Here is a 1,039,766-nt window from a genome sequence, read left to right on the forward strand (position 1 = left end):
TTCACGCAATTTTAGTTATCGTTGTTAAATGGATGAGAAGAATTGCCACCAAGCAATAGAAAAAACACTTTAATAAAATGGTTATAAGCTTTTTGTGTGATATCTTTTGGCATAGCGAAATATTTAATGACTCTACGAAGTCCTTTTCTATTCTTCGAAGAGTGCCGACTTCTCACTTTTCACCCTACAAAATATTTTGATCGATGCCTATTGACAGATATAAAGATTTACGACATTAACATAAAAATGAAAAGAATGATATTTATGTTTTCTCTTTATTATTATCATTCTTGTGGTATTATTATTTATTATGTATTTATTTTTTTGTTTGTGCAAGCTAACTTATTTTAATCGATAGCAAGTGGTTCTGAAGAAACAAAACCAATGTATGCAGGAAACACTCAAACACAAGAACGTTTTGTGCTCAGGTTGTGGGAGCACTACTGCTACGAATACAGAAAGAGAGAAAATAAGAAACAAAAACAATTGGAAAGAGGTGGATTTTTTCCGGTAAAAATTTTTTCCGGTAAAAATCCAGAAACTAGGTTTTTACCGGACACGAAACAATTACAATGAATTAAAAAGAAATCAAATCTAATAGTCGAATACTTTTTGAACGAAATCTAAAAAGAAATTAAAAACATCTCCTCACGAGGAATTTCATTGGATCATACTGTGATTTTCCTGGATCTGAATTTTAAGATCAAATAATATTATTAGTAGTATCTCTTCCTTGCATTTTCCACATTTCTATGACATAAGACCTTTTGATTCTTGAAGTACAGGTTACGTGTGAACTCTGGCTGAAATCAATACCACTCGTGTGGTATTTGGGTGATGACAGCACAGGAAAGTTAGGTCTAGGTCAAGGAAAAGTTGTCAGGTGCCAGCCATATAAAATGCACAACATTGCGAATTACCGGCTCTGAACAACCTTGCTTTACACACACACACACACACACACACACACACACACATAAAATAATAAAGCTCTTTTTGGATTCCTGCCATGAGGTTCAGAGTGGGGCATGGTTTTTATTTCTTCGTCTTCTTTGCCATATCGTCATATTGCTACTAGGCTGCATGCCAAGTTATGTAGGCATCTCTGTGCGCCCGAAGTGTTCGACAGGGACGTTTGATGTGCAGGGGTTCGGTAAAGGACTTTGTCCATGTTATGTGCGATGTTGCAAAGTAAGAGACCTTCAGGGTTTGTGTGATAAAATAATGTTGCATGTATGCTATTTATGGTCCACACTGTATGAGTTTACGTACACACACACACATCCTACTATGACATACTGTATTTGTATGAAATTTACTATATTTTTTTAACTTTGTGTTTTCTGAACAATTTGTCGGTTTTGCCTGGTTGGCCGAGCAGATAGCGCGCGCGCGTGCACACACACACACACACACACACACACACACACACACACACACACACACACACACACACACACACACACACACACATGGGTTCGGGTTCTACCATGGACATGGGTGTTTGTAAAGCCTGGCTAAGTCATTTCAATTGAAAGACATGCTTGCGCTTTGGAGTTTGTTTTCTCGATAACATGAATTAAATGTACTTTTTTTTTCTTAAATCGTATATGCTTATTAATAATAGCTGAAAAATCTTCAAAATACAAGTTATTTTAGCCTTGATTATTCTTTGTATTCAATATACATGAACTTACATACTATTAACTATTCATTTGGAAAAATTGGAAGTCATTTGGACTAATAATGCATAATCAGCTTACGTTAAAGTTGCAATAATAAGAAACAATTTAAGAAAATGCACAGAAAATATTTTTAAAAAATTCAAATAATGATTCATTTAAAAGATACATAAATTTGATGAAGATTTTGAAGTAACAATCAAATACAAATCGAATAAGTACTTACTCGGATAAATGGACTTAGATGACAGAGAAATGCATCATCCGTTTATTATTATTATTGAAGTGTTTCGAAAAATAATATAACAGCACATCGCACTAAAATCCCACTGCTAACCAACCAATCGCCGATTTGGGGGGGGGGGTAGATTTCTGTTTCTTCATACGACCATGAGAAGACTTCATGAATGGCAGAAATTCCTTGTCACTAGATGGGAATTTCTGAACCGTTGCGGTCCTAATCCAATGATTTCCAACTTGAGGAAGCGCCTAACAAACGCTCTGCAACCAACAGCAATGTATATCAAGCTGTCGTTTCCTGGTTAAAGACTCTTCATCGTGATTTATTCAACGTCGGGACAGCGGTCTTGGTGAATGGTAGAACAAATGCATAAGCATCTTTGGCGATTATGTGGAAAAGTGGTGTATACCACAGCAGACTTATGAGGCATACAGACATCCAACTGAATAACTGTTTCTTTATGTATATATACTCGTATATATTAAATTGTCACATCTCGTATAAATAAATTTCATTTATTACTATTTTTTTAAGAATCATTTAACTCATTATGCAGTGACAGGCTCAGCAGAGACGGTCTCACTGAACAATCCCAGATCATCACCAAACTCATCACTGCCGACTTGGATGACTTCAGGACGGGAAGCTCAGCGGTAGCACCACTCAATGACAGACAAAAACCCTACACCGAGCAGAACCTTTATACTTCCCAGGATGCAAATAAACCCAAAGACGAACATTGTTAAATGTCATCAGTGGGAGCCAGACCCAGAAAGGATATTAACGCTGAAGTAATGTAGAATTCATACATTTCCAACGTACAAGTAGTGAAAAGGTGTAAAACCTTATTATTAAAATACTCTGGATTAGAGCTAGCTATTGAGATTTTTTCAAATTGGTTAAAATGAAATTAAAAACAACAAGAAATTATATTCTTGTTTATCATTTATTCAAGTTTAAGCAAAGTTTGTGCACGAAGAATATAATTTTTGGCGTCTTATATGCACCAGAAATGATGTGTACTCTGCGTTATGGGGCATTAAGGCAATTAATGTGTAGTCACTGGCCTCTATATAGTAGCCTAATCGTGAAGATGCTTCGCATGAAAATTTTGTTTGCTTACACTTAACAAAAATATAAGGATTAAACATAACTTAAATACAACTTCTTGACATCTTTAATTTAATTTATAACCAAGTGAAAAACTTTCAACACTTAAAGCTTATTATTCTATAAGTAAATAGGATCTGATCAATACATCTGGCTGTGTGTTAATTTTTTAAATTTTCAGCCGATCTTCGACGAAAGTTTTATTAATATCTTGCTAATATATATATATATATATATATATATATATATATATATATATATATATATACATTGTTATTTCAATCAACTCAGTTATACGGCATCGCTTGAGAATGTTCCTCAGTTGCAGATTCTTGAGAAGAATCTACGCGTGTAATAAAAATTCAAACTAACATTAGTTTTCTATTTTTTTATTACACATATTGTACTTCTTTTCAATTAAAAACATATGAATGTTGACTCAACAAGTTTATTCTCGTTCATCTCTCTCCCCTAAACTTTCTGTTCATTCACGATATCAATGTACTACTGGTTGAACAACCTCTCATGCATGCTATCATCTCATCAAAAATATTTTTTTCATCTGATCGCACTACTGAATCAGAACCTTGGATCGCTTATATCAACATACCAGGCTTTGACTCCTACAACTTTAGCTCTCGCATATTTAGAAAATCCTACTGTCTTGTAGTAATTAATAATAGTTTTGGCTCTACCATCCACTGCGTGCGATACAAAAGGCATATTGAGTCACGAGCATCAAGCTCAAATGTACTACTACTTCGCAGTCTCTGACGCACAACTTGAGTACAATATTGTAGATGCATTCAGTATTCAGTACTGGCTGAATTCGAGTATATATTAACAGTATATACTCGATTTGGCACTTACTATAATTATATTATAGTAAGTGCCAAAGAGTTTTGAAACATATATAATTAAAACACACACACACACACACACACACACACACACACACACACACACACACACACACACACACACACACACACACACACACACACACACACACACACACACGAGATGACATCTTCATTCATGTGATGTTATTGCTGAATGATTACTAAAAATTACATGTTCTTTAAGAGATACTTGTGCCATAAGGTTTCTTCAGTTCCCACGAAAACACAAGGAAATACGTGAATAATATCTATTTCAAGGCCATGTATTTCAACCTTAAAATTACAGGTTATCACTAGGAGCCACGTTAGCTAATTACTACATAGAAGACGAACAATGGATTTATTCGGAACAGTGAGAGCCGTATGATGTTCAACATACAACAACGTAAAAGTATAATTGAGGAAACATTGTATTATTAGTTATTAAAAAAATTACATCGTCATGTCTGGAACCAAGAAAAATATCTTTGCTAAAGTTATTCTGGAGGTTACACAGATGGGTGTCGGTAGCTTAGAAAGTCATAGGAATCAATGTATAATATCCGCGAACACTATTTCTATTTTTAGAAAGGTTTGTTTTATGAAGGTAAAAACTGAAATTTTCTGGAGTGGAGAACTGTCAACCTCTGTCTAAGTAAAGAATCTTCTTTATATTCTTGACAAGTTTAAGATCGAAGTCCTTTCAAACAGCTTCCTACCAAAGCCAGATGCATCTTAGAAATTATTAACAATCAGTGTAGCGATATCTAGTCATAACATTTTTACATTGCTGTACGGAACTCGTTAGCAAACGGAGGGTCAGAGACTAAGCATATGAAAGCGCTGCAGTTCTAAATTGCAGTTAGAAAGCGATAAAGGCAATGTCTCAATTACTCATTTCTTCACAATTTATCGACTGCTATTTTCTTTAGAAAACAAGAAAAATGGTGTAAGAGCACACGCATTTTACAGACATGATACACAAAAATATCAGTGATATTCTGGAAAGCAAGTTGCTAAAATAATAGGCCAAAAGATTTCCCGTAAGCGAGTGCCGACCAGGCAGTTAAAATTGGAACACAAGAGTGGAGTATGGGAGCAGTAAGTTATAAAATGAAAGTACTTATAGATTAACAATGAAAACCTTTTTTCAATTTATTTTTTAAGAACATATTCACAACCGCAACTCATTATGTTATTTTAGGAAGTTATGGTATCACTTTGATCCATGCTTAAAATGCTGTATTGAATATAATATTTTCAAATGTAGTGCAAGTGAGAAAAGCAAATTTTTGTATATTCAAAGGAATAAGAATACATTTTCGAGAATAAAAAAAGCATTCTATGCTCTTAAAAATTTAATGATATCTTCTAACTTGTTGCAGCTTTTCAACCCCACATATGAGAGGTCTCAAGGACTATGACACGATAGCGTCGTGTGTGGGCAAGCGATCAAAGCGAAGAATCAGTTAAATGGTTTCTTTTCTTTTTTGAAGATTTGAAAAGTCGTATGCATTAGGGAAGTTCCAAAGAAAAGAGGTATATGGAATGAAGGAAGCGGATGAGCAGTTGGTTCGGTGTGTAAGTAGAGTTTACAACCTTGTGTAGGTAGAAGTAACATAAACAATAAATCAATTCTATTTTAAAATCATTGAATTACCAATGTTTGGTTGTGATGCTATCAGTTAAGGAAGATTTGAATATTTGATTTACGTATATGAAAACATTTAGTTTTATATAAAGTCCTTGATTGACATGAGAATCGAAGCATTGAACAAAATGTATTATTATTTATTTTGGGAGGGGGGATTAACTACAATAATACCTGAAAAATATTTGGTCAGAATTCATGCCGCCGATGAACCACCAAAGTAAGCTCTCAAAAATCCAACAATGAAAACTTAAAGAAGGATCTTTCAGTCCGGAAAGAAAACCAGTCTTCAGCATAGCCCTCCCCTTTAACTTTCACTTTATTAAAGAGAAAGATGAAGATTTGTTCGAAAATGCAAAAAGTATGTGATTTTTATAATTAGAGACAAAGAAGTTTCTGCCATTCACGAGCCCTTTAGTGCTGTGTGTGTGTGTGTGTGTGTGTGTGTGTGTGTGTGTGTGTGTGTGTGTGTGTGTGTGTGTGTGTGTGTGTGTGTGTGTGTGTGTGTGTGTGTGTGTGTGTGTGTGTGTGTGTTAAACATTATTTCAGTGAATATGTTTTTAATTTTAAGCGATAATATAAAATAATATTAGGATCTAGATATCTAAACTTAATATTAATGTTACAATAACTTTAAAAATATCCATTTCAGTTTCGTTTTGTCTTCTGGCAAAATCTATTATCAATAAAGGAAACTTGGGTCCCTTCGACACAAACATTCTCTATAAACCCAGTTTACAACAAATAGAGATTGATAAATGAACTAAGTGTATATACATGTATTGCGCTACAAGAAAATGTTGCACAATAATAATAATAACGAAATAATAATTTAAAGGCAATTAAATTATTCTTCGCTATCAGAAGAATAATTTAACCGCTCCAAGTCGTCTTGCAGTAAAATTTGCACGTTAAAAAAACGTACAATTCCATACAACATGCAAATCAGTGATCATGCACGCATGAATAATGAACTCTAAAAGATAAAATATAATTTAAATTCTATATTTTTGTTAATAAATGTATCAACTCAATCTCATAATAATTATAGGTTTCCATAAAACTAATTTTCCTTCACGGTTCTCTTCCCCCCCCCCCTCCCTCGTTCTATTTATTCATTACTATCCTCTATAAAAGTGACTCGAACGAAACAGAGCAATCTAAATATAAGATCTAAGCAATATAAATCTAAGATAGTTAAGTGCTTAAAAGAGAGAGAGAGAGAGAGAGAGAGCAAACTATGACATTTTTAAGTAACTGTTTATACTCCGAAGACTGAAACATTACTTTAGTTGAAAATTTTAGCTTTAATTCCGAGCAAATATTATTGTGATGCAATTTCACAGTTCTATTCAGAGTTATAACTTTTTTGTTTCTCAAAATGACTCTTTTAAAGTTGTGTGGGGGATTATCTCGAGTAATATTTTGCTCTACACACATATGGGATATTTCTTTTTGAAATTTAAGTGTAGATCTTTTTTGAACTGAAATTGTGCCCTTAAACTCTCTTGTATTATTGCTGTTGGCAACCGGGGAACAAATAAACTCTTAGACTTCCGCCAAGTTCTTTTTTTTTTTATTTTTTAATTACTGTTATAGTTGTAACAGCTACCGCGACAAGCCAATTACGTCACACGGCATAGCATCTACCTACCTACCAACCATAGCAAGCTGTCCAGAAAGAGTTATTTAAAGCCACATGTAACTAATGACTTTCTAAGCCTGTAAGTATCATCATGGCTTGGAAATACGAGAAAAACAAAAGAAGTTCGTAACAACATGATTGCTCATGTACAACTTTGGCTGTAGAAGGTTCTTGTCTATGTGGAATGAATGGAATTTGGTATTGTGTTATTATGGACAACTGTCAGAAGAAATATCGTTAGCTGCTGTCGGAAATATACTGAAAGAAAAAAAAAGAAAACGAAAAGCACTCAAAATAACAGCTGGAAAACCGAAGCAAAACAATGGAATACGTAGGTGCTTCTGGCACAACACAGCCAGAATCCATTTTTATACTTTTCACAATAATGTTGCAATCTTCATAATTAAACCACGATTGTCATAGCTCTGCCAATGGCAAACATGCATAAAAATCTATGCAGTTAATTCCGCTTAGAACTAAAAGCCACATATTGAATTAATTAAGCATAATGTATTCAGCTTACAAATTAAGCAATGCAAAAATCAACAATAATAATAATAATCATATATAATCATATATAGTAATAATAGCACTGATTAAGAATAAGCATATCATATCAATAACTGAACATTCTAAGACCCTACGATTCTCTATATATCCAGCTTTTATTTCCGTTTAGAACAACATAGAATGAAAGAATAGCAATACGACATGGCGATCACGAAGTATATGAATAAATTGTCTTGGTGTTTATGCGTAATCCACGAAAGGCCCATATAATTACCTTTTATTGGTGTTTGCTTTGAGTTCCACTGCTTTCAATACACGCACATTCTCTAGAACTAGATTCTCCTCAGAGGTGAAGTAGAAACTCAGAACACGTGCGGCTTTACATGTTACCTTAAATGGAATTAACCGCATCTGAGCAGAATCGAGTACAAAGCAGTGCTGTCAGGTTAAAGTTTCTTTAATGTAACGCTTTTAATGGTTCTTAAATTGAATAATAAATGCTAGAACGAAATTAAAATTGGCCAATATACAGTAGAAAAAGCTAAGAATTTTACATTATTAGTAGTTAATGTTGATACTGAAGGTTGGAGAGTGACAAAGATATAACGCAAAGGTTGACAAAAGCAAATACAGCTTTTAGATGACTGAATAATATATGGAAATAGTAGGATCTCAAATATAATATAAAATCTAATCAAAACTAAAATTATGGACTCAAAACGGAATAAAAGAGGCAAGAAAATTATGATGTAAAATTAAAACATGTTACATTCTCGTCTCTCGTTTCTTCATTATACTTTAGAAAGTTCTTTTAAGTCAGAACGAGAACTGCGATCTAATATCACGATTAGGTCGCAGTACCAATATAAAGGCGATCAGAGGCACTACTAAGATTCAAATAATCCTCAGTTCATAGTTCTCGTTTGGTGTACTAAAGGTATGTAGACTTCCTTCGGGAAAGACGGCTGAAAAATGGGAAGCTAAGCATACAAGTATGTCAACAAATATGCGAAAAAATCTAGTGCTACACAGAAAAAATCTAAACAACGCATCATTGTTCTGTACTAAAAAATGCTGCGAAGAATTTCAGCTCAGAAAATGCAAATGTGGACAGGTAGTTTGAACATTTTCTGCATGAAACGAGAAAATTACGAGTCATTGAAGAAACCAACAAAGAGAAGGTTGCACCAATGTTGAGTCGAGGACTGGCTATATTTTTAGAGTGAGGTCCAAAACTTAAAAATTGTTTATTTTTAAGTTTTGTCAATGTATTAATGGATATATCAGGGACTTAGGATTAAGCTCAAGCAGTTAAAGCGTTGAGCGTATGTATGTTGCTATGTTAGTGTGTATGTCTTGTGTGTGTGTGGGGGGGGACTTCAAGTTTAAGGGAGGAACACTCCACTTTCGTATGAGACAGCTAACTTACCTTCAGAAAAGCGACCATAAATCTTTATTGAATATTTGTGATATGAACTGGAAAAACATAGGCATTTGCCTGTGAAAGCATCTTCGCTGACTGCATTACACGTATGAGAAGCAGACTTTATCTACTACAACAAAGAGCTGAGAGTATCATCATCAAATTCCTGATGTGAACAGGATATGATAGTACTACATGAAAAAATTTACATCACCACTAACTTCCTATCTACAATTTTCCTCCAAATCAGTCTGTTACTTGTCAAGACTCCAATATTATCATTATCGGATCTTATATTCTATCGTCTAAAGCACATTGTACCGTATCAATCCACCTATATCTTGGTCTTCCTCTGGGTCTTTTTCCTGCCAAACTGGCAGAGAATACTTGTTTTGCTAATCTTTCCTTTCCCATTCTGTTTAAGGGCTGCACAGTGGCTGCACTGTGCAGTTCAGAAGGCCTGGACAGAGGGACGAATTCCAGCTGATTGGAGTAGAGCTCTCATAGTACCCATATATAAAAAGGTAAATGGGCTGAGAGTAAGGTATATCAAAATATGAAAGTAGTCATTTGCTCGAATTTCTTATCTGTATTTCAATCATTTTAGAAATAGTGAATAAAAACAATGCATATAAAATGAGTAACAGAGACACGAATTAAGTTCAAACTAAGGTTCGGAAACAAATGCGAAATGACTCTAGATACTTTTATTTAATGATGAATTTACTTCTGAATGAAATATAGAATAACACGGTTCTTTGTCTTAACAAATACGACAACATTTTAAAAGTTCACGCACTGCTTATAATAAGAAAAGATTATTACTGTTTACACAGATATGTGTCATGCTGCCGGTTTTAAAAAAAAAAAACTAAAGGGGGGATAAGATAGATGAAGTAGTAAAAGGTTGAGCATATGATAAAAGATGTGGCACTTATCAAGATATCATGCACCAAAGTAATCACACAACTCGTTGTGCTTGTTTCAAGACTACTTAGCATATTTTTATAAATTAGATGGAGCAGTCATGTTCAAGTGAATCCTATGAATCGAATGAGTCAAGTGAATAGACTATCCTGACAAAAGGTCAATTTTTGTTAACATGTCTTCGTGACATGTTGACAAAAAAATAATTACATACGTCCTTGTCTTTTGAAGCATTATTCCACTAATGCTTCAAAGGAATTACTAACGAAGAAGAAGACAGTTTGAGCTTTGCTCTAATTAAGGGTTTCAGCCTGCCCCACATATTCTACTAGATTCAGGTTAGAATCTGCTGATCATGGCAATGTTCCAATTTTATTTCGTATTTCGAACCATGCTTTATGAAAATACCTTCCAATAAAAATTAGAGGGTGTCGTTCCCCAAACATGATTCACACCCCGATTTATCCTTCTGGAGAGCGTGTCACACCGCACGATCGATTTAGTTTATATTTCTCGATTTTCCTACCAAATCACAGAGCTTTTCGGAACAGTGTCCTGACCTTGTGCCTTGACCCATGCTAATCAATAAGGGTATATTTAATGTTTTTAACAAACGCTTGTGGAATGCAGGCCGTTCCATGAAAATTCATATCATGCAACCTTTTCCTGCTTGGCGACAACAATGAGCAGCTCGCGTCTCGATTCTCTGTGATGTGGATCTGATAGCGAGATGGAATAATCGGTTATAGCTGAAACTTCTTCTCAAGGAGTGTGGCTTTTATGAGCTTTTAATCTAAAATACTCTTAACTCTTTTTTTATATTCTCATCGTTCTGCGTATAAGATAGAAATTACTACCATGCGAATCGCCGAAGCTATAAGGTCGGGAAATTTGGATATTGAGTATCTCATCTTTTTTTTTTTTTTTTGCATTCGAGCAGAGTTCCCGTGACTTTTTAGTAGGATAGTATATATTATATATAATTTATTTATTTACGCACATATACCTTTCAAAATCGTTTAGATACTTTGATGTTTCGTTTCTTGAGTGTACATCACATTTATGCCATTCAAGATTATTAGATTATTATTGACTGACGTCACTAAACATCTGAAATGTGATGATAAAAAAAAATAGTCAAAAGAATGCCCTGGAGCAGTCATTACTTCAAATAATGCTCGAATCATGCACTAAAGAATCGGCAGAGATTAAACAGTAGCAAGTGATGAATTACGATACATTTTTGAAGAATTTAATGGATGGTGGAGCATATCCAGCAGGCTCGTATCAATCATGGAATCATGGAGGACAATGTGGACAAATCAACTGGCGGCGAAGTCTACGTACTAAAATACAAAATACTATTTTGTATTTTAGCCATTTCAATTTAATGGCTAAAATACAAAATGACCTTTTTTTTTTGGTTCAAAAATTACAAAATTAGCAAAATTTATTAGCATAGCCTCCTATCCTCTCGCATGGATCAAAGACTGGATTTCAAAATCCTATGTTTCCTGATTATATAGATTTTGTGCATTATGTTTTGCTATAGAAAGAATCTGTTTTGTTTGTGATAATTACTTGTTTTATATACGGATATTAAAAGTTAAGCGTGCAATGCTATTTATGTGAATTTCCCTACAAAATATGCATAATACAGACTGTCTATAAAGTCCTTGTGCACTTGAAATTTTAATAACTTCAGTTTTAATAAGATATCAACAATCTGTTAAGTGCAACGAACATGGAGTTTATTCAATATTTAGCATATTTACTTGTAGAAATGAAGCTTCTGTTGGTACAGATGAGCCCTTTGGCTGGAAAGACCAGGATTCTAATCCTGTTTATGATGTGAGGAACCATTATCAGGTCTTTCAATCAAATGGTGAGTTAGCCGGTCTCATACGGAGATACATGGTTTTTTCCCTTTATTTTGCTGTGACAATTTCGGTCGTTGGTACACTGGGGGGGGGGGGGGTGGCAATGTGCTCTGTCTTGCTAAAAGACTGTACTGTCGATTAGTCTTGACTACCCCAGTTCAGGAATAAAGTAATTCTGAAGCACGTTCAAATAAGTCTCACTATTCCCAGGAGTCCCTTCAAAAAAGAATGAACGAATTATGTGTGATTTTGCTAGAGCTCACCAGACGTTCCCTTGAGGAGAAACTTTTTAATGCTCTCAAACTTCTGGTTTTTGTCCCCCAGATACAGTAGTTATGGTGATTAACCTTGATTACTGCTGATGTGAAATGCTGTTTCGCCAGTAAACCATAAATCGTCTATAGTTCAATGAGGAGTTATTTTCAACTTCATGATTAAAATAATGACAGAAGCTAAGCTTGCATGGTAATTGTGGAGTCGAACCATGCACATTCGCTATTCTCGAATTTTAATTTGAGGATTTTCTGAACGTTGCTCTAGGAATACCAGCTCCAATAAAGTTCATCTCAACTCGCAAAAAAAAAAAAAAAAAAAAAAAAAAAAAAAAGACCTTTACTTCAATTGAAGCCATTCAGTATTGTGTATTAAGTGGAAAATAAATTACATTATAACAAATGAATCATCAACAATTTTTAAATATTGAATAAATTCCCATCTGTTGTATTTTGTTTATAGCAATGAAGTTATTAAAAATTCAAACTATACAAGGACTTTATAGAACTTTCAATAAATTTAAATGATTTCCCCTTTCCCCGCACTTACAGTGTATATTCACTTGGGGACATTCATTTATTTACGGCTGCCAAACATCTAAGTGTAGGCCATACCCAGCATATCCCCCTTCCCTTGGCAAAGACCCTGATGCAGCTATTTTTAACGTTTTCCGTTATCTAAAGAAGTGTTTCTAAACCTTTCTATTAACGCAGACCACATTAAACCATAAAAACGTTTCTACTACTGTGTAAAAATAATTTTTAACTGGCAGATTTTTATGTACCTATGGGGCAGACCACTTACCAATGAAAATAAACGATAAACAAAGAGACAAATCTTCAAGTAAAGCCACTTCCAGCTTCCCTGTAATATCATCGGTGAGGAATGAAGATTTCAATGACGATACACTATATAACTATAGCTTTTTTTTTTTTGTAGCTTCAATTCCTCAAAAAGCGCCTGTCCTTTCACCAGCATACTCATGTCCTGTGTTATAATATCAAGCAGAACCTTGATAGATGTCACAATTTAAAAGTACCTCCAATTGACTTATTGATCATTATGGGCAGAAAAAAAAATCAGTATCCGAATTAAAAACAAAAAAAAAGGGCATAACGGTAAAAGAATGTCACCATTCTTCTTCTTCTTGCTCTTCGCCATTTGATCTAAGACCAGCTCTCAGAACAGTTTTCAATTTCTTTTCCTTTTTTTTTTTTTAATACTTTAAGCTTCAACTTTTACCGGAATAAAAAATCATAACTATTACTGTTTCAGGATTCAAAACATTACACATTCTCTTTAGCCAGAGATATTAATTTCTTTCTATTTATACAAAATCATTTATTCCGTATAAATTTGACATCTATAGTACTACAGAATACGATTTCTTTTTTTTGGAACAGTACTCACAATGTTCTGACTTTTTTTTTAAGAGCTGAACTAATTAATCACCTACTACTGCTGATTTACTATATTTCTGTCAACATAAAAACTCACTTTCTTTTTTATGGCAATCCACCCACGAAATTTCTAATCTTTTAGTACATTAATATTAGTACCGTGAATAGGCTAAAAATTAGATAAACTAGGAAAAATCCTAGAGACCATACTTGTAAGTTTTGCAAGCCACTTCAAGCCTAAAAATAAGCTCTGAAAATATATGTTGCGTGTGTTTTCTTTTCTATGGAGTCTTCTGTGCACAGTGCTAATATGTATCGGCATCTATTAGTCCACATTTTTATTAAAACCTGCTAAATAGTTCCAACTCCTCGTCATAAATTCATAATTTCTTTGCACTTGTAATATCAGCAGAACAAAATGGATCTTCCTTCCTCAGTATAGATAAATTATAACCTGTAGTTGTTTCAATTTAATGTTTTAAAATAGCAAGTTTTCTTTTCTCGACCTTTGGCACAGCTACGATATTAAAGTGCCTCTTCTTTCGCTGGTTCCAATAATGCATCAAGTACCATCAAATACTGTTTGGTTTTTGCTAATATCATTCATTGCGGCTGTTAAATATTCCACTAACTTCTTGTTCCAGTACGTTTGCTTCCAATCGTACTGAAACAAGATTATAAGCACGAGACGTGCAAGCAAAAACAGGTTTCAGTAAATCCATAGAGTTAGTTGTAGGAAAGTTCCGGATATAAAGGGTAGAAATCAGTGAACATTGCATCCCTTTCAATTTCATTCAAAGTGCACAAGGATTCCCATCCCTGGGAGGCGCGTTTTCAAAAATGGACTGCTGCTTCGATATCTGCATGCGGAGAATTGGTTTTGAAAGTAACTTCGAAACCATTTCGCAAAGTGTGTATGGCATTCTTTCTGCAGCTGAGTGACTGTCTGAAGTGGACAAAGTGCTAAGTGATAAATCCAGATGTGCGATGATTTGGTTTAAAGAAAAACCACAATACCAATTAATGGACGACCCAGAGTTTTCACGTTAATCCCATTTGTGGAGTGATTTAGAGAAATGTGAGAAATCATCCAATGAGGAAAGTATTCACAGACTACATTCACAAACGTTCAGCGCAATTAGATGGTGAAGTATTTTCGCCGATGCATATCACAGAATAAATGAAAGTATTTCTTGTACGCTAAGAGCATGCAAGGGTAGAACATAAAAATGGAGTATTAAAATATGTGTTCAGTTGCGTGAACTTTACGTCCTGATTTGAAACAGAATGCTGCAGATAATAATGCAAAAAAAAGGACATTATATATATATACTGTATATACAGTATATATATATATATTAAAGATACCAAGCAATTTTATAAGTAGGTTTTAATCCTTTTTCCCGAAGTGAAGCAAACAGACAAATAAGTCAAGTTTGCGCCTGAACGTAGTTCAAGTCTGAGGCAACTCGTGGAAAAGGTGGAGTAAGAGCTGATCACTTTCCTTAGTATTTCCACCTACTGTAATGCAAAGCACATCCCCTTGCGGAGATGCATGATGCTATGCATTAAAGGCAAGGGCCACTACACAGACCGGTTTCGACCTTTATTGAGGTCTCGTCAGTGGGAGCCAGACCCATAAATGCCAAGGTTGAAGTAATGCAGAGCTTATAGATTTTACCTAAACAAGTTGCTACAAGGTGCTTTGATCTCATTAAATAAAAATCACGAGTTGCCTCAGACTTGAACTACGTTCAGGCGCACACTTGACTTATTTGTCTGTTTGCTTCACTTGGGGAAAAAGGACCTAGCTTATAAAATTGCTTGATATCTTTAACATAATATACCCAACTTAAAAAACTTTCTACATCTTACTCTCATCCTGAGATTTTTATTTAATAAGTTCAAAGCACCTTGTGTCAACTTGTTTAGGTAAAAACTATAAGCTCTGCATTACTTCAACCTTCGCATTTATGGGTCTAGCTCCCACTGACGAGACCTCAATAAAGGTCGAAACCGGTCTGGGTAGTGGCCCTTGCCTTTAATGCATAACATCATGCATCTCCGCAAGGGGATGTGCTTTGCATTAGGGAGAAATACTAAGGAAAGCGATCGGAGCTTACTCCACTTTTATCACGACTTGCCTCAGACTTGAACTACGTTCAGGCGCGAACTTCACTTATTTGTATGTTTTCTTCACTTGGGGAAAAAGCATTAAAACCTAACTTATAAAATTGCTTGGTATCTTTAACATAATATACCCAAGTTAAAAAGCTTTCTACATATATATCTATTCTATATATACAGTTGTGAGCTATAAGGGCCTTTGTTAAATTTTTCTCAAATTTGCGAGCTCCTTGTTCTTCTTGTTTACATTTTTATTTTTTCAAAAAAAAAAACAACAACATAATTTTTTGAAATATATTAAGCGACAAACTCATACGGTAACCTAACAAAGTGATTTTATTAAATAATATATTATAGTTACTGTTGCCACCATTTTACAAATAAGAATTCACTTTTGGTAATCGCATATAAATAAATAGGACTCTGAACTAATGCCTCTTGATTGGTACCGTTGATTATCACTTGAAGTATAAAAACTAAAGAGAAATATAACGTATTTCAATATTATTGTGTTTAGATAATATTTATTTATTCTTTATAGATTGTTTATCATAAAAAGTTCTATCGCAAACAAAACCAATTTATTTTGTTTATAAAAAATGCGAACTATGGCATATGTTGCGATTATAAAAGATTTTATTCTTATTATATTTTGATAGTTAAAAATTTTTTCTTATGTAAGATAAATTAACGCAGATGATTGTGTGCAAATATTTCATGTTTAGATCATGAAATATGATCTAAACATGAAAATTTCATGAAACATGAAATATGATCTAAACATGAAAATATGATCTAAACATTAAAAATGATAGCCTTTACAGGTTGATTGTCCCCTCGTACTTTTTGATTGGCATTTGTACACAAGCTGTATTAATAAAAGTTTTTGTGTGAAATACGCTTTTTTTTTGCTCGACAATGCGAGCCCTTTGTTAAAATTTCCGTAGCTCACCACTGTATATATATATATAAAAAGATAAGCCGAACTTTGAAACGTTTTTATGTTACGTTTTTTGTCTTACCAGCTTACCGGCTTACCAGTCCGGAACTCGGGGGGGGGGGTTAGCGCCGTAGGCGCAAGGGTGGGGGGAGGAGTCCCCTAGTATATATATATATAACCTAACCTAATAAATATATATATATATAAACAAGTTGCCACATGGTGTTTTGACCTTATTAAATAAAAATCTCAGAATGAGAGAAAGATGTAGAAAGTTTTTTTACCTTGTGTATACTATATATATATATATGCTTTTAATGCATAGCATCATACATCTCCGCAAGGGTATGTGCTTTGCATTAGGGGAAATATTAAGGAAAGTGATCGGAGCTTACTCCACCTTTACCACGAGTTGCCTCAGACCTGAACTATCTTCAAGCGCAAACTTGACTTGCTTGTCTGTTTGCTTACTTGGGAAAAAGGATTAAAAACCAAGTTTATAAACTTGCTTGGTATCTTTAACATATAGTATACAAAAGGTAAAAAACTTTCTACATATATATCTACTCTCTCTCTATATAAAAAGTTAAGCCGAAATTTGAAACGTTTTTATGTCACGTTTTTGTCTTACCAGCTTACCGGCTTACCAGCCTGGAACTCGGGGGGTTGGGCGCCAGGGGGGGGGGAGGAGCCCTCTAGTGCCCAAAACCCCGAGTTCTTCCGGGCTGGTAAGCCAGTAACACAAACCTGTTTTCAGCTAGTAAGTTAAAAATCAGTATATTAACAGAAATTTGGCAAAATGCAATTTATGAATGCCCCGAAGTCTGCTTATGCTGAAATGATCCCCCATCGATCGACATCACATTCCCATCAAAATCATCCGAATTAGATAGTAGAAAATCAATTTTGTCGTTGCTTTAAACTGTACATTTTATTACAATGCTATTTTCTTTTGTTTACTAAAATAAGTTGAAATGAGTTATCTTAGGTTAGCTGAGCTGGTAGTAACTTTGACATAGTGATAAATCGGTGCACCGTCATATCCGTGTACTAATCTTTCGACATAAGGTTATACTATTCTTCCTCCATCCCCTCACTCCTACCGATAATCGTTCCTCTTGGATTACGTATCATATTATCTTTCTTTTGCTCTCTCTGTCACACACACACACCGCAATTAAGCTTTTGTGTTCCAGTTTATATTTTTAAGCCCTTAATCAATCAACAGCTACAAGTATAAGAGCAAAGCATTTCTGTATTTCTTAAAACATCACAGTATTTGCAGATGGTTTGAAATAGCGGCACAGTTCTTTCAAAAAAACCCGGTCTCTTTTGGGCAATTCGAAATATTTGTAAACTAGTTTTCTGAGTTTATTTTTAAAAACACTTTCTATTCAAACTTGCTATTCTTGTATTCAAGAATGGCAAGTTTGAAATATAAATTGTTGAGTAACACGTTTATTTTGTACCTGAAAAGCGATTTTAGGATTGCAAAAGTAGAAGGGTTTCATTACGGAAACGCGTTTTTTTTTTTTTTTTTCCATCCTGTGCAAAACAGGAAAATCGGGTCAGAAGAACACACGTAATTAATAGACATAACACATTTGTCTCATAGCTTTCAGTATACTGAATTAGTGGTCAAAATCTTAACGCAGGAAGGACGACACGCATGCGTCCTTTAGATAGAATCCCGTTCCGATGCGAGAAACTTTTAGAAAGGCATCAGAGCTGTAAATGATTTAGCCGACCTCTACGAAGGAGAAACAGTTTCTTCTTCTTCCACAAAACAAACGGAGGCGAGAAAACTGATGCGGTTAACAAACGAGGTAACTTAGGCCAATTCGATTATTTTGCGGAATGCAGTTACTTCTTTGCCTATTAGCGGTTATCAAGCAAAAGAGAAATCATAAGAACTGAAGGTAAGTAGCACAAAGGAACACTACCGCCATCTCTCCCTCTCTCGCGTGCATGCAACTTCCTCAGTCAATAGTTTATAATAGTCTACGCCATGTTTTGGAATACAAAATCTATCAGAGTTTGGCTTTTTTTTTTTTTTTTTTTCAATCATGTAATAAATACATTTTAGATATTTTTGTGCAAGAAAATTGTAAGATTAAGATTAAGTTGTAAGATTATAACTGTAATATAAAAATATTTGCGTGTAACACCTAGCTATTTTTTTTCCGATTTTCTTCTTCTTATAATAATAATATTATTATTATTATAAAGTCGACGCTTTAAAATGAGATATAGACGTGAAATATGTCTATGTTTTCGTTTATTTCAATAGAGTAAGATTACTAATAAAAATTGAAATATATATATATATATATATATATATATATAGCCTTGCAATATACAGCCTTCCCAGCGAATCATTCCCCCCCCCCCATCCCACCGTAAGGTTTGTTTCCACAAACGGAGCTCTGGAGAGACAAATATTATTGGCATACAAGCATACTGTCCCTATTTGAAAGAAATGCTGTGTGTGTGTGTGTGTGTGTGTGTGTGTGTGTGTGTGTGTGTGTGTGTGTGTGTGTGTGTGTGTGTGTGTGTGTGTGTGTGTGTGTGTGTGTCTTCTAGCATCGGATAACCTGACAGGTCTCAAGAATCGTACAAAAGAGCAAACTGTTGAGAGATGCTACAGTCTACTGTTATTGCAAAAATCATCAATCATCAGAGCCAAACTGGATCTTCAGAAATAACCATTAACAAAAACACTTCTGCATCAACTTCTAGGGTATAAGCATAAATGACTCTGTACAAGCATAAATGACATGTGCCACCATTCACAGGAATCAAAACCTGATTTGTTATTTATTCCTTGCCGAAACCTCAAATGACTATAGTTCACTAATATTTCTAATCAGTAAAGATCTAACACAAAGCGTTCACCTACCCGCCAGAATACAAGATAATCCTTTACAAGATAATCATTTAAATGGAAGGACCAGCTGTCCTTCCATTTAAATTTAGATGTTAACTCTCTTCTTGGTAACTCCAACCATAGGCTTGTCCGTGTGTGTGTTTCTATTTCTACAGACTGGCCATCCCTCAGCCTCAAAAATGGCACTAGAACGGTGCAAATTAGAAATGACTATCGGTATTTCTAGTTCTCTTTTCCAAGCTCTGATTATTATTTCAGCACTACTGATCTAATCACCTCTCAGACCAAATACCGAAATTGTTTTGCTGGAATCAGAATCTTTATTACCCACAACACAATTTAAGCTTGGGTTCTTCAACAAATGTGCTAAAGCAGCCGAAGAAATAAAATTCAGCATACATCGAATAGCTCAAGTCAAAAATCCAAATTCACAGCTTTCACCAGAGCCCATAAGGACTGCAAAAATTATAATTTCAAAGCAGATATTATAAGTACCAAATACAAAAAGCTTGTTTCCTTCTCAAATGGCAATCGAGCATTCTAGTCCCTCGCTGGGGACAACGTGCTTTTCATGTTGCCATCTCAGCGGCACACGCTGATGACATCTTAATAGTAAAGTCACCTAATGATATCGCAATCATTAGGTGACTTTACCAAAGGAAAGACTGGTCTCAGTCTTTCCTTTGAGCTCTTGTATAGACAACCAATGCAAATTTCCTCGTAGTATACCACGAACTGCCCACAGCATGCTCTACTACTCAAGAGTCTTGATACTAATAAGCCACCTGGTACAGATTATTTCTTCCAGTAATAATAAAAGATTGTGCTTCAGAATTAATACCCATTCTGTTCTGCCTTTATACGCTGTCATGCTCATCTGATATTTACCTAACAGTATATAACAAACATTTATCTAATCTAATCTGTTCCTAACAGATTAGGATCATCTCCTTGAAAATAATGGTAAAGGTATTTAACAGTCCTACTATATCATTATCTGGAGATTCACCAGTTAATCAGTGATCACCGATATGAATTCTACCACACTTGCTCCAGATATTTCCAAAGGAAATATCAAATGCTTTTGGATATTCCTAAAGGCAATATCAAGAGCCATTTGATCGACTGGCTCTTTCGCTGGTCGTTCATTATGTTATGGTAGATGGGTTTCTCTCATGAGATTTTGCCGTCACTGAGGACTTTCACACACACGCACTCTTCTTCCTAGGTATCTTATCCTATGATAAAAGCAAACGCTAAAGCTGATTAAAGATTAATATTATTTTTTTTTCATACAACAGATATAATCAATGAACTCTTTAATAGCAATTGAAATATGTCCATTATTGATATTAAAAATATCGCTTTAAAATAAATATCAATACAGTTTGCGTCATTATTTTTCCCTTTTGCATTCAGCTACATAACAACGTATAACTATTAATAAGTCATTTGGCTTTCACTGATATCTTCCGCTTATTTGCTTTCTTTTTAAATTTGCGTCAGTTGCTTTAAGGTCAGTGTTTAGAGAGAGAGAGAGAGAGAGAGAGAGAGAGAGAGAGAGAGAGAGAGAGAGAGAAAGAGAGAGAGAGAGAGAGAGCAGAGATTTCTGTTTCTGTGCCAACTGACACATAATGCTAGAAATGGAGACAGGAGGAAGAGATAAAAGCAATAGGGGTGCACAAGAGAGGAAACGAATGTACAGCTCTACAGTGCGCACGGAGGTTGAACAGACTCGCCAAGACTTTATGCTCCAAGTTCCACAACCATACCAGTCCGTATTACGAATTGCCCGGCCTGGAAGAGTTCCAAACTGTTGCAAGCTCTGTTGCTAACACTTCAGCCTGCTTGTAGTACGGAGCAGTTATTTCCATCTATCTTTACTTAGGACACAATTGGGCTAATGTATATCTTTCTTCATTGGCTGGCATTTATTCCAGAGGCTTCCAAGTAATGCGAATAAGACAGTTTGCTATCGAGTATTGTTATTAAGCACAGACAACGGAAGGAAAGCACCTGTTACATGCTTCTTTCATTTTTCTTTTCTTTCTTTTTTTTTTTTAAGTGACACACGCTTCCTCCTCTTAATCATTTCACGATCTACTTCGACTACTAATGCAATATACAGAAATCACTCTTCTAGTATAAAACAAATAATAATAATAAAAGGAAATTATTTAGGAGTAAACTTGCATGATAACACATAAAGTTGCAGATAGTAAAAAATTAAAAGACTCCGAAAACGTTTTTAAAAATCAATTCAGAAAACTAGTTTAAAAATATTTTGAATGGTCAATAGGCGACCAGGTTTTGAAAGAATATTGTGGAAGTATTCAAAAATATCTGATAATAAATATTACGATGAATAACTTTTAAGAAATACTTTAGTTTTGACCATAACGTATACATCAACCTTTACACGCTTATAACCACAGCAGCTAATTTAAGAGCTTCAAATTATAACTGCAGGCCGTTGGCCGAGGGGATTGTGTCGCCTCTCTTCAGCCAATAGGTCGTGAATTGAAATGTCACTGTGGAACAGATATTTGTAATGTGTTTTGGGATTCAATGTTTTTCATCCTCCTGCGTAAGAAAAACCACCCTAATCCTTAGCCTACTCGTGGGATTAATGTGAGAGAAGTTTGCCATGTTTCACTGAGAGAGAGAGAGAAATTTAATAACTATCTGTATAGTTACAAATAATTTTCTCTTAAGAATTCATTAACAAAAAAGATTCTAGAAAAAACATTCCTGACTACTCATGATGTTGTTTATAGGAAGAAGCATCCATCTAGAGATAATAATTAATTAACTAATTTTATTTAGCTATTAAATTATTAACCTAATATTTTGTTTTGATCTGTAAAGCATCTTCATGAGCATAAAAATAATGAACCATGGTACTTCCTTTTGGTATGCACTCAGGCATACCAAAAAAGAAGGCAAACACAGCCTGAGTGGGGAAAAAAGTGTGTGTGCGTGTGGGGGATCCTAAAGTTCTAACTGGAGTCTAATTCGGCAAAATCTCCTTACCGCATCCACAAGTAAGTAAATTCTATTCTCCCTCTCTCTCTCTCTCCTCTTTTATTGCACATGGTGGCCTGTTTCAGTAGTCTACAACGAAGAAAGGATGTACTGTGGTAACGGACATAATTTCTATGTTCATGTAATAGAATATTTGACTGTTCTAGTTTGAATAAAGATTTCTTCTAGTTTGAATTCCATAAGGTAAAGCAGCCATAAATAAGCCATCTCTGGAGTGGTACTCCACTCCACGCCACATAACTTACCGTCTTCATTATTTAATCCTCCTTCTATATACAAGTATCCCGTATCTGCACACAACGCCATCTACCACTTTGCCAATAGAATGGTAGTGATGATGATCCCGTCGTTTGTTTTTCCAACTGTGCTGCTGAGGAGCGCTTATTTAACACTTACACAAAGTTAGTTAAATTATTATTATCCTTACACGTGCGCTTCTTCCTCTGAGCAGACCCATTAGCGGACAGCGGACCACACTTTGAGAGAGGACCGCGGTCCGCTAATGGGCCGCATGGTTTTTCTAGTGTGCAACGGGAGAATTTTATTACTAAATAAATATATTTTTAAAATCTTAAGATTGTAAATTTTCAGATACAATTTAGAATATAACATATTAAAAATCCTATTAATTAAAAAATTAGCATAACATAACAACCTTAATACGTTTTCAATGGAAAATCAAGTCGGAGGAAAATAAGGATTTGACTGTTCTAGTCTGCATAAAGTTTTCTTCTAGTTTGAATTCCATAAGGTAAAGCGGCCATAAATAAGCCATCTCTGGAGTGGTACTCCAGTCCACTCCACATAACTTATTTCAGAAATAAGACTATGAAAATATGCAGTACTGTGAAGTACAGTACTGTATAATGTTACTAGTGAGACACTTGTAAAGTAGTTAATTGTTTATTCGACTCAAACTTCAAACTTGAACTTCAAACATTCAAGGAATTATGTTTGTATAAAAAAGTATCAAATATATTAAAGCGAAGAATGGCACTCTACAGCTTTCTTTCAGATCCTAGTAAACGCATGTCAGGTTCTAAGCTGGAGAGTTTTAGACTTCTTTCAGCTCCACGGTTAGACGATGGTGGCGACACAGCGACTGATTTTATGTACTGCTATACATTGCGCGTTGAGTATTACGAAATATTATAAGTATTATTGAAAATATTGAAAGTAAATGAAGTATGTAAAACGAAATTTTTATTAATAGGATTTCTAATATATTGTATTCTAAAGTGTATTTGAAAATTTACAACCCAAGATAAAATAGAGCCTGTGTAGCTCAGTGGAAGTGGCGCTTGCGTCCTCTGCGCTTGACCTCTCTCGAAGTTAGACCTAGGGTCAAGTCTAGTCGCCGACTGGAGGAACTTTTTCTAAGCCTATCTTCGACCTGTTCCCGAGTTAGTCGATCTCTGGCACGGGCAAGCGGGTTTTTCCTCCCGTAAACTCAACAAAATCGACCGTAGTACCCACATTATTTCATACAATTACATATCCTGTTAGGGTTAGGCACCAAGAGATGGCAGCACTTGTCTGCTGGTCTCTTCATCAGTAGCCACCTATAATTAGTGATTGGCTACCGATGGAGATTGAACTGCCCACTCAGTCTCCAAACGCTAGATAGGGTATAAAGGCCTCGCCTACTCCCTATTAGGGAATAAAATACATTAGCTGATTTATTTTATTTAGATAAAAAAAAATATATTTATAGCCAAAGAGTATTAATCAGGGATTAGTGCCTTTGTTAGCAGAGTCGCGGGGAAGATGAGACATTTGTAATTCAGCTGTAAAGACCTGAATATGAATCCTGCAGTAAAGGGAACTTTTCATCTGAAAGCAATTAACAGGTCTCATATTGAGATGGGTAAGTTTTTCATTCTGTAAAACATGAAACCAAACGAACGGCTTTCGTTTCTTCTGCTGTAATTATAACCAAATCAATTCGGAAGTATGACTGTTTCCCTAACATTTCTGCAAGGAACTGTATAAGAAACAGCATGCAACGGCAAAAAATTCCAGGTGAACTTCATCGTTCAGTAAAGTGTATATATGTTATGCGATGGTTAGAATGTGACAGCTGGAGACCGTCTACTTTCTGACTCCATTTTTAAACCACAGCCTTGATTTTTCTAACATTTTCATGCAGGATCATTCCTAGTGACTGAACTGCAGAAAATTAAGAAAGTGAATGATTTAATTTGAAAGATATTTTATATTTTCCTAAGAATCGCGTAATAAGAGAAGGAAATATCTATATAAGAGATGATTTCTTCTAAATATTCTTATAACGAAAATAAATTATCGTTAGAATAAAATGGAAAGTTTTCCAGAAAGAAGTATCTCGGTGTAGTAAACGTCACCGAGTTTTTGTCCCTGGATGCAATACGTCTGAAATTACTCCAAGTAGTCAAATCTATAGAAGGAATGCAGCAATTGCGGCTTTCTTGGCTAATCTCATTATCCTCTTACATGTTAAGTTTAATGGGCTGTCATAGGCAAGTAACCTGGTTTGCAAGAAATTTAATTAACGTTCTGATAGGGCGCCTAATCCTATATGCATAATCTGCATGTATGTCAGTTATGTGTATTTTCTGGCCGTTATGTCTATCTTAAGGATGAAAAACCCAAGTTTCCGAAGTAAAAACTCTGTCACCTCCGTAAGTGACCAGAAAGCTCGCGTTCAGTTGGGAATTTCTTATAAGGGTTCTTCGAGTGCCTACACAGTATTAGAATTAGGTCTTTTCCAACGACTGAACGTTTCAATTGAATGAAGGATCCTCTTACGGAGTTTATGATTCTGATGAGCTTATGTTAGTATGAACAAATGATTTAAAAAACTGCAGGATGATTTTGTGCTCTCTGGTAAATCCAAATATTAAAAAATGGTAATTTCATTAATTACGCACGGTTAACCTAGTGGTTATGCGCTTCGCAACCATATGCCTGGGAAAGGAGTGTCTTGGGTTCGATCCTTGTCGCCGACGTGAGGAGCTTAAGGATCTTTCTCAGACATAGTCAAGTTAGCCGGTCTTAGGTGTGGACAGCAGGGTTTTTCTACTCAGTTTATATGGGATTTTTCCTCCCGCAAGGAGGCAAATCGACGCTGTGAACACGTGCAGCTACACCCATAGAATATACCAGGAGGCATAGGGCTAGTCACCTTATCTTCGGGACGGGTACAACTTATAAGGGTTTAAGATAGCTCCGTAACAGGCCAGTAGGCCTAATACGTAGAAGGGAGAAGAAGAAGAAGGTAATTTCATTAATACTGTATAATACTCAGATTTACTACTGGATTAGTTGAGCCTTATTCAGCTAACTAATCCAGTAGCGAACTTAGATGTTCCTCACAGATATTTCGGCAGTGGTAAGAGAGCGAATAGTGTAACTCTTCTTCTTTTAAGTCCCATAAAATTTTAGAGACGGTTTCCCGTTTCCATTCTGCTGCCATAAGAGGTGGACATATGAATGGAAATTGTGAAACAATTGTGAAAAGAACAGCGGTTTTTGAACTATAAGAAGGGTTCAGCAAGCTTACCAGGATAAGTTCAGTAAGCTTACTAGGCAAAGTAAATCCAGCACTAGGTTTTGGTCAGCAAAAATGAGGAGGAAATACTATTAAAAAAAAGTGATCAGAACTTAATCCACCTTTACCACGAGTTGCCTAGAGTGGCACTACGTGCAGGCGCAAACTTGACTTACTTGTCTGTTTGCTCACTTGGGAAATAGGATTAAAAACCAAGTTTATATAAAATTACTTTACCTTGAATACATAATATACCCAAGTTAAAAAACTTTCTACATCTGTCTCTCATCCTGAGATTTTATTTAATAAGGTCTAAGCACCTTGTGGCAACTTGTTTTAGGCAAAATTCATATAAGCTCTGCATTACTTCAACCTTAGCATTGTCTGATCTGGCTCCAACTGACGAGACCTCAATAAAGGTTGAAACCGGTATGGGTAGAGACCATTGCCTTTAATGCATAGCATTATACATCTCCGCAAGGGGATGTGCTTTACATTAAGGGAAAAATACTAAGGAAAGTGATCAGAACTTAATCTACCTTTACCACGAGTTGCACTACGTGCAGGCGCAAACTTGACTTATTTGTCTGTTTGCTTAATTAGGAAATAGGATTAAAAACCAAGTTTATATAAAATTACTTGGTATCTTGAATACATAATATACACAAGTTAAAAAACTTTCTATATATATAAATATATAATATATATAAATTGTAATAACAGAACAAGTACAAAAAGACAGTAGCGTGTTTGAAAACAAAATGCGAGCTTGAGTTCCAAACAAACGTATACTACGCGCTGTCGCAAGTGCGCCAGTACTGAACAGAGGCAACGTGTGCGTCAGAAAGATTGAAACTCAGGCTGTTGTTGATATGAGAGGAATCTAGAGAAATTTGCCTAGATTCGACAATCTTTCTCTTGAGTTCATCATAGCACACATGGATGTTAGAAGTTTGAGTCCAGTTCACAATGTGTTGGCGGCCTTCGTCTGAGTTAGCTGAAAAGAGAACGTGGCTAGAGAGAGCGCTAGCTCTAGTCCTGTTATAGGAGATATCTCTACCCTGTTCTTCCAAACGTAGAAGGATGGATTTAGCAGTCTGGCCATAGTATGGCTTTCCACAATCACATAAAACCTTGTACACGCCTGGAAACTGAGTTGGAAGATGTTTCTCTTTAGGTTTGCTAAGTATTGAACGAAGTTTTGGAAGCGTAGTGAAGCAAATTTTGAAGTTAAACTTGTTGAGAATCTTTGCCAGTTTTGGTGAAAGAGAGCTGATGTAAGGGAAAGAGGTGAAAGCTCTTGGGGAAGAGGGATCTTCAGAAGTAGTTGAGTGACTGGGGGAAAGAAATTTGTCAATTTTCTTAGGAGAGAAACCATTATTAATAAAAGTTTTTTTAAGAAAAAGGAGTTCATTTTCAATTTCTGTTTCTCCTGTAAGTAATGATTTGACTCGGTGAGCTAAGGTGGAAATAATACCAAATTTTTGTGGGGGATAGTGATGGGAGAAAGCATGAATGGTAAGTGTAATTAATAACTTTACACTTTGAATTCATATCAAGGGAAAAAAATCTTATTTAGATTTTAATGCTCTCAGCACATCTGGTAAGTTTCAGGTCTAAAAAGGGGAAGGCAGTCATCCAGTTCGAAGGTAAAAGAGATTTTTTCATGGCACTTGTTTAGGTGGTCTCAAAATAAATTGAGGTTGTTGACACCACCTTCCCAGATGAGGAAAATATCATCAATATAGCGATACCAGAATTTTGTTTTAAGATGGAAGGAGTTAATAGCTTTTTCTTTCAAGTCCATCATAGTACACATGGATATTAGAAGTTAGTGGCCAGTCTACGAGGTGTTGGCGGCCCTCATCCGAGTTGATAGAGAAGAGAACGTGGCTAGAGAGAGAGCTGGCTCTGGTTCTGTTATAGGAAATGTCTCTTTTGTGTTCTTCCATGCGTAAAAGGATGGATTTAGCTGTCTGGCCGTAGTATGGTCTGCCACAATCACACAGAAAAGAGACATTTCCTACAACAGAACCAGAGCCAGCGCTCTCTATAGCCACGTTCTCTTTTCCATCAACTCGGATGAGGGCCGCCAACACCTCGTCGACTGGCCACTAACTTCTAATATCCATGATGAACTATGATGAACCTGAAAGAAAAACAATTGAATCTAGAGAAATATCGCTTGATTCATCTCATATTAACAATAGCCTTAGCTATAATATCTCTGACGCACACGTTGCCACTATCCAATACTGGCGCACTCACGCCAGCTCTCGCATAGTCAACGTCAGTTGGAACTCAAGCACGCATTCCTCTCTTTTAAATGTAAATGTACTTGTGTGTTTTATTCTAGATCTGTTAATGTATTTTATTATGTCTCTGTTATTTTTTATTTAATTCTTTGCCAGTGATATCTGAAGAAGTTGATGTATTCAACGAAACTAGTTGTATCTTAACATTAAACTTGTCATTCTCGGTATAGAGTCATTTAAATTCCTTTTTTATATACAGTTCTACCGAGTAAATAATGAACATTAATATATATATATATATATATATATATTTATTTATTTATTTTTTATTTTTATTATTATTTTTTTAATTCAATAAAACCTTTACAATGACTTTCCCTGGTGTTGCACCACCTTTAGACTTGAACTACATTCAGGCGCAAACTTAACTGTTTGCTTACTTGGGATTAGGAGTAAAATAACCAAGTTTATAAAATTATTTAGTAACCCTAATATACATTATTCCCAAGGTAAAAAAAAAAAAAAAAACTTATTTACATCTATATCTCCTCCAGAGATTCTTATTCAAAATAAAAACACCTTGTAGCAACTTGTATAGGTAAAGTTGATAAGGCTCTGTATTACTAAAACCTTGGTATTTAGCTATTCACTGAGGAGACCTCAAAAAAGTTTGAAACCGGTCTGGGTAGTGACCCCACCCATAATGCATTGCAGTATACATCTCTTAGTGAGATGTGCTTTACATTATGGAAAATACTAAGAACAGTGATCAGAGCTTTATCCACCTTTACAATGAGTTGCCTGGTGTTGCACCACCTTTAGACTTGAACTACGTTCAGGCGCAAACTTAACTGTTTGCTTACTTGGGATTAGGAGTAAAATAACCAAGTTTATAAAATTACTTGGTAACCCTAATATATATATATATATTTTTTTTTTTCCTGTCTTATGTTGCTAAAGGTCTTTTAATAAAATCAAGTAATCGATCTAAAATGAAGGGGACTTCCGTCAACTTTCACCACACAAGTAAAATCGTTCGTTCGTTTCCTACCAAGTTTGGAATCAATTTGTTTGTTATTTGTCTTTTTTTTTTTTTTTTCCCTGGCGGAAACTCAGATTTTTTCCATCCTTCAAACATGGCAAGACCAGGAGAATACACAGAGTTAACAGAAATAATATGCTGATCTCAGAGGCTTTGCTGTTTGACTTGTAATTCTAAATAACAGGTAATGACATTCAACCAATAAATAAAGCGTCAAAAAACTGAGTCAAATACCGATGAAAGCAGGCTACCTCGTTGATATTATCATCATCGATTTAATTGAAATTTCAGCAGTACTGTAACAAAAAGCAACAACAACAATTATTAATTAGAAACAATGTCAGTAAAGCAAGCTTTTCTTACAGCTGCCAACCACCCGCTTCCTCAGTACTTGGCTCACCTCTTCATATATTCATATTTATTATATATTTCTCTCATACAAGCACAAAATGGTGTATAGTCCTATTATGACTATTCCAGATATGAGTTACCAGTGGCAAAATTCTTCACTCGATTAAAATCTTGTTTTATCCATATTTATCATAGCATAAAAAATATGCATGAAATCTTTTCGGAACTAAAGCTGCTAAATTCTACCCTATTTCCAAGAGAAGATGTGCGGAATTTGGTCAAATCCAAAGGGCTTATTTTATTACTCAGCTGGCTTCTTATCCTTTGAATGTTTTCCCGTATTAAATGGAGGATATCTTAATTTCTCAGACCACAGAAAAAATATACAAGAAATAAATGTGCAAAACTTTTCATTTCGAGAAGGTCTCTTTCTTCACGATACACCTTAGGCTGTCCCTCCATCTTTCTAATTTCATTTCTTCCAGAATAATGTCTCCTTTTTTATCCACCAGCTTACCAGCTGTTTCTATTTTGTTTATTCTTGGTGCTTTGATTTCTATATAGAATGTCAGATTATTGTATTTGTCGCTTATGAAATTCGCTGTGACGTCCCTACACAACCTATTTGTTGGTCTATCTCTTTGTACTTTTCGTCCTCTAGCCCCCGGTCAAAACTCTCCTGTCATTCCTTATGTATCCCCCCTCCCCCTTTACATTCTTCTGTTACTTCTTTTCCAGTGTAAGTATGTGGTCTGTATGATTTTCCAGTGTCATTCTGGACACTGGAAAACGAGGTCATAACGTCTCAGTTTCGTTTCTCAAGGGACTGTCAATGTCTTTTGATTCTGTTATTTTTTATAATGTTTTCCATTTTTAGGATAAGTAGCCTATTATTTGGAAGTTATTTGTAGACTATTCAATATACTTGATCAGCTGATAAAGATCAGATCAGAGATTGGCCCTGATATCCAAAGGAAAATCCTAATGATTTCTTTCGTTATGTGGCCAGTAGGAGGAAGAATGATTGTGGCAGAATTACATAGTCAAAGAGGCGAGTGGAGTGACTAATGCAGAGGATACAGTTGAGTAGTTTAATGATCACTTTATTGGGGTATTTCATCTTAGAGAAGTAGGCTTTAATTCTAAAGCAGTGGTTCTTAACCTTTTCGAAGTCACGGAACACTTTTGATTATAAGAAGAATTTGGGGAACACCAAAAGCACTAGGGGTCATAAAGCTAACAATAAAAAATATGCATGGACTTACCTTTTATAAAAATAGAACTTATTTTAATGCGATACTTGAGCTTGTCGGCTTTTGCAGATTTCAGCAATATCAGGTCTAATATGTGATATAGCTACCCTCATCTCTTTGTCTATATTAGTAAGTCTTTCACGCTTTTTAGTTTTTATGTTGGTTAATATTGAGAAACAGAACTCACATAAATATGACGTTGAAAACTGTAACAAAATTTTCCGTGCCCTTGTGGAGAAAGCTGGGTATTCGGCTTGGACAAAAATCCAAAATTCCTCAAGAGTTGTTTCAGAGAATTTAATATTTAGAGTACGATCCGTTGACAAAGGTAACTAATTGTTCTTCTTCTTGTAACGAAAATTCACAACTCGATGTATTAACTGTGCAAAATGGATTTTGTATCCAGTCATAATTGTGTGTATTTAGGAAAGGAAAGTAACTTGAAATCTTTTCTTCCAATATTGTTACATTTTTACACATTAAAAATAGTACCTATACTTCTATTGGTTTAGAAGTCAACGCACATAGCAGTCTTCAGTTGTTAGGATCAGAGTAGCCAATCACACTCAGAACTGTGTCACGTGACATCTTTCATCGGCGGAACACCGGTTAAGAACACTGTTCTAGAGGGATGGGGAGGGTTCGAGGTGCAAGAGGAGAGTGTGCTTCAAATACAGAATACTCCAGATGTCAAACAATGGGACTGATTGGGATTTGCTATTAGTTTTGAGGGAATTCGCTAAAGGACTGACAGCTCATATGACATGGCTTTTCAATAAAAGTGTCTAGGGGAAAGGTGCACAAGGAGTGAAAGTAGGAAAAAATAGTGCCACTGCATAAGGGTGGTAGTAGAATGAAAGTATCAAACTATAGACTAGTTTGAATTTCATCAGTTCTGTTACGATTTTAGAGAAATTAGTGAGGGATCATATACAGCATTGGACAGATGCAGATGGAGATAAGGTTATCTGTGCGAATTAGCATGGATTCTTAAGGGGTACTCATGTTTGAGTAATCTGATTGCCTTTTATAATAATGTAACAAGAATGGTTGATGAGGAAAAGGCATATGCTGCATTTTCTTTTCTTTTTTTTTTACAAAGCATTTGACAGGGCGCCACATGATAAGCTGATATTTAATTTACAGAACATTGCACATTGGTTTAGCTGTCAGGCTAGTGAATTGGATTGGGAATTGGCTGTCTGATATATTCATATTAGTATCAAGGAAAAAGAAGGTTACAAGTGGGGTCCCATGGGACAGAATTGGGACCCGTATTGTTTACCCTTTATATCAATGACATTGTCAACGGACTGCAAGGGGGTATTCAGTTGTTTGCAGATCAGTTTAATGCAACTAAATACAAAGTCTTGAAGTTTGAGATACATCGATGGGGGGATACATACCCCGTTGTAGGAAGTGGGGAAGGCAAGGGACCTAGTGGTGATGATTCATATCAACTTGAAGTTCAGGCGACATATTGCAAAAGTGGTAGAGGTAGCCCAGAGAATCCCAGCAATGCTTAGAAAAACACTGACCAGCAGAGAAGAGTTACGATTCCATTGTATAAAGCCGTGATCAGATAACACCTGGACTAATGTGCTCGGATTTCATTCCCAGGATTTAAAGGGGATAAATTAACATTGGAAAGAGGTGGATAACAAAAATGACATCAGGACTGTACAATGTTAGTTATGAGGATAGACTGAGGAAATGTTTACTGCAAAGTTTGTTAGAAGGAAAGGCGATATGATTGAAACATTTAAAGTTATTGAGAGGTAGTTACAGGGTTGACAACAGGGAGTTCTTTCGTATGACAGAACAAGAAGGAGCGAGGCGATTCTCTGAAGTTCGAGAAAAAAGGTGATGAGTGGTTTCTTTGAATGGAGGATGGTTGAACGGTGGAATGCATTGCCTGATAGGGTGGTGAGAGCATGAACGATAAAGAGTTTATGGAGTGGTATAATAGACTGTGTTGTCTAGGATGGGTCTCGCATAATGAGTCTAATAATAACAAAGCCCATGGCGGTATTCGAACGCATAGCGTATTGGCTGGAAAGCAGGTACGTTAACCATTTGGCCAACCAGGTTGGTATGCAGTTCATTAAAAAATCATCTGAAAAAAATCATATGATTTCCTGTAACATTTACGCATAACGAGGCCAGTGTATTGTCTCTTAGGAAAAGAGAAATGACATCGTGACATTTTCATTTCAATTGGAAACACCTGGGTTCAGATCCCTTCTCGGAATTGATGAACTTAAGGACAATTCAGTAGAAAGCAAGTTATCCAGTAACAAAATGACACGAAACTGATTTATCATTTACACACAGACAAACTGGTAGGAGAATACCTGTGATAAGCAGACATAATAGACTGGTCTCATGCCTTAATTAGACCATAATTTCAAATGATCCAATCCAACCATGCATTCAAGAATTATCTGAGAGCAGAAAAATATTTTAGTCTATTGCAATTCTTTTTAGTTCTCGAGAGCCACCTCTATCCTCTGTCAACAGTGTTCCCAAGATACTTTTCTCGAACTTATTCTAATCTCTCTCATTCAATCACTACATTCATCTTGCTGATATTCATCTTCAATCATTTTTTTTATTTTTAATTTGTATTTTGAATCAAACTGAAGAGATAAGAATGTGAGCGAGAGAAAGCGGAGTTTTCCGTTGACTTAAGGTGTTTCTCTAGTAGTGTGTGTTGGGGGTAGTAGAGAGAGAGGCAGTGTTCGTGTTCATTTCCCTTGTACTCGTAATTTCGTATTCCTTGTATTTTGTACTTTCGTGTGTGGCTGATTTTTCGTGTCAGTGTGTATTTCTTGGTATTTATATCTTCTTGTGTGACGGATCTTTTGTTTTTATTTATTTATTTATTTATTTTTTCATAGACATTCCACTCATGAAATGTTTCAAAAACCTATAGTATATTAGTACCGTAAGTAGTAATGTGTGTTTCTTCTGTGCTCTGGTTTGTTTGGTTGTCTCAGTGTTGGGGGAGCATTTTTTTTTTTTTTTTAAACTGTTTCTCTACCTCTCATTATGGACTGTGTTTATATTTCTTGATGTTAACTAAGTTAGGTGGAGTAGAGTTGCTCCGGTATCTGGGAATTCTGTTATTTTTATTTTATTTTTTGAGAAGAAAGAATATAATGATTTTTCTATGATGTATCATTGACTATTGGTGATGTTGAACAGAGAAAGCATCTTTTCTCAATGATTTTTCCCCTTTTATGAAACATATATTTACTATTATTATTAGCAGATAAGCAGTGAAGTAATTTAGTATGTATATGACAAATTAAAGAGATCAAACGATTTTTGTTTTATTTTAATTTACGAAAGTCTAAATACAAAAAAAAGCACTATAATATTTCATTAAGCTTAACTCTACCAGCTTCACAATTACAGCATTATAAACATAACCTGCATTAAACATATTTTTCTGAGAGTTTGCTCACATATGGAATTCCCTGTTTATGACTTCAAGTAATGGCAGTGAAATTATCCTGAAGAATAATAATAGGAATTTTCTTGTGCTAAACGTAGAGATCTGATCTGCAAGAATCTCTCAAACAGATTATACTCGAAGGATTTCTATCTGTTTCCTAATTCCTACTGTTTTTCTATTATATGAACGCTGAAGCTAGATAACCCATTTTCTTGATTGAGTGACGAAATGTAATGGCTGCTGTATTGCACTAAACTGAATGTTCATTATAGATTGGTGAAAGGTGACAAGAGTGTAATCATCTGTCCGTGTTTCCAGTGTGGTACGCGTACTTCCAGGAGTACACAAATGCTTATCAATGCCGGCCTGGTTGGCCAAGTGGTTAGTGTATACGCTCTCCAGCCAAAGGCTGCTGGTTCGAATCCGGCATGGATGTTTGGGATTGTCTGTGAAAATACTAATGGTGGTGGTTGTGGGCAGTAGATGGTGTTGGTGTAGATGATGCTGTTCGCTGTAGTTGGTGGATTGAGTGGTAGAGACGGAGAGCTGTAGAGTAGGTGCCCTCCCTTGATGAGCCCTTGGACTTCTTGGAGGTATCACGTAATAATAATAACTAAAAAATCTAAAGGAAGTGTTAAACAAAATGTGTCTCTTGGCGTGTAACCACTGCCATTCGTTAGGGCCGTGTCTGGTTAATGACACAATCGTTCGAACCGCCTTAAATGCGAATAGTTCGGAGAAGATAAAAAGAATATGGTGAAGCAAATCTGTACAGGTATCCCTTTTGACAGTAGAAAAGTTGAGAACGGGTTTCAATTAAGGAGAGAAAAAAACTAAAAAAAATTCGAATACACGAAAGCAGCGGGGCCACAATTAATAAAATAATAAATCTTGAACATGACTGATTACCTTAACTTCTCAATTTCCCTCTTTATTATTGGGATTTAATAAAGATTCCATTCAGTTAAATCTTAGCCCATCTATGCCTACATCAAAAGTTTAGTATGTTAAAATCTAGTTTAACAAAATCTTTTTCTTTTTCTTTTTTTTTAAAAAAAAAGTTTATTAAAATAAGGAAAAATTTAAAACAGCTCTCTGAAAAAAAACTACAAAAAAAAAAAGAGAGAGGACCATTTAACTGTCTCTTGTTACTCCTTTCTTAATGAGCAAATATGGTAATACTCTGTGTATTTTAACTTTTATAATAAAAGAGATACTCAAATCGTCATTTAGGCTATTTAATGTCATGCATGCTAAATTTAGAATACGCAGATTTATTTTTAGGTACATATCACGCACAGAAAGTTGTAACATACAGCACATTAGTATAGTACAAAAGGCGAGGTAGGAATTTTTTATAATTCATTTTTTATCGAATCCGGAAATCCAGCTCATTTAAAACAACCAAGCTATCCTATCCGTTGTATTTGGTATATGCATCATTAAAAAAAATCATAAAAAATTTATTTGGAAAAGATGCTTTCTTTGTAACAACCATGTGTAATGAGGCCAGCATACATATTTATGTCTCTTTATATATTTTAGGGGAAAAAACAAGAAGTGAAGTAAAGTAAAGAAAAGAAAGAAACGTCATGACATTTCTGCAAAAGATGGGCTATCCAGTCTACAAGAAACTGTGGTTTATCACTGGCACGTTAGGGCAAAAACTGGCGGGGGAACACGCGATAAGCCGGCATAATACAGTAGTAGCGCAGCTTTAATTGATTCGACTTGTAAATCCAACCAACCATGCAATTCACTAATTATTTGAGAGCATAAAATATATTTTTTTATCCATTGCAGTTCACGAGAGCAGCCTCCATCCTTTGTCAATAGTGCCCTAAGATACTGATATTTTCGAACTTTTTCGGATCGCTCTCTCTTTTTGTCTTCTTCGATCACTATACTTCTCACTTGGTGATCTCAATCCTCTGCATTTTCTGAGTTTGTCTTCATTCCACAAAGTCAGCAAATGAGGTACGGAGGCTCCACGTATTTAAAGAAAGAGGAATAGACTCGTGCAAACCTTTCATTACGCCAGCATATCTACTGTTTATTTTTGTTCTTTTGTCATAATTACTATCCAGTACAGGACAGGAAACGTACAGCTCAATCTTTGGCGTATTTTTTTTTCCCTTTAGTATCTTTTAAAGTATCTCTAAAATTATTGTCTCCTTGTGAATTGCAATAATATTTAGCCAATCAGTTGAAATTTTATCAGCTTGCTAATTATATTTTGTATATGTTCTTTCTGAATTGAGAAATTAAGATATCATTCAGTCCCACTGAATGTCTAACACACGAAAGTTAAATATACCCGTACAAATGGCAGTAGGGCGTTTTTAAGTCTTTCGAATTTTATTTTTCAACTCATAAATTTTCCTTTTGTGATGTTTTTTTTTTCTTTTCCTCAGTTTCTGAGATTCAATTTCGTCGTCACTACAACAGAACTACGGTCTGAATCATAGTGTTCCTTGCGAAACTTTGACTTTATTTATTTTTTTTAAATTTTATTTTAACGAGAGAAAACTGATACCGCATGCTATAGAGCTGAGATGAACTGAACCTACTAGGGGTTAAGTAGTGAACAACTCACGAGAAGTCACACTATGCTTTCATTCAGTCTATATTCTAACACTATCATTTTTTTTTTTTTTTTGGCGTATTTATATTATATAACACTTCGATTTGCCTTTCTTCCAGTTTGTGTGCGCGAAAGAGAGAAAATAAATCTTCCAAATTTTACTCATGTTATGCGAGATGGCCAGATATATCTTGCAGGCGGCACCAAAGTGAAAAAAAAAAAAAAAAAAAAAAAAAAAAAAAAAAAAAAAGCATCTAGAAAACACATTTTATGGCCACCGGTCACGAATGGCAATTGTCAAAAGGTGTTCAATGATACAAGCATGATCGGACAGATAGTGCCTACAGAAGTACATAGTTTGCCAGTTATGGTAATTTGGAAATTTCAGAAAGTTTTATTATTAAAAGTGAGCTTTAGTGATTCAATGGAATTATTTTTTACCTGTCTACTGCGCACCCACCAAAGTCATGTTAGTGAATTCCAAACAAAATCAAAATCAGTGAATCTCAAACGATCCCAAGGAGTCATTGCGGGAGGACAATTCACTCCACTCGACTACACGTAACACCAACTACACACAAAGCCATTCTCAACTTGGATGGTATTCGCGGGACAAATGTTTCCAAGGCTCAGAGTACAGAGAATAATCCTCCTGCTATTTACTCAAAATTCGTGTCTGAAAGGCGTTCAAGTATAGCGATATGCAGAGACAGACACTGTCAAACCACGTACGAACATCAAACTAGGCTATGTGGGAGACTTTAACTAGTCTTTCCTCTGCACGCTTTAATTCTACATCACCATTAAAGCAGTGGCGGCTGGTAAGAATTTGTAGTGGTGGGGCTGCAATGTTACCAGCCCAAACTGCACGTAAATCACGCGTTACCCCCATTAGGTAGTAGCACTTTGGTGTGGTCTGCATTGAATGCAGCTTCAACGTTGAGTATACTAGTCAGTACTGATACCAGCCCTAGTCCGCACAGCACATTGACTATTGCAAAATACAACTATTGCTACAAAATGAATTATATAAAATACTATCGAGCGGTATTGTATTACAAACAAGAAAATAACGGTTTTTAGATAAAATAATGATCCGAATATAAAACAAGACAAACACAACCAAAATCTCACAAAAAAAAAAAAAAAATAACCAAACACCTACAATGAAAAGAAAAGAAAAAAAAGGTTCATATACTGTAATATTGTGCAGCGTTTCGTAAATTGTGTTTAGGGAACTCTGGGAGCTTCCGCAGAACACCAAGCTATACTTCCAAAATAAGAATAAAAATAATATCTCCTCTATACTATAATATATGCTCTTAGAGATTCTTATAAGCTAGTTCAGAAACTTCTGTTTTTTTTAGATTTCCCAAGTATTCCTGTCAGAGGTATTTGGGTGCCTATAAATTTTATATTTTTATGAAGCCGGGCCATAAATAAGTCATGATCAAAAAATTGATGGAATCGGGTGCAAGATGGGATAAAAGATTTCAAAATCTTCATTTTGCTAGACATTCGGAAATGATGTATTCCTTCTTGCAGTAGAGCTGAACTGAGCTATGCTAACACCCACCTACGAGTTATTTAAAACAATGAATTGCATGTGTCACAGATCCATTAAAGCATAAACTGGTTTTAGCTCCAAACTGTTACTTTGTTCAGCTAAACTTCCAAACTGTTGTTGAAGCAATTATAGCTAAGAGGCCAGTATGTCTGTAGATGGGATATCAGCTAGGGTTTTGCAAGAGAAAATGCAAGAGATCGGGCTGTTTTAAGTTTTTCCACTTGGTTATAATATAAATTAAAGATGCCAAGAAATTACATTCTTGGTTTAATCCTTTATCCAAGTGTAAACAAACAAGTTTGTGCCTCGTATAAAGAAGTTAATGAGTTCACATCACTTGCCTTAGTATTTCATAATGCAAAGCACATCTCTCTGCAGACATGTATAATCTATCTTATAAAACGTCATGCCTTCCCATAATGCTATGCATTATGGGAAGGTCACTCACTACCCAGACCAGTTTTGACCTTTATTGAAGTCTCATCAGTGGGAGCCAGACCGAGAGGTGATACTAAGGTTGAAGTAATGTAGTCAGGTGCAAACCAAGAATATAATTTCTTGGTATCTTTAATTTATAAGAGAATTGGCAATGCCTTTGACTCAGCTATTTAATTTAAGTCTCAGCTCTAGTAGAGTTCCAAGGGAGTGGAAAGAGGGCAAAATTATTCCTTTGCATAAGAGAAGTTTTAAGACTGCAGTAGCAAATTATAGACAAATCAGTATCTCAGGCATGGTGGTAAAAGTAATAGAAAAATTGGTAAAAAAAGAGAATTTCAGAATGGGTAGATAAAAATATGATACGAGGGTCAACATGGCTTTGTGAATGGTCGGTCATGCCTTAGTAATTTACTAAGTTTTTATAATAGAGAAGCAGCTGAGTTGGATAAAGGAAATGGCTACATGCTGATTTTGCAAAGGCATTTGACAAAATATCACATGGACCTCTGTTATGCAAATTAGAACAAATGGGGATGGTTAAGTGGATAAGAGGGTGGCTGCAGGACAGATATCAAAAAGTGGTATATAGAGGGACAGAATCGAGACGAAAACAAGTGACTAGTGGTGTGCTGATGCGAAATCAGGTAGAGTAATAGTTAATCAAGATGATGTGGTGAGCTTGCAGGACGATTTAAATATGCTGTCAGTATGGGCAAAAGTTAATGGGTATCAGTTTAATGTTGAGAAAAGTAAAGTTATGCATTTTGGGATAAACAGATTACAAGCCGTGTATCACATTATACATGGCACTATATGCTAGGAAATAAATAGGAAATAAATGAAGCTAGAGATTTAGTGGTGGTGGTAGACACAGTTAAAGTTTAGAGGACATATTGCTAAGGTAGCCCATAAGATTACTTGACTAGTGAAGAACACATTAACAACTAATTATATATTGGGTTTTTATCCTTTATCCAAGTGTAAGCAAACAAAGTCTGCACCTGAAGTACTTTCAGGACTGGGGTAACTCGTGGTAAAGGTGGTATAAGTTCTCATCACTTGCCTTAGTATCTTCCATAATGCAAAGCACATCTCTTTGTGGACATGTATAATGATATGCATTAAGGGAAGGGCCACTACCCAGATCGGTTTTGACCTTTATTGAGGTGCTGTTTAAGTAAAGACCTCTCTAAAAATTTGGAAGTCCCCCCCCCCCAGACCACTCCCTATTTGCAACTGAAGGATCGTCCAACTCGGCGGTGGCTCCACTCAGTGACAGGCTTACCCCGCCACCAAGCAGAGCCATAATCTCAGCGGTGGCCCAACTCAGAGACAGGCAAAAACCTACCCCCAAGCAGAGCCTCTCACATCTCAGGGAAAGCAACCACTTCTGCGCAAACCTTGTTTGCTTATACTTGGATAAAGGATAAAACCCAATATATAATTAGTAGCATAGCCAAGTGAAAACACTTCCATAAACTTATCTCTAATCCAGAGAATTTTAATAATGGGGTGTGACACCCTTTGGCAACTCGTATAGGTAAATATGGCTTCTCCATTACTTCTGCCTTAGTAGCATCACCTCTGGGTATGGCTCTCACTGATGAGACTTCAATAAAGGTTGAAACCAGTCTGGGTAGTTGGCTTTCCCTTAATGCATAGCATTATACATGTCTGCAAGGAGATGTGCTTTGCATTATGGGAGATACTAAGGCAAGTGATGAGAACTTTTACCACGAGTTGCTCCAGTCCTAAAAGTACTTCAGGTGCAAACTTTGTTTGCTTACACTTGGATAAAGCATAAAACCCAATATATAATTAGTAGCATAGCCAAGTGAAAAAACTTCTATAAACACATTAACAAGTTAAGATAAGGAAGTTGTTATTCCTCTTTATAAGGCCTTGATATATGCACATCTGAATTACTGTGCTCAAGTCTGGTCCCCCTGGGTTTCTTGGGAATGAGGAAGCAGTGGAGAGAATTCAGAGGCGAGTGACCAAGATGGTGAGTGGCCTGTGAAATGTTCCCTATGAAGACAGATTGAAGGCATGTGGATTGCAGAAGTTGGTTGATAGGAGAAAAAGAAGGGATATGATAGAAACATTTAAGTTACTTAAAGGGTTTTATAGGATAGATGGTGCAGGGGAAGTGTTTCAGCACTTGGCTAAAGGGACCAGAACAATGGGTCATCCCTGGAAGTTGAATAAAGGTGTGGTTAGTAAGGGTGCGAGGATTAGATTTTTTGCTTGGAGAATTGTGAATGAGTGGAATGGGTTGCCACAGTCAGTTGTGAGTGCTTTGTCGGTTAATGGGTTCAAAGCTTGGTATGACAGATTGGGTCTCCTGCGATGAGTTTTCAGACTCCATGGAGTTGCCCACATAATAATAATAATAATAATGTATTAATTGCATGTGTTCTCTTATTTTCTGCTCAGTCTGCTGCTTTTGTAGGATGAACATGCATGGATTCATCATGAGAATGCTGTCAAATACAAGATAGAGAAATGTTGATTTTTTTTTTGAAATTTCTTAAATGAGAATATTCCAAATCTTGTGATTTATTAGTAACCCTTACAAAAAAAATTACTTCATGATTTTTGATGTTTAGCAAAAAGTAAGTAGTCAGCAATAACATATAGGAATAAGCAACAACCAAGAATGCACTGCTGCTTGCACAACTACGGTATTTAATAGTAATGTACATCCAAATAAAACAGTTTAAAGAGCATTTCAACAAGCCATTCTAAGTGAGTAGAAAATTTTAACTGGATTTACAAATTCACAAGTTCATAGCAACTGTGTAAAAGTTAGCTTGTTCATCATAAATATATGGCTCTGATTTGAGAATCTTGGCTGCTGATAAATAATAATTCATAACTAACTTTAAAAGTTGTTTTACCTCAAACAAAAATTTTAAACTGACTAATGCAAAATTGATGTTGAACAAACTATGGTATAATATTTTATATAACAGCATGCCCTGAAACTCGGATTATCATGAGTAAATTATTATTAAATTGGTAAACAACAAAACACCACCACCACCATAAAATTATAAATTATTTTATTGAGACTATACAGGGTAAAAAAAAAAAAAAAACATCAGCAGTCAAAAATTCAAGGCATATGAAAGTTCATTGCATGACATTTCTGAGAGTTTTAAAAAGCAATATGATTCCCATTCCAGATGACAGCATACAGCCTAACCTGGTTAAAATGATAAAAGTCACTGTAAAAAACTGTTTAATTTGCGTACTGTAATTTACAAAACTTACAGTGAAGAAAAAAAATTCAAAATAGTATGCAAAGCAAATGTGTAAGTATAAGAAACAAAACTGTATAAGAGATGATTTTGTTTTTTCTTTAGCTAATTCAACAGGGAACTTTTTTTTCCCTTTTAAATTTATATTTGTAAAGTATCAGTTTACAATCTGTTCAAGAGAATGGAAATGCAAAATCAGGCAGTCTCAAATATGAATGGAACAGTTGTTAAAGAGTATCAGAGGGCATAACGGGATAATACAATATATGTATACCACTATAAAAAATATCAGCAATAAGGGTGACAAGTTTTTCAAAGACTATATATATTCTCAAAAAATATTTTCAAAAATTATAATCATTAAGGAGATTTGGTTAATACAGGAGCATATAATTACAGGGATAAAATGTAATGGGCATTATTATTATTATTATTATATGAAACCTCCAGGGAGTCCCAAGGACTCATCGAGGGAGAGCACCTAATCAACAGGTCTGACTCCACACTCAATCCAGCTATTGCAACTACGCCAATGCTATCTATCACCCACCACCACCACCACTAGTATTTCCACAGACAATCACAAACATCCATGCCCACAGCGGGATTCGAATCCGCAGCCTTTTGGCTGGAGAGCAGATACGACAACCACTAGACCAACGAATCCTATCTTTCCTGAAACAATTATGTTTTGGGAAAGATAAGATGTGGGGTGAAGTATTGCAAACCAGCAAGAGTAGAGATTCAGCAGGAAGCAGTGCGCTTGAGATTAGAGTAACAAAGACAAAATATGTAGTGGGTTGCAGCAATGAAACAAGAAATGATAAGGAAGATTACACTCAATGCATTAACAAATTGGCTCAATGAGAATAGGTAAGTAGTTATTAAGGGGGACTTCAGTTATGGGGAAATAGAGTGGAAGTAGAAAAGGACATACTTGGAGAAGGAAATGGAATTTATATACTACTAAAATTATTCTAAAACAACATATGATGACAGAGAGGAACCAAGGATTTATCTGTGAGCAAGGTAACCACTTTGCCTCTGACTAAGGGGAGTAATTATGTAATCTTGATCTGGGAGGTGGTTAAGTATGTGAATTTTCAGTTAGGGAAACAGTGGAACTAAAGAGCTAATGATTATGAAAAAACTTAGGAAGAGGTTTGCAGCAGTGTGGTATGGGGAATGGTCAAGGGATGTTTAAGGGAAGCATATCAAGCTATATTCTGAGAGTAAGGAGGATAAATCAGATGGGAGTAAATTGGATGAATTAGCAGAAGCTAAAAAAAATGTCTAAGAGTATAAATTATGAACAGTACAAAACACAGACAAGAAGAATGACTAGTAAGGAAGGCAAATAGATTATAAGAGGAAATTTAGGTGATAGACAATTTTTGTCAGCTGGTGAGAGACGACCACTTTGTATAGATGACCAATTTCAAGCCAGAAGTGGCTTGAAATTATTCAACCTCTTCCCCCACACCTCCCTCAACAAACAGCAGTAAATCTACCATTTTTCACCTTCCTTGAATGGGATTCACATAAAATACATAAATTAGGAGGGTAGAGAGGTGACATTAACAGAAGAAACTGTTTGAATTACTGTGTGATCCCTTTGAAAGAATGCATATGAAAGGTAGATATGACAGAGACTAAAATGAGAATGGCAGCAGATAGGAGGTACTGAGGATATTACAACATCTCAATGTGAATACAGCCATAGAACTGGATGAGGTACCAGCCTGTGCATCACTTGTTCATCTACTGCAACGAGTGCCCAAGACCTGGTAATATAATTTAAGATAAAGCATTGGCAGGGTCGCCAAGTGGAAGGAGGATAAAACAGTTTCATTCATAATGGCGAATCCAAACCAGATTATACACTTGTTACTATCTCTGGAGTAATGGTTCAGATTATGAAAAATTTGGTAAAGGAGGGCTGAAATTCTGGAAGGAGCATGACCCTAGGAAGAATTGGCGAGTGGTTAGCGTATCCGCTCTCCAGTCAAAAGGCTGCGGGTTCAAATCCTGTCATGGGCATGGATGTTCAGGATTGTTTGTGGAAATACTAGTGGTGGTGGTCGGTGGTAGATGGCATTGGTGTAGTTGCAGTCAGTTGTGGATGAGTGGTGGAGACAGAGTTGTAGAGCAGGCGCTCTCCCTCGATGAGTCATTGGACTCCCTGGAGGCTGGAGGTGACGTGTAATAATAATAATAACAATAATTGGTCTTGCCTTAGCAATTTACTTACCTTGTATAATAATGTGGTATGTAATATACTAAAGTGGCACTTCCTTTGCATAAAGAAAATGGCTACATCTAGTTTTCTTGGACTTGTAAAAGCATTCAGTGGAATACCATAGGAGTGTATTACATAAATTGGATCAAATGGAGAAGGATATGAAGGTGTGACTTAAGAGGATGGCTTATCAGAAAGACATTAAAGGGTAGTATACAGTGCAAATGATCACTGTGTGCATGTATGCCACAGAGATCTATATTAGACAGCTGCTGTTTAACACGTTCGCTGCTATGCTCCTCAGGCATAGTTTCTTACCGCACGGCAAGCAATTTCACATCTTCAAGGTCAGTTAAGAGTAATCTCGTTGCTGGCGGGAATTGACATACAAGTATATTCGTAGTTGGCTTGTGAGGCTCACATACCAACTACGAGTATACACACTTTTGCTACGCTCTGCAAGCCAAGCAGTTTCACTTCTTCAAGGTCAGTACGAGTAATCTTGTTGCCAGCAGTAATCGACATACGAGTATATTCGTAGTTGGCTTGTGAGGTTCATATACCAACTACGAATACTTGTAGTTGGCAGCGAATGTGGTAATTTGTAAATTAATGATACTGGGAATGATCTGAAAGGAAACATGTACTTGTTTTCTGATGATGCTAAACTTGAGGGTTAATTTAAATTATCCAGCAGGATGATTTAAATAAACTGAAAGCATGACAAAAGATAATGATTGCCAGCTCACCTTGTATAATACACTTAATAAGTTATACACTTTGAGATGAAAGGAATATGGTATGTGTATTACACAGATCAACTGAACTGTAACAAATCAGAGGCTATGATTTAGAAGTGATAGTGGGCAGAGAGTTGAAGTCGTAAGACAAATTGAAAAAGTGAACAAAACAGCTCACATGATTACTAGGCATCAAGAAGCACACTGCTAAATAGGGATAAGGAAATTATCATATTAGCATGGAATAAAGGACTTTTTTTTTTTTTTTTGAGATAGAGAGGTGAATAAACAGGCATTTTGTGAGCAATGGTTAGCATGGGTCTCAGACATTAATGAAATGTTACTACAATAATAATACTAATATTTTAAATCACATTTTCACATCTTATTATATGGAAGCTTTCAGAGAATCCAAGGTACCATTATGCAGTTTGCTCTGAACATACCCACCATCACTAGCTATCATATATCTCACTTTGTGTTTATTCATAGATGACCTTATCTTGTCCACTAGCAACCCATTCTGCTCACTGCCAAGAAAGAGCAAACACCTAGCCAATCAAATGTGTGAACTAGTTTTTTTCTTACTCAGTTTCAAAAATGACTCACTGTTCTTCCATTACTGCTATATACTGAAAGATTTCACATATCTGTTCTATAAAATACTCATTAATTTTATGGTTCCATTATACCATTCACTTCTGTCTGGTCACTTGGGTTTGTAGTTCACATTTTCTTAATCTGTCTTCATAAACATTTTATAAACCTAATATCAGTTTGCTTAGTATAGATGGTTATATCTTCTCCACTGCTTACTCATCTTCTTGGAACCCTAGAAATCAGGTCCAAGCACAATGTAGTCAGGTCTGAGCACAATGTAGTCATATCAAAACCTTACAAAGCAGTTACATTAACTTCTTCATTCTTATATATCAGTGCCTCTCATTCTCACTCAGCATGACATATTTTATAACTGCAACATGGTCCCTGAACTCAATAGCCACCATCACTCCAACATCTTTATTACTTTCCTAGACCAAAATACTGTCTAATATGTTGTGGCACATGGAATCTCTTCAATCCAATATGCACGTTTGAATTTTTTATTATTTTTTCATAATAGTCCCACTCACACGAGGGGTTTTAAAACTACTGTACATGTTAGTATAATGGCTCTGCTGGATGTTTAATGGAATGAAAATGGCACACAATTCTAGTTATTTTTTCTGTCACTTTGATCATATGGAAAGTAATCATATCACTGTAATCCATATATGGAGATGGGTGAGGATTGGAAGGCAAATTAAGTGCTGTGCTAATTAATTAACAAAATACTTAATCAAACATCATGTTCTAAATATTTTTACTGTGTCTGAATTCAGGTATTTTCTTAAATAATGCTCTAGGTCCAGTGCCCACAGAACCTTTCAACTACTTTTAAACCAGCAATTTTCATTCAAATCTCTAACAGGCTCAATTGTATCCCAAACTCTGGAATTCCACTGCTAGTTTGCTTGTATGTGAGATCAACAACTGAGTTATCCAGGAGGATAAACTCTACTATCTCTGTATGAGACAGTCTACCTCACCTTGAGGCAAAAAAAAACATTTCACATAGGAAGGACACAAAAATTAAGTAGCAAACTAAGAAACAACAAAGCACTGAATCAGGTAAGATATTTCATAATGATAATCAAGCCGATTATTACAAAAAAAATTATTTGGTATGGCAATTTCATAATAAAACATACCATTTGATAATGGCAGTGGTATTAATTCAAAGTTTTTCTGGAGCAAAAAATCAAAAATGTAACAAATGCAATTATAAAAAAAAGAGTAAAAGAGATAGTAATTCTAGTAGATACAAATGATTCAATTAGTGATAAGTTCAGCATGAGTAAGGAAAGGATTGCTGGAAGTGAGAAAATAAAAATCATTAGAATATTAGCTAGATATGATAGAAGTGAATTAAGAAGAGAGCAAATGATTCGATGCACAAAAGGAATGGATGCAAGTTTTTTGGATGTGTGGAGTAAGTTTGAGGGAAGAATATATTGATATATATTGGCTATGCTTGAATGCAAATGGCAACAGAAGTCTGGAGAAATTATTAACTAGTATGAGACAGACCTAACACAGTCAGGGAAACTAGATTATGATGAAAAAAATAATGAGAATCTGTATGTAAGAGTGACTGTGTTGTGCAATTGTGTTAACGTAAGGAATGCGCATTATCATGGAAATGGTTGTTATGCAATGTTCATGAAAGGAATGTGAACTATAATGAAAATGATAATGAAGAAGGAACAATTGTGTGTTTGTCAGGTTTGGACTTATTAAATGTGTACAATGATGTGTGCAGACTACATAAGCGAGCATACAAAAAAAGCATGCAAATAACCTATTATGTCTGCACGCAAATGCAAGGAGTATCAGAAACAAAAGATTGAGTTTGTTGCTTAGGTAAATATGCTGAGCCTCAGATTATAGGCAGTAGTGAGACCTGCAGATATACTTAACTGGTATTGAGATATACTAACTGGACAGGAGTGGATGGGTGTGCGGTAATGATATTGCATGATTTAACTCCAATTAGGGCAGAACACTAGAAACAATTTTTAATGTGGAAGTGAGTTTGAAGTTGTGAGGTGGAGTCTAATGGGATCAAATACATGGTGGGGGGTTATAGAACTAGTGGACTGGTTGTTAGTAACAACAAAATGCTTTATCAAATAAATATGATAGGTGTGAAAAAAGTAATCATCATGGGTGACTTTAATTATCTGAACATCGACTGTGTAGGGGAGAAATCTCTTGATAAATCTCATTAAAGTCATTCACTTTGGCATGATTAGATACCCAATGTCGTATTATATTGGTGGGATTATGCTAGAAGAAACTGATGAAGCTAGGGATCTTGGAGTGTTAGTAGATGGAAAACTGAAATTCAGGGGCCATGTAGGAAAGATTGCAAATACAACTGAAAGATAATCACAATCATTGCAATGCTGAAATGAATGTTTACATGTAAAGATATGGATGTCATTTTGCCTCTTTACAAAGCCTTGATAAGGCCTCACTTGGACTACTGTGCGCAGGCCTGGTCTCCTAGTTACCATTGTGATTCTGATATAGTGGAATGTTAAAAATGATATCAGGATTGTGGAATGGAATACTGATTATGAAGACAGGTTGAGAATTTGTAGGCTGCAGACACTAGTAAATAGGAGAAAGAGGTGGTGATATGATTGAGACTTACAAACTTCTGAAAGGGTCATACAGGATTTCAGTTGATGGAATTTTTCATTTTATGGGGAGAGGACAAGAGGGCATTCTTGGAAGCTGAGAATAAATGCCATTAAGAAGTGGTGAGGGCTAGATTTTTCTCTCAAAGGATGGTGCTTGATTGGAATGAATTGCCATTGGATGTTTGAGTGCAAGAAGTGTGAATGAATTCAAGAATAAGTATGACAGCTAGTGTGTGACCTCCCTGACTCCCTGGAGGTCTAATAATAATAAGAAGAATGTAATTGAATTTCTTGAGTTGTGAGACAACTTCCTCAAGCAGCATGAGACAGAAGGAACCAAGATGAAAGAGTGTTCAGACTATAGTGTGGGCTGGAGTTTCATTTAATGATGTTATTTTTCTGCCTCCAGTTGATGACAGTGATCATGCTGTACTGACTTGGGAAGTGGCTAAGTTTACGGATATTCCATTCAGAATAGGTTACATGCTGAACTACAAAGTAGGAAATAATAACAACCCGAGGAGTATTCTAGGTTCTGTCCCATGGTATCAGTTGCTAGATAAGAAGGACACCGGCAGCATAGGAAGCATTTCAAATTTTTAAATCATGCAATATCAGAAATGTTTCTTCTTCTTCTTTGAGTGCCATCTCCTATCGGAGGTTGGTGACCACTTTGGCAAATTTTGAGCGATCCTCAGCCACTCTGAACAGTCCCTCAGAGCTAATGTCAGTCCACTGTCTGATGTCTACTAGCCAAGATTTCGTCTTCCTTGTCCTCTTCTTCCATTTATCTTCCCTTTTATGATCAATTGAGGTATCTTATATTTTTCAATATGAAGTAGGTGACCAAGATATGCAATTTTCCTTCTTTTTATGGAATCTAGGTTCATGTGATTTCCCCATTTGTTCCTGATTGGACGTTTTGCTGTCCATGGGATTTTTACATTCGTTTTTTTTTTTATCGATGTTGTCTTTAAGGTCCAAGTTTCTGTACCGTACAGACCATACATAGCATTTAACAATGCATACTCTAAGCACCAAATTTAAATTGCAGTTACACAGTGTTGATTTCATCAGGAGATGAAATTGAGGAGTTATGCCTGTATTGTAGATCTTATTAAATAGCTTTACTAATACAGTAATGTTGTATAGTAAACTTGTTCACTCTTTCTATTTGTTTCCCATTTAAAGAAAGTACTGAATTAAAAATTGGTTTCTTGCTTATGACCATGAATTTGGTTTTGGTGATATTTATTTTTATTCCCATTTTTTCGCTCTCTTTGTTCGTTAGTTCCAGAAGATTTTGAAGATCCTGAATGTTGTCAGCCAGGAGAGTTGTGTCATCAGCATATTGGATGTTACTGATAATTTCACTATTTACATTAATCCCTTCCTCTCTTCCTTTTAAGATTTTTTTGAAATATGGCATCTGAGTATATGTTAAAAAGAAGAGGTGATAGCACACATCCTTGCCTTACTCCTCGTTTGATGTTAATGGAGTCTGTAATAATGTCATCAACTTGAAGATGCCTTTTGGTTCCAATATGTTTTCAATGATCCTGATGTCTTTACCATCTAATCCAATTCTTTTTAATAGTGCAATAATTTTAGTATGTTGGACTCTGTCAAATGCTTTCTCGATGAACAAAATGAATATTTCCTTGTTTTAGTCACTACATTTTTGGAATAAGATTTGAGAACAGAAAAGAGCCTCTCCGATTCCCAAACCATTTCTAAAGCCGAATTGGATATCACTGATGGTTTGCGCCTGAAAGTATCTTCAGGACTGGGGTAAGGTAGTGCAACATCAGGCAACTCGTTGCAAAGGTGGAGAAAGATCTCATCACTCCTATCTCAGTATCTCCCATAATGCAAAGCACATCTCCTTGCGGATATGTGTAATGCTATGCATTAAGGCAAGGGCCACTACCCATACCGGTTTCGACTTTTATTGAGGTCTCTTCAGTGGGAGCCAGGCCCAGTAGTGGAGATACAAGGCAGAAGCAATGAGAGGTCATCCTAACCTATAGGAGTTGCCAAAGGGTGTGCAACCTTATTATTAAATTACTCCGGATTCAGAGAAAGATGTTGAGAGTTTATTTTTCACTTGGTTAGACTCCTATAGGTTAGGATGACCTCTCATTGCTTCTGCCTTGTATCTCCACTACTGGGCCTGGCTCCCACCGACGAGACTTCAATAAAGGTCGAAACCGGTATGGGTAGTGGCCCTTGCCTTAATGCATAGCATTACACATATATGCAAGGAGATGTGTTTTGCATTATGGGAGATACTGAGATAGGAGTGATGAGATCTTTCTCCACCTTTGCAACGAGTTGCCTGATGTTGCACTACCTTATCCCAGTCCTGAAGATACTTTCAGGCGCAAACTTTGTTTGCTCACACTTGGATAAAGGATTAAACTAAACTTATTATAGTCTAACCAAGTGAAAAATAAACTCTCATCACTGATGGTGTCTTCACATTTTCTGTATATTTTTTTTTTATTTTCAGAAACATTTTGAGAATATGGCTCATTAGGCTGATCATTCTATAGTCATTACAAGTTTTCACATTTGCTTTTTTAGGTAGCATGATGAAGGTCGACTGTAACCAGTCTTGAGGGATTATGCCTGTATCGTAGATCTTATTAAATAGCTTAACTAATATAGTAATGTTGTCACCTTCTAATAACTTTACTATTTCTGCTGGTATTCTGTCAGGGCCTAAGGCTTTACCATTTTTAGCCAAGTTCAGTGCACATTCTACCTCTGATCTTAGAATGCATGGACCTTCTATCTGTTCATAAGCATTTTCTGGGTTCTGTCTGTTATCAGTTCTACATATTCTTGTATTTTGTCATCCTTTTTGGATATTATTTCTCCCTTTTTGTTTCAAAGGATCATAGTTGTTTTTTCTTAAATATACCTGAGGTCTCTTTCAGCTTTTTGTGTAGATTAAAACTGTCATGCTTTTCCTGTAGAATTTCTATTTCTTTACATTTTTCATTCATCCAGATTTCTTTTGCTTCTTTGATCTTGCCTTTAATAATAATTTTCAGAACCTTTTTATATTTTGCTGAACTATGATTTTTATATGATCTGCATTGATCCATGAGAGAAAGAATTTCGTTAGTTATCCAATCTTTCTTTTTTACTGCTCTATCAGGACACAAGGTATTGGTACATTTCTCTATGAAGACAGATTTGAATTTGTTCTATGATTCATCAACCCTCATGACATCATAATTCTTGATAAGTGATATGTCTTGATTCAGATCTTGACTCAATTTATTTCTTATCTCTGGGTTTTTTAACTTTGCTAGATCAAACCTTTCTCGTTGAAGTTTCTTAAGTATAGCTTTCAGTCTAAGTATTGTATTTCTTGAAATGTCTCTAGAGTTCAAAACACGAATAGGACAGAAGTGAAATGGATGTGCAATCTTTATTAAGCAAGAGATTCTTAAGAAAAAAGATGATGAAGTAGGAATACCATGTGGATAAGGATGAAGCCAGTTATGAAAATTATAAGGAACAGGCTAGAAAAGTTACAACTATTGTACACAAAGTTAAGTCTGAGTATGTAAACAAATTGGCTCTGCAAGCTAAAGACAACTCAAAAGAATTCTAACGTTATACTGCAAGTAAAAGAAAGAACGAATGAATACAGATGGTATATAGGTGACAGATGCAGAAGAGGTTGTTCAATTAATGAGTGCTATTTTGTTGAAAGCTATCCAGCCTCATGTATGCAAACATTGAGCTCACTGCTAACTTTTCACTAGATGAAGGAGCTCTTGCACAAATTAAATAAGAATTTGGCAATTAAGGCAGATGGGATATCAGCACAGATGCTAAAAGAGTGTTCAGCTGAACTGTTCCTTTGACCAAACTATATAATTTGAGTCTAAAAGTAGCAAAAATTCCATAGGATCAGAAAGAACGTGTGATAATCTTCTTGCACAAGGGTGGTGCAAAGAATGATGTATCTGACTATCAACCTATCAGTATCTCTGGAGTGATGGTGAAGATTTAGGTAAAGCTGGTAAGAGATTGCATACAGAACTGGGTTGACAGAGAATCTACAGACTGCAATTGAACAGCATGAGTTTACTAAGAGAAGGTCATGTTTGTGTAACTTGCTCACATTTTATAATAACTTTACTGTTGAGTTAGACAAAGGGAATGGACACCATGATACTTTTGGACTTTGCTAAAGCTTTTGATAGGACTAAGCATGAAAGGCATTTGCATAAGTTGGAAGATATGGGACCTAGATTATAAACTACTAGTTCATTTAAAAGGATGACTAATTGACAGATATCAAAAAGTGGTACAGGCATACCACTGATTTCCAGAAAATCAGTGGTATGCTTGTCGAATTAGCTGATTTGCAGGACTAATGGAGGTTACATAATAATTTTTTTATCAGTATATCTCTGACCCACTAATTATACCTTTCCACATTTCTAAAGCACCACTGATTGCTATAAACTTAAATAATAAATTTGAATTAAGTGATTAAATGGTATACATTTTGTATAAATGATATTGCACATCATATATACAAAATCACAGTATACAGCATAAATGAAGTTTATGCTGCACTGTGGTTTTTTAAATTTCTGTATTTATGAAGAATGTTTGTCGATGACCAAATGATAATTAAAAATTCTGAAGATAACTTACAAAAAGCTATTTTAGATCTAAATGAGATAGCCAAAGATTATGGTATGATAATATCAACAGAAAAATAAAAAACTATGGTCTTTAAAGGACAAGATCCAGCAAGAACTAAAATAGTAATAGATAGCAAGATCTTAGAACAGGTGAATTCATTTAACTACCTAGGATGTATGATTACATATGAAAATGAAAAAGATATAAATGTAAAAATTGCAAAATATTTAAAAATAACAGGTGTAATTAACTCTATATTTAAACCAAACCTAGTTCAAAAACAAACCAGACTAAAAGTATACAATACATTATCCCTACCAGTCTTAATGTATGGAAGCAAAATCTGGACAATAAAACAAAAAGACAAACAAAGATTAATAACAGTAGAAATGAAGTTTATGAGAAAAACTGCAAAGTATACCCTATTTGATCACAAAAGAAACAAAGAAATTATGAAAGAATTAAACCAAGAACCAGTAATAGAAAAAATTAAAAAATATAAACATAAATGGATGGAACATGTTCAAAGAATGAAAACAGAAAGATTACCAAACCAAGCCTTAAAGTACAAGCCATTAGGAAAAGAAAACCAGGACGTCCTCTTAAACGATTCAACAATGACTTCTAAGGCCAGAACAGGCCATGCTATGCCTAAATCCTTGATATGCATGATGATGATGATGAAGAATATTACAATAGTACTATTCCCAAAGTGGCAAAATTTTACTGAGATTATACAGTAAGCAAAAACGAAATATATTTTATTACTCTTATACATTTTGTTCAGTATGTCATGAGCTTCTTTCACAAAGAAGACAAATAAACTGGTAACAACATTTATATTCTGAATACAAGAACGAGTCATACAGCATGCATATAATATCACATTTCAGTTGCAGCTGTCCAATAGGAGGGAACACTATTAGAGTTCAGAAAAGTGGAAATAGATGTACAATTAATTAATTAATTATATATATATTCCCATAAGGGTCATAACAACTAGCCAGCAGCCCACTGTAGAGTTGTGTTTGTAGTGATAAATAATGATGAACAATAATTTCTGAATCAGATTGATGTCTTAGTTTGGCTGTCACTAAGGGAGTGTGTTGTCTATCACACAGAAATGTCTCATCTGCTGTGTGGTGATAATGGTATGATATGGGAATACTGCTCCTAGCATAGAAAGATCCATTGTTGTAGTGCTCAGAAAAATGAACAGTGAATCTTGTACTACTGAACCATCTAATGGACAATTATAGAATTGGCTTGATTCTATTCTCTAACTAATTAGATGCATTCAAATCCCACTATAGATGTATGCTTGTGAATGTTTTGTGGTAACAAATTTTCATCTCCTGTGAAACTACTGCCACCATTTACTATAAGCTGATGTGGCTTGGAAATATTTCATGCTCTGCCTGTAGAGCAGGGTTCTCAGTGCAGATTTCTGATCTAATCCTTATAGAGCAGCACTCTTGAGATGAGTTATCTCAGTTGAGAGTGAAAACAACAGGTCAATTTTACTACAGGAAGTAACTGTCATATTGGTTGAGGAATGTGTGAAATACTATATATCTCTGTTAACATTTAGTGGAAGTCCATTAAGCAGAGTTGCATCTGTGATTTCAATCAGATGTCCCCTCTCCTAGATATAGACTTAATGGTTTATTTATCCAATTCTATGTTAAGCTTAACAGCCTGCCTGTCAAGTAACTTGGCAGTGCTGAAACCTGAATAATGCTCTTGATAGGACTGTTAATTCTATCTGCATGTGTATTATGACTGTCAACTGCATACGTTCTTCTTCTTCTTCTTCTGGCTGGTTTGACTGTTTTTGCAGAAACAAAAAACTCTAGTTTCTTGGAGGGCAAAACTAGTAACTCTGTGAGACTGGTTAACTTACCTTCAACTGAAAAGCCCAGATAAAGGTTCTTTACATCACAGACAGGATGCAAACTCAGATCTTTCCAAGTAGAGGAAATTGTAGAAACTGAATGAGCAGCACAAGTTGAAAATTATACAAATCAAGTGTCCATGAGACATTTTGGTGTTGGTAATTTTTGCAACACTGTACCTACAGTGATCTCTCAATTATCCAACTTTTGAATCAGCAAACCCTCAGATAACCAACTCTTGAATGAGCAATCCAACTGATTTCTGATACAACATCATATAAATGCACCCTCACTCAAGCATATGCAAAAATGTCTGCATAAGAGACACTAAATAAGAACAGAGATCTGCAAGTTGTCCAACTGTGTCACATAGACTACAGACAATAGCATACAAAAAAGGCATGTAGTTAGCCTACTACACATATACATGAATGCTAGGAGTATCAGAAACCAATGGATAGAATTTGTTGCCCTGGTCAATACATTGGGACCTTGGATTGTAGGATTGGGACCTTGGATTAGTGAAACCTGGCTATCAGAAGTGGACACACCAACTAGTATTGAGTGTAAAGGGTACAGTATTTTTAGGAAGGATAGGAGAGAAGAGGAAGGAACATGCTGCTAATGATGACTTCAATCCAGTTACCATCACCAAATAAAAATGATGGGTGCAAAAAGAGTAATCATAACAGGGGACTATAATTATCCAAACATTCATTGGGTAGCAGTAAAATCTCATGAGTAGAATGAAACAGAACTTACTGAGTGACTGCAGGACAACTTCCTGAAGCAGCATGTAACAGAAGGAACTCAAGGTCAAAGAGTGTTAGATTTGATTAGTGTCAGAGGGGATTTCAGTTAAAGATGTAACGGTTTTTCCTCCAGTTGGCGACAGTGATCATGTGGAATGACTATTAGTTCAATGTTAGTAAATGTCAAGTCATGCACTTTGTGTGAATTAGTGACTAAGTTTATGAATGGCTAAGTTTATGAATGCTCCATTCAGTAAAAGTTACATGCTGAACTATCAATACAAAGCAGTTAAATTGTGGGCAACTGAGGAGAATGCTGGATTCTATGCCATGATATTGGTTATTGGATGGGAAGAATATCGACAGTACTTGGGAAGCAGTTTAAAAATACCTAAATGATGCAAGATCGGAATGTGTTTCAAGAGTTTGAAGAATGAAAAGGGTAGGAGTGAAATCAATGTCTAATCTCATTAAGCAAGAGATTCGTAAGAAAGGATGATGTGGTAGAAATACTGTGTCCATAAGGATGATGTCAGTTATAGAAATTATAAGGAGTAGGCCAGAAGAGTCACAACTATTGTATTGAAAGCTGAGTCAAAGTCTGGCTCTGCAAGTTAATGACAACCCCAAAGAATTCTATAATTATGCTGCAGGTAAAAGAAAGAAATTATTATTATTATTATTATTATTACCATCATCATCATCGCGGGCAACTCCAAGGAGTCGACAGATTCATCGAAGGAGGCCCTAACATCATGTCAAGAACAACTATTTGACATTCACACAGTATCTATCATACCTCACCTTGAACTCATTCATGGTCATAGCACCCACAACAGACTCTGGCAGCTTATTCCACTCATTCACCACTCTCCAAGTAAAAAACCTAGTTCTAATACCCCTGCTAACCCACATTCTTGCCCAGCTTCCATGTATGGCACCTAGTCCTCCCACCACCAGTCCTATTCTCAAAAATATCTTATGGATTAATCCTAAGAAACCCTTCAGCAATTTGAATGTCTCAATCATATCACCCTTTTTCTGCCTATCAACCAATTTTTGCAACCCACAAATTTTCAACCTGTTCTCATAAGGTTCATTCCACAGACAAGCTATCATCTTGGTCACTCGTTTCTGGATCCTCACCACCTCCTCCCCATCAAGAAGAAACCCTGGCCCCCATATCTGGGCACAGTAGTCTAGATGAGGTCTTATCAAGGCTCGATACAGAGGTACAATAACTTGTTTTTCTCCGCTTGTTAAAGTATTTTTCAGCAACCAAGTGATTTGATGAGCTGATTTGGCCACTTTTACAATGTGCCCCCTAAACTTCAACTCCCTATCCACCACCACTCCCAAATCCCTGGCCTCATCAATCTCCAGGAGTACGGGTCCACCAATGTGATATACTGCTGCTAATCTTTTCACTCCAAAATGCATAATCTTACACTTTGCCACATTAAATTGACATCCATTTTCCCTAGCCTAGTCCTCCAAACTATCCAAATCATCCTGCAAAATCTTGACATTCTGTGCACTCACAATTGCTCCACCCAACTTTGCATCATCAGCAAACAAGTGAATACTTCCTCTCAGATCCTTTCCTACATCGTTAATGAACAAATTGAAAAGTAGTGGTCCAAGAACAGAATCCTGCGGCACACCACTTGTCACAAGCTGTCTTTTTGACTCCACTCCTGAATAAACCACGCTCTGGTATCTCTCCATCAACCACCCTCCTATCCATCTCACCAACCCTATATCCATCCCCATCTGCTCCAGTTTACTGATTAGAGTTCCATGTGGTATCCTGTCAAAAGCCTTGGCAAGGTCGAGTAGAATCACTGTAAACCCATTACCCTTATCCAGTTCAGCCATCACTGTGTTATAAAACGTGAGCAAGTTACTGAGGCATGATCTACCTTCACAAAAACCATGTTGTCCCCCATACAGTATCCCATTTTCATCTATCCAGTCCTGTATTCTTTTCTTGACTAATTTCTCCAAGACCTTGACAACGATTCCTGATATGCTAATCGGTCGGTAATTTACAACAGCAGTCTTTGAATCTCCTTTATGCAGTGGAACTATTTCCCCCTCTTTCCACCCCCCCCCCTCGGGAATAACCCAGACTCGAGACTCAAATTAAACAAAATGGTCAAGGGTACTGACAATTCTTTAGCCGCTTCATGTACGACACAAGCTGGTATACCATTCAATCCCACAGGTGTATTGACATTGAGGTTTTGCAATAGACTACTCACCTCCACTTCATTCACCACAATTCTCGTATAATCTATTGGTTCATTCATTTCTGCAATGTCACCACCTGGAAGATATATTCTTGCAAAGTGCTAGCTCAGTAATTCAACTATATCAACTGATTCGGTTACCTCCCTACCATCGGCATCCTTTAAAATCATTCTGCCATATACATTTTTTCTTTTACTTGCAACATATCGAAAAAACTGTTTAGGATTCTCTTTAGCCTGCATGGCCAATGTTCTTTCGTAATCCTTTTTTGCTTTTCTTACCACACTTGTTACCCTTCTGGCCTGTGTTTTATACCGTTCATGTGCCTGCAGGTCGCCTTTCTCCTTAAATTCCCCTCCAGAGTTGTTTCTTTTTTTGCAGCTCAATCTTAATGGTGTTATTCATCCATTTAACCCCTACTTGATTTATTATTCAGACTCTAGATATACAGTCAGCCACTGCTTCATGCAAACACTTCTTAACCGCCTCCCATGCACTATCAACATCCAGCCCTTGCAGTTGTACATGCCATGGCACTGAACCAATCAATCTCCTAAGCTTGTCATACTTACCAGCCCGATAATTCTACATGTACTCTGTCCTAATTGTAAATTCCACACCTTTAGCCACCTCCCAAGTCAAGACCCTATGATCACTCTCACTAATTGGTGGCAACGTGGTCATATTCGTTACAGCCAAATTCTCAGATGCAATTACTAGGTCAAGCACTCTCTGACCCCTAGTATTTTCCATTACATGCTGTTGCAGATAGTTATTCCTTAATAACCGCATAAAATCTAATTCCTTCCTCCCGTGTGTCCTCTCCTCCTTCCAATCAATGTTACCATAGTTGAAATCTCCCATAATAATTACCCTCCTTCCACTCATTTCTTCTATTTGCTTATGCATACTATCTCCACCATCTATTCCATCACCTGTATATTTAGTTCTGCTAGTTTCAATCTCACACCAAATAGCCTCAAATGTGCTCTTTTCTCTATCCTGCAGTTCTACTTCTATTCTTCTTGGCTGTAGCTCATCAGCTATCATCAATAACACTCCTCCCTCCCCATTTTATTCTCCCTGTCACTCCTGAACACACCATACCCCTCACATTCAATCCCACTAGCTGTGTCATCTTCTGTCAGCCATGTTTTACTAATGCCAATAATCTGTGGTCTGGAAGTGCCAACCAAGGCCAAAAATTCTTCCTTCTTGTTCCTAATACTTCTGGCATTTGTATGCATGAATTGCAGAAGCCGATTTGTCCCATCCCTTTGATGCCTTATACGAACTATCCCATTATGATTCGTGGTCTTTCCTACTCGCTTGGACATATTACACACATTCACATACTCAACTGTCTCCCTAAAATCTGCATATCTACTTCACCCCCCCCCTTAATAACTCTAGTTTCCCTGATTCCGCACATTCACTTCTGCTACATTCGACAACACCTTTTCAAGTCTCCATACACTAAATCCATTCAAATATAAACCATCCATTTTATATAAATCCTTTCGCTCATTGAACTCATTCCACACATCCACAAATTCCACACCACTCATCAAACATAATTCATGCATAAAGTCATTAGCAATTATGGCCCTCCTTCTATACTCTTCACTGTCATACCACGGCAACAGACTCGCCAACCTAACTCTCTCAATCTTCTCTTTTGCTACCTCAAGCAATTCCTTCACATCCTCACTCATAGCCTTTTTGTTTCCTTTCAAATCATTTGTACCTGCCACCACTATCAATTCTTTCACCCGCTGCTTTTGCATTCTAATTGACTCGCTTACGTTCTTAACGTTCGACCGGGTTGGTACGATTTTGTTAAACTCTGAACTAACACACCTCTTACTAAGGAATCTCCATACAACACACGCTCTTTCATTTTGTTTACAATCACTATCATACCCTTATTTTTTCTATCATACTTTTGCATTAATCGCTTGGTAAACATTTTTGGCAACGCTCCAGCTGCCGATTTGCCCTATGTATTGCTGCATGTAATAAAGCGATCTCACTCATTGCATCAGTGTCATCATTTTTATTCTCCGATGATTCATTCGATCGTTCTGTTTACCTTCATTCTCACTTTCAACACCACTCTCAACAGCTATCAGGTACTACCTCGCAAATATCACCATTCATACCTCGAATATCACTGTTATCTAGATTCTCACTTTCATCAATGATATCACTCACACGACCTGAAGCACTCTTTAAATCCTCACGTTCTTTACACTTTTTACACACATTCACTCCACTATCGTTGTTTAACCAGACTCCAACCGTTCTCCTCAATGCATACATTTTGCAAACGGTACACTGAATCAAATCCTTTAAGTTAAGATTTTTAGACCAATATGGTGACCTGGTCGCCATCTTTGTATTCCTCTTTATGGGAGCCATGTGCACAGATAATTGTATCCATCAATTTACTATTAAAATACTCAAAAAACACACAAAAATCACCCAGACTCGCTAAAATACTAAAAGTAAACAATGTAAATACTATGCAAATTCATCAATTTTTACTCAAAATATCACTTATCTGTTCAGGAGCTATCCACAAACATGACATACCATACAGCCCTCTAGTGGCTAAATGAATGTGAAAGAATAACTCTACTGAATGCAGATGGTATGTAGGTGACAGATGCAGAAGAGATTGTTCAACTAATGAATACCATAATAAATTTAGTTTAATCCTTTATCCAAGCGTAAGCAAACAAAGTTTGCGCCTGAAAATATCTTCAAGACTGGGGTAAGGTAGTACAACACTGGGCAACTCATAGCAAAAGTGGATCAAGCTACTATCACTCCTATCTCAGTATCTCCCATAATGCAAAACACATCTCCTTGCAGATATGTATAATGTTATGCATTAAGGGAAGAGCCACTACCCAGACTAGTTTCGACCTTTATTGAGGTCTCTTCAGTGGTTGCCAGGCCCAGAAGTGGAGATACCAGGCAGAACCAATAGCGAGGTCATCTTTACCTATAGGAGTTGCCAAAAGGTGTGCCACCTTTTTATTAAATTACTCTGGATTTAGAGAAAGATGTCGAAAGTTTATTTTTCACTTGGTTAGACTATAATACATTTAGTTTAATCCTTTATCCAAGTGTGAGCAAACAAAGTTTGCACCCGAAAATATCTTCAAGACTGGGGTAAGGTAGTACACCATTTGCTAAAAGATATCCAACATGTGTGCAAAATTGAGCTTACTGCTAACTTTTCATTGAATGAAGAAACTCAGGTATGAGGAGGTGCTAGAACTCTTGCACAAATTGAATAAGAATTTGGCAGTTGGTGCAGATGTGATATCAGGACAGATGCTAGAAGAGTGTTCAAGTTGAACTGGCTATTCCTTTGACCAAGCTATATAATTTGAGTCGCAGAACAGGGAAGATTCTGCAGGAGGGGTCAAGTCATGCACTTTGGTGTGATTAGATATCCAACATCATATTATATTGATGGGATTATGCTAGAAGAAACTGATCAGGCAAAGAATCTTGGACTTTTAGCAGATAAGAAGTTGAAGTTCAAGGGCCATATAGAAAATATTGCAAGTACAACTCAGAGGATAATTGTAATGCTGAAATGAACTTTGACATGTAAAGATAAGATATGATATCAAGGATATGATAAGACCTCGTTTGGTTTCCTGGTTTCTGTGGTGATTCTGATACAGTGGAAAGACTTCCAAAGTGTGTTAAAAATGATATTGGGATTATGGAATATTAATTATGATGACATTGAGAATTTGTAGACTGCAGACACTAGTAAACAGGAGAAAGAGTAGTGATGTGATTGAGACTTACAAACTTCTGAAAGGATCATACAGGATTTCAGTAGATAGAATTTTTCATTTTATGGAAATGTGGGGAAAGATGAGAGGGCATCCTTAAGTTGAGAATGAATGCTGTCAAGAAGCGGGTGAGAGCTAGATTTTTCTCTTATAGAGAGTGGTGAGTGATTGAATGGATTGCCTCTGGATGCAGTGTGTGCAAGTAGTGTGAATGAATTCAAGAACAGCTGGATAGCTGGTGCACATAATGTGGTCTCCCTTGATGAGTTCCTGATTCTGTTGATTGTGATTAATAATAATCACAATCAACCAATAAACTGATTTCCCAGCATGATCACATAATTGAGCGATTATTGTATGTATGTGTGAGCATGCAAGCATACCAAGGAATGAGTTAGTAATACATGACTAATGACAAGTAGCATTGGCTATAAACAGTTAATAATATTGCAGGAGACAGCATTCTTTATTTAAGTATGTGAAAATGTACAAAGGTTATGACTCAGGTAACTTCTGTAGGAAAAAAATTAAATCTAGAGGAATGACAAATGAAAACAATACAAATTATTGCCAAGAAATCAGTAAAGCTATAGAGAAATATTGTCAGAAAGATAAAGAAACATACATCAACTTTGATTCAAAAATCAAAGCACTCTCTAATAGTTTTGAGGTAAAAAACTACAACATAGAAGATAAACATGGATACAGCTTAACTAAAAAAAAAAAAGAGAGAGAAATTTTAGAGAGATAGTTAGAGAGATGGAAAGAATACTGTGAGGGTCTATGCAAAATTTCAGATAGATTAGGTAATGAATGGTTGGCACAAACATGGGAAAATGATCTCCCATTGTAAGAGACAGGAGGTGGACCTAGCTATCAAAAATATTAAAACCAGATCATATCAAAGGATCATACTGCAAAAGCAGTTGGTAATGATGAATTTATACTGAGATCATAAAAAGCATGGGTATAGCAGGGATTGAAGTAATGCTGAGTTATGTAATCAAATTTGGGCTAATATCTGGCCAACAAGAGATCATCTCTCACAGATGTTCAGTTTCTGCCTTGTGCCTCTTCTACAGATCATGGACATTGCTATGAACTGGCTGCTATTATTCCTCTACTCTCCTCCAAAATCATTAAAACAAAAGCCACTGCTAACCAACACCCTTTTACAGTACATCTTGATACTCGGTGAACCAACTTCACTGCCTCCTCCTTCATCCCATCTACTTCTGTCTTTTGGAACAGTCTATTGTAATCTTTTGCAAAGATTACAATCCTCAGCTGCTCAAGCAAAATATGAATGGATTCCTCTTGCCTTCACATGGCACTAATGTGTTATAGGTCTTGTGGCTTTTCATGTGTTGATCAGATAAAAAAAAAAGTGAAACTAAAGAATAATAGCATTAACCTCAAATGTGAATAAAATCGGGCTGTATATTATCAAAGAAAGAATTAGTAATCATTTGAAGGATCTTATTTCTTTATAGCAGGCTGAATTCATAAAGGAAAGAGGTACCAGAGATCAGACCTCAAATCTCAGACACCTTACTGAGAAATCAAGCAAATTCAATAGCTCTGCTTACTTATATTTTATTGACTACACCAAAATCTTCAGCTGTGTAAAATGGAAAATAGATGTGGGAAATAATGTCTAAGTTTGGCTTTTCCCCAACATCTTATCCAGTTACTGTCAACTTTACAACAATAACCAAACTGCAGTAAGAATTGATACCATGTTATCAGACTGTTTGCATTTTTGCTTTGTTTGCATAAAGGAGTAAGGCAAGGTTGTATAAGGAAATCATCAAGAGATCTCTGGATGACAGGAATAGAGGCATATTGATAGGTGTCTCAAGAATCAATTACTAAAAATATGCTGATGATATAGTACTAATAACAGAAAATGAAAAGGAAATTCTTGGAAGAATAGAATGACATAGTTTGACATACTGATTCAAGATTAATGTCAGTAAAACAAAGCTGATGATCTAGATAAAAATCATAACAGAAATACTTTAAGGACTGATTATTAACATAGATAAAGTTGATCAGTTTGTCTATCTGAACTCATTGATCTCTACCAATGGGAGTCATATGGGGGAAATTAAATTATGGATTACAGTGAGAAGCTCTGCAATTCAGCTCACCAAGATTTGGAAGACTGGTCAGATCCTTGGTCTTCTCTGTGATTCTTTATGGCTCAGAGTCTTGGACAATGAACAAGACAGTTAAAAAGATCAATGCTTTTGAAATGTGGGTCTGGAGAAAGATGCTTTGAGTTCCTTGGACAAAGAAAAGAACCAACCTGAGTATCAAAGATCAAATGAATCATGAAATGAGTCTCTGCAACATGGTAAAGAGAAGAATCGTCAGAATTTTTTGGCGCATCTCAAAATGGAGAAAACATTGAAAAATTCTTCATGCAGGGTAGAATGCCAAGAGCCAGAGGAGAAGAAGAGACATGCCTATTGTAGATGGCTAGATAAAATTCCTACTCTTACTGGACTAAGATTGGAGGATGCACTTAGAATGACAGAATACAGAGAAAGGCGGAGAAGACTAATACATTGGGTTCACAAGTCCTCAGACATGGAGAAGATTGTCTGAGAGAGAGAGAGAGAGAGTATAAAAATTTATATTGTGTTAGTTTGGTGACTTAAAGGATCAAGATAGATAACTGGGGGAGACCTAGACATAGCCTTTAAGGAATGAAGAAAACCAACCAGCTAGGGCTACTAACTCAACATCCAATCTCCACTTTCTTATGGTGCGCCCTGTTATTAGGTATCCAACTGAATACTCAATGAACATACTGTATTTACTCAAATAAAACTCAACCTCGCATATAACTCACACTCCTGACTTTACTTTATGAAAAAAGAAATTAAAAAGTTTCGCATATCCCTTGCAAGCGCTAAAAATTTTAAACACATTCACATTGGGACGATAGTAACTCACTCGGTGTGGTATATATACAACAGAAACTATGCTGTCATTCAAACATTTGTCCAAATTTTCAATTACATGAAACAAGTGTTTGTTAGATTGCGTTTAAAATTTTCAATGTCATTAAAACAGATCACAAAGGCTAACTTCAAATAAAATTCTACTGGCGAATTGAAACTAACATGCCGAATAACGTGTGTGTGTGTGTGAGTACACCCTCCAGCACAATGCGGAAGTGGCACACAAACAAGCAGCAATAAAATTCAACTGAAGGTTGAAATTTTGTGTCAGTTGAGCCTGCCCACCTGACGTGGAAGCGATACGCAAACAGTAATGATAAGTCCTGTTGGAATGATAAATGGGTGAAACATCACCCTGACCTGAATGTGTTAAAACTAAGAAATATACAGAGAATACTGTTATGGCAGTTTCAGATATTTTGGAATTCGGTTGAAGAGAATCAGCATTTCAACTCAACAACTGTGCTTGCCTTTGTTGTTGAGTAGCACAACAAAGATAAGCAGACAGTTAGTTTCAGAAAATCCCTGCATATATCTCGCACCACCATTTTTTAATTTTAATTTTGGGAAAAAAAGTGCGAGTTATATTCGAGTATATATGGTAGATTGCTAGACAATTTTGGACAGAGCTGGACACTAAACTACAAATAAATATGATGACAAAATATGATGAAATGCAATTCTGGCTTGAGCACAACTCAATCGAACCTCCTCCCCATTTCAATCAACGAATCACTGTAAATGAAGAAAAGTGAGTGAATGGAACAGCCTCACACTCAACAGATTTCAAAATAGGCAACATCAATAATTTCCTCAGACGGTGCTAAGTTCGTTGGAACATGTGCAGCATCTGCCCAACATCCCTTTCATACAAGTTTCTTTACTTCCTCCTCCAACCCTGCTACTGCTGTATTGTGTAAGTCTGAACTGTCTTCTCCCTGATGTGTTTCCCAAGGAGTGCAATATACAGGCTTTTAAATTAAATGTAAACAAGTTTCTCCTTTCACAACCCACTACTCATAGATGGTACTAATGTATTACAGGTTGATTAACCAACCTCTCGTGTATGAAATCAACATAAAAAAAAACACCATTAGAGGCAGTCAAAGAGGTATACCTAGAAGAAAATCATGAAAATACCACAGTCAAGTAACTAGTATTATCAAGAGGGGGGGGGGAAGAACAACAATTAGAGATAGGAATGGGTAGCTAGTTTCATCACCAAACACAAAGATAAACTTCTTGAATGGCAAATAGTTTCAAAAAGAGTGATGGGAGCAAAAATATCAAAATGGGAAATTGGACAATGGGAATTATTTGTCTGACAGAAGGCTGCAGTAGGAAAGAAGTAGAGGATTTTTTTTTTCTGTTATTAGATAAGGCAGATGATATATAAAAATTGCTGGTTCTTGGAAACTTAAACAGAAGAAATTAAAGATGCCAAGAAATTATATTCTTGGTCTAATCCTTTGTCCAAGTGTAAGCAAACAATGTTTGTGTGAGAAGTATCTTCACGACTCAGCTACTTGTATATAGAGTTTAATAACTTCAAATCAAATGCTTTAGTATCCCATAATGCAAAACACATCTTTTAGGGTGTGCATAATGCTATGTATTCTCTGATCTAGAGTAATTTAATTTATTTATTCGTATGGAGTTTCCTCCCTTTTTCCCACCCATCCCTATTGGGGCGAGTCGAGCCCCCTCATGGGGGGTTAAGTATTTATGGCTGTAGATCCGTGTGTGTTCACGGGGCCGGTTCGCCTGCTTGCAGGATGAAAAATGCCAGATAAACTGGCAGAAAAAATCCTACTACCCACGCCCAAGACCGGCTAACTCGGCTATGGCTGAGGAAGATCCTCAAATTCCTCACGTCTTCTACGGGAATCGAACCCGGGACACTCCTTCCCCAGTCATATGATTGCGAAGCGCACAGCCACTAGGCTAACCGCACAGACAGTAATTTAATAACAAGGTGATACACACCTTTTCAGTAGTTGTATATGGGAAATATGACTTCTGCATTACTTCAACTTGATATCCCTTCTGGGTCTGGCTCCCACTGAAGAGACTTCAATAAAGGTAAAAAACAGTCTGGGTAGCAGCTCTTCACATAATACATAGCATTATAGATACCCTAAAGGATGTGTGCTTTGCATTTTTGGATACTAATCCCAAAAACACAGAAACATTTGGAGAAATGAACAAAGCTAACAATATGTAAAGAACCTACTGTATTGCTATGAAAGCTAAGCTATTTGTAAAAGTTGGTAAATAAAAGCAATGGAAAGACTTGAGAAAGAATGTAGAAGATAATTATCACAGTTCCAGAGGCCCTTCACAGAAACTGAGGAAAGAGTACTTTAAAAGAAATCAGAGAGAGGGAAAAGATAATGTAAAAACTGAAAATATCTGGAATAATTACATCGAAAGATTATTAAATAAGATATGAAGCGATATAAACAACACAAGAAAAATGCAACCAGGAATACATAAGAATACAATTATTACTATTATATATTTTTACTAATTATAACTAACACTATGTTCCAACATTAAGATGATAATAAATTCATATGGAAAGAGAAAGAACATACAAAAAATAAGAAGTCTTATTGGTATCCCTTCTAGGTCTGGTTCCTCTGAGTCTCTCTTTTATAGTTTAACCAAAATTTTCAAAATCTAAACAGAACAGTTTAAACTAATCCCAGATGCACAGAAACATTTGGGGAAAAATTTGGAGAAATGAACAAAGCTAACATGATGAATGTTTCTTTCGACTACTATATACTACATGAGATGACAGAAAAATTGGGTTTAATAGGTCAGAGATTTTGATACAAACTATTAGTCTACTAGTTTCGGCATGTTAACTGGTGGCTTCTTCTGGGCCAGATAAATCGACACATAACAGCTTAAAAACAAAAACGAGCTTAAGTTACGAATGAATACATAACTGAAAGATGAAAAAATATCAAATTCATAGGAACTGTTACACAAATGTGTGGAGCATCAATGTCAGCATTTGGTCAGTCATTGTTAAGCAGGTGTGTCCTATAATTGGCTGCGAAGTTGACTGATGTGTTGAGAGATCTTATGAGTGATTTCCAGATATCACAAAGGATCATGGTTTCTGTTCAGGGTGCCTTGTGAACAGATAACTACTGCTGCTTCTTTTATGTTGCAGGAGTTGTAGTCCTCTTCTATGTATGGCATAGTACTTTTAAAACCCATTCAATGTTGTGGTTAGTGTTGAAAAAATGGAAAGCTAAACCAGAATTGTCCTCTCTGTTGTTGTTTACGTCTCCGATATGCTCCTTTTGTCGAATGTTGTGAGGTCTTAGGAGGTTGGCAATTTTTGTGCCAGCAAAAAGAATGGAAATAGAAGTCCTGTGATGAGTTAATTAGATTTGCTGTTGAGAGGGGTTGGAGAAAAGCATTATTTTTGTTATTTTTTTTGGATATCATTTTTTGTTAATGTTTGGAGAATAAAATCTAATTTGTCTGTTAATACTCTGTTGTCTCTTATGATAGAGGTTGCCCTGTTTTTTAGCATATGTATAATGCTTAATTTTTGTGAAATATGGTGTGATGAGGCGAAATGCAAGAACGGTCTGTGTGGGTCAGTTTGCAGTATACATTAAGGCCAATGCTGTCGTCCATTTGTTTTGTAATTAATATGTCCAAAAAAAGGTACTTTCCCTTCATTTTCAAGTTCCAAGGTGAACTTGATTTTTTGTTGAAACAAGTTTATGGAAGTTAGGAAATCATATAGATCTGCCTCACTATGTTTCCATATTATAAATATGTTGTTGTCAACATACCTCCACTACACTGACGGTATGTAATAAGATGTCATTTTAGAACTTTTCCACGAATAAGTCTGCACATGGAGGAGATAGAGGACTTCCCATAGGAGGACCTGAAAGTAGATCTTTCCATTCCACTTCAAGAAATTTGAATTGAGGCAATGTCTTGAGGAAACAGATTGTCTATGAGAGTCATAACTTCATTCACTGGGACATTCATAAATCAAGACACAACATCTAAATTAGTTAGAATGTCTGTTCTTGATATGGAGATATTTCTTAGCTTTTTAATAAAGTGTTGTGTATTTTTGATATATTTGTCTGCATTTCTAATGTGTGCGAGATGTTTGGATAATAAATAAGTTGGGGAGTTTATCCCATGCTAAGGTATGCAAAGTACCTACTATATTGCTATGAAGGATATGGGCTAATTATAACTAACACTATAATGTTCCAACATTACGATGTGAATAAATTCACATGGAAAGAAAATATAGAGAATATATAGAGTAAAAAAAAGATGCCAGTTTGAAAGAAAAAAAAAAAAAGGACCAAACCTTAGAGATTCAGTGGCAAAATCCTGATTCAGCAGTGGGAGGCATGTGGTGAACTTATTTGCAATTATAGGCAAATCTGAACTTCAAGGTGAATTCAAATACTTAGCGAGGCAGTTGTAAAAAAAAAGAAAAAAATCAAAAAGAAAAAATTCATTGTAAGCAAGATAGTAGATAACCTGGAGAATACAGATAAAATAGTAAGAAAGCTAAGCTATATGTAAAAGTAGGTAAACAAAAGACTTGAGAAAGAACATAGAAGATAATTATCACAGTTCCAGAAGCTCTTTATAGAAACTGAGGAAAGAGTACTTTAAAAGAAATCAGAGAGGGAAAAGATAATGTAAAAACTGGAGATGTCTGGAATAATTACATTGAAAGATTGTTAAATGAGATATGCAGTGATATAAACCACTCAAGAAAAATGCAACCAGGAATACATAACAATACATAAGGAAGAAAATGCTATCAGAAATATGAAATGTGGAAAAGAAGCTTCAGTTGATTCAATCAGAAATGTACAAATATACAATATAAATTTTACAATGGCTACGCTGGGTAATTCTAAATGCTGGGTCAGAAGGTTGAACTTCAAGTGACTGATGTAAAATTCTCATAGGATGTATCTATAAAAACAAAAATGACACAAAATGAGAGATATAAGTTACAGAAAATTATATTATTATTACAGAAAATTAAATTAATATTACAGAAAATTATATTGTTAGTTTAATCCTTTATCCAAGTGTAAGCAAATGAAGTTTGCATATGAATTTGCTTACACTTGGATAAAGGATTAAATCAAAAATATAATTTCTTCGCATTTGTGACTTATTGTTTAACCAAGTGAAAAAAAATTGCAACACGAAATAAATGAGAGAATTACAGTTGAATTTCCCTACCAAGTGTTTGTCCCAGTAAAATTTATGCAAGCATACACGAGAAGAGGCTGAGAAAAAATTGTAAAGGAGAAACTTGTACACTCAATTCAGTCCAAATGAGATAGTCAGATCAGATTTTTAAGAAATCATACAAATATAACAAGGAAATGTACATATGTTTTGTATGCTTGAAAATGGCATATCATGACGGAAATAAAATAATGTGAGAAATATACGGATTCTTCTGTACTGGGCACTCTGGGTAAGATTTATGCAAGTATACTTAAGATGATAAGAAAGAAAACTGTGGAAAGAGAAGCAAAAGACTAAAACTAAATGATATAAATTAAATATAAATATTTGCTTTATAGCAAATACTCAAGAAATAATGGGAATATACCAAGGATCTGTACTAAGTTTGTACTTATGGAAAAGGTGTGTAATAAGGGGCAAATAGAAAGACTTTTCAAGACTATTCTTATATGGTGGAAATTGGATATCTCACTCACACACACACACACATGGAGAGAGAGAGCCCATTGCAAATCAGCTTTTAGAACTCAAGGATGTACAGGAATGCTTGATGTAAAATCAAGTGTAATTCAAGGGTGCACACCATCTCCACTGAAAAGTGGCATTAAAACTGATATCAAAATATGAGCTATTATACTAGTCTTCAGCATTCCAACTAAACTGAATACCTACCTATCATCCAACGTTACAGCCTGTTGTGAGCCTTAGCCTCCTGCTAAACTGAATAACTATTACAAAGAAAGTTGGCATGAAAATCAACAATAAAAAGACAAAAATTATGAAAATAGTAAGGATGCGAGAAAATATAAACTGCAATCTCACTGGACATCTTATAGAACAAGTAAAACCTTTCGGTTATTTTCAAGTAGTGAAGATGAAAAATAAAAATTGGAAAAGTGAGGAGCCAGCTGAATAGTGTAAATGAAATACAGGAGAAATTAGTCAAAGCACTAAATTATTAGTACACAAGATCATAACCTATGGATCTGTCAACAACTAAATAAAACAGCTAATCAAAGGCTAGAGGACACAGATATAAGATTTCTGAGAAAACTTAGGAAGAGAGAATGAAGTATATCAATGGCAATCACATTAAAACAGAAATCTTAGAAAAGAATTTAATGCTTGAATGCCAAGGTGGAATGGTTACTTGAACAGAACAGAAGAGGAAAGGTTATCAAAATAGGTGGTGGATGTCAGGTTATTGTTGTTTGGAACTAGGGCCAAAGCAATTAAGACTATGAGACCAGTGTAATGCATCTATTAATTGCATGTAGTTGGTTTTTCTGTCTTGTGGGATGAAAAACCCAGCCAGCACTATATGAAACTGGCTAACTCATCTTCCAGTGAAAGCTCTTATAAAAGTTATTTTTGTGTGCTAGCCATAATTTGAACTCAGATCTGTCCAAACAAAGGGCATCATCAGTACTCTTTGTTTGGACAGATACCAGAATGGCAAGAAATATAAGACTTGATGATGCTAGAGACCTGAAAAGTAGCATATTAACTGGAACAAAACTGTTGATGGGAAGCAAAAGTAATAAATACAAACTTAATCAAATAGTGCTATCACAGTATCCCATATGGCTCCTTGAGGATACCTATCAAGGATTGATGATGATGATAGTGTTAGGAGTTATATCAGCGAGAATTACTAACTTGAATAGATGACAATAATTCTTTGGAAGCAGAAAAAGCTATGGATATGATGTGTTTGGTCCGCGCGGTTAGCCTAGTGGCTTTGCGCTTCGCAACCATATGCCTGGGGAAGGAGTGTCCTAGGTTCGATTCCCGTCGGAGACGTGAGGAGCTGAAGGATCTTCCTCAGCCATAGCCAAGTTAGCCGGTCTTGGGCGCGGGCAGTAGGGTTTTATCCGCCAGTTTATCTGGTGTTTTTCATCCCGCAAGCAGGCAAACCGGACCCTTGAACACACAGGGATACAGTCAAAAATACCTTGAGGCATAGGAGTGACCATTCTATCCTCGTATTTCGGTTACGAAATCCAAGCATGCTTGGAAGGTTGTGGGCCTTAAAGGCCTGTTAAAGCCATTGGGATAGATAGATATGATGTGTTTGTGTCAGGAAACTGTAGTGGAGAAAATCAGCCCAAGAAGAGAAATCTGGTGTTGATTGTAGATCTAGTATTATGAAGGCAAGGAGAAGTGATGTTAGATCTTTCCTATGAAAGGTCTAAGTTCACTAGGTTGTCCTCATGCTACTAGAGAACTGCAAGGAGACCAGAGTTTACACTATGCTATCATCAGTTGTTGTTGTTGTCTTGTCCTTTGAAGAGTCTTAGATGTTTCCGTGTGCTCTTTGTACTGCTTTGGCTATGTCGATGAGTTTGTTTGTATAGAGCTGTTGTTCAGGATTAGGATCTATTTCTTGCAAGGCTGCTGTAATTGCTGGACAGGTAAAGATGCGAGTGGGTGTCAGTTCAGTATTGGGGCAGTTGTTGCAGTTTCTATATGTTCGTGTATCATCTGTATTGATCTTCATTCCTCTATAATGTCCTGTTCCGCCATGGTATAATATCCGCCACGATAGTCTTGCTATCGTGGCGGAGGTCCTTCTGTCAGCACTGATTTCAGGAATTTGATGTTGTATCACTGATTTCAGTGGAATTAGTTTAGCTTTGGCTAGTGCATTGGTATCAGCAAGAGTTATCATATGAGTTTCTTGGTTGAGTTCTCTGGTCTCTTTTGTTAATTTATCAGCTGCTTCATTGTAATCAATGCCTACATGAGCAGGAATCCATTGTAAAATGCAACTTTTACCTAAACACTTTAGTTGATTTAAGAGTTTATGGATGTCTTGTGTGAGCTATCATCAGTGAAATGATGGATAGGATTTTAAGTTAGTGAGAGAATGCCAATTAACATATAGGAGGAGGACCATGTGGTGAAAGTACAGAGCTGTGATATGATCAAGTACTGATGGAGAAATCTCAAACTACCTGCATGATTCAGCAGATTTAACCAGAGAGGAAACTGGTGATCCAATTGATAACAGTAAAAGGCAGACCATAAGAGAACTTATGGTTAATATCTCAACCATGAAGATAATATCATGGTAAAGGACAGCCTCTATGGGAGACACAATAAGGAACATTGTGCAGCCCATTCAAAGTTGAATTTGAAACGACTGATGGTTTTTTAAGATGAGTTGCAGAATTCTTATTCACAACCATAATTCACTGATGGACTTCCTGGAAGTGAATACTTTTAGGACATTTTCCATTGTTTTTGATATAGTTTAATGGCTGATTTTTATCAAATTTTTGTGGGATGAACTGAATATAGTTTTGCTTCTATGCCATCAAGTGGATGCCAGATAAATATGAACAGTTTGTGCAGACAACATAGGATAAGTCTTAATTCTAGAGTGCAATGTTTGAAAACAACTGGGGAAAATATCATCTATATTATGAGCTTAACTAGTATTCAAGCTACTAAGGATTCTTCTGATGTCTTTTGATTAAAGATCAAAGTGGCATGGAAGAACTGTTCTTGACATGATGGGAGGTAATTTGTCTTGGACAATTATATTCCACAGTTGGAAGAGGAGGAGGAATGATGCTGGCAAACAGACTTATCTCTGGGAGATGTTATAATGGTACTATCTGGTGTGAAGGAGATGGAAGTGCAGAAGTTGTATAGTAGGCAGGGCGCCAGAAGGCTCAAATGCTGTGTGAGCAAGTTTTCTGCATTTGGTATTTTTCCATTTCATATTTCAATTTGTTGATGGTTGTTTTTGCAGATTTTGTTGAGTACAAACTGTTTTTTTTTAAATTGAGCCACTTGAGAGCTGCCAAAATTTAATTTTTGACTACTTCTGAACACTTTTTAGAGAGAGAGAGATGCTTTGATTATAGTCAGAGAATGAAGGCCCTCATTCCAGCAAAGGATTATTTCAGTTATTTATTCAGAGCAGATGTTTTGATTGGGAGAACAGAAACATATTTTGAATGGGAGAAACTGAACCATGGAAAGGAAGAGTATAAATCCCACAGGTCATCCAATTTGGTAACATTATAAGGACAAAGGGTATATGACTGGGAATGGCATTGTAAAAGCTGATGTGTAATAAAGGAAACATGGATAAGGTTATGGTCTAAGTTAGTAAGAGGAGAGTTGACATCCACAGTGTACCTGGAAAAAGAGTTGGTTAAGAAAAGGTGCAGTGTTGAGGGGGGGGGGAGGTTATCAACTCTTCTGCTGGAACAATTTATTTTAGGTTAGTCGTTAACAATGAAATTCCTAAGGAGGATAACCTTGCTGTTTGCATAATTAGACTGCAGAAAATCTAACTTCAAAGATTAATAATCAAAGCAGTCAGAGTGGTTATCAGAATTTCATGAGCAATAAAGACAACAAATGAATGCAACAAAGTATTACAAGGAAATTTGGAGATGATACAGATAATGAGGAAGGGAGAAATTCTAGGTTTGGTATTCTCTGACATGGAGTGCAAGATCTGAAAAATGCACATGTGCCATCCATTTTTTACAAAAAATCATGCAAAATGTGTAGTTTAAATAACTGAGGTGAATGGTGGTCGTTGATGCTATCACTTTAATAGTGTTAGTTGACCAAATTAGTGCTACTTTAGCATACCATGTGTATTCTCTGGATGAGGACTTTCATATGGAGATCAAAATGTCAAGTAATTATTTGTTTAAATTAAACTCAAGTTATTACTCTATTATGGTAGTTGTCCCCATGATTTCTTATAATGAGTTGGTTACTTTAAACAAAATCTGTTAGGTGTGTCCTACATTTTAACAGATTTAAATTTTGCACTACTGTTAGTCTTCAGGTGAATGCTACTTTTCATTCAGAGTATTCTGTAATAACAAAAATTACTTAGTCACAATACATAATACACTAGCAGCCAAAATTGTGGAAACCTTTTGGAAAAAGTGTATTTTTGAGGTTTAATGCTCATAACACCACTTTTTTTTGGTGTAATACCATAAAATTATATATCAATGGAAAGATAATTTAATCAAGAATGTAATGCAATAACTTTTATGAAGGATTTTTTTTTATTAGAACAGCAGTTATAAAGAAGAAAAGTGAAGCACAGAAAAAATGAGATATACAAAAATTCTCACAATGTGACTTAATACTTAGTTGGGTAACCTTTAGCGTTAATTACGGCCTTACAACGCCTTCCCATGGAGTGAACCAAATTTTTTTAGTTCTGCAGCTATTATAATGTGAAACCAAGATTGAATTATTGCTTCTATTAATTGGGTTTTATTGGTGGGTTGCTTCTGACTAACAAGTTTCTTTAGTCGGCTCCATATATTTTCGATTGGGTTAAGGTCTGAGCTATTCCCAGGCCATTCCAGCAGTGGAATAGGATTATCTTGAAACCACTTTTTGCACACAGCAGCAACATGACATGGAGCTGAATCCTGTTGAAATATAAATGCTTCATTATCTTGGAAAAGATCACGTGGGGAAGGCTTCAGTTTGGGCTCAAGTATTTCATTTATGTATTTTTGAGCATTTATATTCCCATTAATCACGCAAATTCTGCACACACCTTTTGATGTCATACAACCCCCAGATCATAACACTATTGGGTGTTTCACGGTAGGTGTAATGCAATCAGGATGCAAATCTTCTCAGATCCTTCTCCTTACGTATTTTATGCCATCACTACCAAACAGGGAGATTTTGGTCTCATCACTCCAAATAACACTGTCCCATTGTTCCGCTGTCCAGTTAACATGGGTTTTAGCACAGTTTAATCTTTTCAACCTTTGTTTGAGAAATAAAAATGGCTTTTTTCGTGGAATTCTAAATGCTAGAATTCCTGCAGTCTGCGTGGAACAGTCCTTGCACTGAACTTCACATTGTATTACGCCATTTCATCTTGTATACACCCAGATGATTTTCTTCTGTCACGTAGGCACAGTCTCTCAATTCTTCTATCATCACTTGCTGTTGTGCACCTTTTCCTGCCTTTATCAGTCTGGTTTTGTAGTGACTGAGTCTCCTTATACCTCTTCAAAAATTTAGAAATGCCACCTTTGGCATTTAATTGGTGGAAAAAAAGTTTCCACTAATTTTTCTTCTAATTTCTTTATAACTGTACCTTGTTCACTTAATAGTACTATTTTACATCGCTTTCTGGGTGACCAGTCAACTCTTTGCGCCATTTCTTTAATTTTATTACGTTTTATAAGCTCACTAAACGAAAGAACACACACAAAAAAAAAACCCAACCAACTTGATAGCAATCACATAACACACTGACAAATGTCCTCTTCTCAGCTCCAATATTGGCTACATTCGAATGAAGGAAAGCTACTTCATATCAACCTAAGCAAGTTGTGCTTCTTTTTTCTGGTTATTTGGCTATAACTTTTCATAGAATACAGATAATTGAACAAACTCTGTTGCATTACATTCTTGATTAAATTATCTTTCCATTGATATATAATTTTATGATATTACGCCAAAAAAAGTGGTGTTATGAGCCATCAAACCTCAAAAATACACTTTTTCCAAAAGGTTTCCACAATTCTGGCCACTAGTGCAGTTCATTATGTATTCATTATATTTCATTACAATACCGATATTTAAGTATATTAGTCATGATCTATCATAACTAATACAAGACTTCATGAAGTTAATGTAGACTCATCATGGAAGTACTCAGGCAATACTGAACCTCAAACTTGTGTAATTCCAGGATTTACAAAATATTCCACCATTCACATAGGCTATTAGCATATTAACATTATTACGTGGATGGGCTAAAAGTTGGAATCAATTCATTCATTCACCACACTCCATGCAAAAAATCCAGTCCAAACACACTCTTAATACAACTTTCACAGATGATGCCTGGGTCTCTGACTATTGTCATATACAGTGGAACCTCGGTTGTCGAACATAATTTGTTCCTAAAGGCTGTTCGGAAACCGATTTGTTTAAAAACTGAAACCATTTTCCCATAAGAATTAATGTAAAATGGATTAATCTGTTCCCGAACCCCAGATGATTGCTTATTTAAACCTTTACAACAGTGCTTCATGCATAAAATCGTATACAAAAACAATGAAAATGCATAGAATCTTACACAAAAAGAATAAACACAATAAATAGATAAAATATAGACAAAAATTGATCGCCTCTTTATTTCTGAGTATTGTACAGATCGTTGATTTCACCATACCATACTGAACTGCATATAGCAAGATCCGAGACACGAAAGCTATTTTTTGTTTGGATATGATTTCTTTTTTCACCTCTATCTTTATTCTAACAACTTTTATTTTTGCTTTGCTGCTATCACTATCCTCCTTCGGCCCAGTGGTGGCTTATTTAATAATAATTTATATATAAAAAAAAAAAAAAGCATAAAACACAAAGAAAATCAAGAAAAGGCACTGAAAATTCAAGAATGCAAATGAGTTTAAGGGGAAGTATGACAGGTATTGCATGAATAATGGTTAGTATGCAATGTTGGGTCTCAGATGATGAGTCTTTTGACTCCATGGAAGCAACTTATAATAATAATAATAATAATATACAATAGGTGTCTTAAATCAATGAATTCTCCAGAAATTCCAGCAGGTGTCTGCACTGAGTGCAGGCTACGGCGTAACTGACGCTCTCCCGCGGAGAGCGTCAGTTACATAATCTCAGCCTGTAGAGCACATGGTTGCTGGTTTGCCTGTTTGGGAACCGAGATTCGTTCGGAAACAGGGACGTTTTTTGTTCGGGAACCGAATTGTTCGAGAAAAGAGGCATTCGACAACCGAGGTTCCACTGTATTGAAAAATTTCCTTTGTGTCAATTTTATAAAACTCCTTTAATATCTTATAACTTTCAATCATGTCTCCCTCTTTTCTGCTTATCAACTAAACTTTGTAATCCACACACCTTCAACCTATCCTCATAGGCTGCATTCCACAGACCAGCTTAGTCACTTGTCTCGGAATCCTCTCTACCATCTCATGATCCCCAACAAACCCAAGCGACCAAATTTGCATACAGTAGTCAAGATGCTGAATTATAGCTTTATAAAGAGGGATAATAACTTCCTTATCTTTCTTGTTTGCAAAAAAAGTATTGCAAAAGTCAATAAAATACCTTGGATGTTGATTTCAATATCCAAGTAATCCTCTGAGCTATTTTATCAACTTTTGCAATATGCCTGTGAACTTTAACTCTCTGTCCACTATTATTCCCAAGTCTCTAGACTCATCAACATGATACACAGTATGTAACCTTTTGAACCCGAAATGCATAATCTTACGTTTTTCAACATTAAATTTACAATTATTATCCTTTTCCCACAAGGCCAATTTATTTTAATAATCGTGTATGTCACCTTTATCAACTATCCACAGTTTTGCATCATCAATATCCCCATCTCCTTAAAACTTTCCCTATATCATTGATATACAAATTAAAGAGTGGTAGCCCTATTGCCGAATCCTGAAGTATTGTACTAATCATTCTCATTCTCCTAGATTCCACTCCACCATATACAGTACTACTCTCTGATGTCTGTCTGTCTGTCAGCCCTCCCCCATCCACATTACTAGCTTCATATCCATTCCCATTTGCTCTAACTTTTGTAATAGTTTTCCACGTGGTATTCTATCAAATGCTTTAGCAAAGTACAGCAGTATCATAGTGTAGCTATTTCTTTTAAAAAATTCCACTGTCACTTTATTATAAAATATGAATAAATTACTAAGACAGGGCCTACCTTTTACAAAGCCATGTTGTCCACTATAGAGTACTATATCCCTATCCATCCACTGTTGGATTTTACCTTTAACCAGCTTTTCCAATAATTTAACGATCACTCCTGATATATCAATAAGCCTGTAGTCTGCTACCTCTGTCTTGCACACCATTATGCATTGGAACCATCTTATCCTCTTTCCGCTTCCTTGGAACCCTGTCAGAGCTGAGACTTAAACTGAACATTGATATTTTTCAATATGCTAAACACCTCCTGCTCGACTACCTCAATTTTGATACGCATCTCTGTCACATCAGTAACTGTAAAATCTCCACCTGAATGATGCACTTTTGCAAAACGATCACTTAGCAATTCAACTATTTCTTTTGTCTCTGTCACCTTCCTACCATCAGCACTGATGAAAGTTATCTTACCATAATAATTTTTCCTCTTATCTGCTACATAATAATAATGAAAAAAAAAAAAAACAACTTTTTTGGGTTTACTTTGGCTTGCTTAGCTAATTTTCTCTCATAACCTGATTTGGCTTATTTTACCATATTAGCTACCCTTCTTGAACTGTGTGCCGCTCACGAGTATGCTGATTACCTTTTTCTTCATATTCTTTCTAAAGTGTTTTTCTTTCTTTCTTTCTTTCTTTTTTTTTTTTCAGCTCTTGCTTAATATCTCTACTTATCCACTTAATCCATACTTGGTCTATCCTTTCTTGGATATGCATTCTGATACAGCTTCTCTTAAACAATCCCTGACCATTTCTCATGCATTACTGACATTCTTACTTTGTAACTTCTCAAGCGATGGCACTACCCAAGATGCCTCCTAGGTCTGTTATAATTACTAGCTTTATAGTTCAACATACACCTTTTTCCTGTCAGAGAATTCCACATGATTAGCAACTTCCCAGAACAAGACTGCACGTCTCAGATGGAGGCAGAGTTTGGTTACGAATATACCTTCTGATGCTATTATCAGATCCAACACTCTCAAACCCCTGGTTCCATATATATCATGTTGTTTTAGGTAATTATCCCTTAGCAAATGTATAAATTCCATTTTTGTCTTGCCATTCCCCCTTTCATCCCTCCAATCTATGTCCCCATAGTTGAAGTCTCCCATAATAACCACACTCATGCTAATCTGCTGATGCATGGCATCAACATCTTTTTGTGGACCAACCTGGTCTACAGCAGCAACCAACAATAATTTTGTCTTATTGGTCTCTATCTCATACCAGACAGCCTGAAATGAATTATCTTCCCCAGACCCCAAATCCTCTTTAACTTCTAATTTTGTTGGCTGTATTTCTTCAGCTAATACTACACCACTATCTTCCCTGAAAATGCAATACCCTTTACATTCTATCTCTGTAACTACAGGATGGTCCAATAATAACCACACTCATGCTAATCTGCTGATGCATGGCATCAACATCTTTTTGTGGACCAACCTGGTCTACAGCAGCAACCAACAATAATTTTGTCTTATTGGTCTCTATCTCATACCAGACAGCCTGAAATGAATTATCTTCCCCAGATCCCAAATCCTCTTTAACTTCTAATTTTGTTGGCTGTATTTCTTCAGCTAATACTACACCACTATCTTACCTGAAAATGCAATACCCTTTACATTCTATCTCTGTAACTACAGGATGGTCCAATAATAACCTTTTTATTTATAAATTTATATACATTTTTATATATATAAAAATAATAATTTTATTTATTAATTATTTTTATTCTTTTTTTTATAATAAAATATAGAACCTGGAGATTTTTTATATTAGTTATGCAAAACTACTTATTTTAAACCCTTCATGACTATGGGCCATCCTATATATAATTTTCTGTCAACCAGGTCTCACTGATACTCTTCTCCCTTATTCCTGATCCATTTGAATCTGAAACCTGTGAAATTGCATTCGGAACTACATAATTATTTCTGTACTCACACTCATTTATTCCATATTTAGCCAGACACGTGCTTGACTGCATTCCCCCTATTTATTCCATATTTGGCCAGACACATACTTGACTGCATCCCTGTAAACTTCAATTCTCTGTCTACCATTATCCCCTAGTCTCTAGCCTCATCAATGTATCATACAGTATGTAACCTTTTCAACCCGAAATGCAAAACCTTACATTTTCCAATATTAAATTGACAATTATTATCCTTTGCCCACAAGGCCAATTGATTTTAATAATCCTGTAAGATATCTATGTGTACATGAATTTGAATGTCTCCTTGGATCCACAGTTACTCTTGTGTAACGTCATTACCAATCCATTTGAATCTGAAACCTGTGAAATTGCATTTGGCACTACATAATCATTTCTGTACCCACACTCATTTATTCCATATTTTGCCAGACACATGCTTGACTGTATTTCCCCTAATATAGCTAGTCTTCCTGTTTCTGCACTTCTGAACTCTCACAAAACAAAACTTTATCTGAACATCTAATTCCAAAACCGTATATTGCTTTCTTTCTCTGGAATGTTGTACCATACATAACTTGCTGGTGTTGTTTAGACAACAATCTTCTGTCCATTTCACTATTCTATTATCCAGCCCCTTGTACACCAGTACCTGTGATTTTTACAAATTCATGTAAATGAATTTGTAAAAATCCTACCTTTTACAAATTCATATCAACTATTATAGAGGATCTTTATGGTTATCAATCAGATCCTGCATTCTTTTCATAATCAATCTCTCCAATAACATGACCAGAACTGCAGTTATGGAAGCTGGTCTATAACTTGAAACATCTCTTGGTACAACTTTTTGTGCAGCTGCTTTATTTTGCCATCTTTACCCTCCTTTGGCACTCCATAATGCAAAATTGAGTGCAACCAGGTCACAACCATATTATTATTATTATTATTATTACAAAACACTTCCAGAGAGTCCAAAGATTCATCGAGGGAGGGCACCTGCTCTACAACACTCCGTCTCCACCATTCCTCTAACGGCAACCACCTTCATCACCTACACCAGCAGCATCTACCACCAACCACCACCACCATTTTTTTCACAGACAATAATCACAAACATCCATGCCCATGGCGGGATTCAAACCCACAGCATTTTGGGTGGAGAGCAGATATGCTAACTACTCGGCCAATCAGGATGGCTTTTGGACTTTTGGATATTTAAGGCTTTTGAACATTCCTTAAAAATGTGGTGATATTTTTATTTAATAATAACAATATCTTAATAATATTAAATTATTAATTATTATTACAGTAAATCCTCAATTTAACGGACATCGGATTTAATTTTCAGACAAAATTTCCAGTCCATATGTCACGTGAAAATTAACACCCTATTAATTTTAAAATGCTTTTAACTAAGATTTGCTTATAATTAAATTAACAGGTTATTTTTTGTTATTAATTTCCTGTTATTTTTAACAAATTTTGGTGAATAGGCCATTATGTTGGAAAAACACTGTAATAATTTAGCCGACATAAATGAGTCACTGCTCAAAAAACATGTTCAGTGAATGATTAGGATGTGATCACACCAATTGCACTGTAATTGGTTCTTTTGTCGTGTGGCGTGACTTTCTGTGGCAGTTTTATTACACACATTTTCGTATGTAAGTTAAAAAAACTTGATAGTTTTTTCAAATCAGGATTACCTAAACTAAGCGCCTCAACATCGAACATTAACTTCACATTAACTTATCTAAAAGTGTGTGTAAAACAATTTTTTTTGTTATTACAGTGCTAATATTGATAAAATTGCAGTATAATATTACAGATATTTTTATTTCCAAAAAATTTGCGCTTTAACAGACTTTCGATTTAACGGACACCCTTAGGCTCTATTAGATTAAATCGAGGGTTTAATGTATTAATTATTAATAATATTATTAATAATTAGTATATATAATATATATAATTATTAATTAATAATATTCAATTATTCTTTAATAATAATATCGCCACAATATATCATCATATCACAATAATGTGTGCATGAGAGTGAGTTTTTGTGTGAATGAATTTCTTATCTTATTGCTGTGTTAAATATCAGATTCATCAAGCATCAGTCTACTTCCAACACAGCAATCAAACCAATAAACAATAACTAACTGGTGTCATTCTCAGATAAGCTTAATGAAAAGCTTTGAGGATACAAGCTGAGACATTACACCTCAACTGGGATGAACACAAAGAAAAAAAATTATTACAACTACAGCATTTAAATGCATTAAAGCAAAATTTATAAATATATATATATAATTTATTGATATTGTATATATACTGTAAAATTTTAATTTTATTCAATAGCAACTGTAAATTACCAATTATAGTTACTATTTTTAATCTAGATATAATCTTTAAATTTATATTAGTAATTCATTATACAAAAAATAAAAATCTGTGTAATCTTCATTCTTAATATTAGAACAATATGTGTTGTAAATGCATAATATATAAGCAAAAAATTATTATTAAAAAATATATGGAAATGTAATGCAGAAAATGAACAATATATTATTATCATTATTAAGAGAGACCTTCAGGGAGTTAGAGACTCATCGAGGAAGCCACATACTACACACACCAGCTATCATACTTATTGTGGAATTCATTCACACTGCTTGCACTCACAACATCCATAAATTGAAATCCTGTGTGACCTTTTCAGAAGTTTGTAAGTCTCAATCATATCACCCCTCTTTCTCCTGTTTGCTAGAGCCTGCAGTCTACAAATTCTCAATCTGTCTTCATAATCAGTATTCCATAATCCTGATATAATTTTTAACACTGTCTTTTGCACTCTCCAATATATCAGAATCACAATGGAAACCAGGAGACCAGACCTGCGACCAGACCAGAATAGTCCAAAGTGAGGTCTTATCAAGGCCTTGTAAAGAGGCAAAATGACATCCTTATCTTTACATTTCAGCATTGCAATTATCTTTTGAGTTGTATTTGCAATACAACTCTTACAACTTAGTCTGCTGACACATGGGCCCTGAACTTCAACTTCCTATCTATTAACACTCCAAGATCCCTAGCCTCATCAGTTTCTTCTAACCTAATCCTACCAATATAATATACGACATTGGATATCTAATCATGCCAAAGTGAATGGCTTTAGATTTACTGACACCCATTTTCCCATGCCCATAATTCCAGTCTATTCAAATCATTCTGCAAAGACTGCATATCAGCAGCATTCCAGATTACCCTACTTATTCTTGCATCATCAGCAAATAACTATATGTCGCTTGTCAAATCCTTCCCAATATCATTAATGTACAGATTCAATAACAGTGGACCAAGCACTGATCCTTGTGGTACCACTTGTTACCTTAACCCTTGCAGACTCAGATTCCCCGTATACCACTTTTTGATATCTGTCAGTCAGCCATCCTTTTATCCATGCTAATATTGTATAACCCAAACCCATTTTCTCCAATTTGTGCAACAGTCTTCCATGCTGTATTCTGTCAAAAGCCTTAGCAAAATCTAAATATGTAGCACTTAATACTAAAACATGTAAAATAATATGCTGAAATGTCATTCATGATGATTATTATTTACATATGTAAATTTTTAGAAAGCAATAAAAAATTACTATTATATATATATATATATATAGGTATCTCCATGGAGTTTGAAGACTCGTTGCTAAAGCCTCACACTAACTCTATTCACACAACACCTATCATGCCTATCCTTGAATTCACTTGACATGGCACTAACAACGACCCATGCACCACATTTCAAGCAAAAAATCTAGTCTCTGACATCCTGATAATTATGCTTGTACTCACTTTTCAGGGATGACCATGTTTGTCCCTCTACCTAAATCACATACTGAAAAATATTCTCTGCATCAATCCTATCACACTCTTTTAGTAACATACTTTTCTAACATATCCTACTTTTCTGCTTATCAAACCACAAATCCTCCATCTATCCTCAGCTGAAGCATTCTACTTACCACTAACCTTCTTAGTCACCTACCTCTCGATACTTACCACCTCAAGAAATCCAGGTAACCAAATCTGTGCACAGTAATTCAGATGCAGTATCAAAGCATTATAAATAGGAATAATAACTTCTTAATCACTGATTTGCTTGTCAGTATATTTTTCAATAACCAAATATGCCCTCTAAAATTTAATTCTCTACTGATCATTGCCCTTAAATTCTTAGCTTCACAAATTTCCTGGAATCCACTTCTGTCAGTGTGGAACACAACTTGTAATATTTTCATTCCAAAGAACACACTTTTAAACTTTTCTACATTAAACTGGCACTCATTTGTTCATAATGTCAATCTATTTAAATTATTCTGCAGAATCTCTACATTGCTGCATATAACTATTACTTTGTTCAGTTTTGTATCTTCATATTTTATTAATAAACGAACAAATTAAATAGCAGCAGTCCAAGAAAAGAGCCCTAGAGTACACTACCAGCCACCTTCTTTCTCCAAGGTTCTATTCCTCCATATATATTACTCTTTGGAATCTGTCCATCAACCATCCACACATTAATATCACCAGCTTCATATCCATACTGGCTGATTCAATCTGTATAACAGAGTTTAACTTGGTAACCAAATGAATGCCTCTACAAAGTTCAGCAATGTCACTATATAGCCACTCCCTTTGTCCAACTCAACTGTTACTCTAATATAAAATATGAGTAAAATACTAAGTCATGACCTGCCCTTCACAAAGCTATAATTCCCTCCTCTCATAGTGTGTCATATACCTATCCACCCATTGCAGAATTCTGCCTTAGTCCTACTTCTCAAATACCTTTACCACCACTCCTAAGATACTGATCAGTCTATAATTTGTATTTATGTCTTGGAGTCTTCTTTATGCAACAAAACAATGCTATCCTCCCTTATCTCAGCTCTGGTAAGAGATGCTGCCAATGTTATTGCAATATATCATCCAACTCCAAATCCTCATCAACAGTTGGTCTGCTCAATACCTCACACTTCTGGTTTATTTACTTCTACTCCCTGTAGCACTTGCTTACCTTTTTGAGCACTTTGGGCTTCATTTATGCTGAATATATATGATATTTTCAGAGTAGACATAATACAAATAAATCATATACATCTAGGGAAATAATATGCAATTTATGCAATGCACTTCCATATTTTTACAAATATTGTAATCCTTTTTGATACTCATTATGTGTAGTTCCACAAACTGTTAGGACTTTCAATATACAGATATTTGTCCTGTGTTTCTATTGTATTATTTTCCTGTTCTTTGAATATTATTATTTTTATTATTAGGTGCCACATCCAAGGACATGTGACAGAAGAGCACTCCACAACCCTTCAGTTACACATAACGGTACCAACCAACATCAACGTAATGCCATCTACACCCCTTCCCCCAATGGTTGGCTGAGTGGTTAGTGTATCCACTCTCCAGCCAAAAGGCTGCAGGTTTGAATCCTGCCCTGGGCATGGATGTTTGAAAATGCAAGTGGTGGTGATGGACAGTAGATGCATTGGTGTAGATGATGCGGTTGGTGCATGAGTTTGAGTGGTGGAGATGGAGAGTTGTAGAGTAGGTGCCCTCCCTCAATGAGTCTTGGACTCTCTAGAGGTCTCTACTACTACCACTAATAATAATATAAATTTATCTGATATCTTACGTGTTCTCACAAAAATAATGGAAATATCAAAAATTCAACTCTGAACAATTTTATCCTGTATTTTATTAAACAATTATAAGACCATGCTACCATAATGTATATTTAAATGCATATTTTGTCTGGCAGATATGCTTGTGTTGGCACAATAATTTAAAATTATAATAATTTTTGTTAATTTTATGGCTATTTAGCCTATTTTTATTTTAGGAGTGCCCTTTTTTTTATAATGTATTTTATTCAACCATGCTATAAGACCATGCTACCATAATATATATTTAAATGCATATTTTGTCTGGCAGGTATTCCTGTGTTGGCACAATAATTTAAAATTATAATAATTTTTGTTAATTTTACAGCTATTTAGCCTATTTTTATTTTAGGAGTGCCCCTTGTAAGGAACACAGTTGAATTTTTATTCAACAATGTTATTCTTCCACAATCATTTCTCTTCCTACTGGCCACATAACAAAAGAATTCCTTAGAATTTTGTTTGGATCTCAGGGCCAATCATCTTTTCTCATATTACAGTACTCATATCCACAAACTGGCATCAGACCGGTGAGGCACTATCTATGATGCTGCAAAATCCTGAGATGGAAATACTTCCAGTTTTTCAATGCTTCCCACTGCCTACATTTCATGAACACACACATACACACTGTTGTTCCTTGTCTGCCACATTTTAAACTATGGGATACATTCATGCTTCATACACAGCAAGCTATGAAATCACCAACTAAGTTATAAGAATGTTTGAAGAATATTAGCAATGACATAAGGAAATTGTGATTATGAAATGCCAGGAATGACTGGCTACAATTTTTTCTTGTTAGATAATAGAAGAATGATCTATTAACCACTTGGATTAACTACGACCACCTTGCTGACATAGTGGAGAAGCAGTTTTAACAACCGAAATGGCCATATATAAGAAATATATCAAATAATCTATGCTTCATGTTCATACTATCCTAATAATATCCAAATGTTATTTTAATTTCAATGGACACTTTGCATCCATGTATAGTGATATCTCAATTGTACGTGCTTCAAAGGAATGAACCCTCAATTGACTGATTCTTGAATGGGTTGATGTGTCAACTGACTTCTGATTCAACACCCTTCAATTTTCTAGCCTGCAAAGTGTCTCCCATTTTGGTTGGATAATTGAAGAATTACTGCATTTATTGACAAGTAAACATGTCAAAGTTGATTAAGAAAGAGCAGCAGTCCTACTCCGTACCATGATCTTTAAATTTTTTGTTTAAGAGTACAGAAAAATATTTAAATTACATAAAAAATATATTTTTTAATTATGTGACTTACCAGAGAAATTTCCGAACAGTCTCTGAATGGTGAAGAACATTATAGTTGGATATTTTAAGCCGTTCATGATTACTAAATGTCCTCAATATGCTCTTTGAACTGAATAAAAGAGAATAAATCTCTATACACAATATTTATTATGTAACTATTTAAATTATATAATAATTTATGTAATTTAAAATGAAACATGGCAACCCATTATAATGAGACAGTATAACATTTATATTAAATGACATACTGTTGTTTCTCATAATAATATGTTGTAATGGTTCAGTTTTTAAAACTTATATGTTTAAAAGCAAAATATAGTCAACAAATAACTGACCAGCATCTGCAACGCCTTTTCAGAAAATAAGAAAAATTTAAGTCAGCATCGCATTATTATTATTATAGAATGTTTTTCTTTGTGTCAGTTGTCTCTTCTAATGCCTCTAAAAATTCCTCCACGTCATTCTTAGAAGAATGTTCTATAGTATCATAGGCTCATTGATGAGTTCTTCATTCTGATATTTGCCCACATCGCACTACTTAATACTGCCCATCATTCCTTGTATTTAAATTAAACATGCCACAAAATATAGAGGTTGTATAAAGTCATAAAAATATATGCAATCAGTGTTAATTCAACCTTGGTACCTCTCCTGGCTCTGGAAAAGCACACTTCCTTTTGGACATGTATAGAATGCTATGGGAAGAGCACTATCCAGATCCAGAAGAGATACTGTTATTGCCGTTAGGGGGAGAGTTGTTGGTAGGCCTATATCTGAAGAGCTGCGAAAGATAAGTAATTTAGTTTTAAAAAAACAGAATTATTAATTAACAACTGTGCTAGAATTATAGTATATTGTGGAGTTAATCTGTTTAGCATAAAAAGTTTGTTTTAAATTAGTGTTAATTAGTATTTTGATAAGATACATATGTAGCGTAGCACATGGTGCCAATAAGAAAAAAAACAATGCCGTCCAAATCGCCTTTTTTGTTGAATAAATTTAACCCAAGGGATTTTGTTCAATGTAACATCTGTGGGATGTATGCTTTCCTGAGAGCGGCGGGAGTTTGATTCGAAAATTATAGTGGTGGGAAAGTGTGCCGAAAGTGTCAGGAATGTAAGGATTTGAAGTGTGTCTCAGGTTGCGAAATTGATTTAATGAATGAAAGCCATAATGTGATATGATAGAAATCTGCGATGTAGTGCCAGATAGTATTGAGAGCGGTGTTGAGGTTGAGAGTGAAAGTAAAAGTACAGAGTGTGAGAATAGTTTGAGTGATAAAAAAAATGAGGAGTTAGTTGCAATGAGGGAGATCGCATGGTTGCATGGAGTGATACATAGGGCGAAGCAGCAGCTAGAGCGATTACAAAATTGCTTACTGAGTGCGTCAGTTAATGAAAGAAAGCGAGTGCATGATAAGAAAAATGAGAGCATGATTGGTAGTGAAAATGAAGGAATGAGTGTTGTATGGTGATTCACTTGTAAGAGGTGTAATAGATGAGAGTTCGAAAAAATCGTACGTGCCGGATGCGAAAATTAAGGATGTAAGTGAGGCTATTAGAGTGCAAAATCAGAGGGTGAAAGAAGTGATAGTGGTGGCAGGAACGAATGATTTGAAAGGAGATAAATTTGCTATGAGAGAAGACTTGAAGGAATTACTAGAGGTAGCAAAAGAAAAGAGTGAGTGAGTTAAGATAGCGAGTCTGTTGCTGCGGTATGAGAGAGAAGAGTTGAGAAGAAGGGCCATAATTGCAAATGACTTTATGCGCAGGTTATGTATGAGGAGTGGTGTGTAGTTTGTGGACGTGTGGAGTGAGTTTGATGGGAGAAAGGACTTATATAAGATGGATGGATTGCATCTGAATGGATTTGGTGTGCAGAGACTGGAAAAAGTGTTCCTGAATGAAGTGAAAGTGGATGTGCAGAATCAGGGAAACTAGAACTGTTAAGGCAGGGGGGGAGTGCATATGCAGACATCAGTGAGGTAGTTGAGTGTAAGAATGTGAATAACATGCCTGAGCTAGTACGAAGGACAACAAATCAGAAAGGATAGTTAGTATAGGGCATCAAATAGGAGTGGGACTAACAGGCTTCTGCACTTCATGTATACTAATGCCAGGAGTATTAGGAACAAGAAAGAAGAATTTTTGGCCTTGGTTGACTCTTCCAGACCACAGGTTATTGGCATTAGTGAGACATGGCTTACAGAAGATGATATAGCTATTGGGATAAAATGTGAAGGGTATAGTGTGTTCAGGAGCGACAGAGAGAATAAAAAGGGAGGAGTGTTATTGATGATAGCTGATGAACTGCAGTCAAGGAGGAAGTTGAACTGCAGGATAGCGAAGACAGCACATTTGAGGCTATTTGGTGCGAGATTGAGACAAGCAGAACAAAATATACAGTTGGGTGCTGCTATAGACCAGGTGATGGAATAGATGGTGGAGATAGTATGCATACACAAATAGATGCAATGAGTGGAAGGAGGGTAATTATTATGGGGGATTTCAACTATGGTACATTGATTGGAAGGAGGAGAGGACACATGGGAGGAGAAGGAATTGGATTTTATGCAGTTATTAAGGGATAACTCCCTGAGACAGCATGTAATGGAATATACTAGGGGTTCGAGAGTGCTTGACATAGAAATTGCATCTGAGAATTTGACTGTAATGAATATGATCACTTAACCACCAACTGGTGAGAGTGACCATAAGGTTTTGACCTGGAAGGTGGCCAAATGTGTGGAATTATCAATTAAGAAAGGGTACATGTGGAAGTAGCGGGCTGGTAAGTATGACAAGCTCAGGAGATTGCTTGGTTCAGTGCCATGACATGTAAAACTGCAAGGGTTGAAGTTTGATAGTGCATGGGAAGTGGTAAAGGAGTGTTTGAAGGAGGTAATGGCTGACTGTATACCTAGAGTCTGGATAGTAAATCAAGTATGGGTTAAATGGATGAATAACAGCATTGAGATGAATTAGAGCTTGAGCTGCAAAAAAAGAAACAATTGTGGAGAGAATTTAAGGAGAAAAGTAACCTGCAGGCACACGAACAGTATAAAGCACAAGCCAGAAAGGTAACGAGTGTGGTAAGGAAAGCAAAAGCTGATTATGAAAGGAAATTAGCCACGCAAGCTAAAGAGAATCCCAAACAGTTTTTTCGATATGCTGCAAATAAAAGAAAAAATGTATATGGCAGTATGATTTTAAGGAATGCCGATGGTAGGGAGGTAAATGGATTAGTTGATATAGTGGAAATTACTGAGCGAGTACTTTGCAAGAGTATATAATTCAGGTGGTGATATTGCAGGAATGAAAGATCCAACAAGTTATATGGGAATTGATGTGAATGAAATGGAGGTGAATAGTATATTACAAAACCTTTGAATACATCTGCGGGTTTGGATGGTATACCAGCTTGGGTCTTACGTGAAGTGGCAAAAGAATTGTCAGTACCCTTGACGATTTTGTTTAATTTGGGTCTCAGGTTTGGGTTTGTCCTGAGGGGGAATGGAAAGAGGGGAAAATAGTACCACTGCATAAGGGAGGTTCCAAGACTGTTGTTGAAAAATTATCGACCGATCAGCATATCAGGAGTCATTGTCAAGGTTTTGGAGAAAGTAGTCAAGAGAAGAATACAGGAATCGATAGATGATAAAACGGGATACTGTATGGGGGACAGCATAGTTTTTTTAAGGGTAGATTATGCTTCACTAACTTGCTCACGTTTTATAACACAGTGATGGCTGAGCTGGATAAGGGTAATGGGTTTACAGTCATATTGCAGGACCTTGCTAAGGCCTTTGAACAATGGTGTGTTGGGACTGGCTCGCACCGGCTCGTGCGAGCCTGTTGTTAAAATGTTTCAAATTTAGCGAGCCGGTTGTTAATGTTTTTAAGTCGGGCGAGCCGGTTATTAAAATTCTTTATGCAAGGATAGATGATGAATGGTGGTATATACTTTTTCTCGTAAATATTTTGAAATTGCATAATAAACACATATATATTATTATTATTATCAAAAATAAATGCATAAAGGAGAATTCACAAACTCAATTTATGATCGGGAATTTGGAAACGATTTTATTTACTAAACAATGTCTGTATTCATTAAAACACAAACACGTTATCAAAACTCCCATACTGGGTATTTGAATAAACAATGATACCTTATTTTTTGGCGAATTTCCAAGAAATTGCAACATTAAGTTCTTGGAAATGCAACATTGTTGCACTATCGATAAATACAAAAATTTGTCGCGACGGCTACAGTCTCTGGTCATTTGATCGACTATGAGTGATAATATTAGTGTTACATTTTTTTTTGTTCAGGATTTCATTTGATAATAGGTAAGTTGTAGGTAATATAGGAAAATTTTCTTTAATATATGTTTTTATTTCGGTTTTTTCTTCTTTTTTTAATAATTAAAATAATTTTAATCAGGGTTAGAGTTTTGCAGTCGAAAAAATGAAATAGAATGAAACTTCTTAAACATTAAAAGGACAAAATTTGAAGAAGCAGAAACAAAGACATCTGAAGATACAACAGAACTTTGTGAAGAATCAAATTTTTCATAAAGCGAGCCAGTTGTTAAACATAAAGGTTGTTAAAAATTTACCAACACACCACTGCTTTGACAGGATACCACATGGAATTCTAATCAGCAAACTGCAGCATATGGGATGGATATAGGGTTGGTGAGATGGATAGGAGGGTGGTTGATGGACAGATATCAGAGAGTAGTTTATTCAGGAGTAGAGTCCAAAAAACGGCCTGTGACTAGCGGTGTGCCACAGGGTTCTGTTCTTGAACCACTGCTGTTTAATTTGTTCATTAACGATATAGGGAAGGATCTAAGAGGAATGGTTCATTTGTTCACTGATGATGCAAAGTTGGGTAGGGCAATAGTGAATGCAGAAGTTGTCAAAATCTTGCAGGATGATTTGGATAGATTGGAGGTCTGGGCTAAGGAGAATGGATGTCAATTTAATGTGGCAAAGTGTAAGGTTATGCATTTTGGGGTGAAAAGATTAGCAGCAGTATACCACATTGGTGGAACTGTACTCCAGGAGATTGACGAAGCCAGGGATTTGGGGGTGATGGTGGATAGGGAGTTGAAGTTTAGGGAGCACATTGCAAAAGTGGCTAAATCAGCTCATCAAATCACTTGGTTACTGAAGAATACTTTGACGAGCAGAGACAAGCAACAGGTCTGGTGGTAGGAGGACTAGGGGCCATCCTTGGAAACTGGGCAAGAGTGTGGTTAGCAAAGGTGTAAGAACTATGTTTTTTTGCATGGAGAGTAGTGAATGAGTGGAATAAGTTGCCAGATTCTGTTGTGGGTGCCATGACTGTGAGTGAGTTCAAGGCAAGGTATGATAGATACTGTGTGGAAGCTGAATAGTTGTTGACATGATGTTTAGGGCCTCCCTCGATGAGTCTAACGACTCCTTGGAGTTGTCCATAATAATAATAATAATAATAATAATACCAAGGTTGAAATGATGCAAAAATCATGTACTTTGCATATACAAGTTCCCATATCGAGATAACCAATCATCTGTTGCTTTAAAATCGCTATTATTAGCTAGCTTCTCTGACTTCATTTTCAACACTGAACCACTGGCATTCTCCTTATCCAGTTATAATGGAGAACCACTGATTTACGGCATCCTCAACATCAGGATCCTTACCTTTGTGATTCTGTTTTTGTGATGTTCCTTCTTTTCCATGGTGTGTCCCTTCTTCTCACAGTTTACCTTGCTGCTGTATCAAGTACAGAATCATAGATTTTGGGCCAATTACCTCCACCAGATGACTGATATTGGGTGAATGGCCTTTGATTTAGTCATTAAATAAATAAATCACCTCCTTTTATTCCCTTGTAGGGAATAGGGAAGGATTTTTTTAACCCTATTTAGATTTTCCAACTGAGTGGGCAGTTCAATCTGCACTTTCAGCTAATCAGTAATAGCTGGATCAAGACTATCACTAATTTCCAGAAGCAATTGATGAAGAAATGGGCAAACAAATGCTGCCATCTCTTAGTACCTAACCCTAACAGGATATGTTCTTGTCTGACTTAGTGTGGGTTCTATGGCTGATTATCTTGAGTTTACGGGATGCTGCAATCTTTAACCTTTATTGAGCTCAACCTTTATTGAGCTGTTTCTGTTAAATTGAGCTTAAACAGAAACAAAAGGATGATTTGGTCTAGTAAGGCAATTTTTTTTGGCTAATGACAAATCTTTATGTAGCATCTTGGTAAGGGTACAAAATTTTATAAAATTTTAAAACTGAAAACAAAATTATCAAAAAACAGAGCACTGAAAAAATCTCTGCACTTTTCTGACTATGTGTTGGCTCCATGGGATGCTTAAATGTCAAAACTGTATAACTGAGAGGAGACCTTCACATAGCTTTTAAAGGAATGCGAAGAACGACCAGGGCTTCTGACCTAATCTCCCATCCTCATCTTCTTGTGGTGCATTCTATTAGGTATCTATCTGGATACTGAATGAACAAGGAAGGGCTGGCAATTTGGAATTTAGCAGATCAAATTATATTCTTAATGGCTTAAACCACAATATAATATGTGATACAACAGACAGAATTTCATGCCAGCTGGGGCGTCACCTGGTTAAACAAGGACCCCATTATTTTTGCCAGGTAACCAGTGCAAACAGCAAAAACTCAGCAACTGGAACAAATCTTAAAACACATCCCAACTCAGCATCACCAGAGTTCAAGATTGGTACTATCAACATAAGAAGCCTGAATGGCAAAGAATGGGAGCTAGCTGGGGAAGTGGATAAGTACCAGATTGACATAATAGGGGTGACTGAAACAAAAAAAGACAAAAACTGGTGAGATCTTTCTGAGCAATAAATACAAAATGTTATATTCACAATCAATACAATCAAGGAAAACAAGGAGTAGCTATAGTATTCAACACTAAATACAAGACTAATCTTCTTGAATGGCAGGCAATATCAAGTAGAGATGTGGGCAAATATCAGAAAGAGGAAAAGGATAACAAGACTTATTTGTGCCTATGGCCTCACAAAACTCCAAGACACAAGTAGCAAATTGTAGGCCAATTTGAATATATGACCCCTATTGGAGAACTGGTGAAAGACAGAATTCAGGACTGGGTGAAGAGCAATATGATACTCTATAAGGGACAACATGGTTTTGTCAAGGGTAGGCAATTTGCTTATTTTTTTAATAAAGTGACAATGGAGTTGGATAAGGTAAATGACTACTCAGTGATACTGCTAGATTTTGCAAAGGCATTTGACAAGATTCCACATAGAATTATTTGCATAAATTAGAGCAAATAAGAATGGATATGAATCTGCTGATTTGGATTAGAGGGTTGCTGACAGACAGATAATAAAGAGTGGTTTATAGAGGAGTTGAGTCCAGGAGAAGGCAGGTGAACAATGGTGTACCACAGAGCCTTAGTACTCTGTTGTTTAATTTGTATATCAATGATAGAGGAAATGATCTGTCAGAAAATATTCAGTTGTTTGCTGATGTTGCTAAACTGGGAAAAAGAATGGTAAATGAAGATGATGCAGAGATCTGTAGGAAGACTTAAATGAACTAGCAGTATGGACAAAGGTAAATGGCTACCACTTGGCCACATTAAACTGGTAGCCATTTACCTTTGTCCATACTGCTAGTGCACTATACGTCACTTGCAAAATGCATGCAAAAGCTAAATAACACACTATAATATACAAAAGTACAGTAGAATGAATTTAGTATGCACTGGTATGGCATTTATAATTTCCTCTAACACTTTGGCTTTATTCTTAACAATTGTACCAACTGTTTTGCAAGGTATGCCTAGCTTGCGGCCTATATCAGTTATGCACGTCTTTTTTACTAAGTTTGATTAGTTCTAGCTTTTCTTACAAATTTAAAAGCTTATGGCTTCTTTTAGCTTTATCATTATACTTAACTGCCATTATAATCACAAATATAAGTATGAATACTGTATTATAAGCACAAATATAAGTATGAATACTGTATTATAAGCACAAATATAAGTATGAATACTGTATTATAAGCACAAATATAAGAGGTGCACAATTTCTAAGAGATGCACTGCACATGACTTCTATAAAAACACTGCACACACAAGTCAATTGAGAGAAGAAATGGATGGAAGGCTGGTGTAATGCAGCAAAAGAATGAACCACATGGCAAGTATAAAATCATGGTTATATTTGAAAGGGGTGAAAGAGTGGAACAGTGAAAAGTGGGGGACTTTCCTGCAATTCATGGAAATTAATTGAAGGAAAGGAAACTGATGAGGCCAGAAACTTGGATATGATTGTTGACATGGAGTTTTAAGTTTAGAGGGTATATTGTGAAAAACTGATGAGGCTAGAAACTTGGATATGATTGTTGACATGAAGTTGAAGTTTAGAGGGCATGTTGTGAAGTTAGCCAAAACAGCACATCAGATTACAAGGTTGCTGAGGAACCCACTAAAAAGCAGGGATAGGTAGGGAGGTCACTGTTTCCCTAAATAAGGCTTTAATAAGGCCACATCTGGACTTCTGAGTGCAGAAGTGATGAAGGAGATCTGGCAGTGAATGACAAAGATTGTGGCAGGTCTATAGAATGCTCCCTATGAGAATAGACTGACAGTCTATGGGCTTCACAAATTAACTAATGGCAAAAAAACAGACATGACAGAAGCATATAAGTTATTAAAGGTGTTTTATAAGATTGATATTGAAAATATTTTTCAACACATGGCAGAAAGAGAGAGAGAGAGAACGAAGGGTCACTCATGGAAATTGTGTAAGTGTGTGGTTAGTGAGGGTGTTAAAACTAGATTTTTTGCTTGGAGGGTGGTGAATAGGTTGCCAGAGGTGGTTGTGAGTGCTTCATCAGAATGAGTTTAAGGATATGTATGGTAGCTACTGTGAATAATCGATTTCCTGCAATGAGTCTCTGGATTCCATCAAGATAACTGTATAACAATAATAATAATAATATAGTATAGAAACCAAAGAATAGTGACAATATCTAATCCAAAGCCCTTTGAATATTACCCACATATTATATTCATAACTGCATCATCTGTAAAATCTAATTGGTTCTGAGAAAAATAATTATTTACCAAGCATAACTACTAGCAGCAACTAAAGCAGCTGTCCTTGATATAGCTTTCACATCCACGTCTCCATGACGAGAGAGCAAAAGAGCCACCTGATAATAAAATGTGTTTCATCAGTTATATTAGACTTGAAATTTAACCACAATCCACATTGATTTCACATGGATTGTGATTTAACCTTAAATGTAATGGTAAATAAAACTTAATAAAGATCCTTACTCACGTAATTTATTTTAGCAATAGCAAGCATAAAATTTTCACTCCAGTGTTAAGGGCATCTTCAGTATGACTTTCAAATTAAACAAGTAGATAAGAAACCAGAAGATTCAACAATGATATTAATATTTCTAAGCAGCTGCTTTCTACTGAAGAATTAAATATGCTTTTTAAAAGGTCTGGATTTTGCAACAGCACAAAACGTCATTCCAGTAATGGATTTTTTTATTTCCTGGATGCTGACAAAGCACTATGTGATATTTGTTCAGATGTCACTAACTGCCTTCTTTTTTAAATTGCACAAGATATTCTTTTCGAGTCCTAACCTCCACCTCCAAATTTGTCTTACCCAAGAATGAAGGCCTAACTCTCTACAGATAAACATTAACTTTATTATTACTAAGGCAAATAAGGGAAAAGCATTAGTATCTAAAGATAGAAATGAATACCTCAGAAAATTAACCTTAATGCTATATGACTATTCCACATATCATCCTCTTGCTAATGGTCCTACAACTACTCAGATTAAGAAATTAAACACACTTATAGTATTTAATGCTGGGATGAGAAAACTACATAGGCCTCCTCATTTGATGGACTTCTAAAAGTCCACAAAGCAAATATTTCATTACATCCTGTGGCAAACTGCATTGGCTCTCCTTGCTACAAAATTGGCAAACACCTTTCTAAATTACTTTCAGCATTCTAGTGAATGCCATTTAACATTAACTAAATGAAGTTCTCTTCATTTATTAATAATAGTTCTCATTAAAAAAAATGAACTACTTCATGGAATGATTTGAACAATGGACACTGAACAGCATCCTTCCTAAACTGTCTCTATGATACAGATATGTGGATGATATTCTTGCAGTCTGGCATGGTTCTCTTACAGATTTAGAAGAGTTCATCTGTAAGATCAACAAAATTCACCACTGCATCCAGTTCACTTTTGAGGTAAAAGAGGATAATTGTGTTGCCTTTTTACATCTCCTGCTTCATCAACCAGATGGTAGCTTTCATTTCTCAGGTTTTAGAAAGAAAACGTATATTGGACTTAACACTCATGCTGTTTCATCATCATACTTGTGAAAAATCTGGTACCATTAACACCTTGGTACACAGAGTCATTTTACATGCTCTCTCTATGTTCACTGGGCATCTACAGATGCTATGGTCACTCCGATGCTCAGAAATGCGCCACACCAGGCTTCGCCATGTAGTCCTGTTGTTTACTTTTTTGGTGGCCTCAACGCTCTGAAGATCAGTCACTCCACACACACCATCCATTCATCTCACTGATAGTCTACCCCTTCCTCTTTTTCCAGGAACTTTACCTTCTATTACTGTTCTGAGAAGTCCCCCTTCCATCCTTTCTATGTGTCCAAAATATTTTAACTTTCTTCTGTCAATATCCTTAAGGAGCCTTAAAGTTCTACTGATCTTTTTTAACACCCATTCATTTGTACACCTTTCAGTATATGATATCCTCAACAGCTTTCTGTAACATCACATCTCAAAAGCAGATATCTGTTTCTTATCTGACTTCTTTAGGTTCCAAGTCTCACATCCATAAGTTGCTGTTGGAAAAACAACTGCATCCAAAATCCTCAACTTGTTCCCATGGATATAGATCCATCCTTCCAGATTTTAGACAGGTCTCTGATTGTTTTAGTCATTCCTAACCTTTTTCTGACATCTTCTGAATAGCAATTCTTCACATTAATAATGGATCCCAGGCACTCAAATTTGCTGATTTCCTCAATTCTTTCTCCATTAAGGTATACTTGTTTCTCAAGAGCTTCTCTGTTTCCTTTGAGAACCATAATCTTTGTCTTGCTAGGATTGAGTTGAATTCCTCTGTCATTACTGATCTTGTTAACTTTGTCAAGAATTAGTCCTAGTTCTTCCATGTCATTACAAAGGAGTACTGTATCATCAGCATACCTCAGATTACTGATCAATCTACCTCCTGAGCTCATCAAATGCTTCACGCATGATGTCCTCCGCATATATACCAAACAAGTGAGGAGAAAGTAAACATCCTTGCCTAACTCCTTTTCCAATGAAGCCAGTCAGTCAATCCAACACCTGTTCTTACCGTGGCATCTTGCTCCCTATACAAGTTGGCTATCAACCTGATAGTGTGTTGAGGAAAACCCATTCTTTTCATTACTTCCCACAGTTTCACATGCTCAACACAGTCAAAAGCTTTAGAGTAGTTTAAGAAACACATTACCAGAGGGAGTCTGAATTCTTTATATTTTTCTATGATCTGTCTAAGGCAAAGGATCTGATCTCTGGTGCCCTTACCTTTCCTAAAACCTGCTTGTTCCTCGGGCATCTCTGCCTCAACTTCGGCCTCAATCCTATTTAGCATGATCTTCAATAAAATTTTGCTTGCATGATATATTAAACTAATAGTTCTATAATTATTGCACGCCTTCATATCACCTTTCTTATGTAGTAGTATGAAAACTGACTTCTTCCAGTCTCTAGGCCATGATCCTGTCTCCCATATCCTTGTAATCAATCTATGAAACACTCTTATCCCTCCGACCTCTGTGGCCTTAATTAACTCTGCTGGGATTTCATCTGCACCTGGGGCCTTATTGCTGTTAAGCTGCTTAACTGCTCTTTCAACGTCACGTTTAAGTGGAGGAGGTTCCAAATCAAAATTTTTCTGGTGAGAGGGCTCCACATTTTCTTTATCCACTGTGCTGTACAGTTCCTCGCAGTATTCTTTCCATCTGTTTTTGATTTCCAACTCTTCTGTTAGTAATGCTCCATTCCTGTCTTTGATGACATTCAATTTAGGCTTAAACTTGTGCTTTAAGTCACAAACCAAATAAAACATCCTTTTATAATTGTGCCTCCTCATCTGGAACTCTATTTTTTCACATTTATTAGTATAGAAGTTTTTCTTGCTTGATGGCTCTTCTGACTTCCCTATGTATTCTTCAGTCCCTATGTCTCTTTGTTTTTCCAATTCTTTTGATTAGTTCCCATGTTTAATCTGATATCCATGGGTCTCTTGGTCTTCTTATTGGGCCAAGATACTTCATTGTATCCTGTATTATCACCTTAACTCTGTGCCCTAAGATGCAAAGTATGTCTCTCCTTGGTAGGCAGTCCAAAACCGTTTGTAAGTTTTCATAGAATTCCTCACTCTCTTCTTCAGGCCTATCCACGTGGGGGTGCATAAACTACCACAATTGATACATTGGTAGGCTGAGCCTTAAGTCTAATAGAAATCATCCTATCATTAATGGGGTCATAACCAAGAAGGCTTCTTGCCTGAGCCATCTTCAGTATCACAGCTACCCCATGATGTTTTGAGTCATCACCACCTGAGTAAATAACTAGCTTACTGTCCTGTCTTTTGAAGTGACCTTCTCCAGTCCATCTGGTCTCTATAATTCCCAGGATGTCAATTTTATACCTATCCATCTCTTTACAGACGATCTCAAGAGCACCCATCTGTAAACCCCGGAACATTCCATGTGCCTATGTAAAATTCCCCTCTAACATTAATCTTATACTTTCTGTGTTGTTCATTCACAGTATCACTAACTTTTGATGAGGACTGTAATATACTCCTGGAACAGGACCCTCTGCCTAAGCCAGGAAAGCGGATCTGATTATTCTGTGCGACAGCCGATGCAGCATGAGAGTGTTATAAGGCACAACCATATTAGTATTTTGGAGTGAAGTCACTGCAAGAAGAAAGTAGTAGGGTTGCCGAGGCCCTTTCCACATAAGATGAAATAGCAAAATAGGAAAGATTAACCCCTAGCCCTCGAATACTCTGAGAGCATTGGGAAGAAGGAGCAAGAAGAGTAAAAAGGGGAGGAACCAGTCTACAGATAATACGCCCTCTGTCAAAAAAACCCAAACTTTTTGAAAATAAAAGAAACTAGTGGCACCACCTGTTGTATCTTTTTGTTGTCGAAAGCGGCAACCTTCATTAGTGTTGTGTCAACTGTTTATGACATTTGTTTCATTAGAAGCCGAGTTATAGCTCCAAGAGTGACAGTGTGTTTTGACGAACAGCAAAAAAATGTTTCAAACAGAAAGATGCGATTGATTTTTGTGTTAAACTTGGTGAACGTTTTACCGAAATGCATCAAATGCTTATCCCATACTCAAGTTTACGAGTGGTTTAAGTGATTTCTAAGTGGTCATGAGACGCGCGAGGACAACAAAAAGCCAGGCTGTCCAAAAACTGGAGAGAGTAAAGTTAACATCCAAAAAGTGCGTGATTTCATCAAAGAAACCTGAAATCGTCCATGAGATTGATTGGGGATTCCAAAATCAACTGTGCATAAAATTTTGAACAAGAGTTTGGGCCTTCGTAAATTGAATTCATGATTATTCCTCATAAGTTGACTGACGACCAAAAAACGTATCGAATTGAACACTGCAAGGACCTCATTAAAACCGTAAGGCTCGTGAGGACTCAAACTTCCTTTAAATGATCGTTACTGGTGACGAAACAAGGTGTTTTGAGTATGATCCCGAAACAAAGTGCCAGAATGCTGAGTGGAGGCCACCAGAAGAGGGGCATCCGAAAAAAAGTCGCTTGGAGAAGTCAAAAGTAAAGACAATGCTGATTTGTTTCCAAGATTCTATCAATAAAGAATTCGTTCCGCCTGGCCAAACGGTCAATGGCGAGTTTTATCTTGAAGTTTCGAAGTGATTGATAGTGAGAATTTGTCGCGTACGGCATGAATATCATGATGACCGACGTTCGTCAAAACACACTGTCACTCTTGGCAGTATAAATCAGCTTCTAATGAAACAAATATCATAAACAGTTGACACAACACTAATGAAGGTTGCTGCTTTTGACAACAAAAAGATACAACAGGTGGCGCCACTAGTTTCTTCTATTTTCGAAAAGTTCAGTTTCTTTTTGGACAGAGGGTGTATAACAGATGTATATTACATGAAGTAGGGCATGGTCCAGCATCAGGTACGTTGGGTTTGCCATGCCTGTACTTACTAAAGTGAATCCTTGAGGCATACATACTCTCTCAGGAAATAAAATACATGAAGTCCATCTTCCTTGCTAATGGCTTTCCTAAATCTTATGTAAACAAAATCACTGTTAGTTATAGAGTTTCCCTTTCATTTGTTTTCATTTGCCTCCCAAGAGGTAGTCCACTGAAAGGTGTAGCCAGACTACATAGATCTGTTGCTCTACAAGTGTCTTCTCACACTATTAATAAGATTTCTATTTTCTAGGGTCTGCAGAAGATAAACTTCTGCCTTTTGTCCACCCTGGAGGCTATGAAATTCCTTGCCAATGTGGCTTATCATATTTAGCTGGCAATATGCCAAATTGGCTGATTGGCAGCCATATATCATGATGAATATTTAGACTATATTACATCTCATGAACCTGAGCAATCAGCACTTGCAGAACATGCTATTTCCTTTGGCAGAAGATTATGGTTCTTCATACAAGTAATTAATTATCTTGTGGAATGTTTATACAAAGAAAGGTGTGAAACCTTGCAACATTGTCCAAATCTAAAGAGAAGTGATGGACTGAAATTATCCCTTTTATGGGAAATAGTACTTCTGTGCACATGTTACACAAACAATTTTTTTTAATTAATTGATTATCTCCTGTTTCAAGTTATTTGGTTAGGACAATGTATTTGACACCATATCTCTCTATATCATGTACATGTAGTTCACACATTTCCAATGTTGAACCATCCAGTTTCTGTTCGATACAGCGTTGAGTAATGAAACTGGGAGAGTCATGCTGAATAGCATAGAAAATGAGGCTATGAGTGATGCTTGTTTGGACTTGAATGAAGTTATGAGTGGTAAAATATATGATGATTCCATGATTAAGGGTATGGAGAGCGGTATGCCTGAGGAGTGCTTGGCTCTTCTGCATGATGCAGAAAAGATGATAGTTATGGTGGGTACAAATGACCTGAGTGGTAGTATAAATCGGGTAGCAAAAGATTTAAGAACGTTGTTAGATATCATGAAAAAGAAAAGTGTCAATGGGAGGATAGTGTGTGTGCTGCCACGTTTTGACAATTATGAATAAAGTAGATGAGCGATGATAATGAATGATATGATTGCAAGAATGTGCAATTCATGAGGTCTGGAATTTGTTGATGTCTGGAGTGTGTTTGAAAGCAAAATACAGCTGTATGCAAGAGATGGACTGCATCTGAACATGGAAGGTCATAAGCGATTGAAGAAGTTATTATTTTCTGAACAAGTTGAATTGGGCAGGGAAACTAAAATTGAAAAGGTTGAGTGTAAGAAGGAGAAAATGTATATTTGTTGATCCTTATTCGCAAAATAAATTGCAGAATAGAGTGGATAAAAATCGGCATGGGATAACTTAAATTAGTGATATATATATCAGTTCTAAAGCTGGTACAAGAACTAAAGGGAATCTGCAATTTTTGTATACTAATGCAAGAAGCATTCGAAATAAGAGGGCAGAATTTTTGGCATTAGTCAGTGCAATCGCACCAAAAATTGTAGGCATTAGTGAAACTTGGCTGTCAGCAGAAGATGTGGTCACTGGAATCGAATGTGATGGGTACAGTATTTTCAGGGAGGATAGAGAAGATAGAACGGGGGAAGGAGTACAGTTGATGATAGCTGATGAGTTGCAGCCAAAGAATGTAGTATATCAAGATGATATACATTATGAATGATAGTTCATTTGAGGCGGTCTGGTGTGAAATAGTGACCAACACAACCAAATATACAGTTGGTTGATACTACAGGTCAGGGGGTACAAGGGGTGATATTGAATTCATGCATCAGCAAATTAGTGCAATGAGTGCAGGGTTAGTGATTATTATGGGGAATTGTAATTATGGTGATATCAATTCGAAGGAGTGGTATATCACGTGGCAAAAGGGAAATGGAATTCATACATCTTCTATGAGATAATTACTTGAAACAGCACATAACTGAAGGGACACATAGTGTGAGAGTATTGGACATGGTCATTGGTTCAGAGGATATATGCATAAGTAAGGCATCCTCATTACCTCCAATTGGTGAGAGCGATCATGTGATATTGACTTGGGAGGTTTCAAAATTTGTGGATTTCTCTCTTAAGAAGGGGTATATATAGAACTACAGGTTAGGCAATTATAACAAGCTTCGGAGTGAGCTAGCAGCTTTGATGGCAGAACATATTGCAGGGGAAAGATGTTAGCAGTGCATAGGATAAAATCAGCAGGTATCTGAGGAAGGCAATATCAGATTGTGTCCCCATGGTCAGGAAGACAAACAAGGTAGGTGTTAGATGGATGAGTAGTAGCATCAAGCTTGATCTTCAAAAAAAGAAAATGTTATGGAGAATTTACAAGGAGAAAGGTGATCTGTACACCCATGAGCAGTAAAAGGCTCAAGCTAGAAAGGTTACCAACATAGTAAGAAAAGCTAAATCAGATTATGAGAAGACCCTAGCCAAGGAGATCAAGGGTAACCCAAAGAGTTCTTCTGCTATGTGGCAAGTAAAAGGAAGAATGACTTTAGAAGGATAACTTTAGTGGGTGCTGATGGTACTGAGGTGATAAATTCAGATGTAATAGTAGAGTTACTGAGTGATCACTGTTCAAAAGTCTATCACCCAAGTGAGGATATCTCTGTATCTGTAGCAATAACTAATGTGAGAACTGAAGTTAAGAAATCAGAGGTAGTTTGTATGTTGCAAAATTTAAATGCAAACGCTGCTGTAGGTTTAGATGGAATATCAGGCAAAGTAGTTCCTTTGTATAAAGGTTGCTCTAAAACTGCGGTAGTAAATTACAAACCAATCACCATCTCGGAAGTGATGGTAAAAGTATTGAAAAAGTTGGTTAAAGACAAAATTCAAGAATGGGTGGATCAGAATATGATACTCTATAGGGGCCAACATGGTTCTGTTAAAGGTCGATCCTGCCTTAGCAATCTATTAACTTTTTATAATAGAATGACATCTGAGTAGGACAAAGGAAATGGCTACACAGTGGTACTTCTGTTTGGTAAGACTTTTGACAGGATACCCCCATGGAATACTGTTGTGCAAACTGGAGCAGATGGGGATGGATACTAAACTGTTGATATGAATAGGAGAATGGCTTAGGGAGATTTACCTGAAGGTGGTGTATGGAGGAGCCAAGTCCAGGATGAGGCAGGTGACCAGTGGTATGCCTTAGGGCTCTATGCTTGGGTCATTGTTGTTTAATTTGTACATAAATGATATAGGAAATGGCTTAAAGGTAGATATTCAGTTGTTTCCTGATGATGCAAAGTTGGATACTGCAATAAAAAATCAAGCTGATGTTGAAAGTTTGCAGGATAATTTAAATAAGCTGGTAGAATGGGCAAAAGGTAATGGATGTCAGTTCAATGTGGAAAAGTGTAAAGTCATGCATTTTGGGATTAAAAGATTACCAGCTGTGTACTACATTGATGGAACAGTACTCCAAGAGATTGATGAGGCTAGGGACTTAGGGGTGTTGGTGGATAGGGAGATGAAGTTCAGGGGACACATTGATAAGGTGTCCAAGATTGCACATAGGATTACTTGGTTATTGAGGAACACACTAACATCCAGAGATAAAGAGGTTATTATTCCCCTTTATAAAGTGTTGATACTTCCACATTTGGATTACTGTGGTCAGGTCTGGTCACCTGGATTCCTTGGAGAATGAGGAGGCTGTGGACAGGGTTCAGAGAAGAGTGACTAAGTTGGTGAGTGATGTAAAAAATGCTCCCTAAATTGATAGATTGAGAGCTTGTGGATTGCAGAGGTTGGCTGATAGGCAGAGAAGAGGGGATATGATAGAAACATTTAAATTACTGAAAAGTTTTTATAGGATTGATGCAGGGGAAATGTTTCAGCTGTGTGATAGTGATGGAAGAACAAGAGGTCATCCCTGGAAATTAAAGAAGAGTGTGGTTAACAAGGGTGTGAGAATGAGGTTTTTCGCTTGGAGTGTGGTGAATGAGTGGAATACATTGCTTGACTCAGTTGTGAATTTTTCATCTGTAAATGAATTCAAGAAGAGGTATGACAGATATTGTTTTGATAGTTTGGGTCTCCCACGATATGTCTACTGACTCCATAGAGATACCCGTAATAATAATAATAATAATAATGTTTAATTTGAAAGTCATACCGAAGATGTCCCTGACACTGGGGTGAAAATTTTATGCTTGCTAAAATAAATCATGCTAGTTAAAAATCCACATTGTTTTATTTCGTTCTCATGGCTTATGTTTCAATTAATCAAGTTATAAATGAAATGGTCATTTGATGTACTTGCTATTACATTAAACACAGAAACACATTTAATTTTAGACTCTAAACCCACAGCAGTCAGCCTACAGTGCTTACTCTAAACATAAGTAAGAAAATAAATAAATAACTATGGAGAAATGAATACAAAGGTTTTGCTAGAATTTGTGGAATTTAAGGTAAACGGCTACTTGTCATTTTCTTTAAGAATAGTCTTTTTATAATTTACTTCTTTCTGTTATACTCCTGTTTTGCAAGCCTATCTAAATATAATTCCAGATACTAAATATAAGCAAGGAGTATATAAACATTTATTATAGAAATCAAATGTTTACACATGTCTACATGAAAGATTAAAATTTATTCTAAGTACAATTCTAGAACAAACTAGTGATCTGGTCTTGCTCTTAATGCTTTGAGAAATTAAATCAGTACATACATATCATTACTCACTCAAAGGCTCACTGTAGTGAGTACAGGAGTTGTGAACCTGAGGTACCTGATGCTGGATCATGCCTTACTTCATGTAATATATGTCTGTTATATAATCTGTAGACTGATCCCTATCTTCTTTCTTTATACTTTTTCTTCTTCTTCTTGTTCCTTCTCCCAGTGCTATTAGAGTAATTCGAGGGCTAGGGGTGAATCTTTTCTATTTACTTTATTTTCTACCTTTAGTAGTGAGAGGAGTAGCCTAAGCAGTGGGAGGCTGCTGCTCTCCCAGGTTTGAGACCATACCATAATGGTTTCCTGAGGAAAGCAACAGAAAACCACCTCAGTATTATTTCCAAGAAATATGGTGAGCTCAGCAAATTTAGTCTCTGCAACTGGCAAAAATGGGGTCTATTGGCAAACGATGGATGTCATGCCTGGCAGGAGAAGAAATTAGGCTTCTCAGGTTGTTATTCTACGAAACCCCCATATGGACAATGAGGATGGGATACCAAGTATTGAGGAAAATAGGAATAAAATAAGATGTCCAGGAGAGAATAAGATAGAAACTATACGAGTGGCAACTTGGAATGTAAGAACAATGTCGAGAGCTGGTAAATTAGAGAACGTGAAGAAAGAAATGGAGAGGAATAAATTGGATGTGGTTGGTCTAAGTGAAGTTAGATGGGAAGATATAGGAGATTTTGAAAGTGATGGTTACAGAATTATATATTCCTGTAGAACACAGGGAAAAAATGGAGTAGCATTTGTTTTGAATGAAAAGGTTAAAAACAATATATAAAATTGACATGGTGATTATGATTAAACTGAAAGCAAAGTCTGTGGACAAAATGATTATACAGATATATATGCCCACAAGTGACCATGATGAAAATGAAGTAGAAGAGATATATATAATCAAATAGAAGAGATAAAGGAAGAAGACAGAACTAAAAGGTATACCATCTGGATTGGAGACTGGAATGCAGTGGTAGGTGAAAAGGTAGAAAAGGGAATAACAGGAAGATATGGCCTTGTAAAAAGGAATGAGAGAGGCGAAAGACTTATAGAGTTTTGTAAAAGACAAACTAATTATTGGAAATACTTGGTTCAAACTTCCAAAGAGAAGAAGATATACATGGAAAATGCCAGCAGATATCACAAGATACCAGATTGACTATATGTTAATACAAAACAGGCATAGAAACAGTGTAAAAAAGATATCAACACATCCAGGAGCTGTATTGACTTAGACCATAATTTACTTGTTATGGAATTAAGAATATGATTTAAGAAAATAAACAAAGGTAAAAGCAAGAAAAGGTGGAACCTAGAAAAACTCAAAGGAGATGCAGGTAAGAAATTCAGAGAAGAACTGGAGAATAAAATAAAAAACGAAGAAGATATATCTGAAGAGACTATTGATGTTAATGCAAAATGGAATCAACTGGAAAAACCTTGATATATGAAACAGCTGCTGAAGAGATTTTGTGGAAGGGAAAAGAATTAAGAAGCCATGGATTACAAATGAAATGATAAAAAAAATGGAGGAAAGAAGAAGATGGAAAAATGTAAACACCGAAGAGGGAAGAGGAAAATACAAAGGATTAAATAATGAACTGAGAAGAGAAACTGATAAAGCAAGAGAGGAATGGTTAAAAGCAGAATGTAAAGTAATTGAAGTAATGGATAAAAGGGGAACGATACAATAAAATGTTTGAAAAAGCAAAAGAACTTACAAATATTAAAAAAAGCATAAGAAATCCGACATTAGAAGATAAGCAAGGAAAATTAATTTATGATATTGAAATGAAGGCAAAAGATGGAAGGAATACATCGAAGAACGTTATGCAAAAAATGAAAGACCAACGAAAATTGAATTAGAAGAGCAATCTCAACAGAAGAAAGAAGTCCTGAAATACTCAAGAGAGTAGAAACAGCAATTAAGGAATTAAAAAGTGGAAAGATGGAGTGGATGGAATACCTAGTGAAATTCTAAAACAACTGGAGGACAAAGGTAACTAAAACATGGAAACTATGCAACCTCATTTACAAAACAGAGGAATGGCCTAAAGATTTCACAGAGAGTATTCTTATACCAGTTGAAAAGAAAATCAATCCTACTAAGTGCAGTGACTGCAGAACTAAAAGCATACTCTCGCATGCCTCAAAAGTACTGCTAATACTAAATTGATGATTGGATAATAGAATGGAGTATTTTCTGGGGGACGATCAGTTTGGATTTAGAAAAGACAGAGGGAGGAACTAGAGATGCAATTGGAGTAATGAGAAACATATGTGAAAGGAATACAGAAGTAAATAAAGAAGTTTATATATGTTTTGTCAACCTTGAAAAAGCATTTGCCATGGTGAAATGGGAAAATCTTATATAAGTGTCACACAAAATAGGTTTAGATTGGAGAGACCAAAGGTTAATAGCTGAATTATATATGAACCAGACTGCCATAATAAAGACAAAAGTAGGAAAACTAAAAAAATACGTGATTGGCAGAGGTGTGAGACAGGGATGCTGCCTGTCACTGACACTCTTCAATATATTTACAGAAGAAATGATAAAAGAAGCATTTGATGAAGGGAAAAGAGGAATCACCATTGAAGGAAGAACAACACAAAATATTAGATTTGCAGATGATCAAACAATATTAGCTAATACTGAAGATGAACTACAGCACCTAATGCAAAAATTTGAAAGTATATGCAAGAAATATGGTATGAAAATTAACACAAAGAAAATAAAAGAGATGAGAGTATCCAGGAAACCAGGAAGTGTCAAGGTGATGATGAATGGAGAAAGTGTAGAGCAAATGAGACAATACAAATACCTTCGTAGTATAATACAAAAAAATGGAAAATGTGACATGGAAATAAAAGAAAGAATTAACAAAGGAAAATATGCATTTTATAGCAAGAAAAAAATTTTATTAATAAAATGAATAAAAATTTAAAGAAAAGGCTTATTAAGTGTTATATGGAGTATGACCTTATATGGGTCAGAAACATGGACAATTGGAAAGAAAGAAGCTAAAATGTTGGAGGCATTTGAAATGTGGTTACGGAGAAAATAAAGTGGACTGAAAAAATTACCAAAGAAGAAGTATTACAAAGAGTTGAAGAAGAAAGGAATTTACTAAAGACCATAAGACAAAGAAAGTATAACTGGATAGAACATGTATTAAGAGGAGACAGCCTACTGAAAAGAATCATAGAAGGGAAAACTGAAGGAACGCAACCAAGAGGAAGGAGATGACTAATGATGCTTGATGATATAATGGACACAAGAGGTTATCAAGAAATGAAGGACGAAACAAGAGATAGAACCCTAATGATGATGATGTCATCATGCTTCTATCCCAAAAAGAGTATCAACATTTACTGTCCGACCACAGATCCGAGACCCTAGTCTGGCAACTTGCCAAGAAGAGTCAATTTGTGTTGAAGGGGAAAAATAAATAAGCTGATGTATGAATTGGTCACCAGCATACAGAATCACATGCTTTATATAAAATTTTCCAACTGTTATACAATCAGAGTAGTTACCACTTTAAAAACTACAATGTTCATAAAAGAAAACGACGTGTAATAATAAACAACTCATCCAACAAGACGGATTGATTACCCTATTATGGGAATGGATTCTTCTTCTTCTGACATGCGAGAAGTGTCGAAGAGTCTTGTATCTGTGGGCGTACAGTACGTACATTCATCAAATTTTAACTATATTATAAATGTAAATTCATAATAAATATATTATTATTATTATTATTAAAATTTAATATAATTTTATTATATTAAATTTTAATTAAATAATTAAATTTTAATATAAAAGATTTCAGTATTGCAACATTTTTATTGAGATAAATAAAGATAAACAAACCTGACAAGTTTTGTATGTCGCTTGACTTACATGTTCAGGTAATTAAATGTGTTTAACGGTAACTAAAAGTTTAAACACAAGAAATGAGATATTACTCAAAATAGTCCATTAGATGTTGTTATGGCAGTCTAACTGTTCATCAAATTAAAAAATCCGAATGCAGAATCGATACATACGTTAATAGATGCTATGTTTGAACAATGCTGGATGTTGTCACGTTCTGTTGTTCACGTTCACTCTGTCCGAGGTCTGACTTATGTATATTTTTTATGAATGCTGACCAAACTTGGTGTAGAATTAGGCCCTAGTTTTTGTTGCATTGCGTTGGGATTATAAGCATATTTGCAGCTTCTTTAAATTTCCATGTGAAACAGTTTTTTTTTCAATATAAGACATGCTGTTTTATGCCAAAGTACATTGTGGCCAGTGAAAGTTGTATGGGATGCTAGGCCTGATTTGTGTTCTCTCCTTTTTTGTAAGTCTTTTTGATGTTCATTCATACAGATTTCCTCTGATCTTCCTGTCTGGCCTAAGTAACAGTACATTTTATAGACACCTGTTTTTTTTTTAATTTGATGAACAGTTAGACTGCCATAACAACATCTAATGGACTATTTTGAGTAATTTCTCATTTCTTGTGTTTAAACTTTGAGTTACTGTTAAGATGTAAGTCAAACGACATACGAAACTTTTCAGTTTGTTTATCTTTATTTATCTTAATAAACATGTGGTCGCAATACCGAAATCTTTCCTTTGAACTGCTAAACCACAGAAACCTATGATTATAAATTTTAATATATTTAATTGTAAATATATTACATTTATAATTTATAAAAATCATGTTCAAGTATGTATGAAAGTATGAAATATATATGAAAATACATTAAATGAGATGTTAAACATGACATGAATATATTTAGTGCACCTTGCCAAGAAACAAAATTAGAATAACTCCTGTTGTTGTTGTTGCAGAAACAACTAATTAAAATTAATTAAAAGAAACACACGTGTTAACCACAGTGAAAATTATTTAATTGTAAATATTTCATCCTAAGTATCTTAGGACATCATCAGTATAGTAGTTTAAAACAGTAATAGGAATAACATACAGTTAGGGTGCATGATTACAATAGAATCTCATTAAACGTGCGTAACGTGTTACAAAAAAAAAAAAAAAAATTATTTAACACAATTTTGTATGACAATTTCCCATACTTTAGGAATAGTAAGAAAGTCATTGCGGTTTAAGTTTGGTCTGTGTAGTAGGGCTTCAGAACTTTCTTTGTATAAAAGTTCATGTTTATATAAAGATCTATGTAAAAGTTTAGACTTTTCCCAATGAATCCTATGGTTTGGATTTTCAATTCTGTGTTGAGAGAGGCCAGATTTTTGCGGTTTAAAAAGACGAATATAGTCTTGATGTTCAGAGATGCATTTCTGAACAGACCTACCTGTCTGTCCAAAGTAAGACAATTTGTATGAGCATGGAATTTCATAAACGCCAAGCAACATCAAAGGTGGGAGTTTGTCCTTAGGAGAATGTAACAAGTTGTAAATTTGGTTGATAGGTTTGTAAGTGGCAAAATTGTATTTCTTCATAATTTTAGAAAGACGTTTGGAGATGCCTTTGATGTAAGGTATGGGAATCCTATGGACTTCTTCCTGTCTGGTTTGATGTGTGGAGAAGTGACTGATGATTTTTTGAGTTGTTTTCGGATTATATCCATTTAGGATGGCTGTATTTTTTATTACTTCTAATTCCTGGTTTAAAGATTCTTCAGAGGAGCAGAATTTGTGGGCTCTGGAAACTAGTGATTTAATAATGCCAGATTTCTGAGATGGATGATGAGCGGAAGAATTGTGAATGTAGCGACCTGAGAATGTAGGCTTGCGAAAAACAGACGTGGTGATGGAACCGTATTCTTTTCTTTGGATGTGTAAATCCAAAAAGGAAATACCTTGTGGAGGTTCTTTTTCTAACGTAAAGTTGATGTGATGATGAAGAAGGTTAATTTTATTTAGAAACAGTTGTAATTCATGTTCGGGATGATCTCAGACTGCAAATACGTCGTCGACATATCTTAACCAAATTTTTGGTTTGGGTTCAAAAGTGAATATTTTTTCTTCAAGGTGTTCTAGAAACAAGTTTGCTAGGTTTGGTGATAAAGGAGATCCCATTGCTGTTCCTTCCTCTTGCTTGTAAATTTGACCTTTCCAGGTGAAGTAACCTGATGCAATAACAAACTTGAACAATTCAACTTTATTAGACGGAAATTTTTGAGTTAGTAATTCTATTGTTTCTTTATGGGGAATGTTTGTGAAGAGGGAGACAATGTCGAAGCTGATTAATAAGTCAGTTTTTGATAGTTGAATGTCTTTAATTTTTGTGTGAAACTCAGTAGAATTTCTGATTGAAGAGACTGAGTGCCCGTGTGAGGGCGGAGAAGGTTAGATAAGAATCTTGATAGCTTGTAAGTTGGACTGCTGATACAGTCTACGACAGGTCTAAGTGGAACATTAGTTTTGTGTAGCTTAGGTAAGTCATAAATTCTAGGAGGTCTTGCATGGTATGTCTTAAGTTTTTTGATTTTTTAAAAAAGTTTTATTCCTTCACGGGGAAATGACAGCGCAGAAGACAAACTTACTAGGAAAACTGAAATTAAAACAGGGTAAGCTCCGAGCTAGAATCTCTTTTTTAAAAAAGTGCAGACGCGATAATCTTATTCCAACCTTTGCAAAACTGAAGGAAGCCATCAAATCTCCAGGTGCCCATAAAATCTATCAAATAGCAAGTCATTCCTTACTACTCAATCAATTACGAGTTTCTAAGCATGAATTAGCAACAAACAATTTAAATATCACAGAACTAGAAACAGAATTGTCAAATACGTTAAATCAAGAATTGCTACAATTAATCATAACTGTCTCAAAGAATTCAGGAAAAAAAAAGGTTTTTGATAAAAGCAATAGTGCTCTACATATTAAATACCTTAATCTATTAAATCGATCAAAAAAGATCACTAACAAATTACCAACGGAAAAATGGGTAGTCAATTTATCTAACCATTCTCTAATTTATTTATCTAATCTAAAATATTTATCTAATTTATTTATCTAATATTTATCTAATTTATTTATCTAAAATTTATCTAATCTTACAAACCTATCAACCAAATTTATAACTTGTTACCTTCTCCTAAGGACAAACTCTCACCTTTGATGTTGCCTGGCGTTTATGAAATTCCATGCTCATGCAAATTGTCTTACTTTGGACAGACAGGTAGGTCTGTTCAGAAACGCATCTCGGAACATCAAGACCACATTCGTCTTTTTTAAACTGCAAAAATCTGGCCTCTCTCAACACGGAATTGAAAATCCAAAACCATAGGATCCATTGGGAAAAGTCTAAACTTTTACATAGATCTTTATATAAACATGAACGTTTATACAAAGAAAGTTCTGAAGCCCTACTACACAGACCAAACTTAAACTGCAACGACGTTCTTACTATTCCTAAAGTATGGGAAATTGTCATACAAAATTGTGTTAAATATTTTTTTTTTTTTTTTTTTTTTTGTAACACGTTACTCACGTTTAATGAGATTCTATTGTAATCATGCGCCCTAACTGTATGTTATTCCTATTACTGTTTTAAACTACTATACTGATGATGTCCTAAGATACTTAGGATGAAATATTTACAATTAAATAATTTTCACTGTGGTTAATACATGTGTTTCTTTTAATTATGATCGCACCACAGGTTTTGTTATTTAAAAAAGAAACAACTCAAGCAATATATTGAGGATAAAATGAATTAAGTTATCATAACATCAATCTTAAGATTACAGGATAAGGAGATCTTTACTGCAAAAAGTTTGTAAATATAACATTTACAGTTTTTTATATAAGTTGAGTATATATCCCAATAACTCTCCTCTGGCTGTATGGAATATAATAAAATAGTAGATTTTCTATTATTATTAATAACACACCTCCATGGAGCTCCTACTCATTCAGCAATGTATCTATCATGACAAAGAAGTGGAGTTATAGTTTTAACACACACACACAATATGGTGCACAAAAAAAAAAAAAAAAAAAGTACTGAACTTTGACATCCCTTTCAGTACATGCAGTATAAGATATGCCATTCAACTGCATGCTAAAAGAAGGGCACGTCTAGAGTCTATGCATTACACTTAGCTTTATCAATTGTGTTGACATTGGAAGAAAAGACATTTATTGTAGAGCATTATTTTCATTCATATGGAGTTGGTAGAGCAAATGGTCCAAGCATATGACATGTTTGTGAGCAGTTTGTTCATCATTTCTGTAAATATGCCCCAAGCAACAGTATCATCACTGCCTTAATTGAGAGGTTCCGATGTACCAGGAATGTTCAAGTGTTACAGTCTCTGAAGCGCAATCAACGGCGAACAGTGGTAAAATTTGGGATACCGAGGTGGTCACTATGGAGAATCCTTAAGGAGCTGGTGCCTTTTCATATGTCATTCAGGTGGGTCAGTGTTTAACAGCAATGGATTACGTTGCACAGTGGGAATACTGTGAATACGTGCAGCCCAATGTCTATGAAGATCCATCCTGATATCCATAATGTCCGGTTCTTGGAGATAGTGCATTTCAATCTAAGCAGCCATATAAAAAGATGAACCTATAGGTTTCTTGGTTTCTCGAGACCTGAATTTGTCCAAGAGAAACCTCTTCTCAGTGAGAAGGTCACCGCATGGTGGGTGTGTGTGTGGTTTCTGGCCATGGCATAATTGGGCCCTACTTCATTAAAGAGGGTGGTTTAACCTTGACCTTGAATAGCGAACACTACATCGAGAATGTGTTTGTTCCTTTCACTCAAGATCTGCATAGGATGTGTTGTGCAAAAAACATTCCATTTCATGCACAGGCATTCCAACAGCATGGAGCCACCTGCCACACATCACATGGTTCTACAGCTTATTTATCAGAACACGTTCTGGGAGGCTCATTTTGAGGTTCACAGAATTCCCGTACTCTTCACATTTGCCTGATCTCGCATCACTTGATGCCTTCATGTGAGGTATTTTGAAGGAATGGGTATTCCACCATGATCTGCCTTCAAACCTTAATGAACTAAGGGATAAAATTACATGTGTCCAGCAGATGTCCTAACCCTTGTTCTCCAAGGTGACAGAAAACCTTTACATGTGCTATGAGACCTGTCTTGAAAGACAAGGTGCCTATTTTGAGCATGTAATCTACCATTGTTAATGCTTTATTCAACCAAGATTCCACCGATAATTGATTAAACATATATTTCTTTGTTAATAAACCAGTTGACTTCATAACGTTATATCATTATAGTTATTCAGTATTGTTTTTTTGTGTGCCTACTGTGTGTGCACGTACGTGTATATATGTTACCGCTAAAGTGCAGAAATCAGTTATTCTGTAGATTATCTAGGTATTGTGCAGATTAACTAGGGTGATCCGTTAATGTGCCGAAAATTGTTTCATTTCTCAAATTACCTAGGTAATCTGCAAATTACCTAGATAATCTGCACATTACCTACTAGGCACTCGTTAAAGTGAAAATAAGATCTTTGCTGGAACAACAGTAACGTTTCTGTACGCTTAAATTAACATAATGTTATTTATTTATTTTTCGGTATCTAAAGAATCAAGTTAATACAATCAAACAATCAACAAATTAGTTGATAGAATCAATCATCAATCAATTAAAAAACTATAATACAAAGAATCAAACGGTTTAAAAGATTATTACAATTAAGGAAATGAATTTGAAAACATATGATAAAATTATGTTTACTTATTAAAAAACCAAACTAAAAGTGGAGGTAGAGGGGGGAAGGAGTAGGGAAAGGAAATGAGAGAAACAAACTTTTGAACTTTAACGATAGGGAAGCCGTTAATGTGCACATTACCTAGGTAAAATGCGGAAAACTCTTGATTCCGCACGTTAACGGAGCAAATCAGTTAATCTGCAGATTAGCTAGGTAATGTGAACATTAACGGCTTTCGAGCTTTAACGGTAACATATATAGTTTTAATATAACAAAGAGTACACTTGATATGTTCAAAAAACATACCAATGGGTTCTTTCTTTCTTCTTATTGCTCACCCACAAATGGTACTTCGTATCATGTGTGTTTTGATGTACATCTATAAATTCATTTTAAAAGTTATTATAAAAGCACCTTTCCTAGATTTAACATCCTATCCTATCCTAATTTGCATTCACACATAGGCCTACACATTTTACCATGTGTGTGTGTATTCGGAACCGAAATCCTACGGAATAGGTTGAATACTCCTTATTCCAATTGGTGTCTTATGTAGAGGTACGTGTTCATGGGCCGATTTGCCTGTTCTGGGGGATGAAAAACCAGAGTTTCTGGGTGAAAAAACCCTCTACCTCCGTATGAGACCGGCTAACTCATCTTTCATCGAAAGAGACCAGATAAAGGTTCCTCACATCACTGATGGGAATCAAATCCGGGTCTTTCTGACCAAAGGGCTTCGTCTATACTGACTAAGCTATAGAGGCTATAGATTTAACATACAAGTACTTAATTTTTTCTTTCATGCTTACATGGTGATCAGAATACATTTTGAAAAATTATGGAGACAACTACCGTGTTATTAAGTAAAACTTTAATTTATTATAAACCAAAATGTTTTACTCAATAACACGGTAGTTGTCTCCATAATTTTTCAAAATATAGTGTAAATTAAAATTGCAACATAATTAACATAGCTGGCCAACTTGTAGTACTACTAACACACACACAAATTAACTGACAACAAGCAATATAGCAATTAATAAAAAATTGCTGTAGCTTTACAAGATGAAAAAATTAAATACTTACTTGTTTTGGGTTGAGATTTTCATGTTTGTTTTTTACTTGCACAAAGAGCAATGGTGGCCTCTCTGAGGGTGGATCTGGTCCACTTAGCTTCTAAATGTAAAAGCTGATTAACTCTTCAGTCTCAAAATCAGGATTATAAGCACAATACATAATAATAAGTAATGAAGTCCAGTAAAAAAGGAGAATAAACTGCATTTCAGATTATTTCTGAAAATGCACTTTCTAATATTCAGAATACTGTTAACAGATAATACTTTGCAAAAGTATGCTTAATCAAATGAAATTCCATACATTATATTGTCAAAAGTATTGAAACAGAAGAGAAATATAAACAAATATCAAAATATTATTGTCGGATGTTACAAAATAATAATGTTCAAATAAGTAATGTTGGTAAATATTACTCCAACAATTATATTTTGGATTATTTGGACAGACTGGTGTGTTTGGATACAGAACTAAGTTGATAAACAGCAGTATTCTCTGATATTCAGGATGGTTTTGTTAAAGGGAGGTCACAATTTACCAATTTACTCATGTTCAGAGCAAGGTGACAAATGCATTGGACAAGAAAGAGATGCACTATACAGTACTTCCTTACAAGATTACATGGTTGTCAGCATTCATTGTGCAAATTTTATGCAGACAAAAACACATGTTAAAGCAATTACTTTACCTACAGTTAAGAAAATAACACTTGATATTTCAACCTTTATATCAAAGTCATCATCAGGAAAACATATATATGAGTAAGACATAAGCTACATGCACTAACATAAGTATTCTAAAGTATAATTGCTTTGTTAACCATTTACGCTAGCCTGACTTCTGGTGAGAAAAAAATTAAAATAAATAAAATAAAAATTAATACAGTAATCCCTTGATTAATGCATTGCTGATCAGTGTGTTTTCAATTAGTGTGTCTTTTTTTTTATATACTCAAATGCAATTAGTGCAGCTCTAAAATTCAATTAGTATATGCATCTTAAAATTAAATGTTACAGATTTTTAAAATTTTCTATCTATACATTTTTTTATGGCTAACTATTTTAAAAAATCACTCATCAGGATGAAATAATTCAGTTACTGATTTAAAATTAAAACATTTTACAAAGTTATTTTCCAAATTTACTACCAAAATGTATGTCATCTGCTAATTACATAGCATTTTGATTATCATATCTCATGCCTTCTCTGCAATTGTTTTCATTACTTTTTTTATTATAAAGTATTTTCCCAACCTTTAATCATGAGTAAAAGAATTAGTAAGGAAAAAAGTGGAGGTGTGAAAAAGATGCAAAAAGTAATTTCATTGGAAAAAAAAATTGAAATAATAAAGAAAACTGAACAAGGCAAGTCCAGAGTAAAGATAAAAGAACACAAAATGGGTGAATCAACTATAAGAACAATTTTAAGCAAAGCGGCTGAATACAAAGAGAAAGGTAAGGCTGCTTCAAGTTCATCATGCATGCAGACCAGTCGAAATCAAAGTTATAATGATTGAATTAGAGAGACTTCTTTCTACATGGAATGAAAATTGTAACCCAAAACAGATCCCTTTAAGCACTGACCTTATTAAATGAAAAGAATTAAGTTTCTTTGCAACCTTGAAAGAGCTATTGATGATGGAAAAGAAGAATTCCATGTTAGTGTTGGATGGCTTGAGAATTTCAAAAAGAGAAATAGCCTACATAATGTTCGAATCACAGGTGAAGTTGCAAGTGCAGATAAGGAGGTGGCTGCAAATTACCCTAAGTTCAGTGGTGAGCTATAAGGGGCTTACATGAGCCCTTTGTTAAATTTTTCTCAAATTTGCGAGCCCCTTGTTCTTCTTGTTTAATAATCTTGTAGAACAAGAAAATATCACCGTGGAATGTACATGCTACTATAATTGCTACTTTAAATTCATATGGATTTTCTGATAACTATATAAAAAATCATTTCATTGCATTTTGTTCTGATGGAGCTAGTGTAATGTTATGATTCGATGTTATGATACGATTCGATAAAAAACATTAAAGAAATAAATCATTTTGAAATATTTATTAATAAATTATATACTTTTTATCATCAATCACCAAAAAAAATCAACGAGAATTAAATACGAATGCAAAAGACCTTGGTATTGAAATTTTAAAGATCGGCCGTGTGTTTGGACCACGATGGGTAGTCTGCAGTTTAAATGGCTCTTGCTGTGTGGAGAAATTACCCAGCTTGATGCAAGCATTTTGCATCAAACGATATATTTTTATAAGGGCTTTTTAAACCGACTTCTCAATTTGGAATTTTTAAAAGATCTAGCATTAATGATTGATTTCCTACAGGAATTATCATATCTGTCAGGAGCTCTACAAAGTTGCAATATAAGTATTATAAGGGCTAAGTTAGGCTTTTTTTTTTTTTTTTTTTTTTGCTCGATGATGCGAGCCCTTTGTTAAAATTTCCATAGCTCACCACTGCCTACACTGTATGAAAAAATGAAACAGAACTGCAAACTACATTAGCTCAATTCTTTGTTAAGAAGTAGAATAATAAATTTATATTCTGAATATGTTTTATTGTCTTTCAGCTTCATGGTTTTCCTTCAACTACGCCCTGAGACATACCCATTAAAAAAATTAAGGGTCAAAAAAGAAATTTGAAGAACAAATTATACTTTATCAGATTATTATATTTGATTAGTGCATTTTTGGTTAATACGTCATTTTTTAAAGAATGCATTAGGTGCATTAATCAAGGGATTGCTGTATATATTTAGCATAATGTGCAGAGGATAAAAAAAAAAAATTGCAGTGGAACTAAATCAGATACATCTGTACAATCCTGTTATCTTTTGGTTTTCTTGTTTTAGGGTTCTGCCATCATGTTCTTCTGGATGCTATATCAGCTGCAGATGAGTCTTCCAGACTTAAAATTACTAATTCACAATTTTTGTTGAGATTAGGATGATGAATAAGCACCACACAAGCTTCCTTGAATTTTCTTTCAAATCAGTTTTAGTGCAGTGTAGGAACTTTGTACCTTTCTAGTTAATTCTGTGACAAGTTTGGAGAGCATGGTCTGAACAGGGCTATTTTACCATGGTGAAGTAATTTAATGTGACATTTGTGTTTTTCTTTTCTTTGCATCCTGTTTCCTCTATGTGGGGTAAGTTGCAGGTGTACAGGATTTTGTAAATGTCTGGGTGGACACGGTAAGGAAGGGGATTTATGCATGAGCCAAGTGTACTTTTTAATTCTGCAAGAGGTTTGAATGCTTCCTTAATACTGTATTTATGTAATGTGTTCATCTATTTTTTTATGATCTTCTCCTAATGTATGGTATAGCTATGGCATTTTTGTAATCCTTTTTACCTTTCATGGCATTATAGTGAAGGATTCTGTGAACTGTGTTTTTGTTGTAGCCATTTTTTATAAAGTTTGCACCTACTTCAACCTTCGTATTTCAGGTTTAGCTCCCACTGACGACACCTCAATAAAGGTCAAAACCGGTCTGGGTAGTGACCCCTGCCTTTAATGCATAGCATCATAAATCTCTGCAAGGGGAAAAATACCAAGGAAAGTGATCGGAGCTTAATCCACTTTTACCACGAGTTGCCTCAGTCTTGCACTACGTGCAGGCACAAACTTGACATACTTGTCGGTTTGCTTACTTGGGAAATAGGATTAAAAACCAAGTTTATATAAAATTACTTGGTATCTTTGAATATATAATATATCCACATTAAAAACTTTCTACATTTGTTATAAAGGTTTGGCAAATAATTCATTCTTCAGTGCCTGCTTATCAGAGCAAATTGTTAGGGCTCTATGTTGAAGGTTGCTGATGATCTCTAGTTTTTGTGTTGGATGGTGGTATGAATCTTTGTATATGCATGCATTGGCCTGTGTGTGTGTGTAAGTTTACAGTAGACACATCTTACCTCAGACATAAGACAGTCTGAGGTAAGATGTGTAACAACGTGCCTAGAAAAGGAACGGTTATTGTTTCCAATCTCGATGGTAAATTGGACACATTTGTGTTGTTTGTTCAGGTTACTTAGGAATGTAATATTTCACAGTCATGGGGCCAAATAGCGAATATATAGTCAACATATCTGAACCAGACTTTGGGCTTTAGGCTTGCCAAATCTAGAGCTCATTACCATGTAAACATTAGCTGGGGGGGGGGCAATTGGTGAGCCCATAGACAAGCCTTATTTTGCATGTAGAAATTATTTTGCCACACGAAATATCCAATACATGGGCAAAAAAGGGCTGTGATATCAGGCAGAAATCTGTTTCGTAAGAGAAGAATCATGTCATAGATTGGGACATTCATGAAAAGGGCAGTTACGTCAAAACTGACTAATAAATCTTTGTTGTTGAGTGTGACATTTTTAATTTTGCTTATGAGGTGTGCATTTTTTATGTAGGTGGGGAAAATACCTACCAACTACATGAGTGTAGCTACTAGTTTCTTGTTTAAGAGATAATTGGGGCTGTCAGTTCAACTATCGGTCGCAGTTGTGTGCTTGTTTTGTTATTTTTGGTAGGTCATAAATTCTGGGAGTGCAGGCATAATGCATAACAGCTTTTTAATTGTTTGCTCTGGCTAAGTGATCACTGACTTAATTAATTCTATTATTTTCTTTATAAGATGTAGTTAACCAATTGGTTCATTTTCTCTAGGTAAGCTCTCAAGATCAAGAATGACAGTAGCATTATCTTTGTTGATCTTGGTAATAATGATGTCTTTGTTATTTCTTAGAGATTAAAGGGCTACTTTGGTTAAAGACATCGTTATTACCAAGCCAAACAAAGATAATGCTACCATCAGTCTTGCTCAGATAGTTTACCTATCTGCAACCTATACAGCATCCAGAAGAACAGGATGGCAGAACCCTAACACAAGAAAACCTAAAGATAACAGAGTCACATTTGATGTTGACCACTGTCATTTTCTTTTTAATCTCTGTATATTATACTACTTATTATATATATGTTTTTATTTTATTTTATCTAGTCTGCCCCTGCAGAAGTTAGGCCAGCATAAACAGTTAAAGAAGTTATATTTTAATGTACTTATGTGTCATTTAGCTTGTGTCATATTCATATATGTTTTCCTGATGATAGCCTTGATACAGAGGTCAAAACATTGAGTATTTTTGTCTCCATAAATTCTACACAAACGATGTATAGGGTGTTTCAATTTCAAGTATCCCTATTCAGAGCAATCTGCATAGAGAAGCAGTAGACGAAAAATCCTCACTGCATCTCTATGTCATATGACAAGCACAACTAAACTTTAATGGATGAGATCAGTGAGTTGTATAGGTGATTAGGTGTCAGAAAGGATAGGTATTAGCAAGTTCTGTATCAGGTACATGTCATCCGCAAAGAGGAAAGCCACTGGTTGTGTGCTACATGAGTTTATTTTGGGGCCATTATTGTTTGTCTTCTTCTTTCTCATCCACCAGATGATGAGTTAAGTCCCCTAATGAAAAAATCTTTGCCATCTGGTTCTATCTCTGGCCATTTCTGTCAGAATTGTGACCTTTAAAGACTGTAGCCAAGTTGTTTTTTGTCTTCCTCTTGATTGTCATCCTCCAATGATTCCATTCACAACTTTATTTGGTAATCTCTGAAAGGACATTCTCTGGAGGTGTCCAAACCATCTCAATTGCTGTTTAAGAATTATAGCTATATCTTCTCTATAGTTTAATTTGTGAATTTACTCATTTGTTTTGTGTTCTGACCAGTGAGTCTTTTTTATTTTTCTTAAGCATTTCATTCAGATGCTCTGATTGAGTCTCCATGTCTCAGCTCCATATGTTGCTGAAGGTATAATAATGGTTTTATAGAGTTTTAGTTTGAGGATTTTTGAAATGCTGTTATTTTTCCCATTTTGTTTAATTTATTCATATTAGATGATCCTTTGTTAAGTCTGTATTTTAAGTCAAGTATGTGAGTAATGAAATTGCCAAGATATGCAAGTTCATATTTAAATGTTCAAGAATATGATTTTCTGAGTTTACTGAAATTTTTTCTTCATCTCTTCCTATTTTGATTGCCTGAGTTTTGGTCAGATTAATTTTCATTCCAAAAGTTCTCTTCATTTAAAATTTTTGTTTTTTCCAATTGTGCTTTAGATTCTGCAAGAATAATAATATCGTTTGCATATCAATGTGGCTGATATTCATGCCATTTATTTATTTATAGACCTTGTTCTTCAGCTATGGATTTGCATATTTCTTTAACCAGGCTACCGGCCAAGACGTCTATAGACGTCAAGTTTATCATGGATGCGAAGTGCATATTAAAATTGTAATACCATTGATATTACATTGAAATATATGATGGATACGAAGCATATGAGGATGCGTATTTGATCCATAATGGCTAGCGAGGTGGTTAAGACAGATAGTAAATAAATTGGTGAGAGTGGGAACCCTGCATGACTTCTTTTTATACTTTGAATTTGTTTTTATTTTATTAAATTTGACAGTTGCTTTGGAATCTTCATAATAATTTGTAATAAAGGTTCATAGTTCTGAATCTAATGCCATCAATTTTAAAATGTTTGTTCCTGTCAATGGAATTAAATGCTTGTTTGAAGTCAATAAAACTGCAGTATATAAGTAAGTGAATACCAAGCACTTTTCATCCAGGCTATTAACTGCAAAAAGTAGACCTTCCAGGACTGAAGCCTGTTTGATCTTCTGTTGTCTCATTCATTAAATTCTGGATTCTGTTTTGAAGAATGCATGTGAAGATCTTGTAGCTATGACTTAGTAATGTTATGGGTATATAATTTTGACATCTTCATTTATCTCCCTTTTTGAAACTTGGCATTATGATGCCTGTCTTCTAGTCATTGAGAATTTCACCAGTATATAGTATTTGGTTAAAAGGTTCAAGCAGGTAATTAATGGCTGCTATGCCATCATATTTCCATAGTTCAGTAGGAAGTTCATCATAAATGGGTGACTTTGATAAGTTCATCTGGTTTATTGCATTCAAAATTTTTTCTTTTATTATAAATAGTTCATTTTCTGTCTCTTCGTGTTTTTCCAGTCTTCTTCCCTTCGGAAAAGTGTCTAGTAATATTCTTTCCAAATTTTTATTAATCTCTTGAATTGTTCGAGTTTCAATATTGCTTTTATCTTTCATTTTTAGTGGTCTGTTTGATGTTTTGTTAATTCTTTTATAATTTTATATAGTCTTGCTATTATTCTTTTTATTGGGTACTTCACACATTTTTGCTTTTTCTTCCAACCAAATGTTTTTGACAGATCCATATATTCCATCTATTTTGTTTTTCAGTCTTTTATAATTTTGTGAATTATGCCATTTAATATTTTTCTCTGTATTTTCTCTATTCAAAGTATTTTTTGCAGCTCTTTTTTTCTTCTAAGATTTCCAAAATTTCTGTGGTTATCCACTCATTATTTGCTCTAACTGATGTACCAAGTGTTTTTCTTGCAGCATTTACCATAACTGCTGTGTACATTTCCCATGTATTTTCTACATTGTCAAAGGTTATTTTCTTTAACTCTGTTTCTATTATGCTTCTGTAGTTGTTCTATATAGTTATAGCTTTCAGTTTTGTCATGTTAATAATATTGTTTACAGTTTGGTTTGCTATTTTTGCAGCTAGTAATTCATGATCAGAGCCAAAATATGCTTTCTTTAGTGGTTTTACATTTTGGATTGAGGATTTCCAGTTATTTTTGATCAGAATGCAATCAATACAATTTTTAATCATACCACCTGGAGATGTCCATGTGAATTTGTGTGATGGTCCAGGAAAAAAACAATGTGGTGTTTGAGATGATTAGATTGTTATGTTTACAGAATTCCAGCAGTCTTTCACCACTTCCATTTCTCTCATCCATTTCAAATTTTACCATCACATCTTTTATGTCTGGTATAAATCTCCCAACCCTGGCATTGAAGTCTCCCATTACTATTAGGATGTCCTTTTAGTTTATTTTGTCAATAAGGTCCTGTAGTTGCTGGTAGATAGTATCTAATTATTCATCTTCATGAAATGATCTGGATAATTTACATAAATGGTCATTTAAAGAAAAAAGATAGTAGGTGAAAGGACAGAGCCTTGAGGCGCTTCAGCTTTGATGGTGAAGCTCGAAGAAAGGGAGCCATCTACCATAACTCACAGAGAATGACCAGAGAAAAAGCTGACTGCCCAATTACAGAGAGTGGCAGGGAGACCAAAGGATGGCAATTTGTTAAGTAGGCCATGGTGCCATATGTGGTTGGCAATGTCGAGGGTGACAGCACAAGTTTCTCTGAACCTTTCCATGATGTGTCCAGTGGTGGGCGATGTAAGCTACAAGGTCAACTGTGGATGCATTCAGGATCCACATTATTTTCGAGAAGACTGAGATGATGCTGATTGGAAGTTTAACAGCACTTCTATTCTCCTTTTTTTGAACAGGCTGAATATAAGATTGCTTCCATGCACTGGAATAAATGTAGCTATATATAACAGATTGTAGAGATGATGCAGGACAGATGTTAGCTCTGGATAATAATATTTGAAAACCATTGGGAAAATGCAATCAGAACCAAAAGATGCTTTAGTCTCAAAGTTGTTTAGTAATGTTCTGATCTTTTTGCCGAAAAACTTCAGGAGGAATAAAGTGCTCATAAAGTGCTCCAGTATGATAGGAGTCGATTTCCCTTTGCCATCTATGCAGGAGTTTGAGGAAAAGAGAGAGATGCTAGGAGGTTAGCTTTATCTTTGGTAAAGTAACAATGGTGCCATCAGGATGAGGGTAAGATAGAGGTGGAAGTGCAGGGGGGCAAACATTGCATCTAACGGCCTAAGCAACAGACCAGAAGGCATGGCTTCCATTCTGACAGGAGGCAAATTTTCTGCTGTTTGCCTCTTTAAATTCTGATTTAGATCCATTGATGACTGTTTTGAATTTGTTGTGTGCTTTGGTATAGGCCAAGTATAAAGCTGGCATTCTTGATGCAAACGACCTGTGATAAGCTGAATTTTTTTTCTTTAACTACTTTCATACACTTGCAGGTGAACCTGGATTTTATTATTATTATGGGTATCTCCATGGAGTCAGTAGACTCAGCGCGGGAGACCCAAACTAGCAAAACAATATCTGTCATATCTCTTCTTGAATTCATTTACAGACGAAGAGCTCACAACTAAGTCAGGCAATGAATTCCACTCATTCACCACCCTCCAGGCAAAAAACCTTGTTCTGACACCCTTGTTAACCACACTCTTCTTTAATTTCCAGGGATGACCTCTTGTTCTTCCATCACTATCACACAGCTGAAACATCAATCCTATAAAAACTTTTCAGTAATTTAAATGTTTCTATCATATCCCCTCTTCTCTGCCTATCAGCCAACCTCTGCAATCCACAAGCTCTCAATCTATCAATTTAGGGAGCATTTTTTACATCACTCACCAACTTAGTCACTCTTCTCTGAACCCTGTCCACAGCCTCCTCATTCTCCAAGGAATCCAGGTGACCAGACCTGACCACAGTAATCCAAATGTGGAAGTATCAACGCTTTATAAAGGGGAATAATAACCTCTTTATCTCTGGATGTTAGTGTGTTCCTCAATAACCAAGTAATCCTATGTGCAATCTTGGACACCTTATCAATGTGTCCCCTGAACTTCATCTCCCTATCCACCAACACCCCTAAGTCCATAACCTCATCAATCTCTTGGAGTACTGTTCCATCAATGTAGTACACAGCTGGTAATCTTTTAATCCCAAAATGCATGACTTTACACTTTTCCACATTGAACTGACATCCATTACCTTTTGCCCATTCTACCAGCTTATTTAAATCATCCTGCAAACTTTCAACATTAGCTTGATTTTTTATTGTGCTATCCAACTTTGCATCATCAGCAAACAACTGACTATCTCCCTTTAAGCCATTTCCTATATCATTTATATACAAATTAAACAACAATGGCCCAAGCACAGAGCCCTAAGGCACACCACTGGTCACCTGCCTCATCCTGGACTTGGCTCCTCCATACACCACCTTCTGGTATCTCTCCCTGAGCCATTCTCCTATCCATATCACCAATTTAGTATCCATTTCCATCTGCTCCAATTTGCGTAACAGTGTTCCATGGGGTATCCTGTCAAAAGCATTAGCAAAATTCAGAAGTACCACTGTGTAGCCAGTTCTTTTGTCCAACTCAGATGTCATTCTATTATGAAAAGTTAATAGATTGCTAAGGCAGGATCTACCTTTAACAAAACCAACCGTTTGGAAAGCAGACATGGATTTTGAGTAGAATGGGGAAATGAAGACCTTCATGTCAGTGAGGATAATTTCTGCAACTCATTCAGAACAGGTGAAAGGGTCGAATGAGCAGAAGCAATAGTCAGACCAAGGAAAGAAGTGAAAGAAATTCTGGAGGTTGTACCAACTGGCACCTTTGTATTGCCAGAGGATGCAAGGTTGGGAGCGGTTTGAGAGAGGAAATGTACTGTGAGAGAAAACCTGCTCAAGATTATGGTCTGAGTTACTTAGAGGACAGGTGACCTCTACAGTGTATCTGGAAGGAAAACTGGTTAAAAAGAAGATCCAGAGTATTTGGAGAGTGAAGAGGGTTATCAGGAATTTGTGTAAGTAGATGTATAATTTGCATTAGGTCACTGTTTATAGCAAAGATTTGTGTTTCTCATCCAGCTAGATCAGTAGTGTTAGAAAAGGAGACCATTTGGAATTGTGGATGCTGAGGTCATGTAGGAAGATGACCTCGCTATTTAGATAGTTGGATTGCAGATGGTTTAATTTCATGGAAAGGAATGTGAAGAGATCTGAATGAATATCAGAGTTTGGAGATTGGTAAATGAAGCAAATGAATGAAAATGGTGATGAACATTGTTTATGTTGGTGTTAATGTCATGGATGTTAGTAAAGTAGATGTGAAAGTAACTTTTTATTGAGTACGTTGTGATGTCTTTTCTTTTTTGTTAGGATTAGTTTATGAGAGAGATTATTTTTTCTCACAGTGTCACTGTCATTGTTTGTAATATATGCCATAAGTATATTAGTGGTTAGATGGAAGGATATGGTGAGGATGTGCAGTGAAAGGAGATAGAATCTTGGACATGACATCCACAAAGAGACCAGTATCTATATCAACAGTGCCTTCTACTATCCATGACTCATTCTTCAGGAATGACTTGGCAGAATATGTGGCAGAAGGATTATGCAGCAGTTGACCAGGAAACCTCCTGATGTGTTACTGAAGGGATTTGGGCACATGCACTAACTGGCAGCCAGTCCCACCAGTTTAATTAATCCCTCCTCTCTTCTCCTTCCCATGCTCATACTGCATGGGAAGGAGAAAAGAGGAGGGATGGGAATAGAAGAAGAGAAACCCTGCTCTGGAGACAAAATATGGCATTTGTTGAACTTCAGGTTTCCAATAAGCAAGTGGTGATATTTCACTTGGTGATGAAGGTCATCTACCATCTAGATTGTCTAGTAATAATAATAATATCACTTTTTATTACTATTATTTCAAAAAAGAAGGTTTATGTCTACCTTTATCCTAAGTGCTAAATCTTCCATTTAATTCTAACAAGTTTCCTGGAAAATTGCCCTCTTCACCCGAGACATTCTTTATAGTATACCTTGTAATACTGGACTCCAGAAACAATTCTTCTCATAAACACATACATCCTATGATTGTAAAAGAAGGTTGAAACTCTGAACTAACGAGTTCATTAGAAATATGTTGTTCTTCTGAAACCAAATCATAGCAGATTCTGCTGTGGTATAGGTGAAAAGATGTCATGCTCAAATAGGTATAGTTAAAAATTATTCAGTTTTGCCTTGGTATTATGTGTGTTTTAAAGATATTTGGCTTCAACTGATTCAGAAAAAATGTTCAATATTTGTCAAGCTGCAGCAGAAAATTACTGTTAATGTTGTAATAATCAGGGAAAAGTTTCTCTCTTATCAAACATGACTGCATACCAAGGCTTGATGTATTTGCTACAAGCACCACTTAATTTGGTGTTGTCGACATTTTGATTGTAGACTATATTATGCAGTCTTAAAATAGTTTATAGTATGAGATTATAAAATCATCATCATCATCAAATTCCTGCCATGTACCCTCAAGGGGGTGTACAGGATATGATAGTACTACATGAAAAAAATTACATCATTACTAACTTCCTATCTACAATTTTCCTCCAAATCACTCTGTTACTTGTCAAGACTCCAACATTATCAGATCATATATTTCTATTGTCTAAGACACTTTGTACCATATCAATCCACTTATATCTTGGTCTTCCTCTGGGTCGTTTTGCTGCCAACCTGGCAGAGAACACTTGTTTTGCTAATCTTTCCTCGCCCTTTTCTGTTTAAGTGACCATACCACCTGAGATTAGCTCTGCTAACGCAATCCTGGATGCTGACAATGTCAAGTTCTTTCCTAATATCCTCGTTTTTAATATGATATTGCCATTGATGCCATCTGTTCACACCTATAATCTTTCTCAGGACTCTCATATCTGCGGTCTCTAGTCTTTGGTCAAGTGTTTTACTACTGATCTAGCTCTCGGATCCATAAGTTAAAACTGGTTTGAACACTGTCTTGTATACAGCTAATTTCGTGTTCCGACTAATTTCTCTCTTATTCCATATGAATTTATTCAATTGACTTCCTACCATACCAGCTTTCTTGATTCTGTTGTCTATTTCTATATTTAATTTACCATCTTCAGTAAAAATCATGCCTAAGTAGCTGAAATGTGTCACTGGTTCCACAGGTTCTCCATTCACAACACAGTTGACATTTTCAATGATTCTGCCTATTTTCATTGTCTTTGTCTTTTTATTCCTGACCTTCATACCATATCTATTACAACAGCTATTCAATTTAGTGAGAGAATCTTGCAGACTTGTAGCAGATTTATTTAGAAGTATAACATCATCCGCATAAAGCAAAGAGCTGACATTAACATCTCCAATTTTGATATCATGTTTAATACCACTTTCCTTCATAATGTGATCCATATAGATAATGAATAACAGAGGGGATAACGTACATCCCTGTCTCACACCAGATTTAACATTAAACCATCTTCCTGTACTTCCTTCAATTCTAACTGCTGACTTACAACTCAAATAAAGCCTAAGTATTGCTTGATATAATGCCCCGTTGACACCATATAACTGCAGCATATTGAATAGCTCCTTTCTTGGCACCTTGTCATATGCCTTTTCCAAATCGACAAAACTTAAATACAGATCTTTGTTATATTCCCATGCTTTCTCGACTATTTATCGTAAAGTGAAGATCTGATCCTGATAGCCTCTGTTTGGTCTGAATCCAGCTTGTTCTTCACCAAGCTTTTCTTCCACAATTCTTCTCAACCGTTTCTCAAGTATACTTGCATAGATCTTGCCAGGAACACTCAGTAGGGAAATACCTCTGTAATTCTCACATTCAGTTTTATTTCCCTTTTCATATACGGGTACTATGAGAGCTCTACTCCAATCATTGGGAATTCGTCCCTCTGTCCAGGCTTTCTGAACTATGCAGTGCAGCCACTGTAAGACTCTTATACCACCATACTTCAGCATTTCTGGTCGATTATCATCTACTCCAGCTGCCTTTCCACATTTCAAGTCTTTGATGCCTTTTTCTACTTCAAGTATGGATATGTATTCCTGCCTGCATGCCTGGTCAGTGTTTTTTTATCACTGTACTGTCATCACTGCTTGTTTCATTTAGCAGTTTTTCAAAGTAATCACTCCATACTTCAAGGATATCTTTTTCTACCGTTTTCATGTCACCTTTATCATCTCTAACTCCTTTTACAGCACTCTTTCCTCCATTCCTAAGCTTCTTCAACAACCCCCAGAATATTTTGCCACCTTCATGATATTTATTTTCTATATTCTTGACAAAGTCCTCCCATGACTTCTGTTTAGTTAGTTTTACACAGTATTTAGCATTCTTGCATTTGTCTCTATATGCTCTAAGAGCACAAGCTGACTTATTTGACAGGAACTTTGATATGCTTTCTTCTTTTCCTTCACTGCCTCTTTAACTTCCTGTGTCCACCAGGAAGTTCTGATTTTTTTATCCTTGCAGACCACATGCCTCTCTGGCAGAATCAATCAATGTTTTCTTCAGCGTTTGCCACTGAATCTCCAAGGTTTGATTCCTGTTCTCAAACTCTTTCATTTTTTCTTTCAATAATCTTTGCGTATTTTAGTCTACAGTTCACATCTGAGAACTGCTCATCTTTTATTCGCTTTAAAACTTTCTTACATGTTATTCTTTTCAATATGAAATTCAATTTTATCCTGCTCAAGACTAAATAGTGATCACTTCCAATTTCAAACCCTCTGTACACTCTGGTGTCCTGCACCAGGGAGAAAACATCACTATCAACAATAACATAGTCAATGAGACTTTTCTTATTCCTTGCCTCTTCTCTCCATGTGAATCTGTGCACATTTTTATGTTTGAACATGGTGTTAGTAATAACCAGCCCATGTCCTGAGCAGAAATCCAACAGATATTTGCCATTATTATTAGCTTTGCTCTTTTCTCCAAATTTTCCCAACATATTTTTGTATGTCTCACAATCATTTCCTACTCTGCTATTTAGATCCCCAACAAGGACCAACTTTTCCTTTTTCATTGTGTCAGTTGCTTTTTCTAAAGCCTCAAAAATTCTTCCACTTCTACCTTAGTAGAACCTTCTGTGGGACTATAGCCACAAATAAGTCTCATTGTCCAGTCCCCCATTCTCATATTTGCCCACATTACTCTACTTGAGACTGACTGCCATTCAAGAAGATTAGCCTCGTATTTTGTGTTGAATACACTGGCTACTCCTTCTTTTCCTTGATTGTCATTGCCTGAATATAACATTTTGTATTTATTGCTCAGAAAGATCTCACCAGTTTTGGTCTTTTTTGTTTCGGTCACCCCTATTATGTCGATCTGGTACTTATCTAATTTCTCAGCTAGCTCCATTTCTTTGCCATTTAGGCTTCTTATGTTGATAGTACCGATCTTTAACTCTGGTGATGTTGAGTTGGGGTTTGTTTTCAGATTTGTTCCAGTAGCTGACTTTTCACTGTTCGCCCTGGTTCCCAGGCGAAAACAACGGGGGCCTTGTTTAACTGGGCGACGCCCCAGCCGGCATGAAATTTTGTCATGTCGTACCATCATTTTTTTATTTGGGTTTAACCAATAAGAATATAATTTGGTCGGCTAAATCCCAAATTGCCAGCCCATCCTCGTTCGTTCAGTATCCAAGTAGATACCCAACAGGGTGCACCATGAGAAGGTGAGAATAATAAGAAAAAAAAAAAAAAAAAATATTTGGAACTTTTAATTTATGTAAAGAATCAAAATGTAAAATATGCAAATAGCATATATCTCAGAGTAGTAACAGAAAAAATGTATGTACAGCATCTACTAAGGACAAACTATATTTTTACTTGTATATGAAAAGATTCTCATGACTACAGCCAAACATAGACATAAATTTATAGCCAGCATACTAATAAATCATATTACACAAAAAACATGTTATAAATTTCATATAAATTATAGTGCAATACATTTCTGGCAAAAGTTACAAATTTCCTAAAGATGTTGTTTCAAGGATACTTGGAACAACATCTTCAGGGAAAGTCTAATCAAGATTACTCATTAATCAATGAGTAATCTTGATTAGACTTTCCCAGATTTTTGATATAGATATACAGTCATTACAATTCAAGGTTGGGGCGATGGAGCAAGTCCTCCACACTTTCCTTGAACAAACGTTCGAACCTATAACGGGATCAATGTAAGAGGCGAGTCCTGGACCAAAGGATGCTGTGGTCAGTTTCGATCCCGTGCTGAGCCAATCCGGACTTTTCAGGTTTGTTGTAAAGAATGGATGATTGATGTTCTTGGATTCTTTTTTTAAGAGAATGTCCAGTTTGTCCAAAATAATAGAGATCACAGTTGCACGGAATTTGATAAACTCCAGGAAGAGATAAAGTTGAGCGTTTGTCTTTAGGAGAAGGAAAATGAGAAGACAATTTGTTAATAGGTGAATACGTAGTTGTTAAATCATATTTCTTTAAAATTCTTGCGATAGGTTCTGAAATACCGGAGATATAAGGAACAGGCACTCGACGTATTGAAACTTTGTTGTTTTGTGGAGGATTATAAGAATTGAGAAGACGTTGAGTACTTTTTTCAGAAAAGCCATCGAGTTTCATGTGTCGTTGGATAGTAGAAAGTTCTTTCTGTATATAATCAAAAGTAGAACAATTAGTTTTGGCTCTTCTGATGAGGCATTTTATAATTCCTGTTTTTTGACATGGATGACGGGCTGATTCTTTAAGAATATAACGACATGTGAATGTTGGTTTCCTGTATACTGTAGTTGTAAGAATATTTGAAGGTGATCGGATGAGGAGAACGTCTAAAAAAGATAACTGGTTGTTTTCTTCTAATTCCATAGTAAACTTTATGCGATGATGCAAGGAATTAATACTGTTTAAAAAGGAAGGTAAAGCGTTTTTGCTGTGAGGCCAAATAGTAAATATGTCATCTATATATCTTACCCAAAAAGATGGTTGAGGGAAAACAGAGGCGAAGAGGACTTTTTCTAAATGTTCTAAATAAAAGTTGGCTAAAGCCGGAGAAAGAGGACTTCCCATGGCCGTTCCTTCTACTTGGCTATAAAATTTGTTTTGACATATGAAATATCCAGAATGTATTACAAAATCGAATAGTTTTATAATATCTTGAGGAAAGATGTTAGCAAGTAATTTTAAAGTTTCCTTGAGAGGTACATTGGTATATAAAGATTCTACATCAAAACTAACCATAAGATCTGTAGGTTGTAATGAGACATTTTTTAATTTTTCTAAGAAATCTGAGGAGTTTTTTAAAAAATAATTAGAGTTGCCAATGTAAGATTTCAATAATTTAGCTAGATATTTGGCTATACGGTAAGTAGGAGAATCAATACGATCTACTATTGGATCGTATTGATTCTCCGAAGAGAATAGTCCATCTTATGGATTTTTGTAAGGCCATAAAATCTAGGAGGTCTTGCAAAATGAGTTTTAAGTCTTTCAATTGTGTCTTTATCCAAACTGATGACTTCATCAAGGAGAGAATTTAATTTCTTTAGTTGTCTGTTGGTTGGATTATAATCAATTTCTTGATATGTGGAGCGATCTCGAAGCAAAAGAGAAAGTTTTCTTCTGTAATTTGCTGAGTCCATAACTACTGTTGCTTTTCCCTTGTCAGCTTTAGTGATAATGAGGTGATTATTTTTTCTCAAGGACTGTAAAGATTTCATTTCAGAAGGAGATATGTTGGAAGGAGGAAGTTTAAGCCTTAAGTAGAGACGAAGCGACTTCTAGGTGAAGAGCATTAGCTTTATCACTGGTTAGATGATTAAGATTCCTTTCAATATTAACTAGGAAATCTAGATATGGTATTTTATTTGGAACAATAGAAAAATCATGTCCTTTTGACAGGATGAGGGTTTCGCTTTTAGTCAAAGGACGTCCGGATATATTTACAATCCAATTATCTGGAGTTTCCGTGTCTGGAGTGGGGTGCTTAAGGGTCAAAGCTGTATAACTGAGAGGAGACCTCCACATAGCCTTTAAAGGAATGCGGAGAACCGACCAGGGCTTCTGATCTAATGTCCAATCCTCACCTTCTCGTGGTGCACTCTGTTGGGTATCTACTTGGATACTGAACGAATGAGCATGGGCTGGCAATTTGGGATTTAGCCGACCAAATTGTATTCTTATCGGTTAAACCAAAATAAAAAAATGATGGTACAACATGACAAAATTTCATGCCGGCTGGGGCGTCGCCCGGTTAAACAAGGGCCCCCGTAGTTTTCGCCAGGGAACCAGGGCAAACAGCGAAAAGTCAGCTACTGGAACAAATCTGAAAACAAACCCCAACTCAACATCACCAGAGTTAAAGATTGGTACTCTCAACGTAAGAAGCCTGAATGGCAAAGAAATGGAGCTAGCTGAGGAATTAGATAAGTACCAGATCGACATAATAGGGGTGACCGAAACAAAAAAGACCAAAACTGGTGAGATCTTTCTGAGCAATAAATACAAAATGTTATATTCAGGCAATGACAATCAAGAAAAAGAAGGAGTAGCCATAGTATTCAACACAAAATACGAGGCTAATCTTCTTGAATGGCAATCAGTCTCAAGTAGAGTAATGTAGGCAAATATGAGAATGGGGAACTGGACAATGAGACTTATTTGTGCCTATGGTCCCACAGAAGGTTCTACTAAAGTAGAAGTGGAAGAATTTTTTGAGGCTTTAGAAAAAGCAACTGACACAATAAAAAATGAAAAGTTGATCCTTGTTGGGGATCTAAATAGCAGAGTAGGAAATGATTGAGAGACATACAAAAATATTTTGGGAAAATTTGGAGAAAAGAGCAAAGCTAATAATAATGGCAAATATTTGTTGGATTTCTGCTCAGGAGATTATTATTATTATTATTATTATTCCTGACACCTCCAAGGAGTCCGAAGACTCATCACGGGAGGATACCTACAACTGTCTCAACAACTACACCGAACCTCTACTACAAATCAACACCATTTACCGCCCACCACTACCATAACTGGTATTCTATGTCTGTAAATTGCGTGTGTTCTGATGGGCCGATTTGTCTGCATGCGGGATGAAAATCCCGAGTTTCCGGGAGAAAAAACTCTGCTACCTCCGTATGAGATAGGCTAACTCACTTTCGACTGAAATCGTCTAGACATGGACTGGTTATTACTAACACCATGTTCCAACATAAAAATGTGCACAAATTCACATGGAGAGAAGAGGCTAGGAATAAGAAAAGTCTCATTGACTATGTTATTGTTGATAGTGATGTTTTCTCCCTTGTGCAGGACACCAGAATGTACAGAGTATATGAAATTGGAAGTGATCACTATTTAGTCTTGAGCAGGATAAAATTGAATTTCATATTGAAAAGAATAACATGTAAGAAAGTTTTAAAGCGAATAAAAGTTGAGCAGCTCTCAGATGTGAACTGTAGACTAAAATATGCAAAGATTATTGAATAAAAAATGAAAGAGTTTGAGAAGAACAGGAATCAAACCTTGGAGATTCAGTGGCAAACTCTGAAGAAAACATTGATTGATTCTGCCAGAGAGGCATGTGGTGAGGTTGTCTGCAAGGATAAAAAAATCACAACTCCCTGGTGGACACAGGAAGTTAAAGAGGCAGTGATGGAAAAGAAGAAAGCATATCAAAGTTCCTGTCAAATAAGTCAGCTTATGCTCTTAGAGAATATAGAGACAAATGCAAGAATGCTAAACACTGTGTAAAAGTAGCTAAACAAAAGACATGGGAGGACTTTGGCAAGAATATAGAAAATAAATATCAAGACGGTGGCAAAATATTCTGGAGGTTGTTGAAGAAGCTTAGGAATATAGGAAAGAGTGCTGTAAAAGGAGTTAGAGATGATAAAGGTGACATGAAAAAGGTAGAAAAGGATATCCTTGAGGTATGGAGTAATTACTTTGAAAAACTGCTAAATGAAACAAGCAGTGATGACAGCACAGTGGTAAAAAACACTGACCAGGCATGCAGTCAGGAATACATATCCATACTTGAAGTAGAAAAAGCAATCCAAGGGTTGAAATGTGAAAAGGCAGCAGGAGTAGATGATATTCGACCAGAAATGCTGAAGTATGGTGGTATAAAAGTCTTACAGTGGCTGCAGTGCAGCCACTGTAAGACTTTTATACCGCCATACTTCAGAAAGCCTGGACAGAGGGACGAATTCCCAATGATTGGAGTAGAGCTCTAATAATACCTATATATAAGAAGGGAAATAAAACTGAATGTGAGAATTACAGAGGTATTTCCCTACTGAGTGTTCCTGGCAAGATCTATGCAAGTATACTTGAGAAACGGTTGAGAAAAATTGTGGAAGAAAAGCTTGGTGAAGAACAAGCTGGATTCAGGCCAAATAGAGGCTGTCAGGATCAGATCTTCACTTTACGACAAATAGTCGAGAAAGCATGGGAATATAACAAAGATCTGTATTTAAGTTTTGTCGATTTGGAAAAGGAATATGACAAGGTGCCAAGAAAGGAGCTATTCAATATGCTGCAGTAATATGGTGTCAATGGGGCATTATATCAAGCAATACTTAGTCTTTATTTGAGTTGTATGTCAGCAGTTAGAATTGAAGGAAGTACAGGAAGATGGTTTAATGTTAAATCTGGTGTGAGACAAGGATGTACATTATCCCCTCTGTTATTCATTATCTATATGGATCACATTATGAAGGAAAGTGGTATTAAACATGATATCAAAATTGGAGATGTTAATGTCAGCTCTTTGCTTTATGCGGATGATGTTATACTTCTAAATAAATCCGCTACAAGTCTGCAAGACTCTCTGACTAAATTGAATAACTGTTGTAATAGATATGGTATGAAGGTCAGCAATAAAAAGACAAAGACAATGAAAATAGGCAGAATCATTGAAAATGTCAACTGTATTGTGAATGGAGAACCTGTGGAACAAGTAAAACATTTCAGCTACTTGGGCATGATTTTTAGCGAAGATGGTAAATTAAATATAGAAATAGACAACAGAATCAGCAAAGCTGGTATGGTAGGAAGTCAAATGAATAAATTCATATGGAATAAGAGAGAAATTAGTCGAAACACTAAATTAGCTGTATACAAGACAGTGTTCAAACCAGTTTTAACTTATGGATCTGAGAGCTGGGTCAGAAGTAAAACACTTGACCAAAGACTAGAGACCGCAGATATGAGAGTCCTGAGAAAGATTATAGATGTGAACAGATGGCATCAATGGCAATATCATATTAAAAACGAGGATATTAGGAAAGAACTTGTCATTGTCAGCATCCAGGAATGCGTTAGCAGAGCTAATCTCAGGTGGTATGGTCACTTAAATAGAATGGGCGAGGAAAGATTAGCAAAACAAGTGTTCACTGCCAGGTTGGCAGCAAAACGACCCAGAGGAAGACCAAGATATAGGTGGATTGATACGGTACAAAGTGCTTTAGATGATAGAAATATAAGATCTGATAATGTTGGAGTCTTGACAAGTAACAGAGTGATTTGGAGGAAAATTGTAGATAGGAAGTTAGTAATGATGTAATTTTTTTCATGTAGTACTATCATATCCTGTACACCCTTTGAGGGTACATGGCAGGAATTTGATGATGATGATTATGATTATCTGGAGTTATGAATGGCTTGGATTGTCTAGACGAAAGAGCTTCATATTTACGGTTAAGATGTTGACTTAGTTTATTATAAGCACGTTTAGTAGAACGTAGAACGATGGTCTGCTATTTCCAGACCGAAATATTTGGTTAAATAAATATCTTTCTTGTGATTACGTGATTATATCATTCATTCCTAAAGATGTAGTTAAGGAATTAATGTACAGTGCTTACAGAAAACTATGTGGAGAGACATTTGAGTATGGAATATGTCCACCCCCGAACTGTTATGCAGCTCTCATAATGTCATACCATGCTTAGCACCAAGTGATTCAGGGGTTCTTGAAACAAACTGGCCCACTTCAAAGCAAGGATAAGGCCGTGTTTGATTTCTGGAGGGGAATTTCGAGCATCAATGCTTCTCAAACGTGTTCTATGGGGTTGAGATCTGGACAGTGTGCTGACATTCGATTCAATTAATATCCTCAGTTTTCATAAGTATCAAAACTACTCATTTATGATATGGTGTGGCCATAAAAATGAATTCTTCATCTACACCACCACGGAACAATCGAACATGACATTCAAACACTTCATTACAATATTGTTCAACAGTCATAATTCCTTTATCCAGCACTTGTAGCTCAGTGCATCAATTAAGCATAATGTCGCCCTCACACCATGACCCCAATCATGGTGTGAGGGAGATCTATCCCTTAACTTTTATGCCGGATCAAGTGTCTTCTAGAATCGGAGGAAAGACTAAAATGACTTTCATCTGTAAAGAGTACATTAGCCCATTGGTGCCTTCTCCAATTTTTATGGATACAACACACATAAAATGTGCTCTATGATGCATTGTGGATAAAAGGATACAGGGTACATACAGGCTTTTGGGCATATAGGCCTACTTGTCGCAGGCATCTTGTCACAGTTTGTCAAGATATCCATATACCTCTGCTTGAATGGAGCCAACTTAGCTAACCTGTTGTGGTGTGTTGACTATGTTTTGCTGTTATAGCCAAAAGTCTCTCTTTGTGCTCTGTGGTAGAGTGATGGTGAGTGATAACAAACATCTGGAACACATTCCACTGGTATGAAATTCTGTCCTGAGCCTGGATACAATGCTATGTGAGATTCCAAACTTTTTCCCAATATCAGTAATTCTGCAGCCTTCTTCAAGCTTTCCAATAATTCTTTCCAGCATGAAATATTCTATATAGATGATGTCTTTAAGACATTACAAATCATCCAAGTTTGCAACTTTGTTCCTTCTTTTGCTACTTTGTTCACAAAAAGAGCTTCCTTCAAACAATTTGCTAAGTGCTGCCCTTTTGCCTTTTATCCTGTTGAGTGCTACCATGTGAACCCTTTGCATGCAATTTGAAAATTTGAATGTGTACCCGATTTCTACTCGAAATTGTCAGTTATCCAAATTGCCACACTGATATGTAATCTTCAAAAACAGTGTTAGTCCTCAGGTTTTGGACACCAATGTATGATTAATCATGTAAAATGCAACTAATTCATAAAACGAAACAGTGAAACTTAATATCAAACCAGAATGCAAGAACAAGTAAGCAATCAATAAATCCATGAGTAAATTATCACAAAATGTTTAATTTTTGTTTACTTTAATAAATGTATTTCTTTTATTTGATTAAAAACAATTTAGTACACATGCTAGTTAGTATTAATATAATACTGTAATAAATAATCCATTACTTGCTACCATCATTTTCCTAGGGTTTGCAAATAGTTCACCATACAAAAGTGAAGTATGATCTAAGAACATGCTAGTATATTTGATATAACTCTAGGAATTACTGATCTTTTGTGACATATTTCAAGTTAGTATTTATATATTAATATGAATACTTGAGCTCAGTTTCCATAGCTAAGCTGGTTTTGATGATGCTATTTGGTTGGAAAGATCTAAGTTAAAATCCCATCTAGAACTTGAAGAACCTTTATGAGGACTTTTCAAGTGAGGGTGTCACATACAGAAGTGATAGGGTTTTCCCCTTCCGGGAACTTGGGTGTTTCATCTGCGAAACAAGCCAACTGGACAGAAGAGCACACATAACAGGCAGCCATATTACATATGCTGATAGGATTAACTACTCTATCAGAGAATTAAAAGAATACTAGACTTGCATGTCTCAACAATATAACTGAAAACTACAATTAGTGAGAGAAGCCCATTAGACAGATCTTTGTGATATATTGAAAAGGGAGAGGTGGTATTTCCCAAACTTTCAGTACTTGCGTATGCTTTAAAATTTTAGTCTTCTTCTTCTTCTTCTTCTAGTATAAATTTTAGGCCAAGGTGGCCTGTTCCTGACCCTTTCAGATAAATGCAATTTGGAAGGAGTTTGGAGTAAATTATTAAAAATATTTTTAGTTATACACACAGTAAAAAAAAAATGATGAAATTTAAATTTTCATTAATAAAGAATTGTTTAATGAGATGAATGAAAATCAGCAGAGAGTTCTGACTATGTGGCTGGAAGGCAATAATGCTGTCAACTAGACATGGCACTAACAGATATCAGTTGTATGTGACAAGTGATATTTTGCATAAAACTTCATTTAGATTTTTTTTTTTTTTTAGTTAATGAAAATTTAATTACAGAAAAGACTTGTGCTTTGCTGCAACAATACGGCAACAAAATTATAAAGATAAAAAAAAAAGTAATCAAAATTTACAAAAAAAAGTGCAGCATACCCCCTGACCTTACGTTTACCCCAGGGATATGTGTACCATACTTTGGGAAACACTGGCATGGTGGGGGAGGGGGCAATATATAGTGCAAAACATCTGCTGCTGACAGAAAAACAAGAAATCTCTCACAAAAATTGCACAACAAAAAGAAACTGAGGTGTATCATTATGCATTGAAAGTGAAAGACAAAGGAATGGCATGCATTTATCATCATTATTATCATCATAGCATCTCCAGAAGTCCAAAGATTCATCAAAGGAGAGCTCATTTAATCTCTCATGCTTAAGTACTTAGTATATCTCATCATGAGTCTAAATATACCATGTTCTATGCTGGTCATAATTTTTAAAACCAGCTTTTTTGGGGGCACGATAGCAAAATTATTAACACAACTAAGTGCACTGATTGCATCTTTCATTATTATTATTATTGCACAGCACCTCCATGGAGTCTCTAAGACTCATAGTGGAAGACTCAAACTATCAACAATATCTATCATACCTCCCCTTGAAACCATTAACAGTCAAATCACTCAAAACTGACTCAGGCAACCTAATCCAATCATTCACCACTAACCAAGCAAAAAATGTAGTCCTAACTCCCATTCTAACCACACTCTTACCTAACTTCTAGGAATGACCTCTTGTTCTGCTACCCAAGCCAAGTGCTAAAAAATTTCCCATGCATCAATCCTATAAAATCCTTTAAGTAACTTGACTGATTGTTTCTATCATATGCCCCTCCCGTTTTTTTTTTTTTTTTTTTTTGCCTATCAACCTACTTTTGCAATCTGCAAACCCTGAAGCTATCCTCATATGGAGCATTCCAAAAACCATTCACCATCTTGGTCACTCACCTCTGAATCGTTTCCACCACTTCCTCCCCAAGAAACTCAGGTGACCAGACCCGAGCAAAGTAATTGAGTTGTATTAAGGCTTTATAAAGAGGAATGATAACTCCCTTATCTCTGTTTGTTAGTGTATTCTTCAATAATGAAGTAATCCTATGAGTTACCTGGCCTGGCTACTTTAGCAATATTATTATCACCACGGGTCAACTCCAAGCAGTCCTTAGACTCATCGAGAAAGGCCCTAAACATCATATTAAGAACTATTCAGCATTTGCACCATATCTATCATACTTGAATACATTCACAGTCATAACACCCACAAGAAACTCAGGCGTCCTCAATATGCCCTCTAAACTTCAACTCTTTATCTACTACTCCCCCCCCCAAATCCCTGGTTTCATCAATTTCCTGCAGTACAGTTTTCTCAATGTGGTACACTGCTTGTAATCTTTGTATCCTAAAATACATAACTTTACACTTTTCCACATTAAACTGACATCCATTGTTTTTCCCATACTATCAGCTTACTAAAATCATCCTGCAAGCTCTCTACATCACTTTAATTAACTGTTACTACTTAACTTTTCATAAACAGCAAACAACTGAGTATCTCTCTTCAAATTATTTGCTATATCATTTATGTACAAATTAAACAGCAGTGGTTCAAGCACAGAGCCTGGCAGTACACCACTGACCACCTGCCTTCTCCTGGACTCTGCTCCTACATATACTACTTTTTGGTATCTGTTCACCAGCCACTCTTTTATGCATATCACCAGTTTCATATCCAGCTTAAAATTTCATATCTTATAATCAGAGCCAATATCCCAGTCACTCTCACAGCTATATTTGTATTCAGATTCTGTGATGTCCTAAGTGCCTCCAATTCATCATCTCTGTTATCACATCAGTCTCTGTCACCTTTGTCAAAATAATATCTTCATTCGGATGGCATATTTTTGTAAAATGGTCACTCAGTAGTTCAACAAGTTCATCTGCCTCTGTTATTTCTCTACTATCTGCACTCATTAAAGTTATCTTTACATAGTCTTTCTTCTTCCTACTTCGCACATAAAAAAACTCTTTAGGATTTCCTTTTCCTTACCAAGCTGATCCCCTTTCTTGCCTGATCCTTGTACTGTTCATGAGTTAGATGATCACCTTTCTCCTTATATACCCCCACAATTTTTTTTTGCAGTTCATGCTTAATGACACTACTCATCCATTTAACCACACCCTTCAGGACATTGGGTATACGGTGTAATATTGCTTCCTACAAATATCCCTCGAGTATCCTCCATGCACTGTGAACATCCATCCCTTGTAGAACTTTATATGATGGTACTGTTTTAAGCTACTGTAATATTTAGTAATTGTAATTTATTGTTGCCAGCCTGGTTGGCCGAGTGGTTAGCATATCCGCTCTCCAGCCAAGAGGCTGCGGGTTCGAATCCCGTGTAGGCATGGATGTTTGTGATTGTCCACCACCTTCATACATTCATTCACACAAGTATAGATACACTCTCGCAATAGACTGGGTCACCATGGGAGTAGAAGACCCAAAACCTCCTTCAATGGGAGAGGCCTTCACCCTGCACTGGGTAGAAAAACAGGCTGTTCATCATCATCATTGTCATCAATTTATTGTTTATGACGTTACTTCTTTACTCTATGTGTTTCCCCTTCTTACTTCGTTATTTTCGTGATTGCTTGAGCTTGTACAAAATACCTATATGCTCTAATCTCTAACTCGTATAATACTATTACTTAACTTTAATCCTATAGTAATCTACTTAGCTTTACTCCCCCCTTTCAATGCCGTAAAGTATGCTCTCACACTTGCTAGTATCATAGACTGAGGCTTTTCCTCAGTCTTAAGGATTTGGCCCCAGCCAAATCCTTAATCTATGTTGCCATAATTCAAATGTATTAATCCGTGTGTTGAGGCTTAAGCACTGTAAAGAATTCATGTTAGAGGTTTAATGGAATATTAACAGCACTGAGAAAGGATTAAAACTAATTTTAATACTTCCAATATTTCGTCTCTGTACAGAGACATCTTTGGGGATTACAAAAAAGTTTTGTTTTTTCAACCGAACTCAAACACATACACAACACCTTCCTTTCCAATGGCTATAATGACTACAGAATTAAAAAAATAATCAAGTCCTTCCCCATTCCCCGACTATCTCTTCAGAAGGACTTCAGAAATGTCATCACCATTCCTTACATCCGTGGTACTTCAGAAAAAATGGCCAGATCATTAAAAATGTACAACCTCCATACAGCTTTTAAGCCCCACCGTACTTGTTACCCTTATCCGCTCCACTAAAGACCAGCTCCCTCCTCTTTCAGTGCCTGGTGTATACAGAGTACCTAGTTCCTGTAAACTTGCCTACTTTGGACAAACAGGCAGGTCAGCATCTATCCAGTTAGAAGAACACAGTTCTTACATCTGCAAACACGATTATGGTTAGTCTGGCCTTGCAGACCATGTTTTGGATACATCCCACAGGATCTCCTGGAAAAAAATTACCATGCTCCACCATAGTAAATTCAAAAAAGAAAGACTATTCTTTGAATCTGCATCTTCACTCAGGAATCAACCTAATTTAAACAAATATGGTTGCATTAAACTTCCCAAAATTTGGGAAACTTTAATTATCAGAGATCCCTCTTTACATCCCAGGCCACCTGCAAATGCCCATAGAGGGCACACCACCTAGATAGGACTTTAGTTTCACTTTGTATTGTATTTGTGTGTGTGTGTGTGTTGTTACAAAAAGTTTTTGTAATCCCCGAAGATGTATCTGTGACGGAGACGAAATATTGGAAGTATTAAAATTAGTTTTAATCCTTTCTTAGTGCTGCTAATATTCCATTAAACCTCTAACATGAAATGTATTAATCCTCAAAAATTAATTTTTGTTAATGACTGTGCCATTAAGGATTGTGTAAAAGAATTTTCTATCTTTCCTTTACATACAAGAGAATAATTCAACTAAGCACGTATAATATCCCTTAAATCAATTTTATCTCAAGCAACTCCGAATTATTCATTCGTGGCTCTTACTTCACTTAGGTCACACAGCTACGATTTGTTTCTATGAGACAGTGCATTGGCTAACAAAGATCAGGCAAGCTATTAACAAAACCAAACATGTTTATTCTAAGACAATTGATATATACAAAGGAAATAGGACATATCACAGGTCTGATTCTCCACACATTCATTAAAACAATTCACTTAAAGCAGTGTTTCTCAACGTGCCCCACATATGCCCCACAGGGGGGGAAATTTGAATATTTTTTGGGGCAATTAGAAAATGTACATGTACATATTATACTTTTTCAGAATTTGGCTGACTATTATGCTGGGGGGGGCATCAAAATCTTTGAGATGTTGAGGTGGGGCATGATCCAAAAAACGTTAAGAAACACTGACTTAAAGCATTAGTCAAAGAAATTATTTACACTCAACTTACAAGACACGTGGATGGATTTTAGCATACATAACCTTACTCTCATTACTATTAATATAAGGCAAAATTATACTATACATGTTCCAAGCATTATGTAACACAAGCACTATTCAAGTCTACAGCATTCTTTTAAGCACATTAATTTTCACGTTTGGCTTTCTGACCTCTACAACACATTATGCCATTAGTACACACAATCTAGGCTATTAACATAAAGCGATCTACTTACAAGCTCACTATATCATTGTACAGTCCTGGATCCTAAAGGGTTAAGGGTGAACTTCACTGGTTCCTTTCTTAAACTTGTGCGATGGCTGTGATCATGCACTGTCCGACAGTAGTCGTCAGGCAATTTCCTCCCTTGTAACAGCACTACACTTCTTCGGCAATGTCAAGAACTGGGTCGAATGCGACAAATCAGCATGTATGTGAATCAGTACATTCATCGAAGAATTTTACATAAGGATATCTTGAAATACAGCCTCTTCTGCCAGCGAACTTCCCATGATCTCCAGAACTACTGCTCGTGGGACCCTGACTCTTCCCTCCTTGAAAAGTTTTCCACAGGAACAAAAAATCAGAGAGAGATATTGCCCCTCAATCTCCATCTTTTATATCATTTGCCATCCCTTGGCCTTCCTTCCAAAACTTCCCGGATTTACTGGAGGCGCCCTTTGAGACTGTTGTTGACCTTCAGTTTACTAGCCTAATTCAGTCTGATCTTTTTAGTTACAATTGCTTGTGGTTCTACATTCAGTTATTCTAACATTATATTACAAAATTTATTACATTACAGTAGGTTACATACATTTCTAATGATATGTATTTTATGGACCATGTAAAATCGATATAGGTGAAAAATATTTTTATATTTCACCACAAGAGATTTTCCACTACCTCCTAATGTATCATAAACACCTGCTTTATAATTCCACATGTACCTTTTCTTAACTGGTATTTTCCATGTTTTGCAACCTCCAAAGTCAAACGTATGATCAGTTTCTCCAATCGAGGTAACGTAGCCCTCACGGCAGTTATGGACAGGTCTTCTGACTCTATAACAAGATTGAACACTAACATACAATGAGTTTCCTCAGTCACGTTCTACTTCAAGCAATTATCTCTCAGTAAATGCATAAATTCCATTACCTTCCTGTCATGTGATCATTCCTCCATCCAATCTGTCTCCAAAGTTGAAGTTCCCCATAAAAATTATACAACTTGCTTCATTGTGCTAATCTACTGTAGCATGTCTTCCACATCATCCATGGCATGAACATTTGTCTGGCCTTTCTTCTCTTCCGTCTTCCTGCTCAAGGGAAGACTCAATGGAAGTTGAGTCTTCCCTTGAGCAGGATCTTCCAGTCTTCTCTATTCCTTGCTGTTAGAAAATGTTCCTTATATGTTCTGCATCCCGAGATGTTCGTTATTAATTTCAGCAAGGTAATTCTTGGTCTTCCGGGTCTTCTTTTTTCAGTTAGAAAAGTACTGATTAAGACATTAGGAAGTCTGTCTGAGTCCATGCGTACAGTGTGGCCAAACCATCTCCGTTGTTGTTTTCTATTTTTTTTTATTATTATTGTCTTTTTATACAATAATTCTTGTCTGACTGTGCTGTTTATTTTCTTTTCTATCCAACTTGTTCTATTTATTTTTCTTAAGCATTTCATTTCAAATGCCAGCAGTTTTTTCCTCTCCTCTTTTCTTAACTGTCCATGCTTCTGCTCCATAGATGACTGTTGGTATAATTATTGATTCATATAATTTGATTTTGGCTTGCTTAGATATCTTGTTTGTTTTCCAGATTTTCTGTTTTCCCATGGTGGTCCATCCTATCACTATTCTGTGTTTGATTGTTTTGAGTTCATTTATTGTTTCTGTTAGTTTTGATCCAAGATATATGAAGTTGTCTACTTGTTCTATTTGTTCTCCATTTAGGGTGGTAGTTGAGATGGTAGTTCTGTTCCTCCCTATTTTTATCACTTTTGTCTTTTGTATATTTATTGTCATGTCATATGTTTTACAGGTTTTGTTGAGTTCATTTATCAACCTTTGCAGTTCATTTGGGGTTCTTGCAATAAGGATGAGATCATCTGCATATTTGATATTATTTATGTTTAAACCACCGACATTGATTCCAGGCTCATTGTCTATTGCCTTCTTTACAACTTCGTCTAAATATATGTTGAATAGGCATGGGGATAATGGGCATTCTTGCATTACTCCTTTTTGGATCTCCATGGGTTCTGTTGTGAGCGTGTCCTTTTTAATTATTGCATTTGTCTTAGAGTAATATTTTATCAGAAACTGTATTATATATTTAATTATTATATAAGTAAGTATTATATTATTATAAAAGGCATAAGTTTGATTCTCATTATGATGGGAGGAATCTTTATGTGGACTTTTTCAATTGGGGGTAAGTTAGCCAATCTCATACGGTGGTAGCAGTTTTTTCTCCCGGAAACTCGGGTTTTTCATCCTGCATACAGACAAATCGGCCTTTCAGAACATGCAATTTACAGACAAAAAATACTAGCGGTGGTGATGGTTGTGGGCAGTAGATGGCGTTGATTGGTAGTATAGGCTCTGTGTAGTAGTGGAGACGAAGAGTTGTACAGTAGGCATCCTCCCGCGATGAGTCTTCGGACTCCTTGGAGGTGTCACGAATAATAATATTTATCTATTGCTTTTTCTAGTAGAACTTTAAGAAGGATTTCTCTATTGATGCTATAAAAGCTTGTTTAAAGTCCACAAAACAACAATATAGTTCTTTATGGTCTTCCCAGCTGAGCTCTGCTAGTTGGTGCAATGTGAAAATCTGGTCTATTGTTGAATAGTTTCCTTGGAAACCAGCTTGTTCTATGCCTATCATTTCTTCATAGGTGTTTTTTTAATCTATTTTGTATAATTCTTATGAATATTTTATAGGTGTGAGGGAATAAATTTCTGCAGTTTCTTTTGTCTCCTTTCTTGTATATTGGGATGATCTTTACAGTTCTCCAGTCATCTGGGATCTCTCCTGTTTGTAGTATTTTATTGAATAGGACTGTTAAATTTTCTATTGATGTGCTGTCTCCATATGACCACAGTTCAATAGGGATAGTATCAATGCCTGGTGCCTTATTGTTTTTTATCTGTTTTATTGCATATCTAACTTCTTGTAAAATTTTTGTGTGGTCGTTATTTTCTTCTATTGCTGGCATTGTAGTTTTGTTTCCTTGATGAAAGATAGTCTTAAAATGGTTTGACCAGATTTTTCTTATATCTTCAATATTCCCAGTTTCAGTTATCTTGTTGTTTATCATTGTTACTGCTTTTGCTGAGAATTCCTTTGTAGATGAATTGGGAGAATTCCTCTTATAGTGTCATGAAAGACTTTTAAGTTGTTTTTTTTGGTATGCTTCTTGGCATTTTTTAGCATTTTCTTCTAACCATTTTTCTTTGGCTTTTTTGCAGAGGTTATCAACTTTATTTTTTAGTGCTTTGTATTTTTCTCTCTTCTATTTATTGTTTTGTTGGTTTACAAGTAGCGTGGCCTTTCTTTTTTCTTCTATCGTAGCTAGGATTTCTTGGGTTATCCACTGTTTATTTATTTTGGGTTTGGTAACTAGAGTGTCTTTTGCAATTGATAACACTGTTTCTTTTCCTTCTTCACTGTTCTGGAAGATGGAGGGTTTTAATTTCAAGCACATCTGTTCTAAAAATTGAGCTATTTTTTATCTGCTTGAGCTATTTTTTAGTTTTGATAGGTTGATGTTTTCTTCTTTTTTGATATTGTTTTTCAAGTTGATTTTATCTTCACTTTGGCAGTTAATATTTCGTGGTCAGTGTCGAAATCAAAGCTTCTCAATGCTCGTACATTATTTACTGATCTTTTCCATTGTTTGTTTATGATGATATAGTCTATGCAGTTCTTTATATTACCATCTGGGGATGTCCATATATATTTATTATTAGAGTGTTGATAGAACAATGTGTTTGTGATCATTAGATCATTTGCTTTACAGAAGTGGAGTAATTGTTTTCCTCTGCCATTAAGCTCTCCATATCCAAATTTCCCCATCACATCTTTTTTGTCTGCTGTGAACTGTCCTATTTTAGCATTAAAATCTCCCATCACTATCATGAGTTCTCTATTTTTGGAATTATCTATTTCCTGTTGTAGTACTTCATAGAAATTTTCTATTTCTTCCTCTGAATGGTTACTGTCTGGTGCATATATTTGGATTATTTTAATTGTTTGACCTTTTTCTTTTGCTTGAAATTTGGCTGTGATTATTCTAGGAGACACTGGTTTTATTTCAATTACTGAGTGTGTAAGTTTCTTCTCGATTAATAATGCAACTCCTCCTCTGTGTATGGTATCTTTTCTTCCTGAGAAGTATAGTCTTCCTTCTGGTAAATCCATAAATCCATCTCTGCAGCAATGTGTCTCTGATAAATCTAAAATACTCCATTTCATTCTTTTTAAATTTTCATGGACTAATTGCAATTTTCCAGGTTGGTATAATGATCTTATGTTGAGGGTGACTATGTGTTTCACGTCCTTTGCTGACCACATTGCTGATTTCTCACCTACTCTATGTGGGTTTCGAGTAGGCATGCCAGCTGTTCCATACGCAGTAGCACTATTTTGGTTTGTAGACTTTCTCTGGCTCATGGAAGTTACTGGCATAATAATGTAGCCAACTTGCCATGCCTCTGTTACATCCTTTGGTCCACGGCTCTTTAATCTTTATTCAGAGCAACCCATTTGGGGTTTCCCCCATCTGTCACCCGAGGGACACGCCTGGTAGGAGTGTAGTCTCCCCTGGAGACCACACTTGGAGTGGTCTGGCTATAGCAGACCAATTTTATATTCTGTCCTATTGCCTTCGATCTCACACCAGACCAACTCAAAAGAACTGCCATCTGCCAGAATGACTCCTAATCTTGTTGTTACAATTCATCTGCTATCATCAGCAGTACCCCACCCTTTATTCTGTCTACTTTATCTAGCCTGAAAATACTAAATCCATCACAATCTATACTTGTAATTGTCATCTGCTGTTAGCCAAGTCTCATTAATGCCTATAACTTTTGGTAAAGTTGCACTAACCAATGTCAAAAACTTTTCTCTCTTATTTCTGATGCTTCTAGCATTAGTATAAACCTTGTCTAGCCATAATACTGTTGAAAATTTTGGTTCAAGGCTATCTGGTGAAAAGACGTGCTGTTATGAAACTCCTCAAAGATAGGTGCTTTCTTAGATTTTTTGGTGCATTTTTAGTATATTATTGTAGTTTTTTAGTGTATTTATTGTACTACAGCATTTAATAATATAATTGTAGAAATATTATTAGTTTTTTCCTACTCTTAAGAATGGCACTGAAAACTCGTCATAACAGGACAGCGTCTAAAGTCATAGTGGTACTACTGTGGAGAATGTTTGTCCTGATGAGCAAAAGCTTTGTAATGATGATAATTTATTGGAAGATAATTTGATATTGGAAATATCCTGATTAAAGGAAATTATTAGAAAATCGACCAGAAAATTAGAAAATGTGAAAAAATGTTTAATGAAACTTAGAGAGGATAAGAAAAAGAATCAGAACAAAACGATGCAAGAAAGCACTGAAATTAATATTCATAATATTAATAATAACAAGGTAAGTCAATTAAAATCTAAGAAAAAAGAGGTGATATGGTATGGAGATTCAATCTTAAAATTTACACTTGCTGAGGGAATCACTACTTCTAGTTTCCCAGGGTGAAAATTAAAGATATGACAAACGTAATTGAAAAACCGAAAAGTAATTACGTATGGAGTAATTACGTTGAAAAACTGCTAAATGAAACAAGCAATTTTATGCTTGTTTCATTTAGCATAATGAAAATAGGCAGAATCATTGAAAATGTCAACTGTGTTGTGAATGGAGAACCTGTGGAACAAGTAAAACATTTCAGCTACTTAGGCACGATTTTTAGTGAAGATGGTAAATTAAATATAGAAATAGACATCAGAATCAACAAAGCTGGTATGGTGGGAAGTCAATTGAATAAATTCATATGGAATAAGAGAGAAATTAGTTGGAACACTAAATTAGCTGTATACAAGACAGTGTTCAAACCAGTTTTAACTTATGGATCTGAGAGCTGGGTCAGAAGTAAAACACTTGACAAAAGACTAGAGATTGCAGATATGAGAGTCCTGAGAAAGATTATAGGCGTTAACAGATGGCATCAATGGCAATATCATATTAAAAATGAGGATATTAGGAAAGAACTTGGCATTGTCAGCATCCAGGAATGCGTTAGTAGAGCTAATCTCAGGTGGTATGGTCACTTAAATAGAATGGGAGAGAAAAGATTAGCAAAACAAGTGTTCTCTGCCAGGTTGGCAGGAAAATGACCCAGAGGAAGACCAAGATATAGGTGGATCGATACGGTACAAAGTACCTTAGACGATAGAAATATAAGATCTGATAATGTTGGAGTCTTGACAAGTAACAGACTTATTTAGAGGAAAATTGTAGATAGGAAGTTAGTAATGATGTAATTTTTTCATGTAGTACTATCATATCCTGTGCACCCCTTGAGGGTACATGGCAGGAATTTGATGATGATGATGATGATGAAGTAATCTGATGAGTTATTTTACTAATTTTTGCAATATGCCCTGTGAACTTCAACTCTCTGTTCACCATTATCCCCAAGTCCCTGGCCTCATTAATTTCCTATAATCTAAAGGCATCAATATAATACACCGTGTGTAACCTTTTCAACCTTAAATGCATAACCTTAACCTTATATTTTGTAACATTAAACTGACAATCCTTTACCTACAATGCCAAAATCATCCTGCAGGATATCTACATCACCATTATCAACTATTGCCCTTCCCAGTTTTGCATCATCAGCAAACAATCTTTCATCTCTTACATCTTTCCTTATACTTTCACTGCTGTACAAATTAAAGAGTAATGGCCGTAGTATACAGAACCCTGAGTTACTCCACTAGTTACCTTCATTTTCCTAGATACTATTCCACCATATACTACTCTCTAGTGTATGTGTGTCTGTTAGTCACCTTCTGCCCACGCTACTAGCTTCATATCCATTCCGATTTGCTCCAACTTTTGTAATAGTTTTCCATGTAGTATTCTGTCAAATGCCTTTCGAAGTCAAGGTGTATCATGGTGTAACCATTCCCTTTATCTAATTCTGATATTACTTTATTATAAAATGTGAATAAATTACTGAAACATGACCTACATTTTACCAAGCCATGCTGCCCACAATCATATCCCTATAGAGTATCAGTATCAATAGAGTATCATATCCCTATCAACCTTTATAGGGATAGGTTAAAAGGGATCAACTGATGGATTTTAACTTAAACGAACATTTCCAATACTTTAACAATCACTCCCGATATATTAATTGATCCGTAGTTTGCTGCCTTTGTCTTTGAGCCACCTTTACACAATGGAGCTATCTTACCCTCTTTTGATTCCCCCGGAACCCTGCCAGAGCTTTAATGCCAATTTTCTTGCACATTCACATAATACATGAGTTGACGTGCCATCCCATCTCACTGCCGTATTCACAGTGATATTTTTCAATTTGCTGAACACCTACTCATCTACATCAATTTTAATATGTATCTCTGTCACGCCAGCAATTGTAAAATCTCTGCCTGAATCTCCACCTTCGCAAAACGATCACTCAGCAACTCAACTATTTTATTTTATTTTTTGTCTCTGTCACCTTCTTACCATAAGCGTTGTTTAAAGTCATCCTACCATAGTCACTTTTCCTCTTACCTGCTACACATAACAAAATGAAATATTGAATATATAATGAAATGAAACATGATGGAAGTGATATTCAGTTATCTGCTGATGATGCTAAATTAGGGAGAGTGATCAATTATGTTGCTGATACAGAATCCCTAAAGGCTGATTTGAACAGATTAGTTATATGGATTAAATGACAAGTAATGTTGGTTTAATGTTGCCTAGTGTATAGTTATGTATTCTAGATCACTATAAGCAGCATATTACATTAATCGAGAATTTAATCAGCACACACTCAATGAAGCTAGAGAGAGACTGGAGTTATTGTGGACAGTAAACAGTTATTTTAATAAAAAAATAAATATAAATATTTATAACACGGTTGTAGAGGCCATAATTTGTCTAAAATGCATGCTGATCACCATGTAACACTAAAGGAAAGTATAGGAGTCACACTACTAAGGTAGTTTAGTAATCATAAACATTTTCTAAAGTCATCCTACCATATCAGATCACATCAGTTAGTGTTTCTCTTTAGCAACAGCATTGATAAAGAGAACACTAACTTGTAGGAATAACGAAATTATTCTCTCATCTATCCAAGGCTCTGATAAGATGATCTAGATAACTGTGAGTGGATATGATCACTTTTTACAAGGAGATGGGGAGACAGATGAAAAGATTCAGTGGCAAGTAGCCAAGATGGCCAACTGAATTGTGCAGTATGTGAAAATAGGTTCTTTTTTTGTGGTATGTAGAATGGGCTATTATAAAGTGCTGTTAATACAACATTTATAAATGTGTTCAAAAAGAAATACAATACCATAGGTACTTCAGTATAAGTGTCAAAATGGTCCATCCTCAATAACTCTGGACTTTTTGGAGGTGCATCCATAATAATAATATCCAAATTCCTCATCAGCACCACTTTATTTATCATGAAATGTCAGTAGAACTTATCACAAAACTCACCCTTAACAAAAATCATGCTAATAGCATCAAGAGAGAATTATATCTCCATTCATTCATTTTTAGGTGAATTTGACAAAACATAGAAGCATCAGATTTGATTTGATTTGATTTGATTTGTCTGTATGCAAGTTACTCTCATAGCTGGCTGGATGGATGGATGTTACTGAAATTCGATATTTGGAATTCCACAAAATTCACCAAACCTTGTAAATTTTTATTTCAAAACTATTTGAACACGTGTATGCCATCCTGGTTTTATTCAATATTTTCCAATATTCAATATTTGGATAAGTGGATACCATTCCAACTCTCCACTGTAGGCATGAATATTTGTGAAAGTCATTAGGTGGTAGCCAATTTTCATTGCTTAATATGAAACTATCCAATACCCTGCTTATTAGAGGTCAGAAGTGGCTTCAAGAAGTCTCATATTTGGCCTGACTCAACAAATTTTAAATGAAATATAAATACTAAAAATTAAGTGGATATTGAATACCACATTATTTCTTAGCCAAATAAGAAACTCAAAGATAGGAAATCTAATCTAAGAGTTTCATGCCAAATATAGAAAACTATATAAAGTTTGGTGAGACCAAGCGTAAGCCAACACCTGGTAGTGCAATGCTCGCAAATCGTAGTAAAGGTGGAGTAAGCTCCAATCACTGGCTTTAGTATTTACCCATAATGTAAAACACAGCTCCTAGGAAATGTATTATTGTTCTACATTATGAGAGAAGGTCACTACCCAGTGTGAAGTAAACTGAAGTGAAGCCTGTTGGCTCTTATTTCAGTAATTGTATTTGTGCACCTTTTGGCGAAGTAAAGAAATAAGCTCTGACTACTGAAACTTTAGTATTACATCTAGGTCTACCTACTTACTGACGAGACCTCAAAAAAGGTCGAAACCAGTCTGGGTAGTGACCTTCTCTCATAATGTAGAACAATAATACGTCTCCTAGGAGCTGTGTTTTACATTATGGGAAAATACTAAAGACAGTGATTGGAGCTTACTCCACCTTTACCACGAGTTGCCTAGCATTGCACTACCAGGTGTTGGTTTACGCTTGGTCTCGCCGAACTTTATGTAGTTTTCTATATTCAGCATGAAACTCTCAGATTAGATTTCCTATATTTGAGTTTCTTATTCGGCTAAGAAATAATATGGTATTCAATATCCACTTAATTTTGAATCCACTTAATTTACTTCGCTTAATTTATTCCCCCCTTGGATGGAATTTATTTGTTAAATTCCATCCAAGGAGGGGGGGGGGATGAAAAATTATCATTCTGAATCATTTTATCAAATTTTGCTGATGCAAATGGTATGTATTGTAGTACAATGCAAGCTCTCTTTTTTTTTTAAAAATTTATGTGAATCCTACACACAAAAGGCTGTAAAGTCCAATTAAGCAGTTTCTTCTTTTAGTAGCAAAAACTTTCCTTCCACTTTCTTCTGTTCTGAGCCTTCTCTTTCAAGGTTGTGTATCTGTCTCCATTCAGTTAATCTGCCAGTGTCAAACAACATGTTCTTCAAAACGCTTTGGGATGATCCATATGAGATCCCACATAATTCTGGATTGCATTTTCAAAATATGAAAAATTGAGAAGCTATAGGCACTAAATGTACATTACAACTTACCGATTTCAAGCTTCTGTGGTTACTGTTCCTACCTATCCTATCCTTCTCATTCATCCCCTAGGACGGGCTGAGTCTCCTCTAATAAGGGACTTGCAACAAATTAATGCAGCCGGTTCGTCACTCCTCTGCTGCATCCCTAAGGACAAGTATTAATGACTAGAGATATGTGTGTGTTCACAGGGCTGGTTTGCCTGTTCTGGGGGACAAAAAACCTGAATTTCCAGGTGAAAAAATCCCCTACCTCCATATGAGACCGGCTAACTCACCTTTAGTCGAAAGAGACCAGACAAAGGTTACTCAAATCTTGGACGGGAATTGAACCCAGGTCTTTCTGACCAAAAAGATTCATCTATACCGACACTGAGCTATGGAGGCTCTACTGTTCCTATCACAATTTTCATTTCCAGTATAAATTACAACAGGAGCTATTAAATAAAAACTGTTTATACGCTAGTTTTTCTGTGCATTATTGCATACTTCATCAGGATATTTTTCATTTGGAAACATACAGTAGCAGAATGATTTCTAATACATAAACTGACAGTGACAGAACTCCTGCTAAATGAATAGCGCACATTGTATTGAGATGTCATATATATGGTGTAATAATGATCATATCATAACCTAGTTCCGAATATCCCACATCTATTATGTAGGTTGACTGCAGAATGGTTTAATATAAGGCTTTCTTCATATTCAACATTCCAGAGATTAGAAACTACCTTAGTCAATCACCTCTGGACACTTTCCAACATTCCTTCTTTTTTTTGAAAAACAAGTGACCAAATCTGTGCACAGGCCTTATACCATGGAACCAGAATCTCATTACTTCTACAAATCAGTATCCTCCATATCATTTCCAGATTTCACTGTGTTGTCCTCACAATTTTGGCAATGTGTCCTGTAAATTCCAGATCCTTATCCACACCCCTCCAAGATCCCTTATTTCATCCACCTCCAATATATATACCAAGCATAAATCCTACATCCCATCTTTGTTTCGCAAATTTTAAAACCTTACATTTTGCAACAGTGAAGCATCATCCCAACTCGCATGCTCATTCACTCAATCTATTCGAGTCTTCTTGTGAGGTTAGAACATCTGCTCTACATCTCATAGTTCATTCAACCTTTGCATTATCTGCAAACAACTGAATATCCCCATCTAAATCTTCCCTAATATCTTTAACATACAGGTTAAACAGGAATGGCCCCAAAACACATCACCGAGGCACACCACTAGTGGCTTTCTTCTTTTGGGATATTGCTCTTCCATATACAGCTTGTTGAAATCTATCAGACAAGCAATCTCCAAACCAATGCGCTAGTCTAATATCCAACCCTATCCTCTCTACTTTATCTATCAACTTATCAGGTGCTAATCTATTAAAAGCCTTTGCAAAATCTAAGTATACTACTGTATATCCATTTCCTTTGTCCAGTGAAGCCATCACCTTATTGTAATAAGTAAGCAGATTATTAAAATAACCTTCCTTTAGCAAATCCATGCTGTCCATCAAAGATAATACCAGTGTTGTCAACCCAATTCTGGATCTTGGTTCTCACCAGCCTCTCCAACACTTTAACCACAACAACTGACACATAGATTGGTCTATAATTTGATGCTTGAATTCGGTCGCCTCCTTTATGGAGCAATACAGTCTTGTCTTTCTTCTACTCCTTTGGAACTTGACCCAATGAAAGACTCATATTAAACAAATATGTCAAGGCTGACGTCAACTCTCTGGCACATTACTTCAAAATACATGGTGATATACCATCAAGTCACAAAGCCTTATTAACATTAAGTTTGCTTAATTCGCCATATACCTCTTCCTTATTCACAGTCAATCTCTCCTCATCATTCACTGCTCTCACACTCTCCATGATGTCACATTCACAAGAAAAAGACCTTTATGGACTGCCCATTAAATATCTGAACTATATCCTTCACAGCAGTTGTTCTTATACTATTTTCTCCAATCAATGTAATCCTTCCATAATCATTTTTTTTCTTTGTTGGCTACATATTGAAAGATCGCACAAGGTTTTTTTTTTCCCCTCAACCTTTTCTTCTTCTTCTTCTTTTTTTTTTTATTTTATTAGTTAACTGCCACTCATACTGCACTTTTGCTACCCTTACCAATCGAGTCAGCTTCCTTGCCTATTTTTTGTAATCCTCGTTGAATTGATTATTACCATTCATTTTATGTTGCCTTGATAATGCCTTTTTCCTCTATATCACATATGCTTATTCTCTTCATTCATCCATTTCACACCTACCTTATTTAACCTTCTAGCCCTTGGAATATAGTTAGACATTAACTTCTACCAGGTAACTCTTGAATATCACCCAAGCAGCAGTGATCTCCTTTCCACCCAACTCCTCATTCCATGCCAGACCTGCAAGCTGTGTCCTGAGCTTCTCATAATCACCAGCCTTGTAGTTCCACATATATCCTTTTCTCACAAAGCTCCTCACACTGCTGGCAACCACCCAGGTAATCACTTCATGATCACTCTCATCAACCAAAGAGTGATTTGATACCTCATTGATACTGACATCCTCTGATGAGATGATCAAATCCAAGACATTCGATCCTTGTGTGCCCACTGTCAGATACTGCCTGAGGTGGTTGTCCCTCAAACTTCTTTACTTCCAGTTTCTATACCAGTCTATATTGCCATAATTAAAATCACCCATAATGATCACCCTTTTCTTATTTGCTTGGCTAATTTATTATATATTTCATGGTCACTGTCATTCACATTACCAGGTGTATAACAACATTGAACTAAGTATTTCATTCTATTCACATCTATCTCACACCATATTGCTGCAAAACCACTGGCACCATTTCCCTCTACCTTGTATGTACATAACTCTTTCTCTACTATCAATAGCACTCCCCCTCCATTTTTACCATTTCTATCTCCTCGAAACACATCATACCCTTCCATCTTTATTCCTATCAGGATGTCATCCTCATCCAACCATGTCTCACTTATTCCAACAATTCTTGGGCAAACAAACTCAATGAATGCAACTATTTCATTTGCCTGTTTCTTATACTTCTAGAATTTGAATACAAACATAACAGCTCATTCCTGGATCTATAACAAGTTTCACTGATACTACTTATTAGATGTGACTTCTCCATATTTTCCTTCATCCATTTCTTTTTCTCCTTATTCATCCTAGAACTTTCTTCAAATTCAACTGTTTTCCTTACATTCCAGGTCACCCCCTTCCTTTTCTGCCTACACATGCATGCACATTCTCTTGGAGCATCGTCCTTTCTCATGCTGTGTTCCTCTGTCACTGAGTCTCATCTGTTTCTCTCTTTGTCTTGCACACTTGTTCTCTCATTCTCTAACTCATGCCACTCACTTCTTAATTCATAAGAGAAACTTCAATCTAATCCTTCCTTACTTTCCTGTTCTTTCACAACACTTACTTGATCAGATTCATTCTCTGCACTCATTACTCTCCCTTCCAGCAATTTAATTATCAAAAGAGCAAGTCTGGATAATTGAAGGGTCAGATAGTTGAAGTACTATGACATGGTGCACCGTGGAAAAGTTGGCTGACAAGCAAGGGTGGTTTCTTTGAAGGTTGGATAAATGGTGGATTACTGTACATTTATCAGATTGAAGATGGTGTCCTTTATCTTGATGATGATGAAATCTTTTGAGCTCATGATGTAGGAAGATGTTTTTCTGATTGTTGTTGCAGAAGTTTCATTAATAAACAGTTAGATAATAGTTGGAGAATGGGGTAGGAGTCATATAAAAAAAATTAAAAGTAAAGCCAGTGAAATGACATGATTTTCAGGAGTGTAATAAAAATATATCTTAAACCATCACTGGTCCACATAAAAAACACAGGATATTTGGAAGTGGGTTCTGACAGACATAGCATAGCAGGGATAAACAATGAACAATATATATGAACTTAATGGATTCAATCAATATCAGTCAATTTACGTATTCAAAATCAATCTACTACTATTTGTTTTTCAATTAAAATTATATTTTTTTAAGTTAAGGGATATTACATCCCATATTGTTTCTTAGCTGAATATAGAAATTATATAAAGTTCGGCGATTCCAAGCGTAAGCAAATACCTGGATAGTGCAGCACCTGACCCATTTGGTAGTGCAAGCTGAGGCAACTCATAGCAAGGGTAGAGCAGGCTCCGATCACTATTCTTGGTATTTACCCATAATGTGAACTTAGCTCCTAGGAGCTGTATTACTGTTCTACACTATGAGAGGTCATTACCCAGACTGGTTTCAACCTTTATTGAGGTCTCATCAGTGAGTAGGTAGACCTAGTTAATACCAAGTTTGTAGCGAACAGAACTTACATCCCTTCTGTGAGAATTACCAAGAAGGTGTCCTAATAAATTACTAATTATATGAAGAGCCAAAGGCTTCAATTCGGCGACATGAACTTATTTAAGTTAAGGGATATTGCATCCCATATTGTTTCTTAGCCGAATGCTATGAGTTGCCTCAGCTTGCAATACCAAATGGGTCAGGTGCTGCACTATCCAGGTATTTGCTTACGCTTGGAATTGCCAAACTTTATATAGTTTCTATATTCGGCATGAACCTCTTTGAGTTTCTTATTCGACTTAGAAACAATATGGGATGTAATATCCCTTAACTTAAATAAGTTCATGTTGCTGAATTGAAGCCTTTGGCTCTTCATATAATTAGTAAAATTATCTTTATTTCTAATAAAGCATGCCACAGCACATAAGAAACTAGTATAACAAAATTTTTATTTTGTAGTTCTCATTTGGTTTATCTATTAGTAATATGCACAATAAATCTTATCTAGTATGTTATAATTTCAAAACATACTGGTTAGTGAGGTGTGTTTGTTGGCAGATGCAGTAGCCTGCACTATTTTACTACATATGCACTAATAATAATGAAGCTATCTAATGTTCCATCTAAAAACCTTTTCATATCACTTTATGTATTAACGTGCTATATTTACACACATTATTTGAGCATATTAGTAATGGATACTTACAATGTGGTGTAACTTGCCCCTTATAAGATTCACACTATTTCTGAAGTTATTTACAGCATGAAGATGTTCTTTCCATGTTAATGGACGCATTTCTTGAGCCCTGCAAGTCAGAGTATACAGGTTTTATAAGGTTTAAATATTATTATTATTTTAGTTAATCTCACAAAAGATAGCACTAAAATAAGATATGCCAGGAACCCTGCTCTAAAGACCATATATAGAACTTTTTAAAGCCTCCAATCAGCAAACCATTTCCTCAGCATCTCCAAGAAACACAGGCTATTGGATTTATGGAAAGTAATCTACATATGGCCACATTAAAGTATTATAATGAAAAATTATCATTATTATGTATGCTTAGAGGTCTGCTGGCAAGTTTTTAATAACTAGCTAACTTCTAATCAACAATTTATCAGTTAAATAGATTATTAGACAATGCAGGAATTACAGAAAATCGAGCATTGTTTGAATGAACAGAGAGAGGAAAAGAAAATTAAGCAGAAAAATAAGAAACAACAAAGCATGGAATCAGGCAAGTAATGTTGATCGTAAAAAGGAGGATATTATTTGGTTTGGCAACTCTATCATAAAACATGCTGTTGATGAGTAGGTTATAACTTCAAGTTTTCATGGAGCAAAAATTAAAAATTTAGCACATGTAATTCTAAAACAGAAAAGAAAAGTAAACGAGATTATAATTGTAGTAGGTACTAATAACTAAAGTAGTAATAAGTTCAGTATGAGGGAGGACATGAAAGTATTTTTTGAAGAAGCAAGAGTAAGAAAGTGAAAACCGTAAGCATATTACCTGGATATAAAAAATGAATTAAGAAGAAGGGGGTATTGATGGCAAACAATTCTATGCATAGGCTGTGTAGAAGAATGGCTGCAAGTTTTTGGATATGTGGAGTGAGTTTAAGGGAAGATTTGATTTATTTAAGAGGGATGGCCTATACTTGAATGCATTTGGTATCAGTAGTCTTAAAAAAACTAATAAGTGGTATGAGATCTAACCCAGAAAGTAAGGGAAACTAAATTATAATGGGAGGAATGATGAGAATGTGTGTGTAAGAGCAACAATGTTATGTAAATGAGTTAATGATGGGAATGGGCATTATCATGAAAATTAGTACAAGGAGATAATGATTTTGACTTTGTGCTCGTCCAATTCAGACCCACCAAACGTGTACAAAGATGTCTACATGTATAAAACACTAAAGAAGAACAGAGATCTGCAAGTTGTCCAACTGTGTCATGTACACTACAGACAAGCGTATACAAAAGAACATGCAGGTAGATTGTTATGTCTGTACACAAATGCTAGGAGTATCAGAAACAAAGAGGTAGAGTTTCCTGCGTTGGTTAATATGTTGAGACCTCAGATTGTAGGCATTAGTGGGACCTGGCTATCAGAGACATACTAACTGGTTATGAGTGCAAAAGGTACAATATTTTAGAAAGGATAATAGAGGAGAGAGCATCCTGCTAATGATATTGGATGACTTGAAGTTAGTGTTGAGATATGATTGTAATACTAGTAACAGTTTTTCATGTGACAGTGAATTTGAAGCCATATGGTGGGAGGTGGAATCTAACAAGATCAAATACATAGCAGGGTGTTGTTACAGACCTGGTGGATTGGTTGCTAGTGATGAAGAAATGCATCACCAAATATAGATGATGAGAATGAAATGGGACTTGAATTATCCAAACATTGATGGCATAGCAGTAAAATCTCATGAGAAGAATAAAATTGAATTTATTGAATTGTTGCGAGACAACTTTCTCAAGCAACATGTAAAACAAGGAACTTGAGGTCAAAGAGTGTTAGATGTGATTATAGTGTCAGAGGATGTTTCAGTTAAAGATGTAACTATACTGTTTCCAGTTGGTGACAGTGATTCATGTGGTACTCACTTGGGAAGCAGCTAAGTTTATGGATATTTCATTCAGAAAAGGTTACATGCTGAACTACAAAGCAAGAAATTATGATCAAACGAGGGCACACTGGATTCAGTGCAATGGTATCGATTTGGTGGATGGGAAAACTTTGAACGCACTTCCTTAAATAAATGCGCTCATATTAAAATGATGCAAGTTTAAATATGAATGCCTTTTCAAAAAAAGTTGCGAAGCCCTTTTACATCAGCCAAATCTGAATCAAAATGATTATCTCTCTCTCTCTCCCAAAAGTTTGGGAGATTCTTATCTTATGTAACCATCACGGAAATAGTTTTTAAGAATTATTTAATAATATTTTATTATTATTATTATTCGTGACACCTCCAAGGAATCCGAGGACTCATCGAGGGAGGACACCCACTATATAACTGTCTCCACCACTGCACCTCTACTCCAATCATCTCCATCAACGCCATCTACCGCCCACCACCACAACCAGTATTTTTTGTCTGTAAATTGTGTGTGTTCTGAACGGCTGGTTTGTCTGTATGTGGGATGAAAAACCCGAGTTTCTGGGAAGAAAAAACCCTGCTACCTCCATATGAGATCGGCTAACTCACCTTCGATTGAAAAAGTCCACACAAAGATTCCTCCCGTCATGACGAGAATCGAACTTAGGCCTATTCCAATCGAAGGGCGCAATGTACCGTCATTCTTCCAATTGTGCTACGGAGGCACTTAATATTAATATTAATATTTATTAATATTAATTTCTAGCACGCGACAACAGTTTTTAATTGGTAATTCTCCGACTGTTATGTACTTTGTATTCCATTCCTTTGAATTGCTTGTTGTCTACACTGATGATGTACTGTTAATTTCAGTATGAAATATTTGTAGCTTTATTTCATTAAAGTTAATTACTGTGGTTATCGTGTAATTTATTATTTCTAGGGGAAGATGACATTTCAGGACAATCATAAGACAATTGTCTCCTCTGATGCTAAGATCAAATCCAAAATTCTCGAGCCTCATGTTTCTTCTACTACATGTTGCCTAAGGTACCCCTCAAGAATTCCAGAAATTCCATTCCCTTACAACTACATGATATTTCCTATTCTCAGTTTATACTGCTGTAGTTAAAATCTCCCATAATGATCACTTTTGCACTTACCAAACTAAATTATATATGTATGTATACTGATCTTATACATGAGAGGCCAAAGGACCTATAGGCACATCAGTGCCATGTATGGGATGAAGATGATGACCGAGATAGAAGTTTATTGATGATTATTAAGCAGTTGAAGAGTTGCAGGTTGTTGTTGTTTTAGAATACTTATCAAGGAAGGCTGTTCCAGAGGACAAAATTAAAGAGGATGAATAGAAGCGGGTTGTGTGTGTGTGTAATTGCTCAGTAAAGGGGTGCTGGTCAGCTGCTCTTGTATTAAAAGGTGCAACAGAAAGTGGAAAAAATGTTGGTTGCCAATTCACTGGCACAGTTACCATGGAAGTACCTGTAGAATAGAAAGAGTGCTAAAATACTGTATCTATGAGATAGAGGCTGAGTAAGTCTGTAAGATAGGAATCACATATGAATCTAATTTCGAATCTCTGGATAGCAAATTGCCTACTATTTCCTCCCTTCAAGCTCTGTATTCCCTGGCCTTCAGAGCAACATACCACTATAACATTCTATTCAGTGGACCACCTCCTCACACCATATACTCTCAAAACCATTTGTGCCATTTCCCTCCAAATCGTCTGCTATGAGAGGATACAACTCATTACTGATCATAAGCAATAACTCTACCATTGTCTTTGCCCTTCCTATCCTGCTGAAAGATGCTATACTCTTCTACTTGTATCCCTGTCAGTATATCACCTTCTGCCAGCCATGTTTCAGTGATTCCAATAATCTTTGGACCAGTTGAGGCTATCAATGCCACTAATTCATCTCCTTTAATCCTGATACTCCTGGCATTTGTATCACAAAACATCAATGCACTGCCAGTATTTCTATACCTATCATTATTCCCTCTGTACTCCATTTGACTCTGCATAACACGTTTCCCCATTTCCCCAGAGTCTATTCCTCCGACAAAAGGCCAACCTTGCTTCCATCCACCCTGAAAACTCTAGTTTCCTTGCATTCGTACTCTCATTTGCCCCAAGAACAACATTTTCTCCAAATGCCCATGTCCTTCTTCATTCAAATACAGTTCTTCTCTAAAATGACAGCCAAATTTCACTAATGCCTACGACTTTTGGTGAAAATGCACTGACTAATGCCAAAAATTCTTTCTTCTTATTTCAAATGCTTCTTGCATTAGTATACAAAAATTGCAGATTCCCTTTAATTCGTCTACCAGCTTTAGAACTGATGTACATGTCACTAATTTCAGTAGTCCCATGCCGATTTTTATCCACTCTATTCTGCATTTTATTCCGCGAATTAGGATCAACAAATATATAATCACTGCTTAAGTTTCTCCTTCTTACACTCAACCTCTGCAATTTTAGTTTCCCAGCCCAATTACTTCAATCAGTAACAAGTTACTGATTGAAGAAGTTACTGTTTTCTTATAAAACAGTAACTTCTTCAATCGCTTATGACCTTCCATGTTCAGATGCAACCCATCTCTTGCATACAGCTGTCTTTTGCCTTCAAACACACTCCAGACATCAACAAATTCCAGACCTCTTTTTTTGCACATTCTTGCATTCATATCATTCATTATCATTGCTCGTCTACTTAACTCATAATTGTCAAAACAAGGCAGCACACACACTATCCTTCCATTGACACTTTTCTTCTTCACAATATCTAGCAATGGTCTTAAATCTTTTGCTACCTGATTTATACTACCACTAAGGTCATTTGTACCCAACATAACTATCATCTTTACTGCATCATGTCCTCTCTTTATTGCTAAAGCCACTCTCTCTCTATTGTTCCACCAACAAGCACTCCTCAGGCATACCACTCTCCATACCCTTAATCATAGAATCACCATATATTTTACCACTCATAACTTCATCCAAGTCCAAGCAAGCATCACTAACGGCCTCATTTTCTACGCTATTAAGCATGACTATCCCAGTTTCATTACTCAACGCTCTTTTACTTACTCCCTCACTCTCACTGCATCTCGTTTCTTCTAGACCTCTTGTGCTTTCATTCTGTTGACTTCTCCTGCAGATCTAAACCCAACTAAAAATGTTCTGCAGTTGTTTTACATGACAGCACAAGATCACTTTTGTCTGTTGATGGCATGACAAAAAAGTGACCAAAACATAAAAATATTGGAGATGAGAATGGTCCCACAGATCCAGAAAGACAAAGAACTCATCTTCCAACAGGATCTCGCTTCATGACACACACTTCAAAAAAAGTGAAAGAGTTCCTCAAAAATTACAATATCCAATTGTTGCAGTGGCCAGGTAATTCTCCTGAGAATAGAAAATTTGTGGGCTATAGTGAAAAACACTCTTGGAAAATTAAACTGTGATACAAAGGATAACTTAATACAATCCATCATAAAATTGTGGTTTCGAAATGCAGAAATAAGAAAAATGTATTCTATGTTGGTAGAGTCCATGCCTAAGCAAATTAATAAACTCATTAGAAACAGAGGAGCACATATAAATGATTAGATAAAGTTGGAGCTTAATTTTTGTACTTATTTTCTTGTGAAATTAAGATTTTTCCCAAAAATATGAGTGTTCAAATTAATTTGTTCAATCCTGACTTCCCATCTTGGTCTTCCTCTGGATCTTCTTCCTGCAAATCTGGCAAAGAACATTTGCTAATTTTTCCTCTCCCATTCTTTTTAAGTGACCATATCATCTGAGATTAGCTCTGCTAACACATTCCTGAATGCTATCAATATCAAGTTCTTTCCTAATATTCTCATTTTTAACATGATACTGCCATTGATGCCATCTGTTCACTCCACTAATCTTTCTCAGAGCTCTCATATTAGAGGCCTTTGTTCAAGTGTTTTATTTTTAACTAAGCTTTGAGATCAATAAGTTAAAATTAGCTTGACACTGTCTTGTATACAGCTAATTCAGAGTTTTGATTAATTTCTTTCTTATTCCATATAAATTTATTCAGCTGACTTCCTGCCATACCAGCTTAATAATTCCATTGCATATATACATATTTAATTTGCCTTTCTTCACTAAAAATTGTGCCTAAATAGCTGAAATGTTTTACTTGTTCTATAGGTTCACCATTCAGGATACAGTTAAAGTTTTCAATGTTTCTGCCTGCATTCATTGTCTTTTTTTTTTTTTTTTTAAATCTGATTTCCATACCAAATTTATTACAATAATTATTTAATTTACTAAGGGAATCTTGCAGAATTGTGCTGGATTTAATTAGAAATTATAACATCATCTGCATAAAGTAAAGAGCTAAGATTAACACTGCCAATTTTGATATCAGATTTAATACCACTTTCCTTCATAATGTGATCCATATAGATTATGAATAACAGTGGAAATAATGTGCACCCTTGTCACACACCTGATTTAACATCAAACCATATCTTCCTGTACTTCCTTCAATTCTTAACTGCTGACTTACAGCTTAAACAGAGACTGTATAAGCTCGATATAATGTCACATTTACCCCATATAACTGTAGTGTTTTAAAAAGCTTTTCTCTGAGTACCTTGTCATATACCTGTAAGGAAACAAAGATTGTGCCTGAAGTAAGTATTTTTTTTTTTTTTTGGGAAGGGTAGTGACCCTTCCCATAATGCACAGCATTATACATGTCTGCAAGGAGATGGGCTTTGCATTATGGGATACTAAGGCAAGTGATGTGAAGTCTTAGCTTCCTTATATGATTTGCCTCAGTCCTGAAAATACTTCAGGTGCAAACTTTGTTTGCTTATGCTTGGATAAAGGATTAAACCAAGTATATAATTTCTTGGTATCTTTAATTTATAGTATAAGCAAGTGAAAAAACTTCAAACAACAATCTCTATTCCAGAGTAATTTAATAATAAGGTACGATAACTTTTGTCAACTCGTATATGAAAATATGACTTCTGCATTACTTCAACCTTGCATCTCCTTGCAGACATGTATAATGCTATGCATCATGTTTCCTTGCAGAGGAGATGTGCTTTGCATTATGAAATACTAAGGAAGTGATGTGAAGTCTTAGCTTCCTTATACGAGTTGTCCCAGTCCTGAAAATACTTGAGGCGCAAACTTTGTTTGCTTACATTTGGATAAAGGATTAAACCAAGTATATAATTTCTTGGTATCTTTAATTTACAATAATCTCAATCTTATATCACAGCCAGTGGAACAAACTAGCATAAAGGTATTAACTGGTAGAAGTGAGCTCTTATAAATATCAAGTAACATGCCATTAACAGCCTGCTTTCTTTAATAATTACCATGTCCTAACAAACATGTGAATGGTTATTGTTTCTCTTTATTTTGGTAAGGCTATGTGGTAAGAAGCAATTTTTCCTTGTATCAATTTACAACTGCTGGTGACAACGAAAAACTCATATCAAAAATCAAAATCACTTTGGATTTGATATGGGTGTTTTGATATCTTACCTGTCATTTGATGTACAAGTAGTGAAGACTTAAAAAGCCTATACTGTATCCAGTGAAAATAAATCTACTATATAAAAATGATCTTCTCCATTGGTGCATTCATAAACAATGATAATTATTATTATTATTATTCAGGCCTCCATGGAGTCAAAAGAATAATCGTGGGAGGTCCTTCCTAGGAAACACAAAGTCTATCATACCATCACTGACCGTTCTTGCTCTCACCACTCCAGTGGTGCACTCAGGATTTAATCTTAGTGGGGGGGTCAAGTTGAGTAAACAATTTGAGAATACACACTACGCATTGCATACGACCTCTGAGCATCTGCAGTGATCGTCAATACATGATATCAGTGATCTCCTCTGGCCAGCTCAGACAAACAAAGTAGCGCTCGGGTCCGCCGAGCACTGCTTCACCCACCTTGGGTTTACAGCAGCAGTGATTCCTGAGAGCTATAGGGTAATCCCACTGTATGTGACCGCTAATTCATAAGTAGAAAGAGAAGACATGACACAACATAAATAAAAAAATGAATTTTAGTTAGGAAAAGATTTTTAAAAATTTTTCTAGTGTTTTCTTTCCTTTTTCTTTTTTTGGGGGACTAGGGACCCCCTTGGCCCCCTCCCTGGGTGTGCCACTCTATCACGCAATGCATTCAACGGTTCAACCACCCTCCATGAAAAGAAACCACTCCTCATCCTCTTGCTCACAGCTTCTTTTCATAACTTCCAGGGATGGCCCTTGTCATCGCTCCTTCCAGCTGTTACACCAAGCGAAAGAACCCCCATGATAATGTATCCCAAATAGAAAGAATATTACGCTAAGTTAGTGAATTTCAGAGTATTTCAAACAAAGGAGAATAATTTTTAATAAAAGGATCAATATGGTCAGCATGCTTCCAACCATACTTTCACCTTCAGAAGTTTAGTTAACTACTTTGACAAAAGTTAAGAGAATTGTGAAAGGGTGAAAAGATTTTTTTTTCTCTCTTTAAAATGACAGTACAGACATATACAGGACTGGAACAAGACAAACATCCATGTCCATGACAGGATTCAAACTTGCAGCCTTTTGGCTGGACTCTCCACTATATCCTGCTGTCATGACCACCACAGTCTACCTGCCATAATTATTTTTCCTCTTGCTTGCCATATAGCAGAATTCCATTGAATTAACCATGGCTTAGCGTGGCCAGCCAGTCTCCTCCATGCTGCACCTTTTCTATCTTCACCATGCTCGTCACTTTCCCTGATTTCACTCATGCTCTATTTACTAGTGTTGGATCCTACTTCTTAATTTATACCATGGATATGACATGTTAGTCACTATGATGTTCTTAAACAAAATTATAAGTTGCTAGTTGATTTCTAATTCAATATAGAGAAAATTTATATTTATAGACTGCGCCACTCTATATCTGAATTAGTTCAAGAATTGAAGAAAAACCAACTCACAACTATCCTCTTTTATATGATGTTATTATATATACTGGCCGAGTATATTTAACTTACTTAATTTTCCCGCTTTGGTTCGAATATTTTATGAATGGTGCAGTAAAAGAGATTCAGGCAAAATACAACTTTTCATTAACAAAACAAACATTTAATTTTAATATCATAAATTTTACACTTAACTTCAAATCAGTAATTAAGATATCACAATCACTTCAGCTTCTCCGATAAGTACAATCAAACTCTGACAAGATAAATCTGTTATCTCTGTATCACAGTCTTCTCACAGTTCCTTAAGTTCCAAATACAATAAAAATTGCAGTAATACCTCTTCATAAACAGACACTTTTAATTTTACGCTTCTTTTAATTCTCTGCGATAGTCACTGTTAACATCAGGGAATTCTAAGATGAAACTCACACACTTCTCTGAACAGAAATATTAAAGTTGGAATAATCTTACCGTTAATCTTCTTCCTTCATCAACATACACACAAACACTTTTTATAACTGTAAACACTTTTAACAATAAACAGCACTCATTAAAATAAATCTTCTAGCATTAACTGAATTAATTTATGGGCATAATACATATAATCAGATGTTCTTGTATGAAGCACTACTGATTACTCTTGAATTAGGGCAATACACAATAATTCTTTAACTTGTGGTTTTATATGTACAGATGTTCATTCCTTCGGCATTCAAATAATTCTTTAGGCACTATAATTCTAAACACCGCTATCATTAAACACAACCCTGTTGCCTCTATTTATTCTCTAGTTACTTCTTACTATGCTTCATGTTTCAGTGTGTCCTTGAAAGGTCGGCCCTGAAAATAAATCTCAACTAAAATATCGCTAGTCATTCAGTAGTCACTCAGCTATCTTCCGTTGCTTTATTTGTTATTCAGAAACTTATTAGCTAACTGCTTCTCAACTTGTAGACTTTATTTAGTTGCTTGAGTGACTTGCCGACTCACTATTATTGCACTGTGATTGCCGAATGCCTGATTCCAACCTAATGCCAATCCTTCTCTCTCTAATAAATCTCTAATGCTCTAATCTCCTAATGCTTTTTTTTTTTCCAGCGTTCCTCCTTTTTATATCCATTTTTCCTGCCTAAATTCTTCTCGTGATCTCTTTAACTAATTCCTTTTTAGTAAACTTTCAGCTTTCTCCCCACGTTCTGTTCCAAAAACGTGCTAGTTCACTTACATACGTTTCCATGACAACAAAACAAAATATAATAAAATTGAGCTATTACATAACGTTAAACTTTATAAACAGGAATAAATAGAGAATATTTACATTTCAAATAATGTGCAGTTAAATTATCAAATACAAGTTCTTATAATATTAACATAATAATAATTAAAATAGCTTAATAATATTTAATACAGTCTTTCATTATTAATACATATATCTTTGATTAAATAATTAAATATTAGACAAAATTAAGGTAGTTATATGAATATTAAATTGTAAAATAAGTTGTTTACATTAAATAATATTTACAAGTCTAGCCTTTGTGATGGAAGATCATGTTGGATTCTGAATCAAATAATAATTACTCCAATCTCTATATATTCAGAATCCAACACTAGCTTAACTCTTGGTATGCAGTTATACTGGCTTGTGTCAGATACTGCTTAATGAATTTCTACGAACTGCCAACTTCTTTTCTGCACAGTTCATCTACCCAAGTACTGATGCTAGTTGACTATAGAGCTTCCTGTAATAATCCACCCCTTATAATTCTACATATATCTCTTTTTTGGCAGTAATCATTTCTTTACTAAAATAAAGAGCCAAAAGGCTTCATTTTGGTGATGCAAAATTATATAAATCAAGTTGTTTCACCACTTCTCAAACAAGTACCTAATGATCACTCTCACCATCTAGTGGCAGCATTAACAGCTCATTAACAACCACATCATGTGAAGTTATCATCAATCCACACTCTAAAGCCTCTAGCTGCTTCGGTCACATGCTGCTTGAGATATTTTCGCCTTAGAAATTCACCTTGTGTACTCCTGTAGTCTTTACTATTCTTACACCAATAAACCATAAACCAACCAACCTTCAGAAATTCACCAACGCACTCTCCTTGTTCCCATATTTTACCTTCAGCAACAACAACAACACCACACAGATTCAAAATCTGCACATGTATTATCAACTTCCACACTTTGTGGACACAATTCCTTTGTGATTATTAACAGTACTCCCCCTCCTTCCTCATTTCACTTTCTTTCCACAAAATTATATATCATTCCATTTCTATTCCTGACAATACATCATCCTCAGACAACCAAGTTTCACTTATACCGATTATCTTTGGGCATACTGATTCAATCAATACAACAAACTTAGCTCTCTTATTTCGAATACTCTTTATATTTCTATACGAAATAATCCCAGTATCTTTGAGGCCATTCTACCAACACCAACATTCTCTACTCTCATCGCTCTCTCTCTTCAGCTTGACCATTCCAGACTCTCTGATCCCAACTCTGATTGTCATTCATACCTGTCTCATCCTCACCATTATGCATTCCATCTCCGTGTCCTGCTGCCATCATATCGTCAACCTCGCATCCATCTTCCTCCTGCCATTTGGCTGTGCTATCCTCTTCAGAAGTAGCCTTTGAATGTTAGCTACACTATATTCTGTGCCTTCTCAGCAAACAATATCTTTTCTAAATTCCCAACACCAAAACCCATTCAAATGCAATCCATCAACTTTAAACCATTCCAACTCCCCTCCAAATTCACTTCATAGATTCACAAACTGGACCCCCTTTGCCTCACACAACTTAGTCATCTTGCTATTCATTATCTCTGCCCTGTTTTTCAACTCATTACTGTCATGTCTGGACTAATGACTTTTACAACAACACTACTATCTTTCACCTCCCAAAACATTTTTTTTCAAATCTCTAATAACATTCCTTCTCCCCCCCCCCCCCCAACTAAGTCATCTGTGCACAAAACCACCACTAATTCTGATGTCCACTCTTTCATTCTCTGCAAAGCATCATACTCTAACAGTTATTCACCATTCCACCAGTAAAGCATATTTTGTGTTCTTTATTAATTAGTAATCACACTTCTAATGATTGAGTCACTATACAATGCTATATGATTATCCTTTGACTTTTTCTTTGTAATACCAGCTTCGTCCTCCTCATCCACATCAACCAATCTCTTCTTTAGATGTGTAATATCATCTTCCAGATGTTTCATCTCATTTTTCATCAACCTCTTGCTTAAGCTCTTCCACTCCATTCCCTTTGTTATCATGACTAACACTTCCATGCAATTTTTGTTTACTACCCACAATGCTAGCTCCCATTATGAATTACTCAAACCCATCATTAGACCTTTTTACATACATTAATGCTTTCCTTCTTTTTGTTCACTCTAACAGTCCACAAATCTTTCACATTTTTTGGTGCATATATGAACCAATTCTCACAATGAACTCACTGGGAAAAATCCTGGTCAGAACTCAATTTTCATGCCGTAGACGTGATTTTCTTTACAGATGCCATTTTCAGAATGCAGAAGCAATAAGAACAAACAAGTAACAAAAACACAAATAAAAAAACTCCAACAAAAACGCTACCAAAGAACACTCATATCCAGCATGAAAAAATGAAGCACAATTATATGAAAAAAAAGCCACACTATACACTGCATAAAACAATTTTCTTAATATAGCTCAAATATACCACTATGTTCACTTGTGACACTTTTAAATATAGTATTGTATAACCTGTATTCAAAACATATATGAAAATACTTTTCCCAATTGTTGACAAACGGCTAAAGAATTATAAATCACAAAGATTATTATGTGATTATTTATTCCTTTTGGACTATATTTCACTCAGGATTAATTAATTGTTTAAGCTAGATAATTCAGAGGACCTACATGACCTTTAAGGAATTTAGAAAACAAAACAGAACTTCTGACCAATATAAAATCCACATCTTCTAGTAACTGAGTGTACATTGGGTAATTAGGTACTCAGCTGATCAAACTGAATTCTGTATTAATACGAAAAACAAAATGAAGGTATAACATGATGAAATATCATGCCAACTAGAGCCCTCTGCTTTTTTCAAGGAACTACAATGAACAATGAAAAGTCAGCTATAGGAACAAACTTAAACTAGCAGAAACAAAGTCAAACCAGCTAACTCAAATCAGCAGAATTCAAGATAAGCATCAGCAGAATAAAAGTAGAACTGACAGAAAAATTAGAAGAGCAAGTCATTTGAGTTATCTGGTAAATAATAAAATGTTATATTTAGACAACAGTGAACAGTAGCTATAGCTATTTAACATTAAATACCTTGAATGGCAGAAAAATTTTAAGTAGAGTTGCAGCCATTTCAAAATTGGAAATCGGATTGTGAGAATCGTGTATGCCTACGGTTACACAAATGGCTCTGCTGAGGAAGAGTAGAGGAATTCATAAAGTCATTAGAGAAGGCAAATGATAAAGATAAACAAAATCCTGGTATTTGTTTGAGATTTAAACAGTAGAGCAGAAGATGATTATCAGACAAACAGAAATGTTTTCCAAGAGAAAAGAGCAAAGCTAATAATAATGCAAAAAAAGTATCTACTGGTTTTCTGTTAAGAATGTGGTGGACTCATCATTACTAATACCACATCCAACATAAAGGATGCACAAATTCACATAAAAAAAAGACAAAAGATATAAGAAAAGCCTTACTGACAAGTTATTGTTCACAGTGATATCTTCATGCTGTTCATGATCAAGTGTGTACAGGGAATTTGAAATACCAATTGATCATCATTAACAGTAGGATAAAAATGTATGCAAATAAATACAAACAAATCTCATATTTAAAAGATAAATATGCACAAAAGTTTTAAAAATAATCAAACTGAGCAGCATACAGTGGTAACTGTAGACTCAAATATGCATACATTATTCAAGAAAAACTGAGTTTGAAAACAAGAAACAAACCATGAGACTAGCTTGATGGCAACCTTTGAAGCAAACAATGACTGAGAGGTGTATGGTGTAGTTGTTTGTAAGGATAGACAAATCCTAATTTCATGGAAGGTTAAATTTCAATTAAATTAAAAAGTCCAAGAAAAGAAGAAATCGCATTCAAAATTCCCTGCAAATAAGTCAACAAGTGCCATTATTATTATTCCTGATACCTCCAAGGAGTCCAAAGACTCATCGCGGGAGGACACCTACAACTGTCTCAACCACTATACCGAACCTCTACTACGAATCATTTTCATCAACTCCATCTACTGCCCACTTCCACCACTGCCAATATTTTTTGTCTGTAAATTGCGTGTTCTGAAGGGCCGATTTGTCTGTATGCGGGATGAAAAACCCGAGTTTCCGAGAGAAAAAACCCTGCTACCTCCATATGAGATCAGCTAACTCAACTTCGATTGAAATTGTCCAGATAAAGATTCCTCCCGTCGTGACGAGAATCAAACTTAGGCCTATTCCAATTGAAGGGTCCAATGTACTGTCGTTCTTCCAATTGCGCTACGGAGGCGCTGAGGAAAAAATGCAGGACAGCCAGGCTGAGTGTAAGAGCAGCTAAACCAAAGACAAGAAGAATTTGGTAAGAATGGAGAAGATAAATATCAAGAAAACAGCCAGATTTATGCATAAGCTTAGGACCTCATATCATTACGAGGGGCCTCTGAAAAGCTATTAAAACTAAAATTTACTCAATAGAGGGGTGGGGAAGATTTCTTAAAAATTATACCACCATACATACATCTGATCCTGAAATATTCAGCTTTGAAATAATGTTGAATCTTTAATATCCACTATTTTTATATAAAATATATAATGCAATCTTGGTCAACAACCATATCCTATAAACATGATTATACATAGCATTGTACTGCATACTCACAAACCCTAGACTTAATTAGTCTAGGGTTTTATTTAGTATTTGGATACTAAATAAATCTATATTTATTTAGTCTCATCTCATTTTCCTTTTACCCTCTTTTACCTTTCAGTGTCGAGGGTTTATTAATCATCGGACCTCAAACCATTCACAGGATAAGGGGGATCAGCGCTACACCCCAGTGTATCCTATGTCCTGTAGTGTTGAGTTCTCAAGGCTGGTTTGCCTGCTTTGCGGGATGAAAAACCCCAGGATAAACTGAGGAAAAAACCCTACTGTCCATACCCAAGATCGGCTAACTTGGCTATGGCTGAAGAAGATCCTTCAGCTCCTCACGTCACTGATGGGAATCAAACCTAGGACACTCCTTTCCCAGGCATATGGTTGTGAAGCGCACAGCCACTAGGCTAACCGTGCAGACGATTTTTTTAGTACCCAAATAAATAAATACATGCAAATATTTTTCTTAATTAAAAATTATTGCAAAAAATCTTGTGAATAGGGTTATTCAAACATGAAAACTATTTCACAACAAAATAATAATCTATTTTTTCATGATGAGCAATCATTCTTATGTGCTTAACTTACCTTAACTTATTAGATCCAAGGAGATGGCAAATCTTTAAAAACACTGAAAATATAATATTCTTAATGTATATCCCAAGAAGGATAACTAAACCAACATAAATGCAAAGACTGCCAGAAATACAAATCTACATCTGATGAATGAATTGCTTAATAAATATAATACAAAAATAGAATGTACATAGCAAAGAGGTTTGAGCAATTAAAAAAAAATCAAAGAAAGGAAATAATTTTCCCTACTATTCATAATTCCAAAAGTATGCAGATATCCATAGAACATAAAAAGCTAGAACTGCATTTATTACTGCTATTAGCAAAATGTCAGTGTTTAGGAATAAGAAAAAATATTTCACCTGGTTTTTCAATCAAACATGTTTGGGAAACACCAGAATTATTATGAATATGTTCAAAAATTAAATTATTAATGACTGCTATATCATCAAGCAATTAACAATGCTTGATGAAATAGCAGGCTTTGAATACCTTTGGAAAAAACATGCTTTGGATACCTTGCACAGAATTAAATGGGAAAAAAAACTGCTATGCTTCACCTCAAGAATTATAAACTTGAAAGACTTTTCTTCGAATCAGCCACAGATGTGTTAAATTAGCCTAATCTTAAGGAGATGTTAATATTAAGATTTGGGAAACTTTAATCCTCAGGTTTCCCACTCAGCAGCAAAGGTTAGCCAACAGCACCACAGAAGGCATCCCTCATACGATTTTAGGCTTTGAATCTATTTTCTTCTGTTTATTGTTTTGAGTTCTTTTGTATGTGTTTATACAACTTTGAGATTGTATCCTTATCGATGTCTCTGTGGCAGAGGCGAAATATAGGAGCTAATAAACTTTTATTGTTCAGCTGTGCTGTACTCTTATGATTAAACTTTATAATGACATTATTAGAATCATCTGACTTGAAGGTGATGAGATGATTATGAAAGAGCAAACCAATATTATTATTATTAAGAGAGACCTCCAGGGAGTCAGGGACTCAAGGAAGGCCACATACTACATGCACCAGCTATCATACTTCTTGAATTCATTCACAATGCTTGCACTAACAACATCCAATGGCAATCCATACAAATTACATACAACCCTATGAGAGAAAAATCTAGCCCTCACCCCTTCTTAGTGGCATTCATTCTCAACATCCAAGGATGCCCTCTTGTCCTTTCCCCACCCTCCATAAATTGAAAAATTTGATCAATTGAAATCCTGTATGACCCTTTCAGAAGTTTGTAAGTCTCAATCATATCACTCCCTCTTTCTTGTTTGCTAGTGTCTGCAGACTACAAATTCTCATCAATCTGTCTTTATAATCAGTATTCCATAATCCTGATATCATTTTTAACACTCTCTCCAATATATCAGAATCACAATAGAAACCAGGAGACCAGATCTGCAACCAAACTAGAATAGTCCAAGTGAGGTCTTATCAAGGCCTTGTAAAAGAGGAAAAATGACATTCTTATCTTTACATGTGAACGTTCATTTCAGCATTGCAATTATCTTTTGAGTTGTATTTGCAATCTTTGCTACATGGCCTCTGAACTTCAACTTCCTATCTACTAATACTCCAAGATAATTAGCCTCATCAGTTTCTTCAAGCATAAACCCACCAATATAATACGACATTGGATATCTAATCATGCTGAAGTGAATGACTTTATGTTTACTGACACTGAACTGACATCCATTTTCCCATCCCCACAATTCCAGCCTATTCGAATAATTCTACAAGTACTGCATATCAGCAGCATTCCTGATTACCCTGCTTATCTTTGCATCATCAGCAAAGAGCTGTAAGTCACTTGTCAAATCCTTCCCAATATCATTAAATGTATAGATTGAATAACAGTGGACCAAACACTGATCCTTGTGGTACACCACTGGCTACATTAACACTTTGAGTCCTAGACCTACTGGGACTTAAAGTCCTATCAATGTATATTTACATCAATAGGACTAAAAGTGTTAAATCTTGCAGACTCACATCCCCCATATACCGCTTTTTGATCAGTCAACCATACTCTTATCTATGCTAATATTTTGTAATCCAAACCCATATTCTCCAATTTATGCAACAGTCTACAATGCTGTATTCTGCCAAAAGCCTTAGCAGAATCCAAAAGTATCACAGTGTATCCATTCCACTTGTCTAGTTCAATGATTATCATTGTTATAGAATGTGAGAAAGTTGCAAAAACATGACCTTCCCTTAGTAAATCCATGTTGCTCATTGCTTAGTAGAGATTCACTGTCAACCCATTTGTGAATGCGAGTCCTAACCATTTTTTTCAAAATCTTCACAACCACTCCTGAGATACTAATTGGTCGATAGTTGAATATATCAGCCTTTGCACCACCTTTGTGCAATGGAATTACCATACATTCTTTCCATTCCTGTGGAATCTTCCCTGTTCTGAGATTCATATTAAACAGCCTGGTCAAAGGAAGAGCCAGTTCAGCTGAACACTCTTTTAGCATATGTGCTGATATCCCATCAGTCCCTATTGCTGAATTCTTATCCAGTTTGTACAACAGCTCTAATACCGAAACCTCATATACCTGAGTTTCTTCATCCAGTGAAAAGATAGCAGTAAACTCAATGTGATGTATACACAAGGTTGATAGCTTTTAACAAAATGGGCACTCATTAGTTGAACAACCTCTTCTGCATCTGTAATAACCCTCACACCATCTGCATTTAGAATAGTTATTCTTTCATATTCATTCTTTCTTTTACCTTGCAGTATATCAATAGAATTCTTGTGGGTTGTCTTTAGCATGCTAAGCCAGTTTCTTTTCATACTCAGTCTTTGCTTTCTGTACAACAGCTGTGACTATTCTAGCCTGCTGCTTTTAATTTTCATAATGCACATCATCCTTATGCACACGGTATTCTTCCCACATCACCCTTTTTTTATGACTCTCTTGCTTAATAAGATTACACATCCATTTGATTCCTACCTTATTTATTCTTTGAACTCTTGGGACACATTCTGATATTGCATCATTTAAGTTTTGTTTAAATGCTTCCCATGCACTGTCAATATTCTTCTCATCCAGCAACCATTCCCATTCCACTGAACTCAGTATATTCTTCGGTTGATCATAATTTCCTGCTTTGTAGTTCAGCATGTAACCTTTTCTGAATGGAACATTCACAAACTTTGTCACTTCCACATGAGTACCACACAATCACTGTCACCAACCAGAGGCAGAATAGTTACTTCTTTAACTGAAATGCCATCTAACACTATGATCAAATTTAACACTCTTTGACCTCAAGTTTCTTCTGTCACATGCTGCTTGAGGAAGTTGTCCAGCAACAGCTCAATAAATGCATTTTCTTTCTTCTCATGAGCTTCCACTGCTATCCTATTATCTGTGTAATTAAAGTCTCCCATTATGATTACTCTTTTTGCAATCATCTTTTCTATTTGGTAATGCATTTCTTCATCACTAGCAAAAAATCCACCAGGTCTGTAACAACATCCCATTATGTAATTGATCTTATTAGATTTCACCTCACACCAGATGGCTTCAAACATGAAATACTGTTAGTAGTAGTACTACTACTATCATAGGTCTCAACTCTAACTGGATTCAAGTCATCCGATATCATTAGCAGCATGCCCTCTTCTCCCCTATTCTTTCTAAAAATAGTGTACCCTTTATACTCGATACCAGTTAGTATGTCTGTTTTTCTGATAGTAAGGTCTCACTAATGCCTACAATCTGAGGTCACAGCATAATGGCTAAGGCAACAAACTCTACCACTTTGTTTTTGATACTCCTACCACTCATGTACAGACATAATAATTTACCTGCATGTTCTTTTGTATACTCTTGTCTGCAGTCTGCATGACACAGTTGGACAATTTGCAGATCTATATTCTTCTCTAGTGACTTATACTTGTAGACATCTTTGCACACGTTTGATGGGTCTGAATTGGACGAACACAAAGTCGAAATCGTTCTCTCCTTGTCAACATTACCACTGTAAAATTTTGCTGTGCCATTGTAAAGTCTTACTTATTCTTCTTCTTTGTTCTCTAAAATTTTCGTCTAGATACGCTTGTACTTAATGAATTTATCTCTAACTCTTTAATTACCCTTTTAATTTAAATATTCTCTCTGGGCCGTTATTCACTCTTAAGAATGATGCTAGTGGATATAAGACAAAGGAATTGCTAATGGTCAACACCAATTCCTTTGTTTCAATACTGGATCTGATTCCTTTTTCGGATTCAGGGAAACTTTCTATTATCCTGCGCCATCCTGAATCCTAGATTAACAAAGAGTGCAGAACCAAGGAACCAGAACACAGTTTAGCATACTATCTTATTTCACTATAACTTATTTATGCAGTCGTAGCCTCCCTATTTAACTTATCTCCTGCTGTGGTCCGAATTTTATGAGAAAGTGCAAGAGAGGAGAAAATCAGGCAAGGCACCAGTTAAACTTAAAAAGCAAAACATAATTACAATTGAAGCATCTTACACTTTATGAATATATCCTTTATTAGTGTATATTCATCTATCATATTAGTGTATATTCAACTACAATTTCTAAGGAATGAGCATTAATTATTTAACCTCTCTATCTTTATCATAACATGTAAAACAAAGAACTTCATATATAGTTTACAACTTCTACTTGATAGATCAAACATACTCTTCTATACTCTTCAAAACTAAAGGACATTTGCTAATTGAATTTCTAATTTAGCTCCACGTGCTCTTACAATAATTCTTTCACTAAAATTTCATAATCACTCTACTATAAAAAGAATATTATCTCTAGAGTCCTTCCTATAATTACAAATTTCTTCTTATACAAAATTGCTTATTAGACTGTACATTACCAACTGCTGGGGAACTGTTTGGCCACTTCATATATTACGACTGGACAATCACTTTTGATTCCCAGTTCATTCTGCTTTTTCTGAAGCATTCTTCAAGGGTCTGAGCTGTACTTATCTCCGCCGCTGAAAGTAGGTATACATTGTTCACTGGTCAACTGGCACAACATCGTAATGATATCTCCGGAAACATCGGAGATTTCCTTCCGCTGGGCTAATCAGTAAACTTTCAGGAATTCCATGGCATAATTCCTCAATCTTTGTCTCGAGTCCGCGTCGAAAAGCGGGGGACGAGGAGGAGCCACGAGGAGGTTCCAAATCACCAGAGCAAGAGAGCGTTTAAGGCGCTGCAACGATTTTTTAAATCGCGCGCTACCGATTGCTTCTACGTCATCGTTTTTCTCCTCCCCTTCTTCCATGTCACCCTACGTCACCCAGTATTTAGCGCCACCCACGGAAATTTTAGCGTGCTCTTCTGAGTGTGTGTGGGGGGGGGGAGGAACTACGTGCTTACCAAAAGGGTGCACGTGTTTAGATTCTGGCCACTTTTACTTAATCGGATTATCTTTTCTCCCAGCAATTTGTAAGTACTTACACAAAAGCAGCAAGGTTTAAGCATTTAAGCAATTTACAATATTTTACCTTATAACATAAAGCAGTGAAAATATCCTCTATTTAGTAATTTTTTTTGTAAGTTACAAGAAATTAGTAAGCCCAATATATCAATATGTTTCAAAATGTAAACCCATGTTAATTCTGTAGGAAACGTTAATTAATTCAATTTTAGTTTCATTCAGAATTTAACACCATGCCAAAGCCCATTCTTGTTATTATCACAGTTATATAACATTGTCACTCTTACTCTCACATTCTCACTATTCCTCCCTTTATAATTTAGTTTCCCTGACTCTCTGTGTTAGGTCTCATACAAGTTATTAGTTTTTCTAGACTCCTGATACCAAATGCATCCAGGTGTAGTCCATCCCTCTTATACAAATCCAATCTTCCATCAAATTCACTCCACACATCCAAAAACTTGAATCCATTCCTTCTACACTGCCTACGCATTAAACTGTTTGCCATCATAGCCCTTCTTGTTAATTCATTTTTATCATATCGAGGTAAAATACTGATGATTTTCACTTTCTCACTCTTCACTCTCACCTCTTCCAACAACCCTTTCATGTCCTCTCTCATACTGAACTTATCGCTAGTTAAGTCGTTACCTCCTACAATTACAATTTCGTTTACTTTTCTTTTCTGTTTTTGAATTGCTTCCTTTATATTTTTAATTTTCGCTCCAAGAAAACTTGAAGTTATAACTCGCTCATCAATATCATGTGTTATTATAGTCACCATACCAAATAACTTTCTTCTTTTTACTAACAACATCATTTACCTGATTTCCTTTACTTCCTGACTTACTTGTTTCCATGCTTTGTTGTTATTGCTTATTTTGCTGCTTAATTTTCCGTTTCTTCCTACGCTCATTTAAATGCCTCTCAACGTTTTGTAATTCCCACATAATTTCTCTGATGATCTGCTTTAATTTTGCTATTTTGGAGGTTAATTCATTTTCATTACTCTCCTCCACAACTCCTATAACCTCATCAGGAGGGCTAGCCTTCTTGTTCTCGCCTGCGGTGCTCTTTTTAGCATTACTTTTCTTGTGCGTTTTTGGTGACAATTTAAACTTATACTTATTGTTGAAATATCTTAATAAAAATATGTTATAAAATATTAAATACAATAAGAAGAGTAAAACCTACACTAATATACTATAAAACATTAATTTTCTAAGGAAAAAACACAATAAAACAGCCAAAAATCAACAATTTTACATGAGTGCTAAATTTACCGACCAACCACAATGTATCCTCGAATTGATCAATTATAATACTGGCTACTGCTTGATATTTGTAGAGCAGTGTCTACTATAAAAGGGGAAAGCAATCCATTAATATAAATGGATAAAAGAATACACTAACAGAATAGTTAACAAGAACTTCAATTTTTTTTTGCCACCTGTAAACTGAAAAAAAAAAACTATTAACACTTCTGTCTTTGGTATGGCAAACATTGTTCTTTGCCTTATCTTGGATTGTGCCAAAATACCATCATAGCCTTACAGTTTTTTTTTTTTTTAGTCAAACTAGTTGATCTGCAGAAGTCAGAAAAGAAGACATGGATTATATCAAGTTTCTGTAACTGGCCAAGACAAACGATACCACTGACAAAATGATGTAGGTTATTGTTATTATCGAGTCAAAAGGCTTGTCATCAAAGACTCTTCACTTTCAAATGCAATGCTCAATCAATCATGCAAACTGTTTTTTTCTTGGCATATGATAACAACTACAGAACTTCAAAATTAATAAAAATGAAATTCAATTAATCAGAGAAAGAAAAGTTAAAACAACCCATCATCTAAAAGTTTTCATCTTTGAGATATGTACATTTCAAACATCACTGATGGAAATTAACACTTCCTTATATGAATTCTGGTTAATGATACTGTGTACTGTACCTACTTGGGTATGAATAGGTAAAGTGACTACAATTTTCAATCAAATTGGCATGCATGTCAAGGTAAGCAAAAAAAAAGTTCTACCCTTGAAGCATATTTTTTATTCTCTTTCTCAGTACAAACAATTTATTGTTACATTAAAAAAAAATATAGGTTTTGCTTAAACAATGTTTGAGCCCAAAGAACTGCAACACAATGTGGTAAAATATGTTAAATTACTTTCTTTATTAAGTTATCAGGTGATTTGTGCAGATAACACCGTAGAAATGATTAATAAGCATATATTATCCAGGTAAAACAGGTTGTAATAATAGAGTGATGGCAGGTTATATCACTGAAAGATGAAACTAATGTATTCAAAATAATAATTACTCAGAATATTAAAAGCATGGAGAAACTGGATGAGATTTATTTCAAGGAAACATGCTAAGGAAATGACAATGCAAGTGACCTAGTAAGTCACTTGAAATGAAAGTCAAGTCAACTCTCTAAGATAAGATAACCAGTGCATAATGGTTGCTAAAATGAAAGCATCAAATAAACAAGTTTGCATTTCTTCAATGTTTCTTAGAATAGTCTGACAGGACTTCAAAAACTAGATGATATGAGGAAAAGAGGAGACATGATAGAAGCATAAAAGTTATTCAAGTTTTATAGAATTTTTTTATTAAGAGAGAGAGAGAACAAAGTGTCATCAGTAGAAATTGAATAATAGTGTGGTTAGCAAGGGTGTCAAGACTAAATTTTTTGCTTGGCAGGTGGTGAACGGGTTGCCAGAGGTGGTTGTGAGTGCTTCATCAGTGTATGAGTGTTAAAAGAGAGGCATGATAGGTATTGTGTGAATAATGACTAGTGGGTAACAAGACAAGCTACCTCTGCCTTCAGTTGAAAAGCCCTTATAAAGCCTCCCAGAAAGGCTTCAATTAAGGAAATAAGTAATACATGATGAGGATATCAAAGATCCATAATTTTTTTAATAGCCAAAAGTGAATCATAAAAAAATTTTGAATTTTACCAGAGAGTTTATGAGAACATAACCTTCAGCATAGGAGTTGCCTTGGCTTGCACTACTGAAAAGACATGGACTCTGCCTAGTAGTCCACATATTTGCCATTTATTAGTGCACTGATCAGGTTTCACAGTTGGTGAGACAGCTGTTTTTAACTGTTAGTTCACATCAAAGACCAGGTGGGAACCAAATTATTATTATTATTATTTAGGCCTCCAAGGAGTCAAAAGACTCATCACGGGAGGCCTTTCCTAGGAAACACAAAGTCTATCAAACCACTCCTTAAACTCATTGACCGTTCTTGCTCTCACCACTCTATCAGGCAATGCATTCCACGGTTCAACCGCCCTCCATGCAAAGAAACCATTCCTCACCCTCTTGCTCAGTTTCCTTTTGTAACTTCCAGGGATGGCCCCTTGTCATCACTCCTTCCCACTGTTCGACCAAGCAAAAGAACTCCCCAGTGTCAACCCTGTAACCACCTCTCAACAGTTTAAAAGTCTCAATCATATCACCTCTCCTTCTTCTGTCCACCAAACTCTGCAGTCTACATTCCCTCAGCCGATCCTCATAACTAACTTTGTACAGTCCTGAAATGGTCTTTGTTATCTGTCTCTGTATCCTTTCCACAGTTAATTTATCCCCTTCAAATCCTAGGGACCAAATCTGAGAACAACAGTCTAAGTGTGGTCTGATCAGGGTCTTATACAATGGAATGATACCTCTTATCTCTCCAGGTAAGTGTCCTTCTCATTATTGCAGCAATCCTTTGTGTTACCTTCACACTGCAATATGTCCCTTGAATTTCAGGTTTCTATCAATCATCAACCCCAGATCTCGTCTCCCCTACTTCCTCCAGTATATCTCCTCGAATAGAGTATGCAGCATCCCATCGACGTGTCCCAAACCTCAAGACCTTATATTTTGCTGCATTAAGCCGACACCCCTATTCATTTGCCCATTGTCTAGCTTATTCAAATCCTCTTGCATGACTATCACATCTGCACTATTACTAATAACCCTTCCCAGCTTCATATCATCTGCAAACAACTGAACATTCCCCTGCAATCCATTGACAATGCCACTGATATAAAGATTAAACAACATAGGTCCCAGTACTGAGCCCTGTGGGACCCCACTTATAACCCTCTGCCTCCTTGAAACTGCCCCACCATATACAACTCTCTGATACCTATCGGACAGCCAATCCTGAATCAAGTTGACCAACCTGACATCCAGACCCATGTGCTGGAACTTAAATATCAGCTTATCATGTCGCACCTGTCAAATACCTTCGCTAAGTCCAAGAAAATTACAGTATATGCCTTTCCCTCATCTACTGCTCTTGTAACTTTATTATAAAAGGCTAGCATATTATTCAAACAAGGGTGCCTCCTCACAAATCCATGTTGACTCTCACAGATAACATTACCCTTATCTGCCCAATGTTGTATACAGTCCCTAATTAATTTCTCCAAGATCTCAACAACTACTGATGACACACAAACTGGCCTATAATTAGACACTTCAAGTCTGCTACCACCCTTATGCAATGGCACTATCTTACCATCCTTCCATTCCCGGACTTTCGTTGAAAAGTCAGGTGAAAGGAGCTGGTAGTTCCTTAGCACATTCTCTCAAAACTTGTGGTGAAATACCATCCAATCCCACAGCTTTACTGACATCCAGAGTACTGAGTATTTGGAACACGTTCTCTTTCTGCACCTCTAAACCTCAATCCTGCCCTATCCCTCTAGTATTAAAATTTACTCCTCCATGATGAAATATACCAATAAAGTGTTCATTGAACAATTCCACTATGTCCTCTGCATCAGTCACTCTATTCCCATTTGTATCCCACCAATGTCATTCTTCCACAATCATTACTCCTCCTACTGGTCACATAGCTAAAAAATTCCCTAGGATTTTCTTTGGATCTTAGGGCCAATCTCTCCTTATATTCCAGTTTTGCCTTCCTTACCATACTAGTCACTCTCCTGGACTGTGTCTTATATTCTTCATGCATCTTCTCTTCCCCTGTCTCCTTATATCTCTTCCATAGCCTCTTTTTCGCATGCAGTTCCTGTTTAATATTGTTTGTCATCCACTTTACACCAAACTATGTCCTCTTCTTCCCTTGTGGAATACAGTTTACTACTGCTGCTAACAAATATTCCTTTACAATTTCCCAAGCACTAATGATGTCCCGGCCTTCTAATTCCTCCCATCATGAAACTTCCCAAATTGATGTCTAAGATTATTGTAATCACCTACCTTATAATTCCACATATATTCCTGTCTCTTTGATACTCCTGCATGTCTATTCATCTTCCAAGTCAAAACTACATATTCACTCTCTCCAACTGGTGGGAGAGATGTCATCTCAGTTATTATCAACTCTTCTGATGCTATGACCAAATCCAAAGTCTTGAACCTCTTGTTCCCTCTATTACATGTTGCCTAAGATATTTGTCCCTCAAGAATTCTAGAAATTCCATTCCCTTATTGCTACATGCATCTTCTTCTCCCCAATTTATACTGCTGTAGTTAAAATCTCCCATAACAATCATTCTTCTTGCACTTGCCAAGCTCAGCTGTCTAAACATTTCCTGGTCCCCACCCTCTGTGCTCCTTGGTTTGTAGCATCATCCTACTAAATATCCCATCTTGCCTATCTCTACCTCACACCATATGCTTTCAAAATCATTAGTTTCACTGCCTTCCAAAGCCTCTTATGTCTCGACTTACGTCCTCTTAGAGGACATAAGTCGTCACTTATCATAAGCAGTACTCCACCACGATGCTTTCCCTTTCTATCCTGCCAAAAAATGCTGTACCTTGCTACTTCTATTCCTGTTATTATATCCTCTCCTGTCAACCACATCTCAGTGATCCCAATAATCTTTGGCCAGGCTGATGCTATTAGCACCACCAATTCCTCTCCTTTATTCCGGATACTCCTGGCATTAGTATAAAGCATAAAAATGCCACTATTTCTATACCCAGCATTATCCACTCCACCGGGCTTACTGCTACCTGATGTTGTCCCCCCTTCTCCCAAGTACCCTTTCTCACAAGAGGCCACCCCTACTACCATCCACCTTGGGCATTCTAGTTTCTCTGCATTGACACATTGACTCTTTCAGAACAGCAATCTCTCCAGATGTCTACATCCTTCCTCATTCAAATGCAAACGGTCTCTCGTATACAATTCCTCTCTGCCCTCAAACACTGTCCAAGCATCCACATATTCCAATCCTCTCTTCTGACATATTCTAGCTATTTTGTTATTCAATATGACTGCTCTTCTGCTCAGCTCGTCACAATCATACCTAGGCAACACACACACTATCTTTACTCTCTGCGTCTTCTTTCATACTACCTCAGGCAAGTATCTCATATCACTCGCTGTCCAATTCACATTACCTCTCAAGTAATTTGTTCCTACCATCACAATTATCTCATGCACCCTTTCACTCCTCTTAATTGCCATAGCCACACTTTCTATTGTTCCTTCAGGCAAACACTCCTCATGGATCCTATCTTGCACACCACGGATCATTGAGTCACCATACATTACACCTCTTACCATTCCCTCTCTCCTACTGTTTCCATTCTCTCCTCTTCTATCATTCCCATAACTCTCATTCCCTCTCTTCCACTTATCCTATTCTCTCCTCTTCTATCATTCACATAACTCTCTCTCATTCCTTCTCTTCTATCATTCACATAACTCTCTCTCATTCCCTCTCTTCTATTGTTCCCAATCTCTCCTCTGCAATCATACCCTCTCTTCTACTGTTCCCATTCTCTCCTTTTCTATCATTCCCATACCTCTCTCTCATTCCCTGTCTTCTACTGTTTCTATACTCTCCTATTCTATCTTTCCCAAACCCCTTTCTCATTCCCTCTCTCCTACTGCTTCTATACTCTCCTCTTCTATCATTCCCAAACCTCTCTCTCATTCCTTCTCTCCTACTGCTTCTATTCTCTCCTTTTCTATCATTCCCAAGCCCGTCTCTCTCATTCCCTCTCTCCTACTGCTTCTATTCTATCATTCCCAAAACTTTCTCTCACTCGTACTCTGATTCGACTTGCATACATCTCTTCCATTCCCCTAATCTCATCTTTCATACTTCTCATCTCGTTCACAAGATATTCCACCTCCTCATTCAGCTCATCTATCCCTTTCTACAAATTAGACACTCTTATTTGCCATTCTTTTACCCAATCAAAACCATCTCTGTAAACTTCGCAGTCATTCAAGCCTTCCAAACTCCCGACTCTTATTTTCTCATTCATACTTCGCTCGTCATTCTCTCCTATCACACTATTCATCTCCCGTTCATCATTCTCAAATGTGCAAACTGCTCAAGTTTCAAAAACTTGGAACAGGCAACATTTAAAATCTCACCATCTAGTAATCTGCAAACTTGTCAGAGAGACAGTGAGCCCTTCTCCCAAAGGGCTCACTGTCTCAAATAGCTGACAACTAATCAGTACCCAAAAGGGGTGACTGTCTGGAATCTAGAAAACTTTACCCAAAAACTGAGCCAAGCCTCAACTTCGCACGAGATGCAAATATTGTCACCATGCTCAGCCTTCGCTTGGCAAAGCAGCAGACAAACTGCTGACATCACGGGGTTACTGTTCTTGGCGGAAAGTAAGAGAGTCACAGGTTCATTCTCACCTCTTGATACCTGAAGCCACAATCTGCAGTGCCATTCCTGAAATCTAAAAGAAAGAGGGAAGGAGTGGATTAAGTCCATACCTGCATGAGAGCCCCCCTCCCCCCTCTTGAGGCATGCCTGCCTTGCACTGACCTTCTCAAGCCAGGATTTCACAGGACTCTCCCCCCCCCCCCCAGGTATGGGTTACTTGCTGTTCTGAAGTTACTAAAGGTAAACAAATGGAAGAGTCAGACAAATTTGAATTAATTCTGACAATGTGAGGGTTAAAAGTACTGATCCCCCCCCCCCCACTGTGTTGTTCAAAAATCAGTGTATATAACTTTTGACTCTCCAAAAACTTAACTACTAATAGCCTACTGTTGACTAGAAGCTTTACTGATAACATAAACAGTTGATTAACACATAGTTTGTATGGTATGTATGTATATATCTACCCTATAATATAAAATGATAAGCCTTTTTATGTAACGTTTTTGTGTCACATTTTTTGTCAAGTTATTTTAAATGTTTTGAAACTCAGGGGCTACCTGAGTGTCGAGTCTTCAAAATTCAAGGAGAACCGGCCTACCAGTTCGGAACTTGGGGTGTTGGGTGCTGGAGGCGCCAGGAACCCCCTTCCAGTCTTCAAAATTCGAGTCATCAGAATTCAAGGAGAACCAGCCTACCAGTCCGGAACTCAGGGGGTTGAGTGCCATAGGCGACGGAGGGGGGGGGTGAACCCCCCTTTTGAGTCTTCAAAATTCAAGAAGAACCGGCCTACCGGTCCGGAACTCGGGGGGAGGGAAGAGCCTCCCCCCTAGTATACTATATTCTTACAATAAAGTAAGCTAGAGAAAAGAAAATGTTATTAAAGAAAATTATTAGGAAGTGAAAATATATTTACAGTACTTTACTGTATTTATTGATACTGTAAGTTTATGTCATCTGCTTACAAGATGAAACATATGTCTGTCAGTACCTACGTCAATACTGTCTTATATGATACAAAACACTGTAGATGTTATATGTATTACTACCATTAGACATCAAAAATGAAAAGATAACATGAAAAAGAAATTATTCATATTTATTTACAGGTATAACAATTCATACATTGATAACGAAGAAGCAGTAATATGATTGCTTTATGGTAGCCTAGTACAACGATACGATTACTTCGCAGTAGCCTAGCCTATACACTAATGGATGAATCGTTATAAAATTTTTATTTTATGCAAATTAATTAATTTAACAAATTAATAACAGTTAACTTTATGCAGTTATGATTTAACACTGCGTCTTTATGTTTGTTTACATTTCTCTCAAATGTAAATGGCCATGTACAATCTGTAACTGTTTGTATAAGTTTTGATAAATTTTAACTTTTTATAATAGATTTGTGACTACTTTATGGTAGTAAATGATAAAATAGACTTATATCTACATATATTTTATGCATTCATGACATACCTAACTTTTTCTTAATTTTTTTGATATTTCTAAGCTACGTGGTTTATCTGAGAGTTTTTTCAAATTGTCACAAATCTCCAAAAAAAATGTTCCAATATATTTATTCATAAAAAACCCTGTATAAATGGACAAGCTCAGTTCAAACTTGCTTTCTTCAAGGATCAACTGTATTGTTGTCAAGGTAGAAATTTCAAGATTGAGTTGTAGATGGTTCTAATTACTGTGAAGTATAACTTGTTAGCTGAGTTTTGTGCATCCTGTTTCTGGATTTTCCATAAATGGCACTTAAATTCTGTAATTAGAAAGATGATGATTTTGGTTTTGTTAGTGAGTAGTGGAGGAAACTGCAGGAATGCAACTTCCCCTACTGTCAATATGGGAATGCACTAATACGAAACCAGATACACTTTATTAGAGAACAGTAATAAAATCAGTGATTAACTGTTTCAATCTGTGAACAATATCAACATATGAACAAATTGGGTTATCTGACTGCTTGAAATATACTGTATTTTATCCACTTCACTGAAAAATTCACATGTGCTACACTCCAGGACAGGTCTTGCCTAGAAAAGTAGCTGCGAAGCCTGTAGTGACTACTCGAAAAAATTCCTATATCCATATTCAAGTTTAGTGCTAGATGGTTATAAAATTGGAAGATTTTTGCATACAGTTGACTGGATTTTAAAGATACCAAATTTATTCCTTTGATTGATGTTTTCACCCGATAAGATGACATAGCCTGACAGCATTCAAGGATAACTTCTGCACGTGCTCCTTTGTGGTTAGATATAACGAAGTGAGACAAAGAATACACTAGAGAGTACTTAACTAGATAGTTGCTAAGATAAGTGGAGATAACAATTTTCTTAATGATTCTAACAGAGTTAGTAAAGAAGCAATGTCTGAGCATTTGGAAGTCAAATCCGCCTTGTGAGCAAGGTAGAAGAAGATTTATTATATTATTATTTGACACCTCCAGGGAGTCCATACTCATCGAGGGAGGGCACCTGCTCTACAATTCTGTCTTCACCAACTGACCGCAACTACACCAATGGCATTTACCACTGATCACCACCACTGGTATTTCCACAATCACAATCATCCATGCCCACGGTGGGATTCGAATCCACATCCTTTTGGCTGGAGTGGAAACTTTTGAAGCTATACCTCTTGCTCATGGCGATTCTAAAAGAAATGAGGTAAGGGTTTGCACAGATCAGCTTCTGTGCAAACTGATATCATTTCCATGATATCTGTATAATGGATGATGTGTAGTAGTTTAGGGATGATCATAGTTTTGATAATTGGCTGTTACTGTAAAGGAGAGAGAAGACTGATGTTCACACTTAAAGTGATTTTGTTCTTGCTGATCAAGTCTTCTGCTGTCGGTATTGGAGCTTCCAGGAATGTCACTCCTAGGATATTTATAGGATCTATTCTTGGGATTAAGCTGATATAAGTGCCAAAACCTGTGAGTGGTAAGTTGGCAGTTATCCACTGTCTGATGATTAATAACTTGGTTTTGTTAGTCTGCCAATTTCTCCAAACTGATGGAGGATGTAAAAGATGTGCTGATGGAACTATATCATGCTGAAGGTACAGATTAAATCATCTGCATTGGTGATAGTTTTTCCCTCTTGCAGGGTTGATGGAATTGTTCACCCATCTCAGAAACAATTCTAATACCAAAGAGAAAAGTAGTGGGCTCAAAGAACAATCCTGAAGCACTCCTTTGTAAAGGGAGATAGGATCTGATATGTAGCCATTGACTATCAAATTTGTTTTGGCTTCAGAGTTAATTCCTCTGATTTTCCATCACACTTTTGCCAAAACCTGTGAGATATAAAATATGGAAGAAAGAGAAATTCATATCAAATTCAGTCAAATGCTTTTCTAAGTCTATGCTGAGTACTGCCAAGGAGTATACTCTTTATTCTTGGAGAGTTATATAATATCTTGTAGCAGGAAGAGGTTGAGTCCCATCTCTCAGTCTGCAATACCATAGGTCTGGGTACTGGTAAAAATACTTGAAAGATTGATCTTCATTCACTTGTTAATTATTCTTGTGAATAACTTATAGTCTATGCTATTGAGTGCAATGGAATGCTAGTTGCCTATGATTCTATCATCTGTCTTTCTTGGGGAGGAATATCATGTAACTCTTGGTGAAGTTCACTGGTATGTCCCCAGTCTGTAGGAATTTGTAAAACAGCCTGATTAGCATGGGTAAGATGGTGTTCCATATTGCTCTATAAAATTCTATTTCCAGGGCATCTCATCTAGTCATGAAACTTTCCCTGGCCTGCACTGTTTAATTAGTTTGATTTCACCCACTGTTAACACGTTCGCTGCCAACTATGAGTATACTCGTAGTTGGTAAACCAAGCCACACAAGCCAGCTACGAGTATACTCGTATGACGCTTACCGCCGGCAACGAGGTTACTGTACTGACCTTGAAGAAGTGAAAATGCCTGGCTTGTGGAGCTAGCATCAAAACTGTGTATTCTCATAGATGGTATATGCTCTGCACAAGCCAAGTACGAGTATACTCATATGAAGCTTACCACCAGCAACGAGATTACTGTACTGACCTTGAAGAAGTGAAATTGCTCGGCGTACGGGAACAGACTATGCCGAAGTAGCGTGGCAGCGAACGTGTTAAAGAGCTGTTACAGATCACCTGAACATCAGTAGCAATCTTATCCAAGAAGGTTTGCTTGTAGTGGTTAAAAGCTGCAGAATTTCCCCAAGTATTGCTTGCTGTGTTCCCCTACAACTTGATTTTCTTGGTAGTTTTCTTCTTTGTAACAGTCCAAAGTAACTTTTTGTAAAAAGACTGCAGAAGAAGCATCCTCTTCTCTAATTGGCATCATTACTCTAAACTTTTCTTCTTCTTTAGGTTATGTTGGTAGACTAAAAGCCTTATTAGAGACCAGAAAGAAACCTAAAAAGACAAAAATCCTTTATTCACTACCATGGAAGTCACATGACAGAAAGTTATATTCTTCATAAGTGAATTCTTGAATTTGGCTCTGTATACAGATACAGAGCCAAAAAGGCTTCTTTTGATAAATTAAGTAATATGTGATGAAGATATTAAAGATCATTTTTATAGTGAAAAAAATTAAAATTCTCAGGCAAAATCGAAAACTTTTTTAAGTTTCATTTCATTTCATTTGGCTATAAAAAATTATGAATCTTTAAGATCTTCATCATGTAGTTGCCAAATTGAAGAAATTCTGGCTTAATATTATATAATATGTACTTACTGAGAGTTCACTTATGAAGAATAATCATCTGACATGGAACTTCCATAGTATTCCAGTGAAACCTAATCATTTGCACTAATAAAAAGTGAACATATGGGCACCTGGATAGAGTCCATGTCTTTTAAGTAGTTAAGCCAAGGCATTCCTATACAGAAGGTTATATTCTTATAAACTCTCTAGTAATATTTGAAAATTTTTTTAAGTTTCATATTTGTCTATAAAAAAATGATGGTTCTTTAATATCCTCATCTTGAAGCTGTTGTGTCGACTTCTTTCTAATATATGTACTTTTTAGTCTATCATACAAATACTCATAAGCCTCTTTCTCAGGTATCACGTGGTACCTCTGAATAACAATGGAATTGCCTCAGGGTCGAGCCAATACCAGAGTATCTGAGATCAACCTCTCCTAAAGCACTAAGAAATTTATTTTTATTTGCTGCGCCACTAAGGGCTTTTAGATTAAATAAACTATATCAATCAAGAGGCGATCTCTAGATTGTACTTAAGTGATACCTTGATCTTACAGACGTGGCCAAAATCTCTTCTTTCTAATTTCCCGGCTAGGTTCGTATTAAGTTTTATAAGAAGTGCATCGGATTCCAAATTACAGATAGTCTTAATTGGATTCAAAACCAAGGTTTATTGAACACTATAATTATATATATACAGTACATGTTAGTTCAGTTCTCATTCTACGAGAGTTCCTGTCAATTAGGTTAACATTAAAACACTCTAACAACATACAGATACTCGAACTGATTATTTTTATATTAGCAATATAAATTTTATCAACAAACAAACACTCTAACTAGGTATGATATTCACAGTAATAATTTTTCCAATCCAGTCACAACCAAGCCACTCTAGATAGCATGAATGTCTTTTACAATTTGTTATTAATATCACTTTTTACTCTGAACTTTATCGTAACACTCTTTAAACACATAACATAATTCGATTCCATAAGGAGACAGTAAATTTACGGTATTTATCTCAAGATCACTACAGTTCAGTTCTTTATAATACTATTAATGTTCTTTCCTCTGAATCACAATGCAGCACAAATCCTTTTATCCATAGCAAACAAATTTAATAAAGTCTACTTATCTATCTTTAACGTTTATCACATTAATTGATCTTCAGGAATCTGTTTCTCCTTGACCAAAATTTCCATAGGTTCCTCTCTGGCTTTCTGTGGACGACAGGGCCTATACTCGCTCCACGGGATTACAGACTTCGAGTTTCCGCCGATGCCTTGATCAAAACCTCCGGAGTGGAGGTGCTGCCACCCTTCTCCAGTTCTCGACACCGAGAGACCAACACCAGGAGATCAGGAACAAAAAGCCTTGTGTGGGGGTTCTTGACCCTTTTATTTCGCCTCGGTTCCCAGCGATTCTCACACTCCGCGATGTCCACCTAGCAGTTTCACGTGGGTTGATGTCACAGCGTCCACCTTTCTCCGCTACCTTTCTCGCATGCCGTCAGTACGCGATTGCCTGGGGCAAACCGCTCCTCTTGCATTACTGCTTCGTGACCTTTGGATTTACATCCCCTTTTAGAAATTTGTGCAAGTCATTCAACAACTCCTAATACTTATGGCTCTAACAAATAATAAATATTTACATTTCCACTGTTATTTACACAAACTAGTGAGTGGTCTTTTGTTGAAATACTTGATAACTACTCTTTTTTCCTTAAGTTTGAAACATTTAACATATTTACAAGTTGTAATATAATACCTAGAGACAAACACATGTATTTAATTTCCTTTTGATTGGGTTGTGCATGTTAAACCATGATAAGATTGTTGGAGTCCCAAAAATCACAATCTATCACAATTTAACATAGGTCCCCCCTTCCAATTAAAATTTTCCTAAAATTTTTTCCTTTTCAAGTGTTCCTCCTTTCTGTTCTAAGGGGGGGGGGAGTGTCATGTAATGGCTCCTTGTTCTTTTCCCCTCTTTTGTACTGTGAATGGCTTTGCTTTTTAAAATGCAGTGTTTGTTTGAGGCTGCTAAAAAACTGCCTGGTGAACCTTAGGCATTTGGTCCTACCCAACACCTTGTCATGATGGTGATACCTTTCTCCTGACTCCCTTTTATTATTTGTTCTAGTTCCACCCCCATTCATCCTTGGTACAACATATCGAGGTTCATTCGAGCTTAGGCCTCCTTTTCCAGAATTCCCTCTTTCGTACTGTGAATGGTCTTGCTTAAAATTTTTCAGTGTGTGTTTAAGGGTGCTGCCAATACCAAGCCTTGATTTTCTTGATACTCTCCTCTCTTTCCTAATGTGGCCATAGTTCACTTTCACCACATCAGTTTGAATTTTGGTAGGGCTTGGGTTCTCGACATTGTTAGTAACAATCTCTGAGGTCCCTTCGGTCAAAGACACATGGAGCTCTTGGGAGCCTGTCTCTTAAGACAAGGACTCCTCCTTCAATTTCGAGTCATCACATGTTGGTATGGTAATCAAATTGTTTATCTGTTTCTTTTCACTATATCTCTGGGGTCTATTTATGGACAAACTCCATCCTCTCTTGTGAGAGTGCGCTATGTAACCCTCTTGAAAGATTCGCCTCCTACCAAGGAAATGTATTTCCTTTCTAGCATAGTCACATCTGAAGCTGCACCTCCTCAGGAAATCATTGCCTAAAATCAGTTTGATGAGTGGGAGAGGTGTTCTGGACAAGACCAGAAACTTGTGCCAAACACTCAGTCTGAATTCAGGCAGGTACACCTTCAGTCTTACGGATTTTGTCACCAGAGTTGTGGAAGGTGTAACTCCCGATATTTTCATGGACTTTCATAGGTATTTAACCTTGTTTCTTATATGGGGCTCCAGTAACATGAAGTAGTTTTCAGAAATTACTGAGAACTGAGAGCCAGTGTCCATCAGGGCCTTACAACAGTATCCACACACTATTCCTCCTACTGTCATTCCATATGATTTCTCCCTGCATCTTTGATTTCTTTTCCATGTCTTATTAGCATATACCTGTGACTTTTGTTCCTCATAGTAGCTGTTGTCAGGTCGCCTCCTACCGATGAAGCAATTGCAAGCAAGATGACCAATCTTGTTACAATTGAAACATCTTGGTGGTTCCCTTCTTTCATTCTGGTTATTATTTCTCCTCAGATTTGATGAAGGCTCTAAGATGTTCTGGGAGGTTAGTGCTCCTAGTCTCTGCATGACTGAGTCCAGTTGATCAAGTAAGGGTTTTTGTACCCTGTTAACTTCTTCACAAATCAGTTTCGTGGTTTTCTCAATTGTGGTACAAGATGGTTCTGGGAATCCTCATGGATATTGCTGCCAACTTACTCATTACTTCATCCAGTCGGTTCATAACAGGTTGTTGAAGACTTTCCACTTCCTGTTTGATTATATCTCTAATATCATATAAATCAGGAGTGGCTTCTGCTAATCTGTTTACTTATCTCAACAAATAAGGCAAGAAGAAAACTGTATTATTCAGGCAAAGAAAAAACTGAATTCATGTGATGAAGATTTGTTTAGAGAACTGTAAGGCCAAAAGTTTAAGTATTTTCTCCTCATGGATAATTTTCTGGAGCTGGGTAATTTATTCTGAAAATTGTTTGTTTACACTGAAGCTACTGAGATAGATAAGATTGCTTATTTGGAAAGTGACTGTATTTGGAAGGTCAAAATTGTAAAATCCTAGAAGGGATTTGCAAAGAAATTTGTTTTCTTTGTTGTTAGGATTTTTTTTTTTTAATTCCTGAAATTAAATGGACGAATGTGAGAGAGAAAGTGTATCTTTTATGAAATATTTTTTAAAGAATTTTATGTAAATAATTATATTTGTATAGTTATTTTAATTAAATAATGTTTCCTTCTGTATTAAAATTCTCTAGTTCTTCTTGTTGACTAAGATAAGTGAAAGTAATATATCAGTATATGAGATTTTAACAGTTTGAGGAGAACTAGATTTATTTTCAAAGGAAGATAATTATATACTGGAAAGGAAGTCAGAAATATTTAAATGATACTCATGGTACAACTTAACCTACGTTTTTATAGGTGAAGAAAACACAAAACCACAATATATATACATTATATATGTTTCTTCACACACCTTCAAACACAACTACATTCTCCCTTATACCCTTGTGTTATAGCTGAAATCAATTATTTGTCCTGTTGGCCTTTATATTATCACATAACACGTGTCCCCTGCATCCCTATCCTGATGTACTTATACTCTTTTTGTCTGCTATCATTAATCCCCCTCCCCCCCAATCCAGTTTGTTCTGTCTTCTCTGAAGACACTATATCCTTTGCATTTTATTATTATTATGTGACACCTCCAGGGAGTCCAAAGACTCATTGAGGGAGAGTGTGCCAACAGCATTGAACGATTGATTCCCTTCCAACTACTAACCGCGCTCAAACTTGCTTAACTTTTTTGCAAGCCATTAGTAACAGAGGCTCTACCAATCGACCAACCTTTGCTTCCTATGACTATATCATCCTTGGTCAACCAAATGCCTAATGTCTCACTAATGCCTATAACTTTTAGACAAGTGGAGCTAACTAATACTAAAAATTCCTCACCATTATTTCAAATACTTCTGGTATTAGTATACATAAACTGCAACATCCCTTCATCCCATAACTTTCTTTACATTTTGTGTTGTTTAGCCCACTAAAGTTAAGAACTTTGGGTGTTAACATTTGACATCATGCAATCACTCTCTCACTTACTAACCTCTAAGTTAGTAAGTGGGAGAGCGCTTATCTTATTTTCATGCTTTTGCTCTTCACACTGCTTTCTCTCCTCTTGAATCTCTCTCTTATTTTACTTCTGTGTCATACAATCACCAGGCATTTCTCTGACCCCTTAAGCATGCTATCTTCTATTATTTTCTGGTCATTCTCTTCACACTGCTTGTAATATCAATTTCGCCAATTACATTTTCACGCATTTCGTCTTTTAACTCGCCTCTATCATTCATTCTTCTTACTCTCTTCACACTTCTGGTTGATCTTGAAACACTTACAGCAAACATGTTCTCTTTCCATAAATCTCTTGTTCTATAAAGTGGCTACATTCTACATGCACTGCAGCAAACAAAATCAAGCATGGTGAAATTTCCCACCATTGTTTTACTCATTGGTATCATGATACCGAACACAGCATACAATAAAAACAAAAATAAAAGCTCTGAAAGCAACAAAGTTTAGCACTCTGACCGTACAATTAAACAAACGAACACTTCAGTGATGTACATCTTCAGTTCATCAATTGTATAAGGATTATTTTTAAACACCTTACCTCTCAGGTAATCCCATAAGAAGACATCTGGAGATGACAAATCTGGTGGCCTTGGGAACCAAAGTCCTTTAGAAATCAATCTGTCACCAAAAACTCTTGGAAAAATGGCATTGTTTCATTTGATGTATGGCAAGTGGCACCATCCTACTGAAAACAGCAATTACATTCTTCAATCTCAAGGAGAGCCACAAACTGGGTGATGATATCTTGGTCAAGTGCACTGTTCAATGTTGTTTCAAAGAAAATAGGTCCGACAATATGATGCCATGATACTGCACATCACATTCTGATTTTCAGAGAATGCAAGTGCGTTTCATGGAAAACATGAGGATTATCCAATGACCAAAGTCTGTTATTCTGGCTATTGACATATCCACTTAGGTGGAACCATGCTTCGTCATTGAAGGAAGCATTGTTCAGCTTATGAACTACATTTTCTTCAACAAATGATCAAAACCAATTACAGTACACAACACATTTTTTCTTATCCAGTGGCTTCAATTTCTGGACTGAATGAACATGGTACGGATGAAACTTTAATTGTTTGATGGCTCTCCAAATAATACTACCATATGATATACCTGTCTGTGCAGAGAGTTTTCTAAGATTCTTTGAAGGTGAACAACACAGTCACTTCAGCCTCAGTCAAAATGGAAGGTCTTCCATGCTGCTGTTTGTCTGTAATTAATTCAGTTCACTGAAAGTGTTTCATTAATTTCATAATTGTCAAATTGTCAATTTTAAGGCACAACAGAGTTGGGATACTCCTCCACAACATTTGCATACGAATGACAGGGAAAATAACAACTCAATGCTCCTGGGAAAGTACCATTTCGCTTTCTTCATAAACAAAACTACACATTGGATACCCAATATATGGCAAATAGTGGATAGTCCTAGGGTTCCATCTATTGGCAAAACAAATAACTAGAATTGAAACATTTTGATGCAGCTCTCAACTTTGACGTGTGTGACTTCTGGATCACTCTGTATAATCATACACAAAAGGAAATTAATTATCACTAAATACTTTCACAAAGAACTTATCTTTCGACACCAAAAATGACCATGTGCATCACCTTCCCTTCATTAGCAGCAAGATTGTCATATGAGCAAATGTGGCACTGTATAAATGGATACTAGTCATAATTGAAAATTGTCATATGAGCAAATCATCATTAAGCAAAACATCATAAGGTGGGGAATTACTGTATTAATACTGTGGATGGACAGAAATATTGCCTAGAAATTTGAATGAAATATAACTAACAAATATCTGAATAGCAGTTCTGGAACAAATACAGCCAGAAACCAGGACACTGTCTCCCCCCATCCCCAATCTTAATCACAATGTGCTAATATTGTTCAGCTAACCAGCCACAAATTAAAATACTGATCAATTATAATGACTTATGTTCAGTTTTTTTTTATTTTAAAAGCAGACCCAACTTAAGAGTAGGTTACATGACACATTAGGTTCCAGACGTCCATCGTATAGCAAATCATTGCCTCCCCCACCCCCTCATTTGTAGATGCATCTGATGGTTTAATAACATTTTTAAGCAGCCATATGTGAGAGCAAATGATATAAATGAAGCATTTTGTTACATCAGTTATGTAAAAAAATTCAGAATAATTTTCACAAACAAAATTTTTCACAAAATGGAAAAGTTTTTCCATTTCGGTGTAGCACTTTTCATTTCACTGAGAACTTTGCTTTTAACAGCTGTGACAACAGAAGTGTGAGGTAAGTTTAGCCTGCATCCTATCGCTGTTTGTCACTAAATTTAATAATTTTAATCTTAGCTGATAATGGTTGATTTGTATCTGCCCTTTTTAACAACAATAAAATAAAATAATATATATAAAAAGTTTTTAATTCACAGTGAAACACCAAAACACACTGAGAGATGCAGCAACCAATGATGTCATAAATAAACTGATTCCACAAATACTTGATACATAGCAGTGTCATGTGTTGCTAAATTTATACACTGCCACATTTATACAAATGTGGCATTGAATAAAAGGACATACGTCATAATTGAAAATTGCCATATGCGAGAGTTGTCATAAAGCAAAACATCACAAGAAGGTACTAATAAGGAAGAAGTGGAAAAATTTTTCAAGGTATTAGAGAAGGCAGCTGATACAAAGAAATAGGAAAATTTAGCTCATGTTAGAGAGCAGACACACAGAAATGTTTTGGGAAAATTTGGGGAAAAGGGCAAAGCTAATAATGATGGCAAGTACCTGCTGGATTTCTGTGAAGGACATGAACCAGCCATTGCTAATAACATGTAATAAATTCACACATAGAGAAGGCGAAAGAAATAAGAAAAGTCTCATTGGCTATGTTACTGCTGAATGTGATGTCTTCATGCTGGTTCAGAACAGAAGAGTATATAGAGGGTTTGAAAGAGGAAGCAATCACTATTAAGTTTTGAACAAGATTATTATTATTACGGGTATCTCCATGGAGTCAGTAGACTCATCACAGGAGACCCAAACTATCAAAACAATATCTATCATATCCCTTCTTGAATTCATTTAAAGACGAAGAACTCATAACTGAGTCAGACAATGCATTCCACTCATTCACCACCATCCAGGCTAAAAACCTCGTTCTCACACCCTTGTTAAAGACACTTTTCTTTAATTTCCAGGGATGACCTCTTGTTCTTCCATTACTATCACATAGTTGAAACATTTCCCCTGCATCAATCTTATAAAAACCTTTTAGTAATTTAAATGATTCTATCATATCCCCTCTTCTCTGCCTATCAACCAACCTTTGCAATCCACAAGCTCTCAATCTATCAATGTAGGGAGCATTTTTTAACATCACTCACCAACTTAGTCACTCTCCTCAGAATCCTCTCCACAACCTCTTCATCTCCAAGGAATCCAGGTGACCAGACTTGAGCACAGTAATCCAAATGTGGAAGTATCAACGCTTTATAAAGAGGAATAATAACCTCCTTATTTCTGGATGTTAGTGTGTTCCTCAATAACCAAGTAATCCTATGTGCAATCTTGGACACCTTAGCAATGTGTCCCATGAACTTCATCTCCCTATCCACCAACACCCCCTAAGTCCCTAACCTCATCAATCTCTTGGAGTACCGTTCCATCAATGTAGTACACAGCTGGTAATCTTTTAATCCCAAAATGCATAACTTTCCACCTTTCCACATTGAACTGACATCCATTACCTTTTACCCATTTCAGCAACTTATTTAAATCATCCTGCAAACTCTCAACATCAGCTTGATTTTTTATTGCGGTACCCAACTTTGCATCATCAGCAAACAACTGAATATCTACCTTTAAGCCATTTCCTATATCATTTATGTACAAATTAAACAACAATGGCCCAAGCACAGAGCCCTAAGGCACACCACTCGTCGCCAGCCTCATCCTGGTCTCTGCTCCTCCATACACCACCTTCAGGTAAATCTCCCTAAGCCATTCTCCTATTCATATCAACAGTTTACTATCCATTCCCCATCTGCTCCAATTTGCACAACAGTATTCCATGGAGTATCCTGTCAAAAGCCTTAGCAAAATCCAGAAGTACCACTGTGTAGCCATTTCCTTTGTCCAACTCAGATGTCATTCTATTATAAAAAGTTAATAAATTGCTAAGGCAGGATCGACCTTTAACAAAACCATGTTGGCCCCTATATAGTATCAAATCCTGATCCACCCATTCTTGAATTTTGTCTTTAACCAACTTTTCCAATACTTTTACCACCACTCCCAAGATGGTGATTGGTCTGTAATTAACTACAGCAGTTTTAGAGCCACTTTTACAAAGGAACTACTTTACCTTCTTCCACTCCCTAGAGACCATACTAGAGTTCAAACTTAAGTTAAATAACCAAGAGGCATTGACAATTCCTTTGCACATTCAAGCAACACTCGAGCTGATATTCCATCTAAACCTACAGCAGTGTTAGCATTTAAATTTTGCAATATAAGTACTTCTGATTTATTAACTTCAATTCTCACATGAGTTATTGCTCCAGGTACAGAGATATCCTCACTTGGGTGATAGACTTTTGAAAAGTGATCACTCAGTAACTCTACTATTACATCTGAATTTGTCACCTCAATACCATCAGCACCCACTAAAGTTATCCTTTCAAAGTCATTCTTTCTTTTACTTGCCACATAGTGGAAGAACTCTTTGGGATTACCTTGATCTCCTTGGCTAAGGTCTTCTCATAATCTGATTTAGCTTTTCTTACTATGCTGGTAACCTTCCTAGCTTGAGCCTTGTACTGCTCATGGGTGTACTGATTGTCTTTCTCCTTGTAAATTCTCCATAACATTTTCTTTTTTTGCAGATCAAGCTTGATACTACTACTCATCCATCTAACACCTACCTTGTTTGTCTTCTTGACAATGGGGACACAATCAGATATCGCCTTCCTCAGATACCCACTGATTTTTATCCATGCACTGCTAACATCTTTCCCCTACAATATGTTCTGCCATGGGATGGCTGCAAGTTCACTCCAAAGCTTGTTATAATTGTAGTTCCGTATATACCCCTTCTTAAGAGAGAAATCCACAAATTTTGCAATCTCCCAAGTTAATACCAAATGATCGCTCTCACCAATTGGAGGTAATGAGGACACCTTACTTATGCATATATCCTCTGAACCAATGACCAGTCCAACACTCTCACACCACGTGTCCCTTCAGTTATGTGCTGTTTCAAGTAATTATCCTGTAGAAGATGTATGAATTCTATTTCCTTTTTGCCACGTGATATTTCCTCCTTCTAATTGATATAACCATAATTAAAATCCCCCATAATAATAATCACTAACCCTGCACTCATTGCACTAATTTGCTGATGCACGAATCCAATATCACCCTCTATACCCCCCCCCCCCCGGCCTATAGCAGCAACCAACTGTAGATTTGGTTGTGTTGGTCACTATTTCACACCAGTCCGCATCAAATGAACTATCATTCACATGTCTATCATCTTGATATACTACTTTCTTTGGCTGCAACTCATCAGTTATCAACAGTACTATATAAGAAAGTTTTAAAAAGAATCAAAATCAAGCAGCTTTCAGAGGTGAAATGTTGGTTCACATATGGCCTTATACAGTACAATCAAATATATAGCCTCTTCCAGCCATTCCATCTGGTTTACGGAAAAGTGAGCCCCAGCATATTCTGCCCCTGTAGATAATGAGTAGGTTACAAAAATGTAAATATAGTCAACTCTTGATAACTCGAATTTTTAATGAAGTCCCAGCCCCTTTAGTGGAGATTCAATGTTAAACTCTCTCGATTACTCGACCGAACTTCCGATAACTCTAACTTTTCTGAACCAATTTTTAAAATTACATTCAAGTACAAATTGTCATGTAGCTTTTAAACTAATTTCTCCCCTTTTCTATGTCTTCAGGGTTCTCTTTCCATTGTGAAAGTATTAACTGGAACTGTTAATCCTTTCACAATGGAAAGAATACATACTCGACACCTTGAGGGTGATAGTCACTTGGTTAGTGATGGACATGGGGGGGGGGACAGTGGATAGCGTCCATTTGCTGTTTTTGCCGCCTCGTTATAGGCGGTGCATCGTGTAAACAAGCTGAGCGTCGCAGGCAGTGCAATATCTCCATATTATTTTTGCATCTTGATTGATTAATCCTGTGTGTACAATGGCAAAAAGTGTTCCGTCAATAAGAGGCAAAAGAAAATTGGTAGATGATGACAACCACATTTATGTGTTTTCAAAGAGAACTGTAGATGAACAACATGGAATCTGGGTTTGTGAAAGACGTTTCACCTGCAAAGAGCGTGTCTGGACAGAGGGTTTGGAAGGCCCAGTTGTGAAAGTTGTAACTAAACCTAACCATGCAGCTCAAGCTGCAAGGACGGAAGCATTGCAATTGATTGGTCAAATACGGCAACAACCACGAATGAATGGCCACAGCAAATTGTTGCATCAGTAATTCAGAGGCTCATGCCAATGTCACGGCATTACTTCCTAAAAAGGATTCATTTAAACGAACCATTTGTCATGTTCGATGCAAAAATGGTACTCCTCCTTTACCGAGCAATCTCCAGGACATAGTAATTCCACAAAATTATCAAGAAATTATTATCAATGCCAATGTACAACAGTTTTTGATGTATGTTTCTCAGGACAAACTGCTCCAGGGTCATATGCTTATTTTTTCCACTAGTAACAATCTTCAGTTATTAGCACGTAGCCAGGAGTGATTTTCTGATGCAACTTTTAGCACAGTACCCACGCATTTCCAGCAGTTTCATGTGGTTCAATTCAATGCAGTTATTCCAGTGGTCTACGCACTTCTGCCAAACAAAACTTGTGCCACATACGTCAAGTTGCTTCAAGAAGTTAAAAATCTACAACTGTGTCTCCAACCCCAGCAACTTATGACAGATTTCGAACAAAGTGCCATGCAAGCCCTCCAACAAGAATTTCCTAGTATTGTAAATACCGGTTGTTTTTTTTATCTTTCCCAAGGCGTTTGGCGAAAGGTACAGAATGAAGGTTTAAAAGTCCAATACGAACAAGACCATGAATTTGCTTGTTGGATTCGATTCCGGCATTGGCATTTATTCCTCCTGCTAACATTATTATTATTATTATTCAGGCCTCCATGGAATCAAAAGACTCATCATGGGAGGTCCCCTCCAAGAAACAAGTCTATCAAGACCCATCGAGGGAGGTCCCTCCTAGGAAACACAAAGTCCATCACACCACTCCCCCAAATGCACTGACCGCTCTCGCTCCCACCACTCCATCAGGCAATGCCCTCCATGTTTCAACCACCCTCCATGCAAAGAAACCACTCCTCACCCTCCCTCTCACAGTTTCCCCTCGCAACCTCCAGGGATGGCCCCTTGTCATGACTCCTTCCCGCTGTTCAACCAAGCGAAAGAACTCCCCATTGTCAACCCTGCAACCACCTCTCAACAGTTTAAAAGTCCCAATCATATCACCTCTCCTTCTTCTATCCACCAAACTCTGCAGTCCACACTCCCTCAGCTGATCCTCATAACTAACATTGTACAGTCCTGAAACAATCTTTGTTATCTGTCTCTGTACCCTTTCCACAGTTAATTTATCCCCTTCAAGAAGTTAAAAATCTACAACTGTGTCTCCAACCCCAGCAATTTAAGACAGATTTCGAACAAAGTGCCATGCAAGCCTTCCAACAAGAATTTCCTGGTATTGTAAATACTGGATGTTTTTTTCATCTTTCCCAAAGTGTTTGGTGAAAGTTTGGTGTTTCATTAACTCTGCTGCTCGTATGATTATGTTTCTGTTGGGATAAGAAGAAATACAGATTTTTCATGTTTGAAAGGTGGCATTGGTTCTAACGAATTGTCTAGTACATACCAATAGTAACATATGAAGTTTGATTATTGCATTTGCTGTGGACTGTGTCAAGTAATACAACTTCAGGATAACTCATGGCTGAGGTGGAGCTCCAATATGCTAGCAAAGAAGTGCCACTTTACTTATTTTGAAATCCACCAAGTTTTATGCCTAATTGAGAATGAATACTATGAGCATAATAGAAAGAATCATATACTGGAGTGTTTGGATATCAAGTATCTTATATGCCCTTTGGTGTTTCTTCACTCTGCTGGTCGTATGATTATGTTTCTGTTGGGATAAGAAGAAATACAGCAATTTTAGAATATATGCATGGAGTGAAGACAAACGTGCAAAGCAGGAAACAAAAGTTATGCAACCAGTGGAAAGTGCCCAGCATTGGTCCTTGGAAGGCAAACCTGCAAAGCAGGAAATAACTTAACATAAACCTAACTTTTGTTTATGCAACTGGTTGCATAAACAAAAGTTATGCAACCAGTGGAATGTGTCCAGCATTGGTCCTTGAATAATCTGGTCACTATACATTAGGTTAATTTCTGACCAATCATGTATTTCTGTAGCCTTGTGTTACCTTGTTGTAATTTTGTTAATATGTAAATACCACACTGCTAAACTTAATTTTTATGTATACATAATGTATAATAATTCCTCTTTAATTCTATGTATTACTGTAATAACATTTGTTGTAATCTTATTGTAGTAATCTTATATGTAGATACCGCATTCCTTGGCTTGGTGTTGTACATGCATTTTGTTTATTAACTTATATTATTGTCTAATTATGTAATTTTGTTTATGTGTAGATACTGCATTGTCCAGCTTAACTTTTGTGCATACATATAGTCTTGCACTCAGTCAAGTTCCTAAGGAGTGGAAGGAGGGCAAGATTGTGCCACTTCAAAAAGGAGGTGAACGAACTCAACCATCAAACTATAGGCCTATCTGTGTGTCAGGTGTTGTGGTTAAGTTGTTGGAGAAGCTTGTGAGAACTAGGATCCAGAGTTGGGTTGATAACAATGATATTATCTTTGATGGACAGCATGGATTTGCTAAAGGGAGGTCATGTTTTAGTAATCTACTTACTTATTACAATAAAGTGACTGTGTCCTTGGACAGAGGAGAAAGATACACAGTAATATACTTGGATTTTGCAAAGGCTTTTGATAGAGTACCTCATGATAGGTTGACAGTCAAACTAGAGCAGATGGGGTTGGATACTAGATTGGTGCATTGGATTGGAGACGGGCTATCTGATAGGTATCAACAAGTTGTGTATGGGGGAGCGATATCCAGGAAAATGAAAGTCACTAGTGGAGTACCTCAGGGGTCTGTTTTAGGTCCATTACTGTTTAACTTGTATATTAATGATATAGGTGAAAATTTAGATGGAGATATTCAGTTGTTTGCAGATGATGCAAAGTTGGGACGAACCATGAAGTGTAGTGAAGATGTTGTGGCCTTACAGGAAGACTTGAATAGATTGAGTGATTGGACACGGAAATGGGGATGTGAATTCAATGTTGCAAAATGTAAGGTTTTAAAATTTGGAAAACAAAGATGGGATGCAGAATTTATGCTTGGTGAGAATATATTGTTGGAAGTAGAGGAAATAAGAGATCTGGGGGTGATAGCGGATAAGGATCTAAAATTTAGGGGACACATCGCCAAAATTGTGAAGACAACACAAAAGCTTCTGGGAATGATGCAGAGGACACTGACATATAGAAGTAGGGAGATTCTTGTTCCGTTGTATAAGGCTTTGATTGGGCCACACATGGATATTGTGCCCAGATTTGGTCACCAGGTTTTCAGAAGGATGAAGAGATGTTGGAAAAGGTCCAAAGGAGACTGACTAAGGTAGTTTCTGACCTGTGGAATGTTGAGTATGAGGAAAGATTGAGAAGATGTAATTTGCAGTCTGGTGGACAGGAGGAAGAGGGGAGATATGATAGAAACCTACAAGTTGGTAAGGGGTTGTTATAGGATCAATGCTGGAGAAGTTTTACAGAGAATAGTGGGAGATCAGGGGAGAACCAGAGGTCATCCCTGGAAACTGTATAAAGAGGGTGTGAGTAGGGGAGTGAGAGGCAGGTTTTTTTTCGTGCAGAGTTGTGAATAATTGGAATGCTTTGCCTGAGAATGTGTCTGCAAAGAGTTTGAATCTGTTTAAAACACGGTATGATGAGCTGTGTGTGTGATAAAAGGACCTCCCAGACGAGTCTTTGACTCCATGAGGTCTTGGGGTGGTAATAATAATAATCATAAATCCTGGGGACCAGATCTGAGAACAATAGTCTAAGTGTGGTCTGATCAGAGTCTTATACAATGGAATGATAACCCTTTCATCTCTACAGGTCAGTGCTCCTCTCACCACTGCAGCAACCCTCCGTGCTACCTTCACCACCTCCGCAATATGTCCCCCAAACTTCAGGCCTCCATCAATCATCAACCCCAGATCTCTTGTTTCCCCTACTTCCTCCAGGTCCCAAACCTCAAGACCTTACATTTTGCTGCATTAAACCGACACCCCATTCATTTGCCCATCTATCTAACTTATTCGAATCCTCTTGCAGGGCTACCACATTTGTACTATTACTAATAACCCTTCCCAGCTTCGCATCATCCACAAACAATTGAATATCCCCTTGCAATTCACGGGCAATGTCATTGATATAAAGGCTAAACAATATAGGTCCCCATACTGAGCCCTGTGGAACCCCTCTTGTAACCTTCTGCCTCTTTGATATTGCTCCACCATACACAGCTCTCTGATATCTATGTTAAAGATACCAAGCAATTTTAAACCTGGTTTTACTCCATTTTTTCCAAGTAAGCAAACAGACAAAATGTCAAGTTTGCGCCTGCAAATTATGCAAGACTAGCTGATCCCACAGGTAGTGCAAGACCAAGGCAACTCGTGGTAGAGGTGGAGCAAGCTCTGATGCAGGCGCAAACTTGACATTTTGTCTGTTTGCTTACTTGGAAAAAATGGAGTAAAACCAGGTTTAATGCTTGGTATCTTTAACATAACTATACCCAAGTTAAAAATACTTTCTACATCTATATCTCCTCCTGAGATTTTTATTTAATAAGGTTATAACACCTTATGGTAACTCGTTTTGGTAAAATACTTACAAGCTCTGCATTACTAAATCTTGGTATTTCTAGCCTGGCTCCCACTGATGAGACCTCAATAAAGGTCGAAACCGGTCTGGGTAGTGGCCCCTTGCCTTTAATACAAAACATCATACATCCCCTTCTTGGAGATGTGTTTTGGCATTAAGGGTAAAAAGGGTAAATATTAAGATTAGTGATCAGAGCTTGCTCCACCTCTACCATGAGTTGCCTTGGTCTTGCACTACCTGTGGGATCAGCTAGTCTTGCATATATTGCAGGTGCAAACTTGACATTTTGTCTGTTTGCTTACTTGGAAAAAATGGAGTAAAACCAGGTTTAAAATTGCTCGGTATCTTTAACATAACTATACCCAAGTTAAAAATACTTTCTCTGATATCTATCGGACAGCCAATCCCGAATTCAGTTGACCAAACTGACATCCAGACCCATGTGCTACAACTTGAATATCAGCTATCATGTGGCACCCTGTCAAATGCCTTTGCAACTTTATTAAAAGATGATATTGGGACTATGGAATGTAGAAAACAGATTGAGAATTTTTGGACTGCTGTAGATGATAAATTAAAATGCTAAGGTAAAAATTACAATAGCATGCCAAAGTAAGTTGAATTTGGAACAAAATTTCCATGCTAAGAAGTAAATCCAATATGGGGGTACCATTCCTTTGTATTACAGTTCTTAAGTTAATACTGATGTGGATGCCAATGCTACTAGTAATCTGGAGAAAGGTGGGTGATATGATAAGAGGCCTACAAACTACTTCTGAAATAGTCATACAGAAATAGTTATTCAAGCATTTGAAGATTTAGTTGAAGCTGATGACTTCCCCATTGAAGCTATGGTAATTGCAAACTACTTTGAAGATGCATATATTGAAGAAGACAACGGAGAGGCCGGCAATTACTCATTTTTGCCATCGAATTGTGGAATGTTTACACACGAACACTGAATCATCAGCAATGTACCAACAACGGTACAGGGGATTTCAGGAAACTTGTGCTACTTTATTCCCAAATATTTACTGATTCATTCATTCTTTAAAGAAACAACAAGGGCTGCACAATTTCGAAATTACACAACTAATTGCTGGTAATTCAGGCAATCAAAAAAAAACAAGAAGTATGTTGCAATTTCTGCAAGAATCAAAACAATAGTCCAAGATTTTCAAAATCGTAATGTAATTGATTACGTTTGAGGCATTGCATACAACTTCAAGTTTTAAACAATAATAATGTGCATTTATTCTATTAAAACAAAATAAATCAGAATTATTAAAAAATTAGGTGTATTATTTACATTTTTGTAGCTTATTCATTATCTACAGGGGGGCAAGATGTGCTGAGGGTGAAATGTTGGGGGTGAAATGCTGGAGGCAACTTTTCCAGATCCCATACCACCTACCTGTGCTATGGTCTGTTTCCACAGATAGCACTCTGGTGAGCAAGTATTGCTGCATTAAAAGCATGCCTTTCCTAGTTAGAGGAAATGCCAACTAGTCCTCCAGATGGTAGATGTCTTTCATTGACCAGTGGAACACTACTGTCTGCTTTTTGGAGGAGTGAAGTGGCCTTTGCCATGTTTTGTTTTCAGAGTGTAATTTCCCGTTTCTGTCCCCCCTCCATGCTTTCTGTCTAGATGCATGCAGATGAAGGCCTCTCTGTTTATATTCTCAATTCTATTCTTTTAACTAGGGAGTTAGTATCTCCTCCATTTGAGGATACAGCCTTAAGGAAATTTCTGAAAGCTAACTATCAGATAGTATTGGGTTGGCAAATAAGTTCGTTCAGTTTTTCAGAGTGGAATGAAACACATTTTATTTAATATATATAATACATACTAGTCAGTTATATATTGACCCTTTTTATCAATGACCTCTTGCCATCTGTCCATCAATTTCGTTATGCTGTGTTCATAAAACTCCTTAAGTTTGCTGGAGAAAAACTGATCCAGGTGTCTTTTGAAAGCCTCCTCATTAGCGAAGGTTTTCCCATTCAGAGAATTCTGCAATGATCAGAATAAGTGGTAATCAGAAGGTGCCAGTTCTGGTGAATACGGAGGATACGGCAAAACATCCCAGCCAAGATGTAACAATTTACTCCGGGTTGTTAATGATGTGTGGGTCAGGCGTTGTCGTGGTGAAAGACAACTTCTTTCCGATTTGCCAATTCAGAACATTTTGTGCTAATTGCATGGACCAGTCGCATTAACTGTGATCAATAGACAGTTGAATCAATCGTTCTGCCTGACAGTAACACCTCGTAGTAGACAACACCTTTACAAATTGTAACACAAATTGTTTACCAATCCACCAAATTGCAGATAATACTCTTCATTCTCCCAACATCCTGGACCATTTCTTAACTGTTGCTTTCTCTAAATAGACAACTGATGTTAGCTCTCCTCTTGGCAAGTCCAATGATAACCTTCTCTCTGTTTCCTTTTCTACAGATCATTCTTCTTCCAGTCATTCTTAGCCTTGTATCTTGTGGCACTACAATGGTGCTAATTAGAATACCCTTCAGGAATTCTCTGACGTGTTTCCATAGTCTGCTCATTGCTTCTGCTTTTCAAAGCAGATGCTCATCCTAGTATCTGCTTTGATCTAATAACAGAAATTATTCTTGCTGGGATGAGTGCTTTTTTATCCCCACTTCACTAAAAATTCTCCACCTTTATTCAAACCCTGGTTCTCCAACAACTATGGCAAAACAATCCAAGCCAAAATATTCAGTATATGCCCATGACTGCAGTCAAAAACTCTAGCCTCTCACTCAGCTTACACTACAGCTTGCAACAACTACAAAAAAACAACAACAAAAAAAAACATTAACAAATTCAAGACAGACTTTGTAAGGGCCAAATGCACTAAGCTTGTCTTCTGCCTAAATGGTAATCAAGTCTTCAGTCTCTCATCAAGGATGTGGGATGGAACTTCTATCCATCTATGTTTTTACCTTTCTCCCATCCAGATGGTACAATGGTGACATCTCCCAAAGATAAGGCAGAGACGTTCTTGGCATCAGTTTTCTCCTTCAACTCTCATATAAATGACTAAGGCAGATCTCCTCTCACAATTGCATAAACTATCCACAGTATGCCTCTGCTAAAACTTTGTCAGATGGACATTACAAAAATAAAAACTCTGATACCAATAAGTCTACTGGCTATGATTGTATTCCTCAGTTGTACTAACAGTTGTGCACCAAAACTCACACCCATCTTGTATTGTCTCTTCAAGCTGTCATAATCATCTAGCATCTCTATCCAACTGCTTGGAAGCAAGCATTTATCCAGCACGTTCCAAAAAGGGAGAAAAAAGTCAACTGTTTATTGTTCTGCTGGTCTGATGTCAATACTCTCAAAAATAACGGAAAAGGTCATCAACAACATCAACATATATAGGCTAGTAACTTCACATTAATTGCCTTAGTATTACATAATGCAAAACATACATCCTTTCAGGTGTGTAAAATGCTATGCATTATGGGAAGGGCCATTACCCAGACCAGTTTCAACCTTTATTGAGGTTTCATCAGCACTAATCCAGAGTACTTTAATAATAAGATGTCACACCTTTTCACTACTTGGATGTTGGAAATATATGACTTCTGCATTACTTCACCCTTGGTATCTTTTCTGGGTCAGACTAGAAGACAGAAAATTTCAACTTTACTCTCAATGAAAAACCTATAAAACAACTAAAATATTTCAGCTATTTAGACAGAGTGTTTAGTGAAGATAGCAATTAAATGACAATACAATAAGCAAAGCTAATATGGTGGGGAACCAGTATAAATTTATAATAATAGAGAAATTAGCCAAAATATTAAAATAGCAGTATAGAATATAATGTTCAAAGCAGTCTAAGTTATGAATCTGAGAGTTGGGATAGAAAAAAACACTAGAACAAAGACAGACTACAAATATAAAAAGTTCAGAGAAAGATTGTGGGTGTGAACTAATGGAAGAATTATATTAAAAATGAGGATATCAGGAATGAGAATAAAAGAGATTAGTAAAACAACATTCTAAACTGATATAGCATTCATATCTTTTTTTTTTTTTTTTTTTAAAATACAAGCCTTATAAAGTCAAGGAGCTATACAAGTTCATCAACAGCAAATGGGTTTTGATAACACCAATCTTATATTATGGATGATGACAGAAAAACTGAATGTTGCTTCTACAAGTGTTCCTGTGTCAAGTTCACTGTTGTATGTGAATCAGACAGTATGTGAAACAGCCTTTCTTTTCTGAATACTTTAATAACTTGCATTTCTACAATAATATTCAATTATCAAAAACTTATGTCTAAGAGCGATAAGAGTTGCCTAAACTCTCTTATACACCCAATATTTAGCTTTTCATATTAAATTTGTCACAGCAATTACATAATTTGGCTTAATACTCTTGAATATGTATAATAAATTTATTAAGAAAATAACATCATTTGATTAGTATAAAGAATTCGGGTTTATTTCCCAGCAAATGAAACTCATGGTGAAGAAAATTAAAGAAGAAATATTTGAGAAATGCTTTGAGTTTCTGCTAAAACCACCAAAAAATGTGTAAAATATCCAAAATGCTACATAAAATTACAAAAAACAAAAATACACACAAAAAAAAAAAAAAAAAAAAAAATCCTACAAAATCTCAGAATTCTATGCAATAAAAAAAATACAAGAAACTTTCAGAATGACTTCAGCAGCTTTGGATGTCTTAATTCCAACATCACTGATCTGCACTACCATCTAAACCTGATATGCTATTCACTTAAACGCAATTGCATAATTTGTTGTAATAGGTTTCACGGTATAAAAAGAACACAGATGGTTAAGAAAATAACTATTTATTAACTTAAAAGCTAATATTTCAACAGGAATCAACAGAAGCCTTGAAACATACTCCAAACCTTAACAAGTATGGCTGTATAAATCTACCAAAGATTTGGGAGACAGTCATCCTAAGACCAAATTAATATTTATTATTTTTATCATTTGGACTACTATTTCAAAACTTTGAATTTTTTTTTTTTTTTTTTTTTAACCTAGATGGCGCCATATTAGGACTTTAGTCTTGTGTTGCACGCTGCAATCACTTATACTGTCCCCACTATTACACCGGATTGTGGTTGTCTTGCCCTTGTAACAAACTTTGTGTTGTGTGCTCTGAAGATGCTGGACATAATACCAGCGAAATATTAGCTTTTAAGTTAATAAATAGTTATTTTCTTAACCATCTGTGTTCTTTTTATACCGTGAAACCTATTACAACATATCTGACGAACACATAAGCCTATCCACGCGTATAAATATTCTTCACGGAAATAACATCGTATGTAAGGCACGACAATACGGTAAGGGGAAAGTAAAACTGGCGTGGCAACTGAACAGGTTAGCCTTCTTAAAAAGGTGCTGAGATACCAATTTGATACCAAACTGTATAAAAATTAGGAACAAGTTTCACTCAGCCAAAGCCCAATGTATTTATAAAAGAGCGAGTTTAGCACTATTACGGGAACAGGTATACGCTACTTGCCGAGAACTTTCAAAAATAAATTCCTCAATCAGTGTACTTCGTGATACATTATCTGACATTTTGAACCCACAGCTATGGGATATTTTGGATAAAATCTCCGACTCTACAGCCAATAAAGAATTAGCTAAAGTTAAAAACCGACACCAGAAAAAATTTGAAATCCTCCAGCAACGCAATGTTACACAGCAGCTGCATTTTCATCAAGATGGCGTCGTTGTGAACCTATCATCGACAACCTTATCCAAAGAGGCCACGAGTGCATTAAGTCTTGGACACAATTTTGCCGTTACTCCAAAAGATGTGCCTAAAACCAAAATAATGGCTTCCGTTGAACGTGGGATTCACGACTTGCCTCCAGCCATAGCCAATAATATTAGGTTAGACGTGGCCTTATCCTTATCCATTCTAAGCCTCCCAAAAATAATATCCCGCATAAAGAAATAATAGCTCTAAAAGAACTACGCAATAATAACCACATTACAATAACCAAATCAGACAAAGGAAACGCCACTGTAGTTATGGATACAACAGAATATGAAAGCAAAATGCATTCACTGCTCCAAGACCGGTCTACATATCAAATCATAGATCGAGATCCCACCAACTCACAAAAGAATAAGGTGTGCAAGTTACTGAACAAAATCACTTTCTGGCCTAAAGAAATTGTCAAAAAACTTAAACCCATACACGTTAAAGCACATAGAATATATGGTGCTCCTAAAATACACAAACAAGGTACACCTTTGCGTCCTATTGTAGATAGTATAAACAGTCCTACATATAAACTAGCCAAACATTTAGCAAAATTACTAACCACTTACACAAACAATTCTCCCTCTTTTGTTAAAAATTCTACCCACCTAAAAAGTATTTTAGAAAACCACACCTTAAATAGTTCAGACCTAATGATGAGTTCTGATATCACCTCATTATTCACTAATGTACTACTGATTGAAACACTTAACTTACTAAATTCACAATTTCCCCCAGATATATTCCAGCTATTTAAATTCACAGTACAGGCAGGTTATTTTACATGGAAAGGGAAAATATACAAACAGTTAGATGGGACAGCTATGGGTTCACCTCTTTCTCCCCCCTTAGCCAACTTCTACATAGAACATCTGGAAAAATTAGCTATCAACACAGCCACTCTCAAACCTAGTCTCTGGCTACGCTATGTTGACGATGTGTTTGCCATTTGGCCACATGGCCTAGACACATTGAATACATTTTTAGTGCATCTAAATAGCCAGCATCCTAAAATCCACTTTACAATGGAACTAGAAGCCAATGACTGCCTGCCTTTCTTGGACACACTGATCACACGTCTTCCAGAAGGTTCCTTATCATTTTCTGTTTACAGAAAACCCACACATACAGGGAGATACTTACACAAACAATCACACCATCACCCTTCTCAACAATATGGTATCTTAAAAACACTAATCCATAGAGCTAGAGCAATCTGTTCCAATGACAATGCTCTCACTGCTGAACTTTCTCACCTACGTCAAACCTTCTTAAACAATGGTTATAATCCCCATAAAATAGATAACATACTAAATGCTACCCATAAATCCCCTCTATCTACCACAGAAGACTACAACAAAACCATCACCATCCCATACATTAAAGGCACATCTAAAAGATATCTAGGGTGCTTAACAAACAACAATTACGCACAGTATTTAAACCTTATATAAAATTAGCAGCTCTCATCCGTTCACCTAAGGACAAATGCACTCCTTTATCACATCCAGGTGTCTATGAAGTACCCTGTTCTTGCCATCAAGCCTACTACGGACAGACAGGAAGAAATGTGGACATCCGCCTCAGTGAACACAAAAAATATATCCGACACTTTCTCTATGGTAAGTCGGGTCTGGCAGACCATGCTTTGGATACCCCTGCACACAGGATCAATTGGAAAGAAACAAAAGTAATGCACAGAAGCTTCTACAAGTCAGAGAGGTTGTTCCTGGAATCAACAGAAGCCTTGAAACATACTCCAAACCTTAACAAGTATGGCTGTATAAATCTACCAAAGATTTGGGAGACAGTCATCCTAAGACCAAATTAATATTTATTATTTTTATCATTTGGACTACTATTTCAAAACTATGAATTTTTTTTTTTTTTTTTTTTTTTTTTTTTTTTTTTTTTTTTTACCTAGATGGCGCCATATTAGGACTTTAGTCTTGTGTTGCACGCTGCAATCACTTATAATGTCCCCACTGTTACACCGGATTGTGGTTGTCTTGCCCTTGTAACAAACTTTGTGTTGTGTGCTCTGAAGATGCTGGATATAATACCAGCGAAATATTAGCTTTTAAGTTAATAAATAGTTATTTTCTTAACCATCTGTGTTCTTTTTATACCGTGAAACCTATTACAACATTTCTGACGAACACATAAGCCTATCCACGTGCATAATTTGGTATAATACTCTTGAATATGTGTAATAAATTTATTAAGAAAATCACATCATTTGATTAGTGTAAAGAACAACGCTAATATTTTCTATTTGAATACAGGATTTAATACCACTTTTCTTCTTTTTTTTTTTTAAAGAGAAAACTTAATGAGGTGATCCATCATCAAATTATTGACATGCACCTCAAGGGGGTGTACAAGATAGAATAGTACTATATGAAAAATTTACATCATTACTAACTTCCTATCTACAGTTTTCCTCCAAATCAATCTGTAACCTGTCAAGACTCCAACATTATCAGATCTTATATTTCTATCTTCTAAGGTAATTTTTACAGTATCAATCCACATATATCTTGGTCTTCCTCTGGGTCTTTTTCCTACAAACCTGGCAGAGAACACTTGTTTTGCTAATCTTTCCTCTCCCTTTACCACCTGAGATGCAGAAGGACAAGAGAAGTTGCAAAAAGAGTGGAGAGTAAAAGGTTAAGAAGTAAGTTTTTGCCATAAAGAGTGGTAGGAGCATGGAATGCATTGCCTGAGAGGGTGGTTAACATGCAGACTGTGGGTGATTTTAAGGAATGGTATGATAGACTTTGTGTCCACACTAGTGGACACAAAGTCTATTATAACATTCCTTAAAATCATCTGGAAAGTCGTTCCAGTCTTGAGAGTACATGGGGATCAGGAAAATAATAATAATACTACATGAAAAAGTTACACCATTACTAACTTCTGATCAACAGTTTCTCCTCCAAATTAATAATCAGTTATGTTTAAAGACTCCAGCATTATCAGATCATATATTTCTGTCTTTGGAGGCACTTTTTACTGTATCAATCCATCTACATCTTGGTCTTCCTCTGGGTCTTTTTCCTGCCAACCTGGCAGAGAACACTTGTTTTGCTAATCTTTCCTCTCCCAATCTGTTTATGTGACTATACCACCTGAGATTAGCTCTGCTAACACATTCCAGGATGCTAACAATGTGAAGTTCTTTCCTAATATCCTCATTTTTAACATGATATTGCCATTCATGCCATTTGTTCACACCATTAATCTTTCTCAGGACTCTCAGTATCAATGTGGTTTTTAGTCTTTGGTCAAGTGTTTTACTTCTAACCCAGCTCTCAGATCCATAAGTTAAAACTGGTTTGAACACTGTCTTGTACACAGTTTAATTTAGTGTTTTGACTAATTTCTCTCTTATTCCATATAAATTTATTCAGTTGACTTCCTACCATACTAGCTTTGTTGATTCTGTTGTCTATTTCCATATTCAATTTATCATCTCAACTAAAAATCGTGCCGAAGTAGCAGAAATGTTTTACTTGTTTTATAGGTTCTCCATTCACAATGCAGTTAATATTTTCAATGCTTCTGCTTATTTTCATTGTCTTTGTCTTGCTGACCTTCATATTATATCTATTACAACAGTTATGCAATTTAGTCAGGGAATCTTGCAGATTTGTAGTGGATTTATTTAAAAGTTTAACATCATCTGCATAAAGCAAAGCGCTGACATTAACATCTCCAATTTTGATATCAGGTTTAATACCACTTTCCTTCATAATGTGATCCATATAGATAATGAATTACAGAGGGGTAAAATGTATATCCTTGTCTGATACCAAATTTAACATTAAACCATCTTCCTGTACTTCCTTCAATTCTAACTGCTGACTTACAACTCAAATAAAGACTAAGTATTGCTAGATATAATGCCTCACTAACACCTTAAAACTGTGGCATTTTGAATAGCTTTTCTCTTGGCACCTTGTCATATGCCTTCTTCAGATCTACACAACTTAAATACAGATATCTATTATATTCCCATGTTTTCTCAACAATTTGTCATAAAGTGAAAATCAGATCCTGATAGCTTCTATTTCACTTGAATCCAGCTTGTTCTTCACCAAGCTTCTCTTCTATAATCCTTCTTATCCGTTTCTCAAGTATACTTACATAAATCTTACCAGGAACACTCAGTAGAGAAATACCGCTGTAATTCTCAGATTCAGTTTTATTTACCTTTTTATATATGGGTACTGTGAGAGATCTACTCCATCTGGAATTCGTCCCTCTGTCCAGGCCTTCTGAACCATGCAGTGCAGCCACTGTAAGACTTTTATATCTCCATACTTGAGCATTTCTGGTCGAATATCATCTACTCCAGCTGCCATTCTATATTTCAGGCTTTTTATGGCTTTTTCTACTTTAAGTATGGATATGTATTACTGATTGCATGCCTGGTCAGTGTTTTCTACCACTGTGCTGTCACTACTTATTTTGTTTAGCAATTTTTCGAAGTAATTACTCTATGTTTGAAGGATATTCTTGTAGATAAACTTATACGCTGGTGACTTTAAATTTTTCAGGAAATGACAATTTATACTAAAATATTAATTAAAAAACTTTAATCAATACCTTCCAATATTTCAGCAATGTTACATTGCCATCTTCTGGGAACATAAAACTATGATATGTGCACACAGGCACTAACAACGAACAAATGAGGCTGAAGAAGGCAACTACTGCCATTGGTCCTAGAGTCCTAATAGTGTCCCCCCCCCACAGCAGATAAAATTGGGTTGTCTTAGCTGTTGGACTGATGTTCTTAGGATGCAAGTTTCCCAAATTTGGGGCAGTCTCATGCAACCAAATTTGTTGAGATTTGGGAAGTTTTTTAGAGCTGAGGCTGATTCCAGGAACAATCTTTCATACTTTTGTTTAGCTAGTTTTACACAGTGTTTAGCTTTCTTTCATTTGTCTCTGTATTCTCTAAGAGCACAAGCTGACTTATTTGTCAGGAACTTTTCTTCTTTTCCTTCACTGTCTCTTTAACTTGAAAGATTGTTCCTGGAATCAATCTCAGCTCTAAAAAACCTCCCAAATCTCAACTAATTTGGGTGCAAGAGACTGCCCCAAATTTGGGAAGTTTGCATCATTAGAACATCAGCCCAACTGCCAAGACAGCCCAATTTAGCCTGCTAGGGGCACTATTAGGACTAACACCAGTTGCCTTCTTCAGCCTCATTTGCTCGTTGTTAGTGCCTGCATGCACATATCATAGTTCTATTATTATTATTATTAGACACCTCCAGGGAGTTCAAAGACTCATCGAGGAAGGGCACCTGCTCTACATCTCCGCACACTCAATTCACCAACTGACCGCAACTACACCAACGCCATCTACCGCCGACCACCACTAGTATTTCCAAAGACAATCACAAAATCCATGCCCACGGCGGGATTTGAACCCACAGCCTTTTGGCTGGAGAGCAGATACGCTAATCACTTGGCCAGCCAGGCTGGCCTTTATGTTCCGTGAAGATGGCAATGTAACTTTGCCGAAATATTGAAGGTATTGATTAAATTTTTTAATTAATATTTTAGTATACAATGTCATTTCTTGAAAAATTTAGTCACTTCAAGGATATCTTGTTCTCCAGTTTTCTATGTTCTTACCAAAGTCTTCCCATGACTTTTGTTTAACTAGTTTACACAGTGTTTAGCTTTGTTACATATGTCTCTGTATTCTCTAAGAGCACAAGCTGACTTATTTGCCAGGAAGTTTTGGTATGCTTTCTTCTTTCCTTCACTTCCTACTTCATGGAGTAGACACTTTCCTTCACAGGAAGTGTCTACTCCATGGTAGACACTTCCTGTGTCTACCATGGAGTTCTGATTTTGCTATTCTTGCAGACAACCTCACCACATGCCTCTGGTTGAATCAATTAATGTTTTTTTTCAGGATTTTGTCACTGAATCTCTAAGGTTTGTTTTAAAATAATTATTACATCTAGATATTATTCAAAGCACATAAAACTAGCAGTCAAGATAGCAGCCACTCGGGTTTATTTACCAGCAAATGAAGCCCATGGTGAAGAAAATTAAAGAAGAAATGTTTGGGAAATGCTTTGAGCTTCTGCTAGATGACATAAGTCCACTGTCTGTCCAATTGTCACCTACATTCTGGATAATATATTACAGGCTTCCCATCAGTCAAAAATGTGGTGATGAACGGGAATGTGTATGTGTTTAAAATGTAGGTAAGAGTGCCAGGGGACTTGACTTAAGTATCAGTATTTGTCTATTAATGAATATTAACAATGAATTAATGAGTATTATTAATGGTAACTATCAGTTTACAAAGCACAGCAAAGTTCTATTAATTGTTCTTTTAGAGTGAGTTCTTTATAAAGCCTTTTTTCAAAATGTAAATTTTTAACTTCCATAAGAGTAGGTAGTTTTCCTTCATTCAGCATACCATATATATCTTCTTCCATATTCTGTCATGTTGAGCATGAATACTGTTTTACTTCAGATAATCTTATATTAGAAAATCTATTCACAAATTTCTGTTTATCAGTGACATAAATGTTTCTTAATGTTGTACAAACTGAATGTATCAGTACAACTGGAGTCTTCTTCATTTATGCTAATATTCAGCTTGTCTAATTTCTTCACTTGTTTTTCTTATCATCATCAATTTCTTGTGTATGTTTTCTACACGAGTCCTAATTTCCTACATGATTAAGTTCATTTTATTGCCAATTTCCTATCAACAATTTTCCTCCAAATTATTGCTTATCAGCATTTCAATAATGACATATCTTATATTTCCATCCTCAATGTTACTTTTTGCTGAATATCAATCCACTTAGATCTTAATCTTCCTCCTGGTCTTTTTCCTATCATAAACATGCCTGTATTTTCTAACCTTTCCTCTCCCATGTCATTTAAGTGCCATAACAACTTAAACTGGCTTGTCACACATTCTTGAAAGCTAACAATGTCAACTTCCTTTTTAATATGATTCTGCCATTGATCCCACCTGCTCACTTTCTTAATTTTTCTCAGAATTCTCCTATCTGCAATCTATAGTCTTGATCACGCACTTTATTTCTAACTCAACTCTCAGATTCACAATTTAAAACCAATTTGAACACTGCTAGTTTAGTGTTTTGGATAATTTTTGTCTTATTACATATAAATTTATTTAAGTGGTTCTCTACCATATCAGATTTGCTTATTCTGTTATCTATTTACATATTTAATTTGCCACCACCACTAAAAACTAAACAGCCATATACTTGTTCTATAGGTTCTCTGAGAATGCAACTGAAAGTTTCTGTGTTCATGCCTATTTTCATAATTTTGGTCTTTTTATTGATGTTTTCAACACCAAATTTATTTGCTGTTGTTTAATTAAGTTAAAGAATCCTGGACATTTGCACTGGATTTGTTTAGGAGTGCAACATCATTTGCTTTAAGCGAAGAGCTTCTACATGCTAAAAAAAAAAAAGAGTGTCCACTTAGTGTCTCCTCTCTTGTCCTGTCCATTTAATATTATACTATTGTTTGCAAGTCAAAGGATTCACTTTCACTTTAAAATATTCATTTCTGAGAATTTCTCTGTATTCCTGTAAGTCTTATAAGACCATCCAAAACAAATAATTAATCCCTGTCATTATTTTCTTCCTTGTCTGTCTGTTACATGGATACTGATGATCTTTCAGTCTAGCTGTTTATGTGGAACTGTTCAACTAATCCTGAAGTCAATAATGGTTGCTGTTACTGTTAGCAAAATGAGAACATGTCTTTTACAACAAACAGCTGATATTAATACACAGTTACCAAATTATGTGAACTAAATAATGGCCACTGAGAACTTACAGATATCAGTTCTCTGGTAAATACAATTTAATGTAAAACACTTTTCCTTTTTTTAAACATATATAGATATCATCATAAAATTATTACCACAATCACTTAAATTTAATTTAAATGTCTTTATTTGTAAAATTTTTGGCTAAGTTTCATAGCCATTGTCAATATAATTATAGGAAAACACAAAAAAAGAGAACAATAATTCAACTGAAAGCATGCAATCTTATGTGCACTATCAGCCTCAGGAGAATAGCTCCATCTGCATTGACATATTCAAAATAAATTACAATAAAATAATTTATTATTATTATTATTCAGGCCTCCATGGAGTCAAAAGACTAATTGTGGAAGGTCCTTCCTAGGAAACACAAAGTCTATCATACCACTCCTTGAACTCATTGACCGTTCTTGCTCTCACCACTCCATCACGCAATGCATTCAATGGTTCAACCACCCTCCATGCAAAGAAAACACTCTTCATCTAATTTGCCCTTTCGTAACTTCCAGGGATCGTCCCTTGTCATTGCTCCTTCCCACTGTTTCACCAAGCAAAAGAACTCCCCAGTGTCAAATCTGTAACTACCTCTCAACAAAATAATTTAGTTAACAAATTATTTTTAAATATAAACAAAAAAAGTAATTACAAATTAAGGAACACATGAATGGTGAGTATTAGTATAACTTCGTAAAATTAAGAAAGTTTTAGGCAATCATTTTTTGGAGTTTGGGTTGTGAATGTATGCTTTACAGCTTTCCAGAAGAAAATAACTTTTGTGTAATAACTATGGTTTTGTTCCATTGAATCAAATATGTAGATAATATGTGGCTTGATAAACCAAATTTGATGGGTTCTTTAAGTGAAATGTCCTGATGATCTTCAAGACGAAATTTTGCAGATGATCAGTTTGTCCATAATAGCATAAGCCGCAAGAGCAAGGGATTCTGTAAACTCCAGGATAAGAAAGACAAGGATATTTGTGTTTAGATGAGATAAGAAAGGTATTAAGTTTGAGAAATGGACAGAAAGAGACCTGTAAGTTAATCTGTTGAAGTAGCCTTGCTGTTTTCTGAAAGTCCTTAAACATATGGAATACAAATTCTGGTAATTTCTTCTTGAAGTGGGTTAGGATGGCAGCCATAATTATTGATTATTGTTTTGATAGGTTATAATGCAAAAACTATCAAAAAAAGAATCGATAATTATGACTGTCTCTTTTAAGCAATTCATTGTTTAGAAGAGAATCTGTAGAACATATTTTATGAGTTCTGTCGACTAAAGATTTGATGAAACCATATTTTTGACAAGGGTGATGATGAGTTAGAATCAATGTATTTACCAGTATGAGTTGGTTTCCTATATACTAAGAACTGTAGACTACTTGATACTTGATCAAGTTGACTGACAAAAAATTAGAACATCCAGAAAAGGAAGACAATTGTTATCTTCTACTTCCAGGGTAAATTTGATTCTTGGGTTTATTGAATTAATTTTTTTTCAAGAAATTCATGAAGATCAGACAAGGAGGAGGATTTCCATACAGCAAACACATCATCTACATATTTGTACCAAACTGATAGTTTAGGTGAAAAAACATGTCCAGAATATGTTGTTTGAAATGTTCTATAAAGTAATTGGCAAGAGTTGGAGAAAAGGGAAACCTCATAGCTGTTCCCTCTATTTGTTTGTAGAGTTTGCTCTGGCAGCTAAAGTATCCTGAATTAATGACAAAGCCAAATAATTTTACAATATCAGGAGGAAAATCATTATGAAATTCAACATAATTCAATCATATCTGTCAGAGGGATATTTGTAAAGAGTGACACTACATCAAAACTTATTGGAAGATCTGTGGGTTATAAGGATAATCCTGAAATTTTATTCTTAAAATCTATCGAATTTTTTATTAGCCAGGTTACAAGTACGGGGTACCTGTGACCTGGATGTCATACAGTTGATATATGGTTTAAATGTGGTGCAGAGCTGAAATTTATTAAGCATTCTAGATTCTTTTTGAATGTGCCCTGAATGTATGGGATGGTAGTGCCATTACTATAGAAGGGCCACTACCCAGTCTGAGTAGTGGCCCTTCCCTTAATGCATATAATTATACATGTCCACAAGGAGATGTGCTTTGCATTATGGAATATACTAAGACAAGTGATGAGAGCTTAGTCCACCTTTACCACAAGTTGCCTTGTGGTAATCCTGAAGAGACTTCAGGTGCAAACTTTATTTGCTTACACTTGGATAAAGGATTAAACTAAATTTATTATAGTCTAACCAAGTGAAAAAACTTTTAACCCTTTTCTACTTGTTTAGAGATTGATATCTATATATTCTTTTAAAAATCGAGACGTAAGAGGAAGAATTCATCATAAAATATTATTACCGGAATCGCTTACTTTAATTTAAATGTCTTTATTTGTAAAATTTTCAGCTAAGTTTCACAGCCATTGTTACAATCACAGGAAAACACAAAAAAAGAGAACAACAAAGGGTGCTCTCATCTCTCATTTCATTCCCTCAGGAAAGTGCTCTTCATAATTTTGAAGATGCTAAGGCACTTCTGATCGAATCAATCCAACTATATCTTGGTCTCTTTCGTGAGAAAGACCCTTTCCTCTCCCATTCTGTTTAAGTGGCCACTCCACCTCAGATTAGCACACATGCTTGAATGCTAATAATGTCAAGTTTCTTTCTAATACCTTCATATCTAATAAGATACTGCCATTGTTGCGGCCTCTAAAGTTTCTCAGAACTCTCATATCTGTGGTCAGTCTTTGATCAAGAGTTCTATTTCTAAAGCTATCAGATCATTAACTTAAAACTGCAGGTCTGCAGATGTAGGCCTCCCAAATTTGGGGCAGTCGCATACAACCAAATTTGTTGAGGTTTGGAGAATTTCTTAGGGCTGAGGCTGATTCCATAAAGAGTCTTTCAAATTTGTATTTGTATTTCTTCCACCGTATTCTGTGGCATGTATCCAGAGCATGGTCCGCAAGCCCAGAATGACTGTATTTGTGAAAACGGATGTAGTCCTTGTGTTCCGAAATTCTGATATTTGCTGTCCTGCCCGCTAGAGGGCACCATCAGGACTGTTAGGAGAACAATAGCTTCATCTCTTCATTCCCAGTTTCTGTGTTGTAGTGCCTACATGCACGTAACTTTTTTGTAAGTTCCTTTAGAAAATGGCAACGTGACGTTGCCGAAATATTGGAAAATATTTATTAAAGTTTAATTTAATTTATATCCTTAACTATGTTGTTCTATTCCTTAAGTGTTTTAATAATGCATAACCAACGTATAAGCCTGTCTACGAGAATTAACTTAAAACTGGTTTGAATACTGTCTTCTACACTAATACTGAAACAGCTTAACATACCATAATTATGAGGTAAAAAAAAATCCACTAAAGACTTTTATTCCTTTATAAGGAGTAGGCCATGCAGAAAAACAAATAATAGAAAAAGCAGAAGAAAACCAATTGCCTCTCTGTTTAGCCTTCATTGATTATGAAAAAGCATTTCATAATCAATTAGTAAAAAATTCCATCAAAACCAATGCAATAATCAAAGCACTTCAGAATCAGGGAGTTCCTGGAAAATATATGGATCTCCTCCAGGCAATATACCACACTGCAACAGCAACAATCCAACTTCACACAAGTAACAATAAAATATCAACTGAAAAAAAGGTGTCTGACAAGGAGACTCTCTATCACCCAAAATCTTTACAGCAGTCCTTCAAGAAATATTTAATAATATAAACTGGACAAACCTTGGTATAAAAATTAATAACAGAAACTTAACACACCTAAGATATGCAGATGATATCACAATTTTTGCAAACACTCCAGAAGACTTTAATATAAATGATAGAAGACCTATATCATGAAAGCAGAAAAGTTGGCCTAAAAATAAACAGAGAAAAAACAAAAATCGTGTTTAATCATTTTGTAACACCAAAAAACATCCTCATCATGCATATCAAGGATTTAGGCCTAGCATGGCCTGTTCCAGCCTTAGAAGTCATTGCTGAATTGTTTCAGAGGACGTCTTAGTTTTCTTTTTCCTAATGGCTTGTATAAGGCTTGTTTTAGTAATCTTTCTGTTTTCATTCTTTGAACATGTTCTATCCATTTATGTTTATATTTTTAAATTTTTTCTATTACTGGTTCTTGGTTTAATTCTTTCATAATTTCTTCGTTTCTTTTGTGATCAAATAGGGTATACTTTGCAGTTTTTCTCATAAACTTCATTTCTGCTGTTGTTAATCTTTGTTTCTCTTTTTGTTTTATTGGCCATATCCAGATTTCGCTTCCATACATTAAGACTGGTAGGGATAATGTATTGTATACTTTTAGTCTGGTTTGTTTTTGAACTAGGTTTGGTTTAAATATAGAGTTAATTACACCTGTTATTTTTAAATATTTTGCAATTTTTACGTTTATATCGTTTTCATTTTCATATGTGATCATACATCCTAGGTAGTTAAATGAATTCACCTGTTCTAAGATCTTTTTATCTATTACTATTTTAGTTCTTGCTGGATCTTGTCCTTTAAAGGCCATAGTTTTTGATTTTTCTGTTGATATTATCATACCATAATCTTTGGATATCTCTTTTAGATCTAAAATAGCTTCCTGTAAGTTCATCTTCAATCTTCAGAATTTGTAATTATTATTTGGTCATCGGCAAAGAGGAGAGTGTTTAAGTTTAATGTAGGAGAAAGTTTGATTCCTTGATGTAAATTTTTATTACATTTTATTATTATTTCATTTAAGTAGATATTAAAAAGAGTTGCTGAGAGGGGACATCCCTGTCGGACCCCTTGGTTTATCTCTCTCGTATATGATAGTGCATGATTTAATCTTATTTGTATTTGATTATTTTCATATATACTTGTGATAGCTTTTAGGATATTATTTGGTATTTGTTTTTCTTTTAATATGTTAAATAATATGTTTCTTATAACTTTGTCAAATGCTTTTTCAAAGTCAATAAATGTAATATGTGTTTCTAAATTGTATTCTCTTCTTTTCTCTATTAATAATTTTAGGCAAAAGGCTGGGTCTATACATGATCATCCTTTTCTAAATCCATTCTGTACTTCTAAAATAAAGTTTTCGGAATATTTATTTAAAGTAAAGAGCCAACAGGCTTCATTTCGGCGATGTAAAACTATTTAAATTAAGGGAATATTAAATCCCACATTGTTTTAAAACCGAATAAGAAACTCAAAGATTGGAATCAAAGAGTTTCATGCCGAATATAGTAACTATAAACGTATCGGCAACTACTAGCGTAAGCTAAAGTATGTAGTTCAAGTACGTAGTACAAACTAGGGCAACTCGTTGCAAAGGTGGAGAAAGTTCTGATTGCTTATTCTTAGTATTTTCCATAATGTAAAACCCATCTCCTAGGAGATGTATGATGTTATACATTATGGTGGGAGGTCACTACCCAGACCGGTTTCGATCTTTATTGAGATCTCATCAGTGAGTAGCTAGACCACAGTATAATACTAAGGGTATAGCAAAAAGAACTTATATACTCTCCTGAAATGAAGCCTATTGGCTCTTTACTTTAAATAATTTATGGGTGCACCTTTTTGACAACTTGTATAGCAGAGTATATAAGTTCTTTTCGCTATACCCTTAGTATTATACTTTAGTCTAGCTACTCACTGATGAGATCTCAATAAAGATCGAAACCAGTCTGGGTAGTGACCTCCCACCATAATGTATAACATCATACATCTCCTAGGAGATGGGTTTTACATTATGGAAAATACTAAGAATAAGCAATCAGAACTTTCTCCACCTTTGCAACGAGTTGCCCTAGTTTGTACTACGTACTTGAACTACATACTTTAGCTTACGCTAGTAGTTGCCGATACGTTTATAGTTACTATATTCGGCATGAAACTCTTTGATTCCAATCTTTGAGTTTCTTATTCGTTTTTAAAACAATGTGGGATTTAATATCCCCTTAATTTAAATAATGTTTTCAGAATATTTCATTAGTTTGCTATTTAAGATTCTGCTATATATTTTGTAACAGGAATTTAGTATACTGATACCTCTATAGTTTTTAGGGTCATTTCTATTACTTTTTTTAAAGATAGGAATCACAATTGCTTTTTTCCATTCTATTGGGGGGATACCAGTTGAGTAAATTTTATTTAAAAATAATAAGAGTCTTTCTTTGAATCTAGTTCCTGCGTATTTATACAGTTTTGAACCTAGCTTATCTTCTCCAGGTGATTTTCCGTTTCTTGTTTCTTTCAGGCTGATTTCTGATTCTTCTTTAGTTATTTCCTTTTCATTTTCATTAATTGTTTGCCAATTGTCTTTTTTAAAATATTTGTCTGTCCACAGTTCTGTGTAGTAATTTAGAAATTCTTCTAATTTCAATTCAGTGTTTAATTTTATGTTTTTTTTGGTATCAGCATTTAAGTGTTTCAAAATCTTATATACATTGGGTCTTATTTTATATAAATCATGTTCTAAATTAGAAACTAATTTGTTCCATGATTCTCTATGTCTTTTTCTGACTTCTCTTTTAGCTATGGCTCTTATTTTTTTATATTCTATTTCATCTTCTAATCTTTTACTGCTTAACCATTTGTGATAGGCTTCTTTTTTCTTTTTGATTATTTCTTTGATTGTATCATCCCAGATCTTCAGTTTTTTCTTTTATTGAATTTTTTGGCCTTTCCTAAGCTTTCATTTGCTGCTGCATTTAGTGTCGTTTTTATATTAAGCCATTCTATTTCTATTTCTTCATTTTATTTTATTTTATCTAGATATTGGTTAATTATTTGTTCATATAGCCATTGTACAATTGTGCCATTCAATAGTCTAGTTTTATAAACAAATGTTTCAATTTTTCTTTCTGTTCTTGTTACTTGTAGCCATTTAGGTGGTAATCTTAATTTTATTTTAACAAGGAAGTAGTCACTGCTTATTACATATCCTCTGTGAACTCTAACATCTAGTGAAAATTTTGATGTCTTTTCATTTAATATAAAGTAATCTAATATTGATTTCCATCCTCTTGCTGCCCAAGTATATTTATGTATGTCTTTATGTTTATAGAAGGAATTCATTATTTTTAGGTTATTATAAACTACAAAGTATTATAAACCAAAAAACATAATAATAGAAAACAATTTCTTGGAAAAGAGTCACTTCATATACATACTTAGGCCATCGCATTGATCTAAGCTGTGGACTCCAAAAGGAAATAAATAGGAGAGTTTCAACTTGCCTGGAGTGCATTCAGAAAACTGAAAAGCATTTTTCAAAACAATGATGTTCCACTCTGTTTAACAAGGAAGACATTTAACCAGTGTATACTTCCAGTCATCTCATATGGTTGTAAAACTTGGTCACTAACAAAAGCACAGGCAAATAGACTAACAACTCAAAGAAAAATGGAGAGGTTAATGCTATACATCACATTGAAAGATAAGAAGCGAAACACCTGGATAAGAAGCCAGACACATCACTGACATCATTCTTCACCATAAACAACTAAAATGGAAATGGGCCAGACATCTATCCATCCAGAAGAGAAGATGAGCGATGGACCATCATACTAACGAACTGGATTCCAAAAAAAGGGAAACAAGGCTGAGGACATCCTAAAAGAAGGTGGAGTGATGAATTGTCAAATTTTGTTGGGGAAAATTGGTCAACCATTGCCAAGAACAGAGAAAGGTGGAAAGAACTGGAGGAGGCCTTCATCCAGCAGTGGACAGAAAATGGCTGAAAAGAAGAAAGAAGAAGAAGAATGAAATTTTCATAACACTTTTAATCACTAAATCAGAATTCTAGCCAGTGAATTTAGCCAGTAATCCTAAACATAATAAGCTTGATGTTTTGTATTTATCAGTAAACAGAGAAGCTTCCTTAAAAATATGACTTCTGCATTACTTCAACCTTGGTTTCACCTCTGGATCTGGCTTCCACTGATGAGACCTTAATAAAGTCAAAACCAGTTTGGATAGTGGCCATAAGGATATGTGTATTGCATTATGGAATAGTAGGGCAATTGATTTGAAGTCATTAGCCACTATATACACATAGCTCAGTTGTGAAGTCACTTCATGTGCAAACTTTGCTTACACTTGGATAAAGGATGAAATCAAGAATATAATTTCTTGGCATCTTTAATTTATTTATTGAAAAAAACTTCAGTAATAATATATCATTCATTATTAAGCTTGGGAAGATACAGAGAAACTGTTTCAGACAAGACTTTAACTGCATGGAAAAGAAGTTGGTTACTGGTGTCACTGTGTATGACAATAATAAAATAAAATATGGTGTTCAGTCATAAAATTGTGGCTTTTAGATCAGTAGATGTAATGATATACATGCTAATTAAGGAAGATGGAAGGCTGAACCATGCACACACAGCACAGAAAAAGATTTTAGAAGGACAGAAACTAATTTCTGTCCTTCTAAAATGTAATGGCTTTTGTTGATGATGATGATGATCTTATTTGGACTCCATGGAGGTGCCGTATAATAATAATAATAATAATTAACTAAATTTCATGACTTTTTTTTCACGGTATTAACAACACCACAAACACTTTTATCAACAAAGATGTTTTATTAACGCTAATATTTCGCTGATTTTCAACTCAGCATCATCAGAGCACAACACACATGTATACGCGACAGTGAGTGAGTGAAACAATATAATTGCAAAAGACAAAAGATCTAAAATCCTATCTTTTGCAATTATATTGTTTCACTCACTCACTGTCGTGTTTACATGTGTGTTGTGCTCTGATGATGCTGAGTTGAAAATCAGCGAAATATTAGCGTTAATAAAACATCTTTGTTGATAAAAGTGTTTGTGGTGTTGTTAATACCGTGAAAAATAAGTCATGAATAACCATCAACGCCTAAGCTTATCTGTTAGATTAACTAAATTTATTTAGCTATTCAAATTAGGCCAATATTTCTCCTTAGTCACCAAAGCATCTTCCTGGACACAAAATATACTTGAATATTAAACAAATGCACACAAGCAGGAAGGAAAACAGACTGAATGTAAAAAGCAGGATTCTGAAGTCCAAATTGGTACTATCTATGGGTGCAATGATGGAATCTTGCTGAAGGACTCATGTGAGGGTCTTCCAGATTTCTGGTAATGTGAGGCAGCCAAATTTGTTTAGATTTTGAAAAAGTTGAATTGCAGGCAGATTACAGAAATCTGCTTCTGTATAAAAGGGAAGCTTTCCTCTGTTGGATCCAATGATCTATATTCATGTCATAGTCTGTTACAATGGAATGGTTTATTACAGATAAGGGATACAGTTTTTGCATTTTTCAAGATGGATATTAACTGTTCTTACAGTTTGTCCAAAGTATGTGAGTTTAAGGAGCACAGGACACACCAGGATGATGGAGAGAATCTTTTGGTGAGCAGATTAGAGTAGCAATTTTTTTTGTATGAAAGCCTGCATGTTATGCTTCTTTAGAACATGAGATTTTTTACTGAAGCATCCTAGATGTAGGATGGCAATGGATTTTTTTCTTCTTCTTTTTTGGAGAGGGGGTTGTTTTGATAGATGGGCAGAGTTCTTCTGTTGATTTTGTGATGGGAAAACACCACTTTGCTTAACTGATTTCAGCAGAGAGGCTAAACTATTATTATGCCTGAGCAGATGAATTGAGCTTTATTTATTAAGGTTTTAATAACACCATACTGTTGTGAGATGGTGATGTGATTGGATGGGGTGCTTGTGTGGCTGTAGGCACAATTTTAGTGTATTTTTTGTGCCCATGAAGACACCTCAATGTTCAAGGCAAAATACTGGCCTAATAATTTAATAGTTAAATAAACTAAGTTAATCAATTAGTAATCCTAAGAATGAGTTTTCTCCTCTAAATTTCAGCATGAGTGATTATCAGCATCTAAGCATCCATACAAGATTTCTATTGGCTGCTTATATAATACAAGAACTAATCTCATAGTTTTTTTTAAAAAATTTTACTTACCAAACCCAGCAGCAAATGCATCGAAACCAGCTTCATGAGCCACAATGTTTGTACCTACAAAAATTTTCATTATAAATTTGATATTTGTTTGATTTTGGTACTCTTTTAATTTAAAGTATCATTACAGTAAAAATCATAACAATGATTGCTCTTATCAAAAATATAGAAGCAAATATCAGAAACTTGATATTTGGTTATTGGAGCAGATCATTTGTTAATTTCACAATCCAAATGACAACTGAATTTAGTAATTTAACTGATTTCTACACATTCATATAAAGACAAACCACAGGGTGGTTTTGAGTGGCTTTTGTTGTTTGAATGGAAAGCAATGGGCAGAGTGAATCATCAAGTGAAAACTATGAGTCTCTTGGAAAGTCTGCAGTCCAAGCAAGTTAGAAAAGCATTTTTTAAGAAATTGCATTTTTGTAAAAGATTTTTTTTTAAAATAAAGAATAACTACATTTTAGATGGAAATGAAATCTTGTCACGTATGATGTTAAGAAGTAGTCTGTTTTGTTTTGTTTTTTTGATACCAGTGAAAGGGGGATGGATAATAACTCTGTATTTTAATAAGTATGGCAATTATTATTATTATTATTATTATTATTATTATTATGTAACACCTCCAGGGAGTCCAAAGACTCATCAAAGGAGGGCACCTACTCTACAACTCTCAGTCTCCACCAAACGCAACTACCTTCATCATCTACACCAATGCCATCTACTGCCAACCACCACCGCTAGTATTTTCACAGACAATCACAAACATCCATACCATTGGTGGGAATCGAACCCACAGCCTTTTGGCTGGAGAGCGGATACACTAACCACTCAGCCAATTAGCAGTGTTATGATTATTCAAGACATGAAATTAGTGTAAAATGGAGGGAAAATCCTAAATTGCAATTCCAATCTAAAGAAAGAACTACAGTTTGAATTTAATGAAACAACACTTCACATTGCAATAATATCAAGATAATTTAATTAGTTGTTAATTTTCAAATTTACACCAACAAAAAATTGATAGCTTCATCAGGGCTTAATAAACATCTAAGCATATAAACAGATTACAAAGTTGTCCGAAACACTGAAAACCAGTAAAAGAGAAAAAGCAATAAATTCCTGCTATGGCTTTCAAACTGTTTACAGCCTCCTTAGCCACTTAAGAACAGCACATCCTTCTATAAATAGGCTGGGGGCATACAGAATTCAATGCTCATGTGGTTTAGCCTACATAGGAGACAGACAAATCCTCATGGATTTGAAGGTGAGGCAGAAGGAGCATGTTGCAGATGTCAAGCATTAAAGAAAGATCTGATCTTGCTGACCATATTTCCAATACTGACCATGTGCAGATAGGAACATTTCAAGCATGCTTTTTTTTAAGAAGAAAATTTCTAGTCCAGACTTCTAAAGGACTCAGTTATATTCAGCCATTCACATGGATCACAGAAAAAAAAAAAAAAAAAAAAAAAAAAAAAAAGAGGAATCATAGTAAATGACATATGGAAGTCACTCATTAAATCTTTTGACATCATAGACACTAATTTTGAGAATAATCACCTTCAGTCATTAACTGCATACAGCTAATGAATGCCAAGCATTTTTGAATGTATTTAACAGCAGGAATTTATTTCTTTTTTGTTGTAGAGCATTTTTCAGTGTTTTAGACAACTTGGCTATTTATTACTTATATACCTGGATGTTTATTAAGTCCCGAGGAAGCCACCGTTTTTTTTTAGGTGTGCAAAACTAGGTTTAAATTTCAAATTAAACTGATTCAATTTTCTTGATATTATTGCTTGTTTTTTTAGTTGTAAACCATTTCTGTTAAATAAAAACTTCATATTCTTAGTTAATTTTCTCACGTTTTCCTAAAAGAGACATGTTAATTTATTATTATTATTACATAATAGATATCATGGAATCCAAAGACTAATTGCAGGAGATTCAAACTATCCACAGAATAACTATCATATCTCTCCTCAAACTCACGGACTGACAAAGCACCGACTCTGACAACCTGTTACACTCTCCAAGAAAAAAATCTAGTCCTCACACCCTTGCTAACCACACTCTTATTCACTTTCCAGGATTATTCTCTTGTTTTGCCTCTCTGGTCAGGTGCTGAAATATTTCCTCTGCATCAATTCTATAAAATTCTTTTAGTGACTTAATTGTTTCTATCGTATCCCTTCTTTCCTGCCTATCAACTAACTTTTGCAACCCATAAATCCTTAATCTATCATCGTATAGAGCATTCCCATAATCTTGATCATTTACCACTGAATCCTCTCCACCATGTCCTCATCCCCAATAAATCTGAAAGATTTATCCATGAAAGATTGATAACATATAATACATTTAACCAAGCTACCGGCCAAGATGTCTATAGACATCAAGGTTATCATGGATGCGAAGTGCATATTAAAATTGTAATACCATTGATATTACATTGAAATAAATGATAGATACGATGTGTATTTGATCCACATGGCCGGTAACGTGGTTAAGGCTAAAGGTTAATTAATTAGAAAATCTCACACTACCAAAGAAAAGAACATTTTCAAACAATTTTAAGACCATGATAAGCAGAACATTTGTTATTTGTCACCTACAAAGTGTTGTCTAAAATCATTCACAAACATTCATGAACAGTGGCATTGAAACCCACAGCCTTTTGGTGGTAGAGAGCAGAGAAACTATCCATTGTCACATCAGGCTTTGTGATCAGTGGAAGAACGTTGCTCACAATATTATAAATAACAATAATAACTGATGATTAAAATTATCAACAGCACATAACTGATTTGCTATAGTAAGTAATTGTCATGCTGTTGCTAAAAAAATTGTTTTATCATCTCAGAGAAAACCTGGCCAAAGCAATAATAAACTGACCTATAGGATAAGTGTTTTAATGTTATTGTGCTTAAGGGTCGAAGCTGTATAACTGAGAGGAGACCTCCACAAAGCCTTTAAAGGAATGCAGAGAACCGACCAGGGCTTCTGACCTAATGTTCAATCCTCACCTTCTCGTGGTGCACCCTGTTGGGTATCTACTTTGATACTGAACGAATGAGGATGGGCTGGCAATTTGGGATTTAGCCGACCAAATTGTATTCTTATTGGTTAAACCATAATAAAAAATGATGGTACAACATGACAAAATTTCATGTCGACTGTGGCGTCGCCCGGTTAAACAAGGCCCCCGTTGTTTTCGCCAGGGAACCAGGACGAACAGCGAAAAGTGAACTACTGGAACAAATCTGAAAACAAACCCCAACTCAACATCACCAGAGTTAAAGATCAGTACTATCAACGTAAGAAGCCTGAATGGCAAAGAAATGGAGCTATCTGAGGAATTAGATAAGTACCAGATCGACGTAATAGGGGTGACTGAAACAAAAACGACCAAACTGGTGAGATCTTTCTGAGCAATAAATACAAAATGTTATATTCAGGCAATGACAATCAATTGAAATGAATTGAAAAATGAAAAATGAAAAGTTGGTCCTTGTTGGGGATCTAAATAGCAGCGTAGGAAATGATTGTGAGACATACAAAAATATTTTGGGAAAATTTTGAGAAAAGAGCAAAGCTAATAATAATGGCAAATATCTGTTGGATTTCTGCTCAGGACATGGACTGGTTATTACTAACACCATGTTCCAACATAAAAATGTGCACAAATTCACATGGAGAGAAGAGGCTAGGAAAAAGAAAAGTCTCATTGACTATGTTATTGTTGATGGTGATATTTTCTCCCTGGTGCAGGACACCAGAGTGTACAGAGGATTTGAAATTGGAAGTGATCACTATTTAGTCTTGAGCAGAATAAAATTGAATTTCATATTGAAAAGAATAACATGTAAGAAAGTTTTAAAGTGAATAAAAGTTGAGCAGCTCTCAGATATGAACTGTAGACTAAAATACACAAAGATTATTGAAGAAAAAATGAAAGAGTTTGAGAACAGGAATCAAACCTTGGAGATTCAGTGGCAAACTCTGAAGAAAACATTGATTGATTCTGCCAGAGAGGCATGTGGTGAGGTTGTCTGTAAGGATAAAAAAATCAGAACTCCCTGGTGGACACAGGAAGTTAAAGAGGCAGTGAAGGAAAAGAAGAAAGCATATCAAAAGTTCCTGGCAAATAAGTCAGCTTGTGCTCTTAGAGAAGATAGAGACAAATGCAAGAATGCAAAACACTGTGTAAAACTAGCTAAACAAACATCATGGGAGAACTTTGGCAAGAATATAGAAAATAAATATCAAGAAGGTGGCAAAATATTCTGGAGGTTGTTGAAGAAGCTTAGGAATGGAGAAAAGAGTGCTGTAAAAAGAGTTAGAGATGATAAAGGTGACATGAAAACGGGAGAAAAAGATATCCTTGAAGTATGGAGTAATTACTTGGAAAAATTGCTAAATGAAACAAGCAGTGATGACAGCACAGTGTTAAAAAACACTGACCAGGCATACAGTCAGGAATACATATCCGTACTTGAAGTAGAAAAAGCCATCAAAGGCTTGAAATGTGGAAAGGCAGCAGGAGTAGATGATATTCGACCAGAAATGCTGAAGTATGGTGGTATAAGAGTCTTACAGTGGCTGCACTGCATAGTTCAGAAAGCCTGGACAGAGGGACGAATTCCTGATGATTGGAGTAGAGCTCTCATAGTACCCATATATAAAAAGGGAAATAAAACTGCATGTGAGAATTACCGAGGTATTTCCCTACTGAGTGTTCCTGGCAAGATCTATGCAAGTATACTTGAGAAATCGTTGAGAAGAATTGTGGAAGAAAAACTTGGTGAAGAACAAGCTGGATTCAGGCCAAATAGAGGCTGTCAGGATCAGATCTTCACTTTACGACAAATAGTCGAGAAAGCATGGGAATATAACAAAGATCTGTATTTAAGTTTTGTCGATTTGGAAAAGGCATATGACAAGGTGCCAATGGGGTATATCAAGCAATACTTAGTCTTTATTTGAGTTGTAAGTCAGCAGTTAGAATTGAAGGAAGTACAGGAAGATGGTTTAATGTTAAATCTGGTATGAGACAAGGATGTACATTATCCCCTCTGTTATTCATTATCTATATGGATCACATTATGAAGGAAAGTGGTATTAAACATGATATCAAAATTGGAGATGTTAATGTTAGCTCTTTGCTTTATGCGGATGATGTTATACTTCTAAATAAATCTGATACAAGTCTGCAAGATTCTCTGACTAAATTGAATAGCTGTTGTAATAGATATGGTATGAAGGTCAGCAATTAAAAAACAAAGACAATGAAAATAGGCAGAATCATTGAAAATGTCAACTGTGTTGTAAATGGAGAATCTGTGGAACAAGTAAAACATTTCAGCTACTTAGGCACGATTTTTAGTGAAGATGGTAAATTAAATATGGAAATTGACAACAGAATCATCAAAGCTGGTATGGTAGGAAGTCAATTGAATAAATTCATATGGAATAAGAGAGAAATTAGTCGGAACACTAAATTAGCTGTATACAAGACAGTGTTCAAACCAGTTTTAACTTATGGATCTGAGAGCTGGGTAAGAAGTAAAAACACTTGACCAAAGACTAGAGACCGCAGATATGAGAGTCCTGAGAAAGATTATAGGCGTGAACAGATGGCATCAATGGCAATATCATATTAAAAACGAGGATATTAGGAAAGAACTTGACATTGTCAGCATCCAGGAATGCGTTAGCAGAGCTAAACTCAGGTGGTATGGTCACTTAAACAGAATGGGCGAAGAAAGATTAGCAAAACAAGTGTTCTCTGCCAGGTTGGCAGGAAAACGACCCAGAGGAAGACCAAGATATAGGTGGATTGATAAGGTACAAAGTGCCTTAGACGATAGAAATATAAGATCTGATAATGTTGGAGTCTTGACAAGTAACAGACTGATTTGGAGGAAAATTGTAGATAGGAAATTAATAATGATGTAATTTTTTTTCATGTAGTACTATCATATCTTGTACACCCCTTGAGGGTACATGGCAGGAATTTGATGATGATGATGTTATTTTGTAAGGTTATTCACTATTTACTGCTTCAATTTTTATTTCCCCACAAAACTATTAGTGGTATACTGTTACATACTCTATAACGTCAAAAAATTAGAGTAAAACAATGATTCTGCCAGATTCTTTATTCATCCTCTGTAGCAATATTTGCCTGTCATATGAATAAACAGGATGTGAACAGGTGGGAGAATTCCCAGGAAATTTTAAGGAATGGATTTCACCGTTGTCTCTCACTGTGCATGTATATGGGGGGGGGGGCTGACAATCTTAAAGAAAAATATACTAAAAAAAACTGATTCTATATGTGAATCTGAATGTTCCAAATACACATTGTATCTGTGTATAATCTGAATGCAGATTATACACAGATACAATGAGTACTCTCAAACTATATAAAGAGAGCTTGGGGAAAGATTCTTCATATAAATATAAATAAATGAAATCTACCAAACATCATAAACTAAATGAGAAAAAAAAAAGAATACTTATGCATTGTAGCATAAACTTATAAGGTCTTTTTGAAGACTACAAATTAAAGAGATAACCATTATTTCAACAAAAGTAATGCTCACTCACATAACAAAGCCTAGCAGAGGCATATAAGTAAAATAAACAAATTTATAAGCAATTGGATGGAGGAAGGGATTGTAATAAAATACTGAAACGTTACTGTGCTTTAACGTGCTTTTTGAAAACAACCTTTGAATTATATTAAAAGGATGGATCCTTTCTTTTGACAGCTGTTATACTCTGTGTACAAAATTTTAACTTATTTCCTATACAAACACAAGTAGAAGAGTAGTAAGTAATTGGTACAACATTATTTACAACAAATTAAGATACACTGCAAATAGAACGGCTTAAATTTAGTAGGTAAATTATACAGGGAATAATAAGTAAAATATGAGGGAAAAAGAAACTATACATAAGTTATATACAATAAATATGGTCAGATTTTCTTCCAGAATCTTGCACAATCAACTACTCTTTCTGTGCAAGGTGATTGAAGAAGGTCGCAAGAAAGAAGGTGTTCCATGGACTGAGTTGTCCCACACTCAGAATTATCTGGTCCAGTGAGGTAGCCCCATTTTATGAGGTTTCGTTTGCAGCATCTTATGTTCGAAGTCTGTTGAGGCTTTTCCAAGTATTCCAATCCAAGTGAGCACCAGGTGGAGGATGTTCGGCTGTTGGAATACCAGTATTATTCTCAGGGTATAGTGCAAGCCACTGCTGAAGTCTTGTCTCTGGAGGGTTTTTAGGTGGTTCAACAGTTGCTAGGAACCTAAGTCGGGATCTCAGTCTTTGGGACACTGTACTCTGGCGAAACAATTATAACCTCAAAATCAGACATTGAATTCTTGAAGATACAAATTGGCAATAAGCAAATTGAGAATGCAAAGAAGTTCACGTATCTAGGAAGCAGGTTGAGTCAAGATGGTCGTTCAAAAACCAACATTAAATACCGAATTGCTAAGGCAACCGTGACCCTGCAGAAGTTAAAAACCATTGTGGGGAGATAACAGAATATCAATCACAACCAGACTAAGAACTAATTGACACCTTGGTGAATTCTATCCTCTTGTATGGTTGTGTGGCCTGGACTTTATTGAAAGAAGATGAGAGGAGACTCCTGTCTTTCGAAATGAAAACTTACAGAAGGCTTTTGAGAATTCCCTATACCGCTCACAAAACCAATGAAAATGTCCGAAAACTGATTGATTCAATAGATGGAAGAAAAAGGGAAAATATTCTGACAGTCATCAGAAGAAGACAGATGAAATGGTTCAGACATGTGGAGAGGGCTAATGGCATTCCAAAGCAAGCACTAGAAGGAATCATTCCAGGATCTAGGGTGAGGGGGGCCGACCTCGATTAAAATGGACTGATAACATCAAAAAATTGACAAATTCCTCCCTTTCTCAACTGACATCAAGAACAAGAGACCGAGACGACTGGAGGAGGCTAGCAAAGAGTATCACCTACCAGCCATGAATGACCCAGTGGTTCATTTCGGACTATGGGAGAAGAAGACTCTGGCGAAACAGTGGGTGGCATTCATCATTCATTTGTCTGCTTCTTTCGTCAGCTGAGAATGCAGATCTTCGAACTGAAGGGAGGTGCAATACCAGCCAAAGAATACAGGTCTCTTAGTGGTGTTGGTTTTTCAGGCATCCTGTAATTAAGCAGCAGCTTTCATTCAATGCTGGGTCAAGTTTTTCAGCATGGCAGAATCTGGACCATATAGGGCAGGCATATTCAGCATTAGCAAAGGGCCAAGGCAGAAGATCTCAGTGTGCTAGGATCTGCACTCCATTTGGAGGAAGTAAGCTTTCTTAGCATGTTGTTTGTTGCATTAACTTTTGCCTTTGTTTTTTCTATGTGTGTTTTATGAAAGAGTGCGATCAAGAGCCACACCGAGGTAGACTGGTTCTAGGAATGTTCTATATTAGAGCCTTCCCAAGAAATCTGTAGCTTCCTGTTGCCTTCCTTATTGTTAAGGTGGAAAAGGCCAGTCTGGGTTTTCAAGGGGTTTGGTTTTAATTGATTACTGCTATAATATGTGATAAGACTATTTAAGACAAGTGATAGAGTAGTTTCAATGGACTTGAAATTTTTTGATTGAGCAGTAATGGCAAGGTCATTATCATAGATAAAATAAAATTTCTAGTTCCTGGAAAGATCATTGACATAGATGATGAAAAGTAATGGTGATAACACACTTCCCTGGGGGGGAAGGCCGTTTATTTGGGGATGCCAGCAGTTCTTCCTACCCCCTCCCCTCAGGTCCACAAAAAAGCTTGTTTTCCAAGAGTGATTGGATTTGAATCAGGAGGACAAGGTAATAGTCTCTAGTTATTCCATGTATTTTATTTCTGAGTGTGAGATGGTTTATAGTATCATATGCTGCAGTTTGATCTACAAAGACTGCTCCTATGGCTAGTTTTTGTCTCATAACCATTTTCTATATTTTTTCTATATATTGAGTAAGGTTGAGAATTTATGATGTACAGGATTTACCTGGTGTAAAACCAGCCTGCTCAGCAATAAGATGGGGTCTGATTAGTGTTGTAGCCTATTCAAAATTAATCGTTTGTAGAGTTTAAAGAGGTTGATGAGTAGTGATATAGGTCTGTAATTTTTTTGCTTTGGTTGGAGTTTTCCCTGTTTTCAGAAAGGCCGCCACTTTAGCATGCCTCCAGATAGTTGGTATCCTTAGAGTTCTGATGCAAGTGTTGTATATTTTTAATAACCATTCTTTAGTCCTGGGTGTAAAATGTTTAATTTGTTCATTACAGATATCATCAAGGCCTACTTATTTTCTATGTTTTAATAGGTTTATGGCAGCGCTGAGTTCAGTGATCGTGAAATCTGAGTTAATCATATTTTGTTCCTCACTTGGAGTTCTAATTATCTTATTTTTTGGGTGCTTTTTAGGGAATTTTCCATTCAGCAGCAGCTGGTGAGCAATTTGATTAGCTTTACCTGTTGATACTCATATGGCTTAGTGAAATCCTTCCTAATTCTGTTGATAAAGTTCCATGCCTTTCTGCTACTATGAGTCATATCAAGGGCTTCTATTACTTTTTTTCATGAGGAACGCCTTTCCTCTGCCATCTTGGAGCATAATTTTTCTCCTGCATGGATAGTCTCCTCTGAGAAGGGATTGGCGCTGTAAAGTAGTAAATAGTTAGCATACTGGGCTTGTATAATCACTGGAAAAGCATAAAATTGTGTGGCATCCTCGGGGGATGTGTTTGATGGAGATTTTTCTCAGTATTTTTATGAATTGGAATAATTTTGAGAGTTTGGAGGGACTGACCCTATGGAGTAGTCAAGATCTTCCAAGAAACACTTCCAATTAGCTTTTTTGAAATTAAATCGTTGTCTCTAAGGGACTGTGTTAGGCATAATGGCTGGGTTGAATTGAAGCAGTATAGGTCTATGTTGAGTATGTGGAATGAATTTGAGACCTTTTTAACACAAGTGTTGAATATTTTTGAGCTAACAAATATGAGGTCGAGGTTATATCCCTGCTTCCATCTGCCACTGTTGAAAGATGCAGGGAGATTTGGATTATGTATCAGGTTTAGAGAAAAGTTTTCACCCATTTTTCAACAAGTTCTCCATCTTCATTGGACTTTGTGTAACCTCAGTTAATACTCATTTCTTTACATAAACACTATCCCCAAAAATATTACAGAGGTGCTAAATTGCCTTCACATCACTGACAAAAGTCTCAGCAATGTTGAGGTCACTAAAACAGCCGCATTAATTACATTAGGTGTATATAAAATTTTCTGCATGTGTGGTATTAGTTATACTGGACAAATAGGACAATAAGGAGAGATATGGATGAAAGCATATCTCTCCTTATTGTCCCATTAAGGAGAGAGATGCATAAAAGCACATATTAAAGATGTGGGAAAAATGGTAAGCACACACAGACACAATCTGGTCTAGCATGTCATCCCACCAATGAAAAACAACTGCTATTTTGACAACTCACAAGAATGCCATATACTGAATTCAAGAGATATGCGAGTAAATTCAAAGAATCTTCTGAAATATGTTGTTCAACACACTGCAATAAATTAAGGTCTCCTTTTACCTCAACTTTGGTCAGCATACATTGAAGACTTAAAAAGCTGTAAACTCAATTATGATAGCCATTGCACAGTTAAATAACCAGCTATGTGTCTGATATCTCACCATGATGTTCAACTACATAAGATCTTTTCAAATGTACATTTTGTTCCTGATGGTGTATGCAATGAAGTGTAGGAAACTGTTTTGAATACACTATTTTTCTCAGTCTTTTTTCTTTCCATGTTCAGCCTGGATATAAGATCAACAAAGATTTTCTGTTAATATAAATATTTGAGGAAGCAGGAATATAAACCAAAAGAAATGAAAGCGACTAACAAAAGAAATTTAACTTACCATATCGTTCTCCTGTAACATGATCAACATATGGTGTATATAGTACTGTCAAGTGGCCTTTGGGACTACAAAAAGTTTAAGTAATATTTATTTCTTATTATGTATACATTATCATTATATTTGAGTTACTTTAGCAATTAATTACTTATAGAGCATTTATGATATTCAATGTTTTACATTGCTGGCAGCAATGTGAAAAGTGAATACCATGTTCATCTTTTTAGGAATTAATCTGTTAATATAAATTTTTCAAATGAAAATATTTTATTCTTGAGGAAAAATACCATAGAGCATAGGAAAAATTAAAGAGTTTTTAATATTAGGAGTAATATATCATACTAAGTAATGCTATGCACAATACCCACCACAGAAGCTTAATATTTATGAAATGAAGACTATTAAATACTGTTATATGAAGGAATTTCTTTTTATTTTATTTTATTTTTTATCACTTATATATGCCGGCCTGGTTGGCCAAGTTAGCATATCCACTTTCCAGTCAAAAGGCTGCAGGTTCAAATCCCACCATGGGCATGGATGTTTGTGATTGTCTGTGAAAATACTAGTGATGATGGCAGGCAGTAGACGGCGTTGGTGTGGATGATGATTGTAGTTGTGGTTCATTGTAGTTGGTTGCTGAATTGAGTGGTGGAGAGTTGCAGTGTAAGTGCCCTCCCTCAATGAGTCACTGGACTCCCTGAAGGTGTCATGTAATAATAATAATATATGTGGAATATAAGGTGGGTGATTATAGGAAGCTCTGTATTCAACTAGTCAATACCTGGGTAGGTGAGCTGTGCAGAAAAAATGTTGACAGTGCATAGAAATTCATAAGGCAACATCTGACACAAGCAATGTATAACTGCATACCAAGAGTTAAGCGAGTAAATAGAGTAGGAGTGAAATAGATGAATAGTGAAATCAAGCAAGCTGTGTTGGAAAAGAAAATGCTATGGAGGAGGGACAAGACAGTGGGCAGCGATCAGATTCAAGAAGAGTATAAAGTAAAGACTAGGAAGGAGACAAGCATGGTAAAGAGAAAAGGTGCAGTATGAGAGGAGAATAATAAACTTTTATTTTCTGGTCAGGCCAAGGACAATTCAAGGGAATTATTCTACCATATGGCAAGCAAGAGAAAAAAACAATTATGGCAGGTTGATAATGATGGATAGTCATAGCAGCAGAGTGACCATTGCAAAGGATATATAGTGGAATTATTGAATGACCACTTTAGTAGAGTGTATCATACTGGTGTAAATGATGCCATGCAACATGTAGAAGAAAGACAGGTATTAGAAGAACTGGAAGTGAAAGAATCGGAAGTGAAGGCATTGACTGGGTAATAAGGCAATGGAAATGGATGGCATATCACTATGTATTCTTAAGGAATGTGCACAACATTTAGGTATGCCCTTGACCTGGTTATTTAATGAGAATCTTGCAGTGGGTAAGGTTTCTAAGTAGTGGAAAGGAGGTAAAACAGTACCACTCCACAAGCAAGTTCTACAGCAAAAGTTTAAAAATATAGACCAGTCTGTATAACTGCAGTTGTAGTCAAGGTGTTGGAGAGATTAGCTAGGAATAGAATACGAGATTGGATTGATGAACATAGTATTCTTTATGATGGTCAGCATGGATTTGTAAAAGGGAGGACTTGTTTTAGCAATTTACTTGCATTTTATGATAAGGTAATGAATGCACTAGATATGGGAGAATCATATACAGCAGTGTTTCCCAAACTATGTTCTGAGGAACAACAGTCTTCCGCAGAAAGGGAATAAGTGTTCTGTGAAAAATTATCAAAGTTAATATGAGCCTGGAATGGTTTTAAATGCTGCAACAAGTTCAAATATGTTTGAAAATCAGGCGCTCCTCACTTTGCATGTGGATTATGCTATTAAGGCAAGTGTGCACTGACCTTGACTCTGCCGCCCACGGTTGTCGACACCTCCGAGCTCGAGTGAAGTATGGAGGTATCTATTCTAGGAAACGTGCAGTCACAAGCAAGGTCAATGCAATGCGATGTGGCCCGGCACACCTGCAGTGTGTGCTGTCGCATTATTGTGATGCGATACAGCCTGCTACTGCAATAGTGTGCACTCAACTTTACACTGAATACGAGACCAAAGATATGACTCTAACCAAGGTGTTCCTTTAAAATTTCAGGATTTGCGAAGTATTCCATTGTAGGAAAAATTTGAGAAACATGATATACAATGATATTCTTGGACTTTGAAAATGTGTTTGATAGATTACCACCTGATAAATTGGTGTACAAACTGCAAGGATGGGAATAGATAGTATATTGGTTAGATGAATTGGTGTTTAGCTCTCTGAATGATACAGATGATACAAGCAAGTTATGTATGATGGAGCAGTATCCAAGTTTCTTTTCCAACAAACAAGTTAAACAACCCTTGCTGTTTAACTTGTTTGTAAATGATATATCATGAAGACTGACTGGAGATCTTCAGTGGTTTGCTGATGATGCAAAGGAAGATATAAATAGACTTTTGACTTGGTTAAAGGAGTGTGGTTGTAGTTTTAATATTAATAAGTGCAAGGTGTTGAATTTTAGAGTGCAGAAATATAAAGCTGTGTACTATGTTGATGGTGCTGTACTGCAGAAAGTGAATGAGATTTAAGAGTGATGGCTGACAGTCTGATGTTTAGAAGACATTGTGAGTGTTGCAAAGACTGAATATCCTAGTGCTGCTATGATAAAAAACACTCTAACATGTAGGGATAAAGAGTGGTTGTGCCACTGTATAAAGCACTGGTCAGAACACACTTGGATTGTGCTCAGATTTAGTCAAGCATATAGTGGAGATAATGTCAATGACATCTTCATCATCTGGAAACATTTCCAGAAAGGCCTGGAAGATTTTGGATATTTTATGAATAATCATCATCCAAATAACGATTATTCAGAAGAATGAAAATTACCATTCCTAGACATCCTTGTCAACAAAAATATTGCTGGTGGATTATCATTAGAAGTCCAAGCTTGTTCCGTCACCTTCAACAAAAATTAGGTATAATCAAAACCTTGAAAAATAGAGCTATAAACATACTAAAAAAAGAGTGAAAATAAACAACAAAAAACTTCAAATCCTATTTAATCAGTTCCTCCAAAATGGCTACTCAAAAAAAAAAGGTACTAAAGAAACTTTTATTTTCTGATGAACCATTGCGTGATAACTCAGAAATTAACTACAAAGGAATGGTATCTGTACCATACGTTCACAATGCATCAAGAAAAATAGCAAAAAGATGAAAGACAATCAACATCAGAACAGCCATCAATCCAGTCACAAAGCTTTCTATGCTTCCCTAAAGATGAAGTTGTTCCATTTTATAAATACTAGGTGTATACAAGATTCCGTGTTCTTGTGGAAAGATGTATGTAGGTCAGACTGGAATAAATTTCGAAATCCACAACAAAGAACATATAGGCAATGTTGAAAACAAAAGGGAAGAAAAAAAGCAGACTTGTAGTGTAGTGCACATCCTCAAAGAACATCACAAGGTGAATTGGAAGCATCCTCCATGCCATACTTGGAAAAAAATTATTTCAACAGGTTGTTCAAGGAGCCCTCTGAAGTATTCGTTCAAATGGTACACTAAATAGAAATCAATGAATGATCCTCTGCGACATCCAGAAGTCAATAATTAATATGTGTAACATTAAAGACTTCTCCTATGCCATATTCTGTATGCAATAACACATAGAATTTACACAATAATGTAGAAACTGCACATAACATGCCTAATGATACTCATTATCATTAGTGATTGCATTATCATTCCAGTCTTTTCAGTTTACAGATACTAGCAGCTGTTGGAAAACGTTTATTTTATTTAATTTTTATGGGTTTTTGCTTATGTTAAGCAACCTCCTGAAGATGCTATTAGCCATATATAGACAGTGAAACATGTCAAGGAAATACACCAAATATAAGTAAAAAATATATATGTTTTAAAAACCTGATTATTTATTATTCAAACTATAAGTTTCTTAGATTCTTTATGAATAGAAATAATTTTTTTTTCTCTGCACACTCAACAATTTCCATTTAGTCTCATACGTTTTCCCCAAGTTGAATGATTACACTACCCTGCTGTACAAACTGTCTTCTATTCTTCATTTTCCTATTTCCCATCTCCTCATTACTCATTTTCTGTCACAATCAATTCAATTAATTGCCAGTTCAATCAACATCCAACAGTCAGTGCAGCAGGGACAGTGTAATCATTCAACATTCAGTTGTCACTTGGATTACCAATAATGCTAGATTGCAATGTCCCTAGAGTAGTTTATCTTCTTAATATAGCTGAGCAATTCTCGTCTTTGTTTGTCTGTATTTATCAAAGCCTTCAAATATTATATTGGAGTGGCACTAGCATAGTGCAGAGCAAAAGCTGTGTGTTGAATAAGTCTTTCATTTTAGTGGATACTGGTAATTCTAGTAATTTTTTTAGTAGTATCTTACTTATTTTAGACTGTAAAGTTGAGTGAGTGTGTGTGTGTGTGTATGTTTGCTTGTGAAATTTAATATGGGATATTGTTTTAGAAAACATTTTAATACATGGCACCCATGCATACAAGGAAAATGGCAGCTCAGTTTAGCATGAGAGATCTGGTATGATGTAGTGTATGTCACATGTATGCATTGCCAAGAGTGAACAGGTTGTGGTATGAATGTGTGAATGGTGCCAGTGCAAGAAATGAAAGATGTGCAGAAAGTGGAAAAATGAATTGATGAATGGTAACAATGTAAGGAAAGATAGCAAAAATGGTCTGGCAAATACAAAAGTAGTGAATGATAGTGCTCAGAATGAGAGCATGAAAGAACCAGCTAATGACATGACAATAAGGAGTAAAACAGCATGTTTATATAGCATCCTTCACAGGACAAAATGGAAACTAAAGCAATGGGAGAAATGATTATCATGTGGTACAGCAGGTGGGGGAATGAAAGGAAATGTGAATTCAGAAAGTATGACAGTGCGAGAAACTGCAAATAGGGATACAGTATTGTATGGATATTCGATAATAAGAGGAATACTTAATGAGCAAGAGACAAAAGCATGTTTCCCAGATGTGAAAATCAGGGATGTAAGTGACAATATTAGTTTGAAGAAGGGAGAAGTGAAAGAGATGAATGTAATGGCAGGAAGAAATGATTTGAAAGGTGAGAAATACATAACGAGAGAAGATATGAAAGAGTTGTTGCAAGAAGCAAAAATGAAGAGTAATGAAGTAAAAATTGTGAGTATATGCTGCTTCAATTTGAGAAGAAGGGCCATGATTGCTAATGAGTCCGATCCATGAGAAGATTGTGCAGGAGAAAATGATATGCAGTTTATTGATGTATGGAGTGAAATTGATGGACAAAGGATCTTATATATGCCTGACAGACTACATTTAAATAGTTTTGAAGTTAGATGTTTGGAGAAAGTGTTGTTTAGTGAGAGTTTGGAAATGCAAAAACAAATAAACTAGAAATATTAGGGAGGATATAATCAAGAATATGTCTGGCCACTCCTGTGGTAAACGAGTTTGTGTACAGAAATGATTATGCAATGCTGAATGCAATTTCATAGGTTTCCAATTCAAATGGGTTGGTAATGACATTATACAAGGATAATTGTAGATACAAGTGGATGGTGGCAGTATCAGGAATAAAGGGAGGGAAGTTTTTGGCATTGTCGGCTTGATTGGCCAAAAATTATAGGCATTGGTGAGACCTGGTTGACAGAAAATAATACAGTTACAGGGATAGAAAGTAAAGGGTATTTGTATTTTCAGGGAGGATAGAGGGAATAGGACAGGAAGTATGGGGTATTGTTGATGATAGCAAAAGAACCACAACCCTCAAAATTAGAAGTTCAAAGAGGATTTTAGGTCTGGGGAACGAGGTTCATTTGAGGTCGTATTGTGTGAGATAGTGGCCAATAGAACAAAACATATTGTTAATTGCTGCTATAGACCAGAGGGTGCACAGAAAAACGTAGATGCCATGCATCAGCAAATCAGCAGAATGAGTGCAAGCCAAACAATTATTATGTGAGACTTTAATTATGGGAGACATTGGAGTGAGGAAAGTGGAATTTATACAGTTCCTAGGGGATAATTACATAAAACAACATGTTGTTGGATCTGATAACAGAATCAGAAGATATATCCATAACTGAGGTAGACGCTCTGCCTCCAAATGGGGAGAGGGAGCATGCAATCTCCCATAATAATTGTTTGGAAGTTGCCAAACATATGGAATTCTCTGTCAAGAAAGGGTTTGTGTTTAACTATAATGCTGGTAATTATGACGGACCTAACAGTCACCTTGGAGCAGTGCTACAGCTTGAGAAGTTACAAAAAAAGAATGCGCCCTAACTTTATGTTATTCCTATTATTGTTTTAAACTACTGTACTGATGTTGAAAGTTTATTTTCCACTTCGTTAGAGTATAATAAATTTAGTTTAATCCTTTATCCAAGTGTGAGCAAATAAAGTTTGCGCCTGAAAGTATCTTCAGGACTGGGTTAAGGTGATACAACACCAGGGCAACTCGTTGCAAAGGTGGAGCAAGCTACCAACACTCCTATCTTAGTATCTCCTATAATGCAAAACACATCTCCTTGCGGATATGTCTAATGTTATGCATTAAGGGAAGGGCCACTACCCAGACCGGTTTCGACCTTTATTGAGGTCTCTTCAGTGGGAGCCAGGCCCAAGTCGAGATATCAGGCAGAAGCATTAGCAGGTCATCTCCACCTATAGGAATTGCCAATTGGTGTGCCACCCTTTTTTTAATAAATTACTCTGGATTTAGAGAAAGATGTTGAAAGTTGCAACGAGTTGCCCTGGTGTTGTATCACCTTAACCCAGTCCTGAAGATACTTTCAGGCGCAAACTTTGTTTGCTCACACTTGGATAAAGGATTAAACTAAATTTATTATACTCTAACCAAGTGGAAAATAAACTTTCAACATCTTTCTCTAAATCCAGAGTAATTTATTAAAAAAAGGGTGGCACACCAATTGGCAATTCCTATAGGTGGAGATGACCTGCTAATGCTTCTGCCTGATATCTCGACTTGGGCCTGGCTCCCACTGAAGAGACCTCAATAAAGGTCGAAACCGGTCTGGGTAGTGGCCCTTCCCTTAATGCATAACATTAGACATATCCGCAAGGAGATGTGTTTTGCATTATAGGAGATACTAAGATAGGAGTGTTGGTATCTTGCTCCACCTTTGCAACGAGTTGCCCTGGTGTTGTATCACCTTAACCCAGTCCTGAAGATACTTTCAGGCGCAAACTTTGTTTGCTCACACTTGGATAAAGGATTAAACTAAATTTATTATACTGTACTGATGATGTCCTAAGATACTTAGGATGAAATATTTACAATTAAATAATTTTCACTGTGGTTAATACGTGTTTCTTGTAATTATGATCGCACCACAGGTTTCGTTATTTAAAAAAAAAAAAAAAAAGAATGTAAGTGCATGGAAAGTGGTCAGAGATTGTTTGATAGAAGCAGTATCAGACTGCATACCCAAGGTCAGGAGGAAAAACCAAGTGGGAATTAAGTGGATGAGTAAAGATATAAAGCCAGAGCTGCAAAAAAAAAAAACACTGTGAAGGGAATATAAAGAAAAAAGTGATTAGCATACTCATGATCAGTACAAAGTGCAAACAAGAAGGGTGACTAGTTTGATAAGAAAGGACAAATCAGATTATGACAGAAAATTAGTTAAGCAGGCTGAAGAAAGCCCCAAAGAGGTTTTTTTTTGTTATGGAGCAAATAAGTGGGAAAATGATCATGACAGGATGTCTTAAAGCAATGCTTATGATAGGAAGGTGGCAGAGGCAAAAGAAATAGTCGAGTCGCTGAATAATCATCTTGCAAATCTCTACCTGGATAGGTGGAGATTTTTCAGTTGCTGCTGTGATAGAGATGCATATTAAAATTGAGATAAATGAAGAGGAGGTGTTCAGCATATTGAAAAATATGAAGGGGAACATAGCAATGAGACTGTACAGCATGTCAGCCCATGTACTATGTAAATATGCAAGAGAACTAGAATTTTCTCTGGTGAAGTTGTTTACTCCAAGTCTCAGCTCTGGCAGGGTTCCATGGAGAGTGGAAAGAGGGCAAGATAGTTCCATTGCATAAAGGTGGCTCCAAGACGGAGGCAGCAAACTACAGACCAATTAATATGTCAGGAGTGGTTGTTCAAGTACTGGAAAAGTTGCTTAAAAGTAAAATCCAACATTGGGTAGATAGACATGTGATACTCTATTGTAGGCAGCATGGCTTTGTAAAGAGTAGGTCCTGTCTTAGTAATTTATTCACATTTTATACTAAAGTGACAGTAAAATTCGATAAAGGAAATAGTTACACTATGTATTGTCAGACTTTGCAAAGGCATTTGACAGAATACCACATGGAAAACTATTATAAAAGTTGAAGCAAATGGGAATAGACATGAAGCTAGTAAGATGCACAGTAGGATGGCTGACAGACAAACACCAGAGAGTAGTATATGGTGAAGCAGAATCTTGGAGAATGAAAGTGACTAATGGAGTACCTCAGGGTTTTGTACTAGGCCACTACTCTTTAATTTATATATCAATGATATAGGGAAAGATTTCAGAGGGACGTTGTTTTGCTGATGATGCAAAACTGGGGAAAGCGATAGTTGAAAAAGGTGATATAGATATCCTTCAGGATGATTTCAATAAATTGGCATTGTGGGAAAAGGATAATGATTCTCAATTTAATGTTGCAAAATGTAAGGTTATGTACTTTGGGTTGAAAAGGTTACATATGGTGTATTATATTGATGTTACTGGATTCTAGGAAATTGATGAGGCTAGGGATAATGGTGGAGAGAGAGAGATTTGAAGTTCAGAGGACATATTGCAAAAGTTGGTAAAATAGCTCAAAGGATTACTTGAATATTGAAAACATGCTAACCAGTAAAGATAGAGAAGTGATTATTCTTCTTTATAAGGCTATGATTCGGCCACATCTTGACTACTGTGCACAGATTTGGTCACCTGGGTTTCTTGGTGACCAGGAGGTGGTAGAGAAGATTCAGAGACAAGTGACTTTGCTGGTGACAGGTCTGTGGAATGTTTCCTATGAGGATAGGTTCAAGGTTTGTGGGTTACAAAGCATTGTTAATAGTTAAGAGCTTCGTTAAGAGATACAAGTCAGAGAGAGAGAGAGTCAAATCTGGAGAATAAGGTGGATGTTCCAACAATTCATAGCGCAAATCCTTTAATTTCCCATTTCCAAAACACCTTTGTGGACAGGTGCATTACACACAAGAATCCAAACAGCAGTCAAAACAGTGGACAGAAGCTGGTTGTTGAGTGCCAAAAAAGACAAAGACAGTTCCATCAGCAGGAAAGGTCATGGCATCAGTGTTCTGGGATGCTAAAGGCATTTTGTTTATTAATTATCTTGAAAAGGGTAAAACAATAACAAGGGAATATTATTCCAATCTTTCATCTAGTCTGGTTAAAAGATTTGAATAATATTCCCCGGTTATTGTTTTACCCTTTTCAAGATAATTAATAAACAAAATGCCTTTAGCATCCCAAAACACCGATGACATGACCTTTCCTGCTGATGGAACTGACTGTCTTCTTTGGCATTGAACAATCAGCTTCTCTCCACTGTTTTGATTGCTGTTTGGATTCTGGTGTGTAATGGTGAATCCAAGTCTCATCCATAGTAATAAATTGACACACAAAATCAGTTTTATTCTTGTTAAAATGCTCCGGCACTGTTCAGAGATTTCCATGTGAGTGCGTTTCTGATCTGCTGTGAGCAAGCATCGCACCCATCTTGAATAAAGCTTTTTCATTTGCAATTCTTCATGCAAAATATATCCTACATGTTCTTTTGAAATGCCTATAGTCTCAGCAATTTCATGCACTTTGATTTGCCGATCATCCAATACCATATCATGTACTTGATCAATGATTTCTGGTGTTGTTACACTTTTTTCAACGTCCTTCATGTTGATCATCTTCAAGGCTGGTACAGCCATGTTTAAACTCGGCAGCCCATTTCTTAATTGTCGAAAATGAAGGAGAAGAGTGCCCATAAACTTTTATCAACTTCGAATGAATTTATTTTGGTGTTAATCCTTCTTTTACAAAGAATTTTATGACCACACGATACTCAATTTTATCCATTTCAACACTTTTGCTTTAGGTAGCTGGATAAATCAAACTACTTGATAGCATGATTTGCAATTTCACATGGATGCTTATGACAGATGTACCAACTTAGAAAAAAAAAATCTTGCCAATAGTGTTGCCATATGCCTATGGTTGAGGCCGAGAAATTTTCAGACCACACTCGTATGTTATAAATGTTTCATAGGTTACTACATGAATGGCTGTTCCATAAACTGGAAAATATGGGTTTGGAATATAAATTCATTGTCATCACCAATTTCCTGATACGTACCCCTAAGGGGTGTTCAGGTTACTGTGACAGCACTACATGATTAAGTTTACATTATTATTAATCTCCTATCAACAAATTCCCTTGAAATCATCTATTACTTATGAGAACTCCAATATTGTCATATCTAACATTTCGATATGTTAGATAACAGTTAAACATAACATAAAAGTTAGATATGCCTTGTAAGGCATATCTAACTGAATCAATCAACACAACCCTTGATCTTCCTTGGGGTCTCTTTCCTGCCATCTTGGCATCAAACAATTTTTTTTGCTAATCTTTCCTCATCCATTCTATTTAAGTCGCCTTACCACCTTAGATTAACTCTGCTGATACATTCTTGAATGCTAATAATGTTGAGTTCCTTTCTAATATCTTCATTTTTAATATGATTCTGCCATTAATGACATCAGTCCACTACCCTAATTTTTTTTAGAACCCTCATATCCGTGGTCTCTTGTCTTTGATCAAGTTCTTTGTTTCTAACCCACCTCTCAGATCCATAACATAACACTGTCTTCTATACTGCTAGTTTGGTGTTTTGGCTAATTTCTCTCTTATTCCATATAAATTTATTCAGCCGGCTACCCATCATACAAGCGTTGCTTGTCTGTTGTCTATTTCCAGATTTAACCTACCAAAGGTTGGTCGATTGGTAGAGCCTCTGCTACTAATGGCTCACGAAAAAAGTTAAGCAAGTTTGAGTACGGTTAGTAGTTGGAAGGAGTTCAAACGTTCAATACTGTTGGCACACTCTCCCTCGATGAGTCTTTGGACTCCCTGGAGGTGTCACATAATAATAATATCTTCCATAAAAACTGTGCCTAAATAGCTGAAATATTATATTTGTTCTATAGGATCTCCATTCAGAAGCAGCTGAAGTTTTCTATGCTTCTGCCTATTTTCATAGTTTGATCTTATTGCTGACTTTCATGCCAAACTTGTTATTCAATTTAGTTAGAGAATCCTGGAGAATTGCACTAGATGTGTTTAGGAGTAGAACTGTGTAAAGCAAAGAGCAAAGTTTGAATCTCCAATTCTAATATCAGGCTTAATGCCACTTTCTTTTATAATGTGATACATATAGATGATGAATAAGAGTGGAGATAACGTGCATCTTTGTCTTATCGCTTATTTTACATTAAACCATCTTCCTGGATTTCCTTCAATTCTAACTGCTGACTAACAACTTAAATATAAACTATGGGTTACTCTGTATAATGTCCCATTAAACCCATATAATTGAAGTATTTTAAAAAACTTTTCTCTGGACACCTTGTCATATGCCTTTTTCAGATCTGCAAGATTTAAGTAAAGATACTTGTCATATTCCAACGATTTCTCAACTATTTGTCTTAAAGTGAAAATCTGATCTTGACAACCTCTATTTTACCTGAACCCAGCTTGTTCTTCACCAACTTTCTCAATCTCGTTTGGAACGCTCTGCTCCAATCATTAAGAATTTGACCTTCTGACCAGACTCTCTGAAATATGCAGGGTAGACACTGCAAAATTTTCCATATTTCACATTTCTGGTCGAATTGCAAATTTTCTACTGCTGTTTTGTCATTGCTTGTTTCGTTTAACAGTCTTTTAAAGTAACTATTTCAGACATCTAAGATATCTTTAAATTTTCATGTCACCCTTATCATCTTTGATTCCTTTTACAGTACGCTTTGCTCCATTTCTAAGATTTTTCAATAGCCTCGAGAATACAGACAAAAAAATACTAGCTGTGGTGGTGGTAGTAGAGGTTCTGTGTAGTAGTGGAGATGGAGAGTTGTACAATAGGTGTCCTCCCGCAATGAGTCTTTGGACTCTTCGGAGGTATCACGAATAATAATAATAATAATATTTTACCACCTTACTGATATTTATTTTCTATATTCTTGCCAATCTTCCCATGACTTTTGTTTAGCTACTTCTGCTCATATCTTAGCTCTCACATTTTTGTCTGTATTCTTTTAGGACATCTGCTAACTTAGGTGCAGGCTAGAAAGGTGACGAGCATGGTAAAGAAAGAAAAGGTGCAGTATGAGAGGAGATTGGCTGGTCAGGCCAAGGTGAACTCAGGAGAATTTTTCCGCTACATGGCAAGCAAGAGAAAGAATAATTATGGCAGACTAACATTGGTGGATAGTCATGGTAGAAGACTAACAGCTGCAAAGGATATAGTGGAATTATTGAACGAGCACTTTATCAGTGTATACCATACTGGTATAAATTATCCAGTACAATATATAGAAGAGAGGCAAGTATTAGGAGAATTGGAAGTGAAAGAAACACAGGTGTATCAGATGTTGGTTGGGTTAGATGTGAATAAGGCTGTGGGAATGGATGACATATCACCACATATGCTTAAGGAATGTGCACCACAGTTGGTTATGCCCTTGACCTGGTTATTTAATGAAAGTCTTGCAGTAAGGTTCCTAAGGAGTGGAAAGTGGGCAAAATAGTATCACTACACAAGCATGGTTGTAAGACAGAAGTCTCCAACTACAGGCCAGTCTGTATAGCTGCAGTTGTGGTCAAGGTGTTGAAAAGATTGGTAAGGAATAGAATACAGAATTTGGTTGATGGACATGGCATTCTTTATGAAGGTCAGCATGGATTTGTAAAGGGTAGGTCCTGTTTCAGTAATTTACTTGGATTTTATGATAAGGTGAGGAGTGTGTTATATAAGGGAGAATCATATACAGTGATATTCTTAGACTTTGCATAAGTGTTTGATAGATTACCGCATGATAAGTTGGTGTACAAGCTGCAAAGGATGGGAATAGACAGTATGTTGGTTAGATGGATAACAGATTGGCTCTCTGAGCAATACCAGCAGGTTGTATATGATTGAGCAGTGTCTTAAAAAAGAAGGGTGGCCAGTGGTGTGCCCCAGGGTTCCATTCTTTGGCCCCTGATGTTTAACTTGTTTGTAAACGAATTGTCTGGACTGACTGGGGATCTTCAGTTATTTACTGATAATGCAAAGTTGGAAAGAATTATAAGTAGCACTGCTGATGCTTAATCCCTTCAGGAAGATTTGAACAGACTTTTTACTTTGACAAAAGAGTGGGGTCGTAGTTTTAATATCAATAAGTGCAAGGTGTTGCATTTTGGAGTGCAGAAATAAAGGCTATGTACTAATTCGATGGTGCCATACTGCAGTGTTAGATCCTGAATGAAGAACTTGGAAAAGGAAACTATTCATTCAGGATTTAACAAGTTTAATATAAAAACTGAAGGAGAAACTTGCACTCCAGCAGAAAATAAAAGAAATTATTAAGTGTGGGTAAGAATATATGTTCCCTTCATGTAAATTATATGATTCAATGTTGTCTATTCAAAATTTGTTAAGAAGAGAATTTATGTGTAAATGTTAATTTCATTAAGACAATTTTGTATACAGTAAATCACTGAGTAAGCTGTAAACAGTAGTCCAAAGGTCGCATGCAAGCTGTGCAGGTTGAGCATAGGGCCTGAGGCAGTGGCATACGTGGAAGGTAACTTTAGTTCGCTTTCTGGGAAAAGAGCACTCTTAGTGCAGAAGGAGAATACGGGATCAACCAAGGAACAAGATCGAAAAGTGCCATGTGAAAAAAGGCAAGGAAAAAGAGGGCGCAAGAAGTAGGAATAAAAGGCAATGCATACTGTTTTCAGGGCTTTTTACTGCTGGAATTTTGGTCTTCTCGGTTCAAGACAGACGTGAGACGGGGAAGCGATGTCGGACGGTGAGCCTATTCCTAAACATGTTTGATAGATTTCAGACGGAGCTGAGCGTGAGATTTCGGAATCAGCAGTTACGAGCCTTCGCTAAATATTCCATCAGAAAGGAATGGCGATCATTTCCTTAGAAGTGGCAGCAAATCAAGGACTACGCAGACACAACGCCAGGTGCGAGGTGCAGCCTAATCAGACAGCAACCAGATCCTACACGTGGACACGATCGGATGAAAGTATCGAGTCGTGCTTAACAAAAGGTAGACAGATCTGGCAGACCTGATTTCCAGCATAGAGCTGGTAAAGTACAGAAATTTTGTTATATGTTATTCAGTTGCGTTAGAGCAGTATTTCTCAAAGTGTGGTACATAAAAGGTCTTCAGAGGATACATGGCAATTTTTGGCTATGCATCATTAACACATGGAATCATTATATTTCTCAAAAAAAAGTGCAATTATTAGACAGCTGGGATAAAAACGGCACTAACTAATGAATCACATCTCCCTCCAACAGAAACTGCTGTATAGACTCAAGCAAAACTATATGTTGCACCAGCAACATATGGTCTTGCTTGACACCACCCCATCATGAACGTGTTAAAACTAAGAAATATATAGCGAAAGTTGTTTCAGATATTATGGAATTCGGTTGAAGAGAATTAGTCTTTAGTTCACACGATCTTTTGTTAATAGCACACACCAATGATATGCACCTCTTCATAGCTGCTCTACATATCTCAAGTCTTGTAAATTACTGGTAATTTTTGCTTGAAATAATGGGAAAGATGAAGCTATTTGGGTAGATGACTTTGACGATGCACACAAGGAAACTGTTCTCGATGCCTAAAGTATCGATAGCAAGTAGGAGCTTCTTGGTAAGTCACACCATTTGCAATTTTTTTTCTGAAAACTTAGTTTCCAAAAATCCCCACATATATTTCACACCATGATTTTTTAGCTTTAATTTTGGGAAAAAAAAGTGCGAGTTATATTCGAGTAAATACGGTAATTTTTTTAGCTTTCAAATTCTCAAGTATGGATCATTGGTTAAAGATTGGATTTATAAAACCCACAAAAGAGAGCAATATAGCAAATCCAAGTAGCTGTAAGCAACAAGAAATGATATTTCATCAACAAGTCTGACATCTCTAGAGAACCAACTAGGAAGAAGATGAAAATCTTCGTAAGTATGATATGAATTATTTGAAATGTGGATTTTCATGGACAGGAAATGAAGAGGAACCTATTTCAAATTTTGTTCTATTAAAAATAAATCATATTTTTATTTACATGAACATATAAATTCAAATAAAATAGACATTTACAATGAAATATACTTTATTTATTTATTATTTGATAAGGGGTACTTGGTAATAATGAAAATTTAAGAACGGGTACATGGATATCTGAAGTTTGAGAAACACTGCATTAGAGAAAAGAAAGTAGTTGTGTATTGGCTGAAGTTGGACAGTTTACTAGGGAACTCTAAGTGATTATTCTAATTAGTAATAGCTGGTTTCCATTAGACAAAATTGTCTGGGAGCAATTATATTTGAGTGTGATAGAATGTGATAGAATTCAATTATGGACAAGTGTAGCAGATAGAATCTGATTGGAATCTCTTTAATGTTAAATCTGAGTATATTAATGAGTAGCTTATGGAACAGAATTATTGCTTATATAGTATTGTGCTTATTTCCTTTGTCTAGTATTGTTTAGTATGACTTTAGAATTAACTTAGTATGAATTGATTTTGCATGACCTTGAGTCCATTGAATGTGTGACATATTATAGTTGCATGTGCCTTAAGATCCAAATAAACATGTTTTGTTTTATACCTGAGTTTTGCCTGAATCTGAACCTAACCGGGAGGGAATTGAAGGTATATAGAGTTAGATTAGATGTCATGACTGCTAGCTGAAATTTACATAGCTGTAGTAAAGAGTTTTGTTAATGAGCATATGCACGAAATTCTGGGAATGTGTCTCTGAATAAGAGTCCCTTCTATTATAGGATATTGGCTGGCACAGCTCAAAAATAAAAATTTGTCAATATTCAAAAAGGAGACAGTCCCAAAATACATAATTCTTAGGCCCGATTGTAGAATACAAGAATAGTGATCAAAGGGATAATAAAGGTAAAATATAGGTGAAAGCAATGGCATAACAGCAGGAAGTGGATGATTAGAGATTTGGGAGTGATGGTTGACAGCAGACTGAAGTTTAGAGGGCATATTGCTAGTGTTGTAATGGCTGCGCGTCATAGTGTTGCTATGATAAGAAGTACTTTAACATGCAGGGATAAGGAAGTGGTTGTGCCACTGTATAAGGCACTGGTCAGACCACACTTGGATTATTGTGCCCAGATCTGGTTACCTGGTTTTCAATGTGATGTGGAGACATTGGAGAGGGTCCAAAGACAAGTGACTAAGACAATATCAGGACTTTGGAATGCTGGCTATGGAGAGAGGTTGAAGAGATATGGATTGCAGAGTTTGGTGGACAGGAGGAAGAGAGGTGATATGATAGAGACGTTTAAGTTAGTGAGAAGAATTTATCAGATTGATCCAGAGGAATTATAAAAAGAGTAGAAGGTGAGAGGGGAACCAGAGGTCATTCCTGGAAGTTATGTAAGTGTGGTGAAGAAGGGTGTGAGAAGTAGATTTTATTACATAATGAATTGTGAGTGAATGGAATGCATTACCACAATGTGTTGTTAATGCAAGGAGTGTTAAGGACTTTAAGACTCTTCTTCTTCCTTTCCAGGCTTATAGGCCAAGTGGCCTGTTCCGAACTCAATTCAATCTTTTTAAGGGTCTTCCTCTGCATCGAGTACCTTTTGGGTGGTGATTTAAAATTTGTTTAGGTATTCTGCTTCTATTCATTCTTAGTATGTGTTCTTTCCATTTTTCTCTATAGCAAATAACTGTTTCATTTAGGGAGGTTGTAATTCCAAGTTATTTTCTGATTTCGCTGCTTTTCATTTTGTCCATTATTGTGACTCCTTCAGTTCTGTGCAGAAATTTCATTTCGGATGATTTGATTCTTCTTTCATCTGCTTTTTTTATTGTCCATATCTCACTGCCATAAAGTAAGGGCTACTGTATTGTAGATTCTTATTCGTGTGTGTTTTTGTACATAATTGGGTTTAAAAATTTTATTTATAATGCCTGTTACTTTTAAAAAGTTTGATATCTTTGGTTCTATATCAGCTTCATTTTCATATGACATTGTGCAACCTAAATATTTGAATGTATTTACTTGCTCTATTATTTTGTTGTTTATTACTATTTTGCTTCTTATTGGATTAGCACCTTTGAAAGCCATGACTTTTGTTTTGTCGGTTGATATTTCCATACCATATGTTTTTATCAGATTATTTAGACTCCATAATGATTTTTGTAGTTCATCTTCATTATTTCCAAGGATTATTTGGTCATCAGCAAAAAAGAAGAGTAGCTAATCTGGTGTTACAGTTTATCTTCAATCCTCCTTCATTAGTTATCTTCCATTCTTTTATGATTTTATCTATGTATATATTAAATAAAATTGGAGAGAGAGAGGACAACCCTGACATACTCCTTGATTTATTGGTTTCCAGCTTGATGTTGAATTATTGTACTTCACAGATATTTTATTATCTTGATATACATTATATAAGGCTTTAAAGAGTTGGTTTGGTATTTCATATTCTTTAGGATTTCCCATAGTTTTTCTCTGATAATTTTATCAAATGCTTTGGTGTAATCTATAAAAGCTATGTGTGTTTCTATGTTCATTTCTCTGTGGTTTTTCAATTAATAATTTTAACGTAAATGCAGAGTCTATGCAAGGCCTGCCTTTTCTGAATCCATTTTGTTCTTCTATTAATTTTGGGTCTACTATACGTTTAAGTTTATATGCTAAGATTTTTGCATATACTTTATAACAGGTACTAAGTAAGCTGATTCCACGATAATTGTTACAATCAGATTTGTATCCTTTTTTGTAGATGGGAATAACTATTACTTTGGTCCAATCTTGTGGGCATTTTCCTTCTTTCCAGATCATATTATAAAAGTTAAGTAACCTGAGTGAGAATTCAAGTCCTGCATATTTGATAAGTTCCAAGTTTATATTGTCTTCTCCTGGAGCCTTTCCTGTTTTGCTTTGGGTTAACGCTTCTGTTAATTCTTCTAGAGTGACGTTTTCCAAGTTATCAGAGATTTACAAAGGGTAATTTTCTGTTTTGAATGTTTTCATCATACCATAAATCTTGGTAGTAATTTTGCCATGTTTCTATTTTAATAGTATTAATATCTACTTTTTCTCTAGTTTCATTGTTTAGATCTTTGAGGATTTTATATGCATTAGGTCTTTTGATTGTACAGTACAGTCTCTCTCTAATTTTGTCACAAAATTGTTCCATCTGTTTCTGTTTATTCTCCTGCATGCTGCTTTTGCTATTGCTTTTTTTCTGCTGTATTCGATTTTTGATTTTATTGTTTTTAGGTTGAGCCAGTTTTTATATGCTTTTTTCTTTTCTTCAATAATGCATTTAATTTCATCATCCCAGTCCCTAAGGCCTCTTTTTCTTTTCCACTTTTTCTTTGTTCCTAAACTTTCTTTTGCAGCTTTTGTCATTATGGTTTTTAGGTTTGACCATTCTTCTTCTATGTTCTGATTTTGTTTTATACTTGTCATCCAGTTCTTTATTCTTTTTTGGTACGTCTTTATTACTACTGTCATCCAAAAGTCTAACTTTGAAAGATTAAAAATTTCTATTTTCCTTATGCTTTTTTGTTGTTTTCCATCTTGGTTCCCATTTTATTTTTCCAATTAAAAGGTAATGATCTGATTCCATTTCAGATCCTCTGCATACTCTTGTATCTATTATCATTTCTGACATTTTGATATTGCTGATTATGTAATCAATAATGCTGTTTGTGTCTCTTGCTTCCCAGGTGTATCCGTGGATGTCTTTATGTTTGAAGAAGGTGTTCATTATTTTAAGGTTATTGCTTATAGTAAAATCTATTAATCTATTTCCATTTCTATTACAGTTAAGTTCTCTTATAGGTCCTATGTTTGGTTTATACGGTTTATTGTCAATTCTTACGTTAAGATCTCCTATTACCAAAATGTGATTGGTCTTATTTAACATGTTCTGCAGTTGGATGTAGAAGTTTTCTGAGTCCTCCTCTTTTCCTTCTTCAGGTGCATAAGTTCCAACTTGGAACTTATGCACTCACTTGGACTGGGCCATTTTCCAACAATTCAGACAGGGAGTCAGACCTGAGTTGAAGGAAACAGCATTCGATAAGAAATTATCCAATTTAAGAGAATGTTACGATGCTGTAAAAGAACGCAAACGATTGCTCGGAGACCTTCGTCCCGCACATGTTTATGGGTCAGTAAATATAATTGAGGAGAAGGAAATTTCTGAAAAGGGGCAAGGACATATTAAACAGAGTAAGGAAAGGAGAGAAAGATCAAGAACAAGAGAGAGACTAGAAAGGGACAATAAGCAAGAGATAAACAATTTGACAGAGTCTTATATTGATTCAGATAAAATCAGGGTTATTGTAAAACAAGAGATAGAAATACTCCAAAAACCCATTATGGATAGGTTAGATGAGGTAATGAGGCAGTTAGGAACCTCATCTGTGGGAACCCCAGAGCCTAATTGTAGCAGAACTGAGGAAACCACTAAGTTGGTTAAAGAGGAAGTTGAGCATCTGCAAAGACCCCTTCTAGATAGATTAGACTCAGTTATGCAGAGACTATCCGAAGTCGTACCACAACAAGAGACAGTTATTTCTCAAAATCAAGGGAGAGTTAATGACCAAAGAGGCAGTAGAGAACCCCCAAGATGTTTCAGTTGTAACAAACTCGGACATTTTGCTCAAAACTGTTACTTTAACAAGAAGCGTTTTGGTAGAGGTCATGACAGAGATTCAGATTCACTTACATATACTAACAGAGTATGGAAAAAGGGACAAGCAAGAAAAGAACATCCTTACGAGATGGAGGTGTGAGGGCGAGTGCATATGGAAAATACTGTTATGCTTTGCTAGACACGGGGGCCCAAGCATCCATCATATCGGAGGATTACTTTAAGAAAATAGAACCTCATGCCAAAGATAATATCACTCACCTTAAACAACGAGTGAGAGTATCAGGTGTCACAACCTCCATGACTCATACTTCTAGGTCTGTGAATCTAAAGTTATACCTGCCTGAGTTCAAATTATGTGTTTGGCAGGAGTTTTTGATCCTACCAGGATCCTCTCTTCCACACACCAAGCTGATCCTAGGCAGAGATTTCTTATCAAGATATGACTTTAAATGTGATTACATGAGGAAAGAAATATACTTATTGGGAAGGAGACAATTTACAAGGAAAGAAAAAATTACTTAAGGAAGAGAGAAATGAGCCTCAAGAGAGGAATCGTGAGTCCCACATAAATAAAGTGAAGAAATCGTCACATGAGGAGGTGGTCTGTGAAAGGAACTCACAAGTAGTTAAGGTTAAATCAGAGATAAATTTCTGCAAGGGAAGAGAAATAAGAACCAAAGAAATTAAGTGCATCATTTATGAGCATACTGATAATAAAAAAAAAAAAATGGGGTCTATAGGGATCAGAGTGAAGACAGAATACTAGAACAAACCCGATACAACCTTAGGCCCCGACGAAATGGTAAAGTAGACCACAGGAACGGAGTTTATCCTTTAAGGATGCATGCCTCTGAAAGATGGATATCTGACAAAAAAATCTCAACAAATGGGTTAGGTATGAGAAGGAAATCAAAAGGAGAGGGATACAGTCAGAATAAAGCACATAGCAGAGCTCGGTGCATACACTTCACAAGGTATTTTTTTAACAAGCAGCAAGTTCCTGTGGGGATGAGAGGAGAAGGAGTAGAAAACACTTCGTAAAAAAGAATTTCTCTTAAAGAAATTTTTTTGTTTGAAGGGGGGACCTTTGTTACACCTGTTATCTTAGGAATATAGTATTCTCAGCTATCATGGTGTAACATGAAGAATAAATATCATAAATTAAAACCCCTGCATAAAAAAATGAATTATTTAATGGAAAATTTTTTGCATCCAGTAATATGTATAAAACATAAGGGTTGTTGTTAAAGTAGCTGATAAAGGAAGGAATGTATTAATATTGTAATATGACTTAAAATAAGGAATTCTAACTAAATAAGCAGCTAACAAAGGAAAGTATAGATTAATATTGTAATACGATTAAAAATGAGAGTTAAGTAAATAAGTAGAAATGGGTGAGTCATAAAATACGTTATGTGAGAGATTAAGTTATTAAGTAGAATTCATAGAAAAAGTTTGAAAGGGGATTAAGTCAGGCTAGCACAAGAAAAGCAAAGCTATCGCTTAGGACCGATCCCCGGATTGAAACATTGAGAATGGGCTTGCCGATCAAATGACGTTTGGCGAGAAAACGCCACCCTAATTGGTCGATGATTAAAAAAAACAAGTAGGAGGAGAAAGGAAGTAAGAAAAGGTGCCGTTAGGGGAGCAGCTATAAAAGGGTTGGTAAACCCCTGGAGGGGACCTTTTTTGGATAGTCGCTTTTGGCCTTGAAGTTTGATTTTGGTTCCAATGGAGTTCGCAGGGTTTTCCTGAGTGGCGACAGGGGTGATATCTCCTCATTACAACACGGAAACGAAAGTGAGCGGGATTTCGATTCCCATTTTCCCGAGTAGGAAGCAAAGGAAAAATTGCCATAGAGTCCTAGAAAAGGAGGGATCTTTTTCGTTTCGACGCTAGTGATAACTACGCAAAACAGAAAGCTGTAAAGAGACCGATGTCCTCGTTGCTGATAGTAGAGCAAATATATGTGTGTTAAAGTATTCCAGAGTTACGAGAAGTTATATCAGAGGTTCGTTTGGAAAAGAATAAAGGCCCATACGAAGAGCTCAAGAAAGGTACTGTAAATCATAACCTATGTTAGCTAGAAATCTGTCTGTGAAAAGTATCGTGATTCCAATACAGAACTGTTGAAGTTATATTAGGACTTTAGTATATGATAGAATGTGTTATGTGTAGATTGACTAGTGTTAAAGATTTGTGAATGATTAAGAGTCCTAAGTAAATTTGCATGTCTATTATATTGCACAAGATATTTAAATGACATAATTGTGTGTTAGTGCAAATAACGGTATAACGGAATAGTGTGAATTAAGTAATTACGTCTCCTAAGAATGGAATGCCTAATGTAATGTATAAAATAATTGAAATGTCACAAGTATGTGTTAGCAGTGAATGATTTGTTAATCTACTTCAGTATGAATAATCAGATAGTGTGAATTGATCTAATTTGTTCACATCAGGTGAATTTATGAATTAATGTGTATGGCGGCATAATCACAAATAGCCATATTGCTTGTAATGATTTAATGTTAGTCTATAAGTATTTTAGTTTAGTATTTGAATTGTACCATGTTTAGAAACTTAATAAACCTTTTGTTCAATGATAAAAGAGTTGTCTGATGTTGCTAATCCAATGCACCGCTTAAAATCATCGTACCTAATCACACGGGAAATTTAATGTTGAGGAAAGAGATTAAGAGTCACGACTGCAATAATAGTTAAATACTAAGAGATATATTCGAGATTGACTTTCTCCCTATTTATGACAACATAAATGGTGCAGTTGATAACCACTTGAAAATATTGTACTTAGTCACATGAAAAATTTAAGTTGAGAATCGAGTTAAGTGTCACGACTGCAATAGTTACACTTTCAGATATATTTGAGTTCTTTCTCCTTGTTTATGTATGTAATATCCTAAACTAAATATCCCAAAAGGTGCAGTATAAATACAAATATTAGGGATACTACGGGGAGCAATAACTTAGATACTGGTATAAGTTTTGGTAAAATCTCGGGCATAGAAGTTAGAAGAATATAGATAAAAGGAATTTGTAAGATTAGAGTAGAAATCGTAAATTGGGACACAACATAAATGGCGCAGCCGGTAAGATGTACTTTAGCTAATAAAATCTTAATTATAAGCTATTTACAATAAGTTGGTTTTGGTATCAGATCAAACAACTGAGAGGTAAAAATTTTGTTAAGTTTTGTTGAAAAATTTAGAGTGTTAACTAGTATAAATTGGATGCAAGTATGACTGAACCCTCCAGTAGTTTAAACATGGACAACAGCGAATTTTTTCGTTATATTAATCCACAGCAGGTGTTCCCACAATTTTCGGGCGAGGAGACTGATGACGTCCTAAATTTTTTTTGTTACATAGAAGAGCTTAGAAGAGTTGGAGGATGGACTGATTTTCAGTTGCTAGTTATTCAACACATTCAGACCACCCCGCCATATCTGGTGGGCTCCCCTATCCGCCATCTAGGGGACGCGCTCTCTAGAGGTTACAGGGTCTTCCGAGAGGACTTTAAGATTTTATATGATAAATATGTTGTCAGTTGAATGAACCTCACACGATGAGTCTGTTGACTCCATGGAGGGCATAATAATAAGAATATAATGGTGGATTGCAATTTTAAGTTCAAAGGTCATAGAGCAAAAACTGCAAATACAACTCAGAGGACAATATAAGGACATGATAAGGAAAGAAGGAACATGTAAATTTTTTTACCTTGGGTATACTATACATTAAAGATACCAAGTAATTTTATATACTTGGTTTTAATCCTTTTTCCCCAAGTAAACAAACAAACAGACAGGTAAGTCAAGATTGCACCTGAAGTATTTTCAGGTCTGAGGCAACTCGTGGTAAAGGTAGAGCAAGCTCTGATCACTTTTCCTTAGTAACTCCCATAATGCAAAGCACATCTACTAGCAGACATGTATGATGCTATGCATTAAGGGAAGGGCCACTACCCAGACCGGTTTCGACCTTGGGAAGCCAGACCCTGAGATCCAAGATCGAAGTAATGCAGAACCTATAAATTTTACCTACACAAGTTCAAAGTACCAAAGCACAAGTTGCCACAAGGTCAAAGCACCTTGTGGCAACTTGTATAGGTAAAATTTATAAGTTCTGCAGTACTTCAACCTTGGCATCTCAGGGTCTGGCTCCCACTGACGAGACCTCAATAAAGGTCGAAACTGGTCTGGGTAGTGGCCCTTCCCTTAATGCACAGCATCATACATGTCCACAAGGAGATGTGCTTTGCATTATGGGAGATACTAAGGAAAAGTGATGAGAGCTTACTCCACCTTTACCACGAGTTGCCTCAGACCTGATAATACTTCAGGCTCAAACTTGACTTACCTGTCTGTTTGCTTACTTGGGAAAAAGGATTAAAACCAAGTAGTTTATAAAATTACTTGGTATCTTTAACGTAAGGAACATGTAAGGATAAGGAAGTCATTTAGCCTCTTTACAAGGCCTTGATAAGACCACACTTGGACTATTGTGTACTGGTTTGATCTCCTGGGTTCCAAGGGAATAAAGAAGTTGTCGAAAAGGTGCAAAGAAGAGTTACAAAGATTATATCTGGATTAAGGAATTTAGATTATGAGGACAGATTTCAATTATGTGGAATACAGAAGTTAACAGGAGAAAGAGGGGTGACATAACAGAGGCCTAGAAACTTCTAAATGGGTGCTATATGATATCGTCTAATGAAACTTTTCATCATACGGTGGATGGGGAGAGAACATGAGGGGCATTCATGGAAGTTAAGTTTGGTTGCAGTTAAGAAAGGGGTAAGAGCTAGATTTTTCTCTCACAGAGCAGTGGGTGAGTGGAATAGTTTGCCTGTTGAGGTGATCACTGCAACTAGTGTGAATGAGTTTAAGGGAAGGTGTGACAGCTGGTTTGGGTGATGTATAGCTTTGAACTGACCTTGAATCCTTGGAGGTCTCAGATGATAACAATAATAATAATATTGGGCTCATAATAGCAATGTCAAATTTATAAGAATTTGCTTTTAAATCTGACATTGCCATTATGAGCCAAATTCTGCTCTAGGCATTCCTTAACACAGTAATTTGTTAAGGCATGCTCGGAGCAGAAATTCCTGGAAACGCATAAAATGTTTTTTACTCCTTCATAATAAAATGCACGACAGCAAAAAATAAGCCTTGTTGGCATTCATCTGTTCGGTTACACAAACTAGTAGAGCATTTTATAAAAGAAGATCAAATATCAATATTTCTTAGACAAGTAAAAGCAACCAAACTTTGTGCTATTAAACATTTGGAATTTCTGATGGGAAAAGAAATACATACATACATACATCTTCAAGGCCCACCTTTCCTAAATGGGTTGTGGGGGCAACAGTTGCAAAAAGAACTTTCAATGGTCACGATCCTCTGCCACCAAGCTCAGGTGTTCTGGTGGGATTCCCAAACGTGTCCATCCAAGGTTTTGGATACAATCTATCCAGCGAGTCCTTGGCCTTCCACCCTCTGGCTTGGCAAAGAGGACCTGCTGAGGGAGCCTCTCTTGTGGCATTCTGACCAGGTGCCCGTACCAACGTTACTGTGATCTCTCAACACAGAGAAGCAGCGGTTGAGTATTGAGGGTTTCCCGAATTGCAGAGATTCTGACTCTGTCGAGTCTTGTTAGCCCTGCAACCCCTCGCAGGAACCTCATTTCAGCCACTTGGATTCGTTTCCACATTCTTTCGGTCATTACCCAACTCTCATGACCATAGGTGAGGATGGGGACATAGACTGTATTGAAGACAGCCAGCTTTGCCTTCTGGCTTAACTCCCGCTTCAATACTACCGAACGGCCAAGCTCTCACAGTATTGAGCTTGCTAAGCCAATTCGAGTATCTAGCTCTACGTCCCATTTTCCATCATTCGTGAATATGGACCCAAGGTATTTAAACTTCTCCACCTGCCTCATTGGGACTCCACTTATATGTACAGTGCAGTGGGATGGTTGTCTTGAAACCACAAATGTTTCAGTTTTGGCCACGCTGATCTTCATTCCAGCGTCTGCACAAACAGCTACAAACCTATCCAGGGTCCGCTGAAGGTCAACTGTGGAAGAGCTAAGCAGAACTAGGTCATCTGCAAAAAGCAGACGTCCAATGCTACATCTTCCAATTCTGACACACTCACTGCCTCGGCTGTGCCTATCAATCCAGTCCATAAATATTATGAAAAGGAGGGGTGACAGAGCACACCCTTGGCGGAGGCCAACAGAGACTGTGAAAGGTTCAGACTTTGTGCTGTTTACCCTGACACAAAACTCTGGGCATTCATACAGGGACTTGATGGCAGCTAATAGATGGTCATCCATTCCATACTCCTGTACTACTTGCCAAAGCTTATCCCGAGGAACCCAGTCATATGCCTTCTCCAAGTCCACAAAACATGTGTAGACATTCTTGGCATATTCCCAAGATTTCTCAAAGACTTGCCTTAAAGTAAAGATTTGATAAGTTGTGCTTCTACCAGGACGAAAGCCACATTGTTCTTCCTGGAACTTTGACTCAACTATACTCCTGCACCGTCTTTCCAAAATATTGAAAAGACGAAAAAATTTTTATTTTATTGCTGACTGCCATAATAATGCATCTGATTGATATTATACAGGATAAAAAGTGAGAAGAATATAGTTTTTAAGATTTCATCTGCCAAGCCATGATTTTCCCTCAGTTATATTATGTTTCATATTATTTTAGTTTTGCATAATTCTACATAAAAAGTGACAATAATATTTAAAAAAAAAAAGTAATGAATAATGAGTTTTCACTCTAAGAGATACTGTAGAATAATAGAGAAATTCACATCTGACTCACTATTGCTTAATAGGTCACTTGAGGATCAAAGCCAAATAACTGGGAGGATACCTCGACACTGCCTTTAAGAAATTCAGAGAACTGACTAGCACTTCTGACCGGATGTCCAATCCTTACCTTCATACATGCACCCCATTAATAGGGGTCTGCTGGGTATTGAACAAATGACAATGGGCTGGCAATTTGGGACTTTGCTGACCAAATCGTACTCTCTATTGGCTTAAACCACAAATGCATATGATAGTATAATATGATATAATAATATTTCATGCTGGCTGGGCATCGCCCAATTAAATAAGCCTCGATGTTTTTGTCAGGGCACCAGGACAAACAGCATAAAGTCAGCTACTGGAACAAACTCCAACTTAGCAGCTAAAAGAAGAGCTTCAGAAGAGCTGAAGATAAGACCCATCAACATAAGGAGTATTGATGAAAAGAAAATCGAACTTGCAGAACAATCTGAAAAATACTATGTGGACATAATTGGTATTACTGAGCAAACAAGACAAAAACAGATGATATCTTACTAAATGATAAGTATAGGATGTTATATTCAGGCAATAATGATCAAAGAAAGGAAGGAGCAGCGATAGCATTCAACATCAAACATGAAGATAATTGGAAGGCAGTTAAAAGTAGATTGTTGTGGGCACACTTCAAAATGGGAAAATGGAACTTATTTTTGCATATTTTGTATTAATGAAAAGTCCTATATTATGTCCTATAGAAGATCCTTTTAAGGAAGAAGCAGAGGAAATTTTTGAGTCAGAGTATGCAGCTTAATCCACGTGGATTGCCTGGTCATGAAATTAAATTGAAAATAGGTGTTCCTATTATGTTGCTCCAAAATCTGCAACACGCAAATCTTTGCAACGGAACCAGGTTCAAGTAATTGAAACTGAATATGATAGAAGCTGTGATATTTACAAGTCCTGTTATCAGAGAAGTTGTCTTCATTCCTTGGATACTCCCCCATTCCTTTAGACTATCTATTTGCATTCAAAGAGTTACAATTTCCAATAATAGTTTGCTTTGCAATGATGATTAATAAAGCACCCAAGGACAGACCCTTAGATATCATACCACTCCTTAAACTCAATGAGTTTAAGGAGTGGTATGATAGACTTTGTGTTTCCTAGGAAGGACCTCCTGCGATGAGTCTTTTGACCCTGGAGGCCCAAATAATAATAATAATGTTCTCAAGTTAGCAGTCCTGAGAATTTAATTACTTTTGTCAAAGATGATGACGAAGACAAAAACTTATTATATTGTTATAACACTTATAATGTAATAAGTGTTATAATGCTCACAATTCTACACCATGGCTAAATCACCAGCACCAAATACTCGAGTAAATACCCTGAAGTGAACTGCTAGCAGTATAAGTTCACCTCAGCGAAGCAGGAGGGCACAGCTTGTCCAAGAATAACTCAAAAAATAACTAACCACTCTCCTATATAGCAACACAGACAAGAGGAAGCCCAGAGGACTCCTATACCATATATTAAAGGCATCTCTGAACTTATGGCAAAAACGATGAAAAAATATAAACTCACTGCTACCTATAAACCCATCAACCAAATTCAAAACCTGCTATTCTTCTCCAAAAGACAAACTTTTACCACTGATGCTATCTGGCATATACCAAGTATCATATACCAAGTATGAACATGATACTTACTATGAACAAACAGATCTGTAAATGCATGTATCTTTAGATGTTTAGAAATACATTTATATACAGATCTTCCTGTTTGTCCATAGTAAGTAAGTAAGACAAACTCTCCCAGTGGTGAGAGTTTACTTTTGGAGAAAGTAGCAGGTTTTGAATTTGGTTAACCACATCCTCAAAACTCACAAATCTGGCCTGGTGCACCATAGAATTAAAAACACTAGCCACAAGATTTAATGGAAAAACACCAAGCTGCTGCACAGATCCATATATAAACATACAAAGAAAGTGCTGAAGCCTTATTTCACCAACCTAACCTCAATTGTAATGACTGCCTTACTATTCCAAAAGTATGGTAAATTGCTATCCTCAACTGTATTAAATAAATTTGTAATCTCTTGTATTTTATTTTTAATTAATCTATTTTAATTTATTTTTCAGCCCAATAGTTTTAACCCATCAAATGTATATATAGAGGGATTCCAATTGTGAGCTTCAACTTATTCAATTCTTTGTTGTCATTCACTATTTGTACTGATGATGTCTTATGAAACTAAATTTAATCTTTATTGTTGTACAAGTGTGATCTATAGTTAACACTGCAAAAGCAAAATACTGATTACTATAAAAAATAGTGTAAAATTCGATGCAGTAGGAATTTATCTTTTTTTTTTTTGCATCGACTTTTACAGAGGTCACAACCTGTAAACAAAATAAATATTTCTGTATTAACATTGTAAATTTTGTTAATACAGAAAAACCCAGTTAACTCTAAGAAAATTAACATGCAAGTTTGTGCAGAAACTGTAAATATCAAACAAATGTTTAAGTTGTATGATTCAAGGACAAAAAGCCATAGAAATCGACACAGTATTGATGTAGTTCGGTTTTGAAAGAAACAACGTAGAAATTGTTTATACAAAGTAAGTGCTTTTAATTGTGCTCAGTGTCAGCCATATGCAAGCTTCAAGGACAGTGTCATAAAAGGCAGTTTAATCTTAAGCAGCTCCACTTTTTGTAAACAAGATTATGTGTGCGTGTGTTCCGTGAGAATTAGAAGTGAACATTAACGTTGAAGGTCAAGGCCGTTTTGCATGGGAATATTCGGGGCCTTGACCCTTAGTCCAGGGAGCTGAGAAGTCATATATAGGAGGTCCTCTAAGTTACATTAAAAGTAGAGAACTCCAGATCCTTTCCTTTTGCTGTGTGTAGTGTTTGTCAGCCAGTTTCAAGTCAGGAGAGCGTAGCCATGAGCAAAGCCATTGAAGGAGTAAGAAAGATGGACCAGCATGCCTTGCCAGTGAAAGAGCCAGCGATGTGCATCGACGTCTTCAGCCAACTCAATCACATCGATAAAAGTGTGCTTCGAGCCCTGGAAGTCATCTATGAGATGACGGTAAAGACAGAATCCCTGCATGGAAGTCAAAGCCTAAGACGGATAGGCAACCAACGGAACCTGCAAAGGAACAAGTATAGAGTTGTGTGTTAATGAAGATCTGCGAGTACATTTTGTTGTATATTTATCTAAGGTACAGAAAATTGACTGAAAGTCCACGGGACACTTTTCATTTAAACATAGTTCATTGTTCCGGACTGAAAAGCAAACTAAGGATTAATTGTACACAAGTAGAATAGGAGGTATTTTGCCATAGAAATTTAGAGAGCATGATAATCTTAGTATTGAGAAGGGCTGACAGTATTCTTTATGTGTCATAATATTGCATGACTCAGTGTATATACAAATGTTGAAATGTTATAATTAATAGGCTTAGAATAGAGCTAAGAAGGAACCCTTTTAATAGTGTATGATCTTGTATATTTGCCTTTTAATTTGAAATAAACAAGCTTGTTTTGTTAAAGAATTGTACCACCTGATCTTTATGCAATGCACTGTCCATAAATAAATTTACAGACCTGCGAATGAAAGTATTAAGGATTAGCCACGATTGTTAATTAAGCTTTTAGATAATCTCAGAGTAAACTCTACTGGAAGTTTTGAATATATCTAATATCATAAAGAGAACCCTGGTGGCACAGTCATTAATTCTAAATAAATTTTCCAGAGTTCTCCTGGTAACAGAAATAACTATCTGTAGAGACGAGTAAAGAAAAATAAACTAAAGTGTGAGGGGAAAGATTACAATAGTTTACCATATATTTTATTACTATATTTTCATCAAATGTTCTCCAACTAAAGACCCTATGTATGAAAAAACCATCACCACTGTAAAACTGTGGCTTTGACTTCTTCATTCTCCCACATCATGTCATCCTCTGTACAATAGCTAGATGATGTTTTCCACTGCCAAATTTTCAAAATTTCATATTTTATATTGCCAGCATAAGAGGACCTGTTATTTCAGCAAATTTTTAACTTTAATTGCTTTATATGCCAACATACACAGTAAATATTAACTCAAAATATTTATTAAACTTTACCTTTTAAATAAAGTATAAAGTTCGGCAAGACTAGTAGAATTAAAGAGCCGAGTGTCTTCAAATCTCTGAAATAAAAATATTTTGTATAAACATTTGAAATCAAGTAGTTTCTATAATTTTCTTGTGCAATATATGATCATATACAACAGAGATTCAAAACTAGTTCTTAAAAGCAATTTCATACTGTCCTTTAAATAAAGATTGTGACCTCAAACTGACAATTTATGAATTAATAAATTTAAATTTGATAAAGGATTAAAAAAAACTATCTTCCTTGAAAAAAAAGTTTTTAAATACTAACTTGTATATATAATACTGTTGTATATATTGTGTTTTTGCAGCTATTTTTATTATTATTATTATTATTAGACACCTTCAGGGAGTCCAAGGACTTATCAAGGGAAGGCACTTGCTCTACAAATCTGTCTCTGCCACTCAATTCACCAACTGACCGCAACTACACCAAAGCCATCTACTGCCACCCACCACCACTAATATTTCCAAGGACAATCACAAACATCCATGCACATGGCAGGATTCGAACCCGTAGCCTTTTGGCTGGAGAGTAGATATGCTAACCACTCGGCCAGCAAGGCTGGCATAAGGCTTGGAAAAATTTCTTCTAGTCGCCGACTAGACTCGAAACCAAGAAGTTTTCCTTCATGCGGCGTGGTGTGAAAATGCCACATCCACTGAGCTACACAGGCTTAGATTGTTTCACTAGTTCAGCAACTAAAGATGGCGTCCAACAAGAAACGTATGTCAGCGGCTCGCAGAACTTCTTTACAAAAGTCTGGCTCTGAATTGGATTTTTCACAGTGGATACATTGTGGAAACTGTTATATGTATGCACCGAGGAATGTGAAGGATTTGGGGACTGTTTGGATAAATGAGAAGAATGAAAACGTTGACGTATACGAGAAGTGTCAGGATAGACTGGAGAGATTAGGCATGGAAGCAGATGTCGGGACCTTAGCAGATGAACTTCGGCAGGAGTTCGGGAAAATGAAAAGTTACGTTCACCTTTTGCAAGAGGAATTGGAAGTGCTCAGTAAGGGAATTCTGGAAATTAAATCCGAGTTAAATGGGTTGAATAGAGAAATTACGACTATGGAGATTACTCTAGCTAAAGTAACTAGAACAGGATTAAGTATGGGAGAGTCTTTGGTGATTGATGAAGAAATAAATAGTATGGGAGTGATTCGGAGTCAATAGAATGAAAGCACAAGAGGTCTAGAAGAAAAGAGATGTCGTGAGAGTGAGAGAGTAAGTAAAAGAGGGTTGAGTAATGAAACTGGGAGAGTAATGCTGAATAGCATAGAAAATGAGGCCATAAGTAACTCTTATTTGGACTTGAATGAAGTTATAAGTGGTAAAATATATGGTGATTCTATGATCAAGGGTATGGAGAGTGGTATGCGTGAGGAGTGCTTGGCTGGTGGAACGATAGAGAGAGTGGATTTAGCAATAAAGAGAGGGCATGATGCAGAAAAGATGGGTAGTTATGGTGGGTACGAATGACCTGAGTGGTAGTATAAATCAGGTAGCAAAAAATTTAAGAACATTGTTAGATATCGTGAAGAAGAAAAGTGTCAATGGGAGATAGTGTGTGGGCTGCCTCATTTTGACAATTATGAGTCAAGTAGATGAGCAATGATAATGAATGATACGATTGCAAGAATGTGCAAAAAAAGAGGTCTGGAATTTGTTGATGTCTGGAGTGTTTTTGAAGGCAAAAAACAGTTATATGCAAGAAATGGGTTGCATCTGAACATGGAGGGTTACTGTTTTCTGAACAAGTTGAAGAAATTGGGAAGGGAAACTAAAATTGAAAAGGTTGAGTGTAAGAGGGAGAAACTTAAGCAGTGATTGTATAATTGTTGATCCTTATTCACGGAATAAATTGCAGAATAGAGGGGATAAAAATCAGCGATATGTATATCAGTTCTAAAGGCTGGTACAAGAACTATAGGGAATTTTTGTATACAAATGCAAGAAGCATTTGAAATAAGAGGGAAGAATTTTTGGCATCAGTCAGTGCAATCTCACCAAAAGTTGTAGGCATTAGTGAAACTTGGCCATCAGTAGAAGATGTGGTCACTGGAATTGAATGTGATGGGTACAGTATACTCAGGGAGGATAGAGAAGATAGAATGGGGGGGGGGAGTACTGTTGATGATAGCTGATGAGTTGCAGCCAAAGAAAGTAGTATATCAAGATGATAGACATGTGAATGATAGTACATTTGAGGTGGTCTGGTGTGAAATAGAGATCAATGCAACCAAATATACAGTTGGTTGCTGCTATAGGTCTGGGGATATAGGGAGTGATTCTGAATTCATGCATCAGCAAATTAGTGCAATGAGTGCAGGGTTAGTGATTATTATGGGGGATTTTAATTATGGTGATATCAATTTGAAGGAGGAAATATCACATGGCAAAAAAGAAAATGGAATTCATACATCTTCTACGAGATAATTACTTTAAGCAGCACATAACTGAAGGGACACATAGTGTGAGTGTTGGACCTGGTCATTGTTTCAGAGGATATATGCATAAGGTGTCCTTGTTACCTCCAATTGGTGAGAGCAATCATGTGGTATTGACTTGGGGGGGGTTGCAAAATTTGTGGATTTCTCTCTCTTAAGAAGGGGTATATAAGAAACTACAGGTTATGCAATTTTAACAAGCTTCGGAGTGAGCTTGCAGCAGTCCCATGGCAGAACATATTGCAGGGGAAAGATGTCAGCAGTGCATGGGATAAAATCAGTGGGTATCTGAGGAAGGCGATATCAGATTGTGTCCCCATTATCAAGAAGACAAACAAGGTAGGTGTTAGATGGATGAGTAGTAGTATCAAGCTTGATCTGCAAAAAAAGAAAATGTTATGGAGAATTTACAAGGAGAAAGGCAATCAGTACACCCATGAGCAGTACAAGGCTCAAGCTAGGAAGGTTACCAGCATGGTAAGAAAAGCTAAATCAGATTATGAGAAGACCTTAGCCAAGGAGATCAAGGGTAATCCCAAAGAGTTCTTCTACTATGTGGCAAGTAAAAGGAAGAATGACTTAGGAAAGATAACCTTAGTGGGTGCTGATGGTATCGAGGTGACAAATTCAGATGTAATAGTAGAGTTACTGAGTGATCACTTTTCAAAAGTCTATCACCCAAGTGAGGATATCTCTGTACCTGTAGCAATAACTAATGTGAGAATTGAAGTTAAGAAATCAGAGGTATTTAGTATACTGCAAAATTTAAATGCGAACACTGTTGAGGTTTAGATGGAATATCAGCTCGGGTGTTGTGCGAAGGAATTGTCAACACCTCTTACTTGGTTATTTAACTTAAGTTTGAACTCTGGTATGGTCCCTAGAGAGGGGAAGGAAGGCCAAGTGGTTCCTTTGCATAAAGGTGGCTCTAAAACTGCAGTAGTTAATTACAGACCAATCACCATCTTGGGAGTGGTGGTAAAAGTATTGGAAAAGTTGGTTAAAGACAAAATTCAAGAATGGGTGGATCAGGATATGATACTCTATAGGAGGCAACATGGTTTTGTTAAAGGTCGATCCTGCCTTAGCAATTTTTTAGCTTTTTATAATAGGAGTTGGACAAAGGAAATGGCCACACAATGGTACTTCTGGATTTTGCTAAGGATTTTGACAGGATACCCCATGGAATACTGTTGCACAAATTGGAGCAGATGGCGATGGAACATAAACTGGCGATATGGATAGGAGAATGGCTCAGGGAGAGATACCAGAAGGTGGTGTATGGAGGAGCAGAGTCCAGGATGAGGAAGGTGACCAGTGGTGTGCCTTAGGGCTCTGTGCCATTGTTGTTTAATTTGTACATAAATGATATAGGAAATGGCTTAAGGGGAGATATTCAGTTGTTTGCCGATGATGCAAAGTTGGGTAGTGCAATAAAAAATCAAGCTGATGTTGAGAGTTTGCAGGATGATTTAAATAAGCTGGTGAAATGGGCAAAAGGTTATGGATGTCAGTTCAATATGGAAAAGTGTAAAGTTATGCATTTTGGGATTAAAAGATTACCAGCTGTCTACTAAATTCATGGAACAGTACTCCAAGAGATTGATGAGACCAGAGACAAATCTACAGATTTTCTAATTTGGCCAACTGTTGATCTCAGCCTAAACTCTGATAGAAATTTTATTTTCTACCAAATATAAATAAATAAATAAATAAATAAATAAAGATAATTACATCAATAGCTAAATGGTAAAGATTTACCAGGACTGATTATCTAGCATCCTGTTATATTACATAGCTGGAGAAGATTCTATCTTAACAGTAATGTAAGATCTGGTATGGTTCTATGAGGTTAATCAATTCTAATTTTAAGAAAAATGATTTTCTTAAAAGTTTAAAAATTTCCAGAATATTGACAGCCTGCATTTGGTCACTACTACCTCCCAACTATTCATCTAATTTTGATTCCTAATCCTCATTAGTAATTTATTTCAACAAAAGGAGACTCAAATGCTATGTAGACTACTTTAAGGTAACATGAGTACTCAATCCATTTAAAATATAGGCTCTTTTTTCTTATGGATAACTGTATAACCAAATATTAAAATATCCACTGCATAACCAGATATTAAAAAAAATGAGGACTCGGGGGGGGGGGGGGCACACTAAGATATTTTAAGTCTCTATTTCCATATTTAATTTGACATCTTCACTAAAAATTCTGCTTAATAGCTGAAATATTTTTTTTGCTCTCTATGTTCTCCACTGAGAATGCAGTTAATCTTTTCCATGTTTCTGCCTATTTTAATTTAAAAAAAAAATAGGTTGAGTATTTGCAGTATAACCATACTATCAAATTGGAGGAAATGCCATTTCATCTGGGTTCAGCTGCATAAGGTAGCAGCCCTCCCACTGGAATGTCCACTATCAAATTGGAGGAAATGCCATTTCATGTGTGTTCAGCTGCATAAGGTAGCACCCTCCCACCGGAATGTCCACCTGGACATTCCAGTGTGAATTTAAAATTTATTTATTTTTATTTTAAAATAACATAAAGAAGAACAGCTAGATGAAATTTTATCTAAAAATAAAATTACAATAGCTGCAATATCTGAAACCAAGAAGAAGTTGCAAGGTTCAAAATTTATATCCAATTGCCTGCAGTTATACTCAGGTGCTAACAGAAATGAAAGAGTAAGAAGCGGCATAATGCTGATGATTCATAATTCCTTTAAAAATATAGAAAACTATGCATTTCATAATGAAAGAATCTTACAGGTTATATTAAATTTTTGGCCATGAATATATAACAATTCTAGCTGTATATGCACCAGTAGAAAATAAGAATGAAGAAACTGAAAAATTTTACTTTCAACTACAGGAAATATTCCACAAAATTAATAAGACAGCTTACATTATTTTAACGGAAGATTTAAATGCTAGAATTGGAAACAACAATATCAGTGATTGCATGGTGGAATGGGAGAAGATATTTGCAATAGTAACAAAACAAAATTAATAGACTTTTCACTTTTTAATAAATTGAGAATAATGAACACTTTCTATAAACATATAAAACTGCCAAAAGTTCGCCTGATCAGCCCATGGTTCACAATCAGTAATTGATTATATGACTGCCAATGACAAACTATCCAAACACTTTTTAAATGTCAGAGTTTTCCGTGGAAACGGAATAGAAACAGATCATTTCCTTCCAGTTGCAAAAGTCAGATTTCCATCATAGCGGAGAAAAAAATTCAAAATTCAAAATACAATACCGACTGACTAGTTCATTCATAAGGAGACTCACCAGCTCATTTAAAGTCAGTCTCCTAAATGACTTCAGCGTTCATTGGCAGTATGCTCAAGAAGAACCCATACAAAAACAGAACAGCTGCAGGAAAGTATGAACATCAAAGAAGAGGGGAAAATTCTATGTAAATTTCTAAGAAGCACTGTTTCAGAGGCTCTAGGGGAAAAAAAAAGGAAATAGAAGTAAAGAAATGGAGTAAGAAAGTGGGATAACCAAATAGCAGAAATTATAGAAGACAAAAGAAAAGCATTCAAAAAATACTTATCAACCAAATCACAGGAATATTATACGGATTATAAGAGAAAACGAGCTTTAGCAAAGAAAGCAGTGAGACACAAGCACAGAGAATCCTGGAAAAATTTTGTCTCTGAATTGGAAAGAGATATAACTAGACCACAACCTAAAACATATAAAATCAGTTAAACCAGGGATCTTCAATGTATGGCCAACTAGCCATTTTGAAAAAATAACTACTTAACATCAAAATGCGATTAAATAAAAAATAATTTCAATGAAGCTTGCGGGCCAAAAAAAAAGGAAATAGAAGTAAAGAAATGGAGTAAGAAAGTGGGATAACCAAATAGCAGAAATTATAGAAGACAAAAGAAAAGCATTCAAAAAATACTTATCAACCAAATCACAGGAATATTATATGGATTATAAGAGAAAACGAGCTTTAGCAAAGAAAGCAGTGAGACACAAACACAGAGAATCCTGGAAAAATTTTGTCTCTGAATTGGAAAGAGATATAACTAGACCACAACCTAAAACATATAAAATCAGTTAAACCAGGGATCTTCAACGTATGGCCAACTAGCCATTTTGAAAAAATAACTACTTAACATTAAAATGCGATTAAATAAAAAATAATTTCAATGAAGCTTGCGGGCCACTAAGCTATACTACAGTATTTAGAATTGTAAGATGCTTTCCAGATTCACAAGGAGCGCTGTGCATTTGATACTTTACATAAAATCTTATAAAAATAAATATTAAATAGACATGCTTCTTCAGCCATCTACCAGCACCAAGAGGTACTTAAGTACTAGTACTAACATCAAGGTAGATGACTGAAGCAGTAGTTCGTTCGAGTGCACTGTTTAGTGCCTTCCAGATACATCTCAAAGGTTCTCGATACTTTGTTATTTTCATATAAATACAAGAGGATCTCATCCACAGAATAGGAACAGATAATTTCCTTCTAGTCGCAAAAGTCAGTCAGTTGTGAACAGTGTGATATTCGTGTATAAGCACATGCAGGCTATAGCCCATTCTGGTTTTATATTGCCAGACTTTTTTCATTAGTGTAAGACATATTCAGTGGATATTAACCATTACACGCCCATTTTGGATCATTTTTTGGGTTCACCTTCCATCACTATGGCGTCTACGAGTAAAAAGTATAAATCAAGTGATTCCTGTCGGGGTTTTAATGAAAATTGGACCAATTTGCACTTTTTTGTGACGATCGACGATAAGCCAGTGTGTTTAATTTGTCGTGAGTCAGTGTCAGTATCAAAAGAATACAATATAAAACGACACTACGAGACAAAGCATGTGTCCAATTTCAATCACCTTCAAGGGCAGCTTCGTGTGGACAAAGTGAACTTTCTTCAAATTGATTTAAAATGCCAGCAGGGTACGTTTAAAAGGCAGAGGGAAGAGAGTGAAGCATGCATCAAAGTAAGTTATGCAATAGCTGAAAAAATTGCTAAAAAATCAAAAGCCTTCTTGGACAGCGAGTTTGAGAAAGAGTGTCTCATCGCTGCTGGAGATATTCTGTGCCCAAATAACAAGGAAGTGTTTAAAAACCGAGTCTGTCTGGAGTAACTGTAGCACAACGTGTCGAAGAACTTGCCAATGACATTGAAGGAACTTTAAAAAACAGTTGTCTGAGTTTACGTCACATTCACTTGCTTTAGATAAGAGCATAGATGTGAAGAATACAGCACAACTGGCTATCTTTGTCCGTGGCATTGATCAACAATTCAATGTGACAGAAGAACTGCTAGCGCTCATACCTATGAAGGGAACGATGAAAGGCACTGATATTCTTGAAACTGCCAAGAAAATGCTCCAGCGTTTAGACCTCAGCTTAACCAACCTCGAGGGTGTGGTAACTGATGGTGCACCTGCTATGGTGGGAAAGAACAAAGGGTTTGTTTTTTGCCTGCTATGGAAAGAACCGGAACTAGAAGGAAAAGATTTTGTCCATTACCACTGTTTAATCCACCAGGAGAATTTGTGCACGAAAACAATTGGATTTGAGAATGTCATGAAAGTTATTGTGACTGTCGTCAACATTATTAGGACAAGAGGATTGAATCACTGTCAATTCGAAGAATTTTTGACCCAAGAGTGTGAAGCCAATCACGGCGATGTGTTTTATTATAGTGATGTGCATTCAATGAGCAGAGGAAAGGGTCTTAAAAGAGTCTTTGACTTAAGGAACGAAATACAGCAGTTCATGTAACCAAGGGGAATCAGACTGCGGAATTTAACGATCCGAAGTGGATGGCAGACTTTGCCTTTGAGACCAATATCCCGTTGCATATGAATGACCTAAATATGCGGCTAAAATCCAAAGTTCAACTGGTGCACACTCTGTTTGATCACATTAAAGCTTTTGTGGTCAAGCTCAAACTTTGGGAGGCACAACTCGCTTTCAGCTTCTCGCTGAGTTCAACTATTCGTCTCTTGATGAATACGCTACAAAATAAGCCATGTTGTGAAGTGAGTTAAAGGAATGATTTTCGTAACCAACAGTGTTCTTTAGATTTATTTTTAATGCCATTCAGTGTCAATGTTGTCGAAATTCCAGGCTCAGTACAAATGGAGCAGCTTGAACTCCAAAGGTACTCTTCTTTGAAAGAAAAATTATTCAATGTGTCCTTGCTTACATTTTACAAAGACTACATTTCTGAGGACGCATTCCCTAATCTTCGCCGCCATGCTTTGAAGATATGCGCTTTGTTAGGAAGCACATACTCATGAGAGCAGTTCTTCTTCAGAATGAAACATGTGAAGTCCAAGACAAGAGCTCAGATTACAGACCAACATCTCGAGAATACTCTGAGCATAGCAACTTCCAACATTGATGCCAACATCGACAAGTTGGTCAAGGAAAAACATTGCCAAGTTGCCCATTGACATGTAAAAAATGAATGTTTTCTTCATTAAATTATCTTTTTTCAAGTATCGACTGTATTTACTTATCATGAACCCAACTCCTACCTAAGATGAGTTTAATAAATTTAGTTTAATCCTTTATCCAAGTGTAAGCAAACAAAGTTTGCGCCTGAAAATATCTTCAGGACTGAGGTAAGGTGGTACAACACTAGGCAACTCGCAGCAAAGGTGGACCACGCTCTCATCACTCCTTGTCTCAGTATCTCCCATAATGCAAAACACATCTCCTTGTGGACATATATACTGCTATGCATTAGGGGAAGGGTCACTACCCAGACCGGTTTCGACCTTCATTGAGGTCTCGTCAGTTGGAGGCAGACCCAAACGTGGAGATACTAAGGCAGAAGCAATAGGAGAGGCCATATTTACCTATATGAGTTGCCAACAGGTGTACCACCTTATTATTGAATTACTCTGGATTGTTTGCTTACACTTGGATAAAGGATTAAACTAAATTTATTATAGTTTAACCAAGTGCAAAATAAACTTCCAACATCTTTCTCTAAATCTTTCTCTAAATCAATTCATTGAGGTCTCGTCAGTTGGAGGCAGACCCAAACGTGGAGATACTAAGGCAGAAGCAATAGGAGAGGCCATATTTACCTATATGAGTTGCCAACAGGTGTACCACCTTATTATTGAATTACTCTGGATTGTTTGCTTACACTTGGATAAAGGATTAAACTAAATTTATTATAGTCTAACCAAGTGCAAAATAAACTTATAAGCTGAGTTTGTTTATTTTTGTAGGATTTTATGTAAAGTATCAAATGCACAGCATTCTTTGTGAATCTGGAAAGCATCTTACAATTCTAAATACCGCAGTTATAGCTTAGTGGCCCTCGGGCTTCACTGAAATTTTTAATGCGGACTACACTGTCTGAAAGGTTGAAGACCCTGACTTAAACAGAGATATAAAAGAAACAGCAAGAATTACTACTATTAATACAGATATTGGGCAACATATTTCCAAGGGCTATGGACAGAAAAAACACATGTTGATTACCAACCAACATATACCATTCTTAATGATGATAATATAGAACTAGATCTTAAACAGCTGGAAGAAGCTTTAAATTCATTCAAGAATAACAAGACACCAGGAGAGGATGGCATCAACATGGAACTCTTTAAATATGCCAGTGAATCATTAAAAATATGATTCCTTATTTACTAAATATTTAATTAATAGAATTTGTTTCTATTAATTGCTGGCCTGGTCGGCCGAGTGGTTAACGTGTCTGCTCTCCAGCCAAAAGGCTGCAGGTTCGAATCCCACCATGGGCATGGATGTTTGTGATTGTCTGTGAAAATACTAGTATTAGTAGTGGGCAGTAGATGGCATTGGTGTAGTTGTAGTTAGATTGAGTGGTGAAGACAGAGAGCTGTAGAGTAGGTGCCCTCCCTCGATGAGTTTTTGGACTCCCTGGAGGTGTCACGTAATAATAATAATAATTGCTGTTCTTGTTTCCTCCGAGTTCATACCATTTTTTCTGTAGGCAGAGGCCAAAGTTCTGCTATGCTGCCCTATAGCCATTCTTTTTTGAGTACTCAATCACACATTTTACGCTTAAACGTAATTGTATAGCTATGTAGGATCGTAGAATCAATTGGTTATAAAAAAAAAAAATTAAATATAATAATGTATTGATTACTAGTTTAAATGCGTGACCGTGCAACTATTCAAACTGATCACACGTTACAGACAAATGATGATGCATCATAACTGAGCATCCATAATAAACACATTGATGTGCAAGATGCATTCGGCTTATAGGATGAATCCTAATTTTCAGATAAATTTTAGGTGCAAAAAAAAGCACGTCTTATAAGGCAAAAAATACAGTATGTTAAAGTGGTTTCTATCACAATGCACAAGATCTCTAGTTTTTTGCACCAAAGTCTACACATCCACCTATAAAAATCACTGCACTCACAAAACAAAAAACAAAGCACTAACAACAGACTCTGGCAACCTGTTCCACTCATTCACTACTCTCTAAGCAAAAATCTAGTCCTCACACTTCCTACTAACAACACCTTTATTCACCTGCCAGGGATGACCCCTTGTTCTGGTCTCTCTAGCCAAGTGCTGAAACATTTCTCCTGCATCAATCCTATAAAACTCTTTAAGCAACTTAAATGTTTCTATCATCTACCTGTTTTTTCTCCTATCAACCAACTTCTGCAATCCACAAACACTCTAAATCTATCCTCATAGGGAACATTCCACAGGCTACTCATCACCTTGGTCACTCGCCTCTGAATCCTCTCCACTGCTTCCTCATCCGCAAGAAACATAGGGGACCAGATCCGAGAACAGTATTCCAGATGTGGGTGTATCAAGACCTTATAAACAAGAATAATAACTTAAGTCCTGCTATTGTTCTTCAACAGCAAAGCTATGTTATGGGCTACCTTAGCAACTTTAGCAATATGTCCTCTAAACTTCAACTGTCTGTCTACCACCATCCCTAAATCTCTAGCTTCATCTATTTCCTGGAGTACAGTGCCATCAATGTGATAAACAGCTCTATTTATCCCAAAATGCACAACTTTATATTTCTCCACGTTAAACTAACCCATTATCTTTTGTCCATACTGACAGCCTATTTAAATCATCCTGCAAGCTCTATACATCACCTTGATTAACTATTACTCATCGTCATCTGAAAACAACTGATATTTCCTTTCAGGTTATTTCCTATATCATTTATGTACAAATTAAACAGCAATGATCTCAGCACTGAACCTTGTGGCAACCACTAGTTGCCTGTTTTCACCTCGATTCTGCCCCTCCATATACCACTTTTTGATATCTGTCCAGCAGCCATCCTCTTATCCACTTAACCAGTGTCTTATCCATCACCATTTGTTCTAATTTGTGTAACAGAGTTAAATGTGGTATTCTGTAATATGCCTTTGCAAAATCCATCAAAATCATCACAGGTAGCCATTTTCTCAACTCAGCTGTTAGTGTATTATAAAAAAGTTAGTAAATTACAAAGGCATGACCAGCCCTTCACAAAGCCATGGTGGCTCAAATACAGTATCAAATTTTTATCTACCCATTCTTGAATTCTCTTTTTAACCAATTTTTCTAGTACTTAAACTACCATGCCTGAAATACTGATTGGAATTACTTATTTTGCCCTTTCCACTTCCTTGGAACTCTACCAGAGCTGAGACTTAAATTAAAGAGTGTAATCAGAGGCATTGCCAGTTCCCTTGCACATTCTTGCAAAACCCTAGCTGATATTCCATCTAATCCCACAGTTGTATTTACATTGAGATTCTGCAATATTTTAAGAACCTCCAATTCATTCACCCCTGTTTCCACATTAGTGTCTGTCACATAGATTAAAGAAATAATCTCACTAGGATGATATACCCTTGCAATGTGGTCACCCAGTAACTCAATTATTTTATCTGCTTCTGTTTTATTTTATCTCTATTTTATCGCCATGTGACCATCACTGATTAAGGTTAATCTTCCATAGTCATTCTTCCTCTTAATTGCCACATAATGAAAGAACTCTTTGGGATTTCTTTTGGCCTGCTTGGTTAGATTTTTCTCATAATCTGATTATGCTATCCTTGCCATGCTGGTCACCTTTCTCTTCATACCTTCCACTTTCACACCATTTATATTGTTTTATTAACCATAAAATAGATACATCACCAAGGAAGTGTTCAAAAATGTGTACTCTTTCTCAGCACAGATGACTCAAAGCTCAAAGACCCATGACTCAAAGAAAATTGCCAATGAGTGTGGTGTTGGTTTCGGTACTGTTAATGCAATTTTAAAGAGGCTAAGGGAGACAAGTACCCTTTCTCCTGACAGAAAAGGAGAATATGGATGGAAAAGGAAACTACACTTACTCCAGATCATTTACTTTTTTAGGAAGAGCAACATAAATCCAAGATTGTCTGCTGTAGACTGACTTTGAGACTTGGCAGCTAGTGGCATTAGTTTCTGACATGACAGTCATTGAAGATTGTTGGAAGACTGCAGGGAGGACTGCCTACAGACAAAAAAAAAAGAAACAACTGTTGACAAAGGCTATGCAGAAAAAGATGCTCCAGTGGACAAAAGTGTACAGAGACTGTACACTTTTGTCCTGACTGTTGAGAAGTGGAAAAGATCATATTCTCAGATGAGAGCCATTTCTTTGTTCAAGGATAACAAGTACCCTATGTTCTCAAATCAGTGGCCAAGAAGACTTTTCCTGCCCACATTCAACAAGCTCCTAAACACCCAGCTATAAAGATGTTCTAGGTTGTTTTATACACGGCAGTCCAGGATCACTTATCTTGTGCCTGTTGATGGTAGGATGAAAAGTGATAATACATAAAAATGGAGAAAAGAGTGGTCCCACAGATCCAGAAAGACAAAGAACTCATCTACCAACAGGATCTCACTCCATGCCACACTTCAAAAGAAGTGAACGAGTTTCTCAAAAATCATAACATCCAATTGCTTCAGTGGTCAAGTAACTCTCCTGACATTAACCCAATAGAAAATTTGTGAGCCACAGTGAAAAGGAGACTTGAAAAATTAAATTGTGATACACAAGATGACTTAATACAATCCATTATGAAATATGGTTTCAAGATGCAGAAATAAGAAAAATGTGTTCAACGTTGGTAAAGTCCATTCCTGAGCAAATTAATGAACTTATCAGGAACAGAGGTGCACATATAAATTATTAGGTAAAGTTGGAGTTCAATTTTTGTACTTATTTTCTTGCAAAATTAAAATTTTTCTTTTAAATGTATATTCGGATTAATTTGTTCGCTACTGTATAAGAAAATAAAAATATAAAGGATTGTAATAAAATAAGGAACTGTATAAAAAAAATAAGAAACTGTATAAGAAAGGAGACTCCAGAAATACTGCATGACCCCCTCCCTAACTTACATGCACAGTGTAACCAAAACCAAGGATTAATACTACCTAAGTTTGTCATCATTTATCAAAAATCTAACATCTGCGGACCTGAGACAAGACATGCATTATGCCACAATGTGACAGAAATAACTAGCTCTTGTTCTGTCACCTGTACATTGATTAATTCAATGATTTTCACTCTGTTACACTTAGTAGACTGTTGAAGTTCATAATTTTTTATATGCAATTAATTATTCTTTCTAGTTTAATTAATTAATACAGGACCTTTGCTCCTGATGATGTAAGTCAGAGGACTTACAAAACTAGTTAGGTTTATTGTTATTTTAATAAAACTAGTTCTCATTACTAAATATAAGGTCTTTATACCAGCAGTCCAATGCATAGTTAGTAAGCCAGAGAAATATCAGACTTCCATATCTGTATATAAACATTTCTGCAGTTTTTCAAGAGCCAGTAAAATTTTCTTCTTTTAACTTAATCACTTTGATAGAGCTTCCAGAATACTTGCAAGTCCTTGCTAATTATAATGTATTTTGAAGTTGATCATGATACACATCTATTGGTTTTCTTTGAGTGCAATATCTTGATTGAGAGTCTCATGTGTAACATGTAACCATAGAATTTACTGCACTCTGCCCCCCCCACCCTCCCCAAATGTTTTTCACTTTGGTACTACCTGAATGATATATCTCATTATATTGCAAAAGACCAAATGGAAAACTGAAGATTTGTTCCCTGACTAATTGGAGTCAGCATTTAGTATAAGGATTAGTACTAATCCTTATAAAATACATTTCAAGACAATGGATGCCCATTCATGTGATTTTTCTTTTGGAACATTTCCATGAATATTTAGTTTATAGCTGTTGCATCTTGTTGATTCAGTGCTTTACTCCCAAGTGCATACTTGGCACTGACAGCAGCCTGAAATTACATTTGCTTCAAATGAAAAAAATTCCTATGTCTCAGAAAATAATGATCAATTAGATTTCGTAATGATTTTCAAAATGTTTAAACTTTTCTAAAGAAAAATCACATGGACTAGACATCCACTGTACTGAAATATATTTTAGTACTATTATTTTAATAAAGTATGCTCTGATTCTCATATGTTACAAAGTTATAAACTCGCACACAATATCTCTTAATCGAAATGTTTGCTAAACGTACATCAATATGAGAAAAATGAACCAAACATAAATTTTTTGAATGGGAAATGACAGAACATATGGATTAAAAATTAATTTTTTTTTTATTTGCCATTAAATTTAAAACTTATAACAACTATTTTTGTTCATGCAAAAAAATTGGTGTTTTTTTTTCAGGGTTTATAATTACTATTAAAAAACATATAAAAACGGACAGCTACAAAATTGTTCAAGATTGAAGAAATTGAACAAAAAAAAATAAAATTCATCCTAAACAAGAATGCAAAGTTTCATGGTATGCATTAGCTGTCATTAGATCAAGACTGATGAGATGTTAAAAGATTTAATGAGAGATTTCCAGATGTCATTTAATATAAGTCCTTTGTTCCTGCTGATAAATATGCATGAATGGATTGTTATAGATTCTTCTAGAAGTCTAGAGTAAAAGTTTACTTATAATACAGAATGGTGGAAACATCCCTGTCTACTGTATGGTTAGTATATGAAGTATGGTGGACCAGACCAATCATTTCCTTTCGCTCATGTTCAACACCTCCATGTTCCTTCTTTCTCACTTCAAATTCACAGCTTGTCTGCCCTACGCAAGTCAGACCACATGAGCATGGTATCTTATAAACTCCTGGGGGTTTGTAAAAGGGAATGCTCTACTTGCAAGATCAGAAAAGGCTGAAAACATAAGATCAGAATGACTTTCAAGGCCAATTTAAACTGTATGGTTTGAATCAGCTTAAAAATCACTCAGTAATCTTCTTTTTTCTTCTTCCTCAGCCATTTTCAATCCACTGCTGAATGAAGGCTTCTTCCCATGATCTTCCAATTTTCCTGGTCTTCTGCTTCTGCCATTTCTTTCCAGCCAGTTTTTCTATTTCATCTTCCCATCTTGTTTTTGTCTTCCTTCTGGTTGGTATCATTCTGTTACTTTTCTTCCTTCTTGTCTTCTTTCTGGTTGGTATCATTCTGTTACTTTTCTGGTCCATCTATTCAAATTTAAGGTTAGAGAGTATTAGAGTGATTATAGTGTTGGAGAGAGGTTGAGTTTATGAGGTAACTGTTCTGCCTCCGGCTGGTGATAGTGATTACATACAGATTGCAGAAATGCTATGTATATGGATGTTCCATTCAGAGAATGGTTACATGATTAATTAAAAAGCAGAAAATTATAACAAACCAAGGAGAATACCAGGTCTGGTCTCATGGATTGGTTGTTCAGATGGAAAGGATATTAGCAACGTATGCACTGGAAGCATTAAATAAATACTGATGCAATATTAGAATATGTCCTCTGAGTTTGAAGAATAAATACAGTAGGAGTGAAATGATGTGCAATCTCTTATTACACAAGAGATTCTTAAGAAAAAGATTAGTAGAACAAATACCATGTGCGCATAAGAATGACGTGAGTTATGAAAATTATAAGGCACGGGCCAGAAGACTTAGCTGGCCTTAACAAGTAAAAGAATGAATGAATGTGGAAGTAGTACTCAGTAATACTCTAGTGAACACAGATGGTATGCAAGTAGCAGATACAGAAGAGATTATTCAATTAATGAGTAACCCATGTTGCTAAGGGCTATCAACCTAGTGTATGCAACATGCAGCTCAATACTACCTCTACAGCATATGATGAAATCCAAATGTATAAGAAGGAGATATCAGAGAGGTTGAATAAAATGTGTATGGATGTTCCATAAAATTCCACAGACCAGCTATGGAATGAACCTTACAAGAATAGGTTGAAGATTTGTGGTTTACAGAAACTGGTTGATAGGCAGAAAAGGGGGTGATATGATTGAGACATTCAAATTACTGAGGAGTTTTTACAAGATTAATTCAGAGGAAACTTTGCAGAACAGGTGTGATGGTGTGAGAACTAGGGGTCATACATGGAAATTGAGCAAGAGTGTTAGAACTAGGTTTTTTTATTTGGAGAGTAGTGAATGAGTGGAATAAGCTGCCAGAATCTGTTGTGGGTGCCATGACTGTGAATGAGTTCAAGGCAAAGTATGACAGATACTGTGCAAATGCTGAATAATTTTTTACATGATTTTTTTACATGAATTTGACAATGGTTGCTAATTCTTGCTAATGGGATATCAGCAAGAATATTAAAGAAGTGTTCAGCTGAACTGGCTGTGTGCCTTAGTCTGCTTGTATTATTTGAGTCTCAGCAGAGGAAAGGATGCATGATAATTCCAATGCACAAGAGTGGCATAAAGAGTGATGTATCTAACTACAGACTTAAATACCTGTGCAATAGTGGTGAAGATTTTGAAAAGTTTGTAAGAACTCACATAAAGAAATGTGTTGATAGAGAATCTACTTTGTAATGAACAGCATGGGTTTACTAAGTTTGGGTAGCTTGCACACATTTTACACTAATGTTACCACTGAGTGAGACACTAGTGGATACTCCATGATACTTTTGAACTTTGCTAAGGCACTTTTGACAGGATACAGCATAGAAGGCTGTTGCATAAGTTGTGGGATATGAGATATGATTATAAACTATTAACTTGGATAAGAGGATTGCTCACAGACAGATATCAAAGTAGTGTATGGGGATTTGAGTTTACAAGATTTAATGTGACTTGTGGTGTACCCTCCAAAATCAGTTCTTGGTCCAATTTTATTCAGTCATTTACATTAATGATTTATTGGGAAGATTTGACAGGAGAATACAGCTATTTGCTGATGATGATGATGATGTAACAAATGGCAGAATAATCAGGAATGAAATTGATATGCAGCACTTGTAGAATGATTTGAATAAGCTGGAAATGTTAAGCATGTGAAAATGGCTATCAGTTCAACGTTAGTAAATGTAAGGTAATGCAGTTTGGGTGATACGATATCCAAAGGAGTATTTGTGAATAACATTGGTGGGAATATATTAGAAGAAACTGATCAGGCTAGGGATCTTGGATTTCTAGTAGACAGGACGTTGAAGTTTAGGATTTATATATCAAAGATTGCATACACAACTCAGAGTATAATTGCAATTCTGAAATAAACAGTGACACGTAAAAATGAAAGAAGTCACTATGCCCACCTCGACACAACTCACCTGGACTACTGTGCACAGATCTTGTCTCTTGGTGTGATGATGAAGCTGAAGTGGAAAGGCTGCAAAAAATAATACTGGGACTGCAGAATGTAAATTATGAGGAAAGACTGGGAATTTGTGGACTGCAGATGCTAGCAAAGGAGAAAAAAAGGGTAATATGATAGAGATCTTCAAACTTCTGAAAGGGTCATATAGGATAACAGCACTTGGAATTTTTCATTTTATGAATGATGAGAGAGCTGGACTATTACTCTATTCATTCTGGACTTCCATGGATGGAAGTCCAGAATGAATAGAGTAGAGAAAGGAGTGAGAGCTAGATTTTTCTCTCTCTGAGAGCAATACATGATTGGAATGGCATGGTTTTGGAGGTGGTAAGTACAAGCAGCATGAATAAATTCAAGAAAAGGTATGACAGCTGGTGTAGGTGATATGTTGCTACCCTTGAGTTCCAGACTCCCTGGAAGTCTCTGGTAATAATACCCTGTATTATTAAAACAACAGACAGCAACCAAACAAGACTGCAAATATCACTGCTGTAGTTGTGGTCCTTCAATGAGTTTCATGACATCATAAAGAAGGACTGGCATGATGATGATAAAAAAAAAAAAGTGTGTGTCAGAAAAATTACATTTAAAGTTCATGTTTGTTTATATACATGTACAACTCAGAGTAACACAGTTTTTGTTATGTGATGAACATGTTGTATATTAGTATTACTTCCAAGTCTCTGTGTTTAGCCTCTGTGATTAGTCTGAAGACTAAGGGAGTGTTTAGCCTCTGTGATTAGTCTTCAGACTAATCACAGAGGCTAAACACTCACATACCACAATAACTAATATATTGAATTAATAATAACTAATAATAACTAATATATTGCATTGAATACATTTAGTGTTTGAGCACTCACCATCCACTCTGGTAATGCACATTCTATTCATTAACCACCTGCCAAGCAAAAACTTTTTACTTTCTTTTTCTTTTTTATATTTTACAATATTTCATAAACCTATACAGAATTTTAAGGAAAGTTTCAAAGTATTTCAAGACATACCTTTTTTATCCCCAAGGCAATATGTTTGGTATCAAATACAACAGGAAATAGTCTGTGTACATCACATTTGAACTTTGAATAGCTTTCTGAAGAGAAAAAAAAAACAAAAAAACATAAAAGACACTATTTTCAGTATGTGTTAATTATATCATTAAATTATGAATTTCAATATAATCCACATTAGTAAACAGTTTCACATGGTAAGATTTGTATGCCTTCATTTATACACGTTGTTCTCAAGTTTCAGGGAATCCTCAGATCTTATAAATACTACTAACTAAAAAGTTATTAAACCAATGCAAACCTAAATTACTACTAAGGAGGTTATGCATACTATTACTAAGTGTGCATAACTGCCATTATATTTGCCATTTAAATTAACGGCACTGTTAAATGAGTTGGTAGCCTCATGACAAAAAAGCACATAAAGTGTATGTGAATTTTTGTCATGTTCATCACATAACAAAAACTTATAAAAATGGCATAGCAAGTTTTTGTAATGTGATGAACAAGTTGTATATTAGCATTACTTCCAAGCCTCTATAGAGTCTGAAGACTAATCATAGAGGCTAAACACTCACATTCCACAATAACTAATATACCTCGCATTGAATACATTTAGTGTTTGAACACTCACCACCCACTCTGGTAATGCACATTCTATTCATTAACTACCTGCCAAGCAAAAACTTTTTACTTCCTAACTCACATGACCTTTGTACAGTTTCAGGGATGACCTCCCATTCTTGCATCACCCATTATCCTATGCAATAATTCTCTGTATATATTTCATAGGCTCCTCTCACCAACTTAGGTTTGTCAATCATATTACCTCTCCTCCTATCTGCCAGGTTCTGAAGACTAGACCACCACCTCAATCTATATTCCAGAGTCATGAGACAGTTTTGGTTATTTGCCTGTGCACTCTTTCCAATATGGGGAAGGAGGGATTTTAAGATATGTTCTTTCTTGTGGTTATATTAGTTGCTTTACACATCTAGAACAAAAATGATATTATCAGAACTTTCCAGACCCCATCCTCACATTTCTATATCACCAATATAGTCAGGTAACCAGATCTGTCCACAGAAATTCAATGAGGCCTGATTATTATTGCCTTATACAGTGGAACTATCACTTCCTTATCCATGCATGTCAGTGTTCTTGGCATTACAGCAACAATTAACTCTTACAACTTTTGCAATATGTCCTGAACTTCAGATGCCTATCTGTCATAAGCTTATTATATACACATCTTATTTTATACAGGCTTATTTTATACATCTCTAGATGCCTATTTGCAAAGTTCCTCCACTATGATAAATCTCTTTCACTCTTTTCTGGCCAAAGTGTGTAACTTTACACTTGCAACAATGAAATGATACCTCCTATTCTTCAGACAAAAGCACCAACCTATTCAAATCTTCTTGTAATAAAAATACATTAGAACTTCTGACATTGTTCCTAATTTAGCATCATCAGCAAACAACTGAATATCTCCGTTCACACCATGAACTATATCATTGATATATACGCGCGCGCGCACACACACACACACACACACACACACACACACACACACACACACACACTGGTGTCCAGAAGCTAAGGACAAACTACATTTTTACCTGTATATGAAAAAGTTCTCATGACTACAGCCAAATGTGGATATAAATTTAGTGCAGGAAAATATTAATAAATTATATTACATAAAAAATGTGTTATAAATTTCATACAAATTAAATTGCAATGTTTTTGGCAAAAGTTACAAATTTCCTAAGGACATAGTCAAGGAATTAATGTACAGAAAACTATGAAGAGAGACATTTCAGTATGGAATAATATTAACTTATCGCAATATATCAAAATCCTTTGCAAAGTCTAAGTATACTACTGTGTATTCATTTCCCATGTCCAATGCTGCTGTTACCTTATTGTAATAAGTAAGCAGATTACTAAAACATGACCTCCCTTTAGCAAATCCATGCTGTCTATCAAAGATAATACTATTGTCAACCCCATTCTGGATCTTGGCTCTCACCAGTCTCTCTAACACTTTAACCACAACACCTGACACACAGATTAGACTATTATTGGATACTTGAGTTTTGTCACCTCCTTTATGAAGGATACAACCTTGTCTTCTTTCTACTCCTTTGGAACTTGACCCAATGCAAGACTCAATATGTCAAGGCTGACATCAACTCCCTAGCACATTCCTTCAAGATATAACATCAAGACATATAACATATTGACACTAAGTATGCTTAATTTCCTATATACTTCTTTCTCACTCACAGTCAATCTCTCTTCCTCATCATTCACTGCTCACAAACCCTCCATTATGTCACATTCACAAGGATGAAAAACCTTTATGAACTGCTCATTAAATATCACAACTATATCCATCACTGCACTTGTCTTTGTACCATTTTCTCCAATCAATGCCATCCTACCATATATCTTTCTTTCTTTTCTTTTCTTTTTTTATTGTTGGCTACATATTGAATACAAACTCTCTAGGATTTTTTTTTTGGTTCACTAGCTAACTGCTGCTCATACTGAATTTTTGTTACTTTTACAAACCAAATCACCTTCCTTGCCTGTTCTTTGTATTTCTCATGGAGTTGATTATTACAACACTTCTTATGTTGCCTCCATAATGCCTTTTTTCTCTGTATTGCCTGCTTAATCTCTTCATCAATCCATTTCACACCTACCTTATTTAACCTTCTGATATTTGGAATACATTTAGACATTGTATCTACAAGATAGTTCTTGAATATCACCCAAGCAGCATTGATCTCCTTTCCACCCAACTCTTCTTATTTCTTGTGTCCTCTCTCTCTATGTGAATTTGTGCACATCTTTAGTTTGGAACATGGGTTTTGAAATGACTAGCTGGTTTTGTTTTTGTTATCAGCACCATATTATTTTGCCCTGCCAAGGAGTAGCACGCTTGCACAAAGAGGTTACATAATTCCTGAACATAGAAAATTGAATATAGTGAATGAGAGACAGCAGCTCTGATTAGAACAGTATACATTCTGGAAATTGTTAGTTTTGGAGAAAAATACAATAAAAAGGAAGTAAAAAAGGAGAATCAAAGGATATTTAAAGAAAGCTGAATATGGTGAGAGAGAGAGAATAGCTCTGGATTAGAAGAGAATATTTCTGAAAGATGGAAATTTCAGGAAAAAAGTCAGTCAGAAAAAGTGGGAAGCACATTTTTCTCAAATTAGCTGATAAATTTTCTTTCAACGGAACTAAGTTGAAATGTGGATAAAACTGTTAGGAAGGCAATACATAAGTTTTTCTGAAGTAACAGACAGACACTTTAAAATGCATTCAACAGTACACACTTGTTCTAGATAGATACATGGTTTAAACATGGAAGAAATTGACCTTTTTGTGTGAGTGTGTGTGCTTAAAGCTCCAGAAGAAAATGAAGGAGCTTCAAAATCACCTTTGTGTTGTATTTCCAAGGAAACAGAAGAGGAACTAATATATGTTTAAAGGAGACATTAAAGAAGAAACAATCACATTCAAGATATGATGCAATTATTATTATTTATGGGAATTTAACCTAACTAAATTTCCATGACCAACTGTTCAGAGAAAGGGGGGGGGGGGAAAAACCAATGCTTATTAAGTGTAAATGAGATAAGCGATTCTGGTTTCTCCTTTGTTCTTAAAAAATAATCCTTTCATTTTGAACAGATGAAAGTGAAACTAATTTTAACAGGTATTCATAAAATTTATTCTTCCAATGTAAAGTTTATGTGTCCTTTTATGAAAATTTATCCATAAGGCTCAATTGTATACATAGCACTTGTGAGAGAGACACACACACACACACACACACACACACACACACACACACACACACTGTTACATCCATACTCATCATAATTACACTGATGTTATTGATTTCTAAATATCATCATCAAATTCCTGCCATGTACCCTCAAGGGGTGTACAGGATATGATAGTACTACATGAAAAAAATTACATCATTACCAACTTCTTATCCACAATTTTTCTCCAAATCAGTCTGTTACTTCTCAAGACTCCAACATTATCAGATCTTATATTTCTATCGTCTAAGGCACTTCGTACCTTATCAATCCACCTGTATCTTGGTCTTCCTCTGGGTCGTTTTCCTGCCAACCTGGCAGAGAACACTTGTTTTGCTAATCTTTCTTCGCCCATTCTGTTTAAGTGACCATACCACCTGAGATTAGCTCTGCTAGCACATTCCTGGATGCTGACAATGTCAAGTTCTTTCCTAATATCCTCATTTTTAATATGATATTGCCGTTGATGTCATCTGTTCATGCCTATAATCTTTCTCAGGACTCTCATATCTACGGTCTCTAGTCTTTGGTCAAGTGTTTTACTTCTGACCCAACTCTCAGATCCATAAGTTAAAACTGGTTTGAACACTGTCTTGTAAACAGCTAATTTAGTGTTCTGACTAATTTCTCTCTTATTCCATATGAATTTATTCAACTGACTTCCCACTATACCAGCTTTGCTGATTCTGTTGTCTATTTCTATATTTAATTTACCATATTCACTAAAAATCGTGCCTAAGTAGCTGAAATGTTTTACTTGTTCCACAGGTTCTCCATTCACAACACAGTTAACATTTTCAATGATTCTGCCTATTTTAATCGTCTTTGTCTTTTTAATGCTGACCTTCATATCATATCTATTACAACAGTTATTCAATTTAGTCAAGGAATTTTGCAGACTCATAGGATTTATTGATAAGTATAACATCGTCCGCATAAAGCAAAGAGCTAACATTAACATCTCCAATTTTGATATCATGTTTAATACCACTTTACTTCATAATGTGATCCATATAGATAATGAATAACAGAGGGGATAATGTACATCCTTGTCTCATACCAGATTTAACATTAAACCATCTTCCTGTACTTCCTTCAATTCTAACTGCTGACTTACAACTCAAATAAAGACTAAGTATTGCTCGATATAATGCCCCATTGACACCATATAACTGTAGGGTATTTAATAGCTTCTCTCTTGACACCTTGTCATATGCCTTTTCCAAATCGACAAAACTTAAATACAGATCTTTGTTATATTCCCATGCTTTCTCGACTATTTGTCGTAAAGTGAAGATCTGATCCTGACATCCTCAATTTGGCCGGAATCCAGCTTGTTCTTCACCAAGCTTTTCTTCCACAATTCTTCTCAACCGTTTCTCAAGTATACTTGCATAAATCTTGCCAGGAACACTCAGTAGGGAAATACTTCTGTAATTCTCACATTCAGTTTTATTTCCCTTTTTATATATGGGTACTATGAGAGCTCTACTCCAATCATCAGGAATTCGTCCCTCTGTCCAGGCTTTCTGAACTATTATTATTATTATTATTATTATTATTACGGGTATCTCCATGGAGTCAGTAGACTCATCGCGGGAGACCCAAACTAGCAAAACAATATCTGTCATATCTCTTCTTGAATTCATTTACAGATGAAGAGCTCACAACAAAGTCAGGCAATGAATTCCACTCATTCACCACCCTCCAGGCAAAAAACCTTGTTCTGACACCTTTGTTAACCACACTCTTCTTTAATTTCCAGAGATGACCTCTTGTTCTTCCATCACTATCACACAGCTGAAACATTTCCCCTGCATCAATCCTATAAAAACCTTTTAGTAATTTGAATGTTTCTATCATATCCCCTCTTCTTCGCCTATCAGCCAATCTCTGCAATCCACAAGCTCTCAATCTATCAATGTAGGGAGCATTTTTTATATCACTCACCAACTTGGTCACTCTTCTCTGAACCCTCTCCACAGCCTCCTCATCTCCAAGGAATCCAGTCCCCCCACCCCCCCCCCCCCCCACCCCCCCCCCCCCCCACCCCCCCCCCCCCCCACCCCCCCCCCCCCCCACCCCCCCCCCCCCCCACCCCCCCCCCCCCCCACCCCCCCCCCCCCCCACCCCCCCCCCCCCCCACCCCCCCCCCCCCCCACCCCCCCCCCCCCCCACCCCCCCCCCCCCCCACCCCCCCCCCCCCCCACCCCCCCCCCCCCCCACCCCCCCCCCCCCCCACCCCCCCCCCCCCCCACCCCCCCCCCCCCCCACCCCCCCCCCCCCCCACCCCCCCCCCCCCCCACCCCCCCCCCCCCCCACCCCCCCCCCCCCCCACCCCCCCCCCCCCCCACCCCCCCCCCCCCCCACCCCCCCCCCCCCCCACCCCCCCCCCCCCCCACCCCCCCCCCCCCCCACCCCCCCCCCCCCCCACCCCCCCCCCCCCCCACCCCCCCCCCCCCCCACCCCCCCCCCCCCCCACCCCCCCCCCCCCCCACCCCCCCCCCCCAACTTGCAACAATGAAATGATACCTCCTATTCTTCAGACAAAAGCACCAACCTATTCAAATCTTCTTGTAATAAAAATACATTAGAACTTCTGACATTGTTCCTAATTTAGCATCATCAGCAAACAACTGAATATCTCCGTTCACACCATGAACTATATCATTGATATATGCGCGCGCGCACACACACACACACACACACACACACACACACACACACACACACACACTGGTGTCCAGAAGCTAAGGACAAACTACATTTTTACCTGTATATGAAAAAGTTCTCATGACTACAGCCAAATGTGGATATAAATTTAGTGCAGGAAAATATTAATAAATTATATTACATAAAAAATGTGTTATAAATTTCATACAAATTAAATTGCAATGTTTTTGGCAAAAGTTACAAATTTCCTAAGGACATAGTCAAGGAATTAATGTACAGAAAACTATGAAGAGAGACATTTCAGTATGGAATAATATTAACTTATCGCAATATATCAAAATCCTTTGCAAAGTCTAAGTATACTACTGTGTATTCATTTCCCATGTCCAATGCTGCTGTTACCTTATTGTAATAAGTAAGCAGATTACTAAAACATGACCTCCCTTTAGCAAATCCATGCTGTCTATCAAAGATAATACTATTGTCAACCCCATTCTGGATCTTGGCTCTCACCAGTCTCTCTAACACTTTAACCACAACACCTGACACACAGATTAGACTATTATTGGATACTTGAGTTTTGTCACCTCCTTTATGAAGGATACAACCTTGTCTTCTTTCTACTCCTTTGGAACTTGACCCAATGTAAGACTCAATATGTCAAGGCTGACATCAACTCCCTAGCACATTCCTTCAAGATATAACATCAAGACATATAACATATTGACACTAAGTATGCTTAATTTCCTATATACTTCTTTCTCACTCACAGTCAATCTCTCTTCCTCATCATTCACTGCTCACAAACCCTCCATTATGTCACATTCACAAGGATGAAAAACCTTTATGAACTGCTCATTAAACATCACAACTATATCCATCACTGCACTTGTCTTTGTACCATTTTCTCCAATCAATGCCATCCTACCATATATCTTTCTTTCTTTTCTTTTCTTTTTTTATTGTTGGCTACATATTGAATACAAACTCTCTAGGATTTTTTTTTTGGTTCACTAGCTAACTGCTGCTCATACTGAATTTTTGTTACTTTTACAAACCAAATCACCTTCCTTGCCTGTTCTTTGTATTTCTCATGGAGTTGATTATTACAACACTTCTTATGTTGCCTCCATAATGCCTTTTTTCTCTGTATTGCCTGCTTAATCTCTTCATCAATCCATTTCACACCTACCTTATTTAACCTTCTGATATTTGGAATACATTTAGACATTGTATCTACAAGATAGTTCTTGAATATCACCCAAGCAGCATTGATCTCCTTTCCACCCAACTCTTCTTATTTCTTGTGTCCTCTCTCTCTATGTGAATTTGTGCACATCTTTAGTTTGGAACATGGGTTTTGAAATGACTAGCTGGTTTTGTTTTTGTTATCAGCACCATATTATTTTGCCCTGCCAAGGAGTAGCACGCTTGCACAAAGAGGTTACATAATTCCTGAACATAGAAAATTGAATATAGTGAATGAGAGACAGCAGCTCTGATTAGAACAGTATACATTCTGGAAATTGTTAGTTTTGGAGAAAAATACAATAAAAAGGAAGTAAAAAAGGAGAATCAAAGGATATTTAAAGAAAGCTGAATATGGTGAGAGAGAGAGAATAGCTCTGGATTAGAAGAGAATATTTCTGAAAGATGGAAATTTCAGGAAAAAAGTCAGTCAGAAAAAGTGGGAAGCACATTTTTCTCAAATTAGCTGATAAATTTTCTTTCAACGGAACTAAGTTGAAATGTGGATAAAACTGTTAGGAAGGCAATACATAAGTTTTTCTGAAGTAACAGACAGACACTTTAAAATGCATTCAACAGTACACACTTGTTCTAGATAGATACATGGTTTAAACATGGAAGAAATTGACCTTTTTGTGTGAGTGTGTGTGCTTAAAGCTCCAGAAGAAAATGAAGGAGCTTCAAAATCACCTTTGTGTTGTATTTCCAAGGAAACAGAAGAGGAACTAATATATGTTTAAAGGAGACATTAAAGAAGAAACAATCACATTCAAGATATGATGCAATTATTATTATTTATGGGAATTTAACCTAACTAAATTTCCATGACCAACTGTTCAGAGAAAGGGGGGGGGGGGGGAAAAACCAATGCTTATTAAGTGTAAATGAGATAAGCGATTCTGGTTTCTCCTTTGTTCTTAAAAAATAATCCTTTCATTTTGAACAGATGAAAGTGAAACTAATTTTAACAGGTATTCATAAAATTTATTCTTCCAATGTAAAGTTTATGTGTCCTTTTATGAAAATTTATCCATAAGGCTCAATTGTATACATAGCACTTGTGAGAGAGAGAGACACACACACACACACACACACACACACACACACACACACACACACACACACACACTGTTACATCCATACTCATCATAATTACACTGATGTTATTGATTTCTAAATATCATCATCAAATTCCTGCCATGTACCCTCAAGGGGTGTACAGGATATGATAGTACTACATGAAAAAAATTACATCATTACCAACTTCTTATCCACAATTTTTCTCCAAATCAGTCTGTTACTTCTCAAGACTCCAACATTATCAGATCTTATATTTCTATCGTCTAAGGCACTTCGTACCTTATCAATCCACCTGTATCTTGGTCTTCCTCTGGGTCGTTTTCCTGCCAACCTGGCAGAGAACACTTGTTTTGCTAATCTTTCTTCGCCCATTCTGTTTAAGTGACCATACCACCTGAGATTAGCTCTGCTAGCACATTCCTGGATGCTGACAATGTCAAGTTCTTTCCTAATATCCTCATTTTTAATATGATATTGCCGTTGATGTCATCTGTTCATGGCTCTAATCTTTCTCAGGACTCTCATATCTACGGTCTCTAGTCTTTGGTCAAGTGTTTTACTTCTGACCCAACTCTCAGATCCATAAGTTAAAACTGGTTTGAACACTGTCTTGTAAACAGCTAATTTAGTGTTCTGACTAATTTCTCTCTTATTCCATATGAATTTATTCAACTGACTTCCCACTATACCAGCTTTGCTGATTCTGTTGTCTATTTCTATATTTAATTTACCATATTCACTAAAAATCGTGCCTAAGTAGCTGAAATGTTTTACTTGTTCCACAGGTTCTCCATTCACAACACAGTTAACATTTTCAATGATTCTGCCTATTTTAATCGTCTTTGTCTTTTTAATGCTGACCTTCATATCATATCTATTACAACAGTTATTCAATTTAGTCAAGGAATTTTGCAGACTCATAGGATTTATTGATAAGTATAACATCGTCCGCATAAAGCAAAGAGCTAACATTAACATCTCCAATTTTGATATCATGTTTAATACCACTTTACTTCATAATGTGATCCATATAGATAATGAATAACAGAGGGGATAATGTACATCCTTGTCTCATACCAGATTTAACATTAAACCATCTTCCTGTACTTCCTTCAATTCTAACTGCTGACTTACAACTCAAATAAAGACTAAGTATTGCTCGATATAATGCCCCATTGACACCATATAACTGTAGGGTATTTAATAGCTTCTCTCTTGACACCTTGTCATATGCCTTTTCCAAATCGACAAAACTTAAATACAGATCTTTGTTATATTCCCATGCTTTCTCGACTATTTGTCGTAAAGTGAAGATCTGATCCTGACATCCTCAATTTGGCCGGAATCCAGCTTGTTCTTCACCAAGCTTTTCTTCCACAATTCTTCTCAACCGTTTCTCAAGTATACTTGCATAAATCTTGCCAGGAACACTCAGTAGGGAAATACTTCTGTAATTCTCACATTCAGTTTTATTTCCCTTTTTATATATGGGTACTATGAGAGCTCTACTCCAATCATCAGGAATTCGTCCCTCTGTCCAGGCTTTCTGAACTATATAGTGCAGCCACTGTAAGATTCTTATACCACCATACTTCAGCATTTCTGGTCGAATATCATCTACTCCTGCTGCCTTTCCACATTTCAAGCCTTTGATGGCTTTTTCTACTTCAAGTATGGATATGTATTCCTGACTGCATGCCTGGTCAGTGTTTTTTAACACTGTGCTGTCATCACTGCTTGTTTCATTTAGCAGTTTTTCAAACTAATTACTCCATATTTCAAGGATATCTTTTTCTCCTGTTTTCATGTCACCTTTATCATCTCTAACCTCCTTTTACAGCACTCTATCCTCCATTTCTAAGCTTCTTCAACAACCTCCAGAATATTTTGCCACCTTCTTGATATTTATTTTCTATATTCTTGCCAAAGTCCTCCCATAACTTTTGTTTAGCTAGTTTTACACAGTGTTTAACTTTCTTACATTTGTCTCTGTATTCTCTAAGAGCACAAGCTGACTTATTTGCCAGGAACTTTTGATATGCTTTCTTCTTTTCCTTCACTGTCTCTTTAACTTCCTGTGTCCACCATGGAGTTCTAATTTTTCTATTCTTGTAGACAACTTCACCACATGCCTCTCTAGCTGACTCAATCAGGGCTTTCTTCAAGGCTTGCCACTGAATCTCCAAGGTTTGATTCCTGTTCTCAAATTCTTTCATTTTTTCTTCAATAATCTTCATCTATTTTAGTCTACAGTTCATATCTGAGAGCTGCTCAACTTTTATTCACTTTAAAACTTTCTTACATGTTATTCTTTTCAATATGAAATTCAATTTTATCCTGCTCAAAACTAAATAGTGATCACTTCCAATTTCAAATCCTCTGTACACTCTGGTATCCTGCACCAGGGAGAAAACGTCACTATCAACAATAACATAGTCAATGAGACTTTTCTTATTCCTTGCCTCTTCTCTCCATGTGAATTTGTGCACATTTTTATGTTGGAACATGGTGTTAGTAATAACCAGTCCATGTCCTGAGCAGAAATCCAACAGATATTTGCCATTATTATTAGCTTTGCTCTTTTCTCCAAATTTTCCCAAAATATTTTTGTATGTCTGACAATTATTTCTATATATTAAAGATATAAATATACTAAATAAAAATATTGGTAAACTTATTATCATAATAAAAAATCACTAGATATGAATCTGTTTCTTTAACTGGATAAAGTTGGGTTGGGTTAGATGTGAATAAGGCTGTGGGAATAGATTACATATCACTACGTATGCTTAAGGAATGAGCACCACAGTTGGTTATGCCCTTGACCTGGTTATTTAATGAAAGTCTTGCAGTGAGTAGGGTTTCTAAGGAGCAGAAAGAAGGCAAAATAGTACCACTCCACAAGTATGGTTCTAAGATAGAAGGGAGACTTTAATTAGAGGAATATGGAGAGAGGACATAGTGTATGGGAACAAGGAAAGCGAGTTTGTTGAATTTCTGAGAGATAAGTATCTTAAGCAGCATGCGATTGAAGCAACTAGAGGCTTTAATGTTTTGGATTTAGTGATAACTTCACAAGATGTAGTTGTTAATGAGGTGTTGACAATGCCACCAATTGGTGAGAGTGATGATGAAGTACTTGTTTGGGAAGTGATGAAACAAGAAAAGGTCACTGCCAAAAATAGATATGTAGAAGTATAAAGCAGATTATAGGAAGCTCTGTAATCAGTTAACATCAGTACCTTGGGTAGATGAGCTGAGCGGAAAAGATGTTCAAAATGCATGGAAACTCATAAGGCAGTATCTGACAAAAGCAGTGTATGATTGCATACCGATGGTTAAGCGAGTAAATAGGGTGGGAGTAAAATAGATGAACAGTGAAATCAAGCAAGCTGTGCTGGCAAAGAAAATGTTTGGAGCAGATACAAGACAGGTGGTGGTGATCAGATCCATGAAAAGTATAAGGTGCAGGCTAGAAAAGTGACAAGCATGGTAAAGAAAGAAAAGGTGCAGTATGAGAGGAGATTGGTTGGTCAGGCCAAGGTGAACTCGGGGGGATTTTTCCGCTACATGGCAAGCAAGTGGAAGAATAATTATGGCAGACTAACATTGGTGGATAGTCATGGCAGTAGACTAACAGCTGCAAAGGATATAGTGGAATTATTGAACGAGCACTTTATCAGTGTATATCATACTGGTATAAATTATCCAGTACAATATATAGAAGAGAGGCAAGTATTGTCTTGCCTCTCTTCTATATATTGGAAGTGAGAATTGGAAGTGAAAGAAACAGAGGTGTATCAGATGTTGGTTGGGTTAGATGTGAATAAGGCTGTGGGAATGGATGACACATCACTATGTATGCTTAAGGAATGTGCACCACAGTTGGTTATGCCCTTGACCTGGTTATTTAATGAAAGTCTTGCAGTGGATGGGGTTCTAAGGAGTGGAAAGAAGAAGCAAAATAGTTCCACTCAACAATCATGGTTCTAATACACAAGTATCCAACTATAGGCCCATCTGTATACCTCCAGTGGTGGTCAAGATGTTGGAGAGATTGATAAGGAATGGAATACAGAATTGGGTTGATGGACTTGGCATCCTTTATGAAGTTCGGCATGGATTTGTAAAGTTTAGGTCTTGTTTCAGTGATTTACTTGCATTTTATAAGGTGATGGGTGTGTTATATAAGGGGGAATCATATACAGCAATATTCTTAGACTCTGCAAAAGAATTTGATATATTATCACAAGTTGGTGTACAAGCTGCAGAGGATGAGAATAGACAGTATATTGGTTAGATGGATAATAGATTGGCTCTCTGAATGATACCAGAAGGTTTGTGTATGATGGAACAGTGTCTCAAAAAAGAAGGGTAACCAGTGGCATGCCCCATGGTTCTGTTCTTGTGCCTCCAGCTGTTTAACTTGTTTGTAAACGATATATCATGTGGACTGACTATGGATCTTCAGTTGTTTGCTGATGATGCAAAGTTGGGAAGAATTATAAGTAGCACTCATAATTCTATATATATATATAATAAAGAACCAAAAGGCTTAACCTTTTGGTTCTTTATTATAGTAAATACTTTTATGCACTGACCGAGAGTTCGTTATGAAAAATACACCTTACGACGTTTCGAGTCCCTTAGTATTGCAAAAGGGTTTTTGCTCTTTTAAGATTTCTGCCTGGTCTCTGAAGATGAACCAACCAGTTCGAAACAGATGTCAGGCCAGTGAAACCTAAAAAATGAACCAAATTAGAAAGCAAATATATGAATACCTGGCAGCACGCATGTTTTCTAAGGTGGTCCATGCTAGGGCGACTCGTAAATGCCAGCAGGCGTATTTCCGTAAGCTCTCTGATCAACTTACTTTTGACGAAACTTTCATAGTTTCTACATTCGGCTTTGAAATGATGCTGGATCTAATATCCACTTGATTTATATATATATATATATATATATTTTTTTTTTAATATGTTAAAATAATTTTAATATGTTAAATATATTAAAATGTTTAATATATTTAAAAGTAGCTCAGGCGTGAATTTTATACTTGGTTTTAATCCTTTTCCCAAGGAAGCAAAACAAAGTTTTCCATGTGACATATATTCATGCCTGAGCTACTTTTAAATAGACTAATAACTTCATATCACTTGCCTTAGTATATATCCCATAGTGCAAAGCACACTCCCCTTTGGACGTGTATAATGTAATGCACAATGGGAAGGGCCACTACCCAGACTGGTTTTGAACTTTATTGAGATTCCATCAAACTCCCACTTCGACGTTGGGGTCTTTCACGAAAAAACTGTGGATTATTTCTTGTTCCACTTTTACACCATATCAAGATATGTTGGTTATCTGATTGCAGATTAAACCTGGACTCGTCACTAAAAAGTACATGAGCCCAATCCTCATTTGTCCAATTGTGGTGTTCCTGTGCCCAAATTCTTCAGGCTCTTTTGTGATTTGCAGTAAATGGAATGCAAACCATTGGTCTTCGAGCATATAAACCTATGACATGAAAATGATTTTGAACATTTCCCATCTCCAGAAAGCGATTCCAAAGTCTTAACATGATTTTGTATACGCAGTTGCATGTTCTACACTGCTGTATATTAAGAATATTTTAAAATAAATGTGTTACATTTGTAAATTATTTTACGCTTTAAGATACATGATAAACTTGAGTGACAACTTGCTGCATTTGTCCAGCTTCTAATTGACCAATGGCTCTCCAAGTCATGGATTCCAGGATATCATGTTGCTCTGCCATTTTTAACAAAATAATGGATGGTAGGTGACACAAATTTACAATTGAAGTGATAATTATGCACTGTGGAAGTGAGCGCAACAAGCCAAGCTTTTATACCCCCCCCCATGCTAATAAGGCTAAGACACATTTCAACAAGTCTTAACATGATTTTGTATGCAGTTGCGTGTTCTACATTGTTGTATATTAAGAATATTTTAAAATAAATGTATTACATTTGTAAATTATTTTTATAACTTTATAATTTACTAGAAAACCAAAATATCCCCTAATTGTTTTGAGCAGTATATATATATATATATATATATCTCATATCAGTATAAAATTTCTTGGTATCATTAGTGTATAATAAAGCTAAGATAAAAATCTTTCTACATCTTTTTCTCATCCAGAGATTTTTATTAATAAGGTCAAGCACTTTTTGTCTACTTGTATAAGAGATATATATGACTTCTGCTTTACTTCAACCTTGGTATCTCTCCCAGGTCTGGTTCCCACTGATGAGACCTCAATAAAGGTCGAAACTGGTCTGGGTAGTGGCCCTTCCTATTATGCATTGCATTATACATGCCCAAAAGGGGGTGCGTTTTGCATTATGGGATACATACTAAGACAAGTGATCTGAAGTCATGTACGCCTCTATGTACAAGTAGCTCAGATGTGAATATGTGTCACATGCAAAACTTTGTTTTGCTTCCTTGGGAAAAGGATTAAAACCAAGTATAAAATTTTTTCGTATCTTTAATGTATAATAAACCAAGGGGAAAACTTTCTACATATTTTTAATATATATATATATATATATATATATATATATTTTTTTTAAAGATAGTTAAGTATATTTATTATACAAATCTAAAAATGTCGTGCAGTCTGTCTGAGTCTGATAACATTTGGCTGAGTATATAGGGCTCAGCTAGATAAGTAAAAATGTCATTTCTTGTGTGAAGTACTTGCACTCCATCAGAATATGACTAATGGTACGACAGGTGTTTCATTCCCACACATGGGTGTCATCAGCACTCAGTAAATAAGAATGTGCGAGATGACTGTGATCAATGTGGAGCTTAGCAAGAACAACTTCCTCTCTTCTGTTTCTATGCTGACTAGGCTGCCAGTACTTAATTTCAGGCTTAATCTCACACAATTTGTTTGCCAGTGCTTCCTGTCAGGAGTACTGCCATTCGACAATTAACTTTGATTTTATAACTTGATCAGTATAAGGGACTGTGAAACAATATGTTGAGAAAAGTATGAGTGGATCTAGCAGCTGCAGCTGCGATGTCATTTTCCTTAATTTCAATGTGCCTGGGAATCCAACACAACCGAACATCAAACTTAAGGGCCTTTATTTTGTACAAGAATTGTAGCATCTCACTAAACACAAGATCTGTGTGGATTATACACCAGAGAGGATATAGTCTGTAAAAATCAAAGAGTCTGTATAAATTATACACTTTTGGTAGGAGTTTTCTGTGATATGCACAAGTGTGAGCTGAATGGCATGCAACTCTGATGTATAGTTATTGCAACTGAGTGGGATCTGGTTGGAGATCCCACTCAGAATGTTAGGAGACACAGCAGCACAGCCAACAGAGATCTCTCAGCTTGAACCATCAGTATAGATGGACAAGAAATGAGAGTGGGCTACTCTGTGTGCAGATGAGGGTGTATGAGACTTCCGTAGATGACAAAGTAAGTGGTCGCACAATGGGGTGCAAGTCTGCCATGGAGGAATGCTGTTTTGTTTTGTGCAGGTCAACACTTATGCAAATAGATTTCACAGCCTTTTTAACGTGCATACCAAAAGGACAGATTGCGGTCTCGCGTGTGTGATACAGGACCTCTCAACACAGAAAAGAGACTAGTCCCTGTAGGATGATCTGGAAAGGACTTTATTTTTTGGACATAATTAAGAGACAAATGTTTTCATCTAAGTGATAGATGGGAGTTCATTTGATTCAACATAAAGACTTTGAACATTAAGACTTTTCTCATATCACCATGTGAGAAAAGCACCGATAGCTAATCAGATACAATGATGATGGATCAGGTCCAACCACTGGAGCGTGCTCTCCCATGCAGAACTGTAAACCACAATCAAGCTTTGAACATACAAGTGAAAGTGTATGATAAATGTGGAGCAAGGAACATCGATCAGTACCTCATTCAGTAGAGAAGAGAGTGCAGAAGATGTTCAATGTAATATGCACTTATCTCGAAGATGATGAATGCGTGTAAAGAAAGTTAGATTTCTATCAAAGATGAGTCCCAAAAACTTGGCCTCTGGAACAGGGATAATAGTTTGTCCCCTTTCTTAAATCAGGATTGGGACAGAGAATGCATTTCCTGCAGAAGTGCACTTCAATTGCTTGCTGAAGTTGTCTTTCAATGAATGACCTCTCAAACTGCAGGCGTGACAGCAAATTGTGAAATCGTCAACATAAAGGCAATTGCCTACTGTGAGAGGAAGCTGTTCAGTAATTGAGTTCATTTTAATAGTAAAGAGGGTCACAGTTAAGACAGCGTCTTGAAGAACCTCCTCTTATTGCTAAGATGATGTGCATCCCACTCAGACTTGGAACACACATTTGGACAAAAAGTTCTTAATGAAAACAGGAAGGTATTATCTCATACCAAGATTAAACAGGTCTTTTAATATGCTATATCTCCAGGCTGTGTCATAGGTCTCACATTAATGAAGCATTGTCAACCTGTGACAATGCTTCATTAATGTGTTTGGATGACTGCTTCAGTATTAAATTTTAAGATGGGAAAACATATTCCAATCAACCTGGTCCATTTTCCACCTGGGGATCTATGTAGGAGGACATGGTTCCTTTGAAGACAGTGCTAATAAAAGGAAAATGTTCACTTCCATATATGCTTTCATCAACATCCTATGTGAGCAGTGGGGGAAAAAAAAAAAAAGGCAGGGGGAGCAGATTTTAAGATCGATTGCTGAATAAGAGTGAGTAGGCATATGGAAGAAAGTATTTGCTCTATTATTAATAAAGGAGAGATCATGATTGTTGAACATTCGCTCAATGATAATGACCTCGTGATTTGTGTTAGCACTATCTCACAGAGTGTTTTGACCATTAAAATCACCCATTAGCAGTATGGGGCTGAGGCAGTTGCATTATGAGATTACTGAGTTCCATTTCATTTAATTTAGAACCCAATGATAATTTATCACTTAACTGTAATCGAATCTGCACAGTGGGGGACAATGTGTTTGTTTTAAGATACTGTATATTAGAAAACAATAATGAAGGAGAATGCTATATTTGGTTGGTATATTTTACACCTTTGAATTACTCAAAGGTGTAAAATTTAGAAGAGAAGGACGAAGCTTACCTCCTTCAACTACAATACTGTTTCCCATTGTTAATATGGATGAAAAAGTTATAACGTATCAAAAATTATATATTAAAAACTTGTCTATATTATATATAAAAACTTGCCTACCATGTCAGTTCACACTTCATGCACACAAAACAAATAAAACTTTGAAATCAAAAACAAAAACTCATGACAAATGACAACGTTCAATTGGATTGGTTGAAACAATAACCAATCACAGCCTCTAGGTGCTATTGTCTCAAAGCTCACCCTGTCTCACCTTCTGAGAGGTTTAAAACTACCAGGATGCTAAGAATTTGACTCACTGCACCATCTGTACATCTTTTAAAAGGGCTCAAAGGTATATGTATTTTAAACACACACTCGGGCTATTAACGTGAATGTGATGCAATGTTTACACATTGAAAAGTGTCCTCTTCATGAAGCATTAGCATATTGTGTTTACTTTTAGGAATCATGCAAAGTCTGGAAACAATTAGAGAAGTCTTTGATGAGAATAAATACAAAAATATAATATCAGTGATATTGCTATTCTGTGGATGAGCACTGCACACCTAGCACACTCTGAATATTTGTCTGATATATATATATATATTACATTACAAGACATATTACATTATTCTTGTTGAGAGGCTTATACGCTGGTTATACATGATAACTAATAATTAAGGAATTGACAGCGTACACTAGAAATATAAATTAAATAAACTTTAATATATACTTCCCGATATTTCGGCAAACATCATGTTGCCATCTTCTTGGGAACTTATTACAAAGACAAGTGCACACAAGTACTACATAACAGCAAATGAGAACCGAAGCTAGGAAGCTAACGTTTTCCTAAAGTCCTGATGGTGCTACCTGGCGGGCTATATTGGCAGTTCTTGGCCTTTGGGCTGAAGTTCTTCTGATAAATGTTTCCCAAATTTGGGGCAGTCTCATGCATCCAAATTTGTTGAGGTTTGGCATGTTCCTAAGGGCTGAGGCTGATTCCATGAAGAGTCTTTCATATTTGAATTTGCTGCGGTGTACTGTGGCTTTCTTCCATCTTATTCTGTGGCGAGTATCCAGAGCGTGGTCTGCAAGCCCAGAGTGGCTGTACTTGTAAAATCGGATGTAATCCTTGTGTTCTGAGATTCTGATATTTGCTTTCCTGCCTGTTTGGCCAAAGTAGGGCAGTTTACAGCTGCAAGGGACCTGGTATACACCAGGTAGGTCTAGGGGAAGTGGTTGGACTTTAGTGGAGCGGATAAGGGATGCCAATTTTCTACGTGGTCTGTAACAGGTGGTCAAGTCATGTTTTTTTAAAATTTTGTTGATTTTTTCCAAGGTGCCTCGGATGTAGGGAATGGTGTTGGATTTAGAGTAATCTTTTTTGTGAAGGGGAGGGAGTGGTGGGTTGTGGATAACTGGGTTAAGTATTTTTTGGATTCTTTTGGGGGGGTAGCCATTGGCTGAGAAAGTGTCAAGGATGTGATTTAGTTCAGTGGTTAGGGCTTGATCATTTGAACAGATTATTTTTGTCCTGTTGAATAGTGTCTTAATAACTCCATATTGTTGTGAGGGGGGGGGGGTGATGGGATTGTTGGTGAATGTATCTGCCTGTATATGGGTGGGTTTTCTATAAACTGAGAAAACCAAGGTTCCATCAGGTTGGCGGGTGACTAGCGTGTCCAGGAAGGGGAGGTTATTGTTTTCCTCTTTTTCCATGATGAACTTGATTCTAGGGTGTTGGTTGTTTAAGTGTGTTAGGAAGGAGAGGAGTGAATCCGGGCCATGTGGCCAAATAGTGAACACATCATCAACGTAGCAAAGCCATATGGTAGGTTTTTGTGGGGGCTGAGTTTAAGGCTTTCTCTTCAAAAGTCTCCATAAAGAAGTTAGCCAAGGGTGGGGAAAGTGGTGAACCCATGGCTGTCCCCTCTATCTGTTTGTAGAATTTTTCCTGCCAAACGAAATAGCCTGAGTTCACTGTAAACTGAAATACGGCTGAAATATTGGGGAGAAATTTAGTTTGGATTAATCTAAGGTTTCTTTGAGGGGGACATTCGTGAATAAGGAGGAGACGTCAAAACTGACCATTATGTCGGAGTGTATGGTTTTCTATACTGGCTTTGAAGTGGGCTGAGTTTTTTATGTGTGATGGTGTGTTTCCAGTATAGTGCGAGAGCGCTTTGGCTAAATGCTTGGCTAGTTTGTAAGTGGGGGAATCAATGCCATCCACTATGGGACGTAATGGCACATTTCCTTTATGTATTTTTGGGAGTCCATATATGCGGGGGGGTCTAGAGTTATAGGGTTTCAGTCTGTTGGTAATCTCCACAGGCCAAGAAGTAACCTTCTTAAGGAGCCTATGGAGTTTTCTAATTTGAGAGTTGGTGGGATTATACTCAATAGGGATGTAAGTGGATCGATCTAATAGTAAATCCTTGAGCTTTACTATTAGATCGATAGTAAAGTAAAGAGGAAAACAATAACCTCCCCTTCCTAGACACACTAGTCATCCGCCAACCTGATGGAACCTTGGTTTTCTCAGTTTATAGAAAACCCACCCATACAGGCAGATACATTCACCAACAATCCCATCACACCCCCCTCACAACAATATGGAATTATTAAGACACTATTCAACAGGATAAAAATAATCTGTTCAAATGATCAAGCCCTAACCACCGAACTAAATCACATCCATGACACTTTCTCAGCCAATGGCTACCCCCCCCCCCCAAAAAAAAAAGAATCCAAAAAATACTTAACCCAGTTATCCACAACCCACCATCCCCTCTCCTTCACAAAAAGATTACTCTAAATCCATCACCATTCTCTACATCCGAGGCACCTCAGAAAAAATCAACAAAATTTTAAAAAAACATGACTTGACCACCTGTTACAGACCACATAGAAAATTGGATTCCCTTATCCGCTCCACTAAAGACCAACCACTTCCCCTAGACCTACCTGGTGTATACCAGGTCCCTTGCAGCTGTAAACTGTCCTACTTTGGCCAAACAGGCAGGACAGCAAATATCAGAATCTCAGAACACAAGGATTACATCCGATTTTACAAGCACAGCCACTCTGGGCTTGCAGACCACGCTCTGGATACTCGCCACAGAATAAGATGGAAGAAAGCCACAGTAATACACTGCAGCAAGTTCAAATATGAAAGACTATTCATGGAATCAGCCTCAGCCCTTAGGAACATGCCAAACCTCAACAAATTTGGATGCATGAGACTGCTCCAAATTTGGGAAATATTTATCAGAAGAACTTCAGTCCAAAGGCCAAGAACTACCAATATAGCCCACCAGGGGGCACCATCAGGGCTTTAGGAAAATGTTAGCTTCCTAGCTTCAGTTCTCATTTGCTGTTATGTAGTACTTGTGTGCACTTGTCTTTGTAATAAGTTCCCAAGAAGATGGCAACGTGACATTTGCCGAAATATCGGAAAGTATATATTAAAGTTTATTTAATTTATATTTCTAGTGTACGCTGTCAATTCCTTAATTATTAGTTATCACATATTACATTACATTTTTTTTTCAGAATATCTACTGAATTTCTGTTCAAAAAACGGATTAGTCATCATCACTAACATTAGGTTCCAATATAAATGTGCATAAATTCACATAAAATAAGGTTAGTGCTGATATCTTTACATAGGTTCTGCATATGAGTTATACAACAGAGTTGAAAATAGGAAATTGTCAGCATTTAATTTTTAACAGGATATAAAGGAAGAAACAATTATTCATACAAAAATTCTACTGGATTATCATATTTTTTATGGGATTTTTTTATATTTTTTTAAAGCATTAAAGTATCACTATTATAAAAATGATATGGATTCAGTGATACTAGTACGACACTATACAATAAAAATAAAGAAAAACTGTATTTACTAAAATAAAGAGTCAAAAGGCTTCTCTTCAGCGATGCAAAATTATATAAGTGGATGTTAGATCCAGCATTATTTCAAAGCCAAATGTAGAAACCATGAAAGTTTTGTAAAAATAAATTGACGAGAGAGCTTACGGGAATACATTCACAGGCATTCATGAGTTGCCTTAGTGCAAACCACTTGGAAAACATAGGCGTGCCTATATATTCACTTTCTGTTAGTCCATTTTGATAAGGTTTCACTGGCCTGACGTTTCAAACTGGTTGGTTCTCCTCAGAGACTAGACAGAAACCTTAAGAGAGCAAAAACTCTTTTTCAGTACTAAGGAACTTGAAATGTCGGAGAGGTGTGTTTTATGCACTGCCCGAGAGTTCACTTACGAAAAATACACCTCTCCGACATTTCAAGTTCCTTAGTACTGAATGAGAGTTTCTGCACTCCTAAGGTTTCTGCCTGGTCTCTAAGGAGAACCAACCAGTTCGAAACAGCTGTCAGGCCAGTGAAACCTTATCAAACTGTTTTGTATTGAATAACAGAAGTTCCCAGTAAAATTTCAAATTATATTTTTCATTATAAAATAATTTTAATGAGCATGTCCTTCTATATACTAAGATAGTGTCATATTTGAAGCTGGGCAAGAGCGTGGTTGACAAGGGTGTTAGAGCTAGGTTCTTTACTTGGAGAGTGGTAAATGAGTGGAATAAGCTTCCAGAGTCTGTTGTGGGTGCTACGACCGTGAATGAGTTCAAGGCAAGGTATGATAGATACTGTGTGAATGTTGAATAGTTGTTCTTGACATGATGTTAGGGCCTCCCTCGACGAGTCTGTCGACTCCTTGGAGTTTCCCGGAACAACAACAATAATAATAATAATTTCAAAGTCATTCTGTATTAACCTCCATACCGGCCGATGTGGATGAAATAGTGACACCAAATTGCACTTCTTATCCATGTTATTCAATGGGTGTTACAGCTTTGTATCCAGATTTTGCTGAACGTCTATAGACGTCGTGGTCGGTTGGGGGGTTAAACACTTAAATTCCATAAATTTTAATTCAATAAGAAACAGTGAACACTTACTTGGTAATGGCTTATAAAACTGATTATACATTGAAAGCAGATCCATCAGCATATTATGTCCAACAAGTGGCTGTAAAAAGATTTTATGAAAATATTAGCCAAGTTTCTCCACAAAGTATTTATTCATACAGAAAAATTCTTTCACTAGATAAATAATACAACTGAATCTAAGTAATGGGAAAGTCAAGCAATTGGGGTGGAGGGGATCAATACACAGCTGACTCTCATTGTAAAACACTTATCTCTCTTTTACTATAGAAAATGAGAGCAGAGCAGTATTAGCAACAAATAAAGTATGAAATACCTCCAACCAAATTCTCATAGTTACAATGTTATTCTAAAAAAATTCATTATTTTTTTAGAATAACTTTTCATAATAATTTTTTTTATTATGTGACACCTCCAGGGAGTGCAAAGACTCACTAAGGGAGGTTGCCAACTCTACAGTACTCTGTCTCCACCACTCATTCCACCAGCTACAACTAACTGCAACTATACCAACCATCTACCTCCCGCCACTAGTATTTCCACATACAATCACAAAGATCTGTGCCCACGGCAGGATTCGAACCCACAGCCTTTTGGCTGGAGAGTAGATATGCTAACCACTCGGCCAACCAGGCTGGTGAGAGACCTCCAGGGAGTCAGGGCCTCATAAAGGGAGGCCACATACTACATTCATCAGTTATCATACTTGTTGAATTCCTTAGCACTGCATGGTAGGAAACACAGGTGGAAAAGGACACATGACATAGCGAGAGTGAATGTGTGTATATTGTGATGTGGATGGAGAAGTTGAGACTGAGTGAATATACATGGTAAGCAGTGATAAAGGTGATTGGGCAAGTGGCTTGGATAGGACTGGTTACAGACCAAAAAATTGAACTGCTGTGTTTGTTTACAAATGCCAGAAGTATCAGAAATAAGAGAAATGAATTGGCTTCATTGAATGAGTTTATTTGCCCTGAAACTCTTGGAATAACTCCCTCCATCTCTTCTTCGGCTGCCCATGCTTCCTCCTTCCTTGCACATCCATCTGCATGACCCTTCTCCCCACATATTCGTCCTCCCTCCTCATCACATGAACAAACCATCTCAACCTTGCCTCCTGTATCTTCGCTTCTAAGTTTGTAACTTTCACTGTTCCCCTCACATAGTCATATCTCAGACGATCCTTTCTAGTCACATCATACATCCACCTAAGCATTCTCATCTCTGCTACTTCCATCCTGCTGATGTTATTTTTCCTCAGGGCCACAGTTTCTATAGCATACGTCATAGCTGGCCTCACTACTGTCCTATACATTTTGCCTTTCAGATTGATCGGCACCCTCTTATCGCATAACACTCCAGCCATCTCCCTCCAGTTCCTCCAACCCGCTTGTATCCTGCATCCCACTTCCTTCTCAGCTCCTCCATCTTCTTCCACTGTTGAACCTAAGTATCTAAAGTCCCTAATCTTCCTGATGATATTTCCTTCCAGCTCCAGATCTGTCTCCTGGCTGACGTCCACTGTGCAACACATATACTCTGTCTTACTTCTACTCAGTCTCATACCTCTCTCTCTTCCAGTACTTTTCTCCATCTTTCCAGTTTAGTTCCCACTTCTTCTCTTGAATCTGCACACAGCAAGATGTCATCTGCATACAACATTGTCCAAGGCACATCTTCTCTCACCTCCTCCGTCACCACCTTCATCACAATGTTAAACAGAAACGGACTTAATGCTGACCCTTGCAAGCCAAATGTTACTTGAAAACTTTCTGTCTGTCCCAGACAGAAAGTTTTCAAGAGACAAATGTTCGGACCTGTCTGTCCCAGACAGGTCCGAACATTTGTCTTCACATTTCTGTACATTTCCCACACCAACCTGACATATTTCTCCGGAACCTTCTTCTCCCTCTGACACCTTCAGACTTCTTGCTTTGGCACTCTATCGTATGCTTTCTCCAGATCAATAAATGCCAGATATAGCGCCCGTTGTTTCTCTCGAAACTTTTCCATCATCTGGCGTAACCCAAAGATAGCATCTGTTGTTCATCTACCAGGCATGAAGCCAAATTGTTCCTTTACAATCTCCACCTCCTTCCTCAATCTTCCATCAAGAACCCTTTCTAGAATTTTCATTGTGTGGGACATCAACTTTATTCCTCTGTAATTTTTACAGTCTTGTGCATCCCCTTTACCCTTATAGATGGGGACAAGAGTACTTTCACTCCATTCCTCGGGTATATTTTCCTGTTGGGAAACTTTCATGAACAGGTCCCACAGCAGGTCAATTCCCTCTTCCCCCAGTGCCTTCCATGCATCCACTAGAATCCTGTCGGGGCCCACCAATTTTCCATTCCTCATCCTCTTCATGGCCTCCATCACTTCCATTTTACTGATGTTCTGCACCATCCCCTCAGAAGGCTACCCATCTTCTCTCTGAGTCCTTGCATTTTCCTCATTCAAAAGTCTCTCAAAGTATATTCTCCATCTGTTTCTTATGTCCACATCCCTCCACGACATCGCTTGGTGTCGCACTGATTTGATCGTTGGCTTTTGAGAGCTCCTGAAAAGATTAGTAGTATTTTGTGTTAACTTTGGCAATTTTACTAGAATTTTAAGTAGTATTGTTTGCTTTTTTTTTTCTTGGGTGTGTCTGTGCAATTTTTGTGTGTTTTCTGTTATTTTAAGTATTATTTTTAAGATAGCGTACATATGGCACCGATAAAGAAAAAAATGGCGGCCAGGTCGCCATGTTTGTTTAAGAGTTTTGATGTAAATGAATTTATGCAATGTGCTGTCTGTGAGATGTATGCTTTGCGAAGATCGGTGGGAGTCTGGTTAGAGGGTGATAGTGGAATTAATATGTGCAGAAAGTGTAAGGAGAATGAGGATCTCAAGCGTGTTTCGGGTGGCGAGAGTGATATCGTTAACGATAGTCAGAATGTAGAAAATGGCGGTGTGATAGAGAATTACGTGATAGTGCCAGATAGGTGTGAGAGCGTCATTGAAAGTGTAAATGAAGGTAGAAATACAGAACGAATGGATGATTTGATTGATAATGAAAATGGTGAGATAAATGCGAGTAGTGAAATTGCGCATTTGAACGGTGCGATACACAGAGCGAAAAGGCAACTGGAGCATATAGAAAGATGTGTGCTGAATGTACTGACTAATGACTGGTGTAAGTCTGTGACGACAAATAATAGAATGTTCGTAAACGTCAATAAAATGAAGGAGCGAGTGCTGTATGGGGATTCGCTATTAAGAGGTGTGATAGTTGAGAGTTTGACGAAGTCGTACCAGCCAGGTGTGAACATAAAGGACGTCAGCGAATCTATTCGAGTGCAAAAACAGAGGGTGAAAGAGACGATAATCATGGCAGGAACAAATGATTCGAGAGAGGACAAAATGGAAATGATAGAGGATGTGAGGGAATTACTTGAGGTAGCAAAAGAGAAGAGTGTGAGAGAGTTAGGATAGTATTTTACCGCGGTATGACAGTGAAGTGTTTAGAAGGAGGGCCATAATTACCAATGACTTTATGCGTGGATTATGCATGGAGAGTGGTGTGGAATTTGTGGATGTGTGGAATGAGTTCGATGGGCGAAAGGACTTATATAACATGGATGGGTTACATTTCAATGGAGTTGGTGTACGGAGGCTTGAAAAAGTGTTGATGAATGATGTGGAAGTGGATGTACAGACTCAGGGAAACTAGATTTATTAAGAGGTGGGGGGGAGTGGATGTGCAGACTTTAGGGAGGCAGTTGAGTATATTATGCCCGAGCGAGTACAAAGGACAACAAATCAGAATGGGATAGTTAGTGTAAGGCATCCAAGTAGGGATGGGTCAAATGGGCTTCTGCAATTCATGTACACCAATGCCAGGAGTATTAGGAACAAGAAGGAAGAGATTTTGGCCTTGGTTGGCACTTCCAGACCACAGGTTGTTGGTATTAGTGAAACATGGCTGACAGAAGATGATAAAGCTAGTGGGATTGAATGCGATGGGTATAGCGTGTTCAGGAGTGACAGGGTGAATAAAAAGGGGGGAAGAGTATTGATGATAGCTGATGAGTTGCAGCCAAGGAGTATAGAAGTTGAACTGCAGGATAGAGAAAAGAGCACATCTGAGGCTGTTTGGTGTGAGATAGAATCTAGAAGAAAAAAAATATACAATTGGGTGCTGCTATAGACCAGGCAATGGAATCGATGGTGGGGATAGTATGCATAGGCAAATAGAAGAAATGAGTGGAAGAAGGGTAATTATTATGGGTGATTTTAATTATGGTAACATTGACTGGAAAGAGGAGAGGGCACATGGGAGGAAGGAATTGGATTTTATGCAGTTATTAAGGGACAACTATCTGCGGCAGCATGTAGTGGAAAATACCAGGGGGGGCAGAGAGTGCTGGACCTAGTAATTGCAACTGAGAATGTGGCTGTAACGAACATAACCATGTTGCCTCCAATTGGTGAGAGTGACCATAAGGTCATGACTTGGGAGGTGGCTAAAGGAGTGGAATTTACAATTAAGACAGGGTACATGTGGAATTACAAGGCTGGTAAGTATGACAAGCTTAGGTGTGTGCTTGGTTCAATGCCATGGCATGTAAAACTGCAAGGGCTGGATGTTGATAGTGCATGGGAGGTGGTTAAGAAGTGTTTGCAGGAGGCAATGGTTGACTGTATACCAAGAGTCCGAATAATAAATCAAGTAGGGGTTAAATGGATGAATAACACTATTAAGCTTGAGCTGCAAAAAAAGAAACAATTGTGGAGGGAATTAAAGGAGAAAGGTGACCAGCAGGTGCAGGAACAGTATAAAGCTCAGGCCATGATGGTAACAAGGGTGGTAAGAAAAGCAAAAGCGGATTATGAAAGGAAATTGGCCATGCAGGCTAAAGAGAATTCCAAACAGTTTTTTCAATATGTTGCAAGTAAAAGGAAAATTGTTCATGGTAGAATGATCTTAAAAAATGCTGATGGTAGGGAGGTAACCGAATCAGTCGATATAGTGGAATTACTGAACGAGCACTTTGCAAGAGTATATCATCCAGGTGGTGACATTGCAGGAATGGAAGAACCAACAGCTTATACTGGAATTGTGATGAATGAAGTAGAGGTAACTAGTCTATTACAGAACCTCAATGTCAATACATCTGTGGGATAGGATGGTATACCAGCTCGTGCCATTAAGCTGCTAAAGAATTGTCAGTGTCCTTGACCATTTTGTTTAATTTGAGCCTCGGGTCGGGGTCAGTCCCAAGGGGATGGAAAGAGGGGAAAATAGTTCCGCTGCATAAAGGTGGTTCCAAGGCTGCTATTGAAAATTACTGGCCAATCAGCATAACAGGAATCATTATCAAGGTCTTGGAGAAAATAGTCAAGAGGAAAATACAAGATTGGATAGAAGAAAATGGGATACTGTATCGGGGACAGCATAGTTCCGTGAAGGGTGGGTCATGCCTCAGTAACTTCCTCACGTATTATAACACAGTGACGGCTGAACTGGATAAGGGTAATAGGTTTACAGTGATTCTACTGGACCTTGCTAAGGCCTTTGACAGGATACCACATGGAATTCTAATCAGTAAATTGCAGCATATGGGGATGGACATAGGGTTGGTGAGATGGATAGGAGGGTGGTTGACAGAGAGATAACAGAGAGTGGTTTATTTAGGAGTAGAATCCACAAGATGGCCTGTGACTAGTGGTGTGCCACAAGGATCTGTTCTTGGACCACTGCTGTTTAATTTGTTCATTAATGATATAGGAAAGGATCTGAGAGGAACAGTTCATTGGTTTGCGGATGATGCAAAGTTGGGTAGGGCAATAGTGAATGCTAATGACGTCAAAATTTTGCAAGATGATTTGGATAGATTGGAGGTCTGGGCTCAGGTGAATGGATGTCAATTTAATGTGGCAAAATGTAAGGTTATACATTTTGGGGTGAAAAGATTAGCAGCAGATTACTACATTGGTGGAACTGTACTCCAGGAAATTGATGAGGCACGAGATTTAGGAGTGTTGGTGGATAAGGAATTGAAGTTTAGGGGGCACACTGCAAAAGTGGCCAAATCACCTCCTCAAATCACTTGGTTGCTGAAGAATACATTGACAAGCAGAGACAAGCAGGTTATTGTTCCTCTGTATCGAGCCTTGATAAGAACCCAATCTCGACTACTGTGCCGAGATTTGGTCACCTAGGTTTCTTCTTGATGGGGAGGAGGTGGAGAGGATCCAGAGGCGAGTGACCAAGATGATAGCAGGTCTGTGGAATGAACCTTATGAGAACAGGTTGAGGATTTGTGGGTTGCAAAAATTGGTTGATAGGCGGAGGAGGGGGGGAGATATGATTGAGACATTCAAATTACCGAAGGGTTTCTATAAAATTAATTCAGAAGATAGTTTTGAGAACAGGGCTGGTTGTGGGAGGACTAGGGGACATCCATGGAAACTGGGCAAAAGTGTGGTTAGTAAAGGTGTCAGAGCTCGGTTCTTTACTTGTAGAGTGGTGAACGAGTGGAATGCGCTCCCAGAGTCTGTGGTGGATGCTGTGACAGTGAATGAGTTTAAGGCGAGGTATGATAGATACTGTATGAATGTAGAATAGCTGTGATGAATATGATTTGGGGCCTCCCTCAATGAGTTCAATGACTCCCTGGAGTTGCCTGTAATAATAATAATAATAATAATACTCTTCCTTCAGCATCTTTGATCTGCCTCACATGTAAGATGTCCTTTGCTGCTTTATTTCTACATTTCACTAGTTGGTAAATTTTTCTCTGTCCTTCCTTTGTTTCTAATTGATCATACAGATCTTGATATGCCATGGCCTTCGCCTGTGCCACAACTCTCTTGGCTTCTTGCTTTCTCTCTCTGTACACCTCTCTGTCCTCTTCCACTCTTGACTCATCCCACTTCTGCTTTGCCTTCCACTTGTACATTATTATTCCACCAACAACCCTCCTTCTGCTCTCTAATCTTTCCAGATGTCTCACCAAGCACCTCGATTGCACAGCTCAGGATTACATTTGAATTATGTTTCCACCAATCTTGAACACTTTCCAGTCCATCCGAAATCCTCTCTAACACCCTCTCCCTAAAATGATTCCTCAAACTCTCTTCTTTTAAGTGAAACCACTTAACTGTCTTCATCCCATGGCTTCCAGAGGTTCTTATCTTCGATCTTATTTTAAAGTCTGCTCACAGCAGTCGGTGTTGCTGTGCCACTTGATTTGTAGGAATTACTTTACAATTTTTCACAACCTTAAGATGTTTTCTTCTAGTCAAAATGTAGTCAATTGGTGAACTGTTGTTACCACTCCTAAATGTTATCAAATGTTCTTCCCTCTTGTAGAAAAATGAGTTCACAATTGCCAGATCAAATGCTACTGCAAAGTCCACAACCCTCTCTCCTTCCTGGTTCATCATTCCCACTCCATAGCCACCATGCACCCTTACACAGTCTCTATTCTGTCTCCCTATGTGTCCGTTCAAGTCTCCTCCGACAATCACCATCTCGTTTTCTTCCAATTCCTTCATTTCTTCATCTAACACGTTCCAGAACTCATCTTTCTCCTCTGCTGTACAGCCAACTTGCGAGGCATATACACATAATACGACCACCTGCTCTTCTCCAAGACCCAATTTCATTCGCATGATCCTGTCGTTCCTTCTATCCACTTCCAGTACTTCGCCCTTCATTCTGCCACACACCACAATTCCTACACTATTTCTTCCCTCGTTATTCGCTCCAGAGTAGAACAATTTATATCCATCTCCCAGTTCCTTTGCCTTCCTCCCTTCCACCTTGTCTCCTGCACACATAAAATGTCAAACTTCCTCTTCCTCATCATGTCTGCCACCTCTCTTCCCCTTCCAGTCATGCTTCCAACATGCTTCAGTGTTCCCACTCGCAACATCCTCTCCACCTGCTGGGCTTGCTTCTTTAACCGCACCTGCCCTTGATGCGGTAGCCCTCGTCCACTTCTCGCAGCTGTAGGGTGATGTGACTGCGCGTCTCTTAAGGGGTACGCCCTAGCCCTTATATCATTTTCTCTTTGACTCATATCATAGCTAGAGCTGGCAGTGAAGTTTTATGACCGGATGCCCTTCCTGACATCAACTCTCGCCATTTATCCGGGCTTGGGACCGGCACTATTGAGGCTAGCTTGCCTCCTTCGGTGGCTGCATAAGACGAAATGACTTAGCAAGATAGGAAAGATTCACCCCTTGCCCTCGAATACTCTAATAGTGCTGCTCATGATAGCAAGGAAATTATGCCACACAAGGTAGACACGAAAGAGGGAAATAGTGACAATAGTTATGAGGCAGTGTACGGTGTAAAGTGGAGATTAACAGGAAGACATATTTAGTTGGATGTTGCTATAGGCCAGGGAATGTGATGAAGGAATGTATAAACAACTTGGATTTGTGATTAAAGGAAGGAGGGTTATTATAAGTGATTTTAATGATGGTGATATAGATTGGAATAAAGGGTTAGCATCTGGGAATAAGGAAAATGAATTTCTAGAGTTCTTGAGATGTTGAAAGTTTCTTTTTCACTTGGTTAGACAATAATAAATTTAGTTTAATCCTTTATCCAAGTGTGAGCAAACAAAGTTTGCAACTGAAAGTATCTTCAGGACTAGGGTAAGGTGGTACAATACCGGGCAACTCCTTGCAAAGGTGGAGCAAGCTAACATCACTCCTATCTCAGTATCTCCCATAATGCAAAACACATCTCCTTGCAGATATGTATAATATTATGCATTAAGGGAAGGACCACTACCCAGACTAGTTTCTACCTTTATTGAGGTCTCTTCAGTGGGAGCCAGGCCCAAGTGGCACTTGGCAGAAGCATTAGCAAGGTCATCTCTACTTATAGGAGTTGCCATATGGTGTGCCACCTTTTTATTAAATTACTCTGGATTTAGAGAAAGATGTTGAAAGTTTATTTTTCACTTGGTTAGACTAAAATAAATTTATTTTAATCCTTTATCCAAGTATGAGCAAACAAAGTTTGCACCTGAAAGTATCTTCAGAAATGGGGTAAGGTGGTACAACACCGGGAAACTCGATGCAAAGGTGGAGCAAGTTAACATCACTCCTATCTCAGTATCTCCCATAATGCAAAACACATCTCCTTGCGGATATGTATAATGTTATACATTAACATAACGTTGGGTGTTGTACCACCTTATCCCAGTCCTGAAGATACCTTCAGGCGCAAGCTTTGTTCACTCACACTTGGATAAAGGATTAATATAAATTTATTATAGTTTAACCAAGTGAAAAATAAACTTTCAACATCTTTCTCTAAATCCACAGTAATTTAATAAAAAGGTGGCACACCGTTTGGCAACTCCTATAGGTAGAGATGATCTTGCTAATGCTTCTGCCTGGTATCTCCACTTGGGCCTGGCTCCCACTGAAGAGACCTCAATAAAGGTCGAAACTAGTTTGGGTAGTGGCCCTTCCCTTAATGCATAAAATGGTGCATATTCGCAAGGAGATGTGTTTTGCGTTATGGGAGATACTGAGATAGGGGTGATGTTAGCTTGCTCCGCCTTTGCAACGAGTTGCCCAGTGTTGTACCACCTTACCCCAGTCCTGAAGATACTTTCAGGCACAAACTTTGTTTGCTCACACTTGGATAAAGGATTAAACTAAAATTTATTATTAGAGTTCTTGAGAGATAACCATCTCAGGCAGCATGTAAAGGAGCGCAAGGATCAAGAGTTTTAGATCTGATCATTTCATCACAAGATGTAATTGTGAGTGGAGTTTCGCACTTTCCAGCAGTTGGTGGGAGTGATCATGAAGTGATCACCTGGGTTGTGGCCATATGCAGCCTTCTTTGAGGAAAAAGATATATGTGGAAGTACAAGGCTGATGATTATGACACGTTTAAAAGACAGCTTGAAGCAATAGCATGGAATGAGGAGTTGAATGGCAGGAAATTAAATGCTACTTGGAACTACCAAAGAAATACATAACAGCATCAATGTGTGAATGTATTCTGAAGGCCAAAAGATTGAATAAGATATGTAAAAAGGATGAATGAGGGGCTTAAGCATGAAATCTGGAAGAAGAAAAGATATTTTGGAGGCAGTACAAGATGAATAGTGGTAATAATCAGTTACATGAGTATAAAGAACAAATCAGAAAGTGACTCAGTTAGTAAGGAAAATAAAAGTGTGGTATGAGGATAAATTGGCAAATTAGGCAGAGAAAATCTCTAGAGAGTTTTTTTTAGATATGTGGCAAGTAGAAGGAAGAATGTTTATGATAAGATGATGTTAATGGATAAAATTGAAGAATGGTAACTACTGCAGAAGACAGTTGAGGTATTCAGTGATCAATTTATAAAGATATTTCATCCTCATCAGGGTGGAATCATGAGGAACTTAAGCATAGAGTACATAGGAGAGGATAGTTTAATTATGACTGAGCAGGAGGTATTTGAGGAAATAAGTAACCTTGATCAATAAGGCTATAGGAATTGATGACATATCACCACGCACCTTAAGGGAATGTTCCAGTGAATTAGCAGTAGTATTAGCATGCCTATTTAATGTTTTACAACAGCATAAGTTCCAAGGGAGTGGAAAGAAGGTAAAATTGTTCAACTGCATAAAGGAGGTGATAAGGTTGCAGCTACAAATTATAAGCCAATCTGTATATCTGGAGTTGTGGTGAAGGTACTAGAGAGATTGGTGAGAAGTAGTATACAGAAATGGATTGATAGCAGTATTCTCTGTGGTTATCAGCATGGGTTTGTTAAAGGGAGATCATGTTTTGCTAACTTACTTATGTGCTATAACAAGATGACAAATACCTTGGACAGGGGAGATGCACATACAGTGGTGTACTTGGATTTCGAAAAAGCTTTAGACTGCCACATGATAAGCTCTTAAATAAATCGAAAGGGATGGGATTGGATAACAAACTTCTGAGTTGGATCAGTGACTGGCTGTCAGATAGTATCAGAAAGTTGTATATGGGGGTGCAGTATCCCAAAAGAGGAATATCACTAGTGGTGTGCTGCAGGGGTCAATTTTTGGAACCACTGTTTTTCAATTTGTATGTTAATGATATTGGGACGGGATTACATAGTAATATGCAGCTGTTTGCAGATTATGCAAAATTGGGGAGAGCAATGCAGAATCAAGCAGATGTTATGACCTTACAGGAGGATCTGAATAGTTTGCATGAATGTGCAGGTAAGTGAAACTATCAGTTCAATGTTGCAAAGTGTAAGGTTTTGAAATTTGGTAGGCAACGTTGGGATGCAAAGTACACACTTGGTGGGGAAACTTTAAAGGAGGTAGAGGACATGAGAGATCTGGAAGCAGTAGTGGACAAGGACCTGAAATTCAGAAGTCACCTTACCCAAGTTGTGAAAATGTCACATCGAATAACGGCCTTGATCAGGCCTCATATGGATTATTGTGCACACATCTGGTCACTAAGTTTCCATGGTGATGAGGATATGTTGGAAAGAGTTCAGAGAAGATTCACAAAGGTTGTCAATGATCTTTGGAATGTGGAGTATAAGGACAGATTGAGAGAATGCAAATTGGAACGCATTGTGAATAGGAGGAAGAGGGGAGATATGATTGAGACATAATAAGCTAGTCAAGGATTGTTATCAGGGTGACAGATAACAAACTTCTTTTCCCCCTTTCCATTTTTCATAAAATGGAAAGGGGGGGGAATACACTGTTTTTGTGCCTCATCATGGGAGGTACACACTGTTGCACACAATGCTCATCCAACCTGCCTTAAAATGATTCAATGTGTCTACATTCACAACACACTCAAGCAATGCATTCCACTCACCAACTCACTCCATGCAAAGAACATGCTCCTCACTCCTCTGCTAATACCCTCTTTATACAGTTTCCAGTGACCATTGCTGGAAACTTTATAAAGAGGGTGTTAGCAGAAGAGTGAAGAGCATGTTCTTTGCATGGAATCATTTTAAGGCACAGTTGGATGAGCAGTGTGTACCTCCCATGATGTGTGCCTCCCACAAATATTAATAATAATAATCTGGTGACATTTTTTTTTTGAAAAGCTGAAGGTTGTATTCTTTGGGAAGAGCAGAGTGAGGAAGGTTATTTCAAAGAACAGAGGTCACTGGAATAAAATAGGAGGAAGAGCAGTTGGCTCAATAAGTTTCAAGCTGGACTGCAAATGTGTGTTGCTGGCTAATAGCAGCTCTTGTTTTTATGATTTTGGAGGAAAGTGTAGGAATGATAATGGTCAATTCAGCAGAGACTGTCCATGAAATTATCAGTACAATAGATATAAGGTGGAAACTTATTGTCTATGGCAGAGGAACTCAAGTGGAACTGTGATGTGATGTGAGATCCATCTTGTGAGAAATTAAATAGGACCGAGGTTTGGAAGCATTGAGGTTCACAAGGTTATCCTTTTCTCCATTGATGTATATCATTAAGTTAGAGTTTAGGATTGTTTATAAATGATCTTGAGAATGCTAATGATTGAGCACTGCAAGGTCATTCATATAATAAAGAAGGGCAGGTGTATTATCATCAGCAAAGTAATAAATAGGATTTGAAGTCAGTGAGAGCAAAGTCATTTATGTACATGAGGAAGAAAGGGTGTGAAAATTCAGAGCAATGGGTATTCCTGCATTGATGGAGAAATCTGAGGAGAAGAAACCATCCACCATGATTCACAGTGAGCAATTAGTGAGAAAGCTGACAATTAAGTTGTAGAAGGTGAAAGGCACCCCACAGAATGGCAGTTTGCTAAGTAGGCCCCCTGCACCAATCCAATCAAATGCTTTAGAAATATTGAGACCGACCATGTGAATTTCTCAGAATATTTCCACAGCTTGAGTCAAGAGGCAGATGGTGAAGAGCTAGAAGATCCACAGTGAAGTGGTAGAATCCATACTGCTGTTTACTAATTAGATGATGGATCTCCAGGTTGTGCAGAAGTCGGCTGTTGATGACCATGGAAAACTATGATTTTGTGAGAACTGAAGCGAGGTCAATTAGATGGTAGTTGTTGATTGACTTTTAGCACCTTTCTTTGAAATGTGTAGGATGTGGGCCTGTTTCCATGTTGATAAATGCCAGCTGAATAGGATGGATTAAAGAGGAAATACAGGGAAGATGTTAGTTCTGGGAGCACAAATTTTTAATGCCATAGGTGGGATACCATCAGGCCTGGATACCTAATTTGTGTTCAGGTTATTAAGGATTCTTCTTATTTCTCTTTGGCAGAGAACTATGGGTGGCATGGAATGAGCAGTTCTTGGTAAAGTGAGGAGGAACTTTGCCTTGGTCATCAATGCAGGAATTGGAAGAAAAGAGTGATACCGGTAAATATCCTTTGTCTTTGGGTTAAGTTGCTATGGAATCATCTGGATGTGATTATGGTAGAAACATGAAATGACAAAAATTGTGCCTAATGGTCTTGTCAAGGGGATCAGAAAGCGAGTTTGCAGCATTTCAGTCTTTAAAAATCTCATTCGGGTTGTTTAATGGATCTTTTATGGCTTTTACAAGTTTCCGTATAGGCAGAGTGAGCAGCTGAGTTTTGGTCTTCAGTTGCTTGTGGTATGCTGGGTTTTTCTCATACTATGCTGGCACACTCTTTTTGAAAACCATGGCTTGGATGGTGACCAGGATTTTAGATGGAATGAGGGATGAAGGCCTTCATTCCTGTGAGAATGATTCCTATTATTTGGTCTGAACAGGTGTTTTGATTAGGAGAAAACAGAAGCAGTAGTCAGCTGATGGAAAGGAGTATAAGTAACAAGACAAATGGGAGATGGGATTCAAAAAAATTTCAACAAATTGTGTATCCTAGAAAAGAAAGGTAAGCATCAACATACCTATGATTATCTTAAAACGGGCTGCACATCTCACAGTAGTGAGAAAAAGTAGTAGGAACGTATAAGTTCATATCCTGAGTTATATTAAAGGAGGTTTAATAATGCTCCTCTCATTCTGAAAACTGGCATCAAGGTGTGGGTTTATATTCGGTAAATACAGTTGTTAACATTCAACAGTTTAACTACACACACAGTGATTAGGTTTATTATACACACATATATATATGCAACTCATCAATATAATACAAATACAATACACACTCCATTCTTAATGCATTTTTTTCTTTTTAACAATGTTCCTTTTAGATTTAGTCTACAGCAATTATGTAACTTAGCTTATATCTAATACAACTCATTAGTAGAGGCATCTAAAGTTCAATTTGCACAAAGTAATAGTTAATAATACATAGTTGCCTGTATGTAAACAGACATGGTGAAAACATTAGGGTGGGGTCAGTCCTCTTTATGCAAGCACAGTTTCAGGAAACAAGAATTAGTTGCTGAAATAGTTCTTTTCCTGTTTTTCTTCATCTGTTGCTGCATACCACTTTTGTGTTTTCTCAGTCAATGATACATACTGCTACTTTCTGTGCTGACTTTCATTCTATGCAATGAGAGTTACTTTTATTCTCACATGGCTGCTTCTATCCAATATCTCTTTTATCGGTTTCTATCCTGATCTTCCTTACCTCTTTTGTTCTTTTTGATTCCCCATTACATAATGCTCTGCACTGCCTCTCTACACTGATCATGCTTGCTTATAACTGTGCTGATACTGCTTATGAAAGGAGAGATTAGATGTCTAGTGAGAATCCAGTCATAGGAGTGATGTAACCACGGTTGGATTCTAACAGTGCCTTCTTCTTCTTCTTCAACCTTTTTGTTCTGTCCACTGCTGGACGAAGGTCTCCCCCCATGATTTTCCAGATGGGAGAGGTTTTCTGCCTCTCCCATCCATCTCACTCCTGCAATTTGCTCCAGTTCATCCCTCCACCTTCTTCTCGGTCTTCCTCTTTGTCTTGCTCCATCCACTGGTCTCCACTCTGTTGTTTTTCTAGTCCATCTCCCATCACTGCATCTGGAAATATGGCCAGCCCATCTCCACTTAGCCTGTTTAATTTATTTTAAAATATCCATGACACTTGTTTGAGATCTTATCCAGGTATTATTCTCACATGGCTGCTTTTATCCAATATCACTTTTATCAGTTTCTATTCTGGTCTTCTTTACCTCTTTTGCCCTTTTTGTTACTACATTTCTGAGTTACTACTGTTTAATTTATTTCTTAATGATCTATCATGTGGATTAATTGGGGATATGCAGTTATTTGCTGATGTCAAATCCTTTCACAAAGATATAAATGGCAGCTCCTTTGTGTTGTTTGAGAGACAGTCAATACAAGATATAAAGGTAGTTGACACCTTAAGGGGATGGTACAGTCTATATATACTAATTCATACTGGTTTTCAAAAGGAAGAAAGTTGGAAAGGATCCAGAGGAGACTAACTAAGGTAGTTTCTGACCTCTGGAATGTCAAATACGAGGAAAGGTTGAGAAGATGCAATTTACAGAGTCTAGCAGATAGGAGGAAAAGGGGAGATATGATAGAGACCTACAAGTTAGTAAGAGGTTGTTATAGGATCAATGTTGGAGAAGTTCTACAGAAAACAGTGGGAGATCAGGGGAGAACCAGGGGTCATCCCTGGAAGCTGTATAAGGAAGGTGTGAGCAGGGGAGAAGCAGGTTTTCTGCATGCAGTGTTGTGAATGATTGGAATGCCTTGCCTGAGAGTGTGGTGTCTGCAGAGAATTTGAGTGTGTTTAAGGCACAGTGTCGTGACGACTCTTTTCTTGTCGTGTTCTAAATCCATCTAGTTCAAGTCACTTTTATAAATAAAATAACTAATTACGAAATGATCACCGATCCAAAAGTAGGGAAATTTATATTTATACTGCGCCACCCTATTCTCAGATTAGTCTATGTAAATAGTAGGATCAATTCTAAATTAGGTCAGCAGTCTTCTCATTAGGCCGAATTATTTACTATCATTTTCACTTGGGGTTCCCGCTAGATTCGAATATTTATGAACGGTGCAATAATAAGGAATTCAGGCAAACACAATATTTAGATCAACAAAATAAAACATTTAATATATGATATGGTTAACAAATACAAAAACTCTATTTTAAAATGGAACTATACAATTAACTTAATACAACTTCTTAGGTCACTCATGCTAAATCAATGTTCTAACTTTCATATACTATTCACAGTCTCAAAAACACAAATCTTCTTATCTCAAGTTAACATAACAATTTCACATTTTATTCAGTCTTCACAAATCTATCAGCTCAATGTTTATATTCACAGCAGGCAATAAACTACGTAAGCTATATTCCAAGCAAATATATTTCCGGACCTTGAGCATCGGAGATATATTACAGTTAATGCTAGAATAGAGAAACTTATACAACTACTCTTACCAGACAAATTCTTCAATACATCAAATTATTGAGAGAGCACTTATGAATTAACTTAATTAACATTAGCGGAACACACATAACAAATATTCTCCATAGTTTAAACTGTATTACTGTAAGTCGCACTTCACTATTCCAAACAACAGTAATTAGGTACTAATATCTTTTCCTGTTCACTTTTCTCCAAGTAATCAATATAACCTTTTCCTAGGGCAACATAGAATTTAATCGTAATCCAGATTAACTAGAACTAATCAGAATTTTCGCATTGACTGTCCAGTTTCCTTTTATCTGATTACGGTATCAACCTTTCTTCATAACAACAGCAGTTTTCGCTTATAACATTAAACTTTATGTTTCACTACTTATAGGTTCACTTCCGAACACTATACTCATAAATCTCTGCCCTGAGGATTATATAATCTGGGTTCCGCAAAACTCTCTCCTCCTTCTTAATAATAATTCTTCTCTATATCCCCCTTATCTATGACCTTCACTCTTCTCTATATATCTATCTATCTGACCTTCACTCCCACCTTACGTTCGAACGCCACGCTCTACCCCACTCGTGGTTGTTTACGCGTGCGTCTCCATGACAACAGACTGCACGTAAACATTTCGCTAATGTAATGTATGGTCTATTATTATTCATGAGTGATTACATAACATTAAATATTTCACAAAATAAAACAACAGAATATTTAAGCTACTTCTTTAACTTTTTGATTACGTATACAGTTAAATATAATTTAACACTTTACGTTACACCACATATATTTAGTTACACAAAATTCTAAACATATTATTATTTTATAAACTAATAATAGGTCAAGTTTTGAATAAATATTTAATTAGTAATTCTTATTTAAGGAATAATAAATAAATTTATATAAGTCATGATTAATATTTAATAAGCAAATGTTAAATGTGAATGAAAAAAAATAAATTACATAACATAGCTTCATTCACAATTTAACATAGGCTCACCCTTTCTTTGAAAAATTTTTATTATAAGAAAAATTTTTCTTTTGACACTATGCTCCTTTTACAAAAAAAAACTGGATTACTTATTTCCTTTTCGATTTCTCAGGTAATACCTAGTTTTACTGAAACTTGGTTCCTTATTATGTTTTGTGCCTTTATTCTCCTTCACATTTTCATCAATTCTCTTATTACTATTATTATCAAATTCTGCATGTCTTTCAAGTTTGTAGTATAGGATTCTCTTCTTTGAATTAAATTCACATTCTCCATTATTAGAATTAAGTTTTTGTTGTCCCACAACTTGGTGGTTTGTTCTATGATATAGATTAGACATTTTACCAAAATTGACTTCAACCTTTAGTTTACTATTAGTGGTAACTTCTGATTTGGGCTTTGTCACTACTACTTTTTGTTCATCAGTAAGAAGAGGAGCATCAGATTGAATGTGTACATGAGAATTATCACCACTATCTCTATTAGATGATTGATTCACAGCTGATTTTTCTTTAGTAGATGGTCCTGATTCAAATGGCAATCTAAACTGTTTTGCTTGATACTTAGTCTTATCACAATCATGAATTTCATTTCTTCTGATATATCTCCTTTTGTTCATCAGGGTTATTTCTTTCTTAGAAAAGTCACAAGAAAATTGATATTTTGCTAAGAAGTTTGTTCCCAAGATAATGTGAGAACCTAGATTGGAAGTAGTGGGGACAACAAGTAGGTCTTGCCACACATACAGTCCAAATTCTGGTAGATATATTCTTGCTCGAAGCTTTTCATATGCCATAAAGTTTGAGTCTGAGAGAGAAGTAATCCTCACAGGTTGTCTCAGCTTGGCAGTGCTCTTCCACAGTTTGTTCTTTAATGTTAGGAAATAATCCATCCTGATGGTAGAGGCATTGCATCCTGTATCTAATAAGATGTCACATTTGGAGCCCAGGATATCACCTCTAATTCTCATCATTCTCTCATTAAATGTTTGATAATTCTGAATTCTATTATTTCTCCTGTGATTCACATATCCAAATTTTGAATTCCAATTGTTGTTATAGTAGTTTTCCTTGTTATGGAAGCAGTTCCTGGCATAATGTCCAACTTTGTTGCAATTGTAACACCTAAGAGGATTTCTTTGCTTTGTCTCTGTCTTGGATTGAGGGATAACAGACATTTGTTGTCTAACTTCATTTAATCCTCGGATTACCTTATCTAGGCTACTTAAAATAGGTTGACTTTGTTTTTCAACTTCATGTTTGATCATCTCATCAATTTTATTTGTAGTGGGGTTTTGATTTTCTTGAGATCTCAAAGTAATAGCTGATAACTGTCTCACAACTTCATTAAGACTATCCATTATTGGCTGATTTAACTTATTCACTTCCTGGTGAATTAGGGATTTCACTTCTGTCATCAGTTTCTTGTCCAATTGGTCCTTACTCTCAGTCATGTAGTTTACACTACTAGAATTTTCACCAGTATTCTTTGCTTTTCCTTTTTCAACTTTACTTCTCTTTTCTATTTCTGATTGGTTGAACGAACTATCAGTCTTATTCACAATATTCACAAGACTTGCATTGTTTGAGGGATAAAGGTCTCCTAGTATTTGTTCTTTTAACACTTTTGAGACACTCTTCTAAAGTAGAAATTTTCTTCTTGTAGGCTGTTTCTCTTAATTCTTGCCTAACACCTTGTCTAAATTGTTGGAACACAGCCCAATCTAAGTGAGGTTTATCTTCACCAGTAACATTCAAACTGTTGGCCAATGTTAATAATCGATTGTAAAAATCAGTAACAGTCTCTTTATCCTTTTGAGTAATTTTCTGCAATTTCCATAAGTTAGGGCCTACACTTCTAAGTTTACAAAATTGAGACAATAAAGTTTCTTTAAATTTAGAATACTCAAAAGTTTCTCGAAGTATTGGAGAAGAATGCAAAAATGTTTTTGCTTTACCTACCAATTTACTTCTAATAAAAACTAGTAATTGAAAATCAGTCCAACCTGCAATTTCTCTAAGTTTTTCAACATAGGTAAAGAAAAATAGTACATCATCTGATTCTTCACCCGAAAATTGGGGAAAAACCTGTTGCGGGTTTACCGTACGAAAGAATTCACTATCATTCATTTCAGAGCTTGAAGTAACAGCCATAGTGATTAATAAATTACTATCTCAATAAATACAATAATCTTTCTAGATTAAAATAAACTTTTCATCTTTGCCTGAGTCCAGATTATAACCAGTTCACTGTGATTTAATTATTTCACTTTCCAAAATTTCAGGGAGTACTTCTACGATTATTATTACTAAAACTTAATTCAATTTCTTAACTTATAGTTGTTAAATTTAATTCCTATCTATTAAATCACATCCTGCCGACTGCGCCATTTGTCGTGACGACTTTTTTCTGTCGTATTCTAAATTACCATCTAGATTCAAGTCACTTTTATAATTAAAATAACTAATTGAGAAGTGATCACCGATCCAAAAGTAGGGAAATTTATATTTATACTGCGCCACCCTATTCTTAGATTAGTCTATATAAATAGTAGGATCAGTTCTAAATTAAGTTAGCAGTCATCTCGTTAGGCCGAATCATCTATTATTATTTTTACTTGGGGTTCCCGCAAGATTCGAATATTTATGAACGGTGCAATAATAAGGAATTCAGGCAAACACAATATTTAGATCAACAAAATAAAACATTTAATATATGATATGGTTAACAAATACAAAAACTCTATTTTAAAATGGAACTATACAATTAACTTAATACAACTTCTTAGGTCACTCATGCTAAATCAATGTTCTAACTTTCATATACTATTCACAGTCTCAAAAACACAAATCTTATCTCAAGTTAACATAACAATTTCACATTTTATTCAGTCTTCACAAATCTATCAGCTCAATGTTTATATTCACAGCAGGCAATAAACTATGTAAGCTATATTCCAAGCAAATATATTTCCGGACCTTGAGCATCGGAGATATATTACAATTAATACTAGAATAGAGAAACTTATACAACTACTCTTACCAGACAAATTCTTCAATACATCAAATTATTGAGAGAGCACTTATGAATTAACTTAATTAACATTAGCGGAACACACATAACAAATATTCTCCATAGTTTAAACTGTATTACTGTAAGTCGCACTTCACTATTCCAAACAACAGTAATTAGGTACTAATATCTTTTCCTGTTCACTTTTCTCCAAGTAATCAATATAACCTTTTCCTAGGGCAACATAGAATTTAATCGTAATCCAGATTAACTAGAACTAATCAGAATTTTCGCATTGACTGTCCAGTTTCCTTTTATCTGATTACGGTATCAACATTTCTTCATAACAACAGCAGTTTTCGCTTATAACATTAAACTTTATGTTTCACTACTTATAGGTTCACTTCCGAACACTATACTCATAAATCTCTGCCCTGAGGATTATATAATCTGGGTTCTGCAAAACTCTCTCCTCCTTCTTAATAATAATTCTTCTCTATATCCCCCTTATCTATGACCTTCACTCTTCTCTATATATCTATCTATCTGACCTTCACTCCCACCTTACGTTCGAACGCCACGCTCTACCTCACTCGTGTTTGTTTACGCGTGAGTCTCCATGACAACAGACTGCACGTAAACATTTCGCTAATGTAATGTATGGTCTATTATTATTCATGAGTGATTACATAACATTAAATATTTCACAAAATAAAACAACAGAATATTTAAGCTACTTCTTTAACTTTTTGATTACGTATACAGTTAAATATAATTTAACACTTTACGTTACACCACATATATTTAGTTACACAAAATTCTAAACATATTATTATTTTATAAACTAATAATAGGTCAAGTTTTGAATAAATATTTAATTAGTAATTCTTATTTAAGGAATAATAAATAAATTTATATAAGTCATGATTAATATTTAATAAGCAAATGTTAAATGTGAATGAAAAAAAATAAATTACATAACATAGCTTCATTCACAATTTAACAACAGTATGATAAGCTGTTTGTGTGTGTGTATGATAAAAGGACCTCCTAGATGAGTCTTTGACTCCATTGGGTCTTGGGGTAATAATAATAATAATAACAATAATGCTATTCTTAATAAATAAATTTCAACCTTAATGATGGACTCTCTATGCCAAAATCTGGGAAATTATTAAGAGCTATACTGTTTAATTATATATAATCACACACATACATACACACTTCAAATGACCTAACAACAATTTTTACCTGGCTGTCTCACGACTGCAAATAAGGAGCGATTCCATTCTCCATATACCTTCATTGTTGTTTATTTTTTTATTTCAAACTATTTTATACTGACAATCATCCACAATATGTGAATCAAAATATTTGTAATTAATCCATCTTAATTATTTTCAACTGTCTATGTGTGACTTATTAAGAATGAATAATGTACAGCTATCTGTTAATAAACATATTCTAATACCAGACATATCAGGAATAACAAGGAGTTTTTTGCCTTGGCTAGTTACTTTTGGCAAGAGATGGTGGCAAAGGTACAAGGGATGATGTGGAAGACACTGCATCAGCAAATCTGCACAAGTGCAGGTCAAGTAATCACTATGGTGGACTTATTTACAAAGACATAATTCGGAAGGAGGAAAGAAACAGGCATTAGTGAAACTTGACTGATAGCAAATGGTATAATTTCAGGAATAGAAAGTGAGATGTTTAGTATTTTCAGCAAGGATGAAGACGATGGGATGGGAGGGAGGAGAGAGCTGCTGATCATAGTAGATTAATTGCAGAAAGGAGTAGGATACAGACATGTGGATAGCAGTTCATTTTAAGAAATGTCTGGTACAAAATAGAGGCCTAGCAGCCTCTAACTCACACTAAATTTCCTCAAAAGAACTGCCTCAATATATATACAGTTAGTTACTGCTGTAGGTCAGGGTGGGGGGTGCAAGTGATGATGTGACAGACATGCATCATTTAATCAGCACAATGAGTGTAGGTCAAGTAATCATGATGGGGAAACTTCAACTATAGACATAGACTGGAAAGAGGAAAGATCACATGGCAGGAAGGAAATGAAATTCATGCACCTACCAAGAGAAAATTACTTGAAGCAGCATGTAATGGAGAGGACTTGGGATATGAGAGTGTTAGATCTGGTCAAAGGATCAGATCTCTCCATAACCAAGGTGGCCACATTGCCTACAATTGGAGAGAGTGATCATGTAGTCTTGACAAAATATATGGAATTTTCAGATAAGAAAGTATCTGCAGAACTAAAGTGTAGGTGACAAGCTTAGGAGAAAGGCTGAAACAGTGCTATGGCATAAGAATCTGAAAGGAAGGGGTGTTGGCCATGCATGGGAGATAGTCAAGGAGTATCTCAAGGAAGCAATATCACATTCATCAAGAGGTTAAATCAGGTAGGAATTAGATAGATGAGTAGTATTATTAAGCAGGAGTTGCAAAAAAAAAAAAAGAAAAAGTTATAGATGGTTTATAAGGAGAAATGTGATCAGCAAAAGCTCACGAGCAGCACAAGGCTCAGTTAAGAAAGGTGACTAGAAAATTAAGGAAAGTAAAATCAGATTATGAGAAGAATAGCCAAGAGGGTTAATGAAAATTCTAAAGGGTTCTTTTTCTATGTGGCAAGTAAAAAAAGAGTACTGGAAACATGCATCTTGAGCGGTGTACTGTATGGATCTGAAACGTGGGTAATAAATAAGGAATCAAGAAAAAGAATTTTGGCATTTGAAAGAACTTGTTACAGGAAGATTCTAAGAATAGAATGGGTACAGAAAATCACCAATGAAGAGCTCTATCAGAAGATACAACCAAAACAAAATCTAATTCGGAAGATTATAAAATGGAAGCTGCAATTATTTGGACACATCTGTAGGACCAGAAAATAAAGACATTTATGTTTGGTATTTTGGATGGTTTAAACAGAATAGGTAGACCATACAGAAAATGGATAGACGATAAAAAGACTGGTGTGGAATGGATGTACAAAAACTGCGACACTGTGCACTGGACAAAGAAAGGTGGAAGAAGATAATGAAGCAGGCATCGGACATCAACAGGCAGTGAGCCCATGGTTCGTGATGATGATGATGAATCAAAAGTAGGAATGGCTGTGGAAAAATAACAACTGCTGATGTAGTGAAGTGACAGAAGCAGCCAAACAGTTGAGTTAGAGTACCATTTTGCAAGAGTCTATCATTAATGTGAGAATGTTGCTGTTGAGAGACTGTTTTTACAATCTGTCACAGCCCTGGCATTCTTCTATTCTGAAATAAATACAGCATTCTCACTCCTGAGAAATGTCACTGTGTGACCATCAGCAGAACAATCAAGAGTCTCTCCCATAAAGAGTGATATTTTAAATGCTATCTGTGTTGGCCTTCTATGGCTGTATCTGCATGCACATGCATATCACATTAAATTAAAACATAAATGAGCTTTGTACATAATTTAGGTATTCAATGAAAGGAGATTCAAATGTATGTGCAGTAGTTGTAAAACTGGACCATCAATAAATGAAACTGATATAACGCTCTCCTTATAATATGGATGGAAGTGTAAAAAAAATCACGGCAGTTTAACAAACAGGTTCAAATGGTATGTCAGTATTCGTTATTATTATTATTGACCAACCTCCATGGAGTCAGCAGACAGCAATTTTTGGGAAGAGATCTTATTCAACTTTTTTCTGTGACTCTCACTCATGAAAGACTGGAGCCTTATAGCACATTAGTACTAAAAGCTCCAGCCTTTCATGAGTGGAGGTGGGCACATTAGTACAACAGGCTCTAATAATAATAACGAATACCAACATACCATTTGAACCTGTTTGTTAAACTGCCGTGATTTTTTTTACACTTCCATCCAGATTATAAGGAAAGCGTTATATCAGTTTATAAATGTGCTAAAGATTTTTTCTATTTGTTTATTTTCATTTTATTTATTTATTTTATTATTTTTTTTGCATTTTTATAGACTTTTAATTAGTCTGGAAACTTTGCTCTAGTAACCAAACATGGAACTTTTTCAATCCACTTGAAGCCTTTACAAAATGGGGTGGTGGTCTCCTCACAATGGGGATGAAAATCATCTACTACTGGTTCAATGAAAATCATCTACCACTGGTTCCATGAAAATTCATTGAAAAACAGTTAATCAAAAAACAATTCGTCGAAAAGGCAATTCATCAAATGACAATTCGTCGAAAATGCAATTCATTGTAAAAACAATTCACCAAATTTTTAATTAAAATTTCATTAAATCGATCCAACCAAAGCAGAATTGCTAATATCATTTAGAACCTTTTTTTCAAAAATGTTATGATAAAAGCAATCCATTAAAAAAAAAACTGAACCGTGCAGACAGCTTCTTGTATCAACAACTTCTACTAATTCTGCTAAGTCTGAGAGTTATTGTAATATATAATTTGGACAGGTTATTTCTTTGTTGCCCCTTATATGGCTGAACTGAAATCTGGAAAGGGTTGACATTTTCTTGTAAAAGTTTCAAATAGTAAATCTGAGTAAAATTCCTCCCATAATAATTGCTGTATTGAAGTTGCAGGTTAATACTAGTAACAATAATAATAATGAAGCCTGCACAGGTTGGGCTTTTCCAAAATCCTGGAAACAGGCAAATCAGTCCCATGAACAGATATCAAACAGTTATCAGACAATAAAGCAATATGAAACCATGTTGTTCTATAATTATTACCTATTAAAATAGCATTGCTATCTCACTCGTTCAGTATTTGTTCCAAATGGATCACTTTTATCATAACATTTTTGAAAAGTTAAAATTTTCGGTGAATTGTTTTTTCTATGAATTGCATTTTTACTAAATAATTTAAGGAAATTACAACGTAAACTAGGATATACATTAAAATAAATTTTAATATACTTCAATATTTCGGCAATGTCATATTGCCATTTTCAAGGAACTTAAGAACAAGACACATGCACGCAGGCACAACAAACAGTAAGTGAGGAAGAAGCGGGAAGCTATTATTTCTCTTAAAGTCCTGATGGTGCCCCCTAGCGGGCAATGTTGGTATTCTTTGACAATTGGGCTGAAGGTCTTTTGATGCAGGTTTCCCAAATTTGAGGCAGTCTCATGCAGCCAAATTTGTTGAGGTTTGGATCGTTTCTTAGGGCTGAAGCCGATTCCATGAAAAGCCTTTCATATTTGTATTGTATTATCATGGCTTTCTTCCACCGTATTCTATGGCAAGTATCCAGCGCATGGTCAGCAAGACCAGAGTGGCTGTATTGGTGAAACCGGATGTAGTCCTTGTGTTCTGAAATTCTGATATTTGCTGTCCTGCCTGTTTGGCCAAAGTAGGATGGCTTACAGCTGCAAAGGACCTGATATACACCAGGTAGGTCTGGGGGGGGGGGGTCTTCAATAGCACGGATAAGGGATGCCAATTTTTTATATGGTCTGTAACAATAAGTTAAGTCATGTTTTTTTAGGATTTTTGTAATTTTTTCCGAGGTGCCTTGGATATAGGGTATGGTGATGGATTTAGAGTAATCCTTGTTGTTAGGGGGGGGGGGGAAAGGGTTTGTGGTTTTAATGTATATCCTAGTTTGCGTTGTAATTTCCTTAAATTATTTAGTAGAAATGCATAACCAACGTCTAAGCCTGACCACTATAACTCTCCAGATACCTATACCACCTAAAGTCAATTACAAACATCAGGGCCCACATTGTGATTAGAACCTGCAGAATGTTTCTTGGAGAGAGAGAGAGAGTAGATATGTTAACTACTAGGCCAACCAGGCTAACTCATTCACACTGTTTGTATACACTTGGTGGGGAGTAAATGGAAGAGTATGTTCCATTATCTCACCATTCTGCCTGTAAAAAAGTCTACCCTGCACTATGGTTTTCCCCACATCCTTAAACACCTTTCACTAATAGTCTTTCATTATCTTGTTAATATTTTAAAATCTTATTACCAACTCAAATGTCTCTGTCATGTCACCTCTTTCCTATTCATTCACTACAACTTTGAATAAACCAAACCAAGCATTCTAGAATGGTGAATGTTATGATTCGAAATAATCGCCTGTCCTCAGTTGAAATACTCATTATTGAGTTCTAAAATGCCTCTGGAAACAATGCCAATACATCACTATTCATCAAGAGCTAAGAACATGGGTATTGCCATGAAGCTGCACACAAGTCTAACATCACTAAGCATTAGATGGAGTGATGTAAAGCTTGCCACCATTGGACTCTGGAACAGTACAAATACTTTCTCTGGAATAATGAATCACACTTCACCATCCAGCAGTGCAACAAAGAAGTCTGTATTTGGTAGATGTCAGGAGAATGCTACTACCCAAAAGTGTTATGCCAACTGTCAAGTCTGGCAGAGGAGGAGGCATCATGGTCTTGGGCTACTTTTCCAGGTTTTGGATTGAGCACCCAGTTCCAATGATGGAGAATCTTGATGATGCAGCATATAATGCATTCTAGACAATTTTTTGCTTACAACTTTATGGTAATAATTCCATGAAGGTCCTTTTTGTATCAACATGACAATGTATGGAGAAATAGCTTGATGATATAGGTGGTGAAGAACTTGACTGGTTTACAAAGAGCTTTGATCTCAACCCCATCAAACACCTGGGATTAACTGAAACATTGATTGTGAGCCAGGATGAGTCACTTAATATCACTCATTGAGCTTACATGCTCCTCTGGAAGAATGGGAGCCCAACACACCAAAATCTAGTGGAAAGCCTTCCCAGAAGATTGAAGGCTGTTACGGCAGCAAAGAGTGGACCACCCCATATTAATGTGTTTTATATTAGAGTGAGAGTTGGGATGAGTAGACATCTGGATATTTTTGATTATTCTGGAATTATTTCTGAAATAGAAGCATATTATTATTACAATGGTATAGCCACAGAGTCCACTAATTTACATTTGCACAATACCTGTCATATTTCATTTCAACTCATTTACCATCAATGCACTCATGATTGACACTAGCAACTTATTCCACTCATTCACTCTTTGAGCAAGAAACATAGCTCTCACAAACCTTACTAATACCACACCTGATCAATTTCTACAGATGACACCAGTTTTCCTCATCATTAGGGAGAGAACTAGGAACATCCTTGGAAATTGAGTAGCTTACATGTATATGTTATATCTTCCCTTGTCTTTCTCACAACCAATTTATTTAACTCACAATTTATCCTTGTAAAGAGGACCATTTGATCTGCAAACATCTTGGTCATTCCCTCTGGACCCTTTCAACTTCTTCTGCCTTACCAAGAAACCAAGGCATGCTCAATGGTCCAAATGAAATCATACCAAGGCTTTATAAAGAAGCATAGTTACCTCCTTATCTATGCTTGTCTGTATGTGTTCTTCAAAAACCAAAAAAATCATACAAGCTATTTTAGCCATTTCTGCAATATGCCATCTGAACTTTAACTCCCTATCCACCGGTATCCCTGAATCTCTAGTTTCATTTTCCTGCAGCCAGGTTCAATCAACATAGCACACAACAACTGGTAATCTTTTCATCCTAAAATCACAGCCTTAAACTTTGCCATACTGATCTGACAACCATCTTCTTCACCCACATTGCCAGTCTATTTAAATCATCATGAAAAATCTCTACGTCTTCTTTAATAATTATTGCTCTACCCAGTTTCACACCATTCAACAAGCAACTGAATATTTTATCTCAGTATACAAGGGTGGTCTGAAAAGTTCTCTGTCTAACAATGAAAAAAAGAATTTATAATTTCAAAAAATTTTTTTTTCAACATAATCTCCCTTAAGACTAATACATTTATTCCAGTGATGCTCCAGCGCAAATATCCCATCCCTGTAGTGGTTCTCAATAAGATCTGCAAAATACTCCTCTCTTGATATGAAGAAAAACACTGACCAACGAGGAAGAGTTTTGGTTTTGGGAAGAGACAGCAGTCAGAGAGAGCCAAATCTGGAGAAAAGAGTGGATGTTCCAACAATTCATAGTCCAGATCCCTTAATTTTCCCATTGCCAAAACACCTTTGTGGGCAGGTGCATTGTCCTGATGAAAAATGATTTTTTTCTTCTGCAAACCGGATCTTTTCTCATGAATTTTTTCATCTAGTCTGGTTAAAAGATCAGAATAACATTCCCTGGGTTATTGTTTCACCCTTTTCAAGATAATTTCAAGAAGGTTTAACGCCAAAAGAAATTCATTCGAAGTTCATAAAAGTTTATGGGCCTCTTCTCGTTCTTTTTGACAATTAAGAAATAAGAGAACTTTTCAGACCACCCTTGTATATTGGCAGACTGCTGCTTGGTGTTGCAAACACAGGCCCTAGACAACATTGAAAAAAAAAAAAAAAAAAGAGAGAGAGTTTGAGTAAATTAAATCAGTGCATTTTATATGCACTGATTTAATTTAATCAAACTCTCTGGATGCTATAAAAAGTTTATTTCAAGATATAGAATTTATAAATCCATAAGAAAATAATAATAATACCTTAATTCTATCAGGAAAGCAACTAAAAAATGATTTTAACTCAAGATTAGTTTTAATGTTTCCAGGAACATCATTTATAGAGAAATAGTTTTTTTACAGCTCTTCAACATTTATTATATATAAGGTGAGAAAAAGACTTCACAAAACATTATTCCTGAAAAAGTGGATAAGTGAACTTTGTAAAATGACAGCCTGAAAGATTTTAGAAGGAGCATAACCATACACCCTGTACTTTTGATTTTATCTTGACATCCAAGTTCAGTTTTCAGTTAGTTGTGGGCAAAAAAGAAAGGCTTTTTTTTTCTGTTAACAATATTAGCTACCACTGTGTTTGATGATAAATAAAACATAAATGCTATATTCAAAATGATGATAAAATTTTAAACAGGTTTATTAGAAATGTTGTACATAATGCAATAAATATAATAAATGAACTTGCCTTTTTTGCATCCACTAAAATCCTAAATATCTTTGTTACTCCAAGCATTGAGCTAAGGAATCTATTTAATGAACAAATTAAATTGCATACAGGACTAGAACTGTTCTTCTCTATTTTAAACATGCAAAATAAATTAACACATGTAATTATTATCATCAAAAAGAAAAAAAGCATAATCTAATAGGTCCCTTTGAAAGAGTGCAAAAATAGCATTATATAATAATTCAGTTTATTAGTTCCCTATCAAAATTTTCTCCCAAATTAAGCTGATATTTTTTAAGTCTATAATAATGCCAAATATAACACTTTAGTTTTCTAAGGCAATGTTAACTGCACCAACACCTTAGACCTTCTATGCATCTTTTTTCCTAACATCATGAATCAGAAACATTTTCCTCACTTTTCCTCTCTTATTGGGTTGCCTAAGGATCAAAGCTAGATAACTAGGAGACCCCCCAGATAGCTTAGAATGTGGGGAATCAGCCAGGGCTTTTGATATAATGAACAATGCTCACTTTCTCGTGGGGTACTCTATTAGTAGGTATTGGCCAGGATATTGAAATGAACTGAACTGAATGAATATGGGCTGATAATTTGGAATTCAGCCAATCAAATTTTTTTTGAATGACCAAACCAAAATACAAATAATGGAATTTCTTGACAGCTGGGATGTTCTCAGCAGCAGAGTAGGAAATGAATACCAAGCATGCACAAATGTGGAGAAAACAACAAAACTGAATTTGTGCTCATCTTTATGCTGGATTTCTGTTTGGAACATGAACTAGCTATTATTAATACCATGTCCCAGCATAAGGATGAGCACAAATCCACATGGAATTAAGACACAAGAAGTAAGAAAAGTCTCATTGGTTATATTATTGTTAATAGTGATATCTTCATACTGGTTCAGGACACAAAAATATAAATAAACAGGAAATTTGAAATAGGAAGCAATCACCATTTAGTTTTGTACTGGATACAATTGAATATTATACTGAAATGAAGTGAGTAAAAAGTTTTTAAAAGATTCTAAGTCAAGCTACTTTCAGAGATGATCTGCAGGCTATAACTGCTAAAATATTATTCAAAAGTTCAGGTCGTTTCCACTTTTGATGGTGCTCAGCTTGGTAGTTAAGGCTGGATCCATCCTCTTGATACAAAATTAATAACGGAAAAAATGGGATGAGACTGTAATATCACTAGAACTACTAGATATGGTATTATTGTCATCGACTTCCACCTTAACTTGTTGAATTCTTCTTGTCATGTCTTGAACAAAAGTACCACTTTTGTTCAAGTAGTTTTAGGCATGAATTCAGTTATTAATCGCTGTGTTGATGCTTTAGATAAGTCGCGATATAATTCTCTGTATGAAGACATTAATAACTTAAGTCACGTGAAAACTTCCCAGCACATTCTTCATTTGGATCATGTCGGGCAAAATAATTGCCTAAATTACTGGCCAGTTTAAGACCTTCTTTAATTATATTAGCAGTAAAAGTAGGATTATCTTGATCATTATCATTAACTTCTTTGCTTTAAGGAGTCTCAGAAACATTCTCCACTATTTCGTCTTCGCTAAGAGGTTTATCAATTAACAATTCTTCAATATCTGCCGACATAAGATCATCGAATCCTTCTCCGCCAATTTCACATGCCAAACTTATTATATTGGGGAATTCTGCAGTATGATTGAAGCGAACAGGAGCATTCTCTTTAACACATGTGGGCCAAATAGCTTTCCAGCATGCATTCATAGTTTCTGGTCTCAATTCAGATAAGGATAATCGAACCTGATCAATAAATCCATAATTGAAAATTTTTTCCACATATCCATAACTGACAGTGTTATATCATCATTTAGTTTGTTCAAAATGTACTAAAATGTTCGTCTGACATAATATGTTTTAAAAGTCGCAATTATACCCTATCTAGAGGTTGTAGCAATGATGTGGTATTGGGCAGCAGAAAAAAAAATTGCACATTTGGGTGTTCTATGGCAGGATGACCAGGTGCATTATCAAGAATCAAAAGCACTTTAAATTCGAGACCCTTGTCATTCAAATAGTGTCTAACTTCTGGCACAAAATGCTTGTGGAACCACTCAGTGAAAATATCAATGGTCACCCAAGCTTTTTTGTTGGCCATCCAATGAACTGGCAATTTTTGAAAATCGACGCCTTTCATTGGCTGTGGTCTTAATGATCGACTTATGAGCAGTGGTTTTAACATCCGATCTCTTAAAGCGTTCAAACAAAATAGGAGTGTTATGCGATCCTTTGCTGCATTGAACCCACCAACAGTTTTTTTGCATTTTTGATACGTAAGTTCTGTTTGGCATTTTTTTCCAGAAAAGGCTGGTTTCATCCATATTCCAAACTTGTTCACGAGTGTAATCTCCATCTTCAATTATTTTAGCAAGTTTTTGTGGAAATGCTTTAGCAGCTGTTTCATCAGCAGAAGCCGTTTCACCTTTAATTTTTATATTATGAAGAGCATGTCTTTTAATAATCTTAGCCAGCCAACCATTGCTTTCATGAAATTCATATTTTTTCCTCGCTTGAGATGAAGTATCTGACTGCAGTTTTTTAATCTGTTCATAAAATCTCAATGCTGATTGCTTGATGGAATTTCCATCAACTGGCATTCTTTTTTGTACATTATCTTCTATCCACATCAATAAAGCTTTTTCGGCCTTTTCTAGAACAACATCTCTTGTATATGGATAATTTCGCACTCGATTTTGTACCAGAACATACCGCTTTTCTAATAGCCTCTTCATTTTTCTTTATAGATCTGACAGTTGATTCATGGAATCCAAAATGCTTACCCACAGTCGTCACACCTTCCCCAGTTTTATATCCAAAGAAACAGCTTCCCTTTTTTTTTTTTTTTTTTTTTTTGGTTATCGGCAACATCACGTGAGGGCTGGATTAAAATCTTCGGTAATGAAATGAAAGTTTGAAAATTACATATAGCCTTACCATTTATTATTTCTTGGCAAAATTATTAATTTTATAATGCGATTTTTATTTTGATTTCAACTTAAAAAATGCAAATGCAAAAAATGTGGTAACTGTGTTGTCTACTCAAACACCAAATTCAAACTACTAAGAACTGCTTTTTCACGTGCAGTCAGTTATGTAATTCGGGAAATTCCCAATAAATGAAATTCATAAGAATTTAGAATTTTCTTAATTGAAAAGAGAATGCAATTCTACAAAATTCTCAGAATTTTCTTGAATTACGGATTTTTCCCTAACTTAAACTTTAGGTTGGTTGCATAAAAGTGAATAAAAACAGCGTAAAAAAAAAATTATTTTTGATATTTGCGTAAAAAAAAATTTGCATAAAAAGAGGTTTAGGTGTATACTTTAAAAGACATCAGACCAGTAAATCACAGTCTGAAAGAAATACTATAATGCACAATAATAAATTTCACTTTATCCAAATGTACTTCCAAACTCACTTTTCATCTTCAGCGATTGCAATTTTTTCCAGTTCTTTTCTTTGCTCCGGAGATACTTTTTGTATTAAGATCTATATAAAATAGTTTTTTGTAATAACATCAGGCACAAATATATATATATATATATTTGTACTGAGTTTTTGAAGTCATTAAATCTATATTTTTTAAAATGTATCACAACAACCGAGTAAAAGCCGATTATCACACACACACACACATATATATATATACATATGATATAAATGAAAATATAAATAAATAAATAAATAATTTAATCAAAAAACATGTTTCATTCTAATTATATAGAACTTCAGGTGAAAAAAAGGAAAAAATGTAGACAAACAAATAGCAAAAAATTAACAAGGTGATAACCATCATACAGATATGATGAATATAGATATACAAAAATCCAATGATTTTAAAAATGTCTAGTCATATGTTGTATTACTGAGCATGCCGTGCAGGTTTACATATTCACGCTTATGTGTTTGACCAGCTATGGCTGGAATATATTCCAACAAGTTAATACGCTCTACAATTTATATTCAGATTTCATTGAGATTTATTGGGATCCAATGCCATTTCTAAGAATTTCAAAATTATTCTTTCAATCATGTTATAGCAATGGTGCAAGAGTGCAGATTCATCCCATAAGACTTGATTCATAGTGAAAAATTTATGGAGACACAATTATTATTCTAACACTCATACACGTGTTAGAATAATAACTTTACTTAACATTATTATTATTATTACACCCTCCATGGAGTCGACAGACTCATCGTGGGAGTCTGTCGATAAATATGTTGTCAACTGACAACATATTTATCATATAAAATCTAAAAGTCCTTAACACTCCTTGCATTTAACAACACGTTCTGGTAATGCATTCCATTCACTGACAATTCTCCATGTAAAAAATCTACTCCTCACACCCTTCTTCACTACACTTTTACATAACTTCCAGGAATGACCTCTGGTTCTTCCCCTCTCTCCTTCTACTGTTTTTATAAACTCCTCTGGATTAATCTGATAAAATCCTCTCACTAACTAACTTAAACGTCTCTGTCATATCATCTCTCTTCCTCCTATTCACCAAACTCTGTAAACCACATATCTTCAACCTCTCTCCATAGCCAGCATTCCAAACTCATGATATTGTCTTAGTCACTTGTCTCTGGACCCTCTCCAATGTCTCCACATCACATTGAAAACCAGGGTGACCAGATCTGGGCACAATAATCCAAGTGTGGTCTGACCAGTGCCTTATACAGTGGGACAACCACTTCCTTATCTCTGCATGTTAGAGTACTTCTTATCATAGCAGCACTATGACAAGAGCCTTTACAACACTAGCAATATGCCCTCTAAACTTCAGTCTACTGTCAACCATCACTCCCAAATCTCTAATCTCATCCACTTCCTGCAGTACGGCACTATCGATATAGTACATAGTCTTTATTTCTGCACTCCAAAATGCAACACCTTGCACTTATTGATATTAAAACTACAACCCCACTTTTTTGTCGAAGTAAAAAAGTCTAACAATCTGATAAACACTGATAAACAGATAAAGTGCTCATTCAATAATTCGACTATATCCTTTGCAGCTGTTAGTCTACTGCCATGACTATCCACCAATGTTAGTCTGCCATAATTATTCTTTCTCTTGTTTGCCATGTAGCAGAAAAATTCCCCCAGACCTGGGCCTGACCAGCCAATATTCTCTCATACTGCACCTTTTCTTTCTTTACCATGCTCGTCACCTTTCCAGCCTGCACCTTATACTCTTCATGGATTTGATCACCACCTACTGTTTTGTACCTGCTCCATAACATTTTCCTTGCCAGCACAGCTTGCTTGATTTCACTGTTCATCCATTTCATTCCCACTCTATTTACTCGCTAAACCCTCGGTATGCAATCATAAACTGCCTTATGAGTCTCCATGCATTTTCAACATCTTTTCCGTTCAGCTCATCTACCCAAGGTACTGATGCTAACTGATTGCAGAGCTTCCTATAATATGCTTTATACTTCCACATATCTATTTTTGGCATGACCTTTTCTTGTTTCATCACTTCCCAAACAAGTACCTCATAATCACTCTCCCCAACTGGCAGCAGTGTCAGCACCTCATTAACAACTGCATCTTGTGAAGTGATCACCAAATCCAAAACATTAAAGCCTCTAGTCTTCAATCACATGCTGCTTAAGATACTTATCTCTCAGAAATTCAACAAACTCGCTCTCCCTGTTCCCATCTCCTCCTTCCAGTCTATATTCATGTAATTAAAGTCTCCCATCAGGATCATCTTCTTTTTACATGCCCAAATAATTTGCCTAAGCATTTCACAATCAGTATTCTCTGCATTCCCTGGCCTATAACAGCATCCTATCAGATATACTAACCTGTTTATTTCAACTTTGCACTACATCGATTCAAAATCTGTGCATTCACCATCAACTTCCACACAATTTTTGTGGACACAATTCCTCTGCATCATTAAGCACTCCTCTGCCTCTTTTCACATCTCTATCCTTCTGGAAAATTATATATCCTTCTAATTCTATTCCCGACATCACATTTTCCTCAAACAACCAAATTTCACTAATTCCAATTACTTTTGGGCATACCCAAAAGTAACAATCAATGTTTCGATCTCTGTCATCATCAGGAAACATACATATGTACAATGTACAAGCTACATGCCATTGCACTATACAAAAGTAAAATGAATTCCTGGTATCACATCTTCCTCAGACAACCAAATTTCACTAATTCCAATTACTTTTGGGCATACCCAAAAGTAACAATCAATGTTTCGATCTCTGTCATCATCAGGAAACATACATATGTACAATGTACAAGCTACATGCCATTGCACTATACAAAAGTAAAATGAATCTAAATGTTTGTTAATCATTTATCCTAGCCTGACCTCTGGTGAGGGAAAAAAAAAAAACAGAACTACATTAAACAATTTCAACAGTCCTTTTGTATTGAAATTTTCTTCTTTTATACCAATTATAGTATTCTGTAATATACGAAATCTTTTTTCTGATATCTTTTATAGGAAAAAGCAAGAAGCATGAATCACAAGAGAAATGGAATTCGAGTTAGAGGCATAGAAAATAAGAATGAAGAAATCATACCTGAAGAAGATAAAATCCTAATGAGATGGAAGGAATACATTATAGATCTATATGACAAGGAAAATAGACCAAATGAGTTGCCATTAGAAGATATACAGAAGGTAAATGAAGATGATCTAGGCCCAGAGATTTTGAAGACAGAAGTAGAAATGGTCATTAAAGAACTAAAATATGGAAAGGCAGAAGGAATAGATGAAATAACTGCAGAATTAATCAAATAACTTCAGAAGAAAGGAACTGAAGAAATAACTAAAATAATAAATTTAATTTATAACAAAGGAGAACTACCAAAAGATTTTATAATCTTAATATTTATACCTATACCAAAGAAAAGTAATCAGTGAACTGCAAGGATTTTAGAACAATAAGCCTCATTTCCCATACATCAAAAATACTTATGAGAATTTTAACATGAAGAATTGCATCTAAAGTGGAAGAATTTCTTGGAGAAGATCGGTTTGGTTTCAGGAAGGCTAGGGGAACAAGAGATGTGATTGGACTGTTAAGAATAGTAAGTGAAAGAAGTCTGGAAGTGAATAAAGAAGTTATTATATGTTATATAGATTTTGAAAAAGCTTTTGACTTTAAAATGGGATAAGATGGTGGAAGTAATGAAAAAAATTGAAAAGACAGAAGGCTAATTATTTCACCATATATGGGACAAAGTGCCATGTGAGAGACATATATGGTACAACAGAACCAGGTATCATTTGAAGACAAGGCTGTTCTCTGTCACCAATTTTGTTTAACATGTATTCTGAAGCAATGTTAAAAGAAGCACTGGAGAATTCGGAAGAAGGAATAAAGATTGGAGGTAGACAGATATTTGCAATATGATAAGCAGATGACAAGGCATTACTATCAAATACTGAAACAGGACTACAACATCAGTTGAACAGATTACTGGAATCCTGTATCAATTATGGAATGAAAATTAACATCAGAAAAACAAAGGTAATGAAAATAGCAAGGAAAGAGGCAAATATGGATATCAGAATAAATGGGGAAAAATTGAATCAAGTAAAGACATTTAAATATCTAGGAAGTGTTATTAGCAGTGATAGAAGACGTAAATGTGACATAAAAGCAAGAATAGCGATGGGAAGAGATGCCTTTAATAGAAAATGGAATTTATTCAGAAGTAAAATGGATAGAAACCTAAAGAAAAGACTAATAAAATGTTATGTGTGGTGGAGTGTTGCCCTCTTTGCAGCTGAAACTTGGACATTGAAGAAAGAAGAAATTAAGATTTTGGAAAGCTTTGAGATGTGGATTTGGAGAAGGATGGAAAAAATCAAATGGACAGATAAAATAACTAATGAAGAGGTCTTAAAAAGAGTAGAAGAAGAAAGAAGTCTGTTAAGGAGGATAAAAAGAAAAAAGGGAAACTGGATCAGACATATTCTGAGAGGGAATGGAATCATCAGAGATGCCATCGAAGGAAAAATAGACAGAAAAAGACCCAGAGGAAGAGTAAGGAAAACAATGCTAGATGACATGCTAAATGGAGACAGCTACACAACCTTGAAAGAGAAGGCTCAGAACAGAAGAGAGCGGAAGGAAAGTTTCTGCTACTAAAAGAAGAACCTGCTCAATTGCAGAATATTCAGAAGAAGAAGAAATATTCTGTACAGGTTATCTCTTGGTACAGTGTCATATGTCATTTCCAGCTCTATAAAACTCAAGTACAGGTCCTTGATATATTCCCACAATTTTACATCTATTGTCTTAAAGTGAAAATATGATCCTGACATCCTCTATTTGGCCAGAATCTAGCTTATTCTTTGCCCAGTTTCCTATCAACAAATTTTCTTAGTTCTTCTCAAGTGCACTTGCATAAATTTTGCCTGGAATATTCAGTAAGGAAATTTGTCTGTAATTCTTACATTCAGTTTTATTTCCCTTTTTTTGCAGATGAGTATTTTGAGAGCTCTACTCCCATCATGTGGAATTTGAATCTGTGGCCAGACCATTTAAAATATTGATGTAGCCACCGTAAAACTTTATACCTCCACATTTGAGCATGTCTGGTTGAACATTATCTACTCCGGTTTCCTTCCATATCAGGTTTTTTTGATTGCTTTTTCTACTTCAACTGCTGATATTTGCTCCTGATTCCTCTTAATTATTTTCTATTACTATTCTATTACTATATATATTTTATTATATAAAACAATTTCTTGTTTTATTCAATAATCTTTCAAAATAATTATTTCAAACTCTAGAAAACCTCTTCATCTTCAGTTATCATATTGACTTTTATCATCTGATTAATTTTACAGTTAAATTTCTTCATTTCTTTTCTAAGCTTTTTCAATAGACTCCAGAACATTTTGCAACTTTCCTATTACTTATCTTCTATATTCTTATCAAAGTCTTCCCATATATTTAGATGCTTTTACACACTGCTTCATTTGTCTTACATTTTTCTTGGTATTCTCTCAGAGCACATACTGATTTATTTGGTAGGAATTTTCAATATGACTGCTTCTTTTCCATAACAGTCTCTTTAATTTCTATAGCCCACATGGAGTTGAGATTTTTTTTAACCTTGCCAACTTCAGCACATGATGGCTGATGTAACATAAGGTGTAAAACAAGAACATATTATCTCAAAGCTCGTCATCTATGCAGGTTGCAATGAACACAAAGAGACATTAAATCTGATATTAGATAGAGATAGCCAATCTTTACTTTATGCTGATGATGTTACATTACTAATGAATCCAGTGCACATATTGAGGATTCTATAATTTAACTGAATCATAGCTGTAACAAACTTAGCATGAAATCAGCAATAAAAAGATAACAACTATGAAAATAGGCAGGAACATGGAAAACATCAATTATATTCTCAAAAGAAACTTTATAGAACAAGTAAAGTATCTCAGATATTTAGAAACAATTTTTAGTGAAGCTGGCAAATTAAATGTAGAAAGAGACAAGAGAATAAGCAAAGCTAGTATGGTGTAACATTTATGGAATAAATTTAGATAGAACAAGATAGAAATTACCCAAATCACTAAACTAGCAGCATAAAAGACAGTGTTTGAACCAATTTTAACTTATGTATCTGAGAGCTGGGTTAGGAAAAAAAAAAAAAAAAGATTAAAGTACTAATTGCCATAGTTGTGAGATGAGAAAAATTAGCACAGTGAACAGATGGTATCTGTAGCAGGATAATTTTTAAAAAAAAATATTTATACCACACACAAGATACAAGAACCTATTAGTGCCATGTATGATGTGGATGAGAGCTGAGAAAGAAGAAACCTAATGACATTCTTCTTAAAGAGCTGTAGGTTGAAATTGCTGTGAAACACATCATGAGGAAGGGTGTTCTAGAGGATAGAAGTAGATGGAAAAATTGAAGAAGAGGAGAAGCAGGTTCAATGAGTTTGCAGTTGTTATGTAAAGGGATGGTGGAGACGATAGCTAGTCATGTTTTAACAGGCCTAACAGCAAGTGGAGAAGTGATGCAATTCACTGGAGCAGTGATCACTGAAATAACTGTAGAAGATACACAGAACTGAAATATTGCATCTGTGAGATAGAGGTTGAAGTGAGTCTATGAGGGAAGGGTCATCTATGAGCCAAATAATCACTCTCATCTGGACATCATCAAGAATTTTTAAGAAGATTTTAGGTATACCACCCCAAATGTGTGTACAGTATTCCAAGGATGTGCAGATTTCGGAATTATATACGATTAGTAGCTGGGTGGGTGTAAAAAACTCCTTGAGATGAAAAGAATGTCTAGTTTTTTAGAAGCTGAGGAAACTATTGATGTGATGTGTTTGTGCAAAGAGTTCATCCTAACTGGTGATTTTTGTATTACTGAGGATGAGGGAAGGTGAGCTGAGAGATCTCTTTTGCAAGAGAAAAGGCAGGACTGTATTTTGAAAATTGAAAGTGGCTAGGTTATCCTTGCCTCACTGAAGGATGGTATAGAGATCAGTATTTAAGGTATTAGGCATGATGTAACTAATGTGGGGTGCTTAAGGGTCAAAGCTGTATAACTGAAAGGAGACCTCCACATAGTCTTTAAAGGAATGCGGAGAACTGACCAGGGCTTCTGACCTAATGTCCAATCCTCACCTTCTTGGGGTGAACCCTGTTGGGTATCTACTTGGATACTGAACGAACGAGGATGGGCTGGAAATTTGGGATTTAGCCGACAATATTGTATTCTTATTGGTTAAACCAAAATAAAAATTGATGGTACAACATGAAAAAATTTCATGACGGCTGGGGCATCCCCCGGTTAAACAAGACCGCTGTTGTTTTTGCCAGGGAACCAGGGCGAACAGCGAAAAGTCAACTCCTGGAATAAATCTGAAAACACACCCAACTCAACATCGCCAGAGTTAAAGATCGTACTATCAACGTAAGAAGCCTGAATGGCAAAGAAATCCTCACCTTCTTGGGGTGAACCCTGTTGGGTATCTACTTGGATACTGAACGAACGAGGATGGGCTGGAAATTTGGGATTTAGCCGACAATATTGTATTCTTATTGGTTAAACCAAAATAAAAATTGATGGTACAACATGAAAAAATTTCATGACGGCTGGGGCGTCCCCCGGTTAAACAAGACCGCTGTTGTTTTTGCCAGGGAACCAGGGCGAACAGCGAAAAGTCAACTCCTGGAATAAATCTGAAAACACACCCAACTCAACATCGCCAGAGTTAAAGATCGTACTATCAACGTAAGAAGCCTGAATGGCAAAGAAATGGAGCTAGCTGAGGAATTAGATAAGTACCAGATCGACATAATAGGGGTGACTGAAACAAAAACGACAAACACTGGTGAGATCTTTCTGAGCAATAAATACAAAATGTTATATTCAGGCAATGACAATCAAGGAAAAGAAGGCGTAGCCATAGTATTCAACACAAAATACGAAGCTAATCTTCTTGAATGGCAGTCAGTCTCAAGTAGAGTAATGTGGGCAAATATGAAAATGGGGAACTGGACAATGAGACTTATTTGTGCCTATGGTCCCACAGAAGGTTCTACTAAGGTAGAAGTGGGGGAATTTTTTGAGGCTCTAGAGAAAGCTACTGATACAATGAAAAAGGAAAAGTTGGCCTTTGCTGGGGATCTAAATAGCAGAGTAGGAAGTGATTGTCAGACATACAAAAATGTTTTGGGAAAATTTGGAGAAAAGAGCAAAGCTAATAATAATAGCAAATATCTTTTGGATTTCTGCTCAGGACATGGACTGGTTATTACTAACACCATGTTCCAACATAAAAATGTGCACAAATTCACATGGAGAGAAGAGGCAAGAAATAAGAAAAGTCTCATTGACTATGTTATTGTTGATAGTGATGTTTTCTCCCTGGTGCAGGACACCAGAGTGTACAGAGGATTTGAAATTGGAAGTGATCACTATTTTGTCTTGAGCAGGATAAAATTGAATTTCATATTGAAAAGAATAACATATAAAAAAGTTTTAAAGTGAATAAAAGTTGAGCAGCTCTCAGATGTGAACTGTAGACTAAAATACGCAAAGATTATTGAAGAAAAAATGAAAAAGTGAGAACAGGAATCAAACCTTGGAGATTCAGTGGCAAACTGAAGAAAACATTGATTGATTCTGGCAGAGAGGCATGTGGCGAAATTGTCTACAAGGATAAAAAATCAGAACACCCTGGTGGACACAGGAAGTTAAAGAGGCAGTGAAGGAAAAGAAGAAAGCATATCAAAAGTTCCTGGCAAATAAGTCAGCTTTTGCTCTTAGAGAATATCGAGACAAATGTAAGAATGCTAAACACTGTGTAAAACTAGCTAAACAAAAGTCATGGTAGGACTTCGGCAAGAATATAGAAAATAAATATCAAGAAGGTGGAAAAATATTCTGGAGGTTGTTGAAGAAGCTTAGGAATGGAGAAAAGAGTGCTGTAAAAGAAGTTAGAGATGATAAAGGTGACAGGAAAATGGGAGAAAAAGATATCCTTGAAGTATGGAGTAATTACTTTGAAAAACTGCTAAATGAAACAAGCAGTAATGACAGCACAGTGGTAAAAAAAAACACTGACCAGGTATGCAGTCAGGAATACATATCCATACTTTAAGTACAAAAAACCATCAAAGGCTTGAAATGTGGAAAGGCAGCAGGAGTAGATGATATTCGACCAGAAATGCTGAAGTATGGTAGTATAAGAATTTTACAGTGGCTGCACTGCATAGTTCGGAAAGTCTGGACAGGGGGATGAATTCCCGATGATTGGAGTAGAGCTCTCATAGTACCCATATATAAAAAGGGGAAAAAAATTAATGTGAGAATTACAGAGGTATTTCCCTACTCAGTGTTCCTGGCAAGATCTATACAAGTATACTTGAGAAACGGTTGAGAAGAATTGTGGAAGAAAAGCTTGGTGAAGAACAAGCTGGATTCAGGCTAAATAGAGGCTGTCAGGATCAGATCTTCACTTTACGACAAATAGTCGAGAAAGCATGGGAATATAAAAAAGATCTGGATTTAAGTTTTGTCGATTTGGAAAAGGCATATGACAAGGTGCCAAGAGAGAAGCTATTTAATACGCTACAGTTATATGGTGTCAATGGGGCATTATATCAAGCAATACTTGTCTTTATTTGTGTTGTAAGTCAGCAGTTAGAATTGAAGGAAGTACAGGAAGATGGTTTAATGTTAAATCTGGTGTGAGATAAGGATGTACATTATCCCCTCTGTTATTCATTATCTATATGGATCACATTATGAAGGAAAGTGGTATTAAACATGACATCAAAATTGGAGATGTTAATGTCAGCTCTTTGCTTTATGCGGATGATGTTATACTTCTAAATAAATCTGCTACAAGTCTGCAAGATTCTCTGACTAAATTGAATAGCTGTTGTAATAGATATGGTATGCAAGTCATCAATAACAAAGACATTGAAAACAGGCAGAAGCATTGAAAATGTCAACTGTGTTGTGAATGGAGAACCGGTGGAACAAGTAAAACATTTCAGCTATATAGGCACGATTTTTACTGAAGATGGTAAATTAAATATAGAAATAGACAATAGAATCAGAAAAGCTGGTATGGTGGGAAGTCAATTGAATAAATTCATATGGAATAAGAGAGAAATTAGTCGGAACACTAAATTAGCTGTATACAAGAATAGTTTTCAAACCAGTTTTAACTTATGGATCTGAGAGCTGGGTCAGAAGTAAAACACTTGACCAAAGACTACAGACCACAGATATGAGAGTCCTGAGAAAGATTATAGGCGTGAACAGAAATTTTCTTGTTGGAACACTAAATTAGCTGTATATGAGACAGTGTTCAAACTAGTTTTAACTTACGGATCTGAGAGCTGGGTCAGAAGTAAGACACTTGACCAAAGACTAAAGACCACAGGTATGAGAGTCCTGAGAAAGATTAATTTTTTTCATGTAGTACTATCATATCCTGTACACCCCTTGAGGGTACATGGCAGGAATTTGATGATGATGATGTAACTAACGTGCTATCACAGGCAAAATTTCCAGCAAGCAACCTGTCCAACAGAGAATATAAAGCCCTTCTATATCTGAGAAATAACAAAAAAAATAATAATCCTGAAAGCTGACTAGGGCTATGCTACTGTCATTTTAAAACATACGGATTATATTAAAAAAAATGACCACCTTTCTTAAAGATCAATCCACCTACCACTTACTAAATTATGACCTCACCCTGAGAGAGATTACAACCATCCATAGACTAACTAAAAATGTTACTTCCTGGCCAGTAGACATAACCAACAAACTAAAACCCTACAATTTCAGACCCCCATGTATATTTATGAACTTCCAAAAAATCCATAAAAAGGATGTACCTCTATGCTCAATTGTAGATGGTATAGACTCACCCTGTAGAGCCTTGCCTTCAGTAATACTGAGATATCCAAACACATCACATATCTCTTCCTGGACTGACCTGCACCTCCACTCTTTTCTGGCACAATGATATTTCAACTATAGCTTCTGCAGGTGCCAAAAAACTTGGTGTACTTTTTTTGCACAAGACACCACTTTAAACCTTCAGAGCTGCTAACTCTATACAAAGCCAAATCTGCCCAGCCATGGAATATTGCTCCCATATTTGGGGTGGTGCACCAAAATCCTCTCCAAGATTGCTCAATTCCATCCAAAAGAAGGCAATCTGGCTAATTAGTGATCCCTCTCTCACAGACATTTATTTTTTGCCTTGTGCTGCTTCTACAGATACTTTCATGGACAGTGTTCAGCAGAATTGGCCACTATTATCCCTCCACTCTCCTCCAAAATCATTAAAACAAGAGCACTGTTAGCAATTACAGTCCACCTCGAAACTCGCCATACCAACTTCAATGCCTCCGCTTTAATTCCATCTACTTCTGTCCATTGGAACAGTCTCCTCCACTCTGCCTTTCCCCATACAACTGTCAGCTGTTCAAGCAAAATGTGAATAGATCATCATCATCATCATCAAATTCCTGCCATGTACCCTCAAGGGGTGTACAGAATATGTTAGTACTACATGAAAATTTACATCATTACTAACTTCCTATCTATAATTTTCCTCCAGATCAGTCTGTAACTTGTCAAGACTTCAATATTATCAGATCTTATATTTCTGTCGTCTAAGACACTTTGTACCGTATCAATCCAGCTATATCTTGGTCTTCCTCTGGGTCGTTTTCCTGCCAACCTGGCAGAGAATACTTGTTTTGCCAATCTTTCCTCAGACTATTTCACCCATTCTGTTTAAATGACCCACACCACCTGAGATTAGCTCTGCTAACGCATTCCTGGATGCCAACAATGTCAAGTTCTTTCCTAATATCCTTGTTTTTAATATGATATTGCCATTAATGCCATCTGTTCATGGCTCTAATCTTTCTCAGGACTCTCATATCTGTGGTATCTAGTCTTTGGTCAAGTGTTTTACTTCTGACCCAGCTCTCAGATCAATAGGTAAAACTGGTTTGAACACTGTCTTGTATACAGCTAATTTAGTGTTCCGACTAATTTCTCTCTTATTCCATATGAATTAATTCAATTGACTTCCTACTATACCAGATCTATTGATTCTGTTGTCTATTTCTATATTTAATTTACCATCTTCACTAAAAATCGTGCCTAAGTAGGTGAAATGTTTTACTTGTTCCACAGGTTCTCCGTTCACAATGCAATTGACATTTTCAACGATTCTGCCTATTTTCATTGTCTTTTTATTGCTGACTTTCATACCATATCTATTACAACAGTTATTCAATTTAGTCAAGGAATCTTGCAGACTCGAAGCGGATTTATTGATATGTATAACATCGTCCACATAAAGCAAAGAGCTAACATTAACATCTCCACTTTTAATATCATGTTTAATACCACTTTCCTTCATAATGTGATCCATATAGATAATGAATAACAGAGGGGATAATGTACATCCTTGTATCACATCAGATTTAACATTACACCATCTTCCTGTATTTCGTTCAATTCTAACTACTGACTTGCAACTCAAATAAAGACTAAATATTGATTGATATAATGCCCCATTGACACCATATAACTGTAGCGTATTGAATAGCTTCTCTCTCTCTTGGCACCTTATCATATGCCTTTTCCAGATCTCTAAAACTCAAATAGAGATCTATGTTATATTCCCATGATTTCTCCACTATTTGTCGTAAAGTGAAGATCTGATCCTGACAGCCTCTATTTGGCCTGAATCCAGCTTGTTCTTCACCAAGCTTTTCTTCTACAATTCTTCTCAACCATTTCTCAAGTATACTTGCATATATCTTACCAGGAACACTCAGTAGGGAAATACCTCTGTAATTCTCACATTCAGTTTTATTTCCCTTTATATATGGGTACTATGAGAGCTCTACTCCAATCATCAGGAATTTGTCCTTCTGGCCAGGCCTTCTGAACTATGCAGTGCAGCCACTGCAAGACTTTAATACCACCATTTATCGAATTTAATACCACTTCAGCATTTATCGAATATCATCTATTCCTGCTGCTTTTCACATTTCAAGCCTTTGATGGTTTTTTCTACTTCAAGTATGGATATGTATCCTTGACAGTATGCCTGTTGAGTGTTTTTTTACCATTGTGCTATCACTGCTTGTTTCATTTAGCAATTTCTCGAAGTAATTACTCCATACTTCAAGGATATCTTTTCCTCCTGTTTTCATGTCTCTTTCCTCCATTCCTAAGCTTCTTCAACAACCTCCAAAATATTTTGCCACCTTCTTGATATTTATTTTCTATGTTCTTGCCAAAGTCCTCCCATGACTTTTGCTTAGCTAGTTTTACACAGTGTTTAGCTTTCTTACATTTCTCTCTGTATTCTCTAAAATCACAAGCTGACTTATTTGCCAGGAACTTTTCATATGCTTTCTTCTTTTCCTTCACTGCCTCTTTAACTTCCTGTGTCCACCATGGATTTCTGATTTTTCTATGCTTGCAGACAACCTCACCACATGCCTCTCTGGCTGAATCGATCAAGGTTTTCTTCAAGGATTGCCACGGAATCTCTAAAGTTTGGTTCCTGTTCTCAAACTCTTTCATTTTATCTTCAATAATCTTTGTGCATTTTAGTCTACAGTTCATATCAGATAGCTGCTCAACTTTTATTCGCTTTAAAACTTTCTTATATGTTATTCTTTTCGATATGAAATTTAATTTTATCCTGCTCAAGACTAAATAGTGATCACTTCCAATTTCAAATCCTCTGTACACTCTGGTATCCTGCACCAGGGAGAAAACATCACTATCAACAATAACATAGTCAATGAGACTTTTCTTATTTCCTGCCTCTTCTCTCCATGTGAATTTGTGCACATTTTTATGTTGGAACATGGTGTTAGTAATAACCAGTCCATGTCCTGAGCAGAAATCCAACGGATATTTGACATTATTATTAGCTTTGCTCTTTTCTCCAAATTTTCCCAAAATATTTTTGTATGTCTCACAATCATTTCCTACTCTGCTATTTAGATCCCCAACAAGGACCAACTTTTCCTTTTTCATTGTGTCAGTCACTTTCTCTAAAGCTTCAAAAAATTCCTCCACTTCTACCTTAGTAGAACCTTCTGTGGGACCATAGGCACAAATAAGTCTCATTGTCCAGTTCCCCATTCTCATATTTGCCCACATTACTCTACTTGAGACTGCCTGCCATTCAAGATTAGCCTTGTACTTTGTGTTGAATACTATGGCTACGCCTTCTTTTCCTTGATTGTCATTGCCTGAATATAACATTTTGTATTTATTGCTCAGAAAGATCTCACCAGTGTTTGTCGTTTTTGTTTCAGTCACCCCTATTATGTCGATCTGGTACTTATCGAATTCCTCAGCTAGCTCCATTTCTTTGCCATTCAGGCTTCTTATGTTGACAGTACCGATCTTTAACTGTGGTGATGTTGAGTTGGGGTGTTTTTTCAAATTCAAATGTGAATAGATTCCTGTACCTTTTTTCTATTCTTCCATTTGTCCAAACAGACATAGCACTAATGTGCTATATGTCTTGTAGCCTTTCATTTGTGAATCATATATATATATATATATATATATATATATAAAGAAGCTGTGTAAAGAGTGCAATGAGGAAGGGGGTTACAGAGATGATATCGTGATTTTGGAACGTATATCATGAAAAGAGGTTAAAGTATGTGAGCTGCAGACACTGTAAACAGGAGAAAGAGGGATGATATAGATGCCTACTAACTACTGAATGGGTGTTATAGAATAACAAAAAGATGGATATGGGGGACTGTAGAAGTTAAGTTTGTGCATGGTTAAAAGAGGGAAAAAGAGTTAGATTTTTCTTCTACAGAGCAGAGTGAGTGGAATGTGTTGAATTGGTGAGTGCATCTAGTGTAATGTATTTTAGAGAAGGTATGACAGCTGGTGTGGGTGATGTTAATATATGGTCTCTTGATTAGTAGCTGACTCCCTGGTAGTCTCTGATAATGACAATAATAATAACAATAAACAGTAGTTAATACTTTAACCTTGTTAAATCAAAGGCAAACATTATTTTTGTCATCTGGCTATAAAATAATAGCTAGATGGCAAAAAATCAACAAAGTTAATGCAACATAAAATCTGGTATGGAAGCACAGAGACATTGATTATCACTCATGCATGGGAGAAAATGCATGTTTAGGTATAATAATTTAGTAACTAAGTTTTTAGTTATTAAATTATTAGACCAATATTTCACCTTGGTCAACAAGGCATCCTTGTGGCCACAAAGGTATAATCTCTACTCATTCATGCTGGCACACCATCATTAATGCAGTGCAAAAATGTAGGATCCTCAAGTCTTTGCTGATGCCCTCTAGATGCAATGATGGGATCTTTCTCATACACTGAGATCTCAAGACGAGTGTCTTCCAGTAAGGTCAGGCAGCCTTATTTATTTAAATTTGGAGAATGGTATAATGATATGATGGATTCTAGGAACCGCCTAAATTTCTGACTGCTTCTGAATAATAGGGAGGTTCCCCAACCATTGAATCCAGTGATTCATATCAAGTGCATGGTTGCCAATTCCAAAATAGCTATAGATAGTTAATGGATGTACCTATGTTCATTCAGTCAAATTCTGGCTTTTCTTCCTGTCCAAAGTATATCAGTTTGCAAGACCAAAGAATGGAGAGGATCTTTTGGTTAGTGAATAACAATAGCTAATTTCTCATATGATTTAATGGAAGTCTACACATTGTATCTTTTAAAAATGTGTGAAATTTTTTCTGAGGTGGCAAGAATGTAAGGAATGACAACAGATTTCTTTCTTTTTTTGGGATGGATACTAATAATAAGAATGAACCAGAAGTTCTGTTGATTTTTTAAGGATGCAATTGATTTCAATGGCTAGTATGGTATGGTATGATCCAAGCAGATGGTTCTAGTTCTAATTAATCACATTGAGGACACTGTTTCAGCTAATCACTTCATCTTTATAAAATCAACAGAACTCTGTTTATCCCTCCAACCACACATTATAGCATGTTTTGGGATGAAAGATCATGCCAATGATATTGATCAGTGTATGCAAAATGGGGAGAGGGGGGAGAGAACCTCCCTATTATACAGAAGTGGCTACAGATCTGAGAAGCTGTTTCTGGAATCTGACACAGCTGTAAAACATTCTCTGAATTTAAATCAATATTCTCAGAAATTATCATCTTAAGACCTTCAATAGAATAAGCAAGATCCAATCAATGTACTCATAGAAGGTATCACCACAGATATAGAATCCTGTCTATTTACTCAGTCTTTGTTTGCCTTTCTACTGCTGTACATGTGTGTGTGTGTAAGGATGGAGATTACATCTTTGTGCTCATGAAGATGCCGAAATATTGGTGTAATGATCTAAGTAAATAAAGTCAGTTAATTATTATTCCAGGCAAGTTTTTTATTCTAAACAACATGAATGCAACAAAAAAGTTCATAAAATAATTTACTTACAGTGTCATCATCGAGACTCCTTACCCACACAGATGGAAACTTCTGACGTAATTCATTAATCAAAATATAGCTGTCTATTCCTACAGAACCAAAAATAATGTTTTCATGAAAGAAACCTAATGATAATAGACAGTCTCTCTTTTACATTAATTGAAATGGTTAATTTAATAAATATATGCTAGTCTATAATTTTGAATGCATTTCATTCTACTTGAGGCTTATGTTCTAGATGAAATATGATATGGTGCAAAAAAAACAGTACTGAATTTTGAACCCCCCCCCCTCAGTATACACGATATGAGATATGCCATTCGACTGCATACACATTAATAGAAGAGCATGTGTAGATTCTACACCATTACATTTAGCTGTAGAAATGGTGTTGACATTGGAAGAAAAGACATTTATTGTTGAGCATTATTTTCATTTACATGGAGTTGGCAGAACAAATGGTCCAAGACACTGACATGTTTGTGAGCAGTTTGTTCATCATTTCTGTAAGCATGCCCCAGGCAATAACGTTATCATTGCCTTAATCGAGAAGTTCCGATGTAGCAAGAGTATTCTGTTGTGATGCAAAGAGCATTTGGGGATTCACAGAATTCTCATACCCTTCACGTTCTCCTGATCTCACATCGCTTGATGCCTTTGTTTAGGGAATGTTGAAGGAACAGGTATTCCACCATGACCTGCTTTTAAACCTTGATGAACTAAGAGAAAAAAATTACATGATATGTCCAACAAATGTCCCAATCCCTTCTCCAAGATGACAGAGAATGCGCTGCAAAACCTGTCTTGAAAGACAAGGTGACCATTTCGAGCATGTAATCTACTGTTGTTAATGCTTTATTTGACCAAGATTCCACCAATAGTTGTGGATTTATATATCATCAGGTGTAAACATACAATTTTTTGTTAACAAAGCAGTTTACTCCATAACATATATCGTTGTAGTTATTCAGTAGTTTTTTTTGCTTAAATGAAATACTTAAATGATGCGATATCAGAATGTGTCCTGAGAGTTCAAAGAATAAATAGGGTAAGAGTGAAATGCATGTGTAATCTTATCAAGCAAGAGATTTGTAAGAAAAGGCTGTGTGGAAGAAATACCATATGTGGTGGTGTGAAAGAAATACCATGTGCATAAGGATGATGTCTGCTATGAAAATTATAAGCTGCAAGCCAGAAGAGCTACAACTGCTGTACGTAAATCTAAGTTTGAGTATGAAAAGAAACTGGAGCTGCAAGTTAAAGACAACCCAAAAGAATTCTACTGTTATGCTGCAAGTAAAAGAAAGAATGAATTTGAAAGAATAACTCTACAGAATGCAGATGGTATGCAGGTGACCGATGTAGAAGTGATTGTTCAACTAATCGGTAGCCATTTTGTTAAAAGCTATCAACCTGATAGCTTTTAGTTATGTGAGAGAGTACTGAGCCACTGTAATTCAAAAATTATACATCTATTTTCACATGCTCACATTTCCAGCCTATTCAACTCCTGTACGTACTGCATATCAGCAGCACTCCTGATTACAAAAAAAATATATAAAATTGATAAAAATAGAAAAAAAATATCCCTAGCTCACCCACAGTATAAAATGGACTATATGCTTACAAATAACACCTTTCATTGGTGGGAGCAACATAAAAAAAAAAAAAATTAAATTAATAAATAAAATGCTAGAAAATCTCAACCTGGATAACATGAAGAGAACAGATGAGGGAATGGTGGTGGGTTAATCAGAAGTGTTAAATATATTGCAAAATATTGATGTAAACAGTGATGGGATAAGTATGTGAATAAATCCTAGCTTCTGTTCTCATTTGCTGTTATATAGTACTTGTGTGCACGTGTCTTTGTAATAAGTTCCCAAGAAGATGGCAACGTGACGTTTGCCGAAATATCGGAAAGTATATATTAAAGTTTATTTAATTTATATTTCTAGTGTACGCTGTCAATTCCTTAATTATTATGTGAATAAAGTTATGGGATGTTAAGAAAATATGAAAGAATTGCCAAGGCTTCTGATTGTTTCTAAGTGCAGACTTTGGTAGGGTATGAAAAGGAGTGGAATGACATATAATCTCATATGTGGAACAAAACTGAAGCTATAAGCCAATCAGTATTTTTGGAGTAACAATGATGAAGATCTTTGAGAGGATTAAAACAGGACTAGAATTCAAAAGATGGTATATAACTAGCATGGTGTGAGGCATAGGTGGAAATACTATTTATTGGAATGTTGCTATAGGGCCAGAAATGTGAGGAATGGCAACAAGAAAATATACAGATAAATTCATTTACTGAAATCATTACAGACAATTTTAATTATGGAAATACAGACTGGAATGAAGACTAGCTAGCATCTAGGAACAAAGAAAATGAATTTCAGTTTCAGAGAAATGACTACCTAAGCAGGTATGTAACGAAATGTAAATGAGGAATCAGTATCTTGTATATCAGGGGTGGCCAAGACGTCGACCGCAAGGCACCTGAATGTAGCAAATTATTCGTTTCTTAACGAATGTAGCAAATTAAATGAATAAATAGATTGAAAATGAATAGATAAATGACAATCAAAATTATTAATTGGTAAAAAAATTGTCAAATTAATTTATTTCTAATCTGATGTAAAGTTTATAATTTAGCGGTTAACAATGAAGCCAACGCTTTACAGCAGTCACGTGATTCGCTTAGTCCAGAAATGTTCCCTTGACGGTTCTGAACGCGCCCAATGGTAACACGTTTGATGACGTGTACACTGCCAGTTGACAATCCATCTGTGTATTGTTCTTGATCAAGACTCTTGCAGCCAAAGTGTCCCGATTATCCAGTATTTTAGTACCGAGTAATCCCATGAAATCGTTTTCTGTTTATCAATCTTTAGTGTATATTATTTTAATTTAAGCAAGTGAATGCAATTAGTATTGTTAAAAAATAATTTTAAAAAAAATTAAGGATAACAATGAGTGAGCCAAGAAGATGTGTGAAAAAAATAAAACCTTATCAAAAAAAAGCAAACGTTGAAAGACACTATCGAACTGTTCATAAAACCTACGAAGAAGATTATCCACAGGGCACTGCCTTAAGCAAAGCAAAGGTACATCAAATGAAGACACAACTGACAGCACAACAAAATATTTTCGTCAAGTACAATACAGGTGCAAAGGCTGCTACAATTGCGTCATTCAAAGTTGCTGAAACTTTAAACGTAATAAGCCGTTTCAAGATGGAGAAGTATGGAAGGAAGCCTTCATCAAAGCTGGTGAAATATTATTTCAAAATTTTAAGAATAAATCAGAAATAATAACTACTATTAACAATATGTCATTATCATGAAACACAATCATGTGTAGAGCAGAAGAAACCAGCCGGAACCTTGAAGAGATTCTGCATGAAAACATAAAGAAGTGCAATTTTTTGTCACTACAGTTTGACAAATCTACTGATTATGCTGGTACTGCACAATTGTGTATTTTTATTCAAATGGTTTTTGAGGATATATCGGTCATAGAAGAATTATTAACCATTATTCCAATTAAGAATTACATTGTACGTACAAGTTTTCCAATTCATAAGTTAGTGTCAATAACTACGGACGAAGTGCCTGCAATGGTAGGTAATAAAATTGGTTTCGTCACTCTTTGTAAAAATGATGAAGATATACCAAATTTTGTGGACTATCATTGCATCATCAATCAGCAGGCCTTGTGTTCAAAAGTACTGAAATTCAATCATGTTATGAATGTTACTTTCAAAATTGTTAATTCAATAAGATCAAATAGCTTGCTGCATCGCCAATTTCGGGCTTTGCTAAAAGAATTCGAGAATGAGCATAGTGAATTATTGTTACATACTGACATAAGATGGTTAAGCCGTGCCACATTTTTAGCAAGATTCAGAGAACTTCTTCCACAAATAAATTCGTTTTTGAAAAACAGAGATGATTCACATCCAGAATTAAATGATAAAGAATGGCTACTTGACCTCGCCTTTTTCTGTGACATTACAGAAAAACTAAACCTAAACTTAGAATTACAAGGAAAAAGTAAAACAATCATTTATATGATAAGCGCCTTAAAATCATTCAAGGAAAAATTAAACATGCTTGAAATACAATTAAAGCGGTGCGAATTGAAACATTTTTAAAATTTGGCTGACCAGTCAAGGGATATACAAAACGTCACCATTAATAAACACGCTGACTTTTAATGAATGAATTTGAGGTAAGATTTGTAGGAATCAGCAAGCTCGATGATATCGCTCTTTTTTTTTCATATCCCTTCAATGAAAATATTAATGTTGAGAATACAGCTTCAAAATTGAATGAATTTCTCGACACAAATACAGTAGATTTGGAAGAAGAAATTATAAATATGAAATGAGATATCCACCTCAAATCAACTGCTTCAAATAATAGTTTTTGGAAGTTGATCACAAAAGTAAATATCCAAATATTTGGAGAATCGGCACTTATTTTAACGCATTTTTAAAATTTGGCTGACCAGTCAAGGGATATACAAAACGTCACCATTAATAAACACGCTGACTTTTAATGAATGAATTTGAGGTAAGATTTGTAGGAATCAGCAAGCTCGATGATATCGCTCTTTTTTTTTCATATCCTTTCAATGAAAATATTAATGTTGAGAATACAGCTTCAAAATTGAATGAATTTCTCGACACAAATACAGTAGATTTGGAAGAAGAAATTATAAATATGAAATGAGATATCCACCTCAAATCAACTGCTTCAAATAATAGTTTTTGGAAGTTGATCACAAAAGTAAATATCCAAATATTTGGAGAATCGGCACTTATTTTAACGCATTTTTTGGATCAACTTATTTGTGCGAATCGGCATTCTCATGTATGAATGCTATTAAGACAAAGCACAGATCGCAGCTAAGTGATCAACATCTGTAATCGTGTTTATGAATTTCTTTAAGTTCGTACGATCCAGATTATGATCGCTTAGCTGCATCTATGCAATGTAAGGTATCGTCCAATTAAATTAAAATATTCAATTTTGTTTTTATAATTTAATTTAGTTTTTTGTATTTATTATTCTTATTATTTTTTTAATAAAGTTATGAACAATAAATTTTCTTTTTTTTTTTCTTATATGTATTGCCTTAAAAATCTCGAAAATATTCCACAATTTTCGATCGTATCTATAGTCGCCCGCAGAGATATTTTCACTAGGTAAGTAGTCCCAACGTCTAAAAGTTTGGCCACCCGTGTTGTATATGATCACCACATCAGAGGATGCTACTTTGAGTGTTAAATCTGCCTCCATTTGGTGAAAAAAATCTTGATTTAATTCACCTGGCCAGTAGCCTGGCATGTGAGGGCTACTGGCCAGGTGAGGGCTACTGGCCAGTTTCACCTATTGTAGTTCTTCATATATATTCTCCTTGAAAGATTCTGGAGAAACAGCAACTACATATTAGTCGAGAAATGATTAACTGTGGCAATATCTGAACAGAGGAATTGTAAAATGAATGAATAGTAAATTTTAGCAAGTCATCTGGAAGAAGATATTATGGAGGCAATATATAAATTATTATTTATTATTAATTAATTATTATATATAATTTATATAATTATATAAAGTGGAAGGATTACTGGTTATGTGGGGGAGTATTAAGCCACTGTAATTCAGTCAGTATAGATGAAGGAAGTTCTTCGGTGGAAAAGACCCAAGTTAGAATCTTCTAAGATGAACCTTTATTAGGACTTTTCAAATTGAAAGCAAGTTAACTGCTCTCATATGAAGGTGGCAGGGTTTACCCTCCTCGAAACTCAGGTGTTCCATCCAGTAACCAGGCAAACCAGTTAGTAGAACACATGCAATTTACAAACAAAAATACATTATTGTTATTACATGACACTTCCAGAATCCAAAGACTCATCGAGGGAGGGCACCTACTCTACAACTCTTCGTTTCCACCACTCAGATCCATGAACTGCAGTGAACCGCATCATCTACATCAACACCATCTGCAGTCCTCCTCCACCACCACCACTAGTATTTTCACAGACAATCAAAAACGTCTGTTAGATCTTGAATGGGGACTCTTTCAACAAAAAGTCATTCATTAAAGATTTAACAAGAAACACAATTCTGAGCTAGATATGTTTGCACTATTAGTTAAGTAAGAAAAATATAAAAGAAAACCTGTTACAATTACCTTAGAAAGAAGTAAAGTTGAGGAGAAAATTGTATGTCAAAATAGAATTATATTGTTAAAATTATTGATGTCTAAATTATACTGTGTAAGAATGTAAATCTAAGTGCAAACAAAGGTTCAAAGGTTGCTAGCTAGCTGCCTACGATGACGTAATGGCGCAACGGAAGTGTTCGTGGAAGGCGAACTGAACTCGCGTTCGGCGAAATGAGCGCTCTTCAAGGAGCAGAAGTGTGATGCAATCACGTAGTGGCAAATAGGAGAGCACAGTGAGAGATCCTCCATTACGAAAAGAGGGCGCTATAAAAGAAGAAGAATAAAAAGCGAGTTCACTCGGGTTTGAACCCCCCGTTTTTTTTTTGTTCCTGTTTTCTCGTGTGGACAAGCAGAGTGCTGATCGATCAACGGCACCGGAAGTAATCTCCTTCCCGGTTGCTAGCTGAATGAGTTGGTCATGCTATACGTGAGCTGATGGCAGACACCAACTAGGGCCATCAGTAAAAGTTTACCAATGCGAAACAGCGGAATAGGTTCCTCAAAAAGGACGGCCGAGATGACAATATCGATCTAGTAGACGAGCGTTTATACGGCAAAGTGCAAGGAATGGCGATTTGCGTCGATCAGCGTAACCTCCACGCAGACGCGACTCGATAAAGCAGAAAACATCTGCCTACAAAGGACAGACGAAAAGAAATGCGTATCCTATCAGGACACTGGTAACATACAGTAAATTCCTTATTCTTGTAACAATTAGTATTGGGGCAAAGAGAGAAGAACAGATTTCTGATTGAGAAAAAAGAGAGAACTTTTAAGTGACTTTTGTGCTCAGTAACGTGTTAATCATATTGGACTAGTAGTCTGAAAGCCTGAGAGTATGCAACACTTAGTTGAATGTGAATTGACCTTTGTTAGCAAGTTTTACTTAGAATTCTGAATTACTGTTTCATGATAAATATGTGTTTACTTAATCTAGAGATGTAAAATTAGAGTGCTTTGATAATTAATGTGTTCCTTATAGCTCAGCTAATGAATTATAATTCTGAGATGACATACCTTGATATGTAAAAGTTTATTGTATGAAATTTTGATAATTAATAAACATGTTTTTTCTATGTAAGTCTGAGTTTGTCTGAGCATGAGATTGAAATTACCACTCGCTAAAGTTCGAAACCTGTGAATAAGGGGAAAATAAAGAAAGTCTAGAAAGTTTAGGCCATGACCGCAATGTTGAAGTTTCTATAGGCACTTAATACTTTAATAAGATTAGGTAATACTTAAACTCTGGGAAGGTTTCTTTGTACAAGAACTCTTCTGTACTAGCACTCTGGCTGGTGCAGCTAAAATAAATAAATTTTGTCAGAGTTCCGAATAGAGAAGCAGCCCCAGAGAGATAGGTTAGAGATTTCAGGCTTAGTTGGTACAACAAGGATTTAAGATAGAAAATTAACAAGAAAGTGACACCACACAAAGACAAAGGAAGAAGATATAACACATCCATGCCCACAGCGGGATACAAACCTGCAGCCTTTTGGTTGGAGAGCCGATATGCTAACCACATGGCCAACCAGGCTGGTATTGTACAGTGCCAGGCATGAATGCATTAATGCTCCACATTTATTTAGCATATGATGTTACAATGGCCAGGATACTCACATGGGCATTCATGCATTCATGACAGGCACTGTACAAATTGTTGCTCAGTACTTTCCCATGAGGAGGGATGTGAAAAAAACATTTCATGATTTTTCTTTGGTTTAATTAACTTTGGTTTTTCTAGAAAGAACATTTGAATTCATCAAATGTGCTTTCTAGAGAAATCAAAATTATGTTAAAAAGGAAAATACTTTTTGCTTTCCAGTTATATAATTCCCTGATAATTAACAGAAGTTCTATAACACTTTGTATCTTTAAATTTTTTAAGTTGTAGAAAGTTATATTTTCAATCTGCATAAATCAGATATGAAATCTTTGCACATGCCGAGTGTGAAGGAAAGAAGGTATAAATTTTTTTTATAGTGTATGTTTCCACTTTCTTTTTTGAATACCCCAGGTACGAATTTGTGATATTAACCACAGATTCATACCTGGGATATTTTTATTAAAAGATTGTAATAAAAGAAGGCCCATACATTTAACACAGTGAAAGAACATAAACATTACATAAGATTTCTTCTCTCCAAAATTACAGGATTTTGTGAGAATACACAAACTTTAAGCTCATAACACACGATTTCTTCAGCTCTCAATAATGGCCATAAAATATAAATTTCTTAACTCATACCTATTTTCCTCTAAAACAAAAAATACAATTTTGCACAATCTTTCTCAAAAAAGAATGTATTTTTTTCATATATTCTTTGAAGTATCAATTCCTTTCTATTTCTTTAGAATATGAAGAAAATTTTAAAGTTCTTCCCAGTTTCCTGGTGGAAGCTGCATCATTATCCTTAAATACAAAAAATTAATTTCTTACAAGTCTACTTCATATAAAGAAAATTCATATGTTAATTTTGGGATAACTATTTGTTTACCTCAAAGCCAAAAAGGTGGCTTAAGAAATTCCTTAAAACTATTTTCACCCCTAAAACTTACAACTCCCTACTAGAACATCCTCTCTTTCTGTGTTCTTAATGAACGCAAACAGCTGCTCTATTTTTTTCTCTCGCATTCATTCAACTTCCTCTTCAGAATTATGATGTTTGCACAAGCACACTACTGTTTGATGCAGTAATCAACATGGCAGTGAGGTGAAAGGTGTTTGTAAACAAGTTAGCAGTTCTTCAATACCATGAAAACGTCATCGGAAAGTCCAATAATTTCTTCTCTCAAGTTTATGTTACAGAAATCAAAACTACACTAGAGGCAAGTCTTTTTTTTTTAAATAAAATACCACAATTCGATGGGCCGTAAGTAACAGCTTTCTTATATAAACATTTCTAATTATTACAAGAACTAATGCATTTTTCCAGTACACATTTTTGGAAATGTTTAACTACATGATAAATAATTTAAAAAAAAAAAAAAAAAAAGTTATCCTTTCCTTTTTATTTAATTATTTTATCAAAAATTCAGCTGCCACTAAAAAAAAATAATGTAAGATAATCGGATATCGTAAAATAGTAGACATCCAACAAATATAATTAGATTGTTACAGTCAAATACATATCCAATAATTTACAGTTTTGGTAATATGGCAGGGAATAAATTATGTGTCATCCTATAAACTCTATTTATGCAAGTGTACATTTATGAAGGGTTTGTTTCAAAACAAACAAACAAAAAAAGGGGAAGTGGTTTGCTTTGCAAATAACTAGCTCATGAGCTTATTAATGATTAAATGGAGTGGCAAATACATCAGATTATAAAGTACAATACGATCATGTAATTTGTTAAGGCATGGAATCAGTTACACATATGTTGACTGAGTTGACTGAGCTCCAGTGAACAAATCGATATCAGTAAGATTTTGTTGGAGACTACCAGATTCAGTCCTTTTTTTTTTACAAAACATATAAGGATTCAAGATAGACACTGAAAGTTTTTTTTTCTTGGTTATACTACAAAGTAAAGATGTAAAGAAATTATATTCTTGGTTTAATCCTTTATCCAAGTAAGCAACCAATTTGCATGTGAAGTATCTTTCTGACTGGACTACTTGTATAAAGAGGCTAATGACTTCATATCAATTGCATTTGTATCCCGTAATGCAAAGCACACATCCTTTTGGGTGTGTATAATGCTAAGCATTATAGGAAGGATCACTACTCAGACTAGTTTCAACCTTTACTGAGGTATGTTTAAGTGCAAGGATACTTCACCAAAAATTCTAAATCTCAATGAGTGATCTTAAAGGATTACTACCAAACTCATCACTCCAGGACATGAAGGAAAACTCAGCGCTGGTTCCACCCAGCAACAGGAAAAAACCCACCACTGAGTAGAACCTCTCTACTCCCCAGGAAGTAAGCAAACAATGACAAGTATCAATAAATGTCATCAGTGAGAACCCAACCCAGAAGAGATACCAAGTTTGAAGTAATGCAGAAGTCATACATATTACCCATATACAAGTAGTCAAAAGATGTCACACCTTATTATTAGAATACTCTAAATTACAGATAGATGTTGACAGTTTTTTTCACTTAGTTATACTATAAATTAAAGATACCAAGAAATTAATTTTGGTTTAATCCTTTATCCATGTATAAGCAAACAATGTTTGCACATGAAGTATCATTACGACAGGGTTCCTTGTATATAATGGCTAATAACTTCACATTACTTGCCTTAGTATCCCATAATGCAGAGCACATACCCTTTCGGATGTGTATAATGCAATGCATTATCAGAAGGGCCACTACCCAGACTGGTTTCGATCTTTATTGAGGTTGGGCTCCCACTGATGAGACAAACTAATCTGGGTAGTGGCCCTTCCCATGCTGCACTGAATTATACACAGCACACACCTTTCAAAGGTGTGTACTTTGCATTATGTGATATCAAGGCAACTGATGTGAAGCTATTAGCCTCTATATATAAGTAGTCGAAGATACTTCAGGAGCAAACATTGTTTGCTTACACTTGGACAGAGGATTAAACCAAGAATATAATTTCTTAGCATCTTTAATTTATATAAGTATACATTTTTATGCAGTAAGATGAATTTTTATGCACAATACAATGAAACTGTGTATAGTGAATAAACCTCCCACACAATCATGCTGCCACCACTGCACTTCACAGGCACAAGCAAAACAAAGCAAATGTATTAGTTAGCAGGAAATACAATAAAATACCCTAAAAACCAATTTCAAAATAATTGGTAAGGGAATTTTTTTCTATGAATTTTCAATCATCTCATATCTTTCCTTCTATTCTGTAACCCCCCCCCCCACGAAAGAAAGAAAAACACTTCGGTTTTCAGGGTTTATTTCCTAAAAATCCAAGAAAAACCAGGCTAATCCTAAAAGCTTAGCAGGGCTTAACATGTTTTTGGAAATCACTAGAGGAAACTGAGAATGGTGAAGCTTTATATCAAACTGCTGAGGCATCAGAGATCTTTCTTGAGACTTAAATATGAGAAATATCAGTAGTTAGCATATCCACTCTCCAGCCAAAAGGCCACGGGTTCAAATCCCACAGTGGGCATAGATGTTTGTGATTGTGAAAATACTAGTGGTGGTGGTCGGCGGTAGATGGCATTGGTGTAGATGATGAAGGTGGTTACAGTTGGTGGAGACGGAGAGTTGTAGAGTAGGTGCCCTCCCTCGATGAGTCTTTTGACTTCGTGGAAGTGTTGCATAATAATAATAATAATTATTATTATTCCTGACATCCATGAAGTCATATTAGATGATTTGGAATTTCTTTTCGGAAATGATATAAAAAAGAAAGTAACTGGTTATTTCATGAAAAGAACACTGAATGAATGTGAGAAATGTTTGACTTATTTCTGCTAACCGAAGAAAGATAAGAATGAAAATCATATTTACATACACAGTAATATTCAGCACCAGAATAGAAAATAAATACAAATACAACTCTATATTTCTATAGATTAGGGGATATATATATATATATATATACACCACCTGCCAAAAGATTTTAAGTGCTCGACATTCCTACCAATACTTAAAAAATCTAAGACAATCAAATGTGAAGAGTACAAAACAATCAGTCTGATCAGTCAGATAGCAAAAGTTATGTTATATATCATCCTAGAAAGAAATAAACATAAAATTTAATTGGAAATTAATGAAGCACAATCTGGTTTTCAGGAAAATAAAGGAACCAGAGAAGGCCTCTTCAACATTAGAACTATTATAGAAAGATGTCTGGAGAAGCAGAAAGAAGTCTACTCATGTTTTATTGACTACACAAAGGTCTTTGACAATATACAACATGAACAACTAATCAAATGCATCAGAAAATTAGGAGTAGATGGTAAAGATACCAGATTACTGATAAATCTATATTCAGAGCAACTGCCTAAATAAAAATATCAGGAGAAACCTCAGGGGAATTCCCAGTAAAGAAGGGTGTCAGACAAGGCTATGTTCTTTCTCCTATATTGTTTAAGCTCTATAAAATATCTTCCAGCAATTAGAAGAATTTAAAGGAGTCAGCACAGGAGGTTAAACGATTCAATGATGACTTCTAAGGCCGGAACAGACCATGCTAGGCCTAAATCCTTGATACGCATGATGATGATGATGATGAGCATAGGAGGCAGAAATATAAACAACTTAAAATATGCAGATGATATAATACTGATAGCTGAAAATAAAAAAGATCTTCAAAACCTACTAGAAGAGATACTGAAACTAAATGAAAAATATGGACTTAATTTCAACTTCAAAAAAACCAAAACCATGCTGGTAACAAGAGGAAAAGTTAAAATACCCGATATAAATATTAAGATCAAGTAGAGAGTTATATATATTTGGGTCAACTAATTACAGAAAATGGAAAGTGTGATAAGGAAATATTAAGAAGAATAGAAATTGTTAGATCAACCTTCATTAGCATGAAAAACATTCTGACCTCAAGGAAAATTCACACAAAAACAAGAATTAGGCTGTCCAAATGTATGGTTAACACTGCTATATGGAGCAGAAACCTGGACAATATCAAAATATTGTGAAAATAAACTAAAAGCCTTTGAGATGTGGATCCTCAGAAGAATTTTTAGAGTCGCATAGACTGACAAAAAAACTAATTTAGAAATATTAGAGATTATTGGAGAAGATAGGACTCTGCTGAAAACCATTAAGAAAGGGAAAATCACCTACTTCTACCTTGGTCACATACTAAGGCATGAATCCCTATAAAAAAAAACACTTATAGAAGGAATGATACAAGGAAAAAGAAGAACAGGAAGACAAAGAACAGATTGGAATGGAAATATTAAGGACTGGACCTTTTTGTCTATGAAGAATGTAAAAAAGAAGCAGAAAACCGTACATGGTGGAAGCTCATGGTAGTCTCCTGGAAGGAGACGACATCTGACAAGAAGATATATATATATATTTAAACATAGCCCAGCATGAATGCATGTTACAGGGCAGGCTAAGAAGGTGACTTAGCTGATAATGAAAGCAAAAGTGCAAAATGTGTAGTAATTAGCCAATGAGGCTGATAAATATCTCTTTCGATATGGCTATTAAAAAAGAATCATTATGGCTGAATGATGCTAGCATGAAAATGGTAGAAATTAACCACTACAAAATATTATTATTGCACAGGATGACATGGAGTCCAAAGATTATGTGGGAAACCAAAAGTATCCACATAGTACACATAATATCTATTGTATCTCTCCTTTAACTCACAACTGACTCTGCCAGCCCATTCAACTCATTCACCCTTCTACATGTGAAAAATCTAGTCCTCCCAACTTTTCTGACCACATTCCTACTCAATTTCCAGAATGATCTCTTGTTCTAACCAAGTATTAAAATACTTCCTATGCATCAATTGCATAAAACCCCCTGTGCATAAAATTGTATAATAGTAACTTAAATGTTTCTGTCATATATCCCCTCTATCTACCTATCAGCCAACTTTTGCAACCATAAAGCCTCAATCAATTGCTACAGAAAGCATTCCACAGACCAACCATTACTTCGGTCACTTGCCATTTCAAAGAAAGCCAGGTGACCAACCCTTAGCACAGTAATCCAGATGTGGACATATCAAGGCTTGGTAAAGAGGTATGAGAACTGCCTGATCTCTGTTTGTTAGTGCATTTCAATAACCAAGCAATCCTATAAGATGCCCTGCCCACCACAGGGCTGCCTGTCTTTTAAGTAGTCCACACTAAGGCAACTTGGGGATACTGAGGAATGTATTCCTGCAAGCTCTCTGGTCAACTTAAAAAACTTTTATAGTTTCTACATTCAACTTTGAAATAATGCTGGATCTAATATCCACTTTGCTTATGTAAGTCCGAAGAGAAGAAGACATCCATTGAGATTTACAGTGTATAGCCAGAGATTACAAAGGATGAAAGGCAGAATATAGGATAGCAGTTTGCTGGTTGGACCTCAATGTCAAACCTGATTTAATACTCTGTAATTAATTAATCAGCAAACTGTTATCCAATGGTCTGCCTTTTATCCTTTACAATCTCTGGCTATTCACCATAAATCTTGGTGGATGTGTTCTTTTCTTCAGACTTTTTTCCAACCAATGTAGAAGTACACCTAAGGCTCTATACTATTGCCCATCCTCTTTGACAGAAGGGAGGATCATTTATTAATGAAATAAATAAATGATCCTCCCTTCTGTCAGTGACCTTAAATTTTACATAGTTTTGTCACAGTAAACTTCATTTCCTCCTACTTATTTAGCAAATCTTGCACTTGCTCAAATATCTCAAGTTCAGTATATTCTAAAATACTGAACAAAGAGGTGAGGATAGCCTTCAATGCTATTAAAGCAGTCCTATCTTTTCTTTCCTAACAGAAGTTTTAATTTTTTCACTCTTAATTATGTTTATTTTCTTCCTGCTTTTCATATTTTCTAATCATCCTTTTTATCTGCTATTTGTTGGTGGTTATTATGAAATATGACGATTTTGGTGGATGAAATATGTTAACCATCTTATGCTCCATATCCACATTTTGACTAACATCTAAACATGTCATGTTTAGGAAGGTTAAAATTAGCTTGCTAGGAAACACTGAAAAGGAACAAGTTAACAGAAGGATAAGTTCAGTGCATATATTTATCTTTGTATCTGTTTATCTAGAACTCTTCCACAAAAAACACATCAGTCTACTACCCAGTCAAAGCAAAGTAAGTACTGCACCTAGCAGCATCTAACAGCATATGTCGATGATGTCATAATCATAACAGAAAAAAGAAATCAAAACCATCTATGAAACATACAAGCTGTATGCAGAAGCCTGGGAAGCAAAATTAAGATGGACAGGTAAATGGAAATTTAGAACTGAAGGGCTATCCTCACCTCTTTGAAAAAATACAACTGAAGCCTATAACATGTTAAACTGGACAGAACTACACAACTGCATTATCAGGGTCTTAAGGAAATAGCATAATATACCAGAAGCTTCCTGTTATCCACCATCTTCTGAATGGTCAATGCACTAATATTTTTGCAATTATCTAACTTTTACTGAGATGCTATCCATGCTGGAAAAGTCAAGAATTGCATCACACTAAAAAAATTATCAACTATGTACACAGAGCCTCTCTTCAGAAACAGACAGATCACAGAATTGGATATCTTCTTCTTTTCCCCCAAAATGAAACCGAAGGAATCAGAACAACTGAAGATATTATCCAAGAACCTAAAATGGATAATTTTAGGTTATTATTATAGAGATATCTCCATGGAGTCAGAAGATCCCATGGAAGACTCCATCATGGGAGATCCATTATCTCCCATGATGCACCTATCATACCTCTCAAACTCATTCACTGATAAAGAACTCACAACCACCTTGGGCAACCCATTTCAATCATTCACCACCGTCCAAGCAAAAAATCTATTCCTAACACCATTGCTAACTATGCTCTTACACAACTTCCACTGGTGACCCCTTGTTCTCTCCCTTCTTGCCATGTACTGAAAAAAGTCTTCACTGTCAATACTATAAAATCCCTTAAATAACTTAAATGCTTCTATTATGTATCCTCTTTTATGCCTATCAGCTAATTTTTAAAGCCCACAAACCATAATCTATTCTCAAAGGGAGCATTCAATAGAACTGCCACAATCTTATTCACTTGCAGCTGGATCCTCTCCACAACTTCTTCATACCTGTGGAATCTGGGAGTACAGATCTGGGCAAAGTAGTCCAGATGTGGGCTTATTAAAGGGTTATAGAGGGGGAAACAATAACCTTTCTATCTTTGCTTTTTAGTGTGTTCTTCAACAACCATGATCTGATATGCTACTTTGGTTACCTTCACAATATGCCCTCTAAACAATTCTCTGTCCACAATCACACCCAAGTCCCTGGTCTCATCACTTTTCCGCAATTCATCAATATAGTACACAGCTTCTGATCTCTTCCTAAGGTGCATCCCCCAACCTTACCCTTGGCCACGTTAAATTAGCAGCTATTTACCCTGGCACATACTGCGAGTCTATTTAAGTCTTCCTGCAGGATCTATGCATCACCTTTATTTACCATTGCTCTTCCCAGTTTAGCAAACTGGAAGATAGTTTCTTTTGTTATACATAATCAGAATGTATACTTTATACTTTTTATTTTATATTTATACTTTAATGTATATTTTAAGCAAGTTGAAACTTAAAAAATAAATAAATAAAATATATATATATATATATATATTATTTTTGTGTATCAATTTACTGTTTGCGTGGATATTTGAGACTCCATTGGCAATAAGGTTATGAGACAAGTACATTCATGTTTATAAGCTGTTGCATTATTCTACTTTAATTCATGCAACAAGCAAAAATATAAACATCTCTATTGATAGTAATTAACAATTTAATTACTTTTGTACTGCTTTTGACTATAATAATTACTTTTCAAAGCGTTTCCACTCGTTTCTGGCAGAAAAAATGGCAGGAATGTGCTCTGACACTCCTATAACGCATTAGTTATATTCGTAATTCTTCATACTAGTTCATTCTATAGTATTAAGTTCAGATAAGGGCTTTGTGTCAGCTCAATGTGATGTTCCAACATTATTCTTGTTGAACTATGGGTTCACAATCATTGGTTTCTGACATTAGCAATATTTGTGACTACTCTGGATCATTAGTATGCTTGAAGGTGGTAGGACTTGTACCAATTTTGGATTTGAGAGTGCGTAGTAATAAGTCATACATTTGTTGCTGTCAAGGATAGAAGTCTTATTATTATTTATTTATTTATATATTTATTTCATTAAGATTGTATTTCATGCCAAATTTGTCACACCAGTTATTCAATTTAGCTAAGGAATCCAACCTGTAGGATTCCTTAAGTAAACGGAATAAATATGGTAACAAATTTGGCATGAAAATCTGCAATAAAAATATAAAAATTAAGCCAGAAATCCAAAAACATCAACTGTGTCAATGAATGCAGAATCTATAAAACAAGTAAAATATTTCAGTTATTTAGGAAAAAATTTTAGTGGAGATGGCAAATTAAATATAGAAACAAGCAGAATAAACAAAGGTGATATGGTGGGAAGTCAATTGAAGAAATTTATATAGAATAAGAGAGAAACTGCATTCAAATTAACTTTAAACTTATGAATGTGTGAACTTATGGATGTTGGTTCCAAATAAAATAGTTGCATAAGAGACTATGTACCACAGATATGATTAGAAAAATCATATATGTTAGGGGTGCTTAAGGGTCAAAGCTGTATAACTGAGAGGAGACCTCCACATAGCCTTTAAAGGAATGCGGAGAACCGACCAGGGCTTCTGACCTAATGTCCAATCCTCACCTTCTCGTGGTGCACCCTGTTGGGTATCTACTTTAATACTGAACGAACGAGGATGGGCTGGCAATTTGGGATTTAGCCGACCAAATTGTATTCTTATTGGTTAAACCAAAATAAAAAATGATGGTACAACATGACAAAATTTCATGCCGGCTGGGGCGTCGCCCGGTTAAACAAGGCCCCCGTTGTTTTCGCCAGGGAACCAGGGCGAACAGCGAAAAGTCAGCTACTGGAACAAATCTGAAAACAAACCCCAACTCAACATCACCAGAGTTAAAGATCGGTACTATCAACGTAAGAAGCCTGAATGGCAAAGAAATGGAGCTAGCTGAGGAATTAGATAAGTACCAGATCGACATAATAGGGGTGACTGAAACAAAAAAGACCAAAACTGGTGAGATCTTTCTGAGCAATAAATACAAAATGTTATATTCAGGCAATAACAATCAAGAAAAAGAAGGAGTAGCCATAGTATTCAACACAAAATACGAGGCTAATCTTCTTGAATGGCAGTCAGTCTCAAGTAGAGTAATGTGGGCAAATATGAGAATGGGGAACTGGACAATGAGACTTATTTGTGCCTATGGTCCCACAGAAGGTTCTACTAAGGTAGAAGTGGAGGGATTTTTTGAGGCTTTAGAAAAAGCAACTGACACAATGAAAAAGGAAAAGTTGGTCCTTGTTGGGGATCTAAATAGTAGAGTAGGAAATGATTGTGAGACATACAAAAATATTTTGGGAAAATTTGGAGAAAAGAGCAAAGCTAATAATAATGGCAAATATCTGTTGGATTTCTGCTCAGGACATGGACTGGTTATTACTAACACCATGTTCCAACATAAAAATGTGCACAAATTCACATGGAGAGAAGAGGCTAGGAATAAGAAAAGTCTCATTGACTATGTTATTGTTGATAGTGATGTTTTCTCCCTGGTGCAGGACACCAGAGTGTACAGAGGATTTGAAATTGGAAGTGATCACTATTTAGTCTTGAGCAGGATAAAATTGAATTTCATATTGAAAAGAATAACATGTAAGAAAGTTTTAAAGCGAATAAAAGTTGAGCAGCTCTCAGATGTAAACTGTAGACTAAAATACAGAAATATTATTGAAAAGAAAATGAAAGAGTTTGAGAACAGGAATCAAACCTTGGAGATTCAGTGGCAAACTCTGAAGGAAACATCGATTGATTCTGCCAGAGAGGCATGTGGTGAGGTTGTGTGCAAAGATAAAAAAATCAGAACTCCCTGGTGGACACAGGAAGTTAAAGAGGCAGTGAAGGAAAAGAAGAAAGCATATCAAAAGTTCCTGGCAAATAAGTCAGCTTTTACTCTTACGGAATACAGAGACAAATGTAAGAAAGCTAAACAGTGTGTAAAACTAGCTAAACAAAAGTCATGGGAGGACTTTGGCAAGAATATAGAAAATAAATATCAAGAAGGTGGCAAAATATTCTGGAGGTTGTTGAAGAAGCTTAGGAATGGAGGAAAGAGTGCTGTAAAAGGAATTAGAGATGATAAAGGTGAAATGAAAACAGGAGAAAAAGATATCCTTGAAGTATGGAGTAATTACTTTGAAAAACTGCTAAATGAAACAAGCAGTGATGACAGCACAGTGATAAAAAACACTGACCAGGCATGCAGTCAGGAATACATATCCATACTTGAAGTAGAAAAAGCCATCAAAGGCTTGAAATGTGGAAAGACAGCAGGAGTAGATGATATTCGACCAGAAATGCTGAAGTATGGTGGTATAAGAGTCTTACAGTGGCTGCACTGCATAGTTCAGAAAGCCTGGACAGAGGGACGAATTCCCAATGATTGGAGTAGAGCTCTCATAGTACCCATATATAAAAAGGGAAATAAAACTGAATGTAAGAATTACAGAGGTATTTCCCTACTGAGTGTTCCTGGCAAGATCTATGCAAGTATACTTGAGAAACGGTTGAGAAGAATTGTGGAAGAAAAGCTTGGTGAAGAACAAGCTGGATTCAGGCCAAATAGAGGCTGTCAGGATCAGATCTTCACTTTACGACAAATAGTCGAGAAAGCATGGGAATATAACAAAGATCTGTATTTAAGTTTTGTCGATTTGGAAAAGGCATATGACAAGGTGCCAAGAGAGAAGCTATTCAATACGCTGCAGTTATATGGTGTCAATGGGGCATTATATCAAGCAATACTTAGTCTTTATTTGAGTTGTGAGTCAGCAGTTAGAACTGAAGGAAGTACAGGAAGAAATTGGAGATGTTAATGTCAGCTCTTTGCTTTATGCGGATGATGTTATACTTCTAAATAAATCCGCTACAAGTCTGCAAGAGTCTTTGACTAAATTGAATAACTGTTGTAATAGATATGGTATGAAGGTCAGCAATAAAAAGACAAAGACAATGAAAATAGGCAGAATCATTGAAAATGTCAACTGTGTTGTGAATGGAGAACCTGTGGAACAAGTAAAACATTTCAGCTACTTAGGCACAATTTTTACTGAAGATGGTAAACTAAATATAGAAATAGACAACAGAATCAGCAAAGCTGGTATCGTGGGAAGTCAATTGAATAAATTCATATGGAATAAGAAAGAAATTAGTCGGAACACTAAATTAGCTGTATACAAGACTGTGTTCAAACCAATTTTAACTTATGGATCTGAGAGCTGGGTCAGAAGTAAAACACTTGACCAAAGACTAGAGACCGCAGATATGAGAGTCCTGAGAAAGATTAGAGGCGTGAACAGATGGCATCAATGGCAATATCATATTAAAAATGAGGATATTAGGAAAGAACTTGACATTGTCAGCATCCAGGAATGCGTTAGCAGAGCTAATCTCAGATGGTATGGTCACTTAAATAGAATGGGAGAGGAAAGATTAGCAAAACAAGTGTTCTCTGCCAGGTTGGCAGGAAAACGACCCAGAGGAAGACCACGATATAGGTGGATTGATACGGTACAAAGTGCCTTAGACGATAGAAATATAAGATCTGATAATGTTGGAGTCTTGACAAGTAACAGACTGATTTGGAGGAAAATTGTAGATAGGAAGTTAGTAATGATGTAATTTTTTCATGTAGTACTGTCATATCCTGTACACCCCTTGAGGGTACATGGCAGGAATTTGATGATGATGATGATGATATATGTGGTACATAGATATCATTAGAAAAAGCATATTAAAAACGAAGATATTAGCAACATTGATAATTGGTGTAAAACTGCCAATGGGAAGTTAGTAATATCATGTAGTACAATTTTTAGCAGTGTTTATACCCCCCCCTCCCCCGAAGGTACATATCAGGAATTTGATGTTTTATTTGGCGTATTAATTTAATTAGTTTAATTTAAGTGTTTAATAAATGCGAGTGAAGCTGAATGTGTACTTTAATTGTTAAATTTAGTTAGTGCAGGTAATGACATAACAAATGAAATAACAATGTTAGCCTTTTGTTTAACATTGATATGAGTAGTTTCATGTGATGTAGCATGTAAAACACATTCATTACTAAATATGAGTAGCTGAGAGGAGAAAGGAGATGGTTTTAGAGAATTTTTTTAGAAATGTGTGCTAATGAGGCAGATAGAAGAACATGAGGTTTGAATACCAGCAAGATTTTTAATGAAGGATAAAATGAGCTGACATGGAAGGTAATGACGCATGGGAGAGAGAGAGAGAGAGAAAATGAAACTGTAGAGTGCAAGATGATGATGGAGGTGTGAAAGAGGTGAGAGAATCTTACATAAGTAATACAGAAGTTGCAGAAATAACAAAAAAAAAAAAAAAAAAAAGTAGTACAATGGCAGAAATCTTGCAGCGTAAATGATAATTCATAACATGAAATGGGAGGGCTACTTGAACATGCATCAGTTCGGTGACTGATTATTATGCATGTTCACTAATGCCACAGCTTGGTTCTAAGTTACTTCGTATAATACCATGCAAAAAGTTGTACTGTCTTCTTAACAACTGTCTCACCACTCATGCCTTACAAAGGATGCCGTAAGCCAGCCCTACAGATTGAATAATGGTCTACTGAAGGCTCTGTATGGCACTACTGCTCTTCAATGTGTACATTAGTGATTTGCCCTCCTGTCTCCAGGAAGTTTGCCTGTGCCGGATGACCTGGCAATAGCAACTCAAGATCAACGACTAAAAGTGACTGAAGATATATTAACAAGAGATCTAGCTACGCTAAGAACTTATTTTAGGAAATGGAGATTATGGTCAAACCTAAATAAAACAAAGTATCTAATTGAATTATTTTGGTTTTTTGACCATATTTTTTATTAAAAAAGACTGTTTTTTAAAACTAAACAAGTACTAAAAAACAAACCCGACAAGTTTCGTTAGTTGTCAGGCTAACATCTTCAGGTGTAAAGATAACTAACAGTTTAAAGCACAAACTATAAGAAATTATGAAAAAAACAAGTTCATTTGTTGGTATTATGAACATCAAAAAACATCACCCAATGAAAAAACCAGGAGTTTACAATATTCACTGTTCCTGTGGCATCTGCTACGTAGACCAGACGGGGAGATTGGGAAAAATCCGCATGAGCAAACATCAAAAGGACGTACAAAAAAAGAGAGAACATAAGTCTGGTTTGGCATTTCACACAACTTCTACTGGTCATGATATACTCTGGGACAGAACAAACATGTCCTACATTGATAAAAACTGTTTCACAAGAAAATTCAAAGAGGCAGCAAATATGATCAAAATTCCTACGCAATGCAACAAAAATCAAGATTTGATTTTAAATCAAGTTTGGTCAGCGTTTATCAAAAATTTACCCAGTTCAGACCTCGGACAGAGTGAAAGTGAACCACAGAACGTGACATCAAATAGCATTGTTTCCAGCTAACACGTATTAATGGTTGTATAGATCTGTTATTCGGTTTTTAACGAACTTTTTTTGATGTTCATAATACAACAAATGAACTTGTTTTTTTTCATAATTTCTTATAGTTTGTGATTTAAACTGTTAGTTATCTTTACCCCTGAAGATGTTAGTCTGATGACTGATGAAACTTGTTGGGTTTGTTCTTTAGTACCTGTTTAGTTTTAAAAAACAGTCTTTTTTAATAAAAATGTGGTCACAAAACTGAAATAATTCAATTGAACTTCTTAACCACAGAAACCTCCACATAATTAAAGTATCTAATTTTTGCCTCTGTCATGAACAGGCCCATGAGAAACTCAGAACTGGGGATCACACCAGATAAGACCCTGACATTCCATCAGGATCTCACAACACTTGCTGTTAAATTGGCATCCTGCAAAAACATCATCCAGAAGCTAGCCAGCATATTATTATTATTATTATTATTATAAAACTCCCATGGAGTCAAATACTTATCATGAAGAGCCCACTGTTATAGACAGTTTATCATACTGCACCTTAAATATGTGGGAATAATGTGGACATTACATCTCAAATGTGGGAGGTCCCAGCAGAGGTGCTCTGGACTGCAACTTTCAGCTTGGTGGTCTACACTTCTGCTTAATATTGTGCACCTGTGTGGCTGAATAGCACACACCTCAAAAATTGATACACGACTCAACACCAGTACGAAAATTGTGACAGGAACAATCAAACTCTCCACAGTACTCTGGCTCACAGTTTTAAGTAATATTGAGCTGCCAATTGGTGATTCTGGCAGCTCAATATTACTTAAAATTGACCTTATCCTACTTTTATCACCTATCTTTTTAACAGACTAAATATAGGTTAGTTTGCTTGCATGCCGGGCTAGATGATGGCTGAGTGGGAAAGACAGAAAAGACAATACAGGGTAGGTGTTATTTCTGGAGCAAGATTTTGGCATAGTAGGAATACCATAAGAACCAGATGACCTGATGTTATCTGTTATTAACATTAGACCAGATGTCTAATGTTATTCAGGATTCTTCTGATTTCTTTTCGATGAAAGAATAGGGACAGCATATGCAGCTAAACAGTTCTTGGTAAAGGAGAGAATACTTTGTCTTAGGTCATCAATGCAGGTTTGTAGGAAAAGAATGATGCCACTAGGTCACTGTTTTTTCTGGATGATCCTAATAGTACCATTCAAATCTGAGAAATGGAACATGTATGGGTAAAAGTTGCATCTAACAACAAGGAGCCAAAAGGCCACAACTGCCATTTCAAAACAAGTAGCAAGTTTTCTACAATTTGGTGCTTTCAAAAACAGATTTGAGTTTTTAATGGAACTGGTGACATAATACAGGTTGTTGGACACATGTATGCACAAGATTAAAGAATAATTATTCTTTAATTTAAAAAAAATTGCAATAATAAAATAATAATAATTATAATTATTATTATTTTATTATTGCAAATATTTTGGCCAGAAATTAATGGGCCATCATCACATGTGATCTGGGCATACTTGGAAAAATCAAGGCATAGATTTTTCTTCATTCCTCATTCTACCTACAAATCAGGAATTTTAGGTAGAACGAGGAATGAAGACCTTCATTTCTGAAAGAATTATTTCTGTTATTCCATCTGTGCAGGAGTTTGGATCAGGAGAAGAGAAATAGTCAGACCGTAAAAAAAGCACAAGTCCAAGACATCCCATATGGCAGCAGTGTAATGTCAAAGGACAACAGGATGAAGAGTATCCATAATTAAGGAAGCTTAAACAAGGTTATGAGTCTGAGTTATCAAAGGAAGAAATGAACTGATATGTTTAGTGTATTTGGAAGGAAGAATTGTTAAGAAAAATTTCAATTGTGGACAACAGAATCGCCAAGGAAGACAACATCCATGTTTGAGGATTTTGACTGCAGACCAAACTTTGCAGAGAGGTAATTAAATAAGTCACAGTATTATCAGAATTTGAAAAGCAACAGAGACAGAAATTAATGCAACAAAGCTTGGTAATTTGGTAGAGAAATTACGAGGAAATGAAGTTCTTGAGAAGAGAAGAGGAGGAGAGAAAACAAGGTTTGGCATTCTCTGACATGGGATGTCAGTTCTGACAAATGCATACATACTACCATGTGATGGAAGAAAATGTACAAGATGTAATTTGCAAAGTGGAAGGTGTATGGTATTTGTAGAGGTCACCAATTGGGGTTCCACTAAGAATAACAGGTCTGGTCTGGATAACAATAACTGGTGGTGCAGATCATTTTTTATCGCTGTTAGGGCCTGAATGTTGGTGAGGTGGATACAGAAACTTTTTTTTCTAAATATCATTAAGAGTTCTTTAGATTAGATTTTTATTACTTTCTATTGTTTTTTAGTTGGAATTTTTTTTTCTGGTTTTTGCAGATTGTTTCTTGTGAGAGATGTTTAGTGATCTGCAGTAAACCTGTGTTTTATTATGCTGTCCTGGTATGTCCAGGTTATGGGGAAAGAGGAAGAGTTAAATAAAGAGAGGGGGACATGTAATGGGAGGTAAAAGACTCATGAACCTAGCACTTATGCACATAAGTAATTCAATCTTCTGTCCATGTGTGGCTCTGACAGCCCCCCACCTCCTAATACATATACTATACTCCATCCAGGAAAAATCTAGAAGAATAAATGGCAACAGAATCATTTACTAGCTGGCTAGGAGGCCCGCTAATTCATTATTAACAGGTACAGTCCAGTCTTCTATCTACAGAAGCCAGCCTGCTGGATATGAATCTGGTCCTATGGCATACTTTGTACATTCTTTGAAGGGGGAATCACCTACACTGAACATGAAAAGAGAGGGGAGGAAAAATTGGAGCCCTTGCTCTTGAGACAAAACATGGAAGCAGGCTACTTCACGCCTGCTAATAAGTGATATTCATAACAGTGCTTCCCAGTATAAATAATAACAAAGGAAAATGCATAATTAATTTATTGCACATACTAATATTTTGCTGGATTTCTAAGCAGTATCTTCAGAACACAATTTACAACAGCAGTAAATACACAGCACTCAATTAGAATATTGTAGAAATGATTCATATTGTAACTGAAAAGGAACTAATGTCTTAACAAGGAATTCCCCCCCCCCCCACAAGGGTCAGATAAAACTGAAGTTAATTCAGAGAAGTCAGGTTAGGTGGTCTAAGAATGACTCTCTCCTAGATCTGAGAGACTATTTTTAGAAGTACCATCAGCTGTGAAGCCATTCTAAAAATAGTCTCTCAGACCTATAGCAACCTCTATACAGCACAGCCATTCTCTTCCATTTAATGTTGCGTGAAGGAATGTCCAGAGCATGGTCAGTCAGTCCTGAATTGACATATGTGATTGTAGAAGTGTTTTTTTTTTTCATGTTTCTGATTCAAGGAGATGTTAAGAGATCTACCAGTCTGTCTAAAGCAGACTGAGCTGCAAGCAAAGAACTTTATACACTCCAAATGTGCAAAACTGAAGTTTATCCTCATGAGAAAAGATGTAGCTAGCTGAATGTGCAGTTTATAAGTGGCATTAAGCCAAAATGCCATTTTGGCTTAATGCCTTATGCACATAAGTAATTCTCATTCCCATTCTTATTATTCAGGTACCCTGAATATAAGAATGGGAATAGTTTTGCTGTGGTCTTGTGTGTTGGGTTGTGGGATAGATAAGGAGACAAGCAATTATATGGGTTGTAGCCACTGGTTAAAAAAGTGTTGCAACAGTACTCAAATTCACTAGAAAAATCTGTGTCATGTGTTTAAGTGTTTGGAGGATGCTGTACTGTTTAGATGATGGCATGATTGTTTAGCAAAATCCATGCTCCAGAATCCTACATTATCCATGATGCCATGCCCTGCAACTGCACAATGAGCTTGTATTCAGCCCAACACAAAAAAAGAGAGCTAAAAGATTTGCCATCAACTTATCATCCCAATGACCTCTTATCAATTCACTTAAAAACAATGGAGAAATCAACCAACATCCAACATCTTAGATGCCTGAAATAAAGCCATTTAATTAGTCATTACCAATACAGATTCTGCCAATCCAGCCTCAGAGCAGATCTCCTACCAGTGTGTATGTGTGTGTGGATTTCCTATACACAGAAACAGATAATGAAAGTGTCTAGGAGAGAGACAGTTGTTGGTCTTTTTTTTTCCTATAATGAAGTGTATTTTTAGGTGTTGGTAGTTTAAATGCACTAAAAATGTATCTAGGTCATTAAGTCAAATAGCAGGCACATCGTCTATCAGCATAGGCAATTTTTTTTTTTTAATTTGTAGCTGCATTTCAGTGCTTAGTTTTCTAGAAATATCATAAAGAAATTGGCTAGAAAAAGGAAAACCATTGTGGTCCCATCTAGCTGTTCATATATTTTTCCTTTCCAAGAAAAATAACCTGAATAAATGGTGAATTAGAAAATTCAAATACAGTATAAGGAAATGAGAAGAGAAAGTGATTACTATAATTGTCTGGCAGGATTTCAGGTGGGACTATCTATGGTATCAACTACTGAATGAGGGAAGAGATTTTGTTTGTGAATTTCTGGGATATCAAATAGCCAAGGTAGATTGATGTGGTAAGGTTTTAGTTTGGTGATTATTTCTTTAGGCTAAGATGTAAAGGACTTTTTTTTTTTTTTTTTTTTTTTTTTGAGATTTGGTAGGATCCTGATCTATAATCTGGTATGAACGGAAGTCTTTAAGAAGACTCTTCATTTTCTGTTATACTCTATTTGATCCACAGTGACAGTGGCATTACCCTTACTCAGTTAAATTCCAAAAATTTTCTTTTGTCTTTAAGTCTTTTAAAAGAATTCTGGATTTTATGCCCTCACTCAACTTGATAATATGGTTTTGATAATATCCCTCTAAATTACCCGTGGATGGATATTATCAAAAACCAAATTCTCTGATTGATAGCAAAATAAACTCATAAATTAGTAAAGTCACAGCTGCAAAGCAATGTTTAAAGATATGGTTATTTATTTTTTTTTTTATCTAGAAACTTTTTGGAGAGAGTTTTTGTAAAAAGAAGCATAAAAGGATCTCAATGAAATACCTCACTCAACTTGATAATATGGTTTTGATAATATCCCTCTAAATTACCCGTGGATGGATATTATCAAAAACCAAATGTTCTCTGATTGATAGCAAAATAAACTCATAAATTAGTAAAGTCACAGCTGCAATGTTTAAAGATATGGTTATTTATTTTTTTTTTATCTAGAAACTTTTTGGAGAGAGTTTTTGTAAAAAGAAGCATAAAAGGATCTCAATGAAATACCTTTCTCCTTCAAAAATTTAATTTCTTCTCCTTCTTTAGCTGTCATAAGCCACATGGATAGTACAGAACCCTGCTTTTGTAAATAATTTTCAGCATCCCTAACAATATAAATGATTTATTATACAGGGTGTCCCAAAATTCACGCAAGAAGTAATTTTGATAGAAAACACAGGTTTTTAATTAAAAATTGTAATTTCTTATTGATTCATAAAGTATACGGTATAGGCTTATGCATGGAATAGCATATCGGGTAAATGGCCTCCACGGCTTTGCTGGCACATACGCACTCTTTTGTCGAAATTTTCCATGACCGTTTTGCATAAATGTGGCTGAATTTCGTTAATACAGCACTCAATTTCCTCCTTCAAGGCGTGGGTGGTCGTGGGCTTGTTGGCATAAACCTTAGACTTCAAAAAAACCCAAAGAAAAAAGTCCAACGGCGTTAAGTCACATGGTCTGGGCGGCCAATTCTGATCACCAAAACGGGAAATTACACGACCAGGAAATGACTCATACAGTAATTGAATTGTTTCTCGGGCTGTATGGCATGTAGCCCCGTCTTGTTAAAACCACGTCGTCCATATCTTGCAATTTAGGCACAAAAAACTGGATTATCATGTCGCGATAGCGAGCACCATTAACTGTTATTACCTTATCAGCTGCATTTTCGAAGAAGAATGGACCTATGATGTCTCCAGCCCAAAATCCGCACCAAACAGTGACACGTTGTGGATGCATTTGTTTCTCAACAATCATTCGTGGATTTTCTGAACCCCAAATGCGACAATTTTGTCGATTAACGAAGCCATCAAGATGAAAATGAGCCTCATCGCTGAAGATGATTTTGTTCGAAAAATAAGCATCCGCTTGTTGCTGTTCAATAATCCATTCAACGAACTCTCTTCGCTGTGTGTGGTCAGTAGGCTTCAGTTCTTGAGTCAATTGAACTTTGTAAGCATAAAGATGCAAATCTTTCGTGAGAATACGCTGTAGAGAGCTTCTCGAAATGCCCAATTCAAGACCACGGTGCCGAATTGATGTTCCTGGACTCTCAGCTACACTCTCACGAACTGCTTCGATGTTTTCTGTTGAACGACTTGTTGAAAGACGGCCAGAGCGTATAAGATCACTAATTGATCCAGTTTCCTTGAAGTTTTTAATTAATCTTTTCACAGTTGATGAAGTTAAATCACTATTCCGACCATATTTTGTACGAAAATTGCAAACTGTAGCTGCCAAACCTTCATTATTTTTAAAATATTGCTCAACTATGAAAATGCGTTGTTCTTTCGTGTAGCGCTCCATTTTTAATAACCCTGAACTGTCAGCTGTCACGCTGTCTTTTTTTTCTCGTTGGCAACACTTTACCGCACAAATGGCGATAAATTTAAATCTTGCGTGAATTTTGGGACACCCTGTATAACATATATAATTATTAAAAAATAAAGCACCTACATTCAATTTAGTATCATCATCATAATCAGCATCAAATTCCTGACATGTATCCTTAAGGGGTGTACAGAATAAGATAGTATTACATGAAAAGCTTACATCATTACTAATTTCCTATCTACAATTTTCCTCCAAATCAATCAGTTACCTGTCAAGACTCCAACATTATCAGATCCTATATGTCTGTCTTCTAAGGTACTTTTTACTGTATCAATGTCCGTGCAGTTAGCTGAGTGGTTATGTGCTTCACAACCATATGCCTGAGAAAGGAGTGTCCTGGGTTCGATCCTCATCGCCGACGTAAGGAGCTTGAGGATCTTTCTCAGACATAGACAAGTTAGCCAGTCTTGGGCATGGACAGCAGGGTTTTCCCCCCCACAAGCAGGCAAACCTGCCCTGTGAACAAACATGGATTACAGTCAGGAATACTTAAAACCCAGATTAATAAGCCTGATTCATCAGCTATGCTGGTCCTCAGCCTGGATACAATTTGGGGGGATTGAGATGGAGCCGTACTTCTCTGTAAAACGGGCTTCATAGTTGTTATATCATCATATGAATAAATAAAAAAATAAATAAACTGTATCAATCCACCTATATCTTAGTCTTCCTCTGGGTCTTTTTCCTGCCAACCTGGCAGAGAACACTTGTTTTGCTAATCTTTCCTCTCTCATTCTGTTTAAGTGACCAAAACACCTGAAATTAGCTCTGCTAACATATTCCTGGATGCTAACAATGTCAAGTTCTTTCTAATATCCTCGTTTTTATGGTGCTTAAGAGTCAAAGCTGTATGACTGAGAAGAAACCTCCAAGTAGCCTTTAAAGGAATGCAGAGAACTGACCAGGGCTTCTGACCTAATGTCCAATCCTCACCTTCATGAGAAGGTGAGGATTGGACATTAGGTCAGAAGTTTGTTCAGTATTCAGTAAACTGGATACTGAACAAAGAAGGATGGCTGGAAATTTGAGATTTAGCTAACCAAATTGTATTCTTATTGGCTTAAACTACAATACAAATTGATGGTACAATATGACAAAATTTAAAACTTAGTATCATAAACTATTAAATAAAACAGTAAAATATCCACTGTTATAACACAGTCATTAATGATGAAGAAAAAAAAAAATTGCACTGAAATGGATCTCAATCACTTGGAAACCTTTTAAAGTTTTGAAAGTAATCTTGGCCAAAGTCCATGTCTCACTAATACTGTACTATTCAAATGTAGTTTGGCTAAGACCAAAGTTGACTATCCAGAAGAAGTGTGTTTGCCTTTAATTACTGCTTTTGATTTTGACTTGGCCATCATAGCTTTCAAGTTACTAGTTCTCATAAGAGACCAGTCAGAAACTTTTTTTTATGCTATTCCAATCCACAAAAGAGTGTAAACCCATAGTATATTAGTACCGTGTTTGAGGTAATAATTTTTTCTATATTTTATTAATTTTATACATTTTTTGAATTTGTATTTATTTTTACATTATCCAGAAACTTTGCTCCTAGAGGACCAAACAATGAACTTTTTCAGGTCACCTCAAGGAGGAGTAGGAACACTTTGGCATTGAGGAAGTTGCCAAGGGCACTGGTATCAGAAGAGCACCAGTGACAGAATATTTTCCTATTTATCAAAATTGTCAGAGTGGAATTTATCGAAATTCCACTCTGACATCCCTGATGTCAATGGACCTCAATCGCTCAGAGCAGGTTGAAAACATGCTGCTCTGGACTCAAGCAGCATTCCAATTCACTCCACAGGTGTTTGATGGGGTTAAGGTTGGGACTCGGCACAGGCCAGAGCAATCATTTACTACCCATCTCTTCATACCATTCCATAACAGCTGCAGCGTTGTGGTCCTACTCCAAACAAGAATGGAGCATTGTCGTCTTGATAGTAACACAAGACCATTCCATAAAAACACCACAGTGTAGGCAGCACCTGATTATCCAGAATATCAAGGTATTGAGCTGCCTTCATGGAAACCACAGACAACAACCAGTAGTCTGAACCAGCTGAATGCACCCTACACCATTACTCCTCCACCACCAAACTTTACTGTGGGTACAACACACTGTGGCAACAAGCATTCACCCACACCCTGCCATCAGAGTGGAAACAGGTGAACTTTGATTCATCACTCCAGAGTACCATTTTCCACTGGTCATTTGTTCAGTTCACACACACTCTTTACACTAGGCCAGATGAGCTACCTTGTCAGTGATTTTCAGTGGCTTCCCTGGATGTTTTCGTGCACTAGGGATGCCAGAACGTCTCTATTTGTTGATCACATTACCAATCATTGATTCTGGATGCTCCAGTTGAGTGGCAATGCCACGGGTGGACATGCCACGAATGTGACAGCCCACGATGATACCTATCTCAAAATCACTGAGTTCGTGTTGTGTTGCCATACCACCTGTATTCAACTGCTATGATGAAATAGTGCTGACTACTATGTCATTAACAAACCTGGAATGTTCCATAACTTCAAATAACAGGGATGTCCAGACATTTATTGGTAGATAGTGTATTTATATGAATATGGTATAAAATTATGGTATCAAATAAGAAATTAATAATCAGATGCTTGATTGACCAAGTAGATAGCAGCAATGAAACCAACGGGCTGTGGGTTCCCACTATTGGCATAAATTCATGTGAAAATCTGTAGGAAGCAGGCAATTTTCTTTCTGTAGTGCGAGACCACTAAATGGAAGTTTGCAGTGACTGTAGAGCATGGGAAAACTGATCTAACACTTAGCCAACCAATGTGCAATAGGTTTATAACCTTTTTGATGGTGGGATAAGCATAAAAAAATTGCATTATTGACTATTTTCAATTTGTGGCATATTGTGTGCTTGTAGAGTGGAATTATTCTCATGAAGGATAAGTAATTTTTTCGTATTTTATTTGAGAATATTAGGTTAACTTATTGTAGTTTTAGTTTTAAATGGGTGTGGGATTGATTGAGGTAATTAGTTTGTAAGTAAACGTACTTTTTTTGTTTCAATACGATATTGTCAGCATGGCACCAAAGCGTGGACAAATAATGGCGGCAAAGACCACATTGTCGGGTGATTTGAATTTATGGGATTTTATTCAGTCAGTGTATGTGAAATGCATTTGTTGAGAAAATTAAAGGATATGTGGATAGAAATTGAAAGTGGAGAAAGTGTGTACTAAGTATTTCAAAAGATGGAAAAATGGTGTTATTAATGTCAAACGTACAGCCGTGGCAATACAGGAGAAAGAAATGGATGTTAATAAAGAAATTGCATGCTTGAATGTTATCCTTCATAGGACAAAGTGCAAAATTGAAAAATTGCAGAAGCGGCAAAGAGATTTGTGAGGCTGAAAAACGAAAGAAGCAGGTGGTTCAAAGACTGACCGAACAAACAAGAAAAACAAGTTAAGGAGAAAATTATGTAAGGAGACTCAATGATCAGGGAGTACTTAATGAAAGTGTAACAAAATAGTGTTTTCCAAGTGCAAAAATTCACAATATTAGCCACACCATTCAGATGCAAAAAGGTTAATAGAAGGAAATGATTGTCTTGGTTGGTACAAATGATTTGCCAGGCAAGAATTATTCTATGAGGGAGGATGTAAAGAAGTTGTTAGAAGAGGAAAAACTGAAGAACGAGAAGGTGAAGATTGTAAGCTCCTACCATGCTATGATAGAGGCATGTCATATCATACTGTGACAGAGAACTGAAAATTAGGGCGTTGATAGCCAATAAGTCTATATGTAGGCTGTGCAGAAAGAATGATGTAGGAATTGGGGATCTGTAGGCTGTGTTTGATGGAAAGAAGGATTTGTATAATGCTGATGGACTGCATCTAAATATATTTGGTGTTAGGTGTCTAGAGAGAAGGTTTTGTTCACCGAGTATAATGAAGCGCAAATTCATGGAAAGTTAAGCAAGCGAGTTTGTGTGAAGGCACCCATGAAGCAAGTGAGTGTGAGAATGACCAAGTAAGGAATCTGGTCACTCAAGCAAAAATATTGAATAGGGAAGACAATTCAGAAAGTAAAGGTGGGTGATGGGCCTAAACAGATGCTGCAGTTTCTATGTACTAAAGCCAGAAGTATCTGGAACAAGAGGAGTTTTTGCATTGGTTAGTGTAACTTCAAAAAAAGTTATAGCCATCAGTGAGACTTGGCTAACAGCAGATGATGTGGTTAGAGTTTAGAATTTTTCAGGCTAGATAGAGTGGACAGCATGGGGGGGGGAGTACTGCTGATGATAGTGGATGAATTGCCAAAAAAGAATAGCAGAAAGGCAGTTGGATGGCTGTTCATTTGAAAAACAGTCTTGTGTGAGATTAAGGGCAGTAAGAAAAAATAAACAGTTAATTGGTTGTTGCTATAGGCCAGGGAGTTCCACAGACGATTTGGAAGACATGCTTTGCAAATCAGTACAATATGTACAAGTTAAGTGATTGTTATTGGGGGGGGGGGGGTGACTTCAGCTATAGAAATATAGACTAGAAGAAAGAAAGATCACATGGCAGGCAGAAAATATAATTTATATACCTACTAAGATAATTATTTAAGGCAGCATGTGATAGAGAGGACTAAGAATAGGAGAGTATCGGACCTGGTCATAGGATCAGAAGAGCTATCCATAACCAATGTGACCACGATGCCTCCAATCAGTGAAAGTGACCATGCAGTCTTGACTTGGAAGAATGTAAAACATGAGGAATATTCTGCCAAGAAGGAATATATGTGGAACTACAAGGCTGGTGATTATGACAAGCTTAGGAAGCAGCTTAAATTTGTTCCATGGCATAAAACACTGCATGGTAAGGATGTTAGTTGTGCATGGAATACAGTTAAGGGTTATCTATATGATGCAATGTTGAATTGTATACCTAAGGTACAGAGGTTAATCAAATAGGAGTTAGATGAGTAATATCATTAAGCACAAGCAGCAGAAGAGGAAAATGCTGTGGAGGGTATATAAAGAGAGAGGTGACCAGCAAACTCATGTTTGCTGGTCACCTTTCTCTTTATATACCCTCCTGCAGGCCAAAGGAAATCCAGAAGAGCTCTTTCGTTATGTGGCAAGTAAAAGGAAGAGTGACTATGGATGATTAACCTTAATGAGTGATGACCACTTTGCAAGGGCATATCATCCTAGTGAGGTTACTGCTTTAACATAGTGACAGACACTGATTTGGAAATAGAGGTGGATGAATTGAAGGTTCTTAGGATATTGCAGAATCTCAATGTAAATACAGCTGTGGGATTAGATGGGATATCAGCTAGGGTTTTGCAAGAATGTGCAAGGGAACTGGCAATGCCTCTGACTAGGCTCTTTAAGTCTCAGCTCTGGAAGAGTTCCAAGGGAGTGGAAAGAGGACAAAATAATTACCTTGCATAAACAAGATTCTAAGACTACTGTAGCAAATTATAGACCAATCAGTTTCTCAGGCATGGTGGTAAAAGCAGTAGAAAAATTGGTTAAAAAGAAAATTCAAGAATGGGTGGATAAAAATATGATACTGAATGAGGGGCAACATAGCTTTGTTGTCCAGTCATGCCTTAGTAATTTACTAACTTTTTACAATAGAGTAACAGCTGAGTTGGATAAAGGAAATGGTTACATGATGATTTTGCAAAGGCATTTGACAGAATACTGCATGAAACTTTGTTATGCCAATTAGAACAAATTGGGATGGACATAACAGGTTAAATGGACAGGAGGGTGGCTGCTAAACATATATCAAAAAGTGTTATATGGAAGGGCAGAATCAAGGTGAAAACAGGTAACTAGTGGTGTGTGCTGAAAGGGTCAGTACTAGGACCACTGCTGTTTAATTTGTACATAAATGATATAGATAATAACCTGAAAGGAAATATTCAGTTGTTTGCTGATGATGCAAAATTAAGTAGAATAATAGTAAATCAAGGTGATGTGGAGAGCTTGCAGAATGATTTTAATAGGCTGTCAGAATGGGTAAAAGATAATGAGTATCAGTTTAATGTGGAGAAATGTAAAGTTATGTATTTTCGGAAAAATAGATTACAAGCTCATATTAATGGCACTGTACTCCAGGAAAGAGATGAAGCTAGAGATTTAGGAGTGGTGGTAGTAGACAGAGTGTTAAAGTTTAGAGGACATATTGCTAAGTTAGCCCATAAAATTACTTGTCTATTGAAGAACACATTAACATGTAGAGATAAGAAAATTGATATGCCTCTTTATAAGGTCTTGATACCCCCCCCACATCTGGATTACTGTGCTCAAGTCTCATCCCCCTCAGTTTCCTGGGGATGAGGAAGCAGCGGAGAGGATTCAGATGCAAACAATCAAGATGGTGAGTGGCATGTGAATTGTAGAAGTTGGTTGATAGGAGAAATACAGAGGATATGATAGAAACATTTAAGTTGCTTAAAGGGTTTTACACAACTGATGCAGGGGAAATGTTTCAATACTTGGCTAAAGGGATCAGAACAAGGGGTCATCCCTGGAAGTTGAATAAAGGTGTGGTTAGTATGGGTGTGAGGCCTAGATTTTTTTGCTTGGAGAGTTGTGAATGAGTGGAATGGGTTGCCAGAATCAATTGTGAGTGCTTTGTCTGTTAATGGGTTCAAGGAGAGGTATGACAGATTGTCTCTTGCGATGAGTCTTCAGACTCTGTGGAGGTGCCTGTATAGTTATTATAATAATAATAATAATAATAATAATTATTATTATTATTATTATCATTTAAAGGTATTATAATATATAAGATAATAACATAAGAAGATAATTTAAAATTATACTTTATAGGTTTTTTTTTTTGGAACTAGTTTGTGAGCAGCATAGAATTTTCAAATGTGCTAAATTGGCTTGTGGCATGCAGTTTTCACATCCACACAATTTACTCACTCTTTCTGGGATTTAGCCACGTCGATAGCATCTTATTCTCCACGGTGAGATTACCAGTACGAGACCGCCAGGTTGCTTACTGGAGGCCTAAAATAGCAGAAAAATTTCCATATAATTATTATTATTAATTCCAAACCTCCATGGAGTCAAAAGACTCATTGCAGGAGGAGTTTTAAACTCATTCAATGTATCTGCATTCACCCCAATGTCAGACACTCACCAACCATTCTCCATGCAAAAAACTTGATTCTTATTCCCCTGCTCACACCCTCCTTATACAACTTCTAGAGATGTCACTCTCTTTCTTCTACCTCTTCCCCCCCAATTCTATGAAAAATTTTTTCCACATTAACTCAGTAACAATCCTTTACCAGCTTAAATGTCTCAATCATATTCACTCTCTTCCTCCCATTCACAAGGCTTTGCAAATTGCATTCTCTGAATCTGTCTTCATATTCCACCTAAGACCTTGGTCAATCTGCTTTCACTCTTATCTTTATCTTCATCACCATGAAAACAAGGCATCCAAATATGTGTACAATAATCCATATGAGTCATAATGAAGACCTTTTATAATGGAACTAGAAGAACCTCATTATTTCTGCACATTAAGGTCCTCTGCATTATTGTCATTATCAGATGTGACGACTTGCAGTTCAGATCCTTGTCCACCACCACCACTCAAAGGTGTTGTCTCTTCAAACTTCCTCCAAAATTTCCACACCAAGTGTATACTTTGTATCACATTGTTATCTACCAAATTTCCAAAGCTTACACTTTGCAACATTGAACTGATAAGTCCATACTATTGTCCTCGCATACAATCTATTCAAGTCCTCTGTGTGGCCACATCTGCAAACAGTTGTATATCATCAGTTAAATCCATCCCAATATCATTAATATAAGAATTAAATAACAATTGTCACAAAACAGAGCCCTGCAGAACATCACAGAGATTTACCTCCTTTGTGGGCAAGATTCATTCACACACGCACACTAAATGCAAAAAAAAAATACTTGTCATTCTCATGACTATGATAGGTAAGCTAAAAATGTTTTACTTACATTTCCAGTGAATGAAATAAACTTCTGTTAAACATTTTCAATAAAATTTCCTCTTCTTCTTCTTCATTTAAATATGGAATACTTTCATATGCAAACTAAAAAAAGAAACAACCAGTTATTATTTTTATGGCTATTTAGCCTATTTTTGTTTAGGAGTACCCCATTTTTATAATGTCAATGGCTTTTTACTCAATTTTAGAGCATTACCGATGTTTTAAAGACAGATATATGAAGAATATATAGGAAGAATAATTCGGACATACCTTTGTAGGATGTTGCCAGTTGTCTTTCAGCAGCATCCTACAAAGAGACAACCAGTAACATCCTACAAAGGTATGTCCGAATTATTCTTCTTATATATTCTTCATATATCTGTCTTTAAAACATCAGTAATGCTCTAAAAATTGAGTAAGAAACAAGCAGTATTATTTTAAGAATGCACAAAAAAGCAACTGAAATAACAAGATTACTTGAAAACAGCAGTCTTTGAATATTTTTATGTGATTCTTATCTGGTGTTAATGTAGGCACCAAGTTTTTGTTTTAAATTTTTATTATTTTTTTAAAACTATTTTTGTTTATTATTTTTTTTACACAATCCAGAAACTGCTCTAAGAGAATACAACTTTTTCAAACTTCCAAAGTTGATCAGGTCTCACACACCAGGCAATGAAATTCATCTGCCACCCACAGACATTCACCAACATTCATGCCCATGGTGGGATTAAAACATACTATTTAGCTGGAGGGAGTAGATAAGCTAACCATGTGGTCAACCAGGCTCGCAACAGTGCACAATTCACAAATGCATAACTATTATTTTTCAGGACATAACAATCTATACTAAAATATTAATTATAAAAACTTTAATTAATACTTTCCTATAAACATTTTGTTTATGGAAAATGTGCCATTATGTCCCATTGTGAATGACATTGTTTCACCCACATATAAATTAACCAAAATGCTCATACAATATACTAGCACACACCTTCACAGATAAAAAAACTCAGCCCACTTTAAAACCAGTATAGAATACCTCACATTCCAATGCACACATAATGGTCAGTTTTGATGTCTCCTCTTTATTCACTAATGTCCCACTCAAAGATACCTTAAACCTCATCCAAGCCATATTTTCTCCCAATATCTCAGCCCTGTTTCAGTTCACCATGAATTCAGGCTATTTCATTTGGCAAGAAAAATTCTACAAACAGATAGAGAAACCAGCCATGGGTTCTCCACTGGCCAATTTCTTCATGGAGACCATTGAAGAAAAAGCTTTGTATATCATCAGTTGCATATCATGCCCCACATAAACCCACTATCTGGCTAGGCTACACAGATGATGTGTTCTCCATTAGCCACATGGCCTGGATATGCTCCACAATTTCTTAATACACTTAAAAAATCAACACTCTAGAATCCAATTTACCTTAGAAAAGGAAAACAACAATAGTCTTCCATTCCTAGACATTCTGATTATATGCCGGCCTGATGGATCCCTGGTATTCTCCATTTTAGAAAAACTACATATACAGGTGTATACATTCACCAGCCATCACACATTCCCCCTCCCAACAATATGGAATTATAAAAACCCTATATAACAGGACAAAATTTATCAGTTCTGATAGCAATGCCCTAATTGCTGAACATGACCATATTCTCAACACTTTTTAACCAATGGCTACAATCCCCAAAAAAATCCAAAAAATATTTAAACCTTGTAATAACTACAACCTTCCCTCTCCTCCCCCTTAGAGCAGTGATTAATCAAGGTCTATCACCATGCCACATCCAAAAAATTGACAAAAATCCTAAGGAAACAATACAACCTTACAACCACTTACAGACCACATGACCACATTTCCTAGACCCCCAGGTGTCTACCAGGTCCCTTGCAGTTGCAAACTACAGCCAAACAGGCAGGATAGCCAATATCAGAATTTCTGAACACAAGGACTACATCCAGTTCCACCAATACACCATCAGGACTTGCTGACTATGCTTTGGACACCCACCACAGGATACGATGAAAGAAGGCCACTCTATTACACCACAGCAAATACAAATATGAAAGACTGTTCCTTGAATCTGCCTCAGCCCTGAAAAACTTTCCAAACCCGAACAAATTTGGGTGCATGAGACTGTCCGAAATTTGGGAAGCATGAATCTTCAGTCCAATGGCCAAGATTACCTAATTTAATTAATTTTTTTATAATTAATATTTTAATATATGTTGTTATTTCCTGAAAATTAATAGTTATGAGTAACCAATATTTTGAGTAACCAAGTCTATCTACCAGAATTCACAATGCAGTTTTACACTGCAAACTGCATGTTAAAACTCAGTTATTTAATGAACTATATTATAATATGTTATTAATACTAATGAGATTTATTAATAGCAACACATATACACTCAAATATTTCTGGCATATATCAAGTATTTTGATACAAGTATTGTATCAAAATACTTGATATTTAGTTGATAGAAGAAGCAAGTAAACAAGTAAACACCAAATATCAAAAATCAAGTATTCAATGCTAAAAGAGAATCTTCTACTTTCAAGTAAAAGTTGTGCTTTTGAACCATAATATGATTTTAGACTACACTTCAAATGGAGAAGATATTTTGTAACGAAGGCAGCTATCACAAAAAAAAAAAAAAACTTTGACATAAAGAATAGTTCTTTTCAATCATTTATTTGACCATCAGACCATAGGTTGTTATTTGTAGACTATGCTTTGATTTACTGTTTTATATTTAACTCTCTCCCAATTCAGATCCACAAGATAAAACTGTTTTCAACACTATCTTATACACTGCAAGTTTGTCATTTGTCTAGTGTCTCTTATTTTATATATATTTATCCAGCTTGCTCCACATAATACCAGGTTTTCTTATGCTATTACATATTTCAAAATTTTATTATCATTACAAGAACATCTCCAGGGAGTCAGGTACTCATCTTGAGGGATGCCACCTATCACTCACAAAACCTGCCATTCCTTCTCTTGGATTCATTCACTATCTGCACTCATCATTTCCAAAGGCAAGCCATTCTAATTATGCATAACTCTATGTGACTGCATTCATTTTCAACTTTCATGGATATCCTCTAACCCCTCCCCCCTTAACACACACACCCTCCATAAAATAAAACACACCATCTACTGTATGACCGTTTCAGAAGTTTGCAGGTCTCTATTATATCACTTCTTTTTCTCCTGTTTGTCAATATATACACCTACAATTCCATAATTTGCAATCTTCAATAAAAATTTAGATGCTGAAGTAGTGCAACAAACAAGTAGCGAAAACACAATATAAACAACAAAGTTTCAACAATAACACAGAAGGACACTTGTATCCAACTGAAACACAACTGCAGCACAAATTGAGACAAAAAGACTCACTATAGTTTAATTTAAAAACACTTTTTCTAACATAGCTCAAAACAACTGCTACGATCACTTGCGACACTAGCACCACCAAAACCCAAGATGGGGATTGAAAGGTGTGCAGAGTTGGATTCCTTTAAAATTCTAGCTATTATGTGGAATGGATGGCAAAGGATAGTTATGCTATCACCATCTATGAGGCCTTGTATATCTTTGTAGGAGTTGGAAGAAAAGAATGATAGTACATCAACCTTGTCTTTAGATGATGTTATCATTCTATAGTACTAAGTGGATGTGAAAAGGGAACAACACAGGTAAAAGTTGTTTTTATTATTTAAGTAAAGGGATATTGCATCCAATATTGTTTCTTAGCCGAATAAGAAACTCAAAGAGTTTCATGCCGAATATAGAAACTATATAAATTTCGGTGATTTCAAGCATAAGCAAATACCTGGAAAGCAGCACCTGATCCATTTAGGTAGTGCAAACTGAGGCAACTCATAGAAAGGGTGGAGCAAGCTCCAATCACTATTCTTGGTATTTACCCATAATGTGAACTTAGTTCCTAGGAGCTGTATTGCTGTTCAACATTATGAGAGGAGGTCACTATGCAGGCCGCTTTCAACCTTGTTTGAGGTCTCATCAGTGAGTAGGTAGACCTAGTTAATACCAAGTTTGTAGCAAACAGAACTTACATCCCTTCTATGAGAATTGCCATGAAGATGTCTTAATAAATTATTAATTATATGAAGAGCCAAAGGCTTCAATTCAGTGATATGAACTTATTTAAGTAAAGGGATATCGCATCCCATATTGTTTCTTAGTCGAATAAGAAACTCAAAGAGTTTCATGCCGAATATAGAAACTATATAAAGTTTGGCGATTGGAGCTTGCTCCACCCTTTCTATGAGCTGCCTCAGTTTGCACTACCTAAATGGATCAGGTGCTGCTTTCCAGGTATTTGCTTACGCTTGGAATCGCCAAACTTTATATAGTTTCTATATTCGGCATGAAACTCTTTGAATTTCTTATTCGGCTAAGAAACAATATGGGATGCAATAATCCTTTACTTAAATAAGTTCATGTCACTGAATTGAAGCCTTTGGCTCTTCATATAATTAATAATTTATTAAGACACCTTCATGGCAATTCTCATACAAGGGATGTAAGTTCTGTTTGCTACAAACTTGGTATTAACTAGGTCTACCTACTCATTGATGAGACCTCAAAAAAAGTTAAAACCAGTCTGGGTAGTGATCTCCTCTCATAATGTTGAACAGTAATACAGCTCCTAGGAACTAAGTTCACATTATGGGTAAATACCAAGAATAGTGATTGGAGCTTGCTCCACCCTTTCTATGAGTTGCCTAAGTTTGCACTACCTAAATGGATCAGGTGCTGCTTTCCAGGTATTTGCTTACGCTTGGAATTGCCGAACTTTATATAATTTCTATATTCGGCATGAAACTCTTTGAGTTTCTTATTCGGCTAAGAAACAATATGGGATGCAATATCCCTTTACTTAAATAAGTTCATGTCGCCGAATTGAAGCCTTTGGCTCTTCATATAATTAATAAGTTATTATTATTATTATTATTGTTATCTGAGACCTCCAGGGAGTCAAGGACTCATCAAGGGAGGCTGCAAATTATCTAACCCAGCTATCATACCTTCCCTAAAATTCATTTACACTAGATGCACTCACTACTCCCTAAGGGCAAATTATTCCACTCACTCACTCCTCTCTGAGAGAAAAACCTAGCTCTTACTCCTTTCTTGACTGAGAACAACCTTAACTTCCATGGATGCCCTGTGTTCTCTCCCCGCCTTCCATATAAAGAAAAATTTCATCATTTGAAATGCTATAACACTCATTCAAAAGTTTATAGACCTCTATCATATCAACCCTCTTTCTCCTATTAACCAGAGTCTGTAATCCACATACTCGCAATCTGTCCTCATAATCTGGATATAATCTTTGTAACTCTTCTTTGCACCCTTTCCACAGCTTCTTTATCCCCTTGGAACCCGGGAGACCAAATCTGCACACAATAATCCAAGTGTGGTCTTATCAAAGCCTTATAAAGAGGCAAAATTACTTCCTTATCCTTACATGTCAAGGTTCGCTTCAGCATAGAAATTATCCTCTGAGTTGTATTTGCAACCTTTGCTATGTGACCTTTGAACTTTAAATTCTTATCCACCAATACACCAAGATCCCTTGCCTCTTCAGTTTCTTGTAGCATAACCCCGCTAATATAATATGCCGCGGGATCTCTAATCAAGCCAAAGTGCATAACTTTACACTTACTAACATTAAACTGACAGCCATTTTCGTTTGCCCAGATTTCCAGTCTATTCAAATCATTTTGTAATTGATGAATATCAGTAGCATCCCTGATTGCCCTGCCTATCTTTGCATCATCAGCAAACAATAGTAAATCTGATGATAGACCCTGCTTGAAGTCATTAATGTATAGATTGAACAATAATGGCCCAAGGACTGAACCCTGAGGTACACCACTGGTTACCTTAAATCTGGCAGATTCACACCCACTGTATACCACTTTTTGATATCTGTCTGTTAACCATTCCCCCGATCCAAGTCAATAGATTATGTTCCAATCCCATATTCTCCAGTTTGCAGAACAGACTATTGTGTGGTATCCTATCAAATGCCTTAGAAAAATCCAACATTATCATAGTGTATCCATTTCCTTTATCCAACTCGGCAGCAACATTGTTATAAAATATGAGCAAATTGCTAAAACATGACCTTCCTTTAGTAAACCCATGCTGTTCCCTGCAAAGAATAGAATGCTTGTCTACCCATTTTTGTATGCGAGTTCTTACTAACTTCTCTAAAATCTTTACTACCACACCAGAAATACTAATAGGTCGGTGTTAGACACATCAGTTTTTGCACCACACTTGTGCAATGGAACTATATTACATTCCTTCCATTCCTGAGCTGAGACTCAAGTCATACAAATGTGTGAAAGGCCTAGCCAGTTCCACTGAACATTCCTTTAACAAACGGGCAGATATTCCATCTGTCCCTATTGACAAATTCTTATCCAGGTTATGCAAAAGCTCTTCAACCTCATTTTCATGAACCTCGAACTCTTCATCCAACGTAGCAGTAGCACTGTGCGCCATACTACATACACCTGGTTGATATATCTTAGCAAAAGTGAGCACTCATTAACTGAACAATCTCCTTAGCTTCCGACACTCGTGTATGTTCAGCATTCAATCAAGTTATTCTTCCACATTCATTATTTCTTTTGCTTGCAGTATAACGATAAAATTCTTTTGGATTGCCTTTAGCTTGCATGGCCAATTTCTTTTCATACTCCGTTTTATCTTTTCTCACGATACTCGTTACTTTTCTGGCCTGGGCTTTATATATTTCATAACTCCTCTCACTCTTATTCTCACGATTCTCTTTCCACATCATCTTCTTCTTGTGGATCTCTAGCGTAATAAGGCTGCACATCCATTTCACACACAAACCTATTTACTCTTCGAACACTAGGGACATTCAGATACCACCTCATTCAAGCACTTTTTCAAAGATTCCCATGCATTGCTGACATTTTTTCCATTCAGTAATTGATACCATGGAACCAAAGATAATATTCTTCTAAGTTGATCATAATTTCCAGCTTTGTAATTCAGCACGTAGACTGATTTAATCAGAGTTTCAATACAAGTAGATACTTCCCAAGAAAGAACATCATGATCACTGTCACCAATTGATGGTAAAATAGCTATATTCTTGACAGAGATCTCTTCTGACGCTATGAGCAAATCCAACACTCTTTGATCTCAAGTTCCTTCTTTCACATGCTGCTTGAGAAAGTTATCCTGCAACAATTCAATAAATTCCTGTTCTTTCTGATCATGAGATTTCTCTTCTACCCAATCAATGTTTGGAAAATTAAAGTCACCCATAATGATCATTCGCTTGGTACCCATAAGCTAAATTGGCGATGCATTTCTTCGTCCCCTACATCTGAGCTGCTAGGTCTATAGCAACACCCCACCATATATTTCATTCTGTTAACTTCCACTTCACACCAAATAGACTCAAACTCATCGCTACATGGGACATTGTTACCATCATTGTTTTCTTGTATCTCTACCTTAACTGGACTTAAGTCATCTGATATCATTAGTAGCACTCCTCTTCCTCTCCTATCTCTTCTGTCAATCCTAAAAATAGTATATCCATTACACTCGATCCCCCTTACCATATCTGATTCTGATAGCCAGGTTTCACTAATGCCAACAATCTTAAGCCACATCATATTCAATAAAGCAACAAACTCAATCCTTTGTTTCTGATGCTCCTGGCATTTGTATATAGACAACAAATTACAACCTAGACTATTCTTATAATCAGATATGCAATGCATTTGAACTTGTTCTGGAATTTTCTCCCCCCCCCCCAGACATACTTAAAAGGTCCAAACCCAAAGCATATTTTTCCACTCCTACGTCACATACATAACCATGTTCAAAGGCATTTATATCTTTATCATGTTTGTATACCATAGCTGAACTTTCACACACATTTTCCCCATTCCTCCCTTGATGATCTAGTTTCCCTGAATCTCTGCATTAAGTCTCATACCAAGAAGTAGTTTCTCCAGGCTTCTGATGCCAAATGAATTCAAGTGCAGGCCATCATTCTTATACAAATCTTTTCTGCCATCAAACACATCCCACATGTCTAAAAACTCGCATCCATATCTTCTACATAGCCTGTGCGTGAAAGCATTTGCTATTATCGCCCTCCTTCTTAACTCAGTACTATCATATCTAGGTAGTAATCCTACAATTTTTACTCTCTCACATTTCTTTCTCGCTTCTTCCAACAGACCTTTCATATCTTATGCAAGGGCCTTGGCTTCAGAAGCCTTGACATACCATTTGGACAATTTTCTACCTTATGCATTTAAATATAAGTTAGATAGAACTAAATATAGGGACGATAGATATAAGGAATATTAATGGAAAGGAAATCGAGCTTGCAGAAGAACTAAAAAATTACCACATGGACATAATTGGCATTACTGAGACAAAGAAGACAAACAGATGAGATCTTACTAAACAATAAGTACAGGATGTTATTTTCAGGCAATAATGATCAAGGAAAGGAAGGAGAGGAGCAGTGAAAGCATTCAACAAAATCACGAAGATAAAACTTTTCAATTGGAAGGTAGTTTCAAGTACAGTTGTGTGAGTAAACTTCAAAATAGGGAAATGGACAATATAGGTATTTGTGCCTATGGTCCTGCAAAAGGTTCTTCTAAGGAAGAAGTGGGGGAATTTTTTGAGTCATGAGAACAGATGGCTGATATAAAGAAAACAGAAAACTGGTCCTTGTTGGAGAGCAAAGTAGAGTAAGAAATGAATCCCACTAGGCTTAAAGAAACATTTTGGGAAAATTTGGAGAAAAAGGCAAAGCTGATAATAAATGGTAAGCAGCTGTTGGATTTCTGCTCATGTTCCATCATAAAGTTGTGCACAAGTTCAAGTGGAGAGAAGACACAGGAAATGAGAAAAGCTTCATTGATTATCAAATAAGTTGGCAGATGCCAACTTATTTGCTATGAACTAAGTGAGAATGTCATGGGATCACTTCAGTAAGAATATCAAAGGCAAATATATCAGGAAGGTGGCAAAATGTTCTGGAGACTATTGAAAAAGATCAGAAGTGGAACAAAGTGTACTGTAAAAGGAATCAGAGATGACACAGGTCACATGAAAACTGAAGATAAGGATATTCTGGATGTCAGGAGTAATTATTTAGAAAGACTGTTATATGAAACAGTAGCAGAAATTCAAAAAAAAATGCAAACAGGAAAACATATCGATATTTAAGGTAGAAAAAGTTGTCAAAAATTAGAAATGTGGAAAGGCAGCTGGAGAGATGATATTTGACCAGAAATGATGAAAAATAGAAGTATAAAAGTTTTGCAGTGGCTACACTGCATAATTCAGAGGGATTGGTCAGAAGGTCAAATTCCAAATGATTATAGTAGAGCTGTCACAGTACTTATCCATAAGAAAGGAAATAAAGCTGAATGTGAGAATTACACAGAAATTTCTCTACTTAGTGTTCTAGGAAAGATTTAGGCAAGCATACTTGAAAAAGAGGCTGAGAAACATTGTGGAAGAAGAAAAAAAAAGCGGGATTCAGGACAAACAGAGGTTGTCAGGATCAGATTTTCACTTTACGTCAAATAGTTGAGAAATCATGGGCATATGACAAGGACCTGTACTTAAGTTTTGTAGATCTCAAAAAGGCATATGACAAGGTACCCATGGAAAAGCTTCTCAAAACACTATATTATGCAAATTATGGAAACAACTACTGTGTTAGAGTAAAACTTTAGTTTAATATAAACCAAAATAGACATTCGACATTTCAACCTTCACATTAAGGTCATCATCTGGAGTATACACACATATATACAAAGAAACAAGCTGCACTGCAATCTACATGGCATGCTAAAGTTACTGACCAACCGTTACAACTATTGGCCTGACCTATGGTGAAAAAAAAAAAAAAAAAACTTACTACATCAAAGCTAGAGTCCTATTATTATTATCCATTAGGTTACAAAATTAAATTAAGCTGGAGAGCAACATGTTTACAAAAAGGAAAAAATTAATAAATAAAAAATTATTACTTATATAAGTATGCATATAAAAATTTACTTTTAAACCACCTTTAAAATTAAAAAAACATATTCAACTCCTCTAAGGATCCTCTTCCACCACTGGCACATCCTGGAGTTCATTGCATCTATTGCACCTGTAATCTACCTTATATTGGGGAAACTGAACATACAATCCCTATCTGTAAAAAAGAGCACAAATGACAGATTAAATTTAACAATTTTGGTGAAGCAAGCCTCTCAGATCATGCTGTTAACACCCTACACCAAATTGATTAGAAAAGTACTTGCTCATTACTTCTTGTAGAAAGGCTTACATTGCACATGATCACTAAATAACTTAAGGAATCCATAACGTATAGTGGAATATAAATTAAATTAAACTTTAATATATACTTCCTTATATTTCAGCAATGTCACGTTGCCATCTTCACGGGAACATAAGATTAAGACACGTACACGCAGGCACTAAAAACAGCAAATGAGGTCGAAGCGAGGAAACTACTGTTTTTCTTAAAGTCCTGATGGATTCCCCTAGTGGGCTATATTAGGTATTCTTGGCTGTTGGGCCGAAGTTCTCAAGATGTACGCCTCCCAAATTTGGGGCAGTCTCGTGCATCAAAATATGTTGAGGTTTGGCATGTTTCTTAGAGCTGAGGCTGTATGAATAGTCTTTCAAATTTATACTTGCTGCGGTGTATTACTGTGGCTTTCTTCCACTGTATTCTGTGGCGTGTATCCAGAGCATGGTCTGCAAGCCCAGAGTGGCTGTACTGGTGAAACCGAATGTAGTCCATGTGTTCCGAAATTCTGATATTCGCTGTCCTGCCTGTTCGGCCAAAGTAGGACAGTTTACAGCTGCAAAGGACCTGGTATATACCAGGTAGGTCTAGGGGAAGTGGTTGGTCATTAGTGGAACAGATAAGGGATGCCAATTTTCTATATGGTCTGTAACAAGAGGTCAGGTCATGTTTATTCAGGATTTTGGTAATTATTTCCAAGGTGCCCGATGTAGGGAATGGTGATGGATTTAGAGTAATCTTTTTTGTGAAAGGGGTCTGCAAGCCCAGAGTGGCTGTACTGGTGAAACCGAATGTAGTCCATGTGTTCCGAAATTCTGATATTCGCTGTCCTGCCTGTTCGGCCAAAGTAGGACAGTTTACAGCTGCAAAGGACCTGGTATATACCAGGTAGGTCTAGGGGAAGTGGTTGGTCATTAGTGGAGCAGATAAGGGATGCCAATTTTCTATATGGTCTGTAACAAGAGGTCAGGTCATGTTTATTCAGGATTTTGGTAATTATTTCCAAGGTGCCCGATGTAGGGAATGGTGAAGGATTTAGAGTAATCTTTTTTGTGAAAGGGGGGGTGGGGGTTGGCTTACTGGTTTTAGTATTTTTTGGGGGGTTGTAGCCATTGGCTGAGAAAGTGTTAAGGATGTGATTAAGGATAGAATTTTCCTGCCAAATGAAATAGCTTGAGTTCATTGTGAACTGAAATAGGGCATAGATATCGAGTGGAAATTTGGCTTGGATGAGCTCTAAGGTTTCCTTGAGTGGGACATTTGTGAATAAGGAGGAGATGTCAAAACTGACCATTATGTCAGTATGTTGGAGTGTAAGGTTTTCTACACTGGTTTTGAAGTGGGCTGAGTTTTTTATGTGATGGTGTGTTGCAAGTATAGTGTGTGAGCGCTTTGGCTAAATGTTTGGCTAATTTGTATGTGGGGGGGAATCAATGCCATCCACTATGGGACGTAATGGCACATTTTGTTTATGTATTTTTGTGAGCCCATATATACGGAGGGGGGGGGATCTATGGTTAAAAGGTTTTAATTTGTTAGTAACTTCCACAGGCGCCAAGAAGTGACCTTCTTAAGGAGCATATGGAGTTTTCTAATTTGAGTTGGTGGGATTGTATTCAATGGGGAGGTAAGTAGCCCAATCTAATAATAAAGCATTAAGTTTACCTGTGTAGTCAGTATGGTTGAGCACCACGGTGGCGTTTCCCTTATCTGCTTTGGTGATTACTATTTCTTTGTTTTTTCTTCATTTCCCATAGAGCCTTATATTCACTATTGGATATGTTGGTTTTTGGTGGTCCTGCTTTGGTGAGAACACAGGCTACATCCAGTCTAATATTGTTGGCGATGTGGTTTGGAAGGTGGCAGATCACGTGTTGAATCTGGATCATTATTTCTTCAGCCGGTATTTTTTTTAGGAGAAATGGCAAAATTGTGGCCACATGCAAGAGAGTTGAGTGTTTCAGGCTTCAAATTAGTGGAAGAAAGGTTGACTACAGTGTTCAGTGGTAGTTTAGGTTTGGAGAAAGAGTTCTTTTTTAAATTATCAAATTTCTTGATATGTCGACTCAGTATTTTCTCAAATTCTTTATCTGCCGAAGTGCATGAGACATCATATAGAATTGTCCAAAGTTCGTGATTCAGCATGTTGGAAAGCTCCTCCTCTAGCACCCGAATAGCTTTGTTTGCATTAGCTAGGAGAATGCGCGTGGGGGTAATTTGTTCTAGTAGTAATTATAGGAAGTATATATTAAAGTTTATTTTAATTTATATTCCAGTATACGTTGTGAATTCCTTAAGTTATTTAGTAATCTTGTTCATTACATCATACAAAAACCTGGTATGAATGAAAATTTAAGGAAGCCTGTGAAATTTTGCTTAACCACCAAAATCATAACAATAATGGTGGCATAAAAATCCCAAGAATTTGGATGGCACACACACACATTCAGCCCACTTAGTTTCCAGCATACCTGAACTTCAGGACTTTAAGCAGTTTTGCAGCTTTTTATTGGCCACTATCCATACCAGTTGATTTTTAATTTATTATTTTTGATTTATTAATTTTTTCCTTTTTGTAAACATATTGCTCTCCAGCTTAATTTAATTTTGTAACTTAATGAATAATAATAATAATAATAGTACTCTAGCTTTGATGTAGTAAGGTTTTTTTTTTTTTTTTTTTCCACCAGAGGTAAGGCCCATAGTTGTAACGTTTGGTCAGTAACCTTAGCATGACATGCAGATTGTAGTGCAGCTTGTTTCTTAGTATATATGTGTATACTCCAGATGATGACTTTAATGTGAAGGTCGAAACGTCAGTGTCTATTTTGATTTATATTAAACTAAAGTTTTACTCTAACACAGTAACTGTGTCCATAATTTGCATAATGTATTCTGATCACCATGTAAGCATGAAGGAAAGGTTTCAAAACTACATTATATAGGGTAAATGGAACATTATGCACGGCAATAGATAGTCTTTATTTAAGTTGTAATTCAGGAGTTAGAACTGAAGTAAATACACGAGGATGGTATGGTTTGATGTAAAATCAGAAATAAAACAAGGATGCACATTATCTCCACTTTTATTCATCATCTATATGGATCACATTATGAAAGAAAGTGGCATTAGGCCTGATATTAGAATTGGATATGCCAAACTTAGATCTCTGCTTTATGCAGATAATGTTTTATTCCTAAACACATCTAATGCAAGTCTTCAGGATTCTCTAACTAAATTGAATAACAGCTGTAAAAAATTTGAAATGAAAATGATCAATAAAAAGAGACCAAAACTATGAAAATAGGCAGAAACATAGAAAACTTCATCTGCATTCTAAATGGAGAGCTGATTGAACAAGTAAAATATTTCAGCTATTTAGGAACAGTTTTTAGTAAAGATGTTTCTGTTCTCTAGAAATAGAGAACAGAATAAGCAACGCTGATATGGTGAAGAGCAAGTTGAATAAATTTATATACAGAATAAGAGAGAAATTAGCCAAAACATGAAACTAGCAGTATACAAGTGTTGAAATCAGTTTTAAGTTATGACTCTGAGAGTTGGGTTAGAAATAAAACACTTGATCAAAGTAACAACTTTAGTTTAATCCTTTATCCAAGTGTAAGTAAACAAAATTTGAGCCTGAAGTATCTTCAGGACTGAGGCAACTCGTGGTAATGGTGGACCAAGCTCTCATCACTACTCGTCTTAGTATCTCCCATAATGCAAAGCACATCTCCTAGCAACATGCATAATGCTATGCATTAAGGGAAAGGCCACTACCCGGACCGGTTTCAACCTTTATTGAGGTCTCATCAGTGGGAGCCAGACCCAGAGGTGGAAGCAATGGAGAGGTCATATTTACCTATACAAGTTGCCAAAAGGTGTCTCACCTTATTATTAAATTACTCTGGATTTAGAGAAAGATGTTGGAAGTTTTTTTTTCACTTGGTTACATTATAATAAATTTAGTTTAATCCTTTATCCAAGTGTAAGTAAACAAAGTTTGTGCCTCAAGTATCTTCAGGACTGAGGCAACTCCTGGTAAAGGTGGACCAAGCTCTCATCACTACTTGTCTTAGTATCTCCCATAATGCAAAGCACATCTCCTTGCGACATGTATAATGCTAAGCATTAAGGGGAAAGGCCACAACCCAGACTAGTTTCGACCTTTATTGAGGTCTTGTCAGTGGGAGCCAGACCCAGAGGTGGTATACCAAGGTGGAAAGCAATGCATAACATTAAACATGTCTGCAAGGAGATGTGCTTGCATTATGGGAGATACTAAGACAAGTAGTGATGAGAACTTGGTCTCCACCTTTACCACGAGTTGCCTCAGTCCTGAAGATACTTCAGGTGCAAACTTTGTTTGCTTACACTTGGATAAAGGATTAAACTAAATTTATTATAGTGTAACCAAGGGGAAAAAACTTACAACATCTTTCTCTAAATCCAGAGTAATTTAATAATAAGGTGAGACATCTTTTGGCAACTTGTATAGGTAAATATGACCTCTCCATTGCTTCCACCTTAGTATCACCTATGGGACTGGCTCCGACTGACGAGACCTCAATGAGGTTGAAACCAGAATGAGTAATGGCCTTTCCCTTATTGCATAGCATTATACATGTCTGCAAGGAGATGTGCTTTGAATTATGGGAGATACTAAGACAAGAAGTGATGAGAGGTTGGTCCACCTTTACCACGAGTTGCCTCAGTCCTGAAGATACTTCAGGTGTAAACTTTGTTTGCTTACACTTGGATAAAGGATAAAACTAAATTTATTAAAGTGTAATAACCAAGTGAAAAAAAAACTTCCAACATCTTTTTCTAAATCCAGAGTAATTTAATAATAGGTGAGATACAGCTAATAACTTGTATAGGCAAATATGACCTCTCCATTGCTTCCTCCTTAGTATCACCACCTCTGGGTCTGGCTCCCACTGATAAGACCTCGATAAAGGTCGAAACCAGTCTGGATAGTGGCCTTTTCCCTTAATGCATAGCATTATACTGTTTTGCATTATGGGAGATACTGAGACAAGGAGTGATGAGAGCATGGTCCACCTTTACCATGAGTTGCCTCAGTCCTGAGGCATCTTCATGGTAAAGGCATCTTTGCACCTGAAGTATCTTCAGGTGCAAACTTTGTTTGCTTACACTTGGATAAAGGATTAAACTAAATTCATTAGTTAGCAAAACAGCTGTTTGATACCAAAATGACAAGAAAAAGACCCACAGGAAGACCAACGTCGAGGTGGATTAATTTAGTCAGAAGTGCCTTAGAAAAAAGAAATGTTAGATATGACAATATTGGAGTGTTGACAAGTAATAGACTAATTTGGAGGAATTAATAATCTCCTATTGTTGATAGGAGATTATTAATAATATAAACTTAATCGTATAGTGATGTCATAGATGCTTAAACAACCCTTGAAGGTCAGGAAATTGGTGATGATGATTCATTTAAGCAATTTTTTTTTCCTGGTCTTTTTTTTCCCTTGGTGTACTTGTTGGAGAACTAAGAGTTGAATAGTGGTCTATAATAATTTCTATGATTCTTACATGAATGAAGGCCTTCATTCATGTAAGAATTTTTGTTATCCAACCTCAGTAGGTGTTGTTTTTATGATTTTTTGGTGTTTTTTGTGTGTGTGCATACACTAGATTTTTGTGAACCAAAAGAAACCTGAACATGAGTATGTTGTCCTTTTAACTGGTTTTGAGGACATGTTAAATATAGGGTAGGTACAAACAGTGGGAAGTGAAATACTCGCAGATATGATATGCGAATACAGATATAACACATTTGCTTGTCTACTCCTGACCTTGATTGTTTCATTATATTTGTGTTCCCCTACTCCCTTCTCATATCCAGTGCAGGGGGGACCTTTTAAGAACATGTTTTAAAACAACCTTTTAAGAACTGTTACTGCTATCCCCTTGCAGGAGCAACAGTTCTGCAGGCCAGCTGCTAAACAGTACACAGGATTGAACCTGATAGCAAAGAATCAGGACATTTACCAACCATATAGCAATTAATCCCTCTGTCACTTACTCTGACAAATAATGAATGTTTTAGAGAAACTAAATAAAGCATTACAATTAAAAATAAATAAATAAATAAAGGACAAGGAAATATGTCTCTCTGACTGACACAAAATACTGGAAGAATTAAATGTTTTTAATTATATTCGAATTCCACTGAGACATCAACATGGGATTCCAGAAAAAACAAACAAAAAAACTGCTGAATGTCAACCAACAACTATTGTCCACATGCTCTTATGTCAGTTCCCTCAAAAATTATGAAGGAGGTTATCAAAAGTCAATGCTTTCAACCTTTGGAGGTCCACCAGTAATTTTTAGACCATTAATAATTGTATTTTCATAATTCACTCTTCATATTTCCAGTGATTTTCATATTGTTGCTGGCATTATCTTCACTCTAATTCAGAACAAAAGAATAGAGGGCATAGCAGTAACAGTTCTGCAGGCCAGCTGCTAAACAGTACACAGGACTGAACCTGATAGCAAAGAATCAGGACATTTACCAACCATATAGCAATTAATCCCTCTGTCACTTACTCTGACAAATAATGGATGTTTTAGAGAAACTAAATAAAGCATTACAATTAAAAATAAATAAATAAATAAATAAAGGACAAGGAAAGATGTCTCTCTAACTGACACAAAATACTGGAAGAATTAAATGTTTTTAATTATATTCGAATTCCACTGAGACATCAACATGGGATTCCAGAAAAAACAAACAAAAAAACTGCTAAATGTCAACCAACAACTATTGTCCACTTGCTCTTATGTCAGTTCCCTCAAAAATTATGAAGGAGGTTATCAAAAGTCAATGTTTTCAACCTTTGGAGGTCCACCAGTAATTTTTAGACCATTAATAATTGTATTTTCATAATTCACTCTTCATATTTTCAGTAATTTTCATATTGTTGCTGGCATTATCTTCACTCTAATTCAGAACAAAAGTATAGAGGGCATAACAAACAGAAAGTAAGCTCCATTTATTTTTTGAGCAGGATGAAATAAATATCATATTGAAAAGAAATATGTACAAAAAAATTTTAAAAAGAAGTGAACTGAAACAGCATTCAGAGGTGAACTGTATACTCACATATGCTGCTTGGAAAGAAGTCAATGGACACCCCCCATGGGCAAGGTTAATCGTGCAATGTAAAGAGTCACGTGTTTGTAGCTGATCTAAATTGGAGGGAGGATATGATGCTCCCAAGTCAGTGCAACTATGTCCAGGTGAAATGGCTGCAAGAAGAGAATTGAAGGAGTTTGAAAGAGGCATTGTGATAGGATGCCATGGTGCAGGGCTGTTTGGCAAATTGTTGACAAATTTGGCCATCCCATATTAATAATCAATACCATACTTGAGATGGAAGCACAGGGAATCAATTGCAAGTACTATCATCCACAGTGGATGATGCTCCACACACACCACCAAACGTGGCTGTAAGGTGCTATGAAGGATAATATATAAAATCCGCCATTAATGGGCCGACACACTGAATGCAGAGTTCTAGCCATTTTCTGGAACACGAATTTGTACAAAAACATTCAGAACCAAAATTCACAACATGGATTTCCATGGTAGGACTGAAACACGCAGACTCCCCATTACTCGAACCAACATGCAGAATCATCTTCAGTGGTGGAAAGAGCATGTACAGTGGGATATGGAAGCTTGGAAAGCAGTGTTATGGAGCAGTGAATCACGCTACGCCCTCTACCAAGCAGATGGATGGGTGTAGGTGTGGTGGATATCTCATACCAGAGTGCATAACCCTAACTATGAAATTTGGAAGTAATGGGGTGATGTCCCGTTTTTTCTGATTTGACCTCAGACCTCTGTTTGTGGTGCCACAAACAATGAACACTAAGAGATATCTGAACTTGTGAACAATGCAAAGCTTCCTGCTTGGTGTGATTCTGACCATTTTCTCTTTCAGCAAGACAATGCACTGTGTCATAAAGCTGCTGCTGTAACTACATGGTTTGTGGATATGAATGTCACCATGCTTGACTGGCCTCCAAAGAGGCCTGATCTCAACCCTACTGAACATCTGTGGGATGAACTGGAGTGTCGTGTGAGGTCAAGGGATGTCTGCCCCACAACAGTCCAGGACTCATTACATTCCTACAAAAACTTCATAGCTTAGTCAGTATAGACGAAGCCCTTTGGTCGGAAAGACCTTGGTTCGATTCCTGTCTGTGACGTGAGGAACTTTATCTGGTCTCTTTCAACGAAAAGTGAGTTAGCTGGTCTCATATGTAGGTATGGGGTTTATTCACCTGGAAACTTGGGTTTTTCGTCTCCTAGAATAGGCAAACTGGCCCTGTGAACACACACACATGGATTACAGTCAGGAATACTTAAGATGGTCCCTCCAGCCATAGGTCTGATTCATCAGCTATGCCGGTTCCGAGCCCAGATAAAAATGGGGGGGGGGGATTGAGATGGTGCCATATCCCCCTGTAAAGGGGGCTCACAGCATACAAAATAAATAAAAAACACTCCTACAGGAAGAATGGTCCAAAGTTCCCATTGACTGCTATCGTATGCTTCTGGAAAGTACATCCCATAGGATTGTTCCAGTCACTGCAGTGAAAGGAGGCCCTACATCTTATTAAGGTGAGCACCATAGCTGTTTATTCCTCACACTATGGTGTCGGTCAACTTCTTTCCAAGCAGTGCATATGCAAATATTATTTAAAAGGATAAAATGAAAGATTTTGAAAACAAGAACCAAAATGCAGAGTTTCAGTAGCAAACTATGAATAAAACATTGATTGATTCAGCCAGAGAGGCATAAGTTGAAGAGGACTGCAAGTACAGAAAATCAGAACTCTAGAAAACAGAGTCCAAGAAAAGAAAAAATAAAGTCAAAAGCATACAGAGAAAACTGTAAGAAAGCAAAGCAATGTGTAAAAGTAGCTTAACAACTTTTTATTATTATTATTATTACGTAACACCTCCAGGGTGTCCAAAGACTCATCAAGGGAGGGAACCTACTCTACAACTATTCGTCTCCACCAAACACAACTACCTTCATCATCTACATCAACGCCATCTACCGCCAACCACCACTAGTATTTTCACAGACAATCACAAACATCCATGACCATGACGGGATTCGAACCCGCAGCCTTTTGGCTGGAGAGCGGATACGCTAACCACTCAGCCAACCAGGCCAGCATGGTTAGCATATACAAAACATACATATCAGAAATGTCATGAAATATTCTGGTGTTATTGAAAATGTTAGATAAGGAGGAAAGAGTAAGTAAAAGGAATCCAAGATGAAAATAGTGATGTGAAACTGAAGATAATGATATTCTAGATATCTAGAGTTTTTTTTGTTTGTTTTTTAATGTAACACCAACCCAACGACAAATTTATGGAAACCAATAGCACATTCACGTTGTGGGTGAGTTACGAATTTTTTTCTACTTTTATTAATTTTATGGATTTTTTTTTTTTTTTTTTTTTTTGTATTCTTTATTTATTACCTGGGCCAGAAACACTGCTCTAGAGACCAAATATTCAACATTCTCAAGCTCCATAAGGCTTCCAGTAAGCATGACAGTGGTCTTGCACTTAAAAACAAAATTCATCTCCCACTTAAAGACAAACATTCATGCCTGCAGTGGGATTTGAACCTGCAGCTAGCTGGTTGGAGAATGGATATGATAACTACATGGCCAATAAGATCAGCTGAATATTATTATTATTATCATCATCCTTAGACTCATCGAAGGAGGCACTAAACATCATGTCAAGCACTATCCAGCATTTGCGCAGTATCTATCATACTTTGCTTTGAACTCATTCACAGTCATGGCATACACAACAGACTGGCAACCTATTCTACTCATTCACTACTCTCCAAACCAAAAAACTAGTTCTAACACACTTGCTAACTACACTCTTACTCAGTTTCCAAGGATGGCCCTAGTTCTCCCACCACCAGACTTGAACTCATTCACAGTCATTACACCCACAACAGACTCTGGCAATCAAGTAAGCAATAAAGAACAGGGATCTATCACAGAGATTCCTCATCAAAATCATACTAATAACATTGGAATTAAACTTCGTAACTAAGTTGGCTTGTTAGCTAGCAGATAACACCTGCTCTCTAACTAGCATGAAGTGTCATGTAGATGATGCTAGATTATAGTGCAGAGTGGATTGCCCAGTGTTGGGTAGCATGTAGTAACCTCTTGTAAGTAGTCCAATAGTTCCATGGAGGTGGCAGATAAAAATAATAAAAATACAGACAGATTCAAAGAAGTAGCAAAGCACATCTGAATATCCATATATAAAATCATCAACTTGCTTACTAAAAGCACGAAGAGTGAAAAAGGACCATGGTTGTTCTTCATAGCAGGTTTTCCAAATTACATAATTTCTAGCCCACCTAGAAATTATGTAATTTATTTTAATACATGGTATTAAATACATGTCATTTTAATACATGGTATTATATATTTAATACATGGTATTAAATATAAAATACATGTTATTTTAATACATGGTATTAAATATGCCATGTATTTTCTACCACTAGGTGGAATTATTTCTAGTCACAAATAAGGAATACATGACTACCTCATAATTCTCTTTTTATCTAGTGGTGTGAAAGATCCCATATCCAAACAAAATGGCATCATGCTTTTTGACAAGAATAACTTGGTCCGACTGTTTATAGTTGTGGTGATAGATGTATTTCTTATATCTTCCATTTTGTCTATATTAGGACAATTTGCAAGAACAATGAACTTCAATGAAGAAACTCAGATGTATGAGGAGAATGTGTTAGAGCTGTTGCACAAACTGAATAAGAATTCAGCAATAAGGAATGATAGGATATCAACACAGATGCTAAAAGAGTGTTCAGCTGAAATGGTATTCAGCTGATCCTTTGATCAGGCTATATAATTTCAGTCTCAGAACAGGGAAGATTCCACAGAAGTAGAAAGAATGTATGGTAATTATATTGCACAAGGATGGTGTATCCAACAAAAGACAGATGTATCCAACTATCAATCTCTGGACTGGAGGTGAAGATTTTGGAAAAGTTGGTTATTTTTGCATACAGAAATGGGTTGACAAAGAAACCATACTTTGCAATGAACAGCATGGGTTTACTAAAGGAAGGTCATGTTTGAGCAATTTGCTCACATTTTATAATAATGTTACCACTGAGTTAAAAAAGAGGAATGAATACAACATTATACTTTTGGATTTTGCTAAGGCTTTTGACAGAATACAGCACGGAAGACTGTTACATAAATTAGAGAATATGGGTTTGGATTATAAAATATTAGCATGGATAAGAGGATGGCTGATTGACAGATATCAAAAAATGATATATATGGGGGGGGGGGGGGAGTTTGCAAGATTTAAGGTTACCAGCAGTGTGCCACAAGGATCAATCCTTGGTCTATTGTTATTCATTCTGTCCATTAATGATATTGAGAAAGATTTGACATGTGGTATATAGCTATTTGTTGATGATGCAATGATAGATAGGGTAATGTGGCAGATAGGTAGTACTTTGTAGAATGATCTGAACAGATTGGAATTGTGTGCATGTGAAAATGACTGTTAGTTCAAGGTTAGTGAATGTAAAGTTATGCACTTTGATGTGATTAGATATGAAGTGTTGTAATATATTATATTTTCTTCCTCATGCAGAACACAAGAGTGTACAGTGGATTTGATATATTAACCCTTTGACATATAAATAATTTTTAAAGTTGGTTCTAAATTCGTTTGAAATTGACGCGAACATCGTAAAGTCTACGTAGCGTCAAAATCATTTTTGGTGCAATAAACAAAAGAAAAGTCACAGACGTCTTTGTATGAAATTCTTTTCAAATTGATGTGAACTTCGTAACATCTGCGATACATCAAAATCAATTTTGGTGCAATAAACAAAACACTTGTCACAGACGTCTTTGTATGTTAATGGGTTAAGGATCCTGGCATTTTAGTAGACAGGAAGTCAAAGTTCCAGGACCATACAGCAAATACAACTTAGAGGTTGTTCAAAGTTTTTCCACTTGGCTATACTATAAATTAAAGATACAAGGGCAAGTAACTTGATGTCATTAGCTTTTATATACGAGTTTCCAATGTGATTTGGGAAAAGTGCAAAGGAGAAAAAGTGCTAAAAATTATTTCAGGATTGTGGAATACTGATCATGAAGACAGACCGAGAATTTATAGATTGCAGATACTAGTAAACAGAAAAAGGGGTGCTTAAGAGTCAAAGCTGTATAACTGAGAGAAAACCTCCACATAGCCTTTAAAGGAATGCAGAGAACCGGCCAGGGCTTCTGACCTAATGTCGAATTCTCAACTTCTCGTGGTGCACCCTGTTGGGTATTTACCTGGATACTGAACGAACGAGGATGGACTGGCAATTTGGGATATAGTGGAATAAATTGTAATTCTTATTGGCTTAAACCAAATTACAAAATGATGGTACAACATGACAAAATTTCATGCCGGCTGGGGCATCGCCCGGTTAAACAAGGCCCTCGTTGTTTTCGCCAGGGAACCAGTGCGAACAGCGAAAAGTCAGCTACTGGAACAAATCTGAAAACACACCCCAACTCAACAGATCGATAGAGTTAAAGATCGATATTATCAACATAAGAATCCTGAATGGCAAAGAAATGAAGCTAGCTGAGGAATTAGATAAGTACCAGATCGACATAAAAGGGGTAACTGAAACAAAAATGGCAAAAACTGGTGAGATCTTTCTGAGCAATAAACACAAAATGTTATATTCAGGCAATGACAATCAAGGAAAAGAAGGAGTAGCCATAGTATTCAACACTAAACACGAGGCTAATCTTCTTGAATGGCAGGCAGTCTCAAGCAGAGTGATGTGGGCAAATATCAGAATGGGGAACTGGACAATGACACTTATTTGTGCCTATGGTCCCATAGAAGGATCTACTAAGGTAGAAGTGGAGGAATTTTTTGAGGATTTAGAGAAAGTATCTGACACAATGAAAAAGGAAAAGTTGGTCCTTGTTGGGGATCTAAATAGCAGAATAGGAAATGATTGTCAGACATACAAAAATATTTTGGGAAAATTTGGAGAAAAGAGCAAAGCTAATAATAATGGCAAATACCTGTTGGATGCCTGCTCAGGACATGGACTGGTTATTACTAACACCATGTTCCAACATAAAAATGTACACAAATTCACATGGAGAGAAGAGACAAGGAATAAGAAAAGTCTCATTGACTATGTTATTGTTGATAGTGAAGTTTTCTTCCTGGTGCAGGACACCAGAGTGTACAGAGGATTTGAAATTGGAAGTGATCACTATTTAATCTTGAGCAGGATAAAATTGAATTTCATATTGAAAAGAATAACATGTAAGAAAGTTTTAAAGTGAAAAAAAGTTGAGCAGCTCTCAGATGTGAACTGTATACTAAAATACACAAAAATTATTGAAGAAAAAATAAAAGAGTTTGAGAACAGCAACCAAACCTTGGAGATTCAGTGGCAAGCCTTGAAGAAAACACTGATTGATTCAGCCAGAAAGGCATGTGGTGAGGTTGTCTGTAAGGATAGAAAAATCAGAACTCCATGGTGGACACAGGAAGTTAAAGAAGAAAGCATATCAAAAGTTCCTGACAAATAAGTCAGCTTGTGCTCTTAGAGAATACAGAGACATATGTAAGAAAGCTAAACACTGTGTAAAACTAGCTAAACAAAAGTAATGGGAGGACTTTGGCAAGAACACAGAAAATAAATATCAAGAATGTGGCAAAATATTCTGGAGGTCGTTGAAGAAGCTTAGAAATGGAGGAAAGAGTGCTGTAAAAGGAGTTAGAGATAATAAAGGTGACATGAAAACAGGAGAAAAAGATATCCTTGAAGGATGGAGTAATTACTTCGAGAAATTGCTAAATGAAACAAGCAGTGATAGCACAGTGTTAAAAAAACACTCAACAGGCATACGGTAAGGAATACATATCCATACTTGAAGTAGAAAAAGCCATCAAAGGCTTGAAATGTGGAAAGGCAGCAGGAATAGATGATATTCGACCAGAAATGCTGAAGTATGGTGGTATAAAAGTCTTAAAGTGGCTGCACTGCATAGTTCAGAAGGCCTGGACAGAGGGATGAATTCCCGATGATTAGAGTAGAGCTCTCATAGTACCCATATATAAAAAGGGAAATAAAACTGAATGTGAGCATTACAGAGGTATTTCCCTACTGAGTGATCCTGGTAAGATTTATGCAAGTATATTTGAGAAACAGTAGGACAATTGTGGAATAAAAGCTTGGTGAAGAACAAGCTGGATTCAGGCCAAATAGAGGCTCTCAGGATCAGATCTTCACTTTACGACAAATAGTTGAGAAATCATGGGAATATAACAAAGATCTGTATTTAAGTTTTGTTGATCTGGAAAAGGCATATGACATGGTGCCAAGAGAGAAGCTATTCAATACGCTACAGTTATATGGTGTCATTTGACACCATACAATAAACCAAGGGTTTATTTGAGTTGTAAGTCAGCAGTTAGAATTGAAGGAAGTACAGGAAGATGGTTTAATGTTAAATCTGGTGTGAGACAAGGATGTACATTATCCCCTCTGTTATTCATTATCTATATGGATCACATTATGAAGGAAAGTGGTATAAAACCTGATATCAAAATTGGAGATGTCAATGTCAGTGCTTTGCTTTATTTGGATGATGTCATTCTTCTAAATAAATCCGCTACAAGTCTGCAAGATTCCCTGACTAAATTGAATAACTGTTGTAATAGATATGGTATGAAGGTCAGCAATAAAAAGACAAAGACAATGAAAATAGGCAGAATCATTGAAAATGTCAACTGTGTTGTGAATGGAGAACCTGTGGAACAAGTAAAACATTTCAGCTACTTAGGCACGATTTTTACTGAAGATGGTAAATTAAATATAGAAATAGACAACAGAATCAGCAAAGCTGGTATGGTGGGAAGTCAATTGAATAAATTCATATGGAATAGGAGAGAAATTAGTCGGAACACTAAATTAGCTGTATACAAGATAGTGTTCAAACCTTCATTTTTGAAATTATGGATTCTACAACAATGTTAAAATAACTCTTTTTATTATCCTGACATTTCGATCTTCATATCAAGATCATCATCTGAAGCATATATAAATATACAAGACAAGCTGCGTTACATTTCAAACCGTAAGCTAGAGAAACAATAATTTGATCATATGCTACTCACTGGGATGACCTCTAGTGGGGGAAAAAAAAAAAAAAAAAAATATATATATATATATATATATATATAATTACATCAAGCTAGATTTAATTTATGATTACATGAATAAACATTCTTGCTTACAGATGGTTTTCCTTCCAGTAACAGTAATGTCCTATTTCTATTATTACAATTGTTATTTTTGATGAGAAAAAAAAATTAATTATTTATAAATTACAACATGAATAAACATTCTTTCTTATTAATTATATGAAGAGCCAAAGGCTTCAATTCGGCAACATATAAACTTATTTAAGTTAAGGGAATATTACATCCCATATTGTTTCATAGCCGAATATAGTAAATATATATAGTTCGGCAAGTCCAAGCGTAAGCAAATACCTGGATAGTGTTACAACTGACCCTTTAGGGAGTGCAACACTGAGGCAACTCATGGTAAGGATGGAGCAAGCTCTGATCACTATTCTTGATATTTCCCCATAATGTGAAACCCAGCTCCTAAGAGCTGTATTACTGTTCTACATTATGAGTGAGAGAAGGTCACTACCCAGACCGGTTTCAACCTTTATTGAGGTCTCATCAGTGAGTAGGTAGACCTAGAAATACCAAGTTTGTAGCAAACAGAACTTACGTGGGCTGTTCAATAAGTAATAAGACTAATTTTACTGTGGCGAAACCACTCATCACAATATTAATTTCTGTGGAATAAAGAAAGGTTGCTGTATGTATTAACAAAAGAGGTTGGTAGATGACATATACGGGCTGAAGTGCCAGAGTGTCACGTGACTAAACGCAAGTGCGACCAGTCTTCAAAATGGAAGCGTCCTTGGAACAGCGTTATGTGATTAAATTTTGTGTGCGTTTGCAAAAATCGGCATCGGGCACTTTTAACATGATATGCGAAGCTTTCCATGATGAAGCAACGTCGAGGGCAAATGTTTTTCACTGACATAAAACTTTTAAGGAAGGAAGGCAAAATGTGGAAGATCTTGAACGTGAGGGAAGACCTTCAACGTCCATCACAGAGACAATGATCAACACAGCAGCGATTATCATCAAGTATGTCAAAAGGAAGCGTCCATTGCTGAAGAATGGCTTCTTATTGCACCACAATAATGTAAGGCCACATATTGCTGGTTGTGTAATGGACATTTTGCAGAAGAACAACACAGATATCCCACCACACCCTCCATACAGTCCTGATCTTGCACCGTGTGATTTCTGGCTGTTTCCTCAGCTCAAGAAACCACTAAGAAGCTGCCATTTCGAAAGCAACAAAGCATATGTAAAAGTTGCGGAGGCAGTTTTGAAAGAACTCTCAAAAAACAGACTCTCACATGTGTTTAAGAAGTGGACGCAACGTTGGGACAAATGCATCGCGTCTCACAGTAGTTACTTCGAAAAAGACCATGTAAATTATGATGATTAAAGGTAATCTGTTTCTGTATAAATATAGTCTTATTACTTATTGAACAGCCTACGTACATATACCCTACTACGAGAATTGCCAAGGTGTCCTAATAAATTATTAATTATATGAAGAGCCAAAGGCTTCAATTTGGCGACATATAAACTTATTTAAGTTAAGGGATATTACATCCCATATTGTTTCATGCCGAATATAGTAAATATATAAAGTTCGGCGAGTCCAAGCATAAGCAAATACCTGTAAAAAAACCATATAAAAGTAAGCAATCGGGGGGGGAGAATTCTTTTTGTAGGTAGAAAATGTTTTGCCATACAAATTAACCGGAACGTAATACATGTGCAAAGAGCGCCGTGATATCTGGAGGAAATTTGTTCTGTAAAAGAAGAATTGTGTCATTGATTGGGACATTCGTAAAGAAGGTAGAGACGTCAAAACTGACAAATAGATCATCTTTTTCTAATGTAATGTCTTTGATGATTTTTATGAAGTGTTGTGTGTTTTTGATATAGGAGGGGAATTTGACCTACCAGCTCCTTGAGTATTGCTGCTAATTTTTTGGCTAAGTAATAAGTAGGGCTATCAATCCCTTCGACTATAGGCCTTAGCAGTGTGTTTTCTTTGTGAATTTTCGGTAGCCTGTAAATTCTCGGGGAACAAGCATATTGTGGAAATAGTTTTTTGACCATATCTTCAAGCCATGTGGTAATTGACTTAAGTAGATGCTCTGTTTTCTTTTTTATTCTATTAGTTGGGTTATAGTTAACTAATTGGTATGTGTTATTGTCTGAGACCAGCAGATTCATTTTTTCCACATACATGGTTCGATTTAAGATAACGGTGGCACTTCCTTTATAAGTTCTGGTTATTAAGATGTTCGGATTTCACTTTAGTGATTTTATCGCTGTTAATTCGTGTTGAGTTAGGTTGCTTGTTATTGTTTTGTTATGATTTAAAATGTTGACAGTTTCTAAACATATTTTTTCTACTATGTTATTTGGGATGAATCTTAGGCCTCTTTCAATATTACAAATAAATTCAAGTTTGTTTATTGATTTGGGTGCTATGGCATAATTTAATAACGGTGGAACTTCCTTTATCTGCTCTGGTTGTTAAGATATTCGGATTCACTTTAGTGATTTTATCGCTGTTAATTCGTGTTGAGTTAGCTGGCTTGTTATTGTTTTCTTATGATTTAAAATGTTAGCGGTTTCTAAACATATTTTTTCTGCTATGTTATTTGTGATGAATCTTAGGCCTCTTTCAATATTACAAATAAATTCAAGTTTGTTTATCAATTTGGGTGCTATGGCATAATTTAAACCTTTGTTTAGTATCGAGATTTTGTCTTTGTTTAAAGCGTGGTTGGATAGGGTAACTATTACTGTTACCTGTAGGTGATTGGTGGCTCCTGTTGTTTCTTGCTTCTGGTTGGTTGTTATTGTTCATTGTGGAGAAATTTGAATATGGCGGCTGGTTCTTTCGATCTTTTAGTCTTAGGAATTTGGAAATTAGATTTTCTTTCTTTGTTTGAAGGATATGGTTCGCAGTGTTGTCAGTAATCTTTTCCAGTATCATCCAGATATCTGCATTTACATAGCTTGAAAGTTCTGTTTTTTGTACTTTTGTAGCAGTTAAGTTCTTTCTGGAAGCTTGGATTTGTTCTCTGAGAAGTGATTTCTCCATGCGGAAGTATATCCATTGTGCTTTTGCTGAGGTGAATTTCTTTTTTTTAGCCTGATGCAATTAGGAATGATATTGCTGTCCCTACACCGTTTTAAAAATGCCAGTCGATTGATCAAATTAGAAACCTGATTCTTCAAGCTTACCGTATTGATTGCATCGCTTGTTGGTCAAATCTCCAGTTACACAGTGATAAGCATTCATTTTTGAAATTATGGATTCTACAACTGTGTTAAAATAACTCTTTTTATTATCCCGATGCTTTGATCTTCATATCAAGATCATCATCTGGAGCATACATAAATATACAAGACAGGCTGCGTTACATTTCAAACTGTAAGCTAGAGGAAACAATGATTTGATCACATGCTACTCACTGGCATGACCTCTAGTGGAAAATAAAAAAAAATAATAATAATAATAATTACATCAAGCTAGATTTAATTTATGATTACATGAAATTGTTTTTGCGATCTGGTCTCATAGCTGCCAGACACTAGACACATTCCTTAGCCACCTAAACAAGCAACACAAACGCATACAGTTCACAATTGAGATTGAAAAACAGAACACACTTCCGTTTCTAGATACACTTGTCACACGTCTTCCTTCTGGCAATCTATCCTTCACTGTTTACCGGAAACCAACACATACTGGTCAATATATACACATAAACTGCTACCACCACCAAACACAAAAACTAGGTATCATTAATACTCTAAAAAACAGAGCTTTGAAGATCTGCTCCAGTGAACATGCACTGAAAGATGAATTTAAAGTTATCAGCAATACTTTTCAAAAATATGGGTACAGCCAAAACACTATTAACAAAATTCTCTACAAGACCTCAATAAAAAACAAAGACAAACCAGACTACAGTAAAACTATAACCATTTCTAACATTAAAGGGACATCAGATAAAATAAACAGAGTACTACAAAAATACAACCTCAAAGCCACCTTTAAACCTCCTGCAAAATTAAAAAGCTTACTCAACTCATCCAAAGACTCACTCCCTCCACTGGCCCACCCTGGAGTATACCATATTTACTTCACCTGCAACATACCATACATAGGAGAAACAGGACGCACAATTCCGATCAGACAAAAAGAACATAAACGACACATCAAATATAATAATTATGGTGAAGCTCTCCTTTCTGATCATGCCCTGAACACCTTACATAGAATTGACTGCAAAAGCACTAGTTGTCTACATCACACCAAAACATGGTATGAACGCAAATTTAAAGAAGCTTGTGAGATCATTATCAACCACCCCAATCTAAACAATAATGATGGTCTAAAAATCCCATACATATGGAATGCATATATTCGTCCCACGAATCCTTCCTCTCTAAGAACAACTATAAATAGGACTGTAGAAAATCCAGGATCCTAAATCTAAAATAACAACTATAATACTAAAAAATAGGACATCACTGTTAAAGAAAAAATCTATAAGAAAGAATGTTTATTCATGTTGTAATTTATAAATATATATATTTTTTTTAAAATCAAAAATAACAATTGTAATAATAGAAATAGGACATCACTGTTACTGGAAGGAAAACTATCTGTAAGCAAGAATGTTTATTCATGTAATCATAAATTAAATCTCGCTTGATGTAATTATATATATTTAGAGAAAGATGTTGAAAGTTTATTTTTCACTTGGTTAGAGGAGTATAATACATTTAGTTTAATCCTTTATCCAAGTGTGAGCAAACAAAGTTTGCACCTGAAAGTATCTTCAGGACTGGGGTAAGGTGATAAGATTTGTTTGTTCACACTTGGATAAAGGATTAAACTAAATTTATTATACTCTAACCAAGTGAAAAATAAACTTTCAACATCTTTCTCTAAATCCAGAGTAATTTATTAAAAAAGGGTGGCACACCATTTGGCAACTCCTATAGATAGAGATGACCTGCTAATGCTTCTGCCTGGTATCTCCACTAGGGCCTGGCTCCCACTGAAGAGACCTCAATAAAGGTCGAAACTAGTCTGGGTTGTGGCCCTTCCCTTAATGCATAACATTAGACATATCTGCAAGGAGATGTGTTTTGCATTATGGGAGATACTGAGATAGGAGTGTTGGTAGCTTGCTCCACCTTTGCAAGGAGTGTCCTGGTGCTGTACCACCTTACCCCAGAAGATACTTTCAGGTGCAAACTTTGTTTGCTCACACTTGGATAAAGGATTAAACTAAATTTATTATATATATTTATATTTTTTTTCCCCATTACAGGTCATGCCAGTGAGTAGCATGTGATCAAATCATTGTTTCTCTAGCTTATGGTTTGAAATGTAACGCAGCTTATCTTGTATATTTATGTATGCTCCAGACGATGATCTTGATATGAAGATCGAAATGTCGGGATACTAAAAAGAGTTATTTTAACATGGTTGCAGAATCCATAATTTCAAAAATTAATCCTGATCACCATGTAACACTAAAAGAAAGAAAGGACAGCGTTCAAACCAGTTTTAACTTATGGATCTGAGAGCTGGGTCCAAAGTAAAAAACTTGACCAAAGACTCGCGACCACAGATATGAGTTCTGAGAAAGATTAGAGGACGTGAACAGATGGCATCAATGGCAATATGATATTAAAAACGAGGACAATAGGAAAGATATTGATATTGTCAACATCCAGGAATGCGTTAGCAGAGCTAATCTCAGGTGGTATAGTCACTTAAACAGAATGGGCGAGGAAAGATTAGCAAAACAAGTGTTCTCTACCAGGTTGGCAGGAAAACGACTAAGAGGAAGACCAAGATATACGTGGATTGATACTGTACAAAGTGCCTTAGACAACAGAAATATAAGATTCTGATAATGTTGGAGTGTTGACAAGTAACAAACTGATTTGGAGGAAAATTGTAAATAGGAAGTTAGTAATGATGTAAATTTTTCATGTAGTACTATCATATCCTGTACACCCCTTGAAGGTGCATGGCAGGAAGTTGATGATGATGAGTAAACAGAAAAGAGGGGAGAAGGTGATATGATTGAGACTTACAAACTTCTGAAAGGGCCATTATAGGATATCAGTATAAAAAGTTTCTCATTTTATGGAGGGTGGAGAAAGGGCATCCTTGAAAGTTGCAAATGAATGGCATTAAGAAGGAGAGGTGGCTAGATTTTTTTTATTTTTATCATAGAATGGTGCATGATTGGAATGGATTGCCATTGCTGCATGTTTTATGTGTGTAAATAGTGTGAAAGAATTCAAGAAGCGGTATAACAGCTGGTACAAGTAGTATGTATTCTCCCTCAATGAGTCTCTGACCTCCTTGGAAGTCTCTCTTAATAATAATAATATACACCATGAAAGAAGAGAGAAAATTGAGTTGGTCTTTAGATCAGATAAGGGTAACCAATTTCAAGTGAGGTTTCTAACTGGTTTTAAATCCTACTTGAAATTATGGACAGTCAAGATCTAGCACTCCATGCCTTTACCTTGGACACTGACCACAGAATCAAACAGAAGAAAATTGTTGTGCTTCATTATAGCAAATTTAAATCTGAGAGGCTTTTTTAGAAGCTGCAGCTGGCCTTAATTAGAAGCTAATCTAAATATATACAGTTGTGAGAAACTCCCCAGCATATGAGAAAATGATTCCTTAGCAATCATATGCAACAATCAAGGCAACTTATGTATATCAAGAAGACACTTCTAACTAGACTTCAAGACTGCAGGTCTGTTCAGATGCAGTTTGTGTTACCTGTATTCATTATAATTTATGTTACAGCATACCTGACGATGTCTCTGTAAAAAGAAATTAGTTACCGGAAGCATTAAGTTTTAGAAGCTAATCTAAATATATACAGTTGTGAGAAACTCCCCAGCATATGGGAAACTGATTCTGTGGCCTTTCAGACCACACACTACAGACATACCACAGAATTGATTGGAAAGGTACCAAGTCCCTACACAGCACCAAAACTTGGTTCAAGAGGAAATTTAAAGAAGCATGTGAAATGCTCAAACACAATCCTAACCTGAACAAAAATGACAGTCTAACCATTCCAAGAATGTAGGGAACCCATTTGCAACCATTATAACAACCAGAACAAGCCAAAGAAAAATCTCAATACAAGAAGATTTGGTGAAGTGTTTTTTTTTTTTTTTTTTTTTGTAACATTCAATAGCAACTTAAACTGTACAAGTCCAGAAGAAAATCTTAGTATGGGAGGACTTTAGCAGGGTTTATTGTAGTTTTTTTGTTTTTTACCATTAGAGATCAGGATAAGTAAAAGATCAATTAACAGTGTAAATTTAATTTATTTTTGTAGAGTGCAAGAGCATGTAGCTTGTTTTCATATACACAGGTATCTTTCTGATGATGATCTCAATACAGGGGTCAAAACGTCAATTGTTATTTTATTAATAATAAGTAAAATAATCATTTCAACACGTTTGTTTTGTGTCCCTAAATTCATAAATATGAATGCTGATCACCGTGTAACCTTAAAAGAAAGAGTTAAGTTGTTGCTAATTTAATTTTTTGTGCTTTTCTTTTTTTGTCACTCTAAAATGTTCAACATGCATCATATTTACAACAAATGAGGAAAAACAGAAGCATTTACATACAATCCAGCTATGATAAAATGAAATCATAACAACATAAAAATTAGATGAGCTTACCTTATTGAAGTCGAAATTATGCTTGCATAAAAACTCTAAAGAGGATGTCTGAAAAATCACAACAAACTGAAATAAATATGATGATAATACCATAACAAATTAATAAAATATGGATGAGATGTCATCAAATTTTAATTATGTGAATTCTGTAACTGCATTATACAAGAAAAACAGCAACATAATATAGTGAAACATGAATTCATTAATTTGCATACATGAGTAAATCTTTTGTATATTTTTATGAATGCTCATATATATATAAAAATGACAATATAACTATTGTTAAATAAACAATAGAAATTGATATTTATATTACAACAGCTATTACAGTATATGTAAACTAGTTCACAAATATTTCTTTATGAATTTCTTTTTTTATTTCTTCATAAATATAGTCTTTAGAATATGTGCAAATGAATGGAGCTATTTGTTTAACACTGTATAGTGTAAGGTCTCAAGATTTAGTAGGCAAAAATGGAATGCAAAGCATACAATTAATGGAGAAATTTTGAAGGAGGTAGAAGAGATGCAAAATCTGGGAGTGATGATGGACAGAGACATGAAGGGGTCATATTGCTAAATTTATTTCTTTAGCACATGGGAGAAATACAAGACATTAATGAGCAAAAATATATACAGACTGACAGTTAGTTGACCAATCAATGGCACTATCTGGGAGTAAATGCAAGTTTCTCAGGCCTCCAGGGAAGGTGTGTATGTGGGGCAGCCATCAGTGATATGATGCATAGTCCGTACAGTACAACTGTGAAATTCCCCACAGATGTAATTAAGTGAGCAGAGCAGCCTTTTCTGGTCCTAAATCATTTTAGCTGGCTCTAGAACTCCAGAATTGTTCTGACTCCAGAACAGAAACCTCCTGGAGGTTTGATAGTTAGATCTGTAATCAGGTACTTGTTTGCAGCTCATTCCAGAGTCTTCTTCACCAGTTCTGGGAACCATCACCTGGTATTTCCACAGTTTCTACAAACCAGATGAGAGATTGGAGGTAAAGTAGTGAGTTGGAGGTGGAGAGATATTTTGATGTATAGGAAGGTACATGTTATTTCTGAAGTATGAAGGAATGATGCAGGAATGAACAGATAACCGTGGGAGGAATGGATCTTAAGGTATCAGAGATGATTCTCATTTTATGTTAAGCTGTGTTCTAAGAGTCAAGGCATTACAACCACAAGTTGTGCCTTTATGTTGTTGTTCCTGGCAGGTATCTTTAACTTAGTTTTTCTCAAATGTTTTCAATAAATCAGATTACAGTCAAGTGTGAAACCAAGGTAGCAAATGTCACTTCCATGGATTACAGTCCTATTGCAAAAGTTTTTTAGTTGTCTATAAGCCTCATGGTTATTTAGATGGAAAGCTAAGCAACAGCTTTGCAGAGATTAGGAGATAGTCCATAGCTTTCAAAGTAATTTTGCAGTGAGCTCAGATCTTTGCTCAATGTTTCATCAAGGCCTTGGAAGGTACTTTCTTGGGTGGTGATTGCTATGTCATCAGCACATACAAACTTTCGACTAGCAGTTGGAGGGATGTCACTTGTGTACAGGTTGAATCAAGCTAAAGCAAGGACATATAATCTTATAGCAATCCATTCTGCAAGATAAATGCTCTGCTTTTTTGTGAATTCAAATGAACCTTTATTTTTCCTATTGGAGAGCATTTGTTCTAGTAATTTTAGTTTTCTGGGAGTTGTTTATTTTGACTATTTTATACAGTAAACCTTTTCCATACAATGTCATAAGCTAACGTCAGGTCTATGAAAGCAGTACCTGTTTTTAAACTCTCCTGGTATCCAGATTCTATATAAGTTGTGAGTGCTAAGACCTGGTCGAAGCAGATGCTGCCAGGTCTAAATCCAGCCTATTCTCTGGGTAAGATGGCTTCTATTTTTGAAAAAAAAAAACCTAGAGAAGATAAGCCTTTCAAAAAGTTTGTAAGAAGTGTGCAGAGCAATCCTATAAGGCAGTAGTTATTAGGGTCGTTAGTTGACTCACTGGATTTTGGCATGCCAAAATTTTGAGAGCTGTTCTTCATTTATTATTAAAGAAAATTAATTAAATAACCAGGATTTTGCTCTTAGGCCAAGGTGAGTAAGAAAGCCTGAAAGGATGTGATCAATGCCAGGAGCTTTACTTGTTTTAGTTAGTTTGAGTGCTGCATCAATTTCATCTAGAATTACTGGATTGGCATTTGCTGTAGATGTAAGACATGATAAAAAAATGTTTTTGTAAAAATTATGGATCATTGTTTTTGGTATCTGTGGGAATTTTGGTTTTAGTTTTTCATGCTAAGATTTTTGCAATACTGTAAGGGTTTACTATTCCTTTAGTTCTGTTTGGAGTACTGGTGCCTCCTAGTCAATAGAGCAATGACCAAGACTTGTAAACTTGATCTGGTAAAGTTAAGGTTGTTCATCTTCATGCCTGCAAGCTCTTCTACTGTCATCCAAGTATCTTAAGAGGGAAGAAGCAGTGTCTGGATGGCTCTGTTATTCATACCAGAAGAATAATACTACTTTCAACTGACCGGCATGGTGTGTAAATTTTTCTGAATCCAAAAAACTCATAGCATTTCATCATGTGTTCCTTGACATGATGAAATGATATGAGTTCAGTGAATTTTTCATAGTTATCAACTGTAGGTGGAATTATGTCAATGTTGCTTTCAATGAATTCAGTAAATTTTAGTCAATGTGCTTTCCTGAGATTCTATCAGAGTATTGAGAAGCTGTTTATTCTGGGGATTATAAGTCCTAAAGGAATTAGGCAGGAATTAGGAAAAAGGAGACAGTACTTGATAGGTTGTGGTTAGAGAAGTTCCTTCAATATAAGTGGTGGTAAAAACGGAGGTCAGAGGTTGTCTCTTATCTTCATCTTCCAGATCTGAAAGCTCTGGATTGCTTACTGTTATAGAGGAGGTGGAGGCTATTTGTTAACATTCAGTCTGTTAGATGTAGGTCTGGGTTGTCATCATTATTATATCCCCATAATGTACTGTGGTGAGTTGAAATCCCCAAGGATGATGCCAGAAAGGGCTGATTTAGGAAGTGCAGGGCTTGGCCAGTCAAGTTGAAGAGAATTATATACATTGTTGATTGAGAAACTGTGCAGCCAGATACCAAAGAAAAAGTCACTTTATTAATGGTTCAGAGATTCTTTCCACCAAATTTGCTTTTGCATAGATTGTCAGGCCATGTCTTCCATCAGGTTTATCAGTGAGAAGAACAGGCAGAAATGGTAATATTTCCTTGTGAGGTGTGGTGAGTTTCTTGTAGAACAACATATACTTTGTTCCTGGAAAGGATATTATTTGGTATCTCTCGTTCTGATCTAGTAAATCCCTCGATGTTCAACTGGAGGATAGTCAGGCAATTCCCAATGTTCTTGTTTGTTTGTGTTCATTACTTTTTAAGGGAGTGAAATGATTTGGAGACTATGGTGGACTTTTCAACCACAGCCCTATGCCTAAGCTATGGATGCTAACCTTGTTGACATGGGCAACGTTTGTGCTGGTATGTCTACTTTGATATTGTATGCTCATTTCTTGATCAATGGTGTCCAAGAGGACACCACTCTTGCATTTGGACCAGAAAGGCAAGGTATTACTCAGAAGTTGCTACTTCCTAGCCAGGGGCCAGTGCAGGCTACCATCAATCCCAGAAACAGACCGTTCCTGATATGGAGAAGACGCTTATACAACCATGCCTTATCTGGTGAACAGTCACTGTAGTTGATTTTCAGGTGCCTCCCCAAGAACAAGCTTATTCATTGGTAGCACAGGGCACCATATCACACTGTCATCTTAAAGTTCTGTGGCATTTGCTAAAATTGTAAGAACATCACAAAGGATTATAACAATGATGAGGAAGACTTTGACATGAAGAAAAGTCATGGTCCCCTTGTATAAGTAAGGTCTTGATCAGACTGTATATGGCCTACACTATGCAGATTTGATTGCCTAGTTTTTATGGGGATGAGGATATCTTGGAGAGGATCCAGAAAATGTTCACTGAGTCATTGTCAGTTCGATGGAGTGTGAGATATGAGGAAAGAATGAGGGTATGCAACTTATAGTCTGGTGAATAGGAGGAAGGGTGGGGGGTATGACTGAGATGTATAAGATGGTGAGGGGTTGTTCGAAATTAAAGTGGAAGAGATTTTTCAAAGAGTAGAGTAAGGCAAGGAGGGTAGAACAAGAAGCCATCCCTGGAAGCTACATAAAGCAGATGTGAGGGAGGGAGTAAAGAGCAGGTTCTTTGCATGGAGAGTTGGCAAACTGAATGCACTGCCTGAAAGTGTGGTGAGTACAGAAACTGTGAATGGGTTTAAGGCACAGTTCCATTATCTCTTTGCATAAGAATGTGAACCTCCTGAAAAGTCTTTTGACTCCATGGAGGTATGATATTAATCCTCCAACCGGCTAGGACATATATATACGTCCAGCTAAATCTGGATACGATTCAATACACCCGTTGAAAGAACGTGGATAATCCTTCACGGTGTAGAGAACACTTAACCAGATTATCTCGCGAAGCTGAGTCTCAGTTCTCTATAACAAGGAATGCAGTTCCTTGTTATAGAGAACCAGGACAAAATATAAATCCTTGCATACTTTCTTCACTTAAATAATGCATTGCCTTGGAGAACCAATGTTTAATGTTTTTGTGCTAATTTTGTCTAATCACTTACTCGACGGAACATTCTTTGTTTTTGAAGAAATTAATTTGCGATAATTATTTGAAATACTATTAAAAAAAAAAAAGGAACCAGCTGCCGACGTTCTAGATTTCGAAGAATAATTCACAGATTTCCTGAAGGAAATCTGTGAATTATTCTTCAACAACTTTGCTTTATAGAGAATAATATGCAATTCTTTAATCATATCACTACGTTTTTTCAAAATATCGTAATCTACTGTTCTTTGCACTTTCAACTTGTTGGTTTCCCTGTATAATTGGTCTTTACAAAATGAAATAAACGGTTATTATTTAAATTGATACGTATATATTTTCTGCTAGTTTATATATTTTCTGATACAAAAAAAAAAATGTATATGTGCATGCATCAAACGTGAAATTTCATATTTTCGCAATAGAAATAAACTTTATTTCGACTTTGATAGTTTTACACCCCCCCCCCCCCACCCGCTGCAACACTACCACATACCCGAAAACTGTTATGAAACATGGGTATTTATTTAATTCCTTATTTTTCCATAATAATTTTTCCACATAACGTTTATTTTTTCGGCACCGAAACTAGGTTTGGATAATTATAAATTATCAAAATTAGCAAGTTATAAATCAGAAAGTAAACATATTATTTCCTGATTATTAGAAATCAGGAAGTTATGTGATATTGGGTAATAACGGAAATTAATATTAAAAACACTGTCATCCTACAAATGCAATATCATAATAATATGTTTTGAATGTCTCCTAAACAATCAGAAAGATGGAAAAACAACACAAGGAATTTCTGCCTGTAAAATATTCAGTTATTGCACGAGGCACTTTAGAGTGCTGCCTGCTGGGCATATTCTTTTAATCTGGTTCCCAGTGGGGGGGGGGGTCAGTAATCTCCTTTGGCTTACAGCTTATTACTGGGCAGAAAGGAATATTAGAAAGTATACCCAATACACAATTCTGTATTGTTTTCATTTCATCTTTCAAGTAAATTATTTCACCAAAAAATGAAAAATATAAATAAAAAAATAAATAAATCATTAAAATCTATAAATAATAACGTGAACATTTTCCCCTTGCCAACACACTACTACACACAGCATTGATGTGATATAAGTTCCAAATTTCTTGTGTGGGAGATTTTTATATATATATATATACTAGGGGGCTCTCCAGCTAAACAGGATTATTGTCGAGTATTTCTAAGATGTATTTCAGAAATAGCAACCAGCAGTAGTAGAAGTGGTAATATTTGGATATTTTTTTTAAAGCAACAAAAATAATACAAAACTGAATTTTCTTTTGTGTAGTATGTATAAATAGTTTTACATAATGAAAATATAGCATAGTATTTCTAAATCTTAGAATTTCAGCAGACCGCTGAACAGCTGATTTCAGATGCAAAGAAAGAGTACAGACTTAGAAGCTTCGAATATACAACATTACTTTTTTTTTTTTTGTCAAAATGGTAAACTGAAATAAGAGATTTTGAATACTATCTGAAAGCTTTCAAACCAGTAGAAATTTACAATAGTTATGTATCTGAGTTCCAGAAGAGGAGGGGGGGGGGGAGTTGCAGTAAAAAATCTTAAAAATTAGCATAAATTTTGAATCATTCCATACAGGATATCCTTCCTATTATATTTTCAACATACCTACAGTGGTTAAGCACTGGACTAGTAATGTGCATCCTACAAAAAAAAAAAAAATCTGTTGCAATTTTAAGCAAAAGAAGATGAATAGTCTCTGATAAAATACCATTGGATATAAATTTTTGATACTAAAAAAGACACAATCTGAAACCAACTAATGCAGTTTATAATCATTTGTTGTTCATAAAAAAAAAATCGTTCCTAAAATTGAAATGTGACGATCCATATAAAGGTATTCTGCAAAATGTCATATTTATTTCACTAAATGTTAATCATCATCAAATTCCTGCCATGTACCCTCAAGGGGTGTACAGGATATGACAGTACTACATGAAAAAATTACATCATTACTAACTTCCTATCTACAATTTTCCTCCAAATCAGTCTGTTACTTGTCAAGACTCCAACATTATCAGATCTTATATTTCTATCGTCTAAGGCACTTTGTACCGTATCAATCCACCTATATCGTGGTCTTCCTCTGGGTTGTTTTCCTGCCAACCTGGCAGAGAACACTTGTTTTGCTAATCTTTCCTCTCCCATTCTATTTAAGTGACCATACCACCTGAGATTAGCTCTGCTAACGCATTCCTGGATGCTGACAATGTCAAGTTCTTTCCTAATATCCTCATTTTTAATATGATATTGCCATTGATGCCATCTGTTCACGCCTCTAATCTTTCTCAGGACTCTCATATCTGTGGTCTCTAGTCTTTGGTCAAGTGTTTTACTTCTGACCCAGCTCTCAGATCCATAAGTTAAAATTGGTTTGAACACAGTCTTTGTATACAGCTAATTTAGTGTTCCGACTAATTTCTTTCTTATTCCATATGAATTTATTCAACTGACTTCCCACGATACCAGCTTTGCTGATTCTGTTGTCTATTTCTATATTTAATTTACCATCTTCAGTAAAAATTGTGCCTAAGTAGCTGAAATGTTTTACTTGTTCCACAGGTTCTCCATTCACAACACAGTTGACATTTTCAATGATTCTGCCTATTTTCATTGTCTTTGTCTTTTTATTGCTGACCTTCATACCATATCTATTACAACAGCTATTCAATTTAGTCAGAGAATCTTGCAGACTTGTAGCGGATTTATTTACAAGTATAACATCATCCGCATAAAGCAAAGAGCTGACATTAACATCTCCAATTTTGATATCAGGTTTAATACCACATTCCTTCATAATGTGATCCATATAGATAATGAATAACAGAGGGGATAATGTACATCCTTGTCTCACACCAGATTTAACATTAAACCATCTTCCTGTACTTCCTTCAATTCTAACTGCTGACTCACAACTCAAATATGTTAATTAAAAATATAAATATTTGACGAAATATTTTCAATTAAACAAACATTGAAAATTCGTGAAAAATTGTCAGTAAAGTGAAGGAAATTTACTATTACTAAAATATAATCAATGCAAAGGTTGATCTGTGGTCATTTCATGATTCATTATTAACTTTGGCAGATGTGAAACTCGTTTTTATTTTTGGAAAGAGACACAATAAATAAATTGTGCAGAAAAAAAAACAATCAAATATTCTAGTACAGTAGAGAAAATTCCAAGTAACACAGCATATGTAAAGACAAGTCACAAAAGTCCTCCACCAGAGTTAATCCGCTAATGGCTCTAAAATCGCTATTAAGGGATTAACGGCAGAGGAGGGTAAAGACTTGATAAAAGGTAGTATGCCGATGAAGTTTTGATCCATGAAAAATTCTGGGGTGGTCTGTCTATTTCATCCTACTCAGCCGGTAGGAGGGTTAATATTAGTAATAATAAATAGTGCATTCTGATTAACTGGGTCACATCAAGGGTACAAAGGGCATAATTTGTCCCAATTATACGAAGCTGCATGTAAAGAGTTTAAAAGATATATAAGTGCATAAAATAAAAGGCAATTTTAGACAAGTTTTTCATTTATTAACTAACAAAATTACTGACTTATAGAGAAATATAAACAACTGGCCTTAATTAATAAAAGGAACATATTGCCATAAAAATAATTTAATTTATATACATATTAAATACATGCAATTAATGCAGTTCTAGGAATTGATTGAGTATAGCCTGCTGGGTGTTTTGACTGACTGTAACTGAACAAAATCAGTGCAAGTATCTAGTGCAGATATAGGACTGGTTTCATGAATTCTGCATGAAATAATCGTAATCTAATAATAAATTTTTTAGTATCTTGGTTAGTCATTCGTTTAAGCTCAAGGGAATCATCCTCATCACTTTCATATTCTTTCAATTTCTGATGTTTTACTGCAATTTCCTCCACAATATCTTTCTGAAAATCTTCAATTTCTTTATAGAAATCAAAGCTATCATCAATGATTGCAAACTCTTCATAGTTTCTAATGTCGTTCACTTCTAATGGGATGTCATTTTCACTCTCAGCTGGATCTGGCATATCCACAATTGAATGCTTAAAACTACAGAGAACAAAATGGTTCTGAATGTTTTCTTGTTGCTTATTCCTCATCAACTATCAGTTATAAACTATATTGCCTGTAAAAGGTTAACTTTTACACTGACCTACTTAGCTGCTGAAGATGATGTAATCAGATTTTCTTCAACTGCTTCAGCTATGTAATTTATCAACTTTTTACTATACAATATCATCAGATGTTTTATGATTCATGTGTCCCTTGGCTACATGTAGTAAGGATGTGTTACTGGGAGATAGAAATTCCAAGTGAATATTTTCCAGAGAATCTAAACAAGGATGTGCTGTACATCTGCCAAGAACCAATAAAATTTTTATTGATTTCTGTTGTAATTCTATTGTTCCAACTCATAATCCAATTCTTAAAACTTCCAGATGCCAGCCACACATTTTTGCCAGAATGGTACTGAACTGATAAACTGTCCATTCTAACCTATTTAAAGAATCAAGGCCTTTTCTCCAATAACTAACAGCTTTCATTTACCAGTTCCTGACATATTTGAATAGCATAACACTGCTATACAACTTACTGATTTCTTTGATCCATACTGTGCAGCACGTTTATAACACAGGGAACCATCCAGAGCAGCACATTATAAAATAGAAGTTTCATTTATATTATAGATGTTATCAGCACTAAATTTTTAAGGAAGATTGGCAATTTTGTTGATTTCCATTGTTTAGCCATTACAACAGCAATGTCTTACTCATTATGAACTTTTGAATTTGATGCCAAACTGTGATTTCTACTGTGACAATCAACCATCTGTTGTTTTGAACTTGCTGCGATAACCAAGCTTATTGGACAACTCTTCTGACTTACTTTTCAGCACTAGACCACTCACTCACACATCTCATCGAGTTACAATAGATAATAGAGAACTACTGATTGATGGTCCATTCATATTACCTTTCTTTTAGTGTTGCACGGTGATCAGCATTCATATTAGAAATTATGGACTTTACAACCGTGTTATAAATAACTCTTTTAATTTCCTGACGTTACGATCTTCATATTAAGATCATCATCTGGAGCATATACAAATATACAGGACAAGCTGAGTTACATTACATACAGTAAGCAGTTACCAGCTACAGAAACAATGATTTGATCACAGGTTATTCTACTGGCATGAGCTCTAGTGAAAAAAAAAAAATTTAATTATTTAGAAACTACATCAAGCTAAATTCTATTTATGATAACATGAATAAACATTCTTTCTTATAGGTAGTTTTCTTTCAGTAACACTTTTAATTTTCCAACATTTCGATCTTCATATTAAGATCATCATCATCTGGAGCATATACAAATATACAGGACAAGCTGAGTTACATTACATACAGTAAGCTATAGAAATAATGATTTGATCATGGGTTATTCCACTGGCATGACCTCTAGTGAAAAAAAAAAAATTAAATTATTTAGAAACTACATCAAACTAAATTCTATTTATGATAACATGAATAACATTCTTTATTATAGATAGTTTTCTTTCAGTAACAATGATGTCCTATTTTTGGCATTACGATTGTTATTTTTGATTTAGGATCCTGGATTAACTACAGTCTTGTTTATAGTTACTCTTAGAGAGGAAGGTTCTGTGGGTCGAATATGTGCCTTCCATATGTTTGCGATTTTTAGACCATCACTATTGTTCAGATTGGGGTGGTTGATAATAATCTTACAGGCTTCCTTAAATTTGTGTTCACACCATGTTTTGGTGTGATGTAGACAACTAGTGCTATTCCAGTCAATTCTATGTAAGGTGGAATTGACAGGATTGATCAGAAAGGCCAGCTTCACCATAATTATTATATTTAATGTGTTGTTCATGTTCTTTTTGTCTGATAGGAACTGTGCATCCTGTTTCCCCTATATATGGTATGTTACAGGTGCAATAAATATGGTATACTCCAGGGTGGGCCAGTGGAGGGAGTGGGTCTTTGGATGAATTGAGTAAACTTTTTAATTTTGCAGGTTTAAAGGTGGCTTTGAGGTTGTATTTTTGTAGTATTCTGTTTATTTTATCTGATGTCCTTTTAATGTAAGGAATGGTTATAGTTTTATTGTAGTCTGGTTTGTCTTTGTTTTTTATTGAGGTCTTGTAGAGAATTTTGTTAACAGTGTTTTGGCTGTACCCATATTTTTGAAAAGTATTGCTGATAACTTTAAATTCATCTTTCAGTGCATGTTCACTGGAGCAGATCTTCAAAGCTCTGTTTTTTAGAGTATTAATGATACCTAGTTTTTGTGTTGGGTGGTGGTAGCAGTTTATGTGTATATATTGGCCAGTATGTGTTGGTTTCTGGTAAACAGTGAAGGAAAGATTACCAGAAGGAAGACGTGTGACAAGTGTATCTAGAAACGGAAGTGTGTTCTGTTTTCCAATCTCAAATGTGAACTGTATGTGTTTGTGTTGTTTGTTTAGGTGGCTAAGGAATGTGTCTAGTGTCTGGCAGCCATGGGACCAGATCACAAAAACATCGTCAATGTATCTAAGCCAGACTTTGAGTTTTAAAGGAGAGAAATCTAAAACATGTTGCTCAAAATGTTTCATATAAAAGTTAGCAATAGGGGGGATAATGGCAAGCCCATGGCTGTGCCTATTTTTTGTAGGTAGAAAGCATTGATGGTCTCCTCAACATCTGGATCTTTACTTTCGTGATTTCATTTTTTTAAGCTCATGTCTTTTGCACAGTGACCATTCTTCTTTAAGTTTCTTTCGCTGCTGTATCAGGAATGAGATTGCAGATTTTGGTACCCTTAACTATTTTGTGATGACTGCTGTTAAGTGGTTGGTTTTAATTATATAAATTAAGTAGATATTAAATACAATATCATTTCAAAGTTGAATACAGAAACAATAAAAGTTTCGTGCAAAAATTTACCAGAGAGCTTGTGGGAATATGCCGCCATACTACAAGATGCCCTAGCTGAACCTTACAGGAAGTGATAAATACTCAAAGCACCAGCATATTTGCCTCCTATTGGTCAATTTTGAAACAGCTGTTTCAAACTTACTGTTTTTTGTCAGAGACTAGGCAGAAACCTAAGAGAGCAAAAACTCTCAGTACTAAGGAACACGAAGCATTGGAGAGGTGTATTTTCTGTAAGCAAACTCTCGGTCAGTGCATAAAGTATTTTCTAAAATAAAGAGCCAAAAAGGCTTCATTTCAGTGATGCAAAATTATATAAATTAAGTATATAAATGAAATGATGTTGGATATTAAATCCAACATCATTTCAAAGCCGAATACAGAAACTATAAAAGTTTCGTGCAAAAATTTAAATTTGTTTAAGTAAATCAATTTTGGTAGCAAGTGTCAAATCTTTTCTTGGAATTTTCATAGGGGTCTAAAATTATAAAAACCAAATACAGTAACAAGATTTCTACACATTCTAAGCTAATGATCACATCTGCACCTATTAGAAGTCACTGCAAAACTGAGAGCAACTAGTATATAGCTACTTGTTTGTTCTACTGACAATCAGTAATGTAGAATTTTTCTGACACTCCAGCATGGTCAAAGTTACTGGCTCAAAAGTTACTGGCAGTTAAAAAGCATTGTATCCCAAACAAACAAAGCAATTCTTGTTATTTTTTTTTTGTTGTTGTTGTTGTTATTGTTATTCTAAACTTGTCCAAAATAAACAGCTGTCCAGAACTGACCAGTGACAAATTAAACTGGAATCTACTACATGTATATAAATTAAATTGTGGAAAACTTTTGCTCAATTACAGCAGTGGTATTGATTTAGTGATTACACCAATGCAACAACGAAGCTACAAAACACAGATATCTGTAAATACTCACAAAATTCTCTTCTTTTAAAAGCGGATACGAAACTCGTGTTTCATATCTAGTTTTAAAATAATGAGGGATTTATTATCCCCTTAGCTTAATTTTCGCCAATGGAAAAAAATAGCCTCTTGGCTCTGTATCGCAGTAATAATATATGGGTATGCCTTTCTGGCAATTCGTATAGCAAAGGTATTAAGTTTCGTTCACTTACACCTTGGTATTATCCAGGTCTACCTACTCACTGATGAGACCTGAATAAAGGTCAGAACCGGTCTGGGTAGTGACTTCTCCTCATAACGTAAAACATTTCCTAGGAGCTGCATTTTACATTATGAGAAAATATTAAGGATAGCGAGGGAGTTTGCTCCACCTTTGCTCCGAGTTGCAATACCAGGTGTTGACTTACACTTGGAATCGCCGATAGTTCTTTGGCATGAAACTTTTAGATTTCAATCTCCTGGTTTCGTATCTGGTTTTAAAATAATGAGGGATTTATTATCTCCTTGACCTAACATAAGAATGATATTAAATAGCCCACACTAAATGGGCAAATGAAGCATTCAATACTGGTCAAGAACATCTAATCAGATATTAATAATTTTCTCTATTGTCTTTTCTTTTTTTCTTTTTTGCATGGCTCCAACCAAAGGTGATAAACCTATCATGTACCACAAATTATAGAAACTCTACCCCAGAAGAGAACCAAACATGAATTTTTTCAAGCTGCTTCAGTCATCTAATAAGAGATGGTCTCATCCTGAATAATGAAAGCTGACACTACAGAAAACAGCAATTTTCTGGCAATCAATTTCAAAAACTTTCAGAAAGCAGCCCATAAATTTGATCTGAGAGGATCATAAGGCAAATTCAACTACAAAAGCACTAGGCAGTTTCAGGCCATACCAAAAGTTCTACAGTTCTTAGATTATAAAATTTTAATGATAAGCTACTGAATAAGTGTGTAATTAAAATTCATCATCACCAAATTCCTGACATGTACCCTCAAGGGGTGTACAGGATATGATAGTACTACATGAAAAACTTACATCATTACTAACTTCCTATCTACAATTTTCCTCCAAGTCAATCTGTTACCTGTCAAGATTCCAACATCATCAGATCTTATATTTCTATCTTCTAAGGCATTTTTACTGTATCAATCCACCTATATCTTGGTCTTCTTCAGGGTCATTTTCAGGGTTTGTAGGAAAAAGACCTGGTAGAGAACACTTGTTTTGCTAATCTTTCTTCTCCCATTATCACCTGAGATTAGCTCTGCTAATGCATTGCTGGATGCTAACAATGCCAAGTTCTTTCCTAATATCCTCGTTTTTAATATGATATTACCATTGATACCATCTGTTCACACCCCTAATCTTTCTCAGGACTCTCGTATCTGTGGTCTGTAGTCCTTGTTCTAGCATTTTATTTCTAACCCAGCTCTCAGATCCATAAGTTAAAATTGGTTTGAACACTTTCTTGCATACAGCTAATTTAGTGTTTTGACTAATTTCTATCTTATTTCATATAAATTTATTCAGTTGACTTCTTACCATACCAGCTATGTTGATTCTGTTATCTACTGCCATATTCAAATAACCATGTTCACTAAAAATTAACCACTCAGCCAGCCAGTCTGGCCGTGGTTAGCATGTATGCTCTCCAGTTAAGAGGCTATGGGTTCAAATCCCTCTCGTGGGCATGGATGTTTGTGATTGTCTGTGGTAATACTAGTGGTGGTCGGCAGTATATGGCATTGGTGTAGTTGTGGTCAATTGGTGGATTGTGAGCAGCAGAAGCAGAGTTGTAGAGTAGATGCCCTCCCTCGATGAGTCTTTGGACTCCCCAGAGGTGACCAATAATAATAATAATAATAATTATTATTATTATTTTTTTTTAAATCATACCTAAGTAGCTGAAATGTTTATGTTTTCTGTAGGTTCTTCATTCACAATGCAGTTGATATTTTCAATGCTTCTGCCTATTTTCAATGTCTTTGTTATTGCTAACTTGCATACCATATCTATTACAACAGTTATTCAATTTCATCAGGAAATCTTGCAGACTTATAGCAGATTTATTTAGAAGTATAACATCATCCGCATAAAGCAAAGAGCTGACATTAACATCTCCAATTTTGATATCATGTTTAATACCACTTTCCTTCATAATGTGATCCATATAGATAATGAATAACAGAGGGGGGATACTGTACATCCTTGTCTCACATCAGATTTAACATTAAACCACCATCCTGTACTTGCTTCAATTCTAACTGCTGACTTACAACTTAAATAAAGACTAAGTATTGCTTGCATAATATCCCACTGACACCATACAACTGCAGCGTTTTTAATAGCTTATTTCTTTTCACCTTGACATATACCTTTTCCAGATCTACGAAACTTAAATAAAGGTCTTTATTATATTCCAATGATTTCTCAACTATCTGTCATAAAGTGAAAATCTGATCCTCATAGCCTCTATTTGGACTGAATCCAGCAAGTTCTTCACCAAGCTTTCCTTCCACAATCCTTCTCAACCATTTCTCAAGTATACTTGCATAAATCTTACCAGGAACACTCAGTAGGGAAATACCTCTGCAATTCTCACATTCAGTTTTATTTCCCTTTTTATATATGGGCACTTTACTCCAATCACCTGGAATTTGTCCCTCTGTCCAGACCTTTTGAACTATGCAGTGCAGCCACTGCATAGTTCAAAACTGTAAGACTTTTATACCTCTATACTTGAACATTTCTGGTCGAATGTCATCTACTTCACATTTCAGGCTTTTGAAGGCTTTTTCTACTTTAAGTATGGATATATTCTTGATTGCATGCCTGTTGAGTGTGTTTTTTTTTACCACTGTGCTGTCACTGATTGTTTCATTTAACATTTTTCAAAGCAATTACTCCATACATCAAGAACATCTTTTCTCCAGTTTTCATGTCACCTTGATCATCTCTAATTCTTTTTACAGCACTTTTTCCTTCATTTCTGAGCTTTTTCAACAACCTCCAGAATATCTTTTCACCTTTTTGATATTTATTTTCTATGTTCTTACCCAAGACTTTTGATTGTGATTAAAAGTATTTTATTAAAATGTGATAAATGTAATTTTGTCATAAAAATTTGTGATTAAAATTTTACTTCTTAAATGACTTAAAAATTAAAATCTTTAATTTTTACCTGAAAGGCAAATTTCCTATCATATGTTCCAAGTACACGAGGACAAACATAAAACACATAGGTGTGTGCAGCATACCTGAATAAAATAAGAGAATAAGAATCATTTGTAAGCTAGTAAACATAAATTGGAATTAAAAAATTAACATAACACAAAGAGCATAAATATATTACTAGATTTAGAATTAAGATTTTCATTTTACAAGTGTCACAGTGATTGAGAAGGAACATAAAAAAAATTGTAGGGTGCATTTTTTAAAATAACATACCATAAGATGAATTAAGAATAAGCATTCCTTTACAGAGACAAATTCAAATACAAGTGTTTCTTTTTTTTTTTTTACCAAATTATCAGCCCATAAAGTATTGTATATCAATTCCTCCTCTATCTCTTGATACATATCATCATAGCTGTTAATATTGACTCCTAGATAGTTAAAATTATAAACCAAGTTGAATTGGTCTTGATGGCTTCTTGAGATGCACATATACTTAGTCTTTTTCTGGTTTATGACAAGACCCATAGGATTACTTGCCATAATGAAATTAGGTGTCAAATGTATAATATCCTCATAAGAGTTTCAAAGGATAACAATGTCTTCAGCATAAGCCAACAGGATGTTGTTCCTATTCATTTCAATCCTTTCCTTCTTTAAAGATATTATTTCTGGAAATTTTTCATGTTACTCCTCTAAATAAATATTAATTTTTATGGCTGTTTTTCCTATTTTTGTTTAGAAATACCCCTTTTATGATACCATTGGCTTTTTACTCAATTTTGAGAGTATTACTGATGTTTTAGAGACAGGTACATGAAGAATATAAGGAATAATTTTGGACATACCTTGGTAGGATGTTCCTGGTTGTCTTCTTAATGAGTGGCATCCAGCATATGGCAATATTACTGAAGTATAACTGAAATGAAGGGGGGGGGGGGGGTTGGAAATGTGGAGATAGAGAGATGTGGGAGAACCAGGGCTGGCCTTCCCTATAAAGGGGCCCAGGTGCAAGAAACCTTTTGGGGTCCTAAAATATTTTTCAAAGGTAAAAATTAAAGGATCCGAAATAAACGTATTGTAAAACCTCTTACCTGCAAATGATTTTCGCACAGGAAAACAAAAAAAAACACATTCGAAATATAAGAGGTTAGCATATCGTTTACTGAACAAAACAAAAGTATTAAATAATTAAAATAAATAAATATTTAACACAAACAAAAGTAACCTGGCTCACCAACTAGTGCACAAAAACTATTTACAATTAATTATTGTTTAAAGTAATAAGAAAATTAATTTAAGAACATAAAAAAATAAATAGGTTTACTATTTAGGGCACTATTTTACTAACACGTATATTGCTTAATATGTATTTATTTAAAATGTCATTTTTTTTTGCTATGTCATTAATCATTTCTGAAAAATTACAATTTTTGCCAATATCCTTTTCGATGCTTAATATAGCAAGTGCATTAAAGCATTCTTCACACGTACTTGACCAAAGAAAATTCTTTATCAATTTTAATTTGCTAAAAGAACACTCTGCACTTGCTATAGTAATTGGTAACGTAAAGAAAATTTTCAATACAGTTAACACATTTAGAAACAGTTCATTATAACTATTATTTAATGTATATTGCAATATGTCTTGCGCGTTATTTACATTTTTTTGGTCCAAGATCTTAAGGGGTACTTAATGGTCAGGGGGTGCTTACGGGTCAAAGCTGTATAACTGAGAGGAGACCTCCACATAGCCTTTAAAGGAATGTGGAGAACCGACCAGGGCTTCTGACCTAATGTCCAATCCTCACCTTCTCGTGGTGCACCCTGTTGGGTATCTACTTTGATACTGAACGAACGAGGATGGGCTGGCAATTTGGGATTTGGACGACCAAATTGTATTCTTATTGGTTAAACCAAAATAAAAAATGCTGGTACAACATGACAAAATTTCATGCCGGCTGGGGCGTCTCCCGGTTAAACAAGGCCCCCGTTGTTTTCGCCAGGGAACCAGAGCGAACAGCGAAAAGTCAGCTACTGGAACAAATCTGAAAACAAACCCCAACTCAACATCACCAGAGTTAAAGATCGGTACTATCAACGTAAGAAACCTGAATGGCAAAGAAATGAAGCTAGCTGAAGAATTAGATAAGTACCAGATCGACATAATAGGGGTGACTGAAACAAAAAAGACCAAAACTGGTGAGATCTTTCTGAGCAATAAATACAAAATGTTATATTCAGGCAATAACAATCAAGGAAAAGAAGGAGTAGCCATAGTATTCAACACAAAATACGAGGCTAATCTTCTTGAATGGCAGTCAGTCTCAAGTAGAGTAATGTGGGCAAATATGAGAATGGGGAACTGGACAATGACACTTATTTGTGCCTACGGTCCCACAGAAGGTTCTACTAAGAAGGAATTTTTTGACGCTTTAGAAACAGCAACTGACACAAAGAAAAAGGAAAAGTTGGTACTTGTTGGGGATCTAAATAGTAGAGTAGGAAATGATTGTGAGACATACAAAAATATTGTGGAAAATTTGGAGAAAAGAGCAAAGCTAATAATAATGGCAAATATCTGTTGGATTTCTGCTCAGGACATGGACTGGTTATTACTAACACCATGTTCCAACATAAAAATGTGCACAAATTCACATGGAGAGAAGAGGCAAGAAATAAGAAAAGTCTCATTGACTATGTTATTGTTGATAGTGATGTTTTCTCCCTGGTGCAGGACACCAGAGTGTACAGAGGATTTGAAATTGGAAGTGATCACTATTTAGTCTTGAGCAGTATAAAATTGAATTTCATATTGAAAAGAATAACATGTAAGAAAGTTTTAAAGCGAATAAAAGTTGAGCAGCTCTCAGATGTGAACTGTAGACTAAAATACGTAAAGATTATTGAAAGAAAAAATGAAAAAGTTTGAGAACAGGAATCAAACCTTGGAGATTCAGTGGCAAACTGAAGAAAACACTGATTGATTCTGCCAGAGAGGCATGTGGTGAGGTTGTCTGCAAGGATAAAAAAATCAGAACTTCCTGGTGGACACAAGAAGTTAAAGAGGCAGTGAAGGAAAAGAAGAAAGCATATCAAAAGTTCCTGGCAAATAGGTCAGCTTTTACTCTTCAAGAATATAGAGACAAATGTAAGAAAGCTAAACAGTGTGTAAAACTAGTTAAACAAAAGTCATGGGAGGACTTTGGCAAGAATATAGAAAATAAATATCAAGAAGGTGGCAAAATATTCTGGAGGTTGTTGAAGAAGCTTGGGAATGGAGGAAAGAGTGCTGTAAAAGGAGTTAGAGATGATAAAGGTGACATGAAAATAGGAGAAAAAGATAACCTTTAAGTATGGAGTAATTACTTTGAAAAACTGCTAAATGAAACAAGCAGTGATGACAGCACAGTGATAAAAAACACTGAACAGGCATGCAGTCAGGAATACATATCCATACTTGAAGTAGAAAAAGCCATCAAAGGCTTGAAATGTGGAAAGGCAGCAGGAGTAGATGATATTCGACCAGAAATGCTGAAGTATGGTGGCATAAAAGTCTTACAGTGGCCGCACTGCATAGTTCAGAAAGCCTGGACAGAGGGACGAATTCCCGATGATTGGAGTAGAGCTCTCATAGTACCCATATATAAAAAGGAAAATAAAAAGGAAATATGAGAATTACAGAGGTATTTCCTTACTGAGTGTTCCTGGCAAGATCTATGCAAGTATACTTGAGAAACGGTTGAGAAGAATTGGGGAAGAAAAGCTTGGTGAAGAACAAGCTGGATTCAGGCCAAATAGAGGCTGTCAGGATCAGATCTTCACTTTACGACAAATAGTCGAGAAAGCATGGGAATATAACAAAGATCTGGATTTAAGTTTTGTCGATTTGGAAAAGGCATATGACAAGGTGCCAAGAGAGAAGCTATTCACAATACGCTGCAGTTATATGGTGTCAATGGGGCATTATATCAAGCAATACTTAGTCTTTATTTGAGTTGTAAGTCAGCAGTTAGAATTGAAGGAAGTACAGGAAGATGGTTTAATGTTAAATCTGGTGTGAGACAAGGATGTACATTTTCCCCTCTGTTATTCATTATCTATATGGATCACATTATGAAGGAAAGTGGTATAAAACCTGATATCAAAATTGGAGATGTTAATGTCAGCTCTTTGCTTTATGCGGATGATGTTATACTTCTAAATAAATCCGATACAAGTCTGCAAGATTCTCTGACTAAATTCAATTGCTGTTGTAATAGATATGGTATGAAAGTCAGCAATAAAAAGACAAAGACAATGAAAATAGGCAGAATCATCGAAAATGTCAACTTTGTTGTGAATGGAGAACCTGTGGAACAAGTAAAACATTTCAGCTACTTAGGCATGATTTTTACTGAAGATGGTAAATTAAATATAGAAATAGACAACAGAATCAGCAAAGCTGGTATGGTGGGAAGTCAATTGAATAAATTGATATGGAATATATACAGAAATTAGTCGGAACACTAAATTAGCTGCATACAAGACAGTGTTCAAACCAGTTTTGACTTATGGATCTGAGAGCTGGGTCAGAAGTAAAAAACTTGACCAAAGACTTGAGACCGCAGATATGAGAGTCCTGAGAAAGATTAGAGGCGTGAATAGATGGCATCAATGGCAATATCATATTAAAAATTAGGATATTAGGAAAGAACTTGACATTGTCAGCATCCAGGAATGCGGCAGCAGAGCTAATCTCAGGTGGTATGGTCACTTAAATAGAATGGGAGAGGAAAGATTAGCAAAACAAGTGTTCTCTGCCAGGGTGGCAGAAAAACAACCCAGAGGAAGACCAAGATATAGGTGGATTGATACGGTACAAAGTACCTTAGACGATAGAAATATAAGATCTGATAATGTTGGAGTCTTGACAAGTAACAGACTGATTTGGAGGAAAATTGTAGATAGGAAGTTAGTAATGATGTAATTTTTTCATGTAGTACCGTCATATCCTGTACACCCCTTGAGGGTACATGGCAGGAATTTGATGATGATGGTGGTCCAAGATCAATTCTCGTAACAAATCAATTTCCTGGATTAAGTATTCATTTACATTTTCTATAATATTTTACAAAATCCCTTGAGTGGTTTTCCAGTTCATTTTCTTCTAATGTTTTTATATCAGTGATTAATTTAAAATAAGAAATAACATTGTTTATATTTTTAAATCTCTCATCTATTTGTACAATAACAGTATCAATCACAATGTTGAAAAAGTAACATCTAAATTCCTCTACTGGGTAAAACTTCATCTTCTGCTAGTTCGGAAAATAATCTTTTTCTTTTTTGAATTCTTTTTTCAGGGAAGTCTTCGGAAATATTCAAGTTTCGTGCTATGATTTTTGCATCGTCTAAAAATGTGTTAAATTTTGATCTTAAATTTTCGATTTCATTTTTAATTTTATTCACTAAATTAAAAGCAGAGTGAAGAACAATTGTTTTTGCTTGAAATAGTTTGTTAATTTTTGACAATATTGTAAACCACACCGATAAGCTTAAAATAAATGGCATTTCTTGTAATGAATCTAGTAGACTTTTAGCTTCGGATACTACTGTTATCATTAATTGCACCAATAAATTCTTCTAAGGCATTATAAGTTTGTTCAAACTGTGTATACACTGCTTTGACTGCGTCTATTTTGGTTTCCCATCGAGTATCACATAATGGTTTAAGCGTAATATTTAAATGCTTTTGTATAATTTCCCACCTTTTTTGTAGATGCAGAAAAGTATAAAAGTTGCAATATTCCAAAATTTTTTTACAATATATACTACTGGAAGGAGCATCACAAATTATCAAATTAAAAGAATGATAAGCAAGGTACATAAATTGCATGAGGGTTTAAACTAATTATTCTAGATTGTACACCTTTATATATTCCCTTCATATTGCTACCGTTATTGTATGCTTGCCCTCTACAATTCATATCTAAATCAAGCTCACCTATTCTTTTTAAAAGTGAATTTGCTAGTCCTTCACCAGTCACATCAGTTACTTCAATAAATCCTATAAATTACTCATTTATAATTAATTTTTTGTCTAATCCATTTGGATACTGTAATATATGGCTGCTTTTATATCGTCTTTAATTTTATTAAGGACTTCATTACCTAATGCAGCAATAATTTCCTCTTGAAATCTATGAGCCAAATGATGCACAATTCTTTTTTTTTTCGTATTTTTAATTCTGTTTACATGATCCATTAGCACAGGATCATATTTACTTAATTCTATTAAACTTAAAAAATTTCCATTATTTGGCATTCCTATTGTTTCATGGAATCCTCGAAATGACAGATTATTACTTGCTAAAAATAGAATTACATCTACAATTCTTTGGAATAGTAATTTTAGACGTTCCGTTTCTTTATTTATATTCATTTGATTTGTTCTGTCAACAGTCGAACATAAATTAAGCCTTTTTAATAATTCTTGCCAAGCAATAAAGGAATTAAAGTGACAAACAGAAAGCTCATGATCTTGAATTACAGATGAGAGTTTTCTCCATTTATTAAAACCATATATAAATCATGTTGATTGATCTTTTCCTCTTCTTTTGGAAAATAATACACAACAAAAGCAAAATACTGAGTCTTGAGCTTTTGAGTAAACTAACAGCTGCGAAGCTGAGTTTCACCTTTTGGCATTTTTTTTAAATAGTACGATGTAGAAAATGATCTACCTTCGACATTCTTAACGAATGCGTCTTGATGATGTCATTTAGGTCCGTTTTTAACACAAAATAATCTAAATTTATCAGTTATAATATTTTGCCACAAACCTGGATCATTTATATTCACTTGATCACCATTGTTATTATTGTTTTCATCGTTATTTGCTGTATCCAAAATGTTTGTATAATTGGACGCATCTTTTTCGACGAATCCTACAGTTTCTACATTTTCGTTGAAAAGTTGTGTAGCTTGTTTGGAGTTTTCTTCTTCAGTTGAAGTTTGAATCGCAACTGCTGAAGTCGTAGCAATTTCGTAGTCAGATTTATTTTGTAACCATGAAAACAAATCTAATTATGCTTTTTGAGATTTTGCTTTCTTCTTTTTTCTTTTCTGCTGATTTCCTTTTTTGACACCCAGAGGGATACTTTCTTGGCATGGACATTATGGGTTCGGCTTTGCCTGTCGAATAAGTAAATAATATTAAATATTTTTATCCTATGAATTAACAAAAAGTGAAATATATACATACTTTTTACAATATTACAAAATTTTAGAAACACTTAAGGAATGTGTTTATTTTTTTTGTTTGTTTACTTCAGTACATCAGTTCACCCTTATCTATCACTATTAACTGAGTTGAAATTAACGTAGTTAAGATCTAATCACGTGCAAGCAACACTTCATAATCCTGAATATTGATAATACACATAGCTTTAAAAATAACTTACCGTATTTACCGGAATATAACTGGTCCTCGCATATAACTCGCACCCCTGATTTTACTTTGCAAAAAAAAAAAGAAATTGAAAAGTTTCACGTAACCTTGCACAGAAAAAAAAAAAGTTTAATCACGTTCACCTCATGGCAATAGTAACTCGCTTCCTGTGGTAAACCATGTGCCCTCCATTCTAGCCAATACGTCTGCAGATGCAAATAAAAGCAGGTCATTTTATTGTATCATGAATAAGGTACAAACATTTGCAGTTTGTGTAATATATTTCTCAACAAATAGTGCAATTAGAGACAGCTAGGATAAAAATGTCACTAACTAATGAATCGCATGTCCCTACCCCCAAAAACTATGCTATTTAGCCGCAAGCAAAACCATATGCTGCACTGGCAAACACTAAAAACTAGATGTGTGGGAGTCTGTCCACCCAGCTCAAAGGCAGAGCAACAATAAAAATCAACAGAAACCATTAAAATTCATAAACGTGTTAACGCTAGGAAATATATAGTGAATATTGTTACGGCACTTTCAGATATTGAATTTGGTTGAAGAGAATTAGCATTTCAATTCAAAAATTGTCGGCTGACTTTTATCTTTGACTCGCGCGATCTTTTGTTAATACTGCACCAATCATATGCACATATCTTTACTGGCCTAGTATGGCTGTATGTTCATTAGTCATTCGTGAAGGAATGTTCATTAAGTATCTCAAGTGATGTAAATTACTGCTAATTTTTGCTTGAAATAATGGGAAAGCAGATGGTGCTATTTGGGATGCACACAAGGAAACTGCTCTCTATGCAAGAAATAGTAATTGCAACATATGTGGGGATTTTACAAAAAAAACTGAAAACTTTAGTTTCTGAAAATCAATGTAAAGGAAATTTGCTTTTATAATATCTAATAAGTTAAACATATTAATTGACAATAAATACTTCGAATCCATATTTTAATGACTTACGATTTAATAAAATACAAATACACTTTAGAAAACGGATACGTTCTTTACAAAACATGAAAAGATATATTAAATGATGGTAAAGGAGTCATGTCACATCTGGATGCCTGACGAATAATGCAACAACTGAACTGGACAAAACGTGTACATCAGTATATCGTGGAGATATATCGATGGCTTGGAAATAGGATGTTTGTTTCTGATTTTTTTATTACTTATTATTATGAAACAGTTGGTAGAGTTTAATTATTTATTGCATTTCTATTTGGTATAGCTGTACTTAATAAAATTGTATTATATTAAGCTAAAATATGTGTCAGGGAATATGTTTGAAATGTATTTTTTTATTTAATTATTTTTTAAGATGAGCCCTGGGTTGCGTGCCAGAAAAAAGTCATTGACGTGCCACGTTTGGCAGGCATGTTAAGGGTTGTCCACCCCTGCTCTAGACTAACCATATATAAAGAATATAATAAATATTTTTTCAACAGTTTCAATAACGAGCCAAATGATATAAATGTGTAATAGATTAGAAAAAAACTAATGACGAATCAGGCATTTTAGGGTAAAAACGAAATCGTGTTTGTTAATTTTTATACACTGCATAAATGCATCAAAAGGGTAAGCAAAAACCTAATATGATAGAGAAACACAGCAATATTATTATTACCAGGAGCCCTAAAATCCTGTCAATGAAATCCCATTAGTTATAAGCAAAATTAGAAGAAGAAAAAAATAAAAATAAAATAAAATATACGTTTCTGCAAATGTGTACCGATTGTGCCCACTCAATCGTAGGGCCCGGGGGCATTGCACCTATCACACCCCCAAGATGGCCAGCCCTGGGGAGAACTGTGGGTAAGACAAAAGGTATGTTAATTTAAAACCCAGGTTTCAAGGGTGGGCTGTGAATTTCCATCTTTTACCTTCTTTGGGAAAAAGGTAAAAGATAGAAATTTTGGGGGGAGAAGGACAAGGATAGGATATGATGAAACAAGATTAGGGGGATTAGGGGAGAGAGTAATGGGGTGTGGGCTGTTTCGACTGTGTGTTGTCTTCGGAGCTTGTGGGAAAAGTGGAGGCTATGTCATGTCGGCTTCATGTTTTTGTCTCGGGTGTATCTGTGTTGTTTTTTGTTGGTCGGAGTCGTGACTTAATTTTTATGTTTTGGAGCTTCCAACTCTCAGAGACTATATAGGGCAGTGAACGTTTATTGAGCTTTTGTCACATTTTATGGCAATTGTTTCCTTCCTTCCTGGTTTGCTAGACTGCTAGCAAACCAGGAAGATTGAACTATGCTAGATTGAACATAGGTAATGAGAGAGCATCTTCATGGTAAAGTCTACATTTTATTTTAAAACTTGACAAATATTTCTGAAGGAAACATACTTTGCAGAAAGTGTGACATTTACAGTCTTATCATATTTATATTCTTTTGTGATATTCTAAAAAAGTATCATTGCATCCCATAGTGCATTTCAACATATACTGTCATATGCTTCTTTATAGTTCACAAATACTAGATATAATTCTAATATAAGTCAGAAATGGTTTCTTGATTGTGGATTCTTCAACACTTTCTTCTGAGCAATGAACTGTTGGTTTAATGATTTCATCTGGTGGTGGTGATGATGACTTATTTAGTAGTCTCTCGAAATACTGTCTGAAAAAAGAAAAATTAATTTTTCTTGGGTAATTAACTCTCCCTGGTTGTTATTCAGTATCAAGTTTTTGGTTTATATTCTCTTTTAAGTATTCCACTGAATCTGAAGAACCTCAGATGAGTTATTTGTATTATTTTCAATTTCTTCAATTAATTTTTTTGCTGTCAGTCTTTTCTCTCAACACAGTATTTTACTAGCTAAATTTCTGCAAATATTATAATTCTCAGGTTCTGGTGATGGTCCTGTAGCATTTTTATCCTCAGATTATTTCATTTCTTTATAGCTTCTTTACATACATTATTGAACCATTTGTTTTTCTTTCTGTTGTTTATGAATTAAAGGATTTCTTCTGCACAATGAGTAATAATATTTTTGATTTGATTCCATTTATTTTCTGTTTCTCTCAAGTATAGAAGAGTTTGAATCTTGTATTTCCTGCACATTGTCTTCATAGGTTAAAATCCTCACATATATTAATATAATATCAATTATTATTTCATAATATTATTAATAATTATTATTGTTTTGGTTCACATTTCTCCATTTGACAGAGAGTTTTAGCTCAAAATGTGATGTTGTGCTATTTTTCTGATAGCCTGAAATGTGCTATTTGTGTTATCTGTGCTAAACATGGATAACACAAATAAACCAAGTAATGATCGGCATCTGCATTGACTTTTCTGTAAGTGCAGACATTTATATGCATGTCTTGTGCCTATTGTTTATCATTGTACAATCTACCTGGTTGCTTACTATTCCTTCTGAGGAGAGACAAGTTGGTTTATGGATATTTTTTTAGGGAAAGTATGTACTACTAACTGTAAGCCCTCTGGAGTATGCAAAATTAATAGCTCTAACCCCACTGTCATTACTAATGTTAGGTGGATTACCTGGGCCATATGTTGATCAGTATATTATTTCTTTTCCTATTTTAGCATTAAAATCACTTATGACTAATTTTATACAATGTCTAGGTAAAAAATCATATCCTTTCTAGTTCCTCATAAAATTTATCTTCTCTGACTAAATTGAATAGTTGTTGTAATAGATATGGTATGAAGGTCAGCAATAAAAAGACAAAGACAATGAAAATAGGCAGAATCATTGAAAATGTCAACTGTGTTGTGAATGGAGAACCTGTGGAACAAGTAAAACATTTCAGCTACTTAGGCACGATTTTTACTGAAGATGGTAAATTAAATATAGAAATAGACAACAGAATCAGCAAAGCTGGTATGGTGGGAAGTCAATTGAATAAATTCATATGGAATAAGAGAGAAATTAGTCGGAACACTAAATTAGCTGTATACAAGACAGTGTTCAAACCAGTTTTAACTTATGGATCTGAGAGCTGGGTCAGAAGTAAAACACTTGACAAAAGACTAGAGACCGCAGATATGAGAGTCCTGAGAAAGATTAGAGGCATGAACAGATGGCAGCAATGGCAATATCATATTAAAAACAAGGATATTAGGAAAGAACTTGACATTGTCAGCATCCAGGAATGCGTTAGCAGAGCTAATCTCAGGTGGTATGGTCACTTAAACAGAATGGGTGAGTAAAGATTAGCAAAGCAAGTGTTCTCTGCCAGGTTGGCAGCAAAACGACCCAGAGGAAGACCAAGATATAGGTGGATTGATACGGTACAAAATACCTTAGACGACAGAAATATAAGATCTGATAATGTTGGAGTCTTGACAAGTAACAGACTGATTTGGAGGAAAATTGTAGATAGGAAGTTAGTAATGATGTAATTTTTTTCATGTAGTACTATCATATCCTGTACACCCCTTGAGGGTACATGGCAGGAATTTGATGATGATGATGATGATGATATCATCATCATCCTTATCTTTTGTTGGTACATAAATGTTGATAAGTGCAACATCAAACAGATAACCACAAACACAGATATAACAGTCAATCATATACTAGTATGAATTTTTTACAAATGGCAAAATGTTACTGTGCACCATAAACCATTTCACCTACACCGTTTTCATGCTTGTGATTATATGTTCTGCTGTAGAACACTATTCTATTATTTGTCTGTAGGTTTCCATGACTTGGCTATTTATCAACAAAATCAATAATGTTATCAACAAAATTCCCATCACCTCAACTTGAGAGTGAAAATCAAATCAATATCTTACTGTTAGGTTTGATTCCTTATGGTAGCAGCAGCTCGTAACATCACAGTTTTCAACTGCTTTCATAAGATTAATTATGAAGTTTGCTGTAATATCCATAATTCTCAAAGTTGGCAATTTCATAATTTTTTTAGAATTTTTAATCTTTCATTAAAATATGCATTTTAATTTATATATACTGAATATTAATCAAGATATTAGCTGGATATTTAATACAGGAAAGACATAGTAATGATATGAATGGCAGAGGACAATTCCATATCTTCCAAGTCATCAAATCAGTGCTACCAATGTCTGGGTCATTTCTGGGCAAAGCCTGATGAACTCTGTTCACAGCTTATTCTAAACTAACCTATTGGTGTCTTAAAGAGTCTGAATGCAGTGATATTTAGTCTATATATTCCTCACGTCTGGGTGAAGGCATCTCCCATTGTGGGAGGATTGGGTCTACTTCTCCCATGGACCCACTCCATATTGGGAGAGTGTATATACATTTGTATGAAGGTAACAGATGATCACAAACATCCATGCCCAAAGGAGAGATTTGCTAACCACTCAGCCAACAAGGCTGGCCTGAATTCAGTAATGCATAGAAATTATTTTTATTTATCTCTATTACTGCATACTTACTTGTTCTCTGACTTATCCCTGATATATGCTGATAAACCTGTAATGCATAAAATAATAATAATATATTTTTTGAAGCTATCCTTGCAGTAATGTTATAAGTGTAATATAAATTAAACAAATCATTTAACAATTTAATCAATTTAATTTAATTTATTAATCAGAATTAAATAAATTTAATTCTGATTATTACTGACAATGCTGGAGTCATTTTTGCTGTGCAAAGTTGACTTTATAAAAATCAAACAATTAGAACTTTTAGTTCAAGTAATTCTTGAGCACACAGATTAAAAATTGTATTTAATTCTTCTAAGGATTTTTGAAATTTACTGGAATCATGTATTGCAGTGAGTTTTGAAAATTCTCATTTCATCTCCTTATTTTGTCCAACTGCAATAACTGAATTAAATAAATGCATGAGAAAACAGTGTCGTGTTTTAAGTATATACATTCATACTTAATAAATGTATATCTGAGTCTAAGCAATCTTGCACAGACTCAATTTTTACTCTAAAATAATCGTAAACAGAGAATTTCAAAAAGAAACACACAGTGTTTTACATTAAGTTCATAGAAGATATGTTGATTTAAACCTCTGATATAGATATAAAAAATGTTATATACCTGAGTAACTTTTTTCCCCACTTTTTTTTTAATGCTAATCTTAACATGGGGTGTGAAGGGGTGGTGAAGCACAATACATAGTTTCTCCCACTCAAATGCCAATCTCACCTTCTTATGGTCCTTACTGTTCTAAAAGTGATGTATAAGTGGGGGTGTATGGGGTATATGGAGAGAAAGCACCTTAGTATCGATGTCAGCCGCTGATCTCAGGGTCAGGATGTTGGGCTCTGGTCCTCACATACACTCAACTCTCACTTATGGCTCCAAGAAGTTGGTAGTGCACACCAGCGGCCACACCCTGGTAAACCGTCTTGGCTGACGTACTAAACTAAGTGAGGGTATCAACAATATAGAATGCTGAAAGTTTATTTTTCACTTGGTTAGACTATAATAAATTTAGTTTAATCCTTTATCCAAGTGTGAGCAAACAAAGTTTGTGCCTGAAAGTATCTTCAAGACTAGGGTAAGGTGGTACAACACCGAGTAACTCATTGCAAAGGTGGAGCAAGCTCACAACACTCCTATCTCAGTATCTATCTCCCATAATACAAAACATATCTCCTTGCGGATATGTATAATGTTATGCATTAAGGGGAGGGACACTAATCAGACTAGTTTCGACCTTTATTGAGGTCTCTTCAGTGGGAGCCAGGCCCAAGTGGAGATACCAGGCAGAAGAATTAGCAAGGTCATCTCTACCTATAGGAGTTGCCAAACGGCGTGCCACCTTTTTATTAAATTACTCTGGATTTAGAGAAAGATGTTGAAAGTTTATTTTTCACTTGGTTAGACTATAATACATTTAGTTTAATCCTTTATCCAAGTGTGAGCAAACAAAGTTTGCACCTGAAAGTATCTTCAGGACTAGGGTAAGGTGGTACAACACCGGGAAATTCATTGCAAAGGTGGAGCAAGCTCACAACACTCTTATCTCAGTATCTCCCATAATGCAAAACACATCTCCTTGCAGATATGTATAATGTTATTTAAACTAAATTTAATATTAAACTAAATTTAATATAGAATGCTGTAAATAGGGAATGTCACCCCTTATGTGCACGAAGTCTGGAATGGCCAAGATGGCAGAAGAATCAACACTGACTGATCAATGGCATCAAGGGCATGACAGCAAGATGTGCGGCACATCGAGGGCACACTCCTGACATCTAAGGGACTTGTGACCAGCCGTAGTGGAAGAGATCGGAGCATCACCATGTATTTATCCATTGTCAACCATGAAACACACCATGTCACAATATGAAGTTAGAGATGTGGTTGAGACCCCTGCAAATCATCAACTCTTATAGCTACAGGGAAGAAGAGCTTGAAACTGGGAATTGTAAAACAAGAACTACTAAGGTAGTGTATGAAGATAATATCCCAAACCCTCCAGGGAAGATATTCTCAGATATCCCTTGTTTGAAAACCAGGAGCAATCTCTTGAAAATAGTAACATGGAACGTCAGAACACTCTACGAGGTAGGCAAATTAGATAACCTGCTCCAGGAATTAGAAGTGATGAAGGCCGATATTGCAGGTATCAGTGAAGTGAGGCGGACAGATACAGGCATAATAAGAAGAAAAAATCACACTATAATCTACTCTGGCAGTGACTTACACCTTAATGGAGTAGCGCTTGTCCTAAGTAATAGAATTGCAAAATCTCTACAGGGATATTGGCCCATAAATGACAGAATCATAACAGCCAAAATAACTGCACAACCATTCAACCTGTATATTATCCAAGCATATGCACCAACCCAAGATCACCCAGATGAAGAGTTGGAACAATTTTATGAAGATATCCAAACTGCAATCTCCAGTGCTAAGTCAGATGATGTTATTATACTGATGGGTGACCTAAATGCAAAAGTGGGCTCAGAAAAATTCTCATTTTGCATGGGAAACCAAGGGCTTGGAATCAGAAATGAAAGAGGTGAAAGATTAATTCAATTCTGTGAAACCAATGACCCAATAATTGCCAACACACTGTTTAAACATCCTCCCAGAAGACTACATACCTGGACAAGCCCTGGGAACATCTATAGAAACCAAATTGACTATATAATAATAAGCAAAAGATTCCGAAATGCAGTAACACAAACAAAAACATATCATGGAGCAGACATAAGATCAGACCACAACCCAGTGATTGCAAAAATCAAAATAAAACTTAAGATACCAAGCCAACCATTCATAAGAGAAACTTATAATTCAGACTCACTTAACAACCAAGAAGTTAAAGACTGCTTTATAAAAGAATTCACAGAATCCCTTAACAAGTCTAACACCACAACTCACACAGAAAATAGAATGGCAATTGATGAAATTAACATGAACTGGCAAACATTCAAGAATAGCATCAATGAAGCAGCCAAAAATACACACTCCCACAATTAAAAAGGAAAATGAATAAACCTTGGATGAATGAAAAAATATTGACGTTGATGGAACAAAGAAAAAAAGTTAAAGAACAAACCTGAATATAAAAAGCATTAATAAAGAAAAAAAAAAAGAATGCAGGAAAGCCAAAGAGGAATGTATTAAATATAAATGTATAGATATAGAAAACCTTGATAGAAAACACAGAAGCAGAGAAATGCATGAAAAGATCAGAGAAATGACAAGCAGGACAAATACAGCAAACCATTCAAGTGTCATTAGAGACTCAAGAGACCATATTCTAATGGATAAAAAAGAAATCATGGAAAGATGGATTGAATACACAAAGAAATTATATGAACAACAAAGAAATAATATTCCTGAACAGACTGATTTAGAAGGACCATCCATTTTACTCTGTGAAGTTGAAAATGCCGTCAGAAAAATAAAACCACATAAAGCTGCAGGAATAGATAACATCTTGGCAGAATGGTTGAGGGCTCTCGATGAAGGAGGACTGAAATTTCTAACAAAATTATGCAATAAAATATACGAGACTGGATTTCTACCCAAAGATATTAATCACTCAATTTTCGTTCCAATTCCCAAAAAAACAAAAGCTACAAGATGTGAAGAGTTCAGGACAATCAGCCTCACAGTCAAGTATCAAAAGTCCTCCTATACGTTATTCTTGAAAGAAATAAAAGAAAAATAAACATAGAAATAAATGATACACAAAGTGGCTTCAAGGAAAATGTAGGTACAAGAGAAGGTATTTTCAACGTCAGAACCATCATAGAAAGATATCTAGAAAAACAAAAAGATCTGTACCTCTGCTTCATAGATTACAAAAAGGCATTCGACAATGTCCAACATGAACAATTAAATGCAATCCTTTCAAAAATACGCATGGATGGAAAAGACATTAGGCTATTAACTAATCTTTACTGGGAACAGACTGCATCTTTGAGAATAAATAGAGAGACCTCAGAAGAATTCCCAGTTCAGAAAGGTGTGAGACAAGGCTATGTCTTTTCTCCGATTCTCTTTAACCTATACACAGAAGAAATATTTAATAAAATTAGTAACCTCAAAGGAATCACTGTAGGGGACAGAAATATTAATAACCTACGATATGCAGATGACACGGTTCTTCTAGCTGAAAACAAATATGACCTCAAAACTCTTATAGATGAAACCCTCAAGTATAGCGAATAGTATGGCCTCAGTTTCACTTTAAAAAGACAAAAATCATGATAATTTCAAGAGAAAAGAAAATATCAAAAATATGCATCGATATAAAAGGAAATAAATTAGAACAGTGCAAAAATACATATACCTCGGACACTTGATCACAGAGAATGGCAGGACAGAAGATGAAATTAGAAAAAGGATTGAAATCGCAAGGTCAACTTTCAACAGTATGAAAAATCTACTAACATCAAGAGAATTAAATCTGAAAACAAGACTAAGAATCTCCAAATGCTACATATGGTCTACGTTATTATATGGAGTAGAGACATGGACACTCTCCAATCTGAGTGTGAAAAAACTGGAGGCCTTTGAAATGTGGATGCTGCGAAGAATTATGAGAATATCATGGAACGAAAAAAAAGACAAATGAAGAGGTACTAGAGATGGCAGGCATCAACAGGAGCATAATGAAAGAAATTAAAAAGAGAAAAGTCAACTATTTCGGACATATTCTGAGATATAACTGCCTCTCGAAGGAACTGCTGAAGGAAAGAGAAAGAGAGGAAGACAAAGACTGGAGTGAATGAAAAATATAGAAAACTGGACCTATATCTCATATGAGGAATGCAGCAGAGAGGTGCAGAATAGGACATGGTGGAGACACATGGTAGTCAATCTCCTGGAGGGAGAAGACACCTGACAGGAGTTCTAAAAGTACAAACAAGGTCCTTATGACCAGGAATGGGTGGTATAACGCTAACAGAGAAGATGCTATTAGAACTGTCTCCAGAGGAGTTAGGTAGCAATCTTACCACTGGATAACTTGCCAGTGAAAAGATAATAACCTGTCCTGGAAATATGATATACTTTCAAGTCTCGGCCAAAGAAAACCCAGACATGACCATAATTAAGGAAAAGGTAAATGAACCTGGAAGAAGGAACATATACCAAATATCACAACTTGGAATGTAAGGAGCATTGCACAAAAAGAAGAGGAACTTGACGAACAATTAAACCAAGCCAATGTAAACATACATATATATATATATATATATATATATATATATATATATATAAAAACAGAAAAAAAGCAAAAGCAAAAAGGTGCCAAAGAAACAAATAACTATATACAAATCTATAGCAAAGTAAAAAAAGAAGAAAGAGCAAAGACATGTATGATGATAATGATACATAAATCTGTGAAGAACAATATTGTAGATTATAACTACTGGACTGAAAGACTAATCGAAATTAGGCTCAAAACATTAAGAAGTCATATAACAATAACTGGGGCAATATGCACCAAAAGAAGAAGAGAAAGAAGAAGACCCTCTTTCCCCTCTTTTAAACCTTTTACAAAGAACTGCAGAAAGTCATAGATAAAACAAATAAAACAGACTATTTACTACTAGCAGGATTTAAATGCTAGGATAAGAAACAAGTAAATACAAAACAAACAGATTTGGTGAAGATATACATAATTAAAACAGACACAAACTGTGAGATTTTGTCATTTATAATAATATAAGAATAATGAACTCAGTATCTGAAAATAAAGAAATACATAATTATACATAATCAGCCAGAGGATACAAGTCAGTGACAACATTATCACAAATTTTAAATTAGCCAAGTTGATTCTAGATGTAAGATTATATCCACACTTTGAATTAAACTCTGATTATTATATGGTATTGGCAAATATTCAATTTAAACCAAAATGGCTAAAAATAAATAAAGTGTAAAATTACTATCAACTGAGTTACAAAATTCCTTCATTACAAGATCCCCATACTAGACAACAATATCAAAATTATTTTGTTTGTGTAAATTACTGTAAACATATATATTCTGGTTCAACTTACAATTTTCAGTTGCTAGTGCATTTATATTGCATGTTTTTATATGTGTGTGCGTGTGTAGTTGTGCATTGTTTACATATTATGTTTATGTGCAGCAGTAAAGTTTTATGAATTGAATGCAGTAAGAGTTGCTTGTAGTTCATGGTATCCATAATTAGTATTTTTATATAACGAAACCTGTGGTGAATTCATCACTAAAAACACACGTACCAACCACAGTAATGACTATTTCATTCGTAAATATTTCATCCCAAGTATCTTGGGACATCATCACTGTATTGATGATGCCCCAATGAAATATTTACGAATTAAATAGTCATTACTGTGGTTAGTACATGTGTTTTTAGTGATAATAAGTATTATATTTTATGTTTTTATTAAAAGAAACACACGTATAAACCACAGTGAAAATTATTTAATTGTATATATTTCATCCTAAGTATCTTAGGACATCATCAGTACAGTATTTAAACAAAAATTAGGAATAACATACAGTTAGGGCGCATGATTACAATAGAATCTCATGAAAACGTGCATAATGTGCTAAAGTAGTACAACAACAAAAAAAAAAAAAAAAAAAAACGTTAATTATTTAACACAGTTTTGTATGATAATTTCCCATACTTTAGGAATAGTAAGAACGTCGTTGCGGTTTAGGTTTGGTCTGTGTAGTAGGGCTTCAGAACTTTCTTTGTATAAACGTTCATGTTTAAATAAAGATCTATGTAAAAGTTTAGCATTTTCCCAATGGATCCTATGGTTTGGATTTTCAATTCCGTGTTGAGAGAGGCCAGATTTCTGCGGTTTAAGAAGACGAATGTGGTCTTGATGTTCCGAGATGCGTTTCTGAACAGACCTACCTGTCTGTCCAAAGTAAGATAATTTGCATGAGCATGGAATCTCATAAACACCAGGTAACATCAAGGGTGAGAGTTTGTCCTTAGGAGAAGGTAACAAGTTGTAAATTTGGTTGATAGGTTTGTAAGTAGTGGCAAAATTGTATTTCTTCATAATTTTAGAAAGACGTTCTGAGATGCCTTTAACGTAAGGTATGGGAATCCTATGTACTTCTTCCTGTCTGGTTTGATGTATGCAGAAGTGACTGATGATTTTTTGAGTTGTTTTGGGATTATATCCATTTAGGATGGCTGTATTTTTGATAACTTCTACTTCCTGGTTTAAAGATTCTTCAGAGGAGTAGAATTTGTGTGCTCTGGAAACTAGTGATTTAATAATGCCAGATTTCTGAGATGGATGATGAGCAGAAGAATTGTGAATGTGGCGACCTGAGAATGTAGGCTTGCGAAAGACGGAAGTGGCGATGGAACCGTCTTCTTTTCTTTTGATGTGTAAATCCAAAAAAGAGATACCCTGTGGAGATTCTTTTTCTAATGCAAAGTTGATGCGATGATGAAGAAGGTTAATTTTATCTAGAAACAGTCGTAATTCAGGTTCGGGATGATTCCATACTGCAAATACGTCATCGACATATCTTAGCCAAATTTTTGGTTTGGGTTCAAAAGTGAATATTTTTTCCTCAAGGTGTTCTAGAAACAAATTTGCTAGGTTTGGTGATAAAGGAGATCCCATTGCTGTTCCTTCCTCTTGCTTGTAAATTTGACCTTTCCAGGTGAAGTAACCTGATGCAATAACTGATTTTGATCCTACGAATCGTCAACTCAGAAAATTAAATAAGCTACTTAATGAAACTTCCTCCTTAGATGAACTAACTATCAAAAAACTTAAGACATACCATGCAAAACCTCCTAGAATTTATGACTTACCTAAGCTACACAAAACTAATGTTCCACTTAGACCTGTCGTAGACTGTATCGGCTGTCCAACGTACAAGTTATCAAGATTCTTATCTAACCTTCTCTGCCCTCACATAGGCCACTCAGTCTCTTCAATCAAAAATTCTACTGAGTTTCACACAAAAATTAAAGACATTCAACTATCAAAAACTGACTTGTTAATCAGCTTCGACATTGTCTCCCTCTTCACTAACATTCCCCATAAAGAAACAATAGAATTACTTACTCAAAAATTTCCATCTGATATAGTTGAATTGTTCAAGTTTGTTATTGCATCAGGTTACTTCACCTGGAAAGGTCAAATTTACAAGCAAGAGGAAGGAACAGCAATGGGATCTCCTTTATCACCAAACCTAGCAAATTTGTTTCTAGAACACCTTGAGGAAAAAATATTCACTTTTGAACCCAAACCAAAAATTTGGCTAAGATATGTCGATGACGTATTTGCAGTATGGAATCATCCCGAACCTGAATTACGACTGTTTCTAGATAAAATTAACCTTCTTCATCATCGCATCAACTTTACATTAGAAAAAGAATCTCCACAGGGTATCTCTTTTTTGGATTTACACATCAAAAGAAAAGAAGACGGTTCCATCGCCACTTCCGTCTTTCGCAAGCCTACATTCTCAGGTCGCTACATTCACAATTCTTCTGCTCATCATCCATCTCAGAAATCTGGCATTATTAAATCACTAGTTTCCAGAGCACACAAATTCTGCTCCTCTGAAGAATCTTTAAACCAGGAATTAGAAGTTATCAAAAATACAGCCATCCTAAATGGATATAATCCCAAAACAACTCAAAAAATCATCAGTCACTTCTGCATACATCAAACCAGACAGGAAGAAGTACATAGGATTCCCATACCTTACGTTAAAGGCATCTCAGAACGTCTTTCTAAAATTATGAAGAAATACAATTTTGCCACTACTTACAAACCTATCAACCAAATTTACAACTTGTTACCTTCTCCTAAGGACAAACTCTCACCCTTGATGTTACCTGGTGTTTATGAGATTCCATGCTCATGCAAATTATCTTACTTTGGACAGACAGGTAGGTCTGTTCAGAAACGCATCTCGGAACATCAAGACCACATTCGTCTTCTTAAACCGCAGAAATCTGGCCTCTCTCAACACGGAATTGAAAATCCAAACCATACGATCCATTGGGAAAATGCTAAACTTTTACATAGATCTTTATTTAAACATGAACGTTTATACAAAGAAAGTTCTGAAGCCCTACTACACAGACCAAACCTAAACCGCAACGACGTTCTTACTATTCCTAAAGTATGGGAAATTATCATACAAAACTGTGTTAAATAATTAACGTTTTTTTTTTGTTGTTGTTGTACTACTTTAGCACGTTATGCACGTTTTCATGAGATTCTATTGTAATCATGCACCCTAACTGTATGTTATTCCTAATTTTTGTTTAAATACTGTACTGATGATGTCCTAAAATACTTAGGATGAAATATTTACAATTAAATAATTTTCACTGTGGTTTATACGTGTGTTTCTTTTAATGATGATCGCCCCACAGGTTTCGTTATTTAAAAAAATATTTTATGTTTAGCCATCTTTAAAATACATAAGTTAAAAAGACTTACTTAGTAGACTTAGTGAGTTTTTACTACTTTCAAGCAAAACAACATGAAGATAACATGTAAAGGTGACAGTTTCCCTCACTTCACTTAGTGTGTGTACTGGAGCATGCACAAGTGAAAATAACACAGTAACTAATTAAGCAGTTGGATAAAGCTGTGAGTGTGAGAGAGAGAGATGTAGTGATAGGAAAGAATTTTTGGTACCAGTGAGAAGAAAGTTCCATGAGTAGCAATCTTTCAGAAAAAAGATGTTTTAAAAGTTATTTAGCTGTTATATTACAAAGGTAACTGAAATAACAGTTGTGGAAGAAATTGGTGAATTATTTTCAAAATCTCTGGACTAATGATAATAAAGAAGTAAAATTTTATACAACAAAGATTGATCTACAAAAAATATTACAATGTCAGAACTAAAAGAAAATGCAATAAATATGATGAAAAATAGGAAAACACCAGGAGAAGACAATATTAAACATAGAACTACAAAAATGCAGGTGAAAAATTTAATGAAAGACCTGAAATTCTTTAACATGGCCTGGATTTCTGGAAAAACTGCAAACTCTTGGGAAAAAAGCTCTGGTTATTCCAATTTATATATAAAGGAAATAAATATGACTGCAATAACTATAGGGGAATTAGTCACTAAATGTAGGGAACAAAATATATTCAGGAATATTAAAAGAGAAACTAAACAGTATTGTAGATGACAAACTGCTAAAGAACAGAATAGACTCTAAAAAGGCTGATCCTGCATAGACTCAATTTTTACTCAAAAATAATTGTAATCAGAGAATTTCAAAAAGAAACATATATGGCCTTCATCATTATGAAAAAGTCTTTGATAAAAATAACAGATAAAAATTATTTAAAATATTAACTGATCTAATATCAAACTAGCTCTCACAGTCTGTTCAAGAAATATACATAGGAAATAAAATAGCAGTCAAATTAGAACAAATATCACAATGGAAAGACACATCAAGAGGCATGTGGCAAGGATGTACCCAATTACCTCTACTTTTTAATAAATAAATAAATAAATATATTACACAGGTAAAGTAGCCTTGAAGAAATGTCATTTGTGTGAATAATTACTAAACTCCCTGATGAAAGATCACTGTAAGTCTGATTCTGGTTGCAGACCAGAGAAAATTTATTGACGCTTTCTTCGACTGGTTTCTGAATTGGTGAATCTCCTGTTAAGATTTTAGGTCGGCCTGGTTGGCCGAGTGGTTAGCGTATCCGCTCTCCAGCCAAAAGGCTGCAGGTTCGAATTCTGCCATGGGCATGGATGTTGATTTGTATTTGTCTGTGAAAATACTAGTGGTGGTGGTAGATGGCGCTAGTGTAGTTGCGGTTCGTTGTAGTTGATGGGTTTAGTTGCATTTAGGTGCCCTCCCTCGATGAGTCTTTGGACTCCCTGGAGGTGTCACGTAATAATAATAATAATATACACATATATATATATGCAGGATGCTTAAGGGTCAAAGCTGTATAACTGAGAAGAAACCTCCACATAGCCTTTAAAGGAATGCGGAGAACCAACCAGGGCTTCTAACCTAATGTCCAATCCTCACCTTCTCGTGGTGCACACTGTTGGGTATCTACCTGGATACTGAACGAACGAGGATGGGCTGGCAATTTGCGATATAGCGGAATAAATTGTAATTCTTATTGGCTTAAACCAAATTACAAAATGATAGTACAACATGACAAAATTTCATGCCGGCTGGGGCATCGCCCGGTTAAACAAGTTCCCTGTTGTTTTCACCACAAAACCAGGGTAAACAGCGAACAGTCAGCTACTGCAACAAATCTGAAAAAGCATACCAACTCAACAACACCAGAGTTAAAGACTGGTACTATCAACATAAGAAACCTGAATGGCAAAGAAATGGAGCTAGCTGAGGTATTAGATAAGTACCAGATCGACATAATAGGGGTGACTGAAACAAAAAAGACAAAAACTGGTGAGATCTTTCTGAGCAATAAATACAAATTGTTATATTCAGGCAATGACAATCAAGGAAAAGAAGGAGTAGCCATTGTATTCAACACTAAATACGAGGCTAATCTTCTTGAATGGCAGGCAGTCTCAAGCAGAGTGATGTGAGCAAATATCAGAATGGGGAACTGGACAATGAGACTTATTTGTGCCTATGGAAGGTTCTACTAAGGTAGAAGTGGAGGAATTTTTTGAGGATTTAGAGAAAGCATCTGACACATGAAAAAGGAAAAGTTGGTCCTTGTTGGGGATATAAATAGCAGAGTAGGAAATGATTGTCAGACATACAAAAATATATTGGGAAAATTTGGAGAAAAGAGCAAAGCTAATAATAATGGCAAATACCTGTTGGATGCCTGCTCAGGACATAGACTGGTTATTACTAACACCATGTTCCAACATAAAATTGTGCAAAAATTCACACGGAGAGAAGAGGCAAGGAATCAGAAAAGTCTCATTGACTGTGTTATTGTTGATAGTGATGTTTTCTCCCTGGTGCAGGACACCAGAGTGTACTGAGGATTTGAAATTGGAAGTGATCACTATTTAGTCTTGAGCAGTATAAAATTGTGCAAAAATTCACACGGAGAGAAGAGGCAAGGAATCAGAAAAGTCTCATCGACTGTGTTATTGTTGATAGTGATGTTTTCTCCCTGGTGCAGGACACCAGAGTGTACTGAGGATTTGAAATTGGAAGTGATCACTATTTAGTCTTGAGCAGTATAAAATTGAATTTCATAATGAAAAGAATAACATGTAAGAAAGTTTTAAAGCGAATTAAAGTTGAGCAGCTCTCAGATGTGAACTGTAGACTAAAATACACAACGATTATTGAAGAAAAGATGAAAGAGTTTGAGAACAGGAACCAAACCTTGGAGATTTAGTGGCAAGCCTTGAAGAAAGCCCTGATTGATTCAGCAAGGGAGGCATGTGGTGAGGTTGTCTGCAAGGATAGAAAATTCAGAACTCCATGGTGGACATAGGAAGTTAAAGAGGCAGTGAAGGAAAAGAAGAAAGCATATCAAAAGTTCCTGGCAAATAAGTCAGCTTGTGCTCTTAGAGAATACAGAGACAAATGTAAGAAAGTTAAACATTGTGTAAAACTAGCTAAACAAAAGTCATGGGAGGACTTTGGCAAGAACATAGAAAATAAATATAAAGAAGGTGGCAAAATATTTTGGAGGTTGTTGAAGAAGCTTAGAAATGGAGTAAAGAGTACTCTAAAAGGAGTTAGAGATGATAAAAAAGTGACATGAAAACAGGAGAAAAAGATATCCTTGAAGTATGGAGTAATTACTTCAAGAAATTGCTAAATGAAACAAGCAGTGATAGCACAGTGGTAAAAAACACTCAACAGGCATATAGTCAGGAATGCATATCCATACTTGAAGTAGAAAAAGCCATCCAAGGCTTAAAATGTGGAAAAGCAGCAGGAGTAGATGATATTTGACCAGAAATGCTGAAGTATGGTGGTATAAAAGTCTTGCAATGGCTGCACTGCATAGTTCAGAAGGCCTGGACAGAGGGACGAATTTCCGATGATTGGAGTAGAGCTCTCATAGTACCCATATATAAAAAGGGAAATAAAACTGAATGTGAGAATTACAGAGATATTTCCCTACTGAGTATTCCTGGTAAGATATATGCAAGTATACTTGAGAATAGGTTGAGAAGAATTGTAGAAGAAAAGCTTGGTGAAGAACAAGCTAGATTCCGGCCAAATAGAGGATGTCAGGATCAGATCTTCACTTCACGACAAATAGTGGAGGAATCATGGGAATATAACAAAGATCTCTATTTAAGTTTTGGAGATCTGGAAAAGGCATATGACATGGTGCCAAGAGAGAAGCTATTCAATATGCTACCGTTATATGGTGTCAATGGGGCATTATATCAAGCAATACTTAGTCTTTATTTGAGTTGTAAGTCAGCAGTTAGAATTGATGGAAGTACAGGAAAATGGTTTAATGTTAAATCTGGTGTGAGACAAGGATGTACATATCCCCTCTGTTATTCACTATCTATATGGATCACATTATGAAGGAACGTGGTATTAAACATGATATCAAAATTGGAGATGTTAATGTCAGCTCTTTGCTTTATGCGGACGATGTTATACTTATCAATAAATCCTATGAGTCTGCAAAATTCCTTGACTAAATTGAATAACTGTTGTAATAGATATGGTATGAAGGTCAGCAATAAAAAGATGAAGACAATGAAAATTGGCAGAATCGTTGAAAATGTCAACTGCATTGTGAACAGAGAACCTGTGGAACAAGTAAAACATTTCACCTACTTAGGCACGATTTTTAGTGAAGATGGTAAATTAAATATGGAAATAGACTACAGAATCAAATAAGCTGGTATAGTAGGAAGTCAACTGAATAAATTCATATGGAATAAGAGAGAAATTGGTCGGAACACTAAATTAGCTGTATACAAGACAGTGTTCAAACCAATTTTAACTTATGGATCTGAGAGCTGGGTCAGAAGTAAAACACTTGACCAAAGACTAGAGACCACAGATATGAGAATCCTTAGAAAGATTAGAGGCTAAATTAAGGGGATAAAAATCCCTTATTATTTTGCAGCCAGTATGCGAAACTCTAAGATCAAAAACTACGATCTACGAGGTTCACGTCGAAGAACTATCGGCAAATCCAAGCGTAAGTGACCACTTCTTAGTAGCACACCAAGGCAACTCAAAGCAAAGGTAGAGCATGCTCCTTCACTATCATTGATATTTTCTCATAATGTGAAAACACACCTCCTAGGAGATGTAATACTGCTTTTACATTATGAGGAGAGGTCACTACCCAGACTGGTTTTAGCCTTTTTTTTGAGTCTCATCAGTGAGTAGGTAGACCTGGATGATATGATATCAAACTTTAAGTGAAAAGAACTTACATACCTTCCCTATACGAATGCCAGAGTGGTGGACCCATATGTATTATATATTATATTATAATTAAGATGAAAAGCCAAATGGTTATATTTTCTGGTGAAGTTAATTAAATTATGGGGATAATAATCCCTTATTATTTTGCAGCCAGTAAACGAAACTCTAAGATCGAAAACTACGATCTACGAGTTTCATACCGAAGGTAGCCGTTTGGCTTTTCATCTTAATTATAATATAATATATAATATATATATGCACACCACTCTGGCATTCGTACAGTGAAGGTATGGAAGTTCTTTTCACTTAAACTTTGATATCATATCATCCAAGTCTACCTACTCACTGATGAGACCTAAAAAAAGGGCTGAAACTAGTCTGGGTAGTGACCTCTCCTCATAATTTAAAAGCAGTATTACATCTCCTCGTGAACAGATGGTGTATAGGTGTATTGATACGGTACAAAGTGCATTAAACGACAGAAATATAAGATCTGATAATACTGGAGTCTTGACAAGTAACAGACTGATTTGGAGGAAAATTGTAGATAGGAAGTTAGTAATGATGTAAATTTTTCATGTAGTACTATCATATCCTGTACATCCCTTGAGGTGTACAGGATATGATATATATCATTTCCTTAACCTTCAAATTCCTGCCATGTTGTACAGGATATGCCTGTCATATCCTGTACATCCCTTGAGGTGTACAGGATATGACAGGCATATCCTGTACAACATGGCAGGAATTTGAAGGTTAAGGAAATGATATATATATATATATACAGGGTGGTTCAAAATTCCACATACAAACTTTGAGGAGATGTAGAGAACATCAAAATCAACCATATTCACATAGGAAAGCATGATGATCGGAAATGCCACCTGAAAGTGATAGGCGGCACTGTTTGCCAGCGCTCCAGGTGAGCAATTGAGGCTTCCTCATTCAAGCTTTCGACGTCGCACAAAGAACATGCGTCGTTTTACAAATGCTGAGATGGCAGACATGCACCTCGTTTACAGGCTAGCTGACGGTAATGGCCAAGACGCTGTACGAATGTATCGTGAAAGGTACCCAAACAGATGTGTACCGCATCACCAAATGTGTGCGCATTTGCATTAGAATTTGTGTGACTATGGATCATTCAGGGATCACAGGCATGATAGTGGGGGGGCCACGATGATGCGAAATCCCGCCATGGAAGAGGAGGTGTTGCATGCGACAGACAATAATCCAGAGACAAGCACACGTGCTGTTGCCTTTGCTGAGGAGAATCTCGATCCAGTGTATTGTGTGTTTTGCACTCTGAGTCCTTACATCCATTTCATCTGCAATGGGTCCAGTTACTGATGGCTGAAGATTATCCTCGATGATATGGAATTCATGCAGTGGTTTCTGCAGAAAAGTGCCATAGACCCAGATTTTACAACTTGTGTTTTGTTCATGGAAGAAGCTTCATTTACCCGCGAAGGGATCTTCAATCATCACAATGCTCATGTGTGGGCCCATGAGAACCCATACATTGTGCAATCACATGCTGCACAACAATGCTTCGTCATTAATGTATGGGCAGGTATTGTTGCTGATTGTTTAGTCGGCCCATACCTGTTACCACCCTAACTGGACTCCCAGAAGTATTGGACCTTTCTGGAAGAAGTTCTGCCGGATTTATTGAACAATGTTCCAAATAAAAAAAAGAAATAAAAAAAAAAAACGTAGCTATAAAATTCATTACCAGGGGCACTGTATGATGTACTGAATGTAGATGTAGTAATTTTTCTGTGTTATGTTGTCATTCAGAGCTGGCAAGTTATCAGGATGATCCTGATAAAACCTGTTTTTGAGAAATCTCCAGAGTCAGAAGTCACAGGGGAGTCAAGATCAGGTGAATAAGGTGGGCGTGCAATGGAAAACACACATCTGATTTCCATGAAATGTTCTCAAAGAACCTCCTGTACAGATGACCAATGTGTGGAGAGGCCCCCATCCTGTGAAAATGACTGAAACCGTGCCATAACTACAGCAGTGCATGTGCACTGCTGTAGTTATGGCACAACAAAATTGTTTGTCATGTCACAATACTTCTCGGTAGTATCTGAGCAGGTCACAGAACCCGACTGGCAAATATCCTCAAACAAGAATAGCCCAATGATAAACGAACCTGTAAACCTCAGCAGACAGTAACTTTGGGTGAAAGCAAAGGAGAATTTGTTGAATTCTCCTTTGCATTCACCCAAGCTTCACAGCATCTGGATCACTGGATGGTGCTCCACAAGGCCTTAAACAGAGATACTTTAATTTTGATCACCCTGTATGTTATTCTTATTATGGCAAGGGAACCTTTTGTTATGAAAATCCTATTATTACAGGAGGCTCACACTAGCCACACAATACCTATCATACCTCTCCATGAATTTTTCAACTCTAACCAAGTGCTGAAAAATTTCCTCCACAACAGTCCTATAAACTGGCCTGCCCTATAAGCCAGCCTAGTTGGCAGAGTAGCTAGCGTATCTGCTCCCCAGCTAAAAGGCTGCGGGTTCGAATCCAGGCGTGGATGTTTGTGATTGTCTGTGGAAGTACTGGTGGTAGCAGGCAATAGATGGCATTGGTGCAGTTGCAGTTAGTTGTAGTTGGTGGATTGAGTGGTGGAGACAGAGAGTTGTAGTGTAGGTGCCCTCCCTTGATAAGTCGTTGGACTCCCTGGAGATGTCACATAATAATAATAATAAAAACCTTTCAGATCTTAAGCATTTTTCTATTATATCCCCTCTTCTGCTTAACTTCTGCAACCTGGAACCCCATGATCTATCTTTGCGAGGATCATTCCATAGATCACTCACCTCTAGATTCTCTCCATGACTTCCTCATTCCCAAGTAATCCTGAGACCAGACTTGTGCACAATAATACAGCTACGTCCATATCAATCCTTACAAAAAAAAGAGGAATCATTACTTTCCTATGTCTGGTTCCAATGTGTCCAAGCAAAATTGCTGCAAAACAAACTGTTGCAAAAGTATCCAAACTACCTTGGACACTTTTGCAATATCCCCTCTGAACTTCACTCCTCCACCAAGACTCCCATATCCCTAGTATCCCTATTACTTTTTAACAATTTGCTGAATACACACTTGTAATCTTTATATCTTAAAATAGATACTTTACAATTTTCTACATTAAAATGGAATCAACTATCTTTTGGCCATGTGGTCAGTCTATTCACATCATTCTGAAAACTCTCTAAACTGCATTGATTACCTGATGTTGATGCACAAATAGTGACACTACCCAATTTTGCATCATCTGCAAGCAATCAAATATTTCCCTTCAAATCATTTCTAATTCATTAATATAAAATTAAACAGTAGCAGCCCTAGCACGAAGTCTTGCAGTATGCCACAAATTACCTGTCCTCTGAATTTTGTCCTCCGTATACTACTCCCTGATATCTGTCCATTAGTCGTACTTGTATCCAGTGGTGAGTTATGGAAATTTTAACAAAGGGCTCGCATCGTCGAGCAAAAAAAAAAAAAAAAAAAAAAAAAAAAACGTATTTCACACAAAAACTTTTATTAATACAGCTTGTGTACAAATTCCAATCAAAAAGTATGAGAGGACAATCAACGTCTAAAGGCTATCATTTTTAAAATATATCATGATCTAAACATGAAATATTTGCACACAATCAACTGTGTTAATTTATCTTACATAAGAAAAACATTTTTTAACTATCAAAATATAACAGAATGAAATCTTTTATAAAATATTTGATTGGCTATTGGTTTTACCATATGATTGGCTACTAGAAGAGAGAATGGTAAAGATAGCGCATGCGCTTATTTTATTTTCAAACTTGGGTGCATTCGTTATAGAGGAGTTGAAACAATAATTCCAAATAATCTATACACTGCCAAAAAGACTTCTTTTTGTTAGGTTAGCTTATGAGTTTGTTGCTTAATATATTTCAAAAAAAACATTTTTTTGAAAAAATAAAAAAGTAAACAAGAAGAACAAGGGGCTCACAAAGTTGAGAAAAATTTAACAAAGGGCTCATGCAAGCCTCTCATAGCTCACCACTGCTCGTATCCATTTCATATTACCATTTGCTCCAATTTGTGCAAGAGAGTTTCATATGGGATCCTGTCAAATGCCTTTGCAAAATCCTGCATATCATTGTATGACCATTCCCTTTATCCAACTCAAATATCAAACTATTATAAAAAGTGAGTAAATTACTTTTTAAAATATCATAAGCATATGATACTGTTGACAGCAATATGGTTCAGAACATAAATGTATACAGGTGATTTGATAGGAAATGACCATTTACACTATGTTGCCAAAGGTGTCTGGACAGCAACTGTTTGTATTTCCCATCACTACAAGCACTGCTGTCAATATGAGGTTGGACATCATTTTGCTGCTGTTACAGCCGTTATCCTTCGGGGTAGACTCTCTACTAAGTTCTGAAAAACTGCTGCTGGAATCGTTTCCATTCCTCCTGTAGTATGGCGAACAGCTGATGAGTGTTAGTTGGGGGAGTAGGTCTGGCATGCAACCTTTGCTTCAGCTCATCCCAAAGATGTTCGATGGAGTGAAGTCATGGCTTTGGGATGGACAGTTTAGTTTTTCCACGTCCATGTCTTCAAACCAGGAGCTAGAGCCCTTGCTTTGTGAGAAGATGCATTATCCTGCTGATACAGGAAAGGGCCTATTCCAAACTGTTGCCATAGTGTAGAAAGAATGAAATTGTGCAAAATGTCATGGTAGGCATCAGCGTTTAAAGTTCCAGACACAGAAACCAATTGGCCCAGTCCAAACCAGGAAAAACATCCCTAGACTATTATGCTACCACCTCAAATTTCACAGTTCAAACAAGACATCTCTGTAAGTATCGTTCACTAGGCAACCTACAGATGTAGACACATCCATCAGATTGCCAGATTGTTTATACTGATTCATCGCTTCACAGGACCTTCTTCCATTAGGAGGTGCAATCAAGGGCTTGAGAGCTGCAGCATAACCATGAAACCCAAAGGCAAACACCTTCTGGAAAATAGTTTTGTCACTGGAATCCATTCCAGAGCTCATGCGAAAATCATTTGCGATGGTTGCCAAGGCTGACTGACAATTTACTGTGACAACATACTTGAGAGTTTCATCAGTTTCTTAGACCTACCAGTTCAGGAGAGGGATTTGGGGGGTTCTATCACGTTCCCACTTCACGATAACCTCACTGACATTACACCAAGACACGTGCAATGTGGCAGAAATCTCTCTGACCAAACTGACTGAACTTGTGGGCTGACTATCAGACCATGTTCAAACAGACTCAACTCTTTTCTTCCACTCATCCTGATGGCAAAGAATGTCCACACTGCTAATGCCCATGTGCCTATGCTTATATAGCATTGCAATGTATCATGTAATAGTAATAATACTGAAGCACACATAACTATCTGGCCACCTACAATGTCAAAATTATGTGATTGCATTCACAACCAGAGGCAGCATAGGTACTTCCATTTATTATCTATCATGTTCTGAGATATTACCACCAACTCTAAGACTTGTGTTCCTATTTTATCCTCTATCATGTGCTGTCAAGTAATGGTCCCTAAGATACTCAAAAAATTCAACATAATTTTCTTGCCAAGTATAATAAACTCAAAAAATTCTTTTTTGCTATTTCCATATGCTCTTTCTCCTTTCCAATATATGCATTCATAAATAAACTTTACCACTATACTCTGCTTTACTAATGTTATTTGCCTAGCTATTTCAGTCTCCTTCCTCAACATATGTATATAGCAGTAACTCTACGCACCATCTCCTTAGATGGATTATAGTTTCCAGCCATTTGACCCATCTGAAATAATTCTTATCAGCATGGAAACATTTATTCCCCACACCCTAAGTTCCCATCCCCCTATCTATGCCTTGGTTCTCCTACTGGTGTACAAGAGAAGAATCAAACATACCATAACTGGTATGCTCAATTCTTCTGTGAAAAACTGATTTTGAGAGAACTAAAAGCAGGAATCTTACATTCTCCAAAGGGCAGCCATGCATTCTGGTCTTAAGCTAAAGCCATTAGTTACAATTTATGCCCAACATAAATAAATAAATGTAACAATATTTACATACCAACTAAACTACCATTATCTAGCCCATGTTAATCTTGGTCAAGCCAGTCAAATTCAACAAATATTCTCATCACAGTTCATTTTTCTTCCTCCATCAAAAGCAATTTAAACATTTCTCTCTCTCTCTGTATCTGTCTCACTCTATAGCAACTCACCTCACATTCTTCTTCTTGGAAATTCTGACCACTCATAAACTTCAGTTTTTTTGGGTAACATACATACTCTTTCTCTCTGGCACCCACCCAACAGCAGTCTCTCTCACTCTTTATGTTGCTCCCACCCACAAAAGTTTATTAGCAAACCTATGGAACATTTTGTACCATGGGCTAAGGATATGTTTTTTCTGTTTTTATCAATTTTCTTTTTCTTTTTTTTTTTGTATTTTCAATTTATTTTTTAAATAGTTCAGAAATCCTGCTCTAAAGACCAAACATAGAACTTTTTCAAACCACTCAAGGCCTCCAATAAGCAGGGTAGTGGTCTCACACCAAGAAATGAAATTCACTTCCCACCTAAATAACTGTTCACTGCTTTTTTCACTCATACAACCACCTCTCACAGAGTACCCTCCTTCCATGAAAAAAATCTATCCCGAGACATCTACAAATTCTAGTAATTTTTTTTACACATTTTAGCCATCATATTATTGACCATATTATTCCTATACAATTCTGCTTTGTTTCCAGATGAGGATTTGGAAAAATTATTCAGCAGGCTCTTTTAAAATGATACTATAGGAGTCCATTACATTGAGAAACCCTTTGATGTATCACATGAACTGAAAAATATAATTCTCTGTTTTCATCATTATTATTATTATGTGACACCTCCAAGGGGTCCAAAGACTCCTCGAGGGAAGGCATTTACTCTACAACTCTCTGTCTCCACCAACTACTATCCACTGAATCCAACGAAACACAACTACAATCCTTTACACCAGCGCTTCCCAAACTGTGGGCCACGGTCCCCTTGGGGGCCATAGGTTTTGTTGAGGGGGGCCGTGAAATAATGAAAACAAATTTAAAATGTTTTAAGACTAAGTAGATTTTTTTTATTTTAAAAGAAACGTATTTAACTTTTATTATTTATTATTTCTTTTTTGTTATTTTTTATATTCTAATGGAAAAATTCACACATCGGTGTTGGTTCACAAACTTTGCTTCCTGCGTATTTCGGCGCTTAATGAATATTAGTAAATATTACTTATTCATATGTTTCATTTCATAGCAGTGGTTAATTGTATTTACTTCGAATGCTCACCAGGGAAGCTCCAAATCTTCCTGTCCCTTTCATCACGTGTTCATAATCAGGGACTGTTGATATTGACTTTATATACATATCAAAACTCATTTTATATTATCTCTGTCATCCAAGCTAGTTTTCTGTTACCAATAAAAGTTTCGCATATACTTCACACATGAAATAAAGCCTAAACAAGTTCATGTGGGGAGATAGTAACTCGCTTGCAGTGGTAAACAACATGCCCTCCCTAACAGCCACTATACTGCAGAGGAAATAAAAACAAGTACTTTTATTATGCCAGTGAATAAGGTATGACGAGTCTGTGTAATATATTTCTCAACAAATAGTGCAATTAGAGACAACTGGGATAAAAACACTAATTAATAAATCATATGTCCCCTCATATAAAAACTATGCTGTATAGACTGAAACAAAACCATATGTTGCATGGGCAAACACAGTAACTAACTAAAAACTATTGCTATTAATTAGATGTGTGTGAGTTCGATTTCCCAAGACAGCAATAAAATTCAACCGAACATGTTAAAATTCGTAAAAGTGTTAAAAGTAAGTAATATATATATATATATATATATATATATATATATATATATATATATATATATATATATAATGAATGTTATGGCAGTTTCACATATGAAATTCGGTTGAAGAGAGTTAGCATTTCAACTCAATTGTCAGCTATGCTTTTATCTTTCGGTTGCACAATCTTTTGTTAATACCGCACCAATCATATGCACATTTTAATAACCTGCCTTTGCTGTCTGTTTTGCGTTAGGCTTAATTACCGTAAAAGGAGAAAAGTCACAAAAGAGAAAAATGTTCCTAGTCCGGGGATTCCCTTATTCAGGTAATATTCACTAATTTCATGTTATCAGTCTGTGGTGTGCCAGTTTCGGTAAGTGGTGATATTATTTGATCTATTCTACGTTAAAAAATTTAACCCTGAGATGGATAAGTGGCTGATAAAAAATAAAAATAAAAAAATCCCGCGAACTATCAGAAGAAGCAGAAACAGACTCAAAAAAAAAAGGACAGTATTTCATATTTTACCAGAACAGCCCGCATCGTCTTCAGAACCAAAGGTAAGAGGCAAAAAATGTAATATATGCATTTGATTTTTGCAATATTCGCTTCGCTGTGTATGTTTTGTATTGAATATAAATACAATAAATATTATAATAATATATCTCTCTATTACGATTTTTTTCCGAGGGGGGGGGGGGGGCGTGAAATATTTTAATTTTTGCAAAGGTGGCCCTGACATCCAGAAGTTTGGGAAGCACTGCTCTACACCAACATAAAACAGAGAAGACAAATGATTTTATGAATTTCAACAACCATATATGTCAAAATTTAAAACTAAAGAAAATATATAAATGAAATTGAATTCTTACCTAATTGGCAAATAATAAAATTCTTTACTGAAGCTCGCAATTTACTATATCTTTCTTTTCCCATATCAAAGAGGCTAACAAAAAATATAAATGTGTTTATAATATTTTACATTTATTTGCTATAAACAGAAAAGGAAAAATTTATCATCATTATCATCAAATTCCTGATATGTACCTCAAGGGGTGTACAGGATATGATGGTACTGCATGAAACACTTACACCATTACTAACTTGCTATCTACAATTTTCCTCCAAATCAATATGTTACCTGTCAAGACTCCAACATTATCAGATCTTATATTTCTATCTTCTAAGGCACTTTTTACTGTATCAATCCACCTATATCTTTTATCTTCTAAGGCACTTTTTACTGTATCAATCCACCTATATCTTCTTCTGGGTCTTTTTCCTGACAACTTGGCAAAGAACTAATTTTTCCTCTCCCATTCTGTTTAAGTGACAAAATCACCTGAGATTAGCTATGCTAACAATATTAAGTTCCTTCCTAATATCCTCATTTTTAATATGATATTACCACTGATCACATCTGTTCACCCCTCTAATCTTTCACTCTCATGTCTGTCATCTCTAGTCTTTGGTCAAGTGTTTTATTTCTAACACTAGAGACCACAGACATGAGTTGGCTTCTGACCTAATGTCCAATCCTTACCTTCTTGTGGTGCACCCTGTGAGGTATCTACCTGGATGCTGAACAAATGAGGATGGGCTGGCAATTTGGGATTTAGCCAACCAAACTGTATTCTTATTGCTTAAACCAAAATATAATATGATGGTATAGTTCACCCACTGTTTAGGTTTCTGCTTGAATAGTCGATTCTGAAGGACGTACGAATTGGTCCCCAACACGCGAAATCACATGCTTTTTAGGTAAAATTTTTCAACTGTTATACAAGCAACATAGTTTACAATAATCATAAAAGAGAAGTTAATTTTCCAACCTGTAATAATAAACAACTCATCCCACAATATGGACTGATTACCCTATTATCGGAATGGATTCTCCTTTTTCTGACATGCGCAGAAGTGTCGAAGGATCTCTAATCGGTGGGCGAACTATACAACATGACAGGAAAAATTTATCATCCACTTAAATGAAAATGTTACTTAGTGAATTTGTAAAAGATTTGAAACAAGCATATTTTTATTAAGTGAACGATATATTTTTTCTATTCTGTCTTGAAGTGCATTTTACAAAATGTATAAGCAGATAACGATTTCCTAAAATGATGATTGCTTCCTATGTTATATCCTCATTATACTGTTATATCCTGAACCAGTCTGATGATATCACTATCAATAATACCATAATCAAGAAAACTTTTCCTATTTCTTTGTGTTTTATCCATGTGAATTTAAAGCACTTCTTTATGCTGGAATATGATGATAATAATGACTAGCCCAAGCCCTGAACAGAAATCAACAGGTACTTACCAACCATTATAGCTGTGGAACAAAGGATTAAATTTTTAAAGGTTATTTTTCCCCAAAAGACTTCTATATGTCTGGGATTTATTTCCTACTCTGCTGTATAGCCTCAAACAGACTGGCTTATCAGTTTTTGCATTTTAGGTATTTTCATTAATGACTTGAAAAATTCCCCTATTTCTTCCTTAGTAGAATCTTATATCCATATACATATGCTGGTGTCCAAAAGCTAACGATGAACCACATTTTTACCTGAATATGAAAAAATGTTCATGACTACAGCCAAATATGGACATAAATTTATTGCCAGCATACTAAACATTATATTATACAAAAAATGTATTATAAATTTCGTACAAATTAAATTGCAATACATTCCTGGCAAAAGTTACAAATTTCCTAAGTACGTAGTTAAGAAATTAATGTAGAGTGCTTACAGAAAACTATGTGGAGGGACATTTCAGAATGGAATACGTCCACCCCCGAACTGCGATGCAACTATCACAACTTCGTACCAAGTGATTCAGGAGTTTTTGAGGCAAACTGGCCCACTCCTTCAGAGCAGGGATAAGGCCTTGTTTTCTGGAGGAGAATTTTGAGCATCAATGTGTCCCAAACGTGTTCTATGGGGTTGAGATCTGGGGAGCACGCTGGCCACTTGATTTAATTAATATCCTCAGTTTCCAGAAATATCTGTACTGCTCATGTATGATGTGGTGTTTTGCTGTCATTCATAAAAATGAATTTTTCACCTACAGCACCAGGGAACAATCGAAGATGGCATTGAAGAACTTCATTACAATATCGTTCAACAGTCATAGTCCCTTTTTTCCAGCACCTGTGGCTCGGTGCATCCATTAAGCATAATGCCTCTCCATGCAATGACCCCAGTACCACCACATCCATCCCTTTCAAAAACATTCTCATGGTGATAAGCTGTACCACTTTCACGACAGACCAAGTGTCATCTAGAATTGGAGGAAAGATTAAAACGACTCTCATCTGTAAAGGGTGTATTAGCCAAATGGTGTCTTGTCCAATTTTTATGGATACAACAGCAGTGGTAATGAGCTCTGCCATGAGCTGTGGATAAAGGGACACAAACTACATGCCTTAGGCCTAGTTGTTAATGATGTCTTGCCATAATTTGTCAAGATATCCATATACCTTTACTTGAATGGAGCCAACTGCATGCTGATCTGCCTTGGTTTATCAATTACATTTTGCTGTTATAACCAAAAATCTGTCCTCATGCTCCATGGTAGAGTGAGGGCGACCTCTTAGCAAATGTCTGGAACACGTTCACTGGTTTGACACACTGCCCAGAGCTTGGATACAATGCTATGCGAGATTCCAAACTCTCTGGCAATATCAGTTATTCTGCAGCCTTTTTCAAGCTTTCCAATAATTTTTCCCCACGTGAAATCATCTAGATGATGTCTTTGAGATACAAGACAGCCAAGTTTGCAACTTTATTCCTTCCCAAAACAGGCTTCCTTCAAACACAATTCTCTTAGTGCAGCCTTCTGTCTTTTATCCTGTTGAGTGCTACCATGTGACCTACTGGCCTTCGATCCAAAAATTTGAATGTGCACCCACTTTCTACTCGAAATCGTCAGTTGATTCGTCTGAATTTATGATTGTAATCTTCAGAAATAAAAAAAATTTTTCCTATTTCTGAAGATTCCATAATTTTTCTATGTGTATTTTATCAAAAGCTTTTTCATAATCTATAAAGGTCATATGAGCCTCTGAATTAAATTCATCTTTTTTTTTTTTTTAATAATTTGTTTTAACACACGAATATTGTCAATATTCATGTGTTAAAACAAATATTCATGTGTTAAGACAAGATCACGTATTGACAATACATGATCTTCTTTGTCTGAAACCATTTTGTTCTTCTGAGAGTAAATCGTTTGCAATATTTCTAAGTAAAATTCAGGATTTTACTGTAAATTGTGTAATTTGTATTTAATAAACTTATTCCTCTGTAATTTACACAATCATCTCTGTCTTCTTTCATAAATAAAGATATAACCTTAGCTTTTGAATCTGATGGAACCTCACATTTCCTCCATATGTAGTGGACATATAATACTAAAAAAACATAAATAATAATTATGTGAGATTTTTACATGAAACAGATTTGGAGTTAGTTTCTCCAGTGTAAGAATAGAAATACAAAATCAGTGAAACCAGGGAAATCAGAGGTTGGAATGGCGATTAGCAAATTGGAGACCCCCCCCCCCCACCTTGAGGCTAGGGAATGAGAAAAATCTAAGAAAACTGAGGTCTTAAATCTGAATGGAATAGCCATTAAAGAATATAAATTATATATTTAGTTTAATCCTTTATCCAAGTGTAAGCAAACAAAGTTTGCGCCTGAAGTATCTTCAGGACTGGGGCAACTCGTGGCAAAGGTGGACTGGGTTCTCATCACTTTCCTAAAGCGCATCTCCTTGCGGACATGTATGATGCTATGCATTATGGGAAGGGTCATTATCCAGACTGGTTTCGACCTCTAATCAGGTCTCTTCAGTAGGAGCCAGACCCAGAAGTGATACCAAGGTTGAAACAATGCAGAAGTCATATTCTATATGCCAGCTGCCAAAAGGTGTCACACCTTATTATTAAATTACTCTGGATTAGAGAAAGATGTTGGAAGTTTTTTTTCCCTACTTGGTTAGACTATAAATTATATATTTTGTTTAATCCTTTATCCAAGTGTAAGCAAACAAAGTTTGTGCCTGGGGGACTGGAGCAACTCGTTGCAAAGGTGGACTTGAGTTGTTCTCATCACTTTCCTTAGTATTCCATAATGCAAAGCACATCTCCAAGAGACCTCAATAAAGGTCGAAACCAGTCTGGGTAGTGATCCTTTCCATAATGCATAGCATTATACATGTCTGCAAGTAGATATGCTTTACATTATGGGATACCAAGGAAAGTGATGAGAACTCAGTCCAACTTTGCCACGAATTGCCCTAGTCCTGAAGATACTTCAGGCGCAAACTTTGTTTACTTACACTTGGATAAAGGATTAAACTAAATATATAATTTATAGTCTAAACCAAGTGGGAAAAAAAAAACTTCCAACATCTTTCTCTAATCCAGAGTAATTTAATAATAAGGTGTAGCAACTGGCATATGGAAATATGACTTCTGCATTGCTTCAACCTTGGTATCACCTCTGGGTCTAGCTCCCACTGAAGAGACCTCAATAAAGGTCGAAACTGGTCTGGGTAGTAACCCTTCCCATAATGCATAACATTATACATGTCCACAAGGAGATATGCTTTGCATTATGGGATACCAAGAAAAGTGATGACAACTCGGTTCACCTTTCCCACGCGTTTCCCCAGTCCTGAAGATATTTTAGGAGAAAAGGATTAAACTAAACATATAATTTATAGTCTAACCAAGTGGGAAAAAACTCCCAACAGCCAAAAATTACAGACATATTTGTGACATTGTTGATGAAGGACAACGTGGTTATAAGGACAGGACAGAAGATAGGGGATAATATATTTTCAAGTACAGAGATAACAGAACACGATGTGATATTCCTAATGATGATGATGACAACAAAAGAACTGCAACTAACAAGAGTAACTGTAAGTTGCAACTGTATATTGAGGGAGGTAGTTTGAGGTCATATGATGCGAGATAAAAGTCAACAGAAGAAAATATGTAGTTGGTTGTTGCTATAGGCAAAGTGATGCAAAGGGAATGTAGACGACATGAATCAGGCAAGTTAATGCAATGAGCACAAGACAAGTAATTATTAGTAAATAGTAGAACTTCAACTAAGGGAAACATATATTGAAAGCAGAAAAGGATATACTGAAAGAAAGAAAGAAATTTTATGCAGCTATTGAGAAATAATGAGATTAAAAGCATGTGATGATGGGGATTTGGAATTTGTTGATACATTAAAATAACCAATTTGTCTGCTATACCAAAAGATAGCTAAATACCATAGACCCCCTTATCAGAAGGTTCGCTATCTGGGGTTTCAGTTGTTCATGGTCAATCACGGTCTGAAGATATTAAACAGAAAATTCTGAGAATAAACAATTTATAATTACATCAGCAAAGTGGATATTAGATCCAACATTATTTCAAAGCCGAATGTTTTTAGAAACTATGAAAGTTTCATAAGTTGACCTGAGAGCTTACAAGAATACAATCCTCAGCATCCCTGAGTTGCCTTAGCTACTTAAGTCAAGTAAGTAGTGCAGCTCAGGGCTGCCGAGGATTGTATTTTCATAAGCTTTCAAGTCAACTTACGAAACTTTCATAGTTTCTACAAACATTCGGCTTTGAAATAATGTTGGATCTAATATCCACTTTGCCTATGTAATTTTACATTGCTGAAATGAAGCCGTATGGCTATTTCTTTTAATAATAGACAATTCAGCTGATCCCAGAGGTAGTCCAATACCAAGGCAACTCGTTGCAAAGGTGGAAAATCTACACATACACCTTGCAGCCTTTTGGAAATCAGGAATATCTGAAATTTCTAGCAGTTCTGAGTAGTTTTCGATGGTTATTAGATCGACTGTCGCAGTATCGCAATGCTTGTGTTCAAGTAATCCTTATTTTACTTAAAAATGGCCCCAAAGTGCAAGGGTAGTGATGCTGGCAATATGGATATGCCAAATAGAAGTCTGGAAAAAAAAAAAAAAAACGTGTGCTGAGGTTGCTAAGATTCCATTCACATTCAGATAACTTTATTACAGTATGTTGTTATAATTATTCTATCATTAGTTATGGAAAAATTTTTGGGAATGCTAAAGATTGTTGTTAATTTCTTACCGTGTCTAATTTATAATTAAATTTTATCATATGTATGTATGTATAGGGTTCGGTACTATCTGCGGGATGTCTTGGAACGTATCCCTCATGGATCAGGTGGGGAATACTGTATGTGAAATGTTTTTCACTATATATATATATATATTGTTGTAATTAGGATTGACTCGGGATGTATACATTTATAAAATTAAAATTTAACTGACTACAACCCGAGAAAGTATAACAAAAACCTTTAATAAATCACGACTAGTTTCATCGGTGTTCCAACTTCTTCAGGTGAGTAAGAAATAACATAAGACTTATAAAAATAACAAGGTAAAAAACATGGACTTTCCAGCTTAATAAAATGAAACAGAATAGTAACAGTCATATTTGAATAGGTGACCGCATGCTACTGTTGGCATGAGTTAAATTTGTGTGACAGCTAATTTTAGAGTGCCAGTGTTGGATTATTGTGCTATGGGAATCAGGCAAATTGTAGCTTAGATTGTTTTTCAAGTGTGAAGGGTCCAGAACTATTTCTTTTGATTCTATAATTCATCTTTCAAATTCATCCTTGCATATATATAAATTGGTTGTGTGGTCCCAATCAACTTGGTGTGGCCGTTCTTCAAGGTTAGAGTTTGCGGAGAAGAGAAAATGACTGGAAAGGGCGCTCGTTCGTGTTCTACTGTAGGAGCTGTCACGTCTATGTTCCTCAAGACAAAGTGAAACAGATATATCTGTCTGGCCAAAATAAGGTCGACCACAGTCACACATAACTTTATAAACACCAGGAAAATGCAGTTGGTTGTGTTTTGGTTTTGGTTGACTCAGAAAAGAACGAAGTTTTGGCAGAGTAGTATAGTCAGTCTTTATGTTGAATTTCTTCATACTCCTAGATAGTTTTGGGGTAAGAGAGCTGATAAATGGTAACTGTATATGAGTGATAGGGTTGGATTCATCTTCTTGTCGAGGTTGTTGGCATGGTCTCAAACCGTATATATATATATACACACACACACACACACACATATATATATATACATACACACGGGTATGTACAATATTGCAGGCTTGGTTAGCACATCTCTCCAATCAACATCCTCCAGACTCAAATCCCCCTGTGGACATGGATATTTGTGATTGTCTTTAGGTGGAAGGTGAATTTCATTGTCTAATGTAAGACTGCTGCCTCACTTATTGGAAGTCTGAAGTGGCTTGAAAAAGTTTCATGTTTGGTCTCTAGAGCAGCCTTCTAGATTAGGTAAAAAATAAATTTTTAAAAAATATAAAATTAATCAAAACAGAAGAAAAAATCATTAGTGCACCAATGGTACTAATTTAGTCATAATCTTCAGCATTCCATTTCATCAATCCACTGCTAGATGAAAGCCATTGGCAGACAATTTTGGAGATATCTTTTCCAAGATATCCAAGTATTCCTTTCCTGATTTAGTTCCGTGATACCAAGCATAGTTTTTACTGTACTAAATTGTGTTGTTCTTAGTTTTTGAGTATCCATTGTATTTAATGTTCACATATCACAATCATATGTCAGTATAGGGGAAGGCACTGATTAAAAACTTTCCTTTAGAAGCATAGTGGTAATTGGCATTTGAATACTGAATGTAATTTTTTAAATGCTTTCCACCAAAGTATCATTCATCTTTTGGCCTCTCCATGGTATTTTGATCCATTAATATCCATTGTCCACTTGTTCAATTTCATTGTTCATTGATTTTTATTAATTCTGGTTGTACATAGCTATAAAACATAACTTGGGTCTTCTTTAAGTTTATCTTCAAGCCAACTGTTTTGCTAGCAACTTTGAGTTCAGAAATACAAGTCTATGATTCATGTGCATTTGAAGTAAAGATAGCTGCCATCAGAAAAGCTTAAATGGCTCATACATCTTCCATTTATCTACAGACCTTTTTCTTCCCAATCAAAAAGTTTAAATATTTCTTCTAAACATGCTGTGAACAGTTTGAAAATATTGTATCACCTTATCTTATGCCTCTCTGTATGTCTACCATGGAGATATTGCCATTGAAATGAACTGTTGCTGCTGCACTGGTGTATGCTGATTTGATGGTTCTTACATATTGAGAAATGAAGTAGAAGAAAGGATGTTGGAGTTTTGTGTTGAGAACAGTTTCTTTAGTGCATATTAAAGTATTAAAGCAGAACCACTGCTTTAATTTCACATTCTAGTAAAGTTATGCTGAAAATTATCTAAAAAATGTTGGAACCATAAGTGAATAGAGAAATGTCAGACCAGGCAGGCTTGAACTAGACACCAGATAGTGAACACGAGGTGGATTATAAGGCCTCTTTATAAGACCTTGAAACACCCACATCTGGACTACTGTGCTCAGGTCTGGTCTCCTGGGTTTTTTGGGGATGAGGAAGCAGTGGAGAGGATTCAGAGGCGAGCAACCAAGATGGTGAGTGGCCAGTGGATGTTTCGTATGAGGATAGATTGAAGGTGTGTGGATTGCAGAAGTTGGTTGATAGGAGAAAGAGAGGCGATATGATAGAAACATTTAAGTTGCTTAAAGGGTTTTATAGGATGGATGCAGGGGAAATATTTCAGCACTTGGCTAGAGGAATCAGAAGAACAAGGGGTCAATCCTTGGAAGCTGAATAAAAATGTGGTTAGTAGGGGTGTGGAGACTAGATTTTTTGCTTGGAGAGTTGTGTATGAGTGGAATGAGTTGCTGGAGTCAGTTGTGAGTGCTTCATCTGTCAATAGGTTGAAGGAGAGGTATGATAGATTGGGGTCTCCTGCGATGGGTCTTCAGACTCCATGGAGGTACCTGTACAATAATAATACTTATGGAAAGGACAAGAGAATTTCAAAATGAAGTATTCTTTTGTTCTATTGGTTATAAGAAAGCTTCTGACTAAGTGGATCACAAAAGTCTGTGGAATGAGATGAGAGTAATGGGAATACCTTACCATTAATTCTCTTAATTAGAGAAATGTGTAAGAACCATGAAACAGTAAAAACAGTCTTCAGAAAAATAGACAAGTTAAGTTGGTAAAGAGGTGTGCAAGGTTACATATTGTCACATTTTTAATATTTACAGTGAATATATTATAAAAATTAGTGACTCAGACAAAGACCCAGAAGGAATTAAGATTAGTGTCAGAAAAAGAAGTAATTTAAGATATACAGATGATACAACTATCATAGTACGAGGGTGGCCTGAAAAGTTCTCAGCCTAACAATGAAAAAAAGAATTTATAATTTCAATTTTATTTTTATTTTTCAGCATAATCTCCCTTAAGACTAATACATTTATTCCAGTGATGCTCCAGGGCCATTATCACATCCCTATAGTGGTTCTCAGTAAGACCTGCAAAATACCCATCTACAGTTGCAATCACCTCTTGATTCGAAGAAAAACGCTGACAAGCGAGGAAGAGTTTTAGTTTTGGAAAGAGATAGAAGTCAGAGGGAGCCAAATCTGGGGAATAGGGTAGATATTCCAACAATTCATAAAGCAGATCCCCTAATTTTCCCATTGCCAAAACACTTTGCAAACCAGGTCTTTTCTCCCAAATTTTTTCATCTAGTTTGGTTAAATCATTGGAATAATATTCCCTGGTTACTGTTTTACACTTTTCAAGATAATTAATAACAAAGCATTACAAAACACCGATGCCATGACCTTTCCTGCTGAAAGAACCGACTTTGTCTTCTTTGGCGCTGAACAATCAGCTTCTGTCCACTGTTTTGACTGCAGTTTGGATTCTGGTGTGTAATGGTGAATTGAAGTCTCATCCATAGTAATAAATCGATGCACAAAATCAGTTTTATTATTGTTAAAACGTTCCAAGCACTGTTCATAGATTTTCATGCGAGTGCGTTTTTGATCTGCTGTGAGCAAGCGTGGCACTCATCTTGCACAAAGCTTTTTCATTTTCAATTTTCCATGCAAAATAAACCCTACACGTTCTTTTGGAATGCCTATTATCTCAGCAATTTCATGCATTTTGACTCTCAGGTCATCCAATACCATATCACGCTCTTGATCAATGATTTCTGGTATTGTTACACTTTTTGGACATCCTTCACATGGATGATCTTCAAGGCTTTCAACGTTTAAACTCAGAAGCTCATTTCTTAATTGTCAAAAATGAAGGAGAGAAGTGCCCATAAACTTTTATGAACTTTGAATTGAATTTCTTTTGCCATTAAACTTTCTTTAATGGCAAATTTAATGGGGTGCTTAAGGGTCAAAGCTGTATAATTGAGAGAAGACTTCCACATAGCCTTTAAAGGAATGCAGAGAACGGACCAGGGCTTCTGACCTAATGTCCAATCCTCACCTTCTCGTGGTGCACCCTGTTGGGTATCTACTTGGATACTGAACGAACGAGGATAGGCTGGCAATTTGGGATTTAGCTGACCAAATTGTATTCTTACTGGTTAAACGAAAATAAAAAATGATACAAATGACAAAATTTCATGCCAGCTGGGGTGTCGCCCGGTTAAACAAGGCCCCCCGTTGTTTTTGGCAGGGAACCAGGGCGAACAGCGAAAAGTCAACTCCTGGAACAAATCTGAAAACACACCCCAACTCAACATCACCAGAGTTAAAGATCGGTAGTATCAACACAAGAAGCCTGAATGGCAAAGAAATGGAGCTAGCTGAAGAATTAGATAAGTACCAGATCAACATAATAGGGGTGACTGAAACAAAAAAGACAAAAACTGGTGAGATCAATCTGAGCAATAAATACAAATTGTTATATTCAGACAATGACAATCAAGGAAAGAAGGAGTAGCCATAGTATTCAACACAAAATACGAGGCTAATCTTCTTGAATGGCAGGCAGTCTCAAGTAGAGTAATGTTGGCAAATATGAGAATGGGGAACTGGTCAATGAGACTTATTTGTGCCTATGGTCCCACAAAAGGTTCTACTATTTTTTGATGCTTTAGAAAAAGCAACTGACACAATGAAAAAGGAAAAGTTGGTCCTTGTTGGGGATCTAAATAGCAGAATAGGAAATGATTGTCAGACATACAAAAATATTTTGGGAAAATTTGGAGAAAAGAGCAAAGCTAATAATAATGGCAAATATCTGTTAGATTTCTGCTCAGGACATGGACTGGTTATTACTAACACCATGTTCCAACATAAAAATGTGCACAAATTCACATGGAGAGAAGAGGCAAGGAATAAGAAAAGTCTCATTGACTATGTTATTGTTGATAGTGATGTTTTCTCCCTGGTGCAGGACACCAAAGTGTACAGAAGATTTGAAATTGGAAGTGTTCACCATTTAGTCTTGAGCAAAATAAAACTGAATTTCATATTGAAAACAAGAACATGTAAGAAAGTTTTAAAGTGAATAAAAGTTGAACAGAACTCAGATGTGAACTATAGACTAAAATACACAAACATTATTCAAGAATAAATGAAAGAGTTTGAAAACAGGGACCAAACTTTGGAGATTCAGTGCCAAATCCTGAAGAAAACATTGATTGATTCTGCCAGAGAGGCATGTGGTGAGGTTGTCTGCAAGGATAAAAAAATCAGAACTCCCTGGTGGACACAGGAAGTTAAAGAGGCAGTGAAGGAAAAGAAGAAAGCATATCAAAAGTTACTGGCAAATAAGTCAGCTTGTGCTCTTAGAGAATACAGAGACAAATGCAAGAATGCTAAACACTGTGTAAAACTAGCTAAACAAAAGTCATGGGAGGACTTTGGCAAGAACATAGAAAATAAATATCAAGAAGGTGGCAAAATATTTTGGAGGTTGTTGAAGAAGCTTAGGAATGGAGGAAAGAGTGCTGTAAAAGGAGTTAGAGATGATAAAGGTGACATGAAAAAAATGGAAGAAAAAGATATCCTTGAATTATGGAGTAATTACTTTGAAAAACTGCTAAATGAAACAAGCAGTGATGACACAGTGGTAAAAAACACTGACCAGGCATGCAGTCAGGAATACATATCCATACTTGAAGTAGAAAAAGCCATCAAAGCCTTAAAATGTGGAAAGGCAGCAGGAGTAGATGATATTCGACCAGAAATGCTGAAGTATGGTGGCATAAAAGTCTTACAGTGGCCGCACTGCATAGTTCAGAAAGCCTGGACAGAGGGACGAATTCCCAATGATTGGAGTAGAGCTCTGATAGTATCCATATATAAAAAGGGAAATAAAACTGAATGTGAGAATTATAGAGGTATTTCCCTACTAAGTGTTCCTGGCAAGATCTATGCAAGTATACTTGAAATATGGTTGAGAAGAATTGTGGAAAAAAAGCTTGGTGAAGAACAAGCTGGATTCAGGCCAAATAGAGGCTGTCAGGATCAGATCTTCACTTTACGATAAATAGTCGAGAAAGCATGGAAATATAACAAAGATCTGTATTTAAGCTTGATTTAGAAAAGGCATATGACAAGGTGCCAAGAGAGAAGCTATTCAATATGCTACAGTTATATGGTGTCATATGGTGTCAATGGGGCATTATATCAAGCAATACTTATTCTTTATTTGAGTTGTAAGTCAGCAGGTTAGAATTGAAAGAAGTACAGGAAGAGGGTTTAATGTTAAATCTGATGTGAGACAAGGATGTACATTATCCCCTCTGTTGTTCATTATCTATATGGATCACATTATGAAGGAAAGTGGTATTAAACATGATATCAAAATTAAAGATGTTAATGTCAGCTCTTTGCTTTATGAGGATGATGTTATACTTCTAAATAAATCCGCTACAAGTCTGCAAGATTCTCTGACTAAAGTGAATAACTGTTGTAATAGATATGGTATGGAGGTCAGCAATAAAAAGACAAAGACAATGAAAATAGGCAGAATCGTTGAAAATGTCAACTGTGTTGTGAATGGAGAACCTGTGGAACTAAAACATTTCAGCTACTTAGGCACGATTTTTAGCGAAGATGGTAAATTCAATATAGAAATAGACAACAGAATCTGCAAAGCTGGTATGGTGGCAAGTCATATGAATAAATTCATATGGAATAAGAGAAAAATTAGTCGGAACACTAAATTAGCTGTATACAAGACCGTGTTCAAACCAGTTTTAACTTGTGGATCTGAGAGCTGGGTCAGAAGTAAAACACTTGACCAAAGACTAGAGACCACAGATATGAGAGTCCTAAGAAAGATTAGAGGCATGAACAGATGGTATCAATGGCAATATCATATTTAAAACGAGGATATTAAGAAAGAACTTGACATTGTCAGCATCCAGGAATGCGTTAGCAGAGCTAATCTCAGGTAGTTAGGTCACTTAAACAGAATGGGTGAAGAAAGATTAGCAAAACAAGTGTTCTCTGCCAGGTTGGCAGCAAAACGACCCAGAGGAAGACCAAGATATAAGTGGATTAATACGGTACAAAGTGCCTTAGACGATAGAAATATAAGATCTGATAATGTTTGAGTCCTGACAAGTAAGACTGATCTGGAGGAAAATTGTAGACAGGAAGTTAGTAATGATGTAATTCTTTTTCATGTAGTACTATCATATCCTGTACACCGCTTGAGGGTACATGGCAGGAATTTGATGTTAATCATCATCATCATGAATTTTATAACTGCACGATACTCAATTTTATCCATTTCAAGGGATACAGACAACACTTTTGTTTCAGACAGCTGTATAAAACAAACTACTTGATAGAATGAATTGCAATTTCACATGGATGCTTATGACAGAACTTAGAAAAAAAAATCTCTTCCCAATAATGTTGGCATCTATGGTCGAGTTCGAGAACTTTTCAGCCCACCCTCGTATAAACTAAGATCAGATGTGCTTGATTCTGTTGGTTAAGAGGGAAAGTAAAAAAAAAAGGAGAACTTAATTTAAACATCAGCAAAACAAAAGTAATGGCATAGGGCAATTTGGATAAATTTATGATTTATGGAGATGTAATACAGATAGTTGAAAGTTATGATTTATGGGGTTCACAGAATAAGAAATGATGCTCAAGGTGAAGATAAAATTAAAAGCACAGGTATGAGGATAAAAGTTATGTTAAACCTCAGAAAAGTTATGAAAGACAGAGATGTTAGTAATGCTATGAAAGTCATGATCATCATCAATTTCCTGATGGGTACCCTCAAGGGATGTTCAGGTTACTATAATAGCACTACATGATTAAGTTTACATTATCATTAATCTCCTATCAACATTTTCCTCCATATCAGTCTATTACTTGTGAGTACTCCAGTATTGCCATATTGAAGATTTCGTACTTCTAAGGCACTTCTGACTGAATCAATCCACCTAGATCTTGGTCTTCCTTTGGGTCTCTTTCCTGCTATCATGGCATCAAACATCTGTTCTGCTAACTTTTCTTCAATCATTCTATTTAAGTGGCCATATCACTTTAGCTCTGCTGACATATTCTTGAATGCTAATAATGCCAAGTTCCTGTCTAATATCTTCATTCTTAATATGATTCTGCCATTGACTATTGGTTCACTGCTCTAATTTTTCTCAGAACCCTCATATCTGTGGTCTCTAGTGTTTGATCAAGTGCTTTATTTCTAACCAAATTCTCAGATCCTTAACTTACAACTGGTTTGAACACTGTATACTGCCAGTTTGGTGTTTTGGCTCATTTCTCTCTTATTTCATATAAATTTATTCAGCTGGATCCCACCATACCAGCTTTGCTTATTCTGTTGTCTATTTCCAGATTTAACTTGTCATCTGTACTAAAAACTGTGCCTAAATAGACGAAATATTTTATTTGTTCTATACATTCAGAATGCAGCTGAAGTTTTCTATGCTCCTGCTATTTTCATAGGTTTTGTCCTTTTATTGCTGATTTTCATGACAAATTTATTACAGCTGTTATTCAATTTAGTTAGAGAATCCTGGAGACTTGCATTAGATGTGTTTAGGAATAAAACATCATCTTCATAAAGCAAAGAGCTAAGTTTGGCATGTCCAATTCTAATATCATGCCTAATGCCACTTTCTTTCATAATGTGATTCATATAGATGATGAATAAGGGTGGAGATAATGTGCATCCTTGTCTTACCCCAGATTTTAGATCAAACCATCTTCCTTTATTTCCTTCAATTCTAACTACTGACTGACAACTTAAATATGCACTATGTATTGCTCTGAATAATGTTCCATTCACCACATATTATTATTACGGGCAACTCCAAGGAGTCTAAGGACTCCTTGGAGTTGCTCATAAGGAGTCATCGAGAGAGGCCATAAACATCGTGTCAAAAACTACTAGCATTTACACAGTATCTACCATACTCTGATTGAACTCATTCGCAGTCATAGCACACAACAGATTCTGGCAGCTTATTCCACTCATTCGCCACTCTCCAAATAAAAAACCAAGTTCTAACACCCTTGCTCTAACAGCCTACACTCTTGCTCAATTTCCATGGATGGCCCCAAGTTTTCCCATCACCACACCTCTTTTGAAAAGTTTCCTCTGAATTAATCTTGTCACAAAAAACCTCAGTAATTTGAATGATTCAATCATATCATCCCCTTTTCACCTATCAATCAGTTGCTGTAATCCCACAAATCTTCAACCCGTTCTCGTAATGTTCATTCTATAGATTAGCTACCATCTTGGTCACTCGCCTCTGGATCCATTCTACCTCCTCCCCATCACCAAGATCTGTGCACAGCAGTCAAGATGGGGTTGTATCGAGGTTTGATAAAAAGAAACAACACCCTGCATGTCTCTGCTCATCAAAGTATTCTTCAGTAACCAAGTGATGTGCTGAGCTGCTTTAGCTACTTTTGCTAGGTGCCATCTAAACTTGGAAGTTTTTTTTTTTCACCCACTTGGTTAGATTATAATAATTCTTTCTTTTAAGGTTACACGGTGATCAGCACTCATATTTGTAAATTTAGGGACACAAAAATACACGTGTTGAACAGATTATTTTATTAATTACTAATAAAATAAAACTTGACGTTTCGACCCTATATCGAGGTCATCATTGGAAGAATACAACTGTATAAGGAACCAAGCTACATGCTCATGCCCTGTATACCGGTAAACTAAATCTACGTAGTTAATAAATCCTTTTTCCTAGCTTGACTTCTAGTGATAAAAAAATAAATAAATAAATAAATAAAATAAAATAAAATAAAATAAAATAAAAATTTTAATTTAAAAAAAAAAAATTATATATATATATATTATAAATAAATAAATACAACTACAATAAACTGCTAAAGTCCTCATGTATTAATATTCTTCTGGATAGTTCTGATTGTTATAAAATGATTTCTTTCAGTTGCTGTTGAATGTTCCAAACACTTCACCAGTTGTCTTCTTGTAGTGGGATTTTTCTAAGGCTAGTTTAGGTTGTTATATAGGTTGTAGATGGGTCCTCCACATTCTTGAAATGGTTAGGCCATCATTTTTGTTGAGATTTGGGTTGTGTTTGAGCATTTCACATGACTCTTTAAATTTTCTCTCAAACCAGGTTTTGGTGCGGTGTAGGGACTTGGTATTTTTCCAGTCAATTCTGTGGTATGTTTGGAGTGCGTGGTCAGAAAGGCCGGTTTTACCAAAATGGAGGTATTTAATGTGTCGTTTGTGTTCGTCTTGTCTGATTGGGATAGTTCGCCCTGTTTCCCCTATGTAGGGTATGTTGCATGTGCATGTAGATTATAATAAATTTAGTTTAATCCACTTAAATATAAAGAGCCAATGGGCTTCATTTCAGTGATATAAACATTATTTAAGTAATTTAAATAATATTTATATCACCGAAATGAAGCCTATTGGCTCTTTATATTTAAGTAACTTAATGGGTGCACCTTTTTGACAACTCGTATAGAAGAGTATATAAGTTCTTTTTGCTATACCCTTTGGTATTAATTTGGTCTAGCTACTTACTGATGAAGCCTCAATAAAGGCTGAAACCGGTCTGGGTAGTGACCTCCCACCATAATGTAATAACAGCATACATTTCCTAGGAAATGTGTTTTTACATTATGGAAAATACCAAGAATAGAAATCAGAACTTTACCACCTTTGCTGTGAGTTGCCCGAGATTGTACTGTGTACTAGAATTACTTGCATTAGCTCACACTAGTAATCGCCTATACTTTTATAGTTTACTACATTCAGCATGAAACTCTCTGATTCCAATCTTTGAGTTTCTTATTCGGTTTTAAAACAATGTGGGATTTAATATCCTCTTAATTTAAATAAATTAGTTTAATCCTTTATCCAAGTATAAGCAAACAAAGTTTGCATCTGAAGTATCTTCAGGACTGAGGCAACTCATGGTAAAGGTGAACTAAGCTCTCATCACTTGTCTAAGTATCTCCCAATTTGCAAAGCACATCTCCTTGCGGACATGTATAATACCATGCATTAAAGGAAGGGCCACTACCCAGACAAGTGTTTCGACCTTTATTGAGGTCTCGTCAGTGGGAGCCAGACTCAGAGGTGGTGATACTAAGGTGGAAGTAATGGAGAAGTCATATTTACCTATACGAGTTGCCAAAAGGTGTCTCACCTTATTATTAAATTACTCTGGATTTAGAGAAAGATGTTGGAAGTTTTTTTGTCTTTTTTTTTCCCCACATGGTTAGACTATAATAAATTTAGTTTAATCCTTCATCCAAGTGTAAGCAAACCACCACTTCTGGGTCTGACTCCCACTGACGAGACCTCAATAAAGGTCAAAACCGGTCTGGGTAGTGGTCCTTCCCTTAATGCATAGCATTAGATATGTCCACAAGGAGATGTGCTTTGCATTATGGGAGATATTAAAATAAGCGATGAGAGCTTAGTCCACCTTTACCACAAGTTGCCTCAGTCCTGAAGATACGTCATGTGCAAACTTTGTTTGCTTACACTTAGATAAAGGATTAAACTAAATTTATTTATTACAGTCTAACCAAGTGTGTGTGTGTGGGGGGGGAACTTCCAACATCTTTCTCTAAATCCAAAGTAATTTAATAATTAGGTGAGACACCTTTTGACAACTAGTATAGGTAAATATGACTTCTCCATTACTTCCACCTTAGTATCACCACCTCTAAGTCTCGCTCCCACTGACAAGATCTCAATAAAGGTCGAAACCGGTCTGGGTAGTGGCCCTTCCCTTAATGCATAGTATTATACATGTCTGCAAGGAGATGTGCTTTGCATTATGGGAGATACTAAGACAAGTAATGAGAGCTTACTCCACCTTTACCACAAGTTGCCTCAGACCTGAAGATACTTTAGGTGCAAACTTTGTTTGCTTACACTTGGATAAAGGATTAAACTAAATTTATTATATGCCCCCTAAACTCCCTATCCACTAGCACTTCCAAGTCTCTGGTTTAATCAATTCCTAGAGTTAGCCTGCATTGCAAACTTCCTTTCATAATCTGCTTTTGCTTTTCTTACTATATTAGTTACCATTCTGGCATGTGCCTGCAGATCACATTTCTCCTTAAATTCCCTCCATAATTGTTTCTTTCTTTTTTTTTTTTTTCAGCTCCAGCTTAATGGTGTTATTCATCCATTTAACTCCTACTTGATCTATTCATTTCAATCTAGGTATGCAGTCAGCCAATACCTCACTCAAAGACTCCTTTACCACTTCCCATGCACTATCAACATCTGCTCTTGCAGTTTTACATGCCATGGCACTGATCCAAGCAATCCCCTAAGTTTGTCATACTTACCAGCTAGGTAATTCCACACATATACCCTGTTTTAACTGAAAATTCCACACATTTTGTCACCTTCCAAGTCAAGACCATATGATCACTCTCACCAACTGGTGGCAACGTGGTCATATTCATTATAGACAAATTCTCAGATGCAATTACTAGATTGAGCACTCTCGAATCCTTAGTATATTCCATTACATGCTGTCTCAGATAATTATCCTTTAGTAACTGTATAAAATCCATTTCCTTCCTCCCATGTGTCCTCTTAGCATAGTTGAAATCCCCCACAATAATTACCTGTCCTCCTCTCATTGAGTCTATTTGCCAATGCATACTACCTCCATCATCTATTCCATCTGCAGGTCTATAGCAGCACCCAACTGTATATTTTGTTCTGCTGGCCTCAGTCTCACACCAGATAGCCTCAAATGTGCTATTTTCACTGTCCTGCAGTCGAACTTCTATTCTCTTTGGCTGCAGTGTATCAACTATCATCAATAACACTCCACCACCCATTCTTTTCTCTTCTATCCTTTCTGAACACAATATACACCCTTCAGATTTTATCCCAATAACTGTATCATCTTCTGTTAGCCATTTCTCACTAATGGCAATAACCTTAGGCCAAGATGAGCCAACCAAGAACAAAAATTCCTCCTGCTTGTTCCTAACCACTCTCCAGACAAAAGGCTACAGGTTTGAATCCAAGCGTGGGAATGGATGTTTCTGATTGTCTGTGAAAAGGGGGTGGGGGGGTTAAATGGTGTTGGTGTAGTTGTGGTTTGTTGTAGTTGGTGAATTAAGTGGTGGAGACAGCAAAGTGTAGAGTCTTTGATGTCCAAAGACCCTCCTTCGATGAGTCTTTGGACTCCCTGGAGGTGCCATGTAATAATAATAATGCTCCTGGCATTAATGTACATAAATGTACAAAACCCCATAGGTCTGCCCCTATCTTGACACCTTATACTAACTATCCCATTCTAGTTCTGCATATCCACTCAACAGCTTCCCCACCTCCCTCTAAAAGATTTTGTTTCCCTGATTCTGCACATCCACTTTCACTTCATTCAACAACAATTTTTCCATTCTCCAAACACCAAATCCATTCGGATGCAAACTATCCTTCTTGCATAAGTCTTTTTGCCCAACAAACTCACTCCACACATCCACACTCCTGCATAACCTATGCATTGAGTCATTTGCTATTATGTCCCTCCTTCTCAGCTCTACTCTATCATACTGCAGCAACAGACTCACTATCTTAAATCTCTCACTCTTCTCTTTTGCTACTTCCAGTAATTCTTTCAAGTCCTCTCTCATGCCATAGTTTTCTCCTTTTAAATCATTCATTCCGGCCACTACAATCATTTCTTTCACCCTACGCTTTTGTGCTCTAAAAGCCTCACTTACATCATTAATTTTCGCACCAGGAAAGAACAATTTTGTCAATCACACCTTTTGCAACTGAATCTCCATATAACACTCTCTCCATAATTTTTCTTTCTCTTCTGATCTTGCCCTCATTTTTCTTATCTCACACTTGTTTGTTTTTGTTATTAGCTAATCCACTCGGTAGACATTTTTGCAATCACTCCAGTTGCACCGCTATGCATCACTCCATGCAACCAAGCTATCTCCCTCATTGCAGCTAACTCTTCATTTTTTATATCAGTGAAACTATTCTCTTGTTTGACACTTTTATTCTCACTTTCAACCGTGTTATTTAATCTCACTCTCAATGCTATTTGGCGTTACATCACAATTTTCAATCGCATTCTGACTTTCATCCACTACATCAATCTTGCGACCCGAGACACACTTATGATCCTTGCTTTCATGACACTTTCCCACCACTATCGCTTTCAAACCAAACTCCAGCTGCTCTCAGCAAAGCATACATTCTGCAAACATTACATTGGATGAAGTCCCTTTGATTAAATTCTTTAAACAATAACAACAACTTGGACACCATTGTTCTACTTCACATTGGTGCAACGTGCTGCTCAATGTATCTTATCACTATAATTGTATCAATATAACTGTAGTCTTTTTGAAATGCTTTTTATTATTATTATTATTATGTTACACCTCCAAGGAGTCCTAAGACTCGTCGAGGCAGGGGACCTACTCTACAACACTGTCTCCACCATTCACCAACGCCATCGACCACCCACTGTCACCACTAGTATTTTCAGACAATCACAAACATCCATGCCCATGGCAGGATCCGAACTAGCAGCCTTTTGGCTGGAGAGTGGATACGCTAACCACTCGGCTAACCAGGCCGGCACATTGTGCCAGCCAATTTTCTCTGGGCACATTGTCATATACCTTTTTCAGATAGACAACGCACTTAAGTATAGATTCTTGTGTTATTCCCACAATTTTTCATCATCATCAATTTCCTGATATGTATTCCCAAGGAGTGTTCAGGTTACTATGACAGCACCATGTGATTAAGTTAACATTATTATTAATCTTCTATTAATAATTTTTCTCCAAATCAGTCTTTTACTTGTGAGCACTCCAATATCATCACATCAACATTTCGTGCTTCTAAGGCACTTCTAACTGAACCACTCCACCTAGACCTTGGTCTTCCTCTGGATCTCTTTCCTGCCATCTTGGCATCAAACACCTGTTTTTCTAAAAACAAGCATTTTCTTTCCTTGCTCGTTCTATTTAAGTGGCCATACCATCTTAAATTAGCTCTCTTAGCACATTCTTTAATGCTAATAATGTCAAGTTCATTTCTAATATCTTCATTTTTAATATTATTCAGCCACTGATTCACTCTCCTAATTTTCTCAGAATTCTCATATCTGTGGTCTCTAGTCTTTAATCAAGTGCTTTACTTCTAACCAAACTCTCAGATCCATACCTTACAAGTGGTTTGAACACTGTCTTGTATACTGCTAGTTTGGTGTTTTGGCTAATTTCTCTTTTATTCCATATAAGTTTATTCAGCTGGCTACACAGCATACCAGATTTGATTATTCTGTTGTCTCTTTCCAAATTTAACACCTGCCATCTTCACTAAAAACTGTGCCTAAATAGCTGATATATTTTAGCTATTTAGGCACAGTTTGTCTTAAAGTGAAAATCTGTTCTTAACAACCACTATTTGGCCTGATCAATGTTCTGATCTTGTCCTCTGAATTATGCAGTGTAAAAACTTTTATACCTCCACACTTAATTTTACCAAATAGGCAGAGTAGAAACCGGCCTATGGGCCCCATGGCAACAAATCAAAATAATATTGATTTGATCTTGAAAGAAAATTACAATCAAGCTTCCTTAAATTGTTTCCAAAAGATAGAAAAAATGAATAAACTCAAAGAAACGAAAACTTTACATTAAAGACTATAGAGAAAATACCGTATTAATGTAATGTACCCATTAACAACTTAAAGTACATAAGCCATAGATATCAGGTTCACATTGCAGTTTGTCTCTTAAAAGCTAATTCTGTCAGCTGTCAGTTAGAGGGGGGGGGGGCTGAGATTTTGACTGCCTAGGGCCTCCACAGGGTTTAATCCAGCACTGAGCTGCATTTCCACTTTTCAAGTTTATGATGGATTTTTCTACCTCAAGTACTGATATGTACTCCCTTTTGCATTACTTTAGAAAATTTTGTAATATGGTTCTGTCACTGCTTGGTTCATGTAATGATCTTTCAAAGTAATTACTCCAGACATCTAAGATATCATTATCTACAATTTTCATGTCACCTTTATCATCTTTGATTCCTTTTACAATACTCTTTTCTTCATTTCTAAGCTTCTTCAATAGCTCCTAGAACATTTTGCCACCTTCCTAATATTAATTTTCCATACTCTTACCAAAGTCTTCCCATGACTTTTGTTTAGCTACTTTTACACACAGATTACCTTTCTTACATTTTATTCCATATTCTTTTAGATCATCTGTCAACTTATTTGCTAGGAACTTTTGATATGTTTTCTTCTTTTGCAGGAATGCTTTTTTTTTTTTTTAACATTTTGTGTCTACTGTGGTATTCTTATTTTTTTTTTTTATCCTTGTAGACAACTCCACCACATACCTCCCTAGCTAAATCAATCAATGTCTTCTTCAAAGTTTGCCACTGAGACTCCAAGCTTTGGTTCTTTTTTTCAATCTGTTTTTTTTTTCCTTTAATAATATTTGTATAATTGAATCTATAGTTTACCTTAAAAGGTGCTAAACATTAATTCTTTTTACACCCTTCTTACATACTGTTCTTTTCACTGTGATATCCATTTTATCCTGCTTAGTACTAAGTAATGGTCACATCCAATTTCAAATCTTCTGCACATTTTTGTATCCTTAATCAACATGATATCACTATCAATAACGACATAGTCAATGAGACTTTTCTTATATCTTCTCTCCACATGAATTTGCACATTTATGTTGAAAGATGGTGTGAATAATGACTAGTCTGTGTCCTGAGCAGAAGTCCAGTGAATTAGTATTAGCTCTTCCTTTTTCTCCAATTTTACCCAAATCTTCCTATATGCCTGGCCAGATTCATTTCCTATTTTGCTGTTACGATCTCCAACAGGACCACTTTTTCCATTTTCAGTTGCCTGTTCATATGAACAGGCAACTGACCATAGTTGGGACCATAGGCACAAATAAGTTTCATCAACCATTTCCCTATTTTGAAGTTTGTTCACATAACTCTACTTGAAACTGCCTTCTAATCAAAAAAAGTCATATCTTCATGTTTTTGTTGAATGCTTTCAGTGCTCCTTACTTTCCTTGATCATTATTACCTGAAAATAATATCCTATACGTATTATTTAATAAGATCTCACCTGTTTTTCTGTCTTTTTTGTCTCAGTAATGCCAATTATGTAATTATGTCCATGTGGTACTTTTCCAATTCTTCTGCAAGTTCAATTTCCTTTCTATTAGTACTTCTTATATTGATGATTCCTATCTTCACTTCTCCTGATGTTGGGTTTATTCTTCTTGTTCTAGATGTTGAGTTGGAGCTTGTTCCAGTGCCATGAAAGTTAGAATTGTTAAAGTAATGGTATTTCCAGTAGTGATATATGGATGATGTGACAGCCGGATTATTAAGAACACAGACAGAAAGAGAATTAATTCATCTGAATTATGGATAAGGAGGAAACAATTAAGAATCCCATGCACCACAATAATAATAACTTTCTAGAGAACATAAAAACAGAATACTCCAAGGAGGAGGCAATGATCTCTAAACAGAAGTTAATGTACTTTCGGCATTGTTGAAAGTTTATTTTTCACTTGGTTAGAGTATAATAAATCCAGTGTAATTTATTAAATAAGGGTGGCACAACATTTGGCAACTCCTATAGGTAGAGATGACCTGCTAATGCTTCTGCCTGGTATCTCCACTTGGGCCTGGCTCCCACTGAAGAGACCTCAATAAAGGTCGAAACTAGTCTGGGTTGTGGCCCTTCCCTTAATGCATAACATTAGACATATCCGCAAGGAGATGTGTTTTGCATTGTGGGAGATATACTGAGATAGGAGTGTTAGTAGCTTGCTCCACCTTTGCAAGGAGTGTCCTGGTGTTGTACCACCTTACCCCAGTCCTGAAGATACTTTCAGGCATAAACTTTGTTTGCTCACACTTGGATAAAGGATTAAACTAAATTTATTGTACTTTCGGCATATCATGAGAGCAGATGAATCATTGGAAAAGGCAGTTATGTTGGGGAAGATTAAGGGAAAGAGAAGGAGAGGAAGACAGTGAAAGAGTTGGATAGATAGCATAAAGAACTTACCAAGCTGCTGAAGGAAAAGACATATAACAGAGAGTCAGTAATGACTGGATGACACATAAAATTAACAACAATTTGGCATTTAAATGAGTGGTAGAACCGGACAAATGAAATAGTCATTCTTCAAGAAGAACTGCAATATACTCCAAGATCAGTGTACACTAACTTGTATACAGCATATTTTTACTTTTTCATTTTTTTTAATTCTTTTTTCCAGTCATCAAAACAGCTTTACACAGAATAGGTATATAGTATTTATACTGAAAATATTACATACCTCTGACTTGTATTCATGATACTTTCCAATCCTGTAAATTCTGCATCAAGAGCTAAAAATTCAAAAAAACTAGGATGTCAAGAAGTTTGTTAACTACTCGTATACTTAAATAATCACTGAAAAAAATATTCTCAGACAATGGCAAGTTTTTAATCTTTTAAAGTTTATAACTATGCATCCATGATATTTAATTATAATAAAAAAAATTACACCAAATATTCAACACTAAACTTGAAGATAAACTTCTTGACTGAAAAGCAATTTCAAGTAAATTTATATGGACAAACTTCAATATGTCAAAATGCACAATGAAACTTATTTGTGCCTATGGTATCACAGAAGGTTCTCTTGAGGAAGAAGTGAACAAAAAATTTTGAGACATTACAGCTGGAAACTGACATAAAGAAAATGAAAAAAGTGGTCCTTGTTGGAGATCTTTAAACAGCAGAGTAGAAAATGAATCCCAACCAAGCATATAGAAATATTTTGGGAAAATCTGGAGATAAGGCTAATAATAACAGTAAGTACCTACTGGATTTCTGCCCATGATAAGGACTAGTCATTACTATCACCATGTTCCAACACAAAGATGTACACAAGTTCACAGGAAGAGAAGACAAGAATTAAGAAAAGCCACAGACTATGTTACTGTTGATCATGATATCATCATACTGGTTTAGGATACAAAAGTATATACAGAATATGAAATTGGAAGTGACCATCCCTTAGTTTTAAGTAAAATAAAAATGAAATATGTAAAAAAAATTTAAAAAGAATTAAAGCTGAGTGGCTTTTATTGATCAAGTGGTGTAGACACAACCAAGCATACTTTATTTAAAAAAAATGACACAGTTCACAAATAAGAACTAATTGGAGATTCAATGGCAAACACTGAAGAAAATATCTGATTCAGTAAAGAAAACAGGTAGTGAAGTTATCTTCTTACAGACTTCAACACATGCCACTCTAGATTGATTCAGCTAGAGAGGCATGTGGTGAAGTTATTATTATCAATTATTATTATTAACATCTGCTCTCCATGGAGTCAGTGACTCATTGTGGGAGGTACACACTATTGCACACAATGCTCATCCAACTGTGCTTTAAAACTGATTCAATGTGTATACATTCACAACACACTTAGTCAATGCATTCCACTCACCAACCACTCTCCATGCTAATCAATCCTCTATTCACACCCTCCCTATACAGTTTCCAGCAATGGCCTCTTATTCTACCCACCCCCACTTACCCATTCTATAAAAATCACTTCCATGTCAACCTGATAACAACCCCTGACTAGCTTATATGTCTCAATCATATCCCCACACCCCTCTTCCTCCTATTCAGGAGACTTTACTTACATTCTCTCAATCTGCCCTCGTACTCCATATTCCAAAGACCACCTTTCTGAATCTTCTATAAAATCCTAACATCTCCTTGTCACCATGAAAACCAGTGACCAAATCTGTGCACAATAATCCATATGAAGCCTGATCAAGGCCTCAAACCTCTCTATTTCTGTATGTCAGTGCAGTGTCCTCCGCATCATTGCCATTATTCAATGTGCCATCTTAACAACTTGTGCAATGTGGCCCCTGAATTTCAGGTCCTTGTCCACCATCACTCCTAGATCTCTCATCTCCTCTACTTCCTTTAAAGTTTCCCCACCAAGTGTACACTTTGCATCCCATCATTGCTTACCAAATCTCAAAACCTTACACATTGCAACACTGAACTGAAAGTTCCACTTACCCTGCCCATTCATGCAATCTATTCAAAATCCTCTTGTAAGGCCATAACATCTGCTTGACTGTGCATTGTTCTCTCCAGTTTTGCATAATCTGCAAACAGCTGCATATCACTAGTTAAACCCATCCCAATATCATTAACATTCAAATAGAACAACAATGATTCCAAAACAGATCCCTGCAGTACACCACTAGTGACCGTCCTCTTTCAGGATACTGCACCCACATATACAACTTTCTGATACCCATCTGACGGCCAGTCACTGATCCAACTCAGAAGTGTGTTATCCAATCACATCTGTTTCAATTTATTTAACTGCTTGTCGTGTGGCAGTCTATCAAAAGCTTTTGCAGAATCCATTACACCACTGTATCTGCATCTTCTCTCCAAGGTATTTGTCACCTTGTTATAGTACATAAGTTAGTGAAACATGATCTCCCTTTAACAAACCCATGCTGATAACCACAGAGAATATTGCTGTTATCAACCCATTTCTATATCCTACTTCTCACAAATCTCTCCAGTACCTTCACCACAACTCCAGATATACAGATTGGCCTATAATATGAAGCTACAGCCTTATTACCACTTTTATGCAGTGGAACAATTTTCCCCTCCTTCCACTCCCTTGGAACTTGTAAACAGGCATGCCAATGCTATGGCCAATTCCGTGGAACATTCCCTCAAGATGTTGTTGTAATAGATTTCACGGTATGATACGAATACAGATGGATAAGAAAATAACTATTTATTAACTTATTATTCCCTCAAGATGTGTGGTGATATGCCATCAAATCCTATTGCTTTATTGACATCAAGTTTATTCATTTCCTCAAAAACTTCCTGCTCACTCACAATTAAGCCATCTTCTCCTATGTCCTCTACACTTAAGTTCCTCATGATTCCACCCTGATCAAGATGAAACACCCTTATATACTGATCACTGAATACCTCAACAATGTCTTCTGCAGCAGTTACCTTTCTACCACCTTTCATCCATTAACATCATCTTACCATAATCATTCTTCCTTCTACTTGCCATATATCTAAAAACCTTCCTCACAAAAGTCTGCCATATGGCTAGCCACAACCCAGGTGATCACTTTATGAGCACGTTCACCAACTGAATGAAAGTGTGAAATCTGTCACAATTATATCTTCTGGTGAAATGATCAGATCTAGAACTCTCAATCCACACATGCTCTCATTCACATGCTGCCTGAGATAGTTATTGCTCAAGAACTCAAGAAATTCATTTTCCTTATTCCCAAATGCTATCTCTTCATTCCAATCTATACTGCCATAATTAAAACCTTTCCTTTGTCCACTAATCCAAGTTGTTTATACATTTCTTCATCACCACCCTCCACATTCACAGGCCTATAGCAACATCCAACTAAATAAGTCTTCCTGTCAACCTCCACATTACACCACACTGCCTCATAACCATTGCCACTATTTCCCTCTTTTGTGTCTACCTTATGTGGACATAATTCCCCTGCTATCATCAGTGGCACTCCCCTCCTTTCTTGCCCTTACTATTCTTGTAAAAAATACTGTATCCTTCCATTTCTATTCCTGTTAGAATATCATCTTCATTCAACCATGTTTCACTTATTCCAATGGTTGTGGGGCAAATAAACTCAATCAGTGAAACCATTTCATCTCTTTTATTTCGGACACCATTCTGGCATTTGTAAACAAGCACAGTAATTCATTTTTAAATCTATAACTAGTCCTATCCAAGCCACTTGCTGGTTGTTATTTCCCCACCACACCTGCCCAATTGTCATTATCACCACTTACCACATATCTGCTCAGTCTCAACTTCCTGACTCACATCACAATATACTTCATCTTCATACACATTCACTGCCACTTTCAACATCCACTCTCCCTATGCCATGTCTCCCTGTCCATCTGGGCTTCACCCATTTCCTCATTCCTCTTGCATTCCCGTTCTCTCTTCATCTCTCACACTACTACAGTTTCCACTGCCAAACACTTCTGTCTCTTCAATACCACTCTCCTGATTTTTCCCTTCATCTCTCTCTCTCTCTTCTGGTTTTTTGCACACATAACACTGTACTTCCATCCAGCAACACTTTCTTCAGTGCACTCACTCCAAAGCCATTCAAATGCAACCCATCATGCCTGTATAATTTCATTCTTCCCTCAAACACATGCCATACAAAACTGTACTCCCTTCTCCTCACACAGCTCTGCTAGCATACCATTCATGATTTTTGCTCTCCATCGCAACTCATCATCATCATACCTTGGCAATACACTGTAAACCTTTCCTACTACACTGTTATCTTTTACTCTTCTCAATAGCCTCCTGATATTTGCCTTCACATTCCTCCTCATGTCCACTTAGATCATTTATTCCCACAATCATGACTAGCTCTCTTGCTCATTTCTTCCTCATGTCTAATGCCTTAATTATCCTACTCATTCTCCCTCCTGGATAGCAGACCTTATGGACTCTCTCAGTAACTAGTCTTCTAACTATGGAATCTCCATATACTGCTATCCTGGAAACACTCGTCACCTCTTTTTTTCTGCGAGGGCAGAAAAATAAGAACACTATAGTGGACACATGAAGTTAAAGAAGCAGTCCTGGTAAAGAAGAAAGCATTCCAAAAGTTTCTAGCAAATAAATCAGTAGATGCCTAAAAGAATACAGAGAAAATGTAAGAAAGCTAAGCTACGTGCAAAAGTAGTTAAACAAAAGTCATGGGAATCCTTTCTTTCATAGTTACATCGTGATCAGCATTCATTTTTAAAAATTATGGAAACAACTATCATGTTATAGTAAAACTTCAGTTTAATATAAGCCAAAATAATCACCCTATGTTTCAACCTTCACATCAAGGTCATCATTATCTAGAGTATACACATATATATATATATACAAAGAAACAAGTTACGTTACAATCTACATAGTATGCCAAAGTCACACTAATTTGATCACCTGCTAACACTGGTGGCCTGACTTCTGGTGAGGGGGAACACCTTTAATTACATTACATTATTTGGTTACAATTCATAAAGAGGTATATTAAACTAGAGAGCAAAGTGCTCTCACACAATTACTCACAGATAAATTCATATAGATGGTGGCCAATAAGGGCTGAAATTATTGCATTGAGTAAAGTAATAGATATGAAATAAGGATTTGCTGGAGAACTTGAAAGAACTTATGTGGGCTGAAAGTGTGCCATCCAAATTCTTGGGATTTTTATGCCACTGTTATTTGATTAGAATGGTTGATCAAAATTTCACAGGCTTCCTTAAATTTGCATTCATACCAAGCTTTTGTATGATGTAAGGAAAATACTGTTCTAATCAATTTGGTGTAGGGTATTAAGAGTGCAATCTAAGAGGCCAGCTTTACTAAAATTGTTAAATTGAATGTGTTGTTTGTGTTCTTTTTTATGGATTGAAATTGTGCATCCTGTTCACCAATATATGGCAAGTTACAGGTCAATAGATTAAGTATATTCCAGGGTAGGCTAGGGACAGAGGGGAATCCTTGAAGGAATTTAATGTGTTTTAATTTTATAGGTAGTTTAAAAGTAGTATTAAGATTGGAATGGTGCAGAATTCTATTTATTTTAACTGATAACCCTTTAATGTATGGGATAGCTATGGTTTTACTATAATCCATATTATTTGCATTTTTGGTGAAGTTTTATGAAGAATTTTATTGATAGTATTTTTTATCTTTATTGGCCAGTATGTGTAGGCTTGCAGTAGACAGTGAAGGATAGACTTCCTGAGGAAAGATGTGTGACCAGTGCATCCAGGAAAGTTTTGGCTTTCAATGATAAATTTTATGCACTCACGTTCTTTGTTCAGGTGGTTGAAGAAGGTGTTTGAAGTTTGGCAGCTGTGTGGCCAGATAACAAAAACATCATCAACATATCCAAGCCAGACTGTAGGTTTTAAAGTAAAGGAATCTACAGCACATTGCTCAAAAGCTTTCATATAAAAGTTAGCAATTGGGAAAGACAGTGGTGGGTCCACTGCTGTACCTTCTTTTTGTAGGTAAAATTATTTTGCCAAACAAAGTAACCAGAATGTACTAGGTGGGAAAAGAGAGCCATAATATTGGCTCTCTTTTCTGCCATAATAAAGGCAGAAACATCAAAATTGACTAATATATAATCTTTGCCAAGTGTTATGTTTTTAATTTTGCTTATAAAGTGTTGTGTGTTCCTTATATAAGAAGGCAAATAAGCTACCAATATCTTGAGTGTTAACACTAATTGCACGTTTACATAATAATCAGGGCAATCTATACCTTTAACTACTGGCCAAAATGGAACATTATGTGTGAACTTTGGGAACCCCATAAATTCAGAGAATGAGTATAATGTGGTCACAGTTTTTTAATAGTGTCCAATGGCCAAGAAGTGCCATTTAACATACATCCTAAATGTCAAATTTCAAGCAATTTCATCTAGACAGAGAGTTACTTGATGAAATATAAGATATGATAATACTGGAGTCTTGACAGATAGCAGATTAATATGGAGGAAAAATGTCAATCAAAAGTTAATAATAATAATAAATTTTTCATATAATACTATCATAATATCCTGTCCATCCCCTGAGGGTACATATTATATTGATTATAAGAATGATAATGAGAGATGGTTATTATTCATTTTTCTCTGGAGTGATGAAACTGAGGAAGATTTAGAAACAAATCATTGGATGTGAAATTTCTTTCTAATATGCACTTTTAATACATTTCTGCCATCTTTTTTTCAGAGTTCTGCCATCAGCTGTGGTCTCCAGTTTGTTCACTAACTGGTTTATTTCTAACTCAAATAATTTGTGTTTGATATATATATATATAAAAAGAAAAAATTAAATAGTAATTAATTAATAATAATAATAAAACTTGTCAAGTAACAGAGTGATTTGAAGGAAAATTGTAGATAGGAAGTTAGTAGTGATGTAATTTTTTTCATGTAGTACTATCATATCCTGTACACCTCTTGAGGGTACATGGCAGGAATTTGATGATGATGCTAATAAAAACTTATAAACAATTAATAGTGATTGCTTCCCAAAACTTGGATACTAGAATACAGTCTAAGTGGTTCAGGTTCAGATGATTTCTTAGCATTTCACATTTCAAGGAAAAGACAATCAAATTTGAACTTGCTGGAGTGAAGAAGTTTTGTCTGGTTCCAAAGAAATCTGTGTCTGTGCCTAGTGTCAATAATGTGAGAAGCAAATCCAGTCTTGTCAGATTCCAAAAATGTAATATAGTCTTATTGTTCTTCAATTCTAATCAAGGCAGAAAAGCCAGTCTGTCCAAAACAGGAAAGATGACATGAGCAGGGTACCTGATATGACACCTGGTAAGGAAAGAGGTGGTAAAGTATTCTTTGTTGATAGTAGGAAGGAAGATGGTTTCCGAACTAGTCTGAAGGAAGTATATAATTCAATTTATGAAGAATCCTTGCTATTTGTTCCAAAGTCCCTTTATGGTAGGTTAATGAAATTCTTTCACAAATTAGATTGTAGTCTGGTAGAAAGCTGATAATTATCAATAATTTTTTGAATGGTAGTTTTGTTGTGTCCATTACATATCAGAATACTTTTAATTTTATTCAGTTTCATCTAAAAAAAGGGATCAGAAGATCAGATGGTACAAGGTCTGCATACAAGACTCTTGAAAATAGCCATTTTTTATGATGGTGGGAAGATGAGTGAATATATCTGCCATAAAGGTTGGTTTCCAATAAACTGAAAATTCAACATGACCAGTGGGATTACAGTATCCAAAAAGGGGTAGATGATTATTGGATTCATGTTTTCAATAGTGAATTTGTTAAGGGAGTATAAGGAGTTTATTTTCTCTAAGAACTGAAGTAATTCTGAATCAGTGTACAACTAGATTGAAAATATATCATCAACAAAATGCAACCGTATATGAGGCTGAGGGAATAGTGTCAAAGAATTCATTTTTTAGGCATTCCATGAAATAATCAGATAAGACTGGTGAGATAGGACTGTCCATTGCTGTTCTTCAATTTGCTTGAACAACTTATTATGCCATGTAAAAGAGCCTACTTTGATGCTAAATTTAAATAGGTTGACAATATCTTCTGGGAAATCAGATTGTAAAAACTGAAGAATCTCTTGTAATGGCATGTTGGTGAATAGCACAACATTATATACTTCAGTTGCAACTGAGACACAAGCTAATATATGCATGATTTAAGACTCATTATTTTGATTCATCTTTTGAATGTAGTTAACAGCCTATCTCCTTGATGATGTTCATGTAACGGTGGATGAAATATACTGGAGTTTTTGAATAAATTCTATATAATTTGTGATACATGTGTAAGCCATGAAAGTTATTTTAATGAGTCTAGTGTACACGTTCCATTAAAGATACTTACTACGTTACTGTTGGCAGTAATGATTTCCCACTGGTTCAGAACACAAGAGTGTATACAGAGAATTTGAAATTGTAAGTGATCACCATTTAGTTTTAAACAGGACAAACCTGAATTTCTGATTTAAATTAAAAGAAGAGTGTGCAAGAAAGCTGTAAAACAAATCAAAGTTGAGCAGCTTACCATTTGGTGACTAGATTTGAACTTAAGTCTAACTTCGAGAGACCTAGCACAGAGGATGCAAGCACCACTTCCACTAAGCTACACAGGCCTATTGTGGAAATATAACAATCATTTGTATTTAGGTTTAGTTTTGTAGATCTAGAAAAGCTGGTGACAAGGCGCCAAAAGAAAAACTGTTCAAAACCCCACAGTTATAAGGTGTAAATGCATGCTATATTGAGCAATGCATAGTCTATATATGAACTGCAATTAGCAGTTAGAATTCAGGGAGGTACAAGATGATAGTCTGATGTTAAATCAAGTGTGGGACAAGGTGTACATTATCTCCACTGTTATTCATCATTTTTATGGATCACATTATGAAGAAAAGTGGTATTGTAGCAAAACTGGATATGTTAATCTCAGCTCTTTACTTTACTTTACGGCTGATGTTATACTCCTAAATAAATCCAAGACAAGTGTACAGATTCACCAATTAAATTGAATAACTGCTGTAATAGATTTCATATGAAAAAAAATTTGATATGAAATTTCTTAAGAACCTCTTGTTTAATTAGATTATACAGCCATTTTACACCTATCCTATTTATTCTTCGAACTCTAGGTACATCACCATGCAGTGTCAATATCCATCACATCCAGTGGTGAGCTATAAGGAGCTCGCGTGAGCCCTTTGTTAAATTTTTCTCAAATTTGCAAGCCCCTTATTCTTTTTGTTTACTTTTTTATTTTTTCGAAAAAAAATTTTTTTTGAAACATATTAAGTGACAAACTCATACAGTAACCTAACAAAAATTAGTCTATTCGGCAGTGTATAGATTATTTGGAATTATTGTTTCAACTCCTCTATAACAAATGCGCCCAAGTTTGAAAATAAAATAAGCACATATTTTATAATAAAATAAGCATGCTATCTTTACCCTTCTCCCTTATGGTAGCCAATCATATGGTAAAACGAGTAGCCAATCAAATGATTTATAAAAGATTATAAAAGATTTCATTCTTATTATATTTTGATAGTTAAAAATGTTTTTCTTATGTAAGATAAATTAACACACTTGATTGTGTGCAAATATTTCATGTTTAGATCAGAAATATTTGTCTAAAAATGATAGCCTTTAGACGTTGATTGTCCTCTCATACTTTTTGATTGGAATTTGTACACAAGCTGTATTAATAAAAGTTTTAGTGTGAAATACAGTGTTTTTTTTGTTTTTTTCTCGACAATGCGAGCCCTTTGTTAAAATTTCCATAGCTCACCACTGGTCACATCCAACAACTGATACCATAGTGCAGAACCCAGCCTACTCCTCAGGTGGTCATAATATAATTTCCTGCTTTGTAGTTCAGCATGTAACATTTTCAGAATGGAACATTCATAAACTTAGCCACTTCCCAAGTGAGTACTACATGACACCAGCTGGAGGCAGAATGGGTTACATCATTAATTAAAATCACCTCTGACATTATAATCAGATCTAAAACTCTTTGACCTCAAGTTCCTTCTGTCACACACTGCTTTGGAAGCAGTGTGTGACAGAAAGAACTTGGATCCTCTCCTATCAATATGGCACTTTGTTTAGTTTTAGCTGTCACCATTATTGAATCCAGTGATGGTTGACTGGGCATTGATACCTCTGAGAGTTACTTTATAGAAAATGTGAAACTTGCTATTCTTTATAAATTAAGATGTCCAGAAAGAGAAGTGCATTTTCTTGTTCAAGCTCCACTGTAAATCAGATGGCTGAATGGTATTTGTTTAGAAAAACAAAATCTGAAAGTGCTTGTCAATATGTCTCCAAATTATCACAATATCATACACAGAGCAGATTCAAAGTGCAGGTCTCTGGTGAATCACTTAGTGACCTGGAATTAAAATTCATCACTAAACATTTCTGTTCATAAAATGGAGAGCTCATGATAAGCCCAGAAACAGAGAGAAAAGTATTTTTTACCTATTATGTTATGGACTCTACAAGTCTAATATCTGTGGCAGGAACATATTTTTAGAATGTTTAGCTTTGTAATTACCAAACCAGTATTAAACAGTGAGAGCAAACAAAGTTTGTGCCTGAAAATATCTTCAGGACTAAATATGGTGTTGTACTATCTTACCTGGGTAAGTAGTACAACACCCAGGCAACTTGTAGCAAAGGTGGAGCAAGCTACCAACACTCCTATCCCAGTATCTCCCATAATGCAAAACGCATCTCCTTGCAGATATGTATAATGTTATGCATTAAGGGATTGGCCACTACCCAGACTAGTTTCGACCTTTATTGAGGTCTCTTCAGTGGGAGCCAGGCCCAGAGTTAGAGATACCAGGCAGAAGCAATAGCAAGGTCATCTTTATCTATAGGAGTTGCCAAAAGGTTTGCCACTTTTTTTTTATTAAATTACTCTGGATTTAGAGAAAGATGTTGAAAGTTTATTTTTCACTTGGTTAGACTATAATAAATTTAGTTTAATCCTTTATCCAAGTGAGAGCAAACAAAGTTTGCACCTGAAAATATCTTCAGAACTGAATATGGTGTTGTACTAGTTGGTAGCTTGCTCCATCTTTGCTACGAGTTGCCTGGTGGTGTACTACTTACCCAGGTAAGATAGTACAACACCATATTCAGTCCGGAAGATATTTTCAGGTGCAAACTTTGTTTGCTCGCACTTGGATAAAGGATTAAACTAAATTTATTAAAGTCTAACCAAGTGAAAAATAAACTTTCAACAGTATTAAACAGTAAATCAATTTGGGATATACATTATACAAACCTATAAATGTTGCATTCCTTATAAAAAATTCTATTTCAGGTAGAACCATGTCAAAATTTGACCTAAGCACCTCAGTCATCTTTTTCCTTTTTTTTGTATTGGAAATAATGCTCAGAATCAGTAGAGATAATACCTTGAAGCCTTTTGCAATGTTTCTATAAGAAACAATAACAAAAAATTAATTAATTAAACAGTAATAATAATAATAATAATAATAATAATTAAATTAAATTATAGCACAATGATAAAACTCAATTTTAACATAATTTAGAAAATATATTTAATGTAATACCAAAGAAGTTTACTGCAATGTGAATATCAATAAAACAATAATCAAGATAATACTTATTTATTTTGGAATTATAATTAATGATTAATACAAAATAAATTTAATACCATAAATTTAACATTATAATAATAAGCAGAAGTTGAAGCTGCCCACATTCAGTCCAAAAATTACACTCAGAAAGTGAAGAGGAGGGGGGAATAAGAGTGTAAAATAAAACTGGGAGGTGATGTACAAAAAAAGAGGAAAGAGCGGGGAAAGGTTGCAGCATGTTAATAAATACAAATGCTCATATTCTTGGATGATGGAGAGTGAGGAAGGTTGGAAGACAGACAAATATAAACATGGATATTATTATTCAGGTCTCCATGAGGTCACAAGACTCGGTTTGGGAGGCCCACGCTAGAAAACACAAAGTCTATCATACCATTCCTTGAATTCCTTGACAGTTCATGCTCTGACCACTTCATCAGGCAATGCATTTCATTGTTCAACCACCCGACATGCAAAGAAACCACTCCTTATCTTCTTGCACACAACTTCCATTCGTAACTTCCAGGGATTTTATTATTATTACGTGACACCTCCAGGGAGTCCACAGACTCATAGAGGGAGGGCACCTACTCTACAATTCTCTCTCTCCACACTCATTCCACTAACTACAACTAACTGCAACTATATCAATGCCATCTACCACCACTAGTATTTCCACAGACAATCACAAACACCCGACATGCAAAGAAACCACTCCTTATCTTCTTGCACACAACTTCCATTCGTAACTTCCAGGGATTTTATTATTATTACGTGACACCTCCAGGGAGTCCACAGACTCATAGAGGGAGGGCACCTACTCTACAATTCTCTCTCTCCACACTCATTCCACTAACTACAACTAACTGCAACTATATCAATGCCATCTACCACCACTAGTATTTCCACAGACAATCACAAACATCCATGTCCACAGTGGGATTCGAACCAGCAGTCTTTTGGCTGGAGAGCAGATATACTAATCACTCAGCCAACCAGGCCGGCAGGGATGGCCCGTTGTTTTTCCCCAAACAAAACAACTCCCCAGTGACAACCCTTAACTACCTCTCTACAGTTTAAAAGTCTCAATCGTATCACCTCTCCTTTTTCTATCCACCAAACTCTGAAGTTCACATTCCCTAAGCCTACCTTCATAACTAATATTGTATAACCCTGATACAATCTGTGTTTTCTGCCACTTCACTCTTTCCACAGTTAATTTATCCCCACTCAAATCCTCGGGGAATATGGAACATGAAATATGGAAATGCTAATATACAGTAATGCTATGATGCAAGCGTCGTCAGAAAGGTAGCTTGGATTTGGTTTATTTAGAATGACTGATAAGAAAGCTGAGACCATAAAACATTCACATAGTGTCAGTCAAGTATGGGTGTTTTCAGGATGGTCAGCCTTTATTTTTGTCCTATCACCTCTGTCCACAAAAGGTTGGAAACTTAGAGTATATATACTCTAACAAAACTATTGAAGGTTTTGAACTCATTCACTGACTAAGCACTCATTATCATCTCTGGCACTCTCAATTCACTCATTATCCCACCACCACATACACTCTCTCTCTCTCTCTCAAAGCAAAAAATCTACTCCTCATATCCTTGCTAACCACATTCCTACAGAGTTTCCAAGGTGACCCCCTCATTCTCTCTTCTTATACAGTGAAAACTCTGATAAAATTATGGATGATAAGATATTTTAATGGATAGTAGCCTGTGTAGCTCAGTGGATGTGGCATTTGCACACCATGGTGCTTAAGCGCATGAAGGGAGACTTTGGTTTTAAATCTAGTTGCCAACTAGAAGAAATTTTTCTAAGCCTTTTTTCGACCAGTTCCCAAGTTAGTCGATCTCTGGCACAGGTAAGCGGGTTTTTCATCCCTTAAACTCAAGAAAAAGCTACATAGAACCCACATTATTTCGACATTAAAATACGAGTGTTAGGGTTAAGGACCAAGAGATGGCAGCACTTGTTGAGCCGTCTCTCTCTCTCTTCACTGCATGCCGCTTAATTAGTGATAGCCTTGGGCCAGCTATCTCTGATTGGGTACCAGTGGAGATTGAACTGCCCACTCAGTCTTCAAAAGTTAGATAGGGCTAAACGGCCTCACCTACTCCCTATATATGGGAATAAAAAGGCGTTAGCTGATTTTTTTTTTTAATTTACAAAATCCAGTAAACCTGCTCAAGAGATAAAACATAATCATTTTCATGCTTTCTAATAACCAAGATCGAAGCAATGAGATCTATCTTGCACCCAAAGATTTTCAAACATCCATATCACAGTAAGGACTGAATTCATATGTTGCATAGGAAAGATTACCCATTCAACCATCTAGGCCAATAAAGGGAAAAATCTTGAGTTGGTTACAGAGAAAACACTGTCACATTCATCTGACATGAGCTGAATGTCATCTTAACTGACTAAAGACTAGATGGGATCAAAACCTATGTCTTTCCCAATTTAGTTTTAGTGGCATGATAAAGTCACTGAGTCAGTAACTTTAAAATTAAAAGCATTAAACTAGAGATTATTAATATCATTATATGGATATCTACATAGAGTCTGAATACTCATTGCAAGAGGCACAAACACACATTAATCATTATTTGCACAAAACTATTCATATTTTTCTTGAATTCACTCACAAAGCACATAATAAAGCTTCTGGCACCTTATTTCACTCCTTCCATTTTCCAAGGAAAAAATCAAGTCCTTGTGGCTTTGCTAATTTTTTATATAATTAAAAATTTCTTAGATAATAAGTTTTGTTTACTTTTAGAGCTGCTTCAACTGTTAACAGCTCACTGAAAAATGTTCACAGGTCTATTTCATTTAGTTCATTTCTTCTACTGATGTCCCAAAACTTATATATACAGTAAAACCTCCTTATACGAATGCCTCCAATCATGAACAAATCACTTTACGAACTTTTCCACTGAAAAATAATTGTACCGATTGGCAAACGTCGTTCGTTTTACAAATGCACTGACACTCACATGAACTGCCATTATCTCCACACTTGTTGATCAGTTCATATCAGTGTGTTTAGTTCTATTCCAGTTCTGTGAATCCACTCTTTAGTGTCTATATCAAAATTTTGATAAATTTACTCTCTAATTCAAAGTTTTTTTTTTTCAGTTGTGTTATGGTGTTAATTTAATAATTAGTTAATATGGCTCCTAAAAAATGCAGTGATGAAAATAAACAGAAAAAGAGAGCACCCAGATCAACTATTGAACTCAAAAAAGAACTTATAGCTAAATGGGAAAATGGAACTCGTATTTCTGAACTAAAGTTCAGAAATACGAGTTCCTAAAGATTATTTAACATAGCAAAATTGACAATCTATACTATTAAAAATAGAGATGCAATTAAAAAGGCTGATGTGGTTAAAGGAGCGAAAACTGTATCCTAACCGATCTCAGGCTGTTGAGGAAATGGAGAAACTTTTGTTAGTGTGGATTAATGATAAACAAATGGCAGGTGACAGTATTTCAGAGGCAATAATTTGCAAAAAAGTTAAGCAACTACATAGTGACCTTAAGCATTCAATCCATGGTTCTAGTGCTGACAGTCAGGTCTGGATGGTGGCGTGTGCGAAGTGTGCAATATACACAGGCACTGCAGAAGAAAAGGCGCCTAAAAGATGTCAAAAAATATGAGATAAGAGTTTAAACAAACAATGAATGGTGCATATTATTATGAATGTGCGTCGTCTTCCGTTCGGACCCCGTCTCCCGTTTCGGATCTTCCCAGAAACGAACAAATAAATTCTGAAATTGTATCCTGGACCCGATTATATCACTGTAATTTTTTATTAAAATTTATGAAAATATACCTAAAATAGTTCTTTATTTTTTGATGTATCATAAATCAACTTATGATTAATTGTTGAGTTCCGTGTAAGGGCCGTATCCTAATTTTAATCGGATCGAATGCATGTGGTCTGGCCCTAAAAGTCAGCTTATTCCTGATAACTCATTCTTCTTGACATTCGAGCCTGTTATATTAGCAGGCTGTTAGGGCGGTGTCAGCAACACAAAATAATCGGCGAACTCTCAAGTCCAATGCAAAACATTCTTGTAAAATTCTCTTATCTATTTTTGTTGAATAAATCTCTTAACTTTATATTACTATTTTATATTATTTTGAAAATTTATATAACTTGAAAAAATTTGTATAAGTAGGACTAATCCGTAGGTAACAATATACTGTAAAGCGGTTTTCATTTGTTTTCATTTCCTGTTCGTTTTATTCACACTTTATTCAAAAAAAACTTTTTTGGAAAGGTGCCGAACATTAATCGCATATACAAGAAAAATACTATGCACCGGTCCTGCTGACAGTGATGATTTTAAAGCTAATATGGGATGGTTTGAGAGTTTTAAAAAGAGAACTGGGATACATAGTGTAGTAAGGCATGGAGAGGCTGACAGTCTAACAAAGAGTCTGCTAATCAATTTGTGCATGAATTTAAAACTTATATAGGGACGGAGGGATTTCTTCCTTATTGTGGCCTGAGTCTAAACAGGACTTTTCTGGAAAAAGATGCCTAAGCGAACTTATATCAGACAAGAAGAGAAGGCACTGTCAGGACGCAAACCGATAAAGGAATGGTTAACTCTCTTGTTGTGTGGTAATGCTAGTGGTGACTATAAAATGAAACCTTTGTTAGTGTTTCACTCAGAAAATCCCAATGTTTAAATCAAACAATGTAATAAAAAGTAAACTAGATGTGATGTGGAGAACTAACAGTAAGTCTTGGGTAACAAGGAAGTTTTTTATAGAGTGGATCCACAAAGTGTTTGCCCCCAGTATAAAAAATTACCTTGAAAAGAATAATCTACCTTTGAAAGCACTTCTTGTGCTGGATAATGCTCCTGCTCACCCCTCCAGGCTTGGAGGATGATTTGGGCAAGCGCAACTTTATAAAAGTCAAATTTCTATCTCCTAAAACCATTCCTCTTATACAACTCATTGAACAGTAGGTCATTTCCAATTTCAAAAAACTTTATATAAAGGCTTTGTTTCAAAGGTGCTGAAGTAACACCTGAAACACAACTGACCCTCAGGAACTTTTGGAAAAAGCACTTTAACACATTGCATTGTTTGAGGCTTATAAATAAAGCATGGGGTGAAGGAGTTTCTTTGAAAACTATGAACTCAGCATGGAAAAAATTGTGGCCTGAGTGTGTGACCGGCACAGATTTTGAAGGTTTTCCTGCAGAGCCAGCAGAATCTGTGGTTGATAAAATTGTGTGTCTGGGCAGATCCATGGGATCAGAAGTGGACAATGATGTAGAGGAGTTGGTGGAAGATCATCAAAGTTCCTTAACAACTTCCTCATGCTGCAAAAGGAGCAGCATGAGGAAGTTGTTAAGGAACTTTTTTCAGAGGAGGAGGGGCCCAGTAAGGGAACCATTTCCACTGCTGAAATTAAACTGTGCTTCCGTTGGGAAAAAATCCAAACCACTATAGAAAAGTGGCAACATGTTTAATGATAATTTCATTGCACATTTCAGAAAAATGTTAAGAACAAGACAAACCCAGATAACTCTAGATAATTTGTAATCAAACTAAAGAATCACCATCTAGACCACCCACAAAAAGATAGAAAACAGCAGTGACACCTGAGAGACAGTTACCTGACATTTTTATGAAAGGTGACTCACCTTCAAAACAATAATTTCCTTCCCCCTCCCCATATATCTTCAGTAAAGGTAAGGTTCATGTTATATTCTTATTTTTATTTTATTTTAATTATGATAATAGGCAAAAATTTTTCATGTGGAACAGATTAATTTATTTTACATTAATTGCAATGATAAAAATAGTTTCGCATTACGAACACTTTTCGTTATATGAACAGCCTTCTGGAATGAATTAAGTTCGTAAAATGAGGTTTTACTGTACACATATTGATTTATCAACTTAGATAGGGAATGTATAAATAAGGAACCAAAGTTTATTAATAATCTGAAATCATCAAATATTTCAGACATAAATTAACTATTGATTATCAATGACATAACAGTCAAAATTCAAAACACAAAAATCATAGAATGTGATTCTTGTAAGATGACATCTGAATAGTATAAATCTGAATAATAATAATATTATTATTAAAAATATAAGTTACAGCTACTAAGAATTAAAATCTTCCAAATTTTTAGTAAGAAAAGGTAATCATTTAAACTGGGTCAATGTGATAAGGCCTCCAAACTTTCTTTAAATAAATATTCATATTTAAAATGACTCCTGAAAGGATCCTGTATCCTGTGTTATTACATGCTGAACAAGACAGAGATTACCAGTAACAGATAAACACATTCAACTTTTCTATCCATTTTTTCATTAAGTGTGATGTCTGGGAAAGCTAAACTACCTGCTTTTTCCTTAGGAAACCTGATCTAAGGATGTAGGTTGTTAATCTCTTCTAAGAAGGGGATAAAATGCAATAAATTTTTGTTCAAGGGACAGGGCTGTCCTCTGTGAGCACTGGACTTAACCACAAGAAGACTTAATGTATCATATATTCCTACAGTCCTATCTCTCATAACTCCATGGGTGAATGTAAGGTTTCCTATCCCCCATATTCTATATCCCTTCTAGTGTCTCCAAATCTATCACAGAATCCTGAAGAAGAACCAACTTATAACCACATTTTTCTCCTACCAACTAGCCAATTTCTTACTCATCACCAAAGATAAACTCTGTCTGTACTAGGTGTTGATCAAGTTATGTGGAAAATATCATCTTTTGGCTGTTCAATGAAGAGGAGAACTCAAGACAACCAATATTATATCTGCTACCAAAGGTCCAATCTTGCCTGATGTGTTACTGACACAGAACATAGGATACTTTTGGTATTGTACATGCTCGATCCACAGAAGCTATTAATATATATAGAAAACCATTAATAATAATAAACCATAATTATAGTTTTATCAGATTTATCATTATCAGTTTAAAGTAGTCAGATGCTATCTTTCTAGCTCATAGCATTAAACTATGAAAGTGGAACTGTGTAGGTAATCATAACAAGCTTTGGAGGCAGCAAGAAATTGCAGGGGGGAAATGTTAGCAGTGTATGGGATATAATTATTATTATTATTATTAAACAAGACCTCACGGAGTCAAAGACTCATCTAGGAGGTCCTTTTATTTCACACACATCTCATCATACCGTGTCTTAAACACATTCAAACTCCTTGCAGACACCACACTCTCAGGCAAGGCATTCCAATCACTCACAACTCTGCACGAAAAAAACCTGCCTCTCACTCCTCTACTCACACCCTCTTTATACAGTTTCCAGGGATGACCTCTGGTTCTCCCCTGATCTCCCACTATTCTCTGTAGAACTTCTCCACCACTGATCCTATAACAACCCCTTACCAACTTGTAGGTCTCTATCATATCTCCCCTCTTCCTTCTCTCCACTAGACTCTGCAAATTACATCTTTTCAATCTTTCCTCATACTCGACATTCCAGAGGTCAGAAACTACCTTAGTCAGTTGCCTTTGGACCCTTTCCAACATCTCTTCATCCTTCTGAAAACCAGGTGACCAAATCTGGGCACAATAGTCCATGTGTGGCCTAATCAAAGCCTTATACAATGGAACAAGAATCTCCCTACTTCTACACGTCAGTGTTCTCCGCATCATTCCCAGACGTCTTTGTGTTGTCTTCACAATTTTGGCGATGTGTCCCCTAAATTTTAGATCCTTATCCACTATCACCCCCAGATCTCTTATTTCCTCTACTTCCAACAATATATTCTCACCAAGCATAAATTCTGCATCCCATCTTTGTTTTCCAAATTTTAAACCCTCACATTTTGCAACATTGAACTCACATCCCCATTTGCTTGCCCAATCACTCAATTTATTCAGGTCTTCTTGCAAGGCCACAACACAACATCTTCACTACTCTTTATGGTTCGTCCCAACTTTGCATCATCTGCAAACAACTGAATATCTCCATCTAAATCTTCGCCAATATCATTAATATACAAGTTAAATAGTAATGGTCCTAAAACAGACCCCTGAGGCACTCCACTAGTGACTTTCCTTTTCCTGGATATTGCACCCCCATACACAACTTGTTGATACCTATCAGATAGCCAGTCTCCAATCCAATGCACCAATCTAATATCCAACCCCATCTGCTCTAGTTTGACTGTCAACTTATCATGAGGTACTCTATCAAAAGCTTTTGCGAAATCCAAGTATATTACTGTGTATCCTTCTCCTCTGTCCAAGGAAGCAGTCACTTTATTGTAATAAGTAAGTAGATTACTAAAACATGACCTCCCTTTAGCAAATCCATGCTGTCCATCAAAGATTATACCACTGTTGTCAACCCAACTCTGGATCCTAGTTCTCACAAGCTTTTCCAACAACTTAACCACAACACCTGACACACAGATAGGCCTATAGTTTGATGCTTGAGTTCGATCACCTCCTTTATGAAGTGGCACAATCTTGTCCTCCTTCCACTCTTGGGTATCTGAAGGAAGCAATATTGGAATGTATTCCCATGGTCAGAAAGATAAATAAGATAGTCATTAGATGGATGAGTAGTAGTATTAGATGCAATCTGCAAAAAAAAAAAAAAAAAAATGTTATGGAGGATTTATAAGGAGAAAGATGATCAGCACACTCACGAGCAGTACAAAGCTCAGACTAGAAAGTTTATCAGCATAGTAAGGAAGGCTAAATCAGATTATTAGAAGAGCTTAGCCAAACAAGTCAAAGAATTAAATTCCAAGGAATTCTTTCACTACGTGGCAAGTAAAAGGAAGAATGACTTTGGAAAGAAACTTTAGTGGGCGCTGATGGTAGTGAGGTAACTGAGTCAGATGTAATAGTAGCGTTACTGAGCGAGTACTTTTCAAGTCTATCACCCGAGTGAGGATATTTCTGTCTTATGTAGCAATCTCATATGAGAATTGAGGTAAATGAATCAGAGATACCTAGGATATTGCAGAATTAAAATGCAAATACTGCAGTGGGAGGTTTGAAAATATCATCTTGGGTATTACGTGAATGTGCAAAAGAATTGTCAATGCCTCTTACTTAAGGTCTGAGCTCTGGTAAGTTCCCTAGGGTGTGGAAGAAAGAGAAAATAGTTCCTTTGCATAAAGGAGGCTCTAAGACTATGGTAGAAAATTACACCCAAACTATCTTAGGAGTGGTAGTGGAAAAAGTATTGGAAAAGTTCATTAAAGACAGAATCCAGGAATGGGTGGATAAGAATGATAATCTATTTTTTTGGGGTGGGGAGACAACATAGTTTTGTTAAAGGTTGGTCTTGCCTTAGTAATTTATTATACTTCTGTGTATTATAAGTTGTTGATCTACAACAAAATACTAGCATGTGTGAGATATCTATTATTGATAAGACAGAATAGCTGATGACACTAATTGTCCCCTCCTTCAGATGTGGATAATTTCGATAATCATTGGATATTATGTATCCTATTATTGCATAAAATATATACTGAGTCTCAGTAAACAAAAGAAAATTCTTAGAAAATGAAGCAAAATATACATAAATAAACCACAGAAATACATGCACAAATTTCACGAGATGATTTGCTGTTCCATCAAACCACATGCACTGTAATATAGTTACTTTGCATAAAGGAGGCTCTAAAACTGTGGTAGCAAATCACAGACTAATCACCATCTCAGGAATGATGATAAAAGTATTGGAAAATTTGGTTAAAGACAGAATTCAGGAATAGGTGGACAAGAAGAATGGCTACACAGTAATACTGCTGGATTTTGCTAAGGCTTTGACATGATACGGCATGGAATACTGCTATGCAAATTACAATAAATGGGCATGGATACTCAACTGGTGATGTAGATACGAGAAAGGCACATGAACAGATACCAAAAAGTAATGTATAGAGGAGCAGTGTCTAGATTGAAACAGGTGACCAGTTGCCGTAAGGCTCTGTGCATGGACATTATTGTTTAATTTCTACATAAATGATATAGGAAATGACTTGAAGGGAAATATTCAGATGTTTGCTGATGATGCAAAGTTGGGTAGCATAATAATTAATAACAACTTGGGTTAATTAATAACAAAGTTGAGTAGCATAATAACAGCTGACGTAGAAAGCTTGCAGGATGATTTATATAAGCTGGCAGTATGGGCAAAAAATAACAGATGTCAGTTCAATGCGGAAAAGACCGATTCATAAAGAAGGGCAAAATCTGCAGTTATTATATATTATATACAATAAGGTGACTGTTTCCATGGACAGAGGAGAAGGATACACAGTAATATACTTAGATTTCGCAAAGGCTTTTGATAGATTAACGCATGATAAGTTGATAGTCAAACTAGAGGGGATGAGGTTGGATATTAGATTGGCACATTGGATTGGAGACTGACTATCTAATAGGTGAGGATTTGGATGGAGATATTCAGTTGTTTGCAGATTCCCAACCATGAAGAGTAGAGAAGATGTTGTCACCTTACAAGAAGACTTGAATAAATTGAGTGATTGAGTACAGGAATGGGGATGTGAATTCAATTTTGCAAAATGGAAGGTTTTAAAATTTGGAAAACAAAAATGGGATGCAGCATTTATGCTTGGTGAGGATATATTGTCAGAGGTGGAGGAAATAAGAGATCTGGGGGTGATAGTGGATAAGGATCTGAAATTTGGGGGGGGGGGGGGGACATAGCCAAAATTGTGAAGACAACACAAAGGCTTCTGGGAATGATGCAGAGGACACTGACTTGTAGAAGTAGGGAGATTCTTGTTCCGTTATATAAGGCTTTGATTAGGCCACACATGGACTATTGTGCCCAGATTTGGTCACCTGGTTTTCAGAAGGATGAAGAGATGTTGGAAAGGGTCCAAAGGCGACTGACTAAGGTAGTTCCTGACCTTTGGAATATCGAGCATGAGGAAAGATTGAGAAGATGCAACATGCAGAGTTTGGTGGACAGGAGGAAGAGGGGTGATATGATAGAGACCTACAAGTTAGTAAGGGTTGTTACAGGATCAATGCTGGAGAGGTTCTACAGAAAATAGTGGGAGATCGGGGGAGAACCAGAGGAAACTGTATAAAGAAGGTGTAAGTAGGGGAGTGAGAGGCAGGTTTTTCTCATGTAGAGTTCTAAATGATTGGAATGCCTTGCCTGAGAGTGTGGTGTCTGCAAGAAGTTTGAATGTGTTCAAGGCACGGTACAATGAGCTGTGTGTATGATAAAAGGACCTCCTAAATGAGTCTTTTTGACTCCATGGGATCTTGGGTAATAATAATAATAATAATATATATTATTATATAAGAAGTTATTATATTCCTCTTTATAAGGTATTGACATCCACATCTGGATTACTGTGCTGAAGTCTGTTGCCTTGATTCTTTGGAGATGAAGAAGTAGAAAAGATTTAGAGACAAGTGACCAAGTTGGTGAGTGATGTAAGGAATGTTCCCTACATTGATAGATTGAGAATTTGTGGGTTACAAAAGTTGGCTAATAGGTGAAAAAGAGGGGGATGTGATAGAAATATTTAAGTTATTAAAAGGGTTTTAGAGGATCAGTGCAAGGGAAATATTTCAGCAGTTGGCTAGTGGCAGAAGAAAAGAAGTCTTCCCTGGAAATTAATTAAGAATGTGGTTAACAACAGTGTGAGGACTAGATTTTTCACTTGGAGAGTAGTGAATAAATGGAATCCATTGTCTGACTCAGTTGTGAGGGTTTCGTCTGTCAATGAGTTCAAGAAGAGGTATGATAGATATTGTGTGGATGGTTTGGCTCTACAGAAATAGGTCATTTGACTTGATAGAGATGCCTGTATAATAATAATAATATGTTACAACAATGATTACAGAACAAATGTTGGTGGGTAGAGAGTAAGTTACAGCATGTTTACTTTTTAATTAGTATGAAAAAATAAACAGTCTTTCTTTCATATAGAAAGGAAAATAAAATTCTGAGCCTTGAAGGAGATATAATGAGGGAAGAAAGTGAAGATGACTGACTTATGTTATGGCATTTAGAGAAAACCAGCAGCTAAATTGCAACTCTTACAGCTATTCCTTAAAAGGGAAGGCTGTTGTTTGAATTAAGGATTGCAGATCCTGAAGTTTTATTTTCAACTCTCTGGAAATAAAACTTCTCTAATGAATTTGTTGGCAGTCATCCATGATCGAATAACTTGACAGTGAATGAGATGTTTTAAGAAAGAAAAAAAAAAAGAAAAATAGTGTAAATTATGCAAAAAAACACAATATATTCTGCAAGCATTTAGAACAAGGCCAAAAATTCCCTTTCTCACTTTACTCGCTTGTGGTAAGCAGTCAAGTGGATTTCTGGAGCCCTGTAAATATATATATATATATATACTGGTATGAGAACAATGGTGGGCAATTTCAATATGCATGGTTTTGTTAGCTGCAGCATTTGCAGAGAATTTACTCTATATTCACTTTATAGAGTGAAAGACTTGTGGAGAGAGAATCTGCTCAATGCATGTGTAGAAAGCATTTTGAAAGCAAGTGTCAGAAATGTGAACAGTCGTATGATAATAAAGGAGTAAATGGGAAAAGGCTGGTAAGTGTGAGCAAGAAAATTAGCAATGCTGATATTTTGATGGTTTTCTACCCAGAATCATCAGAGCACAATGATAACTGTGACAGGCACACATCACTAAACTAAGTAATTGTAGAAAAAATTTAAATTGTAAATGACCTAATGTCCTTACATGGCACCCTCTATGGGTCAGACTACTACAAAGTTAATTTAGAGAAGTTTGGCTATTAGGTCTTAAAAGTAGGAGTGAAAGTACAGGGTGATCAAAATTAAAGTATCCCTGTTTAAGGCCTTGTGAAATATGCATGTGTAGAAAGTGATCCAAATGCTGCAAAATTTTGCAGGAATAGATTGTGCTTCATGATATTGATTCTCAGATATCGTTTCCCCATATCTGGGGGAAACGATATCTGAGAAAAAAAAAAAAACGCAGTTCCAAAATCGTCACCAGGATAGTTGAAAACACCAAATTCATGGAATTTGCATTCATGCAACTTGGCAGGTGCCAGGAGAGTTTAAAAAGATGGGCACAGGATTACAGTCATAGTGATTGCACTGACCTTGCCCTAATGTGCTTTGCTCATGAAGCTATACCATCTAAACAATTGCACTGTGAATTTTGTTGCCTGAACAAACGTATGAGGCCCACAGTCTCCATGTGTTTTGAGATTAATGATTAGTCGTTTTGAAGAAATAGGATTGTTGGAAGTTAGACCTGACACAGGTCACAAACCAATCAGTTCACAACAAGTGAATAAAGTTGCTACTGCCATTGTGGAGCAGGCCATGAATAACAGCATTGGTTCCTACAGTGCAAGGGCTGTATCAAGACACATAGATGTGCTTTTTAAAAAACTGTCTGGAAAATTCTATGAAAGATTCTGAAAGATTTTGAAAGTTGACTGACATTTGCTTTAACATTCCATGTTCAAATGGAGTTGGACGCCACATGGCTGCAGATGTTTTTGTGGGCAGATGACACTCACTTTCACTTGAATACCCACAATTGCCGAATATGGGCTATGCAAAACCCACATGCAATCCAACAAATTCATTTGCATTCACCCAAAGTTACTGTCTGGCACAAGCTTACAGCTTCATTTATCCCTGGGCCATTCTTCTTCTTTAATGACATTCGCCAGTCAGGTCCTGCAACCTGCTCAGTTACTTGCCAAGAGGTATCATGATATGATAAACAATTTTGTTGTGCCACAGCTACAGCAGCACTTGTGCATAGATTAAGTCATTTTCATACAGGATGGGATCCCTCCACACATTGGTCAATCTGTACAGGAGGTTCTTCGAGAACATTTCACAAAAGCCAGCGTGATCAGCTGTGTATTTCTCAGTGAATGGTCGTTTCATTCACCTGATCCGATCCTCTGTCACTTCTGCCATTAGGGATTTCTCAAAAACATTGTTTGGATCATCCTGATAACTTGCCAGCTAAAAGACAGCATAACGCAGCATGTGCATATCAGTCATGACCAGCTACATTCTGTCACTGAACACATTATGCAAAGGAAGCAGTTTGTGGCATACTGGGAATGGCAGCACACTGAGCAGTATAGCCCATGAATGCATAATGGGCACTGTATTGAAAGTAGAAGTAGTAATTTTTCTGTTTGTATAAGAAAGGGAAAAATGACACTTGCAAAAATAACATTTTTATTCACTTCCATTATGCATTCATGGGCTATACTGCCCATGCTATACTGTAACTCAGTGTGCTGCCATTCCCAGTATGCCACAAACTGCTTCCTTTGCATAATGTGTTCAACTGAACACATTATGCAAAGAAAAAAACAATAAATATACGTCGTGTCCTGCACAGGACAAAATGTAGATAGACCAGGTGGAGAATCACCTGGTGAGTGGTATGACAGTGAAGCATAAGAACAGCAACGTGAAAGAGCATAAAAAAGGGGAGTGTAAGAATTCTGTATGATGATTTTATGAGTGCTTGAGGAGAGTGAGATGAAACTATGTTCCCCGAGGGCAAAATTAAAGGATATTTGTCATACTGTTAGGATGCAGAGAAAAAAAGTGAAAAAAAAAAAAAAGATTTTATAGTGGGCACAAACAATTTGACAGGTAACACTTGCGATATGTCAGATATGAAAAAGTTGCTGGCACAAGTTAATGAGAAGAGTGAGAGAGTAAGGACTATAAGTCTGCTGACACAGTATGACAGTGGTGAACTGAAAAGAATAGCCATGACTCACTGCACAAGAGGAAAAGCACAGGGATTGTGGATGAATGAAGTGAGTTTGATGAACAAAAAGACAAGGCAAAAAGGCATAAGTTTTGCATTTTAATGGATTTGGAGTTAGGTGTTTTGAGAAAGTGTTGTTCATTCAAAGTATGGAAAGGCAGATTAAAGAAACTCAAGTTTTTAAGGAGAACATAGATGAGTATGTGTTCAAGCATCCTTGAGGGCGAAAGGAGCAGAAGAATAATCAGATAATGCTGGATATAGCTCTGTAAGTTAAAAAATTAGGCAGGATAGACAACACATATGAAGGGATTGTGGGCCAAAGGAGATACTGCAGTTTATGTATACTAATGTCAGAAGTATTAATAAGGAGGGTTTTTTGAAACTAGTTGGTTCAACTTGGCCGAAGGTAATAGGCATCCCTAAGACTTGACAGTGTATCTTGTGTGGGATAGGGTAAAATATACAGTTGGTGGCTAATATAGGTTAGGGGATGCAAGGAAGAATATGAATAGCATACATCAGCTACTTAACACAATGAGCACAAGATGAGTAGTTATTATTGCAGACTTAAACTAAGGGACAATAGAATGAAAGAAGGAACAGTCATAGGGAGGGAAGGAAATGGAATTTATACAGCTTCTAAGAAATAATTACTTGAGACAATAGATAATGGAATGTACTAGAGGGTGCAAGAGTGTTGGATCTGATAACGGCATCAGAAAACTTGGCTGTAACTGAGGTAGTGATATTGTCCCTGATCAGGGTGCAGTCATGACCTTGGAGACTGCCAGTCATGTAGCATTTTCAATTAAGAAGGGACATATGAAATTACAAAGCAGATGATTAAGCACAAATGGACAAGGCAGCTTGGAGCAGTTCCACAACATACGAATCTAGAAGTAAAAGTGTTAGCAGTGCATGCACAAGAGACAAGGGATGTTCAAAATAAGTAGTATCAGCATGTGTACCCCAAAGAGTCAAAAGGATAAATCAGGTAGAATTTGAAGAATGAGTAGCATCATTAAGAAAGAATGCAGAAAAATAAAAGTTGTGGAGAGTATATAAAGAGAGAGAAGTAATCAGCAAGCTCAGGAGCAGTAAAAGGCACAAGCTAAAAGGATTACCAGTATGGTAACGAAGGCAAACTCATTATACAAGGAGGCTAGCACAGCAGGCTAAAGAAAATGACAGAGTCTTTTCACTAAGTGGCATGGATAAAGAAGAGCATGGAAGGATACCTTTAATAAGTGCCAATGGTGGAGAGGTAACAGAAGCAAACAACTATTTAGTTAATAGTTGAGTTATTAAGGAATCATTTTGCAAATGTATGCAATCAAAGTGGAGATAATGCAGTGTCAGATGTCACACTAATAGAAATGAGAATAGAGAGAGAGAGAGAGAGAGAGATGAATTTAGGATATTGCAGAGCCTTAATGCAAATACAGCCATGGGATATCAGCCCAGTATTATGTAAATGTGCAAGGGAATTGGCAGCCTCTGCTGACCATGCTGTTTAATTTAAGTATCTATTTAAACTATAAGAAAGTTCCAGAGAAGTAGAAAAAGGGCAAAGAATTCTGTTGCATAAAGAAGACTCTAAGACAGAGATAACAAAGTACACATCAATCAGCTCAGGTGTGGTGGTTACAATATCAGAGTTGGCAAAAAAGCAGAATTCGTGAACTGGTCGACAGGAATATGGAACTCTGTGGTGGTGGTGGTGGAGGAGAGGATGGATTTGTAAAAGATGGGTCTTTATATTTATTATTAACACCAGACATCTGGACACTCAAAAGATTTATCATGTGAGGTATACACGTATACAAAGTTCATCCAACTGTGCTTTATACTCATTCAATGTGTTCCCATTTACCACACCACTAACAGGCTATGCATTCCACTCACCATACAAAAAAAATCTACTCCTTACTTCCTTGCTCACATTTTCCGTATACAGTTCCCAGGGATGGCCTCTTGTTGTATCTCCTCCCCCAACACTTGGTGAAAAATTTTTTGCACACTAATCCAGCAACAACCACTTACCAACTTTAAAAGTCTCAATCATATCCCCTCCCCTCTACCTCCTCTTCACAAGGCATTACAAATTGAATCCCTCAAACTGTCTTCATATTCCACATTTACTGGTTTTCCCTTTCAGTCATTTCTGACCATTGGTGACTTTGTAGGCATTGCCCACAAAGTATTCCTGGTGAAATTTTAATAGGGTAGTTCACCATTGCTTTCCCCAACCTCCCAATTTTATCCAGACTCAGGACTGGCATATGGCTGGGACGTATTCATGACTGTAATCCATGTGTGTTCACAGGAGCAGGTCTGCCTGTTCTGGGGAATGGAAAACCCGAATTTCCAAGTGAAAAAAACCCACTACCTCCTTATGAGACCAGCTCACCTTTAGTCAAAAGAGACCAGATAAAAGCTCCTCACATCACTGACGGGAATTGAACCTAGGTCTTTCCGACCAAAGGCTTTGTCTATAACAGCTGGGCTACAGAGGCTCCTATTCCACATTCCAAAGACAAATTACAACCTTTGCCAATTTTCTCTGGATGCTTTCTATTATTATTATTATTATTATTACGTAACACCTCCAGGGAGTCCAAAGATTCATAGAGGGAGGTCACCCGCTCTACAACTCAACTCTCTGTCTCCACCACTCAATCCACCAACTACAACGAACTGCAACTACCATCATTATCTACACAATGCCATCTACAGTCCATCATATTTTCATCACCACAAAAGCCAAGTGACAACAGCTGTTCACAATAATCCATACGGGGCATGATACGATCAAGACCTCACACACAATCTTGCCATAAATACTATTACAACTTCCACACACTCACAGAATACTCTTTGCTGCCCACAGAATTGCACGAACCTAGTTCTGTTAGTGGCACTGTGCAAAGCCAACTTTGCATGCTTATCAGTAGAGAGAGTTGCCTAGCTGGATGGATTAATATGCAATGGTGAAATTATGATAACCATAATCATCATCAAATTCCTAACATGTACCCTCAAGGGGTGTACAGGATATGATAGTACTACATGAAAAATTTACATCATTACTAACGTCCTATCTACAATTTTCTTCCAAATCAATCTGTTACCTGTCAAGACTCCAACATTATCAGATCTTATCTTCTAAGGCACTTTTTACCTTTTAATTCACCTATATCTTGGTCTTCTTCTGGGTCTTTTTCTTGCCAAGCCGACAGAGAACATTTGTTTTGCTAATCTTTCCTCTCCTATTCTGTTTAAGTGACCATACAACCTGAGATTAGCTCTGTTAACACATTGCTGGTTGCTAACAATGTCAAGCTCTTTCCTAATATCCTGGTTTTTAATATGATATTGTCATTGATGCCACCTCTTCATGCCTCTAATCTTTCTCAGAACTCTCATATCTGCAGTCCCTAGTCTTTGGTCAAGTGTTTTACTTCTAACCCAGATCTCCGATCCATAAGTTAAAACTGGCTTGAATACTGTGTTGTACACAGCTAATTTAGTGATGACTAAATTTTGACTAATTTCTCTCTTATTCCATATAAATTTATTCAGTTGACTTCCTACCATACCAGCTTTGTTGATTCTATTGTCTATTTCCATATTTAATATACCACCTTCACTAAAAATCATGCCAAAGTAGTTGAAATGTTTTACTTGTTTTATAGGTTCTCCATTCACAATGCAGTTGATATTTTCAATGCTTCTACCTATTTTCACTGTCTTTGTCTTGTTATTGTTGACCTTCATACCATATCTATTATAATAGTTATTCAATTTAGTCAGGGAATCTTGTAGAGTGGAGTAGATTTATTTAAAAGTATAACATCATCTGCTTAAAGCAAAGAGCTGACATTAACATCTCCAATTTTCATGTAGCTACAATAGTACTTCACAATGTTGGAATGCAGCCACCCGTTCTAATGATTCATAAGCTATATCTGACTGCCAGAGAACAGGCTGACGATGCTGTTAGGATGTAACAGCTTGTGAGGGCTGTGAAGGCATGCCTCTGCCGTAATCCTGTTACAACACAGAAAGTGATGGATGAACATTTCACAGAGAATGATGTCACGTGTACGAACTGATGATCTGGTAGTGAGAGCATATCGTCGTTCTACTGCCACAACTTATGTGGCAGAGGGTGATAATATTCAAAGGCACTTCTCTAGCAGTATGCAAAAACAGACACAGAGATATCCTCTTCACAGATCAGATTTTTACCATTGAAGAGCTGTTTAACCACCAAAACGATTTTGTATATGCCCCAGATGGTCACATGGCATAGCACTTGGATTCAGAGAGGTCATCACTCCTCATCAACAATGGTTTGAGGGGGGGGGGGGTGTATCAAGAGATATTCAAGTTGCATTTCTGAGAAAGGGATCAAAACCTCAGCCTAATTGTATCAAGACACAGTGCTGTGGTAGAGCCCCTGAACAACACCTTGTTTCACGATAGGCAATGAACCTTCCAACAGGACTCAGGCCCTGCACACAAGGTGAGGACCACACAACAATGGTTAGAGGTGAATGTGCCCAATCATAATCACATGAGAAAGTAGCCTGCAAGAAATGATACCCCAGCAATGCCAGCCTGAAAGCAGATTTGGAGCGAGCAATGACAGCATTTCCATTGGATGTTGTGCGTACTGCCCCCGACATGTAGCCTCACAGACTTCGAGCATGCATAAAGGACAAAAGGGGAACATCTCAAACATTGAGTACTGCTATATGCACGTTATACATGTAGCTTGCATGCTGAAAGCTGTAAATGATTTACTGACAGATTAAAGGTTAATGCACTGTTCAAGTTGTAATAGTATTTATGGGTAGACTAGGTACAATGGAACCATAACCTATTTATTTATGTTAAAGTTCTCTGCTTCATTGCCATAATTTGATGTGGACTTCACAACTCGTAGAATATAACCTCTTCAGGTCATTGTCTATCAGGTCCTTGTTGTCTGCTCAACTTCCTTCAAAATTTCCCCAACGAGCATATACTTTGCATCCCATTGTTGCCTACCAAATTTCACAATATTACACTGTGCAAGCAACACTGATGTGATAGTTTCACTCACTTGTCCACTCATACAACCTATTTGGTCCTCCTACAAGGCAATAACATCTGCATGATTCCTCATCCTGCTCCTAAATTTCTCATCACCTGCAAAGAGCTGTATATCTTCAGTTAAGCCCAACCCAATATCCTTAACATACAAGTTAAACAACCAACAGTCCCTTCTGGCACACTATTAGCGACTGTCCTCTTTCAGGCCACTGAACCTCTATAGACAACTTGCTGATACCACCAGACAACCAATCATCTATCCAACTCACTAATCTAGCATTAGTGAACTGGAAAGGTGATTCATCTGATCTACACGATTTTAGTTACCAACTTGTTGTGTGCAGTCTATCAAAAGCCTTTGCAAAATATGAGTATACTACTGTATATGCATCTCCCTTGTCCATTACATTCATCACCTTGTTACAATACAGTACATAAGTTGATAAAACATGACCTCCTGTAACAATCACAGAAAAATACTGCTTTTATCAACCAACTTCTGTATCTGAGCTCTCACCAACTTATTCAACACTTTAATCCCAATTCCAGAAATACAGATCAGCTTATAATTTGTAGCCTTAGACTTATCACCATCTTTGTGAAATGGAACAGTTTTACCTTCCTTCTAATTCTTTTGAGACATGTGTTGCAAGACTCTTGTTAAGCAGTAAGCCAAAACTACACTAACTCCCTGGGCCATTACTTTCAGATACATGGTGATATATAAGTCATACTGATTATTGGTATCCAGCTTATTTAACTCCTCATATATCTCTTGCTTGCACCAGTAAGCCATCTTCTCCCATTTCCTCTACAATGGAGCTTCTTTTCATGATTTCACAATGATGAAGATGAAACACTCGAATGCTATTGAGCTATTACCTCAACTATGTCCCCTTCAGCAATTGCCAATCTACCATTTTCATTCGTTAGTATTATCCTGCATTAATAATTCTTCTTTCTACTCGCCACATATTAAAAAACTCTCTAGAATTTTAGAATTTTTCTTCACTTGATTTGCTAATTTCTGCTTATATTGCACTTTGGTTCTTCTTACCAGGTCACCTTCCTGGCCTACTCCTTATACTCTTTGTGCAACTGATTATTACCATTATTCACTTCTATACACACTAGTGTCTTCTTCTTCCTCCAGATCTGATGCTGAATCCCTACATTCATCCATATGACACCTACCTTATTCAGACTTTTAACCTTTAGAATATATTCACACATCAATGCTATTAAATGTTTATTAGTACCCAAGCAGCATTTATTTCCTTCCCACTTAACTCATCCCACACCACAGCTCTAAGCTGTCACTTAAGCATTTCATAATCACCAGCCTTGTAGTTCCCCATATATCCTTCTCTCAGAGAAGTCTTCATATGGCTAGCTACCATGCAGGTGATCACTTGCACCAACTGAAGAGGAAATACAGCACCCCCACGTAATACATCCTATGATGAAATGATCAGATCAAAGACTCCCGATTCTTGTGTACCCTCCTTTACATATTGCCTAATATAACTGTCTCTGAAGATTTCAAGTTCTTGCTTAGTATGATCACTTTTTTATAATAAAGTCTCAAATGAGTTGGATAAAGGAAGAAATTACACTTAATAATACTTCTAGACTTTATTACGGCTTTTTACAGGATACCACATGAAACTTGGTTACATAAACTGGAGTAAATGGAGTTAGATATAAAGTTAGTGATATTGATAAGTGGCTGATGGGTAAACATAAAAAAGAATTGAATATATTAGCATATATGAGAGAACAATCCAGGAAAAGACTGGTGACCAATGGTGTACCATGGACTCTGCACTTGGTCTGCTGCTATAATATATATATATATATATATATATATATATATATATATATATATATATATATATATATATATATATATATATATATATACACATCATTGATATAGAAAATGGTTTAAGGAGAAATATCCAGTATTTTATTATTATCATATGTGATTCCTACTTATGAAAGGTTGTAAGCCTAGAGTACATTAGTACTGTGGGCTAAGAATATTTTTTAAAAGAAGTTATTTTTAGAATATTTTGGTATTTTTTTATTGATTTTAACATAGTCCAAAAACCCTGCTCTACAGATCAAACATGGAATTTTTCAAACTTCTTCAAGCCTCCGGCAAGTAGTCTCGCTACAGGTGATGAAATTAATCACCTGCCTAAAAAGAATTAAATATCCATGCACACAGCAGGAATTGTATGCAGAGCATGTTGGTTGGAGAATGGAGACACTAATGACTCTCAACCAGGCCTGCAATACAGAACTGGGAAGAATGATAGAAATGAAGATGATACAGAGATCCTGAAAGATGACATACATAAGTTGGCAGCAAGGGCAAAGGAAAGCATCTGGCAGTATAATGTGACAAAGAGATCACAACTTGAGATCACAATATTACATTGATGAAATTGGACTACAGGAAATTGCTGAAACCAAAATTAGGGCAAGACTATGAACATGGAGTTTAGAGGCCAAATTGCAAAGGCGGCCAAAACAGCTCATCGGATTACTTGCTGAATGCTGAAGAAAACACGAGATGCAGTGATAGGGAAGTTGTTATTGTTCTTTATGTGGCACATATGTTGATTACTGTGTACAGCCCTGGTTGCCTGGGATGTAGACAAGATCCATAGATTAAGAATGTAATCAAAGGAATGCTCTCTACATAGATGGATCAAAGAGCTGTGAGCTACAAAATATATAGCTGTGAGCTGCAATTATGAGAAGGACACTGACCTGCAGAGATAAGAGGGTTATCATTCCGTTGTATAAGTCTCTGATCAGACCACACTTGGATTATTGTTCTCAGATTTGGTCCCCAGGATTAAAAGGGGATATATTAACTGTGGAAAGGATAAGAGGCAGATAACAAAGACAGTTTCAGGACTGTACAAGGTTAGTTATGAGAATCGGCTGAGGGAATGTGGACTGCAGAGTTTGGCGGATAGAAGAAGGAGAGGTGATATGATTGAGACATTTAAACTGTTGAGAGGTGGTTACAGGGTTGACACTGGGGAGTTCTTTCACTTGGTTGAACAGCCGGAAGGAGTGATGACAAGAGGCCATCCCTGGAAGTTATGAAAGGAAACTGTGAGCAAGAGGGTGAGGAGTGGTTTCTTTGCATGGAGGGTGGTTGAGCCGTGGAATGCATTGCCTGATAGAGTGGTGAGGGCGAGAATGGTCAATGAGTTTAAGGAGTGGTATGATAGACTTTGTGTTTCTTAGGGGGAACCTCCCCTCGATGAGTCTTGACAGACTTTATGTTCTTAGGAAGGACCTCCCACGATGAGTCTTTTGACTCCATAGAGGCCTGAATAATAATAATATCGTCATATATGAGGGTATATGAGAAAAGAAACACAAGTTTTTTAAATGATTTTATACAATTGACATTGAAGAATTTTCAATAATACATTACTGTTATTATGTGGCACCCAGAGGGAGTCCAAAGACTCATCTTTGGAGGTATCACATCCTTCAACTACAACAATCAATACACAAGACCACCTATCGCCACAAATAGTACTTTTAACCTGTAAATTGTGTGTATTCTCATGGATGATCTGCCTGTATGCAGGATGCAAAATCTGAGTTTCAGTGAGGGAAAAACTTCGCCACCTCTGTATGAAACTGGTTAACTTGCCTTCCACTCAAAAAGCCCCATGTCAAAATTCCTCTCATCATGGCAGAAAGTGAGAAAACTTTGAATAACCCCTGGAAATTATGTAAGGATGTGGTTAGCATGAGCATGAGGATTAGGTTTTTTGATTGGAGGGCAGTGAATGGATAGAATGGTTCACCAGCCAAAGCAGTTATGAATGGTTCGTCAGTGAATGAATTGAAAGAGTGGTAATGTGTGAATAATGGTTAGCACAGCATTCCCAAGATGAGCTTTTGGTTCCCAAGAGATGCAAGAGAAGATAATATTTGCAACTTAAATTACTACAGAATTATGGTAATTTCAACACTAAGTGCAGAAGATCTTTAAAGGCTATATCATGTATCAAGCGAAGTTACAGCACGAACAGCAAAATTATATTATAAGACATATACAGAATATTCTTGTAAACAGTGCGACGTAATATCATAAACATGATGACAACTACATGAAGCGACACTACCTCACCTCTCACATAAAAAAATATAACTATAGAGACTATAGGAAAAAGAACTGTGCGTGTTTTCGGAATAACAAACATCTCAAATAATTCAAAACATCACGTCCTAACCATAAACATTGGACACATTAGCTTACACAAGTAGACGCTAGTGTCGCTTTATTCAAATCTCGTAAAGATGTTCTAAGGTATATCTCGTAAAGATATTTCTAAGGTATATAGTATACAGTACCCTGGATATTAAACATCTTATTATAGATGACAATGGTGATATATCAGAAAGTAATGACATTATTACCCAAAACTTTTACAGTGCGCACTTGAAATAGCTTGTACCACAGAACAGCACCAAGACAAAATCTCTGAAGAAACAAAACAGCTTATGAAGAAATGAAGAGAAATTAAACAATCAAATAACCTGCAGAATAAAATTGAATTGTTGTGCAATGAATTGTGCACAACGATCAGAAAACGTATCACAGAAGAAATAAGAAAATTCAACTGTAAATTTAAATTCATACAACAAACAACTGAAAACAACCGTAGTCAGAAAAAAGCAAAACAACAATTGATGAATAGCAACAAACAGATGGTTGCAGTCAAACACTACAAGACGGGACCATCACCAGTAATAGATATGCTATAGCAAAAAGAGTTGAAGAATTTTACTCAATATTATATCAAGATGATAAGTTAAAAGAAGAAGACAAATACCACACCGCTGAAGAACCACAGATTCTATCAGAAGAAGTTATGTGGAGCATCCAAAGCTTGCAAAATGGGAAAGCTGCAGGTGAAGATGGAGTTGTAGCTAACTTCTAAATACAGGTGGAGAAATAATCTACAAACTCTTAGCAAAACTATATATTTATGCCTGAAGAAAAATGATGTACCAACAACATGGATGAAGGCTACCTTAATTCTGATACATAAAAAAGATGACATAAAAGACTTGACGAGCTACCGACCTATCAGTCTACTATCACTGGTTTACAAAGTGTTTACGAAAGTCTTAGATCGTAGAGTTTGTGCGACTGTAGACCGGGTACAACCAAAAGAACAGGCAGGCTTTCGAAGGGACTTTAGTGCAATGGACCATATTCAATTTGCACACAAAATTATTGAACGGTGTAATGAATATCAATTACCACTATGTCTTGGTTTTATTGACTATGAGAAAGCCTTTGATTCACTTAAAACTTGTGCAATACTTAAAGCATTAAGAAACCAACAAGTGGAGGAGCCATACATTAGGACCATCAAATCAGCATACACCAATGCCACAGCAGCAATTCATTTCAATGGAAACATCTCTACTGTGTGAATACAGAGAGGTATAAGACAGGGTGACACAATATCTCCAAAATTATTCACAACGTGCCTAGAAAAAATATTCAACTTCTTGATTGGGAAGGGAAAGGTCTGAAAATAAATGGAAGATATTTAAGCCATTTATGCTTTGCAGATGACATTGTTATCTTTATTTCAACTTCACATGAATTACAGACTTGTATCCATGAATTCCAAATTGCTAGCAAAGCAGCCTAAAGATAAACCTAAAGAAGATCCCAAGTTATGTTCAATGGCTATGTCCAACCAGAAATAATAAAAATCAATAATAAGGAAATTAAACAAGTAGATCATTACATATACTTAGGATAACAGATATCAATGGAACAAAATATCATGGACGAAATCAAAAGGCGCACAATGTTTGGGTGGAAAACATTTGAAAAATCACATTCAATATTCAAAAGCCAACTATCATTATGCCTAAAGAGAAAAATTTTTAACCAATGTATTCTTCATATACTGACATATGGCTGTGAAACATGGACACTGAATGCAAAGGAAATTCAAAAATTAAGAACAGCACAGTTTAGTATGGAAAGAAGTATGCTTGGTATCACTAGATTGGATCACAAAAGGAATACATGGGTAAGAAATCAAACCAAAGTCTCTGACATCATAGGAAGAGTGAAACATCTGAAGTGGTAATGGACTGGACCAGGCCGACGAAAGCGGGCGCCGCTACGATGGGGGCGCAGCCGCCAGGGTGCGGTTCATAAGTTAATTTTTAAGAAACAAAATTTTTATCATAAAAACAAAAAATTCTTAGAATGATCAACATTAAAATAAATAAGGCCGGTACACCGATTAAAAATTTAAATATATATATATATATATTGCCGCCTCTTTGATCAGCCGGCTGTTTAAAATTTGCAGCTAGAGCAGGCTAAATGCTTGCCTGCAGAATGTTGTGTCTACTGCAATCTAAATAAAGTGAAACGATGAACGGTTTTTATGCGCAGAAACAAATTTTCGTACAAAACATTTGTTGCTAGTTAATCAGTCATATGGTACGCATCTCTGTAGGCTACTGACAGTAGCGGAGTGCGGACTATTATTTCACAAGAAATTATTACTCAATAATTTCTTGTGAAATTATTGAGTAATAATGTTGTGTAATAATTTCTTGTGGGTAAAAAATAGAAATGGAATCTAAAATTTAAAAAAAGTTATCCGGTGCACAAAATCATAAGCGTCATGCTGCGAAAGAAGCAGATATTAAGAAACAAACTGGGCTCTTAATAAATTTGTAAAAATATTAAAATATTCTAATGCAGATTGTAACCAACTCGATACATAAGAAATCAGAGATGAAGAACCGTGCACATCATCCAGTTTGCATGAAGGTACTATTGCAACTATTGAACAAGATAATTGAACATGATATAAGTCCGCGCGGTTAGCCTAGTGGCTTTGCGCTTCGCAACCATATGACTGGGGAAGGAGTGTCCTAGGTTCGATTCCCGTCGAAGACGTGAGGAGCTGAAGGATCTTCCTTAGCCATAGCCAAGCTAGCCGGTATTGGGCGCGGGCAGTAGGGTTTTTTCCCGCCAGTTTATCTGATGTTTTTCATCCCGCAAGCAGGCAAACCGGCCCGTGAACACACACGGATCTACAGCCTCTTGGCTGTAGATCCGTGTGTGTTCACGGATATGGTCACTCCTATACCTTGAAGCATAGGAGTGACCATTCTATCCTCGTATTTCGGTTACGAAATCCAAGCATGCTTGGAAGGATGTGGGCCTTAAAGGCCTGTTAAAGCCATTGGGATAGATACTATTGCAACTATTGAACAAGATAACTGAACATGATATAAGTGAAAAATAGTTAGGATTTAGTCAACTACAACAATATTTAGTTATAGTTGACCACGAAACTAACACATTGCTAGTCTCTATAAATTTAGAAGATCCAGGTGAATGGGGAAATATGGATGAAAAATTACGAGCTGTTTAATAGAAATGGGGCCTGTTCAAAAGAAAAATATAATATATCCCAGAGATACATATGGTCGTAAATTTGGCGACACGTATTATAATAGAAAAATGGAAAACGGGAGCTCGTGCCAAGAACATGGCTCATTTATTCCGAAACTTTAAATTCTGTTTTTTGCTTTTGTAGAACTTGTCGCACTTACTAAATCAACTGAATCACCTACTGAGTCTTGTAGAAGGTTACAACTGTTGGAGAAAGGTAAATACAACTTTACATAGACATGAGACTAGTTAAACTCACATGAAAATTTCTATAAATGGAAAGAACTTGATAAAAATTTAAAAAAACAAAACTACTATTGATTTCCAGACTCAAAGCATGTATGAAATGGAAAAGAAACATTGGACGAGTGTTTTAGAATGCTTCATTGAAATTATAAAATTCCTTGGTAGCCGAAATTTAGCTTTTCGCGGATCATCTGATAAATTATATGAAAGGAGTAACGGCAATTTTTTAAAATTAGTCGAACTATTTGCTAGGTTTGATCCCGTTATGGAAACTCATGTTGAAAGGGCACTACAACGAATACAATAGGGTACACTATTTGAGTAAAGACAGTCAAAATGAAATATTGGAAACTTTAAGTAACGCAATTTTATTTTTTAATGCAAAATATAATTTTATTATCAATTCGAAAATCTAAATATTATTCCATAATTTTAGACTGCACACCTGATGCAAATAAAACAGAACAAATGACCATTATTATTCGCTTTGTTTCCTGTGACAATGGAATTGTCAAGATCATGGAAAACGTTTTAGGTTTTGTAGATATATCAGATTCCACAGGATGTGGTTTATGTGCAACAATAATGGAACAACTGGGAAAAATGGAACATTCCCATTGAAGACATGCGAGGTCAAGGATATGAAAATGGGGCAAATATGAAAGGGAAAAAATATGGGCTCCAAAATTTGCTTTTGAACAAAAATCCTCGAGCGTTTTACGTGACATGTGCTGCTCATACTCTAAATTTAATCATGAATGATGCAGCCAAAGTGAATGCAGATACAATTAGTTTCTTTGCAATTATTCAAGAAATATAAAATTTCTTTTCATTCTCTTACAAACGTTGGGCAATCCTTTTAAAGTTCGTAAAAAAACTAACATTGAAACAGCTATGAGAAACGCGATGGGAAAGTAAAATTAATGCAATCCGCTCTCTACGATATCAGTTAGGAGAAATTTATGATGCACTTTTTGACATTTTAAATAATGAAAATTTTATTAAAGAAACTCAGCATGAAGCACAAACATTATGTGCTAAAATAAAGGACTACAAATTTATTTGTTCTCTTATAACTTGGCATGATTTACTTAACAGAATAAACCCTGTGAGGAAAATGCTTTAAGACAAAAATATGAACATTACACTTGCTTTAGAATCTATCGAAAACTTAAAAATATTCTTACAAGAGTATCGATCAGATACAAATTTTAAAGAAATTCTAAAAACGGCAAAAGAACTGAGTGAAGAGGTGGATGGAGAACAAGAATTTAAAACTAGTACGGAAGTTCGACGACGAAAGAAGACTCGACAATTTGACTATGAGCATCATGACGAAACGCCACAATCGCCAGAAGATAAATTTAGAGTGAATGTGTTTTATACACTTCTAGACGTTGCAGTGTGTTCGTTAATAGAACGTTTTGAACAACTAAAAACATATTATGATAATTTCAATTTATTGTATAGACTACTACAAATTAATAACGAAGATTTACGAAAAAAAATGTGACGATTTAGAGATTCTCTTGATGGACGGCGACAATAAAGACGTAAATGCAATAGAACTAAGTGACGAGTTATGTGCTTTGCGGGATATTTTTCGGAAGGATAATTTAAATATTCAAAACCCTTTCGGTATTCTTAATTTTATTGTGTCCAATGATTTATCTTTCCCTAACTTTTCAACTGCATTAAGAATACTATTAACCTTCCCTGTTAGTGTAGCGAGCGGCGAACGCTCATTTTCCAAGTTGAAATTGATTAAAACCTACATAAGAACAAATATGTATGTCACAAAAGAGGCTTGTTACTTTGGCGTTAATAGCTATTGAAAATGATGTATGTGCGGAATTAGACGTTAAGAGCATTATATCTAATTTGGTGAATATGAAATCAAGAACCCTAAAATTTTAATTTAAAAAATTTCAAGTATATTTATGTAATTTAATTTATTTTCTGTTATTCTGTAAAGATGTCATATTTTGAATACTTAATTAAACGTTATAATTATTTCTGAATTATTTTCTTATTTTCTCAGCTATTTTGAGTTTCTTTTATTTTTCTAAAAGATAGTTCCACTTATACAAAGTATTAAAAAATTTTTACAACTCACTAAGAAGTTAGTAAAATGAAAGAATATTTTAAATTTTTGGATCAAATAAATTTTAACTTTAATTAAAATTCTTTTTAATTTTGTTAGCGATTCGGATCGGTGAGAAGGCTATAATCCCTGTATCATTATATTCAACGATTAAAGTGAAGTGGCTTTATCAATATTTGCTCTAACATTTGAGAATTTTTTGAATATTCTGGTTTTTAACGATTATCCTGCCTAACCAACATTTCCGGTTCGTTACATTTAGCGAACCAACCTTGTGGCTGTTCCGTCAAAATTATTTAAGAAATTTCAAATAATTAAAATTTTTATTATCGTACAAAACCACACTCTCCCGGATCGTTACAGGAGCGCTTAGATAGAAATTGCATGCGGGCGCCAAAAACCCTAGCGCTGGCTCTGGGCTGGGCATATTGCTCGAAGACAAGGTCAACGATGAACAAAAGAAATACTGGATTGGATTCCAAGAGTGGAAAAACGACCACGACGCCGACCTACATCACGGTGGATTGATGATATCATCACATTTGCAAGAGTGACATGGAAAGGAGAGCCATGGACAGACAATTTTGGAGTAATCTTGAAAAGGCCTTCATCCAGCAGTGGATCGACAATGGCTGTTAATGATCATGATGACCCTGGATATGAGAGTTAGAAATAGCTTAGCAAAATTGCGTCACTTGGAAATAGAAATGTCTTTCAAGAGTTCTGTCTGTCTGTACTTATTCGAATGTTTCCTGGACACTAACGAGATGTATTTTATTGAAATTCCATATTTCTCATATGTACAAAATGTTATCAAGCACACGAGCTACTTATAACTAAATTTTTGTCTCAATTAAACAATTGTGAAGTTTGCAAAGTACAAAATCATTAGAAATGATATGCAGTCAGTCAAACCACTGAAGGTTAAAGAAATTTAATATACTCGTATATATTATAAAATGCCTAGAAATAAGTCAATAGACACCCTACAGCATGTGCATCGTTCCATGTAACTAGTCCTGTGTTTGTAACTCGTATAAATTGAAGGAATATGATGCTTCTAAATCATTGCAATTGTATCCTAGTCAAATGGCGCGAAAAGGGAACTGACACAGTTTGAAAGAGGCATTGTGATAGGATGCCATGTTGCAGATCTATGTTTGGCAAATTGTTGCAAACAGGGCCATCCAAGGTCAGCAATCAGAGATAATATCATATTGAGATGAAAGCGCAGGGAGTCAACTGTAAGTGCTAGCCACAGTGGACAAACCACCACACTTACCGAACATGACCGTAAGGTGATATGTAGGATAATATGTAAAAATTGTCATTCGTGGGCTGACACGATGAATTCAACCGGGATATCGAATATAACATGAATCTGTACAAAAACATTCAGAAGGTAGGCCCACAGCATGAGTAGTCATGGTAGGATTGAGATATGCAAGCCCCCACATTATTATTATTATTATTATTATTATTATTATTTTAACGGTGTCTCCATGGAGTCAAAAGACTCATCGCGGGAGACCCGACATTGACATACTAACCATTATTTACACAATACCTGTCATACCTCTCCTTCAATTCTCCATTCACAATTAAAGCATTCACAACCACCTCTGGCAAAGCATTCCACCCATTCGCAATCCTCCAAGTAAAAAATCTAGTCCTAACACCATTGTTAACCACACTATTACACAATCTCCAGGGATGGCCCCTCGTTCTCTCACATCTTGCACTGGTCTTAAAAATATTATCATTATCAATCCTATAAAATCCCTTCAATAATTTATATGCTTCTATCATATCTCCTCTCTTACATCTGTCAGCTAGAATTTGGAGCCCACAGATCATCAATCTATCCTCGAAGGGAACATCCCACCAACCTGCAACTATTTTTGTAACCAGCCTCTGAAACCTCTCCACCACTTCCAATTCTCCAAGAAATCCTGGCAACCAGATCTGTGCGCAATAGTCCAAATGCGGCCTTATTAATGCATTATAGAGTGTAACAATAACTTCCCTATCCCTGCTTGTTAGTGTGTTCCTCAACAACCATGTAATTTGATGTGATGTTTTGGCAATCTTCGCAATATGCCCTTTAAACTTAAGTTCTCTGTCCACAATAACTCCCAAGTCTCTTGTCTCATCAACTTCCTGCAGTTCAGTTCCATTAATATAGAAAACAGCATGCGATGTCATCCTCCCGAAGTGCATCACCTTACACTTAGCCACATTGAACTGACAGCCATTTACCTCAGTCCATACCGTCAGCCTATTTAACTCATCCTGTAAAATATTTACATCATTTGAATTGATTATCGCGCTTCCCAATTTTGCATCATCAGCAAACAAGTGGATATTTCCATTCAAGGTATTTCCAATATCATTGATGTAGAAATGATTTTTCATGGACTCAGCTCCTCCGTAAACCACTCTTTGATATCAATCCGATAACCATCCTTTAATCCAAATCACCATCTTCGGATCCATACTCATTTTCTCTAATTTATGTAACAGAGTTCCATGTGGAATCCTGTCAAAAGCCTTTGCAAAGTCAAGCAGTATCACTTTGCAAAGGCTTTCCTTCATCCAACTCTACTGTTACTTTATTATAGAAAGTAAGCAAATTACTTAGGAAAGACCTACCCTTCACAAAACCATGTTGCCTCTTATAAAGTATCATATTGCTATCCACCCAGTCCTGAATTCTAATTTTAACCAATTTCTCCAAAATCTTAACCACTACTCCAGATATATTGATTGGTCTATAATTTGCAACCTCAGTCTTAGAGCCTCCCTTGTACAATGGAACTATTTTCCCCTCTTTCCACTCTATTGGCACTTTACCAGAATTGAGGCTTAAATTAAATCCTGGTTAGAGGATTGCTAATTCTCTTGAACATTCTCGTAACATATGGGCCGATATGCCATCTAACCCAATGGAAGTGTTAGCATTAAGGTTCTTTAAAGTATTAAGCACCTCAATTTCGTCTATCTCTATACTCTCATCAGTCAATGGCACATTTGACACTGCACTATCACTACGAAGATGGTACACTTTTGCGAAATGATCACTAAGCAACTCAACTATTTTGATTAGCTTCAGTAATTTCCCTACCATCAACACTTTTTAAAGTAATCTTTCCATGGATATTCTTCCTTTTACTAATCACATAGCGAAAGAACTCTTTAGGGTTTCTTTTGGATTCATCAACTAGCTTCCTCTCATAATTAGCTTTGGCTCTCCTTACCATACTGGTTACTCTCTTTGCTTGTACCTTATATTGCTCATTGGAACGCTCATCACCTTTTTCTTTATACGTCCTCAACAACCTTTTCTTAATCTGCAACTCTTGTTTAATAGTATTATTCATCCATTTTACTCCTACTTGATTTCTCCTCCTGTCTCTGGGAATACAGTCTGATATAGTTTTTTCAAATACCCCTTGAGAATCTCCCACGCACCATCAACATCTCTTCCCTTGAATTTCTCATGCCATAGTACAGCTGAAAGCTGACTTCTCAGCTTGTCATAATCACCAGCATTTTAATTCCACATATACCCATTCTTAATAGAATATTCAGCACATCTTACAATCTCCCAGGTCAAGGCCCACATGATCGCTTTCCCCAAATAAAGACATTGTAACTAAATTACTTATTGATATGTTCTCCGATGTTATGACCAGATCTAACACTCTAGAATCTCTTGTCCCTTCAATCACATGCTGTCTCAGGTAATTATCTCTTAACAACTGTGTAAACTCCATTTCCTTTGGTCCTTGTGACCATTCCTCCCCCCAATCTATGTCGCCAAAGTTAAAATCCCCCATAATAATTACTTGACCTTCACTCATTGTGCTAATTTGCCAATACATGACCATTACCAGAACCAATATCCAGCGTCGTGTTCATGCAAACAGCTAGTTCAGAGGTAAATGGAAGCTTCGAAAGCTCTGTAATGGAGCGACGAATCACACTAAATCTTCTGAGCAGATCGACAGGTGTGGTAAATGCCCAGTGAACTTCTCTTACCAGAGTGCATAATCCTAACTCTAATATTCAGATGTGGCAAATCGATATTATAGTACGTTTTTTTTTTGGTTTGGCCACAGACCTCGGCTATGAAACATGTCTACAGATACCAAAGCTTATGGTGCCAAGAACTTTGAACTCTGGTTTCTACGAAACTGACCAGTGTCTCTTTAGCAAGACAACACACCGTGTCCTAACCCCATGGTTTGTGGACATTATTATTATTATTGTTGTTGTGATAGGATGCCATGTGTCGATCTGCCACATCAGACAATATCCATGCAATGTCCCACAGAAGAAAAGCGACAGAAAACAATAATAGACGAAGAAATTGTCAACCACGAAATAAGAAAAACAGACTGGGAACACATGGCATCGGATTCAGCAGATATCTTATGCAACAACATTAAACTCAGACTCGAGGAAATATATAAGAAAGTCGCAAAGAAAGTCAGAATTCATTCAAAAACAATACAAAATCCTTGGATAACACAAAACGTAATCCTAGAAATACACAGAAAGGAGAGGCCTTATGGAAAGAAATAAAGCGATATCGAAGTAACACAGCTTTAAAAACTGAATATAAGATAACAAGGAATCACCTTACAACACAAATCAGAAATGCAAAAAAGAAGCTACTACAGAGACAAACTAACCTCTGCACAAAACAACATGAAACAAACCTGGCATCTGATCAATGAGATGCTAGATTGTGTTCCCAATCACCACCGCTTCCGAAACCATAAAACACAGCTTCATGAAAGATGCAAAACCTATCCAACAACTAGCAATTGACTTTAACCAATACTTTGCCGACTCCATCCAAGAACTGCACAGAAATATTCCCCCAACCAGAAAACGTAAATCCACTTGGACCACTATCAAAACAGACATTATGGTTCCCAACCATAAAAGAAGCAGAACTTTTTTCTGCAATACATTAAATCAAACCAAACAAAGGCCGAGGAATTGGTGGTATAAGACCTAAGGATATCAAGCAACATGCAACTAGCTTATAAAAATTAATAAATAAAATATTTAAAATAGGACAGATACCAAGTATGCTAAAGACCGCCATAATCACACCCATATACAAACATGGAAAAAGAAATTTAATCAGCAATTATAGACCCATAGCAACATTACTAATTGTCAATCAAATTATGAAGCGGATCATACTGAAGAAACTCACAGCATACACAGAGACCTTTCATATTATACCCACAATATGGTTTTCAGAAAAATAAGGGAACAACATCTCTCTTGGAAGACTTTACAGACATAATTAATACGGCCTTAAACAAAAACAAAATTGCCATGGTAGTCTTTATTGATCTAACTAAAACATTCGATACACTCACTCATCAAACCTTGTTAGAAAAGCTGAGGCATGTTGGAACAGACGGGCCTCTGCACAGGTGGTTTACAAACTACCTTCAAAATAGAAACATATCACACGTATCGGGTCAAACAGAAGCAGAGAGCTACCAGTAACCTGTGGAGTACCACAGGGACCTGTACTCTCCCCAACTCTATTCAACATTTACACGCACGATATTAATCAGCTACCTCTCAAAGGTAAGATATTGCAATAAGCAGACGATACAGGTATAATATCCATCCATAATAACGCAAGCATAGCCCAAACAAATATGCAACATAACATAAATCTGATCACAGACTGGCTCACGAAAAACTTCATACACCTAAATTCAGAAAAGACAAAATTAATGATATTCAGAAATCCACTGACTCGACCAGTTGATAACAAATATATAACCATCCAACATCCACTTTCCAACATAAAAAACACATAGAACAGAAAAACCACTACAATCACTCAGGTTGAAACAATACGATACCTTGGAATTTACTTCGATGCAGATATGAACTGGAATAGCCACATAAACCATCTACACAACAAACTCCAAACAGTAACTGGCAAACTCTACAGGTTAACACTTTCATTGCCAAGCTGAAAATTGGAATTTCGTGTGGTGGCCAAATTTTAAAAATTTTTTTTATTTAGTTAGCGACGTCCACGCGATAACGCATGATCGGCCGTTTGGTGAGAACTCGCATCGCGTGATCGCGCTATATCGTTCATTGCCAAGCTGAAAATTTGAATTTCGTGTGGTGGCCAAATTTTTTTTATTTATTTATTTAGTTATCGACGTCCACGCGATAACGCATGATCGGCCGTTTGGTGAGAACTCGCATCGCGCGATATCGCGTGATTACCAATGAACGTGTTAAAAGACATGGTTCCCACACGCCTAAAAATACTAATATACAAAGCACTATACCAAAATATACTAAGATACGTTATAACAACGTATGCTTTCTGTGCACCCTACAAACTAAACAGATTAATGTCGCTACAGTATAAAATGATAAAACTGATCTTTGGGGAACAAAGAGACAATAACGACTTTATATATACACTGCAATATCAGAACACAAAATACTGACAGCAAAACATTTATGTCACTATGCAGCGTTGCTAACACATTATTTCGATTCCAACTACAAGACAGTCAGAAATACATAGCGTATAACATGACCTCAGAAAACTAATTATAAGGAGAATGCTAAGGAGAATGGATGTCAATTTAATGTGGCAAAATGTAAGGTTATGCATTTTGGGGTGAAAAGATTGGCGGCAGTTTACTGCATTGGTGGAACTGTGCTCCAGGAAATTGATGAGGCACGAGATTTAGGAGTGTTGGTGGATAAGGAATTGAAATTTAGGGGACACATCGCAAAAGTGGCCAAATCAGCTCATCAAATCACTTGGTTGCTGAAGAATACGTTGACAAGCAGAGACAAGCAGGTTACTGTTCCTCTGTATCGAGCCTTGATAAAACTCCATCTTGACTATGTGCTCAGATTTCGTCACCTAGGTTTCTTCTTGATGGGGAGGAGGTGGAGAGGATCCAGAGGCGAGTGACCAAGATGATAGCAGGTCTGTGGAATGAACCTTATGAGAACAGGTTGAGGATTTGTGGGTTGCAAAAATTGATTGATAGGCGGAGGAGGGGAGATATGATTGAGACATTCAAATTACTGAAGGGTTTCTATAAAATTAATTCAGAAGATATTTTTGAGAACAGGGCTGGTTGTGGCAGGACTAGGGGACATCCATGGAAACTGGGCAAAAGTGTGGTTAGTAAAGGTGTTAGAGCTGAGTTCTTTACTTTTAGAGTAGTGAATGAGTGGAATGCGCTCCCTGAGTCTGTGGTGGATGCTGTGACAGTGAATGAGTTTAAGGCGAGGTATGATAGATACTGTATGAATCGAATAGTTGTGATGAATATGATTTGGGGCCTCCCTCGATGAATCTAATGACTCCCTGGAGTTGCCCGTAATAATAGTAATAGTAATATCACATAAATACAATAATCACTACGGAAAGGCCACGTGAAACTTCTACATCCCAGATATGATAAACAAATTTCTATTTGAATACAGAAATCTTACAAACTACAATAGCTTGAAAAGACCTCTAAGGACATACTATGAACAAGAAACACGCACCCAAAATACTATACAAATTCAATGAAACACAATATATTCGTTCGGCTTCCAGTTCTGCGACGCATCAAGACATTCCAAGTTATGTGTATACGTGTGTGCGCGTACGCGTGTGTGTGTATGTGTGTGTGTGTGTGCGAGCGCGTGTGTCTGCGTGCAGGTGCGAATTTCTCAATCAATGGCTGCAGTGGAAATTAAGCCAATTAACATAGATTTAATTTCATAGCTTCTTAGCACATCAAATAAACCAGTACATAATAACTGGTGTCATTCTCAGATAAGCTTCGAGGATCAAAACTGAGAAAATTCATCTCATCTCATTCAAGATAAAAAAAAAAAAATAATAATAAATGTATCACATGTAAACAAATGTATGTAATGTTGTATCATACGTAAATAAATGTAAGTAATGTTGTTTCATATACAAACAAATGTATGTAATGTTGTAATATACATAAATATTATGTATGGTACAACATTACTATTATTATTAATTATTAATAATAATAACAATTATTATTTTTAATAATAATAATAATAATAAATTATTATTATTAAAAAAATTATTATTATAACGGTGTCTCCATGGAGTCAAAAGCCCCTTTTCGGGAGACCCCACATTGACACAGTAACCACCACTCCAGATATATTGATTGGTCTATAATTTGCAATCTCAGTCTTGCAGCATCCCTTGTGCAGTGGGATTATTTCCCCCTCTTTTCACTCTATTGGTACTTTACTAGAACTGAGGTTTAAATTAAACAGTCCAATTAATTATAAGATAACTTTAAATATTTTAATTAATCAATTCGTTCACAGACGAAGCATTCACAACCGCCTCTGGCAACATATTCCACCCCTTCACAACCCTCCAAGTAAACAAATCTAGTCCTAACACCCTTGTTAACCACATACTTACATAATCTCCAGGGATGGCCCCTCGTTCTCTTCGTTCCTGTACTGGTCTTAAAAATGTCATCAGTATCAATCCTGTAAAATCCCTTCAATAATTTATATGCTTCAATCATATCTCCTCTCCTACGTCTGTCAGCTAGTTTTTGGAGCCCACAGATCTTCAATCTATCCTCGTAGAGAACATCCCACAGACCTGCAACAATCTTTGTAACTCGTCTCTGAATTCTCTCCACCATTTCTTCAACACCAAGAAATCCAGGTGATCAGATCTGTGCACAATAGTCCAAATGCGGTTTTATTAATGCCTTATAAAGTGGAACAATAACTTCCCTATCCCTGCTTGTTGGTGTGTTCCTCAACAACCATGTAATTTGATGTGATGTTTTGGCAATCTTCGCAATATGCCCTTTAAACTTAAGTTCTCTGTCCACAATAACTCCCAAGTCTCTTGTCTCATCAACTTCCTGCAGTTCAGTTCCGTTAATATAGAAAACAGCATGCGATGTCATCCTCCCGAAGTGCATCACCTTACACTTAGCCACATTAAACTGACAGCCATTTACTTAGTCCATACCGTCAGCCTACTTAAGTCATTCTGCAAGATATCTACATCATCTGAATTGACTATCACTCTTCCTAATTTTGCAACATCAGCAAACAAGTGGATATTTTCTTTCAAAGTATTCCCAATATCATTTATGTAAAAATTAAACAATAAAGGACCAAGCACCGAGCCTTGAGGTACACCACTAGTCACTTGCCTTCTCCTGGACTGAGCTGCTCCGTAAACCACTCTTTGATATCTATCCAACAACCATCCTCTAATCCAAATCACCAGCTTCAGATCCATACCCATTTGCTCTAATTTATGAAAAAGAGTTCCGTGTGGAATCTTGTCAAATGCCTTCGCAAAATCCAGCAATATCACTGAGTAAGGATTTCCTTTATTATAGATAGAAAGTAAGCAAGTTACTGAGGCAAGACCTACCTTTAACAAAACCATGTTGCCCCTTATAAAGTATCATATTGCTTCACGCCCAGTCCTGAATTCTAATTTTTACCAATTTCTCCAAAACCTTAACCACCACTAAAGATATATTGATTGGTCTATAATTTGCAATCTCAGTCTTGCAGCCTCCCTTGTGCAGTGGAATTATTTCCCCCTCTTTTCACTCTATTGGTACTTTACTAGAACTGAGGCTTAAATTAAACAGCCTAATTAATTATAAGATAACTTTAAATATTTTAATTAATCAATTCATTATAACCAAATCTGCATATAGTGGGGGAACAATGTGTTTGTTTTAAGATGTATTATATTAGGAAACAATACTAAAGGAGAATGCTTTATTTGGTTGGTATATTTGAATTACTCACAGGGGTAAATATATGATCCATCATTTATAAGCCATATGAGAATGGGAAATGTAAAGGAAGGAATCAATGTGAGTAGAAAGGCTTTCATTAATGGCAAACGAATTATTAACAATTAACATTATCTGTGTGCTACACGTTGCTGGGTAGAACGAATAGCATGCGATCATATAAAGTGTAGAGATGAAAAATGTAATTTATGATGTTATAATTTAAAAACAAAAAAACTTACGATGAGAAGAAAAGAAATTTGTTTCCAAATAATACCAAAGTATAAATAACTAACCAATAACAAACAGCCACTAATACATTTATTAATTCAGTTAAAAAACAATACGGAGAGGCTAATCCAATGAACTAATAATGTTGATAAAGACTCATCACAGGAGACCCAAACTGTCCACACAATATCTGTCATATCTATTCTTGAACTCATTTACAGACGACGCAGTGAAAACTAAGTTAGGCAACAGATTTCATTCATTTGCCACTCTCCAAGGGAAAAATCTAGTCCTCACACCCTCGTTAATCACACTCTTACTTAATTTCCAGGATTGCCTTATTGTTCTTCCTCCACTATGTCACTACTGAAATATATCCCCTGCATCAATCTTATAAAAAATCTTTTACTAACTTAAATGTTTCTATCATATCCACACTTCTCCACCTATCAACCAACCTCTGTAATCCACAAACTCCCAATCCATCAATGTAAGGAGCATTTCTTATTCCACTCACCAACTTGGTTACTCTCCTCTGAATCTTATCTACCACTTCACCTCCAGGGAATCCAGGCGACCAGACCTGAGCACAATAATCCCAATGTGGATGTATCAATGCCTTATAAAGAGGAATAACAGTTTCCTCTCTGCGTGTTAGTGTGTTCTTCAATAAACAAGTAATCCAATGAGCTATCCTATATTATCAATATTCCCTCTGAACTCAACTTTCTCTCCAATAACATCCCCAAGTCTCTAGTCTCATCAATCTCTTGGAGTACTGTTTCATTAATGTGGTACACAGCTTGTAATATTTTAATCCCAAAATGCATACCTTTACACTTTACATTGAAATGACATCAGTTATCTTTTGCCAGCTTATTTAAAAGCATCCTGCAAGATATTTACATCATCTTGGTTAATTATTGCATCACCTAACTTTGGATCATCAGAAAACAACTGAATATCTCTTTTCAAATCATTTCCTATATCATTTATATACAAATTATTAAACAACAATGGTCCAAGCACAGAACCTTCTGGCACATCATTGGTCACCTGCTTTATCCTGGACTCTGCTCCTCCGCACATTGCTTTTTGGTATCTGTCCACGAACCATTCTCTTATGCACATCTCCAGTTTAATGTCCATCCCATTTGCTCTAATTTGCATATAAGTATTCCATTGCAAATCCTATCAAAAGCCGTAGCAAAATCCAGAACTATCACTGTGTAGGCATCGTCCAACTCAGCTGTCACTCTGTTATAAAAAGTTAATAAATTGCTAAGACAGATCGACTTTTAACAAAACCATGTTGGCCCCTATAGAGTATCATATTGTTATCCACCCGTTCTTGAATTCTGTCTTTAACCAACTTTTCCAATACTTTTATCACAAAATCTGAGATGGTGGTTGGTATGTAATTTTCTACAGCATTCTTAGAGCCTCCTTCATGCAAAGTAACTATTGTTAAATTTTTTAACATTTAAACTATGAAATTACAGAAATGATGGAGCAGCAAATCATCTCATGAAATTTGTACATGTATTTCTATGGTTTATGTATATTTTGCTTCGTTTTCATAGACTTTCTTTTGTTCATTGAGACTCGGTATATATTTTATGCAATAATAGAATACATAATATCCGATCATTATCGAAATAATCCACACCTTCAAGAATCCTACATTCATTAGTTTTATTTATTTGTTATTATTTTTTTATTTAGTGTCAGCAGTATTCTGTCTTATCAATAATAGATATCTCATACATGCTAGTATTTTGTTGTAGATCAACACTTATAATATACAAAATTTTTCATTTTTATTCAGGAATAGATAAACTTTACTGCGTTTGTTGTTTCCGAAGGCTAGAATAAAAATGTCCCCATACCGTTAAAAAATCTTTTCAACCTCAACAGATGCCATACTGAAAGAGCAAGAAAAAGAAGGCTTTATTTATGAATATATATATATATATATATATATATATATATATATATATATATATATATATATATATATATATATATATATAATCAGCTAACGCCACTTATTTCCGTATAGGGAGTAGGCGAGACCGTTTAGCCTTATCTAATTTTTGGAGACTGGGTGGGGAGTTCAATCTTCACTGGTACCCAATCAGAGATAGCTGGCCCAAGGTTATCACTAATTAAGCGGCACACAGTGAAGAGAGATGGCACAACAAGTGCCGTCATCTCGTGGTCTCTAACACAATATATTTAATGTCTGAAATAGTGTAGGTTCTAGGGTAGATTTTCTTTAGTTTACGGGATGAAACACCCGAGTTTCCGGGAGAAAAAACCCGCTTGCCCGTGCCAGAGATCGGCTAACTCGGGAACCGGCCCAGAAAAGGCTTAGAAAAATTTCTTCTAGTCGGCAACTAGATTTAAAACCAAGAAGTCTTCCTTCATGCAGTTAAGCGCCGTGGTGTGCAAACGCCACATCCACTGAGCTACACAGGCAACTATCCATTAAAATATCTTATCCATAATTTTGTATATATATGTAATATAACCGATTTTTCTTTCGATTATATACACATACATGGAACAATAAACACTCATTTAACATATGCGTACTATATTCAGGAACGATTAGTGTAATTACAGGCAACTCGAACGACACACTTAATGGAAAACACTCCGCTCTCGCAGATTAAGCTGCTGCATGGATGCAAACAGAACAGATTTACTGTAGTGGTAAACATAACAGCTACTAAACAAATTTGTCCTCACATTCGTTTTTAAATTTTCAGTTCCAGAAAGTATGTGTAAGAGCTGTTTATAGTGCAGTCATTGGACACAGAAAGCACTCAGTTTATGAAAAGCAAAATGAATATATTATATAACTTGAAATCAGTTTTATTTGCATTTAAGATTTTATCCAGATTCGATTTTATCCAGACATTTAATGAATGCTAATTTTAGAAATAAAATTCTACTGTAAGAGGTGAAACTAATATGCCGTATAACATCTTTAGCCACATCATATATAGCGCTAATGATATCATTTTGAACTGTGAACGTTCCTTGAAATATACTTACGAAGCACATTTAAAAATTCTATATAATTTCCTTGATTAGAATCTTCAGACTCATTATGACCTATCAAAGGAAGCTCTTGTTCAGCTAAATTGCATACAATATCAATTATTACTATTACGTGATGAGTCTTTGGACTGCCTGAAGGGTCACGTAATAATAATTATTATTACGTGACGATTGGGTCCCTTCCAACTACTAACCACGCTCAATCTTGCTTAACTTTTTGCACGAGCCATTAGTAGAAGAGGCTCTACTAATCGACCAACCTTTGCTGGCAATTAAACTTTTCAAAAATGTTTCTATTTTTCTTTACCTGTTCATTATGATGGGTAACTTCAATTTTTCTTTGTTTGTCAATGAGAATGTCAATTCTTTGATTTTCAAACATCTTAAGATTTAAAAATGACTAAACATGTGATTCGGAATGCTCACGTTTTTGTACTGCTGCTGTTTAAGGTATGGATATTTGTGCTTATTCCAAATGCGTTTTGCTCTGAAGAATAATAAACAAGGCCAACAAATGTAGCTCAGTGGATGTGGCGTTTGCACACCACCGCGCTTGGCCGCACGAAGGAAGTCTTGGTTTCGAGTCTAGTCGGCGAGTAGAGGAAATTTTTCTAAGCCTTTTTTCGACCGGTTCCCGAGTTAGTCGATCTCTGGCACGGGCAAGCAGGTTTTTCCTCCCGGAAACTCGGGTTTTTCGTCCTGTAAACTCAAGAAAATCGACCGTAGAACCCACATTATTTCAGACATTAAATATATTGTGTTAGGGTTAGGCATCACGAGATGGCGGCACATTTGAGCCGTCTCTCTTCACTGCGTACCGCTTAATTAGTGATAGCCTTGGGCCATCTGTCTCTGATTGGGTACCAGTGGAGATTGAACTGCCCACTCAGTCTCCAAAAGTTAGATAGGGCTAAATGGCCTCGCCTACTCCCCGTATAAGGGAATAAAAAGGCGTTAGCTGATTTTTTTTTTTTTTTTAACAAAAAAGTATTGACGCCATTTCACAATCATTTAACCATTCTACTACATTGTACTGTGAAATAGTTTCTCATGTTATCAGTTTTTGCACTGTGTGCTTGGTCAGTAAATTTGAAAGAGGAGGATAAGGCTTACCTCCTTCAACGTCATACAATCTGCAAATGTTGTGTCAGGAAACGAGCCATACGTTAGTTCGTCAACATTGCTTCCCATTGTAAATATGAGCAAAGAAGTAACAAATTTGGGGTAAATTATATATTTAAAACTTGTCTATATAAAAAGAAATCAGCTAACGCCTTTTTGTTTCCGTATATGGAGTAGGCGAGGCCGTTTAGTCCTATCTAACTTTTGGAGACCGAGTGGGAAGTTCAATCTCCAGTGGTAGCCAATCAGAGATAGCTGGTCCAAGGCTCAGGAAGTGGGCATGCAAAGCATGCGGGCGCCGCTACGAAGGTGGCGCCGGGGCTCAGGTCATAAGTTCATTTTTAAGAAACAAAATTTTTATCATAAAAACAAAAAATTCTTAGAATAATCAATATTAAAATAAATAAGGCCGGATACACTGAATAAATTTTTTAAAAAATTGTATATTGCCGACTGTTTACAATTTTGCAGCGAGAGCAGGCTAAATGCTTGCCTCCAGAATCTAAAGTGAAACGGTGAACGATTTTTATGCGCAGAAACGAATTTTCGTACAAAACATTTGTTGCTATGTAACCAGTCATATGGTACTGTAAAAACTCGATTGACTTAAATATTCCACAGCACATTACATTCGATTGTTTGCTTAGGTTAAGTCCCATGTGAATATTGTAAAAATAAACTTTGTTTGCCTCTGTATAGTTTGTTTTAGATGTTATTGTAAATAACACTCTGGAAGTTAACTGTATATACTGCTTTAATAAGAATATGTTAGAGTGTTAAAAACAAAGGCAATATTTATATTGCCAAAGCTGCATGTAATAGATCTACATGGCGGCATTAGAAAGACATTAAAATTTGTTTGTATGAGAAAGGCTTGCAGGCTCTAAGTGTAAACATCTGCTAAGTCAGTCAGAAAGGTTCAAACAACTTTCCGATGGCCGGCAACTTACAATTAAAAGAAAGCAGAAGAGAACAAAAGGCATGCCGAACTTGAAACTTAAGATGAAAGAATCATACCGATTCTTTGGGGGGTTGCCAAACTTCATGCAAGGTCTCAGAGGAGGTATAATAAAAAGGGACTGCACGGTTCCAGAGATTGCTGAAGAAGTAGAGGGGGCCCAGTTCCAGAGACGTCCACAGAGAGAAACAGGAGAGGCTGCCTGGTTCCAGACGCTGTCAAAGAGGAGGCGGCTGTTCCAGACATTGCTAAAGCTGCCTGTTCCCAGACGTTGCCAAAAAGAGACAAAGCTGCTCAGTTCCAGACATCGTCAAAGAGCATCCCAGATCGAGACATTGGTTGAGAGAGGAGTTTTCCGCTTCCAGAAAGGAGCTTCTCGGTTCAAGACGTCACTAGAGAGAAACGACTTCTAGGCCACAGACAGGGCTTTCAAATTGCCGAAAGGAGAAGTCCCAAACGCCGTAGAAGAGAAAAATTTCCAGTCCAGAGGGATCCTGATTGACAGTTGACAACAGTTTCATTTTTCTTGGAGGTGGCAATTCAAGCTACTTGAGAAGGCAGTCGTCCAGGCATTTTTGGCGAGCCCAAGTAGAGGAAAAAAGGCGAGGCAAATTTCCTGAAGTACCTTCACTCGTAAGTTTTTCTTTTCGCCGTGGGAGAATAACATTTTTCTGGAACTGTACGAGTCCCGCTACATTCCCAATTGATATAGCCGAAGCCAAAATTACAGATGAAGATCTGAGATGAAAGAATTGCCATAGAACTTTTAGTGAAAGACTTTTGACTAATTGTGAGATACAGAGCCTTTGTAAGTTCAAAACATTTATATAATTCCTCTTATAGTTGTATTAGAAAGACTTTTAAGATATATGTTTAATGTTTAATAAGGTTAAGAAGTGTCCTTAAGAGAATCAATTGGCATGTTAGAAGTTGATATCAAATTTGTAAAGATAACTTAACAGAGAGATTTAGGTAAAATCTTTGCGAGTAAGCTTGGAGTTTAAGAAGTAAAATTTGTAAACTGAGAGTAGATAACGTTTTGTGTTAAAGAAAGAATTTTAAAGTTGAAGAAAAAAGGTTCTAAAGTTTGCTAAAGAGTTTTTATAGAAGGATAAAGAAAGCAATCTTCCTAATGTTTAAATTCATGTTCATTTCATAGTAATGTAAATAAATGTAATTTGACTTTCTTGTAAACATAGGACATAATATAAACAAGAGAGATTCTGAGAGAGAGAAAACGCGCACAGCTACATTCGAATAATGGAGAATAAAGTATAAAGTAAAGCAAAAAGACATCACAAGTAATTAATAGAAATTACAAGTATACAAAGTTAAAATAATAATAAAATTTTACAATGTCGCAGTAATGACAGGATAGCAACAGTAAATTTATAACAGTACGCATCTCAATAGGCTACTGACAGTAGCGCAGTGCGGACTATTGTTTCGTCTCTGTGTCGTGTTGTGTCATTTCTTGTGGGTATAAAATAGAAATGGAATCAAAAATTAAAAAAGTTATCTGGTGCACAAAATCGTAAGCGTCATGCTGCGAATTAAGAAACATGAAGCAGATATTAAGAAACAAACTGGGGCTCTTATTGTTAAAATATTAAGATATTCTGATGCAGATTGTAACCAACTCGATACATCAGAAATTAGAGTTGACGAACCGTGCACATCATCCAGTTTGAATGAAAGTACTATTACAACTGTTGAACAAGAAAACAAGATGCAGGATTTAAGTGAAAAACAGTTAAGAGAAGATTTAGTTGAGGTTGACCACGAAACTAACACATTGTTAGTCTCTGTAAATTTAGAAGATCCAGGTGAATGTGGAAATGTTGATGAAAATTACGAGTTGTTTTAATTGAAATGGGGCCTGTTCAAAAGAAAAATAATATATCCCAGAGATACATATGGTCGTAAATTTGGCGACACGTATTATAATAGAAAAATGGAAAACGGGGAGCATGTGCAAAACATGGCTCATTTATTCCAAAACTTTAAATTCTGTTTTTTGCTTTTGTTGCAAACTTTTCGCACCTACTGAATCAAGTAGTCTTGTAGAAGGTTATAACGATTGTAGAAATGTAAGTACAACTTTGCATAGACATGAGACTAGTTTAGTTCACATGAAAAATTTTTTAAATGGAAGGAACTTGATAAAAATTTAAAAAACAAAACTACAATTGATTGCCAGACACAAAGCATGTGTGAAATGGAAAAGAAGCATTGGACAAGTGTTTTAGAATTCTTGATTGAAATTATAAAATTCCTTGGTAGCCAAAATTTAGCTTTTCGCAGATCATCTGATAAATTATAAAATTCCTTGGTAGCCAAAATTTAGCTTTTCGCAGATCATCTGATAAATTATATGAAAGGAATAATGGCAATTTTTAAAATTAGTCGAACTGTTTGCTGTTTGATCCCATTATGGAAAGTCATGTTGAAAGGGCCCTACAACGAACATATTTTATTTTATTTACAATGAACATAATTGACAGACTTTATGTTCTTAGGAAGGACCTCCCACGATGAGTCCATGCAGGCCTGAATAATAATAATAATTTTCAAGACAAACTAATTAAAACATATCTCAGATCTAGTATTTCACAGGAAAGACTGATTGGACTGTCAATGACCACAATAAAAGGTGATATCTGCGAAAAACTAGAAACAAGTGAAATTTTAGATGAACCTGCTTCCATAAACTTTAAATCATTTAATTTTTTTCATACATTTCTTTTTCCATTAAAAATTAAATGATTCTTGTCATTGTGCAATTTTTCTAGTTTGTACATTTCTAGTTTTAATAGCTCATATCCAGTAATTGGCAACTTAGGTATTTGTAATTCTAGTCTGTGCATTTTTGTGTTTTGTGATTTTTGCTGTGTTATATATATATATATATATATATATATATATTTATTTTTATTTTTTTTTTTCAAAGTACACAATTTAATATAAAAATATATATGCATTGATTTTTTTACCTTTAAATTTTAACTACATTTAAAAAAGAAAGTAAGGGGTGCTCAATTTAAAATTGAATCGGGTTGCCAGAACCCCTAGAGCTGACACTGCCTGCATATCTCTCTCTCTCCCCCTTAACTCTTTGTTCTCCCACTTTCCTGTTATCTTTCCATCCCTGGTTCCTGTACTGTCTAACCTTTCCCTCATTCCTTCTCTTTCACTGGTTCTCCTATTCTCTCCCCTTTTATCATTCCTATAACTCTTTCTCACTCCTATGCTGATTCACTTTGTGTTCATTGTTTCCAATTGCCTAATCCCTTCTTTCATGCTTCAACTTGTGGAATTTATCAGGAACTTCTTTCAGAACATCTCTCTCTCTCTCTGCAAGCCACCTACTCATGCTCGACATTCATTCTCCCAATCAACATTATCTTTGGAAACTTCACGATGTGTCAAACCTACTACACTCTACTTTTATCATTTAATTCACATTCTGTTCATTTTCCTCACCCTTGATCACGCTACTTGTCTCTCTCTCTCTTGGTTGATGTTCACCCATTTCTAATGTAATGCTGCCAAGGTCCATTATGCTAATTTCTAAATCACAAAGTTCTTCCCATTTTCTACATTTTCTGCCGAAATGCACTCCCCGATCTCTCACCAGTCACATTTCTAACTGCCAGTATGTGTACATACCGCAAGCACCACAATACCACAAAATCCTGTAGTATGCTGTACAAAATGTAGTCCTTAAATGGGGTGGACTTAGTAATAAGCCATTGGTAAACTGAGTTGCGACAGCCACCATTATATAAATGCTGTACAAACAATACTACAAACAACAGTGAATATTATGTTTAAGTACCAATTCCTCAACTGCAAACTACACACCATCTACTTAGATTCCCCATAATTTCAACTAAAAACTAATGAATGATACTGAAAACTTGTATATTTATTTTGCTGCTGACTCACTATAACCTCTCCGTCTAGCAGACTCTTGTTAATTTTCATATCAAATTTATTACAGCAGTTAATCAGTATACTCAAGGAATTTTGAAGACTTGTACTGGATTTATTTAAAAGAGCAAGATCACGCATAAAGAAAAGAGCTGAGATTATCATATCTAATTTTGATATCAAGGTTAATACCAATTTCTTTCATAATGTGATCCATATAGATGAGTAACAGTGGAGATAATGTGCACCCATGTCTCACACCTTATTTAACATCATACCATCTAACTTATTCTGAATATTCTACTTATTCAGATATATTTACCTACTTGTGATTATGAGGATGAGAAGGTAGAGAGAGTTTATGGCGATATAGAACAGGGTTTGAAATGTAAAGAAACAAAAGATAGAATTATAATACAGGGCAATATGAATGCAAAAATCGGAAGAGAGGAAGATATTGTTGGGCTATATGGATTGGGAGTGAGAAATGAAAGAGGAGATATGCTGTTGGATTTCTGTAGAAAACATGATTTAGCAATTATGAACACTTGGTTTAAGAAACATTCATGAAAATGGTATATGTGGAAAGCCCCAGGGGAGGGTATAAATAGTAGAAGAAATCAGATAGATTATGTTTTGATAAACAAAAGATATCGAAATGATTTCTATTGGGATTTGTTGATCAAGTATTTTTAGAACAACTATGTTATACCAAATGAGGCTGTTGTCATCTTCAGGATACATAACTGATATAAGGCACTTAAAGCTAAAAACTGTTATAGACTATAAATCAACCGATTCCAATTATATTTGACAAAACAGAATGCGTACAATACATGCATAGCACGTGTATGATCTCAAACTAGTTGGTATAACATAGTTGTTCTAAAAATACTTGATCAATAAATCCCAATAGAAGTCATTTCCATAGTTTATGTGGTCAAGAAAATAATGTTTTAACATAAACAAAAGATATAGAAACATTATAAAAGATGTGACAACATATCCAGGAGCAGACTGTGATATAGATCATATATTGTTGTCAACTAAGATGAGGATTAATCTAAAAAACGTTGCTGCAGGGAAGCAGAATAAATCATGGAACATGGAGCGGCTGAAGATACCAAGTATGGTGAATGAATTCACAAAGAAAGTAGAAGAAGAAATGAATGAGAGAAATATACAAGTGATGATGTAAGTGAAAAATGGAAGATTCTGAAGGAAAGCATAATTACTGCTACGGAATTACATTTGGCCAAAAGAGAAGAGGAAAGAGAGAAAAGAAAGAAGCCATGGATGACGGACAATATTTTGAGGAAAATATCACAAAGAAAAAAGTTAGTTAACAGTAAAACAGAGGAGAATAAATACAAAGAGAGATAAGAAGGAAAAATGGAAGAGTGGTTAGATGAAATAAGTAAAGATACAAACAGTAAAGGCAGAAAGAAATGACATAAAAGGTGTTTATAAAAACATTAATATGATGACAGGAAGGAGAAAGATACAAAGGACTGGAGCAGTCAAGAATGAAAGAGGTGAAATTCTTATAGAAAAAGAGAAGATATTACAGAGATGGGAAGAATATGTAAGTAAACTTTATGAAGACAGAGGAAGAGGAGAAAATCAAATGAAAGAGCATAGTGGGCAGAGGCTGTACATCATGAGGGAGGAATAATTCAAAAGATGAAAGAAGGAAAATCCCCTGGAATAGATGGTATACAAATAGAACTTATAAGAAATATAGGTGAAAAAGGTATGGAAGTGTTATGGCAAATTATTAACGGAATTTATGAGGGACAAGAATTACCAGAAGAGTTCAGATCAATTTTTATCCCCATTCCAAAAAAAAAAAAAAAAAAAAAAAAAAAAAAAAAAAAAAACGGGAGTTTTAGACTAACAATTTTAGAACGATAAGTCTTATAACTCACACAGCAAACATTTTGGCACAAATAATTTTAGAGAGAATTAAGAATAAAATAGAAAAAGAAATGAATGAGGAACAGTTTGGATTCCGAACCTTGAAGATGCTACCAGACGACGACCATCTAACTGTATCACACCTCCTTTTCTAACTGCTGGCTTACAAACTCACATATAAATTATGTGTACAATACAATGTCCCATTTACACCATATAACTGTAGTATTTCGAACAGCTTTTCATTTAGCACCTTGTCATATGTATTCTAATTGTACAAAACTTAAATACATATCCCTTTATATTCCCAAGATTTCTCAACTATTTGTCTTAGACGTGTGGACAGACTTATGTGTTCGTCGAACATGTTGTTTATTATTTTAACGGTATAATAGAACACAGAAACTAAGTAAATAATTAATTTATTAACTTGATGCTGATATTTCGCTGGTATTATAACCAGCATCTTCAGAGCACAAAAACACTGTTTGTCACAATACGCGAGACTAAAACAACATGGTGTACATTAACAAAATTGTAGCAGCAACACAAAGACTAGAGTCCTGATTTTGGCACCCTCTATCTGAAAAAAAAAAAAAAAAAAAAAAAAAAAAAAAAAAAAAAAAAAAAACCGCTATCATATATTGCTAGAGTCCTAGAAAAGTGCTAGTTTTTCCTTAATATGACTGTCTCCCAGATCTTCGGCAAGTTAATACAGCCATATTTGTTGAGATTTGGGGTGTGTTTTAGGGCTTCTGTCGCCTCTAAGAACAATCTCTCTGATTTATATGGGTTTCTGTGTAGTACTTTTGTGTTTTTCCAGTTGATCCTGTGTGCAGGGGTATCCAGAGCATGGTCTGCTAAGCCCGACTTCCCATAATGATATTTCCGGACGTATCGTTTATGTTCGCTGATGCGGATATTCACAGTTCTTCCTGTTTGACCGTAGTAGGCTTGATTGCATGAGCAGGGTACTTGGTAGACTCCTGGATGTGATAAAGGAGGAATGCTGTCCTTGGGTGAGCGGATGAGGGTGGCTAATTTGCTACATGGTCTGAATGTAGTGCGTAGTTTATGTTTAATGAGAATTCTTGAGATCTTTTCGGATGTGCCTTTAATGTAAGGGATGGTGACTGTTTTGTTGTAGTTCTCTGTGGTGGATGGTGGGAGGGGTTTCTTAGGAGTGTTTAGTATTTTGTTTATTTTTTGTGGATTGTAGCCGTTGGCCAAGAAGGTGTGGCGTAAGTGAGTCAGTTCAGCAGTAAGAGCCTTGTCATTTGAACAGATTGCTCTCGCTCTATGGGTTAGCGTTTTTAAAATGCCATATTGTTGAGAAGGATGATGGTGTGATTGTTTGTGTAAGTATCTGCCTGTATGTGTGGGTTTTCTGAAAACTGAAAATGATAAGGAACCATCTGGGAGACGTGTAATGAGTGTATCCAGGAAGGGCAGACAGTTGTTGGCTTCCGGTTCCATAGTAAAGTGGATTTTTGGGTGTTGGCTATTTAAATGTGCTAGGAATGTTTTCAATGTCTCAGGGCCATGTGGCCCTGAGACATTGAAAACAAGACAGTCATATTAAGTTCTTCAAGTTCTTCAAGACAGTCATATTAAGGAAAAACTAGCACTTTTCTAGGACTCTAGCAATATATGATAGCGGGTTGTTTTTTTTTTTTTTTTTTTTTTTTTTTTTTCAGATAGAGGGCGCCAAAATCAGGACTCTAGTCTTTGTGTTGCTGCTACAATTTTGTTAATGTACACCATGTTGTTTTAGTCTCGCGTATTGTGACAAACAGTGTTTTTGTGCTCTGAAGATGCTGGTTATAATACCAGCGAAATATCAGCATCAAGTTAATAAATTAATTATTTACTTAGTTTCTGTGTTCTATTATACATATTTGTCTTAGAGTGAAAATATGATTCTGAGAAACATCTGCTTGAACTGAACCTAGTTTGTTCTTCAAGCTTCTCTTCCACAATTTTTTCTTCAGCTTTTCTCAAGTATACTTGCATAAATCTTTCCATAAACACTCAGCAGGAAAATCCCTCACACATTTCTCACTGCCTCCAAAGTGCCTTCTTCCAGATTTAATGCTTAAGCCCCTCATTGACCCCTTTTACACCTACCTTATTCAGCCTTTTGACCTTCAGAATACATTATAGATGTTATAAATATATGGGAATTTTAAAATCTTCATGACTTTGGATATTGTTGGAATACAAAATATTGGATGTCTTTGAGACATGCAATTTTTTGGTTTAGGACAATGTCTGATGAAGAATAATATCTGTAGGTATTAATTTATTCTGTTAATATGACAGATCTTTTACATAAAATGGATGACAGGAAGATAAATGTAATTTCCAACATTAATAGGTTTGTGATAAATTTTAGTGTTATGGTAATTAGACTCCATCATAATTAAATTTGCACAGTTCATGGATTTATTTCCATATTCAACAGAGAAATGTAGTCTGTGGTTTAAGGAGTTTAAAGAATACAATAGTTAGCGTACAGAGACTACGCTACGAATACAAAAGACATCAACATATCTACCATAGTAGGAGATACCAGTGGGAAGGAAAGCAAAGGGAAGGAGATAGGAGTTGTGCTTCTATGTAGTGAAATAAAGCCTACTAGTTAGCCACTGATATTTTGGCCCGTTGGAAAACCAAAAACTTGTTCAGAAATATTATATTATAGCTACATTAAAAAAAAAATTGGCTGAGTTTTAAGACAATCATTTTGTATACTCTGTAAAGTTTTGATCATTTATTCCCTTAATGTTATGCATTAAGGGAAGGGCCACTACCCAGACCGGTTTCGACCTTTATTGAGGTCTTGTCAGTGGGAGCCAGGCCTAGAAGTGGAGATACCAAGGCGTAAGGTAGTACAACACCGGGTAACTCGGAGCAAAGGTGGACCAAGCTAACATCACTCCTATCTCTCCTTGTGGAGGAATTAATGTCATGCATTAGCTTGGTCCACCATTGCTCCGAGTTGTCCGGTGTTGTACTACCTTACCTCAGTCCTGAAGATATTTTCAGGCACAAACTTTGTTTGCTCACACTTGGATAAACGATTAAACTAAATTTATTATAGTCTACCCAAGTGAAAAATAAACTTTCAACATCTTTCTCTAAATCCAGAGTAATTTAATAATAAGGTGGCACACCTTTTGGCAACTCGTATAGGTAAAGATGACCTCTCCATTGCTTCTGCCTTGGTATCTCCACTTCTAGGCCTGGCTCCCACCTGACGAGACCTCAATAAAGGTCAAAACCGGTCTAGGTAGTGGCCCTTCCCTTAATGCATAACATTATACATATCTGCAAGGGCATGTGTTCCTCAGTCCTGAAGATATTTTCAGGTGCAAACTTTGTTTGCTCACACTTGGATAAAGTATTAAACTAAATTTATTAAATTTAGATATCTTCAAAAGAATATATAAAATTTATAAAAATGAGAGAAAAAAATCTTAGCACACCCACAGTACCAATGTACTATAGGTTTACTAATAACGTTTTGAGGATGGGAATCACATAAATAAAAAGATGGGGAACGAGTTTAATAAGTTTATATGGAATAAGAAGAAATTAGCCAAAATAACAGATCAGATGTTCAAACCAAATTAAACTTATAGTTTAGAAATAAAACAATTGATCAAGAGAAAAATTAGCAGAGTGAAGAGATTGCCAACATCAATGGCAGAATCATATTATGAAATGAAGATATCAGACAGAAACCTGAAACTGTTAGCAAATCAAAAAATGTGAGAGTAGAGGTAACCTAAAGTTGCATAGTCACTTAAATAAAAAGATCTTCAAAATTAGTGAATGAAAAAGATCCAGACAAAGATCAAGATCTAAGTGGATTGATATACTTAGGAGCATTCCACTGGAGCATTCACAAATACGACATTTGGAGGAAACCTGCCAATGCAAATTATGTATTGCTATCTTAGTATCTTATACACTACTAGAGGATAAATCTCAGGAATTTGATTATGCTGAAATTTAATCTTAATATCAACAAAATTTTACCAGCTCTTGTACAAGGATGGAGAGGGAGAGAGATTCTAATTAGACATATAAAGAAAGAACCTGAATAGATGAATTATTTTTTAAAGAGTATATCTTCCTAGGTATTACCCATAGTTTCCATTATACATAACTGACATCAGGTGCTTGCATTTTAAGAAAATGCTTCTATCATACATTTTTAGTCATATGAGATGGTTCTAGATAGATCACTGTTTTCAAAAGCACTGGGATAGGGGATATATACATTCAAAACATCCATGAAAGATGAGCACTGGGCATTTGTTTCTAATCTCTTTCAAGGACAGAGAAAAAAAATAACAGTAGAAATTTCCAAATCCTTTTCTGGTTTGTAAATTTAATGATCATTCAGAAACTGTTCCTCATATGTCTAGAAAATTCCTGTTATAGAGAAGGAGTTCGTATTTATTGAAAACTGTGGAAGATGTTTCACATTTTATAAACCATTGAATACCACAAATTTCATTTGTAATGAAAGAGGTCATGTTCTATTTTTAGTTGAAGAACCATTCATACTTAAATGTGTGAATGACCTAAATGCTTTTGAAGACTAAAATTTTATGTGACAAGAATATATACGTGTTTTGTATATTCTATTCTATAAAATTCTATTTTCCCTCCTCGGAGTATTAGAAATTATTTAGAATCAACAACTGTATATTTGTTCCATTCCAGAATCACCAAAGAATGCCATGCAGTTGTACCTTCTGCAGTTCTAACTGAAAGAAGTTTCAGAAAATGATTTGATGTAAAAAAGATGTAACACAAGGATACATGCTAACTCCACTTTTATTCATCATCATCTATACATATCACATCATGAAGGCAAGTGGCATTAAAGCTGCTGTCAAAATATTACACTTAACTCTTTATTTCTAAACAAATCAAATGCAAGCCTTCAGGAGTCTTTAAATAAACCGTATATCTGTAACATATTTGGCATGATAATCAACAATAAAAAGAGAAACTATGAAAACACATACCACTAATCCCTTTATTATTTATTTGTTTCTTTATTATATTATTAAAGTTGGCCTAATTGGCTAGGTGGTTAAGGTATCCTGCTCTCCAATCAACAGTCTGTGGATTTGAATCCTGCAATGGCATGGATGTGATTGCCTTTAGGTGGGAGATGAATGCCATGGCCTGATGTGAGACCACTGCCCTACTTATTAGAGGCCAGAAGTGGCTTGAAAAAGTTCCATGTTTAGTCTCTAGAGTAAGCTTTCTGGACTATGTAAAAATATATATAAAATTGATAAAAATAGAAAGAAAAAAAAATCCCTAGCCCACCCACAGTACAAAATATACTATAAGTTTACAAATAACCTTTCATGGGTGGGAGCAACACACAAAAAAAGTGAATCCCACCCATAAAAGACAACGTATTGTACATTAGTATGTAGGTGGAGTACGGGTTATATAAAATAAAATCTATAACTCCTGTCCTACGGACCAAACATGCTAATTTTTCAAGCTACTTCAGACCTGCAGTAAGAGGATGGTGATCTCACACTAAGTGATGAAATACAGTTACTACCTAAAAATTCACAAAGATTTATTCCTGCAGTGGAACCTGAATCCACAATCTATTTACCGGTTAGACATGGAAGTGTTATCCACTTGACCAACCAGGCTCTCATTATAGATTGGTAATTACAAATATAAACTGGATACACTGTTCGATGTTAAATTCTAACATCAAATCTGTCATTTGTTGTGGTAGGCTAGGTAACGTTGACTATGCTTTATTATCACTGAACACAATGATTTATTTGCATTGTGTTCAGTGATTCACCACAGTCCAGGTATAGCAAATGAATGTAAGCATCTCCATTGCAAAATAAGTGCACACCACATCTTATGATCTTTTCGTGTGCCATTTTGCATCAAGCTTTTCAAGTGAGTGACATGATGGGTTTAGTGTCAAGCACAGTGATACTTGCAGATATCTCACCCTCCACTAACATGAAATTACAGTTATTTTTATTTATTCCAGGCCTTCACGGAATCAAAAGACTCACTATGGGAGGTTACCGATGTCACATCCAAAGCTCATCAAACCATGCCTTAAAATGATTCAATGTGTCTGTACTCACCACACTCTTAGGCAATGCATTCAAGCTTATCAACTGCACTCCATGAAAAGAACTTACTTACTCCATACCTTCCAGGGATGGCTTCTTGTGCTACCCATGTCATTCTGTCCTATAAAAAATTTCTTCTACATTAATCTGGTAAAAATCCTCTTACAAATCTATATGTTTCAGTCATCTTCCCTCCACACTCCTAATCATGAGATTTTGCAAACAGTATTCCTTCAATCTCTTTTCATACTCCACATTCTACTGGCTGGAAACAACCTTAATCAATCATCTCTGTACACTTTTTAATATATCCCTATCCATGTCACAATAAATCTGTAGAAAAAGTAAAGAGATTGTGGTTCCTTTGAATAAGAACTTCCTTAAAGCTAATACAAAGGAACCATAATCTCTTTACTTTTGCATATCGAGCTACTCCTCATCATTGCCATAACTGTTGCCTCATCTATGAATAGCCACCTGTTCAGAAACGCTCTGCCAATTACATTCACTTAATTGTGACAGATGGAAACGTAAATTGTGATTGACAGTTTCATTCACACAAGATGTAGTAATCTCATTTGTAGAAAAAGAATGCATATATCTCTTGGTGTAAATAACATGCATCAAATATTAACTTCTGAAGACCATTTAATAAAAATCAAAATAAAAAACCAGCAAAACTGAAATCATAATCTGTGCATTCGAACAGAACCACATCCTCCCAAATTGAAAAAAAGCAACCATCCTTGATTTCCAAAATAAAACCATGTTATGGATCTCAGAAACTATAAATTAAAGATGCCAGGAAAGTATATTCCTGGTTTCATCCTTTATTGAAGTGTAAACAAAGAAAGTTTACATGTAAAGTCACTTCACAACTGGGCTACATGTGTGTGTATTTATATATATATATATATAGGCTAATGACTTTATATTAATTGCCTTGGTATCCCATAATGCAATGCACATATTCTTACAGACATGGATAATACTATGCATTATGGGAAGGGCCACTGCCAAGACCAGTTTTGACCTTTATTGAGGTCTCATCAGTTTGTTTACACTTGGATAAAGGATGAAACCAAGAATATAATTTCTCAGTACAGTATCTTTAATTTATAGTATAACCAAGTGAAAAAACTTTCAACATCAATCTCAGAAAGTATAGCCATAAGTGACAGCAATTTTATAAACATCCATCACCCCTATGTGATTTCGGAGAATTCAAAGCTCAACCACATTAAAATTCCACCAATGAGAAATTAGTAGTGATTCAATGCAGCCATTTAAGTAAACTTCTCCACCTGTTTGACTTTTTTCATCTATCATTCCTCATTTTTTCCTTCAGAGTGCTTTTCACACTTCTGAAGATTATGTTTTTATTCATTCATCCTTTTTTTGAGGTTTAATCATTTCCCCACAATATTCATCTCTTTCTGGTTTTTTAATCATTGCCCATGCATTTTTAACATTCATATTTCAATTTTTACAGTTATCATATTTAATTCTTTTGCAAATTATTATTATTGGTCACTTGGTTTTTATGCTTTTAAACAATTTATTGATAACAGTATTATCTTAGTTAAGTTCCAAGTTTATAAATTTTAAGTTTATGAAGACAAAAATGAAGTATTTCAGGTCCACCCCAAGTTATGTATTTCAAAATGCATTATCTATTTCATAATAGTTTTAGTCATTAAATCACAGTTCAAAGGTGTCACATTCAAACACGGGGGGGGTGCTCCATAGCAAAAAAAAAAAACATGCTATGTTATACTGATTGGTCATTATTTTAGTTTAACACACTGGTAGGTATAAAAGGACTGGTTTATCAGTCTCAGATTTATCATTGGTTTTGTGTAAGTATAGAGAGTCAGTTGATATCCTCAAAGAATAAATTCAAGATTAATTCACAAGTTAGCAATTTATCATTAATTTTTTTTTACTACTGTTGAGAGGGAGGAAGAAGATTTTCATTATACGATATTTCACATGATGGCATCTTTGTGGTAATAACAGCACTTCAATATTATTTTTAAGTGAAATATCAGAGGAGGCCAAGAACTCATGCAGGAGGACACTTCACTCCACTCCATAAAACAATATCTACTCAATAATACCATCTATATACTAATGCTAATATCCATCAACTACACACAATTTGTATTTTTTGTCTGTCAACTGCATGTGTATGCTAGCCAACTTGCCTGTATGGGAATGTAAAATTATAAGTTTGTGGAAAAACCGTGCTACCCACTCTTCCATTCTAAGGTCAGTCTTCTGTGTTAGAGAGGTGCCATATGTGTGTTTAAGTTATATACTTAATGAAAAGTAAGGGTATTTGCAGTTAATGTCAAGGTAGGAGAGCATCTATAGTTCACTTAATAATGACTGTGAACCAGTGACGGCTTGTCCATAAGGGCTGCATTGAATGCAGCTCCAGCATTGAGTATACTAGCCAGTACTACTTACTAGTATACTCAACTCAACTCAACGCTGGAGTTGCATTCAATGCAGTCCTGCAGCCCTTATGGATGAGCTGCCACTGCTGTGAACTTAAGTCTTTGAACTCAAAACTTGAGTTCAAATTCCATCTAGGACACAACAGCAGGATTCCTCCTAGGAATCTTTTTTTTTTTTAAATACAAAACAGACAAACTAGCCAGAAAGAACACTTGCAATAAACAGATAATGCAGTGACCATTTAAGTGCATAGGTGCTTTGGCCAAAATTCAAAACAAACTATTGCTACATGGCTATCAATTCTACATTTCAACCAGCTGGTAGGTCTATTTGATGTATGTGTGTGAGAATGACAGGATTAGAATCTTTCTAGCCAAAGAAGAGATTATCATTCTCTCAACTACCACAGTGAGTAATGAATAATAGCTATGATAGTAAGCATCTGAAGTAGGTCTTTGGCGAGATGATTATAGCATTCTTGTGAGTACGAGAATGCTATAATCATCTGATAAAAAAGAACATATCTCATCAGTCTTCTGGTAAGATATGTTCTGTTTGGTGCATTTAAAACTTGTAATTTATTTCAGGATTGCCTTTTGAGGAAAGAGGGCTTGTTATCTATTGTTGATATGGAAAGCTTTTTTTTTTTTGTCTTCTGATAAGATATGTTCTGTTTGGTGCATTTCAAAACTGCATTTTGAAAATCATTATATCCTGAAGTTTCATTATCAACTGCATAAAACCATATAATCTTTATAACTCATGAAAAGTGCAATCATAAGTCAACATTTAATACCATTTACATGCAATGAAGATACAATTGATAAATATGATAACCAAGGAAAGGAAATTTTTTTTCTCTTTTGGTTCATATAAAGTTATTTTTATAATTTATTCTTCATTAGTCTGTGTAAGATGTCTCAGTGTTACTCTAATGATCACTGAAATTCCATGTGTGTATTTATTTATATTCACCATGTTTTCATATAAATAACCAGTTTATCAGAAATTTTTTTTTTTTTGGTAACTGACTGGTTATATGAGTTTCAAGTTTTCAACACTTCAAGTTTTCTTAAATGCTAAAAGAAATTCAGTGCTAGACACTGGAAATACTTCATTTTAAAAAGATTTCTGAATTCTTTTGTTTATGCATTTTTTTAATAAGAAAGAAAAGAAACAATAAATGTTACAAAAGACTGCTTATCAATAAAAAATATGACTTTTTTAACAAAATAAATGTTATATGAAACGGCATTTTACAAATATTTACAAAATAAAATATACAGATTAAAAATTTTAAAAAAATCTCATTCTCCCTCTTTTTTTTTTTTTTTTTTTAAAGTGGAAGGAGTGCAAACAAAGTATCACAATAAGTAAGTACTGCCAAGCATTGTTATTCATTTAGGTCAAAAACTTTGAATTAAATTTAGTATAAGTAATGCCCAAGAAACACTGAACATTTTGTTCTCAATACCAAACAGGATAAAAACTATTTGACTTGCCAAATTCCTTTTAGGTAAGTATTAATTTTTCTCCTAAAAGAGTTTTCAAAATCTGGACAGAGATTTGTATCATTTAAGTCAGAGTTTTGAAGATATTCAGCTTTATGTAATAAAAGCAAATTGTACTGCCCATCCTTAGCATAGTGGCCTTCTGGACCATGCAAAGCTCGTTTCTAGAAGCAAAAATTAAAATAAACACATGAATAAATAACATATAGTAATAGCTTAGCATTACAATACAATATGAACGTTGAACTTGCTTCATTATAGAAACTGCAATTAACATTTGAAAATCTTAGATAATGCTAAAACTTACCAATTTCAATATAATGTAATACTGTAGAAAATATGGCCATTGTTATGGGCACACAAGAAGATGCTTTAAGAACTTATGGTAATCTCTCGGTGAAAAGACCATTAAAGAGTTCATGCAGGCAAGATAAAAGAGACATAAGATGTAGTCAGGAGAGGAACTACATATATGTGTAACAAGAAACATAGAAGGCTGAACAATACCAAGAACTTAGTAACTTTAAAAAAAAAAAAAGAAAAAAAGTATAAGAGATTAAAAGATCCAGAACGAATAATTTAAAGAAAACAAAACAAACAAACAAAAAAACCCTTCTTTAAGTATGAAATGCATAAAAAGGAAATAAAATAATATCTTCCATCCCTTGCAGACTTGTACTGGAAATCAGCAATAAAAAGACAAAGACAATGAAAATAGGCAGAAACACTGAAAATATCAAATGTATCCTGAATGGTGCCTACATAACAAATAAAACAGTTCCGGAATTTAGGCACAGTTTTTAGTGAAGATAGTAAGTAAGCTGGTGTGGTAGGAAGTGGAATGAACGAATTTATATGGAATAAAGAAAGAAATTAGTCAAAACACTAAATAAGCTATATACAAGACAGTGTTCCAACCAATTTTAACTTATGGATCTGAGAGTTGGGTTAGACATAAAACACTTGATAAAAGACTGGAAACCAATGATATGAGAGTTCTAAGAAAGATTAGTGGAGCAAACAGATGGCATCAATGACAGTATCATATTAAAAATGAGGATACTAGATTGCCATTGTTAGCGATCAGGAATATGTTAGTAGAGTGAATCTCAGTTAATCTCCCTTAAACAGAATGGGAGAGGAAAGATTAGCAACACATGTGTTCTTTGCTAGGTTGGCAAGAAAAAGACCAAGATGTAGATGGATTGATACAGTAAAAAGTGCCACCAAAGACAGAAATATATTATTAATAATATTATTCAGGCCTCCATGGAGTCAAAAGACTCATCGTGGGAGGTCCTTCCTAAGAACATAACATCTGTCAAGACTCATCGAGGGGAGGTCCCCCCCCCCTAAGAAACACAAAGTCTATCATACCACTCCTTAAACTCATTGACCATTCTCACTCTCACCACTCCATCAGGTAATGCATTCCATGGTTCAACCACCCTCCATGCAAAGAAAACACTCCTCATCCTCTTGCTCACAGTTTCCTTTCGTAACCTCCAGGGATGGTCTCTTGTCATCACTCCTTCCCGCTGTTCAACCAAGCGAAAGAACTTCCCAGTTTCAACCCTGTAACCACCTCTCAACAGTTTAAAAGTCTCACTCAAATCACCTCTCCTTCTTCTATCCACCAAACTCTGCAGTCCACATTCCCTCAGCCGATCCTCATAACTATCATTGTACAGTCCTGAAGCCATCTTTGTTATCTGCCTTTATACCCTTTCCACAGTTAATTTATTCCCTTCAAATCCTGGGGACCAAATCTGAGAACAATAGTCCAAGTGTGGTCTAATCAGGGTCTAATACAATGGAATGATAACTGTTTTCTCTCTGCAAGTCAGTGTCCTCATTATTGCAGCAATCCTCTGTGTTACCTTCACCACTTTTGCAATATATCCCCTAAATTTCAGGTTTCTATCAATCATCAATCCTAGATCTCTTGTCTCCCCTACTTCCTCCAGTATAACTCCTCCCATAGAGTATGCAGTGTCCCATCGATGTTTCCCAAACCTCAAGACCTTACATTTTGCTGCATTATACTGATACCCCCATTCATTTGCCCATCTATCTAGCTTATTCAAATCCTCTTGCAGGGCTGCCACATCTGCACTATTACTAATAATCCTGCCCAGCTTTGCATTATCTGCAAACAACTGAACATCCCCCTTCAATCCACTGACAATGTCATCATTGATATAAAGGTTAAACAATATAGGTCCCAGCACTGAGCCCTGTGGGACCCCACTTGTAACCCTCTGCTTCCTTGAAACTGCACCACCATACATAACTCTCTGATACCTATCAGACAACTAATCCTGAATCCAGATGACCAATCTGACATCCAGACCCATGTTCTGCAACTTAAATATCAATTTATCATGTGGCAACCTGTCAAATGCCTTCGATGAAGTCTAAGAAAATGGCAGTATATGCCTTTCCCTCATCTAATGCACTTGTAACTTTATCATAAAAGGCTAGCATATTGCTAAAACAAGAGAGCCCCTTCACAAATCCATGTTGACTCTCACAGATAACATTAGCCTCATCTGCCCAATGCTGTATACGGTCCCTCACTACTTTCTCCAAGGTCTTACTAACTACTGATGACACACAAACTGGTCTATAATTAGACACTTCCAGTCTGCTACCGCCCTTATGTAATGGCACTATCTTACCTTCCTTCCATTCCATGGGCACCTTTCCAGTAGCCAGACTTTCATTGAAAAGCCAGGTCAAAGGCACTGTCAGCTCCCTAGCACATTCTCTCAAAACTCATGGTGAAATACTATCCAGTCCCAAAGCTTTACTGACATCCAGAGTACTCAGTATTTGAAACATACTCTCCTCCTGTACCTCTAAACATCGAACCTGTCCTATCCCTCTAGCCTTAAAACTATCTCCTTCAGGATGAAATACTCCAATAAAGTGGTCATTGAACAATTCTACTATGTCCTCTGCATCAGTCACTCTATTCCCATTTTTATTCCACAATATCATTCTTCCACAGTCATTTCTCCTCCTACTAGCCACATAGCTAAAAAATTCCCTAGGATTTTCTTTGGATCTTAGGGCTAATCTCCTTTCATATTCCAGTTTCGTCTTCCTTACCATACTAGTCACTCTTCATGCATCTTCTCTTCTCCTGTCTCCTTATATCTCTTCCACAGCCTCTTTTTCGCATGCAATTCCTGTTTAATATTGTTTGTCATCCACTTTACTCCAAATTGTGTCCTCTTGTTCACTCATGGTATACAACTTACCATTGCTCCTAACAAATATTCTTTCATAATTTCCCATGCACTAATGATATCCTGGCCTTCCAATTACTCCCTCCATGAAACTTCCCCAAGTTGACGTCTTAGACTATTATAATCACCTGCCTTATAATTCCACATACGTTCCCATCTCTTTGAGACTCCTGCATGTCTATTCATTTTCCAAGTGAAAACCATATGGTCACTCTCTCCAACTGGTGGGAGAGATGTCATCTCAGTTATTATCAACTCTTCTAATGCTATAACCAAATCGAAAACTCTTGAACCCCTTGTTCCCTCTATTACATGTTGCCTAAGACATTTGTCCCTCAAGAATTCTAGAAATTCCATTCCCTTATTGCTACATGCATCTTCCTCTCCCCAATTCATACTACTGTAGTTAAAATCTTTCATAACAATCATTCTTCTTGCACTTGCCAAACTCAACTGTCTAAACATTTCCTGGTCCACACCCTCTGTACTCCTGGGTCTGTAGCAACACCCCACTAAATATCCTGTCTTGCCCACCTCTACCTCACACCATATGCTTTCAAAATCATTAGTGTCACTGCCTTCCAACGTCTCCACTTATCATAAGCAGTACTCCACGACCATGCTTTCCCTTTCTATCTTGCCGAAAAATGCTGTACCCAGCGACTTCTATTCCTGTTATTATATCCTCTTCTGCAGTGGCGCACCCAGAGGGAGGGGGGCCAAGGGGCTCGGGCAACCCTCCCCCCCAAAGAAAAGGGAAAAACACTAGAAAAATTTCCAAAAATCTTTTCCTAATTAAAATTCATTTTTTTTATTTATGTTGTGTGCTACTTATGAATTAGCGATCACTGCAGATGCTCAGTTATAGGTCGTATGCGATGTGTAGTGTGTATTCACAAAACGTCTACTCAACTCACCCCCCCCCCCCAAAGGTTAAATCCTGAGTGCTCGGCCCCCTCCAAGATTAAATCCTGAGTGCGCCACTGCTCTTCTGTCAACCACGTCTCAGTGATCCCAATAATTTTTGGCCAGGATGTTGCTATCTGTGCCACCATATAAATGCCATTGTTTCTATACCCAGCATTATCCCCTCTAGACTCCACTGAGCTCAGTGTTACCTGATGTTGTCCCCCTTCTCCCAAGTACCCATTCCCACAAGATGCTGAATGCTACCGCAAAACCCCTTTGCGCAAAATTCGGCAATTTGAATGTGTGCCTGCTTTCTACTCAAAATCATCAGATGTACAAGTTGATTCGGTGGAATTAGCAGTTGTAATCTTCAGAAATAGTGTTCGTCCTTAGGTTTGGGACACCAGTGTGTTATCACTGTATCAGATGATATTATTAAATATCACACCAAAGTCACATGTATTGCTGCTTCAACTACGTGCTGTATAAAATAGTTATCCCTAAGTAGCTCAAGGAATTTAATCTCCTTATTCACACATATTTCCTGCTTCCAGACAATGCTTCCATAGTTAAAGTCACCCATTATTATCACATTCCTGTTGCTCACAGTCTCATGTATCTGACCTTTCAGAATCATCTCCCTCTACATTTTGTGGTTCTGAGGCAACATCCCACCAAATATCTAAAATTTGTGCCAACTTCAACCACACACTAAATGGCGCCTTAAAACCATTATCTTTACTACTTTCTTCAGTTCTACACTGAGAGGACAAGTCTTCTGAAATCCTTAGCATCAACAGTATAGCATCTCCTCTTTGCTGAATGAGATGAATGCTGTCTTTTCGAAAATTGTTGTAACAATCATTCTCTATTCCCATGAATATGTCATCCGTCACTAACCATGTCTTACTGATATCAGTGACTTGCAGACTAACTGTATCTAGGCCACAAACTCTGCACCCTTATTCCTAATATTCACTGCATTGGTGTATAAGCAAGCACAGTAGTTTCCCCTTAGTCTCCCATTCCTTCCCACAATTCATTATCTTATTATTCAATTCTCTTGAATCTACTGTATCCCTATCTTGTCTTCCTTATCTCACACCAGATCCAGTCTCACTATCTAGTTTATGTTTCCCTGACTGGCTACACACTTTCCACACCTCATTAGCAATCTATCCTGCTTCACACTATCACTCTCACTCAAATACAGACCATCTGCAGCAAACAGCTCTCTCTCCTTCAAGTTTATCCCATGCATCCACAACCTTAAGTCTTCTCTTCCTGCACATTCTAGCTATCATGCCATTTGTGATCATCACTCTTCTGCTCAGCTCTCTAATATCTAATAAATTCTCCCTCTCACACTCTTCTTCTTCGTCACATTCTCTAGCAATACTTATAAATCCTGTGCTACCTTAAATTCACATTTCCGTGCAAATCATTTGTTTCAACCAGCACAGTCAACTCTCCTATGCATTTTTTTCTCCTCTACTTGGTTTCGGTCACTTTTTCTATCATTGCTCCTCTGAGACATACTTTTGACACCCGCTCCATTTTTACATCTTTCATTATAGAGTCCCAATACAGCACTACATTACTTTCCACCATTCCATTGCAATCATTAATTTTTGACTCATCTGCCATTGGCACCTTCCTTCTTACATCCTCATTTGCCAATCCCTTCTCTAAAAATCCTCTCACTCTGCGCGCGCGCACACACACACACCTCAATTCTTATACCTTACCAATTCTATCCTAATATCGTCACTTGAGTTCCTATCTTTCATGCCGGCTTCTTTACATTCTTCATTTGTTCTTTTATCCATGATATTTCGCATCTTCCTGTCTTACTCCACTCCATGTCATCACCACGTTTGTAGTACTTTTGTTACAATCGTATTGCTTACATCACTTTTTCAAAATTTTGTTACAACTCATTCGCTGCTTTTCACAGTATCTCTCTTCACTATCAGATGAGCACTCATTTTCTTATTACATTCTCGGTACTATCAACCTTCAGTCACTGATGCATCACTGCCAATGAACTCCACATTTAGCACATGCTCTTCTTCCATCTGTCTTAATCTAGCAAATACATGTAGCACACCTCACATTTCACAAAACAACTGAAATCAATATCTAACTTATGCAAAGAAATAGGTGTTACCATCTTATTTCAATGCTGGTCAGAATTGGCTTTAAGTTAAAAGATTTTATAAACAAACAAACAATCCACACGTTACAGACACTGCAAGCTCACAACTTCTACAGCACCTTTTACACAAACATAAAAATCCACAATTAATTATTAAAAAAAAAGTATCTGAAACCAAAGCATTCTTGCATAAGCAGTGGTGTTGCTAGAGCTTTTGTCGCCCCCTCTCCATACACACCAAAAATACTATAAAGAGAGAAAACGACATATAGGTAAGGTTCAAAGTGCTGCCCAGGGCAGATCCCCCCCCCCCACTTACATTCTCTCAATCTGTCCTCATACTCCACATTCCAAAGACCACTGACCACCTTTGTGAATCTTCTCTGAACCTTTTCCACCATATCCTCGTCACCATGAAAACCCGGTGACCAAATATGAGCACAATAATCCATATGAGGCCTGTTCAAGGCCTTATACAATGGAATCATAACCCATTTCTGCATGTCAGGATCCTCCACATCATTGCCATTATCCAATGTGCCATCTTCACAACTTGTGCAATGTGGCTCCCGAATTTCAGGTCCTTGTCCACCATCACTCCTGGATCTCTCATCTCCTCTACTTCCCTTAAAGTTTACCCACCAAGTGTACACTTTGCATCCCATCATTGCTTACCAAATCTCAAAACCTTACACACTGCAACACTGAACTGAAAGTTCCACTTATCTGCCCATTCATATCATATCCCCCATGCAATCTATTCAGGTTCTCTTGTGAGGCCATAGATCTGCTTGACTCTGCATTGATCACCCCAGTTTTGCATCATCTGCAAACAGCAGTATATCACTAGTTAAACTAATGCCAATATCATTCACATAGAAATTGAATGACAATGGTCCCAAAATTGACCCCTGCAGTACACCACTAGTGATCTTCCTCTTTCAGGATACTGCACCGACATATACAACTTTCTGATACCTATCTGACAGCCAGTCAGTCACTGATCCAACTCAGAAGTCTGTTATCCAATCCCATCTGTTTCAATTTATTTATCAGCTTGTATTGTAGCAGTCTATCAAAAGCTTTTGCAAAATCCAAGTACACCACTGTATATGCATCTTCCCTGTCCAAGGTATTTGTTACCTTGTTATAGTACGTAAGTAAGTTAGTGAAACATGGTCGCACCTTAACAAACTCATGCTAATAACCACAGAGAATACTGCTTTTATCAACCACTTTCTGTATCCTACATCTCACTAATCTCCCCAGTACCTTCACCACAACTCCAGATATACAGACAGGCCTATAATTTGAAGCTACAGCCTTACCACCTTTATGCAGTGGAACAACCCCCCTCCTTCCACTCCTTTAGAACTGGTGCTGTTGAAAGACTTTCATCATCCCAATTCCCTGGAATATTTCCTTAAGATGCGTGGTGATATGTCATCAAATCCTATTGCTTTATTGACATCAAGTTTATTCATTTCCTCAAAGACTTCCTGCTCACACACAATTAAGCCATCGTCTCCTATGTCCTCTATGCTTAAGTTCCTTATGATTCCATCCCGATCAGGATGAAACACCCTTATAAATTGATCCTTGAATACCTGAATGTCTTCTGCAGTATTTACCTTTCTACCACTTTCATCCATTAACATCAGCTTACCATGATCATTCTTCCTTCTACTTGCCATATATCTAAAAAACGTTCTAGGGTTTTTTCTTCACCTGGTCTGCCAATTTCTGCTCATATTGCACTTTTGTTTTCCTTTCTAACTGAGTCACTCTCCTGGCTTGTTCTTTATACTCTTCACATAACTGATTATTACCATTATTAATCTTGTACTACCTCCAAAGTACCTTCTTTTTCCAGATGTCATGCTTAAGCTCCAAATTCATCCATTTTACACTTACCTTATTCAGAATTTGACCTTTGGAATTCGTTCACACATTGATGCTGTTACGTATTTCTTTGTCAGTTCCCATGCAGTATTTATTTCCTTATCGCTCAACTCATTGTTCCATGTTATAGCTCCAAGTGGAGGAAAGTGTGAAACCCCTCTCACAATTTCACAATTACATCCTCTGATGAAATGATCAGATCTAGAACTCTCGATCCTCACTTTCTCTCCTTTACATGCGGCCTGAGATAGTTATCTCTCAAGAACTCAAGAAATTCTACAATTTATACAACTACAATCCTTACAAATCAGAGTAGAAGTGTATGTTAGTTTCAACTTTGATTTTTCTACCATCCACAATCTTAGCATTTCATTATTCTTACTATTTCTGGTAGCTAGAGGGATAAGGCATTATGTAACTGCTGTACATTTAAGTGAAAGTGAACCAACAAATATTAAATTATATGTATGTAATATGAGGATGTTGATTTTTTTTGCAGGTAACATATAAATTGTAACATGCTAGGAAAAGATGAGAATATTTTTATGCCAAACTGACAATGTTTTTTTGCACAAGTGGGCTTGTCTCACACAAGGTGTGTCATATTTCATGGCACTTCTCCATAAGTGGTTGATGTTGACTAGAGGATTCTGAATATTTGTTTTACTAACAAAAATAAATGAAGATAAGTAAAACTGAATTTATCATTCAAAATAAAATACTTTTACAAAAATAATAAGTCGAAAGGTTATTTTACCAGCGAATTTGTTAATTAAGAGGGAGATGTTAAATCCCGTTTTATTTTTATAGCCGGTGAAACTCGGGTCGAAATCCATCGACATCCATAGAGTTTCAATGCTGAAAAAACTATCGGCGGAACCAAGTGTAAATGATCACTTGGATAGTACAACACCAGGGCAACTTCATGCAAAGGTGGAGCAAGTTCCCTCACTAACTTTAATATTCTTTCATAATGTAAAACCCAGCTCCTAAGAGATGAATATATTTTGTTTTACATTATGAGAAGAGGTCACTACCCAGACCAGTTTCAATCTTTTTTGAGGTCTCATCAGTGAGTAGGTAGACCTTGAATATCAAGGTTTTAAGTGAACAGAAACTTACATACCTCTACTATCGAACTGCCGAAGTGGTGTACTATATATTGTTAAATATTGTTAACTACAAAGATAATAAGCTGAAAGGCAATTTTACCGGAGAATTTGTTAATTAAGAGGGAGATGTTAAATCCCGTTTTATTTTTATAGCCGGTAAAACTCGGGTCGAAATCCATCGACATCCATAGAGTTTCAATGCCGAAAAAACTATCGGTGGAACCAAGTGTAAATGATCACTTGGATAGTACAACACCAGGGCAACTTCATGCAAAGGTGGAGCAAGATCCCTCACTAACGTTAATATTCTTTCATAATGTAAAACCCAGCCCCTAAGAGATGTATATATTTTGTTTTACATTATGAGAAGAGGTCACTACCCAGACCGGTTTCAACCTTTTATGAGGACTCATCAGTGAGTAGGTAGACTTGGAATATCAAGGTTTTAAGTGAACAGAAACCTACATACCTCTACTATCAAATTACCGAAGTGGTGTACTATATTGGTTCCGCCGATAGCTTTTTCGGCATTGATTTTTCGGCGTATTATCTTGGTAGTTAACAATATTTAACAATATATAGTACACCACTTTGGCAATTCGATAGTAGAGGTATGTAAGCTTCTATTCACTTAAAACCTTGATATTCCAGATCTACCTACTCACTGATGAGACCTCAAAAAAGGGTGAAACCGGTCTGGGTAGTGACCTCTTCTCATAATGTAAAACAAAATATATACATCTCTTAAGAGCTGGGTTTTATGTAATGAAAGAATATTAAAGTGTTAGTGAGGGAGCTTGCTCCACCTTTGCATGGAGTTGCCCTGGTGTTGTACTATCCAAGTGATCATTTATACTTGGTTCCGCCGATAGTTTTTTCGGCATTGAAACTCTATGGATGTCGATGGATTTCGACCTGAGTTTCACCGGCTATAAAAATAAAACGGGATTTAACATCTTCCTCTTAATTAACAAATTCACCGGTAAAATAGCCTTTCGGCTTATTATCTTTGTAGTTAACAATATTTAACAACATATAGTACACCACTTTGGCAATTTGATAGTAGAGGTATGTAAGTTTCTGTTCACTTAAAAACCTTGATATTCCAGGTCTACCTACTCACTGATGAGACCTCACAAAAGATTGAAACCGGTCTAGGTAGTGACCTCTTCTCATAACGTAAAACAAAATATATACATCTCTTAGGAGCTGGGTTTTACATTATGAAAGAATATTAAAGTTAGTGAGGGAGCTTGCTCCACCTTTGCTTGGAGTTGCCCTGGTGTTATACCATCCAAGTGATCATTTACACTTGGTTCAACCGATAGTTTTTTCGGCATTGGAACTCTATGGATGTCGATGGATTTCGACCCGAGTTTCACCGGCTGTAAAAATAAAACTGGATTTAATACGTTTGCTGCCACGCTACTTCGGCATAGTCTGTTCCCGTACGCCAAGCAATTTCACTTCTTCAAGGTCAGTACGGTAATCTCGTTGCCAGCGGTAAGCGTCATACGAGTATACTTGTAGTTAGCTAGTGCAGAGCATATTATTATTATTATTATTATTAAACAAGACCTCATGGAGTCAAAGACTCATCTAGGAGGTCCTTTTATCTCACACACATCTCATCATACCGGGTCTTAAACACATTCAAACTCCTTGCAGACACCACACTCTCAGGCAAGGCATTCCAATCATTCACAACTCTGCACGAAAAAAACCTGCCTCTCACTCCCCTACTCACACCCTCTTTACACAGTTTCCAGGGATGACCTCTGGTTCTCCCCTGATCTCCCACTATTCGCTGTAGAACTTCTCCACCATTGATCCTATAGCAACCCCTTACCAACTTGTAGGTCTCTATCATATCTCCCCTCTTCCTTCTCTCCACTAGTCTCTGCAAATTACATCTTTTCAATCTTTCCTCATACTCGACATTCCAGAGGTCAGAAACTACCTTAGTCAGTCGCCTTTGGACCCTTTCCAACATCACCTCATCCTTCTGAAAACCAGGTGACCAAATCTGGGCACAATAGTCCATGTGTGGCCTAATCAAAGCCTTATACAATGGAACAAGAATCTCCCTACTTCTACACGTCAGTGTCCTCCTCATCATTCCCAGAAGTCTTTGTGTTGTCTTCACAATTTTGGCGATGTGACCCCTAAATTTTAGATCCTTATCCACTATCACTCCCAGATCTCTTATTTCCTCTACTTCCAACAATATATTCTTACCAAGCATAAATTCTGCATCCCATCTTTGTTTTCCAAATTTTAAAACCTTACATTTTGCAACATTGAACTCACACCCCCATTTGCTTGCCCAATCACTCAATTTATTCAAGTCTTCTTGCAAGGCCACAACATCTTCACTACTCTTTATGGTTCTTCCCAAATTTGCATCATCTGCAAACAACTGAATATCTCCATCCAAATCTTCGCCAATATCATTAATATACAAGTTAAATAGTAATGGCCCTAAAACAGATCCCTGAGGCACTCCACTAGTGACTTTCCTTTTCCTGGATATTGCACCCCCATACACAACTTGTTGATACCTATCAGATAGCCAGTCTCCAATCCAATGCACTAATCTAATATCCAACCCCATCTGCTCTAGTTTGACTGTCAACTTATCATGAGGCACTCTATCAAAAGCTTTTGCGAAATCCAAGTATATTACTGTGTATCCTTCTCCTCTGTCCAAGGAAGCAGTCACTTTATTGTAATAAGTAAGTAGATTACTAAAACACGACCTCCCTTTAGCAAATCCATGCTGTCCATCAAAGATTATACCATTGTTGTCAACCCAACTCTGGATTCTAGCTCTCACAAGCTTCTCCAACAACTTAACCACAACACCCGACACACAGATAGGCCTATAGTTTGATGCTTGAGTTCGATCACCTCCTTTATGAAGCGGCACAATCTTGCCCTCCTTCCACTCTTTAGGGACTTGACCAAGTGCAAGACTCTTATTAAAAAAATATGTCAAGGCAGGTGTCAACTCTCTGGCACATTCCTTCAGAATACGCGGTGATACATTATCAAGTCCCACAGCCTTATTTACATCTAGTTTACTCAACTCCCCAAACACCTCTTGCTCACTTACAGTCAGTCTCTCCTCCCCATCATCAACTGCTCTTAATCTCTCCATGAAGTCACATTCACAAGATTGAAAGATCTTTATGAACTGCTCATTAAGTATCTCCACCACACATTCTGCAACAGCTGTCTTTATACCATTTCCTCCAATCAATGTCATCCTTCCATAATCATTCTTTCTTTTGCTGGCTACATATCGAAAGAACTCCCTAGGATTCTTTTTAGCTTCATTAGCTAACTGCTGTTCATGCCTCTCTTTAGCTACTCTCACCAACCAAGTCACTCTCCTTGCCTGGTCTTTGTAGAACTCATGAAATTGGTTACTTCCACTTCTCTTATGCTGCCTCCACAATGCCCTTTTTCTCTGTATTGCATGCTTAATCTCTTTATTCATCCATCTCACACCTAACTTATTTAACCTTCTCACCCGTGGTATACATTTAGACATTGCATCCACTAAATATTTTTTGAAAATCCCCCAAGCTGCATTGATCTCTTTTCCAGCTAACTCCTCATTCCATGCTACACCTGCAAGCTGTCTCCTGAGCTCTTCATAATCACCCCCCTTGTAGTTCCACATATACCCTTTTTTCTCAGGGGTCCTTGCACTGCTGGCAACCACCCAAGTAATCACCTCATGGTCACTTTCACCAATTGGTGGATGATTTGATACCTCATTAATAATTACATCCTCTGATGAGATGACCAAATCCAAGACCCTTAATCCTCTTGTTCCCTCTGTTACATACTGTCTGAGGTAGTTATCCCTCAAAAACTCAAGAAACTCATTTTCTTTACTTCCAGTTGCTATCTCTTCATTCCAGTCTATATTGCCATAATTAAAATCACCCATAATGATCACTCTTTTCTTATTTGCTTGGCTTATTTGACTATACATTTCACTATCACCACCATCCACATTACCAGGTCTATAACAACATCCCACCAAGTATTTGATTCTATTCACCTCTATCTCACACCATACTGCCTCAAAACCACTGGCCCCATTTCCCCCTTGCATCTGTACCTTGTATGGACATAACTCTTTCTCTATCATCAATAGCACTCCCCCTCCCTTTTTACCCCTTCTATCCTCACGAAACACATCATACCTTTCCATCTCTATTGCTGTCAGGATGTCATCCTCATCTAACCATGTCTCACTTATTCCGACAATCTCTGGGTGCACAGACGCAATTAGTGCAACCATTTCATCCGCCTTGTTTCTTATACTTCTAGCATTGGTATACAAACACAACAACTCATTTCTGGATCTACAGCTAGTTCCACTGATACCACTCACTCGATGTGATCTCTCCATGCTGGACTGGGGCCATTTCCCTTTCTGCTTCTTCATTTTAGAACCCTTTGCAATTCCATCTGTTTCCTTTTGATCCCTGATCATCCCATTACTTTCCTGCCTACACATTCTCTCACCTCCTCTTGGAGCATCCACCTTTCTCACGCTGTGTATCCCTGTCCACCCTGAGCCTCCCCGTTTCCCTGCTCCTCTTGCACACCCATTCTCTCATTATCTATACTCATACCACTCACTTCCACATTCATTTCCACTCCTTCAATCTCTCCTGTCTTACTCTCCTGCTCTTCCACATCACTCCCCTCTTGATCTGATTCATTCTCTCTATTCACTTCTCTACCTTCCAGCAGCAGTCTCTCCAAGCGACTCACACCATAACCACTCAAATGCAGTCCATCGCTCCCATACAGCTCACTTCGTCCCTCAAACTCATTCCACACATTAACAAACTGTTCTCCCATCTCCTCACACATTTCAGCCAGAATATCATTCATAATCCTTGCTCTCCGCCTCATTTCACCACAATCATACCTAGGCAACACACTGACCACCCTTCCTGTCACACTATTCTCCTTTATCTTTCCAAGCAGTCTCCTGACATTCATTTTGACATGCTCTTTGTTCTCTCTCAAATCATTTGTTCCAATTAATACAATTAACTCTTTTGCTCGTTCCCGCCTCATGTTCAATGCCTCAATCACTCTACTCATTTTACCGCCTGGAAAACATACCTTGTGCATTTTATCCTCTAGCACACCTTTAATAATGGAGTCGCCATACAACGCCACTCGCTCATCTTTTGTTAACTCTTTCATGCCATCATGATTTATTTTAATAGTTTTGACCTGCATTCTCTTAATTTCATTCCGCATCCATTTCATTTCTTGCTTCATCCAATCCAATTCACCTTCTGAACCTCGCGACACATTCACTCTATCATTAAATCTTTCTAACTTTCTAACTCTCGACCCTCTCTTCTCACTTTCCCTCTCATTCATCCTTCTTTGTTTCCGTACTTTCGGTCCAACATACGTCCAACTTTCACTGTCATTCTTCTCACTTTCACTCTCACATATCTTTCTTTGTTTCCGTACTTTCGGACTAACATGCGTCCAACTTTCGCTATCATTCTTTTCACTTTTACTGTCATTCATCTTTCTTTGGTTTAGTACTTTCGTTCCAACATGCGTCCAACTTTCGCCATCAGTCATTCTTTTTTCGCTATCATTCATTCTTTCGATTTTTTTTACTTGCGGTTTCTGCACCACGCCATTTCTACTTTCATTCGTTCTCTCAATTTCGTTTCTTTCCGCCTCACTTTCGTCCCTTTTAACATCCGTTACGGTTGTCAAATCGCTCTTTTTCTTTTTTCCTGATTTTTTAACATTTTTTCGCCTGTCTTTCTCGCCATTCTCTTTCAAACGTGCACTCACGACACAATCGGTACTAGCACTTTCTGTCATCAACTTCATATTCGCATTCATCAATTCCTCGTTCAGGTCACATTTCGCACACACCCTTCTTCCATCCGCACTAAACATCCACAAATCATTTATGTAATCGAAGGAATACATATAACAGACCTCACACTTAACGAACCTACTGAAATCCAAATTAAAATTATGGAATGACAATGCAGCCGCCATTTTTTTTTCTCTGCAGGTTACTAGGTCTAATATTAACGTTTTCGTATTTAGTTTAAGCAAGAAAAAAAAACCCACACTAATACTATCGGTAGCGTACAACGTTTACAGCCGCTCTTACTTAAACAATTACGCATATATACTTAATTATTCCTAGTAAAACTTATCTGAATCAGGAGCTCTTCAAAGCACGTTTGTAGCGCCTGACCCACTAGCGCCCTCTATGAGAATACTATCTATGAGAATACACAGTTTTGATGCTAGCTCCACAAGCCAAGCATTTTCACTTCTTCAAGGTCAGTACAGTAATCCCGTTGCCGGCGGTAAGTGTCATACGAGTATACTCGTAGCTGGCTTGTGTAGCTGGTTTACCAACTACGAGTATACTTGTAGTTGGCAGCGAATGTGTTAACATCTCCCTCTTAATAAAATACCTTTTTTATAAAATAAGGTTTCAGGAGCAATATCTACTTATATAAAAATGGATACTAACCTTGATGAAAGAGATCACTGAAGAATGGCTAACATGGCTCATCAACAGCTTGCAACCCCATGTCACCAATGCTAATGGCTTAGAATAAATACACAAAAATTAAAAAAAAATAATCATCATCAATTTCCTGATATGTATCCTCAAGGGGAATTCAGATTACTAAGAGACAGCACTAGATGATTAAGTTTACATTATTATTAATCTCTTATCTACAATTTGATGCAAAGATATCTATCATCTTGGCATCAAACATGTTTTGCTAACAATGCCGAACACATTCTATTTAAGTGTCCATACCACTTTAGATTAGCTCTGCTTACACATTCTTAAATGCTAACAATGTCAAGTTCCTTTCTGATATCTTCATTTTTAATATGATTCTGATATTCATGCTGTCTATTCAAGCATCTATTTTTTTTCTCAGAACATTCATATCTGTGGTTAACAGTTGTTGATGAAGAGCTTTATTTCTAACCCAACCCTCAGATCCATAATAACTTAAAACTGGTTTGAAAACTAACTAACTGTCTTGTTTGGTGTTTTGGCTAACTTCTCTCTCTTATTCCATATAAATTTATTCAGGTGACTACTTACTATAGCAGCTTTGCTTATTCTGTTGTCTATTTCCAGATTTAATTTGCCATCTTCACCTAAAAACTGTGCCTAAATATCTGAAATATTTTATTTGTTCTATAGACTCTGCATTCAGAATGCAGTTGATGTGTTCAATGCTCTGCCAATTTTCAATGTTTTGGTCTTTATTGCATTGTCATGCCAAATTTGTTACAACTGTTATTCAATTTAGTTAGAGAATCCTGGAGACATGCACTAGATGTGTTTGGATTACATCATCATCTGCATAAAGTAAAGAGCTAACTTTGACATCTCCAATTCTAATATCAGGCCTAATACTACTTTCTTTCATAATGTGATCCATATAAATGAGGAATAACAGTGGAGATAATGTGCATCCTTGGTCTAACCTCAGATTTTACATCAAATTACCTTCCTGTATTTCCTTCAATTATAACTGCTAATTGACAATTTAAATACAGTGTATACACTGCTCTGTATAGCGTTCAGTTTACACCATATAATTGTAATGTTTTGAAAAGCTTTTGTCTGGGCACCATGTCATATGCTTTTTTCAGATCTACAAAACTTAAGTACACAGATCTCTGTCATATTGTCATGATTTCTCAACTATACTATTTACTGCAAAGTGAAAATCTGATCTAGACAACCTCTATTTGATCTGAACCTAGCTTGTTCTTCTTCAGGTTTCTCTTCCACAATGAGAGGGGGCTTGAAAAAATTACTGGAAGTAGCAAAAGAAAAGAGTGAGAGAGTTAAGATAGCGAGTCTGTTACCACAGTATGACAGAGTAGAGCTGAGAAGGAGAGCCATAATAGGGAATAATACAGATTGACTCGATGTGTAGGTTATGCAGGAGGATTGGTGTGGAGTTTGAGTGAGTTTGATGGGTGAAAAGACTTATACAAGAAGGATGGTTTGCATCTGAATGGATTTGTTGTTTGGAGAATGGAAAAATTGTTGATGAATGAAGTGAAAGTGGATGTGCTGAATCAGGTAAACAAGAGCTTTTAGAGGAGGGTGGGGAAGCTGTTGAGTGGATATGCAGATATCAGTGAGGCAGTTGAGTATAAGAATGTGTATAATATGCCTGAGTTAGTAACAATGGTAACAAACCCGAATGCGATAGTTAATGTAAGGCATCAATATACGGGTGAACCTATGGGGCTTTTGCACTTTATGTACACTAATGCCAGGAGCATTACAAACAAGCAGGAGGAATTTTTGGCCTTGGTTGATTCATCCTAGTCAAAGGTTATTGGCATTAGTGAGACATAGGTAACAGAAGATGATATAGTTAGTGGAATAGAATGTGAACGGGTATAGTGTGTTCAGAAAGGATAGAGAGAAAAGAGTGGGTGGAAGAGTGTTATTAATGATAGCCAATGAACTGCAGCCAAAGAGAGTAGAAGTTTGACTGCAGGACAATGAAAATAGCACATTTGAGGCTATCTGATTTGAGATTGAGGCCTGCAGAACAAAATATACAATTAGATGCTGCTATAGACCAGAGGATGGAAAAGATGATGGAGATAGTAAATGCATTCGCAAATAGAATCAATGAATGGAGGACAGGTAATTATTATGCAGGATTTCAACTATGGCAACATAGATTGGAGGGAAGATAGGACACATTGGAGGAAGGGAAAGGATTTTATGCAGTTATTAAGGGATTAGAATTCAGCATGTAATGGAATATACTAAGGGTTTGAGAGTGCTCAATCTAGTAATTGCATCTGAGAATTTGTCTATAACAAATATGACCATGTTGCTACCAACTGGTGAGAGTGATCATATGGTATTGACCTGCCAGGTAGCTAAATGTGTGGAATTTTCAGTTAAGACAGGGTATATGTGGAATTACTGGGCTGGTAAGTATGACAAGCTTAGGAGATTGGCTTGGATCATGGCCATGGCATGTAAAACTGCAAGGGCTGGATGTTCATAGGGTATGGGATGGTAAAGGAGTGTTTGAGAGAGATAATGGTTGACTGCATACCTAGAGTCAGGAAAGGTGACCTGAAGGCACATTGCAGGTCACCTTTCTTCTTACAAGGCACAGGCCAGAAGGGTAACTAGTGGGGTAAGAAAAGCAAAAGCAGATTACAAAAGGAAGTTAGCAACGCAGGCTAAAGAGAATCCCAAACAGTTCTTTCAATATGCTGCAAGTAAAAGAAAAAATGTATACGACAGAATGATTCTAAGGAATGCCGATGGTGGTAATGTAATTGAATCAGTCGAAACTGTAGAATTACTAAGTGAACACTTTGCAAGAGTATATCACCCAGGCAGTGATGTTGCAGGAATGATTGTCAAGAGCAAAATACAGGAATGGAAAGATAGAAATGGGATACTGTATGGGGGGAGGGGGGGGCAGAATGGTTTTGTGAAGGGTAGATCATGTCTCAGTAACTTGCTCATGATTTATAACACAGTGATGGCTGAATTGGATAAGGGTAATAGGTTTACGGTGATACTGCTGGATTTTTCAAAAGCCTCTCACGGTATACCACATGGAATCCTAATCAGTAAACTGCAGCACATGGGAAGGGATATAGAGTTGGTGAGATGGATAGGAGGGTGGTTCATGGAGAGATATCAGAGAGTGGTTTATTCAGAAGTAAAGTCCAAAGAAAGGCCTGTGATTAGTGGTGTGCCACAGGGTTCTGTTCTTGGACCACTGCTATTTAATTTGTTCATTAATGATATAGGAAAGAATCTGAGAGGAGCTGTTCAGTTATTTGCCAATGATGCAAAGTTGGGTACAGCAATAGTTAATACACATGATGTCAAAATTTTTCAGGATGATTTGAATAGATTGGCAGACTGGGCTAAGGAGAATGGATGTCAGTTTAATGTAGCAAAGTGTAAGGTTATGTATTTTGAGGTGAAAAGATTATCAGCAGTATACCACATTGGCAGAACCATACTCCAGGAAATTGATGAAGCCAGAAGCCAGAGACTTGGGAGTGTTAGTGGATAGGGAGTTAAAGTTTAGGGGGCACATAGCAAAAGTGGCTAAAGCAGCTCATCAGATCACTTGGTTACTGAAGAATACTTTGATGAGTAGACAAGCAGGTTATTGTTCCTCTTTATCAAGCCTTGATAAGATCCCATCTTGACTACTGTGCACAGATCTGGGCACCAGGGTTTCTTGGTGATGGGGAGGAGATCGATAGGATCCAGAGGCGAGTGACCAAGATGCTAGCAGGTCCATGGAATGAACCTTACAAGAACAAGATGAAAATTTGTGGGTTACAGAAACTGGTTGACAGGAGGAAAAGGGGTGATATGATTGAGACATTCAAATTACTCAGGGTTTTAACAAGATTAATTCAGGAAACATTTCAGAATAGGTGTGGTGGTAGGAGAACTAGGGTCCATACATGGAAACTGAGCAAGAGTGTAGTTAGCAAGGGTGTTAGAACTAGGTTTTTTACTTGGGGAGTAGTGAATGAGTGGAATAAGCTGCCAGTCTGTTGTGGGTGCCATGACTGTCAATGAGTTCAAGACAAAGTATGATAGATACTGTGCAAATGCTGAACATTTCTTGACATGACGTTTAGGGCCTCCATCGATGAGTCTAAGAACTCCCTGGAGTTGCCCATAATAATAATAATCTTTCTCAAACCTTTTTTCAAGTATGCTTGCATAAATATTATCTGGAACACTTAGTAAAAAAATTCCTCTATAATTTTTACATTCAGCTTTATTTTCTTTTTCATAGATGGGAACTATTGGAGCCCTACTCCAATCACTAGGAATTCAACCTTCTGACCAGGCCCTCTAAATTATGCAAGGTAGTCACTGCAAAACTTTTATACCTCCATATTTGAGCATTTCTGAGAATATCATATACGCCAGCTGCCTTTCTACATTTCAAGTTTTTGAAAGCTTTTTCTACCTCAAGTCTTGATATGTACTCCTGTTTGCATTAATCTTGAAAATTTTCTAGTATGGTTTTGTCACTATTTGTTTCTTTTAACAGTCTTTCAAAGTAATTATCCAGACAACTAGGATATCTTTATCTTCAGTTTTCATGTTACCTTTATCATCTTTGATTCCTTTTACTGTCCAACCACAGATCCAAGAGCCTAGTCTGGCAACCTGCCAAGAAGAGTCAATTCATGCTGAAGGGGAAAAAGAAATAAAAGATGTACGAATTGGTCACCAACATGCGAAATCACATGCTTTATACGTAAAATTTTCCAACTGTTATAGAAGCAAAATAGTTACCACTTTAAAAACTACAATGTTCATAAAAGAAAAGTTGATTTTCTGATGTATAATAATAAACAACTCATCCCACAGGATAGATTTCATTATTCTATTATCAGAATGGATTCTCCTTCTTTTGACATGTGCAGAAGTTTCGAAGGGTCTCGCATCTGTGAGCATACAGCACATTGCTCTTTCCTCCATTTTTAAGTAAGCTTTTTCATCAATAGCCTCCAGAACATTTTGCCAACTTCCTAATATTTATCCTCCATATTCTTACCAGTCTTCATGACTTTTGTTTAGCTGCTTTGCTTTCACTCACACTCACACACACGACTTAGTTCTCTAAGATTTTCTTTGTGTTCTTTCGGGGCATTTTCTAACCTACTTGCTAGGAACTTCAGTATGCTTTCTTCTTCTTTTCCAGGGCTGCTTCTTTAACTTCTAGTGCCCACATAGAGTTTTTAGTTTTCTATCCTTGCAGACAACTGCACCACATGCCTTCCGAGCTGAATCAATCTATAAAATATAAGACTTATTGTTTAATTGACCATATATTTAAAACGTACTTCTGTTTGTAGAAATTGCCTACTAATTTCGCTAGTAACTGACTAGCTTTCTCAAGGCTTGCACAGTACAAAAAATGGTAAATGCAAAAAGGTTTAAGAATACAAAGAACCGCGAGTACCTGTTAGGTAGCTAAGGTAACATGTTTTCGCTTGACATATCTACTCAGTATCATGAACTCACGTTACATACAAACGCGTAATATGATTATTCGTGTACTGTAGCTCTGTTGAACTGAGGGAATTAATTAAATTTTTCCAAGTATCGTGCAGCATGATCCCCTGATTTCTGTTTAGGTTACTGCCCGTACATAGTACAACTGCTGCTTCTTTAAATACTCGATGTCTATAATCCTCGTCTATGTAGGGCATGGAGCTGTTATTCCAGTCTATAGTGTGGTTCGAAGTTGAAAAGTGATGTGCCAATCACTTTTCAACTGGTGATCGTTCTGGTGATTTATCTCCAATCACTTTTCAACTGGTGATTGGAGATAAATTTTCTAGCTCGATTTCCCAACATGTGGATGATGTTATGTTTCTGTGACCTATGATGGTTTGAAGAGTAATGTAGATATCTTCCAGTGTCTGTTGGTTTTTTGTAAATTGACAGTTTGATACTGTTACCTATCCTCTGATACTGTTCACGAATGTACCAGTAGAAGAAGTAATGAACACTATCAAAGATCTCTTTCCTGCAGATATTACAAAGATGTTCAAGCATTGCCTACAATCAAATTTTTTCAAAGTTAGCAACAAGGTTTACAAACGATTAGAAGGCCTAGCCATGGGCAGCCCTCTGTCGCCACCATGTGCAGACCTTTTCATGGAGAAATTTGAAGAAGAAATCTTCACCATATGGAGGGACAACTTAGAAAACCTACTTATGTTTGTTAATAGAATAATCAATGCACTCCACAATAAAATAAAATTTACTCTAGAAGTAGAAAAAAAAAGAACAGCTACATTTCTTGGACTTACTAGTAAAAAGACAAGGTAACAGTATCAAACTGTCAATTTACAAAAAACCAACGGACACTGGAAGATATCTACATTACTATTCAAATCATCATAGGTCACAGAAACATAGCATCATCCACATGTTGAGAAATTGAGCTAGAAAATTTATCTCTGACGAGGAACAAGTTCAAGCAGAACTGTCTCAAATAGCCACAACACTATCACAAAATGGTTATTCTCGAAAAAACATCATCAACAAATTTCTATACAAAGATAACCAACAACAAAGAACAGTCTCCCAGCAAATTTTAATAGCAGTCATCCCCTTTATAGGTTCAACTTCCACAAAAATTGCGAGATTGTTAAAGACCCATAACATCAGGGTTGTATTTAAACCAACAAATAGCTTAAGACAGTTTCTAAGATCTCCTAAAGACAGTGTTCCATTTTATAAATATCCAGGTGTGTATAATATTCCTTGCATGTGCGGTCTTTCCTACATTGGACAGACTTCGAGAAGCCTGGAAATAAGACAGAAAGAACATGTCAGCGATGTTAATCACAACAGAACGATCACCTCCGGATTGGCACATCACTTTTAAACTTCGAACCACACTATAGACTGGAATAACAGCTCCATGCCCTATGTAGACAAGGATTATAGACATCGAGTATTTAAAGAAGCAGCAGTTGTACTATGTACGGGCAGTAACCTAAACAGAAATCAGGGGATCATACTGCACGATACTTGGAAAAATTTAATTAATTCCCTCAGTTCAACATAGCTACAGTACGCGAATAATCATATTACGCGTTTGCATGTAACGCGTGTTCATGATACTGAGTAGATATGTCACGCGAACATGTTACCTTAGCTACCTAACAGGTACTAACGGTTCTTTGTATTCTTAAACCTTTTTGCATTTACCATTTTTTGTACTGTGCAAGCCTTGAGAAAGCTAGTCAGTTACTAGCAAAACCAGTAGGCAATTTGTACGAACTGAAGTACGTTTTAAATATATGGTCAATTAAACAATAAGTCTTATATTTTGTAACATTTTATGACCAAAAACATGTACAATTTGAATCAATCTATGTTTTCTTCTGAGCTGGCGAGTGAGACTCAAAGGTTTGGTTCTTGTTTTCGAAATGTTTCATTCTTTCTTCTTTCTTTAATAATGTTTGTATAGTCGAGTGTACAGTTTACCTGTACAAGCAGCTCGATCTTACTTCTTTTTAAAGTCACTTCAAATTTGAAGTCCTTTGTACATCTTGTATCCTGAACCAGCATGAAGATATCACTATCAACCTTAACATTGCCAACGAGACTTTTCTTATTTCTTGTGTTTTTCTATCCATGTGAACCTGTGCACATCTTTATGTTGGAACATAGTGTTAGTAATGATCAGTCCATGTTCTGAGCAGAAATCCAGCAAATACCAACATGATTATTAGCTTTGCCCTTTTCTCCAAATTTTTCAAAAACGTTCCTATATGCCTGATGGAATGCATTTCTGTTTAGATCTCCAACACTTTTCCATTTTTTTTTGTATTTTTATGTCAGCTGCTTGTTCTAATGACTCAAAAAATTCTTCCACTTCTTCCTTAGAAGAATCTTCTGTGGGGACCATAGGCACAAATAAGTTTCACTGTTCATTTCTCCATTTTGAAGGATGCCCACATTGTTCTACTTGAAACTGCCTTCCAAATCAAGAAGTTTATCTTTATGTCTGGTATGAATGGTATCTACTCCCAAATAACTGGGAGGAGACCTTGACGTCACTTTTCAGCAATGCAGAAAACCAACTAGGACTTCTGAACTAATGTCCAATCCTCACCTTCACGTGCTGCACCCCATTAGTAGATATCTACTTGGTACTGAACAAATGAGGATAGGCTGACAATTAAGGACTTAGCCAAAAAAATTTTGTACTCTGTTGATTTAAACCACAAATGAATATAATGGATGGTTAAAAAAGAAATATAATTAACTTATTGTCAACCTTCCTATGAAAGTTAATATTTACTGTTTTCATTAAGAGTTTAATATTTTATTTTAAACCAATTTCTCCAATGCTGCTACTGCTGGAAGATCAATATGACATTTTTCTGCTAGTCCTATTAAACATCACTAAGTTCTTCAGATATCTGCTTCTTCTCATTTTCTGACCAATCAGGTAACCCTTCTCTAACTTCCTTATCTGCTTTCCACTGCATAAGCTTTGCCAATTCTCCAACTTATTCCAAACCAATGCTATAAATACATTTTGTGGTCTGTGGTTCTGATCCCAATCTGTTTCTCTAAAAAAATCTGCATTTATTCAGATTTTCTCCAAGCTTGGGTTATCACATAATGAGAAAGGAGTTTTAGTGTTTATTTTGCTGTCAAAACTCTATTGACAAGATATTTCTCTTTATTTAAAGCTTTTTATTTATTTATATTTTCATTTATAATTTATTATGCTATTATAAGATTAAGGTGATTATACATTAAAATAAAAAGATGCATGTTGTTAGAAGTTTTTCCACTTGGTTATACTATAAATTAAAGATTCCAAGAAATTATATACTTGGTTTAATGCTTTATCCAAGTGTAAGCAAACAATTTGTGCCTGAACTATTTTCAGGATTGGGGAATCTCGTATAAAGAAAGTAATGACTTCACATCACTTGCCTTAGTATTCCATAATGAAAAGCACATCTCTTTGCGGACATGTATGATGTTATGCATTATGAGAAGGGTCACTACCCAAAGTTGTCCCAGTATTAAAAATAGTCCAGGCACGAACTTGTTTGTTTAAACTTGGTTAAAGGATAAAACCAAATATATAATTTCTTGGTATCTTTACATTTATAGTATAGTCAAGTGGAAAAACTTCCAACAACTTTCTCTAATCCAGAGTATTTTAATAATAAGGTGTGACACCTTTTTTGATTTTTTTTGTGCTCTGCATTATAGGATACTAAGGCAAGTGATGTGAAGTCATCAGCTTCCTTATACGAGTTTCCCCAGTCCTGAAAATAGTTCAGGTGCAAACTTGTTGCTTACACTTGGATAAACAATTAAACCAAGTACAGGTAATCCTTGTATAACGTGGTACTTATACAATGTGGTTTCGATATAAAGCGGTCTACAAATTGTAGTAACCCTTGTTCAACGCAGTTTTGATATAACAGGGTCTACAAACTGTAGTAACCCTTTATCTTTTCATATATTTTTCACCGCGCGACTTAAAAATCAAATTTTATCTTCGTTAAATATTTGTCTACCCATATCGCGCATGTAGTTATAAGCAGCGAATTTATATTAGGGGAAATACTCTTAAGCATGCATGTATGTCAATTGTTTACCATATAAAGTGTTTATTATTGAAATTTGTCTTCGAAAATGAAGAGTTTTCTGCGAGGAAAGCCCATTAAAAATCATAAGTGTGTTAATCTCAAGCTGAGCACTTTATTTTCTAGTGAGTTACATAATTAATATGTAATGTTTTTTTTATGTGAAAAATTAATTTTTATAGTAATGGCCATTAAAACAGCAACAAAAGAGGGGAAAAAACCAACATTGAAAAGAAAATCCATTTCTCTCGAAGAAAAAAATTAAAATCTTGGATCGGTTGGAAATGGAGATAAACCAGGAGTTGTTGCAAGGATTTTGAATTTAAATGAACCAACAATTCAAACTATCAAAGAAAATGAACGTAAAATCTGAGAAAGTGTTATTGCTGGAACAACGGTAAGTGCAAAGCCCATTGCTCGTGTATGCGATATTCTAATAGAAAAAATGGAGAAATCTCTAATGATTTGGATAGAAGATTGCACTCAAAAGAAAATTCCTTTGGAAGGAAATCTTATCAAACACAAAGCTCTCTCAAAGTTTATAAACATTTAAAAGAACTTCATCAAGATTATTCAGAAGATAGCTCTCAGCATGGATTTTGTGTCAGTAAGATTGGTTCGAAAATTTTTAAAAAGCAATTTTCTTTGCATAATCTTAAAATCCAGGGAGAATCAGCATCAGCTGCCTGGAAATACCCAAGAGAACTTTTAAAAATCATTTTCAATGATTTTTAAAAGATGGTTATAGTGCAGACTAGGTATTCATCGTGGATGAATCTGGGTTATATTGAAACAAAATGCCAAAACGCATCTATATTTCAAAATATGAAAGATAAGCTCCTGGATTCAAAGTTTCCAAAGATAGAATTACTTTACTGTTTTGTAGTAATGCATCAAGTGATTACATGACAAAAGCAATGTTTTTTAACCGATCCTCAAATCTTTGTGCTGTGAAAGGGCTCGACAAGTCCACCCTACCTGTTTATTGGCGGGTCAACAAAAATGCATGGGTTACAGCTAGCATGTTTGAAAATTGGATTTTCAAGTGTTTTGTACCCGATGTAGAAAGTTACCCAAAGTAAAAGAATAATGACTTCAAAATTCTACTAATTTTAGATAACGTTCCAGGCCACTCAACAAATTTAAGCCATCCGAATATGAAAGTAACTTTTTTGCTGCCTAATACTACTTCACTTATTCAACCACTCGACCAAGGAATAATATCAGAATTTAAGTCATATTATATTCGTTGAGCATTCCAATTAATTTTGGAAAAACTGGAATCTAATCCAAACATGACACTGCCTCAAGCGTAGAAAGAGTTTTCAATTTCAATATTGAATTGTGTGAAAATTATTTCTATGTGCATTAAGGAATTACAACCCTCTACACTGAATGCTTGCTGGAAAAAAATATGGCTTGAAGCCATTCTGGAACAAAATTTCTTACCTCCAGTGGATGCTGAGCTAAGTCGTATAATAAATGTCTCACACATTTTTGGTGAAGAGGGCTTTTGCGATATGGTGAAAAATGAAATTAGTGAATTAATTGATGGGGGAAAGAGATTTAAATGAGGAGGAACTGGTACAATTAATAAATGAAGTCGAACCAAATGGCAGGGAAAGTTCTGCCAAAGATTTTGATTGTGATAAATCCGTTAAAGAATTCAGTTTAAAGAAATTAGCAGAAGGATTGGATTTGGCAAGAAAGTTAGGAAGTTATTTTACGGATAATGATCGTTCAATGGAGCGCTCTGGGAAATTCACTAGACAATTGGATATTTGTTTAGCTCCATATTATGAACTTAATAAAAAAATGCAGCATAGTGGTAAGCAAGGTCTTATTACTGACTTCTTGATAATTAAACCAGACGAAGTATGCAATGAGAATTATACAAATGATGTCCAAGAGATTTCAAGTGATGACAAGGTCCGGTTATTCGTAAATAAAGAACATCTACGAAATGTTATTTTGGAAGACTGTGATGACGATTAAAATATGCACTTTATTTTATTTTGCCTAAACATTTATGCATTATGGGCAATGAAGTTTATGTACAATTTGTAATTTTTATAATTTTAACACGTTCGCTGCCAACTACGAGTATACTCGTAGTGGGTAAACCTGCTTCACAAGCCAGCTACGAGTATACTCGTAGGACGCTTACCGCCGGGAACGAGATTATTGTAGTGACCTTGAAGAAGTGAAAATCCTTGGCTTGTGGGGCTAGCTTCAAAACTGTGTATTCCCATAGAACGTATATGCTCTGTACAAGCCAACTACGAGTATACTCGTAGGACGTTTACCTCTGGTAACGAGATTATCGTACTGACCTTGAAGAAGTAAAACTGCTCGGCGTAGGGGAACAGACCATGCCAAAGTAGCGTGGCAGCGAACGTGTTAAACTATGTATTTGTTATCTGAATTAAATAAAAATATTTTTTTTGTTGAATATGTCATTGTTGTTTATATAATTAAAAAAAAAAAAAATTTGGAACATAATCTACTTTTTTCCTACATGATCTGAGTCTCACATAATGTGATTTATATAACGTCATTTCTATGGAACCTAACATCCGCGTTATACGAGGGTTACCTGTATATAACTTCTTGGTATATTTCATTTATAGTGTGACACCTTTTAGCTACTCATATATGAAAATATTACTTCTGCATTACTTCAAACTTAGTATCACCTCTGGGTTTGGCTTCCACTTTAATAAAGGTCGAAACCGATCTGGGTAGTGACTCTCCACATAATGCATAGCATTATACATTACTACTAATTATTATAATAACAGAATTAACTCACGTAAATTATTCTTTATTCGTAGAATTTTCACCTGAGTATCACAGGCATCATCAGTACAGGTACAAGGCTAATTAAACAATAACTGTTATATTCACAAAGTGCCACCTAAGTAGCTAAGGTTAAATTTCCTAAATTTATTTAATTATTATTATTATTTAAATTTAATTATGTTATTTAATTATTAAATAATAATTATTTAATTATTCAATTATAATTAAAAATAATAATTTTTTATTATTTTTTTTTATAAATATATATATGTGTATACAATTATGTTAGGAAAGCTTTGCTGCTTTATAAAGTACTATCTCCCACAAAGGGGAAAGAACATAGACCATCGGATCTGTTTAGGTTAGGGGAGTGAAGTAATGTTTCACGTGTTTCTTTGTATAGCCGTTCCTTTAGAAACCGACTTTTGTGAATGAATTTGTCTTGTTCCACTTAACTCTATGTCTGGTGTTGATGGCATGTTCTGCAATTCCAGACTGTTCGGGTTCAAGGTACTGGTGTTCTTCTAACCAGACCTGAGCAGATCTTCCTGTTTGTCCAAAATATGATAATCCATACGAGCAGGGAATCTGGTAAACACATGGATAGCTGAGATGTGGGAGCTTGTCCTTTGGAGACATTAGGAATGTGGAGATTTTTCTGATGGGTCAAAAAGCCACACAGATATTTAGTGATTTTAGCACCTTAGCTATGCGTTCACTAACTCCGTGCACATAGGGGATAGGTATACGTGTAGGTTCTTCTGTACTTGAAGAGGATGCTGGAGCACGATTACTTAAAGCTCTTTTTATGAAGGACTTCTTATAGCCATTGAATATGAAGGAGGAATTAATATACTGACTGTAATTCTTTTTATAAAAGTTCTTCTGAAGAGCAAAAGGAATTGGCTCTATGAACTAGTTTTTATAGTACCTGCCTTTTGGCTGGGATGGTGATGTGATTCAGCATGGATGTACTGGCCTGTATGAGTCTCTTTCCTATAAACTGTGAATTGTAGATAACCATCTGGTTGGCGAAGAATCAAGAGGTCTAGAAAGGCTAACTGCTTATTTACTTCTACTTCTAGGGGTGAACTGGATCCTTGGATGAAGTGCATTAATTTTTGAGAGAAACTGTTGTAGTTCTTCTGAGGTGCCCTTCCATATGGCAAAAATAATTAAATAAATTTAGGAAATTTAACCTTAGCTACTTAGGTGGCGCTTCGTGAATATAACAGTTATTGTTTAATTAGCCTTGTACCTGTACTGATGATGCCTGTGATACTCAGGTGAAAATTCTACGAACAAAGAATAATTTACGTGAGTTAATTCCGTTATTATAATAGTTAGTAATATGTCTACTCATGGTATTTCCTTACTGAAACTTATAGCATTATACATGTCCACAAGGAGATGTGATTTGCATTATGGGATACTAAGGCAAGTGATGTGAAGTCATTAGCTTCTTTATATGAGTTGCCCGAGTGCTGAAAGTAGTTTGGGTGCAAACTTGTTTGCTTCAACTTGGATAAAGGATTAAACCAAGTATATAATTTCTTGGTATCTTTAATTTAAAGATGCATGTTATCTGACTTAAGGAATATTTACAACTAATAGAAAATAATTAATGTTAAATTATAAACATTCTGAGATTCATATTGGTGTCTTGTTAGTAGTAGAAAAAACAAATAAAAGTGTCCTCTGTTATATTTGAAAATGACATCATTTAAACCTTTGGCTTAAAATAAAATGGTCCTCAAGTACTGAATAATAATCACTTAAAATACCTTGTTTAAACTCAGCTAAACATTGTGAATACCAAAAATCATTTCTGTTGTTAGAATGATTAATGAAGGCTTGATCTACTTCCTTAAATCTGCTTTTAAACCAACATAACAGAATTCCTGGCTTTATCATTTACTAGTTTACCATTGATGCTTTAGCTATTTTTAGATATTCATTCTGAAGTTTTAAATGATACATAATAATTTTTTTTCCCCGAATGACAGTCCAGAAATCAAAATATTTTATTTTTTATTTCTAAATAAAAAAGTAGCATAAAAATTTTATTTGAAATATTTTTGGGATATGAGAATGTTTACACAAAAAATGCTTACTTTCTTTCTTAACTGTTGGCTTGAGATGGCCTGTTTAAATGGCAGAGGAAGGTGTTCTTTTTCTGCTACCATCATCCAGAGCATGATAGTGTGCCTGTTCAAGTGGTAGAGCCAACACTCTGGGGAATGTGAGTATCAAATAGTCTGGATTATTATTATTATTATGCATGCATCTCCATGAAGTACAAAGACTGATCTTGGAAGGCTCACTCCATCCATTATTAACATAATGCCTATGTATCTCTTCTTAAAGTTGTTCACCAACACAGAATTCATTACAGAGAGAATCAGACTGAAAGGCAGATAACACACCACTGGTCACCTATCTTCTCTCTGATTCAACTCCATCACATACTACTCAACTGATATTTGTTCATCAGCCACCATCTTTTCTATGTCAACTGTGTCATGTCTAAGTCTATGTGCAGTGACATGCATAACAGGACTCCATGCAGTATCCTATCAAATGCTTTTGGTGAATTCAGCAATATCATGATGTAGCCATTTCTCTATATCCAACTCGGCTGTCACTTTATTACAGAGGGTAAGTAAATTACAGAGACTTCACAAAGCCTTGCTATCCCCCACATCATATTCTCATCCATCCATTTCTGAATTCTGCCATTAACTAACTTTACCAATACCTTAACAACCATTCCTGAAATAATCATTAGTCTATAATTTGAAGCAGTCTTGGAGCCTCCTTTATGTACTTATTATGCTGCACTTCTTCCACCGTCCCATGGTACTTTATCAGTGCTGAGATAGCCTGATGAAGGACATTGCCAGTTTTCTTGCAATTTGCCTTAACTCATTGCTGTATCTTACCCAAATATAACTGTATTCACATTATGATTTCTGAATGAAGATAGTGAATGGGCATTGTTCAAAACAATGCCAGTTCATCTATCTTTATTCTCATCTCAATACTCCCCATCACAATGGTCAATGTATTATCTCCATCATTAATTCAACTATCCCTCCAATAGTGTCTCTGGTGGTTACCTGGAGAGCTACGCCCATGGTAACGTAGCTGTAAAATCTCTCATGATATGTAACTTATCATGTTCACTTTTACATACTTTTCTAAGGAAATTTCACTTTAAGAAATGTCAAATTTTGTCTGTAATAATCTTGTATTTGTAATAAATTAAGCATGAGCCTTTGTTAAAATAATGTGCCGTATGACGTCATCATGTAATGCTGTTAACTCGTGTCTAATTCTTCTTCTTCATCTCATCCGTCTGGTGATGGGTTGGATCCCCCCTTTGTACAATCTGTCTCCGAATGGTTCTATATCTAGTCTTCTCGAACATACTAATGAAGTTGGGGAATTTGCCTTTTTCTTTTAAGGATCTGAGCCAACTTTTCCTCAGTTTCCTTGGTTTCCAACTTTTCGGTCAATTTGGAATCTATTGATGTTTGAAAGTATGTGAAGAGGCATTTCTCTGGACATGGCTGCCATCGGAGCTACTGTCAAAGAATAATGTCTGTGAGGTTATCATGGTAGCTGAGATCCTGCTTTACTTGTTCTGTAGTTTTATGTTCAGTCTAGTGTGCTTTGTTTATTTTTCTTAGTGAGTTGCCATGACTCACTTCTGTATGTTGATGCTGTAGGGATGATCATGGCTTTGAATAGTTTGATTTTAAGATGTTTTGAGAGTTTGTTATTGTTCCATATTTTGTTTAATTTATTCATGTTTGACCATCCAATGTTAATTCTGTGTTGCACTGTTTCAGTGCTGTCTAAATTGTGTGAAATGGTGCTTCCTTAGTAGACAAAGGATTTTACTTGTTCTAGGGTTTGGTTCTCCAGGGTTATTGAGATGTTTTCAACTTCTCTTCCTATTTTCATTATTTTGGTCTTACTGCTGTTGATCCTCATTCCAAAGTTTTTACATGCTTCATTTAAAAGCTGGATTGTTTTTTTCTAATTGTAACTTGGATACTGCCAGGATTACTATGTCATCTGCATATTTGATGTGGTTGATGTTTCTTCCATTTATATTTATCCTTGGTTCATTGGAGATTTCTTTGCATATTTCCTCTAGGTATATGTTGAATAAGTGAGGCGAGAGTGGTCACTCCTGCATGACTCTTTTTTCTATCTTAAATTCTTCTGTGCTTATATTATTAAATTTGACGAGCTTTTGTGTCTTTGTAAAAGCTTGAAATGAAGGTCAATTTGGAATCTATTGATTTAAAGTTTAGGATGTTGATCAGTTTGTCTCTGTCTATGGAATCAAAGGCTTGTTTAAAGTCAATGAAGCTGCAGTACAGTGGCAGATTGTATTCCCAGCACATTTCTGCTATGTATTAAGTGTGAAGATTTGATCAATTGTAGATCTAGTGGGTCTGAAACCAGCTTGTTCCTCCTTGGCAATTTCTTCCATTAATTTTTGCGTGCAGTTTTGTATAATTCTAACGAGTATCTTGTAGCTATGATTTAAAAGGGTGATAGTTTTCACATTTTTGTTTATCACCTTTTTTATGGATGAGTATTATGATCCCAGTTTTCCAATCCTTAGATATTTCTCCTGAGAATAAAATTTGGTTAAAAAGTTTCAATAAATATTTTATGGATCCCTGGCCTCTGTTTCCAGAATTCAGTAGGAATTTGGTCAATTCCAGGAGTTTTGGATGTTATCATTTCGTTTATTGCTTTAAATAGCTTGTCTTTTAAAGTAACAGGTGCGCTTTCTTTTTCTTCGTTATTTGATGAATCCCATGTTTGGTTTCTTTGGAATGGTGTTTGGTAGTATTCTTTCCATATTTTTTGTATATCTTGTATTGTGTCGGTTTCCATATTATTAGAGTCTTTCATTTTTAAAGAGATGTTATTATATGCTTTGGTTAGATCTTTTATTATTTTGTAAACAGTTTAAGTGTCATGCTTTTTATTTGCTTCTAACCATGATTCCTTTGCCACTTTGCACATTCTACTGATTTTATTTTTTTAGCTTTTATAGCATTGTCTGGTTTCTTTGGAATTATTCTGATTTAATGTGTTTTAGCCTCTCCTTTTTCTTCTAGGAGTTTTAAGATTTCAGGAGTGATCCAATTGTTATTTAGTTTGACGGTTGTGCCCAGCCCATTACCACTTCAGATGCTTGAATCTTGATAGCTGTGTTTTTGACTATTGTTCTTCCCTGGTTCCATGCAGTTTCTACATTAGCAAAGGGCATGTTTTGCAGTTCTGTTTCTATGGTATTCTCATGCAATTTATTTATATGTTCTTCATTTATTTCGCTTATATCGATTAGTTTACAGTTGCTATTTGGAATGTTATTTTGGAATTTTAATTTAATCTTTGCAGAGAGGACATCATAGTCACAGCAGAAATCAGGCTTTTTTAGGGCTTTGACATTCTGAACCAAAACTTTCCATTTGTTCCTTATTAAAATGTAGTCAATACAATTTTTAGTAACTCCATCCGGTGATGTCCAAGTATATTTATGGGAAATATCTGTGGTAAAATTGTGTGTTGAAGATGATTAGATTACTTGCAAGAAAAATTATTTGCAGAATTCAAGTAATTTTTCTCCTCTGTTATTTCTCTCATCTATTCCAAATTTGCCCATGATCACCTTCATATCTGGTGAGTATTTCCCTATTTTGGAGTTGAAATCTCCCATGACTATTAAGATATCTTTTTCATTAGTTTTGTTTATGAGGTCTTGTAGTTTGTGATAGAAGACATTTATTTCTTCATCATCATGTGAGTGGTCGGGTGCATAGATCTGGATTATTTTTTGTATATCCACTCTTCCTTAGCTTTCATTCTAATCTAAATTATTCTTGGTCCATGTGACTCAATGGCTGTAATGGATTTTATAAGGGTATTTTTTTAGTAACAAGGCAACTCCTCTGTGGATATTATCGTCTCTTCCTGAGTAGAATAATCTTTCACTTTCTAAGTTTACAGCTCCGTCTCCTAGCCAATGTGTTTCTGCGAGACCAATTATATCCCATTTGATTTTTTCCAATTCCTTTTCCATTAGTCCCAACTTTCTTGTCTTATAAAGTGCTCTTATATTGATAGTTATGAGGTAAGAGCACTTATTGGCTGACCACATTACATATTTCCCAACTGCTTGCCAGAATTGCCATATATGGCAATTTCACAAGACAGTGAAGTATGAAGGATCCAGGCCTATATAAGTCGAGAAGGAAATTGGTCTTAGGTTTCTCAAACCTTCTCTCACCTTGATCTACCACCACGTGAAGTCTGCTGTCGGGAATCAAAAGGAAAGAGCTGCACATTGCCACCATGTTAAGGGTCCTATAGGGCATGGAATAATCGACAACTTGGACAATGAAGAAATTTGGCAGGAAATTAAGAACGAGCTAGCAAGGAAAGAAGGACAAAAGGGAGCACTTAGATGTGAACAAAAGATTCATGTAAAAGGCAGTGCTGAACGAGAACTGTAAGTAGTTATATATGCAATAATTCCAAACAAGAATGTACATCAAGTATGTCTGTTTATAGGTACAATAAGATAATGTAAATAGATATTGAATTAAGCTTAGTCAAGGTATGCTTTATTGACAGTTTGTGTATTTATTGACTAGCAGGATAATCTAGATTGTGATTTAGCTTTAAGAAAGTAAATTAGAACCAAGTTTGAATTAGGAAGAATTAAAAATAAAGAATTGTAATAAACTGTGTATCATCATTGTCAGAAATTATTGATCCACTGCTGGATGAAAGCCTTTCCAAGATTACTCCAAAATTGTCCTCCATGGCTCTCCTTTCCATGTCACTCCTGCAAATCTGATGATATCATCAATCCACTGTGATTTAGGTCAGCGTCGTAGTAGTTTTTCCTCTCTTGGAATCCAATCCAGTACTTCTTTTGTCCATTGTTGACTTTATCTTCAAGCAATATGCCCAGCCCATTACCACTTCAGATACTTCACTCTTCCTACGATGTCAGAGACGTTGGTTTGATTTCTTACCCATGAATTCCTTTTGTGATCCAATCTAGTGATACCAAGCATACTTCTTTCCATACTAAACTGTGCTGTTCTTAATTTTTGAATTTCCTTTGCATTCAATGTCCATGTTTCATAGCCGTATGTCAGTATAGGAAGTATACATTGGTTCAAAGCTTTTCTCATCAGGCATAATGGTAGTTGGCTTTTGAATATTGAATGTAATTTTTCAAATGCTTTCCACTCAAGCATTGTGCGCCTTTTAATTTCATCCATGATATTTTGTTCCATTGATATCTGTTGTTCTAAGTATATGTAATGATCTACTTGTTTAATTTTCTCATTATTGATTTTTATTATTTCTGGTTGGACACAGCTATTGAACATAACTTGGGTCTTCTTTAAGATTATCTTTAGGCCAGCTGTTTTGCTAGCAATTTGGAATTCATGGATACAAGTCTGTAATTCATGTGCAGTTGAAGTAAAGATAACTATGTCATCTGCAAAGCATAAATGGCTTAAATATCTTCCATTTATTTTCAGACCTTTCCCTTCCCAACCAAGAAGTTGAATATTTTTTCTAGGCACGTTGTGAATAATTTTGGAAATATTGTGTCACCCTGTCTTATACTTCTCTGTATTCCCACAGTAGAGATATTTCCATTGAAATAAATTGCAGCTGTGGCATTGGTGTATGTTGATTTGATGGTCCTAATGTATGGCTCCTCCACTTGTTGGTTTCTTAATGCTTTAAGTATTGCACAAGTTTAGAGTAAATCAAAGGCTTTCTCATTGTCAATAAAACCAAGACATGTATATATATTACACAAAACTGTGTGTATATATATATCCACTGCTGGATGAAGACCTTTCCAAGATTACTCCAAAATTGTCTGTCCATGGCTCTCCTTTCCATGTCACTCCTGCAAATCTGACAATATCATAAATCCACTGTGATTTAGGTCAGCGTCGTGGTAATTTTTCCTCTCTTGGAATCCAATCCAGTACTTCTTTTGTCCATCGTTGACCTTGTCAACGATGGACAAAAGTTTGTGTGTGTGTTAATGTGAATCAAACTGTAAGCATTCCTTTTTGATTTAATTAAATGGTTTGTGAACAACACATTGGGCTGATTCTGTCAATGCAATATCCAGAAAATTTCAAACCTGCATAAGATAAAGTTTAAGTGATCAATAATCAAGCCACGACTAATTAACAGTAAAGATAACATAAGCAGGGAATGCTAACAATATCTGCTTTGTCTTTAGTTTAAATCTTATAATCTTGCACTCAATACATAATCTAACTGGCACAGTTATAAAACAAATACATTTGTTAGACTATATAGCATGAGAACATAAAATATAGTAGAAGTAAATAAATGGTGGCAGTCGACCATACACGAAGTTTAAGTAAAGGAGCAACAAAGACAAAGTAGGGTAATAGAAATACAGACCATTTTATAGCATAGGTACTGCTAAGGGCCTCCCATGCTGGTTATGTCAAAGGATGGGGACCTGTCTAAGAGAGATACCCTGGTCCTCCAGGATGAGGGGGGGGGGGATTGTTACAATAGCCTACTATGTGTCTAATTTAAAAAACCCACAAATTATGAAACTAGGCACCAGGTTTACAAAGTGGACTTGTTTTAGTCAGTTGCCATTGTGAACAATAGCAACTGAGTGGAACTGACATAGACTTTGAGTTGGAACATGGAATATAAAAACCTTTTTTTAAACCTGAATCTCTTCAATATGTGTTATTACAATTTTCAGATCTAAGCTATATAGGAAACCAAATGTCTAGGCTATGGAAACCTGCAGACAAACAGTAGAACAATATTCCACAGTGGAACCTACTGTATAATGACAGACATGATAATGGTGTAGGTTTTATGGTACATAATAACATCTTGCCATGTGTAAAAATTTTCACACCAGTTGATCAATCAACTCTGTTATATCTATATTTTTCTGATTGATTTCTTCAATTAACTGAAGAAATTGCAAATAGTACAAATAACTCAAAGAGGTTCTTTACATACAGTGGGATACTTAAAATAGATATAAACCACAAAATCAAATATGGAGAAACAGGTCTGTTGCCAGATTAGATTGCACCCTGAGGCAAAGAATTAAATATCACCCCTGATGAATTATAAAACAAAAATATAAGAAAATCTCCAATTGCTATATTTGTTTTTATTACAAGAGAAACATTAATGCAGAACGATTACATAATAATATTAATTAAATGTTTGCTCTATGGGAATATCGCACAATAAAACTTTCATAAAATTAGTTTAATCCTTTATCCAAGTGTGAGCAAACAAAGTTTGTGCCTGAAAGTATCTTCAGGACTGGGTTAAGGTGGTACAACGCCAGGACAACTCGTTGCAAAGGTGGAGCAAGCTACCAACACTCCTATCTCAGTATCTCCTATAATGCAAAACACATCTCCTTGCGGATATGTCTAATGTTATACATTAAGGGAAGGGCCACTACCCAGACTAGTTTCGACCTTTATTGAGGTCTCTTCAGTGGGAGCCAGGCCCAAGTAGAGATACCAGGCAGAAGCATTAGCAGGTCATCTCCACCTATAGGAGTTGTGAAAGTTTATTTTTCACTTGGTTAGAGTATAATAAAATTAGTTTAATCCTTTATCCAAGTGTGAGCAAACAAAGTTTGCGCCTGAAAGTATCTTCAGGACTGGGTTAAGGTGGTACAACACCAGGACAACTCGTTGCAAAGGTGGAGCAAGCTACCAACACTCCTATCTCAGTATCTCCTATAATGCAAAACACATCTCCTTGCGGATATGTCTAATGTTATGCATTAAGGGAAGGGCCACTACCCAGACTAGTTTCGACCTTTATTGAGGTCTCTTCAGTGGGAGCCATCAACTCCTATAGGTGGAGATGACCTGCTAATGCTTCTGCCTGGTATCTCTACTTGGGCCTGGCTCCCACTGAAGAGACCTCAATAAAGGTTGAAACTAGTCTGGGTAGTGGCCCTTCCCTTAATGCATAACATTAGACATATCCACAAGGAGATGTGTTTTGCATTATAGGAGATACTGAGATAGGAGTGTTGGTAGCTTGCTCCACCTTTGCAACGAGTTGTCCAGGTGTTGTACCACCTTAACCCAGTCCTGAAGATACTTTCAGGCGCAAACTTTGTTTGCTCACACTTGGATAAAGGATTAAACTAATTTTATTATACTCTAACCAAGTGAAAAATAAACTTTCAGCTCAATAAAATTGTTTATAAGCTCTTCTAAATTTAAATTATAAGTAATGTCCACCTCTATCGATATAGTTGCTAGACCAACCAAATCTTTCTTGGGTCATTGCTTGCAAATAATTTTTAATCAGTTTATGCTTTGAAAAACCTCTTTCCGTACTTGCTACGCTAACAATTCCCGTTGGTGAATTGTTAGCATAGCAATGCTGCCTACTACAATATGGCTGAATGAGTGCCCTTATTAAGCAGCGCCGTGAGGTAGGCTACCTCTATGCTACACCCTGTCGACGGTACTGTGGAGAAATAACCAAGAAGATTTAATTATCCAAGAAAAAGAAATTGTTGAGGAATTCTGATAACATTTTGGGAGACAACTAAACAAGTCATCACATCACCACCAGATGAAACCTTACATTAGCTGTACATTGCTTAGAAGAAAATGTTGAAGAATGCACAATTGAGAAGCCATCTCTGACTAAAGTTGAGAATGTTATTAAAGCAACTAGAAAATAATAAGGCAGCTGGTGAAAATAAAATTACAGAAGAACTTCTAAAAATTGGAGAAACAACCTTAACAGCTGAGAATTATAAACTCATCAAGCTGATATAGCAAAAAGAAGAAATTCTAGTTGACTGGAATACAGCAATACTGTGCCCCCTTTTTTTTTTTTTTTAAATGAGGCCCTATGATAACCAGTAATTATACAGGTCTCTCTCTCTTTCAATCTTTTGACCATGGAGGAACCCCTTGAAATAATTTTCAGGTCTCAGAAAACTCCTGCATAAAAATTATAACTTTATGTTTATTTATTTATGTATTATATGATATATATTATTTATATTATATATATACACACCTAGTATAGCCTATATAAATACTGTTACAACTTGAACAGCGCATAAACCTTTAATCTATCCATAAATCATTTACAGCTTTCAGCACATACATACCAATGTTTGAAATGTTCCTTCCTTTTGCCTTCAACACATGCCTGAAGTCTGTGAAGCCACATATCAATGGTGGCAAGCACACATCCAAGGGAAATGCTGCCAATGCTCGCCCCAAATCCACCTTCAGGCTGGTGATGCTGGAGTGTCATTTCTTGAAGGTTATTCTCTCAAACTCCATGTAGAGTTTGAGAGAATTTGAAGTCCATTTTTTGAAGACCAGACCAGATCAGAGTTTGAAGTCCAATGGATTCATATTGGCCAATAAGATGGTGATATGTGGTGGGGTACATTTGCTTCCAACCACTGTTGTGTGGTCCTTGCCTTGTGTTCAGGGGCTGAGTCCTGTTGGGCAGTGGACTTTCCAACAGGACTCAGCCCCTGTGAAAAACAGTGTTGTTCACGGGCAGTACCACAGGTTCCAGCACAGTGTCTTGATACACTTTGATGGAGGTTTTGAACCCCTTTCTCACAGAAATGCAACTTGGATATTCCCTTATACATCATCTCCCCCCCCCCCTGCCCCACCAAACCATCACTGATGCAGGGGTGATGACCTTTCTGAATCCTGGGTGCTATGGCATGTGCTGTGCAACCATTCAGGGCATATAATCAATCATTTTGGTGGTTAAACAACTTTTGAAATTTCATCTCAGAAGAGGATATCTCTGTGTCTGTTGTTCTTGTACCACCGGAGAAGTGCCTTTGATTTTATCACCCTCTGCCGCATAAGTTGTGGTGTAAGGAAGTGTCCAGTAGAACGACAATAGGCTCTCACTCCCAGGTCATCAGTTACTACATGTGACATCATTCTCTACAAAACATTCATCTCTCACAACATCACTTTCTGCGTTCTCACAGAATTATGATAGAGGCATTCCTTCACAGCCCTCACAAACTGTTGTGTCCTAACACAGCATGGTCAATCTGTTCTTTGGCAGTCAGATACATCTTCTGTTTGTTATAATAATTAATAGTCCAATACACAAACATGCTACTGATCCTGAAAGTTTTTAGTGTGTTGAAAATAACAGGTGGCTGCATTTCAACCTTGTGAAGTGCTATTACAGCTACACGGTTCTCAATCTCCCCACTGCATGCTAACTCATACAGCTAGACAATTCTCTCTCTCTCTCTCTCTCTGCTGATAAATATGTGAATGTTGACTGCACACAACACCACTAATGGAACAGGGTTTGTGCAATTCTGTGGGAAGCAGAGGGGGGGTATGTGCAAACGTGAATGTGTGGAAGTTGTAACAGTATTTATAGCAAGACTGTGTATATATAAAATAGTAAAAAACTTAAATGACTAAAAGCTGACAAAAGAAAAGACAAAAAACAATTTATTCTATGAACACACAACTTGTTTCCTCTTCTTAGAAGACTTCACTGGGTGCATAAATTGAAAAGAGAGATACAAAAAATATACATTGCAAGAGAGCAACAGCTATAAATTAAGTTGCAAATGAATAACTGATATTTGAAGACATTATAGATGTCATAGTATTGTTGAGCATGTTGAAAACATACGGCAAAGTTGGATAGCTGAGAGTAACAATCAGAGTTTATAGTTTAGGTTAGAATTAAGGTGGACCAGATTGAGGAGAATGTGTCGATTCAATAATTCTTCTCTCAAGCTCATCATAGCATCTAAAAATGTTTTTGATTAGTTCCAGATCACTGGGTGAGTTTTTGATATCAGATATGATATGGGACAAAGACTCTCTTCCATATCTTGAGGGAAGCTTTCTTGCTTGTCAGATTTAAGAATCTAGCACTATCATTAATTCCTATGGTTCTCTCAATAAAAAACCTAGGACTTAACCTAAAAACCTAAATACTGTCTCATTGATCAGATCATTAATTGATCTAATTTAATATACATCAATGTATGTCATTTCAGCTTTTCATCTAATCATCTCCAAAGAATACTACAAAACAGATGACACATATTACACTTCAGTGGTCCTTGTTTTTTTTTTATTGCTAATACCATAATGATTTTTTTCTCAGGTTTTACAGTAGCTTATATTTCACTCATCATTTTTATGTTTCTGTCCTGAAGCCATCGTCCCTTGTGGTGACACTAGGGAGTGTTTATTTGTATGTTTTTATCTTGCCACTGACCAATTAAAACCAAACTTCTTCAATAGTATACATGTAAGTCAATTCCAAAACTGTCACTTATCTATAGCACTGAGTACAAGCCACTACATATGTTCAATAAATAAGGTAGTGATCTCACACCAGGAGAAGAAAAGTTTCTCCCACCTAACCAAAAATGGATTCACAATTTATTTATTTTATTATTATTTTTAATGACAATTCAGTCCATAAAAGGATGGAACTTATAGCATGTTAGTACTATGTTTAGGCTATGGAATAGATAATTTGGGAGCTTTAATTTAAGACCATGGTCTTTTTTTTTATACCACTTCAGGCTTGTGGAAATCTCAACACCAGGTGATAACTGAAGGTATTTGGGAGGTGTCGAAATTTCTGGTTCACTCAAAGCCTACAGTACAGCATATTATATTTAGCAAGCAGTTATATTCTTGTTTCGTCCATATTTTACTCTAGTATAAGCCAAGAAAATGTGAAATATCTTCATGACTATACTACTTGTATATTTTCGGTGGTAGATGAATTTAATTGTCCAGTGCAAGACCAAGATCCTGATTACTGGCTTGAAAACTTTGGTCCATGTTTGTTTTCTAGTGTAGAATTTCCAGATTATCTAATCTTTACTCCACCCACAGTGCTAAATTTACTATAGCTATTCAATATTTCATGGCAGGATTCATATTAAAAAACAGTTAACTTCATATATGAAGTTGCTCTTTGTATTCCATATTGCAAAGCATTGAGAAGTTTAGAACTCTATTAATGTCTCATCTATCAAAGTTGGATCCAAGGAGATACAAAGAGCTATCTCAATGCAGAAAAACAAAAACAGTATAATAATTCTTGTCAATATAATATACTTTCCATCCAAGAAGGGGGGGGGAGGGACTTGCTATAACTATCTTGAATCCAGAGTACAGTAATAATATTTTATATTTTTATACCCCACTTTTCTACTTCATCATCATCATCAAATTCCTGCCATGTACCCTCAAGGGGTGTACAGGATATGACAGTACTACATGAAAAAATTACATCATTACTAACTTCCTATCTACAATTTTCCTCCAAATCAGTCTGTTACTTGTCAAGACTCCAACATTATCAAATCTTATATTTCTATCCTCTAAGGCACTTTGTACCGTATCAATCCACCTATATCTTGGTCTTCCTCTGGGTCGTTTTCCTGCCAACCTGGCAGAGAGCACTTGTTTTGCTAATCTTTCCTCTCCCATTCTATTTAAGTGACCATACCACCTGAGATTAGCTCTGCTAACGCATTCCTGGATGCTGACAATGTCAAGTTCTTTCCTAATATCCTCATTTTTAATATGATATTGCCATTGATGCCATCTGTTCACGCCTCTAATCTTTCTCAGGACTCTCATATCTGCAGTCTCTAGTTTTTGGTCAAGTGTTTTACTTCTGACCCAGCTCTCAGATCCATAAGTTAAAACTGGTTTGAACACTGTCTTGTATGCAGCTAATTTAGTGTTCCGACTAATTTCTCTCTTATTCCATATGAATTTATTCAATTGACTTCCCACCATACCAGCTTTGCTGATTCTGTTGTCTATTTCTATATTTAATTTACCATCTTCAGTAAAAATTGTGCCTAAGTAGCTGAAATGTTTTACTTGTTCCACAGGTTCTCCATTCACAACACAGTTGACATTTTCGACGATTCTGCCTATTTTCATTGTCTTTGTCTTTTTATTGCTGACCTTCATACCATATCTATTACAACAGCTATTCAATTTAGTCAGAGAATCTTGCAGACTTGTAGCGGATTTATTTAGAAGTATAACATCATCCGCATAAAGCAAACAGCTGACATTAACATCTCCAATTTTGATATCAGGTTTAATACCACTTTCCTTCATAATGTGATCCATATAGATAATGAATAACAGAGGGGATAATGTACATCCTTGTCTCACACTAGATTTAACATTAAACCACCATCCTGTACTTCCTTCAATTCTAACTGCTGACTTACAACTCAAATAAAGACTAAGTACTTTTCTACTTTTATGTGGGAAATAGGACTTCTGCCATCAGGCCAGTTCTTGGTTTCTCTGTGACTAGCTCCACTGATGAGACCTTACCAGTCTGAAAACGACTCTCACCATAATGTGTAGTATTATACATGCCATAAGTTAAAAGTGTGCTATATATGTGATACAAAAGAGTAATGGGTGAAGCAACTGTTCTTAGTATCAAAGAAACTACCTGGGAAAATACTTCACATGAAAGCATTTGTTTTTGTTTTTTTTTTGAATTTCAAAATATGAATGCAAACAAGAATATCATTTCTTTTGGGATGTGATGGGTTTTTGGTGGGAATAAAAAATAAAAAATAAAAAAATAAATAAATAAAAAAAACTAACAACTGACTTACTGAAGAAATACCATTATAATCATCCTACTTGAAATATGAAGTCCATATGAAGGAAGGTTGGTATCTCATGTCCATAAAAAATTTAAAAACTAAATTAATTATTGATAGTGTAATTTTTATTAGATTTAGTACATTATATAGTTTTAATTCAGTGTGCAGTATTTGACTTAATATATTTTGATGTCTATAAGCTTACATACATCAAAAAATAATTAAGATAACATAGGTTATCTTATTGTATGTTCATGGAAATTACTATGATGGATTTTGAGAGATGCAGCATGTGTGCAATGAAACTGCTATTGCATATGTCAAAAGGAAGATTGTTGTGCAATGAATAGTTGTGGGAAAAAAAGGCAAAAAGATGCAAGTGGTTGTAGAAAATGAAGAGAGGAATACAGAAACAAGTGTAGCTGAATGAAGTGTTCATGAAGAAAGTGTGAATTCGAAAAAAAGATAACACAAAAGAAGGAAAGAAAGATGAGAGGAACAGCAAGGTAGGTTTAAAAAGTGAAATAGCAAGGTCACTTACAGGGAGTCTTTCAGAGGACAAAGCATGAGAAGATAGGTGAGAGGGAAAGGCAAGAAGAGTATTAATAACTGAAAGCAGCAGAGAAAGGAGACAACATTGTATGATGATTCCATGATATTTGTGGTGCTTTTGCATTTCAAAAAGGGAAATGTAAGAGTTAATAATTTTGGCACAGAACAAATGGCTTAAAAATTTAAAGTATGGAATGAAAGAGGAAAATGAAAGATTTAAAAGAGTTATTGGAAAAAACAAAAGAGAGATATATAGAGAGAGAAAATGGTCTGTAAGTCTCTTGGTAAGGTATGACAGAAGTGAATAGAGAAAGCCATGATTATAAAGGAATCTATGCACAAATTGTGCAGGAGTGGTGTGAATATGATGGATGAAAGGACTTACATGCCTTATGGGTTGCACTTGAATGGAGTCTGTTTGGAAAAGGTTTTGTGCAGTGAGAGAACGAATATGCAAAATTAGGAAAACTAGAAGTATTAGGAAGAATGCAGGTGAACATGTATGCAGGCTCCCTTGAGGTGAATGAGTGTGAGAATGAAAACAATCACAATGATAAATGCAATTTTCCCCAGGTCTCAAATCTGAATGAGACACTCATTAAAAAGTTTCAAGGAAACCTGTAGGTGTAAGCAGGTATTGCAATGCATTCACCTCTGCCATTAGGTAGAAATACCAGTAACAACAGGGGAGAGTTTTTGGCATTTGTCAGCTTGAACTGACAGAAAACATAAAGATGCCAAGAAATTATATTACTTGGTTTAATCCTTTATCCAAATGTAAGCAAACAAAGTTTGCACATGAAATCATGCTATGACTTCTGCAAATGCATAGTATTATACATGTCTGTAAGAATGTGTGCTTTGCATTATGGGATACTAAGGCAAGTGATGTGAAGTCATTAGTCTCTATATACAAGTAGCCCAGTCGTGAAGTTACTTCACATGCAAACTTTGTTTGCTTATACTTAGATCAAGGATTAAACCAAGAATATAATTTCATGCCATCTCTAATTAATAGTATAACCAAGTGAAAAAATTTTCAACATCTATTTCTAATCCACAGAATTTTAGTAATAAAATGTGACATTTTTTGGCTACTTGTATATGAAAAAATGATTTTTGCATTACTTCAACCTTGGTATCAGTTCTGGGTCTGGCTCCCACTGATGAGACCTCAATAAAGTTGGATCAAGTTTAGTGTAAGCTCATCATAATCCACTTCTGGGTCTGGCTCCCATAAGTGGCTCTGCTAGGTAATGGGAAAGGGCCTTCCACTGGGCAGAGCTATCGATGAGGGTTCTGCTTGGTGACAGGATGGGCCTGTCACTGAGCAGAGCCACTGCTGAGTAATGAGTTAAATGATCCTTCGGGGTCACTCATTGTTGGGCGATTTGAGAGATCGCATAAGTTTTTGGAGAGGTATCCCTGCACTTTAACATACCTCAATAAATGTTGAAACTGGTCTGGTAGTGACTCCTTCCCATAATGCATAGCATTATGGGAAAGATATGTGCTTTTCATTATGGGATACTAAGGCAAGTGATGATGTGAAGTCATTAGCCTCTATATACAAGTAGCTCAGTTGTGATGTTACTTCATGCACAAACTTTGCTTACACTTGGATAAAGGATTAAACCAAGAATATAATTTCTTGGCAGCTGTAATTTACATAAACAATAATTTTCCTGTCCAATCTATTAGTAGCCAAGTTACTTAAATTTCTGTAAAGGTCTCACTCTAGTGAGTATGGAAATGGCAAACCCAAGGTACCCAATGCTGGACTTAGTCTTGCTTCATACAAGACACTTCTGATATGTTGCATGTAGGCCATGTCCCTACTCTTCTTTCATTCTCACTTCTCTTCCCTTTCTCTTTCTTGTTCCTTCCCTCCTCAATCCTATTTGAGTACTCAAGGGGTAGGGGTGATCTTTCTTCCCCCCATCTTCCAATTTCTTGCAGCAGGAGTCTACCTTTACTCCCCAGGTTCTGATCCTATCTTTAACAGACTCTGCAGCAGAAGAATGGTAAAACCAGCTGCAGTATTTTGCATATAAATACTATGAACATGTGTCCATGCATGAGCTGAACAAAGTACAGTATTCTTGCCAAAACTTCGACTTTGTCTTAGTTCTGATAGATTGATGCAGTTGACATAAAGGTCTGAAAAACTGCAAAAACAAAGTTCCTTGGTGTAACTATCACAAAATAGTTAAGGTCAAAATCATTAAATGATTAAATAACAAAAACATCCTACAACAGCCATCAGAATTATAGATGGGTCATAGCTCTAACATATATCCAACAACAACACACGACTAATAAAATAACAAAGTTGTTGAGATAGCATGAAATAAAAGTAGCCTTTACTCCCTCTATACAAGGTCTCTGTGTTTTTACATCTAACTAAATCACCAACATCCTACCCTAAAAATACCAGAAGTTAATAAAATATACTGCTCATGGAGTATATTTTATTAACTTCTGGTATTTTTAGGGTAGGATGTTGGTGAACACACATAACAAACAGGCTGCTCTGAAGAAATCTGCATAATACTTGTCTAAGATGTTGAAAAGCAAAGAAAATATAAGTTTGTTCCAGCTCTCTGCATAACAAATGAAGATTATTAAGTACTGTGAGAACAAACTGAGATGATTAGAGCTGGAAATTCAAGGAGGCTTTTGAAATGTTATGTATCCTCACCCAACATTAAAAATTAAGGATTGATGAACGTTGTTTTTTATTGCAAAAAATACCCACAAATGATTTTGTCACATGAATATTGTTTGACTAATGTTTCTTCCATTGGTGTATGAATATTGTAGCCAGCACTCATCATAACATTTTAACTAATGTATTCTTTTCCTGAAGAAGCATTCCACAAGGAACATGAAACATAGAGTGACTTAATGAACATTAGGTTTTTTATTTGTTTGTCTGTTTATTTCTGTGTGGCTAATTTTGGCAACCTTTGAAACTTCAATAAACTAGCCTCTCAAGAGAGTGTATTTTCACTGATTTAGTATGCCCTTTAAATATTCCAAAATAAATAAACATACATTCATAAAAGATAAAATATTACTCACCCTTTCAGATGAAAGAAGTACAGAAGGAGTGATGATATGCTTATAAATGCAACCTTTTACTATTGCCCTTAACTGATCCACTACTACAGGATGAGCACATGGATGATAAAGCATAACAACAGCACCATGCTGAAAATAAATGTCTTCATCAAGAATTTCAGAGTAAAATGCTGAACTCTTTATGATATTTAATAATAATCAGCTACTCCCATCTAACTATCTAACCATGCTTTCTTAATTATTTTCTTAAATCAAATAAAAAATTTGATTTAAGAATTTAATAAAATATTTAATAAAAATTCAATAAAAAATTTTTTATTTTATTTTATTGACTTTTTATTTTATTATTCTACTATACTACCTATACTACTTTCATAACTGTGGGTTGGATTAAGGATTTTTTTATATTTTTATTGATTTTATATATACAGATATCCCTTGTTTAATGAGGCGAAATGAATTGTGACAATTCCTTTATATACGCGGCAAGAGTTTTAATTAACGCGCCCTTAAATTTACCAAAATTTCACCAAATACGACATCATTGATACAACCCATGGACATGGGCGTCATTGCAACTTTCAAAGCCTATTTTCTTAAAAAGACATTCTCAAAGGCAACAATGGGAGAAAATGCAATTAGGCTCCAAGAATTTTTGAAAAATTTTAACATTAAACATGCAATTGAAAACATTCATGATTCGTGGGAGCAAGTGTCTTCTAGCTGCATGAGAGTTGTTTGGAAAAACCTTTTGCAGAATGAGCTAATGACTTAGGTGGTTTTCAAAATCCTGTGAACAACATGGTTGAAGAAATAGTTGCAATTAATGAAGACCTTGGTTTGGATGCAGAAGATGTTACAGAATTATTGGATTCAAATTCAAAAGATTTCAGTGACAACGATCTTCTTGAAATTGAACAACAATGCACATATTATTATTATTACATAGCACCTCCAGGGAGTCCAAGGACTCATCAAGGGAGGGTACCTACTCCACAACTCTCTGTCTCCACTACTCAAACTACGTTCATAATCTACACCAACGGCATCTACCGCCGACTACGACTAGTATTTTTCACAGACAATGACAAACATCCATGCCAACTGCGGGATTTGAACCCGCAGCCTTTTGGCTGGAGAGCGGATACGCTAACCACTCGCCAACCAGGCCGTCATGTGAAGACAAGAACAAATGGAATGTGAAGATGAGGTTCCAAAGGAGATAACAATCAATGAACTGGATGGAATATTTCGCAGTTTAGAATTGCTTAAGCAGCAAGTAATGGATATGGATCCAGATGTTAATCGAAGAATGCTTGTTTGCCGAGGTCTAGAGAGTCATTTTGCTTGTCATCGTAGAATTTATGTTGATAGGAAAAACACTAAAACTGTTCAAACAACTCTTGATAACTTTTTTAATTAAAAAAATGCAGTAACTAATGTAGGTACTGTATTTACTTTGCATTCATTTTTTATCTTTCCTAAAAGAGTACCACATAAAACGAATTATTAATACAGTAATTGATCATGGACAAAATGTAATTTTTACCATTGATTATTATGTTTGATTAACGCGATAACATCGAGGAATTAATTAATCGCGTTAATCAAGGGATACCTGTGTGTGTGTGTGTGTATATATACACACACACACACATCCCTTGATACCTATATATATATATATATATATATATATACAATATATACAGGTATCAAATAAAATACAATATATATATATATATACTGTATTTTTTTACAAATTTACTTTTTTACCAGATCTTGAAACCCTACTCTAGAGAACAAACATGAAACTTTTTCAAGCCACCAATAACTTTTTCAGGCCTCTAATAAGTGAGGCAGTGGTCTTTCACAGGACAATGAAATCCATCTCCTGTGGGTTGGATGGCAAATACACTAACCATTCAGCCAATCAGCTGGCAAAGAATGGCTTTGAAAAGTGCCGATGGCGTAGAGATAACAGAAGCAAACAAAGTAGTTGAATTACTGAGTGAGAATTTTGCAGGGATATAACATCGAGGGGGGGGGGATAAAACCTAAGTCAAACCTCCCAGTTGGTTTCCCCCAGGAAAAATGATGGTATACTTCCAGTACGCTGACATGGCTGGTGAAGCATGTTACAGCTAATCACCTGATATGTGGATTTATTGCTGATTATGAAATTCCTTTTGTAAGAGATACAGAAAAATAATGTAGTGCAGCCTCCATTCCTTTTTCTCAAACAGAGATTATGAAGCCTGTCAGTGAAAGCCTTCAAGGAAGCCCACAAAACTGAAGCAGTTAGAGATAGGCATTCAAAACATCATTCAAAACTGTGGAGAAATCCATCCATTATATCCAGTTACAATATTCATATCCTCTTGAAATCTGGAAAATTTCATGAACTTTGCACCAGAGCAGAGTCAGCAAACCTTGATGCAGCCTGCATCCAAGAACAGTTGGAGAAAAGATTTTGAATGGAACGAAGTTGCATCATCAAATTTTAAAAAATGAACCTTCATCCATACATCCACAGACAAATCTGGTAATATTATTATTAATATTAGACCCCCATGGAGTCAATGACTCATTGTGGGAGGTCCTCTCTCTCTCTCTCACACACACACACCTCATCATACCATGACCTGAATACATTCAATCTCCACTCACAATACTTTCAAGCAATGCATTCCAACCACTCAACTCTCCACACACAAAAAAAAACTTGCATTTTCAGTCTCTTGCTCGCACCTTCCTTATACAGCTTCCTACGATGGCCTCTTGTTCTTTTTCCATCTCCACCCATTCTATGAAAAATCTGATCCACATTAATCTGGTAATAACCCCTCAATCATATGCCCTTCCCCTCCCTCTAACAGCTAGACTCTGCAATTTGCATTCCCTCAATCTTCCTTTATACTCTACATTCCAGACACCAGAATTATCTATGAAATCATTTCAACATCTCCTCATCCTTCTGAAAACCTGGTGACCAAATCTGCACCCAGTAATCCATATGCTAGACCAGGGTCTTATCAAAACCTCATACAAAGGAATCACAATATTCTCATTCTTACATGTAAGTGTTCTTCGAATCATTACCATAATGTGCTGTGCAGCCCTCAGAATTTTAGCAAATTGTCCCCAAAATTTTAGATCCTTATCACTAACACTCTCAGATCCCTTATCTCCTCCACCTCCTCTAATCTAAGATATCTCCTACCAATGTTATACTCTGCATCCTATCTGTGCTTTCCAAACTTTAAAACCTTACACTTTGCTATGTTGAACTGGCAGTCAATTTCATTTTCCAATTCAGAAAGTATATTCAAGTCCACTTGTGAATCCACAACATCCATTATACACTCCACTGCATGATGTATATCGCCAATCAATGGCAATGTGCATGTAAACAGCAATGTACCCAAAACAGACCCTTAGGGAACACCACTGTTGACTTTCCTCCTCCAGAATATCACTCCCCCCCCCCTAAATACACAACTTGCTGATACTATCAGACAGCCAACCTCAAATTCAATGTACTAATCTACTATCCAACCCCATTTGTTCCAGTTTAATTACCAGTTTGTCATGTGGTAATCTATCAAAGGTTTTAGCAAAATCTAAATATATCACTGTGTATTCTTCCTCTTTATCCTATGTCTGTACCTGTCATCTTGTTATTATAAGTAAGTAGACTGCTGAAACATGACCTTTCTTTAGCAAACCCATGCTGTCCATTGAAGAGAATGGTGTTGCCATTCAATCCAATTCTGAATCCTGGTTCTCCCTAGCCTCTCTAACACCTTTATCACAACTCCAGACAACTAGATTGATCCATAATTTGAAGTCTTAGTCTTATCACTCCTTTATGAAATGGAACAATTTTGTCCTCTTTCCACTCCTTTGGAACTTGAGCAAATCTAAGCCTCAAGTTAAAGAGGTAAGTTAAAGCTGTTGTTAACTCCTTGGAACATTACCATCAAGTCCTATGGCTTTATTGACATTAAGTTTACTCAATTCTTCACATACCTCCTGCTCACTCACCATCAGTGGCTCCTCCTCCATTTTTGCTGCTCTCAAGTTCTCCATGTTACTTTCACGAGGATGAAATACCTTTATGAAATGCTCACTTAACATCTCTACCATCCTCCTAAGTAGTTATCATTCTACAATTCTTTCCAGCCAGTATCACCCTTCCAAAATCACTTTTTTTTCTACTAGCCATGTATTGAAAAAACTTCCTAGGATTCCTTTTGACTTCATTAACTAACTGCTGCTCCTACTCCACTGTTGCTTCTCTTACCATGTGAGTTACCTATCTTGCTTGCTCTTAGTACTACTTGTGCAACCGACTATTACAACCACTCATCTTATGCTGCCTCCATAATGCTTTCTTCCAAATGCATGCTTCACCTCTTCATTCATCCATTTCACACCCACCTTATTAGACCTCTTGACCTTTGGAATGCATTCAGACATCGCCTGTGCCAGACAGTTCCCGAAGAGGTCCCAAGCAGCAATGATCTCCTTTCCTCCCAATTTTTCATTCCATGATATAGTTGTAAGCTGTCACCTGAGCTTGTCTTAGTCACCAGCCTTATAGTTCAAAATATATCCCTTTCTCATTACCCTTACCCTTTTCTTATTAGCTAGACTGATTTGTCTATACATTTCCTTCTCAATGCCTTGCACATTACTAGGTCTACAGCAACACCCAACTAGATATTTCATTCTGTTCACCTCCACCCCACACCATACTACTGTCACTTTAACAAGTTTAAGTTTAACACATATTTATTAATATTTTTATTAATATTATATTATACTAATTTTATTACATTAATATATAATTATGTTAATATTTTATTATATTTATTAATATTAGGCTGGTTTTTTAAATCTGTTACTGATTCAAAAAAGAGTCATTCAAGTTTGTATTCACTGTGATTTAGTATGATAGTTTTCTTCCATTTGGTTCTGTGAAAACTATCCAAGAGATAGTCATAGCTGACTATCCCCTTGGATAGATCTGACTGAACAGTTGTGGTGGTAGATGTATTTTTTATGTTCATCTAGGCAGATGTTAGCAGATCTCCCAATCTGACAAAATATAAGTTGCAAGAAAAAGTAAACACCTGGAATAGAGAGTAAAGGAAGTGAATCCATAAGAGAGCAGAGAAAGGAGGCCAGCTTCAAATGGGGATTGAAAGAAATGTTGTAATTATATTTCTTTAAAGTTCTGGCTATTTTGAAATGCCCCAGATATAAAGAACAGTAATGGAATTACTGTAATCTTTATGATGAGAGGGGATGTGAGGAGGTGGAAGGGACAGATAATTTGAAGATCTTTTTGGCAATGTAACCACTGGAAAAGAAAGTTTGGCAAATAAAGGCAGGTTCAGTGAAGGCTTTGGTGGAACAGAGGTTGGAGACTCTGCTGTAAAGGGTTTTGATGGCACCATATTGTTGAGAAGGGGGGAGGGAGATGATGGGAAAGTTTGTGTGCGTGTCTACCTATGTAGGTGGGTTCTCAGTAAGCTGCAAAAAAAAGGGGGGTGAGATTGGGAAGATGTGATTAGAATACTTAAAAAAAGCAAGCTGTTATTTTCTTTATCATCTGCCTAGATGAACTCAAAAAATAGATTTGCCACTACAACTATGGTGAGTCAGATCTAGCTGCGATGGATACCCTGCGCAGAATCGGATAGAAGAAAACTATTATGCTCCACCACAGTAAATACAAACTTGAAAGACTCTTTTTAGAATCAGCAATAGATTTAAAAATCCAGCCTAATCTCAATAAATATGGTTGTGTTAAACTTCCCAAGATCTGGAAAACTTTAATTCTTGGGCCTCATACCGAACAACTATGGTTAAGCCCATAGAGGGGTGCCCCTCAAAAGACTTTGGTCTTTATATAATCTAATTTCATTTCATCCACTTACTGCTTCTTGTGTGTTATTATAATATTAGCACTGTATTCCTGAAGGTGTCTCTGTGACAGAGATGAAATATTGAAACAAGTAATGCTGTTGTTAAATAATTTTTCTTTGTACTGTAGTTATTCCATTAAATTGTAATATGAGAGGTATGACAATTCTCCACATTCAGAACACTTAAACGGATTAACTTTATGTTCAATGCTATGTCTAAGAGACAGTACTAATGAAAGAAAGAAACACATTACTTACAGTATATGCAATGCAATTGTAATTTTAAATAGAGCTATTAGACTAAATTTATACATTATTATTGCCTCCTCTGTGGAGTCGGCAGACTCATCATGGGAGGTTCATTCAACTAACAACATATTTATAATACCGAATCTTAAAAATCCTTAACACGGCTTGCATTAACAACACATTCTAGTAATGTGTTCCATTCACTGACAATTCATGCAAAAAATCTCCTAACACCCCTCTTCACCACACTCTTACATAACTTAAAGGGATAACCTCTGGTTTTCCTCCTCTTCCCTTCTACTCTTTTTATAATCCCATCTAGACTAATCCGATAACATCCTCTCACTAACTTAAGTATTTCTATCATATTACCTCTTTTCCTCCTATCCATCAAATTCTGCAATCTACATTTCTTCAACCTCTCTCCATAGGCAGCATTCCTAAGTCCTGATATTGTCTTAGTCACTCGTCTCTGGACCCTCTTCAATGTTTCTACATCACAGTGAAAACCACTTGACCAATTTGAACACAATAGTCCAAGTGTGGTCTGACCAGTGCCTTATACAGTTGCACAACCAACAACCACTTCCTTATCCCTACATGTACTTCTTATCATAGCAGCCCTATGATGTACAGTCTTTGCAACATGCCCTCTAAACTCCAGTCTACTGTCAATCATCACTTGCAAATCTCAAAATTCATCCACTTCCTGCAGCATCATCATCAATATAGTACACAGCCTTATATTTCTGCACTCCAAAATGCAACATCTTGCACTTATTAATATTAAAACTACAACCCCCACTCCTTTGTTCAAATCAAAAGTGTATTCAAATCTTCTTGAAGGGCTTCAGCTTCAGCAGTGCTACCTATAATTCTCCTCCAACTTTGCATCATCAGCAAACAACCGAAGATCTCCAGTCATTCCACATGATATATCATTTACAAAGAACTATACATTACATACAAATAAAGTATATTTTTATTTTTATGGTACATTTTATTGTATTATTATAATTTGTTGTTAATGACAGGACAAAATAAGTAGTCATGAATGGATACAAATAATGGTTGCAATCAATTTTTGTTCTGAAAGAATTTTATTGAATTACTTTCATGAAATAATTAATTTATAAATTAAATGCAAATGTAGTTTTTAAAAAGTTCCTTGTTTCTTCTAAATTCTCTTTTATTTTTTTAATTACTTGGAAGAATGCTTATAATTTAACAATGCATTTTTATTTACAGAAAGCAAAAATCTTTTCACATACCATGATGTTTAGAATAGTGCAAACTTTGAGCTCCTCCCCCTAATTACCAAGAATCACACATTACAAACTGAAATAAGTGAATATTCTGAAACACAAGTTTCATGGATCCTCAGATGTAAAATATTATTATTACTTGACACCTCCATGGAGTCCACGAATGCATTGCAGGAGGGCAGTCTACTTCGCTCATTACCTCTCCACTCTCTCTTCACCCTCTCCACTACTACTTAATTCTCCTACTAGGACACTACTACCACCAATGCCATCTATGCCCATTGTCACCAACAACAACAGTATTTTTTATCTGTAAATTGCATGTGTTCTGAAGGCCGATTTGTCTGTACAAGAGGATGTAAAACCCAAGTTTTCAGGAGAAAAAACCCTGCTACCTCTGTATGAGATCGGCTAACTAATCTTCAATTGAAAAAGTCCATATAAGAAATCCTCTCACCATAACGAGAATTGAATTCAGGTCTTTTCCAATTGAAGAGTGCAATGTTCTGCTGTTCTTCCAACTGCACTACAGAGGCACATAAAGATAACAAATAAAAGCTAAGCAAAACCATAAAAACATAAAAGTAAAAACAAATTTTGGAAGGCAATGGATTTACAGATTATGAATTTTAAATATATAAGTAAACACAAGCAAAAATGTAGTAAAGCAAACCCACTACTGTAATATTTTATAGCTTATTGTTTTTATTATTACCTGTGTATTTGGTTTCACTTTCCATGTGGTTTTAGAATTCTTACATTGTTTTTTGACTCATCTTCCTAAAATTTATCGAAATATCACCATCATTCTGACTTCATATTATCCAGGTACATCTGATTTATTACTTTTTCAAATTTAAATTTTAAATTAATGAAAAAAAAAAAACGTGAAGCCTACAGGTTGGTCATAAAAAAGGGAGTATTTAAAAAAGAGCTCCTTACAAGAATGAGCTGTTTTTACCTAACGTTGCTTTAAATTAAAAACACTGGACAATATTAATGAAAACAATGGTATAATGATATCATCAACCTACCTTGGTGGAATTATCCTTTCTGCAAACAGCAAATCTTTAGACAATGGTTCATTTTGGGAGAGAGCGAGAGATATTATTATTATTATCATCCAAGACCCCATGGAGTCAAAGACTCATCTAGGAGGTCCTTTTATCATACTCACAGCTCATCATACCATGCTTTAAACACACTGAAATTCTCTGCAGACACCACACTCGTAGGCAAGGTTCCAATCATTCACAATTCTGCATGCAAAAACCTGCTTCTCACTCCCCTACTCACACCCTCCTTATACAGCTTCAAGGGATAACCTCTCCAGCACTGATCCTATAACAACCCCTTTGTAACTTGTAGGTCTCTATCATATCTCCCCTCCTCCTGCTGTCCACCAAACTCTGCAAGTTGCATCTTCTCAATTCTTTCCTGATACTCAACATTCCAGAGGTCAGAAACTACCTTACTCAGTCACCTCTGGACCCTCTCCAACATCTCTTTATCCTTCTGAAAATCAGGTGACCAAATGTGGGCACAATAGTACATGTGTGTCCTAATCAAAGCCTTATACAATGGAACAAGAATCTCCCTACTTCTACAAGTCAGTGTCCTCCGCATCATTCCTCAGAAGCCTTTGTGTGGTCTTCACAATTTTGGCTATGTGTCCCCTAAATTTCAGATTCTTATCCACTGTCACCCCCAGATCTCTTATTTCCTCCACCTCCGACTATATATATATATCCTCACAGAAAATCTGTATCCCATTTTTGTTTTCCAAATTTTAAAACCTTACATTCTGCAACAATGAACTCGCATCCCAATTCACGTGCCCAATCACTCAATTTATTCAAGTCTTCTTGTAAGCCACAACATCTCTACTCTTCACGGTTCGTCCCAACTTTGCATCATCTGCAAACAAATGAATATTTCCATCCAAATCTTCACCAATATCACTAATATACAAGTTAAACAGCAATGGCCCTAAAACAGATCCCCGAGGCAGAATACTAGTAACTTTCCTTTTCCTGGATATTGCTCCCCCATACACAATTTGTTGATACCTATCAGATAGCCAGTCTCCAATCCAATGCACCAATCTAATACCCAACCCCATCCATTCCAGTTTGACTATCAACTTATCATGTGGTAATCTATCAAAAGCCTTTGCAAAATGTAAGTATATTACTGTGTATCCTTCTCCTCTGTCCATGGAAGCAGTCACCTTCTTACAATCTACTTGTAATAGATAAATAGATTGCTAAAACATAACCTCCATTTAGCAAATCCATGCTGTCCATCAAAGATAATACCATTGTTGAGAACTAGGATCCAATTCTGGATCCTAGTTCTCACAAGATTCTCCAAACTTAACTACAACACCTGACACACAGATAGGCCTATAGTTTGATGCTTGAGTTCGATCACCTCCTTTATGAAGTGGCACAATCTTGCCATCCTTCCACTCCTTAGGAACTTGACCAATTGTAAGACTCATATTAGAAAAAAAGGTCAAGGCTGGAGTCAACTCCCTGGCACATTCCTTCAGAATACGTGGAGATACATTATCAAGTCCCACAGCCTTATTTACATCTAGTTTGCTCAACTCCCCATACACCTCTTGCTCACTTACAGTCAGTCTCTCTTCCTCATCATCAACTATTCTCAATCTCTCCATGAAGTCACATTCACAAGATTGAAAGACCTTTATGAACTGCTCATTAAGTATCTCCACCACACATTCTGCAACAGCTGTCTTTATACCATTTTCTCCAATCAATGTCATCCTTCCATAATCATTCTTTCTTTTGCTGGCTACATATCGAAAGAACTTCTTAGGATTCTTTTTGGCTTCATTAGCGAACTGCTGTTCATACCTCTCTTTAGCTACCCTCACCAACCAAGTCACCCTCCTTGCTTGGTCTTTGTAGACCTCATGGAATTGATTATTTCCACTTCTCTTATGCTGCCTCCATAATGCCCGTTTTATCTTTATCGCATGCTTAATCGCTTTATTCATCCATTTCACACCTACCTTATTTAACCTTCTCACCCTTGGGATACATTTAGACATTGAATCTACTAGATAGTTTTTGAAAATCCCCCAAGCTGCATTGATCTCTTTTCCAGCTAACTCCTCATTCCATGCTACACCTGCAATCTGTCACCTGAGCTCTTCATAACTACCCTCCTTGCAGTTTCACATATACCCTTTTCTCAAAGAGGTCCTCACACTGCTAGCAACCACCCAGGTAATCACCTCATGGTCACGCTCACCAATTGGCAGATGATTTGACACCTCATTTATAATTACATCCTCTGATGAGATGACCAAATCCAAGACCCTCAATCCTCGTGTGTCCTCTATTACATACTGTCTGAGGTAGTTATCCCTCAAAAACTCATTTTCTTTACTTCCGGTTGCTATCTCATCATTCCAGTCTATATTGCCATAATTAAAATTGCCCATAATGATCACTCTTTTTTATTTGCTTGGCTAATTTGATTATACATTTCATAGTCACTACCATCTACATTTCCTGGTCTATAACAACATCCAACCAAGTATTTCATTCCATTCACCTCTATCTCACACCATGCTGCCTCAAAACCACTGACACTATATCCCTCTTTCATGTCTACTTTATATGGACATAACTCTTTCTCTATCATCAATAGCACTCCCACCTCCCTTTTTACCCCTTCTATCCTCACAAAACACATCATATCCTTCCATCTCTATTCCTGTTAGGATGCGTCCTCTTCCAACCATGTCTCACTTATTCTGACAATCTTTGGGTGAACAGACCCAATTAGTGCAACCATTTCATCTGCCTTGTTTCTTACACTTCTAGCATTTGTACATAAACACAACAGCTCATTCCTGGATCTACAGCAAGTTCTACTGATAACACTCATTCGATGTGATCTCTCCACTTGACTGGGGTCATTTCCCTTTCTGCTTATTCATTATGATGTTAAGACAGTTGCACGTGGAAAGTGCAAGAAGAACGATTGTTATGGAGGATTTTAACTACAGCAGTATAAATCGGGGAGAGGAAGATGCATGTAGCAATAAGGGAATGGAATTTCTAGAATTCTTGAGGGACAAATGTCTTAGGCAACATGTAACAGAGGAAACAAGAGGTTCAAGAGTTGTGGATTTGGTTATAGCATCAGAAGAGTTGATAATAACTGAGATGACATCTTTCCCACCAGTTGGATGGAGTGACCATATGGTTATGACTTGAAAAATGAATAGACATGCAGGAGTATCAAAGAGACGGGAACGTATGTAGAATTATAAAGCAGATGATTATAATGGTCTTAGATGTCAACTTGGAGAAGTTTCGTGGAGGGAGAAATTGGAAGGCCGGGATATCATTAATGCTTGGGAAATTGTGAAGGAATATTTGTTAGCAGCAATGGAAAGCTGTATTCCACGAGTGAAGGAGAGGACACAATTTGGAGTAAAGTGGATGACAAACAATATTAAACAGGAACTGATGTGAAAAAGAGGCTATGGAAGAGATATAAGGAGACAAGTGAAGAGAAGATGCATGAAGAATGTAACACACAGGCCAGGAGAGTGACTAATATGGTAAGGAAGGCGAAACTGGAAGATGAGAAAAGATTGGCCCTTAGACCCAAGGAAAAGCTATACAGCCAGCAGGAGGAGAAATGACTGTGGAAGAATGACATTGTGGGATAAAAATGGGAATAGAGTGACTGATGCAGTGCACATAGTGGAATTGTTCAATGAACACTTTAGTGGAGTATTTCATCCTAGAGAAGTAAATTTGAATTCTAGAGGGATAGGGCAGGTTTGAGGTTTAGAAGTGCAGGAGGAGGGTGTGTTTCAAATACCGAGTACACTGGATGTCAGTAAAGCTGTGGGACTGGATGGTATTTCACCACGAGTTTTGAGAGAATGTGCTAGGGAACTGACAGTGCCTTTGACCTGGCTTTTTAATGAAAGTCTGGCTACTGGAAAGGTGCCCATTGAATGGAAGGAAGGTAAGATAGTGCCAATGCATAAGGGCGGTAGCAGACTGGAAGTGTCTAATTATAGGCCAGTTTGTGTGTCATCAGTAGTTAGTAAGACCCTGGAGAAAGTAGTGAGGGATCGTATACAGCATTGGGTAGATGAGGGTAATGTTATCTGTGAGTGTCAACATGGATTTGTGAAGGGGCGCTCTTGTTTTAGCAATATGCTAGTCTTTTATAATAAAGTTACAAGAGCATTAGATGAGGGAAAGGCATATAATGCCATTTTCCTAGACTTAGCAAAGGCATTTGACAGGGTGGCACATGATAAGCTGATATTTAAGTTGCAGCACATGGGTCTGGATGTCAGATTGATCAACTGGATTCAGGATTGGCTGTCTGATAGATATCAGAGTTGTGTATGGTGGAACAATATCAAAGAGGCAGAAGGTTACAAGTGGGGTTCCACAGGGCTCAGTACTGGGACCTATATTGTTTAACCTTTATATCAATGACATTGTCGGTGGATTGCAAGGGAATATTCAGTTGTTTGCAGATGATGCAAAGCTGGGAAGAGTTATTAGTAATAGTGCAGATGTGGTAGTGTTACACCCTGATATCTTAAAAATGTAAAATTCTCAGCTATCATGGTGTAACATGAAGAATAAATAAAATAAATTAAAAGCCTGCATAAAAGATAATAGTTGAATTTATTAAAAGAAAAAGAAAGATTCATGCATCCAATAAAATATATAAAATATAAAGGTTTTGTTAAACTAACTAACAAAAGAAAGAATATATTAACATTGTGATATGATTTAAATGAGAAAAGTTAAATAAATAAGACAGAAAAGGATTAGTCATAAGAGATGGTATGTGAGAGGCTAGAGATTAAGTTATTAAGTAAGTTCATAGAAAAATTTTGGAAAGGGGATTAAATTAGAGGCTAGCAAAGGAAAACAACAGACTATTGCTCAGGGCCGATTCCCGAATTGAGACATCGTTATGGGCTCGCCGATCAAATGACGTTTGGCAGAAAAACGGCACCGTAATTGGTCGGTGAAGTAAAAACAAGTAGGGGCAGAGAAAAGAAGTTAGAAAAAGTGCCGTTAGGAGAACAGGTATAAAAGGGTTGGAAACCCTCCCCCTCCCCACGAGGCTTTTTTGGTTTTGATTCTGATCCAAGGGAGTCCTTCGCGAGCTCTTTTGTAGGGATTTCACGGTGATTTCCTGAATGGCGAGATAGGGGTTATATCTCCGGCGTCACAACATGGAAACGAAAGTGAGCGGGATTTCGATTCCGTATTTCCTATGTGAGAAGCGAAGAATGCCATATAGTCGAGGAAAAGAAAGCATATTCTTTGTGTTCCAACTTCAGTGACGACTACGAAAAACGGAGAGCTGTAAAGAAATAGATGTCCATGTCGCGAGTTGCACAGCCGATATATAGATGATTCAGAGTGTGTCTAAGCATAGTTCAACTCAAAAAGGAGCGTAGAAGAAGCAGATTATCGGAGAGGTTACACCAAGCTAGTTCAATCAGAAGGTAAAGGTTCATATGAAAAACCCAAGAAAGAAAAGGTACTGTAAAATATATCTAATGTTAACTAAAAGTTGTCTGTGATAAGTATCATTATTCTAATACGGAACTGTTGAAGTGACCAAGGAAAATTTATACTAGGACTTTAGTATCTGACAGAATATATTAAAAGTAAGCTGGCTAGTGTTAATGTTATGTAAAAAAATTAAGTGTCCTGAGAATTTTGCATGTCTATTGTAATGTATTGGAAGGTTAAAATGTCATAGTTGTGTGTTAGTGCAGAAAACGGTTAAGTTAATCTGCTTAAGTTTGAATAGTTAATTAGTGTGAATTAATCTTATTTGTCCATGTCAAATGAATTTACGTGTTGAGTTGTTATGGCGGCATGATCGTAATACTCATTATAGGATCATAGCCTAATTACTTGTAATAAGCTAATGTTAGTTTGTTAGTATTTAGTTTAGCATTAAATTGAGTAATCATAAAAATTGAATTGTACTATGTTAGGGAATTTAATAAACCTTTGTTCAAATGATAAAAGAGTTGTCTGAAATTGCTGTCCAATGCACCACTTGAAAAAATACGAACCTAATCACGTGGGAAATTAATGCTAAGAAATGAGATAAAGTGTCACGACTGCAGCATTGTTTCACTTTCAGACATATTTGAGTTCTTTCTCCTTGTTTTTGTATATAATATCTCAAACTAAATATCCCAAAAGGCGCAGTATAAATACAAATATTAGGGGTACTAAGGGGAGAAATAATTTAAATATTAGTATAAGTTTTGGTGATATCTCGTGCGTAGATAATAGAAGAACATAGATAAGAGGAAATTACTAGATAGAATAAAAATCGTAAAATGGGACACAACAGTAGCCCTGAAAGAGGATTTGAATAAGCTAGATAGATGGGCAAATGAATGGGGGTGTTGGTTTAATGCAGCAAAACATAAGGTCTTGAGGTTTGGGAAACATCGATGGGACACTGCATACACTATGGGAGGAGTTATACTGGAGGAAGTAGGGGAGACAAGAGATCTGGGATTGATGATTGATAGAAACCTGATATTTAGGGGACATATTGCAAAGGTAGTGAAGGTAACACAGAGGATTGCTTCAATAATGAGATGGACACTGACTTGCAGAGATAAAAGGGTTATCATTCCGTTGTATAAGACTCTGATCAGACCACACTTAGACTATTGTTCGCAGATCTGCTCCTGAGGATTTGAAGGGGATAAATTAATTGTGGAAAGGGTACAGAGGTGGATAACAAAGTTGGTTTCAGGACTGTACGATGTTAGTTATGAGGATCGGCTGAGGGAGTGTGGACTGCAGAGTTTGGTGGATAGAAGGAAAGGTGATATGATTGAGACTTTTAAACTGTTGAGAGGTGGTTATAGGTTTGACACTTGGGAGTTCTTTCGCTTGGTTGAACAGCGGGAAGGAAGTCATGACAAGGGGCCATCCCTGGAAGTTACAAAAGGAAACTGTGAGAAAGAAGGTGAGGAGTGGTTTCTTTGCATGAAGGGTGGTTGAACATGGAATGCATTGCCTGATAGAGTGGAGAGAGTGAGAACAGTCAATGAGTTTAAGGAGTGGTATGATAGACTGTGTTTCCTAGAGGGACCTCCCTCGATGAGTCTTGATATACTTGTATTTCTTAGAAAGAACCTCCCATGATGAGTCTTTTGACTCCATAGAGGTCTGAATAATAATAATTTTAGAACCCTTTTCAATTCCAACTGTTTCCTCTTGATCCCAGGTCATCCCATTTCTTTCCTGTCTATACATGCTCTCATATCCTCTTGGAGCATCCACCTTTCTCAAGCTGTGCACCCCTGTCCACGTTGAGCCTCCCCATTTCCCTGTTCATCTTGCACACCCATTCTCTTATTTTCCATACTCATGCCACTTACTTCCTCATTTATAACCACTTCTTCAATCTCTCCTGCTCATCTACATCACCTCCCACCTGATCTGATCCATTCTCTATACTCACTTCTCTACCTTCCAGCAACAGTCTCTCCAAATGACTCACACCATAACCATTCAAATGCAGTCCATCGCTCCCATGCAGTTCACTTTGTCCTTCAAACTCAATCCACACATTAACAAATTGTATTCCCCCTCTCCACACACATTTCAGCCAACATACCATTCATAATCCTTACTCTCCACTTCATCTCACCACAGTCATACCTAGGCAACGCGCTTACTACCCTTCCTGTCACACTATTTTCTTTTATCCATCTAAGCAGCCTCCTTCGTACCTATTAAAACCATCAACTCCTTCACTCACTCCCTCCTCATATCCAATGCCTCAATCACTACTCATTTTACCGCATGGAAAACATACCTTGTGCATTCAGCACACCTTTAATAATGGAGGTGCCACTCACTCGTCTTTTGTTAACTCTTTCGTACCTACCTTGATTTGTTTTAATTGTTTTCACCCGAATTTTCTTTTCACTCCACATCCATTTCATCTCTTGCCTCATCCAACCCAATTCATCTTTCGAATCTCGCATCACATTCTCTCTATCATTTAATCTTTCTAATTTACAAACTCTCAACTCCCGCTTCGCACTTTCACTCTCATTCATCCTTTTGAGTTTCTGTACTTTCAGTCCATACGTCCAACTTTTGTTTTTATTCATTCTTTCTATTTTTCTCACTTTCGATCCTTTTGTCATGCTATTTCTGGTTTCTTTCATTCTCTCAATTTTGTTTCTTTCTGCCACATTCACCTTGCTTTCTTTCTTTTTACCATCCATTATGCTTTTCAAACCACTCGTTTTCTTTTTCAATGCTTTCTTAACAATTTTTTGCCTTTCTTTCACACCATGCATCTCTTTCGAATGAGCACTCATTCTTCCCTTGACACTCTCGCTACTAACACTTTGATGACATATTAGCAATTTGATGATATATTAGCAAATAGCATTTGCTAATATGTCATCATCAAATTCATATTAGCACTCATCAATTCCTCGTTCTGCTCACAGTTCAACCACACACCCTCCTTCTATCAGCCCCAAACGACCACAAACCGTCTACGTAATCAAAAGAATACATATAGCACACCTCGCACTTCACGAAACGACTAGTGAAAGTTAAAATCATGCACTGACAAAGCTGCTGCCATCTTTCCTCTGCCGTTACTACTCGAATTTGTAATCAAGTTTAAGCAAAATATCCCACACACTAATAATACTAGTAGCGCACAACTTTTATAGCAGCTTTTACTCAAACAATCACTCATATACGATTAATTATTTCAAGAATAACTTATCTGAATCCGGAGCACTTCTTACACATCATTGCTAATGTTGCCTCACAAGACATGTTTGAAAGGTTTGCTTAAAAATATGTTAAAACAGAAATAAAACTAGAAGCTGAAAATATAATACAAAAACAATGGAATAAAGGACGTAAGACATTATGACAATAACAACAAAAAAAAAGAAAAAAAAAAGATTACAAGATGGGAATTAAGACAGCAAGAGATATAAAACTCTAAAAGCAAGACTGAAGACTCTGAAGCAAGAAGGGAGCAGCTCCAATTTTATCAACTTTTAGAAATTAAGTAAAAATTATTCCAAAAAAATACTTTTAGACTTTTATTTGAAATGTTTTGCCAATGTACAATGTACACATAATACATATCAGAGCACTATTAGGTAAAATCTTTTTTCCTTAGAGTTGGGTGAATTTTCAACATTTAGAGCTAGCCCCTCCCATTTTTTTGTACCAAATTGCATAAAAATATGCAAATCTAAGATAACTTATTAAAATCAGTAACAAAATGTTGTTACAAAACTAATTATTACTACATGGGAATACATTAGAAAATATCAAACAATGGGTTTATGAAAATCACAATGAAATGTTTACAAGAAATCATGAATGTTAGTTGCAAAGTTGTAGAGTGAAAGCACTATAATCATTATAACTCTCTACTGGCATATTGGTCCTGTGTTCTTCTTACACCAATTTATTCAGCAATTTTTTTTTCTTCTTTAACATACAGTGCAACCTATAACTCAATTTTTGACCAAAAATGGAGCTCCCTTTTTTTCTTTTCTCTTTGTTGTTGTTGTAGCAATGTCTTCAATTGGCATGTGAAATAAAGTACAAATGATACATTTTAAAAGACTTAAGAAATCTAAAAACATAATAAGACAATGTATACAATTGTAGAAATGATATGAATTAAAGGGAGAAGGTATTTAAGAGTGAACAATTTCAAGAATAATTAATCCTCTGTCCACTAATGTTTTGTTACATTGGATGTCCAAAAGTTTGTATGTAAAAGTTTTTAAATTTGAACTAATTAGTTGAAATAATTGATTTGATTAATTGAAATACTTTAAATCATGTGAATCAAGACATGAGTCATTTACTAATAGACTGTTTCGATTCACATACAAAACAAAAGCCTCAAGATATTTTAAACTTAATAAAATTAATAATTTCAGGCTAATTACTTAAAATTTGAATACAACTTTCACACACAAATTTTTGGATTCTCAATGGACCAAAACATTAGTGATAAGCTAAATTAACTATTCTTAGTCCATCTGGAGTCAAATTTATTACTTCCACCTCTTCCGTGCAGCATTCTCCTTTTATGGCTGTTACATTACCGATGTCCTGTGTACAGAAGAAGTAAAAAGGTTTTAAATTTATTAACATCTTTCAGTAAGTTTAGTGATAGACTGCATTCCACTATTAAGCAAGAATAAAATAATTGTATAAACTTTCTAAATTTAACACAACATCTAGAAATCATTACAGTTTATCATAAATAAACAATCATTTTGTAATCATATGAAAGCATAAATAAATCAACAATCATTTTGTTGTTTATATTGTGTTTTGCTACTTGTTTATTCTTACTGCTTCTGATTCTGTAAATGCCGTCCATAAAAAAACACACTGAAAGCCAGCGACATAGAAAGCTTCGGTACAAAGATCGAGCTCTGCCTTGGATTTTTCGTAGTGGATGCATTGTGAAAATTGCTATATGTATGCATCAAAATATGTGAAAGATTTGTAGACTGTTTGGGTAAATGAAAAGAAGAAAGGCACTAATGTATGTGAAAAGTGTCTTGATAGATTAGAGTGATTAGAAATGGTACCATAGTAGAAGAGCATACCCAGAAGTTAGTGAAAATGAAAAGCAAAATGAAACATCTGGAAGAGGATATTAAACATCTAAAGAAGAGATTGGCTAATGAGAATGAAAAGGAGGAAGTTAAAGGATTACTGAGAAAGAGTCAGAGAATAGTCATATATCATTGTATGCAGACTCGAACATTAGAGATGTGACGACAAATAAAGTGCACAAAACATGCTTTCCTGCTGGAACAACGAAACATAACTGACACATCGCAGAAAAGGAAAGACTGGGCATCAAAATTAGTGGTAGTTGTGGGCACAAATTACTTGGTTGGGGGAAAAAAAACGAATGTTGAGAGGGACTCGAGGAAGTTGTTACAGCAGGTAAAGAATAATAGTGTTGTTAGAAAGGTCGTTAGCATGTTGCTCAGATATGACAATAGTGAATTAAGAAGGAAAGCAGATATAATGAATAGTAAGATGGCTGAGTTGAGTGATGCGAAAGGGGTTCACAATTTGTAAATCTATGGAGTGAATTTGAAGGAAAGTTGAAATGGTTCAAAGTTGATGGATGGCATGTGAATAGATTTGGTGTTGGGCATTTAGAAAGGCTACTGATTTCTGAGAAGGGAAAAAAAATCAAGAAGTTAATGAAACTAATGATCCAAGTGTACTTGTGAAGAGCAGGATACAACAGCCAAATGGGTTGTACAACAAAAGGAAGATGGATATGAAGTTGAAGACATGGTTGCAGCATGGCAAAGTGATGGAACGCATAAAGGTGAGGATGAGACAGGTAGGAATGGAAATCAGAGTCAGGATCAGGGAAACAGAAGCGGTCAGACCAAAGTGAGAGGTGTGGTATAGCAGCTAGAATAGAGAATGTGGATAGGGATTGTTATATTTGTATACAAATGTTAAGAGTATTTGAAATAAGTGAGCTGAGTTTGCTGCATTGATTGAGTCAGTATGCCCAAAAATAATTGGAATAAGTGAAACTTGGTTGTCTGAGAAGAATATGATGTTGGGAATAGAAATGAAAAGATAGAATTTTTTGGAAGGATAGGAATGTAAAAAAAGAAGGGGGAGTGCTGTTAATGATTGCAGAGGAATTGTGTCCATACAGTGTGGAAGTTGATATTACATGCACAGATTTTGAATTTGTGTGGTGTGAAGTTGAAATTAACAGCTATTATATCTGATAGGATGCTGTTATAGACCAGGGAATGTAGAGCATACTGATTGTGAAATGTTTAGGCAAATTCGTTGGGCATGTAAAAATAAAGTGATCCTGATGGAAGATGTTAATTACAAAAATATAGAATGAAAGAAGGAGATAGTGTATGGGAACAAGGAGAGTGAGTTTGTTGAATTTGTGAGAGATAAATATCTCTCACAAATTCAACAGGATGTGGCAACAAATCCTAAGCAGCATGTGGCTGAAGCAACTAGAAGCTTTAATGTTTTGGATTTCATGATAACTTCACAAGATGTAGTTGTAAATGATGTGTGACAATGCCGCTAGTTGGGAAAGTGATCATGAGGTATTTGTTTGGAAAGTGGTAAAACAAGAAAAGGTTACTGCCAATAATGTGGAAGTATAAAGCAGATGATTATAGGAAGCTCTGCAGTCAGTTAGCATCAGTACGTTGGGAAGATGAGATGACGGAAAAGAAGTTTACAGTGCATAGAAATTCACAAGGCAGTATCTGACAAGCAATAACTATGAGTATATAATAACTATAGAGTAGAAGTGAAACGGATGAACAGTGAAATCAAGCAAGCTGTGTTGAAAAGAAAATGCTATGGAGAAGGTACAAGACTGTTGATGGTAATTGAATCCATGAAGAGTAAAAAGTGCAGAGTAGGAATGACGAGCATGGTAAAGAAAAAAAAGGTGAAGTATGAGAGGAAATTTGCTGATTAACCAAAGTTAATTTTTCCGCTATATATCAAGGAAGAGAAAGAATAATTATGGCAGGTTGACACTAGTGGATAGTCATGGCAGCAGAATAACAGTTGCAAAGGATATAGTGGAATTATTGAACAAGCACTTTATCAGTGTATATCAGAGTTAGATGCAATGAGGGAGATTGCACGGTTGCACGGAGTGATACATAGGGCAAAGCGGCAGCTGGAGCGATTGCAAAATTGTTTACTGAGCGCATCAGCTAACCAAAAGAAGCAAATGTGTGAAAAGAAAAATAAGAGTATGATCAGGAGTGTAAGAAAAATGAAGGAGCGAGTGTTGTATGGTGATTCACTAGTAAGAGGTGTAATAGATGAGAGTTTGACAAAAATCGTACTTACCAGGTGCGAAAATTAAGGATGTAAGTGAGTCTATTAGAGCACAAAAGCAGAGGGTGAAAGAAATGATAGTAGTGGAAGGAATGAATGATTTAAAATGAGAAAAATTGCTATGAGAGAGGACTTGAAGGAATTACTAGAGGTAGCAAAAGAAAAGAGTGAGAGAGTTAAGATAGTGAGTCTCTTGCCACGGTATGACAGAGAAGAGTTGAGAAGGAAGGCCATAATTGCAAATGACTCTATGTGCAGGAAGGAGGAGTGGTGAAGAGTTTGTGGATGTGTGGAGTGAGTTTGATGGGCAAAAGGATTTATACAAGATGGATGGTTTCCATCTGAATGGATTTGGTGTGCGGAGGCTGGAAAAAGTGTTGTTGAATGAAGTGAAAGTGAATGTGCAGAATCAGAGAAACTAAAGTTATTAAAGGGGGGGGGGTGGATATGCAGACATCAGGGAGGCAGTTGAATGTAAGAATGTGTATAATATGCCCAAGGTAGTACGAAGGACAACAAATCAGATTGTTAATATAAGGCATCAAGATAGGAGTGAGACTAACAGGTTTTTGTATTTCATGTATACTAATGCCAAGAGTATTAGGAACAAGGAGGAGAAGTTTTTGGCCTTGATTGGCACTACCAGGCCACAGGTTGTTGGTATTAGTGAAACATGGCTGACAGAAGATGATATAGCTATTGGGATAGAATGTATAGTGTGTTCAGGAGGGACAGAGAGAATAAAAAGGGAGGAGGGGTGTTATTGATGATAGCTGATGAACTGCAGCCAAGGAGAATAGAAGTTGAACTGCAGGATAGAGAAAAGAGCACATTTGAGGCTATTTGGTGTGATATTGAGACTAGCAGAACAAAATATACAGTTGGGTGCTGCTATAGACCAGGTGATGGAATAGAAGGTGGGGATAGTATGCATAGGCAAATAGAAGAAATGAGTGGAAGGAGAGTAATTATTATGGGCGATTTCAATTATGGTAACATTGACTGGAAAGAGGAGAGGGCACATGGGAGGAAGGAATTGGATTTTATGCGGTTATTAAGGGACAACTATCTGCGACAGCATGTAATGGAAAACACTAGGGGTGTTTGAGAGTGCTTGACATAGTAATTGCATCTGAGAATTTGACTGTAATGAATATGACCACGTTGCCACCAATTGGTGAGAGCGATCATAAGGTCTTGACCTGGGAGGTGGCTAAATGTATGGAATTCTCAATTAAGACAGGGTACATGTGGAATTACCAGGCTGGTAAGTATGACAAGCTTAAGAGATTGCTTGGTTCAGTGCCATGGCATGTAAAACTGGATGTTAATAGTGCATGGGAGGTGGTTAAGGAGTATTTGCAAGAGGTAATGGCTGACTGTATACCTAGAGTCCGAATAGTAAATCAAGTAGGGATTATATGGATGAATAACATCATTAAGCTTGAGCTGCAAAAAAAGAAACAACTGTGGATGGAATTTAAGGAGAAAGGTGAACTGCAGGCACACGAACGGCATAAAGCGCAGGCCAGAAGGGTAACGAGTGTGGTGAGAAAAGCAAAAGCGGATTACGAAAGGGCATTAGCCATGCAAGCTAAAGAGAATCCCAAACAGTTTTTTCGATATGCTGCAAGTAAAAGTAAAAATGTATACGGCAGAATGATTTTAAGGAATGCCAATGGTAGGGAGGTAACTGAATCAGTTGATATAGTGGTATTACTTTGCAAGAGTAATCATCCAGGTGGTGATATTGCAGGAATGAAGGAACCAATAGCTTATACAGGAATTGTGGTGAATGAAGTGGAGGTGAATAGTCTACAAAACCTTAATGTGAATATATCTGTGGGAATGGATGGTATACCAGCTCGGGTCGTACATGAAGCGGCTAAAGAATTGTCAGTGGCCTTGACCATTTTGTTTAATTTGAGTCTCGGGTCTGGGTTAGTCCCGAGGGAGTGGAAAGGGGAAAATTGTTCCACTGCATAAAGGAGGTTCCAAGACTGCTGTTGCAAATTACTGACCGATCAGCATATCAGGAGTCGTTGTCAAGGTTTTGGAGAAAGTAGTCAAGAGAAAAATACAGGAATGGATAGATGAAAATGGGATACTGTATGGGGGACAGCATAGTTTTGTGAAGGATAGATCATGCCTCAGTAACTTCCTCACATTTTATAACACAGTGACGGCTGGACTGGATAAGGGTAATGGGTTTACAGTGATACTACTGGACCTTGCTAAGGCCTTTGACAGGATACCACATGGAATTCTAATCAGTAAACTGCAGCATATGGGGATGGATATAGGGTTGGTGAGATGGATAGGAGGGTGGTTAATGGAGAGATATCAGAGAGTAGTTTATTCAGGAGTAGAGTCCGAAAGACGGCCTGTGACTAGTGAAGTGCCGCAGGTTCTGTTCTTGGACCACTACTATTTAATTTGTTCATTAACGATATAGGAAAGGATCTGAGAGGAACTGTTCATTTGTTTGCTGATGATGCAAAGGAAATAGCTGCTGTAAGAAGAAAAATGGTGAACTGATAAAAAATAGAGATGCAATAATCAAAAGAATTCAGGAATTTTATACTGAACTCTATGAAGACAAAGGCCGGGACATCCAAGAATCAACTATGGATTACTCAAGTGAGGAAGAACATGATGCCCCTGAGATCTTACAAGGTGAAGTGGAAATGGCACTGTGGGAAATGAAGAATGGAATTATGGTAGACTTCTTAAAACTGGGAGGAAGCTCTGTCATCAAACAGTTGAGTAAACTCTTCAATAAATGCCTAAAACAGAGAAACATTCCGAAAAATTGGAACAATTCACTTCTAATATTAATTTTTAAAAAGGGCAATAAGGAAGAAATTAAAAACTACAGACCTATAAGCCTACTCCCCACCATATATAAAGTTTTGACAAAAATTATAAATAATAGAATAAAATTTAAACTAGAGGGAATGCAATCCTGTGAACAAGCTGGATTTAGGAAGAATTAGAAAACTTCGGACCATATTCACACATTAAGACAGCTCATTCAAAAATCAATTGAATACAATAAACCCTTATGTCTGGCCTATATGGACTATGAAAAAGCATTTGATTCAGTTAAAACATCTGCAACACTAAAAGCACTTGAAACCCAGGGAACTGAGAAACCATATATTGAAACACTAAAACATATTGACAATAATGCAACTTCTGTAATTAAATTATATAAAAACAGTGAAAAGTTCCCAATACAAAAAGGCATCCGGCAAGGCAACACCATATCTCCCAAATTATTTACAGCTGCACTAGAGGAAGTCTTTAGAAGCCTTGATTGGGAAACAAAAGGAATAAACATCAATGGAGAAAGGCTACATCATCTGAAATTTGCAGATGATATTGTCCTGATAGCAGATAATCTTGAAGATCTGGAAGAAAGGCTAAATCAGCTAAACAAAGCCTCCAGAGAAATTGGATTAAAAATAAATAGAGAAAAAACGAAAATAATGATGGATAAATACATAAATCATAGAACTATCAAAGTTGAAAACCATGAAATAGAACAAGTTACTTCATATGTATATTTGGGCCAATTGTTATCCTTTGAGGAGTGCCAAAGAAAAGAGATTGAACGAAGAATTCACCTTGGATGGATGGCTTATGGGAAAATGAGACATAATCAGAAGTGACATCCCTATGAGTCTAAAAAGGAAAGCTTTTGACCAGTGCATACTTCTTGTCCTAACATATGGAGGAGAAACATGGACTTTAACAGAAGTCCTAAACAAAAAGCTGAGAACAACACAACATCGAATGGAAAGAAGTATGCTAAAAATAACATTAAGAGATAGGAAGACAAATATCTGGATAAGATCTCAAACAGGTGTCATGGATATTGTAAAATACATCAAACAGGCTAAGTGGAGATGGGCTGGCCATATTACCAGATGCAGTGACGGGAGATGGACTAGAAAAACAACAGAGTGGAGACCAATGGATGGAGCAAGACAAAGAGGAAGACCAAGAAGAAGGTGGAGAGATGAACTGGAACAAATTGCAGGAGTGAGATGGATGGGAGAGGCAGAAAACTGAGTGATCTGGAAAATCATGGGGGAGACCTTTGTCCAGCAGTGGACAGAACCAGAAGGTTGAAGAAGAAGATGCAAAGTTAGGTAGAGCAATAGTGAATGCACATGATGTCAAAATTTTGCAGAATGATTTGGATAGATTGGAGGACTGGACTAAGGAGAATGGATGTCAGTTTAATGTGGCAAAGTGCAAGGTTATGCATTTTAGGGTGAAAAGATTAGCAGCAGTATACCACATTGGTGGAACTGTACTCCAGGAGATTGACAAGGCCAGGGATTTGGGAGTGTTGGTGGATAGGAAGTTGAAGTTTAGGGGGCACATTGCAAAAGTGGCTAAATCAGCTCATCAAATCACTTGGTTGCTGAAGAATACTTTGACGAGCAGATCAAGCAAGTTATTTTTCCTCTGTATCGAGCCTTGATAAGATCCCATCTTGATTACTGTGCCCAGATTTGGGCACCAGGGTTTCTTCTTGATGGGGAGGAGATGGAGAGGATCCAGAGGCGAGTGACCAAGATGATAACAGGTCTATGGAATGAACCTTATGAGAACAGGTTGAAGATTTGTGGGTTGCAGAAATTGATTGATAGGCGGAAAAGGGGTGATGATTGAGACATTTAAATTACTGATGGGTTTCTATAAGATTAATTCAGAGGATATTTTTGAGAACAGGACTGGTAGTGGGAGGACTAGGGGCCATCCATGGAAACTGGGCAAGAGTGTGGTTAGCAAGGGTGTTAGAGCTATGTTTTTTACTTGGAGAGTGATAAATGAGTGGAATAAGCTGCCAGAGTCTGTTGTGGGTGCCATGACTGTGAATGAGTTCAAGGCAAAGCATGATAGATACTGTGTGAATGTTGAATAGTTGTTCTTGACATGATGTTAGGGCCTCCCTCGATGAGTCTAAGGACTCCTTGGAGTTGCCCGTAATAATAATATCATATTGGTGTAAATGATGCAGTGCAATATACAGAAGGGAGGCAAGTATTAGGAGAAATGGAAGTGAAAGAATCCGAGGTGTATCAGGTGTTCAGTGGATTGGATGTTAATAAGGCTGCAGGAATGGATTACATATCACAATGTATTCTTAAGGAATGTGCACAACAGCTAACTGTTGTGCACAACTATTAAACAACGAAAGAAATGGAATTCAAAAAACTAGTGCACATGCTTAAATTGGAATCCCTCTACGCATATAGTCACATGTTCATGGATTAAAACTATTGGGCTGAAATTAAAATTAATTAAATTAAAATATAGCAGATAATTATTTAATACAAATGAGGATTATTTCCCAAACTTTTGGAATAGTGAGACAGTTGTTCTGATTAAGATTAGGTCTATGAAGTAAAGCTTCAGCACTCTCTTTATATAAACATAATTTTAATTCATTAACATGAGATTGTATACGTATAGAGATTCCAATTTAAGCCTGCAGGCTACTGTTTCTTGAATTTAATTACTTTTGTTGTTTGATAGTTGTACCGATGATGTCTTATGATACATAAGACGAAATATTTACATAATAAAAAAGTTACTTACTGTGGCATACGTGTTATTCTATAGTTATGGATACCCACAGGTTTTCACTATATAAATAAATAAATAAATAAATAATACAGTGATATTCTTTGACTTTGCAAAAGTGTTTGATAGAGTAGCACATGATAAGATGGTGTACAAGCTGCAGTGGATGGAAATGGATAGTATATTGGTTAGATGGATCAGATATTAGCTCTCTGAACGATATCAGCAAGTTATGTATGATGGAGCAGTGTCCCAAAAATGGAGAATAACCAGTGGTGTGTCCCAGGATTCTCTTCTTAGGCCACTGTTGTTTAACCTGTTTTTAAATGATATATCATGTGGACTAATTGGGAATATTCAGTTGTTTGCTGATAATGTAAAGTTGGGGAAAATTATAAGTAGCACTGCTGATGTCAGTTCCCTTTAAGAAGATTTGAATAGTATTTTGACTTGGACAAAGGAGTGGGGGGGTTGTGGTTTTAATATTAATAAGTGCAAGGTGTTGCATTTTGGAGTGCAGAAATATAAGGCTGTGTACTTAAATATACACATGTGACTACAGTACTTCAATTATTTAATAAGTAAATATTTTGTCCTAAGTATCTTAGAACACCATCAGTACAGTAATTTCAAACAATACTAGGAGTAACATACAGTTAGGGCACATGCTTACAATGGAATCCCCCTATGCGTGCAGTAGTGTGATATAGAATTACATTAAAATATATCTGATAAAAAATAAATTAGATTAAATTAAAATAAAATAACATACATTTATTTTACACAATTAAGGATAACAATTTCCCAATTTCTTTAGGGATAGTTAGAAAGTCATTACAGTTTAAATTGGGTCTGTGATGTAGGGCTTCAGCACTTTATTTATATAAACGTTCATGTTTATATAAGGATCTATGTAGATGTTTGGTGTTTTTCCACTGGATCCTATGGTTTGGGTTTTCAACTCCGTGTTGTGTGAGGCCAGATTTATGCGGTTTGATAAGACGGATACGGTCTTGATGTTCAGAGATGCGTTTACTAATAGATCCCCCTCTCTGTCTGTAGTATTATATCTTACAGAAACATGGAACTACATAAATGCCAGGTAGCATCAAAGGTGTTGTCTTTAGGAGAAGTTAGCAAATTATAAATCTGGTTGATTGGTTTATAGGTAGCAGCAAGTTTGTATTTCTTCATAATTTTTGACAGACATTCGGAGATGCCTTTGACATATGGTATGGGAATCCACAGGATTCCCATACCATAGTCAAAGTCAAAGTCTAGGTTGATGTGTGTGGGGAAGTGACAGATCATTTTCTTGAGTTGTTTTTGGATTGTATCCATTTAGTATAGCTGTATTTTTGATGATTTCCAATTCTTGGTTTAAAGATTCTTTGGAGGAGCAAAATCTGTGTGCTCTGGCTACTAATGATTTAATGATGCCATATTTTTGAGATTGATGGTGAGCAGATGAATTGTGAATGTAACGGCCTGAGAACATTGTCTTACGATAGACAGAAGTGGAGATAGAACCATCTTCTTTTCATTGGATGTGTAAATCCAGAAAGGAGATACCCTGCGAAGATTCTTTTTCTAGTGTGAATTTGATGCGAGGATGAAGAATGTTGATCTTATCTAGAAACAGGTATAGTTCTTGTTCAGAATGACTCCAAATGGCAAATATGTCATCAACATATCGTAGCCAAATTTTTAGTTTAGGTTCAAAAATGAAAATTTTGGGCTCTCCCTTATCACCAAACTTAGCGAACCTTTTTCTGGAATATCTTGAAAAAAAGCATGCACCCTAACTGTATGTTACTCCTAGTATTGTTTGAAATTACTATACTGATGATGTCCTAAGATACTTAGGACAAAATATTTACTTATTAAATAATTTAAGTACTGTGGTCACGTGTATATGTTTACGTTATGAATACTCCACAGGTTTCACTACATAATAAGGCTGTGTACTATATTGAAGGGTGCTGTACTGCATGAAGTGAATGAGATTCATGATTTGGGAGTGATGGTTGATAGTGGACTGAAGTTTAGAGAACTTGTTGCAAAGGCTGCACATTGTAGTGGTGCTACGATAAGAAGTACTCTAACATTAGAGTTGAGACCTATGATTGTAGTACTACCACTAACAGTATTACATGTGACAGTGAGTTTGAATCTAACATTAATTACATAGTGGGGTGTTGTTACAGACCTGGCGGATCAGTTCCTAGTGATGAAGAAATACATCACCAAATAGAAAAGATGAGAATGAAAAGAGTAATAATAATGGGAGACTTTAATCATCCAAATATTGATTGGGTAACAGTGAAATCTCATGAGAAGAATGAAAATGAATTTATTGAGCTATTTTGGGACAACTTCCTCAAGCAGCATGTAACAGAAGGAACTGAAAGTCAAAGAGTGATAGAGATTTGATTATAGTGTCAGACGGTGTTTCAGTTAAAGATGTAACTATTCTGCCTCCAATTGGTGACAGTGATCATGAGGTACTCAGTTGAGAAGTGACTAAGTTTATGAATGTTCCATTCAGGAAAGGTTATATGCTGAACTACAAAGCAGGAACTTATGACCAAATGATGAGTATACTGAGTTCAGTGAAATGGGATTGGCTGCTGGATGGGAAGAATATTGACAGTGCATGGGAAGCATTTAAACAATACTTAAAAATAATGCAATATCAGAATGTGTCCAGAGAGTTTGAAGAATAAATAGGGTAGGAGTCAAATGGACGTGTAATCTTATTAAGCAAGAGATTTGTAAGAAATGGATGATGTGGAAGGAATACTGTGTGTATAAGGATGATAAAAATTATAAGCAGCAGGCTAGAATAGTCAGACTATTGTACGAAAGCAAAGTCCGAGTATGAAAAGAAACCTGGCGTGCTAAAGACAACTCACAAGAATTCTATGGATATACTCAAGTAAAAGAAAGAATGGAAGAATAACTCTTCTAAATGCAGATGGTCTGAGAGTTACAGATGCAGAAGAGGTTGTTTAACTAATATGTGCCATTTTTGTTAAAAGCTATCAACCTGGTGTACATGACATTGAGTTCACTGCTGCTACCTCTTCACTGGATGAAGAAACTCAGGTGTATGATGGCAAGGTATTAGAGCTGTTACACAAACTGAGTAAGAATTCAGCAATAGGAACTAAGGTGATATCAGCACGTGTGTTAAAAGAGTGTTCAGCTGAACTGGCTATTCCTTTGACCAGGCTGTTTAATATGAGTCTCAGAACAGGGAAGATTCCGCAGGAATGGAAAGATGGTATGGTAATTACACTGCACAAGGGTGGTGCAAAGACCGATGTATCCAACTATCGATCAATTAGTATCTCAGGAGTGATGGTGAAGATTTTGGAAAAATTGGTTAGGGGGGGGCTCGCATTCAGAAATGCGTTGAAAGTGAATCTCTACTTTGCAATGAGCAACATGGGTTTACTAAGGGAGGTTAATGTTTTAGCACTTGCTCGCATTCTATAACAATGTTACCATTGAACTAGACAAGGGAAATGGATACACCACCATGATACTTTTGGATTTTGCTAAGGCATTTCACAGAATACAGCATGGTAGACTGCATAAATTGGAGAATATGGGTTTGGATTATAGAAGAGTAGAATGGATAAGAGGATGACTGACTGACAGATATCAAAGAGTGGTATACGGGGATGTGACTCTGCAAGATTTAAGCCGAAGCCAACGCTGCAATAAGAACAGAGCGCATCAAAGCACGTTGGACTACCGAAGAAGAAAAGATCCTCGCCACTCATGAGATCGAGTTGACAGCACGAGGGATAAAGAAAATCAATGAGGATTTATTTAAGGCATTCCCATTAAGATCCTTGGATGCCATTCAAGTGTCATAGATGGAAAGCCAGTTACAAAGCCTTACTTCAAGAATTAGCAACCCATCCGCCGCGTCTATCATAAAATATTAGTTAAACGACTTCAGCAACATATACAGCATGATTATAGACAGAGGGCTTTTGTCCCTTCAGATGGCTGTGCCGAGAATATATATCTTCTTTCTTCTCTTCCCTCTGATTCCCGACGCCACCTTAAGCCTCTATATATGCCATCACTGGACCTCCAAAAGGCCTTTGATAACATCTCCCTTCCTGCTCTCCTTCGAGCGCTGTCTATTGCTGGATGTCCAGAACCTTTTCTTTCCTATGTTATGGAGTTATACTTGGGTAGCTCCATCACTATCACTACAGGGTCCCATGCAACTTCTATTCCCGCAGTTTGGGGTGTTTGTCAGGGTGATCCTCTATCTCCCCTTTTCTTTAACTGCATCATAGATAAGTTTCTTCATTCTCTTCCTAGCCATATAGGTTACTTTCTAGGCGCTTCTTCCTTTAATGCTATGGCCTTTGCGGATGGCTTGCAGGAACTCCTTGACCGGGCAGTTGACTTCTTCTCTATTCGAGGCCTTTCTGTTAATATAGTCCTGCTCTTTAGCTGTTGTCCCCCTCTGGTTGTGACAAGAAGCTTAAGGTTGAGACTATAGAGTTTCCCTGCACGGGAGGCCGTTGCATGCTTTGACCATCCTGGAAGAGTGGAGATACCTCGGTATCGTGTTCATCCCAAAGGGAAGGTCTTCTGTCCCTTCTATCCTAGAAGCTGGAATCGCTTCTTTGAGGAAAGCTCCTCTTAAGCCAAAGCAAAGACTGCTTCTCCTTTCCTACTATCTCCTACCTCACTTTTACCACAAGTTGGTGCTTGGTAGGACATATATCTCAGTACTGTCCCAAATGGACAGGGCTATCCATTCAGCCATGAGATCATCGCTCCGACTGCTGCCTGACACTCCTACCGCATATTTCCATGCAAGGGTAAAGGATGGTGGGCTTGGGGGTTCCATCACTTAGATGGCTGATCCCATGCCTGCGGTTGTCAAGAATCGTGCAGTTAGAACTATCTTCTTCCCCCCATCTGCAGAGAAGCTTTCTATAGCCCATTAATACAAGAAGACTTTAGGCAGGCTAAAGGCTGATCCCATTATCAAGGTACTTTAATTGAGTCAGCACCCGCAGAACACAAGAGATAGGCATCTCTGTTGCACTGTTCCGTAGATGGTGCTCCTTTAAAAGAGTCATATCTGGTGCCTCCCCAGCATGATTGGGTAAGGGATGGCACCAGACTCCTCCCTGGGTTCGAGTATATTGATCTTATCAGGACGAGGATTAATGTCCCCTACTCGAGTCCGCACAGCTCGATGGGGTAGTGACGACTCCAACTGTAGGGCTGGCTGCCACTACAGTGAGACATTGTCTCATATAGCCCAGTGTTGCTTCCGCACCCATGGGATCCGCGTGAGGAGGCATGATGCTGTGGTTTCCATTCTGAACAACCGCTTTAAGAACAAAGGTTGGGAGACTGCGGTGGAACCACATAGGACCTCCGCGGGTTTGCGTAAGCCAGACTTAGTGATTAAAAGAGATGGTGACATTTGGTTAGTTGATGCCCACGTAGTGGGAACAGGGCGCCCACTAGCCTATAGCCATAATAATAAAGTAAATTATTATAAAAATAACCAAGATCTAGTTAGTAAGATAAATAGAGGAGCATGGGGCAACTCCGAGGTTTACCAGCGCCACCATCTCTTTACATGGCATATGGAGTGCAGATAGTTAAAGCAGCTTGGGCTTACGTAGAAGGATATAAAAGTTCTTTCCTTGAGGGCCCTACAGGGCACACTGGTGGCATGTCGTTGCCACCAGAGAATGACTATAATGATAACTAGAACAGGCATAGGGTGAAACACTTGTAAAGGCTTAGGCCTATATCAAGTCTGGACGTGATGTAAGGGTAGTACTGCCCATAACCAGTACAAAGATTAATAAAAAAAAAAATAATAAATAAAAATAAATAATCAGTGGTGCACCACAAGGATCAGTGCTTATTCCCACATTTATTCAATCCATATATACAGCTATTTGCTGGTGATTTCAAGATAGGTAGGGTAATCAGGAATGCTGCTGATATGCAGTACTTGCAAAATGATTTGAATTGGCTGGAATTGCGGGTATGGGAAAATGGATGTTAGTAAATGTAAAGTCATTCACTTTGGCGTTATTAGATATCCAATGTTGGATTATACTGGTGGGATTATACTAGAAAAAATTGACCAGGCTAGATATCTTGGAGTATTAGTAGATAGGAAGTTGAAGTTCAGGGGCCATGTAGCAAAGAATGCAAATACAATTCAAAAGATAAGTGCAATGCTGAAACAAACATCCACGTGTATAGATAAGGATGTCATTTTGCTTTTTTACAAGGCCTTGATAAGACCTCACTTGGACTTTTGTGTGAAGGTCTGGTCTCCTGATTTCTATTGTGATTCTGATATAGTGGAGAGAGTGCAAAGGAAAGTGTTAAAAATGATATCAGGATTGTGGAATACTGATTATGAAGACAGATTGAGAATTTGTAGATGCAGACACTAGCAAACAGGAGAAAGAGGGGGTGATATGATTGAGACTTACAAACTTCTGAAAGGGTCATACAGGATTTCAACTGATGGAATTTTCAATTTATAGAGAGTGGGGAAAGGACAAGAAGGCATCCTTGGAAGCTGAGAATGAATGCAGTTAAGAAGGGGGTGAGGGCTAGATTTTTCTCTCATAGGGTGGTGCATGATTGGAATGGATTGCCATTGGATGTTGTGAGTACTACAAGGCACCAGCTATCACACTACTTCTTGAATGAATTCAAGAAGTATGATGTGGCAAGAAGTATGAAAATTGATGCGGCAACTGAACAGGTTGCCACGTCAATTTCAACTTCCACTTATCATATTGTCAACAGCATTGTCATTGAAACAGATTGCTCTCGCTCTCTGCATTAGCATTTTTAAGATAACATACTGTTGAGAAGGGTGATTGTGCGATTGTTTGTGTAAATATCTACCTGTATGTGTGGGTTTTCTTAAGCAATCTTAAGACATAACTTTCTCTCTGTTTTTTTTTTTTTTTTTTTTTTACATAGAGGGAGCCTAATTAGGACTTTAGTCTATGTGCTGTTGCTAGAATTTTTCAAACTAGTCCCATTATTACACCATGTTCTTGTAGTCTTGCATACTGTGACAAACTATGTTTTGTGCTCTGAAGATGCTGGTTATAACACCAGCAGAATATCAGCAATAAGTCAGTAAATAATTATTTACTTATCTTGCTGTGTTCTGATATATTACTGTCAAAATTAGTCAACATGTACGATGAACATATAAGCCTTTCTACACATTTCTTTCTGAACAAAACTTTAAAATTCCCATATATAAAATCTGTGATCTATACATATTTAAATTACAAGGTCATCTTTACTAGTCACTTTAAATTATTAAACCATCTAAAAACTATAGAAAAACAAACAAATAATGAAATTCTTCAGCATTGCAATGTGGTCTATTGCTTCCACTGCCAACCAAACTGCGATGATATTTATACTGGGTTTACCATTAGATCTTTACATTGTACGAACATCATTGTGATGCTGTTAATGTCCATCGTCCCTATATTATTATCATTACGGGTATCTCCATGGAGTCAGTAGACTCATCACGGGAGACCCAAACTAGCAAAACAATATCTGTCATATCTCTTCTTGAATTCATTTACAGATGAAGAGCTCACAACTAAGTCAGGCAATGAATTCCACTCATTCACCACCCTCCAGGCAAAAAACCTTGTTCTGACACCTTTGTTAACCACACTCTTCTTTAATTTCCAGAGATGACCTCTTGTTCTTCCATCACTATCACACAGCTGAAACATTTCCCCTGCATCAATCCTATAAAAACCTTTCAGTAATTTGAATGTTTCTATCATATCCCCTCTTCTTCGCCTATCAACCAATCTCTGCAATCCACAAGCTCTCAATCTATCAATGTAGGGAGCATTTTTTATATCACTCACCAACTTGGTCACTCTTCTCTGAATCCTCTCCACAGTTCTGAGGCTTGCAATTCCATAATGTAAGCAAGCACAAAAAAACTTTCTACCAATCAGAACATCACATACGTTGATACAATCTATATATAGGATGAACTACTAATCTTCCATTTTTCCAAAGGCAGACATATGAAAACTGTCATTCACCTCCTAAACATTCTCCCTTTTATCCATATTATTCCAACAGCGTTTTAAATTGTATACATTATATTTTATTATTATTACTAAGAAAGACAAGACCTCCAAGGAGTTATGGATTCATCTGGGGAGACCACATGCTATCCATACCAGCAATTATACTTGTTCATGAATCATTCACTACTTGTACAGACAACATCCAATGGTAATCCATTCCAATCTTGCACCACTGTATGAGAGAAAAATCTAGCTCTTACCCCCTTCTTGATGGCATTCATTCTCAACTTTTAAGGATGCTCGCATCCTTTCCCCACCTTCCATAAAATGAAAAATCCATCTACTGAAATGCTGTATGACCCTCTCAGAAGCTTTTAAGTCTCAATCATATCACTCCTCTTTCTCCTGTTTGCTAGTGTTTGCAGTCAAAAATTCTCAATGTCCTCACAAATCAGTATTCATTAATTCTGATATCATTTTTAATAGGAAACCAGACCTATTACCACACCTGCACACAAAGAGTCCAGGTGAGGTGTTTTTAAAGCCTTGTAAAGAGGCAAAAAACATCCTTATCTTTATATGTCAAAGTTCGTTTCAGCATTCCAATTATCCTCTGAGCTGTATTTTAAATGTTTGCTATGTGGCTCTTGAACTTCAACTTTCTATCTATTTAAACTCCAAGATCCCTAGTCTGATCAGTTTCTTCTAGCATAATCCTACTAATATAATATGACATTGGATATCTAAATCACATCAAAGTGCATGACTTTACATTTACTAACATTGAACCAACAGCCATTTTCGAATGCCTACAATTCCAGCCTATTCAAATCATTCTGCAAGTACTGCATATCAGCCACATTACCGATTACCTTGCCAATCTTTGCATTATAGCAAATAGCTGTATGTCGCCTGTCAAATCCTTCCCAATGTCATCAATGTACAGATTGAATAACAGTGGACCAAGGACTGATCCTTGTGAACTCATATCTCCCCATATACCACTTTTTGAAATCTGTCCATCAGCCATCCTGTTATCCACGCTAATACAGTTATCCCTCGACTTACGTCCGGGTTCCGTTCCATCCGGCAGGACGTAAGTCGATACATTAAATCAACAGAGTTATAGGGGTTAGGGACTTAACCGTAATAAGTATACTGTCATTTAAAATTTTAAACCTTATTATAAAACTGTGTTGTGTGTTACTGCCACTATTCAATGTGCTTTACTTATTCCCCCTCTTCTTTTCATCATAAATTTGTTCATAGCAAGCAAATGCGTCATGTACTTTCGTTTCTACTAATAAGTAGCATTCAATATTGGGGGTCCATGTCTTCAACCATTTTGAGAACATCGCTAAATGCAGAGAACATTTCTACAAGACCCTTCACTGTGAATTGTTTAACTACCTCTCCTTGTTTCTCTTTTCCCTCTTCCTTTTCTCATTTTTCCTCTTCTGCAACAGTTGTTCCTCTGGTTCGACCAATTCTTCGTTGGTCAACTCTTCAGGGGAACTTTCTATGAGTTGAATTATGTCGTCATCATTCACTTCGAGATTCATATTGTTTGCTAGGCCCACTATTACAAACTTCCAAAATCGTGCACAAACCTTTTTAATGTCTTTTTCTATATGCCACTCATAACACTCACAGGTCACTTCGTCCCAAGCCACAGCAATATTTTTAGTAGCATGATAAATATTGAATGTTTTCCAGAATTGCATGAGAGTCTAGTCATTTCCTTCAGTGGCAGAAATGGCTTGTGAAAAGTTGTCCGTAGATAATAAGCCTTAAACGCTGCAATAACTCCCTGATCCATCAGTTGGATCAATCAAGTAGTGTTTGCAGGGAGACATGACCTTGAACTTGGTGAAGATCCGTACAAGACGGATGACCTTGAGTATTATCTAGAATTAATAAAATTTTAAATTCTACATTTTATTTCACACACTAGCTTTTTATTTCACTGGCATAACAGTTGATTAAGGCATCCTCAAACAATTTTTGAGTCATCCACGACTTCTTATTGCTCCGATAATGAACTGGGAGTATGCTTCCTAATGTTTTTGAAGATTTGTGGATTCACACTGTGCCATATCTTAAATGGTTTCAGTTTATATCCAGCCACATTACCTGTAACAGAATCGTAATATGGGCATTAAGAGCTTTAAAACTAGGTACAGATTTCAGCTTTTTGTGGATGAATGTCCGCTCGGGCATTTTTTTCCGAAACAAGGATGTCTCATCCATATTAAATAATTGCTGTGGCAAATAATTTTCCTCCGTAATAATTTTATCCAATTTTTCCACAAACTCCTTGGCAGCCTTCTTAGCACTTGCTTTTTCCCATACATTTTCACATTATGCAGCGCAAAACTCTGCTTGAATCTCATGAACCAACCGGAAGAAGCGTTGAATTTGTAGTCATAATCAGGTTCTGCTTTCTCCTTCAACATGTTGAAGAGACTTAGTGCCTTAGCGGTTATAGCCACAGTGCTAAGCACTTTTGGTTCACTTTTGGTTCAGGTCCTCTATATATAGCCGAAAATGTTATTTATTCCCTTATGGGATCACAGATGTATCTTTGAAAGGACATAACTCGAGGGATGACTGTATTTCATAATATAATCCCATATTCTCCAATTTGTACTAGTCTTCCATGCTGTATTCTGTCAAAATCCAAAAGTATCAGTGTATCCTTGTTTAACTCATTGGTAATGTGAGCAAATTGCTCAAAAATGACCTTCCCTTTCAGGTGGGAGATGAATGTCATCATTGTACGAGACCACCAACCTGCTTATTGGAGGCCTGAAGTGGCTTGAAAAATTTCCGTTTTGGTCTCTAGAGTGGGGAGGGGGTTTCAAGACCACGTAAAAAAATAAAATAAAATACATAAAATATATATATCCATAGCCTATCCATGGTACAAAATGTACTATATGTTTGCAATCAGTATACTCCTCCTATTCTATTGTATTTTCTCAGTGGCTTTAACAAGCACTTAAGCACTCACAGCCTTCCAAGTATCCTTGGATTTCCTATTCCTAATACGAGGATAAGGTGGTTACCCTTATGCCTCTAAGAATTCTTGTCTGTAAATTGTGTGTGTTCTACTGGCCAGTTTGCCTGTTCTGAGGGATGAAAAACCCTCTACCTCTGCATGAGACCAGCTAACTCACCTTTAGTCGAAAGAGACCAGATAAAGGACCCCTCGCGTCACTTGACAGGAATCAAACCCAGGTCTTTCCGACCAAAGGACTTCGTCTATACTGACTAAGTTACAGAGGCTCTAGTATACCCCTCTATTGATCATAATTTCCTGCTATGTATTTCAGCATGTAACCTTTTCTGAAATGAACATTCGTAAACTTATCCACTTCCCAAATGATACCACATGATCACCGTCAGCAACCAGAAGTAAAATAGTTGTCTTTAAACGACCCCCCCCCCCCCCCAACACTATAATCAAATCTAACAGACTTTAAAATCAAGTTGCTTCTGTCAGATGCTGCTTTACGTAGCGTCTCACAACATCTCGATAAATTCAGTTGCATTCTTCTCGTGAGATTTTACTGCTACCTGATCAATGTTTGGATAACTCCTCCCATTAAGATTACTCTTTTCGCACCTATTGTCTTTATTTGGTATTGCATTTCTTTATCACTCGCAACTGATCCACTAGGTCTGTAACAACAACCACTATAATTTGATCTTGTTAGACTCCACCTCACATCAGATGGCTTCAAACTCACTGCTACGTAATGAAAAACTGTTACCAGCATTACAGTCATAGGTCTCAATACCAACTGGATTCAAGTCATCCAATATCAACCAATATCATAGTAACATGCCCCCTCTCCTCTCCTATTCTTCCTGAAAATAGTGTATACTCTTTACATTCGATACCAGTTAATATGTTTGCTTCTGATAGCCAGGTCTCACTAATGCCTACAATCTGAGGTGTCAACATATTGACCAAGGCAATAAACTCAATCCTTTTGTTTCTGATACTCCTAGCATTCATGTACAGATATATGTTTTTAATATCTGATCCACACACGAAAGGCCACAAGACCTATAGTGTGAGCAAGAGGAGTTTGTTTAGATTTTGTTTGAATGGCTGAGGGTTGTAATTTTTGGGGAAGGCAGAGTGGGGGAGACTGTTCCAAAGGACAGAAGTAGATGGAATGAAAGAGGAGAAAGTGAAGTTGGTTCGGTGAGTTTCAAGATGGACTGTGAAAGGATGTTGGTTAGCAGTGACTCTTGTTTTAATTATTTTGGAGGAGAGTGGAGAAATAGTAGTGGCCAATTCAGCAGAGCACTGTCCATGAATGTATCTTTAGAAGAGGCACAAGGCAGAAACTGAACGTCCATGAGAGAGAGAGAGAGGGATTGAAGTGGGTTTGTAAGAGCGGGATCATTAATTAGCCAGATTGCCCTCTTCTGGATAGAATTGAGCAATCTTAGAGAGAATTTTGGTGCACCACCCCAAATATGGGAGCAATATTCCATGGTTGGATGGATTGGGTTTTGTATAGAGTTAGCAGCTGTGAAGCTGTGTGTCGCGTGAAAAAGTACACCAAGTTTTTTGGCAGCTGTAAAAGATATGCGCTACCTGATTGCTTTTTTGTATACTTGTCTGTAGTTTGCATGACACAGTTGGATAACTTGCAGATCTCTATTCTTATCTAGTGTTTTATTTATGCAGGCATCTTTTGATAAGTCCAAACCGGCAGGGGCGCGCCAAGGGTATTTGCCGCCCAGGTGCAAACTTTTATCGGTCGCCCTTAAAAAAATAACTAAAAGAAATTGCATGTAGCATTTACTACAATAAATAAAATAACAATTTATGCAAACCAAAAGTTACGTCTTATTTATTAAAAACACAGAATACATAGTTTCGTGTAGTTATTTTTAACATTTTTTCAAAAACAAACAAAATAAGAACAAAGATTAATTGCACATGCCTTTATGTAAAATTTACTTGATGTGATTTTTTGTAGCAAAATCATTTATTATATCCTCCATATCTAAATTAGTAGCAATTTGATGTTCTATGCTAATAAGACTTAAATTGTTGAGTCTATCCTGTGTCGTACTGCGGAGATGATTTTTTTATAATTTTAAGCTTTGAAAAGGATCTTTCGCCAGTTGCAACAGCCACAGGTATTGTTAAATAAATTCTTAGTGTTATTGACAAATTGGGGAAAACACTAAGATCATTCGAAAATATATACTCCAGTACTGAAAATGCGTTCATATTCGGATTAAGATAGATTAAAATATTTTCTATTTCCTCGCATAATTCCAAGGAGTTTATATCAGAATCTTTACCATCTGTCAATTTTATCTCCAAATCTTTACAATATTTTAATTTTTCTTTTTTCTACGTTGGTTTTAATCATGTAGAAAATAAATGTCATTTAAAAATTCATAAACATCATGTTCTTTCAATAATGTAAATCTTTCATCAAGTTTCAAAATAGCTATATCAATTATAACTAATTAAAAATTAACTTTGAAATTTTGTTCTTGCGATTCAATAACTTCATCTTCACTTTCATAAGAGAATAATCTTTTTATTTTCCAAGGTCTGACTATTGGTATACAAGGAAAAATTGGATCACAATCCACTGTATTTGCAATTTCGGTTGCTTCTCCTAACATATTTTGGAATGCCTTATCTGTTCTACGATCCTTTAAATAAGTTTTTAGGTCTATGAACATTTTCATTATTGTAGACATAATTACGTCCAGTTTTTGCATCAAATTACTTATGATAATTTTTGATAAGATTTTGTGCCATATAACAAGAGAACATATGAATTTGAAAGACTTAATTTTTAATAATAATGATTCAGCTTCGTTCCTTGTGTCGCTATCTCTTGATTTATCTTGATATAAAATGTATAAAGCATCGTATATTTTTTCTAAATTATACCTTAAAGCTTTTACAGGGTCTATGCAGCTTGACCATCTCGTATCACAAACTTATTTAACAGTAAAACTTGGGCATTCCTCTTTTAAAACTTTCCAACGATAGGCTAATTTAGAAAAAAAAATATATATTTCCTGAATTAATGAAAAAAAATTTGCTATTTCACGTGGAACACTTACAGCATCATTTACAACTAGATTAAGCATATGAGCAGCACATGGTACGTAAAACTCTCTCGGGTTCATATCTAACATTCTCTTTTGGAGACACTGATTTTTGCCCTTCATGTTTGCCTCGTTATCATATGCTTGAGCATGTAAATCATAATGATTTATATTTTCTGATTGCAAAAAATCTACAACAAAATTTGTTAAACTTTCGCCAGTTGAGTTAGTAATTGAATAAAATCCTGAAAAGTGTTCTCTGAATTCTATTTTCTTGTTGCCAATATCGAGGTAAACAAATCTTACAACAATACTTAATTGATTTTTGTGAGATGCGTCTGGAGCGGTTTAAAATGATAGCATAATATTTATTTAATTTTAGCATATTAACAATATTAGATTTTATTTTTTCTCCTATTATTGAAATTATTTCATTTTGCATTTTTTTTGCCTAAATAATGTGGCATTTTGTTCTTATCGGTTTGCATTCGACTTATACGATCTGCCATTACATTATCAAATTTTGCTACAGTTTCTATTAATTTTAAAAAATTACCGTTGTTATCTTCAAAAAGTTTATTACTGTTAACTCTGAAAGCTAAATTTTGTGCTGCTAAAAATTGAACTGTAAAAATAATCCTTTCTATTACCGATTTCTAATTTTTTTCAAGTTTTATTAATTGTTCATTTACCGCATCTATTGTATTATTATTTATAAATGTTTTTTTTTAAATCGATCCATGACTTGTATCATTTGATATGTGCTTCACTTTTTCCATGGAGCTCTAATGTTCTCGATAAATGACGCCAATCACATCATTGAACGCATTAATTTTATCGTTAAAAGTTTACAAGGAAAACAATATACTGAATTTTTGCATTTAGAATACAATAACCAATTTCTGTGTATCTTTTCGTTATTACTTAATCGTTTATAATAATAATCTGCTGAAAATGATCTACTTTTTTATCTTTTGTAAAATCAATATCATATACAGTAGGCCCCCCCGTATCTGCAAGGTTTGGTTCCATCGTTTTCAGTGGATACCTGAAACCGCAGATAGTGGTGAACCCTATATATACTATGTTTTTTCCTATACATAAATACCTATGACGACAAAGTTTAATTTATAAATTACGCACAGTAAGAGATTAACAATAATAACAAATAATAAAACAGAACAATTATAACAACATACTGTAATAAAGTTATCTAACGGTGAATGGAATCTTAGCAACCTCAGAAGTGTGTAGCTTTCACCACCTTTGCAACGAGTTGCCCTGGTGTTGGACAATCTCTGCAATCATCGGAACTATCTATTACTAAAAGAAAGAGCCATCCTGCTTCATTTTGGTGATGTAAAATTACATAAGCAAAGCGGATATTAAATCCAACATTATTTCAAAGCCGAATGTTTGTAGAGACTATGAAAGTTTCGTAAGTTGACCTTTCATATGTTAATATCTTCGGACCGGGGTTGACCACAGATAAGTGAAACTGCGGATACAGGAGTCCAATTGTATTTGTTTTGGTCCAACAACTATTAGAATCATTTTGAGATTATCTGTTATTTTTAAAGGCCACTTTCCTGGATCATCAAAATCATGCTCAAGGATAGAATTCATAAGAGAGTTTTCAGTTGTTATACTTGTATTGCACACACTTTTGTCCTATTTCTTCCAGGTGAACCGAGTGAGCTGTTGAGAGTTTCAGAAGTGAAAGATGAATTTTCTAAGCATCGTTTTTTAGAAGCTATAGAATCTTCATTTAAATGTATTGGCAGAAGAAGAAGAATCTTCAAAATTTTCGAGCAACTGAAGATTTGTCTGTACATGAAGATGTAGATGCAAAATAATTGGAAATAGGAGTTGTAAATTTTTTTACATTTTCTTCTTTCTGTGCTCTTAGTTTTCTATATTCCACTCCAGAAAATCTTTTTCTTCCATCTGACATGTAAAAGTAAGGGTTATTAATATTATATTAGTTATGTATATTATTTCTGGGAAAACTCCCAAGTTATTCCTCTTAATAAACTATTATAATTACGGCTATTTTGCCTGCTTCAGTTTAGGAGTTCCCCTGTTTAAATGTCATTGGCTATTTACTCACGGATTCTTAGGGCATTGTAGATGTAAGTTTACCAAAACGTATATGTAGCATAAGGAAGAGAAATTTACACATACCTTTTTCTGGGTGTTGCGGCTTTTCTTCTTTATGCGATGTCCGAAAACTATTGAGTGTGTGGAGGGGGGGGGTTAGGCAATTTGGGAGAATTAAATTAGAAAAACCCGGGTTTTTTTCCCGTAATATATATATAAACATATATATTATATTACGTAGGGTGGGGGAAAGGTGAAAGGGTTGATTATTTATATAGGGGGGAAGGGGAAACAGGGTTGACGGGGTGCGGTCCGTTTCGACTATTTTCCCAGAAATAATATATATAATTTACTTGTGTCTTATAACCATACAACCCCTATCATTGGCTCTCTACTCATAATCTCCCCACCAACCCCCCCCATCACAAAGCACCCTTAAAAATAGTTTTCACCTAACGCACATACCAACACAAGCTTATGTCATGGTCGCACCTCACATATTCAATGAGTGCATAAACTTTACAAAAAGTACATACCAAAAAACCATCCTAACATACACCGCTCAAAAAATACACATAACAACTTTCCTCAAAAAATGCCTCGATCACAACATCACACCAAAATTCGCCACGGTACACGGCAACAGCACGATTCGAGGAAACAAAAAAATTTGCTACCGAGCATCCCGTGCCCTCATAAAACAAGCCATAAACAACAGGTTTAAAAAGAAACAACAAGCATATTCATACGTTCACAAAACAAAAAAACAGATTGAAAAAGCTACTAACCACAAACGAATGGGCAGTCTTTTGGGATAATACCCAATCTCACATCAATGACTACACGCTATTATTAGAAGATCGACATGCAAAGAAATGGTATGCACTAACAAACACCCAATACAACAATTGCGTTGCTTCCAACTCTTCGGATTTTTCCGAAGAGTTGGAAGCAACAAAAAACAATTCCATCATCAATCTATCGCACCACACCCTCATGCCCGACGAAATCACCATCCTGAACAAAGGATTAAACTTTGGTGTATCCCCTAAGTACATACAAAACAGAGACATCATTACCGAAATTAGAATATGACCCTAACAAAGAAACAATATTCCACAAAATTAACAACATCATAAACAGTAAAATAATAATTAAACCAAACATCAATCCCAACTTACAAAAAGCCCTTTTATCCCTAAAGAGGAACCCAAACATTATTATCAATAAAGCTGACAAAGGGGACACTGTAGTCATTACAAACCAAACCGATTACCACAACAAATAACAGCCATCTTAACCGACCAACACACCTACCGAAAAATACAAATTGACCCCACCCCGACCTCATAAAACAAATCAACAGTACTCTACAAATCCTAAAAAATGAAAATAAAATAGACAAAACCACACTGAAAATCACAACCCCCGGCACCACACGCACCCCTTGTATGTTCGGACAAATAAAAACCCACAAAGATGGGTACCCGATGAGACCAATAGTCTCCTACAAAAATACCACCACAGCCCCTTTATCAAAATTCGTAGCGAAACTTCTCAAACCATTAATTACAACGTCTAACTTCATGATAAAAAACACGGACGACCTTTTCGAAAAAATAAAAAACCTAACCCTATCCCAAGATGACATCCTCACTTCATTGGATGCGGCCTCTTTATACACTAACGTCGACGTTCCCAGAACTTTAGACATCGTACACACACTACTCACAGAAGACCACACCCTACACTCTCGTACTAATCTAACACCCACTGACATTATTAACTTAATAAAACTAATAATCTCAGCAAACTTCTTCAAGTTCAACAACATGTACATTCAAATCTTCGGACTCCCCATGGGCCAAAACATCAGTGGACAACTAGCGGAATTATTCCTAGCACATATAGAATCACTTCTACTCCACCCTTCCCTTCCCCCCAGCATCACCTTTTATGGCAGATACGTGGACGATATTCTGTGCATTGGTAATCCCACACACATCACCACCTTAAAAACATCCCTAAACGGTTACAGCAACAGACTAAAATTCACCACAGAAACCGAACAGAACAAATCCATCAATTTCTTAAACTTGACATTAACCAGAACACACAACAAAATAGCCACAAAAGTATACCACAAACCCTCGCATATCGGAAACTACCACCATTTTCACTCATGCCATCCATATTCTGTTAAAAAATCTGTCATCTTATCACAATTCATAAATGCCTACAAATTTTCAACCAATCAGAATAATCTAAACGCAGAAATAAAAAAACTAACACAGATCTTCATAAATCGCAACTATCCTACACAACTGATTAACTATGCAAACAAGATGGCAAAAAATCGCCAAAACAACCCAAGCACCAAAACGAACTTTCCAACACAAAAAATTATCAAACTACCATACACCCAAAACACATACAAAGCTTATAAATACATCTTCAAACATACTGACTACAATCCTTTCTTTTAGGCTTGCATGGTGATCCGAATGCATTTTTGGAAATTATGGAGACAACTACCGTGTTTGAATAAAAACTTTAGTTTAATATTACTAAAATTTTACAATTCGACGTTTCGACCTTTATGTCAAGGTCATCTTCTGGAGCATACAAATATACACAAGAAACAAGCTATACTACAATCATACTGGTTCGTTAAAGACACTGACTAACCACTACCACAATTGTTGGCCTGACCTCTGGTGGAAATAAAAAATAAATAAATAAAATAAAATAAAATAAAAAAAATAATAAAAATAAAATAAAAACCAGTGTGATTGTAGTATAGCTTGTTTCTTGTGTATATTTGTACGCTCCAGAAGATGACCTTGACATAAAGGTCTAAACGTCGAATTGTAAAATTTTAGTAATATTAAACTAAAGTTTTTATTCAAACACGGTAGTTGTCTCCATAATTTCCAAAAATGCATACTGACTACAAATTGGTATTCACCACAAACCAAAAACTGGCAAATCTCTTAAAATCCACCAAACCTCACAAACAGAAAGAAATATTTGAACATCACAATGTAGTCTATAAATTTCCCTGCTAAAAAGACTGTAATATTACCTACACAGGTTCCACCATCAGATCTTTATGGGCAAGACCACAAGAACACTACAGTGACTGTAACATCCCTATTCCAGAACATCTAAACACTAAAAAATGTAACATCAAAAAGAAACATCGAATACAAAGCACAGGAAAAACGGAAATAGCTGTTCGCGCCCTTGAACAAAAACATACCCCGCAGATCGACAAGGGCATCATAATAGATAGACAAGACAATGAAACAATGCTAAGAATATCAGAAACAATAGCCATAAAATGTGACGCGAACTCTATCAACGTACACAGGCCCTACATAATCTCCGAGGTTTGGAAGCTTCACAACATAAAATTGAGGTCACAACCCCGACCAATAGGCAATAACACAAACACTTCAAAAACAGAAGCACCCACCCGACCTGACATAGCATCCACTTTCCCATTGTGTTCAGATGATGACCAAGAATAGTCAAAACGGACCGCACCCCATCAACCCCGTTTCCCCTTCCCCCCTATATAAATAATCAACCCTTTCACCTTTCCCCCACTCTACGTAATATAATATATATGTTTATATATATATTACGGGAAAAAAACCCAGGTTTTTCTAATTTAATTCTCCCAAATTGCCTACCCCCCCCACACACACACTCAGTAGTTTTTGGACATCGCATAAAGAAGAAAAGCCACAACACCCAGAAAAAGGTATGTGTAAATTTCTCTTCCTTATGCTATATATACGTTTTGGTAAACTTACATCTACAATGCCTTAAGAATCCGTGAGTAAATAGCCAATGACATTTAAACAGGGGCACTCCTAAACTGAAGCAGGCAAAATAGCCGTAATTATAATAATAATAATTATATTAGTTAAATTTTACAATGTAGGATATACCAAGAAATTAATATTATTACTATTAATGATTATACTGCATTGTATAATCCGAATTAGATATTAGCTACATAAAATAAATATTCGATATTTGTTTCTTGCCGCCCGGGTGCGGTGCACCCTTTGCACCCTCGAGTTGGCACGGCACTGCAAATCGGACAAACACAAACTCATTATTTCCTCAAAATCATTTCCATTATTTGGAAATGTTTCCCATTATTTACACAATTACATAGCATTGTTGCTCTTACATAGAGAGTCTCACCATTCCTCCCATCACAGTTTAGTTTTCCTCACCCTCTGTGTTAGGACTCATACCAATTAATAAGTGTTTAAGACTTCTGATACCAAATGCATTCAAGAGTAGACCATCTTATACAAATTCATTCTTCCCTCACACTCACTCCACAATTCAAAAACTCACAACCATTTCTTCTGCACAGTATGTGCATCAAATTGTTTGCCATCATAGCCCTTCTTAATTCATTTCTATCATATCTATGTAATATACTTATGATTTTCACTTTCTCACACTCTTTACTCTTGCTTCTTCCAAAAACCCTTTCATATTCTCTCTCATACTGAACTTACCACTAGTTAAGTCTTTCATACCTACTGCAATTAATTATGTCTTCAGATTTCTTAGGTCTGTTAAAATATATCACTTTTACTTCGTTTGATATTCTAGTTTTGCTTTTAGAGTTGTTTTATATCTTTCTATATTCATTCCCATCATGTAATCTTCATTATTTTATTTATTTGTTGTTGTCATAATATATTCATTATTTCCTTTATTCCATTGTTTTCATTTGAACTTCCCATTTCCAGTAGGGCTGATGATATTGTTATACCACTGTTCTTATTAATATCTTTTCCACTTGTGGCCAAAAACAGCTCATTATCATAGGTAGTTCCATATTCATAAAAAACTTCACTTTTCTACTTCAGCCAAAAGGAGCTATGTGAACTTTTTTTTTCTTTCTAATAGAAAAATAATCTACTACTGAAAACAGTATCTTTTTTTATGCCAAATATAAAACATATTTTATGCTGAGAAATTTAAAAAAAAAAAAAACCTTAAAAATCTGAAAGACAGGTCTAGAGGAGAAAAGAAGGAATTAGCCAGAACAATCAGATTAGTAAGAAATAGCCAGTTTCAATCTACAGAAAAAACATTACAGGTAACCCTCGTATGACGCAGCACTTATACAACGCAGTCTACAAATTGTAGTAACCCTTTATCTTTTCATATATTTTTCACCGTGCAACTTAAAAATCAAATTTTATCTTTGTTAAATTTGTGTCTGTTCATATCGCGCATTGTTATAATTAGTGAATTTATATTAGGGATCAAAATAACCTTTTGCATGCATGAACATCAATTATTTGCCATATACAGTGTTTATTGTTGAAAATTGTGTTCGTTTTCTGCCAGGAAAGTGTATTAAAAATCATAAGTGTGTTAATCTCAAGCTCAGCACTTTATTTTCTAGTGAGTTATATACAATGTGCAATACTTTTTTATGTAAAAAATTTATTTTTGTAGTAATGGCCACTTAAAGGGCTTTTGTGATATGGTTGAAAATGAAATTAGTGAATTAATTGATGGGGAAATAGATTTAAATGAAGAGGGACTGGTACAATTAATAGATGACGTCGAACCAAATGGCAGGGAAAGTTCTGCTGAAGATTCTGATTGTGATGAATCCGTTATGAATTCAGTTTAAAGAAATTAGCAGAAGGATTGGACTTCGCAAGAAAGTAATTTTATGGATAATGATTCCTCAGTCAATAATAAGCAAGAGGTCTTATTACTGACTTCTTGATAACTAAACCAGCTGAAGTATGCAATGAGAATTATACAATTGATGTCCAAGAGATTTCAAGTGATGACGACGTCCTGCCACTTGTAAATAAAGAACATTTATGAAATGTTAGTCTAAAGACAGTGATGACGAAATATGCACTTTATTTTATTTTGCCTAAAACATTTATGCATTATGTGCAATGAAGTTTACATACAATTTGTAATTTTTATATTATGTACAGTATTTGTTTCATAGTTTATATGTTTTCTTAACTTACATGAATTATCTGAATTAAATAAAAATATTTTTTTGTTGGATATATCATTGTTGTTTATATAATTAAAAAAAAAAAAAAAGATTTTGGAACGTAACTCTACTTTTTCTATGTGATCTGAGTCTCGCATAACACAATTTATATAAAGTGGCATTTCTAGGGAACCTAACATCTGCATTATACGAGGGTTACTTGTATTTCTGTTTTTGAAATAGTAATAATAAAAAGAAAAATGAAGTAATGGAATTGGGTCACAATATTAAAACTTTTAATAATCCTAGCTCTCACAACATAGCTATAATTCAGTTTGTGTGTGCATGTGGGTGAATCAGTGTTATATAATTATGTTACATTTATGACATTTTCAAAAGACAAATTACAGCAGTAAAGCATTGAATATTAGCAAAATGGATATCCTCAAAAAAAATAAAAAATAAAAATCATCTGCTATACTCCTAATGCTAAACTGAGATTAAAAAAAAAATAAATGAAATGTAAAATATTGTAAATATTTCAATTACATGTTTAAAAGTTTTTTAAAAAATTAAAAATATAATAATTAGCCACATCACACGGAAGAAAGTATAATTGCAAGCATACCTTTACATATTAGAATTTCACAAGAAAATTTAAAAAAATTCAGATTATAATTATTTCAATAAATGTTATTTGATTTTTTTAATAAAAATTCTTTAAACTAAAATATTTCCAGTAACGAATAAATTTATTTTCTGAAACTTTACTCACCTGTGGCAGGCCACTGAGTAATGAATCAGGAGTAGATGAGATTTTCTGGACTTACTTCCAAAGTAAAATTTATTTTTGTATGTCTTATCAACAAACAAAATGAATAATATATAACAAAACATTAAAAGATCAGAAGCCATTCAAATTCTTGATATATGAGATTCCAAGTAAAACATTTCAAGTGACGTGGTCTCAAAAGTCACTTGTTAATTCATGAGAAAAGACAAAAAATAGCATGCTTACCAGTGAAAATCATACTTGATTCATTTTAGGTTTGTTAATGAAAAATAAGAGAGAAGAGGGAACAAAATTTTGAATAATTATATATCCTTGCATTTAATAAATGAAAAAAATTTTTTCATACCTCAACATTGTGTAGCCAGCGTTGAGGTGGAACATACTGGTATTCTCCATAAATTGGCCAAAGTGGACGATGATCTCCACTGTAACCAAAGTTAAGATGGTAAGCATTGAAAAATGAAGTAGGAGGAGGCAGAATATTTATATTTCATTCAGGGTAGCCAATTTAACATTCATTATCATGTATACACAGACATTACATCTTAAAAGTTTTTTTTTTTTAAGAAAACAATTTGATTGAAAACAAAAAAACTGAGATGCAATTAATCAGTGATAAAATTATAAATAACATATTATCTGTGACATCATGACAACTTGTGACCATATTTTAAATTAAGAATTCTAGTGATTATTATCAGACCTCCAGGGAGCCAATGACCCAATGAGGAAGGCCATACATCACCCACACCAACCATCATACCGTTTCTTAACCATAACAACTTCAACAATAATCCAGATATCATTTTTGTAACTCTTCTTTGCACCTTTTCCACAACTTCTATATCTCTTTGGAACACATGAGACCAAATCTGCACTCAGTAGTCCAGGCGCAATTGTATCAGTTGTAGAGGCAAAATTATTATTATTATTACCACAAGACCTCATTGGAGTCAAACTAGATATTAATAAGTCCCACAGCCTTATTAATATCTAGTTTACTCAACTCCCCATACACCTCTTGCTCACTTACAGTCAGTATCTCCTCCCCATCATCAACTGCTCTCAATCTCTCCATGAAGTCACATTCACAAGATTGAAAGACCTTTATGAACTGCTCATTAAGTATTTCCACCACACATTCTGCAACAGCTGTCTTTATACCATTTTCTCCAATCAATGTCATCCTTACATAATCATTCTTTCTTTTGCTGGCTACATATTGGAAGAACTCCTTAGGATTTTTTTTGGCATCATTTACTAACTGCTGTTCATACCTATCTTTAGCTATCCTCACCAACCAAGTTGCCCTCCTTGCCTGGTCTTTGTAGACCTCATGGAATTGGTTATTTCCACTTCTCTTATACTGCCTCCACAATGCCCTTTTTTTCTGTATCGCATGCTTAATCTCTTTATTCATCCATCTCACACTTACCTTATTTAACCTTCTCACCCTTGGAATACATTTAGACATTGCATCTACTAGATAGTTTTTGAAAATCCACTAAGCTGCATTGATCTCTTTTCCAACTAACTCCTCATTCCATGTTACACCTGCAAGCTGTCTGCTGAGCTCTTCTAATCACCCCCTCCCCTTGAAGTTCCACATATACCCTTTTCTCAAAGAGGTCCTTGCACTGCTGGCAATCACCCAGGTAATCACCTCATGGTCACTCTCACCAATTGGTGGATGATTTGACACCTCATTTATAATTACATCCTCTGATGAGATGACCAAATCCAAGACCCTCAATCCTCGTGTGCCCTCTGTTACATACTGTCTGAGGAAGTTATCCCTCAAAAACTCAAGAAACTCATTTTCTTTACTTCCAGTTACTATCTCATTATTCCAGTCTATATTGCCATAATTAAAATCACCCTTTTCTTATTTGCTTGGCTAATTTGATTATACATTTCATTATCACCACCATCCACATTACCTGGTCTATAACAACATCCAACCAAGCATTTGATTTCATTCACCTCTATCTCACACCATACTGCCTCAAAACACTGGCACTATTTCTCTCTTGCATCTCTACTTTGTATGGACATAACTCTTTCTTTATCATCAATAGCACTCCCCTCCCTTTTTACCCCTTCTATCCTCACGAAACACATCATACCCTTCCATCTCTATTCCTGTTAGGATGTCGTCCTCTTCCAACCATGTCTCACTTATTCTGACAATCTTTGGGTGAACAGACGCAATTAGTGCAACCATTTCATCTGCCTTGTTTCTTACACTTCTAGCATTTGTATACAAACACAACAGCTCATTTCTGGATCTACAGCTAGTTCCACTATTATGACTCACTCAATGTAATATCTCCATGCTTGACTGGGGCCATTTCCCTTTCTTCCCATTCATTCTAGAACCCTCCCCAATTCCAACTGTTTCCTCTCGATCCCAGGTCATCCCATTCCTTTCCGGTCTACACATGCTCTCACCTCCTCTTGGAGCATCCACCCTTCTCATGCTGTGTACCACTGTCCACCCTGAGCCTCCTAGTTTCCCTGCTCCTCTTGCATACCCTTTCTCTCATTTTCTATACTCATACCACTCACTTCCCCATTCATAACCACTTCTTCAATCTCACCTGTCTTACTCTGCTGCTCTTCCACATCACGTCCCGCTTGATCTGATTCATTCTCTCTACTCACTTCTCTACTTTCCAACAGCAGTTTCTCCAAGCGATTCACACCATAACCACTCAAATGGAGTCCATCGTTCCCATACAGTTCACTTCATCCTTCAAAACTCATTCCACACATTAACAAACTGTACTCCCATCTCCTCACACATTTCAGCCTGCATATCATTCATAATCCTTGCTCTCCGCCTCATCTCACCACAGTCATACCTAGGCAACATGCTCGCTACCCTTCCTGTCATCACACTTTTATCCTTCTAAGCAGCCTCCTGATATCCATTCTGACGTGCTCTTTATTCTCTGTCAAATCATTCATTCCTATTAAAACCATCAACTCCTTTGCTCGCTCCTTCCTCATATCCAATGCCTCAATCACTCTACTCATTTTACCACCTCGAAAACATACCTTATGCATCCTATCCTCCAGCACACCTTTAATAATGGAGTCGCCATGCCACACGCATATCTTTCATTAACTCTTTCATGCCATCAAGATTTGTTTTAATAGTTTTTACCCGAATTTTCTTAATTTCATTCTGCATCCATTTCATCTCCTGCCTCATCCAATCCAATTCAACTTCCGAATCTCGCGTCACATTCTCTCTATCATTCAATCTTCCTAATTTTCTAACTCTCGACCCCATCTTCTCATGTTCACTCTCATTCATCTTTCTGTTTCCGTGTTCGGTTCAACATGCGTCCAACTTTCGCTATCATTCATTCTTTCAATTTTTTCCACTTTCGATTCCTGCATCACGCCATTTCCAGTTTCATTCGTTCTCTCGATTTCGTTCTCTTCTGCCACTCTCACCTCACTTGCATCCTTTTTAACATCCGTTACAGTTTTCAGATCACTCGTTTTCTTTTTTATTGATTTTTTAACATTTTTTCGCCTCTCTTTCACACATCCTTCTCTTTTGAACATGCACTCATTTTCCCTGCGACATTCTCACTATTAACACTTTCTGTCATCAATTTCATATTAACATTCATCAATTCCTCATTCAGGTCACACTTTGCACACACCCTCTTTCCATCTGCCCTAAATATCCACAAATCATTTATGTAATCAAAAGAATACATATAGCACATCTCACACTTAACAAAATGACTGAAGTCTAACTTAAAGTCATGGAATGACAAAGCCGCGCCATGTTTCCTCTACCAGTGACCACTATAAAGTCTAATAATAAAAACGAATTGCTAATTAAGTTTAATCACAACGAAATCCCCCACACTAATTATTATTAGTGCACAGTTATGCGCTAATAATAATATTAGCGCACAACTTTTACAGCAGCTCTTACTCAAACGAATACTCATATATACTTAAGAATTCCAAGAATAACTTATCTCATTCCGGAGCTCTTCTTATGCACGTCCGCCAAGCTTGACTCGTGAGTTCCCTCCTAGAAAATGATTTCTTATCACTACATGTCAATGTTTCAGCATTGCTATTATCCTTTGAGTTGTATTGGCAACTTTTGCTATGTAAAAAGAAGACAGTTATAGTTACTATATCTTGAGAGTAGAATTCTCTCAAGATATAGTAACTATAGATTATCTTCTTCCCATTATGCATTATGATAATGCATAATGGGAAGGGCCACAACCTGACCAGTTTTGACCTTTTTTGTATAGGTGAAGCGGGCTCTAAAAATAAGACGATCCCAAAAGATTGCCCAACTCAGTGTTGTTCCACTCAGTGAGAGGCTCACCCTATCACTGAGAAAAACTTCACCGGTTTCCAACCTCATTGGGGGTCTCATCAGTGAGTAGGCCACAACCTGACCAGTTTTGACCTTTAAGGTCTCATCTCACCAGTTGGAGTCAGACCCAGGAGAGATATCAAGGTTGAAGTAATACAGAAGTCATATATATCTCATACATGTAGACAAAAGGTGTGCTTGACCTCATTAATTATACATGCCCAAAGGGGGGGGGTGCTTTGCATTATGGGATGCATACTAAGGCAAGTGACATGAAGTTATTAGACTCTATATACAAGTAGCTCAGATGTGAATATATTTCATGCACAAAACTTTGTTTTGCTTACTTGGGAAAAGGATTAAAACTAAGTACAAAATTTCTTGATATCTTTAACATATATACTGAATAGGGTTGGAGATAAGCTGGATCCCTGTCTTACACTCTGTTTTATTTCAATCTCTTCTGTTAATTTATTACCTAACTGTATTTTTGTATCTTTATATAAATTTGTATAGCTTGTACCAAATGTAATGGATATAATTGTTTTCTCATTATATTCCATAGTTTTTCTTTGCATTTTATCAAAGCTTTCTTGTAATCCACAACAGCCATATGAACAACCTCAAAATTAAATTCTCGTCTTTTTTCAATAATTTGTTTTACCATATAAATATATATATATATATTTATTTCATAATTCCATTTATTCATTAAAATAAAGGCTCAGGAAACTGAAATACAACTTCCTTCCTTCCTTGTGTGAGTTTTGTATACTGCTGTAAAAATGTCAATTTTATGTTCGATATTTGTATGCTGATTTTTATCAAGATGTACTTTAGTTATAAGTGATCCACCTGATCTGATATGGATTCTTTTCCATATGATTTCAGCAGAATACACTAAGTCTTCTAAGACTGCATCATGAATAGATGGTAATGTTAGACTTCTTGGTCTCTTCTGCTTATTTTTAATATTCATCTTTCTAGTTGGTTTTCTTAATATTGTTCACTTAGCAATAAAAACCACATGTTTACCGCTAAACTTTTTCTCAAGTTCTCTGACCAGCCTTGTTTGAATTCATGATACTATTGCAGCTTCTTGCCATTTACATCAATGTCTTTTTGCACTAGTTATATGTAATTCTCTAAGCTGAGCTTTCAATTCACTGTTCATTTCCATTTCCCAGAGAGCCTGGGCAATAGACAGTTCTAATTCATCTGCCTTTTCACCCTGCCGCTTAACGATTTTTGTACTTGCTGAATACATCATGCCTAACACATGCCATGCATAATACAAAACAGCCCACACCAAAATGCAAGGAGCGGTATGACAGACTTGGTGTTTCCTAGGAAGGACCTCTCACAATGAGTCTTTTGACTCCATGGAGGCCTGAATAATAATAATAATAATAAATCTTGTCTATACATGATCTTCCATGTCTGAAACCATTTTGTTCTTCTGAGAGTAGATATTTCTAATTCTTTTATTCAGGATTTTACTGTAAATTTTGTAACCTGTATTTAATAAACTTATTCTTTTGTAATTTCCACAATCATCTTTGTCTCCTTTCTTAAATAAATATATAACCTTAGCTTTTAACCAATCTGAGAGAACCTCACATTTCCTCCAACAGTTATTTATTCATTTTAAGAATCTGTGATATAAAAATTCTCTGCTGTATGCCATCCAATCCGGTTGATTTTCTATATTTTAATACCTTTATTGCTTCTTTTGTTTTTGTTTTTTATTTTAATTTTATTGGTTCTCTGTCATTACTGATTTCTTCATTATTATTTTCTGATATTAAATTTGGGTCATACCCAGTGGTGGCTAGTGGCTTGAAATCATGGGGATGCTGCAACTTTTGAAATATACATGCACATTGTAAGTACAGTGTATATGAGTTTGGATAAAATATCAAAATCATGGTAAAAATTTAAAAAAAAATTAAACATGAAAAAATATTGTTTATTATCGATAAAATTATACAGTTTGGTATAATTCAAAATTACTTAAAAATAAAATATATTCTTGTTTTGTTTCATGAAAAAATATTGTTTATTATCGATAAAATTATACAGTTTTAGTATAATTCAAAATTACTTAAAAATAAAATCCATACCTTTAATTGTAATTAAAGGAATGGATTTACAATTTTTGGACATTACAATTAAATCCTTTAATTGGGATGTCCAAATATTTAAAGAGACAGAGTAAACACGATAAGCACTATGAACACTCTACTACTGGAGCAAACTGCATAGAAACAACAGTGCAACTGCGCGAAGGACAGTGCCACATTACGCTAATAGCTCGCATCTAACTATGACATGCATATGCTTGTCCACGTAGCAATATGACACTGTGGTAAACACAGTGCTGCTAGCATCCTTCGCCCTCTTATGTGCTACAAGATGGATTTTTATTATTTTTTTATACAAAATAAGAGAATTGTATAGGATTGTTGATGATAAAATTAAATATTACAAGCAAATATAAATAAATTACTAAATATATTTATATATCGAGAAAAATTGGGGGTGCTGCAGTTCCGCAGTGCCTATGCACGAGCCGCCCGTGGTCATACCATAAATTCTTGTATTATGTTGATTTGTGCTGTATCTCTTTAATCGTTGTTTAATTTCTTTAATATTTTGTAGACTATGTCTTCTATTTTATTAATTAATCTGTCCACAGAATCTTAGTGAGCTTTCTGTACTATGGTTTTAGCAATATATATATTTGTTTGTTTTTGTATTCATTTCAGACAAATTATGGAAACTACAACTGTGTTAGAAATAATTAATTACATGTAACCCCCGTATAACATGGCATTCCTACAACACAGTTTCACTCTAACACGGTTCGAGAATTGGGGAAAATCCCTGTATAACATGGCATTCCTACAACACATTCTCGTCCTAACATGGTTCGAGAAATGGGGAAATGAAATCACCGTACAACACAGGACGTGATGAGCGCTTTTAAGAGCAAGCACCATCTCATTCGATATTTTTCATTCGAGCGTGTATGTCATGTCAGATTTGCATACAGAATTTTAGAATTTATTAGAATTTTAAATTCATTTTGTTCGTGGAGTATTAAACATATTTTAAGACTTTCACTGCTTTCTTCTTTGTACGATTCATTGTATATATTATTGAACCTTTTTTTTAAAGAAGTGTTAAATATTTATTTTTTGTGAATTAATTTGTAGCCAATGTCTGCCAGAAGTAAAAAAAAGTACCTCTTAAAAGACATTTCATCTCGCTAGAATTAAAAAGAATTAAAAATACAGATTTTGGATCATCTTAAAAAGGGGAAAAAAGTATCATATGTTGCAAAAACCTTGGATTTAAATTAAGCAACAATCCGGACCATACAGAAAAAGGAACAGAAAATTAGAGCTTTGGTTGCTGCAGGTTGTTCTATCTCTGCAAATGTGACAGCTTGTCCCAGAGCACCAATAATTGAAAAACTGGAAAAAGCTCTTAGTATTTGGATTGATGACTGCTCAAAAAAAAAAACGGATCCCACTGGACACAATGTTATTAAACACAAAGCTTTAAAAATTTACAACTACTTAAAAGAAAGTGGAGAATTTGCTATAACCTCGACTTTGTTGCTAGCAAAGGTTGGTTCAGTCATCTCAGAAAGCTTTTCATTGCAAAACATAAAAATACAAGGGGAAAGCGCATCAGCTGATAATGAACTTATCAAAGGAATTGCAAAAAATTATTGAACAGGGTGGATATACAACACATCAGGTTTTTAATGCCTACAAGATGAGCCATTGGTAGAAAAAAATGCCCAAGAAAACATTTTAAAAAATGAAAAAGTTGCACCAGGTTTTAAACGCCCTTGTTTAATGGTACTTAGTAGTGATCATTGGCGCACCCAGGGAGGGGGACCAAGGTGGTCCCCCCAAAGAAAAGAAAAAAAAAACACTGGAAAAATTTCCAAAAAATTCATTTTTTTTAAAATTTATGTTGTGTCGTGTCTTCTATTTCTATGCAACTTATGAATTAGCAGTCACATAAGGTGGGAATACCCTATAATGCTCAAGAATCTTGGCTGCTGTGAACGCAAGGCGAACGAAGTAGTGCTCGGCGCTACTTCGTTGGCCCGAGCTGGGCCAGAGGAGATCACGGGCATCATATATTGGTGATCACTGCAGATGCTCAGTCATAGCTCATATGCAATGCATAGTGTATATTCTCAAATCTCGGCCCCTCCAAGATTAAATCCTGAGTGCACTACTGCTAGTGATGACGAAGAAAACATTATGCAATTATGTAACATCATGTAATAATATTAATATGTAATACTTTTGATCAATTATTGTTTTAATAAACATACATTTCTCTTAGTTATAAAAAGAAAATAGTACAGTTTTTTTAACTTTTGGAACCTAACCGTTTTTTGTACTAGTTCTTTGTTTCACATAACATGGCATTTTTTAGAAACCTCACGACCATGCTATTCAGGGGTTACCTGTATTTTAATCTCCCAATGTTTTGACCTTCATATTTAAGGCATCATTTGGAGTATACACACATATATCAGAGACAAACTGTATTACATTTCACACAGTTATGCCAAAGAGACAATGATTTGATCAAAGGTTATTCTACTGGACTGACCTCTAGTGAAAAAAGAAAAAAAAAATTAAATAAAATAAAATAACTACATCAAAGCTATATTCTATTTATGACAACATCAGAGAACAATTTCATACAGATAGTGTTAATGCAGCAAAAGCGATGACCTAATTTAACATAAGAGTTATATTCGAATTAAGATCCTGGATTACCTATAATTGTATTTATAATTGACTCTTAGGCAGAATGGTTATGCAGGTAGAATATGTGCCTTCCATATTCTTGGGATTTTTAGACCATCATTATTGTTAAGATTAGGATTGTTGATAAGAATTTCAAAGGCCTCCTTAAATTTACGTTCATATCATGTTTTGCTGAGATGTAAACAACAGGTGCCTTTCCAGTCAATTCTATATAGAGTATTCAGGGCATCCACAATCAGAAATGCCAGCTTTACTATAGTTATTTAATGTGCAATTTATGTATCTTTTTTTGGATAGGAATTGTGCATCCTGTTTCCCCTATATAGGGCAAATTACAGGTGAAATGAATACGGTAAATTCCAGGGTGGGCCAGCAGAGGAAGTGGATCCTTGGATGACTTGAGTAAGTTCTTTAATTTTGCAGGAGGTTTACAGGTGGCTTTAGGATTGTATTTCTGTAGTATTCTGTTTATTTTACCTGATATCCCTTTAATATATGGAATGGTTACAGTTTTATTGTAGTCTAGTTTATTTTTGTTTATTGGTGAAGTCTTGTGAAGAATTTTGTTGATAGTATTTTGGCTGTAGCCATTTTTTAGGAAGGTATTGCTAATAACTTTTAATTCATCTTTAAGTGCTTGTTCATTGGAGCAAATCTTCAAAAGCCTTGTTTTTTAGTGTGTTAATGATACCTAGTTTTTGTGTTGGGTGGTGGTAGGAGTTTACACATACATTAGCCAGTATGTGTAGGCTTCCTGTAAACAGTGAAAGAAAGACTGCCAGAAGGAAGATGTGTGACAAGTGTATCTAGAAAAGGAAGCATGTTCTGCCTTTCAATCTCAATTGTGAATTGTATGCGTTTGTGTTGCTTGCTTAGGTGGCTGAGGAAAGTGTCTAATGTCTAGCAGCCATGGGACCAGATAGAGAAAACATCAACATATCTAAGCCAGACTTTGGATTTTAAAGGAGAAGAATCTAGAGCATGTTGCTCAAAAGCTTCCAAATAAAAGTTAGCAATTGGGTGTGTGTGGGGGAGGGGGGGGAGGATAATGGTGAGCCCAGCTGTGCCTTCTTTTTGTAGGTAGAAAGTGTTTTGCAACACAAAATAGCCAGAACGCAGTACATGTGCAAAGAGCACTGTGATATTGGGAAGGAATTTGTTCTGTAACAAAAGAATTGTCATTGATTGGGATATGTGTGAAGAGGGCAGAGATGTCAAAACTGAATAATAAGTCACTTTTTTACAGTATGATGTCTTTGATTTTGTTCACAAGGTGTTGTGTGTTTTTAATATAGGAGGGGGAATGACCTACCAACTCCTTGAGTGTTGACGCTAGTTTCTTGGCTAGATGATAATTGGGGCTGTCTCTATCTTCGACTGGAGTGGTACGTTCTGTTTGTGAATCTTTGGTAAACAGCAAATTCATTACGTGACTCCTCCAGGGAGTCCAAAGACTCATCAAGGGAGGGCACCTACTCTATGACTCTGTCTCCCCCACTACATCCACCAACTATAACTATCCGCAACTATGGGGAACGAGCATAGTGCGGAAGTCATTTTTTTTAACTATCTTTGGGCCAAGAAGTGACTGATTTAAGTAAATTTTTCATTTTCTTTTTTTTTATCCAGTTGGCTCAGTTATAATTAACAACTTGATAGGTGCTGTTGTCTGAGACTAATTTATTCATTTTTTTAAATATGTAGTTCAGTTTAAAATAACTGTGACACTGCCTTTATCAGCTCTAGTGATTACGATGTCTGGATTCAATTTTAGCGATTTTACAGCTGCCAATTCAGCTTTGGTTAGGTTGCTAGGTACTGTTTTCTTATTATTTAAATTTAAAATGTTTGAGGTTTCCAAACATATTTTGTCAGCTATGGTGGTTGGGAGAAATTTTAAACTTCTTGCAATATGGTATATAAAATCTAGTTTAATCATTCTGGGTGCCTCAGCAAACTTTAAATAATATATCATTGTTCAGGGTGTGGTTTTCGCTATCTGGTCGCGTGGCCGCTAGACACTTTCCTCAACTACCTAAATAAACAACACAAACGTATACAATTCACAATTGAGATTGAAGACAGAACATGCTTCCTTTTCTAGATACACTTGTCACACATCTTCCTTCTGGCAGTCTTTCTTTCACTGTTTACCGGAAGCCTACATATACTGGCCAATTTATTTATTTATTTGAATGGAGTTTCCTCCCTTTTCTTCCCAGAATCCTATTGGGGCAAGTTGAGCCCCCTCATGGGGGATTAAGTATTTATGACTGTAGATCCGTGTGTGTTCACAGGACCAGTTTGCCTGCTTGCAGGATGAAAACCCCAGATAAACTGGTGGAAAAAACCTTGCTGTCCATGCCCAAGACCAGCTAACTTGGCTATGGCTGAGGAGGATCCTTAAGCTCCTCATACCACCGACGGGAAATGAACCTAGGACACTCTGTCCCCAAGCATGGTTGTGAAGCACAAAGCCACTAGGCTAACCATACTGGTCATTATATAGATCCTGGTAATCCAGGATTTAAACTCTAATAGAACAACTCTCATGTTAAATTAGGACATCGATTTTGCAGTAATAAAACTACCTATATGAAATTGTTCTCTAATGTCATAAATAGAACATAAATTTGATGTAGTTATTTTATTTTATTTTTTTTCCACTAGAGGTCAGTTCAGTAGAATAAACGTTGATCAAATCATTATCTGTGTGAAATGTAATATAGCTTGTCTCTGTATATATATATATATATATATATATGTGTGTGTGTGTGTACACTCCAGATGATGATCTTAATATGAAGGTCAAAACATTGGGAAATTAAAATGATTATTTCTAACGCAGTTGTAGTCTCCATAATTTGTCTAAAATAAATGCTAATCACTGTGTAATACTAAAGGAAAGGATTTTTTTTTTGTATATTTCTTCTGTTTCCTTTGCAGGTTTTTGAAGGAGTGATTTGTATGACATTTATTTTACTTTTATTGCATTTCTATATCTGTGTTCCAGATTTTTAGTGTTTTCTTTTCGAGTATTTTATTTTTCTTGCCAAGTACTTCAGAGGTGCTTTATGGATGATCTTTATTAAATATTTCCATTCTTCTTCTAAATCTTCAGTGATTTTGGCTTCTTTTAGGTAATCTGTTAATCATGACTGATATAACATTCTAATCCCTTCTTCTTGTATTAGATTTACTTTGTATACTTGTTTTATTGTTTTTTCTTTATTTACTTCCTTTCTCCATTTTGCTAGTATTTCTATTTTAGAGACTACTAAATAATGCTCTGAAAAAATTTCACTTCCTCTGTAAACATGTACATCTGTAACACATTGGAGATTGTTTTTCTAATTAGTAATGATATAATCAATTGTAGATCGTGTTTCTCTTCCATTCCAAGTATATTTATTTATATTCTTTTTATGAAAAAAAAAGTATCAGTTATTTTAAAATTCTTGAAATTACAGAAGTCTAATAGTTCTTGACCAGTGTTATTCATACAAATTTCTCCATATTTTCCTAAGACATTTGGAATTGGATTATTTCCAACTCTAGCATTAAGATCTCCTGCTATTAATATACAGTAATTTTTATTACATTTATTTAACTGTTATTGTAGTTCCTCATAAAATTGTTTGGAATCCTCTTTCCTATCTTCTTCAGGGGCATATATTCCTAGGATATTTAAGTAGCATTTATTTGTTTTTAATTTAATTCTAATTTTATCATTTACAAAATTGTACTTTTGTATTCTATTTTTCCATTTACTATCAATTAAAATGGACACACCACTAGAATCTCTGATATGTTGGTCCACTATACAGAATGTGTGAAGCATAACAACAAAGTAATTAGAATTAGTAAAACAACTAAAAACTAAAAATATTAATCTAGCCATGATAACAGAAATAAGAAAAGAAATTAAAGGAAACAAAAAATGTACATCATAGTAAAACTATTCTATATTTTTTTTATGTTGATGGTGGGCTCCCCCCCCTCTCCCTGGCTTTAGCTAACCTACATATAGAACATTTTTAAAATAATGCTTTAAACAATTATCATAAAAAACTGAAAATCCGGCTACACCATATAGATGATATTTTCATCATATGGCCAGGAACAACAGAGGAACTAACCACTTTCAAAGATTACCTGAATAATATACACAACAACATAAAATTTACTTTGGAACAAGAAGAACATAAAAAACTTCCCTTTCTTGATATCCTAATAGAAGTCAATGAAAAAGATAATAAATTATCCTTTTCCATCTATAGAAAACCCACCAACACAGGAAGATTTCTTAATGCGGCCTCACACCACCACTACCACCCCCTTGTAAAAAATAGGTTTAATTAAAACCTTGAGGGACAGAGCTTATAATATTTTCAGCACAGAAAAACAGAGAAATGAAGAATAACAATATTTAACACAGATCCTCAAAAATAATGGTTATGAACCTAAGACAATCAAAAAAATCCTCAACCCACCTCCTACAAGCATCTCACAAAAGCAAGATTTCAAGAATGCAATCACGCTTCCATACATCAAGAATTTTAAAGACAAAATGGCCAAATTACTAAACAAACATAACATCAAAGTTGCTTTTCTACTGCTGGAAAAAATTTCAAGATTTCTACATCCCTCAAAACCTCCACATTATCCTTTAAAAAAAGCAGGTGTTTATAAAATTCATTGTTCCTGTGGCATGTGGTATCTGCTACGTAGGCCAGATGGGAAGATCAGGGGAAATTTGTATGGACGAACACCAAAAAGATGTGCAAAAAAGAAGAGAACACAAATCTGACCTAGTATACCATACAACTTTCACCAGCTATAATATACTCTGGCAAAAAACAAACATGTCTTACATTGAAAAAAATTGTTACATAAGGAAATTTAAAGAAGCTGCAAACATGCTTAGAATTCCAATGCAATGCAACAAAAACCAGGGCCTAATTCTACACCAAGTTTAGTCAGTATTGATAAAAAATATACCCAAGTCAGACCTCGGACAATGTGAATGTGAACAACAGAACGTAACAGCATCCAGCATTGTTCAAACTTAGCATTGCACTGAATCTGCATTCGGATATTTAATTTAATGAACAGTTAGACAGCCACAACTGCATAGAATGAACTATTCTGAGTAATTTCTCATTTCTTGTTTTTAACTTTTAGTTACCTTTGACCCCTGAAGATGTAAGTCAAAGAACTTACGAAACTTGTCGGGTTTGTGTTTTTATTGTTATTTATCTTAATAAACATGTGGTCCAATTACCAGAATCTTTCTTATGATACCTCTCCTTGATTCATTCAATGATGAAGTTCTCACACTACCTCAGGAAATCCATTCCATCCCTTCACCACCATCCAAGCAAGAAAATAATAAATAAATAATCTATTCCTAACACCCTTGCTAACCACACTTATATAATTTCCAGGGATAACCCTTTGTTCCCTCCCTTCCTGCTATATACTGAAAAAGTCTTTATGTCAATTCTATAAAAGTCCTTTAATAACATATGCGTCTATCATGTCCTCTCAAGTATTCAGCTACTTTTTGAGGTCCACTGCTATCTACCTATTCTTACAAAGAGCATTCCATGAACCTGCGGCAACCTTGATTATTCACCTCTGGATCCTCTCTACCATTATCATCCCATGGAATCCCGGGAACCAGATCTGCATGCAGTAGTCCAGATGTTGCCTTACAAAGGAGAATAATAATCTATTTATTTCCATGTCTTCAGCAGCCATGTGATCTGATGAGCTGTTCTGACCACCTTTGCTATGTGGCTTCTAAACTTCAACTCTCTGTCCACAATAACTCCCAAATCTCTTCATCTTTATGCATTGGGCCATTTATCTTGGTCCACTTCAAGAATTTCTACATTATCTTCATTATCACTGCTACCACCTTTGCTTCATCAGCAAACAACTGAATATTCCCCATTAAATCATTTCCAATATCCTGAGGGATGAATTAAACAGCAGAGAACCATGTACTGAGTCTGCGGTACACCACTACTTACCTGCCTCCTCCCAGGCTAAACTCCTCCATACACTCTTTGATATTTGTCCATCAGTCACCAACTTATCCAAATCACCAACTTTATATCTATCCTCATTTGCTCCCATTTATCTAACAGAGTTCCACGTGAAATCCTGCTAAATGCTTTCAACAAGTCCAGCAATACCCAATGAATAACAATTTCCATTATCCAACTCTGAATAATGGAAATTGATAATGGAAATCTATCGAAAATACCACTATTTTAAAAAGTAAGCAAATTACTAAGGCATCCACCCTTCCCAAAATCATGCTGTCTCCTATAAAATATATTTCTGTTTACCTAGTCCTCAATTCTGTCTTCTCCAATATCTTAACCATCACTCCTGAGATAGTGATTAGCCCATAATTTGCAACTTCTGTCCTGCAGCCTCCTTTTATGTAATGGAACTATTTTGCCCTCTTTCCACTCTTCCAGAGCCGAGACTCAAATTTAACAGCTTGGTCAGAGAAGATACCAATTCCCTTTTACATTCTTGTAATACATGAGCAGATGTGATATCTAATCCCATGGCCATGTTTGCATTCAAGTTCTGCAGTATCATAAGCACCTCCAATGCATTTACATCTATTCTATATGCAGAAGGAATGATGTAGGATTTGTGTGTTTGTGTGTCTGTGTTTTATGGAAAGAACAATCTGTATAATGCTGATGGACTGCATCTAAATAGTTTTGGCGTTAGGTGTCTAGAGAGTTTTGTTCATTGAGAAGAATGCTGAAGTGCAAGTTCAGGGAAATTTAAGCAATTCGGATGGAAGCAATTGAGTTTGTGTGAAGGTACCCATGAAGTGAGTGAGTGTGAGAATGACCAAGTGAGAAATCTAGTCTCTCAAGCAAATAACATTGAATAGGATAGCCAATTCAGGAAGTAAAGGTGGGTGGGGGCCTAAAGGGATGCTGAAGTTTCTATATACTAATGCCAGAAGTATCAGGAACAAGGAGGAGGAGTTTTTGGCATCGGTTAGTGCAATCTTGCCAAGAGTTATAGATATTAGTGAGACTTGGTAACACCAGATGTAGTTACAGGGATAGAATGTGAAGGGTTTAGTATTTACAGGGAAAATAGAGAAGATAGGATGGGGGGGAGGGTAGAGCAGATGAATTGCAGTCAAAAAGGATTGGAGATAGGCAGAAGGGTGGCTGTTCATTTGAAGTAGTCTGGTGTGAGATTAAGGCCAGTAATATAAAATATACAGTTGGTTGCTGCTATAGGCCAGGGAGTTAAACAGATGATCCGGAAGACATGCACATTGCCAAATTAGTACAGGTCGAGTGAATATTATGGAGGACTTCAACTACAGAGATATAGAATGGAAGGAAGAAAGATCACATGGCAGGAAGGAAATATAACTTACACACCTACTAAGAAATAATTACTTAAGACAGCATGTGACAAATGGGACTAGGGAGAGTATTGGACCTAGTCAGTGGCGAATTCTCCATGCTTGCTGTGCAAGCTCATTAATTGAGAAAGAAGTAAATATTTATTTGTTAATAAATGCATGCATTTATAAGCATTCCATTTAGGCTTTTATTTTTGTAGACAGAAGACGTTTTAAGCTTGCGCGGCAATAATTGAGCTTTGCATTGTGTATCGAAGGCCAACGCTAGTCAAGCTACCTTGGCTTGCTCGGTTGTGTGAGCTTCCAGGTCCTCGCTTCAGCACTGTGATTTCATGCACGCGCATAGCCATTTCCGCTCCCTCCACATCATCTCACCCTGTTACTTAAACACGGGCCATATGCAGTCAAAGTAGCTCTAGCCAGTGAGCTTCAGCCAGCCTTTACAAGTGTGCATGTTGCTTGGGAAAATTAAGTTACAACAAACTTTTTATGACGATGTTATTGACCAGTTCATAAAGAAGAACTGTAGGGTAGAATTTGTATTCAAGTAGCTAAATTGAAAAAGATACAATATCATTTGTGAAATAAATGTTGTATTTGTATGATTTAATGTACATAAATTTCTAAATACAGGTAACCCTCGTATAACGCGGAACTTATACAACGTGGTTTAAAATTGTAGTAACCCTTGTTGAACATGGTACTTATACAACATGGTTCTGAAAAAAACACGGTCTACAAATTGTAGTAACCCTTTATCTTTTCATATGTTTTTCACTGCACAACTCAAAAATCAAATTTTATCTTCGTTAAATTTGTGTCTGCCTGTATCCCCCATGTAATTATAAGTAGTGAATTTATATTAGGGGAAATACCCTTTAGCACGCATGTACCTCAATTGTTTACCGTATAAAACATTTATTGTTGAAAATTGTCCTAGTTTCTGCCAGGAAAGTGCATTAAAAATCATAAGTGTGTTCATCTCACGCTGAGCACTCTATTTTCTGGTGAGTTACATACAATATGTAATGCTTGCTTTTTTGTGTAAAACATTATTTTTATAGTAGTAATGGCCACAAACTGCAACGAAATGGAAAAACCAACATTGAAAACAAAATTAATTTCTCTCGAAGAAAAATATTCAAAATCTTGGATCGGTTGAAAAATGGAGAAAAACCAGGAGTTTTTGCAGGGACTTTGAATTTAAATGAATCAACAATTCGAACAATCAAACAAAATGAACATAAAATCAGAGAAAGTGTTTATTGCTGGGTCAACGATAAGTGCAAAGCGCGTTATATGCGATATTCTAATGGAAAAATGGAGAAATCTCTAATGATTTCGATAGAAGATTGCACCTCATAAGAAAATTTCTATGGATGGAAATCTTATTAAACAAAAAACTCTCAAAGTTTATAAACATTTATAGTGCAGACAAGGTATTCATTGTGGATGAATCTGGGTTATATTGGGAAAAAGTGCAAAAACGCACCTATATTTCGAAAAATGAAAGATCAGCTCCTGGATTCAAAGTTTCCAAAGATAGAATTACTCTACTGTTTTGTAGTAATGCATCAGGTGATTACATGACAAAACCAGTGTTTATTAACCAATCCTCAAATCCTCATGCTACGAAAGATTAAAATATGCACTATTTTATTTTGCCTAAAACATTTATGCATTATGTGCAATGAAGTTTAAGTACAATTTGTAATTTTTATACTTTTATACTATGTATTTGTTTCATAGTTTATATGTTTTCTTAACTTACATGAATTACCTGAATTAAATAAAAATATTTTTTTATTTGTTGTTTATATAATTTAAAAAAAGAAAACGATTTCAGAACATAATCCTACTTTTTCTATGTGATCTGCGGCTTGCATAATGCGATTTATATAACGTGCCATTTCTGCGGAACCGAACATCTGCGTTATACGAGGGTTACCTGTACATAGTTTTAAATGGTCAGTAATTCATTATTCTGCTAATCAGACTTCAATCACACCTCTCATTCAGGGAATGAGAGGTGTGATTGAATTTCAAGACCAATGAATTCAAATAGTGAATTTCAAGACCAGCATTCGCCCCTGGACCTGGTCATAGGATAAAAAGAGCTATCCATAACCAAGGTACCACATTGCCTCCAATTGGTGAAAGTAAGCAGATGGTCTTGACTTGGGAGATTGTAAAACCTGAGGAATATTCTATCAGGAAGGGGGTACATGTGGAAGTACAAGACAGGTGATTATGACAAGCTTAGGAAGCAGCTTAAATCTGTGCCATGGCATAAAACATTGCAGGGAAAGGATGTTAGTAGTGCATAGGAGATAATTAAGGGTCATCTATCTCCCCTAGAGGAGAGGGATGACTCTTATCCTCTATCTTCCTTAGCGGAAGAATATTAAATTATATACCTAAGGGTAAGGAGGGTTAACTAGAAAGGAGTTAGATGGATAAGAAATGTGAGAATATCATCGAGCTGCAGAAGAAGAAAATGCTATGGAGGGTATATAAAGAGAAAAGTGACCAGCAAACACATGAACATGCAAGGCTCCAGCAAGAAAGGTGACCAGATGGCAAGGAAGGTAAAATCAGATTATGAGAAGAATCTAGCCAAGCAGGCCAAAGGAAATCATAAAGAGTTATTTTATTATCTGACAAGTAAGAGGAAGAAAGACTATGGAAGATAACCTGTGAGTGATGATATTCACGAGGTGACAGAAGCAGCTAAAATATTTGAGTTACTGAGTGACTACTTTGCAAGGGTATATCATTCTAGTGAGGTTACTGCTTTAACATATGTGACAGACACTGATGTGGAAACCGAGGTGGATAAATTCGAGGTTCTTAGGATATTGCAGAATCTCAATGGAAACACAGCTGTGGAATGAGATGGAATATCAGCTCGAGTTTTGCGGGAATGTGTAAGTTGACAATGCCTCTGACTATGCTCCTTAATTTAAGTCTCAGCTTTGGTAGAGTTCCAAGAGAGTGGAAAGAGGTCAAATAATTCCCTTGCATAAGGAAGGTTCTAAGACTGCAGTAGCAAATTATAGTCCAATCAGTATCTCAGGCGTAGTGGTAAAAGTACTAGAAAAATTGAGAATTCAAAAAGAGAATTCAAGAATGGGCAGATAAAAATATGATACTATATGTGGGTTAACATGGCTTTGCAAAGGGTTGGTCATGCCTTCGTCATCCAATAAATTTTTGCAATAGAGTAACAGCCAAGTTAGATAAAGAAGGTGGCTACATGATGATTTTGCTACATTTTGCAGAAGCATTTGTCAGAATACTGCATGGAACTCTGTTATGCAAATTAGAACAAATGGAGATGGATATGATGCTGGTTAAGTGAATAAGAGCGTGACTACTGGACAGATACAAAAAGTGGTATATGGATGGGCAGAATCGAGGTGAAAACAGGTGACCAGTGGTGACAGTGAAGAAATTTATAAAGTTATGCATTTTGGGATAAATAGATTACAAGCTGTGTATCAAATTGATGGCATGGTACTCCAGGAAACAGATGAAGCTACAGATTTAGGGGTGGTGGTGGTGGTGGTGGTGGTAGATAGACAGTTAAAGTTTAGAGAACATATCGCTAAGGGAGCTAAGTTAGCTCATAAGATTACTTGGCTATTGAAGAATACATTAACATACATAGAGGTATGGAAGTTGTTATTCCGCTTTATAAGGCCTTGATATACACATATCTGGATTACTGTTCTCAAATCTGGTACCCTGGGTTTCTTGGGGGATGAGGAAGTGGTGGAGAGGATTCAGAGGCGAGCGACCAAGATATTGATTGGCATGTGAAATATTTCCTATGAGGACAGATTGAGGGTGTGTGTGTGTGTGGATTGTAAAAATTGGTTGATAAGAGAAAGAGAGGGGATATATAAGAAATATTTAAGTGGCTTAAGGGTTTTATAGGATTGTTACAGGGGAAATGTTTCAGTGCTTTGCTAGAGGGACCAGAACAAGGGGGTCATAGTAGTGGTGTGAGGATTAGATTTTTTGCTTGGAGAATTGTGAATGAGTGGAATGGGTTGGCAAAGTCAGTTGCGAGTGTTTTTTCTGTTAATGGGTTCAAGGAGAGGTATGATATATTGTGTGCATAGATTGGGTCTCCCATGATAAGTCTTCAGAACTCCATAGAGGTGCCCGTATAATAATATTTTCCCATCAGGCTCTGATATATCTTCACCTGGATGGGTACATTCGCTAAAGTCATCCTTTAATAGTCATTCTTCCTTTTACTTACAACATACTGAAAAAAAAACACTTTGGAATTTCTTTGGTTTTATCAGCTATTTTCCTCTCATAATTAGCTTTAGCCTTTCTTACCATACATGTCACCCTCTTCCTGTGCCTTGCTCTGTTCATGGGTTTGCTGATCACTTTTTTCTTCATATTCCCTGCATAACTCTTTCTCCCCCTCCCCCCCCGCTTCATCCTTTAAATCCTATGTAATTTATCCTCCTGATACTGGATATGCACAACCTAATACTGCTTTCTTCAAAAAACCCTTGACCATCTCCCATGCATTGCTAAAGTCACTCCTCTGCAAACTCTTATGCATTGTTATTGCTCTAAGCTTACGCCTCAGTTCGTCATAATCAACATATTTTGTAATTCCACATATACTACTTCTTAAGGGAAAAAAAAAAAAAAATCAGCATGTCAGACAATTTCCCAGGCAAGACTATATGATAGCTTTTCCCAAATTATCTGATACTATAACCAGATCCAGCACTCTGATACCTCATGTTCGCTCCATTATATATTGTCTCATGTCATATAATCTCTTAGAAGATGTATAAATTCCATTCCTTCTTTCCCTGCGACCATTCTACCTTCCAATTTATGTCCCTCTAACTGAACACCCCACAATAATTACTCGTCCTGCATCCATTATGCTAATTTGGTAATGCATGCCATCTACATTTCTCTTATGATTTTTTGAAAATGGTATAGTGTGGTTAATGTACCACATATTCATAGGAAGATGTCACAGATGATTATGTAGAGAGGCTGAATAAGAGAAAAGACTGAGTATGGGTATGTAGGAAGTGTGACATTCTGATGGACCACAAAGCTTGTTTAAATCCAAATAGGGAACATGGTGTCATAACTGAAATGGCAGTTGAGGAAGATTGTGTGAATGTTAGAAAGAGTATGGAAGTGATGGCAAAGAAAAGAGTTCAACTGATCATAAACTGGGTGATAATTACATTGTAAAACAGAGCAATTAATAATAAGGTGGTAAGCAGGATTGATGGTGAACAAGAGTGTGTAAGTGATGATAAAATAATGAGAGTGAATGATAGCGAAAAAATAATGCCAATTAGAAAAATGAGTTGGTGAAGACAAGGCATGAGATGAAGCAGATGTGAAATGAAGAGAACAATAGATATGTATGGAAGAGTGAAGAAGACGACGATTGATGTTGGTATGAAAGAGGTAACAAAAGACTCACGAGTGACATTGTATGGATATTCAATTATTACAGGTGTAGCAAACGAGAAGATGCACAAGGTTTGTTTTCCAGGAGGTAAAATGAATAGAGTAATTGAGGAGTAAGCAAGAAAAAGAATTGGTAGTGGTAGTAGGGACAAATGACTTGACTGAGAACAAGAAGAATGTAAGACTGGATATCACTTAGAAGATGTATAAATTCCATTCCTTTTTTCCCTGTGACCATTCTATCTTCCAATTTATGTCCCTCTAATTGAACACCCCCACAATAATTCGACAAAGGTTGCTGAGAAGGATAAAAGATAATAGTCTGATAGAAAAGGTAATTGGTGTATTGCCCAAGTACGACAGTGACAAGATGATGTGTAAAGTAAGGATTATGAATGATATATTAGTGGAAATGTGTGAAGAGAAAGGAGTGTAATCTGTTAATGTGTGGATGAGTTTGAAGGATAAACTGAACTGCATAAAGCTGATGGACTCTATTATATTGTTTTGGTGCGAGTCATTTGAAGAGACTGCTGCTGGAAGGAAGAGTAATAAGTGCAGAGAACGAATCTGAGCAAGTAAGAAGTGATGTGAAAGAGCAATGAGTAAGGAAGGAAGGATTGAAATGGTGTTTATGAATGGAGAAAAGGGCAGCATGAGCGTAGAGAATGAGAAAACAAGTGTGCAAGACAAACAGAAAAACTGGAGACTCAGAGTGGACAGAGGAACAAAGCATGAGAAAGGTTGATGCTCAAAGAGGACGTGAATGAGTGTGTAGACAAGAGGGGGGGGGATGGCCTGATATGAGTAAGGAGAAAAAGATGGCTCGACAAAGAGATGGCTCGATTGCATCGATTGAATTCGTTCACCCAAAACGTTATTGGAATAAGTGAGACATGATTGGACGAGGATGACATCCTGACAAGAACAGAGATGAAAGGGTATGATGTATTTCATGAAGACAGAAATGGTAAAAAAGGAAGTGGAATGCTACTGATGATAGAAAAAGAGTTATGTCCATTCAAGGTAAAGATGCAAGGGAAAAATAGTGGTAGTGGTTTCGAGGCAGTATATCATGAAACAGATATGAAACAGAATGAAATACTTAATTAGCAACATCCAAGCAAATTAGCAAAGCAAAAAGGAAATGGTTGATCATTATAAGTGATTTTAATTTTTTCACTATAAACTGGGTTGAAAGTAAAGGAAATTAATTTCTTGAGCTTTTGAGTGAAAACTAACTCAGACAGTATGTAACAGAGGGCATTCAAGGATCAAGGGTCTTGAATTTGATCATCTCATCAGAGGATATCATCATAAATGATGTGTCAAATCTCCCTTGAGGTGGTGAGAGTGATCATGATTTGATTACCTGGGTGGTTGCCAGTCATGTGAGGACTTCTGTGAGAAAAGGGTGTATGAGGAGCAACAAGGCAGTTGATTATGAAAAGCTCAGGAGACAGTTTGCAGCTGTAGCATGGAATGAGGAGTTGGGCAGAAAGGAGTTCAATGCTGCTTGGGGGATATTTGAGAAGTATCTAGTAGAAGCAATGTTTAAATGTATTCCAAGGGTCAGATGGTTAAATAAGTTAGGTATAAAATGGATAAATGAAGAGAATAAGCATATATTACAGAGAAATAAGACATTTTGGACACAACATAAGATAAGAACTAATAATCAATTGCATGAGGAGTACAAAGAACAGACAAGGAAAGTGACTTGGTATGGATAACAAAAGTGCATTATCATCAGAAGTTAGCTAATGAAGTAAAAAAAACTGAGTTCTTTCAATACGTAGCCAGCAAAAGGTTTTTGGTAGGGTGACAATGCTTGGAGAAAATGGTATAAGGACAACAACTGTGAAGGATATAGTTGAAATTGTAAATGAGCAGTTCAAAAAGGACTTTAATCCTTGTGAATGTGACACATAACGAAGCGCTTGAGAGTAGCGTATGAGAAGAGACTAACAGTAAGTGAGCAAGATGCATATGTGGAATTAAGTAAGAAGGCTGTAGAACTTAATATATCACCATATATTTTGAGGGAATGTAACAGGGAATTAACATCTGCCTTGGCATATTTGTTTAGTATGAGTCTTAACACTGGGTTAGGTTCCAAAGGAGTGGAAAGTGACAGAACTCAAGCATCAAATTGTAGTCCAATCTGTGTGTCAGGTGTTGTGGTTAAAGTGTTGGAGAGGCTAGTGAGAACCAGAATTCAAAACTGAGTTGACAACAGTGGTATTATCTTTGATGATTAGCAGACATTTCTAAAGGGAGATCATGTTGTAGTAGTCTACTTACTTGGATTTTGAAAATGCTTTTGATAGATTTTTGATAAGTCAATGTTCGCATCTGGCAATGATGTGAACACTGACTTGTAGAAGTAAGGAGATTTTGGTTCTGTTGTATAAGACCTTCATTAGGCCATATATGGACTACTGTGCACAGATTTGGTCACCTGGTTTGCAAAAGGATGAAAAGATATTGGAAAGGATTCAGAAGCGATTCACTAAGGTATTTTCTGGTCTCTGGAATGTTGAATATGAAAAAAGGTTGAGAGGATGCAATGGGATAATAGGAAGAGTGGCGATATGATACTGATGCACAAATTGGTAAAGGTTGTTATAGAATTAATGTTGAAGAGCTTTTTAATAAAATGGTCAGAGATGGGTGATGAGCAAGAGGTCAACCCTGGAAACTGTGTAAGAAGAGTGTGAGCAGGCAAGGCCATGAAAATCAGTTTTTTTTTGCATGGAAAGTTGTGAATGATCAGAATGTATTGCATGGGAGAGTGGTGTCAGCAGATAATTTAAGCAGAAAATTCCACATAAGTGCACTCTCTCTTCCTCTCTCTCTTTCTCATTATCAGCATTATCTCATATTTCATTCTCACTATCAGCTGATAGTGAGAATGAAATAACAACACTGCCAAGATTCACACTTGTATTTTTCTCATGTTTTGTTATTTAGTTCACTGCTATAATTCCTCTTACTCTCCCCAAACTTCTGAACTTACTTTCAAAACACTTCTGATTGTGAGTGATGATGCAATAGAGCCACCTGGGTATGATTGGAGTGGGAATAGTGTTGGCAAAAGTCAACCAATCCAAAGTAATCCATGCCAGCGAGGATTACTTTGGTGATACTTTCGGTACATATTTTTGGGTTGGAATGCCGCATGCAATAGTCCAACCATGGGAATAAGGCAGAGAAGTCTGGGAGGATGCCCTACTTGGCACTGTTATTATGCTAAATTACTCTTGTATAAGCATTGTTACATAGGGGAGGAGTTGAGCATTAGATTGTGGTCGGAATTACCTAGAGAGGTCGGAATTACTTGGAAGGGTCATTGGTGAAGAAGCTAGGGTATTTTTGGGGAGTGGTTTGGGTTATCTGGTATTCTGGTTGGCATGTGAACAATTTGTGTAAGGTCGTTAGTGATGGCAAATGCTTCAGCATCACTGCCTGCAAGATCTGTACAACTGGAGGATCAAAGTCAGCTGGTGTTGTGAACATTAGCATCTCCTAGGAGGATGACTTCACTGTTGGGAAAGTGGGACTGGAGAAAATCAAATTTTAAAGGAAATAAAAGAGCTCAGAATGGTTGGTGGCATTAGGGGAGCAACAGAGACATCAAATGAATTTGACTGAGTGGGAAAGGGATATTTTCAATCAAAGAAGGTCAGAGGTGAGCAATTCTAGGTTGGGTGCTCTCTGGCAAGGTATGTCAGAGCAGATGTATGTGCAGATGCCACCCTTGGGTCAAAAGGAATTAAAGAGTGTGCAGTTTGGAAGGTTGAGATTTGAGTTGCTGAGAAAAAGAGTAGGTGGAGTTTGGTAAACTGAAGATGGTTGTAGACACTATTAAGGTTGGAGCTGAGGCCATGATGTTAGTGAAGTGGATATACAAGGTTCTGTGGAGCATATTTTTGACCGCAGGGGTCTTGCACATTTCCTATACAGTGCCTGCCGGTCTTCTTGATGGGCTACTAGTGGTATCACTTGATTTTTGCACTAATTTAACCTGTTTGTAGTCTATGATCCAATTGTTTTCTCCATTTTGGCATTTTTCTTCGAGTTGTTTTTGAACATGTCTTTGTCTTGTCGTTAATCACTGTTATTAATTTAGATGTGCTCGTAGGTGTGCCACAAGTCACTTTTACGAGGTGTGGAAAGTTCATTCTGTCCTTTCTTTTATTTACTGCTCTGGAACAATGGCACCTGACAAGATTTCTAGAATCAAGTTTCATTCTGCTAATTTGATGATGTCTTCTTTTAGTGATTTACTAAATTTAGCAAATCCATGCCTGCTGCATAAATAATATTATCCTCATCTGCCCAATTCAGTTCCATTGCAAGACTTTCATTAAACAGCCAAGTTAATGGCACAGTCAGTTCTATAGTACATTCCTTTAAAACTTGTGGTAAAAGTTCATCTAGTCCCCTTGCCTTATTGCCATTTAGCATACTCAGTAATCTTATTACATCCTCTTTATTTACTTCTAACACTTCACCATTAGTTATCCTTCTAGGACTAAAGCAAGCTGTACCAGGATGGAACATTCTAATAAAGTGATCATTAAATAGTCAACATCTGCTTTAATCATCTAATTCCCATCTCTATTCAGCAAAGTAATCTATCCACTATCATTTTTTCCTCCTACTTGCCACATAGTGAAAAAACTCCTTGGGATTTCAGTGCCATTTTCCTCTCATATTCTAAGTTTTCTCTCCTTACAATAGTATTCACTTTCCTAGCCTGAGCCAGGGCCATCTTAAGGATGGGCACACTGAGCAGTTGACCAGGCCACATGCTGCTTATTGTTCATGAGAGATCTCTTGGCAGAGTGTATAAATTACTCGACCTCTCACTGGAACACTGAGCTAAGAAAGAGAACTGGAGATAGCACACAATATGTCAATAACTAAATACTTTTCATACTATACCATAAATATAATTTAAAAAAAAAAAGTTTTTTTCCAGGTGGATAATCCTTTGAGCAGAAGTGAAGCACACTTTTATGAGTGGAGCACATCTGAGGAAAAGAGCTGCACAGGAGAAAGAGAAAATTAGCAAACTTCTAAAGTTAACATCTTGGTTCAATCCAGGTGCAACACCAGCTACATCAGCACATACCATTACCTGTTCCTGCTGCTGGGGATGTTCCACAAGAGGAAATACACAAATCTGTAAGGGCAAAGGAGTGTGCGATTCACGTCACAGATCCTGGGCTATGGGACATTAAGAATAGTAATACAATGGATTACTGGATTCATAGTGGGCAGATATCATGTCAGAATCATGATGGCAACCTTTCAAACTCATGCCGAGCGTACAACAGGACCGGAGGAGAGAGAGAGAACTCAGACAAGGCATTTATCAAAGAAAGTGTTCAAACATGAACTGCAGAATGGTGAGTGTGTAAAACGCGAACAGTTACTCTATTCAATCCCAAGGTCATTTCTACTGCTTTGCATGTTGCCAATTGTCCAAGAAAGAAGCCCCCTTTGCTACATCAGGATTTAATGACTGGAAACACAGCAGTCTTACTGTAGAACATGAAAATGGAGAAGAACGTCGCAAGTGCATGATGACATATTTGATTCGGCATAAAAAAATCTGATATATAGATTCTTTATTAATCAAAGATCATCACTCAGAGCATGAGTACTGGCATAAAGTGTTGATACGTGTGGTTTCTGTCATTCACTTTCTTGCCTCCAGAGGTTTGGCATTTCATAGAGAAAATCAAACTATTGGGTTGTCAAAAAATGGAAACTTTTTAGGTATTCTAGAGCTGTTGAGTGAACCAGATCCTTTTTTGGAAGCGCGTCTCAAACTGTATGGAAATGCTGGAAAGGGGAATCCATCGTATCTATCAGCAAACATTTGTGAGGAATTTATTAAATGAATGGGACAATGTGTTCTTTTTGTGCAATTCTGGAAGAAATGAAAGAGTCAAAGTATTATTCAATATGTGTGGATTCCACTCCAGACATCTCACACATTCATCAACTGACATTTACCATCTGGTACATTCGAGGATGTGAGCCTGTGGAGCGTCTCATCAAGTTCATCCCCATCTTTTCTCATGGAGGAAAGAATGTAGCAAACACTGTTGTGGATTTCCTGAATGAGAACAAAATTCTGCTATCAAGCTGCCATGGTCAGTCACATGACAATGCCTCAAATATGTCTTGATGTTATACTGGATTGCAAGCAGGGAGAAGTCAACTGAATGAGTTCGTCATCTGTGTCTCCTGTGCCGGACACAGCCTGAACTTCATGGGAGTAAAAGCAGCAGAGATTGTAAAATTCTTTGACTTTTTCAGCATCTGTATTTCTTTTTTTTTTTTTTCACTTCTACATATTAATGGAATGTTCTGGCATCATCATCATTAGGAAAAGATCATGTGGTAGTCAAGTGTCTGTCTGTCTGACACGAGATGGTCATCATATTATGATGCTGTCCATGCTCTGTATGAAGGTTTTGAGAAAATTAAACATGCACTGCATTCTGTATCAGCTGACAGTGACCAGGAAGTAAACGCAAGGCAAGAGGATTGAGCAAGAAAATGGAGAATGTGGAAATGATATTTGTGACAATTCTCTGGAACGACACTCTAGAAAGAGTGAACAAAACAAGTACGGTTCTGCCATCAAAAGATGTGGACATACTTATTGCCATGAATCTTCTTGAGTCTCTGAAAATGTATCTTCAGGAAATTAGAGACAAATATAGTGAATATGAACTGAAGGCCAGGAGTAATGTCCAAATTTGGATTATAGTGATGTGAAGAAACGGGAACAAAATCAAAGTGTACATCTTACTGGATATGATGAATCAGAAAAAGAGATACTTCTAAACAAACGTTAAGAGTTCAAGATGGAAGCATTCCTCCCTGTTCTGGACTCTCTGAAACTGTGACCTGACAAAAAGTGCAGAAGCTTATTCATGGATTGGAAATCTGTTTTCCTTCTTCAGTCAATTGAAAACAATTGGTTCTGATGAGCTAAACAAAAAAGTGTGAACATCTGGCAAATGTGTATCACAAAGACCTTGATTATGGAGACCTTCTAAATGAATGCAAGCATCTCAAATACTACATGGTTCTTGATGAAAATTGTAAGACTCTCCCTGCATTGTATAGAAAAATAATTTTGGAGAACTTGAAATCTGTGTTTCCCAATGTTAAAATTGCACTCAGAGTGCATGATGACCAACAGTACATGGAAATGTTAATTTTCAAGATTGAAACTTACAAAGAATCAGATTCACAGCACAATGGGGCAGCAGCAGCATTTGAAATGGCTTTCACTCATGTGCATGGAAAATGACATCCTGAAGACCACTGACTTTAAGCCAATTATAAATCAATTTTCTGCAAAGAAATTTTGCAAAAGTTTGTGTTGATTAATCCACACTTTAAGCATGTTTTTTATGTTTAAACGTTGATTTTGTTAAAAGTACCAATAAATCTATAAGCTTAATTTTATTGACTGTTTACATTTTTATTCTAGGTGGGTGGGTAGGGGGGTCCCAGTGCACTGCTTTGCCCAGGGGCCTATAATACTGGCCTGAGCCCTATACTCCTCATGCAACTGTTTTCTACTTCTCTCTTTATATGCCTTTCATAATTCAATTTATTTCTGCAATTTCCCTTTTATTTTTTCGTCATCCATTTAACTGCAAATGGCTTTATCTTCTTCACTCAAGGTATACAATCTGCCATTGCTGTCAATTTTTTCTTAAGTATCTCCCATGCACTAATGATCCCCTCTTCCTTCAAATTCTTTCATTCATTGTACAGCTGCAAGCTGGTTTGTAAGCCTATGATAGTTGCCTGCCTAATAATTTCAGATAAATTCTTGTCACCTTTACCAGCAGGAGAAGGGGACAAATGATAGCATTTAAAACCACACAAACAAACGACTCTTGCAAGCAATCGAACACTTAAAAATAATAATTTGAAAAATGTAAATCAATTATGGCTAATTATTTTTCTATAACAACCTATCTTTCAACTCATGAAATCTTCAACCTATCCTAATAAGGAGCATTCCATAGACTTGCCAGCATCTTAGTCACTTGCCTCAGGATCCTCTATATCTATTCATCAATCCCCCACAGAATCAGAACAAGATATGTGATTCTGATCAAAACCTTATAAAGAGGCTTTGATACCTTCTTAGCAGTATTAGCTATTCCAACCACTTTTGTAATATGTCCTCTGAATATTAACTGACAGTCCACTAGAAGCCCCAAATCCCTAGCCTCATTAGAACCTCATCTGCAACTCAATTCCATGAATGTAGCAAAAATAACTATTGCTCTACCTAGTTTTACATAATCAGCAATTTCCACTCAAATTTCCTGTATCATTAATGTACAATTAAGAAAGTACAGTGGCACATTACTAAGCACAGGTCTTCTCTTAGACCAGTGTTTCTCAAACTTTTTTTGACGACGGAACACTACACAAATCCTGAAATTTTCACGAAACACCTTGGTTATTTTGTAATGTATAAATTAATAATTAATTGGTAATTTAGCTGATTTTTTTATTATTAATCAATAATTAATTAAACATCAATTAAACCATCATTAAATTATTTTGTGCTGACAAATTAATTTAAAAATGACAAATTCCAGAACTTCTCGAAGAACACCTATTCACCTTCTGGGGAACACCAGTTAAGAACCACTGTCTTAGACTATGTTCATCCTACAACATTCCATTCCTGTAATCTATGAGTTGATATGCTATCAAAACAACAGCCACCACCATCACATCAAGGTTCTCAAATATCTTGTACACCTCTAGTTCATCCCTATCAAATTTGTTGTTGCAATATCTCCACCTGGATGACATACTTGTGCAAAGTGATCACTCAAATAATTCAACTATTTTTTCTCTCCAGTCACCTTCCTACAATCTGTAACAATTTTCAAAATTATCCTACTATAGTCATTCTTCCTTTTACTTGCCACATAAAAACTTTTTAGAATAATCCTTAGCTCACTCAGCTACTTTCCTCTCATATTCTGATTTTGCCTTTCTTGCAACACTGTTCATACTTTAGACAAATGCTTTCTACTGCTGCGGCTGTGCTTTCTCCTTAAATTCCATCCACCTGCTTAACGATGCCTGCCTATCCATTTAACTCCTGCTTGACCTCCTGACTAAGCGCAAGTTGTTACGGGTTCTTAACTTAGCAGAAACATTTGTTAGGTGTTGCTTGTAAGAGAGCGTGCAGTCCAGGGTAACGCCCAAGTACTTTGGAAACTTATTGTGTCATAGTAAATATCCTTCAAAGAAGATATGTAAAGTGACATCTGCCATGTGATTATTAAGGTGAAAGCTTGATACTTCTGTTTTGTCTGGATTGAGCTGGAGCCTCCATTTTTTATAATATTTACCTATATTTTTCAGATCTTTTGTAAGTACGTCTTCAGCCTGACTCATGTTTTTGTGTCGAATGGCAATTACAGTGTCATCAGCATAACAGAACTTGCATGAGATGGTAACAGACAGGTCATATGTGTATAGGTTATAAAGTAAGGGTGCAAGCAGATAACTGTGCTTCATCAACTATAAAGCACTAACTTCATCATGTGTGTCTGTATGATTTGCCAAAGAACTGCAGTAATTCTCTTACTGCAATGAGCACAAATTGCAAGAATTAACTTCACTATTATCCAGCTCTAGAGGGTATTTTGTTTTCTTTTGGTTACAATTTGAATTGTTTAAGTATAATTTTAATTGAGTGCTTGTGTTACTACAGTTATCATTATTATTATTATTATTTGACACCTCCAGGGAGTCCAAGGACTCATCGAGGGAGGGCACCTACTCTACAACTCTATTTCCACCACTCAATCCACCAACTGACCGCAACCACACCAATGCCATCTACTGCCGACCACCACTGGTATTTCCACAGACAATCACAAACATCTATGCCCACGGTGGGATTCGAACCCGCAGCCTTTTGGCTGGAGAGAAGATAGGCTAATCACTCGGCCAGCCAGACTGGCAATTATAATTTGTGCTCTGATAATACAGGTTAGAAAACCAGCTTCATTAGCAAAATATCAGCAAATTCAATCGATTTATTAATTATTGTTTCTTCTTCTTGAGTTTATGCTGTGAGGTACTATTATGATTAACCACTCTAGTCAAGAGCTTCTACTAGATGCCCATCTATTGACAAAATTAACAGGATCAACAAACAACTATATAAATCTGATAACATTAATTACACATTACAGATAACAAGGAAAAATCTACTTACTGTGTTGGTACTGAAGAGTTGTAAATTATCTTTTTATTCATACAATAATGCTTTGGCTAAAAAACACAAAATATATGTGAATTCAATACAATCATTAAAAATATTATAGTACAGTACTACTATTACAATATACATGTGCATTACTGAAATAAAGAGCCAAAAGGCTTCACTTTGGCGATGCAAAATTATACAAATAAGTGGATATTGAATCCAACATTATTTCAAAGCCAAATATATAGAAACTACAAGAGTTTCATGCCGAATATAGAAACTATAAAAGTTTTGGCAGATCCAAGTGTAAGCAACCCTTTAGGACAGGGGTAACTCGTGGTGAAGGTGGAGTAAGTTCTGATCACTTTCCTTAGTATTCTCCATAATGCAAAGCACATCTCCTTGTGGACATGTATGATGCTATGTATTATGGGAGGGGGATCACTACCCAAACCGATTTCAACCTTTGTTGAGGTCTCGTCAGTGGGAGCCAGACCCAGATGTAAAATAAAATACCCAGGTTAAAGTGATGCAGAACTCATACTTTCCCATAGGAGTTGTCACATTTTAAAAGGTACCAAGAATTACTGAAATAAAGAGCCAAAAGGCTTCCCTTCAGCGATGCAAAATTATACAAATTAAGTGGATACTGAATCCAAGATTATTTCAAAGCCGAATATATAGAAACTTCAAGGGGTTCATGCAGAATATTACTCCACCTTTACCATGAGTTGCCCCTGTTGTAAAAGGTTGCTTATGCTTGGATCTGTCAAAATTTTTATGGTTTCTATATTCGGCATGAAACTCTTGTAGTTTCTACATATTCGGCTTTGAAATAATGTTGGATTCAATATCCACTTAATTTGTATAATACATGTGCATGACCATTTTTTTCAACACTTTATTTATTTATTAACTAACTCTACACAAGCCCCTGACATTTTTCTTCTCCTATAACTTCTACATTATTGATTATATAAAAAAATCTTGGCTAATATTTGTGGCTACTAAAAATATCTTCCCATCCCCCCCCCCACTTCTCATCAGTTTTAAAAACTTCTAATCCCTATCCTGTGTCTCCTTTATATGTTACATTCTGCTGGTATTCACTCTTCTTATACAAACCTACACAGAGGATTCACTCCGCTTATACAAAACAACATAGTTCTCCCACAGAGAGAAAAATAAAATATGTGATTAGTTAATTGTCTAGCTGCTCTCACTTTGGTTCTCTCAAAAATAACAGAGAGGGCCTGCCAATGATTATTCTCTTTACTTCTTGGAAGTCCACCATTTGATCAACTAATATGAATTCTCCTATATTTAGTAACTGCTTGAGCTTCTGATATTTCCAAAAGGGTTGGCACAGATATTGCCAGCTTGTTAAAATAACAAGCTGACACTGTACATGTGCAATGTACAACTTTCATCTGTTCTTTGCAACTGGGATGACTAATTTTCTCCCTTGCCATTCTTCTGAGCTCAGAAATGTCATAGCAGTTGACTTTCTAAACTCAGACTTTCCTTTAGAGAAGCAATATGCAAAGACTATTTTCTTTTGTATATGATTTTCCTGCTATATGTCAAACACTCACTGACCTCAAATCCTATTCATAGTTTGGCTAAGCACAGTACTCTGCATCATCTTATTTAACAGATACTGTAGAATTCAAACATTCAAAGTTTAAACAATATTAATAAACAGTGCATTCATTAAATGTTGATCTTCCTTCCAGCTTTCAGTGATGTACACTCTCTGTCCAAAAAGGAAACCAAACTTTTCGAAAATAGAAGAAACTAGGGGCACCACCTGTTGTACCTTTTTGTTTGCCAAAAGCAGCAAGCTTCATTAGTGTTGTGTCAACTGTTTTTGACATCTGTTTCATTAGAAACCAAGTTATAGTGTCAAGAGAGACGGCGTGTTTTGATGAACAGTCGGTCGTCATGATATTCATACTGTACGCGATGAATTCTTGCTAACAATTGTTTCGAAACTTCGAGATAAAACTCACGATTGACCGCTTGGCCAGGCAGAATGAAATCTTTGTGTATAATGCCCTTGGAATGGTAGAAACAATATAGATTTGTCTTTACTTTTTACTTCTCCAAGCGACTTTTTTTCGGATTCCTCTCTTCTGATGGTCTCCACTCAGCACTCTGGCACTTTGTTTCGGGCTCATACTCAAAACCATGTTTTTTCACCAGTAACGATTGTTTCAAGGAAATTTGAGTCCTTACGAGTGGTTTTAAGAGGTCCTTGAAATGTTCAATTCGATATATTTTTTGGTAGTTGGTCAACTTGTGGGGAACAAATCGTGAATTCAATTTACGAATGCCCAAACTCTCAGTTAAAATGTTGTGCACAGTTGATTCTTTAATCCCCAATTCATCTTCAATCAATCTCACAGACAATTTGGGGTTTTCTTTGATGAAATCACTCGCTTTGTGGATGTTAACTTTTCTCAGTCCAGTTTTTGGATGGCCCTGCTTTTCGTCGTCCTCAAGCGACTGACGACCACTTCGAAATCGCTTAAACCACTCGCAAACTTGAGTATGGGATAAGCATTCATCAACGTATGCTTTTTGAAGAATTTGATGCGTTTCAGTAAAACTTTTACCAAATTTAACACCAAAGTCAATCGCAGCTCTCTATTTGAAACTCATTTTCCGACTGTTCATCAAAACACACTGTCACTCTTGGCACTATAACTCGGCTTCTAATGAAACAAATGTCATAAACAGTTGACACAACACTAATGAAAGTTGCAGCTTTCGACAACAAAAAGATACAACAGGTGACGCCACTAGTTTCTTCTATTTTCAAAAAGTTCGGTTTCTTTTTGGACAGAGGGTGTAAAGGCAGCATATTTTCATATGTGCAAAAATACATTTTTGTGTATACTGAGCACACAAAGCTTTGTACAGCTGCTGAACTCTTCCAAATTTAAATTGCAGTACTGAGTCTTCTGTCATACACTAGAAACTGCAAGTGTTAAATGATTCACATTTTCAAATAAATCATCTAATTTTCATACAGGATTTTGTGCAGTGCAGGTTGTGTGAATGGTATTCGTTGAGAAAATTAAAGGATATGTGGAAGGAAATTGAAAGTGGAGAGAGAGAGAGAGTGTGTGTGTGTATTAAATGAGTGCTTATTAGGTGATGAGAATGCAGCATATGTTAGTAGAATAGACAATATCGATTGTAGGATGGAAAATGATGTTATAAATGTCGAACATGCAGCTGTGGAAATAAAGAAGAACAAAATTGACATTAATAAATAAATAGCATGCTTGACAGGAGATGAACTAGAAAAATAACAGAGTGGAGACCAATGGATGGAGCAAGACAAAGAGGAAGACCAAGAAGAAGAAGAAGAAGGTGGAGGGATGAACTGGAACAAATTGTAGAAGTGAGATGGATGGGAGAGGCAGAAAACCGAGTGATCTGGAAAACCATGGGGAGACCTTCGTCCAGCAGTGGACAGAACCAAAAGGTTGAAGAAGAAGAGCATGCTTGAATGTTATCTTTCACAGAACAAAGTGTAAAATTGAAAAACTGCAGAAGTGGCAAGAGATTAGCAGGACTGAAAAGAGGAAATAGCAAGTAGTCTGAAATAATAATAAAGACTGAGCAAACAGGTAAAACAAGTTAATGAGAAAATTATGTACGGATACTCAATAATCAAGAGAGTACTTAATGAAAGTGTGAAAAAAATTGTGATTCCCTGTCGCAAAAAAACACGATATTAATCACACCATCCGGATGCAAAAAGGTAAGTCAAAGGAAATGATAGTCATGGTTGGCACAAATTATTTGAGAGGCAAGAAGTATTCGAAGAGAGGATGTAAAGGAGTTGTTAGAAGAAGCAAAACTGAAGAGCAAGAAGATAAATCTCCTGCGACACTATGTTAGAGGTGAAGTGAGGAGAAGGGCTAGTTAATGAGTCTATACATAAATTGTGCAGAAGGAATGATGTAGAACTTGTGGATCTGTTGTTTTTGTTTGATGGAAAGAAAGATTTGTACAATGCTAATGGACTGATCTAAATGGTTTTGGTGTCAGGAAAACTTAATCTTAAGGGTGGAAGCAGGTGAGTTTGGGTGAAGGCACCCATGAGGCAAGCGAGTGTGAGAATGACCAAGTGTGGAATCTAGTCCCTCAAGGAAAAATATTGAATTGGATATCAATTCAGGAAGTAAAGGTGGGTGGGGGTCTAAAGGGATGCTGCAGTAAACTTAATGAGTGATGATGGTCACGAGGTGACAGAAGCAGATAAAATAGTTGAATTACTGAGTGACCACTTTGCAAGGGTGAGGTTAGTGAAGTCACTGCTTTAATATATGTGACAGACACTAATGTGAGAACAGAGGTGGATGAAGTGAGAGTTCTTAGGATGTTGTAAAATTTCAGTGTAAGTACAGCTGTGGAATGCGATGGAATATCAGCTCTGGTTTTGCAAGAATGTGCAAGGGTATGACAATGCTTCTGACTAGGCTGTTTAAATCTCAGCTCTGGTAGAGTTCTAAGGGAGTAAAAAAAGGGCAAAATAATTCCCTTACATAAGGGAGGTTCTAAGACTGCAGTAGCAAATTATATACCAATCAGTATCCCAGGCATGGTGGTAAAAGTGCTGGAAAAATTGGTCAAAAAGAGAATTCAAGAATGGGTTGATAAAAATACAATGCTGAATGAGGAGCAACATAGCTTTGTGAAGGGTCAGTCATGCCTTAGTAATTTACTAACTTTTTATTATAGAGTAACAGATTTGGATAAAGGTAATGGCTACACAATGATTCTGCTGGATTTTGCAAAGCTATTTGACAGAATATCACATGGAATTCTTTTACACAAATTAGAACAAATGGGCATGAATATGACACTGGTTAAGTGGATAAGATGGTGACTACAGGACAGATATCAAGAAGTGGTGTATGGAGAGGCAGAATCGAGGCTAATACAGGTGACTAGTGGTGTGCCACAAGGTTCAGTGCAGGGACCATTGTCATTCAATTTGTATATAAATGATATAGGAAATAACCTGAAAGGAAGTATTTGGTTGTTTGCTGATGATGAGAAATTAAGTAGAGTAATAGGACAATTTAAATAGGCTGTCAGTATGGGCAAAAGATAATGGGTATCAGTTTAACATGGAAAAACGTGAAGTTATGCATTTTAGGAAAAATAGATTATAAACTGTGTCTCACATTGATGGCACTGTACTCCAGGAAATAGATGAAGCTAGAAATTTAGGAATGGTAGTAGACAGAGAGTTATAGTTTAGAGAACATATTGCTAACGTAGCATATAAGATTACTTGGCTATTGAAGAACATACTAACAAGTAGAGAGAAGGTTGTTTTTATTCCTCTTTATGAGACTTTGCATCAATACGCCTACATCTGGATTACTGTGTTCAAGTCTAGTCTCCTGGGTTTCTTGGGAATGAGGAAGCAGTGGAGAAGATTCAGAGTGAGCGACCAAGATGGTGAGTGGTCTGTGGAATGTTCTCTATGAGGATAGATTGAGGATGTGTGGATCGCAGAAGTTGGTTGATAGGAGAAAAGAGGGGATACAAATGAAACATTTAAGTTGCTTAAAGGGTTTCATAGAAATAATGCAGGAGAAATGTTTCAGCACTAAGCTAGATGGGCCAGAAGAAGGTGTCATTTCTGGAAGTTGCATAAAGGTGTAGTTAGTAGAGATGGGAGGACTAGATTTTTTGCTTGAAGAGTTGTGAATGAGTGGAATTGGTTGCCAAAGTCCAGAATCAGTTGTGCTTTGTCTGTTAATGTTTCCAAGGTAAGGTATGATACATTGTGTGGATATTTTGGGTCTCGCACAATCAGTCTTCATACTCCATTATGCCCATACAATAATAATTTTTTTTTTTTTTTCAGATTTTAAAAATAACTTTTTGTATATGTGGTAACAGAAAGCTAACATGCATAGCTGTTCAAAGAACAAAGTACACACATTCCTTTGGGAATTCCGATTTACAACTGAAATGAGATTCTTGATATTTTGAGTATTTTGAGATTCAAAGCTTGTTTTAGAATTATATACGAGGCTGGTCTGAAAAGTTCTCATCCTTGAGCATAGATGGCCTAGTGGCAAGATATTTTTTTTAGTAAGTTGGTACATCTGTCATAGGCATCCATGTGAAATTACAAGTCATTCTTTATTCTATCAAGTACTTTTTTTACAGATGTCTGAAGCAAAAGTGTTGTCTCTATCCCTTGAAATGGATAAAATTGAGTATCGTACGGCTATAAAATTCTTTGTAAAAGAAGGTTTAACACTAAAAGAAATTCATTTGAAGTTCAAAAAAGTTTATGGGCACTCTTCTCCTTCGTTTTCAATAATTAAGAAATGGGCTGCCGAGTTTAAACATGGCCGTACCAGCCTTGAAGATGATCCACGTGAAGGATATCCAAAAAGTGTAACAACAACACCAAAAATCACTGATCGAGTGCACAATATGGTATTGGATGACCAGAGAATCAAAGTGCATGAAATTGCTGAGACTAAAGGCATTTCAAAAGAACGTGTAGGATATATTTTGCATGAAGAATTGCAAATGAAAAAGCTTTGTGCAAGATGGGTGCCGCACTTGCTCACAGCAGATCAAAAATGCACTCGCATGAAAATCTCTGAACAGTGCTTGGAGCGTTTTAAGAAGAATAAAACTGATTTTGTGCATCGATTTATTACTATGGATAAGACTTCAATTCACCAGAATCCAAACAGCAGTCCAGTGAACAGAAGCTGGTTGTTCAGCGCCAAAGAAGATAAAGTTGGTTCCATCACAAAGAAAGGTCGTTGGCATCGGTATTTTGGGATGTTAAAGGCATTTTGTTTATTAATTATCTTTAAAAGGATAAAACAATAACCTGCAAATATTATTCCGATCTTTCAACCAGACTAGATGAAAAAATTCATGAGAAAAGACCCGGTTTGCAGAATAAAAAAATCGTCTTTCATCAAGGCAATGTGCAACTGCCCAGAAAGGTGTTTTGGCAATGGAAAAATTAAGGGATCTGTACTATGAATTTTTGGAACATCCACCCTATTCCCCAGATTTGGCTCCCTCTGACTTCTGTCTCTTCCCAAAACCAAAACTCTTCTTCACTGGTCAGCATTTTTCTTCGAATCAAGAGGTGATTACAGCTGTAGAGAGGTATTTTGTAGATCTTACTGAGAACCAATACAGAGATGGGGTAATGGCAGTGGCGCATCGCTGAAATAAATGTCTTAGTCTTAAGGGAGATTATGTTGAAAAATAAAATAATTTTGAAATTATAAATTCGTTTTTTCATTGTTAGGCCAAAAACGTTTCAGACCACCCTCGTAAACTACATCTAAAATAAAAATTTATTAACAAAACTAAATTATTATGCTTTACTTTAAAGATGCCAAGAAATTATATTCTTGTAATTTAAACTTGGATAAAGGATTAAACCAAGAATATAATTTCTTGGCATCTTTAATTTGCAATATAACTAAGTGAAGAAACTTTAAACATCTATTATGCTTGACAAGTCAGTCTCTGTGTTGAGACTACTTTCCTTAGTAATACAAGAGGAACACAAAAGGTATTTAAGGGACATGAAATATGTCACTTATGAAAATCAGGTCTGTCAAACAACAGCACTCACCACAGGACTGAGCAAGAAATTCAACTATTAAACCTTACCATGTTTTAGTGCAACAGAAAGCTCAAGAGGCATGTGAGGCCATCATCAATTGGCATGTAGGCCTAACTAAATCCAAAAGTCTCAAGATTTTAAGAATTATGTCCACTATTATCTGACCTCATCCTTCATCACTCCTCCATATATCACCAAACTATAGCTATTGTAATGGCAATTCAAGATTACTTGGATACTCATCAAAATATATTTGACTTGTTGGCATTGTCATCTTAAATAGGATACACTTCGCCTTTGTTATAAGCATGTATTTCTATGTGTGTGTGTGGGGGGGGAGAACATATATATATATATGGAACCATATCATCAATGCAGCTTCAACACGGAAACATCGAATGTGACTAGATTTTTGTTAATAAATTTTTATTATCAAGAGAATGGTTTAATTTATAAATCTTTTACAAGGAACCAATGAAGGAGTACTCCAGGGTTCTGTTTTTTCACTCACTCTCTTCCTCTTGTATATAAATGACCTTGCTCTTTCACAGACTTCAATCCCATCCATAGTTTTGCTGATGACAGTACACTCCATTCTTCCTTTACATTCGACAAACCTTGTAGTGCCCAAGTATTACAATCCTCAAAATCTACCACAACCAGGGATCTGAACTCAGATCTCCTAGCTATATCCCAGTGAGGCAAGGTCAATCTTGTAAACTTCAATGCCACTAAAACTCAGTTCTGTCTGATCTCTCACAAGAAAGAGCTTGCATCCCTTTCCCTTACCTTCAGTAATACAAAGATATCAAAAAACACGATCAGATTTTTCTTCTTGGATGACTTGCAGCTCTGACCCTTCCTGGTACAACCATATTTCAACCACAGCTTCTGCAGCTGCCGAAAAACTTGGTGTACTTTTTTTGCACAAGACACTACTTTCAGAGATGCCAACTCTGTAGAAAAGCCCAAATCCACCCAGCCATGGAATATTGCGTCCATATATTGGGTGGTACACCAAAATCCTCTCTAAGACTGCTCGATTCATTCCAGAAGAGGACAATCCAGCTTAATGATCCCTCTCTCTCACAGACATTCAGTTTCTGTCTTGTGCCTCTTCTACAGATACTTTAGTGGACATTGCTCTGCTGAATTGGCCACTATTATCCCTCCACCTCCTCTAAAATCATTAAAACTACAGCCACTGCTAACCAACACCCTTTTACAGTCCATTTTGAAACTCACCAAACCAACTTCACTGACTTCTCTTCCATTCCATCTACCTCTGTCGTTTGGAACAGTCTCCCCCACTCTGCCTTCCCCAAAGATTATAACCCTCAGCTGTTCAAGCAAAATGTGAACAGACTCCTCTTCTCTTCCTCTTTCCCACACACAATACTAATGTGCTATAGGTCTTGTGTCCTTTCATGTGTGGATCATATATATATATACATACCGGGTGATTATAAAATAACGTCAAGTGTTCAGAGCCCTCTAGTAAGTGATGTATTGGATGAAACACACCAATATTCGGTAGACGTACACAGTGGAACATGGGGATTCGATTTAACGAAAAAAGACAATGTATCCCCAAGGAGTGAAGTATTAAGTTAGTATAATAATAACTTGATTAAGTTACTATAATAATACTTGATTAAATTTACATTATTACTAGCTTTCTATTGACAGTTTTCTTCTGAAGTGATTTGTTATTTGTCATGTCTTCAGATATCATCAGTTCTTACATTTTGATCTCTTAAGGCATTACTCTCATTGCTCAATTAACACAGATCTTGGTCTTCCTCTGAGTATTTTTCATACTATTATTATTATCTAAGATCTCCAGGGAGTCAAGGACTCGTCGAAGGAGGCTATAAATCACCCAAATCAGCTGTTATGCCTTCCCTTAAATTCACTTGCACTATATGCACTCACTACATATAAAGGCAAACTATTTCACTAACTGCTCTGTGAGAGAAAAACTTAACTCTTACCCCTTTCTTGACTGTGAACAAACTTACCTTCTATGGATGACCCCATGTTCTCTCCCCACCTTCCATATAACAAAAAATGTCATCAGTGCTATCCTATAATACCCATTCAAAAGTTTATAGCCCTCTATCATATCAGCCCTCTTTCTTCTGTTAACTATAATCTGTAATCCACATACTTGCAATCTGTCATTATAATCTAAATCCCATGTGGATAGAATCTTTGTAACTCTTTTTTGCACAGCGTCTTTATCCCTTGAAATTTGGGAGACCAGATCTGCACACAATAATCCAGGTGTATGTGGTCTTATCAAAGCCTTATAAAGAGGCAAAATGGCTTCCTTATCCTTCCATTTAAGTGACCGTACTATTTCCAATGTTCTGCTCACATCTTGAATGCTAACAATGTCAGGTTTACATATATATATATGTGTGTGTGTATGTGTGTGTGTGTATACACTAGGGGGCTCCACTCCCTGGCACCCAACTCCGAGTTCTGGGCTGGTAAGACAAAAAACGTGACATAAAAATGTTTCAAATTTCAGCTTATCTTTATATATATATATACAGTATATATATACCAGGTGATTATAAAATAACATCAAGTGTTCAGAGCCCTCTAAGCGAGTAATGTATTGGACGAAACACACCAATATCGGTAGACATACACAGTGGAACATGGGGATTCGATTTAACGAAAATCTTCTTAATGATAAGAAGGTACACTTGAAATAACAAAATAAAAAGACATCAAAGTTGGAGTAAAATTTTCTGAATTATACTTACATAGTAGTTTGCAGGAAGATGGTCACACTCTTCTATAGGTCCCAATTCCTGAGGAAAAAAATAAATCATGATTTCAGCAATATATATGTGTGTGTGTGTGTGTGTGTGTGTGTGTGTGTGTGTGTGAAGGTAAATAAAGACCTGTGTTTTTAATGAACAAGTATTTTGAATCACATACAGTGAATATGCTAGAAAAGAAAATGAAGTGGCATATCATGCAGTTGTTCAAGTTATTTTTTACAGTGCTGCCATAATTAATGAAGTTTTGTCTTTTATAGTATTAGATGACATGCATTGAGCAATGTATACTATATTAATATTGAGAGGGGTGTGTGTGTGGGGGGGGGGAATCATGGTAAAAACGCCACTATGATCTGGTTAATAATGGATAAAAAAAAAAAATAGTGAAACGCAGAGTACTTTTTTGAAACCTTTTTTCAAATGAGAATTTATACAATATAATATGAGATGATCACTTATTTAAATCAAACACATACTACTTAATTCTCAGTACTTATTAGTTTGGATGAATGGCTAACTTGGGATTTTGTGTGAAACAGATATAAAAAGACTTAGCTGTTGGCAGTTAGTCATTTTAATTATTTAACCATACCGTCACCACAAGGGCCTCTGAGAGCGGGTGGGGGGGGGGGGGTACATCTTACATAGGCCTGGGGTCAAAAAGGAGGCTCAAAAGAAACTTTATACTCCCTCATAAAATTTCTCTCAGTGGTCTTGAACACCACCATAAGAACAAAATAAATATAGCTTATTAAGCTGCTGATATTTCAATATATTTTCATTCATCATCCTCAAAGCACAAAATACATTTACCATAGAATATAAAGCCCTGTGATCTGGAAAAAAGAACTAACATCTTATCATGGTATCCAACATCCCTTAGAATTGGATTTAAAGTACTCTACAGCTGTTCGAACACAGATGGTTTGGAGTGTCTCTGACTGCATTAAATTACTAATTTTTAGTAAACCAATGCAGTCATACTTGAATGAAACTTGAAGTTTGAAATCCAGTAATATTTCAACTACTTAATAACTTACATTTATTTTATTATTGTGTTCTGAGTCAATAATGTTAAACAATTAAAATAAATCTGTGCTGAGAATGCTGATTGGAAATCAATTGAAATATGTGCGGTATTGTATCTCACTTTAAGAGTACTAAAAACAGTTCTTTAGATTAATAATAAACATTAAGATGCAAACAAATGGATTGTTTTTCAATGGAACTTTTAAAAACTATTGGCTACCTGGAATTATTTCATGATAAAAAATTATTATCATGGGAGGGTCATCAACTAACACATTTATCATACTGAACCTTAAAATCCTCAGCACTCCCAATGCATTATGGCAGTAGAGCACTCAGAGTTTAATCTTGGAGGGGGGGGGGGGGGAGCACTCAAGATTTAATCTTGGTTGGGGCACAGCACTCATGATTAAATCTTGGGGGAGTCGAGTTAAGTAGACGATTTGAGAATGCACACTACATTGCATACGACCTATGACAGCATCTGCAGTGATTGCCAATACTGTACATGATACTCGTGATTGGCTCAGGCAAATGAAGTAGCACTCAGTCTGCAAGGGCACTACTTCGTTCGCCTTGCATTCACAGCGGCCAGGATTCCCGAGAGCTATAGGGTATTCCCACCTTATGTGGCCGCTAATTCATAAGTAGTATAGAAATAGAAGACACATCATAAATTTTAAAAAAAATTAATTTTAATTAGGAAAATATTTTTGGAAAATTTTCTAGTGTTTTTTCCCTTTTTCTTTTGGGGGACCAGGGCCCTTGGGCCCCTCCCTGGGTGCACCACTGCATTATGGTAATGTGGTCCACTCACCCACAAGCTGCCATGTAAAAAAATCTACTTCTCATACCCTTTTCCTAACTATGCCATTACACAATTTCCAGGGATAGCTGCTGCTTCTTCTCCTGTCACCCCGTATCCTTTTTATAATCCCCCCTCTGTATTAATCCAATAAAATCTCCTCACTAACTTAAATGTCTCTAATGTATCTACCTATTCACCAAACTGCAATTTATATTACTTGAACCTCTCTCTCTCTCTCTCTCTTTATAACCAACATTCCAGAGTGCTGATATTGGCTATTGTTTCTGCACCCCTTTCAACATTTTCACATCATAATAATAACTGGGAGACCAAACCTGAACACAACGGTCCAAGTGTGATCTGACAATGCTTTATACAGTGGCACAACCACATCCTTATCCCTACTTGTCAGTGTATTCCATATCATAACAGCAATGTAATGTACAGTATGCAATACTTGCAATGTGCCCTCTAAACTTCAGTCCACTGCCAATCATCATCTCCAAGATCAACTGCCATCTGCTTTCTGCAGCACAGTTTCACCAACATAGTACACAACCTTATGCAACGTTTTACACTACAAACTGCAAAACCTTGCACCTATAAACTACAACCTTATTAATTTGTCCAACTGAAAAGACTATTCAAATCTCTCTGAAGGGAATTAACAGCAGCAACCAATTAAAGATTCTCAGTCAATCAATGTGAAATATCATTAACAAATAAGTGAAATAATAGGGACCAAGAACAGAACCCTGGGGCACACCACTGTCTATCTTTCTTTACTGAGATGTCACCTCCATCATAGACAACTAGTTGGTGTTGTTCAGAGAGCCAATCTCCAGTCCATCTAACCAATCTATTAGCTATTCTCAAACTGTTGCTTGTACACTAACTTATGATAAGGTAATCAAATGCCTTTGCAAAGTCCAAGAATATCATTGTATGCAAATCTCATTTATCCAACACATTTGTCACCTTCTCATGTAACACAAGTAGACTGCTAAAACAAGACCTACCATTTACAGACCCATGCTGACTATCAAAGAATCCCATCCATCAACCCATTCCCGTATTTTATTCTTAACTAATCTCTCCAATATTTTGACCACAGCTGCAGATATACAGACTAGTCTATAATTGGAAACTCCACAAGCATGGTTCTAGAACAGCACTATTTTGCCTTCTTTCCATCATTAGGAAGAATCTTTTCCATTGCAAGACTTTCATTAAACAACCAGTCGAGGACATTACTAACTCTTTTGCACATTCCCTAAAAATATATCAACTATTCTTATATCAATGGAATTTTCCCACTTGGTTATACTATAAATTAAAGTTAGCAAGAAATTATATACTTGGTTTAATCCTTTATCCAAGTATAAGCAAAGTTTGCACCTGAAGTATTTTCAGGACTGGGGCAACTCATATATAAAAGCTGATGACTTCACATCGCTTGTCTGAATCATTATCCCATAATGCAAAGCACACATATCCTTACGGGTATGTATAATGTTATGCATTATGGGAAGGGTCACTACACAGACCAGTTTCAACCTTTATTGAGGTCTCATCAGTATAGGAAATTATATAAGAAATTATGACTTTGGCATTACTTCGACCTTAGTATCACCTCTGGGTCTGGCTCCCACTGATAAGACCTCAATAAAAGTCTAAATCACTCTGGGTAGTGACCTTTCCTATAATGCATAGCATTATACATACTTGTAAGAATATGTGCTTAGCATTTTGGGATACTAAGGCAAGTGATGTGAAGTCATCAGCTTCTATATACGAGTTTCCCCAGTCCTGAAAATACTTCAGGCACAAACTTTGTTTGCTTACACTTGGATAAAGGATTAAACCAAGTATATAATTTATTGGTATCTTTAATTTATTCTTATATCCTTATTAACATCAAACAAAATCAACACCTAATTATTTCACCTCTTATCCCCCTAAGATTTACCTCCCTTATACATGTTGCATAGCATAGTTTATGCAGATATGATATACACTAATAAAATCATCATCAATTTCCTCAAAAGGTGTTCAAAGTTACTATGACAGCACTACATGATGAAGTTTACATTATTATTAATCTCCTATCAACCATTTTCCTCCAAATCAATCTATTACTTGTGAGCACTCCAATATTGTCATATCTAGCATTTCATGCTTCAAAGGCACTTCTGATCGAATCAATACACGTAGACCTTGGTTTTCCTCTGGGAGTCTCTTTCCTGCCATCTTGGCATCAAACACCTCTTTCACTAACCATTCTATTTAAGTGGCCATATCACGTTAGCTCTGCTGACATTCTTGAATGCTAATAATGTCAAGTTCCTTTCTAATATCTTCATTTTTAATATGATTGTGCCATTGATGCCATTGTTTCACTCCCCTAATTTTTCTCAGAACCCTCATATCTGTGGTCTCTGGTCTTTGATCAAGTGCTTCATTTCTAACTCAAATCTCAGATTCATAACTTAAAACTGGTTTAAACACTATCTTGTATACTGCTAGTTTGGTGTTGTGGCTAATTTCTCTCTTATTCCATATAAATTTATTCAACTGGCTACCTGCCTTATCTGTTTTGCTTATTCTGTTGTTTATTTCCAGATTTAACCTACCATCTTCTCTAAAAACTGTGCCTAAATAGCTGAAATATTTTACTTGTTCTATAGAATCTCCATTCAGAATGTAGCTGAAGTTTTCTATGCTCCTGCTTATTTTCATAGTTTTGGTCTTTTTATTGCTGATTTTCATGCCAAATTTGTTATAGCAGTCATTCAATTTAGTTAGTGAATCTGGATACTTGCACTAGATGTGTTTAGGAATACATCATCTGCATAAAGTAAAGAGCTAAGTTTGGCATATCCAATTCTAATATCAGACTTGATGCCACTTTCTTTCATAACGTGATCCATATAGATGATGAATAAGACTGGAGAAAGGACGATGGATGATGAACAAGATCTGGGGTGTGCAGCAGCTAGGTTTTCATTCCTGCACCCTGTGAGCACCCATCAGGGGAAGCTAAAGCTGCTACCAATGAAATTCAATTGATCAAACTAAAATGCTCCCATATTCCTGCCCTAAAGGATCCCACCTGGGGCCAGGCCTAAAAATAATATCATTTAATATTGAAAGGTGTCCAGCAAGACCTCATTGCAAATATTTGAAGAGATAATGACAGTGATGTGCTCTGTCTGCAAGAAACTCACAGAGGGGAAGGCACCACTAGACTTTACATCAATGGCATGAAACTCAAAGAGATACCCCATGATAAATATGGTAGTACAATATTTACTAAATAAAACTTAATTTCATCATCCATTGACTCAACGAACAACAGAAACATTGAGATTATTACAATCACATTTAAAAATATCTCAATCACCACCATTTATAAACCACCAGAAGAAGCTTTCCCCAACATCCTCCTCAATAATAATGTATAAATGACTAATGTAGCATTAAGTGACTTTAACAGCCGCAGTATTAACTAAGGTTACACAGTTCAATGAAGATGGAGAACCTGTTAAAAATTGGGCGGAAAACTTCTCTCTAAATCTGATACGTAATCTGAAACTCCTTGCATCTTCAACAATGGTAGATGGAAGCGGGGCTATAACCCTGACCTCATATCTGTTAGCTCAAAAATATCACACTTGTGTTAAAAAGTTTTAAATCCCATTCCACATACTCGACATAGATCTGTAATGCTTCAATTCAACCCAGCCATTATGCCTAACACAGTCCCTCACAGACAATAATTTAATTTCAAAAAAGTTAACTGGAAGGGTTTCATGGAAGACCTTGACCACTCCATAGCGCCAGTCCCTCCAAACCCTCAGGAGTATCCCCAATTCATAAAAATACTGAGGAAAATCGCCAACAAACATGTCTCCCAAGGATGCTGCAAAAACTAGGCCTTTCTAATAATATACAAGCCCAGTATGCTAATTACTTACAACTTTACAATACCAAACTTTTCTCAGAGGACACTATCCATGCATGAAAAAAATTATACTCCGAGATGGCAGACGAAAGCCGTTCCTCAGGGAAAAAAGAAATAGCCCTTGACATGACTCATAGTAGCAGGAAGGCATGGAACTTTATCAACAGAATTAGGAAGGAGTTCACTAAGCCAAATTGCTCACCAGCTGCTACCAAATGGAAAATTCCCTAAAAAGCACCCAAAAAATAAGATATTTAGAACCCCCAGTGTGGAACAAAATATGATTAACTCAGATTTCATGATCACTGAACTGAATGCTACAATAAACCTATTAAAATCTAGAAAATCTGTGGGCCTCGATGATATCTATAATGAACAAATTAAACATTTTGGATCCAGGACTAAAGAATAGTTATTAAACATATACAACACTGCCTCAGAACCCTAAGGATACCAACTATCTGGAGGCATGCTAAAGTGGTGAACTTTCTGCAACTAAGGAAAACTCCAACCAAAGCAAATAATGACAGACCTATATCACTACTCAGCAATCTCTTTAAACTCTATGAATGATTAATTTTAAATAGGCTACAACTCTTGATTGAACCCCATTTTATTGCTGAGCAGGCTGGTTTACGCCAAGCAAATCCTGTACATCACAAATTCTCAACCTCATTCAATATATAGAAAATGGTTGAGTAAAAACTAGCCACAGGAGCACTCTTTATAGACCTAACTGCAGCATATGATACCATAAACCATCTCACACTCAGAAATAAAATATATGGAATAACTAGAGACTATCGCCTTGTCCTCCTGATCCAATCACTCTTGGAAAACAGATGCTTTTTTGTGGACCTGGGGGGGGGTAGGAAGAGTCACAGACATCCCCCAAAAAATGGCCTCCCACAGGAAAGTGTTATCACTATTACTTTCCAACATCTACGTCAATGATCTCCCTATCTTTCCAGGAACTAGAAATTTTATCTATGCTGACCTTGCCATAGCTACTCAAAAAAAATAATTTCAAGTCTATTGAAACTACCCTATCACTTGTCTTAAACAGTCTAACCACATATTATAGCAATAATCAATTAAAATCAAATCCCTTGAAAACCCAGACTACCCTTTTCCACCTTAACAATATGGAAGCCAACCATAAGAGCCTTCTCTAAATAAGTGACTTCCTGAGATTTCTTGGGAAGGCTCTTATTTAGAACATTCCTGGAACCCAGTCTACCTTGGTGTGGCTCTTGATCATACTCTTTCATAAAACACACATAGAAAAAACAAAGGCAAAAGTTAATGCAAGAAACAATATACTAAGAAAGCTTACTTCCTCAAATGGGGCGCAAACCTTAGCGCACTGAGATTGCTATTCATCTGCTGAATATAACTGTCCTGTATGGGCCAGATCCTGCCATGCTGAAAAACTTGACCCAGCATTGAATGAAAGTTGCCACTTAATTACAGGATGCCTGAAATCAACACCATTAAGAGACCTGTACACTTTTGCTGATATTGCACCTCCTTCAATTTGAAGATCTACATCCTCAGTTGATGAAAGAAGCAGTCGACATAGCTTTCTAGAAACCGTTGAACCACCTAAAAACCCTCTAGAGACAAGACCCCAACAATGGCTTGCACTATACCCTGAAAATAATGCTGGTATTCCAACAGCCATGCTTGGAAAAGCCTCAACAGACTACAAACAATAAGATGCTGCAAACAAAACCACATCAAATAGGAGCTACCTCACTGGACCAGATAATATTGAGTGTGAGGCAATCCATGGAACACCTTTCTTGCCCCTTCTTTAATCACCTTGCACAAAAGGGGATCTTACATCCTGCACAGAAAGAGCAGTTGATTGTGCAAGATACTGGAGGAACATCTGACCATATTTATTGTATACAACGTATATAGTTTCTTTTTCCTTCATATTTTACCTATTATTCCCTGTGTAATTTACCTATTAAATTTAAGCTGTTCTCATTTGTAATGCATCCTAATTTGTTGTAAACAATGTTGTACCAATTACTTACTACTGTACCACTTGTGTTTGGATACGAAATAAGTAAGAGTGGAGATAATGTGCAACCTTGTCTTACCCCTTATTTTATATCAAACCATCTTTCTGTATTTCCTTCAATTCTAACTGCTGACTGACAACTTAAATATAGACTATGTATTGCTAATACTGATAAGCTGCTCATTAAAAAATTTCACTATATCTGCCCTTCCATGTCACTCTGCTACCATAATTATCACCAATGTCACCCATTCATAATATTTTCCTTCTTGCTTACCATGGGAATGTCCTTGAGTTATCTTTGGCCCAGACTGGCCAATTTCCTCTTATACCACACTTTTCTTTCTTAACCAAGCTCATCACCTTTCTAGTCTGCTCTTTATATTTTGCATGCATCTGATCACTACAGACTGTCTTGTCCTTCCTCCACATCATCTTTTCCAACACTTCTTTACTTGCCTGATTCACTGTTCATCCATTTTACTTCTACTTGATTATTTAGTATATAGTTATATACTGCTTGTGAGGGATGATGTCCAATCGATTTTCATGATCTGTTAACTTCTTTTCTACACAGCTCATCAACCCAATGTATTGATGCTAGATGACTATGAAGCTTCTCATAATTATCCACCTTATAATTCCACATATATATATCCATTTTTTTTTGACAGTAACCTTTCCATGTACTTCATGATTGCTCTCACCAATGGCGGCAGCAGTGGTAATACCTCATCTGCAACCCCACCCTATGAAGATATCACCAAAATCTACACTAAAACCTCACTTAAGATAGTCAAATTAATTTCTTGTATTTCTGAGGGATAACTATCTCCTCAATCCACATTCCTAAAATTAAAATCTTCCATTAGGTGAATTTTTTTTTTTTTTACATGCATAATCATCATCATAACACTAAATACAGGTATAGGCCTTATATGTTCCATCCAGTCTCATTTTTAATTGAGTAACCTCTTTTGAAGTCTGCCCAACCTTTTCTTCCCATTTGGTTTATATTTTATTAATTACAATCAAGTAGTGGCCATTCATTTTACATGTACTAAATAATGTTTATTTTTGTTTAATTTTTCTTCTACTAATTTTACTTTTAATTCTTTTAAAATATCTCCATTCATTTTTTGGTCTAATAATGTGTATTTTGGAGTTCTTCTCATGAATCTCATTTCACTGATTTTTATTCTTAGTTTTTGTTTATTTATTGTTCAAATTTTACTGCCAGATAATAATGGAGGTTACGACTAAAACATTGCATATTTTAAACTGCGATTCTTTTTGTACAAGATTACGATGTAGAGTTATATTTATCAGGCCTGCAAAAATTCTGAAGGTTTTCAATTTGATGTCCTTTTCCCCCTTCATTATATTTCCATAATTGCTAGAGTTGCAAGTGAATATATCAGTAGATTTGAGCAGTGCCAAAAAAAAAGTGTTTTCAATTGGTGTATAGTGTGATTTTTATTGCAAATTTTGCTGCATTTTTTTCAGTCTGGATACAAGTGTTGTTGTTGGAATTTTTGTTGTTTATATTGTGTTTTGCTATTTCTTTGTTTTACTGTTTCTGCTTCTAAAATGATGTCTGCAAAGAGCTGCATGCCGGCAGCATGGAAAGCTTCACTACAAAGATCGAGTTCTGCCTATGATTTATTTTGCAGATGCGTTCGGAAAAATTGCTTTATTTATCCACCAAAAAATGTGAAAGATATGTGGACTGTTTTGGGTATATGAAAAGAAAAGCATTAACATATGTGAAAAAAGTACTTGATAGATTAGAGTGATTAGAAATGGGAGCAAGACATGGCACCATAGTAGAAGAGCTTAGGCAAGAGTTAGTGAAAAGGAAAAGTGAAATGAAACATCTGTGAAAGAATATTAAACATTAAAAGAAGAGGCTGATGAGATGAGAAGGAGGAAGTTAGTATTATGAAGAAAGAAAGGATAGTAGTATATCATTGTATGGGGACTTGATCATTAGAGGTAGGATGACTAATAAAGTGATCAAAACATGCCTTGGTAGTGGAATAACAAAACAAATAACAGTTGCATTGCAGAAAAGGAAAGAGCAGGCATCAAAATTAGGTGGTAGTCATGGACACAAATGACTTAATTGGGGAAAAAAAGTTGAGAGAGACTTCAGAAAGTTATTGCGGCAGACAAAGGATAACAGTGTTGTTGAAAAAGTCGTTAGTGTATTGGCAAGATATGATAATAGTGAATTGAGAAGGAAAGCACACATTATGAATAGTAAGATGGCTGATTTGTGTGAGGCAAAGGAGGTTCACAATTTGTAAATCTATGGAGTGAATTTGAAGGAAAGTTGGACTGGTTTAAAGTTGATGGATAGCATTTGAATGGTTTGGTGTTGGGCATTTAGAATTGTTTTCTGAGAAGGCACAGAGTCAAGAAGTTAATGCAGTAAATGATCAGAGTCTACTTGTGAAGCAGGACAGCATAACTGAACATATTGTAAGACAAAAGGAAGATGGATACGAGGTTGAAGATGCAGTTGCAGTACCACAAGGTGATGGAATGCATAAAGGAGAGGATGAGACAGAAATGGAAATCAGAGTCAGGATCAGGGAAATGGGGCTGAAAAGAGAGGTGTGGTATAGTAGCTAGAATATAGAATGTTGGTGCTGGTAGAATGGCTTGAAAGACAGAGGGATTGTTATGTGTACACAAATGCAAATAGTATTCAAAACAAGAGAGCTGAGTTTGTTGCATTGATTGAATCAGAATGTCCAAAGATAATTGAATTAAGTGAAATTTGGTTGTCAGAGGAGGATGTGATGTCAGGAATAGAAATGGAAGGATATATAATTTTCTGGAAGGATAGGAATGTGAAAAGATGAAGGGGGGGAAGTGCTGTTAATGATTGCAGAGGAATTTTGTCTATAAAGTGTGGAAGCTGATAGTGCATTTTGAATGTGTGGTGTGAAGTTGAAATTAACAGGCTAGTGTATCTTGATAGCATGCTGCTATAGGAGAGGGAAAGAAGAGAATACTAATTATGAAATGTTTCGGCAAATTAGTTGGGCACATAAAAAAGAAGGTGATCCTGATGGGGGACGTTAATTACAGGAATATAGAATGGAAGGAGGAGATAATGTATGGGAACAAAGTGAGTTTGTTGAATTTGTGAGAGATAAATATCTTAAGCAGCATGTGACTGAAGCACTAGAGGCTTTAATATTTCTGATTTGATGATAGCTTCACAAGATGTAGTTGTTAATGGTGTTGACACTGCTGCCATTTGGTGAGAGTGATCATGAGGTACTTGTTTGGGAAGTGGTGAAACATGAGAAGCTCACTGTTGTAAATAGATATATGTGGAAGTATAAAGCAGATGATTATAGGAAGCTCTGTAGTCAGTTACCATCAGTAGGTTGGGGAGATGAGCTGAGCAGCAAAGATATTGACAGTGCATTAAAATTCACAAGGCAGTATCTGACACAAGCAATGTATAACTGCATCCCAAAGGTTAAGTGAGTAAACAGAGTAGGAGTGAAATCAAGCAAGCTGTGTTCGAAAACAAAATGATATAGAGGTACAAGACAGTTGGTGGTGATCAGATCCATGAAGAGTATAAAGTGCAGGGTAGAAAGGTGATGAGTATGGTAAAGAAAGAAAATGTGCAGTATGAGAGGAGATTGACTAGTCAGGTCAAGGTTAACTCAAGGGAATTTTTCTGCTTTATGGCAAGCAACAGATAGAATAATGATTGCACGTTGACAGTGGTAGATAGCCATGGCAGCACAATAACAGCTACAAAGGATATAGTGGAATTATTGAATGAGTACTTTATCAGAGTATATCATATTTATGTAAATAATGCAGTGCAATATATAAAAGGGAGGCAAGTATTAGAAGAATTGGAAGTGAAAGTGAGGTGTATCAGCTGTTGATTTGGTTAGATGTTAATAAGTTCTGTGGAAATGGATGACATATCACCATGTATTAAGGAATGTGCACAACAATTAGCTATGCCCTTGACCTAGATATCTAATGAGTCTTGCAGTGGGTAGGTTTCATAAGGAGAAGAAAGAAGCCAAGACAGTACTACTCCACAAGCATAGTTCTAAGACAGAAGTTTTCAATTACAGACCAGTATGGTCAAGCTGTTTCAGAAAATGGTTAGGAATAGAATACAAGATTGGGTTTATGGACATAAAATTCTTAATGATGGTCAGCATGGATTTGTAAAGGGTAGGTCTTGTTTTAGCAGTTTACTTGTATTTTATGATAAGGTAACAAGTGTGTTAGATAAGGGAAAATCATATACACTGATATTCTTAGATTTTGCAAAGGTGTTTGATAGATTACCACATGATAAGTTGGTGTACAAGCTGCAAAGAATGGGAATAGATAACATATCGGTTAGATGGAAGGGAGATTGGCTCTCTGAATGATACCATCAAGTTGTGTATGGTGAAGTAGTGTCTCAAAAAAAGAAGGGTAACCTGTGGCATATGCCATAGATATATTCTTAAGCCTGTGCTGTTTAACTTGTTTATAAATGATATATCATGTGGACTGACTGAGGATCTTCAGTTGTTTGCTAATGTCAATTCCCTTCAGGAAGATTTGAATGGACTTTTGACTTGGACAGAGGAGCGCGGATGTAGTTTTAATATTAATAAGTATAAGGTGTTGCATTTCAGAGTGCAGAAAGATAAGGCTGTGTACTATATCGAAGGTGCCATACGGCAGGAAGTGAATGAGATTCATAAACTGGGAGTGGTGGTTGACAGTAGACTGAAGTTTAGAGGGCATGTTGCAAGTATTGCAAAAATTGCACACATTGTACTGCTATAATAAGAAGTACTCTAACATGTAGGGATAAGGAAGTGGTCAGACCACACTTGGACTATTGTGCTCAAATTTGGTTACCTGGTTTTCATGTGATGTAGAAACATTGGAGATTCCAGAGACAAGTGACTAAGACAATCAGGACTTTGGAATGCTGGTTATATAGAGAAATGTGGATTGCAGAGTTTGGTAGATAGGAGAAAAGAGGTGATATGATAGAGACATTTAAGTTAGTGAGAGAATTTTTATTAGATTAATCCAGATGGGATTATAAAAAGAGTAGAAGGCAAGAGGGGAAAATCAGAGGTCATCCCTGGAAGTTATGTAAGAATGTGGCGAAGAGGGTGTGAGGAGTAACATGGAGAATTGTCAGTGAATGGAACACATTACCAGAATGTGTTGTTAATGCAAGAAGTGTTAAGGATTTTAAGATTATAAATATATTTATAATTATTATTATATTATAAATATGTTGTCAGTTGAATGAACCCGCCACAATGAGTACTGACTCCATGGAGGGTGCAATTATTATTATTAAGACAGATCTCTAGGGAGTCAGGGACTCATTGAGGGGCGGCCCCCAAAGTGTATGTATCCGGGTCCTGGTGGCATTCCTTTAATTACACATTTTTAATGGAACTTGTGGCATGATAACATTTATAAGACATACATATTCACAAGAATATAGTAATTTTATTACTGCAAATATTTGAACCAAAAACTAATTGGTCATCAGCATGATCACAAGGTGAAGCTACAAGAAAGAATGTTAATCCTATTTACAGAGTTGAGCCATGTTCCAGATGACACCTAGTGGGTGGTTACAATAAAATAAGATTACAATTAAGGTCAAAATTTAAAATTAAGATTTGAAATAAAATTAAATTTAATTAGATACTGAAATTATGCATAGCATTATATTAAATTAAATTTTAAAAATATATATATTATTAATAATTAAAATTGGGGAGAACACTACTGCTTGCCATCTGTGAGGATGAGACTCTCCCAAATTTTGGCAATAGAGACAGAGACAATCCTTCAACTTTTTTAAATGTCTGTGCTTCAGAGTTGATAACCACTCTATGCCACCTATTCACACTTTCTTATTCCACTAGTAGCTATCGGGCAGTCTGGAAATTAGCCCGTGTTCAACCTATGCCCAAAACAGGGCAAGAAATGTATACCTCCAAACTACTGTCCAATTTCTCTTGCCTCAATTCTTTTGAAAGTAATGGAAAGAATCATTAACACCCAATTTCTACACTAACTTGAACACTCATCTCATAAATGACCTAAAGTATGAATTCAGTCACTGCCTATCAACAGAGGATCTGCCAGCCTATGTCACTTATCTATGAACAAACACCATGGAAAGGTTTGGAAAATGCCAAGTGGTTGCACTTGATATCTCCGAGGCTTTTGAATGAGTTTGGCACAAAAGTCTATTAAGTAAAGTCTCATCAATCAGTCTGTTTTTCAGTTTAGCTACCCATTGCAGAAGTCAGGCTTCTCTGATTTCTGCAATGGGTAACTAAGTGATAGTGGATGGCTCCTTATCTTCTAACTACACAACTAATGCTGGGTACCACAAGACTGTTCTTTCAACCACTCTCTTCCTTCTATAAATAAATGATCTATTCCAACTGACTACCAATCCAGTACACAACTTTTGCTGATGTCAACACATTACACCCCTCTTATTCATTTGAAAAATGGTCCAAAGTGCAATCATAATCTGCAGAACTTGAACCTCTACTTTAAATTCTGATCTTCAAAATGTTCTCTATGGGGTTGGGATAACCTTGTCAACTTCAATGCTAGCAAACACAACTTTGTATTATTTCCCACAAAAAATAAATAAATGAACTAAAGAACCCTTTTCTTCCTATCTTATCCTTGTCAATATCCAAATCTCTATTCAAAATAAGATTTACCTTCTTGGGATAACTCTTACCTCAAATTTCTCTTGCCACAAACATATCACAAATATTTCCTCCTATGCATCCAAATCATTAGGTTTTCTCTTTCACTTGAGGCATTACTTTAATTCCAAATTTAATTCTATACAAATCTACCCAACCAAAGAATACTGCTCTCACATTTGGAATGGTGCCCATTAGAGCTAAAAATACCAGATTGTGTATGGAAAAAGGCAATTATATAATGACCCTCTCCCACTAATACACTCCACTCACTTTCACAGACATTGTTTCTGCAGCCTGCATCTTTTATAAATATTTCTATGGCAGCTGTTCATCAAATTTAGCATCAATAATTTCTTCACCCTCTGTCAAATCCATTTAAGCTTTTCTATATGTATGGTTTATAGATATTTTTTCATTTATTTTATTATCTTTGGATGTATTTATATTGCCCGATATAAAATATTAGGTATATTTTATTCTTTATAACATATCAAACAATGTATGTCTTTACTTTATCAAATACTTTTTCATAATCTATAAACAGAAGATGACTTTCTAAATTAAAATTTTACAGAAACTGAAAAAAAGAGAACCAAAAGGCTTTACCTCAGCGATGCAAAATTATTCAAATTAAGTGGATATTGAATCCAACATTATTTCAAAGCTGAATAGAGAAATTATGAGTTTCATTCCGAATATAGAAAGTATAAAAGTTTCAGCGGATCCAAGGGTAAGCAAACCCATGACAGGAGCAACTCGCAGTAAAGGTGGAGTAAGCTCTGAGTAAGCACTATCCTTAGTATTTTTCATAATCTAAAACACATCTCCTAGCAGACATGTATGATGATATACATTATTGGGGGGGGGTCACTACCCAGAACAGTTTCAACTTTTTTTGAGGTCTAGTCAGTGGGAGCCAGACCCAGATGTAAATACTCAAGTTGAAGTGATGCAGAACTTATACTTTACTATACGAGTTGCCAAAAAAGGTGTCACATCACAAAAGGCACCAAGAATTACTGAAAAAAAAAAAAAGAAGAGCCAAAAGGCTTCACTTTGGCGATGCAAAATTATTCAAATTAAGTGGATATTGAATCCAACATTATGTCAAAGCCGAATAGAGAAACTACAAGAGTTTCGTGCTGAATATAGAAACTATAAAAGTTTCGGCGGATCCAAGCATAAGCAAACCTTTCATGATAGGGGCAACTCGTAGTAAAGGTGGAGTAAGCTCTGATCACTATCCTTAGTATTTCCCATAATGTAAAATACATCTCCTAGCAGACATGTATGATGTTATACATTATGGGGAGGGGGGTAAAGTATAAGTTCTGCATCACTTCAACCTAAGTATTTACATCTAGGTCTGGCTCCTACTGACGAGACCAAAACAAAGGTCAAAACCAGTCTGGGTAGTGATCCCCCCCCCCCATAATGTATAACATCATACATGTCCACTAGGAGATGTGCTTTACATTATGGGAAATACTAAGAATAGTGATCAAAGCATTTTGATGCATGAGACGCATTCTAAGAACATCAGCTAACAGCCAAGAAAACCCAATTTAGCCCACTACGGGACACCTTTAGGACTCTAAGACCGACTTCAGTTGTTATCTTCAACCATATTTGGTTAGTGTTAGTGCCTACATGCATATATCATTATTTTGAATCCTGAAGATGGTAAGTAACATTACTGACATATAGGAAGTATTAATTAAAGTTTTTTAATTAATATTTTAGTATATATTGTCTTTCCCTAAAATCTGACAGTTATGAGTTATCTGTACAGTAATCTAAGAATTTAAAAGAATTTTCTTTTAAATCTATTCTATAACTTATGACTGCAGTTTATAAGCATCTGGTCTAATTTTTTATATATACTTTTCTAGTTAGGTAGAAAAGTAGCTAGGTAGGATACACAGAGAAAGCTAAGAAAAATTTCTCTCTCGTTTCTCTTTTGGCTGTTGTCAGTCTTTTTTTTAATACTCTATTTTGTCATAATTTTTACTAGTTAACCATATTTTAAAGGCTAGCCTTTTATTTTCAATTATTGTTTTTATTCACTGTCCTATATATGTAAGTTTTATTTTAATGTGTATTTTTTGTATATCCATAGACTTTCATATACTGCCAATGTAATAATTTCTTTCATATTATTCCATTCTTTCTCCGTTTATGTTTTCTTGTATATCCTCTATAGTATAAATTGTGTATATTGAAATCATTTAGCTAGGGATGCCAGAAGTCCCGTAAAATACGGGATTGTCCTGTTTTTGGCTAATACCTCCCGTTGTCCCAAGAAAACTCTTCGGGACAGCTTTTTGTCCTGTACTTCAGAGTTCAAGACTGAATAACAAAATTGATGGGCTACAATTTCTATTCTATTACAAACATCACTCTCCGTCATTACAGGGAACTGTAGATGCATGGTTATTTTCTCAAGGCGAGTGATGGCAAAACTGCAACAATGATAAGTTCATTAGAACAGTGCGCATGTGCATTGACATTTTGGTGTGTCGTGATATTGGCTCAGCTTTAAATAGCATAGAACAGTCCACTTCGCCCAACATCATTTTATAAGCTTGCTCCGAGAGAAAAGGTTGGTGCTTGCAGAGTATTAATTACTGTACGGCTGCTGTTAAAATGTATGGTTTTTCAATTCTCCTGTGGCCCTGTTGAACATTGAAAATGCTGAAAAGGAAATGTGATTATACAGACGCTTTAAAAACTCAATTTCCGTTTTTAAAAAAAATCTACTAAATTGGGCGAGACAGATAAAGTGGAGTGTATGGTTTGTGGTGGCTTGTTTAGCATCTTTTATTATTTTGTATCTATAATAGTAAGTAAAAAACCATTTGAAGACAACTTAAAGTGGCTTAATGAAAATATGCAGCCTAACAATTCGATTTATATTTGTTTACTTATACTTATTAAAATGTGTGCATAGTAAACCTTACCACGAGCACACACTTGGAAAGTTAGAATCATTTTGTAAGACTGGCATGTGTGATGGATGCGCATACTAAACTTTCACCCTCCATCATAAGTGTCCTGTATTTTTTTCCAATGTATCTGGGATCCCTACATTTAGCAGTTTTGCTTTGTACTTAGATTTCATTTCTCTAGTTTACTATTTAGTTATTTGCATTTTTTGTAATAAAGGGAAGTTACATATTATGAAATGTGAGCACAAAAATATTGCAACTGAGATGGATATAAAGAAAATGCATATACTGTACTATGACACTGATAGATTTTACTAATGCTTTTGACAGAATACTACATGAAAAGCTGTCACATCAACTGGAAAACATTATTATTATTAACATCTAACCTCCAGGGAGTCAGAGACTCATATCAACCACTCCCCATGTAAAGAACCTACTCCACTCCTCTGCTCACACCCTCCTTGTCTGCCATTATAAATATATATATTGAAAACATTCAATATCATATTTAAAAACTCTCAATAAAAACCTAATTTGGAGTCGGTTAGAATTCAGAAATTCTAACCGACTCCAAAACATTGCTAAATGGAAAGGGACAGTAAAATCATAACATGGTGGAAAACTCAATATAAAGAAATATTTCTTGAAAATTAATACTTGTTTCAACTTAACTATAATCTTACACAACTTTCATGGATGATCCCTAGTTCTCTGACTATTTCTGGTATGTTGAAAAATTTCCTTTGCATCAATTTTATTAAACCCCCTTTAATATCTTATAAGTTTCAATCACATCCCCTCTTTTCCACTTAACTAAAATTTGTAACCCACACAACTTCAACCTATCCTCATAGGAAGCATTCTGCAGACCTGTCACCAGCTTAGTCACTGTCTCTGGATACTATCTACCACCTCCCTATCTCAAAGAAACCAGATGACCAAATCTGTGCACAACAGTCAAGATGCAGTCAAATCATAGCCTAATAGAGAAGAATAATAACTTTCCTATTTTTACTAGTTTGCATGTTTTTCAACATTCAAGTAATTCTTTCATCTACTGTACCAACTTCTGCGATATGCCCTCTGAACTCTCTCTATCTCTCCACCATTATCCCCAAGTCCCAACTTTATCAATTTCCTGCAATCCAGTACCATCGATGTGATACATAATATGTAACTTTTTAAAACCTGAAATGCATAAACTTGCATTTTGCAGCATTAAATTGACAATCATTATCCTCTGCTGACAATGCCAACTTATTTAAATCATCCAATGGACATCTATACACAATCATCAAAATTTTTCTCATAGTATTGCATTAGCAGCAAACAATTAAATATCTCCCCTTAAATCTTTCTCTATATTATTGATATACAAATTAAAGAGTGGACTCTAGATTCAAATCCACCATATACAACTGTAGTGTCCGTCTATCAGTTCCCCTCCCCCCCCCCACACACAAACAAAACCCATGCTATTACATTGGTGTCCAAAACCTAATAATAATTTCTGAAGACAAATGCTATTTTTGAAGATTACAACTGCAAATTCAGATGAATCAGCTCGTGGTAATTTGTATAACTGATGATTTCAAGTAGAAAGCAGGTACACATTAAATTTTTGAATTAAACACAAGCTAGTCACATGGTCAAGAAAACAGGATAAAATAACAGGGTAAAAGGCTGCACTAAGCGAATTTTGCTTGAAAGAAGCGCTTTTTATGAAGGAATAAAGTTGCAAACTTGCATGTTTTGTAATGTCTCAAAGACCATCTAGATGACTTCATGCAAGAAAGAATTATTGGAAAGCCTGAAGAATGGCTAATATTGCCAGAGAGGTTAGAATTTCACATTGTGCTGTATCCAGGCTTTGGGCAGTATTTCAAACCAATGGAATGTGTTCCAGATGTTTGCTAAAAGGTCATCCTCGCTCTACCATGGAGCAAGAAGATAGATTGTTGGTTATAACAGAAAAACATAACTGATGCACCATAACAAGTCAGCTCCATTCAAGCACAGGTATGTGGATATCTTGACAGACTGTGACAAGCATGTCTGCAAAAAGTAGACCTATATGCCCAAAGGCATGTAGTCTACATCCACAGCTCATCGTGGAGTATGTTTTCAGTGGTGGAGTATCCATAAAAATTGGACAAGACAAATGGACTAATGCACTCTTTTCAGATGAGTCATCTTAGTCTTTCCTCTGGTTTAAGATGAAACTTGATCTGCCATGAAAGTAGTACTGCTTACCATTGAGAGAATGTTCTTGAAAGGGATAGATACCTCAGTGCTGAAGTTGTGGTGTGGGGAGGCATTATGCTTAATGGACATACTGAGCAACAAGTGCGGAAAAAGAGATTATGACTGGTGAATGATATTGCAATGAAGTTCTTCAACGTCACATTCAATTGTTCCACAGTGCTGTAGGCAAAGAATTCATTTTTATGGATGACATTCCCATACCACACTCTACACAAGCAGTAGAGATACTTCTGGAGACCAAGGATATTAATTGAATCAAGTGGCCAACAGGCTCACTAGATCTCAACTCCACAGAACACATTTGGGATGCAATAGGGAGCTGCACTGATACTCAAAATTCTCCTCCAGAAAACAAACAAGGCCACATCCTTTCTCTGAAGGAGGAATTGACCAGTTTGTTCTAAAGAACTCCTGAATCACTTGGTACTAAGCATGGTATGACGTTGTGGGAGCTGTATTGTAGTTCTGGGTGGACACATTCCATAATGAAATGCCTCTCCACATCATTTTCTGTAAGCACTGTACATTAATTCCTTAACTACGTCCTTAGAAAATTTGTAACTTTTGCCAAAAACATACTGAAATTTAATTTGTACTGAAATAAATAAATAAATATAAATCTGAAATAAATGTGTAATATAATTTATTAGTATGCTGGCAATAAATTTATGTCTGCATTTCGGTGTAGTCATGAAAATGTTTTCATATACAGGTAAAAACGTAGTTTATCCTTAAATTTTGGACACCAGTGTAGCAAAGGGGAATTTGCTCAGCAACAAACGTCTTGGCAAAGTTCAGTAGAATCGCAGTGTAGCCATTTCATTTATCCAATTCTGCTGTCACTTTATTATTATAAAGTGTGAATAAATTACTAAGACATGACATTTATTTTAGAAAGCTATGCTGCTCACTTATAGAATATTGTATCCTTATCCACCCACTGTTGGATTTTAGCTTTAACCAACTTTTACAGTATTGTAACAACAACTCCTAATATATTATTGGTCTATAATTTACTACTTCTATCTTGGAGCCACTTTTATGCAATGGAACTATCTCATCTTCTTTCCACTACTACCTTGGAACCTTTCCACACCTGAGACTTAGACAAACCAACTTCAGAGGCAATGCCATTTCTCTTACACATTTATGTAGTACACAGGCTGACATACCATCCAGTCCCACAGTTGTATTCACATTGATATTTTTCAATATGCTGAACACCTCTTGTTCATGTACCTCAGTTTTGACATGCATCTCTGTCAACAACAGCAACTGCAAAATTTCTAACTAGATGATACAGATGGAAATCACTCAGCAACCCAATGATGGAAATCATCATTGGGTTGCTGAGTGATCATTTCGCAAAATGATCACTCAGCAACCCAACTATTTCTTTTCCCTCTGTCATGGTCCCACTATCAGCAATGAAGTCATCCTACGATATTCATTTTTCCTCTTACTTGCTACATAACAACAAAACTCTTTTGGATTTACTTTGGCTTGCTTAGCTAATTTTCTCTCATAATTTGATTTGACCTTTCTTACCATAAAGTCACCCTTCTTGCTTGCACTTTGTACTGTTCATGAGTATGCTGATTATCTTATAATTTATATTACTTTTCTTTTTTTTTTGCAGCTTTTTTATTCTGCAAACTGGTTCTTGTCTCATGAATTTTTTCATCTAGTCTGGTTAAAAGAGCGGAATAATATTCTCCAGTTATTCTTTTACCCTTTTCAAGGTAATTAATAAACAAAATTCCTCTAGCATCCCAAAACACCGATGCCATGACCTTTATTGCGGATGGAACCGACTTTGTCTTCTTTGGCTCTGAACAACCGGCTTCTGTCCACTGTTTTGACTGCTGTTTGGATTCTGGCATATAATGGTGAATCCAAGTCTTATCCATAGTAATAAATCGACACACAAAATCAGTTTTATTCTTGTTAAAATGCTCCAAGCACTGTTCAGAGATTTTCATGCGAGTGCATTTTTGATCTGCTATGAGCAAGGGACAACACCCATCTTGTGCAAAGCTTTTTCATTTGCAATTCTTCATACAAAATATATCCTACATGTTCTTTTGAAATTCCTATAGTCTCAGCAATTTCATGCACTTTGACTCGCCGGTCATCCAATAACATATGCACTTGATCAATGTTTCTGGTGTTGTTACACTTTTTGGACGTCCCTTCAAGGCTGGTAAGGCCATGTTTAAACTCAGCAGCCATTTCTTAATTGTCACAAACGAAGGAGAAGAGTACCCATAAACTTTTATGAACTTCGAATGAATTTCTTTCGCCGTTAAACTTTCTTTTATAAAGAATTTTATAACCGCACAATACTCAATTTCATCCGTTTCAAGGGATACAGACAACACTTTTGCTTCAGACAGCTGTATAAAACAAACTACTTGATAGAATGACTTACAATTTCACATGGATGCTTATGACAGATGTACCAACTTAGAAAAAAAAAAAATCTTGCCGATAGTGTTGCCACTATGGCTAAGGCTGAGAACTTTTCAGACCACTCTTGTAGAGGCTAATGACTTTGCATCACTTGCTTTACTATTCCACGATGCAAAACACATATCCTTACAGACATATAAAATGTTATGCATGAAAGACCACTACCCAGACTAGCTCGACCTTTATTGAGGTCTTGTCAATGGGAGCCAGATCCAGAAGTAATACAAAGGTTGAAGTAATGCAGAAGGCATATTTCCATATACAAGTAGTCAAAAGATGTCACATCTTATTACTAAAATATTCTGGATTAGAGACAGATGTTGACAGTTTTTACACTTGGTTGTACAATAAATTAAAGATGCCAAGAGATTATATTCTTGGTTTCTTCCTTTAATCAAGTGTAAGCAAATGAAGTTTATGCATGAAGTAACTTCATGACTGGGCTACATTTTAGAGGCTACTTTCCACTGATGAGACCTCAATAAAGGTCAAAACCAGTCTTGGCTAAAATTATAGTCATCAGTGAGACCTGATTGAACAAAATGATATAGTTACAGGGATAGAATTTAAATGGTATTGTATTTTCAGAGAAAATAGAGGGAATAGGACAGATGGGAACTGATGGGTGTTGCTTACGGATAGAATCATACATGTCTGTAAGGATATGTGCTTTGCATTATGGGATACTAAGGCAAGTGATGCAAAGTCATTAGCCTCTATATACAAGTAGCCCAGTCGTGAAGTTACTTCATGCCCAAACTTTGTTTACTTACACTTAGATAAAGGATGAAACCAAGAATATAATCTCTTGGCATCTTTAATTTATAAGACTGCATGGTCACTCTCCCCAATTGATGTGGATATATCTTCTGATGCTATTACCAGATCCACAGTCTCAAACCCTTGCTCCACTCTATAACATGTTGTGTCAAGTAATTATCCCTTAGCAACTGTATAAATTCCACTCTCATCTTGCCATGACCTCTTTTATTCCTCCAATGCACCTCCCCCCATAGTTGATGAATAGCACTACGTTTTCCTGGGGACCCCATGGTCTATAGCAGCAACAAGATATAATTTTGTCCTTTATTTCACACACCAAACAGCCTCAAATGAACCATCTCCCCCACCATCCTCACAAACCTAAAATTCTCATTAATTTATAATTTTGTAATTTATAATTTAGCAAAAATTAGCAGTAATTTACAAGACTTGAGATACTTAATAAACAATCCTTCACGAATGACTAATGAACAGACAGCCATGGCAATAGGCCAGTAAAGATATGTGCATATGATTGGTGCAGTAATAACAAAAGATCGCGCGAGTCAAAGATAAGTCAGCAGACAATTTTTGAACTGAAATGCTAATTCTCTTCAACCAAATTCAATATCTGAAAGTGCCATAACAATATTCACTATATATTTCCTAGCTTTAACATGTTTACGAATTTTAACGCTTTCTGTTGATTTTTATTGTTGCTCTGCATTTGAGCTGGGGGGACAGACTCCCACACATCTAGTTTTCAGTGTTTGCCAGTGCAGCATATGGTTTTGCTTGAGGCTAAATAGCATAGTTTTTGGGAAGGGACATGCGATTCGTTAGTTAATGCCATTTTTATCCCAGCTGTCTCTAATTGCACTATTTGTTGACCTAACACTAACCTAACCCATAATGTCGAAATAATAACGATGGTGATCAGGTGAACATAAATGATCCAGGTTTGTGGCTAAATATTATAACTGATAAATTTAGATTATTTCGTGTTAAAACCAGACCTAATCAACATCATCAAGATGCATTCGTTAAGAATTTTTAAGGTAGATCATTTTCTACATAGTACAATTTAAAAAAAATGCCAAATGGTCAAACTCAGCTTCGCAGCTGGTTAGTTTACTCAAAAGCTCAAGACTCAGTATTTTGCTTTTGTTGTGTATTATTTTCCAAAAGAAGAGGAAAAGATCAATCAACATGATTTATATATGGTTTTATTAAATGGAGAAAACTGTCATCTGTAATTCGAGATCATGGGCTTTCTGTTGGTCACTTCAATTCTTTTATTGCTTGGTAAGAATTATTAAAAAGGCTTAATTTATGTTCAACTGTTGACAGAACAAATCAAATTAATATAAATAAAGAAACAGAATGTCTAAAATTACTATTCCAAAGAATTGTAGATGTAATTCTATTTTTTGCAAGTAATAATCTGTCATTTCGAGGATTCCATGAAACAATAGGAATGCCGAATAATGGAAATTTTTTAAGTTTAATAGAATTATTAAATAAATATGATCTTGTGCTAATGGATCATGTAAACAGAATTAAAAATACGAAAAAAAGAATTGTGCATCATTTGGTGCATAGATTTCAAGAGGAAATTACTGCTGAATAGGTAATGAAGTCCTTAATAAAATTAAAGACGATATAAAAACAGCTATATATTACAGTATCCAAATGGATTGTACTCCTGATATTTTTCACAATGAACAAACTTCAATAATTATTAGATATATAAATTTTGTAGACAAAAAATTAATCATAAATGAGTCATTTATGGATTTATTGAAGTAACTGATGTGACTCGTGAAGGACTAGCAAATTCGCTTTTAAAAAGAATAGGTGAGCTTGATTTATATATTATGAATTGTAGAGGGCAAGGAAACGATAACAGTAGCAATATGAAGGGAACACATAAAGGTGTACAATCTAGAATAATTAGTTTAAACTCTCATGCAATTTATGTACCTTGCTTATCACATTCTTTTAATTTGATAATTTGTGATGCTGCTTCCAGTAGTATATATCGTAAAAAAAATTTCGGAATATTGCAACGTTTATAGTGCGTATTTTCTGCATCTACAAAAAGGTGGGAAATTATACAAAAGTATTTAAATATTATGCTTAAACCATTGTGATACTCGATGGGAAGCCAAAGTAGACGCAGTCAAAGCAGTGTATACACAGTTTGAACAACCTTATGCCTTAGAAGAATATATTGGTGCAATTAACAATAAAAGCAGCATCCGAAGCTAAAAGTCTACTAGATTCATTACAAGAAATGTCATTTATTTTAAGCTTATCAGTGTGGTTTACAATATTGTCAAAAATTAATAGTATCAACAAACTATTTCAAGCAAAAACAATTGTTCTTCACTCTGCTTTTAATTTAGTGAATAAAATTAAAAATGAAATTGAAAATTTAAGATCAAAATTTAACACATATTTAGACGACACAAAAATGATAGCATGAAACTTGAATATTTCCGAAGACTTCCCTGAAAAAAGAATTCGAAAAAGAAAAAGATTATTTTCTGAACTAGCAGAAGATGAAGTTTTTCTAAACCCGGGAATTTAGGGTAGAGGAATTTAGATGTCACTTTTTCAATGTTGTGATTGATACTGTTATTGTACAAATAGATGAGAGATTTAAAAATATACCTAATGTCATTTCTTATTTTAAATTAATCACTGATACAAAAACATTAGAAAACCGCTCAAGGGATTTTGTAAAATACAGTCATACCCCGACTTACACAAATGCGAAGTTATGCGGTTTCTTATATGTACGTATTCCCGTCCTGCTTCATGCCTCATCACTAGTCATATCTTTCAGGTGCCGGCCGCATTCGCCAGTGTCGCACATGCTGTGAACAAGCACTGACATGTTTCCCACAGTCTCCATTCAGACACGATTTTTATAGTCTACAAACCTTGTAATTGTTTAATGTTATGTTCTTGATAAAAATTTTATCACATAAAAAATAATAATGTCATTCAAAAGAAGCAAGTCCAATTCTTCTACAGCTAGCAAGATAAGAAAAACATTAACTTTGGAAACAAAACTCAACATTATTAAGGATTTTGAAGGCGGAATGAAAATTTGTGAACTAGCAAAGAAGTTCGATCTACAGGAATCCACAGTAAGAACAATCATATAAGAAAGGTTTCCAGATTTTGGAGGACATAGATTCTAACGAGGAACGAATTGTAGCCACAAGGCAAGGATTAAAAAAATCATTAGCTTGCTATGAAGAAATTTTGCGTGACAAGAAAAAGACATTATGTCGTCAGAGGTATCTATTAGATTTTATGAAACCATCAACATCGAAATAACTTTCTTTTTTTTTTATGTACAAAAAACTACAATTATGATTATATTTCTTAATATAATCAAAAACACCTATATATTTAAAAAATATAGGTGTTTTTGTAAACCTTTGGTCACAATTGTATGTTTGTATATATAAATTACATGCAAATTTATACCCCGAGTTACACAAATTCGACTTAAACCCTTTTTATTGGTCCCACCTTACCGCGTAACTTCAGGGTTTTACTGTATTACAGTAAAGATGTAAATGAAGACTTAATCCAGGAAATTGATTTGTTACGAGAATTGATCTTGAACCAAAAAAATGCAAATAATGCGTGAGACATATTGCAATATATATTAAATAATAGTTATAATGAACTATTTCCAAATGTGCTAACAGTATTGAAAATTTTCTTTACATTACCAGTTACTATAGCAAGTGAAGAGCATTCTTTTAGTAAATTAAAATTGATAAAGAATTATCTTCGGTCAAGTATGCGCAAAGAATGCTTAAATGCACTTGCTATATTAAGCATTGAAAAGGAAATTGCCAAAAATTGTAATTTTTTGGAAATGATTAATGACATAGCAAAAAAAAATCGCATATTTAAATAAATACATATTAAGCAATATACGTTAGTAAAACTAGGCGCCTAAATAGTAAACCTATTTATTTTTTTATGTGCTTAAATTAATTTTTTTTATTACTTTAAACAATAATTAATTATAAATAGTTTTTGTGCGCTAGTTGGTGATCCAGGTTACTTTTGTTTGTGTTAAATATTTATTTATTTTAATTATTTAATACTTTTGTTTTGTGTTCAGTAAATAAACGTTATGCTAACCTGATATATTTCGAATGTGCTTTTTTTTTGTTTTCCTGTGCCAAAATCATTTGCGGGTAAGAGGTTTTACAATAAGTTTATTTCAAATCCTTTAATTTTTACCTTTGAAAATTATTTTAGGGCCCGAAAAGGTTTCTTGCACCCGAGCCCCTTTATAGAGAAGCCCGGCCCTGATAACAAATCAAATCTCCAATACCAGCTTTCAAAATTACAAGAAATCTGCAGAAATTATAATTTGTTTATGAATTCAAGTAAAACTAAGATAATGAAAATTGGAAGCTACCCAGGAGATATATACAGATAACACATAATCAAGAAACCACAGAACAAGTTAATGGCTTTAATTACTTAGGCGCATATTTGACTTCAACTTTAAATGATATATCAACAATAAAACACAGACTCTCCATAGCATGGAGAATGATGAATAAACTGAATAAAATTTGTAAAACCAACAAAATTCCTACAACTTTAAAAATAAAATTATATGAGAGTATAATACTACCAACAGCTCTCTACATGGAAGAAATTTGGACATTAAAAAAAAAAAAAAGAAGCAGAGAGGAAACTGTTGGCTTTCAAAATGAAATGCTTCAGGAAAATCAACAGAACATAAGACAAATGCTGCAAGATTTGAATATCCCTAATGCAACAATTCTTAAAGTAAACAAGTATCAACTGCAATGGTTTGGTCACACTGTGTAAATGGAACAAAACAGACTTCCTCACCTGGTATTTGAGGCACTACAAGGGCTGTTTGAAAAGTTTGGAAAAAATAAGTTAAACACTAAAATTGAAACATATTATTTGATTTTTAAGACCATGGATTTAATAATCATTTATACAAATCGTCTACTAGGTTTCGCTAGCTGTAACTGTCTAGCTTTGTCAAGACAAAAAAAGGTCATGCTAGTATTAAATGCAAAAAACAAAAGAATGAAGTTACGGTTTAAAAACAGTTAGACAAATTGGAGACTACGCATGATATCACATGCGTAAGGCATGAAGACTTAGTTATTGTTATTAAGTCATGTTTTATAATTTTTCACGTAATTTAGTTACGTTAAACTTAATGAATTTAACAGAATTTTCCATGTCTTTTAATATTATTCCCTAGTTTCTATTGAGATTATTTCCTGTTCGTAGGACTACTGCAGCTTCTTTAAAGGTTCTACATCTAAACTCCTCTTCGATATATGGCATGGAACTGTTATCCCAATCTATTGAATGGTTTAAGTTGAGAAATGATGCGCTAACCCTGAGGTATCTGTTCTATTATGATTGACATCTCCGACATGTTCCTTCTTTTGAATTTCTAGGCTTTTGAAGTTTGGCCAATGTAGGTAAGTCCACACGTACATGGTATACTATAAACACCTGTGTATTTGTAGAAAGCGATGCTATCCTTAGTGGATCTTAATAACTGTCTTGCAGTTGTGATAGGTTTAAAAACAACTCTGATGTTAAAAGGTCTCATAATGCTTGCTATTTTGGTGGAGACTGATTCAGCATAGGGTATGATGATGGATGATATGTACTGGGTCGTCTGAGGTTGTTGCTGGAGGTTGTTTCTATAGAGAATTTTGTTGATTATATTTTGAGGATAACCATTTTGTGATAGAGTTTTTGATATAAGGGAAAGCTCAGCAAGTACGTCTTTTCCCTCTGTAATGATATTTTTGGCTGTTTTTTTAGCATATGTATAATGCTCAGTTTCTGTGCATAGAGTGATGATTGGATATATAATGGAGATAACGTCCAGTATCTGTAGGTTTATGATATATTGTAATTTTGATATTTTCAGTATCTTGTTTTTTTAACTAGTACATCTAAAAAAGGGTAATTAATGTTTTCCGATTCTAATGTGAATTTAATTTTACGATAGAAGGAGTTAATTTTTTGGAGGAACTCATGTAAGGTATCTTCCTTATCTTTCTAGATAATGAACACATCATCAACATATCTCCACCAGACTGATGGTTTTGGATTTATTTTTGCTAGGATGTCATTTCCTAATTTTTCCATGAACAGGTCCACACATGGTGGTGACAGGGGACTGCCCATGGCTAAGCCTTCTAGTTGTTGGTATACTAAGTTGTTAACTTTAAAGTAGTTGGACTTGAGACAGTGGCAGAATAGTTGTGTAATATCATTTGGAAAGAGATCTTTTATAATCTTAATGACTTCTTCAACTGGTATGTTTGTTTGTATAGAGGGTACAAGAGGATACTATCTACAAATAAGTACTGGTACGTATTTGTAGATAGCGTCGCTTTCTACAAATATGCAGGTGTTTATAGCATACCATGTATGTGTGGACTTACCTACATAGGCCAAACTTCAAGAAATCTAGAAATTCGAAAGAAGGAACATGTCGGAGATGTCAATCATAATAGAACAGACACCTTAGGGTTAGCACATCATTTCTCAACTTCAAACCATTCAATAGATTAGGATAACAGTTCCATGCCATATATCGAAGAGGATTTTAGATGTGGAACCTTTAAAGAAGCTGCAGTAGTCCTACGAACAAGAAATAATCTCAATAGAAACCAGGGAATAATATTAAAAGACGTGGAAAATTCTGTTAAATTCATTAAGTTTAACGGAACTAAATTACACGAAAAATTACAAAACATGACTTAATAACAATAACTAAGTCTTCATGCCTTATGTGTGTGATGTCACGGGTGCTCTCCAATTTGTCTAACTGTTTTTAAACCATTACTTCATTCTTTTGTTTTTTGCATTTAATACTAGCATAACCTTTCTCGTCTTGACAAAGCTAGACAGTTACAGCTAGCGAAACTAGTAGACGATTTGTATAAGTGTTTATTAAATCCATGGTCTTAAAAATCAAATAGTATGTTTCAATTTTAATGAAAAGGACCAAATAACAACTTCCAATAAGTTAAACACATATTTTTTGGAAAAAATCACCTTTATTTCTCAATAGTCTCCATCGAGGTCTACACATTTGATCCAGCGAGTTTCCAATTTTTTCATCCCATCTAAAAAGTAAGATTTGTCCAATTGTGCAAAATAGTCATTGACAGCCTTGATGACATCCTCGTTCAAAGAAAATTTTTCCCCACCAAGCCAAATTTTTAAGTTTGAGAACAAGAAGAAGTCACACAGGGCAAAGTCTGGAGAATATGGTGGATGTGGAACCAATGTGAACCTTAATTCATGCAATTTTGCCATTGAGATGGCTGATTTCTAGGACAGTGCATTGTCTTGATGAAAAAGTACTTTTTTTGTGTGCCAATCTTGGCTGTTTTTTACTTCAGTTTTCTTTTGAACGGTCCAGCAATGACGAATAATAGACTCCTGTTATTGTCTTACCCTTTTCCAAACAGTCTATCATATCATGATAATTCCTTGGGAATCACAAAAAACAGTGGCCATCACCTTCCCAGCTGACAAAATGATTTTTGCTTTTTTCGGTGCTCTTTCACCAGGCATCCACTGTTTTGACTCAGGTGTGTAGTGGTGGATTCAAGTTTTGCCTACAGTCATGAATCAATGCAAAAAATCCTGCGAATTGTGATTAAACATCAAAACACTGCGTTGAAATGTCTTTTCGCATGCGTTTTTGTTCGAGAGTCAACAATCACGGCACGTATCGTGCACACAGCTTTTTCATGTGTAATTTTTCGTGCAGGATATTATACACCTGTTCAGTTGAGATGCCTACACACACACTTTCATTTGGCAGTCTTCCATAACGATACCATGGATTCCTTCATAGTGACCTCAGTCAGGCATCTGGAACACACTTCATCTTCAATGGACTTACGACCACATTTAAATTCATTTATCCAAAAATAAATAGTCTTTAATGCTGGTACAGAGTTCCAATGAACTGCATTTAACTTGGCTTTAATCTGCATGGCCATCCACTTCTTCAAATAAAAGTGTTATCACTGCACAAAACTCGTTTTTCTCCATTTTTATGAAAAATGCGAACACAGTCATTTTAAATGTTTGCTAAACAAGAACTATGTGTCGCACATGGTTTAAGTTTTGCCACGACCCATGGCAAAATTTTAGCCATGATGCTTTAATGCTATAAAGCATTAAAGAGTGAGTGACCAAAATAGTAAACTGTGGAGTATTTTCTATGAGGGCAGAATGAAGGTTTGCTACAAAGTTTAAAGCATTCAAAAAAGATGATATGAATGAACGAATTGTGTCGCCATCTATTGGAAATTTACCAAACTTTTCAAACTACCCTTGTATAGAGGGTACAAGACCAAGATTAAAATGGCATAAACTCCTAAGAACTGCATTGGACTTTCAAAGCTGCTGGCATAGGAAAGAGCTTGCTTTGGACAGAGAATGGTGGAAGGCTTTTATCCACATGGGTGTCTTGAGGATGGAAGAGAAGAAGATGTATATCTGCTTCTCCTTTCAATTAATAACAAATTATGCTTAATTTCCAACATGCACATTTAAGATAGCATATGGTGGTAATATACAGTAAGTTATAGCTTAAGCATACACATATGTTTTATCACACACTTACTGATAAAACAGGATAAGGATTCTTAGGGTGGTAGCAGGTATAATTCACTGGTGAACCATTCCAATCTGTGTCTAGATGATCCTATGAATTAAAAGTAAATACACTCAAAACACCAGATAATGTTATTCTTGTTAAAATATATTAACCATAACATGCAATTGATAGAAAATGTTCATATATTCCATGACTCCGTGGAAGTTACTCTAATAATAATATACATACACAACTACAATACACAATGAAACTGTCTTAATGCTGTATTTAAGTTTTGTTTTTTGTTTTTTAAAGTTGGGTAAAGAATTTCATAATTTAAGGTCATCAATAGTCATCCTCCACAAAGCTACTTCCATATTTAGCAAAAGCCCAATTATCATTCCTTTAATGAACTGCATGAATTAGAAGCCAGCATCTTCCTACCTCCAAACATATTTAATAAAACTTTTGAAACATTGTTCATATGGTGCTCCACAAGAAAAGTTTCATATATCAGTATATATACCAGTTGCTATTCTTTATTAACCAAGCAATTTGCACTGTTGTATGGGATTAAGAAATAATTTATACTTTAAAGAAAAGCTCAGATGAAATTGCTGAACAGCAGTGACAGTGTTAGTGAAAGATCTTTTTATGCAAAAACTAGAAAACAGAAATTATAGTAAATAAAAATTACATAAAAAATTTTATGTAAAAAAATTCATTACGTTAATGAATATCTTCAGTGGCTTTGTTGCTTTCCTTTGATTTCTTTGGTTTTTTTATATAATATCTGCATTAAGCAATAGTGACAAAAAATGCAATCACAATGAAAAAAATATGTTGAAATGAAACATAGTTCAAGTAATACCAAATGCAGATATTATATAAAAAAAAAAAAAGAAATCAAAGGAAAGCAACAAAGCCAATGAAGATATTCATTAACGTAATGAAAGAATTTTGGACTGTATTAATGATATAGGAATGATCTGTGGGTGAATGTTCAAATGTTTGCAGATAATGCAAAACTGGGAGGGGGGAGACAGTAAAAAAGGTGATACTGCAGGATGATCTCAGAACTGGCAGTTTGGGCAAAAGATTAAGACTATCAATTCAGTGTGACAAAGAGTAAGGTTACGTGAACTTTGGGATGAAATTACTACACTTTTTTCTTAGTTTCTTCCAGTTCTGACAATGCTAACAATTTGGGGTTAATGAATGAGAGAAGGTTAAAGTTCAGAGAATGTATTGGAAAGTGGACATAGCTCAAATTATCCCTTAGATGATAAGAAAAAGACAAACAGTTACATGGAAGTTACTTCTTTATAAGGCTCTAATATGGCACTGGGACTACTGTGAACACATTTGAGAATGCACCTGATACTGTGCCTCAGCTTTTCTTGGGGATAAGACAGTGGTAGAGAATTAAGGAGTGAGTGACCAAAATGGTAAACTGTGGAGTATTTTCTATGAGGGCAGAATGAAGGTTTGCTACAAAGTTTAAAGCATTAAAGTAGGTTAGCTGACAAGCAGAAATAAGAGCATATAACAAACCAATAAGTTACAAAAGGAATTTTACAGAGTTGATCCTGAAGATATTTTTCAATACATGAAGTATGGAGAGAATTAGGTTTTAATATTGGAAACTAAGCATGAGGATGAAGACTCAAATTTTTTGTTTGGAAAGTGGTGAATGAGTAAATGGGTAGCAGATGCAAGTGTGAGCCTCATAGTGAATATGTTTAAGAAAAGATATGATAGGTATTGTATGAATAATAGACAGTGTGAGCCTCTGCCACAATGAATTCAGACTTTGTGGAGAAGCCTATGTAACCATAATAATGTTTCAACATTTAATACAATCATCATAAAATAAAAAAACTACCAATACAAGAATTATGTAGATGAATATGCTGCACTCTATATTTAAGCAAAGCCAAAAGAAAAAGTTTGGAAATGTAGAATACAACAATTTTCAATTTTAACAAAATATAATTCAATATTTACAATAAGTATATACTTCCCATATCTTTCAAACTATCCTTTGTAACTCAAACTGTAACCCATATTGGCTCTGAATATGACATACTACTGAGGTAAGGGACAACTCAAACTAAATTCGAACTGAAGCTCCAAGGCCAAAAAGAGAGAAAACAAAGAATGGGACGGGGGGGGAAGAGAAAGATGAAGAAAAAGATTAAATAAATATGTTTACATGACAAACTGGACTTCTGATAATGCAGGCCTACTCCATCCATCTGTTAACTCAATTTTCTCAGTGTGGCCCATTTTTTTTTTTTTTTTTTTACTAGACTAATTACATTCCCACTACAAAGAAATACTTTTCTAGTCTGAAGTAATACAAACCAGCCTTACAAAGGGGTAAACTGTCATTACTTGGTTAAATGCCAGCACCATCACCACTTTACTTACCAGAAGATTGAAGTGGCTTAGAGACCATGCAGTGAGAAAAGAATCTCTCGCTCGTTGCATGGCTAATTCATAAGAAGGGAAAGCATGGTGGTGGAGTACTGCTTATGATAAGTGACGACCTATGTCCTCTAAGAGTGGAGACTTTGGAAGGCAGTGACACTAATAATTTTAAAAAGCATATGGTGTGAGGTAGAGGTGGGCAAGACAGGATATTTAGTGAGGTGTTGCTACAGACCCAAGAGTACAGAGGTTGGGGAACAGGAAATGTTCAGACAGTTGAGTTTGGCAAGTGCAAGAAGAATGATTGTTATGGGAGATTTTAACTACAGTAGTATAAACTTGGGAGAGGAAGATGCATGTAGCAATAAGGGGAATGGAATTTCTAGAATTCTTGAGGGACAAATGTCTTAGACAACATGTAATAGAGAGAATAAGAGGTTCAAGAGTTGTGGATTTGGTTATAGCATCACAGGAGTAGATAATAACTGAGATGACATCTCTCCCACTAGTTGGAAAGAGTGACCATACGGTTTTCACTTGGAAAATGAATAGACATACAGGAGTATCAGAGAGATGGGAACGTATATGGAATTATAAGGCAGGTGATTATAATAGTCTAAGATGTCAACTTGGGGTAGTTTCATGGAAGGAGAAATTGGAAGGCTGGGATATCATTAGTGCGTGGGAAATTATGAAAGAATATTTGTTAGCAGCAATGGTAAGTTGTATACCACGAGTAAACAAGAGGACACAATTTGGAGTAAAGTGGATGACAAACCATATTAAACAGGAATTGCAATGCAAAAAAGAGGCTGTGGAAAAGATACAAGACGGGTGAAGAGAAGATGCATGAAGAGTATAAGACGCAGGTCAGAAGAGTGACTAGTATGGTAAGGAAGACCAAACTGGAATATGAGAAGAGATTAGCCCTAAGATCCAAAGAAAATCCTAGGGAATTTTTTAGATATGTGGCCAATAGGAGGAGAAATGACTGTGGAAGAATGATATTGTGGGGTAAAAATGGGAATAGGGTGACTGATGCAGAGGGCATAGTAGAATTGTTCAATGAACACTTTATTGGAGTATTTCATCCTGGAGGATTCAGTTTTAATGCTAGAGGGATAGGGCAAGTTCGAGGTTTAGAGGTACAGGAGGAGAGTGTGTTTCAAATACTGAGTAATCTGGATGTCAGTAAAGCTGTGGGACTGGATGGTATTTCACCACAAGTTTTGAGAGAATGTGCTAGGGAACTGACAATGCCTTTGACCTGGCTTTTCAATGAAATTCTGGGTGCGGGAAAGGGGGCCATGGAATGGAAGGAAGGAAAGATAGTGCCATTGCATAAGGGCGGTAGCAGACTGGAAGTGTCTAATTACAGGACAGTTTGTTTGTCATCAGTAGTTAGTAAGATCTTGGAGAAAGTAGTGAAGGACCGTATATAGCATTGGGCAGATGAGGGTAATGCTATCTGTGAGAGTCAACATGGATTTGTGAAGGGGTGCTCTTGTTTTACCGATATGCTAGCCTTTTATGATAAAGTTACAAGAGCATTAGATGAGGGAAAGGCATATACTGCCATTTTCTTAGACTTAGCGAAGACATTTGACAGGGTGCCACATAATAAGCTGATATTTAAGTTGCAGCACATGGGTCTGGATTCAGGATTGGCTGTCCAATAGGTATCAGAGAGTTGTGTATGGTGGGGCAGTTTCAAGGAAGCAGAGGATTACAAGTGGGGTCCAACAGGGCTCAGTACTGGGACCTATATTATTATTATTATTATTATTATTATTATTATTCAGGCCTCCATGGAGTCAAAAGACATCGTGGGAGGTCCTTCCTAAGAACAAAGTCTGTCAAGACTCATCAAGGGGAGGTCCCCCCTAAGAAACACAAAGTCTATCATACGACTCCTTAAACTCATTGACCATTCTCGCTCCCACCACTCCATCAGGCAATGCATTCCACGGTTCAACCACCCTCCACACAAAGAAACCACTCCTTACCCTCTTGCTCACAGTTTCCTTTCGTAACTTCCAGATGGCCTCTTGTCATCACTCCTTCCTGCTGTTCAACCAAGCGAAAGAACTCCCCAGTGTCAACACTGTAACCACCTCTCAACAGTTTAAAAGTCTCAATCATATCACCTCTCCTTCTATCCACCAACTCTGCAGTCCACATTCCCTCAACCAATCCTCATAACTATGCTTGTACAGTCCTGAAACCATCTTTGTCATCCGTCTTTGTATCATTTCCACAGTTAATTTATCCCCTTCAAATCCTAGGGACCAAATCTGAGAACAATAATCCAAGTGTGGTCTGATCAGAGACTTATACAACGGAATGATAACCCTTTTATCTCTGCAGGTCAGTGTCCTTCTCATAATTGCAGCAATCCTCTGTGTTACTTTCACCACCTTTGCAATATGTCCCCTAAACTTCAGGTTTCTATCAATCATCAACCCCAGATCTCGTCCCCCCCCTACTTCATCTAGTATAACTCCTCCCATAGAGTATGCAGCATCCCATCGATGTTTCCCAAACCTCAAGACCTTACATTTTGCTGCATTAAACTGACACCCCCATTCATTTGCCCATCTATCTAGCTTATTTAAATCCTCTTGCAGGGCTACCACATCTGCACTATTACTAATAATCCTTCCCAGCTTCGCATCATCTGCAAACAACTGAATATCCTCTTGCAATCCACTGGCAATGTCATTGATATAAAGGTTAAACAATATAGGTCCTAGTACTGAGCCCTGTGGGACCCCACTTGTAACCCTCTGCCTCCTTGAAACTGCTCCACCATACACTACTCTCTGATACCTATCAGACAGCCAATCCTGAATCCAGTTGACTGATCTGACATCCAGACCCATGTGCTGCAACTTAAATATCAGCTTATCATGTGGCACCCTGTCAAATGCCTTCGCTAAGTCTAAGAAAATTGCAGTATATGACTTTCCCTCATCTAATGTTCTTGTAACTTTATTATAAAAGGCTAGCATATTGCTAAAACAAGAGCGCCCTTTCACAAATCCATGTTGACTCTCACAGATAACATTACCCTCATCTGCCCAATGCTGTATACGGTCCCTCACTACTTTCTCCAAGATTTTAACAACTACTGATGACACACAGACTGGCCTATAATTAGACACTTCCAGTCTATTACCACCCTTATGTAATGGCACTATCTTACCTTCCTTCCATTCCTTGGGCACCTTTGCTGAAGCCAGACTTTCATTGAAAAGCCAAGTTAAAGGCACTGTCAGTTCCCTAGCTCATTCTCTCAAAACTCGTGGTGAAATACCATCCAGTCCCACAGCTTTACTGACATCCAGTGTACTCAGTATTTGAAACACACTCTCCTCCTGTACCTCTATATTGTTTAACCTTTATATCAATGACATTGTCGGTGGATTGCAAGGGGATATTCAGTTGTTTGCAGATAATGCGAAGCTGGGAAGGATTATTAGTAATAGTGCAGATGCGGCAGCCCTGCAAGAGGATTTGAATAACCTAGATAGATGAGCAAATGAATGGGGGAGGTGTTGGTTTAATGCAACAAAATGTAAGGTCTTGAGGTTTGGGAAACATCGATGGGACACTGCATACTCTATGGGAGGAGTTATACTGGAGGAAGTAGGGGAGACAAGAGATCTGGGGTTGATGATTGATAGAAACCTGAAATTTAGGGAACATATTGCAAAGGTGGTGAAGGTAACACAGAGGATTGCTGCAATAATGAGAAGAACACTGACCTGCAGAGATAAAACAGTTATCATTCCATTGTATAAGGCCCTGATCAGACCACACTTGGACTATTGTTCTCAGATTTGGTTCCCAGGATTTGAAGGGGATAAATTAACTGTGGAAAGGGTACAAAGGCAGATAACAAAGATGGTTTCAGGACTGGACAATGATAGTTATGAGGATCGGCCGAGGGAATGTGGACTGCAGAGTTTAGTGGATAGAAGAAGGAGATGTGATATGATTGAGACTTTTAAACTGTTGAGAGGTGGTTACAGGGTTGACAACAGGGAGTTCTTTCACTTGGTTAAACAGCAGGAAGGAGTGATGACAAGAGGCCATCCCTTGAAGTTACGAAAGGAAACTGTGAACAAGAGGGTGAGGAGTAGTTTCTTTGTATGGAGGGTGGTTGAACCATGGAATGCATTGCCTGATGGAGTGGTGAGAGCGAAAACGGTCAATGAGTTCAAGGGGTGGTATGATAGACTTTGTGTTTCTTAAGAAGGACCTCCCATGATGAGTCTTTTGACTCCATGAAGGCCTGAATAATAATAATAAAATAATAATAATTCTGTACCTTCCACATGAATAGAACTGTTACAGTATTGCTGCAATTTAAAAAATCCTTCTTTAGAAAAAAACTACAAAAAATCCTTGGCAAGCACTTCCACATATGCTTCACCAACATTCATCACATAAATGGCAGTTGTGAACTCTGTCTGGTCCCTCACAAAAGTTGTTGAGTGCAACTTCAGTGTTTCCATCTCTCTCTCTCTCTCTCTCAACCAGGTGGCAATACTGCAAAAGAGTTATTTTTTTTTGTTATGTAGCAAGTAAGAGGAAAAATGACTATGATCGGAAGGAGACCAAGCCAAAAGAAATAGTTGAGTTGCTGAATGATCATTTTGCAAAGGTGACCTTTATATCAATGTCAGGTGGACATTGATATAAAGTAAAATCTCAGGTGGAGATTTTATAGTCGTTGATGTTACAGAGATACATATCAAAATAGAGGTAGATGAACAGTTGTTCAGCATATTAAAAAATATGAATGTCAACACAGGAGTGGGACTAGATGGCATAACAGCCTATGTAATAAATGAATGTGCAAGAGAATTAGCATTGCCTCTGACAAAGTTGTTCAATCTAAGTCTCAGTTCTGGAAGGGTTCCAAGGGAGTGGAAAGTGGGCAAGATAATACCATTGCATAGAGGTGGCTCCAAGACAGAGGTAGCAAACTACATACCAATTAATATATCAGGAGTGGTTGTTAAAGTACTGGAAAAGTTGGTGAAAGATAAAATACAACAATGGGTGAATAGAGATTCGATACTTTATAGTGGGCAGCATGGCTTTGTAAAAGGTAGGCCCTGTCTTAATCACTTATTCACATTTTATAATAAAGTGACAGCAGAATTGAATCAAGGAAATGGCTATGCATGATACTGCTTGACTTTGCAAAGGCAACTGACATAATACCACATGGAAAACTATTACAAAAGCCGGAGCAAATGGGAATGGATATGAGGCTAGTAGCATGGATTGGGATGCTGACAGACACCAGAGAGTAGTATATGGTGGAGTGGAATCTAGAAGAATGATGATGACTAGTGGAGTAGCTTAGGATTTGGTATTAGGCCACTACTCTTTAATTTATATATCAATGACATAGGGAAAGATTTAAGAGAGGATATTCAGTTGTTTGCTGATGATGATGATGCAAAACTGGAGGAAGCAATAGTTGATAAAGGTGATATAAATATCCTGAATGATGATTTCAATAAATTGATATTCTGGGCAAAGGATAATGATTGTCAATTTAATGTTGCAAAATGTAAGGTTATGCACTTCAGGTTGAAAAGGTTGCATATGGTGTATCACACTGATGGTACTGGATTGCAGGAAATTGATGAGAGGATAATGGTGGACAAAGAGTTGGAGTTCAGAGGGCATCTTGTTGCAAAAGTTGGTAAAATAGCTCAAAGCATTACTTAGATATTGACAAACACACTACCAAGTAAAGATAAGGAAGTTATTATCCCTCTTTATAAGACTATGATTCAGCCACATCTTGGCTATTGTGCACAGATTTGGTCAACTGGGTTTCTTGGTAACCTGGAGGTAGTAAAGAGGATTCAGAGACAAGTGACCAAGATGGTGACAGGTCTGTGGAATACTCCCTATAAGGATGGGTTTGAAGGTTTGTGAATTACAAAATTTAGTTGATAGGCAAAAAAAAAAGGGGACATGATAGAAACTTTTAAGATATTAAAGGGGTTTTATAAAATTGATGTAAGTGAAATTTTTCAATACATAACAGAGAACTAGTGGCCATCTGTGAAACTTGTATAAGAGTGTGGTTAGTAAAGGTGTGTGTGTGCAGACCAGACTTTTTGATTGGAGAGTGGTGAGTGAGTGAAATGGATTTCAAGAAGTGGTTGCAAGTTCCCTGATGGTGAATGGATTCAAATCGAGTATGATAGAATTTGGGTGTATAATGGTTAATTTGGGTCTCCCATGATGAGTCTCCAGACTCCATGGAGATGCTGTAAAATAATAGTAATGTTCTTACTATGACTTTTGTTTAGCTAGTTTTACATGATGTTTCACTTTCTTAGATTTTTTCTGTATTCTAAGAGCATAAGCTGACGTGCTTGCTAGGAACTTTCCATATGTTTTCTTCTTTTCCTCGACTTCCTCTTTAACTTCCTGAGTGGAGTTCTGATTTTTTATCCTTACACCCACACCCCATGCCTCTCTGGGCTAAATCAATGTTTTCTTCAGGGTTTGCAATGAATTTCCAAGATCCAGTTCTTTTTTCAAACTCTTTCATTTTTTCTTCAATGATGTGTGTATTTAAGTCTACAGTTTGCCTCTGAAAGCTCTTCAACTTTGATTCATTTTATAACTTAAAGATGCCAAGAAATTATCTTCTTGGTTTCGTCCTTCATCCAAATATAAGCAAGCAAAGTTTGCACATCAAGTAACTTCTCGACTGGGCTATTTGTATATATAGGCTAATGACTTCACATCAATTGCCTTAGTATCCCATAATGCAAGGCACATATCATTACAGTTTCTTACACACTCTTCTTTTCAATATGAAATTCAATTTTATCCTGCTCAAAACTAAATAGTGATCACTTCCTATTTCAAATCATTTGTATACTCTTGTGTCCTGAAGCAGTGCAAAAACATCACTATCAACTATACCATAATCAATGAGACATGAAAGGATTCTTATTTGTTGAATCCTCTCATACCATGTGAATTTGTGCACATTTTTATGTTGAAACATGGTGTTAGTAATAACTAACCTATGTCCTGAACAGAAATCCAGAAGTCATTTTCCATTATTAGTAGTATTATGCTTTTCTCCAAATTTTCCTGAAACATTTCTGTATATCTGGTAATCATTTCCTACTCTGCTGTTTAGATCTTCAACAAGGACCAACTTTTCCTTTTTCATTGTACCAGCTGCCTTCCTTAATGTCTCAAAAAATTCTTTTATTCTTCCTTGGTAGAACCTATTGTGGGACCATAAGCAGATAAGTCTCATTGTCCAGTTCCTCATTCTGATATTTGTCCACATCACTTTACTTGATATTGCCTGCTATTCAATTCAAGAAGATTGTCCTCATATTGTTTGCTGAATACTATAGGCTACTAATTCTTTTACTTGATTGTTATTGCCTGAATATAGCATTTTGTATCTGTTGCTTAGAAAGATCTCACCCTTCATCTTTTTTGTTTCAGTAACACCTATTATGTCGATCTGGAATTTATCCAATTCTTCTACTAGTTCCATTTCTTTTCCATTGATACTTCTTATGTTGACAATACCAATATTGAACTCAACTGATGATGAGTTGGGATGTGTTCCAGTAGTTGACTTTATGCTGTTCGCCCTGGTTCCCTAATGAAAACAATAGGAGAGCTTGTTTAACTGTGCAACGCTCCAGCCAGCACAAAATTCTGTCATGTTGTATCCAGAGTTGTGGAGTTGGAGTCAGAGTCGGTAAAAATGTTCCAACTCCTAATGAATTTAAATTGTAATATAAATAATATGTTAAAATTTCCTATTTCACAGATAATTTTATTAACCTATTTTCAGGATATATTTCAAGTTCTTTGCAAAATTCAAAATAAAGTGCATTTTATGATAATTTATACATCATATTAGTGAAAGCGACACCCATGATAAAATTCACAAAGGCAAAAAAAGTGTTAAAGTCTGCTGTTTTGAACACTTTACAATAACAATAGACGGGAAATGTTGTGTGTCAATGTACTGTATGCCCACAGATGCGAGACCCTTTGACACTTGTGCACATGTCACAAGAAGGAGATTCCATTCCAATAATAGGATAATCAATTCATCTTGTGGGATGAGGTGTTTATTATTACATGTCAGAAAATTAACTTTTCTTTTATGAACATTGTAGTTTTTAAAGTGGTAACTATTTTGCTTGTATGACAGTTAGAAAATTTTACATATAAAGCACATGATTTCACATGTTGGTGACCAATTCGTACATCCTTTATTTCTTTCTCCCCTTCAGCATGAATTGACTATTCTTGGCAATCTGCCAGACCAGGTTCTATGAACTGTGGGTGTACAGCATTATAGAAGATAATCTTGAAAAAACATATGATACAAAAATTAGTAGTTCTTATGGTTCTGGTAAAAATGCAACCACCAGAGCATCAAATTTAAAAAGACACTTGCAGCGTTTTTATCCTAAAATGTTAGAAGCTATGAATGAAAAAAACAGCAATAAAAATGTTCCCTCTACTTCAGGGATAAAGAAAGATCAAACTACTGAAGGCCAAACAGAACTACCAAGATTCTTTACATCAGACAAACTTACCATAACAGTGACACCAGAAAATTTAAAAACCACATCATTGAAATGACAGCGAAGAATAGTGTACTTCTATCCCTTTTTTTCACAACTAGCCTTTTTAGGCTTAAATGGAGAAATGTAGAAAACTTGGACTTTCTCTGGAAAGAGAAAGTGTAAGGAGACTGATAATTGAAGAGGCCAAATATATTATTATTATTACACCCTCCATGGAGTCGGCAGACTCATTGTGGGAGGTTCATTCAACTGACAACATATTTATCATATCCATCCATCCATCAGTGGCTCCAACAGGCACTTAAGCACCCACGAACTTCCAAGTTCCTTGGATTTCCTAACTATATTACCCCTATGCTTCTAAGTATTCTTGTTTGTAAATTGCGTGTATTCTACTGGTTGGTTTGTCTGTTCTGAGGGATGAAAAACCTTAGTTTCTAGGAGAATGAAACCCTCTACCTCCGTATGAGACAGACTAAATCACTTTTGCACAATGCTTTTGCAAAATCTAAGAATAACACTGTATGATACTCCCTTATCTAACACATGCTTGCTTATCTAACATATTTACTTGCATTTTATGCCTTATAAAATGCAAGTAAATTATTAAAACAGGACCTAACCTTTACAAATCCATGCTAACCATCATAAAGAATGCTATGTCCATCAATCCAATCCTGTATTCTATTCCTTACCAATCTCTCCAACACCTTGACACACACACAACCACAGTTATACAGACTGGTCTATAGTTGGAGACTTCTGTCTTGGAACAATGCTTGTGGAGTGGTACTATTTTGCCTTCTTTCCACTCCTTAGTAACCCTACCCACTGCAAGACTTTCATTAAACAACCAGGTCAAGGGTATAGCCAACTGTGGTGCACATTCCTTAAGAATACATGGTGATGTGTTATCCATTCCCACAGCCTTATTCACATCTAACCCAACCAGCATCTGATACACCTGTTTCTTTCGCTTCCAATTCTCTTAAAACTTGTCTCTCTTCTATATGTGTTGCACAACATCATGTACACCAGTATCGTATACACTGATAAAGTAAGTACTCGTTCAATAATTCCACTATATCCTTTGCATCTGTTAGTCTGCTGCCATGACTTTCCACTGATGTTAATCTGCCATAATTACTCTTCCTCTTGCTTGCTGAGGAAGAGTAATGATAGCCTGACTTCCCTTGGCCACCCCCCCCCCCCCCCACCCCCCCCCCCCCCCACCCCCCCCCCCCCCCACCCCCCCCCCCCCCCACCCCCCCCCCCCCCCACCCCCCCCCCCCCCCACCCCCCCCCCCCCCCACCCCCCCCCCCCCCCACCCCCCCCCCCCCCCACCCCCCCCCCCCCCCACCCCCCCCCCCCCCCACCCCCCCCCCCCCCCACCCCCCCCCCCCCCCACCCCCCCCCCCCCCCACCCCCCCCCCCCCCCACCCCCCCCCCCCCCCACCCCCCCCCCCCCCCACCCCCCCCCCCCCCCACCCCCCCCCCCCCCCACCCCCCCCCCCCCCCACCCCCCCCCCCCCCCACCCCCCCCCCCCCCCACCCCCCCCCCCCCCCACCCCCCCCCCCCCCCACCCCCCCCCCCCCCCACCCCCCCCCCCCCCCACCCCCCCCCCCCCCCACCCCCCCCCCCCCCCACCCCCCCCCCCCCCCACCCCCCCCCCCCCCCACCCCCCCCCCCCCCCACCACCTAAAACAATTTTAAGGAACACCTAGTAAACATGCAATGCGAACTGGCTGATCGGCTGAGCCAACGAGGGAGAAGTGCATGCTCTCCCTGATGAAGACATCTAGAACAGAGACAATCAATTCTAGTGTGCATTTATCGCCCATAACTATCAGAGTGGTGTACAGTGATCTGATAACTTTGAATTTACTGTTATTCAAAGTTATACAATTTTTTTAATGTAATTTTTTAAAAGTTATAGTGCCCATTTTTAATGTTCTTTATAAATTTCTTTAAGTATTTTCTTTAAATTTCTTTAAATATTTCTTATCGAGAAGCAGTAATGAAGGAATTATTATTTTTAAATTGAGAAATTTATTATTGATAACATTTACTCATTTATTTAACACGATGGGAGTCAATGGTCAGTGGTCTAAAAAGTTTGCCAACCCCTGTTCTAGATGTTTCAGCTCTACTGCTCATCATCAGGTGAACTAATTACTTCTGTTTATCAAAAACAACCATATTCTTACTAGATGTTATATTCAACAGCAATCTACTTGCCATCCTTCTCAGAAGATTAGAATTATCAAAACTTTATCAAATCAAGCTCATGTTATATGCTCTACACAGCAACAATGCTGAACAGCCAATCATATATGAATTTTAATGGCTTCTCAGGACAGCCCATACAATGTATCTCTGATTCCTATAATTGAAGCTCAAACAATAATGAAACAGTATGAAGTATTGTGTGATTTTCTTTCTTGACTACTTGTATAAGAAACTATAACACTTTTTATGAATGTTAGTCAAGTGAGTTTAATTTATCATCCTACTAGTTTCACCGATTTTTGCTATCGGCATCTTCAGGGATACAATTGGTAAGTGATATGAAAGCAACAGACTAGGTTTTAACTGACAGTTCTAATTCATACAAAATTAGTGTTGTGCGAGACAATGTGCGTGTCTCGGGAACATGATTTATTTGTTACGAGACAAAGTAATTGGTGTGAAAGTTCATTTCTTTGATGTTTAGTGATTTAATTAAAGTTTTCCAAATTTCCGGTAGAATTAGACCTTGATTCTTATTTAGGTTTCCTGTTGAACGGGCGACCACAGCAGCCTCCTTGAAGGTTCTGGAATGGTAGTTCTCTTCTATATAGGGCATATGACTCTTATCCCACTCAATAAGATGGTTGGTAGAGGCAAAGTGGGAAGAAAGGCCTGAAATATCTTGTCTGTTGTTTCTAACATAGCCTACGTGCTCCTTCTGTCTCATTTCGAAGCTTCTAGAGGCCTGACCAACGTAACTAACATCACAGGAGCAAGGTATATTATATACTCCAGAGTACTTGTAGAATGGATGAGGGTCTTTCGGTGATCTTAAAAATTTCCGAATAGTATTGACTGGCTTGAATGCTACTCTAATATTGTGTGGTTTTAGAAGGATAGCCAATTTTTTGGAAATGCTGCTGACAAATAGAATAGTTATAGTACTGATGTATTGGGTGTCATCACGTTGTCTTTGTGGTATATATATCCAAAAAGAGAATCTTGTTGCAGAGTATTTTAGGATAACCATTTAAGGATAGCTCTCTGGATATTGTAGTTAATTCGTTTTGTAAGTCATCTTGGTCTATGGTGTACTGTATAGCTCTTTTCTTAAGCATATGGATAATGCTAAGTTTCTGGGATATATGATGTGATGAGTTGAAATGGAGGTAACGTCCAGTATTCGTAAGTTTTCTATACACAGACAGGTTGAAACTTTTATTGGTTTGTTTTTTTTTATTAGGATGTTTAGGAATGGAAGTTTTCATTTTTTTCATTTTCTATTGCAAATTTGATGGTATGGTGGAAACTATTGATTTGGTTGAGATAATCCATTAGAACATTCATAAAAAGTGTTATAGTATGAAGCATTCTTGCCTTATACATTTCTGGTATCTCAGAACAAATCTCTAGAATCCTTAAAAATTATAATCTAATGGCTACATTCATTTCTTTCAACAAATGATCAGCTTGGTTCCCATCTTCTAAAGATAACCGATTCCCTTTCTGGCATCTACCAAGTATCGTGTGACTGTCATCTTTCTTACTTCAGAGAAAATGGATGTTCAATGGAGAAAAGATGCAAGAACACCAAACTTACATCATTAATAGGTAATCTGGCCTTGCACAACATGAAACAGTTATTGACCACAATATCGTATGGTATGAAACACACTTACTCCATCACTGTTGCTGTAATTTCGAACATTTATTTTAAAAAAAGTGCCGAGGCCTCACTATCGTCTAAACCTAAATCAGAACCACTGCCTCTGACCATCAAAGATATGTGAGAGCCTTAGTCCAATCACCCATGATTGTTATTATTATTTTTTTAAATTAATAATACTATGTTTCCTTAGTTGTTCCTTTGTGTTCCATGTATAACATCATGCAGCTCTTACTGTTTTAAATACTCTATTGTTCATGTTATACTTTGTATTCAACCTGCCTGATGCCACTGATGACCTGCAATTTTCTGGTTGTTCTCATTGTGTTATAGTGTCAATTTATGAAACGTCAATCATACCCCCCCCTCCCATTTCTACTTAATTTACAGTAAGACCAAGACAACCCAATAGACAACTTTAGAACTCTAGGACAACAGTAGTTTTCTCTCTTCTGCTTCATTTGCTTTTTGCAGTGCCGGTGCACGTGTCATTGTCGTATGTTCCCATGAAGATGGCAATGTGACATTGCTGAAATATAGGAAGTATTTATTAAAGTTTCTTTTAATTAATATTCCAGTATATGTTGTAAATTCCTTAAATAATTTAATAGTCATGTGTTACCAACGTATAAGCCTATCTACAAGAATTAACTTACAGTAATGCAAGTAACAGCTGCCTAACATCCTCTTACAGTTGAACTACTCATTCACCGAACATGCTACTACCATTCATCTTTCATTCTATCTACCTCAGTTATGTAAAAAGCTTTTCCCATATTGTATTAACCAAAGACTACAACCTCAAGCTCTTCAAAAAGAATATCAACAGATTACTTGAAATCTGGCCTTGACCACAGCCCACATATAGCATGCATTTGTTATATGGCTTGAGGCCTCTCATGTGTGAGAGAGAGAGAGAGAGAGAAAAAAGCCATACCAATTCTCAGTAACTAAGACCATAGTCTTGTACCAGTTTCATCTCCTATGGAATTCAGAGATCATCCCATCTGGCAGCACTGCAATATCCCAAGACAGTGCAATGCTGCCAAGTGGAATGATCTCCAGGACTGCTCCTTTCCATGATCAAACCTGTTTATTCAAACTGTATTTCCTAAATATTTATTCAAGTTAAATATACATTTCTTTTTGATTGTTAAAAAAAGGGCTTCAACTTCTCAGTAGCTGTTAATCACATTCCAAAAATAGATTTCATAAGTAATATTGAAAAAGGACTTTCTTCATTTTCAGAGACAGTAGCAAATGGCATAAGATTTAAAAGTACAATCATCCTCTCTACCGCAAAACCACCAAAACGTAATGTTACATCCTCTGAAAAGAAAGCACTCTTAAACTTAAAAAAGAACAAAGACATTATTGTCCTTAAAGCAGATAAAGGCAACTCAACAGTTATTATGGATACCAAAGATTACATAGCAAAGATTGATGTTCTAGTTTCTGACTTGTCTACCCATCATATATTAGATGTTGATCCAACCATGAAAAACCAAAGAGATCAATCTCTTAATAAGCTTTATCGAAGAAAATACAACTCTAGACTATCTCCTGGATGATAACGTTATTTTCTACCTTTCGGACTACAGTCTTTCTAAACAAGAATCAGAGATTTTAAAAAAAGGTTTCAACTTCTCAATAGCTCCTAATCACACCCCAAAAATAGATTTCATAAGTAATATTGAAAAAGGTCTTTCTTCAATTTCAGAGACAGTAGCAAATGACAAAAGATTTAAAAGCAATCATTCTCTCTACCGCAAAATCACCGAAATGTAATATTACACCCTCTGAAAAGAAAGCACTCTTAAACTTAAAAAAGAACAAAGACATTATCGTCCTTATAGCAGACAAAGGCAACTCAACAGTTATGAATACCAAAGATTACATAGCGAAGATCGATGTTCTAGTTTCTGACTTGTCTACCTATCATATATTAGATGTTGATCCAACCATGAAAAACCACAAAGAGACCAATCTCTTAATACACAATATGACTAGATGGCCTCAAGAATTACAAAGAAATTTAAAATCTCTACATCCATTACCACCACGCCGATATGGTGTACCAAAAGTCCATAAAGTCGGAGTTCCGCTTCGCCAGATCGTGGATGTAAGAAATTCTCCTACATACCTACTAGCCAAACACCTAGCCAGTCTTTTGAAACAGAAGATAAAGAACTCAACCTCATTCAAAAAAAATTCTCAACATTTTGTTGAAAAACTAAAAAGTATCAATATATCAAATACAGATATACTTGCAAGTCTAGACATAGTGTCTTTATTCACAAACGTACCAATCGAAGAAGTAATTAAGATAATAGAAGATCTCTTTCCAAACGACATTACGCAGCTTTTCAGCCATTGCCTAAAATCAAACTATTTTAAAGTAAACAACTTATTGTATCAACAACTGGAAAGCTTAGCCATGGGCAGTCCCCTGTCACCACCATGCACAGATCTGTTCATGGAAAAACTAGAAAATGGCATCCTATCAAAAATAACTCTGAAACCATCAGTCTGGTGGAGATATGTAGACAATGTGTTCATCATTTGGAAAGACAGAAAATGCCTTACACAAGTTCCTTCAAAAAATAAATTCTTTCAACCAAAAAATTAAGTTCACATTAGAGTTAAAAAACAACCATCAATTACCTTTTTTGGATGTATTAGTAAAAAAACAGGATAATAGACAAATCAAGCTCACAATCTACCACAAAACTACAGACACTGGATGTTATCTTCATTTTAAATCTACTCATCATTATGCACAAAAACTTAGCATCATACATATGCTCAAAAACAGAGCAATAAATATCATCACAGAATTCTGCAGTAGATTTTGCGGTAGAGAGAATGATTGCTTTTAAATCTTTTGTCATTTACTACTGTCTCTGAAATTGAAGAAAGACCTTTTTCAATATTACTTATGAAATCTATTTTTGGGATGTGATTAGGAGCTATCGAGAAGTTGAAACCTTTTTTTAAAATCTCTGATTCTTGTTTAGAAAGACTGTAGTCCGAAAAGTAGAAAATAACCTTATCATCCAGGAGATAGTCTAGATTTGTATTTTCTTTGATAAAGCTTATTAAGAGATTGATCTCTTTGTGGTTTTTCATGGAAACTAGAACATCAATCTTTGCTATGTAATCTTTGGTATCCATAAAGTTGAGTTGCCTTTATCTGCTTTAAGGACAATAACGTCTTTGTTCTTTTTTAAGTTTAAGAGTGCTTTCTTTTCAGAGGATGTAATATTACGTTTCGGTGGTTTTGCGGTAGAGAGGATGATTGTACTTTTAAATCTCATGCCATTTGCTACTGTCTCTGAAAATGAAGAAAGTCCTTTTTCAATATTACTTATGAAATCTATTTTTGGGATGTGATTAGGAGCTACTGAGAAGTTGAAACTCTTTTTTTAACAATCAAAAAGAAATGTATATTTAATACAGATATATTTAATAAAGGAAAAGAGAGAGAGATAATGGAAAATTTGAAGTTAGGAAATAATTTGGATTGAAACTTTCTGTAAAATTCTTCTTCTTCTCTCCTCCATCATCTATGTGGATGATGATGATGAGGCCGAATGAACGCTTTCCACTTCTGTCTGTCCCTGGAAAGTCCAAACAATTCTGTCGAGTTTGGTGTCGCTTGTTGAGATTTAGTTTTCAAGTCCTCTTTTATTTTATCTATCCATCTAATTCTGGGCTGCCGATTGGATCTTTTACCTTCCATTGTTGTATACGGGGATTTAGTTAGTAATCTTTCCATTCAAATTCTGGTCACATGGCCAAATCATCGCAGTTTTCTTTCTTGGATTTTGTCTATTATTGTTATTTCTTGTTTTAGTGATTTCCTTATGTCTTTGTTTCTTAGTCTATCCAACAGAGATACTCCAAGTAATCTTCTTAGCCAACCCATTTCAGTAGTTAATCATTTTTTCTCTTCAGCTTTATTTTGAGATTCCAGCATTTACTTCCATAGAGAAGTATTGGGAGGACCATTGTCTCATACATTCTCACTTTTGTTAGTTGTTTGATGTCTCTTGACTTCCATATTTTATTTAGTCATCCAAAAATTTGGGATGCTTGGCTAATTCGTCTGTTTATATCTTTTGTAACTTCACAGTTGTACTCAATTACTCCTCTGAGGTAGGTGAAGTTTTCTACCTGTTCTATTAGATTCTTACTATCAATTTCAATTTTCAGATTGGTGTTTCTATTTCCTATTTGCATAATATTTGCTTTGTCTATATTTAGGCTTAATCCAAATTTTATACATTCTTCCTTTATTTTATCAGAAATTCGTTGAAGATCTTCTGTGCTTGCAAGCAATGCAATGTCATCTGCAAAATTTTAAATTTGTTATATTTTTTCCATATATTCTGCTTCCAGAGTCTTCTTTGTTTTAAGGCCTTATTGGTTACTTCTTCCAGTGTAAGAGTGAACAGGTCTAGTAACAGATTGCATCCCTGTCTTACTCCGCTCTCTGTGTAAAACCAGTCGGTTAAGGTGTCCTCCATTCGTACTGCACCTTCAGATTTCTCATGCAGATTCTCATTATTCTTGTTGTTTTGTTGGGAATTCCAAATTCTTTCATAGTTTTCCATAGTTCTCTTCTACGGATTGAATCAAATGCCTGACGAAAGTCTATGAAATTTATGTAGCAACTTTGGTTGTACTCTAGTGTCTTTTCTATTAGCCATCTTAAGGTGAATAATTGATCAATTGTGCTTCGTTCTGGTCTGAAACCTGCTTGTTCTTCTCCTAATGCTAGTTCTATATATGGTTTAATTTGTTTTTGGAGTACTTTGTAAAAACCTTACTTGGAATACTGATGAGGCTAATGCCTCTGTAATTATTGCATTCTGTTTTATCTCCTTTTCTGTATATAGGAGTTATAACTGATTTGGTTCAATCAGTAGATATTGCTTCATTTTTGTAGATCCTTTCAAATAATGTTTCTAATGGTTCCAGAAGTTGTTCCTTTCCTGTTTTTAAAAATTCTGCATCTGATCAATACCAGGTGCTTTCCTAATTTTTTCAAGTTTATCTATGCTGTGTGCTATTGTTTCTTTGGTAAAGATATAATAATATCCTTGGAATAATAATATCCTGAGAGCTGCTTTTATTATATAAGCCTCAAAAGTATTCTTCTCATCTGGCCATTCTTTTTGTTTTACTTTCAATTAGTTGTCCCTCTTTGTTTTTGATCATTATCATTTCTGTTGTTTGTCCGTGTCTTACTAATTTGATGTATTTGTTTATATAATTCATGGAGGTCATTTTCTTTTGATAGTTTCTCTGCCATTTTGCATTTTTCATCTAACCGGTTATTCTTGACTCTTTTAACTTTTCTCTATTATATTCATTTCTGTTTTAATTTTATGTTTTTCCTTTGGTCACTTAACCTTTTTATTTCATTTGAGATCCAATCCTTTCTACTTTCTCTTTGTGTAATCTATTGTATTTTCTGCTGATTTTAATATTATTTCCTTTAATTTTCACCAATGTTCTTCGATGCTTATATTCTGTTTTGGTAGTTCTTTCAGGTTTTTATCTAGTTTTAGTTGATATTTTCTTAGAATATTATTGTCTTGTAGTTTATTTACATTCAGTCTCCATTTGACTCTAAACGTGCTTTCAGACTTTAACTTGATTTCCATCTTTGGTTTACAATGATATAGTCAATCATATTCTTGGTTTGTCTGTCTGGTGATATCTATGTCCATTTTCTGTGGGGGTTTGGTTGTTTCAAGAGAGTGTTGGTCATTGTTAGTCTATTGTTTGAGCAGAAATTTAGCAGTCTTTCACCACGTTCGTTTCTTTCTCCATACCCAAATTGTTCCGATTACTCTTGGCCAAGTATCCCAGTCGTTGCCTACTTTTGTGTTTAAGTCCCCCATTACAATTAGGAGAACTTGACTTGATGTCTGCTGTACTGCTTTTTGCAGATCTGTATCGAACTCCTCAATATCTTCTGATGATGATGTTGAAGTTGGTGAGTATGCTTGAATAATAGTCAGTGATCCAATTCATGTTTGAATAAAGAAAAAAACTGAGAAATTACTTAAATCCATCACTTCTTGGCAGTCAGACACTGTTAAAAAACTTATACCCCATTACGCCTGTTCTCACAGAATATGTGGTGTTCCTAAAATACACAAACAAAATGTTCTGCTTCAGCTGATAGTTGAAGGAATAGACAGCCCTAATTATCACCTAGGCAAGAAATTAGCGTCAACACTCAAGGAGTTGGTAGGTCATTCCCCCTCCTATATAAAGAACACACAACACTTTATAAATAAAATTAAAAACATGACACTCCGCAAAGATGATTTATTAGTCAGTTTTGACATTTCTACCCTTTTCACAAAATCCCAATCAGTGACACAATTCTCCTCCTACAGAACAAATTTCTGCCTGACATTTGCTGGCAAAGGTTGGTCGATTGGTAGAGCCTCTGCTACTAATGGCTCAGTTAAGTAAGTTCAAGCGCAATTAGTAGTTGGAAGGGGACCAAGCGTTCGATGCTGTTGGCACACTCTCCCTCGATGAATCTTTGGACTCCTTGGAGGTGTCAAATAATAATAATTACGGCCCTCTTTGTCCATGTACTACATTCCGGTTACTTCGTGTGGCAAAATAAATTTTACCTACAAAAATAAGGTATGGCCACGGGCTCACCACTATCCCCCCCAATTGCTAACTTTTATATGGAAGCTTTTGAGCAAGTACTCTTGATTCCTTTACCCTAAAACCTACAGTGTGGCTTAGATACGTTGACGATGTTTTCATTATCTGGCCACATGGTCAACAAACTTGAAACACATTCCTTAGCCACCTGACAAACAACATGAACGGATACAATTTACTATTGAAATTGAAAATCAAAACTTGCTCCCATTCGTGGATACACTGGTCACACGTCTTCCCTCAGGCAGTCTATCCTTCATTGTTTACCACAAACCGACACATACTAGCCTATATATATATATGCATGTTAACTCATATCACCACCCGTCGCAAAAATTTGGAGTCATTAACACTCTTAAAAACAGAGCTATAACAATTTGCTCTAATCAACAAGCTCTTAAACAAGAATTAAAGATTATTAGCAACACATTTATAAATAATGGCCATAACAAAAATACTATTAATAAAGTTCTTCAGAAAACTTCATCAAAAAAGAATATAGATTACAGTAAAACCATAGCCATCCCATACATTAAAGGGTTATCAGAAAAAAATCAATAGAATCCTACACCATTATAATCTTAATGCCACTTTTAAACCAACTATAAAATCAAAAAAACATATTCAACTCCTCTAAGGATCCTCTCCTCCCACTGGCACATCCTGGAGTTTATTGCATCTACTGCACCTGTAACTTACCTTATATTGGTGAAAGTGGACGAACAATCCCTATACATAAAAAAGAACATAAAAGACACATTAAATATAACAATTTTGGTGAAGCAGGCCTCTCAGATCATGCTCTCAACACCTTACACTAAATTGATTGGAAAAGTACCTATTCTTTACATCATACAAAAACCTGGTATGAAAGAAAATTTAAAGAAGCCTGTGAAATTCTGATTAACCACCCTAATCTCAACAATAATGGTAGCATAAAAATTCCAAGAATTTGGATGGCACATATTCAGCCTACTTAGTTTCCAGCATACTTTAGGACTTTAAGCAATTTTCAGCTTGTATTAGAAACAATTCCATACCAATTGGTTGAAATTTATATGTATAATCACACAGTTTTTATATATATATAAACATGTTGCTCTTCAGCCCAATTTAATAGAACTCTAGCTTTGATGTAGTTTTTCTTTTTTTTTTTTTTTTTAACCAGAGGTCAGGCCAATAATTGTTGCAACAGTTGGTCAGTAACTTTAGCAAACCATGTAGATTGTAGTGCAGCTTGTTTCTTTGTATATGTGTGTATGCTCCAGATGATGACCTTGATATGAAGGTCGAAACGTCGAGTGTTATTTTGGTTTATATTAAACTAAAGTTTTGTTCTAACATGGTAGTTGTCTCCATAATTTTTTATAATGTATTCTGATCACTGTGTAAGCATGAAAGAAAGGACTTCAATAGCTTCCTCAAGTTCTAAAAAATTATGCATTCTTTTCTGCTCAAGAAGCTATTTTATACCCACCCAGAAACTATCCTAAATCCACCCATCCTAAGAATACTGTACAAACATTTGAGGTGGTACACCTAAAACCTCCTTAAAAATTCTTGATACTGTTTAGAGGAGAGCAATTCAGCTCATAGATGACTCTCTCACAGGGACTCATTTCAACCTATCTCAAAGATGCAATGTTTCAGATCTGTGTCTTCTACAAAGTGAATTAGTACACATCATTGGTGCAATGATGTGTGCCAACTGCAACTAGGATTGTTTAAACAAGAATAGCTGCTGTCCAACATCCCTTTACAGTACAAGTGTAAACTCATTGAACCTGCTTTTCCTCTTCCTCATTTATTCCATCTACTTCTGTCCTCTGGAACAGCCTTCTGAGTTGTAAGTTAACAATTGGAATTGAAGGAGGTAGGAAGGTGTGAGACATGGGTGTACACTATCTCCACTGTTATTCATCATCTATAAAGATAACATTATGAAGGAAAATGGCATTAAATCCAATATCAAAATTGGAGATGTTAATCTCAGTTCTTTACTTTAAGCAGGTAATGTTATACTCCTAAATAAACACAGTACAAGTTTGCAGAATTCCCTAACCAAATTAAACAACTGCTACAATAAATTTGATATGAAAATCAGCAATAAAAAGACAATGAAAATAGGTAGAAACATTGAAAACAATGTCAACTGCATCTGAATGGAAAACCTATAGAAGTAAAATATTTCAGATATTTAAGCATAAGTTTTAGTGAAGATGGAAAACTAAATATCAGAATAAAGAACAGAATTAGTAAAGATGGTATGATAGGAAGTCAACTTAATAAATTTATATGAAATAAGAGAAATTAGTCAAAACACTATACTCGGAGATATGATACTGGCAATATCATATTAAAATGAGGATATCAGGAAAGAACTTGATATTGTTAATTTCAGGAATGTATTAGCAAAGATAATCACAAAAGTAGTATTGTCAATTAAACAGAATGGGAGAGGAAATATTAGCAAAACAAAGTTTTTTTTGCCAGGATGGCAGGAAAAAACCTAGAGGAAAGCCAAGATCTAGATGAATTGATATGGTAAGAAATGCCTAGAAGTCAGAAATATAACACCTGATAATATCCCAATTACTACTAGACAGACAACTGTCATTCTTAAAGCACCTTATGCTGTGTTTTCACTAAACCAAGTTTGCTGAAAAGATATTTTCTTTCACATCATGATTACAGAATTTCAGTCCACTTCATACAGTGTTTCAATAGAATGAGTACAGCTCTTTTCATCTGTTCCAATTATTTATATATTGTCGTGACGACTCTTTTCTGTCGTGTTCTAAATCTATCTAGTTTCAAGTCACTTTTATGAATAATACAACTAATTACGAAATGATCACCGATCCAAAAGTAGGGAAATTTATATTTATACTGCGCCACCCTATTCTTAGATTAGCCTATATAAATAGTAGGATCAGTTCTAAATTAGGTTAGCAGTCATCTCATTAGGCCGAATCATCTATTATCATTTTACTTGGGGTTCCCGCAAGATTCGAATGTTTATGAACGGTGCAATAATAAGGAATTCAGGCAAACACAATATTTAGATCAACAAAATAAAACATTTAATATATGATATGGTTAACAAATACAAGAACTCTATTTTAAAATGGAACCATACAATTAACTTAACACATCTTCTTAGGTCACAGATGCTAATTCAATGTTCTAACTTTCATATACTATTCACAGTCTCAAAAACACAAATCTTCTTATCTCAAGTTAATATAACAATTTCACATCTTATTCAGTCTTCACAAATCTATCAGTTCAATGTTTATATTCACAGCAGGCAATAAACTACGTAAGCTATATTCCAAGCAAATATATTCCCGGACCTTGAGCATCGGAGGTATATTACAGTTAATGCTAGAATAGAGAAACTTATACAACTACTCTTACCAGACAAATTCTTCAATACATCAAATTATTGAGAGAGCACTTATGAATTAACTTAATTAACATTAGCGGAACACACATAACAAATATTCTCCATAGTTTAAACTGTATTACTAAGTCGCACTTCACTATTCCAAACAACAGTAATTAGGTACTAATATCTTTTCCTGTTCACTTTTCTCCAAGTAATCAATATAACCTTTTCCTAGGGCAACATAGAATTTAATCGTAATCCAGATTAACTAGAACGAATCAGAATTTTCGCATTGACTGTCCAGTTTCCTTTTATCTGATTACGGCATCAACCTTTCTTCATAACAACAGCAATTTTCGCTTATAACATTAAACTTTATGTTTCACTACTTATAGGTTCACTTCCGAACACTATACTCATAAATCTCTGCCCTGAGGATTATATAATCTTGGTTCCGCAAAACTCTCTCCTCACTCTTAATAATAATTCTTCTCTATATCTCTCTCATCTATGACCTTCCCTCTTCTCTCCCTTTCTCTCTATATTTCTCCTTATGACCTTCACTCCCACCTTACGTTCGAACGCCACGCTCTACTCCACTCGTGGTTGTTTACGCGTGCGTCTCCATGACAACAGACTGCACGTAAACATTTCGCTAATGTAATGTATGGTCTATTATTATTCATGAGTGATTACATAACATTAAATATTTCACAAAATAAAACAACAGAATATTTAAGCTACTTCTTTAACTTTTTGATTACGTATACAGTTAAATATAAATTAACACTTTACGTTACACCACATATATTTAGTTATACAAAATTCTAAACATATTATTATTTTATAAGTTAATAGCAGGTCAGATTTTGAGTAAATATTTAATTAGTAATTCTTATTTAAGGAATAATAAACAATTTTATATAAACCATGATTAATATTTAATAAGCCATGTTAAATGTGAATGAAAAATAATAAATTACATAACATGGCTTCATTCACAATTTAACAATATCTTGATCCTACATGTTATTATGTTTTTGCCATGATCTTACCTATAAATATCTATTCAACATAATGTCTTGGTTTGTGTATATCTATGCAAGTCTTTAAAATATCTAGGATACTTAATAACATTGCTGATCATTACAGATTGACATGTCTATATTCAGGTTTACAGATTATTAACAAAAATTTTCTGTTTGCATAGCAAAATGCACAATATAATCAAATCTTTAAACATCACCTTGATATCAAGGTGATGTTTAAAGAGTCAAAGTGAGTAAAAAGAAAGTATAAAGAGGGTAAAAGAAAGAGTCAAAGAGAAAAGTTAAATGACATTTATTTTTATTAAAGTTACATCACTCAAAATCCTGAATAAAAATTATTAGTACTATTGTTATTTCTTCTCCATAGAATCAAAACATACCCTAAAAATGGTGGAAGTCAGTTTCAGAGTACATTTCATTCTTTTTTCCTTCAGGTTTCTATTTGATTACTTTTTTCGGCAGTCTTTCATTCAATGTACATATTCTCTCCAATTCTTTTGCTTTTATTTAATCATTTAGAGTACTTATTTATAGCTCGTTATTTCATATTCTATCCATTCTTGTACATCCTTTTTTATCTTTATCTGACTTTCCATATCATATAACGTTGTTGGTATCATCATGACTTTATAAAATTGTAACAATGTTTCCTTTCTTCTTTCGCCTTTTATTGTTCATCTTATAGTACTCCATATTGCTTGAAAGCAATATAAGTTATCATTATCTATCTCAAATATTGTATCACCTCCTAAATACTGTTTTCAGCTCTATGATTTCAAATTACAATTTTGATTTGTATGGGATATTCTTCAGAAAGCCATAGTTTTAAGTTTTCTTTAATGAAATTAAGTCAAATTCATTACTTAGTATTTGTAAATGGTAAAACAGATCTTTGAAAGAGTCTTCTCAATTCTCTATGATTACCTGATCATCTGCAAAAAACATTGTTTACTGTGTTTACTGTTGTATGCTGCTGACTGGTGTTAATTCCTGGATTTACTATATTATTATTATTAACATCTGATCTCTGTGGAGTCAAAGGACTCATTGGGGTCTACATGCTCTCATGCCAAAAGATTATCAAGCTGTGCCTTGAACCCATTCACAATTTCCACACTCACCACACTTTTGAGTAATGCATTTCATTCACCAATCACTCTTCATGCAAAGAACCTGCTTCTCAATAACCTACTCACACTCTCTTTATACAGATTCCATGGATAGCCTTCTGGTTCAAACCTTGCATCCCTCTACTCTATGAAATATCTTCTCCACATTAATCTGGTAACAACCCCTCCCCAACTTATGTCTCAATCATATCTCCCTCTTCTTCTATTCATAAGTCTATGTAATTTGTATTCCCTCAATCTCTCCTCATATGTGACATTCCATAGACCTGACACTAACCTAGTAAACCTTTTCTGGACCCTCTCCAATACATCCTCATCCCCCTGAAAACCAGTTGACCAAATCTGTATACAGCAGTTCATATCTGACCTGATCAAAACCTTATATAGGAGAACCATAACCTGTCTGTTCCTGCTTGTCAATGTCCTCCTCATTACTGCCATAATCCATTGGGATACACTTACAATTTTAGCAATATGATCCTAAATTTCAAGTCTGTCCACTATCACTCCCAGATCTCTGATCTCCTCCACCGCCTTCAAAATTACTCCATTAATTGTATACTCTACATCTCAACCTTGTCTACCAAATTTCAAGACCTTGCACTTGGCAATATAAATTGAGAGCTCCAATCATTTGCCCACTCACATAATCTGTTCAGGTCCTCCTGCAAGGTTACAACACTGCTCTACTTCTCACAGCTCATCCAACTTTGCATCATCGGCAAACAGCTGCACATCTCCAGTTAAGCTGGTCCCAATGTCATTAACATGCAAGTTAAACAATAATAGTCCCAAAATAGAACCCTGTGGCGCTCCACTAGTGATCTTCCTCTTTCTGGATACCATTCCTCCAGATACAACCAGCTGATACCTATTTGACAGCCAATCAACTATCCAACTTAAGAGTTTATCTAATTCCATCTGTTTCAGTTTAGCTAATAGCTTGTCATGTGGCAGTCTAACAATGTCCTTTGAAGAACCCAAATACACCACTATATATACATTTCCTTTATTGAGTGAATTTGCCAACTTGTTGTAACATGTAAACAGATTGCTAAAACATGACCTCCCCTAAACAAACTCATGCTGACCATTATAAAGAATACTACTATTATCAACCCACTTCTGACTCCTAGTCCTTATCAACTTCTCTAATACCTTAACAAAAATCCAGGGCGATAAGACTATGACAGTCTTATCCCCCTCCCTTGGTGAACTAGAATGATTTTTCCCACCTTCCATTCCTTTGGACTCCCTCTGTTGCTAGACTCATTAAATAGTTGTGTCATAGATGTTGCGATATACTCTCAAATTATTGCCTTATTAACATCAACTTTACTTAATTCCTCATATACTTCTTGCTTATTCACATCATCAGTCCCTCCTCTGCCATACCTCTCTACACTCCAGCTTCTCCTAATGTTGCCTTCATGAAGATGAAATACACTGATTATTGAATAATTCAACTATAGTATTGAATGATTTGAAATTGAAAGTATTGAATGAAAAAAGTACTGAATGTTTACTCCATAACATATATCGTTGTAGTTATTCAGTACTATATTTTATTTTGTGCCATACTGTATATATCCTCTGCACTGGTTACCAGTGTCACAGACTAGCATCATCCTCTCATAGTCATTTTTCCTTCTACTTGTCACATATTGAAAGAAATCACTACAGTTTTTCTTAGCTTGATTAGCTAATTTCTTTTCAAACTGTACTTTTCCTGCTTTTACCCACTGAGTGACCTTCCTGGTCTGCTCTTTGTACCCTTCAATGCAACTGATCATTACCAACATTCATCTTGTGTTGCCTTCACAGCACCTTTTTCCAGATTTCATGCTTAATCTCTTCATTTATCCATTTTATTCCTACCTTGTTTAGCTTTTTCACCTTTGGAATACACTCACATACTGCTGCTATTAAATAGCTCTTAATCAATGCCTATGCAGCATCTATATCTTCCCAATCAACACCTCTTTCCACTATAGCACCCAATTGTCCTAAGCTTTCCATAATCACCAGCCTTCCAGTACCACATATATTCCTTTTCATAGAAGTTTTCATATGACTGGCTGTTGTAATCCAGGTAATCACTTCATGGTCTTTCTCTCCAATCTGGGGAAAATTAGCCACTCGATTCACATCCTTTGATGATATAACCAGATCTAAGACTTAACCCTTGTGTACCCTCCATTATGCACTGCCTAAGATGTCTTAGGCAGTGCATAATGGAGAACTTGAGAAATTCATTCTCCTTATTCCCTGGTGCTAATCACTTCATTCCAATTGAGATTGCCATAGTTGAAATAATCGATAATGATTATTGCTTGCAAACTAAGCCAAGTGACCTATCCATTTCTTTGTCTCTACCTTCCACATTCCCTGTAGCAACACCCCTACCAAATATCTCATTCCATCAACCCCTACTTCACACCATACCGATTCAAAACCACTGCCACGTTTTTCTCCATGTATCTCAACCTTGCATGGACATAATTCCCCTGCTATCATCAGTAGTACTCCCTGTCCCTTCTTATCTTTTATAGCTTCAAACTCATCATATCCCTCCATTTCCAATCCCATCAAGATGTCATTCTCATCCAACCATGTTCCACTTATTATAACTTTTTTGTGTACATAAACTCAATCAATGCAATAATTTCATCTCCCTTATTTCTGGCACTCATAAATACACATAATTCATTTTTTTGTCCAAAACTAGTCCTATCCTACTGTAAAAACTCGATTGTAGGTTAAATATTCCAAAGCACATTACATCGATTTTTAGTTAGGTCAAGTCCCATAAGAATGATATAAAATTAAACCTTGTTTGTCTCTGTATATTTTGTACTAGATGTTTTTGTAAATAGCCCTTTGGAAATTAACTGTATATACTCCTTTAATAAGAATATGTTAGAGCAGTGGTCACCAAAGTGGTCGATATAACATTGTTAGGGGTCGATAGAAAAATATAAGACATCATTGTATGGGTAATATTTAATTCGGTTAACTTGGATTACCTCCATCCTGAATGACAATGCAATTAAGAGTGAATCGTGGGAATAGTGTCATGAAAATAGTTACGGAGGCCAATCAAGTAGGCCAAAACGACGCATTTACCAATAAATGGATGTCGTGGTTCCTGCCCAGCCGGCGTGGCAGCAGCGAGATTGCAACACGTGCGCAGTTACTTATTTACTTATACTTACACGTATTCGATCCCAGTCTCATTTTTGCGCATCGGCATACAAGTGAAAGTTAATGTTCTAAAATTCATCAACAGACATATTATAATTCAATCGTTATTCATTCACGAACTAAACTTCACTATGTTGAAGAGTTGAGCAGGGCTGGTAGTTTCGTACATCCTATAGAAATATGTGAGTAGGTATATTATTTAGACTTATTACTTTTGCTTACTGACTTCAATTTTAATTATTTTGTTACAACCCCAGTAACTACAATGGCAGCTTCAGATTCTAAAAAGAAATGCAGACAATATAAAAATAAATAAAAAATAAAATAAAAAATCAGCTAACGCCTATGTTGTTCCCATATAGGGAGTAGTCGGGGCAGTTTACCCTATCTAACTTATGGAGACTGAGTGGGCAGTTCAATCTCCACTGGTAACCAGAGAGATAGCTGGTCCAGGGCTATCACTGATTCATCGGTACGCAGTGAAGAAGGCATCAAGCTAGTGCCGCCATCTCGTGGTCTCTAACCCCAACACAATATTTTTAATGTCTGAAAATAGTGGTGCAGACAATATTCGTTAGCATATTTGAAACTTGGATTTATTGATTCATTAAGAAACGAAACGAGGCCTATGTGTCTTCTTTGTGAAAAACTTTTAGTAACGATGCAATGAAACCAGCAAAAATGAAAGATCATCTTCAAAGACTCCATTCCAATAAGAAAGATAAAGATCTTGACTTTTTTAAACAACTGAAAGAGAAATACACACATCGACCAACTATAAAATCATTTATGAAAGCACCTGCCGAAGCTGACAATAAACAAGGAGTAACAGCCTCTTACAATATTCTTTTAATATAGCAAAAAAAAAAGAAAATCATATACAATTGCAGAGGACATTGTTATACCCGTAATCAAAGAAGTAATTGAAACCATAATGTAAAAAGATTCTGGCCCTGTTTTAGAAAGCTTACCATTGAGTGTGAATACCGTGAAAAGACGTATTGGTGAAATGGCTGAAGATGTAGGAAAAAAAACTGTAGTATCAGAACTCAAAAATAGTAAGTTCTCCATCCAACTTGATGAATCTACATTCAATGGTTCTTCTATTCTTATGGCTTATGTAAGATATTATAGTAAAACCAAACATCAAATTATTGACGAATTTTTATTTGCAAAATATCTTGAAAGTGATGGAACGGGGTTGACAATTTTTCAGCGATTGGAGGAATATTTAAATAAGTATGATATTCCATTTACTAATATAACAGAAGTAGCCACAGATGGCACACCTGCAATCGTGGGCCATTATCGGGGTTTCACTGCCTTTCTGAAAGAAAAAGTTCAAAGTGTACGTTCTATTCACTGTGTGTTGCACCGAAACCATTTGGTGGCAAAAACTCTTAGTGACGAACTGCATGATACTCTAAGGGTGTGTATTAAATCTATTAATCAAATAGATTTAATACACATTAATAAATAAAACTTTGTGAAAAAAATGATGAAGATCAAACCAATTACTCTTGCAGACTGAAGTAAGATGGTTGTCTAGAGGTGCAAGTCTACAAAGATTTGTTGAGTTGTTCGACTCAACCCTAGAGTTTCTTACAGATGTTAATTTGTTTTTGAGTGATGAACTGAAGAGAAATAAGAATCATATTTTCTACTTGGCAGACTTATTTTCAAAATTTAATGACGTACAGACCCATCTACAAGGTAAAGATATCAAGATTATTCACGCTCGGAATATTCTTTTAGGCTTCCAAGCTAAATTAGCCTTATTTAAATCACCATTGTTACGAAAAGATTCTCAGTACTTTTCGAATCTACGGCAATTGGAAGTAAAAGATGAAGACTTAGAAATATACACAAAACATCTTCAAAATTTGAGAAGATTTTAAATTGCACTTTGCAGATTTTGAAAACATGCACATTCCAGATTGGGTTATCATGCCATTTTCTGCAGATATTGAAAATATCGAATGTAACTTACAAGATGAGTTTATTGAATTGTCAGTTGATCTTGAAGCTAAGACGCTTTTTAAAAATAGGATTTTAAGTTACTTTTGGACGAATATAAATGTTGTAGAAAAATATCCAAAACTTTCTGAAGTGGTACTCCCCTTTTTGCTTGCATTTCCAAGCTTGTACATGGTTGAAGCTGGTTACAGCCATGTTAATTCCATTTTAACAAAACAAAGAAATAAGGTATAGAATTCCATGGCGATGTAAGGCTGAAACTTACTAATTTTGAACCCAACATTGCTAATCTTGTCAAGAGTCACGAAGCACACCCTTCACATTGACAACGCTAGTAAATTGTATGCTAAGTTAATAAAAGTCTTATTTTCATATATAAGGAAGATTATATTATTGTTATTTTGTTATCTAAATTAAATTTTATATTTTATATATTCTTATCCCTCCTATCAAATATGTAATGTTAAGAAGGACGTCAAAAAAAAAAAATTATTCCTTTGACGTTAAGTCAATATAATAATATATATACTATATTATACATACAATAAACACTCTAACTATAAAATAAACAATCTAAAAACTCACATAAGCGTCTTTTTTGCTTGTCCTATTATAATTACATAATAGTAAAATAGAGGAGGGTCGATAAAAAGTCAAGAAATTCTTGAAGGGGTCGACAGTCAAAGAAGTTTGGTGACCCCTACGTTAGAGTGTTAAAAACAAAGGCAACGTTTTTTCTGCCGGAGCTGTATGTAATAGATCTACATGGTGGCATAAGAAAGGTTGTTTATAAACTTTGTGTGTATGAGAAAGGCTTACAAGCTCTGCACATAAACACCTCCAAAGTCAGTCAGAAAGGTTCAAAGAACTTTCTGATGGCCAGCAACTTACAATCAAAAGAAGGCACAGAAGAGAAAAAAGAGCGGACCGAACTTGAAACTTAAGATGAAAGAATCATGCTGAATTCTTCAGGGGGTTACAAACTTCGTGCGAGGTCTCAGAGAAGGCATAATAAAAAGGGACAGAGCCAAGTATATGGTGCTTCCCGGTTCCAGTTGCCGTCAGAGGAGAGGCCTCCAGCAGTTGCAGAGACAGAGCTTCCAGGCTAGAGAGAATAGGCTGCTGGTTCCAGACGTTGGCAGAGATCTTCCAGCAGTTGCAGAGACAGAGCTTCAAATTGCCAAAAGGAGAAGTTCCAATCCCCGGAGAAAAGTTTCCAGTCCAGAGAGAGGGATCCTGGTGAGACAGTTGGTGGCAGTTCGAGTTAGTGGAAGTGGCAATTCGAGCTATTTTGAGACGGCAGAAAAAAAAAATGGCAGTCGTCCAGGCATTTTCAGCGAGCCCAAGTAGAGGAGAAAAGGCGAGGCAAATTACCCTAAGCAGCTTCGCTCGGAAGTTTTTCTTTTCGGTGTGGGAGAACAACATTTTGCAGCAGCTTATGAGTACCACAGGCCGCTGTTTACAGCCCGCTATTTTTTCCAATGAGATACTATTGAAGCCAAATTTCCTGAGGAAGCTCGAGATCTAAGATGAAAGAATTGCCATATAACTTTTAGTGAAAGACTTTTGACTGAATGTGCAATACAGAGCCTGTGTAAGTTACATACTTTTATATAATTCCTCTTAGTGTGTATTAGAAGGACCTTTAAGATATTTGTTTAATAGTGATAAGAAGTGTCTTTAAGAGAATCAATTGGCATGTTGGAAGTTGATATAAAGTTTGTAAAAGATAACTCTAACCTCTTTGCAAGTAAACTAGGAGTTTAATAAGTTGAATTTTGTAAGCAAAGAGTAAATAAGGTTGTGAGTTAAAGAAGTTAATTAGTGTTAAAGCAAATAGGTTATAATTTATGCTAAAGATTTTATAAATGGATAGAGAAAGCAATCTCCCTAATGTTTAAATTCATGTATATTTCATAATAATGTAAATAAATTGTTTCGTTCTTTTTGTTAAAAGAGTGCTGCCTGTTTGTTTATTTTTACAAATGCACTGTTCCTAAATAAATCGGACTTGTGAGCAGGAAACTAAGTGATATAGCCGAAGCGTAAAGTTAAGTAAAAGAATATAGACCACGACTATTTGTGTAAAGTTTTATTTTAGGAATTTGTGTTAGAGAGAGAAATCTGCCAGCTGTATTATTGAATTTTATGCTAATTACATGATATTAGTGGTGCAGTCTAAATTAAATAAATTTTCTAGTATCTCAGGCATAAGACTCGTAGTGTGAAGGGTAGATAAACATAGTACGTAATAATATAAGCAAGAAAGATTCAGAGAGAGAAAGCGTGCACAGCAAATCAGAATAACAGTAAAGTATAAAGTAAAGATAATAAAATAACGCATTAAAGACAGCAGAAATTATTACACTGCTCATGCTGTCCCCAATCTGTGACTTCTCACCTGCTTTGTCTGCTCATCTGCCCCACACAGCCTTCCAACTCAACCACAGATGTATTCCTGACCATTCCATTCCTATGCTGATCATTCACATACACAAATTCATTACCGCTTTCAGAATCCACTCTTCTTACACTGTTCTCCCCCCCCCCCTTCCATTTCCCTGTCCTCATATTTTCTCCATTCTCAACCACATCGGTCTCACCTAGTCCACTCTCCTGCTCATTCACATCAGTATTCGCTTCCACTGATACCTTGTTTACATCATTCATTACACCTTCTTCCAGGAGCAACCTTCCCAAATAGCTCACATCGGAAACATTCAGATGCAGTCCATTACTCTTATACAGTTACATTCATCTCACACATTCACAAACTGCACTGTTTTCTCTTCACACATTTCTGTTAACATTCCATTCAATATCTTTGCTCTCTGCCATAACTCATTATTATCATACCTGAGTAACACACGAATTATCCTTCCTACCAAACTGTTGTCTTTCACTCTCTCATCAATCTGCTGATATCCAATCTCACATTCTTCCTATGCCCAACCAAATCATTCATCCCAACCACAACCACTAACTCCTTCACACGCTTACTTCTCATAACTAGTGCCTCAATTATCTTGTTCATTCTCCCTCTTGGAAAACATACCTTGTGCACTCTCTCATCCATCACAACTTTTATGATAAGAATAGCATTATATGATGGAAATTCTGAGTCATTCACTGCTTCTCTCCACTATTTTTCTTTTTATTCTTTCACAATCTTCCATTTGCATTTACCATACATTTGGCATCTTAATCATTTCATTCTTCAACTCTTGCATTCCAACAATCGTTCCTGCTTGTTGCTTCATCCGTTAGACTTTCTTCTGTTTCCACAGTCACACAGGCTCTGGCTTTGTCAGTCAGGTACACTTCACTTCCGTAATTATGCCTAGTTTTCTATTTTAATCATTTTAGTATTTACAATCACATTCTCCACACTCAAAATCTTACATTCACTCTTCTGGCTATTATTCTTAATCTAGCATTCATCACTGCCTTCCACCTGGTATTCTTCTCTACTGATTCCCAACTTTCATTCAAATCCCCATAATCTATTAACATATCACAGTTCTTACAGACCCTCACTCTCTCACTTCTCCTGTTTAATCTCTCAACAAAAATACCTGCAACATTCGACCATACATTCGCCTATTACAATCCCATCAACAAATCATGTAGGTGAAATCCACACCACTCAATACACTCGACTTTCATGCTGTACATCTGGATGACCTTGTTCTTACTCGCCATTTTTCCTTTGTTAAATGTTAATCTGAAAAAGTGCTTCAAACTGATTAACTTTGAAATGCAAATGCACCACACTCCGTCACAAACAAACCAGATTAAAATTACACTAAAATTACATTCAAGTTATAATATATCATTATCAATTAATATCGAAACTTATCTTTTTTTCACAGACCATATGTTGTAGGAGCTCCACTTCCTTATCAGGTCATCTATATGAGGGTGGTCTGAAAAATTCTTGGCCTTGACCATAGATGGCAAAACCATTGGCAAGATTTTTTTTTTCTAAGTTGGTACATCTGTCATAAGCATCCATGTGAAATTGAAAGCCATTCTATCAAGTAGTTTGTTTTATACAGTTGTCTGAAGCAAAAGTGTTGTCTGTATCCCTTGAAATGGATAAAATTGAGTATCATGCGGGTATAAAACTTCTTTCTAAAAGAAGATTTAAAGCCAAAAAAAATATTCAAAGTTCATAAAAGTTTATGGGCACTCAGCTCCTTCGTTTTCGACAATTAAGAAATGGGCTGCCAAGTTTAAATGTCGCCGTGCCAGCCTTGAAGATGATCCACGTGAAGGGCGTTCAAAAAGTATAACAACACCAGAAATCATTGATCCAGTGCACGATATGGTACTGGATGACGAGCGAGTCAAATACATGAAATTTTCGAGACTACAGGCATTTCAAAAGAACGTGTAAGATATATTTGCAAAGAATTGCAAATGAAAAAGCTTTGCGCAAGATGGTGCTGCGCTTGCTCACAGCAGATAAAAAATGTACTCACGTGAAAATCTCTGAACAGTGGTTGGAGCGTTTTAACAAGAATAAAACTGATTTTGTCCATTCAATTTATTACTAAGGATGAGACTTGGATTCACCATTACACACCTGAATCCAAATAGCAGTCAAAACACTGGACAGAAGCCGGTTGCTCAGTACCAAAGAAGACAAAAGTAGGTTCCATTAGTAGGAAAGGTCATGGTATCAGTGTTTTGGGATGCTAAAGGCATTTTCTTTATTAATTATCTTGAAAAGGGTAAAACAATAACTGGGGAATATTATTCCAATCTTTTAACTAGAGTAGATGAAAAAATTCGTGGGAAAGGACTCTGTTTGCAGAAGAAAAAAAATCATCTTTCATCAGGACAATGCACCTGTCCACAAAGGTGTTTTGGCAATGGGAAAATTAAGGGATCTGCAGTATGAATTGTTGGAACATCCACCCTATTCCTCAGATTTGGCTCCCTCTGACTTCTATCTCTTCCCAAAACTAAAACTCTTCCTTGCTAGTCAGCATTTTTCTCCAAATCAAGAGGTGATTGCAGCTGTAGAGGGGTATTTTGCAGATCTTACTGGGAACTACCATAGGGACGGGATAATGGTGCTGGAGCATCGCTGGAATAAATGTATTAGCCTTAAAGGAGATTATGTTGAAAAATAAAAATAATTTTGAAATTATAAATTCATTTTTTCATTGCTAGGCCAAAGGCCAAGAATGTTTCAAACCACCCTCATATATTACATAAGGTAGGAGAATGGTTACATCCCTGTTGAAGTACTTGATTTCCTTCTGCTAATATACACTCATTAATATTTGTAATTACTGTTTTATAGTTATATAAGCTCTTAACTGCATTTAATGACCATTTGGGACTTTGGTCTTCTATTATATTCCATAATTTTTATCTATTAATTTGGCAGAGTTTCTCATATTCTATAAATGTCAAGTGGGTCTGTAAATTAAACACCCATCTTTTTTCTATGATTTTAGGGTACATCCTTAAAGCAATTCTGATCTTTCTGAAATTAAGCCAGTATCTCGAATAAACTATTGACAATGGCAAGCATTTTATTTTTTTTAATTTTTCATTATTTACTTTTAAATTGACAAATCTTTTCGAGATCTCTGAGATGATTTGAGATCCCAAAAAGATTTGGCAATTTAAAAGTAAATAAAAAGATCCCAAAAGAATAGGAAACTGGAGTAGTAATAAATATTCACAAAAAAGCCAAGGCCAAATGTGGAAATTACAGAGGCTTTACTCTTTTAATAACAGCAACTAAACTATATGCAAATATTTTAAAGAATAGACTAATTAAATAAACAGAAATTTATTTAGAAGAAAAACAGTGTGGTTTTAGAAGAGGGAGAAGATGCACAGATACCTCTATCACAATGCGACAGATCATAAAAAAAAAGAAAAGAATATAATTTGCTCACTTTACTTCTATTTATTGACTACGAAAAGCGTATAACTTGAAATCTACTTGGTAAAATATAACTGGATGATAAAATACCTCCTCAACTAATTAAAGCAATAAAAAGTCTATATAGAGAAATAAAAATTTGCATCAAATTTGCAGATGGAACATTATCAGAACCTATAACCATAAATAAAGGAGCGAGACAAGGCTGTGGCTTATCCCCAATTCTATTCAACATTTATATAAACAGAATCTTAAAAGAATGGAAAACAACTGTCAAAGATGGAATTAAACTAACAAATAATATACAGATAAATGCAATACTTTATGCAGATGATCAAGTATTAATTTCAAATTCAGATGATAAACTAAAAATTGCAACTTACCATCTAAATGAAATAGCAATATGATTTAAAATGAAAATCTATGAAACAAAAACTATGGCAATATGTAGAAACACCATTGAAAAAGTCAAAATTATGCTTAATAATAAAATAATAGAACAAGTTATGGAATTCAAATACTCAGGAAATATAATCTTGCAATTCAACACTGATTCAGAATTTGAAGAAAGACTACAAATTTACAATAGAATGAATGGCATAATTAAAAGAAATTTTAGAAAACAAATGACTAAAGAAACTCAATTAACTCATAATCTTAACTCAATCGAAACTCAATTAAGATTACATAATCTTAACTGAGTTTCATATATCATCGATAGGTGTCGCACTGATATGATCGTCGGCTTGTCAAGAGCTCCTGAAAAGATCAGTAGTATTTTATGTTATCATTGGCAATTTTACTAGAATTTTATGTAGCATTGTTTGCTTTTCGTATCTTAGTGTGTCTGTGCGATTTTTGTGTTATTTTAATTATTATTTTTAAGATAAGATAGCGTACATATGGCACCAATAAAAAAAAATGGCAGCCAGTTCGCCATGTTTGTTTAAGAATTTTGATATAAAAGAGTTTATGCAATGTGCTGTCTGTGAGATACATGCTCTGCGAAGAGCGGTTGGAATCTGGTTAGATGGTGATAGTGGAGTAAATATGTGCAGAAAGTGTAAGGAGAATGAGGATCTAAAGCGTGTTTCGGGTGGCGAGAGTAATATCGTTAAAGAAAGTCAGAATATAGAAAATAGTGATGTGGTAAGAAATTGCGAGGTAGTACCAGATAGGTGTGAGAGCGACGTCGAAAGTGTAAATGAAGGTAAAAATACAGAACAAATGGATGATTTAAATGATAATGAAAATGGTGAGATAGATGCAAGTAGTGAGCTCACACGGTTGAGCGGAGCGATACATAGAGCAAAACGGCAACTGAAGCGTATACAAAAATGTGTACCGAACATACCAACTAATAAATGGCGAAAATCTGATACGAAAAATAAGAGAATGTTCGTAAACGTAAACAAAAATGAAGGAGAGAGTGCTGTAAGGAGATTTGTTATTAAGAGGTGTGATAGTTGAGAAAGAGACGAAATCGTACCAACCGGGTGGCGAACATAAAGGACGTCAGCGACTCTATTAGAGCGCAAAAACAGAGGGTGAAAGAAATGATAGTCGTGACAGGAACAAATGATTTGAAAGAAGACAAAATGGAAATGATAGAGGATGTGAGGGAATTACTTGAGGTAGCAAAAGAGAAGAGTGAGAGAGAGTTAGGATGGTGAGTATTTTGTGCGGTATGACAGTGAAGTGTTTAGAAGGAGGGCCATAATTGCCAATGACTTTATGCACGGGTTATGCATGGAGAGTGGTGTGGAATTTGTGAATGTGAGTTCGATGGGCGAAAGGATTTATATAAGATGGTTTACATTTGAATGTATTTGGTGTACGGAGGCTTGAAAAAGTGTCCATGAATGAAGTGGATGTACAGACTCAGGGAAACTAGATTTATTAAGGAGGGGAGGGGGAAGTAGATATGCAGACTTTAGGGAGGCAGTTGAGTGTATGAATGAGTATAATATGCCCGAGCAAGTACAAAGGACAACAAATCAGAATGGAATAGTTAGTATACGACATCAAAGTAGGGATGGGACTAACGGGCATCTGCAATTCATGTACACTAATGCCAGGAGTATTAGGAACAAGGAGGAGAAGTTTTTCGCCTTGAGTGGCACTTCCAGGCCACAGGTTGTTGGTATTAGTGAAACATGGCTGACAGAAGATGATAAAGCTAATGGGATTTAATGTGACGAGTATAGCATGTTCAGGAGTGACAGGGAGAATAAAAAGGGGGGAGGAGTGTTATTGATGATAGCTGATGAGTTGCAGCCAAGGAGTATAGAAGATGAACTGCAGGATAGAGAAAAGAGCACATTTGAGGCTATTTGGTGTGAGATAAAGTCTAGCAGAACAAAATATACAATTGGGTGTGCTATAGACCAGGTGATGGAATAGATGGTGGAGATAGTATGCATAGGCAAATATAAGAAATGAGTGGAAGAAGGGTAATTATTATGGGGGTTTCAATTATGGTAACATTGACTGGAAGGAGGAGAGGGCACACGGGAGGAAGGAATTGGATTTTATGCGATTATTAAGGGACAACTATTTGCGACAGCATGTAATGGAAAATACTAGGGGCAGAGAGTGCTTGACCTAGTAATCGCATCTGAGAATGTGGCTGTAACGAACATGACCATGTTGCCACCAATTGGTGAGAGTGATTATAAGGTCATGACTAGGGAGGTGGCTAAAGGAGTGGAATTTAAAATTAAGACAGGGTACATGTGGAATTACCAGGCTGGTAAGTATAACAAACTTAGGAGTGTGCTTGGCTCAGTGCCATGGCATGTAAAACTGCAAAGGCTGGATGTTGATAGTGCATGGAAGGTGGTCAAGAAGTGTTTGCAGGAAGCAATGGTTGACTGTATACCAAGAGTCCGAATAATAAATCAAGTAGGGGTTAAATGGATGAATAACACCATTAAGCTTGAGCTGCAAAAAAAAGAAACAATTGTGGAGGGAATTTAAGGAGAAAGGTGACCAGCAGGTGCAGGAACAGTATAAAGCTCAGGCCAGAAAAGTAACAAGGGTGGTAAGAAAAGCAAAAGCGGATTATGAAAGAATATTGGCCATGCAGGCCAAAGAGATTGTGCCAGATTTGGTCAACCTAGGTTTCTTCTTGATGGGGAGCAGGTTGAGAGGATGCAGAGGCGAGTGACCAAGATGATAGCAGGTCTGTGGAATGAACCTTATGAGAACAGGTTGAGGATTTGTGGGTTGCAGAAATTGGTTGATGGGCGGAGGTGAGGAGATATGATTGAGACATTCAAATTTCTGAAGGGTTTCTATAAAATTAATTCAGAAGATATTTTTGAGAACAGGGCTGGTGGTGGGAGTACTAAGGGACATCCATGGAAGCTGGGCAAGAGTGTGGTTAGTAAGGGTGTTAGAGCTGGGTTCTTTACTTTTAGAGTGCTGAATGAGTGGAATAAGCTGCCAGAGTCTGTAGTGGGTGCTGTGACAGTGAATGAGTTTAAGGCAAGGTATGATAGATACTGTGTGAATGTCGACTAGTTGTGATGAACATGATTTGGGGCCTCCCTCAATGAGTCTAAGGACTACCTGGAGTTGCCCATAATAATAATAATAATAATAATAATAATAATAATAATAATATAACCTCTAAAACATCTCTCAAATTTGAAGTGAAACTTGGCTTCTAAAAAAAAAAAAAAAAAAAACATTGGATTGGAAGTAGCACAGATGAAGTTTCTAAGACCTCTCCTGGGACTCATTAGATTAGATAAAAAGAAAAACACAGAAAAAAGAGAACGATTACATACTAAAAACATTGTACAAGAAATAGAAGAATCCCAGCAAAACTGGTTAATAATAAATAACAATAGGATTCCTAAACTAGCACTAGAGTATAAACCTAAGAAGAGACCATGGACGTCCAAGACTAAGATGGAAAGATCAACCTCATCTACAGAGCAGGAACAGGACATAAAGCCTATGATGAAATTGCCAAATGAATAGATTTATCAGTTAAGATATATGATTATAATACCTGCCAGAAGAGACAAAAATCACATCGTACTATTTAGTACTAAAATTCTTATCATTATTTAAAAAATGATCTCACCTGGCCATTATCACACAGATCTGTGGATATTCCCATTTTGATCCCATGGCTTTTGTCTTCTGCATTATCAGGAATAAGAGAATTTGAAAGTATGGCCTTACCATTATCCCTGCTGTCTTTATTTAAAAATTGTGTTAACTGCCTAAAAAAGATGCATTAAGAAAATTATTTAAAAAAAAAATTCCAGAAAAGTAGATTTATAATAAAAAAAAATTTTATCCTATTCTAGTGATAAAAAAATATACAACTTATCATAAACATGAAGGTAACTTAGAGGATTGCTGCAATACTGAGAAGGATGCTGACCTGCAGAGATAAAAGAGTTATCGTTCCATTGTATAAGACCCTGATCAGACCACACTTAGACTGTGAAAAGTTTTTTCTCACTTGGTTAGACTATAATAAATTTAGTTTAATCCTTTATCCAAGTGTAAGCAAACAAAGTTTGCTCCTGAAGTATCTTCAGGACTCAGGCAACTCGTGGTAAAGGTGGACCAAGCTCTCATCACTCCTTGTCTTAATATCTCCCATAATGCAAAGCACATCTCCTTGCAGACATGTATAATGCTATGCATTAAGGGAAGGGCCACTACTCAGACCAGTTTCGACCTTTCTTGAAGTCTCATCAGTGGGAGCCAGACCCAGAGGTGGTGATACTAAGGTGGAAGCAATGGAGAAGTCATATTTACCTATACGAGTTGCCAAAAGGTGTCTCACATTATTATTATTATTATTAAGAGAGACCCCAGGGGGTCAGAGACTCATCGAGGGAGGCCACATACTACACACACCAGCTATCATACTTATTCTTGAATTCATTCACACTGCTTGCACTCACAACATCCAATGGCAATCCATTCCAATCACGCACCACCCTCTGAGAGAAAAATCTAGCCCTCACACCCTTCTTGGCGGCCTTCATTCTCAGCTTCAAAGGATGCCCTCTCGTCCTTTTCCCATCCTCCATAAACTGAAAAATTCTATCAATTGAAATCCTGTATGACCCTTTCAGAAGTTTGTAAGTCTCAATTAAATTATTAAATTACTCTGTTATTAAATTACTCTAATTAAATTATTAAATTACTATTAAATTACTCTGGATTTAGAAAAAGATGTTGAAAGTTTTTTTCCACTTGGTTTTTTCCACTTTTCCACTGTCTGCAAGGAGATGTGCTTTGCATTATGGGAGATACTAAGACAAGGGGTGACGAGAGCTTGGCCCACCTTTACCACGAGTTGCCTCAGTCCTTACTTCAGGTGCAAACTTTGTTTGCTTACACTTGGATAAAAGATTAAACTAAATTTATTATAGTCTAACCAAGTTGGAAAAAACTTCCAACATCTTTCCTAAATCCAGAGTAATTTAATAATAAGGTGAGACACCTTGTGGCAAACTCGTATAGGTAAATATGACTTCTCCATTGCTTCCACCTTAGTATCACCACCTCTGGGTCTGGTTCCCACTGACGAGATCTCAACAAAGGTTGAAACCAGTTGGAAGCTTGGGTGATGAATGGAAATGCTTAGCCCATGAAGTTAACTGAGGCACGGCTGTTGCTGTTACCCCTCAGATGAGATATGAGCAACTGAGCGGCTCTGCTCAGTGGTGGGGTGAGCCTGCCACGGCGCAGAGCCAACCAGTTCTGAGAGTTCTTCTCAGTGGTAGGGTGAGCCTGTTACTGAGGGGAACAACACTGAGTTTTTGGAGATTGACTTGTACTTGAAGCCAGGTATACAGAAACACATAACATCATCAAGAAAAAAATAAAACAAGCCAAGGAAAATTGGATGAAAAATTTATGTACTGAAATTGAACTGCTTCAGAAGAAACATGATAATTTCAATCTGTATAAGAAAATCAACGAAATTTCCGGAAAACTGAGGAAAAAGCAAATAGTGTCTCTAAGAGACGAAAATGGAAAAATAGTTCTAGAAGAAGAGAATAAAGCACAGATTTGGATAAAATATGTAACAGAACTTTTCAATGATACTAGACAGAAGCCTATAAATATAAAAGATAACATTCAAGGACCAGCAATCATGAAATGCAAAATAGAGAATGCTATACAAACAAGTAAAACAGGAAAAGCCAGTGGACCAGATGGTGTGCAAACAGAATTTTTAAAATTAATCGAACCAGATAACATCAAACTTCTTGAAAAACTATTTAATAAAATATATGAAAGTGATGAATTTCCATCAGATTGGCTCAAATCTACATTTATCACTATCCCAAAGAAACCCAAAGTGAATTCCTGTGGTGACTTCCGACTTATTAGTCTAATGAGCCAAACATTAAAAATATTTTTGAAAGTAATTCAGAATCGCATTTATAGAAAAAGTGAAGAAACTCTAAGTGAAACACAATTCGGCTTTTGGAATGGTTTTGGTACTAGAGAGGCCCTTTTCTGTACCCAAATATTGATACAAAAATGCATAGAAAAACAGTAATCTGTCTTTATGTGTTTCATAGATTTTGAAAAAGCATTCCACAAAGTCAGACACACTAACTTAATAGAAGTCCTTCAACAAATAAGGCTAGGCGAACAAGACATAAGACTAATAACAAATCTGTATTGGAATCAGTCAGCTACCGTTCAATTAGACAACATTACCACCAGTGATATTAACATCAAAAGAGGAGTGAGACAAGGATGTGTGCTCTCACCACTCCTGTTCAACATATACGCAGAGGTAATCTTTAAAAAAGCATTAGAAGAATGTCCAGAGGGAATCACAATAAATGGAAAGATTGTTAACAACCTATGATATGCAGATGACACCGTGCTAATTGCAGATAACATTATGGATCTCCAAAAACTCATTGACAGAGTATACATAGAAAGCCAAAGAATGGGAATAAATATAAACATCAACAAGACAAAATACATGATCATCAGCAAACATCCAGCCTCATCAATGAAACTGACACTCAATGGGAAAAATATTGATCAAGTGTCAAGATATAAATATCTTGGCACTTGATCAATAATGAACGGTGGGATCCAGAAATAGATATAAAGACAAGGATTGAGGTTGCACGGCAGTCCTTCATGAAAATGAGAACACTATTCTGCAATAAAGACCTAAACATGGAAGTCAGATCATATCTTGGAAATCATATCTTGGCCACATCATGAGAAACAGCAAATACCAACTTCTACAAACTATTTTGGTAGGAAGAATTGATGGCAAAGGAACTAGAGGAAGAAAAAGAATATCATGGTTTGACAACATCAAGACGTGGACAGGAAAGAGCAGTGCACAACTGCTCAGATTAGCACAAGATCGCAGTTTGTTCGCCAAGATGGTCGCTGACCTTCGATAGACGATAGCACAATAAGAAGAAGAATATCCCTGTTAACAAAATATCCACATATTTCCCATCTTCTAGAGATAAACGCTCAACTATGTCGCTGCCTGCAACTTGTAACTGCAATCTATCCTACTTTGGATAAACCGGACGCTCTGTAGAAAAAGAATACAAGAACATCAATCGTATATTCTTCACAACAAATCTGATAAGTCTGGATTGGCACAGCACAGGTTGGAGACAAGCCACAACATTCTCTGGTCCAGGGCTCGCCTTCTACATAGATGTTGCTATAAATTCGAACACCTATTCAAAGAGAGTGCTGAGGCCTTCCTTCAATTCCCTAACTAGAATCGAAATGATTGCCTATCCTTGTCAAAAATATGGAAAAGTTTAATCCGGATAACACACTAGGTTTTTTTTTAATTGAGACCTTCTAATTCCTACATTAGTCTAATGTTTATCTTTAATTGAATTTATAAATTAAGATTATTATATGAAATTGTGAATTAATACCTATAATTTGTTCATCACTGATGAAATTTACCTCTTTTTAGTGCTTAGCAATGTAACATCACACAGCTCGTAAAATACAACAGTGTCATCCTAAACTTCCCAGGAACAAATGCAATACCATAGAATAGTATTAGCATTTATACCATGTGTATAATAAATAAAAAAAAACTTTTTTTTTTACTAATAGTAAAAATATGGGTAATTTTAGATAAAATAGACAATTTATTGATCATTACACATTATTATCATTCTATGCTACAGTATGACTTTTATCATCATCATCAGATCTCCTGGTAGTCAAGCACTTATCAAGGGAGGCCATACATCACCCACACCAGCTGTTATATCTTCTCTTAAACTCTTTCACACTAGATGCACTCATTGCTTCCAGAGGTGAACCATTCTACTCAATCACTGTTCTGTGGTAGAAAAATCTAGCTCCCAATCCTTTCTTAACCACACACAAACTTAATTTCCATGGACCCCCCTCCTTGTCCTCTTCCCCCACCTTTCATATAATGAACAGTTTTGTCATCCGATATCTTGTAACATCCTCTCATAGGATGTTACAAGATATCGGATGACATCCTTCATTGATTTCTATCACCTCACCTGTCATCCATTGAGAGTGTGGACTACATTATGTGTCTGTCATCCACTTACTCTCAGTCTATCCTTGTAATCCACATTTCATAATCCAGATATATTCTTAAGTCTTCTTTGCACCTTTTCCACAGTTTCTGTATCCTCTCTGAATCCAGGAGATCATGTTTGAACACAGTAGTGTCTTTGTTTTTGAGTCTTTGTTTTTGTACATTCTTCTTGTATCAATAAGAGAAAGAATCTCATTTGTCATCCATTCCTGTTGTTTTATATTATTCACATAACCTACTTCTTCAATACTTGTTGTTACGATGGCATTCTTTAAGCTATTCCAAAGAGATTCCACACTTTTATTTTCTTCTATGTTAATCTGTTGTAATCACAGGTTAAGCTGTGTCTTGGCACTTTTATTTATGTTCGGGTCTTTCAGTTTTTCTACATCAATTTTCTTTTTCTTCTTTTGTGATTTTTTAGCTGATTTTAATCTAAGACGTACTTCTGCAACTATGGGATTGTGGTCTGATGAGATATCTGCTCCAGGATAACTCTTTGCACTCTTTATACTACTGTGGAATCTTTTATTTATCAGTATATAATCAATTTGATTTCGGACAATGTTATGTTGGTTATCTTGAGGCGATTTCCAAGTGTACAGTCTTCTGGGTGGAAGTTTAAACCAGGTATTTGCTATTGTTAGATCTTCTTCCTGACAGAACTGGACTAGGCGATCTCCTCTGTCATTTCTGGTGCCTAAGCCATGTTCGCCAACAATTTCTCCATCACCCCCCCTCTTCCTACTTTTGCATTGAAGTCACCCATCACTATGTTTATATCATATTTCTTTGTTAGGTTTTTAATCTCTTTTAGGTGTTCATAAAACTCTTCAACATCTTCTTCACTTTTGTCAGCTGTGGGTGCATAAGCTTGGATGATATTTATGTTAACGGGGTTTCCCTTAAGTTGTAACAGCATTATCCTTTCAGAAAATGGAATCCAATTTAGTACTGATTTATTAATTTCTTCATCTACTATTACAGCTACATCATGTCGATGTTTGTTCTCATCATTCCCAGAGTAATACATTGTTGTATTATCTTGTTGACACTTTCCAGATCCTGGCCATCTTGTCTCGCAAATTCCCAAAATCCGGATGCCCAGCCTCTTCATTTCCCTTGTGGCATTTCTTAATTTGCCAGCTTCATACAGAGGTCTGACATTCCAAGTTGCAATTTTAAAAGTGGACACCATTTTGAGCCCGGAGATTCTACGTACCCCTGTCCCATTTAAGGGATGCCGGGAACTTGGGGCCAATTGTAAGGGTTTGCTCGCCATGGTGGTTGTTCTGGAGATAAGGTAGAGCAGTAGTTTCTCCGTTTGCTTTCTGCTCTGCAGTATTACAAACGTACACAATATAATCATATTGCCATCTGCAAATCTCTGATCACAAGCTTTTCTGTCATCATTTGGCTTCAACCTTGTGTCAGTACTGACAATGCTGCTTCCCAATATCAGGGGCAGTGACCCCAGCAGGTGCTTATTTAATGGTGGCACTACTCGCCATGTCACCGAGTTGTCATTGGGCTTTGTGAGGTTTTAAGTGAGACAGAGTTGCCACTTCTGCTCCCCCACGCCCTGATAGCTCAGTCACTGTTGGTCCACGGCTGCTTATTCGCCAGATTGCTCTGCTTATATCGCAGCTAGCCTCCATATCTGAAGGCTGTTCCCCGATCCACCACCTGGGGATGCACCCGGTAGTAGTCAGCTCTGCCCCGGGAACAGGGATATAAGTGGCTGTTAAATCATATTTCTTCAGAATTCTTGAAATTGGTTCCACGATTCCGGAAATATATGGAATTGAACTTGACGTATTGATTCTTTGTTGTTCTGGACAGGATTGTAGGAATCGAACAGACATTGTGTAGTCTTTTTGGAGAAGCCATTTAATTTCATGTGATGTTTGATAGTTGAAAGTTCTTTCTGTAATTCATGGGGAGTTGAGCAATTAGTTCTAGCTTGTCGAATTTTCAATAATTTTTTTTGTTAATCATATTTATATTCATAATTGTTCAAATTGAACAAAATTTATGTATTGAGGAAAAATAAATCCTAATATATATTATGAAATGTTATTGTTACAGTCGTCGATTGGATGCTTTTTGCCAGGAGTTGTACTTCAGCATAGTTATTAGTGCACTATGAGAACCAAGTATGTTTTTTATCCCAATAAAATTATCTAATTTGTTTCTATATATTCCTATTTCAAAGATATACAGATGATGTTTGATTATGTAAAAACAGTGTTGATGACTTTCTAAAGAAAATAAACAATAATAAACACAACTATGAAATACATTCAATAAAAATTTTAAATAAAAAATTTATTTTTGAAAACCTTCCTCCTAAAACAAAAAATAATTAAAAGCTTATAAATACAACTAGCCATTGCATTTTAATTTTAAAAAAAACTTTAGAATTATAATAAATATATTAAACTGGCATGCAATATACCCACAAGTTCATCTTTCTCAATGACAGTTTTGTATTCAAATTCATGAACTTTTTAAATTCCAGTTTTGCTTTAAATTGAAACAGATTCACTATTATCACTTTTCATTTATTTTTATGGATGCATAATAACTAGGTAAACAGTTCAAAAAGTATATATAATCACTAAAATTTACTTTTAATAAAAATTGTTCAAATACTCCAATATCCATACATTGGATACGATACATTGCAGTTAGCCTGTGAATTTAGTACTCATGTAAAATTGGCGATTTTTGTCTGTTTCATTGTGTTTTTTCCCTTAGAAAATTAGTGCTTTATAGTATATTTGTGTAGATTTTAGTGTTTTTAGTATTTTATAACATATTTTTATTAAGATATTTCAACAATAAGTATAAGTTTAAAATGGTGCCAAAAACACATAAGAAAAGTAATGCTAAAAAGAGCACTGCTAACAAAGTTATTGGAGTTGTGGAGGAGATTAAGGAAAAAAATTAACCTCCAAAATGGCTAAATTAAAGCAAATCATCAGACAAAATGATGTGAGAATTACAAAAAGCAAGAGGTGTTTAAATGAGCATAGGGAGAAAATGAAAATTAAGCAGCAAAATAAGAAACAGCAAAGCATGGAAACAGGTAAGTCAGGAAGTAATAGAAATCAGATAAGTGACTTTGTTAGTAAAAAGAAAGAAGTTATAGGAGAATGAATGACTATTTAACTTATACATATTTGGTCATAAAATACTTAAAAATGAGACTTTTTGTGGTTATGAGACCATCGGTACTTTATTAATATAATCCTGCCTACTAGTCAGCTTTGTCAAGGCTGAACGGTACACACAAAAAAATATGAGAGAATACACAAACGTTGCTAACTGTTAGGCAGTTAAGCTAGAAACTATGCATGACAATGCATAGTTTCAAACTTAATAGTTTCATAGTTTCATCATTCAGTTTAACGGAACTACAATACGCAAAAAATCATGTAACACGTGTGCATACAACATGTATCCATGATACTGACTGAAGCTTCTCAACACATGCACGCATTGTCACGCATAGTTTCAAACTTAACTGCCTAACAGTTAGCAACATTTCTGTATTCTCTTATATTTTTTTGTATGTACCGTTCAGCCTTGACAAAGCTAGACAGTCGCTAGCGAAACTAGTAGGCAGGATTATATTAGTAAAGTACCGATGGTCTCAGAACCACAAAAGTCTCATTTTTAAGAATGAATGACTACTATTCGGGTTTTTTTTTTGTCAAATCTATTTTAAACTAAGTTATACCAACTAGTTTCACCAACTAGTTTCACTCCAGGAAAACTCGAAGTTTTAACTCACTCATTAAAATAGCATGTCTTATTATAGAGTCACCATACCAAATAACTTCTTTCTTGATGATAAAACGGTTATTTTTGACCACAAGAACTATAGGAGAATGAATGACTACTATTTGAGTTTTTTTGGTCAAATTTATTTTAAAACTAAGTTATACCATCTAGTTTCATCAACTGTGGCTGTTGGCTTCATAAGGGTAAAAGATGTACAAAAAATAAGAACACTTTAACGCTAAAAACTGTTTACACTAAAACCATAAAATGAACTGAATACAATTGCATATTTATAAAAGCAGAAGAATGTGTACATCACATACATAGTGCGTGTATGATCTACTAGTTGTTATGTAGGAACATTCTGTAGTTTGCAGCAAAATTTAATTCTGGCATGTTGAAAGATCTAATGAGGGTCTTCCAGATCTCGGGCAAAATCAATCCTTGGTTTCTATTAAGGTTTTGTTCTGAACAGAGAACTGTTGTGGCTTCTTTTATAATTCGGGAGCAGAAGTCCTCCTCTAAGTAGGGCATTGAGCTTTTATTCCATTCTATCATATGGTTAGTCCTAGCAAAATGAAAGGCTAACTCCGAATTGTATTCTCTATTATTATTGACGTCTCCTATGTGTTCCTTCTTCCTGATTTCAAAACTTCTTGAAGTCTGGCCAATATAGTTCAAGCCACACGAGCAGGGTATGTTGTAAACTCCGGCATATTTAAAAAATGAATGACTGTCTTTCGGACAGTACATGCGCTATGCATGTGATGTACACGTTCTTCTGCTTTTATAAATATGCAATTGTATTCAGTTCATTTTATGGTTTTAGCGTTTTTAGTGTTCTTATTTTTTATACATCTTTTACCCTTATGAAGCCAACAGCCACAGTTGATGAAACTAGTTGGTATAACTTAGTTTTAAAATAAATTTGACCAAAAAAAACTCAAATAGTAGTCATTCATTCTCCTATAGTTCTTGTGGTCAAAAATAACCATTTTATCATCAAGAAAGAAGTTATTTGGTATGGTGACTCTATAATAAGACATGCTATTGATGAATGAGTTAAAACTTCGAGTTTTCCTGGAGTGAAAATTAAGAATATAAAGGAAGCAATTCAAAAACAGAAAAGAAAAGCAAACAAAATCATAATTGTAGGTACTAACGACTTAACTAACGATAAGTTCAGTATGAGAGAGGACATGAAAGGGTTGTTGGAAGAGGCAACAGTGAAGAGTGAAAAAGTGAAAATTGTCAGTATTTTACCTCGATATGATAAAAATGAATTAAGAAGAAGAGCTATGATGGCAAACAATTCAATGTGTAGGCTGTGCAAAAGGAATGGATGCGAGTTTCTGGATGTGTGGAGTGAGTTTGAGGAAAGATTGGATTTGTATAAGAGGGACGGCCACCTGAATGCATTTGGTATCAGGAGTCTAGAAAAACTAATAACTGGTATGAGACCTAACACAGAGAGTCAGGGAAACTAAATTATAAAAGGAGAAATAGTGAGAATATGAGTGTAAGAGTGACAATGTTATATAACTGTGAAACTGACAGGAATGGGCTTTGTCATGGAAATGTTGATGAGGAGAGAACAATTTTGACTTTGTGCAATACAGACCCATCAAATGTGCGCAAAGATATCTACTTGTATAAGGCACTACAGGAGAATAGAGATCTGCAAGTTGCCCAACTGTGTCATGCAGACTGCAGACATTAGTATACAAAAGAACATGCAGATGGATTATTATATCTGTACATTGCTAGGAGTATCAAAAACAGAGGGATAGAGTTTGTTGCCTTAGTCAATATGTTGGGACCACAACTTGTAGACATTAGTGAGACCTGGCTATCAGAATCAGACATACTAACTGGTATCAAGTAAAGGGTACACTATTTTTAGGTAGGATAGAGAGGATAGGAGAGGAGGCATACTGCTAATGATATCAGATGACATGAATCCAGTTAGAGCTGAGACCTATGACTGTAGTACTACTACTAACTGACAGTATTTCATGTGGCAATGAGTTTGAAGCCATCTAGTATGAGGTAGAATCTAACAAGATCAATTTCATAGTGGGGTGTTGTTACAGATGTGGTGGATCGGATGCTAGTGATGAAGAAATGCATCATCAAAAAGAAAAGATGAGCGTGAAAAGAGTAATTATAATGGGAGAATAATTTTCCAAATATTGATTGGGTAGCAGTAGAATCTCATGAGAAGAATGAAAATGCATTTACTGAGCTGTTGTGGGACAACTTCCTCAAGCAGCATGTGACAGAAAACTCAAGGTCAAAGAGTGTTAGATTTGATTATAGTGTCAGAGGATGTATCAGTTAAAGATGTAACTATTCTGCCTCCTGTTGGTGACAGTGATCATGATCATGCAGTACTCACTTAAATGCCAGTTAAGACTTACAGTCTTAACTGGCATCCTCTTTGAGTGCAGTAATGGGATCTTGCTGAAAGTCTCAAGATGATTTTCAAGATTTTTGGTAATGATGAGGCACCCAAATCTGTTTTGATTCGAAGAATATTGTAATGCTGTGATGAATTCCAGAAATATCTCTCATTTATATCTGCTTCTGTATTTTAAAGGAGGTTTTTCTTCCAGAGAATACATTGATTTGTATCCCTGGCATGGTCCTGGAACAGCTGTGAAAATAACATCCTTCTCACGTAAAGTGAGAAGGATAACTTACTTTGGACAAAATGGAAAAGAAGCTAAGGAATGCTGCAGACACCAGAATGATTTAGATGGAGAGAAACTTTTGGTGAGGAGATGTGTAGCTAATTTTTGGTATGGCTTGAAGGAGGTCTGTATGTGATACTGTTTTAGAATGCATGAAGCTTTTTCTGACTTGTCCTGGATGCAAAGGAATGTTGCATTTTTTTGCTTTTGGGGGAGGGGAGGGGAAGATTGGGTTTGCCTTGAAGGGATGGACACAGAGTTCTGTTGATTTTGTGAAGGGTGAAGCCACTGGCTAAAAAGTGTCCAGCTCTGCCATTTTAATTGTGCTAATCTGCCAATGCATGTCATCCACATCTTCTGGGCCCCCTGGTCTATAGCAGCAACCAACAATATATTTTGTCCTATTGGCCTCTATTTCATACTATTTGAATGAACCATTTCCCTAAGATCTACAATCTTCCTTGACTTATATTTTTGTTGGTTGAAGTTATTCAGCTATCATTAAAGATGATAGCTGAATAATTTCAGCCTTCTACCCTATTTCCTGTATCAGTGACATTCTATCCCTGTAACTACATCATTCTCTGATGCCAATCATTTTTGGTCATGTCGAGTTGACCAATGCCAGAAACTCCTCTCCTCCCCTTTATTTCTGATACTTTGGACATTCGTGTGCATGCATTTCAGCATCTGCTTGGATCCCCTGCTACTCTTACATAATGTCATTACATGCCCATTCAGAAATGAAACCTGGAAACTACACCCAGTTCTTCACAATCATTCTTGCACTTGCACTCATTTGTCCCAGGGATAGCTAGACATATGCCAGATTGCTACCCACCTCTAATAACTATAGTTTGCCTAAAAAAACTCTCACTGAAGAACACTTTCTCCAAGCATCTAACTTCAAAATCATTTTCAAGTGCAGTCTGTCAGTCATATACATGTCCTTTTATGCATCAAATTCACTCCACAAGCCTATAAACTATACACATTCCTCCTGCACAATCTTCTCAATGACTCATTAGCAATCATGGCCCTTCTCAATTCTGTCTTATCATATACTGATGCAGCAGACTCACAATCTTTACTCCTCATTTTTGCTTCTTCCAACAACTCTTTCATGCAAATCAAATTATTTGTGCCTACCAAAACAATTAATTCGTCACTTCTTTCTTCTGCAAACTTATAGCTTCACTCTTCACAACTGGGAAACATGCTTTTATCACTTTCTCATAAAGTATACCTCTTATCAAATCAATACACAATAGTTTCTCTGTTCTCCCAGTTTACTGAACTTTTATGCATGTCTCTGGTTGCAGGACCTAATGATTTGCCCTGTAAAGGAGTCCAAAAAAGGGTACTATTTTTTTCCACACTGGCATCTCATCATCCACATTACTTCCATCCACTTCCTCCAAATTCTCTATTTCATACAAGATCATTTATTTCTTCCACCACATTCTCCACACATCCACAGTCCTGCCTTATATCATTTTCAGTCACTCCATTCTTCTGCTACTGACAACTTGCATTTCTTTACATTAGAAATGTACATTTCTAATGTACATTTTCTCCATTCTCACTTTCGTACCACAAACCATTCTCTCTCTCTCAACAATTAATACATTAAAAAAATGCTATATCTCACTAAATAATTTTAATTAATGATATAATTAATGCATATTAATGTTATATTAATATCATTCAACATTGATGTCTTGATGGCCCTTTTACATGAACAATGCCAATGAACACACGGATCTACAGCCATAAATACTTAACCCCCCCCCATGAGAGGGCTCAACTCACCCAAATAGGGATGGTGGAGAAAAGGGAGGAAACTCCATATGAATAAATAAATAAATAAACTAAATATAAGAACTTATTTTTAAATTTAAGCAGTTTAAATAAGGAATGAAATATCCTTATCATATAACAAATTCAAAAATCTTCACATTATTATTATTACCACCCCAAGACCTCATGGAGTCAAAGACTCATTTGGGAGGTCCTTTTATCACACACACAGCTCATCATAGCGTGTTTTAAACACATTCAAACTCTTTGCAGACACCAAATTCTCAGGCAAGGCATTCCAATCATTCACAACTCTGCACAAAAAAAACCTGCCTCTCACTCCCGTACTCACACCCTCTTTATATAGTTTCCAGGGATGAACTCTGGTTCTCCCTCAATCTCCCACTATTTTCTGTAGAACCTCTCTAGCATTGATCCTATAACAACCCCTTAATAACTTGTAGTCTCTATCATATCTCCCCTCTTCCTCCTGTCCACCAGACTCTGCAAGTTGCATCTTCTCAATCTTTCCTCAAAATCGACATTCCAGAGGTCAGAAACTACCTTAGTCAGTCTCCTTTGGACCCTTTCCAACATCTCTTCATCCTTCTGAAAACCCGGTGACCAAATCTGGGCACAATAGGCCAATGTGTGGCCTAATCAAAGCCTTATACAACGGAACAAGAATCTCCCTACTTCTACACTCAGTGTCCTCCACATCATTCCCAGAAGCATTGTGTTGTCTTCACAATTTTGGCAATGTGTCCCCTAAATTTTAGATCCTTATCCACTATCACCCCTAGATCTCTTATTTCCTCTACCTCCAACAATATATGCTCACCAAGCATAAATTCTGCATCCCATCTTTGTTTTCCAAATTTTAAAACCTTTTTCGCAACATTGAACTCACATCCTCATTTCCGTGCCCAATCACTCAATCTATTCAAGTCTTCCTGTAAGGTCACAACATCTTCACTACACTTCATGGTTCATCCCAACTTTGCATCATCTTCAAACAACTGAATATCTCCATCCAAATCTTCAACTATATCATTAATATACAAGTTAAACAGCAATGGACCTAAAACAGACCCCCGAGGCACTCCACTAGTGACTTTCCTTTTCCTGGATATCGCTCCCCCATACACAACTTGTTGATACCTATCAGATAGCCAGTCTCCAATCCAATATCCAACCCCATCTGCTCTAGTTTGACTGTCAACCTATCATGAGGTACTCTATCAAAAGCCTTTGCAAAATCCAAGTATATTACTGTGTATCCTTTTCCTCTGTCCAAGGAAGCAGTCACTTTATTGAAATAAGTAAGTAGATTACAAAAACATGACCTTCCTTTAGCAAATCCATGCTGTCCATCAAAGATAATACCATTGTTATCAACACAACTCTGGATCCTAGTTCTCACAAGCTTCTCCAACAACTTAACCACAACACCTGACACACAGATAGGCCTATAGTTTGATGCTTGAGTTCGATCACCTCCTTTATGAAGTGGCACAATCTTGCCTTCCATCCACTCCTTAGGAACTTGACAGAGTGCAAGACTCATATTAAAAAAAATGTCAAGGCAGGTGTCAACTCCCTGGCACATTCTTTCAGAATATGTGGTGATATATTATCAAGTTCCACAGCCTTATTAACATCTAGTTTACTCAACTCCCCATACACCTCTTGCTCACCTACAGTCAGTCTCTCCTCCCCACCATCAACTGCTCTCAATCCCTCCATGAAGTCACATTCACAAGATTAAAAGATCTTTATGAACTGCTCATTAAGTATCTCCACCAAACATTCTGCATCAGCTGTCATTATACCATTTTCTCCAATCAATGTCATCCTTCCATAATTATTCTTTCTTTTGCTAGCTACATATCGAAAGAACTCCTTAGAATTCTTTTTGGCTTCATTAGCCAACTGCTGTTCGTACCTCTCTTTAGCTACCCTCACCAACCAAGTCACCCTCCTTGCTTGGTCTTTGTAGACCTCATGGAATTGGTTATTTCCACTTCTCTTATGTTGCCTCCACAATGCCCTTTTTCTCTGTATCGCATGCTTAATCTCATTATTCATCCATCTCACACCTACCTTATTTAACCTTCTCACCCTTGGAATACATTTAGACATTGCATCTACTAAACAGTTTTTGAAAATCCCCCAAGCTGCATTGATCTATTTTCCAGCTAACTCTGCATTTTATGCTCCACCCACAAGCTGTCTCCTGAGCTCTTCATAATCACCACCCTTGTAGTTCCACATATACCCTTTTCTCACAGAGGTCCTTGCACTGCTGGCAATCACCCAGGTAATCACCTCATGGTCACTCTCACCAATTGGTGGATGATTTGACACCTCATTTATAATTACATCCTCTGATGAGATGACCAAATCCAAGACCCTCAATCCTCGTATGCCCTCTGTTACATACTGTCTGAGGTAGTTATCCCTCAAAAACTCAAGAAACTCATTTTCTTAAATACCAGTTGCCAGTCTATATTGCCATAATTAAAATCACCCATAATCATCACCCTTTTCTTATTTACTTGGCTAATTTGATTGTACAATTCATTATCACCACCATCCACATTACCTGGTCTATAACAACATCCCATCAAGTATTTGATTCCATTCACCTCTATCTCACACCATACTGCCTCAAAACTACTGGCACTATTTCCCTCTTGCATCTCTACCTTATATGGACATAACTCTTTCTCTATCATCAATAGCACTCCCCCTCCCTTTTTATCCCTTCTGTCCTCACGAAACACATCATACCCTTCCATCTCTATTCCTGTCAGGATGTCATCTTCTTCCAACCATGTCTCACTTATTCCGACAATCTTTGGGTGAACAGACGCAATTAGTGCAACCATTTCATCTGCCTTGTTTCTTATACTTCTAGCATTTGTATACAAACACAACAGTTCATTTCTGGATCTATGGCTAGTTTCATTGATACTACTTGCTTGATGTGATCTCTCCATGCTCGACTGGGGCCATTTTCCTTTCTGCTTCTCCATTTTAAAACCCTTTTCAATTCCAACTGTTTCCTCTTGATCCCTGGTCATCCCATTCCTTTCCTGCCTATACATGCTCACCTCCTCTTGGAGCATCCACCTTTCTCATGCTGTGTACCCCTGTCCACCCTGATCCTCCCCGTTTCCCTGCTCCTCTTGCACACCCATACTCTCATTTTCTGTACTCATACCACTCACTTCACCCATTCATAACCACCTCTTCAATCTCTCCTGTCTTACTCTCCCACTCTTCCACATCACTTCAGAAGGTAAAACATCATATGGTAAACTAATCCTATCAGATAACAGTATGTGGTAACAGAGAAACAATGTCTAAGCTGACTAACATATCTGACTGTTGTATTTGAAAATCCATGATTTTTTCAAGAAAATGTGGCATTCTTGATAAATAATTTGGATTGTCGAATATGGGCAGTTAATAAACGTGAAAGAAATGTAGCAATTCTACAAATGAGAGAGTCAATACAACTCACAATGGTTTTTACTGGACAGCTTACTTTATGAATTTTTGGTAGATCATATATACTAGTGTCCCAAACCTAAGGACAAACACTATTTCTAAGGAAGACAACTGCAAATTCAGATGAATCAGTTTGTGGCAATTCGTATAACTGGCAATTTCAAGTAGAAAGCGAGTACGCATTCAAATTTTCAAATCACATGCTAAGGGTTACGTGGTAGCACTCAACAGGATAAAAGGCAAATGGCTGTGCTATGTGATTGATGTTTAAAGAAAGCTCTTTTTATGAAGGAAAAGATGCAAACTTGGATGTGTTGTAATGTCTCAAAAACATCTGGATGACTGGATGATTTTGCATGGGGAAGAATTATTGGAAAGTTTGAAGAATGCTGCAGAATTACTGATATTGCCAGAGCCTCCGTAGCTCAGGCAGTATAGAACACAGGTCAAAAAGACCTGGGGGATTCGATTCTCGTCTGTGACATGAGGAATCTTTATCTGGTCTCTTTCGACGAAAGATGAGTTAGCTGGTCTCATACAAATGTAAGAAGTTATTTCACCCGGTAACTCAGGTTTTTCGTCTCCCGGAAAACAGGCAAACCGGACCCATGAACACACACAGATTACAGTCAGGAATACCTAAGACTCAGCTATAAGCCTGATTTGTCAGCTATGCCAGTCCCATGCCTGGATAAAATTGGCAGGGGGGGGGGTTAAGATGGTGTCATACTTCCCTGTAAAAAAAAAACCTCATCGCCTTTGTATCATCATCATCATCATATGCTAAATTAAAAAAAAAAAAAAAAAACTGATATTGCCAGAGATTTGGAATCTCACATAGCATTGTATCCAGGCTCTGGGCAACATTTCAAACCAATGCAATGTGTTCCAGATGTTTCCTAAGATGTCGCCTTGCTCTACTATGGAGCATGAAGAGACAGATTTTTGGTTATAATTGATTTTTGTTAACACTTTTTTTGCCTTTGTGAATTTTATCATGGGGTGCCGCTTTCACTAATATGATATATAAATTATCATAAAATATGATTATTTTGAATTTTGCAAAGAACTTGAAATTGAAATATATCCTGAAAATATATTGTGAGAAAAAAAAAAAAAAAAGGGTCCTGCATCAGTGGGCATACAATACAGTACAAGTGCTGGGAAAAGGGACTATGACTGGTGGACAATATTGAAAGAAAATATCATGTTCGATTATTCCGTGGTGCTGTAGGTGAAGAATTCATTTTTATGAATGACAGTGCCACACCACATCGTACATGAGCAGTGGAGATACTTCTGGAGACCAAGGATAATAATGGAATCGAGTGGCAGCACATTCCCCAGATCTCAACCCATAGAACACATTTGGCACACAATAAGAAGACTCATTACTACTCAAAATTCCTCTCCAGAAAACAAACAAGGAGTTACCTTTGTTTTGAAGGAGGAGTGGACCACTTTGCCTCAAGATCTCCTAAATCACTTGGTGCTAAGCACCAAGTGATTCAGGTGTATATAGTTTTTGAGACCCAGGATATTAATCAAGTTGAGTGGACAGCATGCTCTCCAGATCTTAACTTCACAGAACATGTTTGGAATGCAAACATAGAAACAAAAGAAACATTGCTGCTTGAAATTCCCCTCCAGAAAACAAACAAGGCCTTATCTTTGCTCTGAAGGAGAAGTGAGCCAGTTTGCCTCAAGAACTCCTAAAGCACTTGGCGCTAAGCATGGTACGACATTGTGAAAGCTGCATCGCAGTTCTGGGGTGGACATATTCCATACTGAAACATCCATCAATAGCCTTCTCTAACCATTGTACATTAATTCCTTAACTACGACGTCCTTAGGAAATTTGCAACTTTTCTCAAAAACATATTGCAATTTAATTTATACAAAATTTATAAAAATAAATTATATTACACATTTTTTGTGTAATATAATTTATTAGTATGGTGGCAATAAATTTATGTCTACATTTTGCTGTAGTCATGAGTCATGTAATAATTTTTTCATATACAGATAAAAATGCCATTTGTAATTATATGAAGAGCCAAAGGCTTCAATTCAGCGAGATGAACTTATTTAAGTTAAGGGATATTACATCCCATATTGTTTCTTAGCCAAATAAGAAACTCAAAGAGTTTCATGTCGAATATAGAAACTATATAAAGTTCGGCGATTCCAAGCATAAGCAAATACCTGGATAGTGCAACACCTGACCCATTTGGTAGTGCAAATTGAGGCAACTCATAGTAAGGGTGGGGCAAGCTCTGATCACTATTCTTGGTATTTACCCATAATGTGAACTTAGCTCCTAGGAGCTGTATTACTGTTCTACATTATGAGAAAAGGTCACTACCCAGACCGGTTTCAACCTTTATTGAGGCTCATCAGTGAGTAGGTAGACCTAGTTAATACCAAGTTTGTAGCGAACAGAACTTGCATCCCTTCTATGAGAATTGCCAAGAAGGTGTCCTAATAAATTACTAATTATATGAAGAGCCAAAGGCTTCAATTCAGCGACATGAACTTATTTAAGTTAAGGGATATTACATCCCATATTGTTTCTTAGCCGAACAAGAAACTCAAAGCGTTTCATGCTGAATATAGAAACTATATAAAGAAAACCGACTAATACAGGTAGCTACCTACATTTCAGCTCCTCTCACCACATCTCACACAAACTCAGCATTGTACACATGTTAAAGAAGAGAGCGATTCACATCACAACAGACAACGAGACCCTTCAAGATGAGTTAACATTAATTTCCAACAATCTGTACTTGAACAGCTATCCAAGAAGACTAATCAATAAAGTCCTTTTCTCTTTACCACCACAAAAAGAACAAGAAGATATTCAATATATAAAAACTATTGCAATTCCATTTGTAAGTGGCATCTCCTACAAGCTCGCCAGCCTCCTCAAACAACACAAAATAAGAGTAACATTTAAACCAAGAGAATCTATTCGTAAACTACTTAGATCTCCAAAAGACAACCACCTTTTCTATAAATATGCTGGAGTTTATAATATTCCATGCTCGTGTGGCTCTAGTTACATCGGACAGACTTCGAGAAGCCTTGAAATCAGGCAAAAAAGAGCACATTGGCTCAAAAACAACAGACAGGACATTTCTGGCGTATCGTCTCATTTCTCCACAACTAACCATGTCATCGAGTGGGACAAAAGTTGTTCCCCTTACTTAGAGGAAGATTACCATTCAAGAATTTTCAAAGCAGCAGCCACAGTCACCCGTTCTACTGTCAATCTTAACAGAAATCAAGGCCTAATACTCCCAGAGATATGGAAAACCCTAATCAAATCTTTAAAAACAAAAGAAATGAACTTTAATACAAACTACAGAAAGTTCCTCAGCAACAGCTAGCTAATCTTGTACACGCGATATGTGTTTCACACACGTTCGATACTATTTTATTTGTAATTATTCTAGTCAGTTTTTTACAGTTATTCTTGTCAGTTTTATAGTTACACATAATTGTGAGATTGTTTCACCCTATATGTAAGTGCCCTGAAGATGCCAACAGTTAAAGTTTGGCGAAACTAGTTGGTTAAGTTAATAAAATTGATCAACACTTGATCTGTAAACCAAAAATATTATTACTAATTCTCAGGATCAAGAAAATAAACCTTCATTATGAACACTGCTACTAATAAATGGGTTATGAACATTTCTGGAAGCCTATTTTCTGATGCTGAAGCTAATGCGTTAGCTAAAGGCCATCATTTTGCTGTCATACCTACATCCATTTCATATCTTGTTGTTGTTTTTTTGTTGTTTTTTGCATAATATCAAATGCAATATGTTGGGACTTTCAAGCAAATATGTTAATAAACTATACTTGGAAGTTGCTGCTTCGCTCTTTAGAAGCAAATTACCTCCATTAAATTTATCTACTACTGAATTCTGTGCCACTGCTTTCATTAAAACAAAAGAACCACATATCTATTTTGAAAACAGAAAGTAAAGGAAGTGGAAAGGAAAAGCTGTAGTAGTAATGGAGAAGGCCAACTACGAGAGGAAGATAGACTGTTGCAAGTCTTGTTAAACAGGTAGGCTAAGGCTAATGCTTACTCCTTGGAATAATCTCTTAAGCCACATGGTAATATATCATAAGTCCTACTGGCTTATTGACATCTAGCTTGCTTAACTCCTCATATGCCTATTGCTTACTTGCTCACCATTGTCTTCTTTCATTTCATTCTCTACATTTGAGCTTCTGATTTCACACTGAGGACGAAACACCCTGATAAACTGCTCACTAAACACCTCAACTATGTTCTCTGCAGCAATCTCCCATTTTCATCTATTAACATCATCATCATCATGAACCATGAGCTCACTGCCTGTTTGTGTCTGATGCCTCCTTCACTATCTTCTCCCACCTTTCTTTGTCCAGTGTACAGTGTCGCAGTTTCTGTGCATCCATTCCACACCAGTCCTTTAGGTCATCTATCCATTCTCTGTATGGTCTACCTCTTCTGTTTATACCATCCATAATACCAAACATGAATGTCTTTATCTTCTGGTCCTCACTCATTCTGCAGATGTGTCCAAATAATTGCAGCTTCCATTTTATAATCTTCTGCATTAGATTCTCCTTTGGTTGTATCTTTCAATAGAGCTCTTCATTTTGATTTTCTGTACCCATCCTATTCTTAGAATCTTCATGTAAAGTTCTTTGAAATGCCAAAATTCTTTTTCTTGATTCTTTATTTATTACCCACATTTCAGATCCATACAGTACACCACTAAAGATGCATGTTTCCAGCACTCTTAGTTTTGTTTTCAGGCTGATCACTAAAAAGGCCATGGATAACATTTTCCAGATGTTATCCATGGCCTTCAGATTTGTTCTTCCCTTTGCAATTCTGATCTTTATTTCTTTTTTGCAGTCCAAATCATATATCATTTTATTTTCCAAATATGTGAACTGTTCTACATTTTCTATATCAATTCTATCCACTTGTATTTTGTTTCATGTTCTTCTCACCAAATACCATTGTCTTAGTTTTTTCCAAGTTCAAATCTTTTTCCTTCCTCATTTAACAGTTTCAATGTTTTCTGTAGTTCTCTTTCGCCTTCTTCGATAATAACAATGTCATCAGCATATCTCAGATTGTTAATTCTCATCCTATGCACTGATATTCCTTTTGCATCTTCCTTCATTTTATCCATTACTCTTTCTAAATGCGCGATGAAAATGCTTGGTGATATTGGGTCCCTCTGTCTAGTACCTCTGCTTGTTTTAAACCATTTTCCCAAATCATCACTTATTCTAACTGCTGCAACTACATTCTTGTAAACATCTCTTAATATAGCTATTATTTTCTATCAATTCCATAGGATTCTCTACTGCTAATGTCACTTTCTGGTCACTACTGTCAAATGCCTTCTGAAAATCAACAAAGCAGGTATATATGTTTTTGTTTTTTCTCCTAGCTTTCTCTGCTATTAACCATTGTCAAAATCTGTTGAATTGTACTTCTATCTTTCCTAAATCCAGCTTGCTCATCTACAAGATATGCTTCTAATTGTGTCCTCAATCTTTCTGTCAATATCATCATCACCACCTTACCAAGGTGACTCATCAAAGCAATTGTTCTATAATTTTTACATTCTAGCTTATTTCCTTTCTTGTATAATGTCACTAATATTGATTTCACCCACTCCTCTGGCATTTTCCCTTCTTTCCATACCATATTACATAGTTGGTGCATTTCTACAACCATACTTTAGCCACCATATTTAATCATTTCTCCAGTGATATTATCATTACCAGGACTCTTTTTGTATTTTTAGCCATCCTATTGCTTTTTCTACCTCTCCTCTTAAAATGTCTACATCATACTCATTACCTGGTGGTGATATCAGCTTCAATTCTTCAATTAGTTTTCAACGCTTTCTAGTTTTTCTTCATATAACTCACTACAGTATCTTGTCCATCGCTGTACAATTTTATCTTTATTCATCACTACTTTGCCTTTTTCATCTTTAATTGTGGTCTGTTTTGGTTGCCGCCTGATATTAATGGTTCTAATCATTTTTGTACACCTCCCTGGTATTATGCTCTCCATGATGCTGTTCTATATTATTGCATTGGGCTTCTAACCATTTCATCTTATCCATTCTGACTGCTTTTTTCACCTTATCACACTTTCTTCTCTATTGGTCCTCTATTTGTTCTGATGTATCCCTTCTTATCTTCAACATTCTCTTCTCATTCTCTGTACTAATTTCAGTGTTCTTGTCTAATCCACTTCTTCTTGATCTTCTCTTCTTCTGGTACTGTTTCTTCAATTGTGTCTTCTTCACCTTCATTACTCCTTTCATTCTTAGATTTGAATTTTCTTCTTTGTCCACACTTTTAAGTTTCTCTTCAAACACTGTTCTGTACCTTCTTCCTATTTCTGCTTCACTTATTCTTGCTGTCTCTTCGTTTCTGATGATGGGGTTTACATTTTCCTTTTAATTTCAACCTAATGTCTGCAATCATGAAACTATGATCCAAGTCTATATCCGCTCCTTGAAAAGTTCGACACTACTGTGCTGATGTTATCTATCTTCTTTTAATCGTAATGATATCAATCATGTTCTTGGCATTTGATTGCCACGTCCATTTTCCGCTCTCCTTTTGCTGGAATCTTGTGTGTATATATAGATCATCATCTCGTGGTCCACAGCAAATTCTAACATTTTTTCACCTCGTTCATTTCTTTCTCCAAAACCATATTTTCCTATGACACTTTCCAAACATCATTATCTATTCTGACTTTGGCATTCCAATCTCCTTCAATAATTAGTACATCTTGCTTTGGTTTTGTTTCTATTGTCTCTGTCAGATCTTTCTAGAATAAGTCAATATCTTCATCTATGCTGTCAGATGCGGGTGCACATATCTGGACTATTGATATATTAAATGGTTTTGATTGAAATCTTGCTACTATGATTCGTTCACTGACTGGTTTGTAACCAAACAGTGCCTCTCTAGCTTAACCAATCCTCTAACAATGGAATCTTCATGCATTTTATTCTTTTGCACTCTTTCATTTGTTTCCATTAAATGTCTAATATCACTCCATGTACTCATTATTTCATATTTCATTCTGAATAACTCTTTCTTCAAATCTTGCATTTTGGCAATTTCATTCCCTGTTGTTCCCAAAGTCTCTCTTCCTCTCATTCTGCCATGATTAACTTCCATTTCCTCATTCCTACTTCCTTTCACTTCCATATCACTTACTATAAGCACGTACACACAAGAAAGATATTTAATTAGCCAAATACATCACAACAAACCCGAAAAATCTGGATTGGCTCAGCATGGGATAGAAACTAACCACAACATCCTTTCGTCAAAAACTCGCCTCTTACATAGATCCCGCTATAAATTTGAACGTTTATTCAAAGAAAGCATAGAGGCCTTACTCCATCATCCTAACCTGAATCGGAATGACTGTATATCTGTATCAAAAATCTGGGAAAGTCTAATCAGGATAACTCATTAATTCATATTCAGTTTATGTTATTTAAAATTATTGAAATTATTAATTAATATTTTTAATTCAATCATGTCTCTGCTTAAAAATATTTCTCTTTAATACTTAGTGATATAACATCACATGGCTTGTTCTATTTATAAATGATCTATTGTTAGTATTCCACCTTGTATTTTAAAACTGTTCTTGTATTGCCACTGAAGATGGTCTGCAATTTTCAGACCGAAATATTTGACTAATTAAATATCTTTCTTGTGTGTACATGCTTATATTATATAATCTTTATGTCACAAGTATCCTTAAAATATCATATCACTTACTTTCATTCTTCAATCTTGCATTCTTTCACTCCCTTGGTCTCACCAGATTTCATTTCATTTCTTTCATTTATGATAACTTTCATCACTTCAGTCTGTTTCACATTTGCTAACTTGTAGCCTAACAAAATATCTCACTTTCTACAAATCCATACCTTCTCTCGTCTCCTGTTCAATCTCTCCACAAACACATCTTTCAGATTTCACCATGTACACATGTTGCACTCATGACATTGAACCATTTTCCAAGTCTACGTCATTCACAGTATTTGATCTTTGTGCCGCTCGACACATAGATCTCATGCATACCACTATTGTGTTCCATTTTGAGGCAAGTTTCAAAAATTCAATACAAAAAAAAAAGTCAGTACTTAAGCCAATAATCATGCAGACACACTAACTTATCAAAAATAAACAACAGTATCAAATCAATCAAACAAACAAAATTATCAAGTCATTAATTAATAATAGAACGCATAATGTGTGTTCCTCTCCCTCAAGCTTACAACAAGAACTGCTCACTATGAAAACTTTAATGGAATTAAATGGTTATAACCCTCATGAAATCCAACAGCTAATTGATTCCTATATTCCAACACCTAAAGATTCTTAAACAGACTGCAGGGTTCCAATCCATTATATTTCTGGTATCTCTGAACCTACTTGTTCTGGGTCAAAAGTAAAACACTTGACCAAAGACTAGAGACCGCAGATATGAGAGTCCTGAGAAAGATTAGAGGCGTGAACAGATGGCATCAATGGCAATATCATATTAAAAATGAGGATATTAGGAAAGAACTTGACATTGTCAGCATTCAGGAATGTGTTAGCAGAGCTGATCTCAGGTGGTATGGTCACTTAAATAGAATGGGAGAGGAAAGATTAGCAAAACAAGTGTTCTCTGCCAGGTTGGCAGGAAAATGACCCAGAGGAAGACCAAGATATAGGTGGATTGATACGGTAGAACGTGCCTTAGACGATAGAAATATAAGATCTGAAAATGTTGGAGTCTTGACAAGTAACAGACTGATTTGGAGGAAAATTGTAGATAGGAAGTTAGTAGTGATGTAATTTTTTTCATGTAGTACTGTCATATCCTGTACACTCCTTGAGGGTACATGGCAGGAATTTGATAATGATGATGATGATGCTGAACCTACTTGTAGAGAGATATCACTTTATTCCCACATATTTTCCTATCAACAAAATTTCTCACCTGTTACCATCTACAAAGGACAAACTGTTGCCTCTATCTTCAGCTGGTGTTTACCAGAACCCTTGTGAATCTTATGTGACATACTTTGTGAAGACAGGCCATTCTGTGAAAAAAAGGATTAATGAACCCTTTGAATATTACATTGAATATGTGAAACCTCAAAAGTCTAGTCTGGCACACCATAATATTGACACTATTAAATATAGTACTATAAATACAGTATCGTGTAGGATAAAGCTCGTCTTCTTCATAGAAGAAGTTTTAATTATGAATGCCTTTTCAAAGAAAGTTGTGAAGCCCTTTTACATCAGCTTAACCTGAATCGGAACAATAGTCTCTTTCCCCAAAAATTCTGGAAGATTCTCATTTTATGTAAACATCAAAAATATTTTTAATATTGCTTATTAATATTAATTTCTAGCATACTGCAACCATTTTTAATTGGTAAACTGAATGTTGTATGTACCTTGTATTTTTGATTTGCTTGTTGCTTCTACACACTGATGACATACTGTTATTTTCAGTACAAAATATCTGTAAGGTTCATTACAAGTAAAGATTAGACAAAAAAGCAGAGGCTCTCATTAAAGCCATTTTACAGTTTTAGATTTCACTAATTCCATCACCTGTTCCAAGAAATTAATTGATATCTCTGGTGTCCTTAAGAAAGAAGACGAGATTGTCCATTTTTGTGTTTCTTTGAATGCTGAAATAAAACTTCTACCTAATATCTCCTTTTATTTACTATTCACTTGTTGATTGTCTCACTTTTTCCATCTAAGGTATCGCCTCTTTAAGATTCCCTTTTGGGAATCCTCTATTAATATATTCTGAATGTCAAGTTTTAAAAAAACTTTCTAAAAACAAAATTCTCTGGACTGCGTTTTCAATCTTCCATTCTCTCTTTTTGTTTTCTTTCATTTCTCAGGTACCAAACATCCTTTCTGTCAGCTGTCAATCAGCTGTTAATCTCCTTGGTGAGCAGCACATGCACTTGTTCAAAGCGACAAGCAAGAAGTTAGTAATGGCTGACAAGTCATCATTAGCAAAAAGGGAATGTATTTGCAATAAATGACAGATATTATAACACTTAACAATTATGAATTTCATACAGAACCATTGAAATTATAACAATTATCTGAATCTAGTAAGTACAATTCATCTCAAATACTTCACATTATTTCTTGAAAGAAATATCAATTTCCTATCAGGCATATTGCAAGTTCCAATTATACATAATTACAAAGCCAAAAACTAATGAAATATTAACATAAAGAAACAACTGTAAAAAGATTCATAATTGTATATTATGAATATTTTTACATCTTCCTTGACACCAGTCACTGAGCTGCCCACCCAGTAGATCCTTTTTTGTCAATAGAAAACCTATCCACATTGTAAGGTACATCCGTTGTCAATTACATCATCATCATAGGATATATCAGAGACCTCACACTTGCTCCTACTTATATAAATGCAAGCCTGGACATTGTAAATCTTTTCACCAACATTCCTAGAACACGAATCATACAATTACTTCAAGACATCTTCCATTGAGACACAGTGGACCTCTTTAAACACTTTATCAATAGCACTTTTTCCAAATTTGAAGAAGTTTTTTTTGAACAGAAAGAAGGATTACCAATAGGCCCTACCATTCTCCTATGTTAGCTGACCTATTCATGTCGTGGTATGAAAAAATAGCCCTCCAACATCAAGGAACACGACCAAAAATTTGTTCAAGATATGCTGGTGATATTTTTATTATCTAGTCCAGTACTATTACACAATTAGAAGATTGCCATCTATCTGAACAATATTCATCCTCAAAATTAAATTCACAGTTGAATTAGAAAGAAATAGGTCTTTACTGTTTTTTGGGTACACACACTAGTTGAGATATCAGAACAAAACACACTCAACTCCTCATTCTACAGGAAACCAATTAACATAGGACATTACCTACACGGAATTTCTCATCACCACCCAGCACAAAAAAATAGGCATCATCTGTTTCTTATGCAACAGAGCCCACAGAATTTCCACCAACACAGATAAAAGAAATCAAGAACTACAGTATCTTAATTCTATCCTTCCAAAAAATCACTACCATAGAACATTGCAAACAGAACCATTGGGTAATAAAAAAATAAATCTATTTCAATTTCCAAACTAATCAGGAAAAAAAACCAAGAATATAATGGAACAGTGATTCTTCCATATATACAATGAATCACAGAGAAAATAGCAACATTGCTTTGCCAACAAAACTTAAGTCACTTTCTACCCAATCAACAAAATCTCTAAACACATGAAAACTCCTAAATTTCTAGAATTCTTGAGGGACAAATGTCTTAGGCAACATGTAACAGAGGGAACAAGAGGTTTATGAGTTTTGGATTTGGTTATAGCATCAGAAGAGTTGATAATAACTGAGATGACATCTCTCCCACCAGTTGGAGAGAGTGACCATATGGTTTTGACTTGGAAAATGAATAGACATGCAGGAGTATCAAAGAGACGGAAACTTATGTGGAATTATAATGCAGGTGATTATAATAGTCTTAGACGTCAACTTCGGGAAGTTTCATGGAGGGAGGAATTGGAAGGCCAGGATATCATTGGTGCGTGGGAAATTGTGAAAGAATATTTGTTAGCAGCAATGGTAAATTGTATACCACGAGTGAAGAAGAGGACACAATTTGGAGTAAAGTGGATGACAAACAATATTAAACAGGAATTGCATGTGAAAAAGTGGCTATGGAAGAGATATAAGGAGACAGGTGAAGAGAGGATGCATGAAGAATATAAGACACAGGCCAGAAGAGTGACTAGTGTGGTAAAGAAAGCGAAACTGGAATATGAGAAGAGATTGGCCCTAAGATCCAAAGAAAATCCTAGGGAATTTTTTAGCTATGTGGCCAGTAGGAGAAGAAATGACTATGGAAGAATGATATAGTGGGATAAAAATGGGAATAGAGTGACTGATGCAGAAGACCTAGTGGAATTGTTCAATGAACACTTTATTGGAGTATTTCATCCTAGAGGAGTCAGTTTTAATGCTAGAGGGATAATGCTGGTTCGAGGTATAGAGGTACAGGAGGAGAGTGTGTTTCAGATACTGAGTACTCTGGATGTCAGTAAAGCTTTGGGACTGGATGGTATTTCACCACGAGTTTTGAGAAAATGTGCCAGGGAACTGACAGTGCCTTTATCCTGGCTTTTCAATGAAAGTCTGGCTTCGGCAAATGTCCCCAGGGAATGGAAGGAAGGTAACATAGTGGCATTGCATAAGGGTGGTAACAGACCGGAAGTGTCTAATTATAGGCCAGTCTGTGTGTCATCAGTAGTTGTTAAGATCTTGGAGAATGTAATGAGGGACCATATACAGCATTGGGCAGATGAGGGTAATGTTATCTGTGAGAGTCAACATGGATTTGTGAAAGGGCGCTCTTGTTTTAGCAATATGCTAGCCTTTTATAATAAAGTTACAAGAACATCAGATGAGGGAAAGTCATATACTGCAATTTTCTTAGACTTAGCAAAGGCATTTGACAGGGTGCCACATGATAAGCTGATATTTAAGTTGCAGCACATGGGTCTGGATGTCAGATTAGTCAACTGGATTCAGGATTGGCTGTCTGATAGGTATCAGAGAGTTGTGTATGGTGGAGCAGTTTCAAGGAGACAGGGGGTTACAAGTGGGGTCCCACAGGGCTCAGCACTGGGACCTATATTGTTTAACCTTTATATCAATAACATTGCAAGTGGATTGCAAGGTATATTCAGTTGTTTGCAGATGACACGAAGCTGGGAAGGATTATTAGTAATAGTGCAGATGTGGTAACCATGCAAGAGGATTTGAATAATCTAGATAGATGGGCAAATGAATGGGGGAGGTGTCGGTTTAATGCAACAAAATGTAAGGTCTTGAGGTTTGGGAAACATCGATGGGATGCAGCATACTCTATGGGAGGAGTTATGCTGGAGGAAGTAGGGGGGACAAGAGATCTGGGGTTGATGATTGATAGAAACCTGAAGTTTAGGGGACATATTGCAAAGGTAGTGTAGGTAACACAGAGGATTGATGCAATTATGAGAAGGACACTGACCTGCAGAGATAAGTGGGTTATCATTCCGTTGTATAAGTCTCTGATCAGACCACACTTGGATTATTGTTCTCAGATTTGGTCCCCAGGATTTGAAGGGGATAAATTAACTGTGGAAAGGATAGAAAGACAGATGACAAAGATGGTTTCAGGACTGTACAAGGATAGTTATGAGGATCGGCTGGGGGAAATGTGGACTGCAGAGTTTGGTGGACAGAAGAAGGAGAGGTGATATGATTGAGACTTTTAAACTGTTGAGAGGTGGTTACAGGGTTGACACTGGGGAGTTCTTTCGCTTGGTTGAATAGCGGGAAGGAGTGATGACAAGAGGCCATCCCTGGAAGTTACGAAAGGAAACTGTGAGCAAGAGGGTGAGGAGTGGTTTCTTTGCGTGGAGGGTGGTTGAGCCGTGGAATGCATTGCCTGATGGAGTGGTGAGAACGGTCAATGAGTTTAAGGAGTGGTATGATAGACTTTTTTTATGACTCTTCATTAGAAAATGGGCATTTTACAATGGATTCCTGCTCATGTAGGCATTGATCACAACGAAGCAGCTGATAAATTAGCAAAAGAGGCCAGAGAACTCAACCAAGAAACTCATATGATAATTCTTGCTGATGCCAATGCACTGGCAAAAGCTAAACTAATTCCATTGAAATCAGTGATACGAGATCAATGCTGACAGAAGGACCTCCACCACGATAGCAAGACTACGAACAGGACATTATAGAGGAATGAAGATCAATACAGATGATACGAGAACATATAGAAACTGCAACAACTGCCCCAATACTGAACTGACACCCACTCACATCTTTACCTGTCCAGCAATTACAGCAGCCTTGCAAGAAATAGATCCTAATCCTGAACAACAGCTCTATACAAACAAAATCACAGACATAGCCAAAGCAGTACAAGGAGCACACGGAAACATCTAAGACTCTTCAAAGGACAAGACAACAACAACATGATAGACTTTGCGTTTCTTTGGGGGGACCTCCCCTCGATGAGTCTTGACAGACTTTATGTTCTTAGGAAGGACCTCCCACGATGAGTCTTTTGACTCAATGGAGGCCTGAATAATAATAATCTCCACATCTGCCACTTAAAACACCAGGTGTCTACAAGATCAGATAGAGTTGTGATCTATGCTCCACAGGAGATACTGGCAGATCTGGTGATATAAGTTGATCAGAACACTTCAAGGATGTTGACAATGAAAGAAAGCATATAACATAAACAAAACACCAAGTAGAATAGCAACAAACTGAAATGCATCACATTGATTATCATTTTTACTGAAGAGCATTCAAAGAATCAACTGATATGAAGCATTCTTCACAGTGTAATAAAAAACAAGGGATGATTTTACATCAAATCTGGACTTCTTTAATCCACTATAACATACTTATATCTACCAGTAGTATACAGCAATCCATGAACCAACAGCCAGTGTAATAGTGAATGCACGCTTTCCATTGTTTAAACATTTTCAAATATTTTTTTACTAGAGCTATTAACTGTTATTACTTGCTTTCTAATTTTTAGTTTATTTTTGTTATTTCGTGATAAAGTGAAACAAAGCATTTAATAAAACTTCATCATCATCAAATTCCTGCCATGTACCTTCAAGGAGTGTACAGGATATGATAGTATTACATGAAAAATTTACATCATTACTAACTACCTATATACAATTTTCCTCCAAATGAGTCTGTTATCTGTCAAGACTCCAACATTATCAGATCTTATATTTCTATCGTCTAAGGCATTTTGTACTGTATCAATCCACCTATATCTTGGTCTTCCTCTGGGTCGTTTTCCTGGCAACCTGGCAGAGCACACTTATTTGGCTAATCTTTCCTCGCACATTCTGTTTAAGTGACCATACCACCTGAGGTTAGTTCGGCAAACGCATTCCTGGATGCTGACAATATCAAGTTCTTTCCTAATATCCTCGTTTTTAATATGATATTGCCATTGATGCCATCTGTTCACGCCTCTAATCTTTCTCAGGACTCTCATATCTGCGGTCTCTAGTCTTTGGTCAAGTGATTTACTTCTGACACAGCTCTCAGATCCATAAGTTAAAACTGGTTTGAACACTGTCTTGTATACAGCTCATTTAGTGTTCCGACTCTTTTATTCCATATGAATTCTTTAATCCACTATAACATACTTATATCTACCAGTAGTATACAGCAATCCACGAACCAGCAGCCAGTGTAATAGTGAATGCACGCTTTCCATTGTTTAAACATTTTCAAATATTTTTTTACTATAGCTATTAACTGTTATTACTTGCTTTCTAATTTTTAGTTTATTTTTGTTATTTCCTGATAAAGTGAAACAAAGCATTTAACAAAACTTCATCATCATCAAATTCCTGCCACGTACCTTCAAGGAGTATACAGGATATGATAGTATAACATGAAAAATTTACATCATTACTAACTTCCTATCTACAATTTTCCTCCAAATGAGTCTGTTATCTGTCAAGACTCCAACATTATCAGATCTTATATTTCTATCGTCTAAGGCATTTTGTACTGTATCAATCCACCTATATCTTGGTCTTCCTCTGGGTCGTTTTCCTGCCAACCTGGCAGAGCAAACTTATTTGGCTAATCTTTCCTCGCACATTCTGTTTAAGTGACCATACCACCTGAGGTTAGCTCGGCAAACGCATTCCTGGATGCTGACAATGTCAAGTTCTTTCCTAATATCCTCGTTTTTAATATGATATTGCCATTGATGCCATCTGTTCACGCCTCTAATCTTTCTCAGGACTCTCATATCTGCGGTCTCTAGTCTTTGGTCAAGTGATTTACTTCTGACACAGCTCTCAGATCCATAAGTTAAAACTGGTTTGAACACTGTCTTGTAAACAGCTAATTTAGTGTTCCGACTCTTTTATTCCATATGAATTTATTCAATTGACTTCCTACCATACCCAGCTTTGTTGATTCTGTTGTCTATTTCCCTATTTAATTTACCATCTTCAGTAAAAATCATGCCTAAGTAGCTGAAATGTTTTACTTGTTCCACAGGTTCTCCGTTCACAACACAGTTGACATTTTCAACAATTCTGCCTATTTTCATTGTCTTTTTCTTTTTATTGCTGACCTTCATACCATATCTATTACAACAGTTATTCAATTTAGTCAGGGAATCTTGAAGATTTGTAGTGGATTTATTTAGAAGTATAACATCATCAGCATAAAGCAAAGAGCAGACATTAACATCTCCAATTTTGATATCAGGTTTAATACCACTTTCCTTCATAATGTGATCCATATAGATAATGAATAACAGAGGGGATAATGTACATCCTTGTCTCACACCAGATTTAACATTAAACCATCTTCCCGTACTTCCTTCAATTCTAACTGCTGACATACAACTCAAATAAAGACTAAGTATAGCTTGATATAATGCCCCATTGACACCATATGACACCATATAACTATAGCATATTGAATAGCTTCTCTCTTGGCACCTTATCATATGCCTTTTCCAAATCGACAAAACTTAAATACTGATCTTTGTTATATTCCCATGCTTTCTCGACTATTTGTCGTAAAGTGAAGATCTGATCCTGACAGCCTCTATTTGGCCTGAATCCGGCTTGTTCTTCACCAAGCTTTTCTTCCACAATTCTTCTCAATCGTTTCTCAAGTATACTTGCATAGATCTTGTCAGGAACACTCAGTAGGGAAATACCTCTGTAATTCTCACATTCAGTTTTATTTCCCTTTTTTTTATATATGGGTACTATGAGAGCTCTACTCCAATCATCGGGAATTCATCCCTCTGATCAGGCTTTCGGAACTATGCAGTGCAGCCACTGTAAGACTTTTATACCACCATACTTCAACCTGTATGACTTTTATGCCACCATACTTCAACATTTCTGGTCAAATATCATCTACTCCTGCTGCCTTTCCACATTTCAAGCCTTTGATAGCTTTTTCTACTTCAAGCATGGATATGTATTCCTGACTGTATGCCTGTTGAGTGTTTTTTTTACCACTGTGCTATCACTACTTGTTTCATTTAGCAATTTTTCGAAGTAATTACTCCATACTTCAAGGATATCTTTTTCTCCCGTTTTCATGTCACCTTTATCATCTCTAACTCCTTTTACAGCACTCTTTCCTCCATTTCTAAGCTTCTTCAACAACCTCCAGAGTATTTTGCCGCCTTCTTGATATTTATTTTCTATGTTCTTGCCAAAATCCTCCCATGACTTTTGTTTAGCCAGTTTTACACATTGTTTAGCTTTCTTACATATGTGTCTGTATTCTCTAAGAGAACAATCTGACTTATTTGCCAGGAACTTTTGATATGCTTTCTTCTTTTCCTTCACTGCCTCTTTAACTTCCTGTGTCCACCAGGGAGTTCTGATTTTTTATCCTTGCAGACAACCTCACCACATGCCTCTCTGGCAGAATCAATCAATGTTTTCTTCAGAGTTTGCCACTGAATCTCCAAGGTTTGATTCCTGTTCTCAAACTCTTTCATTTTTTCTTCAATATTCTTTGTGTATTTTAGTCTACAGTTCACATCTGAGAGCTGCTCAACTTTTATTCGCTTTAAAACTTTCTTACATGCTATTCTTTTCAATATGAAATTCAATTTTATCCTGCTCAAGACTAAATAGTGATCACTTTCAATTTCAAATCCTCTATACACTCTGGCATCCTGCACCAGGGAGAAAACATCTCTATCAACAATAACATAGTCAATGAGACTTTTCTTATTCCTTGCCTCTTCTCTCCATGTGACTTTGTGCACATTTTTATGTTGGAACATGGTGTTAGTAATAACTAGTCCATGTCCTGAGCAGAAATCCAAGAAGTATTTGCCATTATTATTAGCTTTGGTCTTTTCTCCAAATTTTCCCAAAATATTTTTGTATGTCTGACAATCATTTCCTACTCTGCTATTTAGATCCCCAACAAGGACCAACTTTTCCTTTTTCATTGTGTCAGTTGCTTTCTCTAAAGCCTGAAAAAATTCCTCCACTTCTATCTTAATAGAACCTTCTGTTTGAAGGTTCTATTAAAATAGAAACAAAGATGTCAAATAGGAACTGTTTTTATTTCCACAAGTTTTGTCAACTGAGAGGAGACCTCCACATAGCCTTTAAACGAATGTGGAGAACCGATCAGTGCTTCTGACCTAATGTCCAATCCTCACCTTCTCGTGGTGCACCCTGTTGGGTATCTACCTGGATACTGAACGAACGAAGATGGGCTGGCAATTTGGGATTTAGCCAACCAAATTGTATTCTTATTGGTTAAACCAAAATACAAAATGATGGTACAACATGACAAAATTTCATGCCGACTGGGGTGTCGCCCGGTTAAATAAGACCCCCATTGTTTTTGCCAGGGAACCAGGGCATACTGAACTTTTGCGATCCTTATCAACTGTTCTTTGTATTCCTTGTGAAACAGATTATTACCGCTCCGCTTATGTTGCCTGCACATAATGACTTTTGACTCTGTATTGCATACTTAATCTCTTCATTCATCCTTTTCCCACTTATCTTATTTAACCTTCTGATCCTTGGAATATAGTTAAACACTGCTTCTACCAGACAGTTCTTGAATATCATCCAAACAGCAGTGATCTCCTTTCCACCCAACTTATCATTCCATGTTACAGCTGTAAGCTGTCTCCTGAACTTATCATAATCACCAGCCTTGTAGTTCCACATATATACCCTTTCCTCACAGAAGTCTTCACATGGCTGGCAACCACCCAGGTAATCACTTCATAGTCACTCTCACCAACTGGAGGGAGATTTGATACCTCATTTATAATACCATTCCCTGATGAGATGATAAAATCTGAGACTCAATCCTTGTGTGCTCTCTGTTACATGCTGCCTGAGGCAGCATGTAACAGAGAGCACACAAGGTTTTTGAGTTGAGGTTTTTGAGCTGTCCCTCAAAATGAGTTGAGGTTTTTGAGCTGTCCCTCAAAAACCTCAACTCATTTCTTTACTTCCAGTTGCTATTTTGTCATTCCAATCTATATTGCCTTAATTAAAATTACCCATAATCATCACCCTTTTCCCATTTGCTTGGCTAATTTTCTTATACATTTCCTTGTCGCTTCCCTCCAAATTACCAGGTCTATACATTCAACAAAATATTTCATTCTATTCACCTCTCTCATACCATACTGTCTCAAAACCGCTACCACTATTCCCTCTTGCATCTCTATGTTGTATGGATGCAACTCTTTTTCTATTATCAATAGCACTCTACCTCCCTTTTTACCCTTTCTCTATTTTGACAAAATACAACACACCCTTCCATCTCTATTTCTGTCAGGATGTCATCCTCATCCACCCATCTCTCACTTATTCCAACAACTTTTGGGCAATCAATTCAACTCAATCAGAACTCAATCAATTCAACCATTTCATTTTCCTTGTTGCTGATACTTCTAGTTTTCATATACAAAGCAGAAAAGCCTACTAAAATACACACTACACATTTCCACGATATTTTTTTATGAAGCTCCACTGTCATATTACTCCCTATGTTCACCAATCACTGGATTCCATTGCAAAAAAAACTAATGTTGTTTAGCATTCTGCGGGATAAGTTCACATGGCATCCAATATTATGTCTAGCATAACTGCACAGATGGTTTGCCCTCACATATCAGATTAGAGTTAAAAATGATTGGAGAAATTATGTTTCATAGCACAATAAAATAGGAAGAAGAGAAACTGTCGGTGCAAATGTATTTGTATCATGCTACAACTATAGTGAACAGAGAAATATTTGTGAAAAAATAACAATCTGTAATCCATAAAAGATCATACTTCCAAAAAATAAAAATAACTAAATAAAACTGAAATTAAAATTCAGAAAAAATTCCAAAATTCCAATATAACTAACAAAGATTTTCATTAAAAATCTCTTACAGAGAGTATCCAGATCTGTATATTTCAACTGTATTTAATATTAAATATTAAATTATCCTTCCACTTGTCTGCCCGGACGAGTGGAAGGAGTCGCTGATCACCCCAGTATATAAGAAAGGAGATAAGACTCAATGCGGCAACTATAGGGGCATCTCACTGCTGTCGACACTGGCTACAAGGTGCTGTCTAACATCATGCTAATGCACCTCACACCATATGCAGAAGAGTGCCTTGGTGACTACCAGACGGGCTTCAGGAGGAACCATTCTACAATAGACCAACTCTTCACGCTGCGCCAAGTTTTTGAAAAGTGCTAGGAATATAACCGGAAGTTCATAATATTTTCATAGACTTTTCTAAAGCCTATGACTCAATGATATGCCCAAAAATATGGCAGGTGTTAGAAGAGCTGGGAATTCCTTGAAAATTCTGAAAAATGGTGCAGGTGTGCGTAGCTGGTTTGAGAGCAAGAGTGAAAGCAGAAGGTGACCTTTCGGACCCGTTTCGAGTACAGACCGGTGTGAAGCAGGGTAATGGGCTTTCTCTGATTCTCTTCAATCTGGTGTTGGAAAAAGTTAATTAGAAACACACAGCAAGTGGCAGGTGGAGTCGACATGGGGGTGCAAGTTAGGATTCTTGGCTACGCTGATGACCTGAATGTTATGGCGCATCAACGGGACGACGCGGTGGCATTGGTTACTGCTAATGAAGAAGCTGCAGAAGAAGTTGGCCTGAAAATAAATGCCGAGAAGACAAAATACCTTTTTATGAGTCGCCATGCTGCTCAAGATCCAGAGGGGGCTGCACAGTTTGAGATGGTGAAGGTATTTAGGTACTTGGGTTCTCTCATGACTGAAGACAACAAAGTTGAGGCTGATGTCCAGAGTCGGGTAAATGCTGCAAATGTGGCCTATTATCAGGTGCGTCCCCTTTTCGCCTCGCGCTTGCTGTCTTGGACTACAAAGGTGGGACTATACAAGACTTTGATCAGGCCTGTTCTCCTCTACGGTGCCGAAGCGTGGACTCTCAGGGCGAGAAAAGCCAATCATCTGAGAGTATTCGAGAACAAGATGATACGACGTATCTATGGAGGGGTCATGGCAGACGGAGTCTGGAGGAGGCGGTCCAATTCTGCCATACACGCTTTACAACTCGGCAGACATCTTGATGGAGCTGTGAGCCCGGTATCTTCAGTGGCTGGGGCACCTGTACCATATGGGCCCCGAAAGGACTGTGAGACAAGTGTGTGAGGCCCGATCGCAATCAGGGAGGCCGCCAGGGAGACCGAGAAAGAGATGGGCGGATCAGGAGAAGAAAGACCTGCAGGCTGTCGGGCTGGAGACCAGAACGTGGTGGACAGTTGCAGAGGACCGCGCAGTGGCGACATGTGGTGCTTGAGGCCAAAAGTCCCCCCCTGACTGTTAGCGCCTGGCTAATGTAATGTATTTAATATTAAGCAAGTGCATCAATTGATGACATTAGCAATTCCTTTGATTTCTAATTCCATTAAAAACGAGCAGTAACCACTATTTCCCAGTTCAAATTAACTCAAAACTCATAAAACAAATTTTCATCTTTGTACATTCCATTTATATTTAATGCTGAACAACTAACTTCCCATTACATACATATTTCTCAGAAATATAATTTACAGGTTTTCATGTCTAATGTAATTTTGTTTTTCTTTCAAACTTACAAAATCCATGTATAATACAAGTGAATTATGTTGAACAATCTCTACTATTTGGTACCACCATAAGAATAATGCAAGTAAAAATAAAGTATTCAAAAAATAAAAATAATAAAAAAGAAGTGAAAACTATGTTTAATGATAAATTGATTAGTATATGCCATACCTTAATATTTTGTTGTGTAGATTCTGTAGAGGATGTGAAAAACACGAATAAATTACAGTAACAAGAAGAAGATAGGCCATCCAAATTAATACTTGCTTCATATTCCAAAAGCATATAGTATTTTTACCTGCAAAGAAACCAGGTATTTAATTACTGAAATAATTAGAAAAAACTTACAGAAATGTTAACATTACTTTGCTTAAGATTATTAAAAAATAATTTTGCAAAAATGAAGATTGCTGCACTTCTCATGTTTAGAGAACATGTAATAGTCTACTGGATACCAATGTTTCTCTGATTGAGATCAAGTATCTCTATGTGAATATAATATCAAAAAAAAAAAAAAAATTATTTATTTAGCGTATGGCAATCTACATGCAATTATAAAGGTACATAAGTCAAAATAAATATATAAAAAGTAAGTGACAAACAATTAGAATAAAACAAAGACACTCATACTTTCAACAAACAAAACACTTATAGGTTAAGATCAAGTTGTCTGATCCAGTATATAGCAGGCGGTGTCGCCTCCAGGAAGTCATTTCTTTGACCTGTGTATGCACGAAGACTGCACTCAGTAGAGATGTGATGGATTGATTGATTCGGGTGCCCGCAGTCACATTCCAGTGAGGGAATTTTTCCCCACTTGTACAGAGAGCGTGAACATCTTCCATGTCCAGTGCGAATCCTGTTCAGCATTGTCCATGTCTTTCGGCTCAGTTATCCCACACCCGGGATATTGAGACGATGCCTATCAAACTAAGTTTGGAGTTGAGCATTGGTATTTATGCTCCACGTTCATTTTCATTGTTCTTTGGTATTGTAGTTGGTCGTTCTCAGGTGTTTAGCTTCACAGAGAGGGGGCTTTCTTGATTTCAGTCTGTTGAGCTGTAGCTCTAGTATGTCATTGGGTATAGGCAATTCAGTATTTGTGAGTATTTTATCATATTCACGTAATAGAGCATCATGTCTTTGTAGGTTTGGTGGTGTTATGTTACTCAGCATTGGGAGCCAGTAAATAGTTGTTTTTCTGGTTCCAGTGATAAGTCGCATTGTGGTGTTAAGCAGGCAGTCTACTAGTTTGGTATGGCAGCTGTTGAGCCAAACAGGAATGCAGTACTCTGCCACCAAAAAAACCAATCCAAGTGTGGATGTGCTTAATGTGGTTGCTGCTGCACTCCAAGAAGTGCCACATAATTTCTGGATGATGTTGTTTCTAGTTCTTATTTTTCCAGTTGTGTTTTCAGCATGTTTCTTATATGATAAGGTATGATCAAGTGTAACTCCTAGGTATTTAGGATATTTGTTATGGTGTAGAACTGAATTTCTAAATTGGATGTTCAGCTCGTCGTGTGACAGTATATTGCTGAGATGGAATGTTGACACTTCAGTTTTACTTTGGCTTGGTTGCAGTCTCCATTTTTTTAAAGTAGTTATGCATAGCAGCAAGGCCATTTGTGAGAGTTTCCTCCGTCCATCTTAGTTCTCTATTTCTGGTGGCTAATGCTATGTCGTCCGCATAGAAGAATTTTCTAGATAATTTTCTAGATTTTCTCTAAAAAAAAAAAAAGAAGGAAAGGGAATAAGATTTTCAGTAGTAGCAAGCTCTGGTTTGGTTCAAATTATAGCAAATACAACTAAGGCTATGAGGGATCAATGTATACTGTCTGTTAACTGCATGTTTCTTCTGACTACTACTATTGTAGTAGCAGGAGGAAGGGTGAGAGAGAATGAATACTAGTAAGCAAAAGAATGCACAGCAGTCGGCAAACAAGAATGTGCAAATTCTGAAAAGCAGGTGAGCAAGTGATGGAACAGAAGGAACTGCATGTGAATGTAAACAAGTGATTAGAGCTGCGTATGTTTTTTTTCTTGCTTCTCATCTTCATTCACTCTGTTTTCACACTTGTATTCCATTAGCTATAATTACCCATTAGCGAGAAATGATGGCTGATGGATATAACTGGAAAGGAATGGAAGAATCGAGTGAATGAGAGTGGCAGAAAAAGATCACGAACAACTGAAGAGCGTGCTGTATAAAATTTATCATTATAGACACAGTAAATAAGATGTGCACAAGGTTTCTTTTATTATTATTATTCAGGCCTCCATTAAGTCAAGAGACTCATCGTGAGAGGACCTTCCTAGGAAACACAGTCTATCACACCACTCCTTTAACTCACTGACCATTCTTGCTCTCACCACTCTATCAGGCAATGCATTCCATGATCCAACTACCCTCCATGCAAAGAAACCACTCCTCACACCTTCCTTTCGTAACTTCCAGGGATGGCCCCTTGTCATTGCTCCTTCCCGCTGTTCCACCAAGAGAAAGAACTCCCCAGTGTCCACCTTGCAACTGCCTCTCAACAGCTTAAAAGTCTTGATCATATCACCTCTCCTTCTATCATAATTAACATTGTACAGTCCTGAAACCATCTTTGTTATCCGCCTCTGCACCCTTCTCCACAGTTAATTTATCCTCTTCAAATCCTGGGAACAAATTTGAGAACAACAGTCTAAGTGTGGTCTGATCAGGGTCTTATAAAATGAAATGATAACACTTTTATCCCTGCAGGTCAGCATCCATCTCAGTATTGCAGCAATCCTCTGGGTTACCTTCACCATCTTTGCGATATGCTCCCTGCATTTCAGTTTTCTATCAGTCATCATCCCCAGATATCGTCTCCCCTACTTTCTCCAGTACAGCTCCTCCAATTGAGTATGCAGCCTTCCGTTGATGTAGCCTAAGCTTCAAGACTTTACATTTTGCTGCATTAAACCGAACTCCCCATTCATTTGCTTGTCTCTCCAATTTATTCAAATCCTCTTGCAAAGGTTGCCACATCTGCACTATTACTAATAACCCTGACCAGCTTCACATCATCTGCAAACAACTGAATATCCCCTTGTAATCCATTGACAATGTCATTGATATAAAGGTTAAACAATACAAGTCCCAGTACTGTGCCCAGTGAAACCCTACTTGTAACCTTCTGCCTCCTTGATATTGACCCCACCATACACAACTCTCTGATACCTATCAGACAGCCAATCCTGAATCTAGTTGGCTAACCTGACAACTAAACCCATTTGCTGCAACTTAAATATCAGCTTATCGTGTAGTACCCTATCAAATACCTTCCCAAAATCCCAAAAAATCTCAGTATATGCCTTTCCCTCATTAACTTATCTTGTCACTTTATTATAAAAGGCAATCATGTTACTAAAGCAAGAGCACCCCTTAACAAATCCATGTTGATTCTCACAGATAACATTACCCTCATCTACACAACGCTGTATATGGTCCCTCACTAATTTCTCCAAGACCTTAACAACTGCTGATGGCACACAAACTGGTCTATAATTAGACACCTCCAGTCTGCTACTGCCCTTATGCAATGGCACTATCTTACCTTCCTTCCATTCCCTAGTTACCTTTCCAGTAGCCAGACTTTCATTGAAAAGTCAAGTCAACGGAGCTGTCAGTTGTTTAGCATTCTCTCAAAGCCCATGGTGAAATACCATCCAATCCCACAGCTTTATTGACATCCAGAGTACTCAGTATTTGGAACACACTCTCCTCTTGCACCTCTAAACCTCAAACCTACCCTATCCCTCTAGTATTAAAACCAGTTTCTCCAGGATGAAATACTCTAATAAAGTGTTCATTGAGCAACTCCACTATGTCCTCTGCATCAGTCACTCTATACTCATTTTTATCCCACAATATCATTCTTCCACAATCATTTCTTCTCCTACTGGCCACATAGCTAAAAAATTCCCAAAAGATTTTCTTTGGATCTTAGTGGCAATCTCTTCTCATATTCCAGTTTTGCCTTCCTCACCATACTAGTCACTCTCCTGGCCTGAGTCTTATATTCTTCATGCATCTGCTCTCCACCCCTCTCCTTATATCTCCACTTTACACCAAATTGTGTTCTCTTCTTCACTCGTGAATACAGCTTACTATTGCTGCTAACAAATATTCCTTCACAATTTTCCAAAGCACTAATGATATCAAGCCCTTCCAATTCCTCCCTCCATGGAACTGCCCCAAATTGATATCTAAGACTATTATAATTACCCACCTTATAATTTCACATACATTTCCCATTTCTTTGAAACTCCTGCATATCTGTTCATCTTCCAAATCAAAACGACATGGTCACTCTCTCCAACTTGGGGAAGAGATGTCATCTCAGTTATTATCAGCTCCTCTGATGCTATGACCAAATTCAAAACTCTTGAACCTCTTGCTCCCTCTATTACACATTGCCTAAGACATTTGTCCCTCAAGAATTCTAGAAATTCCATTCTTTTATTACTACATGCATTTTCCTCTTCCCAGCTTATACTGCTGTAGTTAAAATCTCCCATTACAATCATTCTTCTTGCACTTGCCAAGCTCAACTACTTAAACATCTCCAGCTCCCCCACTCTCTGCCCCTTGACTTATAGCAACACCCCAGTAAATATCCTGTCTCCCACCTCTACGTCACACCATATGTTTTCAAAATCATTAGTGTCTACCTTCCAAAGCCTCCACTCTTAGAGGACATAAGTCATCAGTTATCATAATCAGTACCCCACCATCGGGTTTTCCCTTCCTCTCCTGCCGAAAAATGCTGTACCATGCTACTTCTATTCCTATTATTATATCATCTTCCGTTAACCACGTCTCAGAGATCCCAATAATCTTTGGCCAGGCTGATGATATCAGTGCCACCAATTCATCACCTTTATTCCAGATACTTCTGGCATTAGTATAGAGCAGTGTTATTCAACCTGTGGTCCATAGATAGACCACAGGTGGTCTGCAGGCAGACTTAAATTAATTAAATAAATATATATATTTTTAATTATCTAAACAAATTAAAATTGAATAAGTAAGTAAAAATTATTGAAATCAAATGGAAACTTAAAAAAAAAAATATCGTCAGAATGTTCAAAGGCGGAAGCAATAAAACTATATTATTGTTCACTTCACCCCTCTTTTATTATTGTCATTCAGCCGCTACAAATTTAGTGGCAGAATGATGAATAATAAAAAGGGTGAAGTGAACAACAATATAGTTTTATTGCTTCTGCCTTCCCTTGCTGTTTTGTCAGATTTGAAGTGAATATGTGTTATCTGCATTTCAACCAATGGTTTGTTGTTTATTGATTTTTATTATTGAAGGTTTCCCTCCTTCAACCAAGGCTCAGTATATCTTGAGAAGTGCTAAGTGATACTTGGACAAAGTGTGTCCTGAGCTAACCCCAGTATTATATATTTATATATTTTTCGGAAACATTTTTTAATAATGAAAAAGTGGCTTAGAACTAAGACTTTGAAAAGAAGAGCAAATGAACCAGGTGATGCTAACCCTAATTGTGATACAAGTGTTGTAACGGCGAATATATCTGATACTATTAAAGAAGAAGAAACAAGCAGTTCAAATAAAAAATACAGTAGAAAATATAACAGTTCATATTTGGAATTCAGGTTTACTTGGTGTGGAGATGGAAGTGAACAGAAACCTCAATGTGTTTTGTGTTATGAAGTGTTACCGAACAAGTGCATGAAACCTGCGAAACTCTGACAACATTTAGAAACTAAACATTGTGATGTGAAAAATAAGCCAATTGAATTTTTTCAGCGATGCTTAGGGATATTAAATCATGGGAAAGATATAGTTTCAGCCATGGGTTCCATTAATAGCAAGGCACTGGAAGCATCCTATCTCTTAAGTTTACGCATAGCGAAAACAGGGAAACCTCATTCTATCAGGAAAAATTTGCTACTTCCAGCTATAAAAGATGTACTAAAAACGATGTTTGTCAACAAGTTACTTAAAGATGTTGATTTGATTCCTCTTTCAAATGACAGTCACAGAATTAATGATATGACAGGTGACGTAGAATCTCAGTTAATCGAAAGAGTTAAGAAGTGCCCTTTCTTTTAGGCTTACACGGTCATCCGAATGCATTTTTGAAAATTATGGAGACCACTACCGTGTTTGAATAAAAACTTTAGTTTAATATAACTAAAATCTACATTCGAAGTTTCAACCTTTATGTCAAGGTCATCTTCTGGAGCATACAACTATACACAGGAAACAAGCTATACTACAATCAAACTGGTTTGTTAAAGACACTGACCGACCGTTACAATTGTTGGCCTGACCTCTAGTGAGGAAAAAATAAATAAAAAAATATAAAAAAATTAAAAAATAAAATAAAAAAAATAAAAAATAAAATTTTTACATCAACGCTAGAGTCCTATTATTAGTGTTGTCTACTATATACATGTATTAACATCATTCCATCCAGTTGGTATGGGATGGTTTCTAATGCTAGCTAAGGATTAGCTAGAGTCCTGACTTATGCTGGATCTTTCATATTAGGTAGGCTGAATGTGTGCCATCCAGATCCTTGGAATTTTCATGCCATCTTTGTTGTTGATATTTGGGTGGTTTATCAGGATTTCGCAGGATTCCTTAAATTTCCTTTTGTACCAGGTTTTTGTGCGGTGTAAGGAGCAGGTGCTTTTCCAGTTGATTTGGTGTAAAGTGTTGAGTGCGTGGTCTGAGAGGCCTGCTTCACCATAATGGTTACATTTAATGTGTCTAAAGTGTTCTTTCTTGCGTATAGGGATTGTCCATCCTGTTTCACCAATGTACGGTAAGTTACATGTGCAGCAGATGCAATAGATACCAGGATGTGCTAATGGGAGGAGAGAATCCTTAGAGGAGTTGAATATGGTTTTAAGTTTAGTGGGTGGTTTAAAGGTGGCATTGAGGTTATAATGTTGTAGGATTCTGTTGATTTTTTCTGATAACCTTTTAATGTATGGGATGGCTATGGTTTTACTCTAATCTAGATTCGTTTTTGTTGTAGTTTTATTAACAGTATTTTTGTTATAGCCATTATTTATGAATGTGTCACTAATGATATTTAGTTCTTGTTTCAGGGCTTGCTGGTTAGAGCAAATAGTTGTGGCTCTGTTTTTAAGGGTGTTAATGACTCCATATTTTTGTGATGGGTGGTGGTATGAATTCGCATGTATGTATTGGCCAGTGTGTGTCAGTTTTCGGTAGACCATGAAGGATAGACTGCCTGAAGGAAGACGTGTGACTAGTGTGTCTAGGAACAGGAGCAAATTTTGGTTTTCGATTTCGATGGTAAATTGTATGCGTTTGTGTTGTTTGTTCAGGTGGCTAAGGAATGTGTTTAGCGTTTGTCGCCCATGCGGCCAGATCGCGAACACGTCGTCAACATATCTAAGCCAGACTGTCGGTCGTAGCGTGGCGGAATCAAGAGCCCTTTGCTCAAAGGTTTCCATGTAGAAGTTAGCGATTGGGGGGGGATAGTGGTAACCCCATGGCTGTACCTTCCTTTTGTAGGTAGAATTTGTTTTGCCACACGAAGTAACTGGACTTTAGTACGTGGGCAAAGAGGGCCATAATGTCGGGCGGAAATTTGTTCTGTAGTAGGAGAATTGTGTCATTGATGGGGACATTAGCGAAAAGGGCAGAAACGTCGAAACTGAATAATAAGTCATCTTTGTCGAGTGTTATGTTTTTGATTTTGTTTATAAAGTGTTGTGTGTTTTTTTTATGTAGGAGGGGGAATGACCTACCAACTCCTTGAGTGTTGCCGTTAATTTCTTGGCTAGGTGGTAATTGGGATTGTCTATTCCTTCCACGATTGGTCGAAGGGGCACATTTTGTTTATGTATTTTCGGAGCCCCATATAATCTGGGGGGGGGGGGGGGCGGATGTAGTGGGGTTTGAGTTTTTTAACTGTGTCTGGTGGCCAAGAAGTGACAGACTTGAGTAGTTTTTCTGTTTTATCCTTTATCCTTTTTGTTGGGTTATAATTTACCATTTTATGTGTTATCGGCTACTTAGCTAGTATTAGAAACCATTCCATACCAACTGGATGGAATGATGTTAATATATGTATATAGTAGACAACACTAATAATAGGACTCTAGCGTTGAAGTAAAAAATTTTTATTTTTATTTTTTTTTAAATTAATTTTTTTTTTCTCACCAGAGGTCAGGCCAACAATTGTTGTAACGGCTGGTCAGTGTCTTTAACAAACCAGTTTGATTGTAGTGTAGCTCGTTTCCTGTGTACAGTTGTATGCTCCAGAAGATGACCTTGACATAAAGTTCGAAACGTCGAATGTAGATTTTAGTTATATTAAACTAAAGTTTTTATTCAAACACGGTAGTTGTCTCCATAATTTTCAAAAATGCATTAAGAAGAGCCCTTATTATGCATTACAAATAGATGAAATACTGATGTTACAAGTGATGTGCAGTTAATATGCTACGTAAGATATGCGCATGATAACAACATTCATGATGATATTCTGTTTTGTAGAACTATGCCATCCGGAAAACAACTGGAGAAATATTTCACACTCTCAATAATTACATAATGCACAAAGGGATCCAGTGGGAAAAATGTATAGGCTTCTGTTTGGATGGAGCTCGTGCCCTTACAGGCAGGCATAATGGGGGTTGTCTCTATGGTCAAGGAAGTAGTTCCGGATATGAATTGAGTACATAGGGAAGTGTTAGCCTCCAAAGGAATGCCACCAAAATTTAAAACTGTGCTATATAACGCTGTAAAGCTAGTTAATTTTATTAGTTTGACCGTTAAATAACAGGATATTTTCAGTACTCTGCGATGAAATGGGCAGTGAATATATACAACTTTTGCTTCATTCTGAAATTCGCTGGCTTTCCAGGGGCAAAATACTAACAAGGTTATTTCAATTAAGGCACAAAGTTTTATTATTTGTAAATGAACGTAATTCTGATTTTGCATCACTCCTTGTTGGCAAAGCATGGTTATCGACACTATCCTGTCTTTCAGACATTTTTTCGAAATTAAATGAACTAAATCTCTCCCTTCAGGGAAATTCTTTAACTGTTCTTGATGCCTACGACAAAATAAAAGCATTCGAGAAAAAACTGGCTTTATAGATTAATTATGTAAAAGAAAGACAATTTGCACCTTTTCCAACATTGGAATCCTTTTTAGTGGAAAATGATATTTTTGTTAATTCTGAGTTTCTGGAGAGGGTTTGTGAACACCTCAAAAATCTGAAACAGAATTTTGAAACATATTTTCCGAATAACTTTTATAAGAAATTTCTGTGGGTTCGCGATCCATTTCAGGCTTGCAGTCATGAGAACGACCTTTCGTTATCGAAAAAAGAACAGTTAATTGAGCTTTCAAGTGACAGTGGACTTAAAATGCAATTCCGTGATCTTGGTTCGGCTCGATTTTGAAAAGTGAATTTCCTTAATTATCTGAAGAAGCATTGAAAATCATCATGCAATTCTCTACAACCTATCTTTGTGAGAAAGGATTTTCATCGCTCCTTCAAATAAAAACAAAATACAGAAATCATCTTCATATGTGTGCCAATATTCGACTGATTTTGACCAATATTGAGCCAGATATCCAACTCTGCAAGGGCCGAGAAGCTCAATCATCTCATTAAAAGTAAGTAGTAACATAATTAGATCATATTATTTATTTATTTAATAAAAATTAACATTTTGTTCAATGATGATACACTTTTAATCGTTTACTTTCAATTTAATTATGTTTCCACATGTATTCAAAACATGCTTTTAGATTTCTTATGTTATATATGGCACAGTTTTTCTGAAATGTTGGTAATTCCTAATTAGGTTTTTAAAAAAATTACGAAAAGTCAAAATGACGTATAAGGAAATAAATTAAAAACAGTATGTTTATTTTTGTAATTAAAGTAAATTACAAAAATAAACAGCATTTAATTTTGGAATTAAAGTAAAACTTGAATTCCAACATTCTAAAATGTTATTTTTCTTGCTTTTCTGTTCGCAAAATCATCGATGACATTGTCGAAGTACATTTCATCACTCATTAAACGCCAAAAAAGTGCCACCCGGGGCATATGACCCACCCGCAAGCTAGGCCTCTGTAACTTAGTGGTCCGTAGAATTGTTTTCAACATTTTACTGGTCCTTGGCCTTAGAAAGGTTGAGAAACACTGGTATAGAGCATAAAAATGTAACTGCTTCTATACCTATCATTATTCCCTCCAGACTCCACTGGACTCAGTGTTACCTGATGTTGTCTCTCTTCCCCCAAGCACCCATTCCCACAAGAGGCCACCCCCTGCTACCATCCACCCTGGGAATTCTAGTTTCCCTGCATTGACACACTAACTCGTCCAGAAAACATCTCCTAAAACAGCACATTCTCCTTCCTTTCCAGCAAGGAGAATGAGTGGAGTAATTGAAGCTTTGGATATGACCAAAATAATTAGTGGTCATAATAAGAATGGATGTACAGAAAGAGAATGTCAGGACTGATATCAGAAAGTTACTGAGAAGAGTATGTTAATGTAGCAGGAAAGGGTAGTTAGCAAGTCATACAGATATAACAGTGATGAGTTGAAACAAAGTAAAACTGATAAAAATACATTGGCAGAGTTGTATTAGAAGAAAATACAGTTTGTGAATGTGTGAGAATTAAAAGGGCAGATGGAACTCTATAAGAGTGACAGACTACATCAAAAATGGAGTTGATCAAGACCTCTTGAGAGGTAGCTGCTTAAAAGAAAGATAATAAGAGGAAAAAATGAATGCAAGATCTAAGGATGCAAAAAGAGATGTGAAAGAGTAACAGTGTGATAGGTGAGAATGAAAAAAATAGTTGTGAATGAAAAGAGAAAGGAGAGCAGTGTAGAAATTAGTGGAAGAAGTGAGAGATGAGAATGTGAGTTGCATTGGGTTGGGGTGTTTTCAATTATGGACTGAAGCAGCTAAGGCTTGAGGCCATTGTATTATGTCTGTTAATTGCATATGTTCTTGCTTGTTACCCAAACTAAAAAATCTGAAGTTTCAAAGGGAACTCTTCCACCTCCATGAGACCAGTTAACTCATCCTTAGTTTGCATCCTTAAATGGTATTTAAACTCAGGTCTTTCTAACTTGATAATGAGAGAGAACAGATAAAGATGGGCAGGGAATATAAAAACAAGGGGGATGGCTTGAGATGCATGGAGAAAAAAGGACGGGTTGTGAAAAAGGGAAGAGGTCAAGGCAGGTGTAAATGAATCAAAGATGAGAAGTGGCATGCATAAAACTGGTACTAGTACCTCCCACCTTGTTTGTTTTTAATGCAAGTCCAATCCTTGAAGGGCTACAGATCTATCATACGTTAGCACTGTGATTGAGCTGAGAATTAAACACTTAAATAAAAAATAAAAAAATAAAAAATAAAAATAAAAAACTGATTCTGGCTTTAAGAGTGCCAGAATCATGACAGATAAGGGAGATAAAGTTGTTCTGCTGCATGGATTAAGCTGACTTGCTGTTATGAATGTTTTTTTTTTTTTTAATGCAACTCCCCCACACACAAAAGGTTGTAAACTCATAATATAATTTAACAACACAGAGAGAAATAATTAAACAGCAGGTTTAATCATTTCAATATCTTCAAGAATACAGGGTTAAAATTGGAATAATACACACAAAACACAAAAGAAACATTAAGTGGAAAATATGAAATTAGACTATATAAAGATTAAAGTCTTATGATAAGTGTCGTCTATGGGTGCTGTTGGGTAGCCTTAGTTGTTGGGCAGGAGACTTAAGAATTAAAGTTTCCCAAATCTTGAGAAATTGAATGCAACCATATCTATTAAGCACTGGTTTTTTAAATCTTGTACTGATTTTAAAAAAGTCTTTCAAGTTTGTATTTACTGTGAGAGAATAACAGTTTTGTTCCATCTAATTCTTTGTACAGCATCCAAGGAAAGGCCGAGCTAGACCTGAGTGACCATAACTGAATGCACTTATTGTGTTCATCTAATTGGATGTTCCCAGTCTGACCATAACATAAGCTGCAAGAACAAGGAACACCTGGAACAGAGCGGAGAGAAAGCAGATCCTTAGGAGAGCAGAGAAGGAAAGCTAGCTTCAAATGACACTAGCTTCAGTGCAGAGTTTATATTTCTTTAAGGTTCTGACTATTTTTTTCTGAAGTGTCTCAGATATAGTCAGTCCTTCAAAGTGTAACTGGAAGAACAACAATACATTGTGCCCTTCAATTGGAAAATGCCTAAGTTTGATTCTCGTCATCATGAGAGGAATCTTTATATGTTTTGTTTTTTTTAATTGAAGATGAGTTAGACAATCTCATATGAAGGTAGCAGGGATTCAATCTCATATGAAGGTAGCAGGGATTTTTCTCCCAGAACTCAGGTTTTTCATCCTGCATACAGACAAATTGGCCTTGAGAACATGAAATTTACAAACAAAAAATACTAGTGGTGGGCAGTAGATGGCATTGGCAATGATGGCAGTGGTAGTTTGCTGTAGTTGGTGGATTAAGTGGTGGGAATGAAGATGTGTAGAGTAGGTGCCCTTCCTCAATGAGTCTTTGGACTCGTTAGAGGTGTCACATAATAATAATAATAATATAGGAAATAGCAATAGCTTTAGTGTAGTCTTATGTTGAGAGGGATGTGAAGAGATTGAAGGGACAGATAATTTGTGGATGTTTTTGGCATTGTAATCATTGGACAGGAAGGTAGAAAGTTTGATGAATAAAGGCGAGTTCAACTATAAGGAAAGCTGGGGTGGAACAGAAGGTTAGAAGTTTAGTTTACGATGTCAGCCTGGTTGGCGGAGTGATTACTGTATCTGTTCTCCAGCCAAAAGGATGCGAGTTCAAATTCCACCATGGACATGGATGTATGTGATTGTGAAAATACTAGTAGTGGTGGGCAGTAGGTGCCATTGGTGTAGATGATGCAGTTCACTGTAGTTAGTCGATTGAGTGGCGGAGACGGAGAGCTGTAGAGTAGGTGTCCTCCCTCGATGAGTCTTTGGACTCCTTGGAGGAGTCACGTATTAATAATAATAATAATTTCAGAAAATGAAAGATTAACATTTTAAAAAATATAATTATTTTCATAGTTCTGCAGTTGAGAATAACTATAAAAAGTATTAGCCTTGGTCACAACTTCGCAGGCACCTCAGCAAGTTCCTAGTTTAGGAATTATGTGGCACAACTTACCTTCTAATGATGCCAACACCTCAGGTTTATATGTCAAGCCTGGTGTTGTTGGTAACATCTTATGACAAACATCACTGCCAAAAGGAAATCTATCCAATAGCCTTATTATTATTATTATAATTACCCCAAGACCTCATGGAGTCAAAGACTCATCTGGGAGCGTGCCTTGAACACATTCAAACTCCTTGCAGACACCACACTCTCAGGCAAGGCATTCCAATCATTTACAACTCTGCACAAGAAAAATCTCCTCTTACTCCCCTACTTACACCTTCTTTATACAGTTTCCGGGGAGGACCTCTGGTTCTCCCTGATGTCCCACTATTTTCTGTAGAACTTCTCCAGCATTGATCCTATAACAACCCCTTACCAACTTATAGGTCTCTATCATATTTTCCCCCTCTTCCTCCTGTCCACCAGACTCTGCAAATTGCATCTTCTCAATCTTTCCTCATACTCGACAATTCAGAGGTCAGAAACTACCTTAGTCGGTCGCCTTTGGACACTTTCCAACATCTCTTCATCCTTCTGAAAACCAGGTGACCAAATCTGGGCACAATAATCCATGTGTGGTCTAATCAAAGCCTTATACAAAGGAACAACAATCTCCCTACTTCTACACATCAGTGTCCTCCGCATCATTCCCAGAAGCCTTTGTGTTGTCTTCACAATTTTGGCTATGTGTCCCCTAAATTTCAGATCCTTATCCACTATCACTCCCAGATCTCTTATTTCTTCCACCTCCAACAATATATTCTCATCAAGCATAAATTCTGCTTCCCATCTTTGTTTTCCAAATTTTAAAACCTTACATTTTGCAACATTGAACTCACATCCCCATTTGCTTGCCCAATCACTCAATTTATTCAAGTCTTCTTGCAAGGCCACAACATCTTTACTCTTCATGGTTCATCCCAACTTTGCATCATCTGCAAACAACTCCATCCAAATATTTACCTATATCATTAATATACAAGTTAAACAGTAATGGCCCTAAAACAGACCCTGAGGCACTCCACTAGTGACTTTCCTGGATATCGTTCCCACATACACAACTTGTTGATACCTATCAGATAGCCAGTCTCAAATCCAATGCACTAATCTAATATCCAATCCCATCTGCTCTAGTTTGACTATCAATTTATGATGAGGTACTCTATCAAAAGCCTTCGTGAAATCCAAGTATATTACTGTGTATCCTTCTCCTCTGTCCAAGGAAGCAGTCACTTTACTGTAATAAGTAAGTAGATTACTAAAACATGACCTCCCTTTAGCAAATCCATGCTGTCCAAAGATAATACTATTGTTGTCAACCCAACTCTGGATCCTAGGATTCTCACAAGCTTCTCCAACAACTTAACCACAACACCTGACACACAGATAGGCCTATAATTTGATGCTCGAGTTCGATCACCTCCTTTATGAAGTTGCACAATCTTGCCCTCCTTAGGAACTCAACTGAGTGCAAGACTCGTATTAAAAAAATATGTCAAGGCAGGTGTCAATTCCCTGGCACATTCCTCCAGAATACGTGGTGATATATTATCAAGTTCCACAGCCTTATTAACATCTAGTTTACTCAACTCCCCATACACCTCTTGCTCACCTACAGTCAGTCTCTCCTCCCTATCATCTACTGCTCTCAATACCTGCATGTAGTCACATTCACAAGATTGAAAGACCTTTATGAACTGCTCATTAAGTATCTCCACCACACATTCTGCAACAGCTGTCTTTATACCAGTTTCTCCTATCAATGTCATCCTTCCATAATCATTCTTTCTTTTGCAGGCTACATATCGAAAGAACTCCTTAGGATTCGTTTTGGATTCATTCACTAATTGCTGTTCATACCTCTCTTTAGCTATCCTCACCAACCAAGTCACCCTCCTTGCTTGGTCTTTGTAGACCTCATGGAATTGGTTATTTCCACTTCTCTTATGCTGCCTCCACAATGCTCTCTTTCTCTGTATCGCATGCTTTATTCATCCATCCCACACCTACCTTATTTAACCTTCTCATCCTTGGAATACATTTAGACACTGCATCTACTAGATAGTTTTTGAAAATCCCTCAAGCTGCATTGATCTCTTTTCCAACTAACTCCTCATTCACGTTACACCCGTAAAGCCTTATATATCTCCACGCATTATGTAAATGCCACAAAGGCAACAACATAATCCTTACTATAGCACAAAGAGAAATAATTAAACAGCAGGCTTAATTATTACATTATTCTGCAATTATTCCATTAAATTGTATTATGAGTGTAAACCAGCACCTAAGCCTAAACACATGCTGTAAGCTTATAGTGCATATGTACCATAGGAAAGCTAAGGATTTTTTCTATTTTTATTAATTTTCGTTTTTATATTTTTTTAATTCTTTTTTTTTTACCTGATCTTGGACCCCTACTCTAGAGATCAACACCAGAACTTGTTCAAGCCACTTTAAGGTCTCTAATAAGCTGGGCAGCAGTCTCACACCAGGCAATGAAATTCATCTCCTATTTGAAGACAAACAATCACTGAGTGATCCATGCTCATAACAGAATTCAAACTAGCTGCCTGTTGTTGGAGAGTAGATACACTAACTACTCTGCAAACCAAGCTTTTGTGAATAGAAAGTACAATAATGGAGAGAAAATTATACTTTTTTTTGGTAATAAGTTAATGATAACAGGAAATTTGCTAAGTGCAGAGGGTGGTATAAAGAAACATGTGGAAAGGCTTATGTGCTGACAGTATATGTTAATTTATTTTCATCGTATTGATTAGAACAGTGCTTCCCAAACTGTGGGCCACAGCCCCCTTGGGGGCTGTTAGTTTGGTTGGGGGACCGTGAAATAATGAAAACAAATTTGAAATGTTTTAAAACTAAGTGTGCCATGTCAAATGTGTATGTAAGATGCTAAAAATGTAACATTTGCATTTGATTTTTACAATATTCGCTGTATGTGTTGTATTGAATATAAATACAATAAATATTATATATATCTCTGTATTACATTTTTTTTTTTTCAATGGGGGCAGTGAAATATTTTAATTTTTCCAAGGGAGCCTTTACATCCATAAGTTTAGGAAGCACTGGATTAGAAGACAGAGCGATAAGAAAATAACTAATATTTATTAACTCATTAGCTGATATTTTGCTGGTATTATATCCAGCATCTTCAGAGCACAAGAACAGTTTGTCACAGTACACAAAACAACAATTTGGAATACAGCCACTCTCAAACCAGTGATTTGGCTATGCTATGTCAAAAACACATTGGATAAATTGTAGGCATAGTTTTCTGTGGTTTAACAGTTCATAAGAAAATTCCAGTAATTGGACCACATGTTTATTAAGATAAATAACAATAAAAAAACAAACCCGACAAGTTTCGTAAGTCGTTTGACTTGCATCTTCAGGGGTTAAAAGGTAACTAAAAGTTTAAACACAAGAAATGAGAAATTACTCAAAATAGTTCGTTCTATGCAGTTGTGGCTGTCTAACTGTTCATTAAATTAAATATCCGAATGCAGATTTAGTGCAATGCTAAGTTTGAACAATGCTGTCATGTTCTGTTGTTCACATTCACATTGTCCGAAGTTTGACTTGGGTATATTTTTTATCAATGCTGACCAAACTTGGTGTAGAATTAGGCCCTGGTTTTTGTTGCATTGAGTTGGAATTCTAAGCATGTTCGCAGTTTCTTTAAATTTTCTTATGTAACAGTTTTTTCAATGTAAGACATGTTTGTCTTACATTGAAAAAAATTCAGGGGAAATTCATATGAATGAACACCAAAAAGACGTGCAAAAAAGGAAGAGAACAAATCAGGTCTAGCATACCATACAACTTCCACCAGCCATAATGTACTCTGGCAAAAAACAAACATGTCTTACATCGAAAAAAACTGTTACATAAGGAAATTTAAAGAAGCTGCAAACATGCTTAGAATTCCAACACAATGCAACAAAAACCAGGGCCTAATTCCATACCAAGTTTGGTCAGCATTGATAAAAAAATATACCCAAGTCAGACCTCGGACAATGTGAGCATGAACAACAGAACGTGACAGCATCCAGCATTGTTCAAACTTAGCATTGCACTGAATCTGCATTCAGATATTTAATTTAATGAACAGTTAGATGGCCACAACTGCATAGAATGAACTATTTGGAGTAATTTCTCATTTCTTGTGCTTAAACTTTAAGTTATCTTTGGCCCCCGAAGATGAAAGTCAAACGACTTACGAAACTTGTCGGGTTTGTTTTTTATTGTTATTTATCTTAATAAACATGTGGTCCAATTACCGGAATCTTTCTTATGAACATTGGATACATTTTTAGTGCATTTAAATAGCCAATACCCTAAAATCCACTTCAAAATGGAACAGGAAGCTAATGACCATCTGCCTTCCTAGATACACTAATCACGTCTTCCAGATGGTTCCTTATCTTTTTTCTGCTTATAGAAAACCCACACATACAGGGAGATATCTGCACAAACAATTCACACCATCATCCAGCTAAACAGTATGGTATCCTAAAAACACTAATTCACAGAGCTAGAGCTATCTAGCTCTGTTCCAATGACAATGCTCTTACTGATGAACTAGCTCACTTGCATCACTTTCTTAGCCAACGGCTATAATCCCCATAGGATAGAATGGTACAAGTTGCTAAGAGGGTACTAAATGCTCCCAGAAATTCCCTCTACTGGCTATCACACAAGACTGCAGCAAAACTGTTACCATCCCATATATTCAAGACTCATCTGAAAAGATAGCATCTCTGTAGCACAATTGGAAGAACGATGGTATGTTGTGCCCTTCAATTGGAAAAGGCCTGAGTTTGATTCTCGTCATGACAAGAGGAATCTTTATATGGGCTTTTTCAGTTGAAGGTGAGGTAGCCAATCTCATATCGAAGTACCAGAATTTTTTTCTCCCAGAAACTCGGGTTTTTCATCCTGCATACAGACAAATCGGCCTTGAGAACATGCAATTTTCGGACAAAAAAGAAAAAACTACTGGTGGCAGCGAGCAGTAGATGCCATTGGTGTAGATGATGGTAGTAGTGGTTCAATATAATTGATAATTGTGGTGTAGACAGAGTTGTAGAAGTAGGCTCCCTCCCTCAATAAGTCTTTGGATTCTTTGGCAGTGTCACTTAATAATATCTAGGGTGTTTAATAAATATCAGCTATGCATCATATTTAAATCACGTCAAATTGGCAACTCTCATCCATTCACCTAAGAACAAACGCACTTCTTTATCACATCCAAAGTGCCCTATTCTTGTGACCTGGCTTACTATGGACAGACAGAAAGAACTGTTGACATCTGCCTTAGTGAACAAAAAAAATACATCTGGCAGTATTGTTATGGCAAGTTGAGTCTAGCAGACCATGCCTTGGATACCCTTTCAGACAGTATCATATGAAAGAAAGCAAAAGTGCTACACAAAAGTCATTATAAGTCAGATAGATTGTTTTAGGAATCAATAGTACTTTAAAACACATACAAACTCAACAAATATGGCTGTATAAATATACCAGAAATCTGGGAGATATTCATTTTAAGATCTAATTAATACTTGTCTTCTCTCTTTTTCTAACACAGATGTCACCTAATTAGGACTTCAGTTCCTTTGTTGTCTGTTACAATTTTTTTTTTTTTAAACTAGTCCCACTATTATACCAAATTGTTGTTGTTTCGTGTACTGTGACAAACAGTACACGAAACAATGCTCTGAAGATGCTGGATATAATACCAGCTAATAAGTTAATAAATATTAATTATTTTCTTATAATTCTGTGTTGTAATCAATATTATTATTACCCAAGACCCCATGGAGTCAAAGACTCATCTAGGAGGTCCTTTTATCATACACACACAGCTCATCATACCGCACCTTAAACACACTCAAATTTTCTGCAGACACCACACTCTCAGGCAAGGCATTCCAATCATTCACAACTCTGCATGAAAAAAACCTGCTTCTCACGTTTCTGCTCACACCTCTTTACACAGTTCCCAGGGATGACCTTTGGATCTCCCCTGATCTCCCACTGTTTCCTGTTGAACCTCTCCAACATTGATCCTATAACAACCCCTTAGCAACATGTAAGTATCTATCATATTTCCCCTCTTCCTCTATCCACTAGACTCTGTAAATTGCATCTTCTCAATCTTTCCTCATATTCAACATTCCAGAGGTCAGAAACTACCTTAGTCAGTTGCTTCCTTTCCAACATCTCTTTGTTCTTTTGAAAGCTAGGTGACCACATCTGGGCACAGTAGTCCATGTGTGACCTAACCAAAGCCTTATACAATGGAACAAGAATCTCCCCACTTCTACAAGTTAGTGTCGTCCACATCATTCCCAGAAGTCTTGTTGTCTTCACAATTTTGGCTATGTGTCCCCTAAATTTCGGATATGGTGATAAATGTATATGAAAGTTGTTTTGCACACAAAAGGAAGTGGTCATTAGAGGCAAGTTTAATAATTTTAGGAACATGTATCCCAAATAAAAAAGTATATTGAAAATATGAAATTCAAATATTTTGAACAGAAACTCTCCATCAGTGACATAACAGGGAACAATTTGAAAGGCAGAACTACAACAGACCATTTCAATTCATGACAGTAGAACACTCAGGATTTAATCTTGGGAAGGGGGAGCGAGTTGATAGACGATTTAAGAATACACACTATGCATTGCATATGACCTATGACTGAGCATCTGCAATGATCGCTAATTCATAAGTAGTATAGAAATAGAAGACATGACACAACATAAAAAAAAAAAGAATTTTAATTAGGAAAAGATTTTTGGAAAATTTTCTAGTGTTTTTTCCCTTCTTTGGGGATGGGGGAAGGACCCCTTCCCCCCCTTTGTGCACCACTGATTCATGACAACAGCCAGAATAATGATACTTGATTGGTTCACACATACAACATTATTTACAGTTATTAAGAATTCAAATTTCACAGGTTGTAAGGAAGTACAATCATTAGAATTTATTATTATTATTATTATTATTATTGGTATCTCCAGAGAGTCAGTAGACTCATCACAGGAGATCCAAACAATCAAAACAATATCTGTCATACTTCTTCTTGAATTCATTTACAGACGAAGAACTTACAACTGAATCAGGCAATGCATTCCACTCATACACCACCCTCCGTGCAAAAAATCTAGTTTTCACAACCTTGTTAACCACACTTTTCCTTAATTTCCAGGAATGGCCTCTTGTTCTTCTATCACTATCGCCCAGCTGAAATATTTCCCCTGCATCAATCTCATAAAAACCTTTTAGTAATTTAAATGTTTCTATCATATCCCCCTCTTCTCTGCCTATCAATTTAAATTGAGACAATGTAATAATGCCTCAAAGCTTTCTTTAAATAAACATTCATATTTAAAATGACTTCTACAAATAAAGCATTATAAGTCAGACCAAAGGAACTTGCTCTACATCATGTTGACTCGGAACAGAAGTTCCTTGTGTTCCATATCAACAATATGTAGAGCAAGACTGGACTTGTGGGATTTCTGGTCGTGGATATAATATTGGTGTTCTTTAACTTTCTTTATCAAATAGGTAATATGCTTAATGACAAATGAGATGTGGTAAATGCCTGATAGCACAATAATGAAAGTTTAGCATTGTTGAGGAAATGAGCGAGTTAATAGGGAAAAATGTATGTGTAAGCCTAGGCTTCAGAATTCTAGCAATAAGTTTAAAGAGAGATTCTAAAAATGTAAGAGGCAGGTATTCTATATATGATAAATTGTGAGAGATAAAGTTGTATGTATGCATAATGTACTGAATCTTTCAGAGATTAAATACCTAGTTTAATGGTAGATTTAACAGTGCTGAATTCATGTTGCAATGAAGAAATAATGTAAGCTTCGTTAAGTAAGGTCATAACGGTGCCTATTTTATTTTGAGATGGATGATGGGCTGAGTCACACTGAAATGAATACATCTACTAATGAAAGTAGATATGTGAAAAACACAGTTACTTAAGTTACCAGTGGGTGTTATAGGTGAGCATATCCAAGAAAGGTAAACCAGCAAAATTTTTTTTTCCATAATGAAAATGATCTTAGAATGAAAGATAATTAGTTCTAAGAAGAGAATAATTGCATTCTCAGAATGTGGCCAAACTAAAAATATCATCAATAGTGCACTCAGAAAAAGGGAAGGCTTATGATAAATGGAGAAGAACAAGGAATCCTCTAAATGTCAAGTAGCAGTTCGCCATGGTGGATAAAAGAGTACCCCATGGCTAGTGAGAGAAAATCAAGAGAGTACAGGATCAATGGACAGACAGATGAGAGGAAAGAAGGTAAAAGAGATGTAGGTAGGGAATGAACAATTATTTGAGGAATGTGATGTACCAAGATTCAGTGATTCGTGGTTTGTAGGTTAGAATGTCAGAAATGTGCGACTTAAAGAATACAGTGTGAATATGGCAATGAAACAAAATGAGAATGTGGTTGACATGAGCAGCAGAAAGGTGTGAGGAAAGACAGCAAGTGTATTATCCAGATATGATGATGCAGACTGAAGAAAAGAGAAGCAAAAATGAATGAAATGAGAGAGAGAGGAGTCTGTAATAAATGAATGTTTGAAATGTATCTAAGGATAGAAAAGAGCTGCCAAGAGATGAGTGACATTTGAATATGAAAAGATGCAAGCATTTTGAGAGACTGTTCTCTTGGTAAGTGAGAGTATTAGAACAAATAAACTAGAGTTGCCAATAGCAACTCTGGTTTATCTAAACCTCTTATGATAGTTGCTAGGGGAATGGGAGAATAAAGGCATACGGCAGAGACAGATAAATTGCAGGCGTAGACTTCTGTGGCTAATTGGTTCAAAAGACATATTTCGGTGATTACACCACATATTTTATTATTCAGTTATACAACATACTGAAATAATAGTTCCCTACAAGATTCGTAAATCATAGAATTTACATCTTCAGGGGTAAATAGTATAACTTAAAGTTTAAACAAGAGAAATTAATAAATACAAATCATAACAATCTGGCTATTCATAAACTCAAATAACAGAATGCAGATAGAAAACGTTATTGACGTTGAACAATACTGGACGATGTCACGTGTTCTTGTTCTCGTTCATACAGTCCGAGCTCAGATTGAGGTAGATATTTTTTATTAGAGCTGACCACACTTGATTGAGAATTAAACCTTGATTTTTATTGCATTGGGTTGGATTTTTCAGCATATTAGCAGCTTCTTTAAATTTTCTTATGTAGCAGTTGTTTTCTATGTATGACATTGTCGTTTTTTGCCAGAGTACATCGTGTCCAGTGGAAGTGGTATGGAAAGCAAGACCCGTTTTTTGTTCTCTTTTGTATTGTACATCTTTTTGGTGTTCAGTCATGCATATTTCTCCAGATCTTCCTGTCTGTCCTACGTAGCAAATCCCACAAAAGCAATGGATTTCGTAGACTCCTGGTTTTTTAAGAGGATGATGAGGTAGTTTTGGTGGATGTAGGAATCTTGAGATTTCTTCCATAAGAAGGAAGGCTACTTTTACGTTGTGTTTGTTCATTAATTTAGCTAGCTTATCTGTAACATTTTTGATATAAGGAAGTGAGATTGTATTTTTGAAATCCTGTTTTATTGTGTTGTTAGTTGGAAGCATTTTAAGGATTCTCTTGATGGGTTTTGTTTCATACACATTCTGTTGGAGAATTTGTGTTAAGTATTTTAGTTTTTCATTACATTTTTCTTGTGTGCTGGAGATATTGTATGCTCTGTCTCGAAGAGTTTTAATTAAGCTTATTTTTTGTGAAGGATGGTGGTGTGAGGCTGCATTTAGAAATCTTCCTGTGTTGGTTGGCTTCCTATATACTGAGAAGGAAAGTTTTCTATATCTAGAAAGGAAGTTTTCTATTTTCTTCTTGTTCTCAAGTGAATTTTATGGTGTTGTGCAAATTGTTGAAATAATCTTTAAAATTGATAAGTTCACCTGTTGTTCCATTCCATCGGCTTGTCGAGAGCTTCTGAAAATATTAGTAGTATTTTATGTTATCAATGGCAATTTTACTAGAATTTTACGTAGTATTGTTTGCTTTTTGTTTCTTGGTGTGTCTGTGCAATTTTTGTGTGTTTTCTGTGTTATTTTAATTATTATTTTTAAGATAAGATAGCATACATATGGCACCGATAAAGAAAAAAATGGCGGCCAGGTCGCCATGTTTGTTTAAGAGTTTTGATATAAAAGAGTTTCTGCAATGTGCTGTCTGTGCTTTGTGAAGAGCGGTGGGAGTTGGTTAGATGGTGATAGTGGAGTTAATATGTGCAGAAAGTGTAAGGAGAATGAGAATCTCAAGCGTGTTTCGGGTGGTGAGAGTGATATTGTTAAAGATAGTCAGAATATAGAAATTAGCGATGTAATAAGGAATTGCGAGGTAGTACCAGATAGGTGTGAGAGCGTCTTTGAAAATGTAAATGAAGGTAGAAATACAGAACGAATGGATGATTTAATTGATAATGAAAATGGTGAGATAGATGCAAGTAGTGAAATCGCTCGGTTGAGCAGGGTGCGAACATAAAGGACATCAGCGAATCTATTCGCGTGCAAAAACAGAGGGTGCAAGAGATGATGATCGTGGCAGGAACAAATGATTTGAAAAAAGACAAAATGGAAATGATAGAGGATGTGAGGGAATTACTTGAGGTAGCAAAAGAGAAGAGTGAGAGAGTTACGATGGTGAGCATTTTTCTGCGGTATGACAGTGAAGTGTTTAGAAGGAGGGCCATAATTGCCAATGACTTTATGCGTGGGTTATGCATGGAGAGAGGTGAGGAATTTGTGGATGTGTGGAGTGAGTTCAATGGGCGAAAGGATTTATATAAGATGGTTTACATTTGAATGTATTTGGTGTATACGGAGGCTTGAAAAAGTGTTCATGAATGAAGTGGATGTACAGACTCAGGGAAACTAGATTTATTAAGGGGGGGGGAGTAGATATGCAGACTTTAGGGAGGCAGTTGAGTGTATGAATGAGTATAACATGCCCGAGCGAGAACGAAGGACAACAGATCAGAATGGGATAGTTAATATAAGGCATCAAAATAGGGATGGGACTAATGGGCTTCTGCAATTCATGTACACTAAGGCCAGGAGTATTAGGAACAAGAAAGAAGAGATTTTGGCCTTGGTTGGCACTTTCAGGCCACAGGTTGTTGGTATTAGTGAAACATGGCTGACAGAAGATGATAAAGCTAGTGGGATTCAATGCGATGGGTATAGCATGTTCAGGAGTGACAGGGAGAATAAAAAAGGGGGGGAGGAGTGTTATTGATGATAGCTGATGAGTTGCAGCCAAAGAATATAGAAGTTAAACTGCAGGATAGAGAAAAGAGCACATTTGAGGCTATATGGTGTGAGATAAAAGTCTAGCAGAACAAAATATACAATTGGGTGCTGCTATAGACCAAGTGATGGAATAGATGGTGGGGATAGTATGCATAGGCAAATAGAAGAAATCAGTGGAAGGAGAGTAATTATTATGAGTGATTTCAATTATGGTAACATCGACTGGAAAGAGGAGAGGGCACATGGGAGGAAGGAAATGGATTTTATGCGGTTATTAAGGGACAACTATCTGCAACAGCATGTAATGGAAAATACTAGGGGGCAGAGAGTGCTTGAGTTAGTAATTGCATCTGAGAATGTGGCTGTAACGAACATGACCATGTTGCCACCAATTGGTGAGAGTGATCATAAGGTCATGACTAGGGAGGTGGCTAAAGGAGTGGAATTTACAATTAAGACAGGGTACATGTGGAATTACTGGGCTGGTAAGTATGACAAGCTTAGGAGTGTGCTTGGCTCAGTGCTATGGCATGTAAAACTGCAAGGGCTGGATGTTGATAGTGCATGGGAGGTGGTAAAGGAGTGGAATTTACAATTAAGACAGGGTACATGTGGAATTACTGGGCTGGTAAGTATGACAAGCTTAGGAGCGTGCTTGGCTCAGTGCTATGGCATGTAAAACTGCAAGGGCTGGATGTTGATAGTGCATGGGAGGTGGTTAAGAAGTGTTTGCAGGAGGCAATGGTTGACTATATACCAAAAGTCCGAATAATAAATCAAGTAGGGTTAAATGGATGAATAACACAATTAAGCTTGAGCTGCAAAAAAAGAAACAATTGTGGAGGGAATTTAAGGAGAAAGGTGCAGGAACAGCATAAAGCTCAGGCCAGGATGGTAACAAGGGTGGTAAGAAAAGCAAAAGCAGACTACGAAAGAAAATTGGCCATGCAGGCTAAAGAGAATTCCAAACAGTTTTTTCAATATGTTGCAAGTAAAAGGAAAAATGTTCATGGCAGAATGATTTTAAAAAATGCTGAGGGTAGGGAAGTAACCGAATCAGTCAATATAGTTGAATTACTGAGTGAGCACTTTGCAAGAGTATATCATCCAGGTGGTGACATTGCAGGAATGGAAGAACCAACAGCTTATACTGGAATTGAGATGAATGAAGTAGAGGTAAATAGTCTATTACAGAACCCCAATGTCAATACATCTGTGGGATTGGACGGTATACCAGCTCGTGTCATACGTGAAGCGGGTAAGGAATTGTCAGTGCCTTTGACCATTTTGTTTAATTTGAGCCTCGGGTCTGGGTCAGTCCCAAGGGGACGGAAAGAGGGGAAAATAGTTCCGCTGCATAAAGGTGATTCCAAGGCTGCTGTTGAAAATTACCGGCCAATCAGCATAACAGGAATCGTTATCAAAGTCTTGGAAAAAATAGTCAAGAGGAAAATACAAGATTGGATAGATGAAAATGGGATACTGTATCGGGGACAGCATGGTTTTGTGAAGGGTGGATCATGCTTCAGTAACTTGCTCACATATTATAACATAGTAATAGCTGAACTTGATAAAGGTAATGGGTTTACAGTGATTCTACTGGACCTTGCTAAGGCCTTTGACAGGATACCACATGGAATTCTAATCAGTAAATTGCAGCATATGGGGATGTATATAGGGTTGGTAAGATGGATAGGAGGGTGGTTGACAGAGAGATATCAGAGAGTAGTTTATTCAGGAGTAGAGTCCAAAAGACGGCCTGTGACTAGTGGTGTGCCACAAGGATCTGTTTTTGGACCGCTGCTGTTTAATTTGTTCATTTATGATATAGGAAAGGATCTGAGAGGAACAGTTCATTTATTTGCGGATGATGCAAAGTTGGGTAGGGTAATAGTGAATGCAGATGATGTCAAAATTTTGCAGGATGATTTGGATAGCTTGGAGGTCTGGGCTAAGGAGAATGGATGTTAATTTAATGTGGCAAAATGTAAGGTTATACGTTTTGGGGTGAAAAGATTAGCAGCAGTTTACTACATTGGTGGAACTGTACTCCAGGAAATTGATGAGGCACGAGATTTAGGAGTGTTGTGGATAAGGAGTTGAAGTTTAGGGGGCACATTGCAAAAGTGGCCAAATCACCTCCTCAAATCACTTGGTTGCTGAACACTGACAAGCAGAGACAAGCAGGCTATTGTTCCTCTGTATCGAGCCTTGATAAGACCCCAATCTCAACTACTGTGCCGAGATTTGGTCACCTAGGTTTCTTCTTGATGGGGAGCAGGTTGAGAGGATGCAGAGGCGAGTGACCAAGATGATAGCAGGTCTGTGGAATGAACCTTATGAGAACAGGTTGAGGATTTGTAGGTTGCAAAAATTGGTTGATAGGTGGAGGAGGGGAGATACAATTGAGACATTCAAATTACTGAAGGGTTTCTATAAAATTAATTCAGAAGATATTTTTGAGAACAGGGCTGGTTGTTGGAGGATTAGGGGACAGCCATGGAAACTGGGCAAAAGTGTGGTTAGTAAGGATGTTAGAGCTGGGTTGTTTACTTTTAGAGTGGTGAATGAGTGGAATGGGCTGCCAGAGTCTGTGGTGGATGCTGTGACAGTGAATGAGTTTAAGGCGAGGTATGATAGATATTGTATGAATGTCGAATAGTTGTAATGAACATGATTTGGGCCTCCCTCGATGAGTCTAAGGACTCCCTGGAGTTGCTCGTAATCATCATAATAATAATAATATTTTTGGTTTTTTATGGTAATTCTTTAGAGCACTGTTTTCAAATTTTACCATAAATAGTTTGCTAATATCAGTGATAATGATGAACCCATGGCTAGTCCTTCTTTATGTTCCTAGATTCTGTCTTGATAAGTGAAAAAAGTATTGTTCATACAGTGTTTAAAAAGATCCAAGATGTCCGGAGGGAAGAGGTCCTCTAGGAGATTCAAAATTTCTTGTCTCAGGACATTTGTAAACAAGCTGATAATGTCTAGACTTGCTAAGATGTCTGATGGACCAATATGTATATCTTTCACTTTTTCTATAAATGTGTACTGTATTTTATGAAGGAAAATGTTTTTCCTATATGATGTGAGATCATGTTGAAGAGGTATTTTGCCAAGTTGGAAGTCAGTGAATCTCTTCCATCTACTATTGGTCTTAAAGGTACATCTGTCCTGTGGATCTTTGGAACACCATAGATTCTTGGTATCAAAGGATGTTTTGATTGTAAGTATTTTTTAAGTTCTTCTGTCCAGAAAGGCACTTTTTTTATGAGATCATTTGTTTTTTTGTGTGTATCAAGAGCCCTTTGCTCAAATTTTGAGCAAAGGGCTCTTGATTCTGCCATGCTAAGACCGACAGTCTGGCTTAGATACGTTGACGATGTGTTCGCTATCTGGCCGCACGGGTGACAAACGCTAAACACATTCCTTAGCCACCTGAACAAACAACACAAACGCATACAATTTACCATTGAAATTGAAATCAAAACGCGCTCCTGTTCCTAGACACACTAATCACATGTCTTCCTTCAGGCAGTCTATTCTTCACGGTCTACCGAAAACCAACACACACACACGGGCCAATACATACATGCTAATTCATACCACCACCCATCACAAAAATATGGAGTCGTTAACACCCTTAAAAATAGAGCTACAACAATTTGCTCTAACTAGAAAGCCCTGAAACAAGAACTAAAAATCATCAGCAACACATTCATAAATAATGGCTATAACAAAAATACTATTAATAAAATGCTCCATAAAACAACAACAAAAACGAATCTAGATTACAGTAAAATCATAGCCATCCCATACATTAAAGGGTTATCAGAAAAAATCAACAGAATTCTACAACATCATAACCTCAATGCCACCTTTAAGCCACCCACTAAACTTAAAACCATATTCAGCTCCTCTAAAGATCCTCTCCTCCCATTGGCACATCCTGGAGTCTATTGCATCTGCTGCACCTGTAACTTACTGTACATTGGTGAAACAGGACAGACAATCCCTATACATAAGAAAGAACACATAAGACACATTAAATATAACCATTGTGGTGAAGCAGGCCTCTCAGATGACGCGCTCCACCTTACACCAAATCAATTGGAAAGCACCCGCTCTTTACACCGTACAAAAACCTGGTATGAAAGGAAATTTAAGGAAACCTCCAAAATCCTGATAAACCACCCAAATATCAACAACAAAGATGGCATGAAAATTCCAAGGATCTAGATGGCACACATTCAGCCTACCTAATATATAAGATCCAGCATAAGTCAGGACTCTAGCCAATCTTCAGCTAGTATTAGAAACCATTCCATACCAACTGGCTGGAATGTACATGTATAATCATGATGTTAATATATGTATATAGATAGATACATACACGTTGTTGCATCCAATGTATTTCAACAAACCAACGTCGATGTATAATTTTTTTTTTTTTTTCCACCAGAGGTCAGGCCAACAATTGTTGTAGCGGTTGGTCAGTAACTTTAACAAACTAGTTTGATTCTAGTGTAGCTTGTTTTCTGTGTATAGTGTGTATGCTCCAGAAGATGACCTCGACATAAAGGTCAAAACATTGAATGTAGATTTTAGTTATATTGAACTAAAGTTTTTATTCAAACACAGTAATTATCTCCATAATTTTCAAAAATGTACACTCAAATTCTCTGCAGACACCACACTCTCTGGCAAGGCATTTCAATCATTCACAACTCTGCATGAAAAAAACCTGCTTCTCACTCCCCTACTCACATCCTCCTTATACAGCTTCCAGGGATGACCTCTGATTCTGATCCCCCACTATTTTCTGTAGAACCTCTCCGGCACTGATCCTATGACAAATCCTTAATAACTTGTAGGTCTCTATCATATCTCCCCTCCTCCTCCTGTCCACCAGACTCTGCAAGTTGCATCTTCTCAATCTTTCCTCATACTCGACATTTCCAGAGGTCAGAAACTACCTTAGTCAGTCGCCTCTGGACCCTCTCCAACATCACTTCATCCTTCTGAAAACCAGGTGACCAAATCTGGGCACAATAGTCCATGTATGGCCTAATCAAAGCCTTAATATATATAAACACGCACGCACACACGCACACAGTAAGATGTAAGTTATTGATTTACATAGATTCTTAGATATGCAGTTGTGAAACTTTGATTTTTTATGATTAGCAACACCATCTATTATATGCCACTTTGAGCATACATAATAGATGCCATTAGTATCTGGCTAATGTCAGATTATAGCATCATCAGCACCACCAGCTTACTTCTACCTTCAGTAGAAGGTGTATCATGTTAGTGAATCTATGTAATACTTATGATAAACAAAATATAAACCCTAAATGTGTCTGAGAAACATAAAATGCTGAAAATACACATTCACCATGGTAAGAAGAGGTGCATTATAAGTATAAAGGCTAAGAAGTTATTAAAAGACATGAAAAGACAAGAAAGAAAAGTAATAAGTTTGTAGACATTTCATGCACTTATAGAATGAATCAACTTTTAGAACTATTAAAAAAGATAAAGTCTGAATTATGATTCACATAAAAAGTTCTGTGCCAATGCAATCTACAATGATTTCCAAGAAATGAAAGCATATTAATAGATGAAATAGAAAAATTACTGATGATTTGGACTGACGACATGTAACAACAACAACAACAACAAAAAGATGACAATAAGTCTTATGGTCATACAAGAGAAAGCCTAAAAAGTGTAAATGGTGAGAATTTAGTGCTACATTCATTGTAAGCCATGGATGGTTTCAAAGATTTAATGTTAGTGCTAAACTACATATCAAAGTGAGAGGTTACAGCTAGTACACATACAGTAGCAGCTGTGGAGTTTAAGACTGGAACAATTTCAAAAGAGGATTACTTACCACAACAGGTTTTAATGTAAACGAGACTAGTTTATTTTGGGGGGAAAATGCCAGATCATTCTTACATATCACAAGAAGAAAAAAAAAAACTATACTAGGATTTAAGGTTATAAAGAACATATTGATTCTTTTTGGCAGAAATATTGCTTGAGATTGCATGCTAAAACCATTTGTTACTTGGTTTCAATAGCATTGTGCCATGCTGTGTGGAAAACTAACTTAAAAGAATGGATAACTCAAAACTAAACATACACACGTAACCACAGATTAAATTATTTTTTTATAAGTAAATATTTCGTCCTAAGTATCTTAGGACATCATCAGTACAGTTATTTCAAACAATACTAGGAATAACATAAACTAGGGTGCATGCTAACAATGGAATCCCACTATGCATGCATTAGCGTGTTATAGAATTAAATTAAAATAAATATATATCTGATAACAAAATAAATTAGATTAAATTAAAATAACATACATAAATTTATTTTATACAATTAAGGATGACAATTTCCTAGACTTTAGGGGATAGTAAGAATGTCATTACGGTTTAAGTTGGGTCTGTGACATAGGGATTCAGCACTTTCTTTATATAAATGCTCATGTTTATATAAGAATCTATGTAGAGTTTGGTGTTTTTCCATTTGATCCTATGGTTTGGGTTTTCAACTCTGTGTTGTGCGAGGCCAGATTTGTGCGGTTTGATAAGAGGGATATGGTCTTGATGTTCAGAAATGCTTTTACTAATAGATCTTCCTGTCTGCTGTAGTAAGACATCTTACAGGAACATGGAACTTCATAAATGCCAAGTAGCATCAAAGGTGAGAGTTTGTCTTTAGAAGAAGGTAACAAATTATTATTATTATTATTTGACACCTCCAGGGAGTCCAAAGACTCATCGAGGGAAGGCCTGCTCTACAACTCTGTCTCCGCTACTCAATCCACCAACTGACTGCAACTACACGAACATCATCTACTGCCGACCACCGCCACTACTATTTCCACAGACAATCACAAACATCCATGCTCAAGGTGGGATTCGAACCCGCAGCCCTTTGGCTGGAGAGCGGATACGCTAACCACTCAACCAACCAGGCTGGCTAAACTGTAATGACATTCTTACTATCCCTACAGTCTGGGAAATTGTCATCCTTAATTCTGTAAAATAAATTACATACTTAGATTAAATTAAGTATGTTATTTTATTTTAATTTAATCTAATTTATTTTATTATGGATAATAAAATAAATTTTGGTTTGTAGGTAGCAGCAAGTTTGTATTTCTTCAGAATTTTTGACAGACGTTCGTGGATGCCTTTGACATACGGCATGGGAATCCTATGGACTTGTTCTTGTCTAGGTTGATATGTGGGGAAGCGACTGATGCTTTTATGAGTTGTTTTTGGATCATATTCATTTAGTACGGCTGTATTTTTTGATGATTTCCAATTCTTGGTTTAAAGATACTTCAGAGGAGCAAAATCTGTGTGCTCTAGCTAGAAATGATTTAATGATGCCATATTTTTGAGATGGATGGTGGACAGATGAATTGTGAATGCAACAACCTGAAAACGTCAGCTTATGGCAGATGGAAATCTTCTTTTCATTGGATGTGTAAATCCAGAAAGGAGATACCTTGTGAAGATTCTTTTTCTAGTGTGAATTTGAAGCAAGGATGAAGAATGTTCATTTTATCTAGAAACAGATATAGTTCTTGTTCAGAATGACTCCAGATGGCAAAGATGTCATCAACATATCATACCCAAATTTTTGGTTTAGGTTCAAAAGTTAAAATTTTTTCTTCACAGCGTTCCAGAAATACATTTCAAAAATATATTGTTTTTAAGCAAAATGTGACTTATGCAATTTTCCAATTTCACAAAACCTTCAAAATGAGTTGAAAACCCAAACTATAGGATCAAATGGAAAAACACCAAACTTCTACATACATCCTTATATAAACATGAGCGTTTATATACAGAAAGTGCTGAAGCCCAACATCACAGACCCAACTTAAATCGTAATGACGTTCTTACTATCCCTAAAGTCTGGGAAATTGTCATCCTTAATTCTGTAAAATAAATTTAAGTATGTTATTTTAATTTAATCTAATTTATTTTCATCAGATATATTCATTTTAATTTAATTCTATAATATACTACTTCCTCAGGGGCTCACTTTAGTGAGTACGGGCGTGGCAAACCATAGGTACCTGATGCTGGACCATGCCTTACTTCATGTAATATACATCTGTTATATTATCTGTAGACTGGTCCCTCCTCTTCCTCCCTTGCTTCTTTCTTTCTTCTCTTCTTGCTCCTTCCCCCCGAATGCTATTAGAGTATTCGAGGGGAATCTTTCCTATTTTGCTGTGTCATTTCGTCTTGTGCTAACAGGACATTATCAAACTGTAACATGATCAGGCCATCAAAAAATGTTCATACCGCATCGTCCGTCGCGCGGGATACCAAGGGACGCATTCGGGTTTTAAGCAGAGGGACCCGTTCGAAAAATATGTTACAGTCTCCCTTAGACACCACTCCTCAGCACTCTGCTAGAGGAAACTTCATCAATGGGCCCACTACCCATTTGGGGAGGTGTTTAGGGGCAGCGCAAAGAAATGGTTCTGCAAAAGGACGGAAATGGCAACGACAACGGCACCAGACTATGGCTTTAGGCAACTGGAACATCTTCTCGCTGACAGGGAAGGAGTTGGAACTGGTCGAGGAAGCCAAGCGCTACCAGCTAGACTTAGTCGGGCTTTCTTCGACCAAGAGGAGAGGCTCTGGAACTGTCGACCTGGATAAGGGGTGGAAGCTCTACTACTCTGGTGTGAGCCCGACAATGTCTGCTCAGGCGGGTGTGGGGATACTCACAAGCCCCCAGCTGTCAGATTGTGTTGCTGAGTGGATCCCATTGGGGGGACAGGTATGTGTGTTAAGGCTTCAGATGAAAAACCATGATTTGGCTGTGGTGCAGGCCTATGCACCTAATCTGGAGTCAGAATACTCTGCCTTCCTAGAGGAAGTGGATGCTGCTTTTGACAGGGTGGCAGACATGGAATCAGTCCTGCTAATGGGTGACTTCAATGCACATGTTGGAACAGATGACCATACATGGAGGGGTGTGGTTGGGAGGAACGGTGCCCCTGACCTTAACGTGAATAGGTTGAAATTATTGGACTTCTGCTGTACTAACAGCTTGTCCATAATGAATACCTTCTTCCAGCACCAAGGTCCATAAGTATACCTGGTACAGGGATACACTAGAACAAAGGTCTCTGATTGACTTCTTTATAGTCTCAGCAGACCTATTTTCCTCAGTGTTGGACGTTCGTGTGAGAAGAGGGGCAGAACTCTCAACTGACCACCACCTTGTTGTGTGCACTCTACGGCTTCAGAAACCAGATGCTACCATCAACGCTGGTAGGCCTAAGCAGCTATACCGCGTGAAATGGGAGGCATTGGAAAATGAGGCTGTGAGGAAGAATTTTGCAGATGACATTTCCTCCAGGTTCAAAGAGATTCCCAAGCATACTGCAGATGTTGAGGAGGAATGGAAGCTGTTCAGAACAGCTGTCACTGCCTCTGCACTCTCATGGTGTGGCAGAAAGTGGCTCGGCGTGGCAACAGGCATTGAGAAAAGGACACCTTGGTGGAACCAAGAAGTCTGAAAAACTGTCCGGGCAAAAAAGGAGTCCTACCTAACATGGCTTAGGGTCAGGTCACCTGAGATGCGTTTGCAGTATGCTGAGGCACGAAAAGCTGCTGCTGAGGCAGTAAAGACAGCATAGCAGAAGGCTTGGGAATCCTTTGGAGAAAGATTAGACTCATCCTATGCAAATGCAAACAAAGTATTCTGGCAGACCATCCTCCTCCTTCGAGGGAGGAAATCGTGCACAGCAAGGGCAATTAAGGCCTCTGATGGTGCACTTTTAACAACTGAGAAGGATATCCTCCACAGATGGAGGGGAATACTTTGAGAGCCTTCTTAACCCAGGTGGCCCAGCAGTTGTGGACATCCAGAGGTGCAGATCGGGGCAATGTCTAGTCTCACAGCAGAAGAGGTCCATTTAGCAATAAAATCGCTAAAATCAGGCAAGGCTGCTGGCGATGATGAAATTCTGCCCGAAATGCTAAAAGCCTTAAATTGAGACGGTGTTCTCTGGCTGACTCGAGTGTGTCAGGCTGCTTGGATATCTGGGCGAGCACCAAAGCAATGGCAGACAGGCATAATAATACCAGTCTTTAAGAAGGGAGACCAGAAGGATTGCAGTAACTATCGTGGCATCTCTCTGCTCATCCTGCCTGGGAAAGTGTATGCTAAGTGCTTGGAAAGACGGTGCAGGAGCATAGTTGAGTCAAAGTTCCAGGAAGGACAATGTGGATTTCGTCCTGGTAGAAGCACAACTGACCAAATCTTCACTTTAAGGCAAGTAGTACAGGAGTATGGAGTGGATGGTCAACTATTAGCTGCCATCAAGTCCCTGTATGAATGTCCAGAGTTTTGTGTCAGGGTAAATAGTACAAAGTCTGAACCTTTCACAGTCTCCGTTGGCCTCCGTCAAGGGTGTGTTCTGTCACCCCTCCTTTTCATTATATTTATGGACTGGATTGATAGGCACAGTCGAGGCAGTGAGTGTATTAGAATTGGAAGATGTAGCATTGGACGTCTGCTTTTTGCAGATGACTTAGTTCTGCTTAGCTCTTCTACAGATGACCTCCAGCGGACCATGGATAAGGTTTGTAGCTATTTGTGCAGACACCAGAATGAAGATCAGTGTGGCCAAAACTGAAACATTTGTGGTCTCAAGACAACCATCCCAGTGCACTCTAAATGTAAGTGGAGTCCCAATGAGGCAGGTGGAGAAGTTTAAATACCTTGGGTCAATATTCACGAGTGATGGAAAATGGGACGTAGAGCTAGATACTCGAATTGGCTTAGCAAGCTCAATATTGCGGGAGCTTGGCCGTTCTGTAGTATTGAAGTGGGAGTTAAGCCAGATGGCAAAGTTGGCTGTCTTCAATACAGTCTATGTCCCCATCCTCACCTATGGTCATGAGAGTTGGGTAATGACCAAAAGAATGCGGACATGAATCCAAGCAGCTGAAATGAGGTTCCTTCGAGGGGTTGCAGGGCTGACAAAACTCAACAGAGTCAGAAGCTCTGCAATTCAGGAAACCCTCAATACTCAACCGCTGCTTCTCTGTGTTGAGAGATCACAGTTACGTTGGTAAGGGCACTGGTCAGAATTCCAAAAGAGAGGCTCCCTCAGCAGGCCCTCTTTGCCAAGCCAAAGGGTGGGAGGCCACGTGGAAGGTCAAGGACTCACTGGATAGATTATATCCAAAACCTTGGGTGGACACGTTTGGGAATCCCACCAGAACACCTGAGCTTGGTGGCAGAGGATCGTGACCATTGGAAGTTCCTCTTGCAGCTGTTGCCCCCACAACCCAATTAGGAAGAGTGATCCTTGAAGATGTATGTATATGCATACATACATACATATATACACACATATGCAGTAGCATATGTATGTATATGCTACTGCACGCATAGTGGGATTCCATTGTAAGCATGCACCCTAACTTTATGTTATTCCTAGTATTGTTTGAAATAACTGTACTCATGATGTCCTAAGATACTTAGGACGAAATATTTACTTAATAAAAATAATTTAATTACTGTGGTTACGTGTGTATGTTTAGTTATGAATACTCCACAGGTTTCACTATATAACTCTTTTTTTTTTTGCCAATGGTTTCTCCATTTTGTGCACTAGGTTAAAAATATAAAATACAATAAAAACATACCATTTAAGATATTGCTACAAGTAGAAAATGTACATAGTCACCCAATAACTATGTGTGACTATCATGAAAACATAAGAGTAATATTCTTTCCTGTAAGTACAGCCCATGGATCAAGTTCTCATCACAAATTTAAAAATATCACCTATGAACAACATCTTCACAGGCAGTAAGGGCCTCTGAAGGATGGAAATGTCAAACTCTTTCCATAATTGTTTCAGCATTTCTAGAAAGAGTTTGACATTTGCAAAGCTATTAAAAAATATCAATGCTGCCTGGAGGGAAATTACAATATCAACAATGAATGCAGACTGGAAAAAACTTGCTCCCCAGTTTGTTCAAGATTTAAAGAACATGAAGATGTAATTATGGACACTGTGAAAATGACCAAAACATTGGAATTGTTAGAGGGGAATTTATTGAATTTTTGCAAAGTCATAGAAAATGAACAATGAAAATTTAATGAAGCTTGAAGACCAAAAAAATGAAGACATGGTTTCAGAGATAGAACACGAAGATGAACCATCAAAACAATTTGTCAGATGGCAGAATGCCTTAAAATGACTGACAAAGAACTAGCTGTCTTAAAGGGCCCAGGATCCAGACACTAAACAGTTTGCAAAAGTGTTGAGAGCAGTACATGATGCAGTTGCATGCTATAAACCAATTTACAATGAGGAAAAAAAAAAGAGCTACATTACAGACATCACTGGACAAATGCTTTAAGACACCAACTACTGCAGAGTCTAAGAACATATTAAAAGTTGTTTAATAACTAGTATGTGTTCAGGATGAATATGTAGTACACACTTCATGTAATGTATTAGTTTTCTACACGTTTTCATGTTTATATACTTGATAGGATATTGAATAGCATAATTTCCTAAAAGATCTTTTCATGAGCAGATTTAATTATCTTTGAAATGACCATATACATTTCAAAAATATATTGTTTTTAAGCACCACGTGACTTATGCAGTTTTTCAATTTCACAAAAATCTTCAGAACGAATCATGTCAAGGAAAAATGTCTTGGGCAACATGTAACAGATACATAACGATCAGGAATTTTGGATTTGGACCAAGCATCTTATCTGATTATAAGTGAGATATCACTGCCCATGACTGGTGAGAGAGAGTGACCATACAGTCTTGCCTTCCTAAAAGTATCAAGAAGAGAGGAAGGAAGTTACGTGGAATTATATGGTGGGTGGTAATAACAGTCTCAAAAATCTACTTTGGGCAATTCAATGGAGGGAGAGAGTGATCAGTAGTGCATGAGAGCTAGTCAAACATGCAGAATTGGCAAATTGCTTACCTCAAGTGAAAAAGATAAAACTGTAAAGTGAATGACTAATGAAATTCAAACACAGACTGCAAATGAAAATAAGGTTATTGAAAAAGATGTGAATATCAGTTGTATCAGTAATAAAATATTAGCTACGAAACTGATTAGTATAATAAGGAAGACAACACAGGAATATGAGAAAACTAGCACTCTGATACAAGGAAAATTATTATCTCAAGACCACCATGCAGTCTAAGACTCACTGCAGGCAAAATCCTAAGGCATTCTTTCATTATATAGAAATGATTGTGGATAAGGTTCTTAAATGGAGACAGTGGACCTAGAAAAGTTTTATTCCTAAAGAAAGAGAGATGTGAAGGGCTGAAAAGGGGGAATATATACATATATTGCTCACATTTATTAATGCAATTGTATACATTAGTATTATCAGAACTGCCATGTTCTGATAATACTAATGTATACAATTACAAAACAGGAGACTTAAATGAACTTAAACAGTGAATAAACTTCCTGGATGTTGTAATCCTTAGGGATTTACATAGGAATAATGTTATATGTATCTTGTCATCACTCCTTCCTGCTGTTCCACAAAGTGAAAGAACTCCCCAGTGTCCACCCTGTAACTGCTTCTCAACACTTTAAGTCTCGATCATATCACCTCTCCTTCTATCCACCAAACTCTGCAGTTCACATTCCCTCAGCCGATCCTCATAATTAACATTGTACAGTCCTGAAACAATCCTTGTTATCTGCCTCTGCACCCTCTCCACAGTTAATTTATCCTCTTCGAATCCTGGGTACCAAATTTGAGAACAATAGTCTAAGTGTGGTATGATCAGGGTCTTATACAATGGAATAATAACTCTTATCTCTGCAGGTCAGTGTCCTTCCCAGTATTGCAGCAATCCTGTGAGTTACATTCACCACCTTTGCAATATGCTCCCTGAATTTCAGTTTTCTATCGATCATCTCCCGCAGATCTCATCTCCCCTACTTCCTCCAATCGATTATGCAGCAACTCATCACTGTATCCCAAACTTCAAGACTTTACATTTTGCTGCATTAAACCGAACTCTCCATTCATTTGCCCATCTGTCTAGTTTATTCAAATCCATCCTCTTGCAGGGCAGCCACCTGTACTATTACTAATAACCCTTCTAAGCTTCAAATCATCTGCAAACAAATGAATATCCCCCTTGCAATCCACTGACAATGTCATTGATATAAAGGTTAAATAATACAGATCTCAGTACTGAGCGCTGTGGAACCCCACTCGTAACCTTCTGCTTCCTTGATATTGCCCCACCATACACAACTCACTGATACCTATTAGACAGTCAATCCTGAATCCAGTTGATTAACTCGACATCTAAACCCATGTACAGTCCTGTAACTTAAATATCAGCTTATCATGTAGCAACTTTGCAAATTGCCTTTGCAAAATCCAAAAAAATGGCAGTGTATACCTTTCCTTCATCAACTGCTCTTGTCACTTTATTATAAAAAGCAATCATATTACTAAAGCAAGAGCACTCCTTAACAAATCCATGTTGAAAGTTTATTTTTCACTTGGTTAGACTATAATAAATTTAGTTTAATCCTTTATCCAAGTGTGAGCAAACAAAGTAGGAATGATGTGGTAAGTAAGATAGGAGTGTAGTTAAATGAAGTAGAAAGATAGGAGTTAGCTTGCTCCACCTTTGCAATGAGTTGCCCGGTGTTGTACCACCTTACCCCAGTCCTGAAGATACTTTCAGGTGCAAACTTTGTTTGCTCACACTTGGATAAAGGATTAAACTAAATTTATTATGTTTAACAAATCCATATTGATTCTCACAGAAATCATTACCCTCATCTGCCCAACGATATATATATATAGTCCTCACTCATTTCTCCAAGACCTTAACAATGACTGATGACACACAAACTGGCCAATAATTAGACACTTCCAGTCTGCTACCACCCTTATGCAATGCCATTATCTTACCTTCCTTTCATTCCTTGGGTACCTTTCCCATAGCCAGACTTTTCATTGAAAAGCCGGGTCATTGTAGCCAGGACATTTCATTAAAAAGCCAGGTCTAATCTTTAGCACATTCTCTTAAAACCCATGGTGAAATATCATCCAGTCATACAGTTTTACTGACATCCAGAGTACTCAGTATTTGGAAAACATTCTCCTCTTGCACCTCTAAACCTCGAACCTGCTCTATCCCTCTAGTATTAAAACCTTCTTCAGATGAAATGCTCCAATAAAGTGCTCATTAAACAACTCCACTATGTCCTCTGCATCAGTCACTCTATTCCCATTTTTATTGCACAATATCATTCTTCCATTCCACAATCATTTCTCCTCCTATTGGCCATATAGCTAAAAAATTCCCAAAGGATTATCTTTGGATCTTAGTGACAATCTCTTCTCATATTCCAGTTTTGCCTTCCTCACCATACTAGTCACTCTCCTGGCCTGAGTCTTATATTCTTCATGCATCTGCTCTCCACCCCTCTCCTTATATCTCTTCCATAATCTCTTTTTCACCTGCAGTTCCTGTTTTTCATCCACTTTACACTAAATTGTGTTCTCTTCTTCACTCGTGGAATACTATTGCTGTTAAGAAATTTTCCTTCACAATTTCCCAAAGCACTAATGATATCAAGCCCTTCCAATTCCATCATCCATGGAACTGCCCCAAATTGATATCTAAGACTATTATAATCACACGCCTTATAATTTCACATACATTTCCCATTTCTTTGATACTCCTGCATGTCTATTCATCTTTCAAATCAAAACCACATGGTCACTCTCTCTAACTGGGGGGGGGGGGGGGTTAAGATGAGATGTTTATTATCAGCTCTTATGATGCTATGACCAAATCCAGAACTCTTGAATCTCTTGTTCCCTCTATTACATGTTGCTTAGGATATTTGTCCCTCAAGAATTCTGGAAATTCCATTCCCTTATTAATACATGCATTACCCTCTACCCAGCTTACACTGCTGTAGTTAAAATCTCCCATAACAATCATTCTTCTTTTGCACTTGCTCAGCTCAACTGCCTAAACATCTCCTGCTCCCACCCTCTGTAATCCTTGGCTAGCAAACACCCCACTAAATATTTTGTCTCGCCCACCTCTACCTCACCATATCTTTTCAAAATCATTAGTGTCACTGCCTTCCAAAGCCTCCACTCTTAGAGGACATAAGTCATCACTTATCATAAGCAGTACTCCACCACCATGTTTTCCCCTCCTACCCTGCCAAAACATGCTGTACCCTGCTACTTGTATTCCTGTTACTATATCATCTTTTGTGAACCACGTCTCAGTAATCCCAATACTCTTTGGCCAGTCTGATGCTATCTGCACCACCAATTCATCTCCTTTATTCTAGATACTCCTGGCATTAGTATAAAGCATAAAAATGTTACTGCTTCAATATTTATTCCCTCCAGACCCCACTGGATTTAGTGTTACCTGATGTCATCCCACTTCCCCCAAGCACCCATTCCCACAAGAGGCCATTCCTGCTGCCATCCACCCTGAGAACTCTAGTTTCCCTGCATTGACACACCAACTCATTCAGAAAACAGCAATCTCTCCAGATGCCTGCGTCCTTCTTCATTCAAATGCTAGCGGTCTCTCACAAACCGTTCTTTTCTGTTCTCAAATGCCCTCCAAGCATCCATATATTCCAATCTTCTCTTCTGACACATTCTGGCTATTATACTATTCATTATTACTGCTCTTCTGCTAATCTCCTCATTATCATACCTGGGTAACACAGATCTCTTGCCACTCCTCTCAAGTCATTTGTACCCACCATCACAATCATTTCAACCACCCTTTCACCCCGTTTAATTGCCATAGCCACATTTTCTATCATTCCTCCAGGCAAACACTCTTCTGGCATCCTATCTTGAACACCACCAATCATCGAATCTCCATACATCATACCTCTTGCTACTCTGATACTTGATTGCTCACTTGCATCTCTCACACTCTCTCTCTCTCTCCTCTAACCCTTTCTCTCAGTGTTCCCCTACTCACCTGCTGTCCTGGCATCACTCTATCCCTGGTTCCAGCACTCCCTTGCATTCTTCGAATCTCCTCTCTCTCTCTGACTGTTTCCATTCTCTCCTCTTCTATCATTCCCATAACTCTCTCTCACTCCTCTGATTTGCCTAGTCTCATCTGTCATACTTCTCATCTCATTCCCCAGACATTCCACCTCTTCTTTCAACTCATCCATCTCTCTCTCTCTACAAGTTAGTCACACTTACTTGCCATTCATCATCCCAATCAAGACCATCTCCCAAAACTTCATAATCATTCAAGTCTTCCAGATTCTCCACTCTTATTTTTTCAGTCATATTTTGCTCGTTATTCTCACCTATCACACTACTTGTCTTTCGAGATTCTCCCACTCCTGATGCAACGAGGTCGGATATTGTAACATCTAACTCACTGAATTTCTACCATTGCCTACATTTTATGCATATACACACTTCCCCTTCTCTCACCCACCACATAGTCATCTGCTGGGATGCATAGATACCACAAGTCCCAAATGCCACAAAATCTTTTATTATGTTACGCAAAATAGAGTCCTTGAATGGGGAGGGCTTGGTGACACGCTATTTGTAATTGGAGCTGCGGCCACTGCCATCATTAACTTAGTGCCGAGGAACTACTACAACTAAGTGCTAAATACCATGGTATATGCTCTACTGCAGGGATTCTCAACCCATGGTACGTGAGCCACTCCCGGGTGGTACGAAAACAGATTTGCTTATTGGTACATCTAATATCTTGAATAAAATATAGTGGTACGCCACTGGAAAAGGTTGAGAACCCCTGCTCTACTGTAAGCTAATTTACTTATGTTATACTACTACAGGTATAAACTATATTTACTATACAAAAACTTATCTTCTCTTCCACTGCAGATGAGTCCGACTCTGACCTCGTCTTCTCGGTAACCCAAAAATAACACAATATAACAACTAAAGTCCGGTGACTATGCCCCCCCCCCCCCCGAGTTCTGGGCTGGTAAGCCAGTAAGACAAAAAAAAATGTTACAAATTTTGGCTTATCTTTTTATATATATATATATATATATATATTGATCCCATACACAAGAGGTTGAAGGACATGTAAGCATATCAGTGCTGTGTGTGGGATGTAAATGAGGACTGAGATAGAAGTTCGTTGATATTTTTTTGAAGAGTTGTAGGTTGGGAATAATTTTTGAAGAAGGCTGCTCCAGAGGACAGAGGTGGACAAAGTAAAAGAGGATGAATAGAAGAAGATTCGGTGTGTTTGCAATTGCACAGTAAAGGATAACTGCAACTCTTATCCCCTTGAAATCCTGGGGACCAAATTTCAGAATAAATGGGAGACGTGCAACTGATGCAGAGTACTTAATGGAGTTGTTTAATTATCACTTCATTGGGGTATTTCATCCTGGAGCAGTAACTACTAGAAGAATAGGGAGGATTCAAAGTTCGGAAATGAAAGAGGAGTGTTTCAAGTACTGAGCACTGGATCTCAATAAAGAAATGGGACTGGATGAGATTTCACCATGGGTTTTGAGGGAAGGTGCTAAATAAATGATAGCTCCACTAACTTGGCTTTTCAATAAGTCTGCCTACAGAAAAGGTACCCAAGGAGTGGAAGGAGAGTAAGATAGTGCCATTACATAAGTGTGCAGTAGCAGAATTGAAATGTCAAACTATAGATCAATTTGTATTTCTTCTGTAGTTGTTAAGATTTTGGAGAAATGAGCGAGAGAACATATGCACCACTGGGCTGATGAGGGTAATGTTATTATTATTATTACATGACACCTCTAAGGAGTACAAAGACTCATCAAGGGAGGGCACCTACTCTACAACTCTCCGTCTCTACCACTCAATCTACCAACTACAATGAACTGCATCATCATCATCTACACCAATGCCATCTATTGCCCACCACCACCACCACTAGTATTTTCACAGATAATCACAAACATCCATGCCCATGGTGGAATTCGAACCCGCAGCCGGCTGGAGAGCAGATATGCTAACCAGGCTGGCAATTATCTGTGAGAGTCAGGGTGGATTTTTTAAGGGACTTGTTTTAATAATCTGATTGCTTTTTATAATAAGGCAACAAGAGAAGTTGATGAAAAGTCATGCTGTCCCCCCCCCCTTTTTTTTTTTCTTACAAAGGCATTTGGTAGGGTGCCACATGATAAGCTGAGATTTAAGTTACAATACACAAGGCTTTAGATGTCAGGTTAACGAAATACATTGGCTGTATCAAGGAAGCCGGTTACAGAAGGGTAGTGGGATTCCACAGGGCTGTGCTGGGACCTGCATTGCTGCTTTATATCAGTGACACTGTCAATAGAATGCAGAGGGATATTCAGTTGATCTAAGTCAATAATTTATATTTCAATATTATACCCTCACATTTATGCAATAGCCTTTCATGTTGTATCTTATCAAAGAAAAACAGCATTAGTACATCCATTCCCTTTATATTACTGAGCTGTAACATTATAAAATATGAACAAATTACTCAGACATGATCTGCCTTTAGTATGCCCATGTTGTTTTCTGGAGAGTATAGCTTGTCCATCAACCCATTTCGGCATGCAAGTTCTTACCAACTCCCCTAATATCTTCCCCACCACTATGGAGATACTGGTATAGCAGCAGTTATACACCAATTTTTGCATCACCCTTCTACAATGGGCATATCATATATCATTTCCATGCCTGCAGAATCTTACCTGAGCTGAGATTCAAATTATACAAATATATCAAGGCCTAACCATTTCAGCTGAATATTCCTTCAGCTAATATCCCATCAATTCCTACTGCCAAATTTTACTGAGATTATGCAACAAATCTAGAACCTCTTTCTCATGCCCTCTATCTCTTCACTCAAAATAGTGGTACAACTATGTACTACACTGATTACAGCACTCAGTATTTTAACAATCACATTTACTTCATTTATTCTTCTTCTTTTTTTTTACTTGCAACATAACAATAAAAAACTCTTTTGGCTGTACAGGTTAAAGGCAACCCAATGTCTTTTCATACTTCCAACTTAGCTTTTCCAGTGTGCACTTTTTTATATTCATAACTCCTCTCACTCTTATTTTTACAATTTCACATAATAACTTGCAGTTTGCTAGTTTATTAGGACAACCAATCTGATACTTCATGAGCTTGTTAACCAATCTTTAAAATGACTGTTTTTGAAGTCCAAGAATATTGCTGTATTCAAGTCTCTCGTATCCAAATGCATTCATCACTATCATAAAATGCAGCTGGTTTGCTTCAGCATTGCATTCCTACAGCAAGACTCACTTTCACAAATCCATGTTGACCACTGTAGAGAATTCTATGTCAACCCAATCACATATTCTGTTCCTAGTCAATTTCTCCATTCCCTTATATATAGATATAAAGAATGATTTAGATTTGAAAACTTCTGTCCCAGCACTATCCAATTATACTTCTTTCCATTCCTTAAGAACCATTCTCTAAGGAGTGGAAAGAAGATATGAGTTGGAAGATTTATTAAGCAACCTAGCCAATGCTACACCCAACTCCTTCGCATATTCCCTAAAAAAATACATGGTGATCCATTCCCAGAACTATGTTCACATATGCCATACTGACCACTTATCCACTGACTCTTTCACTTCGTCCGATCTCTCATTTGCTTGGCTTCAAGTATCGCACATCACGCATACAGGGAATTATTGTCGGAAGTAAAAGTAAACACTAAAAACAGCTACGATTGGCTTTCTGAAACGTGGGGGGGGGGGGGAATACAGAACTACAAACTAAATGAGTACAGCCAATCCCTTCCATATGTTGTGAGGGAATCTGACAGATAACACAACGGACAACCTTCATTAAATAATTTATACAGTACTTTATCATTAAGAACTCGAAAGTTCACAAATTCTTTCGTTTCATCATTATAAAAATTAAAAAAAAAAAAAAAAAGTACGCGCATCATTACCTTCCTAGATATTCTGGACAGTCTACAATTCGTCCTTTCAAATCAGTCACACCGAAGAGACATGGATGATCTCGAAGAGAACATTATTTAGAGAGAAAAAAAAAAAAAAACAGCAGTGAGTGAAGCCTATACTATAAAACGAGGATGGGGTTAATAGCATGCAAATACCATGCAAGTTTTGCATTATTTTTTTTTTAAAGCCTACAGCAGTAAAATATTACGAAATTTTCTAATGCAGTGCTAACACAACTTTCCAAATCAAGTACCCTGACCGGGTGGCAGCATAGGAAATTGGAGAACTGAGTTGTTTATTTATATTTTTTTAATATACAAATTTTGATATATAATTAGTCAACTTAGAAGAAAATATAATTAATCGCTTAAAAAGAACATATTCTCTACAAAGTTGGAGGCGTTCTATTCAAATACACTGGTGTCCAAAACTAAAGACGTACCACATTTCCACCTGATTATGAAAAACTTTTCATGACCACAGCCAAATGCGGATAAATTTATTGCCAGCATACTAATAATTAAATCACCCAAAAAATGTGTTATAAATTTCTTACAGATTAAATTGCAATGCGTTCTTGGCAAAAGTTACAAATTTCCTAAGGAAGTACTTAACGAATTAATGTACGGTCCTTACAGAATACTATGCGGGGAGAGATTTCATTATGGAATATGTTCACCCCGAACTGCGATGTAGCTCTCACAGCGTCATACCATGCTCAGCACCAAGTGATTCAGAAGTTCTTGAGAGAAAACTGGCCAACTCCTCTTTCAGAACAAGGATAATGCCTTATTTGTTTTCTGGAGAGGAATTTCGAGTGGGAAGGCATTTCCCTACAGCGTCCCAAATGTTCTACAGGCTGAGACCTGGGAGCCTGTTGGCCACTCGATTAGAATAATATCCTCGGTTTCCAGAAGTTTTTCCACTTCTTGTGTACGATGTAGAATGGCATTGTCATTCATAAAAATGAATTCTTCGACTACAGCACCAGGGAATAATCGAACATGACATTGCTAAGAACTTTCTTGCAATATCATCCACCAGTCATAGTCCCTTTTCCCAGCACTTGTAGCTCAGTGCATCTATTAAGCATAATACCTCCTCACACCATGACGTCAGCACTGCCGTAATTATCCCTTTTAAGAAAATGTTAAGAACTTTCTTGCAATATCGTCCACCAGTCCCTTTTTCCAGCACTTGTAGCTCAGTGCATCCATTAAGCATAATACCTCCTCACACCATGACCTCAGCACTGCCATAACTATCCCTTTTAAGGAAATTCTCGCGATGGGAAGCAGTACTCTCTTTCACTGCAGATCAAGTGTCATCTAGAATGTGAGGAAAGACTAAACTAACTCTGATCTGTAAAGTGTTCATTAGCCCATGTGTCTTGTCCAATTTTTATGGATAGATACCACTTAAAACGTGCTTTACGATGAGATGTGGATAAAGAGAGCAGACTATATGCCTTCGGGTTTATAAATTCGGATTTTGGAAAAATTCGAATTGGACCGCCCCCCACCCTCCCCCCCTACCGACACCACTAGGGAATAATTTCTTCTTCTTCCCTGAGGGAAGAAGAAGAAGAAACTAGGCCGACAACGCTATTTGAGATGCTAAAATCTCTAGCAATATTGGTAATTCTGCGTCTGGCCTTCTTCAAACTTTACAATAATTCTATCACATGGAAAATCATCTAAATGATGTCTTTGAGACATTACAAGACAACCGAGTTTCTGGTGAATGAGGAAAGAAAACCCATCATCAGCCTATTGAAATATAAAAAGGATCAGGGTACCCCTCAAGAGAAGAAAAAGAAGTGCAAGGAAATAACAGTGAGGTTGAGGTGGGGTGGAGGGGAAGGAGTAGATGAATAGGAGAGGTAAGGAAAGTGGCGTTGCAAGAGCTTTTGCAGCCCTGGTCGGTACCTGAATTTGTCGCTCCTCCCAATACACACCACAAATACTACAAAAAATCAAAACGACGTATAGGGTAAGGTTCAAAGTGCCACTGGGAGCAGACCGCCCCCCCCCCCCAGCTACGCCTCTGCGTAACGAATAGGATGGGAAAGGCAGGTGGAGAGGTAGGGAGGAGGGAAGAGAAGAAGAAACTAGGCCTTAGCTCATAATATTCATCTTACTAGTACAATGCTATCAGATGATAACTCTTTTCACTGCAAACTTTTCACTGTAAATCTCTGATGGAGGGTATCACGAAGGTAACTCCGCCTAGGTGATCTACCCCTTCAGGGCAGACCACCTCGAGTAGGCCTCCCTTGCCTGGGTTTTGACTCCAAGTTACCTCTTTGGAGACCATGGAACAGAATAGACCAATGTAGACTCAACGTAGATGCAAAGACCAGAAATCAGGCATGGAATGGAGATGCTGCTGCAGATACAGAGGTGTTAAAGAAGAAGCAGACAGAACTTGATGGTGTTATTTCTGTTATTACACAGGATGGGAGATGTACACGACTAGATGTTAAATCTGGTTTCACCCAAAGCTTCTCTTTCTAGATGTAGAAACCTCCTTAAGGAACTGCAGAACCTATATAGAATGATTCGAGAGTTGCCACAGACTGGGAGAATTAACATTATTATATAAAATTTTCCTTACCTTCCAGATGTAGTATTTAATCTCATTTTTTAAAAATACCAGTAAGTTCTGCTTGTTGGTAAATGGCGGAACGAACTGCAGGTGGCTGACTTGTTCTTGCAGTAGGAAGGGGGGGATGCAGAGTACCTCCTCCATATGATATTGGATGAAGGGCACTCGAAGAAAGCGTGCTGTATGGTATTCAGGCTCCGGCAGAAAGGATTCCTGGTGCTGTGTAACCTCCAGATGTTGATGTTAACTAGAAGGTGGCCGAAAGCTATCCTTCATGCCAGATCCTTTCTCGATGGGTAGCCTCGATGTTTGGAAAGCTGACCGAAATGAATGGTGTTGTTGGTCCCTAGATCCGGAACATGGAACATCGGTACGAAGGATATTAAAGAAGTGCTGGTACCAGATGTTGTTGTTCCGAATTACGGCTGTATTAATGCCCAGCGAGTGGAATTGTTTCTATGAGCTTGCAAAGTATGTTGCATTCCTCTGGGACAATTTCTGCTTTGGGACCTTGATGGTTTGTGATACCAAACAGGGGAAGCTTGAAACCTAAGAAATACTGCACAGGATAACTGCCCGGATGGTTAGTTTGCAGTAACCTGCTAAGTTGAAAAGTGGTATTCCTCAGGTATCTGATATTGAGGATGGGGAGGCCAAAGCCTCCAGCTTAGGTTGAAGGATCTTGATATCGACTTCCTTGAACAGATTGCCCCCAGAAGAACTTGATGGGTTTCCTATATAGCCGGTTTAATTGATTCTCGTTTGTAATTGGTAATGTTGATGATATGCTGGTAGGATGGGCACAAGATAGTTTTGATGACAGTGGCCCTGGCGGAGTGTTACAGCTGTCCTTGAGACTCTCGACTGTTTTGCTTATAATATGTTGACTTCGAGTACACGCTGTGCTGCAAATCAGACCCTCAAGATGATGATGGAGTTTTCTTTATGGCTGAGACCCATGGGGATGTTGTTTGGGTCCCAGACTCCATATATTTTGATCTTAGTTTTGTCGGGGGCTAGTTGTAAGCCCCAACACTTTGTACTTCGCTAGGATGTTGAAGTTCCGTATGGAGTTGTAGTCGCTGAGGGTGCACATTACGTCACCGCGTAAGCTATTACTTTGGAGTCATCCGTATTAAGAGGTAATGGGATCCCTCTAACATCACGTGAGTTGTTCATTGCCTGTAGGAATAGGTCAAAAGCTAGTGAAAAAAGCAGCGGACTGTGGGAAACACCTGGTTTGATCCCTCTGTGGATGTTGATAGGGTATGAAAGGTGTCCGTTGATAAGGAAAAGAGTGGAGCTGTTGTAGTAACCTCCTCTAATGATTTAAAGAAATCCACTGCTGACCCTGACTTTCTGCAGGATGTTGAACAGAAAGTAATGACGGATTCTGGTTGAGTTCGATGAACAGCAATACCATTGAATACTTCTTGAAGTTGACCACACTTAACAGTTCTTTCACTTGGATGAGATTAAATTCTATCGATCGGCAAGGAACACCATACACTTGTGTGCTGTTGAATATGTACCTCATAGACACCGTCAGTTTGTCGTTGAGAACACGGGCGGGGATCCGTGTTTGACAGACTGGTGGTCTCCAGTTCTTAATGTAGGATGGATCTCTGTTAGCCTTTGGGATGAAGACAGTATGGCATTGCACAAATTCTCTCGGCACATTTCCGCTGTTAAGTAAGGTGTTACATAGCTCCACGAGAAGGGGAAGGATGCAGTCCCAGACCTCATGATAAAGCTCTGTCCATGTTGGAGCTTTCTTGTTTTTCGGCATTGCTTGAAGGCTGACGATATAACTGGTGTTATCGGTTGATCCAGCCCTGCCTGGATGTGCGCAGGGAAGGAGTCAATGTTCCAAAAGGAGTAATCCTGAGGGAGGGGAGGGGGTTCTGCTATCTTGGTAGAGTTGAAATTAGTACCTCCAGAAGGCTGTCCGATGTCAGGTGCAGTGATCTTCAGTGATAGTGGTGATGGTTCGCTCCTGCTGGAAATTGACATAGCGCCTGTTGTAGAACGCGACCGATTGCATATCTTCCGAGCACAGGTGGAGTCTGATCTTGATGTTCTTTTCTTCCACCTGTTTCTGTTTCTCTATTTCGATGTCGAATATTGATGTCACGAATGACATTTTCACACGAAAAGGCTTGGCGTTGGCTGGCCATGAACCAGCTTCTTTCCTTGTAAAATTAACGGAGTCGAGATATTTGTTAGAAGGCACGTTCTTGGTCCCATTTCACCATGTGTTGTTTGATGGTAGATTTTAGTCGTGCCGACTTATCGCATTCAGCAGTGCACTAGCTGGAGCTTGGAGAATAACAGGGGCTTCAGGGGCCTGGAACAATTTCTACTGTTTCTAAATGCTAGTATGAGAGTACAATCATTTTGTGGTTCGAGATAGTTGTATTGATGTTAATGTGCCTTACGGTCTCAACTCTGGAGACAAGGCATGGTGACAAGTAAAAGCGATCGAGCCTTGCCGATTCCTTGGAATGTCCATGTGCATACCCGACAGTAGGAGTTGTGCGCCCCTTAGGTGAACTTCCAGGTGCCTGTAGCCAGCACTGCCTAAGTTGGGATTTCCCCCTTACTTTATCCCAGGCCGTGTACGCCACGAAGTTGAAGTCTCCCATCAAGATGGCATGATCGGTGCCATATAAGTTGGTGTCAAGCGACTGGAAGAATCTTGACGTTGATGTTGGATCGACGGGGAGTAGATATTGATGAACCTGATGGTGCAGCCACTGTTCTTCCAGTCGATAGCTAGTATTCTTCCACCGGCATCACTCTGAATGTTATGAAAGGCTGCGAAGAGATGGGTTAGCATAAGTACACCGATCCCGGAAGTATTTCTTTTGCTGAAGCTCCAAAACGATGTGACTTGGTATACTATGCAGGAACTGGCAGAGCTCAGATTCTGCATATCCCTGTAATGGAAAACGTGTGTTCCTTGCGGAAACAAGAGCTGGATGTTAAAGGCTAGCATTAGATTTCACACCTCCTCTTGTTTGAATGTTGAACGGAGCCCTCTGATGTTAAGGGAAGAAAAACAGAAGGTGGTGGAGCAATTATGAAATTATTAGATGTTTACACTCGGTCTAGGTCTTAAATTCTTAATTGTTTGATGTTAGTAATCAACGAGTCGATTCGTAGTGGGGGAGGCAGAATATCCAGCGCCCTGCAGACTGGCTTCCAGCTTTGAACACGAGCCGGAGAGCAACTCGAACTCCTGACGGTTATTTTTATTTTTTATTTTGAACCTTGTTATCTTGTTGTCTACTACTTTGTAGTCGTATCCATTGCACAGGGAGCCAGTTTATTTCTTGGTCTTACTGTTAATGCTTTCATATCTGTGAGGAGGAATATCCACCACCATTTCAGATTCGAATGTTGTGTCTCTTGATTTTTGGAAGTGGCTTCTGTGTTTTTTCTCCTTCTAGGAGAAGCCTTCTTCTTTCTTCTTTTTGTGGTTCCTTGGTGGTGACAGTTGTGTTTTCCACTCCTCAACTTGCATGTCTTGTGCAAGGGGGGGGGACGCTAGGTATTGTAGGAAATCTTGGGATCTTCTGTAACAGATGTTGTTTCCTCCCATGATATATATATATATATATATATATATATATATATATATATATATATATAAAGGTTTAATGACTGTTACCGAGAGATAAAAAGATGACAAGATATATTTAAAAAAGATACTACTAGTTTACTAGTTTCGTTACATGAACATCCTCAGGTATCACAATCAACGAAGTATATAAAAAATTACAGATACTTAAAATTGTACTAACAGAACAAGTATAAAAAAACAGTCGCGTGTTTGAAAAAAATGCAAGTATGAGTTCCAAACAAACGAATACTACGCGCTGTCGCGAGTGCGCCAGTACTGAACAGAAGCAACGTGTGCGTCAGAGAGATTGTAACTCAGACTGTTGTTGATATGAGAGGAATCTAGAGATTTTTCCCTAGATTCAACAATCTTTCTTTCGAGTTCATCGTAGCACACATGGATGTTAGAAGTTTGAGTCCAGTTTACAATGTGCTGGCGGCCTTCGTCAGAGTTAGCTGAAAAGAGAACGTGGCTAGAGAGAGCGCTAGCTCTAGTCCTGTTATAGGAGCTATCTCTACGGTGTTCATCCAAACGTAGAAGGATTGATTTAGCAGTCTGTCCATAGTATGGCTTTCCGCAATCACACAAAATCTTGTACAATCCTGGAAACTGAGTAGGAATATGTTTCTGTTTATGTTTGCTAAGTAATGAACGAAGTTTTGGAAGCGTAGTGAAATACGTTTTGAAGTTGAATTTCTTGAGAATCTTGGCCAGTTTTGGTGAAAGAGAGCTGATGTAAGACAAGGAGATGAAGGCTCTTGGGGAAGAGGGATCTTCAGAAGTAGTTGTGTGCCTGGGGGAAAGAAATTTGTCAATTTTCTTTGGAGAGAAACCATTGTTAATAAACGTTTTTTTAAGAAAACGGAGTTCATTTTCAATTTCTGTTTCTTCTGTAAATAATGATTTGGCTCGGTGATGAACACCGTAGAGATATCTCCTAAGGCATTTCATTTCAAATGCTTGAAGTTTCTTGATTGGTTGTTGAGTTTATCTCCAGGCTTCTGAAGCATAGGTAGTCTTTGGGATAATAATGGTTGTATATAATTTTAGTTTTAGACTTGTTGGGATTTTTTTAATTTTTCATATTTTATTTAGTTTATTCATGCTGGTCCAGTCAAGGTTTAGGCTGTGTTTTACTGTTTCCATGTTTTTGAGGTTACTAGAAATGAGACTGCCAAGATAGACGTATTTGTTAACTTGCTCAGCAGATGATTTTTGAGATTTATAGAAATATTTTCTTCTTCTCTACCTATCTTCATTATTTTTGTTTTATGAAAATTTATTTTCATACCATAGGTGTTACAGGAGTCATTTAAGATATTAATAGTTTTTTCTAACTGTGATTTAGAATCTGTTAGGATAATTATATCATTAGTATATTTGATGTGATTAATGTTGGTGCCATTGATTTTTAAACCTTCATCAGCTATGGTTTTACAGAATTCTTCAAGGAAGATGATAAACAGTTGAGGTGAAAGAGGGCAACCTTGCATTACACCTTTCTCAACTCTGAAATCCTTGGTTTTAATGTTGTTCGTTTTAACAAAAGCTTTAGTGTCTCCGTAATAATTTGTAATATGTGATAAAATATTCGAATCCATTCTTACATTTTTTTAAAATGGTGATCAATTTAATTCTAAAAAATGAATCAATGGCTTTCTTGAAATCGATAAAACAACAGTATATGGGCTGGTTGTATTGCCAATATTTTTCTGCTCTATTATTAATGGTGAAGATGTGGTCAGTAATGGTTCTATGTGACCTGAATCGTGCTGGATCTTCTACTATGATTTTTTCTGTGAGCAGCTGTGTTCTCTTTTGAATAATTCGGATAAACTAAAATTTATAGCTATGACTTAAGAGTGTTACGGGTCTGTAATTTTCACATATTCTTTTGTCTCCTTTTTATGAATTGGTATAATAGCTCCTGTTTTCCAGTCAGTTGGAATTACTTCAGTATAAAGAATTTGGATAAATAATTAAATTAAGAAGTTAATGGTTTCCATGCCACCATATATCCACAGTTCTCTAGATATTTCACCTTTGCCCGTAGCTAACGAGAGTTTCATTTGATTCATTGCAATTATTATTTCTGCTGCAGTTATGGGTGGTGTCTTTTCATATATCATCTCTTCTGTTATACTTTTCTCCTCATGTTCTTTCTGAAATAATGTTTGATTATAGTCCTTCCAAATTGTTTTAATATTTTGTATTGATCTAGTTTCTAGATTGTTTTTATCTTTCATTGTTAGTGGTTTATCTTTATATATATAAAGATATATTATATATCTTATATATTTATATAGCAGGGTTTTTTCATCCCGCATACAGAAAAATCGGCCCTTCAGAACACACGCAATTTACAGACAAAAAATACTAGTTGTGGTAGTAGTAGTAGAGGTGGGTGGTAGATGGCGTTGATGGAGATGATTCGTAGTAGAGGTTCGGTGTAGTGGTTGAGACAGTTGTAGGTGTCCTCCCGCGATGAATCTTCGGACTCCTTGAAGGTGTCACGAATAATAATAATAATAATAATAATAATAATAATAATAATAATAATAATAATAATAATAATAATAATAATATCTTAGTTAATTCTTTTATAATTTTATATACAGTTTTATTGTCCTTTTTTTTTATTAGCTTCCTCACACAGTTTTGCTTTTTCCTCCAACCAATCATTTTTGGCAGATATGCACAATTTATCGATTTTGTTTTTAAAGTTCTTATAATGTTGTTTATTTCCTTCTGTATTTTTTTATATGTTTTGCTGCTCTTATTTCTTCTAAAGTATTAAAAATTTCAGTAGTTCCATTCATGATTTGGTTTTGCTGTTGTTCCAAATATGTTTCGTGCAGTATTTATAATAATTTTTTTACCTTGATTCCATCTATTTTCTATATTATCATAGGTTAATCGTCTAATCCCATTTCCTATTAGTGTTTAATAGTTGTCTTGCATAAATTTCACTTTCAGTTTTGAAGTGTCCATGTTGTTGATAAAAGCTCGTGGCTTGCGGTATTTAAATTAATTTTATTTTTGCCGGAAGCAGTTCATGGTCAGTGTCGAAATATGGAGATTTTAAAGTTCTAACATTTTTGAACTTATGATTTTCAGTTACGTTTAATTAAAATGTAATCAATACAGTTCTTTGTTATACCATCTGGTGAAGTCCATGTGTAGTTGTGGGAAGGTCTGTGGGAAAAAAAAGGGTATTGCCGATAAAAAGATTATTTGCTTTACAAAATTCTAGTATTCTTTCTCCTCTTTCATTTCTATTGTCAACTCCAAACCTGCCCATCACATCCTCCATGCCTGGGATGAACTTCCCAATCTTGGCATTAAAGTCTCACATCACGATTAATATATCTTTCTTATTTGTCAACAAAAAAAATCAGCTAACGCCTTTTTATTCCCGTATGTAGGGAGTAGGCGAGGCCGTTTTTAGCCCTATCGAACTTTTGGAGACTGAGTGGGCAGTTCAGTCTCCACTGGTACCCAATCAGAGATAGCTGGCACAAAGCTATCATAATTAAGCGGCGGCACGCAGTGAAGGGAGACTGCTCAACAAGTGTCGCCATCTCGTGGTCCCTAACCCTAACACGCATATCTAATGTCTGAAATAATGTGGGTTCTACGGTCGATTTTCTTTAGTTTACGGGACGAAAAACCGGAGTTTCCGGGAGAAAAAACCCGCTTGCCCGTGCCCGGGATCGACTAACTCGGGAACAGGTCGAAAAAACGCTTAGGAAAATTTCTTCTAGTCGCCGACTAGATTCGAAACTAAGAAGTCCCCTTCGTGTGGTCAAGTGCCGTGGTGTGCAAACACACATCCACTGAGCTATTACTCTTATCTATTAAATCTTGTAAAATTAACATATATGTTAAAGATGCCAAGCTATTTAAATATAAACCTGATTTTTAAATCCATTTCGCGAGTAAGCAAACAGACAAGTCAGTCAAGTTTGCGCCTGCAAGTGTTGCAAGTCTAGCTGACCCTGTAGGTAGTGCAAGTCAAGGCAACTCGTGGTAAAGTAGAGTTGCCTTGACTTGCACTACCTGCAGGGTCAGCTAGACTTACAACACTTGCAGGCACAAACTTGACTGACTTGTCTGTTTCTTTACTTGGGAAATGGAGTAAAAAACAAGGTTTATATTTAAAATTGATTGGTATCTTTAACATATATTATACCCAAGGTAAAAAACTCTCTCTCTCTCTCTTTCTCTCTCTCTCTCTCTCTCTCTCTCTCTATATATATATATATATATATATATATACAGGGTGTTCGGGATAAATTTGACAGTTTCGTAAGGAAAAAGAAAATCTTCTTTGTATCTATTAAATTTAATGAATTGACAAAAAAACATTACAGGCAGAGTTAATTACCATACTATCAACAAGATTTACTCAAAATAACCACCATTAGCATCGATCACAGCTTCAATTCTGCTTCGGAACCTCGAACAAGCTGATGCTACAGTCTCCCTGGGAAGGGCCGCAAAAACTGTTTTAATTTTATCCATTAACTGGGCTTTTGTATTACTGGAAGTGCGATTGGTGTCTTTTTCAACTGCGCCCCATACAAAATAATCCATGGGGTTAAGGTCTGTGGAGTTTGGAGGCCAAACATTTGGACTGGTGAAGTCGTAGAAATTTTCAGACAACCATTTTTGACTTTTCCCAGAGGTGTGGCAAGGGGCCGAATCCTGCTGCCATACATACGGCCTACCATTGGCTACCCTTGTTATCCAGGGCTTGACTACAGTTAGCAACTCCACGAACAAAGCCCGAATTCCAATGGCAGGGTTCTTCAACACCTGTTCCTGCAGATTTGCGAGGAATTCTGCTGTACGAACGCAATCAGATCGTCTGCTAGGGATCTTTCTTCTTGCTACATCCTCGTAGTCACCATTGCAAGTCTCTAGTTCATGCCTGATTGTTTTTACTGTATTCAGGGAGCATTGGGCAGCAGTCGTAATATCCTTATTTTGATGGCGGGCACGAATCATCATGATACAAGTTATTCTCTTCCATGATTCAGGTGGGTTCCAGCTATCCATCCTTTCTGACATCTTGTATATGAATGAAGAAGGGTCCAAACTTTTAAATGAAGAGAAGTGTGTGTTAATACATGTAACTTACGGAAAAATATAATTAATTATAAATATGTCAAATTTATCCCGAACACCCTGTATATATACTGTATGTATATATATATATATATATATATATATATATATATATATATATATATGTATGTATGTATGTATGTATGTATGTATGTATGTATGTATACTTAAGGTGTCAAAATACTTTTGTGAACAGAGTGTATATTATATAGTATAATATTATATGATGTTATATAATTGACAATTGACATTTATGTCTTTAGGGGTGAAGCAAGATGCTTTTCATATTCCCCGCTATCTGTTGTGGTTGCAGTGAAGGTAAAATTTATGAGCAGAATGCTCGCCCTGGTTGGGCATGGAGATTATGCATCACTAAAGGAGGCCAATATAGCTTTTGGTCTTCTGTATTTGAATATGTCCGTTGGATCGTATGCTGTAGCTTGTTGAACCAAATCGTTGGGATGTGTGGACGTCTCTAGGAAAAACTTGGTGGCTAAGGATCGTAGAAAAGAGAAGATATAGGGAATATTTGTGTCTCTGTGGAGTTGAGTGTTTCTAACATACCACGGGGCATTCAAAATCATTCTCAGGCACTTGTTCTGCACTCACTGTATTTTGATGATGTTAGCATTAGAGGTGTGGCTCCAGGCCGGAGAGGCATAGGTGATTATAGGACGAATCGTCAACTGGTATAGCTGCAATTTGATTCTGTTGCTGAGCTTGCTATTTCAATTAATTAGCGGATAGATCTGTGCTATGGCTTTAGATGCCTTTGTGCATGCAGACTTGGTGTGTTGATTGAAAGACAGCTTTTTGTCGAGAATTACACCCAGGTAATTTGTTTCTGACTGCCAGGGAATTTTAATATTGAATAGTAACAAATCTCCTACAGGAGACATTGGCCTTTTTGAGAAAAGAACGGCTGAGCTTTTCTGGGGGTTGACTTCCAATCTCCATTTAGAGAACCAACCCTCCAGCTTTAGAATGTTTTCTTGAAGCTTTCTGGTAATGAAAAGGGGTCTGAGAGATCTGGTTAGTATTGCCGTATCATCTGCATATAGGGCCAAAATGGAAGTCATCGGATTGTGTGGGATGTCTGACATGTATACAGAGAACAGCAATGGAGCCAGTAGAGATCCCTGCGGCACTCCAGCAAAGATGTGGCGCTGGGAGGATGTAGAACCGTTGATTTTTACTTGCATTGATCTATTTTGAAGATATGAGTGGATTAAATGAACCATTTTAGGTGAGATGCCGGCTGAGATAAGCTTGTGCAGGAGTCCAAAATGCCAGATTTTGTCAAATGCTTTGGATAAGTCTAGGAAAACAGCGCCTGTGCACTGGCGCCAGTTGTAGCTGGTTGTGATGTATTCTACAATTCTGTGGATTTGCTGGGTAGTACTATGGTGTTGCCTAAAACCAAACTGTTCTTTTGGAAGGATGTTTAGGTCATTTATTGAGGTTTGAAGTCGTGAGAGGATGACCTTCTCTGCAACCTTACCCGGATTTGAGATGAGACTGATTGGACGATAATTTTGGGGTAGGTGTGAGTCTTTGCCTGGCTTATGTATGGGAATTACGTCAGCCAGTTTCCAGGTGGAAGGAAAATAGTGAAATCTTAAAATTGCATTTATTATACTGGTCAGGTACACTACTGCCCTCCGGGGCAGAAGTTTAATCACACGATTAGTAATGCCGTCTGGTCCAGGAGGTTTTTTTGTTCTTTAAATTTTTAATAATGTCATATATCTCAGCAGGTGATGTTGATGCAATATGGTCAGTGCTGGTGATAGGAAGTTTGAGTGAGTGTCTGACCTTGCTGTGAATCTTATGTATGTGGTCAAAGTCAAGGTTTCCATACGAAGGCCTGCATTGCTCTTCCAAGCTGTGCGCTATAACCTCTGCTTTGTCCACATCTGTGTGAGCAAGGCCCTGATCAGTTAATATTGGGGGAAGGGATCTGCCTTTGTTTTTGGTATTTTTCAGTAGTCCCCAGATGGAGTGATCACTAGGTGAAATGGAGGATAACTTTTCATCCCATACATAGTCTCTGTGAGCTTTCAGTGCATCTCTTACTGCCCCATTTAGTCTGTTTAGATTTGTTTTGTCTTGTGGTGCACACGTGTTACGGAATCTCTTTCGAGCTCTGTTTTTATCTCTGATTAAGTCCATGATGTATTCAGGCAAACGATCTGGCTTGCGGGCAGATTTGTAGGAGGAAGCTACCTTTATAGCAGAATTAATTTGTTGTGTGAGATTTGTAACTGCAGTTTCTACTTCTTCTTTTGTGCGTATGTGAGGAACAGGTCCAATATAATCCTTGAGTGCTGCTGACAGTCTTTCCCATACAATGTAGGAGTGAGAAGGAGGACACAGGAATTCCTGATTTCCCAGCTGCAGCAGTATTGGATTGTGATCGGATGATAGTTCATCCATAGATATGATACTGTACTGAAGTTTAGTATCCTGCAGGATAGCTATATCCAGGATATCAGCTGTGCCGAACGTACTGAGATGAGTTGGTTCGGTGGGGCCTGCCACAACAGCGTTGCTTGATCCTAAGTAATTGAAAAGGATGCAACCATTCTTGTTTGTGATTGAACAATTCCAGGCAGGGTGCTTGGAATTCAGATCCCCGGCAATAATGGTGGGCCCTCTGATGCCTAAGATGGCATTTAGATCAGAGTGAAGTAGAGATTTTTGGGGAGGGTTGTAAGCTGAGTAGATTTTCAGTTTGCCAGTGGAGCTGGTGACTACTTCCACTCCTGTGATCTCAAGGTTAGTGGTTGAAGGAATGCTCACAGAGTGGTGCTTAATGTAGTTTTTAATGAAGATGGCAGTGCCACCACCTCTGTAGAGTAGTCTGTCATTTCTGTATAGGTGATTGCCCCTTATTGTAGGGTTGTCTGAGGGTCTTAGATGAGTTTCGCTGATTAGAATAACATCTGGCTGATACCTAGATGTGAAGGCACGGAGTTCCAGGATTTTGTTTTTGAGGCCATTTGCGTTCCAAGCAACTATTTGAAGAGATGCTGGAATGAGTTTGTTACTATTCATTTATGAGAGCTGTGAGGATGACCTGTGTTTCACGAAGAAATCTTTTAGTGGAGGTTTCAGTAGGGTTTGATAGGCTAAAATTTTGTAGCATGTTTGCTAGTAGTAAAATTGATTGGTATCTTTAACATATATTATACCCAAGGTAAAAAACTCTCTCTCTCTCTCTCTCTCTCTCTCTCTCTCTCTCTCTCTCTCTCTCTCTCTCTCTCTCTCTCTCTCTCTCTCTATATATATATATATATATATATATATATATATATATATATATATATATATATATATATATATATACAGGGTGTTCGGGATAAATTTGACAGTTTCGTAAGGAAAAAGAAAATCTTCTTTGTATCTATTAAATTTAATGAATTGACAAAAAACCATTACAGGCAGAGTTAATTACAATACTATCAACAAGATTTACTCAAAATAACCACCATTAGCATCGATCACAGCTTCAATTCTGCTTCGGAACCTCGAACAAGCTGATGCTACAGTCTCCCTGGGAAGGGCCGCAAAAACTGTTTTAATTTTATCCATTAACTGGGCTTTTGTATTACTGGAAGTGCGATTGGTGTCTTTTTCAACTGCGCCCCATACAAAATAATCCATGGGGTTAAGGTCTGGGGAGTTTGGAGGCAAAACATTTGGACTGGTGAAGTCGTAGAAATTTTCAGACAACCATTTTTGACTTTTCCCAGAGGTGTGGCAAGGGGCCGAATCCTGCTGCCATACATACGGCCTACCATTGGCTACCCTTGTTATCCAGGGCTTGACTACAGTTAGCAACTCCACGAACAAAGCCCGAATTCCAATGCCAGGGTTCTTCAACTAACCTGTTCCTGCAGATTTGCGAGGAATTCTGCTGTACGAACGCAATCAGATCGTCTGCTAGGGATCTTTCTTCTTGCTACATCCTCGTAGTCACCATTGCAAGTCTCTAGTTCATGCCTGATTGTTTTTACTGTATTCAGGGAGCATTGGGCAGCAGTCGTAATATCCTTATTTTGATGGCGGGCACGAATCATCATGATACAAGTTATTCTCTTCCATGTTTCAGGTGGGTTCCAGCTATCCATCCTTTCTGACATCTTGTATATGAATGAAGAAGGGTCCAAACTTTTAAATGAAGAGAAGTGTGTGTTAATACATGTAACTTACGGAAAAATATAATTAATTATAAATATGTCAAATTTATCCCGAACACCCTGTATATATATATATATATATATGTATGTATGTATGTATACTTAAGGTGTCAAAATACTTTTGTGAACAGAGTGTATATTATATAGTATAATATTATATGATGTTATATAAATGAAAATATTAAAGTATCTTATATAGATTATTATGCGATTCAATTATATATGAGCCTCTGAAGCTCAGTCAGTATATACGAAGGGCTTTGTTCGAAAAGACCTGGGTTCGATTACCAACAGTAACGTGAGGAACGTTTATCTGGTCTCTTTTGAGTATAGGTGAGTTAACAGGTCTCATATGGAGGTAGGGATTTTTTTTAATCGCAAAGTCTGGTTTTTAGTTCCGCAGAACAGACAAACCGGCCCATGAACATGCGCATCCACAGATATAGGACACACGTAGGGCTAACCACCTTATCTCCATACAATAGCGGTTAAATTTAGAAAAATCCTCCACACGGTAAGGTAAAAGAGGGAAGGAATAATAATGAGATACAGTGAATAATTTATATATATATGAATGTATGTATTATGATTATCGTTATGCCGCAAACAAAAGAAAGAATGAGTGTGAAAGAATAACTGTATTGAATGCAGATGGTACTCTAGGGTCAGAAGATAATGACCTTGTTCGATTAATGAGTGCTCATTTTGCTAAGATATATCAACCAGGTGTATGTAACATACTCTTACCAACTCGCTCCCCCACCCCTCACTTTCACTCAGATGATTGGTCTCTGCACTATATGTCTTCTACAAATTTTTCCATGGAAAATGTTCATCCGAAATAGCATCAATAATTCCCCCACTTAGTACTAAGCCAGTGGTGTAGCTAGAGCTTTTGCCGCCTGGGGTGGTCCCTGAGTTTGCCGCCCCTCTCATACACACCAAAAATTCTACAAAAAGTCAAAACGATGTATAGGGAAATAAATTAAAACACTGTGTTTATTTTTGAAGTAAAACTTTAATTTCAACATTCTAAAATGTTATTTTTCTTGCTTTTCTGTTAGCAAAATCGTCGATGACATTAGCGAAGTATATTTCATAGTAATGTAGGTAATTCTTAATAAGTTTTATTTAGTAAATCTCCTCTCACAACTAGCAACACTTACAGCAATTGTGAGGAAAATTCGCAGTAGTATTACAATGTTTGGAAATGGCTTCTCGAGACTATATTAAAGGTTCAACGTGCCAGGAAATTCATTGGCGCCCCACCTAGCTACGTCTCTGTACTAAGTACATTATAACACGTGCAGCTGCTGCTCAACATCCCTATACAGTGCACCTTGAACCCACAGAACAAGTTTCTTCTCCATCTCCTTCGGCCTTACAACTGCTATACTATGGAACAGTCTTCCCCTTGATGTGTTCCCTAGGGAATGCAATCTATATTCATTCAAATCTAATGTGAACAAGTACCTTCTTTCCCAACCCATACACGGTACTAATTCGCTCTCTACTATATATTGATCTACCAACCTCTCGTGTATGGGCTCAACATAAAAAACAGGAGAGAAAAAAAAACATGGGGCTCTGTGCTACTGCTGCATTTCATGAAGAGCTAGAGATTCATGAAAATGTGTTTGAAGAACTATTGCATAACCTGGAAAAGAATATGTCTACAGCGGCAAATGGAATATCAGCCCGTTTTCTGAAGGAATGTTCATCCGAAATGGCTAGACCTTTCACATGTTTATATAACTTTAGTCTCATCTCAGGAAAGATACCACAGGAATGGAAGGAATGTATTGCACCACCAAGTTTATTGTACAAGGGTGGTGTGTCTAACTACCGAGTTATCAGCATCTTTGGTGTCGCAGTGAAGATTTTTGAAAAGTGTTGGTAGCAACTCCCATACAGAAATGGGCAGACACACATGCTATACTCTGCAAGGAACAGCATGCGCTTACTAAATAAAGGTCATGTTTTAGCAATTTACTCATATTTTATAACAATGTTACAGCCGATTTGGATAAAGGGAATGGATACACTATGATAATGTTCTATTTGTATAAGGCATTTGATAGGATACCACATGAAAGGCTCTGGCATAAACTGGAGAATATAAGATTGGAACATAAACTCTTCACTTCGATCAGGGGATGGTTCACAGACAGATATCAAAAGTGCTTTACAGTGGGTGTGAATCTGCCAGATTTAAGGTGACCAGTTGTGTACTTCATGGTTCAGTTCTTGGGGTATTATTGTTCAATCTGTACGTTAATGACATAAGGTAGGGTCTAGCATCGGATGTGCAATTGTTTGCCGATGATACGAAGATAGGCAGGACACTCATGGATGCTACTGATAACCAGCACTTACAAAATGATTTGAATAGGCTGGAGACGTTTGTAAACGAAAATGGCTGTCAGTTTAATGTTTAGCAAGTGTAAAGGTAAGCACTTTGGCGATGAGATTTCTAGCAGCATATTATATTAGTGGGGTTATGCAAATACAACTCAGAAGATAATTCCGACATAGAAGAGAACCTTTACATGTAAGGATAAGGAAGTCCTTATGCGTATTTATAAGGCGTTCAAAACATCACTCGTGGATTATTGTGTGCAGATTTGGTCTCCCTGATTCCATGGGTATCATGGTATCAGGGAGACCAATCAGGAAGACCAAAGAAGATGGGGAAAAGCTTCTAAAGAAGAGTTACAACGATTCTGTCCGGATTACGGGATTTAGATTATTATTATTATTGTTATTATTATTACGTTACAACTTCAAGGAATCTAAGGACTCATCGTGGGAGGACACATTACTCTAATTCGCTAAACACATCTCATCCTCTCCACTACTACTTAATTTTCCAACTATGACACTACCGCCATCATCACCAACAACAGTATGTTTTTGTCTGTAAACTGCCTGTGTTCTGAATGTCGATTTGTCTGTATGTGGGATGAAAAACTCGAGTTTCCTGGAGGGAAAACCCTTATACCTCCGTATCAGATCGGCTAACTCACCTTCAACTGAAAAAGCCCACATAAGGATTCACCTCGTCATTGCGAGAATCGAACAGTTCTTTTCCAATTGAAGATGAAACAGATCTTGGACGAGTGGTTAGCCTATTCGCTTTCTACCCAAAAGGCTGTGTGTTCAAAATCCCGCAGCCTTTTGGGTAGAGACTTTGATTGGCAATAATAACAAATATTTAGTGGAATCCATTCAGGACATCTATAAAACAATAGAATTACCTAAAATTTTTACAACATCTATCTGCATACCAATTCCAAAGAAAATAATGCACAAAATTGCGAGGATTACAGAACTGTTAGCCTAATATCCCATGCATATAAAATTATTTTAACAATTGTTAACAAACAAATTGAAAGAGCCTTATTCGGTGAATTGAGTGAAAAACAGAAAGGCTTCAGAAGAGGAATGGGAAACAATAATGCTATTCTGGAACTAAAACTACTAATAGAAAGATCACTTGGAAGAAATACAAACATTTTCATATCCTTCATAGACTTTCAGAAGGCTTTTGACCTGGTAAAACATAATAAAATGTTCGATATATTAGAAAAATTGGACATAGTAGATCATGTACTTAAGATTATAAAAATGATTTATGCCAATCAGAAAATGCAGCTGTTTAAATCTGAGGATTCTGTAGTGAAAATTAAAAGAGGAATTAGAGAATGTTGTATCCTTTCTCGAAATCTATATAATATCTATAGTGAGACAGTGATGAAAAAGACTGAAAAACAAAAAGTAGGATTTAGTATCAATGGTATATAATACAACAATCTTAGTCGGAATTGATTGTCAGTTAGATTGTCGGGATATGGTGATAATATCATTCTCATAGCAGAAAACAGAAACAAATTAATCAAATTACTGCAGCTACTAATTGAAGAAAGTAAACAGTTTGGATTAGATATAAATGCAAAAAAGACCAAATTATGAAAATCTCAAAAGAAAACAGATCCGAGCCAGAAATATTTATAAACAATATGAAAATTGAACATGCTACAGAATACAATTATTCAGGCACCTGCTTTACTGCAGATGGAAAGCAAGATAAAGAAATAAAAATAAGAACAGCAATAGCTAAAGATGCCTTCTGGAAAAATAAAGATCTGCTCAGAAGTTCTCTGGGGTATCGGGACAAAGAAGAGAATAATAAGAACATTGGTGTGGCCATTTTTTACATATGGAAGTAAGACCTAGATATTCAAGAAGAGAATGACAACAGATAATGGGCTTTGAAATGTTGTGCTGTAAGAGAGCTCTGAAAATCTTATGGGCAGAACATGAGAATAGAAAAATACAGATGTCTTAGAGAGCCGAGAGATCTTTTTTTGAGGAAATGATCCAGAGAAAGATGAGATTGTTGGGACATGGACTGAGAGGTTCAGCAGGACAGATGATACTAACAGTTTTAGAAGGGAAAATTAGGGGAAAACAATGAAGAGGCAAAATCGAAGAACATGGCTTGAAGGTATAACATCATGGACAGGATCACATGGCTATGCAGAAACAAGAAGAAAAGCCATCAACAGAGAACTGGAAGGATATGGCGCTGAATCCTCTCACTGAGGATGCTACATGAAGAAGAAGAGAAAGATGGTGGGCAGTCGATGGCGTTGGTGTACTTGATGCGACTCACTGTAATTGGTGGATTGAGTGGTGGAGATGGAGAGTTGTAGAGTAGGGCCTCACTCCTTAGATTCCTTGGAGGTGTCACGTAATAATAATAATAAATTACTGTAACCCATAAATCTTCCTGCGTTGTAGTCCTGAGGAAATAACAGTTGTAATCATCGCACTTGACTGGCAGAAAAAAAAGCAGTGATCACTTGGATTCTAGCCTTCGACTAAAGGAACTTTTCTACACGGTTTTCAGCCTGTATCTGAATTAATCAATTTCTATCAGCATCAAGTAAGGATTTATCTCCTTGGGACTTGTGTTTTTAGCACGTAAATCAAGGCAGTCGCTCATGGACTTCATATATCAGACCATAATATATGGAAGTTGAGTTCACAATTTGGCTCAATTAATCTGTATCTCCTTCCCGGTTTCCTACAAAATTATTGACAGCTTTGCACTAGCAATCAGAGACAGCCAAGGGCGGCGACTGGATGACCATCAATCTTCAAATAATTAGTTAGGGCTTCCTCAGTCTTTCCTTCAGGAAATAAGAAGAGCATTTAGGAAGGAGAAGATAAATCTGCTGTCTGTTCTCAGAAGAACTATATTAATCATTCACCTCTGGATTGTGTGCACATCTTGGTCCTACTCAAGAAATTCAAGTTGTCATATCTGTGTACAATAGTCAAAATAGGGCTATATCAAACTATCTGCAGCCTCTGTAGCTCAGTCGGCATAGGCTCAGCCCTTTGGTCGGAAACACCTGGGTTCAATTCCCATCTCTGACGTGAGGAATCTTTATCTGGTCTCTTTTGGCTAAAGATGAGTAAATCGGTCTCATTCGGAGATGGAGGGTTTTTCTCCAGCTAACTGGTGTTTTTCATCCCTCAAAACAGGCAAACCAGTCCCGTGAACACACACACGGTTAGATTCGCAAAAGAAAGGCAATGGAAAACCACCTTGCTCATAATCAACTCCCTAGTATGGTAGAATATTGCTACTCCAACGAGGCATATATTATAGTATAACCATATCTATGCACGTTGCTGTGTTCTTCAATAACCATGTATCCTCTCAGTTAATGAAACTACTTATTCAAAAGTTCTCTGGACTTTATCGTACAATCGACTAGATTGTACGATAAAATCCAGAGGACATTAAAATTACGAAAAAGATAAGATTGTACGATGGAATTCCAAAGTTGATCATCTTTTCATCCCAAAATCCATAGCTTTATATGCTTTGCTAAATTAAACTATCTGTCATTCTTCTTTAGCTATAATACTAGTCTCTTTAAATCATTCTCCAAAACCCCAATGTCTTCATTATTGACGATTGCACTACAAAGTTTTGAATCATTGGGAAACAACTCAACATTTCCCTTCAAATCACTTTCTATATTATTAACCTTTGAATTAAATATCAGTGGCTGGATTACTTATCCTGTGACGCAATAATATTTATAGGCTTTCTGTTGCATTTCACTCCTCCATAAACTGAAACCATTATCAGATGTCGATTCATTACAAGCTCTTAATCCATCCATATAACCTGCTTCATATTCCTACCCACTTTCTGGAATTTATGCAACAGAGCTCGATGCGGTGTCTATCAAAATGCTTTTGTCCTTTTTTAGGAGAAAATTATGGCCACTCTCTCTTTCTATAGCCAATCAGACCAGTGGTTCCCAACCATTTTCCACTTGTGTACTCCTTTTAAACCCATTTCTATAAATTGTACCCCTTGTTTTTAAAATAGCTGTTTTTAAATACCTTAATGAAAAATAGTGGAAATGAGGTTTTTCTGCCATTACTGATTATTTTTCTTATACACCTGAATGGCCCAGCATGTACCACCCGGGAACACACGCACCACCGGTTGGAAACCGATGAATTATACCAGTGGTGGCGAATCTTTTTATGTCCGCGTGCCAAAAATTAGTTGCTGACGTGCCCGGCACGTCAGCAACTAATTAATACAACACTAATTAATTAATTAACATTAATTAATTCAAAATTAATTGCAGAATTTTATTGAGACAAGTTGAAAAATTAATATAGAATTTCATAATAATGAACACATAATTTGACATACACATTGTCATATACAAATCAATATTAACCAATTATCAATTTATTAATTTATCAATATATCAATTTATTAATGAGATTTTTGCTGTTGTACATTAGATGCCAAACGCTTTATATCAGTTTCATATTTTGTCACTTTTAGTAATACACACGTGGAACCAGATTCATCAGTCATTCTAATTCTTAAAATATCTTTTATAAAATTCATTTCAACAAATAATGACTCACTAGTGTTGGATTCTGATTATGTAGAGATTAGAGTAATTATTATTTGATTCAGAATCCAACATGATCTTCCATCACAAAGGCTAGACTTGTAAATATTATTTAATGTAAACAACTTATTTTACAATTTAATATTCATATAACTACTTTAATTTTGTCTAATATTTAATTAATTAATCAAAGATATATGTATTAATAATGAAAATACTGTATTAAATATTATTAAGCTATTTTATTCATTACTATATTAATATTATAGGAACTTGTATTTGATAATTTAACTGCGCATTAATTGAAATGTAAATATTCCTTATTTATTCCTATTTGTAGAGGTTTAGCGTTATGCAATACCTCAATTTTATTATATTTTGTTTGGTTGTCATGGAGATGTATGTAAGTGAGCGAGCACGTTTTGGAACACCACGTGAGGAGAAGGTTTATTGAAAAGAGTTTTAGATCACGAGAAGAATTTAGGCAGGAAAGATGGATATAAAAAGGGAAGAACGCTGAAAATAAGAATAATAGGTAGGTCGGGTTTTTGCAGTCACTGTGATCGGACGTATTCCTTTAGACTCTGCCTAGTTGATTTTTATATAGTGTTTTTCGGGAAGCTCGCATTGCACTGGAACTAACACAGTTCGTGATCTACTATCTCCCCCTCCGTATGAAATATGCAGAGGTCTAATGGCAGGCAGGCCCCACCCGCAATGACGACCAGTGGTGGTTGAATGATTTTTTTAGGGAGGTAGATCTCTGCACCGTGTCCAAGTAAGCTCCTGAAACTCCTTTTTCCTCGTTTTTTTTTAGGATAGTCTCCTATAACAGACTAACTTTTTGCTGGTAGACGCTTATTCTAAGCTGTCTACGGGATTTACTAGTAGACTCTCAGTCTGCAGAATTACCCGGGAAACTGCTAGTTTCTCTCAAGCCAAACTATGGACTCTCCATACGACGAGCTTGATTTCAAACAGCTTTTGGCTGTCTTTAAGCATATTGGAGGCCTTCTACAAAGGAAATGGCCAAGTAAGGTGGCAATCCACTAAGTAGAAGAGGTGGATACAGAAGACTGTCAATCCCCTGACCCTCTCCCAGCACTTCTCAAGATAACACCAGAGTGATTATGTCACCGGTTAATGACCAGCCCCTAGTGGACTCAGATAACTCTACAGACTATCAGGTTGTCAGCAGAAAAAAGCGTAAGAAGAGTTCACCTGCAGCAGAGCCTGAAATAGTATATCAAATGGACACATCACTGCTATCTGGTGCAAGAACAGAGACAGATATACTGACACAGCCCAAAGATAGGATACCACCAGTAATCCTGAAATCTAAGGAAAAATGGTCGTCACCTGCACAAATGATGAAGAACAATAACATCAAGTTCTCATCAGCCAAAAACACAAATGATGGAGTCCGCATACAGCCCGAAGGAACAACGGACTACCTCCAGCTCACCAGGCTTATGGATGAACAAAAATTACCATACAATACTTACCAACTAAAAAGTGAAAAAAAAACCTTAAGGTAGTGATCAGAGGATTGGTACAAAACATAACATCAGTAGAGATAGCTACTGACCTCAGATCACAAGGCTTGGAGCCAATCAAGATTTCTCGTATGTATCGAGCAGACAAGGGTCCCATGCCTCTGGTCTTAGTGGAGATCAGTAAAGATCAGAGCGAAATCTACAATCTCAGAATAGTCTGCAACTTGGTGATCAGGACTGAGCCACTGAGAAGAAAGGCATCGGCTGGTCAATGCCATTGCTGCCAAAAATATGGGCATGCGCAAATGCTATGCAGAGCAGACTACAAATGCGTAAAGTGCGGTGGCAACCATCCCTCGCACACTTGCATCAAGCCAAAGACCATACCTGCTAAATGTGCGAACTGCAGCGGCCCACATCCTGCGAATTACAAGGGTTGTTCTTTACATCCATCCAACCTCCAAAAGTTTAGACAGGAGTCAGTTTCATCCATTCAGAAAAGTATCATGAGATCTGCGCCTGAAATCAAAGCGCAGGTAGTTATGCCAGATAAATCTTATGCTTCGACGGTTTCCTCACGTAACACCGAGGTACTCCCTGCAACTAGCAGTCAAAACTCCTCAGCAATTCTTGCTGCCTCACTAGGGGAGATGTTAACGGCCTTTAGCAAAACAAATCCAAGCCAGGCAGACACCAACAAACCCAGGTCATCTTCTCTATGATTAATGACTAATCCGGTCTCAACATCAAATTCTATGCAGATAGTATTCTGGAATGCAAATGGTCTCAACAACAAAATTTTGGAACTACAGGAACTTACAGATCATTTACAAATTGATATTCTCCTCATTAACGAGACTCACGTACGTCCCTGCGATAATCCCAAACTCAGAAACTACTCGTTACTTAGAAATGACAGACGCAATGCTAGAGGTGGAGGCACTGCCATCTTTGTCAGAAGAAACATCCGCTATAATGAGATTAAGAAGACTAATACATCTAACCTCGAGGAGACAGGCATAGAAATTCATACCAACAATGCAGGCAGCTTAAAGGTTTATTCTGTATACAACCCCCCCCCTGGCAAACCACTTCTCCTCTCCGATCTCTCTCAGCTACTAGACACCAATGAAGCAATAATTGTAGCAGGAGATCTCAATTCCAAGCATTCATACATTAAACTAACATAAGTATTAATATTATATAAATTAAGTGGACATTAAAACCAACATTATTTCAAAGCCGACTACAGAATTTTCGTGGGAAATTTGGCGAGTGTATTCCCGTAAGATCTCTGGTCAAATTTCGCAAGAAACGTCTATAATTTCTGTAGTCGGCTTTGAAACAATTTTGGATTTAATATCCACTTAATTTATATAATTTTGTATCGCCAATGTGAATCCTTTTGGCTATTTATTTTAGTAAATAAGGATTAATAATTAATTATAGCATAATCATAAAGAGTATTAATACACTTAATGTATATGGTGTAGCTTGTCGACAAATATAAACGTACGCATTTAAATTAGTTATCAATCACAAAACTAATGCTGCAATATTGTAGTTTCCACAGGCCAACATCATTAAATTAACTTCTGGTAAGTTTCATTGACATATCCCATTCTGATCACCAAAAAATGTATAATATTATTCAGTATTAAAATTGATTATTGCATTATTAAATTGATTTTAATGATGTTGGTTTGAAAAAAAAAAACGGTAGTGAGAAAAATATTTATGCATTGTAACTGTATACGTTTATTTGTAACTGTATATTTGAATTTGAAATTCTTTATGTCATTATGACAGATCACAGAAGCTAACTTCAAATAAAATTCTACCATAGAAGTCAGCGGAGCAGGGGAAGCAGCAGAAGGATATCTATTTGTCGGCGAACGCTTACCGTCGAATATAACTTACCCTCGCGCCCTGATTTCACTTTACGAAAAAAGACATTAAAAGGTTTTGCATATATACTTCCCACACAAAAAACAACATGCCCTTCTCAACAGCCATTATATACTTTAGATGCAAGAAAAAAAAATAGTTTATTGTATCCCTGAATAAGGTACAGAGGCTTTTGCAGTCTGTGTAATATATTTCTCAACAGATAGTGCAATTAGAGACAACTGGAATAAAAAAGGCACCTAACTAATGAATCACATGTACTCCCTCTCACAGAAACTACACTGTAGAGGCAAGCAAAACCATATGTTGCGCCTGAAACACAGTATCTAACTAAAACTATTGCCCAATTTTTCAATTACATGAAATCAGTGTTTGTTTGATTGCATTTGAAATTCTAGATGTCATTATGACAGATCACAAAAGCTAACTTCAAATAAAATTCTACCACGAATTGAAGCATGCCATATAATGCTTGTGTGAGTTCCCCTGCCTGCTCAAACGCAAACAAGGTAATAAAAAAACAATCATGGGTTACAACTTTGTGTGAGTTGACCCTGCCGGTAATGAGAAATTCTGCCGGAACGATAAACGACACCCCGTCGTGAATGTCTTAAAACTAAGAAATGTATAGTGAATGTTGTTATGACAGTTGCAGATGTTATGGAATTCGCTTGAAGAGGATTAGCATTTAAACTCAAAAATTGTCGGTTACATTTGTCTTTGGGTTGCGAGATCTTTTGTTAATACCGCACCAATCAAATTCATGTCTTCATAGCTGCTCTTTCCTGTAAAAGAAAATTTAACTTGTACGTATTGTAACAATTAAAAAAAAAGGTGGAATAATTTATAAGCGTATGAAAGGATATCACCTGTAAATGGTTGAGGTGCCAGCAAAATTCTTGGGCGTGCCATAGGTTCGCGACCACTGAATTATACTATCACTTTATTGTTCCTCTTCCGGAATTTTGTCCCTGCCCAGATAGGCATAGCAAATTATCGACGGATCAGTATGATCCGTCGATAATTTGCTATGCCTATCTTGGAGTATCTTGTATGCAATTGAGCTATTTTTGCCTCTTTCAAACCCCTTAGATCTGGAACACAAACTCGGATATTCAAAGGATCTTCTGAAAGTCACTCTCTAATATCTACTACTTTTTCTTTATACGCGAGATGATATTCCATATGATCTCATAACTATATTCAAATCATACACCTTCGATGACGAATTCGGAATTAAGTCAACCTAATGAATGAACAATTAATAACTCCGAAATAACTTACATGGAAAGTTTTTTAACGACCACTTTTTTGTTATATCTGGAGCATCTTTTGTATGACTGTTGAAACACTAAGAGTGTAACTGCATAAATTGAAACAAGTGAATTCCCATAGGAGCGATAATTCGACACCATCTTTCCAATTCAAATGTGAAGAAGTTGCACAGTTTTCTTTGTTATAAACATTCCATGGGATAATTACATTGTGTAGAACCTTAATCTTTTTTTTTCCCAAAAGGAGAGATGTTTTCGGTGGGTATGGCATGCCATTTTATTGTTGATTCTTCCATTTATCTCTTCTATTTGTTTAATTTGCAAGTCTTACTGATTGTGCTCTGGATATCTGGGTGAAAATTCCATGTTAAAGAAACCTTTCACATAAGTTATTCCGTAGTTAATAATTATTTATCTCATCAAGGTTCTGTAATAACATGTACATATCTAATTAGCTGTTACAAAGTAATGATTAAGTAATATAATAACTTTCCTTTCCTTGCTTTATATTGAAACAAATCTTTGGGATTATAATCCACAGTCGTTTCTGTTCTGAACTTCCTTCTTATGATATACGACGATTAAGGGTTCTGGCTAGATGGATAACAATCCCGGAGATTTTCATCATTTTATCGATTAGGAGTTGATTATGTAGGGCAGGGGCCTTCAACACATGGCCCGCTGGCCATAGGTGGCCAGCGGAGCGCTTTGCCGTGGCCCGCCCGCCATTTTGAAAAAATAACTACTTAACATTAAAATGTGATTAAATAGAAAATAATTTCAATGAAACCCACTAGGCACTGAGCTGTAGGGTGGTATTTAGAATTCTAAGATGCTTTCTAGATTGACAAGGAACGCTGTGCATTTGATACTTTACATAAATTCCTATAAAAATAAATATTAAATAGAATTGCTTCTTCGGCCATCTACCAGCGCCAAGCGGTATTTAAGTACTAGTATTAACGTCTGAGGTAGACAACTGAAGCAGTACTTCGTTCGAGTGCACTGTCTAATACCTTCCAGATACATCTCGAAGGTTCTCGATACTTTGGGAGACACAACTTGCAAAAAAAACTTAACTCATTTTCAACTTTTCGCTGAGTCCAACTGTTCGTTTCTTAATGAATACGTTACAAAATTAGCCGTTTTACGAAGTGAGTTCGAAGAGAGATTTAGTGATTTTCGTAAACAACAGTCATCTTTAGATTTATTTTCAATTCTATTCAATGTCAGTGCTGCCGAAATGCCAGGCTCAGTACAAATGGAGCTGCTTGAACTCCAAAACAACTCTTCTTTGAGATAAAAATTATTCAATGTGCCCTTGCATACATTTTATAAACACTACATTTCTGAGGACGCATTCCCTAATCTTCGCCGGCATGCTTTGAAAATGTGTGCTTTATTATGAAGCACATACTTATGTGAGAAGTTCTTCTCCAGAATGAAGCATGTGAAATCCAAGACAAGAACTCAGATTACGGACCAACAACTCTAGAATATTCTGCGTATTGCGACTTCCAACATTGATGCCAACATTGACAAGCTGTTCAAGGAAAAATATTGCCAAGTTGCCCATTGACATTGTTAAAAATCAAAGTTTTCTTCATTAAATTATCTTTTTTCAAGTATTGATTGTGTTTATTTATCATGAATCCGACTCCTACCTACGCTCTTAAAGCTGAGTTTGTTCATTTTTATAGGATTTTATGTAAAGTATCAAATGCACGGCGTTCCTTGTGAATCTGGAAAACATCTTACCATTCCAAACAGCGCAGTATAGATTAGCAGCCCGCTGGCTTCGTTGAAATTTTTAATGCGGCTCGCACTGTTTGTGCCCTGTGCCTTTCGTGTGCCTGCACATGAAAGCTTGAAGAATCCTGATGTAGGGGAACGATTAACGAGCGCCTGGCTCGCCCAAATTAGGGCTGTGCGAGAGCGCGCGTGTACCATCTAGCAGAGATGCGTTCGGACGCTTGTGTTTCAATCTGTCGTTTTCGCTGTAATTGGATGAATCTTGACGATTTGCTTGGGATGGAGAGCTGCCTGTGTGAAGTATCTGGAGGCACTTTCATGAGGCAGCTTGGGAATATCTGGAATGGCTGTGTCTCAATGGAGTTGAACGATTCTTATGAACCACGTCGCATCAAAAAACATTCGCAGGCATTCATTTTGTAACTCCTGTAGTTTTTTTTTTTTTTATGTTGCTGGGGGAAGTGTGTTAAGGTGGATCTGGTGATTGTTTTGTATATATGCGCAGCTTGTTTTCAGTATTAACTTTGCTTCTCCGGTTAATCAGAGTGTAGAGGTCGGCAATTGATGACTTGGTTTTATTGCAGGCATATAAAATGTGGAGGTTTATCCCTAAGTATTTGACTTTGGTTTCCCATGGAATAGCAACGTTGAACATTGTAATTACTCTGTGCTGCGATGTTTTCCTCTTGTGAGAAGTACTGCAGAACTTTCGTCCGTGTTGATGTCTATTCTCCATTTCTTGAACCACTTTTCAAGGTTTGTTGTAGGGTTTTTTAGTCGTTGCGTTCCTAACATAGGCCTGAGTGATCTGTTCATAACCACCTTGCTGTTCGCGCAGAAAGTCATTGTCGTTGATACTGTGCTAGATGTTGAAAAATAGAAGGGAGAGTACGGAGCCTTGTGGGACATCTGCTGTGATTCTTCTCTCAGAAGATCTGAGTTCGCGCAATTTAATTTGAAATTTTCTGTTTTTCAGGTAGGAATCAATGAGTTCGGTGATGTATAACGGAAAATTAGCAGCTATTAATTTATAAATGAGGCATTTGTGCCACACCTCCTCAGAGGTTTTTACCACATCGAGAAACATTGCAACTGCATGTTGTTTCCAATTGAACCCAGGTATGATAAGTTGAACTAACCTATGTTGTACTGTGTTCTGCAAGAAATCCAAGTTGCTCTTTAAGGATTAGACTGGTGTTGTTTGTAGCATCTTGCAGGCGGTTGCGGATTATTTTTTCAGCAATTTTTCCAAGGATGATAAGAGGCTGATGGGTCTGTAGTTCTGTGGAAAGTGAGGTTCTTTTCTCGGTTTTCGAACGAGGATTATATCTGTCAGTTTCCAACGTGAGGGGAAATACATGATCGTTAGCATTTTATTGATATTGGCTACTATATACATGACAAGCTTTATGATGGGGCTCTCTTATAACCTTGTTGGAGATTTCGTCAGGTCCAGCGGCTTTTTTGTTATTAAGTTTCCTGATGACAGAGTATACTGCCTTTGGTGAGGTGTAACATATACCGTATTTTCACGGCAGATGATTGGCGAAGTGTACATCGTTCATCGGACACATGTGGACTTATCATTTAATGAATGATAAGTCCGCATGTGTGTAATTAGGGCTGCCCTGTGGCCCCAGGGCGTTAGCGAAGGTTTCTGCTTTATCACCGTCTCTGTACATAATGCCTCTTTCTCCGTGAATTAGATGAATGTTGGAGGGTCTGTTCGGAGGACTTTGGATAGTTTCCATAGTGATTTATCCTCAACTTTTAGAGAGCTCAGCTTTCTTTCCCATTGTTGGTTCCCATAATCTTTAAGTGCATAACGAAATACGTTTGTTGCTTTGTTTAGCTCTTGGCGATTCAGGGTCGATAAAGTTTTGTGATATCGGCGTCTTATCTTGTTTTTGTCTCGGATTAAGTTTAAAATTTCATCTGGGAGCTGGTGAGCTTGCGCTGGGAATTCGAAAGCACAAGAAAACTGAAATTTCGAAAGCACAATACAAGCCAGAATGTATTGTGCTTTCTAAATTTATGATTGCCTGCGTCTATTTCCTCGGGAGAGGTAATAGTTGCTACAGAGCTTATAAGTGTGCGTAGGGTTATGTTGAATTCTGAGAAGTTTGTGCAGATCTGGCTGGGGATGAGTTCGCTGTGCACCCTTAAGTTTAACAGTACCGGTTTGTGACCAGAACTGAGATCATAGACTGCCTATAACAGAAACTGATATGAAGTGTTCCTAAATATGACGGCAGATGATTGGCGAAGTGTACATCGTTTATCGGACACATGCGGCCTTATCATTCAATGAATGATAAGTCCGCATGTGTGTAATTAGGGCTGCCTTGACGCGAGACCACCAAATCTAGTTTCTCCTCCATTTGTGCAGTGTCTTCGTCATCATTATCATCATCTCCAGACAAAGAGTATAAATTGAGGAATCCAGGCCACTCTTGCTCAAACTTTTTTAGAAGCTTTTTTTTTTAAAAAGCTGAGCGTCAGCCCTTTGTTGAGCGATTCTATTAAGGTGTCTGGATCAATCTTACTCATGATGTTGACAGCATGATTAGTCTATAATAAATTTAGTTTCATTTATTATAGTCTAACCAAGTGGAAAAAACTTCCAACTTCCAGCATGATTAGTTGTAAGTGAAATCTCGGGTTCCGGGAATTGCCAACACAATCCTATAAACCGGGGAGGTCTACTAGCAGCAATTTGTGGCACAGAAATCAAGCACTGTTGTGTATGTTATGGTGGGGGGAGGGAATTCTCAGCTCGATTTATTTACTTACTTGGCTCAGCTCGATTTACCTTCTTCCCTAAAAACCAAAAAACCACCACTGGTCATCGTGTCGGGGAGGGCGACACAGCCATAGACCTCGTACACGTTTCGTTTTGAGGGGGGGGGGACAATAGGAATTCGGGCTGGATTGGAGCCAGTACAATGCAATAATCACAAAACACCTCCGATGGTAGAATAAAACCTAAAAGAATGCACATATAACTATTACACTTTTTTTATAATGTTAGTCAAGTAGCTTTTATTCAAAAGAATGCAGTTATCTAGCGGAAAGAAGTGATCACGTCCTTCCTCCATTCAGTCAATCACAATTCTGATCTTTGTAATAATTCAGTCAATCGAATTGCCTTCAGTCAGTCAATCATTCATCCTAATCTACCTCAATCAATTCTCTAATCTTTATGATATATGATATACTTATGTGATTTATATATATATATATATATTTTTTCCCCCCATCGGTTTGCTGACGTCATATCGTACTTTGACGTCATTGAGGTATTAATGTAATTTGCAAAATATAATTAATAATATGTTATACAATTTATTTTTAATTTTCAAAGACATTTATTGTGTTAAAAATAATTTAAATATAATGCTTGTTAATATTTCATCCTTTAAAGTTTCGCGCCAAAAATGAAGTAATAAGTACTAATGCCGGTGTTCCAGTGCGGTTTGTGTTCAAATTCGAAAAGGAGTTTAATGAGTTCCATTGTAGGGTAATATATTTAAGTGCATTTCCCCATATAGCGGGAGTTGTATCATTTGAAATTCAGGTAAAATTATACTCGCTATGTAACGATCATGATTGATTAGGATGCTTTTTATTTTTGTTAATGTTATTTAAGTTTAGTTATTAATTTTTTTTTCCTTCTTCAAGTTTGCATTAAACTTCAGTTTAAGCCTAATGGTCTCATTCCGCGTAGCGTAAAGTTTTCTGTTTGTTTGGTTTGGAACAATTGTGTGAATTTTAAACCTTTTTATATGGGAATAACTTCTCTTGATTTAATTCAGAAATTATGGAACTATTGATTGTCTTCATTTGTATAAATACAAACATTTAATTCCAAATTCATCTGTAGCTAGAAATCTTGCATTTCCGTAATTTGGAAGGCTTGATAACTTTTATCTTACAAATGAGATGACAAAGTGTATAATACAAGGAGCCACATTTATAGTACAGTTGTTCAACCAAATAGCAAATAGTATGTCTTGAGGGCGTTATGGTCTCGATTCCAAAAGCGTTTCTCATTCTTCCATTTTCGATGCAAGTAGCGATCAGCTGCATAATTTGAAGGAAAAAAAATTATATATATGAGAAATTAACTATATGTGTGCGTGTGTGTATACACACACACACACACACACACAACGTTTTTTATGTATCAATTATGTGTGGCAATTTTTACCTGTAATTTCCAGTTTGTTTTGATACTTCAATGTTTATTACTATTCTTGTCCTTTAAGAATACCTGAGGAAAAAGTCGCATTATTCTTATTAAAATCTTTATAAGTTATCTCGGTTTTTAGTCATTAAATCTATTTTTTAAAATGTATCACAACAACCGAGTAAAAGCCGATTATCACACACACACACACACACACACACACATATATATAAGAAATTAAATATGTGAGAGATTCACTGCCTAGCTACATATACTATTTCTCTTGCTCCCCCCCCCCCTTTTAAGAAGCATTCAGTTAGTTGAACTGTTGTAGTGATTATAATTTGGGATTGTCTTCATAATTAAGTGATTGTAAGCCACTTGAAACAAAAAGCCAGAAAAATATTTGAGGAGAATTGGGGGGGGGGAGATGATGGAGGTGCACTGTGTTACTAGTTGATTATGGTATAGCTTCTTCATTACCATTTTTTTCATACACTTGTTTCTTCACCAGATATCATTAGTGAAGCAGTTCAAAATTGATTTAGAAAAATTAATTAATATTCCATAAATAACTTTCTTCAGGTAATATAGCTTGAAATGGAAGTGGAAATAGCCTATTCCATGAGGTCTACAAAGACCAGGCAAGGAGGGTGACTTGGTTGGTGAGGGTAGCTAACGAGAGGTATGAATAGTAGTCGGCTAATGAAGCTAAAAGAATCTTAAGGAGTTCTTTCGATATGTAGCCAGCAAAAGAAAGAATGATTATGGAAAGATGACATTGATAGAAGAAAATGGTATAAAGACAGCTGTTGCAGCAGGTGTGGTGGAGATACTTAATGAGTAGATCATAAAGGTCTTTCAATCTTGTGAATGTGACTTCATGGAGAGATTGAGAATAGTAGATGATGGGGAGGAGACACTGACTGTAAGTGAGTAAGAGGTGTATGGAGAGTTCAGTAAATTAGATGTTAATAAGGCTGTGGGACTTTATAATATATCACCACGTATTCTGAAGGAATGTGCCAGGGAGTTGACACCTGCCTTGACATATTTTTTTAATAAGAGTCTTGCACTCAGTCAAATTCCTAAGGAGGGAAAGATTGTGCCACTTCATAAAGGAGGTGATCGAACTCGAGCATCAAATTATAGGCCTATCTATGTGTCAGGTGTTGTGGTTAAGTTGTTGAAGAAGTTTGTGAGAACTAGGATCCAGAGTTGTGTTGATAACAATGGTATTATCTTTGATGGACAGCATGGATTTGCTAAAGGAAGGTCATGTTTTTGTAATCTACTTACTTATTTCAATAAAGTGACTGCTTCCTTGGACAGAGGAAAAGGATACACAGTAATATACTTGGATTTCGCAAAGGCTTTGATAGAGTACCTCATGATAAATTGATAGTCAAACTAGAGCAGATGGGGTTGGATATTAGATTAGTGCATTTGAATTGGAGACTGGCTATCTGATAGGTATCAACAAGTTGTGTATGGGGGAGCGATATCCAGGAAAAGGAAAGTCACTAGTGGAGTGCCTCAACGGTCTGTTTTGGGGCCATTACTGTTTAACTTGTACCTTGGGTATAATAAATGTTAAAAATACCAAGCTATTTTAAACTTGGTTTTACTCCATTTCCCAAGTAAGCAAACAGACAAGTCAAGTTTGCGCCTGCCCGTATTGGAAGTCTGGCTGACCCTCAAAGTAGTGCAAGACCAAGGCAACTCTTGGTAAAAGTAGAATAAGCTCTGATCATTAATCTTAATATTTACCCTTAATGCAAAGCACATCTCCTGGAGGAGATGTATGATGTTTTGTATTAAAGGCAAGGGTCCATTACCCAGACCGGTTTAAACCTTTATTGAGGTCTCATCAGTGGGAGCCAGGCTAGAAATACCAAGATTTAGTAATACAGAGCTTATAAGTATTTTACCAGAACAAGTTACCATAAGGTGTTTTAACCTTATTAAATAAAAATCTCAGGAGGAGATATAAATGTAGAAAGTATTTTACCTTGGGTATAATAAATGTTAAAAATATCAAGCTATTTTAAACCTGGTTTTACTCCATTTCCCAAGTAAGCAATTGGATGGAGATATTCAGTTGTTTGCAGATGATGCAAAGTTGGGACGAACCATGAAGAGTAGTGAAGATGTTGTGGCCTTACAAGAAGATTTGAATAAATTGAGTGATTGGGCATGGAAATGGAGATGCGAGTTCAATGTTGCAAAATGTAAGGTTTTAAAATTTGGAAAACAAAGGATGCAGAATTTATGCTTGGTGAGGATATGTTGTTGGAGGTGGAAGAAATAAGAGATCTGGGGGGTGATAGTGGATAAGGATCTGAAATTTAGGGGACACATAACCAAAATTGTGAAGACAGCACAAAGGTTTCTGGGAATGATGCGGAGGACATTGATGTGTAAAAGTAGGGAGATTCTTGTTCTGTTGTATTAGGCTTTGATTAGGCCACACATGGACTATTGTGCCCAGATTTGGTTACCTGGTTTACAGAAGGATGAAGAGATATTGGAAAGGGTCCAAAGGCGATTGACTAAGGTAGTTTCTGACCTCTGGAATGTCAAGTATGAGGAAAGATTGAGAAGATGCAACTTGCAGAGTCTGGTGGAGAGGAGGAAGAGGGGGGATCAATGCTAGAGAGGTTCTGCAGAAAATAGTGGGAGATTGGGAGAGAACCAGAGGTCATCCTTGGAAACTATAAAGAGGGTGTGAGTAGGGGGAGTGAGAGGCAGGTTTTTTCCGTGCAGAGTTGTGAATGATTGAATGCCTTTCCTGATAGTGTGGTATCTGCAACGAGTTTGAATGTGTTCAAGGCACTGTATGAAGAGCTGTGTGTGATAAAAGGACCTCCCAGATGAGTCTTTGACTCCATGAGGTTTTGGAAATAATAATAAATATGATAAACATAAGACATTCATAGGAAATAAAAGTTCAAATTTATGAATTTTAAATATTTATACTGAAGTCTTGTAGTTTTAGTAAATAATTGAAGAGAAATTGGAGGGCAATGGGAAGCAGTTTACAAAATAGTGGATTACAAAAATTTTAGTTAGAAATTTTAATTTAGGTATAAAATTCTAAATAGCAACAAATCAGTTTTAAATGTATTTTATATTAAAATTATATCATTTTATTTATGCGTTGCTGCTTTTAGTTAAACATGTTTATTTTATTTTTTGAATAAAATATTTTAGTCTTGCAAACTTAGTTTATGTATAAATATGAATGCTTATGAATAAAGATGCAATTTCGCAAATTGCCTGTTAAACTTTCTGTATAGGAGATTATTATTAATTGACACATTGAAGGGTAATCTCTACTCTGCTTTTCTACACACACATCTCACTGTCTCCCTTACTATTTGATTCTCTATCTGCACACAACCATCTGTGCCATGTACTGTCCACCACTGACAATGTTTTTGTCTGTAAATTGTGTGTTCTCATGGCCAGTTTCCCTGTATGCAGGATGGAAAACGTGAGTTAAAGGAAGAAAAACCCTGCTACCTTGATATGAGAGTGGCTAACTCAGCTTCATTTGAAAAAACCCAAATAAAGATTCCTCTTGTCGTGAGGAGAATCTATCTAACATGGTCTTTTCCAGTTGAAGGGCAATATTCCATTGTTATTCCAGTTGTATTCTAGAGTCTTGAATGCTTCTGATTGTAGTTTTGATATATATATATATATATATATATATATATTTACACACACACATTTTATTTTTTTAAATGCTTGGAAATGTGTACGACGCTGCAATTGATCTGTTGGTTAACAAATGAATATTTAGGCTTAGGTGTTTGTTTAATGAGCACAGAAAAATAATTAAACACAAGTTTAATTGTTCCTATATTTTGTTCCTTGATGTTGTTTCTGTGACGGATAAAATGTAGGATAATATAGAAAAATTGTATTTTAATTATTTTTTCTGTGCTGTATTCATTTCAGTTAAATATAACTGAATCAGCTGGTTCAACTCTTGTAGCTGTAATAGGTCCAGTTTTGGGTAAGACAGTACCATTGCCATACGAACAGTGGTAAAATAGAGCAGCAGACTGTTGATGAGTTTGTTTTTCTTTTGTTGTTAATTATGGAAAAAATCAATAACAGCTTGTATATATAAATTGGGCATGATATTATAATGTTTATAGAAGTGGGCTTAGATTTGTTATTGGTACTGTTGTTTCACTAATATAGTTGCCTTTTAGTTTAATATTTAGCTGATATTTTAGTTACATTGAATGAGTTTGATACCAGGCAGGTGGGGTTGAATTTGTGATTCTCAGAATGATATCCAAGAGATTTTTGGTATCAAAACTTCTAAGTAGTATCCAAAGGGTTCAATACCAGGAAAATTGCTATTCATCCATTGCCAGTAATGTTATTAGATTGTTTTTTTGAAAATATTCATGAGAAATATTCTGTGAGCAACTCTCAGGTGAACTATAGACTTAAACATACAAATCTTATTCGGATAAAAATAGTTTGAAAACCGTAATCAAACTGGAGACTTAGTGACACTCTGAAGAACACATTGAATGATTTGGCCAGAGAGGTCTATTGAAGTTTTCTGCAAGAAGTGGGGAAAAAAAAATCGGAACATGTTGGGTGACAGCTGGAAGAAGCAGTCCTGGATATGAAGAAAGCATATCAAAAGTTCCTATCAAGTTATTTGGCAGATGCCCTAAGAGAATATAGGGAGAGAAAAAAAAGCAGTACAATTTGTAAAAGTATAAAGAAGTCTTTGGAAGACTGGTAAGAATATAGAAGTTAAATATAAAGAAAGTTCTGGTAGCTATTGAAATGCTTAGAAGTGGAAGAAAGAGTACTGTTACAGGAATCAGATGAGAAGTTACTTGAAAACTGAAGATTATTATTTGTGACACCTCCAAGGAGTCTGAAGACTCATCATGGGAGGACACCTACTATACAACACTGTCTCCACTACTACACTGAACCTCTACTACCAATCACCTACATCTACTGCCCACTTGCATGTGTTCTAAAGGACCGATTAGAACACATGCAATGTGTTCTAATCGGTCTGTATGCGGAATGAGAAACCACAGTTTCCGGGAAAGAAAGCTACCTCCGTATGAGATCGGCTAACTCACCTTCAGTTGAAAAAGTCCATATAAAGATTCCTCCCGTCATGATGAGAATCGAACTTGGGCCTTTTCTAATCGAAGGGCATAACGGTCATATTCACGTATTGGTCAGTGGTCCTATTGCGCTGAATACACCGGTTCTCGTCTGATCACCGAAGTTAAGCATGTTGAGCTAGGTTAGTACTTGGGAGGATGATCACTTGGGATCACCCGGTGCTGCTGGCCATTCATTTGAAGATAGTTATCTTAGATGTTTTGAGTAATTATTCTGAAAGACTGTTAAATGAAACAGGCAGTTATAGAAAATATTCAAGAGGAATATAATCAGGAGTACATATCAATACTTGAGGAAGAAAAAGCCATTAAAAATGGAAATGTGGAACGATAGTTGAAGCATATGATGTTCGACCCAAAATGCTAAACAAATGGTACTAGATTACAGGAAATTGATGAAGCTAGGGATCTGGCTGTTAATGATGGATAGAGATTTGGAATTCAGAGGACATATTGCACGAGTTGGCTGAATAGCTCGTGGGATTACTTGGATGTTGAAGAACACATTGACAAGTATTCCTCTTTATAAGACTGATTCAGCCACACGTTGCCTACTGTCACAGATTTGGTTGCCTGTATTTCTTGGAAATTGGGAGGTGGAAATGATTCAGAAATTAGTCACTAAGATGGCAACCTGTGTAATGCTCCCTATGAGGACAGATTTAAGGTGTATAGGTTGCACAGTTTAGCTGAATTTGATAGGAGTAGAGCTCTAATGGTAATCCCATTCATAAAATGAGAAATAAAATTGAATGAGAACTTTCCTACTGTGTGGTCCAGGTAATGCAGAAGCATACATGAAAAGAGGCTAGGACAAATTAACAGAGAGAAACTTGGAGAATAACAAGCTAGCTTTGGGCTAAACAGGTTGTCAGGATAATATTTTCATTTTATGGCAGCTATAAATTAAAGATGCCAAGAAATTATATTCTTGGTGTAGTCCTTTATCCAAGTGTAAGCAAACAAAGTGTGTGAAGTAACTTTATGCACAAACTTTGTTTATTTATACTTGGATAAAGGATTAAACCAATAATATGATTTCTTTGCATCTTTAATTTATAGTATAATCAAGTGGAAAAACTTTCAACATTTATAACAGCTAAGTTGAGAAATTGTCAGACATACAAAAATATTTTTGGAAAATTTGGAGAAAAGAGCAAAGCTAATAATAATGGCAAATACCTGTTGGATTTCTGCTAGGACATGAACTGTTTATTACTAACACCGTGTTCCAACATAAAAATGTGCACAAATTCACATGGAGAGAAGAGGCAAAGAATAAGAAAAGTCTCATTGACTATGTTATTGTTGACAGTGATGTTTTCTCCCTGGTGCAGGACACCAGAGTGTACAGAGGATTTGAAATTGGAAGTGATCACTATTTAGTCTTGAGCAGGATAAAACTGAATTTCATATTGAAAAGAATAACATGTAAGAAAGTTTAAAGTGAATAAAAGATGAGCAGCTGTCAGATGTGAACTGTAGACTAAAATACACAAAGCTTATTGAAGAAAAAAATGAAAGAGTTTGAGAACAGGAACCAAACCGTGGAGATTCAGTGGCAAGCCTTGAAGAAAACCTTGATTGATTCAGCCAGAGAGGCATGTGGTGAGGTTGTCTGCAAGGATAGAAAAATCAGAACTCCATGGTGGACACAGGAAGTTAAAGAGGCAGTGAAGGAAAAGAAGAAAGCATATCAAAAGTTCCTGGCAAATAAGTCAGCTTGTGGTCTTAGAGAATACAGAAACAAATGTAAGAAAGCTAAACACTGTGTAAAACTAGTTAAACAAAAGTCATGGGAGGACTTTGGCAAGAACATAGAAAATCAATATCAAGAAGGTGGTAAGATATTCTGGAGGTTGTTGAAGAAGCTTAGAAATGGAAGAAAGAGTACTGTAAAAGGAGTTAGAGATGATAAAGGTGACATGAAAACCGGAGAAAAAGATATCCTTGAAGTATGGAGTAATTACTTCACAAAATTGCTAAATGAAACAAGCAGTGATATCACAGTGATTAAAAAAAAAAAAAAAAAAAAACACTCGGCAGGCATACAGTCAGGAATACATATCCATACTTGAAGTAGAAAAAGCCATCAAAGATTTGAAATGTGGAAAGGCAGCAGGAGTAGATGATATTTGATCAGAAATGTCGAAGTATGGTGGCATAAAAGTCTTACAGGACTTCTGAACTATGCATTGCATAGTTCAGAAGTCCTGGACAGAGGGACGAATTCCTGATGATTGGAGTAGAGCTCTCATAGTACCCATATATAAAAAGGGAAATAAAACTGAATGTGAGAATTACAGAGGTATTTCACTACTGAGTGTTCCTGGCAAGATTTATGCAAGTATAGTTGAGAAACGGTTGAGAAGAATTGTGGAAGACAAGCTTGGTGAAGAACAAGCTGGATTCAAGCCAAATAGAGGATGTCAGGATCAGAGCTTCACTTTACGACAAATAGTTGAGAAAGCACAGGAATATAACAAAGATCTGTATTTAAATTTTGTCAATCTCGAAAAGGCATATGACAAGGTGCCAAGAGAGAGTTAGAATTGAATTCTAACAGCATTTAGAATTGAAGGAAGTACAGGAAGATGGTTTAATGTTAAATCTGGTGTGAGACAAGGATGTACATTATCCCCTCTGTTATTCATTATCTATATGGATCACATTATGAAGGAAAGTGATATTAAACATATCAGAATTGGAGATGTTAATGTCAGCTCTTTGCTTTATGCGGACGATGTTATTCTTCTAAATAAATCTGTTGCAAGATTCCCTGACTAAGTTTAACAACTGTTGTAATAGATATCGTATGAAGGTCAGCAATAAAAAGACAAAGACAATGAAAATAGGTAGAATCATTGAAAATCTCAAGTAGGTTGTGAACGGACAACCTGTGGAACAAGTAAAACATTTCAGCTACTTAGGCACGATTTTTAGTGAAGATGGGAAATTAAATATGGAAATAGACAACAGAATCAACAAAGCTGGTATGGTAGGAAGTCCATTGAATAAATTCATATGGAATAAGAGAGAAATTAGTCGGAACACTAAATTAGTTGTATACAAGACAGTGTTCAAACCAGTTTTAACTTATGCATCTGAGAGCTGGGTCAGAAGTAAAACACTTCACCAAAGACTAGAGACCACAGATATGAGAGTCCTGAGAAAGATTAGAGGCGTGAACAGATGGCATCAATGGCAATATCATATTAAAAATGAGGATATTAGGAAAGAACTTGACATTGTCAGCATCCAGGAATGCGTTAGCAAAGCTAATCTCAGGTGGTATGTTCACTTAAATAGAATGGACGAGGAAAGATTAGCAAAACAAGTGTTCTCTGCCAGGTTGGCAGGAAAACGACCCAGAGGAAGACCACGATATAGGTGGATTGACACGGTACAAAGTGCCTTAGACGATAGAAATATAAGATCTGATGATGTTGGACTCTTGACAAGTAACAGACTTATTTGGAGGAAAATTATAGATAGGAAGTTAGTAATGATATAAATTTTTCATGTAGTACTATCATATCCTGTACACCCCTTGAGGGTGCATGTCAGGAATTTGATGTTGAAGTTGAGAAATAGAATCCCAGAAATAAAACTAGGATTTCTATTTATTTTGTAGATTTGGTAAAGGTATATAAAAAAAAGTACCAATAGAAAAACCGTTCAGAACACTTCACTCATGTTGTGTAGGTCATTGTACTGAGCCTCAGTATACAGTTAGAAGTGATGGTACTGAAAGATGGTTTGATGTATCAAACATATCAAGTAAAATGAGACAAGGATGCATTCTGTTTTTCCTGTGATCTATATGGATTACGTTATGAGGTAAAGTTTAGCCACTTTTGCTACTTGTCCCTTAAACTTAACTCCCTATTCACTAACACTCCCAAGTCTCTGGTTTTGTCAGTTTCTTAGAGTACAGTATACATCAATGTGGTATACTGTACTCTAGGTAATCTCTTCATGCCAAAATGCATAACCTTATTCTTTGCCACATGAAACTGAAATCCATTCTTCATTGCCCAATCTAACCAAATCATTCTGCAAAATTTGGATGTCTTCTGTATTGACTGCATTAACTATTGCTATACCAACTTTGCATCATCGGCATATAACTGAACAGTTCCACTCAGATCTTTTCCTATATCATTAATGTGTAAATTAAACAGCAGTCCTAGCATAGGAACTTGTGGCATGCCACTTGTTACAGGCATTCTTTTGGACTAGACTCCTGAATAAACTACTCTCTGATATCTTTCCATCAACCACCCTCCTATCCATCTTGCCAACCCCCATGTTCTGCAGTTTACTTATTAGAATTCAGCTAGAATTGCGTAAAAGTAATGTAAATCCATTACTTTTACGCAACTCAGCTATCAGTATATCATAAAATACAGTGGCAGCTATCACTATTATAAAATGCTTGTGTTGAGACTTAAGTGCTGTGAAGAATTCATGTTAGAGGTTTAATGGAATATTAATAACACTGAGAAAGGATTAAAACTAATTTTAATACTTCCAATATTTTGTCTCCATCACAGAGACATCTTCAGGAATTACAAAAACTTTTTGTAACTACACACAAATACAATACAAAGAGAAACTGAAGTCCTGTCTAGGTGGTGTGCCCTCTATGGGAATTTGCTGGTGGCCTGGGATGTAAAGAGGGATCTCTGATAATTAAAGTTTCCCAAATTTTGGGAAGCTTAACCTCCTAAATGGCCAGGACGTCTATAGATGTCCATCTAAATCTGGAAATGATTCAGCCCACCTGTTTAAAGAACCAGGATAAGAAGTGCAATTTGACTGTCCTGTCCATTAGAAGGTGTGATAAACCCTCATACTGAAGAGAATGGGTAATCGGATTATCTCATGTTCGTAGCTACCTCTCAGTTTCCTATAACAAGAAACATACATCCTTGTTCTATGCTGGGTAACTGGATTTTAGTTATATAGGATAGACTAAAAATAGAGAAATTATTTATATTTTTGTTTTCTCTTTTTATTGTACAATACAATTTTGATTTCTGGACAAAATAAAGGTCTTGCATAATTTCTTCACTTAAATATTGCCTTTCCTTGGAGAACCAATTTCATTTTTAATTTTTTGTGCTAATTTTTTTCTAATCGCTTTCTAGACAAAACATTTTGCTTTGTTCTCGAAGAAATTAATTCACGATAATTATTTGAAATATTCTTTTAAAAAAAGAAAAGAAAACCGGCTGCCGACGTTCCAGATTATAATATTCTTATTTTTGTACAAAACCATCGAAATCGAATAATGCTTAACAGATTTCCTTTAGGACACATTGGAGCAACTTTGCTTTATAGAGAATAACATGAAATTCTTTAATCATATCACTAAATTTTTTCTTTATATTATATAGTAATCTACTGTTCTTTGTACTTTCACTTTCTTGGTTTCCCTGTATAATCGGTCTTTATAAAATGAAATAAACAGTTACATATTTAAATTGATATGTATATATTTTCTGCTAGTTTATATATTTTTTGCCAATTTTAATATAAGTGATACTTTTGCGTATATTCTCTAATACAAAATATGTATATGTGCGTGCATCAAATGTGAAATTTCATATTTTCACAATAGAAATTAACTTTATTTCGACTTTGATAGCATCACCCCCTCCCGTTGCAACATTATCAGACACCCGAAATCTGTTATGAAACATGGTATACAGTTTTTATTTCATTCATGATTTTTCCATAATAATTGTTCCACATAACGTTTATTTTTTTGTACACAGAAACTAAGTTTTGATTATTATAAATAAGAAAATATACATATTATTTCCCTATTATTATAAATCTGGAAGTTGTGACGTTGGCTAATAGGGGAAATTAATATTTAAAAACACTGTCATCCAACAAATGCAATATCAGAATATGCTTCGAATGTCTGCTAATCAATTAGAAAGATGGAAAAACAGAACAAGGAATTTCTGCCTGTAAAATATTCAATTATTGCACGAGGTACTTTAGTGTGCTGCCTTCTGGGCTTGTTCTTTTGATCTGGTTCCCAGTGGGGAGAGTTAGTAATCTCGATTAGTCTACAACTTGTTATTGGGCAGAAAGGAATATTAGAAAGTATACCCAATATACAATTCATTTGTGAGATGGCAAGCAAGAGCAGCAGCAGCAATAGCAGTAATTTTTTTCAAGATAATTATCAAATAATTTAGAATTTTTCAATAATAAAAGTGAAACTGATCACTATAAATAACGAAATCATTTTTGGCATAAATACTTCATCAGCCTGTAAAAGAAATGTCAGTTTTACTGTGTTAGGATATCTGAACAACAGAAAACGAAACAAGAAGTCACACTAAATTGCCTCACACTAACTTGAGGCAATTTAGTGTGACTTCTTGGAAACTTTCTGTCTTGTGTTTCTCAAAAGAGTAATCTATGACTTTTAGCTTTTCCTCTAGGTATGAGGATTATTGTCCAGCATTTCTAAGATGTATTTCAGAAATAGCAATCAGCAGAAATAGAAGTAGTAATATTTAGATTCTTTTTAAAAAAAAAAGAAACAGAAATAACACAATTGAAATTTCTTTGTGTGATATACAGTTTTACATGTTGAAAATACAGCATAGTATTTCTAAATCTTGGAATAATTTCAGCAGACTGCTGATTTCAGATTCAAAGAAAGAGTACAGAATTAGAAGCTTCGATATACAACAATATTATTGCTTTATTTCTTTTGTCAAAACGGTAACCTGAAATAAGAGATTTTGAATACTGTCTGAAAGCTTTCAAAGCTGTAGAAATTTAAAGTAGTTATGCAACTCAGTTACAGGACAGGAGGGGGGGTTGCAGTAAAAAAAATCCTAAAAATGAGCATATATTTTCAACATATCTACAGTGGTTAAGCACTGGATATTATAGTGATGTGCATCCTACAAAAAAAAAAAAAAAAAAAAAAAAAACTCTGTTGCAATTTTCAGCAAAAGAAGAAGGCGAAGAGTCTCTGATAAAATACCATTAGGTATAAATTTTTGATACTAAAAAAGACACTATCAGAAAGAGTAATGCAGTTTATAATCATTTGTTGTTCATAAAAAAAAAAAAAATCATTCCTGAAATTGAAATGTGACAATCCATATAAAGTTCTTTTGCAAAGAAAGAAAGCAAAATGTCATATTTATTTCACTAAATGTTATTTAAAAATATAAATATTTGACAAAATATTTTAAATGTAAACAGACATTTGAAAATTCGCGAAAAAGAATCTATATTGTCAGTAAAGTGGAGGAAATTAGCTATTACTAAAGTATATTCATTGCAAAAGCTGATCTATGGTCATTTCAGGATTGATTTATTTATTTTGGCAGATGTGAAACTTCTATTTTTGGAAAGAGACACAATAAATAAATTGGTCAGCAAAAAAAAAAAAATCAAATATCCAAGTACAGTGAAGAAAATTCGAAGCAACAGAGTACATGTAAAGACAAGCGACACAAAAGTCGCTCGACCACAGTTAATCCGCTAATGACTCTCAAATTGCCGTTAAGGATTAACAGCGGAGGAGGGTAAATACTTGATAAAAGATAGAATGCCGATGAAGTTTTGATCCATGAAAAAGTCTAGGGTAGTCTTGCTATTTCATCCACCTTGGCCGGTAGGAGGGTTAATGCAACTGTATTTGTTTAAATTAGGTTGATTCCTGAGTGCAGATTCATACATTTATACAGATGCCTACTTCGGACAAACAGGCTTGTCAGCATCCATCCAGTTAGAAGAACACAGTTCTTACATCTGCAAACACGATTATGGTCAGTCTGGCCTTGCAGACCATGTTTTGGATACATCCCACAGGATCTTCTGGAAAAAAACTACCATGCTCCACCATAGTAAATTCAAAAAAGAAAGACTATTCTTTGCATCTGCACTCAGGAATCAACCTAATTTAAACAAATACGGTTAAACTTCCCAAAATTTGGGAAACTTTAATTATTAGCAATCCCTCTTTACATCCCAAGCCACCTGCAAATGCCCATAGAGGGCACACCACCTAGATAGGACTTTAGTTTCACTTTGTATTGTATTTACGTGTGTATTGTTACAAAAAATTTTTGTAATCCCCGAAGATGTCTCTGTGAGAGACAAAATATTGGAAGTATTAAAATTAGTTTTAATCCTTTCTCAGTGCTGTTAATATTCCATTAAACCTCTAACATGAACTATTATAAAATGTTAGCAAGTTACTCAGGCATGACCTACCCTTCACAAAACCATGCTATCTCCCCCTCCACCATACAGTATCCCATTTCAATCTACCCATTCCTGTATTGTGCTCTGCGTACCCCTTTTAAATCCATTTCTATAAATTGTTCCCCTTGTTTTTAAAATAGCTGTTTTTAAATACTGACACTTTTGTTCAGTGTATTCAGTGCATTTTGTTTACTTGTTTTTTCATGTACCCCTGACCCAGACGTATCCCCGGGGTACACCTACCACTGGTAGGAAACCGATGCCCTTCCCTTATCCATGCTACTAGCCTCGTATCCATTCCCATTTGCTCCACCTTTTGTAATAGATTTCCATGTGGTATTATGTCGGTTGCCTTGTAAAGTCAAGCAGTATCATGGTGTAGCCATTACCTTTTATCCATTTCTACTGTCAATTTATTATAAAATGTGAATAAGTTTCTAAGACAGTACCTACCCTTTACAAAGCCATGCTGCCTACTATAGAGTGTTACAGAACAGATCCTACTATAGAGTGTTACAGAACAGATGAATTCATTTAACTACCTAGGATGTATGATCACATATCAAAATGAAAAAGATATAAATCTAAAAATTGCAAAATATTTAAAAATAACAGGTGTGATTAACTCTATATTTAAACCAAACCTAGTTTAAAAACAAATCAGACTAAAAGTATACAATACATTAGCCCACCAGTCTTATTGTATGGAAATGAAATCTGGACAATAAAACAAAAAGGCAAACAAAGATTAATCACAGCAGAAATGAAGTTTATGAGAAAAACTGCAAGGTATACTCTATGTAATCGCAAAAGAAACGAAGAAATTATGAAAAAATTAAGCCAAGAATCAATAATAGAAAAAATTAAAAAATATAAATGGGTGGAACACGTTCAAAGAATGAAAATAGAAAGATTTCCAAAACAAACCTTAAAGTACAAGCCATTAGGAAAGAGAAAACCAGGACGTCCTCTTAAAAGATTGAACGATGACTTCTAAGGCCGGAACAGGCCACGCTAGGCCTAAATCCTTGATATGTATTAGGATGGTGATCTGCCCATTTTGTATTTTACCTTTCACCAACTTTTCCATTAGTATATTGAGAGTGGTTTAACAACCACTCCCAATATATTAATTGGTCTTTAGTTTACTACTGCTGTCTTCAAGCCACCTTTATGCAATGGCACTATCTTATCCTCTTTCCACTCCTTTGGAACCTTGCCAGAGCTGAGACTTAGGTTGAACAACTTTGTCAGAATTCTGTTGCACAGTCCAATTCTGTTGCACATTCACGTATTACATGGGCTGATATGTCATCCAGTCCCACTGCTGTGTTCACATTCATCTTTTTCAATATGCTTGAACACCTTTTATTCATCTGTCTCAATTCTGATATGTCTGTCACAACAGTAACTGCAAAATTTCCACCTGGATGATACATCTTTTGCAAAATGATCACTCAACAACTCATCTCTTTTGCCTCTGTCACCTTCTTACCATCAGCATTGATTAAAGTAATGCTACCATAGTTGTTTTTCATCTTGCTTGCTTGCTGCATAACGAAAAATATTTTTGGATTTACTTTGGCTTGCTTAGTTAATTTTCTCATCTGATTTGGCATGCCATACTAGTCGCCCTTCTTGCTTGCACCTTGTACTGCTCATGAATATGCTAATTTACACCCTCCCACAATTTTTTCCTCCATCTCTTTCTTTATTATCACTACTCATCCACTTAATCATCACTTGGTTTATCCTCTTCATGTAAGGTATGCAGGCTGATACTTCATCTGATAAGCAATTTCTGACCATTTCCATGCATTACTGACATTCCTTCCTTATAGCTTCTCAAGGCATGGCACTGCACTAATATGGCTCCTAAGTCTTATAAATACCAGCTTTATAGTTGAACTTGAACTGTTTCTTGATAGAAATCCACACATTTTAGCGACTTCCAAGAATAAGACTGCGCGTTCACTCTCTAACTGATTGGAAGCATAGTTAGGGTTAGAGATAAATCTGATGTTACCAGATCCAGCGCTCTCTACAACATGCCAGGTAATTATCACTTAGCAACTGTATAAATTTCACTTCAATCTTGTTGTATCTCGCTTTCATCCCTCCAATCTGTTCCTCACCAGCAGTTAAAATTTCCTATAATTGGAGCCTGCATTCATTGTGCTAATCTGCTGATCCACAGCATCTACATTTTCCCATGGATCCTGTGGTCTGCAGTAGCAATTAACAGTATATTTTGTTCTGTTAGCCTGTATCTTGCACCAGACAGCCTCAAATGAACCATTCCTCTAGATCTAAAATCCTCTTTGAACTTCTAATTTTGTTGGTTGTAGTTCTTCACCTATCATCAGCAATTATCCCACCTTCTGTCCTATTCTCTTCTGTCCTCCCTGCAAATTCTATCCTTTATATTCTATTCCTGTTACTGTATCATTTTCTGTCAGTGAGGTTGCACCATCCATCAGCTCATTTGGCATCAACAGATGCATACGGTCACTCCTTTAATTGGTAATGTTCTGCACCAATCCTTGCCTGGTTGTCTTGTCATAATGCCTTTCTGGAGACATTGACTCGGAGTTCAGACACACCATCAATCCATCTCATTGAAGGTCTATCCCTTCCTCTTTTTCCAGGAACTTTACATTCTATTACTGTTTTGAGAAGTTGTAAAATCGTGTATCAAAGAATTTTTATATAAAAATACCTTATACTGATTTTACTGGAAACTAAATTCTATTCAACATACTTGTGATTAATCAGCAAAATTTGTTATGTTTAGTAATATAGAAATAAATTTTTGTGAATTGTTAAATAGTGTAAGTGTAGGGTGCAGACCCACGAAATACCCAAGGGCATAGCAGAACCCAAGGTCAAGTGAGCCAAATAAAAGGGGGGGTTGCTGTGACGACACAAGAGGTTAGGGGTGACGAAATTGCTGACGCAGTCACAAGAGGGTTACGGTGAGGCAGGTTGCAGAGTTGCGATGTAAGTTATGAGGATTATGGCAATGGAGTTTTGCTAATCATCTTCAGGCAGAAGGCTACACAGAAGGAGATGCAGATTCGATGTGTGTGTGTGGCAGAATAAGTTAGTCTTCGTTCTGTTTTGGATCCAGCTACGGGAAGGCTGCCCCAATTCAAGGTCGGAGTCCTGCGTTCCAGCCAACAGGTGCCAGAGTTGCGAGACAACTAATTTGAGTGGTTTTTAGAAGAAAGTAGTTATTACCAGATTTTCATGCCACCAAGTTCTTGACGATCATAGTAATAAGAAGAAACTCACAAATTCCAGTAAAGGTACCTGTGTACGCAGCCAAGATCGGAAAGTATCAGAGGAAAGAGAATTCAAGAATCTGAGAACGGATTAGACTACTATTCCAAAGTAAGGTCTTTAATTGTTTTTACTAGAGACAGAATTGTGACGGTGATTTGTGTGAAGTTTTCTTTGTAATAATAATTGAGGACTATAGGCATTAAGTTACTGTTTGAATTATCTTGTTCTGTTGTATGAGAGAAAACTTAGCATACTTTAAGGTGAAATAATATGTGCTTAATATTGTTGGTATTAGCTAAGCCTGCTTTTGTTTAGAATGGAAGAATTGCTCTGTGTGTGATTAAGAGTTAACTAAAGAAATATCATAGACACCTTGTTTTACACGGATTGCTCACCTAAGAGGTTTAATTGTATTTTTTATTCATGAGTTGCTATTGAAGTATAGAGCTGGAGAATTAACTTGTATTAACCCTTTAGTATTAAATTTAGTATTAACCCTTTTGTACTTTCTTTGATTATGAATAAATTGTTTTCTTGTTAAAATAATTTGCCTGATTCTTGCTTAACAATGCACTGCTCATGAAATTTGAATCTGTGTGTCCTAGAGTTGTATAACCACGACTGTAGTATAGAAGTTTTACATTGTTAGATTTAGTATTAAGTAAGAGAGAAAGGTTCCGTGTTTTACTGAGTGATTTTTTTTTTGGAAGGATATTCATCTCCTATCCACGAATTTTGGTGGCGCAGCTAGAAATCAAATAAATTTCCAAAATTCAATTTAGAACAACGGCAGTTGTTCAGACAAAGAGATTGGCTCCAGCCAGAGGCAATCTCTTAGATCTGAAGATTTTGCACACGTGAACAATAATATTTGTGGCTTTGAGACAAAGGGGGAATTAACTTGAGTGAGAGGATTGAAGGTTAAGAGATTAAATCAAGCAACAGTTAAGAGATCAGAGTTACGACTGTATGTTAAAGTAAGTTTTGAAGATAAGTTTTGAATTGAATAAATAAATGGTGTAGATTTTAACAATGGTGCAGATTTAATTAGTCACCATATTTTTACAAAGTTCCCTCTTCTATCTTTTCAATGTGTCCAAAGTATTTCAGCTTTCTTCTGTCAATATCTTTTAAGGAGCCTTAAAGTGCCAAACTTTTTTCGCACCTATTCATTTGACTTCCTTTCAGTATATCATATCCTCAGCAGCCTTTTGTAACACCACATCTCAAAAAGTAACTATCCTTTTCCTATCAGATTTCTTTAGGTTCCTGGTCTCGCATCCATAAGTCACTGTTGTAAAAACAGCTGTTTCCAGAATCCCCACTTTGCTCCTGTGACAATCTCTTTCCACATTTTAGACAAATCCTGACTGTTGTTTTAACCATGGATCCTAGGTATTTGAACTTGCTGACATCCTCAATTCTTTCTGCATTAAGGTATGCATGTTTCTCTTCTTTGAGAACCATAATCTTTGTTTTGCTAGGATTGAGTTGAAATCCTCTATTCTTACTAATGTTATTAACTTAAGCATTTGTCCCACTTCCTTGTCATTACAAAGGAGTACTGTTTCATCAGTGGACCTCAGATTACTTATCAATCTGCAACCCATCCTAATTCCTGTGTTAAGCTCATCCAACACTTCATGCATGATGTCCTCAGCATAAATACTGAACATGTGAGGAGAAAGTAGGTATCCTTGCCTAACTCCCTTGCTGACGTGAAGCCAATCTGTTAATTCAACGCCTGTTCTTATTGCGGCCTTCTTGCTCACTTTAAAAATCAGCTGTCAACCTGATGATAATGTGTTGAGGAAAACCTATTAATTTCATTATTTTCCACAATTTCATGTTCTGAACATAGTCAAAAGCTTTGGATACAACCAAGGAATCTAATTTCTTGATACTTTTCAATGATCTGTCTAAGGCAAAGGATCTGATCTCTCGTATACCCCTTTTCTTTCTTAAAACTTGCTTGTTCCTCAGGCATCTCTGCCTGAAGTTTGGACTCACTCCTATTTAGAATGATATTTAATAAAATATTGCTTGCAAGAGAGATTAAACTAATAGTTCTTGCAATCCTTCTTATCTCCTGCAGTGGTATGAAGACTGGCTTCTAATCTCTAGGCCATAATCCTGTCTCCCATATCCTTCTAACCAATCTATGAAACTCTTATACCTCCATCCCTTGTGGCCTTAAACTAACTTTGCTGAGATTCCATTTACACCTATGATCTTATTGTTGTTAAGATGTTTGATTGCTCCTTCACCCTCATAACTAAGTGGTGGAGGTTCCAAATCCTAAATTTTCATGGTTAAGATGGTGCTTCCAAATTTTTTCCTTATTCTCTCTTGTGTACAGTGTCTCACAGTATTCTTTTCATCTGTTTTTAATTTCCAGTTCTCCTGTTAGTACTGCTCCATTCCCATCTTGGTGACATTCAGTTTAGGCTTAAACTTGTACTTTAGATTACAAACTAAATGAAATTTATAATTTAAATACATTTTTAATTGTGCTTCTTCATCTGGAATTCTAATCTCTTCACACTTTCTAATATAAAATTTTTCCTTACCTTGTCGGATGGCTTTTCTCACTTCTCTATGTAATCTTTTATATTGTTCAGTCCTTGTATTTCTTTGTTTCTCCAGATGCCTCATTTCAATCTGATATCCATGGGTCTCTTAATCTCCTAATTGGATCTAGATACTTCTTGACTGTATCCTCAATTATAACCTAGACCCTTTCCCACAGGATTTCTTACTCTGGCTCTTACTAGCTGATGGTCATCACCACAATCTGCTCCTGGACAGGTATGCACATCAAAGATGCTTGTCTTCCATTGTTGGAGAGCCAGAATGCAATCAATTTGGTGCCTTGATCTATCAGTGTTATTTGTCCAAGTATAGGTCTGTCTGATGTTTCTGTAAGCAGGTATTGGCAATGACTTATCGATTAGTACTGGCAAGTTGTAATGGCCTTTCACCACACGTTACGTTTACCCAAGCCAAATATTCCACACTTAGGCCTCTCTCTCATACTCTTTCCAACTTACATTAAAGTCCCCTATGATGAAAAGTTCATCCCTTCTTGGCAGGCAGTCCAACACAGTCTGTAGGTTTTCTTAGAACTACGATGATATTGATACATTGGTAGGATGATGAGCCTTAAGTCTAATATAAAGTATCCTGTCATTGACAAGATTATAACCAAGAAGAGCTCTTGCCTGAACTCTTCTCAGTACCACAGCTACTCTGTGATGTTTTGAGTTGCCTCCTGAATAAATTCATCTAGTTTATAATCCTGTCTTTTGAAATGACCTTCTTCATTTCATCTGGTCTAATTCTCAGGATGTCAATTTTATACATTTCCATCTCTAGATAATATCAAAAGTACCCATTTGCAGACCCGGTACGTTCCAAGTACCGATATAAAGGTAATCTCTGAGATTAATCCCATACACCTTCTGTATTCCTCATTCACATTAATAGTGACTTGTATTGGAGACTAGCATATTTCTTGAACAGGACCCTCTGCTTAAGCCCTGAATGTAGCTCTGATTATTCTGCACAACAACCGATTGCATCATGAGATGTATTATAATGCACAAACATATTAGGATTTTTGAGTCGAGTCACTGCAAGAAAAAAAAAAACGGTAGTGTTGCAGAGGTGGTTTCCTCATCTGGGGGGGGGTGATCCCAGTTCATTTCACATTAGTCAAGGCTAGGTCTTGAGTAATGTGAAATGACCTCACATTATTTGCTTCAGTATTCCATAATGCAAAAATATTAGAGAACTGCTACCCAGACAGAAAGATACGAAGGTTAAATCAGTGGTCACTGGTCAGCTTGACTGTAATTTTTGGTATATAAGTGACCATTGATTTCTGCATTGATTTAACCTTCGTATCTTTCTAGTCTGGCTCTCACTGACGAGAGACTTCAGTAAATGTTGAGACAAGTCTGGGTAGTAGCCCTCTGTAATATTTTTGCATTATGGAATACTGAAGCAATTAATGTTGAGGTCTACAACCTTTACCAGTATATAAGTAGCCTGTTTAAGATACTTTATACGTGAGCTTTGTTTGCTTGCACTTCTGTAAAGGATTGAACAAATAATTTCTTGTCGAATATAATTTACTTTGTAATAAAGTGAAAAATCTTTCAATATCCACTCTTTTTAGCCCAATACTAGTGATGTTTCATATTGGTTTATATTTGGACATATGCTGTGGAAAAGTTTTGCAGAAATTTATTGTTTTATATTTTGGCCTTATGAGTAATTTCCACCTGTCAATAGCTGTTTTTGTGTAGTATTGCAAATGAAGCATTAGTTTCATTTGTATGATGAAAGCTTTTTCTTCCACTCTGAGGTGTGATAAAACTTTTCTGAACTTAGCAGATGATTCTGCTGCTACAGTCAATGCAGAGCTTCTCTACTTATAGATAGTGTAGAATCTGCTACATCGCTTGCTGTTTATTTCATCAAAGTTATAAATTGTTAATATTGTGTAAAGTGTGACTTCTTTAACCCGACATTAGTAAGGTCACAGACCCCAAAGATTTTAAATTGACTATAACTTTTTAACAATGCATGGCAGCGAGTCATGCCTCATTATAGCTTCCCCTTCCGTAACCCGTTACTCGATGCCATAGACAACATGCTGTTGTGCGCAAGCAAGTTTAGTGTGCTGGTGTCCACCAGACCCCACCTTACCAAAATTATGACTATATTTACTTCCGAAACGTAAGTTGTTTTCATGTATATTCTACTAAAATATTATTGTTACTGCTGTGTCTTCTATATTTTTACATACCAACTATAAGCAAATAAGTTTTCGTAAATATTTAGAGGGCATTTTGAGAATAATATATTTTTTTTTTTTACCAGAAGAGTTATGAGCAGGAAGAACAGAGGTTACGTAAACTCTAGATGACACTTTGACAGATGAGGAGCCATTTAGCGGAGATGATGATAGTGAAATTGATTTAGAATTAGTCAGTAACCATGAGTCTGATATGTAAATCTAATATTGATTAAAAAGATATGGATTTCTATAGTACACTACATTATTTGGATGGGTCTGTGGGACCCCTCCTTACCACTTTTGTTACATTTTCCCACCTCACCAGCACCGGGTTAAGATTTCAGGTTCTGCCAACAGTTGCAGACTTCAGAGAATGTTGTACATTAAGTTCTGTTTACTGTGAAAACCTAGCAGACTGTCAAGATGTTAAAACTTCCTTTTAAAAAAAAAAACAGCAATTTGGTTTAGACATTTAAATGTGATAAATCACAGAAGTTTATCCATAAGTTTTACACACACTGATACATTACTGTCTAATCAGTTGGAGTCTAGTTTGAATCATGAGAACATTTTGACACAAGATAAAACCAATATCATATTTCTATCTTTGGAAAGATTTCTGGCCCCAAACTACTGTTCTGCCCATTACTTTCCATATTTGGAATCATGCATGGATTTCCTCATCTCCCCTCTTTGAGTAGTTCAGAAACAAGACTGCTTTAGACATTTATTTTAGGACTCCTTCACTGAAAGGAGGGAGATCCAAATGTTATGAAAGGACTTCCACAAATGTGTTTTAAGTAGCACAAATATTTGATTAGTATCATTATCACTTTGCATGCAAACTACTCAGGAAATTGGTAACTAAATTATTATACCTGTATTAGCAGTCCTGTCTAGTTCACTATAGTAAGTTTACTTACATGGCAGTTCAGTCTTGCATTGTACTATTTGCCACCTCAAGACTTGCACAAACATCCATGCTATAGTTTGCTGGATTTATAGCAGACTTATCAGACAAATCCTTTAAAAAAAAAAGGATTTATAGCAGAGTTGTTAGCTACTTTGCCAACCATGCTGCCAAAAGATTTTCCCAAGACATAAGTATTCAAATAGCATTAAATACTTCCAAGTCTTTTCACAGCACTATAGTTTACTCTTATTGTAGAGACTGCAGGAACAGTTTAATGGATAATTTGTTGTATAGTACGCCCACAGTTTGTAGATCTCTGCTTGGCGTTTTGCCAAGAATAGTCTATTCATTCTGAAGGGGAGAAAGAAATGGAGGATATACGAATTGGTCGCCAACATGGAGGTATCAGGAATAATAATAATAATAATAATAATAATAATAATAACATGTGAAATCATGTGCTTTCTTGTCTGTCGCTGTACTAGTAGCAGCTTGATTTCTGTTGTCGCTTTTTTGTATTATATTTTTATTATTAATTTGTATGATGGATCCAGTACAGTCAACAAGTTCTGTTGTTAAACGTTTCAGTGGCAAAACTCTTGCAAAAGAATATTGAATAATGTGCTGACATTCTGCGAAAAAGAATCGTTAAAAGGCACTCTCCTTGTTCCCCTTTCTTAAGTCATAAAACTTGCAAGTGCAATTGCGGGCGTATCGGGATCGGTCGACTGTTAAAAGAATTGATAGGGAATCAAAAGGCGAAGGTAAGCCAAAATTTAAATCTCCTTAAAAAAAAAAAAAAAAAAAAAAAAAAAGCGCCAGAGAAAGAAAACCATAGAAACTGTAGCTTTGAATGATTTTGATGTAGACGTTATAAGAACTATTTGCGAATTTTACATGGGCGAGAAAAGAGTGCCAACTGTTCTGAAATTGATTCCTGTGCTTAAAGAAAAAATTAATTTTCCTTGGAAAAGAGAAACTTTATGGAAAATGCTTCATGAAATTGGATTTTGTTTTAATGCTATTGAGTATGTTTGGGCAGAAGTGAAAAGTTTTGTTCGCCATCACAACGTAACTGGGGATATTGACATGTCAACTTTTTAAGCTTTCAGAACAGGCGATTGAAAGCATTACAGTTCAAAACTGGGGAAAATATTGCTCTCGTGTCACCTCATTGGTAAATATGTATTGGGACAGAGGCGGAATTATCGAAGAATTATGCGAATCTTTGGTGATCAGCTTAAGTGAAAGCGATGGTGATTCAGATGGCTATGAAGATTAAAAGGATTTGATAATGGTATTTTTTCCAACCTTTTTTTGCATTGGTTTGTTAAAAGAGTCACAACAAGTCATAAATAATTAAACGGTTTAGGACATTAAAGTGTCTCAGTTCTCTCAACTATAAATTTAGAATATCTAAGTTCATTTGAAAAAAATTTCTGTTTTTCTGTATAATTATTTTTATTTTATAGAAAATTTTTTAATACTCTACGTACATTTTTCCAACTATTATACAAGCAAAATAGTTACTTTAAAAACTACAATTTTCATAAAGGAAAAGCTACATTTTCCGACCTGTAATAATAAACAACTTCATCTCAGAAGACGGATTGATTACCCTATTATTGGAATGGATTCTCCTTTTTGGGACATGCGCAGAAGTGTCGAAGGGCCTCTAATCTGTGGGTGAACTATAAGACAAATTTGTCATTGAATTTTGACCAAGATTTTTTCAGATGTTTCTTACATTGAGTTGTTTTTTGAAACAGTGAGAATTACCTTTACTTGGTTGAGCATTTGCTCTTATTTTAAAGAATAACAGTTAATCTCATTAATGTATAACCTTAGTTATAAATACTTAATAAAACTGACTTGATTACAAAAGACTTGCTGTTTGTCCCTTTTATTACAGTTATCTTACTAACTTAAGGAATTCCATGCTTTCTTTCTTTCTTTTTTTTTTTTTTTTTTTTTTTTTTTTTTTTTTTTTTTTTTAAATAAAGCTCTCTATTAAATTAAAATATGAACTTAATAGTATGTGGCTTACAGAATTAGAAATTTAAGAGAGAGAAAAAAATTACATTTTTATTTATTTTTAGAATGCAGCAACCTCAAAATCCAGATCAGGGTGATGGTATTCCTACTTTTAAGGTAAGTATTTAAAAAAAAAAAAAAAAAAAAGAATTCTTGAAAATGGATGTAAAGGTCGGAATATGTACATATTCCGACCTTTTCAGATATTCAGATTTATAAATATGAATATAAAATTGGAAATATAAATGTTAATCAGTACTTGGAAGCTACCACTTATTTTTTAGCATGTCGTAGTTACATTTGGTAGTGATCACACTCAAATGTAGTAGGATTTCAATAATCTAAAATAACTTTTATCGATATGTTCAGATGTCATAATATAAGCAAAATTTGGTTGTCGTAATGCTTTGTTTAATATATTATTTTGGCTTTAGTTTATAGTAAAGCATACAGAAGGTTGATTTAATCTTAAAATAAAGAGGTTAATAGTAAATTCTTATTGGAATTACTAAAGATTTATTGCATTATTATTAAGAGAAACCTCCAGGCAGTCATGAACTCATCGAAGGAGGCCATACTATTCACACCCAGCTGTCATACCTTTTCTTGAATTCATTCATTCTGCTTTCACATACAACATCCAATGGCAGTCCATTCCTCTGAGAGAAAAATCTAGCCCTTATTCCCTTTTTGACAGCATTCATTCTCAACTTGCAAGGATACTGTAAAAATAATCATAATTTAAAATTCTGAATATTTTTACGTATCGTTTATGTTAGAATGTTTATTAGTTTTAGTTTCATAACACGCGTTGTCGGCACTTGCAATGTTCCCGTTATTGAAATTGTTTTGTCAAAAATGATATGTAAAGCAGTTAAAAATTTATGTACTTACCGGATTTGAATAGTTGTGTTACTTTAAACAAATTTATTGTAATTTAAAATATTAAGTTTTGTTTTAAATTAAGGGGATATAAAATCCACATTGTTTCAAAAATGAATAAGAAACTCAAAGATTGGAATCGGAGAGTTTCATGCCGAATATAGTAAACTATAAAGTATCTGCGAACACTAGCGTGAGCTAATGCAAGTGACCCTAGTACGTAGTACAATACCGGTCAACTCGTTGCAAAGGTGGGGAAAGTTCAGATCGCTATTCTTAGGTATTTTCCATAATGTAAAAACACATTTCCTAGGAAATGTATGCTGTTATTACATTATGGAGGGAGGTCACCACCCAGACCGGTTTCAGCCTTTTTTGAGGCTTCATCAGTGAGTAGCTAGACCATAATACCAAAGTGTATAGCGAAAAGAACTTATATACTCTGCTATACGAGTTTCCAAAGTTTTGTGTTTTTATGAAGACATTCTCTTGTCGCTAACGGAGACACCGTGTCAGCCATTATACCTAACTTCTTGCTTACCAGTTTCGCAGAGTGTGCATGCTCCCCGAGAAGTTTGCTGTGTGATTGACAGCTGACAAGAACAGCGTTTGGTATCGAAGCAACAAGAGAAATCAACAAGATAACGTTCGGAAGGAAATTAGAACACAGGCTGGCAGACATTTAGATTCGGAGGAAATTGAATTTTTTTATGTGACAGTCGGAAGAAAATTAATAGTATATTCCGAAAAGGGAATCGTGGAACTATGAAGTTTTAATGTGGAATAAGTATTGATAAATAAAAGGAAAATATTGTTATAGGCATTTTAAAAGGAATATTGGAGGAAACGCTAATTGGAAGATTTATAGTAGATTCCTAAAAGGGAATCTTAGAACTGTAAATTTTTTAAAGTGGAAAAGTTGTCAATAAACACTGTCAATAAACATTAGTGAATAAAAGAAGTTGCTATTTATGTTCTAAAGGAATGTCTGAGAAAACTCTGATTAGGAAGTTTCATCTGTATTAAGGATGCTGGATCTAACTATTATTTCTACTAAAAAGAGGAGACAGAATTGAGTCCGAAAGAATCAATGTCTGCTACATAAGTATTGAGAAAGGATCCTGTGAAAGTGAAGAATAAAGTCTCTTTGGAAAAGGACCTTAACAAAGAAAGAAACTGGCTATGAACATTTTGTCATTGTGCAAACAAAGTGTTTAGTCTAGTCTTAAGTGCAAGTTTATTTTTAAAAGGCCTTGGATCCAATTAAATTTGTAGTTATGTCATATTGTTTGAAGTGTATATATATATATATATTGTTTTTGTTTTATTAAATGTATTTATTTTGTATTTTGGTCTTGAGTCAGTGATTATTTGGATTCTGAAAGAAAGAGTTAAGATCATTGCACCAATCGGAGTGAACCCACCCTTGTGCAATAAATAAATATATAGGTACACTCGGAATAAAAAAAATAATTGTTGAACAGAGATCATCTCTATAGACAGGATAATATTAAATAATTAAAAATCCTATATTTAAACAATGGTGCATCCAGTAGGATTAATATTATGATAATATCCTCTATATAAAAATCCCTAATATTAACAATCCCCCTTTTGACAGCGTTCATTCTCAACTTGCAAGGATACCCTTGCATCCTTTCCTCACTCTAAATAAAATGAAGAATTCTGTCTATTGAAATTCTGAAGAAGTTTCTAATTTTCAGTCATACTGTTAATAATTTGTGGATTTTTATATAGAGGATATTCATAGATATTATCATAATATTAATCCTACCATAGAGATGATCTCTTTTCAACAATTATTTTTAATTTATTTCTGAGTGTACCTATATATTATTGTATGCACAAGGGTTCACTCCAATTGGTGCAATGACCCCTTTTTTACTATTTCTTTCAGAATCCAAATAAATCACTGACTCAAGACCAAAATAAACACATTTAATATAACAAAAACAATATATATATTCACTTCAAACAAATATTACATAACTAACTACAAATTAATTGGATCCAAGGCCTTTAAAAAATAAACTTACACTTAAGACTAGACTAAACACTTTGTTTGCACAATGACAAAATGTTCATAGTCAGTTTTTCTCTCTCTCTGTGAAGGCCTTTTTCCGAAGATATATGACTTTATTCTTCATTTTGACAGGATCCTTTCTCATCACTTATGTAGCGCACATTAATTCTTCCGAACTTAATTCTGTCTCTTTTCTTCAGTAGAAATAATAGTCAGATCCGCCGTCCTTAATACGGATGAAACTTCCTAATCAAAGTTTTCTCGACCATTCCTTTAGAATGTAAATAGCAAATTCTTCTTTTATTCACTTGGGAATATGCCAAGAATGTCTACACATGTTTTGTGGACTTGGAGAAGGCATATGACCGGGTTCCTCGGGACAAGCTTTGGCAAGTAGTACAGGAGTATGGAGTGGATGGTCAACTATTAGCTGCCATCAAGTCCCTGTATGAATGCCCAGAGTTTTGTGTCAGGGTAAACAGCACAAAGTCTGAACCTTTCACAGTCTCCGTTGGCCTCCGCCAAGGGTGTGTTCTTTCACCCCTCCTTTTCATAATATTTATGGACTGGATCGATAGGCACAGCCGAGGCAGTGAGTGTGTCAGAATTGGAAAATGTAGCATTGGACGTCTGCTTTTTGCAGATGACCTAGTTCTGCTTAGCTCTTCCACAGATGACCTCCAGCGGACCCTGGATAGGTTTGTAGCTGTTTGTGCAGACGCCAGAATGAAGATCAGTGTGGCCAAAACTGAAACATTTGTGGTCTCAAGACAACCATCCCAGTGCACTCTAAATGTAAGTGGAGTCCCAATGAGACAGGTGGAGAAGTTTAAATACCTTGGGTCCATATTCACGAGTGATGAAAAATGGGACGTAGAGCTAGATACTCGAATTGGCTTAGCAAGCTCAATATTGCGGGAGCTTGGCCGTTCGGTAGTATTGAAGCAGGAGTTAAGCCAGAAGGCAAAGCTGGCTGTCTTCAATACAGTATGTCCCCATCCTCACCTATGGTCATGAGAGTTGGGTAATGACCGAAAGAATGCGGACATGAATCCAAGCGCTGAAATGAGGTTCCTTCGAGGGGTTGCGGGGCTGACAAAACTCGACAGAGCCAGAAGCTCTGCAATTCGGGAAACCCTCAATACTCAACCGCTGCTTCTCCGTGTTGAGAGATCACAGTTACGTTGGTATGGGCACCTGGTCAGAATGCCACAAGAGATGCTCCCTCAGCAGGCCCTCTTTGCCAAGCCAGAGTGTGGGAGGCCACGTGGAAGGCTAAGGACTCGCTGGATAGACTATATCCAAAACCTTGGGTGGACACGTTTGGGAATCCCACCAGAACATCTGAGCTTGGTGGCAGAGGATCGTGACCATTGGAAGTTCCTCTTGCAGCTTTTGCCCCCACAACCCAATTAGGAAGAGTGGGCCTTGAAGATGTATGTATTCACTAAATGCTTATTGACAGTCTTAACTCTTCCAATTAGCGTTTCCTCCAATATTCCTTTTAAAACGCCTGTAGCAATATTTCCCTTTTATTTATCAATACTTATTCCACTTTGAAACTTAATAGTTCCACGATTCCTTTTTAGGAATATACTATTAATTTTCCTCTGACTGTCACAAAAAAAAATCAAGTTCCTCTGAATCTAAATATCTGCCGGCTTATGTTCTAATTTCTTCCGAATGCTGTTCTTGTTTTTTCTCCCATTGCTTTGATACTGACCTTGTCAGCTGTCAATCGTACATCAAACTTCTCGACGAACATGCGCACTCCATAAAAGTGGCAAGCGAGAAACTGGGTATAATGGCACACGTTGTCTCCATTAGCAACAAGAGAATGTCTTCAAAAAACACAAACACTTATTTTAAATTACAATAAATTTGTTTAAAATAACACAGCTATTCAAATCCGGTAAGTACATAAATTTTTAACTACTTTACATATCATTTTTGACAAAACAATTTTCATAACGGGCACATCGCAAGTGCCGATAATGCATGTTATGAAACTAAAACTAATAAACATACTAACATAAACAATACGTAAAAATATTCAGAATTTTAAATTATGATTATTTTTACAATATTACCCGCCTCTTTTGTTTACTAGTGTTTGCAGTCTACAAGTTCTCAATCTGTCTTCATAATCAGTATCTCACAATCCTGATATCATTTTTAACCCTCTTTGCTTGCTCCCTCTCTTTATAGTATGAGAATCACTATGTAATCAAGGACACCAGACCTATGCATAAATGTCCAAATAAGGTCTTATCAAGGCCTAAAGAGGAGAAAATTTACATGTCAAGATTTGTTTCAGCATTGCAATTATTCTCAGAGTTGTATTTATAATCTTTGCTATATGGCCCTTGAACTTCAACTTCCTATCTACCAAGAATCCCTAACCTTATCGGTCTCTTCTAGCATAATTCGTCAGTATAATATGAACTTGTGATGTCATGCACTTTGGTGTGATTAGATATTACATTTATTGACATTGAACTGACAGCTAATTCCAGCATATTCAAATCATTCTGCAAGTACTGCATCATTAGCAAATAGTGTATGTTGCATATCAAAACCTTCCCACTGTCATTAAAGATTGAATAACAGTGAACCGTGGACCTATCCTCAATGCACACCACTGTTACCTTGAATCGTGCAGATTCACATCACACATATGAATTTTTGATATGTCAGCCAGCCATCCTCTTATCCATGCCAATAGTTTTAAACCAATCCCATATCCTCCAATTTATGCAGCAGTCTTCTATGCTTTATTCTATCAAAAGCCTTGAGCAAAATCCAAAAGTAGCATGGTGTATCCAATCTCCTTGTGTTAACTCATTGCTAATATTATAGAATGTGAGCAAGCTACTAAAACATGATCTTCCCTTAGTTCACCCATGCTCTTCATGGTATACAATATAAACCCTTTACCACCTACTACTGGTTTTAACTGAGGAAAGTAATAGTAAACGATTAAATCTGCTAGTATTAGTGCTCTGTGAAATTTGAAAGACGACATTTTGAGTCAGCCTTTAACACAAGTGATTTTGTTTATCAGATTTCTTATGCGTTTTTCTATTGAGGGTAAGGACCTAATTATGATTGAGGAAAATGTTTTATTGTTGAGAGGTTATAAAGAAATAAAGCAAGATAATATACAAATAATAATAATTAGCAGCGTAACAGGACATTCAGTGTATTGGTATGGTTATTGGTTAAATGCTCCAAAATTTATAGTACCACGTTTGGTCTCCAGATGATGCCTCCACATAGTCTAGCCATTGTTCCATTCTCATTTGTATTTAATGTACTATAACATTTTGGCGAGTGGAATTAAAAAAAAAAAGTCGTTTTTAGCATCAATAGGATACTTAATGCATATGCATTATGTAACCATTCTTCTTTCCCTGGATTTCTCATACATATTTCAGTCTTATAAATTGACTGATCATGGTGACATGAATTCATACTATTTGTCACCTTTTCCTTTAAAAATGTTTGAATAATTTGTCCTAGAACAGTTGTGATAATACTGTTTCTGAAAGTTAAATGATGCAACAGACCATGCAACAGTAAAAGAGGATGGCGGGGGGGGGGATATGGTGCATGCACTAGGAGAGAAATGAGTTGTGGCAAGCAATGAGGACTAAGAAGAAAAAAAGAAAGAAAAAAAAGTGCTAAAATGTTTATCTAACAACATATCAGTGCATCTTAGTTAAATCACACTGAGAATTTTGCATTCTTCTATTGTAGTCAATTCTCCCTATAACAATTTCATAGGGACCACAGTAATAGTTTATTATAGTGGGTGGTTCACTATAATAAATTTCTTTTAGCACAACATTGTATCTTTTTAGGACTTCTCAGTCTTTTATTATAATGATGCTTGCTGTAGTCAGTCAAGTCGATAATCATTTCAGCATTCTAAAAAATCTTATTAATGTTAAGAGAAATGGAAATGGAACTATGCAGTATATTTACTTATTCATTCAATATCAAAAGTAAGATAACATGCCTAGTAGCAGCAGCTTGGTTCATTTAAAAGATTTGACAATGCATGAATTATCAAAATGTACAAGAAAGTAGTACCGAAAATTTTTGAACGAACTGTGTGCGTGTGTTTTTCTCCCAATAATAACCCTACCAGTAGGTAATTTATTCCTACATGCTCCATTGCATACAATTTGTATATCACATGTAACTTCCAAGTACTGATTAACATTTATATTTCCAATTTTATATTCATATTTATATTTTTACATCTATATGTACATATTCTGACCTTTACATCCATTTTTATATATACTTATATTTACACTATATAATTCATGTAATATCAGTAATTTATGCTACGTCACAACTGGAAGTTGATCTTATTGGCAAATTTAATTAATTCTAAGTAATACTTTTCGATAAGTCTGTTCTGACACCGGCCACTTTTCTCCAGAAGTGATGATTTGTTGTATTAGGGACATCCGGATGGAGTCCAGTAGCTGACATTCGTAAAGTATGTGGTCAATAGTCTGGTGAAGGTGTGGACTACAAATGCATGATGGGGATTCCAGGATTATGGAATCTGTGTAGGTAGTGTCTTAGTTTTCCATGTCCCATTAGTAGTTTGGTTAAACCTGGAGAAATCGCTAGTTTTCAGCTGGAGTCTGTTTCTGATTCTTGGCAAGAATTCTTTTGTTGATCTGTTTCTTTGATGTTTTCCATTCTTTTTCCCCACAATTCTAGGCTTCTTTCTTCTGCAAGTGTTTTATAGCAGATTTTGAGCACTTTTGGTAACTTGTTTCTAGCCACTTATTTAGCCAGCTGATCTGCTCTCTCATTTCCTGCTATTCCAGTATGTGCATTCACCCAACAGAACTTGATTTCCCATCCCTCGACAGAGATTCCAAACCAGATTTCTTGTCTGTTCTATTAAATCTATATGGTTGCTCTGGTTTTTCATGTCGTCTATGGTGCTTTTACTATCACTGTAAATTGTTCTCATCTTTTGATGAGAGGTGTTGAGTTCTAATTCCTGGAGATAGGTAAGTGGAACTATAGCAAGTTGTTCTGCTTGATTGCTGGAACAGAGGATGCAGTCTAGGAGCAGTGTTCTTGTATAATGGACTGCACGTTATATGCAATGAAAGAACAGCCGACATTCATCCATTTTTGCTTTCATCAGTGTATATATGGAATTCGTCACTTTCAGAGCTTTCCTTCTCCTTAATATTTGTTTTCTTTTGCTGGGCGAGGCCACCTACTGTAGTGAAGCAGATGTTTGGTTAGCAGTTTGGATTAATGTTGGAATTTCCGTTATATCTTCCGGAAATGACTTCATATATTAGAGATTTTCAGGCAGATCGGTGTTAGAGCTGCAATAACACAAGCTGCCTCGAAAGATATCCTGTATCCTTTAATTATGTATGGCTATAAGCCGTTCTCTGTTTAGCTTTTGTTGGTTTTTCTTTGATTTTAGTGAATGTTTCCAGCCAGGTACAGCATAAGATATTAATGGCAGTACAGCTCTGGTATATATCTTTTTCAGTGCTCGTTGGCCTAATCCCCACTTGTCGACTTTGCTAGAAGGTTTGCAATTCGTAAGTTTTTTTTTTTTTTTTTATGCAACATATGAAATATGTTTGAAGGTAAATTTTTCATCTATTGTTACTCGTAGGTATTTTAGCTCGCTGGCTACTTCAAGAACTTCCCTGTTTAAGAAGACTGTTACGGGTTGTTTTGATTTTTTTATGCGAGATGTGGAGCACTTTAGACTTGATGTTATGGAAGGTAACTTTTTTCTCACGTGCCCACTCTGCAATTTTAAAGAGTTCTTCGTTGGCTGTTACTTCTAACTGTATGCTGTCACATCATTGGCAAAAGCAATGACTTTTGTTTCAGTAGTGAAATGTTTATCTAACAACATATCAGTGCATCTTAGTTAAATCACACTGAGAATTTTGCATTCTTCTATTGTAGTCAATTCTCCCTATAACAATTTCATAGGGACCACAGTAATAGTTTATTATAGTGGGTGGTTCACTATAACAGCAAGTTGTATGTTCCAGAAGCCTGGTCCACAGCATGAGCCTTGCGGGCAGCCTTGTTTGACTTCTTTCGTTACAGCTGTGGTTTTTAATGTAATGGTTGCTCTTCTGTCTGTAAAATAATTTTTTGTAAGATAGATTAAGTTTTTTAGGCATTTTAAATGTCTTAATTGATTATGGCAGGCCCCCACGCAGCATCAAAGGCTCCTTGTACATAGTGAGATCAGTAGTACGTCTTTTTTTGCTGTAGACTGTCTTCTGTGAACTGTTTAACTTCCATAATTGTCTACTAAACTTGATTGAAGTCTTAAATGCATATTGATTGCTGCTTAATAGGTTTCTTGAGTAGACATAGTGCATTATTCGGTTTATCAGAAGTTTTTCTAGCACCTTGCCAGCAATGTTTGAGACTGATTGGCCTTATATTTATTTGGTATTTGCTAATTTTGTTGGCTGTGTCTTTTCCTGGTTTGATTTTCGGTATAATTTTAGAGCATTTCCATACTAAAGGAAAAACATATAGGATTAGCAAAAGAGGGATATTTCCCTCTTTTTAAGTATTCGTTGTAAACTGTTATGAATTTGGGGAAGTTGACAAACACTCTTAGGTGTATATTGCTAGTTATTCCATCCTCTCCAGGAGTTTTTGTTGGATCCATTGATATTATTACTGACTATTTCATTAGTTGTAAATACGTCATCATTGGGAGTATGTCTATTTTCATTCATTTTAAGCTTTGTGGATTTCTTCATCTGTTGATTCATCGTCATTGGGAATAAACTTACTTATAATAACAGCTGCAGTTTCAGGTAGGTGTAGGTGCCGTCTGTTTTCTTGATAGTTGATAATATAGGTGTTGTCTTATTCTTGCTGCTAATTTATATAGGGTGTCCCAAAATTCACGCAAGAAGTAATTTTGATAGAAAACACAGGTTTTTAATTAAAAATTGTAATTTCTTATTGATTCATGAAGTATACAGTATAGGGTTATGCATGGAATAGCATATCGGGTAAATGGCCTCCACGGCTTTGATGGCACATACGCACTCTTGTCGAAATTTTCCATGCCAGTTTTGCATAAATGTGGCTGAATTTCGTTGATACAGCGCTCAATTTCCTCCTTCAAGGCGTGGGTGGTCGTGGGCTTGTTGGCATAAACCTTAGACTTCAAAAAACCCCAAAGAAAAAAGTCCAACGCCGTTAAGTCACATCTGGGAGGCCAATTCTGATCACCAAAACGGGAAATTACACGACCAGGAAATGACTCATGCAGTAATTGAATTGTTTCTCGGGCTGTATGGCATGTGGCACCGTCTTGTTGAAACCACATGTCGTCCACATCCATATCTTGCAATTTAGGCACAAAAAACTGGATTATCATGTCGCGATAGCGAGCACCATTAACTGTTATTGCCTTACCAGCCGCATTTTCGAAGAATGGACCGATGATACCTCCAGCCCAAAGTCCGCACCAAACAGTGACACGTTGTGGATGCATTTGTTTCTCAACAATCACTCGTGGATTTTCTGAACCCCAAATGCGACAATTTTGTCGATTAACGAAGCCATCAAGATGAAAATAAGCCTCATCGCTGAAGATGATTTTGTTCGAAAAATAAGCATCCCACTTGTTGTTGTTCCATAATCCATTCAACGAACTCTCTTTGCTGTGTGTGTGGTCAGCAGGCTTCAGTTCTTGAGTCAATTGAACTTTGTAAGCATAAAGATGCAAATCTTTCGTGAGAATACACTGTCGAGAGCTTCTCGAAATGCCCATTTCAAGAACACGGTGCCGAATGGATGTTCCTGGACTCTCAGCAACACTCTCACGAACTGCTTCGATGTTTTCTGTTGAAGGACGGCCAGAGTGTATAAGATCACTAATTGATCCAGTTTCCTTGATTTTTTAATTAATCTTTTTCACAGTTGATGAAGTTAAATCACTATTCCGACCATATTTTGTACGAAAATTGCGAACTGTAGCTGCCAAACCTTCATTATTTTTAAAATATTGCTCAACAATGAAAATGCGTTGTTCTTTTGTGTAGAGCTCCATTTTTAATAACCCTGAACTGTCAGCTGTCACGCTGTCCTTTTTTTCTCGTTGGCAACACTTTACCGCATAAATGGCGCTAAATTTAAATCTTGCGTGAATTTTGGGACACCCTTTATATGCAATTCCAAAAATTTGATACAGTTGAAAGTACAGAATTTTTTCCATGATTCTGTTTTCACATTTGTAATTTTAGACTGATAGCTGTATTTGGCTTTATAGTAGTTCTGTCTTCTACTCTTAAATCTTGGTTATTTTATGTTCTCCTGATAGCTGTATTGGGCTTTGTAGTAGTTCTGTCTTCTACTCTCTCTCTTAAATCTTGGTTATTTTATGTTCTTTGATAAAGTCGCTTGAGTGCATTAACACATTTTCTTACAACTGTTAGTTTGTCGTTTCACCAAAATACTGATTTTCTTCCATCGATGTTTAGCTTCTTGGTTGTTCTGAGTGTTTGGTCACTGTATTTCTTCTGACCTGATGAAAGCGCAGAAGCAAGGAAGTCTGTATCAGCTTGTATTGATGCCCAGATGGCTAGGTTCTTGTCTAAGATGAGCTGTTGTTTGCTGATCCCATTTATGTGATGTTCTGAGATTAGGCATGAAAGTTGAAAATTCTCTTTTTAATGCTTTTACAAATAGCTTTAGATTGGTTTTATTGATGAAGTACTTGATGTTAATATGATGGTTTGTTGTCTTTTCAGTTTTAAATTTTTGTTACTGATAATGAATCTTAATATGCAATGATCAGAACAGCTTTTCTCTTCTTCGCATCTCCATTCAGAAACCCATGGTAAAATAGTGTTGTTTGCTATTGTCAGATCAATGAAGCTGCTTCCTCTGGTATTTTCAAATGGAGTGTTACAGTTGTCGTTTAGTACGTGTAGGGAATTTGATGCTAAGAACTCTTAACAGATTTTTACCTCTATTGTTTATGCTCTTATAAAACCAAACGGGCGTTACTATCTGGAATCTTAGCATCAAATTCCCTACTTGGAATAGATAGTAACGTTAGGCCATAGTTGAATCACGATGTTGCCCATATTTTCTAAGTCATATTTTATGTCAGCATGATAGTTTAGATACATACTTTTAGCAAAAGTTTTAATTCCTCTACGTAATTTCAATAAGTACAGAGTCCTCGTTGCTGTGCTGAGAAATTAATATTCCCTCGACTTCAGGGTTGACCACGAGTATTGCAGCTCTTTCTTTCTGATCCTTTGGAAAATATTTTATAGTTACTTTGAAAGCCGCATATTTTGTTGTTGATGTTGTAGGGTTCTTGTATTAATGCTAGGCCTATATTTTTTTCTATTTATGAGTTCTTCTGTTAAGTTATTTACAGCCTTATGCCAGGCAAGTAGTGCTGTTTCTGTTAGCTTTATTATTGCTTTAAATGATCTGTTTTGAATTTTGAGCTGTATAGTAGTAGTTGTATGTCAGGCAGCATTTGCTTAGTGCCATGTGTTTTGCAGCCATTTTTGGTTTTGGCACGCTTGTTGTGATTTTGGCAATTTATGCAGTTCATCTCGGACTTATTTCATGGGCACTTGCTGAACTTATGTTCTTTGGAGCAGAATGGATAGGTGGTTTTCCCCCTGCAGTCTCGTGTATGATGGTGGAATTTATTGCAGTTTAAGCACCTCGGAACACTTGCGTAGTCTGCACAATGGCAAATTCTCCGCAGCATTTTAACACCAGTTTTCAGCGATTTGGCCCTCACCGTTGGATTGACTTCTATAATCAAGTTTCTCTTGTTAGTTTGTTTATTTGTCATGATGAATTTCTGTGTCATCTTTGTTTTTCCACTGAAGAGGTCTTTGTTTTGCATGTGGATTGAGTGAGTTGTGTTGTTTGTATCAATTTCACTTGGGAATATCATATATAATTAGCCTTAGAAGGTGTGTGTGTGTGTCAGTAATTGCATTGTATAGCAGGTTAGAAAATATGAAAGACATTTAAAGAAGACTTATTTATGGATTTTTAGTGTAAACAGTTAAGTTTGTGGAATAAAGGACTATTTCAGGGTGAAAAGAGGAAAAAGGGTAAAAAAAATTCCCATGCACAATTTCTCACTTAAGACACAGAGTTGTATGAATTTTATAAACTGATTATATTCAATTATATATAATTTAGTTTTGTACTAGAGATTTTCCATATATTCTTGTTTAAATTTGGTGTGATTTCTTTTATTTAATAAAGAACACAATTATAATTGAATACTTCATTTGTATAAGTAAATTCCTTATTTTTTTATTTATTTTGCAGTACTTTGTTAAATTTATTGAAGAATGAATGATGGGAGTGGTGGATTTAGTAGTGTATAATATTGATGCATATGGAGGGATGGAAACATAAAGGGAGTTAGGGTATTTAGCTTAATTATCCATTCTTGAGTTTCATGTGTTTTAAGGGAGGGGTGAAGGCCAGCAGGTTTGACATTTTGTAGAATGTCATCAGTCAAGATTTTATTGTAGAAAATTTTGTTTTTGGTAGAAACTTGCAACTTATCATTTTAAAAAAAGATTTTAAAATGGATGAATGAAGATTTTTAAAAATACAGGATCCAGTTTATCTTAAAATTGAAAAAAGGTATGGGTAATATTGCAGAACATAAACTTTTTAAAGTTACAAAAAACAGATATCTGCATATGGAAAATTTTAGCAATTTGTATTTCAGTTTCTTTTTTTAAAATTTGTGAGTAAAGGGGAAAGAAATCTGAAGTTCTGTGAATTCATGAAATGAATATCCAGGAATGGAGAGCAAATCATAAATATCACAATAGATGGAAGAAGATTATTACACGTAAAAGAATTTACCGACCTAGGAATCCTAATAACATCAGATGGGAGAAATGGAAGAGTTATGAGAACAAGAATAGCACAAGCAAAAAAGCATTTAACAAGAAAATAACTATATTAACAAAGTGTCATTGAGAACAAAAGCACTTTATTAAAAGCTTTCTGAAGTATGGCCCTCTACAGATCAGAGACATGGACTCTTCAAAAAAAGAGACAAATGAAGACTCCTAGCACATTCAAGATTTGGTGCTGAATGCTGGAAATTGCATGGGAAGAAAGAGTAACAAATGAAGTATTAAGATAACCAAAGAAAGTGACATTTTACATACGTTTTTAGAAAAATGCAGAAATGACATGATAGGACACCTATCAGACTGGCCTACAAATTTGATTGAGGAGATGGAGCAAAGACCAAGAACCTAATGAGTAACATCGAAAATGGATGAAGTTACCAAACAAACTAACAACTCATGCTACCCACCAACCAATAAGTTGAGGCAAGAGAAAATACCATCATTAATTCTGTGATTCTATTTGTCATTTCATTAGGTTAAAAAAAAAAGCGTAAAAATCTAATGTAGTAGGAGTCTTTCTTGAATTCTCAAACAGCTGAGGGCTGTAAGCTTTGGGACAAAAAGGTGGTAGGCTGTTGCCAAGAACAGAGTTAGATGGAATGCAAGAAGACAGAAGTTTGAGTTTGAAGCTTGAACAGCAAATGCATGTTGACTAACAGCTTCTTGTGTTCCTACGGTATTGAAGAAAGTGGCCAAGCTCAAAACATTTTCAATGGAAATAAGTGTATATAGGTGGAATTGTATGTGAGAGAGAGAATCTGAGAAGGATCATCCATTGACCTGTCTGATTCAGCTCTATCCTCTTCTGGATACCATCAAGCATTCTTCTTGGGGGGGGTGCCGTATAGCTACAACTGTGCGATCAGTATTCCAGAGCAAGGATGATTTGGGATTTACATAGTATTAAATTGTGCAAGTGAAAAGTTTCTTGAGCAAGTTATTTTTAGGCTGAAGAGACTAATGTATTTGTCAGGAGAGGCTAGAGGTCGGTCAGTCCATGAAGAAAAATCTTATTTTGTTTTGGACATCTGGGTATTGTCAAAAAGTAAGATGAAGTGGGATCTTTCTCTTAAGAGATCAATTTTTTTGGTAGTATCTAAATTCACAATGCTATCTTCATCCCACTGAAGGATATCAAGATGATCAGAATTTTAAGGCATGTTATGGAAGATCTTAAAGGTTCTGATGATTATGTACTATAAGATTTGTCAGAGATAAAGAGGAATTCAGTGTATAGCATAGCTATGGATTGGATTTAATATCAGCAAGAACTTTTTTTTATTTACAAAAAAAGTCGATAAATTGCAGAAATTCTGGGTACTCAAGCATTGGTGAAGAGTTGTCCACCAGGAAGGACATGAGAGTGGCCAGAAAGGAGTTTGGCAACCCAGTTGTAAAGATCATAAGGAAGGCAAACCATAAGATGGTTTTGCTGTGCTATTCCTGAAATACCCAAGAAATTTCAAGAGTGACCACATGAGTTTCTCCTAAGCTTTTCATGATTTTATTCTAAAAGGTGTTGATGGCTAAGAGATTGTAGAATGAGCTGGTGATCTACCCATGGTTGAAGTTGGCTTTTGATGACTTTCTCAGTTATTTTTGGGGAAATTAAAGTAAGAACAATCGTATGTTAGTTTGGTTACCTTTTCTTACCTTGCTTGGATTAGTCTGAATATAGACCTGTTTCTGTGTATGGTAGTAAGATTTTATCTAACCTCCTCCTTGGAGTCAAAAGACTTATGACAGGAGGTTTATACTCTCATGAAAAAAAGATCATCAAACTGCTTTAAACCCATTCAGTTTACAGATAGCTTTCGGGGATGGCTTTTAGTTAATACCTTTTGCCTCCCTCTGTTCTATGAAAAATCTCTTCCCCATTAATCTGGTAACAAATCCTTTACCAACTTCATATCTTCCTCTTCTATTCGCAAGTCTCTGTAAGTTGGATTCTCTCTGTCTCCTCATATCTGACATTCCATAGACCTGATACTAACTTAGTAAACTTCCTCTTTACCTCTCTGATACATCCTCATCCACCTGAAAACTAGGCAATAAAAAAGGTGCATGTGACCAGATCCAAGCCGTATACAAGTGAATCGTAACCTCTTTGCTTCTGCATGTTAGTCTTAATGTCATTAATGTTAGAGTTAAACAATAATGGTTCTCAAACAGAACCCTGTGGCACTCCACTAGTGACTTTCCTCTTTTGGGATACCACTCCTCCACATTCACTGTGATAGCTGTCTGACAGCCAGTCAGCTATCCAACTTGCTAGTCTGTTATCTAATCCCATCTGTGTCAATTTAGGTACTAGCTTGTCTTGTGGCAGTCTATCAAAGGTCTTTGAAAAATCCAAGTACACCACTGAATATGCTCCTCTTTTATCAAGTGAATTTTGTCACTTTGTTGTAATATGTAAGCAGATTGTTAAAACATAACCTGTTCCCTAATAAACCCATCTGACCATCATAAAGAACACTGCTTTTATCGACCCATTTCTGAACTCCTTGTCAACTTGAATACCTTAACAACAATCCCAGACATGCAGATTGGCCTATTATTTGTACTCAAGTGTTGCAAGACTCGTGTTAATAACAGGTGCACCAAAAGTGCCATTAATCCCATAGAGCATTACCTCAATACACGTGGCATTATATTATCAAATTGTATTGAATTATTACCATAGGGTTTCCTTAATTCCTCGTATACTTCCTGCTCATTCACCATCAGTTCCCTCTACACTCCAGCTCTCAGTGTTGCCTTCATGAGGATGAAATACATTCATAAACTGATCATTGAATGCTTCAGCTATTTCCTCTGCATTGGTTACCAATCTGCCAGTGTCAAATAGCATCATCCTCCCATAGTCATTTTTCTTAGTTTGATTAGCTAATTTCTTCTCATACTGCACTTTTGCTGTTTTTACCAATCAAGTCACCTTCCTGGCCTGATCATTACCAACCAATATCTTGTGTTGCCTTAACAGTGCTTTCATTCAGCCATTTTACTCCTATTATGTTCAGCCTTTTCACCCTTTGGAATATATTCTAGTGTTGTAAGGTATTCAGTGTTCTTAACCTTTCTGGCAAAATGCTAGAGGAGGTTTTATGGTGGACATAGCTTATTAGAGTGGGGATACTTTGCATTGTCATAAATGCTTGGAATTGCACCTAATGGCCATGGCAAGAGACCAGAATGCTTAATGCTCAGTTCCAGTATTTTTGCATTTGGCCCTTAAAAATCAGATTTGGATGTTTTTTTGCAATATGTAGTTGCAGCTTCACTGTGAAGCTGGAGTTTTCTCAAGTGTCTTGTGATATGCTGTTTTTTTTTTTTTTTTTTTTTTTTTTTTTTTTTTTTTTTTGTGGGGGGGGGGACTTTGTGTGAGAACCAAGACTTCAGCAGTGGTTAGGAATATGGAGTTGTGGGGAGTGGCATTGAAGGACATTGAGTCAGAAGAATTGGAGACTAACTCAACCATGAAAAGGATGACTAGAAGTTGTGGAGATAATCTGATTTGGAACTTTAGTAATGTTAAATGATATAAGGCACGACATTTATTATTAAATAATTACAAAATACTGGATCCAAGGCCTAAAATAAACCTACATTTTAGAGATAATCCATTCTCTGACTCGTTCTACTAGTTTAACATGTACTTAATCACGTCTACCAGACTAAACACCTTGTTTACACAATAACAATGTTCATAGTCGGTTTCTTTGTTAAGGCCTTTTCCAAAGATATAAAATTTTCTTTTCCATAGGATCCTTTCTTATCATCCTTATGTAGCACACATTATTCCTCCTATCTCTGAAGTATAAATATTCTGAATTCAGAGTATAAGTACTCTTACGTCTTGCAGTTCAATTTGATGCACAATTTACTAATTTTTGTACCAGAGGAAAAAAGTTTCTGCTACTTCATAAACAACATATTTAAATTGTGCTAATTCAGTCTCCTTTACCAGTAGAAATAACAGATAGATCCAGCGTCCTTAAGACAGATGAAACTTTCCAATCAGCGTTTCCTCGAACATTCCTTTTGAATGAGAATTGCAATATCTTCTTTTATTTACCACTACTTATTGACAGTCTTAACTCCTCCACTTTAAAGACTCTCAGTTCTAAGATTCCTTTTTCGGAATCTTCTATTAATATTCCTCTGACTGTCACATAACTTAATTTCTGCGTTCTTAAACTTCCATTAGCTTTTTCTTGTTATCCCAATACCGAACGCTCTGTCAGCTGTCAATCACACATCAAACTCCCCGGCAAGTATGCACACTCCATGAAAGTGGCAAGCAAGCAGTTAGGTATAATGGCTGATTTGTCTCTGTTAGCATAACGAGAATGTCTTTTTAAAATACAACACTAGATAATTTTAATTCTACAATAAAATTTCTGAAAGTAAAACAACTTCCAAATCCAGTAAGTACATACATTTTTTAAATGCTTTATATTTCAGTTTGACAAAATAACATCAATAATGGGCGCATCGCAAGTGCCGACAATACGTGTTATGAAATCAAAACTAATAATGTACTAACATAAACAATTTGTAAAAATATTCATAATTTTAAATTGATTATTTTTACATTTGAATGGTTGGTGACATTGGTGATTGTTCAGCAAATGAATTTGATGGAATGAGACTGGTCTTTTTAGCAAAAGATCAAAGAAGAGATTCTGGTTGGAGCTCTTACATGGTATATCATAGCGACATGCACTAATGTTTCCTTTTTATGATATTCAAAGAGGGTGTAATTTTGAAAACTGATAAGTAGTGCTTGAAGCTGGAATCTGAGTTATTAGAAAAAGTAGACATGGTTTTGCAAAGTGGATATGGAAATGAATATCATTGAGGTTGGAACTAAGATCCCTATTTATTGTGAAATGAATCTGTAAGTCTTTGGAAGATTTGCTTTCATTTGCATGTAAATTTCATCATGTGTTTATAGCCATGAAAAGCAACAAGAATGAGAGGAACATGAATAATGTTACCCAGATCCTTTGCAAGTCATGGCATTGAAGTAACTTCCTTTAGCCACACCCCCACAGAATATTTGGAATCTTTTTCTAGCTTGAGATTGGAAACTCTGCAGAATTAGTTTTGAAGATGTATACTTTACAAAAAGAAATGCTGGTCTTTCCATTACATCTGACATAATTTGGAAATAATGCATGTTGAAAGAAATGGTGGGAAATGTAAACTCGTCTATTTTCATAATTCCCAATGTTATTTTGGTCACCTCGACCTTCCAGCAAGTAAAGTGGTGGTATTGCACCTGGTAATGAAACTAATTTACCACCTGGCAGTGCTTAATGCAGAAGTTTGACATCCCCTTTGAGGGAGATGTAGGTTACGATATGTTGGATTCTCATCCATTCTGGTTTGTCTGAATGGGGAAATATATTCAGGCCTAATGTTATTGCTTACCACTATGAAAAATAGTCAGGAATTCAGCTGCTGCAGTTTTTCCAAATTGCATTTTATTCCTGATTTGTGCATAGAGCATAAGAAACTGAATAAACAATTTTTTGCATTTTACTCCTTATGGTTCATACTAGAAATGTTTTTTTTTTTTTTTTTTTTTTTTTTTTTTTTTTTTTAATACCTCTGAAATACCAAATAGAATAATTTCATAGAATTTAACAATAACATTCTTATTTACTGTAAAGTTGTCATAGAACTTCAGATTCTTCTCCTTTCACCCTCATTAGATTAAAAAAAAAAAAACTTGAAAGTTTTGTTGTTAAAATTTCCACTTGCAGATTTAAGTTTTTGTAACTTCAGTCACAACATTCTCTCACACTTCTATATTATAAGGTAAACAAATAATTGGATTCTGTGTTCAACAGAATCATTCTTCTTTTTGCTTCATTTTAAACAGGCAGGCTGTATTGTTACTTTGTAACATTATTCCATATACACTGTCAAATTGGCAGTTGTCTCTCTTCCTAAACTTAAGACATTCAAGGAGAATAATTAAGTTTAACACACAAACCATCTCTCATTGGTCTTTGTTTTCCCGATGCCCACACACAAACACAAAATTCAACAGTTACTTTTCTCAGTACCAAAGTCTACATGGTGGGATGGACATGCAGCATCCATCCCATGCAACTGCTGTGAGAAAATGCCATGTGTATATGGTACCTCTTGATATTAGTGGATGTCGTGGGACTTCATCAAATGGAATTTCATGCTACTACATACTTGCAAGGATAGTGTCTCATTCACCTTTTGGTTGGAAAGAATTGAAATATCTTGTGAAATTTTTATTAAAAGCATGCCTTTTCTTTTATCTTCATGGCAGTTATTCAGCAGGACATTTAAGAGCATCCACTGTAAATCAGAACAGCTTTTTGCACTTAACTTTAAGTGGTAGATGGTTTCTGTATCCTAGTTAAATCAAAATCCAAACTTCTTATATAGGAGTCCTGCAAAAGCTTGGGCGTGTGTGGGGGGAGGGAGGAATACCTATTGGACTCTTAAGTTGAGATTCCTGCATTCAGCTCTGGCTCCAGGTTTCATGCAGATGTTGCATCATTTCCATAGAGGCAGCTGTTTAAAGTATACTCATTTGAATTAATCACTGCATAAGTATAAATTTTATATACTTTTATTAAAGAAACAAAATTTGCTATTTTATGATTGTACTTTCAAATTAAAAATGTGTTTTATGACAAAATATTTTGTATATTTTAAATTTTCAGTGTGTTTTAGTTGGTGATGGTGGAACAGGCAAAACAACATTTGTCAAGAGACATTTAACTGGAGAATTTGAGAAAAAATATGTTGGTATGTTTTCACTTTAGAAATTCTTATTTAAATTCATTTTTGTCTGTATATTATTTTTTATCTGATAATTCCTTTTTTTTTAAAAAAAAATAATAATGATAGCACATATAAAAGGTGACTTACTTTGATTCTGCATATACTGCTACTGTTATGTTAATCATCCATAGTTTTAGTTTCTTTGAACTATGTTCATATTTATGTTTTCTCACTCACTCACAGATCTATTAGAACTGCAAATGCTGCTGCAGATTACTAGTATAAGTATATTTTTATAACCTTTTATAAAAATCTGTGCATTCTTGATGAGATTTGAACAGAAGCCTTTCCACTGTATGTGCAAAGAGGAATCATTAATAAGGCAGCAGTTAGAACTCGCCTGGCTCTACATTATTAACATTGCAAACATGTTGTGAATCATTCAACATTATCATGATTTATTTATTCTTATGGCAAAAGCAGCTAGGTCAATATCCAGACCAGAAAGCCAATCCAGGGCCTCATCTGTCATCGCATGGATGTCCTGGAGGCCACCACCCCATGAAATTGGTGCCTTGGGCAGTCATTCACAATATGAGTGATCATCTGGGCCACAGGGGAACAGTCACAGTAAGGATGGTCTGATGTCTCCATTTATGTAGTAGGTAGCCACATCTATCCTGGTTAGTTCTGATCCTGTTGATAGATGACAATCTTCCTAGAAAGGGCAAAACCAGACTGCAGAGCACGAGGATCTTCAACCAGGAAACCATTTGTTGGAAGATTGTTGTGCCATTATGACTCCACATGTCAGGTGTTAATGGTAAGGCAGCTGAAGAGAGATCGTCCATGGACCAGAAAGGGATTCTTGATTTTAGGCAAATACTAGGTGGATTTATGAGTCTTGTGCAGGAGCAGGTTGCTCATTACTTTATTAAGCACTTTAATCGAGGCTTGTCTTCTCTGTATATTTGGTGGAGCAATGTTAGATAGGACAGGCAGCCAGGCAAGAGGGTGCTTCTCAGTGTCCCACTAATTGTGTGCATGGTAAAGTTTAGCTGGGTGTCTATAATGTTGTGCACGCTTCTTTCCCAGGGGCACAGTATTCTGCTGCAAGGAATATGAGGGTTAGTGCAGACGACCTTAAGATATCAGCACCACAACCCAGGTTGTTCCAGCAAGCCATGAGATATTATTTCTTGTTTTAACTTTGTTGGACAGGTTGGTGATGTGCCTTTTATAGGTTAGGCTTCTGTCCAGGCTCACTCCAAGGTATTTCGGGTGAGACTCATGTTCTACCATTTTGTCACAGAAAAAGAGGTTGAGGTGTTGGTTTGCATCTGCATTGTTCAGGTGGAATGCTGTGAACAGTTTTTGTTATCATTATGAATCTATTTAACAGTTTTAGTCATTTAACTGGGGGGGGGGGGGTTCAGTTTTTACATAGTCTTGCCATAAATACTGTTACAACTTCCGCACTGCTCACAGAATTACATGAGCTTGGTTCCATTACGTGCATACAGATAGATATGGATAACATGCAGTGTGAAGATTATGAGAACTGCTGTAATAGCACTTAACAAGGTTGGAATGCAATCACCTGTTATTTTCAACATGCTAAAAACCTTCAGGATCAGTAGGACGTTTGTGTATTGGACTACTAACCGTTATAACAATACAGAAGATGTTCCTTACTGCCAAAGAACAGGTCGACAACACTCTGTATTATGATGCAACAGCTTGTGAGCGCTCCAAAGTAATCCTGTCAGAATCTGATGTCACAAGAGATGAACATTTTGCAGAGAACAATATAGTGTATTAACTGTGTGTGGGGGGGAGGGGGGAGGTGAGAACCTGTTGTTGTCGTTCTGCTGGACACTTCCTAACACCAGCTTATGTGGCAGAAGGTGATTAAAATCAAAGGTTCTCCTCCAGTGGTACAAGAATAATAGATAAATGAGAAGATTTTCACTGTTGAAGAGTTTTAACTGCCAAAATTATCGGTGTGTGCCTCAGATAGTCGCATAGCCCATACCATAGCACCTAGTGATGCGTTAGTCCCCTCCCATCCTGGGGGGGTGACAGCAGGGGATATCCAAGTTGCATTTCTGCCAGAAAGGTGTCAAGACGCTATGCTAGAACCTGGTGCAGCCCTGAATATTTGTTTCATGGTAAGCAGTGGATCTTTTAACAGGACTCTGCCCCTGCCCATGAAGCAAGCACCACAACAGTGGTTGGTAGTTAATGTGCCTGACTACATATTGCCATCTGGAAGTCCCAATCTGAATCTGGATCTCAAATTGTGGTCAGAACTTGAGAGAGTAGTCTGCAAGACATGACACCCCAGTATCACCAGCTTGAAGGTGGATTTGGAGTGGTCAGTGTTTCTGTTTGATGCTGTCTGTGCTGCCATTGATATGTGGCTCCACAGGCTTCGAGCTCGCATGAAGTCAAAAGGGGGAACATTTTGAACATTGAGTGCTGCCATGTGTATGTTACACACATGGTTTGCATGTGCTGAAAGGTATATGACTTATTAAAGGTCCTATGTACTGTTCAAGTTGTAACAGTATTTATGGCTAGACTGTGTGTGTGTGTGTGTGTGTGTGTGAGAGAGAGAGAGATTTATTTTCTGAAACAATAGTACTTCAGTTGAACATCGAGAAAGCTCAGTGTACCAGTCTTGGTGGTGCCAGATTTTTGACAAGGATTATGTGAAAAAAATGTATGGTCATATGGTTTTTTTTCTTTCTAAAAATGAAGTGAAGATCACCATCTAGTTGGCAGATCTAAAAAGACTATTAGATCATCTAATTAGACATTCAATTAACTCTTCCACTATTTTTTTTTATAAGTGTAAAAGTGAATTTTTGTCCTTTAATGTCAACTTCAAAATGGTGTGTTGTTCATTTGGCAAGTAACGATAAACCTTTTATAGTTAGAAAAACAAAACTATTTTTGAATATTTATATTTGAACCGAAAAATAATTTTTCGTTTCTTTTCCCTCTCATAATACCATTGTTGATGTGAAATAGTACTAATAAATGCATTCAAAATATGAGTTGATCATTAATACCTTTTTTTTATAGCTACATTAGGAGTTGAGGTACATCCACTTGTATTTCATACAAATCGTGGTCCTGTTAGGTTCAATGTGTGGGATACTGCAGGCCAGGAAAAGTTTGGTGGACTCAGAGATGGCTATTATATCCAGGGTAAATGACATAAAATAAGTTAGTTTTTTCATTATTGCTTATGTAGCTTCATGTGCTTTCATAGTTAGTACTCAATTGAAAACTCTTCAGCCGTTACTGGAAATAGTAAGATAGAACAGTCTTATTATAAATAATGGTTTGAAGGGTTTTAAACTTTGTGGAAGTAGCTAACAAGTTAAAGGTAAGCTCCATATGTAGATTAGCTAACATCAAACCTTTAACTGCTAGGCTATGTAGCCTCTATTTTTATTTATTTTTGTTGTTGTTGTTCTTCCCTAAGAGCATTTTGCCTAAATGCTCATTACAAACAATATCTAAGAACTTAATTACACATAGAAGAACTAAATTAATGATATGGATAACTTACATGAAAAGTTCTTTAATACAATAAAGCTTTCACCCTCATTCCTGATACATGTTCTTTTCCATGAGGCATGCACTTTTCTTCCAATCATTTTATACCTGAGCTTCCTGTGAAGACATTTGCTTCTCCTGATGTGTCCTTTTATTGTATATCCACCTGGATACTGAAGAAATGTGGATGTGCAAATTCAGGACTTGGCCAACTAAATTATATTCTGTATTGGCTTTAACCACAAGCATTGTATAACATGAACAAATGTCATGCTGTTCAGGATGTTGCCCATTTAAACTAACCTGTTTTCATTAGGAAACGAGTGGAGGTGGGAAATATTCAAAGTCAACTTTGAAATTCAACTTCTAAATTAAATATTGTTACCATCAATACAAGAAGTATCGACATAAAAGTAGTATGAGCTATAAAGAATTAAGAAGTATTTCACAAAATATGAACATGTGAGACAAATATAAACAGTTGTGATTACTGCTACAATCATACATCATTGGGATATAAGCATTCATTAAGAGGAAGGAGTTAGATATGGTGTTCAACATTAAAAACACCAACCTGAACTTGAATGGTAGCCAATTTTAATTAGTGATATAGGAGAATTGTGTTTATTGTCCCACAAGGTTCAAGTGCAGAAGTAGTAGAGGAATGACAGCCATTAGAGCAGGACAACCAACAAAATATGGTTCTTGTTAGAGATCTAAATAGCACAGTAGCAAATGAACACATACAAAACTGTTCTGGCAAAATTTGGAGAAAACAGCAAAGCTATTAACTGTTCGCACACAGCAGGAATTTTGTTCGGGAGATGGACATCACTAATAACACTGTGTTCCAACATAAAAATGAGAATAAGTTTGGATGAAGAGAACACAAAAGAAATGCCATAAGTTGTGGTTTGTTGATAACAGTATCTTCAGTGGTTCAGGGAACAAGAATATATAAAAATATATATTCTTTAAAAGGTATTTAATGTAGGAAGGGGGGGGGTGCTTAAGGTCAAAGCTGTATAACTGAGAGGAGACCTCCATGTAGCCTTTAAAGGAATGTGGAGAACCAACCAGGGCTTCTGACCAAATGTCCAATCCTTACCTTCTTGTGGTGCACCCTGTTAGCTATCTATCTGGATACTGAATGAACGAGGATGGGCTGCCAATTTGGGATTTAGCCAACCAAATTGTATTCTTATCGGCTTAAACCACAATACAAAATGATGGTACATGACAATTTCAAGCTGGCTGGGGTGTTGCCTGGTTAAACAAGGCCAGTGTTGTTTTTGCCACGGCAAACAGCAAAAAGTGAGCTACTGAAAAAAAAATCCTAAAACACACCCAAACTCAACATCACCAGAGTTAAAGATCAGTAGTATCAACATAAGAAGTCTGAATTGGAAAGAAATCGCACTAGCTGACGAATTTGATAAGTAACAGATCAACATAATAGGAGAGATCTTTCTGAGCAATAAATACAAAATGTTATATTCAAGCAATGACAATCAAGGAAAAGAAGTATCCATAGTATTCAACACTAAATAAGAGGTTAATCTTCTTGAATGGCAGGCAATATCAAGTAGAGTGATGTGGGCAAATGTCAGAATGGGGAACTGGACAATGAGACTTATTTGTGCCTGTGGTCCCACAGAAGGTTTCACTAAGGTAGAAGTGGAGGAATTTTTTGATGCTTTAGAAAAAGCAACTGACACAATGAAAAAGGAAAAGTTGGTCCTTGTTGGGGATCTAAATAGAGTAGGAAATGATTGTCATACAAAAATATTTTGGGAAAATTTGGTGAAAAGAGCAACGCTAATAATAATGGCAAATACCTGTTGGGTTTCTGCTCAGGACATGGACTGGTTATTACTAACACCATGTTCCAACATAAAAATGTGCACAAATTTGCATGGAGGGCATGGAGGGAAGAGGCAAGGAATAAAAGTCTCATTGACTGTTATTGTTGATATTGATGTTTTCTCTCTAGTGCAGGACACTGGAGTGTACAGAGGATTTGAAATTGGAAGTGATCACATTTACTCTTCAGCAGGATAAAATTGAATTTCATATTGAAAATAACATGTGAGAAAGTATTTTAAATCAAATAAAAGTTGAGCAGCTCTGAGATGTGAACTGTAGACTAAAATACACAAAGATTGTTGAAGAAAAAAAGACAGCCTGTGCTCTTAGAGAATACAGAGATAAATGTAAGAAAGCTAAACAACACTATGTAAACTGGCTAAACAAAAGTTATGGGAGGATTTTGGTAAGAACGTAGAAAATAAATATCAAGAAGGTGGCAAAATATTCTAGAAGCTTTTGAAAAAACTAAGAAATGGAGGAAAGAGTGTTGTAAGAGGGATTAACGATGATGATGATGATGATAAACTTGAGAAAAAGATATCCTTGATTTATGGAGTAATCACTTCGAAAAATTGCCAAATGAAGCTATCATTGACAGTGCAGTGGTGAAAAAAAATAACTGACCAGGCATGCAATCATGAATACATATCCATACTTGAAGTAGAAAAAGCCATCAAAATCCTGAAATGTGGAATGGTAGCTGCAGTTGCTCAATATGATATTCATATATATCATAGGATATTCATATGAGAATGCATAGTTCACAAAGCCTAGACAGAGGGATGAATTCTAGATGATTGGAGTAGAACTCTCATAGTACCCATATATAAAAAAGGAAATAAGACATGAGAATTAGAGGTTTTTCTCTGAGTGGTCCTGGTAAGATTTATGTAAGTATACTTGAGAAGGATTGTGGAAGGGAAGCTTGAGGAAAAACAAGCTGGATTCAGGCCAAATAGACTGTCGGGATCAGATTATCACTTTATGACAAATAGTTGAGAAATCATGGAAATGTAACAAAGATCTGTATTTAAGTTCTGTAGATCTGGAAAAGGCATATGACAAGGTGCAAAGAGAGAAACTATTCAAAACGCTACAGTTGCATGGTGTCAATGGAGCATTATATCAAGCATTACTTTTTCTGTATTTGAGTTGTCAGTCAGCAGTTAGAATTGAAAGAAGTACAGGAATGTGGTTTAATGTTAAATCTGGTGTTAGACAAAGGTGTACATTATCTATATGGATTACATTATGAAGAAAATTGGTATTAAGCCTGATATCAAAATCGGATATGCTAATGTTAGCTCTTTGCTTTATGCGGATGATGTTATATTTCTAAATAAATCCGCTATAAGTCTGCAAGATTCCCTGACTAAATTGTATAATGTTGTAATAGATTTGGTATGAAGGTCAGCAATAACAAGAGAATGAAAATAGGCAGAAGCATTGTGAATGGAGAACCTGTAGAACAAGTAAAACATTTCAGCTACTTAGGCACAATTTTTAATGAAGATGGTAAATTATATATGGAAATGGGCAATAGAATCAACAAAGCTGGTATGGTAGGAAGTCGACTGAATAAATTTATATGGAATAAGAGAGAAATTAGCTGTATACAAGACAGTGTTCAAACCAATTTTAACTTGTGGATCTGAGAGCTAGGTTAGAAATAAAACAGTTGACCAAAGACTAGAGACCACAGATACGAGAGTCACGAGAAAGATTTGGAGCGTGAATAGATGACATCAATGACAATATATTAAAAATGAGGATATTAGGAAAGAACTTGACATTATTAGCATCCAGGAATGTGGTAGCAGAACTAATCTCAGGTAGCATGAGCGAGTAAGGATTAGCCAAACAAATGTTCTCTGCCAGGTTGAACAGGAAAAAGACCCACAGGAAGACCAAAATATAGGTGGATTGGTACAGTAAAAAGTGCCTTAGAAGATACAAAGGAAGTTAGTAATGTAAGTTTTTCATGTCCTTTACACCTTTTTTGGGTACATGTCAGGAATTTGAAGTAGGAAGTAATCATAATGAAAAGAAAAATAAGCACAATGTTTAATTGATCAGTCCCGCCGCTTTCAGTCTTACTATAGACTTAAATATACGATTGTTTGAGGGGGGGGTGAATTTCAAAACCAGAACTATACTTTGAGACCTATGGCAAAATATAACAGATTGATTCAACCAAAATTGATTTCTAAATCATATAAACATGATATATATAAAATGATGTTCACAAATGCCAATTTTAACAATAAATTCTACCAAAAAAAAAGTTGCATGTAACATGCCATATAAACTCAAAAATGCACCTGTCTGTAGAATGGACATACAGTAAAATAATTTTTGGCAGTTAGCATCATTAACATGCTAAGTTTACATTATTACTAATCTCATATAAACAATTTTCCTCCACATTAGTCTGTTACTTGTTATTACTCCAATACGTCTTCTAGGACACTGATTCAATTCACCTAAATCTTGGTCTTCCACTCGTGTTTTTCATCTTGCTGTCAAACATTTGTTTAAAGTGACCATACCGTATTAGATTAGTTCTCACACATTCATGAATGCTAAAAATATCTAGTTCCTTTCTGATATCTTCATTTTCAAATGAGTCTGCCATTTATACCATCTGTTCAGTATTTTTCTCACAACTTTCCTATCTGTAGTATTTAATCTTTGTCAAGTGCTTTATTAGAAATAAAACACTTCATCAAAGATTTAATATCAGGTGTATAACTTAAAACTGCTTTGCTTATTCTATTATCTGTTTTCCATATTGAAAAATTCTGGGCACATGGACAGCATTTGCTTAGGAGTACAGCATCGTTTGCATAAAACAGTATAGTTTATCTCCAGTTCTCATACTAGGTTTAATACTGCAGTCCATATAGGTGATGAATAAGAGTGGAGATAGTGTGCACTGATTTTACATTAAAACATCTTGTATTTTATTCAGTTCTGACTGGTGACTTACAGCTTAAATATAGACTATGTATTGCTTGGTATAATGTTCCATTTACACCATACTGTTGTATTATTGCTGAAGGGTCAAAGCTATATAACTGAGAGGAGACCTCCACATAGCCTTCAAAGGAATGCGGAGAACCGACCAGCGCTTCTAACCTGATGTCCAATCCTCACCTATTCTTGGTGCACCCTGTCAGGTATCCAGCTGGATACTGAGCAAACAAAGATTGGCTGGCAGTTTGGTATTTATCCGACCAAATTGTATTCTTATTGGCTTAAACCAAAATTTCAAATGATGGTACAACATGACAGAATTTCATGCTGGCTGAGGCATCGACCGGTTAAACAAAGCCCCCATTGTTTTCGCTAGGGAACCAGGGCAAACAGCAAAAAAAAAAAATCAGCTACTGGAACAAATACTGAAACTTACATCAACTCAATATCACCAGAGTTCAAGATCAGTACTATCAACATAAGAAGCATGGCAAAGAAATGGACCTAGCTGAAGAATTAGATAAGTACCAGATCGACATAATAGTGGTGACTGAAACAAAAAAGGCAAAACTGGTGAGCTCTTTTTGAGCAATAAATACAAATGTTATATTCAGGCAATGACGATCAAGGAAAAGGAGTAGCCATAGTATTCAACACTAAATACGAGTCTAATCTTCTTGAATGGCAAGCAGTCTCAAATAAAGTGATGTGGTCAAATATGAGAATGGGGAACTGGACAATGAGACTTATTTGTGCCTAAGGTCCCACAGAAGGGGTGCTTAGGCACGATTTTTACTGAAGATGGTAAATTAAATATAGAAATAGACAACAGAATCAGCAAAGCTGGTATGGTGGGAAGTCAATTGAATAAATTCATATGGAATAAGAGAGAAATTAGTCAGAACACTAAATTAGCTGTATACAAGACAGTGTTCAAACCAGTTTTAACTTATGGATCTGAGAGCTGGGTCAGAAGTAAAACACTTGACCAAAGACTGGAGACCGCAGATATGAGAGTCCTGAGAAAGATTAGAGGCGTGAACAGATGGCATCAATGGCAATATCATATTAAAAATGAGGATATTAGGAAAGAACTTGACATTGTCAGCATCCAGGAATGCGTTAGCAGAGCTAATCTCAGGTGGCATGGTCACTTAAATAGAATGGGAGAGGAAAGATTAGCAAAACGAGTGTTCTCTGCCAGGTTGGCAGGAAAACGACCCAGAGGAAGACCAAGATATAGGTGGATTGATACGGTACAAAGTGCCTTAGACGATAGAAATAAAAGATCTGATAATGTTGGAGTCTTGACAAGTAACAGACTGATTTGGAGGAAAATTGTAGATAGGAAGTTAGTAATGATGTAATTTTTTCATGTAGTACTGTCATATCCTGTACACCCCCTTGAGGGTACATGGCAGGAATTTGATGATGATGGTCCCACAGAAGGTTCTACTAAGGTAGAAGTGGAGGAATTTTTTGAGGCTTTAGAGAAAATGAAAAAGGAAAAGTTGGTCCATGTTGGGGATCTAAATAGCAGAGTAGGAAATTATTATCAGGCATACAAAAATATTTTAGGAAAATTTGGAGAAAAGAACAAAGCTAATAATAATGGCAAATACCTGTGGGATTTCTGCTCACGACATGGACTTGTTATTACAAACACAATGTTCCAACATAAAAATGTGCACAAATTCGCATTGAGGGAAGAGCAAGGAATAAGAAAAGTCTAATTGACTATGTTATTGTTGATAGTGATGTTTTCCCATTGGTGCAGGATACCAGAGTGTACAGAGGATTTGGAATTGGAAGTGATCACCATTTACTCTTGAGCAGGATAAAAATGAATTTCATATTGAAAAGAATAACATTTAAGAAAGTTTTAAAGTGAATAAAAGTTGAGTGGCTTTCAGATGTGAACTGTAGACTACAATACACAAATATTATTCAAGAAAAAATGAAAGAGTTTGAGAGCAGGAACCAACTTTGGAGATTCAGTGGCAAGCTCTGAAGAAAACACTGATTGATTCAGCCAGAGAGCCATGTGGTGAAGTTATGTGCAAGGATAGAAAAATTAGAACTCCATGGTGGACATGGAGGACAAAAGTCGGCTTGTGCTCTTAGAGAATACGGAGACAAATATAAGAAATCTAAACACTGTAAAACTGGCTAAACAAAAGTCATGGGAAGACTTTGGCAAGAACATAGAAAATAAATATCAAGAAGGTAGCAAGATATTCTGGAGATTATTGAAGAAGCTCAGAAATGGAGTACAGGATGCTGTAAAAGGAATTAAGAGATGATAAAGGTGACATGAAAACAGGAGAAAAAGATATCCTTGAAGTATGCAGTAATTACTTTGAAAAACAGCTAAATGAAACAAGCAGTGATTACAGCACAGTAAAAAAAACACTGACTAGGCATGCAGTCAGGAATATATATCGATACTTGAAGTAGGAGTAGATGATATTTGACCAGAAATGCTTAAGTATGGAGGTATAGAAGTCATACAGTGGCTGCACTGCATTGTTCAGAAAGCCTGGGCAGAGGGACAAATTCCCGATGATTGTAGTAGAACTCTCATAGTACCTCTTTATATATATATATAAAAATAAAGGGAAATAAAACTGAATGTTAGAATTACAGAGGCATTTCATTACTGAGTGTTCCTGATATGATATATGCAAGTATACTTGAGAAATGGTTGTGAAGGATTGTGAAAGAGAAGCCTGGTGAAGAACAAGCTGGATTCATGCCAAATTAGAGTCTGTCAGGATCAGATTTTCATTTTACAACAGTTAGTTGAAAAATCATGGGAATATAAAAAAGATCTGTATTTAAGTTTTGTAGATGTGGAAATGGCATATGACAAGGTGCCAAGAGAGAAGCCATTCCAAATGCTACAGTTATATGGTGTTAATGGAGCATTATATCAAGCAATACTTAGTCTTTATTTGAGTTGTAAGTCAGCAGTTAGAATTGAAGGAAGTACAGTAAGATGGTTTAATATTAAATCTGGTGTCAGACAAGGATGTATATTATCCCCTCTTATTCATTATCTATATGGATCACATTAAGAAGTAAAGTGGTATTAAACCTGATATCAGAATTGGAGGTGTTAATCGTTGCTTTATGCGGATGTGTTATACTTCTAAATAAATCCGCTACAAGTCTGCAAGATTCCATGATTAAATTGAATAACTGTTGTAATAGATATGGTATGTATGTCAGCATTAAAAACACACAAACAATGAAAATAGGCAGAAACATTGAAAATATCAACTGCATTGTGAATGGAGAACTTATAGAACAAGTAAAACATTTCAGCTACTTAGGCACGATTTTTAGTGAAGATGGTAAGTTAAATATCGATATAGACAACTGAATCAACAAAGCTGGTATGATATGAAATCAACTGAATAAATTCTTATTGAATAAGAGAGAGAAATTAGCTGTATACAAGACAGTGTTTAAACCAATTCTAACTTATGGATCTGAGAGCTGGGTTAGAAGTAAAACACTTGAGAGTCCTGAGAAAGATTAGGGGGCATGAACAAATGACCAGGAATGCATTAGCATTCCTGGTTATCTGTTCATGCATCCAGGAATGCATTAGCAGAGTTAATCTCACATGTATGGTACTTAATGGGAGAAGAAAGATTAGCAAAAGAAGTGTTCTCTGCTAGGTTGGCAGGGATAGTAAAAATTGCCTTAAAAGACAAATATAAGACCTGATAATATTGGTGTCTTGACATTTAAGACTGATTTGGAGGAATATTGTAGATAGGAAGTTAGTAATGATGTAAATTTTTCATATAGTACTATCATATTCTGTACACCCCTTGAGGGTGTACAGAATATGATGGTATATATATATATATCGGGGTGCTTAATGGTCAATTAATGGACGATAGAAATATAAGATCTGATAATGTTGGAGTCTTCACAAGTAACAGACTGATTTGGTGGAAAATTGTAGATAGGAAGTTAGTAATGATATAAATTTTTCATATAGTACTATCATATCCTGTACACCCCTTGAGGGTACATGTCAGGAATTTGATGATGTTATATCAGGAATTTAACCATGATGATGATGAGTTGTATTATTTTGAAAAGCTTTTCTTTGGCTGCCTTGTTGTATGCCTTTTCCAGATCTATAAAACTGAAGTGGTAATCCTTCTTATATCCCATGCTCTACTATGTGTGATAATGTGGAAATCTGATTTTTACTTCTACTGTTTAGCTTGAACCCAGCTATTTCTTAAAATTTCTCTTCTATAATTTTTCTTAGCCTCTTCTGAAGTATGCTTTGAATAACTATTATTTTGAACATTGAGAATTAGATTTCTCATTCATTTGTACTTGCCATTTTATAGAGAGAGGCTATGAGAGTTCAACTCTAGTCACCTGAAATTCGACTTTCTGAATTATGCAGTAACTACTGCAAAAGTTTTATACCTCCATATTGGATCATTTCTCATCAAATATTGATAAATTCTGGCTGCCTTTTCATATTTCAGGAGTTTGATAGCTTTTCTATCTCAAATATTGATAAGTAGTCTGTTTTGCATTCCTCTTGAATATTTTCTGCTACTGTTCTATTGTTGCTTGCTTCATTTAAGTGTTTCAGTATAATTACTTCAGACATCTAGAATATCTTTATCTTCAGTTTTCATGTTGCCTTTATAATCTTTGATTCATTTTTACAGTACTCTTTTTCTTTCATTTTTAAGCTTTTACAATACCCTCCAAAATATTTTGCCAACTTGATATTTATATTCTATATTCTTAGTCTTCCTGTGACTTTTGTTTAGCCTTTTATACAGAGCTTAGCTCTATTACATTTTTCTCTATTATTATTTCTTCTGTTATATTAGGGTACTTGGGTTTGCTTCCTTTGTTTAACTGCATTTTTAACTCATAGTGGACATAAGTTTTTTTTTTTTTTTTCAGTTACATATCTCCCTAGCTAAATCAGTGTTCTATTTTAGAGTTTGCCATTAAGACTCCAAGTTTTGGTTCTTGTTTTCAAACTATTACATTTTTTTCTTGAATGTTTTCATAATATAAAGTTCAACTATAAACGATGCACAATTTTAATATTAATATTTTTTTACTTATTGTTATTTTATAACTAGTTTTATCCTAGTTAAAACTAATAATTACTTCAGTTTCAAATCCTCTGTATAATCTTGTGATCTAAACTAGCCTGAAGATATTTAAGACGTGTTAAAATTCATCATCATCAAATTCCTGCCATGTACCCTCAAGGGGTGTACAGGATATGACAGTACTACATGAAAAAATTACATTACTAACTTCCTATCTACAATTTTCCTCCAAATCAGTCTGTTACTTGTCAAGACTCCAACATTATCAGATCTTATATTTCTATCGTCTAAGGCACTTTGTACCGTATCAATCCACCTATATCTTGGTCTTCCTCTGGGTCGTTTTCCTGCCAACTTGGCAGAGAACACTTGTTTTGCTAATCTTTCCTCTCCCATTCTATTTAAGTGACCATACCATCTGAGATTAGCTCTGCTAACGCATTCCTGGATGCTGACAATGTCAAGTTCTTTCCTAATATCCTCATTTTTAATATGATATTGCCATTGATGCCATCTGTTCACGCCTCTAATCTTTCTCAGGACTCTCATATCTGCGGTCTCTAGTCTTTGGTCAAGTGTTTTACTTCTGACCCAGCTCTCAGATCCATAAGTTAAAACTGGTTTGAACACAGTCTTGTATACAGCTAATTTAGTGTTCCGACTAATTTCTTTCTTATTCCATATGAATTTATTCAATTGACTTCCCTCGATACCAGCTTTGCTGATTCTGTTGTCTATTTCTATATTTAGTTTACCATCTTCAGTAAAAATTGTGCCTAAGTAGCTGAAATGTTTTACTTGTTCCACAGGTTCTCCATTCACAACACAGTTGACGTTTTCAATGATTCTGCCTATTTTCATTGTCTTTGTCTTTTTATTGCTGACCTTCATACCATATTTATTACAACAGCTATTCAATTTAGTCAGAGAATCTTGCAGACTTGTAGCGGATTTATTTAGAAGTATAACGTCATCCGCATAAAGCAAAGAGCTGACATTAACATCTCCAATTTTGATATCAGGTTTAATACCACATTCCTTCATAATGTGATCCATATAGATAATGAATAACAGAGGGGATAATGTACATCCTTGTCTCACACCAGATTTAACATTAAACCATCTTCCTGTACTTCCTTCAATTCTAACTGCTGACTCACAACTCAAATAAAGACTAAGTATTGCTTGATATAATGCCCCATTGACACCATATAACTGCAGCGTATTGAATAGCTTCTCTCTTGGCACCTTGTCATATGCCTTTTCCAAATCGACAAAACTTAAATACAGATCTTTGTTATATTCCCATGCTTTCTCGACTATTTGTCATAAAGTGAAGATCTGATCCTGACAGCCTCTATTTGGCCTGAATCCAGCTTGTTCTTCACCAAGCTCTTCTTCCACAATTCTTCTCAACCGTTTCTCAAGTATACTTGCATAGATCTTGCCAGGAACACTCAGTAGGGAAATACCTCTGTAATTCTCACATTCAGTTTTATTTCCCTTTTTATATATGGGTACTATGAGAGCTCTACTCCAATCATCGGGAATTCGTCCCTCTGTCCAGGCTTTCTGAACTATGCAGTGCAGCCACTGTAAGACTCTTATACCACCATACTTCAGCATTTCTGGTCAAATATCATCTACTCCTGCTGCCTTTCCACATTTCAAGCCTTTGATGGCTTTTTCTACTTCAAGTATGGATATGTATTCCTGACTGCATGCCTGGTCAGTGTTTTTTATCACTGTGCTGTCATCACTGCTTGTTTCATTTAGCAGTTTTTCAAAGTAATTACTCCATACTTCAAGGATATCTTTTTCTCCTGTTTTCATCTCACCTTTATCATCTCTAATTCCTTTTACAGCACTCTTTCCTCCATTCCTAAGCTTCTTCAACAACCTCCAGAATATTTTGCCACCTTCTTGATATTTATTTTCTATATTCTTGCCAAAGTCCTCCTATGACTTTTGTTTAGCTAGTTTTACACACTGTTTAGCTTTCTTACATTTGTCTCTGTATTCTGTAAGAGTAAAAGCTGACTTATTTGCCAGGAACTTTTGATATGCTTTCTTCTTTTCCTTGACTGCCTCTTTAACTTCCTGTGTCCACCAGGGAGTTCTAATTTTTTTATCCTTGCACACAACCTCACCACATGCCTCTCTGGCAGAATCAATCAATGTTTCCTTCAGAGTTTGCCACTGAATCTCCAAGGTTTGATTCCTGTCCTCAAACTCTTTCATTTTCTTTTCAATAATCTTTCTGTATTTTAGTCTACAGTTCACATCTGAGAGCTGCTCAACTTTTATTCGCTTTAAAACTTTCTTACATGTTATTCTTTTCAATATGAAATTCAATTTTATCCTGCTCAAGACTAAATAGTGATCACTTCCAATTTCAAATCCTCTGTACACTCTGGTGTCCTGCACCAGGGAGAAAACATCACTATCAACAATAACATAGTCAATGAGACTTTTCTTATTCCTAGCCTCTTCTCTCCATGTGAATTTGTGCACATTTTTATGTTGGAACATGGTGTTAGTAATAACCAGTCCATGTCCTGAGCAGAAATCCAACAGATATTTGCCATTATTATTAGCTTTGCTCTTTCCTCCAAATTTTCCCAAAATATTTTTGTATATCTCACAATCATTTCCTACTCTACTATTTAGATCCCCAACAAGGACCAACTTTTCCTTTTTCATTGTGTCAGTTGCTTTTTCTAAAGCCTCAAAAAATTCCTCCACTTCTACCTTAGTAGAACCTTCTGTTGGATCATAGGCACAAATAAGTCTCATTGTCCAGTTCCCCATTCTCATATTTGCCCACATTACTCTACTTGAGACTGACTGCCATTCAAGAAGATTAGCCTCGTATTTTGTGTTGAATACTATGGCTACTCCTTCTTTTCCTTGATTGTCATTGCCTGAATATAACATTTTGTGTTTATTGCTCAGAAAGATCTCACCAGTTTTGGTCTTTTTTGTTTCAGTCACCCCTATTATGTCGATCTGGTACTTATCTAATTCCTCAGCTAGCTCCATTTCTTTGCCATTCAGGCTTCTTACGTTGATAGTACCGATCTTTAACTCTGGTGATGTTGAGTTGGGGTTTGTTTTCAGATTTGTTCCAGTAGCTGACTTTTCGCTGTTCGCCCTGGTTCCCTGGCGAAAACAACGGGGGCCTTGTTTAACCGGGCGACGCCCCAGCCGGCATGAAATTTTGTCATGTTGTACCATCATTTTTTATTTTGGTTTAACCAATAAGAATACAATTTGGTCGGCTAAATCCCAAATTGCCAGCCCATCCTCGTTCGTTCAGTATCAAAGTAGATACCCAACAGGGTGCACCACGAGAAGGTGAGGATTGGACATATATCCCACAAATTAAAAAATGAATTGAATTTCAACTTAAGCAAATAGTACAGTATTATGTTGTAAAGTAGTGGCTCATTTAAAGATTTTTTTTTTATTGTATAGTGCAAGCAAGACATTTTGATGTGCTGTGTTATTTTTGGCCACTGGAAGTCATTCTTAAATATATATATTTTAATTAGTTACTAGTGTGTAATTATAATTTTGTATTATTATCTTCCATATTTTGAAATGTTTGTCTAGCCAAAGACTTCACTCGAAGTTGGTCACCATTGTAATTTACATTGTGGGAATAATTAAACTTGCCTCATTGCATAAAATATCAAGAAATGAGGAAATGTTATAAATTTTGTTTGTTTACCAAATTATAATTAACTTTCCTGCACTGAGAAATTGAGCTTTATCATTGTTGCCAGGCACAGTGCTGAAACCCATAATGTTGGTGGATTCGAGCAGAAGTTGCTCTTCTCTATTTTCAAGTATATGCAGAAGTGAAAAAATGTTAACGATGTAGCTAAGTATTGAGCTGTTTGGAAGGAAAAATATGGTGAAAAGGTGCATAGCAGAGGAGAATTGTGGAGTATGTCTTTGATACATGAATACTGAGCAGAAATTTTAGAAATGGAAAACATAGAGGAAATCCCTTTTAAAGGAGAAGTAAAGTTCATTGTAGTCATTAATCTATATAGGATTTATTCAATTAAAACTGAAACTAACTTTATTTCTCTCCTTTTCATATAGAAGTGGGCCTAGTACCTGAAGTTAGAGTAGGTACCCTCCCTTTGAGAATCCTTTCTTTCGGATTCTCAAACTGATGGGTGACTTAAAGCTGTTGACATGGTTTATGTATTTTGAGTTCATATAAAAATTGAATCCATTCTAAGTGATAAAACTGTTTTGATTAGGTTTTAATAGTTTCTTAAGTGGAGCTTGCTGTTGCTTTCGTATAGAAAGAGTTAAGTTATTGAAGTGTTTTGGATGAAAAGATTCATTTCCTTCACTGTTGTGTAATTTTACGATGGAAGAAGAATATGACAGTGTTGCTGTTATCCTGAAAGCAGGTTTTATTTTTCTTCTAGAAAGAATGAAAGTTGTGTAGGAAGCAAGAGACTAAAATTCTAGAAGTTTCGTTTAAAATGAATAACTATTAAATTGTGTAATTGAAGGTTACAGTTAAGGTTTCTCAGTCTTGGCTATTTTTCTGTTTCCTGGACTCTAGACATTTTGTTTCCATGTTGTGATTTCCATTTCCAGGACTATAAAATTTTGCTCATGAATATTATTTTCAAGTATACTTGTCGATAACTGCTAAATAAATGGCATAATTTAGGCAGAGTAGATTTTCAAAGCTTTCTCATCTAAATTCTGGCATCACTCTCGCCCTGTCATATCTCCAATATTTTGCTGGCCTGGTTGGCCGAGTGGTCAGCGTATCCACTCTCCAGCCAAAAGGCTGCGGGTTTGAATCCCGCCGTGGGCATGGGTGTTTGTAGTTGTCTGTGAAAATACTAGTGGTGGTGGAAGATGGCATTGGTGTAGTTGGTAGAGACAGAGAGCTGTAGAGTAGGTACCCTCCCTCGATGAGTCCTTGGAGGTGTCACGTAATAATAATATGTTCTTTCAAACTTGTTCCCAATTTTTGTATTCATGAGTCAACAATATTTTGAATATCAATTGAACTTTTTTCTGAGTATATGAACTAATCCGAAGCTAGTTTTGTGTCATCTGAATTGAACAACAATACTCAGATATCTCTTATTTCTGATACTGGTCCATTCATCTGAATTGAGACTAAAACTGATTCAATTCTGTTAATTCTTTAAATTTTGATACTTGTTCTTTTTTTTTATCTTCATAGAAGCTCAAAGCTAAGTTTAAGATATCTGATTATTTCATTAATACTGCTTTAATTCTGATTTGTGTATAGAAAAAACTTTTTGCAGTTGTTTTATATAAACTATCTTCAGAAGCCAATTCTTTTTTGCATTACTTGAAGGTTTCATATTTCCTTCAGCTCTTCTTTTAAAATGTGATTCTTACATATGTTTTAAATGCATCATCAGACCCCCCAGTGTTAGATTCTTTATGTGAAATTTGCTTTGGGCAATAGCACTTAGTCGCCTCTTCATTTTTACATTTCTTGAACCATTTCTAAAATTTGGGTTGATTTATTTTCATTTTGAAACTAAAGTGAAAATATTAATCACTTTAATTAAAAAAATTAATAGTAATTTTTATCTTAAGTTATCAAATGTGATCCTATTTAAAGTAAAAATGAAAAACAACTTCAACAGTAGAAAAGTTTGTTGGCTAGTGGTAATGACCTTTTTGTTTTCATTTAATTAACAAGCCACCTGATAAGGGGGTAATTCTGTTAACGAACAGACTTGAAGCAACTAAGTGTAATAAAAATATCTGATATGTGGCTGTTTCATTGCACTTGATTCAGTCACTTAATTTTTTTTAAGACTTTTTAGCACAGATTACAATTTATCGTATGTATGTGAGAAAGAAAAATATATCAGCTTTTTAATGACTTCAACAAGATCTGATCATTGTATCAATATAACACTGTTGTATGCCCACAAATATTGGGAAATGCTAGTACTTCTCATCCTGCCATTCCTATTTCATGAAGAGATTGGTCATGTTAACATAATACATTAATGACCACAAATGTTTGTCATCAATCTCTGCCTTAAATTAAAATTGCATCCTTTAAAGACATCTCTCTTCCTTCATGCAATATGTTGTCACATTTTGCCTAAAATCTTGTTTTCTCATTCCAAAGAAATATGTCAAACTTAAGATATTTAAATTCTCATATTTGTGTCTATAAAGCATCAAACAAAAAACATATTTTTTTTAAAAAAAAAAAGTATGCCAGATATTTTTTAGTTTCTTAGTCTTGTTATTTTATATTTAAAATTTTTAAAAATGTAATGTTTTATTACTCATATTCTTGCTATTTTAATGTTGCTTCATGCAACTTTCTGCATTATTTTCAGTCTTATGCAGTTTTGGTCCCATTAAGTTATATATCATTTTCTTGAAGTAGCTCAATTTTGAAGTTATGCATAGTATGGTAATTGTCTCTCGTTTTCAGGAATAGTCATTTTTCAAAGCAAATTTTAATCAGTAATTTTAACTTCTTTGATATATCAGCCTTTGTGGGTTGGTTATATTGGAGTATCTTATCCACTAAGTTTAGCTGTTACTTGTATGTGTCAAAAATTTGGGAGCTACACGGAATTTTGAAAAATTCAAATTTTACATTCACCATTTTAATTTGGAATGCAGAGAAAATTGTGTCAAACAAAATGAATAGATCCAGTTATCCATGTCGTTTTTTTTACTTATATCTACAAAGGCCAATTCAGATGATCATTGTCTGAAGTGACCATCTAATGGGCAAATCATGTCTGATCACAGGAAATTCTGAGTTTAATTGTTAAATGTTTTTGAAAAATTAAAATTTTTTTTTATTTATTAAGACATTGAACAATCTTGCTGAATGACCTATTCTTATAAGAAGTATTCAGTGCTGGTACCATATATTTTTGTCAAATATTTTAAGAGTATTCTACTTGTTTCTTTTCCAGTTTTCATACTTGAAATTTGTTTTATTCTTCATATCTAGGTCAGTGTGCAATCATCATGTTTGATGTTACATCACGTGTAACATACAAAAATGTCCCAAACTGGCATAGAGACCTAGTGAGAGTGTGTGAAAATATCCCTATAGTTCTCTGTGGTAACAAAGTCGATATTAAAGACAGAAAAGTCAAAGCAAAATCTATTGTTTTTCACAGGAAAAAGAATCTGCAGGTAAGTAATATCATGTGGGTCAAGTATTAAGAGTTCAGCTAACCATTGTAACTGTTGAGGTTATAATCACATTATAATTTGAAAGGGTCTAGACAACGATCTGGACAAGCAGACTAACCTTTTGGTTAGCTATACATTATATATAACTGCTAATCTTAGCAGTTGTATATAATAAGCACTTTCACTATACATTAATAAAATTTCAATACTTGTGTCATAAAGTTTTCCTAAAATCACTTCTTAAATATAATTTATTGGCTAAGCAAATCAGGGGTATCAGGGGGGGGCCCTAGTCCTCCCACCACCAGTCATATTTTCAAAAATATCTTCTGGATCAATCTTATAAAAACCCTTCAGTAATTTGAATGTCGCAATCATATCACCTCTCCTTTGCCTATCGTCCAATTTCTGCAACCCACAAATCTTCAACCTATTCTCATAAGGTTCATTCCACAGACCTGCTATCATCTTGGTCACTCGTCTCTGGACCCTCTCCACTTTCTCCCCATCACGAAGAAACCCTGGTGCCCATAACTGGGCACAGAAGTCCAGATGGGGTCCTATCAAGGCTCGATACAGAGGAACAACAACTTGTTTGTCTCTGCATGTTAAAGTGATTTGGTGAGCTGTTTTAGTCACTTTTGCAATGTGCCCCCTAAACTTCAACTCCCAAATCCCTGGCCTCATCAATCTCCTGCAGTACGGTTCCACCAATGCGATATACTGCTGCTATTCTTTTCACCCCAAAGTGCATAACCTTACACTTTGCCACATTAAATTGACATCCATTTTTCCTAGCCCAGTCATCCAAATCATCCTGTAAAATTTTGACATCCTGTGCACTCACAATTGCTCTACCCAACTTTGCATCATCAGCAAACAAGTGAACACCTCCTCTCAAATCCTTTCCAATATCATTGATGAACAAATTGAAAAGCAGTGGTCCAAGAACAGAGCCCTGCAGCACTCCACTAGTCACAAGACGTCTTTTAGACTCCACTCCTGAATAAACCACTCTCTGGTATCTCTCCTTCAACTACCCTCCTATCCATCTCACCAACCCTATATCTATCCCCATCTGCTCCAGTTTACTGATTACGGTTCCATGTGGTATCCTATCAAAGGCCTTGGAACGGTCCAGTAGTATCACTGTAAACCCATTACCCCTATCCAGATCAGCCGTCACTGTGTTATAAAACGTGAGCAAGTTACTGAGGCATGATCTACCCTTCACAAAACCATATTGTCCCCCATACAATATCCCATTTTCATCTATCCAATCCTATATTCTTTTCTTGACTAATTTCTCTAAGACTTTGACAATGATTCCTGATATGCTAATCGGTCGGTAATTTACAACAGCAGTCTTGGAACCACCTTTATGCAGCGGAACTATTTTCCCCTCTTTCCACCCGCTCGGGGCTAACCCCGAGTCGAGACTCAGATTAACAAAATGGTCAAGGGTACTGACAATTCTTTAGCTGCTTCTCGTACAACACGAGCTGGTATACCATCCAATCCCACAGATGTATTGACATTGAGGTTATGCAATAGACTACTCACCTCCACTTCATTCACCACAATTCCCGTATAATCTACTGGTTTATTCGTTTCTGCAATGTCACCACGTGGATGATATATTCTTGCAAAGTGCTCACTGAGTAACTCAACTATCTCAACTGATTCAGTTACCTCCCTACCATCGGCATTCTTTAAAATCATTCTGCCATGTACATTTTTCCTTTCACTTGCTACATATCTAAAAAACTGTTTAGGATTCTCTTTAGCCTGCATGGCCAATGTTCTTTCGTAATCCTTTTTTGCTTTTCTTACCACACTCGTCACCCTTCTGGCCTGTGCTTTATACCGTTCATGTGCCTGCCAGCCACCTTTCTCCTTAAATTCCCTCCATAGTTGTTCCTTTTTTTGCAGCTCAAGCTTAATGGTGTTATTCATCCATTTAACCCCTACTTGATTTATTATTCGGACTCTAGGTATACAGTCAGCCATTGCTTCATGCAAGCACTTCTTAACTACCTCTCATGCACTATCAACTTCTAGTCCTTGCAGTTGTACATGCCATGGCACTGAACCAATCAAACTCCTAAGCTTGTCATACTTTCCAGTTTCGTTTGGGGCCATTATTAAGTAAAGTAAGTGTTACTTTACTTAATAAACTTTTAAAAAGTCTGCGTGGTTAGCCTAGTGGCTGCGCACTTCGCAACCATATGCCTGGGGAAGGAGTGTCTTAGGTTCGATTCACGTCGATGATGTGAGGAGCTGAAGGATCTTCCTCAGCCATAGCCAGAACATTTGTCTATTTCTAAAAGAGCTATACAGCTTCCTTTTTCGTGATGTAAAATTAGGCAAAGTGGATATTAGATCCAACCTTATTTCAAAGCCAAATGTTTAGAAACTAAAAAGGTTTTGTGGGTTGACTTGAGCGCTTATGAGAATGTAATCCTCGGCATCCCTGAGTTGCCTTAGCTGGCACTACTTGACTTAAATAGCTAAGGCATCTCAGCAATGATGATTGTATTCTCAATAAGTTTTCAGGTCAACTTAAACTTTCATAGTTTCAAGAAACTTTTGGCTTTGAAATGTTCGATCTAACATCCACTTTGCCAATGTAATTATAAATTGTTTATTTCTGGAATTTTCCTTTTTAATATTTTCATATCGGGGTTGACTCTGGATATCGAAACAGCAGATAAGGCGGGACTGCAGTACCACCATATTTGAGCATTTCTGGCCACATTTCATCTAATCCAGCTGTCTTTCCACATTTCAAGTTTTGATGACTTTGTATTTCAAGTATGGATATATATTCCTGTTCGGAGTTTTCTACCAACATGCTGATACCTTTATCTTCAGTTTTCTTATCGCCTTCATCTACAGCTACCTTATAGTACTTCTTTTTTAATAGCTGCCAGAATATTTGCCACCTTCCTGATATTTATTTTCCAATTTCTTACCAATGTCATCCTATGGCTTTTGTTTAGCTAGGTTTACACAGTGCTTTGCTTTTTAAAATTTTTCTGTATTCTCTAAGAGCAGAAGCTTGCTTACTTGTCAGAAACTTTTCATATACTTCCTTTTTTTTCTTGATATCCTCTTTAACTTCCTGAGTCCACCATGGAGTATTGATTTTTCTATCCTTGCAGACAACCTTGTAATATCTCTCACAATTCGTTAAATTAACCAACTCATTGAGTTTGATTTTACAAATATTTCCAGACATATATAAAATAGAATATTTGTGGCAATTAAATAAATGTAATCTATTTAATTACATTTATCTTGCATAAAATCATTTCCTTGAGTTGTATGTAAAACTGAAAAGAGGGGATTAACAGAGATTAGAACGATGTCTAGGCAAGGCTAAGTGTCTTGCGAACATAAAAATATGCACCCACGATAAAGACATGCAAGTGGAGAGAGCTGAAGTGATGTCATCATGTTGGTGGGTAATCCTGGAAACTATAATGTAGTAAAGGATTAGAAGAGATATAAAAGCGGATTGAGGCAAACCAGCAAGGTTGTCGATTTTAGGCTCTAAGTTTCTTCCTTTCTCAGAGGACAGAGTTCCAGGTGTGTGTGTGGAGGTGAGGCCGTTATTGATGGAGCTCGTGTTTTGAATGTATGGACATGCTAGGAGAGTGGTACTACCCATGGTCATAACAGACTTCGGCAGTTCCTTTCCAGTTACCAATGGGAAATCGCAGCAACAGTACTGACTGAAGAATCGCTCAGACCTTGTCCAGCAATTCCCAGAGCTAGATCCGCCACAACATCAAAGCAATGATTGTAATCAGTGAAGAAGACGTATATGAAGTTTTGTTCAATTTCTAAACTGTGTATGTGAAAGGTACTGTAAGTAAGCACATTTTCTTAATGTTTTGGAAAGGTACAATTGGAATAAGTTTGTGTAATGAGGGTTCTTACAAGTATTTGTTAGTGGAATGTCAAATAATGAGTCATGGTATAAAAGGGTAAATTGATTGTAAAATTTTACATATAATGGAAGGAATTAAGTTAAGATGTAACTCAGCGAATAGCTACATGCTTATTATAGATAGGTTAGCATTGTGATGGGATAAGTAATTGTTATGTGTAAAGATACTCAATTGTATGTTGTACCTACTGAGCACTTGAATAGGCTGAGAGATACTTCTCCTCTTAGATGTGTATATTGTACTTTCTTACTAGCTTAAAATAAAATGTGTTTAACTACCTTGCCAGATCACTTGGCATTGCACTAGCTCAAAAAAAACGAGCAAACCTGCGTGCACTATAGATTGAGAATTGCCACAACTTGCTATAGGATAGATATTGTGTATTAACTTTGATCTTGCCTGTATTCCTTACCTTAATTCTCAAACTACATTAGCTCAATTAGAATGGTGCAGTCGTTAATCAAAAATAAACTTTTCTAATTGATTAGTGCAAGAATTGGTAAAGTGTATGTCGTTGATAGGCTGATAACTTAGTCTGTTTCAGTGGAATATTGTTCCACTGCTTAACATACAATGAGATGTGTGTGTTAAGCTGATTAAGAGTAAAGTAGCATAGTTAGCAAAAACGTAAGGTGTTGAGAGGGCAACATGCATAAGGCGCAGTTGAACTTAAGATACAAGAATAAATAAATAGAATATTAAATGGTGCAGACGATGACCATAAAAATTAACAACCTCACCACATGCCTTCCTGGCTGAAACAATGTTTTTTGGGGTTTACCATTGAATTTCCAAGGTTTGGTTCTTGTTTTCAAACTAATTTTTGTCTTCAATGATGTTTGCGTATTTGAGTTTACATTTCACTTCTGAAAGCTACTCAACTTTGATTCATTTTAAAACTTTCTTAAACACTTTTCAATATGAAATTTAATTTTATCCTGCTCAAAACTAGATGTGATCACTTCCTATTTCAAATCCTGTATACTGTCCTGAACCAGTGGGAAAACATCACGGTCAACTTTAACATAATCCTGTATCTTCTTTGCATGTGAATTTGTGCACAGTTTTATGTTAGAACAAGGTGTTGAGAATAACTAATCCATATCCTGAACAGAAATCCAACAGGCATTTACCATTATTATTAGCTTTGTGCTTTTCTCCAATTTTTCCCCAAACATTTCTGTATGTCTGGTAATCATTTCTTACTCTTGTTTAGATCTCCAACAAGGGCTAACTTTTTCTTTTCATTGTGCCAGCTTCCCTCTCGAATGCCTTGTCATTCTTCCTTAAAATTCTTCAATTTCTTCCTTGGTAGAACATTTTATGGGACCATAAGCATAGATAAGTCTATGTCCAGTTTCCCCATGCTGATATTTGCCCATATCACTATTTGATATTGCTTGCCATCCAAGTTTATCCTCATATTTAGCATTGAATATTATAACTACCTCCTCTTTTCCCTGATTGTTATTGCCTGAATATAACATTTTATTTGTTGCTTAGAAAGATCTCACCTGTTTTTGTCTTCTTTGTTTAAGTTACGCCTATTATGTCAATCTGGTACTTATCCCTTTCTTTTCCATTGATTCTTCTTACGTTGATAGTACCAATCTTGAACTCTGCTGTTGAGTTAAGACATGTTCTGTGATTTGTTCCAGTAGCTGACTTTCGCTGTTTTCACCCTGGTTCCCTGATAAACAATGGGGACATTGTTTAACCAAGCATGGAAATTTTGTCATGTTGAACCATCATTGTACGTTGTGGTTTAAGTTAATAAGAATGCAATTTTTGGTCAGCTAAATTCCAAATTGCCAGTCCATCCTCATTTGATCAGCATCCCGGTAGATACCTAACCGGGTGATGCCCCAGTAGGCATTATATTCTGTCATGGTATACCATCATTTCACATTGTTTTAAGCCAAATTGTTTTTACAATTTGGTCAGCTGAATCCCAAATTCTATCCCATTCTTGTTTGTTCGGTATCCAAGTTGGTACCTAAACATGGGGTACCATGAAAAGGTGAGAATTGGACAATAGATCAGAAACACTGGTCGGTTCTCTGCATTCTTTGAAGGCTACATGGGGGGTGGGGGGTCTCCTCCCAGTTATACAGCTTTGATCCTTAAACACTACCCCAGGCATATTTGTTTAATGTCTATTATCCAGACAATACAGTCAATTGAACTCGTGCAAACTGTGATGGATTTTTGCATCTATGCACAGTTTACTTTTAAGTAAATGAATTTTATGCATGCAATTTTACAAGCTATAGAATTTTGATATTTTCCGTTGTTTGTTAGCCTCAGTGATCTGTTACAGCCAAGTAACTTGTTTGAAACCTAATTAATGCTTTTTGTAAAGCAATTAGTATCCATGTTTCCTTGCTCCTAATACTATCAGGATTTCTTGCAACCACATACTACTCTAAGTTTGTTAACATCCCTATATTTTGTATTATTATACTTAACAAGAAAGTATATTCTTGTTTTAATCCTATATCTAAGCATAAGGATTAGTAACTTCATGGTCAGTCTACTTGTATATTGAGTTGACTTCACATTGTTTGTCCATATGATTAAAACAAGAACTACTATGTTGGAATTTTTTGAAACAGTTAGATACACTAAACTAGATTAAAACAGACAAAATTTTAAAAGATGAATTTATCATGTGAGTAATGTTACCCAAATCACTACCAACAAAAATAAGTATAAAAAATTTACTTAACACGTTGACTGCCGTATGAATCAAATAAGATTCACACTACATTTTTTCGATGCGTTGCATGAATCATATTTGATTCGCATAAAGATTTTTCTTTCAGGCCGCGTAGTTCACCCGTGATTCATATCTAAATGAAATGCTTATGGGTAATGGAAATGTGGGGCCTGGTAAACAGGTTTATATAGTTAGTGCAGTAGAATTTCAACTACATGTACAACAGGTGGCCTATTATAGGGGTTTTATTTTTACCTGATTTAGACCAATTTCTAATGTTGAATAAAACAATAACAATGGTGCTAAATATTTATTTATAATATATGTCATTAGAAATGTGTCAAATCATAAATTTTCTTCTAAAAAATGAACAAAAAAAGACAAACAATAGACAAATAGATATGAAAAAAATAATTAGGTGAAATTATTACTAAACAATTACAAGCTACAGTTATGCACAATAGTAAAACAGTGACCACAGTAAAATTTTTCGCACCAAACACATTTCCATCGTGTTTGTGTCGCCTTTAGATGTTGCATATTTTCTATTATGTTCTTCGGTTAACTTTTTGTAGCAAGATGTACATCTTCTCCTATTGCTGGTACCAACCTCTTCTAAAATATGTTTTTCCTTATCTGAAGTCGAAGTGACATTATTTTCCTTTTGGTGTAATTCCTAATGACTCTTTTGCGATTACTTTTTTCTCTAAATTCTGTGATGCTAATGTTTTTATCAGTAACTCGCTTGTATACTATAAAAGCGTTCACCACAGTAGAACCTAAAAGAATTTCAACTGCGAGTTTTCTGTACCATTTCACACTTCTTCGAAGACAAGAAGCATAGGGTTTTTTTTTTTTTTTTTTTTTTTTTTAAATAACGAAACCTAAGTATCTTAGGACATCATCAGTACAGTATTTAAACAAAAATTAGGAATAACATACAGTTAGGGCGCATGATTACAATAGAATCTCATGAAAACGTGCATAACGTGCTAAAGTAGTACAAAAAAAAAAAAAAACGTTAATTATTTAACACAGTTTTGTATGATAATTTCCCATACTTTAGGAATAGTAAGAACGTCGTTGCGGTTTAGGTTTGGTCTGTGTAGTAGGGCTTCAGAACTTTCTTTGTATAAACGTTCATGTTTAAATAAAGATCTATGTAAAAGTTTAGCCTTTTCCCAATGGATCCTATGGTTTGGATTTTCAATTCCAAATGAAGAAGCATAGGCTTTTACCTGATCGGATAGATCAATAAAACTTTTGTTTTAGTCCATAATAGCTTCCGGCTTTTGCACTTCATTACCATTTCTTGCTGTAAGGGATTTCATTTTGTTTGTGTGTTTTGTTGATAACGTAAGCACTTCACGTTTATCGCACCATTTTATTACCACCACCCCTGTGTCACTTTCTTTACCAGTTATTTCACCCTTTTTCAATTTCTTTTGGGTAACATCCTGTGGAATTCCCTTTCGATTTTTTCTCAAAGTGCCTACAAGGTGTGTTTGTCTATTCAAAGGTTTGTGCTCTAATTCAATACTGGTATAATAATTATCTACAAATATTGTGTGTCCATTGTCAAGTAGATTCTCACAAAGTCCCATAACAATTGAAGTTGGAACACTATTAGTAGTATTGGTCTTTTCTGTACCACAGTATATCTTGAAATCATATGTATATCCATCTTCAATACACAATTTATTGAATAGTTTTATGCCAAATTTAAGGTACAAAGTGCCTTAGACGATAGAAATATAAGATCTGATAATGTTGGAGTCTTGACAAGTAACAGACTGATTTGGAGGAAAATTGTAGATAGGAAGTTAGTAATGATGTAATGTTTTTCATGTAGCACTATCATATCCTGTACACCCCTTGAGGGTACATGGCAGGAATTTGATGATGATTGTGCCAAATTTGTGTCTTTTATTCTTGATGTACTGACGAAAGGCAAGACGACCTCGGAAAGGAATTAAAGTTTCATCAACGCAAATATTACTCGAAGGCATCATTATTTTCTGGAAATTTTTTCTTATATGATTTATGAGAGGTGTAATTTTATAAAGTCTTTCAGAAGTATTTCCACCCTCATTGTCTGTGAAGTGCCAGTTACTGAGAAGAAGATCGAACCGATTCCTTGACATAACTTGTTTGATTTCTGTAGAATAGAGGATATTGTTTGACCAATAACACTCTAATTTTGGCATCTGCACTAAACTGAACCAAATTTGCAGACCCAAAAATTTTCATTTCATTGGGATTTGTGTTTTTCCACTTTCTTATCCTTGCTTTTGTTAAAATTGTCTTACTGAGTTTTTGAAGAGTGTATCTGTTAGTTTCTTGCACCATTAGGTCCAGCAGTCCTTCATCAACAAACATAAAAAAGAAGTCTACAGGCTGTTTATCATGCATTTCTTCAATAAAATTTTGTTTTATTCCAAATAAAACAAAATTTTTATTTGGAATAATTTTTTCCAAATGAAAATGTTTTAGATTATCACCTGTAATTTCATTCCATTGTAGTCAAATGCAGATCGATTATAACATCATCAATTGTTTGTTCTACAGAATGAGCAGCAGTAAACTGAGATGTACTAGCAGCGAAAACTTCGGTATTACCAGTTGTAGATACTTTTATTCTCTTTCTAGCAATGAGAGAATCAGAATCTGAAGACACAGAACTAAGATCACTTCCGTTGTAACTTTCTGACGAATATTCGTATAGTTCGTCATCAGATAGAACTTCATTTATCAAGGCTTCTAAATGACGTTGCTCTTTTTCGTAGTCTCCCATATTACGGTAATTTATAACAATATTTATCACTATAACAAATTCATTCCACCGGACAAAACACTGAACGCATAACTGTTCATAAGCGTCATAGATATGCAAGTTTGTGTGTGAAGTGCAAATCACGTGTACACCGCTAACGTCAGTAAAAAAAATTCTTCTCAGGCCACACTGTGCACACGTGATTTGCACTTAAAAAAATCTATTTATCTGCATGAAATGGATAAAAAATCGTAAAATATGATTATTTTATGTTGCTTTCAGCAAATTGTAAAACAAAAAAGTTGGCCTGGGATCGCAAAATTTTTTAACATTACGGCAGTCAACGTGCTAAAGGTAAACCAAAAAAAGGGGGGAAATATTGGATATAAAACCAGAACAGGTCATTAGTTAGGGCTGATACATGTGATGTAAAAGGAGATGCTGATGAATATTTCATGTTGTTAATTTGGACCAAAAATGGAGTACCTTTTGATTTGTTCTTTACATAACTAGCACATTTTGGAGGCACTTAATTAAAAATAATAATAACAATGAAGAAAATAGGAAAAAATGTTATAAGAAACTTTGAATTCCTGTTGTCAAAATAAGTGCTTTTGTGATTCTTAACATGAAGCCCTCAAAAATAATTTTTGAATTAAAGTATTAGAATTGTATATGAGTTTTTAATTACACCTGTTTTTGTTTTTGTGTGGCTCAAAGTGGCTTTCCTTCTGCCAAATCCACTGAGAGGCAAAAAGGGATCCCGAGATTTACTATTAGCTGTGACATACCACATTGTCGATCTATCCACCAGAATATTAGAATAATTCTGATTGAAATAGCTTTCAGCCTCATGCGACTTTTCTGACCATCTCAATCTTTTTTTTTTCTAACATGTATGCCAGAGGCAGTCCAAGAAGAAAATTCACGAAACTGTGTGACTGAAGAACAAAATTCCTCTTTATGGTCTATGCAGCATATAGCTTCTAGGGACATGAAAATATCCAGATTTCACATTGAAAGTCATATGCAGGAATCTTGTCTTCTGATCCATTTGGTGGTAGCTTCTGTCTTTTCCTGTCACCACCTGCTTGCTCAAGTGGTACTGTCTTAATCATCCAAAGATAATGCAGCTCCTATGGTATTCTGGAGCTGTACTCAGAATTAACATCTATCCTGTACAATCTTTTCAGTGTTCTCTACTTGTCTGGCATCTACTGAACACATAAAACCTCTTAATTCATTGAAAAAAAAAAAAGATAGCATCAGCTAACTTGCCCTTTAAATCCACCATCTTCATCACACCACCATTTGGACACCTGAAAAGTTTTGGCTGAACTCATTTGGCCACTTCCTTACATTTTCATGTTTGATTGGATCTAGAACGAAGGCCAACTCACCAAGCTAATATGTATTCTTCCCTTTCCACTTGGGTTGCTTGCTATCCTCTCATATGATTTGCTCAACGTTATTCTTTGATGGCTTCATCTCCTCTTGTTGATTAACTTGTATACTTTTGCCTGCTCTTTTCTCCTGTACATAACCTTTCTCACTGACTTCCTTTTAAGGGTTTTATCAATAACGTGACACTATTGCTCTTTGTTTGACAAACCTCAAATATTCAATATCTTGCTATTCTCACCTGGAAGTAGGATAACCTGTGACCTTCAGTGCTGACAGAATTTGATCTTAACGTTGTTTCTTGCACATAATATCTTTTTCATTTAATTTTGTCAAGATTACAAACAAGATCAGATCTTTCTGCTTGAGCCTGATCACAAACCTTGGAATGATGCTTACATCTTTTAGGTGGTGTACAAAAAGGGACATATTTGATGCAGAATCTTTGAATGCTGGCTGAACAGATTCTGTGGACATATGTTAATGAGTGTCACTTTACTGTTGTTAATAGATATTCATTTTGGACTGATACTAATACTGCAGGCTGAATATTATGTTAACCATTTCTGTATGATTTTGTGAAAACTGTTGTAAGTAGTGCAAAATGAAATTTTGCTATTAGTGCATAATCAATCATTCCCCTGGAAATAGGGAATGATCTATTTTTATAACATGTTTCTGAACTACGAAAGATCCAAAATTTGGTGTTCATACATCTTTTTGGAAAGTGGGGGTGAGAGGTGCCAGAATCTAAGTGGAACAGATTTTTGGCTCTTTTGGTTAGGTTTTATAATGGTGAGGGGAGGAGATAGATATATATATTCACACTTTCCACCCCTCGCAGTATGGTATTATAAAATGCCATCGACCTAACAGTCATTGATCCAGTGAGGCATTCTCCTACAGCCAAATGCCACCATACATGTTACATGTTCCTATGCTACAGAATCAACTAAATACTTAATCCTTCCTCCAGTCTGCTGCTTTCTCTTCAGAAAGATGATAGTGATGCTATAGCCATACCAGTGCATGGCTAAAAAGCCAGGATTTTAAAATGCAGTCTGTGTGTGCACTGCCTTCTGATTTGAAACATGCTACCCTTGTTCATTTCTCTATGGATAAACTCCTTTCTCTCTGTTCTTGTTCCTGTAATTTGGCTTTCTATGGAGAGACCAGATGATCTGCCACCATCTGTATGGAAAAACATAATTACATTTCTAATTATGACTGGTCAGTCATGTCTGACTGATCATACTTTAGGCACACACAAACTGAATCAAATGGGAAAAATGAAGTGAAAGACTAGGAATCTGTAGCTGTCCTTAAAAACCACTCATAATCTGAAGAAATAATGATGCACTAAATTTTCAGAAATAAGAGACATTTTAATTCTTAAGAATCCTGTGTTATAACCCAGGATTTGGACTAGCTAATAGAGAATATCCTGCCTAGTTTGGACTCCAAACCTGTGTCCTGAGTTTCGCTTAGTTTTGTGTTGGGTGTGTGCACACACGCATGCTCGCATTTACAACTTGTATTCCCTGAAGATGTCTGTGATCAAAATGAAGTACTGGAAGCATTAAACATTGGTTTTAATTTTTTATCAAGTACAGTTTTGACTATAAACCTTTGACATTCTATTTATTTAACATCAAAGGATACATTTAAAGATATGAAAGAAAAGAATTATGAATGCTATTTTATTTATTAATCGATTTTTCATTTTGTTTTCCAGTATTATGATATCAGTGCTAAAAGCAACTACAATTTTGAGAAGCCTTTCCTTTGGTTAGCAAGAAAACTTATTGGTGATCCAAATTTAGAATTTGTGGCAATGCCAGCTCTTGCACCACCAGAAGTAACTATGGATCCAGAATGGCAAGCAAAGCTTGAAAATGATATGAAAGTATGTATATTTCTTTTGTTTCAGTGTATAATGCCTTTGATGATACTCATTTAATATATGGAATACTATCACACTAGCTTTATACAGAATGGTACACTATAGTATACTTAATATTAAATTAAATGTATTTCTCTGTAATTAAAAACTGACAATGTTGACAATGTCAAAATTATTTAGCTTTTTTTTATTTTATGTTTTCCAGTGTTGATACCTAAACATCTTTATTCTTCCACACTTTCAGTATTGTTGAAGAGGACAAAACACTTTTTACAATTCAACATTTTTTGCACCACATTTCTAACTAATGAATATTTTGATTTTTTTGCAAACAGAGGTGATTTCTTTTAGTAGACATGTTTCTGACTGAAGGGTTTGTTTTTAACTGATTTTACAATCATGGCAGTGTTTGAAGAGAGTGAGGAAGGAGGGCTGGAGAGGCAGGTAGTAATGGGATGATCCCCAAAGACAAGGTTAGGTATAAACCGGTCTATTCCAATGCAGGTGGTCATAAATGCTGTTACTCTTTCATTTTCATCTATCCCAAAAATTCGGGTATTTCTTGAAATACCTGAGCAATTAAGAATGTTTGCATAATTACCAGTATTTGTATAGAATATGCGTAAATAAAATCATGGCTGCCATCTCATCATTTCCATGCTCATTACAACAGATGGCTGTAATTACTTCAGACATTTTAAAATATCTAGCTTTTATATGTTTATCACTAGAATTTCTTTGGCCCACTCTCCTTACTTCCAAAGATTTTTGAATAGTCTAGAACATTTTGCCACTTTCATAATATTTATCTTTTGTATTCTTCACACTGATTCTCTGTGTGAAATGTTTCTTGGCATTCTCTTAGGACATATGCTGGCTGACTTACCAGAAACTTTTAATATTTATTCTCTTCCAGGACTAGCTCCTTGATTTCACCATGAAGTTTTTCTTCCTTATAGATAGCTTCGTCACTTGCATCTTTGGTTGAATTAATGTTTTTGTTTTAAATTTTATAGTTGTCTCTGATGTTTACTTCTTGCTTTTATTCTCGCTTTTCTGCAATGATAAGTTGCCTGACATAGATTATTACATTTATGTACATATTTTTCTTTGCAGTGTCTTATTGTTTATCCTGTTCAAAATTGAATTCTTTTTGCCCATTTTCTCCCACTTATATAGCATTATTGCAAATGCTGAGTTCAGGTTGTTAACCTTTTGGTATAAGTCTTTAATCATTTAGCACTTATGATTTGAGTACAATTGATCTGACTAGATAGTATGCCATAGTGGTTGATCATTAGCCATAATCTGACATCTTGAACAAGGTATGCACGATACCTTTTTTTTTTTAGTTTCACACGCTTAACCCTCGGGGACTTGCAGTTGATCTGACAGATATATGCAAAATGTTTAATATAAATATTCTTATACAATTCAGTGTGTAGCTTGGAGGTCATGAGTAGCTGTGCATTCATATGTTACGAGTGATATTCCGCACTGTTTTTTGCTCAGTTTGGTTTAACACATGTTATATAAAGGTTTGTGATATTTGACAGTAAATTGTATATCTGAGAGATATACCGAAACTTCAGATGTCAGTATAGTATGGTTTTTTTTTTTTTTTTTGTTCAATACTTTCTAGATTGTAACTGAAAATAAATAAATAAACCATCATCTATTATTGAAATAGAGAGCCAAGGGCTTATTTATCGTACATCTCCTCTAGGAGATGTGCTTTACGTTATTGAAAATGCTAAGGAAAGTGATCTGGAGCTTACTCCACCTTTTACTATGAGTTTCCCATAAGGTTGATTATGCTGGCATCCACTGAAACTCTTGTAGTTTCTATATCCGGCTATGAAATAATGTTGGATTCAATATCCACTTAATTTGTACCATCATGTATTATATTTGCAGTCTTTTTTCTTTTTGCATTTTAGCACATACTAATAATGAATGTATCTCTCAGATATACTGTGACCTATGCTGCAATTTTTATCGCTGCGAGCTCCTCATGCTTAAACATGTGTAGCATGTTTAAGCATTTGCAAGTATTGCAAACAAAATATAGATTTAGTATGCTTGAATATTTTAATGGCTTGTCCTATTCACTAAAACTTATGGATAAAAAGACTGTTATAATGAATATTTTTTTATAATAACATTGTGTCTATACAGCTTCAGTGGAAGCTTTTCAGCTAGGTTAAGGAGAATGAGTCTGTTATAACATTGTTTCTATTGATAGCAAGAGTTGACTATTACTAACTTAAGGATAGTTATGGGGAACTATCCTTAGTTTGACAGTGACATAGCCAATCCATCCTTTACTCAAGTGTTGTTTTAATCAAACAAGACATGATTGCTACATGCAAACAAATCAAAACATTGGATGTGATCTTAAATTTATTCTATTTACTTGGTTTGGGAACATGTTAAAAGTATTAAATGACTAAATACAGAGATTAACATAAAAGGTTTTAATTACTCAACTAGTTTAGTCTTACATAGGCTTCTTCATAGTGCTAAAAAACATAGGAATTCCAGTAAGAAACTGTCGAGTAACTGGATCTGATTAGTATTACAAAAAAAAACTCGGCAAAAAACACGATAGAGACTAAAGCCTAGATGAGTTTAAAAAGAAGAACAATCTCCAACTGGGGGTATTAAGGGTCAAAGCTGTATAACTGAGAGGAGACTTCCACATAGCCTTTAAAGGAATGCAGAGAACTGACCAGAGCTTCTGACCTAATGTCCAATCCTCACCTTCTCGTGGTGCACCCTGTTGGGTAGCTACCTAGATACTGAACGAACGAGGATGGGCTGCCAATTTGGGATTTAGTTGACCAAATTGTATTCAGATAAGTACCAGATCGACATAATAGGGGTGACTGAAACAAAAAAGACAAACTGGTGAGATCTTTCTGAGCAATAAATACAAAATGTTATATTCAGAAGATGACAATCAAGGAAAAGGAGTAGCCATAGTATTCAACACAAAATATGAGGCTAATCTTCTTGAATGGCAGGCAGTCTCAAGTAGAGTGATGTGGGCAAATATGAGAATGGGGAACTGGACAATGAGACTTATTTGTGCCTATGGGCCCACAGAAGATTCTACTAAGGTAGAAGTGGAGGAATTTTTTGATGCTTTAGAAAAAGCAACTGACACAATGAAAAAGGAAAAATTGGTCCTTGTTGGGGATCTAAATAGCAGAGTAGGAAATGATTGTCAGACATACAAAAATATATTGGGAAAATTTGGAGAAAAGAGCAAAGCTAATAATAATGGCAAATACCTGTTGGATTTCTGCTCAGGACATGGATTGGTTATTACTAACACCATGTTCCAACATAAAAATATGCACAAATTCAAATGGAGAGAAGAGACAAGGAATAAGAAAAGTCTCATTGACTATGTTATTGTTGATAGTGATGTTTTCTCCATGGTGTAGGACACCAGAGTATACAGAGGATTTGAAATTGGAAGCAATCACTATTTAGCAGGATAAAATTGAATTTCATATTGAAAAGAATAACATGTATGAAACTAATTTAATAAGCCAAAAGGCTATTTTACCGGCGAACATGTTAATAGTGTTACACCTGATATCTTGAGAATATAGAATTCTCAGCTATCATGGTGTAACATGAAGAATAAATAAAATAAATTAAAAACCCTGCATAAAAAAATAATAGTTGAATTAATTAAAAGAAAAAGAAAGATTCTTGCATCCAATAAAATATAAAAAAAATAAAATAAAGGTTTTTGTAAAACTAACTAACAAAAGAAAGAATATATTAATATTGTGATATGAATTAAATGAGAAGTTAAATAAATAAGACAGAAAAGGGATTAGTCATAAGAGATGGTATGTGAGAGGCTAGAGATTAAGTAAGTTCATAGAAAATTTTTGGAAAGGGGATTAAATTAGAGGCTAGCAAAGGAAAACAACAGACTATCGCTCAGGGCCGATTCCCGGATTGAGACATTGTTACGGGCTCGCCGATCAAAGGACGTTTGGCAGAAAGATGCCACCCTAATTGGTCGGTGAAGTAAAAACAAGTAGGGGGGGCGGAGAAAAGAACTTAGAAAAAGTGCCGCTAGGAGAACAGGTATAAATGGGTTGGAACCCCCCCACCCCACGAGGCTGTTAACATGTTATTACTTGGGCCTTCCGATAGTTTTTTTTTTCGGCATGAAACTCTATGGATCACGATGGATTTCGATCTGAGTTTTGTACCCGGCTATTAATAAACATAAAGGGATTTTCCATCCCCCTTTCTATTAACATGTATGAAAGTTTTAAAGCAAATTAAAGTTGAGCAGCTGTCAGATGTGAACTGTAGAGTAAAATACACAAAGATTATTGAAGAAAAAATGAGAGTTTGAGAACGAGAATCAAACCTTGAAGAAAATCCTGATTAATTCAGCCAGAGAGGCATGTGGTGAGGTTGTCTGCAAGGATAGAAAAATCAGAACTCCATGGTGGACACAGGAAGTTAAAGAGGCAGTGAAGGAAAAGAAAAAAGCATATCAAAAGTTCCTGGCAAATAAGTCGGCTTTTGCTCTTAGAGAATACAGAGACAAATGTAAGAAAGCTAAACACTGTGTAAAACTAGCTAAACAAAAGTCATGGGAGGACCTTTTTCTACAAGAAAAAGGTGATAAGATATTCTGGAGGTTGTTGAAGAAGCTTAGAAATGGAGGAAAGAGTGTTGTAAAAGGAGTTAGAGATAATAAAGGTGACATGTAAACAGGAGAAAAAGATATCCTTGAAGTATTGAAGTAAGCATTAGCAGAGCTAATCTCAAGTGGTATGTTCACTTAAATAGAATGGGAGAGGAAAGATTGGCAAAACAAGTGTTCTCTGCCAGGTTGGCAGGAAAACGACCCAGAGGAAGACCATGATATAGGTGGATTGATAAGGTACAAAGTGCCTTAGACGATAGAAATATAAGATCTGATAATGTTGGAGTCTTGACAAGTAACAGACTGATTTGGAGGAAAATTGTAGATAGGAAGTTAGTAATGATGTAAATTTTTCATGTAGTACTATCATATCCTGTACACCCCTTAAGGGTACATGTCAGGAGTTTGATGATGATTACAATCTCCAACTGTATTATTAGGCACATGCGTGCAGCCAGGAACTCGCGCACGCCAATACTGAATGGCAGAGCTGTTGCGATCTGATAAGTTGTAGCTTTAATTACTATTGATATGAACAGGGTTCAGGATTATTTCTTTTGACTCCAAAATTTTTCTTTCTATCTCATAACAAGGTATAGATTGTTAGGCTTTTCCCATAGTACTGGATGTGGGAGACCCTCCTCGTTTGAATTAGCTGAAAACCCGACATGGCTGGATAAAGCGCTGGCGCGAGTTCTTTTGTAGTTGATGTCTCTTTTGTGTTCTTCGATACAGAGGTCGATTGATTTTTCCATCAGGCAAACCTTACTTTGGATAAAGTAAGGTTTGCCACAATTGCAGAAAATTTAATAAATTCTGCAATATTTGAGACCGTTATGATTAGTCTTTGGTCGACTGAGAAGGAAGCGTAGTTTAAGCAGCGTTGTGAAGAAGGTCCAAATGTTAAGTTTTCCAAAGATTTTTGCTAATTTTGGAGAAATAGAGCTGATCTATGGAATAGAAATACTGCTTTTAGGAACTGTAGTATCTTCATTACAGCATGGGGGAGGGTTGAAAAGGAGTTTGTTGATAATTTTCTTTGAATAGCAGGTTTGATTGAAATGTGCTTTGAAGATGATTGAGTTCTTTGCAAAGATCCTGTTCATCCGAATGAAGTAAGCAAGCTCGGTGTCCAAGAGTAGATATAATGCCAAATGCGGAGGGTGGTGGTGAGAATCAGCTTAGAGAAATCTGTCTGTATGGGTCGGTCTCCTGAAAATAGTGAGTTTGAATTTCTCATTTAAACAGGACAGTTTTACACCTTAAAAAGAAAGAGCCTTCTTCCAATTTTTTTTTCTTCCAATTCAGCTGTAAACCTAATGTTAGGATGTATATTATTTAGGTATTCTTGAAAGTTCCGGCAGATATCAAGGCCATGTTCCCAAATTAGAAAGATGTCATCAATATAGCGTTTCCACACTTTAAGGTTTTAAAGGAAAGGATGAAATGGCCTTTTCTTCGAAATCCTCCAGTTAAATGTTGGCAAGAACTGGGGATAAAGGGTTTCCCCATAGCGAGACCAGAGTTGACACTATGTGTCAATAAGGCCATGATCTTAGATACTTTGTTTTTTAAAAGAAAAAGTACTTCTTCCATAGGAACATTTGTAAACAATGAGAGTACGTCAAAGCTGGTCATGATATCTGTCTTTGATTGTATTATATTTGAGATTGGATACTAAATCTGTTTTGCACTAAGGATGTAGATTTCCCGTTGAAACATTTTAGAGAAGAAGCAAGATATTTAGAAAGCTGGTAAGTCAGAGAATCGATACTATTGACTATTTGATGAAGCAGGATGTTCTCCTTGTGAATTTTTGGAAGACTATATAGTCGAGGAATTAGAGCAGTGGTTATTAACCTGTGTTCTGCGAACTAGTTACAAGTATTCCGTTGTTGAAAGAAGTCACATGACACAGTTCTGAGTGTAATTAACACATTGAGTTGGGAATTTTTTTTACAAGAAGAACAATTAGTTATCTTGTCAGCAGATCGCACTCTAAAAGTGAAAATCTCTGAAATAACTTTCTCATACAGTACCTGATATTCTGTCCAGTGTTTGAAGGTAACTTTCCCTCCCTCACACACACACACAGACTTAGGCATGGCATGGCTTCCTTCAGTCAACTTTACCATTTTCACTAAATGGGGAGGTCCAAGGTTCCTATAGTACATCGGTTCCCAACCAGGGATACGTGCTAGGCCGTTCAGGGGTACACGAAAAATAATCAGTAATGGTGGAAAAATCTCATTTCCACTATTTTACATTAAGATAGGCACTGAACAAAAGTGTCAGTATTTAAAAACAGTTATTTTAAAAACAAGGGGTACAATTTATAGAAATGGGTTTAAAAGGGGGTACACAAGTTGGGAAAAGGTTGGGAACCACAGCTCTAGGGTTTGACGTAGTTTGATGGGTGTTAGCTGTCCTACGTGCAAGAAGGGAGAAGGATGAGATTGTAACTGATAACAGCAAATTTATTTGCTAATAAAGTGGTACTTTGTTGCAAGAAAATGAAAATTTATTGCTCATATGAAGTACTTAATGTTTTTAATAATTGCAAGTGTTTCTCTTGTATAGGAAGACTTCCTCCCAAATCAATTCTAAAATAGTCTTTTGATATATGTATATTTTCCCCCCCCTTAGGAAGCCCAGAATACGCTGCTTCCTGATGAAGATGATGATGATTTGTAGCTGTTTGTGTGATTTTGTTCTCTTGTATACTGCAGAATGCCTTGGAATCCTTACCTTTGATTTGTATATATATATAAAATGTTACTACTTTTATCATTTTTGTTTTAGAAAAATATGTGTTGAAATCTCAACAGATTTCATTTGCATTTTAAATTTGTGTAAATGTCCTATCAGTATCACATAATTAGATCAACAGCAATTTGCATTTAAACTTATTCTGTTTCCTCTTCATTCAGCCACTCTAAATAAATCTTATTGACTTTAAGTACCTAAATATGTGAAGTGCTTATTTATATCTAAGACCAAATTTTTGATGGAGACCTTAGGTGGTATGTATGGCCCGAATGTTTGATTGTTCTTTCAGATGAAGAAATCTATTTTTTTATCTCAAGAAGCTGCCCAATTATGGTGCTTAAGAGGCATAATTTTTCTAAATTTAAGAAGGCTTTCCTTGATATCTGGCATCTGTACAAATGTCACAAAAATGTTTAAATATTCTAAAGGAATAAAATTAATTCTGTATTAATGAGATGTGTGGTGAAGTTACTCTTTTAAAATGGGTGTTTAATAATCTGATGTCATTTAAATAAACAGCTCACAGGTTAATTCTTCATTTAACTAAAATAAGTTAGTTTTATAATGGAGGATAGAATATTTCCATATTTTGCATAATAGGATACAGTCAATTTTTGCCATAGAGTACTTTCAGCGATCACAAGTTGTAATGGTAAACACTTTACTAGTTGCTATTTCTTGAATAGCATTGTTTGAGACAAATGTTTTGCTACTTTGAAATAGTAAGTCATCTATAACCCTTTTGAATAGTAAAATATTGCACATTTTAATCAAACGTAAGTTAATTTTTATACTACACTTAACTCAAACCAAGAGAAAATTAACATTTTTTTCAGGACGAAGACTTGAGTGGCCAGTTCAGACTCCTCCAATAGCCAATCAGGGATAGCTGGCCCATGACTCAGTAATTATAAGCAGCAACCAATGAAGAGATGGCAAACAAATGCTGCCAACTCTGGGTATAACCCTAACATGTTACGTTACTGTCTGAAGTTCTGTGGTTGATTTTCTTGAGTTTACAGGACGAAAAACCAATTTGCCCATGACTGAGATCAACTAACTCTGGAGCTTGTTGAAAAATGGCTTAGAAAAAGTTCCAACAGTCAGTGACTAGATGAATTTTAAATCTGTCTTCAGGAGACCTTGCACAGAGGATACGATAAAAGTGTGCCACTTCCACTTAGCTAAACAGGTTTGTGTCTTGAAGTAAGAATGGTGAGTACAAGATAGTGACAAGTGTAGAAAATATATAAGAATTTTAAAACCACTGACAAGTTAAAACTAAAAAAATGAATTTGTAAATTTTGGATTTCGAAAGAACTGAGAATGAAAAAAACCTATTATATATATATATATATATATATATATATATATATATATATACATCAAGCCAGCAACAAACATGATGAGTTGGCCACTTTCATTACGTTAGCATGTCAGACAAGTAAAGCAGGAAACCAGCTTCGAACATTTTGTACAAAAAAAGCCACACGGCTGGCTCACAATTTCTGCTTTATTCATCTAAGGATGTTTTGACATAATGAAATGGTCAACGCCTATGTCTGTTGCTGGCCTGGTCTATATATAATATTTTTATACTCTGTTCTTTCGAAATCCAAAGTTTACACATTTATCTTTTTATTTTAAGATTTTCATCAGTGACTTTAAAATTTGTTTATCTTAATCTATTTTCTATGCCCATGACATTAAATTGCATACAATCTCAGTTCCTATCAAGTTTTCACTATTCTTGCCTTCAAGACACATATGTAAATTAAAAATCTTTTTTAACCTTCTTAAATCAACTTGTTTTGATCCTAGTTTTTAAAAAACAATCTGCTTGCTCAGTAGCCAAAAATAGCTTAGTCTTTTCAGTCATATTGTCAACCTTTTAGGAGCATCATGATTTTCAGTAATATATATAAAGATATTAAAATAATTTATTTAATAATATTAATTGATTTAAAATCGTCTTTGTGGATTGGTATGGATAGGTATTACTAATCCATCTTTGGCTTAGTTGTTTCATGATATAGATATAATTTAAATAGTGAAAAACACTTCACATGAAAAAAAAAAAATTTCTAGTTTGCCTAGGAATGAACCATGGTTTAAAATCATGGACAATTTACTAATGTCCTTGGTCTCCAGAAGTATTTCCACTGCTCGTGGATGTGTGTCATCCATAAAAATGATTTCTTTGCCTACCATGGAATAATCGAACATAAGCTTGAAGAACTTCGTTGCAGTATTGTTCACCAATCATAGGCCCCATTTTTTTTCAGTACTTGTAGTTCATTGCATCCATTAAGCATAACCCCTGGCCATGCCTTGACCCTAGCACCACTGTATCTATCCCTTTAGAGAATTTGGTATTGTTATCATTGACGCGATGATAACAATACCACTTTCACGAAAGATCACATCTAGATTCGGATGGAAGACAAAACTACTTGTCTGTAAAGAGTACATTAGCCAATTGGGGTCTTGTCCAAATTTTTTTTTTGGATACAACAACGAAAACGTTCTCCAAGATGTAGATAAAGGGATGCAGACTATAAACCTGCTTGAATGCAGCTGATCTGCAGTGGTGTGTCGATATGTTTTGCTGTTATAACCATAAATCTGTCTTCATGCTCCATGCTAGAGCGATCTGTTTAGAAACATCTGAAACACATTCCATTGGTTTGAAATGCTGCTCAAAGCCTGGATACAATGCTGTGTGAGATTCCAAACTCTGGCAATATCAGTAATTCTGTGACCTTCAACCTTTCCGATAATTCTTCCCAACTTGAAATCATCTAGTGATGTCTTGGAGATATTACAAGACATCAAAGTTTGCAACTTTATTCCTTCATGAAAATAGCTTGATTCAGAAACAATTCGCTCAGCACAGCCTTTCATCTTGTTGCATGCAAATCGAAAATTTGAATGTGTACCATCTTTCTACCCGAAATCGTCAGTTATACAAATTGCCACAAGCTGATACGTCTGAATTTGCAGTTCTTGAGAAATAGTGTTCGATACCAGTATAATTTGGGATATACATTGATAAGAAAGCAAAATGCCATATCTAAGCAAAATAGTACGCATGAAGTATCTTCGCAGCTAGGATGTTGAGGGTGGTCTGAAAAGTACTCGGCCTCGAACATAGAAGGCGACACTATCTGCGAGATATATTTTTTTTTTTTTTTTCTAAGTTGGTACATCTGGCATAAGCATCCATGTGAAATTGCAAGTCATTCTATTAAGTAGTTTGTTTGATACGGCTGTCTGAAGCTGAAGCATTGTCTGTATCCCTTGAAAGGGATAAAATTGAGTATCATGCGGTTGTAAAAATTCTTTGTGAATTTTTACAATTCCAATACCATATCGTGACAAAGTGCACGATATGGTATTGGATGACCGGCGAGTGAAATTCGTGAGACTAGCCATTTCAAAAGAACGTGTAGGATATATTTTGCATGAAGAATTGCAAATAAAAAAGCTTTGCGCAAGATGGATGCCATGCTTGCTCACAGCAGATCAAAAACGTACTCGCATGAAAATCTCTGAACAGTGCTTGGAGCGTTTTAAGAAGAATAAAACTGATATTTTGTGCGTCGATTTATTAGTATGGATGAGACTTGGATTCACCATTACACACCAGAATACAAATAGCAGTCAAAGCAGTGGACAAGCTAGTTGTTCAGTGCCAAAGAAGACAGTCGGTTCCATTAGAAGGAAAGGTCATGGTATCGGTGTTTTGAGATGCTAAAGGAATTTTGTTTATTAATTATCTTGAATAGGGTAAAACAATAACTGGGGAATATTATTCCGATCTTGTAACCAGACTAGACGAAAAAATTCGTGAGAAAAGACCTGGTTTGCAGAAGAAGAAAAAAAAATCAGGACAATGCACCTGCCCACAGGTGTTTTGGCAGTGGGAAAATTAAGGGGGTTGTGCACTATGAATTGTTGGAGCATCTACCCTATTCCTCAGATTTGGCTCCCTCTGACTTCTATCTCTTCCTCGCTGGGTAGCGTTTTTCTTCGAATCAAGAAGGATTGCAGCTGTAGAAGGGCATTTTGCATATCTTACTGAGAACCACTACAGGGACGAGATAATGGCGCTGAAATAAATGTATTAGTTTTAAGGGAGATTATGTTGAAAAATAAAAATAATTTTGAAATTATAAATGCGTTTTTTTTTTTCATTGTTAGGCTGAGAACTTTTCAGACCACCCTCTATGTATTGCTGTGCAATATTGGAACGGGTTAATATGTATTTCAGTATGAAATTCATACTGAAGATGACAGTTATAGGAACATTAAGTATACATTTTTATTAATATATGTCAAATTAATAATATTTCTTAACAAGTATGAGTTACTTTATAACCAAGTTTGAAAAAAACTTTTTAGCTATCTTTGATCCAGAGTACTTGAATAATGCATAATTTGAGAAACCTTTTTTGCTATGCGAATGCAGCATTAATTCAGCCGTGGAATCCTTGTTCTAGCTCCCGCTGAGACTTTAGTAAAGTCATTGGTCTGGGTAGTTATACTTCTCTTTTTAGCAAATCAGTATTAACATGGTATGCATTGGATACAGGAGAGAAAGAATAAACATGGGGGGGGGTGCAAAATAAACAACTTAATCTTGGCGCTTGCGCATTTTATATTTACGAATGATGCCCATAGGCATCGTGAGTGCAGCTGTCCTCTCCAGTCTGACACATGGCGTCATCCTGTGTGAACTGGTTAGTTCTGGATGTTTTTCGTGTGTGTGTAAGTGCTTACAGGCAAGTTTGGCGATTTTCTACACAGAATTTGTTCCTGCTGGACAGACAGTGAACCAACATTTTATCTCAACTTTTTGAGAAGACTGCGTGATAGTGTGAACTATCACACTATCTGTGATAGTTCACACTAGCCAGTCTATTTGAACTCGTTTTAATGGAGTAGCGGAGATAGGTTGCTGCACCACAACAATGCCTCATCCAACTCGGCCTTGTCTGTGCAACAGTTCTTGACGAAAAACATGGCGGTTGTTCCCGACTCTCCTTCCGATCTCTCTCTCTTTATTCCCACGGATAAAGAAAACCATGAAAGGACAGCGATTCATTGATTTGGACGAAGTGAAAGAAAATTCGCTGGATGCCATTAACAGTACTCCAGTTAAATAGTACCAGAACTGTTTATAGCAGTGGAAAAAACGTTGGGACAAGCGCATTGCTTCACATGGAGAGTACTTTGAAGAAGACTAGAATGTGTTATTTTAAAATAAAAATAAAAATTATAAGTAATTTCGGTTATTTTAGGGTACGCCTTCGTACAGTACCGCATAGAACCTGTTAATCTAAATGATTTGAGACCAGGGCAAAGAATAACATGAAGCACTACTCAAAATGTGGGTGTCATATGATCACTTTTCAGCAGCACAGCTGTAGGCTACTTATATATCTTGCCTTCAAGAGTGCCCATTAGGGGACTTTTTTATTTACACATGTCAGTACGAATATTCTTTTAAATATATCGCTATTATTTTCTGATAAGTAATTTTGTAATCTCAAGTAAAATGAATCTGAAAAATAGAAGCAGTTTAATGAAATAGACTGAAAGTTTTAACTGAAAAAATAATTCAATATACTAGAATGTGAAATGCTTATTAAGTTGGAGTCAGAATTATAATGAAATGAAGAGGATGAAAAACAAAATGATTTTCATTTATTGTTGATGTAGGGAAAAGAGTACAGTTAAGACTCCATAGTCTACTATCTGACAGTTTCATTTAAATGCACACAGTTTAAAGTGTTAATGTTCTTTGCCCTTGCTTAGCTAATCGTTTAGTGGTTTTGTACATCGGTATGCTAACTAGAAAAATGATTTTTCAGTTCACTCTATCAATGAGAACTGATAAAAACACTAACTGAAATATGCATCATATTCCTGATATGCTGCCTCAAGAGGTATATATGCAGAGATGATATTACTATACAATTAAGTTTACATTATTACTGATTTATCAACAGTTCCTCCTGATTAGTGTCACTATCTATCTATCTATCCCACTGGCTTTAACAGGCCTTTAAGGCCCACAACCTTCCAAGCATGCTTGGATTTCGTAACCGAAATACGAGGATAGAATGGTCACTCCTATGCCTCAAGGTATTCTTGGCTGTATCCGTGTGTGTTCACGGGGCCGGTTTGCGTGCTTGCGGGATGAAAAACGCCAGATAAACTGGCGGGAAAAACCCTACTGCCCGCGCCCAAGACCGGCTAACTTGGCTATGGCTGAGGAAGATCCTTCAGCTCCTCACGTCTCCGACGGGAATCGAACCTAGGACACTCCTTCCCCAGGCATATGGTTGCGAAGCGCAAAGCCACTAGGCTAACCGCGCGGACTTAGTGTCACTATCAGTGCTCCAAAATCGTCATTTCTTCTATGGCACCTCTGACTCTCCTTCAGTCTGCATCAGACACCTATTTTGATAACCTCTCATCTCCCATTCTGTTCAAGTGACCGTACAACCTCAATTGTTAATGAAAAATTCTTTTCTCATCTAATATACAGGATGATCAAACAAAGTATTCCTGTTTAAGATCTTGTGGAGTGCCAACCATTGATACAAAATCCTGACAAACTTTGAAGGAATACATTGTGCGTCAAACGGAAGCGATATCTGAGAGGTGGTTTCCAAAATTCACCGTCAGGGACATTGTAAACACCAAATGCGTGAAATTTGTATATCATACCACTTGGTATATGCCATGCGAGTTTGAAAAGATGGACACACTATTTTTCCTTTCATTGTGGTTGCTAATAACGTTTTTCTTTGAATACATTCGCCAGTCGTGTTCTGTGAACTGCCCAGTTACTGCGAACAAGTATCCCGATTTGATAAAAGATTTCCAGCTACACCAACGCCTGTGCATGGTTTTGGTCATTTTTATGCAGGATGGGGCCCCATCCACATTCGATCCATTGGCACAGCCAGGTGGAAAGACCCCCTCCCCCAAAAGAAAAGGAAAAAAAAACACTAGAATTTGTTTCGTGTCTTCTATTTCTATACTAATTATGAATTAACGTTCACATAAGGTGAAAATATCCTATTGCTCTTGGGAATCACGGCCGCTGTGAACACAAGGCGAACGAGGTAGAGCTCGGGCGGACTGGCTCTACTTCGTTTGCCCGAGTAGATCACGCATTTCATGTATTGGTGATCACTGCAGATGCTCAGTCATAGGTCGTATGCAATGCGTAGTGTATTCGCAAAGTGTCTACTCAACTCCCCCCCCCCTCTCCCCACAATAAATAAATAAATTCCGAGTGCGCCACTGTTTCGATCCGTACATGAAGTTCTTTGACAACATTTCACGGACGCTAGAGTGATCAGCGATGTGTTTGCCACTTCATGGCCGCCTGGTTCACCTATGTGATCTGAACCTTGTGATTTCTGGATATGGGGATTTCTCAGAGGGCTTATCAAGATCATTCAGATAACTTGTGTCAACACTGAAATACAGAATAACGCAGCATGTGTGCAACATCAGTTCTGACCGGCTGCGTTTTGCCATTGAATACACTACAAAGAATAAAGTTTGTAACATTGGGAAGGGCAGCACGATACAGTACAGACTATGAATGCATATCGGGAATTATTAAAAATGTGTTATTTTTATCTGTGTCGCTTGTCTCCTTACAGAAAAATTACTGTATCCATGTTAGGTACATCATACATTCCCCCCCCCCCCCATTTTGAAATTTTTTTTTTTTTCTCAGAAATCGCTTCCGCATGATACGCAATGTATTTCTGCAAATTTTCGCATCGTTTGGATGATCGGGTTGACGCTCTTAAACAGGGATATTTTAATTTTGATCATATAGTCCTTATAAGGGAATATAAGGTGTTAACTTATTATATGTATATGTATTCATGCTCAATATCACATTTATTAGGAATTTCTATTAAAAATTGTCTTAATTTGCAAAAAAAGAAAGCGTTGAAGCTCAAAAAAAGTTATAAGGGAACAAAAGGAAAATAGGAAATGCTTATCAGAGATACTCATGATATGCTTATAAAGCAAAATTGTATCTGTTACGTTTTCATCTTCAACCTAGTATTTAGTTACATCTACCATGTGATAATAGCAAAGGGGAGAGTAAAAATATATATTTAAAATTTGCTTCAATTCGTTTTTAAGAGTAACATTTTGATAACCACATCGTGATAATATCATTCAGGATTATATTGGCCTTCGATTTTAACATGGTAATAAGGAAATAGTAGCATACTAAAATGAATAAATATGCAGGCTGTGTAGAAAAAAAATTGCTAGTTTATGGATGTGTGGAGTAAGTTTGATGGTATAAATGATTTTAGGAGGGATGGCCTGCACTTGAATGGATTTAGCATCAGGTACTGTTTTGAGAAATTTATTGGAAGGAGACATAATCCAGAGCATCAGGGATACTATATCATCTTTTGAAAGAAAACTGCGAATGTTTAGATGGGATAGGAATGTTACTGAGCAGTGTTATGTATGCAATAGAAATGATAGACTATACTGTTTTTCAGGCATTTTGAAAACATTGGCGATATAGCAGAAAATTAGTCATCTGGGCCAATTAGCTTTTACCACTATATAAATCTAGTCTGAGAGAGAACTTGTTACATCTATACATAAATTGCTGGAGCATAAGACACAAAGTGGGTGTGTTTGCTGCATGGTTCACTCATACCATTACTCATAAGTTTAGTCTACATTGTAGACTAAACTTATAAGGAATGGTATGAGTTGTTGGCATTAACTGGAAAAGGATATAATATAATTTAGGAATTTCAGAAGAGAGGGAGAATACTAACATTGATATCAATGACTTGAATCACATTAGGACAAAAACATAAAATAATGGCAATAATTACTTGTGTGGCACCAAATTGAAAATATCTGAAGTGCAGGCTAACAGGATGGAATACATCTTTGGTGTACATGGATGATTTATTTGCTGGGAAAGAAGAAATGCATCGCCAAATTATGAAGTGGAGGATTAAATAAGTTATAATGGGCGACTTAAATTACCCAAATATTGACTTGGTTTCAGAGAAAATTCGTGATAAGAACATTAGGAAAATTTATTGAGTTGTTTCGTAAACTCAAAACCAAAGTATCATTAAGGTGCATCGGTTAAAGATGACTTTAACGACCATTTGGTCACATTGATCATACTGTTTTCACCTGTGAAGTGGCCAACTATATTGATCATTCAATCAGGACAGTTTATATATGATATACAAATCTGGAAATTTTCAGAAACTCAGCAGATAATATCTTTGGTTCGATGGTATCATTAAATGGGAAAGAGATACCTGTATATCAGCAGTGCATATGAAGCTTAGCTTCGTCCACTGCTGGACGAAGGTCTCCCAATGATTTTCTAGATCACTCGGTTTTCTGCCTCTCCGATCAATCTCACTCCTGCAATTTGTTCCAGTTCATCCCTCCACCTTCTTCTTGGTCTTACTCTTTGTCTTGCTCCATCCATTGGTCTCCACTCTGTTGTTTTTCTAGTCCATCTCCCATCACTGCATCTGGCAATATGGCCAGCCCATCTCCACTTAGTCTGTTTAATGCATTTTACAATATCCGTGACACCTGTTTGATATCTTATCGAGGTATTCGTCTTCCTATCTCTTAATGTTTATTTTAGCATATTTCTTTCCATGCAATGTGTTGTTCTCAGCTTTTTGTTTAGGGCTTCTGTTAAAGTCCATGTTGCTCCTCCATATGTTAGAACAGGAAGTATGCACTGGTCGAAAGCTTTCCTTTTTAAACTCAGGGATGTTGTCACTTCTGAATATGTGTCTCATTTTCCCATAAGCCATCCATCCAAGATGAATTATTTGTTCAATATCTTTTCTTTGGCTCTCCTCAAAGGATAACAATTGGCCCAAATATATATATGAATTAACTTGTTCTATTTCATGGTTTTCAACTTTGACAGTTCTATGGTTAATATATTTATTCATTATTTTTGTTTTTTCTCTATTTTTAATCCAGTTACTCTGGAGGCTTCATTTAGCTGATTTAACCTTTCTTCTAGGTCTTCGAGATTATCTGCTATTAGGAGAATATTGCAAATTTCAGATGATGCAGCATTTCTCCATTTATGTTTATTCCTTTTGTTTCCTAGTCAAGACGTCTAAAGACTTCCTTTAGTGCAGCTGTAAATAATAAACAGTAAATAAATTTGTTACAGGTCAAAGTACAAATACGATTTTGATGAAACCGATGTGCAATCTAATTAGAGACTGCAAGAGTAGTAGCCCTTCCAGTGATGCATAGCGATATACATGTCTAAAAGGAAATGCATTTTACATTGTGGGATACTGAGACAATTGATGTGAAATTAACAGCCTCTATCTATACACATGTAGACTAGCTGTGAAGATGATTCAGAAGTCTGCTTATACTTGGGTTAAAGATATGGCATTTTGCTATCATATCAATACATCTCAATTCTGTGTATGAAACTTTGGCAATATCAGTAATTCCGATATTTTTAGAGTTTGTAATCTCGTACAGCGCTGTATCCAAGCTCTTATAAGCGTTTCAAACGAACAAAACGTGTTCCATAGGTTTCTGAAGAGATCACTTTACCATAGAGCAGGAAGGCAGATTTTTGGTTATATAACTGCAAAACCTAATCGACGCACCGCTGCAGGTCTACTCCATTCCAGCATATACACCCTCTGTCCAAAAAGAAACCGAAATTTTCGAAAATAGAAGAAACTAGTGACGCTACCTGATGTGTCCTTTTGTTGCCGAAAGCGGCAACCTTCATTAGTGCTGTGTCAACTGTGACATTTGTTTCATTAGAAGCCGAATTATAGTGCCAAGAGGGACAGTGTGTTTTGATGAACGTTCGGAAAATGAGTTTCAAACAGACAGCTACGATTGACTTTTGTCAATCGCAGTTAAACTTGCCGAAAGTGTGTTAAACTTGGTAAACGTTTTACCGAAACGCATCAAATGCTTCAAAAAGCACACAGTGATGAATGCCTATCCCGTACTCAAGTTTACGAGTGGTTTAAGCGATTTCAAAGTGGTCGTGAGACTCTTGAGGACGATGAAAAGCAGGGCCTTCCAGAAACTGGAATGAGCGAAGTTAACATCGAATAAGTGCGCGATTCATCAAAGAAAATCCCAAATCGTCCGTGATATTGATTGAAGATGAATTGGGGATTCCAAAATCAACTCTGAACAACATTTTGACCGAGAGTTTGGGCCTCCATAAATTGAATTCGCGATTTGTTCCCTACAAGTTGACCGACGACCAAACAACGTATCGAATTGAACACTGCAAGGACCTCATTAAAACCGCTCGTAAGGACTCACTTTTTTGAAACGATCGTTAGTGGTGACGAAACGTGATGTTTTAAGTATGAGCCTGAAACAAAGCGCCAGAGTGCTAAGTGGAAACCACCAGATGAGGGGCATCCGGAAAAAAAAAAGTCGCTTGGAGAAGTCAAAAGTAAAGACAATGCTGATTTTTGTTTCTACGATTCCAAGGGCATTATCCACAAAGAATTCGTTTCGCCTGGCCAAACGGTCAATGGTGAGTTTTATCTCTGAATTTTGAACCGATTGATATAGCGAGAATTCGTCGCGTATGGCTTGAATATCATGAAGACCGACCGTTTGTCAAAACACAGTCACTCTTGGCACTAACTCGGCTTCTAATGAAACAAATATCATAGACAGTTGACACAACCCTAATGAAGGTTGCCGCTTTCTACAACAGGTGGCGTTACTAATTTATATTCTCGAAAAATTCGGTTTCTTTTTGGACAGAGGGTGTAAATATCTGGACAAGACGTCTGCGACAAAGTAGAGCTATAATCTGCAACCCTTTATCTACAACTCATCGTTGAGCACGTTTTGATTGGTGTTGTATCCAAAAAAAAAAAATCTTTCAAGACACTGATGTTCTGATCTACTCATTACAGATGAGTAGTTTTAGTCTTTCATCAGACTCTAGATGATATTCGATCTTTAGTGAAAGCGATATTGCTTATCACGTCAGTGTTCACTAAAGGGATAGATACAGCGGTGCTAGAGTCGAAGTGTGGCCAGGCATTGTGCTTAACGGACGCACCGAGCTACAAGTACTGGAAAAATGGCACCTATGATTGCTGAACGATATTGCAACGAAGTTCTTCAACCTTATGTTCGATGGTGCTGTAGGCGAAGAAATTATTTTTATGGATGAGGATGCCGCACCACATCATCCACCAGCAGTGGAGATACTTCTGGAGACCAAGGACATTAATCGAATCGAGTGGCCAGCATGCCCTTCAGATCTCAACCAAATAGAATACGTTTGTGAGTCTACTAGTCAATATTACCTCCAGAAAACAAACAAGGACTTACCTTGCTCTGAAGAAGGATTCGTTTAATTTGCTCCATGAACTACTGAATCACTTGGTACTAAGCATGGCACGACGTTGGAAGAGCTGCATCGCAGTTTGGAAAGGACATATTCCATACTGAAATTTCTCTCTGGATAGTTTTCTGTAAGTACTGTATGTTAATTTCTTAAATAAGTCGTTAGTAAATTTTGGCAACAACGTATTGCAATTTAATTTATACAAAATTTAGAGCACATTTTTATGTAATATAATTTAATATGCTGGCAATAAATTTGTCTATGTTTGGCTGTATTCATGAAAATTATTTCATACATAGGTGAAAATGTAGTTGGTCCCCTTAAGTTTTTAACACCAGTGTACATAGATCGAGTTGCTTGTTAAGCTTAAGTAAATTGCCATAATGTCCATGGTTCATTTCTAGGCAAACGAGAATGTTTCCGATTCCCCAACCCCGTATCCTAAATTTGCTGATCGATTAGACTTGATATTGCGCTAGCAGAACTGGACCCTTGTGAGTTAATCATTCCTCGTTCTGCCACGGTAGTTTTAACTTCGTCAAATTTTTGAGTTCTCTGGAGAAAAAAAATGCAATTTCCGCGATAGAGATCGGATGTCCAGGGAACCAGTCGAAAAAAAGAAGAAAAAATCTTCCATTGGTCTGCAACTATGTTGGAAGGTCAAGTGCTGGGAATGTGAACGCCACTTCCAGTGAGATAATAACAATCCAACACCTTTTATTCCCTATAAAAAGTCGGCTAGGCCTTTTAACCCTATCATCTTGTGGAGACTAAATGGCCAGTTCAATCTCCACTGGTATCCAATCAAATTTGGTGGCTTAATAATGCTAATTATAAGCGGTAATCGATGAAGAGACCATCAGACAAGTGCTGGTACCTAACCCTAACAGTGCATGTAACTGTCTGAAATGATGTGTGTTTTATGGTCACTTCCAGGAGAAAAAAACTTCCTGGCTCTTCACGGAGATGGATTAAATCCGGAACCGGCCGAAGAAACTTTATCATTTTATTTTTATTTAAGTCACACGATCACCAAATATAACTAGATACATCTTTGTTGTTATCGTTATTTCTCATTTCTTTTAATTTTTTTTTAACCACCTAACCGCCCATTATGGATCACATACGCATCGTCATATGCTTCGTATTCATCATATATTTTAATGTAATATCAATTGTATTACAATTTTCATATGCACTTCGCATCCATGATAACCTTGACGTCCATGTACGTTTTGGCGGGTAGCGTGGTTAAATTAATTATTTGTTATCTTTTTGTTTTATCTTTATTCTTGGTATCTGAGATGTTTACTTTTCACCATTAACAGATTAAATATGATTTTTTTTAAGGAATTTAATATTTTATTTGGTTGACATATTTAGCACATTTCTTAAATATAGAAATTTCAATAATCATGTCAGCAACCCTCTTATCCACGCTAATATTCTATAACTCAAACCCATATTATCTAATATATGCAACAGTCTACCATGTAGTATTCTTTCAAAAGTCTTAGCAAAATCCAAAAATATCATGGTGTACCCATACCCCGTCGTCTAGTTCAATGGTAACATTGTTATTGAATGTAAGTTGCTAAAACATGATCTTCCCTTAGTAAACACGTGTTGTTAATTGCAAAGTAGAGATTATCTGATTGGTCAATAGTTGGATACATCGGCCTTTGCACTTATGCAATGGAATTACTATACATTCTTTCCATTCCTATGGAATCTTCCCTGTTCTGAGATTCATATTAAACAGTATCGTCAAACGAATAGTCAGTTCAGCTGAACACATTTATAGCACACATGCTGATATTCCATCAGTCCCTATTTCTGAATTCTTGTTCAGTTTGTGCAACAGCTCTAATACCTCATCCTCATACACTTGAGGTTCTTCATCCAATGAAGAGGAAGCAGTGAACTCAATGTCACTTATACTAGGTTGATAGCTATTAACAAAATGAGCACTCATTAGTTGAACAACCTCTTCTTCATCTGTTACCCTTATGCCATCTGCATTTAGAAGAGTTATTCTTTCATATTCATTCTTTCTTTTACTTGCAGCATATCGATAAAATTCTTGTGGGTTGTCTCTAGCAGGCAGAGCCAGTCAGAGCCAGTTTCTTTTAATACTCAGACTTTGCTTTCCATACAACAGTTGTAATTATTATACTGCTTATCGTCAGTAGGCTATTCTAGCCTACTGACGATAAGCAGTATAACATTCATAATGGTCGCCATCGTATTACAATAATAGCCCAAATATTATAATAATTATATTAAATTAAAACGTTTGGAAGTTTATTCTATTGTGAAAAGCAAATGATTTTGAATAATGCTTTTGGATAAGTTTCCTTTTTGGACCTCAATGGCTCACTTTAGTAAGTACGGTCCAGATGCTGGACCATGCCTTACTTCATGTAATATACATCTGTTATATTATTCTGTAGACTGTTCCCCCCCCCCTTCTTTATTCTCCTCTCCTTGCTCCTTCCCCCTGATGCTATTAGAGTATTCGAGGGCTAGGGGTGAATCTTTCCTATCTTGCTAAGTCATTTCGTCTTATGCAGCCACCAGAGGAAGCAAGCTAGCCTCAATTGGTGCCAGTCCCAAGCCCGGATAAATGGCGAGGGTTGATGTCAGAAAGGGCATCCGGTCTTAAAACTTCACTGCCAGCTATGATAATAGTCGAAGAGAAAATAATATAAGGGCTACGGCGTACCCCTTAGCCGACGCGCAGCCACATCGCCTACAGTTGCGAGAAGTGGACGAGGACTACCGCATTAAGGGTGGGTGTGGTTAAAGAAAAGAACCCAGCAGGTGGACAGGATGTTGTGAGTAGGAACACAGAACGCTGAAAGCATGACTGGAAGGGGAAGAGAGGTGGCAGACAGGAAGGGGAAGAGAGGTGGCAGACAGGAAGAGGAAGTTGGACATTTTATGTGTGCAGGAGACAAAGGTGGAAGGGGGGACGGCAAAGGATATGGGAGATGGATATAAATTGTTCTACTCTGGAGCGAATAACGAGGGGAGAAATTGTGTAGGAATTGTGGTGTGTGGCAAAATAAAGGGCGAAATACTGGAAGTGAGTAGAAGGAACGAGAGGATCATGCGAATGAAATTGGGTCTTGGAGAAGAGCGGGTGGTCGTATTATGTGTGTATATAACCTGCAAGTTGGCAGTACAGCCAACTTGCGAGGTTACAACAGTATAGTAATTCCAACAGATCAAGTGGCATCTTATTTTAAAGTCTGCGCTTTATTTTAAATTCTGCGCTGATCTTATTTTAAAGTCTGTGACTTTAAAATGTGACTTTAAAAGTCTGTGACTTTAAAATAAGATCGAAGATAAGAACCTCTGGAAGCCATGGGATGAAGACAATTAAGTGGTTTTCGCTTAAAAGAAGAGAGTGTGAGGAATCGTTTTAGGGAGAGGGTTTCGGATGGACGGGAAAGTGTACAAGATTGGTAGAAACATAATTCAAAAGTAATCCTGAGCTGTGCAATCGAGGTGCTTGGTGAGACATCTGGAAAGATTAGAGAGCAGAAGGAGGGTTGGTGGTGGAATAATAATAAAAAAGTGGCATTGACAGCTAAGATGAAGGCAAAGCAGAAGTGGAATGAGTCAAGAGTGGAAGAAGACAGAGAGGTGTACAGAGAGAGAAAGCAAGAGAGTTGTGGCATAGGCGAAGGCCATGGCATATCAAGATCTGTATGATCAATTAGAAACAAAGGAAGGACAGAGAAAAATTTACGAACTAACGAAATGTAGTAATAAAGCAGCAGAGGACGACTTGCATGTGAAGCAGATCAAAGACGCTGAAGGAAGAGTGTTATGGAGGGATGTGGACATAAAAAAACATATCGAGAATATACTTTAGGGACTTTTGACTGAGGAAAATGTTAGGACTCACAGAGAAGATGAGCAGCCTTCTGAGGGGATGGTGCAGAACATCAGAGTGGAAGTGACAGAGGCCATGAAGAGGATGAGGAATGGAAAATTGGTGGGCCCAGACAGGATTCCAGTGGAGGAATGGAAGGCACTGGGGGAAGAGGGAATTGACCTGCTGTGGGACCTGTTCATGATAGTTTGCCAGCAGGAAAATATACCCAAGGAATGGAGGGAGAGTACTCTTGTCCCCATCTACAAGGGTAAAAGGGATGCACAAGCCTGTAAAAATTACAGAGGAATAAAGTTGATGTCCCACACAGTGAAAATCCTAAAAAGGTTTCTTGATGGAAGACAGAGGAAGGAGGTAGAGATTGTACAGACAATTTGGCTTCATGCTTGGTAGATCAACAACAGATGCTATCTTTGGGTTATGGCAGATGATGGAAAAGTTTCGAGAGAAACAACGGGAGCTACATCTGGCAGTTTTTGATCTGGAGACAGCATACGATAGAGTGGCAAGACAAGAAGTCAGGAGGCGTCTAAGGGAGAAGAAGATTCTGGAGAAATATGTTACGTTGGTGAGGGAGATGTACAGAAATGTGTTCGGCCCTGATAACAGACAGAACGTTTTCAAGTAACAGTTGGCTTGCATCAAGGGTCAGCATTAAGTCCGTTTCTGTTTAATATTGTGATGGAGGTGGTGACAGAGGAGGTGAGAGAAGATGAGCCTTGGATAATGTTGTATGCAGATAACATCTCGCTGTGTGCAGATTCAAGAGAAGAAGCGGGAACTAAACTGGAAAGATGGAGAAAAGTACTGGAAGAGAGGTATGAGACTGAGCAGAAGTAAGACAGAGTATATGTGTTGCACAGTGGGCGGCAGCCATGAGACATCTGGAGCTGGAAGGAAATGTCATCATGAAGATGAGGTACTTTAGATACTTAGGTTCAACAGTGGAAGAAGATGGAGGAGTTGAGAAGGAAGTGGGATGCAGGATCAAAGCGGGTTAGAGGAACTGGAGGGAGATGGCTGGAGTGTTATGCGATAAGAGGGTGCCGATCAATCTGAAAGGCAAAATCTACAGGACAGTAGTGAGGCCAGCTATGATGTATGCCATAGAAACTGTGGCTCTGAGGAAAAATAACATCAGCAGGACGGAAGTAGCAGAGATGAGAATGCTTAGGTGGATGTGCGGTGTGACCAGAAAGGATCGTCTGAGAAATGACTACGTAAGGTTAACAGTGAAAGTTACCAACTTAGGAGCGAAGATACAGGAGGCAAGGTTGAGATGGTTTGGTCATGTGATAAGGAGGGAGGACGAATATGTGGGAGGAAGGGTCATCCAGATAGATGTGCAAGGAAGGAGGAAGCGTAGGCGGCGAAAGGAGAGATGGAGGGAGCTGGTAGAAGAGGACTTGAGGATGAAGAACTTGGATGTGGTGACAGCCAAAGACAGGAGGATGTGGAGGAGACTCATCAACAGTGACCCCACTTAAGTGGGAGAAGCTGCAGAAGAAGAAGATAGTTTTCCTTTTTGACACTGGTCACTCTTCTTTTGAAGTGATGAGGTGTTGTTCGGCCATCTGAATGAAGTTCAGTGTTTGATAGTGAAAGATTAAGTGATCAACAGTGTTGGAGGTGAAGGAATGAGATGCAAAAATAGCAATTATAGAAAAGGAGTCTATTTAGATAATTTGCCATGTCCCATTTGTAGCGTGGTTAAACATGAATAGGTGGCATGCATTTTCAACTGGTGTCTGCTTCTAATATTTAACAAGAATTCTAATGTTATTGATCCGGTCTGAGATGTTTTCCATTCATCTTCCACAAGCTTAGGCTTATTTCTTCTGCAAATGTTTTCAGCTGATTTTAGATAATTTTGATAACTTATTTCTAATCGTTCGTTTTTAGCTCTTATTTTTCCAGCTGATCTGCTCTTTCGTTTCCTGTACCCTCACCCTGTAATACGGAATTTCTCATCCATCCAGAATTAGAATTCTTACCAGATTTCGTCTCTGCTCTATAAATGCTAAGAAACCAGGAGGCCAGACCTACATGCAATAGTCAAAGTGAGGTCTTATCAAGACCTTGAAAAGAGGCAAAATAACTTACTTTTACACGTCAAGGTTGGTTTCAGCATTCCAATTATCCTGTGAGTTTTATTTGCGCTCTTTCTATATGGCCCTTGAAATTTAACTTCATGTCTGCTAAAACTCCAAGATCCTTAGCCTTATCATTTTTTTCAAGCATAATCATGTCAGCCATCCTCTTAACCACGCTAAATTCTATAACTGAAACCGATATTATTATCCAATTTATGCAACAGTCTACAATGCAAGATTCTGTCAACGTCTTAGAAAAATTCAAAAGTATCATGTTGTATCCATTCCCCTTCTGTAATTCAATGGTCACATTGTTATTGAATGTGAGCAAGTTTCTAAAACATGACCTTCCCTTAGTAAACCCACGTTGCTCATTGCAAAGTAAAGATTCACTGTCAATCCATTTCTGAATGTGAGCCCTAATCAGTTTTTCTAAAATCTTCACCACCACTCCTGAGATACTAATTATAGTTGGATATATCGGTCTTTGCACCACCCTTCTGCAATGGGTGGTGCAAAGACCGATACCATACATTTTTTTTCATTCCTGCGGAATCTTCCCTGTTCTGTGAATCATTAAACGGCCTAGTCAAAGGAATAGCCAGTTCACCTGAAAACTCCTTTAGCACAAATGATATCTCATCAGTCCCTATTGTTGAATTCTTATTCATTTTGTACAACAGCTCTGATACCTCATCCTCATAAACCTGAGTTTCTTCATCCAGTAAAGAGGCAGCATTGAGCTTAATGTTGTGTAGAGCATGTTGATAGCTGTTAACAAAATGGGCACTCATTAGTTGAACAACCTCTTCTGCATCGGTAAGCCTCACGCCATGTGCATTTAGAAGGTTATTCTTTCATATTCATTGTTTCTTCTACACTATATCGATAGATTTTTTTGGGTTGTTTTTAGCATGCAGAGCCAGTTTCTTTTCATACTCAGACTTTGCTTTTCATACAACAGTTGTGACTATTCTGGTCTGCTACTTATAACGTTCATAACAGACGTCAACCTTATGCAAATGGTATTCTTTCCACATTGTCCTTTTCTTACAAATCTCTTGCTTAATAAGATTGTACATCCATTTGACTCCTACTCTATTTATTCTTCGAACTCTCGGAACACATTCTGATAGTGAATCATTTAAGTATTATTTCAATGCTTCCCAATCACCCTCGATATTCTTTCCATCCAGTAACCGATCCCATTCCACTGAACTCAGTATACTCCTCAGTTGGTCATGATTTCCTGCTTTGTAGTTCAGCATATAACCTTTCCTGAATGGAACATTCAGGAAAGGTTATATGCGTCTGGCAACGCATTCCACCAATGTACAACACTCCAAGCAAAAAATCCAGTCCTAACAACCTTGTTAACCACACTCTTACACAATCTCCATAGATGACCACTCGTTCTCTCCCTTCTTGCACTGGTCTTAAAAATGTTATCAGTATCAATCCTATAAATCCCTTTAAATAATTTATATTCCTCTATTATATATTCTCTCCTACGTGTATCGACTAGTTTTTGAAGCCCACAGACCTTCAATTTATCCTCGTATGAGACATTCCACAGGCCTACAACAATTTTCGTAACCTGCCTCTGAATGTCTCCACCATTTCCACATGAAGAAATCCAGATCTATGCACAATAGTCCGAATGAGGTCTTATTAATGCCTTAGGAAGTGGCACAATCACTTCCTTATCCCTGCTTGTCAGTGTGTTCTTCAATAACCATGTAATCTGATGTGCATTTTGGCAACCTTTGCAATATGCCCTCGAAACTTACGTTCTATGTCCGCAATAACTCCCAAGACCCTAGGCTCATTAAACTGCAGTCATTTAGTTTATCCCAAACCACATCATCTGAATTAACTATCGCTCTTCCCCGTTTTGCATCATCAGCAAACAAGTGGATATCTCATTTCAAAGTATTCGCAATATCATTGATATACAAATTAAATAATAGAGGACTGAGCCCTTAAGCACACCACTAGTCACCTGCTTTCTACTGGACTCCACTCCACCATAAACCACTCTTTAATGTCTATCCACTAGCCACCCTCTAATCCAAATCACTCGCCTCGGATCCATACCCATTTTACTCCAATTTATGTAACAGAGTTCCATGCAAAATCTTGTCAAATGCCTTTACAAAGTCCAGCAGGATCACTGAAAAAGGATTTCCTTTATCCAACTCCATTGTTACTTCATTATAGAAAGTGAGCAAATTGCTAAGGCAAGATCTACCCTTCACAATATCATATTTCCCATTATAAAATATTATATTGCTGTCCACCCAATCCTGAATTCTAATTTTTATCAATTTCTCCAGAACCTTAATCATTACTCCCGATATACTGATTGGTCTATATATAGTTATATATTATATAATCAAATCTAATTTGATTATATAATATATAATCTAATTAGATTTTATTAAATCTAAGGAGGACCTCTAGCTCCTTCTGTCACATTGCACTTTCAGAAATAAAGGAGGAAATATGATAAAGTTTATCATGAGAAACCTGTAGAATAATTGAACACATTTTATAAGAAAACACCAATCCGAAATGAACATTTTTGTGTGTCCAAATGTAATGATTATTACATTTGGACACACAAAAAGTGAAAATAATTGTATGTTATCATTTCATGTAAGATTAATTAAATATGTTTCGATCATCAATCAATTATGCATAAGTGAGTCACAGAATAGTTAGAGGCAAATAATATGAGTCCTTACTCCTTGCCATATAATATGGCAAGGAGTAAGGACTCACTGTGGGAGGCCACGCTACTGCACTATACACCACTCACCGCAAAACACCGAAGATAGATAGATAGATAGAGAGAGAGGGAGAGAGAGAGAGAGAGAGAGAGATGCTGAAAACAACTTCGTAAACAGTCCATCCAAGAAACTGCGCATCTGTTGATTGACTAGAGCGTCAAATCTCTAAAACAGTCTTATAAGCGAATGCGGGGTACCGTGGGCATCGGTCAAATTGAACACTGTAGTATACGTGAATTGGCTTAAGGCAGGGCAATAGTGTACAGGAAAATCTTTCTCTAATGATTACACTAAGTGCACAAAAGATTGCAAAAAAGAAAATTAAAACCCATCAGTGTAAAAAAAAATCTGTCTAGAGGGAAAATGAGAAGTATTTCGAGAAGGAAAGCGAATTCCAGTGGAACTTATAGAAATAAATACTCAGAAAAAATATTTAAGAAGATTAAAAGAAAAAAAAAGATAAAATAATACAAAACTCAATAAACACCAACAAATATTAAAGTAAATATAAATAGGAAGCAATCTCACAATAAAAAAAAAAGTAATAACCTAGAAAATGAAAATTGTCGAGAGATCAAAAATGGTAGAGAAGAATGGCATAGTAGAAAAGGCTCGAAATTATTTTTCAGAAATTAACATCAAGCACTGTTGGCCTGTGTAGCTCAGTGGATGTGGCGTTTGCACACCACGGCGCTGGGCCGCACGAAGGAAGATTTGGTTTCGAGTCTAGTCGGCCAATTAGAGGAAATTTTTCTAAGCCTTTTTTCGACCAGTTCCCGAGTTAGTTGATCTCTGGCACGGGCAAGCGGGTTTTTCGTCCCGTAAACTCAAGAAAATCGACCGTAGAGCCCATATTTTTTCAAACATTAAATATATTGTATTAGGGTTACCGCCCACGAGATGGTGGCACATTTGAGCTGTCTCTCTTCACTGTGTGCCGCTTAATTAGTGATAGCCTTGGGCCATCTATCTCTGATTGGTACCAGTGGAGATTGAACTGCCCACTCAGTCTCCAAAAGTTAGATAGGGCTAAATGGCCTCGCCTACTCCCCTTATACCGGAATAAAAAGGCGTTAGCTGATTTTTTTTTTTTGAAGCACTGTTGAAAACACTATTTCATGGAAGACAGTAGAGCAAAAAGATGAAGAAGAATGATATCCAGAAATACAAATTTTCAAAATAGAACAAGCAATGACATTTATTCTAATTCTGCCACACAGTACTTCGGCACAACGGAAGCAGTGAATGTGTCAGAATTGGAAAATGTAGCATTGGACGTCTACTTTTTGCAGATGACCTAGTTCTACGTAGCTCTTCCACAGATGACCTTCAGTGAACCCCGGATAGGTTTGTAGCTGTTTGTGTAGAAACCGGGATGAAGATCAGTGTGGCCAAAACGGAAACATTTGTGGGTCTCAGGACAACCATCCCAGTGCACTCAACGTGAGTGGAGTTCCACTGAGGCAGGTGTAGAAGTTTAACGAGTGGTAGAAAGTGAGATGTAGAGCTAGATACTCGAATCGGCTCAGCAAACGCAATATTGCGGGAGCTTGGCCGTTCGGAATATTGAAGCAGGAATTAAATCAGAAGGCAAAGCTGACTGTCTTCAATATAGTTTGTCCCCATCCTCATCTATGGTCTTGAGAGATGGGTAATGACAGAAAGAATGCAGACACAAATTCTAGCGGCTGAAATAAGGTTCCTTCGAGGAGTTGCTGCGCTGACAAGACTCGATAGAGTCAGAAGCTCTACAGTTACCCGTACGATGGTACGGGCAACTGGTCAGAATGCCACAAGAGAGGTTCCCCCAGCAGGCCCTTTTTGCCAGTCCAGAGGGTGGGAAGCCACGTGGAAGGCCTAGGGCTCGCTGGATACAATATATTCAAAACCTTGGGTGGACACATCTGGAAGTCCCACCAGAACACCTGAGCTTGGTGGCTGAGGATCGTGACTATTGAAAGTCCCTCTTGCAGCTGCTGCCTCCACAACTTAATTAGGAAAGGTGGGCCTTGAAGATGGATGAAATTTACGAAAAATACATAAAATGCCAGACTTTGATGGAATTGCAAGACAAATAATGAAAGCAGCAGGAGAAATAATAATAGAACTAAAAAAAAAATCTATGTAATAAATAGCTAAAATATACCAATATACCAAACATCTGGAACAATGCTATCATTATACTCTTGTTCAAAAAAGGTAAAAAAAAAAAAAGATAGAAAATTACAGAGCTTTCTCTGACAAGTATATAAACTGTTTACGAAAATCTCTTTATGACTATCGTTATTCCCGAGTATTTTAATCATAAGGTGGGACACCTTTTGTCTACGCGTATATGAAAATCTGACTTCTGTATTATTCCAACCATAGTATTACCTCTAGGTATGGTTCCCACTGATGAGACCTCAATAAAGGTCGAAACCGCTCTGGGTAGTGAGCCTTTCCATAATGCATAATATTGTACACATCCGCAAGGATATGTGCTTTGCATTATGGGATACTAAGGCAAGTGATAACAAGTCATTAGCTTCTATATGCAAGTTGCCCCTCCCTGAAAATACTATGGGTGCAAACAATGTTTGCTTACACTTGATAATGGGGGATAGAGGGCGTGTTGATGGTACTGCATTTGAAGTGCTCTGAAAGATAAGTTTAGTTTTTTTTTTAAAAAAAAGTAGCGTTATTAGTTTAAAATTGTGCTAGATTTAGAATATATTGAGGAGTTAATTAGTTTTGCTTAAAAAGTTTGTTTTAAATAGAGTTAATATAGTATTTTGATAAGACACGTTAAATACGTAGCATAGCACATGGCACCAAAGCGAAGAAAGGCAAGGGTGTCCAAATCGCCTCTTTGAAGAATTTAACCAAAGGGAATTCGTCCTGTGTAAGGTCTGTGGAATGTATGGTTTGCTGAGAGCGGCTGGAGTTTGGTTTGAGAGCAATAGTAGTGAGGAATTGTCATGAAAGCGGGGATCTGAAGTGTGTCTAAGGTCGCGAGATTGATGTAGTGGATGAAAGTCAGAATGTGATAGAAAATTGTAAATGTGTGATAGAAAATTGTGATGTAACGCCAGATAGCACAGAGAGTGAGTTTAAAAGTGATAGTTGATGGTGATAGTAAAAGCACAGAGCGAGAGAAAGGTTTGACTGATAAAAAAAAATGGGTTAGTTGCAATGAGGGAAGTGGCTCGGTTGCGCAGAGTGATACATAGGGCGAAGCGGAAGCTGGAACGATTACAAAAATGTCTACCGAGTGGATCAGGTAACAAAAAGAAGCAAGTATGTGATAAGATAAATGAAAACAAAATCGGGAATGAAAGAAAAATTGAGGTGCGAGTGTTATATGGTGATTCAGTAGTAAAAGGTATAATAGATGAGAGTTTGAAAATGTGCTTTCCGGTTGCGAAAATTGATAATTTAAGTGAGGCTATTAGAGCACAGAAGCATAAGGTGAAAGAAATGTTAGTAGTGGCCGGAAGGAATGATTTAAAATGTGAAAAAATTGCTTTGAGAGCAGACTACAGAAAATTACTAATACGAAAGAATGATAGAGAGAGAGAGTTAAGATAGTTAGTTTGTTGCTGCGGTATGACAGAGTAGAGTTGAGAAGGAGGGCCATAATTGCGAATGACTCGATACGTACGTTATGCAGGAGGAGTGGTGTGGAGTTTGTGGATGTATGGAGTGAGTTTGACTGGCGAAAGGATTTATACAAGAAGTATTGTTTGCATATAGAAGCGTTGTTGAATAGTGCGATAGAAAGAGCAAAACAGCAGCTAGAGTGCATGAACAAAAGTAGACTGAATGAACCAACCAATAATAAAAGGTATGACAGGAAAAATAGACGTATGAATGTGAACATGAACAAAATGAAGGATAGTGTGCTGTATGGAGACTCGTTAGTACGAGGTGTGTTAGTAGAGGATTTGACAAAATCGTACCAACCTGGTGCGACCATAAAGGACGCAACTGCGTCTATTAGAGAGCAAAAGGAAAGGGTGAAAGAAATGATTGTTGTGGCAGGTACGAATGATTTGAAAGGAGATAAAATGGAAATGATAGAAGACCTGAATGAATTGTTTGAGGTAGCAAAAGAAAAGAGTGAGAGAGTTAGAATGATTAGTCTTTTGCCACGGTATGACAGTGAAATGTTTAAAAGGAGGGCTATAATTGCAAATGACTTTATGCGTGGGTTATGTATGACGAGTAGTGCGGAATTTGTGGATGTGTGGAGTGAGTTTGATGGGCGAAAGGATCTACATAAGATGGATGGCTTGCATTTGAATGGTTACGGTGTAAGAAGACTTGAGAAAGTGTTGCTAAATGTAGTGGATGTGCAAATTCAGGGAAACTAGATTTGTTAGGGGGGGGGAGTAGAGATACAGTCCTTATGGAGGCAGTTGAATGTAAGAATGAATATAATATGCCAGAGCAAATAAGGACAACAAATCTGAGTGGGATAGTTAATATAAGGCATCAAGGTAGGGTTGGGGCTAATGGGGATCTTAAATTCATGTACACTAATACTTGGAGTATTAGGAACAAGAAGGAAGAGTTTTTGGCCATGATTGGCACTTCCAGACCACAGGTTATAGGTATTAGTGAAACATGGCTGACTGTAGATGATATAACTAGTGGGATTGAATGTGATGGGTATAGTGTGTTCAGGAATGACAGAGAGAATAAAATGGGGGGAGGAGTATTGTTGATGATAGCTGATGAGCTCCAGCCAAGTAGAATAGAAGTTGAATTGCAGGATAGAGAAAAGAGCACATTTGAGGCCATTTGGTGTGAGATTGTGGCTAGCAGAACTAAATATACAATTGGGTGCTGCTATAGACCAGGTGATGGAAAAGATGGTGGTGACAGTATGCACAAGCAAATAGAAGAAATGGGTGGAAGGAGGGTGATTATTATGGGAGATTTCAACTATGGTCGCATCGATTGGAGTGAGGAGAGGACACACGGGAGGAAGGAACTGGATTTTATGATGTTATTAAGGGATAACTATCTGCGACAGCATGTAATGTAAAATACTAGGGGTCAGAGAGTGCTTGACCTAGTAATTACATCTGAGGATTTGGCTGTAACAAATATGACCACATTGCCACCAATCAGTGAGAGTGATCATAGGGTCTTAACTTGGGAGGTGGCTAAAGGTGTAGAATTTTCAATTAAGACAGGGTACATGTGGAATTATCGGGCTGGAAAGTATGACAAGCTTAGGAGTTTGATTGGTTCAGTGCCATGGCATGTACAACTGCAAGGACTAGAAGTTGATAGTACATGGGAGTTAGTTAAGAAGTGCTTGCATGAAGCAATGGCTGACTGTATACCTAGAGTCCGAATAATAAATCAAGTAGGGTTAAATGGATGAATAACACCATTAAGCTTGAGTTGCAAAAAAAGAAACAACTATGGAGGGAATTTAAGGAGAAGGGTGACCGGCAGGCACCTGAACGGTATAAAGTGCAGGCCAGAAGGGTGACGAGTGTGGTAAGAAAAGCAAAAAAGGATTAAGAAAGAACATTGCCCATGCAGGCTAAAGAGAATCCTAAACAGTTTTTTAGATATGTAGCAAGTAAAAGGAAAAATGTACATGGCAGATTGATTTTAAAGAATGCCGATGGTAGGGAGGTAACTGAATCAGTTGAGATAGTTGAGTTACTGAGTGAGCACTTTGCAAGAATATATCATCCAGGTGATGACATTGCAGAAACGAATAAACCAGTAGATTATACGGGAATTGTGGTGAATGAAGTGGAGGTGAGTAGTCTATTGCATAACCTCAATGTCAATACATCTGTGGGATTGGATGGTATACCAGCTCGTGTTGTACGAGAAGCAGCTAAAGAATTGTCAGTACCCTTGACCATTTTGTTTAATTTGAGTCTCGGGTCTGGGTTAGTCCCGAGCGGGTGGAAAGAGGGGAAAATAGTTCCACTGCATAAAGGTTGTTCCAAGACTGCTGTTGTAAATTACCGACCGATTAGCATATTAGGATTCATTGTCAAGGTCTTAGAGAAAATAGTCAAGAGGAAAATACAAGATTGGATAGAAGAAAATGGGATACTGTATCGGGGACAGCATGGTTTTGTGAAGGGTAGGTCATGCCTCAGTAACTTGCTCACGTATTATAACACAGTGACGGCTGAACTGGATAAGGGTAATGGGTTTACGGTGATTCTACTGGACCTTGCCAAGGCCTTTGACAGGATTCCACATGGAATTCTAATCAGTAAATTGCAGCATATGGGAATGGACATAGGGTTGGTGAGTTGGATAGGAGGGTGGTTGACGGAGAGATATCAGAGAGTGGTTTACTCGGGAGTAGAGTCCACAAGACGGCCTGTGACTAGTGGTGTGGCACAAGGATCTGTTCTTGAACCACTGCTGTTTAATTTGTTCATAAATGATATAGGAAATGATCTGAGAGGAACAGTTCATTTGTTTGCAGATGATGCGAAGTTGGGTAGGGCAATAGTGAATGCAGATGACGTCAAAATTTTGCAGGATGATTTGGATAGATTGGAGGTCTGGGCTAAGGAGAATGGATGTCAGTTTAATGTGGCAAAATGTAAGGTTATGCATTTTGGGGTGAAAAGATTGGCGGCAGTTTACTGCATTGGTGGAACCCTGCCTCAGGAAATTGATGAGGCACGAGATTTAGGAGTGTTGGTAGATAAGGAATTGAAATTTAGGGGACACATTGCAAAAGTGACCAAAACAGCTCATCAAATCACTTGGTTGCTGAAGAATACGTTGACAAGCAGAGACAAGCAGGTTATTGTTCCTCTCTATCGAGGTTTGATAAGACCCCATCTAGACTACTGTGCTCAGATTTGGTCACCTAGGTTTCTTCTTGATGGGGAGGAGGTGGAGAGGATCCAGAGGCGAGTGACCAAGATGATAGCAGGTCTGTGGAATGAACCGTATGAGAACAGATTGAGGATTTGTGGGTTGCAAAAATTGGTTGATAGGCGGAGGAGGGGAGATATGATTGAGACATTCAAATTACTGAAGGGTTTCTATAAAATTAATTCAGAAGATATTTTTGAGAACAGGGCTGGTTGTGGGAGGACTAGGGGCCATCCATGGAAACTGGGCAAAAGTGTGGTTAGTAAAGGTGTTAGAGCTGGGTTCTTTACTTTTAGAGTAGTGAATGAGTGGAATGCGCTCCCTGAGTCTGTGGTGGATGCTGTGACAGTGAATGAGTTTAAGGCGAGGTATGATAGATACTGTATGAATGTCAAATAGTTGTGATGAATATGATTTGGGGCCTCCCTCGATGAGTCTAATGACTCCCTGGAGTTGCCCGTAATAATAGTAATAGTAATAATATGAATGGATTTGGTGTTCGGAGACTGAAAAAATTGTTACTGAATGAAGTGTATGTGCAGAGTCAGGAAAACTAGAGCTTTTAGGGAAGGTGGGGATGCTGGTAAGTGGACATGCAGATATCAGTGTGGTAGTGACTGTAACAATGTGTATAATATGCCTGAGTTAGGACGAAGGATAACAAACCAAAATGGGACGATTAGTATAAGGCGTCAAAATAGGGATGGGGCTAGGGGACTTCTGCACTTCATGTACACTAATACGAGGAGTATTCAGAATAAGGAAGAGGAATTTTGGGGCTTGGTTAGTTTTCCTGGCCCCAGGTTATTGGCATTAGTGAGACATGGCTAACAGAAAATGATATAGTTAGTGGAATAGAATGTGAGGGAATATAGTGTGTTCAGGAAAGAGAAAAGAATGGGTGGAGGATTGTTATTGATGATAGCTGATGAACTGCAGCCAAAGAGAATATAAGTTCAACTTCAGGATAGTGTAAATAGCAGGTTTGAGGCTATTAGTGTGAGATTGATATCAGCTTAACAAAATTTACAGTTGGGTGCTGCTATAGACCAGGTGATGGAGACAGTATGCATAGGCAAATTATTATTGTTGTTATTATTGCTATTTTACACCTCCAGGGAGTACAAAGACACATCGAAGGAGAGTGTGCCAACAGCATCGAAGGATTGAACCCCTTCCAACTACTAACGACACTCAAACTTTCTTAACTCTTTGTTTGAGTCATTAGTAGCAAAGGCTCTATCAATCGACCAACCTTTGCTGGCAAATAGACTCACTGAGTGGAGGACAGGTAATTATTATGGGAGATTTCAACTATGGTGACATTGATTGGAGGGAGTAGAGGACAAATGGTAGGAAGGGAATGAATTTTATGCAGTTAGTATGGGATAACTGCCAGAAACAGCATGTAAGGGAATATACTAAGGGTTCGAGAGTGCTTGACCTAGTAATTGAGTCAACTTGGAAGTGGCTAAATGTATGGAATTTTCAATTAAGACAGGGTACATGTGGAATTACCATGCTAGTAAGTATGACAAGCTTAGAAGAAGCCATGGCATGTTAAACCGCAAGGGCTGGATGTTGATAGTGCGTGGGAAGTGTTTAAGGGGCGTTTGAGAGAGGTAATGGCTGACTGGGTACCTAGAGTCCGGAGAGTAAATCAAGTGGGAGTTAAATGAATGAATAGCACCATTAAGCTTGAGCTGGAAAAAAGAAACAAGAAATTTAAGGAGAAAGGTGACCTGCAAGCACATGAAGAGTACAAAGGAAAGGCCAGAAGGGTAACTAGTTGGACAGTGAATCTCTACTTTGCAATGAACAACATGGGTTTACTAAGGAAATGTCATGATTTAGCAAGTTACTCACATTCAATAACAATGTTACCATTGAACTTGACAAGGGGAATGGATACACCATGACACTTAGATTTTGCTAAGGCTTTTGACAGAATACAGCATGGTGGACTATTGCATAAATTGGAGAAAATGGTTTTGGGTTGTAGTATATTATCATGGATGAGAGGATGGCTGACTGACAGATATCAAAAAATGGTATACATGGGATGTGAGTGTGCAAGATTTAAAGTATCAAGTGGTGTACCACGAGGATTTAGTGCTTTGTCCACACCAATTATTCATTCTGTACATTAATGATATTGGGAAGGATTGGCAAGAAACATACAGCTGTTCGCTGATGATGCAAAGATAGGTAGGGCAATCAGGAATGCTGCTGATATGTAGTACTTGCAGAATGATTTGAATAGACTGAAATTATGGGCATGGGAAAATGGATGTCAGTAAATGTAAAGGAAGTTGAAGTTTTGGAGTATTAGTAGATAGGAAGTTGAAGTTCAGAGGTCATGTGGCAAAGATTGCACATAGTCTTTTTGCAATTCTCTTTTGAAAAAGGTTGAAAAAGACAATTGCAATGCTGAAACGAACGTTCTCATTTAGAGATAAGCATGGCATTTTGCATTTTCACTTGGACTATTGTATGCAGGTCTGGTCTCCTGGTTTCCATTGTGATTCTGATATATTGGGGAGAGAGTGCGAATGAGAGCATTAAAAATGATATCAGAATTGTGGAATTCAGATTATGAAGACAGACTGAGAATTTGTAGACTGCATACATTTGCAGATAGGTGAAAGAGGGGTGATATGATTGAAACTTACAAACTTTTGAAAGGGACTTGAAGATTTCAATTGATGAAATTTTTCAATTTATGAAAAGTAGTGAAAGGACACGCGGGCATCCTTGAACGCTGGGAATTAATGTTGCTAAGAAGGAGATGAGGGCTAGATTTTTCTCTCATAGTATGGTGCATGAGTGGAATGAATTGCCATTGGATGTGGTGAGCACAAGCAGTATGAATGAATTCAAGAATAAGTATCATAGCTAGTGACTGTAGTATGTGGCCTCCTTCCATGAGTCTCTGACTCCCTGCAGGTCTCTCTTGATAATAATTATATGTAAATATGATGTTGTTCTCAAGTTGTGTTGCTTCTTCTGTTGTTTAATGTCTGCCGGTAATATTTTCTTGTATGAACCGAAATAAAGGATGGATCTGCAAAGCAGAAAAAGGAAAAATAAACGTTTGCAGATACAAATTCATATTGCAGAGCTTGTGCTGCTTAACAGAAGGGGCGTTTGCATTCTGCTGCATTTGACTGTACGATGAAAGACTTTGGTTCAAATCTAGTCGCCAACTAGATGAACACTTTCTGAGCTTTTTTTTTTTTCGAGTGGTTCCCGAGTTATTCAATCTCTGGCACGGGCTAGTGGGTTTTTTTTCTCCCGAAAAAAAAACCCACACTATTTTCAGACATTAAAATTATTGTTAGGTTAGGGACTAACAGGTTGCGACACTTATTTGCCATCTCTTCACTGCATACCAATTAAATTAGTGTTAGGCTTGGGTTAGCTATCTCTAATTGGCTGCCAGTGGAGACTGAACTGGCCACTCAGTCTCTAAAAAACTTAGATAGGGAATACAGAGTTGCTTACTGTCTATTCGGTAATAAAAGGCGTTAGCTATTTATAAAAAAATATATATTTATATCGGATAGTTTAGTCAATTTCAAATAATTATTTTTTTTGCTATTTAACCCCTTGCTATAAAAAATAAGCAACATCTCTAAAAACTGCTAATCAATCCAAAGAGACACCTTGGTTCATTTGTAGTCACCGACTAGGGGACTCTTTCTAAGCCTTTCTTCGACTGGTTCCTGGGTTTATCGACTTATTGCACTGGCAAGCGGTTTATCGTAATAGGGTTAAGGACCACGTGATGGCAGCACATTTTTTTACAGTCTCTTTACTGGTTGCTGCTTAAAATTAATAATAGTCTTGGGCTAGCTGTCTCTGATTGGCGACCAGTGATGAATGAATGGATGGTCCATTTAGTCTCCCAAAGTTAAATAGAGCTAAAATCGCCTCTCCTACTGCCTACAGGGTAATAAAAAGTGTTAGGTGATTTTTTTAAATACTTTTCTGTCAGCCTGGTTGGCTCTGTGGTCAGCATACCCGTTCTCCAATGAAGAGACTGCAGGTTCGAATCCTGCTGTTAGCATAGATGTTGGTGATTGTCTCCATTTGTCTCTTAATAATAAATTTCATCATTTAGAGGCCACTGCTCTGCTCATCGGAGATCTGAAGTGACTTGACACTGTTCTGTTTGGTCTCTTGAGCAGGGTTTTCAGACTATATAAAAAAGTAAATTGAATATTATCATTATTAACGTTATTATTATGTGACAGCTCTAGGTTGTCCAAGGGACACATCGAGGACGAACCCTATAACTCTGTCTCCACTACCAACTAGAATGAACAGCAAATACCATAATCATCATCTATGCCAACGCCACCCACCACCACTACTACTAGTAATTTCACAGACAATCAAAAACATCCCTACCCATAGTGGGAATTGAACCTGCAGCATTTTGGCTGGAGAGCAGAAACACTAATCAACCAAGCCGGCTAATACAAAATACAAAAAATATATGGAAGCAATAAAAATAGAAACAATATCCCTAGCTTACCGCCGCTCTAATATGTACTATATTTTACTAAATAATCTTTCATGGGTGGGAACAACATAAAAACAAACAAACAAATATATCTCATATACTTTTGTTTACATCTTGTAACCAACTTTGCTTTTTTCACGTTTTGTAGCTACCTTTGTGCTCCTTAACCTTTTAGCTATGTTTGGATCACTGTGTTAATGACTATGTTCTTAGTTTCTGGGTTGCTAATAGTAACAAATGATTGGCAAGAGAGTGACTGAACAGAAACACTCTGTAATCTCTGCTCATTCTTTTTTTACTTCTCTTTATGTGTGTGTGTGTGTGTGTGTGTGTGTGAGAGAGAGAGAGAGAGAAAATATTGATGTTCAGAGGACATATTGCTAAGGTAATCTTATGAGCTACCTTAGCAATATGTCCTCTGAACATCAACATGTTATTCCTCTTTATAAGACCTTCATACATCGACATCTGGATTACTGTGCTCAGGACTGGGTTTCTTGTGGATGAAAAAGTGGTGGACCGGATTGGAGGCAGCCGATCAAGATAGAGAGTAGTCTAGGTGTGGAATTCAGAAGTTAATTGACATGAGAAAAGAGGGTATATGATAGAAACGTTTAAGTTGCTTGAAGGTTTTTATAGGATTGATACAGGGGAAGTGTTTCAGCACTTGGCTAGAGGGGCCAGAACAAGGGATTCACCTTGGAAGCTGAATAAAGGTGTGGTTAGTAGGGATGTGAGGACTGGATTTTTTATTTGGAGAGTTGTGAATGAATGGAATGGGTTGCAGCGTCATTTGTGAGCATTTTGTCTGTTATTCAAGGATAGGTATCATAGTGTGTGTGGACAGTGTGGTCTTCCGTGATAAGTCTTCGGACTTCATGGAGGTGCGCGTGTAATAATAATAATATTTACTTTGATCATGTGATGAGAAATTCATCTCGATATATTAGTGGTTTATATTAAATTCCTCATTTTCTTTACGTAATTTAAGTGTGTAGTCATTTAATCGTGATTATAATAATAATCATAATGGATTCCGTTATCAATATCAATCAAGCGCGCACACACATACAACAGAAAAAAAAAAGTTTCACATTTGACGTCCGTAGACGCCGTATGGTCGCTGCCGTACCTCAAAGATGGTTTTGGCAATGATGTCTTCTGCTAGAATAAATGGTAGGATTGTTGATTCCCATTCCACTCAAAGTTTGTAGGACAATCACAAACATCCATGCCCACAGCGGGATTCGAACCTGTAGCCTCTTGGCGGAAGAGCGGACACGCTAACCACTCGGCCAACCAGGCTGGCAAAATAATTAATTACCGCCCGAACAGGGACAGGAATACCTATAATTGTTGTAAATATACTGCCAGCTAATTAATTCATTCATTCATCCCTTCTAAAATGAAATGAACCTTTTGCTTTCTCAGTATTTGACTTTTTTTTTTTTATTAAACAAAAGAGATTTTTGTAAACAAATGAGATACTTTTAATGGGGTTCTGTTTTCTTCGA

The 1,039,766-nt window shown here is 36.2% G+C and overlaps 3 protein-coding genes and 2 pseudogenes across 6 annotated transcripts; 2 read left to right on the forward strand and 3 right to left on the reverse strand.

Moving 5' to 3' along the window:
* Positions 1 to 42,149: 42,149 nt before the first annotated feature.
* LOC150108861 (pre-piRNA 3'-exonuclease trimmer-like) lies at positions 42,150 to 551,296 on the reverse strand. Its single transcript, XM_090403827.1, has 23 exons — positions 551,271 to 551,296; positions 526,587 to 526,741; positions 515,455 to 515,506; positions 490,498 to 490,571; positions 467,296 to 467,332; positions 454,454 to 454,529; positions 438,639 to 438,686; positions 405,175 to 405,269; positions 395,777 to 395,874; positions 367,970 to 368,049; positions 351,350 to 351,420; positions 347,881 to 347,941; positions 318,568 to 318,637; positions 295,588 to 295,673; positions 276,398 to 276,462; positions 245,336 to 245,400; positions 234,353 to 234,406; positions 177,026 to 177,068; positions 161,566 to 161,665; positions 117,799 to 117,888; positions 97,095 to 97,183; positions 87,960 to 88,058; positions 42,150 to 42,309 (listed from the first exon to the last, which is right to left on the reverse strand). Exons 2-23 carry the CDS (start codon positions 526,663 to 526,665, stop codon positions 42,237 to 42,239), a joined length of 1,605 nt encoding a protein of 534 aa, XP_090259953.1. The 5' UTR covers positions 526,666 to 526,741; positions 551,271 to 551,296; the 3' UTR covers positions 42,150 to 42,236.
* A 36,184-nt stretch (positions 551,297 to 587,480) lies between these two features.
* On the reverse strand, positions 587,481 to 886,622 carry LOC150108862 (uncharacterized). Of its 3 annotated transcripts, XM_090410451.1 has the most exons (11): positions 886,399 to 886,622; positions 856,385 to 856,493; positions 840,907 to 841,033; positions 802,655 to 802,796; positions 760,277 to 760,357; positions 728,514 to 728,561; positions 718,098 to 718,153; positions 686,084 to 686,162; positions 635,622 to 635,750; positions 603,753 to 603,830; positions 587,481 to 588,019 (listed from the first exon to the last, which is right to left on the reverse strand). In XM_090410451.1, exons 3-11 carry the CDS (start codon positions 841,005 to 841,007, stop codon positions 587,834 to 587,836), a joined length of 900 nt encoding a protein of 299 aa, XP_090266577.1. In that variant the 5' UTR covers positions 841,008 to 841,033; positions 856,385 to 856,493; positions 886,399 to 886,622; the 3' UTR covers positions 587,481 to 587,833. The 3 variants fall into 3 exon arrangements, with proteins under 3 accessions (XP_090266577.1, XP_090266568.1, XP_090266584.1); XM_090410442.1 differs by lacking the exon at positions 856,385 to 856,493 and having other exon boundaries at positions 886,399 to 886,621; XM_090410458.1 differs by lacking the exons at positions 856,385 to 856,493; positions 886,399 to 886,622 and adding an exon at positions 886,050 to 886,126.
* LOC150108863 (small ribosomal subunit protein eS7 pseudogene) lies at positions 690,812 to 691,367 on the reverse strand (annotated as a pseudogene).
* Positions 886,623 to 918,800: 32,178 nt separating the features above from the next.
* On the forward strand, positions 918,801 to 1,006,095 carry LOC150108864 (GTP-binding nuclear protein Ran). Of its 2 annotated transcripts, none has more exons than XM_090403859.1 (7): positions 918,801 to 918,944; positions 944,091 to 944,142; positions 964,644 to 964,728; positions 967,795 to 967,920; positions 985,246 to 985,433; positions 998,018 to 998,188; positions 1,005,522 to 1,006,095. In XM_090403859.1, exons 2-7 carry the CDS (start codon positions 944,092 to 944,094, stop codon positions 1,005,567 to 1,005,569), a joined length of 669 nt encoding a protein of 222 aa, XP_090259985.1. In that variant the 5' UTR covers positions 918,801 to 918,944; position 944,091; the 3' UTR covers positions 1,005,570 to 1,006,095. The 2 variants fall into 2 exon arrangements, with proteins under 2 accessions (XP_090259985.1, XP_090259976.1); XM_090403850.1 differs by lacking the exon at positions 918,801 to 918,944 and adding an exon at positions 919,147 to 919,435.
* On the forward strand, positions 924,790 to 924,907 carry LOC150108865 (5S ribosomal RNA; annotated as a pseudogene).
* Positions 1,006,096 to 1,039,766: the final 33,671 nt, after the last annotated feature.

This window comes from Typopeltis vanoorti, chromosome 2, assembly GCF_054136105.1.
Source record: "Typopeltis vanoorti isolate ZY-2024b chromosome 2, IOZ_Tvanoo_1.0, whole genome shotgun sequence".
In the NCBI taxonomy this organism is placed as follows: Eukaryota; Metazoa; Arthropoda; class Arachnida; order Uropygi; family Thelyphonidae; genus Typopeltis; species Typopeltis vanoorti.

Coding starts and splice junctions, on each gene's coding strand:
- LOC150108862 (XM_090410451.1), bottom strand. CDS start 841,007: ATGAAGCAAGTATTAATTTGGATGGCCTATCTTCTTCTTGTTACTGTA. Junction 760,358..802,654: donor ATCTGTGTGATAATGGCCAG/GTGAGATCATTT, acceptor TTTAATTCATAG/GATCATCTAGACACAGATTG. Junction 635,751..686,083: donor GCTGGCTACACAATGTTGAG/GTATGAAAAAAT, acceptor ATTTATTTTCAG/CATGGTGCTGTTGTTATGCT.
- LOC150108864 (XM_090403850.1), top strand. CDS start 919,392: ATGGTCTCGATTCCAAAAGCGTTTCTCATTCTTCCATTTTCGAT. Junction 919,436..944,090: donor CTCATTCTTCCATTTTCGAT/GCAAGTAGCGAT, acceptor ATTTATTTTTAG/AATGCAGCAACCTCAAAATC. Junction 985,434..998,017: donor ACAGGAAAAAGAATCTGCAG/GTAAGTAATATC, acceptor TTTGTTTTCCAG/TATTATGATATCAGTGCTAA.
- LOC150108861 (XM_090403827.1), bottom strand. CDS start 526,665: ATGACTGAGGTGCTTAGGTCAAATTTTGACATGGTTCTACCTGAAATA. Junction 405,270..438,638: donor ATAATTTCGACTTCAATAAG/GTAAGCTCATCT, acceptor TTCTTTTTTTAG/TTTGCATATGAAAGTATTCC. Junction 234,407..245,335: donor TGTTACAGGAGAACGATATG/GTAAGTTAAATT, acceptor AAATTTTTGTAG/GTACAAACATTGTGGCTCAT.